Here is a 1079773-nt window from a genome sequence, read left to right on the forward strand (position 1 = left end):
GTTATTCTGTTTTGAAGGAGTACCTATGCTCAGTTGCTTATTCCTGTTCTAAGACCCTAACCAGGACGCTTTTGTTTAGAGCCTACGAAAAGAGTTTTCAACTTTTTATATTAAGTATCCGATCCGGTCCAAGATGGCATCTGGTATGGGCGTAGGCATTTATGCAAATGTGTCAATGCAACTTATGTGGGAGAGTGTACCTGCGCAACTTATGCAGCCTACCGTACACATATCGCATCATCGGGAGCCAATCAGCGCCCATATCACGTCATGTACGCGCCCTGTGATTGGTCCAGGGTGTTGCTACGAAGAGGAGATAAGAGATCGGACCCCACGCCAGGCATTCGCTATTGACCTCACATTTAGACGCACGCATACGTGCCTTTTTTTTTAAACTACTTTTTTAATATATTTTTCTGTACCTAATGTACTTCTTGTTGAGATTAAACTCATATAAAATCATAAAAGGCGTCGTCTACATTATTTGCTGCTGATCCCGTTCCTGAGGCTACGAGCTGAACCCTGAGCCATATCCACGCGCAACAAAATGACTAGTGACTACAGTGGTAGTATCAGCATGGGCAATTATGCCACTGTCTTTTAAGCCGAGGCATACGCAATAATTACCTGTGTACATAAGAATATAGTTAGACAAACCCAAGGAAAGAATATCTATATACTCAGCGACAGTCAGGCGGCACTCAAAGCCTTCACATCGCCCAGAGGTGACTCTTGACTGGTATTAAACGGCATCCAAGCTCTTAACAAGCTTGGAAGGCAAAACAAGATGCAACTGGTATGGATACCGGGGCACGAAGGCTTCATTGGCAATGAAAATGCTGATGAACTTGCCAAGGCCAGGTCTGAAGACAACGTCACAAGGAACCATTAAAACGGCTATGAAGGACCATACAAAGGCTAATCACCAAAAAGAGTGGGATGCCCTGGTAGGTCTGAAGCATTCAAAGCTCTTTATGCGGAGGGTAGAATCTGGATGGAGCAAAAAGCTAGGAAAGCTAGGCAAAAGACAACTCCAAATTATAACGGGGGTGTTCACAGGCCATTACGGGATCAAAGGAATGTTGGCCAAGATGGGACACGCTGACTACACAGATTGTCGCATGTGCGGCGAAGAGGAAGAGACCGTCAGACATCTAATGGGTGAATGTCACGCCCACGCCAGACAAAGAATGAAGAACTTTGGAGCAGGCTACCTAGTACCAAAGGACATCAGAGAGCTACCCATGAGCCTCATCATCCGATACGTGGAGATGGTCGAGAAGCTCCTGAATAGCTGAAGGATCTTAAGATCTAAGGGGGTAATTGCACAAAAGATCCCGATGGGTCGAAGTGTATCCGGAAGGGCCCCGCAGATTTAAGATAAGATGAGTATCCGATCCGATCGAGCGAAGGACCGACTCCTATACATTCTAGAAATCATTCAAGGCGCCATCTTTGATTTTTGCCTTTGACATCCTTCCTATATCCGATATCGGAACGGATAATATGACAACGCTGTATCGCCTATAACCATCATCATATCCAATGATGTTGTCTCACGTTCCACTCTACACAAGCCATCCTCTCTACCATCCATTTCCAAGGTAAAGGTGTTGTCAGAAAAACTTCTCGTTAAACCTAACACCTAACTAATCACTACTACTAACTGTCTTATTATCTGATTGCAAGATTCTAGTCATAGAACTAAAGATAGAGAGCTAGGTGTGTTTTAATTTCTACAGTTTGCTGATTTACGCAAAAAATAAATTAAAATGTAGGTAAATTTTGCATTATGGCGCTCAGCTATCTCAGCCGTTATCAATTCCACGCTTATACGTATCTGTAACATTAATTTTGTTCCATTTAATAAATTATCCAAAATTATCCGAATTATTCGAATATTCGAATAATAAAAATTGTATTATCCGAATTATTCGAATATTAAAAATCCGTCGGATAATGCAAACTATAGCGGGACGTTTTAGAGTAACAACAACGGTTTAATGAATCCAAGCTATATTTTAGTTAAAGTAACATAACAGTTTAACTTTAAACATTTTAACACAATAAACATAAGACAAAAGGGTCGTGCGGATACGCGTGCGTTCTCGAGTGAAAGCTAACGGCCACTGTCTGACGAAAACGCCGCGCTGCCAGCCGCTACGTGTTTTGAACGAAGCTAGTTGCACACAATAACCAGCTAAGGTTGACCCGCGGCTTAGTCCGTCAGGAAGCGAGCCGGGGGTCTACCTCGATTGGTTCTCTTAGGGAGTCGTCTATCTCTCTCTTGACTCGTGCCGCCTCTCTGAGAGGCGTTAGGCGTAAAGCCAGTGTCACACGCTATATACTCCCCCTCGAGTTCATGATGACGCCCACGTCCATGGACTCGCTCACGAGTTTCACGATTCTGATTTCGGTTACGTGGACGTCCTCTATTTCGTTTAGGCACCACGGGAGAAGGAAGCACATCATCTCTACCATTAAAACGAACAAGCTGAGAGGCGTGATACTTACCCAGAACCTCAGCGGGTGAGTTAGGACCAGCTACCAGGTAAGTTGTTGGACTAACCTTTTTAACGACCAGGTAAGGACCATCTCTTTTTGGAACGAACTTGGCCGAAACATTCTTTCCTGCATTACTAAGAACGTGTGACGTAATCAAGACATTGTCCCCGACTTCAAATACATCACCTGGCTGACGAGACTTGTCAGCGTGTTCCTTACGCCTATCCTGCTGAGTTTCAACTCGATCACGTACTGTTGACAGAGAATTAATGAACGAGCGAAGATATGGCGTGATCTGAGGAACAAAATTTTCCTTATCAAGAACGGCTCTTAAATCATAACTAACCTCTATAGGAGATCTCATCTGACGTGCAAACATTAGGTATGCCGGAGTAGCACCAGTGGCTTGACACACGGCGCTGTTCATAGCAAACCGAATCACACCCAGCTTCGTTGGCCACGACGTATGGTCGTTTCCAACCAACATTCCAAGCTGTGTTTTAAGATCGCGATTCTTGCGCTCGGCGGGATTCGCCTCAGCGTGGTACAGTGGGATGAGGCTCTGTTTGACGCCGAGGACAAACATACACTGTTGCATGACCGCCCCGACAAACTGGACCCCATTATCCGAGACTACCCTGCGTGGGAAACCGTACCTGAGGAAATACTCTTCTACAAGAATACGCGCGCAAGCTTCGGAGGTAGCTTCTTGTAGCGCGTAAAGCTCCACCCATCGTGTGGCAGTATCTTCTACCAGGAGGATCCAGCGCTCTCCCTTCTCGCCTTCTGGTAAAGGACCAAACAAGTCGATAGCTATTACCTCATTGCGTTGACTAAGAACCGGAGTTTGGAGAAGGCCAGACGGCTTCTCATTAGACGCTTTGTATCGCTGACAGGGTACACAACTTTTTATGTACTTAGCGATGATACGACGCATACCTGGGAAGAAAAAGCGTTGCGAGATCTTGTGAAAGGTCCTTTCAATCCCCTGGTGCCCCGACAATGGAGAATCGTGGCATTCCTTCAAGATGTTGAGATGCAGTGACACAGGAACCACCAGCTGCGGCTCTTCACTATCAACATCGGGATTGTACCTGTACAAGACGCCTTGCTGCATGAAGTATCCTCTTTCAGACCAACGCTTTGCTCCAACGGCTGCAGCATCTGATGTACTCTCTAATTCTACTATAATCTTTTCCAGATCCGGGTCATCAAGCTGAGCACGTCGTAGGTCTGTAGGGCTGCGGGCAGGTAAGTCTACGACGACCGCGCACACACCACACTGATCTCTACTTTCCTCTTCACAAGGAGGACGACTGAGCGTATCGGCGACCACATTAGCTTTGCCCGGAGTGTACTCGAACTGTATGTTAAAAGCCTGTAGTTTTAATGCCCATCGAACCAACCTTCCTGATGGTGACTTCAAGGTAAGTAGCCATTTTAACGGCTGATGGTCACTCCCTACGACGACAGGATGGCCTTCAATGTACCCTCTGAATCGCTCTACGGCCCACACGACTGCAAGAGCCTCACGCTCAACGGTGCTGTAATTTCTTTCAGCTGGCGTGAGCAAACGACTGGCATATTCTATGGGCCGTTCGTCCTTACCTTCCCCTTGTAGCAATACCGCACCAAGGGCGTAGCTACTAGAATCTGTTCTCAGGACAAATGGCTTCCGATAATCAGCCTGTATGAGGATTGGCGCTGATGTTAACTTATTTTTCATCTCCTCAAAGGCTTTCTTCTGCTCCGGACCCCACGTCCACACCTTATCCTTCTTCAACAGGCGCGTTAGTGGTTCAGCTACAGAGGAGAAGCCAGGAATAAACTTACGAAACCACGAGCAGGTCTGTAAGAAGGTCCGCAAATGGCGCAGCGACGAAGGGGCCTTCATTTCCAAAACAGCACGGATTTTGTCGTCATCTGGCGAAATACCGTCTTGCGAGATGATATGACCTAGGTACTTTACCTTTTCACGTGCAAAGACACACTTCTCGCGATTAGCGCGCAGACCAAACATACGCAATCTTCCGAAGACAGCGCGAAGATCCTCAAGATGCTGATCAAAACCTTCTGAAATGACCAGCAGATCGTCTTGGTACGCGAGTACAGTTACGTTCTGTAGAGAAGAACCCGAGCGAAGCCTGTCAATGAGCCGCTGGAACGTGGACGGCGCGTTCTTGAGCCCAAAAGGCATACGTTTGAAGCGATACGTACCGAAAGGTGACACAAACGCCGTCTTATCGCGGTCCTCCTGCCTGACAGACACCTGCCAAAATCCACTGCGCATGTCGAGCGTACTCATGTAGCAGTTTCTCTTCGTTGACTGGACTAGCTCGTCAATCAAAGGCATTGGGTAAACATCTGTTTTGGTAACAGCATTCAGTTTACGATAATCTACACAGAAACGAACCTTACCGTTAGCCTTGGGGACTAGGAGAGCTGGAGAAGTCCATGGAGACTCACACTCCTCTATTATGTCGTCCGCCAACATCTTCTCTATTTCCGCGCGCATCAGCTCCTTTTTGGCCGGCGTGACACGGTAAGGCGGCACCGCGATAGGTGGATGGTCACCTGTGTCAATCCTGTGCTCGGCAAAAGGAGTTGGTCCTCCTCCTGGCTCAAACAGGTCACTATTTTCGGTGAACAACTGGGCAAGCAAACCGTGTTGTTGGGCGGTAAGTGATGTGGCTTCGTCGTCCCTTAACGCCTCTAACGCAGCAACGCACAGAGTCGGAAGTGAAACACTTTCAAACTCTAATTTAAATTTTTCCCCAATGTTATCACCGAAGTACCAAAATTCTTTTCCAAAGTGAATGTCAATATCAAAACTTTTCAGAAAATCAATTCCTAGAAGCGACTCATTTGCTACGGACTCAGGGAAAATAACAAATTTAACTTTTCCCTTTTTGTACTTAAGTGTCACCTCCACCCAGGGACCGGACAACCCCTTCCGCGCTACAAGCCTTTCATTGGGAATCCCTAACGTAAGGACGACCCAAACGAGAGACTCTCCCTTTCCAACTGCAAGCCCATTCATTTGACTAGCCCTTACAAAAAACTCAGCAAAACAATAAAGTTAGCCCTGTGCATTGGCTTACCGCTATCCGATACGGCTTGCAAGCCTTTAATAAGGGTTACCCTTATTTTAAGCGCTATTTATAAGGCTTTCCCTTTTGTTAAAGCGTAGTCGAGCCTTGCGTGAAAGAGACAGGATTATGAATCTAAGCTAGTGTAAGAACAGGAAGGAAAATGCGCTGTTGCCACTCCGCACTATGCGCCCCATTTTTAATTTTGCAACGAAACATGTTTTCGTTGGATAAAAGTAGAACACGGCTAGAAATTATTTTTAATGAACTGGGATACAAGGGACTGATGGATCGCCTGATGATGGTAAATGATCATCGTCGCCCAGATCAGTATGTATGTTCGTACGTATGAATGTATGTAGGTATGTATGAATGTATGTAGGTATGTATGTATATAATTATGTAAATATGTATGTATGCATGTAAATATACAGTGTTGGCCGAAAATCAATACAATAAATCATTAACATTACACATTGAAAACGTTAATTGCCAACATAAAAACAAGCCGTTTTCGTCATCTAACTCGCCTTGATGAGTTAATTGGGTGAGCAGTTCCTAAGATGGAGCTGATGCTGAACCCTGGCTTTTCCCAGGGGAACGCGGGTTTGGTTTAACATAGGCAAGCGCTGTTTTCGTCATCGGACTTGTTTTGATGAGTACTTGAGTGAGCAGTAACCAAGGTAGAGCTGATGCTGAACCCTGGCTATTCCTAGGGGAACTCGGGTTTCGTGCAACATAGGCAAACGCTGTTTTCGTCATCGGACTTGTATTAATGAGTACTTGAGTGAGCAGTAACCAAGGTAGAGCTGATGCTGAACCCTGGCTTTTCCCAGGGGAACGCGGGTTTGGAGTAACATAGCCAAGCGCTGTTTTCGTCATCGGACTTGTCTTGATGAGTACTTGTGTGAGCAGTAACCAAGGTAGAGCTGATGCTGAACCCTGGCTATTCCTAAGGGAACTCGGGTTTCGTGCAACATAGGCAAACGCTGTTTTCGTCATCGGACTTGTATTGATGAGTACTTGAGTGAGCAGTAACCAAGGTAGAGCTGATGCTGAACCCTGGCTTTTCCCAGGGGAACGCAGGTTTGGAGTAACATAGGCAAGCGCTGTTTTCTTCATCGGACTTGTCTTGGTGAGTACTTGTGTGAGCAGTAACCAAGGTAGAGCTGATGCTGAACCCTGGCTATTCCTAGGGGAACGCAGGTTTGGAGTAACATAGGCAAGCGCTGTTTTCTTCATCGGACTTGTCTTGGTGAGTACTTGTGTGAGCAGTAACCAAGGTAGAGCTGATGCTGAACCCTGGCTATTCCTAGGGGAACTCGGGTTTTGTGCAACATAGGCAAACGCTGTTTTCGTCATCGGACTTGTATTGATAAGTACTTGAGTGAGCAGTAACCAAGGTAGAGCTGATGCTGAACCCTGGCTTTTCCCAGGGGAACGCGGGTTTGGGGTAACATAGGCAAGCGCTGTTTTCGTCATCGGACTTGTCTTGATGAGTACTTGTGTGAGCAGTAACCAAGATAGAGCTGATGCTGAACCCTGGCTATTCCTAGGGGAACTCGGGTTTCGTGCAACATACGCAAACGCTGTTTTCGTCATCGGACTTGTCTTGATGAGTACTTGAGTGAGCAGTAACCAATATAGAGCTGATGCTGAACCCTGGCTATTCCTAAGGGAACTCGGGTTTCGTGCAACATAGTCAAACGCTGTTTTCGTCATCGGACTTGTCTTGATGAGTACTTGAGTGAGCAGTAACCAAGGTAGAGCTGATGCTGAACCCTGGCTTTTCCCAGGGGAACGCGGGTTTGGAGTAACATAGGCAAGCGCTGTTTTCGTCATCGGACTTGTCTTGATGAGTACTTGTGTGAGCAGTAACCAAGGTAGAGCTGATGCTGAACCCTGACTATTCCTAGGGGAACTCGGGTTTCGTGCAACATACGCAAACGCTGTTTTCGTCATCGGACTTGTCTTGATGAGTACTTGAGTGAGCAGTAACCAAGGTAGAGCTGATGCCGAACCCTGGCTATTCCTAAGGGAACTCGGGTTTCGTGCAATATAGGCAAACGCTGTTTTCGTAATCGGAATTGTCTTGATGAGTACTGGTAAAGCTGATGTTGAACCCTTGCTGTACCTAGGCGAACATAGGTTTGGTGCAACATAGACAAACCCGGTTTTCGTTATAGGCCCTGCCTTAATGAGGACTTGGGTGCGCAGTACCCAAGCCAGCGCTGTAGCTGAGACCTGGTGGTACCTAGGGGAACTCAGGTTCGGTGCAATATAAATAAATGCTGTTTTCTGTTCATAGTATTTTTCGTGTGATATATCTTAGACTTGTCTTTATGACTGGTACTTGGTTGAGTTGAGTAGTACCATAGAACCTGTCAAACTATTTCTGTTGATTGTTGTGAATTCTATAAAGATCGTTTGAAACAGAAATACTTTTCTGGTGGCAATCAAGCATACAGCCCGTCTGATAGTAAGTAGTTACCGCAGTCTATGGACGCTAGGAACTCCAGTATTCTCTTTATTCCCTGTGTTACTATTAGTGAAATCGACTGTACTTAATTTTGATATTCAAATGGATATACATACGTATTTTTTATACATAAATAAAGTGTTTCATGTATAGCAAATTAATAAATTTGTTCTAACTACTTGATGTTAATATTCACTTCTGGTAGGATTTTTGTTTAGTTAATATTATGTTTTTATGCCTAACTTGACATTGCAAGAAATATTTCTATATTATAATACACTGAAACCAGAGTTGCTCTAGGTACCGCCAGGGCTCAGCTACAGCGCTGTCTTGGCTACTGCGCACCCAAGTCCTCGTCAAGACAAGTCCGATGACGGAAACAGCCTTTGCCTGGGTTACACTAAACCCGAGTTCCCCTAGATGCAGCCAGGGTTCAGCATCAGCTGGACTTCGGGTACTGCTCAATCGAGTACTCATCTAGACAAGTCCGATGACGAAAACAGCGTTTGCCTGTGTTTCACTAAACCCGAGTTCCCCTAGGTGCAGCCAGGATTCAGCATCAGCTGGACTTTGGGTACTGCTCACTCGAGTACTCATCAAAAAAAGTCCGATGACGAAAACAGCGTTTGCCTGGGTTACACTAAACCCGAGTTCCCCTAGGTGCAGCCAGGGTTCAGCATCAGCTGGACTTTGGGTACTGCTCACTCGAGTACTCATCAAGACAAGTCCGATGACGAAAACAGCGTTTGCCTGTGTTACACTAAACCAGTTCCCCTAGCTGCAGCCAGGGTTCAGCATCAGCTGGACTTTGGGTACTGCTCACTCGAGTACTCATCAAGAGAAGTCCGATGACGAAAACAGCGTTTGCCTGGGTTACACTAAACCCGAGTTCCCCTAGGTGCAGCCAGGGTTCAGCATCAGCTGGACTTTGGGTACTGCTCACTCGAGTACTCATCAAGACAAGTCCGATGACGAAAACAGCGTTTGCCTGTGTTACACTAAACCAGAGTTCCCCTAGGTGCAGCCAGGGTTCAGCATCAGCTGGACTTTGGGTACTGCTCACTCGAGTACTCATCAAGAGAAGTCCGATGACGAAAACAGCGTTTGCCTGGGTTACACTAAACCCGAGTTCCCCTAGGTGCAGCCAGGGTTCAGCATCAACTGGACTTCGGGTACTGCTCACTCGAGTACTCATCAAGACAAGTCCGATAACGAAAACAGCGTTTGCCTGTGTTACACTAAACCCGAGTTCCCCTAGGTGCAGCCAGGGTTGAGCATCAACTGGACTTCGGGTACGCTCACTCGAGTACTCATCAAGAGAAGTCCGATGACGAAAACAGCGTTTGCCTGGGTTACACTAAACCCGAGTTCCCTAGGTGCAGCCAGGGTTCAGCATCAGCTGGAATTCGGGTACTGCTCACTCGAGTACTCATCAAGACAAGTCCGATGACGAAAACAGCGTTTGCCTGTGTTACACTAAACCCGAATTCCCCTAGGTGCAGCCAGGGTTCAGCATTAGCTGGACTTTGGGTACTGCTCACTCGAGTACTCATCAAGACAAGTCCGATGATGAAAACAGCGTTTGCCTGTGTTACACTAAACCCGAGTTCCCCTAGGTGCAGCCAGGGTTCAGCATCAGTTGGACTTTGGGTACTGCTCACTCGAGTGCTCATCAAGACAAGTCCGATGACGAAAACAGCGTTTGCCTGTGTTACACTAAACCCGAGTTCCCCTAGGTGCAGCCAGGGTTCAGCATTAGCTGGACTTTGGGTACTGCTCTCTCGAGTACTCATCAAGACAAGTCCGATGACGAAAACAGCGTTTGCCTGGGTTACACTAAACCCGAGTTCCCCTAGGTGCAGCCAGGGTTCAGCATCAACTGGACTTCGGGTACTGCTTACTCGAGTACTCATCAAGACAAGTCCGATGACGAAAACAGCGTTTGCCTGTGTTACACTAAACCCGAGTTCCCATAGGTGCAGCCAGGGTTCAGCATCAGCTGGACTTTGGGTACTGCTCACTCGAGTACAAGTCCGATGACGAAAATAGCGTTTGCCTGTATTACACTAAACCCGAGTTCCCCTAGGTGCAGCCAGGATTCAGCATCAGCTAGACTTCGGGTACTCATCAAGACAAGTCCGATAAAAAAAAGCAGCGTTTGCCTGTGTTACACCTGAGCAAGCAGGAGCCTATCATAACTATAAGTATTTAGTTGGTATTTATTTGGTATTGAAAATTGAACCTTATTTTATCTACAGCCGTTTCCATCAAACAGAAACGCGCAAATATCACACACAGTGCCGCCGTAGGTAACGATCGTATGTTATTTCGTTCAGAGTAATGTGTGCTTTATGAGCGAGGTACATGATTTAAACTCGCACGATATGCTCTATAAGGGAAAGCAAATAAAACCCAATATAAGGCTTACCCTTATGGCGTTAGGCTGAGCCGATGATAAGGGTTTTGAAAGGGTATTGGGCTATTTTAGGTAAGCGCTTTCGTTAGGGCTTTAAAAGCAAAATGAAAGGGTATCGCGTCAAAAGGGTAGGGTAAGTTAAGCCTAACGAAATACCCATACAAAACCCCGTATAAGGGATAGCGGGCCGGTCCCTGCCTCCACCTCTGCAGTGAACACAGTTCTTTCGCTGCTGACACCGTCGGCCAACCTAACAATTCGCGTCGACGACACTAATGGGTGTCCTTTACTCAACAAGAAAGCGTACAGCGTGTGACCGGCGACACTAGTTTTAGCCGCAGGATCTACAAGTGCAGTGCCATTTGCACCAAGTATACTGATATTCAAAATAGGACGGCGAGAAGTTTTAACATCGCCGACCTCTTCACAAAAAGTTTGACAAACACTGGTTTTACAATCAACAGATTTAACATTAACATTTAAATTCCCCACTGCATGAGCAGGGTTACCTCTACTACAGTGCGCAGGCGAAGGGTTAACAATCGGCGCGGTAATGGTGTCCGGCGCATCCGCAGCGCCCGCCGACTCTTCATAACCGGCGGCGTAAGTATCGCGCTCTCGCGAGTACTCGTTGGCGCGCGCAGGACTTAAGTTTCGCCGTGCGGCGGACTTTCGCCGTGCCGTGCACGCGAAGCCGCGCCGTCACCGTCGGGCGGCGGTGCAGGTTGCGACGCGCAGGCGCCGCTTACGCTCGACGCGCCTTTGCGCGGAGCAGCGGCGTCGTCGACGATATCAACCGCATAAAACGACAAGCCCGAACCGGATTTAGGCGATTTAGAGTTACAGTTTGAACACTTTGACCGAATAACGTTCGGTGCACCGCAACCGTAACACTTAACCTTATCAACAACTTTGTTATCTACGCACTTATCACTTTTTTCACTTTTACCTAGCTTTTCACATTTGTCTTTATTGTGACCGCCGCGACGACAATATACGCAATATAAACGCTGCGACGTTGAAGCGCTGCTGTCGACAGAGGGGGCGGCGGCGGCGGCGGCGGCGCGCGGAGTGGCAACGTCGCTCGCGCCACTTGCGCGCGACCTTCCACCGCGATTCGGAGAAACGCTCGCCGTCGAACCTTGATGATCGCTTTGAACGATGTTTTTCTTCGAAACAGGAACATGATTTTCTTTTCTAGCGTCTTCTATGCTTTGACTGTTTTTCAACAAGGTAGCAAACGAATCTATGTTCTCTCTTTTAAGACGTTTACGTATACGGCGATCCAAAAGGCCAAACACCATATCTAACTGGACCCGCTCGCTTAGGTCCTCTGGCGGGAGCTTAGCTAACAGGGCCCTTGCTTTTGCGACGAACAATTCCGTGGTCTCCTCACCTTGTACCATAGAAAACAGCTCCGTGTAAATGACAAAGGGAGGACGGCGCTCGCCGAATGCACATCGTAACTTATTAATTGCGTCTTCCCATGTTCTTATCTCAAGCTTTACTCCTTGCCACCAAATACCTGCGTCTTTGGTTAATAACAAAGACAAACCACGAACGGCATTTTCATCCGTTATGTGCATGCAGGACTTGTAGCTTTCAATGCTGTCAATAAAAGTTTCTAAATGCTCGTCTTTGCTGCCGCTGTAACGCGCCGTACACTGCGCGAAATTTCCATTTACTGCAGCAAACGTGGTAGCCGCGGCGACGGCGGCAGCTGTGGCGTCGGCCTGTGACGGGGTAGAAGACCTAACTTCACGTAACAACTGCTGGCAAAACTCATTCTGAGTCTGTTGCAAGGTCGTGAGCATCGCCGTCAGAGCATCCTGATTCATCGTGATGTTGTTGTCAGCATCAGAGTCATCGTTATGCGTCCCCAACGAGTGTCTACCAGCTCGACGTCCACGAGACATTTTGAAAACGCAACACAAAAATAGTCACAAAACACTATACGTAGCTAGTGTAACACACCCACATCGAGAACGTTCCAGACCCACAAAGTTGGGCAGCCAGAATATGGCGTACCTACACACTTCGAGAACGTTGGGCAGCCAGAATATAGCGGGACGTTTTAGAGTAACAACAACGGTTTAATGAATCCAAGCTATATTTTAGTTAAAGTAACATAACAGTTTAACTTTAAACATTTTAACACAATAAACATAAGACAAAAGGGTCGTGCGGATACGCGTGCGATCTCGAGTGAAAGCTAACGGCCACTGTCTGACGAAAACGCCGCGCTGCCAGCCGCTACGTGTTTTGAACGAAGCTAGTTGCACACAATAACCAGCTAAGGTTGACCCGCGGCTTAGTCCGTCAGGAAGCGAGCCGGGGGTCTACCTCGATTGGTTCTCTTAGGGAGTCGTCTATCTCTCTCTTGACTCGTGCCGCCTCTCTGAGAGGCGTTAGGCGTAAAGCCAGTGTCACACGCTATAAAACTCTATTTGCGGTGTAGGGAAACCGGACTAATCCAATAGGTATTAGTTTGCCCTCTGGGTTAGAAGATCAGTAGGCCTAGCACATGATGGCCGCGGGAGTATGTCGCCGCGAGATAGATGACACGTCTTTGTCTGATTGTATTAATGACATAAGGACAGGTAGTCTATCTCGCGGCGACATACTCCCGCGGCCATCATGTGCTAGGCCTGCAGGGGCCTTACCATGATCTCTTAACGCGATTCAGTTTAGCACCTAAACTGAACTGCGTCGCTATTTCCTACCACGACGTTGTTATTGCGATCAAATTTCGACCGAGCGAGCGATAAGCGTCCCAGCCGTTTCATTCACTCATCTCAAGTGTATTTCGTACCATGACATGCCACTTGAGCCTAAACTGAATCGTAGGAATGTCAAATTTAGCGATTCATAAAAAGTTACTCACTTACCGCATTATTCTGAATCGCTTTGTTGTAACACTAGCGATACTAAATAGTTTTGTGTTTTTTATAAGGAGTAGGAGATGGAAAATATAACTAAAGCTAGTTTCATCACCTGATTAATTTATTATTTTGGTTTTTCGATCCTTACCGATTCGATAATAAAATATAAAGTTTTATTATTTTGTTTAGTAATATTTACGGACCAACTATTCCAACTAACTACACGTTTTTACATTTTTAGAGTGCCCTATGATCTCGCAACTTTCGCAAAAACGCAAATCAAAAAGAGCGAGAAAAAGTCTGATCCTTTTTTAGTCGATATGCAAGGAGTCATGTTAACACTTGCGACAAACTATGCCTAGAACTAGGATGGCTAAGGAATCAACTAGGTCTAGCATAACTTAGCGATATACATTAAATTTAGACACGAGTGAGCTACCTACAAATACTAATGACTTACGTATTTGTTAAAATATCATCCAAACACTGCGAGTTCTATAGCCGAGCACAGCACTTCAAATACATAAATAAAAACTTTATTATTAATTACCTACTAGTCAAGGGCGCGATGTTCTAAACATAAGCTTTAACGAACTGTCATTATATATATTTTTATCATTTATTTATAGTTTTGTTCAAAAAGACACGATATTTTACACAAAATCATTGTAATTATTGTGAACTTTACATTTAAATATTTTAAATGTTTCTTTTTCCAGTTTTAAGAATAAAATAAAATTAAAAATTAGTAATCGTTCCTGGTTTTCGAACGATCAAACGTCACAAGGGGAAAACGAGATAGATTTATACGATTCCTATAGCGTCATCCTTTTCTTGTCAAAACGATTCAGTTGCGGACCAGAGACAATATCGGTCTTTCATTCACTTGTACGCGGTTCAGTTTCGACTAGTGGGGACGTTTATCGACAAAAAGAGGCCAAACCTTTATTTTCTTGACCAAAGCATGAAACTTGGCACAGTTGTTCCTTATATCAAAATAAGCCGATTAAGATCGGGAGCCTCCCCCCTGGGGCTCGGGAGGGGGGGTCAAAGTACCGCTTCACCCGGCTTGCTTTGAAAAATTCTAACATACCCCGTTTAGTCCATAGGTCATGTTTGGTATCGTTTTCGAGTAAATCAATAACGTAGAATTCATTTTTGGTACTAAAATTATAATTTAATGGTAAATAAAATAAAAAAAAATGAAAAGTTTGAAATTTTCATCTATGATTTACAAATTCAAGTCATCATAAATGTCAAACTGTTTGCTTTTTCTACAAATAAAAAATATGATATGAAAGCCTATTTAATATAGATTATGAATAATATAACTTTTACCCACCTTTACTAACGTTAAGTTTTAGAAAAAAAACCTTTAAGCCGCGCGGCGTCGGGACGCCGCGAGCGTAATTTTAAAATGCCTTTATTTTAAAAAACTCTATTAGAACCCGTTTAGCTATTAGGTCATGTTTAGTATCGTTTTCGAGTAAATAAATAACGTAGAATTTAGTTTTGGTACTAAAATGACCATTTAATGTTAAATGAAATTAAAAAAAATGTTTTTTCTGTGAGTTGCAAATTCAAGTCACCATATTTAAATGTCAAACGGTTTGCTTTTTCTATAAATATAAAAATATGATATTAAAGCCTATTCACAAAGGATAGTACGCGTTCACCTACGCGAGCTTAGACTGTGTGCGGGGAACGCGCCTCTTTCATCGCCAGTGTCAGAGGTGTGTTAATGCATAAATAGAAAAAGATTCATTATTATTGACTCCGGTGTCGACAACGGCAACACTCGGGTCGGACCACACGCTCTAAAGACCGACTGTACCTGTTATTTATTCATTGTAGTGAATCCTGTAAGAAATTTATATAATAGTATTTTATACAATCGTGATATAATACAAAACTTTTCAGTCGAGTACCATGTGTAGTACGGTACGAGAGTGAAAAGCTTAATTATATCACTATTGTATACAATACTTTTTCTACGAGTCATCATCTTCATCATCAATGGACGGAAATATCACCATTCATGCAAGTTAAAATTAATGTCAATAGAGTCGTTCACCGTTGTGTCAACATCGAGTTACCTACCTAGCAACCAATTGTTTGTAATAACCGTCTCTGATTGGCCGATAACGCGACAGATAAAAAAAATGTGTTTCAGATGCAGGAAAATTTGCCAGATATCGCAAATTAGTATAGAAATTGTATGAAGTTCTATTTTTGAAATTATTATAGTTAACTAAAGTCAATTATAATGAGCTTCTTATAATTGAGTCGGAACTGCCATAGAGTATCCAACACTGAAAAGTTAGCACTTATAGTTTAGTCTGTGGTGTCCTAATTGACAGATTACTCATACTCATACTATACATTCCCTTGACAGAGACATAGCTGGGTACATATGGAACTGCATAAAGAAGGCTCTACCCTCTTTATGCAGTTGCATCGGTGTTTGCAACCTGATTTACATTTACATCTTGTAACTTCTAAGCATATACTGGCCACTTCAGTGTTGCCTGACTGGAATGGAAGGAAGAAGGAGACGAATGGGTACCACACTACCCATTCGTCTTCTTCTTCCTTCCATCCCCAAGAAGACGGACTTGGCAAGTTTTGGTGTGGCACCAACGCCTGACTCCAAACAAGAACGCCCTGAGTCCCATTTCTCAAAACTGAAAGTTACAAGTTACAAGCGGAAGTCTCTTTGCAACTTGTCATATTAGACATTGACAACCAATTGAAAATTGTAACTTGTAGCTTCGAGAAATGGGCCCCTGGTACACTGTGCGCAGTATATGCTGATGCAAGGCAGCCTCTGAAGGAGGTATGTTCTCCAATTGTCGATCTTTTCTGGTACCTAAAGAGGTAGGTACTTCGACCACTCATTCACCGTTACGCAACGACTTGGTCTGAAACAATATGTGCATTATCATTTTAGAGTCTACAACTATCAAATTACAACTTTTTGGTGGATCACGTAACCTTCAGTATTTACGTTACGTATCATACAAAATTATTACAAACTTTAGTAGAATCTGATTTGCCTCTGATATTGCTCCATCTTGTAATAGTTTGACACCTTGGGTGGCCTGGCTAAGCTTCAAAGCCAAAAGAAAACGTTTCCAGATTAGACATAGTATGGGATAGGTATGATAAACGCAGCTTGAAACGATCAACAAGGGAGAAACATGGCCACCCAAGGCTTCAAACTATTACGAGATGGAGCAATATCATAGATAGGCTAATCAAATTCTACTAAAGTTTGTAATTATTTTGTATGATAGGTAAGTGTGTAATAGTGAAGGTGATCCACCAAAATGTTGTAATTTCATAGTTGCAAAATCTGTTTAAATAAAATGACAATGCACATATTGTTTCAGATCAAGGGTCCTTACGCAGCAGTGAATGAGTGCCGGAAGAACTTCTTTACTAGAAAATATCGACACTTGGAGAACATACCTCCTTCCGAGGCTGCCTTACTTCATCATATACTGCCATTTGTCTAAGACTGGGGCTAAAGACATGCCAACCACATCCTTGCTGCCGACGCATTAGGACACCACGGACTCCACTGCCAGTCTAGTGCTGGCCGAATTTTGTGACACGCTGCACTTAACGATTTAATCCGCAAGGCTCTCGGCACAGCGAACATACCGACAACCCTCGAACCTGTCAGCTTGTCAGCAGCAGACGGAAAGCGGCCTGATGGTTGCTCGCTTTTGCCTTGGTTTCTGGGACGACCCTTGGCGTGGGGCGTGACCTGTGTGGATACCTTGGTTCCCTCCAACGTCTAACGTTCGGCCCAGAAACCAGGGACTGCTGCTGCAAAACGCCCAGTTTCAACGCCCAAATATGCATTTTTAAAAAACAACTACATATTTGCGGCAATTGCATTTGAATCATTTGGACCATGGTCATCAGACACCAAGCAGTTCGTGAAGGAAGTTTCCACCAAACTTGTCTGGGTGTTTGGTGACATACGCATAGGCTTTTACATCATATTTTTTATTTAAAGAAAAAGCAAACAGTTGACATTTTTGTTGACTTGAATTTGCAAATCATAGATGAATATTTTTTTTTATTTATTTACCATTAAATTATAATTGTAGTACCAAAAATAAATTCTTTGTTATTAATTTACTCGAAAACTATATCAAACATGACCTAATAGCTAAACCGGGTCTAATAGAGTTTTTAAAATAGAGGTATTTTAAAATTACGCTCACGGCGTCCCGACGCCGCGCGTCTTAAAGTAATTTTTTGTGGAACTTAACGTTTGTGAAGGTGGATTAAAGTTATATTTTTTATAATCTATATTAAATAGGCTTTCACATCATATTTTTTATTTATAGAAAAAGCAAACAGTTGACATTTTTGTTGACTTGAATTTGCAAATCATAGATGAATATTTTTTTTTTTTTTATTTACCATTAAATTATAATTTTAGTACCAAAAATGAATTCTACGTTATTGATTTACTCGAAAACGATATCAAACATGACCTAATAGCTAAACGGGGTCTAATAGAGTTTCTAAAATAAAGGCATTTTAAAATTACGCTCGCGGCGTCCCGACGCCGCGCGTCTTAAAGTATTTTTTTTGTGGAACTTAACGTTAGTAAAGGTGGATAAAAGTTATATTTTTTATAATCTATATTAAATAGGCTATCATGTCATATTTTTTATTTATAGAAAAAGCAAACAGTTTGGTCATTTATGATGACCTGAATTTGTAAATCATGGATGAAAATTTAAAATTTTTTATTTTTTTTTATTTTATTTACCATTAAATTATAATTTTAGTACTAAAAACGAATTCTACGTTATTGATTTACTCGAAAACGATACCAAACATGACCTATTAACTAAACGGGGTAAGTTAGAATTCTTCAAACCAAGCCGGGTGAAGCGGTACTTTGACCCCCCCTCCCGGGCCCCAGGGGGGAGGCTCCCGAAGGCTCCCGATCTTAATCGGCTTATTTTGATATAAGGAACAACTGTGCCAAGTTTCATGCTTTGGTCAAAAAATTTAAGGTTTTGCAATAAACTCCCCAGCTAGACTCTGAACATTGGAGGTCATGGTAGCAAATTGAGACGCTCAGTTTAGGCACCTAAACTGAACTGCTCTGCGTTTGAATCGTTTTTAAAAAGATCGTGGTAAGGCTGCTGATGGCATACGATATTGTAATGAAAAGGGTCTTAGTCCAACAAATTCTATGACTATTTGCCTAAGCGGGCCCTAGACTCTCATGAGCCGCAGCAAAATACGCAAGAAAGAAAACAATTGGTATCGCACAAATTATAAACACGCAAAATTGCTTAATATTTAAGAGATAATCCAAACACTCAAATAGCGAATGTAACACGGGTAATAGGAACGTCGCAACGTCCTAAAAAATGGTCCCAGCAAATGCCAATGATGTATTACATTACACAAACGGTGTGGTAATGTGTGCAACATTATACACACGTGTTTTTGCTACGCAAGACTTTTAATAGTAACGATCCGAGTTTAAGAAGAGATATTGAAGAAAGAAGTATATGACTCCATAGACGTAATATATTATGTTAAAATTGTAGAAAAAATCAACGTCATACCATACACTTACACCATGTCACTAAGGCGTATAGTATGACTGAAATGATTTATCTACTTAAACTTTATTGCAGAATTGAAAAAAATACAAATGGCGGACTTAATGCCTTAAGGCATTCTCTACCAGTTAACAACAGGGCAAAACAGAGATGGGTGCAATAAGAAATAGTTATTTGTTATACAAGGGGGCAAAGTTGTATTTTAACGTCGAGTGTGGAATTGAAAAACGAGCACGTGAAAGCTCGCTTCGCTCGTGGTTCAAATATAGAATCCTGAACTTACGAGTTTTTTAACACACGAGAAGTAAAATACATTTGCACCCGTATGTAACACAAAACTTTTCCCCTCACTATAGCGAGGAAACTACAACGCAAAAAATGCGTTTATCACTGCTTCCAGTAGTTCCACAGGTGGTAAATCATCTTTATTACTAGATTCACCTACTTTTATCAATTTTAAAGCAGTTAATTTAACTACATTCAAGGTCAAATTACTTTACCCACTAGTGGATAAAATGCGTTTTTACCCGCTGGCATTAAAGGACACGTTTCCGTGCACGCCACGCACGTGTTTCCGAGGTAGTGAGGGGAAAAGTAATTTAGAGAGCATCACAACGCAAAATTACGCGATAGACGCCACGAACATATACATAGCTTCACCCTATATCTACTTATGCCTATTCCGTCGCTGTTACCAACACACCCAGCCCACTATTATCAAAACATACAGTTCCTACAGTCCTTTCATACTAAGTCGAACCATTGAGCGAACAATCGAAAGAGGTCGAGTGACACAATGTGTTCGCACGCTCGCTTGCATCACGGCGCGCAACCAGATATGCCCATTGGCATTTGATCACTTTTTGCGAGCTTTTATGTAATGCTTGTTGAATGTTTAGGGAACCTTTTGACCGGTTAAAATTTACGATTTTGAGTTACGATGTGTGTCAAGATTGTCAAATATACAGAACTATAGATTTAAACCAGTTCATCGATTTGTATAGAGGCCGAGCGTGTCAGATTTTGTACTGAAGTTGTTACTTGAATTTAAATATGTCTCAGGCCCTTGAGTGTTCATATTTTTTGTGTTGTTGCAATTATATATCACGTAACGAGGCATTTCTAATGTTTTTGTTGACTTAAACTTACAAAAATTGACGCCCGAAAGCTGCAAGCTGCGATTAAAGACGGACAACTAAGTGGATTTAGGTAACTGAGTTCATTTGTCACGCTAAGTAGTACTTGATCTATGGTATATATGACATCTGTGGTCAAGTAGGTACATATTTCTATTAAATCTTATTATGTCTGATAAAGCAGTGTCGATTGTATGATCTGGGTGTGTCTGTGTAGCCAACGTGCCAATGGTGTCACACCAATATGGAAAAGTAATGAAGAGACAAATGATTATCCTCTTTAACGTACATTTCAGTGTATTCTTAGGCACGCTTTGGGAAAGGTACAACCTCTAGCGCCATCTATAAACCTTAACCAGTCAACATCATTGGCAAGGCACTGTTATAGTGCTAACACATGACCGTACGAAGACCGTACCGCACCAAGGTCAATATATCCTGTAAGTGGGAGCAAGAAAGAGGTATTCTTTTCTCGCTCTCACTCGTGTGTACGCTGCGGCCGTTTATTAGCTACTTTAACACTCCTATCGCTTCACAGATACCTCCGCGATGTGGAATCCCCAGCTGGTGTGCAAGGCTACCGATTCACTCCACCACTAGATGTGTTTGCTGCCGACGACCACAACCGCTGCTTCTGTCCAGCTGGTCCGCCGTGCGCGCCCTCTGGTTTATTCAACGTGTCTCTGTGCCAATATGGTGAGCGAACTAAATTATAGATGACGTTACTCTACTCAAAAAACATTGTTTACCCCACCGCTCGACATGTTTAGTAAACACGTAAAAGTCACTTTACTGCTGATGATGACAGCCAATGTTTATTCACCGGCCACCGCTCTCTCGCCGTGCGCGCCCTCTGGTTTATTCAACGTGTATATGTGCCAACATGGCGAGCGACCTAATTTATAGATGGCGTTACTCTACTTAAAGAAACATAATTGTCTTACCTCACCGCTCAACGTGTTCGCTGCCAGTGATTACAACCAATGTTTATTCCCCACTATCTCGCCCTCTCTGGGTGGTTCAGGGTGTCTCTGTGCCAATATAGTGAGCGGCACTTACAGATGGCGCTTACCTAAAAAGAATAATCGTTTCTTTTCTCGCCGCTTCTTGAAGATCGTTCGCAGTTGTAAAGAAATAGGTTATATTGTTAGGCATTTTTATTGCGATCTAAAATTGTATTGACGCCTTAAGGTTTCCCTCTATTCTAAATCAATTGTTTTTTTTGTCGTTTCATTAAAATTGTGAAATAAAGACACCACTAAAAACTCTTTAAGGCACATCTCTTTAACTGTGTTGCTTTAATTTCAGATTCCCCGATCATGCTATCGTTCCCCCACTTCTACCTAGCGGACGAGAGCCTACGTGATGCTGTTGAGGGCATCTCGCCTCCTGAACCGGAGAAGCACAGATTATACATCGATGTGCAGCCTGTAAGTAACAGATATAAAAAAAAAATATTGGGATACCTTACACAGATCAACTTGGCCCCAAACTAAGCAAAGCTTGTACTATGGGTGCTTAGCGACGATATACATACTTAAATAGATAAATACATACTTATATACATAGAAAACATCCATGACTCAGGATCAAATATCTGTGCTCATCACACAAATAAATGCCCTTACCGGGATTCGAACCCAGGACCGCGGCTTAGCAGACAGGGTCACTACCGACTGAGCCAGACCGGTCGTCAATATGAACCGGTCGTCAATAATAACAAGTCCCATGGTAAGGCCAAGAAAGTTTATTTTTAACCCCCGACGCAAAAACGACGGAGTGTTATGAGTTGGACGTGTCTGTCTATCTGTCTGTGTTTAGTTTTTTCTTTGTTTGAAAGCTGAGTTAGTCGGGAGTGTTCTTAGCCATGTTTCATGAAAATCGTTCCACTATGTCGGGGGTTTTTCAAAATTTTAATGTTATTAAAAAAACCGGTGCCGCAAGACTGGCGGGGATCTGGCAGGCCCAGGTGGAGATGGCGGAACGACCTGGACGTGTATCTCAGCGACTGGCCGGAAATCGCTGATAACCGGGACGAGTGGAAATCGAAGGGGGAGGCCTTTGCCCAGCACTAAGACACAGGCTTTAAATAAAGAAACCGTGTTTGTTTCCAGGAGATGGGTATCGCGATGAGCGCCCGCGCCCGCATCCAGATCAACCTGGCCGTGTCGCAGGTCGTCGACATCAAACAGGTCGCCAACTTCCCCGACATCGTGTTCCCCATCCTGTGGTTCGAAGAGGTAAGTAAAACATTTAAAAAAATATATTTCTGCTGTATATGTAATCATAAATTAAATATAAAGAAGATTATACCATCCCATACATAAAATGCGACCGCCTAAGAACATGCAAAAAGTAGTTAGCGACTATGATGTAATTGATTCTTTATTAGGTACTGGTAGTACTTTGGAGAATCAATCCCTTATTTTATTGAATTTTATTTATATGTTTAAGAATTTAGGATCCTCATTGAGGATATGTCATTTCATTTCATTTATTCAACATTACACGTCATAATTATTTTTAAAATCGGGCCTTAATCGCGTATGACTACATATTACCTCCGAGACCACGGGGACAACGCCGTCACAGTATAATAAAGAGTACTATCGTACAGTATGACCACTCCCGCTCCCCGCTGAAAATGCCACCCACCCCCTCTCGGTTACCTCACAGTTACCGCCTGTCAAAGACGCGAACAGTCGACCTGTCATATTTCACTCATACAAGCATAGTACGCGTTCACCTACACGAGCTTAGACTGTGTGCTAGGAACGCGACTCTTTCATATATTTGATCGCCAGTGTCCGAGATGTGACGCCGTCCCTGAAACGTTGGAGGTCAGTTTAATATGTAGTCATACGCGATTAAGTCCCGATTTTAAAAATAATTATGTGTAAAAATCGTGAAAGTTTAAATCAGTGTATTACACGTCATGTTCATTACAAAATACTCCTTCATAAATCTCATTAGCTACTCATCATAACTCTTTCATTTATTCGCCTGTACTTTGCAAAAACTCGAAATAGTTACCTAAAATTTTTTGACTTTAGCGCCACCTTGTATTAAGTTATAGTTTTTTATAGTTGAGCTAACTGTTGTGTTCAAATCTAATGGGGCTGGTCCAAGTAGATTGTTTCATCTCTTCCTGTCAATTCCCATGTCTAATTCTAGTTTTTTAAGCATTTGTTCTGGAAGCTTTACTTCATACTTCATAGTACAAAACTAAAGAGGGCGCCGTATCTATGACAGTTGCCAACCACATTGGCTTTAGCGCCACCTAGTGATAGTTTCATGTATTAAGACGATACGGTAGGGGTCAATTCTCCATACAAACGCTCTCGACTATTTCCTCCCTGGTTTTTGAAGATAGAGCAATGATTTTTTCAACACAGATTGTTATTATTTTTATCTGTGTCGGACCGTTTTGATTTTCTTGATATTCTGCTTTTTAAAGACTCTAGAGCCAATCAAAATTTTCCAAAAACGGCCTTTTTCATTGTGGCGCAAATAAGAGCGCAATTATATCATACTCAAGATTGGTAACAATTAACCAAAAAAGCTAAACGGTCCGACATAGATTATTTCATTGTTATTTAGATTCTCAAATTTCGTTCCGATTGATTAAGTTTTGAAGGAGGAAAGAGTCGAGAGCGGAACCTCGATTTTAAAGATTTTTTTGAAATATCTTTTGACTGAGTTGTTCTTAATGGACAATTTTTTTTCGATAAATCTAGTTAATAACACTTGTATATTTAACTAAAATTCCCAAATTGAAAGGGGGGCTCCTTTCCATTTTAGCATTTTCGCTACCGTATCCTCTTAAATACACAATTTGTTTTTAACAGGGTATCGATGAGTTGCCCGAGCAAGTGTCCTCGCTGCTCCGACTGGCGACGAAGGCGCCGCCGATTGCGCGCGCCGCGCTGGGCTGGGGGCTTTCCGCTTTCGGCGTGCTGCTACTTTTGCTGGCCGTCACCTGCCTTATAAGGTAAGCATATAATCTCTTCGAAACGGTGGCGGAATTACAGTGCTCTCCGCTCTGATCCCAGGTCCTGTAGTACGTTAGTACAGCCATCAGACATATTGGCAGCATCAGATATATGGCCGGGCCGTGCACCGTGCAGTATCTGAACACGCCTTATTGCCTTGACAATAGATTCTTGTTCAGATATTTGTGAGCACCTTGACCGCTCCGATATATCTTATGGCGGCTGTACGTAGGAATACTGCCACACCCTAACATGGTCTAAACCTGGGCCTCCGCGGCCTCACGCCAAAACCACTTCAAGTCGCTTGTTTGAAAAAAGACACAAAACTAACTTGACTGCTTACGGTCCAGCCAATTACATCCATCAAATTTTATATAAACGATAGTCATCTTACTTTCTGTTTTTTTTACTTTCTGTTTTTCATTTATATCACCAAAGAGGATCGAGTATTATAGAGAGTTACTGTCGTAGTAAAATGTGTAATCACAGTCAGTGTATAGACTGCCATCTCTCGGCACAGGCTTAAAACTTTTGAACCTCAGTTTTGACAATTTGGTCCATATTCTTAGCTTGATATGTGTTAAAATGTCATATATTAATATTAGCGCCATCTAGCCGAGCGTCCCGCAAAGGTGTAACGCCATACGCCATCTAGGCCACCGTACCTCTTTCTATATGGTTCTGAGGTACGTTTTTTTCTTAGACTGTAGCTGTCTATACGGAGTTATATACATGTCTTTGATATCACTAAACACAATTTCTAAGCAAGAAACTCTAGACTCCTTTCTCTTAGATAGATAGATAGATAGAATACTCTTTGGCACACCTCAGCAAAAGATACAGTGGAGACAAAACAAATGATTATAAATAGAGGCAGACTCTTAGGTTGTGTAGCTTGACCCCTAATGGCCTGACGGCCATGTAAGCAAGAGGCTTGCTAAATTCCCTAAGTAGTCACACTATTTTTTACAAATTCTCGCAGAGATGTTACGTTGTTATTTCTCACAATATACCTACTTAAAACGGAATAATATTCTTTACCTACAAAATATTTTCCCATATTACAGATCATCACACCGCCAAAGCACGCTGCGGCTCGAAGGTCACGCCGTCGCTAAACCTCCCCCCGCCAAAGTGCCCAGCAAAGACAACGGGTACGAACTGAACAACCGGAGATAACTCCAGCATCGCTAGACAAACACTCGAGGCAATCAGTTGCCGCTACTGTCCTAGTAGTGTCCGGTTTTCATTAATAGATGGCGCTACTGCGCGTCAGTAGTGTCAGGGACTCATTAATAGATGGCGCCCACTGTCTATGAAACAATATTTCACAACATGTACAACGAACGGCAATAAGGAGATATTTGAATTTGTAACGTCTGAAATTGAAACAGATACATTAGGAATGTCAAACAAATGTTTTGATATTTTGTCTGTGCTGCCATCTATTACGAAGTTATTTTTTTCTATTGCATAGGAAAAGAACTGAATCTCATACGTAACTAGAAAAGACTGATCGTCTCGAGTGTAAAATAGATATATTGAATCCCAAAACAAATTAAACATCAGAATCTGGATAAATTATTTAAAATGTTAACATGAATATTTAAGTAGGAACGATTGGAAAGAATTACTATTTAAATGTACTGACTTTTTCTTTTTCGTTTGTTTTTTAGAAAAAATCGCTACAACATATAAGTTATAGAAACTAAACAATAGATGGCGTTGCCAAACTTAATAGAAGTTCTTTTCATTCGTTCCAATGATACTTTTAAAATTAAATATAAATTGACGTAAAGCTTATTTTTATCAACTGACATAAATAGAGATTGTCTTTTTTTACAAATAGCAAAGACATTTTTATAAATAATGTTAAAAGAAATGTATCGTGTAACTTAATTTAGTCGTGAAAAAATAACTTTTCGAGTTGTTTTTGTACTATTTTTAATCAGCGACTCGACGACTTATTTTTTAAAAATTAAAATATTATTCGACAGTTTTGTATACAGGTCGACTTCTACTTAATCAAGGATTGTGATACAAAATATTCCGATTGTGTCAAATATTGAACAAAATGTTATTTTGTGAGGGTTTAAAATTAAATTAAATTTTGTATTTTCTACACTTAACTATATTGTACTTGTAAATATGTCCTATGTATATGTGCTAATTATGGGTCAATTCCAATAATTATCGATTATTTTGACCCCAATTTATAGGAAATAAACACTAGATGGCGTTAGTTTTTTTCACTTATAACGATCTGTAATAAAAGACTGATTCTATTTTGACAAATTTCTAGATGTATTTTTAATATTTGACTTCCAGCACTGTACTTATAGCTTAAAAATACCATTCATAATTCGAAAATAACGCCATCTAGTGTATATAGCCGATTTAACTCATGTTCTTCTTAATTTGGGCTTGGGTTGCCATGTAATTTGTTTTATCGGTCTTAAGGCAAATGTGATTGACATACTATTATTATAAAGTCAGGTTACGAATTCACATCATTTTATATATCAACTACAACTTTTAACTTATTTAAAAAGAAATATATAACCTAAAAACCTACTAAATTACATTTTTATACTTCAAAATATAAAATTTATAAGTTTTCATGACAAGCGACAAAAGATTCAGGTCTATAATTATAATTTATATTGTCACTAGAAACAAAGCGGCAAATTTAAAAATGGTTCAGAGCGGCTTTTTCTAGTGACAAACTTGTTTCGACCGACTATATATTCGAAAGGTGATTTGAATTCGTATCCCGCCTGAACTTACCAATAGCTAGTCTTAAATCTCGTGGGTCCGTCCATAGTTTTATATTTTTTTATGTATTAACTTTAAAATATTTTCTTACCATTTATTTCGTAGTACTTTTTAACTATCTTGGAAAGGTTAGTACGTAGTAAGTCATTTAATGTAATTCTAGTTAAGTTTTCGGTGCGTTACCTCCGGGTTGAAATGTATTGTATTTGCGCATTGTAAAATGACATGGTTTAAGAAGCCAGTTCCCCTTATTTAATAAAAGCGCAATATATAGACGAACTGTAAAACGTGGATGTCAACTAACAACTGTTTTCAACTCAAGTAACTGGTGTCACATCACATCGAACGCAATCATAGAAAAAAAAGCAATAATCGTAAAGAGCTATTGAAAACAGTATGTTAGAGGACATCAGTTTGTGAAATGAATTAGACAATTTCCTAACACATCACGTTACGAATGATAACCATACTTTATCTTTATAAAGTTAGGGTGGTATTTGACGCATCACGTTCCATGTAAGGTAAATTAGACTGACATTGGTAATTATGACTTTAATATGACATTTCAATGTTGAATCTTACAATTTACTTCATATTTTTGTAAACATCTTTTCAAATTATTAATGTATATTGTATTTTGGATTCCAATTATGACATGTTATACAATGTTTGTTATTATATATCACTTGTTGACTGGCATGTGTTCCGCATGACAATAGTTATATTAGCCAAATATGTCCTAGCACTGTTAAACGGCCTTTTCGTTCGATATTTGATAAAAATACTTCTTAGAACTTTATTATACGTAATTCAAAGTAACAAGTAGTTACAATTTGGTGCCTTGACCAGGATATTTTTTTCTTTAAACAATTTTTTTATGACAACTTGGTGCTTATTCTTATATGTAATTTTGAGTCTAAATACGTAATTTCACGTGGCAAAATGTAGTAGGTGAAACTACTAAAGCGCCGATAATCTTTGTAATCTACAATATTTTTAAATAATACCTAGTTAGTTTAATATAACACAAAATTTAAACAAATTCACTACCTGACAAAAAATGGAAGATCTGGCAGAGTTCACGAATGCCTATCAGACGGGTTCTTGGTTGCGAAAGTTTATATATTTTATAAACGGTGCTAGGACTATGGGTGCTATGCTCAAACTACAGACATATCACAATGTATGCTAGTGCAGTGCTCAAGTCTGTTAGACGGATCGAGTGTGTAAATAAAGGTGTATGTTATATGACAACTTTTCTTTTTTTTTCTTTCCTTTTCATAATATCACAGTATAAAAAAAGAGTACAGTCAGCTGCAGAGAAAAGTACCTAGACCCCCTTGCATACAAAATTGTATCTACTCTATTTACTTTTCTCTGCAGCTGATTGTACTATCGTACGGTATGGCCACTCCCGCTCCCCGCTGAAAATGCCACCCACCCCCGCTCAGTTACCGCCTGTCAAAAACGCGAACAGTTGACCTGTCTATCTCACTCATACAAACATGGTACGCGTTCACCTACACGAGCTTAGAATGTGTGCTAGGAACGCGCCTCTTTCATATATTTGATCGCCAGTGTCAATATTCTTTGCTTCTAGTAATTTGACTAGCTTCTTTTAAAGAATTATCAAAATTCAAAACTAATCAGAATGATTTTGTACAGCTCGGCAAAAGATAGGAGAAAGTAATAAGGGCGCCACCGTCTATGTAAACAGCTTTGCATGTGGCAACTAATTTTTCATCACTCCCGCACATTAAATGTGCTATTTCACGCAGGCGGAGCGTGAGTTGTAGAAGAAAAATCGTTCTCCCAAGGGAATAATGAAATTTTTTGTACCGTACTTAACTTTTTTACATCAATTTACATATTTTTTACATTGCGAGTGTAATGAAAAACATTGTGTAACTCGGGGAGTCGCGATTAAACCAGGAGCGGCTCACTCCGCGATTATATCGCCGCGCTGCAAGTATATGCCGGCGGCCGCGAGTTCGCGGCCCGTTCGCTGGTGACGACCTTCACGCGGCGCAATAGAATTCAATGTCGGCTGCTCGCGTGCGGTCCGTTTGTTAATGTAGGTAAGAATTTAGAATGGCGGCATTTTGTGAACATCAAAGGAGTGAGCCTTCTATACTTGTACTATTATATATTCTGTGATTAAACTTACTCTCGTTAGTATTATTCAACTTCCTCCCCTTGTTGCACAATGTTCTATGACACTTCTGTATGTGAAAAGAAAAACTAAACATGGCCATTGTATGTTGTATATGTACTTCTTGAGTTGCTGGCCACAGAAAGAAGGTATGCAAATTAAACCAAAGCATATCTGTCAAACGTTTATTCAAAATGTGCGTTATCAATATAAAGGCAGATCAAGGCACTAACATTTTACTTGTACATTTTCTGTTAAGCCCTATTTCACAATTTTAAATTAATGGGCCTTTTTAGGGTTCCGTAGCCAAAATGGCAAAAACGGAACCCTTATAGTTTCGTCATGTCCGTCTGTCCGTCTGTCCGTCTGTCCGTCTGTCCGTCTGTCACAGCCGATTTACTCGGAAACTATAAGTACTACAGTGATGAAATTTGATGGGAATATGTGTTGTATGAACCGCTACAAAATTATGACACTAAATAGTAAAAAAAAGAATTGGGGTGGGGCCCCCATACATGTAACTGAGGGATGAAAATTTTTTTTTCGATGTACATACCCGTGTGGGGTATCAATGGAAAGGTCTTTTAAAATGATATAAAGTTTTCTAAAAACATTTTTCTTAAAGTGAACGGTTTTTGAGATATCAGCTCTCAAAGTCGTAAAAAGTATGTCCCCCCCCTCTATTTTTATAACTACGGGGTATAAAATTCTAAAAAAAATAGAGGTGATGCATGCTAATTAACTCTTTCAACGATTTTTGGTTTGATCAAAGTATCTCTTATAGTTTTTGAGATAGGTTGATTTAACTGTAATTTTGGTTAAGTTATTGTGCTTACACTGAAAACGATGGCTGAACCTTATAAGATAGATCAAAAAACCAAAGTTTATTATATTTGCTGCTACGGAACCCTTTGTGCGCGAGCCCGACTCGCGCTTGGCCGGTTTTTTTTTCTAAGTTGTCCACCCCACTTTTTTTTGGGATTTTTTTTTTTATTACAAATGGGCTTACTCTTGGCCACAGACTAGCCAAAGGCAAAGACGTGGCCTACGATGGAGTGAGCTCGCCCAGAAAATGCCTGTTCACTCTTGATTTAAAGTTTTATGTTTTATTTGGAAAGTTTTATGTGGTTTCCACTCAGAATCGCGAGCTCTTTCAATTCTAATAGGAGAAGAAAAGTGTCCCAAGGTTTTTTCCCATTCCGTTACCATTTTTTCATACATTTTGTAAGGCGGTAACGGAATGGAAGGTTCGAAAAAATGTATGGAAATCTTGGGACATTTTTTTTCTTCTGTCAGGATAGAAAGAGCGCGCGATTTCGAGTATTAATCGCGTAAAAAATACCCATGTTACAATAAAAGTGGGGTGGACGGACAACTTTGAAAAAAATTACCCTAATATTCTTACAATTTCGTAAGTGTAAATAGATATCGTGTAAGTGTATATTTTTTATGCGTGTTTATTTTAAATTCCAAAAAAAAATTGTGCTTTACTATATTTCGACATGACCTAGTGTGACCGAAGTTCAGCATTTAAAACATTCAAACTGTATAAGTATAAAAAATCTTAGCAAAATTACATTTCTATATGAGATTCACAATATCCATTACAATGCACATACTAAATACAAATTTATACATACACATACATAAAATGTATTTCCTTATATCTATGGTACATTTATACTTATACTAGGTACTTAAATGGTTAGAAACCATTGGACGGATGTCTTATAACAAATAAGGGCTTTTTATAATAAAAAATAAATCTTAATCAGACTTTTTTTAAGTCGTAATATTGACCAAAATACACCTAAAGTTCCTAGCCTAGCCATGACGTCATTTATACTGGTTTCACTCTTAACTTCTTTTAACTTTTATTAGCCCCCCCCCCCACACACACGTTAAGGGGGAAGTGTTTTTTTTTTTATTTCAACCCTAACGAGTGACTTGTGATATATTGTTGGATAGGTATTGAAAAATGGATAAAGGTTTACCAAAATCATTTTTTGATATTGTTAATACTTACTTTCGAAATAAACGCTCCCAAAGTTAATAAAAATAGCGTTCCCCTCTAACTTTTGAACCATAAGTTTAAAAAATATGAAAAAGTCACAAAAGTAGTCGTTTATATAGACTTTCTAAGAAAATTATTTTTTTGAACTTGATAGGTTGAACAGTTTTGAAAAAAATACGGGAAACTACGGAACCCTACACTGAGCGTGGTCCGACACGCTCTTGGCCGGTTTTTTTCTTGATGGTTCCGAGGTACGTTCATTTCTGACTTTAGCTGTCTATGTCTATACGGGGTTGTATTTTTTTTTGTCTGATAAGAGGTACTACACTATAGTCTCATACCTCTCAACAGGCAACGGCGTGCCTTCATCGCTACTCTCCTCAGTGATATCCTTCAACGTATCATCCGTAAATGTCAAACTTAGCCCAGTTTTCTGCTTATCACTGTTCGTTAGACCAGTTTTTTGTGTGTCACTGATCGTTAGGCCACTTTTCTGCTCATGTGTTAGACCACTTTTCTGGTCAGTCTTATCGTAGGTTCTAGTTTTTTCGGTGGTTTTTTGGTCAGTATGACGAGAGGTGTCTGTGTATCAGATTTGTGAAGCAGGCATTGTGGAGACTGCACTGTGGGGGGTGGTGGGGCGAGACCCGGCGAGTGACGCATTGAGGGAAGCCATGGTACCCATCTGTAAAGAAAAGAGAAATTAAATAACCATAACAAACTTATGATAACTTTATTTTAGTGAGAGGTTGGGCCATTTTTTTTTTCAAAGTTGTCCACCCCACTTTTTTTTTGGATTTGGAATTTTTTATGTAGTTTCCACTCAGAATCGCGAGCTTTTTCAGTTCTAATAGGAGAAAAAAGTGTCCTAAGGTTTTTTTTCCATTCCGTTACCATTTTTTCATACATTTTGTATGGCGGTAACGGAATGGAAGGTTCGAAAAAAATGTATGAAATTCTTGGGACATTTTTTCCTCCAATCAGGATCGAAAGACCTCGCGATTCTGAGTATGAATCGCGTAAAAAATAAACATGTGTCAAAAACTTTTTGGGTGGAGAACTTTGAAAAAAATTGCCCGGGTATGGTATTTCTATCGCATAAGAAGCATCAAGTTTATTTAATTTTCACATTATGGGTTTTGGACATAATTTATTTAGAACAAAGGGTGAACGGTCTTCTGGGCGAGCTACATTAATAAATCGTAACGGCTTTGCCTTTGGCTAAATTGCACATTGAGAACAATTTATAATAAAAATAATAAAAAACCTGCCTGGAAATTACTACATTAATAAATTTAACATGACGGCATAAATCGCTCATTGAGAATAAAAATTTAAAATTTGAAAAAACCCCCGATATAGTGGATAAACAAATAGACGGACAGACACGTCAAACTTATAACACCCCGTCGTTTTTGCGTCGGGGGTTAAAAACGAAACTTAATCGCGTAAAACTTACGCTTGTTGTTAAATATAAACGTAAGTTTTAAGCTATTAAGTCCCGTTTTAATTTAACAATATAATATTTATATCCATGTATATTATACAGAGATCATTATCTTACCCTCAAATGCGCCAAGTCTTCAAGCTTGTTGAGATCGCACAACTCTCGATACAGACTGTACACTAGCAGCCATCCGTAGCAACCAACCAACACAAACACGACCCAGCACACATAGGGAATGCAAACCGGTAAACCGGTTTACCGGTTTCCCGGTAATTTTGCCAAATTTGGGTTCGGTAAATTACCGGTAAATATACTCAAAAACCGGTTTTTTACCGAAATTTAAATTTACTTAAAAATTACTACAAAAAGCACTTCTGTCGCTGTTTCTTCGTAAATAAACACTTGTAGGTACTTCAGGTAATCACTTTATTTAGTAAGAATTCGTTTTCTACATGAAAACGTTTATTTTTATATATTGTGGTATTGAAAACATGTCTGTTATATCCTTATATCTTACCCACTGTAATACGTCGACAGTCAATACGCGCGAGAGGGATGACTGGTTGTCGTTTCATAAACGTACCTAAGTACAATATGTCTGCCGACATGTTTCGTGGCATATGGAGAGTATATAGATCCATCATCAGGCATGAGCTCTTGCAGCGGCTAGAGTCCGTGCATTGTTGCCTGCACTGTGCGTGCCTGCATAGTCGGTTCCAAGATAAAAAATACCTGATTTCTATAAAACCAACAAGTTTGGACTGTGGATAATCAGTTCACTATCCACAGTTGGGTTTATAAACTCCAAATTTAGACCCCGAATGAAGGATAAGACCATTAATTCACTCATTGTTATTTAAATATTTGATTAGCTTTTAAGATAAGACCCCCTCCTCCTCGCCATGGTATTTTCATTGCTGAGGGTCGTGAAGTCCCAATATAATCAGTTTTATTCTGACTTTCTGTTCCGGTTCTGAAGTTGGGTGTAGAGGATAGAAAGGATCTCATCTGTCCATCTTGCGACCTCTGGATCGTTAGCCATCAACCTTGCCAGTAATGATTAGTTGCTCAAGGTTGTGGCCTTTTTCCCTCCAAAAACTCCAAAATTCTACGTAAACAGATGGTTGATAACCTGGTGTTGATTTTCAATTCACGTAAGATAGACACATTTGTACGGAAGGCAATTCAGGGTATTTGCAAAATCTTCATCTAGCACCACATCTCGAAAACGTCAATGCGGTTGCAGCCTTTTTCAGACTCCAAGTCTCAGCTCCGTAGATGAAAATGGAGAAGACTAGAGCGTAAACCAATCCGGTTTTGGTTTTTCTAGAGACATGCGGTTCTCAGGAACCAAGACTTATGGAGATAATCCTTGTAGCTAGGACTCTTTTGGCCATTCCTATGCGTATTCTGATTTTTTTTTCAGAAGAACCGATATTGTCGATGTTTGCGCCGAAGTATATGAAGTCATCTACTGTTACTGGCCTAAGAGCATCTGTGTGTTGTATCTACCTACCACAATCCACCACCATGAGCTTGGTTTTTACTGTGGTTAATCTTGAGATGCGTTTCGAGACTGATGCGTTCCATTTTACCAGTGCTGTCAACCATTTCCGCTTCATTGGCAGCCAGAAAATTGGTGTTATCTGCCTATCGAAGATTTGTTATTTTGGTGCGCACCAATGATGATTCTTCCCTCCCAGCTTCCGCAGGCTCTTCTGATGACACATTCACCGAAGGCAGGTGACGGGTAATCTTATCAACACCTTTTACAAAAGTGAAAGGGCTCGAAGGTTCTCTGCTAATTCAGTTTCCTTTTTCAACGGAATTTCAATTCAATGAAAGCTACCAAATGCTTGATGACAAAACGATGCAGTCAAAGGCTTTGCTATAGTTGATGAAGCAGAGGATCATCGAAGTACTGAATTCATAAGCCATCTCTATCAATGAACGTATATTTAGGATCTGTTTGCACCTTTGCCCTTCACGAAACTTGCCTGTTTTTGCGGGATCTGCCAGTCCAGCATGTGACATAACCTGCTGTGTAACACAGCACGTTTCTGGTGGGATATAAGAACCAGGGTCCTGTAGTTGTCCTTTACGCAATTACAAATACGTGATACTTATATGAATAATCTATGATGATTTCTAGTGTCTTTGTTGATTTTATCGAAGATGAGTGCTAATTGTAAGATTTAGCATCTAAAATGTATTTATTTTTTGTAACAAAGTCTTAAAACCTGCTTTTTTCAAGATTTCATTAATCATATTTGTCTTTTGAAAGTGGTAGTTTAATGAACACTACTAAAAAAACTACTTAATTATCGATTTTGACGGAAAATATTGATTTTTCATGAAATAAAATCAAAACCGGGAAATTACCGGTTTACCGGTTTTTGCGACGCTATGTCGGTAAATTACCGGTTTTGAAAAACGACCGGTAATTGCATTCCCTAAGCACACACACATCAGCACGTTGTACGAGAATATCATGCCGCTAACTATGCTAGCCAATATGAACGCCGCCGCCACGTCATAACACACCATTATAAGGGTATTTAGCTATTAAGTATGTTACTATACTCTATTTATGTGCCTAAATATTAACATGTTTTTGTATTTTATTGTGTTTTTATGTGATCTTTTTATTTTTTTGTGATTTTTTTATGAGAAATTGTGATTTAGTATGAATATTTGACATTTTTATGAAAAATTGTGATTTTTATGAACATTTGACATTTTAATGAAAAAATTACAAATTAATAAGATTTTTTTTAATGAGAAATCGTGATTTTTTTTTACAAAAAATTGTTGTTTTTGTTATTGCGATTTTTTTTAGTAAAAATGTTTTTTCGTTTAACATTTTTTGTCGCTTCTGATACCTGTTAAATGTATTTAGAATCTGTATGTTTTAATTTCTTTTTGTATGTACTCACCCTCAAATGCGCCAAGTCCTCCAGTTTGGTGAGATCGCACAGCTCCCGGTACAGACTGTACACTAGCAGCCATCCGTAGCACCCAACCAGCACAAACACGACCCAGCACACACACATCAGCGCGTTATACGAGAATATCATGTCGTTAACGATGGACGCAAATATGAACGCCACTAGACGGAACAGGATGAACACGCCCCAAGTGTACAGCCAGGGGGCTATTCGTTTTTCGTGCTCCTGAAAAAAAAAAGTATATTTATATGATGTGGAAGCGCTGGTAGCCTAGCGGCAAGTGCGTGCGACTTTCGTTCCGGAGGTCGCGGGTTCGAACCCCGAAAAATATTTTTCAGTACAGATGGTGTTTTTTTACGCACTAGTGCGAGAAGTGGTTCATTATATGTCAGGTCGAAACTTCGGAGGCTCATCTGTACTGAAAAACGTCGTACGATACGCGTGCAAAAAGGAAATTCGTAACTCGTGTCGATTTAAAACACTCCCTTCGGTCGTGTTTTAATTTATCGCCACTCGTTTCGAACTTCCTTTTTTACGCACTTGTATCGTAATGTACTATTTGGTGATTGTTCTCGTGAAAATGCCCAAGTGAGATAAAAATCGCTCCGACAAGCCGTCGGCATTTAACTTACACTTTTTGCAACTTTACTTTCCTATTCAACTTGTAAACTAGGTGCAAATACTCACAAATAGTGCATGATATTGACATAATATAATCAAGGACCATATAATACAGGACAGTCAAAGCCCATACAAAAAATCGTACCCCTGAAATGTATGGGTCTTTTAGGCTTAAAACTAGATGGCGCTGTTCGCACCCTGGAAGTGGCCAAAATCATATTTTCCCGAAATATTTTTGCGTGTTTTTATTTTTTATAGAAACAAATGACATGCTACTTTATTTTAATGTCATAATATCACGTCAATACACATTTTAAAAAAATGTAGGCATCATCAGTGTAGTTATGATAATATTTAATAGGTGGCGCTAAAAAAATGAGGTACGATTCTTACTATGGAGACTCTAAATCCTATATAAATAATCCTTAATATAACACAGCGAACTATTAGCATAACTTACCTGATTTTTACCCTTTTTGATAAGCTACGGTGAGATGAATTGTATAATGAATTAATGATCATGATAGTGCATAATGAAATGACAGTTTCTCTATTAAGGGCCGGTTGCATCAAACCATCCGTCACCGTTAAGGCACTGGTCCCACCGCGAGCTAGTAAGCTATGAACTATCGGCTATAAAACCGAACAAAAGATAAGCACTCCCGTGCAAATAAAAGAGACACGGCGATATTAATAGCTCACCGCTGGGCGAGTAACTATAAACATCGCCGTGTCTCTTTTATTTACACGGGAGTGATTATCTTTTGTTCGTTTTTATAGCCGATAGCTCATAGCTTACTAGCTCGCGGTGGGACCAGTGCCTAAAGCGTTCGTTTATTTTTATTGTATGGGAAGTTCCATAGTCGTCTGCTGCGTGACGATGATGTGTCTGTCAAATGTGGTTGATGCAACTGGCCCTAAGTGTCTTAAATAATTACAGTACCTAATCGTCTAGCAAACTCATGACAAGTGAAAGGTGAAAAATGATTAAGTGACACATTTTACGTAAATAATTAAATAGGTAATAGCGGTCAACACAGAACGAGGCAAGTCGCAAGGCAAATTCCTCGCGCAGCTGACATGCTATATAGATGTGCCTCGGTCGAGGCAGACCTGCCTAAGTTAAGGCGCGTCTACATTTGCCTCGCGAACACATTGCCTCGCTCTGTCGACCCGGCTTTCTGAAAACTGAAATAGAGTAATATTATGCTAAGTTGACAGCCCGGTCAGTGCAACTGTTATTCACAAATATGGTTGAAAAATTTGCTGGCTTAGCTGGGAGTATCGATCCAGAAGCCCTGAGTTCAAGTCTCATCCAAGTGATTTTCCACAATTAAATTTATTCTAAACCCAGTGGCATTGATTCCAGACGTTTCTGTTAATCAAAAATTTAAATAAAAGTGCCACTGTTATAAAAAGTGAAGTTCTATTAAATTATGATGTTTACTATGTTTATGTTTGCACAGACCAGGCCAGGCCATCAAAATCGCTGATCAGGGGGGTTACCATGACGTACTAAAGACGTTCAGTTTAGGTTGAGAGAAAGGGACACAGCTATAGCAGTTACATAGCTCCGTCCCTCTCTCTCAACCTAAACTGAACGGGTTTAGCACGTCATGGTAACCCCCCTGATTTTAATAGCCGGGTCCACACAGCAAGGCATGCCGCGAGGCAATGTGCTCGCGCGGCAAAACGACCAATGTACACAAGTTAGGGAACATACCCAAACTACGTGACCATATTTGTGCCGCTTTTTGCCCCCTCCCCCCCCCCTGGGTGACCAAGCGTAGCATATGCCAAGATCCCCCCCCCCCCTGCCACTGTAGTTTTCACGTAGTATTTATAAATGAAGTTTTAAATCAATTTTTGCAGAAAGTTGTCAATAAATATTCGTGTGTCTATATCAAATTTAATATTTAATTTTAATGACGCGTGTTTGTCATCTTTTTTTCCGGCCTTTAAACGATGATTTTCATCCCATAACCTTCATCATCATCAGCCATCGTGGCCAGCAGTGGGACGCATATATAGGCTGGCCTATATATGCGTCCCACTGCTGGCCACGGCTGGGCCTCTGTGACCAAGCGTAGTATTTTGACGACCCCCTTCCCCCCTCTAAACGTGTCACGTAGTTTGGGTACGTTCCCTTACCACACCTCGGACAATGGCGATCAAATATATGAAAGAGGCGCGTTCCTAGCACACAGTCTAAGCTCGTGTAGGTGAACGCGTACCATGCTTGTATGAGTGAGATATGACAGGTCGACTGTTCGCGTTTTTGACGGTAACTGTGAGGTAACCGAGAGGGGGTGGGCGGCACTTTCAGCGGGGAGCGGGAATGGCCCTACTGTGACATTACGCACCCACTTTCTCGGTCGAGACGCGTCTACATTAACGTTTGGCGTGCGAGAAAATTGCCTCGCGAGGCTGCTCGGTCAGTGTGGGCCCAATGGGGTATAAAATACCTTCTTACCTTTCTAAGTGCTATGATGAGTATGATTCCAGTGACAAGCACAGCCACTGAACCCAGCCAGGAGAATAGCGAAAATATGATCAACACGTTGCGAACTGAAATCAACATTAATATATATTATATATACAGATAAAGTCTAAGAAACAACCTACCTCAAAACCATACCAAAAAAGGTACGGTGACCTAGATGGCGATACACCTTTGGGGAAAGCTCGGCTAGATGGCGCTAATATTAATATTTGACATTTTAACACATATCGAGCTAAGAATATGGGCCAAATTGTCAAATCTGAGATTCAAAACACTACCTTCGATTGCCACATTGTATAAATATTATATTATTATAGGACATTCTTACACAGATTGACTGAGGCCCACGGTAAGCTCAAGAAGGCTTGTGTTGTGGGTACTCAGACAACGATATATATAATATATAAATACTTATATACATAGAAAACATCCATGACTCAGGAACAAATATCTGTGCTCATCACACAAATAAATGCCCTTACCGGGATTCGAACCCGGGACCGCGGCGCAGCAGGCAGGGTCACTACCGACTGCGCCAGACCGGTCGTCATTAATATTTGACATTTTAACACATATCAATACCACGATAAGAATATGGGCCAAATTGTCAAAACTGAGATTCAAAACACTGCCTTCGATTGCCACATTGTAAACTGGTTTATTATTTATTGTGTATTATTTTCTAACACTTCATACTTAAAATATGTTAACTGTGACATCTGTAGCTTATGTTTTTTTGTTGAGCAACGAATTGACGTGATTTTTTACGTGGCGATATTTGAAGGGATGGAGAGTGACATAGGCTACTTTTTGTCTCTTTCTAACCACCCCACTACCCTAAAATGGGGGGTGAATATTTGTATGGCGCATTCCACAATTTACAAATTTAAAGCGAAAAAAGCCGCAGGTAAAAGTAAGTATATTTTTGTTTACTAAGTGCTGGTAGAGAATGCCATTCTTTTGGTTTAAATAAATAAATAAATAAATTTCATTAAGTTCGCCTTTTATTTGAAGGGATGGAGAGTGACATGTACATTTTTTTCGACTGTGCAATAAAGTTTAAATAAATAAATAAATAAATTTCATATTTAAAGTATGTTTACTGTCACTGTAACGTACTGACGTCTACGACTTGTTTTTTGTTGAGCGACGATTTGACATGTTATTTGAAGGGATGGAGAGTGACATGGGCTGCTTTATGTCTCTTTCTAACCCCTGGACTACCCTAAAATATAAAACAATCTTCGAATTTAATGCGAAAGAAGCCGCAGGTAATAGTACATTACGATACAAGTGCGTAAAAAAGGAAGTTCGAAACGAGTGGCGATAAATTAAAACACGACCGAAGGGAGTGTTTTAAATCGACATGAGTTGCGAATTTCCTTTTCGCACGTGTATCGTACGACGTTTTTCAGTACAGATGGCCCTCCAAAGTTTCGACCTGGCATATAATGAACCACTTCTCGCACTAGTGCGTAAAAAAACACCATCTGTACTGAAAAAGTTAGTATATTATTGTTGTCTAGAGATGGGCCGAATATTCGGTAAATATTCGGTATTCGGCATATTCGGCAAGATTTTCAATGTTCGTATTCGGCCGAATATTTACCGAATAAACAAAGTAAAAAAATAATGAAGATCTTACGTATTCCTTTGGATAATAAGCTCCTATTTTAGTAGCTTTCTAAGGAACTACTAGAAAGAGATAATTGCCTATGCGTCAAAATACAAATACAAAGTTTGAAAAACCGTAGTTTAAGAGTTTAGAGTTGTTTTAACTAAGTTTTAGTTAACTAAATTAACAACATATGTAGTTCTAGTAACATATGTAACATTATCAATAATTTAATAGTTATTTCTTTACATCCGCTTTCTAAATATGGCGTAATCGAATATTCGGCCAAATGTTCGGTTCGGTAAGAATGTTCGGCCGAATATTCGTATTCGGCAAAGTCCATATTCGTTCACCATCAGATATATCTAAGCCGGGGCGTGCAAAAATATCTGAACACGCCTATCGCCTCAATAGAGTTGTGTTCAGATATTTGTCAGCACCTTGACCGCTCCGATATTTCTGATGGCGACTGTACCTACCCACAAGTCCTTAGTCCTACTCACAAGTACCTACCTACAACACAAGCCTTCTTGAGCTTACCTTGGGACTCAGTTCATCTGTGTAAGAATGTCCCATAATATTTATTTCTATTGATAACTTACCGGGGACACTCCCAACATAGACAAACTGGAAACTGAAGGCATAGAATCCGTAGTGTACGGAGCCCGGGGCAGCCATGCCCAGGCAATACAAGTCGAAGATGCTTTGTGCGAATGTGAACAGGGCTATGAACTGAAACAAATGATAAAAAAATTATAGAACATTCTTACACAGATTGACTAAGCTCCACAGTAAGCTCAAGATGGCTTGTGTTGCAGGTTCAGACAAGAATAATATATATAATATAAATAATATAAATAAATAATAAATAAATATTATAGGACATTGCAGATTGACTGAATCCCAGACAATGATATCAGACAACGATATTATATAATATACAAATACTTATATACATAGAAAACATCCATGACTCAGGAACAAATATCTGTGCTCATCACACAAATAAATGCCCTTACCGGGATTCGAACCCGGGACCGCGGCGTAGCATGCAGGGTCTACGCACTAGGCCAGACCGGTCGTCAAAATTAAATAGCATTAGACAAAGATTTGAAAAGAATAACAAGCATCGCCTTATTTTGACTTGTACCACAACTTAAATTGAAGTCCATTAGACAACAATTTGAAAAAATAACAATCAGGGGCCCGTTTCTCGAAAGGTATTGTATTACAAGTGCGCGAACTGTCAAATCGTATGGGTTGTCATAGAAATACACTTGTAATACAAGACACAAAAAAACTGCTATCAGATATTCCCATTAGTAAACTAGGCCTTAATGAGATCAGAACAGTTTTCTCACAATGTTTTTCATCAGCGAAAAGCAACTGGCAATGATGAAATGAATAGTAAATTGATAAGATTTAGAAGCATACTTTTGATTGCCTGTGTGGTGATCGGGTTTTGGGAAGGGAATGAATTTCACCACCCCTTTGTAACTTTGTGGGTGTATAGAAGGCGACTATGGGATATGGGTTGAATTTAACTATGCGAACTGGCTGGCAACCTGTCACTGCAATGTCAAAGTTTCGTTTTCTTTCAACCCCTTATATGCCAAAAGTGGCACTAAAGCTTAAATAGTTTCATGTGCTCTGCCTACCCCTTTATGGGATACAGGCGTGATCGTATGTATGTATGTATGTATTGTATTTTGATTGACACTGGCTTTTTTCCGCGGCTTCGCCCGCGTACGTAATCTAGTTTTTCCATACAAACTTTGGACCCCCATTTCACCCCTTAGGAGGAGAATTTTGAAAAATCCTTTCTTAGTGCTCCTCTACACCTTGTAAGGAACCTACATGCCAAATTTGGGATCTCTAGGACCAGCAGTTTCAGCTGATATGTCAGTCAATCAGTCAGTCAGTCAGTTTCTTCTTTTATATATTTAGACAGTTCTTAAGAAAATAAATCTTTGTCTATGAGTATTGAATCTAATTTGGAACAAGAGATACAATCAACCTGTAGATATTTTGACAGTTACTTATGTTTAACCTGTTGTCTGTTTCTGTTGAAAAATTTACACAGAATAATTAACTTTGATATACATTTTTGAAGTCCAACGCCTTATGTTACGATCCTTATAAAAAACAAATGAAACTTACCACAGACAAAGATGCTGCTAGCAAAGAACCTCTTTGAAGGTCCAGAAGAAGGCATCATGGAGTATCGGCTTCTGATACCATGGCACTCGCAGGGATCGGACGGACTTTGTAGAACGGAGATTTGTTGAAGATCTACAAAAAATTAATGTTATTAGACATGTAATCCATGTAGCCATCTAGGGACTATTTAAACACAGATGTTCCATTCAGATATTTATTGGCAAAATTTAGTGTTAACTTTTACAAACAAATTTTTTTTTTTTTTTTTTTTTAAAGCTTTATTATTCTACAGAAAGATTTTCTTTTCTTTCAATTTAGTTTTTATTATTGATTGTATTCTATAGACCCCTTCTGGGTAAAAGCCTCCTCCAGCTGTTTCCATTTTATTTTATCTTTTGCCATGCAAACAAATTAATTTATGTCAATTTTTCTAACAGGAATGTATCAGGAATGTAGTTGCTTCAATCATATTCAGTTTAATAATTAATTAAAATCTTGTTTAATTGATGTAATAAAAGATACCTTCAAAAATATATCTGGGAGAATTTTTAATGTTTATATTGTTAAATTAAATATAAAGGTAATTTAAAATAATGATTAGTCTAATAAGATTTCTAAACAGCTACTAATTAGAACCTAGTGACTTTATTTGAAAATAAATATATTTGCAAGCTATCCATACTAATATTAATGTATTTCGAAAGCAGAGAAAACACGACCGTTCCGATCTGTTCCCACTTTCATTTCAGTTACTATACCTACTACAAATATGTAAACATTACTGCTTGTACTTGTTTCTATCACATTATTATGAAATAGTGAATGAAGTATCACAGAAAACTTACTTGGTAGTGTAGTGGGAATACACTGAAGGCGTAGACCGGTAGGTCGATGGAGTTTTTCGTCCATACATGATGAATATTTAACTTGATACACTATACGGCTGACGCCCTAAACATGAACACAGTTTACTCGATCTTTATACAAGACAGTGACTAGAAAACATAAAATGCAAGCTGTGCACTTCAGAACTTGTAACATTGATCAGGGGGAAATGTTATCGGTTATTTAAATAATAAATGTAAACTGAAAACTTGAAAAGCCACACCTATCCACCAAGCCTTGTTGTCTTGTTTTTTTTTTAACTGTAGCCATGTGTCAAAACGGCGTTTGGCATAATGTTACCAGCATTATTTTAACAATTCAAGCTTCCCTGTTCGTTATCGAAGCGAAGGATTCTAAAACAGAATCCTGAGCGTAGTGAAGGATTGTGTTAACACCCAATTTGGAAATAATTTTGCTACCACGCTGTTCAGCACAACTTGCGCGCCAGTTCATACTTCCAGCCGCGCTAGATGTATAGTAGAGATGCACCGAATATTAGGTTACTATTCGGTATCCGGCCTATTCGGCCCTTATTTTAATATTCGGCCGGATACCGGATAGTGGCGTACTATCCGGCCGGATACTGGATGTGCTATTTTTGATTGAATGATTTTGGAGTAAACAAATTAAATGTAAAAAAAATAGTTACGGTTATAATACTTATAATCATAGCCCTTTATTATTAAAAAAATAAACATTTAAACAAAACGGACTCCGCGCGAAGTTCACTACGAAACAAGTCAAAACCAGCTGCACGACGCGCCCGCTCCCTGCTTAAATTGTAGGTATTGTAGGTAAAATTCTGCTGTCCGAATATTCGGCGGCCGGATACCGAATATTCGGCCGATGGTTAGACCGAATATTCGGTATCCGGTATCCGGCCAAACAACTATTCGTTGCATCTCTAATGTACCTATAGACTAGCGCGCGACAACGCAAGCTATGCTAGCCGCCATGTGACACGTATTGGTTTTCGCATCACCTATGAGAAAATCCCAAAATATGAACTATCGCTGTTGTAAAATATTAAGCACTTAATGGATTATGTTACACTGACGCTCCTTTGCCGCGCCACCAAAAACCGACACGAACTGGTTCGCCGCGCGGCACGTTCGAGCGCGCCAATGTTCAAGCTGCCGCGCGCGGCGGACCCGTCCCCATATTGCGCGGCCGCCGCGCGAGCCAATGTTCGATGGTTTGCCGCGCGCAGTCGATACGCGGCTTTATGTGCATCGTTTTTGTGTTAATGTCATACTGGTGACATAAAGTCCTTGAAAAGGAAAGTGTTCCTTTGCTCCCTCTTAAATGTATGCACTAGAGTACCCTTTCCAAATTAGTAGATTGTGTAACAGGAGCAAAATATTTGCGGCGAGGACGCACATTGAATTCTGAGCGTAGTGAGTAACGCCCAAGGTGGAAAAAAAATTGCTACCATGTGACACTTATTTGTCACGTCACCTATGAGGAATTTTATATAATAGAAAAAAATGTAGGTAAACTGTTCATGGACAGAAAAGTATCACTTTGCTCCCTCCTAGCAGGGATGTGAAAAACCTTTCACATCCCTGTTTCACGGGAAAAAATCACGGCGTGCGAGCTGAGCGCTAAAAAAAACTGGTGTGTATGATTGTGTGCGCGTCACATTGAATCTTGCTAGGGTCGCTTGAGCAACTGCATCAAATGCAGTCGTACAGCTAGGCTGCAGTATATCGGCACCATAGGCAAACTGCAATGGCGTGTCAATCTCACTGCCAGCTCGAAAATATCTTGCAGAGGTCGCAGCGTCGTTCTACCAGTCAATAAAACACTTGTTCAAAAACCACAATTTATTCAAAACTAAACTCCCGATCACTAATCACGATTGACATAAATCGTACCGGACTGCCACAGACATTTAGGACAACTCGAACGAGACGACACAACTGGCCGTGACAAATGGTTCCAATTCGGAGCGATCGAATCTCTTTTCCATTTTTTCGGCGTTTCCGTATTAAAATTTGACGTATCTCGAAGGTATTTTGTCAGCTTTTCGATTTTTTCCGCGGCCGCCATAGTTGAGGGCTTGGCTGAAGAATGCGACTCTGGCTTCGAGACCTCTGTTCTCGAGTAGTTGGTGAGGTCCCATGACTGCAGAGTCGAGGCGGGCGTCGCGGCTGTAAAATTTCTCATATTCAACTCAGGCACCTATGGAAAAATGGAGGGTGTTACAGATCTGAAAATTTGACATATAACGAAAAGTTTTTAGTATACATAATTATTCAGACCAAGATGTGTCAATTCAAGCAAATATCCAGAGAAAAAACATACAGGCCATTATTGGGGATTTGGACATTTAGACATTCGACCATTTTGGGGTCACTTGCACCACCGAAAATGAAGGATTAACCCGAGGCTAACTCATTTTATATGGAATTTGACAGTTGACAGCCCACTACTCACTAACCTTGAGAGGTGCAAGTGGCCCTTTTTTAGCTAAATCGCCTAACCTTTTCGCACCGTCAGAAGCCTGGCCATTTGGCCAAAGGCTGTTCAGTTCATGTCTTCGGTCGCGCACGTAACCAGTTGCAACAATATTTTATTGTCCTTTTACGAAACCCGTTGCGATCAAAGGCTATTTGTACGAGAAAGCAGTTGGTCATATTTTTCGAAATACTAATATTCCGACGAAGCCCCGCTGTGCGGTGATCCTATTTTTACCCGACTACGGCAACGCAAAAGGAGGGTTATGATTTTGACCGGTATGTATGTGGCTATGTATGTATGTATGTATGTATGTTCATCTGTTCCCTCATAACTTCTAAAGTACTCGTTAGAATTTGACAAACGATATGTCATTCGAATCGTCTTAATCGTCCGCTGGTTATAGGCTATATAACGTCACCGCAAACGAAACATGGCGCCCTCTAGAGGTCATAAAGTAACGAAGCAAAAAAATAAAATGAAGTTAGGATGACATGTTGTATATCATTTGAAAGGGCTTAATTAGCACATTTCAAATATGTACATATTGTAAGCTTTTATTTCCAGAATTACCTAATTACACCGGATAATTCAGTAATTTCTCGGAAAAATTGACTATTTGCAAATCCGCAAGCGCAATGCCATAGTTCCATGCATTATCCGACTTCGGTTACACACGAAGGCTTTTGCCAAAGGAACTAATTTGGCTGCTTTATATAATTATTTTATTAAAGACTTGCAATATTTTTTCGACCTAAAGTTCAATTTCATACAGCAAATTGTCGTAATAACAACTAGAAGTAGTTTGACACTGTTTTGACATTCTGACGTGTATCATAGATTGTAGGACACCCTAGATGTAGTAGATGTTACGTCATCATGGCATGGCATAATGAGTTTCCACTACTACAATATATTATTGAAAGCCAGTTAATCATTTAAAATTAATATAATTTTCATAAAGAGAGAGAAATGCGGTATCACGATACTGATTGTCAGCTATTCCTGTCTCTTTCAGTATATGGTATGCTTCATGAGAGTGTATATACATACCGTAGACGCGGTCCTAAACCTACTTAAAGACCCACGCGGTCCTAAGCGGCGTCTAAACTTAAAGTGTCGAGCGAAGCCCGACGCACGCGATCCCAAGCCGGGCGCCGAAGGCGCCCTATAACTTAAAGTGTCGGGCGAAGCCCGACGCACGCTGTCCTAAGCCGGGCGCCGAAGGCGCCCTCAAACTTAAAGTGTCGAGCAAAGCCCGACGCACGCGATCCCAAGCCGGGCGCCGAAGGCGCCCTATAACTTGAAGTGTCGGGCGAAGCCCGACGCACGCGATCCCAAGCCGGGCGCCGAAGGCGCCCTATAACTTAAAGTGTCGGGCGAAGCCCGACGCACGCTGTCCTAAGCCGGGCGCCGAAGGCGCCCTCAAACTTAAAGTGTCGGGCGAAGCCCGACGCACGCCGTCCTAAGCCGGGCGCCGAAGGCGCCCTCTAACTTAAAGTGTCGGGCGAAGCCCGACGCACGCGGTTCTACGCCGGGCGCCGAAGGCGCCCTTTAACTTAAAGTGTCGGGCAAAGCCCGACGCACGCCGTCTAAGCCGGCGCCGAAGGCGCCCTCTACTTAAAGTGTCGGGCGAAGCCCGACGCACGCGATCCCAAGCCGGGCGCCGAAGGCGCCCTCTAACTTAAAGTGTCGGGCGAAGCCCGACGCACGCGGTTCTAAGCCGGGCGCCCAAGGCACCCTCTAACTTAAAGTGTCGGGCGAAGGCCGACGCACGCGATCCCAAGCCGGGCGCCGAAGGCGCCTCTAACTTAAAGTGTCGGGCGAAGCCCGGCGCACGCGGTTCTAAGCCGGGCGCCCAAGGCGCCCTCTAACTTAAAGTGTCGGGCGAAGCCCGACGCACGCGGTCTTAAGCCGGGCGCCGAAGGCGCCCTCTAACTTAAAGTGTCGGGCGAAGCCCGACGCACGCGGTCTTAAGCCGGGCGCCGAAGGCGCCCTCTAACTTAAAGTGTCGGGCGAAGCCCGACGCACGTGGTCTAAACCGGGCGCCGAAGGCGCCCTCTAACTTAAAGTGTCGGGCGAAGGCCGACGCACGCGGTCCTAAGCCGGGCGCCGAAGGCGCCCTCTAACTTTAAGTGTCGGGCAAAGTCCGACGCACGCCGTCCTAAGCCGGGCGCCGAAGGCGCCTCAAACTTAAAGTGTCGGGCGAAGCCCGACGCACGCGGTCTTAAGCCGGGCGCCGAAGGCGCACTCTAACTTAAAGTGTCGGGCGAAGCCCGACGCACGCGATGCCAAACCGGGCGCCTTCGGCGCCCTCTAACTTAAAGTGTCGGGCGAAGCCCGACGCACGCGGTTCTAAGCCGGGCGCCTTCGGCGCCCTCTAACTTAAAGTGTCGGGCGAAGCCCGACGCACGCGGTCTTAAGCCGAGCGCCGAAGGCGCCCTCAAACTCAAAGTGTCGGGCGAAGCCCGACGCACGTGGTCTAAACCGGGCGCCGAAGGCGCCCTCTAACTTAAAGTGTCGGGCGAAGGCCGACGCACGCGGTCCTAAGCCGGGCGCCGAAGGCGCCCTCTAACTTTAAGTGTCGGGCAAAGTCCGACGCACGCCGTCCTAAGCCGGGCGCCGAAGGCGCCCTCAAACTTAAAGTGTCGGGCGAAGCCCGACGCACGCGGTCTTAAGCCGGGCGCCGAAGGCGCACTCTAACAAAGTGTCGGGCGAAGCCCGACGCACGCGATCCCAAACCGGGCGCCTTCGGCGCCCTCTAACTTAAAGTGTCGGGCGAAGCCCGACGCACGCGGTTCTAAGCCGGGCGCCTTCGGCGCCCTCTAACTTAAAGTGTCGGGCGAAGCCCGACGCACGCGGTCTTAAGCCGAGCGCCGAAGGCGCCCTCAAACTCAAAGTGTCGGGCGAAGCCCGACGCACGTGGTTTAAACCGGGTGCCGCAGGCGCCCTCTAATTTAAAGTGTTGGGCGAAGCCCAACGCACGCGGTCCTAAGCCGGGCGCCGAAGGCACCCTTTAACTTAAAGTGTCGGGCAAAGCCCGACGCACGCCGTCCTAAGCTGGGTGCCGAAGGCGCCCTATAACTTAAAGTGTTAGGCGAAGCCCGACGCACGTGGTCTAAGCCGCGCACGCGGTATTAAGTCGGGCGCCCTCGGCGCCCTCTAAATTAAAGTGTCGGGCGAAGCCCGACGCACGCCGTCCTAAACCGGGCGCCGAAGGAGCCCTCTAACTTAAAGTTTCGGGCGAAGCCCGATGCACGCGGTCTTAAGCCGGGCGCCGAAGGCGCCCTCTAACTTAAAGTGTTGGGCGAAGCCCGACGCACGTTGTCTAAGCCGGGCGCCGAAGGCGCCCTCAAACTTAAAGTGTCGGGCGAAGCCCGACGCACGTAGTAATAAGCCCGGCGTCCTCGGCTCCTTTTAAGGTGTCGGGCGAAGCCCGACGCAGGCTTTCTAAGCCGGGCGCCTTCAGCGCCCTCATACTTAATAAATAAAATAGTAACCCCAAAGTAAGTTAAATAAAAAATAAGTTCAAAAACTAAAACCCGACTACTATAAAATGTGCTCTTAAAAGTATGAAACAAGATAGAATTGTTTTATGAAATTATCATGCATGAAATACAGTATTCTTTTCAATACATAAACTCAATGTTATAATAAGTTTGTAAATTTTAGAAATACTTGCAGAGATTCAGAAGATGGCCGTGGTCGTATGCCACTTACCTTAAAGTTTATAATTGTGGCAAACGACCACGGTTATCTTCGGAATCTCTGCAAGTATTTCTAAAATTTACAAACTTATTATAACATTGAGTTTATGTATTGAAAAGAATACACACTGTGTATTTCATGCATGATAATTTCATAAAACAATTCTATCTTGTTTCATACTTTTAAGAGCACATTTTATAGTAGTCGGGTTTTAGTTTTTGAACTTATTTTTTATTTAACTTACTTTTTAGACATTTTACTCTTCGTACATCTAAAAGCTAACGTACCTTTTGATTTGCACCTGCAACGAGTTTCCTAAAAGGAACTTCGATCCCAACTACAGTTACGAACTGGCGGATACGTACGCGGCCGAAGTGGTTTTTGGGTAGGTAACTTACACTTGGAGTCCACTTCCTCTCTCTCCGCATTGACCCGGCAGGTCGGCGGTGTCATGAAGACTAGCGGCGCATGCGCACTCGCGCTGCTCTCCATAAACATACGCATGTGCTCGGCGAATTGGGGGTTGTTCTGGAATCCATTACATGGAATTAAGATGAGTCGCAATTCGCAAATAAGCTAAGTAAAGCAGTAATTCCAATTGTTACCCAAAATGTCTAGAATTCTGGTAACAAAAGGAATATTAAATAAATGTCATATACAAAGAAAAAGTGACCAACGCCTCCAAGTGTTCCGAGCTGGAATCGAACCAGCGTACTCCGTTAACCGGACGGATGCCTGTAAAACCACTCGGCCATCGGATCACGAAAGCAAGGGTCGAAATTTCCAAGTATATGACATTTATTTAATGTTTATAGTATAATAGTAGTGTTACTACTTAAAAATACAAATTAAAATATTTTCAAATGAGAATAATTTAATTTGTTGTAAGATGAACAAAAGGAATGTTTTTAAGTACCTGGGATATTTTGTGGTTTTTGGGAAACCTGATGGATCTTGCTCAGCATCATGAACTCAAGCCTACTAATTTTTATCAATATCGGAGACGTGATACCAATGTACAAACTTTTTGGGAGTTATTCAAAGACGGTCAAGCAAATCTTATGTCAGTAAAAAAGACGGCAAATTTGAAAAATGTAGGGCTCACCGGCCAGTTGTCTTCATAAAGTGAGTGCCTTCCTAAACCTTCCTGTTGGTGGAATCATCGACGAGCGCACAGGTCAAAGGTTCATGGTCCATAGAAAAATTGAATTTCGCGCCCTTTTTTAGCGACAAGTTTTGCTTGACCGTCTATTTGGACGAGGTGAACTCCATGATCTTCCTGTAAGTCATAGTCAACGTCAGTGCCCCTCTTTTGGCAATTAAGGGGTTGAAAAAAAACTAAATTGTGATAGTGACAGGTTGCCTACCCATAGCCTACGCAACAATGAAACCCATATTCCATAGTGCACTACGACACCCACTGGAAGAAACGGTAGTGAAATTCGTAACCCACACGGGAAAAACTTGGAGACTCACCTGCCATTGCTCGAAGCAGCTTCTGAAAAACTCCGTAGGATTATCCCTGTTGCGGCTCATGATGTGATGGTTGAAGCACGCCTCGCAGAAAACTTGGCCGCAGTAAATCTTGATGTTGTCTTTTGGCACTTGGTGGCATGAGCCTGGAACGATAATGATACATTTATAAGGTCGCATGGTTTTCATTGCACTTTCCACTCTTTCCAATATTGCCAAGGTTATTATAATAGGAGTTGAAAAGTGCAGATCCAGCTTTATATTTTGAGGTCGGGATCATGTGTCAATTCTACTCTACGGTGGAGAGGGAGGGGGAGGCGGGAGAGTGGAGAGGGGGGTCATGGGTCTCCTTCGCGTCCAGTTTTGTATGAATTATCCTTATTGTACTATTTCGAGATTCCGGGATCCTTTAGCTCAAAATTTAAATAAAATAAAATAAATCTGATCACTTACAACATCTCGCGCAACAACAGTGGAACGCCTGTCCACCGATGACCACTTTGTCAGAGTCATCAACAGGTTGCAAGCAGCGGGCGCACACGCAACGCTTGCATTCAGACGGCTGCTCAGGCTTCGCATCCGGTTTCGTTTCCGGCTTCGCTTCCGGTTTGGGAGGTTGCTGTCCAGCTTTAAAAACAAATAAAAACTAGTGTTCACAAAACTTTAAAAATTAGCAAAACGTTATGTTTAACTTTTAACTTCTGATTAGCAGAAACGTCTGCAATCGATGCCATTAGGCTTAGAATAAATTTAAAAGTGGAAAATGTCTGCCTTGGGTGAGACTTGAACTCACGGCCTCTGGATCGATACTCCAGCGCTCTGCCAACGCTGGAGTATCGATCCAGAGGCCGTGAGTTCAAGTCTCACCCAAGGCAGACATTTTCCACTTTTAAAGTTATGTTTAACGTTCTAAGAAAGTGAATTTCGAGCGTTTTTCTGGTGACAAACTTGTTTGATCGCCTTAATTTTAATTCGAGTAAGTGTGAGGTGATGACTTTTTCACGATCGCTTAGTCCAGTTGAGTACGGGTATGCCATTGGCGATGTATGTATGACGCGGTCAACTCGCGTCCGCGATCTGGGTGTGCTCTTCGACGCTGCACTCACATTTAATGACCATATTCAGGCGGTGTCTGATGCGGCGTACAAGAGGCTAGGATTCGTTTTGCGTAATTCTGGGTCCTTGAGCGTGTGCGCCACTCGCGTGCTCTATGCTGCACTAGTCCGCAGTTTATTGGAGACGAATTCGGTAGTATGGGGTCCGCATGAACATAAATATAATTTAATGTTAGAGCAGGTCCAGAAAATGTACCTCAGGGCTTTGTACAAGAAAATGTATGTATTTTATCCCTATATGTATCCCACCTTATTTTTGCAGGGTCAACTCGGGTATGACTCTCTGCAATTACGAAGGTCGCTCTCTTTAGCCAAATTCGTTTTAAAATATTTAGAAATAAAATTGATAGCATAAAACTTGTTGAAGTCTGTGTGCGCTTGTTTGTACCTAATCAGTACACCCGCGCGCGACGGCACCCGCTGCTGGCGTGGGGCGCGGCGCGCACGCAGGCGCACGCGCAGGCGCCCATCGCGCGCGCGCTCACGCTGCTCAACTCCGTGCTCGAGGCACAGCCCCAGTGCGATCTCTTTGATAGTGCGATGGGGCAAGTTATAACAGAATGCAAGAAGATGTTAGAAAGAGAGATGCCTCAGAGTACCATCCCATAGTTTTTTTTTTTTTTACCTGTGTGTTTTCTTGTTTTTTATCAGTGCATTGTTTTATAAATTATAATGTAACGTTGTAATGTATTCCAATTTGTGCCGCTTTGGCTTTAGCTGTAAGGTGCATTTTGTTATTTGAATAAATAAATAAATAAATAAATAAATTAATATGTTTGCTATGCTTGCCATAGTGGACATGGATAGATACCCCTTACACAGTTCATGTAATACAGTTTAATGAAGAATTCCTTAATGTAGACCTCAGGTATGATTTATTCTCCTAGAGGTATAATATTATACCTAGGAAAGTTGACAGTTTGTCTCAGTTGTCTGTTTGGGAAAACGCTAGGTCGAAGGTAATGTACCTTACCTTCACTTGCAGTTGCCTGAGCCTTGACTCCCGGTGCAAACTGCATCCACCAGCTGTCCACGTGAACCTGAAGAAAAAGTTTTATTCAATAGTGTAACCCAAACTTGTGGGATACCTGTTAATCTTTGAACGCTAAAACATTGACGGGCGCAAGCGAGCTAATAAAAACTGACCTTGAAAGTGTCAAAGTTGCTTTGACAGTGACCGCCATTTATACACTTTTGACCTAGGCAGGCAGTTAACCCAAGGGTTTATTATTTTTAAGCCGACAAAATGGTACCCCTTGCCCCTCATGCGAGGATCCAACTGACCCCCCTAAGTTGGAAGCAGATTTCACCCTTGTTGACCCTAGGTTGAAAATTTCACAATATTTTTTACCTGCGGAGTTTCCCCGCGGAGCCTCGCAAGTACAAACGTCTTGAAGCACTCTTCGCAGAAGACATGGCCGTAAAACATCTTCAGTTTCGCGGGGATGTGTCGGCATATGCCTGGAAATAAGGCGTTTTTGAACTAGTTTACCACTAGAAGGCACGAAATTAATTCTGCATGGAAAATAAATCTCACATTTTTCCGATGCCGATCTTTCTAGTGAACAGCTAACCAGACTATAGCATCTCTAGCGCATTTAAACTAGATCGATTTGAAAATACGAAATTGTGTACACACAACTTACATTTACGCGGGCGGAAGATCTTTTTGTTGCCAGCTTAAAAATGCAATCGATTGAAATCGGTTGCAAACTTAGCATAAGCTTAAGTGCAGATCAGAATTAAGATCGGAAAATTAAAATTTTGCCTTATTCTATGAATATATAAATTAATTAAACGAAGTATTCTACTTACAGCACGTGCCGCACACCCTATGGAAGTTTTGTCCATCGATTTCGATTTTTTCTTTTTCATCTATTGGTTGAAAACATCTTGCGCAGAAGCATTTTTTCGGTACATCTTGAGATTTGTTTTCCATTTCGATAGTTGTTGGTGAATTTGGTTCAAATTGGGAATATTGATGTTTGATTAATTGAAAATAATTAATCGGGAGTCTTTAAGTTGGTGGTGTGCCGGTTGAATAATGAGAATGACAATAGAATAAACGATTCAAAGAATTTCGAACAGAAAATTCAAAAATTACATTCTTTGTGCCAGTGTTTTTTTCAAATTTAAAATAATAAAAAAAGGTGAGGTGAGTTTGAGGCAATTAAATAGTAAAAGAAACATAAACTTCTATTTTGCTTAGTTGGCTAAACTGATTCATTGTGAAATTTATTGCATCTGAGACAGTACTGCCAACAACGCGAATGAATGACGTCAGTGAAATGTGTCAGCGTAACGGAAAGAATTTGCTAATTATCTGTGGTAGTTAAGTATTCGTTCTGTACTTGTTTGTTATGTGCTGTTATCATGTTTTTATCAAAAAGTGTTGTTTGTGAAGTTATCTTAAGTTAATTCTACTCAAATTTAGTGGTAAAGATATTTCCTTATCTTATCTAGTATAGTTTGCATGATAAGGAAGTTGTATATAAGTGTTATTGGAGGTTATAAGTTATGCATTCCGCTGCCTTGATGAGATCATGTTTTCGAGTTTTTATGGTAGAATACTAAAAACACAGGCATAGTTTGTACTTTATTTGAGAATTTCTGTATACAAGATTATTCTTGGCTAATTATTTCTACTTTCAAACACTTTTTGTCAATTTACAACAAATTCAAAATAGTCAAAAGCTAGTTATAGTAATTCCCCTTGAAACTATGATTTGACCTCAGTATCTCTTTATTTGGTGTTTTGCAACAGCCGCCGCGGCCAGTCCGTATAAAATTATCAATACCTTGACTTAGACTGTTAATTGACATTATATTTCTTCAACTGCATTCTATATTTTATTATAACATACAACTATGAAAAACAAGTTACAGATCAGTATGTTATTTTAGTCACGTTTTCTTTATCTTAATGGTAATAAATTTTAAATACAAAAGAATAAATGCTCAACAGCCTAAACTATGGTATTAGTAAATCTCAGTTAAGTAATAATTCTAAAAAAGCTTTTAACATTGCAAAGCTATAATCACAATAACAAATTTTCAATGTCAAATAGTTTAATAGTAGACAATATTTTATTATTGTTTTCTTTGTCTAAACAATTCCTTTTTCATTTCTTTTGAGTCAACAAAAGTGCACATTTAGTTTTAATTTCAAGAAAGAGGGAACTTGTCACCATAATAAAATAAGAAGTGTTATAATAGTCCCTTAAAACGAATGCACAAAATTTAAATATATCATAGTAAGGGATATCATTTGTAATTACAATTCTATTGTTTTTTTTTTTTCATAATAATTCTTTATTGCAAACCATGGTTACAGTACAGGTATTGAATGTAGTATGATGTCTCACATGGACCCTGCAAGGGCACAGCATTTTTGTCTAAATATGTGAGTGTGTTTACTAAAACTTCCCACTTTGTCAGTTACCATTAAGGCGAGATTTACTTGTATCTTTATATGAATAAATTGACAAAGCGGCTTTATAGCAATCACCAAAGTGGGACGTTTTTCCGTGCACACTCACATGTACATATGTATATTATTATGATGTGTAAAAGTGCCCCTGTGGCCTATTTGCTGAATAAATTATTATGTTTTTTGATTTTTTTTGATAAAGTGGTTGTAAAGGCCATATTTTTATTGAACATTGACATTATTCCTTAAGCTCATTCATTCCTCTTTACAGAATGGTCTACCTGAATGTACAAAACAGCAAAATGTCCCGTCAAGAGAAAGCGAAGAGTGGCTTTGTAAGTTATTTATTTTATTATTTTACACTACACACAGCTAAACTGTCGAATGAATTGTCGCCAGCGGTATTTCCCGGACCGATAAGACCTTTAAACCTTCTAGAAAAGAGTGTACACCCATCTTAAAGACCGGCAACGCACCTCCAACACTTCTAGTGTTTCGGGTGTCCATGGGCAGCAGTGATTGCTTTCCATCAGGCGACCTCTCTGCTTGTTTGCCTCCTATTTCATTTAAAAAAATACAGTACCTCCTAATGGTGCTTTTTTTGCACACTACTTCGAAAAGTTGTACATTACTTATTGTGTCGAAACTTGAAAAAGCCATAATATATATGTGTGTGTGTGTAAATATGTAATACAATACATGTGCGAATTGAGAATTCATAACTCATGACGATTTAAAACACTCCCTTTGGTTGTACTTTAATTTTTCGCCATCCGTTTCGCATATCGTCTTTTCCACACTTGCATCATAATGTAGCAAATTATTAATCCATACTAATATTATAAATGGGAAAGTGTGTTTGTGTGTGTTTTGTCCGTCTTTCACGGCAAAACGGAGCTACGAATTGACGTGATTTTTTAAGTGGAGATAGTTGAAGGGTTGGAGAGGCTACTTTTTGTCTCTTTCCAACGCGACCGAAACCGCGGGCAAAAGCCAGTACATAACATAATGGATAATTATTGTCTAAATCTAAATATATAAAAGAAGAAACTGACTGACTGACACATATCAACGCACAGCCAAAACCGCTGGTCCTAGAGACTCCAAATTTGGCACATAGGTTCATTATAAGGTGTAGAGGAGCACTAAGAAAGGATTTTCCAAAATTCACATCCTATGGCACTGGTCCCACCGCGAGCTAGTAAGCTATGAGCTATCGGCTATAAAAACGAACAAAAGATAATCACTCCCGTGCAAATAAAAGAGACACGGCGATGTTTATAGTCACTCGCCCAGCGGTGAGCTATTAAAATCGCCGTGTCTCTTTTATTTGCACGGGAGTGATTATCTTTTGTACGTTTTTGTAGCCGATAGCTCATAGCTTACTAGCTCGTGGTGGGACCAGTGCCTAAGGGGGTGAAATGGGGGTTCAAGGTTCAACGTTTTAATAAGATTACTTTTAGTACGCGGGAAAAGGCTAGTTATATCATATACTCATGCTTGTATGACAATAAGTATTGTCTATCTATTACATGCCTATAGCCTGTATATGTAAGTGAATTATTAATTAAAAAAATCGTTCATAATTACTACGTTCAATAAAAACTAGTGCCCACGCTAAATCTTGGGATTAGTTGTCAAATCGGACCCCAGGCTCCCATGAGCCGTGGCAAATGCCGGGATAACGCAAGGAGGATGGTGATTTTTTACAATAATAAAAAAACAGTCAAAGCAAACGCTGACAGCATTTCCTCCCTGTGATTGTCAAGCTAATATGCTGAGTGAGGATGTTGCCAGCTCTTCGGTCTCCTGTGGCGTCTCTTAGTCTCTTCGATAAGTCTGAAGAGAAATAGTTAATAATAAAAATATGTTTGTATGGAGAAATATTTGTCCCCTTTCCTCATAATATAGTAAAATCGTGGTAATCCCGTATTTCGATGGATGGTCCAGATTGTTCAGTAATCCTGTCTGTCTGTGGCATCGTAGCTCCCGAACGGATGAACCGATTTAGATTTAGTTTTTTTGTCTGAAAGCTGAGTTAGTCGGGAGTGTTCTTAGCCATGTTTCATGAAAATCGGTCCACTATGTCGCGGTCGGGGGTTTTTTCAAAATTTTAATTTTGTGGTTATAACTTTTCCGATTAATATTTTAACTATTTTAAGCACCGGTGTGGTCGCACCTTAAGGTGTGTTTACACTCAACGCACGCACCCACTATACCCCTTATTACACAGAAGTAAAGACCATACTTGTACAGATATTATTGACTATTTGACCTTGAGACGTGATTCACCCGTGAACGTTATACCGTGACTATACCCGATTAGGCGTATGGTTAGCATGATAATCACGCCGTGGCTTGCGTGGGCGACGGTCGCGCGATGGTCGCGCGACGACGATGCGACGCATACGAAATCAAACCTTATGGATATGGAAGTATGAGACGCGACGGCGACGGTCGCGCGACCGTCGCCCACGCAAGACACGGCGTTAATGAGGGAACTATATTTATTTATTATATACTAGCTTTTTCCCGCGGCTTCGCTCGCGTTAATAAGAGACAAAAAGTAGCCTATGTCACTCTCCATCCCTTCAACTATCTCCACTTAAAATATCACGTCAATTCGTCGCTCCGTTTTGCCGCGAAAGACGGACAGACAAACAGTTAACAGACACACGAAGACACGGGTGAAAGCTAGTAAGTGTATAATTAGAAATATTGCGCTATATAGTAAACTCTAACATAGGCAATTAAGTAAATTATTGTGCAACTAAAATTAGATTTCCGATCAAAATGGGATTTTTTGCCTTTATCATAACCGAAACAAAAAAAAAACGCACTAACGCACTTTTCAATTAGGCAAGAGTGAATCTAATATTCAGGGGTTGTCAACCTTTTCGTGAAGCGATAATTTTATACCAAAATAATTTTTGAAGACATCATTAAATGTAAGATTTTCTTTTATGCAATGCCATCTTCATTTTTAACCCCCGACGCAAAAACGAAGGAGTGTTATAAGTTTGACATGTCTGTCTGTCTGTCTGTCCGTCTGTCTGTCTGTCTGTCTGTCTGTCTGTCTGTCTGTCTGTCTGTCTGTCTGTCTGTCTGTTTGTCTGTCTGTCTGTCTGTTTGTCTGTCTGTGTGTGTGTCTGTCTGTGGCATCGTAGCTCCCGAACGGGTGAACCGATTTAGATTTAGTTTTTTTTGTCTAAAAGCTGAGTTAGTCGGGAGTGTTCTTAGCCATGTTTCATGAAAATCGGTCAACTATGTCGCAGTCGGGGGTTTTTTCAAAATTTTAATTTTGTGGTTAGGTTATATTATATATATCACACTCGATTATGATTACCATCATCTTAAATTTTCTGTAAAAAAAGTGGAAACAGAGAATACAACTCGGGTGTCGGCCGAAAACCCGTACAAGACGTGCCCCGCGAATTTCTAGTATAGTAAATAAGTGTGCTGTCCGTACTATCGTGGCGATAACTGGCCCTTATCTCGCAATACTACAGTATTCAGGTGACAAGCATTTAAAGCACCCGTATCATACAATCAACTAATTTGAAACAATTGAAACCCAAACCTAGAACCATTTCATAGTAAACGTCAAAGTGGGTTCTAAGGACAATAAAACACGGTGTCAATACCACAGAGTTCTAGAGTGCCTATAGCTGAAATGTTTTGTGCGGTATCCGTATTGAAGTGTGAAATTGAGAAAGTTTTTGGATGAAGTGTTAGATTAGAATGACAGTGTGTGTATCGTTTTGAATAACACTAACCACAAAATTAAAATTTTGAAAATACCCCCGACCGCGACATAGTAGACCGATTTTCATGAAACATGGCTAAAAACACTCCCGACTAACTCAGCTTTTAGACAAGAAAAAACTAAATCTAAATCGGTTCATCCGTTCGGGAGCTACGAAGCCACAGACAGACAGACAGACAGACAGACAAACATACAGACAGACAGACACACAGACAGACACGTCCAACTTATAACATACATACATACATACAATCACGCCTGTATCCCATAAAGGGGTAGGCAGAACACATGAAACTATTAAAGCTTCAGTGCCACTCTTGGCAAATAAGGGGTTGAAAGAAAACGAAACTGTGACATTGCAGTGACAGGTTGCCAGCCTCTCGCCTACGCCACAATTTAACCCATATCCCATAGTCGCCTTCTACGACACCCATGGGAAGAAAGGGGGTGGTGAAATTAACCAACTTATAACACCCCGTCGTTTTTGCGTCGGGGGTTAAAAATTGAGTTGAGTCAGTTAAATGTGAATTAGGTATTTGTAATGCATTGTGAAATAAATAGGATCGGTACGGATTTCGGGATATTACGTACGTTACGTATATTTTCACCACACCAACTCTTACAGGTTCTCTTGATTCTTCGAAAACCGATGAAAAAGAAGCATTTTATCCACAAGAGTGCAAAGTAATTTCATACAGACTTTGACTTGCTGTCCTATGCTGGTAGATCTGATCTTAAATATTGATTTTAAAATCATAAATGTTAAATAAATAGATAGATTGATTTGATTTAATTAAAATGTTGTCGTTCACTCGATGGCTGTTTAACTTTCGCGCCTTGAAGCCCTCGCAACACTCTAGATTCAACTTTTTCAACTGTATGAACTAAGTGGTATAAAGTTTTCCATACTCATCCAATGTATGTTTTTCCGTCACCATGAAATATCACACATCGCCTATAAATTAAAACCTTCATACATTGTTTTAAGATATAATTTTAATAGCTCTGAAAGGAAATTCCGACCTTGCCCTTATCAGTTTGAAATAATTACGTTCGTTTTATGTCCTCTGTATACTGAATGTCCTTAAAACGGGTATTAATAAATAAATAAATATTATAGGACAGTCTTACACAGATATACTTAGTCCCACGGTAAGGAGGCTTGTGTTGTGGGTACTCAGACAACGATATATATACAAATATAATATACAAGTACTTATATATATATATAAAAAACATCCATGTCTACGGAAATATCTATGCTAATCATACAAATAAATAAGAGTTTTGAATGATTCACGGTTATTTTCATTAGACTTATATGGACCAGGATATAGACCGCGATTACCGTGAGTTCCGTGACCATGATGCATGCAACTGCGTCGAAATATCGGTAGCTCGACAAAAATCAAAAAGGCAATCACGGTCTATATCCCGGTCAATATAAGTCTTAATACAAATAAATGCCAACCGGGATTCGAACCCACAGGACCGCTGATTAGCAGGCAGGGTCACTAGGCCGCTAAGCCACACCGGTCGTCGTCAAAACTATAAAGTAATATCGGGATGACGACTACATAAAAACAATGGCATTCTGTTTAGTCCGTCAGTTAGATCGTCCAAAAATACTGACAACATATTTTTCGCTTTTCTAATTAATGAAAAAATACAAAGATATAGACCATCGAAGTTCCGGAGTGGGGGCTTGCGACGTCACTTCTAAGTAAAAATTGTACCTAGGCGTGACGTCACGCGAAACTTCAACGCACTGTACCGTCGTCATTTTTCGTTTACGAGAAAAAAGAAAAAATACGTGTCTAAAATTCTTTGATAATCTAACTGACGGACTAATTATTTTTTTTTAGTCGTCTCGCCTATTGTAGGGATATAAAACAAACCATTGTCCGTGGTTTCATGCTAAATTTCGAGTAACCACAATTACTATCACAACACAATAGTTAAGCGAAACCTAACAATCATATCGGGTCATTTTGTACAGAAACTTCCTTAGCAATATCCCATTTTCGTTGCTTTCTCGTGTACCGGTGTTGCATTGTTTTGTAAACAAATCGCTGTTTCCTTAGAGTATAATTGTTGTTGGTAAACTGATCGATTATGCAACAAGTAAATAATGTAAAGGCCGAATTTTGCTATTAGACACGGATTTTGATGTTTTCTTTGTTTATTTAACTTTGGCTTGCGACCTTGAGTTTGTAAATATTCGATTCAGTCATTTATGTGGTGGTGCGAATATTTCATACCCTGTTCGAGAAAAAACTTCAAATGTTTACTATCCCTGGCAGTTGAAAACTAAAATCCTTTCCTACTGCAGCCATAGTACCTTTCTTCTAGAAAGACCCAGGCCAATTTTCCGGATTTTGAATTTTGAAATACCTTATTATTTGTATAATAATAAGCACAAATTTAAAATTTTGAAAAAATCCCCGATTGCCGCATAGTAGACCGATCTTCATGAAACATGGCTAAGAACACTCCTGACTAACTCAGCTTTCAGACAAAAAAAAAAGAAATTAAATCGGTTCATCCGTTCGGGAGCTACGATGCCACAGACAGACACACACACAGACAGACAAACAGACAGACAGACAGACACGTCAAACTTATAACACCCCGTCGTTTTTGCGTCGGGGATTAAAAAAAAACTTTTTATTTGTATAACAGAAACGAAAAAAAAATTTTTTTTATTAAATATTACAATTAGTTGCAAAATCTCTGTACATTGAGATTATGTGTGCTGTTACTAAACTGCTATTAATCATTTAATTACAAGTGTTACATTCTATCAGTACTAGTATTGATTTTTAATAGTAGTTAATTAATATATTTTTAATTTTAAAAAGTAGGTATTCTAATTTCATTTAGACTTCATTTCATCATTTCATTTCTTCATTTTTGGTATGTTAACACCAAGAGTTTAAAAAATAATAATATATACTTAATATAAATATTATTTGTACTTATACAAGTGCGCCGGGACTTATGACTTTATGTAGGTATGAGGTAAAAGTGCGAGGTCGTATATACGAACAACGCAAAGTTACATAGCACCAACGGAATCTAGGAAACATCTCATTTTAAATCATATAATCCAATGACCGTATCATTGTTTATTACAGTAAACAACGCTATAGGTGCATTGTCATTTTCCATACATTCCATGGTCATTGATTCAAGAAATCATAGTATGTGTTAAATGCAGTCTACACCGTTATGTTCGATCTGAAATTTCAAAATTACATACTACTTATTGCATGTATCTGTCTTTGGCCCTATGGTTCACTGGAAGAAAATGCCTTGTATATAACCTAACCACAAAATTAAAATTTTGAAAAACTTTTTAACAAAAAATAAAACCGCCTTCAAAAATAAGCGCGTTACAAAACACGGAGAAACTAAAAAGCAAAAAATAATAAACCTTTGAATTCAGATTTCTTATCGTATTGCAATAATCTAAACATCCAAATTATAAACAAATCAATTATTTTTGTAGTCGGTACCAGACCTGTTCGTCGCCTTGCTATTGCCTATCTGCCCCACCCAACCATACGCAGGCTGGTACCGACTCCAAAAATAATTGATTTGTTTATAATTTGGATGTTTAGATTATTGCAATACGATAAGAAATCTGAATTCAAAGGTTTATTATTTTTTGCTTTTTAGTTTCTCCGTGTTTTGTAACGCGCTTATTTTTGAAGGCGGTTTTATTTTTTGTTAAAAAGTTTGTTTATTTGTTGATTTTTAGTGGTTCCTATTGATATTATATGCATCAGTCCGAATATATGCACACTAGTGAAAGAATTATCCTTTAACTCCTAACCATTGAGGAGTTGACCTTCCATCATCAGCTCAGCCACATAAAATTATTACCATCAGGCGTAAATACTGGTGTACCTTTGAAAAATACACTAAAAACATTACATGTGCCTATAACATTTGAAGAGTTCCCTCGATTTCTCCAGGATCCCATCATCAGACCCCGACTTGGTGCCAATGGGACCATCTCGGGGTTATACCCGTACGATCAAAAAAAAAATTTTGAAAATCGGTCCACAATTCTCGGAGATATCGAGTAACATACATACAAAAAAAAAAAAAAAACATTCAGTCGAATTGAGAACCTCCTCCTTTTTTGAAGTCGGTTACACTCGCTACCAAAACACGCACATACACATTCACAAAGTCCGCGCGTGTGAGTGTTTGCCTATCGCGAACTCCTATGTACGTAATTTGGGCGCAACTATCTCTTTTACTCTACTCATAGCAGGATTGAGATGACAGAGAAGGGTGACCGCCATTTGGGAACACATAGACAGCCAAGCGCACAACATTCGATGGCTCGCACTTGTTCATTTGAATTTAAAGCTTCGAGTGAAACAAATAAGATTGATATTACAGTGTAATAATTGCATGCTAAATATTGCCATACTAAAATTATAAATGTATTAATGGGTAAAATTTTATTAAATATTGATAGTTTCTATTAAAAAACCGAGAATCTTATTTAATTTAAGTTTAGTAATGTGATAATGAACGTTTCTTCATCAGATATACTTTGTTTGTATGAAAAGGTTTTTAAATTCGTGGGTGAAAATGGAATAATATCACTACAACACTTGCGTCCCGCTTGTTACCGAGGCTTCGTGTGCTTTCAAATGTTTTGTGTTATTCTCTCAGTTTGTTTTATTAACTTGCTCATTACGTGCAATATATTAGTGAAATTTAAATGATTTGGAGTGTTTCGGTGTCGTGTTTTAGTGACAGTGCAAGCCAGAGTTTCAAGGTTAGATACTACCTGTTTTTAAGAGATAGTTAGGACTTTCTTTGGTTTGTTTAGTAATGGCAGCGTTAATTCATTCTGACTGTTGTATAATAGATTACTTACTAAATGAATCAACACGTTTTTCGATGCAAACATTCGAAATAAAGAAATGTATTGTCACGCGAGGCCGTGATCGTCCAGAGTTAATTATAAGTTATAAGCGGAGAGATGGCTTTTTTAAGCGCTTTCATAGCGGACTGTATGATAAATGCACTTGGATAGGCGCCTAAGGCACCTAATATTAAGGTAGGTTGCGTTTTTTAGGGTTCCGTAGTCAACTAGGAACCCTTATAGTTTCGCCATGTCTGTCTGTCCGTCCGTCCGTCCGCGGATAACCGATAACCACCGACCGATATTCATGAAACATATGGCTAAGAACACTCCCGACTAACTCAGCTTTCAGACAAAAAAAATTAAATCTAAATCGGTTCATCCCTTTGGGAGCTACGATGCCACAGACAGACACACAGACAGACAGACAGATACGTCAAACTTATAACATCCCGTCGTTTTTGCGTCGGGGGTTAACAAATTTCGATGCAGTGACCAAGACATAAATGGACTTTTATTTATTTAGATAAGGAGATATTTTGAAACGCAATGATACTGTATTTTTATCAGTCGTTGATAATAGTATGATTATCTCGAACAATGTCCTACTTAGTTTTCATTGATAACTTATTCGTAACGGACGCGTTGCAAAAAGGTTGGGGTTCCCTGGTGCAAATTATTTTGTCATTAATTCAACATAAAAACAAAGTTATTTTTATATACTAGATCTTAGATACTAATAACCTAACCACAAAATTAAAATTTGAAAAAAACCCACGACACATAGTGGACCGATTTTCATGAAACATGACTAAGAACACTCCAGACTAACTCTGCTTTCAAAAAAAAAATACTAAATCTAAATGGGTTCATCCGTTCGGGAGCTACGATGCCACAGACAGACACACACAGACAGACAGACAGACAGACACGTCAAACTCATAACACCCTGTCGTTTTTGCGTCGGGGGTTAAAAATTACAGTTTCGATTAGACTATTCACTACTGTAATAGTACGTTACGATTCAAGTGCGAAAAAAAGGAAGATTTGGTAGGAGGTAGGGCATAGCGAATGATATTCCGCTTTGTGTGGTAGGGCACAGCACAGCGGATATCGTCTCGCTCGAATCTAGAGCAGAGCCCAACTGGGGTATGCCTCAAGCCTTAAAGACCGCAGCCAAATAACACTAGGTGTTGTGTTCCTGTCGGTGAGTAAGGATTGCCAGAGCTCAACGAGGGTGCGGTGTGCTGACACTTACGACTAACTTGATTGTCCTTTGAGTCGTCGGCAACCCGAACCCTTGTTACACTTTTTCGTGTGTTTGCTTAACACAGCAAAAAAATGTACAAGTTTCTAATGGGGTGGCACTACACTGTTTGAGTTGCAATAGGTTACATCCGCTTTACATCGGCGGGCCGTATACTTGTTTGCCACCGACGTAGTATATAAAAAAAAAAAGATGAAACGAGTGGCGATCAATTGAAACACGACCGAAGGGATTGTTTTAAATCGAAACTAGTTACAAATTTCCTTTTCGCACGTGTATCGTACGACGCCGGCGCGTATAACTTTAGTGTACGTTTATGAATAAAGGGGTTTAATTATTATACATTTATTTTAACTTAGTGTAAAACATTTTCATAACGATACACACAGGAATGACTAACCTAATTAGAACTAACAATATGTTTAGTGATATGTGCTAAATAGTGATTGTGATTGCAAACACTAACCATGGATGAAAGTGAACAGGAGATTGTGAAAAAATACAAAAGTTTACCCAGGATCAAACGGAAGGAGACATGGAGAAAAACCAGGGTAAGCGGATTTTTTTTTCTCATTCGGAGAGGGTATTTTTCTTTCCTGTTAGAAGGGAAGTTGCACTTTTCTGTACAGGGACTTTGGCAACAACATCAGCCTATCGCAGTCTACCGCTGGACATAGGCCTCCCCAATTTCACGCCACCGTTTCCGATCTTCGGCTGCTCGCATCCAGCTCCTGCCAGCCATCCTGCCTGAGGGCGTCCTACACTACGCTTGCCGAGACGCGGTCTCCACTTAAGAACTCGTTTCCCCAACGGTTGTCGGTTCTACGGCTAATATGGCCAGCCCACTGCCACTTCAGCTTGCTAATACGGTGGGCTATGTCGATCAGGCTGATTCGATCCCGCAGAGAGACGCCGAGCATAGCCCTTTCCATAGCCCGCTGAGCATAGCCCTTTCCATAGCCCGCTGAGCGACTTTGAACTTGTGGACCAGCCGTACCGTCAGTGTCCACGTTTCGGCTCCGTGCGTCATGATCATGACGGGTAGGACGCACTGATTGAAGACTTTTGTCTTCAGGCACTGTGGATCGACGATGTGAAATCTCGACGTAGCTTTCCAAATGCTGCCCATTTTTCTGTTCAGGGACTTTGGCAACAGCCAATGAAAATATCAACGCAACGAAAAGAGTTTAGAATCATCGTCCTCCTTGCGTTATGCCGGCATTTGCCACGGTTTATGGGAGCCTGGGGGTCCGCTTTGACAGCAAGAGTTCATAATCTATAAAATAATTCATATTTCGGGGGTTTCCTCATAGGTGTTGTAAAAAACAGTATGTGTCACATGGTAGTAAAGTTCCTATTTCTACCTCGGTCGTTGAACTCCGCTCATGATTCTATGTAACATACATACATATATACAATCACGCCTGTTTCCCAGAGGGGTATGCAGAGATCACGGATTTCCATTTACTACGATCCTGACAAACCACTTTCGCTTCACACACTTTCATAACGTTTCTCATACACGCTCGTCGGTTTCGAGTACTTCTGACTTCTGGCCTGGCCTTTTTGCAATATTTCCCCGATTTGATCTAGAAAGGTTCGCCTAGGTCGTCCACTTCCAACTGACCCTTCCACTCTTTTTAGGGTTCCGTAGTTGTCGCGCCGAGCGCGATGTAAATTGGTAAGTGGTATTGAATAGGTTACTACTTTGTCATGTGGCAACACGGACAGCTCGAATGACAGCTCCAATGGCGGGACGGAAGCACATTGGCGCCATTGGAAGAAAAGCAAGGTACGTGCACGTGGCGTGAGACGGCGCGGGGTGTATGAAATGAGGAGTACATGTAGCGCCTCCACGCCGTTACAGGAGCCTGCCCTGGTGAGTGTTTACACACATATTTATACTTGTATAATCGACAATACTAGCTACATGGGAGTGGAACAAAGGGTTAGCCAACGGCCTTTGGTTAACGTAGTTTCACTAAGTCGTAGTCCAATCCTGAGGTGTCTACCTAGACAAATAATACAAGGACATTGGACTGGGGAGCGTAGGGCTCCCCGGAGTGTGTACCGGAAGCACACAGGCAAAGCATGTAGTACGGTCGGTTATGAGTTGGAGTAAGGGTCGGGTCTAGTGGGGGCAGGCTTATGGAGGACCCCGTGGGGGCAGCGCCCCCACGTCCAGGTGGTGTGTAGGACACCAGAGTACTATATGTTCAGCTAGTACTTAGTCTGGAGGCGAACCGATCGTACAGGGAGAGTCACTCTGGATAGGCCAGTAGACTTGACTCTCATTAACAGACGTGCGATGCCAACTCTGGAGTAAATATACATATAACAGTGTGGTCGAAAGCGACCCCTTCTCCTACTCTCATGTAGCATGGCGTTATATGTATTACTGATATGATGAACCCTTGTTGCCCACGCGGATCTATACCCAAGTCGGATTCAGGCATGTGTGTTACACAACGTCGGGTATAAAGGGGGCGACAAGAAATGGTGGAGATGCTGGGATTTCTGATTGGAAGTAGACTCCTGAAATATGTAAGGAACCATCTTGATCTTGACATTGAGAAAGAATATTTGTGGTCAGACAGTTTGGTCGTACTCAGCTGGATGAGGTCGAATAAATTGCTTCCACCCTTTGTTGCTAACAGAGTGAATGAAATAAAGCGTGACCACCCCAACACAGAGATGTTCTACGTCCACACAAAGCAAAACCCTGCTGACATTGCGACACGACCCGAACTGTTTGAAGAGAAAAGACAACTTTGGTTTAACGGACCAGAGTTTCTTGTCAAAGAAGAATCCTGCTGGCCCCAGAATAGACTCTATGAGTCACATCAAAACCTTCTTTCCGTTGGGGAGGTCCTGGGTGACTACCCAGGTGAACCGACACAGGAAGTATCCACTGGTGATAACATTGACCAACGTGAAGCCCTGGAGCAAGAAAGTCCCAGTGAACCCGACGAACCTATGGAGACTCAGGATTTGAACACACACATAGAGAATGGTGAATATCCTACTGATGGAACCATGGAACTTGACAATCCTGAGAATCAGAGTGAAGAGGGTATCCAGCAGCAGACCACTGTTAACAAAAGAGTGTCTGAGATAAAAGATCTACAAAAACGTCACTTTCAAGAAGAACTAAATGGTAAAAGAACACATTTAGCACGAAACTTAGATCTTTTTGTCGATGTAGACGGCCTTCTGAGGTGCCGTGGACGTATGGCGAATACCACTTGGAGCTATGACATGAAGTATCCGATACTACTGCCAAAAAACTCTGAGTTCACCGACAGAGTCATCAAGGAGACCCATGAGAGTAACTACCACGTCGGTGCTCCACACACATTGAGTATCATCAGAGAACGCTATTGGATACCACAGGGGAAAGCCCAGGTGATGAAAGTGTTAAAACGCTGCACCCAGTGTGTCAAACACGGAGGTGGTCCATACCGTTTACCAGCTACGCCGGCACTACCTCCAGAACGAGTGAATTATAACACACCTTTCACTTATACTGGTGTTGACTATCTAGGACCGCTATTTGTGAGTACCCAGACTGGCAAAGAGAAGCGATGGATAGCTTTATTCACGTGTTTGACGGTAAGAGCCATACATCTTGAGCTTGTAAAGGATCTTTCAGCTGAAGAATGTCTCCTAGCCTTGCGACGGTTTATAGCTGTGAGAAACAAGCCGCAACGGATATACTCAGACAATGCGACTTGCTTCAAGTTAGTTGCTGAAATGGTACAACAGCCATTCTGCGTTAAGAATGACATCCAGTGGAAATTCATATGTCAACTAGCACCGTGGCACGGTGGATTTTATGAGCGGCTGATAGGCATGGTAAAACATTGCCTCAAAAGAACACTGGAAAAACACCTTCTTAACGATACCAGGCTACTAACAGTGGTGAAAGAGGTGGAAAATGTGCTTAATTCGAGACCACTGACAAGAGTCGGCACTGAAGTGGAACATGTTCTCTGTCCAGCAGATTTTTTAAGCCTAGGACAATGTTTAACTATGAGACCGTCCACCGTGGATTCACCGACTTGTAACACGGCTACAAAGAGCGACCTTGTTGAAAGCTGGAAGAGAGGGTATAGCATTCTGGAGGAATTTAAAAGAATGTTCATCCAACAGTATCTGGCTAGTCTCAGAGAGAGATACAACAACTCACCCAAGCAGCCTAGAGTGAAATCTCTTCGATCACCACAAGTAGGCGACCTCGTACAAGTGAAATCGGACCTCAAGAACAGGAACCTCTGGAAAGTGGGGAAGATCCACGAACTGATCAGAGGAAGCGATGGCGAATGTAGAGTAGCGAGGGTCAAGACTGACGATTCTACTTTAACACGTTCTGTTGGCCATCTGTACCCGCTGGAGGTGGAGGACGAGACACCTGACATAGAACCCATGGCGGCAGATTCTGTTGAGGTCGAGGAGGTCACTGGAGAGGTGGAGGTTCCAAGGAGTTTGAACCCTACACCTGCACTCGATGAACAACCCGACATCGAGATTGATTCTACGGGTGACTGTGGAGTATCCAGTCCTGATGAAGTCCCACCATCAGGGGAGCAGCCGGAGGAGAGAGGCGTTGGTCGGAGCAAGCGGAGCGCAGCGATTCGAGCCAGGGATAAGATCCTGGAGTGGACGCGGAGCTTGCTCGCCTTGCTGCAATAACCTTTTTTCGCTGTCGAGAGTGTCGCGCCGAGCGCGATGTAAATTGGTAAGTGGTATTGAATAGGTTACTACTTTGTCATGTGGCAACACGGACAGCTCGAATGACAGCTCCAATGGCGGGACGGAAGCACATTGGCGCCATTGGAAGAAAAGCAAGGTACGTGCACGTGGCGTGAGACGGCGCGGGGTGTATGAAATGAGGAGTACATGTAGCGCCTCCACGCCGTTACAGGAGCCTGCCCTGGTGAGTGTTTACACACATATTTATACTTGTATAATCGACAATACTAGCTACATGGGAGTGGAACAAAGGGTTAGCCAACGGCCTTTGGTTAACGTAGTTTCACTAAGTCGTAGTCCAATCCTGAGGTGTCTACCTAGACAAATAATACAAGGACATTGGACTGGGGAGCGTAGGGCTCCCCGGAGTGTGTACCGGAAGCACACAGGCAAAGCATGTAGTACGGTCGGTTATGAGTTGGAGTAAGGGTCGGGTCTAGTGGGGGCAGGCTTATGGAGGACCCCGTGGGGGCAGCGCCCCCACGTCCAGGTGGTGTGTAGGACACCAGAGTACTATATGTTCAGCTAGTACTTAGTCTGGAGGCGAACCGATCGTACAGGGAGAGTCACTCTGGATAGGCCAGTAGACTTGACTCTCATTAACAGACGTGCGATGCCAACTCTGGAGTAAATATACATATAACAGTGTGGTCGAAAGCGACCCCTTCTCCTACTCTCATGTAGCATGGCGTTATATGTATTACTGATATGATGAACCCTTGTTGCCCACGCGGATCTATACCCAAGTCGGATTCAGGCATGTGTGTTACACAACGTCGGGTATAAAGGGGGCGACAGTAGTCAACTAGGAACCCTTATAGTTTCGCCATGTCTGTCTGTCCGTCCGTCCGTCCGTCCGCGGATAATCTCAGTAACCGTTAGCACTAGAAAGCTGAAATTTGGTACCAGTATGTATATCAATCACGCCAACAAAGTGCAAAAATAAAAAATGGAAAAAATGTTTTATTAGGGTACCCCCCCCCCCCCCCCTACATGTAAAGTGGAGGCTGATATTTTTTTTCATTCCAACCCCAACGTGTGATATATTGTTGGATAGGTATTTAAAAATGAATAAGGGTTTACTAAGATCGTTTTTTGATAATATTAATATTTTCGGAAATAATCGCTTCTAAAGGAAAAAAAAGTGCGTCCCCCCCCTCTAACTTTTGAACTATATGTTTAAAAAATATGAAAAAAAATCACAAAAGTAGAACTTTACAAAGACTTTCTAGGAAAATTATTTTGAACTTGATAGGTTTAGTAGTTTTTGAGAAAAATACGGAAAACTACGGAACCCTACACTGAGCGTGGCCCGACACGCTCTTGGCCGGTTTTCATATACTTTCTTCGTTAATCTCCTCTCATCCTCTATATAACAATACCTCGCTATGCCCCGAATTCAATTTAAGAATCCTTCACGTCATTCAGAATAGGATTCACTAATCGACCTCGCCGTAAATATCTCACTTTGCTCCTTTGTGCCTAATTCTACTATTTTACACGTGGGTTATAATTATTATATTAGTATGTTTACAAAGTTACACCCATAATATTATAATGCATGAGTAACATTTGGTAACATATAGTGTCATTTAAATAATAATATGCCAAATAGAGCATCTGATGTTCTCATCTCAAACGAACTCGATTACGTAAACAAACACATAAAATTAATAATATTTAATGCCATTTTAACACGTAAACATAGAAATATTCATAAAACTTTTCAACCGCTAGTGACCAATAGTAAGGAACATTACGATACAAGTGCGTAAAAAAGGAAGTTCGAAACGAGTGGCGATAAATTAAAACACGACCGATGGAAGGGAGTGTTTTAAATCGACACGAGTTACGAAATTTCCTTTTGGCACGTGTATCGTACGACGTTTTTCAGTACAGAATGGCCTCCGAAGTTTCGACCTGGCATATAATGAACCACTTCTCGCCCTAGTGCGTAAAAAACGGGATACCCCCATTTGCCAGAATTTCATTTGCCATAATTTTATTTGCCATCCTATTCAACAATCATAATATTGTTTCTCATAACATCTTATGCCATAATCATTGTTTACTATATTAATCTAGTGCCAGAAACTTTGTTTCCCATAAAGTCAGTTTCCATAATGTCATTTGTCAGAATCATCGAAATCCGTAAGTACCACATTCCATACCATCATTTGTCATACAAATTAGCGTCCAGAAAAGTCAATTTCCATAATGTGCTTTGGCAGAATCGAAAACTACTATAATAGGTACTAGAAGGACTAGAGAATGAAACTGCTATCAGAAAGTAGGTTAGGTTAGAACTGTGACCCCCTGGAAAATGAAACTGCTATCAGAAAGTAGGTTAGGTTAGGTTAGAACTGTGAACCTCTGGAAAAGGAAACTGCTTGTAAAGTAGGTTAGGTTAGGTTAGAACTGTGACCCCCCGGAAAATGAAAATACTATCAGACAGTAGGTTAGGTTAGGTTAGAACTGCGACTCCCTGGAAAATGAAACTGCTATCAGAAAGTAGGTTAGGTTAGGTTAGAACTGTGACCCCCTGGAGAATGAAACTGCTGGAAAAGTAGGTTAGGTTAGGTTAGAACTGTGACCCCTGGAAAATGAAACTGCTATCAGAAAGTAGGTTAGGTTAGGTAATAATATGGGCAACAATTAATATGGCAATAATTGCTTATGGCGTTTGAATATTCTATGAAACCATATTATTGCACTTAATAATATGGCTAACAAATAGTATGGCATTGTATGATTATGGAAGGTAATATTCGGATAAACAACGAGTATGTCATATGATTTTTATGGTAAACAAATCATTCGGGCAAATGAAATTCAGGCAAGTTAGATTCGGGCAAATGAATATTATGTTAAATGACTGTCGGGCAAACAATAGACAACCGTAAAAAACACCATTTGTACTGAAAAAAAATAATACTTTGATGCCATTTTAACACGTAAACTCATTGATCATAAAATACATCCTGTATACGTGTGTGTCCCAATGAGTTAATCGGCACTTATGTGCGAAAATGTCATTTCTGTCTGTCTGTCTGTGTGTGTGTCTGTCTGTGGCATCGTAGCTCCCGAACGGATGAACCGATTTAGATTTAGTTATTTTGTCTGAAAGCTGAGTTAGTCGGGAGTGTTCTTAGTCATGTTTCATGAAAATCGGTCTACTATGTCGCTGTTGGGGGTTTTTTCAAAATTTTAATTTTGTGGTTAGGTTAGGTTATTGCCAGTCGCTTCTTGGTAAAGGAAAACATCGTGAGGAAACCGGACCAATCCCAATGAAGCCTAGTTGCCCTTCGGGTAATTCGGGTTGGAAGGTCAGATGGCAGTCGCTTTCGTAAAACTAGTGCTTACTCCAAATACAGAGTGTAAGAACTAACCTAACCACAAAATTAAAATTTTGAAAAACCCCCGACCGCGACCTAGTGGACCGATTTTCATGAAACATGGCTAAGAACACTCCCGACTAACACAGCTTTCAAATAAAAAAAACTAAATCGAAATCGGTTCATCCGTTCGGGAGCTACGATGCCACAGACAGACACACACACAGACAGACAAACAGACAGACAGACAGACAGACAGACAGACGGACAGACAGACAGACAGACACGTCAAACTTATAACACCCCGTCGTTTTTGCGTCGGGGGTTAACAAAAATGGTGATGATCCGTTTAAGGGCGTACTCAGTATCGTATTCTTATCAGGAAAAAGTAGAAGAAATTTTTTTTTTCGCTAAAAAAATTTTCACTTTTGTATGAGCCGGGCCGCGCGAATCGGTCGAATCTCCATACAAAGATAAAAAAATTTTTTGCGAAAAAAATTTTTTATCCTACTTTTTCCTGATGAGAATACGATACTGAATACGCCCTTAAACGGATCACCACCATTTTTGTTACACCCTGTATTGGGATTAGTTGCCAAAGCGGACCCCAGGCTCCCAATCCCATGAGCCGTGGCAAATGCCGGGATAACGCAATGAGAATAACGATGATTGATACGTCAAATTGTCTCGCGAGTAGGTATAAACGTTTTGTGAATTTAAGCCAACGGCACTGACCTACCGCGATCATATGATATCATCACACTATCATCATCATCACTTTTAATAAAGCTGACATCATTTTGGCCAATTTTCCAACAGTTTCTCGGTAGTGAAACTGTGTGGGGCGTTAAAAGGTGTGTTCAAAGATTAATTTCGTCACTACTTTTAAAAAATCTCGTATCTCACGCTGCTTCTCAAAGTTAAAACGCAGTAAGTCTATATGCATTCCATACATACTTACTACAATTTTCTTTTCATTGACAGACGAAGATACAAGTTTTTTTAAAAGTTGTGACAGTGGGCTATTTCACCACAGTGACTTGACACTGACAATTCTGTGCATATTTCTGGGTTGATAAGTAACTCAGCGTCAATATTTCCTTGTTGAACAGGCAATGAACGGCGAAGTGGCACTGTCGGGCGATAATTGTCACTATTGTGAAATAGGCCACTGCGGTTTGATAGATTATTTGACAGGAATTATACTATGACACTGACAATAACCATCAACTCTCAAATAGTCCTTACCATTGTAAGGACCCTTACACACAGGATTGACAGGATACAGTATGGCCACTCCCGCTCGCAGAAAGTGCCTCCCATCCCCTCTCGGTTACCTCACAGTTACCTCCTGTCAAAAACGCGAACAGTCGACCTGTCATATTTCACTCATACAAGTATAGTACGCGTTCACCTACACGAGCTTAGACTGTGTGCTAGGGACGCGCCTCTTTCATATATTTGATCGCCAGTGTCCGAGGTGTGACACAGGTGTAGCATGACCTCATATTCCCAAAAGGGTTAGACAGAGCATATGAAACTGCTAAAACTTCAGTGCCACGCTTAGTAATTCACTGGTTGTTGATATATATGGTCGGTCGACCGGTCTGGCGCAGTCGGTAGTGACCCTGCCTGCTACGCCGCAGTCCCGGGTTCGAATCCCGGTAAGGGCATTTATTTGTGTGATGAACACAGATATTTGTTCCTGAGTCATGGATGTTTTCTATGTATATAAGTATGTATTTATCTATTTAAGTACGTATATCGTCGCTTAGCACCCATAGTACAAGCTTTGCTTAGTTTAGGGCTAGGTTGATCTGTGAGGTGTCCCCAATATTTATTTAAGGTATATCAGACCCTTTAGCATAACTTGCCTTGTCGCGCGCGAGTCCATACATCAAGCGCGACTTAAGTATGGACTCGCGCGCGACAAGGCAAGTTGTGCTAGAGGGGCAGATAACGACTTTGAGTTATAATAACAATAAAAAAAAATGTTTTTCCAACTCTACATCAATAGTTTTTTTATATTTACATCATTATCTCATACTCAGTTACCTTTCGTCACTACTTTTAAAAAAACCGGCCAAGAGCGTGTCGGGCCACGCTCAGTGTAGGGTTCCGTAGTTTTTCGTATTTTTCTCAAAAACTACTGAACCTATCAAGTTCAAAACAATTTTCCTAGAAAGTCTTTATAAAGTTCTACTTTTGTGATTTTTTTCATATTTTTTAAACATATGGTTCAAAAGTTAGAGGGGGGGGGGACGCACTTTTTTTCCTTTAGGAGCGATTATTTCCGAAAATATTAATATTATCAAAAAACGATCTTAGTAAACCCTTATTCATTTTTAAATACCTATCCAACAATATATCACACGTTGGGGTTGGAATGAAAAAAAAATATCAGCCCTCACTTTACATGTAGGGGGGGTACCCTAATAAAACATGTTTTTCCATTTTTTATTTTTGCACTTTGTTGGCGTGATTGATATACATATTGGTACCCAGCTTTCTAGTGCTTACGGTTACTGAGATTATCCGCGGACGGACGGACGGACGGACGGACAGACAGACATGGCGAAACTATAAGGGTTCCTAGTTGACTACGGAACCCTAAAAACTTGTATCTTCGTCTGTCAATGAAAAGAAAATTGTAGTAAGTATGTATGGAATGCATATAGACTTACTGCGTTTTAACTTTGAGGAGCAGCGTGAGATACGAGATTTTTTAAAAGTACTGACGCTTTGTCATCGCTAATTATCCATACTAGAATATATTATAAATGGGAAAGTGTGTGTGTGTGCGTGTGTCTGTTTGTCCGTCTTTCACGGCAAAACGGAGCGACAAATTGACGTGATTTTTTAAGTGGAGATAGTTGAAGGGATGGAGAGTGACATAGGCTACTTTTTGTCTCCTTCTTACGCGAGCGAAGCCGCAGGCAAAAGCTAGTTTAGCATAAATATTTACACTGTAATTCTCAAATGATCCATGACAATGATGAACTATGTTAATTCTATAAAGTCGTATGTGCCATACAAAATGAATATACATACGACGTTTTGATATTTTGCAGTAGCGTGGGTGTGGTATCGTTTACCATAGACATAGAAAAAATATAGACGTAAGGTTTTAAACAGAATCTAAATAATCTGTTTGTCATCCGGTATAGTCTCATGAAGCATGTCATATTACGGAGAGAGTCAGATATTAGCTACTTTTTCTCTTTAACTTTATGAAAATTATATGAATTTTTGGTGAAAATTTAAATTTTGGAAAAATCCCGACATAGTGGACCGATTTTCATCAAACATGGTTAAGGACACTCCCGACTAATTCAGCTTTTAAACAAAAAAAAAACTAAACTAAATCGGTTCTTCCGTTCGGGAGTTACGATGCCACAGACAGACACACACACAAACAGACAGACACGTCAAACTTATAACACCCCGTTGTTTTTGCGTCGGGGGTTAAAAAGTGGTGCCATGATAGCATCACATACCAGTCATCTAAGAGTTTCTGCGATCTATGTCGTTTACCCATTTAGTTTAGACATCATTATATTATTTTGGTGCCAATGTCAATGGACTCTGTCTAAAAACTACGAAGAAATATCAACCTTTCGCATTAATTGATAGAACTCAAATTTTAACAACTAAATTTTGTCGCTTGCGACATTTTGGTTCTTATTTGGGTTGTATCATCAACAAAGAAGTCGCGCGTCTATAAAGGATTAAGTACAAATTGTATTCTATTTTATATTGGACTCTATTTCTTGAGTATAAAGTTCAAAATGCTACTGACTTATTGTGGCAGTTCATATTGCAGTTATGTTAGTAATTAATAAGCTTATCAAGCTTATGCGATTGTAATAAAGTTCAAATTAGCTTAATTTTTTTTTTGTGAATGTATATTATGAAATCAGCTTAGTAATAAAAGAGCCTAAAATTCAATGTACTTTTCATTGCAATTTGAATCCTATGTCTTATGCAGTAGAGTTCTTAGTGGTTGTGGATGTTTTTGTTTGTATTTTTGGAATATTATGTCAAAAGTGGGTGACAAGTGATGTGGTGAGGATGCAAAACGGTCAAGTGCGAGTCGGTATAAGACGACGGTTATAAAAACTACAACCTGTATAGAATGAATACGTGACAGGTTGCCAGCCCATCGTCCGCACCGCAATAAACCTATATCTCACAGTCAACTTCTACGACACCCACGGGAGGAAAAGGTATGGTGAAATTCTTAACCCATCACCACACGGAACACCACATAGTTATGTACGAAATGTCATTTGATATTTGCCAGTCGCTTTTCGGTGAAGGAAAACATCGTGAGGAGACCGGACTAAATCCAATAAGGTCTAGTTACCGTTAGGGTTGGAAGATCAGATGGCAGTCGCTTTCGTAACAACCTAACCACAAAATTAACATACATACATATACATATAATCACGCTTGTATCCCATAAAGGGGTAGGCAGAGCACATGAACTACTAAGTTTCAGTGCCACTCTTGGCAATAAGGGGTTGAAAGAAATCCAAACAAATTAAAAAAAAAATTAAAATTTTGAAAAAACCCCGACCGCGACCTAGTGGACCGATTTTCATGAAACATGGCTAAGAACACTCCCGACTAACACATCTTTCAAATAAAAAAAAACTAAATCGAAATCGGTTCATCCGTTCGGGAGCTACGATGCCACAGACAGACACACACACAGACAGACAAACAGACAGACACGTCAAACTTATAACACCCCGTCGTTTTGGCGTCGGGGGTAAAAACTAGTGTTATCTTGGTGTTAGTTGTCAGAGCGGACACCAGGCTTTCATAAGCCTTGGCGAATGCCGGGAAAACGCAAGGAGGATGATGACGAGTAATGTGAAGTACATTAAACTTGGACCAAACAGAATTTCCAGAATTTTCTTCGAATCCAAGCAATAACACTTTAAAAATGTCATCTCTCCTACAAAGATACATCTAGCCGTCCAATAAAAAACCTCATTTCAATTACATAAAGTCTAAATTCAATCACCACGCAGTTTTAGCACATGTTAACACTCAATGTGTACTCATCTTCGTCTATTTAAAACTATGGCATAATACACTATTAAATCTAAACGGTCTTAAGTATAGTCAAGGCAATGAGTGACATATGACAGGTCGACTGTTCGCGTTTTTGACAGACGGTAACTGTGAGGTAACCGAGAGGGGGTGGGCGGCACTTTCAGCGGGGAGCGGGAGTGGCCATACTGTATGATAATACTCTTTATTATACTGTGGTCAAGGTGTTAAAATATAGATGGGGACAAAGTGTCAAAATTATGTATACACGACTCTATATATAATACTTCGCTTCGCTCGCGTTAGAAAGAGACAAAAAGTAGCCTATGTCACTCTCCATCCCTTCAACTATCTCCACTTAAAAAATCACGTCAATTCGTCGCTCCGTTTTGTCGTGAAAGACGGACAAACAAACGGACACACACACTTTCCCATTTGTAATATTAGTATGGATTATAGAAAATTCTTACACAGATTGACTGAGTCCCACGGCACAGTATAATGAGTACTATCGTACAGTATGGCCACTCCCGCTCCCCGCTGAAAGTGCCGCCCACCCCCTCTCGGTTACCTAACAGTTAACGCCTGTCAAAAACGCGAACAGTCGACCTGTCATATTTGACTCATATAAGCATAGTACGCGTTCACCTACACCTAGCTTAGACTGTGTGCTAGGAACGCGCCTCTTCCATAATATTTAATCGCCAGTGTCCAAGGTGTGCCTACATAGAAAACATCCATGACTCAGAAAGTCAGGAACAAATATCTGTGCTCATCACACAAATAAATGCCCTTACCGGTATTCGAACCCAGGCACTAGGCAAGCAAGTATGGTCGCGCGATAAATGATAATACATATGGCCGTCCCTATCGCACTTACAAATGCACGTCTGCCAGGGCCGCGGCACACCTCGGACACTGGCGATCAAATATATGAAAGAGGCGCGTTCCTAGCACTCAGTCTAAGCTCGTGTAGGTGAACGCGTACTATGCTTGTATGAGTGAAATATTATGGGTACATATTTTTGGCACTTTGTCCGTATCTATATTTAATAATTTGGCTGTACGTAGGATTGGAATAGATTTTAAGACACTTTGGGAGACAATATGACTTTGCATTTGTATTTTAAGACAGTGACTTTGAAGTTGTTTCTATCGCTTGCCGAGCACAAGGTGACTAGTATACTGTACACTGTACAGTATAGCTTTACGAATAACGTATGGGTCTTATTCTAAGTTGGTACATACCTACGACTAGGAAAAACTTATAAGTAATTATAACAGCGAAGATGACAAAAACCGGCCAAGAGCGTGTCGGGCCACGCTCCAGAGAACACCACGTCAAAAACTCACTCTGGGTAATCTTCCATCTACCCAAGGGTCACGCTTACACTGGTCTCCCTGAGTCTATTTTCATATGTTTTGGAATAACACCCTGTATTGTTTGTTTAGTACTTTAGTTTATATTCGCGCATCGCACCGTTCACATGGCTTCGAACGAATGGGGCACGAAATTGCGCGATAGTGTTGTTAGACTCAGTTGTGTGGATAGAATGGATAGTTTGAAAGTGACAGAAAGTGAGAGAAGTGACAAAAGTGATAAAATCACTTTAAAAGTCGCTCAAGATAGTAATAAAGGGAGGGAAAGATCGCCTTTTTCGGTGAGTTTCTGATTTATTGAACTGAATTTTCGCAATTTCTAATTGCTATCGCTATTACTATTTAATAACCTAAGTCTAACCTAACCACAATATTTTATATTTGAAAAAAAAAACCCCGATATTTTCGACCGGTCTCCATCAAACATGGCTAAGAAACTCCCGACTAATTGAGATTTCAAACAAAAAAACTCAATCTAAATCGGTTCATCCGTTCGGGAGCTACGATGCCACTGACAGACAGGCAGACACGTCAAACTTATAACACCCCGTCGTTTTTGAGTCGGGGGTTAAAGCTCGGCCACACATGCGCGTTTTGAGAGCGTAGGCGGAGCGTCAGTGGAGCGTTAGCGGAGCGCAATGATAGCGGTGCGCCGGACGAACGCTTGCGTTGCGCCCAGCGGACGCCGGCGAGGTTTCCCATTTATAATATAAGTATGGATGGATTTTTGTGTAGACCCAAATATTAACCATACCTCTCTTTACCCACAGCTGGACACATGGTTCGGCCGGCCGAAGAAAGGCGGCGGCATCGAGCGAGGCTACGACACAGTGCCCCGAGCGGAGCCGAGTCGAGCCGAAGATGACGAGCCGAACGCCGCCAACGAGTATACTAGCAAGATCGACGCGCTGGACGATAATCAGCTGCAGAGGAGGTTCGAGGAGATGCTGGTGAGTTGAGACAGAAATAGGCGGATGACACGTTTATTTAATTTATTTAATCGTATGGCATGCACGTTCAGGCAATCAGAGTACAGCTTTGAGATCATTGGCGACACCGAGGCGGATGACACGTGTCAGAGAGAGACGACAGTATTACAGCCGAGTGTAGCCGATTAAGGCCGAAGATGAGCCGAGGAGTATACTAGCAAGATCGACGCGCTGGATGATAATCAGCTACAGAGATTCGAGGAGATGCTGGTGAGTAGAGACAGAAACAGGTGGATGACACGTGTCGGAGAGAGACGACAGTATTCCAGCCGTGTAGCCGAGTGGAGCCGAAGATGAGCCGAGCAGTATACTAGCAAGATCGACGCGCTGGACGATAATCAGCTGCAGAGGAGATTCGAGGAGATGCTGGTGAGTTGAGACAGAAATAGGCGGATGACGTGTCAGAGAGAGACGACGTTATTACAGCGTATTTAACACTAGCTTCTACACTGGGAGAAATTAGCATTGTGAATTTAACAAGTTCGACTTGTTGCGGTTTATCCGTTTGAATCAGCCAAACGTATGTTTAAAACAATATGTGTCAGGTTGTTTTTATAAAATCGACTTGTTGATTCAAATATTTTGCCGATTCAAATGACAAGTAGCTTGTTGTTTGAACCAAAGAGCACGTAGGCACTATTTTAACCAAAAAACTTGTTGAACGAACATGAAAACTGGTTGTATTTTCTCTCAGTGTAGGAAAACATCTTGAAGAAACCTGCATATGCGAAGGAATCCAAACATTTTATTTAAAGTCTCCCATCCGCATTGGGCTAGAACTATAGCCCTTACCCTTTCTATCCACTCATGCATGAGAGAACTGTGCCACACTACTTATTAGGGTGGAACGAAAAAACACTTTTCTGGAATTAGCAAACCTAATAGTTATCAATCAATATATGTCCCTTAGTCTATGAAGCCTTTGTGCAAATTCTCAGCTTTTTAAATCAACATCTTCTGCCTCCGCATTAGGTTTGAAATTTTGAAAATCTCATACAAACCTGAAAATTCAACTTTTAGATAAAAAATATTTTTCGACAGTATTATGTTCAGTATACATTATTGATACATATTATTACAAGAAACTACCAAAAATTGTGAAAATAGCGTTAAAAATCGCCAATTTTCAGTATTTTAGCGGCTATTTTGGCGAATGTACTGAAACTAGACAAACTTTGGCGATTCTTGACGCTATTTTCGCAACTTTTTGTAGTTTCTCATAATGATATGTATCAATAACATATACTAAACATAATACTGCCGAATTTTTTTTTTATCTGAAAGTTGAATTTTTAGGTTTGTATGAGATTTTCAAAATTTCAACCCTAATGCGGAGGCAGAAGATGTTGATTTAAAAAGCTGAAAATTTGCACAAAGGCTTCATAGACTAAGGGGCACTGATTGACAACTATTAGGTTTGCTAATTCCAGAAACGTGAACAATGGCAGGCGTTCACCTACACGAGCTTAGACTGTGTGATAGGAACGCGCCTCTTTCATATTTGATCGCCAGTGTCCGAGATGTGACTGTAGGGTCAATAATTTTTGGTATTTATTTTTACTTTTCTTCCAGTCGGACATGAATCTCAGTGAAGAGAAGAAAGCGCCGCTCAGGAAATACTCACGGGACCAGAAGAAGAAGATGCTGGTTGCTTACAAATTCGTCAACGCGCAGGTACTTAGACTGATGGGAACTAGAATATAGGGAATATTACAGCAATGTTTTGGCACTAGAGTGCGGCACTATCAATCACTCTAAACCTTGGAGTAACTTATACATACGTCTTAAAAAGTTTTTATAAGCTTATATTCTAAATACTTGCCTTGTTAGTATGTTAGTTTGGGTCAAAACGTAGAAGCTAAATTTGACCCACTTCCCGGTTTCCGATTGAGCTGAAATTTTACACACATATGTAAATCACGTGCCAATGCAATATTATGGTATCATGGAGCTGATCTGATGATGGAGCAGAAAGGAACTCTGTTGTGAAACGTCGTATCCCCATCGAGTAAGGGGTTTTTAGAAACGTCTAGATGAACGTTGAAAGAAAGATACAGTCGGCGATAAAAGCCTGTGCCAAAAATTAAATTTTATCAAAAAAACTTATTCATATCAAAGCGGTTTGTTTTCAAAAGGCTGTTTGGATGTTATATCGCTTCCTTGTCATGTCGCACTTACAAGAAAAATGAAACAAGAGGCAACAGGCACTACGTCTAATCCGAATCCAATCCGAACCCGTGAAAATAAGATCCGTAATAACCGTACAACTATTTATCTATGGTAAGTTACGCAGTAGATCCGATCTCCGTCATCCGATATCTTTCCGGCATTCTCCGGATCTTATTAACACTGGTTCGGATGAGACGTAGTGCAAAACCGCTGTAACAAATCGTTGCTTTAAAGTTGTTGTTAGCTCAAAGGAGTTACTACTCTATAAAAGAATTCTTAGATGATAAAGACTTCTGAATATTTAGAATATAATTATGTAGGTAATTATTAATTTATAGTTTGACATGCATGCTCTCAAATTTGTATGCCGTAAGGCGCCACATAGTGAAACTGAACTGAAATGTAATGTAACAACTTATGTTGGACAAATAAATGATTCTGTATTCTGTATTCACTACTTTAAAAAAAAACTTGTATCTTCGTCTGTCAATGAAAAGAAAATTGTAGTAAGTATGTATGGAATGCATATAGACTTACTGCGTTTTAACTTTGAGAAGCAGCGTGAGATACGAGATTTTTTAAAAGTAGTGACGAAATACTGTCCTTAAAATTACACGCTGACCTTTTACATTGCAGGAAGGCCGATCGAAATTCGAAAAGCCCTCAGACTATGTATCATACCTAAATCAGCCTGAACTCTCCGTGGGCAAACTACACAGTTGCCTAGAAAACTTAAGGATAGCCCTGACCAATAACCCTCTGTCGTGGATTGAAGAATTCGGGACGAAGGGCATTGAGAGTATATTGACTACGCTAAATCTATGTTATACCAAGTAAGTATATACTTTCTGTTCAATATTTATTTATTTATTTTGACGACCGGTCTGGCTCAGTCGGTAGTGACTCTGCCTGCTAAGCCGCGGTCCTGGGTTCGAATCCCGGTAAGGGCATTTATTTGTGTGATGAGCGCAGATATTTGTTCCTGAGTCATGGATGTTTTCTATGTATATAAGTATGTATATCGTCGAATAGTACCCATAGTACAAGCTTTGCTTAGTTTGGGGCTAAGTTGATCGGTGTAAGGTGTCCCCAATATTTATTTATTTATTTATTTTATTGCACGCCTCAATGAGGAGGCACACTCAAAGATTATAGATGGTGCCACCCTATTACTCCATACGTGAGAGCGAGATGATATGTTTTTTCTCTCTCTCACATATGAATAATAGTGACATGCCTAGATACTTGCACAGGCGCCGCCTGGCGGGATAAAATATCAGTGTGCCTCCTCGTTGGTAATCAATATATTGACTATGTAATACACATCAACTTTGAGGAGGTAAAACAACAGGCTATCTTATCGCTAAAAAGCGGTCTCTTCCAGACAAACTTTAGGTAGCATATTTTACAATACATACATAAAGTAAATTCATAAGAATCTATATTTACAAAAAAAACTTAATACGACTTAATACGTGAGTAACCCGCTTAAAATATTTTTTAAATATGTATGAGTCTCACGGGAGTTTTATAGTTAAAATTCATAATAATCTGTCAAAACTCTTAGTATGCTGTAAGAAACTGTTCTTATAGTTGTTTATAGAAGTTGATGTAATTTTACCCAAATATGATCCCATAGAGCTCTTGAGCGCTAAAGTATCCGAAGTATAACTACTTCGCAAACGGTTTAAATTTATATTAATAATATTCATCCATTTACACAATTTCTCCAATTTAACGCTACAATGGGAGTGGATTTTATCGGTAAGTCTAAAACTAAACTATGTGCAGATAAGTAGTAATAGTAAGAAAAAAATGGTGTTTCACTCGGTAGTGTTAGTGTTGATGACTGGTATGTGCAACCCTGCCTGCTTAGCCGCGATCCTTGGTTCGAATCCCAGTAAGGACATCTATTTGCGTTATGAGCAGGTATTTGCTCATAAGCCATGGATGTTTTCTATGTGGTATATATGGTTGTCTGAGTACCCACAATACAAGCCTTCTTGAGCTTACCGTCGGACATAATCTGTGTAAGAATGTCCTATAATATTTATTTATTTTAATTTCCAGTGACTCCCGCTACGATCGAGTGCAATACGAGTGCATCCGGTGCCTGTCCGCCATCTTGAACAACACAGTCGGCATCAGGACCGTCTTCGAATGCAGAGAGGCGTTACCAGTCCTGGCCAGGAGCTTGGACGCGAGGAAACCGCACTGTGCTTTAGAAGCGGCCAAGGTATGTAAAAAAAACCCCGATATAGTGGACCAATTTCCATTAAACATGGCTTCTTAAGTGTTCTTACACTCCCGATTAATTCAGCTTTCAAACAAAAAAAACTAAATCTAAATCGTTCGGGAGCTACGATAGCACAGATAAACAGACAATATAGACAGAGGACAGACAGAAGACAACAGACTGACGACAGACAGACGACAGACAGTAGACAGACAGACGACAGTGAGACAGACAGACACGTTAAACTTATAACACCCCGTCGTTGTTGAGTCAAGGGTTGAAAACAAAAGACTGCCGCCATCTTGAACAACACAGTCGGGATCAGGGGGGTTACCATGACGTGCTAAAGCCGTTCAGTTTAGGTTGATAGAGAGGGACGGAGCTATGTAACTGCTATAGCTGTGTCCCTTTCTCTCAACCTAAACTGAACGTCTTTAGTACGTCATGGTAACCCCCCAGGACCGTCTTCTAGTGAAACGACGGGGTGTTATAAGTTTGACGTGTGTGTGTGTGTGTGTGACTGTCTGTCTGTTTGTCTGTCTGTGTGTGTGTCTGTCTGTGGCATCGTAGCTCCCGAAGGGATGAACCGATTTAGTTTTTTTTGTTTGAAAGCTGAGTTAGTCGGGAGTGTTCTTAGCCATGTTTCATGAAAATCGGTCTACTATGTCGGGGTTTTTTTCTAAACTTTAATTCAATAACAAACATTACCCCATAATATACCTCCATATTGCCATCTAGCCTTCACATATCCGTAATACAACTTATCTTTCTAGGTGTTGGCAGCCATATGCCTCATTCCGAACGGGCACGAGAAGGTTCTAGAAGCTATCACAATGGCTGGAGAATCGAACAGGAAGCCTCGACTGCTGTGCATCGTCGAGGGGCTGGACAGCAAAGCTCCTGAGAGTTTAAAGGTAAAGCTTGTCTTTGATCCATCGGCGGAGTCGCCAGTCTGTCGGTTTACAGCTCAGACGAAGGATACTATAGACTTGACGTAAGCGTACACGTGTTTCACTTAACACTAAAAACCTGAAAACCGTTCAGAATCGAGAGTAGAATCTTGGCTATATCTTGATGGGGGTAATATTTTTGTTTAAATTAGTATTATTCATTAATTTTTATTTGCCTATTCTATTGTATTCGTAATACAACATTGTGTATATCGCATTGCTAGAGGTTGTTTACCTTTTTAAGTATTTAGGGGTATTAATACTGGCTGGTTACTTGGACGATTATTTTTTCCGCTACTAGTTTGACGTTGTTTGTCAGTTTAATCTTAATGTTTATCATAAGTCATAACAAATTGAACTCGTACCTAATTACAACCTTGTCATTCTGAATATTGGGTTTAAATTTGCTTACTGCGATTACCTGTCCAATTTGAAGTTTACTGTGACAAAGCTTTAAAGTGTTTTACAGTGACATCTTAGCTGTCTATTGGTAAACCTTATGTCGTTGCAGTAACGTACACAAATAAATAGTTTTATGGTTTATGATGGTAGTTAGCAATTATTTTATTGAGTGTATAGCTAAAAGTCAAGTAGAGCTGTACAGAAAATTGAAAATTCAATTAAAAAAAAGTAACCATCAGATTAAAAGATGAATACTCTAGATGAGTTTAAAAAAATAAAAATCAGTTGGGGTGTCTGAGGTTTTGAGTGATACCGGAAACACGTTGTATAATAATGGAGCGAATTTAAGAAGTATTTTAAAAATGGCTGACAGTTTACCATAAACACACTGGCTTTATGTCTTACTCTTTTCGCGTGCATATAGCGCGCCTTTGGAACGGCCTTCCACTACATATTAAAAATGCCCCAAATAAGTTCGCTTTTAAGAAATCGTACGTTGACTGGTAGAGAATGCTGTCTGGCATTAAGTCCGCCTTTTGTACTACAAGTTTTTTCTTTCTTTGTGTACAATAAAGATTAATAAATAAATGAACCTACGTAATTTGGGCGGTTAATAAGCTTGACAAGTCACGTACTTATTTGTTTGCCACAAACTCGTTTGTGGCAGCGGCGGAAAAGTGAAACTATGACAAAGACAAAAAATAACATTTTGCTCTCTGTCACTCTTATTATAATTTGTATGTCCATCTCGTTCGGTAGTGGTATTATTATTTGGCTGTATAGTCTATAGTATCCTTTGTTTAGGGTTTACAGGTTGCACTTCGGGGAGTGTGCTCAAGAGCTCATCATTCTCCTTGCGTTATCCAGGCATTTGTCACGGCTCGTGGGAGCCTTGGGTCCGCCTTGACAACTAACCCCAAGATTTGGCGTAGGCACCAGCGGCGACGCGTGAATTTCTTGTTGGTAAAGCCAGGGGGGTTGTTGGGATCTGTTTCGTATGGACTTCTACAGATACTGCAGAATTTTAGGGAACCCGTTGGGAATCGACTTGTATCGACGCTACGCCACTGGTAGGCACTAGTTTAAGCCCCTCTAAGGAAATCGAGTTTACATGTTCTAACATGATGAAAGCGATTCATTGTTGCCAACCGATTCTCATGAAATTGTTTAACCAGATTCTAGGATGGAACATTTTTTTTTCGATCTAATTTTTCGAAACTTACTTAAGTTTGGAAAAATTAACTATCGTGACTACTTGACTGTGATAGTGATTTTAAGAACTTAGTATCTTTATTATTTATTTAAACTTTATTGCATAACATAGAGTATAAATGGCGAATTTAATGCCTTAAGGCATTCTCTACTAGTCAGCCATTGAACCAAACAGAAACTTCAAATTGGCGCGGAAAATAAAACAGAAATATGTATTTTTGTGCGCACACCAGCGTGGGACTCAAGTCAATCTGTGTAAGAATGTCCTATAATATCTATTGTATGTTTGTCTGCCAACAGAACGGCTGCATGCAGCTCATAAACGCCATAATAACGGAACCGGAAGAGTTGGAGTTCAGAATGCATTTGCGGAGCGAATTCATGAGGACCGGCCTGCAAGATTTAATAGGTATGTTTTTTTTATACCACGTCGATAACAACAGGTATACGGTCCGCCTGATGGAAAGCGGTAACCGTAACCTATGGACGCCTGCAACTGCGACGCTCCCACCATCGGTGTTCCCAGAAAAATACGACCTCGGTCTCTTTAAACGTAGAGTGAGGCTATTACTAAATCGGTGAGCTCCATCTTAGACTCTGTCTTCACTTCCCATCTGGGGGGTTACCATGACGTGCTAAAGCCGTTCAGTTTAGGTTGAGAGAGAGGGACGGAGCTATGTAACTGCTATAGCTGTGTCCCTTTCTCTCAACCTAAACTGAACGTCTTTAGTACGTCATGGCAACCCCCCAGGTGTGATTAGGGTCAATCGCCGATCAGTCCATAAAAAAAAAAACAAGGGGTGTCACATTTTATTTCCTCTGTACGGAAAACGTCAACTTTCGGTACGCTCCGAACAGAAAAGTATTGAAATTTCGGCCAATAAATAGAAATCCTCAGATCACAATGCTTGCCGTACTCGGTTCAGTCTCAGCAATGCTATGTAACTTTAGATATTTTTCATTCTTTTTAATCAAACACGCATAGTAAATGTGCATTTTCCCGCGAAATTATAGGGTTTTGTCACTTTTCGGGATTTGGAAGGACAAGTTCTCCCAACAGGATGAGTTTGGGCCGCTATAAAGGGGGGGGGGATACTCTATCTAACGATACTATACTTTCTATTTGTAGAGGTTTACAATGTTCACAACTATTCCAAATTTCAAGTTGATAGCATTAGTAGTTATATAGAGATATTTAGGAATGTGACAGACGGACAGAGTCGCACCATAAGGGTTCTTGTTTGTACCTTTTTGGTACGGAACCCTAAAAACGTGTCAGTTATTTTTGACTACTCTATAACATACAACTAGGGAACAAATCAAATTATTTTATTGAATATTTTTTGATTTGTTATTTTTTCAAGTAGTCACACAACTATATATAAATTATAAATTGAAATAGATATCATACACGAAAGAAAAAACCACCAGTGGGCCTTGTCGTTTTTTCTTTCGTGTATGATATCTATTTCAATTTATACTCTATGGCACTGGTCCCACCGCGAGCTAGTAAGCTATGAGCTATCAGCTATAAAAACGAACAAAAGATAATCACTCCCGTGCGAATAAAAGAGACACGGCGATTTTGATAGCTCACCGCTGGGCGAGTAACCATAAACATCGCCGTGTCTCTTTTATTTGCACGGGAGCGACTATCTTTTGTTCGTTTTTATAGCTGATAGCTCATAGCTTACTAGCTCGCGGTGAGACCAGTGCCTATAACATATTTAAAAATCAATGAAATCGGAGGGGGACAGTAGGGTACCATTCCTTGTCAGCCGATAATCCCTATTTTGCAGTAATATACTATTATTATTGTCTATAGATGAATTACGAGCGGGCGCGGAAGGAGCCCGACAGATCCAGATGACGGTGTTCGACCAACACGCCGCCGCTGACCAGGACGAGTTCCTAGCCAAGTTCGATGACGTCAGGTGTGTGTTACTACCCTTTAGAGTGAGAACTCGCATGCGAGTTACAGACGAGTTGCGAGCACCCAGAGAGTGCTCTCCAAATCCCGACCAGGGGCCGATTTTTGAGTCTCACTGTCACTAAAATACCGGTTGAAAACGGTGAATTGCCCATTATTTTCAATGACAATTTTCTGAATTCGAACGCGTGAGACTCAAAAATCGGCCCCCAGGACGAGTTCCTAACCAAGTTGACGCCAGTGACTGATTGACAGGAAAACCCTCTTTTTTAAAAAAAAAACATGCACTGACGTCAGGTCAGTACGTGAGTTCAAATCTCACCTAAGGCAGTAATTTTCCACTTTTAAATTAAGATATTATCTAAATATCCATACTAATATTATAAATGGGAAAGTGTGTGTGTGTGTTTCTTTGTCCGTCTTTCACGGCAAAGCGGAGCGACGTATTGACGTGATTTTTTAAGTGGAGATAGTTGAAGGGATGGAGAGTGACATAGGCTACTCTTTGTCTCTTTCTAACGCGAGCGAAGCCGCGGGCAAAAGCTAGTTACGATATAATTTTGTTACAGAGTGGACTTCCACGATGCCAACGAGTGTTTCGAGCTAGTAAAGAACTTGGTAATGGACACACCAGCGGAGCCATACCTGCTCTCCATACTGCAACATTTGCTCTTCATACGGGACGATGAACTAATAAGGTAAGTTGCTAAAAGCACAGTATAATAAAAAGTACTACCGTACAGTATAGCCACTCCCATTTCCCGCTTAAAGTACCGCCCACCCGTTCTCGGTAACCTCACAGCAAAGAGGATCTAGTATTATAGAGAGTTACTGTCGAAGCAAAATGTGTAATAACAGTGCATAGACTGTGAGCGTCAGGACCCCTGGACCACTACAGATATTTGATGTTTAGTACATACTAAAATTTAGTACCTATTTGATACTATTTATTTGGTACCTGAGTACATATATTTGGTACCTCCACTGATATCGAAAAATCGAGCGAATAAAGTGGCCAGACATTCTGACGTCAGGATGTCTGGACCATTTTTGGTTTACATAGTTCTAGACAACACTACTAATTGATCATTTTTATATTAAAGGAAAACCCAAGACGTGTGTACAAAAGGAAAGGCATGGAAAGATTTGCGAAGTCCGGCGTGGCTTCCGTAGCTCAATTGGTAAGAGCATTGCACGGATTGCAAAAATGGTGCGGGTTCAAGTCCCGCCGGAAGCGTAAATTTTTCCATTTTTTCCTTTAATATAAAAACACTACTAATTGATATCTTAGTCAATATTTACTACCTATTTGGTACCTGTCAATATATTTTTTTCAAATTTTTTTGGCGTACCAGAAAAAAGTTATGATGGAATTTAAAGTTGTGAGCCCAGCCGTGGCGTTGAAGTATGTAGCGCATGTCCAAAGAATAGAGGCAAATCCGCCTGCCTTCCTGCGCGTCAATTTAAATAGGAATTTATTTTTAGGCACTCGCACATCATCTCTACTGACTAGTGGCATTAATATAGTCGAAATATAAAAGTAACAAAACAGTGTCAAAACAGGCGCTACATACTTCAACGGCACGGCCGGGCTCACAACTTTAAATTCCGTCATAACTTTTTTCTGGTATGCCAAAAAAATTTGAAAAAAATATATTGACAGGTACCAAATAGGTAGTAAATATTGACTAAGATATCAATTAGTAGTGTTGTCAAGAACTATGTAAACCAAAAATGGTCCAGACATCCTGACGTCAGAATGTCTGGCCACTTTATTCGCTCGATTTTTCGATATCAGTGGAGGTACCAAATATATGTACTCAGGTACCAAATAGTATCAAATAGGTACTAAATTTTAGTATGTACTATCAAATATCTGTAGTGGTCCAGGGGTCCTGACGCTCACCATAGACTGCCATCTCTTGACACAGGCTTAAAACTTTTGAACCACAGTTTTGACAATTTTGCCCATATTTTAGCTAAATATTAATATTAGCGCCATCTAGCTGAGCGTACTCCGAAGGTGTATCGCCATCTAGCTCACCGTACCTTTTTCTGTATGGTTTTGAAGTACGTTTTTTTCTTAGACTGTAGCTCTAGACTGTCTATACGGAGTTAGGTACATATGTCTTTGCTTTAGGTGAGATCAGTTACGGCTCAGCCACGACATTGGTCTAAGCGCGACAGCGGTGAGCGGCGGCCATACATTAAAGCGAGACACAGCGATGGGACTTTTCATTCGCACGTATGGCTGCCGCTCACCGCTGTCGCGCTTAGACCAATGTCGTGGCCGGGCCGTTAAACCATTATACTGATTTTCTTGTTGTGTTTTCAGGCCAGCATACTACAAATTGATAGAGGAATGCATCACGCAAATAGTTCTCCACAAGAATGGCTACGACCCCGACTTTAGAGCCACTCAGCGATTCAATATAGACGTCCAACCGCTTATAGAAGGACTGATAGGTATGTACAAGTAGTTTGAAATGAGTACATTACGGTACATGTGCGGAAAAGTCAAAGTTATTTGACTAGAGCGACGCAGCGATTCAATATAGACGTGCAGCCGCTTATAGAAGGACTGATAGGTATGTACAAGTAGTTTGAAATGAGTACATTACGGTACATGTGCGGAAAAGTCAAAGTTATTTGACTAGAGCGACGCAGCGATTCAATATAGACGTGCAATCGCTTATAGAAGGACTGATAGGTATGTACAAGTAGTTTGAAATGAGTACATTACGGTACATGTGCGGAAAAGTCAAAGTTATTTGACTAGAGCGACGCAGCGATTCAATATAGACGTGCAGCCACTTATAGAAGGACTGATAGGTATGTACAAGTAGTTTGAAATGAGTACATTACGGTACATGTGCGGAAAAGTCAAAGTTATTTGACTAGAGCGACGCAGCGATTCAATATAGACGTGCAATCGCTTATAGAAGGACTGATAGGTATGTGTATTTACACGTAACTTAAAATAGTATTTTATACAATCGTGATATAATACAAAGCTTTTCAGTCGAGTACCATGTTTAGGCCACGAAGCTTGCTGAGTGGCCTAATAGTACGGTACGAGAGTGAAAAGCTTAATTATATCACTATATTATACAATACTTTTTCTACGAGTCATCATCTTTATCATCAATGGACGGAAATATCATCATTCATGCAAGTTAAAATTAATGTTAATAGAGTCGTTCACCGTTGTATCAACATCGAATTACTAGTCCATGGGCCAGTGAAGAAGTCGGTATAATTTGGGGGTACTAAGTTTCCTTTTTACAGCAGTTAGGTAGGCCTATAAGGATGTTAAAAAACCATGATTGCCATCTCAAAATGGTAGCTAAACAAAATGGCCGCCAATCCAAGATGGCGGATATTGAGTTTTTAAAAATCGACCACAACTCCAGAAGTATTGGTCCGATTTCATTTTTATTTTTTTTAAACGAAAGCTCTTTTTGTGTACTCAAATATTTGTTATATTCATTGTTTCGATAAATTCAACCATTAGTTAGTAATTAACGAAAAATATAAAAAAAATATCTTTTTTCTAAGACTTTTTGTCAAAAATCATGTTTCTACAAAATACCTTGCATATTCTAATAAATATTTAAATGCAGAAAAATAGTGCTATTAATTACCTTTAATTTGATGTATAAAAGATACAGACTTAATTTACAAAAACACATTAGAGGCTTAATTTTAATTCTGTCTTCGTTGAAATTCACCGTTGTGCATACAGTACTAAAAGCTTCAGGTCGAAGTTGTAGATTACTAATATGCTGTTTTTAGTATATTTCTGCAATTGTACTTACAATTAAGAAAAGAACTGAACATGTTAGTATCCAAAATCCATTAGCTTTAAGAATATAATAAAATATGTCATAGGTAAAGTACAGTTTTAGATATTTGATTATTTGTATAAAATTTCTTTAGTGATACAGCGCCAACCAACCGAGATAATAAAAAATAAATAAACTAGACATAGTTGAGGTCCTATCTCATCACATTAACCTTTTGACCACCATGGGCGGATATGGCCGTCGCTGGAAATGCTTCCTAAGGACGCCAACCATGGCCATCAGTTTTGCCAATTACATTGGGGACCCATGCGGGCCTTCTTAACGCCTAATTTTGCTCAAATAATCGCGATCCACGTCTGTCTGGTATCCGGGGCACGACGTATTCTTTTTCACTATTTGGCGTTTAAACCCTAACCCTGATCCGTGTTCGAGAAAACTTATATTTAGTTAAAATAATCCTTGCATACAAAAGGTGAAGAACACACCCCAAAAGAAAAATAGTCTTGAGAAATTCACTATAATGCATTAATAAGGCAAATCTATGGAGTATCCGACTACTAAACAACGTGATATAGGTACCTACCGAATAAACCTTAATTTACGCACAGAAATATATTACTTATTACCGTTAATGTAGATTGTAGAGCCAATATCACCAATATCAAGCCTTCAAGACAATCACAGGTAACAGATTAATTTTCTCCTAATTTTTCGAACTTTTATAGCAGGCATTCCACCTTCAATCACGACTTACGTGCCCTGGCCCGGCCCAAGCCCATTTTAGAGTAGCAATACGATCTCTATAATTCTGACCCGTCGCCGCATCAGCATCATCTCGTTTCGCTTCCATCGTAGAAAGACATACCGAACGTGTTGTGCTCTATACCTCTATGCAACTTTTAGCCTCTTCATTTAGTACATTGTTAGTGTCCACGTCTCGCAAGCTTATGTCACGGTGGGAAGTACCCAGTTACACACTGATCAAACATGTTGGTCTCCAGTGACTGGTATCCTTGCCCTTAATACGTCCTTTAGCGTACAAAAGGCATCCAAGTCCTCCGTGTGATCTCCGCCGGCAGCGAGGCCGACCCAAGTCTCTGTATTGTGTTATGATTCGCCACAACTCGACGTTTTGTGCCTATTTTGCGTGATGTGGGGGATTTAGCTAATCCTGCCAGCTTATCTCCTCGAGAAATCCTATTAGACCTTTAATGTTGAGTAGGAGAACTTTGGAGAGGTCTCTCGGGGATCCGAGATGTTTCTTCCTGTATGGAGCCACTCTGCTCACTCCATCACCAGGTGAGAGGCACCCTCGTCACAGGGGAATGTTCATAGCATCTGTTATGAAAATATGTTTGTTAAGTAGTCTACGATCTGTTCTGACATTGGTTACCATTCTCAGGCGGACTTTCCCTAGTTGAAGGAGCGTCTTTGTGAGTTTTCCATTGATGCTAGGCTTGGCTTGTTTGACTGCAGCATTTGATCTGGTTTTGCCAGTGTGATGTGTGTAGTTTCATATTGAGCATACCTTGCTGAAGGACATCGGGAGAATCGGCAGTCGACCCCAGCTGCCTGGCCAGCTCGTAGGCCGCATCATCACCTCGACATCCACTGTGTCCTTTGGTCCATTGAAGGATGATTTTGTTATTATGACTTACCTCCGTTAGTCGTTTATGGCATTCCTTAACCCAACCTTTATTTGTTGTTCCGGATAACGTTTCTTCTGTTACTTGTTATAAAGGCTGAAATATGGAGCTTTGGATAAGTCTGTCCTTGCCGTAACTTTCAATTTGTACATACCTCTATATGTTTAACTACTTTAACCCAACACTCACCGACGGCATACAGTTCCTCCAGCATCTGACGGGGAACATGTGCTTCTTTGAAGATGACGATGTTATCCGCATATCGAAGATAATTGAGGCATACATTTATACATCTATCATCCCTATTGAGGCTTTTATAAAAGCCTACCTGTTTAAAAAGTTGGCCAGATTGCATAACCCCGGAGTTACTCTCTACTAATTAAGATTCGTCGATACGGGTGCTAACTTTTCTTCTGATTCAATAGCAGGTTGCATAGAAACATTCACATTTTGGTACACCTTTTATGAAAATTCAACTCACGTGAGTAGGTAATTAAAACGTCTGTTATTAACGTCTTCTAACGTTTTTCGTTCGGTAATGACGAACAATACATGTTAATAATATTTGGCTCTACTTTAAGCGGTGATATTTGTCTCAAAGTTTGTCCATCCGGTATTTAACGGCTTCGTTGTTTAGTAATCGGTAAAATATAGGTAAGAAATATCTATTAATTCTGTACTAAAGAACATTTCTAAAGTTTGCCCGAATTCTGGGGGTGCTCTTCACTAACCCGCTCGTGCGTAGGTTTTTTTTTTTTCAAATCTGAGAGTCCTTGAATGCGGAACGATTTTCAATCCGGAATACGATCTAACCCTTATACGCAAGATGATGACGGAGTATTCCGTCTCCCAGGCACAATCGCAACAGAATTGCATTGCGAATTCGCGAATATATGAGCGTAATTAGGCATTACGGAGTCCCAATTTTATTTCATTTGGCGTCCGTATCGTTGGCGTCCTTGGCAAGAATTTCCGGTGACCACCGTGGCCGTCCGTGGCGGTCAAAAGGTTAATGGTTCTACAGTCTCGACACATGTTAGTCATATACCTAGTACACTTAAATACTTAATTTTCATCATTGAGGTGTGTTGCACATATGGTATCTAAACAAATTTTATCCTAGTACTATCGAATATCTACAAACTCATGGATACTATCATGTTCTATTAACATAAACTATTATTCTAATTGTACAATTGCTAAAATAAACTAAAAACAGCATATTTGTACTCTACAACATCTTTTAGTACTGTATGCACCCCAACTGCACACATCTTTTAGTACTGTATGCACTCCAAACTGAAGCTTTTAGTACTGTATGCACAACGGTGAATTTCAACGAAGGCAGCTTTAAATTTAGCCTCTATGTGTTTTTGTAAATTAAATATGTATCTTTTATACATCAAATTAAAGGTGATTAATGGCACTATTTTTCTGCATTTAAATATTTATTAGAATATGCAAGGTATTTTGTAGAAACATGATTTTTGACAGAAAGTTTTAGAAAAAAAGATATTTTTTTTATATTTTTCGTTAATTACTAACTAATGGTTGAATTTAGCGAAACAATGAATATGACAAGTATTTAAGTACAGAAAAAGAGCTTTCGTTTAAAAAAAATAAAAATGAAATCGGACCAATACTTCTGGAGTTATGGTCGATTTTTTAAAACTCAATATCCGCCATCTTGGATTAGCGGCCATTTTGTTTAGCTACCATTTTGAGATGGCAATCATGGTTTTTTAACATCCTTATAGGCCTACCTAACTGCTGTAAAAAGGAAACTTAGTACCCCCAAATTATACCGTTTGGCAAAATTAGACCAGCTGGCCCATGGACTATACCTAGCAACCAATTGTTTGTAATAACCGTCTCTGATTGGCCGATAACGCGACAGATAAAAAAAATGTGTTTCAGATGCAGGAAAATTTGCCAGGTATCGCAAATTAGTATAGAAATTGTATGTCTATTTTTGAAATTATTACAGTTAACTAAAGTCAACTATAATGAGCTTATTATAATTGAGTCGGAACTGCCATAGAGTGTCAAGCACTGAAAAGTTAGCACTTATAGTTTAGTCTGTGGTGCCCTAATTGACAGATTACAGTCGACAAGTAGAAATATGTGTTTTTTAATCACACCGGTGACAAAAATGTCGGTAGATCACGGATCAATCGCAGTAATGTCACTTTTTCGACATGAAAGAAAGAAATATGTTTTGTTTAATTGCTTTTTATAAGAAACTAAATAAGTACCAATTTACTTATTCTTACGAGGTTATCGATCAAGACAGGCGATTATTATGAGCAAAAAACAGTTTGAATGATTAAAACTTCTTATAAAGCTATAAGAAGCATAACTGACATTTAATTAAATTTGCTTTTATTTATGTAGGGAAGAAATCAAATTATTTTTTTTAAGTAGTAACACTGCTATATATAAATTATAAACTGAAATAGATACCATACACTAAAGAAAAAGCGATCAAGCCGGCGAAGCCGGGAATCGAACCCGGGTCTCCAGCTAACGCGGCTGACGTGCCTTGCTCCACCACCTTGCTTTAATTTGTTCTTTATTTTGGTAGTGATTTTGTCATAAATCTTTCGGCTATATCATCACACAATTTAAAATAATTAAACAAAAAAAAACAGACGAGGTATTGCTCACAACAGGTTTTCAACTAACTTAAATTTTCAGAAAAATCAAGAGCAGAAGAAGAAAGGAAAGTGGACGAACTGAAGCAAAAGCTAGAGGCCGCTATAGCAGCGAGACAGGAAGCCGAAGCAAGAGCGGAACACCTAGAACAGCGTTTAAAGGGCTCCCCTGCAGGCCCGGGAGGCGTCACACATGGGAATATAGCTGCTATTGCTAAGGTACCTAAAACTATAACCTGAGGCAACTTAAACTACATCTTGAGGCAATTGTAACTATAAAAGAAGGGACTAATAGGGTCTCCTACTTGTCCTGAAGGCGTCACACGGGGTTAATAATTGCTGCTATTGCTAAGGTAATGAAAACAATAACTTAAGGCAACTTAAACTACATCTTGAGGCAACTTTAACTATAAGATGGACATAATGGACGCGTTCAGGATACTGTTAAGGCCGTGCTGCACGTTTGCGTCCGTGGCCCACAAATGGTCTCGATGGAAGATCAGCGCTGACCTTATGGATAGCAATATGCTGAGCATTTCGTGGTAAACAATATTTATACTGTATTTTTTTATAACCATTTGTTTGTATTTTTTATGTCTGTTTATCATGAATAAATGCTTTGTATTGTATTGTAAGAGAAGGGACTAATAGGTTCTCCTACTTGTCCTGGCGGCGTTACACAGGGAAATATAGCTGCTATTGCTAAAGTAACTAATACTATAACTTGAGGCAACTAAAACTACAGATTGAGGCAACTATAACTATAAGAGAAGGGACTAATAGGTTCTCCTACTTGTCCTGGCGGCGTTACACAGGGAAATATAGCTGCTATTGCTAAAGTAACTAATACTATAACTTGAGGCAACTAAAACTACAGATTGAGGCAACTATAACTATAAGAGAAGGGACTAATAGGTTCTCCTACTTGTCCTGGCGGCGTTACACAGAGAAATATTGCTGCTATTGCTAAAATAACTAAAACTATAACTTGAGGCAACTTTAACTATAAGAGAAGGGACTAATAGGTTCTCCTACTTGTCCTAGACGCGTCACACAAATAAATAATAATAAAATAAATAAATAAATATTATAGGACATTCTTACACAGATTGACTGAGTCCCACGGTAAGCTCAAGAAGGCTTGTGTTGTGGGTACTCAGACAACGATATATTTATTTATTTATTTATTTATTTAAACTTTATTGCACATAAATAAAAAAAAATGTACAAATGGCGGACTTAATGCCTAATGGCATTCTCTACCAGTCAACCATCGGGCCAAACAGAGACAAGTAAAAATGGTGCAAAGAGAATGAAAAATAACAGATTAGAATTAATCGAAAACAGCTGAAGTACAATACAAAATAGTGATAAAATACATAAATAAAAATATTATACATATATACTTAATAAACTTATTATATAATTAATACATACAAATATTATATATATACTAATATTGATGGATGCTACTCGAACTCTTGTTTCAGCAGATACTGATGTACCAACCGCTTGAAAGCTAACTTGCTTGGGGCTTGTCTGATATTGAGAGGGAGCGAATTCCAGAGACGGCTCGCCTGACAGCAAAAGAGTTAGTCATAAACCCAGTGCGGTGAGCTGGAATAGAAAGCTTAAGAATACGAGATGTACGCAGCTCACCGCCTGGACGAGGGGTGTCAAACAGGAACTTGTTTTTTAGATAGATAGGAGCAGAAGGCTCAAACAGGATTGAGAATAGGGTGCAGAGTATTCGAAGGGACCTATATAATATACAAATACTTACATACATAGAAAACATCCATGACTCAGGAACAAATATCTGTGCTCATCACACAAATAAATGCCCTGACAAAGGAATAATTGTTGCTATTGCTAAGGTAACTAATACTATAACTTGAGGCAAGTATAACTGAGCAGTTCCCGTCAACTTTATACGTAGCCACGTCAGCAAATTTTAATTGATCCTATTTTGTTACCAACTATTAGTAATATAAGTCGACTTTCGTAAGATATATAAAGGATAATTGTTATAATTAAGAAAATATAGATACTAGAGAACCTTAATGACGAAATAAAACTTACTAAAAATCTCAATTCATCAAAAAAATCTTGGTAACAATAAGATCCGCGCGGTTGATCCGCAGCACTAACGTTAGTGATGTTTCCAGGCGATAGGCAGTCCCGGGGGCCCCGCACCGCCACCGCCGCCGCCGATGCCGGGAGGTGAGACAATCACATCACTATCACATCACATCATCATTATAAAACAAAGTCACTTTCTCTGTCCCTGTGTCCCTATATATGCTTAAATCTTTAAAATTACGCAACGGATTTTGATGCGGTTTGTTTTTAATACATAGAGTGATTCTAGAAGAAGGTTTACATGTAGGTATAGTACCCGTGCGAAGCCGGAGCGGGTCGCTAGTAGAAGAATAAATAAGGGAAGTTTTAACTGCATACATCATGCGGGTTATTTGTATAGGCATAGTTAAGTGACATCTAGCGACAATCACGCGTCAAATAGCGTGAATTATCAGTACCACTACTCGATACTAGGTGGCAACTGTGTCTCGTCGGCCAAACATTTAATATTACAAATTATATTACAAGCAGAAGGAAAAACAGAATACTGATTAATACTATTGTATTTTTTTAATTTTATAAATCAATTTGAAATTGAATTTTAAAACATATTGAAATATTGAATAATAATAATTGTGATTAACGTGAGATTACTCTTTTAATTATATTTAGTCGTTGACATACTTTTTTATTTATATAACAATGGAATGAAGTTAATTATTATTGTTGTTGAATGTGTAGATTTTAATTTTGTAATTTTTTAATATTAGTTATATATTTTGTATAATTAATAAATTTAATACTTAGTTTTAAGAAACATTTGCATGTCGTCATGACGATGACTGAATACTTTTACTTGTCTTCTTACACGAACATCTGTACCTTAGTTATAAGTATTCTAGCAAATAAATTTCTTATTCTTATTCTTATATATTATTCTTATTGTAATATTAGCTAAAAATTGGTGAGCATTAGACTCTTCGTTCGTCGCGACATCTATTGACAAGTAGCAGTACTGATAATTTACGCTAGTTGACGCGTGATTGTCGCTAGATGTCACTTAACTATGCCTATACAAATAACCCGCATTTACTGATGTATGGAGTTACAACTCTTCCCTCACTTATTCCTCTATAGACAATGACACATTTTTTCAAAATTATACTTAAGTAAGTAAGTAAGTAAAAACTTTATTTGCATACTTATGGGTAAAACTTTTACACATATTTGTTCGTCTTGGCCTCCAACGTAAGAGCATGCTGCTTTCCTCGTTTCACAGCGATATCACGCCAAATTTTAGTTGGGTTTTCTAATTGCAAGGACTTTATTGACATTGATGTCAATAGGCTAGTTTCCTGTACTTTTAAATAATAGTACATTACGATACAAGTGCGTAAAAAAGGAAGTTCGAAACGAGTGGCGATAAATTAAACACGACCGAAGGGAGTGTTTTAAATCGACTCGAGTTACGAATTTCCTTTTCGCACGTGTATCGTACGACGTTTTTCAGTACAGATGAGCCTCCGAAGTTTCGACCAGATGTTGTTTTTTTTACGCACTAGTGCGATAAGTGGTTCATTATATGCCAGGTCGAAACTTCGAGGCTCATCTGTACTGAAAAACGTCGTACGATACACGTGCGAAAAGGAAATTCGTAACTCGAGTCGATTTAAAACACTCCCTTCGGTCGTGTTTTAATTTATCGCCACTCGTTTCAAACTTCCTTTTTTACGCACTTGTATCGTAATGTACTATTATGCAGTGCACGAAATAAAGCACCACATAATTAGTAGAAAAATATGTACAGTGGTTTTGTTTAAACATAATTTCTATTTAATAAGTCACAGAGAAAGATATAAAGTAAATGAATTGACCGTGACGTCACTCCTCAGTATTTCATAGTAATTCCATTATTAGCAAATCGTTTTGACAGTTCTTAAAAAGAAGCTGATTTGACTAGTAGGAAACTAGCCTATTATAAAGTTATTACAAAATTTGCCACAGATACATAAAAATCAGCTTATTTATTATTTAACGTTTTCCGGTAAATGGTTGACTAACTCACAAGCATGCTATATCTGTGTGTATTTTTAGGAGGCCCGCCCCCGCCGCCGCCTATGCCTTCAGGTTTGTATCTTTTTTTTTTTATACTGCGTCGGTGGCAAACAAGCGTACGGCCCGCCTGATGGAAGGCGGTCACCGTAACCATAGCCTGCAACTCAAACAGTGTCACATGCGCGTTGCCACCCCATTAGAAACTTGTACATTCCCTTTTGCTGTGTTAAATACACAGTGGCCACAGTTTCGTTTTCTTTTAACCCCTTATTTGCCAAGAGTGGCCCTGAAGATTTAGTAGTTTCATGTGCTCTGCCTACCCCTTTATGGGATACAGGCGTGATTGTATGTATGTATGTATGTATGTAAATACACAGTAAAAAGGAGTGCACAAGTTCCAAGGAGGGTTCGGGTTGCCGACGACTCAAAGGACAATAGACGGAATAAGTCAGTTCCGTAAGTCCTCCCGTTATCAGCACACCGCACCCTCGTTGAGCTCTGGCAGCCTTACTCACCGGCAGGAACACAACACTATGAGTAGGGTCTAGTGCTATCTCAGATATTTTTGTAGCTCTATCACAAAAGTATGGAGTTTAGGAAGGTCGTGTTTGGAAATAGTCATAATCTAGAAAATTACTTTTCATCACACCCGCACTTTAAATGTGCTATTGCACGCAGGCGGAGCTTGAGTTATAGAAAAATCGTTCTCCCAAGGGAATAATGAAATTTCTTGTACCGTACTTAGCTTTTTTACATCCATTTACATATTTTTTACATTGCCAGTGTGATGAAAAACATTGTGTGCGACTCGGGGAATATGAATATTACTAACTCGAGTCTTTAAATCGCTCCGGCAAGCCGTCGCGATTTAACTTACTCTCATTAGTAATATTCAACTTCCTCCCCTTGTTGCACAATGTACTAATTTCACCACATCAACTGATAAAGGCTTTCTTTGCTATTCGAAAACAGATAGCAAAATTGCATTTTATCCACAAGAGTGCAAAGTAATTTCATACGTTCGAGAATAGAATCCTGAACTTGCGAGTTTTTTAACACACGAGAAGTAAAATACATTTGCACCCGAGTGTAACACAAAACTTTTCCCCTCACTATAGCGAGGAAACTACAACGCAAAAAATGCGTTTATCACTGCTTCCAATAGTTCACAGGTGGTAAATAATCTTTATTACTAGATTCACCTACTTTTATCAATTTTAAAGCAGTTAATTTGACTTTATTCAAGGTCAAATTACTTTACCCACTAGTGGATAAAATGCGTTTTTATCCGCTGGTATTAAAGGACAAAACACGTGTTTCCGAGCTAGTGAGGGGAAAAACTTATTTTTGCATGTATATTCTTTTTTATTGCATGTATTTTTTCTTACTGCATGTGCATGCCTACATAGCTCTTGCTTTAACAGGGCCGGGGAGCGGGCCGCCGCCGCCGCCTCCTATGCCTTCAGGTTTGGCTTTGATTATATTTTTTTTTTTACTTTTTTGGACGTATTTTCACATTTTTTTTTTATCCATAAAGTTGGCAATTAAAATGAGTTCCTTCATTTATTTTTCTAAAAACCAAATTATTTGGATGTTTTTCTTGTCACATTTTGACATCTATCAATGACTACTGTGAGACTATGCTCCACAATTGCGCATCAGCGCCGTTAAGAAACCTTTTCTACTGAGTAACAATACGGAAATGATTTTTTTTTAATTGGCAATAACTCGACGACAAAAACGTATAGGGTACAACCTGCAATTATTTTTTTCAGAGAATTGCACCTTACCCACCAACGTACAAGGCGCAATCTGCTACAAAAAGAAATCGCAGATTGCGCATTGTACGTTATTGGCGCGCTGTCAGTTTTGTGACGACAATTAAGCATAAAATCTGTCTAAAAATTTACTTTTTTCTCATTCTGAATGTTGATTATAGCTTAATGTAATTAACACGTAAACAGTACTTTTATTGAAATTTTATAGTTAATTATCATCTTAAAACTGACAGTGAGTTAATTTTTGTTAACGACTTAGGCTAATTGGGGGGTCCCAAATTTTGAAAATGCCACTAGTTTTTCTTTCAGGGTGACAATCGTTTATACTTCGTACCGCGACAGACTCAGTCGTGTCTTCGTTTCGTGTTAGCTTTATTATCATTGAATCCTAGCCCAGGGGGCCGATTTTTGAATCTCGGCCATTCGATTTCGTAAATTCGTTCAATAATATCTCCACTAGGTACTAGCAAATACTATGTAAACTCTACGAGTTAATACGTGCAGCTTGGTACCAAAGTTGGCAACACGCGCACTAGCGCCCCTAGCGGCATGAGTTGATCAAAATAGTTTAGTTCATACAGTATAAAATTTAAAAAAGTCACACATTCTTATTTTTTTGTTTTATTCCGTCTAAAAATGTTAAAGTAGATCAAGTAATCGCATTTTCTATTTTAATTTACTAAAAGAAAAGTCTGAAAAACTACTTTGAACAACTCGTACCGCTAGATGGCGCTAGTAAAATTGTTGCCGCTCCATTGTATGGGAAACGTCAGAAGCTGCACGTATTAACTCTAGAGTTTATATAGTATTTGGTACTAGCGATTTAAATTCTGGTAACAGAACCGAAAATGAGTGGTCATTACCACTAGTTTTAAAATTACAGGCCGTCCTTTTTCAAAAATAGCGTTACTTTGTTTTCCCCCTGACTTTCGAACGGCGAATTCGTGCGTTCGAAATTAAAAATCGGTCCCCAGGTACCCGTTTAAACGGGGCCGGGTTTCGAGGCCACAGTGAAGGCGACCGGCTAGCGTGTGCGCCTGCCGTTCTCTTATTAAATGAGTCTCCATTTCCCAGTAGGCGGCGGGCCGCCCCGCCCCCGCCGCCGCCCATGCCGGGCGGGCCGCCGCCGCCGCCCATGCCCGGCATGGGCCCTCCTCCGCCCCCGCCGCCGCCTATGATGGGTGGGCCACGACCCCCGCCGATGATGGGGGGACCCATGGCGCCCAGGATGGTAAGTCGCCTGCACAGGTCATCACAAAACCTACACATCAAGTTATAACTAGGGTTGCAAAAAACGGTTTTTTTCTGGCTTGAAAAACAAACCGTGAAAAAAAAACTGTTTTTTTTCTGGAGTATGTTTTTTTTCTAATGTACGAAATCTCAAAATTTGCAAAGCAGTTAATACTTTTATACGGTTTTTTAGACTTAATGTTAACTATTAAACGAATTTAATCAAATAACTTTAATTTATGGTCTTATAAAAGTAACATTTACGAAACCTGTATTTGGTAGTTATCACTATTTACTGTTGGCAACACCACCGCCTCTCCACGCTGCACGCCGCATCGGGGATTCCCCAATAAACATTTGTATACTAAATGTTAATCGAATTAAAATGTACATACCTACGTTATTGTTATTGAAACACATTACGAATCGAATTATTTGTTCATCTGAAAAAAAAACCATATTTAGAAAAAAAACCATAGTGCTTGATTTTTTTTCATGTTTTTTTCACAATTCTGAAAAAAAAACATTTGATTTATTTTATATTTGCAACCCTAGTTATAACTGAATGAAAATGCGTCACATGTGTCATAGGCCGATAGTCCGCTATCATATCGTCACTACTTTTAAAAAAACTTGTATCTTCGTCTGTCAATGAAAAGAAAATTGTAGTAAGTATGTATGGAATGCATATAGACTTACTGCGTTTTAACTTTGAGGAGCAGCGTGAGATACGAGATTTTTTCAAAGTAATGACGATATGTTTATCATAGAAATATGATTATAGCTCTGTATACCTCCCTTTTTCTCCAACGTGAAGAAAAAGGACAGCATGTTACCTATGATCATATTTCTATGATAAACATATGATAGAGGACCATCCGCCTTAGTCCGTTTTCACATTATCCGATCCGATATCGGATGTCGGAAGGATTTCAATGGAAAAAATCCAAGATGACGCCCGTAATATATAGGATGTCGTTCCGAGATCGGATAATGTAAAAACGCACAGACTCTGATGTATCTATACGAAGTTACATATAAATATAAATATCTATTTATGTAAAAGTATCTGTAGTCTATACATATAGTTTGCTTTTCTTCTTTGTACATCACCTTTTTGTTTTCTCTCTGCACCATTTGTATTAAATCTCTGTTTGGCCCTATGGTTGGCTGGTAGAGAATGCCTTTTGGCATTAAGTCCGCCATTTGTACATTTTTGTGTATTTTTGTGCAATAAAGTTTAAATATATATATATATATATATATATATATATATATATATATATATATATATATTCTTATTATTCTTTATTTCTTATTATATATTCTTTATTGCAACTGTAAGGTTACGTGTATATACAATATTGTTCCCTGCACGGGAAGCATGGTCGCGCGATAGACGATAAAATATCAGGCCGTCCCTATCGCACTATTTGTAAGTGCGATAGGGACGGCTGGACTGGCTCTCATAGTAGGTCTCCCTGTGTCTCAAGAGCCATATGTCTGTTCTATTCTAAATTACATTGCCTTACAGCCCCAACCCGACGTTTTACCTCACGGTCTGAAGCCTAAGAAGAAATGGGAGGTAGAGGACCTCTGAAACGAGCCAATTGGAAGACCATCATTCCTGCCAAGATGTCCGAAAAAGCCTTTTGGGTCAAGGTATAAAAGTTTTCCCCCTCACTAGCTCGGAAACACGTGTTTTGTCCTTTAATACCAGCGGGTAAAAACGCATTTTATCCACTAGTGGATAAAATAATTTGACCTTGAATATAGTCAAATTAACTGTTTTAAAATTGATAAAAGTAGGTGACCTGTGGAGCTACTGGAAGCAGTGATAAAAACGTATTTTTGGCGTTGTACTTTCTTCGCTATAGTGAGGGGAAAAGTTTTGTGTTACACTCGGGTGCAAATGTATTTTAGTTCTCGTGTGTTAAAAAAACTATTTTCGCATAAACTAATTTTTGGCACGAGCTTTTATCACCGACTGTACCTTTCTTTCAACAGTCATCTACTGATCTCCGAGACGTTTCTAAAAACCCCTCACTCGATGGGGATACGACATTTCATGACAGAGTTCCTGTGGCCACCTTTCTGCTCCATCATCAGATCAGCTCTTCTTCTCAGTCGTTCCCTCATGGCTGATGATCGTGACCAACAGTGATTTCTCTCCACTTGACGCAGTCTAGGGCCATATGGACTGCCATCTGCATGGAACCACAAGCTTTCTTCATGGTCTCAGCCCACCTTAGCGGTATTCCACCCCTGGAGGGTCGGCCTTCGACTTTGCGGAGCATAATGTTCCTTCAGATCAGCTCCATGATACCATCTACCATACTAATATTATAAATGGGAAAGTGTGTGTGTCTATTTGTTTGTCCGTCTTTCACGGCAAAACGGAGCGACGAATTTACGTGATTTCTTAAGTGGAGATAGTTGAAGGGATGGAGAGTGACATAGGCTATTTTTTGTCTCTTTCTAACGCGAGCGAAGCCGCTGGCAAAAACTAGTAGCACATAAAACTTTGTTTATTATAATAAACCATATTTTAACAACGTATGTCCACGGTTTTTGGCATTATGTATGTCCGGATGTTCTCGTCTACAGGTCGCAATTCTCAAAAATCAATAATTTGATTTGTTCCCTAGTTGTATATCGCGAAGGTCTATAGTTATATGTCTTGACGACCGGTCGTGCGCAGTCGGTAGTGACCCTGCCTGCTGCGCCGCGGTCCCGGGTTCGAATCCCGGTAAGGACATTTATTTGTGTGATGAGCACAGGTATTTGTTCCTGAGTCATGGATGTTTTCTATATATATAAGTATTTATATATTATATATATCGTTGTCTGAGTACCCACAACACAAGCCTTCTTGAGCTTACCGTGGGCCTCAGTCAATCTGTGTAAGAATGTCCTATAATATTTATTTATTATTATTTATTTATCTCTATGTCTAATGTTGTGTTTTCTTTTGTTTAGGTACAAGAAGAAAAGATGGCGTCACCGGATATCCTCACTGGCTTAGCGCTCAAGTTCTCAAGCAAACCTGTCGCTAAGAAGAATGAAGATGCTGTTGATAAGTACGTATCAAGTAATTTGCTAAATTGTTGAAAATTGGACAGAGAGGTCAGAGAGCGCGTAGAAAGGTTCTCTAAATCATCTCCGAAAATTTTATTTCCGAATATCACATCGCAACCAATTTTTCGCATAAAGTCATTTCGCCGAATATTCACGTTCCAATCAAACCTTAAGAAATCGTTTCATTTCCCAACTAAACAGTTGGCAACTGCACCTTTTGCTTTTTTTTTAAAGGCACTTTTTATAATGCACATTTTCAAGTTAGTGGTTTATTAAGTATAACATACATATTGTTAATTAGTGTTTACCAAACGTGTTTTTTGGGTATGGTATCATGTTGTTACTGATTTATTAAGTATAACATACATTTATTGTTAATTATTATTTACCAAACGTATTTTTTGGGTATGGTATCACTTTAACTTGTGAAACGTAACGTTATCGAAAAAAAGAGGGTAATTACTAATATGTATTAAATTATAACGGGACTAAATAAATTGCATTATTTTCCATCCATGGAAATATTTTTATTGAGAATAAGAAGACGTTCCCGTTATGTTTTTGTTTATTCACTAACAAAGACAAACGTTCTTACGATTTAATGTTTGATTTATTAATCGAATATGGAAATGAACATGGTATTAATCTGATGCCAAAAGTATGTGTGTTAGACTTTGAGAAAGCTGCCATACAAAGTATTCGATCGAATTTTTATGGAATAATATTACAAGGATGCAACTTTCACTTGGGGAAAATCTTGTACAGGTATGTTTTTATTGCATATATAGATTTTTGTTAACAAAAACACAGGTGGACAAAAAAATCGGTTCTGTTTGTTTATCACTGTCTACCTAACACGCTCTTCCTCGCTTCGCTCGTCGTCGCACCTAACTGGACTCTGTGAAATAATTGCTATCAAGCAATTTTATTTATTAAATGGGACTGTATCGCAAGCGAAGCAAGATAGAAAAACCAGTCAGTTCTGGTTGTTTGTCACTGTCTACCTAACACGCTCCTCCTCGCTTCGCTCGTCGTCGCACCTAACTGGACTCTGTGAAATAATTCTTATCAAAATTATTCTTATATGTAGGACCGATATCCCATAACTAATGTATAGTGCGACGTCCCACTTTATCGATTACTAAAAAGACGCTTTGTCAGTTTGTATAGAGATACAAGCAAATTTCGTCTTTATGGTAACCGATAAGAGTGGGATGCCAAATGTTGCCTTGTGTATGGAAGGGTAACTGTTGTTTTGACAAAATGTTATTCGTGTAATAATTTTTTGCCCTAGTGATGTTTTTTATAAGTAATAGTTATGCCATAGTTTTAATGTCATAATCATAATCGGCCTTAATATAATTCGGCCAAATAAAACGTTGCTACATAAAAATTAGCTATAAATGGGTTATCAAATAAATCATCTGCAATAAACTGGTTGGCAAATGAAATTCGGACTAAGTAAGTTCGGAGAAAAGGCAGAACACCCTTTCTATCACACCAATAAGTCAGAAAGGGACAAACGAACTTTATCGGCTATGGTATTTTGAATGGCACCAATATATTTTGTTTATACACGAATGTATTTATAACCCCCGACGCAGTTTGTCGTGTCTCTCTGTTTGTCTGTGGCAACGAAGCTTTCCAACGGATGATCCGATTTAGTTTTTTTTTGTTTGAAAGCTGAATTAGTTTTTTTTTTTATACTACGTCGGTGGCAAACAAGTATACGGCCCGCCTGATGTAAAGCGGTCACCGTAACCTATGGACGCCTGCAACTCAAACAGTGTCACATGCGCGTTGCAACCCCATTAGAAACTTGTACATTCCCTTTTGCTGTGTTAAGTACACAGTAAAAAGGAGTGTACAAGTTCTAAGGAGGGTTCGGGTTGCCGACGACTCAAAGGACAATAAACGGAACAAGTTAGTTCCGTAAGTCCTCCCGTCATCAGCACACCGCACCCTCGTTGAGCTCTGGCAGCCTTACTCACCGACAGGAACACAACACTTGTTGGGAGTGTTCTTAGCCATGTTTGACGAAAATCGGTCCACTATATCGCGGTCGGGGGTTTTTTCAAAATTTTAATTTTGTGGTTAGGTTATTGCATCGGGGGTTAAAAAAAAGCCTACCACAATATTAACACGTTTACGGACGGCTAGTGACGTCATCTGTCATAGACCAAAGGAAACAAATGACTACGCGTATGCTATAGCTATAGCATACGTGTCCACGAATATGTTAAGTTATTTGTTTCCATAACAACCTCATAACCTCATGTTTCAGAGTCCACACGCTGAAAAAAGTGAAAGACCTCAAAGTACTGGACAGCAAAGCGGCGCAAAATCTGTCTATCCTACTGGGCGGGTCTCTGAAACACATGTCGTACGAACACATACGAACGTGTGTGCTCCGGTGCGATACCACTGTGCTCTCGGCGCACGTTCTCGACTTGCTTATACAGGTAATAAATAAATATTTCCAGGATACACGCAGATAGGAGGACAAGCACACAATGTGACACCATGTGACAGGGGGGCATTTTTTTCAAAGTTGTCCACCCCACTTTTTTGTAACATGTTTATTTTTTACGCGATTCATACTCAGAATACTGATAGGAGAAAAAAGTGTCCAAAGATTTCCATACATTTTTCAAACCTTCCATTCCGTTACCGCCATACAAATGTATGAAAAAATGGTAACGGAATGGAAAAAAAATCTTGGGACACTTGTTTTAATAACACTTTTTTCCGTTTTTTCCTATAAGGATTGAAAGAGCTCGCAATTCGAGTGTAAACTGTAAACCACATAAAAATTTCCAAATCCAAAAAAAGTGGGGTGGGCAACTTTGAAAAAAAAATGGCCCAAGGGCTTTAGTGACAAGAGAAGAGATGACAGACTTAGATTTAGTTTTTTTGTCTGAAAGCTCAGTTAGTCAGGAGTGTTTTTAGCCATGTTTCATGAAAATCGGTCCACTATGTCGCGGTCGGGGGTTTTTTCAAAATTTAAATTTTGTGGTTATTGCGTCAGGGGTTACAACACCCGCCTACATAATTATTTTTTCCCCTCACTAGCTCGGAAACACGTGTTTTGTCCTTTAATACCAGCGGGTAAAAACGCATTTTATCCACTAGTGGGTAAAGTAATTTGACCTTGAAAGTCAAATTAACTGCTTTAAAATTGATAAAAGTAGGTGAATCTAGTAATAAAGATGATTTTCCACCTGTGGAACTATTGGAAGCAGTGATAAACGCATTTTTTGGGTTTTAGTTTCCTCGCTATAGTGAGGGGAAAAGTTTTGTGTTACACTCGGGTGCAATAGTACATTACATCAGAGGCCGGGAAAATGAGGATTTCCGGCCAAGTGGGTATATACGGCCGAGCGAGCGTGCGAGCGAGGCCGGATAGGGATACGAGGCCGGGAATCCGTTTTCACGCCGAGGCATGTATAGTGCTTTTCTCAAACATACAATGAAATAAATAAAAAACCGGCCAAGAGCGTGTCGGGCCACGCTCAGTGTAGGGTTCCGTAGTTTTCCGTATTTTTCTCAAAAACTACTGAACCTATCAAGTTCAAAATAATTTTCCTAGAAAGTCTTTATAAAGTTCTACTTTTGAGATTTTTTTCATATTTTTTAAACATATGGTTCAAAAGTTAGAGGGGGGGGGACGCACTTTTTTTTCCTTTAGGAGCGATTATTTCCGAAAATATTAATATTATCAAAAAACGATCTTAGCAAACCCTTATTCATTATTAAATACCTATCCAACAATATATCACACGTTGGGGTTGGAATGAAAAAAAATATCAGCCCCCACTTTACATGTAGGGGGGGTACCCTAATAAAACATTTTTTCCATTTTTTATTTTTGCACTTTGTTGGCGTGATTGATATACATATTGGTACCAAATTTCAGCTTTCTAGTGCTAACGGTTACTGAGATTATCCGCGGACGGACGGACGGACGGACGGACGGACGGACGGACGGACGGACGGACAGACAGACATGGCGAAACTATAAGGGTTCCTAGTTGACTACGGAACCCTAAAAATGCTCTAAAGGACAATATTTTATAAAAAAAAGTTACTTTGCAGGCCTAGGCCTAAAAAATAATATGAAATCCCTTTACAGTCCTCTCGAGTTGTTGCGCCCAAAAAGCGATACTTCCCAGCCCATTTTAAGGAACGTAAAGACAATATTTCATTGCATGTTTGAGAAAATGTATTTTACTTCTCGTGTGTTAAAAAACTCGCAAGTTCAGGATTCTATTCTCAACTATAGAATCCTTTCACTTGCTCGTTTTTCAATCCCACACTCGGCGTTAAAATACAACTTTGCCCCCTTGTATAACAAATAACTATTTTTTTACAGTACTTACCACCCGCGGACCAGCTGAAAAAGCTATCGGAGCTAAAAAACAAGGAAGAGCTAACTGAGGCGGAGCAGTTCGCGGCCACAGTGGCCGACGTCAAGCGGCTGGTGCCGCGACTGCGGAGTCTGGCCTTCAGGGAACACTACTCGGAGATCATCTCTGAAGTCAAACCGGTGAGTTCTGTGCGAGGAGGCAGACGAGCAGACAGACCGCCTGTTGGTAAGCTATTACTATAGCAGGCCCGAGAGAAAAGAAAGCTATCACAACTAAAAAACATACTATCATTAGTGGAAGTGGCAGCATTAGGCTACTTGACCCTTTTTCAAAGTATGTCTTATATTATTAATTACTGTCTAATTAAACGAAAAAAAATAGTACCATATTTTATTACGACTTAAAAACCCGCAAAAAAATAATTTAAAGTTTACTTTTACGTGATCATCAGGCAAAAACAACATCAGCCATATTAATCTATAGAATATCTATGACATGACGTAAGTCGATTTAGAAATAATATTTGGCATTGTCACAGCCGAGCAACGACTATGAATTTTAATACAATAGAGGTTGCTTCTATGGAGATTAGATTAGTACCTCTAATTTCCATAGTTGATTTGAATTATGTGACGTCACTCCAATGGCCAACACCGTTTTCGGAGTCCATAATTTAAAAAAAAAACATACACACATCTTTAATTAAAAATACGCAGTCATCACGCACTTTTAATCCCCGCAAGCTATAAATATTGATTTCTTAAGTCAAATACTATAGAAAACAATAACTTGATGTGCTAAATTCGATACGAGTCTAGTAGCCTTTTCATTGATTAATACTCTAAAATTCACTGATAAACACCCGCCAGATTCGTTCATCATAGAACTAGATCTCCAGTATAGCATTAATAACTCCCTTCTTCCACAGGACATCGTGTCAGGCACAGCGGCGTGCGAAGAAGTGAAGTCTAGCGGCAAATTCGCGAAGATTCTAGAACTATTGCTGCTGCTAGGGAACTATATGAACACTGGCTCCAACAACGCCGGCGCTTACGGCTTTGAAATCAGCTTCTTGACTAAGGTTAGTCTTTTATGTCCTAATCTCTAAAATAACCTCACACTCCTCACAGCAAGGGCCCGTTTCTCGAAGCTACAAGTGACAATTTTCAAGTGGTATTCAATGTCTAATATGACAAGTTGGAAAGAGACTTTCGCTGAAAGTTACAAGTTAGTTTCAGTTTTGAGAAATGGGCCCCAGGACATCTTAGGCACATCCCGCTCTCGGTTACCGCCTGTCAAGAACGCGACCAGTCGACCTGTCATATCTCACTCATACAAGCATGGTACGCGTTCGCCTACAGCTTTGACTGTGTGCGTAGGAACGCGCCTCTTTCATATATTTGATCGCCATTGAGTGTGACAGCGGCGAAGGAGTGAAGTCTAGCGGCAAATTCGCGAAGATTCTAGAACTGTTGCTGCTGCTAGGGAACTATATGAACACTGGCTCCAACAACGCCGGCGCTTACGGCTTCGAAATCAGCTTCTTGACTAAGGTTAGTCTTTTATATCCTAAAATAACCCCACAGCACGTCTTAGCCACAGCGGTACAGTAGCATAAAGAGTGCTATCATACAGTGCGGCCACTTCTCGATGAAAGTGCCGCCCAACCCCTCTCGTCTCACAGTTACCGCCTGTCAAGAACGCGACCAGTTGACCTGTCTTATCTCACTCATACAAGCATGGTACGCATTCGACTACAGCTTAGACTGTGTGCGTAGGAACGCGCCTCTTTCATATATTTGATCGCCATTGAGTGTGACAGCGGCGAAGAAGTGAAGTCTAGCGGCAAATTCGCGAAGGTTCTAGAACTGTTGCTGCTGCTAGGGAACTATGAACACTGGCTCCAACAACGCCGGCGCTTACGGCTTCGAAATCAGCTTCTTGACTAAGGTTAGTCTTTTATATCCTAAAATAACCCCACAGCACGTCTTAGCCACAGCGGTACAGTAGCATAAAGAGTGCTATCATACAGTACGGCCACTTCTCGCTGAAAGTGCCGCCCACCCGCTCTCTGTTACCTCACAGTTACCGCCTGCCAACGCGACCAGTCGACCTGTCTTATCTCACTCAATACAAGCATGGTACGTGTTCGCCTACACTTCGAAATCAGCTTCTTGACTAAGGTTAGTTTTGTATACCTATTGGAACGAACAAGAGGTAGTCGCTCCCGATTTATAAGCACAGATTATTAATAAGTTAATATTGTCCCGGATCTGTAAGTTCACATTTTTGACACATTTGTTTTGAAGTATGTTGCGATGTGGCTAGGAGGTATCGTTTGCCAAATCTAACGATTAATTTCGATATGGTTGAATCGATTAGGCCCTGTGTACAAGGAGGCGCTTAAACAAATATACGATTACTGTCAACTTACTGAAATGTCATTAGAATCGAAATGACAGACTCTGCCACAGCACTAGTTTAAAAATTAAAATGAATGATGAATGACATAGTAAGTAAATCCTGTGTGATAAATTAATATCGTAAAATACTCACTAACGAAGATCCGCAAAAATGTAACATGTGTTAGATTATGTTTAAATAAAGCGAAATATTGTTTTTCTACTCGTCGACTGTAATCTGTCAATTAGGACACCACAAACTAAACAATAAGTGCTAACTTTTCAGTGTTGGATACTCTATGGCAGTTCCGACTCAACTATAATAATATATGTAATCTCATTAAAGTTGACTTTAAGTTAACTGTAATAATTTCAAAAATAGAACATCATACAATTTCTATACTAATTTGCGATACCTGGCAAATTTGTCGGCATCTGAAACACATTTTTTTTTATCTGTCGCGTTATCGGCCAATCAGAGATGTGGTTATTACAAACAATTGGTTGCTAGGTAATTCGATGTTGATACAACGGTGAACGATGCTATTAACATTAATTTTAACTTGCATGAATGATGATATTTCTATCTCGTAGAAAAAGTATTGTATACAATAGTGATATAATAAAGCTTTTCACTCTCGTACCGTACTATTAAAGCAAAGCTTCGTGGCCTAAACATGGTACTCGACTGAAAAGCTTTGTATTATATCACGATTGTATAAAATACTATTTTAAGTACTTGATTTTTTTAAATATTGTTACAGTATTTTTTTAGTTAAAATTTCATGAGGGTGCGCGAGTTTACGTTTTATGGACGCTGTCATGTGTCAAAAAGAGTTTCTTACAGCTCTGGGACAATAACGTAACAGACCTTTCACATGCCCGCGAAACGACAAATATCTACGCTTTATTTAACTAATACTACTATAACTTAAGATACTACGTAAAACTCAGAAGAATTGTAGGTATGTGCCACGCGACTACACAGGCGGGCGCGTGGCGCCCCTCGGTCACTTGTTACCTCGAGGCAAACTTTCTGCTAGCGGGTAGGTACTTATCGCGCGATCGCAAGCGAGTCTAGCATGACACGTTCGTACGTTTCCGTAAAAATACGATGGAAAATCTTTTCGCACTACATCGTTACAACATTTTTTGGTTCTAAAAATCCATACTAATATTATACCTCTAAATAGGAAAGTGTGTGTGTCTGTTTGTTTGTCCGTCTTTCACGGCAAAACGGAGCAACGAAATGACGTGATTTTTTAAGTGGAGATAGTTGAAGGGATGGAGAATGACATACGCTACTATTTGTCTCTTTCTAACGCGAGCGAAGCCGCGGGCAAAAGCTAGTATTCTATAAAATTAAACTTCCCTTATTTTTTCAGTTAACAGCAACAAAAGACTTAGAAAATAAACAAACGTTACTGCACTACCTGGTGGATACGATCGAAAGGAAGTTCCCCGATGCGCTCAACTTCGCCGAAGAAATGCCTCATATAGACAGGTATGAATTCTAGTTATAAAATACCGTCGGGCCGTCCTTTTCGCACTGTTTGTAAGTGCGATAGGGAAGCACCAATGCGATAAAGTATATAATGCATGAAATTTAATGTAATTACTTTTAATTTAATATGTAAGTGTTTTGGTTAAGTACTGTAAACATACGTATTTGAATAAACAAATTAAATTAAATTAAATCACAGTAGTGTGCTACGCCCGTTGGTCAATAATAATCCACGTCGCTAGGTAAAATCCCCTGTCGAGGTATTCCCGATGAACTACGGTATGGGGTTCTTCAAAAAAGGAGTGTACAAGTTTCTAATGGGTCGGCAACGCGCATGTGATACCCCTTGACACGCCTGCATCCATAGGTTACGGTGACCGCTCTCCATCAGGCGGGCCGTATACCTGTTTGCCAACGACGTGGTATAAAAAAAATGTTCGCGCGCTCATACTCATACTCATGATCACACTTGGTCACTTAATGGTCAGTTATGAAATATATGTATCAACTACCTTTTTTTTACTTTTTTCACAGTTTTTTTGTTGCAATTGTGATGAAAATCATTGTTTTAACTCGGAGAGTAAGAATATTGCAAACACTAATGTTTAATTGACTCTCGTTAGCAATATTTATACTAGTGGGAAAAGTAGCACACTTTTCATGTCGAAATTTCAAAGGGCTATAGATACTGTAAAACGTCGTGCGAAGAGGGAATTCGTAACTCGTCATTTAGGGCTCTCTACAATCTATGATGTCTTATGTGCAGCACATTTCTGTGGGCCTAGTGAAAAAGGGTATAACTCAAATTGACTCGATGAAAAAGGTCACAAGTCCGAAGTGGGACTTGTGCCCTTTTTCACCGAGTCAATGTGAGTACTAGGCCCACAGATTTCTGTGGGCCTAGTGAAAAAGGGTATAACTCAAATTGACTCGATGAAAAAGGTCACAAGTCCGAGGTGGGACTTGTGCCCTTTTTCACCGAGTCAATTTGAGTTATACCCTTTTCACTAGGCCCACAGATTTGTTCATGAGTCGTGGAAGTTTTTTTATGTATATCGAGGGTTTACTGGTGAAACCCGATAAATCGAGATAATTTGTCCTTGAAGTAACATGGACGTTGCACATTCATACATACATTTGTTTGCTCAACTTATCGGGTGCGGCTTTGGAATTCCCTACCTCTAAATATTAGACGCGCTCAATCTCCTACTTTTTTTAAGACACTTCTCAAGCTTCACTTTTTATCTGATCAATGATACCTTGATAGACTCATGTCCCATATAGCTGGCATGTATTTGTATGTTTATGTATTGTATTTTATTTTTATGTGTGTAGTATATTGTTTTGAGTAGTATAGTTTGTGCTAGATTTCCTCTAGCGATAAGACCGCCTCTTGTTTTACCTCTTAAGTTGTTGTGTATACTTACTATATTGTTTCCTGTATTGAGGTGTGCAATAAAAAGTATTTGTATTGTATTGTATTGTATTCTAAATAAATATATCGTTGTCCGAGTACCCACAACAAAAGCCTTGAGCTTACCGTGGGGCTCAATCAGTCTGTGTCAGAATGTTGATATTTATTTATAATTTCTTATGTCCCAGAGCGGCGCGCGTATCGATGGAGAGCGTCCAAAAGGCGCTGAAGAAGATGGACAACGACATACGAGCGTTGGAAACGGACCTCAACAACTCCCGAGTGCCTCAGGAGCCTGACGACAAGTTCCACGAGACCATGAGCGTATCCTTTTTGAACCCTCGAATAATAACCTAACCTCAAAATTAAAATGTGTGTATATTAGTACATTACGATACAATTGCGTAAAAACGGAAGTTCGAAACGAGTGGCGATAAATTAAAACACGACCGAAGGGAGTGTTTTAAATCGACACGAGTTACGAATCTCCTTTTCGCGCGTGTATCGTACGACGTTTTTCAGTACAGATGAGCCTCCGAAGTTTCGACCTGGCATATAATGAACCACTTCTCGCACTAGTGCGTAAAAAAAACACCATCTGTACTGAAAAGTATGTATTAGCTTCGTAATTCTTATGTGCAATTAAAAAACTATAGGTCTGGTTTTTTGTTGCTTATTTTCTGTTATTTCTTGTATATGACTGTTTGTTTCTAAATAAAGACAAAAAAAAAAATTGCATATGTAACTAAAATGTCATCGAGGTTAGAAAGTCAGTTTTGGCCCAACTCACCCCAAATTACGGTATATCTGTGGGTGGCACTGAAACTTGAGTGGTTCATGTGCTCTGCCTACCCCTCTATGGGATACAGGCGTGATTGTATGTATGTATCTGTGGTGAAAATAAACGTTGTGTGTCTGTCTGTGGCATCGTAGCTCTCGAACGGATGAACCGATTTGGATTTAGTTTTTTTTTCTGTCTGAGAGCTGAGTAAGTCGGGAGTGTTCTTAGCCATGTTCTAGAAAATCGGTCCACTATGTGTTTTTTCAAAATTTTATTTTTTGTGGTTAGGTTAGGTTATTACAGTTATTTCCTAAACCCATCTCAGTCATTCGCGAAAGAGGCCAGGGAACAGTGCGACCTACTACACTCCATGTTCCGAAAAATGGACGCCTTATACACGGAGCTAGCTGAATACTACGTCTTCGACCCACACAAGTACACTCTAGAAGAGTTCTTCTCTGATATCAAGACTTTCAAGGACTCTTTTGCTGTAAGTAAAGCTTTTTATTCATTTGAACGACCGGTCTGGCTCAGTCGGTAGTGACCCAGCCTAAGCCGCGGTCCTGGGTTCGAAACCCGGTAAGGGCATTTATTTGTGTAGCATTTATGGATGTTTTCTATGTATAAAAGTATGTATTTATCTATTTAAGTATGTATATCGTCGCTTAGCACCCGTAGTACAAGTTTTGCTTAGTTTGGGGCTAAGTTGATCTGTGTAAGGTGTCCCCCAATATTTATTACGTACGTACTAAAAGTAATCTTATTAAAATGTTGAACTTTGGACCCCCATTTCACCCCCTTAGGATGTGATTTTTGAAAAATCCTTTCTTAGTGCTCCTCTACATTGCACCTTATAAGGAACCTACGTGCCAAATTTGGAGTCTCTAGGACCAGAGGTTTCGGCTGTGCGTTGATTTATCAGTCAGTCAGTCAGTTAGTAGTATTTAACCCCCGACGCAAAAACGACGGGGTGTTATAAGTTTGACGTGTCTGTCTGTCTGTGGTATCGTAGCTCCCGAACGGATGAACCGATTTGGATTTAGTTTTTTTTGTCTGAAAGCTGAGTTAGTCGGGAGTGTTCTTAGCCATGTTTCATGAAAATCGGTCTACTATGTCGCGGTCGGGGGTTTTTTCAAAATTCTAATTTGTGGTTAGGTTTTATAACTTATTTTCAATTTCAGGCGGCTCATCAAGAGAACATAGTAGCGAGAGAAACGGAAGAGCGAGCGAGACGGGCGAGGGAAGCCCGCGCCACGGCAGAAAGAGAAAGAAGAGATCGGCAACACAGATACAAACAGTTGGTCGACATGGACCGAGCACAAGACGGTGTTATGGATAGGTATGTAACAATAATATTTACATTCTTCGCAACTATATGGTTTTACAGTCTTCGCAGGCATATGACTTTATGGTAACATAGTGGCGATGCAAAAAGAGAGACGAAATCGACAACGCAGGTACACATGCTTCGCAAGTATATGGGGTTTTGTAGTAATAGGGGGACATGGAAGTGTGAGCGAGAGAGGAAGCGAGGTAGAAAGAGATAGAAGATCGACAACACATATAACACAATAGTTGGTGGACATGGACCACGCGCAAGACGGCGTTATGGATAGGTTCGTAACATTCTTTACATGCTTCGCAACTCTATGGTTTTGTAGATCTTTCGCAGGCATATGACTTTATAGTACATAGTAGTGAGGCAGAAATAAAGAAGAGACTGGCAACACAGATATACATACATGCTTCGCAAGCATATGGGGTTTTTAGTAACATAGGGGATACGGAAGTGTGAGCGAGACAGGAAGCGAGGTAGAAAGAGATAGAAGATCGACAACACAGATTAATAGTTGGTTGACATGGACCGAGCACAAAACGGTGTTATGGATAGAAACATTTACATGCTTCGTATCTATATGGTTTTATAGATACATGCTGAAAAATTCACACCTCCGGCAGGACTCGAACCTGCGACCTGAGGTTCGAGTCCTGCCGCAGGTGTGAATTTTTCCATTTTTCTTTTAATTTAAAAATATGCAAAATATGATCGCTAATTTCGTCGACCGCGCATCGGCTGAGCGTAGCTCAGTCGTATAAGGTCGGTCTAATGTTCGCTGGCATATCGCGGGTTCTTGTTTATAAAAGAGTTTTTTTTTTTTAATCTAAAGACGTGATATAAGAAAATAGATATTAAATTATAATTGTACTTATTTTGTAACTTTTTGTTTCAGTTTAATGGAGGCCCTACAGTCAGGGTCAGCGTTTAGCAGAGAGCGGCCGAGAAAAAAGGCGAATCCGCGGGTAGCGGGAGGTTAGTAATTATTTATTAAACATAAATATTAAGATAAGATATTAATATTGTTAATGACACAGAATTTGATTTAGATATTAAGAAACAAGTTCATCTATTTGTATAGGGGCCGAGCGTGTCAGATTTTGTACTGAAGTTGTTAATTGCCTGTGATTTTAAATATGTCTCAGGCCCTTGAGTGTTCATAGTTTTTGTGTTGTTGCAATTAAATATCACGTAACGAGGCATTTTTAATGTTTTTGTTGACTTCAACTTACAAAAGTTGACGCCCGAAAGCTGCAAGCTGCGAATAAAGACGGACAACTCCGTGGATTTTACTTAGTTCATTTGACACGCTAAGTAGATACGTTTGCTTGATCTATGGTATATATGATATCTGTGGTTAATGATATATTATTCAAGTAGGTATATTACAATTATGAACGCCAAAATAAGCTATGCCAGCTCTTACCCTACGCCTCAGGCTCGAGAAGATTTCAATCCCCCCTCATTTGGAGGAGGGCATCATGGGACCGGCAAGAAAGTCGGCGGGCCACTTCTATATTATAAAATTACTAGCATTTGCCCGCGGCTTCGCTCGCGTTGAATTGGAAAATTGTGGAATCCTTCATACAAACTTCCACCCCCCCATTTTAGGGAAGGGGGAGTTTAGATAAAGACAAAAAGTAGCATTTGTCACTCTCCGTCCCTTCAACTATCTCCACTTAAATAATCACGTCAATACGTGTTACTAACACTATGATCCACGTTGGTCTTAAATAAATGATTTATTATATTATTATTATTTATAATACGACGCTCCGTTTTGCCGTGTAAGACGGACAAACAAACAGACACAGACACACTTTCCCGTTTATAATATTAGTAGGGATGGGCTTACTCTTGGCCACAGACTAGCCAAAGGCAAAGACGTGGCCTACCATGGAGTGAGCTCGCCCAGAAGATGCCTGTTCACTCTAATCGCTCACTGGCTTCTGGTGGGACTGCCTTATACTTCATCTACAATAAGGATTAATTTCTGGGATTTTTCTCACTTATCATAACATGAGAACCCTTCAGGGCCATCCATATATTACGACACGCAAAATTTAGATTTTACGAGCCTCCAGTAGACTAAAGGAACTATCACTAGCGCAAATAAGCAGGGTTCGAGGATATGTAAAAATGGATATATATCAAGATAATATATATCCGATATATATCGGATATATATCCAGCGGGGTTCGACGATATATATCAACGAACATAAATATCCGATATTTATCATTTGTTTATAAATATTGCAATACAAAAATGGTTTTAAAAATGTAACATTGTTAAAATATAGTTTTTTTTGTGTTTGTAACTGTTTTTCTACTAAATGCTATGTTTTTTAGTAGAATTTTCCTTATCTAAAGTTGTATTCAAGAATAATGCAACAAAATAATAATATGCGTTCCATACAAAATGGATATATATTTCCGATATTTTGATATTTATTTTAAATACCGGATATTTTCGAACCCTGCAAATAAGAGTCATTTTCCTATGTTGATTTCACGCCGCACTATTAGAAGAGCTAAGCGATGAGGATGGAATGGTGCACGCGTTTTTGCACCGTATTGAAGGTATTTCACTAGAGATGCAACAGGTCGTGTAAAAGAGTTGAAAGTCTAGAAGAGACTGCTGTTTTAGCGATAAGACCGCCTGTTGTTACCTACCACTTTGTATCTGCTCTCAATTATGTTTTTTTTGTTTTTGTAGTATGCAATTCAAGCATTTTAGTAAGGTACAGCGGGGCAAATGTTCTATTTTTTCCATGTTTTACAATGTTTGCATTATTAAGAGCGTTATAACATTTCGGCGTCGGGCGAAATTAGGTATTTTACCCGCCGCGCGAGCCCAATATGCCGACCCTTTCTAGCACGTCTTATCACTCGCTCGCACTACAATAATGGACAAAACAATCTTGATCCTTCCTATGGAATTTTGATAACAACCACAATCTACTATCTCGATATAAACTTTTGATTTCTAATAAACATTATTTTGTACGAAAAGACTAGAATATAGCGCAAAATAATATTAATTACGTTAAAATTTATTTAAAAATTTAAAGTAATAATTATAAACTGTGATCATATTTAAGTAGATCCCATCCCAAATGTTTGCTTTTGTTATATGATAAGTATTAGAGTAAAGTATATATTAATATGATGATAAAATAAGTCAAATATAATTCTAATTACTTCAAGGTGTTACTCAAGGTCTGATGATGGAGAGAGATTGTGGTCACCAAAAATCAACTCGCATATTTGAATAACATAAAAAAACGAAGTGGTTCAGTTACATGGGTTTAATGGTACCGGTGACCACCATCTGGCTCCAACATCAGACCCTCAGTACCACCTCTTGTCAAAGGTCTTATTAAGAAGAAGTAAGAACCCAATGAGCCTGATTACTAAATGGTTTAGTTACATGGATCACTGGTACTGGTGACCACCATCTGGCTCCATCATCAGACCCTGAGTACCACCTCTTGTCAAAGGTCTTATTGAGACGATCCCAATGAGCCTAAAGACGATGTGGTTTAGTCATATGGTTCATTGGTACTGGTAACCACCATCTGTCTCCATCATCAGACCCTGAGTACCACCTCTTGTCGACGGTCTTGTTGAGACGATTTCAATGAGCCTACATACGAAGTGGTTTAGTTCCATGGTTCATTGGTACTGGTGACCACCATCTGGTCCCATCATCAGACCCTGAGTACCACCTCTTGTAAAAGGTCTTATTGAGATGAACCCAATAAGGCTAAACACAAAGTGGTTTAGTCATATGGTTCATTGGTACTGGTGACAACCATCTGTCTCCATCATCAGAACCTGAGTACCACCTCTTGTCAAAGGTCTTGTTGAGACGAACCCAACGAGCCTAAACACGAAGTCGTTTACTTACATGGTTCACTGGTACTGGTGACCACCTTCTGGCTCCATCATCAGATCCCGAGTACCACCTCTTGTCAAAGGTCTTATTGAAACGATCCCATTGAGCCTAAATACGAAGTGGTTTAGTCATATGGTTCATTGGTACTGGTGACCACCATCTGGCTCCATCATCAGACCCTGAGTACCACCTCTTGTCAAAGGTCTTGTTGAGACGAACCCAACGAGCCTAAACACGAAGTCGTTTACTTACATGGTTCACTGGTACTGGTGACCACCTTCTGGCTCCATCATCAGATCCCGAGTACCACCTCTTGTCAAAGGTCTTATTGAGACGATCCCATTGAGCCTAAATACGAAGTGGTTTAGTCATATGGTTCATTGGTACTGGTGACCACCATCTGGCTCCATCATCAGACCCTGAGTACCACCTCTTGTCAAAGGTCTTGTTGAGACGAACCCAACGAGCCTAAACACGAAGTCGTTTACTTACATGGTTCACTGGTACTGGTGACCACCTTCTGGCTCCATCATCAGATCCCGAGTACCATCTTGATGTGTCTTATCATCTTGACTGTATTGTAATTTTCGCATATTTATCATCATAACGTTGTAATACTTTAACATTCAAACATAACAAAATATTACAAAAGCAAATATTTACGGATCTAGGATCAAATTCGTTGGTCGCTGTTTACACACACACAATGCGAGGATAGCCCGTGTATAAACAAGGCGTCCGACCCACACAACGATAAATATTCTCGACGTTTGCGATGAAAACTCGGAGAGCGAAGCGACATACGTCTCACCTCCTCGAGCTCCGGCGCGGCACTGAAATCGCAGGCGTCCGTCGCCGGTAAAATAGCGACAGGAAGGCTAGTTTTCAAAAAATTGGCAAAAAATCATGATAAAATATTATAACGACAAATGGATAACAGCAATTTAAGCACATTGTGCAGATTATTTATATACTAAAATAACTTCGATAACATGTAGATTTTCTGAGAAATGATCACTTGTTTCGATGTATTTTCAAGACAAAATTGAGTTCGTTTTACTTTCAATTTCTCAATTTCAAAGGATTAAATGATAAATATTGTTTAATGGGCCTAAAGTACAAGATATTAGGAATTTAAATTTACCGCATTTATGAGAGTGAGCTTATCAAATTGTACATAATAAGAGCTCCGAAATCTGTGCTTCGCGCGGTTTTTCCTAAACGAGCATCAGAAAAAAAATCATTACTAATTGAAAAAGCTTTTTCTTCCATATGTTTTTTAATGAACCGACAGTTAATTAGATTTTCTAACTGAAACAAGTACTTTTACTGTCTTTTAGTATGAGTAAAGTGTACAATTTTGCCGATAAATATTGTACATTTTACAATATATCGCCTTTTTTTGTCATAGCGCTCTTAAATAGTCTCCACCGGTTATATATGGTAGGCGTGTTCAGTGGATACATGTAGAACTCAACATCATATCAATGAAAAAAAATGGATCAGTTACAATTGTCCCCCAGTCGAGATTTGCCCCTCTGTGCCTTATTATTATAATGCTTTGGACGGATACCGGATATTTTGGAAACATTCCGTTGGCACGTTAGTAACGTATTTAGACAAAGTTTACTGTTCTAGCCGGTTGACGATATCATTGGTATTTGTATTTGGGCATTTTCAGAAATTGAGACACAATTAGGCATAAAACCTGTTTGAAAATAAACTTTCTTCACTTTCTGAATGTTGATTATTGCTTATTGTTTATGTAATTAGTCCATGGGCCAGTGAAGAAGTCGGTATAATTTGGGGGTACTAAGTTTCCTTTTTACAGCAGTTAAGTAGGCTTATAAGGATGTTAAAAAACCATGATTGCCATCTCAAAATGGTAGCTAAACAAAATGGCCGCCAATCCAAGATGGCGGATATTGAGTTTTAAAAAATCGACCATAACTCCAGAAGTATTGGTCCGATTTCATTTTTATTTTTTTTAAACGAAAGCTCATTTTGTGTACTCAAATACTTGTCATATTCACTGTTTCGATAAATTCAACCATTACTTAGGAATTAACGAAAAATGTAAAAAAAATATCTTTTTTTCTAAGACTTTTTGTCAAAAATCATGTTACTACAAAATACCTTGCATATTCTAATAAACATTTAAATGCAGAAAAATAGTGCCATTAATCACCTTTAATTTGGTGTATAAAAGATACAGACGTAATTTACAAAAACACATAGAGGCTTAATTTTAATTTTGTCTTCGTTGAAATTCACCTTTGTGCATACAGTACTAAAAGCTTCAGGTCGAAGTTGTAGATTACTAATATGCTGTTTTTAGTATTTATTTCTGCAATTGTACTTACAATTAAGAATCCGACATCCATTAGCTTTAAGAATATAATAAAATATGTCATAGGTAAAGTACAGTTTTAGATATTTGATTATTTGTATAAAATTTCTTTAGTGATGCAGCGCCAACCAACCGAGATAATACAAAATAAATAAACTAGACATACAGTGAATATCTGTCGAGGTCCTATCTCATCACATTTAACCTTTTGACCACCATGGGCGGATATGGCCGTCGCTGGAAATGCTTCCTAAGGACGCCAACCATGGCCATCAATTTTGCCAATTACATTGGGGACCCATGCGCCCCTTCTTAGCGCCTAATTTTGCTCAAATAATCGCGATTCACGTCTGTCTGGTGTCCGGGGCACGACATATTCTTTTTCCCTATTTGGCGTTTAAAAGGTTAATCCTCGTATGCAGAAACTCTGATCCGTGTTCGAGAAAACTTATATTTAGTTAAAATAATCCTTGCATACAAAAGGTGAAGAACACACCCCAAAAGACAAATAGTCTTGAGAAATGCACTATAATGCATTAATAAGACATATCCATGAAGTATCCGACTACTTACTAAACAACGTGATATAGGTACCTACCGAATAAACCTTAATTTAAGCACAGAAATAATATTACTTATTACCGCTAATGTAGATTGTAGAGCCAATATCACCAATATCAAGCCTTCAAGACAATCACAGGTAACAGATTAATTTTCTCCTAATTTTTCGAACTTTTATAGCTGGTCTTGTTTCTGAGCTATGCTTTCAAAACAATACACGCATATTCCACCTCCAATCACGACTTGCGTGCCCCGGCCCGGGCCAAGCCCATTTTAGAGTAGCAATCCGATCTCTATAACTCTGACCCGTCGCCGCATCAGCATCATCTCGTTTCGCTTCCATCGTAGAAAGACATACCGAACGTGTTGTGCTCTATATTCAACTTTTAGCCTCTTCATTTAGTATTAGTGTGCACGTCTCGCAAGCTTATGTCACCGTGGGAAGTACCCAGTTACACACTGATCAAACATGTTGGTCTTCAGTGACTGGTATCCTTGCCCTTAATACGTCCTTTAGCTTACAAAAGGCATCCAAGTCCTCCGTGTGATCTCCGACGGCAGCGAGGCCGACCCAAGTCTCTGTATTGTGTTGTAGTTCGCCACAACTCGACGTTTTGTGCCTATTTAGCGTGATGTGGGGGATTTAGCTAGTCCTGCCAGCAGCGCTCATCTCCTCGAGAAATTTAATTAGACGTTTAATGTTGAGTAAAAGAATTTTGGAGAGGTCTCGGGGATCCGAGATGTTTTTTCCTGTATGGAGCCACTCTACTCACTCCATCACCAGGTGAGAGGCACCCTCGTCACAGGGGAATGTTCATAGCATCTGTTATGAAAATATATTTGTTAAATAGTCTACGACCTGTTCTGACATTGGTTACCATTCTCAGGCGGACTTTCCCTAGTTGAAGGAGCGTCTTTGTGAGTTTTCCATTGATGCTAGGCTTGGCTTGTTTGAAAGCAGCATTTGATCTGGTTTTGCCAGTGTGCTGTGTGTAGTTTCCTATTGAGCTTGCTGAAGGGCATCGGGAGAATCGGCAGTCGACTCCTGCCTGGCCAGCTCGAGATCCACTGTGTCCTTTGGTCCATTGAAGGATGATTTTGTTATTATGACTTACCTCCGTTAGTCGTTTATGGCATTCCTTAACCCAAGCTTTGTTTGTTGTTCCGGATAACTTGTCCTCTGTTACTTGATATAAAGGCTGAAATATGTAGCTTTGGATAAGCCTGTAATAAGCCTTGTAATAAGCCTGTAATAAGCCTTGCCGTAACTTTCAATTTGTACATATATGTTTAACTATTTTAACCCAACACTCACCGACGGCATACAGTTCCTTCAGCATCTGATGGGGAACATGTGCTTCTTTGAAGATGACGATGTTATCCGCATATCGAAGATAATTGAGGCATATATTTATACATTTATCATCCCTATTCAGGCTTTTATAAATGCCTTCCTGTTTAAAAACTTGGCCAGATTGCATAACCTCGGAGTTCCTCTCTACTAATTGAGATTCGTCGATACGGGTGCTAACTTTTCTTCTGATTCAATATGAGTGTGCATAGAAACATTAGCATTTTGGTACACCTTTTATGAAAATTCAACTCATGTGAGTAGGTACTTAAATCGTCTGTTATTAACGTTTTCTAACGTTTTTCGTTCGGTAATGACCAACAATACATGTTAATAATATTTGGCTCTACTTTAAGCGGTGATAAATATCTCAAAGTTTGTCCATCCGGTATTTCACGGCTTCGTTGTTTAGTAATCGGTAAAATATAGGTAAGGAATATCTATTAATGCTGTACTAAAGAACATTTCTAAAGTTTGCCCGAATTCTGGGGTGCTCTTCACTAACCCGCTCGTGCGTAGGTATTTTTAATCTGAGAGTCCTTGAATGCGGAACGATTTTCAATCCGGAATACGATCTTAACCCTTAAACGCAAGATTATGAAGGAGTATTCCGTCTCCCACGCACAATCGTAACAAAATTGCATTGCGAATTTGCGAATATATGAGCGAAAATGGGCATTACGGAGTCCCAATTTTATTGCATCCGTATCGTTGGCGTCCTTGGCAAGAATTTCCGGTGACCACCGTGGCCGTCCGTGGCGGTCAAAAGGTTAATGGTTCTATCTTGACAGTCTCGATACATGTTAGTCATATAGTTAGTACACTTAAATACTTAATTTTCATCATTGAGGTGTGTTGCACATATGGTATCTAAACAAATTTTATCCTAGTACTATATAATATCTACAAACTCATGGATACTATCATGTTCTATTAACATAAACTATTATTCTAATTGTACAATTGCTAAAATAAACTAAAAACAGCATATTTGTACTCTACAACATCTTTTAGTACTGTATGCACCCCAACTGCACAACGGTGAATTTCAACGAAGGCAGCGTTAAATATAAGCCTCTATTTGTTTTTGTAAATTAAATCTGTATCTTTTATACATCAAATTAAAGGTGATTAATGGCACTATTTTTCTGCATTTAAATATTTATTAGAATATGCAAGGTATTTTGTAAAAACTTGATTTTTGACAGAAAATCTTAGAAAAAAAGATATTTTTTTTACATTTTTCGTTAATTACCAACTAATGGTTGAATTTAGCGAAACAATGAATATGACAAGTATATAAGTAGACAAAAAGAGCTTTCGTTTAAAAAAAATAAAAGTGAAATCGGACCAATACTTCTGGAGTTATGGTCGATTTTTTAAAACTCAATATCCGCCATCTTGGATTGGCGGCCATTTTGTTTAGCTACCATTTTGAGATGGCAATCATGGTTTTTTAACATCCTTATAAGCCTACCTAACTGCTGTAAAAAGGAAACTTAGTACCCCCAAATTATACCGTTTGGCAAAATTGGACCAGCTGGCCCATGGACTAAATTGGGTGAATCAACTTTTTCTTGCCTGTTTTTGCCATGGTTACGGTCCCCTGAGTCACGCTGGTTTTATGCAAAATTATGCTACTTAAACTATGCAAACATGCATTTTTCTGGTCTTCATGTATGCTTGCATAATATTGCATAAAACCAGCGTGACTCAGGGGACCGTAGCCATGGCAATAAAAACTATTATTATTGAAATTTCATGCTCAATTGTTGTTACAAAACTGACATCGAGTTAACTTTTTGTTAAAATCTGGCTCTAATTGTGCGTCCAAATTTCTTTATTCCCATCTTGAATGTACATCGAGCTGCAAAAGTGCATACTCACTATACAACTCTATTACATGTATCAAAAAAATTGCACAGAATCGCCGATGCGCTGTGGCCTGCGCCTGCGACGGAGGACAGGGCAATACACCCCATTACAAGTTCATATATTTATACAACCTTTCAATGGGGTCGTTGTTTAACATTAACTTTAAGTTATGCTTCTGCTTTCGATGTTGTGTTCGTTGTGAATGTTGTATCATGCAAAAACTAAGTATATTAATTTAAACCAAAGGGAATAGAGTATTATAGAGAGTTGAGCATTTCTTTTTTTTTTTGCCAATATTTTTTTTTAATGTTTTAGGGAATTTTAGGTCAATTGTACTCAGAATCACGAGTACTTTCAATCTCACTGGGAGACAAAAAGTGTCCCAGAATTTCCATACATTTTTGTCTACTTTCCTCTTTTGTTACCCCATACAACATGTACGGAAAATGGTAACAAAATAAGAAAAAATCGTATGGGACAATTTTTTTAACTACTAGGATTGAAAAGGCTAGTAATTCTGAGTAGAAATAGCTTTTTTTTTTCAAAAATATCACACTTCATAAAAGTGGCAAAAAAAAGAAATGCTCAGTTACTGTCGAAGTACAATGTGTAATCACAGTGCATAGCAGCAATTCCCTTTAAGTTTGTTCACTTGGTTCACGTCTCCGATTTGGATAAAAATTGGTAGGCTGATAGAGTCCATGATGCTGAGCAAGATCGAGGTTGATTGTATGAATCTTTCCTTTTTTGTTATCGAAAATGTAGAAATTTGGTAACAAAAAGGAAGGTTTCATACAAACTACATAGGACTTTTGGGAAACCTAGTGGATCTTGCTCAGCATCAAGGACTCTATCAGCCTACCAATTTTTATCCAAATCGGAGACGTGATCCAAATGTACAAACTAAACGGGAATTGCTCATAGAATGCCATCTCTTGACACAGGCTTAAAACTTTTGAACCTCAGTTTTGACAATTTGGCCCATATTCTTAGCTTGATATGTGTTAAAATGTCAAATATTAATATTACCGCCATCGCCATCTAGCTGAGCGTACCCCAAAGGTGTAATGCCATCTAGGCCACCGTACCCATTTCTATATGGTACTGAGGTACGTTTTTTTCTTAGACTTTATCTGTCTATACGGAGTTATATGATGTCTTTGTTTAAACTTAATGATAAAAGGATAAAGGGTAAAATTCACGCCTCCAACAGTATTCGAACCTGCGACCTTCTGGTACTCCTAACTAACTGAGCCACGGATACCTGCTGGAAGTGTGCGATTTTTTTTTTTAGTTTAAAAATATGTGTTTTGTTGCGTTGTCTTTGCCAGATTTGCAATTGAGGAGTATTTTCAAAAGGGCTTATATCTCAATGAACGGTATACAAAAATATGCTCTTTTGAAGACTCCCCAATTGATCGTTGACTCCTCTGACTTTAGGTTGAAAAATTACCACTAACCGCATTCGACCCAGCCACTGCAACTTTAACTTATACTACCTTTTGCCCGCGGCTTCGTTATATTCTAAAACCTTAGGTATTACACACTCGTCTCTATAACCGTCCTCATCTAACCTCGTCCTTCAATTCGCAGCTGAACGGCGCGCGCAGTTGAGCCGCTCGCGGTCGCGATCCGGCCTCACGGGACCGCTTACCACGAGGGAACTGACTAAGTAAGTTACTCTATCATACTATACACATTTACACAGCAATGGGCTAGTTTCCTATACTTAAAATAAAATATTTTTCCCCTCACTAGCTCGGAAACACGTGTTTTGTCCTTTAATACCAGCGGGTAAAAACGCATTTTATCCACTAGTGGGTAAAGTAATTTGACCTTGAATAAAGTCAAATTAACTGGTTTAAAATTGATAAAAGTAAGTGAATAAAAAATGAAAATGAAATATTTATTTTTCAAGTAGGCATATTACAATGCGCATATGAACGTCAAATAAAGCTACGCCGGCTCTAACCCTACGCCTCAGCCTCGAGAAGACATAGAAATAAAGATGATTTACCACCTGTGGAACTAGTAGGAAGCAGTGATAAACACATTTTTTGCTTTGTAGTTTCCTCGCTATAGTGAGGGGAAAAGTTTTGTGTTACACTCGGGTGCAAATGTATTTTACTTCTCGTGTGTAAAAAACTCGCAAGTTCAGGATTCTACTCTCGAACCACTCGCTTCGCTCGTGGTTCATTATAGACTCCTTTCACTTGCTCGTTTTTCAATTCCACACTCGGCGTTAAAATACAACTTTGCCCCCTTGTATAACAAATAACTATTATGCAGTGCACGAAATAAAGCACCACATAATTAAAAGAAATATATGGACAGTAGTTATGTTTAATAGTTATTTGTTATACAAGAGTGCAAAGTTGTACTTTAACGCCGAGTGTGGAATTGAAAAACGAGCAAGCGAAAGGATTCTATAGTTGAACCACGAGCGAAGCGAGTGGTTCGAGAATAGAATCCTGAGCTTGCGAGTTTTTCAACACACGAGAAGTAAAATACTTTTTTAATTTAAATTTGCCTCTATTCAAGGTCAAATAACTTTATCCACTAGTGGATAAAATGCGTTTTTACCCGCTGGTATTAAAGGACAAAACACGTGTTTCGCGAGGGAATTAAGACTGAGTCCTGAGTGCAGTGAGGGATTCAAGCGCCCAAGACAAAAACAGTTTTATTCCCGAGGTATATACTCTACTTTTCTCACCTTATGCGAGACAAGAAAAAACAGCAAATTCTTGAAATGGAGCTATAAAATGATACCGCCGCAACTTGTCACAACTCGTTTCTGACAGCATTTCAACAAATGAAGATCGTGCGTCAAATGAAAATCGAGTCGGTCGCGGCTTCGGTTTTTGAAAATCGAGTTGGCCATGTCCGCCGCGGGCATTACGGCTTAACGAAATTAGACTTTATCGTCATAGCAATAAGGTGCAATTATTTGGCAATTACATTATTGCGCCGTGTGTAATAATGAATTTTCATACAACATTATATCACGGTTGTTGACAAGGGATATAATGTCATGCTTTCCGTGAAGTTCTAATGACATATAATCCGACTTTGTCGAGCATGAGGTTTGAAAAAAGGATTTAAAATATTCTCATGTTAACAATTGGTGTTAAACTTTAAGTTCATATTGAAATAAAATAAATAAATACTACTAGCAAAGAGGACGCGTATACATTATAGAGAATATGCTAGTTTCCTACTAGTCAAATCAGCTTCTTTTTAAGAACTGTCAAAACGATTTGCTAATATGGAATTACTATACTATTTAACTTTAACTTTGACATGTAAAATTGTTAATTTTATGAATAAATGAATATGAATATATGAATATGAAATACTGAGGAGTGACGTCACGGTCAATTCATTTACTTTATATCTTTCTCTTTGACTTATTGAATAGAAATTATGTTTAAAAATAACTACTGTCCATATTTTTCTTCTAATAGGCTACTTGACCCTTTTTCAAAGTATGTCTTATATTATTAATTACTGTATAATTAAACAAAAAAAAATAGTACCATATTTTATTAAGACTTAAAAACCCGCAAAAAAATTATTTAAAGTTTACTTTTACGTGATCAGGCAAAAACAACATCAGCCATATTAATCTATAGAATATCTATGACATGACGTCAGTATATTTAGAAAAAAATATTTCACATTGTCACACCCGTCAACCACTATGAATTTTTAATACAATAGAGGTTGCTTCTATGGAGATCAGATTACTACCTCTAATTTCCATAGTTGATCTGAATTATGTGACGTCACTCCATTGGCCAACACCGTTTTCGGAGTCCATAATTTAAAAAAAAACATACTAATATTTAATTAAAAATACGCAGTCATCACGCACTTTTAATGCCCGCAAGCTATAAATATTGATTTCTTAAGTCAAATACTACAGAAAACAATAACTTGATGTGCTAAATTCGATACGAGTCTAGTAGCCTATTATGTGGTGCTTTATTTCAAAGTAGATAACAAGTGTAGTCACAGTGCATAGACTGCCATCTCTCAACACAGGATTAAAAGTTTTGAACCTCATTTTTGACAATTTAAAAGTGCTAAAATTAAAAATATTAGTTGATGATACATTTTTCTCGATGTTTACGAGGTACACGGAATTGTACATAAGTAATATGTCCTTGCTAGTAGCAAAGACATATGTAACTCCGTATAGAAGGATAAAGTCTAAGAAAAAAAACCGGCCAAGAGCGTGTCGGGCCACGCTCAGTGTAGGGTTCCGTAGTTTTCTCAAAAACTACTGAACCTATCAAGTTCAAAACAATTTTCCTAGAAAGTCTTTATAAAGTTCTACTTTTGTGATTTTTTTCATATTTTTTAAACATATGGTTCAAAAGTTAGAGGGCCGCACTTTTTTTTCCTTTAGGAGCGATTATTTCCGAAAATATTAATATTATCAAAAAACGATCTTAGTAAACCCTTATTCATTTTTAAATATCTATCCAACAATATATCACACGTCGGGGCTAAAATAAAAAAAAAATATCAGCCCCCACTTTACACGTAGGGGGGGTACCCTAATAAAACATTTTTTTTTTCATTTTTTATTTTTGCACTTTGCTGGCGTGATTGATATGCATATTGGTACCAAATTTCAGCTTTCTAGTGCTTACGGTTACTGAGATTATCCGCAGACGGACGGACGGACAGAAAGACATGGCGAAACTATAAGGGTTCCTAGTTGACTACGGAACCCTAAAAAGGTACCTCGAAACCCTAGAGAAAAAGTCACGGTGGCCTAGATGGCGTTACACCTTTGAGAAACGCTCGGCTAGATGGCGCTAATATTAATATTTTGACATTTTAACACATATCAAGCTAACAATATGGGCCAAATTGTCAAAACTGAGGTTCAAAAGTTTTAAGCCTGTGTCAAGAGATGGCAGTCTACGCACTGTGATTACAGATTTTACTTTGACAGTATCTATAATACTTGATCCTCTTTGCTAGTAGTAATAGACTGACATTTCGGCTTCAATAAACTGCCAGTATGAGGTGGAACGTTCCCTTAATCATTTTTAATTCGTGTGTGTCTTTTGTTTCAGCGAGTTGCTTAGCAACGCGTGATAGCTCATATCAAGTGATACTAGTACCTAGTATGTAGCATATACTCCAGTCAACAAGGATCGATACTTATGAGTACTCCAGTAGGTGATTTTTATTATGTCCAATGTTCTAGACGGATTATTGGAGATTTATGACGTTTTAAAGCGATAGAATTAAATGGAATTAAATTTTGTACCTAAATGTGTTTTGCAAACTTTTTTTGAGTGTGTCTGGGCATATTTTATGCCAAGTAAAAGCGTTTGTTTTTCAATAAGTATATTGCACTGCGCACGTATGGAATATGTTAACTACAAAGAAAATAGAAAAACAAAATACTTTACAATTTTGATCTAGGTTTGATAGTGCAATACGTACCTTAGTTTGAAACCTAATAACTAAAAAAGTTTGTATATTTTTTGTAAAAACGCCCCAATAATACAGTATTCCGTCCTGGATTTTTAAAACACTTGTGATGTATTTTATAGTCGAGTTATTTTGACTGTTACAAGCCTTGTTGATTGGACTAGAGATAAGTCTCACATAGAATTGTCTACTTAATGTATCTTCATCAATTTTTGTATGTACATTTTAAATATTTTATATAGAATTGAATTTTGTAAACGTAGTCATTCGTGCTTTGTCAATTTTTTTTATTATGATTTTGAAATTATTTGGCATACTATGGTACTTTTATTCATATTAAACGTGTAAATTCGGGCAACTCACGTAGAATTGTCGAAGGTAGCTCGACATGTTTCGCTCCGTAACGAGGAGCATTTTCATTGAGCACGCGCGATGCCGATGGTATCCCAACGGAGCGAAACATGTCGAGCGACCTTCGACAATTCTACGTGAGTTACCCGATTTTACATGTTTAATATATGTCAGACTGTCAGTGTCTGACGGTAGTTTTATTCATTCAAAAGTGACTCAGTCTACGAAAATAAATCCTTATTCAATTTAAAAATTGAAGGAAAATATTAATAGTGATGGTAGTGCCTATATTAGGCCTTTTTATAGGCCTAATTGATTAAAAAGGCATTTTCAAAAATTTTGACCCCTAATTAGTGAAATTTGCTAACAAAAATTTAACATCAAAACATATGTCAGTTTTGTGATAACAATTAAGTTTGAAATTTTAATAACAATATTGCTTTTGTGTTAATTACATGGGTGAATCAACTTTTTCTTGCCTGTTATTGCCATGGTTACGGTCCCCTGAGTCACGCTGGTTTTATGAAAAATTATGTTACTGAAATTATGCAAGCGTACATGTAGTCCATGTTTGTTGGTGGCAAATTAAGGAAAGGGCTTGTTAACCGATGCATGTTTGCATAGTTTAAGTAGCATAATTTTGCATAAAACCAGCGTGACTCAGGGGACCGTAACCATGGCAATAACAGGCAAGAAAAATTGATTGACCCACATAAACTATAAGCAATAATTTACATTTAGAACATGAAAAAAGTTGGATTTCAGACAAATTTTATTCTTAATTGTCGTCACAAAAAACGTCGAATTAATTTTTGTCTTCACTAATTTTGAGTCCCAACTCCCAACCCAATTTTTGAAAATGCCCAAAAGAGAGGTTCTTAGGGCTGTAAGAGAGAAAAAGAACTTCCAAGTAAGAGAGAGAAAGAAGTAATGATCATACTTATGAATTTGACACTTACAATAGTTTAGAGTAGTGTTGAATATTTGATAAATATAAAATATTGTCATAGCTTTGTGATATATGCCATGGATAAAATTAAAAGTACTTTATAGTGAACTAGTTTTTACCCGCGGCTTCGCTCGCGGTAAAAGAGACAAAAAGTAGCCTTTGTCACTCTCCATCCCTTCAAGTATCTCCACTTAAAAAATTACGTCAATTAGTTGCTGTGAAAGACGGACAAACAAACAAACAGACACACACTTTCCTATTTATAATATTAGTATAGATTAAAAGCGACTAAAGAAAAGAAAAAAGCAAATAAAAATTTGCCATATTGACATAACCTACTTATTTGACATATAAATATATTATACATAAGGTACAGCGGGGCAAATCTCGACTGGGGGGCAAATGTAACTGGTCCATTTTTTCCATGTTTTACAATGTTTGCATTAGACTTATATTGACCGGGATATAGACCGTGATTACCTTTTTGATTTTTGTCGAGCTCCCGATATTTCGACGCAGTTGCATGCATCATGATCACGGAAAACTGACGAAGGATGTTAAAGTTGTATAGACAGCGCGCGATCTACCCTCCTTCGCGCGCGTCGGCTGCGTTCACTTTCAGCGTTACCACTGGTCGCGTTCACACTCGATGGTCTGTCCAAACACACTACACTCACAGTGTCACTACATGATCATGTGTGATCATGATGCATGCAACTGCGTCGAAATATCGGGAGCTCGACAAAAATCAAAAAGGTAATCACGGTCTATATCCCGGTCAATATAAGTCTAATGAAAATAACCGTGAATCATTCAAAACTCTCAATGTTTGCATTATTAAATAGAGCGTCCACCGGTTATATATGGTAGGCGTGTTCAGTGGATACATGTAGAACTGATCATCATAGTATAATAATGGAAAAAATGGATCAGTTACAACTGTCCCCCGGTCGAAATTTGCCCCGCTGTACCTTAAACAATGTGTCTTGTGTTACAAAAAAAGTGGAAATCTATAGATTGTAAACGAAAAATGCTTCATAAGTATAAGAATCTTCCAATATTATTATACGCTTGTATATTGCTGTAATTTCATCAATGATATTATGTTTCTATTTATTGATGTAACAACTGACCCCTTTATTCATAACCTAACCATAAAATTAAAATTTTCAAGAACCCCCGACATTCATCCGTTCGGGAGCTACGATGCTACAGACAGACAGCCATGTCAAACTTATAACACCCACGTCGAGGTAGTAAACTTCTAAATGTTTGATGGAAAAACGCACCCCTCCGGCAGGACTCGAACTTGCGACCTGTTTATACTTTTGGAACACCAGCCCAATCGACAACTGAGCCACCGAGTCCTACCGGATGTGTGCGATTTTTTTTTATATTATGAAAAACTATCAGTATTACGCACAATATAAATTTAGAGAAAACATCTGTTGTAGCACAACTGTTCATGTCTTCTTTTTAAACGCTTTATTATAACCTAATAACATACAACATACAATCACGCCTGTATCCCATGAAGGGGTAGGCAGAGCACATGAAACTACTCAAGTTTCAGTGCCACTCTTGGCAAATAAAGGATTGAAAGAAAACGAAACTGACATTGCAGTGACAGGTTGCCAGCCTCTCGCCTACGCCACAATTTAACCCATATCCCATAGTCGCCTTCTACGACACCCACGGGAAGAAAGGGGATGGTGAAATTCTGAACCCGTCACCACACGGGCACCTAATCTAACCACAAATTTAAAAATTTGAAAACCCCGACGACGTAGTGGGTCCGATTTCTATGAAACATGGACATGGCTAAGACCACTCCCGACTTCAGCTTTCAAACAAAAAAGAACTAAATCTTAATCGGTTCATCCGTTCGGGAGCTACGATGCCACAGACAGACACACACAAACGGACAGACAGACACGTCAAACTTATAACACCCCGTCGTTTTTGCGTCGGGGGTTAATAATAATTTCGTCACTACTTTTAAAAAAACTTGTATCTTCGTCTGTCAATGAAAAGAAAATTGTAGTATGTATGGAATGCATATAGACTTACTGCGTTTTAACTTTGAGGAACAGCGTGAGATACGAGATTTTTTAAAAGTAGTGACGATTTTCTGTTTTAGTGTAAATTATAATATTATGTTTCATACTTTCAGCTGCATTGCTTATAGTCTGTCAAACTAGATTTTAAGTAGAGTTCGTGATTCAATTTTTCTATGACACAGTGACAGTGCGCGTCATTTTTTTTACTGACAGAAATGGCTTGACAGACTATAAAAAAAACACGAGTTAACCGTGCTAGGTTTCATTGAGATTATTTAAAGTCAGTTCATACCTACGTTCTATAATTTAATTTGTATGTACTTTGTAATCTTTGTATATAATGCATATTTTAAGCCATGTAAAATGTTTTAGTGTTTTTTTTAGGGTTCCGTAGCCAAAATGGCAAAAACGGAACCCTTATAGTTTCGTCATGTCCGTCTGTCCGTCTGTCCGTCTGTCCGTCTGTCCGTCTGTCACAGCCGATTTACTCGAACTATAAGTACTACAGTGATGAAATTTGATGGGAATATGTGTTGTATGAACCGCTACAAAATTATGACACTAAATAGTAAAAAAAAATTGGGGGTGGGGCCCCCATACATGTAACTGAGGGATGAAAATTTTTTTTTCGATGTACATACCCGTGTGGGGTATCAATGGAAAGGTCTTTTAAAATGATATAAAGTTTTCTAAAAAACATTTTTCTTAAAGTGAACGGTTTTTGAGATATCAGCTCTCAAAGTCGTAAAAAGTATGTCCCCCCCCCTCTATTTTTATAACTACGGGGTATAAAATTCTAAAAAAAATAGAGGTGATGCATGCTAATTAACTCTTTCAACGATTTTTGGTTTGATCAAAGTATCTCTTATAGTTTTTGAGATAGGTTGATTTAACTGTAATTTTGGCAGGTGTATAAATTGACATAATAAGTTTATTATATTTGCTGCTACGGAACCCTTTGTGCGCGAGCCCGACTCGCACTTGGCCGGTTTTTTTAAATATAAACTGTGAAGCCAACTTTAAGAGTCACTATAATATCATGCCACCAACTTTCATGTAAAATATTAGTAGTATAGAAAAATAAAACAGTCAATGCGTAGCCAAAATGCCAATCAACGCTTCGTGGCGAACGAAACCTGTCACAAATGCATGCAAACGTTTTGTTATCATAGTGCAAGCGAACCTTTTGGCTAGGCACTGGGAGGTTGCATGAAAGCCAGTTTTGTGCATTCATTGAAAGCCATTTAAAAAACACTGATTTCAATGACATACAGTCACCGGCATAAATAAGTTAGCATTTCTTTTTTTTGCCACTTTTATGAAATGTGATATTTTTGTTAAAGAAAATGCTATTTCTACTCAGAATCGCTAGCTTTTTCAATCCTAGTAGTTTAAAAAATTGTCCCATACGATTTTTTCTTATTTTGTTACCATTTTCCGTACATGTTGTGCGGGGTAACAAAAGAGGAAAGTAACTAAAATGTATGGAAATTCTGGGACACTTTGTCTCCCAGTGAAATTGAATATACTCGTGATTCTGAGTACATTTGACCTGAAATTCCCTAAAAAAATCAAAATAAAAAACCGGCCAAGTGCGAGTCGGGCTCGCGCACAAAGGGTTCCGTAGCAGCAAATATAATAAACTTATTATGTCAATTTATACACCTGCCAAAATTACAGTTAAATCAACCTATCTCAAAAACTATAAGAGATACTTTGATCAAACCAAAAATCGTTGAAAGAGTTAATTAGCATGCATCACCTCTATTTTTTTTAGAATTTTATACCCCGTAGTTATAAAAATAGAGGGGGGGGGACATACTTTTTACGACTTTGAGAGCTGATATCTCAAAAACCGTTCACTTTAAGAAAAATGTTTTTTAGAAAACTTTATATCATTTTAAAAGACCTTTCCATTGATACCCCACACGGGTATGTACATCGAAAAAAAAATTTTCATCCCTCAGTTACATGTATGGGGGCCCCACCCCAATTCTTTTTTTTTACTATTTAGTGTCATAATTTTGTAGCGGTTCATACAACACATATTCCCATCAAATTTCATCACTGTAGTACTTATAGTTTCCGAGTAAATCGGCTGTGACAGACGGACAGACGGACAGACGGACAGACGGACAGACGGACATGACGAAACTATAAGGGTTCCGTTTTTGCCATTTTGGCTACGGAACCCTAAAAAATGGCAAAAAAAGAAATGCTCAAGTGATGATTTCTGTACCCTGTCGCTTTAATCATTTGACAATTTCGTATGACATTTCAAACAAGACGTTAATGTGACAAGATATAAAAAAACCGGCCAAGTGCGAGTCGGGCTCGCGCACAAAGGGTTCCGTAGCAGCAAATATAATAAACCAATAACTTAACCAAAATTACAGTTAAATCAACCTATCTCAAAAACTATAAGAGATACTTTGATCAAACCAAAAATCGTTGAAAGAGTTAATTAGCATGCATCACCTCTATTTTTTTTCCCCACCCCCAATTCTTTTTTTTTTTACTATTTAGTGTCATAATTTTGTAGCGGTTCATACAACACATATTCCCATCAAATTTCATCACTGTAGTACTTATAGTTTCCGAGTAAATCGGCTGTGACAGACGGACAGACGGACAGACGGACAGACGGACATGACGAAACTATAAGGGTTCCGTTTTTGCCATTTTGGCTACGGAACCCTAAAAATCATCACATATTTATGCTGGTGAATTCCAATAAATATGATTTTTAATAGTCCAATTAAATTTCTAATAAATTTGGTACCAGAAAACGTTTAATCTCATTTTAATATAATTCTAATGTGTTTTTTTTTATTCTCAATTGTTATGCTCCCTCCACACTCGTCTTCTTTACATCTACAATTCATTTTCCTCTTTGTAAAGGACTAGATATCCTGGCAACCTTATCTGGAGAATAAGGTGTTGGACTTGTATCCATGGTCATATAATTTAAAAAAAAGATGTTCTTGTGAAAACGCGCGTCTTAAAGCCTGAGTGCACGATCATATTGGGCGGTGTACAGGGCATGCGGCATGCATGTCAAACAATTGAAGTTCATACAAGTGGGCTGTTTTTTTTTTTTTCAAAGTTGTCCACCCCACTTTTTTTCTAACATGGGTATTTTCCCGCGATTAAAACTCAGAATCGCGAGGTCTTTTGATCCTGATAGGAGAAAAAAATGTCCCAAGATTTCCATACATTTTTTCAAACCTTCCATTCCGTTACCGCCATACAAAATGTATGGAAAAATGGTAATGGAATGGGAAAAAACCTTGGGACACCTTTTCTTCTATTAGGATTGAAAGAGCTCGCGATTCTGAGTGGAAACCACAAAAAATCCAAATCCAAAAAAAGTAGGGGGAACACTTTGAAAAAACAAATGGTAAGGGTCCGCTGCATAGCGTGCATAAGGACCCGCCCCGCTGCCTGCTCCGCTACGAGCGTCCACTTAGGCCCTACCCTTATGCGTTCAGTGTGGAGCGAACTTTATGATAGCGTCGGTTAGTATGGTACGCATAATTAATTATGATGAACCCTAATGTAAATATATTTTTGTAAAATGTTACAATTTTTAATTAATTATATGTTTTTTGAACTTTATCTGGTTTTATTTTTACTTTACGTGTTGGTATAAAATTAAAAATGAGAATAACATCCAAATTATGACATGAAAGGCGTTAATAGCACATTTCCGGCCAAGTGGGTATATACCGGATAGGCGTTAATAGTTTTCAAATGTATTACAACAGCGGACAATGGTCCATACAAAAAATAATATGAAATCCCTTTACAGTCCTCTCGCCCCAAAAAGATTCCCACCCATTTTAAGGAACGTTAATATTTCATTGCATGTTTGAAAATTATGTTACATACCTAGCAGCAGCGGCTGTCCATACAAGCCGATTCCCACTGGCTTGCTTAAAATTGTGAGTGGGCACGGGAAAACGTCCCACTTTGTCGATTGCTAAGCCGCTTTATCAGTTTATTCATATACAGATACATGTAAATCTCGCCTTAATGGTATCCGATAAAGTGGGACGTTTTACTAAACACACTCACAATTGATTACTCAGTAAGTACCTAATGTTAAGGTAGTTTTATTTTTCTCAGTGTTACCTAGCAGAAATTTTCACCAGCCGCCACTGATACCTAGGTCATATTGGGTATATTAAAGTAATTGTCGGTCGAGGCGGAGCCGAGGTCAACAATCATGTGATCTGAAGCTTTCTTATTTCTGGTCAAGGTGTGTATACTATTTTTCTGGACGAAGGAAGTAACTTCATTTAGCGCAGCGGCCCCAATTTTGACGCTCAAATAAAACAAAAAATACAATTTATGGAAATATATATTTCATTACATCAACAGTAACACAGATCATATTTAGCAGAGCGTTTTTATATATAATATTAATATACAGCGATTTCATCTAAAAATCTACATGATAATATCAAAATCTTGTCGCTCGAGTATTACTCCATACATATTTTAGTATTGAAATACATAACTGGAGATAAAATAAAAGGGGGCTACATCGTCAGCTGATTTCAAAATGATTGCTACTTCTCAAGAAATCGCGAAGCGTCTGGTTGAGGTAACTGGTGACCGAAAAGGTGACTTCCTCGCACAACGTATCACCATTGCGATACAGCGAGCAAATGTCGCCAGTATTCTTGGTACAATGCCTCAAGGGACTATTTTAGACATTAGCTAGCTTTTTTTAAGTTTAGTCTAAGTTTCTTATATATTTATGTAAATATGTTCATGGAAATAATAGTTATTTGTTTTACAAGGGGACAAAGTTGTTGTTTAACCGCACGTGCCAATATTGATACCCGAGCAAGCGAAAGATTCCAAAATTGAACCGCGAGCGTAGCGAGTGGTTTAAAAAGTGTAATCTTGAGCGTTGCGAGGGTATCAAGGCTCGGATATGATTCAAAATCATCATTTGTTGGTAAATTCTACCAGCCAGCTAAAGACATCAAGTTAAAATTTGTATGAAATTACTTTGCACTCTTGTGGATAAAATGCAATTTTGCTATCTGTTTTCGAATAGCAAAGTAAGCCTTTATTAGTTGGTGTGGTGAAAAGATATTTTCGCTTGTCAAGTCCCTAAATGCAAATCTGCCTTAGGCTCTGGCCCCACCACTCCCACCAAAACGAGTAAGCGATGAGCTACCGGCCAAAGAAACGAATAAGTTTAAAAAAGAAACATTTTTGGCACAAGCTTTTATCGCCGATTGTACCTTTCTTTCAACAGTCATCTACTGCTCTCCGAGACATTTCTAAAAACCCCTTGGGGATACGACGTTTCATGACAGAGTTACTATGACCACCTTCCTGCTCCATCATCAGATCAGCTCCATGATACCATTATATTGTATTGTCACGTGATTTACATATGTGCAAAATTTTATCTCGATGGGAAGTGGGTCAAATTTAGCTTCTACGTTTTGACGCACACTAACATACTAACAAGGCAAGTTGAATGAAAGCTTGTAACAAAAGGTAGCTCCCGTATAAATATAACCTAACCCAAACCCAAATTAAATATAACAAGATCATACCATCCCATACATTAAAATGCGACCGCCTAAGACCGCGCTTACACTCCACCACACATAGATGGCGCCACAAAAAATGTCTTGTAGCTTTCGATAGATTTACGGCTCGGAATTGACACTTAATGCCAATCTACAAATAATCGGTGGCAACAAGGCATTTTTTTGTGGCGCCATCTATGTGTGGTGGAGTGTAAGCGCGTTCGTAGGCGGTCGCATTTTAATGTATGGGATGGTATGATCTTGTTATATTTAATTTATGCCTAACCACAAAATTAAAATTTGAAAAAACCCCCGCTCGCGACATAGTAGACCGATTTTCATGAAACATAGCTAAGAACAGTCCCGACTAACTCAGCTTACAGACAAAAAAACTAAATTAAAATGGGTTCATCCCTTCGGGAGCTACGATGCCACAGACAGACACACACACAGACAGACAGACACGTCAAACTTATAACACCTGCCTAAATTACTTTAACCTTATGAACGCCAAGAACGTATTTAAAAAATAAATCTAGAATTTACTGACTGAATAGATATATAATATTGTCTTCGGTTACCGCGATAGTTACTCATGAAATAAAACTATGGAAACGGATTAAATCGCGTATAATGAATTTAAAATACATCCCGACGTTTCGAACTCTTTACAGCGTTCGTGGTCAACGGGTGACTGAGGAAAAATTACAATGTGCAAAAGCTACCCACATACAAGAAATATTAACGAACCATGACCACAAATAATATAGATTTCTAAGGCAGGTTCACACACTATTAATAAAGCTAGTTATACAATATTCAAAAAATTTACCATTACTATGTTAAAAAATAATTAACCAATTAATCTACACAAAATTGACAAAGAACAAACTGCAAACGTCCAACACCATACAACACAAATGCCTCACAGCCTTCGTCGTGCTTGTTGTTGTTGAATAGATATAACTTTGGAATCAATTTTGTCAATAACCATCTAACCCCTTAGAGCCACTTGCACCAACGAAAATGGGGGTTAACCCACCATTTTATATGGAACTAGCATAGCAAAGAGACAAAGAGTACGTAGCCTATGTTACTCTCCATCCCCTCCACTATCTCCACTTGAAAAATCACGTCAATTCGTCGCTCCGTTTTGCCGTGAAAGACGGACAAACAAACAGACACACACACTTTCCCATTTATAATATTAGTATGGATATTTCATGACAAAATTGAAATAACATGATTATATGAAATTTATATCTTAGATTTACATGACAAGAATGATAAAACGCAACAATAGAACAGTTGTGATTTTCACGACTTGACAAATACCTGTTACCTGGAGGTACTGGGTTCGATTCCCGTGAGGGCATTTCTTTAAATAACATAGAAATATGTGCTTATCAAGATACTATATAAATAAATGACCTTACCAGGATCCTAACTCAGTACCATTGGATCCAAAATCAAGGCTTGTCGAAATATATATATTTTTTTGACAAATCGTGTCAATGCACAGACAATAAGGCACAGAGAGCCTACCTATTAAATTATAACATATCTATATTATCTATGATACAAAATTAAATAAATACAAAAAGATGTTAAGGATCTCCCCAAACTTATCGACGCGGAACCAAAAATCGCTGGTTCGGTGAGACCCTTGGGTGAACCTATAATTACAAAATATATCGCGTACTAAACCATGAAATATATGGAAGTATGTGAAATTTATATAAAAAGTATGATGCAAATTTCGACCACTTAAAATGGCCGACCTTTTATAGACATTTCAGACACAGTGCACCAAGTCTAATTTAAAGAAAATATAATATACATAGCTCATATTTCTTGCGAATAACGACTTAAAAGATATAACAATGTATTTATATTCCGTTAAGTAGTTAAAATTAAAGTATAGTTTTATCGTAGTATATATAACAATTAAAAACCCGCTTTTTAGCTCACTGTAGATATTAGACAAAAAACTTAGTTACATCGCTATTAAAAAATTAAATAGGGTCTATCAATTTGTTACCACGGTTACCTCTCTCCTGGGTGACTAATTGGAACCATGTTTTTACAATGTTCCAAGTGACAAATCATTCATATAATTGTGTTGGTTGGTCAAAATGAGTGAAAATGATATTTAAATAAACTACTAACACAATTATATGAAATTAAAACACAATTTTCAGTAGTTGACCGACCAATTTTCGTTACTTCTGAAAACTAACAAAATGCGATGTCTTAAAAACAATACTTAAATTAATTATAATGAAAATAAATTACCTTTCCATAAAAATATCGGTTATATTGTAGAAACAAGTGTACAAGCTCAGTTATAATAAATTCAAGATTTTAAGGACATTTATGTCTCAAGTACTTTTAGTGCTTACGTGATACTTGAACGGCCCCGGACATGCCATTATGAGAGTCGAGTATTGGACAATTACCATGTGTTTTTTCTAATTTAATAACATAACTCCCTGTTATATAATTTGCCCTGTATTAATATGATTTTCTAAGAATATTTAGTTTAGAAAAATAAGACATGAAAATCTACAGTATTATTTCAAAATCAAACAGTTCTAGTAACAAACAAAAAAACCATTTTCAGTACAGATGGTGATTTTTTACGCACTAGTGCGAGAAGTGGTTCATTATATGCCAGGTCGAAACTTCGGAGGCTCATCTGTACTGAAAAACGTCGTACGATACACGTGCGAAAAGGCAATTCGTAACTCGTGTCGATTTAAAAGACTCCCTTCGGTCGTGTTTGAACTTATCGCCACTCGTTTCGAACTTCCTTTTTTACGCACTTGTATCGTAATGTACTATTTTAGTACAGATGGTGATTTTTTTTACGCACTAGTGCGAGAACTGGTCCATTATATGTCAGGTCGAAACATCGGATGGATATACTGAAAAACGTCGTCCGAAAATTTCCTTTCCTTTCGCACTTGTATCGTAATGTACTGTTCTATTATCTTTGAATATGAATAATATTAGAAATAAGTTTAAATTTTATAAAGAAATAGTTAAACGATCTATTATAGTACTGAATGAATAATTAATAAATTGTGACAAAATAACACCATCGATACACATGTATATAAAAAAAACTTACAAAAATATTTTTGCTATACCTATTTTATTATTTATACATAATACTTCACAAATGACTGGTTTATATACTTTATATAGATTCATGGACTATATAATTATTTTATTGACATTAATATATCAATATCATTGAAAAAAATTGTTTAAATTTATGAAAAAAAAATCCGAAATACTCATATCGTTAATTTTATAATAAAATATTAATTTATTTTTGCTGATGTATTTTTTATACTACGTCTGTGGCAAACAAGCATACGGTCCATCTGATGGTAAGCAGAAATAGAAATGTATAGAAAGTTATAAAGAACTTTTAATTTTTTACTATTTAAAATGCAAAATCATTGGTATAAGTAGGTACTACTGGTATAAAAAATATACGTAATTAACGATATACATTTGAAAGTCATAAAAAAGTAATATGTACATATTTCAGAACTTACAAATCACTGGAAATATTCAATATATTTTAATTTTACCAAATCAAAGTACATCTTGTACTGTTGATTATATTTACACAAGTAATTTTAATTTCCAAAAACTATCAGTTGTGTTAAAACTACATATTTGGTTAAACAAGACCATCAGCTCTTATCGGTTTAATAATTTAAAGAAACTTGATTTCATTTATAAAATTGACATTATTGATGACATATTTTACACTTGTAAAATAAAATGGCGAATTTTAAGCTTGGTCCGACTTCTAATAAAGTAATAATAGATTGCCTAACATCATCATTCAAATAGTGTAATGTATCTTTCAGGGCTTCTGAAATTACTTGAAAAAAAATCTCACTGGTAAGCCAAGAGCTAAATTATGTGCAAAAGAGCTGGGCTCAGTATAAAAGAGCTGCGCTCAGTCTAAAAAGAGCTGCGCTCAGAAAGAGCCGGGCTCAATATAAAAGAGCTTTAGCTCTCCAAGCCTTTCTCCTTGCGCTTGATCCTCGCATAGGGCCCGATGTCTGGATCCATCACGAAATCGTACAGGACTGACGTCCAACTGTGGTGTTGGGGTAGGTCATCGTAGAACTCTCCGGCGATCCGTTTTACCTGGAATCATTGAAGCGTTAGCGACTTGAGTTATTTTTAACCCCCGAAACTATGGGGTGTTATAAGTCTGATGTGTCTGTCTGTTTGTTTATCTGTCAGTCTGTGTGCGTGTATCTCTCTATGGCATCGTAGCTCCCAAACAGATGAACCGATTTAGATTTAGTTTTTTTTTTGTCTGAAAGCTGAATTAGTCGGAAGTGTTCTAAGTCTTGTTTGATGAAAATCGGTCCACTATGTCGGAGGCTTTCACAAAATTTAAATTTTGTATAGTGGTTAGATAGAATTTTAACTAGATTTTTAGGCTTCGCTCGCGTTAGAAAGAGACAAAAAGTAGCCTATGTCACTCTCCACCCCTTCAACTATCTCCACTTAAAAAAATCACGTCAAATCGTCGCTCCGTTTTGCCGAGAAAGACGGACAAACAAACAGGCACACACACTTTCCCATTAATAATATTAGTATGGATAATTTGTGGTACGGTCAACCAATTTGAATCCTAGGCCACTCTAGAACCCTGTCTCATTTAAACCATGTTCTATTTGCCATAAGAAGTCACATTGACGTTTACTGTGCAAAGGTTCTACAGTGGCCTAGGATTCAAATTGGTTGACTGTACCTACTGACCTCAGGTAGCCTACTGCCGGGTACCGCCGGGAAGTCGTGATGCTCCATATGGTATCCCACGTTGAAAGTGATGAAATTCAACGCACCGTAGTAGGAGTACGTTTCGAACCCTTTCTTGAACATGTAGTGCTCTGACACGAAGTGTCCTGAAAGGAGAATGGGTAAATAATAGTTATTTGTTACACAAGGGGGCAAAGTTGTATTTTAACGCCGAGTGTGGAATTGAAAAACGAGCAAGTGAAAGGATTCTATAGTTGAACACAAAACTTTTCCCCTCACTTTAGCGAGGTAACTACAACGCAAAAAATGCATTTATCACCGCTTCCAGTAGTTAGAAAGGTGGTAAATCATCTTTATTACTAGATTCACCTGTAATTTTATCAATTTTAAAGCAGTTAATTTGACTTTATTCAAGGTCAAATTACTTTACCCACTAGTGGATAAAATGCGTTTTTACCCGCTGGTATTAAAGGACAAAACACGTGTTTCCGAGCTAGTGAGGGGAAAAATATATAAATGGCGTACCTGCCACTGGATGAACACCCATCGCTAACAGGGATCCGATGATAAGATACCATAGAGCTTTCCAACCTGCAATAATACAAAAATATTATATCAATTTTCCGTGCTCGCCAATTTCTAGGGTTCCGCAGTCAACTAGGAACCCTTATAGTTTCGCCATGTCTGTCTGACTGTCCGTCCGTCCGTCCGCGGATAATCTCAGTAACCGTTAGCACTAGAAAGCTGAAATTTGGTACCAATATGTATATCAATCACGCCGACAAAGTGGTAAAATAAAAAGTGGGAAAAAATGTTTTGTTAGGGTACCCCCTACATGTAAAGTGGGGACTGATTTTTTTTTTCATTCCAACCCTAACGTGTGATATATTGTTGGATAGGTATTTAAAAATGAATACGGGTTTACTATATTTTTTTTGTATCATATTAATATTATCGGAAATAATCGCTGCTAAAGGAAAACAAAGTGTGTGTCCCCCTCTAACTTTTGAACCATATGTTTAAAAATATGAAAAAAATCACAAAAGTAGAGCTTTATAAAGACTTTCTTGGAAAATTTATTTCAAGATAGGTTCAGTAGTTTTGAGAAAAATACGGAAAACTACGGAACCCTACACTGAGCGTGGCCCGACACGCTCTTGGCCGGTTTTTTTAAATAAGTCGCGTTTTTCTTTAGAGGATAATCGGCTATTTCGGCCCTTTCACCACATTTCAGACACTGGCGAACAAATATATGAATGAGGCGCGTTCCTAGCACACAGTCTAAGCTCGTGTAGGTGAACGCGTACCATTCTTGTATGAGTGAGATATGACAGGTAGACTGTTCGCGTTTTTGACAGGCGGTAACTGTGAGGTGACCGAGAGCGGGTGGGCAGCACTTTCAGCGGGGAGCGGAAGTGGCCATACTGTACGATAGTACTCTTTATTATATTGTGCTTTTATTCACTTTTTTTTAAGAGATAGGAGGCAAACGAGCAGACAGATCGCCTGATGGTAAGCGATCACTGCCGCCCATGGACACCCGAAACACCAGAAGTGTTGGAGATGCGTTGCCGGCCTATAAGATGGGTATACACTCTTTTCCTGAAGGTCGTAAGATCGTATCGGTCCGGAAATACCGCAGGCGACAATTCATTCCACAATTTAGCTTTGCGAGGTAGGAAAATTAAAATTAGAAATTGAAATTGAAAATTGAAAATAAAAGTTCAAAATTGAAATTGAAATATGAGATTGCAAATTGAATTTAAAATTTGAAATGGGAAATTGAAAATAAAATTAAAATTGAACTTTGAAATTTAGATTGAAACATGAAAATTTAAAATTAAATTTGAAAGTAGTACATTTGATTTACAATTTCAATATTCAATTTTCAATATCGATTTTCACTTCAATTTTCATGTCAATTTCCAATTTCAATTTAAAATTACTAATTTTTATTTACTAAAGTCTGTTTTAAGGATATTTTTGAAGGTAGATTTTGTTTACATTTTTTTTAAACCTAAAGATAATACAAAGTAGCCGTTTAGCGGCTCTGCACTTTCTTCATACATGGTTTGCGATTTATCATGACGTTTTCGTAATAGACGTATTTTTAACTCATGGTAGCTACAATAGGGGTGACGACTGCATAATAAAATTGGCATTCTGTTTAGTTCGTCAGTTAGATCGTCCAAAAATACTGAACACATATTTTTCGTTTTTTTTTTCTAATTAATGAAAAAGAAATACAAAGATATAGAGCATCACAGTTCTGGAGTGGGGGCTTGTGACGTCACTTCTAAGTAAAAATTGTACCTAGGCGTGACGTCACGCGAAACTTCAACGCACTGTACCGTCGTCATTTTTCGTTTACGGGAAAAAATAAAAAATATGTGTCTAAAATTCTTTTACAATCTAACTGATTAGTTACTAGGACTAATTAGTTTTTTTTTAGTCGTCTCGCCTATTATGAAAGGCAAAACAAGACTAAGACTCACCAAACAGTTGCACCACGCAAGCGTCAAAGAACAGCTGTATAATAACGTTAACCAGCTCCAAAGGTTCTGGCGGCTTCGGGCGCACCACCAGGGGGCGCACCATGTAGAACAACGGCTGGAGGATCAGCCAGATGAACTTGCCGAAGGTCGTGTTGAAGAGTTTAGCTTCAACAAGGGTTGGCAGGTCTGTGTCTATTGTTTCTATGCCTTGGTACTGGAAAATAATGGAACATAGTTACATCACTGAAGACGTTGGGAAAGAAAGGATTACCGAATAAGCATACGACCGGCATGGCGTGGTTGGTAGTGACCCTGCCTGCTAAGCCGCGGACGCGGGTTCGAATCCCAGTAAGGGCATTTATTTATGTGATGAGCACAGATATTTGTTCCTGAGTCATGGATGTTTTCTATGTATGTGCGAAATGTCATTTGATATTTGCCAGCAGTCGCTTTTCGGTGAAGGAAAACATCGTAAGGAAACCGGACTAATTCCAATAAGGCCTAGTTACCCTTTGGGTTGGAAGGTCAGATGGCAGTCGCTTTCGTAAAACTAGTGCCTACGCCAAATCTTGGGATTAGTTGTCACAGCGAACCCCAGACTCCCATGGGCCGCGGCAAATGCCGGGATAACGCAAGGAGGATGATGATATCGCCGCCTAGCACCCATAGTACAAGCTTTGCTTAGTTTGGGGCTAGGTTCAATGACTTACTCTGTGATGTTCCAAGTGGTACTTCTTAAAACTGATAGACGCGGGAACCCCGACGGGCAGATTTGCGAAGAACCCGAATAGTCTGTTGGCCATGGGCCGAGCGTGGCCGAAGGCTAAGTTGTGTGCGATTTCATGGATGGCTGTAACAAGAAAAGGTAGAATTAAAATGATAACATAGGCCATAAAGGGGTAGGCAGAGCACATGTAACTACACAAATTTCAGTGGCACTGCCACTCTTAGCCGAATGGCATTTCAGCGACGCGAAACGCCGCAGAAATGCAATCTATATCTATCGCTCTTGCGTATTGGCGCGACGCGCGACAGAGGCAGACTGCATTTCGTTTTCGCAGAAATGCCATTCGGCTACGGGGCCTGGCTAATAAGAAGTTGACAGAAAACGAAATTGTGACATTGCAGTGACAGGTTGCCATCTTATTATTTATTTTATTTTTTAATACGATGTAACTATGTGATTTGACTATACACGCGACGTTAGGGAGCATAAACGATTGACATGTTGCCTAGGCCGTCCTTTCTATTGTAGAGCGTCCCTCCGGTCGCCTTTTGTATATTATAGACTCAATATTATTATGAACAATAATTACAACAATAAATTGCTCTGATAATTAGGTTAGATTAAGATCATAATATATATGTAATGAACTATTCATAAGAGCTTGTAACTAGGCCTACAGGAATAAAGATATTTTGAATTGAATTGAATTTTAATTTATCGCCACTCGTTTCGAACTTCCACTTTTACGCACTTGTATCGTAATGTATATGTTATTCGTAGAAATATAACAATATACCTAATGAGTAATGACCAATATAATAAAGATAATGTAATCTTTTATCAGTAGGTATATGATAATATGGTTAAATGCCTAACTATGTTTGGATAAAGAATTTTTCCCCTCACTAGCTCGGAAACACGTGTTTTGTCCTTCAATACCAGCGGGTAAAAACGCATTTTATCCACTAGTGGGTAAAGTAATTTGACCTTGAATAAAGTCAAATTAACTGCTTTAAAACTGATAAAAGTAGGTGAATCTAGTAATAAAATAAAGATGATTTACCACCTGTGGAATTACTGAAAGCAGTGATAAACGCATTGTTTGCGTTGTAGTTTCCTCGCTATAGTGAGGGGAAAAGTTTTGTGTTACACTCGGGTGCAAATGTATTTTACTTCTCGTGTGTTAAAAAACTCGCAAGTTCAGGATTCTATTCTCGAACCACTCGCTTCGCTCGTGGTTCAACTATAGAATCCTTTCACTTGCTCGTTTTTCAATTCCACACTCGGCGTTAAAATACAACTTTGCCCCCTTGTATAACAAATAACTATTGTAAATAAGGTTTATTATAAATAGACATCGTTAATTTAAAAATAGTTTTAAAATAATAGTGTACATTAACCACAAAATTAAAATTATGAAAAAATTCCGACATAGTGAACCGATTTTCATGAAACATGGCTAAGAACACTCGACTAATTCAGCTTTCAAACAAAAAAACAACTAAATCTAAATCGGATCATCCGTTCGGGAATACGACGCCACAGACAGACAAGACAGAAAGACAGACACGTCAAACTTATAACACCCCGTCGTTTTTGCGTCGGGGGTTAAAAAAGAAATCACGCGGTATCGGGTTGATTCTTGCCTCGTTCAACGGTCGACCCGAATGTTTTAACATCCATCCATACTTAATATTATAAATGGGAAAGTGTGTGTGTCTGTTTGTTTGTCCGTCTTTCACGGCAAAACGGAGAAACGAATTGACGAGATTTTTTAAATGGAGATAGTTGAAGGGATAGAGAGTGACATAGGCTACTTTTTGTCTCTTTCTAACGCGAGCGAAGCCGCGGGCAAAAGCTAGTACATTATAAAGTGAAAAGTATTCCATTATAGAAGGGTGAAACTACAGACAGATTTGAGTCGATGAAAAAGTTAATTCGGCTTTATAATAAAATTGTGTTTAATCTTCACAAATATCAAATGTGTTGGAATAATCCTAACACACCATCACCGTTCGTTCACGTGAGCTTTCGCACGTGTATCATCCTCTTCAAAATAATCTTTGATAAACTATTATGAATCACCACTACGTGTATAGGTATAAATGCAACATGTGGAGTCTTATCTAACAGGTATACGTGATGCGATTCGAATAGACATATGCGACGCATTCAATTTAAGTAATACATATAATATGCATTTAACACTAAAATAAGTGTTTATAAAGAGACAACCGTTTCCTGAAATTAGTTCCTAGCAAGCTGGAAACCGTCTAAACATCAACTTCTTAATTAGTACAAGGCCAATTTACTTCATGCCATGAGTTGTTGGAAAATCTAAGGGTGCCAAAATAAAAGGCATTTGGTAGATGCTCCTTTTTTTGATGACCCAGGGGGAATTAGGCTTGTGTAGGACATGTACTAATAGTACAAAAGACACGATTCCCTGCACTGTACTAGACCGAACTACTCCCAAATGATTCTGCTCTCTAGTACATTTAGTACACTCACACACGCGCAACAGAATGGGAGCGAAAGGAGCGAAGAGCCGAGTGACAATGACAGCAAAGCGATCCGTGTGATGCGACCGCAATCGAACTAAAACAGACTGACTCGGACCGAGAGCGCGCGAAAACGGCCGATCAGCTCTCGGCTAGTACGAACGAGCGTTACTGTACGCCATATGAACAATTTGTCTCTTGCTCTCTAGGTGTACTACTGTACTAAATGTCCTAAAAAACGAACTAGTACACTTCGGAGATCGTACTAGTTGGGAGCGACCTTTTCAGTGAACGAGCAGGCACAACTCTAGGGGGAATCCGTTATAGATCCCACTGGTCCGGACTAGCCAAGTGAGCCCGACTCCCACGGATGAAGCCCCCTGGGGTGTTCCGACGCTCGCCTGGGGCGGGGTCTCGGGAACATGATTGTTAAACACCTTGCGGACCCATCTCTAGAAGCTGGTCATGCAGCCTACTCCGCTGAAGGCACCTCGGAACACTAGGGCCCTCCAGCTCGGAATACGTAGATGCTCTAATACACCTGTATGTAAGATAACCTAACCACAAAATTAAAATTATGAAAAAACCCCCGACCGCAACATAGTGGGCCGATTTTCATGAAACATGGCTACGAACACTCCAGACTAACTCACTTTCAAACAAAGTCAAACAGACAGACAGACAGACAAACAGACAAGACAGACAGACACGTCAAACTAATAACACCCGTCGTTTTTGCGTCGGGGGTTAAAAACGGGACGGGACAATAAAATGTTACCAATTTTTTAATTTCTAAATCTTACTTAGATTATGCACTAAATGTAGATATTTATGCAGTTGATTATAAAGTTAACTGTTGCAGAATTATCTAGAGATCTGATAACACATCATAGTTATTTCGAAGTACCAGCCGTATCTAAATAGCTCTTACAGTAAGTGTTCGATACAATTTCTTATCAAGGATTTGAACATGTTCGGTATGTATACCGGGCAAGACTTGCAAGTGATGAAATATGCCTAACCAGTTTCACTTATACTTACAAATACCTACTTATAAAAAGACCACAAAATTAAAATTTTGAAAAAACCCCCGACCGCGACCTAGTGGACCGATTTTCATGAAACATGGCTAAGAACACTCCCGACTCCGACTAACTCAGCTTTCAGACAAAAAAAAACTAAATCAAAATCGGTTCATCCGTTCGAGAGCTACGATGCCAAAGACAGACACACACACAGACAGACAGACAGACACGTCAAACTTATAACACCCCTTCGTTTTTGCGTCGGGGGTTAATAAATGCTCATGTATTTTCCCTACATTCCACTGATCGCCTGAATATCAGTCGACTCTGTGGTCAACCTCAACCAACTAATTGAGCAGTAGCCTATCTCTTTTCCACCTGTTGATGCGGTTTAAGTATTAAATGACCACAACCTCAGTGCGATGTATCATATCAACTTGCACTTTTAATCAGTTCACCTTCACCTTCATTTTCATTTTCATAACAATAATGTTTACGAGTTTCTGGTGGAATGTGTGTGACTAAAATATATTTGAACATCTCCTGTACCACATTTTAAAGCGAAATAAATATTTGATATTTTGATGTGACAATTACCACTGGGGAAAATGGTACAGTTAGCAAGAGAAATGTGAATACGATCACAGTGACATAAAATATGTATACTAGGGTGGGTCGTTTTTACTTTTTTTATTTAATGAGTCTACAATTTTTTTTGAAATTTTTGTTTAATTTTTTGCCTCCGGATTTCAGTTGAAGTTTATGTGTTTTGTATGGAGTAAGGTGTAAAAAGAGGTTTAAATCTTTGAAGTTTTTTTGTTCATTTATTTTAGCATGCTATTACAAATACCAATAATGGTATATCTTTATAGCAAAATGTTTAATTAGAAGACAATACATAGATATACTCCGCACACCACACAAAATGAACTAAAAAATATATATGAAAACTTCAAAGTGGATCCGGAGGCAAAAATGAATTCCAATTGCAAAATAATTTGAAACACTGTTTATTGGCACCAGTTGGCAAATTTGAAATTAAAAAAATTAAATTGAAAATGTAAATGGAAAATTCTACAAAGAACAGTTGTTACACGCTGGACTAACTAACAGTTAACACCATTCCGAGTTTCCGACACCCATTCTACCGTATTTTTACTATATAAAACAAAGTCAAACCAAGCTAAGTTTGCAACGAATTTGACACCCGCGCCGACCAAAATTGAATATTGCAATTGAAAATAAAAATTGAAAAAAAAAATTAAAATTTAAGATTAAAATTGAAAATAGAAATTAAAATGAAATTGATGTTGAAAATTGAGAACTGTCATTGAAAATTGAAATTAAAATTTGAAATTGAAAGTTAAAATTGAAATTGAAAATTGAAATCTGCACGACCACCATTCCTGTCACCACCCATTTGAAGTTGGGCTCGGAGCCGAACAGCTGTTACACGCTGGACTAACACCATTCCGATACAATGTACCCATTCTACGGAGGGATTTTTACCGTATACTAATAACAAAGTCAAACCAAGCTAAGTTTGCAGCGATTTTGACACCCGCGCCGACCAAAATTGAATATTGCAATTGAAAATAAAAATTGAAAATGAAAATGAAAATTTAACTTTAAAATTGAAAATAGAAATTAAAACGAAATTGATGTTGAAAATTGAGAACTATCATTGAAAATTGAAATTAAAATTTGAAATTGAAAGTGAAAATTGAAATTGAAAATTGTAATTGAAAATTTGAATGGAAAATTCTAAATTGAAAATTTGAATGGAAAATTCTAAATTGAAATACCTACCCAGCATGAGTGAGTGGTTGATGACTCCTCCGAAGCAGTAGGCCAGCACTATGAGCGCCGGCCAGCTGAGCTGTTGGATGAAGGGCAGCGTCACAAGCTGCACGACCACCATTCCTGTCACCACCCATTTGAAGTTTGGGTCGTAGCCGAACAGCTGTTACACGCAGGACTAACACCATTCTGATACAATGTACCCATTCTACCAAGGGATTTTTACCGTATACTAATAAGACTGACAGAGTCATACCACGCTAAGTTTGCAGCGTTTTTGACAGCCTCACGGTGCAAATGGTAACCGGTTCAATTGAATATTGCAATTGAAAATAAAAATTGAAAATGAAAATTGAAATTTCAGTTTAAAATTGAAAATAGAAATTAAAACGAAATTGATGTTGAATATTGAGAATTAAAATTGAAAATTGAAAGTGAAATTTGAAATTGAAATTGAAAATTGAAATTTGAACTTGAAAATTTAAATTGAAAAAATTAAGTGGAAAATTCTAAATTGAAATACCTACCCAGCATGAGTGAGTGGTTGATGACTCCCCCAAAGCAGTAGGCCAGCACTATGAGCGTCGGCCAGCTGAGGTGCTGGATGAAGGGCAGCGTCACAAGCTGCAAGAGCACCATGCCGGTCACCACCCATTTGAAGTTTGGGTCGTAGCCGAAAAGCTGCTTGATTTCTGGGTATTTCTCTGGAAAGGAATGAAAAATAGTAATTGTACATATTCGAATATTGTATAACTAGCTTTATTCATAGTGTGTGAACCTGCCTTAAGAATCTATATTATTTATGGTCATGGTTCGTTACTTTTTTAATCCCCGACGCAAAAACGACGGGTGTTATAAGTTTAACGTGTCTGTCTGTCTGTGTGTGTGTGTCTGTCGGTGGCATCGTAGCTCCCGAACGGATGAACAGATTTCGATTTCGTTTTTTTTTTGTTTGAAAGCTGAGTTAGTCGGTAGTGTTCTTAGCCATGTTTCATTAAAATCGGTCTACTATGTCGCGGTCGGGGGTTTTTTCAATTATAAATTTTGTGTTAAAATAAAAACCCAGCGAATATATGGATAAGTAAGATATTCCTTATTTACGAGGTGCTACTCCCACGTTATGTGTATTTGGCGCCATTTTACACTAGTCCCGCTAATGAACAACTCTGCTAGTTAAGACACAATAAAGCAACAACACAGTACGACAACTCTGTATGACTCCATACTAATATCACGGTTTGTTTGTCTTCACGGCAAAATGGAGCGACGAATCGACGTGATTTTTTTAAGTGGATATAGTTGAAGGGATGGAGAGTGACATAGGCTACTTTTTGTCTCTTTCTAACGCGAGCGACGCCGCAGGCAAAAGCTAGTTCTTAATAAAATTCAACATAACATAAACACAGTTGGGAAGTCACGGAAGTGATATATAGTATGAGGGGGCTGACCTTTGGGTCAGTTAAGTTATTACATTAATTTTACATGTAATATTTTTCCGGTCGGACCGGCAATACAGAAGGCCGCAGGTTCGAGTCCTGCCGGGTGTATGTTTTTAATTTTTCTTTAATTTAAAAACATGTATATTAATATATAATATTTTTCAATAAGTTTAAATTTTATAAATGCCATGAAGCAAACACATATAAATGTGGATACTTTTAAAAGATCAGTTAAAAATAGAACTCTTACTCCATTTAGTGGTATGTTTTTACTATAAGTTATGGCTACCTAATGATTGTCCGAGAATTTTTTTGCCGATTATTAAAGAAGCCTTCAGCGAATCTTTTGTCGGCGAACCGAAAATCGGAGTTTTTTTTTAAGTGAAACTAATTCAAATGCGACTTATAATAACTGGCAACGTTTAACGCTAACTGACAGCGTTGAACGTTTAACGCTCAGTGTTGCCAACTCGATTTTTTTTAAATACCGGAGGGATTCCACGCACTATTTTTAGGGTTCCGTAGCCAAAATGGCAAAAACGGAACCCTTATAGTTTCGTCATGTCCGTCTGTCCGTCTGTCCGTCTGTCCGTCTGTCACAGCCGATTTACTCGGAAACTATAAGTACTACAGTGATGAAATTTGATGGGAATATGTGTTGTATGAACCGCTACAAAATTATGACACTAAATAGTAAAAAAAAGAATTGGGGGTGGGGCCCCCCATACATGTAACTGAGGGATGAAAATTTTTTTTTCGATGTACATACCCGTGTGGGGTATCAATGGAAAGGTCTTTTAAAATGATATAAGTAGGTGATTATTGGGAGTTTCAAATCAAAGATTTGAAAACTCCCAATATCACTTCATATTTAGGACTCGTACTCAGGTTTATTGGTGATTTAAAACTCTCAATAGGTTTTCAGATGATTTAAAACTCCTAATCGGCTTTCTCATGATTTGAAACTCTCAATAGGTTTTCTGATGATTTAAAACGCTCATGACGAATATATAGACAAAAGTTTATAAAACTCCGTTAATGATAAAACACCTTTCAAGTTAGTTGCACGTGCCTATTGACAAAATGAAGTTCGTAAAACAGTCTCAGAAATTGCAGTTGGATGCTGTTTGTTCTTTGTCCAATAAACGTTATTTTCGACATGGCTCGCTTTTACCCGACACCATTCGCTGTATAATATGTGGCCCATCGAACTGTGGAAAAACAAATTTAATTGTCGGTTTGCTGCTACATGAACATGGTCTACGCTTTCAAAATGTTTATGTATATTCTAAAACCTTATTTCAACCAATGTATCAATTTCTAAAGCAAGTTTTAAAGCTAGTTCCTTCAGTATCATTTCAAAAATATAACGCAAATGATGAAATCTTAAGTCCTCATACAGCAAACATGAATTCCATTATAATATTTGATGATGTTGCGTGTGAAAATCAAAATAATATACGAGATTACTTTGCAATGGGAAGGCATAAAAATATAGATAGCTTTTATCTAAATCAGACGTATAGTAAAATACCTAAACAATTAATAAGAGATAATGCTAACTTAATTATTCTTTTTAAACAGGATGATATTAATTTAAAGCATGTTTATGATGAACATGTAGGAAGTGATATGTCATGGTCTCAATTTCGTGAAATGTGTGCACAAGTATGGAAGATCCCGTTTGATTACTTAGTCATAAATAAAGATTGTAATAGAAATTCAGGCTGTTATAGAAAAGGATTTGATACATTTATAATTCTAGATTGACTTGATATATAAAGCATAGTATTACATTAAACACTTATTGCTTAAAATGAAACCATCTAGTTCAGACATGGAACATAAAATTAATGAAGAAAAATTGTTTAAACAAAAAGTACTCAAATCTGCTGAAGCAGTAAGAAAAAAGTTAAACGCATTCGTGATGTTAAATCAAACGATAATATGATGTTGGAAGCAATGTTAAAACCAATCACAGACCCACTTGGTGAAATGGTAAAAAAACATAGTAGTAATGATAACAATCTAATCATTAGTGACTCAGATTTTGATAACGATAGGTTTAAATGGAACAAGCCAGTAAAAACATTGAAATATAGTCCTTCAGAAGATGGGATGAAAGAAAGTTTGGATAATAAAACTTTGTTGAGAAAGTCATTTGAATCTGAACCAAATTATAGTGAAAATGAATTAAATGATAGTGATTCTTCATCTCAAGAAAGTGTGAACCAAAGTGATTCTGATACAACAAATAATATTTCATTTAGAACGTCAGACTCGTTTCCTTCTCCTCGCGATGATCCCGCTTGGCAGAAACAATATTTTATCATGAACATTCCATTTGGTGTACGAAATGAGCGTGGAAAGCTAATGCTTGGATCTTACCCAATTTCTGTTAATGATGATAAACTCGTGATAGGTGGAGAAAGTTATTTTTTAACACAAGGCTTACATGATTTGTTGTTTAAGAAAGTACCTGACTTAAAACTAGTAACTGAAGATGATAAACGATTATATAAAACATTGTTAATGAAAACGAATGCACATAGACGCGACTTTGATCCAAAGAAACCCATAAAAAGCAACAAGGGTATGAAATATTTAAACCTTATAAAACCTCTTTTCAAATTATCCAAACAGCGCACAGTAAGTGAAGAATATATATCCGGTAAAGGTTTACCATCAATGAAAAAAGTAAAAAGAGATATTTCATATGTATATTGGGATGATCCAAACGAATTAGTTGACAGATTAAAACTGCTTATAGCATCGCGTGACGCTGGAAATACAGGGTTAGATAACGAGATAATATCCATAATTGAAGAATTACGTGAAGCAGGCTTAATAAATAATATATAAATGTATATACTCTTACCTTTCCCATCAGTTGAAGTTTGACTTTCAAGTAAAAAATGAATATAGACAAATTCGGTCACCATGTTCATAAACGTTTGCGTACTGATGAAATCTCTGAGCTCAAGTACAAGGCTTTGCTTCGAACAGAAGCAGGAAATTTTGATCTAAAAACTATAAGATTAAAAGGGGTTGTTAAACCATTATCTTCCGATGATGCAGTTAACAAGCAGTACGTTGATGAACACATTCAAAACATGTACGAAAAGAAGTATATAGACTCTTTGTTTAACACAATAAATAATCAAATTCACCAACTCGTAACTCAGTTAAAACTGAACTTTTATACGAAGAAGGAGATAGACGATATTTTAAAAAAATATAATAATGATAAAACAACAAATAGTGAACGAGATCCACAGGTCAGCGCGAAGAAATTTTAAGCGACGATCGGTTGTACTACAAGGAATTGATGATTTATGGCAAGCCGATTTGATAGATTTACAAAAGCTTCATACTGTTAACAGAGGATATAAATATATTTTAACCGTTATTGACACATTTTCAAAGTATGCATGGTGTACACCTATTAAGTCTAAAACTAAAACAGAAGTCAAAGATGCATTTGAACTAATAATAAAAACATCTAAACGAAGACCTAAAAACTTACAAACTGACCTAGGAAAAGAATTCTACAATCAAGAATTCGATTTCTACTTAAAATTATTAAAAGTTAATCATTACTCAACTTATTCAATTAAGAAGGCATCTATTGTTGAAAGGCTGACAAAGACACTTAAGTCTAAGCTCTACAAACATTTTGCATTAGTTGGTAACTATAAATGGGTTGGTAAGCCATTAGACGATGTAGTAAAATCATATAATCAGACTGTGCATCGCACAACAAAAATAAAACCTATTGATGTAAATTTTGATAATGAAATGCAAGTATTAAAAAATATTAAAAAATCACTATCCAATTTGTCTTATAAATCGAACAAATTCAATATAGGAGATTGTGTACGCATTAGCAAGTATAAAAATGCCTTTCACAAAGGTTACACACCTAATTGGTCAACAGAACTTTTCACTATTACTCACGTGAATCGCACTCAACCTGTTACGTATCACATTCAAGACCAGCATAAAAACACTATACTCGGTACATTTTACGAGGAAGAACTTCTGAAAACCAACCATCCAAACGTTTACCTTGTAGAAAAGGTTATTAAAAGAAAGGGTAGAAAGTTGTATGTTAAATGGTTGGGCCTTAATAATAGCGAAAACAGTTGGATTGATAAAAGTGCGGTTGTTTAAAGATATTTATATAATTTCCTTTTAATGATAGTGTTATTATCTCACGAGATATGAAAGGGAAAGGACTGTTAAACAGCGCTATTAATAATTTACCCTTTGAATTACACTTACCTGGTTATAACTATTGTGGTCCGGGAACAAAATTGCGCAAAAGGTTGCAGAGAGGCGATAAAGGAATTAATGCGCTAGATAATGCGTGTATGAAACACGACATAGCATATGATAGTTATTCGGATTTAGCTGATAGACATCGTGCTTAGAGTTTGCATTATCCGACGGATTTTTAGTATTCGAATAATTCGGATAATACAATTTTTATTATTCGAATATTCGAATAATTCGGATAATTTCGGATAATTTATTAAATGGAACAAAATTAATGTTACAGGTGCGTATAAGCGTGGAATGGAATTGATGAGGGCTGAGATAGATGAGCGCTATAATGCGAAATTTACCTACATTTTTATTTATTTTTTGCGTAAATCAGCAAACTGTAGAAATTAAAACACACCTAGCTCTCTATCTTTAGTTCTATGACTAGAATCTTGCAATCAGATAGTGAGCTGTCGATATAAGACAGTTAGTAGTAGTGATTAGTTAGGTGTTAGGTATAACGAGAAGTTTTTCTGACAACACCTTTACCTTGGAAATGGATGGTAGAGAGGATGGCTTGTGTAGAGTGGAACGTGAGACAACATCATTGGATATGATGATGGTTATAGGCGATACAGCGTTGTCATATTATCCGTTCCGATATCGGATATAGGAAGGATGTCAAAGGCAAAAATCAAAGATGGCGCCTTGAATGATTTCGAGAATGTATAGGAGTCGGTCCTTCGCTCGATCGGATCGGATTAAATCTGCGGGGCCCTTCCGGATACACTTCGACCCATCGGGATCTTTTGTGCAATTACCCCCTTAGATCTTAAGATCCTTCAGCTATTCAGGAGCTTCTCGACCATCTCCACGTATCGGATGATGAGGCTCATGGGTAGCTCTCTGATGTCCTTTGGTACTAGGTAGCCTGCTCCAAAGTTCTTCATTCTTTGTCTGGCGAGGGCGTGACATTCACACATTAGATGTCTGGCGGTCTCTTCCTCTTCGCCGCACATGCGACAATCTGTGTAGTCAGCGTGTCCCATCTCTTTTTGGCGATTAGCCTTTGTATGGTCCTTCATAGCCGTTTTAATGGTTCCTTGTGACGTTGTCTTCAGACCTGGCCTTGGCAAGTTCATCAGCATTTTCATTGCCAATGAAGCCTTCGTGCCCCGGTATCCATACCAGTTGCATCTTGTTTTGCCTTCCAAGCTTGTTAAGAGCTTGGATGCCGTTTAATACCAGTCAAGAGTCACCTCTGGGCGATGTGAAGGCTTTGAGTGCCGCCTGACTGTCGCTGAGTATATAGATATTCTTTCCTTGGGTTTGTCTAACTATATTCTTATGTACACAGGTAATTATTGCGTATGTCTCGGCTTAAAAGACAGTGGCATAATTGCCCATGCTGATACTACCACTGTAGTCACTAGTCATTTGCATAAATGCCTACGCCCGTACCAGATGCCATCTTGGACCGGATCGGATACTTAATATAAAAAGTTGAAAACTCTTTTCGTAGGCTCTAAACAAAAGCGTCCTGGTTAGGGTCTTAGAACAGGAATGAGCAACTGAGCATAGGTACTCGTTCAGATTCAGATTTATTTATTTCTCAAAATCCATACATATTTTTAATTAAAAACTAACAAAAACATGCACACATAAAGAGATCGTCAAGGCAGGTACACTAGGTACGCATTAAAAGCTGACAATCTTACAAGTAGGTATATAACTTTTTTTTTTTTTTAGTTAGGTTCACATTTACTAAGAATTATAACTTACTAATATAGACATTTAATATACATATATAATTTACTAATAATTAATTGGAAGTCACGAACATGGCTAGGCATATTAATAGGTATTATTTAGGTATTCTTTTATGCTATAAAGTGTCTTGTACTCTTGTCAAGTAGTAGCTGTTTTACTTTGCGACGGAAAGTGTTGAAGGTGGTCTCAGTTTTTATTACTTTTGGCAGTTTGTTGTAAAGTTCAAAACAGAATAACCAAAAAAAGAGAAGACCAATTAGTCGAAGACACTTCCTATCCAGGTGTGGATCATTTTAGACCTTAGTTGCACAGTGGCTGGTACCAAAGTACCAATGGAAGGGGAGAGGCGATAAATAAGTATTGTACCACCAACATAAAATATACAAGACATAAAATTTAAAAAAATGAAGAAGGAGGAGGTACAAAGGCGAACTTATTTAAATATTCAAATCCAAAACGCCTCAAATTGCTCGGCAGCAATTTGATGGGTTTTAGTTTCCAAGCTGATCAGTAGATCGACTAAGATTTCAAAGTATAAGTAGTAATTAGACCGATTTTTGTGTATGAATGTAACTAAGGACTTAACCCTTTACCGCATGTGACGTATACAATATTTGTTGAAATTTGAACTATAACAGTTGCCAGTAGAGTAGAATTTATAACGGCCAAATATGGAACAATATGCGGTAAAGGGTTAAAAGGAAAATGCCTAAGTGAAGTGGAGGGAATTCTGGCGTACTAAATTGCCATGGAACTGATAACAGCTAAATTCGGAGTGAGGCGCTAAATTTCAATTTCAAAAAAACAAGGGACCAGGAAATCTAGCTATAAATCTCCCTTATTAAGTACGGTTTTACAGATAACTTCACGTTAGCTATTAGCAGTAATGAAAGTAGGTTGGGGTAACGTTTCATATTAAAAAATAATACTTGAACGTTTTTCTGTTTTTTTAAATCATCCAATTAATCGAATATTTGATAAAAACTGAGTGCGTGGGGTGAGGCATTCTGTTTACTTTTTGTCCACGAATGCTTTCTTTGTTTTGTAAATATTAGTTTGATTTTGAAGATAAATAGGTGTTAACTTGTTAGCAATAACATTGTCCGTATTAAGAATTGATCGAAATTGGTTTCAGTGACGTCTATCTATTAAATATATTACTTATAAATAAAAAATAATGTTTATAGAAATTATCCGTTTATCCGGATAATTTCACTTGGATTATTCGAATATTTTCGGATAAAAATATTGGCGGATATTCGAATAATTCGGATATTCGAATATCCGGATTGCAAACCCTAATCGTGCTGATTTAGAACTATACGAAATGGCGAAACAAAGAAGAAAATCGAAAGATGCAGGGAGAGGAGAAAAAATTGCTTCGTGGTTAGTTAGCAAAGTGATGAAATCTAAAATAAAGGCAGGTGCGGGTATAAAACCATTTAAACGTTTTGTGACCAAGATACGCAGTGAATTAAAAAAGAAACCAAAAACAAAAGGTAGTAATATAATTGAGCGGGCACTTATTGCTGCGACGAAAATTTTTAAAACCAATTCCAAGGTACGGGTACCTCGTCTTATACCAATTCCAAAAACTGGAGGCTTCTTACCGCTGATACCTATTTTTGCTGGTCTGTCTGCGCTAGGGTCATTAGCAGGAGGAGCTGCCGGAATTGCTAAAGCTGTAGGTGATTACAAAGCCGCCAGAAAAAATTTAGCGGAATCGGAGCGACATAACAAGATGATGGAATCTATTGCATTAGGAAAAGGCTTACACATTAAACCATATAAAAATGGCAAAGGATTATGTTTGAAACTTTCAAAAAACTAACTGAGAGGTTACCCAGGCGCGCTCTTTCAAATATTGACATTTTAAAACACTCATCTGATATTCCATATTTTCGAGGAGTTTATATGAGAGACAGTTTACCAAAGACTCCTAAAAAAGTAGAATGTGGAATTGTTAATTTAGACAGTTTTAAAAACAATGGTACACACTGGGTAGCCTACGTAAAAGATAACAATTATTGTGAATATTTTAATAGTTATGGTGACCTTTCACCTCCGCTAGAATTAAAGAGGTATTTAAAAAAATATGATATTTACTATAATTATGACACATATCAAAAGTTTAACACTGTCAATTGTGGACACTTATGCCTAAAGTATTTAAAACAATATTGGTATAACCGTTTAAATATCATCGCACAATAAACAGTTTATCATTCTCACAATGTCTTTCACTTTGTCTATAACTGGAACATCTTCCACTCTGTTAACAAACTATTCACCAGCTTTTCACCTGGATGGTGAATATGAGTGTGGGCTATTGTATATGTCAACTTTTAATTCTATACCCAACATAGACGACAGAAATAATAAGTTCTATTATGGTAAAAACAAAGTAATTAAAATTCCTGAAGGATCATATGAACTTCAAGATATTGACGATTACCTTAAAGAACATATTGAAGGATGCTCTTTTGCACTAACATGCAATAATAATACCTTAAAAACATCTATTTTATGCTCTGAAAATATTCATTTCGACAAAGAAGGCTCCATCGGTAATATACTTGGCTTCGGTTCAGAATCTATTCAAGCTAATATATTAACTGAATCCCCTTATCCTGTCTCCATTCTCTCAACAACCATAGTCCGCATCGAATGTGACATAGTGAGCGGTTCATTCGTTAACGGAAAACCTAGTCATATAATTCACGAGTTTGTACCAAACGTGCCACCTGGTTATCGGATTATAGAAACACCAAAAAACGTTATTTATTTCCCTGTAACCCAAAATAGCTTAAACACAATAACGATAAGAATTTTAGACGTTAACAATAATCTAGTTAATTTACGGGGTGAAGAAATTCAGTTATATTTACATTTAAGAAAAAAATGATAGACTTCAATAAAACTTCAGTCTCTCTTAAAAACATTACCAGTACTCATCCTGCAATCATGAAAAGAAGACCTAAAGTAAAACTCACAAAACAAAATAAGCAATTCCTCCAAAGCTTACGCCTATTAAAATGAGTATATTAAACTTAACAGAACCTTTTGTCTTTGATAATTCTATCGAGAGCTTTGAATATCATTCATATAAACCGTACGTCACAAGTTTCAATTTCAACGATGAAATACGTATACCTATAAACCAACAAGATCTTTACGTACTACCATCAGCAAGTTCTTTATACATAGAAGGTACTATAACCGCATTCAATAGAGAAACAAAAGCCGAGGTAAAAAGTGTTCTTCTTACAAACAACCCCATACTTCATCTATTTCAAGATATTCGATATGAATTAAATGGAATCGAAATTGACAAAATTAAAAACGCAGGAGTTACAACAACTATGAAATCTCTTGTATCTATGAATGGACTGGAAGCATCCATGTCTAAGTTATGGGGATTTGATGTCAATGGTATAAAAAACACGGAAGGTACATTTTCTGTGTCTGTACCTTTAAACAAGATTCTCGGGTTTGCTGAGGATTACAGCAAAATCATAATTAATTGCAAGCATGAACTTATTCTTTTAAGATCCAATACTAATTTGAATAGTGTTAAATTAAATGCGAATGAATATATAGACAATATTACTATATCTAAAATAGTATGGCGCATGCCTCATGTTAAAGTGTCTGATCGTGAAAGATTAAATTTACTCAAATGTTTAGAAAGAGATCGTGCCGTTCAGATAGCATTTAGGACTTGGGATTTGTATGAATATCCGCTCTTGCCTGAGACGTCAAAACATTCTTGGTCTATCAAAACTTCATCGCAAATTGAAAAGCCGCGTTATATTATAATTGGATTGAAAACGGGACGAAAAAATGAAGCTAATAAAGACATATCACACTTTGATCACTGTAATTTGAGAGATGTTAAAGTTTTCTTGAATTCAGTTTACTTTCCGTACGAAAGTTTTGATGCTAGTTTTTCGGGTGAAAAGTTTGCTATATTATACGAACAGTATGCGAAATTTCAACAGTCTTATTATAATCGTCTACAAGCGCCGTTGCTTAGCCCTAAAGATTTTAAAGATAAAGCTCCTTTATTTGTTATCAACTGTTCTCGTCAAAACGAAACCTTAAAAACCGGTTCAGTAGATGTGAGAGTTGAATTGGATTGTGAATCTGATATACCAAAGAACACTGCAGCTTACTGTCTGATTTTAAATGATAGTGTATTTGAATATAAGCCTTTAAGTAATATTACGAAAAAAGTATCGTAATGCAGCATATATTTGTAGACCTTCAAGGGTTTAAAACAAAAGAAAACGAATTTATTATCAAAGAATTTGCATACAGCACGCTAGAATACACTCAAGTTTTCTTAATAAAACCCCTTTTCGATTTTCTAAATTGACGGAAAGTGAAGAGAGGCAGACAAAATGGATTGAAAAACATTTAGGTATTTTGTGGCACGAAGGTTATGTTGATTATAGAGAATTTAGAAGACTTATTTATAATCATATTAAAGATAAGATAATATTCGTTAAAGGTATGGAAAAAATTAAATGGATTAAAGAATTATATTCAAACTGTACTGTTATAGATTTAAGTGAAAAGGGTGCACCGAATTTACAAGAACTGTATAAAAAATATTGTATTAATGATTGTATTTTTAATTGTGTGTACCATAAAAAAACTTGTGCATTAAAAAATGTAATATGTATGAAAAAATGGTATTTAGAAAATCACGTTCCTCTTTGAATAAATGAATGTGCTAAATAAAACGCATTTTATTAACCTGTAAATTATACTCCTGAAAACAATGTTTAAATCAACTCATGATACGATATTGTACTCATAATACAGGTATACGATCATAACATAAGTATCCTGAGTTGATTTAAACATTGTACATAAATATGGTGGGTTTAAAAAAGAAAAACTAATGTTTTTTTTTTAAAGTTTATTTAATAATAATATACATACTGGCATAGCTAACTTAAAAAGTAAAGTAGGTGTTTACAAATTAGTTCAAAGTTTCCTTTAAAATATCACTATATAACTATATTTAGAAAAATGAAGCATGTCCCCACGCAAGTGTGTGAATATTGTCTTTTAATATTACTCGTTTATCATCATTCGAAGATAGTGCTACTTTCATTGTTTTTAATATTTACACAAGCTCTTCGATGTTTTATTAACTTTGGTAATTCTATAAATCTAGACGCTCTAAGAGGATTATATTTGTTTATGTTTATCTCGAGATATAAGTTTCGTAGAAAGCTCCAGCCACTGTCCCGTTCTTGAAATTCATCAATTTTCGTGCTCAATGTGTTCAAAATGGTTGAAAATATTTCTTTAAATTCGTAACTCTGATGTAAAATGATATTTTGCGTAGCGAATGATTTAATTTCACATGCTTCATTTTTCGGCAAACCAAATTCAGCAAACAGTTCAAAGTTAACCTTTATAGATCCAAAAGCAAGCCTTCTCGCTTCGAGAATATGTTTAATATGTCTACGAAGAGCGCACAGAAACTTTACCGGTGAGTCATGGAGGCTACTCTCTGGTCCACGCACTCTGTATGATGCTATTCTACTACGGAAAGCGCTGCTTATTTTTTCAATATCAGGAGTTAATTGAACAGAGTTATTATTTTTATGCAAGTTAGTGCGCAAGTGAGCAGAAAAGGCTTTACTTGGAATACTTATGTCACACACTGAACAAAATATGGAGCTATTATGAGGCATTTTGCCTATTGACATAGGAATAGACTAAATTAGACGTAAAAAAGATTAAAGATTATTGGCTTTTTTTATCTGGGAAAAAGGTTCCTTCATCTGTAAAGTCGTCCTTACAACGCTTTAGAATCTTATTTATTCCATCTACTATATCCGAAACGGAATCCACACGATATTTAAAATTAACCAGCGCTTTCTCCCAACGGGCTTCAGATGGAACGTTTTGAATATCTACTACGTTATACAGTTTAAGATCAATAAAAAGATCACCGGTTAACGAAGCTGTGCGACGCACGTAGCCGCCTGGGACGCGACGTATCAGCACGGACGACAGAGAGTTGGCAGCGGATGCTCGACGCTGGGCTTCAACATGTCCTTCGTCACCCCAGTTTGAAAACCAGCCTGGCTTACAATCAGGTGTCTCTTTCTTCGACTTGGTTGTCGTACTGGAATATTAAAAACTTATTTATATTATCGAATACAACAAAATATAATTAGTTAATTAGGTAAGTACTTAACATTTAAGAATTTAAATACTATGGTTTAAAATGTTTAGATTCAAAGGCTAATTACAATTAGTTAAGTAAATATATGTATTACATATAAAATAACTGAATTGAATTAATTACCTTTTAGTTTTGTCTTCTTCATCAAGGTCAGTGTCACTGTCCTGCAACGTATCAGTTATTAACACGGACGATGCGTGCTTTTTCACAGTTTTCTTTGGTTTGATCTTCTTGCTGTAATATTAAAAACTTTATATTACTTCCAGTTCTCATAAATAAAGAGAAATAAATAAAAAGTTCGCATTTGTAGACAAGTTTTCAAACACAGTTTTAATTAATTACCTTTTACTAGCACATTCTTCGACGACGTTTCTGTCCAGCGACCAGCCCGCGTCACGTTTCGGGATCTGAGAAGCGTTTTTCCTTTTGGTTGTTTTCTTCTGAGTCCTACAATACATAGTGATTATCCATCAGATCATTAATAATAACAAAAATTAATAATAAGTCAATAAAATCTTAAATTTAATTAAAATACATACTTTAATGATCCAGATTCATCCTCAGAGTCGAGGTCTTTCTTAGACTGGATTACATGGTACTCAAAGTCAGACCTGAAAATAAAAAATAAGATTCTGTTATGTTCAGTCGAACGAGATTTCACAGTTGTACTTGTACCTCTCTCCAGCGAGGGTTATAAATTTTAAGTTAAAGTTAATACCAATACGCACTTAACTCGCATAAAACTGCTACTTAGAAGGATACTTATCGGTAAATTTAATCGAGAACAAACATCACTCAACACCATATTCAGAATAGTTTATAGCTAAATAAAATATTACAAACTTACGAACATTGTTTCAAGGTGAATTTCTCCGTGTACGTAAAACTCGCACTGTAACACTTGCACTTGTTAGAAAATAGTAGAGGAAATGAATAAGCCAGGGGTTTTATTAATAAAACGAAACTGACGTAAAGTCATGAGTTAACAACCTAAAAGCAAATTATAACTAACATAAACTACAACATTTGCAAAAATACAGTAAGAAACCAATATAATACAAAGGTTGATCATCACTGTAATATAATATTCAACTCAGCTAATTATTGAAAAACAAAAGTGTAATATTTCTTTTGTCGGAAACAAGAACGAATGTCGCCGCGTTAAGACCGCGTTCAATGTGCAAGCTATAATAGCTAATAGCTATACTATATTTTGTTACTACGAAGTTATAAATAGAGCATTTAACAAATTAAAATTACAACAGTTCGAGATTTCAAGCCGGGTGCATTATCAGTTTCAAAATCAGAATGGTATGTATTTTACTTTTATTATATTCTTGGTATCTTTGAGTACTTTTATTTGGTGTTGAAATATATTTAACTTGATATTTTTTTACAGGGCTCGCAACCTATTAACCACGCTGCTGAAATGACTGAAACCACACCATTTTATTCGCAAGTTTGTGAAAAACCGAATGATCCGCTCAATTATTCTCAAGACATGGATGCGTACCTGAAATACCAGGATTTGCTCCTGAATCCATCTTTAGAAATTCCATTATCAGGTACACCAGCAAAAAGTCAGAAGAAAATCGCTAAGAAAGGAAAGAGGAAAATAAAAGAAATGGGTTTAAATTCCCATGTCATCAGAAAGGTTACAAAAGGAAAGCGTCTGATTAAAATCAGTATATCCGATTTGGAGCAATCAAATATCGAATCTAATGGGGTTACAGTACAATATGTTGTTCAAGATGACTATGATGAGTTATTAAATGCAACTGAAGGTCTGGTAGAAAAAATTGTAAAAAAGTTGAGTGAAGTGAGTAATTATTAGAAAATTTTATGTTATAAAATGTACTTTACTTTTTAGTTAGTCGTCGTGCTTGTAATATATCTCATTACTTAAATAAAATGGTTTCATGATAAATTAATTGTTTTATTTTTAACATACTAAAACATAGAGAATAAATACGATATTATTTTTAGAGTTTTACCACTCACAATATAGTTGAAATATGTATACTGAGATCTATTATATATCAAAACCATTTATAATTCATGTAAATCGTGATCATTTTATAAGATAAACATAGCGAGTGAGCAACCAGGTAAACTGACTCAAATTACAACTAAATGAGTGATTGCAATTTCGCATACTGTTCAATGTATGTCATGATTTTAATATAATCAAAATTTGAACCTTATATCTTTATGAAAAGTTCTGCTTTGCAAAGTGCAGTATATGACATACGCTAGCCTTTAATTTATACTGAACTCTTTGTTATGGGTGTCAAAGAAGATCATATTTTATATACGTTATTTTAAACCATATATTACAAAATTCGTAGTAGATATGACGTGGGAGTACGTAATCCGAAACAGCCAATAGCATAACTGGGTCTACATCACACTTATAAAGTTTTTACAATGTTTCATATAAATAAAAATGGTGATGTGTAGTATGTCGGGTTGTGACGACCGACAACCTCAACACGTAAACCATTCCTTGGCTTGGCCAACCGAGGCATGTAGTGTTGAATTCGAGACTTGGGGATCTCTGTATTTACGCGGTCGATAGATATGGAATCCCATACCCGGAGGGGGTCAAACTCAATCGATGCATGTAAAACGCGACTACACCAGAGTTCACACTTTGGGGGTCCATTCGTGTTCTGCGACGCTGACGAGCTGATCAGACACGTTGTGTGTAAACGCCACTGTCAATCGAGCAAACGCTTGAGAGAGACCACATCTGAGATTGGCCACCTCGGAGAGTGTGTTGCGTTAAGCTTTTGCTATTTAATATCATACCTAACTTAACTTTACGGCTTACATTTTCGAAATGGACCATTTAACAACGAACACCATACTTCATCTGTTTCAATCAAATGAACGAATCCGAAATGTTAAGTTAAAAATCTGATTGCGCTTTTACAGTTCACAAGTTCTAATTCTAAATATGCAATCGTAAACCTTGTGTGCTTTTTAAACCATCAGAAAACCTATTGAGAGTTTCAAATCATGAGAAAGCCGATTAGGAGTTTTAAATCATCAGAAAACCTATTGAGAGTTTCAAATCATGAGAAAGCCGATTAGGAGTTTTAAATCATCTGAAAACCTATTGAGAGTTCCAAATCATGAGAAAGCCGATTAGGAGTTTTAAATCATCTGAAAACCTATTGGGAGTTTTAAATCACCAATAAACCTGAGTACGAGTCCTAAATATGAAGTGATATTGGGAGTTTTCAAATCTTTGATTTGAAACTCCCAATAATCACCTACTGATATAAAGTTTTCTAAAAAACATTTTTCTTAAAGTGAACGGTTTTTGAGATATCAGCTCTCAAAGTCGTAAAAAGTATGTCCCCCCCCCCTCTATTTTTATAACTACGGGGTATAAAATTCTAAAAAAAATAGAGGTGATGCATGCTAATTAACTCTTTCAACGATTTTTGGTTTGATCAAAGTATCTCTTATAGTTTTTGAGATAGGTTGATTTAACTGTAATTTTGGTTAAGTTATTGGTTTATTATATTTGCTGCTACGGAACCCTTTGTGCGCGAGCCCGACTCGCACTTGGCCGGTTTTTTTTCTCAGAAAATCAATCGGGACAGTTATGATACTGTTAAAATAGTACTGTGGGCCGCCCTAGCATGTTGTTCATAAGTGATCAATTTAAAATCATTAGCATGGCTCGAAGTTCGACGCATGGTTCGAAAGAGTGTCTGCATGACTTTAGTTTACAGTGTGTCATAATTATGATGACATTATTTAAGATTTTCCATAACTAGGTTGAATTGTATGGCTGATCATAAAGGGAACTTGTATGGCACAAATTCTAAAGTATTCCATGAAAATGTTTCTTGCTTTCTAATACTAAATCGTAATTAGGCCCGTCAGGTCGAAGTTTATTTGGAATGCTGCTCCCACACTGGCACACCTCGGACACTGTCGATCAAATATAATGAAAGAGGCGCGTTCCTAGCACAGTCTAAGCTCGTGTAGGTGAACGCGTACTATGCTTGTATGAGAGAAATATGACAGGCCGACTGTTCGCGTTTTTTACATACGGTAACCGAGAGGGGGTGGGCGGCACTTTCAGCGGGGAGCGGGAGTGCCCATACTGTGCGATAGTACTCTTTATTATACTGTGACACGGGGCTGTATAACATTTATAACATCTCAGTGTGGGAACATTAAAAAAAAAATCTGCTTAGCGACATAATCCAAACATCAGCCAGTCTGCTCCTCATTCATAAACTGAGCTTATCTTGTTAAAACGTCTGTAATCAGTAAACAATATAACTTATCACGCTGCTAGACAAATATTACGGTTTTACCATGCAAGTGAATTTTTAACCCCCGACGCAAAAACCCCCGACTGCGACATAGTAGACCGATTTTCATGACATGAAACATGGCTAAGAACAGTCCCGACTAACTCAGCTTTCAGACAAAAAAAACTAAATCTAAATCGGTTCATCCGTTCGGGAGCTACGATGCCACAGACAGACACACACACAGACAGACAAACAGACAGACAGACAGCCAGACAGACAGACACGTCAAACTTATAACACCCCTTCGTTTTTGCGTCGGGGGTTAAAAACGACGGGGTGTTATAAGTTTGACGTGTCTGTCTGTCTGTCTGTTTGTCTGTCTGTGTGTGTGTCTGTCTGTGGCATCGTAGCTCCCGAACGGATGGACCGATTTCGATTTAGTTTTTTTTATTTGATAGCTGTGTTAGTCGGGAGTGTCCTTAGCCATGTTTCATGAAAATCGGTCTAATAGGTCGCGGTCGGGGGTTTTTCAAAATGTTAATTTTGTGGTTAGGTTATTGAACTATGTACTTAAATCTTATGAGTATACACCGGACAGATGGGGGCATCTCAGAGTTCGACAACAGTGGAAAGGCACACACAGACAGACAGACAGACAAAATAACGTAATATGGATGCACCGCCTGCACCTAATAATAACGTGTGTGACACAGACACAGGCACACAGACACAGACACGCACGCACGACAGACAGACAGACAGACAAAATAAACGCTGCTAAATATGGCTGCACCTAATAATAACGTGTGTGAAGTCACGTAGTTGCTATTACTCAATGCTATAGTCATTGTTGAACTAACTGATTTGCTAAAGTGTCACATGAATCATAGTGGCACTATATCAAAACATACCTATCATATATACATATCATTTTATGACACTGGTCCCACCGCGAGCTAGTAAACTATGAGCTATCGGCTATAAAAACGAACAAAAGATAATCACTCCCGTGTAAATAAAAGAGACACGGCGATGTTTATAGTTACTCGCCCAGCGGTGAGCTATCAATATCGCCGTTTCTCTTTTATTTGAAAGAAAGATAGAAAGATAGAAATGTTTATTTGGTGTATAAAAAAAAATTAAACTTAACCTATTTGCATAGGAGTGCCTTTTTTTGTTTGTTTTTATAGTCAATAGCTCATAGCTTACTAGCTCGCGTGTGTAATTAATTCAAAGCAAATTCGATGCTCTGCCAGTGCGAGAAAAGTAAATGAATCGGCAGTATTAACAGCTTATCAAGCTTATGTTACCTAAAGTTTGAGATATGGCGTCATATTTTGGGGTAACTCTACAGATCGACTCTTTACTCGTTCCCTCAATGCTGAGGATCATGTCATTCTGTTGAAGACTAGGTCTCTCCTCAGATCGACTAAGAGCTTTTAAAGCCCAGAAAAGATGTTTATGTTCGATGTGTAATTTACAAATAGATGATACATGTAAACCACATTTCATAAAATATAATATTCTAACATTGCCTAGTCTGTATATCTTTGAATCAGCCGTCTATGTCAAAAATAATATTAGCCAATTCTCTGTTTCCAATTGTGCTCGGCGATGTAACCATGATGTAACCAAGTTTACACAAGTTCAAGAAAAACAGATCTTTTTGCGAAAAGTATTTTCGGTATGGCACCTAAGATTTCCAATAAATTACCAAATAACATACTAAAATTAGGTGACATAGGTTTTAAAAAAAGTGGCTCAGCAGGCAGGGTCACTACCGACTGAAACCACGGAGACCGGTCATCATATTTTGTACCAAGTATTATTATGTAGTTTGAAAATATAAGCAATCCCATTACATTTTTATAGCATATTGCAGTACAATAGTGAAATATAATAATAAAACAGTTTTATAACTCTATTGGTAACAGTTAGAAATACACATTTGAAAGCAACATTTTTAAAACTACTTTTGAACCTTTAAATTGATGCTGGATTGATTGAAATACTTTTGATTATGTAGCTAAAATTGCTAGCAGTCAAATGCTCACTAAACATTCACTAAAGTTACTGATAAAGTTTGTTTGTCCCTTTCAATCACACCAATACGACGGAAAGGGACAAACTAACTTTATCGGCTTGATAACTTTAGGGAACGTTTCTGAATAAGGGAGACAGACTATAATGTTAAATATGTTCAGAAATGTAGGTATATACCCATAGGTATGCTGTATTTTAATATTAAAATAAAGGAAAACACATTAAATTAATGCAGGAAAATAATTTCATTTTTGATTAATACTTGAATAACTTTTTTTTAATACATCAGCATTTACCGTCGCAAACATTTACATTTGGCTAGAGTGCCATAACAACATTACAACATAGACAATAAAAAAACTAAAAAAAAATACAACATCAACTTCTAAAGCATACATTGGATGATTAATTGATAGAATTTATACATAAATGACGTCAAAACTCACCTAAAATAATTTTCCGGCGACTGGCATGAGGCTCCTCGGTGTAAACCCACTCAAAATCCGTTCGAGACACTTTAGCACCCATACTTAAAATTCGAACGTAGTTCACCACATTAGAATACGCGAAAAGATACGTTTGGTATCTATAAAACGTAGCCGTGAACTAGAGATAATAGGGCAACGGTAGTATATTAGAAAACTCGCTTTATATCTAATCGAAAATCACCTAATCGCAGACGGCGAACGTCTAGCGAGCAGTGTTGCCAGACGGAATCTGAAGTATACAGTAGAAAATTGAATAAAAAATCAGTAGATCGGGAGAAAAAGCAGTAGACTACAAATATTGATACCAAGTGAAGAATAATGAAAGAAAAATTATGCTGTTACACGAAAACGGTCCTGGAACTCTTTTAGACTTCTCGCGATTTTAAATTCATGAAGATTTGCTTTTAAAGGTTTTGGAAAAAACATACAAAGGTCATTTTTGACAAACTTTTTTTCTTTCTTATCCATGATCAAGTTTTTGTATGAAAAAAAAAACCGAATCGAAAAGCCACACGTCAAGAAAAAACTTATCCCATACAATTTTTACGAAGATAAACTTATTCGACACAAGCGGCTCACCCCAGCTACGCATGGGGATTAAAAATGGTTATACATAGTAACTTAGTAAGTTATCCGTAAAAGATAGGCATATGCTTTCGCGGACTTTTATGTAAACCTATGAGAGATACAGTATTTCGTTATACATCTCATTGATATAGCTGAAACGGTTTGGGCAGCGTTTTCGATTAAGGCTCTCAGCCAGTGGGATTTTGTCCGACTTGTTTAGCAAATATCGTCATATATCAAACAAAGTCTCAAAAAATTATATTAAGCATATAACCTTCCCCAAGAATCACTTATTCATAGGTGAAAACCGCATGAAAATTCTTTCAGTAGTTTTTGAGTTTATCGCGAACACACATAGACAGACGCGAAGGGGGACTTTGTTTTGTAAGGTGTAGGATGCATTCAATTGATTCCATTCCTATTCAGTATCGATGGGGCAGTTGCACAAATAAGAACTTTTTCTCAAACTTGCAATGAAATGTTGTCGGGACTACTAAGTACGTATCCGGTGAGCTGAGTGAAGATGATATTTCATAGTACAGTTCACACCAAAGCCTGTAAAGCACCCTCCATTTGTTTCTAAACGTCAAATGCTGACACTACACCATGACATTTAATAATCAGAAAAAAAAACATTCATAGTACAAATGCACTGAATGTCACCGTTTAATAAGTTACCTCAGAGTAAAAAAAATTTTTGGCGCGGAATTACAAAAGTTTTCTTTTTGCCCAGTTATCAAGAGATTTTTTTTTATTTCATTGCAAGTTTGAGAAAAGCACTATACATGCCTCGCCGTGAAAAGGGCGTACAGGCTTCGTATCACTATCCTACTCAGATGGATATACCTACACAGATGTAAGCCTTACATTCCCGGCATCTGACGTAATGTACTATTATTTTATATGAGCACATATAAAACCAGTTAGAATACAAACATCAAACTTCTTGCACCCGCCTAAATCGCTATTGCTAATACCAATAAGCTACCACTACATTACGAACAATTACAGATATAAAGTCTGTCAAGCGATTTCTGTCACTAGAAAACGCAGCAACTTTAAAAAATGAAGGGATGCAAGTTGAACCATAGAAAATTTTAATTTCGCGCCTTAACTAAGTTGTTGAACCGTCTATAGTAAAAATTTGAAGCCAATCCAATTGAATACACTAAAAAATATTGATTTGGAAAAAAGCAGGTAGATTTCTTGAAAAATTACAAAAAAAGCAGTAGATCAGTAGATTTTTTCAAAATCAGGTAGATCTACTGCTAAATCAGTAGATCTGGCAACACTGCTAGCGAGAAATATAGCAATGGGCTAGGCTATCAAATCTATCAATTCAATAGGTAGGCGGAGTCGTCACGCCGGCTGTGGCTGTAATCAAATCAGTGTTGCCAGTGATAGACAAACTAAATATCTGAATTCCGCATAACTTTTCACGAGTGAATTAAGGGGCGGTTTTCATCGATTTTTGAAAAGTTTTGAGTTGAAACTCCTAAATTTGCACTACAACCAACGGCCATCGGTTCATCAGTCTTTTATCTTTTATCTTTACGTAAGAACCAGTTTTTAAACATGGTCTAAAAAACACTTGTTAGTGTTACATACATGAAATCGGCCTGTTTAGATTAACTTTTCTAAAAATTCAAGAGAGATTTCAATTTGAAACCAATGAAAACAAAAGTTATGACCAAAAAAACAGTTTTTTACCCTAAAATTGTTCAACTGAGTGTAGTGAAGTAATTATGAGATACTATTTTATTTGAAGACTATGCTGTTAATATGATAGGCTTTAGAAATTATCATATTAATATCAATGGCTTCAAATCGAAGGTGACTGGTGCAGAGAACGCCCTTAATGAACAGAACGTTTCTTGAAAGCTGGCACGAATGGAATGAACATATGAGTACCACCTGTATCGGTATAGGTACAGTACAGTTAGGCAGCAGTCATGAGCGACCATCTTATTGACAATTAATTCATACGTGCCAGATGGCCAGTGGCCCATCATTTGTCATATCTGAAAGTTACAAGTTACAAGCGGAAGTTTTTCATATTAGATATTGACTACCACTTGTAAATTGTAACTTGTAGCTTCGAGAAATGGGCCCCAGATCTTGGGAAATGACATAATAATGCCAATGGTCTACCTGTACTTTATTTTAACTTACACTGCAAAACCAGTGAATAAACTACCTGGCTTAGTGTTTTAGTATTATTCATATTAATTTATTCATACTTTCACATAAGTATACAACAAGAGGTACACTTAACATGACACCATGTTAGGGCATCGCAGGTAAACTCATAATCTAGAACTCAAATGCTAATCTACCCTCATGGAAATACATACTAATTAACAAAAAAACCGGCCAAGAGCGTGTCGGGCGACGCTCAGTGTAGGGTTCCGTAGTTTTCCGTATTTTTCTCAAAAACTACTGAACCTATCAAGTTCAAAATTTTCCTAGAAAGTCTTTATAAAGTTCTACGTTTGTGATTTTTTTCATATTTTCGAACTAAACATTTTTTTCCACTTTTTATATATTTTACCACTTTGTCGGCGTGATTGATATACATATTGATACCAAATTTCAGCTTTCTAGTGCTAACGGTTACTGAGATTATCCGCGGACGGACGGACGGACGGACGGACGGACGGACGGACGGACGGACGGACGGACGGACAGACAGACATGGCGAAACTATAAGGGTTCCTAGTTGACTACGGAACCCTAATAAAAACGATGTATACAAAGGTTAACCACATTAAATTGTTACAAGTGAACTTTCAGTAAATAATTATTATTTTCAAAACATTAGCAACTGTACTGTCTAAACCAACTCGTCCGATTAATTAGTGTTAGTGCTACTAATAATGTACCAAATTAGCGACTTTCATTATAAAGCGGTAACCCTACGTCACAGCCCAGTTGACTTGAGCACATGACAGCAGTCAGGTGACATTGACAGTAGGTTTCAAAAGTTTTTCGAGCTACTGATAAGAGCGTTGATAATTAAAAAAAATGTCAATTTTACTTTAGCTGTATTTGCAACTTAGTTAAATAATGCATGAATAAAAAAATGATATTGAAGAATTTTAAGCAAACTTGTACTTTACAACAAGACATAAATAAATTGTATCCATAGACAATAACTACAGTTAGCCAACTTACTGGACGAAATGACATTTGCCTGTGAGCATAAACAATCCAAACTCTTTCTTATGTTTGATTGTGATCATGGCGGTCGGTAAAAATAAAGGCCTTTCGAAGGGCGGTAAAAAGGGTGTTAAGAAGAAGATGTAAGTGCTTAATAAGCCTGCCATAATACATTATAATCAACCGTTAATGTGTTTAATATTATATATTCGAAGTGAAATCTGTGATTGTCCGGATATTTGCCGATTTAACTTAGTGGCTCGTGTCAACCGTGTTTCAAGTTTTCAGGTTCCTTAGAATATTTTTGCATATACCACGCTCTTACAATTGTATAATAGAGTCTACTTATTAAATTGCAAGTGACTTATGGCATTATTTCTGTAGATATCGAGCGGTAACTTGGTAAGTTTTAAGGTTATATGACACTTCTATTTTGCTTTCAGTGTAGATCCCTTCACCCGTAAAGACTGGTACGATGTTAAAGCACCGTCCATGTTCGCCAAGAGACAAGTGGGCACCACCCTTGTCAACCGTACCCAGGTCAGTTCAGCATTTCCTTACTTTTTAGGTTAGAATTAGAATATCGTGCAACCTAACCTCACTATGTGCACAAGTGCAATTTTCTCTTATAAAATGAGTAATTCAATAGAATCTGCAGTATGCCTACCACGTGGTCTACAAGCTTTTTATAACTAAACAGTTTCCTTTGATGCCTTTATAGTCAGTTTCGTATAAATTGATGTATAAATCTTGGGAGTTAAGTCTAACCTTTCCCTTTTCGAGCAGAAATTGTAAAGAAAAAAATAATTACAGATGAATTCTCTGCAGTCCATAATTTGTCCCCTAAATTCAATTAAAAACAAATTCAAAATTTACAAGCACTTGTCACTAGTGAGGTTTCTAAGGAAACTTTAATTTAAAACGTACAAAATGATGATCCACCTAGCTCGCAATGACACAGAACTGATGAAAACATTTGTTCCCTTTTGATTTACCACTGAAAATCGCATGATTGCAAACATAACCTCAAAATGGTTCAATATTGTCTCTGACCAGTGTTTTTTTTTCTAGGGTACGAAAATCGCGTCCGAAGGTCTGAAGGGGCGCGTGTTTGAGGTGTCACTAGCTGACCTTCAAGCCGACACTGATGCTGAGAGGTATGTTCTAAAACAATAGTGATGCATGGTTTTATCAAAATGTGAAAATACATACAGCATTTTATAGTCATTTGATAAAAGTATATTTTTTTTTACATGTCATGGAAAAACTATAGGTTTTCCATGGCAAACTTAGTCAAGTCTAAGTAGTTTTATTGATTAAAAGATAATATTATGAGCATTAATGATGATCCACCTAGCTCGCAATGACACAGAACTGATGAAAACATTTGTTCCCTTTTGATTTTACTCTCTGAGAATGCTCAAAAACTTCTCCTACGCACTTTCCATCAATACTCATTACAATATTAATTAAGCTCCTCGTCACAGGTCTTTCCGCAAGTTCCGTCTCATCGCCGAGGATGTCCAGGGCCGCAATGTGCTCTGCAACTTCCACGGAATGGACCTTACCACTGACAAGCTCAGGTAAGACTATATTACTGAATTTTTGTACAAAGTGCAGCTGTAAGTAAGGCTGGTTCAACTTTCAGAAAAAATTGTGAGGGGTCCACTTATAACTCTTTGAATGCTGTATTCGTCACTGACTCTGACTTAAGTAAAAGGTTATTGTAGTGTATTGAAATATGAGGGTACTTCAACAAAACCAGTCTGGATTTGTCAGGTACGCAATCACATGTGCTCTCCCGAATTTCGGCGATATTTCCGCGATATAATAGTGGCGACGGGACAATTTGGTAGTAAAAGCGTGTGTAAAGACGGTGTTAGTGAGTTTTTGTGAGGTTTTGAGTGCAAAGTGCAAAAAATGGGTATTAAATTTGGTGAATTTGATATGGCTAATGGCTGCTGGGAAAACTACATTACAAGGTTTGAATTCTGTTTAAGTGCAAATGATATAGTGGATGAGGACAAGAAAAAGGCGAATTTGTTGGCGGTATGTGGCTCTCAACTATTTGATTTAATAGTTTCTTTGTCATCTCCCACTAGTATAGGTGACATAACCTATAAAAAAATTTTGGAATTTTTGAAGGCTCATTTTCATCCTACACCTAATGAGATTGTAGAATCATTTAAGTTTCACTCAAGAAATCAAGAGGAGGGGGAAAAAGTCAAAGATTATGTAGCAAATTTAAGGAAAATGAGTATTCATTGCAATTTCACAGACTTGGAGAGGACTTTGCGTGATCGCTTGGTTTGTGGTATTCGGAGTAAAGAGGTCCAAATAAAGCTGTTGCAATGTGAGAAGTTAACATTTAAGCAAGCAACAGAGATAGCATTTTCACATGAGAGTGCCACATTTGATTCCAGTATTATTATATTGCCAGGATCATCTAAACCAGATGTGGAGGTTGATGAGCCCATGGAGGTAAACAAAATCACTAACATAAAGGCTGACAAACAGAATAAATCGTGCTTCAGGTGCGGTAGGCAACATAGAGGAGAGTGCAGATTCCGTTGGAGTAAATGTAATTCTTGTGGCAGAACCGGCCACATTGAGGCTGTATGTCTTACTAAAAATAAAAAGGATATGGATATAAGGCATAAATCAAACTGCAATGGATTATATGCAAATGTAAACAATGTTAGAGAAAATAAAGCTGACCCTATTATGGTAAAGGTGTCAATTGAAGGTTCTGTTATTGAAATGGAAGTGGACACGGGATGTGCATATACTCTAATTTCTGAAGAGACAGCCAGACTCATATGGAAGGGGAAATTACCTATATTAGAGAAAGATGGTGTCGCATTGTCTACGTGGACAAAGGACCAATTACAGATATTGGGGACAGTTAAGGTGCAAGCTTGTTTCAAGGGATTACAAGATAACCTTATGATGATTATAGCCAGGGGTGATGGACCTAGTCTTTTAGGACGTAATTGGTTTAGGCCATTCGGAATACGGGTTGAAGGAGTTATGCATCTGAAAATAAACAATGATGAGATTAGAAGACTTCTCCAAAAATATAGTGATGTTTTCCAAGAAGGTTTGGGGAAGTATAAAGGCCCAATGGTGAATATTAAACCTCGGGAAGGAGCGGTGCCCAAGTTTTTGAAAAGTAGACCCATTCCTTTTGCTCTGAGAGAAAGAGTAATGAAAGAAATAGACAGGTTAGTAGAGGAAGGAGTATTGGAACCAACCGCACACTCTGAGTGGGCTACTCCGATAGTACCTGTCCTGAAACCAAATGGTAATGTAAGGCTTTGCGGTGACTATAGGTCTACGGTTAATATGGTAACTGACACCGATACATACCCTCTTCCTACTTTGGATGAGGCCTTCACCGCTATACAGGGTGGCACAATTTTCAGTAAGATTGATCTAGAAAGGGCTTACACTCAGGTTAGTGTGGATGAGGCAACGGCACAGCTACTAACAATAAATACACCGAAAGGCCTTTATAAAATGAAACGTTTAGCCTTCGGGGTCAAGGCGTGTCCCGGCATCTTCCAGAGACTTATGTCTTCCTTGCTTGTAGGAATAAGAGGAATAGCTGTATTATTGGATGATATTGTTGTAAGTGGCAGAGATGTCGCCGAGCATAACTCCAGATTAGAAATGGTGTTAAAAAAATTACAAGAAGCTGGCCTAAGAGTTAACAAGGAAAAGTGTAACTTTGCAGTACAGAGTGTGAAATTTTTAGGGTTTCTCATTGATGAATGTGGCATACACCCTTGTGAAGATAAAATACAGGCAATCGAGAGAACACCGGCACCAAGTAATATAAAAGAGCTCCAAGCATTCTTGGGGTTGCTTAATTTTATGATCGGTTTTTACCGCACAAGGCTAATATTGCTGAACCACTTTACAAGTTGCTAAATAAGGATATGAAATGGCAATGGACTATGCAGCATCAGAAGGCATTTGAAAAGCTGCGGAAGATGTTGTCGAGTACTGACACTCTAGTCCACTATGATGTAAATAAGGAGATAATTATGTCATGTGATGCGTCACAATTTGGCTTGGGCGCAGTTCTAGAACATGTGATGGAAGATGGATCAGTCAGACCGGTAATGTTTGCCTCAAGGACAATGAACATTCATGAAAGGAATTATGGTCAGATAGATAAAGAGGCAGCAGCTATAGTATTTGGCCTCAAGAAATTCCACCAGTTTATTAGTGGTAGGAAGATTACGATCAGAACCGATCATAAACCGTTATTGGGGTTGTTTGAACCTAAAAAACCCATTCCAAATGTTATATCTCCAAGAATGCTCCGCTGGGCATTACTATTGAACTCTTATGATTACTCCATACAGTATGTGGAAGGTAAAAAATTAGGAAATGCTGATGCTTTAAGCAGGTGGCCGTCCCAGGACCAATCAGCTGAAGAGGAATATTTAGGAGTCCTCCTTATAGAAGAAACTCCATCAGATCTGGAACTGTCCGCCAGTGAAGTGGCGAAATTGACAACTAAAGATAAAACACTAAGCAAGGTGTTATACTGGATTCGAAACGGGTGGCCCAGCAAAGTAGATGTCGAATATAAAGTATACTGGCAGAAACGCAACGAAATATCAGAATATAGAAACTGTATTCTGTGGGGCAATCGAGTGATTATACCGGATAAGATGAGGCCGTACATCCTACAGGAATTACATTCAAATCATGACGGAATAGTGATAACAAAAGCCTTAGCGCGAAGTTATTTTTGGTGGCCGGCTATAGACAGGGAAATAGAAAATTTGGTAAAAAAATGCGAAACTTGTGCTGAAAATAGAAATATGCCCTCACAAGTGAGCCATAAGTGGATAAGGCCGGAGAAAGCATGGTCACGGTTGCATGTTGATTATGCAGGGCCATTTCAAGGAAAAACATTTCTCATATTGATAGATGCCTATTCAAAATGGCCTGAAGTAAAGATTGTCTCGGATATGAGCTCAGGGACACTTATAACTGTTTTACGGGACATATTTGCAGAACAAGGGTTACCAGAGACCTTGGTCAGTGATAATGGCAGAAGTTTTATTTCGGACCAGTTTAGAGAATTCTTATCAGCTAATGGAATAAGACAAGTCTTGACGCCACCGTACCATCCAGCGTCTAATGGGCAAGCTGAGAGGACTGTACAGACGGTCAAGAATAAATTAAAGAAACAGTCCACACTTCCATGGAACATAAGATTACCTACAATATTGTATGGATTGCGTACTACACCGAATAGTACGAATGATAAGTCACCGGCGGAACTTTTAAATAACAGGCGTTTCCGGACCAAGTTTGATCACCTTAATCCACTTACATTTAAGAACCAGGAAGAGACGCAAGTGTGTGACGAGAATGAAAACACTCAAGTACGTTCATTTCAGACGGGACAGACGGTGTATTTTCGGAATTACAGTTCAGGACCGCGCTGGTTGAAAGGAGTCATCGAGAAGAGACAAGGCATTTGTAGGTATATAATAAAATGGAACGGAAAGTTAATGAAGAGACATATTAATCAGATACAAGGTCATGGGGGAAAGGCGGAAGATATCCGTCAGAATGCTACAGAAGATACAGGTCATGAAGTAATACGTGACACTGAGACCAAACCATGTGAAGATAGTGATGAGGATGAAGAACTTAATGTAAAAGTAAATGCTACACCCCCGGCCTCTCAATGGGCTGATATCATAGGGGTTTCCGGTCCTCAGGATTATACACTCAATCAGAGCCAAGAACGCATACCGCCAACCAACAAACGAATGAGATCGCCTTCATCACCACAAAACATGGAAGCAAAGAGAGTGGCCATGGATTCATATGAGAGTCTGTCAGAGTCTGATTATGAACAGACAGAAGATCCAAACCAAGACTTTTAATAGACAATGATAATGTTAGTTTTAGTATAAATGCATGATAGGATGTAAGGACCTTGTTACAGACAATTTAATAGTGTTAGTGAACTGTCGATAAACAATGAAAATTAGTGCTAGTGAACTATCAGTGATTTATAGTGGACTATCCCGAGGGAAAGGCATGTAGTGTATTGAAATATGAGGGTACTTCAACAAAACCAGTCTGGATTTGTCAGGTACGCAATCACATGTGCTCTCCCGAATTTCGGCGATATTTCCGCGATATAATAGTTATTAATTTAAGCTTACAAATGTAAGAAATGCCTGGCATCTGTTGGGTCGACGAAAATAGCGGGTCACAACTGAATGAGACTAGCACAGGACTGGGAGAAGTGGCGTACTAAAAGAGAGCAGAGGCTTAAGCTCAGCAGTGGTCGATGAATTTAGGGCATTAGCATTCCAGAGGGGTGACCCTACTTCAGGGGCAACTAACATGGTGTTTAATAGTTATTTGTTTTACAAGGGGGCAAAGTAGTTGTTTAACCGCACGTGCCAATATTGATACCTGAGCAAGCGAAAGATTCCAATATTGAACCGTGAGCGTAGCGAGTGCTTCAAAAAGTGGAATCTTGAGCGTTGCGAGGGTATCAAGGCACGAAAGTTAAACAAACTTTGCCACCGAGTGAAACACAAAATTTTTCACCACACCAACACGAACAAAATACTGACTATAAAACATCAAAATAAATCAAATTCATCAATTTATTCAATATTTTTGATTCAAAATCATCATTTATAGGGTAAAATCTAGCAGACATATTAAGACATCGGGTTAAAATTTGCATGAAATTACTTTGCCCCCTTGTGGATAAAATGCAATTTTGCTATCTGTTTTCGAATAGCAAAGAATGCCTTTACCAGTTGGTGTGGTGAAAACATCTTTTCACAAAGGCCTAATGTCAATTTGTTTAAATGTATTTTGTCTGTCAAATATCAGTACTTTCTAGTGATGATACTGATGATATACGCAGTCCAGCTATATGAAGTTATACCTCATGGTCTTCGTATCGTTTTATGCTGCGAACATTATATGCTGCCACACAATATTGAGTCTTATTACCACTGTAAGAAGAACACTTTGTGTCGCTGCTACATTTTTACCAATTCTTATCACTTGCTTGACAATAATGTCTACCTCTACAATTTTTTTAAATCTGATTATTCATATAAAAATGAAACTGCCAAACTTAAGTCGTAGCAAATACCATGCAGACTTACCTTGGTCTTAGTCAATTTTATTCTCAAGTTTATTGAGACTATCTGTGAAGAAGCTGGTTAGCTATCTAAAATCAAGTTTATAGAAATTACTTTTCCCCTCACGAGCTTCGAAACACGTGTTTTGTCATTTAATACCAGCGGGTAAAAACGCATTTTATCCACTAGTGGGTAAAGTCATTTGACCTTGAATAAAGTCAAAATAACTGCTTTAAAATTGATAAAAGTAGGTGAATCTAGTAATAAAAATGATTTACCACCTGTGGAACTACTGGAAGCAGTGATAAACGCAAAAAAATGCGTTGTAGTTTCCTCGCTATAGTGAGGGGAAAAGTTTTGTGTTACACTCGGGTGCAATAGTACATTGTGCAACAAGGGGAGGAAGTTGAATATTACTAACGAGACTAAGTTAAATCGCGACGGCTTGCCGGAGCGATTTAAAGACTCGAGTTAGTAATATTCATACTCCCCGAGTTACACACAATGGTTTTCTACACACTCGCAATGTAAAAAATATGTAAATAGATGTAAAAAAGTTAAGTACGGCACAAGAAATTTCATTATTCCCTTGGGAGAACGATTTTTCTATAACTCACGCCCCGCCTGCGTGCAATAACACATTTAAAGTGATATGAAAATGTATTTTACTTCTTGTGTGTTAAAAAACTCGCATGTTCAGGATTCTATTCTCGAACCACTTCACTTCGCTTGTGGTTCAACTTTAGAATCCTTTCACTTGCTCGTTTTTCAACTCCACACGGCGTTAATATACAACTTTGCCCCCTTCTATAACAAATAACTATTAATTTAACGCCAATATTTACTTAACGAGGTTGGTAGAGAATGGTTTAAAGCATTAAGTCCGCCTTTTTGCATAGTCTACTACTATTTCAATGCAATATGGTGAAAATGTGGATACATCTCTTTGTAGTTGACTGTACTGTAATATGTTTCTTTTGTGCAATAAAGTTAAAATAAATAAATATGTACATACATACATACATACAATCACGCCCATAGCCCATAAAGGGGTAGGCAGAGCACATGAAACTACTATAGCTTCAGTGCCACTCTTGGCAAATAGGGGGTTGAAATAAAACGTAACTGTGACATTGCAGTGACAGGTTGCCAGCCTCTCGCCTATGCCACAATTTAACCCATATCCCATAGTCGCCTAAGTCGCCCTCTACGACACCCACTAGAAGAAAGGGGTGGTGAAATTCTTAACCCGTAAATAAATATGTATTTTGTAATTACAGATGGATGGTCAAGAAATGGCAGACGCTGGTGGAAGCCAACATTGATGTGAAGACCACCGACGGCTACCTGCTCCGAGTGTTCTGCATCGGATTCACCAACAAGGACACGCTGAGCCAGCGCAAGACTTGCTATGCCCAGCACACCCAGGTAAGAATGAATACAAACAATTTTTTTTTATAAACCTTAACCCCCCAGACAATAACCTGACCACAAAATTATAATTTTGAAAAAACCCCCAACATGTAGACCGATTTTCATGAAACATGGCTAAGAACACTCCTGACCTTTCTGACAAAAAAAATCTAAATAGGTTCATCCGTTCGGGAGCTACGATGCCACAGACAGACACACACACAGACAGACACGTCAAACTTATAACAGTCGTTTTTGCGTCGGGGGTTAAAAATAGTACATTATGATACGAGTTCGAAAGAAAGGAAATTCGAAACGAGTGGCGAAATCGATAAGAGTTTTCCTTCTTTGCACGTGTATCGTACGATGATTTTCAGTACTTATGTCCCTTAGTTTTGACCTGACAAGAAATGCACTTGTGCACTAGTTCGGGAAAAAGAATCATCTGTACTGAAATAGTACATTACGATACAAGTGCGAAAAAAAGGAAGTTCGAAAAGAGTGGCGATAATTAAAACACGACCTACGAATTTTCTTTTCGCACGTGTATCGTACGACGTTTTTCAGTACAGATGGCCTTCCGAACTTCCGAAGTTTCGACCTGACATATAATGAATCAATTGAAATACGGTTGTACTCACGTTATTATATCGCTATTGCTGCGACATGTTTCGGGCCAATTCGGAGGCCCCTCTTCAGGCGTATAGGAGTTCACGCGACGGCTAGACTCCGCAAACTGAACGCGCCGCTCGCCGCTCCGCCCGAAACATGTCGCAGCAATAGCGATATAATAACGTGAGTACAACCGTATTTCAATTAATTATTTGAATATGTCTCACGGAAGTTTAACGTGTATATAATGAATCACTTCTGGCACTAATGCGTAAAAAAAACACCATATGTACTGAAAATAACTGATTACGCAGTCCAGCTATATGAAGTTATACCTTATGGTCTTCGAATCGTTTTATGCTGCGAACATTATGTGCTGCCACACAATATCGAGTCTTATTACTACTGTGTAAGAATCACTTTGTGTCGTCGCTACATTACTAGTACATACAATCACGCCTGTTTCCCAGAGGGGTAGGTAGAGACGGATTTCCATTTGCTACGATCCTGACAAACCACTTTCGCTTCACACACTTTCATAACGTTTCTCATACATGCTTCTCGGTTTCGAGTACGTTCTGATCTGCCCTTTGTGCAATACCTTCCCGATTTGGTCGAAAAAAGTTCGCCCAGGTCTTCCACTTGAGAGTTGTAACTCCATACATCAGTAAATGCGGGTTAAGTGACATCTAGCGTCAGTCACGCGTCAAACTAACACTACTCTATACTAGGTGGCAACAGTGTCTCGTCTGCCAAAAATGTCATATTAGAACAGTTTACAACTTATATTACAAGCAGAAGGAATTGAAAACAGAATACTGATTAATACTATTATAATATTAGCAAGAAATTGGTGAGCATTAGACTCTTCATTCGTCGCGACATCTATTGACAAGTAGCAGACTGATAATTTACGTTAGTTGACGCGTGATTGTCGCTAGATGTCACTTAACGATGCCTATACAAATAACTAACGTATCTATTCTACAAGAGCTTAATGTCAAGACTCGCCTCTCTGCTATCTGCCGGGAGAGAATTATAGGCTTCTTTGGCCATTTGGCCAGACGAGATCCTGACAGCCTTGAGAAGGCGTTGATCGTCGGACCAGTGGAGGGCCATCGTAAAAGAGCCGGATTACCCACGCGCTGGTTCAACACAATAAAGAAGGTCACGCGCGTTGGGCTCCAGGGATCCTTTAGGAAGGCAAAAGATCGGCCTGAGTGGAGAGCACTGCAACGTACAGCGACTTATGGTGGTCACGACCCTCAGTCATGAGGTTTCGACGAAGAAGAAGAAGATACAAATAACTCGCATTTACTGATGTATAGAGTTACAACTCTTCCCTTACTTATTCCTCTATGCTTCCAACTTAGCTTAACTTTAGTTTATTGAAAGGCAAAACTATTGATTTTAATTTTATACTGCGAGGGTTATTTATAAGGCAGATTGCATATAAAAAATCTAGAACCAATTAAAACTTATGATAGCACAATTTCAGCTTACCAATCCCTATATAAGTTTCTAATGGGTCGGCAACGCGCATGTGACACCCCTTGAGTTGCAGGCGTCCATAGGTTACGGTGACCGCTTTCCACCAGGCGGGCCGTATACCTGTTTGCCACCGACGTGGTATAAAAAAAAATATAAATAAGAGTCGCACTTAGTTAAATTTTCTAACCAATTTTTCCTTCACCAGGTCCGCGCCATCCGCAAGAAGATGTGCGAGATCATCACCCGTGACGTCACCAACTCTGAGCTGCGCGAGGTCGTCAACAAACTGCTCCCCGACTCCATCGCCAAGGACATCGAGAAGGCCTGCCACGGCATCTACCCTCTCCGCGATGTGTGCATCAGGAAGGTAAGAAGTTTACACAATTGTACGGTAGATGGCACTGTGCAGGACGACGCGATTCCTAGAAGGCGCTAACGAGCAGTTCTCAAAAAGTTTGTAAATAGCCACGTTAACAAATTTTAAGTGATTCTATTTTGTTACCAACATTTAGTAATATAATTGTACTTTCGTGACATATGTACATGATAATTGTTATAATTAAGAAAATATAGATATTAGAGAACCTTAATGACGAATAAAACTTACTAAAATCTCAATTCATCAAAAAAAATTGGTAGAAAAATAGAAATAATAAAAACAAATTTAACTTTTTCCTTAATTTTTGTACAAACTTTTTATGAACTGCTGTAACGATGTGTCGACGTAGAATAGATTAGTAATGTAGTAAAATTGTGAATATTATGGTTCAATCGCAAAATACATAGAGAAGGTTTGCACCGGTGAAGCTGTCATAATCGCTGTCAACTTAGGGACCATCCACACTTATAAGACGCATGTCTTGCGGCGCGGAACAGACGTCCCCGCCACGCCGCCTGAATGTAATTCAAAAAACGTCTCCTCAGTACATTCTGTATAAGAAGGACGTAAGACGCGCCCCCAGGCGTCGTGGTGGCGGCGCCGCAAGACATGCGTCTCATGAGCGTGGACGCTGCCTAAAATGGCATGATTCAGTCTTGAGATTCTGGATTTGTCCAGCAAACTCCTATAACTATGTTCCAAAAAATTATGATAATATATTATGTTAATTTAGGAGAACCACAATGATGATCCACCTAGCTCGCAATGACACAGAACTGATGAAAACATTTGTTCCCTTTTGATTTACCACTGACGACCGCCCATCTACCACCCTATATACTCCCCGCGCACATGTCTCACGGCTACGGTTTCCCCAGGTGAAGGTGCTGAAGCGGCCGCGGTTCGAGATCTCGAAGCTGATGGAGCTCCACGGCGAGGGCGGCGGCAAGCGCGGGGAGGCGGGCGACAAGGCGGAGCGCCCCGAGGGCTATGAACCGCCCGTGCAGGAGAGCGTCTAAATATATGACTACAACTTATGCGACGTTTTATTTCTGACTCCAGCACCTTTAGTACCATCAAAGACATATGTAACTCCGATTAGACAGCTAAAGCACAATATAATAAAGAGTACTATCGTACTTTTATGGTGAACTGCAAGATACAGGCCTAGCCTAGTTTAGTCCACCGGATATTGCCTGCTTGTAAAACTTTGTGCTTTTATTGAATTAATAAATTTACTTTTCCCCTCACTAGCTCGGAAACACGTGTTTTGTCCTTTAATACCAGCGGGTAAAAACTCATTTTATCCACTAGTGGGTAAAGTGATTTGACCCTGAATAAAGTCAAATGACCTGCTTTAAAATTGATAAAAGGAGGTGAATCTAGTAATAAAGATTATTTACCACCTGTGGAACTACTGAAAGCAGTGAAAAACGCATTTTTTGCGTTGTAGTTTCCTCGCTACAGTGAGGGGAAAAGTTTTGTGTTACACTCGGGTGCAAATGTATTTTACTTCTCGTGTGTTAAAAACTCGCAAGTTCAGGATTCTATTCTCGAACCACTCGCTTCGCTCGTGGTTCAACTATAGAATCCTTTCACTTGCTCGTTTTTCAATTCCACACTCGGCGTTAAAATACAACTTTGCCCCCTTGTATAACAAATAACTATTACTTTGCTATAGTCTAAGGGCCTCCGCACACGGATGCAACAGTTGCACGGCGACATTTTTTGTCTCTGTCGTCACTCCTTAGACGCACGACAGAGACAAAATATGTCGCCGTGCAACTGTTGCATCCGTGTGCGCGGAGCGTATTAAAAAACGTAACTCAAAACAGTCAAAACCATACAGGAAGAGATACGGTGACCTAGATGGCGATACGCCTTTGGGGGACGCTCGGCTAAATGGCGCTAAATATTAATATTTGACATTTTAACACATATCAAGCTAAGTTGATTATGTAGTATGATGCACGCGAGAGCATGTCGCAGCGAGATAAATCACACACGTCTTATTCCCTCTGCCGCAAAATGTACACAACGCGCAAAACCCTAAGTGGACCTAAACGATACAACTAATGGAATGTATATTTGTATAAGTATCTCTAAATAATATCCATTGATACAACCGACCCTAAATTTCGACACCAACGACGTCAGGGCGGGTCACAAGGCGACGTACTTCGACAAGCTTCTAGGGTAACGGCTCAGCCACGACATTGGTCTAAGCGCGACAGCGGCGAGCGGCGGCTATACATTGAAGCGAGACACAGCGATGGGACTTTTCATTCGCACGTATGGCTGCCGCTCGCCGCTGCCGCGCTTAGACCAATGTCGTGGCTGGGCCGTAAGGTCGACCGAGGGGAAAGGTCTTCATTAGCCTTTTTGCGGTAGCAAATTGTTTAACCGTTGGCACGTACGGTACCGTACGTGCCAATATTAATACCAGAAGTAAGCGAAAAATTCCAATATTGAACCGCAAGCGTAGCGAGTGGTTCGAGAAGTGGAATCTTGAGCGTTGTGAGGATTTCAATTCCCTTGTAAAACATAACTAATAGGTCTTTGATTCAGCAAATGGCTAATGAAGACGGTACAGTAATTTTTCTATAGTAAACCAACAAATACAAATTTTAACCATTTATTTATTTTCGAACAAAAACGTCATCTTTTGTCATTCTCTTAATTTTATTATCTATAGACATAGCTGAAATCACAGATCTTCCTACAATACTTTAAACCCTTCAACGTCTCAAAATGTCGTCGACTCGACACTGACCGCGGTCCTGGGGTTGAATCCCGGTAAGGTAAGGTAAGGTAAAGTATTTGTGTGGTAAGCACAGATATTTGTTCCCGAGTCATAACACACCTCGAACACTGGCGATCAAATAAATGAAAGTGGCGCGTCACACTCACACAGTCTAAGCTCGTGTAGGTGAACGCGTATCATGTATGAGATATGATAGGTCGACTGGTCGCGTTTTTGAAGTGGCCATACTGTACGATAGTACTCTATTTTACTGTGCAAAACCTCACGCAGTAAAGCCTTATTTTTTTTCTACTTAGTAATATTATTTCAGTAAAGCAAAGGACAAAAAACTTCCAAAATTAAGGGCATTTTCGACGTTGAAAGGGTTAGTTTTATGTCACAAAAAAAATACACTTCGTTAAATGAGCCTTCTAAAAAAAGTGTACAATAAACACGTGTCTTCAAAATATTTGTCTCATAAATCAACAGGATATTTTGAAGACATGCGTATGTTCACTTTTTTAAAAAGATAGGCAAAAGGCAATACATGAAACATATTATGTCAAAAAGATCTATTAATAATATTAAACTTAACGCTAGTAACAAACTTAATAATATGTTCTTATGTACCATGTAGGTATTTATTTTATTAGGTTGACATGTATAAAATACGTGCCTTAGGCACTGGTCCCACCATACAGGAATATGTAAGGGAAGAGTACATATATATCCATACATCAGTAAATGCGAGTTATTTGTATAGGCAAGTTATAGTGACATCTAGCGACAACCACGCGTCAAATGGCGTGAATTATCAGTACCACTACTCGATGCTAGGTGTCAATAGTGTCTCGTCTGCCATAATATTAGAACAGTTTACAACTTATATTAGGAGAAGGAATTGAAAACAGAATACTGATTAATATTATTGTAATATTAGCTAAAATTGAGCATTAGACTCTTCGTTCGTCGCGACATCTATTGACAAGTAGCAGAGCAGGCCCCATATCCGAATGGCATTTCTCCGACGCGAAACGGAAACGCCGCGAAAGGTAGCCTGGCTCTGTCGCGCCAATACGCAAGAGCGATAGAGATAGATATAAACGAGCGTTTCGTGCGCGTTTGTGGCATTCGGCTACGTATTCAGTACTGATAATTTACGCTAGTTGACGCGTGATTGTCGCTAGATGTCACTATAACTTGCCTATACAAATAACTCGCATTTACTGATGTAAGAGCTATGCAATTCGGTCAATTTTCTCTGCAGATTGATCTGAAGATTTTAATACATTTTTACAGTATGTAATTTACATACAACTTAGAAATCTTACGAACTAAACATGTTCCCATGGATTTCGTAGTATTTGAGTTTCCATTTGAATAATGTCCTATGATACTAGATGCTATAAGGTCCACCAAATCTTAAATTCAAGCGGAAACTATTAAATAAAGAGATTAAGGCTCTGGTTCCACCAGAAGCGAGTAACGCCGTGTGTTGCGTGGGCGACGGTCGCGCGACCGTCGCCGTCGCGTCTCATCGCATCGTCTACTTCCATATCGATAAGGTTTGATTTCGTATGCGTCGCATCGCCGTCGCGCGACCGTCGCCCACGCAAGCCACGGCGTAAGCGATGAGCTACCGGCAATAGAAACGAACAAGACAGTCGCTCCCGTGTAAATAAAAGAGAGAGAGAGAGAGAGAGAGCGGTTATAGTTCATCGCTCGGCGACGAACTAGGTAGGCTTGTGTCGTTCACGAACTATGAACTGTTAGGAATAAAATCCCATCAATTATAACTCGCTCGCGCTATCATCGCGTCTCTTTCATTCTCACGGGAGCGACTATCTTTTGTTCGTTTCTAACACCGATAGCTCATCGCTCACTCGCTTTTGGTGGGACCAGAGCCATAAGGTCCTTTTACCATAGAAAGCAACAATGATATCTATCATTTTAGTATTGTGGGACAAAAAAAGACCTTAATTTTAAGTACATCTCATAGCAATGGCTACAATTTTTTGTGACACATTGAATATTATTAATAATCATGTAGAAACAGTGGTAGATAAATCTATTACTTAACATAAAAAAAAATGATTTTTATGTTCCATATTGAAAAACGCGAAACATGTCGAGCGACCTGCGACAATTTTACGTGAATTACCCTATTTTACATGTTTAAGGTAGCGTCCCCACTTAGGCGTCGCGTGTCTCGGGGTGCGCAACGGACGTCTCCGCCACGCCGCCTGAATGTAATTCAAAAAACGTCTCCTCAGTACATTTTGTATAGGAAGGACGTAAGACGCGCCCCCAGGCGGCGGAGACGTTTTTTGAATTACATTCAGGCGGCGTGGAGCGGACATCCGTTCCGCACCTCAGGACATGAGTCTCTTAAGTGTGGCCGGTCCCTAATATGACAGTGTCTCACGGTAGATTTATTATTAGAAAAAAACCTTACGATCCAAACCTCTCGTGAAGTGTCATTAAAGTTGTTGCCGGCGTTGGTGCAAAATCAACTCCGCTAGGAATCACTATAGTCCCTGGGATCTTCTTCTGTATCGCTGCTATCTGCTTCTGAAGCTCCGGATCCAACATCTGCTTGGCAAACGGCTGCTTCTGTCTATTACCGAACGACTTGTTTGAGTTGAAAGTCTTATTCGAGTGATTAAAAGACTTATTCGAGTGGTTCGATCTATTTGAGTAGTTGGATCTGTTTGATCCAACAGAACCAGGTCCATTCTTAAAACCTTGCTTGTTATATTGGTTGTTCAGTTGGTTGAGCGAGTTTTTATTCAGGTAGTTGTTTCTGCGAGAGAAGTTATTGTCTACGCTAACGGTCAAGTCAGAGTCGTAGTTCGAGTGAGAGTTTTGCCGGTTGTAGTTTTGTCTGTTTCGGTTCTGGAAACCACCTGGAAAATTGTAGAATTATTATTTAGTACAGGTTTTATTGAAGTGTTAGCTACATAGATAATCAAGAATATTTATTGCAGATAACATCATGTAGAAATAAATTGTCAATTTATTGAAGATTACAAGAAGGATATTTAATAGTAGACCGATTTTCATAAAACATGGCTAAGAACACTCCCACTCCGGCTTTCAAACAAAAAAAAAACTAATAGCCCGTCGTTTTTGCGTCGGGCGTTAATAAAATGGAATGAAAACAATGACAATAACTGATAGCCTTGTAATAGTTATTTTCCCCTCACTAGCTCGGAAACACGTGTTTTGTCCTTTAATACCAGTGAGTAAAAATTGATAAAAGTAGTTGAATCTAGTAATAAAAATGATTTACCACCTGTGGAACTACTGGAAGCATGGATAAACGCAGTTTTTGCGTTGTAGTTTCCTCGCTATAACTCGCTTCAGGATTCTATTCTCGAACCACTCGCTTCGCTCGTGGTTCAACTATAGAATCCCTTCACTTGCGAGTTTTTTTAACACACGAGAAGTAAAATACATTTGCACCCGAGTGTAACACAAAACTTTTCCCCTCACTATAGCGAGGAAACTACAACGCAAAAAATGCGTTTATCACAGCTTCCAGTAGTTCCACAGGTGGTAAATCATCTTAATTACTAGATTCATCTACTTTTATCAATGTTAAGACAGTTAATTTGACTTTATTTAAGGTCAAATTACTTTACCCACTAGTGGATAAAATGCGTTTTTACCCACTGGTATTAAAGGACAAAACACGTGTATCCGAACATTCCGAACTAGTGAGGGAAAAAATCAATTACCATAATAATTTATCATAGTAAGACACGCGCCCGCCTGTGTAGTCACGTGGCACCTACTATTCTTCTGAATTTTACGTAGTAACTCATTAGCATTAGTGAAATAATGAGTAAGTATTTGTCGTTTTGCGGGCAAGTGAAGGATCTGTTACGTTAGTAACTTATTAATAATTTGTGGTCCAACTGAAGGTAAAGCTGTACAGTCAGCAGCAGAAGTTCCGTAGCGGGCAAGGTGTTCAAAATGAACTTGACACGATCTTATTTTTAAGACAATAAGAGCATGTTAGGTTCATTGTGAACACCTTGCCCGCTACGGTACTTCTGCTGCTGACTGTACTGTGTGTAACAAATTTGTATTTACCTGAGTAATTCCCAACCCGCACTAGGTCAGGAATTCCATTAACCGGCTCATCTAGCCCGGCGCGACCTCGCGGCGTGAACGTGGATCTCGAGCGCGAGCGGGAACGAGATTTCGAGCGCTGGCGAGATCTCGAGCGAGCGCGGGACTGCGAGCGCTGCGAGCGAGCTTGTGAGCCGGCGCGGGAGAAGCGAGATTGGGAGCTTTCGCGGGAGAAACGAGATCTGTAAGAAAAATAATTAATTATCAAAAATAAATTATTTATGTATATATAATGTTATATGTATATGTATGTATATTTTTTTTTGTAATATATATCTATATAGTAAGCTGTATGATATATATAATCATTTATGGTTGATCTGGGGAAATATAATCACTGTATCGGAGTTTTTCTTGATCTGGCAAAAGCCTTCGATACTGTCTCAGCGCCGATTCTTCTCAAAAAACTTGAATACACTGGCATAAGAGGTTCGGCGCTGGGATGGTTCGAAAGCTATCTCACAAATCGTGCGCAGCATGTCAGAGTCGGCGATACCGTAAGTAGCGATTTGCCTATCAAATTCGGTGTCCCACAGGGCAGCATCCTGGGGCCAACGCTCTTTCTTATATATATGAATGACATTCTATCAATCCAGATGCAGAACACTGAGATGATATGTTACGCTGATGACACTGTGGTCCTCTTCAGTGGTCGGTCGTGGCCTGAGGTAAAGTCGTTGGCAGAGACTGGCATGTCGCGTGTAGCTGACTGGTTAGATAGAAATTTACTTACTCTGAATACTAAAAAAACTAAATTTTTAACTTTTCATAAAACCCTTTCATCTGCGCCTCACTCTTGTAATACTTTGGCTCTGTCTTCCAGTTTCGGTTCACGCGACTCCATTGACCGTGTGGAAACGGTCACGTATCTCGGAGTGGCAATTGACCAAAAACTGTCCTTTAGATCACACATTAAAATATTGTCAGGCAGGGTTAGAAAAATTATTTATATCATGAAACTTCTAAGAGGCGGAGGGTCCCAAGTTGTATTAAAATTAGTATATTTTGCACTCTGCCAATCTATTATTCAGTACTGTATTGCAGCCTGGGGTGGCGCCGCCAAAAGCGTAATGATAGAATTAGAACGGGCGCAGCGAGCCGTACTGAAGGTAATGTTGAGGAAACCTTTTCGTTATCCCACCGACGAGTTGTACAGAGAAACATCAGTTCTTAGAGTTCGTCAACTTTTCATAGTAAAAGCTGTTACAGAATCTCATAGAATTGCTGTATCTTCTGTTGACCACATCAGGCGACGTCTGAAGCGTATTAATCACCTTACTATTTCTTGTCCTAGAGCCCATACTGCGTTCGCCAAACGCTTTCCATTCTTTCTACACCCTACAGTCTACAACAGGGTCTCCAAGATATGTAACTTTGATGACTTCTCTTGTTCTATCTTAAAATCAAAAACTAAAAAATGGCTTCTTTCTCAGTCCTACGATCAAACAGAAGAAATAATTCATACTTAGTTGCGTATACACACACACACACACACACACACACACAGACACACACACACACAGACACACACACACACACACACACACACACACACACACACACACACACACACACACACACACACACGCGCGCGCACACTCATTAAATGTCACTTCCACATATGCATGTCTGCCCTGTTTACTTAGTTTAAATAGCTTTTTTTTTTTTTTTTTGTCTCTGTGCATGCACTTTTCTAGAATTTAATGTAATTTGTATTACCTTTGTAAAAATATTTTTCAAAAAACAAAACGGCCAACATATTCCGTTTAGACAAAGTCCCACAGTTAAATCTATTTTTTCGGTTCCCGAGATACAGGCTGCGCCTAGTTTGGGGCCGACGGATATAACCTTAATGGCAAAAATGTAATTATGTTAAGTTCTGCTTGGAAATGTACCTATATAGATATTTTTTGGCAAATAAACGATTTATTTATTATTATTATTTATTTAGTAGGTATTCCATTTCTCGTCATTGCGACATTTCCTGCACCTATTAAGCTCTTATAGATCTCTGTTTGGCCCAAAGGTTAGCTGGTAGAGAATGCCTTCTGGCATTAAGTTCGCCTTTTGTACATTTTTTTACTGTGCAATAAAGTTTAAATAAATAAAACCACCTTAAAAAATAAGCATGTTAGAAAAGTTAGAAAACACAGAGAAACTAAAAAGCAAAAAATAATATGATGATTAGATTTCCTATCTAAACATCCAAATTATAAACTAATCAATTATTTTCGAGTCAGCGCCAGCATAAGGTTGGGTGGGGCAAACAGGCAATAGCAAGGCGAGGAACTTGGCTAGTATCTAACAAAAATATTAATTTTGTTATATTTACCTAGATCGCGAGCGGCTGCGTGATCTTGCCCGTGACTGAGACCGTCCACGGTTCATGTTCCCCTGATTCCAGTTTCGGTTGCCATGGTTACCGTGGAAACTCCGGTTCATGCCACCTTGGTTATTACGGTTACCATTATGGTTTTGATCTCCATGATTCATCTGACCATTTTGGTTCCTATTTCCTTGAAAGTTCCGGTTATTTCCATTTTGGTTGTAGTTTCTATTCTGGTTCCCCTGGTTGAAATTTCTGTTTCCCCCTTGGTTGTAGGGTTTGTTACCACCCTGGTTGTAATTCCGGTTATTTCCTTGGTTGTTTTTGCCAATTTGTCTCTGTTTTATTATGTCATCTGTAAATGTAATGTTATAAATACATATAAACTAAGTTAATAGATGTAAACAGTAAATGCCTTTTCATAATGTTTGGTTATGTCCAAAACTTTTCAATCATTGAAACATGAAATTCGGCATGAGAGCCATACATGGAATGGAATGGAATGCAAGAGTAAACTTGACGTAGATAATTACAAATGTTTTTAATTAGAGCATACCTCAGGGAAGTAATAAATTAAGAAGTAAAACAATAACTTACCTAATGACATATCTATCGCGTCGTCCATCATTTTAATATGATGACTACGAATGCTTATACAAGAGTACTTGATGTTAAAGTAAAACGTGCAAATCGATCAAACAATTTGCATTGTGGTTTACAATACCAAAAACTCCAAAAACAGTAACACCAACAAACACTGCAACAAGGCCAACAAGCAAAAGAGAAAATGCGGAATGGTGGAGGGGGGATAAGGGCAGTGGGCGGCAGGGAATGTAATGTTGCCAGATCAAAAGTAAAGAAATATTTTTTGTCTGATATTTATCGTAACATAAAAAATGTTACAAACAAAATTATACTATTTTATTACAGCCATTTTAATCATTTTATGTTTAATTTAGTTTATAACATGCTACAAAAAAAAACTTATTTTTATTTTCTTACTTGCAACATTGTATTTTCTTTTTAAGCTAGGAACACACTACGCGGACGTCCGTCGTGAATCGACCGCGGACGGGAATCTGGACAATGGAAATACACATAACCGTGCAAACTATCGGTCGACGGACGCGGACGTGGCCTTGAGCGCACGGACGTCCGATCGAAATCTGGCTCTCTGGATGTTTTGTTCCGTGCACACTGATAGGTCGCGGTCGCGGTCGTTTTGCGACAATTATACTATTTTATTACAGCCATTTTAATCATTTTATGTTTAATTTAGTTTATAACATGATACAAAAAAAAACTTATTTTTATTTTCTTACTTGCAACATTGTATTTTCTTTTTAATGAGTGGACATGCGACAGGCTATGGAATATTTAGCCAAAATATCACAAAAATCTAGATTAAGGAATATGAATAAATTATGCTACTATAAAAATATATTCATATTGTTGGGTAAAGTTTGTTTTTGTTCATAATTAAAAAAGCCGTATCACCATCGTTCCGTTTCAGGTATTGTACAGTCTTTCTGTCAATGTGTCAGTTATGTGTCAATGTCAAATGCAGTGTTGTAGTTGTACTGCACTCGTATCGTATTGTCTTGCATTTTGTACGAATTAATTTTACATTGTTTTCTGTTTTAATGAACAATAATGAGTGATACGTGGAACAAAAGTATACTATGTCGTTGTTGCCAAGCCGAAGATGGCTTCAGAAGTCTTGGTGAGCCGTATATTCACGAAGGAACGCAGGAAATATATGCGGATATGATACGAGATTGTCTGAATATTATTGTAAGTTTAATACATTGTATTTTAATTTTTCATAAACTGAAATAGCCTCAATATGTTTTAAAAATGTTCTAAATTAGGTTAAGAACTGTAACTCACAGCAATAAGGAGCTAATGCTTATTAGAATATATGTTGTAAGGGATCGATACGTACCGCTGAACAGGCAGGCAAGCCATGGTCGTGTGATAAATGATAAAACATCATTTGTAAATGTTAAAAATCAGTTGGCCCAAACTGGATCCAAATTGCGAAAGATAGGGACATGTGGAAACCGATGGAGGAGGCCTTCACCCAAAGAGTCTAATGCACCATCATAATTAAATAAAAATTAATGTAAAAAAATTGTAATACTTGTAATTATAAGTTTGACGTGTCTGTCTGTGTGTGTGCCTGTCTGTCTGTCTGTCTGTCTGTCTGTCTGTCTGTGTGTGTCTGTCTGTGGCATCGTAGCTCTCGAACGGATGAACCGATTTAGATTTAGTTTTTTTGTGTGAAAGCTGAGTAAGTCCAGGGTGTTCTTAGCCATGTTTCACGAAAATCGGTCGACTATGTCACGCTCGGGGGCTTTTTCAAAATTTTAAAATTGTGGTTAGGTTATTATCTTATCTTATCTTATCTTAAATCTGCGGGGGCCCTTACGGATACACTTCGACCCATCGGGATCTTTTGTGCAATTACCCCCTACGATCCTAAGATCCTTCAGCTATTCAGGAGCTTCTCGACCATCTCCACGTATCGGATGATGAGGCTCATGGGTAGCTCTCTGAAGTCCTTCGGTGCCAGGTAGCCTGCTCCAAAGTTCTTCATTCTTTGTCTGGCGAGGGCGTGACATTCACACATTAAATGTCTGACGGTCTCTTCCTCTTCGCCACACATGCGACAATCAGTGTTGTCGGCGTGTCCCATCTTGGCCAAAATTCCTTTGACCCCGTAATGGCCTGTGAACACCCCCGTTATAATTTGGAGTTGTCTTTTGCCTAGCTTCCCTAGCTTTTTGCTCCATCCAGAGTCTACCCTCTGCATAAAGAGCTTTGAATGCTTCAGACCAACCAGGGCATCCCACTCTTTTTGGTGACTAGCCTTTGTTTGGTCTTTCATAGTCATTCTGATGGTTCCTTGTGAAAGGCCCACATAAGGTTCCGGACCTATGAAGTTGTCTTCAGATCCGGCCTTGGCAAGTTCATCAGCGTTTTCATTGCCAATGAAGCCTTCGTGCCCCGGTATCCATACCAGTTGCACCTTGTTTTGCCTTCCAAGCTTGTTAAGAGCTTGGATGCCGTTTAATACCAGTCTAGAGGTAACTCTGGGCGATGTGAAGGCTTTGAGTGCCGCTTGACTGTCGCTGAGTATATAGATAGTCTTACCTTGGATTTGTCTAACTATATTCTCATGTACACAGGCAATTATTGCATATGTCTCGGCTTGGAAGACCGTGGCATAATTGCCCATGCTGATACTACCACTGTAGTCATTTGCATAAATGCCTGCGCCCGTACCAGATGCCATCTTGGACCCGTCTGTATACCAGATGATGGTGTTGTCATCAGGGGTGGGTGTCTCCAGACCCTCCTTCCATTCGGCTCTAGTATGGACTTTGGTTTTGAAGTTTTTGTGGAAGATGAATTTCGGTTGCATTTTGTCGCAGCCCATACTCATCAGCCTTCCCATAGAATTGTTGTATTCCATGCTTGTGTGTTTAGTCTTCGGCATGCTATCGCTCCAGAGGCCTGTTAAAGCCAGCCGGTGTAGCGATTTCAGTGCCTCAGACTGTATCACTAGATGTAGCGGCGGGAGATCCAATAGTACCTCCAATGCTGCTGTTGGCGTCGTTCTGAACGCACCCGTTATAGCCATGCATGCTGTCCTTTGTACCTTCATGAGGACATCCTTGCATGTGCTCAGTAATGTCCTTGGCCACCAGGCCAGGCTTCCGTACAGGATTATAGGTCTCACCATCATGGTGTAGATCCACCTTAGTACCTTTGGGTTTAAACCCCATGTTTTGCCGTAAGCTGACCTACACATTCCAAACACTCTAAGTGCCTTGGCTGTGGTCAGTTCGACGTGTCTTTTCCAGTTCAGTTCTTTGTCTAGTGTTACCCCTAGATATTTCACTTCATTGGAAAGTTCAAGTACCCTTCCATAGAGCCTTAGTTGCTCCATGCCAGTAAGGGCCCTTTTCCTGGTAAACGGTACTACCACTGTTTTGCCTGGATTGATGGAGAGTTGTTGGTGGTTACACCACCTCTCCACTTGCCTCAGTGCTGTATTCATGATTTCTGACACCGTTCCCGGGAATTTCCCGTTTATGAGTATCACTAAATCATCTGCATAACCCACTGTATATACTGGGCCCCTATTTAGTTCTTCCAAAAGTGAGTTCACTACCAGGCTCCATAGAGTCGGAGAGAGAACCCCACCTTGTGGACAACCTTTTGTTGCTGTGGCTAGTAATTCTTCCCCCATGAGGGAGGACTTAATTAGCCGGCTGTTCAACATATTACCTATCCAGCGGCAGATGGTAGGTTCTATGCCATGTTTGAGTGCAGCATTATTGATTGCACCATATGTGGTGCGATCAAAGGCACCTTCGACATCCAGAAATGCAGCAAGACATAGTTCTTTGTTTTCTATGGCCTGCTCCGCTCTAGTTGTCACCAGGTGTAGTGCTGTCTCCGTGGACTTGCCCGGCTGGTATGCACATTGCAAGCGGTGTAGTGGATGTCTCTTGAGCGGACCATCCCTGATGTGTCTGTCCACCAGTTTCTCCAAAGTTTTAAGGAGAAATGATGATAGACTTATGGGCCTATATGATTTGGCTTCTGTGTAATCCTCTTTGCCTGGTTTGGGCAAGTATGTTACCTTTACTAACCTCCATGCACGTGGTACATGTCCGAAGGCAATACACGCTTTGTACAGTCTACTCAAGTGGGGTATAAGTACGTTAGCGCCTTCTCGTAGTAGTATGGGGTAGATTCCATCTGGCCCCGGGGCTTTATATGGCTGAAATGTCGATAATGCCCATTGTATTTTGTTGTGGTCTACTACCTTTTTCGACGTGTCCCAATTATGCCTGGTCGTGCGAGTGCACTGTTCCGTAACACTAATTGGTTCGTCGTCTGGTACACTCTGATTTATTATCGAGCCTGGAAAATGTGTGGCACACATCACCTTGAGGGTCTCTAGCCCCGTTTCAGTCATTCCACCATCACTCCTTCTAATAGAGGTGAGTGGGACTGACTTCGTTGTGGCTAGTGCCTTCGTGAGTCTCATGCCTTCCGGAATGGAACCGATTTGATCGCAGTGGTTTTTCCACGCTTTCCTTTTCGCTTTCCTCACTGCCTTGCTATACTCTGTGAGTTTTCGCGCGTAGAGCTCAAAATCATTACTTCTTTTGGCATCGTTGAAGACAGCCCTAGTTTCTTTCCTGAGTTTTGCTATCTCCGGATTCCACCAGGGTACCTTCTTCGCCAGGATTTTCTTTTCCGGGCAGTTATTTGTCCAAGCCGTATGGACGGCTTGCCCTATTTTGTCAGCTTCAAGTTCTATGTCAATAATAGAGTTTAGCTTACCATTGGGGTTTCCCAGGTCCGCCTTAAGGTCATCCTTGAACGATAACCAGTTGGTATTCCTGGGATTCCGTTTTAGTATAACTTCTACTTTGATTTTAGTGGTATACCTAAAGCATATATATCTATGGTCCGATAAAGAAATCTCCCCAGAGACATGCCATGAACTAACTTTATTACTTGCGTTGTTGGACGCTAGCGTTATATCAATGACCTCACCTCGCCTAGCATTGACGAATGTCGGCTCATTGCCTTTATTTAAGAGTTGTAGTGAAGAGCTTACCAGGAATTCCAGTACCTTCTCTCCTCTTCTGTTGACATCCGAGCTTCCCCAGATGACGTGGTGTGCGTTCGCATCGCAGCCGATGATCAGGTCAGTGTTCGCCCGGCTGCCGTAGTCAGCAAGATCCCGCAGTTGTGTGGTGATGGGATCCGCCGCCTCGTAGGGAAGGTAGGCTGATGAGATGACTAGTGCCTTACCCCCCTTTATTCAGGATCTTGACCGTGGTCAGATCCCTGGAACAGAAAGCATTTAGAAGCATAGCATCAATGCCGGTTTTAACATAAATACATGTCCTCATATTACTCTCGGGGCAGATATACAGTATCGTCCCGCCAGTACCATTTAAGCCTCTTATCTCTCCCTTGTAAATATATGGTTCTTGAATAAGAGCAATGTCGAACTTGTCGCTTTTTAGCTGCCTAGCCAGAAGGGCAGTGGCGGCCTTATTGTGTTGTAAGTTTATTTGTACACACCTTAGCCCCTCCATTACGGCGGTTAGTGTTTGGCGGTGCTGAGATCAGCGGCCGCCTCCTGGACCGTGTTGTCGCAGGACATGGGCGAAGTGGTGCCCTCCAGGTAGAGTTCCTCCAGACCGCGCAGGTCCTCCGAGCCCGCCACCGATAGGATCGGTGACGATTCTCGGGTCCAGCGCAGCCCGGCGAAACTCTCCCCGACTAGCACCACTTCCCCGCCTCTGACCGGTCCCGAGCCACCTCCGCAGGAGCGCCAGGCGGCGCGTCCCGCTCCGGGGCCTCCCCGTCGCCGCCCCCGCGGCGCCCGCAGCCTCATTGGCCACCGAGTCCCCCTCCCCCCGTCCGCGCCGGGCTCCACCCCAGCCTCTTCATGCTCACGCTCCTTCCCCGTCTCCAGGAGCTTGAAGTGGCTGGTGTCGAGCCCCGAGTGAAGAACGTAGCCGGCCTCCCTGATGACGTCAGCTGACACCTGGTCCATCAGAACGATGCGCCTGGTGTTCAGCTCCGACATCACGGTGTCGACCACCTTCCACTCGTCGGTGCGGAGTTTAGGGTTGCGCCTCTGCATCACCCGCAGAGCCAGCGACACGTCCTGGCTGCCATCGATCGCCGTACGCCAGGCCATCTTGACCGGCTTCGGCAGATCTTTAGCAGCCACGACTTTCAGGCGCCGCCCGCCGATCTCTCCTCTTCCGATCACCGAGCGGAGCCATCCCACTGCGTCGCTTCCTCCGCAGGTGATGTGAAGCGCACCCCCGTGACAGCACCTAGTGTGATGTCGGGCATAGGATCGGCCGCCTCGTCCAAAGCTACGAGCAGGACGCTCACTATGGCCGACCTATGCTCCAACATCACCTTTTCCCCAGGAAAGGCCACTGGGACGATAGCCATCTTCTCGCTCGCCGCTACCTCAGCAAACGTCCCCCCACCCTCGTTCGCTTGTGGTCGCCAGCGAGCAGAGAAGAGTCGCCACTGGCCCCCAGTGACCTCTTGTTAGGCTGCCTCCCCGCCCCACTAGTGGAGGGTCCGGCCCCCACTTGCGCGTCCCTATTCTCCCGCGCCTTCGCACGCCTCTTCTGCCTCCTGGTTGGGGCTACTCCTCCACCCGACTGCGCATCCGCACCCTGGGGTGCAGTAGCGTCGTCTATGGCGCCCGGAGCCGCCCCACCAGAATTTGGAAGCGGTGCGTCCCTCCCGCAGTTGGCCGTTGCTCCGCGGCCAATCCCCCAGCACCAGCGCTAGTCGGCTCCCCGAGGGGTGCTTGCTTTGCGCCCCCACTCTTCAACCCTAAGGGAAGAGACGGGTTGGTGCTGTTGGGATGGCCAGCTCCGCCGTGGCCCCTACGCTTCGCCCCCGTCCTTGCGGACGTCCACGTGTTGCCGCTGCCAACGCTCGTGGATCTGTCACAGACAGTCCCACTATTCGCTGGTGCAGCAACCTTTGCGCTATGCGCCTTCGCCTCATCCCGTACGGGTACGGCGTCCCCTCCCCGTCGTTATAGGTACATTAGTATCCATACAAACATTGAAAAATTTCAGCAAACTGGCTCCCCACCCACCACGGAGCCACACATTTGGAATGCATTGAAGCATTAGGGCTACCAAGTCTGCTATAGTAATCCAGGATGCGTTGTCTGTGAATCCGCACGGTGCCAAAACCCTGGTCAGCTCCTCAGCCGACGCAGTGAATCGTGCTCCGCCGATTACAGACCCCTACACCCCAGAGAACTAACCTTGTGGCCATCTGACTGGACACGGCAGCCGATTGATCCTAGCTGGCTAGACTAAGACCGCCCGTGTGAGATGAATATGGAGCCAAAGGAGCTTCGCCTAACAGGGATAACGACCGCAGACCCCTGCTTCGCCTAGACTCCCAGGATCTCCTTCTCCACCCGTACGGGTCCCCGCGCACGGCACAAACACGCGGGTGGCATTCTACCGCCTCCCATCCTTCTTTGTGGATGGGAAGCCCGCTGCGACATGCCACGTCATCGCCTACGGCTGATTATACGGGATATGGATCGTTGTTTGCCATCATCACCCCACCCCTACAGACTCGTCCTCATGAAGAAGTCGAGCCTATAGCGATGTCGCCATGCTGGCAAACATTGCGACCCATCTGAGGGATATGGATAGGTTGGGATTACACTAAGGGTGTTTTACAATGGTTCACTCACTTGGCCCAGTTGGAGATGCAGTCATCCGGATGACAACACCTACTTCCGGTCCTTGTGTCCGCTCCCTTGCAAAACTCGCCCTACGATGGTTCAACTGGTTGTTTCCGTTCTTACCTGTTTCTACGGTAGAACCAGGCAGTTAACAGGCAGTAACCTCGGGAAGGAGCACAACCAGTTTTGCCTCGGGGATCTCTGCAACCTGTGCTACTCCCGAGACCATCCACCATGCCAGCTACCGGACAGGTAGCTGACATAGAGACAGACCCACCGCAAGAAGCGACCGGTCGCAAATTATCACTTGCACATGGACCCGCCTCCGCCCGTGGTTAGGTTATTACTAGTGTAGTGTTTATACTAATTCATTTGATTTGGACCCTTCTTCGAGTGTGGGCCTCTTCCAACTCTTCTCTTTTCTTTCTTGGGCTTTGTTTAGCCAGTCTTTACCTGCTGTTTCCATTATATTGCTTATGTGTTTTATTCTGACAAATCTTTTATTTTCAGATGAAACCTTCAACTGCACCGTCGTACAGCATTTGTGATAGCTGTGTGTGTAAGTTGCGGGATGCAACCGTCTTTAAAAGGCAGGTCCTTGCATGTGAGAGGTCTCTGGAGGCATACCGCAAGCAGATTGATGGTATGTATCTATTTTATTAATCCCCGACGCAAAAACGACGGGGGTTATAAGTTTGACGTGTCTGTCTGTCTGCGGCATCGTAGCTCCCGAACAGATGAACCGATTTAGATTTAGTTTTTTTTTTGTTTGAAAGCTGAGTTAGTTGGGAGTGTTCTTAGCAATGTTTCATGAAAATCGGTCCACTTTGTCTGTTTTTTTTTTTAAATTTTAATTTTGTGGTTGTTATTTTATATTTTGTTATTACAATACAATTTATTATGCATATTTTCAAATTAATACAATACAATACAAATATTCTTTATTGCTCACCATTATTTTAACAAGATGATATTACAAAATTAATCACAGAACTTTAACTATGGTACTTAATTGGTAGACAACTGGCGGTCTTATCGCTAAAGAGTGATCTCTTCCAGACAACCTTTAGTTATGTGATTTATTTCAATTTATATATACAGTAGAGATTCTACTTGAAATAAAACACATTAACATATTTTCTAATAACAATTTGATTGAAAATATTTTGTTTCATCTTTCAGATGAGATAAATGCGGATCCTGAAATAAAATCTGAAGATGACAGCTGCTCCAATGGTAAAAAAAATGTGCTAGTCTATTGATTACCTTAAATAAGCAATAAGTAAGAAACATCCTCAAAAATGTACCTTTATTTTGACAACATAACACAGAACACCCCACTAGAAGCCTAATGCAAGCGATATTGTTCGAGACGCAAATCACCAATCCTTGCGGGGTGAGACGGGCGCGCACGGTGCTGCCATTGGTCGTTTCAAATAATGGCGCGCCTTTACGATTAGCAGTAGGGATGGGAATGGGACATGTCTTATAGATAATGGTACCGGTACCAGTGGTGAGTTTGTTTTGCAACAAATTATAATATTATAATTACATTATAATAAGGCCTAGTTACCCTTCGGGTTGGAAGGTCAGATGGCAGTCGCTTTCATAAAACTAGTGCCTACGCCAAATCTTGGGATTAGTTTCCAAAGCGGACCCCAGGCTCCCATGAGCCGTGGCGAATGCCGATGCCGGGATAACACAAGGAGGATGATGATTGTGATAGCACCTCAATAAAAATCATTCTAGTAACTAATAACAGTAATAACTAAACTGTGCATTTTTACTTACGTTTACTAAGTTAAATTACCAACTAAATATTCTAAACTAATCAATCAACTAAATAACATTACAGATTCTAGATAATTATTCACAATTACAAATCTGCTTTCTTTTATATTTCATAAAATGGTAGCACATGGTACGAACGGTAGTACGAAGTTCCCGCAACAGACATAAACTAACATGGCCCCATCCCTAATCGTTTACGTGAAAGGGATAGCATATCGCATTGTTAACTAGGCAAAAAGGGATGGACGCGCCTCGGCGCCGCTCAGTACAACCATATTGACCAGTATAAATGAACTCCGCGGATAATAAACAATATTCAACAAAATAATTAATTTGACAACTGTGGAATGTTATTCCATCTTTTTTATATGTAGAAGTGTTAGAAGACTTGCCACACCACTTTATGCTGCAAGAGGCCATTGTTTGCAACCAAATTTGATTATTTAAGATTTTTTCCCGAGCGGACACGAACACTGTTAGCGGGTCGTATACTTGGGCGCTACTGATCGGTGTCGCACGCGTTCAAACTTTTATAAACCTGATTTGTCGTATGCTTGGTGACTGCGAGTCGCCCTGTAAGGGCCGTCTTGTTGTATTGGTCTGTGCAACATAAAGTAGCATTTTATGTTCTAGAGCATAAAAGTAAAATCTTCTTCTAAGGCTAAGGTCTCAACAGCCAAACAGTTAAATTAAAACATATTGCACAATTTTACTGAGCAATAAAATTGTGTAGATGACAAAACTTGTTATATTATTTTATTTTTGCTACAATTTATTACAATTTCGTATTTTCTGTCATTAAATTTAGTAAATCACATAAAATAGGAGTCAATTATCGTTCAAAAATGCTCCTAAATATTTGACTTGGCAGAAAACCAAGCGTCTGAACTGAAACCTTGATCACATGCTGAAAAAAAAGTATTTGGCGGGAATTGGTTATGTATTATGTTCTTTCGTTTACGACGATTTCGTGGTGTAAATTTCAGTGAAAAATATAGTTATTTTCCTCGCAATCGAAAAGATAAAAGACATTTATTCATGACGCTCACAAACACGTACGTACATGTACACAAGAAAAGAACAAAAAAAAAACAGAGGACAGAACATTAAGTGCGCATCACGAAATGGACCCAACTCAGCATGGTGCTAGCTGGAAGCCAGCGCTGGTCTTCCGTAGGGCCCATTCGGTGATGCCACGACAGAAAACAAACACACAACAATAAAAAAAAAAGAAGAGGACGAAAAGGGACAGAAAAATAAAACTATTTACATAACAAAGCAAGAATACACATATAAAATAACAAACAAAATAGTTACTCGGTTAAAAATGGGTCACTTTATGCCCTTGTTGTACAATCTACTATATTGAAGCATCGAATCCATTATTTATCTACGGTTAGATTATGGATTATTGGACATCTCATTTTTAAGTTGTCAGAGATGTAATAAGTGTACACGTTAAACTTTCGTGAGACATATTCAAATAATTAATTAAAATACGGTTAAAATACGGTTGTACTCACGTTATTATATCGCTATTGCTGCGACATGTTTCGGGCCAATTCGGAGGCCCCTCTTCAGGCATATAGGAGTTCACGCGACGGCTAAACATCTCGCAGCAATAGCGATATAATAACGTGAGTACAACCGTATTTCAATTAATTATGTAATAAGTGGATGTGTTTCATACAAGTGATATCCATAATTAGTCGTACAGAAACAAAGTTCAAACTGTTTCGTGGACATCGAATAAATACATTCTTGTATATTTCTGGTGTTTGCACCCTTTACCTATCACCCGATTCAACCTTAATGTGTAAGAATTCGTTTAAGTAGTTTAAAAAACTTACCCCATTATTTTAGGATTTAATGAGCAGTTGATGCACAGATCAGACTATGAAGGCAAGAATGAAGGGAATCTTACGTATGATGGTAAGAATTTTTATACATAAATAAAACCGGCCAAGTGCGTGTCGGGCCACGCTCAATGTAGGGTTCCGTAGTTTTCCGTATTTTTCTCAAAAACTACCAAACCTATCAAGTTCAAAACAATTTTCCTAGAAAGTCTTTATAAAGTTCTACTTTTGTGTTTTTTTTTTTCATATTTTTTAAACATATGGTTCAAAAGTTAGAGGGGGGGACACACTTTTTTTTCCTTTAGGAGCGATTATTTCCGAAAATATTAATATTATCAGAAAACGATATTAGTAAACCCTTATTCATTTTTAAATACCTATCCAACAATATATCACACGTTTGTGCTGGAATGAAAGAAAAACAGTCCCCACTTTACATGTAGGGGGGGTACCCTAACAAGATATTTTTTTCGACTTTTTATTTTTGCACTTTGTCGGCGTGATTGATATACACATTGGTACCAAATTTCAGCTTTCTAGTGCTATCCGCGGACGATAAGGGTTCCTAGTTGACTACGGAACCCTAAAAATAGTACTTCTTTTGTCAGTTAGTAGCGACCCGCCTCGGTATCGTACGGGGATTAAATCTTTCGGGAAACTACGGAACCCTACACTGAGCGTGGCCCGACACGCTCTTGACCGGTTTTCATTATGCTGTGTTTTTTTGAGTAATGATACTAATGATCTTGGTATATTTACAGAAGAGAAGACAACATCCATGGATATAGAAGACATTGATGACCAGCCGCTCGCCAGCCTTCGGACTTTTCGGCAGAGTGATGACGTCACAACACGGGGTATGTACTTTTACCGGTGGCCTATGAAAATGAAAATGAATGAAAATGAAATATTTATTTTTCAAGTAGGCATATTACAATGCGCACATGAACGTCAAATAAAGTTACGCCGGCTCTAACCCTACGCCTCAGCCTCGAGAATATTTCAGTCCCCCCTCAGTTGGGAGGGGGGTATCTACTATGGGACCGGCAAGAAACTCGGCGGGCCACTTTTTTCAAAACATTACGTTTTATAATTAACATGCATTAAATAACAAGATACAATTTAACATACAAAAGTATTCATAAAAAAAAATGTTAACAGACTAGGTAGGTACTCTAACTCTATGGAAATTAATATCAATAAATTATATTATGGCTTAATAATACGTCGTTCTTCTTAAGAGAAAACATATCAAATTGTCACAGAAGAATAAGATAATATAAATCTCAATGTCATTAAATCACAATATCACAATAGTGACAATTGTCGCCCGACAATGATGAGCATTTCTTTTTTTTTGCCAATAAAAAATTTTTGATTGTTTTAGGAAATTTTAGGTCAATTGTACAGAATCACGAGTACTTTCAATCTCACTGGGAGACAAAAAGTGTCCCAGAATTTCCATACATTTTTGTTACTTTCCTCTTTTGTTACCCCATACAACATGTACGGAAAATGGTAACAAAATAAGAAAAAATCGTATGGGACAATTTTTTTACCTACTAGGATTGAAAAAGCTCGTAATTCTGAGTAGAAATAGCAAATTTTTTTCAAAAATATCACACTTTATAAAAGTGGCAAAAAAAAAAGAAATGCTCAACCGCCATTCATTACCTCAACAAGGAAATAATGACGCTGGGCAACAAGTTTACTTGTCAATGTCACTCCTGGTAAAATAGCCCACAGGTTGCCGTTTAAGTATAATACTGTTACGGACTTCCGGTTCGAGCGCCATCTTAGCGGTCTCGTATCGTGAATAATTTCTTTTTTTTTTGCTCATTAATGTTGTTTAAAGTGTATTATCGATAGCTTATTATGCAGTAAACGAATGTTGTAGTGAGAAGCTGATGAAGAATTAATCTCGTAACGCGTTTAGCCTCTTTTTTGTCGTCAACGGCCGGTAGTCCACGTGCTCTTGTAAAATCAATTTACAAGTGCTAACTCACTAATTAATATTAGCTCATATCACCTTGACACTGGCGAAATAGTCTCAACAATGGACTGAAGCCATTTAATTTAAAAAGCGGGTGTAGTAGAAGTCGACTGTGGGATATGGGTTAAATTTTGGCATAGGCGAGAGGCTGGCAAACTGTTACTGCAATGTCACAGTTTTTTTTTTTTTTTTTTATGGGATAGGAGGCAAACGAGCAGACAGGTCGCCTGATGGTAAGCGATCACCGCCGCCCATGGACACCCGAAACGTTTTCGTTTTCTTTCAACCCCTTAATTGACAAGAGTGGTACTGAAACTTGCTCTGCATACCCTTTCATGGGATACAGGACAGGCGTGTTTGTATGTATGTATTCATATTCATATTCATATTCATATTCTTTATTCAGTATTGATTATACATTGTCAGGTTTTACATTCACATATTTATATACAATTTACAAAAATATTTATCTAGTTTAAGTATAATTTAATTTATTGTACATTTTCTCATTGGAATTAAAGATTATAATTATTATTTACAAAAAGTGACATATATATGTATGTATAACTCAAAAAGTTAAAATATTATATTCTTGTTACAGAAGCTAAAACCTCCAAACACCAAAAGGCCAAGAATTTCTCCTGTAAAATTTGTCATAAGAAATTCACTTACAACGGTTTTTTGGAGGTACACATGAGACAACACACAGGGGAGAAAACAGTGCAATGTCGACTATGTGACAGTAAGTACACGAATAACAAGGAATTAAACAGACATATTAGCGAGAACCATTCAGACGGAGATAAGTACCCATGTCCACAGTGTACAGAAACTTTTGATAAAGCGAGACTGTTAAAGAAACATTTGACAACGCATTTTGAGGAAAAATTCTCATGTAATTACTGTGATAAAGAGTTCCAAAGAAAAAAAGGTTAAAGGAACATCTAAAAACTCACACAGGAGAGAAAAAATACAGTTGCGAAGAATGCGGTAAATCATTTGGTCATAACCAGACGTTGAAGTCTCATATTTTAACGCACACTGGTGAAAAACCTTATGTATGTGATGTATGTGGACGGAGATTCCCGCAAAGGACGCATTTGAAAAGACATATATTTATTATACACACAGGGGTTAAACCATACAGTTGTAATATATGTAAAAAGCAGTTTTCTAGCAAAAGTTATTTATCGATACATAAAAGACAGCATACTGGCGAGCGACCGTATAATTGTGAGGAATGTAATAAGACTTTTACAGCGTACACGACTTTGAAAGTCCATATGAGAGTGCACACAGGAGACAAACCTTATGCCTGTAGTTTCTGTAATCGTCAATTCGCACAAATGGCAAGTTTTAAGCTCCATGAAAGGACTCATACTGGTGAGCGACCTTTTTCTTGTAAAATTTGTAAGAAACCTTTTTCTGATAACGGTTATTTAAAGATACATATGCGGGTACACACAGGTGAAAAACCTTATAACTGTGATATATGTAAACGCGCTTTTAGAGAAACGGGGCAACTGAAGCGTCATTTAAGAGTCCATAGTGGAATAAAGCCATATACTTGTAAAATATGTAATAAACAGATAGGTAATTTATCTAAACACATGCGTATACATTCTGATGCTAGGTATAATTGTAATATATGTCATAAGCAGTTTTCTGTGAGTAGTTTGAAGTTGCACATGAGGGTACATAGTGATAAGCCGGTTGCGTGTGATATGTGTAGTACTCAGTTTGCACAAAGTAGTGGTTTAAAAAGGCATAGATGTACGCAAGATGATAAAGTTGAGTGATGAAATTTGATTTTAGAAAATTAGTTCTTTTTTTTAAGTTGAACATAAACGTCTACGAACGATACTACATATTTTTAAATTACAAAAAATGGAAAATTCACACCTCCGACAGAACTCCTTTAATTTAAAATATGTAGTTCTTTTTATTCGGGTTCCGTACCAAAAAAGTACAAAAGGAACCTTGTGGCGCCGCTCTGTCCGTTACTTACTAACTTAAGAGGATACGGTAGCGAAAATGCTAAAATGGAAAGGAGCCCCCCTTTCAACTTGGGAATTTTAGTTAAATATACAAGTGTTATTAGCTAGATTTATCGAAAAAAAATTGCCCATTAAGAACAACTCAGTCAAAAGATATTTCAAAAAAATCTTTAAAATCGAGGTTCCGCTCTCGACTCTTTCCTCCTTCAAAACTTAATCAATCGGAACGAAATTTGAGAATCTGAATAACAATGAAATAATCTATGTCGGACCGTTTAGCTTTTTTGGTTCATTGTTACCAATCTTGAGTATCACACTTTTCTTTGTGCCACAATGACAAAGGCCGTTTTTGGAAGTTTTTGATTGGCTCTAGAGTCTTTAAAAAGCAGAATATCAAAAAAATCAAAACGGTCCGACACAGATAAAAATAATAACAATCTGTGTTGAAAAAAATCATTGCTCTATCTTCAAAAACCGGGGAGGAAATAGTCGAGAGCGTTTGTATGGAGAATTGACCCCTCCTGTATCGTCTTAATGATCATAACATAACTCCTGCGCTAAATTGTGAAATCAGGGTATTTATAAATAAGGTACATATTAAATTGATTTTTATAACTAATTAATAATTGAAGTATTTATTAATTTATATTGAGGCCTAAATAAATAGTTTTATTTATAAATCGTAGTTTTATTTTAATATCCTATAAATGTATTATATTATCTATTATGTTTTATCTATTACTAGCTTATGCCCGCGGCTTCGCTCGCATTAAACTCGAAAATTGCAGATTGCTCCATACAAATGTCCACCCCCATTTTAGGGAAGTGGTGGAGGGGGGATTAGAAAGAGACAAAAAGTAGCCTATGTCAGTCTCTATCTCTTTAACTATCTCCACTTAATAATCACGTCAATTCGTCGCTCCGTTTTGCAGTGAAAGACGGACAAACAAACAGACACACACACTTTCCCATTTATAATATACTAGCGTTGCCGGAATGCTCCATATAAACTTCCACCACTCATTTTAGGGAAGTGGGGGGTTAGAAAGAGACAAAAAGTAGCCTGTGTCACCCTCCATCCCTTCAACTGTCTCCACCTAAAAAATCACGTCGATTCGTCGCTCCGTTTTGCCGTGAAAGACGGACAAACAAACACACACTTTCCCATTTATGATATTAGTGTGGATTATATGAACTATGACATTTCTGATTGAAAATTAAAGGTCCTTCCTATGAAGAGTCATTCTTTTTTATATATTTTTTATCAATTAAGTCCAAGGTGTGTATACAATTTTTCTGTTCGACGAAGCCGGAAAGCGTTGACTTCGTTTAGCAGAGGACAGAAAAATACTGATTATTAACGACTACTTTAGGTGTTCTTGACATTCAAAGGGTTGAATAAAATACGTGTTGAAATAACAATTGTTTAATATACAGATTTACAGAACAATGAGTAGTTTCAAAGTATACAGTAATCACTGTGTCCTTACATACTTGACAGGTTTCAAAAACCTCGATGACGATAAAAATGGTATAAATTATTTGAACTAAAGCAAGAGAATACAATATACTTACGAGATACATACATACATAGGTACGAAAGCATACAGGACAGGACCATAGATTTACACATAGATAACGTAGATTGAGTTGATTGGCCAAAAAGTGTGTCCACATGAGAGGGTAAAGTTGGGGCTGGTGTCCCTCTCGCACTTATTGCCACTGTCAAAATCATTTGGGGATACTAGTCAATATTCAAAGTTACCTACTACCAAATCTACTAATACCCAATTGAAGGTTTTGTTTTTTAATTATGCAAATCTTTGGTTTAATAGCTTCAGAATAATGACTTACCAAGTTACATACCTTGGACTGGATATAATATAAAAATAGTTTAAGAAGTTTATAAAATTAGGTAGGAGGTCGCGGGTTCGAACCCGGCTCGTACCAATGAGTTTTTCTGAACTTATGTGCGAAATGTCATTTGATATTTGCCAGTCGCTTTTCGGTGAAGGAAAACATCGTGAGGAAACCGGACTAATTCCAATAAGGTCTAGTTACCCTTCGGGTTGGAAGGTCAGATGCCAGTCGCTTTCGTAAAACTAGTGCCTATGCCAAATCTTGTGATTAGTTGTCAAAGCGGACCCCAGACTCCCATGAGCCGTGGCAAATGCCGGGATAACGCAAAGAGGATTATGATAAAACTAGGTAGTATACAGGTAAAAATCTCTCTGTGACACTGGTCACCAGCCCCAACTTTGACCCTCTCATGTGGACCGTTTTTGCTAGTCTGACACGGACGCCTTTTTGGCCCGGTGATAAGGTTAATTTAGTATGACAAAAAAAGTGTCATTAAAAGTACAGGGTACGTAGTCGAATAACACAAACGCTCACGAAACGAAACGCTCGTAGATATCTATCTCTATCGCTCTTGCCTGGCCTGGCCAGGCCCCACTGGAAAGAGGATGACATTATAAAGGTAGCAGGAAGGAACTGGATGGACACCGCTCAGAACAGAGTAAAATGGTAAAGCTTGGAGGAGGCCTTTACCCTATCAGGGACCACAAATAACTAAAAGACAAATGAAAAGTAAAGAAGAAATACAAGAATGTGGAAAGAAGGCTAAATAAATAAATAAATAAAATAAATCGCTCTTGCGCGCGACAGAGCCCGACTACCTTTCGCGGCGTTTCGTTTCCGTTTCGCGACCAGAGTTTAAAAAAAAGTTGATCAAATATTTCGATTTAGTTGACCAAACTTTGTGCACTGATTGGCAGACATGGAACTATTTTTATATCATAGCAACACTTACTTTTCTCATACAAAAGTGACTCAATAGTTGCCACATGCAAAACGGTTTACATAGACAGTGGCGCCACTATTAATTTTACTCTTTTTTTGCCAGGCTGTATGTACAGTCAACCAATTGGAACCTAGGCCCCTCTACAACCATGTCAAAATGACAAGCAGTATGATATTTTTTTTTAAGTGGAAAATGTCTGCCTTGGGTGAGACTTGAACTCACGGCCTCTGGACCAGAGGCCGTGAGTTCAAGTCTCACCCAAGGCAGACATTTTCCACTTTTAAATTTATTCTAAGCCTAGTGGCATCGATTGCAGACGTTTCTGCTAATCAAAAGTTAAATATTCAGTAAGATATTTCTGACAGTCTGATTTATAACGTCACTATAACATGTGCTCTGCCTACCCCTTCATGGGACACAGGCGTGATTGTATGTATGTATGTATGTACTATAACATAGTTCTACAGTGGCCTAAGGTTCCAATTAGTTGACTGTACATGCTTATACGAAAAAATCACAAATGTGATATACATGTATGTAGGCCAATGCCACAGTATAATAAAGAGTACTATCGTACAGTATGGCCACTCCCGCTCCCCGCTGAAAGTGCCGCCCACCCCCTCTCGGTTATCTCACAGTTACCGCTTGTCAAAAGCGCGAACAGTCGACCTGTCATATTTCACTCATACAAGCATAGTACGCGTTCACCTACACGAGCTTAGACTGTGTGCTAGGAACGCGCCTCTCATATATTTGATCACCAGTGTCCGAGGTGGGCCAATACTGTAGTACGGTTTTCGAAATCCTACTATTTGTTACAAGCCATAATTTGGTATTTTCAGTAGTACAATTTTGTTGCAGTTAATAAGAATAAAAGTTGAGGAAAATTATAATATTTAAGTATTTGAATATATGTCAAATGACGTCTACTTATAAAATACTAGTATCACATATAAATTGGACTGACAGCACTTTCAACACAACTATTACTAGATAAATTATACAAGACTTAACCCTTAAATGCAAAATATTAAGCTTTTGGTCTTTTTTTTGTTGATTGCAAGAACATCTTAACATTCATAAGTTTGTTAACATTTGTGTCTTGAAACCCTCGCAACGCTCAAGATTCCACTTTACCAATATTGGAATTTTTCGCTTGCTCGGGTATCAATATTGGCACGTGCGTTCAAACAACTTTTCCCCCATGTAAAACAATAGTACATTACTACAGAGGCCGGGACAAATGCTTCGCTTCGCTCGGCCGTCTATATGTCTTCGGCCGGCAACCCCATTTCCCGCCGAGGTATGTATAGTGCTTGTCTCAAACATGGTATGAAATAAATAAAGTCTACTGAAAATAGTAACTTTGGATGGCTGTATCTCCTAAACGGTGCGTCGTAGCGCAAAAATAATCGAATTTTCGTTCCCCTTTAATGCCCCGTATACGCCTATAAAAAAAACAAAAAAAAAAAAAAAAACGAAAAATTTTTTTTTTGTATGAAAACGCACCCAAAATCAAATATTGTTTAGGGCCCGTACCAGTTGCAGTCGGCACGTCTATAAAGCCCCTTATAGTTTTTTTTTTAATTGGCTAAATACCTGGATGTTATGTCACAATTATCTGTGTTTGGAAATTAAAAAAGAAGACTTTGCCGGTCTTGGCCTGCAAGGTTTGTATGAAATTCCATTATCTATCAATCGTCCTAGCCGCACCTGCAACGTCATACTTCGCTGCCAATTATAAGGCACATAACATCAATATTTCATACCATGTTTGAGAAAATAACTATTTATGCGTATATTTGATACAATGCATGTAAGGGTTAAACATATTTTAAGATTCTTACAACTTTACTAAATAACGTCACGATTCTGAAATTACGTCCAGTCGTCATAAACATCTACACACATTTTTACAATAACGAGGTGAAAAAGTGTTCATATCTTTATGACTGTGAGTACGAAATATGAAAATAATAAATATTAATATCATTCGAGTTGAAAATATTTACATTCAAGGTAAGGTGGGAGAAGATGGGTTTTCTTGAGGAATAAGTCCGTTTTCACATTATCCGATACGATATCTGATGTCGGAAGGATTTCTATAGAAAAAATCCAAGATGGCGCCTGTAATGTATGGGATATCGGTCCGACATCCGATATCGGATCGGTTAATGTGAAAACGCACTAAGACGAATGATGGCTTTCAATCTTACTTCGCACATAACCGTTCAATCTTCTCCCGTAAGGTGGGAGAAGATTGAACGAACGAAATTACCTATAAGATCTATACTAAAGATGGTCTCTTACGAACATTGAATAAACATGTACGCTAGGCATTAAACATATGTATGTATCAAAGGCCTTAGTTTTATTTTTAAATATTTGCCAATTTTTTTACCCATACATCAATAAGAAAAATGTCTTTTTCTACTCCCGAACTGTTATTCGTCATTTACAGGGTCGTGCATAGATCTTTAAAACCCTACATAAAAGTCTATTCCTAAAGCCTACGTCCGCCGGCTTTCAGCGCATGCGCGCAGTATCGAAAAAACTGAAAAAGCATTGTTTGGCTTTGTAACCATGGCAACGCATTGTTATAACGATACTGCGCGCGTGCTGAGCTGACAGTGCAAACCTAATTTCAAAATAAAGGAAACAGTATGAATTTCACGAAAGTTATTCAAGAAAACTATTAAAAACTAAGTGCATAGTCGTAGAAAAAGTATTGTATGCAACGGTGTTTAACTGAGTCAAAAAATACTCGTGGCGTCTTAATAACAATTTTCAGCTTCGCCTCAAATTGTTACCCACGCCACTCGTCTTTTTTGACCCCCTTTAAACGCCTGTTGCATAAAATACTATAACAATACCGATTAGGTAACTACTGAAAATTTTGTTAACCTATTTTGGGCCATTACTTAATTACAACATATATTAGGTATACATTCAAAGAAGATTCATTTCCTGGGTGAATCAACTTTTTCTTGCCTATTATTGCCATGGTTACGGTCCCCCGAGTCACGCTGGTTTAATGAAAAAATATGCTACTTAAACAATGCAAACATGCATTTTTCTGGCCTTTTCTTCATTTTCCACCTACAAACATGGACTACATGCATGCTTGCATAATTTTGCAAAACCAGCGTGACTCAGGGGACCGTAACCATGACAAAAACAGGCAAAAAAAGTTGATTCAGTTTCTTCAAATATAGGTAGATTCAGTAACATTATCCTACTACCCTAAATACAATAAATATATTGTTACGTTTATTTTCTTACGACTAGACTTTTACATTTTGGACCCATTTTTTTCAACAATTTTAAAAATGTGTATTAAAAACTACGTCACTCTTACAATTACGACAAATCTTTCATGGGTGAATCTACGTAAAAGTAACGTGAGTGTCGACTTCATTGAGTGTTTATTTGAACTACATCTGCAAATACTTCGGCTACTTGCCTCCTAGTCAAATCAGCTTCTTTTTATTAAGAAACGAATTTGAACGACTTGCTAATATGGAACTAATATGAAATCAAATTGAGTAACGTCACGGTCAATTCAGTTACTTTATATATTTCTACCGGACTTATTAAATAGAAAAGCGACTTAAAAATAACTTCAGTCATTGTTTTTCTAATAATTTTCTGATGCTTTATTCCGTGCATGGTATAAAATATTTTATTTTAAAAACAGTTAAGTTCCCTATTAAAGGAGCTATGCATATATCGGGAAAGCAACACTTATTTAGAGATAGATTATCACTTTACTTGCATCGTGAATAAATGCAACATGACATAAAATCGTGACTCGTGTTACTCTTTCCGCGGATTGACCTCTCACATGTAAGTTATCAACTATTTTAGGTTAATATATTGTGCCAAAAATAGACATACAGATCACCAGACCCTATAGCACAACTTGTCGCGCGCGAGTGGACTCAAGCGCGACTTCAAGTATGGACTCGCGGGCGACAAGGCAAGTTGTGCTAGAGGGTCAGATGGTAATACATGCGTAGGGCCATAAATAAGTTGTCTATAGAGATCTTATTCTTAAATAACTTACATAAATAGTCAACAGACAAGTGCTTGTATATTTTCGTTGTAAATTAGTTACATTTGCGATATTTGAATTAAGTCACATGAGTACGTCAGTAGGGATAAAAGCGTCTTTTGGTGCAGTCAACCATTCAAGCGCGGATCCAGCTTCGTGCCCAGGGGGGGGTCACGTGGTAAAGGCCCAGGCCCCGGGGAGAGGGGGGTCACGTGGTCTATTTGTATGGCCAACCTAGGATCCAGAGGGGGGTCATGGGGGTCATGACCCCCCCCTGGATCCGCGCATGCAACCATTTGGAACCCTAGGCCACTCTACAACCATATCAAAATGACAATAAACAGTAAGAGATTTCTTACAATCTGATTTATAACGTCACTATGTCATAGTTCCACAGTAGCCTAGGGTTCCAATTGGCCGGTTGACTTTACATTCGATTCCATTGTTTATTATATTTACATTAGAAGTGTCGGTGACCATACTTTGAACATCGTGGGTTGTAATAGTTCGAAAATATTCAGTTTACCTATTGTTTAAAAGACGCATTTTCACCGAGTACCCCACTTATCCCAAGTGCCCTTAGTACATGATTAATAAGAGTGCTTTAAAGATCATATACGAATACTTTAAAACGTAGATACCTATGTACCTATATGCATAAAAAGTTGATAATATTAGCAATAAAAATTGAGAAAATAATAAAAAAGTTGGTACTCAGCGATAAGTTTTATTGAAACTTTGACTTTGTGCGTCATTTCATTAATTTTCAACAAAGTTGTCCCTTACATTATTCGACTATGAAAAATACAAAACATTGGTCCACACATTACATTTATACCGTGAGTATAATTTGCGTCATTCGACATGTCGCGTAGATTTGTCACGTCTAACACATGTCCCTTCTTTTTGTCTGCCGATCTTAATCCACATCCATATGTTTGTCCTAGTCCATCTTCTCCGACCTTGTTGTCCGACAGAGTTGTAGTGTGTCAGTGGGGAAAAGATGGTCGTTGATCGATGGCGACATCTATCCATAGCTGACACTAATTACTAGCAATAGTGACGGTCTTTTCCCACATCTATTACATTACACGCGTCCTAATCCGACTTCTCTGGCTGTAATATAAACACATAAGTCACATAACACATGTCTGCCGATCTTATCCCACATCCACGTTTATGTCCTAATCCGTCTTCTCCGACCTAAAGAGTTGAAGGTCGAGTCGCTTGTGTCAGTGGGGCGAGGACGGTCGTTGAGCGATGGCAACATGCGCGTCCAAACTGTCTGACGCGCGTGAGGCGCGTCGCATCCATGGGGCGCGCTCTGTGGACATATTTCATACAATATAATAAGAATGTGGTGACGGGTTAAGAATTTCACCACCCCCTTTCTTCCCGTGGGTGTCGTAGAAGTCGACTGTGGGATATGGGTTAAATTGTGGCGTAGGCGAGAGGCTGGCAACCTGTCACTGTAACGTCACAATTTGGATTTCTTTCAACCCCTTTTTGCCAAGAGCTGCACTGAAACTTAGTAGTTCATGTGCTCTGCCTACCCCTTTATTGGATACAGGCGTGATTATATGTATGTGTGTATGTATTTTTACCTGTGGGGGCTCCACTGTCGCTCTTCTGCGTAATCAGTTGCCGATACTCTGTAGAGAGCCGGCGTCGCCCGTGTTCATATTTGGCCTCCTTGGCTAGTAAAGCTTCTCGCTGCATCTGCGTTCGAAGTTCCGTTGGCACGTCCGGTATGAAGAGCTGCATGAGACCGGTGAGGCCGAATACCACATGCTGTTGAAAAATAAAATCATAACTAAAGGTGTAAGAATAGTTTTTTCTCACTTAATGGTCTCAAGCAAGGGAAGACCAGCGCTGGAAGTCTTTTTTTTTTTTTTAGTATGAATAGGTAGCGTTTGACCACAATCACACCTGATGGTAAGTGATGATGCGGTCTACGGCGGAGCACGCTTACCTATGAGATACATATTTACTCTTGCTTAAGATACCTATTGAAGTCGCCAGCAATATGCTGAGGTGAGGCCATTTCGTGGCACTTTATTATTATTTTATGTCAGTGTAAAAATGTTTATTATCTGTGTGCTTTCGAATAAAAAAATATTCTATTCTTGTGTGGAATAATCTCCCGGCTAAGATATGGGGCCTATTACAGTTTAGGGTTCTTTAAAGAAGAGGCGAATAAACTTTAAACGGTGCACGTAATGAGGAGGCACACTCAAAGGTTATGACAGATGGCGCCACCCTATTAGTCCCTACGTGAGAGCGAGAAGATGATATGTTTTCTCTCTCTCACTCATATGAACGACAGTGATATGCCTAGAGACTTGCACAGGCGCCGCCTGGTGGGATAAAATGCCATTGTGCCTCCTCATTGACGTACTACTTCTGGAGCTGCAAGCAGAATACAACAAGGTCGGGTCCAGCTTTGCACTCAGGAGGGAGGGTGGTCACTGGTCATAATCATGATATTTTCTCTGTATCCGCGCTTGCCTGGTCTTGGGCTTATATTGACCGAGATATAGACCGTGATTACCTTTTTGATCGAGGAAGGGTCGTAGTGGTCAGGCGGGTTTCGGTAGAAATAGAAATATTTTATTTGCAGAAAAAGTATGCCTAGGAAACTATAGTGTCTCTGTCTCTGTGGGACCTACTCGTGACGATTTTTAAGTTGAGATAGTGCTGACGCTACAGCGTCAGCGTCTAGCCAACATTATAGCTCCTCTTTGAAGTCCGTAAGTCTTATGTGAAGTCCATAGTGGAATAGTCTACTTTTTTGGCGGATTGGCTAATTCTTCCAGCTACAGTCATTATAAAACTTTTTATTTTTTTGTTTTTACGCAGTGAACTTACCTCAAACACCACAACGAAAGCCAGCCGAGCGGGGAACACATGCCAATAGTGCGGAGAAAGTCAGTAAGGATCGTAGTGGTCCGGAGGGTTCCGGTAGCCTCAGCAGATCTAGGAAGACTTGACTATCCCAACTTAACTCAAAAATCGTCACGAGTAGGTCCCACAGAGACACTAGCGTCAGCGTTTAGTCAACTCGAATGATTCCTGCTCAAAGTTCTTTTTAAGTCTAATGTAAAGTTACGAGTATGTCTCACAGAGATACTAGCGTCAGCGTCTAGCCAACATTATGACTCCTCTTTGAAGTCTGTAAGTCTGATGTGAAGTGTGTATTCGTTTACTTTTTTTGGCGGATTGGCTAATTCTTCCAGCTACAGCCTTTATAAAACTTTTATTTTTTAGTTTTACGCAGTAAACTTACCTCAAAAACTACCACGAATGCCAACCGAGCGGCGAACACATGCCAATAGTGCGGAGAGAGTCCGTAAGGATCGTAGTGGTCCGGAGGGTTCCGGTAGCCTCGGTAACAGAGGACGACTTGACTAAGATCAACGTACGCTCCCCACTCTTCGCGGTAGTCTGATGTGTTGAACACTGGAAGTTTAAGAACAGGAATGAATCTCTTAAGATTCCTAAAATAGGCGAGACGACTAAAAATAACGAATTAGTCCGTCAGTTAGATTTCTAATGCGAAGTTTATACACGGGGTGGATTTTTTAGCGAGCTTTTCTAGCTACACGAAACATTACGTCACGCCTAGGTACAATTTTTACTTAAACGTGACGTCACAAGCCGCCCGAGCGGCGAACTTTGATGTGCTATATCTTTGTATTTTTTGATCCGGATTAGAAAAAGCGAAAAATGTGTGTTCTCACTGTTCAGTATTATTGTACGATCTAACTGACGGACTAAACAGATTGCCATTTTTTTATGTAGGTAGTCGTCATCCCTATTGATGTTCAGGCAAAATCCTTTCTATCTAATGGGGGTGCAGTTGTTATGGCAAAGGGTGAAAATAATCATTTTCATCATCATCATCATCATCATCATCATATCAGCCCTTTATCGCCGACTGCTGAGCATAGGCCTCTCTTCTAGTACGCCACTTGTTCCGGTCGTGAGCTAGTCTCATCCAGTTGTGACCCGCAATCTTCCGAATCATTTTACGTAGTCACAAGTTTGGTTATCTTAGTTGAGCATTTAGATCTTATGGCAAACAAGTGAATTTAAAGAATAATTTTATAGTAGGTATAGTTCACAAAAAAGTCAGGGCGCCAGCGCCCTCGAGCGATATTTCCGAAAATATTAACAATATAAAAAATAAATTATTAATTTTTAAATAGCTATCCAACAATATATCACACGTTAGGGTTGAAATGAAAAAAAAAAAAAACACTCCCATCTTTACGTATAGGGTACCCCAATAAAATATGTTTTCCACTTTCTATTTTACCACTTTGTCGGCGAGATTATCCGCGGACGGACGGACGGACAGACATGGCAAAACTATGAAAGGGTTCCTAGTTGACTACGGACCCCTAAAATGTCGTTGAAGCGAAATGGCGAGAGGCCTCAACTCACGACCGTGATTTTTTTGTGCCAAAAGGGCTCATTGGTATACTCTAGTCTCTTATTAAGTTCCAATAGCCAAACTTACGTGACAAAGAATGGTCGATGTAGCCAGCAAGAGTGTTGTCCGGAGAATACACGTATTTGTACACCATTCGGGGGATAAAGTCGCTCGTGTAAGCTATCACGAATGCCTGAAAAAAAAGTAGATTTAAACAGTCCGAATTGCCCAATGTATACTGAATAAATAATAATCCCAAAAAATCGAACCAGTGAAAAAATATGAGGATGAGGACACAACCGCAAAGGTTGACGCGAAACGTTGTGTGAATAGCAATCTATTGAGAAGGCCGAAGGCTGATATCCATCTAAGCCCTTTAGAGTCAAGACTTGATCACTTCAAGTGTACGGCTTCGACCGACCCTACAGTCAAGTTGTTATAGAGACATCGCCATAACGCTTTTCGTTACATATGTTTTTCGGTACGATCCTTCTACTCCGTTTTGACGGTTGAAAAACAAGTAAAGTAACGTTTCACGTCAAAACATCTGTGAGTTTTGGTAAGTTCTATATCTGGAGTATATTTTTTGTCCTAGGATTTTCAGATGTTCTTGTTCACCTACTTAAGGCTCTGGTCTCACCGCGATCTAGTAAACTATGAGCTATCGGCTATAAAAACGAACAAAAGATAATCACTCCCGTGTAAATAAAAGAGACAAGGCGATGTTTATAGTTACTCGCCCAGCGGTGAGCCATCAAAATCGCCGGGTCTCTTTTATTTGCACGGGAGTGCTTTTGTTTGTTTTTATATCTTAAGGCTATATATATTATCGTAAGGCTTTTGACATTATTAGACATAATTTACTTTTAAATAAATTAAGAATGTATGGCATAAATGGGTCCGCACACAAATTGTTTGCATCGTTCTTGTCTGACCGTCAACAAGTGGTTAAAATGTCACTTAATGGCCAAAAACATGTATCAGAAACAGGCTACATTAATTTGGGTATTCCTCAAGGATCAGCGGCCGGAAATACGCTATTTTTACTATTTATGAATGATCTGCCCTCTGCCATCACAAATGGACTGTCGGTGTTATTTGCAGATGACACCACCGTTGTTAATTGTTAAAGCAAAAACACTTGCGCAGTTGGCCGAGGCAATCAATGTAGCTTGTGAGCAATTACAAACATGGTTTTCATCTAATGGCCTACTGTTGAATATAGCGAAATCCAATGTGATGATATTTTCGGGACGCATAACGAAATCAAATATCTTGGTTTTATACTTGACTCGAATCTGAATCGGAAGTGCCATGTCGATCAGCTTTGTAATAGGTTGAGTAGTTCAATATTTGCATTAAAGAAACTACAACCATTGATATCACGAAAATCACTTAAATATGTGTATTTTTCGCACTTTCACTCGTTGATGTCATACGGTATACTGATTTGGGGAAATTCCACAGAGGCCAAGAGAGTACTGATTCTCCAAAAACGTGCGATCCGTTTACTGGCTGGAATTAAACAAACATGTCACTGTAAAGAACTTTTTCAAAAGTATGGTATAATTACGCATTTTTCGTTATACATTTTTCAAGTTTTGATGTTCGTACGGAGAAACTTGTATATGTTCAAACGCGTCGAATTCATAGGCAAGCAGATCAGATCGACGGGAAGACTGCGAACAGTGCCGCGTCGCATGGCACTTTCATGCAAGAACCCACGAGTAATAGGCCCTACTTATTACGAACACCTACCCGCCGAATTAAGAACTGAGGTATCTGACGAAGCATTTGAACGGCAATTGAGGAACTTTTTATTGAATAATCCATTATAGTGTAGTTCAGTAGATGAATATATGGAATTAAAATTGTAATAACCTGCTTTAAATTGTTTTGACATAGTTTTAATTTTACTATGACGATCACTATGAGATACCTACCTATTAGATTTTAATTTGACCTGTATTTTATTGTTTACATATTTACTTAATGACGGTAGTTTTGAAATACCATTTGAAATTCAAATTGTTCTTTCATGTTTTCTATTGCTTATGATTATCATTGACATAAATATTATTGTACCTCTTATATGTTTGCATGCCTAATTATAATTATCATTATTGACGATCATAATGTAAATTCATATAGGTTAACGTAGATTAATTTATACTGTAATTTATCATTATGTAATAAATAAACTAAACTAAACTAAACTAAACTAAACTATAGTCAATAGCTCATAGCTTACTATCTCGCGGTGGGACCAGAGCCTTAGTGTTCATATCGTTATAACTTACATTAGAAACAACTGCTGCGTAAGTTATCCCTCTTAAAATGCCATACCTGTAAAAGAATCACGCCATGTAAGTCAACTTGGTTATAACTTATAAGTACATTATAAATGGTGGCCCATGAGGGGAAATCAACCGCCAATTTAAATTATTCGTAACATTTCCATATTTTTCTAGAATTGTCGAGCGTCTTTTGATGAGAGATGAAGTTTGTCATCATATGATATATTTACTTTACCTACGTTTGAATATCATCGTAGTAATTTTGGCGAGAAAATTGTAACTGCTTAGATCTTCAGTCAGAACAACATCTTTGATGAAGTGATGATAACGTGCCTAATAGTTACTTATGTGAGCCAAGCCAAGGCTCAAGAGCTCAGTTACAGGGGCCCATCATTTAATCCATGGCCCTCGAGCTCCGGTAATGGGGTTTATCATTTAAACCACTGCTTCCAGCTACATTTGCTTTATTACATTGATTCAATTACAGTGTCAATTAATAATCAGGAATATAACATCAATTAATCATCTACTATACGTACTTCAGTCTAGTCACAATCCGTACAAAAACTATTAAAACCTAAAGAGTGAAGAGCCGCCAAATCTGACATTTACTGTTGACATTCGTTAAGCCCATGTGCAGATGAGCTGCTACGATCAGTATAAGGCCACATACAGAACGTTATTCATTGTGTTGCTTACACTTAGTAGTTTTCAATATTATAGTTACCAAGCCCCAATATCTTCAACCCTCTCTGCCAACGGTCGTCGCGCCTGTGTGACCATCTTGTAAGCGTCTAATCTGATCTCAGCGATGTTGTTGAGCAACGCGAACAGAGGCGCCAGCGGGAACGCTGCCACGAATAGCGTTACGAAGCCGTATTGTAGAACTGTGGAAAGGAAAGAAATGGTTTAGGTGCCTTTCCAACAGAGATGCTACGCTACGATGCGTCTGATATCCACCGCATGGTCGCGTCCCTATCACACTTACAAATAGTGCGATAGAGATGGCCTCATATTATTAAATTAAAACGGGACTTAATCGCGTAAAACTTACGTTTTATATTTAACCCGACGTTTCGGACATGACATTACGTCCGTGGTCACGGGTAGACTGGCTGGGAGTTGTATCAACATCTTCTAGCTGTACGAGTTTTTCGAACTACCCGCACTTGATTGTCATCAGTCACTTTTACGCTAGGGTTGCCACTCTGCCTACATACAACACTCACGACATCCGATGGTATGGGACGGGAAGTTTTCTCACGTTTACACTTGCTAATCACTGGATTCCACGAAGATGAAATCCCTTGCCCTTCATTTTGATTGAAATTACGATGTTTCCTGATTTCAATCGCTTCACGTACTTTCCTGCTATAGTAAAGACGTTCAGTTGAAAGGACTTTGGGATTATGCAGTCCCGTTTTAATTTAATAATATGAGTGAAGATCGTGTTAGTTTAAATCAATAGATGGCCTCATGTTTTATCATTTATCACGCGACCATGCTTGTCTGCCAGCTCAGTCGAACTCGTTCCCACTAGCGCTATGCTTTGTGGAACAATGAACATGATTGGTGGATATCAAAAACATCCACGTATTAGCGCATCTCTGGTGGAAAGGCACCCTTAAAGTAATTATTGTTACTGTAGGTACACATTCGATAGTGCAGACGCCAATAGATATGGCAAAGTTTTACGTACGATAAAAGTTGAGGGTTTGGTGAGTTGGTAGAGATCTAGAATATAAATGAATTAACTAAACACCAGCGAAGAAGTATCGCTCTTACGGCTCTTAAGGTAGATGTCGCTAGGGTGTCTGTCTGATGGTGGAAAGATTCGCTGGCTATGGAAGAGATGGTAGCTCAGTTGACAGAGTCCTGGAGCATTGATCCAGAGTATTCCAGAGTCTGTTAGTTAGCAACTACCAGTAACTTACTCATCTCCAGGTATTCGTCGAAGAGTGCCAGCCTCCCAGGATCCTGTAGATGGTAATCTTGCTCCCAAGCCATGTGGGGCTTCGTCGGATCCCGGGTGATAGCCCGGTGGGTGCGCTGTCTCCACCAGTTGTGGATTTTTCTGGAATTCATTTGTATAAATAAATATCTAAGTATACTGACATCCGGCATCACCTGAGCCATTTTTTTCAAAGTTTTTTTGTAACATGGGTATTTTTTACGCGATTCATACTCAGAATCGAGAGCTCTTTCGATCTGATATGGGAAAAAAAATGTCCCAAGATTTCCATACATTTTTTCGAACCTTCCATTCCGTTACCACCATACAAAATGTATGAAAAAGTGGTAACGGAATGGGAAAAAAACCTTGGGACACTTTTTTTCTCTTATTAGGATTGAAAGAGCTCGCGATTCTGAGTGGAAAACACATAAAAAAGCCGTCTAAAAAAAGTGGGGTCTAAAACTTTGAAAAAAATGGCCCACATACTCAGTATTGATTAGTAACCCTGCCTGCGGCACCCATAGCCCTGGGTCCGAACCCCGGAGTATTTATTTGTGTACTGAACACAGGTCGATTTGTGTAAGGTGGCCCCTAAGTATGTTATTTATATATTTTGGCTGCCAAACCAATCGTTGTGGATCTGAACTCTGGACACTTCAGTAATGGGTATGGAAAAATGAAAAAAGAAAAAGAAGACCTCGGATATGGCCAAAATATGGAAGTCAGAAAGCTCTTCAAACTTACCAAAACTAAGAATGAAATAGCAGCTAAGTAGAAAACTGTAGGAAAGTTGTTTTATCCCTAAGAAGGTAAATATGAGGAATACTCACGGGTTCCCGAGTTCCACGAAGTTGTTGACGCACTGTTTGCCAATCATGATGATGGCGAGTTGTATACACAGCTCAGATAGGCAGCCCGCGGGATCGCATATGTCGCCTTTAAGCTTGAAGAACTCGGATTTTCGAGCTTGGTCGTCGCCGGGATAGTCATAGAAGCGGCCCTGGGGAAAAGATGATCATTTTTAACCGCCTTCCAAATCTCAAAGGAAGGGGTTTTCAATTCGTCTGTATTTTTTTTTTATGTTTGTTCCTCGATATCTCCGTCGTTACTGGACCGATTTTGAAATTTTTTTTTGATTGAATGTATATGCATACAGATTGGTCCCATTTTTCTCAGAACCCAGTTCTGATGATGGGATCCTGGAGAAATCGAGGGAACTCCTCAAATCTGAAAGGCATACATATGGTGATTTTTGTGTTTTTAAAGGAACTTTGGAAGAGTCAAAAATACAATTTCTTGTACGATTTCAAGTGTTTTATGGTAAAATCATGTTATAAAATTGTTTGAATTTTATGTTTTTAGTCGGATACAATCCGATATGAAATTATTTTTACGTTCGCATCACATGATTTGTTAAGACAATTTAAGCACAGGGAGAAAATTGTCCTGTCTGGGACATGCCTTTACTCGTACAAGAAATTATATTTAAAAAAGTAACTAATGACACGTTCAGATTTCAAATATTCTTTGCACTCTTGTGGATAAAATGCGATTTTGCTATCTGTTTTTAAAGAATAAAAAAGTCCTTTCTGAGCTAGTGAGGTGAAAAATATTTTTCCCCTCACTAGCTCGGAAACACGTGTTTTGTCCTTTAATACTAGCGGGTAAAAACGCATTTTATCCACTAGTGGGTAAAGTAATATGACCTTGAATAAAGTCAAATTAACTGCTTTAAAATTGATAAAAGTAGGTGAATCTAGTAATAAAGATGATTTACCACCTGTGGAACTACTGGAAGCAGTGAATAAACGCATTTTTTGCGTTGTAGTTTCCTCGCTATAGCGAGAGGAAAAGTTTTGTGTTACATTCGGGTGAAAATGTATTTTACTTCTCGTGTGTTAAAAAACTCGCAAGTTCAGGATTCTATTCTCGAACCACTCGCTTCGCTCGTGGTCAACTATAGAATCCTTTCACTTGCTCGTTTTTCAATTCCACACTCTGCGTTAAAATACAACTTTGCCCCCTTGTATAACAAATAACTATTATACCATGCACGAAATAAATCATCAGATGAATTATAAGAAAAACATGGACAGAAGTTATTTTTAAATCCAATTTCTATTTAATAAGTCATGTAGAAATATATAAAGTAACTGAGTTGACCATGACGTCACTCAATTTGATTTCATACTGATTCCATATTAGCAAGACGTTGAAATTCGTTTTTACAATTCTTTAAAAAAAAGCTGATTTGACTGGGAGGCAAGTAGCCTATTTCAGGAACCATGCCTCTCGCTGAGTTTTAGTGGTAACCTTAGTTATTAGATTATATGGATCTATTGGCTCATATGGATTTATTGTGACTAAATATTTAAATCTAGACAGAATAGACATCTTTTCGCTAAAAATGCTCTATCCTAATCTGTATCCGCACTTTTCTTTCCTATTTAAAATACTAAATAATTTATCGTTACTCAACTATTTCCTTACCTTAAAGAAGGCAATGTAGATGAGAGACGAGTAGAAATTCATGAATTCAAAGAAGAATATCTTGAATGTGTAAGAATCTTCGTATTCCGTCTGTGTCCGTGGATTCTCCATGTTGGTCAGGAAGACTGCCACTTTTGCGTATATCTGGAAATAAATTAAAATGCTAAAAGTTTTTCGCAAAAATTTAATTTTTGGCACAAGCTTTTATCGCCGACTGTACCTTTCTTTCAACAGTCATCTACTGCTCTCCGAGCCGTTTCTAAAAACCTCATACTCGATGGGGATACGACGTTTCATAACAGAGTTCCTATGATCATGGTCATCAAATATATGAAAGAGGCGCGTTCCTAGCACACGTTCTGAGCTCGTGTAGGTGAACGCGTACCATGTTTGTATGAGTGAGACATGACAGGTCGACCGGTCGCGTTCCTGACAGGCGGTAACTGTGAGGTAACAGAGAGCGGGTGGGTGGCACTTTCAGCGGGGAGCGGGAGTGGCCATACTGTACGATAGTACTCTTTATTATACTGTGCTTACACTTACCCTAGTGAGTAACATGATGATGATCAAGTTAATGATGGCCGCTGTCATAGAAGTGAAGATCTTGGCGTGTTTCTTCAGGAAAAACCCGGAGCCTCCATAGATGACGGATACCATAGAGATTCGGTAGATTATGGTCCCCAGCACGGCTCCTAGGACTATTGTTATCTGTGGAAAGGAAAAAGATGATTAGCCATACTAAGGGCCCATTTAGACGGTACGAGAACTCGCATACGAGTTTTATTACATTGCTGTATTTGATGGCTGTGCAAAATCGTATGTACCCTCAACATCCCGCTATGTAACTAAAATCGCATGCGAGTTCGCACGCCGTCTAAATCAGGTCTAATATTATAAATGGGAAAGTGTGTGTGTCTGTTTGTTTGTCTGTCTTTCACGGCAAAACGGAGCGACGAATTGTCGTGATTTTATAAGTGTAGATAGTTGAAGGGATGGAGAGTCACATAGGCTACTTTTTATCTCTTTCTAACCCCCCGCTTCCCTAAAATGGGGGGTGGAAGTTTGTATGGATCATTCCGCAATTTTCGTGGGCAATAGTTCGCTCTAGTCTGGTATATTTTGCAAATACCAAACATCTACTGTTATGTCATTTGCCAAAAAAAAAATAAGCAAGTGTGCTCCAAAAACATTTATCTCCTACTTAAATTACATTTTTAGATCAAAAATGAGGTTAATGACTTGACGTAAATTTAGATAAGTAATCCTTCCGTCAATATTTGCTAACATATATTTAGATTCCACTCCATCATCACATAGCCACTTTAAAATCACTTGCCAAAAACTCAAATTCATTTGGATCCAAAACTTGTATAAACTAGGAACATAATCGTTTGTGAAATATGTTCAGTTAAGACTTTCGGTATGCAAAATTTTGATTTTACGAGTTGATGGATTGTTCTAAACACATTTGGAGGATAGCCAAAGAATTTAAAATTTTATTTTGCGAGTTCTTGTACATACAGTTATCATACTTTGCTCATAATGCGCAGATCTGTGATCTGTGTGTCCCCAATATTTATTTATTTATTTATTTGATGATGTTTATGAACAATAAACCAGTTCTAGGCCTTAAAATTGTTCAACTTTCATGATAAATATTTATCACAGAATCAACGAGCTTTGAAGTAATTATTGGATAATATTTTGTTTAAAAACGATGTTGTTAAATATGTATGATAGGCGGCTTTAGAAACTATCATAAATATACTCTGTCAAACAAGTCTGTCGGTAAATAAGAACAAATAAAACTGTATGCATCCTTTTCTTTAGGATGCTGGAGAAAAGGATACCTATAGTTTTCTTAGTTTTTATTTACTGACAGACTTGTTTGACAGAGTATATCATAATACCAATGGATTCAAATCGAAGGTCATTTGCGTAGCGAATCCTCTTAAAGAGAAACCATAAAAAGAACAGCCGAACTGGTAGCCACATAATCTCATATAGTCTTCTGCCAGCCTGGTAGATACGGTTCATTTCTCTCTAGTGACTAGATTTGTCCGCAATGGCTTGAAAAACTTACCATGAAGAACGGCCAAGCTGGTAGCAACATATCTCATAATCTTCTGCCACCCTGGTAGATACGGTTCCTTCTCTCTAGTGACTAGATTTGTCCGCAATGTCTTGAAGAACTTACCATGAAAAGAACAGCCGAGCTGGTAGCCACATATCTCATAGTCTTCTGCCAGCCTGGTAAATATGGTTCCTTCTCTCTAGTGACTAGATTTGTCCGCAATGTCTTGAAGAACTTACCATGAAAAGAACAGCCGAGCTGGTAGCAACATATCTCATAGTCTTCTGCCAGCCTGGTAGATACGGTTCCTTCTCTCTAGTGACTAGATTTGTCCGCAATGTCTTGAAGAACCTACCATGAAAAGAACAGCCGAGCTGGTAGCCACATATCTCATAGTCTTCTGCCAGCCTGGTAGATATGGTTCCTTCTCTCTAGTGACTGGGTTTGTTCGGAATGTCTTTACTGACGCCTCGAATTCTGGCCTTGGGTCTTCGTCCTGAAATTAATAGAAATAATATACATTGACCACCTGATTTGATAAATGAGTACTAATGTTAAAATAATATTTTTTTAAAATATAATTCCTAGTTACTACTTAAATCGCAGAGAACATTTTTCAGTCAAAAAAACAAAGGCGACTCTCAGAAAGGACATTTTTTGTCACCGGCCCGGTGGCTGCATTCTGCAACTGCATGTTTGCCATGTTACAATTTTAGGTTGAAGAAGAATTCCAAATTTGAATTTATAAATTTATTTAGTACCTATGCGATTATAATGTCAGCCTCCAAGGACCAACCAACTCGAAGGGGTCTAAAAGTAATTGGTGTAATTCTAATGATATTTAATTACCTGGTCAACACCACCCAGGTCCCATTCCCAGCGCAGAACCGACTGTTTCCGCTTCCATAGCTCTAGGAATGTTGTTGCTGAAATCAAATGACATAACTGAGATGGAGATGTGTGAAACATGGACATTAGACAGCCTGATGCACTGGTCCTAATATAATCGAGTAAACGATGAGCTATCAGCCCTAGAAAGGAACAAAAGATAGTTGCGCTCGTGCAAATAAAAGAGAGAGCGAGTGATTTATAGCTCATCGCTCAGCGACGAACTATAACTCGCTCGCGCTATCTTCGCGTCTCTTTAGTTTCATTAGACTTATATTGACCTGGATCACATCTCGGACACTGGCGATCAAATATATGAAAGAGGCGCGTTCCTAGCACACAGTCTAAGCTCGTGTAGGTGAACGCGTACCATGCTTGTACGAGTGAAATATGACAGGTTGACTGTTCGCGTTTTTGACAGGCGGTAACTGTGAGGTATCCGAGAGGGGGGGAGCGGGAGTGGCCATACTGTACATAGCTCTTTCAGCGGGGAGCGGGCCCACGGTAAGCTCAAGAAGGCTTGTGTTGTGGGTACTCATACTGTACGGTAGTACTCTTTATTATACTGTGCCTACCGTGATTAACTTTTAGATTTTGGTCGACTACACAATTTTGAAAGAAAGCGAACTCCGAAAGCGACTGCCATCTGACCTTCCAACCCGAATGGTAAACTAGACCTTATTGGAATTAGTCTGGTTTCCTCACGATGTTTTCCTTCACCGAAAAGCGACTGGCAAATATCAAATGACATTTCACACATAAATTCCGAAAAACTCACTGGTGCGAGCCGGGGTTCGCACCCGCGACCTCCGGAACGAAAGTCGCACGTACTTACCGCTAGGCTACCAGCGCTTCGGAGGTCATCAAGGTCGAATGGAATTAAAGACACTTACCCCAAAAGGACATGAAGATGGCGAAGAACACCGTCGCCGGATTATCAAACAGGTACGACAGTTTGGCGAACAGACACGAGTCCGATAATCTCTGGTACTGACAGGCTTTGTCGCACAGCGGGCAGAGTGTCGTGTTACCGGGGCCCGATATGTCGCAGATCTCTTTGCTGTGGACAAAGTAGACAGTTTAGAATTTATGAGCATCATTACAAATAGGGGTGAATGAATGTGGAAGGAAGAAATGGGAGAAGAAAAGCGAAGAAAAGGTGGATGAACAGTTTGAGAGATGATATGAAACGAAGGTGTGAATGATGAAGGCAATGAATGTAAGAAATCCTTGGACAGAAAGTAGGTAGTCTTGAAAACATCCAAAAGTGGCTTTCGTCCCTGAGGGGTAGGCGGAGATCAGGGATTTCCATGCTACGATCCTGACAAACCTCTTTTACTTTCATAACGTAACGTTCCTGATAGTCCTCACGCTCCGTATATCCGTATCCGTCCATATCCTGCAGGCCTATTATGCTTCCAATTTTAACATTTATCCATATAGATAACGCATCCAAGACGTTATGGTAAGCATGTTAGTGTGAGAGTGACAGAATTCTTATCCACGTTGATAAGTAATAAAATTGCAGGGATAATAGCCTGGTAGGTCAGTTTCGGGTACTTCTGACCTGTCCCTTTTGCAATATTTATTTTCCTGATTTGGTCGGGAAGCTTATGGTAACCCTAGTTTATGCCATAGGTACCTAGGAATGTTGTCTTCAGACCCCATACTGGCCAGCCCGTACAAAAAGCACAGCGTCCCAACAGCAGCCGGGGCGTAAAGCATCTTCGTGTAAAACCCAAGCCAACAGAAGTACAGGCCGATTTTGTCTCCAAAGTACCGTCGTATCAGCCACAGCGGTTGCTTCTTGTACCATTTGCAGGGACGCGCCCATTCAAGGTATAAAAGCTGGGGAAGAGAAAAAATCACATTTTAAAACTACTCTAGGTCATCATAATCCTCCTTGCGTTATCCCGGCATTTGCCACGGTTCATGGGAGCTTCGCGGACCCTTCGACAACTAATCCCAAGATTTGACGTAGACACTACTTTTACGAAAGCGACTGCCACCTGACCATCCAACCCGAAGGGTAACTAGGTCTTATTGGAATTAGTCCGGTTTCCTCACGATGTTTTCTTTCGACGAAAAGCGACTGGCAAAATACCCGCGACGTCCGGATTGAAAGTCGCACGCTGTTACCGCTGGACCACCAGCGCTTCGCTTGAAATTACTCTAGGTCTATTATGGTACACTAGGCAATTATGATATAATATAGTATGATGTTTTATGCATTGCACAGTGCCTTAGTGTCTCACTGTAATACTGTGTAATTTGTTTTGAAAAAAAAAAAAAAACTCACTCGTCGGTCCGTGTGGCTCCCATCAGCCATGTCGATATCGTACCGCCCCTCGTGTAGAGGAAAACACGCCATATAAGTCCCGTCATTGAGCAGGCGACGGATACCCATCTAGAACAAATTTTATATAGAAAGAAAAGAAGAAGAAGAAGAAGAAGAAAAAAAAATACATTTATTACGACCAAGAAGGTATACATACTAAAGTACATAAGCACAACATGAAAATACACAAAGTTTGGTATACATACATACAATACAATCACGCCTGTATCCCATGAAGGGGTAGGCAGAGCACATGAAACTACTCAAGTTTCAGTGCCACTCTTGGCAAATATGGGGTTGAAAGAAAACGAAACTGTGACATTGCCGTGACAGGTTGCCAGCCTCTCGCCTACGCCACAATTTAACCCATATCCCACAGTCGCCTTCTACGACACCCACGGGAAGAACGGGGCGGTGAAATTCTTAACCCGTCACCACACGGGCCAAAGTAAAGTTTGGTATAGTGGTCGCAAAAGGACACCACTCAGCATATGCTCTGGCACAGATGGTGCCACAGCGCTGGTCTTCCGTTATATTACATTTATAGATATACAATTCACACTAAAACCATAACAAAAAGTCAATACGAAAATATATATGTACTATTAAAACTAGACAAAACCGGCCAAGTGCGTGTCGGGCCACGCTCAGTGTAGGGTTCCGTAGTTTTCCGTATTTTTCTCAAAAACTACTGAACCTATCAAGTTCAAAACAATTTTCCTAGAAAGTCTTTATAAAGTTCTACTTTTGTGATTTTTTTCATATTTTTTAAACATATGGTTCAAAAGTTAGAGGGGGGGACGCACTTTTTTTTTCCTTTATGAGCGATTATTTCCGAAAATATAAATATTATCAAAAAACGATCTTAGCAAACCCTTATTCATTTTTATATACCTATCCAACAATATATCACACGTTAGGGTTGGAATGAAAAAAAAATTCATGCCCCACTTTACATGTAGGGGGGGTTACCCTAATCAAACATTTTTTTCCATTTTTTATTTTTGCAATTTGTCGGCGTGATTGATATACATATTGGTACCAAATTTCAGCTTTCTAGTGCTAACGGTTACTGAGATTATCCGCGGACGGACGGACGGACGGACGGACGGACGGACGGACAGACAGACATGGCGAAACTATAAGGGTTCCTAGTTGACTACGGAACCCTAAAAATAAACGACTTTGACGACCGGTTTGGTCTAGCGGGTAGTGACCCTGCCTGCTAAACCGCGGTTCCGGGTTCGAATCCCAGTAAGGGCATTTATTTGTGTGATGAGCAGTATGAGCACAGATATTTGTTCCTGAGTCATGGATGTTTTCTTTGTTTGTTTTATTGTTGTTGTATAGTATTAGTTATATATATCGTTGTCTGAGTACCTGTGGCGACGCGTGAACATTTTTGTTGGTAAAGCCGGAGGGGTTTTTGGAATCTGTTTTGTATGGACTTCTACAGATATCTACTGCAGAATTTTAGGGAACCCGTTGGGAATCGAGTTGTATGGACGCTACGCCACTGCTGAGTACCCACAACATAAGCCTTCTTGAGCTTATCGTGGAACTCAGTCAATCTGTGTAAGAATGTCCTATAATAATATTGTCTTCGGTTACCGCGATAGTTATGAAATAAAACAATGGAAACGGATTAAATCGCGTATAATGAATTTACAATTCATCCTGACGTTTCGAACACTTTACAGCGTTCGGTCGTCGTGGCGTCAGCGGTGGTCGTGGTCAACGGGTGACGGGGAGTCACCCGTTGACCACGAACGCTGTAAAGTGTTCGAAACGTCGGGATGAATTGTAAATTCATTATACGCAATTTAATCCGTTTCCATAGTTTTATTTAATGTCCTATAATATTTATTTATTTATAGGTATGTTTGTAATCTAAATATTACCTTTGTGTCGTTATTGTCATATTTGGCTCTGAGTAGAATCTGCATGACCAGCAAACTGCGCTGTGCTGGAGAAAATTGTGTATGTCTGTCTTTCACCAGGAACCTGGAACCAAATAACATAAAGGAGCATTTTACGGGCTGTCCCGTACAACAAACATATACATATATCATCATGCCTGTATCCCATAAAGGGGTAGGCAGAGCACATGGTACTCAAGATTCAGATTGCCACTCTTGGCAACTAACAGGTTGAAAGGAAACAAAATTGTGCAGTTACAGGTTGCTAGCCTCTCGGCTACGTCACAATTTAACCCACATCCCACAGTCTACTTCTACGACACCCACGGGAAGAAAGGGGGTGGGGAAATTCTTAACCCGGCACCACACGGGTTTTTAATTTAATATTAAAATGCTAACTCACTGCTCCTCCCGTTTGACCCCCTTCTGTTCTGTAGCAGCGTAGAACGAAGGTTCTGACTCGATTCTGGAATGTTCGTATTCATAAATCTGTTTCCATCGCCGTCGCCATTTTGAGTGCCATTTCTTATCGCGTTCTGCTTGTTTTTCGTCGCTCTGTGGAAGAACATAATAGCAGCTGGGTTAAGTGTACTTTGCTGCTTCAAATCAGTGAGAAAAATAGCTATTTACTCATTGAGTGAGACAAAACGACATTCAAATATAATTTTTACATCATGCGGGTCCTAATACAAATTCAACACACTCAAATCCTATTCTTTCTATCCCCTTCATATTGTCATATAAAATAAAGAGACAAAAAAGTTCTACTGTCATTCAACTGTATTGACGCTTTATAATATTCCCCCGAACCGATCTGATCACACCAATCACACAGACAGAACGCGTCACTCGTTCCAAAACATATATTATGAATTTTCGTAATAAATTTATCTTTAAATAAGTGCGGATTTATTAAAAACACTTTATTTAAAGTATTTTATTGTTAAAACTAAAATAATAAACCACGAATATACAGAGATATTAGTCATGCAAAATAAATTATTTTACCTTTTAACGATGTCTAACGTTGTTGACTAATATTTGTATCCGCAATTCGGACCGTTTCTCACAACGTTTTTTTTTTCCGAAAAAAAGTTTGAATATCGGACTGTCAGTAAAGTTGGGCATTTTCAAATTAATTATGTGAAGTTTTCTGCGTTGTGTATTTGTGTTTAATTGTGCCATTTAAACTTTATTATACGAATAAACTCAAAATTGAGTGTTAATAAAATAAGTGACGAAGAAGGACTACACTTTTCCAAGGTACATTTTTCCTTCTATAGCACGTTATCTATTCGCGGATTAGCAAAGTAATCTTCTACCTTTTGTTTAAAATGGATTTTCACAAAGTAACGCCTGATTCTATCGATTATTCGCTCTCTTTGTGTGTGTAACTACCTGACCATCTATTTCATTAAATACACAGTCTAGTCGGCATGATCCAATTGCCATGATCAAGCCAAAATACCTAATCGAAATTCGATTGTGGCGTCAAGTATAACCGTCAAGCCAATCCACTCCCACACACACGGCGAGTTCTAACTGATCCAATCGGTAAGTATACCCGTTTAGACGGTACGAAAACTCGCATACCAGTTTTATTACATTGCGGTATTTAATTGTTGGCTTTGCAAAATTAATCTAACCTCAACAGCCCGCAATGTTACTAAAATCGCATGCGAGTTCGCACACCATCTAAATCAGGCCGTAGCGTCACTAGCGTCATGGCGATTTGACGACAGGAAGTATCGTGGATGACCATGATATTGTCCGTCTTTCACGGCAAAACGGAAAGACGAATTGACGTGATTTTTTTAAGTAGAGATAGTGAGGGATGGAGAGTGACATGGGCTACTTTTTGTCTCTTTCTAACCCACCACTTCCCTTAAAAGGGAGGTGGAAGTTTGTATGAAGGACTAGCTTTTGCCCGCAGCTTCGCTCGCGTTAGAAAGAGACAAAAAGTAGCCTATGTCACTCCCCATCACTTCAACTATCTCCACTTAAAATATCACGTCAATACGTCGCTCCGTTTTTCCGTGAAAGACTGACAAACTGACACACACTTTCCCATTTATAATGTTAGTATGGATTCCGCAATTTTCGAATTCAACGCGAGGGAAGCCGCGGGTAAAGCTATGTATAGTATAAGATGAACCTTACCCACAGAACTATATTTAGGTAGAAGAAACAAGTTCATCTATTTGTATAGGGGCCGAGCGTGTCAAATTTTGTACTGAAGTTGTTTCTTGCCTGTAATTTTAAATATGTCTCAGGCTCTTGATTGTTCATAATTTTTGTGTTGTTGCAATTGAATATCACGTAACGAGGCATTTTTTATGTTTTGATTGACTTCAACTTACAAAAATTGACGCCCGAAAGCTGCAAGCTGCGAGTAAAGACGGACAACTCAGTGAATTTCACTGAGTTCATTTGACACGCTAAGTAGATACGTTTGCTTGATCTATGGTATATATGACATCTGTGAAGATGAACCTTACCCAAGCTCTAACAGAAATGGTGATAAACCGTTTTGTAGGCAACTTCATGCCAATAACTTCTGCCAGTCTCATCTCAGTCTTCCAAGGTATGTGGATCTTGATGAACCACGTTTTGCCGTCGAACGACAGGCATTTGTTTTCTAGTTCTAGCTCCAGCCCTTCTTTTACCAGGTTTTCCTGTAAAAAAAATCAAATTTAAAATTAATAACAATAATATATGCTAAATACAATAAGCTCTTTAGCCCGTGAGGAATAATAAATGACATTGCACGAGGGCTAATTGGTTTTGGATAGAAATTTAGCAATGGTGGTAAATCGTGACCCAGAAGTCGTATCGGTGATCAATAGGTTGCCGATAACAAAGGTTTGTAGCAGTTCCAAGTCATATCGTGAAAAAAATCCTTTCGCCAGGGGCGGCTTTCTTCGCCGAGCTACAAGCACATGCCGGCGGCCGCGCACTCGCGGCCCATTCAGTGGTGATGACATGATGACCTTCGCGCGGCGCAATAGAATTCAATGGCGGCTGCTCGCGTGCGGTCCGTTTATTAATGTAGGTAAGAATTATGCAAGGCGAAATTTTGTGAACATCAAAGCAGTGAGCTCTCTGGGGGCCGATTTTTGAATCTCGGCCATTCGATCTCGTGAAATTCGTTTAATATCTCCACTACTACCGATTTAAATTATACTAAAAAAATCGAAAACGAGTGGTCATTACCACTAGTTTTAAAATTACGAGCCGTCCTTTTTCAAAAATAGCATTACGTCGTTTTCAACAAACTTTGGAACGGCAAATTCGTGCGTTCAAAATTCAAAAATCGATTATATATTGCATGCTTTCGCCTTTTTGCGAATGATAAAATATGTACCTGGAACACCCTTCGACAGTCCCTCTTCCTGGCCTCAGCTTCCGTCATGACTCCGAAGTCTTCCTCTTCATACGCCAAAACCATGTCGATTCGACGACGGCCGTCTCGGAACATGAGCGATTCGGGATCCAAACCCTGACAAAAACAAATAGATAGATAGATAGATAGAATACTCGTTATTGGCACACCTCAGCAAAAGATACAGTGGAGATAAAACAAATCGTCACTACTTTTAAAAAAACTTGTATCTTCGTCTGTCAATGAAAAGAAAATTGTAATAAGTATGTATGGAATGCATATAGACTTACTGCGTTTTAACTTTGAGGAACAGCGTGAGATACGAGATTTTTTAAAAGTAGTGACGAAATGATTATAAATAGAGGCAGACAACAGGCGGTCTTATCGCTAAAGAGCGAAATCTTATAGTGCGCGCCAAACTTTGGCCTTACCTGCGCAGAAGCGATTTTTCTTAGTAGGTAGATTTTTTGCTCGTATGTGTATGATGCGCGAACTTGTACCCACCACCGTGCCTAGTTGATGGTCTAAAAGTTGGCCGCGCACTGTACCTACTAATCCGTATTTTTTTGACCCCCGACGCAAAAACGACGGGGTGTTATAAGTTTGACGTGTCTGTCTGTGTGTGTGTGTGTGTGTGTCTGTCTGTGGCATCGTAGCTTCCGAAAGGATGAACCGATTTAGATTTAGTTCTTTTTGTTTGAAAGTTGAATTAGTTGGAAGTGTTCTTAACCATGTTTTAGGGAAATCGGTCCACTACTTAATATCGGGGGGTTTTTCAACATTTAGATTTTGTATTCAATTTTTTAGCCCCCGTCGCAAAAACGACGGGGTGTTATAAGTTTGACGTGTCTGTCTGTCTGTTTGTCTTGTCACAGACATGTCAATCTTATATAACACCCCGTTGTTTTTGCGTCGGGGGTTAAAAAGGCCGCAAAAATATTATAGGGAGTGCTCGTGGCATGACCTAATGACACAGTTTACGGAATGCTAATCTAGTATCAATGAGAAAGTTTACCTCAGGACTGGTCTCTCCAATAATTTCATCCTTCTCATTGGGATAGAACGGCAGTGATGATTTTCGGTTGTCTTTTGAGTAGTCCGTGTTCTTGCTTTCTGGTTTCGACTGTGGAAAAAGGTCAGATTAGAGTTTACAGTACTTATTTATTTAAAATGGTGAGAATTGTTAACACAGCGGGTCGAACTCCCACAACCGGATCTTTTTAACCGACTTCAAAAAAGGAGGAGGTTCTCAATTCGACTGAATGTTTTTTTTTTTTTATGTATGTTACTCGATATCTCCGAGAATCATGGACCGATTTTCAAAATTTTTTTTTCAATCGATCAGGTATAACCCCGAGATTGTCCCATTGGCACCAAGTCGGGGTCTGATGATGGAATCTTGGAGAAATCGAGGGAACTCTTCAAACGTTCTAGGCACATATGTTTTTAGTTTATTATTTTAGTGTATTTTTCAAAGGTACACCAGTATTTACGCCTGATGGTAATAATTTTATGTGGCTGAGCTGATGATGGAAGGTCAACTCCTCAACGTTTAGGAGTTAAAGGATAATTCTTTCACTACTGTACACAAATTCGGACTGATACTTATAATATCAATAGGGATCACTAAAAATCAATAAATAAATAAACTTAAAAAAAAAACCGCCTTCAAAAATAAGCGCGTTAGAAAACACGGAAAAACTAAAAAATAAAAAAAATAAACCTTTGAATTCAGATTTCTTATCGGATTGCAATAATCTTAACATCCAAATTATAAAGAAATCAATTATTTTTGGAGTCGGGGCCAGCCTGCGTATGCAAACAGGCAAGGCGAGGAACAAGGCTGGTACCGACTACAAAAATAATTGATTTCTTTATAATTTGGATGTTGAAAAAGTTGGTTTTCCCACATACAAGATACAAGGTACCTGAAGATTGCACGTGGAACCTGAAGATTTTAACTACGCATTTTTGTAGACAAAATAAGCTTTATTTTTTTAATAGTTAATAATTCAGAAACTAGGACGAAATCCAGAAAAGTCCATGTAACATTTGTCTTCAAATAAGTTCAAGAATACGCTGTTAAAATTGTTAGGTTGCCTCATATCACATCATGAAAGGCCACACATGCGCGTTTTGAGAGCGTAGGTGGAGCGTTAGCGGAGCGCATTGATAGCGGTGCGCCGACGAACGCTGGCGTTGCGCCCAGCGGACGCCGGCGGGAACTATTGAGCGCGTATTGCGAGCGGAACGCCAGCGTTCGTCCGGCGCACTGCCATCATTGCGCTCCGCTAACGCTACTCTATCAAAACGCTTTATGTGTGGCGGTTTAATTATTTACTTGTATTGGCAGTGGCGTCCCCGGTAGCGCAGTCGGCGTTCCTTTAGGACTGAAGGCGCCGGCTGCCGTGGTCACGTTGCGAACGAGACGCCAACCTAAACGAGGCCGTCTGTCTTCGGGACTCTCGGACGATACTGATTTTATGTCTTCTCTTAACGGGATCTGTGGAGATAACCACAAAATTAAAATTTAAAAAAATCCCCGAGCGCGACATAGTGTACCGATTTTTATGAAACATGGCTAAGAACACTCCCGACTAACTCAGCTTTCAAACAAAAAAAAAATTGAAATCGGATCATCAGATCGTTAGCTACGATGCCACAGATAGAAACACAGACAGACAGACACGTCAAACTTATAATATAACACCCCGTCGTTTTTGCGTCGGGGGTAAAAAACACGATATAGAAGTCGCCCAGGTACTGGTTATTTACCCTTACGTGTTAATATATTAATATTATAAAATGTGTGTGTGTCTGTTTGTTTGTCCGTCTTTCACGGCAAAACGGAGCGACGAATTGACGTGATTTTTTAAGTGGAGGTAGTTGAAGGGATGGAGAGTGACATTGGCTACTTTTTGTCTTTTTCTAACTCGAGCGAAGCCGCGGGATAAAGCTAGTAATAGTATAAATGGGAAGGTGTGTGTGTCTGTTTGTTTGTCCGTCTTTCACGGCAAAATGTAGCGACGAATTGACGTAATTTTTTAAGTGGAAATAGTTGAATAGATGCAGAGCGACATAGGCTACTTTTTGTCTCTTTCTAACCCCCCCCTTCCCTAAAATGAGTGGTGGAAGTATGTATGGAGCATTCCACAATTTTCGAAATTAACGCGAGCGAGGCCGCGGGCAAAAGCTAAGTAGTTATACCTATCTACCTACCAGTGGCGGGGCGTGAAAATTTGGTAAAGCTGGAGGGGTTTTTGGCATCTGTTTTGTATGAACTTCTACAGATACTAGAGAATTTTAGGGAACCCGTTGGGAATCGAGTTATATCGACGCTTCGCCACTGCTACCTACAAGAATTGGTCGTTTAAAGGTACATATTAGGTGGTTGCAGTGTCAATCCTGTCCTAATTTGAGTGTGCCATTTCTTGATCTCAGAATAAGGTTAACAGTTAAAGTTGAAAGTGAAAATACTCAGGTAACATTACATTGTCGACGTGAATTGTAACATCTGTTACCATCGTGGGCGTCTTGTCGACAAATCAAAAGCGCCAAGGGTTCATAAATATGCGATTTACACTTCTATCTCAAAGTCATAAAGCTGGGTTTTATGCGAAGCCAAGTGGAAAAGTATTCTAGAAACTTTTTGATTAAATATTTATGGAAATTTTCTGTATTTTCTTTGATGTTTGTACAGTGTTTTAAATAGGGCTTATATGATTGCCAACTTAATTACTATCTTTTACTGTTAAGTAAGTCTCTAGGTTTTTTAATATATTTTTCATCACACCCGCACTTTAAATGTACTATTGCACGCAGGTGGAGCGTGACTTATAGAAAAATCGTTCTCCCAAGGGAATAATGAAATTTCTTGTACCGTACTTAACTTTTTTACATCTATTTACATATTTTTTACATTGCGAGTGTGATGAAAAACATTGTGTAACTCGGGGAGTATGAATATTACTAACTCGAGTCTTTAAATCGCTCCGGCAAGCCGTCGCGATTTAACTTACTCTCGTTAGTAATATTCAACTTCCTCCCCTTGTTGCACAATGTACTATTATATGAACGAGAGGTATTAAGGGTGCCTTTCCACCAGAGATGCGCAACGTGAATTTGTTTGACATCCACACATCCTGTTCATTGTTCCATAAAGTATAGCGCTAGTGGGGTACCTACGAGGTACGACTAAGCTGAACCGCAACCTCAGGAATGAAAGTCGCACGCTCTTAGCACTGGGACTGGGCCATCAGCGCTTCTTATTAAATTTTGTGATTATTATTAGGTGGTATTAATTTCTATATTATGTAGATTTATTCATGTAAATAAATCTAATAAAAATCGAATTAATAATTTAAAAAAAACATCTCGATTTGGTCGAGAAAAATTCGCTCAGTTTTCCCCCTGAATCTTCCACTGACATTTCCATACACACTTCGATCACACCTCGGACACTGGCGATCAAATATATGAAAGAGGCGCGTTCCTAGCACACAGTCTAAGCTCGTGTAGGTGAACGCGTACTATGCTTGTATGAGTGAAATATGACAGGTCGACTGTTCGCGTTTTTGACAACTGTGAGGTAACCGAGAGGGGGTGGGCGACACTTTCAGCGGGGAGCGGGAGCGGCCAATTGGCCATACTGTATACGATAGTACTCTATATTATTTTGAGCTTCGGTTCTTCTCATAAACAACTTATACATAGAAAAAGAACTTGAAAAACCAATAAAGCACAGTGTGCTCGTATTCTCGGCCTTGGCCACGAAACAGCTGTTTGTTCCCGCGGAACCGGGCAGGTGACGGGAAATCATTATAGAGGACAGATTGACAGTCCATAACGGCCTATTAGGGAGAAGCTTGGTGACAGGGTAGTTTTAATGAGGAAAGATTAGCACAGATGTCGCCACTGAGACCGCTGTACAAAGTTTACAACATGTGTTGAGAAAGGGTCTCTATACTCTCTATTGGTTCCCATAAAGTTTTAAAAGTCATTACTTTTATCCATATTTTCATTAGTCATAATATTGTTTTTCTCGGAAACGCGTAACTTTTCAGGATCGCCAAAAAATAGACAACCTAACCTAATATCTATATCTAAATAACTGTATGGGCAAAGCCTTTTTCCATACAGAAAACCCCCTAAATATGACCTTAACGAAAACCCTGAACAGTTATCCTGTTCCGAATGGCATTTCTACGACGCGAAACGAAAACGAAACGCCGCGAAAGAAGTTAAGTCGTTATAGTCTCGCTCTGTCGCGCCTATGCGCAAGAGCGATAGAGATAGATATCTACGAGCGATTCGTTTCGTGAGCGTTTCGTGAGCGTTTGTGGCATTCGGGTACGTACCCAGAAATACATATATGACAAGAGGGCACTGTTACTTTGATGTATGCGGTGACAGGCCCCGAAGCCGAATGGCATTACTGCGACGCCGAACGTCTGAGTCGCGCCAATACGCAAGAGCGATAAAGATAGATTACATTTCTGCGTAGATTTGACGTAGGAATTAGTTTTTACGGCGACAGCAATCTGACCTTCCAACCCGATGGGTAACTAGACCTTAAGTATTGGTACTAGTCTAGCGGTTTCACCCTTACGTTGTCGACCTACCTTTCATTCGCACGAAGAGGTTTGCCTCTTCTTTCCTAATGCGAACTGCTAAGGAATGGAACATGCTCCCCTCATCTGTATTCCCGGGCGAATACAATCTGGGTGAATTCAAGTCAAGAGTGAATAGGCTATTACTGAACCAGTGAGCTACAACCTCGGCCTTGACGTCACTTTCCATCAGGTGCGACTAAGGTCAATCACTGGCCAGTTTATAATAATAAAAAAAGTCTGGTTTCCTCACGATGTTTTCCTTCACCGAAAAGAGTGTGTGTTACCTTATTGGCAGGGCTTTCCATGATGTCTGCCAGCGAAGTTCCGAAGGCGGATTCAGGGGCGAGGTTGTCTGCAGACCTCCATGGGTCCTTGATGTGCATGGGTGTGCCTGGGAGAGCCGATCCTGGAGGCTGTAGGTTAGTCTGGTGGAAAACAAATGCTTAGGTTAGATCATTCAGCCTTTGCGTCTACTCTAAGTAATTTATGTTTACGGCCCAGTCACGACATTAGTCTAAGCGCGACAGCGGTGAGCGGTAGCCATACGTGCGAATGAAAAGTCCCATCGCTGTGTCTCGCTCCAATGTATGGCCGCCGCTCACCGCTGTCGCGCTTAGATCAATGTCGTGGCTGAGCCGTTAGAGTCAGAGACCGAAAGATGTCCCCCTACAAAGTACATAATTCGTTTACAGAGGTGGAGAGGTGTCACCGTGGCTATCACAACTTTCTGCATGCGACTGTACTATACATTACATTGCCTGGAATAGAATTTCTTTGTAGGCGGTGTCAGCCAAAATTCGATAGGTAGGTACAATATATTCATATATCTTAAAATCCCAGAGAGCACTGCTACAATTTTGACGACCGGTCTGGCGTGTAGTGACCCTGCCTGCTGCGCCGCGGTCCCAGGTTCGAATCCCGGTAAGGGCATTTATTTGTGTGATGAGCACAGATATTTGTTCTCGAGTTTTTGGATGTTTTCTATGTATATAAGTATTTGTATATTATTGTATATATCGTTGTCTGAGTACCCACAACACAAGCCTTCCTAAGCTTACCGTGGGACTCGGTCAATCTGTGTAAGAACGTCCTATAATATTTATTTATTTATTTACGTATAATTTGATCACGTGATCTTTTGTTCTCATCATGCCAGGGTTGAGCCTAGAATTTGACCAGGTGACTGTGACGTTCGTCCCAATCCCCCCCCCCCCTAACCCTCCGTACAAAACTTTATCTGCCTTTGCCTTTCTGCTTCGTATGTGTTACCTGGTCTTCCGCCGTGCCATCGGAGCTGAGTTCCGTCCTGGTGGTGGATGTGGAACTGGCCAGGTCGTTCCAAGCGTTGAGACTGGTCACGTTGGCGGTAGGCGGTTCAGAGGCAGTGCCATCTGTAAGCATAACCACGATACAAAATTTAAATATTGAAAAAACCCTCGACATTGTGGACCGATTTTCATCAAACATAGCTAAGAACACCCCCGACTAATTCAGCTTTCAAAACAAAATCGAAATCAATTCATCCGTTCGAAAGCTACGATGCCACAGACAGATACACACACAAGACAGACACGTCAAACTTATAACACCCCGTCGTTTTTGATTCGGGTGTTAAAAATGACATGCCATGGATAATTGAACGGTCAAATTTGAATTCACACAGCCAGTTCCGATCAATCTTCAACCAAAAGATCAGATAATCGTTTATTATTATTAAGTGCTCAATAACAAATTGTGTCATTAAAATTATGAGCAAGCTCCATGAAGGAACTAAGCACAAGAGTAGGTAGACTGTTGTCTGGTTCTCATCACGCATATAAACCACGAGTACCTTTTGCCTTTTTCTTACTTCCCCTGAGGCACACCTTTCTGGCCCTCCCCCCATAATCGCTATTCCTTCTCGAAGACGCCTCGCTATGACTCGTCAATTCACTTTCTACTTTGACCTCTCCCATCCTCTAAATTATTTTTCCTCAACCTCCCATCATAACTGTTCCTCCTAGAAGACCCTTCGCTAGAAAGCCTTACTATCGATATATTAACTTACCTCCTCTAAGCCCCTCTTTTCTCGCCCTCCCTCCATCATCGCTACTTCTCGAAGACGCTTCGACGACTCGTCAACCATTCTCTCTCGTATATAACTCTAACCTCTCCTCCTAAACCCCTCTTTTCTCCCGCTCTCCCATTACTGTTCCTCCTAGAAGACGCTTCGCTATGACTATTTAGCTTCTTACTCTCGATATATTAACTCTTACCTCCTCTAAGACCCTCTTTCCTCGCTCTCCCCCCATCATCGCTATTTCTTCTCGAAGACGCTTCGCTGTGACTGGTCAGCCGTTCGCTCTCATACGTGACCCGATCTTTCGTCTCTTTCCCGAAGCCTTCCGTCTCTTTTCTGAAGCCTTTCTCTCTTCCCAGCCGAGGGGCTCGCTCCAGCAGGCTGGCGAGCTTCTTGACAGTGAACTCGGGTTCGATGTCGTGCCCATTTTCCATGGTTTTCTAGAACAAACAAAATAAACTTTTAGCGTTTACCTAGAAGCTTATACCTAGCTTTTAGGTTGAAAGGGAATTTGCTTCCTACTAAGCAAATCAGCCTCTCTACTAAAATAACCGATAGCAAAGTTTGACGACGGTCTGGCCAGTGGCGATGGCGCCGCGGTCCCGGGTTCGAATCCTCTTTGTAGAGCGTAACTATTTGTGTGATTTTACTACAGATATTTTTTCATGAGTATGATTTTTAGTATGTATAATAAAAGTATTACATTTACATTGCACGCGTTAGAAAGTACAAAAAGTGTTTGTACAGTTGGCGAACAAATATGTTTTTCTAAAAATAAAATTTTTCAAAGATGGTGTTTTTAACGTCGTCAACCCATTGCAAGTCATGCTAGTTGAAGTTTTGAGTATTTGCTACGGTTTGTATTCGTTCAAAAGCGATGATTACTCCGATTAGACGACGCATCAGACTGTAATTACTATCGAATAATCACAGGAAACTATTCATTTCTAGACCCATTACGATTAGGGCTGCCGGTAGTTAATGATGGTAAACGAACATACGGCTCACGTATAAACATCTACGGACTTGCAGAGCGTTTTGACAATATACGATCCGATATCGGATGTAGGAAGGATGTCTGTTGCCACCTAGTATCGAGTAGTGGTACTGATAATTCACGCTATTTGACGCGTGATTGTCGCTAGACGTCACTATAACTTGCCTATACAAATAACCCGCATTTACTGATGTATGGAGTTACAACTCTTCCCTTACTTATTCCTCTATGCTATACGCGGAATCACCGAAATTGGTAGAAATTACGTTCATACAGATATAGCTTCACCCTTAAGACGATACGGTAGGGGTCAATTCTCCATACAAACGCTCTCGACTATTTCCTCCCTGGTTTTTGAAGATAGAGCAATGATTTTTTCAACACAGATTGTTATTATTTTTATCTGTGTCGGATCGTTTTGATTTTTTAACCCCCGACGCAAAAAAACGACGGGGTGTTATAAGTTTGACGTGTCTGTCTGTCTGTCTGTCTGTCTGTCTGTCTGTCTGTCTGTCTGTCTGTCTGTCTGTCTGTCTGTTTGTCTGTGTGTGTGTCTGTCTGTGGCACCGTAGCTCCCGAACGGGTGAACCGATTTCGATTTAGTTTTTTTTGTTTGAAAGCTGAGTTAGTCGGGAGTGTTCTTAGCCATGTTTCATGAAAATCGGTCCACTATGTCGCGGTCGGGGGTTTTTTCAAAATTTTAATTTTGTGGTTATTTGATATTCTGCTTTTTAAAGACTCTAGAGCCAATCAAAAATTTCCAAAAACGGCCTTTTTCATTGTGGCGCAAAAAAAGATGTGATACTCAAGATTGGTAACAATTAACCAAAAAATCTGAACGGTCCGACATAGATTATTTCATTGTTATTCAGATTGTCAAATTTCGTTCCGATTGATTAAGTTTTGAAGGAGGAAAGAGTCGAGAGCGGAACCTCGATTTTAAAGATTTTTTTGAAATATCTTTTGACTGAGTTGTTCTTAATGGACAATTTTTAGGGTTCCGTAGCCAAAATGGCAAAAACGGAACCCTTATAGTTTCGTCATGTCCGTCTGTCCGTCTGTCCGTCTGTCCGTCTGTCCGTCTGTCACAGCCGATTTACTCGGAAACTATAAGTACTACAGTGATGAAATTTGATGGGAATATGTGTTGTATGAACCGCTACAAAATTATGACACTAAATAGTAAAAAAAAGAATTGGGGGTGGGGCTCCCCATACATGTAACTGAGGGATGAAAATTTTTTTTTCGATGTACATACCCGTGTGGGGTATCAATGGAAAGGTCTTTTAAAATGATATAAAGTTTTCTAAAAAACATTTTTCTTAAAGTGAACGGTTTTTGAGATATCAGCTCTCAAAGTCGTAAAAAGTATGTCCCCCCCCTCTATTTTTATAACTACGGGGTATAAAATTATAAAAAAAATAGAGGTGATGCATGCTAATTAACTCTTTCAACGATTTTTGGTTTGATCAAAGTATCTCTTATAGTTTTTGAGATAGGTTGATTTAACTGTAATTTTGGTTAAGTTATTGGTTTATTATATTTGCTGCTACGGAACCCTTTGTGCACGAGCCCGACTCGCACTTGGCCGGTTTTATTTTTCGATAAATCTAGTTAATAAGTAATAACACTTGTATATTTAACTAAAATTCCCAAGTTGAAAGGGGGGCTCCTTTTCATTTAAGCATTTTCGCTACCGCATCCTCTTAAGGTTTTGATGACGAACTATAAAACTAATTATAGATTAAACGTAACAACGTATGTCCACGTGTTTCCGCCTACGTTATCTACGGTGCCGTATGCATATTGATCTGCCATCCATCCATGTAGGTCAGTCTTGTAACCTTATTCTGAATCGATTACTAAAAGCTTGACCGATACCTAATACTTAATTTGCTATCTGACCGCAACATAAGCCTTCTTGAGATTTTCTTAACCCCCGACGCAAAAACGACGGTCTGTCTGTCTGTTTGTCTGACTGTCTGTTTGTCTGACTGTCTGTTTGTCTGTCTGTCTGTGTGTGTGTGTCTGTTTGTGGCATTGTAGCTCCCGAACGGATGAACGGATTTCGATTTAGTTTCTTTTGTTTGAAAGCTGAGTTAGTCGGGAGTGTTCTTAGCCATGTTTCGTAAAAATCGGTCAACTATGTCGCGGTCGGGGGTTTTTTCAAAATTTTAATTTTTTATACTACGTCGGTGACAAACAAGCATACGGTCGTCCTGATGGGAAGCGGTCTCCGTAACCTATGGACGGCTGCAACTCAAGAAGTGTCACATACGCGTTGCCAACCCATTAGAAACTTGTACACTCCCTTTTGCGGTGTTAAGTACCTACACAGCAAAAACAGACAGACAGTCAGACAGACAGACAGACACGTCAAACTTATAACACCCCGTCGTTTTAGCGTCGGGGGTTAAAAAGGGGGGTGATGGGTGGGGGATATACTTCCAATGTACGTATGTATACCAAACGCCTACATTTGACGCGTAGGCGTCTCTAGTCCAATAAATAATGTACATAGTCATTTAATAATTATTGGTCTAAATATAACACGGTCTGGTATCGGATCGGGTTCTTTATTCATTAAAGCCTCCGCCACACATAAAGCGTTTTGATAGCGTAACGCTATCAATATCGTCGTCGTCGTGTCTCTTTTATTAACCCCCGACGCAAAAACGACGGGGTGTTATAAGTTTGACGTGTCTGTCTGTCTGTCTGTCTGTCTGTTTGTCTGTCTGTCTATCTGTGTGTGTGTCTGTCTGTGGCATCGTAGCTCCCGAACGGATGAACCGATTTTGACTTAGTTTTTTTTTGTCTGAAAGCTGAGTTAGTCGGGAGTGTTCTTAGCCATGTTTCATGAAAATCGGTCCACTAGGTCGCGGTCGGGGGTTTTTTCAAAATTTTAATTTTGTGGTTAAAAGTGCGGAACCCATATATTTGATGGCCCGTTATAGGCTATCCTTCGTGCGTCTGTCACGATGTCCATTTTATCATTAAGTCGTCACAGCCAATTTTCTTCGTGCGAAACTACTACTGAACCGATTAACTTGAAATTTGGCACGCATATGTAAATCTGTGACCCAAAGACGGACATGTAATTTAAATTAAGAAAATTTAATTATAGGGGCCACTTTTGGGGGGTAAAAGTGAAAATTAATAATCAAAGTTTCTAGAGCTATATTGTGTTAAGTACATATCAAATGAAAGAGTTTTTATAAGTATTTCAAAAATACTTTTTTCTACTCGTCGACTTTAATCTGTCAATTAGGACACCATAGACTAAACTATAAGTGCTGACTTTTCAGTGTTGGATAGTCTTTGACAATTAGTCAACTATATTTCATTACACTTCACTTAAGTTAACTGAGTAAGTTGATAGAAATCGTATATTTGTTTTCTCCTCACTAGCTCGGGAACACGTGTTTTGTCCTTTAATACCAGCGGGTAAAAACGCATTTTATCCACAAGTGGGTAAAGTAATTTGACCTTGAATAAAGTCAAATTAACTGCTTTAAAATTGATAAAAGTAGGTGAATCTGGTAATAAAGATGATTTACCACCTGTGGAACTACTAGAAGCAGTGATAAACGCATTTTTTGCGTTGTAGATTCCTCGCTACAGTGAGGGGAAAAGTTTTGTGTTACACTCGGGTGCAAATGTATTTTACTTCTCGTGTGTTAAAAAACTCGCAAGTTCAGGATTCTATTCTCGAACCACTCGCTTCGCTTGTGGTTCAACTTTAGAATCCTTTCACTTGCTCGTTTTTCAATTCCACACTCGGCGTTAAAATACAACTTTGCCCCCTTGTATAACAAATAACTATTAAGCGCCTCCTTGTACATCAGCTGCAAAAGTGCATGGCGAATTTATCAATGAATTCATTCAATCGATTCAACCAATTTCAACCAATTCGAAATTAATCGTTAGATTTGGCGAACGATACGTCTTAGCCACATCGCGACATACTTCAAAACAAATGTGTCAAAAATGTGAGCTTACAGATCCGGGACAATAGGTATTCTGAACTTAAAGTAGCTTGTCATCATAAAAATAAAACAATTTAGTTAAGTGAAACAAAACCCTCCAAATGATATAACATGCACATTATTATGATATACATGTCCATGTCGCTTGGGCAGAAAAATCGATATAGTTTTAATAATTCAATATGGCGGCCACTGGTTATTTGTATATTATGGTTGTGACATTTCGATGAACCCCTTTCCTAATTAGGTTTACGTATGAATATTATAGGAAATATCTTATTAAAAGTTTATCAGGCAATCTATGTTTTATTGAAATGTAATAACGTAATTTTAGACATACGCATGTATTGCTGACTGAGCTAGTATTTAATGTCTCAGTTTCATGGCCAATATTTCATTTTGTATGTATGTTAGGCACCCGGCCTAACCAAGATGCCAAACGTCTACGCTTCATAAAGTACGACACGAAAATGTGTCTATTGCAAGTTCCTTAGCGTGCCTGCCCCATATAACCATTTTCGGTCGTCGTTCCTACGCAAATCGGGATATTTTGCGTGCACACAGATGTTCGTGTCTCAATTCTTAGTCGCAGTATGGTCGTCGTTTAGTCGAGGCTACCCAAATGGGGACGATTGGTAACAGGCACAATTGGTCACAGAACTGTGCACTACCCGTGCATAAATTGTTACCGTTTGGCGACTGTTTTTCCAAAATCATTCGTTCATTTCTTTCTTTTCAAATGGCGAACTGTCAGAGACGTCAGAATGAAAAATAAATAAAACTATATGACATTAAAACGTAATGGCGTAAGAGTCTGCAAAAGGTAAATATTAATTATTTGCATTTGTATTATAATGTGGGTTAATTAGCATGGGTAATTAAACTGCTCGAATGATTTCATAAAATAAGTCTAAAATTATCAACGCGCCATCAATTTAAGTCAGTTTAACGGGTTTAACCAGCAATAATAATATTTACTACTCATTGTTTGTGTACGTAACTATATTGATTGTTTAATTTTTAGTGCTCCGGTGCATATACTATACTGAAATAATAAAAATAATGCTTATAAAACCAATAAAGTTATTAAAATATGTATTAAGGCTGGGACTGTTTTTTTACCTGGAATATCAGGTAAAAAACAGTCAAAAATTGGTCGCAAAATGGTCCTAGAGTACACGCGTGACCGAAAGCAGTGAATACGTTGTTGGATTTACAAAATGGCTTCTTCTGACAGTGATATTGACATTTTGTTACCGTAATGAGTGCGTACGGCGACTAACAAAGTGTAGTTAGAAACCGCCTGACAGTGATATTGACAGCCACAAATTCGTACACATTTTGTTACCGTCATGTGTGCATACAGCGACTTATAAAGTGAAGTAAGAAACCGTTCTGACAGTGACATCAACAGTCAAAATTTATACACATTGTATTACCGTAATGCGTGCATACATCGACTACATTTTGTTATTGTATCACGACCGCGCATTATGTGCACGACGTTACCACGTGTTATGTCACATTTGACATTTAGTGACTAATTTGAAGATTTTGCGATCGAAATGGTTGTATGGGGCCGGTCTAGTCAAAATGACGATCGTTGATGCTAGACGCCCGTCGAAAAGCAGTCGCGCCAATACGGAAGAGCAGGGGCCCGTTTCTCGAAAGGTACAAGCCTTGTATTACAAGTGTGTTTCCATGACAACCCATACGATTTGACAGTTCGCGCACTTGTAATACAAGGCTTGTACCTTTCGAGAAACGAGCCCTAGGGGCCCATTTTTCGAAGCTACAAGTTACAAGGGTAACTACGTAACTAGACCTTATTTGAATTAGTCCGGTTTCCTCACGATGTTATCCTTCGCCGAAAAACGACTGACAAATATCAAATGACATTTTGCTCATAAGTTCCGTAAAACTCATTGGTGCGAGCCGGGGTTCGGACCCGCGACCTCCGGATTGAAAGTATTTGTTTTTTTTTAGTTTGAATAGGTAGACGTTGGACCACGATCGTAATTCTAAAGTGTTCTAGATAAACCGCCCTAAATCCAATTTCCACTATTATCACGCTAAATATACCCATCATCAAAAACTAACGTTATGACGTATGTCGTGCGTCACAGACGTATATATACGTCTATATATAGAATGGGACTTACTAGTAAGTTTACAAAAATGTACACTAGTAAGTGTAAGGCGTGGACGCTCAGAGGCTCATTTTTAGGGTTCCGTACCTCAAAAAGGAAAAACGTTGTTACAGCCAATTTTCTCCGAAACTACCGAACCGATTAACTTAAAATTGGGCACACATGTGTAAACCTGTGACCCAAAGACGAACATGTAATTTAAATTAAGAAAATTCAATTATAGGGGCCACTTTTGGGGGGTAAAAGTGAAAATTAAAAATCAAAGTTTCTAGAACTATATTGTGTTACATATCAAATGAAAGAGCTTTTATAAGTATTAAAAAAAAATTTTTAAGTAATTTTCAAGTAATTTAACGCGAGATAGTTTTCAATATATAGATTACAGGAAAACCTATTAGAAATAAACAGTAAAGCGTAAGTCGGACTTAAAAGAAAAAACGAATTTCACTCACTGCCGCTGCAAGGAGTTACCAAATCTCTTGAAATTGTGTGAGCGCGTTTGAATATTACATATAAACTCATTTCTGTTTCGTTTTGTTCAAAATGTCGATTATTCGCAAATATGACTTAAGCCTTTTTGCCAAGAGTGGCACTGAAACTTAGTAGTTCATGTGCTCTGCCTCCCCCTATGGGATACAGGCGTGATTATATGTATGTATGTTGTATGTATGACTTAAGTTCCTACTTCCTACTAAAAAGGAGGCGCTTAAGCCCTTCTTGTAGTGTACGGAACCCTTGCAACGCGAGTACAACTCGCACTTGGCCGGTTTTTTCAAAACTGAAACAAGTTACAAGCGGAAGTCTCTTTCCAACTTGTCATATTAGACAGTGACTACCACTTGCAAATTGTACCTAACTTGTAGCTTTGAGAAATGGGCCTCAGAGTAGAGCGTTCGGTGTTGTTGACCACTTAAAAAAACATTTGATGCCGGCCGATAAAATGTCAATGGGCATTTTCGCGAAAAAAGATTAAAAACCTTTTTTTTTCCAAAATAGGTAAATTTAAGGTTTTTCGAATAAAAACGCTCAGTGTAGAGTTCTGATTAAAAACCTTTTTTTTCTACTTTTGTGATTTTTTTCAAAATAGGTAAATTTAAAATATCAATATTATCAAAAAACGATCTTAGTTTTTCCTACTCAGAATCACGAGCCGTTTCGATCCTACTAGATAAAAAAACCGGCCAAGAGCGGGCCCATTCGGGAGCTACGATGCCACAAACAGACACACACACAGACAGACAACGTGAAACTTATAACACCCCGTCGTTTTTGCGTCCATACAGAAAAAGGTACGGTGACCTAGATGGCGATACACCTTTGGGGGACGCTCGGCTAGATGGCGCTAATATTGATATTTGACATTCTAACACATATCAAGCTAAGAATATGGGCCAAATTGTCAAAACTGAGGTTCAAAAGTTTTAAGTTTGTGATTACACATTTTAATTTGACAGTAACTCTCTATAATACTCGATCCTCTTTGCGTAAACTGAAGGTACCTATAGAAATGCCTTCATGGCGTGAGGCATGCATTTTATATGACATCGTGCGAGAATCGTATATGACTCCAGTTCATTCACTACATGTTAGTTCATTTACATTGGAACTGGGTTAATGTGGACACTGAAGTATTAGGATATAAACATAGTCATAACTGATGTCATAAGCTTTTATCACAGTCATTATGGATATTAATAATGTTAAACAATTTAATACTATTTTTATAACACTCGCATAGTAAATGTGCAATTGCAAGCACGCGGACCGACAGTTAGGGAAAAAGCGTTCTCCTGAGGGATTTCTGAAGTACCATAATTAACTTTTCACCACACCATGTGCATGGTAAAGGCTCTCTTTGCTATTCGAGAACAGATAGCAAATAAATTGCATTTTATAAACAAGAGTGCAAAGTAATTTCATACAAATTTTAACTTGATTTCTTAAGCTGGCTGGTAGATTTTACCTACCTATAAATAATGGTTTTGAATCATAAACAGATTTGATGAATTTGATTTAGTTAGATTAGATGTTTTTAACCCCCGACGCATAAACGAAGGGGTGTTATAAGTTTGACGTGTCTGTCTGTCTGTCTGTCCGTCCTTCTGTCTGTCTGTCTGTCTGTTTGTCTGTCTGTCTGTGTGTGTGTCTGTCTGTGGCATCGTAGCTCCCGAACGCATGAACCGATTTAGATTTTTTTTTTTTTTTGTCTGAAAGCTGAGTTAGTCGGGAGTGTTCTTAGCCATGTTTCATGAAAATCGGTCCATTATGTCGCGGTCGGGGGTTTTTTCAAAATTTTAATTTTGTGGTTAGGTTAATATAGTTAGTATTTTGTTCGTGTTGGTGTGGTGAAAAATTATTATGATCACTCGGGGGCAAAGTTTGTTTAACCTTCGTGCCTTGATACCCTCGCGACAACTAAACAAACAAATGACTATTGTGTTAATAGCACTTTTTGCTCGCACTAGTGCGCAAAGTGGTTCGTTTCTGGTCAAGCGCTGTGTACTGAAAAACGTCGTACAATATACATGTGCGTATTGTGCGTATAGGAGAGGAAATGCATAAGGCCTGTGTGCGTTAGCCAAATGCACAAACGCTCACGATAATATCTCTTTCGTAGCTATCTATCTCTATCGCTCTTGCGTATTGGCGCCACAAAGCCTGACCACATAATTTGCGGCGTTTGGCGTCACAGAAATGCCATGGCATTTCTATAATATGACGCGAAACGAAAACGAACCGCGCGAAAGCTAGTCTGGCTCTGTCGCGCTAATACGCAAGAGCGATAGAGATAGATATCTACTACGAACTCGCATGTGATTTTAGTTAAGTACATTGCGGGTTGTTGAGGTTAAATACAAATTTGCACAGCCATCAAATACCGCAATCACAGAATATATAATAGTACAAGTACAGAAGGCTCACTCCTTTGATGTTCATAAAATGCCGCCATTCTAAATTCTTACCTACATTAACAAACGGACCGCACGCGAGCAGCCAACATTGAATTTTATTGCGCCGCGCGAAGGTCGTCACCAATGGATGGGCCGCGAACTCGCGGCCGCTGACATGTACTTGTAGCGCGGCGATATAATCGCGGAGTGAGCCGCCCCTGCCGCAATGTAATAAAACTCGTATGCGAGTTCTCGTACCGTCTAAATGGGCCCTTACTCGTGTTGATTTAAAACACTCCCTTCGGGCGAGTTTAACTGTGTGGTCTGATACGTTTCGATTGGTGTGCACTGGCAGTTTAGTTCCCATTCGAGTTGCAATCCTGTATCAGCCCTTTGTGACTAGAATTTTCCTCAAGAACAACATGACTGGTATTTAAAACCAAGAATAGTTAACACGTAACGAACCGATTGTTCGTAAATAGAATCGGTTTACAAACAAACTTTATTGACGAGCAGAAACAACGCAGACCGATTGTCTTTGGCATTCCTTGGTGTAGAAATTGAATCGCGCGATTCAATGAGAGCCGAATAAGTAAACCTATAATCTGTATCTCTAGGTATTTAAAAATGTTAACAAAATCTCCAAATTTTGGAGCCCAAAGGCTCCTATGCCAGTTAAATACCTGTCCGTGTTTTAGAAAACTTATTTATATAGATTTAGATAAAGTTATGTACATGCAATGCAACTGTACATAATAGACTAGTTTCCTGTACTTAAAATTAAATATTTTATGCAGTGCACGAAATAAAGCACCACGTAATTAGAAGAAAAATGTGGAATGCCAATGTGGCGACCCGGATCAGACAGTACACCACATTGTCTCTGAGTGTCCCATCACCAAATTTAGCGGAGAATTGGCAGATCTTAAGATCCTGTCGACGACTGCAATCGAATATCTGCAGTCTGACTTTTTAAACATTTAAAAGTACAGAAACGACATACCTATGCCATACGATAAATAAATAAAAACTTGTTTTAATGCAATATTCACCAGTCACATAAATGTTATTTATGAACATTTGTTGGATATTGCGGTAGGCCGCGATTGCAGAAAATCAGCTGTTTGCGATATGACTCTCTATTATGACGTAACATTTTACTGTCCAGCCAACCGTGACAAGTCGTAGCAAAAAAGATAATGGCCATCGTGACGGAGCGGTAAAATGTGACATTTTTATTAGTGGTAGAATTGTAAATAGCGGCAATTGGGTGTATTTATGTGTTAGTTCGTAATTATTATTATCAAAAATTCCCGAAATTTCTGGAAAGTCCCCATACAATTGGAGCTATAATGTTTATGCAAATTTTCCAGATTACGCTGCTTATCCTAGTCCTGTGGGGCGATTTTTGAATCTCGCATACGGGATTTTGTCACTAAAATACCAGTTGAAAACGGTGACTTGCTTATTATTAACCGCCTTCCAAATCTCAAAGGAAGGGGTTATCAAGTCGTCTGTATGTTTTTTTTTTATTTTTTTATTTTTTTTAATGTTTGTTCCTCGATATCTCCGTCGTTACTAGACCGATTTTGAAAATATTTTTTTAGATTGAATGTATATGCATACAGATTGGTCCCATTTTTCTCAGAACCCAGTTCTGATGATGGGATCCTGGAGAAATCGAGGAAACTCCTCAAATCTGAAAGGCATACATATGGTGATTTTTGTGTTTTTAAAGGAACAGCATGCACTTACGTCCAGAACAGTGACATTTGGTGCAGTGGAACTGCTGATGATGGCCAGAACCAAACTCCTCAAATCTGAACGGCACGCTTATAGTGTCTTTGGTATTTTTATAAGAACAGCATGCACTTACGTCCAGAACAGTGACATTTGGTGCAGTGGAACTGCTGACGATAGTCAGAACCGAACTCCTCAAATCTGAACGGCACACTTATATGAGGAAATACGATGTTAAAATTTTTCGGTTTCCTAATGTTACACCAGTATATATGTCGCAGTAAGATAGATAAAGCCGTTATATAGTTATAACCCTAGGAATATAATTATACGTCGTAACATAGTTAAACGAAAGCGATTAATTGCTATCTTACTAGGAATATAACTATAATACGTTACTAGTTTAGTCATATAGTTATATGACTGGATTGAGTTTAGTGAAATGATTGTAGGCAGGAGTGCGACGGTGCGGCGGAGGTATAGTTATAAAACCCTAGGGATATAATATGCCGTAACATAGCTAAACAAAAGCGATTCATAACCATCTTACTAGGAATATAATTATAATACAGTATTTAAAATTGCAAACGGGACTTATTCGCGCGGGACTTAATTTACAATGTATTAAGTCCCGTTTGCAATTTTAAATATGTGTAAAAATCGTGAAAGTTTAAATCAGTGTTTTATAATACGTATAGCGGGACGATTTTGAATAACAACACCGTCACTGACGTTAGAACAAAGTTTATTTTGTATCGAACATAGTACACAAGGTTTGGTTACTAAACAAACGAATCCCGCACTACAATGCTACAATTATACTACTGAACTTAATCCAGTAATATAACTATATTACTTAACTGGAGACGTATTATAATTATATCCCTAGGCTAAGTTTAATCCAGTGATATAATTATACTCAACTAAACTACAAACTAGTAACGTATTATAATTATATTCCTAGTAAGATGGTTATGAATCGCTTTTGTTTAGCTATGTTACGGCATATAATTATATCCCTAGAGTTATAACTATACCTCCGCCGCACCGCCGCACTCCTGCCTACAATCATTTCACTAAACTGAATCCAGTCATATAACTATATGACTAAACTAGTAACGTATTATAGTTATATTCCTAGTAAGATAGCAATTAATCGCTTTCGTTTAACTATGTTACGACGTATAATTATATTCCTAGGGTTATAACTATATAACGGCTTTATCTATCTTACTGCGACATATATATGTATACGAATCCTATAGGTAGGGTAGGTATAAGTTACATACATACATACATACATACAATCACGCCTGTATCCCATAAAGGGGTAGGCAGAACACATGAAACTACTAAAGCTTCAGCGCCACTCTTGGCAAATAAGGGGTTGAAAGAAAACGAAACTATAGGTATAAGTTAGGTAGATTTATAGATAATAAGGTATCTATTTTTAGAAAGGCCAATACCTATATAATATGGATGACAGTAATTGAACGGCATTTTCTAAAGTGGGTAGTTGCTAACGATTTGCGGACAATTTTCTCGAATTTAATAGTTATTTGTTATACAAGGGGGCAAAGTTGTATTTTAACGCCGAGTGTGGAATTGAAAAACGAGCAAGTGAAAGGATTCTATAGTTGAACCACGAGCGAAGCGAGTGGTTCGAGAATAGAATCCTGAACTTGCGAGTTTTTTAAAACACGAGAAGTAAAATACATTTGCACCCGAGTGTAACACAAAACTTTTCCCCCTCACTATAGCGAGGAAACTACAAACGCAAAAAATGCGTTTATCACTGCTTCCAGTAGTTCCACAGGTGGTAAATCATCTTTATTACTAGATTCACCTACTTTTATCAATTTTAAAGCAGTTAATTTGACTATTTTCAAGGTCAAATTACTTTACCCACTAGTGGATAAAATGCGTTTTTACCCGCTGGTATTAAAGGACAAAACACGTGTTTCCGAGCTAGTGAGGGGAAAATTATGTTATTGGCGTAGCATAGTATCACGCAGATAGACATAGACATAGACATCATTTATTGGTAACTAGCATTTGCCCGCGGCTTCGCTTGCGTTAGAAAGGGACAAAAAGTAACCTATGTCACTCTCCATCCCTTCAACTATATCCATTTAAAAAATCACGTCAATTCGTCGCTCCGTTTTGCCGTGAAAGACGGACAAACAAATAGACACACACTTTCTCATTTATAATATTAGTATGGATAACGTATTACAGTACAATAGAATATAATGCAAATACTCTTTATTGCACACCATGATAAAATACAACAATACAATACAAGGAAGAAACACGAACAAATGTAAACAGGCGGTCTTATCGCTAAAGAGCGATTCTTCCAGACAACGTCAGGTAGCGGAAATTGATAAATTTACATTATGTCAGTAGGTGTCAGCAAATTCGAAGAAATAAACTTTATCGCACAATACAGACTAACCACAAAATTAAAATTTTGAAAAAAACCCCGACCGCGACATGGACCGATTTTCATAAAACATGGCTAAGAACACTCCCGACTAACTCAGCTTTCATAGAAAAAACTAAACCGAAATCGGTTCATCCGTTCGGGAGCTACGATGCCACAGACAGACATACACACAGACAGACAAACAGACAGACAGACAGACAGACAGACAGACAGACAGACAGACAGACAGACAGACAGACAGACACGTCAGACTTATAACACCCTGTCGTTTTTGCGTCGGGGGTTAAAAATTAGAACATACAAACTATTATGTAGTGCAAAAAGCTTTTCCTTCGTATTTTTAACCCCCGACGCAAAAACGACGGGGTGTTATAAGTTTGACGTGTCTGTCTGTCTGTCTGTCTGTTTGTCTGTCTGTGTGTGTGTCTGTCTGTGGCATCGTAGCTCCCGAACGGATGAACCGATTTCGATTTAGTTTTTTTTTGTTTGAAAGCTGAGTTAGTCGGTAGTGTTCTTAGCCATGTTTCATGAAAATCGGTCCACTATGTCGCGGTCGGGGGTTTTTTCAAAATTTTAATTTTGTGGTTATTAATTAAACGTATGAACGTATATCATACTATTTAAATCAGTCTCAGTAGAAGACGTATTGACACTGAACTATCATGACAAATACGAACGTTTCCGGAAAAATACAAAGAAAAAGTTTTTCGCACTAACTACATAATAGTTTGTATGTTCTAATTTTTAACCCCCGACGCAAAAACGACAGGGTGTTATAAGTCTGACGTGTCTGTCTGTCTGTCTGTCTGTCTGTGTGTGTGTCTGTCTGTGGCATCGTAGCTCCCGAACGGATGAACCGATTTTGATTTAGTTTTTTTGTCTGAAAGCTGAGTTAGTCGGGAGTGTTCTTAGCCATGTTTCATGAAAATCGGTCTACTATGTCGCGGTCGGGGGTTTTTCAAAATTTTAATTTTGTGGTTAGGTTATTAAATAAACGTACGAACGTACTATTTTAATCAGTCTCAGTAGAAGACGTATTGACACTGAACTAGCATGACAAACACGAACGTTTCCGGAAAAATACAAAGAAAAAGTTTTTCGCACTACATAATAGTTTGTATGTTCTAATTTTTAACCCCCGACGCAAAAACGACAGGGTGTTATAAGTCTGACGTGTCAGTCTGTCTGTCCGTGTGTGTTTCTGTCTGTGGCCTCGTAGCTCCCGAACGGATGAACCGATTTAGATTTAGTTTATTTTTTGAAAGCTAAGTTAGTCGAGAGTGTTCTTAGCCATGTTTCATGAAAGTCGGTCTAGTTACTATGTCGCGGTCGGGTGTTTTTTCAAAATTTTATTTATGTGGTTAGGTTAGGTTAGAATAAATTTTTCACTACAGATGGTGTTTTTTTTACGCACTAGTGCGAGAAGTTGTTCATTATATGCCAGGTCGAAACTTCAGAGTGCCATCTGTACTGAAAAACGTCGTACGATACACGTGCGAAAAGGAAATTCTTAACTCGTGTCTATTTAAAACACTCCCTTCGGTCGTGTTTTAAACTATCGCCACTCGTTTCGAACTTCCCTTTTTACGCACTTGTATCGTAATGTACTATTACTCGAGCTTGAAAGAGGCATTATTGTTCAATAATGTCCAACACAGACAGTAAGGTACACATTGCCGTGTGTTATAAATGTCCTAAAATCAATACGCTTTTAACAAATTAGCTTATAGCGTGACAATAGCATATGCTATCGTTTTTATAGACATGACATACATACATACATACATACATACAATCACGCCTGTTTCCCAGAGGGGTAGGCAGAGATCACGGATTTCCATTTACTACGATCCTGACAAACCACTTTCGCTTCACACACTTTCATAACGTTTCTCATACACGCTCGTCGGTTTCGAGTACTTCTGACCTGGCCTTTTTGCAATATTTCCCCGATTTGATCAAGAAAAGTTCGCCTAGGTCTTCCACTACCAACTGACCCTTCTACTCCTTTTTCATATACTTTCTTCGTCAATCTCCTCTCATCCATCCTAATGACATAGACATGACATTATTTCGAAGCTTACATTTGTTATTGAGTGTGAAATATGCCTATCGCTCATAATTCAAAAATAGTTTTTCAGTACATATTATGGTGCTTTTTTAACCCCTGACGCAAAAACGACGTCTTTGTTTCCTGTGTGTGTCTGTCGGTGGCATCGTAGCTCCCGAACAGATGAACAGATTTAGATTTCCCACAAATAGGCCATAGGGGCACTTTGATATGTCAACGTTACAGAGTCTTCATTAAAGTTAAACAAATTAAATTAATAGAAATATTAACAACTAAAAATTTTAATCATAAGCAAAGTAGCTGTACACTGATATAGAGTTAGAGATGTATAAAGTCTCTAAATGTCATATTATTAACTAACTATACTTAATACATAAAGAAAGCACAAACAGATACAAAGAAAAAGAAATCTATAATAATTTTAGAGTTGTAAAAGACTGAATTTTACAAGTAAAGATATTATACTTAATCAAATAATCCATGGAGATATACAGGGTCTCCAAGACTCAAATTTATAAAATTAAAAACCTTTGTCAAATCGTACAAAAGAAAATACAGAAAATGAACAGCTAAATTATACATTTCAAGAGATGTACAAGTCTCTAATTGTCAATCATTAAAGTAACAAATCCAGTTCACAAAAAAAATATAATCAAAATCTCAGAGATGTATAAGGTCTCTAAGTGTCCAAAAACTAAAATTAACTTAATCAAGCGACATAATCATTTAAGTAAGGAATCTATTTTAAAACAAAATACAATCTAAATCTCAGAGATGTATAAAGTCTCTAAGTGTCCAAAAGCTAAAATTAACTAAATTAAACGACAACGTGATGGTCTGTTGTGACATTCTTAAGACATTTACTTAAGTTTAATTCTTACAAGAACCAAAAGTAGTGCAAATATGTCTCGTATACCGCTCAAAAGTACATTTTTACTTTATTTCTCCGTTGATATGGCTAGAGTCTCAAGTTGTCGAATAGTTGAATAATGTTTAGCAATTTATAGCAGCGAAAACTGACTCATAAAATAGCGCATTATCGTAAATAACTAAGTACTTACACATTTTTCAATTTTCAGCTGTCTAAATAACGCATAAACGTGAACAAAAGGCGTGGAAAATTGCAAGGTTTCGAATCAAATTGTCATAACACGATAAAATGACGTTTTATAGAAGTGTAGGTACCTATAGTGTGTTCATAAGTTCTGATACAAGAGTTTCAAACATAATACAGAGCAATGATTGGCAAGTCGGTTTTCGGTGAAGGAAAACATCGTGAGGAAACCGGACTATATACCGTATGAGTACTGAACAATCAGTTCGGAATGTATTTAAAGATAAAAGTCTACTCACTCTTACGGGTATTTATGTTTTAGAACTTTGTACTTAAAAATAATTTCGAATATTTCGCTAAAAAATCGTCATTAAGAGACAATCTAAGAGAAAAGTACAAGTATAATTTAGTATAATTTATGCCTTTGTGGTGACGGGTTAAGAATTTCACTACGCCCTTTCTTCCCGTGGGTGTCGTAGAAGGCGACTATGGGATATGGGTTAAATTGTGGCGTAGGCGAGAGGCTGGCAACCTGTCACTGCAATGCCACAGTTTCTAGTTTAAGATGATTTACCACCTCTTTCAACCCCTTATTTGCCAAGAGTGGCACTGAAGCTTTAGTAGTTTCATGTGCTCTGCCTACCCCTTTATGGGATACAGGCGTGACTGTATGTATGTATGTATGTATGTATGTATAATTTAGTGTGTCCAAAGGCTAACAATACTTTGTTCTACAAAAGCGCCTACTTTACTTCTATTAGAGTATTTAACGCCTTGCCTAATTATATTAAAATGTTAGATGGTAAGAAATGTATGTATGTATGTATGTAAACACTTTCATTTGATTGTACATTTGGGGAAGACAAGTTAGGACATAAAACTAATACCCAATTAAAAATTTTTAATATGGGTTTTAAAGGCTTCAACTTATCCGTTACAAGGTATCTCTTCCTCGATCAACCTTTTAAGAGTTTAATTGAGAGGTAAAAATACTAATAAAAAACATGACACGTGCGAGACAAACGAACACTGTAGTCTGTCAGAATGCGCCGGTGAAAAGGTTCAATTTAGTATGGCAAAAAAAGTGTGAGCTCAGTCCCTATTGTAGGTCGATGATATGTATATAGTTCAATTATTACCCCAGTAATAATTAGAACATGCAGCCTATTATACCAATATTATACAAATACATAAATTATATTTATATTATTTGTTTGTCTTTTCCAGTTCTCGGGACCATGGGGTCCCGGACTTTTGGGAGGCGTGCGTGGGGCCGAAGCCAACAGCGCAGAGGCCCTTTAAGACAGTTTAATTTAAAGTAATGTGACACTAGCCGGCGATTGTCCCTGTCCGCACTATAGAATGCACCCAAGGACAAGCCCTGGTTAGTGTAAAACTATTGCAATGAAAATAAACAAATTATACTGGGCTATTGGGTTGAAATGTTAGTGTGCTAGTGACCGGTCTATGGAAAGGTCTATGGCATCTGCCTTGATCATATGTTTTAAAAACACGAAAAAATAGGCAGGCGGTGACTCGCCAACTCACTATATGGGTCCCCGAAAACGGCCGCTCGCACGGAGCGACAAGGGGACAACATAGCGTGAGCGGCTCAGGGTGTGGAGAGGTGTGCGCCGCTTTCTACCCAGTCTGTACGAAACAGCCACTGTGCCAACTTGCGTCTTATGCATATTTCACTTCCACCCTGCGAGCATATAGCTCTGGCACCCCACTCTGGACGGCCGGTTAAGGCAAGCCAGAGGTGAGAGTCCTGCGACCCCTGCTCAGTGTTCACTCCGGCCGGCCAATGAAGGCAAGCCGGAGGGAGGGATCTGATCGACTCTCGGGGGCATGGGACCCAAGGGACGCCACTTCCCATTCAGCTCGCCACAAGCTGCCCTAATAATAAGAAATTTAAATTTAAGTTGAAAAAGTTTCTTACGGATAATGTTTTTTATAGCCTCAAAGAATTTTTCGAAGTGATGGAGGCAGATAGTGAAATTTATTAGATTCTACTATATTGTACGCTCGTAACGAGCAACTGTTGATACTTTGTTTTTGAAATATTGAACACCTTTATGTACACAGCTTACAATAAATAAATTACTTACGTACTTACTTACTTACTTACTTACTAATCCCAATAAGTCCTAGTCACACTTCGGGTTGGAAGGTCAGATGGCAGTCGCTTAAACTAGTGCCTACGCCAAATCTTGTAATTAGTGCAAGCGGACCCTGAGCTCCCAATGAGCCGTGGCAAATGCCGGGATAACGCAAGGAGGATGATGATGAAAGCAATAAAAAAAACACGCAGATAATTTATAAAAACCACTAGCTTTTGCCGGCGGCTCCGCTCGAGTTAGAAAGAGACAAAAAGTAGCCTATGTCACTCTCCATCCCTTCAACTAGCTCTATTTAAAAAAACACGACAATTCGTCGCTTCGTTTTGCCGATAAAGACGGACAAACAAACAGACACGCACACTTTCCCATAGTATGGAAGTATGGATATTTCAGTAATGATATTAGTTTATTTTTATGAAACCTCTATATGATAGGTATTTTAAACGCTTAGAGAGTATGCGATAATCGGAGCGTTGAACGCGTGCGATTTACGGAATGTAGAAATGACATATTAATGGTCCAGTATGCGCATTGTCATTTTTATACAATCCTTTAAATTCCATTAGAATGCGATCAACGCTGCGATATACACCCTGTTTTATTGAATTCCGTTAACTTTCAGGGAGGGTTATTTAGATCAAATACTATTAATTTCCCTAATAAGAAACTTGCAAGCGTCTTGACTTTTACGGTTATCGAGTTATTAAAAAAATTAAGATAATTACTGAACACGTGTGTGACAGCCTTTACCAATTCCTAATGATATTTGTTTTGACATATCCGGCGGTATATACCCACTTGGCCGGAAATCCTCATTTTCCCGGCCTCTGATGTAATGTACTAATTCTTTATATAAATCGTATTTTAAACCAAGGACAGTATAGGTAATACCGGAACAGACAAATCCCATACAAAAAATCGTACCCCTGAAATGTATGAGCCTTTTAGGCTTAAAATTAGATGGCTCTGTTTCGCATCCTGGGAAATGGCCAAAATCATATTTTCCCCAAATATTTTTGCGTGTTTATATTATTTATAAATAACATATTTCTTTATTTTAATATCGTGATATCACGTCGATATACTCTCTCTCTCTCTTTCTCTGTCCCTGGTCCCAGCTCGCTAGTTGGGGTCGGGCCTCCTTATGGCTCGGCGCCAGGACGCTCTGTCCCGGGTTGTCGTGGTTGGTGACAGTTGCTTGAGGTCTCTCTGGACATTGGACCACCACGAGGCGGGCGGTCTTCCTCTTCCTCTGGATGGATTGGGGATATCGAGCACCTTGCGGACGGTGTGGGTGTCTTCTCGTCGCATGACGTGGCCAAACCATCGCAATCTGCCCTCCTTCAGCTTGTCGGTAATAGAAGCGGTCTTAAATGTGCCCCGTATGTAGTCGTTCCGGACCTTATCCAACCGCGTGACACCACCGGCCCACCTCAGCATTTTCATTTCATTTACATGCAATCGGTTTTCGTGTACCTTATTGGTGGTCCAGCATTCGGTGCCATACAGCATGGCTGGTCTGACTACGGACTTGTATATTTTACCCTTCGTCTTGATGGGCATTTTGGGGTCACATAGTACGCCAGTAAGCGATCTCCACTTCAGCCAAGCCGTATTAATGCGGTGTGTGACGTCTTCATCGACAGTTGCATCATTGGAGATTACAGAGCCCAGGTATTTGAATTTCGGTACTTTTGGTAGAGGGGCATTATCGATAAATATATCATTCCCTATTGCGGCCGCTCCTCCGAAATTACACTCCATAAACTCTGTCTTGGTTCTACTGATGCGTAGCCCGTGTCTCTCCAGCTGCTTCACCCATCGATCAAACCGTGTCACGTCGATATACATTTTGGAAAAAATATATGTGGCGCTAAAAATTGAGGTTCGATTCTTACGCCGTGGCTTGCGTGGGCGACGGTCGCGCGATGGTCGCGCGACGGCGATGCGACACATACGAAATCAAACCTTATCGATATGGAAGTATGAGACGCGACGGCGACGGTCGCGCGACCGTCGCCCACGCAAGACACGGCGTAAATATGAAACTTGTAAATCTTATATAGGTAATCATTCCTGCTAAAACTACTTAACTGATATCTACAATTTTTCTATTATTTTTCTGGTGCTGTATTTCATGCTTTGTTTATAATAATTTATTTTATAAGCATTCAAATCAAACAAGTTTGTCACTAGATAAAGGCGAGAAATTGAAATTTTCTATGGGTCGATGAACATTCTAGCCCACCGTTAGCTGATTTTGACTTGTACATTTTCGACTTTTCCACGGCGAGTTTTAGAAAATCTTTGAATGCAGTTTTGTATATTTTTATTATAAAGGAATGTCTCCTTTATAAGTAAAATGAGCCAGCTTAAGGGTTTAAGGCAGTTTCCCTCCAGATGGCCGATTGTTAAATCTCGGCCATTCGATTTCGTGAAATTCGTTCAATAATATCTCCACTACTAGCGATTTAAATTCTACTAACAGAATCGAAAACGAGTGGTCATTACCACTAGTTTTAAATTGACTAGTCGTCCTTTTTCAAAAATAGCATTACGTCATTTTCCACAGACTTTCGAACGGCGAATTCGTGCGTTCGAAATTCAAAAATCGATCCCCGAGGGCGATTTTTGAATCTCGCATACGGGATTTTGTCACTAAAATACCGGTTGAAAACGGTGACTTGCCTATTATTTTCAGTGACATTTTTCTGAATTCGAACGCGTAAGACTCAAAAATCGATCCCCAGGGCCTGACTTATCTTTCCACACTGTATTTTATATTTAATGTTTTAAGTAGTTCAAGTAAGTAGTCCATTTAGCTACGCACTTAATCATTGAATAAAAAATGTTACAACCCGGATATTTTAACAGTGTCAACAAGGAGGAAAAATCTAATGGTTTCTTACGATTTCTTATTTTACATAAAACATTGAAAAATTTATTAACTAACCGCACTAATTTAATCTGATGCTTTATCATTATCAATTCCTGGTTACAGCAATAAAATGTAAATGGCGACTTGCGAAATGTAATTTTTATTCGAATTGCCATATTGTTTAAGGTTTATAAAAAAAAATATATTAAGGGTTCGGGGCGGTTCTTTTTTTCGCACTAGATCGCAAAATTAGTACCTGTATTAATTATTAGTTCGAAACTTTAAACGTCCATATGTACTGTGAAACATCGTACGATACACGTGCGACTCGTGTGATTTTTTTTTATCGTGTCTCATATCGATTTAAAAGACTCCCTTCGCTCGTGTTTTAATTTATCACCACTCGTTATAGAATTTATTCTTTTTCGCATTTGTATCGTATGTACTACTACTTATTGGGATTTAAAAAAAAAACGCCAATGCTATGAAATACTTTTCAAAATATATAAATGAAATAATCCTATGAAAATTTGAAATACGTCTAATACAGGGTGTAACATTAATGCTGGTGATCCATTTAAGAGCATAACCGGTATCGAATAGCGGTTACGAATACCACTTCCTTTTTTTAAAATAAACACCATGAAAATTAAAGGTACTATAGAAGGTTAATGTATGAGCCGTAGGATTTATCTTCGGCAATTATGTTACATAGTGTATATAAGGTCCTAATTTATTAGATGCAGATATTTTTACAGCTGATAGTACTCGGTCTCTGGAGTATATTAAACCGTGAAACATTATAGCTTTTACGATGTTTTTTTGGAGAAAACGGAAAAACAAATTTGCTACGTAAAAACACCCTGTTTAATGTGATTATTAAATGAAAACTCATTGAACAGATTCTAGTACCTCTTTTACGTACCACTTAACTGTAACTGGCCACTTCAATGACATGTGCAGTTTTCCCGCCGAACCTTTACGACATTTACAACAAACAATTGTTGACATGACAGACAGTGTTATTGTGACATGTGATAATGCACATGATGATTTTTTTAGACGAAATTATAATTAATTTTTTTGTTAGGAAAATGAAATCAAAAAAGTTACATGAAAAGATTTCTTAATTTATATTTAAAGTTAATTATTTTAATGTAAAGTATCATGTGTTAAAATATCTGCAACTAATAAATTAGGACCTTATATACGTCTATTTCTCAAAGGTTAATTTTTTCAGTACAGATGATGCTTTTTGTCCGCACTAGTGCGCAAAATAGTTCAATTTTTGTTACGTCCAAACTTCAGAGGGCCTTCTGTACTGAAAAACGTCGTACGATACTCGTGCGTATTTTCCGCACTTGTAATGTACTATTAACATTTTGCATATTATTTTTTTGTACATATAATAAAGCGTTTATTTGGATTTACTACTAGGACCACTACCTGTATAAATTACAACTAAAGTAGGTATTTATATGCAAGCCAGATGTTAAAACACAACAAAAAAAAAAGGTACTTACCTAATTACACCATATCACTGCACTACACTTTTTAAAACACCATTGTCTCTGACACTCGCGATTTTCGCGCGCTTTCGTTACGCGCGCCGCCGGTCGCGTTCGGATTTCAAATAAACTATCCAAGATGGCGCCCGATGACAGACGATGGCTAGTGATGGGGTGGGTCCTGAAAAAGTATCGATACCTTTTTTTCAGTGCGACATACAAGTAGTATAAATGAAATGAGGGCGCGCTTTCAGGGTAGATTTTTGAACTTCGACCAAATTACATACCGGGTGTCGGGTGTCCCGTAAACCAACGCAAGATGTCCTATCACCCCTTTTAATTTTGGTGTTGGTTTACGGGACACCGTGTATATTATACAACCAATAATATAAAATCATTGACAATGAGTGGTAAATAGTGTAAATATGTACTATTTTCATCACACTCCCACAGTAAATATGCAATTAAACGGAGCGGGAGTTATAGAAAAATTGTTCTCCCTAGGGAGCTATGAAATTTCTCGTACCGTATTTAACTTTTTCAATATATTTCTACGTATTTTTTAATATCAGAAGGGTGATAAAAAAACATTTTTTATTTATTTGAACATTGCACAACAAAAAATTGTAGGTACAAATGGCGGACTTAATGTCTTAACGCATTCTCTACTAGTGTGTAGCCATTTGGGCATAAGAAAATTGTAAATTTGAATCTTTAAATTTACCTTATTCTCGTGTGCAATTTTTAGCACCATGTTGCGCAATGTACTATATTATTATATTCACAATTTAAAGCACGTACATAAAAAAATCTTCATTGCCCACAAATTATAGAACATAGACAAATTCGCGTACCAAGTCTTGTCGTAAGTAATTCAGCGTAATTATATTAATAATGCAAACATTAGGTACTTATAATTGTTTCTAATAAGTGTACGATTATATGATATTGTTTTTGTTCATAACAAACAATGGTTTATAATTTAGTTAATTGATCTTTTTTCGTTGAGAAAATTACTAACAATGGGTTTTGGTGTTATCTTTTTTGTTATTTGACTTGTTTTGACAATCGGTAAAAACCGTAGTTACTACGAATAAGTTTATTCATTTGTAAGAGGCTCGAACTTACGACCAATAACTAAACGTCCTGATTTTTAAGATTTTTATCAAAATTGTGTAAGTTTAAATTTAATTTTATCGATAATTGATTCCAACACTGTCCCATCATCAACCACGTAATGACAGGGCTGGGAATCGTCAGACAACTCAACTCCAATGGACCTTAATTCCGCGTCATAATGTTGACAATTGCATGTAATCAGTGTCACTTTTCACGGTGATATGAACGTTAACTGTCTGAAATATAGGTCAAATATATCGACGCGGACAGAGTACTAGAAATATGTATACTCGAGCTTTGTTTTAGGGCCGAAGAAGGCAGGCTGGGAAACTCCAAAATTGCGAAATTTTCAACATACTTAGAAAAATATCTGAAACTTTTGTATAGAGATTGAAACTTCCCATTTCATGAAAATCATACCTATATAGTCAGTGTCGTCTAAATTATCAATGTGAACATAGTCGTAGAAATATGTATGCACGCGCATTTTTCTGACAAATGTTAAGGTACCGAGTGCAGTAGAAGCATCCGTAATGGCAATTTACTTTTGGTGATATTTTCATATGTTACGGTTCCATAGAGCTCAGCTAATATAATAATAAGCATATTTTATAATTATAATTGCCATTAAAGCGTTTGTTCGACTCTACGAGTTTTTAAAATCTCGTTCTATTTCACGTAGTCAGTGCTGTCATCTGTTGTCGAGTAGCGCGATAACAACATCTGTTTGTGTGAGGTACCTATTTCAAAGTTGTAAATTGTAATAAAAAGTAACAGGGGCGGGGGGGGGTCAATAAAAAAGTAAGTGGACGGCTGTATATGATTAAATTTGTCACCATGTTCTAAATCTCTCTTGATAGGTACTTTTTTCTACTTATTGTATAGTGAGATTAGTGAGTGTGTCGAACTAGGTACCTTCTGTTTTATTTTGATATTTAGTTTTTAAGCACTGGTAGCACAGAAATTAATTTAGATAGAAGAAACAAATTCATATATTTGTATAGGGGCCGAGCGTGTCAAATTTTGTACTGAAGTTGATTCTTGCCTGTAATTTTAAATATGTCTCAGGCTCTTGATTGTTCATAATTTTTGTGTTGTTGCAATTGAATATCACGTAACGAGGCATTTTTTATGTTTTGGTTGACTTCAACTTACAAAAATTGACGCCCGAAAGCTGCAAGCTGCAAGTAAAGACGGACAACTCAGTGGATTTCACTGAGTTCATTTGACACGCTAAGTAGATACGTTTGCTTGATCTATGGTATATATGACATCTGTGACTGGTAGCCTAGCGATAAGTACGTGCGAATTTCGTTCCAGAGGTCGCGAGTTGGAACCCCGGCTCGCACTAATGAGTTTTCGGAATTAATGTGCGCTTTTCGGTGAAGGAAAACATCGTGAGTAAACCGGACTAGTTCCAATAAGGTCCCTTCGGGTTGGAAGCTCAGATGTCAGTCGCTTTCGTAATACTAGTGCCTACGCCAAATCTTGGGTTTAGTTGCCACAGCGGTTAGTTTTGATTTGTAGTTTCCGATTTTGTTCAAAGATTCAAATCAACACATAGTAATCAACGAAGGTTATGTAAATTTAGTAATGCATGGTTTATAAATCCTTAGGGTTCATGTTACTCTTAAATAAAACAATATTATATCAAAATATAAACATTTATTAACGACCACCTCCACACTATTCAAATATAAGTTACAAAAATAAAAAATAGAATTTTTATCGATATTTTTGTGGGTATTTCCCCTCTCTAAATGATAAAGGAAATTTATATAAAAATAGATGTGCTTGTACCTACAGATATATGCTTCTGAATGAAATAAATGAACATAATATATAAAAAGGTAAGTATTAGAATATATATAACATTCAGTCCATATAAAATTCAGTCTTCTGCCATTCAATAAAAAATAATTATTATTTTTTCCTTTGATAAAATGATATACAAATTACAAAGCATAAGTGTATAGATTGTTTTAAAAAATGTACAGTTCATATAAAAAGTTTTTATATTTTTATTAAAACTATATCTGAAATATTAACAAGTGTAAGTAATATAGTTACAATTTTTTATTAGGTATAATTAATAATCATAGTAACGAAGATATTGTTCCTATATAAGTAATTATAACTACCATTGTCCGTATTTAAATTATAGAATATATAACAAACTTAATGTAAAAGTACCGTCAAACATGGCAACTTTACCATCTGAGGTAACTTTGCCATAGGTAAAGTTGGCAATATGAAAACGTTACTGTAACATTAATTTAGCAGTAGCTACTTACAGTAAAATTACTTATTTACTGCCAGTAGTAGAAATAACATAGGTAAATAAGCTCATGAGACATGTCATTCAGAATAATTGTGATAGACAAAACGCAAAATATACCAGAACTCATCGTTATTTTTTATGGTAACAAAATTGTGTAACGATATGTTTGCCGCCTTGGTGGACACAATAATTATATTCCATGCTAATTTGCTGAATGCACTCAATTATTAAGTGTCAAGCGCCTTGCCTAAATCTACATAGTAGACTAAAACAGTTTATAAATAACTATACAAAATATACAACGCCGGCACACACCACGCACTCTGGGTCATAGTTAACCCAATCAAGCAAGCCACGAAATACCAGAAAAGAGAAATGATCAACACCTGCCAAATTATATGAAGAACCAGCAATACAGTATCTTTACCTCTTGCTGCCTCTAAAGTAGATTCCTTCTCGCGATTTAGGTACCTTCTTACACCCAAATGTAAAGCAGTGAAGTACGCTCTCCATTCAATATCCGATATATCTATATAAAAAAGTTTACTATCAGTGCTGTTCAATTTCCCAGCGAGCTCAATAGAATTCGTATTATGAAACTTCCATTCAGTGAAAATGAACTTTTCAAGTCTGTTAAGTGAGTTCCAAACGTTTTTATGCAATCTGAACAGAATCGGACGACCACCTGTTACTCGTAAAAGCATGTCTAGAAGAATCGCTGGTATGAAATGTACGAAAAGAGCGGAGATTCTGAACATAAGAAGAGAATTCACGAATTTAAGATGGGGATACCAAACAGCGCTTTTCAAAGGGTATTTATGCAAGGTCTCATTAATAGTGTCTTCAAGCATCACCCACCGGTACGGCTTTTGAGTTGATGATGTAGCATGGTATATAGCAAGCAGACCTGTATTAGATTTTGCTGTTTGATAACCGGCTACCAATAACTCATTTACAACAACATCAACAGGGATATAATCAGCTATATTATTGGCAGCTAACGGTAGTCTTCGGACGACGCCTTTAGAAGCGCCCATTAAGAAACCTTGAGGACCGACTTTCGAGCAAGTCCAACCAGGGACAGGTTCTTTCCAAGCAGCAACAATCATACTAGGCCTCACTATAGTACAAGGGAATTTATCAGCATACTTAGCCACCTCATGTTCAGCTAAGTGCTTAGTAAAAGTGTAAGTGTTTGGATGTGTTTTTAAGAGTTTTGGTTCAACAGCAACTAGTGCTTCATCGGAAAGAGTGTCGACTAAAGCTATGACTTGTTCCACGTCTTCTGGTGCGTCGTAGAGCTTCTCGCGAGCCTCGTGGAGATAGGAGTTGACGTACGCTGAGGAGACGTGGATCATGACCTGGAAGGAGATTTTTGTTATTAGCGTTGTTTAGGTAAATAGGTATATGATGTAGAAAGAGAATGAAGAACTTACGCTGAAAGCACAATACAAAATCGAAATGTTGGATAAACCCTCGACATAGTGGGCCAATTTCCATCGAACATGACTAAGAACACTCCCGACTAATTCAGCTTTCAAACAAAAAAAATCTAAATCAGTTCATCCGTTTGGGAGCTACGATATCACAAACAGAGATCGCTCATTTCCATGGATCTCAAAAGTCACTATGCATAGTTTTAACGGTTCTTTTATTTCACTCGTATTGTAAATGGATTAAATAGAATTCTATTTTCAATTACTTCTGCATAATCATAATTATTGTAATAATTGCCTTTGAATTGAATCATAACCTTAGTAATCATTGTTTATTTCTTATTGTTATTGTTACGACCGAAATGCAAAAGGAAGTAATTAAAAATTAACTTTTTGCAATAATACCGTATCACTCATTTAAGTATCAGAACCGGGAAAGGTTTGCCATTTTGTTCTTAATAAATTACTCAGATCAGCTGTTTAACATTCATAATATCTACTAGGAAAACATTGCGCATCTTAAACAACCTCCTGATAGGTAGACCTATAACCTAAAACCTGTTCTATGCCATGGCAGGTCCAAAGGTCCTACATACTACACGCAGCGGTGACACTAAACGGTGTTGAGACCTGTTCGAGATGTTATGACCCAGAAAGGGGGTCATTGAGCTTCTAAAACAGTTGCCTGTCTATTTCTGGTCCTCGTTTTATTGACTAAACAAAATAAAAGTTTCCATTTCTGTTTGAACCCAAAATGCAATATTTTATAATTATGATTTGTCTATTAGGAATTTTCTTTAACAGAAAAACTTATCCTCGTGGAATTTGATGTAGAGATTTCGATAATAAATTAATAATGCAAATTTTTGTTAATCACATTACAGTTCTTTTTTTTTAACCCTCGACGCAAAAACGACGGGGTGTTATAAGTTTGACGTGTCTGTCTGTCTGTGTGTGTGTGTCTGTCTGTGGCATCGTAGCTCCCGAACGGATGAACCGATTTAGATTTAGTTTTTTTTTATCTGGAAGCTTATTAATCGCATAGGTAAACAACCCATTAGCGAAGTCTACAGTTAAATGAGCCCCTGTGTACCTAATAAATTTAGACAGGGCCGGTTTTCCCCTAAGCTCAGAAGGCCCTGGGTACCTAGGCAACTTGGCATAGGTTTTTTTCTTATTTTCCTTGTGTTAAAAATAATTAAAAAAGTAAAAAGTATTTATTGTACACACAAAAAACTTAAACAAAAATTGAGTTATCTTGTCTTACAACTAAGTGACAGTTATGTAGGTACATTTAGGCATTAACATTAGGATTTGCTGGTTCCTACACTAGGCAAAGCCTGTCTCGTAAGTGTTGGTGTGTGAAATTTTGTGTTTCACTCGGGGGTAAAATTTGTTTAACCTTCGTGCCCTGAATCAAGTGCTTAAGATTCCATGATTCGAAACTTTTTCTCGGGTATCAATATTGGTACTATCGGTCAAACGACAACTTTGCCCACTTGATTCTCTCTAACTATTGATTCGTTTCCTAACTAGCATACCTTACGGTATAATATAACCCAGTGAAAACTTTCCATAGAAACGTACCTTCAAATTCTTAGCCTGTCCAGCCAGCTCCATTACCCTTCTCGTCCCCAGCACATTGATCCTCACAGTCGGCTTCAACCCCTCCTCAAAGTCCAGAGTAGCAGCCGAGTGAATGATCACATTCACATTGTCCACCAGCAGCTGGCGGTCTTCTACGCTGAGGCCCAGGTTCGGTTCCCCGACGTCACCAGCTATGGGGACCAGTTTCTTGAAGATGTCGGGTGTGTTGGTTTGGAGGAGGGTCTCGAAGATCTGTAACGAAAAAAGAGTAGAATCAAAAAAAAATCTTCAATGGACAATAAAATAAGGTACAAATGGCGGAACAAGGGTTGGGTCGGTTGCACCAAATCGTTTGTGACCGAATTTAACGCCTGCAAAATGTTTTGGTCCACAGGTGCGCTATCAGGTGGCAGCGCCTCCCGTTCCAGAGAAAAATAATCCTAGAAAAACATTTTTGGAATTAAAATTGTTCCTCACCGGATTCTTAGGAAACTCCTCAAGCCGTTCTTCAATCCTTTTCCCTTTCTTCGGCCTCATCAGCAGGTACACCTTGCCAGCGTCAGGTAGACTCCTCAGGATCCTTTCCAGCAGACACAAGCCAACGAAGCCAGTACCGCCGGTGATGAAAAAGTTTTTACCGGCGTAGAACGGGCGCACTTGGGAATCAGCCATGTTGGATTCTGAAATGAGAGATATGGTTGGATAAATATACCATCAATAGAGAAATTTCAGAAAATTAAAAACAAAAATGGGTCGAAGTGGTTATGGTGGTGACTTGAGCTGGTTCTTAGTAGTAATAGGTATACAATTTGCAGAGAGACGAAAATGATTCGCTCGATTGTAAATTAATCTTTACTCAAACAATAGAACAGAGTAATTAAAGTCAAGGACAATTTTATTGTTATTACTCATTAGAAACTGTAGTCTCATAAAGTACATACATACATACAATCACGCCTGTATCCCATAAAGGGGTAGGCAGAGCACATGAAACTACTAAAGCTTCAGGGCCACAAAGTAACACTTCATAAAGGCAGGCAGTAATTTTACTAGTTTAATGTATATTATGCAAACGACTAAAACAAGTTTTTAGGGTTCCGTAGTCAACTAGGAACCCTTATAGTTTCGCCATGTCTGTCCGTCCGTTCGTCCGTCCGTCCGTCCGCGGATAATCTCAGTAACCGTTAGCACTAGAAAGCTGAAATTTGGTACCAATATGTATATCAATTACGCCAACAAAGTGCAAAAATAAAAAATGGAAAAACATGTTTTATTAGGGTACCCCCCCCTACATGTAAAGGGGGCTGATATTTTTTTTCATTCCAACCCCAACGTGTGATATATTGTTGGATAGGTATTTAAAAATGAATAAGGGTTTACTAAGATCATTTTTTGATAATATTAATACATACATACATACATACAATCACGCCTGTATCCCATAAAGGGGTAGGCAGAACACATGAAACTACTAAAGCTTCAGTGCCACTCTTGGCAAATAAGGGGTTGAAAGAAAACGAAACTGTGACATTGCAGTGACAGGTTGCCAGCCTCTCGTCTACACCACAATTTAACCCATATCCCATAGTCGCCTTCTACGACACCCACGGGAAGAAAGGGGGTGGCGAAATTCTTAACCCGTCACCACACAGGCCAATAACACACACACACACACAGGATAATATTAATATTTTCGGAAATAATCGCTCCTAAAGGAAAAAAAGTGCGTCCCCCCCCCTCTAACTTTTGAACCATATGTTTAAAAAATATGAAAAAAATCACAAAAGTAGAACTTTATAAAGACTTTCTAGGAAAATTATTTTGAAGTTGATAGGTTCAGTAGTTTTTGAGAAAAATACGGAAAACTACGGAACCCTACACTGAGCGTGGCCCGACACGCTCTTGGCCGGTTTTTCTTCTAAGATTTTATTTACATTCAACTGTGGCAACTTTACCTATTGTAAATTTTTATGGTAAAGTTCTGTGGTTAGAAGGTAAATTTGTCAATATAGACGGTAGGTTTCTAACAGTGTTTTAATAATAAGCAACAATCCATACCTACTTAATATTATAAATGGGAAAGTGTCTGTGCCTGTTTATTAGATTAAATTAGATTTCTTTATTTCATGATAAAAATTACACTATAAATTTGCTACATGTCAAAATTATGTTTATCTTCTCATCATGATCGTCAAAAATTACATAATAAATTCCAAATAATAGTTATTTGTTATACAAGGGGGCAAAGTTGTATTTTAACGCCGAGTGTGGAATTGAAAAACGAGCAAGTGAAAGGATTCTATAGTTGAACCACGAGCGAAGCGAGTGGTTCGAGAATAGAATCCTGAACTTGCGAGTTTTTTAACACACAAGAAGTAAAATACATTTGCACCCGAGTGTAACACAAAACTTTTCCCCTCACTATAGCGAGGAAATTACAACGCAAGAAAATGCGTTTATCACTGCTTCCAGTAGTTCCACGGGTGGTAAATCATCTTAATTACTAGATTCAACTACTTTTGTCAATTTTAAAGCAGTTAATTTGAATTTATTCAAGGTCAAATTACTTTACCCACTAGTGGATAAAATGCGTTTTTACCCGCTGGTATTAAAGGACAAAACACGTGTTTCCGAGCTAGTGAGGGGAAAAAATAATTGTGTCTCCCAAATGAGGATCGTCATTTACAAAGAAAGAAAATACACATTATTATTATTATTTATTATTTATTTGTCCGTCTTTCACGGCAAAATGGAGTCACGAATTGACGTGAGTTTTTAAGTGGAGATAGTTAAAGGGTGAAGAGTGACGCTACTTTTTGTCTCTTTCTAATCTCCACACTTCCCTAAAAAGGGGATGGAAGTTTGGATGGAAACGTTCCGCAATTTGCGAATTTAACGTGAGTGAAGCCGCGGGCAAAAGCTAGTGGGTAACTAGGTAAGGTAACTCAATATTTTTCCCCTCACTAGCTCGGAAACACGTGTTTTGTCCTTTAATACCAGCGGGTAAAAACGCATTTTATCCACTAGTGGATAAAGTAATTTGACCTTGAATAGAGGCAAATTTTTTGCTTTAAAATAGATAAAAGTAGGTTAATCTAGTGATGAAGATGTTTTACCACCTGTGGAACTACTGGAAGCAGTGATAAACGCGTTTTTTGCGTTGTACTTTCCTCGCTATAGTGAGGGGAAAAGTTTTGTGTTACACACGAGTGCAAATGTATTTTTCCCCTCACTAGCTCGGAAACACGTGTTTTGTCCTTTAATACCAGCGGGTAAAAACGCATTTTATCCACTAGTGGGTAAAGTAATTTGACCTTGAATAACGTCAAATTAACTGCTTTAAAATTGATAAAAGTAGGTGAATCTAGTAATAAAGATGATTTACCACCTGTGGAACTACTGGAAACAGTGATAAACGCATTTTTTGCGTTGTAGTTTCCGCGCTGTAGTGAGGGGAAAAGTTTTGTGTTACACTCGGGTGCAAATGTATTTTACTTCTCGTGTGTTATAAAACTCGCAAGTTCAGGATTCTATTTTCGAACCACTCGCTTCGCTCGTGGTTCAACTATAGAATCCTTTTACTTGCTCGTTTTTCAATTCCACACTCGGCGTTAAAATACAACTTTGCCCCCTTGTATAACAAATAACTATTACTTCTCGTGTATTCGCAAGCACAGGATTCTATCGTGGCTTCGCTCGTGGTTCAACTATAGAATCCTTTCGCTTGCTCGTTTTTCAATTCCACACTCGGCGTTAAAATACAACTTTGCACTCTTGTATAACAAATAACTATTATCAATATAGAGCGTAGGCGAGAGGCTGGCAACCTGTCACTGCAATGTCACAATTTCGATTTCTTTCAACCCCTTTTTGCCAAGAGTGGCACTGAAACTTGGTAGTTCATGTGCTCTGCCTACCCCTTTATGGGATACAAGCGTGATTATATGTATGTATGTATCTAGCGAATAAACGAGGACTGCTTTTTATATTAAGGCGATATCTCGCGATCGACTTTCATCTTATAGACCTGTAGGCCATATTGACCATCATTTCGGAAATATGTATATCAATTGCTCAGTTCCAGTAAATAGTTCTATCTCATTTTTAATCTCCGACGCAAAAACGACGGGGTGTTATTAAGATTGACGTGTCTGTTTGTCTGTCTGTGTGTCTGTCTGTGTGTGTGTCTGTGGAATCTTAGCTCCCGAACGGATGAACCGATTTGGATTTAGTTTTTTTTGTCTGAAAGCTGAGTTAGTCGGGAGTGTTCTTAGCCATGTTTCATAAAAATCGTTCCACTAAATCGCGGTCGGGGTTTTTTTCAAAATTTTAATTTTTTGGTTAGGTTATCTCCGATATTAATAGACAGTGTGAGTGGTTGCGTATATGGTCTGCCCATTAACACGACCACATGGCCTTTATTTCGGACATATGAAGGCAATTATTCCACTTTTTCGTTGCATAATGGAAATATCCGACTTGACGCAACGACGTTTACGTAAGACGCGAGAGTGAGGTAAATATAATAAATAAACAATGTAATATGGACGTAATATGAGCTTTTATGGATATAGGTATTTTATATTAAATTTTAGAGCAAGTGAAAGAGGATACTATAGTTGATAATAGAATCCTGAACTTGGCGAGTTTTTCAACACACGAGACGTAAAATACATTTGCACCCGTGTGTAACACAAAACTTTTCCACTCACTATAGCGAGGAAACTACAACGCAAAAAATGCGTTTATCACTGCTTCCAGTAGTTCCATAGATGGTTGATGGATCATCTTCATCACTAGAAACACCCACTTTTATAAATTTTAAAGAAGAAAATTTGACTATATTCAAGCTCAAATTACTTTACTCACTAGTGGATAAAATGCGTTTTTACCCCCTGGCGTTGAAGGATAAAACACGTGTTTCCGAGCCAGTGAGGGGAAAAGTAAATTACCGAACCTCGAAGTCGTCATAAGGCTACTGAACTTTTTTTATGATGTAATACGAGTTATAAAACTCCTCAAACAATAAGTTGCTTACCTTGAAGACAATTTTTTTTATAAGTACATACTATGATGATAGTTAAAACAATGACTATTTGAACTTTGTCCCTTACACAAATACTTCAACGTATAACGTGTATAAGGAAATGTTTTATTTGTAGTTATCAACTAAGTAAAAATAACACATCGATAATTTTAATATTTTTTTCTACTCGTCGATCTGTCAATTAGGACACCACAGACTAAACTATAAGTGCTGACTGTTCAGTGTTGGATAGTCTTAGTTGACACTTAGTCAACTATAATATTTCATTACACTTCACTTTAGTTAACTGAAAAAAATTCAAAAATAGAACTTCATTAATACAAGTTCTATACTACGCAAATTAGTATAGAACTTGTATTAATGAAGTTCTATTTTTGAATTTTTTTCAGTTAACTAAATATATATACCAGGCAAATTTTTCTGCGTCTGAAACACATTTTTTTTATCTTTCGTAGTATCGACCAATCAGAGACGGTTATTACAAACAATTGGTTGCCAGGTAATTCGATGTTGATACAACGGTGAACGACGCTAGTTGGTGAGGTGAAAAATGTTGTGTTTCACAAGGGGGCAAAGTTGTTGTTTAACCGCACGTGCCAATTATTGATACCCGAACAAGCGAAAGATTCCAATATTGAACCGCGAGTGTGGCGAGTGGTTCAAAAAGTGGAATCTTGAGCTTTGCGAGGGTTTCAAGGCACGAAGGTTAAACAAACTTTGCCACCGAGTGAAAAACAACATTTTTCACACACAAATAACTATTTTCTCAGGAACGCGTAACTTTTCAGGGTTGCCATAAAACAAATAACCTATCTATGGATGACCTTAACGAAAACATTGCAAAGTTAACCGTTTCAGAATTACGACGTTATATGATAATCTTGCAATCATTACATGACTTTCAATAATTATGATAAACAAAGGGATCCGTTTTTCCTTTCAATTCATTTGCATACGCACTCAAAAAACGATCGTATGCATCCACAATGCAATTACTCTAAACAATGCATACAATGCTGTTGCACAAAATGCAGTGCAAGTTATAGGTCCAGATGGTATGAGGAAATCTTTTGTTTATACATATATAGGGTGCCCGATAATTAATCGACAACCTTTTAATCACCAACCACCTTATACTGGTCCAGAAAATCGACTTTAAGGTTTAGTAAAAGTCGCCTGGTTTTCGAGATTTTCACGCTTTTTAAAATTTTAATACTACCTAAAATTTTACTTTCTTACTTACTAAACCTTAAATTCGATTTTCTGGACCAGTATAAGGTGCCCTCTTGGTGGTTAAAAGGTTGTCCATTAATTACCGGGCACCCGGTATACGGCAAATACATATGTTACTCCGTATAGACAGATAATAAAGTTTAAGAAAAATAATACTTTCAATTTGTAGAGGTTGACGATGTTCATAAGTATTCCAAATTTCAAAGCGATAGAATAAGTAGTTCTCGAGATATTTAGCAGTATGACAGATAGACAGACGGACAGAGCGGCACCATAAGGGTTCCTCTTGTACCTTTTTGGTACGGAACGGTAAAAATGTGCGGGCGACCATGGCGCTACCTTTTGGTGATTCTTGGCTAGATGGCGCTAATATTAATATTTGACAATTTAACACATATTACCTAAGTTAAAAATTACTGCTCGTACCGCATGAAATGGGTTTGAGAGTTATAACATTTAAAAAAAAACAAGGTTCTATTGTTACTAAGTACAAAAGGTTTTTTTGATCGCGATGATGCTTATATGGGGCGTGGTATGCGTAAGTAGTGTATTGATAAATGTAAGAAAATTGACAAGTAAGATGTAACAAAAAGTAGTTTTTACGAGGAAAAAAAACCTTAACTGACTGTTTTACGAAAAACATTTAGTTTTGATGTAGGTATACATATTTCTTTGCTCTTGGTACACCGTATATCAAAGAGGATCGAGTGTATTACAGACAGAGATCGGACGGATTTGCGACATTCTTAGTGACTTACGTCATTTTAATGACTTTTAGTATGAGATGACGCACAAAAATCCGATCTCTGATTATAGAGAATTACTGTCAAAGTTGTGTCATAGTCACCGTGCATAAACTCCATCTCCATATCTCGACACAGGCTTAAAACTGTTGAACCTCAGTTTTGACAATTTGGCCCATATTAACTTGATATGTGTTAAAATCACAAATATTAATAGTAGCACCATCTAGCTGAGAATCATCCAAAACCATATAGTCGACCGTGCATTTTTCTTCATTGTTCCCAGGTATATTTTATTCTAACTATAAAACTCCCGTGAGACTCATACATATTTAAAAATATTTTAAGCGGGTTACTCACGTATTAAGTCGATATAGCGTTCGACATGTTTCGATCCAATTTTCGAGGATCTTTCTCAAGAGTAGCGACACGTAAAGGCGGGGTCGCTACTCTTGAAAATTGAAAATTGATCGAAACAGTCATGTCTCATGTCGAACGCTATATCGACTTAATACGTGAGTAACCCGCTTAAAATATTTTTAAATATATATTTTATTCTTTCTATCACACCAATACGTTGGAAAGAGGCAATATTTATTTGTTATACAAGAGGGTAAAGTTGTATTTTAACGCCGAGTGTGGATTTGAAAAAACGAGCAAAGGATTCTGTAGTTGAACCACGAGCGAAGCGAGTGGTTCGAGAATAGAATCCTGAACTTGGCGAGTTTTTCAACACACGAGAAGTAAAATACATTTGCACCCGTGTGTAACACAAAACTTTTCCCCTCACTATAGCGAGGAAATTACAACCCAAAAAACGCGTTTATCACTGCTTCCAGTAATTCCACAAGTGGTAAATTATCTTCATCACTAAATACATCCACTTTTATCAGTTTTAAAGCAGAAAATTTGACTATATTCAAGGTCATATTACTTTATCCGCTAGTGGATAAAATACGTTTTTACCCGCTGGTATTAAAGGACAAAACACGTGTTTCCGAGCTAGTGAGGGGAAAACGAACTTTATCGGCTTGATAACTTTAGTGTACGTTTATGAATAAATGGGTTAGACTTTATCTGTCTATACGGAGTTATATCTCTTTACCTACAAGTCATCTATTTTCTACTGTATGTATGTGTGTCTACGTTATCCTTCACCTCACTAGCCTATATAACCACCAAGACCGACCATGACTTGTCTTGTTTACTCAACTCACATAGAACACGTCCAAAGTTCAAATATGGACGTGTTAGGAAAAGTAAACATGTCTCTACAGTGAGCTCCGTAGCATAGAAGTCTAAGATATTCGGTCGCAAAACGTCACAAGTCACAACATAAGTAAAACCTAACCACAAAATTAAAATCTTGAAAAACATCCCCGACTGCGCCATAGTAGACCGATTTTCATTAACATGGCGAAGAACACTCCCCACTAACAGAGCTTTCAGACAAAAAAAAACTAAACCTAAATCAGTTCATCAGTTCCACAGACTACGATGCCACAGACAGACACACACACAGACAGACAGACAAACAGACAGACAGACAAACGGACAGACAGACAGACGTCAAACTTATAACACCCCGTCGTTTTTGCGTCGGGGGTTAAAAATCATAGGCGTTCGAAGTTTTGATAATCATCCTCCTTGCGTTATCCCGGCATTTGCCACGGTTCATGGGAGCCTGGGGTCCGCTTTGACAACTAATCCCAAGATTTGGCTTAGGCACTAGTTTTACGAAAGCGACTGCCATCTGACCTTCCAACCCGAAGGGAAACTACTGAAACTAGACCTTATTGGAATTAGTCCGGTTTCCTCACCATGTTTTCCTTCACCGAAAAGCGACTGGCAAATATGAAATGACATATCGAACATAAACCAGCGCTTAAAGTTATCATCCGATGGTCAATGTCCAACAATATGAAATATCAGTCATGGTGTTTATGTGTCGTCAGAGTCTAGGTAAAAACCCATTCACCTTGACTCTACCGATCATTACACACAGGTACCTACATAACAATTTGCAGGTAAATAGTGCAAAACACATGTATGTACATTACGATTTAAGTGCGAAATAGTATTTTCTCAAACATGCAATGAAATATTGTCTTTACGTTCCTTAAAATGGGCTGGGAAGTATCGCTTTTTGGGCGCAACAACTCGAGAGGACTGTAAAGGGATTTCATATTATTTTTTAGGCCTAGGCCTGCAAAGTAACTTTTTTTTATAAAATATTGTCCTTTAGAGCATTTTTTTTTATTTCATTGTATGTTTGAGAAAAGCACTATACATGCCTCGGCGTGAAAACGGATTCCCGGCCTCGTATCCCTATCCGGCCTCGCTCGCACGCTCGCTCGACCGTATATACCCACTTGGCCGGAAATCCTCATTTTCCCGGCCTCTGATGTAATGTACTATTTATGCAACAGGCGTTTAAAGGAGGTCAAAAAAGACGAGTGGCGTGGGTAACAATTTGAGGCGAAGCCGAAAATTGTTATTGAGACGCCACGAGTATTTTTTGACTCAGTTAAACACCGTTGCATACAATACTTTTCTACGACCATGCACTTAGTTTTTAATAGTTTTTTTGAATAACTTTCGTGAAATTCACACTGTTTCCTGTATTTTGACGCAAAGGTTTGCACTGTCAGTTCGGCTGCCCAAAGCCTTCCCGCGCACGCGCGCAGTGTCGTTATAAGTCGTTGCTATGGTTACAGAGCCAAACAATGCGTTTTCAGTTTTTTCGATACTGCGCGCATGCGCGGAAAGCTGGCGGAGGCTGGCTTTGGGGATTAGACCTTTATGTAGGGTTTTAAAGATCTGTGCACGACCCTGTAAATGACGAATAACAGTTCGGGAGTAGAAAAAATAGAAAATTCGAAATTTCTGTGTTACATTATAACCTAACCACAACCAAAATTAAAATTTTGAAAAAAACCCCGACCGCGACATAGTGGACCGATTTTCACGAAACATGGCTAAGAACACTCCCGACTAACTCAGCTTTCAAACAAAAAAACTAAATCTAAATCGGTTCATCCGTTCGGGAGCTACGATGCCACAGACAGACAGACACGTCAAACGTATAACACCCCGCCGTTTTCGCGTCGGGGGCTAACGAGTTTTTTGGAACTTATGTGTGAAATGTCATTTGATATGCCAGTCGCTTTTAGGTGAAGGAAAACATCGTTAGGAAGCCGGACTAATTCCCAATAAGGCCTATTAACTTTCGGGTTGGAAAGTCACGACGAAGGGTTTTGACGACCGGTCTGGCGCAGTCGGTAGTGACCCTGCCTGCTACGCCGCGGTCCCGGGTTCGAATCCCGGTAAGGGCATTTATTTGTGTGATGAGCACAGATATTTGTTCCTGAGTCATGGATGTTTTCTATGTATATAAGTATTTATATATTATATATATATGTCGTTGCTGAGTACCCACAACACAAGCCTTCTTGAGCTTACCGTGGGCCTCAGTCAATCTGTGTAAGAATGTCCTATAATATTTATTATTTATTTATTATTTAAGTCAGATGGCAGTCGCTTAAAACTAGTGTCTACACCAAATCTTGGGATTAGTTGTCAAAGCGGACCCCATATCCCATGAGCCGTGATAAATGCTGGGATAGCGCAACGCCGCCCACCGTATAATTATCGTAACTATAGCAACGACTGACACATAAACAATTTCACCCAAAACTTTTAGGTCACTCTCGCTTATCTCAATTTGCCACCACTAGGTACATTTAAATCCAAATAAACATAGTTTTATAACAACATTAACTCTTCATATTTCTCTATAAAATGATATAAATTATAAAATGTTTCCTTACCTTGTGGTTGACCAGTGACGTCACAATTCAAAATGGCGGACGCGGGCAGTCGCGGCGCGCGTTGCGTGATCACTGCAGCGGTATGCTTGGCGCTGTGGTCTAGTGAGTTAGGCTGTGGTCAGAGTGGCGGCGATTTTTAACTTCCGACGCAAAATCTAAGGGGTGTGTGTGTCTGTCTCTGCGTGTGTTTGTCCGTAGCACCGTAGCTTTAAAACTGGTGAACCGATTTAGATTTAGTTTTTTTTAAAGCTGAACTAGTCGGGAGTGTTCTTAGCCATTTTTTGATGAAAATCGGTCCACTATGTCGAGGGTTTTTTCAAAAGTTAAATTTTAAGTAAGCTCAATTCTCTTAATTATTTATTTAAATAAAATAAAACTATGCTAAGCCAATTAAGCTATGTAAAAAAATAAGTGTACATTCAACTGATTTTATACCTGTGTCTACTTACAATAAAAGTAGTAGGTAAGTAGTATCAATGCGAAAACACATTAGATATCGTAAACTAGAACTTTCCTTTGCTAATCCGCGACGTGCAAGTCAATCAGTGCTAACCTGTTATAATTACTTGCGTATTTTTTACATGCAATTAATTTTCCCACCCTCCCACCGCAAAAATAAAAATAAATACGCAAATAAATATAACAACCCACCACCAAAAATACAAAACTCGACACGTGTTTCGCCTCTCTACGAGGCATCCTCAGGAGCTGATGTTGACGGTCCGAAGTCCCGCAACTGACTGATCGTCCCCAGAATGGTCGGCCATATTTATACATTGTCCACCCCCCCTACCAAGCAAGTTAGATGGAAAAATTCGTAATAACGGCGATGACGCAATATTCAACTGCTCATTAAGGATTAACCCCCTATTGTTGTACCTAATTATCTCCAACTGTTCCAGAACCCCCAAACGCAGCCCTTTCTCACATACATGTAAAACATCAAAAGAATGATTCTCTGATACAGTATGGTCACTCTCTATCAAATGCTTTGCAAAATTGGATCTATTATTATTATTATTTATTTATTCATAATAAACAATTACACTTATGCAGTACAATTAATGCGCCAAACGGGAATAACCAGTTTGTTGGCGCTGCTGCGCTCAGTTCTAACTTTAATCCTTACTGGTTGATAGGTAACTGTTTACATGTTGTGTCTTATGTGAATACTATTGTTAGTAGAGATAAAGCATGCAACTATGTGAGGACAATATTTTGAACTAAAGTGTTTATAGCTACCAATACCTATTAGTTACATATTTCGCTCTCTGGATGGTTGTGCCTGTATGATGCCATATGCTCCTTATACCTAGTAGTGAAATTGCGGCCCGTTTAGCCCACGTACACTTTGTTACAAACATCACTTATAAACCCCAGATTTTTTCCCTTTCTCGATCCTATCTTTGCCGTTACAAAGCTTGGAGTGGAAAGTGTTATTTGTCCTAAAGGCCACAGGAATGCCGTTTGACTTCAAAATCTTATAAATGTCCTCTGACACTTTGCCAACATAAGTAATACTCGCTTGAGTCGCTTGACACCTCTTAACCGGTTCAGAAGGACATTAGATATTGATGTCTATAAAGAAAACTGTATTTTTTTTTCTATACCACTGCGGGCCCATGTGTCACCTTTCCTTAATCAGCACTACATGCTGAAAATGCACCACCGCCGTAAGCTTCACCTTGCCTCTTTACTCTTTGGAGTGATAAAGTATCAGTCTCCCATATATCTATACGAGAAGCTGTCCATACGCAGGCCACGAGGGGGCCGGCGGTCTGAGACTCGACTTCTTACTCCTAGGCACGCATCGGCAGCCTTCCGGGGCAGTTATTCCTATTCAGCGAGCCGTTGCTGGAATAATATACCTCCTCCGATCAGGAACCTGCAAAGCATTCATAGTTTCAAGTTAACTTTAAAAAAATCCATGCTTGAACACCAAATGAAGACGAGCTTCATTTAAAACACTCCACACGCTGCGTTACTTACCATAGTTTTTGTCCCAGTTAGCAAACGCCCTTTTACATAAAATTATTCAAGTGTAGTCCCAATAAATGTTGTCTTTGTTAATATTTTTCGACTTTTCTGCCATAAAAGATTGCTATGCGTGAACTGCGGCCATATTTGTTATTTTTGCTTCTTCAGCTGACAGCTATACGTCATTGGTGTGTTGCCACAGATGCTGTTAGCTGTTGACGTTAAATTATGGTCGCGTTCACACTTAAAAATGTTTGTCATTGTTTTGTTCCCTTTATTTTAATGTATAATTTATAAACTCTGGAAATATTGTCTTATTTTAAATTGTGTACTTTTTTGCAACTTTTTATCCTGTTTGTGATGTGTGTGTGCTTTCCGTGTTTTCACTCGCAATGGCCCCGACGGAAGATCAGCGTTGGCCCTCCCAGGCTAACACCATGCTGAGTCGGGACCATTTCGTGGCAATTATTATGTATGTACCTATATTTTTGTGTTGTGTAAATAATTTCTGTTTTCACTTGTCACGAATAAATGATTTCTATTCTATTCTATTCTATTCTATTTTAATTTATTTTTAGTTATAAAAATTGCTTAAAAACAATATATAATCTTAGAGATTATGATTTAGGTACTATGTTCCAATTGTTGTAATTGTAAACCGACGGTATACAATTATATTGTACTTAAGTCTACTAATGAGGAGGCACACTCAAAGGTTATGACAGATGGCGCCACCTTATGAGTCCATTGCACAGATAATGAATTTCATACGTGGGAGCGAGAAGATAATATTTTTTTGTTTTTTTCTTCTATCTCTCACATATGAATGACAGAGGCACTTGCACAGGCGCCGCCTGGCGGGATAAAATGTTAACGTGCCTCCTCATTAAATATCACTAAAAAACCTAAAATCGGTAAATTACCAGTTATTGTAATAGGCCAGTCAAGTACAATGATGTAGAATTTTTATTTTCACACTATACTTAAAACGCAACGCTTGCCGCTCTGCTCGTCGCTCCTCTTTATTCGGAACCTATCCTTAATCGTCACGATGATAATCTTGCAATACCGGCTCAATTGACTCGCCATAAACCGTCATTATATATTCTGCATTTGCGTAGTTGGTAATTGACATACTTTTACATAAATAACTATGGTTTTGTAAAAAAAATCCAGACACCAACTTTGTACCAAAATTTTGCGACTTGGCTCATTTTTTCAGGGGCTATAAAATAGGGACCATAGAATAACCTAACCACAAAATTTAAATTTTGAAAATACCCCCGACCGCGACATAGCGAGTAGACCGATTTTCATGAAACTCAGTTTTCAGACAAAAATAACTAAATCCAAATCGGTTCATCCGTTCGGGAGCTACGATGCCACAGACAGGCACACACACACACAGACAGACACGTCAAACTTATAACACCCTGTCGTTTTCGCGTCAGGGGTTAAAAAGTGTCATACCTAAGTTAAATTACAGTAACTATTTACTGCTTTTGTTTAAGTAACTCCATAAACACAGACTTGTGATGATTCCTGAAAACGCAAAACATAATATCTGTAAAATTTTTGCTTTTCCATAGAAAACATTTATTTCAAACTATATGTTACAGCCAAAATGCATACAACAGCCAATATGTTTTTATAATAGCAAATTGCAAATCTTATCAGACAACAATGAGATCTTATTAATAACCTAACCACAAAATTAAAATTTTGAAAAACCCCGACCGTGACATAGTAGACTGATTTTCATGAAACATGGCTAAGAACACTCCCGACTAACTCAGCTTTCAGAAAAAAAAATACTAGATCTAAATCGGTTCATCCGTTCGGGAGCTACGATGCCACATACAGACACACACAGACAGACAGACAGACAAACACGTCAAACTTATGATACCCCGTCGTTTTTGCGTCGGGGTTTAAAAATGCAGGCGATTATGTAATTATTATGCGAAACGAATATTGTTTTTTTTCTTGTTTTTAACCCCCGACGCAAAAACGACGGGGTGTTATAAGTTTGACGTGTCTGTGTGTCTGTCTGTCTGTTTGTCTCTGTGTGTGTGTGTGTGTGTCTGTCTGTGGCATCGTAGCTCCCGAACGGATAAACCGATTTAGATTTAGTTTTTTTTGTTTGAAAGCTGAGTTAGTCGGGAGTGTTCTTAATCATGTTTCATGAAAATCGGTCTACTATGTCGCGGTCGGGGGTTTTTTCAAAATTTTAATTTTGTGGTTAGGTTATTTCCATGTTTTACGATGTTTGCATTAAATTATTAAATAGAGTGTCCACCGGTTATATGTATATGGTAAGCGTGTTCAGTGGATACATGTAGAACTTAACATCACAGCGTAATAATGGAAAAAATGGATCAGTTACAATTGCCCCTCAGTCGAGATTTGTCCCGCTATACCTTTAATCTTATAGGCATTTAGTAATGCCTAAAATCAGGTTTTGCCAGGCCATAAAAATCTTACAAACAGGTGATTTTCCTATAATATTTACACGTTCAATGTTAAAACGTATTAAGTATACAAATACATCGTATACATTTTATTACTTTACTCCATACCACCGATTCTCCGAGAATGTATTCACTGAATTATACATTATTATCCAGCGTTTAAAGTACAGATTTGTTCTAAATTCAAAATGGATATAAGCGTTGCGTAGGCTGCGCGGTCGCAATACCTAACGGTTATCGGGTCAATGACCAGGGTGCGTAGCCGAATGGCACAAACGCTCACGAAACGAAACGCTCGTAGATATCTATCTCTATCGCTCTTGCGTATTGGCGCGACAGAGCCAGATTACCTTTCGCGGCGTTTCGTTTTCGTTTCGCGTCGGAGAAATCCCATTCGGTTACGCCCCTAGGCAGCCGGCGTCGCCGAATGGCAATCTGATGTAAAGTTGTGCCTGCTCGTTCGTTCTTTTAGGACATTTAGGACAGTAGTACACCGAGAGAGCAAGAGACAAATTGTGCATATGGCGTACAGTAACGCTCGCTCGCTCTCGCGCGCGCTCTCGGTCCGAGTCAGTCGGTTTTAGTTTGGTTACGGTCGGATCACACGGATCGCTTTGCTGTCATTGTCATTCCTCGGCTCTTTGCTCCTTTCGCTCCTATTCTATTGCGCGTGTGTGAGTGTACTAAATGTCCTAGAGAGCAGAATCATTTGGGAGTAGTTCGGTCTAGTACAGTGCAGGGAATCGTGTCTTTTGTACTATTAGTACATGTCCTACACAAGCCTAATCTGACGCCACACGCCGACAGAAATGCAGTCTGGCTCTGTCACGCCAATACACGTGAGCAATAGAGATGGCTACGAAACAGATGTTATCGTGAGCGGTTGTGCATTTGGTTACGTACCCTGGCGTCCCCTTAGATGAACCGAGTCGCGTCGAATCGAGTCTTCCATTACTACTGTATTATCACAGTATAATAAAGAGTACTATCGTACAGTATGGCTACTCCCGCTCCCCGCTGAAAGTGCCGCCCACCCCCTCTCGATTACCTCACAGTTACCGCCTGTCAAAAACGCAAACAGTCGACCTGTCATATTTCACTCATACAAGCATAGTACGCGTTCACCTACACGAGCGTAGACTGCGTGCTGGGAACGCGCTTCTTTCATATATTTGATCGCCAGTGTCCGAGGTGTGGTATTATGTACATACATTTAACGTTGGATTTATTATCTTATACTTTTAAACGAGCAATTCTTGTATATTTATTTATTTATTTATTTATTTATTTATTTATATATATATTTATTTACACTGACGATCTCGGAAACCGCTCTAACGATTTCGCAGAAATTTGTTATGTGGGGGTTTTTGGGGGTGAAAAATCGGTCTAACTTATCCTTAGGTCCCGGAAAACGCGAATTTTCGAGTTTTCATGCGTTTTTCTTCGCGCGCCATCTCGTGTGCAGTAGTTGTACTGTTAAGACAGAATTCTTTCGGTTGATGTAAGTACTATTTATTGCAAACACTAGATGGCGACACAGGTCAAGGCTAAAACGAATAGAAAAATACACTATTTGAGTTTTTGTGGCGAAATGCGCGCCATCTCGTGTGGAGTAGTTGTGTTGTTAAGGCTGAGAATTCTTTCGCTCGATGTAGGTACTATTCATTTTTGAACTAGATGGCGACACATGTCAAGGATACGAAACAGAACCGAGCGAAGCTCGGTTGCCCAGATATTGTACATTTAACGTTGAATTCGATTCGACGTGTCGCCAATGGACGCAGTTTCACAGTACCTATAAATGCAGGAAGCGAATTATTGAGATTCGACTCGGCGAGTCTAGTGGATGCCAGCCTTTTTAACCTCCGACGCAAAAAGGACGGGGTGTTATAAGTTCGTCGTGTCTGTCTGTCTGTCTGTCTGTATGTGTGTGTGTGTCTATCTGTGGCATCGTAGCTCCCGAACGGATGAACCGATTTAGATTTGGTTTTTTTATCTCTGAAAGCTGAGTTAGTCGGGAGTGTTCTTAGCTATGTTTCATGAAAATCGGTCTACTATGTCGCGGTCGGAGGTTTTTTCAAAATTTTAATTTTGTGGTTATTCTTTAAGTTATTAGGGTTTCGTTTTCAGACTCGTCAGTTTCTGAGATTCTTTAATTTATATGTGATATGTACTTAAATGGTAAGAATTATCGCTTTTTAGCCATAAGCCTGTTGTTACCAAAATGTATAATAGGTACCTACCTAATTGTATTGATTTTGGAGCACTATAGAATAATTTAGGTACTTACCTACCCTACCTACTTACGGCGGAACTGCGTCAGTTTCAAGTCAGTGACTGGCAAGAGGCTGCGCAGGATCGGGACAGGGGGCGATTTTTGAATCTCGACCATTCGATTTCTTGAAATTCGTTCAATAATATCTCCACTTCTAGCGATTTAAATTCTACTAACAGAATCGAAAACGAGTAATCATTGCCACTAGATTCATAATTAGTACCTAATTACTAGCCGTCCTTTTTCAAAAATAGCATTACGTCGTTTTCCACAGACTTTCGAACGGCAAAATCGTGCGCTCGAAATTCACAAATCGATCCCCAGGTGGCGGTCTCTCATTTATTTCGGAGGACAAGATTCACTTCGGATCACTGAGCCAAAATAGTATTTTATGCAACAGGCGTTTAAAGGAGGTCAAAAAAGACGAGTGGCGTGGGTAACAATTTGAGGCGAAGCCGAAAATGTTATTAAGATGCTACGAGTATTTTTTCACACCGTTGCATACAATACTTTTTATACGACCATGCACTTAGTTTTTACTAGTTTTCTTGAATAACTTTCGTGAAATTCACATTGTTTCCTGTATTTTGACGTAAAGGTTTGCACTGTCAGCTCAGGTGCCTTCCGCGCACGCGCGCAGTATCGTTATAACAATGCGTTCCCATGGTTACAGAGCCAAACAATGCGTTTTCAGTTTTTTCGATACTGCGCGCATGCGCTGAAAGCCGTCGGACGCTGGCTTTGGGAATAGACTTTTATGTAGGGTTTTAAAGATCTATGCACGACCCTGTAAATGACGAATAACAGTTCGGGAGTAGAAAGTAGTCAGTAGTCACTATTAGCCGTATATTCCTTCATATGTCGCCTGTCATTTTTTTTTTTTTTTTTTTTTTATATCATATAGAAAATATAAAAAGTGACCTTGACATTTAAAATAATAGATTAAAATTCCCACGCACTGATCAGTGCTTAGACATACGAAAGGAAATGCAGTTATCGGTCTTCCGTATTAGTGCAATAGCGAGATATAACTACCATACACGGCGTGCTGAGCAAGTCGTAAAATTCGAGTATTTTTTTTTTTTTATAACCTAACTTCCTGACATTAAGTTGCATGACTTTTGTTGTTTACAAAGGTTTATGCGTATTTGCACAAAGGCTGATGAGTCAGAAGTTGGTTGTTTTTTTAAATTAACATAAATTAAGTGACAAGTTAATTATATTTTTACAAAAATATATTGTTATTAATTCTGATAGTACTTGTGACGCAGTTTTCTTTTAGGTTCGTCTGTTGCGCAATAATAGTTTTTTCCCCTCACTAGCTCGGAAACACGTGTTTTGTCCTTTAATACCAGCGGGTAAAAACGCATTTTATCCACTAGTGGGTAAAGTAATTTGACCTTGAATAAAGTCAAATTAACTGCTTTAAAATTGATAAAAGTAGGTGAATCTAGTAATAAAGATGATTTACCACCTGTGGAACTACAGAAAGCAGTGATAAACGCATTTTTTGCGTTGTAGTTTCTTCGTTATAGTGAGGGGAAAAGTTTTGTGTTACACTCGGGTGCAAATGTATTTTACTTCTCGTGTGTTAAAAAACTCGCAAGTTCAGGTTTCTATTCTCGAACCACTCGCTTCGCTCGTGGTTCAACTATAGAATCCTTTCACTTGCTCGTTTTTCAATTCCACACTCGGCGTTAAAATACAACTTTGCCCCCTTGTATAACAAATAACTATTTCAGTACATACCTACCTATAGGATTTTCTACCGCATTAGATCGCAAATCTCCGTTCGGTCGTGTTTTTAACTCCCGACGCAAAAACGCTGGGGTGTTATAAGTTTGACGTGTCTGGCAGACAGACAGACAGACACGTCAAACTTATAATACCCCGTCGTTTTTGCGTCGAGGGTTAAAAAGACACAAAAGAAAACGAATTGGTTACTCTACTACGTTTTATTTATGTCTCTTTAACATTACAAATTTGTGGACACCTATCTCTACAAAGACAATACAACTTTTATTATTACATAAATATCTATAATTATTAACTAGATCTAAAAGTAAAGTAAAAATAATTTCAAAAATAATCCTCGACACATCTATGTATAACACATAAAAATGCTTGCTACAATTATATTTGACCTAATTATAGTAACTAAATTCTATGACATAATACAAAGTGATGCACCTAATTTGTTAAAAATAAAGTCTAAAATATGGCAAGACGTAAAATTAATCTTAAGACAATGTTTAAAAAGGGAGACACTGGTTATTAAAGATTATATAAATATAATGTTGCCATAATGTCATAATTATAGGAAGTAAAGGTTTCAAAACTAATCAAAACAATTGAGCAATAAATTTATAAAAGTCTTATTTTAACTCAAATAAGACGGGTTTTAATAATTATTTTTAATAATTTTAGAAGTGACATATTATTTAATAAATATGTTATGTAGGTATAAAGAATAGTGGCACTACTTTCTCTAAAATTGAATTGGTCTTATAAATTACTTATTTCCTAATTAAGTACTGGGTTGGAATGTGTATATTACAATTGTGTACTCTATTGCGTCAAATAAGCACAAAATTCATGAAATGTATCAAACAATCATGTGACATTTTCATAGATCTAAAGAGATGAAAACTAGTGAAAATACCAAAAATGAGTATTAATTTAAATATCATTTATAGTAAGTTTTGTCTAAATAAAAAAATACACTTAAATAACAATAAAGCTGTAAAATACGTCATCCATACGTAAATACATCAAACAAAACGTATTATAAGCTACATTTATGTACTATAGAGTACAATTTAAAAAAAAAGCTACCACCGATTTTTATTTACTTACTTTTGATTTAAACAATATAAACATGATTCTTAAAATTTAACAAATTCATTAAATTAAATTCTAAGTTGCGGCAATATTGATATTTTTGTATAATATGAAAATACTGTCTTATGTCATCGAAAGCATTTAATTGTCATAAAAAATATGTCGACATATAAATTAAAATTATATGAGATAAAAATATACCTAAGGCGGTTTATATTTCGTCTAAAATCAATTCGCTATGTGCTGTACATTTGACTATATTTACTATGTGTAAAAAATAATCATTGCATGTTCGTATAGAATGACAATGATCTTTAAAAAAGTTATTTAAGGATTGAATTCCCCATACTTTAGGTTATTAATTTTTAATATATGAGATTCATGTGGAAATGTATGAGAATAACCATAAATATATAACAAAAACGCATTAGTATTTGAGCCTAAAGGACGGATGCTATAAATTTAATTGCACTTTTGGAATGTAATGGAATGTACAATATTTAGTAAATATTATTGTTATACTTATATACGAAAAATATGTCTACGTATCGCCATTAAAATTATACTTATAATTATGAAACCATAAATAACTAATACTTTCGATAAAACACATATTCAATGTAAGGCCAAAATATACATTATAAAAACTTTGTCAAATATAAACGTATATAAAATACTAAAAATAATTGGATATAAAACTTATTTCAACTTAAGCTGTAGATAGAATTGATCTACTATCATAAAAAAAATAACATTTTTTAAATACGTTTCCAGATTCCAGCGAGATTCTTAATTAAAGATATGTCATTATGAACTTTAAATGCGTTAATTAGGTATTTTAAAATACCTTTTCGATGATTCTATTCCAAGGCCATTTAACCCTTCTGCCGTCAACTGGCTAAAATAGCTTCAGCCCCATACCTTTGTGCATTTCGACAAGGTAATCAAGATTAAAATTTGTAGGCTTGAGACAAAAAGTGTAGTGTCGCAAAAATACTCCAGAATTCTCAATACAAACATAAAACCCTAGAACTACTAGAAACTACACTGTAAGAGCGTTCCACATTATCCGATTCGATATGGAATGTAGAAAAGTTGTAAAAAGACATGATAAAAATTACAGTGACATCAGGTATAGTGGCGCCATGTGGCGTGATAATTGTCAGTTTTCGTCGTAATTGAAATGAAAAATATGACAAAATCTATTATGACAATGTCAGTTATTGACAATCTCTGTAAACGTGTATATTGTAAACCAGAAGCGACGAAATGTGGTCGGAGGCAAAGCAGATGTTCTGAAACAAAATTTAAACAAAATTAGAAATAGTGAGTAAGTAGATTCTAAAAGTTTAAGAATAATATGAGAAAGTAGCTTGTAAGTCGCAATTAGCATTGGATCAGAATACAATGCTATCGGTTTCTTGCCAACAGCATTCATAAGAAAGAGACAGGAGACGGATAGTAAACTAAAGCTTGACGAACCTCATTAAGAGCAAAACAAGCTCTGATCCTGAGTATCCAGTCTATTTATTATACAGCTAAGAGGCATTCGAGCACTCAGGAACCATTACTGTGTCAACGGTTTGGTTTCGTCACAAAGTCAGAGGCATTTCTTGTCTACTATATTAAAAGAGGGGTAGTAAAGCAAAAAAAGTTAGTAAATACCTTGTTAGGAGCAAAAGAAGCCCTGATCCTTAACATCCTGTCCATTTTGCAACTCAGTGGCATCCTGAGAACCCAGGCTCCGTATTGTAGAAACGGTTTGGTGTCATCACGAAGCCGGAGGCATTTCTTGTCGGCGTCATCGCATTGGAGGTCGCAGAGGCGGACCTCACTGAGTTGGTGGTGGGGTGACCTGAGGATGATTTGTCATGGTCAGCAGCCAAAGTGGCAAAACCGAACCCTTATATTTTTATGTCCCTCTGTAATACCATATTTATATAATTACTAGCTTTTGCTCGGGGCTTCGCTCGCGTTAAAAAGAGAAAAAAGTAACCTATGTCACTCTTCATCCCTTCAACTATTTCCACTTAAAAAATCACCACAATTCGTCGCTCCGCTTTGTCGTGAAGGACGGACAAACAAACAAACACACACACTTTCCCATTTATAATATTAGTATGGATGGCTAATATGAAAATACCGCATCTAAAATTCAAAACGAAAATATTTATAAAAACAAAATAAATCTATTTTACGATGTAACAGAATTTTTGTTTCAATTTAATAATTGCAGATTGACAAAACAATAATTCTCACTGATTTGATATAATTACGTCAACTGATAGTATGTAAAATCCAAAATGTATATGCCTTAACAAATACTTGCTAACTACTTATTAGTACCATTATGTACCTTACTACTTTGTGACAAGCCAAAAATTCCTACAACTTGAACCCCTCACCTGATAACCATATCGATGTCCTTGTCATGCAGGCAGTGTGAGAGCGGGACAGTGTATGTGATGTTGTACGTCATGTGTGACGTCACTATAGCCGTGAAGAGCGAGTCGTTCGTGAATGACTGGGTTGCGATGCCGAAGATCACTGGATATGTTTCTGCTGTGAAAGTAAAAAAAATACTGATTACATACAAGTTTGATATAATTTGAGTTGATATAATGTTACATTTCACCCAATTAATTTTTACCTCGGCAAATTTTAAAATTAGTTTTATGACAAGTCGAATTATATGGCGTATCCAAGCAAAAAGTACCAGATTGTCGTTTCGTACATTATAATAGTAATTTTTTTATAGCCAGAAATTATAGATTTTTGTTAAAAAGATACTTTTCGAATTAAATTTTCTCTAGGAGCTCAGTATTTTAATTCCATTACGTATTTTTGATTTTTCTTTACTACATCTTCTTCCAATGTTTCTTATCTCAACCAACTAAAATTAATTATTACCAGAAAGCTGCTCAAGATTCTCCTCCGAGCTTCTCATCGAAGCTGACAAAGCTTCATTCGCCTCTCTCTTCCTCACCCGCTTTCCTATCTCCCGTCTCACTCTGCCAGTCAGATTATCCGTCTGGTTCAACTTATTAGGATCTATCAGTGTGTTTTCCGCCATTATTTCATCGGGGATCTTTTTGAAGCGCTGGATTGAGTCGTTGTCTTGTTTGAGAGGTTCTGTGGCGTTTTTCTCTGGTATCACTGGGATGTTTGGGAGTTTGTTATCCTGAAAAAAAAAAGTTAATGTAATAAGGTCACTGTAAAAATGTTAGCAATAGTTGTGTAACATCAAATTTTAAAATTCTGCCGAGTAGAAGTTTTAGTACGTAAAGTATAGTGTTTTAGACTTCATACACTTCACAGTTTACCATGACTGTATGTGTAGGTACCTTATACATTTATCACATATTTCAAAGTGTTTTTTTCCACCAGCCCTCTGCGTAGTCATAACAATTTTTAATGATTGGTTACATTATACATTAATAAAATTGTTCAGTATTATTATACATTGGTTTATTTTAGTAATATATTCCTTATGTAAACATTTTTGTACAAATACTTGTAGGAAAATCATCAGTCATCACTGATGATGGTTCAAAAAATTGAAAATGTAAATCCATCGATCTGAATTACCCTGGGTAAACTGGGTACTTTAGATCGATGTGTAAATCATTTGCAATGAAAACAATAAGAATTACCTTTACTGGAGGTTCTGGGGGTCTGAACGTGTCATTGAGCTCCGGTTTCCGTTCCAAAGGCTCCTGGTTTTCGAAGGCTTGTGGGGGCTCCAGGTTACACGGCGACTGGTAAAATATTATTCTATGAGTTATAATTTTCAATATAATTATTATTTGATCAGACATATCAGAGACATAGATCAACTTTATGATGCACAACTACAATTTGCAATTATAACTCGAAATTTGTCTGAAATACTAAATGTTGTAACTAGTGTTTCTTACCAAAATCCTTTCTATCCATCTCGAAATATATTCCCAATCCTTTTGCAGCATTAAAAAATAAGGTTTTTTAAATTTTGCAAACACGAAACAAGCAGTTTACAGATTAGAACGGTCCAATATTTGCGGACACCAACAACATCGGACAAATATTTATAAATACCTGGCATTCAGAATACAGATCGTTTTCAGAGTTAGCAGAAAAGCTGCAAGCGCTCGCCAGTTTTCCAACAATGTCCGCAGTCGCTGTTATAGAGATCGCACGTTCCAGCGGCGAGCGTAGCGTCCATGTCTAGGAGAAATTATATTATGAGAAGCAGTTTTAGGAGAAATAATATGATGACAAATTGTTATGAAACACAAAATTGTACATTTTTAGATGGAGTAACAAGTCGAAACCAAAGCACTGTACAATTCAGTTTATAGATATTGTTAGGTGATTAACAAAAGAAACAAACATATATAAAATACGATCACCTTTCGTCCATCACCTCACAATACCGGTTGTTAATATATAAGGTTGAAATTTAATCAGTAATAATATAAGGTTGAAATTTATGAAACAGTTCGCAGTATAGTAAGTATGCAGGTAACTTTTTCGAAGATGACAAAACGTGTTATCTCCGAAATAGTTTTTATGGATTTGAACCTTATTACTATCATGATAGATGCTTTTTAACTACACTGAGACTTTAGCGCATGCCGTTTATACGGGAGCTAGCCGCCGTGAATAATAGAAACAAAGGCTTTTGTTGGACAAATTACGGCAAAAGCCAAAAAATCATCTCAGAAAATTCATACTATAAGCGTTTGTGTAATACGATACGTACCTACCCTGATGTGACTGGGACTAAAAGAGTATAACACTTACTCAAAACATCTCGGACATAATTTCTTGAAGCGTGGAGGGTAGAAGCGATAGTGCGCAGTGATTCTGTGGACGGTGTCGTCGGCAAATCCGGAGTCGTTTTGTGTGGACCTTTTTCTGCGGACATATTTTTGGGTGAATACACTAACTAATAAAGGTACTTTACTAGATTTACTTTGAAATTTTCATTATTTCATTACACTAAAAACCTATTTTACTAAATTTGAGGACGTTCCGTCGGCTTGGCGAGAAGCGAGGCGAACTCGTCCTCGTGAACGCTATGCAGAATGGACTCAGGACACTTGTATGAGCTTCTATTGTTTGAAATGCACGCCTCACGGCCCAGCCACGACATCGGTCTAAGCGCGACAGCGGTGAGCGGTGGCCATACATTGGAGCGAGACACAGCGATGGGACTTTTCATTCGCACGTATGGCTGCCGCTGACCGCTGTCGCGCCTAGATCAATGTCGTGGCCGGGCCGTCACGCCCCGCCCCGCTGTCGTGCAACATGAGCGTATGCTCAGGCCACAGTATAATAAAGAGTACTATCGTACAGTATGGCCACTCCCGCTCCCCGCTGAAAGTGTCGCCCATCCCCTCTCGATTACCTCACGCGAACAGTCGACCTGTCATACTTCACTCATGCAAGCAAAGCACGCGTTCGCCTACACGAGCTTAGACTGTGCTAGGAACGCGCCTCTTTCATATATTTGATCGTCAAGACACGTGGAGTGTTTAAAACATCACAAGTTCACATAAATAAATAAATAAATAAACGGAACAAACCTTTTGCATTTTTCTTCGAAGGCACATGTTGTGAGAATTTCAAGTTCTGCAACAAAAAGTTATTTTAATAAGTTTAATAACATGGAGAAAGAATTCAACCCGTCGTAAAGGCTTTCTTTGCTATTCGAAAACAGAGAGCATAATTACATTTTATCCACAAGAGGGCCAAGTAATTTCATTAAATCATTATCATCATAACTTGATGTTTAAAGCTGTCTGGTAGATTTACCTATGAACGATGATTTGGAATCTTATAATATTGAATAAATAAATGGATTTGATTTAGTTTGATGTTTTATAGTCAGCATTTTGTTCGTGGATTGGTGTGGTGAAAAATTTTGTTTTTCACTCGGTGGCAAAGTTTGTTTAACCTTCGTGCCTTAAAACACTCAGTACGCTCGCGGTTCAATATTGTAATCTTTCGCTTGATCGGGTATCAATATTGGCACGTGCGGTTAAACAACAAGTCTGCCCAGCCGCGTAGCGTCTGTGATTGCCGCCCGGGGCCGATCACCAATTTTGCCGATATGCCGCCCCTCTTATGATCAACATATCTATTATATCTAGATTATTTGGTCATTATACGTGCGAGTTGTGCTATCGTTGTAAGTGCGCCGTACACCACAAGAAAAAGATAAGATAAGATAATCATTTATTTGTTTGCTACAATACACACCAAAATTAAACAATTAAAACAACAATAAACAATAAAAAGTACTAACACTACAGAAAAAACAACAATAGCATACATTAAAATATGGGTGGGTTTGCTGTGTGCGTTGCAGCAAAAACAAAAGGGTCCTGGCTCAGTTATATGCTCCACTCTTTCGGGCGAAGCAACTGGTAATTCTGCTAGAACCCAGGTCACTAACAGATCGTTGTACAAAAAAAATGTAAAAAAAATAATAATAGTAATAGTTTGCCTATGTCTAAACGATTGCATTTAGTAACATGACATAAACATAAATTGCAAAAAAATACATACATACATACAACATACATACAATCACGCCTGTATCCCATAAAGGGGTAGGCAGAACACATGAAACTACTAAAGCTTCAGTGCCACTCTTGGCAAAAAAATAAAAATAAAATTACAAGGAGTGTGTGTGACTGTGTGTGTGTGTGTGTTTGTGTGTGTATGTGTGTGTGTGTGTGTATGTACACTAAAAAACAGACCAGACTAGATTAGATCCGGTAATCTGCAACCAAGTACCCGTATGGGATTCCTAAATTTTGCTTGTCCAGTACTCCAGTAGGTATTTTTTGAAATGAAATTTGAATGAATTTCGAAATTTGAATGAATGAAGAAGGGCTTAAGCGCCTCATTTTTTTAAGACACTTAAATTATTTTTGAGAATAATCGATATTCTGAACAATTTCTAGAAAAACGAAACGGAAATTAATTTAGGTAGATTTCAAGAGATTTGTAACTCCTTTCAGCGGCAGAGAGGGAAATTTGAGTTTTTTTTTCTTTTAAGTCCGACTTACGCTTGACTGTAGATTAATAATAGGCTTTCCTATGTAATCCATAGATTATCTCGTGTATTTTTTACCCATTTTCTTAAATTACTTGACTAAAAATAATTTGAGAAAATATTTTTGAAATACTTATAAAAAGCTCTTTCATTTGATATGTAACACAATATACAATTTTTAATTTTCATTTTTATTAAACAAAAGTGACCCCTACAATTAAATTTTCTTAATTTAAATTGCTTGTCCGTCTTTGGGTCACAGGACATTAGGTGTGCCAAATTTAAAGGTAATCGGTGCAGTAGTTTTGGAGAAAATTGGCTGTGACAGGCGGACAGACAGACGCACGAGTGATCCTATAGGGATCCGTTTTTCCTTTTGAGGTAATCCAAACCAATAGCTTTTGTCTTTTGTTCCTACTAAAGAAAACGGTCAACCAAATCTTGGTACTAAAAAAACGGCAAATTTGAAAAATAGAGGGCTCAGCGGCTAGCTAATTTCTTGAAACGCGTGCTTTGACGTTGGCGGAATCATCGACAAACCATATCCTGACTGTTCAAAAAACTATTGAAAATATAGTTCCGAAAAACTCATTGTTGCGAGCCGGGGTTCGAACCCGCGACCTCCGGAACGAAAGTCGCACGCACTTACCGCTTATGCTATCATCCTTATTTTAAATTTGCAATACTTATGAACATCGTTAATCTCTACAAATTGAAAGCATATATTTTTTTAAATATATTAATATTAATTACAGAAAATGGCCAAAATGAAAGGGGGGAAAACTATAAATTTCAAATTTACTAGGGCAATTGGGGTATCCTTAGAAAGAACTCAAATTATAGGTACATATCAAAACTATTTTTTTCATAATTTTTTTGTTGTGGAAAAAAATGTTTTTGGAAAAAATGTGAACTTTTATTACTTTATGAAAAATCCTTCTAGATTTACATTTTCAATTTGAACACTCTTGCTGGGTGTTTCTTGTACCTGTATTTTTTACAGAATAAAAATGAAAGTTTTTGCTTTCAAAGAGAGGAAAAATGGTTGAAATCGGTTCACACAATAAACAATTATCCCATAAAAATCATCCTCCATAGGTCGCACACATTAGTTGACTTAATTTGCCGAAAGATATCGCTGTACGTTGAACGCTCATTTCCTACATCGCGTTTTTCCTGATATAATGAGGTCGCTTCAGGCAGGGCCGGATTAAGGGTAGAGCGAGTGGAGCGGCCGCTCTAGGCGCCGCATGGTAAGTGGGGCGCCAAAATCGAGAATGTGGAAAAATCCATACAAAAAATTATACGTTGCGTGGGCGCGCACATATCACAAAATGGCGAGAGAAGTCGAAAATTACCCCACCTATTGAAAATCTAGATTTGTAATTCAGATTAAGTGGAAAGTTACACCACATTGCCAACATATACCAACATTCATAAGGGCGCTGTTGCTAGGGCGCCGTAAAAGGAGGATTCTAGCATTTCTAGCCCTTGACGAACCACGTTCTTGTGCAGCGAACGGCAAAGTTACGTCGCTATCCGATAGTCCAAAGCGGAGTTCCTCATAAAGCCAAAGGCGCAAAACGTCTCAGAGAGGCGCAATTTTGTGAGTTACAGTCACAGCGGATGGTGAGCGAATTTCAAAGCACTCAGATAACTTAGTGGCAAAATACCGAAATGGGCATCCCGACGGTGACGATCGAGTCCGCAGTTAATCTCTTAATTAACTCTTAGTATTATAAAAATAATAGTGATGGCGAAATATAAGGCCTAAAAGTCGGGAACATAGGCTCCCTGTGAAGTCAAAATACCCCCAAATATGTCAAAGACTCTTATATGCTAAGCTCTGCAGACGATAAAAGCTTGAAAGTTCGCGGATTTCCCGCTGGCTGATTGTATTAATTAATCGAGTCAATAGGAAAAAAAATCGCGCTCGCTTCGCTCGCGCTTACTATTTATATTTATCTTTTAGTTAGGACAAATTCCGAATCTGCTTTCCTGACTTGGCCACTATAGTGCTCCATTTTGTTTGTTATTTTATGTACATGATATCCACGTTCAGCCACAGTTAGTACTAGGGTGCGACTACGAAATTTCAACCATTTGTCCCTTTCGCACTCCGTATGATGCAATCCATAAATTCTGTATTGCGTCAATCTTCAAATTACGGCATTACTATAAAAAAATTTCGCGCTCGATGCGCTCGCGATTTATTTTCCTACTTAGTGAAATTTCTTCCTAAGGGCGCCGAAACTCCAACTCGCTCTACCCTGATCGAGTGCACGGGCCGGCGCTGGCTTCAGGAGTGTCCTTACATGTCGTAAACTATTGAAGTCGAGTCTTGATTTTCTTTGGACATTGTCTAACAATAAAATTGTAAGTATATTAAAATATTACTTATGTGGGAATTGAGTCTTGAGAGATTTAGTCAAGTTTGTAGAGTTATTGAATAACATTTGATGATTCACCTATTGAAAGTTTGTACGGAACCCTCGGTGGGCGAGTTCGACTCGCACTTGGCCGGTTTTTTTAGTGCTAAAATTTGGTTGACCGTCTAATATTACTCGGTGGCCTTAGCACTAAGCTGAATTAGTATTGTTTACTTACTCACATAACATACGAGAAATATTTCAAACTTGGAACAAAACTAATTCAACATTCAATTCAAATTCAAAAATACTTAAATAGACACTTACACAATTTGAAAATAAGTGGATTGAAAAATGAATATCAATCCAAAAATCAAATGTAATATTTTCCTATTATAATTTAAACTTAGCACTAAACTTCGGAACAAAATGACGAATTTTGTTTGCTCAACTCAAGTAATCATCTGTCGTAAGTACCTACATAAAAATATAAAACTCCATTCATTACAAAGTGCTTAACAGTATGAAGATAAGGTATTTTATCGTGTAATATAGGTGCCGCTTAAGCTCTTTCGCCATAGTTTTTCGAACATTCGCCTATACTGCCTATAGTTCGTGCGCGCGGCCGCTCGCGCCCCCGCCCCGCGTCCCTCGCAGCCGTGGTGCATTCGGCGTCAGGACAAAACAGAGAATTGGCGCGTTTCTCAGCGCGATTTGAAAAATGTTGGTCTCATAATAAAATTTTATTTATTAGTAGGGTTCCGTAACAAAAAGGTACAAAGGAACACTTATGGTGCGACTCTGTCTATATGTATGTTCTAATGAACACAAGTTAATTTATAATCTATTGAAAATATTTTAACTTGTGCTGTCTTAAAGTAGTCACACTACTATAAATATATTGGTTTCGAGCTGTGTCGAAACCAACCTGAGTTTGGTTTACACGGGGGGCAAGAAAAGAACCATACCGTTCTGCCCTAGGGGTGGACAGAGGGCGCTACGAGTCCTTGTATAGATTACTTATATGAGAGATAATTTCGATCTCGACAGCTGTGACCTGGGTGGCCGAGCGGATAAAGAGGCATTTCCCGCGATTGGAAAGTACGCTGGTTCGATTCCAGCCTCAGGCACCAGAGGACTTGGTCACTTTTTCTTTCATATGTGTAATTTATTTCGGTTTTAATTTAAATATATGTATGTTATAATTTTTAATTGCCGATTTTGCCGCCCCTTGTCATGTGCCGCCCGGGGCCATGGCCCCCCCGGCCCCCCCCTCGCTACGCCACTGAGTCTGCCCCCTTGTAAAACAAATAACTATTTCCCCTCACTAGCTCGGAAAAACACGTGTTTTGTCCTTTAATACCAGCGGGTAAAAACGCATTTTATCCACTAGAAAAAACTCGCAAAGGATTCTATTCTCGAACCACTCGCTCCGCTCGTGGTTCAACTATAGAATTATTTACCTGTATTTGGTTCAAGTCTGACGGCGTGGCTCTGTAGTACGGGACGTTTTCTTTCCTAGTATAATATGTGTATTTCTCGTGCTGTCTGTTTTCTTTCATGTTTAGCAACTCTTGATGTTCGCGGAAGTATAGCGCAGACATTACCACCAAACTAAAACAAGGAGATTTAATAATTATATTACTTTTTTTTTATTAATAGCCTACATGGTGTCCCACTGCTGGGCAAAGGCCTCCCCCATGGATCTCCATCCGTCACGGTCTTGAGCAATCTCCGGCCAGTCGCTAAGATATGCGTCAAGGTCATCCCGCCATCTCCGCCTATTACTTATTAATCTTATAAAATGTACTAACCAACTTATGGACCCAAGTAGACTGAAATAAACGATTTTTTTTTATAAGAAATTAAATTATATTTGTAGGTTGGTACGGAGTAGGTCAGGAATTAAGGAAGTGTAGAGGAAAAAAGCCCCAAAGACTATTTCTGATTTGGTAAAATAAAACTGTTCCGACTATTACACAGTTAGACAGGGGAATTTTTCGGTTTTCGCTTCTATCTTGAAAAATATGCATTTAGCGATGTAATAATTATTTAAGAACGGAAATTTATTACATTGAAATATATCTATAGAATCATTAATTAAATGTAACTAACTTTATTTTTCCTTGAATTACTTATAAGCTTGGATAGTTCATGTTAAGAGATAAAAAAAATTATATCAAATAATTATTATGTGAAATAGTTTTATAGGTACATATTGAGGCTTTACTATTTTTGCAGAACTTGTAATAAGTACGTATTAAATCTACACTAATCAATATATTACTAACAAAGCTTTAACTTACCAAACAGCCATAATAAAAATCAAAATCGTGATAACAATCTGCAAGAACTTATTAGAGATCAACTCGCTGCTCACATCACTGTATTCCTTCTTGCAGCAAAACGCCAACTTAGTGTTGCCAGTCGAGAAATCATCCTTCAACCATAGACAAGTATCTTTTTTCTTCGACATGGTGCTGTCATCTGAGATTTTCTGGATGTCAGATTCCAAAGTGTAAGGGAGTTTGCAATCGTGTTTTTCTTCTTTATGGTATCTGACGCATGTTTTGTTGTAGTTGTAGAATTTTCCGTATTTTGAATAGTTTCTGGGATCGTGGCAAGTCTTGCATTGTTTTCTCGTGTATTTTGGGGAGTTGTGGCTTAGTTTGTGGCAACATTCGTGTCGGCGGATGTTGCGTGCGATGTCGCGGATTTGGTCTATGGATATGTTTCCGTCGCTGTAGAAGGACTTTGAGGAGGTCGATATGGCTGAGAAATGGGAGTCTGAAACAAATAATAATTCTGTTGTGAATGGACTTTTGGTTGTCGGTATCTGAGATGTTGGATCCCTCTGCGTTCATGGTAGATACGATAACAAAGCTCATTCAATCAAGGGATATCGTCATAATCTTTAACATTTTGAACGCCACGGAAGACATTTCATCGTAGAAAAAAAAAATAGTTATACATAATATGGTGGAGGAGCCCCTTTTAAGAATTTAGATTTGCAGAGTTTTTTTTTATTCAGATGTTGAAAGTAAGAGTACTTAGAGTAAAACATCAGGCAACATTTTAAGGTATGTGAATTCGCATGAAACAGTTAGCAAACGAGCCGCTTAATATAAGCAGCTAATAGAAATAAGCATCAACATCTAATTAGTCACTTAATGCCAATGTTGAGAATATTTGACTTGCACTTTCAAACCACTTACCACTGCTTATATTGGACCTGGCACTATCCCTCCTCTGCAGAATATTGATTTTGCAGAGTTTCCTGTTGATCTTCTCCAGGTGGTCGATACGGGACTCCAGGTTACCGGTCACTCGGCATAACTCCTTGACTGCTCCCAGGTTCTCCATGAAGATACGGTCCTGGAATTAATCAAAATATTAGCCCACAGTAGGTAAGACTTTTTTTTTATTATTATTATAAATGGGCTTACTCTTGGCCACAGACTAGCCAAAGGCAAAGACGTGGCCAACGATGGAGTGAGCTCGCCCAGAAGATGCCTGGGTTGGACTTGGAATATTCAAATTGTGTATAAAGTTGGTTCTTGGAATATTCAAATTTTGTATAAAATTAAGTTCTTAAGTATAACGACCGGTCTGGCGCAGTCGGCAGTGACCCTGCCTGCTACGCCGCGGTCTAGGGTTCGAATCCCGGTAAAGGCAATATTTCCCCGATTTGATCAAGAAAAGATCGTCTAGGTCTTCCACTTCCAACTGACCCTTCTACTCTTTTTTCATATACTTTCTTCGTTAATCTCTCATCCATCCTCTCTACATGCCCGCCATGCCTTAACATGCCCATCGAAATCTTTGTCACCACATCTACATCCACTCCACACTTCTCTCTTATCACGCTATATCTGATCCTATCACTCAACTTCACACCACCCATGCTAATTAACGCTCTCATTTCCACGGCATTTACTTGACTTATTGACGACCAGGAACTTGTGTATAGTGTCTCCGTTGGACCTGGGGTGTAAACCTAGGAGGGTAAAGTCATTATTATCCCGTCACCACAAGGGATTTTAAGTCTTACCTTATTGACGACCAGGAACTTGTGTATAGTATCCCCGTTCGGCAGAGTGACGTCTCCCGCCTCCTTGACCGCTTCCGGCAGGACTTGTCTGACCTCCTGCGCGATGACGCCCGTGTCGGCCTGCGGGGCGGGGGACGTCGGGTCGAACCCGAGCAGGCCCGAGTGCTCGGCGAAGGAAGGGTCATAGTTGAACCTGGGAAAGGTAAACCATATCTACTTATATGTATAATCTTCATCACCGATTTCGATGGCGGCGACCTCAGCAATTATGAATGGCGGATTCTAATATAGGGTTAGAATTAGCTTGGTCTTAGACTCTTTGGCAAATGTTACAATAGACCAGAGGTATTGTATTTACTCAGATATACGTAAATGATATTAGAGGCTGTATTTTATCCTCAAATAATTTGATATGAATAAGAATAAGAAATTTATTTGCTAGAATACTTATAACTAAGGTACAGATGTTCGTGTAAGAAGACAAGTAAAAGTATTCAGTCATCGTCATGACGACATGCAAATGTTTCTTAAAACTAAGTATTAAATTTATTAATTATACAAAATATATAACTAATATTAAAAAAATTACAAAATTAAAATCTACAATCTACAATCTGATATTCTTGAAGGTCGTAGATCGCCAAGATGTTCGTTCCAAAGATATCAGTTGGAAATCGATCACTTGACTTCGGACCGTATATGCCGGAGGATTCCAAGAATACCAAGATTTAAAAAGAAAATTGAGCACTGTTTTATTAAAAACAAAACAGGCCAATGATCCAACTCGCTCCATGTCTATTTTTTTAACCCCCGACGCAAAAACGACGGGGTGTTATAAGTTTGACGTGTCTGTCTGTCTGTCTGTCTGTCTTGTCTGTCGTATCGTAGCTCCCGAACGGATGAACCGATTTCGATTTAGTTTTTTTTATTTGAAAGCTGTGTTAGTCGGGAGTGTTCTTAGCCATGTTTCATGAAAATCGGTCTACTAGGTCGCGGTCGGGGGTTTTCAAAATTTTAATTTTGTGGTTAGGTTAGTTTTCACACGAAGCCATTTTTTTAACCCCCGACGCAAAAACGAAGGGGTGTTATGAGTTTGACGTGTCTGTCTGTCTGTCTGTCTGTCTGTTTGTCTGTCTGTCTGTGTGTGTCTGTCTGTGGCATCGTAGCTCCCGAACGGATGAACCGATTTAGATTTAGTTTTTTTTTTTGTTTGAAAGCTGAGTTAGTCGGGAGTGTTCTTAGCCATGTTTCATGAAAATCGGTCCACTATGTCGCAGTCGGGGTTTTTTTTCAAAATTTTAATTTTGTGGTTCTTTTCATCTTCTCATGAACATTAAGACTTTCTTGAGTGTTAGAAGGGTTAGAAGACGCTTACTTGACAACTCTGATGCTCTGAACATTCTTCAATTGCTGTGCCGTATCCAACTCTTCAATATTGTGCTTCGCACGAGCATCTGACGGGTGGACTACGTGACCCATCACTTTGAGGTTACCTGCAAACGATACAAGATTTTTTTTAGGAATAATCAACCAGATGTTAGATGTCAAAATTCCTTGTATGATGTACGATTACGGGCTTTTTTAAGTAAATTATTCTTAAGGATGTTTTCAGTATGAGGGATAATCATCACACAAGAATCGCCAGGAAATACAGTAGTACTAGTAACTGTTATATCAATGAAGAAAAAACGCATTTGATAATGATGATGATCATGAACATCGTACATCATACTCCAATCATTAAATAATTTCAACTACGAAGACAATTATACTGTTTTCAAAAAGAATACTACAATTTTCACGATGAGAAAAATAAAAGAAGTCTTAATTAAATATTCGTCAGGTTATTCAGTGTTAACTCAGACTAGACAGCTGAAATCAACACTGTGTTCAATAAAGAAAATAATACATGTAGTATTTATGATGATGATAATACACTTACTATTCATGACACAGGACTAATCAGGCTAGTCAATGTTGATCCTAACACGACCGTTAAAATGGACACTCTTGTCATTGTCATTGATGAAAATGATACCTTTACTGATGACGATGACAAACATTTAAGAAGTGCCATGCTTGGTGCGAATAGTATTAATTGACACCGACACTACCAAAGTAGACACTGATTCTAATGATGATAACGATGAATATAATAACAATGATTATAAAACACATACCATTAATGACACAGGACTCGTCAGGCCTGTCAGTGTTGATTCCGACACGTCCGTTGAAGTGGACGCTGTTGTCTGACACGCCTCGCTGCCACCAGTTCTCAGTGCAGTCCGACTCGAACTGTCCTGGGTTTGATGCCTGTTGACAGAAATAGATTCATGATGCTGAAGTAACGTAAAGAAAATAATCGAGATACGCAAATAAGTCAGAATTTTGATGCATAAAGGAGTCAGAACTTTGAGTAGTTTTGATACTTGAAGAGAAATGATGGGAGTAGATGGATCATTTAGACACGTATTTTTTCTTTTTCCTATAAAGTAAAAAGTATTACGATTAAGGACAGTAGGCGTTGAGGACTTCAACGATATTATATATTTTATATATTTTTTCTTTTTTCTCGTATACTAAATCTTTGACTTGTGTATCTTACTATCTCTCTCTCTAACTTATCAGAACTATCATATGATCCTGTCACTAGCAGCCACCATAATATCTCCATTAGGAAAATATGCCCTCAAAGAGACAACCAGTTGAAAATGTCTCATGTCGGAATTGTATCGTTCTTTCTCCCTCATTCTCTTTGTTATTGTATCTTACTATCTCTCTCTAACTTACCCGAACTATGATCCTGTCGCTAGCACTAGCAGCCACCATAACATCACCACTAGGAACATACGCCCTCAAAGAGACAACCAGTTGAAAATGTCTCTTGTAAGAACTGTATCGTTCTTTCTCCCTCATTCTCTTTGTTATTGTATCTTACTATCTCTCTCTAACTTACCCGAACTATAATCCTGTCGCTAGCACTAGCAGCCACCATAACATCACCATTAGGAACATACGCCCTCAAAGAGACAACCAGTTGAAAATGCCTCTGGTCAGGATTTGGCCGACCCTTCTTCCTCATATTATTGTTTGTGGTCTCTGCGAAGTGCAGGCGGCCGACTGTGACTTTTGTTCCTTCACGTCTCAGTTCCACTCTGGAAGAAAATATCAAATTAACTACAATTCTAAGGATAACTAGTTAACATTACGTACAATCAGCAATACAGCTGTGAATACAAAGTGCCAAAAATATATATACACACAGTAATCGGCGAACATTGTTCTTGAACAGAAAAAAACAGTGTTCAAGAATAAACTCAAAAAACATCTCTTGGATATCCTATAGGAATGGCGATGGCCATTACTTCCTACCGGATTGTCCAATAGATAATTCTGATTAATATAGCGATATTTTAGCTGAGCTGAGGCGTAGGGTTAGAGCCGGCGTAGCTTTATTTGACGTTCATATGCGCATTGTAATATGCCTACTTGAAAAATAAATATTTCATTTTCATTTTGTTTTTGTTTTGTTGTATTAGCGAGCTCTGACTCCACAGTCAAACTATATAAATAGTTTTGTGGAGCAATATATTTAAAATAATGTTCTTGTATCCACATGTATATTACTTGAATAAATAAATAAAATAAATAATAAAGTTCTGTATGCAAATTTTTGACATTTTAGTTGTACCTATACAGTGTTGTTTTGTTGACTATACTTGTTACAATTTTTACTTTTGACCTAAAAATAATCGCGGCGACAAAGTTGCCCGTGGGCGCATACCCTAATAGCTGAAATTTAAAGTCTGCCTAAATATATAGTAAAAGAAATACTTATAGGAGAGAAGGAAATAAAAGATTTACGAGCACTTACGGTACAGGATGGAAAGGTTTCTTGGTACGGTCTGATTGGCTTTGTTCAACTCTCACTTCTTGACTGGGATCCTCTGCCTAAAAGTAAAGGTTATGTTAATTGACATTTCTTTCAAAACCGACAAAATGGATCAGAAACCTGTTTTTTCTTAAATATCTTATGGATAAAGTGCCTCGCTTAGAACTAGTTTTTCGTAACATTGGTAATAGAATCGCCAACAGATACATCATAACCACAAAATTAAAATTTTGAAAAAACCCCCGACCGCGACATAGTGGACCGATTTTCATGAAACATGGCTAAGAACACTCCCGACTAACTCAGCTTTCAAACAAAAAAAACTTAATCGAAATCGGTTCACCCGTTCGGGAGCTACGGTGCCACAGACAGACACACACAGAGACAAACAGACAGACAGACAGACAGACACGTCAAACTTATAACACCCCGTCGTTTTTGCGTCGGGGGTTAAAAACAGCCGCGGCGCTCAAAAAAATATTCGAACATATCCTTGACAATATAGGCGCGTTTGTAACTTCAGATAAGTAGGTTTTTGATCATCGCGATATATTTGATAGCGATGTACCTACCACCACCAAAAACGAGTTAGCGATAAACTATCGGCGATAGATTCGAATGAAAGGTAGTCGCTCCCGTGTCAATAAAAGAGAGAGCGAGCGAGTAATAGTTCATCGCTCGGCGACGAACTATAAAGTCGCTCACGCTATCTTCGCGTCCCTTATTTTGTTCGTTTCTAAAGTTCATCGCTTACTCGCCTTTGGTGGCATTTAGGCTTTAGAGTGGCATATGACGACGCAACGAAGCCTCGACGTTACGTTGTCACCTAAATCTAGATGACGTTTCTTACTTTTATGTGTTTATTTTTTATGCTCTTATGTATTTTTAGTTACTCAGTGCTTTGGTTTTTACTGTCGTACTGTGTAACATATTTGAAATAAAAATAAATAAATAAATAAATATGAGTTAATTATAGGTACTTTTGTGTAAACATTCTGAGTAGAGATGGGCCGAATATTCGGTAAATATTCGGTATTGGGCATATTCGACAAGTTTTTCAATGTTCGTATTCGGCCGAATAGTTCGGTTACATTGCCGAATATTTACCGAATAAATAAAGTAAATAAACAGCGTAAGTTATTTCGTAATTCATCACATAATGACATCCTAGTGTCCCAGAAGTAAAGAGACATTTTTAAACATCTTACTGGCCGAAAATTTTATAAGAAAGAAAAAAAAGTTTAGGTGTCATAACGTCTATGGTTTTGTTATCTGTCATTTAAAGCGGGAATTTCATTATTGCGGAATATTTTTTCAAAATGAAGCGTCAAGAGTATGAAATATTTGCTAAAAGAGTTATTCTATTTTACGAATCTCATAATAAAAAGGATACAGTAAACCACTTTCTACAAGAAAGTGCTAGGCGAACTAGTATATATAGAATTATAAGACGTTACGAACAAACGGGTGAGACTAGTTTTAAGAAGATTCCGGGAAGAAATAGGACAGTGGCGATACCTCGTAATATAAATCAGGTTAAATCGATTTTTGACAAGACTCCTTCGACGTCCGTCAGAGTGGCAGCTGATAAATTAAAAATACCTAAGTCGTCTGTCGCCAGAATAAAGAAGAATGATCTAGGTTTGAAAGCATATGTAAAACAATCAGCTCCTAAATACATAAAGGACCAAGAGCAACGTGCAAAACGAGGGTGCCGAAGAGTTTACAACAGTCAGTTAAGCAAAGTACTCGTTATTGACGATGAAACTTATGTTCCGGTGGATCCCAACGATGTTTCTGGAAAGCAGTATTTCCATTGTACCAGTCGTAAAGATGTGGCTTACGACCAAAAAGTTGCACCAAAAGCCAAATTTTTCGCAAAATATTTATGGCAAGCTATAGACCAATTTGGCAATGTCTCCGAGCCATACATTTCGTCAGCCTCCATGAACGCAAAAGTGTATCTGAACGAATGCATTATTAAACGTTTGATACCTTTTATAGACAAGCATCATTTCAGGGATAAGGTTATCTTTTGGCCGGACATGGCGACGTGTCACTACGCTACTGGTGTTACTCGGTACTTAGAGTGCGAAAACATCGACTTTGTACGTAAAGAAAAAAACGCTCCGAATGTACCACAAGCTCGCGGTATCGAAATGTTTTGGTCCCTGTGCAAAAGGGAGTACAAGAAACGACCAGAGAAACCTAAATCCATAAAAGCTTTCAAGCAAATATGGACCAAATTGTCCAAAAAAGTGGCTGCAAAATCAGGAACAGCTGTAATGCGGCGGGCCTCAGAAAATTTAAGAAAAATTGCTTACAAAGGTGTTGCCAACGCAAATTTAATATAAACATAATAATTTAATTACTTTTGTTATTATTTTCAACCAAAATTATTACCTTTGATGTTTACTTTATATTAAAAAACTTGAAAATAAATTTGTCTCTTTACTTCTGGGACACCCCATATTTCTGCATTCTAAGGGACTACTTATACCAAAGGGAGTTAAAAATGCGTTAAAAGTATTTTATGCAACAGGCGTTTAAAGGAGGTCAAAAAAGACGAGTGGCGTGGGTAACAATTTGAGGCGAAGCCGAAAATTGTTATTAAGACGCCACGAGTATTTTTTGACTCAGTTAAACACCGTTGCATACAATACTTTTTCTACGACCATGCACTTACTTTTGAATAATTTTTTTAGAATAACTTTCGTGAAATTTGCACTGTTTCCTATAAGTATTTTGACTTGTCCTCTGCAATGTTTCTGCACTCACCCTGTCGCTCGCACTCCCCCGCGCCGCCGCCCGCCCCCGGCCGGCGCCCCGCGGCCCGCTATATCCCTTAAAGGCTACCTAACAATGCTGTAAGAGCTATATCGTATGCGTGGGTACGCGGAGCGCCGGCCCCCGGGGGCGGGCATCTTTTATGTAGGGTTTTAACGATCTATGCACGACACGGTAAATGACGAATAACAACACGGGAGTAGAAAAAATATAAAATACAATAATTTTGTATGATAGTAAAAATAACGTATCTTAATAAACAAAGACCAAAATTTTCTTATGCACTAAATTATAGGAACATTAAGATAAATGTGTACCCATTACCAATCATTGAAACGTTTTTAACTCTAAGTCAGGATTTAAAATATGGCTCAACCGAATATTCGGCCGAATGTTCGGTTCGGCAACAGCTGAACCGAATGTTCGGCCGAATATTCGTATTCGGCAAAGTCCGTATTCGGCCCATCTCTAATTCTGAGTAAACGAGAATCTAACTTACTTTGACGCCATAAAAATGAAGCCTAAACCCGCTGATCTTCTTAAATCCCTCGTTAGTCTTGACATAATGAGGGTCTCCTTGCATCTGAATCTGGCAGGTCACCTGGAAGTGGTTCTTCTTCTGGCAGACGAAGGCCTCGTCTATTTGAGAGAAGTTGAAGCCTTTGTCGGCGCCGACGATGTAGGAAGGGGGTTGCCTGGAGAACAAACAAACACAAACAAACACTGGTTTAAAAGGGTACTTTTCTTCCCTGTTAGGAGGCGGCAAAGTGGCACTTTTCTGTTCAAGGACTGTTGCCATTATAAAATATTAACGCAACGAAAATAATTTGCTAAAACCAGTTGAATCCCTCACTATGCTCAGGATTCTATACTAGTCTGGCCTAGCCCTGTCTCCTATGCCAATGGTCCTGGGTTCGCACCCGGTAAGGCCATTAATTTGTCCGATGAACACAGATATTTGTTCCTAAGGGTAGATTGGATGTATATCTAGATTCCTAAAGTTTTTTCTTCGATTTTTAGATCGCCTAATATTTTTTGGCATAATGATCATTTGGCCTTATTTAAATGTCCCAATATTGTTTCGCCTAACGCCGTTAAAACCCACTTTTTTAGAAGCGATTCGGATTTGTGTGAGGTCACGGTTCTAACCTAACCTAAACCTACCTTTCTAACAGCGAATCGGTTCTGGGTAATGTCATTTTTGGGGCAAAATTTAAATTATGCCAAACGATCGTTAAGCCAAAAGAGCGTTAGGCATTTCATAATTCGGCCAAATGAGTTAGGCCAAGTGATTTTCGAACAAACGTCATTAGGAATGTAGAGGTAGTCCCGGGTGGATTGCACCAAACCGTCTATCACCGTTAAAGCGTTCGTTAAATTTTAATATCTGGGCGACCGAGCTTCGCTCGGTTCTATTTTTAACCGACTTCAAAAAAGGAGGTTCTCAATTCGACTGAATTTTTTTTTTTTTTTTTGTATGTATGTTACTCGATATCTCCGAGAATCGTGGACCGATTTTCAAAATTTTTTTTTTGATCGAACCGGTATAACCCCGAGATGGTCCCATTGGCACCAAGTCAGGGTCTGATGATGGGATCCTGGAGAAATCGAGGGAACTCTTCAAATGTTATAGGCACATGTAATGTTTTAGTCTATTTTTCAAAGGTACACCAGTATTTACGTCTGATGGTAATAATTTTATGTGGCTGAGCTGATGATGGAAGGTCAACTCCTCAATGGTTAGGAGTTTAAGGATAATTCTTTCACTACTGTACATGTATTCGGACTGATACATATAATATCTTATCTTATCTTATCTTAAATCTGCGGGGGCCCTTACGGATACACTTCGACCCATCGGGATCTTTTGTGCAATTACCCCCTACGATCCTAAGATCCTTCAGCTATTCAGGAGCTTCTCGACCATCTCCACGTATCGGATGATGAGGCTCATGGGTAGCTCTCTGAAGTCCTTCGGTGCCAGGTAGCCTGCTCCAAAGTTCTTCATTCTTTGTCTGGCGAGGGCGTGACATTCACACATTAAATGTCTGACGGTCTCTTCCTCTTCGCCACACATGCGACAATCAGTGTTGTCGGCGTGTCCCATCTTGGCCAAAATTCCTTTGACCCCGTAATGGCCTGTGAACACCCCCGTTATAATTTGGAGTTGTCTTTTGCCTAGCTTCCCTAGCTTTTTGCTCCATCCAGAGTCTACCCTCTGCATAAAGAGCTTTGAATGCTTCAGACCAACCAGGGCATCCCACTCTTTTTGGTGACTAGCCTTTGTTTGGTCTTTCATAGCCATTCTGATGGTTCCTTGTGAAAGGCCCACATAAGGTTCCGGACCTATGAAGTTGTCTTCAGATCCGGCCTTGGCAAGTTCATCAGCGTTTTCATTGCCAATGAAGCCTTCGCGCCCCGGTATCCATACCAGTTGCACCTTGTTTTGCCTTCCAAGCTTGTTAAGAGCTTGGATGCCTATTTTAACTATAAAACTCCCGTGAGACTCATACATATTTAAAAAATATTTTAAGCGGGTTACTCACGTATTAAGTCGATATAGCGTTCGACATGTTTCGGCTCAATTTCGAGAGCCTTTCTCAAGAGTAGCGACACCCCGCCTTTACATGTGTTTTTTATATTTTTAAATAGCTTGGATGCCGTTTAATACCAGTCTAGAGGTAACTCTGGGCGATGTGAAGGCTTTGAGTGCCGCTTGACTGTCGCTGAGTATATAGATAGTCTTACCTTGGATTTGTCTAACTATATTCTCATGTACACAGGCAATTATTGCATATGTCTCGGCTTGGAAGACCGTGGCATAATTGCCCATGCTGATACTACCACTGTAGTCATTTGCATAAATGCCTGCGCCCGTACCAGATGCCATCTTGGACCCGTCTGTATACCAGATGATGGTGTTGTCATCAGGGGTGGGTGTCTCCAGCCCCTCCTTCCATTCGGCTCTAGTATGGACTTTGGTTTTGAAGTTTTTGTGGAAGATGAATTTCGGTTGCATTTTGTCGCAGCCCATACTCATCAGCCTTCCCATAGAATTGTTGTATTCCATGCTTGTGTGTTTAGTCTTCGGCATGCTATCGCTCCAGAGGCCTGTTAAAGCCAGCCGGTGTAGCGATTTCAGTGCCTCAGACTGTATCACTAGATGTAGCGGCGGGAGATCCAATAGTACCTCCAATGCTGCTGTTGGCGTCGTTCTGAACGCACCCGTTATAGCCATGCATGCTGTCCTTTGTACCTTCATGAGGACATCCTTGCATGTGCTCAGTAATGTCCTTGGCCACCAGGCCAGGCTTCCGTACAGGATTATAGGTCTCACCATCATGGTGTAGATCCACCTTAGTACCTTTGGGTTTAAACCCCATGTTTTGCCGTAAGCTGACCTACACATTCCAAACACTCTAAGTGCCTTGGCTGTGGTCAGTTCGACGTGTCTTTTCCAGTTCAGTTCTTTGTCTAGTGTTACCCCTAGATATTTCACTTCATTGGAAAGTTCAAGTACCCTTCCATAGAGCCTTAGTTGCTCCATGCCAGTAAGGGCCCTTTTCCTGGTAAACGGTACTACCACTGTTTTGCCTGGATTGATGGAGAGTTGTTGGTGGTTACACCACCTCTCCACTTGCCTCAGTGCTGTATTCATGATTTCTGACACCGTTCCCGGGAATTTCCCGTTTATGAGTATCACTAAATCATCTGCATAACCCACTGTATATACTGGGCCCTTATTTAGTTCTTCCAAAAGTGAGTTCACTACCAGGCTCCATAGAGTCGGAGAGAGAACCCCACCTTGTGGACAACCTTTTGTTGCTGTGGCTAGTAATTCTTCCCCCATGAGGGAGGACTTAATTAGCCGGCTGTTCAACATATTACCTATCCAGCGGCAGATGGTAGGTTCTATGCCATGTTTGAGTGCAGCATTATTGATTGCACCATATGTGGTGCGATCAAAGGCACCTTCGACATCCAGAAATGCAGCAAGACATAGTTCTTTGTTTTCTATGGCCTGCTCCGCTCTAGTTGTCACCAGGTGTAGTGCTGTCTCCGTGGACTTGCCCGGCTGGTATGCACATTGCAAGCGGTGTAGTGGATGTCTCTTGAGCGGACCATCCCTGATGTGTCTGTCCACCAGTTTCTCCAAAGTTTTAAGGAGAAATGATGATAGACTTATGGGCCTATATGATTTGGCTTCTGTGTAATCCTCTTTGCCTGGTTTGGGCAAGTATGTTACCTTTACTAACCTCCATGCACGTGGTACATGTCCGAAGGCAATACACGCTTTGTACAGTCTACTCAAGTGGGGTATAAGTACGTTAGCGCCTTCTCGTAGTAGTATGGGGTAGATTCCATCTGGCCCCGGGGCTTTATATGGCTGAAATGTCGATAATGCCCATTGTATTTTGTTGTGGTCTACTACCTTTTTCGACGTGTCCCAATTATGCCTGGTCGTGCGAGTGCACTGTTCCGTAACACTAATTGGTTCATCGTCTGGTACACTCTGATTTATTATCGAGCCTGGAAAGTGTGTGGCACACATCACCTTGAGGGTCTCTAGCCCCGTTTCAGTCATTCCACCATCACTCCTTCTAATAGAGGTGAGTGGGACTGACTTCGTTGTGGCTAGTGCCTTCGTGAGTCTCATGCCTTCCGGAATGGAACCGATTTGATCGCAGTGGTTTTTCCACGCTTTCCTTTTCGCTTTTCTTATCATCCTATACATATAATATCACTAGGAACCACTAAAAATCAACTGAGCTGATGATGGAAGGTCAACTCCTCAATGGTTAGGAGTTAAAGGATAACTCTTTCACTACTGTACGAGTACATGTATTCGGACTGATACATATAATATCACTAGGAACCACTAAAAATCAACAAATAAATAAACTTTTTAACAAAAAATAAAACCGCCTTCAAAAATAAGCGCGTTACAAAACACGGAGAAACTAAAAAGCCAAAAATAATAAACCTTTCAATTCAGGTTTCTTATCGTATTGCAATAAGCTAAACATCCAAATTATAAACAAATCAATTATTTTTGGAGTCGGTACCAGCCTGTGTATGGTTGGGTGGGGCAGGCAAACAGGCAATAGCAAGGCGACGAACAGGTCTGGTACCGACTACAAAAATAATTGATTTGTTTATAATTTGGATGTTTAGCTTATTGCAATACGATAAGAAATCTGAATTGAAAGGTTTATTATTTTTGGCTTTTTAGTTTCTCCGTGTTTTGTAACGCGCTTATTTTTGAAGGCGGTTTTATTTTTTGTTAAAAAGTTTTAATATATCACGTCTTTAGATAAGAAAAAACTCTTATAAATACAAAAAAAAAAGACAAAAAACAAAAACTTAATTTCTGGCCGGGATTCGAAACCCTGACACCTACGATCTATCTGCGTACATTAGACCGACCTCGTACGACTGAGCTAAGCGGAATCGATGCGCGCGCGGCGAAATTAAGGACCATATTTTACGTTTAAAAACGCGAAAGAAAAACTCATGAAAACTCGAAAATTCGCGTTTTCCGGGATCTAAGGCTACGCTAGATCGATTTTTCACCCTTGAAAACCCCCACATAACAAATTTCAGCGAAATCGTTAGAGCGGTTTCCGAGATCGTCGGTATATATAAATAAATAAATAAATATACAAGAATTGCTCCTTTAATAGTATAAGATTGTATGTGAAGATCCATTTGACGATGATGTTTCCGTCAAACGTGGTCAACGTGGCCCTTAGTCATTGATGTTTTCTATTTATATCAGTACTAGCTTTTGCCCGCGGCTTCGCTCGCGTTAGAAAGAGACAAAAAGTAGCCTATGTCACTCTCCATCCCTTCAACTATCTTCACTTAAAAAATCACGTCAATTCGTTGCTCCGTTTTGCCGTGAAAGACGGACCCCCCCCCATATATTTTTTTATCATTTAATTTGTAAATTCTGAAATGGGAATTTTGACCGACAGGTCAAAAAGTGCAGAAGCGGGATGGAATATACTCACAGTGGTTTCAAGTTGCAGTCATAAAGCGTGTGCCACAGGTTCTGCTGGAAGGGGGCGAATCTGATGCACTGCAGAGGGACATCATCTCCTGCTTCTGACCCGTCCACGGACGGTGGCGCTGGACGGACATGCGTTTCTGGCGATAGGGCTGCTGAAAAAAAATGTGGTTGGTTTTCCAATTAAGTTACTCCACAGCAAGAGAGATGGCGCTGCCATTCAATATTAGAAAGAAAATAAATTAAATAATTTCATGATCATGATTTTTTTTTGCTAATAGTACCTAAGAATGCCACTAGATTCCCAAAATGATATAGCACCTTAAAATTTTCAAAAACAGCTCTTTAGCGTTTATAGGTCGTCGAAATTCTAAAATCAACCCGAAATTGTATTACTGAAAAATACCTTGGAATAAAGCTTTGCGTTTTTTACTTAAAACATACTTCTCATGCATATTACGAACCTAAGTGTTTTTTTTTTTAATATATTATGGGCTTACTCTTGGTCACAGACTAGCCAAACGCAAAGCCGTGGCCTACGATAGAGTGAGCCCAGAAGATGCCTGTTCACCCTTGAGTTGAAGGTTGCCGGGTTATATGATGATCTGGTCCAGCTCCTGAAGATCTACAACTCACAGAGCTAGTATAAAATGTAGACCTACCAGGTTCACACTTGACTTGTGAAACGTCTTGCGAGTGCTTCCTCTTCTTAGTGCTGGGTTCCTGAAGTGTAGTGTAGACCGGCAAGGTCTCATGGCCGAGAGACACCAGTTGCGGGCTGATGATGACCTAGTCCAGCTCCTGAAGGTCTACAACTCACAGAGCTAGTATAAAATATAAACCTACCAGGTTCACACTTGACTTGGGATACATCTTGCGAGTGCTTCCTCTTCTTAGTGCTGGGTTCCTGAAGTGTAGTGTAGACCGGCAAGGTCTCATGGCCGAGAGACACCAGTTGCGGGCTGATGATGACCTAGTCCAGCTCCTGAAGATCTACAACTCACAGAGCTAGTATAAAATATAAACCTACCAGGTTCACACTTGACTTGGGATATATCTTGCGAGTGCTTCCTCTTCTTAGTGCTGGGTTCCTGAAGTGTAGTGTAGACCGGCAAGGTCTCATGGCCGAGAGACACCAGTTGCGGGCTGATGATGACCTAGTCCAGCTCCTGAAGATCTACAACTCACAGAGCTAGTATAAAATATAAACCTACCAGGTTCACACTTGACTTGGGATACATCTTGCGAGTGCTTCCTCTTCTTAGTGCTGGGTTCCTGAAGTGTAGTGTAGACCGGCAAGGTCTCATGGCTGAGAGACACCAGTTGCGGGCTGATGATGACCTAGTCCAGCTCCTGAAGATCTACAACTCACAGAGCTAGTATAAAATATAAACCTACCAGGTTCACACTTGACTTGGGATACATCTTGCGAGTGCTTCCTCTTCTTAGTGCTGGGTTCCTGAAGTGTAGTGTAGACCGGCACGGTCTCATGGCCGAGAGACACCAGTTGCGGGCTGATGATGACCTAGTCCAGCTCCTGAAGGTCTACAACTCACAGAGCTAGTATAAAATATAAACCTACCAGGTTCACACTTGACTTGGGATACATCTTGCGAGTGCTTCCTCTTCTTAGTGCTGGGTTCCTGAAGTGTAGTGTAGACCGGCACGGTCTCATGGCCGAGAGACACCAGTTGCGGGCTGATGATGACCTAGTCCAGCTCCTGAAGGTCTACAACTCACAGAGCTAGTATAAAATATAAACCTACCAGGTTCACACTTGACTTGGGAAACATCTTGCGAGTGCTTCCTCTTCTTAGTGCTGGGTTCCTGAAGTGTAGTGTAGACCGGCAAGGTCTTATGGCCGAGAGACACCAGTTGCGGGCTGATGATGACCTAGTCCAGCTCCTGAAGATCTACAACTCACAGAGCTAGTATAAAATGTAAACCTACCAGGTTCACACTTGACTTGGGATATATCTTGCGAGTGTTTCCTCTTCTTAGTGCTGGGTTCCTGAAGTGTAGTGTAGACCGGCAAGGTCTCATGGCCGAGAGACACCAGTTGAGGACTGATGATAGTCTGGTCCAGCTCCGGGAGGTCTACCCGCATTTGGTTGTACCTGGAAAAAAATATCCTCGTATTTATATTTTAACTAGCTTTTGCCCGCGGCTTCGCGTTAGAAAGAGACAAAAAGTAGCCTATGTCACTCTCCATCCCTTCAACTATCTTCACTTAAAAAATCACGTCTATTCGTCGCTCCGTTTTGCCGTGAAAGACGGGCAAACAAACAGACACACACTTTCCCATTTATAATATTACATACACACATACATACATACATACAATCACGCCTGTATTCCATAAGGGGGGTAGGCATAGGGTAGCAATTTATCTTATAATTTTAAACGAGCAATTCTTGTATATTATTTATTTATTTATATATACCGACGACGATCTCGGAAACCGCTCTAACGATTTCGCCGAAATTTGTTATGTGGGGGTTTTCGGGGGTGAGAAATCGATCTAGCGTAGCCTTAGATCCCGGAAAACGCGAATCTTCGAGTTTTCATGAGTTTTTCTTTCGCGGTAGTAAACGTAAAATATGGTCGTTAATTTCGCCGCGCGCGCATCGATTCCGCTTAGCTCAGTCGTACGAGGTCGGTCTAATGTACGCAGATAGATCGTAGGTGTCAGGGTTTCGAATCCCGGCCAGAAATTAAATTTTTGTTTTTTGTCTTTTTTTTTGTTTTTGTATTTATAAGAGTTTTTTTTTATCTAAAGACGTGATATATTAAAATAGAACCAAATCTTATATCTTTAAACGAGCAATTCTTGTATATTTATTTATTTATTTATTTATATATTTATTTATACTGACGATCTCGGAAATTAACCGCTCTAACGATTTCGCTGAAATTTGTTATGTGGGGGTTTTTGGGGGTGAAAAATCGGTCTAACTTATCCTTAGGTCCCGGAAAACGCGACTTTTCGAGTTTTCATGTGTTTTTCTTCGCGCGCCATCTCGTGTGCAGTAGTTGTACTGTTAAGACAGAATTCTTTCGGTCGATGTAAGTACTATTTATTGCAAACACTAGATGGCGACACAGGTCAAGGCTAAAATGAATAGAAAAATACACTGAGTTTTTGTGGCGAATCGCGCGCCATCTCGTGTGGAGTAGTTGTGTTGTTAAGGCTGAGAATTCTTTCGCTCGATGTAGGTACTATTAATTTTTGAACTAGATGGCGACACATGTCAAGGATACGAAACAGAACCGAGCGAAGCTCGGTCGCCCAGATTATTAATATTAATATGGATAAATTGGATAATACTCCTTATTTAAGAAAGCTTAGAGTAGTTAAGTACAGCAGATATATCCGTGTCCGGCAAGTTCCTTATTCGACATATATTATAGAAGAATATGAATACCTAGGATAGATCCCCTCCAACCTTCCCAGCTCCACTTCCTGCGGCATGACGACCACATCTAGGTTATCTTTAATAAGCTCCTCATACATTATAGTCCCCTGGTACCAGCTCTTGCAGGTGCAATGGTCCCTACTCGACATTTAGAGGAATATAGTTACCTAGGATAGATCCCCTCCAACCTTCGCAGCTCCACTTCCTGCGTGAGGACCACATCCAGATTATCATTTAGGTCCTCATACATATAGTCTCCTGGTACCAGCTTCTCCAAGTACAAGTGTCCTTATTGGACATTTAGAAGAAGAATATAGTTACCTAGGATAGATCCCCTCCAACCTTCCCAGCTCGACTTCCTGCGGCATGACCACCACATCCAGGTTATCTTTTAGCTCCTCATACATATAGTCTCCTGGTACCAGCTTCTCCAAGTACAAGTGGCCTTATTGGACATTTAGAAGAAGAATATAGTTACCTAGGATAGATCCCCTCCAACCTTCCCAGCTCCACTTCCTACGTGACGACCACATCCAGGTTATCCTTTAGCTCCTCATACATATAGTCTCCTGGTAACAGCTCTTGCAGGTGCAATGGTCCCTACTCGACATTTAGAAGAATATAGTTACCTAGGATAGATCCCCTCCAACCTTCCCAGCTCGACCTCCTGCGGCATGACAACCACATCTAAGTTGTCCTTCAGCTCCTCATACATATAGTCCCCTGGTACAAGCTCCTGCAGGTGTGAGGGGACCACGTATTCTGGGAGCACTGGGATGGCCGTGTCGGGGCTGTAGGGGTGTTCGGAGCCGGAGTCAGGGGGGCTTTCTGGGAGTTGGTGGTTCCTGGAAAAAAAAAATAGTGAAATCAAAATAGAAAAGTCAATTTTTGTTTCCTAATAAACAGGGCCCGTAACTTTCATGCCGATGACATCAATTTGACGTCACGCTGCATTGTTTCAAATAGTTTTATTGTAATAATTAATTATTCATTAATCAATTAATCATGACTTCAAAACTAATCTATTCATACGTGGAATAATTAATACCTACTTGATAAGTGAAACGAAAAGGAAACAATTTGTTTTGTTTTTATAATTTATTCAAATATGGTAACAAAACTATTTTATAAAATGTATGAATAAAAAAAAAACAAATAATTTTATTTACTTTTCACGTATCAAGTAGGTATTAATTATTTAACGTATGAATGGATTAGTTTTGAAGTCATGATTAAAATGATTGATGAATAATGATTAACTAAATAAAACTCTTGAATCACCTATATGCAGGCATGACGTCTTTATGTCTTCCGCATGAAAGTTACGGGCCCTGCTAATAAAAATATAAAAATAAAAATGCAAGTGAGAAATAAAAGAATTCAGTCAACAACTACGCTCTGCTACGCACGCGGTTGATTATTAGAATCTCTTACTTGCTTGGGTATAAATATTTTGAACGAGTGCTTAAATAAATGTCATCGAGTGCAAGTTGACTATAAGGGTAGCTTACAGAACCCTAAAATTCAATTCAGAATTGGATAATAGGGTAATTAGTCATAAGTATTGTGAACATTAATTGAAATTCAACTTTTATTTACAAACAAGTTATCGAACTTGGTTTATACTTAAGTTGACGGTAAGATGGTATCATGAAGGTGATCTCATGATGGAGCAGAAAGGTGTCCATAGGAACTGTTATGAAATGTCGTATCCCTATCGAGTAAGGGGTTTTTATAAGCGTCTCGGAGAGCAGTAGATGACTGTTGAAAGAAAGGTACAGTCGGTGATAAAACTTGTTCAAAAAAAAAATGTTATTTACCCGAGCCTCCGGTCCGGCGGGTAGTCCCCCACGGGCGCCATATAGGCCTCCAGTTCGTCGATGAGCCCCGGACCTGCAACAACAAATATATAACATAAATATTATAAATAACAGGCTAACGGCACATCTCGGACACTGCCGATCAAATATATGAAAGAGGCGCGTTCCTAGCACACATTCTAAGCTCGTGTAGGTGAACGCGTACTATGCTCGTATGAGCGAAATATGACAGGTCGACTGGTCGCGTTTTTGACAGGCGGTAACTGCGAGGTATCCGAGAGGGGGTGGGCGGCGCTTTCAGCGGGGAGCGGAAGTGGCCATACTGTACGATAGTACTCTTTATTATACTGTGCTAACGGTCCAGCCACGACATTGGTCTAAGCGCGACAGCGGTGAGCGACAGCCATACGTGCGAATGAAAAGTCCCATCGCTGTGTCTCGCTCCAATGTATGGCCGCCGCTCATCGCAATTGCGCTTAGACCAATGTCGTGGCTGAGCTGTAAGGGTCGGTTGCAACCGTCTGTCTCTGTTAAAGCGTTAGTTAAATTTTAAGTTCCATAGACGTCTGCTGCGCGACGATGATGTGTCTGTCAAATGTGGTTTATAAGAAGTACACTGCTGGACAGCCCCCCCCCCCCCCCAAAGATTACCACAATGACCTGTCCCGCCACCCGCATTCTAGCACAACATGCCTTGTCGCGCGCGAGTCCATACTTGAAGTCGCGCTTGATGTATGGACTCGCGCGCGACAAGCCAAGTTGTTTTTCTTTTTTTTTATACTACGTCGGTGCGCCAGCGTACGGCCCGCCTGATGGAAAGCGGTCACCGTAACATATGGACGCCTGCAACTCAAAGAGTGTCACATGCGCGTTGCCACCCCATTAGAAACTTGTACATTCCCTTTCGTTAAATACACAGTAAAAAGGAGTGCACAAGTTCCAAGGAGGGCTCGGGTTGCCGACGACTCAAAGGACAATAGACGGAATAGGTCAGTTCTGTAAGTCCTCCCGTCATCAGCACACCGCACCCTCGTTGAGCTCTGGCAGCCTTACTCACCGGCAGGAACACAACACTATGAGTAGGGTAGTTGTGATAAATGGTCAGGTCATCATTCCACCTTGTGTCCACAATTTAATATACAGAGTGGAAATAAAATCGTGAATCGAAACATGTTTTTCTTCCTCTATTGAATGTTAGGCGCTAAATTCCTCGAGTTGCGGAAACCAAGCCCGCGTTTACCTATCGCCTATAAAGGCGATGCGATTTGCGATGCGATGCGCGGCAACGGTCGCGCGATCGTCGTACACAAGCCACGGAGTAAGGGGTCAAAGGTTTTTGTTTTTATTATTGTCACCATCATCCTCCTTGCGTTATCCCGGCATTTAACACGGCTCATGGGAGCCTGGGGTCCGCTGACAACTAATTCCAAGATTTGGCCTAGTTTTTCGAAAGCGACTGCCATCTGACCTTCCAACCCGAAGGGTAACTAGGCCTTATTGGAATTAGTCCGGTTTCCTCACGATGTTTTCCTTCACCGAAAAGCGACTGGCAAATATCAAATGACATTTCGCACATAAGTTCCAAAAAACTCATTGGTACGAGCCGGGGTTCGAACCTGCGACCTCCGGATCGAAAGTCGCGCTCTCTTACCGCTAGGCCACCAGCGCTTTTTGTTTTTATTATTGTGAGCTCTAAAAAAGAAATCCCACAACCCCTGAACTTCGGAGCTGCGCATTACCTGAACTATATCGAACATAAACACCTGTTCCCCACCCCATATCGTTTACAGTACGTTAATGACAAATCAAACGGTTGACCGAACACTGTACACCCCCTCGATTAAATCTAAACGATTAGGTTTCGGTCACCCTGTATATTTTATACGGGGTGGCCAGAGTTTAAAGGAAAATTTGCGTTTTTCATATTCTCAGTTTACATCTTATATTTAATCATGAAACTGATTGCCCGTATAGGTTTCGGTCAGCTTCATTATGTATGATGTTTAGAACAGTGCACAAAGCAGGACGTTCTAAAAACACAAATAACACAAAAAAGCCTGTGGTCAAAAGGCGCCTAGCCTTATCAGAGAAAACATACACTAGAGAAATTTCGTCGGGTACCACGGCGGGCGGGTGGTCTAGCGGTAAAGACGTTATCCGCGTAAGCTGATGACCCGGGTTCGATTCCCGGCTCGGCCACCAGTGGGCCTTGTCGTTTTTTCTTTCGTGTATGATATCTATTTCAATTTATAACAAACTAGCGGTTTGGGCTGTGCGTTGATTTAAGTCAGTCAGTCCGTCAGTCAGTCACTCAGGACTTTGCCGTTTATATGTATAGATAACACAGTTCAAAACAGGCGGGCTAATTATGCTTGCAATTTTATCACTTATCAACGTGGATAAGACACTTGTCACTCTCACACTGACATACTTGCCAGAACGTGACGGATGCTTTATCCACGTAGATGAGGGATAAAATTGGAAGCATCATAAATAAGCTGGACAGGGGCTGTGAGCAGCAATTCCTGGATTGAATACATCGTTAAAAATGTGTTTTTTTTTTCAGTATTCATCTTATTCTTGTTTAGTACAAAAAAGCAGCGGATTTTTCGTATAAACACCTGTCTTTCACCCCATATCGTTTAGGTTAATGACGAATCACACGGTTGAACAAACACAGCACACCCCTCGATTACGCAAATCTAAAAACTTTTATTACAGGGTGGCCGGAATTAAGAGCCACCATACAAAATTTAAATTAAAAAAAAAACCTCGACATATCGGACCGATTTTCATCAAACACGGCTAAGACACTCCCAACTAGTTCAGCTTTGAAACATAAACAAACGAAATCTAAATCGGCTCATTCGTTCGAAAGCTGCAATACCACAGCCAGACAGACACGTCAAACTTATAACATCCTGTCATTTTTGCGTCGGGGGTTAGGTTAAATTTTTTTTTTGATATTGTTATTTTTTTATGGCATACACATACATGTTAGAAAATAGAAACATATAAAGTGAAATTTTACTTAAATATCTAACTTTTGAACCATAAGTTTAAAAAATATGAAAAAATCACAAAAATAAAACTATATAAAGATTTTCTAGGAAAATTATTTTGAACTTGACAGGTTGAACAGTTTTTCAAAAAAATACGGGAAACTACGGAACCCTACACTGAGCGTGGCCCGACACGCTCTTGGCCGGTTTTTTTCAACATGTCGACACCGTATTTCCGGCCACCCTGTATAACTAATTTGTTTAATAAGCTGTGTGAAATAAACGCCCCTGTTGATCCAGTGATCCGTGAAATGTTATCGATATATGGAATTGCCAACTGCTGGCAATTCCCAAAAAAATTACAATTATTTTGTCTGGTCAGCGATTAATCCATACTAATATTATAAATGGGAAAGTGTGTGTCTGTTTGTTTGTCCGTATTTCACGCAAACGGTGATATTTTTTAAGTGGACACAGTCACACACAAGAGAGTGACATAGGCTACTTTTTGTCTTGTCTAACCTCCCACTTCCCTAAAATGGGGGATGGGCGGTTTTATGGAGTATTCCGCAATTTTCGAATTTTACGCGAGCGAAGCTGCGGGCAAAAGCTAGTATTCAATAAAAAAGATAAATAACTCCATTTTCTTAAAATATTACTTGATAAAATACGTCCTAAGAATTAGGACCAGAAAAATGTTCCTAAAAAGCTTTTCTATAAATAATATGGCAGTATTAAAAAACACGCTTTAAAAATAATCTAACCACAAAATTCAAAATTTGAAAAAAAAAACCCGACAAAGTGGACCGATTTTCATGAAACATTGCTAAGAACACTCCCGACTAACTCAGCTTTCAAACAAAGAAAACTAAATCTAAGCCGGTTCATCCGTTCGGGAGCTACGATGCCACAGACAGACACACACACAGACAGACAGACAGACGTTTTTGCGTCGGGGGTTAAAAAAAGAAGTCATCATTTCGTCAACATTGTCTAACACCACTTTTTGTGCACTATGAAAATCAATCAACTGTGCCACAGAGAGTGAAAGGCCAGTTCATTGCCTTCTACATCACAACATAGTATCAAAGAACACTTGCAAGATCGCACCTTAGTGTGACAAACGCTTAAGAACCCCTGACTACTATTCCAATTCAAAATGGCCGCTTAACGACGTATGCGCCAATCACAATAGAGTATAGATTTCTTTGACTGTTCTTTTCTTACGATCTTCTTTTGTTTTGCGTTGTAGACCACGTATCGTACGAGAATGTACTAAATACTATGGATTTCATGGGTGCTTATTAACCGACTTCATGACTTTTTAGAATTGTGGTGATGGAGCTATGCGTTTGAGATACAAAATTATATGTTAGGCGCATCTCACGAACGTTGAGTAGATTTTTAAATAAGACTTTAGGGTTGTAGTATTTAAGATTGATTTGTCAATTGTATAATAACTTTTAAAAGGACAATGGACTTTTATTGATTGACGATTACGTGTAAAACGTAATGTTTACGTCGGTGACTAGAGTCGGACCACGCTAAGTGTACAGCGGTTTTGATAAGGCAAACTTTGCACGTGTTTAAGTACCTACACGTCATGATTTGATAGAATTTTGAACTTTAAAATTAGCCAGGAAATTGTACCCAACGTTTGCGTTTTAGAAAAAGTTTTTTAGAGCACATCTTATTAGAAGAAAAAAAAATATTTTCGGTAAGTACTATAACTCGTAAAGCCTACAAGTTTACTACATTACTACGTATCAAATTGATTCCCATTTCAACCTTGAACTTTTTAAAATTCCATATTCGTCATAATTCATAAATAAACACGAACCTAAAACGATGTAATGCTGTAAAACTTGTATATGTCGCTTACGCCATTTTTGCGGCGCTTAACATTTTTGACATATTTTTTTTAAAAAGGTCTTAAGACGCAACCGGAGCAAAAATGCTAAACGGAAGGCCCCTTCCTATTTTTAACCCCCGACGCAAAAACGACTGGGTGTTATAAGTTTGACGTGTCTGTCTGTCTGTCTATGTGTGTGTCTGTCTGTGGCATCGTAGCTCCCGAACAGATGAACCGATTTCGATTTAGTTTTTTTGTTTGAAATCTGAGTTAGTCGGGAGTATTCTTAGCCATGTTTCATAAAAATCGGTCCACTATGTCGCGGTCGGGGGTTTTTTCAAACTTTTAATTTTGTGTTTAGGTTATTAGCTACCTTAATTGCTAAGAGTGGCACTAAGATTTGAGCAGTGTCACGTGCTTTGCCTACCCCTTTTAGGAATACAGGCGTGAGTTTATGTATCCATACTTACTTATATTACAAATGGGAAAGTGTGTGTGTCTTTTTGTGTGTCCGTATTTCACAGCAAAACGACGAAATGTCGTGATTTTTGAAGTGGAGATAGTTGAAGGGACGGAGAGTGACATAGGTTACTTTATGTCTCTTTCTGATGCGAGCGAAGCCGCAGGCAAAAGGTAGTACTTTTTTTTTTCTTGGCTTTTACTCCTCGCTAATTTAAGTAAGGTGGATTCTGCCAATGTCCGTGAAGACTTTTAACTTTTTTAAACGAGCCTTTTAAAAAAGTCAAAACAAAAGGCTTTTTTAACAAAGCTTAGTACTTAATGTTTGGAAGTTTGCACTTATGACGTTTTATTTCAAACCAAAGCTTTGACGTTGGTAACCCGTTATCAGGATATCGTGTTTCATTGCGTAGTAGATATAGTCAGTTATTTTTATTAATACCTATTTGGTAAATTATAATTCACAACGAATTGCGGCGGGATCGAAGTACATTATGACGGTGTGTAATGATAATTTATTACATACTAGCTATTGCCCGCGGCTTCGCTCGAGTTAAATTCGAAAATTGCGGAATGCTTCATTACAACTTCCTCTTTCCATTTTGGGGAAGTGGGGGGTTAGAAAAAGACAAAAAGTAAACTATGTCACTCTCCGTCACTTAAAAAAAAATACGGCAATTCGTCGCTCCGTCTTGCCGTGAAAGACGTACAAAAAAACAGACACACAAAATATTGGTAGTAGCTCCGAACAGTGAACCGATTTCGATTTAGTTTTTTTTTTGTTTGAAAGCTGAGTTAGTCGGGAGTATTCTTAGCCATGTTTCATGAAAATTGGTCCACTATGTCGCGGTCGGGGGTTTCTTCAAAATTTTAATTTTGTGGTTAGGTTATTAATTAAAAAAAAAACCGGCCAAGAGCGTGTCGGGCCACGCTCAGTGTAGGGTTCCGTAGTTTTCCGTATTTTTCTCAAAAACTACTGAACCTATCAAGTTCAAAACAATTTTCCTAGAAAGTCTTTATAAAGTTCTACTTTTGTGATTTTTTTATTTTTTAAACATATTTTTTAAACATATGGTTCAAAAGTTAGAGGGGGGTTTTCTGTATTTTTCTCAAAAACTACTGAACCTATCAAGTTCAAAACAATTTTCCTAGAAAGTCTTTACGCACTTTTTTTAGAGGGGGGACGCACTTTTTTTTCCTTTAGGAGCGATTATTTCCGAAAATATTAATATTATCAAAAAACAATCTTAGTAAACCCTTATTGATTTTCAAATACCTATCCAACAATATATCACACGTTGGGGTTGGAATGAAAAAAAATATCAGCCCCCACTTTACATGTAGGGGGGGTACCCTAATAAAACATTTTTTTCCATTTTTTATTTTTGCACTTTGTTGGCGTGATTGATATACATATTGGTACCAAATTTCAGCTTTCTAGTGCTAATGGTTACTGAGATTATCCGCGGACGGACGGACGGACGGACGGACGGACGGACGGACGGACGGACGGATGGACGGACGGACGGACGGACAGACAGACATGGCGAAACTATAAGGGTTCCTAGTTGACTACGGAACCCTAAAAATTAGAAGGCAATTTGCCGCTGAGCCCTACATTTTTCAAATATGCCGCCTTTTTAGTGCCAAGATTAGGTTAACCGTCTATAGCAGCCATTCTCAAAGTGTGCTCCGCGGACCCCTAGGGCTCCGCAAAGCCTCTCTGGGGGCTCCGTGTTAATTTTGGGTACCTGATATGCAACTTCAACTCTCTTCCATAAAACCAAATATTAACCAATTGTTAAAAAATAAAAAACAGTTCCATGTAATACCTCACATTAGAATCTAGTGATTAGATTTTACTATCATGATTGCTTATTAAAATAAAGATTGCAATAAAATAAAAAATTTAAGGGTTCCGTCAGATGTTTTACTTTCTAAAAGGGTTCCATGGGAAAATAAGTTTGAGAACCGCTGGTCTATAGACATGTATATAAGGAGTGTCGTCTCCTTATGTAATACTTCTCTATAATATGCAGCACATAGTAATTATGTACAAGCCAATGGCCACACGCTCCATTTACCGGAAACTAGTTTGGATGTCTTATTAGTAAGTTATTAGAAGTATCATATAGATCCACGCTATCAACAGTTAATTAATGATTAATGAGTTAATGATTAACTATGATGCCTAAAGAATCGAATCTGCCATAGAGTATCCAACACTGAAAAGTTAGCACATAGTTTAGTCTGTTGTGTCCTAATTGACAGATTACAGTCGACAAGTAGAAAAAAATATATAAATACTTTTTACTTATACTCAGAACCATCGGTTTCAATATTGGCCTAGTACTAGGTACTTTATAATAAATAATATGTAAGAGCATTTGAAATTCAGAGGTCGGTAGCACTAGCACGTTCGAACCCCGGTTCGTACCAATGGGACGGACTAATAAAATAGTAAAAAAACCGGTCAAGTGCGAGTCGGACTCGCTCACCGAGGGTTCCGTACAAACTTTCAATAGTTGAATCAATCAAAATGTTATTCATAGAACTCTACAGATTTGACTAAATCCCTCAAAATTCAATTTCCCACATAATAAAATATTACTCTATTTTAATATACAACTTTATTGTTAGACAACGTCCAAATAAAATCAACATTTTTATATAAATATTGACATTTAACTTATTTTTAACTTATTTCTATTATTGTTTTTTATAGTCATAATTTTAATCTGAAAGTGGAAAATTGTAAACTAATATTATAAATTATTGACGGAAAATAACAATGTACGCGTAATGTAATACTTTCACAGCTTGTTAATATTCTTTTATTTATTGTACATGTAAAGTTTTTAGTTTTAAGCTAGTTTTCTATAAGACAGTGCTACGCCCTTGCAGGGTGACCATGTACCTAATTTATGTTATGTAACACCTCTTGTAACCATGGTTTCGCATGAAATAAATGAAATGAAATGAAATGAAAGACTATTCGACTTCAATAGTTTACGACTTACGACATGTCGCAAGGACGCTCCTGAACCGACCTCATTATATCAGGAAAAACGCGATGTAGGAAATGAGCGTTCAACATACAGCGACAACTATCGGCAAATTGAGTAAACTAATGCGCGCGAGCTAGTGTGGAAGATGATTTTTATGGAATAATTGTATATTGCGTGAACCGATTTTAACCATTTTGCCTCTATTTGAAAGAAGGTAATTTCATTGTTATTTTGTTAAAAAATACAGGTACAATAAACACCCGCAAGGGTGTTGAAATTGATACTTAATGTAAATCTGAAAGGTTTTTTTTATAAATTAAAAGAAGAGTTTTCAAGATACGTGTACGATTTTATTTTTCCTGTAATATTCATTATAATAGCCATGTTTTGTGAAAATTTCGTAAATTTATGTTGGTAAACTTCGGAGATAAGGGGGGGGGGACGGTATTTTTTTTTACATTTTCCTTCATAATTCTTTTTTTTTTCACAACAAAAAATTATAAAAAATAGTTTTGATATGTACAATTTGAGCTCTTTCTAACGATACCCCACTTGACCTAGTTACTTGACATTTACAATTTGCCCCCCTTTCATATTGGCCATTTTGTATAGTTAATATTAATAAATAAAAAAAATGATCCTTTAATTTTGTAGAGGTTAACAATGTTCATAACTATTCCAAATTTCAAGTCGATAGCATAAGTAGTTCTCGAGATATTTAGAAATGTGACAGACGGACAGACGGACAGAGTCGCACCATAAGGGTTCCTTTTGTACCTTTTTGGTACGGAACCCTAAAAAGAACTAAGACTAATAAATTTAAAACAATCTTCGTAAAACTAGTGCCTCCGCCGAATACTGGGATTAGTTGCCAATGCTGACCCCAGGTTTTCATGAACGGAGAAGTTGAAATAGTTGTTACGGAAGTATAACTTTCCATAACTGCCATAAAATTGCTATAAAACACTAGTATACTGAAATTTTATAGTTATATTATGTAAGTAGGTACAGGTGGTTACAGATTTTATATCCACAAATAAAAATATAAAATAAATACAATACTTAGAGCGGTTTTTCTCTACGTCCGATCCGAACACGTAATAGCCTAACCACAAAATTAAAATTTTGAAAAAACCCCGACATAGTGGACTGATTTTCATCTTCTGACTAAGAAGTCTAAGAACACTCCCGACTAATTCAGCTTTCAAACAAAAAAAATCTAAATCGGTTCATCCGTTCGGGAGCTACGACAACACAGACAGACAGACGCGTCAAACTTTAACACCCCGTCGTTTTTGCGTCGGGGGTTAAAAAAAATAGGTATAAATAAGAAAGCGTAACTGCAGTATAAAAATTAACGTACCTATTTAAATATACAATTTTACCATAATAAGGTGAAACGTCATAGTTATTTTACTTATTTTATGGTAAATAGGTAATCTAATTAAATTACAGTTAAAATATGTACTTACACGCCATTTTATTCTACTTTTCACTGAGATTTTCACTTAATTGCCTAGTTACCATATTTCATTTATTTTAACTACTAACTATGTAGTTCCGTACTCGGTTCATTAATGGTTTTAGTTTGTGCAAAGTAATTCCTAGATTCTTTTTTGTTTTTGTTAAACTAATTTTATTGTTGTTAAGTGTGATTATTTGTGATATTTTATGTGTGTACCTAAATTTTATGATCCCCAGTTGGTCGAAATAAAGTGATTTAATTTAATTTTCCCCTCACTAGCTCGGAAACACGTGTTTTGTCCTTTAATACCAGCGGGTAAAAACGCATTTTATCCACTAGTGGGTAAAGTAATTTGACCTTGAATATAATCAAATTAATTGCTTTAAAATTGATAAAAGTAGGTGAATCTACTAAAAAAGATGATTTACCACCTGTGGAACTACTGGAAGCAGTGATAAACGCATTTTTTTGCAATGTAGTTTCCTCGCTATAGTGAGGGGAAAAGTTTTGTGTTACACTCGGGTGCAAATGTATTTTACTTCTCGTGTGTTAAAAAACTCGCAAGTTTAGGATTCTATTCTCGAACCACTCGCTTCGCTCGTGGTTCAACTATAGAATCCTTTCACTTGCTCGTTTTTCAATTCCACACTCGGCGTTAAAATACAACTTTGCCCCCTTGTATAACAAATAACTATTAAATGAAAACAATCATGGTGCAGGGCAAGAAATATCCTCAATACGCTGCTGACAGGACGCCAGAATTTATGCGTGATGATCACAGATTTTTTTTTCCAGTATCATGGATGTCTTTTATGTATTTAAGTATTTATATATTATAATAAACTGTGTCAAGGTTTCCTATTTATTTATTTGACTCAGTGTACTCAATATGGGTAATAAGAACTAAAATAGGCTAATTTTTTGTCACTATCATACAAAAACAGTGCTAATTGTCATGTTTCCTAACAGTGTACGTTTCAAATGAAAGCGGAACATTTGATGCTTCCGTAAGAAAACTAGAATATATTTGCAAACAAATAAGTATCGGACATTTTGTTTCTACTACACTTGTACATTACATGCAATGGTGTCGTTCAAAGGCCCATTTCTAGGAGCTACAGGTTACAATTGACAAGTGTTACTCAATTTCTAATATACAGGGTGTAAACCTAATACGGGCGAACCTCTTAACGGCGGTGAGTATAGGACATAAAAAATGGAATTACATAACTTTTACTTAAAATTGAAATATTTTTTTATCCATACAAATTAATTCGGCCCGCAACGTAATGCAAACACACTCGCGTTAAACGCTCGTTGACAGTTGTCATTGATTGTCACCGCAACCACGTTTACAGTACATTGCTGCTGGGAAATTTTTCAAAAATGAATTATGGGCTGAAAATTAAGAGTAACTCAAAAACACCTCTTAATAAAATTAATGATAACAATATTGAATTATATGCCTGGTTTCATTTATCGCCCTTATTACGTTTACGCACTGTAGAGATCGGACGGATTTGCGACACTCTTAGTGACTTACGTCATTTTAATGACTTTTAGGATGAGCTGACGCACAAAAATCCGATCTTTGTATATAACACGACCGGTCTGGCGCAGTCGGTAGTGACCCTGCCTGCTGCGCCGCGGTCTCGAATCCCGGTAAGGGCATTTATTAGTGTGATGAGCACAGATATTTGTTCCTGAGTCATGGATGTTTTCTATGTATATAAGTATTTGTATATTATATATATCGTTGTCTGTGTACCCACAACATAAGCCTTCTTGAGCTTACCGTGGGCCTCAGTCAATCTGTGTAAGAATGTCCTGTAATATTTATTTATATTTATTTATTTATTTATTTATAACAAGTTGGAAAGAGACTTCCGCTTGTAACTTGTAACTGTCAGTTTTGAGAAATGGGCCCCAGTGTGCGTACCCGAATGCACAAACGCTCACGAAACGCTCACGATAATATCTCTTTCGTAACTATCTATCTCTATCGCTCTTGCGTATTGGCGCGACAGAGCCAGACTACATTTCTGCGGCGTTTCGGTGGCGTTTCGTGTCGCAGAAATACCATTCCGCTACGGGGCTTGGTCTTCTAGTAAAGACATCGTTGATAAATAATAAATAAATAAATATTATAGGACATTCTTACACACATTGACTGAGGCCCACGGTAAGCTCAAGAAGGCTTGTGCTGTGGGTACTCAGACAACGATATATATAATATATAAATACTTATATACATAGAAAACATCTATGACTCAGGAACAAATATCTGTGCTCATCAGTCTCATCACACTTATAAATGCCCTTACCGGGATTCGAACCCGGGACCGCGGCGCAGCAGGCAGGGTCACTACCGACTGCGCCAGACCGGTCGTCAAAAGGATGGATGGGTTGATGCTACGTAAACCGTAGAATCAGTCAGTAGAATCCGTTATGTCTCCGCGTATACTGACCAACCGCTTAATGTGATGTAGTTATGGTTAGGTAGTTTAGGTTCTCATACAATGTTATCATTAAAGTGGGTGATAGACGTATAAGCAAGTACGCGTACTTATGGCTCATGACCTTTTTCGATTATGTCACCGTAAGTACGCGTACTTTGAAACCGCCGCACATAGTCATAGTATATTGACAAAACCGCTTACATGACGCTCATCATCCTCCTTGCGTTATCCCAGCATTTGCCACGGCTCATGGGAGCCTGGGGTCCGCTTTGACAACTAATCGCAAGATTTGACGTAGGCACTAGTTTTTACGAAAGCGACTGATGGCTGACCTTCCAACCCGAAGGGTAAACTAGACCTTTATATCGGAATTAATCCGGTTTCTTCACGATGTTTTCCTTCACAGAAAACTGGCAAATATCAAATGACATTTCGCACATAAATTCCGAAAAACTCATTGGTGCGAGCCGGGGTTCATCGGGAATCATTTTTTTATTACCAATTTAAGCTGACGAAATATATTATATCATCAAAATCGCCCAAATGTAATTGAGCAATTCCCGAAAAGTTTGTACATTTGGAACACGTCTCCGATTTTGATAAAAATTGGTAGGCTGATAATAGAGTCCGTGATGCTGAGCAAGATCCACTAGGTTTCCCAAAATGTCCTATGTAGTTTGTATGAAACCTTCCTTTTTTATTACCAGATTTCTATAGATTTTCGGTAACAAAAAAGGAAAGTTTCATACAATCAACCTAGGACATTTTGGGAAACCTATAGTGGATCTTGCTCAGCATCATGGTCTCTATCATCCTACTCTCCAAATCGGAGACGTGATCGAAATGTACAAACTTTTCGGAAATGGCTGAATTAGACAACTTAGAACTTTAGATTTTTATTTATGCACAACACTTTAATCATAACACTACTTAATGAATTTTTTATTTATTTTTTCCCCTGGACACTATACATGTGAACACCTAAATATTGTGATTAATTGACTAACAAAAAAAATTAAATGTTTATAATTCTAATAAGTGTTACCTAAGTACTGTAACCCTATTGTAAGGTTACATAAAGTAAACAGGTATTTAGTATGTTTCAGGTAAACAAGGGTAGCTAAAATAAGGGTAAGTAAGTTAATATTTGCACGTTTCAAGACTTTCAAGCATTGGTTTTTAACCCCCGACGCAAAAACGACAGGGTGTTATAAGTTTGACGTGTCTGTCTGTTTGTGCGTGTCCCCCGAACGAATGAACCGATTTAGATTTAGTTTTTTTTTGTTTGAAAGCTGATGGTCATCTTTTGCCTATTTTCTTAAATTACTTCTAAATCGCCAAAATAAAAAATATTAAAATATATATATTTGAGATACTCATAAAATGCTCTTTCATTTGATATGTAATACAATATAGTTTAAAAACCGGCCAAGAGCGTGTCGGGCCACGCTCAGTGTAGGGTTCCTTAGTTTTCCGTATTTTTCTCAAAAACTACTGAACCTATGAAGTTCAAAACAATTTTCCTAGAAAGTGTTTATAAAGTTCTACTTTTGTGATTTTTTTCATATTTTTTAAACATATGGTTCAAAAGTTAGAGGGGGGGGACACACTTTTTTCCTTTAGCAGCGATTATTTCCGAAAATATTAATATTATCAAAAAACGATTATAGTAAACCCCTATTCATTTTTAAATTCCTACCCAACAATATATCACACGTTGGGATTGGAATGAAAAAAAAAATCAGTCCCAACTTTACATGTAGGGGGGGGGGGGGGGGGGGGTACCCTAACAAAACATTTTTTTCCACTCTCTTGCCTCTCTGATTAAATTTCATTTAATTAAATTACCTACAAGTTCGTCTTTGGGTCACAGGTTTACATGTGTGTACCAAATTTCAAGTAAATCGGTCCATTAGTTTCGGAGAAATAGGCTGTGACAGAAGGACAGACAGACACGCGAGTGATCCTATAAGGGTTCCGTTTTTCCTCTTTGAGGTACGGAACCCTAAAAATTGAATTTCTGGAGCAAAAGATGCTATATAATCGCTTATAGGATATTCTGATGACGTTGTATAACAGTAGGAGGTAATTTCATCCTTAAAGATAAGCAAAAATGTCGCGCTTTGGGGCCTACGACTAAATATTGGTAACAAACAAACAATTAAAATTTGCTGACGTGGCTATGTACAAACTTTTTGAGAACTGCTGAAGCATGAAATCCCGCCAGATGTCATGTCAACAAATTTTCCTCATTTACTTTTGGAAACGATATGTATGGTACAAATAAGTTATCACTTTTGAAGATATAATTATCGGTCGTCGTTTAATTTATTGATTATTTGCCGACAAACAATATTAATTATTATAATGGCTTTAAATAACGTCTTTATGTACCTAACTGGCCCGTTAAAATTATTGTGTTTGAAATAAAGGGACAATGCTTAATAAAGTAAGTTAGCTAACTTATTTTTGTAAAATAAAAAACAAAATTGGCACTATGGTTAGTTAAATAGAAAAATATACGCAAAAAAAACTTAAATAAAAACTGCTGTCAAAGAAACACGGATTCGGAGTTTTTAAAATTTAATAATCAATTGAATTTAAAAACTAAGAAAAACTTCACTATAATCAACACATCATAATTTATAATCTCTTTAAGATTTCCATGCATGAAAGGTTTAGGTCCTAGATATTGTAGGATTTGTAGATATTTTTTTTTTATTAGATACTAGCTTTTGCCCGCGGCTTCGCTCGCGTTAGAAAGAGACAAAAAGTAGCCTATGTCACTCTCCATCCCTTCAACTATCTCCACCTAAAAAATCACGTCAATTCACGTCACATTCACGTCAAAGTTTTGCCGTGAAAGACGGACAAACAAACAGACACACACACACTTTCCCATTTATAATATTAGTATGGATTTGTATGTCTTTCCCATCACGGAACAATGGTGTTCCGGACCTTTGGGAGGCGTGCGCGGAGCCGAAGCCAACGCGTAGAGGCCCTTTTGGCACTTTAATGAAATGTAAGGGGTACACCGAGCGGATGCTGCCCTTGCCCGTATCATGGGACACACGCAGAGGCAGCACCCGCCAGGGTGTAAGGACTATTTGAGAGTTAATGGAATCTAAAACGAACTGGGCTATTTTGATGAAAGTGATGGACTAAATACTGGGCTATGGATAAAAAACCGGACGCCTGCCTAATAAAATGGTATCCAATTTTATTTCCGGCAGACGGTGACTCGTCCCCACAAGATGGGCCCCCACAAAAAGCGACATTCAAGATGGCTCAAGGGCAACACCGGTGTGGGAACTCAAGGGTGTTGAGAGGTGTACTCCGCTTTCTGCCCAGTGGCTGTCAAGCCACTGTACCAACTCGCGTCTTATGCAAATTTTCACTTCCACCCCTGGAGCATTAGCCCTAACGACTCCACTCTGGACGGCCAGCCAAGGCAAGCCAGAGGTAGAGAGTACTGTCCCACCCACCCGCCTTACCGGTAACAGAACTCCCCAGGAGCACTCGGGTACGTGGGGTCGCTGTTCCCCAACAGCTCGCCACAAGCTGCCCTGCGTTGACTGATTGGATATTGTTATTTACTTAACATATAATTTACCTGGGTTTCTCTGCAGTCTCCTTAAATTATTGCCGCCGTCCTCCATATGCCAAGAATATTCCATTTTATTAGTCTACAACTCAACCATTTTCAACACATCATTTACGTCCCATCTATAAATCCACGAACACACATCACTTAAAAGCGCCTTCTAAATTCAAAAAGTACCACGAACGTCTTTATTTTGGCAAAAAAACGTGTCCACCGATTAAAAAAAACTTCGACAGCCAATATTTTTTACACACACTGGCCAGTTATAAAATTGTTCCTTTAATAACGCGTCCTTATTCACTGATTAAAAATAACAAGCAATTATTTTTTCGAAAACACTGGCCACTTATAGAATGTTCTTTTTAAAAAACGTCCGTATAGCATTTGATCGTTTGAGGCACTGGCGAGTTAGTCTATTGCCCCTTGCGTGCGAAAGAGGCAGTCATTGGAACGAGGCGTGCGTGCAAGCGAGACGGTGAATATTTTCACTGTTTTTAGGAAAAGCGGAGGGGTTGGAAACTGACCAATGACGGGGGTTTCTTTTGTTCGGAAAATGGTATTGTTGGTCAAAGGGCGTGTGGTTTTGGATATTAGGGCAGTTTACTGCTACTAAATGTTAGTTAGATACCTTAACAGTTAGGAATGTATACAGGACATATTTATATGTCTATATTTTTTGCTTATAAGTAAGTAAGTATACACAATATTTTGCAATCAGATATGTACATGTATGTGTATATAAAAACTAAACGTGCTTACACAATAACATAAACAAAAACTATAACTACAAACAAATGTTGGTGTTCAAACAAAAAGTAAGTCTAGTAAAATTTGTTATTGAACGGGCACAAAAGGTACAGAAAGATAGATTAGGTATTTTTAATTATTTACGTCTTGTTCCAAACTAAATAACCTAACCACAAAATTAAGATTTTGAAAAAACCTCCGACCGCGACATAGTGGACCGATTTTCATGAAACATGGCTAAGAACACTCCCGACTAACTCAGCTTTCAAACAAAAAAAACTAAATCTAAATCGGTTCATCCGTTCGAGAGCTACGATGCCACAGACAGACACACACACAGACAGACAGACAAACAGACATACAGACAGACAGACACACACACAGACAGACACGTCAAACTTATAACACTCCGTCGTCTTTGCGTCGGGGGTTAAACATATTAAAACTTGTGAAAATAAAATTATATCCAGAAAAAAAAACAGTTAAAGAACCTATGACCACAAAGGTACAAGGCCAATTAATATAAGAATTTTTGTTTAGGTATGTGTTAAGAGCCAAAATATGAAAACATACCTACAAACTAACAAAATATACACGCGAATTCACATTCATCAACCATAACTATTTCCATAATTCATAAACAATAAATAGTTCCTTCGTCCCCTTGCGTGTTAACCACCACTTTCTGTCCCCAAACTGTATAATATACAGGATATAACCTCAAAATTAACATTTTGAAAAAACCCCGGACCGCGACATAGTAGACCGATTTTCATGAAACATGACTAAGAACTATCCCGACTAACTCAGCTTTCAGACAAAAAAAAACTAAATCTAAATCGGTTCATCCGTTCGGGTACAATGCCACAGACAGACACACACAGACAGACAAACAGACAGACAGACAGACAGACAGACAGACAGACAGACAGAAAGACAGACAGACAGACAGACAGACAGACAGACAGACAGACAGACAGACATACAGACAGACAGACACGTCAAACTTATAACACCCCGTCGTTTTTGCGTCGGGGGTTAATAAAACACACGGGGCGTTTTCAACTCTTGTCTATGTTTGTGACATAAGACATGCAGTATCAATTAGACGGGCGGTTTGGCCTAGCGCGTGACCCTGCCTGCTCAGCCGCGGTCTTGGGTCCAAATCCCGGTGAGGGTATTCATTTGTGTGATGAGACACAGATACTTGTTCCTGATCATGGATGTTTAATGTGTCATTTCTAAACTCAAATGGAATTGGGCGAGACATGTTGCCAGGCAGAGTGATGGCAGGTGGACCAAAATGTTGACCGAATGGTGGCCGCTATCGGATGTAAGAAGCGCCTGGCATCCGTTGGCTCGTTGGGTGGACGGCATTCGAAAAACTGCGGGGCATTTCTGGATGAGATTAGCCCAGGACCGGGATAAGTGGCGTACACGAAGGGAGGCCTATGATCAGCAGTGGGCGATTAATGGCTGAAATGATGATGATGATGATGATGATGATGGTAGTGATGATGATGATGATGATGATGGATGTTTAAAACCCAATTAAACAATTTTGATTTTTATCAACCCTATAATTGCTATGCCTACATTGGGAATACAGGCGTGAATATATGTACATGTGTATGTAAATAAATAGTATGCTAACAATACACAGATCATCCTTGCCCGTGACGACTATAAACATAAATAACATAGATGCTTAAATTCAAATATCTGTGATTATCGCACCAAAAGGACATTTAAATGCCTTCCCCGGAATATGAACTCAAGACGACTATTCAGCTTTCTAACAAAAAAAAAGCTAAATCTAAATCGGTTCAACCCTTCGGGAGTTACGATGCCACAGACAGACAGACAGACCCGTCAAACTTATAGGTAGCACCCCGTCGTTTTTGCATCGGGGGTTAGAAAACTTAAAAAAAAAAACCGCCTTCAAAAATAAGCGCATTACAAAACACGGATAAACTAAAAAGCAAAAAAAAATGAACCTTTGAATTCAGATTTCTTATCGGATTGCAATAATCTAAACATCCAAATTATAAACAAATCAATTATTTTTGTAGTCGGTACCAGCCCTGTTCCTCGTCTTGCTATTGCCTGTTTGCCCCACCCAACCATACGCAGGCTGGCTCGGGTTTTGATCCTTCTAAGGTCTTTTTAACCGACTTCAAAAAAAGGAGGAGGTTCTCACCTCCTTTTTTTGACGTCGTTTAAAAAGACCTTAGAAGGATCAAAACTCGAGAAATTCTGCTTTAAGTTCCTCATATTAGCTACGGGTCAAAAAAACATCCTGTATTCTATAATATTTACAAGAATAGTGTCTAAAACTCGCCCCTCTCTTTCTATGGTTAACCCCGAATCTTCATTGATCCAACGAACTATGGCAACCATCTCGTGACTATACTACAGAAAATGGTAGAATAGTATAACTAGAGTTATAGCGTTTTAATTCGAATCCCGATTTTGACGACCGCTCTGGCCTAGCGCGTAGTAAGCCTGCTAAGCCGCGGTTCGAGTCACGGTAAGGGCATTTATTTGTGTGAGAAGCACAGATGGTTTTTCGCTTGTGTCGTACCTACTACTGCCAATTACTTTATTTAAGGTACGATGGGGCAAATTTCGACTCTAACTGGTCCATTTTTTCCATGATTTACAATGTTTGCATTATTAAATAGAGTGTCCACCGGTTATATATGGTAAGCGTGTTCAGTGAATGCATGTAGAACTCAACATCATAGTGTAATAATGGAAAAAATGGATTAGTTACAATTGCCCCTGTTGAGATTTGCCACGCAGTACCTTACCAGTTGTATAAGTTACTAGCATAGGTTATATTGAGGAACTTTTTCTATGGATCTAACTACGAAATCAAGAAAAAAATACTCTTCTAAAGAAAGAACGAATATCTATACTAATCTATATACATACTAATATTATAAATGGGAATATACTAATATTATAAATGGGAAAGTGTGTGTGTCTGTTTGTTTGTCCGTCTTTCACGGCAAAACGGAGCGACGAATTGACTTGATTTTTTAAGTGTAGATAGTTGAAGGGATGGAGAGTGACATAGGCTACTTTTTGTCTCTTTCTAACGCGAGCGAAGCCGCGGGCAAAAGCTAGTTGAATATAAAGCCTAATCAGAAATATATGACTACGCGCGGAATTGCGGAATTTCATTGGAACTATTTTCCTAAAAAAAAAAATAGAAAATAGTTTTTTAGGGTTCCGTAGTCAACTAGGAACCCTTATAGTTTCGCCATGTCTGTCTGTCCGTCCGTCCGTCCGTTCGTCCGCGGATAATCTCAGTAACCGTTAGCACTAGAAAGCTGAAATTTGGTACTAATATGTATATCAATCACGCCAACAAAGTGCAAAAAAATAAAAATTGTTTTATGTAAAGTTGGGGCTGATATTTTTTTTCATTCCAACCACAACGTGTGATATATTGTTGGATAGGTATTTAAAAATGAATACGGGTTTACTAAGATCGTTTTTTGATAATATTAATATTTTCGGAAATAATCGCTCCTAAAGGAAAAAAATGTGCGTCCCCCCCTCTTACTTTTGAACCATATGTTTAAAAAATATGAAAAAAATCACAAAAGTAGAACTTTATAAAGACTTTCTAGGAAAATTATTTTGAACTTGATAGGTTCAGTAGTTATTGTGAAAAATACGGAAAACTACGGAACCCTACACTGAGCGTGGCCCGACACGCTCTTGGCCGGTTTTTTTTTGAACTGTCATTCCATATAGGTATCAGAATAACAGCGCCCTCCTGACAATAGTCATATATTTCTGTTCAGGCTTGAATAGGTAGATAATATCATTTTCACCACACCAACTGGTAAAGGCTTTCTTTGCTATTCGAAAACAGATAGCAAAATTGGATTTTATTCACAAGGGGCAAAGTAATTTCATACAAATTTTAACTCGATCTGACCTGGCCTTTTTGCAATATTTCCCCGATTTGATCAAGAAAAGTTCGCCTAGATCTTCCACTACCAACTGACCCTTCCACTCCTTTTTCATATACTTTCTTCGTTAATCTCCTCTCATCCATCCTCTCTACATGCCCAAACCACCTTAACATACCCATCTCAATCTTTGTCACCACATCTACATCCACTCCACACTTCTCTCTTATCACGCTATTTCTGATCCTATCACTCAACTTTACACCAGCCATGCTTCTTAACGCTCTCATTTCCACGGCATTCACTTGACTTTGAAGTCTTTTCTCCCACACCCAACTTTCACTACCATACATAAGTGTAGGCACCAAAACTCCTCTATGCACTGCCAGACGTGCTTTTTGCGACACTTTCTGGCTGCCCATAAAAGAGTTTAGTGCTCCATTCACTCTATTCCCAGCATTCACTCTCCTTTCAATATCTTTTCCATGTTTACCGTCCCTTGTAAACAACGTTCCCAAATACACAAACTCTTTCACTTGTTCCAAACTTTCATTATCGATCTCAATTTCGCAATCTGTCATAATCTCATCTCTTTCAAATACCATTACTTTCGTCTTACTGACATTCATTCTCATTCCTTTCCTCTCGAAGGATGCATGCACTCTTGTTACCATCAGTTGTAACTCCTCGGCCGACGACGCAAGTAATACTAGGTCATCGGCATATAGGAGACATTTGACCAGTAACCCTTCCATTCTCAACCCACAATCATAATCTTTCAGATCTTGCAAACAACTATCCATGAATAAATTAAACAGCCACGGCGACGCTACACATCCCTGTCTAACACCCTTTTCGATGCTAAACCACTCAGTGTATGACCCGTTTATTCTCACGCAAGCACTGGAATCCTCATAAAGAGATTTCAGTGCTTGAACGAGTTGACTGCCTACTCCATACATGGACACTACCGACCACAATTCATTCCTCATCACTCTATCATACGCCTTTTCCAAGTCCACGAAAGCGCAATAGACCTTTTGACCTTTGGCCAAAAACTTTTCGGCTATGCATCGTAAGGAAAAGACTTGATCCGAACATCCCATACCCTTTCTAAATCCCGCCTGTGCATCCCACACTTTCTCGTCGGTTACTCTCACTACTCTCTCAATCAACACTTTCGCATACAGTTTTCCGACGATGCTGAGTAAGCTAATGCCCCTGTAGTTTTTGCAGTCCAGTCGTGAGCCTTTTCCCTTGTAAAGAGGAACGATGACGGCCTTGCACCAGTCCTTAGGTACCCGGCCGGTACTGAAGCACAAATTGAAAAGGCGATACAACTGACTCGCTACAATGCCCTGTCCAGGTCAGAAGTACTCGAAACCGACGAGCGTGTATGAGAAACGTTATGAAAGTGTGTGAAGCGAAAGTGGTTTGTCAGGATCGTAGTAAATGGAAATCCGTGATCTCTGCCTACCCCTCTGGGAAACAGGCGTGATTGTATGTATGTATGTATGTTTAACTCGATGTCTTAATCTGGCTGCTAGATTTTACCTATAAATGATGATTTTGAATCATAAATATTGATTAAATTGATGGATTTCATTTATTTTGATGTTTTATAGTCAGTATTTTGTTCGTGTTGGTGTGTGGTCAAAAATTTTGTGTTTCACTCGGTAGCAAAGTTTGTTTAACCTTCGTGCCTTGATACCCTCGCAACGGTCAAGATTCCATTTTTTGAACCACTCGCTACGCTCGCGCTTCAATATTGGAATCTTTCGCTTGCTCGGGTATCAATATTGGCACGTGCGGTTAAACAACTACTTTGCCCCCTTGTAAAACAAATAACTATTTTTTGCCATAGTTAGTAGTTAGGTAGTAGTTAGTTTCTTTTGGGCGAGCTCACTCCATCGTAGGCCACGTCTTTGCCTTTGACTAGTCTGCGGCCAAGAGTAAGCCCATTTATAAAAAAAAAGTGGACCGATATCCATGAAACAGGACTAAGAATATTCCCGATTAATTCCGTTTTTCGGGAGCTACGATGCCACAGACAGACATGTCAAACTTTTTTTTGCGTCGGGGATTAACAACTAACATCTTCATTTCACACGTCGGAATCAAAACTCCTACTTTATTTGTTGTAATCGGGTAAACATATTACCAATATCAATGATTGCCCCTAAACTAAACAAATTAGTAACAATTACGTTTATTTACAGAGTAAAGGTCACTCCAGACGATCGTGGGAGCCATGTTTGAACAGGGGCAGGTGGGATGGGGTGTGAAAGGCACTTGGTTTGTGAACAAATTGTGCCGATTTTTAACAAGCTGAAACGTATGACACTTAATTTTTTTTTAATTCTGTTTTTTTTTTAACCCCCGACGCAAAAACGACGGGGTGTTATAAGTTTGACGTGTCTGTCTGTCTGTCCGTCTGTCCGTCTGTCTGTCTGTCGGTCTGTCTGTTTGTCTGTCTGTGTGTGTGTCTGTCTGTGGCATCGTAGCTCCCGAACGGATGAACCGATTTCGATTTAGTTTTTAGGGTTCCGTACCAAAAAGGTACAACAGGAACCCTTATGGTGCGACTCTGTCCGTCTGTCTGTCCGTCTGTCACATTCCTAAATATCTCGAGAACTACTAATGCTATCAACTTGAAATTTGGAATAGTTGTGAACATTGTAAACCTCTACAAATAGAAAGTATAATTTTTTTAAATATATTAATTTTAATTGTAGAAAATGGCCAAAATGAAAGGGGGGCAAACTGTAAATTTCAAGTTACTAGGTCAAGTGGGGTATCGTTGGAAAGAGCTCAAATTGAACGTAAATAAGCTATTTTTTATAATTTTTTTGTTGTGGAAAAAAAAAGAATATTGAAGGAAAATGTAAAAAAAATACCGTTCCCCCCCCCCCCCCCCTTATCTCCGAAGTTTACCAACGAAAAATTATGAAAATTTTAGTAAACATTGATTTTATGCTATATATTACAGGAAAAATATAATCGTGTTTGTATTTTGAATACTTTTTTTTTTTAATTCACAAACAACTTTTCAGATTTTTACTTTCAATTTACCCACCCTTGCGGATGTATATCGTACTTCAAATTAATACGAGATGTTACGTAAACCATCTTCTGTCCAATAAAGTAAAAACTGTTTAAATCGGTTAACATTATAAAGAATTATCCCTGAAAAACCAGGTCGCGCAAATTAGTTCGCAAATTGACCGGGAGATGGCGCTATACACTATAATACTCATTAGTGCCTATACTTTTGTCTTCTAGTCAAGTCATTAGAGTTATATGAAAATATGAGATTATTTTTACTAGGTAGTTTGAAAGAAAGTTTGTACGGAACCCTCGGTGGGCGAGTCCGACTCGCACTTGGCCAGTTTTTTTTATTTGAAAGCTGTGTTAGTCGGGAGTGTTCTTAGCCATGTTTCATGAAAATCGGTCCACTAGGTCGCGGTCGGGGGTTTTTTCAAAATTTTAATTTATTATTTCATTATTCTCTTTATTTCTTTCAAATCTTAGGCTAGGCTGTTTATAATATGAATATAAAAGTAAAATACAAAACCACTTACAAAACAATATAAAACACATATAAACACATTATAAAAAACCTAACCTAGGGTGCCGCCAGCAGCGGGGCAGGGCCCAAGCTGCCGGTGGTTAGGGCCGCAGAGAGAGGAACCGTCGGACTATCCGCGCTGTGTCCAAGATCACCGCCTTCTGCATCTGGCCCTTGATCCAGCCACCTAGCGAGAGTCTCTTAAGATGTTGGTCGAGACTCTTCGCTATGAGACCGTTCGCTGAAACGACTATCGGAACAATGATCGTTGATTCAACATCCCACATGGCGGTTATCTCGTGAGCCAAGTCTAGGTACTTACTGGACTTGTCCTTCTCGGCTTTCACGAGATTCTCATCATGGGGGATGGTGATGTCAACGAGCACTGCCCGGCGTTGCAGTCGATCTATTATCACAATGTCAGGCTTATTGGCTACAATAGTCCTGTCAGTGATAATAGATCGATCCCAATAGAGCGTGGCACGACCATTTTCGAGAACTGGCGCAGGTAAGTACTTGTAGTACGGTACTTCGCGGTCCACAAGGCCGTATTGAAGAGCAAGTTGCTGGTGAATAATCCTGGCTACGAGATTATGTCTGTGCAAGTACTCGCCGTTAGCAAGATGAGAACAACCGGAAATAATATGCCTGAGTGACTCTCCGGGACGGCGGCATGCCCGACAAATGTCGACCGTACCGTCCTTCAGGATATATTTCCGGTAGTTGTTCGTCATCATAACTTCGTCCGCAATTGCACAGGCAAAACCCTCGGTTTCTCCGAAGAGGTCCCCGAATCGTAACCAGTTCACCGATGCCAGCAGATCTACATCGGGTCCCGTGAGGGCCTTGTAGAACCGCCCGTGTAGCTGCTTGCTCTCCCATACCGCCTTGCGGTCCGCAGTATTTAGTACCACAGGTTTGCGCCAGTTCTCTTTCGCCAAGGAGAGCGGCGTGAGGTTTCCGTCCACTGCCACCACATCACGATGCATCCCGCACTCGTTGTTAAGGAAGTAATTCCTGAGATTGTACACCTCACGGTTGTGGAGATCTTTGGCGTTTAGGAAGCCTCGACCTCCGCACTTCCGTGGGATGTACAATCTCATAACAGACGAGCGCGGGTGTAACATACGATGTGTGGTAAGCAGTGAGCGGACCCTCCGATCCAGGGCGTCCAGCTCAGTCTGGGTCCACCGTAGTATGCCAAAGGAGTATGTGAGTAGAGGCATTACCCAGGCGTTAAAGGCGCGCACTTTGTTGCCTCCTGACAAAAGACTGTTAAGGACTTTTGTCAGCCGACTGAAAAAGCGCTCCTTCACCGACCGTCTAATGCCAACATCCTCAATACCCAACGACTGTGACATACCAAGGTACTTATAGGTTTCTGATTCAGAGATAGATCTGAACGACATCGTCTCAGAAAGTTGTAAATTTTCTGAATTTACAACCTCCCCCGCTGTACATGCATGACCGCACACTTATCGACACCAAACTCCATTCTGATGGCGGTACTGAAAACTTCTGTGGTTTTCAATAGCACCATCAGGTCTTGGGTGTTCGGTGCAAATAGTTTGAGATCGTCCATGTACAGAAGGTGAGAGATGACTTCACCCTCTCTCCGAAGCCGGCAACCTAGCCCAGAATCCTTCAGCAGCGTGCTGAGGGGATTCAGAGCTAGGCAGAACCATAATGGACTCAAACTGTCACCCTGGAATATTCCTCGCTCAATCCTTATGAAGTCCTGCGGGCCAGGGGGCCATCCCTGCCTCCTGGTTGACGAAGGACTGTGGTCCACTGCCTCATACATGCAGCCAGGAAGGATATTAAAGCTGCATCAAGTTTATACAGCTCCAATACCCTTCTCAGCCATGAATGAGGCACCGAATCATAGGCCTTCTTATAGTCAATCCAAGCGGCCGAAACGGCCCCCTTGTTCCGCCGAACTTGTTGGCAGATGGTCATGTCTATGAGGAGGAGCTCTTTAGTACCACGGGACCCAACCCTACATCCATTTTGAGCGGGAGCCAGAATGTTGTTAGCGACAATATGCGCGTTAATTTTTGCTCTCAAAATGGATGTAAGGAGCTTGTAAAGTGTAGGCAAGCACGTGATGGGTCTGTAGTTTTTTGCTTCCGTGGTACTACCGGACTTATAGAGCAGGAAAGTAACACCAGTTGTTAGGGAAGGTGGGAGAGAACCAAGATCGAGGGCTTGTTGAAATTGCGTTGCCAAACGCGAGTGCGAGCATCGAAACCATTTTAGCCAGAAGTTGTGCAATCCGTCCGGTCCAGGACTTTTCCAGTTCTGGGCCGTACGGGTAGCACAACTTACGTCGTCGGGGCTGATGGTGATAGCCCCCATAGGCTCGATGCTCTCGCACTCGCGTTCGACAACGGTCATCCACTCACCCTCCGTGTGTTCGACGGGCACCGACCAGATGCTACGCCAGAAATCAGACATGGCAGTAGCATCCGGCAGCCGCACGTCAGACACACGAGGGTCGGTTTCCTCCCACCTTCGGTATACTTTCCTTTGGTCGCTTTGAAAAAGACGATTCTGCTGGAATCGGTCCACACGCTTTCTGTAGCGGCGAATACGGCTTGCCCATGCATAGACTTTCTGCTTCAGGAAGTCGATGCGCTCTGTGACATTGGCCAAATAGTCGCGGGGCCTGATGTCCGTCCCCGCGAACGCCTGGTTCACAAAGCGCATTACTCGGGGGCGATTATTACCCCCTCTGAAGCAGATCAGCTTTGCAATGAGAGTCCTAAACGAGTTGATACGACGTTCGTATTATTTCATTTATTTTTCTCTTTTCTTAAGCTAAGTTTTTTACAATATGAGTATAAAAGTAAAATAAAATAAAACAATTTTTTATTATTATTATTATAAATGGGCTTACTCTTGGCCACAGACTAGCCAAAGGCAAAGATGTGGCCTACGACGGAGTGAGCTCGCCCAGAAGATGCCTGTGCACCCTTGATTTGAAGGTTGCCGGGTTATATGAGCTCGGAAATATAGCAGAAACGTCTGCAATCTCCAGAAAAACCGGCCAAGTGCGAGTCGGACTCGCCTACCGAGGGTTCCGTCCAAACAATTCAATAGTTAAAATAATGTTACTCATACAACTTTTTAAATACTTGACTAGAAGTATGCACCAATGAGCATGATTGTGTATAGCGCCATCTCTCGGTGAATTATTATCTGTATTAGTATGTTCTTTATGATGAACCGAATTCAACAGTTTTTAACCCCCGACGCATAAATGACGGGGTGTTATAAGTTTGATGTGTGTGTTTGTCTGTCTGTCTGTTTGTCTGTCTGTCTGTCTGTCTGTCTGTCTGTCTGTCTGTCTGTCTGTCTGTCTGTGTGTCTGTCTTTGGCATCGTAGCTCCCGAACGGATGAACCGATTACGATTTAGTTTTATTTGTTTGAAGCTGAGTTTTCGGGAGTGTTCTTAGCCATGTTTCATGAAAATCGGTCTACTATGTCGCGCTTGGGGGTTTTTTCAAAATTTTAATATCTTGTTTTAAAGACGATGTTTTAGGTAAAATTTTCGGAGCTGATAAAATTCTCATAAAATCTGAACACGGTTCTATAGCCAAATTAGACTTCATATTAAGATATTTCTAAGCACCTCGATATGTTTAGTGACTACAACTCCATATTCTTCTATTTTAACCCCACCCACGCTCCGAGCGACGTCACAATGGCCCCGGATGTACGCATTAACCCCGCGGTTATGAGAAAGGCAATTTGTATATTACTGCCATTATACTAATTAATTTTTAGCTTTTTTGGTACCAACCAACGTGGTGGCAAACAATCATAAGACCCACCTGATGGTAAGCAGTCACCGTCGCCTGCAACCCTAGAGGCAATAATAAAGAGTACTATCGTACAGTATGGCCACTCCCGCTCCGCGCTGAAAGTGCTCCCGGTTACCTTACAGTTACCGCCTGTCAAAAACGCGAACAGTCGACCTGTCATATTTCACTCATACAAGCATAGTACGCGTTCACCTACACGAGCTTAGACTGTGTGATAGGAACGCGACTCTTTCATATATTTGATCGCCAGTGTGCGAGGTGTGATTTTTAACCCCCGACGCAAAAACGACGGGGTGTTATAAGTGTGACGTGTCTGTCTGTCTGTCTATCTGTCTATCTGTCTGTCTGTTTGTCTGTCTGTGTGTGTGTGTGTCTGTCTGTGGCATCGTAACTCCCGAACGGATGAACCGATTTAGATTTAGTTTTTTTGTCTGAAAGCTGCGTTAGTCGGGAGTGTTCTTAGCCACGTTTCATGAAAATCGGTTTACTAATTCAGTTTAATTTTGTAGTGCCAGATTACTGGACGTTCCGGACCGCCGAAGTGCCGGATTATCGAGATTGTACTGTATAAGTTAAGGTGTTAGTATGAGTTATGGTGTGGTAACCAAAGAATTTCCGAGCTACTTCCGTCACCAGAAATAGCGACCAAAAGTGTAGTAGGTGTAGGGAATGTTTATGGTTCCATAGAAAGTTATAATTTGTGCATTTTTCTAGTGACAACCTTGCTTTTACATTTTGGCCATGTTATAGACATTATTGTTTACATTCTTTCACCAAATCATTCATTTGGCTGATTATTTTGTTATATGATAACATCTAGTTATTTAACAGACAAGGTATGGTTGGGTGCGACAACGAGCGAAGCGAGGAGCAACGTATTATGTGAACTTCGACCTAGAAGCGTGATTGACAGTACCAACTTTTTTCGCATTTAACTGTAAAATTCGCATTAGACTTAAGTACAGTCAACCAATTGGAACCCTAGGCCACTGTAGAACTATGTCATAGTGACGATGACGTTATAAATCATATTGTAAGAAATCTCTTACTGCTTGTCATTTTGACATGGTTGTAGAGTGGCCTAGGAGGGTTCCAATTGGTTGATTGTACCTACATTAAATGTTGCGCTTTGGAAGGTGGCTTTTCAAGTCATTGTCCAAGACTAGAACCTCAAGTGGCATGAGTTTTCTCTGTCAAAAATGTAGCTGGTCGTGCCTCTCGCGAATCGGCCTCCACAGTCAAAAAACCTGCTGTGTAAACAGAAAATGGTATGCATTAGACGCAAAAGCCTGTAATGATGATGTTCAAACATACAGTTTTTACCCAACATACTATACAGTTTTTACAGTTTATTAGTCACTAAAACACAACGACATTAACATAATATATGGACACGGTAAAGCACAGCTGCCGTCACACACGATTGGGTGCCACCTGCCTTCGGACCCTAAATCTAGTGAACATATAACATGGTTCATTGGTTCAGCCTAGGAGATGGAAATTGATAATGATAAGCATTATTTAGTCGATGACAAACCAATCCTGGTGTCAAGGTTTTGAATGCATTTGTTAGGTATTATTGCTGTCCTCAGCCGAATAAAATCGCCGTCAATAGCAACTGTCAACAATGTAAACAAACTATTATTTATAAAATATCAATATTTTAGCACAATTTTATTATTTTAAAGGTTGAGGATCATAATGTGAGATGAATTGATTAAATAACACATGGATTTAGCCAGTATCTGATGAGTTAGAATGGAAATTAAAGACATTTTGACTACAAGGTTTGTTTTATTCATTGTTCACAAATTCTATTGACGGCGACTTTATTGTTCTTAATTCCAAAATATTTGACTTCAAAAAAACAACACAACAAATTTTGTAATTCTCTATGTTTTTCTTCAAACAGCATATAAACCTAATTATGAATTTACTAACCATTGAATAAATTAAGGCATCTCTATCTAACCTCATTTGAATATATTGGGAGCTATAATTTTTGGAAATCACGCGACCATGATGAGTTATCATACTATTGATATACAGGGTGGTCCGTAGTTTTATTTGAGGGACGTTTACATGTTTTATTTTTATATATTTGTGGAAAAAACGATATTAAATTAATGCAAGTGATTCATTCCATATCCCTCGGTCGTAGGCCCAACGTGAGCTTCTCAAGACACTTTAGATATGGAAGAAACAGACATACTGCACTGACCTCAAATTATTGGGATAAAGGGCAAGTAAATGATGAGGATAATGATGTAGGTATAGTTTAAACTAAAGTTATGACAGACTGCTCGCGTAAAAAGATTGGCAAGAGCAAACCTGCGGGCAATCATGTTACTCCTAGCTGCCAACGCTCGCTCTGCGTTCTCTTTCAAGATCACACACAACCTTGTACAAAACATTACATACGTATCCAGGAAAAAAATGGCATTCCACACGGTTCATGGAAGCCAGGGGTCCCAAGCGCGGATCCAGCTTCGTGCCCAGGGGGGGGTCACGTGGTAAAGGGCCAGGCCCCAGGGGGGGGGGGAATCACGTGGTCTATTTGTATGGCCCAACCTAGCCATCAACCCCCATGACCTCCCCCCCCTGACCGCGCATGAGGCCCCTTTGACAAGCCCGAGATGGATCCGCGCATGATATCAAATGGGACTGTATCGTTAAGTATAAGGACAAAACAAACCTCGTCCGCTTTGACAAGCCCGAGATTTGGCGTAGCCATCTGACATTCCAACCCGAAGGGTAACTAGGCCTTATTGGGATTAGTCCGGTTTCCTCACGGTGTTTTCTCTAAATGGCCGCCATACACAGATCCTGAACTTTATTTTTTTTAAATAACAGTGGCTAGACTATTCACCGAAAAGCGACTGGCGATATCAAATGACATTTCACACATAAGTCCCCAAAAACTCATTGTTACGAGCTGGGGTTCGAACCCGCGACCTGCGGATTGAAAGTCGCAAGCTCTTGCCGCTATACCAGCGATTTTATTGTCTAATAATAGTTATAAGAAAATCATCCTGTACACAACTGTTTTGTTTTGACGATACGTCATTCCCGCAACGCACGAATTTGGCACGCGTTCCTATTTCAAATGGAGCGCTGTGATTGGCCGAGACCACCCCTTGTTAGCCCCGCCCATTTGCGGGTCGCTATGTTATGTTTGGTCAATAGAAGCCTTGAAAGTCTGATTTTTTTTAAATTACGTAGTCTATGTATAAAAGTAATCTGATTTTTCATTAGCTTTTTTTTTACTAGTAATATTTTATTAACACCCGACGCAAAAACGACGGGGTGTTAGCGTTCAAACAAAAAACGACATCTAAATCGGTTCATTAATTCGGGAGCTACGATGCTACAGATAGACACGCACACAGACAAACACGTCAAACAGACAGACAGACACGTCAAACTTATAACACCCCGTCGTTTTTGCGTCGGGGGTTAAAAAAAACTAAATCTAAATCGGTTCATTCATTCGGGAGCTACGATGCCACAGACAGACACACACACAGACAGCCAGACACCTCAAACTTACACCCCGTCGTTTTTGCGTCGGAGGTTAAAAACAACGCAATATAATAGTATTTTATGCAACAGGCGTTTAAAGGAGGTCAAAAAAGACGAGTGGCGTCCTCACAATGCTTTAAGAGCTATATCGTATGCGTGGGTGCGCGGGGCGCCGGGCGGGGGCGGGCATCTTTTATGTATTTAACGGTTTTAACGATCTATGCACGACACGGTAAATGACGAATAACAACACGGGAGTAGAAAAAATAGGTACTAATTGGTATCTACTGTTGTGAAAAAAAATTTCGCTTAGGAGTCTTAAGTTAGGGCGCAACCACAGAATATATAATAGTACAAGTACAGAAGGCCCACTGCTTTGATGTTCACGAAATGCCGCTTTTTTAAATGCCTACAAAATTCTAACAAAGAAACCAGCCGCACGTGCGCAGCGTCGAGCGATAGGGTTGCCTATGGATTAAAACGAATTAATCCTCAGATAACATATAATACTGTTATATTAAAGTCTTGGGTACCTTCTAGGTATATATACAGTATTTATATATTTTTATTGAAGTTCCAACATCACAAGCGTTATTGAACTTTTCCGTGGGACTTTATCAATAGAGATCTGTGTAAGAATGTCCTATGGTATTTATTTCATTCATGATGTATATTTAAATAAGCAATATTAGCCATTCCACACGCAGACATCGCATATGAACCTTTAAAAAAACTCGCGACGTAAAGTAACAATAGAAAGTGCGAACCTGCGTTCCGTGAGAACGCACGCGAGCCACCCCTGATTAGGCCGCGAACTCGCGGCCGCCAGCATGTACTTGTAGCGCGGCGATAGAATCGCGGAGTGAGCCGCCCCTGGCGCAACCATAAGCCCTACCCAAGTTGTCAGTCGTTTTGTATAGCGAATGAAACGGTAACCTCTTTCTCTACTTTTACTATTCTCCATATGAGTGTCTCCATGTGAGTATTTAAATAAAAAATAAAATAAATATTGGCGACACCTTACACAGATCAACTTAGCCCCAAACTAAGCAAAGCTTGTACTATGGATGCTAAGCGACGATATACATACTTAAATAGATAAATACATACTTATATACATTGAAAACATCCATGACTCAGGAACAAATATCTATGATCATCACACAAATAATAAAAACAAATATTGGGGAGACCTTACACAGATCAACTTAGCCCCAAACTAAGCAAAGCTTGTACTATGAATGCTAAGCGACGAAATAAATGCCCTTACCGGGATTCGAACCCAGGACCGCGGCTTAGCAGGCAGGGTCACTACCGACTGAGCCAGACCGGTCGTCAGTATTACAGCGATATATTAGCTATTTCGGTCGCTATAGAAATATAAATATTGATTTCAAAACATATACAGTGGATAACATGAGTGTAGCGACAGAGATAATAAATAAATAATAATAATAAATAAATATTATAGGACATTCTTACATAGATTGACTGAGGCCCACGGTAAGCTCAAGAAGGCTTGTGTTGTGGGTTCTCAGACAAAGATATATGTAATATATAAATACTTATACACATAGAAAACATCCATGACTCTGGAACAAATATCTGTGCTCATCATACAAATAAATGCCCTTACCGGGATTTGAACCCGAGAGATGAGTATGATTGTGGAGAGTGAACGATTAGCGTCTTGTCTACGCGCCCTGCAGCGAGATGGAAAGATTCCGTCCGTCTGTCAATTCTGAGTAATGTCCGAGGTCAGTGCCATAACCTCTCCTTGGATCGTCTATTTTAAAACTGATATCAAATTCATTAACGGTTTTATCAATCGAGTGACAACAATGTATTGTCACATGATAATGGTACTATTGGAGAAAGTATACAGTGTGTACATTTAATACGAGCAAATTTCTTAACGGTGGTTAAGGTTAAGGTGAAGCGAATACAGGTGGTTCCTTTTAATAAGCGTAACACCATGTCGAATTTACCGGAATACAAAAAATACGGTGTATACAGATATAGTTTACAGGTCAAATGATTATATATTTAGGTCAACCCCGAAATGACAAAAACAACATATTGACTATCCAGCTCTTGTAGCTTTGTATTGTATAGAAATGACGACTACATAAAAGAAATGGCATATAGAGCATCAAAGTTCCGGAGTGGGGGCTTGTGACGTCACTTCTAAGTAAAAATTGTACATAGGCGTGACGTCACGCGAAACTTCAACGCACTGTACCGTCATTTTTCGTTTACGAGAAAAAAGAAAAAATACGTGTGTAAAATTCCTTGATAATCTAACTGACGGGCTTATTCGTTTTTTTAGTCGTCTCGCCTATTGTAGCTTCTATTGCTTTTCGATACATTTTGACTATCTGACCTTGAAATTTTATACGGGAAAGATTTTTTTCTGAATATAATACTAAGTATTACCTATAATAGACTAGTTTCCTATACTTAAAATAAAATATTTTATGCACGAAATAAAGCACCACATAATTACCTATAGAAGAAATATATGGACAGTAGTTATGTTCAAACATGATTTCTATTTAATTAGTCAAAGAGATACATATCAAGTAAATGAATTGACCGTGACGTCACTGCTCAGTATTTCATAGTAATTCCATATTAGCAAATCGTTTTGACAGTTCTTAAAAAGAAGCTGAGTTGACTAGTAGGAAACTAGCCTATTGTAGCAACAGCCTTCGACTTAAGTTCGACCACGAGAATGCGAACTTAGGTTCTGCATGAGCGGTCTAGCGCCTACTAAAATGTGCGAAGGTTGTAGTTTTACGAGTTGCACTTGACCGCAGTTTTAGGAGTCACTTGAAATAAAAATATTATAAAAGTTAAACTACTGTATCAAATGATTTTGTAATAACTATGACAGCCTTCGATTTACGTTTGACCACGAAAACTGTGAACTTGGGTCATGCACGATTGGGCTCTAAAATGTGCTAAGGTTATAGTTTTAGTAGTTTCACCTGAGCATAGTTTTAGTGGTTGCTTCAAACAAACATTAAATAAGTTTTTTGCAAAAAAAAACATTTTTGGCACAAGCTTTTATCGCCGACTGCACCTTTCTTTCAACAGTTATCTATAGTGCTCTCCGAGACGCTTCTAAAAACCCCTTACTCGATGGGGATACGACGTTTCATAACAGAGTTCCTGTGACCATGACCACCTTTCTGCTCCATCATCAGAGAAGCTCCATGATACCATAATATTGCATTGTCACGCGATTTACATATGTGTGCAAAATTTCAGCTCAATCGGAAACCGGGAAGTGGGTCAAACTTAGCTTAGCTTAGCCAGCGCCATCTAGTTTTACCCTTAAAAAGCCCATACATTTCAGGGGTAAACTTTTTTGTATGAGCTTTTTCAGTCCCGGTATATTTATGGTCCTTGCTTCGAACATACATATTATTGCAGGTACTGAACTTATGTTAGTCGCTCAAGGTTGACTCAAAGATAATGCATACTTATATTTTAAACTATGCAGAATTGTATACCCCACTTGAGTAAATATCTAATAGTGAATACAAGTATGCATAAGTAATGTAAACGTCATAAGTAAAAATTGACAATGCAATTGTTTTTACAAGCTTTTATTCAACTTGCCTTGTTAGTTGTTAGTATGTTAGTGTGCGTCAAAACGTTGAAGCTAAATTTGACCCACTTCCCGGTTTCCGATTGAGCTGAAATGTTGCACACATATGTAAATCACATGACAATGCAATATTATGGTATCATATAGCGGATCTGATGATGGAGCAGAAAGGTGGTCATAGGAACTCTGTCATGAAACGTCGTATCCCATCGAGTAAGGGGTTTTTAGAAACGTCTCGGAGAGTAGTAGATGACTGTTGAAAGAAAGGTTCAGTCGGCGATAAAATCTTGTGCCCAAACTTAATTTTTTTTTGCAAAAATCTTATTAAATATACATATTGTATGTAGATTACATGACGCGTGACATGGTTACCTTTGATATTCCATGCAACCAGTGGCAGCGACTGGCCGAAGACCGACCCACGAGGCGTCGTGTTGTCCATGACGGTCAATCCAAGCACGACAATGCCTGGTTCTCTCTTTGAATGATAAACGCATGAGGCGTCACGAGCAGGCCTCTAACCCCCGCCCATCTGGGCGAGCATACACCTGCCGTGTGTGCGGACGAGGGATCCTCTCTGGAATTGAGCTAATACTGCCACGAACGCGTGTTGTAAGGATGCTGTTTAAATCATCTGTCATAGATGCAAAGGCCTATTATAATATTGTATCTAGTGTACATAAACACCAAACAAGGAAAACCAAGATGGTAGTATATCAAACTTGCATCCTGAGCATACTCTTCTTCGGGGCAGAGACTTGGACATCGTACGCCAAGCACGAGCGTCGACTGAACGCTTTCCATATGCGCTGCAGCTGGAACATTTTATGGATAAGCTGGAGAGGGTTCTGGTCTGGAGATTGCTCAGCTGCCCAGCCTCTGCGCTGCTAAAGCAGAGACGCTATTTTTTTCGCATTTTTCATTTGATAAAATTCATCATCATCCATTAATCGCCCACTGCTGAGCATAGGCATCTCTTCCTGTACGCCACTTATCCCGGTCCTGGGCTAATCTCACCCAGAGTGCCCCGCAGTTTTTCGAATGTCGTCCACCCACGAGCCAAACGGATGCCAGGCGCTTCTTACATCCGATAGTAGCCACCATTAGATAGATAGATAGATAAATAACTTTATTCGTATCCACAACACAACATATAAAGGCTTAATAAACAGGAAAAAAGAAATGTGAGTACACCGCTTAACTTAACTAACCAAAGAAAAAAGAAACAAAATTATAAATAAACATGTGTCGTGGTACAAAAGGCGCTGGCTCAGCGTTGTGATGTGGCAAGCCACATCGCTGGTATTCTGCCATTCGGTCAACTGTGATAAAAATAAGTTAAACTATCTATAATTGAAAAATTTCATAATTATTTCATAGGTACTTTAATTTCACAAAATTAGATTTAAAATGGCGTAAAATTACTGTAATTCTCCATTATGTATCGCTGAAATTAGGTCAAACTCGGATATATTTATAAACAGCTTATCGGTGTTTGGTCCTAGGTCAAGATAGAGTTTATCGTAACATGACCCGAGAAAACACCTGCTATGTCATGTAATTTTAATTTTTAGGTCATAGACCTATAGAAATTTTATTTACATGAACATAATTTACATAATTATATAAGAAACTAGCGACCCGCCCCGGCTTCGCACGGGTACTATACCTACATGTAAACCTTCCTCTACAATCACTCTATCTATTAAAAAAAACCGCATCAAAATCCGTTGCGTAGTTTTAAAGATTTAAGCATACATTGGGACATAGGGACAGAGAAAGCGACTTTGTTTTATACTATGTAGTGACTAAGACTAAACTTAACATAGACCTATTATATATCGACATGCACACAAAAAATGCCTTGTTGCCATCGATTATTTGTACATTGGCGTTAAGTGTCACTTTCGAGTCATAAATCTATGTCAAAAGTGACACTTAACGCCATATCTATACTAATATTATAAATGGGAAAGTGTGTGTGTCTGTTTGTTTGTCCGTCTTTCACGGCAAAACCGAGCGACGAATTGACGTGATTTTTTAGGTGGAGATAGTTGAAGGGATGGAGAGTGACATAGGCTACTTTTTGTCTCTTTCTAACGCGAGCGAAGCCGCGGGCAAAAGCTAGTACAAGTATAATCGAAGGCTACAAGATTTTTTTTGTAGCGCCATCTATGTGTGGTGTAGTGTATGCGCGTTCTCAGGCGGTCGCATTTTAATGTATCGCCGTGTCTTGCATGGGCGACGGTCGCGTCTCATACTTCCATATCGATAAGGTTTGATTTCGTATGCGTCGATTCGCCGTCGCGCGACCGTCGCCCACGCAAGCCACGGCGTATGGGATGGAATGATCTTCTTATATTTTATCTATGCTGACACACACATACATACATACAATCATGCCTGTATCCCATAAAGGGGTAAGAAGAGCATGAGAAACTATGTTTCAGTACCTCTCTTGGCAATTAAGGGGTTGAAATAAAACGAAATTGTGACATTGAAATGAAATGTTGCCAGTTTTTCGCTTACGCCAGAATTTAACCCATATACCACAGTCGACTTATGTTGACACTGTGAAATTCTTATGAATGTGAAAATGAACATTTTTTTTTTACAATTAATAAGGCCGGGTGGTGACGGGTTAAAAGTTTTATCTCCTGGGTATCTATCAACGACTGTCTGGCTCAGTCGTTAGTGACCCTGCCTGCTAAGCCGCGGTCCTGGGTTCGAATCCCGGTAAGAGCATTTATTTGTGTGATGAGCACAGATATTTGTTCCTGAGTCATGGATGTTTTCTATGTAACATATGTATTTATCTATTTAAGTATATATGTCGTCGCTTAGCGCCCATAGTAGTACAAGCTTTGCTGAGTTTGGGGCTAAGTTGATGCGAGTTATTTGTAGTGACATCTAGCGTTAATCACGCGTCAAATAGCGTAAATTATCAGTACCACTACTCTACACTAGGTGTCAATAGTGCCTCGTCTGCCAAAAATATAATATTAAAACAGTTTACAACTTACATCACAAGCAGAAGGAATTGAAAACAGAATACTGATTAATAGTATTCCCTGTAATATTAGCTGAAAATTGTTGAGCATTAGATTTTTCGTTCGTCGCGACATCTATCGACAGGTAGCAGTACTGATAATTTACGCTATTTGACGCGCGATTGACGCTAGATGTCACTACAAATAACTCGCATTTACTGATGTATGGAGTTACAACTCTCCTTACTTATGCATAAAACCTAAGGCATATTTTATAACAAGTTTCACAGATAAAAATGCCATTCAAGTCAGAAATCGCTTAGGCGGCTTATATTACCCTATTTGCCATTTTGCAACTTACTTCTAAAACATCTTATAGATAACATTATTCGATGTTAATCCTACATCATATTTCTTAAGCCACAAAGTTTAAAATAGTGTATAGATGTTGAAAACGGCTGGTTTTCACAGAGATGTCTTACACAATGGTTCTCACGGATGACAATGGGAAAAAAGGCTATGCTTTAGCTATTGTAAGTACATAAATAGGTACGAAACACCTGCAGTTAGTGCCTAAGTCGTTATGTTAGTGCGATACGTCTTGGTATAAAAAACGGCCAAAAGCGTGTCGGGCCACGCTCAGTGTAGGGTTCCGTAGTTTTCCGTATTTTTCTCAAAAACTACTGAACCTATCAAGTTCAAAATAATTTTCCTAGAAAGTCTTTATAAAGTTCTACTTTTGTAATTTTTTTCATATTTTTTAAACATATTTATGGTTCAAAAGTTAGAGGGGACACACAGTACACACACTTTTTTTTCCTTTAGGAGCGATTATTTCCGAAAATATTAATATTATTAGAAAACGAATATAGGAAACCCTTATTAATTTTTAAATACCTATCCAACAATATATCATACGTTGGGGTTGGAATGAAAAAAAAAAACAGTCCCCACTTTACATGTAGGGGGGGGGTACCCTAACAAAACATTTTTTTCCACTTTTTATTTTACCACTTTGTCGGCGTAATTGATATACATATTGGTGCCAAATTTCAGCTTTCTAGTGCTAACGGTTACTGAGATTATCCGCGGACGGACGGACGGACGGACAGACATGGCGAAACTATAAGTTGACTACGGAACCCTAAAAACATGCTTGATAAAGATACGGCCAAAACGCGTAGCTATATTTGCGACGTTCGGGGTTGAAACCCTGGGGCCGTGGGGGCCTAGCCATCGCCTCTATCAGGAGCTTTCTGAGCGTCTTATACCACGCGTTTTTAGGGTTCCGTAGTCAACTAGGAACCCTTATAGTTTCGCCATGTCTGTCTGTCCGTCCGTCCGTCCGTCCGTCCGTCCGTCCGTCCGCGGATAATCTCAGTAACCGTTAGCACTAGAAAGATGAAATTTGGTACCAATATGTATATCAACCATGCCAACAAAGTGCAAAAATAAAAAATGGTAAAACATGTTTTATTAGGGTACTCCCCCTACATGTAAAGTGGGGGCTGATTTTTTTTTTTCATTCCAACCCCAACGTGTGATATATTGTTGAATAGGTATTTAAAAATGAATAAGGGTTTACTAAGATCATTTTTTGATAATATAAATATTTTCGGAAATAATCGCTTCTAAATAAAAAAAAAGTGCGTCCCCCCCTCTAACTTTTGAACCATATGTTTAAAAAATATGAAAAAATCACAAAAGTAGAACTTTATAAAGACTTTCTAGGAAAATTATTTTGAACTTGATAGGTTCAGTAGTTTTTGAGAAAAATACGGAAAACTACGGAACCCTACACTGAGCGTGGCCCGACACGCTCTTGGCCGGTTTTTTTTGTTTTCCGTTAATTTCGGCACGTCATAAGGTACATTGTCAGGAACCACCCGGTATATCACTTTTAGTTAAATTCGCAAAAAATATTTTTCATCGTTTTCATACATAATAAATTAATTAATCAGTGTGAGAGACCCTTAAGACCAACATTCAAGTTAGTGTCAAGTGATTGACGGCACATGTCAAAACAAATAACATTAGGAAATGGTAACGGCTGTCACACACATGTTTAGTAATTATTTTTATTTTTTTAACAACTCTGAGTTAAGACGCTAGTTTCTTAGAGAAATTAATTGTATTTGACCTAAAGAAATTTCGCAAATAATTGATTCCGTGAATTGTAAGAAACATGAGACCTCGACTAGTCACGTCAGACACTGGCGATCAATTTTGCTCAATGAACTCGCCAAGTCAGATCTTAGGCTTCAATATATTATCCTAAGTAATAAGAAGAAATGATATTTTATGTTGTTATAAATAAATTTCAGGACGAACCATTGAACTTGGCACCCATTTAGATCTCACTTCTTTTTAGGGTTCCGTAGTCAACTAGGAACCCTTATAGTTTCGCCATGTCTGTCTGTCCGTCCGTCCGTCCGTCCGTCCGTCCGTCCGTCCGTCCGTCCGTCCGTCCGTCCGTCCGTCCGTCCGCGGATAATCTCAGTAACCGTAAGCACTAGAAGGCTGAAATTTGGTACCAATATGTATATCAATCACGCCAACAAAGTGCAAAAATAAAAATTGGAAAAAAATGTTTTATTAGGGTACCCCCCCTACATGTAAAGTGGGGGCTGATATTTTTTTTTCATTTGAACCCCAACGTGTGATATATATTTGGATAGGTATTTAAAAATCAATAAGGGTTTACTAAGATCGTTTTTTGATAATATTAATATTTTCGGAAATAATCGCTCCTAAAGGAAAAAAAAGTGCGTCCCCCCCTCTAACTTTTGAACCATATGTTTAAAAAATATGAAAAAAAAATACAAAAGTAGAACTTTACAAAGACTTTCTAGGAAAATTGTTTTGAACTTGATAGGTTCAGTAGTTTTTGAGAAAAATACGGAAAACTACGGAACCCTACACTGAGCGTGGCCCGACACGCTCTTGGCCGGTTTTTTAGTTGAAGTCAACAACCAAGGCATATAGGTACAGTCAAGTGCAAAAATACGTATCGAAATAATCGTCTCATAAATATGGTACTACGCTCTTATTACACCGGACTAAGATGCTATAGGACATATTTTTGAGTAAGATGTGTACACCCATATTTTTACACTTGACTGTATCATTTTTTTTTTTTTCAAAACAAATTACACAGTATTACAGTGAGACACTAAGGCACTGTGCAATGCATAAAACATCATACTATATTGTTAATACTTAGTGTAATAACGTTAACATAATAAACTTAATAACTAACTGAAGACACCCGATCATCCATCGCTTCGCATAACCTCATGGCCCCTGTACACATATGGCCAACGGTTTCACCAACCCCCTTGGCCAAGCGTGTAGAGGGCTACTTGGCCGTAAGTTGGCAGTTGGCGCTTGTGCTTGCCGGCCAACCGATTGGTGTCGGTTTTTTGTCCACACATCAAAGGATCTTGGCGCCAATGGCCAACTGCGTTTACACGTTGGCGCTTCATTCAGTTGGTCGTCAGCCGTCAGAGAGGACAGTAGTGAAATATTTACGAAAATAATAAGTTTATCTATGCCAATAATAGTGTAGATTTTAGGAAATAAAATAACCTTGCAAATGTTTAATGTATTTCCTAAAAAAGATAAATGTTCATATCAGAATATTCAAAAAATTGTTAATATTTCAAATAATTTAATTTTACTACGGGGTTATTATTTTTTAATCAAATTTTTCTGACAACGTCTATGACCTAGAATTTTCTAGACTTTTCCATTCCACGTCCATCTTTCATGAAGTGCCAAGTGCCAAGTGATTGGTTCGCCAATGTGTAAACAGCGGCTCTTATCTTGGCCAAGGGGTTTCACAAAGGGCTGGTGGAACCGTTGGCCATATGTGTACAGCGGCCATCAGACATTCATCACATAAGACCTTCCATCTACTGGCAAAAACGTCACAGTCAGGTGCTGATTTGAGAAGCGCATTAAGGTACTTCAATTATTGAACTTGGCTCTCATTTCACATTTATGTTTTTGATGGGATTTATGTACTTACTCAAAAACAATAACAAATCATTCCTTATATTTTATATGTATTATGACGACTAAAAATCTATGCGCAGTCGATATAATCTAATTTTCACATGACCGTCTGACCCGCATTGAGTTTGAACTCAATCCAGTTTATATTAAGGTCTGGATTCCCTTGAACTTTACCCTATTGACTGGATGGTGTGGCAGACTGATAAACGAGATGGTGTGTGGTCCAAGTTACAAGTTTTTAGACTTGTTAGCAATCCATACTAATATTATAAATGGGAAAGTGTGTGTCTGTTTGTTTGTCCGTCTTTCACGGCAAAACGAAGCGACGAATTGACGTGATTTTTTTAAGTGGAGATTAAGTGACATAGGCTACTTTTTGTCTCTTTCTAATGCGAGCGATGCCGCGGGCAAAAGCTAGTGCAAAATATTTCTATAATTACATATATCACTTCGCATTAAATCAATTTGATAATCTTATATTGACCACGATATACTTAGACCGTATTTTTAGGGTTCCGTAGTCAACTAGGAACCCTTATAGTTTCGCCATGTCTGTCTGTCCGTCCGTCCGTCCGTCCGTCCGTCCGCGGATAATCTCAGTAACCGTTAGCACTAGAAAGCTGAAATTTGGTACCAATATGTATATCAATCACGCCAACAAAGTGCAAAAATAAAAAATGGAAAAAAATGTTTTATTAGGGTACCCCCCCTACATGTAAAGTGGGGGCTGATTTTTTTTTTCATTCCAACCCCAACGTGTGATATATTGTTAGATAGGTATTGAAAAATGAATAAGGGTTTACTAAGATCGTTTTTTGATAATATTAATATTTTCGGAAATAATCGCTCCTAAAGGAAAAAAGTGCGTCCCCCCCCCCTCTAACTTTTGAAGCATATGTTTAAAAAATATGACAAAAATCACAAAAGTACAACTTTATAAATACTTTCTAGGAAAATTGTTTTGAACTTGATAGGTTCAGTAGTTTTTGAGAAAAATACGGAAAACTACGGAACCCTACACTGAGCGTGGCCCGACACGCTCTTGGCCGGTTTTTTATTTTTGCCAAGCTCCCGATAATTCGACGCAGTTGCATGCATCATGATCACGGATAAAATTAAAAAAGTCTAAAAACCGGCCAAGAGCGTGTCGGGCCACGCTCAGTGTAGGGTTCCGTAGTTTTCCGTATTTTTCTCAAAAACCACTGAACCTATCGAGTTCAAAACAATTTTCCTAGAAAGTATTTATAAAGTTCTACTTTTGTGATTTTTTTTTATATTTTTTAAACATATGGTTCAAAAGTTAGAGGGGGGGGGACGCACTTTTTTTTCCTTTAGGAGCGATTATTTCCGAAAATATTTATATTATCAAAAAATGATCTTAGTAAACCCTTATTCATTTTTAAATACCTATTCAACAATATATCACACGTTGGGGTTGGAATGAAAAAAAAAATAAGCCCCCACTTTACATGTAGGGGGAGTACCCTAATAAAACATGTTTTACCATTTTTTATTTTTGCACTTTGTTGGCATGGTTGATATACATATTGGTACCAAATTTCATCTTTCTAGTGCTAACGGTTACTGAGATTATCCGCGGACGGACGGACGGACGGACGGACGGACGGACGGACGGACGGACGGACGGACGGACAGACAGACATGGCGAAACTATAAGGGTTCCTAGTTGACTACGGAACCCTAAAAACGATCTTAGCAAACCCTTATTAATTTTTTAATACCTATCCAACAATATATCACACGTTGGGGTTGGAATGAAAAAAAATATCAGCCCCCACTTTACATGTAGGGGGGGTACCCTAATAAAACATTTATTTCCATTTTTTATTTTTGCACTTTGTTGGCGTGATTGATGATCCATTGAAATCGTATCAATTAAGGGGTGTCGCCTTGCATCAAATGAGGTAGTTCTAATTTGTATCTATATAATATAAAGCTACAACCCGACTGACATTTTTCAAAAAATAGGCAGAAGGGGGATTTGAAGGTGGCAGTGTTTGGTGTGGTCGTATAGAGTTTGGTCCTGCGACCCCGGATAGATCAGACCGTCGGTCTACCGGTTCCGGGTAAAAAAATGTTGGACGGCCTGGCCAAACGGCTGGAGTTAGCCGGGGAGTGTTCGACCAAATGTCACAGAGGACCCTGGGCAGTTTTTGACGCCGCCATTTTTTTTTCAAAATGGCCGACTTTTTTTTTTTGACGATTTTTCAAGTTTGTCGTAGAGAGCTCAAATTTTGGTCATAGAATCTCCAAGTGGCCTCGATTCGAATGAAATAAAAAAAAATTGAAAAGTGCTACAAATGTGGGAAAACTGGCCACTTTTATTTTGTATGGCAACTTTTAAACCGTAAGAGATAGCCGGGGGTGCTCGACCAAATGTCATACAGGTATCCGAGTAGAAAAAAGTTGCATTAAAAAAAAATCAAAATGGCCGACTTTTTTTTTTTGAAAATTTTCAAAATGGTCCTAGCGTGCTGAGATTTGGCACACGGGTGGACGGTCGCGCTAAGATTAGTATTCAAAAAGAAAATTTTGAAAAATTCAAAATGGCGGCCTTTGAGGGCCAATTGAAATTTGAATGGAGGTTTTTCTTTTAATTACCATAGCTCCGTAACGGTACAAAGAAGTGAAAAGTGCTCAAACAAATGTTATACAGTCACCCGAGGTCCATCGAATGGCATTAAAAAAAAATCAAAATGGCCGACTTTTTTTTTTTGAAAAATTTCAAAATGGTCCGAGCGCGCTGAAATTTTGCACACGGGTAGACAGCCACCCCAAGATTAGTATACAAAAAGAAAATTTTGAAAAATTCAAAATGGCGCCCTTTGAAGGCCAATTGAAATTTGTATGGAGGTCCTTTTTTTAAATCCCCATAGCTCCGTAACGGTAGGGAAAAGGTTAATAGTGATTGAACTAATGTTGTACAGTTATCTGAGATCCATCGAATGGCATTTACAAAATTTCAAAATGGCCGACTATGAAAATTTTTTTTTTTATTTTCGGTCCGAGCGCGTTCAAATTTGGCACGTGGTAAGAACGGGGGCCAAAAATAGAAATGAGAAAAAAAAAATTTGGAAAAGTCAAAAACGGTGGCGAGAGGGGACAAAGTCAAATTTCCCTACCAGTTTGTATGGAGGTTTTTTTTTAAAATTCCCATAGCTCCGTAACGGTCGGAAAAAGGTTAATAGTGCTTAAACTAATGTTGTACAGTTATCTGAGGTCCATCGAATGGCATTTACAAAATTTCAAAATGGCCGACTTTGAAATTTTTTTTTTCTTTCGGTCCGAGCGCGTTCAAATTTGGCACGTGGTAAGAGCGGGGGCCAAAAATAGAAATGAGAAAAAAAATTTTTGGAAAAGTCAAAAACGGCGGCGAGAGGGGACAAAGTCAAATTTCCCTACCAGCCTGAGGGAGCGTTCTACAGCCCGACGGTCATTGCTCCGGTCCAAGTTCCGAGCTGCGTACAGACAGTGCTCCCAAGCAAGAAAATATAAGTAAAAGTGTCTAAAAAGCGACGCGGCGGGCCGGAGGCCGCAGGCCGGAGGTCCAACTTCCCTACAAATCCTACAATCCCCACAGTAACTACGCGGAGGGCCGAAGGCCCGGGCGTGTCTGACAGGCTCCCAAGTACGCGAAGGCCGCAGGCCGAGCTGCGGGCAGAGTGCTCCCAAGCACGCGAAGGCCGCAGGCCGAGCTGCGTGCAGATTGTGCTCCCAAGAAAACAATAACAAAAAGTATCTAAATAAGCGAAGCGGCGGGCCGGAGGCCCGACGCGGAGCTACGAAACCAAGCGAAGGCCGAAGGCCGAGCTCCGCGTAGGGCCGAAGGCCCGGAGCGTCCCTGATCGGCTCGCCGGCGGACCGGGAAGTTGGAGCTTAAACACGACCCAATAGTAAAAGTGTCTTAGAGAAGCGAAACGACGGGCCGGAGGCCGCAGGCCGCAGGCCCGTCGTGAGCTTCTCAAGACACTTTTAATATTGGGTCGTGTTTAAGCTCCAACTTACCTACAACTCTCACAGTAACTACGCGGAGGGCCGAAGGCCGGAGCGTGCCTGAGAGGCTTCCAAGCACGCGAAGGCCGCAGGCCGAGCTGCGGGCAGAGTGTTCCCAAGCACGCGAAGGCCGCAGGCCGAGCTGCGTACAGACTGTGCTCCCAAGCAGAACGATAATCAAAGTGTCTAAAAAGCGACGCGGCGGGCCGAAGGCCCGATGCGGAGCTTCGAAACGAAACCCAGCGAAGGCCGAAGGCCGAGCTCCGCGTAGGGCCGAAGGCCCGGAGCGTCCCTGATCGGCTCTCTGGCGGACCGGGAAGTTGGAGCTTAAACACGACCCAATAGTAAAAGTGTCTTAGAGAAGCGAAACGACGGGCCGGAGGCCGCAGGCCGCAGGCCCGTCGTGAGCTTCTCAAGACACTTTTACTATTGGGTCGTGTTTAAGCTCCAACTTCCCTACATCCCCCACAGTAACTACGCGGAGGGCCGAAGGCCGGGCGTGTCTGACAGGCTCCCAAGCACGCGAGGCCGCAGGCCGAGCTGCGGGCAGAGAGTGCTCCCAAGCACGCAAAGGCTAAAGCAAAAAAGCAAACAAGCAAAGCAATAAATCAAACAAGCAAAGCAAAAAAACAAAAAAGCATAGCTCAAAAACAAAAAGCAAAAGCAATAAAACAATAAAGCAAAGCACAAAAGAACACCGCGGGGCCCTCGGGCCCCGCGCACCTTTAAAAAACTAGTCTATATAATATAAAGCTACAACCCGACTGACATTTTTCCAAAAATGGGCAGAAGGGGGACTTGAAGGTGGCAGTGTTTGGTGTGGTCGTATAGAGTTTGGTCCTGCGACCCCGGATAGATCAGACCGTCGGTCTACCGGTTGCGGGTAAAAAAATGTTGGACGGCCTGGCCAAACGGCTGGAGTTAGCCGGGGAGTGTTCGACCAAATGTCATAGAGGACCCTGGGCAGTTTTTGACGCCGCCATTTTTTTTTCAAAATGGCCGACTTTTTTTTTTGACAATTTTTCAAATTTATCGTGGAGTGCTCAAATTTTGGTCGTAGAATCTCCAAGCGGCCTTGATTCGAATGAAATAAAAAAAAATTGAAAAGTGCTACAAATGTGGGAAAACTGGCCACTTTTATTTTGTATGGCAACTTTTAAACCGTAAGAGATAGCCGGGGGGTGCTCGACCAAATGTCATACAGGTATCCGAGTAGAAAAAATTTGCATTAAAAAAAAATCAAAATGGCCGACTTTTTTTTTGAAAATTTTCAAAATGGTCCTAGCGCGCTGAGATTAGGCACACGGGTGGACGGTCGCGCTAAGATTAGTATTCAAAAAGAAAATTTAGAAAAATTCAAAATGGCGGCCTTTGAGGGCCAATTGAAATTTGAATGGAGGTTTTTCTTTTAATTACCATAGCTCCGTAACGGTACAAAGAAGTGAAAAGTGCTCAAACAAATGTTATACAGTCACCCGAGGTCCATCGAATGGCATTAAAAAAAAATCAAAATGGCCGACTTTTTTTTTTTGAAAAATTTCAAAATGGTCCGAGCGCGCTGAAATTTTGCACACGGGTAGACAGCCACCCCAAGATTAGTATACAAAAAGAAAATTTTGAAAAATTCAAAATGGCGCCCTTTGAAGGCCAATTGAAATTTGTATGGAGGTCCTTTTTTTAAATCCCCATAGCTCCGTAACGGTAGGGAAAAGGTTAATAGTGCTTGAACTAATGTTGTACAGTTATCTGAGGTCCATCGAATGGCATTTACAAAATTTCAAAATGGCCGACTTTGAAAATTTTTTTTTTTATTTTCGGTCCGAGCGCGTTCAAATTTGGCACGTGGTAAGAACGGGGGCCAAAAATAGAAATGAGAAAAAAAAAATTTGGAAAAGTCAAAAACGGTGGCGAGAGGTGACAAAGTCAAATTTCCCTACCAGTTTGTATGGAGGTTTTTTTTTAAATCCCCATAGCTCCGTAACGGTAGGAAAAAGGTTAATAGTGCTTAAACTAATGTTGTATAGTTATCTGAGGTCCATCGAATGGCATTTACAAAATTTCAAAATGGCCGACTTTGAAATTTTTTTTTTTTTATTTTCGGTCCGAGCGCGTTCAAATTTGGCACGTGGTAAGAGCGGGGGCCAAAAATAGAAATGAGAAAAAAAATTTTTTGGAAAAGTCAAAAACGGCGGCGAGAGGGGACAAAGTCAAATTTCCCTACCAGCCTGAGGGAGCGTTCTATAGCCCGACGGTCATTGCTCCGGTCCAAGTTCCGAGCTGCGTACAGACAGTGCTCCCAAGCAAGAAAATATAAGTAAAAGTGTCTAAAAAGCGACGCGGCGGGCCGGAGGTCCAACTTCCCTACAAATCCTACAATCCCCACAGTAACTACGCGGAGGGCCGAAGGCCGGAGCGTGTCTGACAGGCTCCCAAGTATGCGAAGGCCGCAGGCCGAGCTGCGGGCAGAGTGATCCCAAGCACGCGAAGGCCGCAGGCCGAGCTGCGTGCAGACTGTGCTCCCAAGAAAACAATAACAAAAAGTATCTAAATAAGCGAAGCGGCGGGCCAAAGGCCCGACGCGGAGCTTCGAAACCCAGCGAAGGCCGAAGGCCGAGCTCCGCGTAGGGCCGAAGGCCCGGAGCGTCCCTGATCGGCTCGCCGGCGGACCGGGAAGTTGGAGTTTAAACACGACCCAATAGTAAAAGTGTCTTAGAGAAGCGAAACGACGGGCCGGAGGCCGCAGGCCGCAGGCCCGTCGTGAGCTTCTCAAGACACTTTTACTATTGGGTCGTGTTTAAGCTCCAACTTCCCTACAACCCCCACAGAAACTACGCGGAGGGCCGAAGGCCCGGGCGTGTCTGACAGGCTCCCAAGCACGCGAAGGCCGCAGGCCGAGCTGCGGGCAGAGTGCTCCCAAGCACGCGAAGGCCGCAGGCCGAGCTGCGTACAGACTGTGCTCCCAAGCAAAACAATAACAAAAAGTATCTTAACAAGCGAAGCGGCGGGCCGAAGGCCCGACGCGGAGCTTCGAAACCCAGCGAAGGCCGAAGGCCGAGCTCCGCGTAGGGCCGAAGGCCCGGAGCGTCCCTGATCGGCTCGCCGGCGGACCGGGAAGTTGGAGCTTAAACACGACCCAATAGTAAAAGTGTCTTAGAGAAGCGAAACGACGGGTCGTACTATTGGGTCGTGTTTAAGCTCCAACTTCCCTACAACCCCCACAGTAACTACGCGGAGGGCCGAAGGTCCGGAGCGTGTCTGACAGGCTCCCAAGCACGCGAAGGCCGCAGGCCGAGCTGCGGGCAGAGAGTGCTTCCAAGCAGACAAAGGCTAAAGCAAAAAAGCAAACAAGTAAAGCAAAAAACAAACAAGCTAAGCAAAGAAACAAAAAAGCAAAAAAGCAAAGCAAAAAAACAAACAAGCAAAGCAAAAAAAACAAAAAAGCAACAAGAAAGACCGCGGGGCCCTCGGGCCCCGCGCACCTTTAAAAAACTAGTCTATATAATATAAAGCTACAACCCGACTGACATCTTTCCAAAAATAGGCAGAGGGGGTTTTTGCGGGTGGCAGTGTTTGGTGTAGTCGTATAGAGTTTGGTCCTGCGACCCCGGATAGATCAGACCGTCGGTCTACCGGTTCCGGGTAAAAAAATGTCGGACGGCCTGGCCAAACGGCTGGAGTTAGCTGGGGAGTGTTCGACCAAATGTCATAGAGGACCCTGGGCAGTTTTTGACGCCGCCATTTTTTTTTTTCAAAATGGCCGACTTTTTTTTTTGACGATTTTTCAAGTTTGTCGTAGAGAGCTCAAATTTTGGTCATAGAATCTCCAAGTGGCCTTGATTCGAATGAAATAGAAAAAAATTGAAAAATGCTACAAATGTGGGAAAACTGGCCACTTTTATTTTGTATGGCAACTTTTAAACCGTAAGAGATAGCCGGGGGTGCTCGACCAAATGTCATACAGGTATCCGAGTAGAAAAAAGTTGCATTAAAAAAATTCAAAATGGCCGACTTTTTTTTTTTGAAAATTTTCAAAATGGTCCTAGCGCGCTGAGATTTGGCACACGGGTGGAAAGTGGCCCCAAGATTTATATTCAAAAAGAAAATTTTGAAAAATTCAAAATGGCGGCCTTTGAGGGCCAATTGAAATTTGAATGGAGGTTTTTCTTTTAATTACCATAGCTCCGTAACGGCACAAAGAAGTGAAAAGTGCTCAAACAAATGTTATACAGTCACCCGAGGTCCATCGAATGGCGTTAAAAAAAAATCAAAATGGCCGACTTTTTTTTTTTGAAAAATTTCAAAATGGCCCGAGCGCGCTGAAATTTTGCACACGGGTAGACAGCCACCCCAAGATTAGTATACAAAAAGAAAATTTTGAAAAATTCAAAATGGCGCCCTTTGAAGGCCAATTGAAATTTGTATGGAGGTCCTTTTTTTAAATCCCCATAGCTCCGTAACGGTAGGGAAAAGGTTAATAGTGCTTGAACTAATGTTGTACAGTTATCTGAGGTCCATCGAATGGCATTTACAAAATTTCAAAATGGCCGACTTAGAAATTTTTTTTTTTTATTTTCGGTCCGAGCGCGTTCAAATTTGGCACGTGGTAAGAACGGGGGCCAAAACTAGAAATGAGAAAAAAAAAATTTGGAAAAGTCAAAAACGGTGGCGAGAGGGGACAAAGTGAAATTTCCCTACCAGTTTGTATGGAGGTTTTTTTTTAAATCCCCATAGCTCCGTAACGGTAGGAGAAAGGTTAATAGTGCTTAAACTAATGTTGTACAGTTATTTGTGGTCCATCGAATGGCATTTACAAAATTTCAAAATGGCCGACTTTGAAAATTTTTTTTTTTATTTTCGGTCCGAGCGCGTTCCAATTTGGGACTTGGTAAGAACGGGGGCCAAAAATAGAAATGAGAAAAAAAATTTTTTGGAAAAGTCAAAAACGGCGGCGAGAGGGGACAAAGTAAAATTTCCCTACCAGCCTGAGGGAGCGTTCCACAGCCCAACGGTCATTGCTCCGGTCCAAGTTCCGAGCTGCGTACAGACAGTGCTCCCAAGCAAGAAAATATAAGTAAAAGTGTCTAAAAAGCGACGCGGCGGGCCGGAGGCCGCAGGCCGGAGGTCCAACTTCCCTACAAATCCTACAATCCCCACAGTAACTACGCGGAGGACCGAAGGCCCGGAGCGTGTCTGACAGGCTCCCAAGTACGCGAAGGCCGCAGGCCGAGCTGCGGGCAGAGTGCTCCCAAGCACGCGAAGGCCGCAGGCCGAGCTGCGTGCAGACTGTGCTCCCAAGAAAACAATAACAAAAAGTATCTAAATAAGCGAAGCGGCGGGCCAAAGGCCCGACGCGGAGCTTCGAAACCCAGCGAAGGCCGAAGGCCGAGCTCCGCGTAGGGCCGAAGGCCCGGAGCGTCCCTGATCGGCTCGCCGGCGGACCGGGAAGTTGGAGCTTAAACACGACCCAATAGGCCTGCGGCCTCCGGCCCGTCGTTTCGCTTCTCTAAGACACTTTTACTATTGGGTCGTGTTTAAGCTCCAACTTCCCTACAACCCCCACAGTAACTACGCGGAGGGCCGAAGGCCCGGAGCGTGTCTGACAGGCTCCCAAGCACGCGAGGCCGCAGGCCGAGCTGCGGGCAGAGAGTGCTCCCAAGCACGCAAAGGCTAAAGCAAAAAAGCAAACAAGCAAAGCAATAAATCAAAAAAGCATAGCTCAAAAACAAAAAGCAAAAGCAAAACACAAAAACAAAAAGCAAAAGCAAAAAACAAAAAGCAAAACAAAAAAAGAACACCGCGGGGCCCTCGGGCCCCGCGCACCTTTAAAAAACTAGTCTATCTATATAATATAAAGCTACAACCCGACTGACATTTTTCAAAAAATAGGCCGAAGGAGTTTTTGCAGGTGGCAGTGTTTGATGTGGTCGTATAGAGTTTGGTCCTGCGACCCCGGATGGATCAGACCGTCGGTCTACCGGTTCCGGGTAAAAAAATGTTGGACGGCCTGGCCAAACGGCTGGAGTTAGCCGGGGAGTGTTCGACCAAATGTCATAGAGGACCCTGGGCAGTTTTTGACGCCGCCATTTTTTTTTCAAAATGGCCGACTTTTTTTTTTGACGATTTTTCAAGTTTGTCGTAGAGAGCTCAAGTTTTGGTCATAGAATCTCCAAGCGGCCTTGATTCGAATGAAATAAAAAAAAATTGAAAAATGCTACAAATGTGGGAAAACTGGCCACTTTTATTTTGTATGGCAACTTTTAAACCGTAAGAGATAGCCGAGGGGTGCTCGACCAAATGTCATACAGGTATCCGAGTAGAAAAAAGTTGCATTAAAAAAATTCAAAATGGCCGACTTTTTTTTTGAAAAATTTCAAAATGGTCCTAGCGCGCTGAGATTTGGCACACGGGTGGAAGGTGGCCCCAAGATTTATATTCAAAAAGAAAATTTTGAAACATTCAAAATGGCGGCCTTTGAGGGCCAATTGAAATTTGAATGGAGGTTTTTCTTTTAATTACCATAGCTCCGTAACGGTACAAAGAAGTGAAAAGTGCTCAAACAAATGTTATACAGTCACCCGAGGTCCATCGAATGGCATTAAAAAAAAATCAAAATGGCCGACTTTTTTTTTGAAAAATTTCAAAATGGTCCGAGCGCGCTGAAATTTTGCACACGGGTGGACAGTCACACTAAGATTAGTATACAAAAAAAAAAAATTTTTAAAAATTCAAAATGGCGCCCTTTGAAGGCCAATTGAAATTTGTATGGAGGTCTTTTTTTTTAATCCCCATAGCTCCGTAACGGTAAGGAAAAAGTTAAAAGGGCTAGAACTAATGTTGTACAGTTATCTGAGGTCCATCGAATGGCATTTATAAAATTTCAAAATGGCCGACTTTGAATTTTTTTTTTTTAATTTTCGGTCCGAGCGCGTTCAAATTTGGCACCTGGTAAGAACGGGGGCCAAAAATAGAAATGAGAAAAAAAATTTTTTGAAAAAGTCAAAAACGGCGGCGAGAGGGGACAAAGTCAAATTTCCCTACCAGTTTGTATGGAGGTCTTTTTTTAAATCCCCATAGCTCCGTAACGGTAGGAAAAAGCTTAAAAGTGCTTGAACTAATGTTGTACAGTTATCTGAGCTCCATCGAATGGCATTTACAAAATTTCAAAATGGCCGACTTTGAATTTTTTTTTTTTTTTCGGTTCGAGCGCGTTCAAATTTGGGACTTGGTAAGAACGGGGGCCAAAAATAGAAATGAGAAAAAAAAATTTTTTGAAAAGTCAAAAACGGCGGCGAGAGGGGAAGTCAAATTTCCCTACCAGCCTGAGGGAGCGTTCTACAGCCCGACGGTCATTGCTCCGGTCCAAGTTCCGAGCTGCGTACAGACAGTGCTCCCAAGCAAGAAAATATAAGTAAAAGTGTCTAAAAAGCGACGCGGCGGGCCGGAGGCCGCAGGCCGGAGGTCCAACTTCCCTACAAATCCTACAATCCCCACAGTAACTACGCGGAGGGCCGAAGGCCCGGAGCGTGTCTGACAGGCTCCCAAGTACGCGAAGGCCGCAGGCCGAGCTGCGGGCAGAGTGCTCCCAAGCACGCGAAGGCCGCAGGCCGAGCTGCGTGCAGACTGTGCTCCCAAGAAAACAATAACAAAAAGTATCTAAATAAGCGAAGCGGCGGGCCAAAGGCCCGACGCGGAGCTTCGAAACCCAGCGAAGGCCGAAGGCCGAGCTCCGCGTAGGGCCGAAGGCCCGGAGCGTCCCTGATCGGCTCGCCGGCGGACCGGGAAGTTGGAGCTTAAACACGACCCAATAGTAAAAGTGTCTTAGAGAAGCGAAACGACGGGCCGGAGGCCGCAGGCCGCAGGCCCGTCGTGAGCTTCTCAAGACACTTTTAATATTGGGTCGTGTTTAAGCTCCAACTTACCTACAACTCTCACAGTAACTACGCGGAGGGCCGAAGGCCCGGAGCGTGCCTGAGAGGCTTCCAAGCACGCGAAGGCCGCAGGCCGAGCTGCGGGCAGAGTGCTCCCAAGCACGCGAAGGCCGCAGGCCGAGCTGCGTACAGACTGTGCTCCCAAGCAGAACGATAAGCAAAGTGTCTAAAAAGCGACGCGGCGGGCCGAAGGCCCGACGCGGAGCTTCGAAACGAAACCCAGCGAAGGCCGAAGGCCGAGCTCCGCGTAGGGCCGAAGGCCCGGAGCGTCCCTGATCGGCTCGCCGGCGGACCGGGAAGTTGGAGCTTAAACACGACCCAATAGTAAAAGTGTCTTAGAGAAGCGAAACGACGGGCCGGAGGCCGCAGGCCGCAGGCCCGTCGTGAGCTTCTCAAGACACTTTTACTATTGGGTCGTGTTTAAGCTCCAACTTCCCTACAACCCCCACAGTAACTACGCGGAGGGCCGAAGGCCCGGAGCGTGTCTGACAGGCTCCCAAGCACGCGAAGGCCGCAGGCCGAGCTGCGGGCAGAGTGCTCCCAAGCACGCGAAGGCCGCAGGCCGAGCTGCGTACAGACTGTGCTCCCAAGCAAAACAATAACAGTAAGTATCTTAACAAGCGAAGCGGCGGGCCGAAGGCCCGACGCGGAGCTTCGAAACCCAGCGAAGGCCGAAGGCCGAGCTCCGCGTAGGACCGAAGGCCCGGAGCGTCCCTGATCGGCTCGCCGGCGGACCGGGAAGTTGGAGCTTAAACACGACCCAATAGTAAAAGTGTCTTAGAGAAGCGAAACCGTCGTGAGCTTCTCAAGACACTTTTACTATTGGGTCGTGTTTAAGCTCCAACTTCCCTACAACCCACACAGTAACTACGCGGAGGGCCGAAGGCCCGGAGCGTGTCTGACAGGCTCCCAAGCACGCGAGGCCGCAGGCCGAGCTGCGGGCAGAGAGTGCTCCCAAGCACGCAAAGGTTAAAGCAAAAAAGCAAACAAGCAAAGCAATAAATCAAACAAGCAAAGCACAAAAACAAAAAGCAAAAGCATAAGCAAAGCACAAAAGCAAAACAAAAAAAGAACACCGCGGGGCCCTCGGGCCCCGCGCACCTTTAAAAAACTAGTTATATATTATTAGAGGTGAAATAGTAATGACAAATCCAAGTTTTCCACCTCGAAAGCTCATGGTGTCATAATTAAATTCATGAAAATCCGTAAAATTTTGTAACCTTTTCTGACTTTTGTTAAATTTTACCACCAAAAACTTTTTGAACGGCAAAAGTGGCTATGAACAATTTGTTTTCTACTAAATTATCGTTATTAAGAATATAATTTTGTCTTGGTAAGCCATATATTTACTAAGATACAGCCATTCAAAGTTTTGCACAATTTCGACAAAAGGGAAAAGTAGTTGGAGCTGTTCAGAGGTGTATAATCTTTTTTAATCCATACTGAAGATGAATTCTTACGTAGTCCACAAGGCTTCATTTCTCAACCGAAGCTGGAACCACCAACTCCTCAGGTTCTGCTTAAAATGAACAATTCTCTGTACTTACAAAGAAGGTTGTACCAGCAGTTGTGGTTGCGAGAAAGTAAGTGTGATAAATTTTTTAAGGTTTTTCATAATTGGTACCAAATTTCATCACTTTGCATAGTGCTAACGGTTACTGGCTGAATGATTATCCGCGGACGGACGGACGGACGGACGGACGGACGGACGGACGGACGGACGGACGGACAGACAGACATGGCGAAACTATAAGGGTTCCTAGTTGACTACGGAACCCTAAAAACGGAGCTCGAATAGGTAAATCATGAAGAAATACATCTGAAACTAATACTATTTCAAATTTTATGTAGAAATGTGAATTCATAAATGAGAAAAATATCACAAAATTGTGTGGCAATAATATAAATAATTACAGACAATTTTTTATGAGCGAAAAAATTACTCGAGAGTGAAAGAATAAAATAAGAGTAGTAAACAAATCAGTGCGAGCAACTATTTGAAGCATAGAGTGGATTAAAAAGTAACGAGCAAACAAATTGTATAAATAATTAATGAAAGAATAAAAATTAAAATGTTATGGAATAAATGAGCGACTACAATTTATAAGATGTAGATGAAAAAGACCGTTCGCGCGTTCGTTTCCTAATAATGGATTAAAAAAAAGTAAATCCATACTAATATTATAAATGGGAAAATGTGTGTGTCTGTTTGTCAGTCTTTCACGGCAAAACGGAGCGATGAATTGACGTGATTTTTTAAGTGGAGATAGTTGAATTGAATGGATGGCGAGTGACATAGGCTACTTTTTGTCTCTTTCCGAAGCCGCGGGCAAAAGCTAGTGAATAATAAGTGAATAAGTGAATGAGTGAATGAATGAAACCGCTCTCCGCTCGCCCCTGCACCGCGGAGCCCTGCCCGCGTTGACGTGTGTAAAGTAGATAATGGAGCCGACAAATGTAACATGAAGAACTGCTTATGCAGTATAAGCTCTGAATTCCGTACAAATATTAAGACAATACGATACGATACAGGTCAATTCTCCATACAAACGCTCTCGACTATTTCCTCCCTGGTTTTTGAAGATAGAGCAATGATTTTTTCAACACAGATTATTATTATTTTTATCTGTGTCGGACCGTTTTGATATTTTTGTTATTTTTTTTTTTTTTTTTATTATTTATTTAATTTTAAGAAATAAATAAATAAAAAATAAATTTTTACTTTAAGACGCTAGAGCCAATCAAAGTTTTCAATATGGCTCAAAAAAAGGTGTGATACTCAAGATCGGTAACTATTAGCCAAAAAATCTAAACGGTCCGACACAGATTATTTCATTGTTATTCAGATTCTCAAATTTCGTTTCGTTTAAATAAGTTTTGAAGGAGGAAACAGTCGAGAGCGGAACCTCGATTTTAAAGATTTTTTTCGCAATATCTTTTAACTGAGTTGTTCTTAATGGACATTTTTTTTCGATAAATCTAGTTAATAACACTAGTATATTTAACTGAAATTCCCAAATTGAAAGGGGGACTCCTTTCCATTTTAGCATTTTCGCTCCCGTAGCGTCTTAACTCTGTGTGGTGCCGCGGAGCCGATTACTTCTGGTCTGCGAGTTGCTACACAGAGTAAAGCGCTTTACGTGTCGCGCTTGCATTACTCCGCCGGAGCTGACGAGGTGGTGGAGTACATTCGCCGGAAGACTGGCTACACGCTGAGGGTGCAACAGCTGCAGTCGCGCCACTACGTGTACTTTACTTCATTTTTTGTGCGCCTGCCGCGCACGCTTCAGGACACCATCGCGTGCGCAGACTTCTGGCCGAAGGGTGTGGTATTTCGGCGGTTCCGGGGCAACCTGCCGAATCCGACGCAACGGAGCCAGGCTGTTACGTGGTCACCCAAATCTAATGTTTAATTTGTATTATTTTTTGTATTATTTATCGGTTGTGTCTTGTTTTGTATTTTGTAGTTTCACAGTGCCTTAGTGTAAATTGTAGCTGTGTTACTTTTTGATTAAATAAATAAATTAATTAATATTGCTAAAACTGAAAGGTTCGTGTAGTGTGAGAGGTGAAGGTATTTATTTTTAAAATGAATGTGTTTTAATTTACTTTTAGTAAATAAGTTGTTTAATTTGTGGGAAAATGATGATGATGATGATGATGATGACGATGAATGAATCAATGAGTAGGTAAATGAAAAAATCTGTGAATGAGACAATGTTCAATATAGATGAATAAATGATTAATGATGAACGAATGAATGAGGGAATGATGAACTAATTAATGAGTGAATGATAAATACATAAATAAACAATGTGAGTGCATGAATAAATAAAAAAAGTGCACTAAAACTCCCTATATATATCTAGAAAGGATTTATCATTCTCCTGAGGGTCCCCGATAGTCCTGCGCCTCTATTGGCTGACAATAGTACAAGTCCCGTTCATTTCCTTGACACCGTTCCGATCTTTAGATTATCCAATTGATTCTATTGTAAGGATAAAGGGGATATAGTTGCACAAACTTTCATTAAATACATACATACATACATACACTCATGCGAAAACACGAACCCGAATATAGAACCTCGTTCTGTGTAAAGAAGTCGGTAAAAAAGAAATAAACAGTGACGAAGTAGAAATTGTAAGTCCATGGGGTCCCAGCGCGAACAAGTTGTTCACAGAAATCGCGAAGCGTCTGGTTGAGGTAACTGGTGACCGAAGAGCTGGCGACTTCCTCGCACAACGTTCATTAGCATTGCGATACAGCGAGGATGGACTGGCGACTTTTTATTACAAGCTTTTATTTAACTTGCCTTGTTAGTGTGTTAGTTTCGATCAAAACGTAGGAGCTAAATTTGACCCACTTCCCGGTTTCTGATTGATCTGAAATTTTGCACACATGTGTAAATCACGTGACAATGCATCATGGTATCATGGAGCTGATCTGACGATGTGTCATAATGGTATCATGGAGCTGATCTGATGATGGAGCAGAAAGGTGGTCATAGGAATTATATTATGAAACGTCGTATTCCCGTCGAGTAAGGGGTTTTTAGAAACGCCTCGGAAAGCAGCAGATGACTGTTGAAAGAAAGGTACAGTCGGCGATAAAAGCTTGTTCCAAAAATATTTTTTTTGCAAAAAAACTTATTACTTAGTCCGTTTTCACATTATCCGATCCAATATCGGATGTCGACCGATATCCCATACATTACAGGCGCCATCTTGGATTTTTTCCATTGAAATCCTTCCGACATCCGATATCGGATCGGATAATGTGAAAACGGACTTAATATCAGTCGTTACTCTGTTGACGGTCAAATCCCTTGGGTGAAAGCTGGCTGGGTCAGGCAAGCATATCTCAAGGTGCGTAACCGAATGGCACAAACGCTCACGAAACGAAACGCTCGTAGATATCTAAGTACATATCTCTATGACATTCTCTAGAACATTCATACTCGAAATTTTACTTAAAAAAAAAACATGCATGTAAAATACCTACAGACTTTGTGATATGAACAGCAAATTATAAAACTATGGTTAGTACTATTTAATACTAGATTAAGTACCTACTATTATTATTTATACCAAAACGAACTATAATAGAAATGCAAATTGTAATATGATGATGTGACGTGTAAATTATTATTTATGAATAAATGATTGAATTGAATTGAATCTATCGCTCTTGCGTATAGGCGCGACAGAGCCAGACTACCTTTCGCGACGTTTCGTTTTCGTTTCGCGTCGGAGAAATGCCATTCGGCTACGAGGTCTGGTGCCTTCTATCAAAGATTCAAAGAAAGAAAAAGATTTTAACTGTGGAACTGGAACTGGAAGCAGTGATAAACGCATTTTTTGCGTTGTAGTTAGGACGTTATAGTGAGGGGAAAAGTTTTGTGTTACACTCGGGTGCAAATGTATTTTACTTCTTGTGTGTTAAAAAACTCGCAGGTTCAGGATTCTATTCTCGAACCACTCGCTTCGCTCGTGGTTCAACTATAGAATCCTTTCACTTGCTCGTTTTTCAATTCCACACTCGGCGTTAAAATACAACTTTGCCCCCTTGTATAACAAATAACTATTAATGAATCTAACGACGTGTCGAATTGAGCGGAAGTAACACACGGTGTATAGACGGTATATAGAAATGTTAAACTATATCTAGGCTTCCACATACTGTTTCTGGTTGTGTCTATCAAAACAAGTTATTGTAATATTTTTAAAATATATGCTAGACGAAACAAATATAGACTTTATGAATTGAAATGAATACATTAAGATGATTCAACATATTCGAGGTCATAGTTCGATATATCGTATTTTAAGACGACCGGTCTGGCCCAGTCGGTAGTGACTGTCTGCTAATCTAATGGTCCGCGTTCGAATCCCGGTAAGGGCATTTATTTGTGTGATGAACAGATGTGCTCCTGAGTCAGGGATGTTTTCCATTATTTCAGTTTTTTACATACATAGATATTATATCGTTGTCTGAGTACAACACAAGCATTTTGAGGTTACTGTGGGGCTCAGTCAATCTGTGTAAAAATGTTCTATAACATTTATTTATATACACACAAGCTTTTGCCCGCGGCTTCGCTTGCGTTAGAAAGGTACAAAAAGTAGCTTATGTCACTCTCCATCCCTTCAACTATCTCCACTTAAAAAATCAAGTCAATTCGTCGCTCTGTTTTGCCGTGAAAGACGGACAAACAAACAGACACACACTTTCCCATTTATAATATTAGTATGGATACACAGATATTCATTATTACATTTATAAGGACCTATTTTTATAATTTCAATACCTGTTCTCTTCTGTTTTGTATAGCCTAGAATAACGTCTATTTATTTAAGACCTTATTACGGCCTGGAACTCCATGAAATATGTGAGCATAGCACTGTATTAAGTTTGAAAAATTATATATTATTAAGGTTTTGTTTTTTTTTTGGATTTGTTACTTGAGTAAGAGCCTAGAACTCGTGAGTTCTGTAAACGATGGAGCTAGATCTTTTATTTGGGTCCAAAATTACGTTTGTGTGTTTATAAATTACACCAGCAGAGCATGTGTGAAGTTAGCATATCAATTTATTTGAAAATAACTACCAAATGCTGGTGATGGTCAGTGCTTTGGTTTTTTTTTGTCAGGAACTCCTGGTTTTCGTGTGGCGGAGCTGTGTACTAAATTTTAATCCATTCGGGAACAAATGATATGCTGCAGTGGGGAGTTAGCATATCAATTTGTCAATTAGTAACGATTTTTCGTATAAATATGCCAGAACTATTGTTATAAAGTATCAGGAACTCTAGAACTATTGTGCATGCTAATAGAACTCCAATAAATACTTGATTTGCTAGACTTTGATATGCCAACTTCACAGACATTATTGTATTGTATAGTCAACAACACAGCTGTGAGTACAAAGTGCCAGAAATATGTATATACCTTAATGCACAGGTAATAAAGTCCTATATACATATTATTGGCACTTTGTCTATATTCATATCATAGCTGTGTTGTTGACTGTACAGTCAACCAATTGGAACCCTTGGCCACTCTACAACCATGTCAAAATGACAAGCAGTAAGAAATATCTTACAATCTGATTAATAACGTCACTATGACATAGTTCTACCACACCTCGGACACTGGCGATCAAATATATTGAAAGAGGCGCATTCCTAGCACACAGTCTTAGCTCTTGTAGGTGAACGCGTACTATGCTTGTATGAGTGAAATATGACAGGTCGACTGTGCGTGTTTTTGACAGGCGGTAACTGTGAGGTAACCGAGAGGGGGTGGGCGGCACTTTCAGCGGGGAGCGGGAGTGGTCATACTGTACGATAGTACTCTTTATTATACTGTGGTTCTACAGTGGCCTAGGGTTTCAATTAGTTAACTGCACATGCACTCGTCCTGTAATTAAATTCACTAAGTATTTATTTATAGAATATACTATAAATCACATTCTTTTCAGCATTCTGTGAAGATAAGTAGTGATTTTATGGCACAGACTGCGATTTTACTACATTCTTATGTAAAACTATTGCTATTGCTGTTATATAATATTATGGCACTTCAAATTTTAGATAACAACAGATGTTTTTCAAAGTCATAATACGAAAATTGCGGAATGTTCCATACAAACCTCCACCCCCTATTTTAGGGAAGCGGGGGGTTAGAAAGAGACAGAAAGTAGCCTATGTCAATCACCATTACTTCAACTAACTCCACTTAAAAAAGTCATGTCAATTCGTCGCTCCGTTTTGCCGTGAAAGATGGACAAACAAACAGACACACACACTTTCCCATTTATAATATTAGTATAGTATGCAACAGATGTTTTTCAAGGTCATTTATATACGTTATACGGATATTTGTCTAGTTAAGATAAAACGTACATACATACAATCACGCCTGTATCCCATAAAGGGGTAGGCAGAGGACATGAAACTACTCAAAGTTCCAGTGCCACTCTTGGGGTTGCAAGAAAACGAAAATTGTGACATTGCAGTGACAGGTTGCCAGCCTCTCGCTTGCGACGCAATTTAAACCGTATCCCATAGTCAACTTCTCGACGCCCACGGGAAGAAAGGGGATGATGAAATTCTTAACCCGTCACCACACGGTAAAACACGGTAACACGGTAAAACACACAAACACGGGTTAACACGGTATAACCTAACCACAAATTAACAAAAAAAACCGACATAGTAGACAGATTTTCATGAAACATGGCTAAGAAAAGAAAACTCCCGACTAATTTAGCTTTCAGACAAAAAAAACTAAATCAAAATCGGTTCATCCGTTCGAGAGCTAAATAATATTCATTACTTATACCATTCTTCGATTTTTATAGTAGACCTAATATAGGTAGAGTCGTTTTGCGTGAGAGCTCTATTGTTACAGGGATTTGTTCACATGGCTTTATTCTTGTTTATATCAAACAAAACGGTATTTATAAAATAATTATAATACGACGGAATTGTTCCAAAAGGGGTCAAAATTACCTGTATTTGACTATAATTAGCTTTATTATATATTTTACAGTAAAATCGTATTTAAATAACCTAACCACAAAATTAAAATTTTGAAAAAACCCCCGAGCGCGACATAGTAGACCGATTTTCATGAAACAGGCTAAGAACACTCCCGACTTACTCAGCTTTCAGACAAAAAAAACTGAATTCAAATCGGTTCATCCGTTCGGGAGCTATGATGCCACACAGACACACACACACACACACACACACACACACACACACACACACACACACAGACAGATACGTCAAACTTTAAAAATACAATTTTACCATTCAATAGATTTAATGTTAGAATCGTATTTTGTTTTGATAATAATCCGGCTCGAAGGACCAATTTTAACCGGTTTTAAAAACTGTTTGCTTAAGTCAGTACGTAATAGTACATTACATCAGAGGCCGGGAAAATGAGGATTTCCGGCCAAGTGGGTATAATTATACGACTCCGTTTTCACGGAGGCATGTAAATAACTAAAGGACAATATTTTATTTATTAAGTGACAAAATACAAATACACTCAAACGTCAAGCAAGTTCCAGATATATACATGACAGTACTGACAGCTTACTTAAAAAAGAATTTAAAATATGTATTTTGAGATGTTCAAAGACAATATTTCATTGCATGTTTGAGAAAAGGTACTTTAACGGTTAATTATACGACTGTGGGAAATAACTACACATGGCCAGCTGGGCCATTTTTTTTAAAGTTGACCACCCCACTTTTTTTGATTTGGAAATTTCTCCTATCAGGATCGAAAGAGCTCACGATTCTGAGTATTAATCGCGTAAAAAATACCCATGTTACAAAAAAATGGGGTGGACAACTTTGAAAAAAAAAAACCCAGCTGAATTTTTAAATATACCTACTTTTCAAAATATCCGGTTAAAAGGACCAACAATTAGGTATTATACTTCCGGGTCAGAGGTTAAAAGAAATAGTTATTTCTTTTACAAGGGGAAAAGTTGTTCAACCGCACGTGCCATTATTGACACCCGAGCAAGCGAAAAATTCCAATATTGAACCACGAGCGTAGCGAGCGGTTCAAAAGCGGAATCTTGAGCGTTGCGAGGGTTTCAAGGCACGAAGGTTAAACAAACTTTGCCACCGGGTGAAACACAATTTTTTTCACCACACCAACACGAACAAAATACTGACTCTAAAACATCAAAATAAATGAAATCCATCGATATATTCAATATTGATTCAAAATCATCATTTATAGCTAAATTCTACTAGCCAGCTTAAGAAATCAAGTTAAAATTTGTTTGAAATCACTTTGCACTCTTGTGGATAAAATGCAATTTTGATATCTGTTTTCGAATAGCAAAGTAAGTCTTTATTAGTTGGTATGATGAAAAAATTTTTTTTTCGTTTGTGCCAATTGCATATCGCTAGCTAGAGACCTCGGTTATAATATTTTCAACTGTCATTTTTATAATACAGCGGATTATTAATATACTTGAAGATTATACGGTTAAGAGGACCAACACTTCCGGTCATTTCATACTCCGGTCCGGGTCAAAGTAAAAAAAAAAAGGTTTTTTGCTTGTGCAAATTGCCAGAGACATCCGTTATCCGCAAAATGTCATTTTCATCTGTCAATTTTATTAAATCCACATATGTACATAACAGTATTAAAGTTAAATCTTTTTTTTTTTTTTCATTATTTAACTTTAAAATCATATAAGACGCAGCCAAATAAAGGAAATAAAAATAAAATAAAATAAACAACACAATTAAAACTAAAACACAATCTAGAACTTTTGTTGTTGTTGTCACCGGAAACAACAATTTAAAAAAGACAAACCAACATAACACAACAACATATATACTTACATATCGACGACAAATCTGTCATCAAATCCATAGTAAAATGTCCTCCACTTTACCAGGATTCATTCCCCCCATTCTTTACAGTGTCTCTCTGTCTCTCAAAAACATGGTGACACTGATACATCAAACTATAGTCATCACATATCCGATTACACTCAATAACACGCACTGCACACTATGTTTTCACTAGAACACACTATAATAACAATACCAACGTAGAAATAGTGTTAGAATTAGGAATGAGCTAAATTTTTCCTAGGACTTCTCGACATAAAAACAGCCGGACCGTCACTGAACCAAACAGGTTTACATTGCTTTGCGTAGGCGCACCACGTGATAGTTCCTAAGAAGTTCAGCCGCTCGACGGTAGATGGCGTGAATGTCAATTTAGTAATGTAGAGCAAAGTTAGGAAAATGTTTCAGAGCTGGAATATGTGTAAAAAATTGGAAAAATAATGTTTAAAGGTTGTTGAATTTATTTTTGTCGAATGTATTCAATATTACATGTATTTAATACTTTAAAAGTATTATCCAAGATTCAAGAGGACTGGAAAGTTAAAACTAGGTAGGTATACTATGCACATGGAAGAAAAATAAGAATTACCTACATGGGAAAAAAAGTTTTCAATTTAAGGATTTTTTAATGGACAACAAAATTTTGTGTAATATTTATAGATTGTTAGTTATACAGCTTCAGTAAGTGGATTGTTAAAACATCAACGGTACCTCTGCAAATAATAATTTCTCTACCGGTTTTATTTGTAATTGATTATGTATGTATTGTAGACGTAGAGTCGATAATCGTAAATATTTTTGCCACTGACATATAAATACAACAATATTAATAGATACATAATATTGTTGTATTTAAATTTAAAATACGTAAATTTAAATTAGTCCATTATAACGCTTCAATTCCTCTCTAATAAAAGTGAATACATACATTTTCAAAACTTCCGCCGCTCCCCGCTAGATGGCGTTAAAATCAATATACGAAAGTTAATTAAATCATTCACAAAGTGTATCAAACCATGTCGATTCTTATACATTTTGATTGATTAATTCTACCACGATTTGATTTGGCATATTTTTACGTTATCAACAATATGTTTTTAATATTAACTGCGTTTTTTTATTTTACTATACACCGTGTTTCACTTAACACTAAAAACCTGAAAACACATTGTTCAGAATCGAGAGTAGAATCGATTGTGGGGGTAATATTTTTGTTTAAATTAGTATTATTAGTTATTTTTTACGTGCCCATTCTATTGTACTCGTAATACAACATTGTGTATATCGCATTGCTAGAGGTTGTTTACCTTTTTTCAGTATTTAGGGGTATTAATACTGGCCGGTTACTTGGACGATTATTTTTTCCGCTACTAGTTTGACGTTGTTTGTCAGTTTAATCTATGTTTATCATAAGTCATAACAAATTGAACTCGTACCTAATTACAACCTTGTCATTTTGAATATTGAGTTTATTTGCTTACTGCGATTACCTGTCCAATTTGAAGTTTACTGTGACAAAGCTTTAAAGTGTTTTACAGTGACATCTTAGCTGTCTATTGGTAAACCTTATGTCGTTGCAGTAACGTACACAAATAAATAGTCTTATGGTTTATGATGGTAGTTAGCAATTATTTTATTGAGTGTAGAGCTACAAGTCAAGTAGAGCTGTACAGAAAATTAAAAATTCAATTAAAAAAAAAGTAACGATCAGATTAAAAGATGAATACTCTAGATGAGTTTAAAAAAATAAAAATCAGTTGGGGTGTCTGAGGTTTTGAGTGATACCGGAAACACCGTGTATAACTTTGTTTAAAAAGTATGATGATTTTATAAATGATTTTCATGATAATAAGTTGGCAGGTTTTTGGGTAAATAGCTATTTGTTTTACAAGGGGGCAAAGTTGTTGTTTAACCGCACGTGCCGATATTGATAACCGAGCAAGCGAAAGATTCCAATATAGAACCGCGAGCGTAGCGAGTTAACTTGATTTTTTTAAAAGATAGTTGAAGAGATGGTGTGTGACATAGGCTACTGTTTGTCTCTTTTTAACCCCCCACTTTCCTAAAATGGAGGGGTGGAAGTTTGTATGGAGCATCACGCAATTTTCGAAAAGCTGGTCTTGCCTGTGTGGTGACGGGTTAAGAATTTCACCACCCCCTTTCTTCCCGTGGGTGTCGTAGACGGCGACTATGGGATATGGGTTAAATTGTGGCGTAGGCGAGAGGCTGGCAACCTGTCACTGCAATGTCACAGTTTCGTTTTCTTTCAACCCCTTATTTGCCAAGAGTGGCACTGAAGCTTTAGTAGTTTCATGTGTTCTGCCTACCCCTTTATGGAATACAGGCGTGATTGTATGTTGTTGTTGTAGTCTTCCAAAAATAAAACCTCTTACGTACATAGTCACGTGACAATTATGACAACCTTGAAGAGTCGACGACAGCGGTAACTATGGCAACGGTCTTCAAAACAGTTCAAACAGTGGTGTTGATTTTGCGATAAAATTTTATATTGAACGAAAATGTGCTTTGTAAAACCCACGTCTTAGTGAAAGTGTATAAATTAAGGAAATCAAAAAGTAAGCCTGTTTTTAATAATAGATAAATATCGTCACTACTTTTAAAAAAACTTGTATCTTCGTCTGTCAATGAAAAGAAAATTGTAGTAAGTATGTATGGAATGCATATAGACTTACTGCGTTTTAACTTTAAGGAGCAGCGTGAGATAGGTACGAGATTTTTTCAAAGTAGTGACGATATGTTAAGGGGGCACTTGCCAGTAAATTCGTATTTAAAAGAGTAGAATCTGTTAGCTGTCTTTGCACTAAAATAAATGGGTGCGTATCGATCGGTATAACTATTTTTGATATATTTTTAGTCGTTATAACGATTATTTGATATAATTATTGAATCGTATTGGCAGGGTGCAAAGCGGGTGGAGGGGGTAGCTAAAACGATCACAGCGCACACTACGGCCAAAATTGACATTGTTGTCGCTGACTTACACTGTCAAATCCATATTGCAGTAAACATTTTCATATCGTTTTTGAGATAAATTTAATATGGGCCTAGTAAAGTTTGTTGTGGTGAATTGTAATGACTCCAAGAAAAATAGAAACTAAATTCTAGCTATTTCCAAGACCGTGGTGGAAACGTAACCACCGTTTAAGTGGATAATTGCCGTACGAAGAAAAGTGTCATCTCACCTCCGAAGTTTTACATAAAGTGCGTAATCATTTGATACAAGTATTGAATTGAATTTACGGTGAATTTGTAGTGCAAACTTTATTGGAGGTAGAAAAAGCCAATCCCAGTTATGTTCCTAAATCATTTGAGTTGTTTTCTCATGTGTGCTCCTGTGTACAAATCGAAACGGATTGACGAAAATGCGTAAATATCGAGGTTTCAATGGGACGAAGAAGCACGAGAGCAATAGAAGCAGAAGCAGTCCATCCACTGAAGGCTTATAACATTTTAAATAAAATTCCTGAGAACTTATTTCATCGCATTGATGATTACATATTTGATGTGATATCTGGTAAACTTCCAATATTTTCAAGTAAATGAAACAAATTTTGTAATGTATGTATATTATAATTCAAAGTTATTATAGAGTTTGTTTTTATTTTACAATAAACCCTGTACCCTGTAAATGATATTTATAAAATAATACCTACAGTTAGCCTATGAAAATGACATAGCATAGCAGTGAACTGATCAACAATTTCAAAAGCCAATGATTTATTTATACTTTATTGCACATAAGTACAAATGGTGGAATAATGTCTTCAATTTCTATAAAATGCCCAGCTAGCACCAATTTCTTGCAATTAATAATCGCCTCGGGTCGGAAAATGATTTCGTAAGTGATGGCACGAAACCCCGTTCTAGTCACCAGTTTGTTACTTTCTCACTGAAAATAACAATTTTAATGTTATTGGCGATAATGTTATAACCACCATCGTCCAAAATTGTCTAATATAGTAAAATAACACAAGATTTCATTAATTTTTTTCACAATGTTTACTTACTTCTCGCTTGACCGCGGCGACAATATTGTCCATAATGGTCACCTGTCACGTGGCGTTGTCGTCGCGCACGGTCCCAATAACAACAAATAAGATACTGACAAATTGTATAATTCTTATTTAATATAATGATATTTTTTTCGAATAACATTTATTATAACATACTTTGAATATAATGCTTATTTCCTATAATAAATAAATTGTATAACACAAATTATTTCTGAAGCCCAGTTAGAATTGCACAATAAATTAGATCCATCATTTACCAGAAAAGTAGATTAGGTTACAACTGTGACCCTTACACACAACGCGCTGTTACCAGACAAACAGGTTAGGTTAGAACTCTGACCCTTAAACATACGTACTGCTATCAGAAAAGTAGGTTAGGTTAGGTTAGAACTGTGATCCCTTCAAAAAATAATAAAATTAATTCATGAAATGTTTTATACTGTTTCCTAGTTATATTATACTAGTCGTATATCAATAGATAGTTATACCACACCACGGTTATTACAAATAAGTGTTATACGAAATAATGATTATACAAAATAAAAGTAGATATTTTGTGGTTATACCAAATGTTAATTATGTCAAATGAGTAATTATACCCTCCAGATATATACCAAATGTTGTTATATCAAATGTTACTATACCAAAAAAAGTTATACTAATCATTACACACCCAAAATAAATATACCAAGTGAAGGATTGTCATCATAAACGTCATATAATTTATGGGAATTTGTCATCGTAAATGGCACGCCTAGTTAACTTGGTCTGATCCATACTACTATTATAAATGGGAAAGTGTGTGTGTGTCTGTTTGTTTGTCCGTCTTTCACTGCAGAACGGAGTGACGAATTGACGTGATTTTTTTAACTGGAGATAGTTGAAGAGATGGAGAGTGACATAGGCTACTTTCTGTCTCTTTCTAACGCGAGCGAAGCCGCGAGCAACCACTAGTTTTATATTATTTTGGAAAGCTGTATGATAATATATATGTTAAGTTAAGAGATCTAAGACATAGAAGTATAGGTACATTTAACTTTTTTAACCCCCGACGAAAAAACGACGGGGTGTTATAAGTTTGACGTGTCTGTCTGTCTGTCTGTCCGTCTGTCTGTCTGTCTGTCTGTCTGTCTGTCTGTCTGTTTGTCTGTCTGTGTGTGTGTCTGTCTGTGGCATCGTAGCTCCTGGATGGATGAACCGATTTCGATTTAGTTTTTTTTATTTGAAAGCTGTGTTAGTCGGGAGTGTTCTTAGCCATGTTTCATGAAAATCGGTCCACAAGGTCGCGGTCGGGGGTTTTTTCAAAATTTTAATTTTGTGGTTAGGTTATTTATCTATTTATTTATTAACCCCCGACGCAAAAACGACGGGGTGTTATAAGTTTGACGTGTCTGTCTGTCTGTCTGTGTGTGTGTCTGTCTGTGGCATCGTAGCTCCCGAACGGATGAACTGATTTAGATTTGTTTTTTTTTGTCTGAAAGCTGAGTTAGTCGGGAGTGTTCTTAGACAAGTTTCATGAAAATCGGTCTACTATGTCGCGGTCGGGGGTTTTTTCAAAATTTTAATTTTGTGGTTAGGTTTGTTTATTTTTATCTTTATTTTCAGGTCAAATAAATCAAGATGCCGGAGCTAGTCGAGCAGATGTACTGCTCACAGCAGATTGTGATCCCTCCGAAATTCCCTTACATCTTGAAGAGGTTTTGCAAAGGTATGATTTTTAACTTCTAGTCCATGAATCATTTCCATTGATCGGGGATTTGGATGCCACATAGCGGGATGTCAAGTAGAAACGGTAATATTCGACGACCGGTCTGGCTCAGTCGGTAGTGACCCTGCCTGCTGAGCCGCGGTCCTGGGTTCGAATCCCGGTAAGGGCATTTATTTGTGTGATGAGCACAGATACTTGTTCCTGAGTCATGGATGTTTTCTATGTATATAAGTATATATTTATCTATATAAGTATGTATATCGTCGCTTAGCACCCATAGTACAAGCTTTGCTTAGTTTGGGGCTAGGTTGATCTGTGTAAGGTGTCCCCAATATTTATTTATTTATTTATTTATATTTATATGGATACGCCGTCTGGCCCGTGATAACGTGATTTTTTGATGTCATAGTAGACAAATATTCGTTGTTACTATTGGATTTCCTTACGGAAACTACCATTTGACGACCGGTCTGGCGTAGTTGGTAGTGACCCTGCCTGCTAAGCCGCGGTCCTGGGTTCGAATCCCGGTAAGGGCATTTGTTTGTGTGATGAGCACAGATATTTGTTCCTGAGTCATGGATGTTTTCTATGTATATAAGTATGTATTTATGCCGCCGCTCACCGCTATCACGCTTAGACCAATGTCGTGGCTGGGCCGTAATATGAGCGTACACTCCTTACTCTAATACTTAAATCATCTTCTCTTTCTTTACATCCTGTTACCCTCTGCTGGGGTGTAGGGCTCGAATCATATTTCTCCATTTACTCCGGTCTTGGGCAGTTTGGGCAACCTCCTCCCACCCCATGCCTAGCACCCTGAGCTCCTGCTGAACTGAACGAGCACGGGAAGCATAGTCGCGCGATAGACGATAAAATATCAGGCCGTCCCTATCGCACTATTAGTAAGTGCGATAGGGACGGCCAGATGTTTTATCATTTATCGCGCGACCATAATTGCCTGCCAGGTCGATTTAGGGCGGCATGGTTTCCGCTTGCCGGGTATATTCCAGGTGAGGGCCATTTTGGATAGGTGGGTATCAGGTTTTCTGAGGATGTGTCCAATCCAATGCCATTTCCGCGTCTGGATTTCTTCGTGTATGGGTACTTGTCCAGTTATACTACTAATACTAATACTAATACTTATAATGTTTTTTTTTTTTAGCGGCCATCAAAACCCAGCCATACGACCTCCTTCGCTGGTCCTTCGAATATTTCAAGGCGTTGGCCGAAAACATTCCACCACCTGTCAAGTTGAGGCTCGAATACCCCATCTACAGTACCGAGGGAGGCCTCACACGTGGCTGTCTGAAGGTCATTGCTCATCAGGTATGTATACCTAAGCTTTTTCACCACACCAACTGATAAAGGCTTTCTTTGTTATTCGAAAACGCATTTCATCCACAAGAGTATAAAGTAATAATTTCATACAAATCTTAACTTGATGTGTAAAGCTGGGTGTTGGAATTCACGTACAAATGATGATTTTAAATCATAAACATTAATTAAATTGAACTTTAATTGATTGAATTGAATTGATTGATTGTATTTTATTTATTTTGATGTTCTACAATTCATATTTTCATAGTGTTGATGTGGTGAAAATTTTTGTGTTTCACTCGGTGGCAAAGTTTGTTTAACCTTCGTGCCTTGAAAGCCTCGCAACGTTCAAGATGCCACTTTTTGAACCGCAGGCGTAGCGAGTAAATATTGGAACTCAATTGGGTATCAATATTGGCACGTGCGGTTAAACAACAACTTTGCCCCCTTGTAAAACAAATAACTATATTTCCTGCTGCTTCGTTCTCGATAAATTTGCGTAAATTGAGGAATGCTCCCAGCAAACTTCCACCCCCCCATTTTAGGGAACTTCAATTATCTTCGCTTAAAAAATTACGTCAATTCGTAGCTCCGTCTGCCGTGAAAGACGGACAAACAAACACACATTCCCATTTATAACATTAGTATGGATATTGTATTTTTTCCAGTTGCAACACATGGGCAAAAACCTCCCACTCTACCTGATCAGGAAAGCCTGGCGTGGCTTCTGTCTTGACCCCAACGAGTTGAGACGAATCTTCTGCCTGTGTGAGGTGTACAAGAGGCAGGACTACGTCCCACTCCTGCATTTTATAGCTGTTGCAGGTGGAATGCTGACTAAGGTAAATCTTTATCAAGTCTGCAGGAATATTTTGTTCTTTTTCTGATTCTGCCTGGCTCCTAATGAGCTGAGAAGAATGTTCTGCCTGTGTGAGGTGTACAAGAGACAGGACTACGTACTACTGCTGCATTTTATAGCTGTTGCAGGTGGAATGCTGACTAAAGTACCTAAAGACGGCCAAGAAAAACTTGTAAATACAATAGGCACAATACAAAATTTAAATTTTGAAAAATCTCTGACATAGAGCAAAACATATTTTACTTGTATTATTACAAGCTCTTATTTAACTTGTCTTGTTAGTATGTTAGTTTGGGTCAAAACGTAGAAGCTAAATTTGACCCACTTCCCGGTTTCCGATTGAAATTTTGCACGCATATGTAAATCACGTGACAATGCAATATTATGGAACCATGGAGCTGATCTGATGATGGAGCAGAAAGGTGGTCATAGGAACTCTGTCATGAAACGTCGTATCCCCATCGAGTAAGGGGTTTTTAGAAACGTCTCGGAGAGCAGTAGATGACTGTTGAAAGTAAAGGTACAGTCGGCGATAAAAACTCGTTCAAAAAATGATATTTTTGCAAAAAAGTTATTGTATTTTTCCCCTTATCATTCTCAGGAACCTCACAGGAAGTTTTTTTTGTTCTAGAATCTGACTTACACCATGATCCTCCTCTGCGAAGTCCTAACCAAGGAGCCAGACGGCGGTTCAGCCGCTATCCCCGCTGACGACTTCCTGAATATGTACTTCTTCCTGGCGAGGATGGACGCCTCCAAGGATATAAGATACGTCAACGGGTATAGAGAAGGTAGGGTATATTCATATTCATTTATTGATTTTCCATGGTATTACAATAGATGGTCTTAAATTTAATTCGAACAATCATAGACACTATTAGGCCGTGGTAATAGTCCAAGCAAAGAAGTCCAAGAAAAGAGCAAAGTTCATGAGCCTTACAAAATAATTACGGTTCTAATTACACACCATACGATATATAAATAAATTGTTAAAAATTATACTGTTCTTTTTTCAGGAGAGACACCAAGACCGGAAGAAGAGGAAATAGAAGAAGAGGAAACACTCAGTGAAACTACTGTCGATGTAAGTTAGCATATAAATAAACAAAATATCTGGGCGACCAAGCTTCGCTCGGTTTTATTTTATTACATCGCGTCTTTTGATAAAAACCGGCCAAGAGCGTGTCGGGCCACGCTCAGTGTAGGGTTCCGTAGTTTTTCGTATTTTTCTCAAAAACTACTAAACCTATTAAGTTCAAAATAATTTTCCTAGAAATTCTTTATAAAGTTCTACTTTTGTGATTTTTTTTATATTTTTTAAACTTATGGTTCAAAAGTTAGAGGGGGGGGGACGCACTTTTTTTTCCTTTAGGAGCGATTATTTCCGAAAATATTAATATTATCAAAAAACGATCTTAGTAAACCCTTATTCATTTTTAAATACCTATCCAACAATATATCACACGTTGGGGTTGGAATGAAAAAAAAATCAACCCCCACTTTACATGTAGGGGGGGGTACCCTAATAAAACACTTTTTTCCATTTTTTATTTTTGCACTTTGTTGGCGTGATTGATATACATATTCGTACTAAATTTCAGCTTTCTAGTGCTTACGGTTACTGAAATTATCCGCGGACGGACGGACGGACGGACGGACGGACGGGCAGACAGACATAGCGAAACTATAAGGGTTCCTAGTTGACTACGGAACCCTAAAAAACAAGTTATAAATACAAAAAAAAGCAAGAATTGCTCGTTTAAAGGTAGGTATAAGATAAATATTATAGGACATTCTTACACAGATTAACCGAATCTCACGGTAAGCTCAAGAAGGCTTGTATTGTCGATACTCAGACAACGGGATAACGTTCTTCGGGTTTAAGACAGGAGCCCGAGGTTTTTTGACTTCCTGTTTTCCGAAGACTATAGGGTTTTTATCCAAAACTTAATCCTTCCTTACTCCTTCAGGATTTACATACTTCATGCTAAGAATCTTACCTCGATTTTTTAGCGCCGCCTATTAAAGACTACCATAACTACACTGATGATGCCTACAAATTTATGTTTTCAAAATGTGTATTGCCGTGATATCATGATGGTAAAATAAAGAAATATGTCATTTGTTCTTATAAAACATAAAAACACGCAAAAATATTTGGGGGAAATATGATTTTGGCCACTTCCGGGCTGTGAAACAGCGCCATATATCTAGTTTTAAGCCTAAAAGGCTCATACATTTTAGGGGTACGCTTTTTTGTATGCTTTGTCTCCCGTATTAATATGGTCCTTGCTCCTTATCCATGTTCCCAGCCTTCCCTGGATGACTTTTGGCAAGGTGCTGGTCTCCTCCGCCGTATAAGCCTGGTCGATGACTCGGTGACCACCAACCCTCGACTGAGCCAAAGGTCTGGTCTGCCGGCTATAGGGAAGGTCCCAAGGTCATTGTCTGCAGAACGAGCGGCGCAGATAGAGAGGGAGAATTATATGAGGGAGAGAAAAGGTTATTTTACAAGCTTTTATTCAACTTGCCTTGTTAGTGTGCGTCAAAACGTAGAAGCTAAATTTGACCCACTTCCCGGTTTCCGATGCCTCTCAGTCCATCGCGAAAATGCCCAGTTCACTTGTTTAAAATAAGGGGCAAAATTTAAAATAAACTCATTGCTGATATAATATTACACTAAAATTCGTTCGAGAAATGGTCCTAGAGCTCAGTTGACGCAGTTCCTAAATAAGATTTTCCCTTTAACTATATTTCCTTGTCCTAATCCTACCTTATTTTATTTTATTTGTTATTTATTTCAGACAGAGCTATACTGGATGAAGATATTGAAGTTAGTTTACTTGTATGCTCTTTCTGTAGTAGTAATCTTGTAAAAAGGTCGCTACTTTGTTCCTTACATATGGAGATATTACTTCAATATTCTGCCACCAGAGTGCAGCACTAGTACACAACCTAAAGCAAGAAACTTAAACAATTTTTTAAAACATAGGTATAGTATGACATTAATGCATTAAGACATTTTATTGTCAAAGACCTACTGCGAAACTCAAAAATGAAAAAAAAAACTGAGCTAATTAACTTTTTCTTGTCTGTTATTGCCATTGTTACGGTCTCCTGAGTCACGCTTGTTTTATGCAAAAATGATAAACTATATAAACATGCATTTTTCTGGTGTTAACAAGCCCTTTCCTTCATTTGCCACCTACAAACATGAACTACAAGCATGCAGCATGCAGCCGGGAATTGTATGTCTTGCCTAATAAATAAAATTTACTTAAGTATTGTATCAGATGTGTTTTTATATGTACACATTACGTGTTGGGCTGTAGTCTGTAAGTTTTATGTACAATGTTATTGTAAGAAATCAATAAATAAATAATAATTTCAGTAGCATAATTTTGCATAAAACCAGCGTGACTCAGTGGACCGTAGACCGTAACCATGGCAATAAGAGACAAGAAAACCGCCTTCAAAAATAAGCGCGTTACAAAACACGGAGAAACTAAAAAGCCAAAAATAATAAACCTTTCAATTCAGATTTCTTATCGTATTGCAATAAGCTAAACATCCAAATTATAAACAAATCAATTATTTTTGTAGTCGGTACCAGACCTGTTCGTCGCCTTGCTATTGCCTGTTTGCCCCACCCAACCATACACAGGCTGGTACCGACTCCAAAAATAATTGATTTGTTTATAATTTGGATGTTTAGCTTATTGCAATACGATAAGAAATCTGAATTGAAAGGTTTATTATTTTTGGCTTTTTAGTTTCTCCGTGTTTTGTAACGCGCTTATTTTTGAAGGCGGTTTTATTTTTTGTTAAAAAGTTTATTTATTTGTTGATTTTTAGTGGTTCCTAGTGATATTATATGTATCAGTCCGAATACATGTACAGTAGTGAAAGAATTATCCTTTAACTCCTAACCATTGAGGAGTTGACCTTCCATCATCAGCTCAGCCACATAAAATTATTACCATCAGACGTAAATACTGGTGTACCTTTGAAAAATAGACTAAAAACATTACATGTGCCTATAACATTTGAAGAGTTCCCTCGATTTCTCCAGGATCCCATCATCAGACCCTGACTTGGTGCCAATGGGACCATCTCGCGGTTATACCGGTTCGATCAAAAAAAAAATTTTGAAAATCGGTCCACGATTCTCGGAGATATCGAATAACATGCATACAAAAAAAATAAAAAAATAAAAAACATTCAGTCGAATTGAGAACCTCCTCCTTTTTTGAAGTCGGTTAAAAAAGTTGATTCACCCAACTGTGAAATATACAATTTAGTAATAAGAATAAAATATATTATAAAAAATCTAACATAATATGTTACTTTTTCAGGCAAAGATGAAGCAGCTAAGTTCGTCCAAAGTGCAAGAAAAGGATGATGGTAAGATCAAGATTTTTTTTTCAATCTTTTTTCCACGCGATATTTTCATTCACCGAAAAAAAAACTTGAAAATAAAAAATGTTATTTTGTACATAAATTAATTCTGAATCAAGAAGAAACGAAATTAAGCTTTGAGATTTGGACAGCTCGATTTCGTGCACAAGTCCCCAAAAACTTTTGCGAGCCGAGATTTTGAGTATGAACCTGCGACATCGGGATTGAAAGACTCATTCTCTTACCACTAGGCCACTAGCACATCTCGGACACTGGTGATCAAATATAATATATGAAAGAGGCGTGTTCCTAGCACACATTCTAAGCTCTTGTAGGTGAACGCGTACCATGCTTGTATGAGTGAGATATGGCAGGTCGACTGTTCGCGTTTTTGACAGGCGGTAACTGTGACGTAACCGAGAGAATGGGCGGCACTTTCAGCGGGGAGCGGGAGTGGCCATACTGTACGATAGTACTCTTTACTATACTGTTCAACTAGCCTTATTCAATTATACTTTATTTAAAGCAGATAAAGCGAAAGAAGAAGATGACGAAGCAAAAGAGGAATTCAAACCGATCAGGGTTTGGGATGAGGATGACAACGAAATACCCTTTGAATTTTACGGTTACAATTTCTTTGCTTATAAATTATTTATTTACAACCATAAAGACAATGTATAGGTACTTAGTATAGATTTTAGTCATAAAAGAGTAGCTAGTATAATTTTTCATATTCTGTATAATTTGCTAATAGTATTTTATGCAACCAGCGTTTAAAGGAGGTCAAAAAAGACGAGTGACATGGGTAAGAATTTTAGACGAAGCCGAAAATTGTTAATAAAGACGCCACTAGTATTTTTTGACTCAAACACCGTTGCATACAATACTTTTTCTACGACCATGCACTTAGTTTTTAATAGTTTTCTAGAATAACTTTCGCGAAATTCACACTGTTTCCTATATTTTGACGCAGGTGTGCACTGCCGGCGCTCGAGCCAGCTGCCCAAAGCCATCCCTCGCCGGCTTCTCGCGCACGCGCGCAGAAACGTTATAACATGCGTTGCCATGGTTACAGAGCCTAACAATGCGTTACCAATTATTTCGTAACTGCGCGCATACGCGGTAAGCCGGCAAGGGCTGGCTTTAGGGAATAGTTTTTTATGTAGGGTTTTAAAGATCTATGCACGACCCTGTAAATGACGAATAACAGTTCGTAACCTGGAGCGCCGTTGTCAAAAATTTGCTACTGCATTTAATAACCTTCAATATCTTAATTACTTCTTTGGAACAAGGCGATTGAGGGGTTAATCCTTTTCCTGGTGTGTTTTTCTACTTTATCTAATGTTCACTAATCAAGTTTGCATTTTTAACCGACTTCAAAAAAGGAGGAGGTTCTCAATTCGACTGAATGTTTTTTTTTTTTTTTTTTTTTTTTTTTTTTTTGTATGTATGTTACTCGATATCTCCGAGAATCGTGGACCGATTTTCAAAATTTTTTTTTTAATCGAACCGGTATAACCCCGAGATGGTCCCATTGGCACCAAGTCAGGGTCTGATGATGGGATCCTGGAGAAATCGAGGGAACTCTTCAAATGTTATAGGCACATGTAATGTTTTTAGTCTATTTTTCAAAGGTACACCAGTATTTACGTCTGATGGTAATAATTTTATGTGGCTGAGCTGATGATGGAAGGTCAACTCCTCAATGGTTAGGAGTTAAAGGATAATTCTTTCACTACTGTACATGTATTCGGACTGATACATATAATATCACTAGGAACCACTAAAAATCAACTGAGCTGATGATGGAAGGTCAACTCCTCAATGGTTAGGAGTTAAAGGATAATTCTTTCACTACTGTACATGTATTCGGACTGATACATATAATATCACTAGGAACCACTAAAAATCAACAAATAAATAAACTTTTTAACAAAAAATAAAACCGCCTTCAAAAATAAGCGCGTTACAAAACACGGAGAAACTAAAAAGCCAAAAATAATAAACCTTTCAATTCAGATTTCTTATCGTATTGCAATAAGCTAAACATCCAAATTATAAACAAATCAATTATTTTTGTAGTCGGTACCAGACCTGTTCGTCGCCTTGCTATTGCCTGTTTGCCCCACCCTTATTTTGGCTTTTTAAACATATTTTTGAGGCGGTTTTATTTTTTGTTAAAAAGTTTATTTTATCTTATTCATTTGCCGTCTTTGTACTCTATTCTATATATAGCCCAGAAACTCATTATTATCTCTCACCATACTTAGATTAAATATAAGAAGATACCATCCCATACATTAAAATGCGACTGCTTAAGAACGCGCATACACTACACCACACATAGATGGCGCCACCAAAAATGCCTTGTTGCCGTCGATTATTTGTAGATTGGCATTAAGTGTCACTTTTGAGCCATAAATCAATGTCGAAATTGACACTTAACGCCATCTACAAGTATAATCGAAAGCTACAAGATATCTTTTTGTGGCGCCATCTATGTGTGGTGTAGTGTATGCATCGCATTTTAATATATGGGATGGTATGGTATGATCTTCTTATGTTTAATCAGCATAGATTCCTCACATGATAATTCTCCATCTTTTCTTTTACTTACCATTTTTCTTGTATTCAAAATTTTATCTCTATTACTTTTTCCGATACATCAGTAGCAAGTATAATTCAGTACCTAATATGTATTGTTAACTAGTTTTGACTAGCATAGTCTAAAGTCGTAAGAGGCAAACCTTTCAGAAAGTAGTGTTGTAATGTATTGTATGTAGGACGTAGGGCATAGCGAATGATATTCCGCTTTGTGTGGTAGGGCACGCAAGGGATATCATCTCACTTGAATCTAGAGCAGATACCTCCGCCTTACAAGACCGCAGTCAAATAGCACTATTAGACCCTACTCATAGTGTTGTGTTCCTGCCGGTGAGTAAGGCTGCCAGAGCTCAACGAAGGTGCGGTGTACTGGCGATGGAAGGACCTACGGAACTAATTTGTTCCGTCTATTGTCATTTTAGTCGTCGGCAACCCGAACCCTCCTTGGAACTTGTACACTCCTTTTTGCTGTGTACTTAACATAGCAAAATGAGTGTATAAGTTTCTAATGGGTTGGCAACGCGCTTGTGATACCCCTCGAGTTGCAGGCGTCCATGGGTTTGCACCAGCTTTGCACCAGGCGGATCGTATGCTTGTTTGCCACCAACATAGTATATTAAAAAAAGTGAAACTGAATTTTATTAAAATACGTATTTATTTCAAATCGAACGAAATTTAATAGTTTTTAGTCCCTATTGACTAAATATAATTATACATTTCATGAGACTTGTAGCGGAGATTATGAAGACATAAAATTTGAAAAGGGAATCTGTGCTCCGTTCGGTAAATAATATAGTCAATAGTCAATAGTTTATTGCAAGAACATAGTGAGATTACATAAGATGATTACATTGAAAAGCAGCTCTTGTGTTCTACCAAGCAAGGCATGCAATAATAAACAATTATTTACAAGTATGTAAATATAAAAAGAAAACAGTCTTATGAAAATATTAATACACATAGGTGAACCTCCAATTGAAGAAGAGGCTTTAGAAGAACAAGAGAAGGAACCAGGAGGAGAAGAAGAGACTAAACAAGAAGTTGAGCACGAGGAAGACATACAAGATATGATTAATGAAGTTAATATTTCTTATAATTATGTAGAAATAGACAGTAACAAGAGACAAATATTATTTGATTAGGAGATAAGAGATGATGCAGATGTACAAGATAGGATTGAAGAAGTTAATATTGATTATAGTTATGTAGAAATAGACAGTAATGATAGGTACAGATTATTTGTTTGTAAAGATTAGAAATATATACAAGATATAAAAGTAGAAATTAATGATAATGATGTAGAAATAGACAGTATTGATAGTTAAATATTGTGTTTGTAGACATGAGCGTAGAGAATAATCTGAGCATACACAAGATATGATTAATGAAGTTAATATTTCTTATAATTATGTAGAAATAGACAGTAACAAGAGACAAATATTATTTGATTAAGAAGATAAGATAGGATGCAGATATACAAGATAGGATTGAAGAAGTTAATTTTGATTATAGTTATGTAGAAATAGACAGTTATGATAGATAAAGATAACTTGTTTGTAGAGAAGAGACGAAACAAGAGGCTGAGCACGAAGAATATATACAAGATTTGATCGAAAAAGTTAATAATTCTTATATTTATGCAGGAAGACAGTAACTATAGACAAATATTATTTGGTTAGGAGATAAAAGAGGATGTAGATACACAAGATTTGATTGAAGGAGTTAATTATGATTGAAGGAGTTAATAATGATTGAAGGAGTTAATAATGATTATTAGAGCCCGGAGCCACGAGACATTCCTAATTTCCTCAAGGATGAAACTTTGGCATAATGTATAGTTAGTATCGACGTTTAATGTCTGCATATTCGCTAGTTGGGCCCATCGGCCATTTTTTTGCTACAAGGTTTTTTTGAAAAATACTAACTTTCCTTAAATTCTCTAGGTTAATTTTTATATATGTGTTAGAAAATACTTCTAGAAATTGATAATCATCATGTTATGTCCTGACCATTTCCGCGACTTGTAACCTTTGTCAGACGCTTGAAAATCTCTCTATCACACTCTGAGTTCTCAAGCTACGGCCGACGGTAACAGTTTTTTCTAACACATACCTATATAAAAATTTGAGATTGGAATGGAAGTTAGTATTTTTTTAACATACCTAAGCATTTGTTTTACTTGTATTGCTGTTGAGGCCCAAAAATGAATAAAATAAAATAAACTCTAAAACAGGCAAGTTAGTAAAGATCTTGTAGACGCTCCACAACTTCTACCTGTTCCTAGTAACCTGCCTTTCCTGTCCCTAACCTTCCTGTCCTTTTATCCAGTTGTTTGCGGCACGCGCACAAAGACTGGCAGATCTGGAACAGACCTTCGAGGATATAGCTCGGATTGTGGACAAGTTCAAGCTGGCGAACTACGATCTTGGTTAGTCCCTTGAATAGGGATGACGACTACATAAAAAATGGCATTCTGTTTAGTCCGTCAATTAGATCGTCCAAAAATACTGAACACATATTTTTCGCTTTTTCTAATTAATTAAAAAATACAAAGATATAGAGCATCAAAGTTCCGGAGTGGGGGCTTGTGACGTCACTTCTAATGTAAAAATTAATACCTAATAGGCGTGACGTCACGCGAAACTTCAACGCACTGTACCGTCGTCATTTTTCGTTTACGAGAAAAAAGAAAAAATACGTGTTTAAAATTCTTTGATAATCTAACTGAGTGCGTTTTCACATTATCCGATCCGATATCGGATGTCGGACCGATATCTCCTACATTACAGGCGCCATCTTGGATTTTTTCTATTGAAATCCTTCCGACATCCGATATCGGATCGGATAATGTGAAAACGGTCTAACGGACTAATTAGTTTTTTTTAATCGTCTCGCCTATTGTTGAATGATGGTCATCATCACTCCCCTTGCATTATCCCGGCGTTGACCACAGCTCACGGGAGCCTGGGGTCCGCTTTGACAACCAGTCCCATGCTTTAGCGTAGGTTTAGTTTTACCAAAGACATATGTAACTCCGTATAGACAGCTACAATCTAAGAAAAAAACGTACCTCAGAGCCATATAGAAAAAGGTACGGTAGGAGGGTACGGACACTCAGCTAGATGGCGCTAATATTAATATTTGACATTTTAACATTTTTAACACATATCAAACTGAGAATATGGGCCACATTGTCAAAATTGAAGCTTTAAAGTTTTAAGCTTGTGTCGAGAGATAGCAATCTATGCACTGTGACTACATATTTTACTTTGACAGTAACTCTCTATAATACTCAATCCACTTTTGTTTTACGAAAGCGACTGCCATCTGACCTTCCAACCCGAAGGACAACTAGGCCTTATTGGGATTAGTCCGGTTTCCTCACGATGATTTAACACCGAAAAGCGACTGGCAAATATCAAACGACAATTCGCACATAATAGTTCTGAGAAACGCAGCGGTAAATGGTCAAATTTTATAGGATTCTTGCAAAAGTAAAAGACCAGCGTGCCTAGCTGAATGCGCAAACGCTCACGAAACGAAACGCTCGTAGAGATCTATATCTATCGCTCTTGCGTATTGGCGCGACATAGCCAGACTACCTTTCGCAGCGTTTCGTTTTCGTTTCGCGTCGGAGAAACGACGTTCGGCTACAAGGCCAGTGCCTATATCTGTGGTCTTTCCATTCTTGCCAAGGGTCTTCCTTGCTCCTGAATGCTATTGGGATTCCTGTAATAAAGAGTTGTGATTGTCCCCAGGAATGGTCGCTGGTCGTCAAATGTCCATCACCAGCGGAGAGTTCATCGTACAGCACATTGAGAAGGAGATCATGGACTATATCGATGAGCAGATCGCTGTTCTGCCAGACCCTGATTTGAAGAAGAAGAAGGTATGGAAAGCATTTCTTAGGTTTTATTTGAATAGAAAATTGAGAGGGACGGTTTACTGAATAACATCAAAGACGTATATAACTCGGTATAGACAGATATAGTCTAAGAAAAAACATACCTCGCATCAAGAAAAATATACGGTCAACTAGATAAAATAAATAAATATTATAGGACATTCTTACACAGATTAACTGAATCCCACGGTAAGCTCAAGGAGGCTTGTGTTGCAGGTACTCAGACAACGATATATATAATATACAAATACTTATATATACATAGAAAACATCCATGACTCAGGAAAAAATATCTGCGTTCATCACACAAATAAATGCCCTTACCGGTTCGAACCCGGGAACGCGGTGTAGCAGGCAGGGTTACTACTCGCTAGGCAAGACCGATCGTCAAAGATGGCGCTACACCTTTAGTTGATTCTGGACTAAATGCCGTCAATAGTTGGACGACCGGTCTGGCGCAGTCGGTATCGGTAGTGACCCTGCCTGAGGCGCCGCGGTCGCGGGCGGTGGGGCTAGTGCCTAATTGAGATTTTGTTAGTATTAGCCGAGGAAACTATCGTTAACGATAAAAGCTGCCATCTAAACTATATTTTTGATAATTTTTCAGTACAACTTTTGAACCATATGTTTAAAAAATATGAAAAAAATCACCAAAGTTTTTTACACTGAGCGTGGCCCGACACGCTCTTGGCCGGTTTTTTACGCACTAGTGCGAGAAGTGGTTCATTATATGCCAGGTCGAAACTTCGGAGGCTCATCTGTACTGAAAAACGTCGTACGATACACGTACGAAAAGGAAATTCGTAACTCGTGTCGATTTAAAACACTACCTTCGGTCGTGTTTTAATTTATCTCCACTCGTTTCGAACTTCCTTTTTTACGCACTTGTATCGTAATGTACTATTACAGGCTAAGCCAGAAGAAGTGGCGATGGTGAGGACTCTACTCTACGATTTCCTGGAGGAGAATATGGATATCATCGTGCCAGAGGAAGAAGAGGTTGAGGAAGAGGAACTTCCTATTCCTGAGGTGAGATTTTTTTTTAAAGTGAAACTTCTAATGCGACTTTCAACTGACAGCGTTAAACGTTTAACGTTCAGAGTTGCCATCTCCAAAGACACATGTACAGTCAGCAGCAGAAGTTCCGTAGCGGGCAAGGTGTTCAAAATGAACTTGACACGATCTTATTTTTAAGACAATAAGAGCGTGTTAGGATCATTGTGAACACCTTGCCCGCTACGGAACTTCTGCTGCTGACTGTAACTCCGTATAGACAGATAAAGTCTAAGAAAAAAACGTACCTCAGTACCATACAGAAAAAGGTACGGTGGCCTAGATGGCATTACACTTTTGGAGTACGCTCAGCTAGATGGCGCTAATATTAACATTTGACATTTTAAAACATATCAAGCTAAGAATATGGGCCAAATTGTCATAACCACAAAATTAAAATTTTGGAAAAACCCCCGACTCTGGCATAGTGGACCGATTTTCATGAAACATGGCTAAGAACACTCCCGACTTACTCAGACTTCAGACAAAAAAAATTAAATCCAAATTGGTTCATCCGTTCGGGAGTTACGATGCCACAGACAGACAGACACGTCAAACTTATAACACCCCTTCGTTTTTGCGTCGGGGGTTAAAAACTGAGCTTCGAAAGTTTTAAACCTGTGTCAAGAGGTGGCAGTCTATGCACTGTGATTACAAATTTTACTTCGACAGTAACTCTCTAATACTCGATCCTCTTTGCCATCTCGAATTTTATAAAAATACTAAACCGATGCCAGGAATTATATTTTTCCCCTCACTAGCTCGGAAACACGTGTTTTGTCCTTTAATACCAGCGGGTAAAAACGCATTTTATCCACTAGTGGGTAAAGTAATTTGACCTTGAATAAAGTCAAATTAACTGCTTTAAAATTGATAAAAGTAGGTGAATCTAGTAATAAAGATGATTTACCACCTGTGGAACTACTGGAAGCAGTGATAAACGCATTTTTTGCGTTGTAGTTTCCTCGCTATAGTGAGGGGAAAAGTTTTGTGTTACACTCGGGTGCAAATGTATTTTACTTCTCGTGTGTTAAAAAGCTCGCAAGTTCAGGATTCTATTCTCGAACCACTCGCTTCGCTCGTGGTTCAACTATAGAATCCTTTCACTTGCTCGTTTTTCAATTCCACACTCGGCGTTAAAATACAACTTTGCCCCCTTGTATAACAAATAACTATTAATATGTTAGCGGCTATTTTGGCCAATGTACTGAAACTAGGCGAACATTGGCGATTTTTGATGTTATTTTCGCAACTTTTAGTAGTTTCTTATAATGATACATACATACATACAATCACGCCTGTATACCATAAAGGGGTAGGCAGAACACATGAAACTACTAAAGCTTCAGTGCCACTCTTGGCAAATAAGGGGTTGAAAGAAAACGAAACTGTGACATTGCAGTGACAGGTTGCCAGCCTCTCGCCTACGCCACAATTTAACCCATATCCCATAGTCACCTTCTATGACACCCACGGGAAGAAAGGGGGTGGTGAAATTCTTAACCCGTCACCACATAATGATATGTATCAATAACATAAAATATACTAAACATAACACTGCCAAAATTTATTTTTTATCTGAAAGTTGAATTTTCAGGTTTGTATGAGATTTTCAAAATTTCAAACCCAATGCGGAGGCTGAAGATGTTTATTTAAAAAGCTGAAAATTCGTACAAAGGTTTCATAGACTAAGTGCGTTTTCACATTATCCGATCCGATATCGGATATCGGACCGATATCCCATACATTACAGGCGCCATCTTCGATTTTTTCTATTGAAATCCTTCCGACATCCGATATCGGATCGGATAATGTGAAAACGCACTAAGGGTCATTGATTGATATAACTATTAGGTTTGCCAATTGAGCTAATTCCAGAATAGTTATTTGTTATACAAGGGGGCAAAGTTGTATTTTAACGCCGAGTGTGGAATTGAAAAACGAGCAGGTGAAAGGATTCTATAGTTGAACCACGAGCGAAGCGAGTGGTTCGAGGATAGAATCCTGAACTTGCGAGTTTTTTAACACACGAGAAGTAAAATACATTTGCACCCGAGTGTAACACAAAACTTTTCCCCTCACTATAGCGAGGAAACTACAACGCAAAAAATGCGTTTATCACTGCTTCCAGTAGTTCCACAGGTGGTAAATCATCTTTATTTCTAAATTCACCTACTTTTATCAATTTTAAAGCAGTTAATTTGACTTTATTCAAGGTCAAATTACTTTACCCACTAGTGGATAAAATGCGTTTTTACCCGCTGGTATTAAAGGACAAAACACGTGTTTCCGAGCTAGTGAGGGGAAAAAGTGTTTTTTCGCTCCACCCTAATAGGTATAGCGTGTGACACTGTCCCGCTATATAGGTTATTTTAAAAATTATTGTATCAGACACATTATTTTGATTGTAGATCATAGTGGTATACGCTGTACCTGGTATCGGGCCGCCGGTTCCGGAAGAAATGATCTGTGATGTAGAGGAGTACATAGCCGACGTCAGCAAGAACCAGGCTGATATGGTGATGCCCAGGAACTTCAGGCATTTCCTCAGCCCACCTTTGGAGAGGTAAGTCTTGGTTTTGATTTAAAGATATACACCGTGTTTTTATCGAATTCCGTTAACCCTTAATTGGGCAGAAGAATTTCGGAAACTACTTAGTCAAATTTGAATTCTGTCAAATTGTCAAATAAAGTCTAAACTATGGTGGTAAATATATGCCCCCTGCCCTGCTCTATCCAAAGTCCAAAGTCCAAAGTGTTTTATTTGTAAGTATATGTCAAACTGATTACAGTCTATTAAGGGGTTAACTGCAAAGGTTCTTTAGATCAAATACAATTAATTTCTCTAAGAAACTAGCGTCTTAACTAACGGTTATCGAGTTATTAATAAAATAAAGAAAAACCGGACAAGAGCGTGTCGGGCCACGCTCAGTGTAGGGTTCCGTAGTTTTCCGTATTTTTCTCAAAAACTACTTAACCTATTAAGTTCATAACAATTTTCCTAGAAAGTCTTTATAAAGTTGTACTTTTGTTCTAGTTCAAGAGTTAAAGGGGGGGGGGACACTTTTTTTCCTTTAGGAGCGATTATTTCCGAAAATATTAATATTATCAAAAAACGATTTTAGTAAACCCTTATTCATTTTAATACCTATCCAACAATATATCACACGTTGGGGTTGGAATGAAAAAAAATTCAGTCGCCACTTTATATGTAGGGGGGGGGGGGGGGGCCCTTACAAAACATTTTTTTTCCACTTTTTATTTTACCACTTTGTTGGCGTGATTCATATACATATTGGTACCAAATTTCAGTTTTCTAGTGCTAACGGTCACTGAGATTATCCGCGGATGGACGGACGGACAGACAGACATGGCGAAACTATAAGGGTTCCTAGTTGACTACGGAAACCTAAAAACTACATACCTACTCCTAAGTTAAAATTTTGTATTTCAGATTCGAGGAATACCAATTCGACGAACATAAGAAAGAAGAGCTTGCCTGCAGCGGCGTTTTCACTAATTAGAATAAAATATATTTATTCATTCTTATGGCTGTGTGACTCAACTACATATACATATACTATACACCGTGTTTTTATTGATTTCCGTTAACTTCGGCATATAGTTAGGTCCATTATAGCAAACAAAATGGCATAGTTAGTTTTCTTAAATTTGTATTTTTTCTATAAAAAAAACCATACACCTGCGATAGGTGTTAACTTCAATTGCTGTTGAGAAACGGGCTTTACAATTAACTCACACTAAGTAAGTGTCAAAACTATGACATCTCAATCGCATATCGAACACACAAAACCCGTTTCTTAACAGCAATTGATGTAACATCTATTGCAGGTGTATGGGATTTTTAAGAAAAAATCTACGAATTTTAAAAAACTATATGCTATTCTGTCTCCTATAATGGACTTAACTATATGCCGAAGTTAACGGAATTCAATGAAAACACAGTGTACATGTTTTCGACCTTACCACTCAAGCACGTATAATAATGTCGCATTCACTGCCACCCTCTTTTCCTGGCCATTCGCCTGGTTCACACTTTGCTGTGTGCCCCAAACTAGTGATTTTCAAGTTGCGGAAACTTTCCAAAAAAAATTTAAGTTTCTTGAAAAGGGTGCGTATCGATCGATATAACTTTTTTGATATATTTTTAGTCGTTATAACGATAATTTGATATAATTATTGAATCATATAACAACAAATAATATACTAACAAATTATATAATTCTTATTTAATATAATGATCATTTTTTCGAATAACATTTATTATAACATACTTTGGTATAATGCTTATTTCCGATAAAAATAAATTGTATAACACAACTTCTTTCTAAAGCACAGTTAGAATAAAAAAAACAATTGAATAGAATAGAATAGAATAGAAAATATTTATTTGGCATACATAATAAAAACAAGTACATAATACTTAATAACTAGTACACCAAATAGGATGCCACTCAGCGAATACCGTGTCTTATAGACGCGGCACTGGTTTTCAGGGCACCCAGAAAATTAATAACTAGGTCTTATAACTAAACAGAACGTATGATCACTTATACAGAAATTGGACAATAATTTAGATCCATCATTTACCAGAAAAGTAGATTTAGGTTAGTACTGTGACCCCTACACACAACGCGCTGCTACCAGAAAAATAGGTTAGGCTAGGTTAGAACTGTGACCCTTAAACATAATGTACTGCTATTAGAAAAGGAGGTTAGGTTAGGTTAGAACTGTGATTCCTTCAAAGGCTTCAAAAAGAATAAAATTAATTCATGAAATGTTTTATACTGTTTGCTAGTTATATTATACTAGTCGTATATCAATAGATAGTTATACCATATAACGATTATTATAAATAAGTGTTATACGAAATAATGATTATACAAAATAAAAGTAGATATTTTGTGGTTATACCAAATGTTAATTATGTCAAATGAGTGATTATATCCTTTAAATATATACGAAATGTTGTTATATCAAATGTTATTATACCAAAAAAAGTTATACCAATCATTACACACCCTCTTGAAAAATTCACGAAACTTTCACGAAAAATGAAGGAAATTTAAATTTATGAAATGGAATGTTTCCATCCATAAAATTGTCCATACAAAGTATGGAAAGTTTCCGAAGTTTTCTTATGTGAAAATTTCAGAATTTTGGAAACATTCCGTAGGCACATCAGTACCCCAAACGCACATGTGAGTCCATACTAATTTGATGTTTACCTACATACAAATCGGGACTCACATATGCGTTGAAAGCACTAGAGTCACTTTAGTGGCGTCATCCATATATTACGTCACAGTGTAAGGGGGGGGGGGGTGTCATACTAAATGTGACAATCCCTGTTAAAGGGATACAAAAAAGCGTGACATAGGGGGGGGAGGGGTCCAAAAACCTGAAATTTGGTGTGACGTAATATGTGGATGATCCCCAAGGGGGCAAAGTTGTATTTTAACGCCGAGTGTGGAATTGAAAAACGAGCAAGTGAAAGGATTCTATAGTTGAACCACGAGCGAAGCGAGTGGTTCGAGAATAGAATCCTGAACTTGCGAGTTTTTTAACACACGAGAAGTAAAATACATTTGCACCCGAGTGTAACACAAAACTTTTCCTCTCGCCTCACTATAGCGAGGAAACTAAAATGCAAAAAATGCATTTATCACTGCTTCCAGTAGTCCCACAGGTGGTAAATCATCTTTATTACTAGATTCACCTACTTTTATTAAGTTTAAAGCAGTTAATTTGACTTTATTCAAGGTCATACTACTTTACCCACTAGCTATCTATATCGTTCTTGCGTATTAGCGCGACAGAGCCAGACTACCTTTCTGCGTCGTCTCACATCGCATACCATAACTTGCCTCGGCCGAACACTGCCTCGCGACCTGCCTCCAATCCCACACGGTTCGTATTTTTAACCCCCGACGCAAAAACGACGGGGTGTTATACGTTTGACGTGTCTGTCTGTCTGTCTGTCTGTGGCATCGTAGCTCCAGAACGGATGAACCGATTTAGATTTAGTTTTTCTTGTCTGAAAGCTGAGTTAGTCGGGAGTGTTCTTAGCTATGTTTCATGAAAATCGGTCCACTATGTCGCAGTCGAGGGTTTTTTCAAAATTTCAATTTTGTGGTTAGGTTAATTATAGTCACTGTAGTCAATTTAGTTGTTGATGCACAATATTTATAGTTGATTAAATTCTTTGCTTACATTTGATGTTTCATGGATATTTCTTCGAAGGAAGACCGTTAGAGCCCATGTAGACGGTACGAGAACTCGCATACGAGTTTTATTACATTGCGGTATTTGATGGCTGCGCAAAATTGTATGTAACCTCAACAGCCCGCAATGTAACTAAAATCGCATGCGAGTTCGCACGCCGTCTAAATCAGGTCTAGGTAGTTAAGTACTGTATTTTCATGTGATGCTTTCCAGCAATCCCACTTTGCGTTTTGGGTTTTTTTATTATGCGAGGATTTGTGCACAATAGGTGCTGAATTTGTACTTACTTGAAATAATTTGTACCCCTTTATCTTTAGTTTAGGAGTAAAAGCCAAATGAAATTGGGGTTGCTGGAGAGGATCCTCCCAACAACCCCCTACTCAATTCCCACATATACGCTCCAACTTTTCTAATAAATAAAAGGCTAGAATATTTAGTGCACATGGTTTTATTTTAATTTAAGTAAACTCGGTCTAACTTCATACATCGCAATCGTCAAAAAACGTGTAAAACTAGCAGCCGGACATTGTATTAAATTGGTTCCACCGCGGTACCACTGGCCGAAGTAATAATAATAGATAGATATATGAAAATAATGCTCAAGAAATGTGGAAATTTCCTTCTGCACTGGAAGCTACGCTACACATAGTAGACATAGATACATGAAGGGCGTCTCAACAGGTGAGTCCTTAACTGGTCTTTTCTTCTACACTTGTAGCCGCAGTGGCTACAACTAAACTACATCTCGGACACTGGCGATCAAACATATGAAAGAGGCGCGTTCCTAGCACACATTCTAAGCTCGTGTAGGTGAATGCGTACCATGCTTGTATGAGTGAGATATGACAGGTTGACGGTCGCGTTTTTGAGACAGGCGGTAACTGTGAGGTAACCGAGAGGGGTGGGCGCCGTGTGAGTCATCAGGTGAGCCTGTAAATTTGCTTTTTGTCTACACTTGTAGTCACAGTGGCTACAGCTAAAAGGCTTCTCTACTCCGTGGGTCAACAGGTGTCTCTGTAAATTTACTTTTTTTTTACACTTGTAACTGGCATAAGGAGTCCTTTTAGGGTATATTTTGTTTGACATACAAATACAAAATACAAAATCATTTATTCAGCAAATAGGCCACGGGGGCACTTTTACATGTCAACATTACAGAGTATTCATTAAAGTTAAACAAATGAAATTAATAGAAATATTAAAAAATTTGCTTATGATTAATATTTAATATTAATCATATTAATCATAAGCAAAGTAGCTATACACTGATATAGAATTAGAGATGTACATATAAAGTCTCTAAATGTCATATTATTACTAACTATAGGTAATCAATACATAAAGAAAGCGCAAACAGATACAAAGATTAAGAAATCTATAATACTTCAACAGTTGTAAAAGACTGAATGTTACAAGTAAAAATATTATACTTAATCAAATAATCCATGGAGTTTCCAAGAGTCAAATTTTATAAAATTAAAATATTTAAAAGTAAAAACCTTTGTCAAATCATACAAAAAAAACAGCAAAATTACACGTTTAAAGAGATGTACAAGTTTCTAGTTGTCAATCATTAAAGAACAAATCAAGTTTACAAAAAAATATAATCAAAATCTCAGAGATGTATAAGGTCTCTAAGTGTCCAAGACTAACATTAACTTAATCAAACGACAACAAGATCATTAAAGTAAGGAATCTATTTTAAAATAAAATATAATCAAAATCTCAGAGATGTATAAAGTCTCTAAGTGTCGAAAAGCTAAAATTAACTAAATTAAACGACAACGTGATGGTCTCTAGTGTCATCCTTAAGAAATTACTTACTTAAGTTTAATTCTTACAAGAACCGAATGTAGTGTCTCGCAATCCGCTCAAGAGTAAAGTTAAATAATCTAACAAAACATGTGGCCCAGGTAAGCTTGAACAGACCAGTCTCCACAAACAGCACCCGTTCACGAGTATGAAATACCTAAAGACTTAACCTAACATTTACATTATGCTACATATAGGTAGATAATTTATAATTATAATTCCTTAATATCATCAGACAATACTTTCAAAAAACATAACCAAATGTTTTCTTTACTGTTCAGAAAATGGTCAATGAAAATAATAAGCAAGTCATCGTTTTCAACCGGTATTTTAGTGACAAAATCCTGTATGCGAGATTCAAAAATCGCCCCTTGAAACTGCCTACTAGGCTTGTGTAGGACATGTACTAATAGTACAAAAGACACGATTCCCTGCACTGTACTAGACCGAACGACTCCCAAATGATTCTGCTCTCTAGGACATTTAGTACACTCACACACGCGCAATAGAATGGGAGCGAAAGGAGCAAAGAGCCGAGGATAGGGCTTGCATTCCGGAATTCCGGACGATTTTTCCGATATAACAGTTCCGGAATTGAAAAAAGATATATTTTTGGATGAAAACGTGTACTATCAGCCTGGTTATTTTACAAAACTTCCACCGCGTCTATAAAAGATATGTAAATTCATAAGTTAGACACTGCTTGGATTCAGGTAGTGCCTATTTTATGACCACAGGGTTGCATCCAGGGCTAGTTAGAGCGAGATAGTGTAGTTTGAACCCGCTAATATTATACCATTGTAACTTTCTGATTTTGCTCTCAATTGTTTTAGCTAATAAGTGAAATATATAATCAGTTTAAAGTAAATATTTGTTGTAGAAAGTTGTGTTTTGTGATAATTTAAAATTACTAGCCGGGAGTTGAGTGTTATGCTCGAATACTGAAGGACAATTAAATATAAATAAATAACATTAGGTACATTATTATTTTACTAGCGTTATTTATGCTCAATTTAAATTTCAGTAATAATCTAAATTAATCGGTATTAAAGCGGCATAAACTCAAAATTTTACTTCTTTTCTCATAGCACTGAATATTTTAGGCACAAAGTCTTAAGTGCAGACGCAAATCGTAGTATTTGGTATTACATTCATTCATAAGCATAACGTCGTAGTTACTTTATACACTTTTCCCCTCACTAGCTCGGAAACATGTGTTTTGTCCTTTAATACCAGCGCGTAAAAACGCATTTTATCCACTAGTGGGTAAAGTAATTTGACCTTGAATAAAGTCAAATTAACTGCTTTAAAACTGATAAAAGTAGATGAATCTAGTAATAAAGATGATTTACCACCTGTAGAACTATACTGGAAGCAGTGATAAACGCATTTTTTGCATTGTAGTTTCCTCGCTATAGTGAGGGGAAAACACTCGTTTTTTTACTTCTCGTGTTATACTTCTATTCTCGGTTTCGCTGCAAATGTATTTTACTTCTCGTCTGTTAAAAAACTCGCAAGTTCAGGAAAGGTAATTCAATATTTATTTTATTACAGTTATGTGAACAAGACGTTATGCCATTCTTGTAAATTATTACTTTTTTATTATTTCGATGGTCAATGGATAAAAAAATAACTTTAACGTTGACCACTTTCAGAAAACTGGCACTAAAACCTCGTTTGCATCGTTAACTGTAATTCAAAATACCTTGCAAGACCGATTTTGACACAAAATGGGCTTTCCTGTAAAATTACTAAAATGAAAATTTCAGTGTTATATGCCTTTCAGGTACGGAGTTATTGTCTTAAACGTCGATTTACAATAAATTTCAATTTAAAATTCTATTATTTCATCAAAAACCCACCAGAAAACCAAACCAAAAAAAATTGTTCAATTCCGGAACTAGTTCCGGAATTCCGGAATTGAAGTCTAATCTCGAAAACCAGTTCCGGAATTGAAAATCGTCCGATATTGCAAGCCCTAGCCGAGGAATGACAATGACAGCAAAGCGATCCGTGTGATCCGACCGCAACCGAACTAAAACCAACTGACTCGGACCGAGAGAGCGCGCGAAAACGGCCGATCAGCTCTCGGCTAGTACGAGGGAGCGTTACTGTACGCCATATGCACAATTTATCTCTCGCTCTCTCGGTGTGTCCTAAATGTCCTAAAAGAACGAACTAGTACATTTCGGAGATCGTACTAGTTGGGAGCGATCTTTTCAGTGAACGAGCAGGCACAACTCTACTGCCTACGACCACAGTACTTACTAATATTTATTTCATTAAGGTGAACTATTAAGAATGATTTGAAAACACGTTCTTGCTAAATGGAAAATGTATGTGATGTGTGATGAATACAATTTACATATTATATTTATTTCTTATTATTTGCTAATGCACAGGCAGCTTTAAGCTGATACGTGCAAGTCAATGTCCTGATGCACATGTGTTTTGTCCATTCAATAAATATTTGTCGAGTCTGTTTTAAAAGAGTTCACTGTAGGTGCACTGATTACGGTACTGATATACATTAAAAATTGAAGAGATTTTCACAAAGTGTGGCCGTAACTCTAATTTCCTTCTGCACTGGAAGCTACACTACACATAGTAGACAAACATGTAGGGTGTCTCAACAGGTGAGCCATTAACTGGTCTTTTCTTTTACACTTGTAGCCGCAGTGGCTAGTTGGCTACACCTGAAAGGCTCCTCGTCAGTGTGAGTCATTAAATGAGACTTTAAATGAGCTTTGCTTTTACACTTAAAGTCACAGTGTGGCTACAACTTAAAGGCTTCTTTTCTCCGTGAGTCAACAGGTGGCTCCGCAAACCTGATTTTCTTTTACACTTGTAGTCACATTGGCTACAACTAAAAGGCTTCTTGTTAGTGTGAATCATCAGATGAGAATTTAAATTGGCTTTGATTTTACACTTAAAGTCACAGTGGCTACAAATGAAACGCTTTTCGTCAGTGTGAGTCAACAGGTGAGTCTGTAAATTTACTTTTTGTCTACACTTGTAGTCACAGTGGCTACAACTGAAAGGCTTCTCTTCTCCGTGAGTCAACAGGTGCCTCTGTAACCTTGCTTTTATTTTACACTTGAAGTCACATTGGCTACAGCTAAAAGGCTTCTCGTCTGTGTGAGTTGTCATGTGAGTCTGTAAACTTACTTTTTGTCTACACTTGTAGTCACATTGGCTACAGCTAAAAGGCTTCTCGTCTGTGTGAGTCGTCATGTGAGTCTGTAAATTTGCTTTTAGTCTACACTTGTAGTCACAGTGGCTACAACTGAAAGGCTTCTCTTCTCCGTGAGTCAACAGGTGCCTCTGTAAACTTGCTTTTATTCTACACTTGAAGTCACATTGGCTACAGCTAAAAGGCTTCTCGTTTGTGTGAGTTGTCATGTGAGTCTGTAAATTTACTTTTTGTCTACACTTGAAGTCACATTGGCTACAGCTAAAAGGCTTCTCGTCTGTGTGAGTCGTCATGTGAGTCTGTAAAGTTGCTTTTAGTCTACACTTGTAGTCACAGTGGCTACAACTGAAAGGCTTCTCTTCTCCGTGAGTCAACAGGTGCCTCTGTAAACTTACTTTTATTCTACACTTGAAGTCACATTGGCTACAGCTAAAAGGCTTCTCGTCTGTGTGAGTCGTCATGTGAGTCTGTAAATTTGCTTTTTGTCTACACTTGTAGTCACAGTGGCTACAGCGAAAAGGCTTCTCTTCTCCGTGGGTCAACAGGTGTCTCTGTAAATTTGCCTTGTTTTTACACTTGTAGTCACAGTGGCTACAGCTAAAAGGCTTCTCTTCTCCGTGGGTCAACAAGTGTCTCTGTAAATTTACTTTCTTATTACACTTGTAGTCACAGTGGCTACAACTGAAACGCTTTTCGTTAATGTGAGTCATCAGGTGAGCCTTTAAATCAGCTTTTAGTCTACACTTGTAGTCACAATGGCTACAACTTGAAGGCTTCTCTTCTCCGTGAGTCAACAGGTGCCTCTGTAAACGTGCTTTTATTCTACACTTGACGTCACATTGGCCACAACTAAATAGCTTCTCGTCAGTGTGAGTCGTCAGGTGAGTCTGTAAATGTACTTTTTGTCTACACTTGTAGTCACAGTGGCTACAACTGAAAGGCTTCTCGTCAGTGTGAGTCATCAGGTGCCTCTGAAAATTTGATTTAATGTTACTCTTATAGTCACAGCGACTACACCAGAAAGGTTTATTATCTGTGCGACTTCTGAGATTAGCCTGTAAATCTGTGTGTGTTATCATGCAAGACTGTCGAGACAGTTTTTTGTCGTCGTGTAACGTTCGATGTCGGTTTAAACCATAAGCTCGTGCAGTTGAATTATGTAAATGTGAGTGAGTATATACGTGTTTCTTTAAAACCGACTTGTTCCTGAACAGTTGGCCGCAATGGTGACACTCATAGACGGTGGTGATGGCACTGGGTGTGTGTGCGGGCTCGGCGGCGCGCAGCTTGTACGTGCGGCGCGCGACCCGGCAGGTGCGCCGCGCCGCGTCCACCAGCAGGCGCTCCAGCCTGACCGAGCACGAGCGGCGCACACCCGACCCCGCAGCCGGGGAGACGAGAGCGGACGCTGCGACACGATAAGATAGGGCGGCCGGGGCGACTACGGGGCGGTGCGGGCGCTCCGGCCCCAGCACGAGCTCATCCTTCACCTCGTGATTGGCATACAAGTCGGCTAGCATGCTGGCTACCTCACTCACGCCGCACCCGGCCGTGCTGTCCGACCACTCCTCCTTCACACGCTCCTCTTCATCCAGGAATACAGCTTCTTCCTTCACAAGGGCTGAAACAAATGGTTATAATTACAATTGAATCAAGTGACGTTTACCTGAGGGTTAACCCTCCATTTTATATGGAATTTGACAGTGGATAGACCACTAACCCTGAGTTAAGTGGTTGGTGCAAGTGGGCCTAAACAATATAAAAGATTTAATTACTTAAATCTTAATACTTAAAGGCGAGCTTATCCCTAAATGCGATTTCTTGCAGTGAACCCTGAGGAAATGAGAAAGAGTCAACCACTGAAATGTTAGAGAAAACTAAAAATAAATTTTAGACATTCATACAGACGATGAGGATATGTTATGTTACTTATGTTTAATTGTTAACCCCCGACGCAAAAACGAAGGAGTGTTATAAGTTTGACGTGTCTGTCTGTCTGTCTGTCTGTGTGTGTGTCTGTCTGTGGCATCGTAGCTCCTGAACGGATGAACCGATTTAGATTTAGTTTTTTTTGTCTGAAAGCTGAGTTAGTCGGGAGTGTTCTTAGCCATGTTTCATGAAAATCGGTCTACTATGTCGCAGTCGGGGTCTTTTCAAAATTTTAATTTTGTGGTTAGGTTAGTTAAGGGTAAGTTCTGAATATACCACACATTATTTACAACATGTGTGTTCAGTAGAACAATCAGATCAACACTTCAATGTATAAACACAAGATTGTTCAAAATAATGGCTAAGAGGCAAGCTGGATAGTCTGGAGAATGAGGACAGCAAAGTTGAAGGCACAACTGGCACAAGACCACAGGCCCCTGCCCCTATTAGGTGGTGCATTCAAATTAATGCACCTATTAAACCTTATTGTCAGCAGAATGACATGATCTCACAATCCTTAGTATTGCTCTATGTTTATGTACTCGTTTATCCAATTGTGAACTACACACACACACACACACACAATCACGCCTGTATCCCATGAAGGGGTCGGCAAAGTACATAAAACTACTCATGTTTCAGTGCCACTCTTGGCAAATAAGGAGTTGACAGAAAACGAAACTGACATTGCAGTGACAGGCTGCCAGCCACTCGCCTACGCCACAATTTAACCCATATCCCACAGTCGCCTTCTACGACACCCACGGGATGGGGGTGATGAATTTCTCAACCCGTCACCACACGGGCACTATACGTGAACTATGATATTGAAATATAAAAATATCACAAAAGACAGTAGGTATTACAAATTGAATTCCACATACTCAAATTCATTATTATTATTTTTGTCAGAGTACAGAAGATGAAGTATCCAACACATTACAACTTTTATTTAAAATTGCAAACAAACTTAATCCCGTATTACTAATATTACTATGTTTTAAACACTAATCTTCTACGTTTCAAGGACGAATTGTCCCCGTGGTCTCGGAGCAGACTGGAGCGATTAAGTCCCGTTTGCAATTTTAAATATGTGTACAAATCGTGTGAAAGTTTCAATCAGTATTACAACTTTTGACAACAAATTATACTTAATTGACACTTAAATAATTTATCAGATGGCTTATTTTTTTTTATTATTGAGAGTAACATGCGACGGGAATCGGTTCATAGACGCCCTGCAGCACGCGGTAGTTTGCCAGGAAAGTTAACGCTATTGCGATATATTAGTTCGTACATGTATCGACAGATCGAACAAGTATTGTGACTAGCGAGTAGTGATATCGGAGTAGATCGCTGTTAACATTGTATGAGCTTACCCATTTCTGACTGGTCCGTCTCGGGCTCCAGCTTCACGCGCGCCGGCGACATGCTACCAGACTCGGCACTCGTCTCCATTTTTCACTTTCACTCAAAAGTTATGCAATTGTGTGAAAAGCGTCTTTCTAAACAATCACTGTGGGGAAAATATTTGTGTTTATTGAAACAAATAAGAAAATAAAAAACCACGCTCAGACAAGCAGAGGTGAAGACGAAGACTATGACGATTGACGAAGACTACGAAGAGTGACACTGACAGTTAAGTGACATAGACAAGACAACAGCTGTGCCGTAAGGGCCAGACCCGACGGGCTGATCATATCGGTCAAAGGGGATTGTCGTCGATATCCTAGTTTTATCCAGTTATTTTTAATGTGGCGCTATAATTTTAATATTCACGAAAATAATTAGTAAATTGTGGCTTAGGCGAGAGGATGGCAACCTGTCACTGCAATATATATTGTATGTTTAGTTCAAATTTAATTCTACGATCTAATTTTTGCACACAGAACACCCCACTAGAAGCCTAATGCAAGCGATATTGTTCGAGACGCAAATCACCAATCCTTGCGGGGTGAGGCGGGCGCGCACGGTGCTGCCATTGGTCGTTTCAAATAATGGCGCGCCTTTACGATTAGCAGTAGGGATGGGAATGGGACATGTCTATTATAGACAATGGTACCGGTACCAGTACTGTGGTGAATTTGTTTTGCAACAAATTATAATATTATAATTAAATTATAATAAGGCCTAGTTACCCTTCGGGTTGGAAGGTCAGATGGCAGTCGCTTTCATAAAACTAGTGCCTACGCCAAATCTTGGGATTAGTTTCCAAAGCGGACCCCAGGCTCCCATGAGCCGTGGCGAATGCCGATGCCGGGATAACGCAAGGAGGATGATGATTGTGATAGCACCTCAATAAAAATCATTCTAGTAACTAATAACTAAACTGTGCATTTTTACTTACGTTTACTAAGTTAAATTACCAACTAAATATTCTAAACTAATCAATCAACTAAATAACACTACAGACTCTACAGATTCTAGATAATTATTCACAATTACAAATCTGCTTTCTTTTATATTTCATAAAATGGTAGCACATGGTACGAACGGTAGTACGAAGTTCCCGCAACAGACATAAACTAACATGGCCCCATCCCTAGTCGTTTACGTGAAAGGGATAGCATATCGCATTGTTAACTAGGCAAAAAGGGATGGACGCGCCTCGGCGCCGCTCAGTACAACCATATTGACCAGTATAAATGAACTCCGCGGATAATAAACAATATTCAACAAAATAATTAATTTGACTTAACTGTGGAATGTTATTCCATCTTTTTTATATGTAGAAGTGTTAGAAGACTTGCCACACCACTTTATGCTGCAAGAGACCATTGTTTGCAACCAAATTTGATTATTTAAGATTTTTTCCCGAGCGGACACGAACACTGTTAGCGGGTCGTATACTTGGGCGCTACTGATCGGTGTCGCACGCGTTCAAACTTTTATAAACCTGATTTGTCGTATGCTTGGTGACCGCGAGTCGCCCTGTAAGGGCCGTCTTGTTGTATTGGTCTGTGTTTTTGGCTTTTTAGTTTCTCCGTGTTTTGTAACGCGCTTATTTTTGAAGGCAGTTTAATTTTTTGTTAAAAAGTTTATTTATTTGTTGATTTTTAGTGGTTCCTAGTGATATTATATGTATCAGTCCGAATACATGTACAGTAGTGAAAGAATTATCCTTTAACTCCTAACCATTGAGGAGTTGACCTTCCATCATCAGCTCAGTTGATTTTTAGTGGTTCCTAGTGATATTATATGTATCAGTCCGAATACAATGTACAGTAGTGAAAGAATTATCCTTTAACTCCTAACCATTGAGGAGTTGACCTTCCATCATCAGCTCAGCCACATAAAATTATTACCATCAGACGTAAATACTGGTGTACCTTTGAAAAATAGACTAAAAACATTACATGTGCCTATAACATTTGAAGAGTTCCCTCGATTTCTCCAGGATCCCATCATCAGACCCTGACTTGGTGCCAATGGGACCATCTCGGGGTTATACCGGTTCGATCAAAAAAAAAAATTTTGAAAATCGGTCCACGATTCTCGGAGATATCGAGTAACATACATAAAAAAAAAAAAAACATTCAGTCGAATTGAGAACCTCCTCCTTTTTTGAAGTCGGTTAAAAAAGAAACCATGTTATCAATGTGTTGCCAGCTCCAATATTTTTGAAATTGCCACGTTTTTTCGGGCTCAACTTTCATTAGCCAGTATTTGTTTGTTTACGAAAAACTTATTTACAGAATGTTTTCGCATAAATCGTAGACTGTACATGATTAGTACTACTTTAAATTGATTAAATGAGTAATTGTTAGCAACTCGAAACGAAAATAGAATAAAATACCTACTAATAGTTACCGACCTGCATATATCCAGTGCAAAGCTAGGTAAAAACAAGCCACAAGTTGATATTTTCAAATATCTAACACCACTAATTTCACACTTTCTTATTGGTTTGCCCGAAATTTCAATAATTGTATTATTTACTTAACTTACAAAATTCAAACGAGTTACGACAGATTTGACGTTGACGACTTGACGTTTGACGTTTTGAAAAAAAAAACACGTAGGTCAGGCCATAGACTAAGGAAATATGAAACTCTATTATCTATGTATTTGTGCTACCAAAATATAATGGACTTTAGTACTATTAACAATAGATGTAATTTTGATTTGATAGCTTTTTTTTGTGTCGTAATGTTGGCAATCAAGTCTTGATGATATTATCATACTATTGAGTGACGACGGGCTGGTCTGGCTAATGAAAGTTGATCCCGAAAAAACGTGGCAATTTCAAAAAATTGGAGCTGGCAACACATTAATAACATGGTTTCTTTTTTATTATTTCTAATTTATTTACAGCACTTACTTTACAAATTTTTATGGTGTTATTCATTATTATTTATAGATTTCGCTGTTAACATTTACCAAAATTCGTTAAAGTGACAGTCACACTGACAGATGACAATCGATGATATGACATCCAGAGTTGCTGTTTTAAAAAAATACAAACAAAAGCAACTTTACGGTGCGCGCCCACGGGCGACAAAGTTTCTCGGCGACTTTCGTATTTGTATGAAAAGTTGCGTCGCTTCGTGTGCGCACTTTCATACAAAGGTCGCGACAAAAAAGTCGTTGCCAAAAGTTGTCCGTGTGCGCGCTCTCTTACTATCATGGAAACCAGGCTAAAATAAGAGCTTTGTGAAATGTATCTTAGACAACACTATTACTTTTAGCTATGAGCGAATAAGACAAAATTCTGCAGCTTTTTTTTTCTAAGGGTGTCACTAAAATGAACAAAGCCAAATGTCAATTAGACTTCTTTCGAAAGGAGTACTTTTGAAAAAATAACTCCATAATAATGCTAAATTAAATAGGTATGTATTTGTCTTAAATGTATAAAATAAGTATCGCTATGTTTCGCCAGTCATGTCAAGTTGAATTGAACAACTTCGCTTCGCTCGTTCGACTAAGTTACCGTAAAGTCCGTTACATTAACACAGTGTCACTTCGGCACACATTAATAGAGATGAGGCTTCCGTTGAAGGTAAATGACATTGAAAAGACTATTATTAAACAAATGTTTTATTTAGAAACATGCTTAAATGATTGTATGCTACAGTTGCTACCTGAGCTCTTGGCTATTATACTCTGTACTTTTAGGTATTTAAAAAAAAGTAAACGAATAATTCGCACAGTTTAGGGTAGTACAACATTTGTCAGTTAACGAACTAAGTAAATACAAAAACCAGGATGGGATCTGTCACTGAGTGACTGTCTTTAACCGTCTTATTTGGTCGTGTAATGTTTTAATTTACCCTCAACTGGCATAAGGAGTCCTTTTAGGGTATATTATGTTTCAATTTATGTAAATACCTAAACATAAAGACTATTGGGTACATATAACTGTAACATTTACATATCGTCAGTCCTTTGAAAAAATCTCGTACATCACTTTCCTACTCAAAGTTAAAACGCAGTAACTCCATACGCAGTCCATACATAGTTACTACATTAAATTTGTCATTAAATTGACACAAGAAGATAAAAGATTTTTTTGAAAGTTATGACGATATAACATTTTGCATATCAAAAATTTAGGCAGGTTGATTATTACATTGATAAAAGATTTTTTTGAAAGTTATGACGATATAACATTTTACATATCAAAAATTTAGGCAGGTTGATAATTTACATTGGTTTCTTCAGAAAAACAAAATGAATACAACCATATCATCATTCATCAGTCAACACTTGCAAAAAATATCACCAATTTGTATTTTTACTGAGGATGTTATGTTATTCCCAATTGATCACAGTACTTACTAATCTTTACTTCATTATCAAGAATGATTTTAAAACACCTTCTTGCTAAATGGAAAATGTATGTGATGAATACAATTTTCATATTACGTCTTTAGAAACTTGAGAAGTTTTTCACCAGGTGTGGCCATAAACTGTAATATTCTTCTGGACTGGAAGCTAAAATACACATAGTAGACATACATGAAGCCGAATTAAAGCCGATTAACCGGTCTTTTCTTCTACACTTATAGTCACCGTGGCTACAACTTAAAGGCTTCTCTTCTCCATAAGTCAACAGGTGCCTCCGTAAATCGGAATTTCTTTTACACCTGTAGTCACATTGGATACGATCTCGTCAGTATGAATCATCAGGTGAGTCTGTAAATTTCGTTTTCGTCTACATTTGTAGTCACATTGGCTACAGCAAGAAGTTCATACCTTGAGCTGAAGATATGACCTCGGTGGCTCTCTCGCCCATAAGCTCTCAGCACAGCTGATAGCTTCCACCGGATTATATGCCACCACCTGTATAGAAAATAGTTTTATGACCATGGGTCACTAAGGTACACAACCTATGTATTTACAACATGAACAATTGTTATTATAGTAATACCAAGAATATATTGAAGTATTAATATTATATATAGCTGCAACCCGACTGATTTCTAATAGAGATGTTTTATTTGGAAACGGGGGGGGTTAGGTGGGGGGTCGATGTGGGGTTGTATAGAGCTGGTCGATGCGTGGTCCGGAAAAATATGGATTTTCGTCTCCGACTCCTGGGTCAAAAAATGTTGGACGGCCTGGCCAAACGGTGGGGGTTAGGTGGGGGGTGCTCGACCAAATGTCATAGAGGACCCTGGGCAGTTTTGGAGGCCGCCATTTTTTTTCAAAATGGCCGTCTTTTTTTTTTGGTCATTTTTCAAATTCATCCTAGCGACCTGAAATTTTGGTCATAGAATCTCTCTAGGGTCTAGATTCGAATGATAAAAAAAAATTTTGAAAAATGCTACAAATGCGGAAAATTTGGCCACTTTTTTTTTGTATGGCAACTCTTAAACGGTAAGAGATAGCTATAGGGTGCTCGACCAAATGTCATACAGGAGCCCGAGTAGAAAAAAGTTGCATCAAAAAAAATTCAAAATGGCCGACTTTTTTTTTTTTTTTTTCAAGTTGGTCCGAGCGCGCTGAAATTTGGCATGCGGAGAGGTATGGGCCCCCAGATTACAAATGTCAAAAATTTTTTTTCAAAAATCCAAGATGGCCGCCGTTATGGCAAAATCAATTTTCCAAGTAATTTCGCGAGCCCGAAGGGCGAGCTTCAGGTGGGAGGCCGAAGGCCGACCCGCGGAGGGCCGCAGGCCCGGAGCTCGACTTTAGGATCCCACCCGGGCCAAACCCAAGTAATTTCAGGCGAGGCCGAAGGCCTCGCTGCGGGCAGAAAGTGCTCCCATACAATTTCCTTACAAAAGTGTCTAAACAAGCGTAGCCGGCGGGCCGAAGGCCCGACGGCGGAGCTTCGGAGCCGAGCGAAGGCCGAAGGCCGAGCTCCGCGTAGGGCCGAAGGCCCGGAGCGTCCCTGATCGGCTCGCCGGCGGTCCGGGAAGTTGGAGGTTACACACGACCCAATAGTAAAAGTGTCTTAGAGAAGCGAAACGACGGGCCGGAGGCCGCAGGCCGCAGGCCCGTCGTGAGCTTCTCAAGACACTTTTACTATTGGGTCGTGTGTAACCTCCAACTTCCCTACAACCCCCACAGTAACTACGCGGAGGGCCGAAGGCCCGGAGCGTGACGGAGAGGCTCCCAAGCACGCGAAGGCCGCAGGCCGAGCTGCGGATAGACAGTGCTCCCAAACAAAATAATTATCAAAGTGTCTAAAAAGCGACGCGGCGGGCCGAAGGCCCGACGCGGAGCTTCGAAACCCAGCGAAGGCCGAAGGCCGAGCTCCGCGTAGGGCCGAAGGCCCGGAGCGTCCCTGAGAGGGGCCGGCACGTGAGCCCGGCGGGCCGCTAGGCCCGCGGGGCGAACCCACGCGGTCAAACTGCTAACCTCAAGTGTCTTAATAAGCGTAGCGGCGGGCCGAAGGCCCGACGCGGAGCTTCGGAGCCGAGCGAAGGCCGAAGGCCGAGCTCCGCGTAGGGCCGAAGGCCCGGAGCGTCCCTGATCGGCTCGCCGGCGGACCGGGAAGTTGGAGCTTAAACACGACCCAATAGTAAAAGTGTCTTAGAGAAGCGAAACGACGGGCCGGAGGCCGCAGGCCGTAGGCCCGTCGTGAGCTTCTCAAGACACTTTTACTATTGGGTCGTGTTTAAGCTCCAACTTCCCTCAACCCCCACAGTAACTACGCGGAGGGCCGAAGGCCCGGAGCGTGCCTGAGAGGCTCCCAAGCACGCGAAGGCCGCAGGCCGAGCTGCGGGCAGAGTGCTCCCAAGCACGCGAAGGCCGCAGGCCGAGCTGCGTATAGACTGTGCTCCCAAACAAAACAATAACAAAAAGTATCTAAATAAGCGAAGCGGCGGGCCGAAGGCCCGACGCGGAGCTTCGAAACCGAGCGAAGGCCGAAGGCCGAGCTCCGCGTAGGGCCGAAGGCCCGGAGCGTCCCTGATCGGCTCGCCGGCGGACCGGGAAGTTGGAGCTTAAACACGACCCAATAGTAAAAGTGTCTTAGAGAAGCGAAACGACGGGCCGGAGGCCGCAGGCCGCAGGCCCGTCGTGAGCTTCTCAAGACACTTTTACTATTGGGTCGTGTTTAAGCTCCAACTTCCCTACAACCCCCACAGTAACTACGCGGAGGGCCGAAGGCCCGGAGCGTGTCTGAGAGGCTCCCAAGCACGCGAAGGCCGCAGGCCGAGCTGCGGGCAGAGTGCTCCCAGGCACGCGAAGGCCGCAGGCCGAGCTGCGTATAGACTGTGCTCCCAAGCAAAACAATAAAAAAAGTATCTAAATAAGCGAAGCGGCGGGCCGAAGGCCCGACGCGGAGCTTCGAAACCAAGCGAAGGCCGAAGGCCGAGCTCCGCGTAGGGCCGAAGGCCCGGAGCGTCCCTGATCGGCTCGCCGGCGGACCGGGAAGTTGGAGCTTAAACACGACCCAATAGTAAAAGTGTCTTAGAGAAGCGAAACGACGGGCCGGAGGCCGCAGGCCGCAGGCCCGTCGTGAGCTTCTCAAGACACTTTTACTATTGGGTCGTGTTTAAGCTCCAACTTCCCTACAACCCCCACAGAAACTACGCGGAGGGCCGAAGGCCCGGAGCGTGTCTGAGAGGCTCCCAAGCACGCGAAGGCCGCAGGCCGAGCTGCGGGCAGAGTGCTCCCAAGCACGCGAAGGCCGCAGGCCGAGCTGCGTACAGACTGTGCTCCCAAGCAAAATAATGACAAAAAGTATCTTAACAAGCGAAGCGGCGGGCCGAAGGCCCGACGCGGAGCTTCGAAATCCAGCGAAGGCCGAAGGCCGAGCTCCGCGTAGGGCCGAAGGCCCGGAGCGTCCCTGATCGGCTCGCCGGCGGACCGGGAAGTTGGAGCTTAAACACGACCCAATAGTAAAAGTGTCTTAGAGAAGCGAAACGACGGGCCGGAGGCCGCAGGCCGTAGGCCCGTCGTGAGCTTCTCAAGACACTTTTACTATTGGGTCGTGTTTAAGCTCCAACTTCCCTCAACCCCCACAGTAACTACGCGGAGGGCCGAAGGCCCGGAGCGTGCCTGAGAGGCTCCCAAGCACGCGAAGGCCGCAGGCCGAGCTGCGGGCAGAGTGCTCCCAAGCACGCGAAGGCCGCAGGCCGAGCTGCGTATAGACTGTGCTCCCAAACAAAACAATAACAAAAAGTATCTAAATAAGCGAAGCGGCGGGCCGAAGGCCCGACGCGGAGCTTCGAAACCGAGCGAAGGCCGAAGGCCGAGCTCCGCGTAGGGCCGAAGGCCCGGAGCGTCCCTGATCGGCTCGCCGGCGGACCGGGAAGTTGGAGCTTAAACACGACCCAATAGTAAAAGTGTCTTAGAGAAGCGAAACGACGGGCCGGAGGCCGCAGGCCGCAGGCCCGTCGTGAGCTTCTCAAGACACTTTTACTATTGGGTCGTGTTTAAGCTCCAACTTCCCTACAACCCCCACAGTAACTACGCGGAGGGCCGAAGGCCCGGAGCGTGTCTGAGAGGCTCCCAAGCACGCGAAGGCCGCAGGCCGAGCTGCGGGCAGAGTGCTCCCAGGCACGCGAAGGCCGCAGGCCGAGCTGCGTATAGACTGTGCTCCCAAGCAAAACAATAAAAAAGTATCTAAATAAGCGAAGCGGCGGGCCGAAGGCCCGACGCGGAGCTTCGAAACCAAGCGAAGGCCGAAGGCCGAGCTCCGCGTAGGGCCGAAGGCCCGGAGCGTCCCTGATCGGCTCGCCGGCGGACCGGGAAGTTGGAGCTTAAACACGACCCAATAGTAAAAGTGTCTTAGAGAAGCGAAACGACGGGCCGGAGGCCGCAGGCCGCAGGCCCGTCGTGAGCTTCTCAAGACACTTTTACTATTGGGTCGTGTTTAAGCTCCAACTTCCCTACAACCCCCACAGAAACTACGCGGAGGGCCGAAGGCCCGGAGCGTGTCTGAGAGGCTCCCAAGCACGCGAAGGCCGCAGGCCGAGCTGCGGGCAGAGTGCTCCCAAGCACGCGAAGGCCGCAGGCCGAGCTGCGTACAGACTGTGCTCCCAAGCAAAATAATGACAAAAAGTATCTTAACAAGCGAAGCGGCGGGCCGAAGGCCCGACGCGGAGCTTCGAAATCCAGCGAAGGCCGAAGGCCGAGCTCCGCGTAGGGCCGAAGGCCCGGAGCGTCCCTGATCGGCTCGCCGGCGGACCGGGAAGTTGGAGCTTAAACACGACCCAATAGTAAAAGTGTCTTAGAGAAGCGAAACGACGGGCCGGAGGCCGCAGGCCGTAGGCCCGTCGTGAGCTTCTCAAGACACTTTTACTATTGGGTCGTGTTTAAGCTCCAACTTCCCTCAACCCCCACAGTAACTACGCGGAGGGCCGAAGGCCCGGAGCGTGTCTGAGAGGCTCCCAAGCACGCGAAGGCCGCAGGCCGAGCTGCGGGCAGAGTGCTCCCAAGCACGCGAAGGCCGCAGGCCGAGCTGCGTACAGACTGTGCACCCAAGCAAAACAATAACAAAAAGTATCTAAATAAGCGAAGCGGCGGGCCGAAGGCCCGACGCGGAGCTTCGAAACCGAGCGAAGGCCGAAGGCCGAGCTCCGCGTAGGGCCGAAGGCCCGGAGCGTCCCTGATCGGCTCGCCGGCGGACCGGGAAGTTGGAGCTTAAACACGACCCAATAGTAAAAGTGTCTTAGAGAAGCGAAACGACGGGCCGGAGGCCGCAGGCCGCAGGCCCGTCGTGAGCTTCTCAAGACACTTTTACTATTGGGTCGTGTTTAAGCTCCAACTTCCCTACAACCCCCACAGTAACTACGCGGAGGGCCGAAGGCCCGGAGCGTGTCTGAGAGGCTCCCAAGCACGCGAAGGCCGCAGGCCGAGCTGCGGGCAGAGTGCTCCCAAGCACGCGAAGGCCGCAGGCCGAGCTGCGTATAGACTGTGCTCCCAAACAAAACAATAACAAAAAGTATCTAAATAAGCGAAGCGGCGGGCCGAAGGCCCGACGCGGAGCTTCAAAACCGAGCGAAGGCCGAAGGCCGAGCTCCGCGTAGGGCCGAAGGCCCGGAGCGTCCCTGATCGGCTCGCCGGCGGACCGGGAAGTTGGAGCTTAAACACGACCCAATAGTAAAAGTGTCTTAGAGAAGCGAAACGACGGGCCGGAGGCCGCAGGCCGCAGGCCCGTCGTGAGCTTCTCAAGACACTTTTACTATTGGGTCGTGTTTAAGCTCCAACTTCCCTACAACCCCACAGAAACTACGCGGAGGGCCGAAGGCCCGGAGCGTGTCTGACAGGCTCCCAAGCACGCGAGGCCGCAGGCCGAGCTGCGGGCAGAGAGTGCTCCCAAGCAATTAATCAAACAAGCAAAGCAAAAAAACAAAAAAGCATAGCTCTAAAACAAAAAGCATAAGCATAGCTCTAAAACAAAAAGCATAAGCATAGCTCAAAAACAAAAAGCAAAAGCAAAAGCAAAAAAACAATAAAGCAAAACAAAAAAAGAACACCGCGGGGCCCTCGGGCCCCGCGCACCTTTAAAAAACTAGTTAATATTATATATAGCTGCAACCCGACTCATTTCTAATAGATATGTTTTATTTGGAAACGGCTGGGGGAGGGTTAAAAGTGAAGACTGATATGTATAGAGGGTCAAAAATGTAGGTCCAGAAAAATATGGATTTTCGTCTCCGACTCCTGGTTCAAAAAATGTTGGACAGCCCGGCCAAACGGTGGGGGTTGGGTGGGGGGTGCTCGACCAAATGTCATAGAGGACCCTGGGCAGTTTTGGAGGCCGCCATTTTTTTTTCAAAATGGCCGACTTTTTTTTTTGGTCATTTTTCAAATTCATCCTAGAGATTTGAAATTTTGGTCAAAGAATCTCTGGGGGGCCCTGATTTCAAAAATAAAAAAAAATTTTGAAAAATGCTACAAATGCGAAAAATTTGGCCACTTTTTTTTTGTATGGCAACTTCTAAACCGTAAGAGATAGCTATAGGGTGCTCGACCAAATGTCATACAGGAGCCCGAGTAGAAAAAAGTTGCATCAAAAAAATTCAAAATGGCCGACTTTTTTTTTTTTTTTTTTTTTTTCAAGTTGGTCCGAGCGCGCTCAAATTTGGCATGCGGAGAGGTATGGGCCCCCAGATTACAAATGTCAAAAAATTTTTTTCGAAAATCCAAGATGGCCGCCGTTATGGCAAAATCAATTTTTCAAGTAATTTCGCGAGCCCGAAGGGCGAGCTTCAGGGTGGGAGGCCGAAGGCCGACCCCGCGGAGGGCCGCAGGCCCGGAGCTCGACTTTAGGCTCCCACCCGGGCCAAATCCAAGTAATTTCAGGCGAGGCCGAAGGCCTCGCCGCGGGCAGAAAGTGCTCCCATACAATTTCCTTACAAAAGTGTCTAAACAAGCGTAGCCGGCGGGCCGAAGGCCCGACGGCGGAGCTTCGGAGCCGAGCGAAGGCCGAAGGCCGAGCTCCGCGTAGGGCCGAAGGCCCGGAGCGTCCCTGATCGGCTCGCCGGCGGTCCGGGAAGTTGGAGGTTACACACGACCCAATAGTAAAAGTGTCTTAGAGAAGCGAAACGACGGGCCGGAGGCCGCAGGCCGCAGGCCCGTCGTGAGCTTCTCAAGACACTTTTACTATTGGGTCGTGTGTAACCTCCAACTTCCCTACAACCCCCACAGTAACTACGCGGAGGGCCGAAGGCCCGGAGCGTGACGGAGAGGCTCCCAAGCACGCGAAGGCCGCAGGCCGAGCTGCGGGTAGAGAGTGCTCCCAAGCAAAACAAAAACAAAAAGTATCTAAATAAGCGAAGCGGCGGGCCGTAGGCCCGACGCGGAGCTTCGAAACCCAGCGAAGGCCGAAGGCCGAGCTCCGCGTAGGGCCGAAGGCCCGGAGCGTCCCTGAGAGGGGCCGGCACGTGAGCCCGGCGGGCCGCAAGGCCCGCGGGGCGAACCCACGCGGTCAAACTGCTCACCCCAAGTGTCTTAATAAGCGTAGCGGCGGGCCGAAGGCCCGACGCGGAGCTTCGAAACCGAGCGAAGGCCGAAGGCCGAGCTCCGCGTAGGGCCGAAGGCCCGGAGCGTCCCTGATCGGCTCGCCGGCGGACCGGGAAGTTGGAGCTTAAACACGACCCAATAGTAAAAGTGTCTTAGAGAAGCGAAACGACGGGCCGGAGGCCGCAGGCCGTAGGCCCGTCGTGAGCTTCTCAAGACACTTTTACTATTGGGTCGTGTTTAAGCTCCAACTTCCCTCAACCCCCACAGTAACTACGCGGAGGGCCGAAGGCCCGGAGCGTGCCTGAGAGGCTCCCAAGCACGCGAAGGCCGCAGGCCGAGCTGCGGGCAGAGTGCTCCCAAGCACGCGAAGGCCGCAGGCCGAGCTGCGTATAGACTGTGCTCCCAAACAAAACAATAACAAAAAGTATCTAAATAAGCGAAGCGGCGGGCCGAAGGCCCGACGCGGAGCTTCGAAACCGAGCGAAGGCCGAAGGCCGAGCTCCGCGTAGGGCCGAAGGCCCGGAGCGTCCCTGATCGGCTCGCCGGCGGACCGGGAAGTTGGAGCTTAAACACGACCCAATAGTAAAAGTGTCTTAGAGAAGCGAAACGACGGGCCGGAGGCCGCAGGCCGCAGGCCCGTCGTGAGCTTCTCAAGACACTTTTACTATTGGGTCGTGTTTAAGCTCCAACTTCCCTACAACCCCCTTAGTAACTACGCGGAGGGCCGAAGGCCCGGAGCGTGTCTGAGAGGCTCCCAAGCACGCGAAGGCCGCAGGCCGAGCTGCGGGCAGAGTGCTCCCAGGCACGCGAAGGCCGCAGGCCGAGCTGCGTATAGACTGTGCTCCCAAGCAAAACAATAAAAAAAGTATCTAAATAAGCGAAGCGGCGGGCCGAAGGCCCGACGCGGAGCTTCGAAACCAAGCGAAGGCCGAAGGCCGAGCTCCGCGTAGGGCCGAAGGCCCGGAGCGTCCCTGATCGGCTCGCCGGCGGACCGGGAAGTTGGAGCTTAAACACGACCCAATAGTAAAAGTGTCTTAGAGAAGCGAAACGACGGGCCGGAGGCCGCAGGCCGCAGGCCCGTCGTGAGCTTCTCAAGACACTTTTACTATTGGGTCGTGTTTAAGCTCCAACTTCCCTACAACCCCCACAGAAACTACGCGGAGGGCCGAAGGCCCGGAGCGTGTCTGAGAGGCTCCCAAGCACGCGAAGGCCGCAGGCCGAGCTGCGGGCAGAGTGCTCCCAAGCACGCGAAGGCCGCAGGCCGAGCTGCGTACAGACTGTGCTCCCAAGCAAAATAATGACAAAAAGTATCTTAACAAGCGAAGCGGCGGGCCGAAGGCCCGACGCGGAGCTTCGAAATCCAGCGAAGGCCGAAGGCCGAGCTCCGCGTAGGGCCGAAGGCCCGGAGCGTCCCTGATCGGCTCGCCGGCGGACCGGGAAGTTGGAGCTTAAACACGACCCAATAGTAAAAGTGTCTTAGAGAAGCGAAACGACGGGCCGGAGGCCGCAGGCCGTAGGCCCGTCGTGAGCTTCTCAAGACACTTTTACTATTGGGTCGTGTTTAAGCTCCAACTTCCCTCAACCCCCACAGTAACTACGCGGAGGGCCGAAGGCCCGGAGCGTGCCTGAGAGGCTCCCAAGCACGCGAAGGCCGCAGGCCGAGCTGCGGGCAGAGTGCTCCCAAGCACGCGAAGGCCGCAGGCCGAGCTGCGTATAGACTGTGCTCCCAAACAAAACAATAACAAAAAGTATCTAAATAAGCGAAGCGGCGGGCCGAAGGCCCGACGCGGAGCTTCGAAACCGAGCGAAGGCCGAAGGCCGAGCTCCGCGTAGGGCCGAAGGCCCGGAGCGTCCCTGATCGGCTCGCCGGCGGACCGGGAAGTTGGAGCTTAAACACGACCCAATAGTAAAAGTGTCTTAGAGAAGCGAAACGACGGGCCGGAGGCCGCAGGCCGCAGGCCCGTCGTGAGCTTCTCAAGACACTTTTACTATTGGGTCGTGTTTAAGCTCCAACTTCCCTACAACCCCCACAGTAACTACGCGGAGGGCCGAAGGCCCGGAGCGTGTCTGAGAGGCTCCCAAGCACGCGAAGGCCGCAGGCCGAGCTGCGGGCAGAGTGCTCCCAGGCACGCGAAGGCCGCAGGCCGAGCTGCGTATAGACTGTGCTCCCAAGCAAAACAATAAAAAAAGTATCTAAATAAGCGAAGCGGCGGGCCGAAGGCCCGACGCGGAGCTTCGAAACCAAGCGAAGGCCGAAGGCCGAGCTCCGCGTAGGGCCGAAGGCCCGGAGCGTCCCTGATCGGCTCGCCGGCGGACCGGGAAGTTGGAGCTTAAACACGACCCAATAGTAAAAGTGTCTTAGAGAAGCGAAACGACGGGCCGGAGGCCGCAGGCCGCAGGCCCGTCGTGAGCTTCTCAAGACACTTTTACTATTGGGTCGTGTTTAAGCTCCAACTTCCCTACAACCCCCACAGAAACTACGCGGAGGGCCGAAGGCCCGGAGCGTGTCTGAGAGGCTCCCAAGCACGCGAAGGCCGCAGGCCGAGCTGCGGGCAGAGTGCTCCCAAGCACGCGAAGGCCGCAGGCCGAGCTGCGTACAGACTGTGCTCCCAAGCAAAATAATGACAAAAAGTATCTTAACAAGCGAAGCGGCGGGCCGAAGGCCCGACGCGGAGCTTCGAAATCCAGCGAAGGCCGAAGGCCGAGCTCCGCGTAGGGCCGAAGGCCCGGAGCGTCCCTGATCGGCTCGCCGGCGGACCGGGAAGTTGGAGCTTAAACACGACCCAATAGTAAAAGTGTCTTAGAGAAGCGAAACGACGGGCCGGAGGCCGCAGGCCGTAGGCCCGTCGTGAGCTTCTCAAGACACTTTTACTATTGGGTCGTGTTTAAGCTCCAACTTCCCTCAACCCCCACAGTAACTACGCGGAGGGCCGAAGGCCCGGAGCGTGTCTGAGAGGCTCCCAAGCACGCGAAGGCCGCAGGCCGAGCTGCGGGCAGAGTGCTCCCAAGCACGCGAAGGCCGCAGGCCGAGCTGCGTACAGACTGTGCACCCAAGCAAAACAATAACAAAAAGTATCTAAATAAGCGAAGCGGCGGGCCGAAGGCCCGACGCGGAGCTTCGAAACCGAGCGAAGGCCGAAGGCCGAGCTCCGCGTAGGGCCGAAGGCCCGGAGCGTCCCTGATCGGCTCGCCGGCGGACCGGGAAGTTGGAGCTTAAACACGACCCAATAGTAAAAGTGTCTTAGAGAAGCGAAACGACGGGCCGGAGGCCGCAGGCCGCAGGCCCGTCGTGAGCTTCTCAAGACACTTTTACTATTGGGTCGTGTTTAAGCTCCAACTTCCCTACAACCCCCACAGTAACTACGCGGAGGGCCGAAGGCCCGGAGCGTGTCTGAGAGGCTCCCAAGCACGCGAAGGCCGCAGGCCGAGCTGCGGGCAGAGTGCTCCCAAGCACGCGAAGGCCGCAGGCCGAGCTGCGTATAGACTGTGCTCCCAAACAAAACAATAACAAAAAGTATCTAAATAAGCGAAGCGGCGGGCCGAAGGCCCGACGCGGAGCTTCAAAACCGAGCGAAGGCCGAAGGCCGAGCTCCGCGTAGGGCCGAAGGCCCGGAGCGTCCCTGATCGGCTCGCCGGCGGACCGGGAAGTTGGAGCTTAAACACGACCCAATAGTAAAAGTGTCTTAGAGAAGCGAAACGACGGGCCGGAGGCCGCAGGCCGCAGGCCCGTCGTGAGCTTCTCAAGACACTTTTACTATTGGGTCGTGTTTAAGCTCCAACTTCCCTACAACCCCCACAGAAACTACGCGGAGGGCCGAAGGCCCGGAGCGTGTCTGACAGGCTCCCAAGCACGCGAGGCCGCAGGCCGAGCTGCGGGCAGAGAGTGCTCCCAAGCAATTAATCAAACAAGCAAAGCAAAAAAACAAAAAAGCATAGCTCTAAAACAAAAAGCATAAGCATAGCTCTAAAACAAAAAGCATAAGCATAGCTCAAAAACAAAAAGCAAAAGCAAAAGCAAAAAAACAATAAAGCAAAACAAAAAAAGAACACCGCGGGGCCCTCGGGCCCCGCGCACCTTTAAAAAACTAGTCTATATAATATAAAGCTACAACCCGACTGACATTTTTCCAAAAATAGGCAGAAGGGGGATTTGAAGGTGGCAGTGTTTGGTGTGGTCGTATAGAGTTTGGTCCTGCGACCCCGGATAGATCAGACCGTCGGTCTACCGGTTCCGAGTAAAAAAATGTCGGACGGCCTGGCCAAACGGCTGGAGTTAGCCGGGGAGTGTTCGACCAAATGTCATAGAGGACCCTGGGCAGTTTTTGACGCCGCCATTTTTTTTTCAAAATGGCCGACTTTTTTTTTTGACGATTTTTCAAGTTTGTCGTAGAGAGCTCAAATTTTGGTCATAGAATCTCCAAGGGGCCTCGATTCGAATGAAATAAAAAAAAATTGAAAAGTGCTACAAATGTGGGAAAACTGGCCACTTTTATTTTGTATGGCAACTTTTAAACCGTAAGAGATAGCCGGGGGGTGCTCGACCAAATGTCATACAGGTATCCGAGTAGAAAAAAGTTGCATTTAAAAAAAATTCAAAATGGCCGACTTTTTTTTTTGAAAATTTTCAAAATGGTCCTAGCGCGCTGAGATTTGGCACACGGGTGGACGGGCGCGCTAAGATTAGTATTCAAAAAGAAAATTTTGAAAAATTCAAAATGGCGGCCTTTGAGGGCCAATTGAAATTTGAATGGAGGTTTTTCTTTTAATTTCCATAGCTCCGTAACGTTACAAAAAAGTGAAAAGTGCTCAAACAAATGTTATACAGTCACCCGAGGTCCATCGAATGGCATTAAAAAAAAAACAAAATGGCTGACTTTTTTTTTTGAAAATTTTCAAAATGGTCCCAGCGCGCTGAAATTTTGCACACGGGTGGACAGCCGCCCTAAGATTAGTATACAAAAAGAAAATTTTGAAAAATTCAAAATGGCGCCCTTTGAAGGCCAATTGAAATTTGTATGTAGGTCCTTTTTTTAAATCCCCATAGCTCCGTAACGGTATGGAAAAGGTTAATAGTGCTTGAACTAATGTTGTACAGTTATCTGTGGTCCATCGAATGGAATTTACAAAATTTCAAAATGGCCGACTTTGAAATTTTTTTTTTTATTTTCGGTCCGAGCGCGTTCAAATTTGGCACGTGGTAAGAACGGGGGCCAAAAATAGAAATGAGAAAAAAAAAAATTGGAAAAGTCAAAAACGGTGGCGAGAGGGGACAAAGTCAAATTTCCCTACCAGTTTGTATGGAGGTTTTTTTTTAAATCCCCATAGCTCCGTAACGGTAGGAAAAAGGTTAATAGTGCTTGAACTAATGTTGTACAGTTATCTGAGGTCCATCGAATGGCATTTACAAAATTTCAAAATGGCCGACTTTAAAATTTTTTTTTTTTATTTTCGGTCCGAGCGCGTTCAAATTTGGCACGTGGTAAGAACGGGGGCCAAAAATAGAAATGAGAAAAAAAAAATTTGGAAAAGTCAAAAACGGTGGCGAGAAGGGACAAAGTCAAATTTCCCTACCAGTTTGTATGGAGGTTTTTTTTTTAAATCCCCATAGCTCCGTAACGGTAGGAAAAAGGTTAATAGTGCTTAAACTAATATTGTACAGTTATTTGTGGTCCATCGAATGGCATTTACAAAATTTCAAAATGGCCGACTTTGATTTTTTTTTTTTCGGTCCGAGCGCGTTCAAATTTGGCAAATGGTAAGAACGGGGGCCGAAAACAGAAATGAGAAAAAAAAAATTTTGGAAAAGTCAAAAACGGCGGCGAGAGGGGACAGAGTCAAATTTCCCTACCAGCCTGAGGGAGTGTTCCACAGTCCGAACGTCATTGCTCCGGTCCGAAGCCCAAGCTGCGTACAGACAGTGCTCCCAAGCAAAAAAATATAAGTAAAAGTATCTAAAAAGCGACGCGGAGGTTCGAAACCCAGCGAAGGCCGAAGGCCCGGAGCGTCCCTGAGAGGGGCGCCAACTTCGCTACAACCCCCACAGTAACTATGCGGAGGGCCGAAGGCCCGGAGCGTGTCTGAGGCTCCCAAGCACGCGAAGGCCGCAGGCCGAGCTGCGGGCAGAGAATGCTCCCAAGCAGAACAATAATAAAAGTGTCTAAAAAGTGACGCGGCGGGCCGGAGGCCCGACGCGGAGCTTCGAAATCAAGCGACGGCCGAAGGCCGAGCTCCGCGTAGGGCCGAAGGCCCGGAGCGTCCCTGATCGGCTCGCCGGCGGATCGGGAAGTTGGAGCTTAAACACGACCCAATAGTAAAAGTGTCTTAGAGAAGCGAAACGACGGGCCGGAGGCCGCAGGCCGCAGGCCCGTCGTAAGCTTCTCAAGACACTTTTACTATTGGGTCGTGTTTAAGCTCCAACTTCCCCACAACCCCCACAGTAACTACGCGGAGGGCCGAAGGCCCGGAGCGTGTCTGAGAGACTCCCAAGCACGCGAAGGCCGCAGGCCGAGCTGCGGGCAGAGTGCTCCCAAGCACGCGAAGGCCGCAGGCCGAGCTGCGTACAGACTGTGCTCCCAAGCATAACAATAACAAAAAGTATCTTAACAAGCGAAGCGGCGGGCCGAAGGCCCGACGCGGAGCTTCGAAACCGAGCGAAGGCCGAAGGCCGAGCTCCGCGTAGGGCCGAAGGCCCGGAGCGTCCCTGATCGACTCGCCGGCGGACAGGGAAGTTGCGGCCTCCGGCCCGTCGTTTCGCTTCTCTAAGACACTTTTACTATTGGGTCGTGTTTAAGCTCCAACTTCCCTACAACCCCCACAGTAACTACGCGGAGGGCCGAAGGCCCGGAGCGTGTCTGAGAGGCTCCCAAGCACGCGAAGGCCGCAGGCCGAGCTGCGGGCAGAGTGCTCCCAAGCACGCGAAGGCCGCAGGCCGAGCTGCGTACAGATTGTGCTCCCAAGCATAACAATAACAAAAAGTATCTTAACAAGCGAAGCGGCGGGCCGAAGGCCCGACGCGGAGCTTCGAGACCCAGCGAAGGCCGAAGGCCGAGCTCCGCGTAGGGCCGAAGGCCCGGAGCGTCCCTGATCGGCTCGCCGGCGGACCGGGAAGTTGGAGCTTAAACACGACCCAATAGTAAAAGTGTCTTAGAGAAGCGAAACGACGGGCCGGAGGCCGCAGGCCGCAGGCCCGTCGTGAGCTTCTCAAGACACTTTTACTATTGGGTCGTGTTTAAGCTCCAATTTCCCTACAACCCCCACAGTAACTACGCGGAGGGCCGAAGGCCCGGAGCGTGTCTGACAGGCTCCCAAGCACGCGAGGCCGCAGGCCGAGCTGCGGGCAGAGAGTGCTCCCAAGCACGCAAAGGCTAAAGCAAAAAAGCAAACAAGCATAGCTCAAAAACAAAAAGCATAAGCATAGCTCAAAAACAAAAAGCAAAAGCAAAACACAAAAACAAAAAGCAAAAGCAAAAGCAAAAAAACAATAAAGCAAAACAAAAAAAGAACACCGCGGGGCCCTCGGGCCCCGCGCACCTTTAAAAAACTAGTCTATATAATATAAAGCTACAACCCGACTGACATTTTTCCAAAAATAGGCAGAAGGGGGATTTGAAGGTGGCAGTGTTTGATGTGGTCGTATAGAGTTTGGTCCTGCGACCCCGGATAGATCAGACCGTCGGTCTACCGGTTCCGGGTAAAAAAATGTTGGACGGCCTGGCCAAACGGCTGGAGTTACCCGGGGAGTGTTCGACCAAATGTCATAGAGAACCCTGGGCAGTTTTTGACGCCGCCATTTTTTTTTCAAAATGGCCGACTTTTTTTTTTGACGATTTTTCAAGTTTGTCGTAGAGAGCTCAAATTTTGGTCATAGAATCTCCAAGTAGCCTCGATTCGAATGAAATAAAAAAAAATTGAAAAGTGCTACAAGTGTGGGAAAACTGGCCACTTTTATTTTGTATGGCAACTTTTAAACCGTAAGAGATAGCCGGGGGGTGCTCGACCAAATGTCATACAGGTATCCGAGTAGAAAAAAGTTGCATTAAAAAAAATTCAAAATGGCCGACTTTTTTTTTTGAAAAATTTCAAAATGGTCCTAGCGCGCTGAGATTTGGCACACGGGTGGAAGGTGGCCCCAAGATTTGTATTCAATAAGAAAATTTTGAAAAATTCAAAATGGCGGCCTTTGAGGGCCAATTGAAATTTGAATGGAGGTTTTTCTTTTAATTACCATAGCTCCGTAACGGTACAAAGAAGTGAAAAGTGCTCAAACAAATGTTATACAGTCACCCGAGGTCCATCGAATGGCATTAAAAAAAAATCAAAATGGCCGACTTTTTTTTTTGAAAAATTTCAAAATGGTCCGAGCGCGCTGAAATTTTGCACACGGGTGGACAGCCACCCTAAGATTAGTATACAAAAAGAAAATTTTGAAAAATTCAAAATGGCGCCCTTTGAAGGCCAATTGAAATTTGTATGGAGGTCTTTTTTTTAATCCCCATAGCTCCGTAACGGTAGGGAAAAGGTTAAAAGTGCTTGAACTAATGTTGTACAGTTCTCTGAGGTCCATCGAATGGCATTTACAAAATTTCAAAATGGCCGACTTTGAAAATTTTTTTTTTTTTATTTTTGGTCCGAGCGCGTTCAAATTTGGCATGTAGTAAGAACGGAGGCCAAAAATAGAAATGAGAAAAAAAAAATTTGGAAAAGTCAAAAACGGTGGCGAGAGGGGACAAAGTCAAATTTCCCTACCAGTTTGTATGGAGGTTTTTTTTTAAATTCCCATAGCTCCGTAACGGTAGGAAAAAGGTTAAAAGTGCTTGAACTAATGTTGTACAGTTATCTGAGGTCCATCGAATGGCATTTACAAAATTTCAAAATGGCCGTTTTTGTTTTTTTTTTTTTTTTTTCGGTCCGAGCGCGTTCAAATTTGGCACGTGGTAAGAACGGGGGCCAAAAATAGAAATGAGAAAAAAAATTTTTTGGAAAAGTCAAAAACGGCGGCGAGAGGGGACAAAGTCAAATTTCCCTACCAGCCTGAGGGAGCTTTCCACAGCCCAACGGTCATTGCTCCGGTCCGAGGTCCGAGCTGCGTACAGACAGTGCTCCCAAGCAAAAAAATATAAGTAAAAGTGTCTAAAAATATAAGTAAAGTGCCGCGGAGGCCCGACGCGAAGCTTCGAAACCAAGCGAAGGCCGAAGGCCAAGCTCCGCGTAGGGCCGAAGGCCCGGAGCGTCCCTGAGAGGGGCGCCAACTTCCCTACAACCCCCACAGTAACTATGCGGAGGGCTGAAGGCCCGGAGCGTGTCTGAGAGGCTCCCATCAAGCACGCGAAGGCCGCAGGCCGAGCTGCGGGCAGAGAATGCTCCCAAGCAGAACAATAATGAAAGTGTCTAAAAAGCGACGCGGCGGGCCGGAGGCCCGACGCGGAGCTTCGAAACCAAGCGAAGGCCGAAGGCCGAGCTCCGCGTAGGGTCGAAGGCCCGGAGCGTCCCTGGGAGGGGCGCCAACTTCCCTACAACCCCCAGTAACTACGCGGAGGGCCGAACGCCCGGAGCGTGTCTGAGAGACTCCCAAGCACGCGAAGGCCGCAGGCCGAGCTGCGGGCAGAGTGCTCCCAAGCACGCGAAGGCCGCAGGCCGAGCTGCGTACAGACTGTGCTCCCAAGCAGAACAATAATTAAAAGTGTCATAATAAGCGTAGCGGCGGGCCGAAGGCCCGACGCGGAGCTTCGAAACCCAGCGAAGGCCGAAGGCCGAGCTCCGCGTAGGGCCGAAGGCCCGGAGCGTCCCTGATCGGCTCGCCGGCGGTCCGGGAAGTTGGAGCTTAAACACGACCCAATAGTAAAAGTGTCTTAGAGAAGCGAAACGATGGGCCGGAGGCCGCAGGCCGTAGGCCCGTCGTGAGCTTCTCAAGACACTTTTACTATTGGGTCGTGTTTAAGCTCCAACTTCCCCACAACCCCCATAGTAACTACGCGGAGGGCCGAAGGCCCGGAGCGTGTCTGAGAGGCTCCCAAGCACGCGAAGGCCGCAGGCCGAGCTGCGGGCAGAGTGCTCCCAAGCACGCGAAGGCCGTAGGCCGAGCTGCGTACAGACTGTGCTCCCAAGCAGAACAATAATTAAAAGTGTCATAATAAGCGTAGCGGCGGGCCGAAGGCCCGACGCGGAGCTTCGAAACTCAGCGAAGGCCGAAGGCCGAGCTCCGCGTAGGGCCGAAGGCCCGGAGCGTTCCTGATCGACTCGCCGGCGGTCCTGGAAGTTTGAGTTTAAACACGACCCAATAGTAAAAGTTTTACTATTACAAAAAAAACTTTTACTATTGGGTCGTGTTTAAGCACCAACTTCCCTGCAACCCCCACAGTAACTACGCGTAGGGCCGAAGGCCCGGAGCGTGTCTGACAGGCTCCCAATCACGCGAGGCCGTAGGCCGAGCTGCGGGCAGAGAGTGCTCCCAGGCACGCAAAGGCTAAAGCAAACAAGCAAAGCAATAAAACAAATAAGCAAAGCAAAAAAACAAACAAGCAAAGCAAAAAAACAAAAAGCAACAAGAAAGACCGCGGGGCCCTCGGGCCCCGCGCACCTTTAAAAAACTAGTCTATCTTATACTTTTAAACGAGCAATTCTTGTATATTTATTTATTTATTTATTTATTTATTTATATATATATTTATTTACACTGACGATCTCGGAAACCGCTCTAACGATTTCGCAGAAATTTGTTATGTGGGGGTTTTTGGGGGTGAAAAATCGGTCTAACTTATCCTTAGGTCCCGGAAAACGCGAATTTTCGAGTTTTCATGAGTTTTTCTTCGCGCGCCATCTCGTGTGCAGTAGTTGTACTGTTAAGACAGAATTCTTTCGGTTGATGTAAGTACTATTTATTGCAAACACTAGATGGCGACACAGGTCAAGGCTAAAACGAATAGAAAAATACACTATTTGAGTTTTTGTGGCAAAATGCGCGCCATCTCGTGTGGAGTAGTTGTGTTGTTAAGGCTGAGAATTCTTTCGCTCGATGTAGGTACTATTCATTTTTGAACTAGATGGCGACACATGTCAAGGATACGAAACAGAACCGAGCGAAGCTCGGTTGCCCAGATATTATAATATAAAGCTACAACCCGACTGACATTTTTCCAAAAATAGGCAGAGGGGGTTTTTGCGGGTGGCAGTGTTTGGTGTGGTCGTATAGAGTTTGGTCCTGCGACCCCGGATAGATCAGACCGTCGGTCTACCGGTTCCGGGTAAAAAAATGTTGGACGGCCTGGCCAAACGGCTGGAGTTAGCCGGGGAGTGTTCGACCAAATGTCATAGAGGACCCTGGGCAGTTTTTGACGCCGCCATTTTTTTTTCAAAATGGCCGACTTTTTTTTTTGACGATTTTTCAAGTTTGTCGTAGAGAGCTCAAATTTTGGTCATAGAATCTCCAAGTGGCCTCGATTCGAATGAAATAAAAAAAATTGAAAAGTGCTACAAATGTGGGAAAACTGGCCACTTTTGTTTTGTATGGCAACTTTTAAACCGTAAGAGATAGCCGGGGGTGCTCGACCAAATGTCATACAGGTATCCGAGTAGAAAAAAGTTGCATTAAAAAAAAATCAAAATGGCCGACTTTTTTTTTTTGAAAATTTTCAAAATGGTCCTAGCGCGCTGAGATTTGGCACACGGGTGGACGGTCGCGCTAAGATTAGTATTCAAAAAGAAAATTTTGAAAAATTCAAAATGGCGGCCTTTGAGGGCCAATTGAAATTTGAATGGAGGTTTTTCTTTTAATTACCATAGCTCCGTAACGGTACAAAGAAGTGAAAAGTGCTCAAACAAATGTTATACAGTCACCCGAGGTCCATCGAATGGCACTAAAAAAAAATCAAAATGGCCGACTTTTTTTTTGAAAAATTTCAAAATGGTCCGAGCGCGCTGAAATTTTGCACACGGGTAGACAGCCACCCCAAGATTAGTATACAAAAAGAAAATTTTGAAAAATTCAAAATGGCGCCCTTTGAAGGCCAATTGAAATTTGTATGGAGGTCCTTTTTTTAAATCCCCATAGCTCCGTAACGGTAGGGAAAAGGTTAATAGTGCTTGAACTAATGTTGTACAGTTATCTGAGGTCCATCGAATGGCATTTACAAAATTTCAAAATGGCCGACTTTGAAATTTTTTTTTTTTATCATCGGTCCGAGCGCGTTCAAATTTGGCACGTGGTAAGAACGGGAGCCAAAAATAGAAATGAGAAAAAAAAATTTGGAAAAGTCAAAAACGGTGGCGAGAGGGGACAAAGTCAAATTTCCCTACCAGTTTGTATGGAGGTTTTTTTTTTAAATCCCCATAGGTCCGTAACGGTAGGAAAAAGGTTAATAGTGCTTAAACTAATATTGTACAGTTATCTGAGGTCCATCGAATGGCATTTACAAAATTCCAAAATGGCCGACTTTGAAATTTTTTTTTTTTATTTTCGGTCCGAGCGCGTTCAAATTTGGGACTTGGTAAGAACGGGGGCCAAAAATAGAAATGAGAAAAAAAAATTTTTGGAAAAGTCAAAAACGGCGGCGAGAGGGGACAAAGTCAAATTTCCCTACCAGCCTGAGGGAGCGTTCTACAGCCCGACGGTCATTGCTCCGGTCCAAGTTCCGAGCTGCGTACAGACAGTGCTCCCAAGCAAGAAAATATAAGTAAAAGTGTCTAAAAAGCGACGCGGCGGGCCGGAGGCCGCAGGCCGGAGGTCCAACTTCCCTACAAATCTTACAATCCCCACAGTAACTACGCGGAGGGCCGAAGGCCCGGAACGTGTCTGACAGGCTCCCAAGTACGCGAAGGCCGCAGGCCGAGCTGCGGGCAGAGTGCTCCAAGCACGCGAAGGCCGCAGGCTCAGCTGCGTGCAGACTGTGCTCCCAAGAAAACAATAACAAAAAGTATCTTAACAAGCGAAGCGGCGGGCCGAAGGCCCGACGCGGAGCTTCGAAACCCAGCGAAGGCCGAAGGCCGAGCTCCGCGTAGGGCCGAAGGCCCGGAGCGTCCCTGATCGGCTCGCCGGCGGACCGGGAAGTTGGAGCTTAAACACGACCCAATAGTAAAAGTGTCTTAGAGAAGCGAAACGACGGGCCGGAGGCCGCAGGCCGCAGGCCCGTCGTGAGCTTCTCAAGACACTTTTACTATTGGGGCGTGTTTAAGCTCCAACTTCCCCACAACCCCCACAGTAACTACGCGGAGGGCCGAAGGCCCGGAGCGTGTCTGAGAGACTCCCAAGCACGCGAAGGCCGCAGGCCGAGCTGCGGGCAGAGAGTGCTCCCAAGCACGCGAAGGCCGCAGGCCGAGCTGCGTACAGACTGTGCTCCCAAGCGAAACAATAACAAAAAGTATCTTAACAAGCGAAGCGGCGGGCCGAAGGCCCGACGCGGAGCTTCGAAACCCAGCGAAGGCCGAAGGCCGAGCTCCGCGTAGGGCCGAAGGCCCGGAGCGTCCCTGATCGGCTCGCCGGCGGACCGGGAAGTTGGAGCTTAAACACGACCCAATAGTAAAAGTGTCTTAGAGAAGCGAAACGACGGGCCGGAGGCCGCAGGCCGCAGGCCCGTCGTGAGCTTCTCAAGACACTTTTACTATTGGGTCGTGTTTAAGCTCCAACTTCCCTACAACCCCCACAGTAACTACGCGGAGGGCCGATGGCCCGGAGCGTGTCTGACAGGCTCCCAAGCACGCGAGGCCGCAGGCCGAGCTGCGGGCAGAGAGTGCTCCCAAGCACGCAAAGGCTAAAGCAAAAAAGCAAACAAGCAAAGCAATAAATCAAAAAAGCATAGCTCAAAAACAAAAAGCAAAAGCAAAACACAAAAACAAAAAGCAAAAGCATAAGCAAAACACGAAGAGCAAAGCACAAAAACAAAAAAAGAACACCGCGGGGCCCTCGGGCCCCGCGCACCTTTAAAAAACTAGTTATGATTGTTATTGTTTTACTATCTCAATCAATTGGGAAACTATCCTGAGGACTTGGTCCTTATTATTCCTTATCTATATGAGAATTATGATATATGTGAATGTATTTATGTTGTAGAATTATATTAGCATAGTTACTGGCTCATAGCATGAACCGATCTGGGTTTAAAATAATAATAATAATATGACTTGTAAACATGGTATGATATATCCATATATTGGATTTATTAAGATTGGTTATAACGCATAATATGATCATATTCGTATGTCAACACATAAGTAATTGCACAGGTTGCAACACAACGTTACGCATTCGTTCAATATCCGTAAGAAGGCTACACAGCCTCATACTCTAAGGGTAATCCCTCTATTTCGTCACTGACCATGGTCAAGGCAACTCAGCCTCTATATCAAGGATCAAATCCTCTTTCGCTTCGGCCGTAGCCAGGCAAACATAACCTCTATATAAAAGGATAAATCCTCTTTCACTTCGGCCGTAGCCAGGCAAACATAGCCTCTATATAAAAGGATAAATCCTCTTTCACTTCGGCCGTAGCCAGGCAAACATAGCCTCTATATAAAAGGATAAATCCTCTTTCACTTCGGCCGTAGCCAGGCAAACATAGCCTCTATATAAAAGGATAAATCCTCTTTCTTATTATACGCAGCCTCTCGACAAGTACGCAAGTGAGACAAACAGGTTAAGGGCAAACGATATTCTCCTCTCTCGCCAAACTCATGCACATCATCTTCACCTCAGGTTAACTTTTAAGGCATATTAATTATAGTGATTATTAAGCGCATTGGTCTCAAATAAAGATAAGCAGCTCAAACTCAAATAAGACAGATCTCTCGTTCTAAATGGAGATCATGATGAAGAAAATAAATATGTGAATGGGACAACCATGTCCTCTTTTATTTCTTTTATACTCAAACTATACTTAGCTTTTGGAGAGCCGAAGGGAAGATGCATGTGGCTTTCACGAGGCACTTTATTTATAACTTTTATATCGCACGTTCCCAAACTAACTTTGACACACAAAGATGGCGCAATCAAAAGGAAAAGGAAACGTTAGCTTACCATAGACTAATTTGAAGCTGTCATATGTGTTGCCTGTTGAAATATGTACACATCGCGGGAGTCCGCGACACACCCGCCGAGCGAGCTATAACGATGCAGTAAGTGTGGTCATCAGATGGCGGGTCCACTCTCGGATTTTTCCCTAGCTTGGACCGCCGCAGCCCTCATTTGCCTTTCATTGTCAGACTGGTTTACTTCTGACTCATAGTTTTCATCAGCCATATCAGCTTCTAAGTTTATATTATCACATTTATGCTCTATGTTTGACTCTATCATATCTTTGTCTGTATTTGGAACGTTGAGGTTCTCCTCTGTCATCTCATTGCTATGTGCCGTGTCCACGTCCATGCTGTCAACTGTGTCAAGCTCCATTTCTAGTTGTACATTGGGATAAAACTCTCTTTGTATCACTGAAGAATCTGTACTTTCTTCTAATTTCATTTCTTTTATCCTTGTTGTAGGTTCTTCCTCTAATTGATGATTAGACAAATTGTTAGGTGTTGGAACATCTTCTACTTCCAAAGGGTATAAGTGTAATAAGGATCTCGTAAATGTACCATTGTCGATCTTCACTCGAGCGACTCTACATAATCCATCAGCTCCTTTAATTAATTCAACGATCTTCCCTACTTTCCAGTTCTCTCTGTTCTTAGTATCACCTTTCATTTGTACAATGTCTCCAACACATGGTTCATTGTGAGTTTTAACTCTGGGTTGTTTGGTTGAATTTTTGTAACGTTCTCTTAAGCTAAGCAGATACTGATTCATGAACATGTCCTTGTATTCTCTCATGATAGTCTCACCACGTCTCCAACCTTCTATGAGTTGTTGTTTGGTTGTAGTGGCGTTAACGGGTGTTTCCTTCATTGACATCTGTAGTCCTAGACATTTTCCTGGTGTCAAGAAGTCTGCTGGTTTCAATACATGTTCCAAACCAGTACCTACGTAGGTTAATGGTCTCGTGTTGACGACACTTTCCACTTCTTTAAGAACAGTTAGTAGTTGGGTATCGTTCAATAGATGTTTCTGTAGTGTTCGTTTAAGACAGTGCTTGGTAACACCCACTAATCTTTCGTATACGCCCCCATGCCATGGGGCCAGCTGAGGGATGAATTTCCATTGTATATTTTCCTCTGTTAAACTTTTAGTTGTCATTAGTTCAGATAGTAGTTTGAATTGAAGTGCGTTGTCTGTTACAATCAGAGTAGGAACACCTCTGGTAGCCATGAATCTTCTAAATGCTAGTAAACATTCTTCTGCTGTCATGTCTTTTACTAGCTCCAAATGTATAGCACGAACGACTAAGCAAGTGAATAAGCAAATCCATCGTTTTTGTTGAGTTTCTTCTTTAACATACATTGGTCCAAAGTAATCTACACCTACATATGTATATGCTGTCTCATACTTTACTCTTTCAGGTGGTAAAGCAGGAGTTTCTGGTAAGGAGTAGGGTCCTCCGCCATGTTTCACACATTGCTGGCATTTACGGATATATTTTTGTACTTGTGCTCTTCCTTGTGGAATCCAAAAGCGTTGTCTGATTATATCAAGGGTGTGAGGTATACCAACATGATAGTTGTTCTCATGTGCTTTCCTTATAACATTTGTAGTGTAATCGCAATCTTTGGGCAGAAGAATTGGGTGCTTTGCATCATACGATAAATCGGAGTGTGTCAGACGACCGTCGCATCGAAGGATTCCGTCCACATCTTTAAATAATCCTAGGTTACGGGTAAGACTGGTCTCCTTGTTATCGACTTCATCTGGATAATATTGTTTCTGTATACTTCTTATTTCTTGTGTTTCTGAGTTTACTCTGTTATCTGTATTGTTTGTCTGTGTTGTTGTACGAATATCTTTGATTTTTGATTGATGCTTCTGATGTTTGTTCAAGTGACTATTCTTTTTAAACTGATTTTCTTTATCTAGGTTCATTTCATTTTCATGTATTGTTTCTTTCGACAGACCCTCCCCTCGAAAAAGGAGAGGTGTCGTACGGGTGGGCATGGCCAGTTGCTAGAGTCCTTTTCTAAGTCCCAGTTCAGACCAAGAGTTTTCACAGTTTTATCTGTAGTCGCATCTGTTATATTTTGCATAAATTCTTTAGAGTTAGAACTCCACTCTCTAAGGTTCATTGATATTTGCTTGAATACGTCTTTGCTGTCTTTATACAGTTTTGTTGCTTCTTCGACGCTGTTTGTTCCTGTCAAAACGTTATTCTATATAATATAAAGCTACAACCCGACTGACATTTTTCCAAAAATAGGCAGAGGGGGTTTTTGCGGGTGGCAGTGTTTGGTGTGGTCGTATAGAGTTTGGTCCTGCGACCCCGGATAGATCAGACCGTCGGTCTACCGGTTCCGGGTAAAAAAATGTTGGACGGCCTGGCCAAACGGCTGGAGTTAGCCGGGGAGTGTTCGACCAAATGTCATAGAGGACCCTGGGCAGTTTTTGACGCCGCCATTTTTTTTTTCAAAATGGCCGACTTTTTTTTTTGACGATTTTTCAAGTTTGTCGTAGAGAGCTCAAATTTTGGTCATAGAATCTCCAAGTGGCCTCGATTCGAATGAAATAAAAAAAAATTGAAAAGTGCTACAAATGTGGGAAAACTGGCCACTTTTGTTTTGTATGGCAACTTTTAAACCGTAAGAGATAGCCGGGGGGTGCTCGACCAAATGTCATACAGGTATCCGAGTAGAAAAAAGTTGCATTAAAAAAAAATCAAAATGGCCGACTTTTTTTTTTGAAAATTTTCAAAATGGTCCTAGCGCGCTGAGATTTGGCACACGGGTGGACGGTCGCGCTAAGATTAGTATTCAAAAAGAAAATTTTGAAAAATTCAAAATGGCGGCCTTTGAGGGCCAATTGAAATTTGAATGGAGGTTTTTCTTTTAATTACCATAGCTCCGTAACGGTACAAAGAAGTGAAAAGTGCTCAAACAAATGTTATACAGTCACCCGAGGTCCATCGAATGGCACTAAAAAAAAATCAAAATGGCCGACTTTTTTTTTGAAAAATTTCAAAATGGTCCGAGCGCGCTGAAATTTTGCACACGGGTAGACAGCCACCCCAAGATTAGTATACAAAAAGAAAATTTTGAAAAATTCAAAATGGCGCCCTTTGAAGGCCAATTGAAATTTGTATGGAGGTCCTTTTTTTAAATCCCCATAGCTCCGTAACGGTAGGGAAAAGGTTAATAGTGCTTGAACTAATGTTGTACAGTTATCTGAGGTCCATCGAATGGCATTTACAAAATTTCAAAATGGCCGACTTTGAAATTTTTTTTTTTTATCATCGGTCCGAGCGCGTTCAAATTTGGCACGTGGTAAGAACGGGAGCCAAAAATAGAAATGAGAAAAAAAAAATTTGGAAAAGTCAAAAACGGTGGCGAGAGGGGACAAAGTCAAATTTCCCTACCAGTTTGTATGGAGGTTTTTTTTTTAAATCCCCATAGGTCCGTAACGGTAGGAAAAAGGTTAATAGTGCTTAAACTAATATTGTACAGTTATCTGAGGTCCATCGAATGGCATTTACAAAATTCCAAAATGGCCGACTTTGAAATTTTTTTTTTTATTTTCGGTCCGAGCGCGTTCAAATTTGGGACTTGGTAAGAACGGGGGCCAAAAATAGAAATGAGAAAAAAAAATTTTTGGAAAAGTCAAAAACGGCGGCGAGAGGGGACAAAGTCAAATTTCCCTACCAGCCTGAGGGAGCGTTCTACAGCCCGACGGTCATTGCTCCGGTCCAAGTTCCGAGCTGCGTACAGACAGTGCTCCCAAGCAAGAAAATATAAGTAAAAGTGTCTAAAAAGCGACGCGGCGGGCCGGAGGCCGCAGGCCGGAGGTCCAACTTCCCTACAAATCTTACAATCCCCACAGTAACTACGCGGAGGGCCGAAGGCCCGGAACGTGTCTGACAGGCTCCCAAGTACGCGAAGGCCGCAGGCCGAGCTGCGGGCAGAGTGCTCCAAGCACGCGAAGGCCGCAGGCTCAGCTGCGTGCAGACTGTGCTCCCAAGAAAACAATAACAAAAAGTATCTTAACAAGCGAAGCGGCGGGCCGAAGGCCCGACGCGGAGCTTCGAAACCCAGCGAAGGCCGAAGGCCGAGCTCCGCGTAGGGCCGAAGGCCCGGAGCGTCCCTGATCGGCTCGCCGGCGGACCGGGAAGTTGGAGCTTAAACACGACCCAATAGTAAAAGTGTCTTAGAGAAGCGAAACGACGGGCCGGAGGCCGCAGGCCGCAGGCCCGTCGTGAGCTTCTCAAGACACTTTTACTATTGGGGCGTGTTTAAGCTCCAACTTCCCCACAACCCCCACAGTAACTACGCGGAGGGCCGAAGGCCCGGAGCGTGTCTGAGAGACTCCCAAGCACGCGAAGGCCGCAGGCCGAGCTGCGGGCAGAGAGTGCTCCCAAGCACGCGAAGGCCGCAGGCCGAGCTGCGTACAGACTGTGCTCCCAAGCGAAACAATAACAAAAAGTATCTTAACAAGCGAAGCGGCGGGCCGAAGGCCCGACGCGGAGCTTCGAAACCCAGCGAAGGCCGAAGGCCGAGCTCCGCGTAGGGCCGAAGGCCCGGAGCGTCCCTGATCGGCTCGCCGGCGGACCGGGAAGTTGGAGCTTAAACACGACCCAATAGTAAAAGTGTCTTAGAGAAGCGAAACGACGGGCCGGAGGCCGCAGGCCGCAGGCCCGTCGTGAGCTTCTCAAGACACTTTTACTATTGGGTCGTGTTTAAGCTCCAACTTCCCTACAACCCCCACAGTAACTACGCGGAGGGCCGATGGCCCGGAGCGTGTCTGACAGGCTCCCAAGCACGCGAGGCCGCAGGCCGAGCTGCGGGCAGAGAGTGCTCCCAAGCACGCAAAGGCTAAAGCAAAAAAGCAAACAAGCAAAGCAATAAATCAAAAAAGCATAGCTCAAAAACAAAAAGCAAAAGCAAAACACAAAAACAAAAAGCAAAAGCATAAGCAAAACACGAAGAGCAAAGCACAAAAACAAAAAAAGAACACCGCGGGGCCCTCGGGCCCCGCGCACCTTTAAAAAACTAGTCTACATATATATTGTTGGCTAGATTTTTTAGTTTGTCATTGTCGGATCTGGATAGGTGCATTTTGATTGTAGCATTTAATAAAAATGGGCTTGATATAATTCCGAAAGGTACTCGTGTAAATCTTAAATGTATGAGATTCTCTTTCACTGCTGGTTTGGATACATCTTTTAACCATAAAAATCTTGTGACATCTCTGTCATTATCATTCAGGCCTATCTGTAGAAAAGCCTTTTCTACATCAGCGGTTATTCCAATTTTGTGGCATCTAAATTTCATTAACAAATTACATGAATTTTCTATCATTATACTATCTTTTTTCAGGCAGACATTCTGACAACTTGAATAATGAATCAGGTGATTAATGATTATTTGTATAATACATTCTAACAAAACTCTGTATATTTTCATGAAGTTATCATGTCTTATGTTGTTTAATTGTTTACTACAGTTGTTTGAAAATGGTTGTTTATCTTGATTTTTTGTTGTTTAAGTAGACGTAGTCGTGGTATTTTGCAGTTCTTTGTCAGGGCATAATGCTCTGTTATGTCGGTTTCTTGCCCCACAATAATGGCAGACATGTGTTGTTCTGCAGGTGTTTTGTCTGTGACCATATTTAAAACATATGAAGCAGCGGTCAGATAACTTGCCTTTTCTCTCAGCTAAAGTTGTAAAGCGCGGACAACTATCATTGAAATGATCACCGTGACAAAATATACAGTCCTTCCTGTCTCGCTTTTTAGGTGGATATTGATTTCTTGATTCGTTATTGGCTTCATACGGTCTCTTCCTTCTGTCTACGCTAGAAAATGTTGAAGTACCCGGTTCGGTTTTGATGGGTTTCCCTTTAGGTTTCATATTATATTTATTTTTAAATTTCCTTTCACCAGTGAATTTCTTCAAATGTTTATTATTATTATCCTTAACTTTATTAATTTTCACGTGTAACGTTTCAGTGGTGAAAGTAGGTTCTCTATTTTTATCTTCTGCATTAATTCTATCAACATCCTCCTTTGCCGTTATGATAGCGTTTAACTGTTTCCTTATCTCTTCTGTGGATTCAGTTTTCAACTTCAGTTTCAACTCATAAATCACATCTTCAGGAAATTTTTCCATGAAAAGGAACCTTAAGTTATTCTTATTAGTGTCTTCTCCTAGGGATTGCAATACTCTAAGGTGTCTTTCTAATTCATCTAATGTTTTCCTGCAATCTTGAGGCTTCATCGCTTTCTTAACTTTGTATAGGGAGGAGTAATGAGCGTCAATAATCTGTATTCTGGCATTAAGTTCAGCTAAAATTTCCTCGCCTTGTAATTGTATCTCTGTTAAGGTCGAGACCTCATCAGGGTTCGGATCAGTGCTTGTATTAAAATACTGATAGAGATCACTCTGAAATTTCCCCAGCGTTGACTGTAACTTGGAGGCAATGATAGCGGCTTGTTCCACTTCATTATCTTCCCATGGACGACACGCACATAGCTCTGATGCTTTCGCTTGATGCTCTTTTATACTATTGGCAAATGTTCTAAGACGCTTCAATAATATGATGTCCATCGTGTTCTTTCTTTATTCTGAAAACGCATTTTGAGACAAATCAACTTAACATGTCAAATTTAATTAAAGTAGTAAGGCATTTTATAAGTTTTTTATTTAATGTGCAAATCATAAATAATTTGGAGTAATTGACAGGTAAGTATTGTAGGTATAAGAATTTATTTTTAATTATTTTATTTTATTTTAAGTATAGATGGTACGACTTGACCTCTATAATGATGATGATGAACTGAATTGTGTGTAAATCTAAATAGTCTCTGTCAATAATAACTTATCCTCATCGCTAGGATCAGTACATAAACATTTATCACATATTTAATCATTTAAGTTCACATTCAATATTTATATTACCAAATATATGATTTAACGACACTCAAATTGTGACAATGTCACAGAAATGTAGAATATTCTAGAGTATTCGATGAAAATCATGGCAACAAACATTATACAGTAAATGTTGAATCACTTCATTTATTTATAATTAATCAATCACTGATTATTTTTATGAAATTAATAAAATGTTATATCATAGCTTAGCGCCATCTAGTTTCACTAGGATGTAAACGTCAACAACATCATTATCACAATGATTTTACTTTAATGAAAGAATTTTCTTTATTTTCATAAACGCAATTGACTATATTATTCAACAGTCATATTTGCATACCTGCTAATATGTGGCCAAAGGAGTTCTATTTCCTCACGCAGCCGGAGGCAGCCGAGAACTTCGTTCGGCTTTATGCCTATACTTTGTCTTCACGCCTGACTCGACGTTCGTCAGCACTCGTACGCTGTTTCAATTGAACACGAAATAAGTTGGGATTCATTTTGATTTCAATAAATAGTCATTTTAAATTTACTTAATGACCTTATCCCAACAATGTATTTAGTGTTCCGTCTCTAATTATTCCCTTCATAAGGTTACCTCATACGCCGTACGCAATACGCAATCACAATGCACATGTCATGTCGCCGGGAAAAATGTATTTTTTCGCAAATATGTAACTTGGCCATTTAAATTTCAATCAATATACTCTCACGTTTTCATCTCACAGGTTTTGAATCATAAAGACAAAGAAATGATCGTAATATTACATAAATAATTGCAAATAATCCTTTAAGAAAGTTTACTAGTAAGTTGTTGAAATAACACAGACTTGGTAGGCCGTAACCTAAAAGTTTCTATTTACAAACACTCACCTTTAAGCCTTATATAGTTTATTTCAAACACAATACAACACTTCCCATTCGCCGCACAACTTTATATTTATTTTAATTATTCACTCGCAAACCACTTGTTGCACAATGTTTTTCGACAGGAGTAATCGGTTCCACCATCTTGCTGTGGCCAAGGTTGTCGATAAAATTATATCGATAAATTATCGGTTTTTGCATACCGGTATTCCATGTGCTTACACTCAAGGTAAGTTACCTGTAAATACATTTCAAAAGGGGTTTCTATCGAAATCATCGATAAGATCTTTATTAAAACATCAAATGTATCTTATAATATTCGATTTATTTATTACTCCGTAAAGAAAAGGCATAATTAATCAACTGAATTATGACAGTAGTGACATGTGATGAATAAAGTGTAGTATCCTTCTGATGCGAACAAATAAGTGAATCGTATCGAACAGCAGTATGCTCGATAATCATAACCTCAAATTTAAGCATTTCTAAAATGTCATTATGTTCGCCATTGAATCAAAATCTTGATATAGAATAGTTAAACAGTTATATTATTAAATCTCTGGTTTTCTATTGAAATTGCAAGCATAAACTTTCAATCAAGTGCAAATTGTAAACAATTTGTCACTCACAAGATGTAAATGACAGTAAATTTTTTAAGTGATTTTAATTATTTTCTAAGTTTTATTTGATCTTTAATATTTCTTCAATATTCTTTTTGGTTAAAGTATCGATATCTGAAATAATCGTTATTCTGTTTTATGATATAGTGTACAATAATTATCGATATGAAATTTGCCGACATCGACATGTCTACATCACTTTCGCAAAATAAATTGCGTAATATTATAATTATTTAGTTTTTATGTTACAAATTCATGATTTTTGAACAAGTACGTGTTTTATAAGGTAATTAGGGTTTCAAAGATGTAAATCACACGCAGATTTCAATGGTATTTCCTTACGCGGGAAATTCAAAAATGTAAGGTGACGCTTATAGTTTACAACACACAATCAATAGGTGGCAGCACTTTGTATGAATCACAACGATCACAGGGCAACCTTTAACCTCTTAAAGTTTGTATTTAGTACAAATTTGGTAAATCATTTGTGAAACAGTTTCATAAATTTGTAATCATATCCAAGACACTCTACCACCAATTTTTGTATCGACTCTGATACAAAACGTTTCTTGCCTGAGCCCTCATTTGCTTGTGAGTTTGGGAGAACAATTTCAGTCCTAGATAATGAGGTACAATTCTACCTTTGACCTGACATGTACATCATTTTAGTAATATAACAAATCATCATCATCTGCTTCGCTAACATTGTTGAGATAAGAGGTTGGTTACACTGAGAAGGAAATGATTCATACCTTGAGCTGAAGATATGACCTCGGTGGCTCTCTCGCCCATAAGCTCTCAGCACAGCTGATAGCTTCCACCGGATTATATGCCACCACCTGTATAGAAAATAGTTTTATGACCATGGGTCACTAAGGTACACAACCTATGTATTTACAACATGAACAATTGTTATTATAGTAATACCAAGAATATATTGAAGTATTATGATTGTTATTGTTTTACTATCTCAATCAATTGGGAAACTATCCTGAGGACTTGGTCCTTATTATTCCTTATCTATATGAGAATTATGATATATGTGAATGTATTTATGTTGTAGAATTATATTAGCATAGTTACTGGCTCATAGCATGAACCGATCTGGGTTTAAAATAATAATAATAATATGACTTGTAAACATGGTATGATATATCCATATATTGGATTTATTAAGATTGGTTATAACGCATAATATGATCATATTCGTATGTCAACACATAAGTAATTGCACAGGTTGCAACACAACGTTACGCATTCGTTCAATATCCGTAAGAAGGCTACACAGCCTCATACTCTAAGGGTAATCCCTCTATTTCGTCACTGACCATGGTCAAGGCAACTCAGCCTCTATATCAAGGATCAAATCCTCTTTCGCTTCGGCCGTAGCCAGGCAAACATAGCCTCTATATAAAAGGATCAAGAAGGCTTCTCGTCAGTATGAATAATCAGGTGAGTCTGTAAATCTTGTTTTCGTCTACATCTGTAGTTACATTGGCTACAACTGAAAGGCTTCTCGTCAGAGTGAGTCATCAGATGACTCTGTAAATGTACTTTTTGTCTACACTTGTAGTCACAGTGGCTACAGCTAAAAGGCTTCTCTTCTCTGTGAGTCAACAGGTGCTTCTGTAAATCTATTTTTCGTCTACACTTGTAGTCACATTGGCTACAACTAAAAGGCTTCTTGTTAGTGTGAATCATCAGATGAGAATTGAAATTGGCTTTGCTTTTACAACGAAACGCTTTTCGTCAGTGTGAGTCAACAGATGAGTCTGCAAATGTACTTTTTGTCTACACTTGTAGTCACAGTGGCTACAACTGAAAGGCTTCTCTTCTCCGTGAGTCAACAGGTGCCTCTGTAAACTTGCTTTTATTTTACACTTGAAGTTACATTGGCTACAGCTAAAAGGCTTCTCGTCTGTGTGAGTCGTCATGTGAGTCTGTAAATTTACTTTTTGTCTACACTTGTAGTCACATTGGCTACAACTAAAAGGCTTCTTGTTAGTATGAATCATCAGATGAGAATTGAAATTGGCTTTTCTTTTACACTTAAAGTCACAGTGGCTACAAATGAAACGCTTTTCGTCAGTGTGAGTCAACATGTGAGTCTGTAAATTGTCTTTTCGTCTGCACTTGTAGTCACATCGGCTACAACTAAAAGGCTTCTTATCTGTGTGAGTCATCAGATGAGTCTGCAAATGTACTTTTTGTCTACACTTGTAGTCACAGTGGCTACAACTGAAAGGCTTCTCTTCTCCGTGAGTCAACAGGTGCCTCTGTAAACTTGCTTTTATTCTACACTTGAAGTCACATTGGCTACAGCTAAAAGGCTTCTCGTCTGTGTGAGTTGTCAGGTGAGTCTGTAAATTTTCTTTTCGTCTGCACTTGTAGTCACATCGGCTACAACTAAAAGGCTTCTTATCTGTGTGAGTCATCAGATGAGTCTGCAAATATACTTTTTGTCTACACTTGTAGTCACAGTGGCTACAACTGAAAGGCTTCTCTTCTCCGTGAGTCAACAGGTGCCTCTGTAAACTTGCTTTTATTCTACACTTGAAGTCACATTGGCTACAGCTAAAAGGCTTCTCGTCTGTGTGAGTTGTCAGGTGAGTCTGTAAATTTTCTTTTCGTCTGCACTTGTAGTCACATCGGCTACAACTAAAAGGCTTCTTATCTGTGTGAGTCATCAGATGAGTCTGCAAATGTACTTTTTGTCTACATTTGTAGTCACATTGGCTACAACTAAACGGCTTCTCTTCAGTGTGGGTCGTCAGGTGCCTCTGAAAATTTGATTTATTGTTACACTTGTAGTCACAGTGACTACACCAGAAATGTTTATTATCTGTGCGACTTCTGAGATTAGTCTGTAAATCTGTGTGTGTTGCCATGCAAGACTGACCAGACAGTTTTTTGTCGTTGTGTAATGTTCGATGTTGTTTCAAACCATAATCTCGTGCAGTTGAATTATGTAAATGTGAGTGAGTATATACGTGTTTCTTTAAGACCGACTTGTTCCTGAACAGTTTGCCGCAATGGTGACACTCATAGACAGTGGCGTCCACCAGCAGGCGCTCCAGCCTGACCGAGCACGAGCGGCGCACACCCGACCCCGCAGCCGGGGAGACGAGTGCGGACGCTGCGACACGATAAGAAAGGGCGGCCGGGGCGACTACAGGGCGGTGCGGGCGCTCCGGCCCCAGCACGAGCTCGTCCTTCACCTCGTGCTTGACATACAAGTCAGCCAGCACGGCTGCCTCGCTCACGCCGCACCCGGCTGTGCTGTCCGACCACTCCTCCTTCACACGCTCCTCTTCATCCAGGGATACAGCTTCTTCCTTCACAAGGGCTGAAACTAATGGTTCCAAAAAAAATCACAAAAGAACGTATACCAAATTTTATCCTACATACTAGTTTTTAGAGTACAGAAAGTGAAGTATCCAACAAATTATACTTAATTGGCACTTAAATAATTTTTCACATGGCTTATTTTATATATTTCTTGAAAGTACCATGCGACGGGAATCGGGTCATAGACGCCCTGCAGCACGCGGTAGTTTGCCAGGGAAGTTATCGCGCTATTGCGATATATTAGTCCGTACATGTATCAACAGATCTAACAAGTATTGTGAGTAGTGATATCGGAGTAGTCGCGGTTAATATTGTATGAGCTTACCCATTTCCGACTGGTCCGTCTCGGGCTCCAGCTTCACGCTCGCCGGCGACATGCTGCCAGACTCTGCACTCGTCTCCATGTAGTATGTTGCTTCTGGAAGGTTATGTATGAAAATTTTGGCATAATTAATGGAAGATTTTTTTTGATTGGGATATGTACATTATAGGCCGAAGTTATTTTTCATCAACCCTCCCCATCCCTCCCCCCTCTGCGTCATCCCTCTTCCCCCCCCTTAAATAGCCGAAAATGTGGTTTTTCGCGATTTCTGACAAAACCGTTGAAGATACAGAAAAAATGTGTATGAATAAAGTAATCCTTAATAAATTTACTACAAATCATTCATTGACACTTTGGTTCTAGCACTTATAGTTTTCGCGTGATCCATCACGAAAGTTGGTCCTTTGCTGCAATTTTCTTTAGTGAATGTTAAGTTTTCTCCCAAATTGCTTACGAAATCTGTTTGATATTACTAAAATAATATAAACTGAAAATGAATTTCAGGGAGAAAAATCACTACCATGGGTGGAACTTGAACTCACGGATTCTGGATTGATACTCCAGGGCTCTACCAACAGCTACCAAAAGCTCATCCCCAGTCATCGATATACTATATGGATCAATGGTACTCCTAGCGACTACTACCGTGAAAATATTACGTCTTAAATAGTTACTGGAATTCCAAGACATATTGGAAATTCCACCCATGGTAGTGATTTTTCCCCCTTAATTTTATTTTAGTCATGAGTTACAATATTTTAGTCATATCAAACAAATTTCGACGATTTCGTAAGCATTTTGGGCGAAAACTTAACATTCATTAAAGAAAATTGCAGCAAAGGACCAACTTTCGTGACGGATCGCGCGAAAACTATAAGTGCTAGAACCAAAGTGTTAATGAATGATTTGTAGTAAATTTATTAAGGATTACTTTGTTCCTACGCGCTTTTTCTGCATCTTCAACATTTTTGTCAGAAATCGAGAAAAACCACATTTTCGGCACTTTAAGGGAGGGTAGAGGGGTGACGCAGAGGGGGGAGGGGTGGGGAGGGTTGATGAAAAATAACTTCGGTCTATAAGGTACATATTTCAATTGAAAAAAACCTTCCATTAATTATGCCGTAATTTTAGCTAATTTCCCCCTACTAATGTTTTACTCTCAAAAGTTATGCAATTGTGTGAAAAGCGTCTTTCTAAACAATCATTATGTGGAAATATTTGTGATATTATTGAAACAAATATGAAAATAAATAACCACGCTGAGACTTGAGAGCAGAGGTGAAGACAGACTAGACAGAGTGAGTGACACTGACACTGACAGTTAAGTGACATAGGCAAGACAACTGTGCCTTAAGGGCCAGACCCGACGGGCTGATCATATCGGTCAAAGGAGATTGTCGTCGATATCGATATCCTAGTTTTATCCAGTTATTTTTATGGAGGAGTATAATTAATTAGTATTCACGTCATTCAATGGAGTGGGCTTAAAAGCGTTGTGCCCTTGAAATTTTTGCTCGTTCTCACCTCGGAAGAATAACTATCATGGAAACCAGGATAAAATAAGAGCTTGGTGAAATTTATCTTTGACACAACATACTATTACTTTTAGTCTTGAGCGAATGAGAAAAAATTCTGCAGCTTTCTTTTTTTCTAAGGATGAACAAAGCAAATGTCATATAATAAAAGGATGTCACTAAAATGAACAAAGCAAATAGACTTCTTTCGAAAGGAGTACTTTTGAGAAAAGAACTCCATAATACTGCTAATTTATTAAATAGGTATGTATTTGTCTTAAATGTATAAAATAAGTATCACTATGTTTCGCCAGTCGTATCAAGTTGAATTGAACAACTTCGCTTCGCTCGTTCGACTAAGTTACCGTAAAGTCCGTTACATTAACACAGTGTCACTTCGGCACACATTAATAGAGATAAGGGTTCCGTTGAAGGTAAATGACATTCAAAAGACTATTATTAAACATAATGTTTTATTTAGAAACATGCTTAAATGATTTTTTCTACTCTACTCGTCGACTGTAATCTGTCAATTAGGACACCACAGACTAAACTATAAGTGCTAACTTTTCAGTGTTGGATACTCTATGGCAGTTCCGACTCAACTATAATAATCTCATTATAGTTGACTTTTAGTTATTAACTGTAATAATTTCAAAAATAGAACTTCATACAATTTCTATACTAACTTGCGATACCTGGCAAATTTGTCGGCATCTGAACCACGGGCGTCGCGTTAGCGGCCAATCAGAGACGGTTATTACCACGTTATTACAAACACTTGGTTGCCAGGTAATTCGATGTTGATACAACGGTGAACGGCGCTATTAACATTAATTTTAACTTGCATGAATGATGATATTTCCGTACATTGATGATGGAGATGATGACTCGTAGAAAAAGTATTGTATACAATAGTGATATAATACCGCTTTTCACTCTCGTACTGTACTATTAGGCCACTCAGCAAAGCTTCGTGGCCTAAACATGGTACTCGACTGAAAAGCTTTGTATTATATCACGATTGTATAAAATACTAGTATGCTACAGTTGCTACCTGAGCTCTTGGCTATTATACTCTGTACTTAGAGGTATTTAAAAGAACGTAATTAAATAATTTGCACATTTTAGGGTAGTACAACATTTGTCAGTTAACAAACTAAGTAAATACAAAAACCAGGATGGGATCTGTCACTGAGTGACTGTCTTTAACCGTCTTATTCGGTCGTGTTATGTTTTAATTTACCCGCAACTGGCATAAGGAGTCCTTTAAGGGTATATTTTGTTTGACATACAAATACCTAAAGACTTTAACATTTACATTATGCTACATATAGGTAGATAATCTATATAATATAAAGCTACAACCCGACTGACATTTTTCAAAAAATGGGCAGAAGGGGGATTTGAAGGTGGCAGTGTTTGGTGTGGTCGTATAGAGTTTGGTCCTGCGACCCCGGATAGATCAGACCGTCGGTCTACCGGTTCCGGGTAAAAAAATGTCGGACGGCCTGGCCAAACGGCTGGAGTTAGCCGGGGAGTGTTCGACCAAATGTCATAGAGGACCCTGGGCAGTTTTTGACGCCGCCATTTTTTTTTCAAAATGGCCGACTTTTTTTTTTGACGATTTTTCAAGTTTGTCGTAGAGATCTCAAATTTTGGTCATAGAATCTCCAAGCGGCCTTGATTCGAATGAAATAGAAAAAAATTGAAAAATGCTACAAATGTGGGAAAACTGGCCACTTTTATTTTGTATGGCAACTTTTAAACCGTAAGAGATAGCCGGGGGGTGCTCGACCAAATGTCATACAGGTATCCGAGTAGAAAAAAGTTGCATTAAAAAAAATTCAAAATGGCCGACTTTTTTTTTTGAAAAATTTCAAAATGGTCCTAGCGCGCTGAGATTTGGCACACGGGTGGAAGGTGGCCCCAAGATTAGTATTCAAAAAGAAAATTTTGAAAAAATCAAAATGGCGGCCTTTGGGGGCCAATTGAAATTTGAGTGGAAGTTTTTCTTTTAATTACCATAGCTCCGTAACGGTACAAAGAAGTGAAAAGAGCTCAAACAAATGTTATACAGTCACCCGAGGTCCATCGAATGGCATTAAAAAAAATCAAAATGGCCGACTTTTTTTTTGAAAAATTTCAAAATGGTCCGAGCGCGCTGAAATTTTGCACACGGGTAGACAGCCACCCCAAGATTAGTATACAAAAAGAAAATTTTGAAAAATTCAAAATGGCGCCCTTTGAAGGCCAATTGAAATTTGTATGGAGGTCCTTTTTTTAAATCCCCATAGCTCCGTAACGGTAGGGAAAAGGTTAATAGTGCTTGAACTAATGTTGTATAGTTATCTGAGGTCTATCGAATGGCATTTACAAAATTTCAAAATGGCCGACTTTGAAATTTTTTTTTTTATTTTCGGTCCGAGCGCGTTCAAATTTGGCACGTGGTAAGAACGGGGGCCAAAAATAGAAATGACAAAAAAAAAATTTGGAAAAGTCAAAAACGGTGGCGAGAGGGGACAAAGTCAAATTTCCCTACCAGTTTGTATGGAGGTTTTTTTTTAAATCCCCATAGCTCCGTAACGGTAGGAAAAAAGTTAATAGTGCTTGAACTAATGTTGTACAGTTATCTGAGGTCCATCGAATGGCATTTACAAAATTTCAAAATGGCCGACTTTGAAATTTTTTTTTTTATTTTCGGTCCGAGCGCGTTCAAATTTGGCACGTGGTAAGAGCGGGGGCCAAAAATATAAATGAGAAAAAAAAATTTTTGGAAAAGTCAAAAACGGCGGCGAGAGGGGACAAAGTCAAATTTCCCTACCAGCCTTCTACAGCCCGACGGTCATTGCTCCGGTCCAAGTTCCGAGCTGCGTACAGACAGTGCTCCCAAGCAAGAAAATATAAGTAAAAGTGTCTAAAAAGCGACGCGGCGGGCCGGAGGCCGCAGGCCGGAAGTCCAACTTCCCTACAAATCCTACAATCCCCACAGTAACTACGCGGAGGGCCGAAGGCCCGGAGCGTGTCTGACAGGCTCCCAAGTACGCAAAGGCCGCAGGCCGAGCTGCGGGCAGAGTGCTCCCAAGCACGCGAAGGCCGCAGGCCGAGCTGCGTGCAGACTGTGCTCCCAAGAAAACAATAACAAAAAGTATCTAAATAAGCGAAGCGGCGGGCCAAAGGCCCGACGCGGAGCTTCGAAACCCAGCGAAGGCCGAAGGCCGAGCTCCGCGTAGGGCCGAAGGCCCGGAGCGTCCCTGATCGACTCGCCGGCAGTCCGGGAAGTTGGAGCTTAAACACGACCCAATAGTAAAAGTGTCTTAGAGAAGCGAAACGACGGGCCGAAGGCCGCAGGCCGTAGGCCCGTCGTTTCGCTTCTCAAGACACTTTTACTATTGGGTCGTGTTTAAGCTCCAACTTCCCCACAACCCCCACAGTAACTACGCGGAGGGCCGAAGGCCCGGAGCGTGTCTGAGAGACTCCCAAGCACGCGAAGGCCGCAGGCCGAGCTGCGGGCAGAGTTCTCCCAAGCACGCGAAGGCCGCAGGCCGAGCTGCGTACAGACTGTGCTCCCAAGCAAAACAATAACAAAAAATATTTTAACAAGCGAAGCGGCGGGCCGAAGGCCCGACGCGGAGCTTCGAAACCCAGCGAAGGCCGAAGGCCGAGCTCCGCGTAGGGCCGAAGGCCCGGAGCGTCCCTGATCGGCTCGCCGGCGGTCCAGGAAGTTGGAGCTTAAACACGACCCAATAGTAAAAGTGTCTTAGAGAAGCGAAACGACGGGCCGGAGGCCGCAGGCCGTAGGCCCGTCGTGAGCTTCTCAAGACACTTTTACTATTGGGTCGTGTTTAAGCTCCAACTTCCCTACAACCCCCACAGTAACTACGCGGAGGGCCGAAGGCCCGGAGCGTGTCTGAAAGGCTCCCAAGCACGCGAAGGCCGCAGGCCGAGCTGCGGGCAGAGTGCTCCCAAGCACGCGAAGGCCGCAGGCCGAGCTGCGTACAGACTGTGCTCCCAAGCAAAACAATAACAAAAAGTATCTTTACAAGCGAAGCGGCGGGCCGAAGGCCCGACGCGGAGCTTCGAAACCCAGCGAAGGCCGAAGGCCGAGCTCCGCGTAGGGCCGAAGGCCCGGAGCGTCCCTGATCGGCTCGCCGGCGGACCGGGAAGTTGGAGCTTAAACACGACCCAATAGTAAAAGTGTCTTAGAGAAGCGAAACGACGGGCCGGAGGCCGCAGGCCGTAGGCCCGTCGTGAGCTTCTCAAGACACTTTTACTATTGGGTCGTGTTTAAGCTCCAACTTCCCTACAAACCCCACAGTAACTACGCGGAGGGCCGAAGGCCCGGAGCGTGTCTGACAGGCTCCCAAGCACGCGAGGCCGCAGGCCGAGCTGCGGGCAGAGAGTGCTCCCAAGCACGCAAAGGCTAAAGCAAAAAAGCAAACAAGCAAAGCAATAAATCAAAAAAGCATAGCTCAAAAACAAAAAGCAAAAGCAAAACACAAAAACAAAAAGCAAAAGCATAAGCAAAGCACAAAAAGCAAAGCACAAAAGCCCAAAAAGAACACCGCGGGGCCCTCGGGCCCCGCGCACCTTTAAAAAACTAGTTTATAATTATAATTCCTTAATATCACCAGTCAATACTTTCAAAAAACATAACCAAATGTTTTTCTTTACTATTCAGAAAATGGTCAATGAAAATAATAAGCAAGTCATCGTTTTCACAACCGGTATTTTAGTGACAAAATCCCGTATGCGAGATTCAAAAATCGCCCTCCTGAGCCAGCGTTCCCACTTAAACGTCGCGTGTCTCGGGGCGCGCCACGCCGCCACTACGCCACCTGGGGCGCGTCTTACGTCCTTCCTATACAAAATGTACTGAGACGTTTTTTGAATTACACTCAGGTGGCGTGGCGCGGACGTCCGTTGCGAGCCCCGAGACACGCGACGCTCTGATGTGGCCGGTCCCTGAAGCTGCCTACGACCACAGTAGTAATATTTATTTCATTAAGGTGAACTATTAAGAAGAATGATTTGAAAACACGTTCTTGCTAATGGAAAATGTATGTGATATGTGATGAATACAATTTTCATATTATATTTATTTATTATTTGCTAATGCACAGGCAGCTTTAACCTGATACGTGCACGTCAATGTCCTGATGCTCATGTGTTTTGTCCATTCAATAAATATTTGTCGAGTCTGTTTTAAAAAAGTTCACTGTAGGTGCACTGATTACGGTACTGATATGCATTGAAATTTGAAGAGATTTTCACAAAGTGTGGCCGTAATTCTAATTTCCTTCTGCACTGGAAGCTACACTACACATAGTAGACAAACATGTAGGGTGTCTCAACAGGTGAGCCATTAACTGGTCTTTTCTTTTACACTTGTAGCCGCAGTGGCTAGTTGGCTACACCTGAAAGGCTCCTCGTCAGTGTGAGTCATTAAATGAGCTTTGCTTTTACACTTAAAGTCACAGTGGCTACAACTAAAAGGCTTTTCGTTAGTGTGAATTAATCAGATGAGAATTTTAATTCCCTTTGCTTCTACCCTTAAAGTCACAGTGGCTACAAATGAAACGCTTTTCGTCAGTGTGAGTCAACAGGTGAGTCTGTAAATTTTCTTTTCGTCTGCACTTGTAGTCACAGTGGCTACAACTAAAAGGCTTGTCGTCAGTGTGAGTCATCAGGTGAGTCTGCAAACGTACTTTTTGTCTACACTTGTACTCACATTGGCTACAACTAAAAGGTTTCTCTGTGTGAATCATCAGATGAATCTGTAAATCTGGTTTTCGTCTACACTTATAGTTACAGTGGCTACAGCTAAAAGGCTTCTCTTCTCCATGGGTCAACAGGTGTCTCTGTAAATTTGCTTTTTTTTTACACTTGTAGTCACAGTGGCTACAACTGAAAGGCTTCTCATCTGTGTGAGTCGTCAGATGAGTCTGCAAATGTACTTTTTGTCTACACTTGTAGTCACAGTGGCTACAACTGAAAGGCTTCTCTTCTCCGTGAGTCAACAGGTGCCTCTGTAAATTTGCTTTTTGTCTACACTTGTAGTCACAGTGGCTACAGCTAAAAGGCTTGTCGTCAGTGTGAGTCATCAGGTGAGTCTGCAAACCTACTTTTTGTCTACACTTGTACTCACATTGGCTACAACTAAAAGGTTTCTCTGTGTGAATCATCAGATGAATCTGTAAATCTGGTTTTCGTCTACACTTATAGTTACAGTGGCTACAGCTAAAAGGCTTCTCTTCTCCATGGGTCAACAGGTGTCTCTGTAAATTTGCTTTTTTTTTACACTTGTAGTCACAGTGGCTACAACTGAAAGGCTTCTCGTCTGTGTGAGTCATCAGATGAGTCAGTAAATGTACTTTTTGTCTACACTTGTAGTCACAGTGGCTACAGCTAAAAGGCTTCTCTTCTCCATGGGTCAACAGGTGTCTCTGTAAATTTGCTTTTTTTTTACACTTGTAGTCACAGTGGCTACAACTGAAAGGCTTCTCGTCTGTGTGAGTCATCAGATGAGTCAGTAAATGTACTTTTTGTCTACACTTGTAGTCACAGTGGCTACAACTAAACGGCTTCTCGTCTGTGTGAGTCATCAGGTGAGCCTTTAAATTGGTTTTTCTTCTACACTTGAAGTCGCAGTGGCTACAACTTAAATGCTTCTCTTCTCTATGAGTCAACAGGTGGCTCCGTAAATCTGATTTTCTTTTACACTTGTAGTCACAGTGACTACAACAGAAAGGTTTATCGCCTGCGCGAGTTCTGAGATGTGTCTGTAAATCTGTGTGTGTTGTCATGTAAGACTGTCGAGACAGTTTTTTTTCGTCGTGTAGCGTATGCTGTCGTTGTAAACCATAATCTTGTGTGGTTAAATTATGTGATGGTGAGTGAATATATACGTGTTTCTTTAAAACCGACTTGTTACTGAACCGCTTGCCGCAATGGTGACACTCATAGACGGTGGTGATGGCACTGGGTGTGTGTGCGGGCTTGGCGGCGCGCAGCTTGTACGTGCGGCGCGCGACCCGGCAGGTGCGCCGCGCCGCGTCCACCAGCAGGCGCTCCAGCCTGACCGAGCACGAGCGGCGCACAGCCGACCCCGCAGCCGGGGAGACGAGAGCGGACGCTGCGACACGATAAGATAGGGCGGCCGGGGCGACTACGGGGCGGTGCGGGCGCTCTGGCCCCAGCACGAGCTCATCCTTCACCTCGTGATTGGCATACAAGTCGGCTAGCATGCTGGCTACCTCACTCACGCCGCACCCGGCCGTGCTGTCCGACCACTCCTCCTTCACACGCTCCTCTTCATCCAGGAATACAGCTTCTTCCTTCACGAGGGCTGAAACAAATCGTTACAATTGCATTTGAATCTAGTTACGTACATATTTATGTATGTCACTTTATTACATTTAAACAAGTTTACACAACATTTAATAAATAATATAAATGATTTAATTAAGTGTACAAAGGCGAGCATATCCCTAAATGGAATTTCTTGGAGCAAATCTTGAGGAAATGAGAAAGGATCAACCACTAAAAGGAGATTGACAACAAAACATTTTTTTTTGACATTCATACAGTAGAATAAGGATGAGCTCATTTGTGAATAAATATATACCACTATAACTTACAACATGTGTGTTTAGTCAAACATTTCATTTCAATGCATAAAAACAAGATTATTTATAACAATGGCTTATGATTATTAATTGTCTATTAACTCTAACATGTTGCAGGCGAGGGTGTTCATTGAATCCTGAATGAAATAAAGGATTTTATAATTCAAACCCGTACATAGAGAAATTAGAATCCTGTGTGTAATGTGATAATGTCATAATATACAACTTTTCATCCGTTGACCACCATTTCCATAGTCTTATTTTATGAATTACTATTGAGGAAATTATAATTTTTTTTAATACCATCCTTTGATGTAAAATGAGCATTTAATTTCCATTGATTAGTGGCAAAAACAGTCCGCATTGCTTTGACAAAGCTTTAGTCTTTATATTTGAATGTGCAATTGACATAAACCTAACTTTACTGGACACATGTCAGAACAAAATTCTCATTTATTTATTACTCATATAATATTACAGACGCCTCTCCTGTTGCCTGCTGGATAGCCTGGAGAGAATAATGAGGATGGCAAAGTTGAAGGCACAAGAAGTCCGGCCCCTCCCCCTGTTAGGTGGTGCATTCAAATTAATGCACCTATTAAGACGAAGTGACAGTGTTCGTTTGTCTATCATGTTTTTATTGCTTTTTTCCTCTCAATTCGCTGAGATCCCTTATAGGGATAAGTTCGCCTTTGTACACCATTATACTGTATTTCTATGTCCTAACTTGCCTTATGTACAATAAAGTGTTTACATACATTACATACATACATACATAAAACTGAATAAGGCCATGCGCTTACCGAAAAACTAAAGCCTATGGAGGAACCTAATCTTCAGCAGAAGGACATGATGACACAATTCTCAGCATTGCTCTATGTTTATGTACGTACATATGATATTGAAATTTAAAAATATCACAAAAGACAGTAGGTATTACAAATTTAATTCCACATACTCATATACAGAGTACAGAAGATTAAGTATCCAACACATTACAACTTTTATTTTAAATTGCAAACGGGACTTAATCGCGTATTACTAATATTACTATGGTTTAAACACTTATCTCCAATGTTTCAAGGACGAATTGTCCCCGTGGTCTCGGAGCATAAATGGCGCGATTAAGTCCCGTTTGCGATTTTAAATATGTGTAAAAATCGTGAAAGTTTAAATCAGTATTACAACTTTTGACAACAAATTATACTAAATCGGCACTTAAATAATTTATCAGATGGCTTATTTTTTATATTTCTTGAAAGTACCATGCGACGGGAATCTGTTCATAGACGCCCTGCAGCACGCGGTAGTTTACCAGGGAAGTTAACGCTATTGCGATATATTGGTTTGTACATGTATCGACAGATCTAACAAGTGTTTTCGGTACTATGCCACAGGGGCCATTTTTAGATTCACTTTAGTTTAATTTTAGTTTTATTTAGTTTAATTTAATTTTTATTTTAAGTTTAATTTTAGATTTAATAGTTAGTTTTATTGTAAGATAATTTTATGTCCCTAATGTTTTATTATTTTATATATCAATAAATAAATACATACACAAGTGTTATATCGGAGTAGATCGCTGTTAACATTGTATGAGCTTACCCATTTCCGACTGGTCCGTCTCGGGCTCCAGCTTCACGCGCGCCGGAGACATGCTGACAGACTCAGCACTCGTCTCTATCTCTCACTCTTAAAAGTCATTCTATTGTGCCACGCGTCTTGCTAAACAGTCATTGTGTGGAAAATATTTGTGGTATTATTGAAAAATATAAGAAAATAAATAACCACGCTCAGAGCAGAGATGAAGTGACAGTGATACTGACAGTTAAGTGACAGACAAGACAACTGGGCCGTAAGGGCCAGACCCGACGGGCTGATCATATCGGTCGGAGGAGATTGTCGCCGATATCCCAGTTTTATCCAGTTATTTTTAATGGGGTACTATAAATTAATATTCACGTAAAAAAACTGGCCAAGAGCGTGTCGGGCCACGCTCAGTGTAGGGTTCTACTGAATCTATCAAGTTCAAAACAATTTCCCTAGAAAGTCTTTGTAAAGTTCTACTTTTGTGATTTTTTCATATTTTTTAAACATATGGTTCAAAAGTTAGAGGGGGGGCACGCTTTTTTTCCTTTAGGAGCGATTATTTCCGAAAATATTAATATTATCAAAAAAACTATTTTAGTTATACCTTATTCATTTTTAAATACCTATCACACGTTAGGGTTGAAAAAAAAAAATATTCCCCACTTTTCATGTAAGGGGGGGGGTACCCTAACAAAACATTTTTTTTTTCGCTTCTTACTTTACTACTTTGTTGGCGTAATTGATATACATATTGGTACCAAATTTCAGCTTTCTAGTACTAAAGGTCACTGAGATTATCCGCGGACGGACGGACAGACAGACATGGCGAAACTATTAAGGAGTGGCGTAGCGTGTGCGCGCTCTCTCTCGGCTTCCGTTGAAGGTAAATGACATTTAAAAGACTATTATTAAACATAATGTTTTATTTAGAAAAATGTTTAAACGATTGTATGCTACCGTTGACCGTTGCTACCTGAACGCTTGGCTATTCTACTCTGTACTTTTAGGTACCGGTAGTTCCGTGCACACTGATTGGTCGCGGTCGCGGTCGATTTAAGCTAGGAACATACTACGCGGACGTCCGTCGTAAATCGACCGCGACCGCGACCGATCAGTGTGCACGGAACAAAACATCAAGCGAGCCAGATTTCGATCGGACGTCCATGCGCTCAAGGCCACGTCCACGTCCGTCGACCGATAGTTTGCACGGCTATGTGTCATTTCATTGTCCAGATTCCCGTCCGCGGTCGATTTACGACGGACGTCCACGTAGTATGTTCCTAGCTTTACGACGGACGTCCGCGTAGTATGTTCCTAGCTTTATAGTACCTCATTAAAATAAAACAGATATAAAACCAGGACATCGACGACAAGTTCCTTGCGACCGATTTGATCAACCGGTCGGGTTGGCCCTTACGGCGCAGCTGTCAATTTCACTTAACTGTCAGTGTCATGTCATTTATGGGTGTGGTTATTTAGTTTTTATATTTGTTTCAATAATATCAGAAAATATCTTGCACATAATAATTGTTTAGCAAGACGTTTTTGTACTAACTTTTGAGAGAGAGATGGAGACGAGTGCCGTGTCTGGCAGCATGTCGCCGGCGCGCGTGAAGCTGGAGCCCGAGACGGACCAGTCTGAAATGGGTACCTAAGCTCATTCAATATTAACAGCGATCTACTCCGATATCACTAATCACGATACTTGTTAGATCTGTCGATACATGTACGAAGTAATATATCGCAATATTCGCAATAGCGTTAACTTTCCTGGCAAACTACCGCGTGCTGCAGGGCGTATATGAAGCGATTCCAGTCGCATGTTACTCTCAATAAATATAAAAAATAAGCCAGCTGATAAATTATTTAAGTGACAATTAAGTATAATTTGTTGGATACTTTACACTTCTGTACTCTGAAAACGAGTATGTGGAATTAAATTTGTTATACTTTTTTTTTTGTGATATTTTTATATTTCAATACCATAGTTCACATTGTGCAGGCAAGTACATAAACATGTGAGCAATGCTGAGGATTGTGGGATCATGTCCTTCTGAAGATTAGGCTCCCCCGTAGCTCCTGTTCCTGGTAAGAAAATGGCCTCATGTTTTAATAGGTGCATTAATTTGAACGCACCACCTAATAGGGGGAGGGGCCGGTGGTCTTGTGCCTTCAACTTTGCCATCCTCATTATTCTCTCCAGGTTATCAAGCGGGCCTCTTAGCCATTACTTTGAACAATCTTGTGTTTATTCATTGAACTGTTAATCTAATTGTTCTACTGAACACACATTGAATTGAATTTTTAATTGAATTGAATGTCTTTAAGGTCTCGAGGTCTCTTTAAAGCAAGAGTAAAAGGTATCTCATAGGTAAGCGTGCTCCACCGTAGACCGCATCATTAATTACCATCAGGTAAGATCGTGGTCAGATGTCTATGTATTCATACTAAGAAAATTTCTTTCTTTCTCATTTCCTCAGGGCTCAGGGTTAACTGAAAGAAATCCCATTTAGGGATAAGCTCGCCTTTTAACATTTACTTAAATCTTTTATATTATTTATTAGATTTACTTGTTTAAAAACCAGCCAAGAGCGTGTCGGGCCACGCTCAGTGTAGGGTTCCATAGTTTTTCGTATTTTTTTCAAAAACTATTGAACCTATCAAGTTCAAAATAATTTTCCTAGAAAGTCTTTATAAAGTTCTACTTTCGTGATTTTTTTTCATATTTTTGAAACATATGGTTCAAAAGTTAGAGGGGGGGGGGCGCACTTTTTTTTCCTTTAGGAGCGATTATTTCCGAAAATATTAATATTATCAAAAAACGATCTTAGTAAACCCTTATTCATTTTTAAATACCTATCCAACAATATATCACACGTTGGGGTTGGAATGAAAAAAAATATCAGCCCCCACTTTACATGTAGGGGGGGTACCCTAATAAAACATTTTTTTCCACTTTTTATTTTTGCACTTTGTTGGCGTAATTGATATACATATTGGTACCAAATTTCAGCTTTCTAGTGCTTACGGTTACTGAGATTATCCGCGGACGGACGGACGGACGGACGGACGGACGGACGGACGGACGGACGGACGGACGGACGGACGGACGGACGGACGGACAGACAGACATGGCGAAACTATAAGGGTTCCTTAGTTGACTACGGAACCCTAAAAATGTAATAAAGTTACATACATAAATATAATCATAACTTGATCCATCATCATCCTCCTTGCGCTGTCCCGGCATTCGCCGCGGCTCGTCATAACTTGGTCCAATTGTAAATATAACCATTTGTTTCAGCCCTTGTGAAGGAAGAAGCTGTATTCCTGGATGAAGAGGAGCGTGTGAAGGAGGAGTGGTCGGACAGCACGGCCGGGTGCGGCGTGAGGGAGGTAGCCATGCTAGCCGACTTGTATGCCAATCACGAGGTGAAGGATGAGCTCGTGCTGGGGCCAGAGCGCCCGCACCGCCCCGTAGTCGCCCCGGCCGCCCTATCTTATCGTGTCGCAGCGTCCGCTCTCGTCTCCCCGGCTGCGGGGTCGGCTGTGCGCCGCTCGTGCTCGGTCAGGCTGGAGCGCCTGCTGGTGGACGCGGCGCGGCGCACCTGCCGGGTCGCGCGCCGCACGTACAAGCTGCGCGCCGCCGAGCCCGCACACACACCCAGTGCCATCGCCACCGTTTATCAGTGTCACCATTGCGGCAAGTGGTTCAGGAACAAGTCGGTTTTAAAGAAACACATATATACTCACTCACCTTTACATAATTCAACCACACAAGATTCTGATTTAAAACGACATCAAACGCTACACGACAACAAAAGACTGTCTCAACAGTTTTACATGACAACACACACAGATTTACAGACTCATTTGAGAACTCACACAGATGATAAACCTTTCTGGTGTAGTCAATGTGATTACAAGTGTAGAACAAAAGCATGTATAAAGTCTCACATGATGACTCACTCTGACCAAAAGCCTTTTAGTTGTAGCCACTGTAACTACAAGTGTAGACTAAAAACTAATTTACAGACTCACCTGATGACTCACACTGACCGAAAGCCTTTTAGTTGTAGCCACTGTAACTACAAGTGTAGACTAAAAACTAATTTACAGACTCACCTGATGACTCACACTGACCAAAAGCCTTTTAGTTGTAGCCACTGTAACTACAAGTGTAGACTAAAAACTAATTTACAGACTCACCTGATGACTCACACAGGCGATAAACCTATCTGGTGTAGTCACTGTGACTACAAGTGTATAAGAAAATCAGAATTACGGAGCCACCTGTTGACTCACGGAGAAGAGAAGCCTTTAAGTTGTAGCCACTGTGAATTTAAGTGTAAAAGAAAAACCAATTTAAAGGCTCACCAGATGACTCACACTGAAGAGAAGCCTTTTAGTTGTAGCCAATGTAACTACAAGTGTAGACGAAACATAGATTTACAGACTCACCTGATGATCCACACTGGTGAAAAGCCTTTTAGTTGTAGTCACTGTGACTTTAAGTGTAGACTCAAAGCCGCATTAAAGTTTCACCTGCTGATTCATACTAACGACAAGCCTTTTAGCTGTAGCCACTGTGACTACAAATGTAGACGAAAAACAGATTTACAGACTCACCTGATGACTCACACTGACGAAAAGCCTTTTAGTTGTAGTCACTGTGACTATAAATGTAGACGAAAAACAGATTTACAGATTCACCTGATGACTCACACTGACGTAAAGCCTTTTAGTTGTAGCCAATGTGACTACAAATGTAGAAGAAAATCAGATTTACGGAGGCACCTGTTGACTCACGGAGAAGAGAAGCCTTTAAGTTGTAGCCACTGTGACTACAAGTGTAGACAAAACATAGAATTACAGACTCACCTGATGACTCATACAGACGAGGAGCCTTTTAGTTGTAGCCAATGTGACTACAAGTGTAAAATCAAACGAAATTTACAGAGACACATGTTGACTCATGGGGAAGAAGTGCCTTTAAGTTGTAGCCACTGTGAGTTTAAGTGTAGAAACAAAGCCAATTTTAAGCGTCACTTGATGATTCACACTAAGGAGAAGCCTTTTAGTTGTAGCCACTGTGACTACAAATGTAGACGAAAAACGGATTTACAATCTCACCTGATGACCCACACTGGTGAAAAGCCTTTTAGTTGTAGTCACTGTGACTTTAAGTGTAGACTCAAAGCCGCATTAAAGTTTCACCTGCTGATTCATACTAACGACAAGCCTTTTAGCTGTAGCCACTGTGACTACAAATGTAGACGAAAAACAGATTTACAGACTCACCTGATGACTCACACTGACGAAAAGCCTTTTAGTTGTAGTCACTGTGACTATAAATGTAGACGAAAAACAGATTTACAGATTCACCTGATGACTCACACTGACGTAAAGCCTTTTAGTTGTAGCCAATGTGACTACAAATGTAGAAGAAAATCAGATTTACGGAGGCACCTGTTGACTCACGGAGAAGAGAAGCCTTTAAGTTGTAGCCACTGTGACTACAAGTGTAGACAAAACATAGAATTACAGACTCACCTGATGACTCATACAGACGAGGAGCCTTTTAGTTGTAGCCAATGTGACTACAAGTGTAAAATCAAACGAAATTTACAGAGACACATGTTGACTCATGGGGAAGAAGTGCCTTTAAGTTGTAGCCACTGTGAGTTTAAGTGTAGAAACAAAGCCAATTTTAAGCGTCACTTGATGATTCACACTAAGGAGAAGCCTTTTAGTTGTAGCCACTGTGACTACAAATGTAGACGAAAAACGGATTTACAATCTCACCTGATGACCCACACTGGTGAAAAGCCTTTTAGTTGTAGTCACTGTGACTTTAAGTGTAGACTCAAAGCCGCATTAAAGTTTCACCTGCTGATTCATACTAACGACAAGCCTTTTAGCTGTAGCCACTGTGACTACAAATGTAGACGAAAAACAGATTTACAGACTCACCTGATGACTCACACTGACGAAAAGCCTTTTAGTTGTAGTCACTGTGACTATAAATGTAGACGAAAAACAGATTTACAGATTCACCTGATGACTCACACTGACGTAAAGCCTTTTAGTTGTAGCCAATGTGACTACAAATGTAGAAGAAAATCAGATTTACGGAGGCACCTGTTGACTCACGGAGAAGTTGCCTTTAAGTTGTAGCCACTGTGACCAGAGGCGGCTTGTGGCTGTAATATGTGGGTGTTCACTCAAACTCTCATTGTGAGCACCAAGATCTTACATGTATGTAGATACCTAGTATGACGGTACTCCTGTGTGGATTTTCGATATGCTGAATCTAAGGCCTTGCATATTTCCTTACGACCGATCATTCAAACGGGTTTCAGTCCATGCACACTCACCACCTCCGTCGTCCGCGCCACTTCCAAATAAAAGAAATGGAAAAACAGTTTGTCACTTTTGTCACACTCACAATAACCACTGGGCTTTTAATTCTAATCGTGTTGCTAAAGTTTTTTCACACACTTTTATAAATGTCACATTGCATCCATCCATACTCACACACTGAAATTATTTTACACTTGCAATTAAAACAATTTAATTATGCGGTTTCAAATTAAGTCTAAATCGTATTCCCGCGGGTGCCTAAAACTTGTTTACTTAAGTAACAAAATAGCGCGCGAAATAAGTACGAGGATGACAGCGGCGCGCATCGCGCCTGCGCTGTGCAACGTGGCGGCAATCAAGGACAAACGCACAGACCTATATCGAGATAGAAGGAAAAAGCTCGGCGGTTGACAAGACCAACCGTGTAACATTTTGCATGAACACTTGACGTCACGAGTATGAGTTGACTCGACAGTTTGAATAGCTAATTTTTACGTCGCTCGTAATCTAAGAACAAATGAAATTATTTTCATTACACGCATTGTTATGACACTTATTTCTTTTTTATATACATATCGCTCGTTTTGAACGCACGCCAAGTCGAGGTTGTCAAATTAAAGCCGCAATGAACAAAAGACTGTCGTTTGCGGCGAGGAAAGAGGTCGTTGAGTCTTCTTTTTGCCACGCGAATGATACTTTTGCCTTCTATTTTGATATAGTTCTGTGGTCGGTGCGGCGCTCCCGATTTACCTAATATTTCATAGATAATCGTCTGTCTCACGCGTGGAGCTGTGTCTAAGCTTCTCTTTCGCTCTTACTGAATTTTCTATTGATGAATGCATTGAATCTTTTTCCATAGGAGCGCAATTGAAAGCGCTCCGTTGAGCGCGGTGCGTATGAAATTGTAGGAAGGGAGTTGGCGGAGTAATAGTCAGTTTAATGAACTTTTAAGAAATATAAGTAATTGTTTAATTGGGCTTAACTTTTTTGCGATACTTTTTTAAAATAGTAGTACATTAATTAGAGGTATCATAACTCATGTAATACTATAATTTACTTGTGATTATTTCTGGGAGTGCACCGCACAAGCGCACTTTAGGGCGAGCCGCTACTGACTGTGACTACAAGTGTAGACAAAACATAGAATTACAGACTCACCTGATGACTCATACAGACGAGGAGCCTTTTAGTTGTAGCCAATGTGACTACAAGTGTAAAATCAAACGAAATTTACAGAGACACATGTTGACTCATGGGGAAGAAGTGCCTTTAAGTTGTAGCCACTGTGAGTTTAAGTGTAGAAACAAAGCCAATTTTAAGCGTCACTTGATGATTCACACTAAGGAGAAGCCTTTTAGTTGTAGCCACTGTGACTACAAATGTAGACGAAAAACGGATTTACAATCTCACCTGATGACCCACACTGACGAAAAGCCTTTTAGCTGTATCAAATGTGACTACCAGTGTAAGAATAAAAGATGTTTACGGAGGCACCTGTTGACTCACACTGACGGGCGGCTTGTAGCCACTGCGGCTACAAGTGTAGAAGAAAAGACCAGTTAGGGACTCACCAGTTAAGACGCCCTTCATGTATATCTACTATGTGTTGTGTAGCTTCCAGTGCAGAAGGACCTGTTGGATCACTCTGGTGAAAAACTTTTCAAGTTTCTATAGACATAATATGAAAATTGTATTCGTTATATTTTACTTTAGTTATTAAGTTTTAGAGCTACTAACCATATTATGGAACCTGTCTTCTGAAATAAATGATTTTTATTTTTATTTTTTATTTATTTACGTTTAGCAAGGTGTTTTTAATTAATTCTTCTTAATATAACCTTACTTAAATAAATGTTGGTACTGTGGCCATAACAGCCTCCGTAAAGAAAAACTGTTCGTGATATTTTTAGCAAGTGTTGACTGATGATTATGGTTGTATTCTTGTTATTAATGTAAAACAAGGAATTATATAAATTATCTACCTATATGTAGCATATGTAAATGTGAAATATGTATGTACATAATTACCCATAGTCTGTATCTTTAGGTATTTGCATGTCAAACAAAATATACCCTAAAAGGACTCCTTGTTACGTCAGTTGCGGGTAAATTATAGTATTTTATGCAACTGGCGTTTAAGTGAGGTCAAAAAAGACGAGTGGCGTGAGTAACAATTTGAGGCGAAGCCGAAAATTGTTAATAAAGACGCCACTAGTATTTTTTGACTCAATTAAACACCGTTGCATACAATACTTTTTCTACGACCATGCACTTACTAATTAATAGTTTTCTAGAATATCTTTCGTGAAATTCGCACTATTTCCTGTATTTTGACGCGTCGGCCTCCCCTCTGTTCCTGCACTCACCCTGTCGCTCGCACTCCCCCGCGCCGCCGCCGCAAGCCCCCGGCGCCCTGCGCACCCACGCTATATCTCTTAAAGGCTTCCTAACAATGCTTTAAGAGCTATATCGTATGCGTGGGTGCGCGGGGCGCCGGGCGGGGGCGGGCATCTTTTATGTAGGGTTTTAACGATCTATGTACGACACTGTAAATGTTGAATAACAACACGGGAGTAGGAAATAGTTATTTGTTAGACAAGGGGGCAAAGTTGTATTTTAACGCCGAGTGTGGAATTGAAAAACGAGCAAGTGAAAGGATTCTATAGTTGAACCACGAGCGAAGCGAGTGGTTCGAGAATAGAATCCTGAACTTGCTCGTTTTTTAACACACGAGAAGTAAAATACATTTGCACCCGAGTGTAACACAAAACTTTTCCCCTCACTATAGCGAGGAAACTGCAACGCAAAAAATGCGTTCATCACCGCTTCCAGTAGTTCCACAGGTGGTAAATCATCTTTATTACTAGATTCACCTCCTTTTATCAATTTTAAAGCAGTTAATTTGACTTATTCAAGGTCAAATTACTTTACCCACTAGTGGATAAAATGCGTTTTTACCCGCTGGTATTAAAGGACAAAACACGTGTTTCCGAGCTAGTGAGTGGAAAAAACATTAAACGCCCAATAAGATGGTTAAAGACAGGTTGCTCAGTGGCAGATCCGCTTGGTTTGTAGGTTTCCATAGTACAGTCGCCATCAGATATATAAGAGCGCCCGAGGTACTCAAAAATATCTGAACACGCCTCTATTGCCTAGGCGTTAGAGGCGTGTTCAGATATTTTTGAGTACCTCGGGCGCTCTTATATATCTGATGGCGACTGTACGTACATACGTCATGTCCATAGGGTTCCGGCGGGTTACCCAGTTTCGCCATGTATGTCCGTCCGTCCGCGGATAATCAAAATGGTACTAATATGTCATATATCAATCTAGCCGACAAAGTGGTCAAATAAAAAGTGAAAAAAAAAATTGTTTATTAGGATATATCTCCATATGTTAAATATGTGTTCATATAATAAAATATGAAAACATAAATAATATGCTTTTATTTCATTACACCAAAAACAAAAGTCAACAACCCACGAATTATGTATATTATATCGATACAATTATAATCATTTGTTTTGTCTCCGCTGTATCTTTTTTCTGTATCTCTTGCTGAGGTGTGCCAATAAAGACAACCGCTAAAGCGGTTATTGCCTATTTTAGTTCCATTAATGTCCGTTGGACTTTATTTGAGGCCGCCACTAGTATAAACGTGTGAAGGTTGTGTAAGTGTGTGTGTGTGGCGGGAAGGGGGCATTTTTAGGGTTCCGTACCAAAAAGGTACAAATGGATCCCATATGGCGCCGTTCTGTCCATCTGTCACACTCACATTACTAAATATCTCGAGAACTACTTATGCTATAGATATGAAATTTGGAATAGTTATGAACATTGTTAACCTCTACAAATTGAATGTATTTATTTTTAATTTATTAATATCAATTATAGGAAATGGCCAAAATGAACTGTAAATTTCAAGTTACTAGGTCAAGTGGGGTATCGTTAGAAAGAGCACCAATTGAACGTAAAACGTAAATAAACTATTTTTTATAATTTTTTTGTTGTGAAAAAAACAGAATTTTGAAGGAAAATGTAAAAAACAATCCCCCCCCCCTTATCTCCGAAGTTCACCAACGAAAAATTATGAAAATTTTAGAAAACATTGGTTTTATGCCAAATATTAGAGGAAAAATATAATTGTGTTTGTATTTTAAACTTTTTTGTTAAATTCACAAAAAACTTTTCAAATTTTTACTTTCACTTTACCCACCCTTGCGGATGTATATCGTACTTCAAATTAATACAAGATGTTACGTGAACCATATATATCTCGCCCAGCGAGCGGTGCTAAAAGTAGCTACTTCCCGACCTTTTTTATACCCTACAGATCTTCTTTATCAATCATGTCAAGTACTAGAGTCTGGCCATCGAGGACATATCCCAATAGAGTGGTAATATGGGGCAGTCCATCTGCGCAACGGATATGTGATTTGTCACTTATGTTAACGCTCGCTCTCACTAAAACAGTACAAAACCAGTATTGGATCCGTGCGTACGTCTCTGCGAATTACGAAATAAATTATTGTTTGTTTTACTATTATTATAATGGCGTGCTGTTCTATTCGGTTTCGTGGAAAAAACAGCAAAACATCTGACTTTAAAACATAAGGAATAACTTTTCATCGGTAAGTTACGATTTTAAATTATAAACTGCTTTATATTAAATTTTGTCCGGAGGTCAAGTTAAACTGGACAACAAAAGTGAAAGGTGATGACGCAGGCTAGACGTATGTCGTTATCTCTTGCTTCCACGTAACGCAATTCACATCACACCATCTCTTTCTAGTCTGCACTAGTGTTGTACATGCTTAACTTATAGCATCAAGTGGTGTATCGATATTTATCTCATTAATGAGTAAGGAATATTATTGTGTGTAAGTACCTACTACATAATGATCACACTCTATTTAAATAAACAAACGAGAAAGTTATCTTGCACTAATGTTTGCATTAATGGTTTATGTCGAATATTTGTACCTATATTATCGATTATGTTAAGCTTGATCGATTATATTAATGTATTAGGTACCTAATTATTAGGTGTAATTAGATATGTTTTTGAGTATATTTAGGTGACACGATTTCATAAAATCTCTATCTGATATATGTATTAATTTAAATATTACGTTCAAGTAATTCGTAAAATAATAAATTGCTATTTAAATCGAAATAAAAAACACAACTTGAGAAACTCGAAGATACATAATTAGGGATTGGAAAATTTCATGATGATAATTATAATCTGATTATTATACCATTTTTACTTCCAAGAAATAGTTTTCCCCTTTTTGTATACCGTGTTTTATACTAATAATAATATATCGATAAACCTTACTTACACACTACCTCATCCCTAGCACCTATTACTTGACCTTGTATCAGCCAATGGGAGCGCAGTGAGAGGGGATATGAGTAGCCGCGAGTTGGCGGAATCGATGTCGAATAAAATAAATAACATTTCTGCTCTATTAGGGTATGTACTCGATGAGTCTGGCTAATGAAAGTTGAGCCCGAAAAAACGTGGCAATTTCAAAAAAATTGAAGCTGGCAACACATTGATAACATGGTTTCTTTTTTATTAATTCTAATTAATTTACAGCACTTACTTTACTATTTTTTATGGTGTTATTCATTATTGTTTATAGATTTCGCTGTTAACTTTTACCGAAATTCGTTAAAGGGACAGTCACACTGACAGATGACAATCAATGATATGACATCCAGAGTTGCTGTTTTAAAAAAATACTGGGTTCAATTTTCATTAGCCAGACTCTAACTGTTCGTCAATTGTTTATTTTAAGCGCAACATTAAAGCAGCATGGCCGAATATCCTTCAACACAGATTATAATAACAAAAGGCGGAAAGATATCGTTTGTATTCAAACCGTACGATGATACAGAAAAGTTACTTATGGTCGTAAAATAATTACCTATTGAATATACAATGAATATATATGTAATGTAATAGTTCGGAACCTACGAAAATAAGTCTTGTGTTTATTTTCGTATAAGTTTTATTTTAGCGAATAATTAAAAATAAATCACTAATTTAGTCCTTCTTCTGCCTGAAACACAGGAACTATCCTAGCTCAGGCATTTGTATAAAACATCTCTTATATGTATAACAATTCTTAGTCTTTAAGAACAATCACTGTACAATTATGTTTTTATTAATAAATTATTTGTATTTGTATCTTCTTTCCAATAAAGTAAAAATTGTTTAAATCGGTTAACATTATAAAGAAATATCGTCGGTCAGGTCGCGAAAATTAGTTAGCCCATTCACCGAGAGATGGCGCTTTACACAATAATGCTCATTAGTACCTATACTTTTGTCTTCTAGTCAAGTCATTAGAGTTATATGAAAAGATGAGATAATTTTAACTAGTAGAGAAAGTTGGTACGTAACCCTCGGTGGGCGAGTCCGACTCGCACTTGGCTGGTTTTTTTAAAATCTTTTTGCATAATATTTTTATATTGCAAGTGTGATGAACAACATTGTATAATTTGCGGAGTATGAATATTAAAAACTCGAGTCTGTAAATAGCTCCGGCAAGCTGTCGCGATTTAACTTACTCTCGTTAGTAATATTCAAGTTCCTCCCCTTGTTGCACAATGTACTATTATTAGATACTTCCAGACGTTTCTAAAAAACCCTTACTCGATGGGCACGACCACCTTTTTAGGGTTCCGTAGTCAACTAGGAACCCTTATAGTTTCGCCATGTCTGTCTGTCCGTCCGTCCGTCCGTCCGTCCGTCCGTCCGTCCGTCCGTCCGTCCGTCCGCGGATAATCTCAGTAACCGTAAGCACTAGAAAGCTGAAATTTGGTACCAATATGTATATCAATCACGCCAACAAAGTGCAAAAAAAAAATGGAAAAAAATGTTTTATTAGGGTACCCCCCCTACATGTAAAGTGGGGGCTGATATTTTTTTCATTTCAACCCCAACGTGTGATATATTGTTGGATAGGTATTTAAAAATGAATAAGGGTTTACTAAGATTGTTTTTTGATAATATTAATATTTTCGGAAATAATCGCTCCTAAAGGAAAAAAAAAGTGCGTCCCCCCCTAACTTTTGAACCATATGTTTAAAAAATATGAAAAAAATCACAAAAGTAGAACTTTATAAATACTTTCTAGGAAAATTGTTTTGAACTTGATAGGTTCAGTAGTTTTTGAGAAAAATACGAAAAACTACGGAACCCTACACTGAGCGTGGCCCGACACGCTCTTGGCCGGTTTTTGCTCTATCATCAGATCAGATTCATGATACCATTATATTGCATTGTCACGTGATTTACATATGCGTGCAAAATTTCAGCTCAATCGGAAACCGGGAAGTTGGTCAAATTTAGCTACTACGTTTTGACCCAAACTAACATACTAACAAGGCAAGTTAAATAAAAGCTTGTAAAAAGTGCTTTTTAAAAAATTTACTTTGGAACCATGAGCTTAAAAAATATGAAAAGGAACATCACAAAACTAGAACTTTAGAATTTCTAGGAAAATCATTTTGAACTCGACAGGTTGAACAGTTTTTGAAAAAAATACGGGAGTCGGGAAACTACGGAACCCTACACTAAGCGTGGCCCGACTGGCCCGACACGCTCTTGGCCGGTGTTTTTATGTAGTAGTCATACCTATTATGGAGACCTTGCAACCAGGTAAAATATTGAAAAGGACGAAACTACGATGTTGCCACTTTTTATTAATATTACGAATGACGGGTGATTTCGAAAGGGGAATATGATGGAAATAATGGTGATTTTGTACGAATCGAAATTAGACGACTTTCGGAATTACCCTAATGCAACTTTTTTTTGAAAAGCTGTAACAAGGTTTATAAGAAACCATTGGGGTTTATAAGAAACCTTTCTTCCCGTGGGTGTCGTAGAAGGCGACTATGGGATTGGGTTAAATTGTGGTGTAGGCAAGAGGCTGGTAACCTGTCACTGCAATACCACAGTTTCGTTTTCTTTTAACCCCTTATTTGCCAAGAGTGGCCCTGAAGCTTTAGTAGTTTCATGTGCTCTGCACCCCTTTATGGGATACAGGCGTGATTGTATGTATGCATTGGGGTGCATCGGGATAATTTCGAAAGTCGTCTAATTTCGAAAGTCACTTAATTATTTCCATCATATCAAGATTCCTCTTTCGAAGTTACCCGGGCATCTCTGTACTTCGAAATTATCCCAATGCACCCTATATCGATATCCTGAAGTATTCTTCCAGTCAAATTCATTCAGTAAAAGGAGAAGTTTCATGAGTAGGCAAGATAAAGATTGAATGGGAATTTTATAGGATTTTCTCGGGAAAAGTTATCATCCAATAAAAACTAGGAATGGTTTAAAAAAAACTTTAATGTGAAGAAATTTCCGACTAATTTAGCTATCTTTCTCTCAGTGGCGGTGGAACTTTCCCTTTTGACTATAATTCTTTGAGCATTTATGGAACCAACTACATTCTTAAAACATTCCTGGATTCCACCAATTTCTATCGCAGCCATATTTCTGGCATCTATGCAACACAATTTCAAAGCACGTTTTCGGTTTTCGAACGATCGCGGTCAGATGTAAAAAAAAAGTTATTACTTGAGTGATTACTGAATGCAACCGCTCAAATAATGTTACGCGCGATAGACGATAAAATAGGAGGCGACAGTTGTCCCTATCGACATTTTTTGTCTCTGTCGTTACTACATGCGTCCAAGACAGAGACAAAAAATGTCGCCGTGCAACTGTCGCCTCCGTGTGCTCAAATAATGCCTTACGTTTTTCGGTTACGGTTTTTCAAAGAATGTTAGGCTCCCCACAGACAGTCTTAAAAATTCATAATCTTAAAAAAAAAATGTATGGAAATTGACAGTTCAACTGACACTGACATCTGTCAGTGTCAGTTTGAACTGTCAATTTGCATACAATTTTTTTTTAAGATTATGAATTTTTAAGACTGTCTGTGGGGAGCCTTACTGTCAGTTCAATCTGACAGATCTGTCAAAGCACGCCACAGGCAGTCTGAAAATTCATAATCTTAAAAAAATTTATATGCAACCTGTCAGTTCAAACTGACAGATCTGGCAAATTGAACTGACAGATCTGTCATTTGAACTGACAGGTTGCATACAAATCTTTTTTAAGATTATGAATTTTTCAGACTGTGGCGCGCCTCAATCTGCTTCAAGGCTAACCAGAGTACGTTCGAAAACCGACTACACTCCAAAACTACGTACATACAGCGAAAAAATAAATAAGAACATACTTTCGCATTAATGTATTTGGATTTAACTTTGGATAACTAAATTCTATATACACAATAATAATATACCGCACAAACATTTTCCCGTTGTTTACCAAACAATACCTTAATTGTAAAAGCATTTACTAACCAATTTTTTTACAAACTAAAACAATAAATATTATTGAAAGGGCGAATGTTCAAAATGTACATATAAATATTACTTACAAGCAAAAAAACAAATCACTATTCATAATTCACAAATTCATAAACCGTTTCAGGAATATTAAAGTCAATTTACACTAAGAAAACTTAAAAAATATTTAACACTGGAAGAGTTCAGAACGCCCCAGTCGGATACTCGTATGGAATTTCACATAATTTACATTCGCATAATTATAGCAAAATGTAACCCAGGGGACTATTAAGGCGTGGATACACTAGGGGTAAAATGTCCTGACACTAGTATCGACGACACAAAGACGACACGCGAGAACGATGCGACTTACATTATAGAAGTCTTATTTGCGACAAATATGGCGCGCCTGACATGTCGAGCAAAATCTGGCAAAGTTGCTCACTTCAATTAATTTGGGATTGACCCGTGTTACAGAACATTTGCCTCCTAGACTATCCCTGGATTTGTAACAAGCATCCAACCTGTATTCATTCTTTACGTGGTCAAAGATGTTGGCGAAAGCATTATGATTTGACTTAAATATTAAGAAAAATGCTATCACTTAAATAACATTTCGTATAAACTTAGGCGATTACTTTACAAGTACAACTTACATCCAAACATGACATGATTGGAGAAGAATTAGCGGCGGAATATACCTAGGACCAAAGCGGAGCTTTAGGGAACATTTCAGAGGGTGAAACAACTTTTTTTGTAATCTCACGGTTACAATTACTACTCACTTTAAAAACTCTGGGTCACCAAAACCTGGCAGTTACTTACCCTTTATATGACGTAGAATAACAAAGCTGGCGGGTCTGATTAACAACAAAAAAAGTTGATCCGCCCCAATACATCAGAAACATCTAAGTCGCTAAAGGACGCATAAAAATTATTACAATTTGAAATTTCAACACTAAAATATAAAAACACCTTACATAATTTTAAGGAAGCGTCATGACATAAGAAAGAGTCATTTTAGTAGCCTATAGATAAGCAAGGATTCATTATATCAATGCCTAAATTGGAATAAAGGGACAAATCAGCATATGATTTGCAAAAATCTCAACCAATCGTTCGTCATTGGCATATCATAGCCACCATGTAAAAAGTGGTATTAAAAACATTTACCATTCCATTTGTACTAAAAGAGAGCAGAAGCCATTGACGACTTCGATTTCTGGAAACTTTATTGTTGTACACCTAGGTACAGAAATGCATGGCCACTTTAGAAATTAATTATGTGTCCATGCAATTTTGTAACTCTCTGGTCGTTTCATAAGTTTCTCAAAGGAATTTGAGAGATTTCATGTCGCAGTACAAGATTGGTGTGTTATTTATCTGTCAATCTTGAATGGTGCGAAATACATGAAAATATTAACCTAGGCTGTCGGATAACTAGTGTATATAATTAAAATCGGCACGGCTCTGGAATAGCTTAAAAACTAAAGCATACAATACAGTCCTTAAGTTATCAAATTTACCAAACATCTGAAGAGAACAAAACTAATTCTCTCGCGGCAAAATCAAGTAATCATGTGTTGTTTCAATAATAAGTTCATAGTTTTTGCCACGAAAAATATTTTTGTTTTCATTTTTTACTACCATTTCTCTCAAAAAACTGGCACTTATATGTAGGTAACTCACCATGTTTTTGTAACTTTGATAACTTTAACTACAAAACTTTTTATTTTCAAGAGCATTCATTATTCCTGTGCGTGTCTTTTGAACACACTTACGAAACTAATCGACGTAGTTTCAAGTAGGGTTTTCGAGACGTGAAATAAGTTTTAAATGTGTAAATTAATTACAATAGTATTTCCGCCTAAATTAATAGCGTAAGGGAATAAGCACAAAGGTAAATAGATTGACGGACTTGATCTTCAAGCCAAAGTTAAGTGAGCAGGCGAAATGATATGAAGCTATAGCTTGACAAAAAAAAAGAGTACAAAAGGAACTATTTTTTTTTATTATAACAACACTGACTGTTTTCATACTGAAGTGTCAAAATAGTTGCTACATGTAAAGCGGTTTAGATAGACGGTGGCGCCCCTATTATTCTCTACTTTTTTTGCTATGTTGTAACATCATTTTGATAGCGATCTATCTTTTAACTTTGTGAAAATAAGTAAAGATAACCTAAACCGAGGTACTAGTAGGCCTCACGGGACGTTTGGAAGCGGACAATTAGATTTTTTAAAATGTTATTAAAAAAATGTGAGAAATAACATTAGCGTGATCTTTTTAAGCGGCTAGTATTACGTTTTTTTTTAATGTAATGTAGCTTTGAATATATAAAATAGAAAACTGACCACAAAGTTACACCGACATGTTCAATGAGATATTAAAAAATAATTTAAGCGGGTTACTCACGTATTAAGTTGATATAACGCTCGACATGATTCGATCCATTTCCGAGGATCTTTTTCAAGAGTAGCGACCCCGCCGGACTCAGTAGAATCAAGATATGTCGAGCGTTATATCGACTTAATACGTGAGTAACCCGCTTATAATATTTTTAAATATGTCAAAGTCTCACGGGAGTTTTATAGTTAGAATGTTAAATGAGTTTCCTGAAGTTTATTCATGCCATACTCGTAAGTATTTATTGAATGCCATAAATTTTCTAGTTATTTCGGCTCAGTTTCATTCCCGACGCTAATGTTATAATTATATTTAGGTAACATTGAAAACTCAGTTATTAAATCATTTTAAACAAAGTTTCACTTTTCAACATTCAATTTTCAAATCTCAGTTAATGTTATTTTTAATTATCAACGTCGTTTGACTAGTATTTTGGGCTATTACAAGAAGGTTCCAACTCATTGCTTTTAAACAATATTTTTTTACCTATTTATATCCTATCAATGTTTGAATATATTATTTTAATACGAATTTATATTATTTACTTTTATGTCTGCATTATATGGATTAAAATTAGATACAGGTTGTTTAGATACAAATAAATCTAAAATTAAAACTTTAGTTGTCGCCTCTTTTTCTATAAAAAAAAAATTCGGATCGTTTCATTAAAAAATACCAGTGTTCAGCACGGGAAGCATGGTCGCGCGATAGACGATAAAATATCAGGCCGTCCCTATCGCACTTACAAATAGTGCGATAGGGACGGCCTGCTATTTTATCGTCTATCGCGCGACCATGCTTCCCGTGCAGGCTCGTGTGATTTGTCACATTCAATTTATGAACATCACGAGACAACACATATTGTCATTCTATAAATCCAATCAACAAAAAACTGAATAAATAAGCGATACTAATGTCTTGATTGTTACATAAACTTTACACGTTTTGTTCATAGACGAACATGATCCGTTTTTAACGCTCAAACAATAATATTTATATTGTGCAATATTAGCATATAATATACGATTATACTTGAGATCAATACGGATAAGTGTGTCATAAGGAAAAGTGTGTCTGGCCTTCACATTTGACCTTTTAACTCATTGACCCATGTGTTTTTGCGGGTTCATACTTTTGCTACTTGCTACAATAAGTCGTAAACGTAAGAAATCTCAATAAACACTGATTATTGGTTTAAATAGCCCAAATGTGAAGACCAGACACACTTTTCCTTATGACACACTTACCCGACTTGATCCTTATGTAGGTATCTTTATTATAACCAAGGATGCAAGATTCACATGATGAATGATTTTTTTTTATATTTACTTGTCAGTTTGTTTCGAATGCTAGGCGACAATACAGTATATATTCTGTCAAACAAGTCTGTCAGTAAATAAGAACTAAGAAAACTATAGGTATCCTTTTCTCTAGCACCCTAAAGAAAAGGATGCATATAGTTTTCTTTGTTCTTATTTACTGACAGACTTGGTTGACAGAGTATAGTTTGTCCGAAAAACTCTTATACAGTCGCCATGAGCATAGAGGAATAAGTACCTAAGGGAAGAGTTGTAACTTCATAACATCAGTAAACGCGAGTTATTTGTATAGGCACAGTGTGTTATAGTGACATCTAGCGACAATCACGCGAAAACTAGCTTGAATTATCAGTACTGCTACTTGTCAATAGATGTCGCGACGAACGAAGAGTCTAATACTCACCAATTTTTAGCGAATATTAAATCAGTATTCTGTTTTCAATTCCTTCTGCTTGTAATATAAGTTGTAAACTGTTCTAATATTAAAATTTTGGCAGACGGGACACTGTTGCCACCTAGTATCGACTAGTGGTACTGATAATTCACGCTATTTGACGCGTGATTGACGAGTGATTGTAGCTAGATGTCACTATAACTATGGTTATACAAATAACTCGTGTTTACTGATGTAATGAAGGTACAACTCTTCCCTTACTTTTTCTTCTATGCCATGAGATATATTGGAGCGGTCAAGGCATTCACAAACATCTGACACGCCTCTATTGTGTAGGTTTTCAGAAATTTTTGAATGCCCGGCCGCTCCGATGTAATGTACCACGTTATTATATTGCTGTGCATAGTATATAGCCCACTATCTATCTGCCAAGTTTGTCTAATTTAAATCCATGAACTAAAATTAAATAAGTAACACAGGGGACAAAACCCCATATATGAATTACTAGTTACTTGGGCCATTTTTTTCAAAGTTGTCCACCCCGCTTTTTTTGTAACATGGGTATTTTTACGCAATTCATACTCAGAATCGCCAGGTCTTTCGATCCTGATAGGAGAAAAGACATTTCTCAAGATTTCCATATATTTTTCAAACATTCTATTCCGTTACCGCCATACAAAATGTATGAAAAAATGGTAACGGAATGGGGAAAAAAAACGGGACACTTTTTTTCTCCTATTTGGATTGAAAGGGCTCGCGATTCTGAGTGGAAACCACATAAAAATTACCAAATCCAAAAAAAAGTGGGAAGGACAACTTTGAAAAAAATGGCCCCCATTGCTGGATTTCTGTGAAATAATATGCTAATATTAATCAATATATTAGTAATAACCATTTCTTACACAACTTCTCAAACTTTACTCGTTACTCAAACTATTACTTACTGACAAAGCTAGTTTCACTATCACCCGGTAGGTGGCGTTAAATTAACTATATAAATTATCGAGGTATTTACCGTATTTATATCAATTATGTCCAGTAAATACATCATGTAACTCGCTAACTATCTCGCTTAAACTTTTACGGTGACATTTTGCGACCTGTCGTTTAGTTAACATTTTGTGCCCAGGCATATACAGTCGCCATCAGATATATAAGAGCGCCCGAGGTACTCAAAAATATCTGAACACGCCTCTATTGCCTAGGCGTTAGAAGCGTGTTCAGATATTTTTGAGTACCTCGGGCGCTCTTATATATCTGATAGCGACTGTACAAGTGACAAGTGAGGTGCCATGTTTGTACCTTTGGGATCGTTTAGTACTTGTTCAAAAATATAGATGTCGCTAGTGAAACAACGATCATTATACGTAACGTAACACAGTGGACATTTTTCAAACTATCTTGTAAAATGTATGTAAAATTACCATTTTATTCTTTAAATAAGTTATAACATTCGTTTATTGATTTGTTTAACCTCTTTGTAGACTTAATTATAAGTCTTATTTTGTTAAGAACGATTATTTCTATTCTTGCAAAACACGCATCTTAGGTGGCTATACACAATATCAGTAGCGACATCTTTAAAATTCAAAGTGACACATTACATAGAATCTTGCCAACACGCTCATACCCGTAAGCATTGCTTGCGTGCGAGCGAGACGAATAACAATTTCAACGCTTCAATCGTGTACGACTGAATGTTAAAATTTCATTCAAGAGAATTGCAGTTATCGCAGAATTTGAAAATAAACAATTTAAAAATTATGATTAGGTTTTAAAAAATATTGAGCCCCTTTATTTTTTAAGCCAATTTTATACTAGACTATACTAATTAGTTGTCAGGCAAGTCAAGTGAAGTTTGAAGCCGTTCGTCACACGACTGTAAGTTTAGTTAGCGTATTTTTGACTGTCTCATTTTATATTTTTAAACTGTTTTTTCTCATATTAGCCGAAAACTTTGCAAAATCCTGGGAAATGAACCTTAGGTACATTATTTAAATATAGGATCGTGTCGTAGCAGTTATACTATGGTACATAATATTAATTTCTACACGTTAGATGTTTGAACTTTTACTTTTATCATTGAGCTGATACATTGGTACAAAATATTTGAAATAACCATTAATGTAACAATAACATTATCTTAAGAGCCTAGCGGAAGTGAAATGTAAAGACACTATGACATGTTTTTATTAGATTTGTAACCGTTTGAACCATAAGTTTATTAAATGTTATTTTATGTGTTTATATCTGTTTACACCCGTGCTGATACGATCGTGAGGTTGTTACCGATTTGTTAACATATAATTGTCAATTTGTGACGCTATCCGGGTAAAGGTACCTTATTGTCGATGGCGCTTACGTCCCGCGGCGTCGTTTTTGTATACGAACGTCGCTCATAACGCCTTAAGCGCCATCGACAATAAGGTCCTTTACCCAGATAACGTCACATTTTAACATTATATGTTTTGAATATGAAATATTTTTTATTTTAGGATGGTATTATGTCCTTTTATAGTTATTTGTTATACAAGGGGGCAAAGCTGTATTTTAACGCCGAGTGTGGAATTGAAAGACGAGCAAGTGAAAGGATTCTATAGTTGAACCACGAGCGAAGCGAGTGGTTCGAGAATAGAATCCTGAACTTGCGAGTTTTTCAACACACGAGAAGTAAAATACATTTGCACCCGAGTGTAACACAAAACTTTTCCCCTCGCTATTAGCGAGGAAACTACAACGCAAAAAATGCGTTTATCACTGCTTCCAGTAGTTCCACAGGTGGTAAATCATCTTTATTACTAGATTCACCTACTTTTATCAATTTTAAAGCAGTTAATTTGACTTTATTCAAGGTCAAATTACTTTACCCACTAGTGGATAAAATGCGTTTTTACCTGCTGGTATTAAAGGACAAAACACGTGTTTCCGAGCTAGTGAGGGGAAAAAAAAAAATATAATGTCATCAAAATTCGATTTTTTCGGTTGGAAAGGGATTATACTTTGTGGGGACTTTCTGACAGCGACCTTCAAAATCCACCAATCAAATAAAATCGACTTAATATGTTTTGGTGGATTTTGAATTTTGCTGTCAGAAAGACCTGGTGCCTCAGAAATCTCAGAATCATCATAGTCATCTTTTAGAATGTATGTAGAGAACAATTTCGCAACTGAGGGTTGAATCTTCGATGCTTGATGATGATGATGTTAATGAGTACACAGTTAAGAAAGGCTCACTTTCAAATATAATTGCAAATGTCCCTGCGTGACGCTAAAAATTCAATTCTATAGGTACAATTAGTAGACAGTGTTGTTAATAATATATTTCGTTTAACGTATCTTTGTGTTAAGTATTTTAACGTCACTCGGTAGACAAATTAAATTTCCAAAAAATTCAAAATTTTCACATGATTGAAAGTTATTTTCATAAAATACGGGAATGAAAATATTTACCGAATTGAAAGTTTCTTTCATTTTCCGTAAAATTTCTGAGACTTTCTTGTATTTTTTTAACATGTGTATGGACAATAAATGTCATAGTGCCGTGGAAGCAGTATCAGACCTTTGAACGAAGCTTACAAATTGAGAAAACCAATCTATTTTATGCCGCTGTGTCCTTAAAAATTCTATATCGAAACCCTTCAGAAAGGTCGCTATGTACGAACGAAAGTGACACATAACCACAGTATAAAACCAGTAATAATTCTTCTAACAAATTTTGCTCCGCGCGGTTTGTCCTTGAGTAGCGCTCGCACGCAGCGAGGTGCAGAGAGTACATGTGGAAACCCAAGGTCGCGCGCGGCGCGTGCGAGAGAGCCAAACACCGATCGCGGGAGATTCACTACTGGGTCGTCCTTATACTATAACTTTTTATAAGTATCTGTCTTTTAAGGCTGATATATACATACACACTTAAAACGAAAGTGGACGTTCGTATGAAATGAGCTTTTCATACAAACGTTGTCTTTTATGGATAGTGACATTATTTGAAATATATTTCGACTCTTTTGCGCAACTTGGGTTTTGCATATTTTACCACTGCGCTTAATTATTTTTACGCAAAAAAGCAGAAAGACTTACATTTCGTTAAAGTAAATCCGAGCCAACTTTTAAACCGTCCACTGTGTCACTTTCCTTCATTACATTACATAAAAAATCAACAACAGAAACCCTAGTGTAAATTTCATTCTAGAACGTATCGATTCAAGCCTCATTTTGTATGGAATTTTGAACAGCGCACCAAGCGGGACGTTTTGGTAACAGCTTAACTATACATAATGATGCTTATTTAACACGTAAGTTTTATTGAATGAAATTTACACTAGAAGTACAGAATGCATCGAGCACGCAAGCTTACTAACACCATTCACATTCCAACCAGCAAAAACAGCAAAGATTCACAAAACGAGCGCTTTTCTCCACTTTGTTACTTATGACTTCCATTTTGTTACGCTCAGCGGCCAGCGATCAGCGTCAAGCGTAAGAATCTGACTTTCAATTGTACGACTGATAAAGTTTCTACATGGTAATTTATCGGCGAAATTGAAAATTTTCGTTTCAAGAATGTATGTTTCATTTGTTCCTAAAATGAAAACGATAACATTTTGGACACTTTCCGCCGCTTACGCCTTTGAGGGGATTTGAAGACTTTGCAATATGCGATTTAAGACGCAGATCGCTTGACACGAACGCTCCGCTGACCGCCCGAGAGTTTAGAACTATACCATTGCTAGCGTTTTGTGAATCGAACAGGCTGAACTACGAAGCCCAAGGTTAAGGCTATCTGCATCAGGCTATGGCGAGCAATCTCGCCGCGCGCGTTATGAAGTCCAGTATGCGTCGCCAGAAGTTACGCAGTGCGTTCGAGCGAGAGAAGAGAAATCTCCAGAGGAAGAATACAGCAGCCAGTTGGGTCAGAATGTGGACTATGTGTAACCTGGAAACAAAGGAGTGCTTAACACCAAAGAGGATCGAGTATTATAGAGAAGGCAAAGATGTGGCCTACGATGGAGTGAGCTCGCCCAGAAGATGCCTCAAATGATGAAGGGAAACTTTTGAACTTCAGTCTTGACAATTTGGCCCATATTATTAGCTTGATATGTGTTAAAATGTCAAATATTAATATAAGCGTCATCTAGACGAGCGTTCCCAAAGGTGTAATGCCATCTACGCCACCGTACCTTTTTCTCTATGGCTTTGAGGTACGTTTTTTTTCATAGAACGTACGTCTATACGGAGTTACATATGTCTTTGTTAACACTGATTTAAACTTTCACGATGTTTACACATTTTTATTTGAATTGTGTCGACAAGGTGACATCCCTAGTGCACAAACTGTTCAAGTGGGTAGTCAGGACCAAGTGCGGGTAGTTCGAAAAACTCGTACAGCTAGAAGATGTTGATGTCAACTTCAGCCAGTCTGCTCCGAGACCACGGGGACAATGCCGTCCTTGAAACGTCGGAGGTTAGTGTTTAAAACATAGTAATACGCGATGAAGTCCCGTTTGCAATTTTAAATAAAGGAGTGCTTAGCCAATTGAGCGCTTACAAAAGATCACAACTTTAAAATATTGAGGGCGATTTTTGAATCTCACATACGGGATTTTGTCACTAAAATACCGGTTGAAAACGGTGACTTGCTTATTATTTTCCGTGACAATTTTCTGAATTCGAACACGTAAAAGTCAAAAATCGGCCCGAATGTGTCTGAACTTTGAACAAGAGCATCCACATTATTTCACCATTACCGTAGCACATGACCAAATACGATATGCGATGTGCGCGTTGTTGGACTTATCATTTGAATGATAACTGATAATATTCTTACCTTCGGAGATGAGTCCTGGACCGAGGCAGTGTGTCAGGGCTCTCTTTGAACAAGAACCTCCTGATGCCAAGCACGTAGCTCTCTATGTACGCATCCCAGTCGATGTTTCTGTAAATAAGAATAAGAATAGTTTACTTAAAAGGAAATATTTTGAAAAACATTGGTAAGTCAATATCCAGAGAAAATGCTGGTGTCGCCTAAATAGAATTGGCACGGGTCATGGTAGATGCAATCACATCAGTGATCAGATACATTTTGGGGATAGAACGAGAGTCTGTTATGTGACTGCGGCCTTGAGGATCAAACTACCCAGCACATAGTCGAACGATGCATAAAGATATATATATATTATAACATAGTGTGGGAAACTGAGCGCGATGGCGCGTGGCTTGCTGTCCCTGTCACACCACACTATGTTATACAATAATTATAGCAGCCCAGTGATAAACACCTCTGCTACTTGTTTTAATATTCATGGGCCATTTTTTTCAAAGTTGTCCACCCCACTTTTTTTTTGGATTTGGAATTTTATAGGTGGTGTCCACTCAGAATCGCGAGCTCTTTCAATTGTAATAGGAGAAAAAAAGTGTCCAAAGGTTTTTTTCCATTCCGTTACCATTTTTTCATACATTTTGTATGGCGGTAACGAAATGGAAGGTTTGAAAAAATGTATGGAAATCTTGGGACATTTTTTTTCTCCTACCAGGATAACAAGAGCTCGCGATTCTGAGTAATAATCACATGAAAAATACCCATGTTACAAAAAAGTGGGATGGACAACTTTGAAAATGGACCAGATCCTTAGACCGTTTTCACATTATCCGATCCGATATCGGATGTCGGAAGGGTTTCTATAGAAAAAATCCAAGATGGCGCCTGTAATGTATGGGATATCGGTCCGACATCCGATATCGGATCGGATAATGTGAAAACGCACTTACTACTTCTTTTTTACTGACCTGACGTTAAAGTCGAAAATGCGTCTGTCCTCAGGCGATAGGGCCGTGCACAGAGCCTGAACGTTGTCATCCGCGAACGCCCACTGGCGGGTGGTGAAGTATTCGAGGCAGGCCGCCGCCTTTTCCAATTTGTTTTGCACCCGCATCATCCTGTAAATACATTCATTAATAACTATTTAACGATTTTCATGATACATAGCTAAGAACACTCCCGACTAACTCAACTTACAAACAAAAAAAACTAAATCTAAATCGGTTCATCCGTTCGGGAACTACGATGCTACAGACAGACACACACACAGACAGATAGACATGACATCGACATGTTTCATGAAAATCGGTCCACTATTTCGTCCCATCGACTTATAGCGTATTTGAAAAGTTACTAAAGTTGCAAGTTTTTTTCTAAGAAAAGTTGCCAATCTTAAATAATTAACTCCATAGGTAGTACCAGTGGCGGCTGTAGAAACTTTTTGCTAGGCAACATTGAGCAAAAAGAAACCTACTTTTTAACCGACTTCAAAAAAAGGAGGAGGTTCTCAATTCGACTGAATGTTTTTTTTTGTATGTATGTTCGGTACTCGATATCTCAGAGAATCTTGAACCGATTTTCAAATTTTTTTTTCAATCGATCCGGTATAACCCCGAGATGGTCCCATTGGCACCAAGTCGGGGTCTGATGATGGGATCTTGGAGAAATCGAGGGAACTCTTCAAATGTTATAGGCACATGTAATGTTTTTAGTGTATTTTTCAAAGGTACACCAGTATTTACGCCTGATGGTAATAATTTTATGCGGCTGAGCTGGTGATGGAAGGTCAACTCCTCAATGGTTAGGAGTTAAGGATAATTCTTTCACTACTGTACTGTACATATATTCGGACTGATACATATAATATTAATAGGAACCACTAAAAATCAACAAATAAATAATTTTTTTTTTACAAAAAATAAAACCGCCTTCAAAAATAAGCGCGTTACAAAACACGGAGAAACTAAAAAGCAAAAAATAATAAACCTTTGAATTCAGATTTCTTATCGGATTGCAATAATCTAAACATCCAAATTATAAACAAATCAATTATTTTTGGAGTCGGGGCCAGCCTGCGTATGGTTGGATGGGGCAAACAGGAAATAGCAAGGCGACGAACAGGTCTGGTACCGACTACATTATTATTTTTATTATTTTTTGCTCTTTAGTTTCTCCGTGTTTTGTAACGCGCTTATTTTTGAAGGCGGTTTATATATTAGGTACTTTACTAGTAATCAATTTTAGGCAAGCCGGTGGGAATCGGCTTGTATGGATCAGCCGCTGCTGATAGGTACTATCAGCTGCAAAAGTGCATGGTGAATTTATCAATCATCTGTCACTGCTCAGTGTACTTACATGGGTTTCTTGCCCGTGGCCCGTGCAAAGGTGTCCATCACGAAGGCGGGGGCCCGGTGCTCGATCAGCGAGAGAGCGGTGTGTTTGAGGCGGTTGTTCGTTATATCACCGCCTGGGTACCAGAGCACTTCGCCTAGAAACAAGAGTTTTAATAGATTAGGTGCAGAATAAATAAATAAATAAATATTAGGGACACCTTACACAGATCAACTTAGCCCCAAACTAAGCAAAGCTTGTACTAGGTGCTAAGCGACGATATAAATACTATAAAAGTTGACAATATATGGTTAAAGTTATCTATACTAAAAGAAAGAAAGAAAATAATAAATAATAATATTAACAAACTGAGTTAAATTATATCTTCCTTTTATACTCAACGTTAAAATTAAATTGATGTTGCAACTGTAGGTATAACGTTAAATTTATGTTGCAATTGTTAAGTTGTTTTGTGTTAAATTGTAAATTTGTATATTCATATTCATTTCCAAATTCTAAATTTGTGATTGAATACTTTACTTTACTTTAATCATGCATGTAAAACTATTTATTCCTGCTTGTTAAAGTCAACTTTTTATTTTTATTTTACTTCTATTATTTTTCGGAGCAAAAAATTCTGTAATAGCTATAAGTGGAAACTGTTTTGGCTTATGAGTTAACTATGTTTCTTTACCTTAATGTATTATTATGTGCTGTATGTTTCCCAAATAAATAAATAAATAAAAAAAATAAAAAATATACTTACTGAAGGGATGTTTCCGCATGTATTTAAAGCTGGTCCGCACGAAGCGCTGCCACGTGATTGGGTTCTGCTGCCCGGTGCAGCAGTTGTAAACGAGCACGCCATCGTTTCTGTGGACAAAATATTGTCAGACAGACAGACAAACAAACAGACAGACATGTCAAACTTACAACACCCCGTCGTTTTTGCGTCGGGGGTTAAAAATACTTGAAACATATTTTTCGCAATCATTTGTATTAGTTAAAACTGCCAATTTGAAGTGTTTACAAAGAGGACCAGTCAATTTATTTGTTTTATCGTGTTTTATCAGCGACCAGGGGAAATACTCAGTCCAGGGGAGATACTGTTGCACAGGGGAGGATACTTTGTGACCAGGGAAGAGACAGTTGTATGAAAAATTTAGTTTTATTTTTTAAGAAATAACTCTATTTATTGTTTTTATTATAATTATTGATTATTTATACTCAGACTTTACATTTCATAACATTTTTACAGCAAGAAAAGTGATAATTCCTTAATGAGTTGACTTATTTTTCACTTCTCCATATTATCCATTAAAACAAAAATAATTTTAATGTACAATCAATAGGCAACAAGTAAACAAAAGCCTATCCTTTTAATATCAGTATTAAACCTTTTTATTAAACAGCTTCACGAAAATTTCATATGAAGTTGAATGTGAATGTGTCCTCTTTTTTCTTAATAGTTGCGTTTTTCTGGAAAGAAAACCTTCTATCGTAAAGCTAGAATAAAAATAGGTACAACGCTAAACAAAGGTTAAGAGAAAACGGAAATAAAAATAATCAAAACTAGTACAAAAGTATCTCCCCTGGCTTTTTTGATACGCCAGGGGAGATACATTTTCGATGAAAATCAAAAATAGCTGTAAAAGTGTTTCTCGTACGCAATTCATAAATAAACGTAACAATATATTCAACATTTACAGTGAATATTGTTATATATATTAGTATTTAAACAAATGATTGTGAAATAAAAGTGACCAGAGGAAAGACTGCATTCACTCAACATTTCTGTACCCAGCGAGTGCCGTGGCCGAAATAATCAACAAAACGGATGCATAGTTGCCTTACGCGCCTCTTGACGGTAACTTCACATAACACCCTGTGTATTAGACGACAGAACCTCCACAGATTAACAAATTAAACCGACTTTTGAACGAAAACTAAAAAGCCAGGGGACGAGACACGAAACACGTAGGACAAAGTTTAGAGTTCATAATAAAATTGTTGTTAAATACAGTAATATAAGAAATTCCACTCATAAAATACTGTTCCTTAGTTATTTATGTTTGTAAAATTAAGGCTATTAAAATAATAAGTGAATTTTAACAAAGTCATAATTACTTGTTGACAAATAAATTCGGTTGGGGGACAGGCCAGGGGAGAGACATTTTTCCTACATTAGAGCTGATTGTGACTAATTTACATGAATTTCTGTAATAATTTTGAGTGCCCAGGTAGAAAACATTTAGTTTTATAAAATAAATATGTTATTATGAAGTATTATCCTGAAAAAATATATTTTTTTGTCAGTGCCGTCGAAAGTACCTCTTAACTTAGAATCACCCAATCATTAATAATGGATTTTTAGCGTTCCGAGGCTTGCGAGGGATTCAAGGTACGAAGAATGAATTGGAATGAATTGTCGCCACGGTATTTCCGTAACCTTCAAGAAAAGAGCGTACAGTCGTACACCCATCTTAAAGGCCGGCAACGCACCTCCAACACTTCTGGTGTTTCGGGTGTCCATGGCCGGCAGTGATCGCTTACCATCAGGTGACCCGCGACCTATCTGCTCGTATGCTTATTATCCCATAAAATAGTACATTACGATACAAGTGCGTAAAAAAGGAAGTTCGAAACGAGTGGCGATAAATTAAAACACGATCGAAGGGAGTGTTTTAAATCGACACGAGTTACGAATTTCCTTTTCGCGCGTGTATCGTACGACGTTTTTCAGTACAGATGAGCCTCCGAAGTTTCGACTTGGCATATAATGAACCACTTCTCGCACTAGTGCGCAAAAAAAACGCCATCTGTACTGAAAAATGGTTTTTTGAAGTATCAAGAGAAAAAAATCTCACCTTCTCTGGCTTGTCCGCCACGCACACACGATCATCAAATTAATAACTGTGTCCACGGGAACGAGATCGGCCACCCGCGCCCCAGTGCCCAACATGCTACGGAAGATGCCCTTGCCAACAGCCGCTATGATGCCATTGGGTCCGTTCCAGTTGTCCACCCAACCCTGGACCGGTTCTCGGACAGAAGACAACACTGGAAATAAAAAATAAGATTTTGCAACATTTTTTGCAAGCTTTAATCGCCGACTGTACCTTTCTTTCAATAGTCATCTACTGTAAATTGAAATAGATATCATACACGAAAGAAAAAAACGGCAAGGCCTACTGGTGGCCGAGCTGGGAATCGAACCCGGGTCTTCAGCTTACGCGGCTAACGTCTTTACCACTAGACCACACGCCCGCCAGTCATCTACTGCTCTCCGAGACGTTTCTAAAAACCCCTTACTCGATGGGGATACGACGTTTCATGACAGAGTTCCCATGACCACCTTTCTGCTCCATCATCAGGGCAATTCCACGTAACTGTAATGTAAGTGACCACTTCATTGCATGTTTTTTTATTTATGATGCAAATTGAAGTCTTAATTTATCTCTAGATAAGCCTACTTTTAATCCTTAGATATATTGATATTTAAATTAGCACCAAAAATAAAAAAAACATGCAAATAATTGGTCACTTACATTACTCTGTTACATGGAATTACCCATCAGATCAGCTCCATGATACTATAATATCGTCACTACTTTGAAAAAATCTCGTATCTCACGCTGCTCTTCAAAATAAAAACGCAGTAAGTCTGTATGTATTCCATACATACTTACTACAATTTTCTTTTCATTGTCAGACTAAGATACAAGGTTTTTTAAAAGTAGTGACGATATTGCATTGTCACGTGCTTTACATATGTGTGCAAAATTTCAGCACAATCGGAAATCGGGAAGTGGGTCAAATTTAGCTTCTACGTTTTGACGCACATTAACATACTAACAAGGCAAGTTGAATAAAAGCTTGTAAAAAAGCATGTTAACAAAGAAAAAAACGCGCAGAAACGAAGTAAAACTTTGGGGGTAAAAGCGCGTTCATGTCTTTTGTCTTATACCACCTGTATGTGTAGCATAATAAGAAAATTGGACGGTGTTATGGAATAGCGAACTAAGCGCCAAAATCCGAAAAAAAAGTTATGAATGCAGTTCGGATATAAATGTGATAATCTATAGTATTGATTATTTCTTTGTTGAAAAATCATGCTTACAGCCTTATTTTAAGGGGTAGAATCAAGCGACACGTTAAAATTTGTATGGCCCTGTGTACTAAGTCGTTACGTAAAAACGAATTGAACGCCAAATTTACTTTTACAAATTATAATAAGCGTATATTCTAAATCGCAAAATCGAGTTAAACGCCATAAAGATGTTATTAATTCGTTTTGGTTTAAAGTTTTGATGATTTATAAACGCAATATCGATTTAACCGCCCTATTGGTGTCGTTTAATTCGTTGTTACATATTTGAAATTGCAGGATATTTCGCTTAATGAGAACTAAGTATCAAGAGGTTTTGTTATATCATAATATCTTATGTGTGTAATCCTGGCTAGTACTAATGAATTATTATTAGTTACAATGCCAATTTTGCCATATATGCTGATTTTTTTGACATTTATTAAAAAAAGTTGATTGCAGAACAAAACTAAATTGTTAGACGGATTAGGCTCCCCACAGACAGTCTTAAAAATTCATAATCTTAAAAAAAACTTGTATGCAATCTGACAGTTCAGATCTGTCAGTGTCTTGTCAGTGTCAGTTTGAACTGTCAGATTGCATACAAGTTTTTTTTAAGATTATGAATTTTTAAGACTGTCTGTGGGGAGCCTTAGTCCTAATCATTGTGGAGGAAAACATTGTTGTTAATTTATTTACAATAGCACTATTTACTCAAATATATGGAATTTTATTTTATTCCAGTATTCACTTTACCTCTAACAATTTGCATTAAAGAATCAAGCGACAAAATATGTCTCATAGTACGCTACGGCGAAATAAATTAACCTCATCACAGTATTAGTTCAATAAAGAATCAAGCGGAAAAACGTTAATAACTTCGAAACTTAAATAGGTATGGTGTTATTTTTTTTATCAATTTAAATTATGAACACTTTTATAGGTTCAATGTCAAAATTAACTTTTTTTCTTTATAAATGAACTTACAACAACTGATTCAAATTTCAAATCTTTCTAGCTCATTTTCTCGATTTCAACTAACTGTCGCTTGATCGCTTATTCCATAACACTGTCCAATTTACAATTACTTATCTACTTTTAAATGCGTATTATGCTGTTACTTCCATGAGTTGTTGCATTATTAACATTATAGTCCTCTGCCCGTGTGGTGACCGGGTTAAGAATTTCACCACCCCCTTTCTTCCCGTGGGTGTCGATATGTTGTAGAAGGCGACTGTGGGATATGGGTTAAATTGTGGCGTAGGCGAGTGGCTAGCAACTTGTCACTGCAATGTCACAGTTTCGTTTTCTTTCAACCCCTTATTTGCCAAGAGTGGCACTGAAACTTTAGTTTCATGTGCTCTGCCTACCCCTTCATGGGATACAGACGTGATTATATAAGTATGTATAGTATAGTCCTCTAAATCGTTGCATAATGAAAATAATACACCCCTTAACCGTTGCATAATGAATATTATAGCATTGCTTACCAATAGACGGTCGGACAATGGCCACAGGCAGCTTGCCACACTCCTTTATCAGCATATCTTCCGCTAGCGCCTTCGTGAATGTATACGTGTTTGGCCGGTCACCTGTAAAAAACATGATACTTATTTACTTACGAGAAAAAATTGAGGTAAAATCCTACAGTTTTAGGTGGGACTTAAACCCTGGGTCGCGGTTCTGCGATCTGAGATGCCAAAATGTCACTAACACAGCGAAAATTTCAGGCCCCATAGCCGAATGGCATTTCTGCGACGCGAAACGAAACGCTGTGAAGTACGTAGTCTGGCCCTGTCACGCCAATACGCAAGAGCGATAGAGATAGATATCTACGAGCGTTTCCTTTCGTGAGCGTTTCGTGAGCGTTTGTGCCATTCGGCTACGCACCCTGATCACTTGTATGAGCATCAATTGATATGCACACAATATGAGCGTGCGGTGAGTGCACGCTCATATTATAGAGGGTGTCCCACACTTACCAACGAGATCAGGAGTGATTCTATCCACCAGCTCATCTGGTAAGGTCTGGACCAGGGTGACCACGTGTTCAGGGTGCGCCGGGGGAGCGTAGACCGTCTCTTCTACGCGTTCTCGCTCACAATTACAGTACGCTGTTGAGACGTGGACTAGAGCCTGGAATTAAACAGAAAAGATTTAGAATTGGCAATTTGCATGATTTTTTAAATACAATTTTACTAGGGGCAACTTTCATGCATGATTTTTGACGTCAACCCCAGGATGATTCAAATTGTTTTGACGCAAAAACGACGGGGTGTTATAAGTTTGACGTGTCTATCTGTCTGTGTGTTTGTCTGTCTGTGGCATCGTAGTTCCCGAACGGATGAACCGATTTAGATTTAGTTTTTTTTTGTCTGAAAGCTGAGTTAATCGGGAGTGTCGCAGTCGGGGGTTTTTTCAAAAAATTTTAATACAATTCTACTTGTTTATACCAGGGCCCGTAACTTTCATGCAGATGACATCAATTTGACGGCACGCTGCATATTCATACAGGATGATTCAAATAGTTTTAATCATCATAATAGTTTTAATAAATTAATCATTATTCATCAATAATTTTAATCATGACTTCAAATCTAATCTATTCGGGTATCGATATCGAAATTAATATAATAGGATAAAAGTATTTTAAGAACGTATGTTTTTTAGCAATAATAGTTATTTGTTATACAAGGGGGCAAAGTTGTATTTTAACGCCGAGTGTGGAATTGAAAAACGAGCAAGTGAAAGGATTCTATAGTTGAACCACGAGCGAAGCGAGTGGTTCGAGAATAGAAACCTGAACTTGCGAGTTTTTTAACACACGAGAAGTAAAATACATTTGCACCCGAGTGTAACACAAAACTTTTCCCCTCACTAAAGCGAGGAAACTACAAAGCAAAAAATGCGTTTATCACTGCTTCCAGTAGTTCCACAGGTGGTAATACTTTGGCCGTTTTGGAGTTATTAGACTCTGTAGCGTATCTAAGAGATACTTTTTGACGAACCTATTTTGAAGTTCGAGTCAGGCCCATTCACGAATTTCTCCCATGTGATGAGTTAATGTCTAAGGCTATGAATTTTACCCCCGCCTTTTCTCGTCGTATAAGACTGTAGGATTTCAATTGTGGAGTGGGCGATGTATTAATTTCGTGTTATTTATTGCGAAACTAGAACAGTTTCGTGTGCTCTGCCCACCTATTTTAGGAATACAAGTGTTGCAGGCGATATAATTTAAAATTTTCCATTTCAATGGGATTTTTAATCTTAATAGGTATCATGCATTTATTTGCGTAAATCATGTTTTTGCGTAAATCATGCCCGTGTCGTGACGGGTTAGGAATTTCACCACCCCCTTTCTTCCCGTGGGTGTCGTAGAAGGCGACTGTGGGGTATGGGGTAAATTGTTGCGTAGGCGAGAGGCTGGCAACCTGTCACTTCTTTGGCACAGTTTCGTTTTCTTTCTACCCCTTATTTGCCAAGAGTGGCACTGTAACTTTAGTAGTTTCATGTGCTCTGCCTACCCCTTTATGGGAAACAGGCGTAATTGTACATTATGTTTTTGAAAAAAAAAGCATTCAAGAAAAAGAAAAAAATCACTGCCAAGAAATATATTCTTAGTAGTGGCAGTTTTTCATTAAATTTCTCTGCGTCGAACAGTTTACTTCTAAAGGAAGGTTTACCTCTAGAAGGAGCATACGATGACAGAGCTGGACCAACTGCTGTGTGCCTAGCATGTTGATAGTGACGGACAGTTTGAGTTTCTCATCAAATTTCACTGTAGCAGCTGAATGGAAAACCACAGAAACCTGAAACAAAAGACAAGTAATAAGTTTTTTTCCCCTCACTAGCTCGGAAACACGTGTTTTGTCCTTTAATACCAGCGGGTAAAAATGCATTTTATTCACTAGTGGGTAAAGTAATTTGACCTTGAATAAAGTCAAATTAACTGCTTTAAAGTTGATAAAAGTAGCTGAATCTAAAAATAAAGATGATTTACCACCTGTGGAACTACTGGAAGCAGTGATAAACGCATTTTTTGCATTGTATTTTCCTCGCTATAGTGAGGGGAAAAGTTTTATGTTATACTCGGGTGCAAATGTATTTTACTTCTCGTGTGTTAAAAAACTCGCAAGTTCAGGATTCTATTCTCGAACCACTCGCTTCGCTCGTGGTTCAACTATAGAATCCTTTCACTTGCTCGTTTTTCAATTCCACACTCGACGTTAAAATACAACTTTGCCCCCTTGTATAACAAATAACTATTAATAGGTACTACGTTATGTAGTAGGTTGAAAAACTTATATTTGTTTGTAACTCAGTGGAAAAAATCCCCTTCGCTGAACAAATTTTGTGATACTAGGAAAAAAGTTGAAAAGCATCATCGCACATAATGCTCTGATAAAAAACTTATATTTGGATCCCTTTTGTTGGACACATTTTGTGCAAATATACTCCACAGAAAAAAAAGTTGTGCCGTACCTTTTGGCAAAGCATGGCCTGGTCGGAAACGCTGATGCCAAGTTCCGGTTCCGTGATGTCGCCAACGATGGGCACAATCTTGTTCAGCTCGAAGGGCCGTTCTTTCCGTAGTGTCTCGAACAGCTGGAAATATATAGGTTTTTATTATTATTTGTAAGAGAGACGTCCAAAAGCGCCCTCCACACTCTCGGGCGTATCGCGGCCGCGGATACCACAAGTAGCCCTGTATTACCATATCTCGGACAATGGCGATCATATGAGTGAGATAATGACAGGTCTACTGGTCGCGTTCTTGACAGGCGGCACTTTCAGCGGGGAGCGGGAGTGGCCATACTGTACGATAGTGCTCTTTATTCAACTGTGGTTCGGGAGTAGAAAAAAAGGTTACCTCTCGGTTACTTCACAGTTACCGCCTGTCAAAAACGTGAACAGTCGACCTGTCATATCTCACTCACACAAGCATGGTAGGGGAACGCGGGGTTGAACGTGCCGCGGGTAGGTTGTGCCGATGGCAATATCTCCGAGAGCAAAAGAGATAGATACATTTTGTTGCTTCGTCCTGAAATGTTTTACCGCCGCGCACAGTCGGCGGCCATCTTAGTTGCGTCAGCGCCGCGCTCTGAGTAGCTCGCTGCCACAAGCTGTTTCGATGTCACGTAAGTAAATATTTTTGTGTTTTTACTTTTTGGTCTATTTTTTACATTTTGCGAGTTATTATTTCAAACGCTTATTTAGAGTGTTAATGATTTATTTAAGCAGCTTGAGTTTTGTGTATAATAACGATGTGCTCAACGTGTTTCTAAAAATCTGATGATACTTAATTGTATTGCCAAAGGGGCTCAAAGTGCCGATAACCCGGGGCTCATTGTGCCGCGGCACGACGAACCCCGTTTACGGCACAACTAACCCCGTGTAGTTCTGATCATTATCTATATTGTTGTCAGGATGAGAGTTTACAAAAAGAAGACTAACAGGGGTACCACTTCCCGGCAATTACTTCAAAAAGCCGCTGAAGCAGTTATAAAAGACGGTAGAAAATTAAAGACAGTAGCCCGTGAGCTGGAAATATGTCATACCACTTTACAAAGATATGTAAAGAAATTACAGCTTGGGGAAACACCTGCGGTGGGGTACACCCGTAAGTTGGTGTTTAATGCTGAAGAGGAAGCCGAATTAGCTTCATATGACTTATACTTGCCCAAATTGCTTTTCAGACTACTCTGACTCTGACTGATTAATGGTAAAAAAAATGTTTATTTGTTGATTTTCACTTAAAACTGCATTGTTTGTGATAAATATTTATCTAAAAACAAAAAAATGCTTGTTTTGTTAAAGTAGATATAAAAGTAGATACATAGTATTATGTTTTATGTTTTATTATTGAGTCAAATAGATATGTAATGATTGATCTCATTATAAAGTACAAAAGTCAAACATAAGATGCTAATTTAAGTTATAAAACTGTTACCATGTTGATGATTAAATTGTATTTCCGAGTTATTGTTTTGTTTTGTTCCTTTGCACACGGATTTATCGGTTTTTACATACTTTAAGGAGAAGCGGCACAACTTGCCCGACTACCGGCACAAGTCGCCCCACGATGGGGTAAATTGTGCTCCTCTGACTTTTCGTATAAAATTGGCCATAAAATAATTTGTATGAAATTTTCCTAAAAATAGCATATGGGTACAAAAACTACATAAAATTTTACATGATCTACGTTACATAGTATAAGTATATCTTTCAGTTTAAATCGAAATATGTCTCGTTTTCTTAAAATCGGCACGTTGAACCCCGCTCTCCCCTACGCGTTCACATACACGAGCTTAGGATGTGTGCTAGGAACGCGCCTCTTTCATATATTTGACCGCCAGTGTCCGAGGTGTGCCCGAACTGTTATTCGTCATTTACAAGGTCGTGCGTAGATCTTTAAAACCCTACATAAAAGCATAGAGGAATAAGTAAGGGAAGAGTTATAACTCCATACATCAGTAAATGCGAGTTATTTGTAGTGACATCTATCGTCATTCACTCGTCAATCACGCGCCAACTAGCGTAAATTATCAGTACTGCTACTCAACACTAGGTGCCGACAGTGTTGCGTCTGCCAAAAATGTAATATTAAAACAGTTTATACCTTGTATTATAAGGTGAAGTAATTGAAAGCAAAGTACAATACAATACAAATGGTTTATTCGCAGTAATATGGTTACAAAATGGTCTTATATACTAGATAGTTCTACATATTACACCTTTCCAGGCGTGCGAATTTTAAACAGTCAAGAATTCAAAATTCTTTAACTACTTATACCTAACATACTACTGATACTGATTAATACTATTGTAATATTAGCTAACAATTGTTGAGCAATAGACTTTTTGTACGTCGTGACATCTATTGACAAGTAGCAGTACTGATAATTTACGCTAGTTGGCGCGTGAATGACGATAGATGTCACTACAAATAACTCGCATTTACTGATGTATGGAGTTACAACTCTTCCCTTACTTATTCCTCTATGATAAAAGTCTATTCCCCAAAGCCAGCGCCCGCCGGCTTCCGCGCACGAGCGCAGTAACGAGAAAATTGAAAACGTATTGTTTGGCTCCGTAACCATAGCAACGCACTGTATAAATACGGCGCGCGCGTGCGCGGGGTGGCTTTGGGCAGCTGGACTGACAACGTCAAAATACAGGAGTCATTGTGAATTTCACGAAAGTTATTCTAGAAAACTACAATATTAAAAACTAAGGGCCGGTTGCACCAAACCGTCTGTCACCGTTAAACCGTTCGTTAAATTTTATCATATGGGAAGTTCCATAGACGTCTGCTGCGTGACGATGATGTGTCTGTCAAAATGTGGTTCATGCAACTGGCCCTAAGTGCATGGTCGTAGAAAAAGTATTGTATTATGCAACGGTGTTTAACTGAGTCAAAAAATACTCGTGGCGTGACTTCGCCTCAAATTGTTACCCACGCCACTAGCACACCTCGGACACTGGCGATCAAATATATGAAAGAGGCGCGTTCCTAGCACACATTCTAAGCTCATGTAGGTAAACGCGTACAATGCTTGTGTGAGTGAGATATGACAGGTCGACTGTTGGCGTTTTTGACAGGCGGTAACTGTGAGGTAACCGAGAGGGGGTGGGTGGCACTTTCAGCGGGAAGCGGGAGTAGCCATACTGTACGATAGTACTCTTTATTATACTGTGCTGTCTTTATTGTGTGTCTTTATTAGACTAGTGAGTCTTTTTCGACCTCCTTTAAACGCCAGTTGCATAAAGGGTTCCCCTTGTTTTGGCATAATTTTACAATCGAGAATTATTTTTGGCATAATCGATATTGGCATAATTCACCTTTCGCATAATCTGTTATGGCATAGTATAGTTACGCATAATTTGTCTAGGCATATTTTTGTTTGTCCGAATATATTTATGCATAAAGGTTACTCACCGAATGGTTTTTATGCATAAATTATTTCTGCATAACATGGTTTAGTGGAAATTTACTACGCAGAATTTTTATCATTTTTTTTAGTAGTATATTATACTGTATTGTTACTTAGGAACGCCACAGACAGTCTTAAAAATTCATAATCTTAGAAAAGATTTGTTGTTGTTTGAACTGTCAGTTTGCATACAAATCTTTTCTAAGATTATGAATTTTTAAGACTGTCTGTGGCGTACCTTAATGTCTATTATTCCTTACCGGTGACTGTGTGAGTTCAGTGAGACGCGACGCCACATCCTGACCCCTCTTCGGTCGCATGAGCAGATAGATATTCTTGATCTTTGGACAGCTGCGTAACAACTTCTCAACTAGAACCTGGAATATGAAATATCTAATTATAAATAAGGTACACATTCGTTAAAATCTTTTTGAATAATTCTGAATAATAAAATAATAATTAATTTTAATTTGGATCACGTCTCCGATTTTGATAAAAATTGGTAGGCTGATAGTCTATGATGCTGAGCCCACTAGGTTTCCCAAAATGTCCTAGGTTGTCTGTATGAAACTTTCCTTTTTTGTTACCGAAAATGTATAGAAATCTGGTCACAAAAAAGGAAGGTTTCATACAAACAACCTAGGACATTTAGGGAAACCTAGTGGATCTTGCTCAGCATCATGGACTCTATCAGCCTACCAATTTTTATCAAAATCAGAGACGTGATCCAAATGTACAATCTGTTTGACCATACTACAAAAACTGTATGACCTATCTGGATCCCCAAACTGTAAGAATTACATCATCACCATTTGAAAACGGGATGCATGACATTGTAGTTAGTCATGTTTTAAATCCAGCGTTTAGTGGGCGAGTACCTACCGAATGTTAAAAGATCTGTATTGTTCCCATACTCTTGCTTTAAGTTTTGGGATCATATAAATTAGCACCTAAATTAGGCATATAATAGGCTAGTTTCCTACTTGTCAAATCAGCTTCTTTTTAAGAACTGTCAAAACGATTTGCTAATATGGAATTATTATGAAATACTGAGTGACTATAGTTATTTGTTTTACAAGGGGGCAAAGTAGTTGTTTAACCGCACGTGCCAATATTGATACCTGAGCAAGCGAAAGATTCCAATATTGAACCGCGAGCGTAGCGAGTGGTTCAAAAAGTGGAATCTTGAGCGTTGCGAGGGTATCAAGGCACGAAGGTTAAACAAACTTTGCCACCGAGTGAAACACAAAATTTTTCACCACACCAACACGAACAAAATACTGACTATAAAACATCAAAATAAATCAAATCCATCAATTTATTCAATATTTATGATTCAAAATCATCATTTATAGGTAAAATCTAACAGCCAGATTAAGACATCGAGTTAAAATTTGTATGAAATTACTTTGCCCCCTTGTGGATAAAATGCAATTTTGCTATCTGTTTTCGAATAGCAAAGAAAGCCTTTACCAGATGGTGTGGTGAAAATTCATTTACTTTATATATTTCTCTTTGACTTTTTAAATAAAAAATATATTTAAATATAACTACTGTCCATATTTTTCTTCTAATTATGCGGTACTTAATTTCGTGCACTGCATAACATATTTTTCCCCTCACTAGTTCGGAAACACTTGTTTTGTCCTTTAATACCAGCGGGTAAAAACGCATTTTATCCACTAGTGGGTAAAGTAATTTGCCCTTGAATGAAGTCAAATTAACTGCTTTAAAATTGATAAAAGTAGGTGAATCTAGTAATAAAGATGATTTACCATCTGTGGAACTACTGGAAGCAGTGATAAACGCATTATTTGCGTTGTAGTTTCCTCGCTATAGTAAGGGGAAAAGTTTTGTGTTACACTCGGGTGCAAATGTATTTTACTTCTCGTGTGTTAAAAAACTCGCAAGTTCAGGATTCTTTTCTCGAACCACTCGCTTCGCTCGTGGTTCAACTATAGAATCCTTTCACTTGCTCGTTTTTCAATTCCATGCTCGGCGTTAAAATACAACTTTGCCCCCACAGAACTTAATTTAGATAGAAGAAACAAATTCATATATTTGTATAGGGGCCGAGCGTGTCAAATTTTGTACTGAAGTTGATTCTTGCCTGTAATTTTAAATATGTCTCAGGCTCTTGATTTTCATAATTTTTGTGTTGTTGCAATTGAATATCACGTAACGAGGCATTTTTTATGTTTTGGTTGACTTCAACTTACAAAAATTGACGCCCGAAAGCTGCAAGCTGCGAGTAAAGACGGACAACTCAGTGGATTTCACTGAGTTCATTTGACACGCTAAGTAGATACGTTTGCTTGATCTATGGTATATATGACATCTGTGTTTACCCCCTTGTATAACAAATAACTATTATTTTAAGCAAGGACTGGAAAACTCCTTTTTTAGGCTTAACTTCATCAATTTGCTTACCCAATCAATTTGCTTACCAACTAAAATGGTAACTTTAATTAAGGTTAACCTTTTAAAATGGTAAGCTTATTGAATCTGTTACCCTAACTATTCTCATTTCTGAGAGACATTCAGTGTGTGAGAGATATTGAGTGTGTGAATGTGATATAAACCAACACTTCCAAGAAATAGATTTTATAAAGTGAATATAGAGTAACTATAAACAGACATACACCGTGGGCCTGAAATCTGAATAACCCGAAACAAATTAACCACGCATTTTTGATATAAAATCAAACAAAACATAATTTTATATGACTTTTCTAATTTTTGGAAAATATTTTTTTTTGTATTTTTTTACCATATTTAGGGTTCCGTAGTCCTTATAGTTTCGTCATGTCTATCCGTCCGCGGATAATCTCACTGACCGTTAGCACTACAAAGCTGAAATTTAGTAGCAATATAATAAAATAATTATGACAAGTCGCGTAACATATTAAGGTTTTTGAACGTGCTTGCGTTAAGTTGGTAAGACGCCACTACTTTAAATGACAGACGACGCGTTTCGTTCCATTTCACGTTCTGTTTACACGACTCATTATGAGCCACTTTTTCAAAGAATAAATAAATTATGTTTAGTATGACTAAAAGTAAACAAATACATATGAAATATCAATGTTTCAAACATTATCACTTTAATAGTATGTTTATAGTTTTATTCCGTCTTAGTAAAATAGATTAATATTAAAACAGCTCGGTATGTAGTCGTAAAATGGAACATATACTTTTTACGCACGAGTGCGTAAAATGCAACTTCTCGCACGCTAAACAGCCAAAAAACGGGCATTATTGAGCAACTGTAAAAGTTTATTATATGACATTATAGATTCCAAATGTGCTCAGAAATACACTGTTAAAATCTTTCGCGTTATTCGGGCCCACGGTGTATATAAAACCCACCTTTCCCATAAATCCGGTGCCTCCAGTAACGAACACGGATTTGTCCGCATAAAACTCAGCCACCGGCATATACTCCTGTCCAAAATGTCCGCTCACACACGACGCCATCTTAGTTTCTTACAACAGCGACCAGATACAATAGTGGGCTCTTATTTGTGGATGTCTTTTAACATGGCTGCTATGGGGTTCTGTAACAAGAGAAAAATTCATTAATATTAATTAAAACATTTGGGAATGCCCCATACAAACTCCCCCCCCCCCATTTTAGTGGGGGGTTAGAAAGCGACAAAAACCGGTTTGACGACCGGTCTGGCTCAGTCGGTACTGACCCTGCCTGCTGAGCCGCGGTCCTGGGTTCGAATCCCGGTAAGGGCATTTATTTGTGTGATGAGCACAGATATTTGTTCCTGACTCATGGATGTTTTCTATGTATGCAAGTATGTATTTATCTATTTAAGTATGTATATCGTCGCCTAGCACCCATAGTACAAGCTTTGCTTAGTTTGGGGCTAAGTTGATCTGTGTAAGGTGTCCCCCATTTTTTTTTTAAGTAGCCTATGTCACTCTCCATCCCTTCAACTATCTCCACATAAAAGATGTACGTCAATTCGTCGCTCCGTTTTGCTGTGAAAGACGGGCAAACAAATAGACACATACACTTTCCCATTTATAATATTAGTATGGATAAAGGGGACCAAACTCCCTGCAGATCTAATGCGATTTGCCTTCGTATTGTCACGGAAACGTACGAACGTGTCATATTATTTCAGTCAGTCTCAGTACAAGATGTACTGATATTGACTGAACTAGAATGACAAATACGAACGTTTCCGGAAAAATACGAAGGAAACCCTTTTCGCACTACATCTGTAAACACGTGAGTAAATATCTTGTTTTTAGGGTTCCGTAGTCAACTAGGAACCCTTATAGTTTCGCCATGTCTGTCTGTCCGTCCGTCCGTCCGTCCGTCCGTCCGTCCGTCCGCGGATAATCTCAGTAACCGTTAGCACTAGAAAGCCGAAATTTGGTACCAATATGTACACCAATCACGCCAACAAAGTGCAAAAATAAAAAATGGAAAAAAATGTTTTATTAGGGTACCCCCCCTACATGTAAAGTGGGGGCTGATATTTTTTTTCATTCCAACCCCAACGTGTGATATATTGTTGGATAGGTATTTAAAAATGAATAAGGGTTTACTAAGATCGCTTTTTGATAATATTAATATTTTCGGAAATAATTGCTCCTAAAGGAAAAAAAAGTGCGTCCCCCCCCATCTAACTTTTGAACCAAATGTTTAAAAAATATGAAAAAAATCACAAAAGTAGAACTTTATAAATACTTTCTAGGAAAATTGTTTTGAACTTGATAGGTTCAGTAGTTTTTGAGAAAAATACGGAAAACTACGGAACCCTACACTGAGCGTGGCCCGACACGCTCTTGTTTTATTCTTTTTTACCACACCGACTGGTAAAGGCTTTCATAGTTGTTCGAAAACAGATAGCAGAATTGCATTATCAAGAGTGCAAAGTAATTTCATACAAATTTTAACTCGTCTTAATCTGGCTGGTAGAATTTACATTTGAATCACGAATATTGAATAAGTTGATCGAATTGATTTAGATTAATTCCGTTAACTTTAAGGGAAGATTCTTTAGTTCAAATACAATCAATTTCTCTAAGAAACTAGCTAACTCTTAAGCTCTTAACTCTTACGGTTATCGAATTATTAAAAAATATATATTTAATATATGAACACGTGTGTGGCATTCCTTACCACTTCCTAATGTTATTTGTTTTGACATGTGCCGTCAAACACTTGACAATGACTTTAATGTTACGATTAAGGTCCTATCACACTAATTAATCCATTTATTATGTATGGAAACGAAAAAAAAAATTTAACAAAACGACATACAGGGTGGTTGTGGTTGCTGATGATGAACCTGCGTGTCGAGTTTAAAGGAGAACAAAAAAACACGGCGTATAGAGGAGTTTGACATTTCACAGATCTCAGGAATTGTAAGATCTTCTTCATCTCCGAGGATGTTGCGCGAGGCCATTGAGATCAAGAAATATCCAAACTTTAATGTTAGAACTGTTAAACATAAAAACAGTATCGTCATATTTTCGAGTACCTACCTATGCCTTTTCTTGATTTTTCCGCTGCACGTGTTTTTCTAAGACTATTAATTTTATACGGAGATACTATTCATTTTATCAGTGATAAAACTAAACAATTTATTTGTTGTTCTGTATGCGTAATCGTTAAAACACTAGGATTTACCGTATTAAAGAAAAGTGGAGCACCGGTGTAACCTGCGCGACCCCTCGCCGTAGGGCTTCCTAGGTGTCCTAGAAACTTTGGACATAGGTGAGCTGGCTACATAAGCAAATATTGGAACAGTAGTACACATAAACATACATAACTAGCTTTTCCTGCGGCCCGCTCGCGTGAAATTCGAAAATTGCGGAATGCTCTAAACACCCCCCCCCCCCCCACACAACAAACAGACACGCACGCTTTCCCATTTATGATATCATATGATATCAGTATGGATATACTAGTGGTTCTGGGAGCTGTAGACCTTCGCGATATGCTTAGAAAACGCAAAAGTGAAAAATACATTAAGTATTTTTAGCTCTTAAAGTCATTATCACAGTCACGATAGTCTTAAGCGCCATATACGCTATTGGAACTTAAGCCCTTATAGCAATTACGGCATTTAATTTTTTTTTGGTTTAGTCAATCTGGTTACAAAATTTCGGTTGAGAATCGGTTGAGAATTGCGACCTGTGGAGCAGAACATCCGGACATACAAAAGCAAATCGAGTTAAAACGCTCTTCTCTCTATCTCTAGAGCAATGCTGTCACTGCAGTCAATAAACTCACGCCTGTATTCCCAAACGGGGTAGGCACAGCACATGAAACTTGTTGCTAAGCCATCGCCCACACCACAATTGAATCCATATTCCGCAGTCGACTTCTACGAAACCTATGGGAGGAAAGGGGGTGGTAAATTATTTAGCCCGTCCCCACACGTGCCACACAGCATATCGAGTCGTGTTTTAATTTGTGAACCTTTGTTCACATATGTAAGTCCGTTTTCACATTATCCGATCCGATATCGGATGTCGGAAAAAATCCAAGATGGCGCCTGTAATGTATGGGATATCGGTCCGACATTCGATATCGGATCGGATAATGTGAAAACGCACTAAGCAGGGGCGGCTCACCCCGCGATTATATCGCCGCGCTACAAGTACATGCCGGCGGCCGCGAGTTCGCGGCCCACTCAGCAGTGACGAGCTTCGCGTGGCGCAATAGAATTCAATGTCGACTGCTCGCGTGCGGTCCGTTTGTTAATGTAGGTAAGAATTTAGAATGGCGGCTTTTTGTGAACATCAAAGGAGTGAACCTTCTGTACTTGTACTATTATGTAATTTACGTATTCTGTGATGTAAGGTAATAATACAATACATACATACATACATACAATCACGCCTGTATCCCATAAAGGGGTAGGCAGATCACATGAAACTACTAAAGCTTCAGTGCCACTTTTGGCAAATAAGGGGTTGAAAGAAAACGAAACTGTGACATTGCAGTGACAGGTTGCCAGCCTCTCGCCTACGCCACAATTTAACCCAATCCCACAGTCGCCTTCTACGACACCCACGGGAAGAAAGGGTGTGGTGAAATTCTTAACCCGTCACCACACAGACGAGGTAATAAGGTAATAATATAATATAGTTCTTTATCACCATAGCTAAAGATTTCCATGACATGCTAGCTCATCTTTGGTGTTCCAAACGTCTATAGGCATCGGTGGCTGCTTACCATCAGGCGGACAGTATGCTTGTTTCTCATCGACGTGGTATTCAATAAATTTCGCTGTATCCTAGTCGGCCGGCAGCTTATCCAAAGTGACAATCGTTCCTCCGTGACGAAAGAAACGCAACTGGCTCTGTCTCAGCAAAAACGATAGAGAATATCTACAATGCGTTACAGAGTAGGTACATATACATTATACATATAAAAGAGTATATAAAGGGCTATATAAAAGAATCGGTTAAACATCTCACTGACAAAATCGGCCTACTAGTTTTGACACAACGGTGTGTAAACATGTACACAGGACTACAAAACTTACATTCAAATATTTAAGACTTATTTTAACAATGGTAACAGCGTTGCCACTCAGTAAAAGACTAGCACAACTGCTATACAGCGCTATAAAATTCTATAAGTAACATTTTCTTTATTGATCGGATTTCCGATGATATGTTCTTTAGACAAAATCAGATGCTAGAGAATGCTCTGCAGCATCAAGTTGTTTCTTCCGTTTAAGGATATTTTTTCAATAATATAGTTACTTATAAGTGTTTTAATGTGATAACAATCAAAATAGTGAATAAATAAATATGAAAACGGAGCATTTTCAATTTTATTTCCTTATTTTCTTATCCAAAATCTAAAATCGGTTTGAGCAATATGAAAACGCTCTTAGACGAGACTTGAAAGCTTTCTCTCGCGCGACTTGCCTTTAAAGGACAGATGGTCTAGCCTTTTTCTGTTAATACATTTTGGAATATTGTTTTTTCTTACCGCAATATCAAAAACTTCTATTGAACAGCTGAATGTCACTATCCACGATTCATACCACAAGAGTCATTAATTACATAATTTCTACGTATTTTCACGTAAAATCATGATGATTAACTAAATTCCACGATATAAAACACCTCACGCGCCCAGTTTACACGTTTATCTATGCGATTATTTGTAAAATTGATAAAATTTACGATAATATTAGATATTGAAACGTCAACGTCGCTTAGGGTTTTTAGTGGCAGACATGTCAATGGACTGTAAAAAGGTTAAAACTTTTTGGAGGTTTTATGTCAATAAGTTTAGTTAAAAGTTTTGAATGATTCACAGTTATTTTCGTTAGACTTATATTGACAGGGATTACATTTTTGATTTTTTCCGAGTTCTCGATATTTTGATGCAGAATGCAAGAACTTTTCCGTGATCTAATAAGTTTAGTTTACAACGAGTTTACTCGTACACATGAAAAATGACAGAGATAGTGTCATTCAAAATGATGTACAAGTTTGACAAATAAAGCTAGGTAGTAATGTCATAACATAACAATACGGACCTATGCACGCACCTTAGTGACTTAATCTGCAATCTAATATTTATTTAGGTACTCTTATTGGCAATCTAGGGCTCCGCCCCGGCTTTACACAAGGAGCGGAGAGTATAAAAATGGGTAAGTTTGGCTTAAAAGATAGACGCAAGATAAGACGCAAACTTTTTTCAGACAAAATATGTAAACTAACCATATAAAGTTTGGTGACCATACTTCAAATTTAGAGGCTTGCAATACTTAGATCTAAAATGTTTAGTTTAGAATAGGCATATTATATTCCCAACGAACACACCTCCAACACGTCTGGTGTTTCGGGTGTCCATGGGCGGCAGTGATCGCTTACCATCAGGCGACCTGTCTGTTCGTTTGCCTCCTATCCCATAAAAAAAAGACTTATTGAATCCACCAGACGCAAATACCCAGGCAGATCTTTTAAGCTCCGACGCAAAAACGACGGGGTGTTACAAGTTTGACGTGTCTGTCTGTCTGTCTGTCTAGCTGAATTAGTCGGGAGTGTTCTTACCCATGTTTGACGGAAATCGGTCCACTATGTCCGGGGTTTTTTCAAAATTTAAATTTTGTGGTTGGGTTATTATGCTCATATCATTATAGTCGTGCATGTCGTACTTGAATTCGACAGTAGTGAGCTGCAAAAGTGCATAGCAAATTTATCAATTTTTTATTTTATTTATCGTATGGCTTACAGGTTGTTCTCTACTTAAATTTTTAAATATTTAAAGCCTATACTGTGTCCCACTGCTGGGCAAAGGCCTCCCCCTTCGATTTCCACTCGTCCCGGTTATGAGCGATCTCCGGCCAGTCGCTGAGATACACGTCCAGGTCGTCCCGCCATCTCCGCCTGGGCCTGCCAGATTCCCCTTGCCTGCCTTTTTTTGTCTGCCTTTGGACTTAAATTTTTAAAATACTAGATTTAAGATATTCAACGGCATTTGTCGAAAGTGTCTTAAGATCAGCCCTTTTTCCACTAAACTTGGTGATGGGGCACTCGAAGACTATATGGTGCACCGTCTGATCTGGGTGGCCACACTGGCACTCCGCAGACTCATTTCATCAATTAATCCATGCATAATTTTTCCATGCAATTTCCCAGGTCGCTTGTGCAGTGTTGTGCGGGGCAATAGGTTAGTGTCCTACTAGTTAAATCAGCTTCTTTTTTAGGGTTCCGTAGTCAACTAGGAACCCTTATAGTTTCGCCATGTCTATCTGTGGATAGTGGACGTCCGTGGATAATCTCCGTGACCGTTAGCACTAGAAAGCTGAAATTTGGTACCAATATGTATATCAATCACGCCGACAAAGTGCAAAAATAAAAAGTGGAAAAAAATGTTTTATTAGGGTACCTCCCCTACACGTAAAGTGGGGAGTGACTTTTTTTTCATTCCAATCCTAACGTGTGATATATTGTTGGATAGGTATTTAAAAATGGATAAGGGTTTACTAAAATCGTTTTTTGATAATATTCATATTTTCGGAAATAATCGCTCCTAAAGGAAAAAAAAGTGCGTCCCCCCCCTCTAACTTTTGAACCATATGTTTAAAAAATATGAAAAAAATCACAAAAGTAGAACTTTATAAAGACTTTCTAGGAAAATTGTTTTGAACTTGATAGGTTCAGTAGTTTTTGAGAAAAATACGGAAAACTACGGAACCCTACACTGAGCGTGGCCCGACACGCTCTTGGCTGGTTTTATGAATTGTAAAAACGATTTGTTAGTAATATGGAATTACTATGAAATACTGAGGAGTGACGTCACGTTCAATTCATTTACTTTACTTATTTCTTAAGTTTTGTATGGACATCTACAGATACTGCAGAATTTTAGGGAACCCGTTGGAAATCGAGTTGTATCGACGCTACGCCACTGGGCAGTAGTGACATCTATCCTGTCTCAACGTACTTCCTTATTCTATTGTATTTATATACGGGAAAACACGTTTTAAGGATAAATATTTTGTCCTGCATTATGTTAGTCATCTATGATGACCTGTGACGTAAACCTTCAGTCTAGAGATGGTCCGAATATTCGGTAGTTATTCGGTATTCGGCAAGTTTTTCAATGTTCGTATTCGGCCGATTATTTACCGAATAAACTAAATAAATAAATAGCGTAAGTTGTTTAGTAATTCATCGCATAATGACACCCTATTTCAGCATTCTAAGGAACTCCAAAGAGAGTTAAAAATGCGTAAAAAATGTTAAATTTAAACTACAATAACTTTGTAAAAAAGGTAAAATGACGTATCTTAAGAAACAAAAACCAAAATTTTCTTATGCACTAAATTATAGGAACAGAGCCTTAGTAAGATAAATGTGTACCCATTACCAATCATTGAAACGTTTTTAACTCTATAAGCCAAAATTTAAAATATGGCTCAACTGAATATTCGGCCGTTAGTTCGGTTCGGTAACAGCTGAATCGAATGTTCGGCCGAATATTCCTATTCGGCAAAGTCCGTATTCGGCCCATCTCTAGTTCAGTCTTTACTCAGTTCACCAGGAACTTGGACGCCATGAATTGTGTAAATTAAAATGAGAGTTGTAACCCTTCTTTTGTGTTGTGTGTGTGGATTTTATGGTGAAAATGTGACCAGTGCGTAATTATTATTTAGACTTAACACTATCACTATCAGTAGGTACAGTCGACTACAAAGAGATGTATCCACTTTTTAACCCCCGACGCAAAAACGAAGGGGTGTTATAAGTTTCACATGTCTGTCTGTTTGTCTGTCTGTCTGTGTGTGTGCTGTGGCGTCGTAGCTCCCGAACGGATGAACCGATTTAAATTTAGTTTTTTTTTGTCTGAAAGCTGAGTTAGTCGGGAGTGTTCTTTGCCATGAAAATCGGTCTACTATGTCGCAGTCGGGGGTTTTTTCAATATTTGAATTTTGTGGTTAGGTTATTAGTCGACTGTACATAGTCATTAAGTCTAATAAGCCAAATTTCAGGCCTCTGCGCAATAACCTAACCACAAATTTTAAATTTTGAAAAAACCCCGACATAGTGGACTGATTTCCATGAAATATGGCTAAGAACACTCCCGACTAATTCAGCTTTCAAACAAAAAAAAAATCTCAATCGGTTCATCCGTTTGGGAGCTACGATGCCACAGACAGACACGTCAAACTTATAACACCCCGTCGTTTTTGCGTCGGGGGTTAAAAATAACAGATAATAAATAAAATAAATAATAAATATTTGGGGACACCTTACACAAATCAACTTAGCCCCAAACTAAGTAAAGCTTGTACTATGGGTGCTAAGCGACGATATACATACTTAAATAGATAAATACATTCTTATATACATAGAAAACATCCATGACTCAGGAACAAATATCTGTGCTCATCACACAAATAAATGCGCTTACCGGGATTCGAACCCAGGACCGAGATGATTCGTACTATTTTTTAACCCCCGAAGCAAAAACGAAGGGGTGTTATAAGTTTGACGTGTCTGTCTGTCTGTCTGTCTTTCTGTCTGTCCGTCTGTCTGTCTGTTTGTCTGTCTGTGTGTGTGTCTGTCTGTGGCATCGTAGCTCCCGAACGGATAAACCGATTTTGATTTAGTTTTTTTTGTCTGAAAGCCGAGTTAGTCGGGAGTGTTCTTAGCCGTGTTTCATAAAAATCGGTCTACTATGTCGCGGTCGGGGGTTTTTTCAAAATTTTAATTTTGTGGTTAATTTTTCAGCTGTCCATTTCGACATTACGATAAGTGACGATACAGCACATTGTAATCCAGAAGTGACAAATGGGAACGTGACTAAAAGAACTCATAAAGTTGTTTCAACAACGGGACAAAAAATTATATTAAATGCGGGATTGCAGCCAATTTATGGCCATGTTGAAAAAGCCAAGTAAGTTTTTGCTAAAAATTATGTATCTCTAGCCTCCTATGACCCTGTAGTATTTATTTTTTTGTTGAATTTTGGAAATCTTAATGAATATAATATATAAAAGTTCAAATATTATAACAGTTCAAAATAGACCTTGTACTATGTAGGGGAGACCGGGGCTAGTTGACTATAGGGGTAGGTTGACTAACTATTAAAAAATTGAGCCAAAAATCAAACTTGAGCCAACCAGTGAGGTACGAAAGTCCGTCACCTCCCCCCGCTCAGTCACCGGTGGGCCTCTCGTACCTCTATCGGATCACTGGTTGGCTCAAGTTTGATTTTTGGCTCAATTTTTTAATATTTAGTCAACCTACCCCTATAGTCAACTTGCCCCGGTCTCCCCGACAAACAATAGTATAAGGGGTTATAAAGTTGGCTCCAAAGTTAGAAGAACTAAATTGACAGATCATTAATGTCATTATGCACTATTATGTGATCAAGCCCCGTAGCCGAATGGCATTTCTGCGACGCCAAACGCCACAGAAACGCTTCAGAAATGTAGTCTGGCTCTGTCGCGCCAATACGCAAAAGCGATAGAGATAGATAGCTACGAACGAGATATTATCGCGAGCGTTTGTGCATTTGGCTACGCATACAGTGTTAGATCAGTGCTGTACATATCGATAGTTTCAAAGAAATTTGAACTAAGAAATATCGATAAATTAGCCGCGAGTGGCGCCATCTTACGGATTCTTTGATATTTCATAAATTATGCTATTTTTACAAGCTTTTATTCAACTTGCCTTGTTAGTATGTTAGTGTGCGTCAAAACGTAGAAGCTAAATTTGACCCACTTCCCGGTTTCCGAATAAGCTAAAATTTTGCACACATATGTCAATCTCGTGACAATACAATATTATGGTATCATGGAGCTGATCTGATGATGGAGCAGAAAGGTGGTCATAGGAACTCTGTCATGAAACGTCGTATCCCCATCGTCGAGTAAGGGGTTTTTAGAAACGTCTCGGAGAACAGTAGATGGCTGTTGAAAGAAAGGTGCAGTCGGGGATAAAAGCTTGTGCCAAAAATGACATTTTTGCAAAAAACTTATATCTTTCGGCTCATTTCATGAAACAGCACTCGTGTTTTAATAATGTATTATGCACGAGTTATATAAATAATTAATATTCATACGAAATTTTCAGTTGCTCATATAACAATGGTTCAGGAGATTATGCCTTAGATGATGAATATGACATACAGCAACATTATGATCCTTGGTTTGAGGTAAGTCCCTTTTTGCACAACAATAATATTTTTTTAATTAAATGAATAGGGATGACGACTTCATAAAAAATGCCATTGTGTTTAGTCCGTCAGTTACATCGTCCAACTAACCTAACCACAAAATTAAAATTTTGAAAAAAACCCCGACCGCGACATAGTAGACCGATTTTCATGAAACATGGCTAAGAACACTCCCGACTAACTCAGCTTTCAGACAAAAAAAACTCAATCTAAATCGGTTCATCCGTTCGGGAGCTACGATGCCACAGACAGACAGACAAACAGACAGACACGTCAAACTTATAACACCCCGTCGTTTTTGCGTCGGGGGTTAAAAATTAAGGAAAAGGTTAAGTTAAGTTAGTAAATTTTTATTTTCAATACTATTTTGTTACCAAGATTTGTTTGATGAATTGAGATTTTAGTAAGTTTTATTTCGTCATTAAGGTTCTCTAGTATCTATATTTTCTTAATTATAACAATTATCCTGTATATCACGAAAGTCGACTTATATTACTAAATAATATATATATATATAATATAGGACATTCTTACACAGATTGACTGAGGCCCACGGTAAGCTCAAGAAGGCTTGTATTGTGGGTACTCAGACAACGATATATATAATATATAAATACCTATATACATAGAAAACATCCATGACTCAGGAACAAATATCTGAGCTCATCACACAAAATGGCCTTACCGGGATTCAAACCCGGGACCGCGGCGCAGCAGGCAGGGTCAGACCGACTGCGCCAGACCGGTCGTAAAAAAATGTTGGTAACAAAATAAGATCAATTAAAATTTGCAGACGTGGCTATGTACAAACTTTTTAAGAACTGCTCCTATACTGTGTAACGGCTCAGCCACGAAATTGGTCTAAGCGCGACAGTGGTGAGCGGCGGCCACACATTGGAGTGAGACACAGCGATGGGACTTTTCATTCGCACGTATGGCTGCCGCTCACCGCTGTCGCGCTTAGACCAATGTCGTGGCTGGGCCGTAAGGCCTGTGTGGACGCTTGGAGCGGAGCGTTTCGAGGGGCGTGCAGCGTGGCGTGCGAGAGTGCATCTACCCTATGCCATAAATTAAAAATAACAAGATCATACCATCCCATACATTAAAATGCGACCGCCTACGAACGCGCTTACACTCCACCACACATAGATGGCGTCACAAAAAAATGCCTTGTTGCCACCGATTATTTGTAGATTGGCATTAAGTGTCAATTCCGAGCCGTAAATCTATGTCAAAAGTGACACTTAACGCCATCTACAAGTATAATCGAAAGCTACAACACATTTTTTTTGTGGCGCTATCTATGTGTGGTGGAGTGTAAGCGGTCTTAGGTGGTCGCATTTTAATGTATGGGATGGTATGATCTTCTCATATTTAATCTATGACCCTATGTAGCGTCGACTCAGGATACTTGTATGAGCTTTAATTGTTTGATATCCATACCACACGCCCCGCACAACGCTCAATATTAGCATAGAGAAATAAGAATTGGAAGAGTTGTAACTCCATCAGTAAACGCGAGTTATTTGTATATGCATAGTTAAGTGACATCTAGCGACAATCACGCGTCAACTAGCGTAAATGCCGGCGGCTATATTTCCTAGCTCATATAACCCGGCAACTTTCGAATCAAGAGTGAACAGGCATCTTCTGGTCGAGCTCACTCCATCGTAGACGACGTCTTTGTCTTCAGCTAGTCTGTGGCCAAGAGTAAGCCTATTTATAATATAAAAAAAACAGTACTGCTACTTGTCAATAGATGTCGCGACGAACGAAGAGTCTAATGCTCACCAATTTTTAGCTAATATTACAATAGTATTAATCAGTATTCTGTTTTCAATTTCTTCTGCTTGTAATGTAAGTTGTAAATTGTTCTAATATTATTTTTTTGGCAGACGAGACACTGTTGCCACCTAGTATCGAGTAGTGGTACTGATAATTCACGCTATTTGACGCGTGATTGACGCGTGATTGTCGCTAGATGTCACTTAAATATGCCTATACAAATAACTCGCATTTACTGATGTATGGAGAACTTACAACTCTTCCGTTACTTATTCCTTTATGATATTAGTGTGCACTAGGGCCGTACACTATGTTGGAATGGACGCATTACTTCCCTGAATGCCACTTTTCAACGTTATTAAGAAATATAAACATCATGCAGTCATTACTCGTAACCATTTATGGAACATCAAATTGTTGATCAACTGCCACAGAGTTGCTGGAAACTGTGTTTACGGTATAACCTTCCACGCGTCCTGTGTGAAAAATTCGCCTGAATAAGTCGTTGCTCATCTCTTAGAATTGAGAAAAAAAAACAAATGTTAAAAAGTCACAGTTTCCGTTTTCTTTCAACCCCTTATTTGCCAAGAGTGGCACTGAAGATTTAGTAGTTTCATGTGTTCTGCCTACCCCTTTATGGGATACAGACGTGATTGTATGTATGTATGTATGTATGTATGTATGTATGTATGTTAAAAAGTCATAGCACGTAGATAGAGAAGATCCTGGGCCACGCGGCACCAAAATGTAAAAGCGCTCAATTTTTATTTCCATATAAGGTGACGAACCCAATCATGGACAGTTTAAGAAAAAAATTCGCCAGTTTTTGATATTTCACTGATAAATGTAAAAATTCTACCGCCAAGCGTGTTAAATCTTGAATGTCCTATCCTTCTTCTACATTTCAAACGTATTGCAGAATAGATACTCCTATTGGTTTCTTCATAGTTAACAAATTAAAACTAGGTGTTTTTTCTCCAATTATGGACGGCAGTTCTCCAGTAATGGATCCCCCATTATGGACAGTGAAATAAGTTTAAAATTTAATTTTAAAGCCAACTGATACGCAATGAGTCTTTTTTATACACCATAAATACAATTAGTTTGGGTTATTTTAACATAGGATTGTTTCTTGTAAATTTTGGTTTTGTAAATTGTTCCTTGTCCATCATAGGAGGTAGGCAGTTTTTCGGGTCCAGTAATGGACACTCGCAAAATAACATCATTTCTTTATCATCTTTGGAGCAACAAACTAGTATGTTTTATTACCTTATCTCATGCTTAATGCAGTAAGTAAAACGCATTCAAGATTACACCGTGCGTTATTTTTTTATTATTTTATACATGAACTCATCTCTCTTAGCAACATTACTAAGAATTCGTCTTGATATTTTTTTCAGTAAACTGGTGAATTTTATCTTGTCTCCAAATCCTTCAGAAATAACCGAATTAATTGAAATTTCAAAATTAAACAGCTCTACAACTCTAGTTTATGGTACATAGCCGTCAGTTTTTAGAAACGTATTTTAGATACTTATTTTTAAGGATTTGTGTTTTTTTGTCCATAATGGCATCACCGTCCATTATGGGGTATTTTACCTTAACACAATTCGGGATATGGAATATGTATCATGTGTGTCTGTTTGTCCGTCTTTCACGGCCAAACGGAGAGACGAATTGTCGTGTTTTTGTAAGTGGAGATAGTTGAAGGGATGGATAGTGACATAGGCTATTTTTTGTCTTTTTCTAACTCCCCACTTCCCTAAAATGAGTGGTGGAAGTTTGTATGTAGCATTTCAAAAATTTCAAATATAACGCGAAAGCTAGGAATTATTATAGTTCGTTAATAAAAATGAACTAATCTTAATTTTCTTTCAGGAACACGAAGTTACAAAGCTCATGTATGGAAAATGGAGTTGCAGGCTACGGTTTAACAAAAATACACAACGTAATATAAATCCTGTGGACCACGAATCATACACTTTTGTACTGTGTAGTATCACCGTGGAAAATGTTGGTAAGGTTAAATGCATGAATTTTTCTTTTAACGAGATATTAATATATGTGATAGACAAAGGCTTTCTGACTCTGGGAAAAATAATAAAAAAATAATTAATATTAATGATTTTAATACTAAATCAGTGTTAGAAGCACAGAACTTAATTTAGATAGAAGAAACAAATTCATATATTTGTATAGGGGCCGAGCGTGTCAAATTTTGTACTGAAGTTGATTCTTGCCTGTAATTTTAAATATGTCTCAGGCTCTTGATTGTTCATAATTTTTGTGTTGTTGCAATTGAATATCACGTAACGAGGCATTTTTTATGTTTTGGTTGACTTCAACTTACAAAAATTGACGCCCGAAAGCTGCAAGCTGCGAGTAAAGACGGACAACTCAGTGGATTTCACTGAGTTCATTTGACACGCTAAGTACGTAAGTACTGACGTTTGCTTGATCTATGGTATATATGACATCTGTGGTTAGAAGTTAAATAGGCCAAAACTTATTTATATAAATATATATTGGTAAGTTTTATTTGTAAAGTTTTACTACTATTAGAAAGGTACACTATTTCTGAAACCCCCATGATAAAATGTTTAAACATAAACTAATTACTAATTCCAAAAAAATCTGCCTAAATTACATACTAATAATCGCCATAATCCTGTTATTTCACACTTTTCCGCCATTTCATCTTTATCCTTAAATAATAAATAGTAAATCATTGTATTATTTAATTTATTTAATTATTTATTAAATAATAATAAATACTGAGTAATTCAATTTAGATTCCATTAACTCTCAAATAGTCCTTACACCCTGGCGGGTGTTGCCTCTGCGTGTGTCCCATGATACGGGCAAGGGCAACATCCGCTCGGTGTACCCCTTACATTTCATTAAAGTGTCGAAAGGGCCTCTACGTGTTGGCTTCGGCCCCGCGCACGCCTCCCAAAGGTCCGGAACACCATTGTTCCGTGATGGGAAAGAAATACTGAATAATAATTAAATGTGATTTTGGATAGCTACATATTGAGCCACAGTCCATCAAATATATGATGCATATATACATCACCATGCATTTAAGGGTTAAGATATCCACTAAAGCAGGACCTATATGACTACTAGCTTTCTTATCCGCGGCTTCGCTCGCGAAAATTGCGAAATGCTTCATACAAACTTCCACCCTTCATTTTCTTCTTCTTCTTCTTCTTCATCGAAACCTCATGACTGAGGGTCGTGACCACCATAAGTCGCTGTACGTTGCAGTGCTCTCCACTCAGGATCTCGTCTGGCCAAATGGCCAAAGAAGCCTATAATTCTCTCCCGGCAGATAGCAGAGAGGCGAGTCTTGACATTAAGCTCTTGTAGAATAGATACGTTCGTGCGACGTGCTGTCTATGAAATTCCCAACATTTACGCCAACATTTTAGGGAAGTGGGGGGTTAGAAAGAGACAAAATGATGCCTATGTCACTCTCTATCCCTTCAACTATCTCTACTTAAAAAACCGGCCAAGAGCGTGTCGGGCCACGCTCAGTGTAGGGTTCCGTAGTTTTCTCAAAAACTGCTGAACCTATCAAGTTCAAAACAATTTTCCTAGAAAGTTTTTATAATGTTCTACTTTTGTGATTTTTTTCATATTTTTTAAACTTATGGTTCAAAAGTTAGAGGGGGGGGGGACGCACTTTTTTTCCTTTAGGAGCGATTATTTCCGAAAATATTAATATTATCATAAAACGATCTTAGTAAACCCTTATTAATTTTTAAATACCTATCCAACAATATATCACACGTTGGGGTTGGAATGAAAAAAAATATCAGCCCCCACTTCACATGTAGGGGGGGTACCCTAATAAAACATATTTTTCCATTTTTTATTTTTGCACTTTGTTGGCGTGATTGATATACATATTGGTACCAAATTTCAGCTTTCTAGTACTAACGGTTACTGAGATTATCCGCGGACGGACGGACGGACGGACGGACGGACGGACGGACGGACAGACAGACATGGCGAAACTATAAGGGTTCCTAGTTGACTACGGAACCCTAAAAATCACGTCAATCCGTCACTCCGTTTTGCCGTGAAAGACGGACAAACAAACAGACACACGCACTTTCCCATTTATAATATTAGTATGGATATTAGTATGGATTGTCAGGAGGGCGCAGTTATTCTGATGTATGGGGTGTCGTGTCAGTTCAGTGTAGTATGAAGAAAATTGTTCTAATGAAATTATCTATGATATATGCTATCCTTCACTATCTATGCTAGATGCTATCCTTTACCACAGTATAGTAAAGAGTACTATTGTACATTATGACCACTCCCGCTCCGAAAGTGCCGCCCACCTGCTCTCGGTTACCTCACAGTTACCGCCTGTTATAAACGCGACCTGACCCTTTAGCACAACTTGCATTGTCGCGCGCGAGTCCATACATCAAGCGCGACTTCAAGTATGGACTCGCGCGCGACAAGGCAAGTTGTGCTAGAGGGTCAGTCAACCTGTCATATAAAACCATTTCATTCATAGCATGCCAAAATGAAATCATTTATTTTGTCAGCAATCCAATATGACCTAAAGATGCCTAAGTACTTACTTTTACATGACACGTGCATTAATAATAGTTATTTGTTTTACAAGGGGGCAAAGTAGTTGTTTAACGGCACGTGCCAATATTGATACCCGAGCAAGCGAAAGATTCCAATATTGAACCGCGAGCGTAGCGAGTGGTTCAAAAAGTGGAATCTTGAGCTTTGCGAGGGTCTCAAGGCACGTAGGTTAAACAAACTTTGCCACCGAGTGAAACACAAAAATTTTCACCACACCAACACGAACACAATACTGACTATAAAACATCAATTTAAATCAAATCCAGCAATCTATTCAATATTTATGATTCAAAATAATTATTTGTAGGTAAATTCTACCAGCCAGCTCAAGGCATCAAGTTAAAATTTGTATGAAATTACTTTGCACTCTTGTGGATAAAATGCAATTTTGCTATCCGTTTTCGAATAGCAAAATTGATCTTTACCAGTTGGTGTGGTGAAAATAAATATTTTCATTTGATACTTTTATTAATGTGCTGGTTCAAGTCACCTACGGTCGTCTCCCGGACTCCCCCTATGTCTGACGTGTGAACTCGCAACCGTATGGCTATATGTATAAGAAATTTACTATATTATTCTTCTCTGTTTGGCCCAAAGGTTAGCTGGTAGAGAATGCCTTCGGGCATTAAGTTCGCCTTTTGTACATTTTTTTACTGTGCAATAATGTTTAAATAAATAAATAATTTATGTATGTAATGGTAACAGAATCGTGACTTCAGTAGAAATAGTGAACAATAACTATACTCTACAAAGGAATTGTAACTAGGTGTCATTGATATGGGTTTCCCCATTAGGCACTGGTCCCACCGCGAGCTAGTAAACTATGCGCTATCGGCTATAAAAACGAACAAAAGATAATCACTCCCGTGTAAATAAAAGAGACACGGCGATGTCTATAGCTACTCGCCCAGCGGTGAGCTATTAATATCGCCGTGTCTCTTTTATTTGCACGGGAGTGCCGATACTTATGGGAAATTCCATAGATACCTACATCTGCTCTGCCTGTCAAATGTGGTTGATGCAACTGATCCTAATAGTGCGTTTTCACATTATCCAGGGGGCCGATTTTTGAGTCTCACTGTCACTAAAATACCGGTTGAAAACGGTGAATTGCCTATTATTTTCAGTGACAATTTTCTGAATTCGAACGCGTGAGACTCAAAAATCGGCCCCCAGATCCGGATGTCAGAAGTATTTCAAAGGCAAAAATCAAAGACGGCGACTTAAATGTATGGGATATCGGACCTACCGATATCGGATAGTAGGGAAGTAGGAAGAAAGTTTGTTAATCAGATCGACAATTTCTAAAGGAAGTGGCATGAGATATAAGGACTTGACGTGGCTTTGTCTACACCGTGTTTTTTTTTGTTTTCCTTTAAATTCGACACGTTGCTAGATTCATTATCAGGAACCACCCTGTATATCACTTTTAGTTAAATTCGCAAAAAAAAATGTTTCATCATTTTCATACATAGTAAATGAATTTATTAGTGTGAGAGATCCTTAAGGATAGGTAACAGTCAAGTTAGTGTCAAGTGATTGACGGCACATGTCAAAACAAATAACATTAGGAATTGGTAAAGGCCACACACGTGTTCAGTAATTAACTTTATTTTTTTAATAACTCGATAACCGTAAGAGTTAAGACGCTAGTTTCGTAAGGAAATTAATTGTATTTGATCTAAAGAACCTTCCCTTAAAGTTAACGGAATTCAATAAAAACAGGGTGTATAGGAACCACCATATCAACCTGTCCCGTAGGTACCGTTCGCGTTCTAGTAGCGTGAATAATCATATAATTATACGTATGTATGTATAATCATATATACGTATATAGGATACAGGCGTGATTGTATATGTACAGTCAACCAATTGGAACCCTAGGCCACTATAGAACTATGTCATAGTGACGTTATAAATCAGATTGTAAGAAATCTCATACTGCTTGTCATTTTGACATGGTTGTAGAGTGGCCTAGGGTTCCAATTGGTTGACTATACATACATACAATCACGCCTGTATCCTATAAAGGGGTAGACAGAGCACAATGAAAGTTTCAGTGCCAGTTTCAGTGCAAGTTTCAGTGAAATCGGTCCACTATGTTGCGGTTTTTCAAAATTTAGTCGTTTAGTTATAAGTATTCTATACCACGTGTGTGAGTTCTCGCGTTCTCACTCTTACGATGCTTATGTTAGCTAATATCTCAGTGTCAAATCTGTGGTAAGGCTACAGATCCAAGCCACTGTATTTATCCTCGTCCTGCCCAATGTGATTTATAAAGGACATATTCCATGTTTTGGAAATTATGAATGGATGAATTAGCCTGGATGGGCAAAAAATTGCACTTCGGGGAGTGTGCTCAAGAGCTACACGAGCTTATTCCACCGTCCTCATTCTACCATCGGACTTAGACGCACGGCCGGTCTCCATCCTTACTTGATAGATATTCCACGAATCCGCACGAAGCGCTTTGCTTCTTCTTTTCTTATGCGCACTGCCAAGGAGTGGAATTCCTTGCCGGCGGCTATATTTCCGAGCTCATATAACCCGGCAACCTTCAAATCAAGAGTGAACAGGCATCTTCTGGGCGAGCTCACTCCATCGTAGGCCACGTCTTTGCCCTTGGCTAGTCTCTGGCCAAGAGTAAGCCCATGTATAAAAAAAGCGCGTTACAAAACACGTAGAAACTAAAAAGCAAAAAATAATAAACCTTTGAATTCAGATTTCTTATCGTATTGCATTAATCTAAACATCCAAATTATAAACAAATCAATTATTTTTGTAGTCGGTGCCAGACCTGTTCGTCGCCTTGCTATATTGCCTGTTTGGCCCCACCCAACCATACTCAGGCTGGCCCCGACTCCAAAAATAAATTGATTTGTTTATTAACCGACTTCAAAAAAGGAGGAGGTTCTCAATTCGACTGAATGTTTTTTTTTTTATTTTTTTTTTGTATGTATGTTACTCGATATCTCCGAGAATTGTGGACCGATTTTCAAAATTGTTTTTTTGATCGAACGGGTATAACCCCGAGATGGTCCCATTGGCACCAAGTCGGAGTCTGATGATGGGATCTTGGAGAAATCGAGGGAACTCTTCAAATGTTATAGGCACATGTAATGTTTTTAATGTATTTTTCAAAGGTACACCAGTATTTACGCCTGATGGTAATAATTTTATGTGGCTGAGCTGATGATGGAAGGTCAACTCCTCAATGGTTAGGAGTTAAAGGATAATTCTTTCACTACTGTACGTATATTCGGATTGATACATATAATATCAATAGGAACCACTAAAAATCAACAAATAAATAAACTTTTTAACAAAAAATAAAACCGCCTTCAAAAAAAAGCGCGTTACAAAACACGTAGAAACTAAAAAGCAAAAAATAATAAACCTTTGAATTCAGATTTCTTATCGTATTGCAATAATCTAAACATCCAAATTATAAACAAATCAATTTATTTTTGGAGTCGGGGCCAGCCTGAGTATGGTTGGGTGGGGCCAAACAGACAATATAGCAAGGCGACGAACAGGTCTGGCACCGACTACAAAAATAATTGATTTGTTTATAATTTGGATGTTTAGATTATTGCAATACGATAAGAAATCTGAATTCAAAGGTTTATTATTTTTTGCTTTTTAGTTTCTACGTGTTTTGTAACGCGCTTTTTTTTGAAGGCGGTTTTATTTTTTGTTAAAAAAATAAGCGCGTTACAAAACACGGAGAAACTAAAAAGCCAAAAATAATAAACCTTTCAATTCAGATTTCTTATCGTATTGCAATAAGCTAAACATCCAAATTATAAACAAATCAATTATTTTTGTAGTCGGTACCAGACCTGTTCGTCGCCTTGCTATTGCCTGTTTGACCCACCCAACCATACACAGGCTGGTACCGACTCCAAAAATAATTGAATTGTTTATAATTTGGATGTTTAGCTTATTGCAATACGATAAGAAATCTGAATTGAAAGGTTTATTATTTTTGGCTTTTTAGTTTCTCCGTGTTTTGTAACGCGCTTATTTTTGAAGGCGGTTTTATTTTTTGTTAAAAAGTTTATTTATTTGTTGATTTTTAGTGGTTCCTAGTGATATTATATGTATCAGTCCGAATACATGTACAGTAGTGAAAGAATTATCCTTTAACTCCTAACCATTGAGGAGTTGACCTTCCATCATCAGCTCAGTTGATTTTTAGTGGTTCCTAGTGATATTATATGTATCAGTCCGAATACATGTACAGTAGTGAAATAATTATCCTTAAACTCCTAACCATTGAGGAGTTGACCTTCCATCATCAGCTCAGCCACATAAAATTATTACCATCAGACGTAAATACTGGTGTACCTTTGAAAAATATACTAAAAACATTACATGTGCCTATAACATTTGAAGAGTTCCCTCGATTTCTCCAGGATACCATCATCAGACCCTGACTTGGTGCCAATGGGACCATCTCGGGGTTATACCGGTTCGATCAAAAAAAAAATTTTGAAAATCGGTCCACGATTCTCGGAGATATCGAGTAACATACATACAAAAAAATAATAAAAAAAAAAAACATTCAGTCGAATTGAGAACCTCCTCCTTTTTGAAGTCGGTTTTCAAAGGTTTATTATTTTTTGCTTTTTAGTTTCTACGTGTTTTGTAACGCGCTTTTTTTTGAAGGCGGTTTTATTTTTTGTTAAAAAGTTTATTTATTTGTTGATTTTTAGTGGTTCCTATTGATATTATATGTATCAATCCGAATATATGTACAGTAGTGAAAGAATTATCCTTTAACTCCTAACCATTGAGGAGTTGACCTTCCATCATCAGCTCAGCCACATAAAATTATTACCATCAGGCGTAAATACTGGTGTATCTTTGAAAAATACATTAAAAACATTACATGTGCCTATAACATTTGAAGAGTTCCCTCGATTTCTCCAAGATCCCATCATCAGACCCCGACTTGGTGCCAATGGGACCATCTCGGGGTTATACCCGTTCGATCAAAAAAACAATTTTGAAAATCGGTCCACAATTCTCGGAGATATCGAGTAACATACATACAAAAAAAAAAAAAAAAAACATTCAGTCGAATTGAGAACCTCCTCCTTTTTTGAAGTCGGTTAAAAAAATCTATTTTTTTCTTATATTTCACCTAAATCGTGGTACAAAGGAAAATCTACCCTATTTATTCAATAATTTGGTTTAAGTTTCAAATGTCTCAAGCTGTACATGGTGGGCAGGGCGAAATGTATTTATAAAGAGTTGCTATGTGCACCTCGCGTGAGTTTAAATCGCATTAACACCACCTTGGGTGCAGTTGTATTGTTATTACATGTTCACAAAGACATATGTAACTCCGTATAGACGGATAAAGTCTAAGAAGAAAACATACCTCAAAGCCATAGAGAAAAAAGGTACGGGGGCCTCGGCTAGATGTCGTTAATAATATTTTACATTTTAATACATATCAAGTTAAGAATATTGGCCAAATTGTCAAAACTGAGGTGAAAATTTAAGTTTTAAGCCTGTGTCGAGAGATGGCAGTCACTCTCGGTTTAATAGTACCGTACCGATACAAGTGCGGAAAAGAGGAAGTACGAAACGAGTGGCGATACATTACAGCACGATTAGAGGGAGTATTTTAAATCGACACGAGTCACGAATTTCCTCTTCGCACGTGTGTATCTGTAACCATGTAGGTATTAGATAATAACCTAACCACAAAATTAAAATATTGAAAAAACCCCCGACATAGTGGAAAGATTTTCATGAAACATTTCTATTCTGTCTGTCTGTCTGTCTGTGGCATCGTAGCTCCTGAACGGATGAACCGATTTTGATTTCGTTTTTTTTGTCTGAAAGCTGAGTTAGTCGGGTGGCGAGTAACGGTACGACAAATAATTAAATATACTACATTAAATATCAATGAAGATAGGTCACTTTACAAGAAAATTTGACGCAAATTTGCCTGTTTTCATTACACTTTAATAAAACATAATAATCAGGTTTCCATACAAAGTTTATCTAATCACATGTATCCAAATATCTGCAGTATGACTAAACAAACATTTATTTTATGATATGATCGATAAAGTTTAGTTTACCACAGTTTTCATATTCTTAGGCATTTCTTAGTGTAAGCACAGTACTATCGTACAGTATGGCCACTCTCGCTCCCCGCTTAATGTGACGCCCACTCACTCTCGGTTACCTCTCAGTTACCGCCTGTCAAAAACGCGAACAGTGGCCCGTTTCTCGAAAGCCTACAAGCCTTGTATTACAAGTGTGTTTCCATGACAACCCATACGATTTGACAGTTCACGCTAGGCTTGTGCCGTTTCGTTCGTTGATCGGAGCGCTCCGATCTCGTTCAATCGCTCCCACGAACTAGTTCGCTCTTTTAGGTCTTTGCTCATTTAGTTCAGTCAGACCAGCGACCACTACGGTCGGAAAGATCAGAACGAATGGGACCGACTAGTGTCAAAATGATACGAATATTCCACAGACAATAACAATTCCGGGCCGAAAGGTTGTAGGACTTGTAAACCGAAGCTTAATATGAAAACTTGACGTTTTTGTGTCGCTTTGCTAAATACCTCGCTCCCGGTCGGCGCCGTCACGCACTCTTTCTTGATCCAAAGTAATCCAAACCGCTCGCGCTCGCCGATCCTATACTGAACTGAACTAAATGAGCAAAGACCGATTCACAGAGCACGGAAAGATTCAGTTCATTTCGGTCATTGATGGGATTTTATTCCTAACAGTTCATAGTTCGTGAACGACACAAGCCTAGTTCACGCACTTGTAATACAAGGCTTGTACCTTTCGAGAAACGGGCCCCAGGTCACGTTCTAAGAAGTATGCAAGTGCGAAAGTGATGTATGATATGACAAGTGACAATAACCTAAACACAAAATTACAATTTTGAAAAACCCCCGACCGCGACATAGTTGACCGCTTTTCATGAAACATGGCTAAGAACACTCCCGACTAACTCAGCTTTCAGACAAAAAAAACTAAATCTAAATCGGTTCATCCGTTCGGGAGCTACGATGCCACAGACAGACACACACACAGACAGACAAACAGACAGACAGACAGACAGACAGACAGACAGACAGACAGACACGTCAAACTTATAACACCACTTCGTTTTTGCGTCGGGGGTTAAAAATAAAAACACGCAAAAATATTTGGGGAAGATATGATTTTGGCCACTTCCAGGCCGCGAACAGCGCCATCTAGTTTTAAGCCTAAAAAAACATACATTTCAGGGGTACGCTTTTTTTCATGGGCTTAATTAGTCTTGTATTACATCGTTCTTGCTATTAACGTACAAATATCAAATGACGTTAGTAATATTCCCCATAGAATGATTCATGACTGGATCCACTATGCAAATATCCATAATACGTTTTGTAATATGATTCATCAGCGCATTGACCCATTTTTAAATCCCCGACGCAAAATCGACGGGGTGTTATAAGTTTGACGTGTCTGTCTGTCTGTTTGTGGTATCATAGCTCCCGAACGGATGAACCGATTTAGATTTCGTTTTTTTTTTAAAGCTGAGTTAGTCGGGAGTGTTCTTAGCCATGTTTCATGAAAATCGGTCCGGTTTTTTTTTTCAAAATTTTAATTAAGTATGTGGACGGTTCTGAAAACTAGGGAATAGGGATTTATAGGCGGTCCATTTTTCAGGGACAACATTTGATTGACTGTCTATCCGTACTAATATTATAAATGGAAAAGAAAAGTGTATGTGTCTGTTTTTCCGTTCGTCTTTCACGGCAAAACTGAGCGACAATTATTGATATTAAAGGACTTTACTCTTGTTAATCCCTCACTACCCTAAAATGGGGGGAGGGGGTGTACGCAGCATTCTGCAATCCTCGAATATAACGCAAGCGAAGCTGCGGGGGAAAGCTTGTTACTCTATATTTATACTGTTGTTGTTTAAATATTCAAGAAGTGCAACAGCAATTTAAACGCTACAGTTTTCCTAAATGCTTTCTGCGGTTTCAATGCCGCCATGTTTGCGGTAAACGTGACAACAATGTCAGTTACCGATCTATTGTTAGTTTTATTTTCATGGATCGTTTGGTTTGGATTTTATTTTGTATAAGTAGTAGTAGTATTTTCTGACTGAGGCTGGCTCAATTAGTTGTAGTTAGTTTTGACCGGTCTGTTTTATGTTATGTTCATCGTCGTAGTCGCACAAATAAATGTTTATTTATTTTCCCCTCACTAGCTCGGAAACACGCGTATCCTTTAATACCAGCGGGTAAAAACGCATTTTATCCACTAGTGGGTAAAGTAATTTGACCTTGAATAAAGTCAAATTAACTGTTTTAAAATTGATAAAAGTAGGTGAATCTAGTAATAAAGATGATTTACCACCTGTGGAACTACTGGAAGCAGTGATAAACGCATTTTTTGCGTTGTAGTTTCCTCGCTACAGTGAGGGGAAAAGTTTTGTGTTACACTCGGGTGCAAATGTATTTTACTTCTCGTGTGTTAAAAAACTCGCAAGTTCAGGATTCTATTATCGAACCACTCGCTTCGCTCGTGGTTCAACTATAGAATCCTTTCACTTGCTCGTTTTTGAATTCCACACTCGGCGTTAAAATACAACTTTGCCCCCTTGTATAACATATAACTATTGTTTGTGTGACGAACGCGAACCTTCTTATTTTGCGTTAACTTTAAGGAAAGATTACTTACTTAGGTCCGTCAGTTAAATTGACCATCAATTTCTCTAAGAAGCGATTGTTTAAGCCTTATTTTTTAACCCCCGACGCAAAAACGACGGGGTGTTATAAGTTTGACGTGTCTGTCTGTTTGTCGGTCTGTGTGTGTGTCTGTCTGTGGCTTCGTAGCTCCCGAACGGATGAACCAATTTAGATTTAGTTTTTTTGTCTGAAAGCTGAGTCAGTCGGGAGTGTTCTTAGCCATATTTCATGAAAATCGGTCTACTATGTCGCGGTCGGGGGTTTTTTCAAAATTTTTATTTTGTGGTTACGTTATATCGGGTTATTAGGAAATAGTATTTTATGCAACTGGTGGTTAAAAGAGGTCAAAAAAGGTGAGTGGCGTGGGTAACAATTTGAGGCGAAGCCGAAAATTGTTAATAAAGACGCCACGAGCATTTTTTGACTCAGTTAAACACCGTTGCATACAATACTTTTTCTACGACCAAGCACTTATTTTGAAAGAAAATTATAAATCAACAAATACCTACTTTCAGTCATCTTAGTTATCTAGTGGACCGCCTACCATTTTGAATATTTATGCAGTTTGAGTGCAAACATGAAAATAAAACTGTCTATGGTATGGTTCTTTGAAGCCTGGCCACTAAGACGAATCGAGCCGAGTTGAATCGAGTTCTCATACATTTGAATGCGATTCGACGCGTCGCCAATGAACGCAGCAGAAAACGAAGGAGTCTCGACTCTGCGAATTGGTTTGTTAAGTTGGTAGCAATGTATTTACTGAACTGTAACAGCTATATCGTGCTACTGCTACTAAATGTTTTCAGGGTATAGACTAGATAGACTTGTCCTGACATCTTTTATGTAGGGTTTTAAAGTTCTATGCACGACCTTGTAACTCACGAATAACAGTACGGGAGTAGAAAAATAAAAATTTTCTGCTGCGTTCATTGGCGACGCGTCGAATCGCATTCAAATGTATGAGAACTCGATTCAACTCGGCTCGATTCGTCTTAGTGGCCAGGCTTCAAAGAACCATACCATAGACAGTTTTATTTTCATGTTTGCACTCAAACTGCATATTCAAAATGGTAGGCGGTCCACCTAGATAACTAAGATGACTGAAAGTAGGTATTTGTTGAACTTATAATTTTCTTTCAAAATAAGTGCTTGGTCGTAGAAAAAGTATTGTATGCAACGGTGTTTAACTGAGTCAAAAAATGCTCGCGGCGTCTTTATTAACAATTACTATCCATACTAATATTATAAATGGGAAAGTGTGTGTGTCTGTTTGTTTGTCCGTCTTTCACGGCAAAACGGAGCTGCCAATTGACGTGATTTTTTAAGTGGAGATAGTTGACAGGTGGTTCCTGTAAAAGATCCTAATGACGTGTCAAGATTAACGTAAAACAAAAAAAAACACGGTGTAAATACCTAGTTACTTTTCTCAGTGTTTATTATATCGTCATCCAATAAGAAAGAGAAAATGCCTTCGCAGATGTGTTCACACACCGTATTTATTGTATGTATACATCCAACCTTGGCCCATTTGTATGGAAAGCGTCGAAATGGGTGAAAGTGACCTGACCGGTACAATACACAGTACAGAATTTACAGTACATTAAGTTAAAACGGGACTTAATCGCGTAAAACTTACGTTTTTATTTAACCCGATGTTTCCGTGGTCACGGCTACAGACTCGGGTAGACGGGTAGACGGGTAGTCTACCCGTGACCACGGACGTAATGTCATGTCCGAAACGTCGGGTTAAATATATACGTAAGTTTTACGCGATTAAGTCCCGTTTTAATTTGAGTATACTAAGTGCTTAATTTTTTTCACCACACCAACTGGTAAATGTCCTCTTTGCTATTAGAAAACAGGTAGCAAAACTGCATTTTATCCACAATAGTGCAAAGTACATTTCGTACAAATTTTAACTTGATGTCTTAAGTGAGCTGGTAGATTTTACCTACGAGGGTGGTATGATAAATAGTGAGCCTACCCATGAAAAAAAAATGTAATTTTTTTTCAACGTAGTAATTATATATAAGGTAAGTATATATTGTAATATTGTAAGCATGTTCACTCTCGTCTGTGTAAATGTCACTTTAGTTAGCAACACTAAGACTAGATGGCGCTGCGTTGGTGGCGCCGGCAAATATTTTATTATAAGTATAGGAAACCAGCCTATTACATGTGCCACTGAAACTTCAGCGATTTCCTGTGCTGTGTCTACCCTTTATGGGAATACAAGCGTAATTATATGTATGTAGAGTGTAAGCACTGTTTTTATTACACTGTGACTTTCGAGACGAATCTCTAACGGTACATATTGTTTGAACAAACTACGTCTCTGTGACTTACCAAACATCGTAACTTACTTTGACATGATATTGAAATTTGTACTTAAATGATTATACAATAGAGTTCATTAAATTTGCATTATGAATTATGTTTTCTTTCATTAAAGATTAGAGATTTTTAAGTCATCTGTTCAAATATTAGCGATTTTGTCTTCTGTTTTGCGTAATATTCATCATTATCAAAGACATATGTAACTCCGTACAAGGTGCGGGACTTGGGTGACGTAATTTCCAAACTCAAATGGAATTAGGCGGGGCATGTTGCCAGGCAGAGTGATGGCAGGTGGACCAAAATGTTGACCGAATGGTGGCCGCTTTCGGATGTAAGAAGCGCCGGCTCGTTGGGTGGACGACATTCGAAAAACTGCGGGGCACTTCTGGATGAGATTAGCCCAGGACCGGGATAAGTGGCGTACACGGAGGGAGGCCTATGCTCAGCAGTGGGCGATTAATGGCTGAAATGATGATGATGATGATGATGAACTCCGTATAGACGGATAAAGTCTAAGAAAAAACGTACCTCAAAGCCAAGAGAAAAAACCGGCCAAGTGCGAGTCGGGCTCGCGCACAAAGGGTTCCGTAGCAGCAAATATAATAAACTTATTATGTCAATTTATACACCTGCCAAAATTACAGTTAAATCAACCTATCTCAAAAACTATAAGAGATACTTTGATCAAACCAAAAATCGTTGAAAGAGTTAATTAGCATGCATCACCTCTATTTTTTTTAGAATTTTATACCCCGTAGTTATAAAAATAGAGGGGGGGGGACATACTTTTTACGACTTTGAGAGCTGATATCTCAAAAACCGTTCACTTTAAGAAAAATGTTTTTAGAAAACTTTATATCATTTTAAAAGACCTTTCCATTGATACCCCACACGGGTATGTACATCGAAAAAAAAATTTTCATCCCTCAGTTACATGTATGGGGGCCCCACCCCAATTCTTTTTTTTTACTATTTAGTGTCATAATTTTGTAGCGGTTCATACAACACATATTCCCATCAAATTTCATCACTGTAGTACTTATAGTTTCCGAGTAAATCGGCTGTGACAGACGGACAGACGGACAGACGGACAGACGGACATGACGAAACTATAAGGGTTCCGTTTTTGCCATTTTGGCTACGGAACCCTAAAAAGGTATGGTGGCCTAGATGGCGTTACACCTTTGGGGAACGCTCAGCTAGATGGCTCTAATATTAATATTTGACATTTTAACACATATCAAGATAACAATATGGGCTAACTTGTCAAAACTGAGGATCAAAAGTATTTAGCTTGTGTCGAGAGATGGCAGTCTTTGCACTGTGATTACACGTTTTACTTTGACAGTAACTCTCTATAATACTCGATCCTCTTTGTCATTATTAGCTAAGATCTCGTTTTTAACCCCCGACGCAAAAACGACGGGGTGTTATGAGTTTGACGTGTCTGTCTGTCTGTCTGTTTGTCTGTCTGTCTGTGTGTGTGTCTGTCTGTGGCATCGTAGCTTCCGAATGGATGAACCGATTTAGATTTCGTTTTTTTTTGTCTGAAAGCTGAGTTAGTCGGGAGTGTTCTTAGTCATGTTTCTTTAAAATCGGTCTACTATGTCGCGGTCGGGGTTTTTTCAAAAATGTTATATTTTTAGACATAAATAACGTTTAGTAAAAATCATGAGAAAATACTATATACTGAAAATCCACTGAAATATAATACGTTTTAAATAAATATAAAAATCTTTATAGTTATGATTGTTATGAATATATATATGTTTATTATAAAATTTTGCACCGCTTATACAACTTTTCTGCTTTGTTCAAAGCTTGGTTGGTTGGTAGGGAATGCCTTATGGTATTAAGTTCGCCTATTGAGATCGTGTTTCTTTGTTTAATAAAGATAAAATAAATAAATAAAATGTTTAAAGTTGTTTTTAACCCCCGACGCAAAAACGACGGGGTGTTATAAGTTTGACTTGTTTGTTTGTCTGTTTGTGTGTGTGTGTCTGTCTATGGAATAGTAGCTCCCGAACGGATGAAACGATTTAGATTTAGTTTTTTTTTGTTTGAAAGCTGAGTTAGTCGGGAGTGTTTATAACCCCCCACGCAAAAACGACGGGGTGTTATAAGTTTGACGTGTCTGTCTGTCTGTGTGTCTGTCTGTCTGTTTGTCTGTCTATCTGTGTGTGTGTCTATCTGTGGCATCGTACGGATGGAACCGATTTAGATTTAGTTTTTTTGTTTGAAAGCTGAGTTAGTCGGGAGTGTTTTTAGCCATGTTTCATGAAAATCGGTCCACCATGTCGCGGTCGTAATTTTTTTTCAAAATTTTAATTTTATTATATGGTTAGGTTATTGTTAGCAGAAACGTCCACATAATACGATGATATTAAACAGAATAAATTTAAAAGTGAAAAAACTGCCTTGTGTTAGTTAGACTTGAACTCACGGCTTATGGATCGATACTCTAGCGCTCTACCAACTGAGCCACCAAAACCTTGAGTTTGAATCTACTTATACCTTAAGGCACTGTTTTTAATTACTTATAAATTAACCCGTTCTTTGTTTATTTTATTAGCTTTTGCCCGCGGCTTCGCTCGCGTAAGAAAGAGATAAAAAGTAGCCGATGTCACTTTCCATCCCTTCAACTATCGTCACATAAAAAATCACGTCAATTCGTCGCTCCGTTTTGCCGTGAAAGACGGAAAAACAAACAGACACACACATTTTCCCATTTATAATATTAGTATGGATTTAAATTAGTTAGGTTTTGTAGATTAAATTATTTAGATTTCACAATCGTTCGTAAAATTGCATTATCTACACCTACTAACCTAGATTACTTAATGCGAATTTTATCACAATTAACACATAAAATGCAAACTCATCTGGTTTTTAAAGATAATGACATAATTCGATATTAAATCACCTACTATAATATCACTATTAGGTTTTGTCTACCCGTAATCATATCACGATTTTGAATCTGACATTGGTCATATTTTAGGCCGGCAGCAGACAGTTTGAAAATTCATTTTATAATCTTATAAAATCAGATCGAGTGCACGGATTTCCATACAATTTCGCAACTGTCTGTACACAGTCTTATTTTTTAAGATTATGATTTTTTGGAAGAAAGGGGAGGCCTTTGCCCAGCAGTGTGACACAATTGGAGGCTAGGAAAAAATGATTTTTTTATGGTACGAGTAAGATTATGATTATCAATTCGTCGCTCCGTTTTGCCGTGAAAGACGGACAAACAGACACACACACTTTCCCATTAAATATATTAAGTAGTATGGACAAAGAGGATCGAGTATTATAGAGAGTTACTATCAAAGTAAAATGTGTAATCACAGTGCATAGTCTGCTATCTTTAGACACAGACTTAAAACTTTTGAACATCAGATTTGACAATTTGGCCCATATTCTTAGATAGATATGTGTTAAAATGTCAAAAATGAATATTAGCGCCATCTAGCCGAGCGTCCCCCAAAGGCGTAACGCCATCTAGGCCACGGCACCTTTTTCTCTATGGCTTTGAGGTACGTTTTTAGGGTTCCGTAGTCAACTAGGAACCCTTATAGTTTCGCCATGTCTGTCTGTCCGTCCGTCCGTCCGTCCGTCCGTCCGTCCGTCCGTCCGTCCGTCCGTCCGTCCGTCCGTCCGTCCGTCCGCGGATAATCTCAGTAACCGTCAGCACTAGAAAGCTGAAATTTGGTACCAATATGTATATCAATCACGCCAACAAAGTGCAAAAATAAAAAATGGAAAAAATGTTTTATTAGGGTACCCCCCTACATGTAAAGTGGGGGCTGATATTTTTTTTCATTCCAACCCCAACGTGTGATATATTGTTGGATAGGTATTTAAAAATGAATAAGGGTTTACTAAGATCGTTTTTTGATAATATTCATATTTTCGGAAATAATCGCTCCTAAAGGAAAAAAAAGTGCGTCCCCCCCCCCTCTAACTTTTGAACCATATGTTTAAAAAATATGAAAAAAATCACAAAAGTAGAACTTTATAAAGACTTTCTAGGAAAATTGTTTTGAACTTGATAGGTTCAGTAGTTTTTGAAAAAAATACGGAAAACTACGGAACCCTACACTGAGCGTGGCCCGACACGCTCTTGGCCGGTTTTTTCTTAGACTTTATCCGTCTATACGGAGTTGCATATGTCTGTGGTATGGATAAGTTCTGTTTGTCGAGTCATTTAAGAGCTCACCAAAACTCAGAACGCTTAAAATAACAAAAAGTCGCCATAGCCGAATACGTTTTGGACGACGATGACCATCATCATCATCAGCCTCTCTTGTACGCCACTTGTCCCTGTCCTGATCTAATAGTCTCATCCAATCAACCCGTAATTTTCCGGATGTCGTCCACTCAACAAGCCAACGGATGCCAAGCGCTTCTTACATCTGTAAGCGTCCACCGTAAGTTAACACTCTAAAAAACCGGCCAAGAGCGTGTCGGGCCACGCTCAGTGTAGGGTTCCGTAGTTTTCCGTATTTTTCTCAAAAACTACTGAACCTATCAAGTTCAAAACAATTTTCCTGGAAAGTCTTTATAAAGTTCTACTTTTGTGATTTTTTTCATAATTTTTAAACATATGGTTCAAAAGTTAGAGGGGGGGGGACGCACTTTTTTTTCTTTAGGAGCGATTATTTCCGAAAATATTAATATTATCAAAAAACGATCTTAGTAAACCCTTATTCATTTTTAAATACCTATCCAACAATATATCACACGTTGGGGTTGGAATGAAAAAAAAAATCAGCCCCCACTTTACATGTAGGGGGGGGGTACCCTAATAAAACATTTTTTTCCATTTTTAGGGTTCCGTAGTCAACTAGGAACCCTTATAGTTTCGCCATGTCTGTCTGTCCGTCCGTCCGTCCGTCCGTCCGTCCGTCCGTCCGTCCGTCCGTCCGCGGATAATCTCAGTAACCGTAAGCACTAGAAAGCTGAAATTTGGTACCAATGTGTATATCAATCACGCCAACAAAGTGCAAAAATAAAAATTGGAAAAAAATGTTTTATTAGGGTACCCCCCCTAGATGTAAAGTGGGGGCTGATTTTTTTTTTCATTCGAACCCCAACGTGTGATATATTGTTGGATAGGTATTTAAAAATCAATAAGGGTTTACTAAGATCGTTTTTTGATAATATTGATATTTTCGGAAATAATTGCTCCTAAAGGAAAAAAAAGTGCGTCCCCCCCCTCTAACTTTTGAACCATATGTTCAAAAAATATGAAAAAAATCACAAAAGTAGAACTTTACAAAGACTTTCTAGGAAAATTGTTTTGAACTTGATAGGTTCAGCAGTTTTTGAGAAAAATACGGAAAACTACGGAACCCTACACTGAGCGTGGCCCGACACGCTCTTGGCCGGTTTTTTTATTTTTGCACTTTGTTGGCGTGATTGATATACATATTGGTACCAAATTTTAGCTTTCTAGTGCTAACGGTTGCTGAGATTATCCGCGGACGGACGGACGGACGGACGGACGGACGGACGGACGGACGGACGGACGGACAGACAGACATGGCGAAACTATAAGGGTTCCTAGTTGACTACGGAACCCTAAAAATGAAGACCAACTAAGAGCAGTTTTCTCTTAGTTGACGTTAAGTTAATCACTACAATTACGATCTTATATAATTCAAATAAAGCTGATTACTAAAAACAACAAGGGAATGTATGATTGAACTAATTACTTAGTTGTTTTGTTATTCCTAACCATTGTAAACCTTGAATCAATTATTAACTTGTTAGCCATAACTATGTAACATAGGTTGATTCAATCCTTAGTTAAACTTACTAAGGTAATTTAGTTAGCATAATTATTTTTCATGGAATTATTGAACAAGATCTTAATCGATTCAGTTACGTTGCAAAAGTAAGAGCAATCAAAATTACCTTATTTCATTTGTCTAAGATCTTATCAGGCTCGTATGGAATCAAGATGCTTGACTACGACTATCAAAATATTGATAGGAGCAACCAAATTTTTTTTAGAGTGAACATTTAAGTCCATTTGCCTAGCAACGTGTCCCGTCCAACACCATATTAGTTACATAATGACGAAACCCCCTTCTTGTACCTTGGTGCGACGACGGATCTCGTCATTCCTCGCCCCACAGCACTAGATTTACATAGAAGAAACAAGTTCATCTATTTGTATAGGGGCCGAGCGTGTCAGATTTTGTATTGTCTTTTAAATATGTCTCAGGCCCTTGGAGTGTCCATAATTATTGAGTTGTTGCAATTTAATATGACGCTTCAGGCATTTTTTTATGTTTTTATTGACTTCAACTTACAAAAATTGACACCCGAAAGCTGCAAGCTGCGAATAAAGACGGCCAACTCAATGGATTTTACTGAGTTCATTTGACACGCTAAGTAGATACGTTTGCTTGATCTATGGTATACATGACATCTGTGCTGTGCCTCACCCGATCTTGAATGACGACGATGATAACATCTGTGGTGATGACACTTCCACTCTGCCTAATGTGATGACTGGCCTCGGTCACGTTTACGGCCCACTTTCGCATTTCCGGCCTGTGCACGTGTTCGTAGTCCCAATTACGAAAGAAAGTCTGTTACGTACGGCCGAGAAGAGGTCGATAGACGGAATATACGAAATTTATGACGAAATTGTATAGCAAAGATATAACTTGACATACAAAAGCAAATTGGTCATTCTTATTCATTCTTACTCAAGGAACAAGCTGACTCGGCCTAGCCGACCGACTTGTATCTACTTATGTCTTCGTCACCAGCACGGGAAGCATGATCGCGCGATAGACGATAAAATATCAGGCCGTCCCTATCGCACTATTAGTAAGTGCGATATACGGCCAGATGTTTTATCATTTATCGCGCGACCATAATTGCCTGCCTGTTTTTAACCCCCGACGCAAAAACGACGGGGTGTTATAAGTTTGACGTGTCTGTCTGTCTGTTTGTCTGTCTGTCTGTGTGTGTGTCTGTCTGTGGCATCGTAGCTCCCGAACGGATGAATCGATTTTTTTGTTTGAAAGCTGAGTTAGTCAGGAGTGTTCTTAGCCATGTTTTTTTGAAAATCGGTCCACTATATCGGGGTTTTTTTCAAAATTTTAATTTTGTGGTTAGGTTATTTAGTGATATTCATAAAGCGCGTGCCTTCCAAAGACATAGAAGTTGGCGGAATCATCCACAAACCATACCTAATAATTTAAAAAAATATTGGAAATTTGAATTTCGCGCCTTTTATTAATACAAGATTTGCTTGACCGCCTAAAGTTACACGATTTCACGAAAATCGGTTGAAAATTGCGACCTGGGATTTCGTGAAATTCGTTAAATAATATCTCCACTACTAGCGATTGAAATTCTACTAACAGAATCGATAACGAGTGGTCATTACCACTAGTTTTAAAATTACTAGTCGTCCTTTTTCAAAAATAGCATTACGTCGTATTCCACAGACTTTCGAACGGCGAATTCGTGCGTTCGAAATTTAAAAATCGATCCCCTGTACAAAACCTAAACCTAATTACCTATTTCCGCTAACGTTCAATTATTGCAGGTAAATAAATTGCACTCTGTGTGTATAAGTTCGAATCCCGGTAAGGGTATTTATTTGTGTGATGAGCACAGATATTTGTACCTGAGGCATGGATGTTTTCTATGTATATTATACATATCGTTGTCTATATCGTACCCACAACACAAGCCTTCAATGAGCTTACCGTGGACTAAGTCAATCTGTGTGAAGAAGTCCTATAATATTTATTTATCATTTATTTATATGTATGTCATTTCAAACTTTGGACTTTTTAAAATAATTTGGTATCGCTATCTTTCTAGTCTATGCAAGTGTGATAAAACGTGATTATTCATTCAACACGTCAGTGATATCATATACCTACAAGGCTAATTGATAACGTATCATTAGAGAAAACAGTCATTTATTTATGGTGCTGAATTTTCCTTTGAAATCGAATACACGAGGATTTCCTAAGTAAAACCTCGATAGGACGCGATCCTACTATTAAAATTTAAATAAGAAAAAAAAAATTGGCACAAGCTTTTATCGCCGACTGTACCTTTCTTTCAACAGTCATCTACTGTTCTCCGTGACGTTTCTAAAAACCCCTCACTCGATGGGGATACGACGTTTCATTACAGAGTTCCTATGACCACCTTTCTTCTCCATCATCAGATCAGCTCCATGATACTATAATATTGCATTGTCACGTGGTTTACATACGTGTTCAAAATTTTAACTCAATCGGAAACCGGGAAGTGGGTCAAATTTAGCTTCAACGTTTTGACGCACACTAACATACTAACAAGGCAAGTTGAATAAAAGCTTGTAAAAAAAACCCCCGACCGCGACATAGTGGACCGATTTTCATGAAACATGGCTAATAACACTCTCGACTAAATCAGCTTTCAAACAAAAAAAACTAAATCTAAATCGGTTCATCCGTTCAGGAGCTACGATGCCACAGACATACACACAAACAGACAGACATTTCATTTCATTTCATTTCTTTATTTCTTGAACAATATAATTATTAAATTGTGTTAGAAAAACGAGCTGAGAACATGCTTATGATGTAAGTAAAACTAATCAATGAGTGGACATGTCAGAAAATAAATATAGACTTACCATAACATAATACAATTAACAATCAAATAGCAAGTGAAAAAAAAAATGCATATAAACTAACGAATGTCAAATATAACAGAAAAAAAAACTAGAAATATTTAATCACATGTCCGTCCAAAAAAACAATACTTAACTAAAAAACAACAATTAACTACGATATTCCATAATGCTAATAAGTCATAATAATAGTCATAATAAATACATGTCAAATTAAATTGGTTCATTATTATACTGGAAGAACTCCTCAACTGAATAAAATCGTTTTTCAAGCAGAAATGACCTCAATTTACTTTTAAATAACAATGGATTTGTGATAGACAGACAAAGAGACAGACAGACAGACAAACAGACAGATAGACAGATGAGACATGTCAAACTTATAACACCCCGTCGTTTTTGCGTCGGGGGTTAATAACCTAACCACAAAATTAAAATTTTGAAAAAACCCCCGACCGTGACATAGTGGACCGATTTTCATGAAACATGGCTAAGAACACTCCCGACTAACTCAGCTTTCAGACAAAAAAAAACTAAATCAAAATCGGTTCATCCGTTCGGGAGCTACGATGCCACAGACAGACACACACACAGACAGACAAACAGACAGACAGACAGACAGACAGACAGACAAAAATCGTCATTTAGTAAATAGTACCAATTATGTTAGGACATGAAAGTTAATTTTTTCACAAAATTACTATACACTCTTGTGTGTGAAAAAGCTCCGACATAGTGGACCGATTTTCATGAAACATGGCTAAGAACACTCCCGACTTATTCAGCTTTCAAACAAAAAAAACTAAATCTAAATCGGTTCATCATTTCGGGAGCTACAGTGCTACAGACAGACATACACACAAACAGACAGACAGACACGTCAAACTTATAACACCCCTTCGTTTTTGCGTCGGGGGTTAAAAAACGAAATAAATATAATTAGTTATTTTCACCTCCTTAACTGGCACTCTTGATACTTCAAAGATGAGAAAGTTGAATTTTTAACCCCCGACGCAAAAACGACGGGGTGTTATAAGTTTGACGTGTCTGTCTGTCTGTTTGTGTGTATGTCTGTCTGTAGCTCCCGAAATGATGAACCGATTTAGATTTAGTTTTTTTTTGTTTGAAAGCTGAATAAGTCGGGAGTGTTCTTAGCCATGTTTCATGAAAATCGGTCCACTATGTCGGAGCTTTTTCACACACAAGAGTGTATAGTAATTTTGTGAAAAAATTAACTTTCATGTCCTAACATAATTGGTACTATTTACTAAAGACGATTTTAATCATTAAGTGTTATCGATCAATTTAGATTTAGATTTTTTTTACCACACTAACACCACAAAATTTCTAATTAATAGTAATTTTGTGGTGTTAGTGTGTTGGTTTAAAAATAATGTATGAAAAATAACCCTTTAGGGCAGGGGGCATATATTAATATTTACCACCACAGTTTAGACTATTAGACAATTTGATATAATTCAAATTTGACTAATTTCTGAAGATCTTCTGCAGGCCTTGCATATATTATGACATTACATAAGACAACTTATTTCTTCAAAGATTTCACAACTTGTTTCTTATATGCAATGAAGTTGTCTAACGATTTGGTTTGACGTTTTGATTTGAACGCTGTGATTGTCTAACCGTGTCTAACGTTATTTCAAAATGACTTGATAGTATTTAAAATCGACTTAAAACTTTTTAAGCCACAGATTAAAAATTTTCGATTTACGCATTGTATTATTTAATTTTAATAAAAAAATATCGTCACTGCTTTTAAAAAAACTTGGATCTTCGTCTGTCAATGAAAAGAAAATTGTAGTAAGTATGTATGGAATGCATATAGACTTACTGCGTTTTAACTTTGAGGAGAAGCACGAGATACGAGATTTTTTCAAAGTAGTGACGATATGACATTCTCTTAGGTAGGTACATTTTTTTGTTTTCTTTTTCAGCACAGATTTTTTTTTAAACTATCCTCAACATGGACTCGACGACGCCGGCATGTCCCGGGGAGTTTCAGCATAGAATTAAAAGCTACAGAGCTTTAAGAAAAATATTGAATTCTATCAAGAACGTCACGAAAAATATTTCACTTTTTCTTCCACTGGAGCGTATAGTGAAAATTATCTCGCATAAAATATGAATCGTACATCCGCTTTTTTATAAAAACAAAAAATCCTTACCGTAGTCAAAAATTTGTTTCCTATTACACACACACACACTCAATCCAAAACTACCGACACACTCTTTACTGGATACCGAATTTGTACAAAACTATCAAATTTATGTACTAAATTATCGAATTAATGTACAAAAATATTAAATAAATGTACAAAAATATCGAACACTGGCGCGTACGGACGCCAGGCGGGTATTATGTACACTGAGATAGTGAGTGAAGAGAAATGCTTGACGTATCTAAAGTCGGTCATATGACGAATTAAACTATTGTTGCCCGCGGCTTCGCCTCGCCTATGGGATTTGATCGATGCCATTTACAATGAGATTTATATCACCGATTGAGACCGAGTGATCGGTTCTATTTAATAGGCACCGATGATAATGCTCTGGGTGAAATAAAAAGGACCGAAACTTTGCATAGTGACTTGTGAAAAAATAGTATATTGTGCAACAAGGGAAGTAAGGGGGATTTTGTTAACTAGTGTTAATAACTCGCAACAGCCGCAGGCTGGAGAGTTATAGACTGGCCTGATGGTAAGCGAGGTATTTTCGAATGTAACGCGAGCGAAACCGCGGGCAAAAGCTAGTAAGCAATTTTGACATTCAATACCAGCAATTACTGCAAATATGTTAATGAACTGTTACGTTATATTTAGCCTGGACAAGGTAAATATAACTATATCCGTTTATTTAGAAAGTCGACCGCTTTCGTGGATTTCTGGTGACAGTATGTTTACTTGTATGTCAATACAGTGAGTCATTTGACTCATTTGTAAGATCCTCTTGCGCCTAAAAGTTTTTGTGGTGAGTGTTCTGTCACTTCCGACTGTCTGAGCAGTGGCCTGTTTCACTACAGTGACTACAGGCTAACTTGACTCTTTTTTAAAGTCTGTCTTATATGATTAATTACTGTCCAATTAATCGAAATAAAATATAACCATATTTTATTATGACTTAAAAACAGCAAAAAATAGCTTTAAAGTATACTTTTACGTAATCAGGCGAAAACAACTGTCATGTTAATCTATAGTATACTATAGATTATCTGTGCATCATATCATTCTACTCGAAAACAACATTTTCTGACTTTTTAAGTAATAAGGCATAAAGTACAATATGTCAGTGATTGTTTTGACATGCAGTAAGGTTCGAATTCGATGAAAAAGGAGCGTACAAGTTTCTAATGGGTTGGCAACGCGCACGTGACACTCCTTGAGTTGCAGGCGTCCGTAGGCGACGGTGACCGCTTTCCATCAAGCGGACTTTGCTTGCGGGCTTTGATGCTTCTTTGCCACCGATGTAGTATATAAAAAACCGGCCAAGAGCGTGTCGGGCCACGCTCAGTGTAGGGTTCCGTAGTTTTCCGTATTTTTCTCAAAAACTACTGAACCTATCAAGTTCAAAACAATTTTCCTAGAAAGTCTTTATAAAGTTCTACATTTGTGATTTTTTTCATATTTTTTAAACTTATGGTTCAAAAGTTAGAGGGGGGGGGACGCACTTTTTTTTCCTTTAGGAGCGATTATTTCCGAAAATATTAATATTATCAAAAAATTATCTTAGTAAACCCTTATTCATTTTTAAATACCTATCCAAAAATATATCACACGTTGGGGTTAGAATGAAAAAAAATGTCAGCCCCCACTTTACATGTAGGGGGGCTACCCTAATAAAACATTTTTTTCCATTTTTTATTTTTGCACTTTGTTGGCGTGATTGATATACATATTGGTACCAAATTTCAGCTTTCTAGTGCTAACGGTTACTGAGATTATCCGCGGACGGACGGACGGACGGACAGACAGACATGGCGAAACTATAAGGGTTCCTAGTTGACTACGGAACCCTAAAAAGAATTTTCAGTGTCAAGTGGCAATGTCACTGATGAAATAGGCCACTGCCACTGGGGCTTTATTCGACTTGCCAAAACTGGCGTTTGGTATTAATTCTCCTTTGGTACGACTGCTCTAATCTTTGTGGATAAATAAATAAATAAATATTATTTCATTCGTACACAAATTGACTGAGCCCCACGGTGAGCTCAAGAAGGCTTGAGGTGCAGGTACTCAGACAACGATATACAAATACTTATATACATAGAAAACATCCATTACTCAGGAACAAATATCTGTGCTCATCACACAAATAAATGCCCTTACCGGGATTCGAATCCGGGACCGCGGCGTAGCAGGCAGGGTCACTACGCGCTAGGCCAGACCGGTCGTCAAATACCGGATATACCGGATATAATCATGGTTTTTAGTTCAAAAGTAACATTCTGTCATCCGTTTTCTGCGCCGTTTGTACTGTATGCCTACCATCACCAATTCTTCAATTGCTCAAAGGTTAACTGGAAGAGATCTCTTAAAGGCATAAGTTCGCCTTTGTACTAGTGGTAAGCTCTTTTTCTTGTGTGTTGTATTATTTTATGGTACAATAAAGTGTTTTACTTCTACTACTTACAGGTATATAATAAATAAATAAATATTGGGGAGACCTTAATACACAGATCAACCTAGCCCCAAACTAACCAAAGCTTGTACTATGGGTGCTGAGCGCCGATATACATACTTAAATAGATAAATACATACTTATATACATAGAAAACACCCATGACTCAGGAACAAATATCTGTGCTCATCACACAAATAAATGCCCTTACCGGGATTCGAACCCGGGACCGTGGCTTAGCAGGCAGGCTCTTATTGTCTGCCAGACTGTTAGTATTATAATCGTTTATTAAACATTAATTTTAATCCCTCAAATTTTTTCATACCACCATAAATGACAGACTAATTAGCCATAACAAATTGCTGTAAAACACGCATCTATTTATATGTTTAACCCTTTATAAACCAAGTATCCACATTATGCAAAACTTAACCCTGTTCTTATTAAATAAAGTTCAAAAACAGGTGGTTCTGAGGAGTATGTAATTAAGTAATGAATAAACTAATCAACAACGCTTGTCGTATGACATTAATCAGTCGAAATGAAACGCGCTGTGAGGGTTCCGTATCCTTTCCTATTACAATGTTATATATATTATTAGCTTGCGGCTTCACTCGCGTTAGAAAGAGACAAAAAGTAGCCTATGTCACTATAATAAGTATACTCCTATCCCAATTAAATTCAAGTATCTCTGGCAAAGAAAAGTTGATTCACCCATATGTAAAAAAAGAGACAAAAAGTCATGACAATTCTCGACAATTCGTCGCACAGTTTTGCCGTGAAAGAGAGACAAAGAAACAGACACACATACTTTCCCATTTATAATATAGTATGGATTATGTTTCTGTGGATAATAAAGTAAATAAGTAAGTATTTTTTAATAAGCATTGTTCATTATTCCAGAAAAGTTTATAAGTAAGATATTTTAGTGTTATCAGGAATACGCTGTTAAAATGTTTCCTCATGTTACACCGTAATAATAAGCATGCACCTATCTCGACGGCTACCACTCACGCCCCCCCTCCTCCCTAATATATTTTTTTAATTTAATAACCTAACCACAAAATTAAAATTTTGAAAAAAACCCCGACCGCGACATAGTGGACCGATTTTCATGAAACATGGCTAGGAACACTCCCGACTAACTCAGTTTTCAGACAAAAAAAAAAACCGGCCAAGAGCGTGTCGGGCCACGCTCAGTGTAGGGTTCCGTAGTTTTTCGTATTTTTCTCAAAAACTACTGAACCTATCAAGTTCAAAACAATTTTCCTAGAAAGTCTTTATATAGTTCTACTTTTGTGATTTTTTTCATATTTTTTAAACATATGGTTCTAAAGTTAGAGGGGGGGGGACGCACTTTTTTTTCCTTTAGGAGTGATTATTTCCGAAAATATTAATATTATCAAAAAACGATCTTAGTAAACCCTTATTCATTTTTAAATACCTATCCAACAATATATCACACGTTGGGGTTGGAATGAAAAAAAATATCAGCCCCCACTTTACATGTAGGGGGGGTACCCTAATAAAACATTTTTTCCACTTTTTATTTTTGCACTTTGTTGGCGTGATTGATATACATATTGGTACCAAATTTCAGCTTTCTAGTGCTTACGGTTACTGAGATTATCCGCGGACGGACGGACGGACGGACAGACAGACATGGCGAAACTATAAGGGTTCCTAGTTGACTACGGAACCCTAAAAATCAAAATCGGTTCATCCGTTCGAGAGCTACGAAGCCACAGACAGACAGACAGACAAACAGACATACATACACCGTTGTTTTTGCGTCGGGGGTTAAAAATGTCTCAAGTCACAATCAATATTCAGGTCCCGTCTCTTCCTCAGACCTCATTGACTGGGCTACAATCTGGGTCACTCGCTATTTTGAGGTCCCGTTCAATGTGGGGTCAACGACCTGTGTTTACCGGCAAAATAGTCACTTGAGGTGGTTGAACATTTGGGGTCACAACGGAATCTGGGATGAGCAGATCCCATTCTGTGTCAATTATTTTTATGCGATGGGGGCACATGAGCAGACAGGTCGCCTGATGGTAAGCGATCACTGCCGCCCATGTACACCCGAAGTGCGAAGTGTGTATGCTCTTTTCTTGAAGGTTTGAAGGTCGTATCGGTCCGGAAATACCGCAGGTGACAATTCATTCCACAGTTTGGCTGTGCGGGGCAGGAAGTTTCTGGAGAAACGCACAGTTGAGGACTGCCAGCCATTTAAATGATGGAAATGGAAATGTTGTCGCGTAGGGCGATGGCGGAAAGAAGCAGTGGGGATTAGTCCGAACAATTCCTCCGATCACTCCCCATTATACTGTGATAGCTAGATAACCTAATAACCTAACTACAAAATTTAAATTTTGAAAAAACCTCCGACATTGTAGACCGATTTTCATAAAACATGGCTAAGAACACTCCCGACTAACTCAGCTTTCAAACAAAAAAAAACTAAATCTAAATCGGTTCATCCGTTCGGGAGCTACGATCGCGATCGGCGAGCTCAACGAGGGTGCGGTGTGCTGATGACGGGAGGACTTACGGAACTAACTTGTTCCGTTTATTGTCCTTTGAGTCGTCGGCAACCCGAACCCTCCTTAGAACTTGTACACTCCTTTTTACTGTGTACTTAACACAGCAAAAGGGAATGTACAAGTTTCTAATGGGGTGGCAACGCGCATGTGACACTGTTTGAGTTGCAGGCGTCCATAGGTTACGGTGACCGCTTTACATCAGGCGGGCCGTATACTTGTTTGCCACCGACGTAGTATAAAAAAAAAAAAAAAACGATACCACAGACAGACACACATGCACACAGACAGAGAGATAGACAGACAGACTGACAGACAAACACGTCAAATTTTTTGCATCGGGGGTTAAAAATGCAGAGCGAAGCCACATCTCTACGCTCCAAATTCACTTTTACATTAAAAGTGACCCGTTTTCATTGTCGTGCACTGTACAGTTTATCTGGGTCAATGACCGGAACAATGAATGAAGTTGATTGACCTAGGTCTAAGTATTATGGGATTTAAGAGGATACGGTAGCGAAAATGCTAAAATGTAAAGGAGCCCCCCTTTCAACTTGGGAATTTTAGTTAAATATACAAGTGTTATTAACTAGATTTATCGAAATTGTCCATTAAGAGCAACTCAGTCAAAAGATATTTCAAAAAAATCTTTAAATTCGAGGTTCCGCTCTCGACTCTTTCCTCCTTCAAAACTTAATCAATCGGAACGAAATTTAAGAATCTGAATAAAAATGAAATAATCTATGTCGGACCGTTTAGTTTAGCTTTTTTGGTTAATTGTTGCCAATCTTGAGTATCACACCTTTTTTTGCGCCACAATGAAAAAGGCCGTTTTTGGAAATTTTTGATTGGCTCTAGAGTCTTTAAAAAGCAGAATATCAAAAAAATCAAAACGGTCCGACACAGATAAAAATAATAACAATCTGTGTTGAAAAAATTATTGCTCTATCTTCAAAAACCAGGGAGGAAATAGTCGAGAGCGTTTGTATGGAGAATTGACCCCTACCGTATCGTCTTCAAGGTATGCTCCAGACACGTGGCAGCGTGAATTTGTAAGAGTGTGCGACTTTCAATCCGGAGGTCGCGGGTTCGAACCCCGGCTCGTACCAATGAGTTTTTCGGAACATATGTGCGAAATGTCATTTGACATTTGCAGTCGCTTTTCGGTGAAGGAAAACATCGTGAGGAAACCGGACTACTCCCAATAAGGCCAGTTACCCTTTGGGTTGGAAGGTCAGATGGCAGTCGCTTTCGTAAAACTAGTGCCTACGCCAAACCTTGGGATTAGTTGTCACAACAGACCCCAGGATGCCGGGCTAACCTAAGGAGAATGATATGTTTGTTGAGAAATGAAAAAAAAATACAACATATTCAACTAATTTTGACGACCGGTCTTTGCTTTAAATCTACAGTTGAAACACGAGCGAAGCGAGTGGTTCAAAAATAGAATCCTGACCTTGCGAGTTTTTTAACACACGAGAAGTAAAGTAGTACATTTGCACCCGTGTGTAACACAAAACTTTTCCCCTCACTATAGCGAGGAAACTACAACGCAAAAAATGAGTTTATCACTGCCTCCAGTAGTTCCACAGGTGGTAAATCATCTTCATTACTAGATTCACCTACTTTTATCAATTTTAAAACAGTTAATTTGACTATATTCAAGGTCAAATTACTTTACCCACTACTGGATAGAATGCGCTTTTACCCGCTGGTATTAAAGGATAAAACATGTGTTTCCGAGCTAGTGAGGGGAAATAGTAATTGTAATTTGTTTCTTCTTTAATACCCAAGCAAGCGAAAGATTGCAATATTGAACCGCGAGCGTAGCGAGTGAACACATAATTTTTCAGCACACCAACACGAATAAAATATTAACTATTAAACATCAAACTAAATCAATGTCATCAATATATATTAATATTTATGATTCAAAATCATCATTATAGGTAAATGCTAATAGCCACCTTAAGACAAGTTTTTGTATGAAATTACTTTTGCACTCTTATGGATAAAATGCAATTTTGCTATCTGTTTTCGAATAGCAAAGAAGGCCTTTACCAATTGGTGTGGTGAAAATTTTTTTCCGTTCCTCATGTCACCGTGTATGTTTCTACCCAAAGTAACACAATAGTTTTGTATGGTGGGCGTCAGACAGTCATCGGCATTAGAAATTGAATTAGGGCTGTCTATGCGCTTATTCGGCCTGATTGAGGATATCCTGCTTTGAATTATGATACTGTTTGTTAGTTATGTTACGTACCTTCCCTGCTAATATTACTAGTGACTGAACCGACGCTCTTCCATGGGGTTTTCTCGTTTTAATTACCTCGGCGAGTTCTATTTTATTTAACCCCCGACGCCTTAACAACGGGGTGTCATAACTTTGACGTGTCTGTCTCTCTGTCTGTCTGTCTGTTTGTCTGTCTGTTTGTGTGTGTGTCTGTCTGTAGCATCGTAGCTCCCGAACGGATGAACCGATTTCGATTTAGTTTTTAGGGTTCCGTACCTCAAAAGGAAAAAACGGAACCCTTATAGGATCACTTTGTTGTCCGTCTGTCCGTCCGTCCGTCTGTCAAGACCCTTTTTCTCAGGAACGCGTGGAGGTATGAAGCTGAAATTTATATCAATTACTCAGGTCTACTGTCCCTTGAAGCTGTGAAAAAATCAAACTTCTAAGCCAACGCAATCAAAAGATAGAGCCGTTTATGCCGCAAATTTTCGACACTTGCAAGGGAATCAAAACCTACAGGGTGCTTCCCGTGAACTCAGAATCTTGAAATTTGGTACGAAGCAACGTCTTATAGCATAGATAAAGGAAAAATTACGAAAACCATAAATTTTTAGTTACATCACATAATATATTTTTTTTTAATAATTTTAACCTTACTACCCATTTCCTCATAAACGCGTAGAGGTATTAAATTGAAATTCATACCAAATACTTAGGTCTATAATACCTTTAAGCTGTAACAAAATCAAACTTCTATGTCAACGCAATCAAAAGAAACAGCAATTTAAGCTGCATATTTTGAAACTCGCAAGTACTCGCAAGGGAATCAAAACCTAAAGGGTACTTCCAGTCGACCTAGAATCTTGAAATTTGGCATGAAGCAACGTTTTATAGCACACATAAAGGAAAAATTCCGAAAACCTTAAATTTTTAGTTACATTACAAAATATATATTATGACTCGATTGTCGTAATGAACGAACTTTGTAAACCTTGCAGGTTTGTACGGAACCCTCGGTGCGCGAGTCCGACTCGCACTTGGCCGGTTTTTTTTTTAACCCCCGACGCAAAAACGACGGGGTGTTATAAGTTTGACGTGTCTGTCTGTCTGTCTGTCTGTTTGTCTGTCTGTGTATGTGTCTGTCTGTGGCATCGTAGCTCCCGAACAGATGAACCGATTTAGATTTAGTTTTTTTATTTGAAAGCTGTGTTAGTCGGGAGTGTTTTTAGCCATGTTTCATGGAAATCGATCCACTATGTCGCGGTCGGGGTTTTTTTCAAAATTTTAATATTTAGTTAGGTTATTGTAAATACATTACATGAAAATTCGAAAATTCGCGTTTCCCGGGACCTAAGACCGGTCTGGCGCAGTCGGTAGTGACTCTGCCTGCTATGCGGCGGTCCCGGGTTCGAATCCCGGTAAGGGCATTTATTTGTGTGCACAGATATTTGTTCCTGAGTCATGGATGTTTTCTAAAAACTGAATTGATAAAAGTGAGTGAATCTAGTGATGACGATGATTTACCACCTGTGGAACTACTGGAAGCAGTGATAAACGCGTTTTTTGCGTTGTACTTTCCTCGCTATAGTGAGGGGAAAAGTTTTGTGTTACACTCGGGTGCAAATGTATTTTACTTCTCGTGTGTTACTCGCAAGTTCTGGATTCTATTCTCGAACCACTCACTTCGCTCGTGGTTCAACTATAGAATCCTTTCGCTTGCTCGTTTTTCAATTCCACACTCGGAGTTAAAATACAACTTTGCAGCCTTGTATAACAAATAACTATTATTTTTTCCGTATAATTACTTCAAAAGTTTAAACCACTTATGTAATAATTAGTCCAGAAATAAATTTAACATCGTTTCCAGTTGGCAACGTTTTTTGGCATGAACAAGAGGTAATTTAGGCGTAACTAGTTAGTTAACGAGAAAAAACGTGTTAAATATAAACCTAACCAGAGTCTAACCATGACGTTTTAACGTTTTTAACCCCCGACGCAAAAACGACGGGTGTTATAATTTTGACGTGTCTGTCTGTTTGTGTGTGTGTCTGTGGCATCGTAGCTCCCGAACGGATGAACCGATTTTGATTTTTTTTTGTTGGAAAGCTTAGCCGGGAGTGTTCTTAGCCTTTTCGTGAAAATCGGTCCACTATGTCGAAGTTTTTTCAAAATGCTCCATCCCCTGCATAAAATGTAAGGTCCAGGGGGTCAAATCTCGACTGGGGGGGCAATTGTAACTAATCCATGTTTTTCATTATTACACTATGATGTTGAGTTCTACATGTATCCACTGAAGACGCCTACCATATATAACCGGTGGACACTCTATTTAATAATGCAAAAATTTTATAACATGGAAAAAATGGACCAGTTGCCAGGCACATTTGCCGCGCTGTACTTTACTTGTATTTTTTGTAATAAAGATTTTTGTATTTGTATTTTGATCAAATTTGTAGTAGAAATCAGATGAATCAAAAAATTTCAATTTCAATTTCAATTGCAATTCATGTGTACACAAAATATAGGGTAAACGACCTAGTATTGGACTGACGTAAGATTAACGACGACACTGGTACGGTGACGAAAATTGTGTGACACTTTAAAATAGACGACAATGAAGTGACGTTCGCATCCCTATTACATTAACATGTATCGTGACGCGAATTCGCGTCTTCGGCAATGAATGGGTTAAACGAAACAGTACCCTCACCACGAGCTTGCTCATCACAAGATACCAATAATTCATGCTCCAACGAACACAATTAGCTAAAGAAGAGTATTAAATTATTACTTTAAATAAATGGCATCATCTTATCAGTAAAAACGCACAACCTGTAGGGGAAATACGTCCAAAATGACATATATGTACAAAACGACACAGGCGGGTTATTTTGAATTTGGCGGCCTTCAACACGAAACTGACAGTGACTTTAGGCGGCCATATTGGTCTTCTAAAACCTGCCACAATTTGAACTCAACCCTTTCATTCGTTTGGGTGGCATGGCCGAAGACAGGTATTTACATGTCACCAGTTTTTTTCATACTGATAAAGTTTTTGTTCAAATGGTAAGTTATTTGATATTCTGCCTACTCACGTAGCATTTGTTTCAATCCTTAAACATTTATCTTTGTAATCAATAAGTTATTTTTGGGAAAAGTGCTTTGTGTATATTTATTTTCAAATTTTATTTTTTTAAAACGCTGTACGGACAAAACAACATACAGGTACAACGGACAAAATGGCATATATAAAATGGTATGTCACATTGTCCATAGCTTTCTCATTATATGCATATATTTTTTTAGATACCAAAATGCCACGTGACTATCAAAGAACGACTGATCGCCAGTTTATTGATGTGCTTTTTCCGGTCCCAAAAGGGCGTTTTATCAGTGGCCAAGGGAAACATAAACCAAAAACTCGACTGAGCTCGTTGGTGTTGACTTGTACTCCAAATATGTTGGAAATAAAATCTAAAAATAAACCCAAAGCACCCTCAGCTAAGAGAAAACGTAACGCTATTAAAAATTGTTTGATGACAATCAAGAGGAAGAACATTTTCCGACCGTTTCTCAAGATGACGACGAGGATTGTGCTTGTATTTACTGCAATGAGCTCTATTCAAGTTCTAAGCCCGGAGAAGACTGCTTGCGGTGCTTAAAATGTTCGCTGTGGGCTCATGCTTCTGGCGCCGATGTTCCGAGACGAACAAAGCGTTTTGTTTGCGAATTATGCCAATAAATGTGTAGCTTCTACGTGTATGTCATTTTGTCCAGGAGCAATATGTCATTTTGTCCGAAGCATATGGACAAAATGGATTTTGACCGATCTCAGTTAAATATGTTTTATTTTTTTTCCTGTTGATTTTATGCTGAAAATGTTTATTAAATTCGATAGGTTAAGGACCAAATATGATTAATGTTAACTATGGCTGTGCTGTAAACTACCATTAAAAATTATGATTAAAAAACAAAACTATATGTCATTTTGGACATACTTCCCCTACCTATAACCAAACAAAACGACGGCCAATAATAAGGTAAAATTTTAAAATGAACAGTGTTAAATTTTTATAGGTCAAAAAACATTTTTTTTAATGTTTTTAAATAAGTATTTTTATTAATACTTACTCGGTTGCGTTCGTAATAATAAACCAAAAACAAAAACTACTAAAACAAACATGTTTTTGGGTAAATATCGATATTTTAACGTTCAATTCAAAACCATTTTTTTTTCTCAACATTTTCTTGATCCGAACTGAGCAAAGCCCAATAGACACTGAATCAACCGAACGTCGAATCAATTGTCTTCACTTAAAAAACTTTACTCACTTATTCCATAAAAAAGAAGGAAAAAAATATTCCTTTGCGCTAGAAATTTTCTTCTCTAATAAAAAAGGAATAAAAATATATGAGGTGTTAAACGCCGCTATTATTATCAAAAGAATTATAAAATATTTAAGAGGGTTCGAACCCATTGCGCATGTACACCGCCCATTGAGGAAAGTCCCGCGAGCGGGACACACTCATACGAGCAAGCGAGACAGCGCACATTACCAAAAAATCGGGGAAAACTCACCTATTACATGATTTTCAGAGCGTTATATCATTAATAAGTACAGTTACCGCATTATTTTCGAATTTGGAACTAGAGCGCGTTCGAAAACGATCTTCATTTGTTTTTTTACCGTTGAAATTTTATTGTTCGAGCTGGTTTTCGTAGATTTTTAAGAGTTTTATTAACTTAGAAAATATCATTTAGTTTAGTACATTGAGGCCTGAAATTGTGACACGTAACATAGTTAGTTATTAAGCTAATACCGCTACCAACCGGCTGCACCTAGATACTAGGACTTACCTAAAAATCCAGCGGGCACTTATTCCATATTACTTCATAGGTTAGAAACTTGCGAAGCTATTTTGAAGCGCGGAAACTGAGCACATTTATAAATAACTAGTGGTGTTGATGAGATGGGTTTTGTACTGAGTATTGTGGGGATATAGGATGGTTAGATGGGCGAAGCTCCGGTCGCCATATTGTCCGGGCTGATACTGGGTTCGCGCATGCGCCAAATCGCGATTATTGCTAGGAAGAAAATTGGGGAGCGTATTGATGTGTGTATAAAAAAAGAAACGGAAAATGTTTATTTACTTTATTACTTTTGTAAAGAAATTGAGAATTTTATTAAATTGTGTAAAAAAAGATTGTTTTGAAAATGTTGTTACAATTTGCCGCCCAAATTATAGGCATCTATGCGATACCTACATTGCTAGGGGGAAAATTGGTAAAGCGTATTATTGATGTGTGTTAAAAAAAAATATTTTTGATATTAAAAATTATTATTAAATTTTATTAAAGATGTTAAGTTTCGTTTACACAGATTTTTATAAAATTACTGATTTCATTTTTGTAACTTTTTTCCACCTAATCTGTAGGTACCTAATAATACCTATATGATTGCATGGGGGAAAATTGGGAAAGCATTAAAAAAATGAATTAATTAATTTATGTATGTATTAAAAAAGAAAATAGGTAGGTACTTTATGTAATTTTAGTTCTGTTTACACAGATTTTTGTAAAATTACTGATTTCGTTTTTGTTACATTGCGCCGCCGTACTTAAGTTGGTGTATTGCTATGTGATATTGCATTGCTAAGGGAAAAATTGGGAAAACGTATTGATGTAGGTATGTCTGAAAAAAATATATAATAAAAAATAAAAGATTTTTTTTATGTAATTACATATTTGTGTAAAAATTTTGTTTTGAGACTTTAGTAACTTTGCTAGATTGCTCCGCTCAAAGTGTAACCCTATGTGATACATTGCTAGGAGGGAAAATTGGGAAAACGTATTGATGTGTATAAAAAACAATAACCTCACCACAAAATAAAAATTTTGAAAAAACTCCCGACATAGTGGATCGATTTTCATGAAACATGGCTAAGAACACTTCCGACTAATTCAGCTTTCAAACAAAAAAAAACTAAATCAAAATCGGTTCATCCGATCGGGAGCTACGATGCCACAGACAGACATAAACACAGACAGATACACAAACAGACAGACAGACAGATACGTCAAACTTATAACACCCCGTCGTTTTTGCGTCGGGGGTTAAAAACCAACAAAATTAGGATCCCTATCGAATAGGGGATACCGGGGCAAGAAGTATCCCTAAGGAAAAATTACCATTAAACTATTTAATCTGTTGTTTCAGTTTTCGAGGCGACTACACCTCCTCCAGCCGCTTTAGAAAACAATTCGTTGATGGATGTCAACAACCCTAGTAAGTATTCACACATTTATTAAAATGTACAAACATAAACTAGGTATTAGGTATGTGTACAAGCTTTTAGTGCGTTGGCAACGCGCATGTGACACTCCTTGAGTTGCAAGCGTTCATGTAGGTTACGGTGACCGCTTTCATGCTGCTGCTTTCATCAGGCGAACCGTATGCTTGTTTGCCACCGACATAGTATAAAAAAAAACTAAGAAAATTGAAATAGAAAATTAGACGCAAAAAAATGTACCTATTATCTTTGACAGGGTGTAATTTTTATTACTTACAATATTTAAGGAGGTGAATATATGTATAGCTGATACAAACACTAACAATTTTTTGTATAAAAGTGTTTATTATTATTCAGACTTATGGTACATCATTGGAGGAGTGGGTATCATCGTGCTTTTGATCATCATCGGGCAGACCATAGCTCTGTGCTACTTCAGAAAAAAAGGTTGGTGCCCACAATAGTTATTTGTTATACAAGGGAGCAAAGTTGTATTTTAACCGAGTGTGGAATTGCAACACGAACTAGCGAACTACGTGGGTTGGGTTGAACTACGAGCTAGCGAATGGATACTATGGTTGAACCACGAGCGAAGCGAGTGGTTCGAAAATAGAATCCTGAGCGAAGCGAGTAGTTCAAAAATAGAATCCTGAGCGTAGAGAGTGTTGCAAACCATACGAGGTAAAATAACTTTGCATCCCGTGTGTAACACATAACTTTTCACCTCACTAAAGCGAGGAAACACGCAATGAAAACAACTGGAACATAATTGCACAGAAATAAAAGTCAATTTGCGTTTATTACAATTTCCACGATGCACCGACCGACACCACAAAAGTTTCAAATTAAGAATCAAGAAGAAAAATCTATTTGGGTGCGTTCCGTTTCACGCGTTTTGAGATTGCAATGTTATTTAAGGTGCGTTCTGAATAAGTACAATGGAAGAGTCAAAAATACAATTTCTTGTACGATTTCAAGTGTCTTATGGTAAAATCATGTTATAAAATTGTTTGAATTTTATGTTTTTAGTCGGATACAATTCGATATTAAATTATTTTTACGTTCGCATCACATGATTTGTTAAGACAATTTAAGCACAGGGAGAAAATTGTCCTGTCTGGGACATGCCTTTACAAGAAATTATATTTAAAAAAATAACTAATGACACATTCGGATTTCAAATATTCTTTGCACTCTTGTGGATAAAATGCGATTTTTCTATCTGTTTTTAACCGACTTCAAAAAAGGAGGAGGTTCTCAATTCGACTGAATGTTTTTTTTTTTTTTTTTTTTGTATGTATGTTCCTCGATATCTCCTAGAATTGTGGACCGATTTTCAAAATTTTTTTTTTTTTTTTTTTTGATCGAACGGGTATAACCCCGAGATGGTCCCATTGGCACCAAGTCAGGGTCTGATGATGGGATCCTGGAGAAATCGAGGGAACTCTTCAAATGTTATAGGCACATGTAATGTTTTCAGTGTATTTTTCAAAGGTAAACCAGTATTTACGCCTGATGGTAATAATTTTATGTGGCTGAGCTGATGATGGAAGGTCAACTCCTCAATGGTTAGGAGTTAAAGGATAATTCTTTCACTAGTGTACATGTATTCGGACTGATACATATAATATCAATAGGAACCACTAAAAATCAACAAATAAATAAACTTTTTTAACAAAAAATAAAACCGCCTTCAAAAATAAGCGCGTTACAAAACACGGAGAAACTAAAAAGCAAAAAATAATAAACCTTTGAATTCAGATTTCTTATCGTATTGCAATAATCTAAACATCCAAATTATAAACAAATCAATTATTTTTGGAGTCGGTGCCAGCCTGCGTATGGTTGGGTGGGGCAAACAGGCAATAGCAAGGCGACGAACAGGTCTGGTACCGACTGCAAAAATAATTGATTTGTTTATAATTTGGATGTTTAGATTATTGCAATACGATAAGAAATCTGAATTCAAAGGTTTATTATTTTTTGCTTTTTAGTTTCTCCGTGTTTTGTAACGCGCTTATTTTTGAAGGCGGTTTTATTTTTTGTTAAAAAAGTTTATTAAAGAATAAAAATGTCCTTTCCGAGCTATTAGTGAGGTGAAAAATTACTTATAATAGTTTTTTTTTAAACCCCCCACCGCGACATAGTAGACCGATTTTCATGAAACATGGCTAAGAACACTCCCGACTAATTCTGCTTTCAAAAAAAAAAAAACAAATCTAAATCGGTTCATCCGTTCAGGAGCCACGATGCCACAGACAGACAGACAAACAGACAAATAGATAGACAGACAGACAAGTCAAACTTATAACACCCCGTCGTTTTTCGAACGGTCAACGGGAAAATCGGTCAAGATCATGTCATGTTGTCGGGCCATAGTTTGTAAATTATTAGCCTTGGAGTTGTCTAATTCCAAAAGTCGAATAAAAACCACCATTATTTCCATCATATCAAGATTCCCCTTTCGAAATTACCCGAGCATTTCTGTGATTCGGAATTACCCTAATGCACTGCTCTGTATGTTTCACAGCTCAACCACAGCGCAGAATGGACAAGATGACACCCAGTAGTACATTTGACAGAGGTGACCGAGGTAACTATTACAAAACCTATACACTGTACATTGTAATATAAACTTTGAATAAATGTCATAATATATTATATTTAGAAAATGTGACTGCCTCCAAGTGTCCCGAGCTGGAATAGAACCAGCTTCTCTTTTTACCGGATGGATGCCTAAACCGCTCGGCCATCGGGTCACGGTAGCAAGGATCGAAAATTCCAAGTACCTACATATATGAGTTAATATGACAATTTCCGAAGAGTTATTGCGAAGGTTGTTTTCTATGTATTTGTCATTCTTCTTGCGTTATCCCGGCATTTGCCACGGCTCATGGGAGCCTGGGGTCCGCTTTGACAACTAATCCCAAGATTTGGCGTAGGCACTAGTTTTACGAAAGCGACTGCCATCTGACCTTCCAACCCGAAGGGTATCTGGGCCTTATTGGGATTAGTCCGGTTTCCTCACGATGTTTTTCCTTCACCGAAAAGCGACTGGCAAATATCAAATGACATAAGTCCCGAAAAACTCGTTGGTACGAGCCGGGGATCGAACCCGCGACCTCCGGATTGAAAGTCGCACGCTCTTACCACTAGGCCACCAGCGCTTTTTTCTATGTATTTGTATATTATGTATATCGTTGTCTGAGTACCCACAACACAAGCCTACCTTCATCTTGAGCTTACCGAGGGGCTCAGGCAATCTGTAAGAATGTCCTATATAATATTTATTTATTAATTATTTGTTTTTAGCAAGGTACAGCGCGCCACCATCCAAGAAGAGCAAAGACTCCATACCAGAGCGTGACAGAGACAGCCATATCTACGAGATGGTGGTTGTCAATGGAAACTACAATAGTATGTAATGCGTAATAAAATACACACACACATACAGGGTGTAAACCTAATACGGGCGAACCTCTTAACGGTGGTGAGTATAGGACGTATAAAATGTAATTAGATAACTTTTACTTAAAATTGAAATGTTTTTTTTATCCATACAAATTAATTCGGCCCGCAACGTAATGCAAACACACTCCCGTTAAACGCTCGTTGACAGTTGTCATTGATTGTCATCGCAACCACGTTAAGTTTACAGTACATTGCTGCTGAGATTTATTTCAAAAATTCATTATGGGGTGAAAATTAAGAGTAAATCAAAAACACCTCTTAATTAATAATAACAATATTGAACTATACGCCTGGTTTCATTTATCGTCCTTATTACGTTTACGCGCTGTATAATTGGTGTAGAGTACACCAACTTCGTCAAACATAAAATTGTGACACGATTTTAGACTGGCAATGCAAATTCTGGTGTAAATATATGTCAGCAATTCCCGTCAACTTTGTACAAAAATTAAGGGAAAAGTTAAATTTGTTTTTATTAATTCCTATTTTGTTACCAAGATTTTGTTGATTAATTGAGATTTATAATATTGTCTTCGGTTACCGCGATAATTACTCATGAAATAAAACTATGGAAACGGATTAAATCGCGTATAATGAATTTAAAATACATCCCGACGTTTCGAACTCTTAATAATTCTTGCGTTAATATTTCTTGTAAGTGGGTAGCTTTTGCACATTTTAATTTTTCCTCAGTCACCCGTTGACCACGAACGCTGTAAAGAGTTCGAAACGTCGGGATGTATTTTAAATTCATTATACGCGATTTAATCCGTTTCCATAGTTTTATTTCATAATTGAGATTTTATTAAGTTTTATTTCGTCATTAAGGTTCTCTAATATCTATATTTTCTTAGTTATAACAATTATCCTGTATATATCTTACGAAAGTCGAATTATATTACTAAATGTTGGTAACAAAATAGGATCAATTAAAATTTGCTGACGTGGCATTGTACAAAGTTGACGGGAATTGCTGATGTAAGGTACAGCGGGGCAAATCCCGACTGGGGGGCCTTGTAACTGATCCATTATTGCCATTATTTAAGTTGAGTTCCACATGTATCCTCTGAACACACGTGCCTTATATAACCGGTGGACACTCTATTTTAATAATTCAAACATTTTAAAACATGGAAAAAATGGATCAGTTGCAATTGCCTCCCAGTCGAAATTGTCTCGCTGTATCAAGTATACTCTCTGTATCTTTTACTAGGAATTTTTGCTCGAAAACGACACACAGGTAGTTGAATTTTTGCGCCTAAAAATACTTTTTTTTTAGAAGCCTCTGAGCTGTCAGCAGCAATTGAAAGTGAGGCAAATAAAGATATACGGAACCGACCGCCATTGCCTCTACCGCATGGTAAGTACCAAATGTATACAGTGTGTACATTTTGAAATATTACCTGCCGCAAAATTTTACCAGACCAAGGTTAGTAAGTATTAAAATTAAAAACCAAAACAACAAATAAAATATATCGAGCAGCAATGTATCCCTGGTGTCAGTTCTCTCGAATTAGCTAAGTACGACGTATTTATTGAAGAAAATAAACGTTTTAAAAAAACGTCTTCAAAAATAATCGCGTTAGAAAACACGGAGAAACTAAAAAGCAAAAAATAATAAACCTTTGAATTCACATTTATTATCGGATTGCATTAATCTAAACATCTAAATTATAAACAAATCAATTACTTTTGTAGTCGGTACCAGCCCTGTCCCTCGCCTTGCTTTGCCTGTTTGCCCCACCCAACCATACGCAGGCTGGCCCCGACTCCAAAAATAATTGATCTGTTTATAATTTGGATGTGTGAACCCTCGGGTTAACCCTCCATTTTCGTTGGTACAAGTAGCCCTAACTGTATTTTTCCTTTTTTTTTTTTCAGAATTAGAACTTGAAGAAACTATGCCGTGTGAGTAATTTATTAACATATAAGTACCTAACAATCACATTCATGCATGGCATGAACTATTCAAAAGATGACATATTACCCGTGAGATTAAAATATGCATATTTCTAATAAACATATCTAGGATAACTCAGGTCACGCAAGTTCTAAGGATTTGCTATCGATAAAAAAGATGTCGATATTAAAAATAGCTATTTAAAATGCTAATTGAAAATTTTTGATTAGTATGGAAAGTTTTGATATCACTATAATTATATTGATATCACTATGATCAAAAAAAAAGTTTGTCAAAAATGCGCTTTTTCTCGCACCCTGTATGTTTTTTCCAAAATCTGTAAATGCCATTTTTCATCAATTTGAAATCGATGGGTGGTACCCTTAGACCATTTTCATGTAGGACTACGGGATCTCATAGCTGCCCTTACTGACCCGCTATCAAAATACACCCTGTATAAGTCCCCATAGTAAAAATTAAAAAAAAAATTGAATGCACTTTTGCTAGGTTTTAAAAATAAAATGAAGTCTTCTATCAGCAAAATATGCTATCTATAATATTTAAGGTACTTTCCCTCCATGTGGCACCGCCGTGGGACGCCCTGTATTTATAAACAGCTGAAAATTTGCTTGTAATGCTCATTTTATTTTAAACTAAAGAAAAAAATTCATAATATTTTTTTATTATATTATAAATTGGCTTACTCTTGGCCACAGACTAGCCAAAGGCAATGGAGTGTGCTCTCCCAGAAGAAGCCTGTTCACTCTTGATTTGAAGGTTGCTGGGTTATATGAGCTCGGAAATATAGCCGCCGGCAAGGAATTCCACTCCTGTGCGCATAAGAAAAGAAGAAGCAAAGACTTCGTGCAAATTTACGGAATATCTACCAAGTAGACATTAATATCGATATTTAATATTAAATTTTCGATAAAATATTTTACTACATCACTTTAGTGCACGTGCCCCGAGTTATCTCAGGCATAATAAACCAGATATCAATAGAATCCTAAAAACTTACAAATTGTTAAAATAAATGGCGGCTGAAAATGTCCATATAATTACGCTTTTTAAAGCTTTTTCTACTCCCGTACTGTTATTCGTGAGTTACAAGGTCGTGCATAGAACTTTAAAACCCTACATAAAAGATGTCAGGACAAGTCTATCTAGTCTATACCCTGAAAACATTTAGTAGCAGTAGCACGATATAGCTGTTACAGTTCAGTAAATACATTGCTACCAACTTAACAAACCAATTCGCAGAGTCGAGACTCCTTCGTTTTCTGCTGCGTTCATTGGTGACGCGTCGAATCGCATTCAAATGTATGAGAACTCGATTCAACTCGGCTCGATTCGTCTTAGTGGCCAGGCTTCAAAGAACCATACCATAGACAGTTTTATTTTCATGTTTGCACTCAAACTGCATATTCAAAATGGTAGGCGGTCCACTAGATAACTAAGATGACTGAAAGTAGGTATTTGTTGATTTATAATTTTCTATCAAAATAAGTGCTTGGTCGTAGAAAAAGTATTGTATGCAACGGTGTTTAACTGAGTCAAAAAATGCTCGTGGCGTCTTTATTAACAATTTTCGGCTTCGCCTCAAATTGTTACCCACGCCACTCACCTTTTTTGACCTCTTTTAACCACCAGTTGCATAAAATACTATTTTGGTCTATTGACGTACGACGTACTATTGGAACCTAAGATTTTTTTTTAATGCAATACTCGGAGCAATTAAAATTTTAAAAAAACCTCTGACCGCGACATAGTGGACCGATTTTCATGTAACATGGCTAAGAACACTCCCGACTAACTCAGTTTTCAGACATAAAAAATTAAATCTAAATCGGTTCATCCATTCGGGAGCTACGATGCCACAGACAAACACAGACAAACAGACAGACAGACAGACAGACAGACAGACAGACAGACGACGACAGACAGACAGACACGTCAAACTTATAACACCCCGTCGTTTTTGCGTCGGGGGTTAAAAAGGCATTTCTAACAATATCCTTATATCCAGGTAAAAAACAGTCCCGCATAGCATCCATGGCTACTAACTTGAGACTATCCATCACCGGCACCAACAATTTGAGGACCAGGAAGAAAGAACTACCCCCACCGCCTGTGCAAAGCTCCAAGAAAGGTACCTATTAGGTTTCTTCTTGTTAGAGAGCTCCAGTCAAGATCTGAATGATTTGACCCACACACTACACCGTGTTTCACTTAACACTAAAAACCTGAAAACAGTTTGTTCAGAATCGAGAGTAGAATCGATTGAGCTATATCTTGATGGGGGTAATATTTTTATTTAAATTAGTATTATTAGTACACCGTGTATATTATTTATTTCATGCTTTTGGGGCCGTTTTATGCTAGTCTTAATTATGTATTGCAAATAACCCAACCCGCGTACCGGAAGGCGAAGCGTGGGTAGGCCCCCGACAAGGTGGACTGATGACCTGGTGAAGGTCGCAGGAGTCCGCTGGATGCGGGTTTTTGGGGAATTCAACTTGATGGTCCTGATTTCTCTTCTTACCGAGCAAAACATTAATGTCATCATAAATAAACATTTCCAGACTTTAATAATTAACGATATACTTAGAAGCTTTTACTTTTTGGTAATCTATAGAAGGTAAATCTATGATGTCATGACTCATGATTTTTGGCAAAAGCTGACGCGATACCGATTAAGGCAGATCAAAGTTGCGTGCTCTTGTGTTGGCGGCAAAAACTCATTTTGGGTTATGGCCCCAGCCAAGTAAGTAAATCATGATCAAAGTTCTAAATAGTCCCATAACAAATAGACACCTATAGTCTTGTGTTTCTTCAATAGCACCACCCCGCCCGCCGAAGCAGATTGACGAGGAGAGTCTACCAGGCTCCTTGAAGCGACCGGCAAAAACTGCACCAGTGGCACTTGCTTCTGCTCCCGTCTTCAAACCTGGCGCGATACCTAGGAATACTGGTAAGATATTAGCGATTGTTGTTTCGGTTGCAACCAAAGAGGATTGAGTATGTAGGGAATTACTTTCAAAGTAACATGTGTAGTCACAATGCAAAAACTCAGCAGTACTTCAGAACCAGAGAATATAGTACTCACTAGGAACTGTCAAGAGGAATGCTCAGAACTGTCAAGAAATGTGTACGGTCGCCTAAATGGCTAGATGGGTTAATATTTGACAACGAAAACGTATATGAAGTTAAGAATATGAGTCAAATTGTCAAAACTGAGGGTCAAAAGTTTTAAACCTGTGTCGTGAGATAGCTGTGACTACACATTTTATCTCGATAGTAACTCTCTAAATACTTACTCGAGTCTCTTTGGTTCAATTGGCGAATTCCATTTAGAAAGAAACAAAGTTTGATTTTTCGTTTCAGGTACTGAATCTCCAATGTCAGAATTGAAAAACGTTTTCAAGAGTAGGAACATTGGAAAAGGTAACTTTCCTCAGTATTTAGAGGCATAATTTGAAATACTTTGCAAATCACCTTAAAATGATTAATGACTAATGATTAACTATTTACAATAAAACAATTTGTGATCACCCTATATGGAGTGTGACGTCAAATTGATGTCATCGGCACGAAAAGTACGCTCCCTGCAAATCACTAATAAAATTTTGCTTTATTTTCAGATTTAGCATCACCTCCAAATGCCACAATAGAAAAGAAAAACCCACCGAAAGTCCAGTCAAAACCTATCGAACTCAAAAAACCAGTTCAAACGAAACAACCACCTATTGCTTCTAAAAATTTTACAACAAAATCAAATGAAACTAATTCTACCAAAACTAGAAGCAACATTAAAAACTAAAGAAGCTACATCATCCACCAAACCTCCTTTAGTGAAAAAGCCGCAGCCAACCGTGTCGAACGCTTCACAGAATTCCAAAGGGCCATGTATAAAAGGAACAGAACCGGTCCCAAAGGCGCTCCCTGTGAAACCAACAGTCAAGACGCCGATGCCGAAACCTGATAGAAGACCGTTGCCACCTGATCCAGTGGTAGATGATGACATGCCGATATATCAGACAGCTGACGAAGGTATTTTAGCAATGCTAAGTTTTAGATTCCAAGCCAAGTTGTAAACACTTTGATAGGGCAGTTATTGATCATGTACCTACTTGGCTTGGTTCTCTAAAGTTTACCAAATCCACATCATATAAATAAATAAATAATAAATAAATAAATATTATAGGACATTCTTACACAGATTGACTGAGTCCCACGGTAAGCTCAAGAAGGCTTGTGTTGCAGGTAGGTACCCAGACAGATATATATAATATATAAATACTTATATACATAGAAAACATCCATGACTCAGGAACAAATATCTGTGCTCATCACACAAATAAATGCCCTTACCGGGATTCGAACCCGGGACCGCGGCGTAGCAGGCAGGGTCACTACCGACTGCGCCAGACCGGTCGTCAAAGTATCATCGCAACATTTCATCGCAACCAGAGTATTATTATCCCGACATTGAATAAAATAAATAAAATATCGTGAGATATATCTACGAGCGTTTCGTTTCGTGAGCGTTTCTGCCATTCGGCTACGTAGTTACGTACTCTGTATACACTTTCGAAACTAGTTTCGAAATAGGAAAATATTTTTTATTAAATTATTACCGTAAAATGGGACTACTCCCAGCTCCAAAATTTTTATTCATTGATTTTAGAGAAAATTTAATATGCAGAAGTATATTTTATTTATATATACAAAATACCTCCCCGAATTTAAACTGTCAATGTTTAAAATTGACATTAATTATTATCATATCGCAACCAGAAATTTCAAATTATTATGTCAATATTTAATCAATGTTTTAATAGTATGTTTTAAAATATTACAATAAATGTATTTTCCATTTTTCCAGATGCCACGACAGAATCGGAAGATGATGAAGAATGGAATTACGAAGCACTACCACAGTACAATATATACAATTTGTAGACTAGAAGTAACATTTAATATAATTTGATGAATTGGTGATGAATTGAACAGGCACATTGTCATTGCGTTTAATGCTTTAGAAAGCGCGTACTATTTTTTTCCCCTCACTAGCTCGGAAACACATGTTTTGTCCTTTAATACCAGCGGGTAAAAACGCATTTTATCCACTAGTGGGTAAAGTAATTTGACCTTGAATAAAGTCAAATTAACTGCTTTAAAATTGATAAAAGTAGGTGAATCTAGTAATTAAGATGATTTACCACCTGTGGAACTACTGGAAGCAGTAATAAACGCATTTTTTTTGCGTTGTAGTTTCCTCGCTATAGTGAGGGGAAAAGTTTTGTGTTACACTCGGGGTGCAAATGTATTTTACTTCTCGTGTGTTAAAAAACTCGCAAATGTTTTTACTTCTCGTCGTGGTTCAACTATAAATACAACTTTCGTTTTTCAATTCCACACTCGGCGTTAAAATATAACTTTGCCCCCTTGTATAACAAATAACTATGAATACCTCGGTATCTGGTGGTGACTGTACTAAGAAAATTGAAAAATCACTAATAAAGAAAAATTCAGATACGTGTAGTATAAAAACTTGGTTAAAATTAATAAATGAAAACAGGTATAAGGTACAGCGAGGCAAATCTCGACTGGGAGGCAAATGTCCATTTTTTTCATGTTTTACAATGTTTGCATTATTAAATAGTGTGGTTATATATGGTAGGCGTGTTCAGTGGATACATGTAGAACTCAACATTATAGTGTAATAATAATAATGGAAAAGGGCAAGGGCAACATCCGCTCGGTGTACCCCTTACATTTCATTAAAGTGTCGAAAGGGCCTCTACGCGTTGGCTTCGGCCCCGCGCACGCCTCCCAAAGGTCCGGAATACCATTGTTCCGTGATGGGAAAGACATACAAATAATGGAAAAAATGGATTAGTTACAATTGCTCCCCAGTCGAGATTTGCCCCGCTGTACTGTACCTTACTAATAAAATAAGTAAAATAACCAATCCTTTGCTACTTTTTCATTAATGTTACTTGAATGAACTTTTAAAATGTATTTTTATAAAATAGGAATCGGGTGTCCTGATGTAACGGGCAATAAGACAACACATACACTAATAAATAAAACAAAAATTGATTTTCAAATATATTTCAGTAATCAAAATATAATAATAGGCTTACACGGTAATAGTTACAAATCGTATCTCTTCTCGTGAAGTTTTCCAAAATGGCAAATGCGGGGATCTTGATTAGCAAAATGTTCTATACAGTTGGCGAAGGAAAAACGCCTAACGCGCTTAGACTACTGAAAAACGCCTCCAATGACAGCTGTCAGATGGCTGAAATAACTGGTATCTATGCCACAATTGGTTAAAAGAAACAGCTGCTGCTAGAAAAAGGTATTTTATCGAAGACGATTCTCAATTGACTAAGACGTTTTTTTTTAAATACACAAAACAGCGAAGTAACCACATTTAGCCCGAAAAACAAAATATTTACATGCCAATAAATTACAATCCCATAGTAATACATCATATTTTTTACATAAATCATTAGTGCGTTTTATTCACAATGTAAATTTGTTTAAAAAAACGTCTTAAGTGCTACAGTGTTTTACTTTTTAATGTGCACTTTTTAACAAAACTGTTATAAAGACCGCTCCTTTAAATCTATTCATAAATCTATCGCTATTTATTATCGTCGGTTATTTTTTAAATTAATACTTTCGTCCTGTAGTTTATTTTAAAAACGTGTTTATACTTATAAAATATGATTGTATGTATAGTTATATAAGTTATCCAGCTAGTGTTATGTACAATAGTCTTTTCGGCTACATATTTATATTTAAAATCTTTCTTTTAAAATAATAGGTTCATTGTAGGCAAGCACAGACGTCATCAATTCCAGCCTTCGGCCGCCATACTTTATTTGAATTTATTTATTTTTTCGTAATATTTCAAAGGCATTCTTAAAATAAATATAGTGTTACTATACTGTCCAAAGATTTAAGACATTTTTCGAACCATTTAACAAGAGTTGCGATCAAAGTTACGAAATAAGAAATTGATTCCACATTATTTTAGCGGTAGTAATGCGCCTCTATGAAATATTGCCAAGAAATACATAACTACATCATTTAATTTTGATATCGTACGTAAAGTAGTAATGGCGGCCAAAGGCAAACTTAATCCTAACCAACCAAAACACAAGATTATCACAAAATTAGAGTCAGAGAAACAAAAGTGAGGAACTTGTGTCTAGTCAATATTTACATATTTTTCTTATAATATTTTCTTTATCACAAATAAAATTCCGCGCTATTTTTGTTAATTATGAGCAAATAGGTATACTTTTAACTACTATTGGTCAAGATTTACGAGGAAAAGCACTGGTTGTAATAAAACTGGTAAATTATAAGTCTAAAGCCTAGAATATAAGCGGAATATCTGGTTTTCTTTTTGAAATCTTAATCTGTGGTATCACAAACTGTCAGTATAGTAGATTACAATACAAGTGCGGAAAAGAAGAAATCCGAAACGAGTGGAGATAAATTAAAACACGACCGAAGGGACTGTTATAAATCGACACGAGTTTCGAATACCCTCTTCGCATGTGCTTCAAAAGCATTCTAAATTGATTATGTGATCAATGTTCTTAATAAAGTAGGTATAATACTGAGTTGCTATTTCCTACCTTCAGACGATTTGAGAGAGTTCTAGTTCTGAATTTGGAATACCTCGTTATTGCGCACATAAAATACTCAAGTATTTATTTGAGAAAATTGGGCTAGACGAGGACAGTGTCTTTTTATGAATAGTTATACAATACTATCATACGATCTTCGAAACTCAATTAAGATTCCATACCGAAAACCAGATTTGTAAAGAACAAAGCAAAACTGACATTTTAGAAATGCTTAATCAATATGGTATGGTATATTAAGGACAATTACAATAAAAAAAAAAAAAATTTTACATCAATACTGAACAAGATATGGCCGAATGTCGATTGTTATTACATTGAAAAAACTTATATTTTCAAACTGAAAATGCCACTTTTGCGCTGTTCTTCTTACAAAACAAATAAATGCGTAAGCCTAATGACGGGCACACTTTGATTTGTTAACACTGGCTGATACAGATTTTTCTAAATACAAACAAACATAAAAATAGCTACCAGTTTCGTAACTAATATTACATTTTCGCAACTTAGGGGTAATTATAGTTAACTTGTATATGAACATAGAATTATTAGATAATTTCCATAAAACCTAACCAAATTATTTCAAATTAGAAGCTTCAAACTGTGCCCGTCTACGTAGTTTATGGACGCACAAAACATTTTACGGACGTTTCAATAAATTAAAAACCACGATCTTCATTCTGAGCATAATTTCTCTAAATTTATGCCTATCTAATTTATATTACACTTAAACCAATATGAACGGTTCACTACGACTCGAAATGTCGTACCGTTTCGAAAAATGTCAAAATTATATATTCATTTACTATAAAAAGCAGATTAAAGAAAACTGATTTGAGTTTTAAAAAAGATAGTAACTGTATTCGTAAGAATCGTATAGCCTAAAAAAAAGTTGCATTCAACTTCACAAGAAAGAAAAAAAAAACAGTTTTCTCGTAATTTTCGAAACAGTACGGGTACGACATCCGAACAACAGCCTTCATGTCTTTTATTTTATCGATCGACGATACATCGTTAGATAAAATACATGACACCGACATAACACCTGCTGCTCAAAATACCAAGCATACAGTACAAAGTGTATACTTAAAGCGTTTTTTTATCTATAAATGATACTATAGTATAAATACATCTTGTTTTGTTCTCGCCTGAAAAAAATAAACTAATTCAAAGGTTTCTTTAAAAACTGCGAAGGTAAAAAACCTATTATTACGATTTGATTCCGACTTATATAAACAAATGTACTAAAACAGGTTTCTGAGCGTTAAATTTAATAAAAATATATTTATATCAGTTCAGTTCAGTTCAAACATATTTATTTCTCTAAGATTACAAATCACTTAAGCGAGAAACAAACAACATTTTACATTTAAATAGAAATGTATTTAGTTTATTAATTCAGACGAGAACCAACAAGATATAGATTTAAAAAATAAAACATCCCGTTAAGATACAAATTCCATAAGTAACATTATTTAAAAATCGCTTTTTAGTCAAATTCTATACCATTTTTTATTTACACTTTTTATTTTTACTTCGTTTCTTTTCAACATTGTATTGTTTGGCCTATCCTAACGACTATTTTATAGAAAAATGTAATAACTAATAAAAGCATTTAAAATGAAAATAAATACTTAGAAAAACACTTTTGTATGGTTCGGAAGCTTTGCTTATTTAAACTTGATTCTTAACTACGTAATACAGTTTTACCGAGATACATAAAAATGTATTATCGATTTTCAATACGTCAAAAAAATGATTTATAATCACAAAATACAATTCCGAAAAAAAAATTGAACATAATAGCTTCAGAACCATTAAAAAAAAGAAAACACCTGCCCAAAAATAGCTGCCAAAAACAAAAATAACATTATCACAAAAAGCAATCTACTTGTTACCTACAAGTATTTTAGTGTCAAATAGGTACATTATAAAAGGAGTTCTATTAAAATACATTTTACACAAAGAGTGATAGAATAATTCGGCATTTTAGTTCGGTGGATATGTTGAATATGTCCATAAATATTATTGAAGACTATTTCTACTGTTCGAAACCCGGTAGCGAAAATATTTCCACGATCGAAACTACACAGGAAATTGTAGCTTGGCAGTGACAATTCACCATACTAGTCTAGCAATGACTGACAAGTAAATATTGATGCTATATACTGATTACTGACGTTACTTGGGTCGGGTAGTATCAATCTAAAACTGTACAGTAAATTGTCATGTATGTGAAAAAAAATGCCAGAGACTGTCTTTAACTGACGCCATATCATTTACTTACCACGCGACCGTGCCTGGTCTGTTTAATATAAGACGTTCAATACATCATACGTATTTATTTATTTGACGACCGGTCTGGCTCAGTCGGTAGTGACCCTGCCTGCTAAGCCGCGGTCCTGGGTTCGGATCCCGGTAAGGGCATTTATTTGTGTGATGAGTACAGATATTAATACTGGACAAATATTCTATCAATCTTTGTGTATTGTGAACTGATTATCAGAACATCATTTCTATGATAATAACAGTTATAACTAACAGTTTTAATCTTAATAAGGTATGAGAATAAAATTGTTAGTTATAACCACTGGAGCCGTTGTTTTCACAATTGGGTGTCAAAATGTCAGTTATTCGAAACCACCTTACCACAGTATAATAAAGAGTACTATCGTACCGTACTTACCTCAAGTAGTCAAACTGTGATTTTTCGCGATTAAGTTGTCCCATATTATCCTGATCTCGGATTCGGCGAGACCAAGCAAAGTGCTCTTGTGTTGGAGGCCAAAACTCATTTCGGGTTATCGCGCCAGCCAAGTAAGTAAGTAAGGTCAATACGGTTAAGTCTGTCATAAGGAAAAGTGTGTCTGGACCTCACATTTGGCCTTTTTAACCCCCGACGCAAAAACGAAGGGGTGTTATAAGTTTGACGTGTCTGTCTGTGTGTATGTCTGTCTGTCTGTCTGTCTGTTTGTCTGTCTGTTTGTCTGTCTGTCTGTGTGTGTGTCTGTCTGTGGCATCGTAGCTCTCGAACGGATGAACCGATTTTGATTTAGTTTTTTTGTCTGAAAGCTGAGTTAATCGGGAGTGTTCTTAGCCATGTTTCATGAAAATCGGTCCACTAGGTCGCGGTCGGGGGTTTTTTCAAAATTTTAATTTTGTGGTTAGGTTATTACAAGCTTTTATTCAATTTGCCTTGTTAGTGTGCGTCAAAATATAGAAGCTAAATTTGACCCACTTCCCGGTTTCCCATTGAGCTGAAATTTTGCACACATGTGTAAATCACATGACAATGCAATATTATGATATCATGGAGCTGATCTGATGATGGAGCAGAAAGATGGTCATAGGAACTCTGTAATGAAACGTCGTATACCCATCGAGGGGTTTTTAGAAACGTCTCGGAGAACAGTAGATGACTGTTGAAAGAAAAATACAGTCGGCGATAAAAGCTTGTGCCAAAAATATTTTTTTTGCAAAAAAACTTTTACTTAATGTCACAGGTTGCTAATCACGATTAGTGGTAAAGGTATTGAACTCTCAATAGACAATGATCAATGTTTAAACAGGTCAAATGTGAAGGTCGGACATATTTAGGTACCAGTGGCGTAGCGTCGATACAACTCGATTCCCAACGGGTTCCCTAAAATTCTGCAGTATCTGTAGAAGTCCATACAAAATAGATCCCAAAAACCCCTTCGGCTTTACCAACAAAAATTTTCACGCGTCGCCACTGTTAGGTACCCTTATGCACACCTACCCTTATTGATCTTACCTAAGTATAACATAACCACATAATTAGATTTAGATAGAAACAAGTTCATCTACTTGTATAGCAGATTTTGTACTGAAGTTGTTACTTTAAGTTGTCACTGGTCATAATTTCTGTGTTATTGCAATTATATATCACGTAAGGAGGCATTTTTAATGTTTTTGTTGACTCAACTTGCAAAAATTGACGCCCGAAAGCTGCGATTAAAAACGGACAACACAGTGGATATTACTGAGTTAATTTGACACGCTAAGTGGATACATGTGCCATTATCTGGGTAAAGAGACCTTATTGTCGGTGGCGCTTACGTCCCGCGGCGTTATATAATTGTATACGAACATCGCTCATAACGCCGTAAGTGCCATCGAAAATAAGGTCCATTTACCCAGATAACGTCACACATTTGCATGATCTATGGTATATACGAGTTCTTTGAACATAACTGACAAGTTCCCCCTGGATAATCAGTCACAGTAGCAAGTTAACAGAGCTCCCGCGCCTCTAGCGGCCGACGTATCATCTGAGGGTTAAAGCCAGCGCCAGCAGCAGCGACGCGGGCGCGAGGCGCGCCGCCAGGCTGTTGTACTTGCTGCTCTGCTCGCAAGTACCTGAAATTTATTTATTTATTTATTTAATCAAAAAGTTACACAGCATTGCAGTTTACACCAAGGCACTGTGAAACTACAAAATACAAAACAAGACTTACAAAAAAAAATACAAAGACACAAAAAATAAACAATGACGATGATTATGATGACAGTAAAAGTATACATAGTGTTTTAAAATTTCAATTTTAATTTCATTTATTTGACAAGTAACAAGACTCATACAATTTGTTAGTATACAATAATTATTCTTATCTCTAGATTTGTTAGTAAATACCTACAAGCTAAAAAAACAATTTAAAAAAACCGGCCAAATTTTTTACGTTTTTCGTGACATTTCAAACGTAAAAAATATATAGTAGACTGTACTTACTGATAACCAAAACGCAAATAATTACCTAAATTGTGAGTTTATTGTGAGAGTAATCTCCTCCCTAACAGACACAGACTTAAAAAGTCCGAACAATGTGTGTGGTACATTGGTCCGAGACTATATAATCGTTTGCCCAATAACCTTAAATCTACTGAACTTGCATATAATATTTTTATCAATAATCTCAAGGAATATTTATTAAACGAAGCTTTCTATTCAATAGAAGAATTTTTGAATAAGAATAATTGTATATGATTGTTATAAAATTGTTATACCTATAGCTACTAAGATGGATGTAATTGTAATTTTTGTAAATATGTATTGACATGTAACTTTCGTTATGAAGAAATAAATTGAAATTGAAATTGAATTGAATTTAGCAGCGGCCAAGTTGCTCACAAACATCTGAACACGCCTCTTGTCAAGGTTCCAATTTGAGCAGTTATAGCGCTCCGATATAGAGTTGTGTTGTGGACGACGAGTTAGAACCTGTCACTGCAATATTACTTTCTCGTTTTGTTCCTACTGTAGTAGCACTACAGGTAGCATTGAAACTTGGCGGTTTCGTGCGCTCTGCCTACCTCTTTTGAGTGTATGTGTGTAGTAAAGGTACATACCGTTGAGAGTGAGGTTGTAGGCCTTGTCGGGCGGGCCGGGCGAAGCCGAGCGGTCACACGAGTGCGACACGATGCTCAGGGACAGCGTGCCGCCGTGGGTTTCTGTAAAATAGAACAAGTATTGTGTTATAAACTGAAACAGATACCATATACTAAAGAAACAGTTATCAAGTCCATGGGTGGCGAAGCCGGGCATCGAACGTGGGTCTTCAGCTATGGCGGCTGACGTACTAAACCGCTACGCCACCCCGACCGCCGAGGTGCCCGTCGAAAATTCTCTAGTGTATGATATCTCCGAGTATTATATGACTCGCTTCATTGGAAGATATAATTATTAACTTTACATATTGTAGTTTACTTAATCTACTGGCAACATATTGCACGCTTATTTTAGAGATTTATAAAAAATAAGTATTTCAATTGACTCTAAATCTCCGACGCTACCAGATTGCCAGCTGCCGTAGGTGGCCCATTTTTTTCAAAGTTGCTCACCCCACTTTTTTTGTAATCGATTCATACTCAGAATCGCGAGGTCTTTCGATCCTGATAGGAGAAAAAAAGTGTCTCAAGATTTCCATACATTTTTCAAACCTTCCATTCCGTTACCGCCATACAAAATGTATGAAAAAATGGTAACGGAATGGGCAAAAAACCTTGGGATACTTTTTTTCTCCTACTAGGATTACCAAACCACATACAAAACTTTGAAAAAAATGACCCATGTATTTTTTATATAGCATTGTATTAATTATCATTCTCTAGGCAAGGTTTTTTACAATATGTATAAAAAATATAAAAACTATAAAAAGGAACGTAAAGACAATATTTCATTGCATGTTTGAGAAAAAACATAAACACACACAGGACCCAAGCTGCCGGTGGTTAAGGCCGCAGAGAGAGGAACCGTCGGACTATACGCGCCGTGGCCAAGATCACCGCCGCACGCATCTGGCCCTTGATCCAGCCACCTAGCGAGAGTCTCTTAATGGCCCCTGTACACATGGGGCCAACGGTTGGGCCAACCCTTGGAGCACCCCCTTGGCCAAGATAAGCATCGCTGTTTACACATTGGTGAACCAATCACTTGGCATTGACCCTTCATACAAGATAGACGTAGAATGGAAAAGGCTAGGTAATTCTAGGTTATTCACGTTGTCAGCAAAATTTAATTAATAAATAATAACCTCGTGATAAAATTATCTGAAATAGTCACATTTTTTTGAATATTCTGATAAGCACATTTATCTTTTTTAGCCAATACATTAAACATTTGCAAGGGTGTTTCCTAAAATCAACACTATTATTAGTATAGATAATCTTATTACTTTCGTAAATCTTTCATTAGTTTCATTACTGTCCTTTCTGACGGCTGACGACAAACCGAATGAGGCGCCAACGTGTGAACGCAGTTGGCCATTGGCGCCAAGATCCTTTGATGTGTGGACAAAAAACCGACACCAGTCGGTTGGCCGACCAGCGCTAGCGCCAACTGCCAACATACGGCCAAGTAGCCCTCCACACGCTCCACCAAGGGTTGGTCCAATCGTTGGTCCCATGTGTACAGCGGCTTTAAGATGTCGGTCGGGAGTGTTCGCTGAAACGAGTATAGGGACAGCATCCCACACGGTTGGCCCGTGAGGCTCGTGTGTCACGCACCGTTGTTGTCGTGGTGCTGGTAGACGATGCACACGGTGCGCGGGCGCGGCGCGCGCGGCTGCGCGGGCGCCGCCACCACGTAGCCCACGCCGCCGGCCTGCCAGCTGCCGTAGCAAGTGTACACTGGAACGACATGGAAAACTCATATAACAGCAATTCCCGTCAACTTTGTACAATGCCACGTCAGCAAATTTTAATTGATCCTATTTTGTTACCAACATTTAGTAATATAATTCGACTTTCGTAAGATATATACAGGATAATTGTTATAATTAAGAAAATATAGATACTGGAGAACCTTAATGACGAAATAAAACTTAATAAAATCTCAATTCGTCAACAAAATCTTGGTAACAAAATAGGAATTAATAAAAACAAATTTAACTTTTCCCTTAATTTTTGTACAAACTTTTCGAGAACTGCTGATAAATTAATATAGTATTTTATGCAACAGGCGTTTAAAGGAGGTCAAAAAAGACGAGTGGCGTGGGTAACAATTTGAGGCGAAGCCGAAAATTGTTATTGAGACGACACGAGTATTTTTTGACCCAGTTAAACACCGTTGCATACAATACTTTTTCTACGACCATGCACTTAGTTTTTAATAGTTTTCTTGAATAACTTTCGTGAAATTCACACTGCTTCCTGTATTTTGACGCAAAGGTTTGCACTGTCAGCTCAGCTGCCCAAAGCCTTTCCGCGCACTCGCGCAGTGTCGTTATAAGGCGTTGCCATGGTTACAGAGCCAAACAATGCGTTTTCAGTTTTTTCGATACTGCGCGCATGCGCGGAAAGCCGGCGGACACTGGCTTTGGGGAATAGACCTTTATGTAGGGTTTTAAAGATCTATGCACGACCCTGTAAATGACGTATAACAGTTCGGAAGTAGAAAAAATAAATAAACAAATAGGACAAAATCCTAAGAAATAATTTAATTTGGTCTTAGAGTGAAGATGGTGGCGCCATCTCTCTTCGCTAGCTCGTAATCACATGGTACGATTCAGTTAGGAGGTCGAACTAGTTCCGGTTCTACCTCAGAGATGGCCAGGAGGCGCCATAAGCCTTCGGTAATTGTGTCATATGAAAATTTCGACCCTTGCCGCCGTGACCGGTCGGCTGAGTGGTTTAAATAACGGAGTACGCTGGTTCAAATCCAGCATCGGACACTTGGAGGCCTTGGTCATTTTTTCGTTGTATATGACATTTATTTCAGTTTATAGTTAAATAATGGTAGTATGTCTACTAAAAAAAAAACACAAATTAAAATATTTCCTAAGAAATAATTTAATTTGGTCTTACAGTATTATAGGACATTCTTACGCAGATTGACTGAGGCCCACGGTAAGCTCAAGATAGCTTGTGTTGTGGGTACTCGGACAACGATATAAATATATTATATACAAATACTTATATACATAGAAAACGTCCATGACTCGGGAACAAATATCCGTGATTGATCATAACACAAATAAATTCCCTTATCGGGATTCGAACCCGGGACCGCGGCTTAGTAGGCAGGGTCACTACAGACTGAACCAGACCGGTCGTCGAATATAGTGGTGTTCATCAGAATCATAGATTAAATATAAGATCATACCATCCCATACATTAAAATGCGACCGCCTAAGAACGCGCATACACCACACCACACAAAGATGGCGACACAAAAAAATGTCGTAGCTTTCGATTATACTGGTAGATGGCGTTAGGTGCGATAAATTGCTCTGATATTTAAAATAAGATGAAAATTGTACATTGTTGACCATTTAAAAGTGCTTTTTGTAAGCCTATTTGAATAAAAGAATATTTTGATTGATTAATTGAAAGGACTTTGTATACAGGAAGGGAATTATTTTCATTTTTTACTCTTTGTGTCGTAATAGAAGTTTTACTGTGCAATGCGCAGAAGATATATTAAAGAAGAACTTAAATAAATAAAATATTAAAAAAAATAACAAACATTTTATTTATTTATCATAATCATTGCCCGATATTCACGAAGGCATTCAAAAAGGGTTTTACTTTTATGTTCAAACACATTTTTTTGTGTGTAGAATAAAAATATAAATTATGCAAATCATATCCATATTATCAGCATAGAATAAGTAATCCAATCATGTAAATACTTAGAGTATGATTTGTAACTATATTTGCTTGCCCCTGAAGCCCTGAAGAGTGGCCCTGAAGCTTTAGTAGTTTCATGTGCTCTGCCTACCCCTTTATGGGATACAGGCGTGATTGTATGTATGTATGTATGTATGTATGTATGTATTTGCTTGTATTTATTATATTATCTTGAAATATTTAAATCGCTACTTGAAATCCGCTCTCTATTTACACCGTGTTTCCGGTATCACTCAAAACCTCAGACACCCCAACTGATTTTTATTTTTTTTAAACGTATCTACAATGTTCATTTTTTAATCTGATGATTATTATTTTTTTAAATTGAATTTTTAATTTTCTGTGCAGCTCTACTCGGCTTTTAACTCTACACTCAATAAAATAATTGCTAGCTACCATCATAAATCTGCAAACTGTTTAATTGTGTATGTTACTGCAATGACATAAGGTTTACCAATAGACAGCTATGTCACTGTAAAGCACTTTAACCTGTGTCACAGTAAACTTCAAATTGGACAGGTGACGCAGTAAGCAAATTAAACCTAACATTCAAAATGACAAGGTTGTAATTAGGTACGAGTTCAATTTGTTATGACTTATGATAAACTTTAAAATAAAACTGACGCACAACGTCTATCTCGTAGCGGAAAAAATAATCGTCCAAGTAACCAGCCAGTATTAATACCCTTAAATACTGAAAAAGGTATACAACCTCTAACAATATATGATATGCACAATGTTGTATTACGAATTTGTAGAATGGGCACGTAAACAATAACTAATAATACAAATTAAAACAAAAAATATTACCCCCATCAAGATATAGCTCAATCGATTCTACTCTTGATTCTGAACAAACAGTTTTCAGGTTTTTAGTGTTAAGTGAAACACGGTGTATAAAGTGTAATGTCAGTGATACTCACCAGTACTAGGACAAGCGGATTTGAACTCTACGCTGTCCTGCGCCGCGCCGCACCCTATACTTGCGGACTCATACACGCCGGGGACGCATTTCGGCTCTACCATATATATCAAGATATATATCCGATATATATCCAGCTGGGTTCGACGATATATATCAGTGCATATAAATATCCGATATATGTTTTTTATTTTTATAAATAATAGAAATACAAAAATGGTTTGAAAAAATGGAACATTGTTAAAAATATGCTTTTTTGTGTTTGTTACTGTTTTTTTCTACTGAATGTTATGTTTTTAGTAGATTTTTCCTTATAGTAGTATTCATAAATAATGCAACAAAATAATAATATGCCTTCCATACAAAATGGATATATATCAAAGTTGATATATATCATAAATATCCGATATTTTGATATTTATTACAAATTTTCGAACCCTGGTTGCGAGGGTTTCAAGGTTAAAGAAACTTTGCCACCGATTGAAACACAAAAATTTTCACCACACCAACACGAACAAAATACGGATTATAAAACATCAAACTAAATCAAATCCATCAATTTATCCAATATTTATGATTCAAAATCATCATTTATACTTATAAATTCTACCAGTCAGCTTAAGATATCAAGTAAAATTTGAGTGAAATTACTTTGGCGTTCTAGGGGTTAAGTCTATCGTGATCATTGAAACAATAAACATACAGACGGATCTATAGACCTACCTATAGTCATCTGCTGCCGTCTCCGCCGCGAATCAGCTAAAGCTGACCACACTGTACCGACCGAAGATCGGACACCGTTCGGGAGTCAAAGAAGTGGCTGTAACAGACAGACAAAATATATCAATACACCAAAGACACATGTAACTGCGTATAGACAGATAAAGTCTAATAAAAAAACGTACCTCAAAACCATACAGAAAAAGGTGCGGTGACCTAGATGGCGATACACCCTCGGGGGACGCTCGGCTAGATGGCGCTAATATTAATATTTGACATTTTAACACATATCAAGCTAAGAATATCAAGTATCAAGTAAGAATGTCCTGCGGTACATATTTTATTCATGATGTCTATTTAACTTAGCATTGTTAGCCATTCCACATGCAGACATCGCATATGAACCTTAAAAAAAACTCGCGACGTAAAATAACAATAGAAAATGCGAACGTGCGTTCCGTGAGAACGCGCGCCACCCTTGATTAGGCCGCGAACTCGCGGCCGCCGGTATGTAAGTAAGTAATTTATTTATTGTAAGCTGTGTACATTAAGGTGCTCAATATAAAAAAAAAAAGTATCAACATGTTCTTTACGAGCGTACAATATAGAATCTTAAAGAATAAATAAAAACTATATACATTGTAACGTCTTAGAATCTAATAGATACATTTCAGTATCTGCTTCCATCACTTCGAAAAATTCTTTGAGACTATAATAGTATTTTATACAATCGTGATATAATACAAAGCTTTTCAGTCGAGTACCATGTTTAGGCCACGAAGCTTGCTGAGTGGCCTAATAGTACGGTACGAGAGTGAAAAGCTTAATTATATCACTATTGTATACAATACTTTTTCTACGAGTCATCATCTTCATCATCAATGGACGGAAATATCATCATTCATGCAAGTTAAAATTAATGTTAATAGCGTCGTTCACCGTTGTATCAACATCGAATTACCTAGCAACCAATTGTTTGTAATAACCGTCTCTGATTGGCCGATAACGCGACAGATAAAAAAAATGTGTTAAGTATAGAAATTGTATGAAGTTCTATTTTTGAAATTATTACAGTTAACTAAAGTCAACTATAATGAGCTTATTATAATTGAGTCGGAACTGCCATAGAGTATCCAACACTGAAAAGTTAGCACTTATAGTTTAGTCTGTGGTGGCCTAATTGACAGATTACAGTCGACAAGTAGAAAAAAAAACATTATCCGTAAGAAACTTTTTCAACTTAAATTTAAATTTCTTACCATCTAATATTTTAATATAATTAGGCAAGACGTTAAATACTCTAATAGAAGTAAAGTAGGCGCTTTTGTAGAACAAAGTATTGTTAGCCTTTGAACACACTAAATTATACTTGTACTTTTATCTTAGATTGTCCCTTAGATTGTGATGTACTTGTAGCACGGCGATAGAATCGCGGAGTGAGACGCTCCTAATAAAGCTGAAGAAACAGTGTTCAGTAGATGAAGACACTTACTGATGAGAGTGACGGACGGAGAGTGCGCAGGCTCCGCGCACGCGTCCTGCGGGGACTCCCAGAGCGCCGCGCCGGAGCGCAGCTCCAGCACGTGAGCGGAGCGCCGGTGGAACACCAGGCACACGTGCCCGGATTCGCTGAAAGATAAAATATAAACATTTGAAATATAAGTAACAACAACAAATTTGAAATTCGCTGTATTATTAATATCTGTATTAAACCAATAGTTCGCCGCTCGATTCGCGTAAATGTCACGCACGTAGACAAGCTAGTATATAAACCGAAGCATCTACCAACTTTTCATTACTCAACAGTGATCAATAGTATTATCAAAAATAATCGAATATTATAGAGTTACTGTCAAAGTAAAATGTGTAATCAATCACTGTGCATAGACTGCCATCTCCGGACACAGGTTTAAAACTTTTCAACCTCAGTTTTGACAATTTGGACCATATTGATAGCTTGATATGTGTTAAAATGTCAAATATTAATATTAGCGCTATCTTGCCGAGTGTTGCCTAAAGGTGTAACGCCATCTAGGCCACCGTACCTTTGGCACGTTTTTGGCTGGTTCTGAGGCACGTTTTTTCTTAGACTTTATACATATGTTTTTGGTATTATTGATCTCTGTTGAGACACACAACACAACCTCTAACGCCGCACATGATATGGCGACCCTGCCAAGATACATAATAAATAATAAATAAAATAAAATCATATCATACATTTCGCGCTTTAGTTTAGTGTCAAGATTTATAGCGATAAGATTAGCTTAACAGTTTTTATTTCACTCACCATCCTTTAGTGACGTGTGCGACCAGCTTTATATGTTTCTTCTCCTTCTGTTCTAAGATGGAGTGACACACCAATCTCTTCTCCTCCAACTGTCCGTCCGCGTTCGCTATCTGAAAAAAAATATCAGATTTTAGTGTTATGTAAGTTTTATGTACATAATCTCCGTAAATTAGTATAGAATTATCAACTTATCAAATATTATTATTTATATATCAAATATTTCTGGTGAATCCTGCAATTTTTGAAGAGGCACCAATAGGACTTATTTTAATTTGTTTGCAGTCAGTTAACGCATTGTTTCTTTTCCAAAAAAGAACTGAAATACAATACCTATATTTTTGCGTTATTTGTTCCTTGTTTTTGTACTTAATTTAGATTAACCCAACAAGAGTCATGATAAGAGATAAATATATCTGGGAAGCCGAGCTTTGCGAGCAAAATATACAAAGTTAAAGAGAGAGTTTCCAAAATTGCAGTTTCAGCAAAGTCATACAGTTTACAAGATTGCTCTTTTAAATATAAGATAGCAACGACGGATTACCTTTAGCGTAGCATTCTTGGTGGTGAAATGGTACTGATGGGTGTGATCCAAACTGTACCATTTGTGGTGGTCCACTATCCAACTGGGGAAGTGGCATCGATTGTGCTCGTCATCGCCTGCAAAATAATATCGTCGGTTATAATGGCAAAGTTATTTTAACAAAAAATAAAACTAATGAAACTTTGGTGGCCTAGTGGCTAACCGCTTGAGAATTTCAATCCGGAGTTCGCGGGTTTGAACCCCGACTGAGTTTTTCGGAACTTATGTGCGAAGTTTTCGGCGAAGGAAAACATCTTAAGGGCAGCGGACTGATTCCCAATAAAGTCTTGTTACCCTTCGGGTTGGGAGGTCAGATGGCAGTCGCTTTCGTAAAACTAGTGCCTACGCCAAATCTTGGGATTACTTGTCAAAGCGGGCCCCAGGCTGCCATGAGCCGTGGCAAATTCCGGCATAACGCACGGAGGATAATAATAAAGATAACTGTTCGTTCTATTCGTGTCAGTTATTTACTGTAACACAGGTGTAGATCGGTATTAAATAAAATCACTAACTGATTTGATCGAAGGCTTTTGACTGAGTTGATCACGAAAATTAAAGCAAAACGAAAGCATTAAATTTTATTATTCTATTAGTGTCTTTTACTAATTAAAATAATAAAAATCTAATTGCACCTTTCGTTTATAACAGCAAGTGATCGTCAATGGAAAAAAAATCGAAGTTTTCAAAATAATTGCATTTGGTGCGCCCCAAGGGTCAATTCTAGGTCCAAAGAGTTTTGATGTAAAAATGTAAAAAATACTATAATACAAATTTCAAGAAACATGTGGCTTCCCACATGGTCATTGTATTTCAAATAAGAACGTTTTGTATCTCAAATTCGAGTTTCCACCTAATTGAAGAAGAAGGTTTTAGGGTTGGAGAACTACAAATGTCAACCTTTTAGTTTAGAAATCATGCATAATTTCTACTCACTGTTAGTCAGCCTCATGGTCCGACTGCCGTCAGTCGGCGAGGACAGTCCATTGCAAGTCGCGTCACCGGACTGTGCTATGTAGTACGTCATAGTTTTGTCACTATGCTGTCCTTTGTAGATGAAGCATCTGTGGACAAGAGAATCATTGAAACTCGGCATTTTAACCATAATAGGCAATTCACCGTTTTCAACCGGTATTTTAGTGACAGTGAGACTCAAAAATCGGCCCCAAGACGCGAAAACGACGGGGTGTTGTAAGTTTGATGGGTCTGTCTGTCTGTTTGTTTGTTGTGTGTGTGTGTGTGTCTGTATGTGGCATCGTAGCTCCCGAACGGATGAATCGATTAAGATTTAGTTTTTTTTTTGTTTGGCATCTGAATTAGTCGGGAGTGGTCTTAGCCATGTTTCATGAAACGCGGTCCACTATGTCGGGGATTTTTTTTTTCAAATTTTAATTTTATGGTTAGGTCAGGTATATACGGTGTAGTGATAGTGATAATGATATTTATTCCTACTTGTGTGTTCGACACTTTTGTGCATGTGCTTTTGTTTTGTACAATAAAGAGTTTAGTGGGACGACAAAGCCTTCTTCAACTTTCTCTCATTTCCAATGTCCTTTCTTGTAATCTGTTTTATTGTTCTTTAACCCTTAAATGCATGGTGATGTATATATGCATCATATATTTGATGGTCTGTGGCTCAATACGTAGCTATCCAAAATCACATTTATAGCTTAATTATTATTCAGTATTTATTATTATTTAATAAATAATTAAATAAATTAAATAATATTATCATTTACTATTTATTATTTAAGGATAAAAATGAAATGGCGGAAAAGTGTGAAAAAACAGGATGATGGCGATTTTTAGTGTGATTTAGGCAGATTTTTTCGGAGTTAGTAATTAGTTTATGTTTAAACATTTTATCATGGGGGTTTCACAAATAGTGTACCTTTCTAATAGTAGTCAAACTTTACAAATAAAACTTGCCAATAATTATATATTTATATAAATAAGTTTTGGCCTGTTTAACTTCTAACACTGATTTAGTATTAAAATCGGTATTAAATATTTTTTTTATCTTTTTTCCCAGAGTCAGAAAACCATTGTCTATCACATATATTAATATCTCGTTAAAAGAAAAATTCATGCATTTAAGGGTTAAGACTCATCATCATTATCATCATCATCATCATCGACTTTAACCACCATTAAAACTTTATTACATTTTATAATATATTTTAATTTCAATACCTGTAAGTATCTTCATCGGACGCCAGAGCGTTCCGTCGCTGCACTTGCGATATCTTGCCCACCAGGTATCTCGTGGAGCCCTCCTTCCACGTCGCTAGACATACTAGCTCCTCCACTGTAACAGAAATTACCATCATCGTCAACATTGGCATTATTAGCAGCATCAATTTTATCATGACCAATATCATCTGCCAAAGACACCTATGCTTTATAATTATTACATCAGAACTTATTATATCTCAGATATTAAAATGATGAATGAATGAGTTAATTCGTTTCTGTGGCAATGAAGAAATTTCAATTTCAATTTAAATTTCAGTGGCCTGGACATTCGGGCACGCCATATACTTACCGGAGCAGCAGTCTCGAGTCGTCTGTACGCGACTACGCTAGCGATGGCGGGTTTGTGCAGTCGCCGGCGCTGTTGAGAGAGTATTGTTTAGGAGTCTCTTACCATTGCTCTCAGTGGCCTGGACATCCGGGCACGCCATATACCGCAGTAATTCTCGAGTCGTCTGTACACGACTCGTTTCGCGATGGCGGATTGGTGAAGTGTCGCCGGCGCTGTTGAGATATAGTTTAGGAGTCTCTTACCATTGCTCTCAGTGGCCTGGACATCCGGACACGCCATGTACCGGAGCAGCAGTCTCGAGTCGTCTGTACACGACTCGGCTCGCGATGGCGGATTCGTGCAGTCACCGGCGCCTCTGTTGAGATAATAATAGTTTAGGTTAGCATGACATACAGTACCGGTCAAAAGTTTGAGCTCACCCTTTCATTACGGTACAAATCTGTACTTTTGTGCGATTATTATCTTCGGTTTGGTAGTCGAAATATGTTTTCAACTTATATATTATTTTGGAGATAAAATGTGCGTGTGTTTAGTAAGACATCCCACTTTGACGCTTACCATAAAGAGAGATTTGCTTGTATCATTATATTACTAAACTGACAAAGCGTCTTTATATCAATCGACAAAGTGGGACGTTTCTACTAAACACACTCACAAATAATTAGCGTGGCGTATAAATAACATGCCGAGGGTTGAGGGTATTAAGACAAGGTCAGGCTGAATGATCAAGGTTTAGTAATATTTTAAGGGTTTTAATGCGTAAGAGAAGAAAGTAAACTCCGAGTCAACGACACAACTGATTTATTTAGGGCGTACCCTCGAAATATTAATTATATAACTACCCCACATTTTATACATATACAACACCTCCCCCTGTTACAAAAAAAAAAAAATATTATATATATTTTTATTTATGATAACCACAGTGGCAGTAGTCTCACATAAAAGTGTTACAATACCTATGTTAAAGATTATTCAAAGTTATGTTATTTAACAACGTTATAAACCTATAATAATATGACACTAATCTTTACAGCTAAATAACAATGTAAAGTTATAGTATGTACTGTATGTAGGTAGTTTATTGTTACCTGTTTACATTTTTTTTTCAGAGAAATTTAACAGTCGGCGCTCTAAATAGTCTAAATTAACTGTAGGTACTAAAGTAGAATATAATATTAGGTATTACTTATCTATTAAGTAGCATAAATTAAACTACACGTTATAACAATTCACCACTGTCCTTAAAACTAGTTAAACTCTGGTGTTAGATAATAACGCGCTTTGTGTTTTATGACATTAGGTCTCAACTTAAGTAATCGAGAAAAAAAAAATATTAGTGGGAACTATGGTAACTTATATATAACTTGTTATCAACACTTAGCTCACTTAGTTACCTAATTTTGCTAAAGGAATGCCCGTTACCCATATAAGTAGTTATCACTATATAGACGCCTACAAAAGAAATATTATGTATTAGGTATATTTAAAAAAAGTTAAGAAATTCGGTGTCTAACCCCCCACGATTTTTATTTGCCTACCGATTCTGAAATATATTTATACTTTATATTTGCCTTTGGCTGTATTTACGCAACTACGCATAGGTCGTTTTTTTACGGTGTTACCTTCAGACATAGATGGATTAGTGGATATCGGCTCGACCGTGGGGTTAATCATTTCTCCTGTCTGGCGCTTCTCTGACGCGCTTACCGGAGGCTCCTCTAGCGGGTCCTGGTACTCATCAGATTCCACGCTGACCTCAGCGTCCGTAGGACTGGACTTATCTTTTGAAGTCGATGATAACGTGATGTCCTCGTCTGACTTTGGTTCGAATGTTGACAGCGAATAACGATTTTTGGCCGATTGAATCGGCAACAGCTGATCGATGTGTCGTTTCCACTCGTGTCCGTCGGAGAGACGTACTCTATAAGTGAGCGGATCTTGACGCTCTGTGACGACTGCCTCGGCCCACTTACCAGACTGCCGGCGGTAGTCGCGTGCCAGCACCGCGTCCCCGGGCTGCACGTGCCGCTCGGCGCCCGGCCGATGCTGGCCAGCCCGCTCCTGCGCCAGATTTACTAGCTCGTCTCGTTCGAACGAGGGCAGGATTACATCCAGTCGTCCACGCAGCCGTCTGCCGATCAAGGCTTCTGCCGGGGTCACACCCGTTGTGCAATGCTGTGTGTTGCGGTACTGAAATAAAAACCTGCACATAGCTACCTCAATATCTGCCCCTTCGTGTAACGCTTTTTTCATCGCCCGCTTGGCGGCCTTGACGGCGTTTTCAGCGGCACCGTTTCCTGCAGCTCGGTAAGGGCTCGTTATTGTGTGTGTGATGAAATTCTTTTTTAAATATTCGGCAAACTCTGCCGAGGCGAACGGCGGCCCGCCATCACTTACAACTTGACTAGGAAGGCCAAATCGAGCGAACTGCTTTCTTAACTTGAGTATAGTCGCTGCGGCATTGGTACTAGCCATTTTTTGGACTTCCACCCATTTGCTATGGGCATCGACTGTCACCAAGTAATGTTTACCTTGAAACTCGGCGAAGTCGATGTGTAGCCGCTGCCATGGCCGCGCCGGAAAGCTCCAGGGTGCAGCGTGGCGCGCGGCGGCGCGTCGCGCTGCTGGCGGCACGCACCACAAGCGCGGCACAGCGCCTCGATCTCGGCGTCCAATTGCGGCCAATATACGTACCCGCGTGCTAAATTTTTCATTTTTACCACGCCCAGGTGACCTTCATGCAACTCCATTAACACCTGTTGCCTTAATCCATCCGGTATGACCACCCGATGGTTGTATAAAATGCAACCCCTCTCTAATGTTAAATGGTCCTTCCTATGAAAATAAGGTTTCTCCTGCTCAGCTGTTACGCTTGCCGGCCAACCATTTCTGATATAATGGCATATATTATTTAAAACTGCGTCAGATTGCGTCCGTGACGCCACATCTCTCGCGCTGATAGGAAACGAATCCTCAACATAATTAATGTATGATATTGCATCTACAGCCTTATCCTTATTTCGCCGACAGGGCAGCGGTAACCTTGAAAGCGCATCTGCGTTACTATTATCATTGGACTTAACGAATTCAATCGCAAAATCGTAAGCTGCCAGCCTTGTCGCGTATCTCTGTAACCTACTAGCGGCCGTTTGAGGTAAACCTTGTTTTGAGCCAAATATGAACGTCAAAGGTTTGTGGTCCGTTTTTATAATGAAATGACGGCCATATAGGTACTGATGGTGTTTAATAACACCCGCGATTATTGCCAACGCCTCTTTATCTAATTGACTGTACGCGCGCTCGGCCGCGGTCAGCGTGCGAGACGCGAAACATATGGGCCTCTCCGAACCGTCCGGGAAGCGGTGGGACAGTACGCTGCCGAGGCCGTAGGAGCTACTGTCCACGGCTAAAACTAACGGCAGCTCGGGGTCATAATGCACTAGCACGCCTCTGCCAGCCACAACATTTTTAACGTGTAAAAATGCTTTATTGCAATCTGTCGACCAAACCCAAGACACATCCTTACGTAGCAACCGGTGTAACGGATAAAGCGTTGAGCTAAGATTAGGTATAAACTTAGCGTAATAATTAATTAGCCCTAAGAATGATCGTAACTGCGTAATATCGTTCGGCGCAGGCGCCTCGACAATGGCTTTAATCTTCTCCGGGTCGGGGTGTAAGCCATGTTTATCTATAATAAACCCAACGTAAACAATGCTATCTTGCAAAAAAGAACATTTGTCTAATTTAATTCTGAGACCTACGTCGCGTAACCTCTCAAACAGCGCCGTCAGGTTGGCAATATGCTCGTCCCTGTCGCGCCCGGTGACCGCGATGTCGTCGAGGAACACTGCGACCCCCCGCAGCCCCCTCAGCGTCTCCTCCATAAACTTCTGAAACTTTTCAGGAATACAACTCAAACCGAACGGAGTACGTCTATATACGAAAGTACCTATATGGGTAGTAATGGCAGTGAACGGTTGGGATTCCTCATCCAACAATAACTGTTGATACGCATTTGTAAGGTCAATCTTACTATATTGCTCGCCCCCACTCAAAGCGGCGAATAACTCCTCAATTCGTGGCAGCGGGTACGGGTCTTGTACTAACTTCGGATTAACGGTCACTTTATAGTCTCCACAAATACGAATTTCGCCCGATTTTTTAATTAGGTACTGGTACAATCGGTGTGCCAAAATCTGAATGCTCGACTTTATAAATCGTACCCTCGGCCACGAGTCGCTCGAGTTCCCGCTCCACCGGCTTACGCAACGCTAGGGGCAATGACCTCGCCTTAATAAACACTGGATCAGTATTTGATAATTTAAGTGAAATTTTTTTTGTAGTACAAGTACCTAACCCTGGTGTGAATACGGTCGGAAACCTTTGCCGCAAATCATCCACTAAATTTATTTCCGATACATGCATAATTAAATCGTAAATTTCAACTATACTTATCTGTAAAAGTCTTAACCACGAACGGCCAAATATAGGGGGTCCCCCATTTTGAATTACCCAAAGCTTCAGGTTTTCCGACACATGTTCACCCAAAACACCTTTTACAATAATGTACCCAACAGGCTTTATTGGGGTTTTATTATAAGAATGAAAACACAAATCACTAACCTGCAATGGTTCGTTTTTAAAATACTGTTCATAAAAATCAGTATTAATAGCAGCAATCTTACTACCTGTATCCAGTTCAAAGGTCAACTTCACTCCATTCACCAACATCGGAACTAAATACGGCTTGTCACCTTTTCCACTGACTCTAAGGTTATAAAAATCGCACTCCGACTCATCTTCGCTGTCTAAATAATGATGTCCACCTCCCGGCGCCTTCCCGCTCGAGGTTCGAGGACCCGTTTTGCACATCGTCTTGAGATGGCCCTTCTGGCCACAACTGTCGCATGAGTAGTTTCTAAAACGACACCCGTCCGCCCGGTGCGGTCGACCGCACCGCCAGCATGCGCGGCCAGGTACCGCGGCGCGCCTGCCGCTACCGCCGCCGCCGCCGCCGCCGCCGCCGCCGCCGCCGCCGCCGCGCGCGCGCGCGCGCCTCGCGCCTCCACGCGGTGCACTGCCTCGGCGGCGCCGTGCCCCGCGGTGGCCGCGCTAGCCCCGCCGCCCGAGCCGCTCGCTTGCGCGTGCCGCTCCGCCGCCTCGAGCGCCAACGCCAACTCCACCGCTCGTTTGTACGTCAACGTCGCCTCTGCGAATAAGCGGGACCTCATGTCCTCGTCCGATAACCCGGATACGAATTGATCCCTAAGGTTTTCTTCTAGACCGCTGCCGAAGTTACAAGTGCTGGCTAGATGTTTTAGGGCCTGCAAGTAATCTCCGACTGGCTCGCCCGCCTTTTGTCTTCGCTGACGAAATACGTGTCGCTCCGCGATTTCGGAGCGCTTTGGTTCGAGATGGTCGCCGACTATTTTCACTAACTCGGTAAAAGTTTTCGTTTCAGGGTCATCCGGCGCACACAAATCGCACATTAAACTATATGTAGCCTCCCCAACTAAAGTCACTAGAGTGGCCACTTGTAATTCAGTTTTAATCTCGTTTAAGGTCATGAATTGCTTGACACGCCTAATGTACGCCAACCACTTTTTACTCGCCAAGTCAAACGGTTCAATTTTGCCGATCGGCATATTTACTAATCACTGCACACGTTTTAAACACTATTTTACGCAAAATAATCCTTTGTTCTCGTCGCCAGTAATATTTTAAGGGTTTTAATGCGTAAGAGAAGAAAGTAAACTCCGAGTCAACGACACAACTGATTTATTTAGGGCGTACCCTCGAAATATTAATTATATAACTACCCCACATTTTATACATATACAACAGTTAGGTTAGGTTAGGGGAGTCGGTAATGAGCGATGGGGGTTTAATGTTGAGAGGTGAAGTACATGTTGAGGCGTCAAGGTTTTTTGTTGAGGGCTCGATGGTTTGTCGACATGTCTGAGAGAACTATTCGTTGGCGTTGGATTTTCGATAGAATGTAAAGCAGCGTCACCTGTGATTGTGTGAGTTGTATCACAGTGAGTCAGGGCCAGGGTTGAGGGGTCAGTATTGAATGGGGGTTGGGAGTTGAGGGTATTGTTGTATTGTTGAGGGCTCGACGGTTTTGAAATTTCTTGTTGAGGTGTCGGGGTTTCATGTTGAGGAGTTAGAGTTTTCTGTTGAGATATCAGGGTTTGCTGTTGAGATATTAGGGTTTTGTTGAGGAGTCAGGGGTAAGAAGTTGAGGTGCCGGGGTATTGTTGAGGAGTGAGGAGTTAATAAATTACCTGTTATATGTGAACGTGAACGGCGCAGGTCTGAACGGGCAGGGCTGCGGTACCGGCGCAGGGTCCTTCCTGAACATGGAGTATAACGCGGCGTCGCCTGTGATCGTGTCGCACAACGACGACAGAGTCTCCTTTGGCGAGCAGTATGCTGAAAAATAAAAAAAAGTAAATTAAAACAAAAACTAATTTCAATGGTCAATGGTTGTTGTACAAATAACTTGCAATAATATGGGTCTGCTGAAATGCCCCAAAAATATGAGAAACGCTGTAATGACTTTAAAAATGTAATTGTGCGATATATTTTTTCAGACTTTGATAATGTGTCATTTGACATTGACAGTTCGGTGTTGTACCGTATCGTATCGTATAAGCAAGGACCATATAATACGGGCCTGACAAAACCCATACAAAAAAGCGTACCCCAGAAATGTTTGGGCCCTATAGGCTTAAAACTAGATGGCGCTGTTCGCAGCCTGGAAATGGCCAAAATCATATTTGCCACAAATATTTTTGCGTGTTTTTATTTTTTATAAGAACAAATGACATATTTCTTAATTTTAAAATCATAATATCACGTCAATACACATTAAAAAAAAATTATACATCGTCATCACTCATCAGTCTATGATTGTATTTAATAGGTGGCGCTAAAAATAATAACGGTATAAGTATTCCAATTAGCTGATAGGTAGGATGTTTTTTTCTTGTCATTCCGTATAGAGAATAAATTACTTATGGTTAGAATATTTCATAAATAAAAAAGTTTAATGTAAGTTAACTTACTTTCTTTATACTGCAGCACATATCTGTGCTTTTCGTGTATCACCATACACCTGTAGCAGTCGTCACTCCTGCGAAATAAAAATAATCATAAATTAGTATTCTTGACCAATTCTATGAAGGAAATCTAATCGTGACTTAGTGTGCCCGGCTGATTCACTGTAACCCTTGCATTCATCTTATTGGTTGGTTGAGTGGTAGAATGTCTTTAGGCATTAAGTCCGCCATTTCTACTTTATTTCTTATATTGTGCAATAAAGTCTAAAAAATAAAATAAATATTATATATAACAGGAATAATTATATAATAATTAGTGAACTGGTGAAATATCAACTAACTACTAAACTACGTTTAAGGTCTCAAAGAACTCTGTCTTAAACCACACCTCGGACACTAGCGATCAAATATATGAAAGAGGCGCGTTCCTAGCACACAATCTAAGCTCGTGTAGGTGAACGCGTACCATGCTTGTATGAGTGAGATATGAGAGGTCGACTGGTCGCGTTCTCGACAGGCAATAACTGTAAGGTAAGCGAGAGCGGATGGGCGGCACTTTCAGCGGGGAGCGGGAGTGGCCATACTGTACGATAGTACTTTATTATACTGTGCTTAAACTTTATGTTCGTCTGGTTAATCGAACTAGACTCGGTACTCCGGAATACAACCACTTACTCGTAGATATTACTGTTTTACTTAAAAATATTCGTGATTCACTGTACGCTACTGATCCACTTGTGTACTCACCTGTCATATAAAAGGAACTTGTCATAGCTCTCAGTCTCAGAGCACTCTCCTTTCGACTGTATGTGTGTCTGGTTGATCGAGACTAGTCCCGGTACTCCAGACTGGAACCACGCGCCCGTCCAGGACTCTGGGAATGTGCAGCCTCCGCCTGGAATTAAAAACAAACTGGTTAATACGTATTTAAGCACAACACGTTATACGTGTCTTACTCGTACGCAACAGTAAGCCCATTTATAATAATAATAAAAAAAAAAAATTAACCCCTGACGCAAAAACGAAGGGGTGTTACAAGTTTGACGTTTCTGTTTGTCTGTCCGTCTGTCTGTCTGTCTGTCTGTCTGTCTGTCTGTGTGTGTCTCTGTCTGTGGCATCGTAGCTCCCGAACGGATAAACCGATTTAGATTTAGTTTTCTTTTTCTGAAAGCTGTGTTAGTCGGAAGTGTTCTTAGCCATGCCATGCCATGCCATGTTTCATGAAAATCGGTAAACTATGTGGCAGTCGGGTTTTATTTTTTTTTTCAAAATGTTAATTTTCACAATTTGCCTTAAAATAGCATAAAAAATAAGACACAAAAGATCAATAAAAAGCCACCGCTGCAGTAAGGGTTGGCTTCGGCTCATGGACGCTATATTTGGAGGTACTACCCATCGATTTAAACTTGTAGTTTAGATCGATGGTACTACCCATCCCAAAAAATAATCAATTTTCAGACCACAGGCCGTTGCGCTAAGGTACCGCTTAGGGCAGTAAATAAAAAAGCCTCAAATCACATGTTTTTTTACCTCGGCGACGCCTCGGGCGACAAAATACATGTGGCATTTCTACGACGCGAAACGAAAAGAAAACGCCGCGAAAGGTAGTCTGGCTCTGTCGTGCCAATACGCAAGAGCGATAGAGATAGATATCTACGAGCGTTTCGTTTCGTGAGCGTTTCGTGAGGGTTTGTGCCATTCGGCTACCCTGGGATGCAATCCGAACAATTTTGCAGTTGGTTATTTTACAAAATAGGTAATAACAATAAAATGTAAAAAAAATTGTCTCAACCGTCGTCGTATACAAATCATACCTTGATTCATCATACCTTTTAGGTATTTTTTAAATCTGTACCTAATACCAAGGCACTTATAAAACACCTTTAATTCATATCAGGAACCGGATTTCCTACAAACACCTGGTCTCACGCATGTTTTCACCATTGTGTCGCCATTTTGTTTTTAAAACAAAAGCCTTTGTTAGGTCACCTAGGGTTCTGTACAGACCTAGAGTGTTTTTGAATCTATTGTATTTTGCTTTGAGTTAGCCGACCTTTTACTAATAAAGAAATAACGACTGATTTCTATTTGCATAGCATTTTTTTTGTTTACACATCACCTGTTTTTAGGGTTCCGTAGTCAACTAGGAACCCTTATAGTTTCGCCATGTCTGTCTGTCCGTCCGTCCGTCCGTCCGTCCGTCCGTCCGCGGATAATCTCAGTAACCGTAAGCACTAGAAAACTGAAATTTGGTACCAATATGTATATCAATCACGCCAACAAAGTGCAAAAATAAAAAATGGAAAAAAATGTTTTATTAGGGTACCCCCCCTACATGTAAAGTGGGGGCTGATATTTTTTTTCATTCCAACCCCAACGTGTGATATATTGTTGGATAGGTATTTAAAAATGAATAAGGGTTTACTAAGATCGTTCTTTGATAATATTAATATTTTCGGAAATAATCGCTCCTAAAGGAAAAAAAAGTGCGTCCCCCCCTCTAACTTTTGAACCATATGTTTAAAAAATATGAAAAAAAACCGGCCAAGTGCGAGTCGGACTCGCGCACCGAGGGTTCCGTAATATGCAGCTTAAATTGCTGTTTCTTTTGATTGCGTTGACATAGAAGTTTGATTTTGTTACAGCTTAAAGGTATTATAGACCTGAGTATTTGGTATGAATTTCAATTTAATACCTCTACGCGTTTATGAGGAAATGGGTAGTAAGGTTAAAATTATTAAAAAAATATATTATGTGATGTAACTAAAAATTTATGGTTTTCGTAATTTTTCCTTTATCTATGCTATAAGACGTTGCTTCGTACCAAATTTCAAGATTCTGAGTTCACGGGAAGCACCCTGTAGGTTTTGATTCCCTTGCAAGTGTCGAAAATTTGCGGCATAAACGGCTGTATCTTTTGATTGCGTTGGCTTAGAAGTTTGATTTTTTCACAGCTTCAAGGGACAGTAGACCTGAGTAATTGATATAAATTTCAGCTTCATACCTCCACGCGTTCCTGAGAAAAAGGGTCTTGACAGACGGACGGACGGACGGACAGACGGACAACAAAGTGATCCTATAAGGGTTCCGTTTTTTCCTTTTGAGGTACGGAACCCTAAAAATCACAAAAGTAGTACTTTATAAAGACTTTCTAGGAAAATTATTTTGAACTTGATAGGTTCAGTAGTTTTTGAGAAAAATACGGAAAACTACGGAACCCTACACTGAGCGTGGCCCGACACGCTCTTGGCCGGTTTTTTTAGAAAAGGTTTTTTTAAGGGAGGCGGGATTAAAGTAGTACAGTAAGTACTTCTGTCAGTGTGTAATATATTTTTTCCGCGGCTTCGCTCGCATTAGAAAGAGACAAAATGTAGCCTATGTCACTCTCCATCCCTTCAACTATCTCCACTTAAAAAATCACGTCGATTCGTCGCTCCGTTTTATCGTGAAAGACGGACAAACAAACAGACACACACGCTTTCCCATTTATAATATTAAGTATGGATAATTATGTCTTACTCATATATTGTGAATATGTCCTTATTTTGTTGCATAATATCTATGTATATGTCATACATTTAACATAATAATTAATTCTTAAGATGATATTTTGAATTTATAAATTAATCAATCGAATACAATTTTTATTTTTTTACGCCCTCGCTTCAAATAATGTTATTTTTACCCGACGCAAAAACGACGGGGTGTTATAAGTTTGACCTGTCTATCTGTCTGTGTGTCTGTCTGTGGCATCCTAGCTCCCGAATGGCTGAACCGATTTAGATTTAGTTTTTTTTGTTTGAAAGCTGAATTAGTCGCGAGTGTCTTAGCCATGTTTCATGAAAATCGGTCTACTATGTCGCGGTCGGGGGTTTTTCAAAATTTTAATTTTGTGGTTAGGTTATGCTCTCTTGTAACACAATCTGCTATTTAAGTTGCAATGTTCCGCAAATTGTACTTTGCCAGTATTGCCACTCATGCCCTTAAAAACAAAGAACCCCAAAGGAATCCACAAACTTATTGATATTTCGTCGCCGTCGCCATCACTTCAATAACAAAAGACAGGATCTAATTTGTCTGTCCGTCACCACAAATTGTTTTGCTGCAGCTCTGAAACTAATTGGTCTGAATTTTAATCATTCAATCTAACTGTAGGGAGGGGGGAATATCGATTTTGGTACAACGGGAGTAGGATTGCTACATGTACCAAAATTGGTACGATGTAAAGTGAAGGTACCGTTGATTTTATTGTAATCATACAACCTGCCCGGTATGGACGGGAAAAAAGTTAAATTTTATCTGCAAATTCTGCAATACATTAAGACAAGGGGGCATATTTGCCAGGCATTTTGCGAAACAGCCAAGCCACATACTTTGCTTAGGTGTAGAGTTTGTGAAGGAGTTCGAAACTTGCTTTACATGACATCTGATTGATCAGAACTTTTCGACAATGCGCCTTATGCTCTCGTCTTGACAACTTTTGAAGTGAAAATGTTTTAGGTCTATTTATTTCTTTAGTTATTTTGTAAACTTGAGTATGTGTTATATACAATAAATATACAGGTACTACTAATAAAATAACAAGTACCTACATAATCCCAAAAAAATATTCGTTCGGGCGTAGCTATGATTAATTTGTATAAAAATGTTTTCCATAATAACAATATTATCGACGCAGGATAGTGAAGATTGACGGAGGATCGATAGTTTATTAACCCCCGACGCAAACACGACGGGGTGTTATAAGTTTGACGTGTCTGCCGGTTTGTCTGTCTATCTGTGTATGTGTCTGCCTGTGGCATCGTAGCTCCCGAACGGATGAACCGATTTAGATTTTTTTTTTGTTTGAAAGCTGAGTTAGTCTTGTTTCCTGCCAGGGAGCCACGTTTCATGAAAATCGGTCCACTATGTCGCGGTCGGGGGTTTTTTCAAAATTTTAATTTTGTGGTTAGGTTATCGTGAGTCTTCCGTGGTACCAAAACCGTTGTACCGTTTTGTAGTAATACCACAACACTAATCATTTCAACATCACCTACAACGCTCGACGGCTACAAGTGAAAATTAATAATTAATGATATTAATTGTGTTCTCCAGAAATATTTGAGCTGATAATTTATAATAACGTAACCGTCGTACAATCCCGGATATTATTAGTGGTTACATTAATTAATGCATCCGTCAAGGGATTGAAAATGTGGTTAAAAATTAAAATATAGGTACATTTATTTATAATTAAATTAAATTAAATATCATTTATTTCAGAAATAAATTTCCATATTGTATTAGTAACATACTGCTATTCTTAACCTATGTTAGTGTCTAACTAAATTCTATATTTTATACCTATTATCTAACTTGACACATTATTGTGAGCATGTAGGCTACTCCAGTGCTGCCAGAAAGCCCCATCTACCCTGTCAGCCACCGTAGCTAGGAGACTATAATATAGAATGTGTTTAAAATAAAATAGTTCACTTCATGAACCAAATTACAGAATCAGTACCTACATGTAGGTGCACATATAAACTTTTCAACACACTAGTGCGTAACGTAGATATTATTGAACCGATTTTAGGCTCATCATCCTAGATATTAAACACGCGTGCTTTTTCATTATATTATATAGAACTCGCTTTTTGCCGCGGCTTTGCTCTCGTTAGAAAGAGACAAAAAGTAACCTATGTCACTCTCCATCCCTTCAACTATCTCCACCTAAAAAAATCACGTCGATTCGTTCCTCCGTTGTGCCGTGAAAGACGGACAAACAAACAGACACACACACTTTCCCATTTATAATATTAGTATGGATTTCAATTGGTTGATTCTTCGTCTGGCTATGTCATGAGGTTATGTTACTAACTATTTTCGTAATAACTAACGCAATTTATAAATCGGATCGGATTATTGCATATGTTGCAACACTTTGAAGTCAATAAAAATCTCGAAAAATTGTAAGTGATTTGACAGTGAGAGCAAGCTATGGTGGCGCCACCTAGCGTAAAACGTCAGTGTCCTCACGTAGTTATCGAATTATTTTCACACACAATGCTCAAGAAAATTATTAAAAAAACTAAAAGAATCCCTCAACACGGATTCCACTGCAACGCCCTCGTTTCGGCAAACTAAGTTAAACTATTCGTCTCTTTCTCTCCCAGGATGTGGGTAAAGTGCGAGAGGGACGGAAGAGTGCGGCGGCAAATGAGCGAAGTTCATTAGGCATTCATAAAATGAAACTCAATCATATTATTTCTCGACGCGTTTAGAGTGGATGGTGTTATGCGGTAGTCAGCATTGACATTCGTGCATTATATTAAACTTTTTAAAATATTGATCTTCAACCATAATGTACAGACGGTCAAGCAAAATACTGTCAATAAAAATAGGCGGCAAATTCAAAAAACGTAGAGGGGTGTTTTTCAAAATACTTAGATCTCGAATATCGAATTTCACCAGATCTGGACGTGTTTGGGCTCATTCTTCTTAGAATCACAAGCTGATTCGATCCTGACGATGAAAAAATGTGTCCTCTTTTTTTCCTTTACGTCACGATTTTAGTATGAACTTACTACAAGAGTGACGTATTGGAAACTCGAATTTTGTAAGATTCGAAGTCTGTAAAAACCGCGAACAGTCGACCTGTCATATTTCACTCATACAAGCAATAATACGCGCCTATTTCATATATTTGATCGCCAGTGTCCGAGGTGCGGCTTTAGCGCGCCCAGAATCACAAAGTCAGAACACGTATACTTATAAAATTAATTCAACCTGGTTCCTTCCAGCATAAAGCCACCCCCGCCCGCCCGGAACGCGATTAAGCAAAGCTTTGACGAGTGCCGGCAATTCGATTACGCGAAATAATAAAATAACACTCGCATGAGAATGTTACATGAGTACCATATGGAATCTTGCTTTATGTGTAACTCAGGCATATCGTTATATTCGGCAAATTGTAAACTTTATAGGTATATTAGGTACCTATCGTGAACAATTTATACCATTGTCTCGTACTTCAGGCACACTGATCCCACCAGAAGCCCGCTTGGCGATGAACTATAACTGGCTCTCGCTATCATCGTGTCTCTTTTTAACCCCCGACGCAAAAATGGAGGGGTGTTATAAGTTTGACGTGTCTGTCTGTCTGTCTGTTTGTCTGTCTGTCTGTGTGTGTGTCTGTCTGTGGCATAGTAGCTCCCGAACGGATGAACGATTTAGATTTAGTTTTTTTTGTCTGAAAGCTGAGTTAGTCGGGAGTTTTCTTATATTTACACGGTAATGTAGGTGAGTGACATTATGACTATTGTGTGACATTATGACATAGTTTTAAAATGACAACGGAACTCAGTATATATAAGAAGGTTAGCGAGCTTTCTTCGGCCTCTTAACAAATGTGAGTGTGTTTAGTAAATCTACTTTGTCGGTTACCATTAAGGCGAAATTTACTTGTATCTTTATATGAATAAGCTGACAGAGCGGCTTCATAGCAATCGACAAAGTGGGACGTTTTCCCGTGCACACTCGCAAATTGTTTTCCATCCTATTACTCTATCCGAAAACACTTAAGCCTGTTTACCAATTAACGATTGTTTACAGCACTATTCCAAGATGGCCGACTTGTTTACCGACTTACCGGTATTAAAATAAGTAATTATCGGAAATACGGAGTAAAAATAGAAGGGAGTAATGTGTTTTGAAGTTTTACAGGATAATAAACACAATACATAACCTTTTTTTTTTTTTTTTTTTACGTCATTTACGCATTCCGTCTAGCCGGGGAACTAGAACGGATATGTCGGGCTCGAGGCCAAGGGTCCAAATACCGACTAAACTTTCCACGGTATGCCCGTCTCGCAGCAATGGTGACGATGAACACGGGATCGCAGAGCATTCTACCGCGAACACGCCTGCTGCCGACAGCCGAAACTGTCCCCTCGTTGGACCCGAAGGCCCTGGAGCCGCAGCTCCCCCTCTCGAAGGCAGTGTGCAGGGCGACACCACACACTGGACCCTCTTGACAACCTCCACGCCGGGAGGAGACGGAAATAAAATTTTGAAAAACTCCCGACATAATCGACCGATTTTCATGAAACATGACTATTGGCTAGTAACACTCCCGACTAACTCAGCTTTCAAACAATAAAAAAATCGGTTCATCCGTTCGGGAGCTACGATGCCACAGACAGACACACACAAGACAGACAGACACGTCAAACTTATAACACTCCGTCGTTTTTGCGTCGGGGGTTGAAAATCCTTTGTCATAGTGGACCGATGTCCATCAAACATGGATGTCTAAGAACACTGCTTCAAACAAAAAAAAAATAATTACAAATGTCGGAACACGCAACCTAACGTCTTGACAAAAGAGAATTAGAATAAATTTTCAAGAAGAATACTGTCTGCCTTGTGTGAGACTTGAACTCACGGCGTCTGAATCAATACTCCATCGCTCTGCCAACTGAGCAACCAAGTCATCCCCGTTTGATTAACCCGACAATCCTAGGATAAAAACTTTATAAATATACACAAAATCCACGATAATTATGAAATTAAATCAGCCGCAGACGAAATACAATTCTGTACAAAATATAATTATATATTTTTATTGCCGTTCATTTTGTTAATAACACAGGATTCGTTAAAGTTTAATGGAACCGCCTGATTCGATATTCAATAAACTTCAATAACCTAACCATAAAAATCAAATTTTGAAAAACTTAACCACAAAATTAAAATTTAAAAAAAAACCCCGACTGCGACATAGTAGACCGATTTTCATGAAACATGGCTAAGAACACTCCCGACTAACTCAGCTTTCAGACAAAAAAAAACTCAATCTAAATCGGTTCATCCGTTCGGGACCTACGATGCCACAGACAGACACACACACAGACAGACAGACAGACAAATAGACAGACAGACAGACAGACAGACAGACAGACAGACAGACAGACAGATATACACACAGACAGACACGTCAAACTTATAACACCCCTTCGTTTTTGCGTCGGGGGTTTAAAACAGACTGAATCGAAATTGGTTCATCCGTTCGGGAGCTACGATGCCACAGACAGACACACACAGAGACAGACAGTCACGTCAAACTTATAACACCCCGTCGTTTTTACGTCGGGGATTAAAAGGGCACTATTCGTCTCTGAAGCGCTGTCAAATTTCAGGTTTGTATGTGTTTTTTTTAACCCCCGACGCAAAAGCGACGGGGTGAAATAAGTTTGACGTGTCTGTATGTCTGTGTGTCTGTCTGCGGCATCCTAGCTCCCGAACGGATGAACCGATTTAGATTACGTTTTTTTTTGTTTGAAAGCTGAGTTCGTTGGGAGTGTTCTTAGCCATGTTTCATGAAAACCGGTCCACTATGTCGGGAGTTTTTCAAAATTTTAATTTTGTGGTGAGGTTATTCTGTGCAGTAGTTATACTAGTTATATCTGTGATCGCCCAGAGCAAAATTTTCACGAATATTTAAAGTTCGAATCAGGCCAAAATTCATCTGAAATAAGCCCATAATTTCACCCTGTGTGCAGTAGTTTTCTGTTTATTCGGAAACCCGCCTCGGGCAGATTATTATTAATCGAATTATACGAAAATAGAATGCTTTCAGCGGTATTTTTGCCCACTAATGGCTAATTAGCATTATTTTCGCTCGGTTTATTTGACTTTATTTTTATAAGAAGATAAGTAGTTACCTACTTTAATCGACCAATATAAAAATGTGAGATATAGTCAACCAATTGGACAGTGTTATGGAATAAGCGATCAAGCGACAGTTAGTTGAAATCGAGAAAATGAGCTAGAAAGATTTGAAATTTGAATCAGTTGTTGTAAGTTCATTTATAAAGCAAAAAAGTTAATTTTGACATTGAACCTATAAAAGTATTCATAATTTAAATAAATAAAATCAATAACCCCATACCTATTCAAGTTTCGAAGTTATTAACGTTTTTCCGCTTGATTCTTTATTGAACTAATACTGCGATGAGGTTAATTTATTTCGCCGTAGCGTACTATGAGACATATTTTGTCGCTTGATTCTTTAATGCAAATTGTTAGAGGTAAAGTGAATACTGGAATAAAATAAAATTCCATAAATTTGAGTAAATAGTTATATTGTAAATAAATCAACAACAATGTTTTCCTCTACAATGATTAGGACTAATCCGTCTAACAATTTAGTTTTGTTCTGCAATCAACTTTTTTTAATAAATGTCAAAAAATCAGCATATAATATATGGCAAAATTGGCATTGTAACTAATAATAATTCATTAGTACTAGCCAGGATTACACACATAAGATATTATGATATAACAAAACCTCTTGATACTTAGTTCTCATTAAGCGAAATATCCTGCAATTTCAAATATGTAACAACGAATTAAACGACACCATCAGGGCGGTTAAATCGATATTGCGTTTATAAATCATCAAAACTTTAAACCAAAACGAATTAATAACATCTTTATGGCGTTTAACTCGATTTTGCGATTTAGAATATACGCTTATTATAATTTGTAAAAGTAAATTTGGCTTTCAATTCGTTTTTACGTAACGACTTAGCGCATAGGGCCATACAAATTTTAACGTGTCGCTTGATTCTACCCCTTAAAATAAGGCCGTAAGCATGATTTTTCAACAAAGAAATAGTCAATACTATAGATTATCACATTTATATCCGAACTGCATTCATAACTTTTTTTTCGGATTTTGGCGCTTAGTTCGCTATTCCATAACACCGTCCAATTGGAACCTTAGGCCACTTCCACACCTCGGACACTGGCGATCAAATATATGAAAGAGGTGCGTTCTTAGCACACAGTCTAAGCTCGTGTAGGTGAACGCGTACTATGCTTGTATGAGTGAAATATGACAAGTCAACTGTTCGCGTTTTTAACAGGCGGTAACTGTGAGGTAACCGAGAGGGGGTGCGCGGCACTTTCAGCGGGGAGCGGAAGTGGCCATACTGTACGATACTACTCTTTATTATACTGTGCCACTACTACCACTACTACTATGTCCTAACCCTAACCTAACCACAAAATTAAAATTTTGAAAAAACCCGAACGCGACATAGTGGACCGATTTTCATGAATTATGGCTAAGAAGTCTAAGAACACTCCCGACTAACTCAGCTTTCAGACAAAAACAAACTAAATCTAAATCGGTTCATCCGTTCGGGAGCTACGATGCCACAGACAGACACATACACAGACAGACAGACAACTCAAACTTATAACACCCCGTCGTTTTTGCGTCGGAGGTTAAAAATGACAAGAAGTAAGAGATATCTTATTAACAATCTGATTTATAACGTCACTATGACTTAGTTCTAAAGTGGCCTAGGGTTCCAATTGGTTGACTGTACAGTCCCAGTAATGGACATGGTAACTCAGTAGTTGACATCCTGTGGCCTGTTTCACCATAGACTTTTAAAAAGTATAGACGGACCGGAAAACAGAAGCAGAAAATCTTATGTCATCTCACCGTAGCGAAACGTCGCAATCGGTTGCAAGCTTCCCTTGTCAGCTATGTGGCAAAGTACGTCGCTCTTGTATAGGTCTGTTTAGTCATCAAAAGCCGAAATCGATTTTTCTCGGACATTGCACCATAAATAGTCTGAAATAGACGCTAAGGCACATTCGCGAATATCTGTTTTGTCCTATGGTTGACTGGTAGAAAATGCCTTAAGGAATTAAGTCCGCCATTAGTACTTTTTTTTATTAATTAATTATTGTGCAATAAAGTTTAAATAAATAAATAAGGCCATATTATATAATGAAAGACAGTTTAATCAGTATCGTGCTACCGCTTTCTCTCCACGACATTTTCAATTACTTTGAGTTTTTTAAAGAAAATTATACATTATAATTGCAATGGAAAACTGATGCCATGATGACGTCACATCGTCATTGGGTTTCTACAACCTGCATTTGCTTTCACCACGGTGACAATTGTCTCCGACAGTGTCTCTAATAGATATTGACGTTGAGAACATTTTACTTATCGACTGAGAAATGGAACACTGAAACTTTAACTCGGTGAAAAGTGGCCGTATCATAAATTAATAAATTATGTACTTTGAGAACAGTTTCACTTTAAATAACTAAGTTGTGTGTGTCCATTATAGGCTCCATGTCCATTAAGGGTACCCTTTATAAACCTTACCATAATTGGCTGAAGCATGTAATCAGGGCCGAAACCAAACAATTACTTAAACAAATGACACTTCGTAATGATGATTACCCCAGGTCATTAACGATTGCACACAATTTAAATATTGAACAGTATAAAGAGTTTTAATTTTTTTGTGTTATCCTTTTTTTTATTCACACGGAATCTAGACTTACAACACGAGTGCTTATCTTTCCCTAATAACCTAACCACAAAATTATAATTTAAAAAAAAAACCCCGACATTAGTAGACCGATTTTCATGACATATGGCTAAGAACACCCCCGACCCGACTAATTCAGGTTTTAAACAAAAAAAAACTAAATCTAAATAGGTTCATCCGTTCGGAAGCTACAATGACACAGACAGATACACACACACAGATAGACAGACAGACAAACAGGCAGACACCTCAAATATGCGTCGGGGGTTAAAAATAGACGACCCTCCCTACATGCTTACTGAGTCCTATAGCTGCTGAAGAAATTAATAGATAGAAATCAGAATATAAATTTAATAGGAACGCGCCTCTATTGGGCGAAAACCTCATGGGGGAAATGAGGGAATTCATGATTGTGACACCCAGAGTATATAATACCTATGTTAAAATACTTCTATATTTGTACTGTGACAAGACGTTATTGTGTTTACAAATGACAGCTATTGAAAATCATTAATGATACGAACTTTTGTCACACATCACGCCATATGGCTTAATTTTAGTAACGTGACTGGTAGAGATCGCTTCGATAAGGTCGCCTTTATTACTGTAAAACCATAACATGTATGCTTGTCTTTTTAACCCCTAGACAGGGTGTTATAAGTTTGACGTGTCTGTCTGTCTGTCTCTGGCATCGTAGCTCCCAAACCGAATAAGTTTTTTTTTATTATTAAAAGCTGAATTAGTCAGGAGTATACTTAGCCATGTTTGATGACAATCGGTCCACTATGTCGGTTTTTTTTATAGTTAAAATTTTATATCGTAGTTACGCCGTGGCTTGCGTGGGCGACGGTCGCGCGATGGTCGCGTGACGGCGATGCGACGCATACGAAATCAAACCTTATCAATATGGAAGTATGAGACGCGACGGCGACGGTCGCGCGACCGTCGCCCACGTAAGACACGGCGTTATTCGTAAACAAAAGCAATAGAATACTTCGCCCAGGGCCACCTGGCACAAAGTTATAAGTGCGTTTCAGGCACTTATAAGTTATTTATTTATATTTAAGATAACAACTGAACTAACCATTAGTTTAGGTATTACCTAATTTGTTTAGGCCAGCCATACTCAAAGTGTGCTCCTCGGAGCCCTAGGTATCCACAAAACCTCTCTGGGGGCTCCGTGTGAATTTTGGTTGACTGATATGCGACTTCAACTCTCTTCCATAAAACCAAGGATTCCTCAATTGTAAAAATAAAAACAGTTTCATGTAATACCTCACATTAGAATCTAATGATTAGATTTTACTATTACGTTTAAGACTTATTAAAATAAAGATTTCTATAAACTTTTTTTTTTATTTATTTAATTTAAGGGTTCCGTCAGATATTTTGCTTTCCAAAAGGGTTCCATGGGAAAATAAGTTTGAGAACCACTGGTTTAGGCATAATTTGCATATTAGATAATAAAAGTTACGAGTTATATAGATAATAAGTAGATATAATTAAGTTATACATTGCACGCCCATGTCGGGTACCTGTTATCTTTTGAACACAGTTTGTCAATAAAGTGTTTCTATTCTATTCTACTTAAGAGGGCTCAAGTGTCAAGTTCAATGTGATAGATATACGGCTTCCCACTCAGAATGACTGTACCTTCATCTCAAGAGAGTTAGTTCACATTGCACCCATTTTAGTAATAGTTTGCCTAAATTGAAACTACTTTATCGCCCGAGGTATTTCCGGACCAATATGACCATGTTAAATCTCGATAACGCACTTGCAACCCTTCTGGTGTTTCAGGCATCTATATCCGACGGTAATCACTTACCATCAAATCATTCGCCTGCTCGTTTTATACGAGCGTATCAACAAAAAGATCATCATCCCAGCATTCGCCACGGCTTGAAGTCCGCTGTGACAACTAATCCCAAGATTTGGCGTAGGCACTAGTTTTACGAAAGCGACTGCCTTCTGACCTTCCTACCCAAAGGGTAACTAGACCATATTGGAATTAGTCCGGTTTCCTCACGATGTTTTCCTTCACCGAAAAGCGATTGGCAGATATCAAATAACATTTCGTACATAAGTTCCGAAAAACTCATTGGTGCATGACGAGCTGGGGTTCGAACCCGCGACCTCCGGATTGAAAGTCACACGCTGTTACCGCTAGGCTACCAGCACTTTTTACAATAAAGAGATACATAACCACAAAATTAAAATTTTGAAAAAACCCCCGACCGCGACATAGTGGACCGATTTTCATGAAACATGGCTAAGAACACTCCCGACTAACTCGGCTTTCAGACAAAAAAAACTAAATCCAAATCGGTTCATCCATTCGGGAGCTACGATGCCACAGACAGACACACACAGACAGACAGACACACACACAGACAGACACGTCAAACTTATAACACCGTCGTTTTTGCTTCGGGGGTTAAATATTAAAAATGTAGGTAGAGGCAGTTTGCTTCCTATATTATCATCTAAATATAGGTAGGTATCTCTTACTTTAAAAGCTATTAACTCATATACATATCAAACGTTCATCCACTCAATATAACGAACCTAATGAAATAATCATTTCCTACGTACACTCCAGAGCAATAAAATAAGTTAATTTGTTCCTAAACAGCTTCTGCTTGCGACTTCGCTTGCACATACTATATACACTGTGGGGACCGTAGGATTCAGTAACTTGGCAGATTTTACAACACATTTTTTGATGAATTTGATGATAATAAGTATTCAGAAAAAACCTATGGGGTATTTGTGTCTTTTTTATAAAAAATACCAACGTTACTTATCTTGGTAAAAAAAATACAAAAATCTATTTATAGTATTTTATGCAACAGGCGTTTAAAGGGGGTCAAAAAAGACGAGTGGCGTGGGTAACAATTTGAGGCGAAGCCGAAAATTGTTATTAAGACGCCACGAGTATTTTTTGACTCAGTTAAACACCGTTGCATACAATACTTTTTCTACGACCATGCACTTAGTTTTTTACTGTTTTCTTGAATAACTTTCGTGAAATTCACACTGTTTCCTTAATTTGACGCAAAGGTTTGCACTGTCAGCTCAGCGGCCCCAAAGCCTTCCCGCACACGAACGCGGTATCGTTATAACAATGCGTTGCCATGGTTACAGAGCCAAACAATGCGTTTTCAGTTTTTTCGATACTGCGCGCATGCGCCGAAAGCCGGCAGACGCTGGCTTTGGGAATAGACTTTTATGTAGGGTTTTAAAGATCTATGCACGACCCTGTAAATGACGAATAACAGTTCGGGAGTAGAAAAAGGTAAATTATCATCCTTTGGACGCTTATCAGATTTTGTTAAAAAATCATATATTATCGATCATTCTTTTTTAACCCCCGACGCAAAAACGACGGGGTGTTATAAGTTTCGTGTCTGTCTGTCTGTGTGTGTGTCCGTCTGTGGCATCGTAGCTCCCGAACGGATGAACGGATTTGGATTTAGTTTTTTTTGTCTGAAAGCTGAGTTAGTCGGTAGTGTTCTTAGCCATGTTTCATGAAAATCGGTCTACTATGTCGCGGTCGGGGTTTTTTTCAAAATTTTAAATTTTTTTTAGTACTATTTAATAGTACCAAAAAAGATTAAATTAAATTAGATTAGATTTGCTTATTAATGAAGACAATTTTTATCACGTTACAAAAATAATAAAAGTCATGTTCCTAGATAATATAGTATCTACAGTACACTACTTCTGTTTAAGCTCATGGACTGAACAATATAAGTAAGGTTTCTCTAATCCACGGTGTATTCCGTATAACCCGTTTTCATTGCAATACATTACAAATCTCGTACCGTATCGTTAAGTGGACACGCGCGTACTGACATTATACAATTGAGTCTGTCAAATACAATTGTGCAGCAATTTGGCCGAGTTGACAGTTGAGGATTCCCACGAAAATGACACATGTCAATTATCAAATTGTCAAGTTGAAGTGATTTTAGCTGCGTTTTGACCGATGTATTTGAGAGGTAAGTACAGTGTATCAATTTTGACAATTTCGCTATGCTACTTAGTGATGTGCAAGTTGAGAAAACTTTCCAAATAAGTAACCTAAATTAAAATTTTGAAAAAACCCCCGACCGCGACATAGTGGACCGATTTTCATGAAACTTGGCTGAGAACACTCCCGACTTACTCAGCTTTCAGACAAAAAAAAACTAATCCAAATCGGATCATCCGTTCGGGAGCTACGATACCACCGACAGACAGATAAACAGACAGACAGACAGACAGACAGACAGACACGTCAAATTTATAACACCCCGTCGTTTTTGCGTTGGGGGTTAAAAAATCTTAAATTTCTTGAAAAATTCATGAAACGTTCACGAAAAATAAAAGGAATTTAAATTTAAGAAATGGAAAGTTTCCATCCATACAAAGTATGGAAAGTTTCCGAAGTTTTCCTATGTGAAAATTTCAGAATTATGGAAACTTTCTGTCGGCACACCAGTAATGTAATGTTCTGAACGATCTCCGTTTGATGACCAGTCTAGCCGAGTGTGTAGCGACCCTGCCTCCTAAGCCGTGGTCCTGGGTTCGAATCCCGGTAAGGGCATTTATTTGTGTGATCTCGGTTCTTTGTAAAAACGTAGTTAATTTTATAAATTGTAAATATTATTATAAATATTGTAAATATTATAGAACATCTTACACAGATTGACTGAGTCCCACGGTAAGCTCTAGATGGCTTGTGTTGCAGGTACTCGAGACAACGATATATACCTATATTATACATAGAAAACAACCATGACTCAGGAACAAATATCTGTGCTCATCACTCAAATAAATGCCCTTACCGGGATTCGAACCCGGAACCGCGGCGTAGCAGGTAGGGTCACTACGCACTAGGCCAGAGCGGTCGTCAAATCAAGTCTATGGCGAAAGTTCAATCTTAAATCGTATAAGGCCCTACAAGTACAATATAATAATGCATTTAGGGCGCTGATGGGGCTGCCGCGATACTGCAGCGCATCGGGGATGTTCGCGGGGGCGCGTGTGGCATGTTTTAAAGCTACTATGCGCCTGCGGGCTGCATCTCTGGTGCGGCGTGTGCGCTCCAGCTCCAACAGCGTCATGTCAATGATTGCGAACAGGTTTTGCCCTTATGTCGCATTTTGTTGTGGGCTTCATGCACCTGTGGTTGACACAGTGAGGAATAACTATAGATAAGGGTTATCCTATCAGTGTGTCAATCACAGCTGCTTGACTTTTTAGTATTATAAATTTCTCATTTTTAAATCTACGTACGTATTTTAAAATAAATCGGCCACATTTTTTCTCCCGTGCCCATAAATAATCATAATATTTTCAGTTTCTCAAATTACATGGCATCTTCGAAGCTCAGGTGGTAAACACCCGCAAGTGACACTTTTAAAAAACGAGACAAAATCCCTTACCAGTCACTTAAGGCCGCAAAATGAACGTTTTTCTCCCCCCAAGGTTCTCAGGACCAATAAAAGGTAATAAAATAAGGAGAATAAATATAAATTAATAGGGTAACCGTTTGCGCGCCACCTGAGGTCCGCGTAATAAGTCTTGGTACTTGGTTTTGTTTCGCAAGTATCTAGATGCTTCATACACTGAGAGAAATTTGCATTGTGAATTTAACAAGTTCGACTTGTTGCGGTTTATCCGTTTGAATCAGCCAAACGTATGTTTAAAACAATATGTGTCAGGTTGTTTTTATAAAATCGACTTGTTGAATCAAATATATTGCAGATTCAAATGACAAGTAGCTTGTTGTTTGAACCAAAGAGCACGTAGGCGCTATTTTAACCAAAAAACTTGTTGAACGAACATGAAAACTGGTTGTATTTTCTCTCAGTGTATGATCGAGGTTACGCTATGTTTTGTCACATTCAGGGTCATTGACCTGATAGTCGGGTTCTTTTTAACCCCCGACGCAAAAACGACGGGGTGTTATAAGTTTGACGTGTCTGTCTGTCTGTCTGTTTGTCTGTCTGTCTGTCTGTCTGTGTGTGTGTCTGTCTGTGGCATCGTAGCTCCCGAACGGATGAACCGATTTAGATATAGTTATTTTTTGTCTGAAAGCTGAGTTAGTCGGGAGTGTTCTTAGCCATGTTTCATGAAAATCGGTCCACTATGTCGCGGTCGGGGGTTTTTTCAAAATTTTAATTTTGTGGTTATTCGTAGGTGTTTTTCGGTACATAATACCCATTTACCCATGATATACCCATTGTAGGAGGTAGGGCTGATATGATATTCCGCTTTGTGTGGTAGGGCACAGCACAGCGGATATCGTCTCGCTCGAATCTAGAGCAGAGCCCAACTGGGGTAGTACCTTCGCCTTACAGAAGACCGCAGCCAAATAACACTAGACCCTACTCATAGTGTTGTGTTCCTGCCGGTGAGTAAGGCTGCCAGAGCTCAACGAAGGGTGCGGTGTGCTGATGACGGGAGGACTTACGGAACTAACTTGTTCCGTCTATTGTCCTTTGAGTCGTCGGCAACCCGAACCCTTCTTAGAACTTGTACACTCCTTTTTGGTGTACAATACGGTCGTAGCACGTCGCACGCGTTGGCACAAATAATTGATTGAAATCGACCTGATAGATAATTTTGAGGAAACCCCCGACGGCGACATAGTGGACCGATTTTCAAGAAACATGACTAAGAACACTCCCGACTAATTCAGCTTTCAAACAAAAAAAACTAAAAACCGCCTTCAAAAATAAGCGCGTTACAAAACACGGAGAAACTAAAAAGCCAAAAATAATAAACCTTTCAATTCAGATTTCTTATCGTATTGCAATAAGCTAAACATCCAAATTATAAACAAATCAATTATTTTTGTAGTCGGTACCAGACCTGTTCGTCGCCTTGCTATTGCCTGTTTGACCCACCCAACCATACACAGGCTGGTACCGACTCCAAAAATAATTGAATTGTTTATAATTTGGATGTTTAGCTTATTGCAATACGATAAGAAATCTGAATTGAAAGGTTTATTATTTTTGGCTTTTTAGTTTCTCCGTGTTTTGTAACGCGCTTATTTTTGAAGGCGGTTTTATTTTTTGTTAAAAAGTTTATTTATTTGTTGATTTTTAGTGGTTCCTAGTGATATTATATGTATCAGTCCGAATACATGTACAGTAGTGAAAGAATTATCCTTTAACTCCTAACCATTGAGGAGTTGACCTTCCATCATCAGCTCAGTTGATTTTTAGTGGTTCCTAGTGATATTATATGTATCAGTCCGAATACATGTACAGTAGTGAAATAATTATCCTTAAACTCCTAACCATTGAGGAGTTGACCTTCCATCATCAGCTCAGCCACATAAAATTATTACCATCAGACGTAAATACTGGTGTACCTTTGAAAAATATACTAAAAACATTACATGTGCCTATAACATTTGAAGAGTTCCCTCGATTTCTCCAGGATCCCATCATCAGACCCTGACTTGGTGCCAATGGGACCATCTCGGGGTTATACCGGTTCGATCAAAAAAAAAATTTTGAAAATCGGTCCACGATTCTCGGAGATATCGAGTAACATACATACAAAAAAATAATAAAAAAAAAAAACATTCAGTCGAATTGAGAACCTCCTCCTTTTTTGAAGTCGGTTAAAAATTTAGTTTAGATTTAATCTAAATCGGTTCATCCGTTAGAGAGCTACAATGCCACAGACAAACACACACACTTACAAACAGACAGACAGACAGACACGTCAAACTTATAACACCCCTTCGTTTTCGCGTCGTCTGTCTCTGCGTAGTCTGTTTGTCTGCCTCTCTGTCTGTGTATCTGTCTGTGGCATCGTAGCTCCCGAACGGATGAACTGATTTAGATTTTGTTTTTTTTTTTTGTTCTTAGCCATGTTTCGTGAAAATCGGTCCACTATGTCGGGGTTTTTTTCAAAATTTTAATTTTGTGGTTACTTGGTTAGGTTAGGCTATCTCTAATTTACTCAAATAGGTACATACATGTATATTGTTTGTACCTGTCACTACAATGTCGCAGTTTCGTTTTCTTTCAACCCCTTATTTGCCAAGAGTGGCACTGTAACTTTAGCAGTTTCATGTGCTCTGCCTACCCCTTTATGGGAAACACGCGTGATTGTATGTATGTATGTATATTGTATAGATAGTGCGCTCGATACAAGTATAGTTTGCCTCTCAAGAAAATATCACTCGATCGCAACTAACCTCACAACTTACAATCCTCTTACAACCGAGCGAGTATCAAGTAAAGTAAATCTCGCAAGTATCAAGGACGCGCAGGTGCGTCTTCGAGATGGTTCTCTTTGTTTAAGTCTCCGTTAGGGATGTTACTTAATTATATCGATATTCGTTTTATTTTAATTTATAAAATGAAAGTTGATTAATCCATACTAATATTATAAATGGGAAAGTGTGTGTGTCTGTTTGTTTGTCCGTCCTTTATGGCAAAACGGAGAGACGAATTGTCGTGATTTTTTTAAGTGGAGATAGCTGAAGGGACGAAGAGTGCCATAGGCTACTTTTTGTCTCTTTCTAATGCGAGCGAAGCCGCGGGCAACAGCTAGTTGATTATTATAATAGAATAGAATAAGAATAAGAAATTGATTTGCAACCCATTATAAGCTTATAAGCTTGCATTGTGACTGTAAACAAACTAAATTATTTTCATAGAAAATATTTCTATTTTTATGTTTTAGGTGGTTTTAGTCATACTAGTATCAAACTATAAGCTGAAATAAATGTTATATACAAAGAAAATATGATTAAGGCCTCCATGTGTCCAAAGCTGGATTCGAACCAGCGTCCTCCTTAACGCGACGGATGCCTAAACCACTCGGGTAATTCAGTCACGGTAGCCAAGGACACCAAGGGGGATTTAAAGTTTGTATTGTGACATTTTCAAGTAAAAGGTACCACTTTATGTTAATTTTTTTCTCGTAACGTTAAACGTTAATCACATCATTTTTTAAGTCCATTTTGTTCCAACAAAACTAAAGACACAATATTCTTAAGATTTTACCGATTATCAATTGTATTTAATTGGTTTTCTGTCTGTCTGTCTGTCTGTCCGTCCGTCTGTCTGTCTGTCTGTCTGTGGCATCGTAGCTCCCGAACGGATGAACCGATTTCGATTTAGTTTTTTTTATTTGAAAGCAAATACGGTCTTGAGCTATAAAAAAAATCTTATAAGTATCGTAACTTCCAATTTCTCCGAATTTTGTAATAAAAAGCCGGCTTTTCAATACACTCTCCATATTGCTCAAAAACTTCAATATTGAGAAGAGATTTTAGGTGCATACTAAAAGCTTTTTTGTAAAAATTTAAATATAAATAGCCATTTTAAATGCTAGAGGCATACCTAAAGCAATTTTGTTACCTATTTTCCATAATAACTCGTGAATTTGGGCTGAAAAAGGATAAGCTGAATTTATAGGAGAATCGATCGAGCATAAATCTATTTAAAATAGCTCTTGTGAATTTTATTGCAATAAGACTCACATATTTCGGTTTTACATTATATCTAAAAGGTTTACTCTCGTCGCGAATGACCATGCAACCCATGAAAGTTCTTTCAAATCTGAATCTGAATGACGAGGTGACCCAGCGGTTCATGGCGTTAGCTCGGATTGCTAAAGGCGCCGGTTCGAATCCGGTCTTCGCCACTGGAGGTGTCCGTTGTTTTTTCTTGAAAATATGGCATCTTATTTCGATTTTTAATTGTTTCAAATTTCTTATTAATGGGATTAATAAAAAAATGTATGAAGAATGCTATTGCGCATTTTATTACTTATGTGTACACAATACTGAAATTAAAATAAGGGTTCCTAGTTGGCTACGGAACCCTAAAAAGGAAAGAACTTAATCGCGTATATAAGTTTTTAATTTACCTGCAACGTTTCGATGAGAGCGTTTTCTCTGTGGTCTCTCTTTTGATATTGAACTGTCCCGTTTCTTTCCCGTTGAATAATTCCAATTAAATGTTTTATTCCAAAATACATGTGTTAAACTTCTAAAAAGTATTTACAAACGTGTTACTCAACAGCTTCTTCGTATCGTCACTATATCGATATCAAACATGATATTATCGATACAGTCGCATCCCTAACGCGGCATTCTGTCAAAGTATGACAAATATTGTTTTTAGTATACACTGGTAGGGCACGGATTTATAGCCAGGGAACGACTTGCACAGTCACTAGTGTAGTAACAGTAAGGCAACGATTGAGTAATAACCTAACCATAACCATTATAACCTTAAGAGTTTTGAATGATTCACGGTTATTTTCATTAGACTTATATTGACCGGGATATAGACCGTGATTACCTTTTTGATTTTTGTCGAGCTCCCGATATTTCGACGCAGTTGCATGCATCATGATCACGGAAAACTGACGAAGGCGGGTGGATGTTAAAGTTGCATAGACAGCGCGCGATCTACCCTCCTTCGCGCGCGTCGGCTGCGTTCACTTTCAGCGTTACCACTGGTCGCATTCACAATCAAAAAGGTAATCACGGTCTATGTCCCGGTCAATATAAGTCATTATAACCTTATCCATTATAGTGCCTAAAGAGGAACTGAGATATCACTTACAAAAGTTTTATATTACCTTTTTCAAATAGAAACTACCACTGAAGACATGCACCGGTTTTGTAGCTTACCTGTAAAGAAAAAGATACATTTTTTATAGACACAACATTGCTTAATAAAGCTACAAGTATATGAAACAAAGGTGACAATTAAATGATATCAAAGATGATCGAGTATTATAGAGTTACTGTCGAAGTAAAATGTGTAATTACAATGCATCTCTTGACACAGGCTTAAAACTTTTGAACCTCAGTTTTGACAATTTGGCCCATATTCTTAGCCCGATATGTTTTAAGATGTCAAATATTAACACTTTCGAAACCGGGCTCTACGCGGCGCTACGACATTTTCGCTACATACGGGGAAACCCATGTAATCGGCTACGCTTCTACGAGCGGTGTGCCCGACAGTCGGGTTCTTGGTAGCGAAAGTGTTAATATTAGCGCCATCTAGCTGAGCGTACCCCAAAGGTGTAATGCCATCTAGCCCACCGTACCTTTTTAGGGTTCCGTAGCCAAAATGGCAAAAACGGAACCCTTGTAGTTTCGTCATGTCCGTCTGTCCGTCTGTCCGTCTGTCCGTCTGTCCGTCTGTCACAGCCGATTTACTCGGAAACTATAAGTACTACAGTGATGAAATTTGATGGGAATATGTGTTGTATGAACCGCTACAAAATTATGACACTAAATAGTAAAAAAAAGGAATTGGGGGTGGGGCCCCCATACATGTAACTGAGGGATGAAAATTTTTTTTTCGATGTACATACCCGTGTGGGGTATCAATGGAAAGGTCTTTTAAAATGATATAAAGTTTTCTAAAAAACATTTTTCTTAAAGTGAACGGTTTTTGAGATATCAGCTCTCAAAGTCGTAAAAAGTATGTCCCCCCCCCTCTATTTTTATAACTACGGGGTATAAAATTCTAAAAAAAATAGAGGTGATGCATGCTAATTAACTCTTTCAACGATTTTTGGTTTGATCAAAGTATCTCTTATAGTTTTTGAGATAGGTTGATTTAACTGTAATTTTGGTTAAGTTATTGGTTTATTATATTTGCTGCTACGGAACCCTTTGTGCGCGAGCCCGACTCGCACTTGGCCGGTTTTCTGTATGGTACTGCGAGGTACGTTTATTTCTTAGACTTTATCTGTCTATACGGAGTTATATATGTCTTTGATGATATATAGCAGACCAGCCGCCTGATGGGAAGCAGTCATCACCGCCCATGGACAAAAGCAACATCAGGGGAGCCACTTACGCGATGTCGACCTTTGATAATCCTAAATACCTGCTTCCTGAAGAACCCCATGTCGTAGCGCAAGGGAAACACCTAAAAAGGAAGCCCATTCCACAACTTGCATGTTCCTGGAAAATGTAAGTCGTGGAGATGATAGATAGATAGAATACTCTTTATTGGCACACCTCAGCAAGAGATACAGAAAAAAGATACAGCGGAGACAAAACAAATTTATAAATAGAGACAAAAAAAAACATAATCGAGTGACAGATCCGTTCACTTACTGCAAAAAATCTGTACATTGCGAATGCTTTGCGAAGAAGGATTTTAAACATATTTTTATAAAGTTTAAAAGAAAAACGTAGACTATTGAATAACAGCAAGTGCGCCATGAATTTATTTTACCTCTCGCTAAATAAATACTTTACAGTGTATTTTATAAGAGTATCTAGTTATCTAGCGATGAGATTTCCTTTTGCGAACGCTAGAGATTCTTACTACAGTTTTAGCCATTTTTAGGGTTCCGTACCTCAAAAGGAAAAAAGTGAACCCTTATAGGATCACTTTGTTGTCCGTCTGTCCGTCCGTCCGTCCGTCTGTCAAGACCCTTTTTCTCAGGAACGCGTGGAGGTATAAAGCTGAAATTTATATCAATTACTCAGGTCTACTGTCCCTTGAAGCTGTGAAAAAATCAAACTTCTAAGCCAACGCAATCAAAAGATACAGCCGTTTATGCCGCAAATTTTCGACACTTGCAAGGGAATCAAAACCTACAGGGTGCTTCCCGTGAACTCAGAATCTTGAAATTTGGTACGAAGCAACGTCTTATAGCATAGATAAAGGAAAAATTACGAAAACCATAAATTTTTAGTTACATCACATAATATATTTTTTTTTAATAATTGTAAACCTTGCAGGTTTGTACGGAACCCTCGGTGCGCGAGTCCGACTCGCACTTGGCCGGTTTTTATACTTACGTTATTGTAACATTTGTAACCTATGAACGACATGATTTTTTGGGATATTCAAGACCTGGGTAAGTAGAACAGATTTTTTGTTCATTTCAAACCTCCAAGCGTTCCCAGAATATAGGATTTAGTGCCAATATTTGGTTGACCGTCTTAAGTTTTATCCCCGTAGTGCGTCTCTGGTGGAAAGGCGCCCTAAGGCACTGGTCCCACCTCGAGCTAGTAAGCTATGAGCTATCGGCTATAAAAACGAACAAAAGTTAAGCACTACCGTGCTCACTTTCTCTGCTCACCTCTGGGCGAGTAAGTATAAACATCGCCGTGTCTCTTTTATTTACACGGGAGTGATTATCTTTTGTTCGTTTTTAACCCCCGACGCAAAAACGACGGGGTGTTATAAGTTTGACGTGTCTGTCTGCCTGTCTGTTTGTCTGTCTGTCTGTTTATCTGTCTGTGTGTGTGTCTGTCTGTGGCACCGTAGCTCCCGAACGGAAGAACCGATTTAGATTTAGTGTTTTTTGTTTGAAGGCTGAGTTAGTCGGGAGTGTTCTTAGCCATGTTTTATGAAAATCGGTCTACTATGTCGCGATCTGGGGTATTTTCAAAATTTTAATTTTGTGGTTAGGTTAGTTCGTTTTTATAGCTCGATATACTTCATAACAAGTTTACTTAGCTCGCGGAGGGACCAGCACCCTAAAGAAAAGGATGCCTAACTTTGTTCTTATTTAAGGTTTCGCAGTGGGACCAGTGCCTAACACGATAAACCTCCAACTCCTTAATTGTCTCCCTGAAGTTATTTAGTTATTTACCAGCCTAATTTGAATCTCAAACAATTTACATTAAAGCAAAACAACATAATTAAGGAGACCGAAACATTTAAGTCTTAATTTTCGTGCAATAAAAATAAATTGCTTACAAATCTCGTTAGCGTTTGTTAAGTTTTATTTGAGAAGGAAACGTAAGTTTCATAATAGAGATTATTGGCTTAGGAGTCCTTAGTAAATTTGCCTGAGTTTTGCCATCATACAACATACAGTACAGCATTACGACACAAGTGCGCAAAACAGGAAGTTTGAAACGTGTGTCGATAAATTAAAACGCGACCAAATGGGGAGCATGGTTGCGCGATAGACGATAATATCATTTATAATATTACAAGTGCGATAGGGACAGTGTGATGTTCTATCATTTATCGCGCGACCATAATTGCCCTAAATGTTCTATTATTATATATAACATTTATAATACCCAGACAGTGTGGTAGCACCATTAGTCCCCAAACGTATCGATGCGGAACAAAAATCGCTCGTTAGTATGAACTTGCGTAGGTGAGACCGGGGCTAGTTGACTATAGAGATAGGATGACTAACTTAAATTGAGCCAAAAAATAAAACTTGAGCCAACCAGTGAGGTAAGAAAGTCCGTCACCTTCCCCCATCATATCGTATCACTGGTTGGCTCAAGTTTGATTTTTGGCTAAGTTTCTTAATAGTTAGTCAACCTACCCCTATAGTCAACTAGCCCCGGTCTCCCCTATGGATGCGTTCTGCGACGACGACGACGCGTAAACGTCTTCATACTAACGACCAATTTTTGGTCGGCTAAAGACGATTCCGCGTTGACAGGTTTGGGGTAACCCTTACTCGGCAAAAAATACCTCTTCTTCTTCTTCCTCGTTCCCTCAATGCTGAGGATCGCGACCACAAGTAGCGTGTCTCCATTGAACGCGGTCATAAGCCATGTGGACTGCACGATATAGGCTGCCGCCAGTCGACTTCTTCACACAGTCAGACCATCTTTTACGAGCCCCACCCCAAGCGCGTTTACCATTCATTCGCCCCAAGATGATACACTTCTTCATTTTATGCATTGGTGATCTCGTGATGTGACCGAAAAATCTAAGGGTTCGCTCCTGGCATATCCTGGCAAAAAATACCTACACACTTTGTTGTTCCTTCAAAATCTTATTGCATCTTCAGAAAGTCCTCGGACAGATCCACAGAGGGCGCTGTGTGATCGAGTTAGCGCCAGACTTGTGGCTAGCCTGAGTGGCGGTAATGCATTTACGTATTGAGTGGGTCTAGATGAGGTTACGTCTAGCCTTAGGTCTCATATGTGAGGTTTCAATTACAGCGACAAAGGTGCTTTGCTATTTTTTAATATGTACAATATAATTTCGATTCTTTTTAAATAGGACCTCTTAAATTCCTACTACGATTTGTCGAAGGGGAGACATGAATCTAAGACCCAAGTCTTTGGAATTTATTGGTCCCGATTATTTTAACTCAGGATCAAGGGATTAGATCAGAAGTAACATTTATTGAATAGCTGGCGTCCATAAGCCACGGAGACTGCTTGCAATATACCTGGCTGGCTATATTATTGTGTGGCATAGAAGTAGTATTACATTAGATATTTTATAACTATTCAAAATATCAAAGCCATAGCAAAAGTAGTTCTCGACATATTTTTTAATGTGACAGACAGACAGACCGACAGACGGACAGATAGATAGACAGATGGATATACATACATACATACATACAATCACGCCTGTATCCCATAAAGGGGTAGGCAGAACACATGAAACTACTAAAGCTTCAGTGCCACTCTTGGCAAATAAGGGGTTGAAAGAAAACGAAACTGTGACATTGCAGTGACAGGTTGCCAGCCTCTCGCCTACGCCACAATTTAACCCATATCCCATAGTCGCCTTCTACGATACCCACGGGAAGAAAGGGGGTGGTGAAATTCTTAACCCTTCACCACACAGGCCTGCCTGGGGATGGATATAGCCGCACCATAAGGGTTCCTTTTGAACCTTTCTGGAATATTGAAGTAGGTAGAAAGCATTTTAGGACAAATCTAGCCACTCAGCAGCGTTGATCGAGTTAGAGAGCCTGAATGGTTATAACGCGGTTAGTCTCACGTCCGGCCCCTAGATGGCGTTACGTCTTATTAGGTTTCAAGACGCAACACAGCCATGCAGCCGTGTCTCAAGTACATTAAATTTATAAATTATATTTTTAGAAACAGAAACCTCGTGAATATAGATGATTAGATTAGATTAGATTCGTAGATTTCCTACCTAAACCTATATCTAAACATCCAAATTATAAACTAATCAATTATTTTTGGAGTTGGGGTTAGCTTGCATAAGGTTAGATGGGGCAAATAGCAAGGCGAGGGCTGGTACCAACTACAAAAATAATTGATTAGTTTATAATTTGAATGTTTAGATATTCAGGTTTAGGTACGAAATCTAATCATCATATTATTTTTTTGCTTTTTAGTTTCTGTGTGTTTTCTAAAGCGCTTATTTATTTAAGGCGGTTTTATTCAGCTCATTTCATAAATACGCACTAGTGTTATAAATTATAATCATTCATTATGTCGCAGTCACTTAAAGTAACATGTACAGTTTAAATTCACTAAAAACAAAACTGCGCGCTAACTGAATATCGCCATCTATCGGTAAACGAGTTAAGCTCGCGTGAATGACGTACCGTCAACGTATCAAAACTGTTCAGACTCACTGACAATTCGTAGATTCTAGTACAAAGACATAAGGTTTATCTTCGGCTAGTTTCAGGCACAATTCAATCAACGTATCGAAGCCTAAATTGCTTTTGAAGCCTCTGTCAGTCAAAAACAACCAGTTCTGGTCTGAGCTCTAGTTACATAATAAAAATATTTATTCAAGGATCAAGATATGGTGGTTATAGTTTTGTGAAAGCTGGATGATGTAGTGCTTCTGGTGAAGAATATGTCACGTGTGATGTTAAAAATTGGAATCTATTTTTGAGCGAAAATTTAGATAAGCCACGACTACTGTAGTTTTTTGTTCAAAAATGACAGAGAGAGAAAGAAAAATTTATAACGCCAAGAAAATTAATCGATTTTGGAGTAGATAGGAAAAAAATGTATGTAATTAAACCGAATTAGATAGTAAAACAGAGAGCGAATAATTTTTAAGAAAAAAAAACCGCCTTCCTTTGGGGTTCTGGTGATAAATACTTTCAAATGTTGGATTATGTTATCAATTCGTCTGTATATTTTTTAATGTTTGTTATTCGATATCTCCGTCATTTCTGAACCAATTTTGAAATCTGGATGATTCTGAAGTACTTACAGATGAGAATGATTATCAGAACGGAACTCTAACCAGGGGCGGCTCACTCTTCATCAGCAGTTCCACTGCACCAAATGTCACTGTTCTGGACGTAAGTGCATGCTGTTCTTATAAAAATACCAAAGTCACTATAAGTGTGCCGTTCAGATTTGAGTAGTTCCGTTCGGACCATCATCAGCAATTCCACTGCACCAAATATCACTGTACTGGACGTAAGTGCATGCTGTTCTTATAAAAATACCAGTCACTATAAGTGTGCCGTTCAGATTTGAGGAGTTCCCTTCTGACCATCATCAGGAGTTCCACTGCACCAAATGTCACTGTTCCGTACGTAAATGCATGCTGTTCCTTTAAAAACACAAAAATCACCATATGTATGCCTTTCAGATTTGAGGAGTTCCCTCGATTTCTCCAGGATCCCATCATCAGAACTGGGTTCTGAGAAAAATGGGACCAATCTGTATGCATATACATTCAATCAAAAAAAAATTTTCAAAAAAGGTCTAGTAACGACGGAGATATCGAGGAACAAACATAAACAAACACGAGAAAAAAAAAAAAAAAAAAAAAAAAAAAAAAAAAAAAAAAAAAAAAAAAAAAAAAAAAAAAAGGGTAGGCAAAGCATAAACACGTATTTAAATATTACTGGCATATTTTATTTTAATTTAATTATTAAACAACAGTTTAACACTTCAATTACCTTCAAATGTGATAACACTTCACCTCAGTGCCACCCACAGCTGTTTTCTCAACATTATTTTCACAAATAAGAATAAAAAGTGCAAATCACTATCACAACACATACTGCCATGGACCTCCTATCCCAGCTCCAAAAGGAAGTGAACAATATGAAGGACCTATTCAATTCCCGGATGGATACTTTCGAGAGCTCCATTTCGACACAGCCTGAAGCACCACCAGCAGTCCGAGATGAATTCAACACTTTCAAGGACTTCATAACAAAGATGCTCTCGGGCTTGCAGAATCAATTGGACATAGTCTTGAAGACATTGGAGGAGATGGAAACTCGGTCGCGGGCCAGAATACTGCTGCTGCATGGAGTCCAAGAGGCTGAGGGTGAGAGTGTTCTTTCTACAGTGCAGGACATTTTTAAAAATAGGCTGCAGCTAAGCGATCTCACTATTAACTCTTTTGTTAACTGCCACCGACTTGGTAGAAACAAAGCGGCCTCCAAACCCAGGGCGGTACTGGTAAAATTCTCCTGCCTCAGAACCAGGGATGCTGTATGGGCTGCAAAGAAACTGCTCAAAGGCTCTGGCTACACTTTATCGGAGTTCTTGACCAACACCCGGCATGCTGTATTTCTTGAAGCGTATCTACGGAGTCAAAGGTAGTTGGACTAGTGATGGCCGGATTGTTGTTGTGTGTCCAGATGGCTCGCGACATAAAGTTACAACTTTGGTGGAGCTTCGTGCGCTGCCGGTGCCCTCTGGCTCCATTGGAGCAGACCCAAAGCCGTCGGGGAGTAAGGCAGCGGAGCTCAATGGTGATCCCGCGCTGCCTAGCCCCGCCAGTGGCTCGACCACCGCTGCGACGCGGAGGGTTCTTCCAAATCGTGGCGCGAGGAAGTGAAGTCTCGTCTATAGTCTCCATCGACGCGACGGCATAGTGATATTTATTATTCTGTTGTATTTTCAGCTAAGTTTGCATTTATTCTCACTCGCCTTTGCAAGTACTTCGCCCCTATATGTATTCTCCAAATTCCGGATATCACGTCACACTTATTTTATTTTATACTGTATTTTAGAAGGTTGAACAATATTTACGATTGTAGGGAGTTTGAGGTTGTTCAAAGTAAATGTCACTGCTGTCACTGTCATTGTCCTTTTGACGTAACTTGCGTTCCGTTGCAACTAATTTTAAGTGTATTTTTCTTGTATTTTCCAGGCTATGTTTTTATTCGTCTGTTCTTCAACATGATTGCAATTTGTTTGTGTGCTTTAAAATATTAATCAATGTGTATACTATATAAATTTCTTATCTTTTAGTTTAATATTCAGCTGCTGGCGAGTATTTGAGGTGATTTCATTGAGTTCAGTTTTTATATTTTATGCATGCAAGATATTTGACATATTTTAAGTTTGTGGAGTGCTAGCAGGTATGCAGGTAAGGATGGTAGTACTTACAGGAAAGATACGCAGATGCTATTTACAGATGTATTTACATTAAAGATATGTACATAATGTTACAGTATTTATAATTATTTATATGCAACGAGAAATTGCGAAACCCGATTTTAGCTCTCAGTTGAAGTAACCGTTTTTCCTCCTTGCCACGGCAGCGGTGGTGGCGTATCGCGCAGGCGCGCGGTCAATTGCTAGCCAAGCAGGCCGCCACATGTTCCCCCTGGCCAGACCGTAACTACGGTCGATATCTAGCAGGGAACCTGACGTGTCTTCCACTTCTCGTCTGCTTCTCTACGTCGACATCATTGCTGCCTAACTCAGGTGGTTGAGGCGATTCTTCACGCATGATATATGCAGGTTTCAGTCTATCCACCGTCACATTGTTTAGCTTGCCCTTTATGTCAATGGAATAGAATTTCTTCTGTCGTCTCATGACTTTATACGGGCCTTCATAGGGTGGTTCAAGTGAGCTGCGGACACGGTCGACTCGAAGAAAAACGTGGGAACAAGTCTCTAAGCCACGTGGGATGTAAAAGGGAGTTGATTTGATGTGCCACGAAGCTGGTCTTGGAGAAAGGTTGGCCATGTGAGAGCGTAAGCGAGTAGCATATTCTGTGACATCTCCTACTTTATAGTCGGGCATAGGTGAGAGGAACTGCCCAGGTAGACGGAGCGTCTCACCATATACGAGCTCTGCGGGAGTAGCCTGAAGATCTTCTTTCACGGCACTCCGGATACCCAGTAGGATGAGAGGAAGAGCTTCGGTCCACGTTGATGATGATGAGTGCGACATGATGGCAGATTTGAGTTGTCGATGTAGCCTTTCAATCATCCCGTTCGCCGCAGCATGATATGCGGTGGTGCGGTAGTGGTGAGCACCAACCATGGAGGTGAGAGCATTGAAGAGTTGACTCTCGAACTGGCGACCACGGTCTGTGGTTACCCGTAGCGGGCATCCGAACCTGGCAAACCAGCCAGATACCAGAGCGGATGCACAGGATTCAGCAGTGATGTCTCTGAGTGGAAACACCTCAGGCCATCGAGTGAATCTGTCGATGACGGTAAGGCAGAATCTGAAATCAGAAGACGGGGTAAGGGGCCCTACGAGGTCGAGATGAATATGAGCGAACCTCGAGGATGGAGTGGTAAAAGTGGAAAGTGGTGAAATGGTATGACGGGTGATCTTGTTCTGTTGGCATTTCAAGCACTGCCTAGCCCACTCTCTACAGTCTCGGCGAATCCCTGGCCATACGAATCGCTCTGAGACCAGTCGCACAGTAGCTGAGCCTCCAGGATGATGAAGTTGATGTAGCTGGCTGAAGACTTGTTTGCGGAACTCTGGGGTGACATATGGACGAGGTTGTCCAGTAGAAGTATCACAGAAGACAGTTAAGGTATTATCAAGTGTAGGCATCTTCTGCAGTTTGAGCGAGGAACCGTGGGAAAGTAGGTCTTGCAGCTCAGGGTCAGCTTCCTGAGATCTTGCAAGCGCCTGATAATCAATAGAGACGGTGAGTTCCTCGACGCGAGACAAGGCGTCAGCGACAACATTGAGAGTTCCAGGTAAGTATCTTATATCCGTAGTAAATTGCGAGATAAAGTCCAGGTATCTAAACTGCCTTGGCGAGCATTTATCTCGGTTAGTAGAAAAAGCAAAGGTAAGTGGCTTATGGTCTGTATACACCATAAAATCTCGAGCTTCGATCATGTGCCTGAAGTACCGTATGGCCTCGTACACTGCTAAGAGTTCTCGGTCGTACGGGCTATACTTGCTCTGTGGCTTGGTAAGCTTGTGTGAGTAGAATGCCAAAGGTTGCCAGGAACCTTCTACAAGCTGTTGAAGTACTGCGCCGATAGAAGTGTCAGATGCGTCAGTAAAGATGGCCAGTTGAGCAGAAGGATCCGGATGAGCAAGGAGTGTTGCTTTAGACAGTGATGACTTGCAGTCTTCGAAAGCCTTCAGCAATGCAGGAGTCATGTTAACTGGATGTGAACCTTTGATCTTCGGACCTGATAAAATGGTGTGAAGTGGAGCTTGAAGTTGTGCAGCGTTGGGCACGAAACGTCGGTAAAAGTTTATCATACCCAGGAATCTCCTTAACTCCTTAACTGTTTTAGGGACGGCATACTCCTGGATGGCTTGTACTTTAGATTCCAAGGGCTTGGTACCTGAAGCTGTCACACGATAACCCAGGAAAGTGACTTCAGATTGGCCGAATAAGCACTTGGAAGTATTAATCCACACGCCGTACTGCGTCAGACGCTCGAACAACTGACGAAGGTGATCCTTGTGTTGCTCAAGTGAACTTGAAAAAATGAGTATGTCATCGATGTACCCGTAGCAGAAATCCAGGCCAAGCAAGACCTCATCTATAAACCTCTGGAAGGTCTGCGCCGAGTTCCTTAGCCCAAAACACATATATGGGAACTCGAATAACCCAAATGGAGTGGTTATTGCGGTCTTGGGTATGTCGTCAGGATTCACGGCTATCTGGTTGTAAGCCTTAACCAGGTCGATGGTGGAAAAGATGGTACATCCTGACAGTTGATGCGAGAAATCATGAATATGACGAATGGGGTAGCAGTCAGGGATGGTTCTAGCATTGAGTGCTCTATAATCACCACAAGGTCTCCAGGTGTCATCTTTTTTCTTTACCAAGTGAAGTGCACTAGACCAGGGACTTTGCGACCTCCGAGCTATGCCAGATGCTAGCATATCCTCGAACTCCTTCTTCGCAGCCTGCATTCGCGTTGGATCTAAACGGCGAGGCTTGCAGGATACTGGCTGTCCGGGCGTGGTCTTGATGAAGTGAACTGTGTTATGTTTTGACGGAGAGTGCCTACCTGGTGGTTTTGTGATGGCGGGATATTCGCGTAAAATGTCGTGAAATTGTGTATCGCCGGCAACAGTTTTGATAGAAGCTATATTATCGGACGACTTGTAGGGAATAGCGCCTACCGAAAGTGACGTAAGGTTGTCTATTAAGCGACGGTTCCGGCAGTCTACCAGCAAGTCGTAATAGATGAGGAAATCTACTCCAATGATCGGTTTTGACACATCGGCTATAGTGAAGTTCCACGGAAAAGCTCTTCTTAGACCTAAGTCGATGGTAAGTAGCATAGGTCCATAGGTGTGGATGACGGAGTTGTTGGCTGCCACTAGGTCAAACTTCGATTGAGGGCATGGCGTCTTTACAGCCGACCGGGGAAAAACACATAAATCGGATCCTGTGTCCACGAGATACTGTATTTTTGAAGTCCGATCGGTGACAAATAGACGGCCAGATTTGGAGGTAGGGCAGTCGCTGGCCGCTAGTTCCGACCGCCCGGGGAGTTTCCCGATTCAAAGTTGCAGGGCTTACTACATTTGTGTGCTTTTTCGCCAAAGTTGAAGTGGTAAAAACAGTGTGGATGGTTTGGCGGCGGCTGTGACATCCTTGAGCGAGAGCGGCTATGTCTTCTAGATCTTGACGCGGAGCGCGAGCGTGAGTTTGTGCGTCCTCTTTGATACTGACTAGTTAACATAGCTACTTGCCTGGTTAGTTCGTTGACTTGTTGCATCAAGGCGTCGGTGGGCGAAACTGGACACGCTGTATAGGTGGCAGAAGTAGTCGCTACCTGTGGAGCGCGGGGCGTCGGTGGAGCTAACTCGTACACCCTGTCAGCTAGATCGGCGAGCTTATCTAAAGACTGGTCAGACTGCGACGCAAGTATAGTCTGCACATTATGTGGCAAACGATCGCACCAGATTGTTTGTAGAAGTTCCGAAGTCGCAGCGGTACCGGCAAGATTCTGCAAGTGTCGTAAAAATTGGGACGGGCTACGGTCGCCGAGTTCTTCATGAACTAATAATTGCCGCGTTCGTTTTTCCTGAGACGCGGAGAGTCTCCGAATTAGTTCCGCCTTAATTTTTCCATATTTATCGGCAGCGGGAGGGTTAGTTATTACGTCTTTTACCTCCATCGCATACCGCGCCTCCAGCTGCCCGGCGACGTAATAAAATTTTGTATCATCCTGTGTGATCTTTGAAAGTTGAAATTGAGCTTCTATTTGCGCGAACCACAGTGCGGGCTCGTCCGCGTTGAACGGCGGTACGCGGACGCCAACCTTACATACCTGCGCCTCCTCGGTCGCGTCCACACACTCCTTACTTAAATTTTCCTTCGACATCTTCGTGCTGTCGGATGGTCACCAATGTGGAGTGCTAGCAGGTATGCAGGTAAGGATGGTAGTACTTACAGGAAAGATACGCAGATGCTATTTACAGATGTATTTACATTAAAGATATGTACATAATGTTACAGTATTTATAATTATTTATATGCAACGAGAAATTGCGAAACCCGATTTTAGCTCTCAGTTGAAGTAACCGTTTTTCCTCCTTGCCACGGCAGCGGTGGTGGCGTATCGCGCAGGCGCGCGGTCAATTGCTAGCCAAGCAGGCCGCCACAAGTTTATTCGTGTTTTAAACATATGTTTGGTTGTATATATACATATATATTTTTAGCTTAGGAATACAATTATATTTATTTTATATAAAAGTTGTTTTGCTCTACTTACCGCAGATGTCTGATGTCTTAGATGCAAGCCTTGATAGCGAGTTCTTTTCCTTGTCATCGTCCAGCCTTTACGATTCTTTTAGCGATGCGTCCGATGTGCCCGATTTGACGGAGAGTTTACATTCCACGTTCGATTCGGCGGGTAAGTGTTTTAACGTTGTTCATATTAATGCACAAAGTATACCGGCACACTTTCCTGATTTGTTAGCCACCTTCGACATTAAAAACATACACGCAATTCTTATTTCAGAATCGTGGCTTAAACCCTCATTGCCGTCTACGCTCTATCCACTGCCTGGTTACCGTTTGATTCGAAATGACCGAATTGGCACTAGAGACGGTAATGGCGGCAGCATTGTTCGCGGCGGTGGTGTTGCCATATATATTAAAGGTGATATAGTATGTCAAGTGATTTCTCAATCTCCCGCAGTCTACTCGAACGCACCGGAATATTTATTTCTGGAACTCACCCTGCATCATAGCAAAATCCTTCTAGGCGTATTTTACAGCCCCTCTTCAATGGTTAATTATTTTGACATCCTCGAAAATGCTCTAGTTGATCTTTCACCTAACTTCGACCATCGTATTATTATGGGGGACTTCAATACGTGTCTCCTAAAGAATGACCACCGTTCTCGCAAGCTTCGCTCACTAGCATCCTCTCTAAACCTTGAAGTCTTACCCCTCGGCCCCACTCACTTTCCACATAATGGTCCCCCTCTCTTCTAGATTTAATTTTAACGTCATCTGCTGAAATCGTGACCTGCCATGGCCAATTCAACGCGCCAGCTTTTTCGAACCACGACCTTATTTTCGCCTCTTTTAGAATTCGTCCTCCCAAAAGGCGTCATAAAATAGTGTTGCGTAGAAACCTTCGTGACATTGACTTACAGGCTCTTCAAGAAGATCTGAGCAATACTGATTGGTCACCCTTAGAGTTAGCGGACGACATTGAAGTGAAGCTGGGGACTTTCAACGATGTGTTGCTAGCGATCTTTGACAAGCATGCTCCATTGAAACCCACTCGAGTCAAGCACTACCCTGCGCCATGGCTTACAGACGAGATTAAGGCTCTCATGGCGAAACGGAATCGCGCCCGCGTTAAACTTCGTAAGGATCCTTCTAGTGCCAATCAGTGTGCATACACCTCCTTGCGCAATCGGTGCAATAAATCATGCAGAGATGCTAGGCGTCGTTACATCCACCAGACCATTGATGATTGTCCCCCCAAAAACTGTGGAAATTTCTTAAATCTCTTGGGGTGGGCAAGAGTCAACAAGATCATGCAGGTAGCCTAGATTTAGAAGCCATAAATCAACACTTTTGTTCCTCCCCGGTCGATCTTGACTCTTCAGTTAAGCAACGGACATTATCCCGTCTAGCTAATGTTCCTCGGCCAGATTCAGCTTTGTTCCAGTTCCGTCCTATCTCACCGCAAGAGATTCTTGCCATTCTTCGTACCATAAAAACTAAAGCTGTTGGTGAAGATGGGCTCAGCTTGGCCATGATCATGCTGGTAGCGGATATTATTGCGCCAGTCCTAGCCGGTATAATAAATTTTTCTCTTTCTTCTGGCTCTTTCCCTACGTCTTGGAAACTTGCGCATGTGATTCCGCTACCAAAGGTCTCATGTCCTACTTCTTTTTCTCAGTATCGCCCAATTTCTATTCTTCCAATCCTCTCTAAAGTTATTGAACACTTTGTCAACAATCTTCTCTCTTCTTTTCTTAACAGATACAATCTCTTTAATCCTTTTCAATCTGGTTTCCGTCCTGGGCACAGTACTGTTTCTGCTTTAGTCAAATTAACTGACGACTTCCGATTCAATATAGAAAACAAGGAGCTTACGGCTTTGGTCCTCCTGGATTTCAGTAGTGCTTTCAACTCTGTGGATTTTGATATACTGCTAGCTATTCTTCGTAATTTAATTCTGTCTCCTTCAACTCTTTCCTGGTTTCGTGGTTATCTTTTTGGAAGACGCCAGCGTGTCAAGGTCGAAGACACAGCTTCCTCGTGGCGTGAACTATCTACAGGGGTCCCACAGGGCGGGGTGCTATCCCCTCTACTTTTCTCGCTTTTCATTGATGGGATAACCAAATCTCTAGTCTCCTCTTATCACCTCTATGCAGATGATTTACAAATCTATTCGGCGGCAAGCATTGAGAACTTAGAGTTTTTAATAAGACAAATCAACCAGGATCTCGACTCCATCTGCAACTGGGCATCTTCTTTTGGTCTTATGGTCAACGCAAAGAAGTCGCAAGCGATTTTGATTGGGAGTCCTCACTTCATCTCCAGGTTGTCAGAAGTGACAGTGCCTAAAATCTTCTTTAATGGAACACACATTCCTTTCTCTCCTACCGTCAAGAACTTAGGCATTGTCATCGACCAGACTCTCTCTTGGGTACCCCACATCACTGAAACTAGCAGGAAATTATTTGCTTCTGTGCACTCTCTTCGACGTCTCCAAAGTTTCCTTCCGATCCACACAAAAGTTATGCTTGCACAATCTCTTCTGATTCCACTTCTGGACTATGCGGATATCGCACTCGTGGATCTCACTGAAGAATTACTTGATAAGCTCGAACGGCTGCAAAATGTGTGCATTAGATACGTTTTTGGCCTTCGAAAATTTGACCACGTCTCTGCTTTCCGCTCCCAGCTCAAGTGGCTACCCATCCGTCGTCGTAGGGACATCCATATTCTGTCTCTTCTTTATAATGTTTTGTTTTCTCCATCGTCCCCTCCTTATCTCTCAGAACGTTTTACATTTTTGGCAGATGGCAGTGGGCACCGGCTTCGTTCCAGTGCGAATCTCACTCTAGGTATCCCACCCCACAAACATCGGTCATATAATAATTCGTTTACGGTGTACTCGGTCAAACTGTGGAATACTTTACCACCTCCTCTTCGACAGTGTCAATCGGTCGCATCGCTGAAGGCGAATCTAAAGAAACTGTGGCTATCGGACGAAAACTGAGACAGGGATTGTATGCGGTTTTGTAAGTAGTATATATATATTTTATATATATTAAATATTTATTGATTATTTATATATTTATTAATATATACTGCGTGTTAGACTAAGGAATGAAAAATGTATTGTTATTATTTTGTAGTTTTTGTATTATGTGGATGTCTACCGTCTCAAACTCTCCCTCAAATGCTCAAAGGTTAACTGGAAGAGATCCCTTAAAGGGATAAGTTCGCCTTTGTACTGAAACTTTTTATTTTAAATATTATGTGCTGTATTATTTTTCTGTACAATAAAGTGTTTACTTACTTACTTAACATAAAAAAAAAAACATACAGACGACTTGATAACCCCTTCCTCTGAGATTTGGAAGGCGGTTAAAAATAAATGTAATTGTGCTAGATTTGTGGAGTAAATACCGGTATCCGATCCGTGACATAAACTACGTAACGTATACGGTCACAAATTTACGTAGTACAAATGTATGCCGATGTGGGCCATATTTCCTTAGCCTCGCGTGACGACAAGTTTGGCAGGCCGCCTAGCATGAGCCGGCTAATATTGTAAGAAAGCTAAAGTAAATATTGAGATATGTCTCACGAAGGTATACATTCTAAACAAAAGCAATAAATATTGTGCTGATGAAAAAAAAATGCAAAATTACAATATGTCCACTTGGAAAACAAATGGAATTTTTTCATACGTATAGGAAGAGAAATTATAAAAATGAACGTTTCATTTGTTTACCTCGAATAGTCTCAAAATGGGACAATAATAATATTTTGAATTTAAAATTATGTAAGACAAATATCTCATAAAAGTGTAACTGGTGTCAGAATAAAGGGTTGTTGCTAGTATTGTTATGTTTGTAGCACTATTCCAAAAATCTGCATCGAATATAAATACTGTAATGCAAATTACGAGTATCTACTCAATTTCCAAACAAGATTGTTGCCATTTTAACCCCCGACGCAAAAACGACGGGGTGTTATAAGTTTGACATGTCTGTCTGTCTGTGTGTGTGTCTGTCTATGGCATCGTAGCTCCCGAACGGATGAACCGATTTAGATTTAGTTTTTTTTTGTCTGAAAGCTGAGTTAGAGTTAGAGAAGAACACTCCCGTTCTTAGCCATGTTTCATGAAAATCGGTCCACTATGTCGCGGTGGGGGGGTTTTTTCAAAATTTTAATTTTGTGGTTAGGTTATTAAGCACTTCCGTCAATAATGTAAAAGTTATAAAGTTGCGCCCTAATTTATCTTGTACTATTTTATGTCGCACTGGCAACACTTATCGTAATGTAAGTCTCATGCTAGGGCGAAGGTGGTCACATTTGGTGCCAGGCTCGGGTACAATCATGTGCAATAAATAATACGAGCCGTTGCCGTATAGACTATATATTTCATTACATCACGTATCAGAATATACATCATGGGATTCATGGGACTTGGTAGACGAACTATATTTAAAATCCATCTATCCAAATACATATCTTCGATTTTTTTATGAGATGGAAGTGGTTTTTTTTATACAAGACTATCTCCAACATAATCGGAGGTTTGCTACTGGTCAACATTCACACTAGTTCTCGCATTTATGCCTCTCGCACTTTCACTCATCATACTGTTCTGTCTTTCGTTCTTCGTCTTTTGTGCTTTTCTGAGTGGGATGCCCAACTACGCTATTCTACTAGATACTAGTTTCAGTGTAGAAATGGAAGTGGTTTGCCTTCTATCAGTAGGCATGACGCCTGATGATAAGTGTTCACCGCCGCACAAGGACACCCTAAGCACTAGAAAGGTTGGGGTAGAAATTATGCAATTACCACAAAAACTATTTTTTTTTTTAATTTATCATTATTCACAACAACATGTACACTTTTACAAATTTTATATAATCTCGCCAAACTATGACGTTTGATGGCGAGTTAGCGCTCATTTTTATGCTTATAACTTAACCTATTTACTTAATTCTAACAACTTACACAGATATAGTGCGTGCAGATTTGCCTTCGTTACGGAAACGTACGAACGTACGAACTATTTCAGTCAGTCTCAGTAGAAGATGTACTGACATTAACTGAACTAGCATGACCACGACAAATACGAACTCTTCGCACTACATCTGTTAATATGTATAAAAACCGGCCAAGAGCGTGTCGGGCCACGCTCAGTGTAGGGTTCCGTAGTTTTCCGTATTTTTCTCAAAAACTACTGAACCTATCAAGTTCAAAACAATTTTCCTAGAAAGTCTTTATAAAATTCTACTTTTGTGATTTTTTTCATATTTTTTAAACTTATGATTCAAAAGTTAGAGGGGGGAGGACGCACTTTTTTTCCTTTAGGAGCGATTATTTCCGAAAATATTAATATTATCAAAAAACGATATTAGTAAACCCTTATTCATTTTTAAATACCTATCCAACAATATATCACACGTTGGGGTTGGAATGAAAAAATATATCAGCCCCCACTTTACATGTAGGGGGCTACCCTAATAAAACATTTTTTTCCATTTTTTATTTTTGCACTTTGTTGGCGTGATTGATATACATATTGGTACCAAATTTCAGCTCTCTAGTGCTAACGGTTACTGAGATTATCCGCGGACGGACGGACGGACGGACGGACGGACGGACGGACGGACGGACGGACGGACAGACAGACATGGCGAAACTATAAGGGTTCCTAGTTGACTACGGAACCCTAAACAGTACCGTTTGCCTTTGCACCGTCTTTCACCGATTGAATAAAACTATTTTTTTATGCAGCGTTGCGATACAGTGATATAGCGTGAGGAAACCAATTATATATTTGGCATTCGTTGAGAATATGTTCACTATAACCAAGTCATTAGGTGAATAATTAGGTATAAGACTTGAATTTTATTAATGGTTGGTTGTGATAGAATTCATGTGGAGAAATCAAGTACCTATTATATAATCAGACTGTCATCTGACCAAATAATAACCCTAAATGATTGTAAATTTTGAGGTACATATTATGGGTATTTTAGGGCGTGGTTGTGTTGTGGAATTTGTGGAGTTATAACGTGGGGAACAGAATTAGATAACAAAAAATGTTTCTTAATTTTGAGGTATTATGGATATTTTAGGGCGTGTCTGTGTTATGAAGTCATTATGTGGGAAAAATAACGCTGACCGATATACTACAGATATCCCCTAAATGCGAAACACATGGGTAATATAAGCTTTAATTTGACCGCCATTACGTCCAGTGGGCAAGTAAAAGTGTCCTCGAGATTCGAGAAGGGATAGAGCTAGTAAGTAAACAAGATGGCGTTCCTTTCACCCGAGCCACCATTACTGCGGTGCGGCAGCAAGTGACAAGAGGAAGCGTAGTGCTTTTTTTTAGTGTATTTGAGTGTCCGCTGGCTCTCCATGACTACCGATTCTCCTTTTTTTTCGGCCTGCCCAGTCCTATTTACGGCCCGGCCACGACATTGCTCTAAGCGCGACAGCGGTGAGCCACGGCCAAACATTAGAGATAGACACAGCGATGGGACTTTTCATTCGCACGTATGGCTACCGCTCACCGCTGTCGCGCTTAGACCAATGTCGTGGCCGGGCCGTAAATCCTGGCGGTTCTTTACCAACATCAGAAATGCGAGTTTTGGAGCGCACCATAGTGTCACGGACTCGGTACTCGGTAGTTAATAAATAAATATCTGGGCAACCGAGCTTCGCTCGGTTCTGTCGTATCCTCGACATGTGTCGTCATCTAGTTCAAAACCGGCCAAGTGCGAGTCGGGCTCGCGCACAAAGGGTTCCGTAGCAGCAAATATAATAAACTTATTATGTCAATTTATACACCTGCCAAAATTACAGTTAAATCAACCTATCTCAAAAACTATAAGAGATACTTTGATCAAACCAAAAATCGTTGAAAGAGTTAATTAGCATGCATCACCTCTATTTTTTTTAGAATTTTATACCCCGTAGTTATAAAAATAGAGGGGGGGGGGACATACTTTTTACGACTTTGAGAGCTGATATCTCAAAAACCGTTCACTTTAAGAAAAATGTTTTTTCTCAAACATGCAATGAAATATTGTCTTTACGTTCCTTAAAATGGGCTGGGAAGTATCGCTTTTTGGGCGCAACAACTCGAGAGGACTGTAAAGGGATTTCATATTATTTTTTAGGCCTAGGCCTGCAAAGTAACTTTTTTAAGTAAGCTGTCAGTACTGTCATGTCACTTTTTTTTTAATTTTTGTGTGACCTGGATACTTGTCACACTTGACGTTTGAGTGTATTTGTATTTTGTCACTTAATAAATAAAATATTGTCCTTCAGATCATTTTTTTTATTTCATTGTATGTTTGAGAAAAGCACTATACATGCCTCGGCGTGAAAACGGATTCCCGGCCTCGTATCCCTATCCGGCCTCGCTCGCACGCTCGCTCGGCTCGTATATACCCACTTGGCCGGAAATCCTCATTTTCCCGGCCTCTGATGTAATGTACTATTTAGAAAACTTTATATCATTTTAAAAGACCTTTCCATTGATACCCCACACGGGTATGTACATCGAAAAAAAAATTTTCATCCCTCAGTTACATGTATGGGGGCCCCACCCCCAATTCTTTTTTACTATTTAGTGTCATAATTTTGTAGCGGTTCATACAACACATATTCCCATCAAATTTCATCACTGTAGTACTTATAGTTTCCGAGTAAATCGGCTGTGACAGACGGACAGACGGACAGACGGACAGACGGACAGACGGACATGACGAAACTATAAGGGTTCCGTTTTTGCCATTTTGGCTACGGAACCCTAAAAATGAATAGTACTTACATCGACCGAAAGAATTCTGTCTTAACAGTACAACTACTGCACACGAGATGGCGCGCGAAGAAAAACGCATGAAAACTCGAAAATTCGCGTTTTCCGGGACCTAAGGATAAGTTAGACCGATTTTTCACCCCCAAAAACCCCCACATAACAAATTTCTGCGAAATCGTTAGAGCGGTTTCCGAGATCGTCAGTGTAAATAAATATATATATAAATAAATAAATAAATAAATATACAAGAATTGCTCGTTTAAAAGTATAAGATATAATTTTCTCAAACATGGTATGAAATATTGATGTTATGTGCCTTATAATTGGCAGCGAAGTATGACGTTGCAGGTGCGGCTAGGACGATTGATAGATAATGGAATTCCATACAAACCTTGCAGGCCAAGGCCGGCAAAGTCCTCTTTTTTAATTTCCAAACACAGATAATTGTGACATAACATCCAGGTATTTAGCCAATTAAAAAAAAACTATAAGGGGCTTTATAGACGTGCCGACTGCAACTGGTACGGGCCCTAGACAATATTTGATTTTGGGTGCGTTTTCATACAAAAAAAATTTTTTTCGTTTTTTTTTTTAATTTCTTTTTAACTTTTTGTTTTTTTATAAGCGTATACGGGGATTCAAAGGGGAACGAAAATTCGATTATTTTTGCGCTACGACGCACCGTTTAGGAGATACAGCCATCCAAAGTTACTATTTTTAACCGACTTCAAAAAAGGAGGAGGTTCTCAATTCGACTGAATGTTTTTATTTTTTTTTTATTTTTTTTTTTTTTTGTATGTATGTCGAGTACGATATCTCCGAGAAGCGTGGACCGATTTTCAAAAATTTTTTTTGATCGAACAGGTATAGTCCCGAGATGGTCCCATTGGCACCAAGTCGGAGTCTGATGATGGGATCTTGGAGAAATCGAGGGAACTCTTCAAATGTTATAGGCACATGTAATGTTTTTAGTGTATTTTTCAAAGGTACACCAGTATTTACGCCTGATGGTAATAATTTTATGTGGCTGAGCTGATGATGGAAGGTCAACTCCTCAATGGTTAGGAGTTAAAGGATAATTCTTTCACTACTGTACATATATTCGGACTGATACATATAATATCACTAGGAACCACTAAAAATCAACAAATAAATTAACTTTTTAACAAAAAATAAAACCGCCTTCAAAAAAAGCGTGTTACAAAACACGGAGAAACTAAAAAAACCAAAAATAATAAACCTTCGAATTCAGATTTCTTATCGGATTTCAATAATCTAAACATCCAAATTATAAACAAATCAATTATTTTTGGAGTCGGGGCCAGCCTGCGTATGGTTGGGTGGGGCAAACAGGAAATAGCAAGGCGACGAACAGGTCTGCCCCTTTGTCCCGGCCTCTGTAGTAATGTACTATTTATTTTCACCACACCAACTGATAAAGGCTTACTTTGCTATTCGAAAACAGATAGCAAAATTGCATTTTATCCACAAGAGTGCAAAGAAATTTCATACTAATTTTAACTTGATGTCTTTAGCTGGCTGGTAGAATTTACCTACAAATGATGATTTTGAATCATAAATATTGAATAGATTGATGGATGTGATTTAGTTTGATGTTTTATAGTCAGTATTTTGTTCGTTTTGGTGCGGTGAAAAATTTTGTGTTTCACTCGGTGGCAAAGTTTGTTTGTCCCCTTGTAAAACAAGTAACTATTACTACTTGTTTAAGTCGTGTGTACGAGACCTCAAGCTTCTTAATTTATTTTCGACCATAAAATAAATTCGGCTGTTATATACGACCCTTGTTGACTTAGCAATGACATCTAAAATCTGTCATGTGCTCTGTCCCCTTTTGAGAAACACACGCACACACACACACACACACACACACACACACACACACACACACACACACACACACACACTAAATCTTACCGCACTATAGTGTCATATATACTCATTAATATGATGGGTAGATCAATAAAGATTCAGTCTTAGAACCAGCTTACGTGTGTTATTTACTTCTCCGTCTCATATTTTACATGGCACAGTCGGTAGGATAGGAGAGCAATATGTAACTAAGTCGAAAATTTTAAGTACTTGATGCTGAGCTGACAGTGCAACTTTCAATATAGAGGACGCGGGTTTAAACCCTGGATCGAACTAATGCGTTTTTCGGAACCTATGCGCGAAATGTCATTTGATATTTGCCAGTCTCTTTTCGGTCAAGGAAAACAATGTAAGGTAATCGGAATAATTCTAATAATACTTAGTCTAAAACAGGGACCTCTATAGTCTATATTTATTTATTTATTTATGTTATTTCGCTATTTTTGTGCCATCCGATTAATTAAATAAGGTCCATTAGGTTAGAAGGTTAGATGACAGTCGCTTTCGTATAACTAGCGCCTACGTCAAATCTTGGGATCAATTTTCACAGCAGACCCCAGGCTCCTATCAGCTATGGCGATGGATTACGCAAGGAGGATAGTAAGTAGTAACTTAGGACCGGTTGCACCAAACCTTTTGTCACCGTTAAAGCGTTCGTTAAATTTTATTGTATCGGAAGTTCCATAGACGTCTGCTGGCTGACGATGATATGTCTGTCAAATGTAGTTGATGCAACTGGCCCTTAGTACTTAAGTGACCTTTTTAACCCCCGCTTCCGACCCTGCCTTGCTCCACAGCAAGTCGTAAATATATTACGTAGCCACATTACTATTCCCGTCACAGCCACCGGCATTAGTATGTTTTCAGCCGCCGATGAGCTGTATTGCCGAATAACCGCCAGTTCGGGCACTTTATGTGTTCACAAGGCACTTATAGGCACTTATGTTCACAAATATGTATGTAGCTTTCTAGAGGTATTTTGGTGGTTATCGATTACATTGTTATATAAGAAAAGCTCTTTTAAATATATGTTTACATTACAATCTCAGCCTTTCTATGCTCACAAGGCAGTAATGTGACATGCTATTAAGTCGATGCTAAAGATTATATATTATAGTCATGTGAATTTCGAAAAAAAAAACAGTTACGCCCTGCCCACACCTATACTATGGAATCAACTGCCTGCGGTATTTCCGGGCCGACACGACCTTCAAACCTTCAAGAAACGTCATACGTCAACACCAATCTTAAAGACCGGCAACGCACCTGCAACCCTTTTGACGTTTCACGCGACATACAGTGGTCGTTTTCCATCAGGCGACCTGCCTCGTTTGCCTCCTCCTACCTAAAATTACGTTGTTTTTACAAGCTTTTATTCAACTTGCCTTGTTAGTATGTTAGTTTGGGTCAAAACGTTGCAGCTTAATTTGACCCACTTCCCGGTTTCCAATTAGATGGAATTTTGCACACATATGTAAATCACGTGACAATGCAATATTATGGTATCATGGAGCAGATCTGATGATGGAGCAGAAAGGTGGTCATAGGAACTCTGTTATAAAACGTCGTATCCCCATCGAGTAAGGGGTTTTCAGAAACGTCTCGGAGAGCAGTAGATGACTGTTGAAAGAAAGGTACAGTCGGCGATAAAAGCTTGTGCCAAAAATGACATTTTTGCAAAAGAACTTGTTTCGATTAAATTTGACTTACCGAAACGTGTCCGCCACGCTTTTGAAAGAAACCCCTGAATAAAGGTTAAGAAACACTGATCCACCTGGCGAGTGGTTTTCCTTGTTTTGCCACGGGCATAGTTAGTTAGTTACCGGACGTTACGGATATCCGGCGAGTTTCCGATTGGTGTCCGACTAGAGGGGTGCAATTCGGATTAAGGGGGATTTTATATAAATATTGTTCGTGATAGTATTATCCATTACGAGTACTATGAGTATAACCGATATACGGCCTTCAAGAAAAAAGCGTACACCCATCTTAGAAACGCAAAACACTTTTGGTGTTCCGGGTGTTCATGGGCGGCAGTAATCGCTTACTATCAGACAACCTATCTGCTCGTTTGTTTCCTATCGAAATTGGGAGACAGAAATTTTGCACACATGTAAATCATCGTGACAATGCAATATAATGGTATCATGAAGCTGATCTGATAATGGAGCGCAAAGGTACCTACCAAATGGAAAATAAAACCAATGGGTAGCTAACAAACTGGCGCTAGTGCGAAATAACTTCAAATTCACAGGCTCGGTTTGACCGAGAATCTCGGCCCGATTTTCGGCCGAGAATGCCGTGACCGAAAAAGAGACAGAGATCTCGGTCGGACCTTATTAGAAACGTCTCGGAGAGCAGTAGATGACTGTTGAAAGAAAAGTCCAGTTGGCGACAAAAGCTTGTGCCAAAAATGAAATTTTTGCGAAAAAACTTACTACTATTTGAGGTACGGAACCCTAAAAACATATTGACACTTTATGAAATGCCTAAATTTCCATTGTTTACTTATAATCTCAGAGAGCTACACCATTCAAAAAGGGGGAGGGGTTACTCTACCCCCTTAAATTAATGCAACTTTGTGATAATGCTATCAATTAACGATGGGCCGTCAAAGGCAGAGCCTCAGAATATTGATGACCGATCCTCTGTCTACGGTTAGGCTGTGGCCTTAGTGTAAGGTCTGAGTGCACGCTCATATTGAGCCTGCAGCGGGACGGGGGTGTGAATGTCAAATAGCCTACTTGATCCTTTCTTAAAGTCTGTCTTATATGATTAAGTATTGTCCAAATAATCCAATTAACCGAAATGAAATATAACCATATTTTATTATGACTTAAAAACAGCAAAAATATTTTTAAAGTAACTATATACTTTTATGTAATCAGGCGAAAACAACACAGTCATGTTAATCTATATGTCATTCTACTCGAAAACAATATTTTCTTACTTTTCAAGTATGAAAACATAAAGTTCAATATGTCAGATTGTTTTGACATGCAATAACCTTCGAATTCGATAACGTCACTACATCGTTGACTTGACACCGTTGTCGGTGGCAAATTAAATAAAAAAATACACACAGTTTTAATCGAAAATACGTAATCATCATACACTTTTAATATCCAAAATCTATAAATATTGTTTTTTTTTTATGTCAAATACTACAGAAAACAATCATTTATTATGCCAAATTCGATATGAGTCTAGTACCTAGCCTATTGAAGCTAATACAAGTGTCCTGACTCCCGAGTCCCAGGCTCGCCCGCCCCGCCTATTGAAGCTGCATCCTGACCCCCCCAGGCTCGCCCGCCCCGCTGCATCCCCCCCCCCCCCCCCCCAACCGAGGTAGCGTCCACTCAGATCTTACAATTGGGAAGAGCAGGGGCCCGTTTCTCGAAAGGTACAAGCCTTGTATTAAAAGTGTGCGAACTGTCAAATCGTATGGGTTGTCATGGGAACACACTTGTAATACCAGGCTTATACATTTCGAGAAACGGGCCCCAGAAACCGGTTTGAAACTTTGGGACATGTTCAGAGTGCACAAAAGTCACATAACAATGCTACTTCGTGGCACTGATTATTTTTAACCCCCGACACAAAAACGACGGGGTGTTATAAGTTTGACGTGTCTGTCTGTGTGTATCTGTCTGTGGCATCGTAGCTCCTGAACGGATGAACCGATTTTGATTTAGTATTTTTTTGTTTGAAAGCTGAATTGGGCGGGTGTGTTCTTATCTTAGCCATGTTTCATGAAAACGGTCCACTGTGGGGTTTTTTCAAAATTGTAATTTTGTGGTTATTACTTAAATAAACTGTCGCGACCGCACACTACACAGATTTAATAGTCTTACAACGAAATGAGTTATTATTTAACATTTAAAGTAATTATTGTTTGTTAACAGTGTTAACTGTGACTATGGCGAAATGAAGCACTCAAACTCAAAGTTAGTACCTTAACCGTAATTATATTAAAAGACTTATTCTAGTGTTAATAGATAATAATAATAATATTTTATTCTTATCAATTACTAATGGCGCTTTTTATTTAAAGTAATTATTGTCTGTTAACAGTGTTAACTGTGACTATGAAGCAAGTGGCGCCCACACTGCAATATGGCGGAACCTCTAACCGTAATCCGATTACGCTTCCGCCCCTAGTCAGACCACGGCCTCAATCGATGACAGGCAGGACATGTCCGGCAATAAGCTTAGAATTGGAATATTTTATTACCCGCACATTAAAAGTTGGAAATGGGTTCAAGTACTTCGAAAGATGAAGTAGTCATCGCCCAAACCGCTAGCGGCGGCAACAACACAGCCGAAGTGGAGCAAGTGACGTCGCACCTGTCCACGACCAATATACTCCACACTACAACATAACTTGCTATGCACGTCAAAGTTTACTATAGAACGATTTGTAGTTTTAGATGTTACCCTTAAATCAATTTAAACATAAACTGTTGACATTTTTAATTCATAATTGTTTTCATTCTATTCCCTATGCTCATTATTTGACATGAATTGAAGTTATTTAGTAAACGTAATAATTTCATAGAAGTTTCAGCTGTCCAAATTAGCTTGGTTGGTACCTAGTTAGGCCAAGTCTGACCAGAAATATATGACTATTTTTAAGGCGCTGTTATTCTGATGATGGGGTGACAGTTCAGTATAGTATGAAGAAAATAGTTATAATGAAATTCCGCAACATGGCGCATAGTCATATCTTTCTGATCTTGCTTTAATAGCTAACAGATACATAATATAATTGTGACAGAGACAAATATAATTAAAGATAAACATTTCGATCGCGACCAATGAAATACACAAAAAAAAACTTCTAGTCAAGTTCCAAAAGTAACTGTCACCATGTCCCCAGAGCCATAATTACCGAAACTGACCATTAAACTCTTTACCTTAAAAACTATTCGCTGAAGGAAGCCGGGGGCCCAACACGGATCGTCCATTTGGGCGCCTCCGTTGGGATACAACCTGCGTGCCCGATAGAGACCGGGTTAAAATAGAGACTGACCTTTTTGTAACTAAATTTAACCACAGAATATATAATAGTACAAGTACAGAAGGCCCACTGCTTTGATGTTCAAGAAATGCCGCCTTTTAAAATGCCTACAAAATTCTAACAAAGAAACGAGCCGCACGTGCGCAGCGTCGGACGATAGGGTTGCCTATGGATTAAAAAGAATTAATACTCAGATAAAATGTTGTACTATTAAGCCTTGGGTACTTTTTAGATACAGTTTAAACAGTATTTATATATTTTTGTTTGGGCCATCATATCACAAACATCACAAGCCTTATTGAATTTTTCCGTGGCACTTAATCATTAGTAGATCTGTGTAATAAGATTGTCCTATTTTATCCATGATGTCTATTTAACTAAGCATTATTAGCCATTCCACATGCGGACATCGTATACGAACCTTAAAAAAAACTCGCGACGTAAAGCAACAATAGAAAGTGTGAACGTGCGTTCCGTGAGAACGCGCGCCAACCCTGATTAGGCCGCGAACTCGCGGCCGCCGGCATGTACTTGTAGCGCGGCGATAGAATCGCGGAGTGAGTCGCCTCTGATTTAACCACTAAAATTTAAATTTTGAAAAAAAAAACCGACAAAATGGACCAATTTCCATCAAACATGGCTGAGAACACTCCCAGTTAATTTTCTGTTTGTGGTATCGTAGCTTTCAAACCACAGAACTAGATTTAGATAGAAGAAACAAGTTCATCTATATGTCTGTCTGTCTGTGGCATCGTAGATCCCGAACAGATGAACCGATTTAGTTTTTTTTGTTTGAAAGCTGAATTAGTCGGGAGTGTTCTTAGCTATGTTTCATGAAAATCGGTTTACTATGTCGTTTTTTTTTTTTCAATTTTAATTTTGTCGTTAGGTTATTATAACCGATAGCTCATAGCTCACTCGCTTTTGATGGACCAGTGCCTAACGTTTTATTTCTATTTCATGAGTAACTATCGCCACACCTCGGACACTGGCGATCAAATATATGAAAGAGGCGCGTTCCTAGCACACAGTCTAAGCTCGTGTAGGTGAACGCGTACTATGCTTGTATGAGTGAAATATGACAGGTCGACTGTTCGCGTTTCTGACAGGCGGTAACTGTGAGGTAACCGAGAGGGGGTGGGCGACACTTTAAGCGGGGAGCAGGAGTGGCCATCTGTACGATAGTACTCATTATTATACTGTGCTATCGCGGTAACCAAAGACATCATACAATATCTTTATTCCTTACTAGTCTCTGGCACACAGTACGGAGGATTTTGTTTATTGTAGTCCTTTTATGCTTTATATCACAGTTTCGATTTTTGCCAGAGATTTATGTCAGCCAATAACAAAAAATAAAACCGCCTTCAAAAATAAGCGCGTTACAAAACACGGAGAAACTAAAAAGCCAAAAATAATAAACCTTTCAATTCAGATTTCTTATCGTATTGCAATAATCTAAACATCCAAATTATAAACAAATCAATTATTTTTGTAGTCGGTACCAGACCTATTCGTCGCCTTGCTATTTTCTGTTTGCCCCACCCAACCATACACAGGCTGGTACCGACTCCAAAAATAATTGATTTGTTTATAATTTGGATGTTTAGATTATTGCAATACGATAAGAAATCTGAATTGAAAGGTTTATTATTTTTGGCTTTTTAGTTTCTCCGTGTTTTGTAACGCGCTTATTTTTGAAGGCGGTTTTATTTTTTGTTAAAAAGTTTATTTATTTGTTGATTTTTAGTGGTTCCTAGTGATATTATATGTATCAGTCCGAATACATGTACAGTAGTGAAAGAATTATCCTTTAACTCCTAACCATTGAGGAGTTGACCTTCCATCATCAGCTCAGCCACATAAAATTATTACCATCAGACGTAAATACTGTTGTACCTTTGAAAAATAGACTAAAAACATTACATGTGCCTATAACATTTGAAGAGTTCCCTCGATTTCTCCAGGATCCCATCATCAGACCCTGACTTGGTGCCAATGGGACCATCTCGGGGTTATACCGGTTCGATCAAAAAAAAAATTTTGAAAATCGGTCCACGATTCTCGGAGATATCGAGTAACATACATACAAAAAAAAAATAAAAAAAAAAAAAAAAAAAATTCAGTCGAATTGAGAACCTCCTCCTTTTTTGAAGTCGGTTAAAAAAGAAAAAGAAAGAAAGTTTTAAAAGACTATCTTTTCGATTGTGATACTGATAGTAAAATTTCTTCTTAAATTATATTTTTGACCCCCGACGCAAAAACGACGTTTAAGTTTGACGTGTCTGTCTGGCTGTCTGTTTGTGTGTGTGTCTGTCTGTGGCATAGTAGCTCCCGAACGGATGAACCGATTTAGATTTTTTTTTTGTTTGAAAGCTGAATTAGTCGGGAGTGTTATGAGCCATGTTTCATGAAAATCGGTCTACTAAGTATGTCGCGGTCGGGGTTTTTTTTCAAAATTTAAATTTTGTGGTTATTAACTGAGAGTTTTGGTTTGGTTTTTGATAATATTAACAAATTATGAAGCAAACATTTCCTATATTTAAATATTGGTATTATAAGATTTCTTATAGATACACATATGACTAAATTAAGATACAAGTGCGTAAAAGAGGAAGTTGGAAACGAGTGGCGATAAATTAAAACACGACCGTAGGAGTGTTTCAAATCGACACGACTTACGATTTTTTCTTTTCGCATGTGTATAATATTACGACGTTTTTCAGTACAGATGGCCCTCTGAAGTTTCGACCAGACAAGAAAGGAACCACTTTGCGCACTAATGCCGGCAAAAAGCACCATTTGTACTGAAAATTATAATTTGTTCTGAGTTAAGGATGTGTCATTTTTATATTGCAAGTAATTTGACTGTATAAATAACCACAGAATTAAAATTTTGAATAAACTCTCGACCGCGACACAGTAGACCGATTTTCATGAAACATGGCTAAGAACACTCCCGACTAATTCATCTTTCGATAAAAAAAAACTAAATTTAAATCGAGTCATCCATTCGGGAGCTACAATGCCACAGACAGACACACACAAACAGACAGACAGACACGTCAAACTTATAACACCCCGTCGTTTTTCCTAAGTAAAAAATTCTGAGTAAAATCAAATCAATATAAAATCGAGATCAGACATTTGAAACCGAATGTCAGGTCATTTATCATTTGTCTACAGCTTGACCACTCCCCACTACAAACCATCAATAATGCCATATTTATTCACACATTACTTTACTCATCGAAAATAAGCCTTAAAAGTACCAAATAGAGTCTATCAGAAGTCAAAGCATTTTCATTTACAGAGATTGTTGAACGAATGTGAACCTTGTGTTAAGGGTATAAGGGGTATGTATGGTCAAAGTTTTAGGCATGATCGGTAGCCATGACATCCAATCACTTAACGATGCCTAGTGACGGTCTACGCTGACGGTGTGATCTTGATATTTTGTATTTGGTTAATTAAAATGTTATTTTTTTTATGTTTCGCATAGAGATGGGCCGAATATGGACTTTGCCGAATACGAATATTCGGCCGAACATTCGGTTCAGCTCTTACCGAACCGAACATTCGGCCGAATATTCGGTTACGCCATATTTAGAAAGCGGATGTCAAGAAAAAAACTATTAAATGATTGATAATGGTTACATATGTTACTAGAATGTATGTTATGTTGTTACGATTTATTGGATTTAACTAAAACTTAGTTAAAACAACTCTAAACTCTTCTCAACTCTTAAACTACGGTTTTTTCAACTTTGTATTTGTATTTTGACGCATAGGCAATTATCTCTTTTTAATAGTTTCTTAGAAAGCTACTAAAATAGGAGCTTATTATCCAAAGGAATACGTAAGATCTTCATTATTTTTTTACTTTGTTTATTCGGTAAATATTCGGCAAAGCAACCGAATTATTCGGCCGAATACGAACATTGAAAAACTTGCCGAATATGCCGAATACCGAATATTTACCGAATATTCGGCCCATCTTTAGTTTCGCATAATTTATTCCCGACCGCGACATAGTAGACCGATTTTCATGAAACATGGCTAAGAACACTCCCGACTAACTCAGCTTTCAGACAAAAAAAACTAAATCTAAATCGGTTCGTCGTTTGGGAGCTACGATGCCACAGACACATACACACAGACAGACAGACAAACAGACAGACAGACACGTCCAACTTATAACACCCGTCGTTTTTGCATCGGGGGTTAAAAAAGGCCTTTCAAAGAAGTGGTGAAGTCACCCACTGGTTTAAAAGAGGCGTCAGTGAGGCGTAACTAGTTTACTACTTATAGAAGGCTTGGCTGAATCATGCAATACGACACATTAATAATAACCAAGAAAGTACCACCAAGCCCCATTAATGGGATGGTTCATTGAATATTTTTGCTGTCCCACAAAGGCCACGAAGGAAAACTGCTACTAGTTTTGCGCTCTAAAGTAATAAAAATAAGCGTGTTACAAAACACGGAGAAACTAAAAAGCAAAAAATAATTTATTATTTTATTTTATTTATTTATCCAAATTATAAACAAACCAATTATTTTTGTAGTGGCACCAAACTTATTCGTCGCCTTGCTATTTCCTGTTTGCCCCACCCAACCATACGCAGGCTGGCCCCGACTCCAGAAATAATTGATTTGTTTATAATTTGGATGTTTAGATTATTGCAATCCGATATGAAACCTGACTTCAAAGGTTTATTATTTGCTTATTTTTATAGGCGGTTTTATTTTTTGTTAAAAAGTTTATTTATTTGTTGATTGTTAGTGGTTCCTATTGATATTATATGCATCACGCCGAATATATGTACAGTAGTGAAAGAATTATCCTTTAACTCCTAACCATTGAGGAATTGACCTTCCATTATCAGCTCAGCCACATAAAATTATTTTCATCAGGCGTAAATACTGGTGTACCTTTGAAAAATACACTAAAAACATTACATGTGCCTATAACATTTGAAGAGTTCCCTCGATTTCTCCAAGATCCCATCATCAGACCCAGACTTGGTGCCAATGGGACCATCTCGGGGTTATACCTGACCGATTAAAAAAAAATTTGAAAATCGGTCCATGATTCTCGGAGATATCGAGTAACATACATACAAAAAAAAAACATTCAGTCAAATTGAGAACCTCCTCCTTTTTTTGAAGTCGGTTAAAAATAAATAAATAAATATTGGGGACACCTTACACAGATCAACTTAGCCCCAAACTAAGCAAAGCTTGTACTATGGGTGCTAAGCGACGATATACATACTTAAATAGATAAATACATACTTATATACATAGAAAACATCCATGACTCAGGAACATATATCCTCCCGAGTTCCTGAAAGTTATCATAAACAAATAACAATTTCCTAAAATCTTAAAATTCCTTCCGAAAACCTGCAAAGCTTTGCAAGTATCAAAACTGTTCAATCGCAGTACTCGTCAAAACGCTTGAACGAATCGTCGCGCGATTTCGGTCACTTCCCGTCTCCATCGAGCTACTTAACTCGTGACAAACTAAACTATATTTATTATTTTCTCTTCTTTTCTATGTATATATGTGTACGTTATATAAAATAAATCAATCAGTGGAATACTTTTTAGCGAACTGTGTAGATGTCTGTTTCGATGATGTGCATATCTTTTCATCACGTTTGCGTCTACGTGTACTGAAGAATAATGCACTATTTTATTCCCAAGGGAGTAATGGATTTAGTACAATACTTCAGGCAAAGGATGTTTCAATCAGCCAAGGTTTTTTTTGCACTACTATTTGACTATTAAGCTATTAAAAAAATATTATACGGTATGAAAAATGCATTTTATTTATGTTTTACAATTAATTCAGTGTATTTTACATTTATTTTGTAAATTATACATACAATCACGCCTGTATCCCATAAAGGGGTAGGCAGAACACATGAAACTACTTAAGCTTCAGTGCAATTCTTGGCATTTTGTAAATTTCACGTAGATAAATCGTTATAATTTGCAATCTGGCAGGAAATTGTGACGGACATCTCGATTTGCGCTTGATCGCGCGCGAACGGGCAGTACAACACCGCCATTAATTGAAAGTTTTGCCTTATGATTTTTTTTCTCTGTGTTTTCCTCTCAAATGTCGTGAAAAATATTGTGTGTAACTCATGAGGTAAGGATTTTGTAAACTCGTCTCTATAACAATGCCTACGCCAAATCTTGGGATTAGTTATCAAAGCGGACCCCAGGCTCCCATGAGCCGTGGCAAATGCCGGGATAACGCAAGGAGGATGATGATGACTGCTGTAAAATTATTACTTGTCTGATGTAGGTGTGGTGGAGTGAGCACGAGCAAGCTAGTCAGTCTCATTTATTTATCTATTGGGTTGGCACAAAAGTAATGACACACTCTACAAAACTCTATACATTTCCTTTCTTAAGTTAATTGTCTTCGATAATATTCTAGTATGTTGTAGAACTTCTAATGTGAGGGTATATAAAGCCGCCCTCGTGATTGGTTTAGTTAGATTTAAATAAAATGGACGAGCGACAAGTTCGAACACTTTACTTATACAAGTACTTGTTAGGCCACAGTGCGCGGGCTGCGGCTGACAATATCAACACTGCATTGGGCGCTGGAAGTACAAGCCATGCCACGGTGTCCAGATGGTTTGACCGTTTTAAATCAGGAGACAGGAGCCTTGAAAGTCAGTCACGCTCAGGGCGACCACCTGCATTCAATGATGACGATTTACGCCGCGAACTACAGTCGAATCCTGATGCTACTACTCGTGAATTAGCGAAAGCACTTGTTAACTTTAGTCACCACGCTGTGGAATACCGTCTGCATGAGCTTGGGTATCAAAAGGTTTTGGCTCGATGGGTACCGCACATCCTTACCGACGCCAGTCGTGCAGTCCGTGTCGCCATCTGTCAATCACTTTTGCTGCGACCACGACGTAAAGAGTTTTTGACTGATCTGGTTACGGGAGATGAATCATGGATTTATTATGAGAACGATACACGTCGTGCTTTTTGGCTGCCTCGAGAAGAAACGCCACCAACTCAACCGAAGCCGAGTCAAAAGAACCGCTTAAAAGTTTTGCTTTGTTGTTTCTGGGACTCGCAAGGCATGCTGTTTCATGAACTATTACACAATGAAACTGTAAACGCTAACAAATATTCAACACAGCTCACCGAACTATCTTCTGCTATCAAGAAAAAATGACGAAGACGAGCCACTGTAATTTTACTACATGATAACGCTCGACCTCATGTCGCATCTGCCGTTCGCCAACAGCTGCAGAACTTGGGCTGGGAGACGATACCCCACCCACCTTATTCTCCAGACCTCGCACCATCAGACTTTCATTTGTTTAGAGCCCTGAAACGACATTTGCGGGGCAACAATTCAATGATTTCCATGATGTACAGGTGGAGTTGAACAACTTTTTCGAGGCACAGCCATCAGAGTTCTGGGCGAAAGGCATCCAAACTTTGCCGGATCGTTGGCAAGAAGTCATAGATGCTAATGGTGATTACATCATCGACTAAGCTTTTTGTATTGTAATAATAATAAAAAATATAAAACGTAAACCAAGTGTCTCATTACTTTTGTGCCAACCCAATACATAAGGTAACATAGAATACATACAAGCACGCCTGTATTTCACAAAGAGGTAGGCGGAGTACCTAAGGGGTTGAAAGAAAACGAAATTGTGCCTTGTGACATTGCAGTGACAGGTTGCCAGCCTCTCGCCTACGCCACAATGTAACCCATATCCCACAGTCGACTTTTACGACTCCCACAAGAAGAAAGGGGGTGGTGAAATTCTTAACCCGTCACCACACGGGAGACTATTTCGCTATGGTAAATATTTAAAAACTAATCTGTACCAAAGACATATTTAAGTCCGTATAGACAGATAAAGTCTAAGAAAAAAACGTACCTCAGTTCAGTACTATACAGAAAAAGGTACGGTGGCCTAGATGGCATTACACCTTTGGGGTACGCTCAGCTAGATGGCGCTAATATTAATATTTGACATTTTAGAACATATCAAGCTAAGAATATGGGCCAAATTGTCTAAACTCAGGTTCAAAAGTTTCAAGCCTGTGTCAAGAGATGGCAGTCTATGCACTATGATTACACATTTTAGTTCGACGGTAACTCTCTATAATACTCGATCCTCTTTGTCTGTACCTACCAGTGGCGGCTGGTGAAAATGTCTGCTAGGTAACACTGAGCAAAAAGAAACCTACCTTAACATTAGGTACTTTACTAATAATCAATTTTAGGCAAGCTGGTGGGAATCCGTTTGTATGGATCAGCCACTGCTGGTACCTACTGTATACCTAGGTAATTTCAATACCGACGTGTAAACAAAGCCTAAATTGCCAGCAATCGTTCAAAAACCCGTTCAAATTAACTGGAAACCCTAACTTGACACAGGCCCTCATCAATTTAGAAAATTCTGTGTACATTCCACCCCTGTCCTGGGGCGTATTCGACTTGGGAAAGTAACAGGACCGATATGGCTGTGTACGAATGTAGAAAATACTTTTCACTACACCAACTGGTAACGATCCATTTTGCTATTCGAAAACGGATAGCAAATTGCATTTTATCCACAAGAGTGCAAAGTAATACAAATTTTAACTTGATGCCTTCAGCTGGCGGGTAGAATTTAACTATAAATAATTATTTTGAATCATAAATATTGGATTTGATTTAATTTGATGTTTTATAGTCAGTATTTTATTCATGTTGGTGTGGTGAAAAATGTTGTGTTTCACTCGGTGGCAAAGTTTGTTTAACCTACGTGCCTTGAAGAAACCCTCGCAACGCTCAAGATTCCACTTTTTGAACCACACGCTACGCTCGCGGTTCAATATTGGAATCTTTCGCTTGCTCGGGTATATATTGGCACATGTGGTTAAACAACCACTTTGCCCCCTTGTAAAACAAATAACTATTGACGTCAGTAGAAAACTGTAGCAATTGAAAAATATGATACCATTTTTGGGGAATTTCATACTTTTTCTACTCACAATTCTCATTAGCTGCTTTGATTTTAATACTTAGCCTGCTGTCTTTGTGTACAATTATTTGTATTCCAAAAATTATTTAACATTTATTAACGAAATATACATAATCGCGCTTCTTAGACGTAAAAAGTGATCCTCGTTATATGGCACCACGTCTGTGGCCGATGATTTTTACTTTGACAAAACCGCTATCCCGTCCACAGACGTCGCATTTACGTGAGATTATAATGAGGTCGAGTATCTTGTGCCGGCTTAGACACTCCACAAAGCTCACTGGTGTCACAGAAAAATCCTCAAAGTGACTTATCTATTTTATGCGCCACCAGTATAAGGCCGCGACGCTTGTCGTGGCACAACACGGCTGAGGACGTTACGGCTGTCAACAAGGTGCCGTAACGTGAGCCTCTTCAATGAATGACAATGTATACAAAGTGAGCTGTCCATATTTTTGCAGAAAGAGCGCTGTGTCACTCCGTCGATCGACGGCTAAACATCTTGTATGGAAATTTTCTGTGTTGTATCACACAGTTTCAAGAATGTCTCTGAACCGTGAACGTGTTAAAGCACGTGGTAGGAGTTTCGGTTCAACTTTAACTGGTTAAAAAAACTCTGTAGCGGTAAGAACCACCCAGGTGTCCGACTCTCGCCATCAATTACTGTGTTAAAACAGCCAATTATGCAAATTTGCTGTGAGACGATATTTCAAGGGTCCGATGGCAGCGATGAAACCTTTTCAGTAAGCGGTTCGCCGCAAAAACACGTGGACGCTTAAACAAGGTGCCAATCATGATTCGTATCGTGGTAATATCCCTCTATCGCTCTTAAGTACGAGTATTATTGCTATAGGCATCAAAGACATATATATAACTCCGTATAGACAGATAAAAACGTAAAAACGTAAAAAAAGAAAAAAACGTACCTCAGTACCATACAGAAAAAGGTACGGTAGCCTAGATGGCATTACACCTTTGGGGTACGCTCAGCTAGATGGCGCTAATATTAATATTTGACAGTTTAAAACATATCAAGCTAAGAATATGGGCCAAATTGTTAAAACTGAGGTTCAAAAGTTTCGAGCCTGTGTCGAGAGATGGCAGTCTATGCACTGTGATTACACATTTTACTCCGACAGTAACTCTCTATAATACTCGATCCTCTTTGCTATAGGGTAAGGGATGATTACGATTGACATCTTGACACACGTTATGATCATATAATCAGGGAGCCGATGTTTGAATCTCGGCCATTCGATTTCGTGAAATTCGTTGAATAATATCTCCACTCCTAGCGATTTGAATTCCACTAATAGAATCGAAAACGAGTGGTCATTACCACTAGTTTTAAAATTACTAGCCGTCCTTTTTCAAAAATAGCATTACGTCGTTTTCCACAGACTTTCTAACGGCGAATTCGCGCGTTCGAAATTCACAAATCGATCCTCAGGCTTAAAACTTGAGTGCTAATCAGCAGGCCAAGCCAAAGTGAAAATCGTTGACGGTTATCAAAAGGCGGTTTTTTAAACGACCAAGAAACGTACACTCGACGCTGCATCGGTTTGGTCTAACCATACCATGGCTGTACATCCATACTAATATTATAAATGGGAAAGTGTGTGTGTCTGCTCGTTTGTCCGTCAAAACGGAGCAACGAATTGGCGTTATTTTTTAAGTGGAGACAGTTGGAGGGATGGAGAGTGACATAGGCTACTTTTTGCCTCTTTCAAACGCGAGCGAAGCCGCGGGCAAAAGCTAGTTTCTAATGGGAAATCATGCCAATTTAGATAATGACAATACTCTTTTTAACCCCCGACGCAAAAACGACGGGGTGTTATAAGTTTGACGTATCTGTCTGTGTGTGTGTCTGTCTGCCTGTCTGTTTGTCTGTCTGTCTGTGTGTGTGTCTGTCTGTGGCATCGTAGCTGTCTGAAAGCTGAGTTAGTCGGGAGTGTTCTTAGCTATGTTTCATGAAAATCGGTTCACTATGTCGCGGTCGGGGGTTTTTTCGGGGATTTTAAACACTAATTTGAGTATGATAAGAATGAAACATAATCTAATTATTTGTATTAGCGCTAAAATTGCCAAAAATACACCAAAATGCCGAACCCTTAAACTTGCTTCACCACGACAGATGTCATTGTTTTAAGATATCGCTTTGTTCATGAACAGGCCCTTTGTTTACCAGACACCTGAATAGCGGGCTTTTTTACGAATTAAGACCTTTTGTTCGAAAGTTTGACTTTTAAGTAGCTTTGACAATGGTTTTTTTTTTGTTTTTCCGCTTTTTGTTTTGTTTGAAACTTTATGAAAAATTGTTGGTTATTAATTTATAGCACATTGAGCAGGTGCAGCCGTAATCAAATATATAGGAGCGGCCGAGGCGGTCAAAAGTTTGTAAACACGCCTCTGTTGTTTTTAACCCCCGACGCAAAAAAGACGGGGTATTATAAGTGTGACGTGTCTGTCTGTGGCATCGTAGCTCCGGAACGGATGAACCGATTTAGATTTAGTTTTTTTTTTTGCTTGAAAGCTTAATTAGTCAGGAGTGTTCTTAGCCATGTTTCATGAAAATCGGTCCACTATGTCGCGGTCGGGGGTTTTCTTCAAAATTTTAATTTTGTGGTTAGGTTATTACAATCAATATCGGCCTTATCGGGCTAACTACTCTAACTACTGCGATTTCGAAAAAGGTGCATTAATTTATGCGATGATCTGATGAACAGAGATGTTCGTGAGTAGTGGATGTTTTCTATGTATTGAGTATTTTTATATTACATGCTCGCGTTATGAGGAATGGCTTTTCTTATCAACTCGAAATAAGTTTTTTTTGCAAAAAATTCATTTTTGGTACAAGCTTTTATCACCGACTGTACCTTTCTTTCACAGCCCTCGTGTTCTCCGAGAAGTTTCTAAAAATCCCTTACTTGATGGGGATACGACATTTCAAAGTAGAGTTACCACCTTTCTGCTCCATGAGCTCCATCATCAGATCAGCTCCATGATACCATAATATTGCATTGTCACGTGATTTACATATGTGTGCAAAATTTCAGCTCAATCGGAAACCGGGAAGTGGGTCAAATTTAGCTTCTACTTTTTGACCCAAACATACTAAACACTCCCGACTAACTCAGCTTTCAAACAAAAAAAATCGAAATCGGTTCATCCGTTCGTGAGCTACAATGCCACAGACAGACACACACACAGACAGACACGTCAAACTTATAACACCCCGTCGTTTTTGCGTCGGGGGTTAATAAAAGCTTGTAAAAACACGGTGTATAATACAAACTCCATATTTCCTGTCTTTTCAGCGTATCTTCACGTTTATTTTTATTCCTATGACATAAACACGCTCGTAAAGTGCAACATTGCACCTTGCATTGAATGCATTCCTACATCTTTACATATCAAAGAGTCAGCATAATGCTTTATAGGAAGCTTTCTGATTCAAAGCTTTAAAGCTTTCAGATATAAATAATATTTATAGGGTATTTGGCTCGATTTTAACTTTATAACATGCCTGTATATATATATATATATATATATATACATATATCAACGCCGGTATATCTGAACCGAGCTTCGCTCCTGGTATCCTTGACAGTGTCGCCATCTAGTTCAAAAATGAATAGTACCTACCGAGCGAAAGAATTCTCAGCCTTAACAACACAACTACTCCACACGAGATGGCGCGCATTTCGCCACAAAAACTCAAATAGTGTATTTTCTATTCGTTTTAGCATTGACAATGTCGCCATCTAGTGTTTGCAATAAATAGTACTTACATCGACCGAAAGAATTTGTCTTAAAACAACTTACTGCACACGAGATGGCGCGCGAAAAAAACGCATGAAAACTCGAAAATTCGCGTTTTCCGGGACCTAAGGATAAGTTAGACCGATTTTTCACCCCCCAAAAAGCCCACATAACAAATTTCTGCGAAATCGTTAGAGTGGTTTCCGAGATCGTCAGTGTAAATAAATATATATATAATAAATAAATAAATAAATAAATAAATATACAAGAATTGCTCGTTTAAAAGTATAAGATATAAGATTTACAAATGAGCAGATGAAACTTTTTGATTGCCACTCTTGGCAATTAATAAGAGGTCGAAGGATAACCTAGCCACAAAATTTTAGTTTTGAAAAATCACCGACTTAGTGGTCCGATTTCCATCCCTGGCTAAGAACACTTTCGTCTAATCCAGTTTTCCACCAAATTAAAATTTTGAAAAAACCCCCGACCGCGACCTATTGGACCGATTTTCACGAAACATGGCTAAGAACACTCTCGACTAACACAGCTTTCAAATAAAAAAAACTAAATCGAAATCGGTTCATCCGTTCAGGAGCTACGATGCCACAGACAGACACACACACAGACAGATAGACAAACAGACAGACAGACAGACACGTCAAACTTATAACACCCCGTCGTTTTTGCGTCGGGGGTTAAAAAAACTAAATCTAAATCGGTTTATGCGTTCGGGAGCTACGATGCCACAGACAGAAAACACACAGACGGACAAACAGACTTCTTCTTCCTCGGTTCCTCATGGCTGAGGCACGGCACGAGACACATTATTCACGGTCTTCTGCAGTCCTAATAATAGGCGCCTGTGTGACAAACAGACATACATGTCAAACTTATAACACCCGTCGTTTTTGCGTCGGGGGTTAAACGACAATTTTTCATATTTCAGTGATAGCCCATTGCCCACACCAGAAATGAACCCATATCCTACAGTTGGCTTCTACGATACTCACGGGGGGTGATAAAATGTTAGAAGAGGTACCTAATACTTATATTATGTCGGTCACCTATGCCACTCTAGAACCCAGTCTTATTAACACCGTGCTTTATTTGTTATAGGAATCATTACGACGCTTACTGTGAAAAGGTTGAAAAGTGGCCTAGGATTGAAATTGGTTGACTTCGCTTTTTGGGTGTAGTTTCGTAGCACATCATTGCTACGCTGTAGCTCGTAGCAGCATTTATATTCTGTAGCAAAAACCGGCCAAGAGCGTGTCGGGCCACGCTCAGTGTAGGGTTCCGTAGTTTCCCGTATTTTTCTCAAAATCTACTGAACCTATCAAGTTCAAAACAATTTTCCTAGAAAGTCTTTATAAAGTTCTACTTTTGTGATTTTTGTCATATTTTTAACCGCCTTCCAATTCTCAAAGGAAGGGGTTATCAAGTCGTCTGTATGTGTTTTTTTTTTTTTTAAATGTTTGTTCCTCGATATCTCCGTCGTTACTAGACCGATTTTGAAAATTTTTTTTTGATTGAATGTATATACATACAGATTGGTCCCATTTTTCTCAGAACCCAGTTCTGATGATGGGATCCTGGAGAAATCGAGGGAACTCCTCAAATCTGAAAGGCATACATATGGTGATTTTTGTGTTTTTAAAGGAACAGCATGCATTTACGTACGGAACAGTGACATTTGGTGCAGTGGAACTCCTGATGATGGTCAGAATGGAACTCCTCAAATCTGAACGGCACACTTATAGTGACTTTGGTATTTTTATAAGAACAGCATGCACTTACGTCCAGAACAGTGATATTTGGTGCAGTGGAATTGCTGATGATGGTCCGAACGGAACTCCTCAAATCTGAACGGCACACTTATAGTGACTTTGGTATTTTTATAAGAACAGCATGCACTTACGTCCAGAACAGTGACATTTGGTGCAGTGGAACTGCTGATGAAGAGTGAGCCGCCCCTGGTTAGAGTTCCGTTCTGATAATCATTCTCATCTGTAAGTACTTCAGAATCATCCAGATTTCAAAATTGGTTCAGAAATGACGGAGATATCGAATAACAAACATTAAAAAATATACAGACGAATTGATAACATAATCCAACATTTGAAAGTATTTATCACCAGAACCCCAAAGGAAGGCGGTTTTTTTTCTTAAAAATTATTTAAACATATGGTTCAAAAGTTAGAGGGGGGGGGACGCACTTTTTTTTCCTTTAGGAGCTATTATTTCCGAAAATATTAACATTATCAAAAAACGATCATAGTAAACCCTTCTTCATTGTTAAATACCTATCCAACAATATATCACACGTTGGGGTTGGAATGAAAAAAGATATCAGCCCCCACTTTACATGTAGGGGGGTACCCTAATAAAACATTTTTTTCCATTTTTTATTTTTGCACTTTGTCGGCGTGATTGATCAGCTTTCTAGTGCTAACGGTTACTGAGATTATCCGCGGACGGACGGACGGACAGACAGACATGACGAAACTATAAGGGTTCCTAGATAACTACGGAACCCTAAAAATCGTAGTCAAGTTCCAGAGATACGTAGGGCTGTTACAAACTAACCCCCTTATTCATAAACATTCAGTAAAGTTATCAACTTATTTATTATAGTTATAACTAGTTTTAGAACTAAATAATTACAGTTTGCCAACAAAGTTTTACTTTTTAATAATTGTTTTATTAATTATGAAATCCCAAAGTATCATATTAATCATCTATTGTAACGAAAACAGTGGCCTTATGAAAATACATACAATGAAATATTTAGAAGTTTATTAATTAATTACTTACTTAAATAATGAATCATGTGTTTTAATTAGTCTTACATTTCATTGCTGACTTTTATTTTCTCTGGGGCTTACCTGAAAAAGAAAAAAGCCTTTCTTAGCTAATCATAAAATTAATTATTACTACAAATGCAGTTAATTGTGAAAAAATGTCTTGCATAAAACAATACCTTAATTTAACGGGTTCAAGTTTAACTCAAAAACTACTGAATGGATTTTTTATGCGGTTGATACATATGAATGAAGTGATTTTTAAGTTTAAAGTAATATAATTTGATATGATTTATTGTGAATTGATTAAAATATGATGACTGATTATCAATTCGGAAAAAATCATCCTGACTTACGAGCTTTAATCAAAAATGCTGTCTAAGCCGTTTGAGATATAATTTACACAATCTAACTATAGATATTTCATAAATAAAAAATAAAAAAAAACCCTAAGTGACATATGTTTATCTTTCAGGATTATAATGCTATTAAAATCTTTAGGTACCTGCGAAGTCGGGGCGAGTCGCTAGTCTAAGGAAAAACCAATGTCACCCAACTATTTAAAGTAGCCCCAATACACTAATATAAATAAAAGCAGCACGACTATCGCCTAAATAAACGTCCATAGCTGCTATTAAGTGCACTCAATAACAGCTGGCCTAGCCAAAGTGACAAGCGTTGACGCTACGCGGCGAAATGCAGTCTGGCTTAGTCCCGCCACTACAGCCGACCAAGCCGAGATGAAAATCGTTGCCGCTAGACGCTGATCGAAATGAAATTTACCTCTGTCGCGCAAATACGGAAGAGGACATCATCGGTATTCCCGGCCGAATACAATCTGGGTGTATTCAAGTCAAGAGTGAATAGGCTATTACTGAACCAGTGAGCTACAACTTCGGCCTTGTCGTCACTTTCCATCCAGTTTATAGGTAATAAAAAAATAAAAAATTGTCTATTTGGGCATTTTCAGAATTTGGGACCCCCCAATTAGCGTAAGTTGTTAACAAAAATTAACTTATTGTCAGTTTTGTGACGATAACTAACCATGAAATTTCTATAAAAATATCGTTTTTGTGATAATTACATAAAATTTCAGCGATAATCGACGTTCAGAATGTGAAAAAAGCAAATTTTTAGACAGAATTTATGCTTCAGTAGTTGTCGTCACAAAACTGACAGCGAGTAAATTTTTGTTAACAACTTACGCCAATTGGGGGGTTCCAAATTCTGAAAATGCCCATTTACCCAGAAGATTAGCTCTTCTACGAACCGTAAGCGATTATAACGTTGGCTAGCTACCCTGCAATTTAGAGCCCTGTTTCTAATGCCCCTTTAAGCTGATAGTGGTCGACCGCTTAGTGTGACGCCTGAGTGGACGCTCGAAGCGAAGCGTTCGGCGGGGCGGACGAGCGTGCGTCCACCCTATCCAGCGTCGACTTAGGACACTTGTATGAGCTTCAATTGTTTGCACGCCCCGCCCGCTATTCGCCTCATATGAGTGTACACTAAGAAATTCATCAAATATGTACACTCGTGCTGAAGCTACTTTCACACATTCCACACTTCCCATGTAAATGTAAAGGTAGTTACAGAACAAACACACGTTGCGAATCAATTAACACACAAAGGTGCCCCTGGTTGGTCCTGATTAGAGCGGGCCCTGGTTGGTATTCGTATCGAGTGCGAACACAACGTAGATAGCAGAAAGTTCACTTGAATATTGAACGCGTAGACGTCGATCGAATAATTTCGTGGCCATACATACCACGACGGGTTTCAGGTTTTAGATCATTATTGCACTTGTTTGTCCGCCTTTCACGGCCAAACGGAGCGACGAATTGACGTGACTTTTTAAATGGAGATAGTGGAAGGAATGGAGAGTGACATAGGCTACTTTTTGTCTCTTTCTAACCCCCTCTTCCCTAAAATGGGGGGGGGGGGGGGGGTGGACGTTTGTATGGATCATTCCGCAATTATCGAATTTATCGAGAGCGCAAGCCGCGGGCAAAAGCTAGTTTAATATAAATGTGTCGGTCATAGAAATCAGTCGCACTGTAATGTACGTAGCTACAACAGAAACTCATGTAGTCAGAATTTTACGAACAGAGCGTTTATTTCCCTCAAGTGGCCGCGCTGCAGTATTCTATTCTGTACAGTACTCAGAATATTATCAATGTAAATGCTATTATCGCCATGAATGAGTAAGTTTGTTTTAAGATTGAACGGGTAATTGAATTATGAGCACTTTGAGACGATACGCAGTATAAAGTCATATACTCGTATGTAACTCGTAGTTATCAAAATCTGTAATGTGATTTTCATAGTATTACAAAATTAAATTACCAATATGATCAATATGATTGTAGGTCTAGCTTATGAAAAGACGCAACCGTCTGACAATTGTTGTTGTTGTTCACGCCAAATGGTCACGCCAAAATACAACTATGACTATGACTATTATTTCCTAACAATATTTTCTAACGCATAAAAATCAGAATTAGAATTGAGAATTTGAGGTAAAATCGTGTTTTTTTTTACCGAGTAGCGGAAAAATGACCGCCGGACCGAACTAGCAAATATGCAGATATTAAACGTCGATATTTACTCTACAGTATCCCATAGTATCATCATTGAGGAAATTAGGATGGTCTGGCTTCCCTGGGCTCTTAGTCCACTACTGGACGCTACATCAGCGGTTAACAATGGCAAGCAAATAGGTATGTCCATTTATGGATGGACAAATCGGCAGCGTTTATTTCTTACTGAACTCGCTGTAATCTACTCTGCAACGATAACATCTTATCAACTATAGACTCTATTATCAATTAATTGGTTTGTTTGCAGACACAGTTAATATAAAGAGAGTACTTTTATAGTGACGTCATCCAGATTTTAATTGATTCAATTATGTTATCAAAATGGATCAAAACAGGAAACAGTGCGAATTTCACGAAAGTTATTCTAGAAAACTATTAAAATAAGTGCATGGTCGTAGAAAAAAGTATTGTCATGCAACGATGTTTAACCGAGTCAAAAAATACTCGTGGCGTCTTTATTAACAATTTTTGGCTTCGTCTCAAATTCTTTTTTGACCTCCTTTAAACGCCTGTTGCATAACATACTATTAACAATTCAAAGAAATGTGTTAAAATAAACAAATTCACATAATTATATAAGAAACTAAGACTAAACATAAAAGCTAGCTAATGTCTAAAATAGGCCCTTGAGGCATTGTACCAAGGATACTGGCGACATTTCCTCGCTGTATCGCAATGCTGATACGGTGCGAGGAAGTCGCCAGCTCTTCGGTCACCAGTTACCTCAACCAGACGCTTCGCGATTTCTGTGAAAACTTGTAAATATGTCAATAATTATGTAAATGTGTTCATGTAAATAAAGACTTTGAAGTACACAAAAAAAACTAATTCAAATTTTCACAGTAGGTACATATAACCTACTTTTCCGAAAATCGATAATGTCACAACTCTCCTCTGTCACAACTCACCTTGGTCTCCCCTATCATTGTGATAGACAAGTTAAGAAACATAGGATAAGTTTGACTATTTTCTAGTCTATTCCATGTTACCTGCCTATCTCTCTGAAGTTAGGTTTCGTTTTCAACACTATACCGTTTTACGAGTAATAAAACTAGGTCGTTACATGCCATTGTTTTACGGTGCTACTGTATGGCCACGAACTCAAGCGGTAGCGGAGAGCGGGTGAGCCTTTAGCGGTGTAACCCATGTTTTTATTTATCTCCCGCTCAATAGAAAATAACATTACAAACAACAGCCTGATAGTAAAGAAGTGTAATTTCACATTGTTAAATACAGATTGACCAAATTAATTTTTAACCCCCGACGCAAAAACGACGGGGTGTTATAAGTTTGACGTGTGGTTTTAGTTAAATATACTAGTGTTATTAACTAGATAATGAAATAATCTTTAAAATCGAAGTACAGCACGGGAATGAACGCGCTTACAAATAGTGCGATAGGGACGGCCTGCTATTTTATCGTCTATGGCGCGACCATGCTTCCCGTGCAGCTCTCGACTGTTTCCTCCTTCAAAACTTAATCAATCAGAACGAAATTTAAGAATTTGAATAACAATAAAATAGTCTGTGTCGGACCGTTTAGTTTCTTTGGCTAATTGTTACCAATCTTAAGTATCACACCTTATTTTGCGCCATAATGAAAAAGGCTGTTTTTGGAAATTTTTCGTTGGCTCTAGTCTTTAAAAATAAAAATATCAAAAAAATCAAAACGGTCCGACACAGATAACAAAAATAATAATCTGTGTTGAAAAAATCAGCGAGTTGAGCGTTTGTATGGAGAATTGACTCCTCCTGTATCGTCTTAATTGTTCACGAACCGCTCTCGCTGCCGCTCATCGCCTCCGCTTGTGACCGTGGCCCAACCGTACGGACAAGCCCGATATTACGCTGCACGGATAGCATTGGATAGCGTTTTATAGATATATTAGCTGTCTTGGATTTTATTTGGTTTAGGATTCAGGAGAACATACATGTTCACTTTACAGTAAAAATTCTGACTTTAAACTTGTATTATACATATTACTAATATTACAAATGAGAAGGTGTGTGTGTTTGTTTGTTTGTCCGTCTTTCACGGCAAAACGGAGCAACGAATTGACGTGATTTTTTAAGTGGAGATAGTTAAAATTAAAGATGGAGAGTGTCATATGCTACTTTTTATCTCTTTCTAACTCCCCACTTCCCTAAAATGGGGTTAGAAGTTTTCGAACTTAACGCGAGCAAGGCCACGGGCAAAATCTAGTGTTTCATATTAATTCCATAGCAACAAATCGTATTGGGAGTTCGAAAAAAGGAGCTGATTTTTATCAGTAGTCAAGTACCCTCTTGACATCGTTCAACATTAATGTGAGTTGAGTAGTAAAAATCTACTAACCAAATAAAAAGAAGTGTGTAAATTTCAATCAAAAACTCATTTCAAAGCGCAAATAGTCAACGCAATTACATTAAGATGTCAAACATCATAAACTATTCTAGACTCATTCAATCAAGTCCTTCAGTGTTTAATTAACTCATTCACTGTCAAAGACACTCATTCAATTTGTAAACACATCGCCTACTTCGGAAAGATCGGTGAACGAATGATTCGCATAAAAATGCACTAACTTAGGGTGTCGGCAAATTTTCCTGCATCTGAAACACATTTTTTTTTATCTGTCGCGTTATCGGCCAATCAGAGACGGTTATTACAAACAATTGGTTGCTAGGTAATTCGATGTTGATACAACGGTGAACGACTCTATTAACATTAATTTTAACTTGCATCAATGATGATATTTCCATTGATGATGAAGATGATGACTCGTAGAAAAAGTATTGTATACAATAGTGATATAATTAAGCTTTTCACTCTCGTACCGTACTATTAGGCCACTCAGCAAGCTTCGTGGCCTAAACATGGTACTCGACAGAAAAGCTTTGTATTATATCACGATTGTACAAAGTACTATTATACAATCGTGATATAATACGCGCTAGGCCAGACCGGTCGTCAAATCAGGGTAGATTGGTCTGTAGGTGACTTTGTTTCAATACAAATGGAAGCCATTTTAATAGGTACATAATGAAAAATAGAAAATTCAAAATGGCGGAATATAATAAACGAGCAATTATTCAGCCATTATTTGCTCGTCTAGTCATGTTAAACAAATAGAACAGTGTTTATATTGTCCACGAGGTTACTCCAGTCAATAGGCTACTAGACTCATATCGAATTTGGCTCAATAAATGACTGTCTTCTGTAGTAATTGACATTAAAAAACAATATTTATAGATTTTGGGTATTATCCTCCTGAGTCCCCGCGTACTTGTACAAGTACAAATTAAATTCGAGTTTTGAACTAATAAACAAATAAAAGAAAGTTCCAAATTCAAAATCGGAAAAATTGGCCCGGGACTCAGGAGGTTAAAAGTATATAATTACGACGTATTTTCGATTAAAAATGTGCGTAATTTTTTATTTATTTTGGCCACCGAAAAAGCTGTCTGCGATGTAGTGGCGTCAACGAATTAGAACCTTACTGCATGACAAAACAATCACTGACATATTGAACTTTATGCCTTCAAACTTAAAAAGTCCAAAGACAGACACGTCAAACTTAAAACACCCCGTCGTTTTTGCGTCGGGGGTTAAAAGAAAAGTATAAGTGTCATTTTTAACCCCCGACGCAAAAACGACGGGGTGTTATAAGTTTGACGTGTCTGTCTGTCTGTCTGTATGCCTATCTGTATGTCTGTGTGTGTGTCTATCTGTGGGATCGTAGCTCCCGAACGGATGAAAGGAGTTTGATTTAGTTTTTTTTGTTTGAAAGCTGAATTAGTCGGGAGTGTTCTTAGCCATGTATCATGAAAATCGGTCCATATCGGATTTTTTATTTTATTTTATTTTTTTGTGGTTAGGTTATTATGAACGACTTTCAAAATAACTATAGTAGTAAAATTAATTAGATACCAAAAACATAAAACATTTTTTTCTTTCTTTTGGCCTCAGATAATTATGTATGATTAAAATTTGTCTTCTTACTCAGATTCGCCGTGTATATTATGTTTCTTTGTTGATGTTTTTGAAGTCGACCGTAGAACACGAATGAAAGACCTCATTGATCAAACTAACTATATTGTATCCATCAAGTATGTATTGAATATTTATTAGAATACCGATGTCATCGACAACTTTATGTTTACATAAGTAGATAGTAAATTAGATATTTATAGGACAACAATGATGACCAGTTTTATTTCACAATCAATGGACTATTTAATATTTATATTTGCCAAGCTGTTACATTTTCATGCCAATATTTACACATTTTAAGTTAAAATTTAGCATGGTTAGCGCATCGTAACTGGTGAATTTCCAATATGACTTGGAACTCCGGTTGCCGTTTAAGAAGTTTAACACTCTTACGGTAGATGTCGCTACGGGTCCCATTGACCTTAGTAGTGGAAAATTTCGCTGGCTTGGTTGAAGTCTTGGTGGCTCAGTTGGCAGAGCGCTGGAGTATCGATCCAGAGGCCGTGAGTTCAAGTCTCACCCAAGGCAGACTTTTCCACTTTTAAATTTATTCTAATATTTACACATTTTTTCATATATATAAGGAAAACTACAAGATAAATAAATATAAATACTTTAGGCTCTACTCATTGTACTGTGGGTACCTAAGCCTAACCATAAATTAAATCAAAGAGGATCGAGTATTATAGAGTTACTGTCAAAGTAAAATGTGTAATCACAGTGCATAGACCTGCCATCTCTCGTCACAAGCTTAAAACTTTTGAACCTCAGTTTTGATAATTTGGCCCATATTCTTAGCTTGATATGTGTTAAAATGTCAAATATTAATATTAGCGCCATCTAGCTGAGCTGAGCGTACCCCAAAGGTGTAATGCCATCTAGGCCACCGTACCTTTTTCTGTATGGTACTGAGGTACGCTTTTTTCTTAGACTTTATCCGTCTATACGGAGTTATATATGTCTTTGATTAAATATAAAGAGATCATACACCCCATACATTAAAATACGACCGCCTAAGAACGCGCATACACTACACCACTGGCCTAACTAATAAAGCAACGATATATGTAGACAGTCATATACTTTTAAAACGTAAAAACTTTCATGACTTCGGAGTTAGGAGCCAAATATCAGTGCTCATCACACAAATAATTGCTCAAACCGGGAATCGAACCCAAGACGTTGGTCTATACAGGTAGGGAACAGACAGGTAGTCAATAATATTAATAATATAATTAATTAGTATTACAACATCCGGACGGAAACGGAAACGAAGGCATTCCCTTTAATTGATTAATCATTCGTATTTTCTTATTTGACAATTTCGATGGTTGTGTATACGTCTTTCTAGGGTTCCGCAGTCAGGTAGGAACCCTTATAGTTTCGCCATGTCTGTCCGTCCGTCCGTCCGCGGATAATCTCAGTGACCGTTAGCACTAGAAAGCTGAAATTTGGTACCAATATGTATATCAATCACGCCGACAAAGTGGTAAAATAAAAAGTGGAAAAAATGTTTTGTTAGGGTGGCCCCCCTACACGAAAAGTGGAGACTGATTTTGTTTTTCATTCCAACCCCAACGTGTAATATGTTGTAGGATAGGTATTTAAAAATGAATAGGGGTTTACTAAAATCGTTAATATTTTCGGAAATAATCGCTCCTAAAGGAAAAAAATAAGTGTGTCCCCTCCTAAAGGAAAAAAAGTGCTCTAACTTTTGAACCATATGTTTAAAAAATATGAAAAGAAATCACACAAGTAGAACTTTATAAAGACTTTCTAGGAAAATTCTTTTGAACTTGATAGGTTCAGTAGTTTTTGAGAAAAATACGGGATACTACGGAACCCTACACAGCGTGGCCTGACACGCTCTTGGCCGGTTTTTTTCTTAGACTTTATCTGTCTATACGGAATTTCATTTGTCTTTGCTATTACTTTAACTTCCTGCAACTTTTCCCTACTCGTCATCCCTGTTCGTACTGTACTGTATCGTATCAAACAGCTAACGCACGGTTAACGCACCGCTGCCGCTCGCCGCAGGACTATTAAAACATTACCTCCGCTCCGCTAGCCGCCCGCGTTCCCAGCATTGTCTGTAAGTGGGCCATCGCGGGTCAGGACACACGTCGAAATAAAGAGTGGTAAAGAGCGTTAAAGAGCGTTTCAGGGATCAGCCTTCATGTACGAAATCAAGATTTTCAGTACGTTTCGCATCAACTATCGGAAAAGGGGCTTTTTTATACGCTAAGAGCGGAAAAACACTTTTCCCCTCACTAGCTCAGAAACACGTCTTTTGTCCTTTAATACCAGCGGGTAAAAACGCACTTTATCCACTAGTGGGTAAAGCAATTTCACCTCGAATAAAGTCAAATTAAGTGCTTTAAAATTGATAAAAGTAGGTGGATCTAGTAATAAAGATGATTTACCACCTGTGGAACTACTGAAAGCAGCTATAAACGCACTTTTTCCTCGCTATAATGAGGGGAAAAGTTTTGTGTTACACTCGGGTGTAAATGTATTTTACTTCTCGTGTGTTAAAAAACTCGCAAGTTCAGGATCCTATTCTTGAACCACTTGCTTCGCTCGTGGTTCAACTATAGAATCCTTTCACTTGCTCGTTTTTCAATTCCACACTCGGCGTTAAAACACAGCTTTGCCCCCTTGTTTATACAATATATTAAATATATATAACTATTAGACTACTATTATTAAATCCTGTATGCTTCCTACACTCAAAGACCAAGTAAAACAGGTTACTTTGAACATTTCCATACAGAGTGGTCGGTATTGGTTATTCTGATTACAGCCGCCCTAGGGACGGAGGGCAATATGCTTGCTTCCTGAATATCTGCGACTATGGGAATGCAAATTGTAGGCACAAAATAAATGTACAGAAAGAGAATTTCTTATAAAATATTACAAAATTAAAGGGTTGCTGGGTTTTAGTTAAAAATCCATACAAATAGAGTGTTTCCATCAAATAATCAAAGATTTACATTATGACCACAGAATTAAAATTTTGAAAAAACCCCCGACTGCGATATAGTAGACCGATTTTCATGAAACATGGCTAAGAACACTCCCGACTAACTCAGCTTTTAGACAAAAATAAACTAAATCTAAATCTGTTTATCCGTTCGGGAGCTACGATGCCACAGACAGACACACACAGACAGACAGACAAACAGACAGACACGTCAAACTTATAACACCCCTTCGTTTTTGCGTCGGGGGTTAAAAATCAGTTTTAAAATATACCTATACATTTCTCAATAATCCAACATTCGCAAGTACCTTTCACCAGCACCCCAAAAGCGGCGTTCTTTTTTCTTAATAATTATTTATTGTATTAAATCCTTGTATTCGATGATGATTGGTAATCAGTTTAACAGTACTAAGCGTATATTTAGTGCTTAAAAGGCAGAGCTATGCCCATCTGCCCAGGGCGGGGTCCATTAACAGTTGTAGCGTTGGAAAAATCATCATTTATACTTCATCATCATTATCATTTCAGCCATTAATCGCCCACTGCTGAACATAGGCCTCCCTTCATGTAAGTACGCCACTTATCCCGGTCCTGGGCTAATGTCATCCAGAAGTGCCCCGCAGTTTTTCGAATGTCGTCCACCCAACAACGAGCCGACGGATGCCAGGCGCTTCTTACATCCGATAGCGGCCACCATTCGGTCAGCATTTTGGTCCACCTGCAATCACTCTGCCTGGCAACATGCCCCGCCCAATTCCATTTATACTTATTTTACACCAACTTTTAGTTGCAAGATGTTTTATAACAGCTGAGAAAGGTGAAACTATTTTATGTATAAGTTATAACCAGAGATCGGATTTTTGTGCGTTTGTGCGGATCTCATACTAAGTCATTAAAATGACGTAAGTCACTAAGAATGTCGCAAATCCGTCCGATCTCTGGTTATAACCTAAGAGACGCTATGTACCCTTATTCTACAAATAAAATATATCTACATATATTTCTAAATGTATTTCAATTATAAAGAGAAAAATTACTTACTATATAAAAATCTGAACAGGAATTTCAACGTAGTAATAAATTTAATGTACAATGGCTTTTGTAAAGCTAAAGCTAAGAAAAATAAAACTAAGACATGAAAATCGAAAATAATATGTTTCTTTAAATATGATATTGCCGTATGTAGTACTTACATAGTACCCACATAGCATGCGTTACAAAGTTTTAAAATTTCGTTTTAGATCGATTCGTATTTTTTCTATCGAGCAAAAGTAAAAACTCATACCAGAGAAATGGCTTAAAAATTTCCTTTTTCACCGCCGTATTGCGGTCCAAAAAAAAATCTGTTTCCCGAACAGTACACAAAATCTCAATTATTTTGGCAAAAATTAAATTGAAAGATTTAAGCCCTTCGATTGCTGCCCGTACATACCTGGGGCCTCGACGGGCCAAATTAAAATATCACCCCAGTTATTTAGTCCACATTTCTGGTACGACCCCCATATTGGATGCTGTTATGTGAAACGGATTGTTGATGAGGTTAAACTTTTGAAGTAACTAACATTTATGAATAAGGTACAGCGGGGCATATCTCGACTGGGGGCAATTGTAACTAATCCATTTTTTCCATTATTACATACACGTTTTAAAACATGGAATAACCTAACGATAAAATTAAAATTTTGAAAAAACCCCAGACCGCGACATAGTTGACCGATTTTCATGAAACATGGCTAAGAACACTCGATTAACTCAGCTTTCAAACAAAAAAACTAAATCTAAATCGCTTCATCCGTTCGGGAGCTGCGATGCCACAGACAGACACACACACAGACAGACAGACAGACAGACAGACAGACAGACACACAGACAAACAGACACACAGACACACACACAGACAGACACATCAAACTTATAACACCCCGTCGTTTTTGCGTCGGGGGTTAATAAAAAAATCATTTCCAAATAAGTGATGTGAAAAAATTTAAGTATCGAATACGTTGCCAAGAACACAAGTGGCTTGCTCTGTTGCGATAATCGAATACCAGTATCCTGCCAATCGAGAAATATGCTCTCTAATTCGATTGTCTAATCGATTCCGTCTGGGCCTTTTTGTAAGGGTAAGTGTTGTGTTAGATTTTGAAAAAAAAAAAGAACTAATACAGTCCACACTTAATACTTACTACCTATTATAAATAGGAAAGTGTGTCTGTTTGTTTGTCCGTCTTTCACGGGCAAACGGATCGACGAATTGACGTGATTTTTTAAGTGGAGATAGTTGACGGGATGATAGATAGATAGATAGATACTCTTTATTGGCACACCTCAGCAAAAGATACAGTGGAGACAAAACAAATGATTATAAATAGAGGCAGACAACAGGCGGTCTTATCGCTAAAGAGCGATCTCTACCAGACAACCTTTGGGTAGCGGAAATAACAAACATAATCAAAAATTTTGAAAAAACCCCCGACCGCGACCTAGTGGACCGATTTTCATGAAACATGGCTAAGAACACTCCCGACTAACACAGCTTACAAATGAAAAAAACTAAATCGAAATCGGTTCATCCGTTCGGGAGCTACGATGCCACAGACAGACACACACACAGACAGACAAACAGACAGACAGACAGACAGACAGACAGACAGACAGACAGACACGTCAAACTTATAACACCCCGTCGCTTTTGCGTCGGGGGTTAAAAAGAGTAGGTGCTTCGAAATAAAAAAAAATCATAATTATTCTAATGTCCAACACAAAAATTGAATAAACATACACATATAAGAGAATATAAATAGACTTACATAAACATACTGGATGGTCCACGTGGATAAGACAACTCACTCTCACACTGACATACTTGCCAAAGCGTGACGGATGCTTTATCCACGTGGATAAATGATAAAATTGGAATCATAGTACGCCGGCTGGATGGAGAGTCTGGATGGCATGGAGAGTGACATAGACTTTTGTCTCTAGCTAACCCCCCACTTCCTTAAAATGGGAGGTGGAAGTTTATATGGAGCATTCCGCAATTTTAGAATCTAACCCAAGCGGAGATATGGGCAAAAACTAGTGTTTATAACCCCCGACGCAAAAACGACGGGGTGTTATAAGTTTGACTTTCCCGTCTGTCTGTCTGTCTGTTTGTTTGTTTGTATGTCTGTCTGTTTGTCTGTCTGCGTGTGTGTCTGTCTGTGGCACCGTAGCTCCCGAACGGATGAACCGATTTAGATCTAGTGTTTTTTTGTTTGAAAGCTAAATTAGTCGGGAGTGTTCTTAGCCATGTTTTTTTGAAAATCCGTCCACTATGTCGGGGTTTTTTCACAATTTTAATTATGTGTTTGTATTTTATAAAGAGTGCACCATATTACTTAGATATCATAGTGTTTTAGGTTATGTCACTTTTTTACGCTACCCAGTTTGGGGTGATATTTTTATGACGGACTTTTAGTGAAGAGTGTCGAGAAAATATGGAACGTACCTAGATCTAATGCATACAGGATGTCGAGTACCACATTTTCGGTTTCAAAAATTTTTTTACATTTTTTTTTTAAATAATTTGTTAAAATGACACAATTATAAAATTGTACGCAGATTTTATTTTAATGCAAATCACACAACCTAAATTGGTTTTTGGTGGTTTTCGGCATATTCCGAAATTACTGCAAACTTGCGTCATACATACTTAAACCAGGGGCGGCTTACTCCGCGATTCTATCGCCGCGCGACGAGTACATGCCGGGGGCCGCGAGTTCGCGGCCGATTCAGTGGCGACGATCTTCGCACGGCGCAACGTCAATAGAATTCAATGTCGGCTGCTCGTTTGCGGTCCGCTTGTTAATGTATTAGGTAAAGATTTATAATGGCGGCATTTTGTGAATATCAAAAAGGAGTGAGCCTTCCGTACTTGTACTATTATAACTATATTCTGAGCTTAAACGAATGCTTTGGTAAGCCATCGGCACGGTACACCTTTTTAGTCTAACTGTGGCTTTTCAACATAGAAGAGTCCTTATGCTTGACGTTTCACGAAATAACCTAACCACAAAATAACATTTTTGAAAAAACCCCCGACTGCGACATAGTAGACCGATTTTCATGAAACATGGCTTTCCACTCCCGACTAACTCAGCTTTCAAACAAAAACAACTAAATCTAAATCGGTTCATCCGTTCGGTAGCTACGATGCCACGACAGACAAACAGACAGACAGACAAACAGACAGACACACACACACAGACAGACAGACAAACAGACAGACAGACACACACACAGACAGACAGACACGTCAAACTTATAACACCCCTTTTTTGCGTCGGGGGTAAAAAAAACGGAACCCAAAAATGTATCCCAGGGGCTCATTTCTCAAAACTGAAAGTTACAAGTTACAAGCGGAAGTCTCTTTCCAACTTGTCATATTATACATTGACTATGACTTGTAAATTGTACCTTGTAGCTTCAAGAAATGGGCCCCAGGACTCGCTGTCTGTGTGTTTCCATTCCGTTGCACATGGCATCTACTCATTTGCTAATCTCACAAAAAAAAACCCTAAATTATCTAGTCACCCCGTATACTTTATTTACATCCCGCAACCGTTACAGTAAGTGGTTCCACAGCTTTGCATTTTTTACAAGCAACATGGCGACCGGAAGCGCCGTGACGTCATCGAAGCTCTTCCGGTGGCCATTAGCCAATCGGACGGGAAATTGTTCCAATACAATTCTTATATCCGCCGCGTGGCTGTAAAATGAAGTTTACGTCTTTGAAATATGGGTGATTTTTCTTTGAGTGTAACATATTGGTTTCGGTTTAGGTATCACAAAACGTTTTGTAAATTCAGCGGTTTTTTTTTTGAAATTGAATATCGGTGGGTTTATTTAACTTGATTTGTTTTTGGGCATATTGGGTATTTACAATTTTTAAATTGAAGCTTCGGTAGCTCAGTGTAAAAGTAAACACATATAAAAAAATAAACCGGCTAAGTGCGAGTCGGACTCGCCCACCGAGGGTTCCGTACAAACTTTCTTTCAAACTACCTAGTAAAAATAATCTCATATTTTCATATAACTCTAATGACTTGACTAGAAGACAAAAGTATAGGCACTAATGAGTATTATAGTGTATAGCGCCATCTCCCGGTCAATTTGCTAACTAATTTGCGCGACCTGGTTTTTCAGGGATAATTCTTTATAATGTTAACCGATTTAAACAGTTTTTACTTTATTGGACAGAAGATGGTTTACGTAACATCTCGTATTAATTTGAAGTACGATATACATCCGCAAGGGTGGGTAAATTGAAAGTAAAAATCTGAAAAGTTTTTTGTGAATTAAAAAAAAATATTTAAAATACAAACACGATTATATTTTTCCTGTAATATTTAGCATAAAACCAATGTTTACTAAAATTTTCATAATTTATCGTTGGTAAACTTCGGAGATAAGGGGGGGGCGAACGATATTTTTTTTTACATTTTCCTTCAAAATTCTTTTTTTTTCCACAACAAAAAAATTATAAAAAATAGCTTATTTACGTTCAATTTGAGCTCTTTCCAACGATACCCCACTTGACCTAGTAACTTGAAATTTACAGTTTGCCCCCCTTTCATTTTGGCCATTTTCTACAATTAAAATTAATATATTTAAAAAAATTACACTTTCTATTTGTAGAGGTTTACAATGTTCACAACTATTCCAAATTTCAAGTTGATAGCATTAGTAGTTCTCGAGATATTTAGGAATGTGACAGACGGACAGACAGACGGACAGAGTCATATAAGGGTTCCTGTTGTACCTTTTTGGTACGGAACCCTAAAAACAGAAAAGATCGAGTTGGACTCTCTCACCAATGTACACCGTAGGTTTAATCTGATTCAAATTCAGATCATTTATTTATGAATGTAAAATACGTACAGGTCTAATATAACCTAAACACCAAATTAAAATTTTGAACAAAAAAAACCCCGACATAGTGGACCGATTTTCATAAAACATGGCTACACTGAGAGAAAATACAACCAGTTTTCATGTTCGTTCAACAAGTTTTTTGGTTAAAATAGCGCCTACGTGCTCTTTGGTTCAAACAACAAGCTACTTTTGTCATTTGAATCGGCAATATATTTGAATCAACAAGTCGATTTTATAAAAACAACCTGACACATATTGTTTTAAACATACGTTTGGCTGATTCAAACGGATAAACCGCAACAAGTCATCTTGTTAAATCATCAAATTTCCTCAGTGTAAGAACACTCCTAACCATTAGCTTTGGGGTCGGCGCAGTGCAGAGTCGGACTTCGCTCCATTTTCTCTATCAAACCGTGCATTTCCATATAATTTCCTTTAGCTCTCGCGTTCATAGGAAAAAAGTAATAACCGTAATGTAACTAAAAATTTAAGGTTTTCGGAAATGTGTGCTATAAAACGTTGCTTCATGCCAAATTTCAAGATTCTAGGTCGACTGGAAGTACAAGTATGACAGCTTAAATTGCGAACTTGTTCCCTTGCAAGTGTCGAAAATTTGCGGCATAAACGGCTGTATCTTTTGATTGCGTTGGCTTAGAAGTTTGATTTTTTCACAGCTTCAAGGGACAGTAGACCTGAGTATTTGTAAATTCACAATGCAAATTTCTTCATCCTCCACGTGTCTTGAAGAACGGACTCCTAACTAATTCAGGACTTTAAAACAAAAAAAAATCTAAATCTAAATCGGTTCATCCGTCTGAAAGCTACGATGTCACAGATAGACAGAAAGACAAGTCAAACTTATGACACACCGTTGTTTTTGCGTCGGTCGGGGTTTTAAAAACAGTTTCTCTCCGGCTCTGAGTGTGAACTCAATCTATGCACAATACGTTAATTTCCTGCAAAATTCCCGGGAACTAATCACAGATGGCGTAACTGGGTCAACTCTGTTAGCTCGCACTGTGATTGGATCACGAAACATGCATCCTGTATATATGGTAGTGCATACGCGGGATGATTTTTTAACCCCCGACGTAAAAAACGACGTTTGACGTGCCTGTCTGTCTGTGGCATCGTAGCTCCCGAACGGATGATCCGATTTAAATTTAGTTTTTTTTTTTGTTTGAAAGCTGAGTTAGTCAGGAGTGTTCTTAACCATGTTTCATGAAAATCGGTCCACTATGTCGCGGTCGGGTTTTTTTTTTCAAAATTGTAATTTTGTGGTTAGGTTAGTTATTATTCTAACACCGTGAGAGGTGAATATGGAGTTAAATGAGCACCTTTTAGTTTTTACTCGCGGCGACATACTCTCGAAACAGTATAATAAAGAGTACTATCGTACAGTATGGCCACTTCCGCTCCCCGCTGAAAACGCCGCCCACCCCCTCTCGGTTACCGCCTGTCAAAAACGCGAACAGTCGACCTATCATATCTCACTCATACAAGCATGGTACGCGTTCACCTACACGAGCTTAGAATGTGTGCTAGGAACGCGCCTCTTTCATATATTTGATCGCCAGTGTCCGAGATGTGCTCTCGCGACAATCATGTGCCAGCCCTGCTTTACCTATATACATACAATGTGACAACAAAGTCCTCATAAATAAAGGGAAAGAAAAATGTAAAAGAAACTTATTAGACATAAAATCTACCTACTGGGCACAAATAGTACATTTCCGAGTGAAAATTTCCTGTAAATAATCATAGATGGCGCTCAATCAGGTCAACTAAGTTACTGGCGCTGGATTGCGTTTCATGCGCTGATTGGATATAGGACGTACTGTAGATTCCATACATCTTTACTGGCCCATAATGTTTTTTTTTTAATATTACTAAAGATAGAGATGACTCTGATATAGTCAAACTAATCTAAGTTGACGCCTGTGAACGGGTTAAGTAAAAGCCATAATTTCATTGAAGTTTTAAAATAACATTTATTCCACCGAGCCCTATAAGTCAGTTCAGCTTTAATTTATTAATTTACTAGCTTTTGCTCGCGGCTTCGCTCACATTTAATTCGAAAATTGCGGAATGCTCTATACCTACAAACTTCCACCCCCATTTTAGGGAAGTTCGGGGATTAGAAAGAGACAAAAATTTGCTGTCAATCTCCATTCCTTCAACTGTCTCCACTTAAAAAAAAACGCGTCAATTTGTCGCTCCGTTTTTCCGTGAAAGACGAATAAATAAACAGACACACACACTTTCCCATTTATAACATTAATATGGATACAAACAAATGAAAACCTAGCAAATACATTTCCTACATCTAAAACCACCGTGAACAGTAATATGAGGGATGCTGAGGCTCCCAGAGGTCTTCCCGGTGACAGATCCATTTGTGGAAGCCATCTTGCTTTCCAAGGGCACAGATTACGTAGCACAGTAGATACACCAGGCTTGGCAGACCAGGGAACAAATGCACAAATGCTTACGATCTGATAATTAGGTTAGATTAAGATCATAACATATATGTAATGAACTATTCATAAGAGCTTGTAACTAGGCCTACATGAATAAAGATATTTTGAATTGAATTGAATTGAATTGATGATATCGTCATCGTTTTGGGTTCCGGCAGAGAATCAGTACTTCGGTCGAAAGAGCGAAGCGTATCACTGAGCCGCGACCCTTTTGTCCTACTGCAACGCACACAGTTTGTATTTTCTTTTTATTTTCCCTTTTTTGTTATATTGTTGTTTTTTTTACTGTCTTAATTGTATTTTACTGTTCCGTCTTTCTTTTATATTGCGTCTAATTTGTGTTTTTCATATTGTGTATAGTATTGTGTGTGTTTGCATTCTGCCAAATAAATGACTTATCTATCTATCTATCGTGGTTGGCTATCTCTATCGCTCTTCCGTATCGGTGCGACAGAGCCAGACTACGTTTCGATCGGCGTCTAGCGTCAACGAATGTAATTTCGGCTAGGCCGACTGATTTGCAAAGACTGCACGCGTTCCGCGGCCTTTTTCGGAAAAGTATCAACTTTCGGCTTATTTTGACTTGGAATATTTAATTTGGTAAAAGATGAAGACTTGATGAAAAGGTACACTAATACCTTCCTAGTTTATTGAAATTAAGTTACAATTACTCAATAAAAAGAAAAACCTGTCAAATTACGAATAATTTGTAACCTAGATTTCTATTGTCCGGGATAAAGACCGTGATTACGTTTTTTTTTTTTTTTGAGATATTTTGTAGAGACTAGAAAGTGGTGTATCTCTAAAACTTTTCTCTTTAATCTGTGCCGAGGTTAGCCGGTCTTGAGACTCTCGAATAAATACTTGTTTTCTAGGATTCTATATATCTATTGTGAAGACAAGCGATTTATTATTATTTTTACTTATTTTAAATGGATAATCTGTCGCAACTATGGGAACAAATCAAATTATTTTAACAAATATTTTGATTTTGTGTTTTTAAGTATTCACACTACTATACAGGGTGCCCGGTAATTAATGGACAACCTTTTATCCACCAAGAGGGCACCTTATACTGGTCCAGAAAATCGACTTTAAGGTTTAGTAAAAGTCGCCTGGTTTTCGAGATTTTCACACTTTTTAAAATTTCAATGGATATTAATGGGCAACCTTTTAACCACCAAGAGGGCACCTTATAGTGGTCCAGAAAACCGAAATTAAAAAAGTGTGAAAATCTCGAAAACCAGGCGACAGGCCTTTTAACCGCCAAGAGGGTACCTTATACTGGTCAAAAAAAGGTTTAGTAAAAGTCGCCTGGTTTTCGAGATTTTCACAATTTTTAAAATTTTAATACTACCTAAAACTTTAAAAAGTGTGAAAATCTCGAAAACCAGGCGACTTTTACTAAACCTTAATGTCGGTTTTCTGGACCACTATAAGGTGCCCTCTTGGTGGTTAAAAGGTTGCCGATTAATTACCGAGCACCCGGTATATAATATCTTGTTTCGATGGATAATCTGAGTTAGCTAGAAACTTTTTTACAATGATTTAGTAAGTTTCAATAATTCGTAGGTAATTTAATAATTTTATAACAAAATGACTCATCTAATATTAAATACTTACGCAGGTAGATTTTTTTCTCACCAGAACACGTAGAAAAGTGTGCATTGTACATACCTGTAAATAAAAAATAAAACCGCCTTAAAAAAAAGCGTGTTACAAAACACGGAGAAACTAAAAAGCCAAAAATAATTAACCTTCGAATTCAGATTTCTTATCGGATTGCAATAATCTAAACATCCAAATTATAAACAAATCAATTATTTTTGTATACCTTTGAAAAATACACTAAGAACATTACATGTGCCTATAACATTTGAAGAGTTCCCTCGATTTCTCCAAGATCCCATCATCAGACCCCGACTTGGTGCCAATGGGACCATCTCGGGGTTATACCCGTTCGATCAAAAAAAAATTTTGAAAATCGGTCCACGATTCTCGGAGATATCGAGTAACATACATACAAAAAAAAATAAAAAAAAAAATAAAAAAAAACATTCAGTCGAATTGAGAACCTCCTCCTTTTTTGAAGTCGGTTAAAAAAGGATCGTTAGGATATTATTAATCACCTAAACACAAAATTAAAATTTTGAAAAAAAAAACCCTGACATAGTGGACCGATTTTCATGAAACATGGCTAAGAACACTCCCGACTAACTCAGCTTTCAAACAAAAAAAAAACTAAATCTAAATCGGTTCATCCGTGCGGTAAAAAAAAAATTAAAATTTAAAATTTAAACTGTTTATTTCAGTCATTTTTTATAGAATTATGATGCCACAGACATAGACGCACACAGACAGACAGACCGACAAACAGACAGACACGTACAACTTATTATATAACACCCCGTCGTTTTTGCGTCTGGGGTTAAAAATTAATAAATTCTGATTTAACTAAGCATCAGAAAATTATAAAAAAAACATGGACAGCAGTTATTTTAATGTCTGATAGAAATATATAAAAAATAAACGAGTTGACCGTGACGTCACTCAACTCGATTTCTTATTTAACCGACTATTAACAAACCGTTCAAATTCATTTTGACAGTTATTAAAAAGAAGCTGATTTGACTAAAAGGAAAGCCTATTGAACATCGCTAATAAAAAAAATGAACTAGGTACTCTAAACCCATTAGTTCTATTCTCTCCCTAACATTCGCCCCTAGTTTTTGTTCCATACAATAATAAAATAGAAATTATGGGAGGCCACTCAACCATATTTTCATTAAGCATTCTATTATTCAAATCGCGGTTTATTTTTTTTATTCCGTGCTCAGGCGAGTGAATGATTATTGTTATTCATATTTTATAATAATGTTGGGAATCTCGGAAGTTTAATCGATTAAATAACCACATAATTCAAATATGAAAAAACCCACGACCGCGTCATAGAGGGCCGATTTTTATGAAACATTGCTAAGAACAATCCCGACTAACTCAGCTTTCAGACAAAAAAAAACTATCAAATCGGTTCATCCGTTCGACTAGATGCCACAGACATCGACAAACAGACAGACAGACAGACAGACACTTCCAGACAGACACGTCAAACTTTAACGTCGTTTTTGCGTCGGGGGTTAAAAACGACCGCGTCATAGAGGGCCGATTTTTATGAAACATGGCTAAGAACACTCCCGACTAACTCAGCTTTCAGACAAAAAAAAACTAAATCTAAATCGGTTCATCCGTTCGGGAGCTACGATGCCACAGACAGACACACACACACAGACAGACAGACAAACAGACAGACAGACAACAAACACACAGACAGACACGTGAAACTTATAACACCCCTTCGTTTGCGTCGTGGGTTAAAAAAAAGGTGAATAACAGGCATGGCCAAGATGACGATTGCTTGCCCTAAAATCGCCGTCAACAGAAATTGTCAACAATGTAAACAAACCATTCTATAAAATATCAATATTCTAGCACAATTTTATTATTTTAAAGGTTGAAGATCATAATATGATATGAATTGATTAAATAACACATGGATTTAGCCTGTATCTGATGAGTTAGAATGGAAATTAAAGACATTTTGACTACTAGGTTTGTTTACATTGTTCACAAATTCTATTGACGGCGACTTTACAATAAGGGTGCCTTTCCACCAGAGATGCGCTACGTGGATGTGTTATATATAGATACCAATCAGCTAAGTCGAACCCGATTCCACCAGCGCCAAGCTAAGCGGTTATCTACGCGCATCTAATTAGTGCAAGTGCGTCTGTTCGCTAATGAGCGTAAACGATTGACACGTTGCCTAAGCGGGTTGGTAGGACCTAGGGGCCGATTTTTGAGTCTCACGGCGTTCGAATTCAGAAAATTGTCACTGAAAATAATAGGCAATTCACCGTTTTCAACCGGTATTTTAGTGACAGTGAGACTCAAAAATCGGCGCCCTAGCCTAAGGCAAAATTTCTGGTATCGCGGGTATCCATGCGCGGTAGTAATCGCTTTCCACCAGGCATTGCGTTTTCAAACTAAAACGTTAGTTTTTGAAGAAATATCCGACTCATAATCGTATTCAGAAAAGCTCTTTATTCTCATAAGGCAGGTAATTTTCAATTAATTTCACTTGTATTTGTGCAAATTACAGTCTGATTTCAATATTAAATATCTGACTATTGGTATTGATAATCCATTTTTTGCTAACCAATCTATTTGCCAATATTTACTCATTCATTGCTTTTAAAGTCTATATATCCGTAAAATTGTTGATACAAACGATTTTTTCAATTTTTTTACTAGTATCGACATTTGTGGCTTTCCTGTAGAAAGGGTCCTTCATCATCATCATCATTTCAGCCATTAATCGCCCACTGCTGAGCATAGGTCTCCCTTCGTGTACGCCACTTATCCCGGTCCTGGGCTAATCTCATCCAGTGCCCCTCAGTTTTTCGAATGTCGTCCAAGGGTCCTTAAGCTTCATTTACACAAAGGACATTTTCATTGACATATTAGCTGATAAATTACAGCTTAGCATAAAAAATAGACATTAAAAAGTGGCAAGTCGTGGGTAGTGTCGTTACTTTCAATGTGTGTGAGAAAATGAGAATAAAATAAATAAATAATAAAATATTTTTCACCACACCAACTGTCTTTCTTTGCTATCAAAACAGATAAAAATTATTTTTATCCTCAACGGGGCAAAAACGATTTCATACAAATTTTAACTTTCATGTCTGTCTGGCTGTCTGTTTTTGTGATGTTTTGAACACAGTGTCATATGTGTGTGTGTGCAAACGTGCTACTGTGATGAATCGATTTAGATTTAATCCACTGAGTTGTCCGTTTTACTCGCAGCTTGCAGCTTTCGGTCAATTTTTGTAAGTTAAGTCATGTTTCAAAAATTGCACTGTTACGTGATATTTTGCAAAACACAAAAATTATGAACAATCAAGAGCCTGAGACATATTTAAAATTACAGGCAAGAATCAACTTCAGTACAAAATTTGACACGCTCGGCCCCTATACAAATATATGAAATTTGTTTCTTCTATCTAAATTCTTCGTGCGTGCGTGCGTGTGTGTGTGTGTGTTAAGCGCCGGTACTTTATTGTAATAAAATGTCAAGAACGAATGAGAAAGAAGAAGCTTATTAAGCGATATTTTCTAAAATATCTAACAACCACAAAATTAAAATTTTGAAAAACCGATTTTCATGAAACATGGCTAAGAACAGTCACGACTAACTCGGCTTTCAGACAAAAAAAACTAAATCTAAATCGGTTCATCCGTTCGGGAGCTACGATGCCACAGACACACAGACAGACACACACACACACACACACACACACAGACAGACAAACAGACAGACATACAGACACATCAAACTTATAACACCCCGTCATTTTTGCGTCGGGGATTAAAAACTCACGAGTCTCAGGGCCCATTAGACGTGGAACGTCACAATTTACGTTTCGATTTCGATGTATATCCGTTAGCGGTATTTTAACAAGAGAAATCGCCACTTACGAATATTGCGTTATACGAGTATTGACTTCAGATCTTTTTATTACGAAATTGAGGTTTAAATTTCAATGGCAGTAGAATTGGTATGAACTATTGTCTAGGGTTGTCCCCTACCTAAAAACTTTGTGCAGTACAGTCAGCGACAAAACAAGGCACACAATATTACCCACATCCGACATGAAATAGGTACTATAATTTTTGACCCCAACTGTCTGTGTTGTGTGTGTGTCTGTCTGTGGCATCGTAGCTCCCGAACGGGTGAACCGATTTAGATCTAGTTTTTATGGTCTGAAAGCTGAGTTAGTCGGGAGTGTTCTTAGCCATGTTTCATTAAAATCTGTCCACTATGTCGCGGTCGGGGGTTTTTTCACAATTTTAATTTTATAAAATGGAAAAAAAATAATTAACAAAAGATTGCCATGTGTATGTTTTAAGTGAAAAATGTGGTAGTTACAAAGAAAGTAGCTCAGCTATTAAAATTTTCTACTTTATGTCGCGCTGTAATTAGTAGGTACTTACATGTATTATGTACTTATCTATTTTAACAACTTTCGCATATTTAAAAAAATCTAATATTGAAAAACATTTTCAACATATTGTGTGTAATTAATTAATTTGTGAAATTGTAACTGTTTTGAAAAATTTTGTTTTGACTAGTATAAGTAGAATGAATTATTCAAAGCAAGTTTCAAAAACTTTGAAAAAACATTAACTGATTGTTTTTGAGAAAAGGGTGAAGTGTCAAGAGATTTATATTGCTAATAGTTTAAGAGCGCTATGACAAAAAAAGGCGATATATTGTAAAATGCACAATATTTATCGACAAAATTGTACACTTTACTCATACTAAAAGACAGTGAAAGTACTTGTTTCAGTTAGAACATCTTATTAACTGTCGGTTAAATAAAAAACATATGAAAAAAAAAGCTTTTTCAATTAGTAATGATTGTTTTTCTGATGCTCGTTTAGGAAAAACCGCGTGAAGCACAGAATTCGGAGCTCTTATTATGTACAATTTGATAAGATCACTCTCATAAATGAGGTAAATTTAAGTTCCAAATATCTTGTACTTAAGGCCCATTAAACAATATTTATCATTTAATCCTTTGAAATTGAGAAATTGAAAGTAAAACGAACTCAATTTTGTCTTGAAAATACATCGAAACAAGTGATCATTTCTCCGAAAATCTACATGTTATCGAAGTTATTTTAGTATATAAATAATCTGCACAATGTGCTTAAACTGCTGTTATCCATTTGTCGTTATAATATTTTATCATGATTTTTTGCCAATTTTTTTAAAACTAGCCTTCCTGTCGCTATTTTACCGGCGACGGACGCCTGCGATTTCAGTGCCGCGCCGGAGCTCGAGCAGGTAAGACGTATGTCGCTTTGGTCTCCGAGTTTTCATCGCAAACGTCGAGAATATTTATTGTTGTGTGGGTCGGACGCCATGTTTCTACACGGGCTATCCTCGCATTGTGTGTGTGTAAACAGCGACCAACGATTTTGATCCTAGATCCGTAAATATTTGCTTTTGTAATACTTTGTTATGTTTGAATGTTAAAGTATTACAACGTTGTGACGATAAAAATGTGAAAATTACAATACGGTCAAGATGATAAGACACATCAAGATGGTACTCGGGATCTGATGATGGAGCCAGAAGGTGGTCACCAGTACCAGTGAACCATGTAAGTAAACGACTTCGTGTTTAGGCTCGTTGGGTTCGTCTCAACAAGACCTTTGACAAGAGGTGGTACTCAGGGTCTGATGATGGAGCCAGATGGTGGTCACCAGTACCAATGAACCATATAACTAAACCCAGAGATGGGGAAATCGTAATCGATTCCGGATTACACGATTACTTGATTTTACTTTGTAATCTGACACTACTGGGTGTCAGATTACTTGTAATGTAATCAAGTGAAACGGTAAATTACCATTACATGTAAAGGAATCACTAATCATCTATACAATCATTACTATTACCAATAACTCGGAATCATAGTCGATTCAAAATAACTGAAATTATTGACTTGATTACTTTCAGATTACGAATATGTAGTACCTCAGATTGCCGACTGTCACTTTGACACAAAAGTCATCATGGGTGTCGTAAAATAGGTTTTAGGGGGTGCTGATTCCAAAATTAATGACCAATGTGGAATCTGACATTGCTGACTGTCACTTTGACACAAAAGTCGTCATGGGTGTCGTAAAATAGGTTTTAGGGGGTGCTGATTCCAAAATTAATGACCAATGTTCAATCTGACATTGCTGACTGTCACTCTGACACAAAAGTCGTCATGGGTGTCGTAAAATAGGTTTTAGGGGGTGCTGATTACAAAATGAATGACCAATTTGGAATCTGACAGTGCTGACTGTCACTTTGACACAAAAGTCGTCATAGGTGTCGTAAAATAGGTTTTAGGGGTGCTGATTCCAAAATTAATGACCAATGTGGAATCTGACATTGCTGACTGTCACTTTGACACAAAAGTCGTCATGGGTGTCGTAAAATAGGTTTTAGGAGGTGCTGATTCCAAAATTAATGACCAATGTTCAATCTGACATTGCTGACTGTCACTCTGACACAAAAGTCGTCATGGGTGTCGTAAAATAGGTTTTAGGGGTGCTGATTCCAAAATTAATGACCAATTTGGAATCTGACATTGCTGACTATCACTTTGACACAAAAGTCGTCATGGGTGTCGTAAAATAGGTTTTAGGGGGTGCTGATTCCAAAATTAATGACCAATGTTCAATCTGACATTGCTGACTGTCACTCTGACACAAAAGTCGTCATGGGTGTCGTAAAATAGGTTTTAGGGGTGCTGATTCCAAAATTAATGACCAATGTTCAATCTGACATTTCTGACTGTCACTTTGACACAAAAGTCGTCATGGGTGTCGTAAAATAGGTTTTAGGGGGTGCTGATTCCAAAATTAGTGACCAATTTGGAATCTGACATTGCTGACTGTCACTTTGACATAAAAGTCGTCATGGGTGTCGTCAAATAGGTATCCGGAGGTGTTTGAAAACTAATGACCAATTTGGAATCTGACACTGTTGACTGTCACTTTGACACAAAAGTGATCATGGGTGTCTTCAAATAGGTTTTCATGGGTACTGATCTCAATATTAATGATCAATTTGGAATCTGACATTGCTGACTGTCACTTTGACATAAAAGTCGTTATGGGTGTCGTCAAATAGGTTTCCAGGGGTACTGTGCAATGTCAGGTTCCAAATCGGTCATAACTTTTTAAATCATTTCATTAATTTTGGAATCAGTACCCCCTAAAAACTATTTGACTACACCCATGATTCCTTTTGTGTCAAAATGACAATTAGCACTGTGAGATTCCAAAATAGTCGTTAATTTTGGAATCAGCACCCCCGGAAACCTTTTTGACGACACCCATGACGACTTTTGTGTCAAAGTGACAGTCAGCAATGTCAAGATTCCAAATCGGTCATTAATTTTCAAATCAGCACCTCCGGAAACCTATTTGACGACACCCATGATGACTTTTGTGTCAAAGTGACAGTCAGCAATGTTAGATTCCACATTAGTCATTATTTTTGGAATCAGCACCCCCTAAAACCTATTTTACGACACCCATGATGACTTCTGTGTCAAAGTGACAGTCAGCAATGACAGATTCCAAATCGGTCATTAATTTTTAAATCAGCACACCCGAAAACCTATACCTATACCTGAAACCTACTCGTGGTATATGCACTTGAAATGTGAAAGTGAAAATGCTAGAATGACATGTAAACCACGAAGTTGTATAGTCATATTGTTCATTGGTATTGGTGACCACCATCTGGCTCCATCATCAGACCCTGAGCACCACCTTGAAGTAATTAGAATTGTATTTGTCTTATTTTATCATCATATTAATATATACTTTACTCTAATACTTATCATATAACAAAAGCAAATATTTGGGATGGGATCTACTTTTATAATTATTACTTTAATTTTTTAAATAAATTTTAACATAATTGATATTATTTCGCGCTATATTCTCGTATTTTCGTACAAAATAATGTTTATTAGAAACCAAAAGTTTATATCGAGATAGTAGATTGTGGTTGTTATCAAAATTCCATAGAAAGGATCAAGATTGTTTTGTCCATTATTGTAGTGCGAGCGAGTGATAAGACGTGCTAGAAAGGGTCAGCATATTGGGCTCGCGCGGCGGGTAAAATACCTAATTTCGCCCGACGCCGAAATGTTATAACGCTCTTAAGAAGTTTTTAGAAGCACTCGTAGGCAAAAAGCCGCTACAATACCTACAACCGAAGTTACGCTAGATTTTCCAAACATGTATTACAAATTACTCTACTGACATAAAATAAATCTAAAAACATACATCGAGTAATCAGGCAATCAGTGTGTACAAAGGCGAACTCATTCATTTAAGGGATCACTTCCAGCTAACCTTTGAGCAACTGAGAGAGATGAATAGGAAAAGGTAGTCAAAGCCAATTCTTGACGCCGTGGCTTGCGTGGACGACGGTCGCGCGAGCGTCACCAAAGACACTTACATAGAGATCGAAGGCTTGATTTGATTTGTGCCGCGTCGCGTTGACGCCCACACAAGCGGCGTTATAGTTACTTACTTCGACTTCGTCGAAACCTCATGAGCTCAAGACTGAGGGTCGTGACCACCATAAGTCGCTGTACAGTCAACCAATTGGAACCCTAAGCCGCTGTAGAACTATGTCATAGTGGCGTTATAAATCAGATTGTAAGAAATCTCTTACTGATGCTTATCATTTTGACATGGTTGTAGAGTCGCCAAGGGTTCCAATTGGTAGACTGTACGTTGCAGTGCCCTTCGCTCAGGCCGATCCTACCTCATCTGAAAGGGATTAACAGTCGTTTGCTGTGGGGCATGCTAGTGTAGACCTGTATTTACTAAGTAAAAAAAACAGCATCGAGGTGTAAGACGGGGGGGTTGTTTAGTGGGTAGACTTGGTTTCAAGGACCTTCTTACCTTTCTAAAACATCACTGGAACCCAACGAACGAAGAAGATATTTGCTTACGCCTCTACAATCAGTACGAACACTTGTATCCAACTCAGATCGGAAGACGGCTAATCTGACAACTCATCTGATCCGGCGACTAATCCGGCGACTGATCCGGCCCCGGCGTGCGAGCTCACGAATAATACCGATACCGATAAACGTTTCACCGTTTTTGTGTACATTAGGGACGCGATTGCTTTGGACGATTCTCGATAAATACGGCATATACTTAGTTAAACTTATTGTGAAAAGAATAACGTAAGCACAAAATGTAAATATTGAAAAAACCCCCGAAACAGTGGACCTATTTTCATGAAACATGGCTAAGAACACTCCCGACTAACGCCGTGGCTTGCGTGGGCGACGGTCGCGCGATGGTCGCGCAGGGAACGCCCTTTAATAATCTGTGGTGACGTGATAAACGTATTTTGTAAAAAAATTCTCCATTTTTTTTGTACTTATAAACACATTTTCACACAGGTTTATTTTGGATACCATCTAGATATTAATTAATCAATACAAATCAGCAACGTTGATCCCGCAATACATCTCGCGCGCGCCGCTTAGGTTTTAATCAAGGACCGCTAAGCCCCTTTATCCCCGGCTCCTGAGTAATCCCGTGTGTACAAATATTCTTTACACGGTGCATACAGCGTGTGACTACCGTGCGGGCATTTAATGAAACCGACAATAGGGAACTTGACTGTTCTTAAAATAAAATATTGTATACCATGCACGAAATAAAGTATCAGATAATTATATGAAAAACATAGACAGAAGTTATTTTTAAATCCAATTTCTATTTAATAAGTCAGGTAGAAATATATAAAGTAACTGAATTGACCGTGACGTCACTCAATTCGATTTTATATTAATTCCATATGAGCAAGTTGTTCAATTTCGTTTTGACAGTTCTTAAAAAGAAGCTGATTTGACTAGGAGGCAAGTAGCCTATAATATGATCCAATAGCAATCGCTCGCGTATAATAGTTATTTAAATTAACTGCAAAATTATTGATCCAAAATCCGCATAAGCAATCGTGTGCACTGATTGACTTGCACCTTATCTATTCGTGGATTAGCAAAGGAAAGTTCTAGTTTACGACTAAAAGTTATCTAATTCCATTTTTAGGGTTCCGTAGTCAACTAGGAACCCTTATAGTTTCGCCATGTCTGTCTGTCCGTCCGTCCGTCCGTCCGTCCGTCCGTCCGTCCGTCCGTCCGTCCGTCCGTCCGCGGATAATCTCAGTAACCGTAAGCACTAGAAAGCTGAAATTTGGTACCAATATGTATATCAATCACGCCAACAAAGTGCAAAAATAAAAAATGGAAAAAAATGTTTTATTAGGGTACCGCCCCTACATGTAAAGTGGGGGCTGATATTTTTTTTCATTCCAACCCCAACGTGTGATATATTGTTGGATAGGTATTTAAAAATGAATAAGGGTTTACTAAGATCGTTTTTTGATAATATTAATATTTTCGGAAATAATCGCTCCTAAAGGAAAAAAAGTGCGTCCCCCCCCTCTAACTTTTGAACCATATGTTTAAAAAATATGAAAAAAATCACAAAAGTAGAACTTTATAAAGACTTTCTAGGAAAATTGTTTTGAACTTGATAGGTTTCGTAGTTTTTGAGAAAAATACGGAAAACTACGGAACCCTACACTGAGCGTGGCCAAACACGCTCTTGGCCGGTTTTTTATGTCCTATACTCACCACCGTTAAGAGGTTCGCCCGTATTAGGTTTACACCCTGTATTATGTTTAAGAATGGCCGAGGACTGCTCAAAACCGAGAGGAATAGAAAAAGCGGGGGGAGGCCTTTGCCCAGCAGTGGGATATCTCAGGCTCTCAATAAATAATATGTTTAAGACGATACGCGCGGTAGGGGTCAATTCTCCATACAAACGCTCTCGACTATTTCCTCCCTGGTTTTTGAAGATAGAGCAATGATTTTTTCAACACAGATTGTTATTAGTTTTATTATCTGTGTCGGACCGTTTTGATTTTTTTGATATTCTGCTTTTTAAAGATTCTAGAGCCAATCAAAAATTTCCAAAAACGGCCTTTTTCATTGTGGCGCAAAAAAAGGTGTGATACTCAAGATTGGTAACAATTAACCAAAAAAACTAAACGGTCCGACATAGATTATTTCATTGTTATTCAGATTCTAAAATTTCGTTCAGATTGATTAAGTTTTGAAGGAGGAAAGAGTCGAGAGCGGAACCTCGATTTTAAAGATTTTTTTGAAATATCTTTTGACTGAGTTGTTCTCAATGGACAATTTTTTTTCGATAAATCTAGTTAATAACACTTGTATATTTAACTGAAATTCCCAAGTTGAAAGGGGGGCTCCTTTCCATTTTAGCATTTTCGCTACCGTATCCTCTTAAGGGTTTCCTTCCCCCCGTATCACATTTCGTAGAAAGACAACCTAATAAAGCTTAAAGTTTCGACATAACAAGTAATGTACTACTTTGGGAACTAATGTTGTTCTTCTAGTTAAATACATCTACTTCCGAAAGATTTTAATCACAACGTTTATAAGTCATTATTTTTTTACGTATCAAAATATTTGCTTAATTAATAACAAACTTAACCCTCCATCTTCTAGTTGGTTAGAAAGTGTTGAAACGTGACAAAATTAGATAGCTACGCATGCTTCGGTAACCACCCCTTTACCAGTTTTACCACCCCTATTCTATTAGTCGTGTTAAATGCACTGGTGCATTCGTGAGTACAGCGCCATCTAGGGACGCTGAACGAGATCTGTTTTTAAATATTCATGGTATTTGAACACGAGGAAATGTCACCCTGGTTATGTCGTATGTACACACCGCCGCGCCGTGTAATAAAATTGAAGGTGATACTGTAATTTTAAATAACAGTCTAAATTGTTTTGACATGTTTAAATTTCATGAAACGTGACATAAATCTATCTCATTATAGTAGTTCACATTGCTAAATTCAATTAAGTACATAAGAAAAACAACAAGACATTTGTATAGCAATTGAAACAAACAAACTTCCTAGTACGTACCGTACATAAATAATATATTAACTGTTAATTTCTTATCTGTATTACTAACATTCCCCGTGTGGTGACGGGTTAAGAATTTCACCACCCCCTTTCTTCCCGTGGGTGTCGTAGAAGTCGACTGTGGGATATGGGTTAAATTGTGGCGCAGGCGAGAGGCTGGCAACCTGTCACTACAATGTCACAATTCGGATTTCTTTCAACCCCTTTTTGCCAAGAGTGGCACTGAAACTTAGTAGTTCACCTGCTCTGCCTACCCCTTTATGGGATACAGGCGTGTATGTATGTATTACTAACATAGAAACATTTTAAAGAACCTGAAGTCTTTCACCATTTACGAAATACATTTTTTCTAATTTAGCGCATTTCCGCCCCGCTTCTTCGCATCAAAGTACGCTTGTCACCCATGAGCTGCTAACATAAAACTATACAGTGTGAATAATCGATGGAATCAGGCGTTACTTTGCGGAAATCCATGTTAATCGTAAACTAGAACTTTCCTTTGCTAATCCGCGAATAGATAACGTGCAAGTCAATCAGTGCTAACCTGTTATAATTACTTGCGTATTTTTTACATGCAATTAATTTTCCCACCCTCCCACCGCAAAAATAAAAATAAATACGCAAATAAATATAACAACCCACCACCAAAAATATATATATTTGCGTATTTATTTTTATTTTTGCGGTGGGAGGGTGGGAAAATTAATTGCATGTAAAAAATACGCAAGTAATTATAACAGGTTAGCACTGATTGCTATACAGTGTGGTCAAATTGACACTCAAAAATTTAAATGTGATTTCCATTCTCCCTTCATGACCAATCATGTTTTCGATGGGATGATAAGGACACTTGAAACCACCCTTAGTTGGGGGATGTAACGATTAAGTTTTGTGTAGTATTGGGAACGCTGTTTGATATTTCATTTTTAACCCCCGACGCAAAAACGACGGGGTCTTATAGCTTTGACGTGTCTGTCTGTCTGTGTGTGTGTCTGTCTGTGGCATCGTAGCTCCCGAACGGATGAACCGATTTAGATTTAGTTTTTTTAGTTGTCTGAAAGCTGAGTTAGACGGGAGTGTTCTTAGCCATGTTTCATGAAAATCGGTCCACTATGTCGCGGTCGGGAGTTTTTTCAAAATTTTTATTTTTAGTTAGATTATTTATATATACAGGGTGTCCCAAGACTATGGGACATGAAGGGAAAGTACCTTAAATTTCGTAAGTATTTTTTTAATCAGAATTACCCTGTATGTACGTATTGTACGTGAAGAAAACAAATAAACCTTAACCATTTAAAAATAAACGAACATTGTATCTTGAGTAGTTGATTAAAAATTCAATCACCCAACTATTGGTACAAAGTTGCAAGTGCACTAGTTTAATCTCTTTAATTCTATCTTTGTTTGCAACCACAAACCGGTCTCAATCTCAACATGCTCCTTAAGGTCACGTCCCGATTATGACTGCAGCGCGATATAACTGCCGATTGCACTGTTGTCATAAATGTCACTACGGGCTAGCAACAATGCAGTCGGCTGCGCAATAAATATAAATATAAATAAATATTGTGGGTACACCTTACACAGATCAACCTAGACCACAGAATATAAATATAGTACAAGTACAGAAGGCTCACTCCTTTAATGTTCACAAAATGCCGCCATTCTAAATTCTTACCTACATTAAGAATAGGACCGCACGTGAGCAGCCGACATTGAATTCTATTGCGCCGCGTGAAGGTCGTCACCAGTGAACGGGCCGCGAACTCACGGCCGCCGGCATGTACTTGTAGAGCGGCGATAGAATCGCGGAGTGAGCCGCCCCTGCCTAGACCCAAACTAAGCAAAGCTTGCACTATGTGTGCCAGGCGACGATAAACTTAATATGTATATGTATAGACTCCATAACTCAGGAACAAATATCCATGTTCATCACACAAATAAATGCCTTTACCGGATTTAAACCCAGAACCGCGGCTTAGCACTAAATACGCGCTAGGCCAGATCGGTCGTCAGAATAGCGTTGCGCTGCAATAGGTAACGCAGTAGCAGTCTAAATCGGCACTAACAAACAGTATGGTGGTTAAGGTCAAGTTAGATTGGATATTGGTCAGCATGGTGGTGGATTTCCCTGCGTTACTCCGGTTTCTGCTCTTAGTGGTTACAGTTAGTAGATTCAGTGCAGTAGTTTAACTTGAAATTTATAGCTAAATTGCGAAAATATTCCAATCCGTATTCCAATTGACACCGAGCCTTTAAACATGTAAAATGGGTTGAATTATAGGTCATACTTAGCAACCTGTACCATACGTCCAACTACGAAACCGCGAACCGTTGAAATCACGAAAAAAAATCATCCATTGAAAATGTCAAAAGGTGAGCCAGAACGTAACACATCAAATTTTTTTTTTGGTGATTTCATTCAACGGTTTCCTCGTTAGTAATAAGAGATCATTGTAAGAGATCCTATGTATTTAGGCCGTTATGTTGAATAAATACCTAAATATGCTTAGAATAAAATAAATTTGAAACGGGGAAAATTAATGTTTATGGCCGTTAAATTAATACTCAAGCGTTATAACATTACCAACTGAGTCACCTTCATCTCTAAGCGAATTTTGTGTCATATGAATCAATGGAAATAAAATCGTGTATATATTATATTTTACATCGTTGAGCGTTTATTACAGTTAACATACTGTTAACATTATTCTTACTGCGTCGGATCAACCGGCTATCACTCCTAGAATGTTTTGTTCTTGCCGCTTTGTTCTCGGCTTTAGTTGGATTATTCTAAAATCTTACGATTTAGCTACTGCTTTCATATCTATTCGAAAACAAACCTTTATTTAGGTACTCCAACATTGGCTGTTATAAATTGTTATATACCATGATTTTTTACAAGCTTTTATCCAACTTGCCTTGTTAGTATGTTAGTGTGCGTCAAAACGTAGCAGCTAAATTTGACCCACTTCCCGGTTTCCGATTGAGCTGAAATTTTGCACACAAATGTAAATCACGTGACAACGCAATATTATGGTATCATGGAGCTGTTCTGATGATGGAGCAGAAAGGTGGTCATAGGAACTCTGTCACGAAATGTCGTATCCCCATCGAGGAAAAGGATTTTAGAAACGTCTCGGAGAGCAGTAGATGACTGTTGAAAGAAAGGTACAGTCTGCGATAAAAGCTTGTGTCAAAAAACTTTTTTTGATTTCCTTTAAATTCAAAGCTTCCGAGTATAAATTCGAATAAAAAATCGTTTTCAGTGTGAGATAACCTTGAGAATAATATAAAAAATAATGTAACATTTTCTGTCCTCCGGCTGGAAAGCATCAAATTTCAGGCCGCTGTATCAAACGTACCGGCTACGTCAAACAGAAAATTAGAATACAAACCTTGGTCAATAAATAAGTCTCAGATTACATTTTTGTTGCCCTCGGCTCTGCATCGATTGACAATCGATGTTTAACGAACATATAAATAAAAATTATCGGGGACACCTTACACAGATCAACTTAGCCCCAAACTAAGCAAATTAAGCTTGTACTTTGGTGCTAAACGACGATAGATTAGATTAGATTTCTTTATTTCATGATAAAAATTACACTATAAATTTGCTACATGTCAAAATTATGTTTATCTTCTCATCATGATCGTCAAAAATATACATACTTAAATAGATAAATACATACATATACATAGAAAACATCCATGACTCAGGAATAAATAACAGTGATCATCACACAAATAAATGCCCTTACCGGGATTCGAACCCAGGACCGCGGCTCATCAGGCAGGGTCACTACCGACTGCGCCAGTCACATCAAGTTAAGAATATGGGCCAAATAGTCAAAACTGTTTTAATTCTGTGTCGAGAGATGGCACTCTATACACTGACTACACATTTTACTTTGACAGTAACTCTCTATCTCGATCCTCTTTGGTTTGAGTACTTTTAGTGAATGTTCTGTGTGATGATTTACTACTGCATCATTCCATCTCTTTCCTTTGATCTATTAGCGTAAAGGATGCAAATAGTGAAAGTAAAAGGAAACCGTTCAACTTCACCGGAAGAGGAAACAATCATTTTAGTGTGAAAACCAAAATGGCGGCCAACTGGACTCCGCGTCGCCGTTTTCGAGTAGGGATAGCAAACAAACTATTATTAATGCATTATTTTACAATACCGTAATTTATTAACTTTTCTTGGAACATAGACGAGAAAATATGTTCACAGTCCTTTTAATTAAACGGAAATTATGTAGATCTATCGTAGGGACGATTACAATATTAGGTACCCATTTGCTTAACTGGAATAAATTGCTTTACGCGACGACGCGACGCGATACGTCCAACAACAAAATAAATAAGTTAAATGTTAATAATATTTAATCATCCTGCTGTTTTTGCAAACGGTACCGTCTGGTCACTTAGAGGTATTGCGTCGCGGCCATAAAAAATATAGGAAACGCGAATACATTATTATTTATGGCAGCTTCAGCTGAGTTTATGACGAGAGAGACGTCCCTTTCAGTTTAAAATTATATCCTACCAAAGACATAATATAACTCCGTAGAGACGGATAAAGTCTAAGAAAAAAACGCACCTCAAAGCCCTAGAGAAAAAGGTACGGTGGCCTAGATGGCGTTACACCTTTGGGGAACGCTCGGCTAGATGGCGCTAATATTAATATTTGACATTTTAACACATATCAAGCTAACAATATGGGCCAAATTGTCAAAACTGAGGTTCAAAAGTTTTAAGCTTGTGTCGAGAGATGGCAGTCTAAGCACTGTGATTACACATTTTACTTTGACAGTAACTCCATAATACCAGGGGCGGCTCACTCCGCGATCCTATCGCCGCGCTACAAGTATATCCTGGCGGCCGCGAGTTCGCGGCCTACTCAGGGGTGGCGCACATTCTCACGGAATGCACGTTCGCACTTTCTATTGTTACTTTACGTCGCGAGGTTTTTTAAGCGATGTCCGCGGGTGGAATGGCTAATAATACTTAGTTAAATAGACATATTGAATAAAATAAATACCAAAAGACATTCTTATACAGATCTACTACTGATTAAGTCCCACGGAAAAGTTCAATAAGGCTTGTGATGTTGGAACCTTGAACAAAAATATATAAATACAGCGTATATACCTAGAAAGTACTCAAGACTTGAATATAATAATATAACATTTAATATGAGTATTAATTCGTTTGGATCCATTGGTAACCCTATCACGGGACGCCGCGCACGTGCGGCTCGTTTCTTTGTAAGAATGTTGTAGGTATTTAAAAAGGCGGCATTTCGGAAACATCAAAGCAGTGGGCCTTCTGTACTTGTACTATTATATATTCTGTGATAATACTCGATCCTCTTTGATCCTACTGCTTAGGAGTAGTTGTACAACGAGTTGACTTTTGACTTTTTGGCTGAGTTGGTCATAGTCCAAAAAATCTGAGCATACCAACTACTTAAAAAAATAGGTGCATATGTTTTGACTTGCACTTCATTTTTGAAACTTACCTACTCTCGTTTGTTAACCCCCTCCCCCCCCTCCCCCATAATTCCATACAAAACCAAAATTACCTCCAAAACCGTTAAAAATCTTTCCAATCCGAAAATGCCTCGTTAAACCATATGCTCAACCTTTGTTTCCACTGGACTCGAACCCGGACCCCCGCGGTCGATCAATTAATACGTCAAGTGACTCGGCATTTCTAGCCCTCAGAAATGCAGCCGAATCTATTAAAGTTTTGCTAAGTGATGTACGCACTGGGGGAGGAAACGCCGCGTTTTGGAAAGGTAATAAATAATAGAAATATCTAATAGGATAGAACATACATAGAGTTACTGTCAAAGTAAAATGTGTTGTCAATGGTGTAGTGCGATCGGGTCGACCGTGCGTTTTTCTTGATAAGACTTTTTTTTGCTCACAGACTAGCCAAAGGCAAAAACGTGGCCTACGATGGAGTGAACTCGCCCAGAACATGCCTGTTCACCCTCGATTTGATGGTTGCCGGGTTTGGGGAAACCCTGAGAGAACACTAATGGCGGCAGATAGGCATATAACCAAAGCTCGCCCGTATTCTTAGCGGGATCTTTGCTCAAAAGACCTGTGCTTGCCGCCACCACGAAAAACGTACAGCGTTTTTTTAAACGCCGCTTTTCCCAACCGAGTGTGTACCTGCGCAATCTGTCCCAACAATGTATACGTTTTCACGATTGATTAACTTGTGCAAGTCATATAGTTGATTATGATGATTGTGTCTTGATTTTCGTTAGTCATTTGGGGCGACATGCGGTTTGACATATGCTCGTAATGATATTACTGGGAAACAATCACTATTTTTGTCGTTTCCCAGTAACATAGTCCCACTTTTTCGGTTGCCATAAGGATACTTTGACAATCTACTTTACTGTGATAAAGACTAATACATTTGGACCGATTTATGGTATCTACATAAAACCTAGTTCAAAAGAGAAGTTTTCTTTTTCCACAAGTTATCTCGACATTTTGCCACGGCTCAGCCTGGGATCTGCTTTGTCAACTAATTCGAGGATTTGGTGTAGGAGATTTTGTTTATGAAAGCAACTGCCATAGACCTTCTAACTCAAGAGTGCAAGAAGGTGTTTTTGGGATTACTCAGGTTTCCTAATCTTGTTTTTCTTCACCGAAAAGTGACTAAACTTCGATTTGAACCCGCGACCTTCGATTAGGTAGGTACATATACCTGGTTTACTGTATCTTTTTAAGAGCGAAGGTAAATATACACAAATGAACTTTAACAATGTAAACCGAACACTTGCAAAGTCAAAGAAACTTCAAAGTCTTTGTACGGTTGCCGTTTATAAGAAACAAATAAAAGAATAAAGCAAGTTGAGGGAAATATTTAATTTTTCCAAACATTTTCTATGAAAGAAATAAATTGCGTCTTATTTCATGATATTAATATACAAACAAAAATTCACATCTGTATTACCAATAACCTAACCACAAAATTAAAATTTTGAATAAACCCCCGACCGCAACATAGTAAACCGATTTTCATGAAACATGGCTAAGAACACTCCCGACTAACTCAGCTTTCAGACAAAAAAAAACTAAATCTAAATCGGTTCATCCGTTCGGGAACTATGATGCCACAGACAGACAGACAGACAAACAGTCAGACAGACAGACAGACGGACAGACAGACAGACCGACAAACTGACAGACTGTGTCGGGGTTAAAAAGGGTAGCTTTTCTTAGCTCATTCTTAACCCCCGACGTAAAAACGAAGGGGTGTTATAAGTTTGACGTGTCTGTCTGTCTGTCTGTCTTTCTGTCTGTCTGTCTGTCTGTCTGTTTGTCTGTGTGTGTGTCTGTCTGTGGCATCGTAGCTCCCGAACGGATGAACCGATTTCGATTTAGTTTTTTTTATTTGAAAGCTGTGTTAGTCGGGAGTGTTCTTAGCCATGTTTCATGAAAATCGGTCCACTAGGTCGCGGTCGGGGGTTTTTTCAAAATTTTAATTTTGTGGTTATCTACTGTAAAACTGGGTTTGCCGCACAATAATAAACTACTACCCAGCTGCATAAAACCATAATCGCCCTTCATAATCAGCTTGACATAAAAACTGTCATTCCCGTGTCATTTACAAAACAACCGAGCGTGATTATACAGGGTGTTACTTTTATCACATGCAACAATTCACCAGGTGTATATACATGGTGTCACCAGCCCCTGCAAACCTCAAGTAACTAAAAGTGATATACAGTGTGGTTCCCGATAATAAACCTAACGACGTGTCGAATTTAAGACGATACGATACCCCTAATTTCTCCATACAAACGCTCTCGCCTGTTTCCTCTCTGGTTTTTGAAGCTAGATCAATGGTTTTTTCAACACAGGTTTTTATTATCAATATCTGTGTCGGACCGTTTTGCTTTTTTTGATATTTTTGTTTTAAAAGGAATTAGAGCCTCTCAAAGTTGGCAAAAACGGCTTAATTGAATTTGCCAGAAAGAAAGGAGTGGTATTCAAAACTGAGACCAATTATCCAAAAAAACGAAACGGTCCGACACAGATAATTTCTTTATCATTCTGATTTCCAAATTTCGTAACGATTGGTTAAGTTTTGGAGGAGGAAACAGTCGAGAGCGGAACCTCGATTTTTGCGGGTTTTACGCGGGATTTCGCGCCTGAGCTGCAGTTGTCCCTATCGCACAAAATTTAGGGGCGGGGCTAAGTTTTTAAATACGTACACTAAAATAAAGTGATGGGTAATACTCGACATCTAATGTCGATAATCTAGTGATGTAAAAAGTTATCGATATACTACGTCGAAATATCGACATACCGTGTTTGACGAACTTTTTAGTTAGAAATACGTATATATTCTGTGGAAATACTAAGTCCATATTTTTATAAGTATAGGTACGTAACAATTACATACAGGTATAGGTTTATTTTATACATGCATAACTTTTCTCGTCATTGGTTTACTAGTATCAATTATAAAGTTATGTTGTATTTTACGATAGATTCCATGAATATTAGGCAACGGTATTCGGTATTTTATATTCGGTCTTTTCAGCCACTTTGCCAAAAATTTGGTATTCGGTCATCATTGCTTATTTATTACTATTCTGCCCAACACCAATTAGGTAAGTAGTTATATTATATGTACTTATTTACATACAATAAAAACAAACATAATATTAATGATATAATTCATGTTTAAAAATATTTTAAAACACGATGGGCTTTATTTAGTAATACACAGTTTGTTCAGGTAGGTACCTGTACCTGCTCTTAATAAGGCCCAGTCCTTATAATTCTTCTAAGTTTTATCAGTCATACCGTTTTGTACATTTTCTTCGCAGACATAGAATCAAAATATGCCCTAAATAGTTACTACTCTAAATAAGGCCCATCGCCCACTTCTTAAGTTTTATAACTTGGTGTAAACATTGTGTTCATGAATTCAATCATCAATTTTTGTAATAAGTATTTATACTACGGTCTGTCGTCTAAAACACATTTATTCAGGACTATGCATTTAGGTTATGGTGCTCTAAATTTAGAGGGTCCGAGTCCTAGCAAGTGGTGCATTAAGTCAATGCGGACAACATTGGCATACTTTATTTCATACTATATAGTTTCGTTTTCTTTCAACCCCTTATTTGCCAAGAGTGGCACTGAAGCTTTAGTAGTTTCATGTGTTCTGCCTACCCCTTTATGGGATACAGGCGTGATTGTATGTATGTGTATATAGTTTAAATGGATAAAATTAGGTGTGAAATAAAACTATAGAAACGGATTAAATCGTATATAATGAATTTACAATTCATCCCGACGTTTCGAACACTTTACAGCGCTCGTGGTCAACGGGTGACTGAGGAAAAATTACGATGTGCAAAAGCTACTTACATATAAGAAATATTAACGAACCACGACTATAAATAAAATAGATTTCTAAGGCAGGTTCACACACTATTAATAAAGCTAGTTATACAATGTTCAAAAAATTTACCATTACTATGTTACAAAAAAAGGAATCAATTAATCTACACAAAATTTACAAAAACAAACTGCAAATGTCCAATACCATACAACCGAACACAAATGCCTCACAGTCTTCGTCGTGTTTGTTCCATTATCAGATGAACTACTGGATCCTAAGCCGGTGGTAAAGTAAAGCCATCTTCTCTATTAAAGTTTGGATATTTTTTGATCTCAATGGCCTCGCGCAACATTCTGGGTATATACCGCTTCTCCTTAGCAAGAATCAGAGGCTTATCAAACTTTATAGCATGATTGACTTTATCCATGACATGTTCAGAGACTGCAGACTTTTGCCGACGGTGCTTGACATCCGCTATGTATTCCTTCACCCGTGTTGAAATACTTCGGTTTTTCTGCCCCACGTACGACTCACTATACGCGATTTAATCCGTTTCCATAGTTTTATTTTATGAGTAACTATCGCGGTAACCGAAGACAACATTAAAATTAGGTAGTTAATTAAAGTAGTTTGGAGTTACCTGCTGTCTTACGGGATAAATACTATAATATACATATCCATATATTTTTATTCTTTTCCTTCCGGCGACCGGAAGGACGCATTGACAAACACTTTCAGTTTGTGTGTCAGTTCCTTTGTTACCCATGTTTCACAACTAAAGAGTAAGACGAAATTGATGATAGATAAATTTTACAAATAGTGAACAAGTGAAGATGCTCTAACTGAAACAATTACTTTTAATATTAATAATGTTTACCATTACATACAGAGCACAATCTCATCGGTAAATATTGTCAATTTTACTTTATTTCGACGTGCTTTTATCATAGCGCTCTTGAATAGTACGATTTGTATTTGCAAAGAAAATATCTCCTATATACATACTATCAATTGTGTCGCTTAGTTTCAAACTTGGGTACTTAATCCATTCTGCTTTAAGATTGAATATATAAAAAATATATATTAACCTTATAGCAGAATGGATTTATCCAGGTTTGAAGTTAAGCGACACAATTACGCTTAATTCGGTATGTAAGAAATACCTTAATTTTTGTTAACTTACTGATGGGCCTTATTTCATACATGCAGCAATTTGGGTCCATGTGCACCTACTTAATGCACAATTGCACATGGACCCAAATTTTTGACCCATTTATACTTATCTAATTATAAAATGTACATAACATTTCGAGACTTTTAGCCGGGCCTTATTTGTATGTAGATTACAGATGCCCTTAGTTGGTAGATGAAATGAGTGTCATCTACGTTTTAATTCTATGGTAACAGAAATGCTGATATCTAAGAGTATCAATAAGTTCTAAATAATAAAAATATCAAAAGTATCTATACGTTTAAGTACCGATACCTAGGTTTAAATTGAGCTGGAAAATTAGTTAAGCATTTTTATGGTTGGGGTTGTTCTGTGCTAAGCCTTGTATTTCTAATGCATACCTACAGCCCAGCAGCCAGCCAGCAGGTAATATGTATACCTACAGCCCTAGAAAATTATAAATATAAGATGCATATGTAGCTTTCCATCTGAAAAAAGGTCCTTATGCTGCATATGCAATAAGATTTTGTTTGGCAGATTTTTTGTTTAGAATTCTGCTAAAAAGTTCTAATTACGTACACTCTTGGAACATAATCTGGTGTCTGGTAAGTATAATAGGTACCAAATTGTCCTAGTTAAATTTTCCTACGCTGTCATTTCTGTCAAACATGTGCAAAAATAATGAATAAGATTCACATAAACTTTTGGTAGGTAGATACTGTCAACCGATTATGTAGAATCCTAGACCACTCTAGAACCCTGTCGTATTGACACCGTGCTTTATTTGCTATAGAAGTCAGTTTTACTTTTACTGTCAAGTCTGTGAAAGAGGTCTACAGTGGCCTATGACATAGGATTCAGATTGGTTGACTGTACGTACCTACTCCTATAATATGGCTTCTCTTTGACATCGAAAAGGTTTTAGCTTTTTACATACCGAATAACTTTATTTCGCTAACATGATTTCTTTTAAGATAATCACATTATGTATAAGATAAGGAACTGTTTTTACAATACTTAAAACATTACAAATTTGCATTTTAGTCAAATCAGTACACACTTCACGGAGTCCAAAACATTACGCATCAGAAGTCCGAAACTAGAGAAATATAGATAGCGCTCGAGCGCGAGTAGCTACTTGCGCCGGCGGCGGACGCGGCTGTGTGCGTGCGCCGCGCGCACGCACACAGGGCCTCTCTGTGGGTTCCACCCCCGTCAGCGCGACGGCGATAAAAACTTAAAAATCTCAAATTTGAATTCGTGCTTCGGTATCGTATCCTCTTAACGGAAAACAAACAAAACACGGTGTATATTCTGTGTTCGGGCGGCAATTGTCACTATAGTAGTATAGTGAAATAGGCCACTGGTCAAACATCACATATTCTGTTTTCATAATTAACTAAACGAGGGTAATAATAGTTTTTGTTAAAACACGAAAATGCTTTCTACCGTCCATTGTGTCAAATTAATTGCATTTTGAAATTGATGGGCTTAATTAATTATTGTTAATAATAAAGACATTTTGTGAATTAATTGGTATGAAATATGTCATATTTTATGACAATGGAAGTTAAAAAGCAATTTAAAATGTCAAAACAAAATCGCACTAATGACGACCGGATCTGGCCCAGCGGGTAGTAGGCATTTGTTTGTGTGATGAGCACAGATATTTTCACCACACCAACTGGTAAAGGCTTTCTTTGCTATTCGAAAACAGATAGCAAAATTGCATTTTATCCACAAGGGGGCAAAGTAATTTCATACAAATTTTAACTCGATGTTTTAATCTGACTGCTAGATTTTACCTATAAATGATGATTTTGAATCATAAATATTGATGTTTTCAGTATTTTGTTCATGTTGGTGTGGTGAAAAATTTTGTGTTTTACTCGGTGGCAAAGTTTGTTTAACCTTCGTGTCTTGATACCCACAACGCTCAAGATTCCACTTTTTTAACCACTCGCTACGCTCGCGGTTCAATATTGGAGTCTTTCGCTTGCTCAGGTATCATTATTGGCACGTGCGGTTAAACTACTTTGCCCCCTTGTAAAACAAATAACTATTGTTCCCGAGTCTTGATTGTTTTCTATGTATATCAGTATTTGTATCCGTACTAATATTATAAATGGGAAAGTGTCTGTTCGTTTGTCCGTCTGTCACGGCAAGACGGAGCGGCGAATTGACGTGATTTTTTTAATTGGAGATAGTTGAAGGGATGGAGAGTGACCTGAGTGACATAGGCTACTGTTTGTCTCTTCTTAACCCTCCAATTTTCTATAATGGAGGGGGGGAGGGGGGGGGGAGTTTGTATGGAGCACTCCGCAATTTTCGAATTAACCCCCAATTCCCTATAATGGAGGGGGGGGTGAAAGTTTATATGGAGCATTAATTTAACACGAGCGAAGTCGTGGGCCAAAGGTAGTTATATATAATTTTGGTTGTCTGGGTACCCACAACACAAGCCTCCTTGAGCTTACAGTGGGACTCTTGTGTAAGAATGTCCTACATTTATTTATTAAGTGGAAGTGGGGAGTTAGAAAGAGACAAAAAGTAGCCTCACTCTCCATCCCTTCAACTACCTTCACTTAAAAAATCACGTCTAACTCGTCGCTCCGTTTTGCCGTGAATGAAGGACAGACAAACAGACACACACTTTCCCATTTATAATATTAGTATAGATAGACTTTGTTCCCTAGTGTGGTATTCTAAAACGTGATAATCTCATGGCGGGGGCACCGTTCGTGCACATAATTGTAATTCTAACCGGGTGTCGCATAATTGGTTTTTAATGGCGGAGGTGTGGTGCGAGCATTATGTTTTATCTATCCCTGCCATTATGACGGAAATTACTATATATATTTCACAAATATCTACTTATGTAGGTTTTCGTTCAAGTGGGTGTTCTGTTGAGTAAGCAAAGTAGAGCTATTACCAGATTTGCCAGGTCACATCACAATCGCCCTTAATTTGTTATCAAGTGCAATCCAAAATAGTTACTAATTCCACGCAGACGAAGCCACGGGCAAAAACTAGTCTCGATATAAAACCTGTATGCGAGATGTATAATTATAAAACTATATATGTACTTTTATACCTAAGTATATGTGTGACCTTTTTCTCTGATCGTTTAATGATGTCAAAGACCATTTGCATTATAGATGAATCATAATAGTATTTTTTCTACTCGTCGACTTTAATCTGTCAATTAGGACACCACAGACTAAACTATAAGTGCTGACTTTTCAGTTTTGGATAGTCTTTGACACTTAGTAAACTATAATATTTCATTACACTTCACTTTAGTTAACTGAAATAAATTCAAAAATAGAACTTCATACAAGTTCTATACTAATTTGCGATACCTGGCAAATTTTTCTGCATCTGAAACACATTTTTTTTTAATCTATAGCGTATCGACCAATCAGAGGCGGGTATTATAGACAGTTGATACAACGGTGAACGACGCTATTAACATTAATTTTAACTTGAATGATGATATTTTTCGTCCATTGATGATGAAAATGATGACTCATAGAAAAAATATTGTATACAATAGTGATATAATTAAGCTTTTCACTCTCGTACCGAACTATTAGGCCACTAAGAAAGCTTCGTGGCCTAAATATGGTACTCGACTGAAAAGCTTTGTATTATATAACGATTGTATAAAATACTATTACCTAACTATTTAAGACACTAATAATTATAATAAATACATATATTATAAGCTTTATCACAGTCACACTAGCGATTAAATAACAACGAAAAGCATTAATTTGTGACAGGGTATAAGTTGCTCGCAAAATAAGCTGGACATACTGTACAACTCAAAACGGGATCAGCACCAGAACTCGCATTTGTGACAGCAAAAACAGAGATCCATTATAGCCTCTTAGATTGTGTCTTTTTTTCGCGTTATTGGGCTAGACATTTTCCATTAAGTGTAATTTTAAACTCTCATACGACATTTAGAGACCTATACATTAAATAAATAAATATTATAGGACATTCTTACACAGATTCACTGAGTCATACGGACTGTGGCCCGTTTCTCGAAAGGTACAAGCCTTGTATTACAAGTGTGTTTCCATGACAACCCATACGATTTGACAGTTCGCGCACTTGTAATACAAGGCTTGTACCTTTCGAGAAATGGGCCCCTGGTCGTCAAACAATTACCTCATAACGAATTATTTATATCAGTTTATATACTTTGCTTACAATTCTTATTTCACCCGACGCAAAAACGACGGGGTGTTATAAGTTTGACGTGTCTGTCTGTCTGTGTGTGTGTGTCCGTCTGTGGCATCGTAGCTCCCGAACGGATGAACCGATTTAGATTTAGTTTTTTTTTTGTCTGAAAGCTGAGTTAGTCGGGAGTTTTCTTAGCCATGTTTCATGAAAATCGGTCTACTATGTCGCGGTCGGGGGTTTTTCAAAATTTTAATTTTGTGGTAAGGTTATTAGCTGTAAAATTTCTGTGAAATATTGACCCGTAAACGTGCCCATGGTTGCCTATTTGCTGAATAAATGATTTGTATATTCGAACCAGGGTACGTAAGCCAAATGCACAAACCTGTGAGTCTAGTGAAAAAGGTGTAACTCAAATTGACTCGGTGAAAAAGGTCACAAGTCCAAGGTGGGCCTTGTGACCTTTTTCACCGAGTCAATTTGAGTTATACCCTTTTTCACTAGACCCACAACACTTACGATAATGTCGATCGATATCGTAGCTAAGCTATTTTAATGTACCTGTTCGTGTATTGCATGTGAATTATGGCAATAAATGATTTAAAATTTTAATTTATCGCTCTTCTTTATCAGCGCGACAGAGACAGACTGCGTTTCGATCGGCGTCTACGATTGTCAGTTGGGCTAGCCCAACGGGCGTCAAGGTCATTGATAAAAGTAAAAACCGGCCAAGAGCGTGTCGGGCCACGCTCGGTGTAGGGTTCCGTAGTTTTCCTTATTTGTCTCAAAAACTACTAAACCTATCAAGTTCAAAACAATTTTCCTAGAAAGTCTTTATAAAGTTCTACTTTTGTGATTTTTTTCATATTTTTTTAAACATATGGTTCAAAAGTTAGAGGGGGGGGGACGCACTTTTTTTCCTTCCGATTCAAAATAAAAATATCAAAAAACGATGTTAGTAAACCCTTATTCATTTTTAAATACCTATTCAACACCCGGAGCGATTATTTCCGAAAATAAAAATATCAAAAAACGATGTTAGTAAACCCTTATTCATTTTTAAATACCTATTCAACAATATATAACACGTTGGGGTTGGAATAAAAAAAAATATCAGCCCCCACTTTACATGTAGGGGGGGTACCCTAATAAAACATTTTTTTCATTTTTATTTTTGCACTTTGTAGGCGTGATTGATATGCATATTGGTACCAAATTTCAGCTTTGTAGTGCTTACGGTTACTGAGATTATCCGCGGACGGACGGACGGACGGACGGACGGACGGACGGACGGACGGACGGACGGACGGACGGACGGACGGACGGACAGACAGACAGACATGGCGAAACTATAAGGGTTCCTAGTTGACTACGGAACCCTAAAAAATGGTGAGCAGTTGACCACTTAACATGCGGAGTCTAAACCACCGTCTGCGATGGTGACCGTCCCCCATTGATTAATGATGGTAAGTCGATCGTGTCCATTACTATTATTGCCCGAATCGCCAAAGTAATAGAATTAATATAAATCAAAAAGGTTTTAGGGTGAGATGCCGAAGCTGCTAAGAATGCACTTTGTTCGGTGGTTAGGGGCATGCATTTATTACTTAAGAGCAAAGATAATTTATATAGGATTTACAATTTTAATACCAAGAATCGTACCTCGTTTTTCTAGCGCCACCTATTAAATGATATCATAACTACATACACCGATGATGCCTACAATTATTTTTTTCTAAGCCATGTTTCGTGAAAATCAGTCCACTATGTCGAGGGTATTTTCAAAATTTTAATTTTGTGGTTAGGTTATATTTTTTCTTTGGAATTCACTTTCGATTACATGCCTATAGACTCACTATTCAATACGCTACCTACGCGTCAACCCCTAAGTCATATTGCATTGTGCATTGCACACCTATGACTTTTAAATTTCAACCCCTCAACTCTTCAAGTGGTCTTACGTGTAACCTTGAGTGCGTTTGAGACCCCTTAACACTAAACAGTCAACTGATGCTCGGATACAGAGAAATACCAACCTTAGGGTATTACGATAAAGTTCAATATCGCGCCACTGTCAAGATGTCGGCTCTCGTGCGAACGTAGACGTAGATAAGCGCGTTACAAAACACGGAGAAACTAAAAAGCCAAAAATAATAAACCTTTCAATTCAGATTTCTTATCGTATTGCAATAAGCTAAACATCCAAATTATAAACAAATCAATTATTTTTGTAGAGGCGGTTTTATTTTTTGTTAAAAAGTTTATTTATTTGTTGATTTTTAGTGGTTCCTAGTGATATTATATGTATCAGTCCGAATACATGTACAGTAGTGAAAGAATTATCCTTAAACTCCTAACCATTGAGGAGTTGACCTTCCATCATCAGCTCAGCCACATAAAATTATTACCATCAGACGTAAATACTGGTGTACCTTTGAAAAATAGACTAAAAACATTACATGTGCCTATAACATTTGAAGAGTTCCCTCGATTTCTCCAGGATTCCATCATCAGACCCTGACTTGGTGCCAATGGGACCATCTCGGGGTTATACTTTGAGAAGCTTATTCTTAATCAACTGTTGTCTCACTTTAACAGAAATAAATTGCTTGACAATAATCAATTTGGTTTTACCAGAGGTCGTTCAACTACTGATGCCGGTGTGGTACTTCTAAAACACATCTTTGACGCCTGGGAAAGAGCTCGGGATGCTGTTGGAATTTTCTGTGATCTATCAAAGGCCTTTGATTGCGTTGATCACGAGAATTTAAAGAGAAAATTGAGCCACTATGGGGTTAAAGCTGCTGCCCTTGACCTTGTTTCATCGTACCTTTCCGACAGAACTCAGCGAGTTGTTATCAATGGGACTCAATCAGCAGGTTCACCGGTAGCACTTGGAGTGCCTCAAGGTTCAATTCTCGGTCCCTTCCTGTTCTTAGTATACATTAATGATCTACCGAAACTAGTGCAAGATAAACATGATATAGTGTTATTTGCTGACGACACTTCTCTTATATTCAAAGTTGACAGAAAGGAAAGCAGCTTCGATAACATCAACGATGCACTGTCTAGCATAACAGACTGGTTTACGGCGAATAACTTACTTCTAAACGCCAAGAAAACCAAGTGCATCAGATTTGCGCTTCCGAACGTTAAGCAGGTAAATAACAGTAAGATCCAAATGAAAGGTGAAACGCTGGAATTTGAAGATCGAACGGTTTTCCTTGGAGTCACTTTGGATTCAAAACTGCAATGGCATGCACATATAGCCACTTTAGCTGGCAAACTTAGTTCTGCAGCTTACGCAGTAAGGCGAATCAGACAACTAACAAACGTAGAGACGGCCAGGCTGGTATACTTTAGCTACTTCCACAGTGTTATGTCATATGGGATCCTGTTATGGGGAAAAGCTGCAGAGATTCAGGCTATTTTTGTGCTGCAAAAACGAGCAGTCCGTTCAATCTACGGATTGGGCGGTCGAGCATCTTTAAGAGAAAAATTCAAAGAGGTGAACATTCTTACCGTTGCCTCTCAATACATATACGAAAATATTATGTATGTTCGGAAAAATATCCACGAATTCAAGCTTAACAGTGACATCCATAACTATAACACAAGGAACAAACATAAACTTGCTGTGACCGCCCACCGTCTCCGTAAGGTTGGTACGTCTTTCGTCGGGAACTGTACACGTTTTTATAACAAAGTACCAACCGATATAGTGGATTTGCCATTTGACAAATTTAAGGCACGTATTAAGCGTTTGTTGTTATGTAAGGCGTACTACACTGTGAAGGATTTTATAGATGATAGGGATGCCTTTAAGGTGGTTGCTTGTCAATAGATGAATGAAGTCGTATATATTTTTTCATTTTCTCTGCATTGTGTAATTAAGCATACTAGTGTTCAATTGACGTATGAGAACATATTCTCGTCTGATTATATTGTTTTTATTTAAGTTTAGTTGTGGACACTTGGAGACCTTATACATCTCCAAGATTATGTGTTTAATGTTTAATGTTTATCTTACTTTAATTTTATTGTATAAATCTATATTTCCTTCCTTTGTAACATACGAGCACAGAATATAGTGTCTTACAGCTATGTTTTATTATTTGAATATTTAATTTAGCCTGGCAGCTTGAACATGTCATGCACACTTAAAGGTCTTTGCTGCGGTGGCGTCGTTGATCGGGTCGCCACCTTCCCGAATAAAGGTTGAGGGAGGCGATGGCTGAGATACGCGTCATACTCGTGAACGGGTGCCGTCTGTGAAGACCGGTCTGTTTAAGCTTACTGGGGCTGTTATAACTTAGTAACTTTAATTCTAATTTTTATTAAATTAGGACACTTTGTTCGGTTGTCGTTTGTTTCCTTTCTTTTAGTGAATATTTTAAATATATGATTTTGACTCATGGAGACCATATACATCTCTAAGGAGAATTAGATTAAGTAGATATACATTTTATTTTTAGTTGTGACATTTAGAGTCATTTGCACCTCTAAAGTAATTTTAGACTTTTTTTTTTTTGACATTTAGTATTTGTACTTTTTATATTAAAATTTAGTGTAGTTCTTGGTTGTAATTCGACATTTAGAGACCTTCTACATCTCTAATTAATTGTATAGAGTTAACTTTAGTTAGAACTTAGAATTAGTATATAATAGTATCAATTGTAATTTCAACTCAATTTTAAATATTTTTTTAAATACCTATGTACATGTGACGTGTAAAAGTGCCCCTGTGGCCTATTTGCTGAATAAATTATTTTGATTTTTGATTTTTTTTTTTTATACCGGTTCGATCAAAAAAAAATTTTTGAAAATCGGTCCACGATTCTCGGAGATATCGAATAACATACATACAAAAAAAAAATAAAAAAACATTCAGTCGAATTGAGAACCTCCTCCTTTTTTGAAGTCGGTTAAAAAAATATAGATAGAAGATTTTAAGCAAGATCCAAGTAACTCTGTCATTCCAAAAATACGCACTAAGCGATTCGCTTCAACATTTATTTTGCTAACCGACAAGGAGTGGAATGCCCTGCCTGAGTCTGTGTTTCCACATGAGTACAACCCAGGTCTCTTCAAAGCAAGAGTAAATAGGTATCTCATAGGTAAGCGTGCTCCACCGTAGACTGCATCATCACTTTACCATCAGGTGTGATCGTGGTCAAACGTCTACCTATTCATACGTAAATAAAATAAAAAAAACACAGAACCATCGACCTACACTCGCATGAAGCATACCATGAAAGAGACAGATTCGTGTGATACCAGAACGTTAAGAGTTGTTCTTCAACGACAAGAATTCTTATGTGTGATGAAGAAGAAAATTTAATCTTGAATCTGTAGCGTAGTAAGTACCGTTTTTTCCCTCCAACTTCATGAAAATTAAAGATTTAAACTAACACGATCTTCACTCATATTATTAAATTAAAACGGTACTTAATCGCGTAAAACTTACGTTTATATTTAACCCGACGTTTCGGACTTGACATTACGTCCGTATGAAAATTATATGATTTTTTGGTAACCAGCTGGCTATCAGTCACATATTGTCGTAATGGAAACGCGGTGCCATGATGGCGTCACATGCCCGTCATCTATGGATTTCTGCAATCTATGCTTGAAGCTAGTCTAATATCAACCGTCGTACATTGTTAAAAAGGTCAGATCAACACGGCACGTTCAAAGAGATATAATGGTCATTGTGCATTGTGCTCGGACACAATAACTTGACATTTGATTTATTATTGTATGTTCTGGGATTTTAAATTTGGAACATGAATTGAAATTTTGCGGTGATTTTAAATTAACGGTCTGGCGAAACCTTTTTCCAAAAATGCTGCTATACAATAGAACTCTCACTTCAAAAAATTAAGCTGAAATAACATTATACTTCATCCTATGTGCATATTTATATTTTTCTGGCACGAACGAAGTGACACTAGTGACTTCCTTCCGACATTTAGTTCATCGATAACTTGTTTGAAAATAAATAGACAATAATAATAAAACGAACCATATTTTAATAGTTTACATAATTTCTTAAATGATTATTCATGATTTTAGAGATTAGAGGTATTATTAAGGGTAATTAATACCAGAAAAATATCTACGTATGTATCCCTATAGTATTTTTCAACTGGGTTGTGTTCTAAGGATACTTGAAAATTTGAGAATTACACATAGGTACTATGTCCGTAAAATATTTTTGAAGAATAATTCATATTTTTGCCATGTATTTTATTTAATTAGTAAGAAAACAAGTAAGAAAATATAACCTTCCTGAAATTAAGTATTAAATCACCCTTAAAAAATAACAAATTATTAAACTCATAATACCTTCATTAACGTTAAAAACAACGTTATTAAATAACGAGCGATTTCCATAAAACGGTATTTTTAAACGTAACGATGAAATATTAGTAAAGACAAATAGTATACGGCTCCTCAAATTATATTAACTTGGGGGGTGAATTTGACGGATGGGGGGTGGAACCATAGACAAAAAAAAACAGAGAGTTCACTGTAGAGTTTCTGGGTACGTAGCCAAATGCATAAACGCTTATGTTTTTTAGGGTTCCGTAGTCAACTAGGAACCCTTATAGTTTCGCCATGTCTGTCTGTCCGTCCGTCCGTCCGTCCGTCCGTCCGTCCGTCCGTCCGTCCGTCCGCGGATAATCTCAGTAACCGTTAGCACTAGAAAGCTGAAATTTGGTACCAATATGTATTTCAATCACGCCGACAAAGTGCAAAAATAAAAAATGGAAAAAAATGTTTTATTAGGGTACCCCCCCTACATGTAAAGTGGGGGCTGATATTTTTTTTCATTCCAACCCCAACGTGTGATATATTGTTGGATAGGTATTTAAAAATGAATAAGAGTTTATTAAGATGGTTTTTTGATAATATTAGTATTTTCGGAAATAATCGCTCCTAAAGGATAAAAAGGTGCGTCCCCCCCCCTCTAACTTTTGAACCGTATGTTTAAAAAATATGAAAAAAAAACACAAAAGTAGAACTTTATAAAGACTTTCTAGGAAAATTGTTTTGAACTTGATAGGTTCAGTAGTTTTTGAGAAAAACACGGAAAACTACGGAACCCTACACTGAGCGTGGCCCGACACGCTCTTGGCCGGTTTTTTTATTATAAATGGGCTTACTCTTGACCACAGACTAGCCAAAGGCAAAGACGTGGCCTACGACGAAGTGAGCTCGCCCAGAAGATGCCTGTTCACTCTTGATTTGAAGGTTGCCGGGTTGTATGAGCTCGGAAATATAGCCACCGGCAAAGAATTCCACTCCTCGGCAGTGCGCATAAGAAAAGAAGAAGCAAAGCGCTTCGTGCGGATTCGTGGAATATCCACCAAGTAAGGATGGAGACCGGCCGTGCGTCTAAGAGTCCGATGGTAGAATGGGGACGGTGGAATAAGCTCATGTAGCTCTTGAGCACACTCCCCGAAGTGCAACCTGTAAAACACCGAGAGACTAGCGACTTTCCGCCGATGGGCCAAAGACTGTAGCTTGGCCGTTAGCTTCTTGTCGCCAATCATCCTCCTGGCTCTGCTCCACTGATGTTAATATCATGTCGTTATCTCCATCGCTCTTCCATATTGGCGCGGCAGAGACAGACTGCGTTTCGATAGGCGTCTAACGATTGTCATTTCAGCTAGGCCGGCTGTTTATTTGAACCTGAGAGCTCATGACCGTCGCTCTCAATAGCCATTCCAAACCCAGTCGCTGAGGCCGAAATCGGCAGGGACAGGATGATGATGATGATGATGATAAGGGTCTCCAAATGTATTTTTCCTTAGGGCCATATACTTATGCTCCTGAGTTCATCTCCAATTTATTTAGTTACGATTTTTGGAGCCCACGCCTTTGCAAGGGTTAAATAAAGGTCATAAACATAATTTCATCGAAGTTTGACGTTGACAAAAAGATTCAGGGCCTTTGCTCATTGCTCAACTGTGACTCTCAATAGTTTAAATGAGTGGTTACGCACTTGGTCGCCGGTTATTGCCTACATTTTAGTTGCCGAGAGACCGAGTCGCCGGTGCGCAACCCTTAGTGCGTCTACACATTGTCTGATCCGATATCGGATAACAGATATCGGATATCAGATAACAGAAATCGTTGGTAATTCACGAATATCTTGGACTGACTTTACTTTCCGTATTAATTTTGGTCAAGAAATATTCTTATTATTAACCACAAAATTCAAATTTTGAAAAACCCCCGACCGCGACACAGTGATTATTATGAAACATAGCTAAGAACACTCACGATTAACTCAAGCATTCAAACAAAAAAAAAACTAAATCGAAATCGGTTCATCCGTTCGGGAGCCACGATGCCACAGACAGACACACACACAGACAAACAGACAGACAGACAGACAGACAGACACGTCAAACTTATAACACCCCTTCGTTTTTACGTCGGGGGTTAAAAATCCGCTATAGCTGTTGTAAGCTACGTCACGGGTGGAAGGGGGTGGGGGTGGATTATGAATTTGTGAATAATTCACAGGAGGCATCAAAACACTAATGTTGAGAGATGGCGCCACGGTCGCAGGTACACAGGGCTTTTTGCAGGCATCTTTAAATTTGTAACTTTTTACAGAAACGTCTGCAATCGATGCCACTATTACAGGCTTAGAATAAATTTAAAAGTGAAAATGTCTGTTTTGGGTGATAATATGCAACACAATTCTATTAAGACGTGCTCAGTCTCCTAACTCTTTCAAGAGACTACTTAAACTCCATTTTTTATCTCTTCCGTAATATTTTTGTCTGACTACTCCTTCTAAATAACCTGGTACTGTTATATGTGTATTTATTTATATATATTTTATTTATATATTTATGCATTTAGTTATTTATCTTTATATATGTATGTTTATGTATAATATTTTATTTTTTTTGCCTATATTGTGCGATAAGTTTATTTCTTCGAATTTGCTGACACCTACTGACATTATATAAATTAATCAATTTCCGCTACCTTAAGGTTGTCTGGAAGAAATCGCTCTTTAGCAATAAGACCGCCTGTTGTTTACCTTTGTTCGTGTTTCTTCCTTGTTTTGTATTGTTGTATTTTATCAAGGTGTGCAATAAAGAGTATTGTATTGTATTGTATTGTAATTAAATTTTATCCGCAATTTCAAGCTTAACCCAACAATAAAAGTTGCTAAACATTAAGCACTAAATACATCGGCGCTTTCAATACATGACAACTGACATCGGTCAAAAATGCTTATTTATACAGTTTTGTTCAAAAAATTTTTTTTTTAGTTTATTTAGAACATTATAAATGTAAATAAATAGCCTGTATCTGTACCCTGAGCACCCTGTATAATTTTCAATACGCTGTATCTGTACCCTGAGCACCCTGTATAATTTTCAATACGCTGTATCTGTACCCTGAACATCCTGTAAATTTTCAAAGTTAAATTTCTCTCAGTACACACTCAACCTAACCTAAAAATTATCGCTAATCGCGCAATATTAAAGCTACCATAATTATTTATTACCGTTCACATTATAACCCCTCCCCTAATAATTACCACCCCTCTAATGAGGGGTGACATTTCACTGTCAACTTTAAGATTTTCTTGCCCATACTAATATTATAATAGGGAAAGTGTGTGTCTGTTTGTTTGTCCGCCTTTCAAGGCATAACCTAACCACAAAATTAAAATTTTGAAAATACCCCCGACCGCGACCTGTGGACCGATTTTCATGAAACATAGCTAAGAACACTCCCGACTAACTCAGCTTTCAGACAAAAAAAAAATAATTCGAAATCGGATCATCCGTTTGGGAGCTACGATGCCACAGACAGACACACACGCAGATAGACAGACAGACACGTCAAACTTATAACACCCCGTCGTTTTTGCGTCGGGGGTTAAAAACGGAGCGACGAATTGACGTGATTTTTACGAGCTTTTACCTAGGTTACTAGATAAGTTTTGCAATACACAAATATGACACAAAGAAATGGCCAAGCACTATTTTTTTTTTAAACTATAGTTCCATAGACAATGTTTGGCGGGAAAACATTTTCGTTTTTTTTTAATTTCTTAATAAAAAAATAACTTTGAAGTTTAATCATGTCGGCGTGGTCTAGAGACGACATAAGAATTGTAATTCGCTACAACTTTGAGAGGGGCCTGTCGTTAGATGACTGTCTTAAGGAAATGCAAACTGTTTTTAAAGAAAACTGCCCTCATCGTACGACTGTTTATCGTTGGTTTTGTGAATTTAAAAGCGGGAATTTTGAGGTTTCTGATGCACCAAGATCAGGACGGCCTAGTGACGTGTGTTCTTCAGATAACGTATCCAAAGTAGAAGAAATGCTGCGAGTTGACCGTCGAATGACTTATAGGCAAATAGAAGAATCCCTGGGCATTAGTGCACCAAGTGTTCACAAAATTTTGCACGACATTCTTGGAGTAAGAAAAGTTTGCACTCTATGGGTACCTCACGACCTTACCGAGGAGCAAAGGGCCTGTCGAGTTAAATGGTGTAAGAAAATGTTAAAACAATATGAAAACGGGTCAAGTGCTTATGTAAACGGCATTATCACAGGAGATGAAACATGGCTGTATTATTATGACGTGCCATCAAAAAGTAAAAATTAAGTTTGGCTCTTTGAAAATGAACCTACACCAACACAACCCCGTAAATCAAAATCTGTTAAGAAAAAGATGATAGCTGTGTTTTTTACAAACCGTGGTATAGTGGATCGAGTTGTTCTAGAGAGTCAGCGTACGGTAACAGCTAGTTGGTACACTACAGAATGTTTACCTCGGGTGCTAAATAAACTTCAGGAACTCCGTCCCAACTCAAGACTCGGTACTTGGCATTTTCACCATGATAACGCACCGGCACATCGAGCGGCTCAAACAGTCAATTTTTTAAAGAATACCGGGATAAAAATGGTTGAGCATCCGCCATACAGCCCCGATCTAGCACCTTGCGACTTTGCATTATTCCCTGTTATCAAAGATAAGCTGAAAGGTAGAAAATTTACCAATGATGAGGAACTTTTAAGGGCCTGGGACAATGAGTGTGCTTTACTTCCAGAAAAAAAATGGAAAGTAATTTTTGATGATTGGTTTTTACGCATGACTAAGTGTATTAATTGTGACGGAAAATACTTTGAACGATTGTAAAAAATAAATTTGTTTTGCAAAATTTACCTAGTAACCTTTGTATTCAACTTGCCTTGTTAGTAAGTTAGTATGTGTGCGTCAAAACGTAGAATAACGTAAATTTGACCCACTTCCCGATTTCCGAATGAGCTGAAGTTTTGCACACATATGTAAATCACATGACAATGCAAAATTACGGTACCATGCAGCTGATCTGATGGTGATGATGCTGATCTGAATCTGTATTGAAATCGTGAATCGTACGATACACGTGCTAAAAGGAAATTCATAACTCGTGTCGATTTAAAACACTCCCTTCGGTCGCGTTTTAATTTATCGTCCCTCGTTTCGAACTTCCTCTTTTCCGCACTTGTATTGTATTGTGCTATTTTAAAACTCGTGGTAAACTTACCATACAGCTCTCGCAACGCTCCTTACATACCAAGTTTTTCACGTACGTACCTGTAAACAAACAACATAATTACTAATTAAACTTAATTACACTAAACAAATTCGTTAGTCGAACGAATGCGTTGTTAATTATTTTACTCTGGCAACTTTCAACGTAGCTCACAGTGTTGAAACAGTGGTATAATAATCAGTGGTCCACATTTTATGTGGGATTTTGAACAGCAAGTCAAGCTAAGCGGGGCGTGTTTGAAAAGCACAGCTTAATCGAAACGAATTCATTTGAGAATAACCTAACCACAAAATTATAATTTTGAAAAACCCCCGACCGCGACATAGTGGACCGATTTTCATGAAACATGGCTAAGAACACTCCTGACTGACTCAGCTTCCAAACAAAAAAAACGAAATCTAAATCGGTTCATCCGTTTGGGAGCTACAATGCCGTAGACAGACAGACAGACAGACAGACAAACAGACAGACACGTCAAACTTATATCTAACAGCCCGTCGTTTTTGCGTCGGGGGTTAACACAACGAAACGTTTTCGTATAAAACTTCTTATCTTAACTACGAGTACAAATTAGTCTTGATAACAAACTATTAAAACCCCAATCAAAGTTACAACTGTTCAAAATAAACCAAGCTGGCGTCAAGGGTGAACAGGCATCTTCTGGGCAAGCTCACTCCATCGTAGGCCACGTCTTTGTCTTTACCTTTAGCTAGTATGTGGTCCATAATAAGCCCATTTATAATTAAAAACATGGCCTAACCTTAAGGCCTTGAAGATTCGGGTCCTTTGAGTTCACACTCTCTATTTAACAAGTTAATATGTTGGTGCCACTGCCTCTAGGGACGGAACATAAACATTTCAGTAAACGTCATATTTTATAGGATTTTGAACAGTGCGCCAAGTGGGTCGTTTTGGGAACACAGTTTATCTAACATATTCTACATGATTAGTTCACTCGGGGACAGTATGCATCAAATTAGTTTGATTACTACACTTATTAGTTTGACTGAATGCATCAAATTAGTTTGATTACTGCACTTATTAGAATACTGTAGTCACTGGCATAAATAAATAAATCTTGCTGCGCAATTGTATTGTTAATTGTTAAGTGTACATAGTCTTAGTTGTAGTTTTCTTTAGCTAGTTTTTAGTTATACTAACATAGTCGGTAAGGATTTATGTGTAATTGTACCTGCTAACCTAATATGGATCGAATAGTGGTCTGAAATAAAGCAATTTTTTATTTATTATCCGTCCGCCCAGTGCGATATCATTCATACTACTGTTACCAAACTGTGTTGTGTGTCGTTCGTACGAAATAATGAACAAAGTTGAGTGCGTCAGTATGCACTAATAACAAGTTAGATTGTTTGACTGTGGCCTCTGGGGGCCAAACTGGACCTGATATTATGTATTGAAATGTATTCTACTTATCATAGGAATCCATACTAATGCATATTATAAATGGGAAAGTGTGTGAGTCTGTTTGTTTGTCCGTCTTTCATGGCAAAACGGAACGACGAATTGACGTGATTTTTTTAAAGTGGAGATGCAATTTTGCTATCTGTTTTCGAATAGCAAAGTATGCCTTTACCAGTTGGCGTGGTGAAAAAATAATTACATTTTGACATTTTTGACCGCGAACTGTACAGATTTATCCATAGGTATGCATAAAGGTTATAAAGACTGTTCGGTGACAACTTTGAGTTTTTATTTGCTACTATTTTTGCTAACAAGACTGGGCTTAATAAGGCACTGAAAATATGTTTTTCCTAGAAACTCACGTAAAGCATATGGTTTAGACAGTATTGACTTAATCCTCCCGTCCGGACAAATGCTACTAGAAAATTCACCAAAGTGCGTAAAAGACGATACGATTGTGAAAAAAATTGTACCGAACCTCAACGACACATGATCCACAAAGCAGAATATCTGGACATAGTCTAGCCACTGTTATTTTAAAAATATAAAGTTCAGGATCTGTGTATGGCGGTCATTTAGAGAATGTGGCATGGTGCTTACTCTAACTCCGACTTTGATGTCGAATTTGACTATCATACACTGTTTATATCGATCTGGTTTAGGCACTGTTCAAACACCACGAATATCAATTAGACTTTGGCCTATGGCTAATTTTTTTATCTGTTTCTCTTATCCTGCTCTCATCAAAAATTTACGGCAATCCGGAACGTTGCTCAAAAATGCGTTTTTTTAAATTATATAAATTCACCGCATTCATTCTGCAAGTACCCAATTGAAAAACCACGAAGAGGACTCTTAAAGAATATATTTTAGCAGCATATTAACCTTTGTTTGTTGAAATCGTACAAAGAGTCATTGAAATATTCTCAAATTAAGCCAGATAGGGGTTGTCCGAAATTTATTTGCTAGACCTTAATGAAAGTACCATAAAGTCCCTAAAATAAAAAAAATATCTGACCTTCTTATATTAAATAGTGCTTACCAATACCTTCAGATCATACTCTCGGAACATAATAATACAAAATTATGCACATGTCAACATTTAGACGAGGTTTGTTTTGTCCTTATACTTAACGATACAGTCCTTAGTTTTGGTGCGTTGTTTCATCCGCTACTATTATTGCTGACTGTACCTGAAAATATGTTTTTTTCGCAGGAACTAGTTTGAATAGTAATTGTTTGCCCAGCGGACTTTGTGGCTCGCAATTTCAAACTCGATTTAACCTCCGGCTTGTTTAGGGTTCCGTGCTTCCGTATGTAGATACTGTCTGGGACGACCGGTCTGGCCTAGTTGGTAATAACCGTCTCTGGGAAGTCGAGGTAACAGGTTCGAATCCTGGTAATAGTATGTATTACATATTGGTAATAGTGTGTAAATACATACCTACACCGCATAGTTGTTAATGAGGTTCAGAAAAGGGGACGGACTGAAAATCATCGTTGCGCCGTCAATTTGTATCAAAATGGCTGCGCAGCATAACATGCTGAGCCCGTTCCTTTTGACATGCATGCTAGTTGTCTATTTTATTTTTTTAATATTTTTGTGTAAATGTTCAATTTTTATTTGTGTGTCAATAAATGTTTTCTTATTCTTATTCTTATTCTTCTTATTTGTGTGATTAAGAGTTTAAGACAGATATTTGTAACCGAGTCATAGCCTCACGGTTGTTGTCTATGCACATTTATAATATCAATATATTTGTGAGAATCTCCGGGTTACATTAGCACTTATTTAGTTTTTTTTAAACTAAACTGCGGACCAAAACAAGTCACTCAGCACCTTTAAAGAGTTCCATAGCTTTTAAGCTAACATGTCCATTGTCCATCAAAAACGTCATAAGCGCCACGTAAAACGTATGAAAATACGCCCTTTTAACATTTTCTTATAAAACACTGGGATAAAGTAGCCCTTGAGAAATCCCTCATAAATGTGGAACCATGGGATCTCTTTATAAGTTTATACATACATGCATTACAAAATCAACCTTTATGCATTTTCATTCATTATTTTTTTAACTAGCAGAAACGTCTCGAATCGATGCCACTAGTACACACAATTGACGACCGGTCTCTCCTAGTTTGTATTGACCCTGCCTGCTAAGCCGCGGTCCCGGGTTCGAATCCCGGTAAGGGCATTTATTTGTGTGATGAACACAGACATTTGTTCCTGAGTCATGGATGTATTCTATGTACATAAGTATGTATTTATCTATATAAGTATGTATATCGTCGCCTAGCACCCATAGTACAAGCTTTGCTTAGTTTGGGGTTAGGTTGATCTGTGTAAGGTGTCCCCCAATATTTATAAAAAAAAAGTGGGAAAACTACTGCCTTGGGTGAGACTTGAATTTACAACTTCAGGATCGGCACTCCAGAACTCTGCCAAATGAGTCACCACAGTTGGGTAAATATTTTTTTTTTTAATTTGTCCTCCCCACTTTTTTTGTAACATGGGTATTTTTTACGAGATTCATTGTCAGAATCGCGAGATCTTTCGATCCTGATAGGAGAAAAAAATGTCCCAAGATTTCCATACATTCTCCCGACCTTCCATTCCGTTACCGCCATACAATTTATGAAAAAATGGTAACGGACTGGGGAAAAAAAACTTGTGACACTTTTTTTTCTCCTATTTAAAGAGCTCGCGATTATGAGTGGAAACCACATAAAAATTTCCAAATCCAAAAAAAAGTGGGGTGGACAACTTAAAAAAACATGGCCCAGTAGGCAGAAAGGATTGCTGACCCGGAGACTGTAAGTTCAAGTCTCACCCAAGGCAGTAATTTTCCACTTTGAAATCGTATTCTGAAACGTTGATAGGGGTCATCCATATATTACGTTACAGCTCAAGGTGGTTAAAAAAACTGTGCATTTCTTTAAAAAAATCTATATTTTGCGTGACGTAATTTATGGACGGCCCCTGGTAGTGGCTCAAGGGTCGGCAACCCGAGCAGACGGAACTATAATTAATGTTAACTGTTGAATGTTCAGACTGTAATGTCCTGGGAATTTTGGTACAGTTTGGTAAAAAAGCCCCTCTCTGGTTGGATTTTTAGTGGTGGTAGATTTTTGGGCAGATTATGGTTATTGATTATATTGATTATACTAACACGATTTTCACTAATATTATTAAAGTAAACTGTGCGTAGCCGAATGCACAAACTGCAAATGAAACTATACCTCTACTACTTATACCATAAATTAAATATAACAAGATCATACCATCCCATACATTAAAATGCGACCGCCTACGAACGCGCTTACACTCCACCACACATAGATGGCGCCACAGAAAATGCCTTGTTGCCACCGATTATTTGTAGTTTGGCATTAAGTGTCAATTCCGAGCCGTAAATCTATGTCAAAAGTGACACTTAACGCCATCTACAAGTATAATCGAAAGCTACAAGACATTTTTTTTGTGGCGCCATCTATGTGTGGTGGAGTGTAAGCGCGGTCTTAGGCGGTCGCATTTTAATGTATGGGATGGTATGATCTTGTTATATTTAATTTATGCTTATACTAAGCAATATACTTAAAACATCTAGTCAATTCAACAATAATATCGGATCAATTCATAAAAAACATTAGCATCTCGTATTTCGCAAGTCGCAATTTTAAAATTCAATCCACTTACCAGCCGACAAGACAAAATAAAATTACAGGGAACAAATTCGATCCAATCATTCAGAACAAATGTTAAAAAACCCTTACGAAAAGGTGACAGGGACTCAATTTGTGCTATCGATCCTTTTCACCCTGTATACTATACTATACCATCGTATCTGCGCGTAACATCCCGCAAAAATAAGCTTTATTATCTAAAGAATAAAACCCTAATCGGTTTGGAATAAAAAGACACTTGTGCCAATTTTGGAACAATTGTAATTTTCTAAAAGCGTGCAACGAGCTGAGGAGAATTAGACCTTAGTGCGTTCAGTTAGGGTTGAGTTTTGAGTGAAGAGTGGTGTATAGAGGATGTTTTGTCGTTAGGGTCCCAGGATTCCCCTTGAGTTGGCATTGTAAACAAAACGCCTATTATAATGCGACCGGACCGATGTAGTGTGGGGAAAAATATCGATAAGATCAGATTTTTTTCAGGTAAATTAAAAAGTCGGCTGAAACTGGTTCATCATACTAGTTTATTACAATGTCTTCGGCAATTTGGTGTCCATACTAATATTATAAATGGGAAAGTGTGTGGTCTGTTTGTTTGTCCGTCTTTCACGGAAAAACGGAGCGACGAATTGACGTGATTTTTTATGTGGAGATAGTTGAAGGGATAGAGAGTGACATAGGCTACTTTTTGTCTTTTTCTAACGCGAGCAAAGCCGCGGGCAAAAGCTTGTGAAAACATAGAAGAGAAAGTAGAATGTTATATTATTACAAATCGATTTCCCACCATTCATAGGGTCCTAAAGTAACACGCAGTCGAGTTTTTTTAGATTCTTAAAATTATATACAAAATAAGTTTTCCTTGCCTAATTACAAAGTTAAATTAGTTTTGAAACTTTGTGCCTAAAACTCACAATTTTAAGCATCTTATAAAAGTTGGTAAGTTAGTTTTTACAGCGTCATATAATTTTTATATAAATAGTTTTTTTTTTGGGAAACCTATAAAAATGTAGATCAAGCTCAAAGCGAGTAGAAATTGTACATACTACACTTGAGGCTTTGTCAATTAGGAGGCACACTGAAAGGTTATGACAGATGGCGCCACCCTATTAGTCCATACGTGAGAACGAGAAGATGATATGTTTTCTCTCTCTCTCTCACATATGAATGACAGTGACATATCTAGACACTAGCACAGGCGCCGCCTGGCAGGATAAAATGTCAGTCTCATTCGTGTAAGATTTTCCAATAATAATAATTTACTTTTGTTGACATGACAATAATGTGAGCCAGTGTTACAAATATGACAATACAGAGGTCGCATCTTAGATACTTGCGATAAGATGTCATGTCAACTTATCGATTTTGAATTTGTTTTTTTATCATGCAGAAACGTTTGTGAGCGATATTACACATTTTTAATTAAAGGAAAAATGGAAAAATTCACACCTCCGGCAGGACCCGAACCTGAGACCTCTGCCCTTGCCGGGCCATCCCGCTCCCAACTGCGCCACGGAGGCCTGCTGGACGTGTGCGAATTTATCCATGCCTTCCCTCAGGTGTGAATTTTTCAATTTTTCCTTTAATTTAAAAATATGTAATATAGATTTAGCCTTATGTACATATGGTTATCAATATCGACATCGAATATCGACACTAGAGACAGCACTGGCCCATAAAATTGTGTAATTCGAGCCGTTAGGTTAGTCCCCAAGATATATGGATGTATTATTTGATTGTCGAACGCTGCCAATAATTGCTACCGTGTGTATGGGGATATGAGCTTTTGCTAAACATACATATTGATTTGTTTTCCATACAAAAGAAAAGAGCGTACACCCATCTTAAAGGTCGGCAACGTACCTCCAACACTTCTGGTGTTTCGGGTGTCCATGGGCAGCAGTGATCGCCGCTTACCATCGGGCGACTTGTCTGCTCGTTTGCCTCCTATCCCATGAAAAAAAAACTATAATCTTTCGCGAGACATATTTAAATATAGGTTATACACACGATAATATATCGCGATTTTGCGGTTGTTAAAAATTCAAAGTTTATCATACCTGTATGTTTTTAACCCCTGACGCCAAAAAACGACGGGGTGTTATAAGTTTCACGTGTATGTCTGTCTGTCTGTGTGTGTGTCTGTCTGTAGCATCATAGCCCCCGAACGGATGAACCGATTTAGATCTAGTTTTTTTTGTCTGTAAGCTGAGTTAGTTGGGAGAGTTCTTATTAGACATGTTTCATGAAAATCGGTCTACATATCGCGATCGGGAGTTTTTTCAAAATTTTAATTGATAATGATAGGAACAGGAGACATGAAAAGACAACTCGAATGATTTAAGCAATTACTGTTGCTTATGCACCTGCAACTAAGGAGTCGCAAGTGCATTACCGGCTTTAGAAATGTAAGAACTTGAACTATCTTTATTGAAAATTATAAATTCGAACTTAGTATCTACCCGGAAAACAGTCGTGGGCGTCCTTTTTATACACGTGTCAATAAAACCCCTGGGAAACCAAATAAATGCGAAGAAATGTATCTAAAAATAAACTAGCCATATCGAATAATAATACATACTTATCTATTTTTGTCCAATCGTCGAATTTTGTCACCCACAGTTTGTATTGTAGGTAAGTATTGTAACCCACCCCACCCCTTATATGTTTTTCAAAATAATTTTCCGCCTATACATATACTTCCTAATGTTAGGCACAGACCTCTCTTTCTCAGAAGGCGTGGGCTATAATTATAATCCACAAGCTGGCCTAATCTCCTTGATCCTGGTGCCCTCGTACGAGTACATAACTTTACAAGAATAAATAGTACATTGTGCAACAAGGGGAGGAAGTTGAATATTACTAACGAGAGTAAGTTAAATCGCGACGGCTTGCCGGAGCGATTTAAAGACTCGAGGAGTTAGTAATATTCATACTCCCCGAGTTACACACAATGTTTTTCATCACACTCGCAATGTAAAAAATATGTAAATAGATGTAAAAAAGTTAAGTATGGTACAAGAAATTTCATTATTCCCTTGGGAGAATGATTTTTCTATAACTCACGCTCCGCCTGCGTGCAATAGCACATTTAAAGTGCGGGTGTGATGAAAAAGAAAGTTTTAAATTCAAAAGCACAAAAATTTGCCAGGTATCCAGGAGGCTAAATCGGGTTGGAGACTTCCAAATCAGCAGGCATAGCACACAATCGAGTTCTACCAGAGGCGGCTCACTCCGCGATTTTTCACCGCGCTACAAGTACATGTCGACGACCGCGAGTTCGCGGCCGATTCAGTGGTGACGACCTTCGTACGGCGCAATAACATTCAATCGGCTGTTAGCGTGCGGTCCGTTTGTTAATGTAGGTAAGAATTTAGAATGGCGGCATTTTGTGAACATCAAAGGAGTGAGCCTTCTGTACTTGTACTATTATATATTCTGTGGTTCTAAGTCATCCACGGGAGGAAGGGTACTAGATTAAAATAAAAAAGTACGTATTTTTTAACCCCCAACGACCGACGCAAAATAGACGGGATGTTATAAGTTTGACCAGTCTTTCTGCGTGTGTGTCTGTCTGTAGCATCGTTGCTCCCGAACGGATGAACCGATTTAACTACATATAGTTCTTTTTGTATTTTTGTTTGAAAACCGAATTAGTCGGGAGTTTTCTTAGCCATGTTTGGTGGAAATCAGTCCACTATATCGGGAGTTTGTCAAAATTTAAATTTTGTGGTTGGGTTATTCTGTGACATTCTTGTGTTCTTGCTACCGACTAACGTATTTAAAACTTATAGCAGCCATACTACTAGGCCACCGAATTTCAATAACATGACACAAACGTCCCGTAACGGATACTATAAATTAATTGACAGACTATTGTCAATGTACCTCAATCTGTTGACCTGATGCGGGCAATTTAGATCCCCCTCTACTCTGTTACATCGTATTGATTTCGAGACGATCACTTACTTTAGAGGTAGCTCTAAAGTTGATGTAACATCGTATTGATTTGGAAACAGAGCGGGACCTTTAGGAAACGATCACTTTGTTTTGTTTTTTAACTTTCAAAAAAGGGAGGAGGTTCTCAATTTGACTGAATTTTTTTTTTTTTTTTTTTTTGAGTATGTTACTCGATATCTCCGAGAATCGTGGAAAGTAACGGGTATAACCCCGATGGTCCCATTGGCACCAAGTCGGGGTCTGATGATGGGATCTTGGAGAAATCGAGGGAACTCTTCAAATGTTTAGGCACATGTAATTTTTTTAGTAAAAGGTACCATTTTACGCCTGATGGTAATAATTTTATGTGGCTGAGCTGATGATGGAAGGTCAACTCCTCAATGGTTAGGAGTTAAAGGATAATTCTTTCACTACTGTACATATGATACATATAATATCACTAGGAACCACTAAAAATCAACAAATAAATTAACTTTTTAACAAAAAATAAAACCGCGCACAAAACACGGAGAAACTATCGAATTCAGGACCTTTTATAAACAAATCAATTATTTTTGGAGTCGGGGCCAATGGTTGGGTGGGGCAAACAATAGCAAGGCGACGAACAGGTCTGGTACCGACTACAAAAATAATTGATTTGTTTATAATTTGGATGTTTAGATTATTGTAATCCGAAACTAATTGAAGGTTTATTATTTTTGTTTTTTTCTCCGTGTTTTGTAACACGCTTTTTTTGATTTAGTTAAAAAGTTAATTAATTTAGTACCCTCTGTGACACAATGAAAGTCCAAAATATAATTTGGAATGATTTTTTTACACGTTACGTACACAAAATTTAACTTAGTCTTTATGGAACACTTGGAATATTATAGTGTATTTTAGATGTGTAAGTATCGTAACTAAACTTATGATTCGTTTCTTTTTCTAGTTTTTTTAACCCCCGACGCAAAAACGACGGGGTGTTATAAGTTTAACGTGTCTGTCTATGTGTGTGTGTCTGTCTGTCTGTCTGTCTGTCTGTCTGTCTGTCTGTCTGTGTGTGTGTGTCTGTCTGTGGCATCGTAGCTCCCGAACGGATGAACCGATTTAGATTTAGTTTTTTTTTGTCTGAAAGCTGAGTTAGTCGGCAGTGTTCTTTGCCATGTTTCATGAAAATCGGTCCACTATGTCGCGGTCGGGCGTTTTTTCTAAATTTTAATTACCACCACATTTTGATGTCAAGGGTGTTAAAAATAAAAAAAAAAGGTCGCGAACCCCAGTAAATAACATAATATACATATACTTTTTACTAATGTTGAAGAGCGCTGTATCACTGTATTTATGTTGCTGTATTCTTATTCCGAAATTTCTATTTGTTATTTTTAGATTGGTTTATAACTGAAATCATAAAATTTTAGGTGTGATCAAGAAACCGGATTCAAATTTAAGCCTTTTTCAAATTTAAAATCAACAGTTGTCAAAATCCGTTAGTTATGCACTTATAATTTAAAAGAATGAATTCAAACAACTGTGAACCCGCTTTATTACTACTTCCATACAAATAAACTTAATAAAATACCATACTTGGCCCACATTCATATTAACAACACTATATCAATCCACAATGAACCTTATCATCAACTAATAAAACACATTTTTAAATATCGACACAAAATTGTTCAACCCTATCAAATTTACGTTAAATCACAAAAGACTTAAGCGACATATTAAATAAAGTGTCTTACGACGTTCTGTTACTAAGCCAACTATAATCATCGTTGCATTCCGTTTTAAAGTGATTTGAGTCATATTACAAAGTAGATATGGGTGGTTTTTGAATGTGGTGTACTTTTAACATATGACTTAGGGTTGTCACTCGATATTAAAAACCGACAAGTCGAATAATGCAGTTAATGTTTATTGTAAATATAATTACGAATAATATATTGCTTTTGCCCCCTGGTTATATTGTAAATTGACAATTGTAAGCCGCGGAGGGGTGGTTGATATATGAGCTACCGGTAGCCAAATGTTCTGGTGTGTGATGTCCTTAACCCGCACTAGGTCTGTGTAGGGAAAAAGTCGGCAGTACTAAGCAGTTATTTGTTACTGTGAAATAAGGTACAGCGGGACAATTTCGACTGGGGCCAATTGCAACATCCATTTTTTCCATGTTTTACAATGTTTGCATTATTAAATAGAGTGTCCACTTGTTATATATTGCACGCATGTTCATTGGATACATGTGGAACTCAACTTAATAGTGTAATAATGGAAAAAATGGATCAGTTACAATTATTTCCCCCGTCGAGATTTGACCCGCTGTACCGTATTTGATTTTTTCTACTCCCGAACTGTTATTCGTCATTTACAGGGTCGTGCATAGATCTTTAAAACCCTTCATAACAGTCTATTCCCCAAAGCCAGCGTCCGCCGGCTTTCCGCGCATGCGCGCAGTATCGAAAAAACTGAAAACGCATTGTTTGGCTTTGTAACCATGGCAACGCATTGTTATAACGATACTGCGCACTTTGGGTAGCTGAGTTAACAGTGCAAACCTTTGCGTCAAAATACAGGAAAAAGTGTGAATTTCACAAAATTTTTTCAAGAAAACTATTAAAAACTAAGTGTATGGTCGTAGAAAAAGTATTGTATGCAACGGTGTTTAACTGAAACAAAAAATACTCGTGGCGTCTTAGTAATAACAATTTTCGGCTTCGCCTCAAATTGTTACCCATGCCACTCGTCTTTTTTGACCTCCTTTAAACGCCTGTTGCATAAAATACTATAGGTATTCCATGTTTTCGTGCCCGTATGCTACAATTCGATTATTATTATATGAGATAATTAGAGATGCTACTATTAATAAATTAAATTGAATTAGATATAGGTAGATCTGGATCAATGATTATTAAGTTTTAAATAAGTTACAATTGTTTTACAATATCCCTAATGAAGGCCTGTAGCAATACAGCTCGGTCGGTAAGTGACCGTAATCGACTTAGTCCCAAGTTTGTATCCCGGCTCGGGAAGTTGGACCGACTTTACTGAGAACATACGGAGCGTTTACTCGAGAAAAACCGTCTAAGTTCTTGTTTAAAATCATAAAATAAAGAAGCAATGGCCATTTTTATACTTAAACACAAGAAAAATGGAATAAAATGCCCAATTCTGAATTTCACCACCTCCTTTCTTCCCGTGGGTGTCGTAGAAGTCAACTGTGGGATATGGGTTAAATTGTGGCGTAGGCAAAAGGCTGGCAACCTGTCACTGCAATGTCACAGTTTCGTTTCCTTTCAACCACTTATTTGCCAAGAGTGGCACTGAAGCTTTAGTAGTTTCATGTGCTCTGCCTACCCCTTTATGGGATACAGGCGTGACTGTATGTATGTTGTATATAATGTCCAATTCTCGAAAAAAGGCCTAACCAGCTAAAATGTAAAGAGCTTACTTTTTCCTTGTTCGAGTAATCCCATACCAGGAAGATATTTTGTGTAATAGGTACCTCAAATGTTATTTCTTAAACGGTAAGTAAAGCAAAGTTCTACAGGCTGGTGAGTAGCTTTTGAATAGTTTCAGTCAAATAAGGTAAGTACTAGTGTTCAATGCCAGTAGCGCCACTTTCACTCGTAATTCATAGTCAGCAAATGTGATAGAAATATTTTCGTAAAATAAACCGAGATAACCGACGCGTGTAAACCCAAACTAACCCTCCGTGTGCTCCCCCAAAACTCGTTGAAGATTGCAAAGCCTCTTATCAAATTAGGCATGCAAACAACATTTTGATGGACACGTAAGTGACATGATATTGCTATTTTACATTTTACATAAACGCTGTAAGCGACTAGGGATTGTAGTTACGACAATGGCTTTTATAAGTATATGTTTTGACCGCGGCGTCGCTCGCGTTAAATTCGAAAATTGCGGAATGCTCCATAAAAACTTCCACCCCCTATTTGAGGGAAGTGGGGGGCTAGAAAGAGTCAAAAAGTAACCTATGACACTCTCCACTCCATCCCTTTAACTATTTCTACTTCAAAAATCACGTCAATTCGTCACGGACAAACAAACAGACACACACTTTCCCATTTATAATATTAGTATGGATTTGAGTATTCGAAAATGATTCGTGGAATTTTGAGCAAACCAATGTACCTAAGGATCTAAAGAATGTGTACCTAACTGGTGTGATGATATTGCTATTTTACATTTTACACCTAAATCTAAATATCATAACCTAAATCGGTTCATCCGTTTGGGAGCTACGATGCCACAGACAGACACACACACAGACAGACAGACAAACACGTCAAACTTATAACACCCCGTCGTTTTTGCGTAGGGGGTTAAAAACATATCTTAATTAGTGAAAACACTAATGAATTTTATGTCCGGTTTAATTTATCGCCCGTATAAAGTTTACACACTGTGTAATAGTACATTACATCAGAGGCCGGGAAAATGAGGATTTCCGGCCAAGTGGGTATATACGGCCGAGCGAGCGTGCGAGCGAGGCCGGATAGGGATACGAGGCCGGGAATCCGTTTTCACGCCGAGGCATGTATAGTGCTTTTCTCAAACATACAATGAAATAAAAAAAAATGCTCTAAAGGACAATATTTTATTTATTAAGTGTTAAAATACAAATACACTCAAACGTCAAGTGTGACAAGTATCCAGGTCACACAAAAATTAAAAAAAAAGTGACATGACAGTACTGACAGCTTACTTAAAAAAGTTACTTTGCAGGCCTAGGCCTAAAAAATAATATGAAATCCCTTTACAGTCCCCTCGAGTTGTTGCACCCAAAAAGCGATACTTCCCAGCCCATTTTAAGGAACGTAAAGACAATATTTCATTGCATGTTTGAGAAAAGGTGTTATACAGCTTTAAAGGCTTTACAGGCTTAGGAACTAATTTCCTTTGTAGTTTAGGGGGAAAAGGTACCAATGAATATTTAGGTGGACGTAATATGGATAGGTAGTTTCGTAATATGAAGGATATGATTTTGTAGAATAGGCTAGTAAATAAATGAATTCAAATTTACAATTTTACTCATATTTTCAGGTTAATCGAAAATCGAACTAGAAAATATAAGCCTTTAATAACCTAAACACAAAATTTAAATTTAAATAAAATCTCCGACATAGTGGATCGATTTTCTTGAAACATTGGCTAAGAACAATTCAGCGCGTATTCCGCTCCGCTGACGCTACGCTATCAAAACGCTTTATGTGTGGCGAAGGCTTTAGTCTTTCTCAAAGGAATTGTAGTGAGTAGGTCAAATTACTCAGTATTATTAGCGTGTCCAAATTAATCCTTCTCTCCAAACACTGGAGTTCTAATGAAGCTTATCCGTTATTGCATCCGCGCGTCTTGTTAGTATCATTAGCACTGTGAGAAGTGAGTCATACATACAACTCATACACTTCATACAATCACACGCTCGGAACTTACATATCGTCACTACTTTTAAAAATCTCGTATCTCACGCTGTTCCTCAAAGTTAAAACGCAGTAAGTCTATATGCATTCCATACATACTTACTACAATTTTCTTTTCCCCTCACTAGCTCGGAAACACGTGTTTTGTCATTTAATACCAGCGGGTAAAAACGCATTTTATCCACTAGTGGGTAAAGTTATTTGACCTTGAATAAAGTCAAAATAACTGCTTTACAATAGATAAAAGTAGGTGAATCTAGTAATAAAGATGATTTACCACCTGTGGAACTACTGGAAGCAGTGATAAACGTATTTTTTGCGTTGTAGTTTCCTCGCTATAGTGAGGGGAAAAGTTTTGTGTTACACTCGGGTGCAAATGTATTTTACTTCTCGTGTGTTAAAAAACTCGCAAGTGCAGGATTCTATTCTCGAACCACTCGCTTCGCTCGTGGTTCAACTATAGAATCCTTTCACTTGCTCGTTTTTTTAATTCCACACTCGGCGTTAAAATACAACTTTGCCCCCTTGTATAACAAATAACTATTTCATTGACAGACGAAGATACAAGTTTTTTTCAAAGTAGTGACGATATATGCGACTGAGTGACCGCGAACTTTGAACATGCCACTGATTTAAACTTTCACAATTATCCATACTAATATTATAAATGGGAAAGTGTTTCTATCTGTTTGTTTGTCCGTCTTTCACGGCAAAACGGAGCGACGAATTGACGTGATTTTTTAAGTGGAGATAGTTGAAGGGATGGAGAGTGACATAGGCTACTTTGTTCTCTTTCTAACGCGAGCGAAGCCGCGGGCAAAAGCTAGTTACAGATAATTATTTTTAAAATCGGGACTTAATCGCGTATGACCACGTATAATATCGACAGTCGTTAAATCGAATATCGTCAGTGTTGTGTCGACGGAGTAACATCCCTAGTGCGCAAACAGTTCCAAGTTACTACCAAAACCAAGTAGTTCGAAAAACTCGCGCGGCTGTCTGAAGGTGTTGATGTCATTTCAAGCCAGTCTTCTCCGAGACCACGCCACGGGGACAACGCCGTCCCTGAAACGTTGGAGGTCATTTTTAACACCCGACGCAAAAACGAAGGGGTGTTATAAGTTTGACGTGTCTGTCTGTCTGTTTGTCTGTCTGTGTGTGTGTCTGTCTGTGGCATCGTAGCTCCCGAACGGATGAACCGATTTTGATTTAGTTTTTTTTGTCTGAAAGCTGAGTTAGTCGGGAGTGTTCTTAGCCATGTTGTATGAAAATCGGTCCACTATGTCGCGGTCGGGGGTTTTTTCAAAATTTTAATTTTGTGGTTAGGTTATAATACGTAGTCATACGCGATGAAGTCCCGATTTTAAAAATAATGCTGTGATGTAGTTCGACACCCCTGCTGGGGTGTGAGTGGCCCCTTCCGCGCTGGGCACTGTGAGGGCAGCATCGGGTCGCGCCTCATTCTTCGACGTTTTGGGGACGACTGGGCCTTCTGGTGAGTGCTAGCCCTACCGCTACCGGCCATTATCCAACCCAGGGACTCCTAGCCTGGTGATACCGTTTGAGCGGGGCCAGGGTAAGTAGCCGAATGGCACAAACGCTCATGAAACGAAATACTCTACCTCTATCGCTCTTGCGTATTTGCGCCCTTTCGCGGCGTTTCGTTTTCGTTTCGCGTCGCAGAAATGCCATTCGGCTACGGTACCTGGTTTCGGGGCCGCAGTGAAGGCGACCGGCAGATAGCTCGGGCTAGCGTGGGCGTGGTGGTGGTGGCGATGAGATGTTGGTGTTCAGTGTGCTGTGGGGGTGCTGACCTCTTCCTCTTCTAATTCACATTTTTTAAAGCACAAAAACTTGTAAATTTCCTGTGCCTGTGGCCTAATTTACAAAGCTACATGTTACAACTGGTAGTCGGTGTTTAATATGACAAGTTGGGAAGACCGCTTGTAACTTCTAGCTTTGAGAAATAGATCACCGAGCTTACAGCTCTATGGCGATTCTGACTATCAGATGTCCTCAGTGCAATTCAAAATTTTTCTTTTCGAATCTTAAACATAAGATCCGTCATTTTATTTTCACGGATGCGTAGCATAAAGTACCATAGGCACAAATAGTTCTACGGCTATGACGGATCTTATTTTCATGGTAGTGTGAAAGCGCTCTTACAAGACTCGTGTACAGTCGACTACAAAGAGATGTATCCACTTTTTCACCTCATTGCATTGTAATAAGGTGAAAAAGTGGATACATTTTTTTGTAGTCGAATGTACATCGTGCAAAAGTGGTACTGTGTACTTGCGCCCTTACGCTCAAAGAGAGAATAACCCGAACGACCACATCCAGGCCATAATTACTTATTAAAAAAAAAACAAAGCAGCAGCGGGAAACAAGCGATCCCATTGTTAATTCACTTAAATTGGCTTGTTGCTGTTTTCGCATTTGTGTCGTCAATGACACGTGCGTCACTCTTTGTGGCTTTCCAGAGAAAAGGGTTGTTATACTTCATGTGAAATAAGCTTTTTAAAAATCGTAATGTGTTTTTACGAATAGCTGATCGGAGCATAATTAAATTTTGAAAAAAAAAAAAAAACACGTCATTGTGTACCGGTTTTTATCAAACATGGCTAAAAACACTACCGACTAATTCAGCTTTCAATAAAAAAACATCGGTTCATCCGTTTGAAAGCATTGTAATTAGAAGATTTTTTAACGTGACGTAATGAAACTTGGATTGAATCTGCTAGTGACTCTAGAAAAAACATGGAAAGAACCCAAAAATTTCAAAACCTGTGAGAGTAGGTATTTTTGTTTGAAAGCGGAATTATTTACCGTATTACATGTCACTGCATTATACAATTAAAAATTAAACCTAGAAGTCTTAAAATAGTCCACGGCTTTCCTATTTAAGGTTTTGAGCTCTTCAACGTTGCCATTGAATTTGGTGTTAGGGCATTCCAGCACCATATGGCGGATTGTTTGCCTTGGTATGCCACATTCGCATGCTGCTGACTCGCACCATCCCCATTTATTCCTATAAATAAATATTATAGGACATTCTTACACAGATTGACTGAGGCCCACGGTAAGCTCAAGAAGGCTTGTGTTGTGGGCACTCAGACAACGATATATATAATATATAAATACTTATATACATAGAAAACATCCATGACTCAGGAACAAATATTTATCTGTGCTCATCACACAAATAAATGCCCTTACCGGGATTCGAACCCGGGACCGCGGCGTAGCAGGCAGGGTCACTACCGACTGCGCCAGACCGGTCGTCGTTCTATGGTATGCGGAATTGCCTACGTCACTTTTTAAATGGTTCAGCAGGCACCAGACACAAAGCGGAATTAGTCGGGAGTGTTCTTACTGTTCTTAGTCATGTTTGATGTGCTGTGTCGGTGTTTTTAGGGTTCCGTACCAAAAAGGTACAACAGGAACCCTTATGGTGCGACTCTGTCCGTCTGTCACATTCCTAAATATCTCGAGAACTACTAGTGCTATGAACTTGAAATTTGGAATAGTTGTGAACATTGTGAACCTCTACAAATAGAAGGTATAATTTTTTTTAATTTATTAATTTTAATTGTAGAAAATGGCCAAAATGAAAGGGGGGCAAACTGTAAATTTCAAGTTACTAGGTCAAGTGGGGTATCGTTAGAAAGAGCTCAAATTGAACGTAAATAAACTATTTTTTATAATTTTTTTGTTGTGGAAAAAAAAAAAGAATTTTGAAGGAAAATGTAAAAAAAATACCGTTCCCCCCCCCTTATCTTCGAAGTTTACCAAAGAAAAATTATGAAAATTTTAGGAAACATTGGTTTTATACTAAATTTTACAGGAAAAATATAATCGTGTTTGTATCTTGAAAACTTTTTTTTTATTCACAAAAAACTTTTCAGATTTTTACTTTTAATTTACCCACCTTTGCGGATGTATATAGTACTTCAAATTAATACGAGATGTTACGTAAATCATCTTCTTTACAATAAAGTAAAAATTGTTTAAATCGGTTAACATTATACAGAATAATCCCTGAAAAACCAACATACTATGGTCGCGCAAATTAGTTAGCGAATTCACCGAGAGATGGCGCTATACACAATAATACTCATTAGTACCTATACTTTTGTCTTCTAGTCAAGTTGTTAGAGTTATGTGAAAACATGAGATTATTTTAACTGGAGAGTTTGAAAGTTTGTACGGAACCCTCGGTGGGCGAGTCCGACTCGCACTTGACCGGTTTTTTTACAAAATTTTAATTTTGTATATCAAGGAGCTATAATGGCACCGTCTAAGTTACCTAAACTTTAAGCCCGTAGAGCAAATGTATGTAAATGACTATTGATCGGCCGATACCCAAAACAAGGTGTGACACTGACACCCAACCCCTATCGCAATCGAAGGGCTCTTCAATATGTGTCAGTGTCAGTTAGCGGGGACTCTCACGTTATTATTAATGATATGTACATAAGAGTACAGTTTCAAATAGGTAGGTTACGAATACATGCGGCCTGAAACATTAGTTCAAGCTTCACTAGTCTATTGCGTATTGTAATCTTACGTTATGCGGGGTCGATACATCTTGTCTTCCATAGAGTATGTTGAATAGTATGGTATAGAGTTATCAGTCAAGATTTTAGAATGCAGCGCCATCTATTATTAAGTAACGACAACTTTTCATGTGACTTTCCATGCCTAAAGGTTCCTTATCTTATAGCATATCAAGCATGTGGACCCTTTAAAAATGGAACGCCACATATTTATTGAGGGATTTTAAAATAGGTTTGATGTAGTCATTGACCAACCAGTCACATAAATGCCTATTTCTACACGGACTAGTAATGTGTTCGTTTGTCCGCTTTCACGGCAAAACTGAGCGACGAATTGATGAGAATGATGAGATATTTTTAAGTGGAGATAGTGGTAGGCTACTTTGTTTCTTTCCAACAACCCACTTCCCTAAAATAAGGGAAGGGAGCATTCCGCAATTTTCGAATTTAACGGGAGCGAAGCCTCGGGCAAAAGCTAGTATAACCAGCATTGGGGTCATTTCAAACCACAGAAATGCTCGGGTAATTTCAAAGAGGGAATCTTGATATGATGAAAATAATGGTGATTTTTATGTGACTTTCGAAATTACCCTAATGCACCCTAGTACATAATAGGTATAGCAGCACTCTTCAGCAGTGGCGCGACAGAGCCTTACCACAGAATATATAATGACAAGATTAAACGAACTAACCTGAAGTGAAGTTCAATCTTGATTATATGAAGTATTTTGTCCTGGATATAACTATGTAGTATTATCGCGGCAGCGCCCCTACTTACGCGTTTTTAAAGTGACGCAGAGAAAAGAAAAACACCATCTGTCAGTATGACTTACATGACGTTTCATATTTTCGCGCGCGCTCAGCGCAGAACGACGCAATCTTATAACTTTCGAGTTTTTAACCCCCGACGCAAAAACGACGGGGTGTTATAAGTTTGACGTGTCTGTCTGTCTGTCTGTTTGTCTGTCTGTGTGTGTGTCTGTCTGTGGCATCGTAGCTCCCGAACGGATGAACCGATTTCGATTTAGTTTTTTTTATTTGAAAGCTGTGTTAGTCGGGAGTGTTCTTAGCCATGTTTCATGAAAATCGGTCCACTAGGTCGCGGTCGGGGGTCTTTTCAAAATTTTAATTTTGTGGTTAGGTTATTATTAAGTTTTCTTAGTTTAATCAATATAACTGGTATGTACTGTAATAGTACAAGCCTTACTGCTTTTTAATCGCTACGCATTGTCACATCAGCTAGCTGGTAATTTACTCCCTACATATTCATTGCCCATTTAAATCCATATTTAAATAAACGTAGTAGGGTACAAATTGACAGCAAAGAGGGTTCGTTTGCTTGATTTGACAGGTGATATATCGCAGTCAGCATTTTTCTCGCGAGTATAAGGTTATCCCATGGGACATACAGACATGAATATCATAGGGGCTTTTTATATGAATAGACTAAGTCCCACACCTAACCTAACTACAAAATTAAAATTTTGAAAAAGCCCCCGACTGCGACATAGTAGACCGATATTTAAAAAAACCGATATTTATAGTTAAAATAGAAAACCGATTTTCATGAAACATGGCTAAGAACACTCCCGACTAACTCAGCTTTCAGACAAAAAAAACTAAATCTAAGTCGGTTCATCCGTTCGGGAGCTACGATGCCACAGACAGACAGACAGACAGACAGACACACACACACACACAGACAGACACGTCAAACTTATAACACCCCGTCGTTTTTGCGTCGGGGGTTAAAAATAATTTGATTTGTTCCCTAGTTCTAACCTAATAACTATTAGCAAGCTTGCAATGGCGCAAGTTTTTAGTTCAAGTCTGGAGCTAGCAAACTTGATAGTTAAAAGTTCCCAAAAATCGTCGTTGTCACAACTCGCCTTTGTCAAAACTCACCTCGGCCTCCCCTACCTTGAGGTACTTATTTATTCGAAGGTACGGGCTGAGACTACCTCTTACAGCTAAGCTACTAGCGCTTTTTTGCAGCAATCTGTAGCAATTTATTTGGCTCCATTGTGTCGTCGAATTAATGTAATTCTTTATTTCTATACACAAAGGGTACCTATTATTTACACTTACCGTGACTTAAGACAGGCGTAATCAACCTTTTTTTTTTAAAGTTTAGTGTTACAAATATGGCTTTACCTAGTAACCCCGAGTTAAAAGGTAAATTGTCTTAAAACAGATAAAATATGCCTTCGATTAAAAAAAAAATAAGAAACCAATTTAAATATTTTTTTAGGTTATACTTTACTTTCGTCTTTACTATCGTGGAAAGCTGGACATACCTGAAACGGAAAAAAAATATTAGAATAAAACGTCAATATTAATTAGTTGTTAAATTAACACATAGAAAATGACATAAGTTCGGCCGGCGATTACCATAAAGCGGGGCGCGTACTTGTTTACCGAAGAAGTATGAAAAAAAAACTATTCCCTTGTTTTTGAACTTGAATAACCTAACTGAACTAGAAAATTTTTGAAAAAACCCCCGATATAGTGGACCGATTTTCATAAAACATGGCTAAGAACACTCCCGACTAACTCAGCTTTCAAACAAAAAAAAACTAAATCTCAATCGGTTCATCCGTTGGGAGCTACTATGCCACAGACAGACACACACACACAGAGACAAACAGACAGCAAGACAGACACGTCAAACTTATAACACCCCGTCGTTTTCGCGTCGGGGGTTAAAGAGAACACTTTCATAAGCAAATAGCTCATATGAAAGCAATAAGTAATGTTTCTCAATAAAAGCTATAACACTCAAGCACTAATAGCTACTAACATACATTACACGTAAACCTATAGTACGCGTATATAATATATCGATGTTCTTAGTAAGGGTGGCGGCACACAGAGTGAAATAAGGAATATCAAGAATAAAAACCGGCCAAGAGCGTGTCGGGCCACGCTCAGTGTAGGGTTCCGTAGTTTTTCGTATTTTTCTCAAAAACTACTGAACCTATCTAGTTCAAAACAATTTTCCTAGAAAGTCTTTATAAAGACAATTGATATTATCCGCGGACGGACGGACGGACGGACGGACAGACGGACGGACGGACGGACGGACAGACAGACAGACATGGCGAAACTACAAGGGTTCCTAGTTGACTATGGAACCCTAAAAAACTGTATCCTGTACACTATTCAATTAAAAGGGGACTTTTTTGCCCGACGTTTCATACTATGTTTGTTATACACTGATTTAAACTTTCACGATTATTACACTACCCCGTGGTCTCGGAGGTCTTCTCCGAGACCACGGGGACAACGCCGTCCTTGAAACGTTGGAGGTCAGTTTAATATGTAGTTTACGCGATTAAGTCCCGATTTTAAAAATAATTATGTATGTTTGTTATATCTTGTATGCCACAGACCTTACCCTCCGAGGCGGATAGACAATGCAAGTCACGCCCGCTCTCATATCGACGTATTCAGGAATACAGAGTTTATCATTTTTACCGTGACGTGCGCGAAATAATGATCGCGGAATAATCGGAATCTAATGCGCACGTGAAAATGTGCCCAATAATATACAGCACATAGAAAAACACGTAAATATTAGAGATATAATAGAAAAAAAAATACATGTAGAAAGATATCTTTCAAAAGTCCCATTTGGGTGTTTTCACAGATCACGGTTGAAAACCTGGATTTCGCAAACTAGAAGAAAGTTGAATGTTCTAATTTGTAAAAGCCATGCTGATGATAGAAATCCCAGAAAATTGCTTGGCAACTGCAGTTTTCACTACATCACGCAGAAAATTGTTTGGCAATTGTAGTTTTCACGAAAAAATTCTTATATATTTTTTTTTGTATTAACTTGGCGTAGTAGAATGGAAATTCTGTTTTCATGGTGTCACAGCCAAAACACAGACATTGCGAATCAGTTTTTAAACAACATACCTAATAGGATTTCTTGTTAATAATATGTTTTTTTTTTTACTATGAATAGGTAGACGTTTGACCACGATCACACCATATGTCATATGTCATCTAAAAAATTGGTTTCAAAAACAATTGTTGAATTTGTATATCAGCAAGTTAAGTTTGTACATTTGGATCACGTCTCCGATTTGGATAAAAATTGGTAGGCTGATAGAGTCCATGATGCTGAGCAAGATCCACTAGGTTTCCCAAAGTGACCTATGTAGTTTTTTTGAAACCTTTCTTTTTTGTTACCAGATTTCTATACATTTTCGTTAACCAAAAAGGAAATTTCATACAATCAACCTAGGACATTTTGGGAAACCTAATAGTGGATCTTGCTCAGCATCATGCTCTATCAGCCTACCAATTTTTATCCAAATCGGAGACGAGATCCAAATGTACAAACTTAACGGGAATTGCTGATTTGCAGTCTAATAAAAATCCGGCTATTATATAAAAAAAAGGTTGGCGACCACTGTTTCTTTTGTTTAATACCTAATTAGCAACAAAAATGGTATCAAACTTTATTTAACGAACACCATAAGTACTAAAGACCCCCACATTATTTAATACATTAAACTCCGTCTGGAGTTCAGTCATTAGTGAAATTATTTAAATTAATACAGCGACCTCATACATAAACGTCAAAATAAATGTTTGTTCCACTTTTGCACGTGAAATGAAAACATATGACATTTCTTGAATTATTAATTGGCACGAAAGATACTAATCGGTTTTTTATTACAAGCTTTTATTCAACTTGACTTGTTAGTATGTTAGTGTGCGTCAAAACATAGAAAGCTAAATTTGACGCACTCCCGATTGAGCTGAAGTTTTGCACGCATATATAAATCACGTGACAATGCAATATTATGGTATCATGGAGCTGATCTGATGATGGAGTAGAAAGCTGGTCATAAGAACTCTGTCATGAAACGTCGTATCCCCATCAAGAAAGGGTTTTTAGAAACGTCTCGGAGAGCAGTAGATGACTGTTGAAAGAAAGGTACAGTCGGCGATAAAAGCTTGTGCCAAAAATGACATTTTTGCATAAAACTTATTCTTTACTATGCTAACCAGCAGGGTTAGCACATGATTGGTGTGAGACTATGTCGCCACGAGATAGGCTATCCGTCCTTATGTCATTAATACGATTAGAAGAAGAAGTGTGATCTATCTCATGACGACATACTCTCGCACCAATCATGTGCTAAGGGTGCGTAGACAAGTTGCTAGACAGAGCCAGAATTGCGTTTCGTTCACCGCGGCGGAGTGTTTTTGATTGGCATCTTGTTTACGCAGCCACCCTTACCACAAGTCTAACATTGTCAATACTGACATCTAGCTACGTAACCATCTACGTAACTAAAGGTCTATTACATTATAGATCTAAGAGCATACAATACTAGAGAGCGGGCAAACCCCCGCGTGTTGACGTTGTTAGCTCATTGAGCATACATACATGTCATTGTGATCGTACAGTCAACGAATCGGAACCCTAGGCCACTCTACAACCGTGTCAAAATGACAAGCAGTAAGAGATTTCTTACAATCTGAATTATAACGTCACTGTGACATAGTTCTACAGTGGCCTAGGGTTCCAATTGGTTGACTGTACATTGTGACACTACTCGCTGGTCGTTCGCATGTACCTACACAAACATGGAAATAATATAATATGCTATAGCAATAGCCCAACCGCGTCCGTCTTCAAGTATGAGTGGGTTTAAGAGCTTCCAATAGGCGCATTCAATACAAATCACCGGGCATATTATTTTGATTTCAGCTTATTTGGTGATGTGTTGATTTTTTTGTTATACTTTGATGTGTGTATTTGTTATGCTTTTATGTATTTTAGTTACTCAGTGCTTTGGTTTGTACTGTCATACTGTGTAACGTATTTGAAATAAAATAAAATAATAAATAAATAAATATTTGTGAGAATAGTGTACGGCTAACCATTACTTGTACTGCTCTAAGGTGTTTTTTTTAAATAGCCCGTTTATGTGTACCACTGCTGGGCAAAGGCCTATCCCCGTGATTTCTACAGCTCCCGTTGATGTGCTATCAACACATCAACGCTCTAAGGTTAACTGGAAGAAATCCCTTTGTGCAAATGATGTGTGTGTTATTTTTTTTTGTTCCTGTTATGTGTTTTTATTTTTTTACAATAAAGTTTACTACTACTACTACTTGGCTATTTATTTATTTATTTATTTATTTATTTATTTATTTATTTACAAAACGTGTTAACAGCATAACAGTCGAAACTAAATCACTGCTAACTACATAGAATAAAACATACAACACAGCAACAGTAAATAACAACAAAAGATATCTAAACACAATTTATCTTACCTACATTTTAACTGTAGTAGGCCTTGCATCAATCCTCTCACAGAACTTCAGACACTCATCACGCACAACAACCTGTCTGCTTGCAAATAAGTCGCACTGAGGGGCTGATGCGAGGAACGCATTCAGGAGGACCAAGGAACGCACCAGAGGGGAATTCCTGCGCGCTACAGTACGTGAAGCCGGGACTGCCAGTAGGCAACGGTCCCGAGGTCTGAAATCAATTCTGGTCTTTGAGGGGACGTACAGACGCACCATTTGCTCCACCAGTTCGGGGCAGTCCGACTCCCCACGCAGGACGCTACAGGCAGTAGTGAGAAGTGCATGATTACGTCTTACCTCCAAAGAGAGAAAACCCAGCACACCCAGCAAGAATTTGGTGGGATATAAAAACGGGTAGTACCCATACATTTTTTTATAAAGGGATCGTAAGAACACTTTTTGCACTCTCTCTAGAAGTAAGACGTAAGATGCTTCGTAAGGGTTCCAAACGACGAAGGCCGACTCGACTTTGCTTCTCACTAGTGAATTGTAAAGGATCTTTAATGTATCGGGGTCATTAAAATCCCTAGAATTCCTAATAATAAACCCCAACCTCTTATAACAGGCTATGAATTCGTAGGACTTGACCGAGAATAGCAGTAGGTGGCGATCACAATAGATCAGGAATGGTCGCAGTGATACTATCTCTAAACCACATAAACTTGGAAAGTAAGAAGAATCGCTCCTGAAATATCAAATATAGTAATGTTTTTCTTACTTTTACTATGTATACATATTTCTGTCGTCTAATCCTGGTTGTATATTAATGTATTCCCCGGCGCGGCATCACACGTCAAATAAACAAAGTGTATCGCAAGTTTTGGCGAAACGGGTTACTTGAGCGGCGGGGGGTTAGGGCTGCCGACGAGGTGTATTTTTTTTAACCCCCGACGCAAAAACGACGGGGTGTTATAAGTTTGACGTGTCTGTCTGTGTGTGTGTGTGTGTGTGTGTGTGTGTGTGTGTGTGTGTGTGTGTGTGTGTGTGTGTGTGTGTGTGTCTGTCTGTCTGTCAGTCTGTCCGTCTGTTTATCTGTCTGTCTGTGTGTGTGTCTGTCTGTGGCATCGTAGCTCCCGAACAGATGAACCGATTTGGATTTAGTTTTTTTTGTCTGAAAGCTGAGTAAGTCGGGAGTGTTCTTAGCCATGTTTCATGAAAATCGATCTACTATGTCGCGGTCGGGGTTTTTTTCAAATTTTTTATTTTGTGGTTATAGTAGAATCTAAATAATATCAATATTAGAAAGAACATCTGTGCACATTTTTGAGAGAGTTTAGTAAAACGACCCACTTTGTCGATTGCTATATAAAACTGCTACTTGTCAGTAAAGATACAAGCAAATCTCATCTTTCCGCACTTCCGCAATATTCGAATTTAACGCAAGCGAAGCCGCGGGCAAAAGCTAGTATAATTATATATAGAAGGATATTTTTCATATTTTATAATAACAATAGGCAACGAAAGATTGTATTATACGTAGACGCTAGGCAAGACACTCTACGCCAGTTTCAATAATGAGAAAAAGTTTCAACACTACCTTAAAAGTAAAAGGAGTGAAAGTGAAGCTAGTTTTTTTTTTCTTTTTTTTAACAAAAATATTAATATAACGCTCGTTGCCAACCCTGGCACGTGCCGCGCTATATTCTCACAACTTATTTCATTACCAGCTGCACGTGGTCGTATAGACGCGTATACACGTCTGTGCACGTATATACTCGTATAACACGTCTTAAAACATACTGTGACGTGCAGATCAAACGAATATACATTTTTTTTTTTTATTGAAAGAGCTTTGTCACTGAGTGACGATGTCGCTCTGTATGTACTACATTAAATAAGTATCATCGTCTACTTAAGCCTACATTTACAAGCTTATAAATTAACCTAGCAGCCTCTGACAGCGGCTGAGATAAGATGTAATTACAACCACCAATCTTAAAAAAGTTTTCCTCGTGAATCTCTCGCCGCACCGATTCGTTGCGGACACATTCCATCAAAATGTGATAAACATCTTCTTCTACATCGCACTCAGAACAATTCGGTGATGGGACCTTACGCATCAAGTGAGCAAATTTAGGCGATCAGAAAAAGTAGGAACATAATGAAAATCTACCCCGTCAGTACAAGCTTCTCTTGCCAGTATATCCACAATTTCGTTTTCTGTAATGCCAATATGGGATGGTATCCATTGCAGCTTGATCGTCTTTGACTGCTTACTTAAGGTCAATAATGTTTCCAAAACTGAGTAGGCTATCGGTGCTCCTCGAAACTTCGAGGTGCATCGAGCCAAATGTTGCAGAGAGCTTCTAGAGTCAGTCAAAATTACAAATTTGTCACCCTGTATTGATTGAATCAAAGATAATGCCTCTGCAATAGCAATCAGTTCTACTTGCATAATTGAAATATCACTGCATATTTTGAGTTTGATTGATGCTGAGCTTGAGGATCATACGATGCTGCACCAGCACAATCTTTGTCTTTAGAACCATCCGTGTATATTTGGTAAAATGAATTATAATTAGCGTCTAGGTATTCAAGACAGACATGTTTCAGCTGGTTGCGGCTGTAGGATTTTTTAGGTTTAGTTATACAATCCAAATTTATTCGAATGAAATTCATGATATCAATATTGCTAGTCCATGTGTCTAAGGAAAACATACCCAACTGATAACTTGCATGAATCTGAACGTCTTGAAACATCTTAGAAGTACTTAATAAAAGTGGTTCTTTTAATCTCACTCTACGACGCTGGGTACACACAGCCAGGTCCTCAATCACATCAACAGACTGATTGCTAAGCAGCGCTTTAGATTTTAACCAAAACTTACAAGCTAAATACTGTCTGCGAATCAATAAAGGCTGTAAAAATAACTCACATTGCATACTACTTATGTATAGGCGTGCTTTTTATAAAACTTCCTATAATGCGCATAGCCTGATTTTGGACCTTTTCTAATTTATAAAGATGGGTTTTTGCACTAGTGTCATATAGGAAGCTACCATAGTCTAATCTGCTTCTAATAATAGATATATATAAACGCCTTAGATGCTTTTGGTGAATACCTAAGATAAATAACTAAATTAATATTGGGGGACACTTTATTTACACAGATAAACCTAGTCCCAAACTAAGCAAATCTTGTACTATAGGTGCAAGTTGACGACATACATAGAAGACATCCATGACTCAGGAACGAATATGTGTCCATCACACAAATAAATGCCCTTACCGGAATTCGAACCCAGGACCATCGGCTTAGGAGGCAGGGCACTGGCACTACCGACTACTCCAGACCGGTCCTCAAAGCCATAATTAATCCATATTCAAAATGGGCATTAAAACATCACCAGGTTCACACTTTAACCCTTCACCCACTGCAGTGTATTCTCCAAAACGCCTGTCACGTGCTGCTTAACCCTTTTAAGTGTCGGAAAATATTTTCCTGTGACAAGAATTCTCTGGAGACATGAAAAGTTCATAACACTGAAAGTACGTGAAAGTTGAATCAAATTGTAAGTGTAAAATATTTGAAAAATGTGTACCAGACTTTGGGTAAAAGCTAGTGCAAGTGAAAATTGTGGATGTACAATAAAATTGTACATGTTATCAAAATTATTTCAACCTTAGGCGTTAACACTTGAATCTCACTTCGCTGAGGATTCAATCAGCGCCCTCTAACACATTTTATTCTCTTTATTTATTTTAACTCAGGCTAGGATATTTTATAAATATGATTATAAAAGTAAAATACAAAACCACTTACAAAACAATACAAAATATATAAGCACATTATAAAAAACTTAATCTAGCAGCGGGGCAAGGCCCAAGCTGCCAGTTAGGGCTGCGGATCGGACTATCCGCGCAGTGTCCAAGATCACCGCCGCACGCATCTGACCCTTGATCCAGCCACCTAGCGAGTCTCTTAAGATGTTGGTCGAGACTCTTCGCTATGAGACCGTTCGCTGAAACGACTATCGGAACAATGATCGTTGAATCAACATCCCACATGGCGGTGATCTCGTGAGCCAAGTCTAGGTAATTACTGGACTTGTCCTTCTCGGCTTTCACGAGATTCGCATCATGGGGGATGGTGATGTCAACGAGCACGGCCCGGCGTTGCGGTCGATCTATTATCACAAACACATATTATTATTATTATACCCAAACAAACCCTGAGAGTACATTTTTTATACCTCAAACATCCCCTCAAAGTACGGCTATCGTTTTTTCTACTCGACCCTGTTTGTCGGCGTTTCGGCATGGTGGAAACCATTTTGAGCCGAATGCGTCCAGGTCATCCCGCCATCTTCTTTTTGGTCGTCCCGAACCTCGGCCTGCCCCGTCTACGGCGTTTCGCGGGTCTGTAAACATTTTGGGCCACCTTTCCGGGTGCATGAGGCAGACATGTCCAGCCCAGTCCCACTTTAGCTTCGCATGGTTAAAAATAACAGTTATAAATTGTTTGCCCAGGTGCGCGTAATTCCTTATCTGGCCTACTTACTCATACTTGATAGATTATGTATTAAGACACCTAGTGATTCATTCTATAGGTACGAGTACTAAATAATTCTTTGTTTATTTGCATAAACTGTCGCGATTGGCTCAAAAACTGCAATTACTGTAGGTATGTATGTATGTATACCGATATATACTTTTGTCACAGTATAATAAAGAGTACTATCGTACAGTATGGCCACTCCCGCTCCCCGCTGAAACCACCCTCTCTCGGTTACCTCACAGTTACCGCCTGTCAAAAACGCGAACAGTTGACCTGTCATATCTCACTCATACAAGCATGGTACGCGTTCACCTACACGAGCTTAGAATGTGTGCTAGGAACACGCCTCTTTCATATATTTGATCGCCAGTGTCCGAGATGTGCTTTTGTCGTGCACACGTTTTTAAAACCCCGCCTTATATATAGTATAGATTGTTTTTTTGTAGATGGGAGGACAGTTTTGTAGTGTGACATTACCTGTAGGTAACTGGCAACCCACACAGGCGACGCATGTCTTTAGACTGAACGGACGTCAGCGCCACTAAAATAGGCATAGAATATCAGAGTCAAGATAAGTGTCAATACTGCTATAGTAATACTGTCTTAATCTGACTATAACCTTAATCCTGAGCTCACAGCCATAGTTCTCTCATTAAACTCAGAGAATATCCAACTAGTTTAAAACTAAAAACGCCTCATATAAGTTTAAAATCAATTCCGATATCCATACGAGTATGAACAGATATCGGCAAAGTTTGATGATAGTCGGCTTTCGTGTTGCCAACGTTTAGTAGAAAACGATTTGGATGCTAATTTTAATACAAAAACACCAATTTAGAGTAGTTTTGAGTCGATTTAATAGAATAAACATACGAAAAATTTATTCGTCATTTTGCAACTAATTTTTAATCCCCGACGCAAAAACGACGGGGTGTTATATACGTTTAACGTGTCTGTCTGTGTGTGTGTGTCTGTCTGTGGCATCGTAGCTCCCGAAAGGATGAACCGATTTAGATTTAGTTTTTTTTTTGTCTGAAAGCTGAGTTAGTCGGGAGTGTCCTTAGCCATGTTTCATGAAAATCGGTCTACTATGTCGCGGTCGGTGGTTTTTTTTCAAAATTTTATTCAACAAACGTTTCTGAGTAAATTGTAATAAAAATAATCAATTGAAAGGTTTATCCGTCATTCGAGTTTGTGCCTCCATCTCTTCTGCCATGGAAACGTTGGGATAAAACAACGCAACCTACAATGTGTGTTACGTAATTAAAATAAAATAAAATAATTTAGTAATTAGTATTAAGTAACTAACTATGTTTGTAACTTGTACTAACACTTTAGCACCTAAGGTTAAGAAACAACAGTAAATGTGATGAAAGGGAGCCTATTCCTGCCAACAAACTGTTCTACAGTTTGGCGGAAAGTTTTATGTAAACTGTTCACTTTTATTGAATAAATAATTTAAAATTTAAAATTAAAAAAAAAAAAATGATGTATGTGAATTATTTATTTAATATAGGTAAGTAAACCGTCCTTATACTATTTCATGTTTCCTTCATATCATATTGTACGATGATCCCCGAAGTCAAATAGCAAATGACCACATCTGTGCTTGAATGTCGTTTAGTTCCGAAATATGAAACATTTTGCCGAAATTGAGATTCTATCTTATAGGTATTTGGTAAGAATACACCGTTTTTATAGTTATTAGGTTCATTATAGGAAACAGAATGGCATAGTTTTTTTTATTCTTATTTTTTTCTCTAAAAAACACCATACAACTGCGATAGATGTTATATCAATTGCTGTTGAGAAACGTTACAGTATGCGTTGTAATTACATCCATACTAATATTATAAATGCGAAAGTGTGTGTGTCTGTTTGTCTGTCCATCTTTCACGGCAAAACGGAGCGACGAATTGACGTGATTTTTTAAGTGGAGATAGTTAAAGTTAGAGTGACATAGGCTACTTTTTGTCTCTTTCTAACGCGAGCGAAGCCGCGGGCAAAAGCTAGTAGTATACATACACTCAAGCCTGCTTCCACAGACAGAGATCACGGATTTGATAAGTTTAAAAACGTTTAAAAAAACGTTTAAGCTACTTAAACTGAAAATCTCGTGCAAAGTCGCGGCTAAAACCTATAGTATCATATTATTTCCTTCTTCCGGGATCGTATACCCCCCCCCCCTCTTACTCAAATACCTCTTTATTTTACCTACTGCTCGAGAATTGTATTTTTTCATGAAATTTGCGTTTAGAATATGAAATGAAGATTGTCGAATCATGAGATGCTCCGGGCGTTAGAGCCGGCGCAGAACTGCGTTTTCTGTATTTTTTTACTTTATATGTTAAGACGATACAGGAGGGGTCAATTCTCCATACAAACGCTCTCGACTATTTCCTCCCTGGTTTTTGAAGACCGAGCAATGATTTTTTTCAACACAGATTATTATTATTTTTATCAAAACGGCCCGACCGTTTTGATTTTTTTGATATTCTAATTTTCAAAGACACTAGAACCCATCAAAAATTTTAAAAAACGGCGTTATTCATTATGGCGCAAAAAAGGTGTGGTATCCAAAATTGGTAACAATTAGCAAAAAAACTAAACGGTCCGACACAGATTATTTCATTGCTAATTGCTATACAGATTCTCAAATTTTGTTACGATTGATTGACTTTTGAAGGAGTTTCCTCCTTCAAAACTTTAAAGTCGAGAGCGGAACCTCGATTTCAAAGATTTTTTCGTAATATCTTTTAACTGAGTTGTTCTGAGTGGACAATTTTTTTCGATAAATCTAGTTAAGAACACTAGTATATTTAACTGAAATTCCCAAATTGAAAGGGGGGGCTCCTTTCCATTTTAGCATTTTCGCTCCTGTAGCGTGTTAATAGGAAGTTTTATATTAATGTTCATTAAATACTTGGATGGTTTTCTCTGGGAGTGGGTAAAGTTAGGTCAAGCTTCAGTAAATCTTGGCTTGCAAGCCTGGCAGGCAAGCATGGTCGCGCGATAAATGATATATGTAACATCAGGCCGTCCCTTTCGCACCATTTGTAAGTGCGATAGCGACGGCTTGATGTTTTATCTAGTTTAGCTATTTGTGCAGGTACGGCTCTGATAGACACTTAAACATTGCACAGTGTTATGGAAAAAGCGCTCAAGCGACGGTTAGTTGAAACAAAAAAAATGAGCTCGAAAGATTTTCAATTTGAGTTAGTTGCTGTAAGAGCATTTTTAAAGCAAAATAGTACATTACGATACAGGTGTGAAATAACCACAAAATTAAAATTTTGAAAAACCCCCCGACCGCGACATAGTAAACCGATTTTCATGAAACATGGCTAAGAACACTCACGACTTACTACTCAGCTTTCAGACAAAAAAAAACTAAATCCAAATCGGTTCATCCGTTCGGGAGCTACGATGCCACAGACAGACACACACACAGACAGACACGTCAAACTTATAACACCCCGTCGTTTTTGCGTCGGGGGTTAAAAAAGGAAGTTCGAAACGAGTGCTGATAAATTAAAACACGACCGAAGGGAGTGTTTAAATCGACACGAGTTACGAATTTCCTTTTCGCACGTGTATCTTAAAAACGTTTTTCAGTACAGGTGGCCCTCCGAAGTTTCGACCTGACGTCCACTTCTCGCACTAGTGCGTAAGGAAAACACCATCTGTAATATCCTGAAATAGCACATTTCGATACAAGTGCGTAAAAAAGGAAGTTCGAAACGAGTGGCGATAAATTAAAACATCGGAGAGCCATCTGTACTGAAAAACGTCGTACGATACACATTGCGACAAAATTACACACACAGACAGACAAACAGACAGACAGACAGACAGACAGACACGTCAAAGTTATAACACCCCGTCGTTTTTGCGTCGGGGGTTAAAAAGGATGGTAATGTACTATTTTATTTTACCATTTCAATACAAAATCGACCATCTGCGCTCGCCCTTAACCTTTCGTATGCGTCTGTCAAAAAATTGTCATTAATATATTAGTCATAATAACTACATGTTAAAGTTGAAACAATATGGAGCAGATCTGCTCCTAAGCATACGAGAGGTTAAGCTCCGCGCTATAACGTTCCCCAGCTTTGACGTAATTCGTTTCAATCTAGACTTATTTTTCTAGTTTTTTCTAAAAAAAAAGTCTTTTGTTTGATTTTCTTATATTAAAACATTTAGGTGCTTTGTTCAAAGTTATAACAGTAATACGATTTTAAAATCTTTAGAAGATTTTTTCAACTCTACTTGTATCAAAAGTTCGTATTGAAAATGAATTCGTAAATAGGCGATTTAGATCCTTTGATATTAAGCATTTACACTTGTTTTTTATTATTACGTTGATATTTATATTTTTTACAATATTTAGCTGTAGAAAATCTAAAAATATTGAGTTGTTGGAGTGAAAAATTCATAGGATTCCATCCAACCTAACTCTATGTCGAATCATAAATGACATTTGTGCCTTTTATATTTTTTTTTCTATCGTGGACGTGCATAGATCTTTAAAACCCTACACATAAAATTCTGTTCCCCAAAGCCAGCGTCCGGCTGCTTTCTGCGCATGCGCGCAGTATCGAAACTGAAAACCCATTGTTTGGCTTTGTAACCATGGCAACGCATTGTTATAACGATACTGCGCGCGTGCGCGGGAAGGCTTTGGGCAGCTGAGCTGACACTGCAAACCTTTGCTTCAAAATACAGGAAACAGTGTGAATTTCACGAAAGTTATTCAAGAAAACTATTAAAAACTAAGTGCATGGTCGTAGAAAAAGTATTGTATGCAACGGTGTTTAACTGAGTCAAAAAATAGTACAATTTTTCTACTCCCGTGTTGTTATTCGTCTTTAATAATCAATTTTACGATATAGCTTCGCATCAAATTGTTACCATTGCAGAGGACAAGTCAAAATACTAGTCTAATTTCACGAAAGTTATTCTAGACCTCCGTATTAAACGCCTGTTGCATAATAAATTGTTACCCACGCCACTCGTCTTTTTTGACCTCCTTTAAACGCCTGTTGCATAAAATACTATTTCGTTCGCAAATTGTTACCCGAGCCACTAGTCTTTTTTGACCTCCATTAAACGCCTGTTGCATAATAGTACATTGTGCAACAAGGGGAGGTAGTTGAATAATAGTAACGAGAGTAAGTTAAATCGCGACGGCTTGCCGGAGCGATTTAAAGACTCGAGTTTGTAATATTCATACTCCCCGAGTTACACACAATGTTTTTCATCACACTTGCATTATAAAAAATATGCAAAAAGGTAAAAAAGAGTTCAATACAGTACTAGAAATTTCTTAGCTCCGGAGCGGCGGAGTAGGCGGAGCGTGAGTTATAGAAAAATCGTTCTCCCTAGGATTTTTCTATAACTCACGCTCCGCCTGCGTGCGATAGCACATTTAGTGTGCGAATGTGATGAAAAATACTATAAACGTCAGAAAATTTTGTTTTCCAGCAGAATGACGACAATCACAGATAATCTATAGACTAACATGGCTGATGTTTCTGCCCGATTTAATAAAAGTATAATTTAAAAAAAAAAGTAGCCATATTGATATTAATCATCCTCCTTGCGTTATCCCGGCATTTGCCACGGCTCATGAGAGTCATGAGAGCCTGGGGTCCGCTTTGACAACTAATCCCAAGATTTGGCGTAGGCACTAGTTTTTACGAAAGCGACTGCCATCTGCCAAGATCCACTTCGGGTCGCTGAGCCATCGCAGTAAGTATTTTTTTTTTCCTTGTATATGGCTCAGATTATCCGCCATTTTGAAATCCTTTTTAGAAATCCAGTACTTAAGCTAATTTAAGATGGGTGAACGCCCCAAATGTTTACTTAAAACATATTTAAACATATGCTCATAAGTGTTTACGTTAAGTATCCGACTCATTAAAGTAGAATTAACTGCTTTCAATTATCAAATATTCTATTCGAATTGTAATTTTATTTAAATGTAACCTACATAATATATCTTATTGTAATATTGACTCTTAATTTTATAGATGTTACAAATATGTTTTGAATTGATGATACAAAATAATTAAATAAATTCCCTGTTGTTGACATGTAATATTTTAAGAATATTATGAATAAATGAGTATGAGTATGAGTATCTTAAAGTTGGGGGAATATAAAGGTTAAAACAGAATTTGGAAAAAACATTTTGGTGAAGAAATATAATATTATTGTAATAATAACTTAACTAAAAATTAAGATTTTGAAAAAACCCCGACCCCGACATAGTAGACCGATTTTCATGAAAGATGGCTAAAGAACACTTCCGACTAACTCAGCTTTCAAACAAAAAAATAAATAAATCTAAATCGGTTCACCCGTTCGGGAGCTACGATGCCACAGACAGACACACTCACACAAGACAGACAAACAGACAGACAGACCGACAGACACGTCAAACTTATGACACCCCGTCGCAGGACCGGGAGAAGTGGCGAACTAGAAGATAAGATACTTTTAAAATATCTAATAGTCTTCTTTATGTACATTAACATTAATAAAATAATAGTCCATTACTACAGAGGCCGGGACAAATGGGGACAAGCGAGGCCGGATAGGTCTGAGGCGGGCGACCCCATTTCCCGCCGAGGTATGTATAGTGCTTTTCTCAAACATGGTATGAAATAAATAAAGTCTACTGAAAATATTAACTTTGGATGGCTGTATCTCCTAAACGGTGCGTCGTAGCGCAAAAATAATCGAATTTTCGTTCCCCTTTAATACCCCGTATACGCCTATAAAAAAACAAAAAATTAAAAAAAAATTAAATTTTTTTTTGTATGAAAACGCACCCCAAAATCAAATATTGTCTAGGGCCCGTACCAGTTGCAGTCGGCACGTCTATAAAGCTCCTTATAGTTTTTTTTTAATTGGCTAAATACCTGGATGTTATGTCACAATTATCTGTGTTTGGAAATTAAAAAAGAAGACTTTGCCGGCCTTGGCCTGCAAGGTTTGTATGAAATTCCATTATCTATCAATCGTCCTAGCCGCACCTGCAACGTCATACTTCGCTGCCAATTATAAGGCACATAACATCAATATTTCATACCATGTTTGAGAAAAAAACTTAATTACATGTTTGTAAATTAATGAAAAATCTACAACATTTTTTCACAGACCTTTTTTTGTTTCTTGTGAGTTTGGAGATTAAATTTCGATGTGCTTACCTGAAAATAACAGAATAACGTTATTTTTATTTCAAAGAAGACTTTAATTATTACTAACCTTAATTAAATTAGACTTATAATACAAATGAACTTTTAAGTTCTTTGTTTTCAATAAGCTTAGATTATAATAGAGAACAATTATAATAATATCACAATGTGTTCACTCACTCACTATATACTGCACTGCACTTACAGCCTTTTGTAAATAAACACTTTCTTGACAACTTAAAACTCGTTTTTCTACTCGTCGACTTTAATCTGTCAATTAGGTCACCACAGACTAAACTATAAGTGCTGACTTTTCAGTGTTAGATAGTCTTTGACACTTAGTCAACTATAATATTTCATTACAGTTCACTTTTAGTCAACTGTAATAATTTCAAAAATAGAACTTCATACAAGTTCTTTACTTATTTGCGATACCTGGCAAATTTTTCTGCATCTGAAACACGTTTTTTTTATCTATCGCGTTATCGACCAATCAGAGACGGTTATTACAAACAATTGGTTGCCAGGTAATTCGTTGTTGATACAACGGTGAACGACGCTATTAACATTAATTTTAACTTGAATGATGATATTTTTCGTCCATTAATGATGAAAGTGATGACTCATAGAAAAAATATTGTATACAATAGTGATATAATTAGCTTTTCAGTCTCGTACCGTACTATTAGGCCTAAACATGGTACTCGACTAAAAAGCTTGGTATTATATCACGATTGTATAAAATACTATTATTCCATAATCAAACTAGCTACCTATAGTATTTCGGAAAAATCTTCATAGCGTGAGGCAGCTTTTGTATGGAAGTTTATCAGCGACATCAAGTGGGACATTAGGAAGTATAATAAGTATAATATTACATTTAACACAATGTTATACGCATCTTATAGCGTTCGTGGTGGCTCTGTCGCGCTAATACGATAGCTAGGACGTAAGACGAAAGTTTACCTAATTAAAAAGTAAATAAATTAAATCTACTTGTAAATAAGGAGATTATTAAGTAGACGTTTTCTGCAACCACCCCGTATACAACACAACTGTCAATGTACAGTCTACACAATAATAGGTATAGTCAGCCAAACAAACAGGGTAGCACAGTTAAGCCTCTGTGCCGCGTTGTCGTCACGCCGCTGGTTTCTAAGGCTGTTTATGCAAACATAATTGTGAAAGTTAGGGGTGAAGGAGGTGGGGGGGGGGTCGTGGGGAAACTACTTTATGATTACTTTAAAGTATGTGTAATCACTGATGACTTCGATTGATTTAAGTTTGTCTAAGGAACCTCTTACAATACCTTTCAAGTCAGAAACTGACGGAAAGAAATCGGATGACGGAGATCGGATTTAGGGCCGGTTGCATCAAACCGTCTATCACCGTAAAACGTTCGTTAAATTGTATTGTATGGGAAGTTCCATAGACGTCTGCCGCGTGACGATGTGTCTGTCAAATGTGGTTAATGCAACTGGCCCTTACGTCGTGGCTGGCGTGGGCGACGGTCGCGCGATGGCCGCGCGACGGCGATGCGACGCATACGAAATCAAACCTTATCGATATGGAAGTAGACGATGCGATGAGGCGCGACGGCGACGGTCGCGCGACCGTCGCGCGACCGTCGCCCACGCAAGACACGGCGTTAGTGCGTAAATAGGCTAGTTTCCTACTAGTCAAATCAGCTTCTTTTTAAGAACTGTCAAAACGATTTGCTAATATGGAATTACTATGAAATACTGAGGAGTGACGTCACGGTCAAGTCATTTACTTTATATCTTTCTCTTCAACTTATTAAATAGAAATTATAATAATTATGTGATGCTTTATTTCGTGCACTGCATAAAATATTTCATTTTAAGTATAGGAAACTAGCCTATTACCATAGAGATAGTTCTACGGCTAGTACGGATCTTATTTTCACGCATTTGGATCTGATTCGGATCTGACGTAGGGCGAAACCACTCTAAGGGACCGTCCACACTCAAGAGACGCATGTCCGCCGACGCGGACGTCCGTCAGCACCACGCCACCTGAATGTAATTTAAAAAACGTCTCCTCAGTACATTTTGTGTAGGAAGGACGCCCAAGGGACGTCGCTTGACGCGCCCCAGGCGACGCGTCGCTTGGCGCCGCGACGCCTGGGGGCGCGTCTTACGTCTTTCCTATAAAAAATGTACTGTGGAGACGTTTTTTAAATTACATTCAGGCGGCGTGGCGCTGACGGACGTCCGCGTCGGCGGACATGCATCTCTTGAGTGTGGACGGTCCCTAAACGTCAAGAAATATGACATTCATCATATGGAGAATGTGGACAGCGTCAAAAAACGTCAAAAAATCATGACAGAGACTCAGAATTGATTTTAACCCCCGACGCAAAAACGACGGGATGTTATACGTTTGACGTGTCTGTCTGTGTGTGCGTGTGTGTGTGTCTCTCTGTGGCATCGTAGCTCCCGAAGGGATGAACCGATTTAGATTTAGTTTTTTTTTTGTTTGAAAGCTGAGTTAGTCGGGAGAGTTCTTAGCCATGTTTCATGAAAATCGGTCCACTATGTCGCGGTCGGCGGTTTTTCCAAAATTGTAATTTTGTGATTATTAACAAAATATACGTAATGCAAATTAAAATCAAGCGTGTTCCTAAATACAAGAGGAAAAGTTTTTAAAATAAATAACTAAGGTATTTATTACTAATAATTCAAATTCCAGGAAATTAACCACTGACCATTAGCTCTAAAATAATTTATTAGCCACTAAAACCCGCAGATTTATGAGTATGTGAAAACGCGTACAAAAACCAAGAATTAAAACCGGTAACTAATCAAATGTCGCAGGTAACAAGGTTATGTGTGCTGTTGGGTCGAATATGGAAATGTATTGTGGGGAAATATTGCTAAAGCCAGTCGGCCTAGCCAAACTGCAATCTTTGACGCCAGACGCCGATCGAAACGTAGTCGCAACAATACGGAACAGCGATGAAATTTACACAAGTGGTTCTGTTTATTATTGGTTTGTTAGATGTATTTACATAATATTTATTACATTTGCTTCACTTCCAGCTCCCAGTCACGTCCGGTTGTAAAAATTCAATTTTTCATCCCTTTGTTCTTTCTATATTTTCAACAAACTGTTTGTTTTAACATAAACGAGAAATCGTTTCATGCCACATAACTTCAACATCATAGGCGTCGATGGCAAATGTAAGTTTGTCAACATATAGATTACTTCTTGTAGATAGTGCGAATGTGCATTATTAAGTCATTATTCAAAATTTTAGTCCGATTTGACAATTTAAAATAATGTCAGTTTATGAAATAAAACTATGGAAACGGATTAAATCGCGTATAATGAATTAAAAATTCATCGCGACGTTTCGAACTCTTTACAGCGTTCGTGGTCAACGGGTGACTGAGGAAAAATTACAATGTGCAAAAGCTACCCACATACAAGAAATATTAACGAACCATGACCACAAATAATATAGATTTCTAAGGCAGGTTCACAAACTATTAATAAAGTTATACAATATTCAAAAAAATTACCATTTTATCCGTTTCCATAGTTTTATTTCATGAATAACTATCGCGGTAACCGAAGACAATATTATGTCGGTTTATGTTTTTTTTTTTTTTGGTGTATGCAGTATGTAGCTATTCAAAGGCCCTTCATCATTCGCTTGCCCTTATCTTATCCCATTCATTCGGGGTCGGCGCAACATGTCTTCTGCTTCCATCGTCATCATCATCATCATCCTTGCGTTATTTGCGGGAGCCTGGGGTTCGCTGTGACAACTAATCCCAAGATTTGGCGTAGGCACTAGTTTTACGAAAGCGACTGCCATCTGACCTTCCAACCCAAAGGGTATCTAGGCCTTTTTGGAATTAGTCCGGTTTCCTCACGATGTTTTCCTTCGCCGACTGACGACGAAAGTGACTGGCAGATATCAAATGACATTTTGCAAATAAGTTCCGAAAAACTCATTGGTACGAGTCGGGGTTCGAACCCGCGACCTCCGGATTGAAAGTCGTACGTTCTTACCGCTAGGCCAACATGTCTTCCTCTTCCATACCTCTCTATTGCCCGTCATCTCATCTTCATCATATAGAAGATAATAGAAGCCCGCGAACTTTTGTTAGAAAGGCCAAACATAAAACTATACTAAAGTTTTGATGAGAACATAAGTTTTCGGGTGCATTTGCATGTTCTGTTCGTGTGTGGATGATGATTGTAATTAATGATTTTATTTCCTCATACTTATACAAATAAAACAGTCCATTGGTTATGCGTTAAATAAGAAAATTAACTGCTACCCTGAGACTCTTTTAACTTTTCGTGTTTGTACAGATATACATGAACGTAGGTACCTACAGGTAGTATAATTATGCGACCTAACTCCAGAGACAATACTCAAAACTGTCGTCCAACAGTTTAATCCCATAAATGCTTCACCCATCGGATGCGATCCCGCTCGCCAGCAAATCGATCAAACTTCAAACGCATGGGAAGCAATAAAAATTCCGACTAATCTTCAGAACCGTACGGCATTTCCGGACGGAAATCGTAACGGCCGGACTGGGGATTGACAAATCAACTATCGATTTTGGAATGAATATATGCTTACTTACTACGCCAAATCTTGGGATCAGTTGTCAAAGCGGACCCCAGGCTCCCATGAGCCGTGGCAAAATTCCGGGATAACGCAAGGAGGATGATGATATGCTTACTTTTTATAAACTGATCGGCGAATGACCCTAGTCACACCTGATGCAAAGTGAAGACAGAGTCTGAGCTAGCTGATCACAAAAGATGAAGCAAATCGTTTTGTGCGGACAAATAAATAAATAAATATTGGGGACACCTTTACACAGATCAACTTAGCCCCAAACTAAGCAAAGCTTGTACTATGGGTGCTAAGCGACGATATACATACTTAAATAGATAAATACATACCTATATACATAAAAAACATCCATAACACAGGAACAAATATCTGTGCTCATCACACAAATAAATGCCTTTACCGGGATTCGAACCCAGGACCGCGGCTTGCAGGCAGGGTCACTACCGACCGAGCCAGACCGGTCGGAAATGGAACACTAACCAAATAACCACATACATTACGAGTGTATTCGTTCCCTACGCCTAGACGTCCGTAAGGGAAGAGTTGTAACTCCATTTTTTTTTTTTTATTAGCCTACTGTAGTGTCCCACTGCTGGGCAAAGGCCTCCCCTCGCTTCTTCCACTCAACCCTGTCATGTGCATAATTTTGCCAGCTTGGATAAAATGCGTTCAAGTCGTCCCGCCATCTCTTTTTCGGTCTGCCTGAACCCCGGCCTGCACCCTCCACGGTGTTCCGTGGGTCCCACTCGGTAACCATTTTGGCCCACCGTTCAGGGTGCATGCGGCAGACATGTCCAGCCCAGTTCCACTTAAGCGTAGCGGTCTTGACACCTACATCTGCAACTCGAGTTCTGGAGCGCAGTTCCGTGTTTCTGATTCGATCAGTTCTGCGAACACCCAGTATACTGCGCTCCATCGCTCGCTGGCAAACCTTGAGTTTGGACTTTAGAGCTTCTGTTAGTGACCACGTTTGAGCGCCATAGGTTAGGATAGGCAGGATACACATGTCGATGAGTTTGCGCTTGAGACACAGAGGAAGGTTACCCTTCATTAGCGCCTTCATGGACCAGAAGCTCTTCCAGGCGTTATCAATACGTCTATTGACTTCTATGATTTGCCTGTTTTCGAAGGAAGCTATCTGGCCCAAGTAAATGTACTCATCAACATACTGTATATCCTGCCCATCTACCGTGACCCCATGTTTTGCCCGATTGGTCATTAACTTAGTTTTTGCTCTGTTCATTGTGAGTCCAACTTCAAGGCTCGCTGTGCTGAGATCTTGGAGCATGTGTTGCAATTGAGATGCTGTATGGGAAAAGAGGACAATGTCATCGGCAAAACGCAGGTTAGTTAACCGTTTATTACCGACAACAATGCCCGAACCCTCCCAAGAGACCGCCAGCTTTTTAAAAATCTCCTCCAAGCAACTGGTGAACAATTTAGGAGACAGCGGGTCACCTTGTTTAACGCCTTTCTCTATTTTAAAAATAGGACCAGGTGCGTGCAATTTAATGGCTGCCGTGCTATTATTATAAATCGTTCCAACAAGTTCAACGTACCTTGGATCTATACCTCGGTTATGCATGGCGGAAATTATAGCGGAGTGTTTGATGCTGTCAAAGGCTTTGCTATAGTCTACAAAAGCAAGATATAGAGGCACGTTGAACTCGTTGGACTTTTCTATTAATTGGTTTATAGTATGGAGGTGGTCTGTTGTTGAGAAACTCGGACGGAAACCGGCTTGATCTATAACTCCATTTATATCAGTAAATGCGGGTTATTTGTATAGGCAAAGTTAAGTGACATCTAGCGATTATCACACGTCAACGTCACCTAGAGTAAATTATCAGTACTGCTTCTTGTCAATAGATGTCGCGACGAACGAAAGTCTAATGCTCACCAATTTTTAGCTAATATTACAATAGTATTAATCAGGGGACCGCTTTTTGAATCTCGAAAGCATGCAAGCATTACGTCGTTTTCCACAGACGAACGGCGAATTCATGCGTTCGAGATTCAAAAATCGGTCCCCAGTACCACAGTATAATAAAGAGTACTATCGTACAGTATGGCCACTTCCGCTCCCCGCTGAAAGTGCCGCCCACCCCCTCTCGGTTACCTCAAGATTACCGCCTGTCAAAAACGCGAACAGTCGACCTGTCATATCTCACTCATACAAACATAGTCCGCGTTTACCTACACGAGCTTAGACTGTGTGCTAGGAACGCGCCTCTTTCGTATATTTGATCGCCAGTGTCCGAGGTGTGCCAGTACTCTGTTTTCAATTCCTTATGCTTGTAATATGAGTTGTAAACTGTTCTAATATTAAATAGATGAGACACAGTTGCCACCTAGTATCGAGTAGTGGTACTGATAATTCACGCTATTTGACGCGTGATTGTCGCTAAATGTCACTTAACTATGCCTATACAAATAACCCGCATTTACTGATGTATGGAGTTACAACTCTTCCCTTACTTATTCCTCTATGTGTATGTGAAGATAGAAAGAGGATAGAGGGATACAGTAGCCAGAGCATTCATAAAACCCAAGCTTCTGTGCCAACCGTGGCAATTATGCGGTTGAAAGAAATTGTGATATTGCAGCGACAGGTTGCCAGCCCATCGTTCGAATAAGTTAGGGTAAGTTACTGAAAGGCTAGTTCCCTTTGTCTATGGTGAAGTACCTACCTAATATCCAACGCCTATTTAGTCGCTGGGCGAGACGAACTATGGTGTGGAAGCCCGCTAACACCCGTGGTCGCGGCAAGCCCCCCCTTAGATGGAGAGATGACACCTGCCAACTAGCTGGCGATAACTGGATGCGGATGGCAATGGACGGACAAGGGTGGAGGAATGGAGAGGAGGCCTATGTCCGAAGACGGGCGCTTTAGAGGCTGCTATAGATAGATTTATCTTATTTTTTTTTACTGAGGTTAATTTTAAATTAAAAAAGAAAAAAAAAATAGTCCCTACTATATGTTCGCAGAAATGTTTTTTTTTTTCACAGAAACGTTTCAATATTACCTACACGTGTACATTTTTTATAGGCTCATAAAGAAGAAAAAGGTTGGCTACAAAACAACAACAAATATCCAATTAATTAAAGAAGATCTTAATTAATTAAAGAATTTAACGCGATACACGTGTATTGATTAATTCGTCTATTTTAAACCTCAGTTTTTTATTTTAATTCTGGTTTAATAAAAATAACAGAAAAAAATCATCAATTAAATACAAAGTGAAAAACTTAAATTATTTTCTTTCTTCATATTATTTTTGACACTAGGCATCGTGACTACAACTGAACATTTAAATAAAACTTATAAATCTATAATTTTTAAGAAAAAAAAACCGCCTTCCTTTGGGGTTTTGGTGATAAATACTTTCAAATGTTGTATTATGTTATCAATTCGTCTGTATATTTTTTAATGTTTGTTATTCGATATCTCCGCCATTTCTGAACCAATTTTGAAATTTGGTTGATTCTGAAGTACTTACAGATGATAATGATTATCAAAACGGAACTCTAACCAGGGGCGGCTCACTCTTCATCAGCAGTTCCACTGCACCAAATGTCACTGTTCTGGACGTAAGTGCATGCTGTTCTTATAAAAATACCAAAGTCACTATAAGTGTGCCGTTCAGATTTGAGGAGTTCCGTTCTGACCATCATCAGCAGTTCCACTGCACCAAATGTCACTGTTCTGGACGTAAGTGTAAGCTGTTCTTATAAAAATACCAAAGTCACTATAAGTGTGCCGTTCAGATTTGAGGAGTTCCATTCTGACCATCATCAGGAGTTCCACTTCACCAAATGTCACTGTTCCGTACGTAAATGCATGCTGTTCCTTTAAAAATACAAAAATCACCATATTTCATCATATATAGTTCCCTCGATTTCTCCAGGATCCCATCATCAGAACTGGGTTCTGAGAAAAATGGGACCAATCTGTATGCATATACATTCAATCAAAAAAAAATTTTCAAAATCGGTCCAGTAACGACGGAGATATCGAGGAACAAACATTAAAAAAAAATAAAAAAAAAAAAAAAAAAAAACAGACGAATTGAGACCCCCTTCCTTTGAGATTTGAAAGGCGGTTAAAAATATCATCTAAAACCTGGCTGAACTTTCTCTAAAAAAAACTTGACGCGCGCTTTTCAAAATTAGAACCGCCCAAGATGGCGTTGATTCAAAATAAATATTATTGTTGACACTCTTAGCGTCACGAGCGATCCGTTAGGACGGCTTTAGACGTCCGAAATGCCACATTTGTAAACAAAACAACGTTTTAGAGATTTTCTTTGATATCCAAATGGGAATTTCACGGGTGCGTTGGTTTTTATGTTTAATTTGCCGTTTATAATGGACGTAGGATGTTTTTTACATGGTTTTCGGACGTTAAAAGGGTCGATCACGTGAAATGTGTTTTCACATTTTATTTTTGATCTATTTCGTATAGTTACATAGAAACTATACGAAATAGAACTCGTAGAAAACTGTTTACATTTTTACTTAATACTTTGTTTTACCGATACCTATTTGCGTTAGGTTAGCGCGTAGTAAAGTATTCCATTTTGAAGCCCACACGATTTCTAAATTTTGAGGTTCAGTATAATAATTAGCTGACCATAGTTTCATGTTCAGAATCAATAACTCTGGATAATAAGTACCTACAATGGATATTTAATTATAAAATAAAAAATGTATATCAGTCTTCAAAGTTTCTAACAAGTAATTTGAAAATCAAAGTCTCGAATCAAAGTCAATAGCGACACAGACTAATATAATAAATAATAAAACAATGTCACACTGGTAAATGTATTTTTAGTTACAAATAGTTTATTATTCTGTCTTGTATCACAGAACATAATAGTACTAGCTTTTGCCCGCGGCTTCGCACGCGTTAGGAAGAGACAAAAAGTAGCTTGTCACTCTCCATCCCTTCAACTATCTCCACTTAAAAATTAAAATTTTGAAAAAACCCCCGACCGCGACCTAGTGGACCGATTTTCATGAAACATGGCTAAGAACACTCCCGTCGGTTCATCCGTTCAGGAGCTACGATACAGACAGACACACACACAGACAGACAAACAGACAGACATACAGACAGACAGACACGTCAAACTTATAACACCCCGTCGTTTTTGCGTCGGGGGTTAAAAAATCACGTCAATTGGTCGCTCCGTTTGGCCGTGAAAGACGGACTAACAAACAGACACACACACTTTCCCATTTATAATATTAGTATGGATTAATAGTACAAGTACAGAAGGCTCACTGCTTTGATGTTCACAAAATGCCGCCTTTCATAATTCTTACCTACATTAACAAACGGACCGCACGCGAGCAGCCGACATTGAGTTCTATTGCGCCGCGCGAAGGTCGTCACCACTATGTTATTTACCAAGGTCAAATGTGCGGCCGCCGGCATGTACTTGTAGCTCGGCGAAGGAATCGCGTTGGGAACTGCCCTGATTGTATATAATCCTGGGGAAACCAGTAATCATCATCATTCAAACGGCATACTGCCACGGGTCATAAGAGCAGATTTGGCTTGGCAGCTAATCCCAAGAATTGGAGTAGATTCTAGTTTTTAGGGTTCCGTAGTCAACAACTAGGAACCCTTATAGTTTCGCCATGTCTGTCTGTCCGTCCGTCCGTCCGTCCGTCCGCGGATAATCTCAGTAACCGTTAGCACTAGAAAGCTGAAATTTGGTACCAATATGTATATCAATCACGCCAACAAAGTGCAAAAATAAAAAATGGAAAAAAAAATGTTTTATTAGGGTACCCCCAGAAAACATTTTTTATCTAAAAGTTGAATTTTTAGGTTTGTATGAGATTTTCAAAATTTCAAACCTAATGCGGAGGCAGAAGATACATGTAAAGTGGGGGCTTGATATTTTTTCACGCCAACAAAGTGCATTCCAACCCCGACGTGTGATATATTGTTGGATAGGTATTTAAAAATGAATAAGGGTTTACTAAGATCGTTTTTTGATAATATTCGGAAATAATTATTAAATATTTTCGGAAATAATCGCTCCTAAAGGAAAAAAAAGTGCGTCCCCCCACCCTCTAACTTTTGAACCATAAGTTTCAAAAATATGAAAAAAATAACAAAAGTAGAACATTATAAAGACTTTCTAGGAAAATTGTTTTGAACTTGATAGGTTCAGTAGTTTTTGAGAAAAATACGGAAAACTACGGAACCCTACACTGAGCGTGGCCCGACACGCTCTTGGCCGGTTTTTACGAAAGCGAAACGCCATCTGATCTAATGATTTTCTAACTCAGAAGATAAACATGATAGGTTTTCTTCACCGAAAAGTGACTGGAATATATTAACTGACATTTCGTACATACTTAGCCTGGGTCCACACAGACTAAGCAGCGACGCGAGGCAACTTCCTCGCGCGGCGAACGGCCATATGTATAAAAGTGCACGGCGAATTTATCAATGAATTCCTCATAATTTCTCCATGCAATTTTGCAGCGCACTGTACATGTGCCTCAACCGGCAAGTCTACATTGACCAACTACATACATTAATCCCCCCCAATGACCCCTAACTAGTTATCTACTCTTAAAGATTTTTTGGATTTGACTATAGTTGGTTTCCAACCTAGTTCACAATTTAATCGTATCAGCTAGCCGGCTTTCTGTCAATTTCAGTAAGGCTTCATAGAAAATAGCCGAGCGACATACGATACGGGGGCGCTCTAGGGTGAAATATCATATAGAAACCTTACGTACTGAACTAATGTACCTATAGGCTGAATATATTACCTATATAGATAGAATAGAATTTGTAAAATAAATACAAAATCCTTTATCGTAATTCTTCTTAGCGTTATCCTGAATTTCACCACGGGCACCACGGCTCGTGAGACTGGCCTGGGGTCCACTTTGACGACAAATCAGTTTTTACGACGGGCGGACAACAAAATGGTCGAGCTTTCTTTTTTGAGGTACGGAACACTAAAACACTCTAGTGCAGAAACGTATCATTTTGTGCTCACTTTTTAACAGCAATAACCCATTTTCAGAAATATTGGAAAGAACTAGGTATACAATCAACCAATAAAAATATTTATTCGTTATAAACTTAAAACTACACAATTTGCAAAAAAAGTACTACTAAAACTACAAATGTACAATGGATTGTAGCATAATGCTGACCCGGAGGTCAGCGCTGATCTTCCGACGAGACCATTTGTGAGACCACGAACGCACCCGCGCGACACAGCCCCATTGTAATTCGAACGCATCCTTATTGAAGACCTACCTACCTGTTGAAGATATACCTACCATAGGACACTTCAACTGTGACGGCATGGAGGTTTAAGCCTAGGAACGGAAATAAGCTATTCTCGGGAAAGCCCTATTGGGGGAGGTAAATTGAGAGAGACCCAATCCTAAGAGGGCGTTAGTTATTTAGGAGGTATTTATTGCCAATTAATGATTACAGTGTCTTTAATCTTCACAACAAACACTAGCAAGGTATAGTAAATATAGAGGAATAAGTTAAGGGAAGAGTTGTAACTCCATACATCAGTAACTGCTAGTTATTTGTAGTGACATCTAGCGTCATTCACGCGTCAATCACGCGTCAAATAGCTTAAATTATCAGTACCACTACTCGACACTAGTCCCATAGTAATCATAATCATAATCATATTTATTGGTAAAAATCATAATTACATGTCAAATCACATTTACACTTATGTACAATAATATAAAATACAACAGTATAATGAAAGTACAATAAAATTATCTTATTATAAATAACTCATTGTAGTTATAGAAGGCCTGCTCGACAAGCCAGTTTTTCAATTTAATTTTAAACACTGACGCACTAGGAGCCGCGACAACCTCGCTCGGAAGATGTTTGTAAACCTTGCGCCCCATGGCATGAACGAGCTTTTTTGATTTGGTGAGGTTTTTGGTTTAGTAGGTATACTAGATGTCACTACAAATAACTTGAATTCACTGATGCGTGGAGTTACAACTCCTCCCTTACTTATTCCTCTACGATAGTAATCTAGACTTCAAGCATTTCAACTATCTTTTTTCTGAATTTTATTTTTATTTGTTTTGGTGGCTGCCTTCCTCGACCCACCAACAACGAGGAAACTGGCGTCCACAATGGTCATAATTCATGGCTGTTAACCACTATTAATAGAGAAGTCGATTGGTCACGGAAACCTGTTCGTGGCTCGGATCTATAAAATAATTCACATAATTTCGATAGAAAAATGGATGATCAAAATGGTACAAAATCTGCGATGAATGATATTTTAAGGAAAACTAATTGTAACCATTTTTAACCCCCGACGCAAAAATGACGGGGTTTTATAAGTTTGACTGTTTGTCTGTGTGTGTCTGTCTGTGGCATCGTAGTTCCCGAACGGATGAACAGATTTCGATTTAGTTTTTTTTTTGTTTGAAAGCTGAGTTAGTCGGGACTCGGGAGTGTCCTTAGCCATGTTTCATGAAAATCGGTCCACTGTGTCGCGGTCGGGGGTTTTTTAACCGTCGCCTCATATCTCTCAAGAAGGACGGTTATCAAGTCGTCTGTATGTTTTTTTTTTAATGTTTGTTCCTCGATATCTCCGTCGTTACTGGACCGATTTTGAATTTTTTTTTTGATTGAATGTATATGCATACAGATTGGTCCCATTTTTCTCAGAACCCAGTTCTGATGATGGGATCCTGGAGAAATCGAGGGAACTCCTCGAATCTGAAAGGCATACATATGGTGATTTTTGTGTTTTTAACCCCCGACGCAAACGAAGGGGTGTTATAAGTTTGACGTGTCTGTCTGTCTGTTTGTCTGTCTGTGTGTGTCTGTCTGTGGCATCGTAGCTCCCGAACGGGTGAACCGATTTAGATTTAGTTTTTTTGTCTGAAAGCTGAGTTAGTCGGGAGTGTTCTTAGCCATGTTTCATGAAAATCGGTCAACTATGTCGCAGTCGGGGGTTTTTTCAAAATTTTAATTTTGTGGTTAGGTTATTAAAGGAACAGCATGCATTTAGGTACGGAACAGTGACATTTGGTGCAGTGGAACTGCTGATGATGGCCAGAACGGAACTCTTCAAATCTGAACGGCACGCTTATAGTGACTTTGCTATTTTTATAAGAACAGCGTGCACTTTCGTCCAGAACAGTGACATTTGGTGCAGTGGAATTGCTGATGATGGTCAGAACCGAACTCCTCAAATCTGAACGGCACGCTTATAGTGACTTCGGTATTTTTATAAGAACAGCATGCACTTACGTCCAGAACAGTGACATTTGGTGCAGTGGAACTGCTGATGATGGCCAGAACCAAACTCCTTAAATCTGAACGGCACGCTTATAGTGACTTTGCCATTTTTATAAGACCAGCATGCGCTTACGTCTAGAACAGTGACATTTGGTACAGTGGAACTGCTGATGATGGTCAGAACCGAACTCCTCAAATCTGAACGGCACGCTTATAGTGACTTCGGTATTTTTATAAGAACAGCATGCACTTACGTCCAGAACAGTGACATTTAGTTAGTTACACAGATGTCATATATACCATAGATCAAGCAAACGTATCTACTTAGCGTGTCAAATGAACTCAGTGAAATCCACTGAGTTGTCCGTCTTTACTCGCAGCTTGCAGCTTTCGGGCGTCAATTTTTGTAAGTTGAAGTCAACCAAAACATAAAAAATGCCTCGTTACGTGATATTCAATTGCAACAACACAAAAATTATGAACAATCAAGAGCCTGAGACATATTTAAAATTACAGGCAAGAATCAACTTCAGTACAAAATTTGACACGCTCGGCCCCTATACAAATATATGAATTTGTTTCTTCTATCTAAATTAAGTTCTGTGGTTAGTTATGTTTGTTAAGCATATTGAGTTTTCAAGTCAAAGTTTGTCAAGCTTCGATTTCTTATAATATAATCGGATTCATGAGGAATTGAGGAAACTCCTCAAACCTTAACGTTATACGTATATTCATTTGTGTTGTCATCTAATAATTAAAGCATTAAAAGCAGTTTTAAAAAATACTTACACATTTCTACATAATCCAACATTCGCAAGTAGCTTTCACCAGAACCCGAAAGGCGACGGTTTTTTTTTCTTAAAAATTATTATTGAAAATTTTAATTATGTTTTAGTCATCGCGTGAAGTGACGGGTCGCTAGTGACAATTTCGATTGAAAATCCTCATTTGATTAGCTATGGTGGAACGCTGCAGCGCGATTGGTTGATGAGTCCGCAATACGTGGGACATTGGTCGCATATCACTTAGATTGCACGCTTGGCTCGCATTTTGTGTACGTCCGTCTGACAATCGGTGACGCTAGACGCCGATGGAAACGCAGTCTGGCTCTGTCGCGTCAATACGGAATTGATAGAGATATGTAGATAGACTAGATAGCTATGTAAAGCATTTATGCATTTGGCTACGCATACCCAACGGATATACTGACATACCACATCATGGATAGGTACATAACAGTATATACTGTTCCGACTTCTATTCAGCAAAGCACAAAGTTCTCCGTTTCAGGTTAGGGAAAAATTGCCTCTGTGTTTTCCTTATTTCTCAACCAACTCGTAATATTTTCAAAGCAAATCGAAAATGATTGGATTCTTTCCGAAATGTTATACGCAATGTAATATGGATTATCGCGTGCCTACTGCACGCGTCGCCTCAAGGCATATCTATGATGGGGTAGACCACGACACGCCGCAGGCAGCGTTTGGAATTGGGTGGCCCCATAACATCATGGTCAAGGGTTAGCGTAACCCTCATGCAATGTAGATCAGGCCCATAGGCACATATTAGTACTCCCTTCGGTCGTGTTTTAATTTATCACCACTAGTTTCCCACACTTGTACTATATTCAAATTAACATGTATGTATTTGCAATCCGGTTACGTACAATAATATAGATAAGCAATACAACAAAAATCACCGTATTCCGAAACGTTTCGACAATAAATCGCACATCAAATATTAATAAAACTTTATTTCATCGCTTGTTAGCTTTCATAAAATCACACCGTTTATTATTTTGGACTTTTGCAATGGCTCGAATAAAAATATTGCCTCACAGAAGCCCGATTCGGATATAACGACTTTATGATACGATTTTGATATCACGAATTTCATTTCATTTGGCATGTACAGTCCCTGCTTAGTGCAGATTTTTAAGAGTAATTATTCTGAAGTTGCAGACATCCATTTAGTGACCAGGTAGGTTCCCACCGAAATTATCTACAAAAAGTCTCACGGCTTCTTTTTATTTCCGAAAAAGGATATATAAACTACCTAGTCGTTAATATCATAAAAACCCACAATTGTCAGTCTATGTAACCTCCTGAACCGAATTTTAAGTACTACACGTAGTCCACCCACATATGTGACGTTTTTGAAGAAAAGGTACCTCAATGATAAACATTTAAAACTAAAATATAAACAGTAACTTCAAAACAAGTGCAGTGATATACACGCATCAGCTATCAGCTGCTAGTGTATCAAATAATATATCATCATCCTCCTTGCGTTATCCCGGCATTTTGCCACGGCTCATGGGAGCCTGGGGTCCGCTTTGGCAACTAATCCCAAGATTTGGCGTAGGCACTAGTTTTTACGAAAGCGACTGCCATCTGACCTTCCAACCCGAAGGTTAACTAGACCTTATTGGAATTAGTCTGGTTTCCTCACGATGTTTTCCTTCACCGAAAAGTGACTGGCAAATATCAAATGTCATGTATCAAATAATATATATCTTATACTTTTAAACGAGCAATTCTTGTATATTTATTTATTTATTTATTTATTTATATATATATTTATTTACACTGACGATCTCGGGAACCGCTCTAACGATTTCGCAGAAATTTGTTATGTGGGGGTTTTTGGGGGTGAAAAATCGGTCTAACTTATCCTTAGGTCCCGGAAAACGCGAATTTTCGAGTTTTCATGCGTTTTTCTTCGCGCGCCATCTCGTGTGCAGTAGTTGTACTGTTAAGACAGAATTCTTTCGGTCGATGTAAGTACTATTTATTGCAAACACTAGATGGCGACACAGGTCAAGGCTAAAACGAATAGAAAATACACTATTTGAGTTTTTGTGGCGAAATGCGCGCCATCTCGTGTGGAGTAGTTGTGTTGTTAAGGCTGAGAATTCTTTCGCTCGATGTAGGTACTATTCATTTTTGAACTAGATGGCGACACATGTCAAGGATACGAAACAGAACCGAGCGAAGCTCGGTTGCCCAGATATTAATGATAATAATGTCGCAAGCAGGACGCTCGTAAGGCCAGAGGTGCACGTTCATTTCGGGCGGTGTGCTTCTGCTTGTCAAACAATTGAAGCTCATACAAGTGTCGTGCCGGCGTATCATGTCATGCTTTCAATTTTATCCATACTAATATTATAAATGGGAAAGTGCGTGTCTGTTTGTTTGTTCGTCTTTCACGGCAAAACGGAGCGACGAATTGACGTGATTTTTTAAGTGGAGATAGTTGAAGGGATGGAGAGTGACATAGGCTACTTTTTGTCTTTTTCTAACGAGAGCGAAGCCGCGGGCAAAAGCTAGTCACTTATATATGTGGATAAAGTATCCGTCACGCTTTGGCGAGGTCAGTGTGAGAGTGACAGATATGTCTTATCCACGTGGATAAGTGATAAAATTGGGTGGACACACGCTCGTCCGCCCTTAAAAGTTACGAGCCGTCCTTATAGTAATTAAGGTTGTCTGGAAGAAATCGCTCTTTAGCGATAAGACCGCCTGTTGTTTATTTTGTATTCGAGGTGTGCAATAAAGTGTATTTGTATTGTATTGTAATAGTGGGCGAATAGGTGGAACCTTTTTCTGGAGATAGTCACATATCTAGACTTGAGCAATTACGAAGTTTAGTCAAAGCGGGCCCTTTGTGACGCGCGATACGTGGATATGTGGGGTGCCGCGGTAAGCTATGTCTCTATTTGAACAGAGCACTTTTCCTTTTCTACTTAATTTTGTTTTATTTCGACATTTAACCATTACAATTATAGGCTGAAGGTTCTAATTATTACTGAGGTAATAATTGAATCATATTTTTTACTTTTCTGTACTATAGTGTTCGTTTGTCTATCATGTTTTTCCTCTCAATTCGCTCAAAGGTTGACTGGAAGAGATCCCTTATAGGGATAAGTTCGCCTTTGTTTGTACACCATAACTATACTGTATTTCTATGTCCTAACTTGTCTTATGTACAATAAAGTGTTTACATACATACATAGGTACAATCTCACACACAATTTGGTTAAAAATTTAAATTTTGATAAATCCCCATAGTCCGATTTTCATCAAACATGCCTAAGAACACTCCCGACTAATTTAGCTATCAAAAAAAAATCTAAATCGATACATCCGTTCGAAAGCTACGATGCTACGTCAAGAGAGACACGTCAAATTTATAACGCCCCCTCGTTTTTGCGTGGGGGGTTAAAAACGAGCAAAACGCTACTCACCGTCGCACTAATATGAGGAAGAGCTTGACAGATACTTATGAATGAATGAACTAAATGAATGAGTGAGTGAAACGAATGAAAGAACGACCCGACCGGCAGACTCGTGCTCAAGTGGGGACCAACGGTAACAGCACCTTAGGCTTGTGTCGTTCACGAACTATGAACTGTTAGGAATAAAATCCCATCAATGACCGAAATGAACTGAATCTTTCCGTGCTCTGTGAATCGGTCTTTGCTCATTTATTTCACTATAGGATCGGCGAGCGCGAGCGGTTTGGATCGAGAACGAATTTGTGACTGCGCCGACCGAGAGCAAGCTATTTAGCAGATCAACACAAAAGCGTCAAGTTTTTCATATTAAGCTTCGGTTACTTACAACCGCCCTTGCTTGCTTACTTACTTCGGCCCGGAATTTTTATTATCTGTGGACTATTCGTATCATTTTGACACTTTTCGGTCCCATTCGTTCTGATATTTCCGACCGTAGTGGTCGCTGGTCTGGCTGAACTAAATGAGCAAAAGACCTAAAAGAGCGAAAGCGATTGAACGAGATCGGAGCGCTCCGATCAACGAACGAAACGGCACAAGCCTACAGCACCTCTCCGATGTAAGTAGATTAAATGTGGGCGGGACGTATTTTCTTTCACACGCAGTGCCGCGTCAGCATTATCTGATCTCTATCTAAATCCCGCGACTTTGTCTGTGAATATATTTACTTATTGTACACTTTTAACAAACCTCTGACGTTTCAAGGACGGCGGACAACGACAACGACAACGACAGCCTTTACCAATCCCTAATGTTATTTGTGTGCCGTCACTTGTCACTAACTTGAATGTTACTCTTAACGGTCTCTCACACTAATAAATTAAAGGGCCCATTTAGACAGTACGAGAATTCGCATACGAGTTTTATTACATTGCTGTATTTGATGGCTGTGCAAAATTGTATGTAACCTCAACAGCACGCAATGTAATTAAAATCGCATGCGAGTTCGCACGCCGTCTAAATCAGGTGTAAGTAATGTATGAAAATCATATTTTTTTTTGCGAATTAAACTAAAATTGATATACAGGATGGTTCCTGATAATGAACCTAGCTACGTGTCGAATTTAAAGGAAAACAAAAAAAAAACGGTGTATGTACTCGGAGGTTTGAACCAATTCCCGAGTTTTAATCATCCCTAACAAGTCAAAGTTGACAATCTAAATATATAAAAGAAGAAGCTGACTGACTGACTGACTGACATATCAACGCACAGCCGAAACCGCTGGTCCTAGAGATTTCAAATTTGGCACGTAGGTTCCTTATGTAGTGTAGAGGAGCACTAAGAAAGGATTTTCCAAAATTCACCTCCTAAGGGGGTCAAATGGGGGTTCAAAGTTTGTATGGGGAAACAAGATTATTTGACTATTTTATTCGAAACTTCACAGGAAGATTCCTTAAGACATATGACTGAATACGTGTTTCAGGTTTTTTGAAAATTTAACCCCTAAAAGGGTGAAAAGGGGGTGATAAAGTCAAAAAATCAATATGGGTACCGTTTTTATGGTTTATCGGGTCGCTGATCACGATAAATACAACGTTTTTAAAATCTAACGAGGCAGAAGTGAAATACCTTCTCCCCTGTTGTGGTGCAATGGGGTTTAAATATCAAAAATATATATAAAAGAAGATATTGACTGACTGACTGACATATCAACGCACAGCCGAAACCGCTGGTCCTAGAGATGTCAAATTTGGCACGTAGGTTCCTTATATAGTGTAGAGGAGCACTAAGAAAGGATTTTTCAAAATTCGCCTCCTAAGGGACTCAAATGGGGGTTCAAAGTTTGTATGGGGAAACAAGATTAGTTTGACTATTTTATACGAAACTTCACAGGAGGATTCCTAAAGACATATGACTAAATACATGTTTCAGGTTTTTTGAAAATTTGACCCCTAAAGGGGTGCAAAGGGGGTAAAGTCAAAAACACAATATGGGTATCGTTTTTATGGTTTATTGGGTCGCTGATTACGCTAAATACAACGATTTTAAAATCTAATGAGGTGGAAAAGAAATTTTCTCCCCTGTCGTAGTGCAATAGGGTGAAAATATCCAAAATAGCCATAAGAGGAGCACTAAGAAAGGATTTTCACCTCCTAACATGATAATTTGACAGGGGCAAGGACAGGGACAGGGACAGGGACGGGGACGGGACGGGATCGGGATCGGGATAGGGATAGGGAATACAGTCGGAATAATCGGTCGGCAATCGATATCTAAATAAAATCTAAGTAAAATGCAGGTGGCTCAGTGGGAAGGGATTAGTAAGTAGGCATCGGCGGGCGAGTATCCTGCATCCGTGATAACTATTATATTCAATGTGCTGTAAGAAGATCGTTGTTTGCTTGCCTTTTATAAGTTTACGTTTGCAATAAGTATAAGCAAAATGGAAAAAATTGTAAGCGATAATGCAAGGAAGTACTTTTTATCCTACCGACCATAGCATCGAGATACTGGCTATGTGGGTTGTATGAAGTTTCCCCAGTATAAATATTTATATAGGTAAAATACATACATATTCGTACCTACTACCTACGCTGTGGTCGCTGTGTAACAATTCTACAATCATAGCAAGAATTTCTTTTAAAACAATAGTAATATGTGTAAGGTACAGTCAGCCAAAAAGCAGTGTAAGGTTCTTGGCTGACCGTAAAGCAAATAGATCAGTTACAATGGCCCCCCAGTCGAGAATTGCCCCGCTTTACCTTAATCGAAATAATCGCGGACAGATGTACCTACAAAGAAACCTACGGATCCAAATGAAAATCTTATTTTTTGTAAATGTTTCAATAAGAATACTTTTATTACGCGGGCGAAGCCGCGGGTAAAAGCTAGTTAATTATAAGATAAAAATAAACCGCGTCAAGTCTGATTGATTTTATTTGATCCGACGTTACTTTGAGGGTTTAAAACTGGGATCCAGTAATTAGTGACGAAGTTTTTAATAAATTAATGTCAGATTTTTGCCAGAAAGTTCAAAAATATCATAATTATACAAAGAAAAATCACCCTAGGTCAGTCACAAATCCGTCAGGGGGTGCATCGTAGCTTTCGAACGGATGAACCGATTTAGATTTAGTTTTTTTTAACCCCCGACGCAAAAACGAAGGGGTGTTATAAGTTTGACGTGTTTGTCTGTCTGTCTATGTGTGTGTCCGTCTGTGGCATCGTAGCTCCCGAACGGATGAACCGATTTAGATTTAGTTTTTTTGTCTGAAAGCTGAGTTAGTCGGGAGTGTTCATAGCCATGTTTCATGAAAATCGGTGTACTATGACGCGGTCGGGGTTTTTTCAACATTTTAATTTTTGTTTGAAAGCTGAATAAGTCGAGTGTTCTTAGGCATATTTGATGAAAATCGGTCCACGAATGTCGGCGTTTTTTCAAACTTTAAATTTTGTAACGTGGTTATTGTCGATATTTTTTTCTATCGAACATCGAAATATCCACCAACATATCCCATCACTATTTACGTAATCCTGAACAGTAGGGCTGTCCTGTCCCCTGTTTTTGGCGTCCACAATATGATTTAGGGCAGAAATATGAAAGCGTTATGGGCCGAATGCACGAACATTTCATGTCACATTGCTTTGAAATCACGACACCGCCGATTTTGAGATATATCGCCATGTTGGTCATCTTTTCTGGCGTTTTAAAATACGTTGCTATAATCTGTATCTGACACTGACAAATTTTATATCTCTTTCTACTCCCGTGTTGTTATTCGTCGTGTTGTGTCGTGCATGGATCGTTAAAACCCTACATAAAAGATGCCCGCCCCCGCCCGGCGCCCCGCGCACCCACTCATACGATATAGCTCTTAAAGCATTGTTAGGAAGCTTTTAAGGGATATAGCGTGGGTGCGCGGGGCGCCGGGGGCTGGCGGCGGCGGTGGCGCGGGGGAGTGCAAGCGACAGGGTGAGGCAGGAACAGAGGGGAGGCCGACGCGTCTAAATACAGGAAATAGTGCGAATTTCACGAAAGTTATTCTAGAAAACTATTAAGAAGTAAGTGCATGGTCGTAGAAAAAGTATTGTATGCAACGGTGTTTAACTGAGTCAAAAAATACTGGTCCTCCTCCTCGTCGGCTTCGCCTCAAATTGTTACTCACGCCACTCGTCTTTTTTGACCTCACTTAAACGCCAGTTGCATAATATTAGGTACGAAGATGTAGAAATTATTAAATTTGTTACATTCATTTCAATAAAAGTATAGAGTACTTCACCACAGGCAAATACCCCGGTTGATTTTACTTAATTCTATTATATTTATTTGTTTAAAAATATATTATGAACACATTAAAACTGAACTAAACCTAACTCAACCTACGGGGACCACACTGTATTGTATCCACAGATGTCTCCAAGTCGCTGCCAGTACCTAAGGCACTGGTCCCATCGCGAGCTAGTAAGCTATGAGCTATCGGCTATAAAAACGAACAAAAGATAAGCACTCCCGTGCAAATAAAAGAGACACGGCGATTTTGATAGCTCACCGCTGGGCGAGTAACTATAAACATCGCCGTGTCTCTTTTATTTGCACGGGAGCGACTATCTTTTGTTCGTTTTTATAGCCGATAGCTCACAGCTTAGTAGCTCGCGGTGGGACCAGTGCCTAATGTGCCCCATAAGAATGGCCGCGTTTCCTAAGAATTGTTCCTTTTAATAATAACCTAACCACAAAATTAAAATTTTGAAAAAGCCCCCGACCGCGACACACACCGATTTTCATGAAACATGGCTAAAGAACACTCCCGACTAACTCAGCTTTCAGACAAAAAAAAACCGGCCAAGTGCGAGTCGGACTCGCGCACCGAGGGTTCCGTACAAACATTAAAATTATTAAAAAAAAATATATTATGTGATGTAACTAAAAATTTATGGTTTTCGTAATTTTTCCTTTATCTATGCTATAAGACGTTGCTTCGTACCAAATTTCAAGATTCTGAGTTCACGGGAAGCACCCTGTAGGTTTTGATTCCCTTGCAAGTGTCGAAAATTTGCGGCATAAACGGCTGAATCTTTTGATTGCGTTGGCTTAGAAGTTTGATTTTTTCACAGCTTCAAGGGACAGTAGACCTGAGTAATTGATATAAATTTCAGCTTCATACCTCCACGCGTTCCTGAGAAAAAGGGTCTTGACAGACGGACGGACGGACAGACGGACAACAAAGTGATCCTATAAGGGTTCCGTTTTTTCCTTTTGAGGTACGGAACCCTAAAAACAGACAGACAGACAGCCAGACAGCCAGACAGACGGACAGACAGACGGACAGACAGACGGACAGACAGACGGACAGACAGACGGACAGACAGACGGACAGACAGACAGACAGACAGACACGTCAAACTTATAACACCCCTTCGTTTTTGCGTCGGGGGTTAAAAACTAAGGTCGCCCAAAATTCCCCGTTATTACTGTAATGTCAAATCTGAAGAAATCTGAATCGACGCGACGGACCATCATCACGGTCTCAGATCACTTCCCTGTTAGACGAAACATCGAAGACGATGCGTATAGTTAACAGTACATTTAAAGTCTCAATCAATATCAACAAATATCCCAAATGTTCCAATTTTAACAAAATATAACACAATAATGTAATTTGTGTACACGTCAGACAAATTCGCCTTTGTTTACATTGTTGGCGTTTGGCACCGAATGTACGAATAATTAAGGGGTTCCCTCAAATCATTAGGTGGTAGATTGCCATAATAACGTGTCTATACGAGTAACAAGCTCTTCCCAAGACAATGTGTAATGCGTAGTTGAAAACAAAAAATGAGGATAAATAATTATTATTTCCAGGTACTAAGAGCCCATGACGGCATGAGCCTATTACCTAAACTAGCCTAGACAATATGTAGTAGAATATACCTTAATCACTGCTACTTACCTAACTTACCACTGTGCATTTTGTTAAATTTGATGCAGAGTAAATATAGCTTACCTGGGGAAAAAATAATAATTAATTTTACTAGGATGTTTGGAACATTTAAGGCATCTAATCATGTTTTTCAAGCTCATGCTCGAAATAATAGAACCCAAATCCCAAAGTTTTATTACTTCAACACCTACCAATGGAAAAAGGGGGTGCTGAAATTCTTAGCCAGTCACCACACGGGTATACCCCCTATGAACTTTTGTCTTCGTTATAAAACATAGCGAAAATGAGATGGATATTGTATGTCTTATATATTATCATCATCATTAGCCACTGCATCCCTGACGGATGATTTTTGCAACGTTGGATTAGGAGCGATTGAGCCGACCAACGCATTTCCGCCTATTACTGTACAAGCCTACCGCTGCTCGAGACTTTTTGCCGCACAAGTCGCATATATGACCATGACAAGTCTCTCAAGACTAGGTATCTTTAAATATTACGGAGTCTAGCCAAGCAGTCCACGACAAAACATAAGGAAAAACCGAAAAATACCGGTTCAGAAGCTAAAAGCCGAACCGTGTTGGTCAGGTGAGCATTGAATAAAATATTTTGTTGTAAGAAAACTGGAAATGTGGAAATAGAAACTTGAATTTGCGGCTAATGTAGAGGGCAAGCACATAGTCTCGTCCTGCGCAGTCCCAGTGTACTTTAAAAGGAATAGATTCAAGAAATTTTGAACTGTAAATGGATATATTATAGGTTCTAAATTTCAAAGTGTAAAAATAGTTTTACGAGAACTTTTTATTAAATTATTTCTATCGTAGGTAAGATCAAATTACCAGAGGCCGAGGTAGACCAAAGATGAAAGACCAGTGGCCCGTTTCTCGAAAGGTACAAGCTCGTATTACAAGTGCGCGAACTGTCAAATCGTATGGGTTGTCATGGAAACACACTTGTAATACAAGGCTTGTACCTTTCGAGAAACGGGCCCCTGGACTCATTTTGTGGCGGCTGGCGAGAGCATGCACAGAGCCGTAACGAGTGGCAGAAAACAGGGAAGACCTTTGCCCAGCAGTGGGACACATTACAAAATACAAATCCACTTTATTGCGCAACCTCAGAAATGTACAGTCAACCAATTGGAACCCTAGGCCACTCTACAACCATGTCAAAATGACAAGCAGTAAGAGATTTCTTACAATCTCATTTATAACGTCACTATGACATAGTTCTACAGTGGCCTATTAGGATTCCAATTGGTTGACTGTACATAGGAATACACACATTATAATAAATTTTATTACAGAGACAAACAACAGGCGGCCTTATCGCTAAAGAGCGATCTCTTCCAGGCACCACACTATTCAGCATACATTATTAGGCACATTATAGGCTATACAAAAAAAATACTAAGTCAACGTTTTAAAAGCAGATTCTAAATTAACAACAGTGTATGTAACAGAAGTAGCCAATATTTTGCGCAAAACTTTTTTGTTTTTATGGCATGGGACATAAACGAGCAGAAGGATCGGAACTTGAAAATATGTTGCCAGCCTTTGACACGAGTGCGCTATTGAAAGTTGTTGAATCAGAAATACCGCAAGCGACAGCACATGAACCTCATGAATTTCAGTCCCACTCTTAACAATTAAGGGTTTGAAAAAAAAATTATATTGCAGTGAAAGGTTATCGTTCTCAACACAATTGAACCCAAAAACAGTCAACTTCTACGACACCCACGGGGGGAAAGGCTGTGGTGAAATACTCAACCCGTCATCACACAGGGTTAGCATTAACATTTCATTATAATATAGTATTATATACAACCTTTTATACAAAAAGGTAACAGACTCAATTTATACAAAAATATGCCTTTCCTAATGCACTGCCGGTGTCAAAAGCAAAAAGGTCACGTACAAAAAATAATAATTCCGCAAGTAATTTGCATATCGTTATAATTCTATCAAGCAAAAGTTATTGATTAATCCCCACCCTAAATAGGGAGCCGATTCGAAAATTTGTAAAGTTTGATTTAATTTTGACACACGACCATCCTTTTACAACAATTTAATGATTGATTGATGACTGATAGAACAGGTAAATAGTAGATACATAGAACAAGGGCATAAAGCACAGACCAACCCCTATAGACATCTATTACAAGACGACTCGCGGTGGCCAGCCTTCCTAGTATTTGCACTGATATAAGCGCGGGCGCTCGCCGTGCCCGATAGGCTTGTGCCGTTTCGTTCGTTGATCGGAGCGCTCCGATCTCGTTCAATCGCTCCCACGAACTAGTTCGCTCTTTTAGGTCTTTTGCTCATTTAGTTCAGCCAGACCAGCGACCACTGCGGTCGGAAAGATCAGAATGAATGGGACCGAATAGTGTCAAAATGATACGAATAGTCCACAGATAGTAACATTCCGGGCCGAAAGGTTGTAAGTAACCGAAGTTTAATATGAAAACTTGACTTTTTTTGTTGCTCTGCTAAATAGCTCTCGCTCTCGGTCGGCGCAGTCACACATTCGTTCTCGATCCAAACCGCTCGCGCTCGCCGATCCTATACTGAACTAAATGAGCAAAGACCGATTCTCAGACCACGGAAAGATTCAGTTCATTTCGGTCATTGATGGGATTTTATTCCTAACAGTTCATAGTTCGTGAAAGACACAAGCCTAGTGCCCGATCAGTATCGACCAAGTAACAGACCCGAAAGCAGCGCGTGTTTTTCGCACAAAAAAATTGGAAAAGGGTATTTTGATGCCTTAAAGATGTCCACCTGTAGTGTGAAATGGTGTGGAAAGGTAACAAGAAGCTCAAATTTAAAAACAGACGGCATTACATTCCACAAATAAGTCATATTTATAATTTATTCAGAGCCGGCATAGGTCAACTTACATTGGCCACTTACGCGTCAGTAGAGGGACAGTCATACTTCTGTCCCTTTTCATCTGGCGCGACTGCCCGCCGTCCTTGAAACGGCCAATCACAGCGCGCTTAACACATTCCCCGCCCGCTCCTCGCACCCCAAACAGTGGTGACTCGTATCGCGAACCAAATATACAAGACTGCCACTCTATAGGAGGTTCTCTGTGGCATAAAGTGACACAAAAAAGGAATTGTATGCCCTTGTTGTACACTCTGCTTTACATTCGATTGAAATAATTATATTTGCACGAAATTGTCGTATAACCACAAAATTAAAATTTTGAAAAAACCCCCGACTGCGACATAGTTGACCGATTTTCATGAAACATGGCTAAGAACACTCCCGACTAACTCACCTTTCAGACAAAAAAAACTAAATATAAATCGGTTCACCCCTTCGGGAGCTACGATGCCACAGACAGACACACACACAGACAGACAAACAGACAGACTGACAGACAGACAGACAGACAGACGGACAGACAGACAGACAGACACGTCAAACTTATAACACCCCTTCGTTTTTGCGTCGGGGGTTAAAAACTAAGTCTACGCACGACATAAAGGTGCGAAGTGAAAATTAAATTAGATAATGACAATGAGTAAGTTTAGGGTCTACTTGGCGAGACCGAATGGACGCCGTCCTGCTGGTAACCCAAAATATCGTAAGGCGGATAAGGTGAAGGTAGACCTCCGTGAGCTCAGCGTCGGCGAGAGCTGTACCGCTCAAGACCAAGTAAAGTGGCGTGCTCTTGTATTGGAGGCCAATGGCCCATTTCTCAAAATTGAAAGTTACTAGGGCCTTATACGCGTGGACTTCTCCGAGACCACGGGGACAACGCCGTCCCTGAAACGTCGGAGGTCAGTTTAATATGTAGTCATACGCGATTAAGTCCCGATTTTAAAAATGATTATGTGTAATAATCGTGAAACGTTTAAATCAGTGTTGTGAAAGTTACAGAAGAAGTCAACTTATCATATTAGACATTGACTACCACTTGTAAATTGTAACGTAGTTTCGAAAAATGGTCCCCTAAACTCATTTTGAGTTATCGCGCCACCCAATCTCACCTATAGAAATTGACACATCGTCTCGTCCCGTAAGCGTTAAGTTCTCAAAGAAGTGCTTCAGATTTCGTATTCAACTTCGATTTTCGAAATTACCCCACTGTTTTATAATTCGAATTCCACTCCTGATTTGGTAAAAAAATCTAGTTGATCCAACGAATAAAGCTCATTATTATTCCGGATAGAAACCTTCGCGGAGGGCATATTTAGATGTTCCCTTTGGAGAAAGATAATCGTTTCAGAGACCAGTTAAAAACGAGGCTATTGATTTTTAGGCGACCGATTAAAGTTCAGGGACGATATAAGTCAGCTGCCGCTCCGTTGGTGTAATGTAATTCATTATTTTATACTATTTACAATTATTAGATTTTTTTGTCGGTTGTAAAATAATAAGTTCAGTACTATTTCCATATTCGCATGGGACTTGAGAACGCTCTGGAAACACAGCTTGTCTAAACAAGTTAATTTTGATACGATAACGTAGATTTTTGTAATAACTTACACTACAAGCTCTGGTTTTCTTGTAACTCGCTAAGTCACGGCAATAGCATCTAGGTTTCTATTATAACTTATTATTCGTTCCTGTTTTAAAATGTTAATTCCAAATGATGGTTTGAAATAGAAAATTCAATAACGGTTCGAATTCTTCTTTTTATTCGTAACTTTCGTAAGCCATACGAAAACGCCTGGATTCTGGATGAGCATTGAGCATCAATGTCAATGTGAAAATTTCTCACAAACTGTTTATGGTTTATAATATGTACCTATTACCAGACATATAATATATTATATGACTCAGTATAACACAGATCAAGTAAAAAAAGTACCTAAGAACCATCAAGAGAAATTGTCGCTCGCCTAGACGGCGCTACACTTTTGGCACAGTATAATAAAGAGTACTATCATACAGTATGGCCACTCACGCTCCCCGCTGAAAGTGCCGCCCACCCCCTCTCGGTTATTTCACAGTTACCGCCTGTCAAAAACGCGAACCGTGGACCTGTCATATTTCACTCATACAAGCATTGTACGCGTTCACCTATATACACGAGCTTAGACTGTGTGCTAGGAACGCGCCTCTTTCATATATCTGATCGCCAGTGTCCGAGGTGTGCTTTTGGTTAACTCTCGGCTAGATGACGCTAATATTAATATTTGACAAACACATATCAAGTTAAGAATATGGGCCAAATTGTCAAAACTGAGGTTCAAAAGCTATAGGCAGCATCCCCACTTAGGCGTCGCGTGTCTCGCGGCGCGCAACGGACGTCTCCGCCACGCCGCCTGAATGTAATTCAAAAAACGTCTCCTCAGTACATTTTGCGGCGGCGTGGCGGAGACGTGCGTTGCGCGCCGCAAGACATGCGTCTTATGAGTGTGGATGATCCCTTAAACCTGTACTGAGAGATGGCAGTGTGCACAGTGATTAGACATTACTTTGACAGTAACTCTCTATACTTACTTATATACTCGATCCTCTTTGGCACAACACTCACACAACATTACCGTATCCATGAAGATATCTATAGCAAAGCACACACTATCTAATTAAAAGGCTGTCAAGGTCAATTGCCCTAAATGTGCGACGTCCTATGATAAGGTTACATACCACTTATCTAATTTCTCGGTACTGAGTGATGTCAACAAGACTGTCTTTATCATATACATCATCATCGTCGGCGTTTAGTTTCTTTAGCAAGAAGTATTATTATGATGACGTTCATTATGTCCGGAAATCATGTTATGATTAGACTTATGATCAATATGAGATACCTAGAATTTAAACAGAGGCTGCAAAGTCATAGTCTGCTAATTTAGTTCATTCATTCATTCATACATAGGTACATAGAATCACGCCTGTAACCCGTAAAGGGGTAGGCAGAGCACATGAAACTGCTAAAGTTACAGTGCCACTCTTGGCAAATAAGGGGTTGAAAGAAAACGAAACTGTGACATGGCAGTGACAGGTTGCCAGCCTCTCGCCTACGCCACAATTCATAATATGTAGTTCATTCATATAAGTAATATGTATAGACTAGTTCCAAATTGTAGATAAAAACAAAAGTATTTACGGACACTAACATTATACAAGGTGTAACATGAGAAAACTGAATAATTTTGACAGCGTATTCCTTATCATATTTTTAAGAATAAAATGACATATAAACTTTTCTGGATTTCGCCTACTTTCAGAGTTATAAGCCACATGTACTTATTATTTCTCAGCTATAAAACTCAGCTATAAAGCAATAAAACGCTATTTTTATGGCGATGATGCCGTTATTAGACATAATCTAACTAACCCCATTGATAGATGTATAGCGACATAGAGAGCTAGTATGTAACTCATTGCAAAAAAGTATTTTTTAGAAAAAAAAATGTTTTACTTTACCTAAGTGCCAGTTTTACGAATAACATTTACTTTTTATGTGAAAATACATTCAAAAAATACAAAAAAAAAATACAGAAAAAAATTTTTTTTGCTGAAATTTGCTTGTATATAATAATTATAATATTTTATCTTTATTTTGCCTACAGAAATGCGTAGTTAAAATCTTTCGGTTCTCTCATGTTACCCCGTGTATACATTCAACTTACTCATAATTTTCGTAAAAAACGAATTGGTCCTTCGAACCGGACTTAAAAAGCGTCCACCCCCTAACGTCGATGGCAAATTGAAATTCGAAAAAAACAACCTCCAAGGGGTCGACAAATATTTGATAGCTAATTATAATTTCTAGCGCCTTCAGAGTTAGCTTTTCATTAGGCACGTGTCAACAGAGGAGAAAAACAATTGAAAAAATTCAAGATGGCCGCCCGTTTGGGTGTACGACTGATTGTGGGCGGATTCGACTTGTTTGTTTTTATGATATGAAATGTATTGGCGTTTTCTAAAACAAATGCTGAAGTTTCTGTTCACAAATTTGACAGCATCATCTATCTTGTTATCAAAAATATTTGAAACTAGCTTTTGCCCGCGGCTTCGCTTAGCCTTATGCCTATGTCACTCTCCATCCCTTCGACTATCTCCACTAAAAAATTCACGTCAATTCGTCGCTCCGTTTTGCCGTGAAAGACGGACAAACAAACAGACACACATACTTTCCCATTTATAATATTAGTATGGATGTCCGTTCCATCACGTTTTAATATTTTTTTCTAACTTGGATATTTTAAGAGCTACAATTTACATATCAGTTTTCACACGATGTTTTCCTTCACCGAAAAGCTAGGTATAATTTTTGTGTGTACAGGATAATAAACAAAATCATCTGAACATAAAATAGAATCTAATCCCACTATATTCTCAAAATAATGAAAACCCCTTTAAAGTCTTGATATGTCTAAGGGAATTTTTGATCAGCTTTACTCGGGTATGTTATTTAAATATTAAACGTTTGAGGACTTAGCAGGTTTCTGTTACACCGTAGCGGAGCATAATTACGTAACATTAATTTATCTACATCCATATCAAAAGTTGTGTACAATATACTGAGGAAAGATATCCAAATGGCCCATATTAAGAAGTCTGTATCTGCTAGTGCATCGTAATTTTTACCTAACTAATAATTAGGTGCATTTCAATTTAGAACATTCTGTTACAAAGAATTGATCATATTTGCGATTATAAAATCTATCGATTAAGTTTTAAAAGTGAACTGACAGTCAATTACTACTTAATATTACCTCTTACCTGAATTTGAGCTATATCTGTAGGTACATATTGTAGAAAACTAGACTTATATCACAGTATAAATAACCTAACCACAAAATTATTTTTTTTTAAAAACCCCCGACCGCGACATAGTAGACCGATTTTCATGAAACATGGCTAAGAACACCCCCGATCAACTCAGCTTTCAGACAAAAAAAACTAAATCTAAATCGGTTCATCCGTTCGGGAGCTACGAGTACGATGCCACAGACAGACACACACACAGACAGACAAACAGACAGACAGACACGTCAAACTTATAACACCCCGTCGTTTTTGCGTCGGGGGTTAAAAAGAGTACTATCGTATAGTATGGCCACTCCCGCTCCCCGTTACCGCACTTTACTTACTCAACACACCCGTTACTCACAGTCACCGTTACCGCCTGTCAAAAACGCAAACAGTCGGCCTGTCATATTTCACTCATACAATATACGCGCATAGTACGCGTTAACCTGACGACGACTGACGACTGGTCTGGCGCAGTCGGTAGTGACCCTGCCTGCTGCGCCGCGGTCCCGGGTTCGAATCCCGGTAAGGGCATTTATTAGTGTGATGAGCACAGATAACTGTTCCTGAGTCATGGATGTTTTCTATGTATATAAGTATTTATATATTATATATATCGTTGTCTGAGTACCCACAACACAAGCCTTCTTGAGCTTACCGTGGGCCTCAGTCAATCTGTGTAAGAATGTCCTATAATATTTATTTATTTATTTTTTTTTTTTTTTTTATTTAACCTACACGAGCTCAGACTGTGTGCTAGGAGGGGGCCTCTTTCAGACTTTCATTGATCGCCAGAGTCCGAGGTGTGATTGACCGGGATATAAACCGTGACTTACCTTTTTAGCCCCCGACGCAAAAACGAAGGGGTGTTAAGTTTGACGTGTCTGTCTGTCTGTCCGTGTATCTGTCTGTCTGTCTGTCTGTCTGTGGCTGTCTGTGGCATCGTAGCCCCCGAACGTATGAACCGATTTAGATTTAGTTTTTTTGTTTGAAAGCTGAGTTAGTCGGGAGTGTTCTTAGCCATGTTTTATGAAAGTCCGTCCACTACGAGTATGTCGCGGTCGGGGGTTTTTTCAAAATTTTAATTTTGTGGTTAGATTATTGATGTTTATTGAGATGCATCAACTCTTATTGTAGAAAACTTATAATATGGATGATGTTTAATTTATCGGCCGTATAGACATTGCTTTCACAATATATGATCAGTTTATTAAGTGTTCGACACGGTGTCACGACAGCCAAACGTCCTTAATTAATAAGTTAATAACATATCAAGTTTAAGTACTAGATACGATTAAATCCGAGATTTAGATGAAACCGCTTGGGATTTTCGGAAATTCAAGTCATGTATTGTTACTTTCTGAGTGAATAAATAAATACGTGTGCTTGGAGCAAATTTCATCAGATTTAATTCTTACTTGGGACATCATTCGACGACCGGTCTGGCGTAGCTCGGAGTGACCCTGCCGCCTAAGCCACGGTCCTGGTTCGAATTCCGTGAAATGAACTATTTTATTTATTATCATGTCACTATACACAATATGACGACTATTTCACGACCGGTATGGCTCAGTCAGTAGGCCTAGCACATGATTGCCGCGAGAGTATGTCGCCGCGAGATAGATGACACGTCTTCTTCTAACTGTATTAATGACATAAGGACGGGTAGCCTATCTCGCGGCGACATACTCTCGCGGCCATCATGTGCTAGGCCTACAGTAGTGACCCTGCCTGCCGCGGTCCCGGGTTCGAATCCCGGTAAGGGCATTTATTTGTGTGATGAGCACAGATATTTGTTCCTGAGTTATGGACGTTTTCTATGTATATAAGTATGTATTTATACATTTAAGTACGTATATCGTCGCTTAGCACCCATAGTACAAGCTTTGCTTAGTTTGGGGCTATGTTGATCTGTGTAAGATGCCCCCAATATTTATTTATAATATAAATTGGAGGGCTGGTACATTTACCTAAACTTAGTAATTCAATAAAATAAGTTTTATAAGTAGAGAAACCAATGATGTGGGGCTAAAATAAAACAGAACTTCAAATTTACTATATTAATCTTAACCAAAGTTTTACAATAGATGTAATATATTCAGTTTAGTGACTTCAGAAGTCTTAATATAAGTGTATAGTGGCATTCATATACGCTCAAGTTTCCATGGTAATATCAATATAACAGTAGGCATAATGTTTAATACGACTTTTTCTACTCCCAAACTTATTCGTCATATCTTTAAAGCCCTACATAAATATTCCCCAAAGCCAGCGTCCGCCGGCTTTCCGTGCATGCACGCAGTAACGAAAAAAATGAAAACGAATTGTTTGGCTTTGTAGCCATGGCAACGCATTATTGTAAGATACTGCGCGCGTGCACGGGATAGCTTTGAGCAGCTGCGCTGACAGTGCAAACCTTTGCGTCAAAATACAAGAAACAGTGTGAATTTCACGAAGTTTATTCTAGAAAACTATTAAAACTAAGTGCATAATCGTAGAAAAGGTATTGTATGCAACGGTGTTTAACTGAGTCAAAAAACACTCGTGGCGTCTTTATTAATAATTTTTGGCTTCGCCTCAAATTGTTACCCACGCCACTCGTCTTTTTTGACCGTCTTAAGACGCCTTTTGCAAAAAATACTGTAATAGACTTATATTGATCGGGATATAGACCGTGATTACGTGTTTGATTTTTATTGAGGTCCCAATATTTCGACGCAGTTGCATGCATCACGATATTCATGATCACGGGAAACTGAAGACGGCGGGTGGATGTAACTAACAGTGAATCATTTAAAACTCTTATTATAATGTATAATAATTCCAAAATGGTTATAACCAAAAAGGAAAAGCCAAAGTTTGTGCGAAAGTCCACTTTGCCCGGCTCTCCCCTTTCATCTTAACGCTAACCCAATATCTGTCCATTAATATATATTTATTACACTTTCAAGCAATATTAATTAAAACACAGAAACAGACATAACAATATCCAAAGATTACTTTTTAATTACACTTACAAGTTCCTGGCAACATTTTCTCGCAGAACGTCACAAAAGGTGCCTGACAGCGGGGAAAGTTGGGAACACTTTAATTGGTCGCTACCGGTACGGAGAGCTAGTGTCGGAAAATGGTTAACTATTTTAGAAGATACGAAACTTTGGATCTACCGATTTAACCCAGCTATAAGTACTACGAGTTGTTATTAGTTTTGTACTCCTTCACCAGACTCATTCTCCAACTAATTTAAATGGGTATATAACAAGTTTTCTGCAGTGAGTCAAAAAGGACTCACTGGGCTTATATGGGTTACGAGGGGGCCAACGATTTTAGTTTATGATACACTTTTTAATACAGAGCAAATACTATCAAATGGGTGTTAGCTTGATTCCATCAAAGAAAATGTTTTAAGCAACGAGACTAAGAGCCGGTTGCATCAAACCATCTGTCACCGTTAAAGCGTTCGTTAAATTTTATTGTATGGGAAGTTCCATAGATGTCTGCTGCGTGACGATGATGTGTCTGTCAAATGAGGTTTATGCAACTGGCCCTAAGACCCTACTTTTGTACTGACTAAACAAAATAGAAAATCGATTGTAAAAGTTTTATAGCTATCTGTCAGTAATAACACACTTGCTGAAAAATTAGTTCACATTTACTGAAATTAACAAGCGGAAGTAGATGAGAAGATGGTACGGCATTTGAAATGTCCGGCGACGTCCGGATATTTTAGCAAACTAACCGGCTTTCGTTGCTTTTGATATACTTATTTATTCGTACTTACTGCGCTGAACAGGCGACCAAAATGAATCGTGGCCGTGGCCTACGACATATTAGCCATTCGCTCCTACCCTGTGAGATTCAGTCGCTTGAAGGATTTTTGAAATGATTTACTATTTCTTGGGGCGAGCTCTTAGTAAAGTTTTAACTGGATCAGACCTCGGAGTTACCAGGGCTGTGAGATGAGCAGTTTTAGGGTCGCAACATGCCACTTAAAATAATACCATCCAAATAGATAGATAGATAGATAGAATACTCTTTATTGGCACACCTCAGCAAGAGATACAGAAAAAAGATACAGCGGAGACAAAACAAATGATTATAAATAGAGGCAAACAGGCGGAAATATTATTAAAATAAAATATTATTTTTTACTTTGAACATGGATTACCATTTACCTCTATACTACAATGTTGGGTACATTTTATATATAAATAAGTCTTTTCGCAAAAAAATCATTTTTGCCACAAGCTTTTATCGCCGACTGTACTTTTCTTTCAACAGTCATCTACTGCTCTTCAAGACGTTTCTAAACACCCCTTACTCAATGGGGACACATTTCATTACAGAGTTCCCAAGGCCACCTTTCTGCTCCATCATCAGATCAGCTCCATGATACCATAATATTGCATTGTCACGTGATTTACATGTTTGTGCAAAATTTCAGCTCAATCAATTAAAGATATCTGCTTCATGATTGAGTCGCAAGATTTCACGCGAACATAAATACATACATACCTATATCTACTTACATTGCAAGTAAAATAGAAGCTTGTAAAAACAATACACACCGTTTTTAACCCCCGACGCAAAAACGACGGGGTTTTATAAGTTTGACGTGTCTGTCTGTCTGTTTGTCTGTCTGTCTGTCTGTGTGTGTGTCTGTCTGTGGCATCGTAGCTCCCGAACGGATAACCGATTTAGGTTTAGTTTTTTTTTGTCTGAAAGCTGAGTTAGTCGGGGAGTGTTCCTAGCCATGTTTCATGAAAATCGGTCTACTATATAAGTATGTCGCGGTCAGGGGCTTTTTCAAAATTTTTAATTTTGTGGTTATGTTATTATAGGTAAACGGCTGTCAAAAATTGTATTAAAAACTCGCGGTAGCCACGTAGAGGTGTAACATGCGCGTTGCTATTATCGACATTCGATTGGTCAATGGCGCAGTCGGTTGGATCGGTTCGATGTACGATTGAATTTAAAAACAAAACTTATAGTCTAGAGCCAATTTGGCCACAAGTCGTCTCCTTCACGATTTTCGTCGACATCTCTTCTAAATACCTAAAACAGGTATGGATATGTTCCTCGTTCTCTCCAGATTACGAATCGACCTATTTTAGTTTAAGGAGGGGGGGACGGGTCGAGAAAAAGGGGGGGAAAGATGACGACCGACCATCATAGATATTTATTCACATCTCGAGTCCTATGGCACCAATCTGTTCGTGCGATGTGTCATTTGAAAGCTTATTAAACCTACTTTAATTGTTTTCCAATAACTATGCTCATAAAAGTAACCGTTTAGGAAATATTTGAAAATATATGTTTTTTTATCGCGCATGAATTGCACAAGTACTAGTAAAAAATGCGTCTAACTCAATAAACAATAACTTTAACGCAATTGATGTTATTATAAAATTTTCGCGTCTATTCATGCTCTTTCTAAAAATATAAGTTTCATTGGTATATGATAATATATAACCATATAATTAAGAATTTTGTTTGGCAGGGGTTATCCTCCAGGTCGCATAAACGGGCGCTGACCGTAGTAAAGTATTCAATATTTTTGAGGTCTTATTTTACGGATCCATATGTGAGAGGTATCGTTTGAAAGATAATTAAACCTACTATAATTGTTTACACATAACTATAGTATTAAAAGTAGCTGTTTACATAATATTTGAAAATATGTGTTTTTTATCGAGCATGAATCGCACAAGTACTGGTAAAAAATGCTTCTAAGTCAATAAACAATAACGTTACCGCAATTGATGTTATTATAAAATTTACGCGACTATTCATGAGCTTTCTAAAAATATAAGTTTTATTGGTAAGTGATAATATAACCATTAAATTACGAATTTTGTTTCGTAGTGGTCACTCCTCTGGTCGCATAAAAATGAGCGCTGACCGTAGTAAAGTATTAAATATTTTTAAGTTCTTATTTTACGGATCCATATGTAAGAGGTATCATTTGAAAGAAAATTAAACCTACTATAATTATTTTTGAATAACTATAGTTATAAAGGTAGCTGTTTACAAAATATTTGAAAACATGAGTTTTTTTTTCGAGCACGAGTTGCACATATACAGATAAAAAATGCTTCTAACTTAATAAACCATAACTTTACCGCAATTAATGTTATTATAAAATTTACGCGAAATTTCATGCGCTTTCTAAAAATATAAGTTTTATTGGTGTATGATAATATATGACCAAGTAATTACGAATTTGGTTTAGCAGGTGTCACTGCGCCCTGTCACGATATTGGGTGCTGACTGACGTCGCCAAATTTTCTACGTTACTCAGATCCTATTTTACTGATAAATTTGTGAGAGGTATCATTTGAAAGCATATTATGCGTACTATCTTTATTTCTAATATTTCAAGTCGAAACTGTAGAAGTTTACAAAATATTTGATTAGTAATATGTGTATTTTACTGTGCATGAATAGCATTGGCATTGATAAGACACGCTTCTAGCTCAATAAATTATAGTTTTCCGCAATTGAAATAATAACAAAATAAACGGAAAATGTATGACTTACGCAAAAAATAAGTTTGGTTTGTATTGCATAAACAATTTATTTGAATTTGTTCAGCTCACCTACTGCGCACCATCATATAAATGGATGTCCACCGTCGTTGCCTTTTTTCATGATTTTTCAGATTTTATTTCACTAATCGTATATTCATAATAAATATAATCTATCACGTATCGAATTTACTTATATACTTAATTGATCAGTAAAATAAAATCTGTAAAATGATGAAGAAATTAAGGCAACGGCGGGGGACATCCGTTTATATGACGATTGACCGTGCGCAGTGGGTATGGTGGATAATAACATTAATTGTTTAAGCAAATCTAACAAAACTCATTTTTTGTAAAGGCCATACATTTTGCGGTTCATTTCGTTATTATATCAATTGCGGAAAAATATAATTTATTGAGCTAGAAGCATGTTTCACTCGTATCAGTGCGAATGCTATTCATATACAGTAAAAATACACATATTGTCAAATATTTTGTAAACTTCTACAATTACGACTAAAATTATTAAAAAGTAACGATAGTACGCATAATATGCTTTCAAATGATACCTCTCACAAATTGATCGCTAAAATAGGATCTGAGAAATACATAAAATTAGGCGACGGTTAGCACCTATTTACGTCACGGGGGTGCAGTGACACCTGCTAAACCAAATTCGTAATTACTTGGTTGTATAATATCATACATCAATAAAACTTATATTTTTAGAAAGCATATGAAATGTCCTGTAAATCTTATCATAACATTATTTGCGGTAAAGTTATTGTTTATTGGTCATGCACCAAGATACAATCTTAAAAATTATGAAAACGGCAACGAAAATGGTCATCCATGTATATGACGGTGCGCAGTGAGTATGATGGATAAATTAACATTAATTCTTTATGCAATACTGACAAAACTTATTATTTGAAAAGGTCATACATTTCGCCGTTTATTTTGTTATTATATCAATTGCGGAAAAAATATAATTCATTGAGCTAGAAGCATGTTTTACTCACATCGGTTCCAATGCATATTTTCAAATATTTTGTTAGCTATACTACAGTTACAACTAAAATTATTGAGAACCAATGATAGTACGCATAATATGCTTTCAAAAGATTCCTGTTAAATAAAATAGTATCTGAAAAATATAGAAAATTTGGCGACGGTCAGCATCCATACGTGGCCGGGCGCTGTGGCCCCTACTTAACCATATTTGTAATTACTTGGTTATATAATATCATACACCAATAAAACTTATGTTATTAGAAAGCACACGAAATTCCGCGTAAATCTTATACTAACATCAATTCCGGAAAGTTGTTGTTTATTGATTAAGAAGCCTTTTTTACCAGTAGGTACTTGTGCGACTCATGGTCTATAAAACACATATTTTCAAATATTTTCTAAACAGCTACCTTTATGATTATAGTTATTTATAAAAAAATATAGTAGGTTTAATTAGCTTTGAAACGATACCTCTCGCATATGGATCCGTAAAATAGGACCTCAAAAATATTGAATACTTTACTACGGTCAGCGCCCATTTCTGCGACCGGGCAGAGTGACTCCTGCTAAACCAAATTCGTAATTACATGGTTATATATTATCATATACCAATGAAACTTATATTTTTATAAAGAGCATGAATAGACGCGAAAATTTTATAATAACATCAATTGCGGTAAAGTTATTGTTTATTGAGTTAGACGCATTTTTTCTAGTACTTGTGCAATTAATGCGCGATAAAAAAACACATATTTTCAAATATTTCGTAAACGGTTACTTTTATGAGTATAGTTATTTAAAAACAATTAAAGTAGGTTTAATAAGCTTTCAAACGACACCTTGCACGAACAGATTGGTGCCATAGGACTCGAGATGTGAATAAATATCTATGATGGTCGGCCGCCATCTTTCTCCCCCTTTTTCTCAACCCGTCCCCCCTCCTTAAACTAAAACAGGTCAATTCGTAATCTGGAGATAACGAGGAACACATCCATACCTGTTTTAGGTATTTAGAAGAGATGTCGACGACTTTTTGTTAAAGAGGTCGTTTGGTCCCTGACTATTAATAGGGAACGTACGGTGAGTAGAGAGAGACCGACCGGTTTGGCCTAGCGCGTAGTGACCCTGACTGCTAAACCGCGGTTCCGGGTTCGAATCCCGGTAAGGGCACTTATTTGTGTGATGAGCACAGATATTTGTTCCGATGGATGGATGGATGTTTTCTATGTATATAAGTATGTATTTATCTATATAAGTATGTATATCGTCGCCTAGCACTCATAAAATGAAAAATGAAAATGAAATATTTATTTTTCAAGTAGGCATATTAAAATGCGCATATGAACGTCAAATAAAGCTACATAGATAGATAGATAGATAAATAACTTTATTCGTATCCACAACACAACATATAAAGGCTTACATAGTAAACAGGAAAAAAGAAATGTGAGTACACCGCTTAACTTAACTAACCAAAGAAAAAAGAAACAAAATTATAAAGAAACATGTGTCGTAGTACAAAAGGCGCTGGCTCAGCGATGTGATGTGGCAAGCCACATCGCTGGTATTCTGCCAGTACCTTAGTACAAGCTTTGCTTAGTTTGGGTGGATCTGAGTAAGGTGTCCCCCAATATTTATTTATTTATTTTACTAGCAAATGCACTTACGTAGGAAAGTTGAACGCATGAAGTACACATGTTCGTACTAACGAGCGATTTTTGTTGGACGAAAGCCGATTTCGCGTCGATAGGTTTGGGGAGTCCGTCAGATAGGCGCGGCGGGGGATTTTAACCCCCGACGCAAAAACTACGGCGTGTTATAAGTTTGACGTGTCTGTCTGCCTGTCTGTGTGTGTGTCTGTGGCATCGTAGCCCCCGAACGGATGAACCGATTTAGATTTAGTTTTTTTTTAATGCTGAGTTAGTCGGGAGTGCTCTTAGCCATGTTTCATGAAAATCGGTCCACTATGTTGAGGGTTTTTTTTTTTCAAAATTTTAACTTCGTTGTTAGGTTATGTTATGTTTTATAAGGCGTGGTGACAATCATAGTGTTAGTGATAAATTAACCGATACCTGTAACATTGGTAGCGACAACCCTACTGAGTTATCAATACAAGTTTCAGAAGTTACCGTTCAGCTTTATTTACTTACTTCAAACTGAATCAGATCATTTGTGTATCCGTGCTAGTTGATAATAAACCTTCAAGTTATACATAAGGTACAGCGGGGCAATTTCGACTGGGGGACAATTGCAACTGATCCATTTTTTCCATGTTTTACCTTTTGTTTGCCTTATTAATTAGAGAGTCCACTAGTACCTTATATCTTAATCTTTTTTTTTTTTTATCTAGCCTATAATGGTGTCCCACTGCTGGGCAAAGGCCTCACCCCTTAACCTCCATGACTCCCGGTTTAGTGCCTCTTCCGGCCAGTAACATCTGTCAGGGTGCATGCGGCAGATGTGACCAGCCCTCAATCTTAATCTTACTTGAAATATATTTATTTAAAATAAATATCACATGTACAAACTAAATAGAGGACTTTAATCGCAGGGAAACTTTTTTTCACCACACCAACTGGTAAAGGCTCTTGATAAAATTATAATTTATAAGTATGTATGTATATCGTCGCCTAACAACCATAGCACATTGCTTAGTTTGGGTCTAGATTGATTTGTGTAAGGTGTCCCCAGTATCTCTTTCTTATTTATTTACCTCTTAAGTACATATTCTTCTCGCGTTACCTTATGTCGTAGTAAAATGAACATACCTGAAAAAAGAAATAAGTTGGTTAGTTAACATGTAAACGAGGTAAATTAAAAATATCAAAATAACTACTGTTTTCTCTTTACCATCTGTCATTATTTTGTAGATCAATTACTGGCCTTATAGCACAGTAAAATAAAGAGTACTATCGTAGAGGTCCCTCTCGGTTACCTCACAGTTACCGCCTGTCAAAAACGCGAACAGTCGACCTTTCATATCTCACTCATACAAACATGGTACGCATTCACCTACACGAGCTTAGGATGTGTTCTTAGGAACGCGCCTCTTTCATATATTTGATCGCTAGTGTCTTATAGTGTATTTGACATGAACATTACATTTTTAACCCCCGACGCAAAAACGACGGGGTGTTATAAGTTTGATGTGTCTGTCTGTCTGTCTGTCTGTCTGTTTGTATGTCTGTCTGTGTGTGTCTGTCTGTGGCATCGTAGCTCCCGAACGGATGAACCGATTTAGATTTAGTTTTTTTTTTGTCTGAAAGTTGAGTTAGCCGGGAGTGTTCTTAGCCATGTTTCATGAAAATCGGTCCACTATGTCGCAGTCGGGGGTTTTTTAAAAATTTAAATTTTGTGGTTAGGTTATTAATAGTGAGTGCTGCTAAGACATGGTAAATTAAGAAACAATTTGAAATATAATCTCTCTCCCACAATAAATAATAGTATATTGTGCAACAAGGGAGGTAAGGGGGATTTTGTCGACGAGTGTTAATAACTCGCGACAGCCGCAGGCTGGAGAGAGTTATAGACACGAGTTTACAAAATCCTTACCTCCCGAGTTACACACAATATTTTTTATCACATTTGAGAGGAAAACACAGAGAAAAAAAATCATAAGGCAAAACCTTCAATGAATGTCGGTGTTGTACTGCCCGTTGCTATGGCAACGCGATCAAGCGCAAATCGAGATGGCCGTCACAATTTCCTGCCAGATTGCAAATTATAACGATTTATCTACGTGAAATTTACAAAATAAATGTAATATACACTGAAATAATTGTAAAACATAAATAAAATGCATTTTTCATACCGTACATATTTTTTTTAGCTTAATAGTCAAATTTTAGTTGTGCAAAAAAAATCCTTGGCAGATTGAAACCAAAAAAATCCATCCATCCAATACATCCCTGAGGTATTGTACGGATTGTATTAATTTTTAAAACTAAATCCATTACTCCCTTGGGAATAAAATAGTGCATTATTCTTCAGTACACGTAGACGCAATGAGACCCTTAAACAGCAAATGCGATGAAAATAAATGTACCAAATTTTATTAATTTGGAGAAGAAAGTACTTCCTAGAAGCTCGTGTACGATATGATTTTTTATTCAGTATCCAAATATAAACGTTAGTAAATGAATAATTAAGTTACTCGTGTAGAATAATCGACTTAATTGACTTGTCTTTGCCGGCGGCTTTTAATAAGGTACAGCGGGCCAAATCTCGACTGGGGGGCAAATGTAACTGGTCAATTTTTTCCATGTTTTACAATGTTTGCATTATTAAATAGAGTCCACCGGTTATATATGGTAGGCGTGTTCAGTGGATACATGTAGAACTCAACATCATAGTGTAATAATGGAAAAAATGGATTAGTTAGGCAGCGTCCACACTCATGAGACGCATGTCTTGCGGCGCGGAACGGACGTCTCCGCCACGCCGCCTGAATGTAATTCAAAAAACGTCTCCTCAGTACATTTTGTATAGGAAGGACGTAAGACGCGCTCCAGGCGTCGTGGCGGCGGCGTGGCGCGTCCGTTCCGCGCCGCAAGACATGCGTCTCATGAGTGTGGACGTTGCCTTACAATTGTCCCCCCGTCCAGATTTGCCCCGCTGTACCTTACACTTTCAGGGTACGTAGCCAAATACACAAACGCTTATGATAATATCATTCTAGCTCTAACTCTATCTAGCTTCCCCATCGCTCTTCTGTAGTGGCGCGACAGAGCCAGACTGGGGGTTCTCAATTCGTCTGTAGTTTTTTTTTTTTACGTTTGTTCCACGATATCTCCGTCGCTACTGGACCGAATTTGAATTTTTTTTTGATTGAATGTATATGTATACAGATTGGTCCCATTTTTATCAGAACTCAGTTCTGATGATGGGATCCTGGAGAAATCGAAGGAACTCCTCAAATCTGAAAGGCATACATATGGTGATTTTTGTGTTTTTATAAGAACAGCATGCATTTACGTACGGAACAGTGACATTTGGTGCAGTGGATTCAAGATTCAATACTTTATTCATGGTAAACACATAATTATCTACATAAGTATTATATACAATTTTACAATTGATATTAAAAAATGTATGACGGGTTTACCACGAAATGATCCCGCCTCAGCATAGATGCTGACCCAGGGGTCAGCGCTGATCTTCCGGCGAGACCACTTTGTGGGCCACGAACGCAGCTGTACGGCAGTGGAACTACTGATGATGGTCAGAATGGAACTCCTTAAATCTGAACGGCACACTTACAGTGAATTTGGTATTTTGATAAGAACAGCATGCACTAACCACTGATTTAAACTTTCACGATTATTACACATAATTATTGTAGTTGTATACATGTAGTTATATGCGATTAAGTCCCGGTTTTTAAAAATAATTAAGCATGCACTAAGTCCAGAACAGAGACATTTGGTGCAGTGGAACTGCTGATGATGGTCAGAACCGAACTCCTCAAATCTGAACGGCACGCTTATAATGACTTTGGTATTTTTATAAGAACAGCGTGCATGTAAGTTCAGAACATTTACATTTATTTGTTAGGAAATTTGTTCTCTTTGTTATGTTTGTTAAGCATCTTGAGTTTTCTAGTCAAATTTTGTCAAGCTCGATTTCTTAGAATCGGAATCGGATAATGGATTCATGAGGAATTAAGGAAACTCCTCAAACCTTAACGGTATACATATATTACATATATTCATTTGTATTTCCATCAAAAAATCAAAGATTTATATTAAAAAACACCTACACATTTCTACATAATCCAACATTCGCAAGTACTCACCAGAACTCCAAAAGAGGCGGTTTTTTTTTCTTAAAAGTTATTTATACTATTCTTATCCAGGGTAAAAAGATTTTAAGGGACCAAACAAATATTGTCTTCCGAAAATATAAGTAAAAATTTAAAAAAAATATCTCTTTAAATGGTAAAAGACAAATTATTAGTCGAGCTATATAAGAGTTATTTTGTGAAACCTTAAAGGAATAATAAAACTTGTCTCAGAGATACCTGTTTTTATTTTTTCATAAATAAAAAAATAAATATTGGGGACACCTTACACAGATCAACTTAGCCCCAAACTAAGCAAAACTTGTACTATGGGTGCTAAGCGATGATATACATACTTAAATAGATAAATACATACTTATATACATAGAAAACATCCATGACTCAGGAACAAATATCTGTGATCATCACACAAATAAATGCCCTTACCGGGATTCCAACCCAGGACCGCGGCTCAGCAGGCAGGGTCACTACCGACTGAGCCAGACCGGTCGTCTAAATAGCTTAGCATAGCTTTTAAAATAGCTTTTACGCCGACCCGTTTTAATTCCTCTCAAGTGTACAAAGAAACTGTCTATTTAACAAAGACGGGCAAACATAATTCATATAATTTCGTATAATTTCATACCTCCGGGATCCTATAATAATAAACTGTTCTTAAACGGAATTACTAATGAGTACTTTCTAGTGACGCATTTGAAAAACGACGTAAGTGATTATATTATAAGAAGTACTTACGACATTTTTGGTGAATTTAAAGAACTTTTGATGTGAAATATTTTCTTTCTAGCTTTAGTAAAATTAATGGAAGAGAAGTTATTATGCTAAGATTTGTATTTTGACATGTAAGAATCTTGTTAAAACATTTATGTAATTGTTTTATTATGGTAATTGAAAGTAGTATATTTTTATTGTATGTAAGTAATTGCCATGGTTAATTTGCCATCGTAAAATTAGGTAGGTAACTACCCTACCCTAAAAGCCCGGAGTGAGAAATATACGTATTTGTTGATTACTTCGGTGTAGTTACATGCCCCAATGTGTGTAACTTTATATTAATTTTTAACCGCCTTCCAAATCTCAAAGGAAGGGGTTCTCAATTCGTCTGTATTTTTTTTAATGTTTGTTCCTCGATATCTCCGTCGTTACTGGACCGATTTTGAAATTTTTTTTTTGATTGAATGTATATGCCTACAGATTGGTCCCATTTTACTCAGAACCCAGTTCTGATGATGGAATCCTGGAGAAATCGAGGGAACTCCTCAAATCTGAAAGGCATACATATGGTGATTTTTGTGTTTTTAAAGGAACAGCATGCATTTACGTACGGAACAGTGACATTTGGTGCAGTGGAACTCCTGATGATGGTCAGAATGGAACTCCTCAAATCTGAACGCCACACTTATAGTGACTGGTATTTTTATAAGAACAGCATGCACTTACGTCCAGGACAGTGACATTTGGTGCAGTGGAACTGCTGATGAAGAGTGAGCCGCCCCTGGTTAGAGTTCCGTTCTGATAATCATTCTCATCTGTAGGTACTCCAGAATCATCCAAATTTCAAAATTGGTTCAGAAATGACGGAGATATCGAATAACAAACATTAAAAATATACAGACGAATTGATATCTTAATCCAACATTTGAAAGTATTTATCACCAGAACCCCAAAGGAAGGCGGTTTTTTTTTCTTAAAAATTATAATTTTATGTGATGTATGAACCCTAGATCAAAGTATTGATGTATTACTAACAATGGACTTTTGCTCGAAATAAATTATTTTTATTTATTATTTAAAACTTAGGTCGTACCACGGCGGTCGGTCGGTGGTCATGAATTTTAGTTAAGACACTACAAAATATGGCGTTTTATAAAAAATATTGAAACTCATCAGCATTCTTCATCTCATCATTTAGAATATTCCAAAATGACCGTTAATTACGTACATAAAAAAAATCGTCACTTAATTCAATAACGATGGTCCGTAATAAATAGCACCGACTGTTAACCAACGCTGACCAAACACTCACTAATGAAACTCGAGATTAGACCCGCGACACACGAGCGACTTTCGAGAAGAGCGGCTGAAAACGCAAGTCGCAGACGCCAGTAGCCGGTTTTCGCGGTCACAGAACGCAATTCGAACTTTAAAACACATCAAACATCAGTCAAAACTGTGTTTTTTGTCATTTTCGGACGCAGAACGTATGTGTGTTTTGTTTGTCATTTCAGAATTGAGGTGACAGCTAAAATCAACAATTGAACTACATTGTTGACAGAAACTGTCCCGATTATCTTTCATTAGTTGGGGTTTGATTCATTAAAGTATACATTTATTCAGATTTGCAATAGGTATTTTCATTTGACTATCATTCTAAAGGCACATACAGTGGTAATAACAGTAGTCAGCACATCAAAGATACGCTCACTTAATTCAATGACGATGGTAGGTAACAAATAACCAGAGCCACGACTGTTAACCGACGCTGACCAAACACAAACTAATGAAATGGGAGCTTTAATCAGATGTTCGGTGTTAGGCGAACGAGACACGGCCGATTTTAATATACATAGTTTGTTGCCCTGTTGACACAGCCATTTTAACCCAGTACGAGTAATGTTTATATTTTTCACAGCAAAAGCTTAATTATGTTCATTGCATAAGGACCTTCCTTTTAGGTATAGAACATGACAAATCCACGCGATTTTTCCGACAAAATGCGCGAGCGAGCGAGTGAGCGGTCGGTTAAACGCGAGCGCGTAAACAAAAACGATAATCATAATTATCTTAACCACCTGGAACCGTATATGTGATGTGCAAAGTGAAAAGAACATTAGTGCGATTTGATAATTGGCGAGATTATAACAGGTTATTTGCGAAATAAGTTGTGATTAGCGAATTTCGAAGTGCATAAACAAGTGTTGTTCTACCCGACGGCTATGAATCAGTAGATCGTGCGCTATCTCTGTCGCACGGGCGGCAGGCCGTATCATCGGTGCTGCTTCAACTCTAGACGGATAATTCTACCCGACGCGCCATCAGATAATCTGCTATCACAGCAAGTACAACTGATATTTACATCTACGCATATTTCGATTTCAACAAATACAACACAATGATTTGCTTAGCCTGCAAACTAGAAATAAACTCCCGCCTGGAATTAATAGTATGTTGGGCATGCAAAGGTTTCTATCATTACACTTGTGGTAACGTCACCTCCGCGGAATATAGAGAACATGGACAAGAACTAATGCGTTCTTGGGTATGTCCCCCCTGCCAAATGGTTACGCGTAGGCCAATAAGGGACGACACACCAGTAGGAAAACGTAGCCGCATACCGTCACACTTAAATGACACAACAATGTCAGTAGACGAGCTACTAAACATGGACGAAAACACACCTAACTCCACAGGTGGTAACTTAGCTGCTAATACTAACCAGCCCCTCACACTAGAGCAAATAAGCCAACTATTGGATACTAAACTACAAAAAAATAACGCAGCCCTTTTAGACGAGATGAAAAACATAGTACATAGTGAAACACACAACATTGTATCCAAATTAAGGCAGGACATTACGCAAAAAATCACCACATTATCTATGCACCAGGAAACCTTAGAAAAAGAACTAAACTTAACAAATATTAAAATAGCACATCTCGAACAAGCAAATCGAAAACTACAAACTGAGATAAATGAGCTAAAAAATGAAATTAAATCCATAAATACGGGAAACCCTCATAGTGACAACAAATACTACCAAAAAACCATTATTTTATACGGCCTGGAAGAATACCACCCCGAAATAGAACCTGAGCTATGTCAAAGATTAGATTATATATTTCATGACATTTTAAACATTAGTATTAACGGATTTATAGAAGGGGTCTCACGAATAGGTCGTAAAGGATACCGTCGGCCGCTTCGTATAGAACTTATAAATAAAAGGATGGCAAATTACATTCTTCAAAACGCTCAAAGTTTCAAAAACACAGGTCTCGCGGTGTCACAGTACCTAGATGGAAAGGCCTTAGAAGAAAGAAAACTCCTAAGAGAGAAACTGGTGAGCGCGCGCCAAGAAGGAAAACATGCGGCGATAAGATACAATAAACTTTTTATAGACGGAAAACAATACATCCCACCTGCAAATACGCCACAACAACAGCAAGCCTCAAATCAACCGCATACGAGTACTGATCTTTTAAAAGGGTGCCAGACGCAACCTATATTTCGACCAACAGATACACAAGACGCCATACAAACAGAAACAAACACTAGTTCAATCTCGATTACAAACCAGTCCTTTCGCGAATGAATTTAAAATGCTAGTGCAAAATGTACAAAGTCTTAAAAATAAAGTACCTACATTAGAAACATTCTTGCTAAACAATAATATTCCAGTACTATGCATCACAGAAACATGGATATCCGAAAATCAGATTAATCTAGTAAATATAGCTGGTTACGAGTTCGCAGCGGCTTACTACCGTAAACAACGTCAAGGAGGCGGTGTGGCAATTCTGCTACAAAAAGGCATACGTTTTGTGGAAAAAACGGACATCGCGGAACTGTCAATCGAATGTGTTTTTGAGTGCTGTGGGGTAGAAATACCTAGTGAAAATATGATCCTAATAAACATATATAGACCCGACCGCGAAATAGATGACTTTTTTGATGGGTTGAACAAATTATTATGTAAATTACAACTAAAGGAACAAAAAAAGCGAATTGTTATAGTAGGTGATTTCAATATTAATATGTTAAGACCTTCCGTTACCACAAGGAAACTAAATGATATTATGCTATGTCATAATCTAAAACAAATAGTCAGAAACCCCACTAGGCAGATTAACGGTTCCAACTCATGTATAGATCTCATATTTACAAATCAGAGAGAATATGTCATAGAAACAGAGGACCATGGCATATCGGACCACAAAGGTATTACTTTCACAGTCCAAAGCCACAACTTACAAACCACACAGAAAGTCTGGTATAAGGAAAGTAGGATATATAGTGACAAAAATATGCTCTCTTTTAGGCAGGCGTTGACCGATGTCAACTGGGGTACCATTATATTAGATCACAATAATATAAATCAAAATTATCAGTCATTTAGTGATAAACTACAGGACATTTTAAGTTCACATATACCTAAAAAAGAATAGGATTATACACGTCGCCAAATACAAAAAACTGGCTAACCAAAGGAATAAAAATATCGTGCAAACACAAAAGACAGCTAAAAGCTTTCGTTAACACAACTAAAAACGAAATTATTCACGATTTTTATAAAAAATACGAAAAAATGCTGAAAAGGTGTATAAGAAAATCAAATAAAATCTACCATGCAAATAAAATTAAAAGTTCAAGTAATAAATCAAAAGTTATGTGGAGCATTATTAGACACGTCACGCGGAAAAACAATGAAATACGATTTAAAAACGTGTTTCTACAAATTGATGATAAAATTTTAGAATCGCCCCAATTAGTAGCGGACGCTATGAATGAGCACTTCGCATCGGTGGGTTAGTCATCGCCGCCTGAGCCAGCGCGTGCGAGTAGTATACCGGCAGATGCGCCCGCGACGAAATTGGACCGTCCTCCTGCCCTCTCATTCGTAACTAACTCCATATTTCTAAGTCCAGTTACCGAAGGCGAAACATTAAAGTTAATCAAACACCTTAAAAATAAAAAGAGTTTCGGTATGGACGAACTACCATCGGCGCTAATAAAACTGTGCGCAAATGAATTAACCCCGCCTTTAACACAACTAATAAACCAGTCTTTTGAAAATGGTGTATTTCCTGATCAGCTAAAAATCTCTAAAATAAAGCCAATTTTAAAACCAGGTGGCAAGGCAACAAATCCAAGCCAATACCGCCCTATTTCACTACTTCCCACCATCTCCAAGGTATTCGAAAAAGCAATGTCAACCCGTGTGTATAACTTCCTTGAAAAATATAAAATACTAGATAAAAATCAGCATGGTTTCAGAAAATGTCATTCTACAACATTAGCAGTTTTCAAATACATTAGAAATATTTTAGAGCACATTGATAACAAAAAATACAGCATTGGTTTTCTTCTAGACATGACAAAAGCATACGATAAAGTTTCCCACGAAAAACTCCTCACAAAATTGTACGAAATGGGAATACGCGGTACGACACACAGCTGGTTTAAATCTTACCTAACAAATCGTCAACAATACGTACACATTGACCATTATAATTATGAAGCTCGCGAAGTAACCGATATTACCTCACACAGACGCCGCACAACTTGCTCCTTGCCACAAGGAAGTATTTTAGCCTGTACCCTATTTTTGGCATATATAAACGACTTGCCAAAAATTCTAGATCCGAATATAACTTGTGTAATGTTTGCCGACGACGTCTCCCTTTTGTTTAGCGCTACAGATAGTATAGAATGCAACTCCCAACTTATGTCAACTTTCAACTCAGTTAGTAAATGGTTAAAATATAACAACCTTGAAATAAATATTAAGAAAACGAAAATAATACAATTTAAGCCTACACAGAAAAAACCTTTAGAATTAAACCTAAACATAAACAACACGGAAATAGAGGAAGTCACTGAATTCAAATTACTAGGCATATTCATAGATTCGGGGGTCAACTGGAAGGCTCATATACAGAATACGAAGACGAAATTGACAAAGTTTATATACGCGCTTAGTGTAATAAAGTTAAATACAGATTATGAGTCTGCACTTTCAGTCTATTACGCGTACATATACTCTAGTCTCCGATATGGTGTGGTCTTATGGGGAGCCAGTACTGATGCCCTGGACCTCTTCATCCTTCAAAAGAAATGTATACGTATTTTAGCAAATATAAGGATTCCTAATAGCTGCCGCCCCTTTTTCAAACAATACGAGCTCCTTACACTGCCGGGTATATACATAATGGAGGCCGTTATCTTCGCACGGAAAAACCCTGACCTGTTTGAGGCTAAAGTAGACACATATAAAACAAGAAGCCAGTATAGAAATAAGCTAAAAACACCTGACTCGAACTTGGCTATATATAGAAACGGTCCCCATTTTTTATGTATCCGCATAGTTAACAAAATCCCTGATGACATCAAATTAGAAAATAATGACAAGTTATTCCATAAGAAATTGAAAAGTTTTCTCATACACAAATGTTACTACTCAGTGGAGGAGTTTTTTAATGATGAAACCTTTTAGTACCTAACTTAAAATTTCCAAAAAAAAAAATTTTTTTTTTTTTTTACATGTATTTTGAATTTAATTGAAATCATTTATTCCTAAATCGTATTACTCGAATTATATTATGCTATTACCAAAAATTATTATATAACAATTCCACATATCCAAATTATTAACTAACTACGTGGCCTGAAACTTAGTATTAAGCTAGATATAAGTAATTTGTGTGCCCTGACAGGGTGTCATGGAAGCTATTTGTAAAATTTTAAGATCCTATGTACATGACTTATACAAATAAACATCTTATCTTATCTTATCTTATCAAATTAGTCATATTTCAACCAATTTACTTACAATTTTAAGACAAATTATACAACAATCTCTCAAGATTCACAGAGGATAAGCGATTGTGTTTGTCTACTTAGAAACCGGTTTATAATTGTCATCTGTGTGACAACCAGACTATTCAATAGCGAGAAACAAAACTGTATGGAGAAAGGGAACATTCGTTAGCGGCATCAAAAAATCTCACATTATTCCGTGAAGCTTTCGGTAGCTACGCTATTCTGAAATCGCTCGGGTGCCGCCGCCCTAACGGCCCCCCTGTAACCGATGGCCTCAGGGATTGGATTTGGTGAATTTATGTGCGTGAGATTGAGACGCTGCACTGTAATTACTTCCGTACGTGTTGTTGAAACAACACGACTCCAGAATCATCCTGTATATGTGTGTTACTTTACAGAATGGCTCTTTAAACAGCAGGACTAAATACTGAAAGCTCAGGCATGATCTTGAGCACGACTTCAGAATTATCTAATAGGTACTTAATATTGTAAATGGGAGAGTGTGTACCTGTTTGTTCGAAAACGGAGCGACGAATAGACGCTATTTTTTAAGTGGAGATAGTTGAAGGGGTGGGGATTAACATTGCCTACTTTTTGTCTCTTTCTAATCCCCCATTTCCCTAAAATGAGGACTGGAAGTTTATATGGATCATTCCGCCATTTTCGAATTTTACGCAATCGTAGCTGCGGGCAAACGTAAGAAATAAATAAAATAAAAAATAAATAAATGTGTATTCACTATACAGGATATACTATATAGGTATACTATACAGGATAACTATAAACATGAGCACTGCAGGACTATCCTGACCTTAAAAACCTTCCATTAAAGTTAACGGAAATCAATAAAAAAAAAAAGGTTGAATAAATAATAACCATACATTTTTCACCTTATTGCAACGGATGAAGGTGACAAAGCGTATAGAAATAGATACACTGAGTACTTTCGTTTAACGAAAAACACTCAAATTATACAAATGCGTGTTAATAAGTAATTAATTTGCGAAGCAGGCTCCCCATTGTTCCGTTGGGAATCGAACCTGCTAACGCAGATGGGGATAGCGCCCCCATTGACATAAAAGAGTTCAGAGGTTCGGGCACTTCAAATCCGACACAACACCAGAAAATAAATAATACTAGGTACGTACAGAAAGGACACTTCCTACAAAATCGTAGTTAGATATTTAGGGTCGACTTATGTTTTCTTTTTTTAGGGTTGTCAAAAATCAGCCTTCACACATCATCATCATCATATCATCCCTTTATCGCCCACTGGTGAGCACAGGTCTCTCTTCTAGTACGCCACTTGTCCCGGTCCTGAGACTCCTGAGCTAATGTCATCCAGCTGTGACCCGCAATTTTCCGGATGTCGTCCACCCAACGAGCAAACGGATGCCAAGCGCTTCTTACATTTCTAAATGCGCTTCTTAAATCTGTAAAATTTCAGCTCTATACAAACAGTGTGATATTTTATTATTTTTATATAGTCAAGTATACGTTTATATTTGTCATTTTACACTCTATTTGACAGCATATAAATTAATAAACAGGTCACATATGTCCTGTTCGCACCAGTCTTAAGCTTTTGTTATTCAGTGCGGAACAGGGCCTATAATGACCTGTTACGCACGACCTTGTATAGCACTGCAGCAAAGTGCAAAATGCATTAGTGTTGTTACCATATTATAAATCCACACGTTATTTTGTGGTGAAAAAATGTGTTTCGATTGTTTTAAATGAAATTCGGTAAATACAATATAACGCTTTTATACGCAAAACGCTTACAATTTTGCTAAATATTATTACGTAAAAATATATTGTAAAAAGTTTAAATTGCTTGATGCAAAATATTTACTAAAATTTCTAAAAATCGTTTTTTAAATAATGTTAAGAGCAAAGTTAAAAGTTTTGGTTGTATATAAAAATCTGGTTACATTAAAGGTAAAGAAAGTAAGAATTGGATCGATATAATATATCGTTTATTTTCCTCATCACTACTAAATCATCGACATGTTTACCTGTGCCCGTTCTGGCTGTGCGGTACAAGTCAATTTTGACCTGTTAATTAATTCGTCTATAAAATCTAAACGAACAGTCATCAACTTCGGCGAAGACAGTATTGTGTAGATTAGTTATTAGACTTAACATTGTTTCAATAAAATTTAATAAATGTGTATCTGGTAAAGGTATTTTAGGTAAAATATGAAACCCTACTTACAAGCTGTAATTGACTTGTACCGCACAGAGAGAAAGCTCAATACAGGACTCTCATGGGTTGTAACGCACTGAGAGCGAGTTCACAAAATCCGGCTCCGCAGTGAACGTGTCAAAAAATCACGTCAATTTGTCGCTCCGTTTTGCCGTGAAAGACGGACAAACAAACAGACACACACACTTTCCCATTTATAGTATTAGTATGGAAGTATGGATTCACATACTCATTCCTCTTTATTTTTATCACAACATAATTTCCTACTATCTAAATCCCACATAATGCACTACCCACATCACAGTAAGTTATAGTTGCCTAACAGATATTGCACGATAGATATCGCAATTTGATAGTTGGGGAGCCAGTGATGCTAAATGCATAGTTACTCGACCGTCGTAGAAACCTATTGAAATAAAAACAAGAACATTTATTTTACCAATGACAGTGAGACTATTATTATTTCAGGGGGTTGATGAAGTGTTAAAAAGTTGGTTTTGGCCTAAATTATGGGATGTGATCATTCTGGTTCAAACTAATGTTTCTATTTAAACTTAACCTGGCAATATTGGCAATAATTTGCAGTCAATCAATCTGACGAACATAAAAGCTCATCATCTGATTTTTATCAGAATAAGGAAATGCATTCAATTATTTTTCAGATTTAGTAATATCATAAGAAACCATTAATTTTAACTAAAAAGTATGTATGTATGTATGTATAAACTCTTTATTGTACAAAACACAAAACACAAAAAAAAAAGTCACAATCTATTCACAATTTGTTGAACCACTACCAAACAAGGGCACAACATAAATGCCTAAAAGTTACATCCGATATCGGATCGGATCATGTGAAACCGCTCTTAGGGTTGTGATCTCACAGAAACGCATCAGAAAATGATACCAATATGTTTTGTCATCACGCATAAAATAAACTATGAGAAAACTATTCTCATTTACATTTTTGACATCAGTTTCGGGAATGAGTCACTTTAAATAGCACTCACTGACTCATTCACTCACTTCGTTCATCCATTTCCACTTCCTTCTTGACATAGTCATTATGCTTTTTCAACACATTTCATTGTAAATATAACATTGTCGTATAATACATTGTAAAGACTTTTTGTGTAGTTATTGCGTAAACATTTTGAGTTATTGTTTCCTCTTTAAGTGAAACTCAATAGGTTAAGTGTTGACATTTATGTTTAAATACAATGTATTCATGTAAAGACTACTGCTCTTTTTGTTCCCCGTTATTGTTAAGAATTGTGCCATTTGTGACTAGTTTTGTAAAATCAGTCTCCCACCGCGTATGTTACCGATAAAATCAATTAAAATTTGAAAAAAAAAACGCCGACATAATAGCGGACTGATTCCTTTCAAATCAGGCTAATAAATGACACTCCCCACTAATTCAGCTTTCAAACAAAAAAAAACTAAATCTAAATCAGTCCATCCGTTCGGGAGCTACGATGCCACAGACAGACACACGCACACACACCCACAGACATACAGAGAGACAGACAGACAGACAGACACGACAACACCCGGTCGCTTTTGCGTCAGGGGTTAAAAAAACAAAGAAAACTTGAAAAGTGAAGTTCTCTTACAGTAGATGTCGCTAGGCGCCTGTATAAGGCACAACAGTGGAAATACTAGTTAACATCTAGCGAGTCTCGACAGCTCAATTGGCAGAGCGATGGGCTAGTGACCCAACTGTCTTGAGTCCATAATTTTTTTTAAACTTTTTTTTTTACTTTTTTATAAAAGTAAATGTATGAACCCAACTTTTGTAAGTCGGCTAACAACGGTCTGGGGGCGGGGCGCTGATCTAGTGCAGTTTTTGTCCTTAGGAAGCCGTGAGCCGATATTTCAAGAGGGGGCGGAGATCGCACGGCACACAGATCTTTACAGTATGACAGTATGTTTTTTGTTTTAAATATTTTTTATACTATATTATTATTCAGAGCCTACTATGTCCCACTGCTAGGCAAAGGCCTCCCCCCTCATTTTCCAATCTTCTCTGTCTAGTGCTATTTCTGGCCAGCCAATCAAAAATGAGTCCAGGTTATCCCGCTATCGCCGGTATGGTTTATACTATAACGGGATGATAATATCATCTCCGAAGGAGGTCTATAAGTTGTATAAATTTTATACAACTAATAGTAAGATCATCGCAGCCTATGGATACCAGCACCTCTAGCATAACTTGCCGCGACAGCCGCGAGAAGTGACAGATCGGCGCGACTTCATGCCTTGTGGCGGGGTTGCAGCACAACTTGCGCGTGAGAGCCGCGACAATGTCGCGGTCAAACATCACTGTCAATAAATGACAACCGATCGCGACTTTGAACGTAATTCGTAGCATAACTGCCTAAATTTGATACAAAATGTTCTCGCGCTTTATGTCATACGGCGAGACGAAGTCTATGCGACTTGAAGACCGCGACTTATGGAAATGAGAATAATTTTCGTACGCAAAATAGCTCAATATTGTGAAAAAGTAAGTTAAAAATTGTTATATTTATATAAATAATATTTATTTACAACAAATTTTTAAAAATAAACCGAAAAATGTTGAAAAACTTTAGTTAAGTATATATTTTCAGAATGGCTTTGTTTTTCATCCTTAATGAAGAAAGGCGGGCAAGGAGAATACAACGGACTCGTCTGAGGGATTTAGCCAACCCCTTCGAGCTCCCGGCACAAGAGTTCTTTCATAATTACCGAATGAACAAGCCCATGGCTTTGTACTTGTGCCGGGAGTTGGAAGGTGCGTTGGCTCCCCGACAGTCGCATGGACTCCCTGTCCACATAAAGGTATGTTTGGTATACTTGCTTATAATATAGCTACGAGACTGTTACTACGGACACATTATAAATTTGATTCATTCATAATAAAGTACGAGTATATAATTCTCATAGCAATTTCAACCACCGTAGGTGCTGGTAGCGGTCAAATTTATGGCCGGTGGGAGCTATCAGCGAGAGGTCGGACAAGACCATACGCTGTGCGTTGCACAGAGAACGGCCTCTAAATACCTGACCCAGGTGATAGCCGCTATAAATAGAAGGTATGATAAAACATTAAATATAAAATTTCACAATGTCCCCAATATATCTTTAAGTAAAATTTATTATTAAAATCTTGTATAGGTGTAAATATGAATTTTAAAATTTGCATAGGCTTAATTGAAACCAATTTGTTTTCAGCCTCAAACCCAAATGGATTACGTTCCCAGGTAACGAGAGGGAAAGAAGAGACGTCGCGGCAGCATTTGAAGCGAAATATGGCTTACCAGATCTTCTGGGAACGCTGGACTGCACGCACGTCTCCATCTTTCCCCTCCGCGTCCGCACGGCCTGCAGTACATCAACCGCAAAGGAAAGCATACAATCAACGTGCAGTTGGTGAGTTGCTTGTCAAAAATAACCAACTAGATAAAAATGTCTAGTATTCGACGTACGAGTACAATGTGCGTTATATTTTCATCACACTTGCTCAACGATTGCATGCAGGCATAGCCGGGTGTTAAACTCCTACAGAAAAAGCTTTTTCCCCTCACTAGCTCGGAAACACGTGTTTTGTCCTTTAATACCAGTGAGTAAAAACGCATTTTATTCACTAGTGAGTAAAGTAATTTGACCTTGAATAAAGTCAAATTAACTGCTTTAAAATTGATAAAAGTAGTTGAATCTAGTAATAAAGATGATTTACCACCTGTGAAACTACTGGAAGCAGTGATAAACGCAGTTTTTGCGTTGTAGTTTCCTCGCTATATTAGTGAGGGGAAAAGTTTTGTGTTACACTCGGGTGCAAATGTATTTTACTTCTCGTGTGTTAAAAAACTCGCCAGTTCAGGATTCTATTCTCGAACCACTCGCTTCGCTCGTCTTCAACTATAGAATCCTTTCACTTGCTCGTTTTTCAATTCCACACTCGGCGTTAAAATACAACTTTGCCCCCTTGTATAACAAATAACTATTTCGACTTGTTAAGGTTCTCTTGATAACGAATGAGAAAGTAGAATTTTATACACAAGACAGCAAAGTAATTTCATACAAATTTTAACTTGGTGTTCTAAGGTCGCTAGTAGAACTGAATGATAATTTACAACCATAAATATTTCGTCGAGTTGGTGTGGTAAAAAATCTGTATTTCACTTGGTAACAAAACGTGAAACCCTCGCAACTTTAAGATTGTATTGCAGTGTGATGAAAAACATTGTGTGTCACTCGAGCCGTAACATTTTCAATATTTATGAGCCATAAACATTACTATTAGGTAGGTATAGTTAGTTATAATTTTATAAAATACATATCGTAACAAGCTTTTAAATTTTAGATTGCTGATGTAAACTGCAGGCTGCTGCACGTAAATGCGCAGTACCCGGGGAAGGTCCATGACCAATTTATTTTTAACCATTCTGTGGTTAAAAATGAAATGCGCCGTTTGTACGACCTAAGAATCGGGTCTTATTACCTGCTGGGTAAGTTTATTATATGGACTGTTGGGGACAATTGGAGAGACTTGCCACCTCCAAATCTTATTCGTTTTAGTATTATTACATCGGGGACCTTTTATATCCCTAATTTTATTTTTGTTATTAACTACAGAGACAATAGGTACATCTCCATTTTTTTATTTGAAGATTATTATAAATGTAAAGTTTACCGGTATTGGCTGATTTGGCTGTTGTATTTATATCTAAATATTTTTCATGTAATGTAAACATATATTTCATGTATTGTGCCTATTGACCTGTAAAAGCGCACTTGTGACCTTACTTGCGGAGTTTGTATGTTGTATTTATGTGTTAAGATTATATAAAAGTATGCTTATTCAGTAAGTACCTATTTAATATGATTGCATAATTTCAGGAGATTCAGGTTATGGATTGGAGCCATGGCTTATGACTCCAATACTCCACGCTGCGCCGGGGTCTGCGGAGGAGCGCTACACGACATGGCACTGCAGTGTCCGCAACACCATCGAGCGGACCAACGGCTATTTAAAAGGGACACTGCGATGCCTTGGTTTGGACCGCTCCCTCCACTATAGCCCTGAAAAATCGTGCCGGCTTATTTATGCTTGCTGCACGATCTATAATATTATGAAACACTTTAGGTAATACATAGAAATTGAAACGAAATTTTGCGAACCATATTCGATCTGAATAGGCTGCCTGGGTGATGGGTGCGTGGTTTGCTGTCTCTTCGACTCTGTTCAATGGCCATTGCTCGATAGCGGTTTTCCTATAGGAATCGCAGTGACCCAATAGTTGGAAAGCAATAAGTTCAAAGCAATGTAGCGATGTATTTGTGGAGTGATAGATGTAGAAACACAGCAATTTCAAATTTTAAGATAACTTACAAAAATAAGAGAAAGTTCTCTTTCATTAATTGAATCAATTTACATTCACTTTAAATGTATTATTTCTAGGGTGGAAATGGGCGAAGTCGATGCAGAGTTACCCGTCGATCACCACAGGCCGGAGCCTATACCTCAGGCGGCCTTATATCAGGCTGCCGTGCTAAAACGGGGACAAATCATTAATACTTACTTTAATTGACATTTCGAATTATATTTTTATATATTTTTATATTATTGTTTCAATTCATAATTACTGACGTAGTGCTTGACGTACCTATCTACTACCAATGCTATGCGTGTTTTTGACTTTGTTCCTCTAAACTACGTTAATACAACCTCTAGCTATGTACTTACTCTATCAATAGAAAAACGTACTTTAAGAGTTTTGAATGATTCACGGTTATTTTCATTAGACTTATATTGACCGGGATATAGACCGTGATTACCTTTTTGATTTTTGTCGAGCTCCCGATATTTCGACGCAGTTGCATGCATCATGATCACGGAAAACTGACGAAATATCGGGAGCTCGACAAAAATCAAAAAGGTAATCACGGTCTATATCCCGGTCAATATAAGTCTAATGAAAACGTACTTTGTTAAAATATCGCATCATCATAAAATATTCGAGTCCTAGATTTACGTAAGCGTTTCGCATACGAATTTGACGGAGTTTGAGGATAACTGCCTCAGAATCTTAGACGTTGAGCGCTATCTATGGAAAGAAATATCAGAGCCAACGTACACATTTGCAACTCGCTGGCCAACTTTATTGCCACATGCTCCAATGAGTGTTTAAAAGCAAGTTCGGCCTGGCCATCCACATTAGAGTATATGCTAGAAAACGCCTGGAAAGTTTATTTAGGGTCGCCATCGTCTAAAACGATGAGGACTAGGCATTTACGAAACAATAAGACGAAACAGTTTGAAACAAAATTGAAAATGTCTCATCTTATTTTATATCTATAATTTGTTAATTTAATTTTGAACTATTCGCTGCGAACAAACCAATCGAATATATACATAACAATATTATATTTGAATAAAACTTTCTGGAGGTTTATTATTACACCTAAATTTATTAATTAATAAAATACAATTTAAATCAAAATTTAAGGTGGTGTAAAGGGCCCATAGTGCGACGTCTCTGTCGCCTAGAGGCGGAGCGTAATTCACTCGCTATCTCCTGCAAAAGAAAAATATTTGTAAAGGAAGCTAGATTGAAATCTATTATTTTACTTTCGTGGTTACATTTATGGATAGGATAGATACAGAATATATATTATGTAGGTCATCATCCTCCTTGCGTTCCGGGCATCGGCCTCGGCTTACAGCATATATGTAGGTATTGCTATTTAATTGTTACTTCGGTCTCTTTTATTGTATATTGGAAACATAATTTTGCACAAACCATTAGTTGTGCATTAGTGGCCCTTTGGGCAGCCACAAATGCCGCAGAATGCTGCTGCTGTTCAGGGCGTTTAGTGCGCCGCTGGGCAGTCGGTATGGGCGCGGGGTTTGGACACTTTGGACGTGAAGCGCGGACCGGAAGCCTCGCTGGAAGCAGGGGGGCCACAACAACAGCTTCAGCGTCAGCTTGTTCTTGCGAACCTCCTACCTCCAGTTCTCCAGTATGAATCTAATTAACACGGGAAAATGATGATTAACTTACATAGTACTTATATTTTTGATAACTTATAAAGTAAGTAAATGTAAAAGTCGCAGCCAAATTAGTGCTTCAAATTGGAAAACGAATAAAAACGGTCTGTTTACTTCCGTACATCATGCTGCCAACTTGAATATCGAAGTACCTATCTATGAGTTTAAAAATATAAAAATGTTGTTGCCAACCAATCTAATCGTTAATTACCTATCATATGCCGCTGTACAGTGAAACGAGAGTACTTACAGCATCACTCGCTGTAGAAATTATAGGCAGTATTGATATTACTATTGATTTCACATTATTAAGTGCCTATAAAAATCGAAATAAGATGTCATATATTAAAGAAACAAACACACACCTCTTATTTCGATTTTTAATTTATATATAGTAGTGTGACTACATAAAAAACACAAATCAAAATATTTGTTAAAATAATTTGATTTGTTCCCATAGTTGCGTATACAGTACTGGACAAAATTCTTCATACACCGACATATAAAATAAACTTTCTATCATAATTTCTTTACCCTTAAACTTAACATCACAGTTGTATTGGAAAACTTTTAACTAATTTCCATGGCGCCATGGCGTACAACATACAGACAATAACATATCAATGATCATACAATTATTTTTTTACATGAGTATAAATATAAATATCAGTACTTTTGGCTCTGGACGAATTTGATCATACAGTAATTAAAATACAAATGAAATGCAATGTAGTAGTGTGTATGGCTGTCATCTGCTTTAGATACCGCTGATTGTCTCGGAGGAACATTTTATGTTAGAAACTGAAAGTATTTATCTAACCCAAGCTTTTTCCTGTTTGTCTACTGAAGTAGGCAAAGTGGGTATAATTCAGAATGACATTTGATATTTTCTTTATTTTTCCAAAAACTTCCTTAAATTTTGGCTTGGATTGATTACATGAGACTATGTTAGCCATTCAAGCTATTCATTCCTATTAATTATAACAAACGCATGAGATATACATACTGGTATTATCTTTCAGCCATCGCCCGTCTGAATATATATGAAAAGATGACTGAAAGAAAATACTAGTATGTCTATTTCATGCGTTCCTTGTGATTCATAGGATTAAGTAGCTTCAATGGCTGACATAGTCTCATGTTATCAATCCTAGCCAAAATTTAAGGAAGTTTTTGGAAAAACAAAGAAAATATCAAATGTTATTCTGAATTATACCCACTTTGCCTACTTTAGTAGGCACACAGGAAAAAGCTTGGGTTAGATAAATACCTTCAGTTTGTACCTGAAAATGTTCCTCCGAGACAAGCAGCCATATCTAAAGCAGATGAAAGCCATACACACTAATACATTGCATTTCATTCGTATTTTAATTACTGTATGATCAAATTTGTCCAGAGCCAAAAGTACTAATATTTATATTTATACCCATGTAAAACAATAATTGTACAATCATTGATATATTGTTGTCTGTAAGTTGTATGCCATGAAATTAGCCAAAAGTTTTCAACACAAGTGATGTTAAGTTTAAGGGTAGAGAAATTATGATAGAAAGTTTATTTTTTTATGTCGGCGTATGAAGAATTTTGTCCAGTACTGTAAGTGCCTATAAAGTCAAATCTATTACATGCAAATATTTCAAATTAATCACGATTAATAATTTTGATACTTACCCCTGCCGTACCAATCCCCGTCTCGTGCTCCACGCCAATGCCTGCGGCGCACTCCGACCCCATTGCGCCGAGTATTTTTTCGGTCGTGGTGCTGAGTTTGGGGACGACCTCCGCGTTCCCCGTTCTTTGAAACGAGAGGCGGAGGCGCCCCCCATCAGCACGAGCCTTTTTTTTTAAATCACGCCACGTCTGAAAAATATTATTAGGTAAATTTTATGTTCAAAATTCACTTTTGTGAAAAAAAGCTTAGGCAGGGAATAAACGACGGACTTGTGTGTAAGTAAGCACAAAGGTTTGTTCGATATACGTAAACTTACGTGCTTCCATTGGTCCACAGACTTGTCTGGGCCAAAATCCGCAAGCATTGTTTTTAATTGAGCCCACTCGTTCGCATTATGTTGTGGTCCGAGTGGGCCCCGAAACTCCCCCGCTGCAAATAGAGGGTTGGCGGCCATGTAGTCCACCAACTTCTCCATCTGTTGCGGAGTACTCCGTAATCTAAAAAGATAAGTAACATTAATGAATATTATGTAACACTAATAGTATTTTGTCGATGTAGGTACAGCTAAAATTATCAAAGTAAGCTGTAAAGTGTTTTAACAAGGATTATTGAGGTAAGTTACTTACATTTGACGTTTCGGCAGCATATTTAAATAATGTCTTTATTTTTCTTTGACACAATTTTGACGTTTCTAAACCAAATCCATAACGAATATTTGTTTTTTTTAAATTAAAGACCGAATGAAATAGCACAACACTGTTTCCGATTCAGGGATGTCACATGTAAATTGCATACATTTTTAGACTTTGAATTCATTGGGCAACACTGTGAAGTCTCGCCGCGACTTTGAGTTCTCTACGCAATCTTCGCTGTCGCGGGTGCAAGTTATGCTGCCAAAAAGGACAGATTTGACAGCCGCGGGAATGTTGACTCGAGTCGCGGTCTAAGTCGCGGTTGTAAGATGTGCTAGAGGTGCAGCAAATGTAGAGACCCTCTAATGTAGGAACATCATTATTACTAGATGAGCTCACGTTTCTAAAAAAAAAAAATTGAGCCTAATATTGTTCCGTCCCACTGCTGGGCACAGACCTCTCATACATAGGACTTAGGAGGGCTCGAGCTAGTTTCCAGTCTCCACGCAATCCTAATGCGGATTGGGAGCTTTGATTCCTTCCTTCGGAGATATATCTGTTTTGAGTTATACCCTTTTTCACTAGGCCCACAGATATGCAAGTTTTCCTTCACCGAAAATCTAGTGGTAAATATTAAATGACATTTCGTACGTAAGTGCCGAAGCGCTGGTAGCCTAGCGGTAAGTACGTGCGATTTTAGTTCCGGAGGTCACGGGTTCAAACCCCGGCTCGCACCAATGAGTTTTTCAGCATTTTCGAAATGTCGTTTGATATTTGCCAGTCGCTTTTCGGTGAAGGAAAACATCGTGAGGAAACCGGACTAATTCCAATAAGGTCTAGTTTACCCTTCGGGATGGAAGGTCAGATGGCAGTCACTTTCGTAAAAACTAGTGCCTATGCCAAATCTTAGGATTAGTTGTCAAAGCGGACCCCAGGCTCCCATTAACCGTGGCAAAAGCCGAGATAACGCTAGGAGGATGATGATTCGTATGTAAGTTCCGAAAAACTCATTGGTACGAGCCAAAATTTTAACCCGCGACCTCCGGATTGAAAGTCGGGCGTAATATCCACTCGGCCACCACTGCAGTTATATAAACACTAGCTTTTGCCCGCGGCTTCACACGCGTTAGAAAGTGACAGAAAGTAGCCTATGTCGCTCTCCATCTCTTCAACTATTTCCACTAAAATATCACGTCAATTCGTCGCTCACAATTTCCCATTTATAATATTAGAGATAGATTTACCTACTGTTAACCATCTACGCACTGCGCCGTCTCTATCTTTATCAGCCAACGCCAGTGTAATTTAGTTGTTGGAGAAAAATTGAGAATTCACCACGAACCCTACATTCGTTTACACTATCTGTTGTGGGCTATCTAGATATGTGGCTTAGGAGTGGATAAATCAGTAAATATATGGATTCCTATTTGAATCTATGGTAAGATTTTTTTTTAAATAAGGGGTAGCCTGCCTCGCTTTATGAACGGCCTCGTCTCAATAAAGAATTCACCACGAACCCGACATTCGTTTACACTATCTGTTGTGGGCTATCTAGGTATGTGGCTTAGGAAGTGGATAAATCAGTAAATACCTCTACATGGATTCCCGATGTTTTAAATATATCATATATACGGACACAAGATAGTTTTTTTTTGAAAAAGTGGGTTGCCTGCTTCATCTTTTAAACGGTCTCACAGGAGAATGCTAAATTCACTAAATTCATTTAAATATCTGTCCTGTGCTATCTATAGTCCGCATCTTAAGGTATATAAACAAAATCTATCCTCAAAAGGCTCCTTAAACAAGTTAAGGGTAAAGAAACAGTACGGGAGCTACGATGCCACATACAGACACACACACAGACATACAGACAGACAAACAGACAGACAGACACGTCAAACTTATAACACCCCGTCGTTTTTGCGCCGGGGATTAAAAACAGGTCAGTGACAGATCCGCTTGGTTTTAGTTATCCAAGAAACGTTACAACTTCCCGAAAATTCACGAATTATTTGAACCACCTAAAAGTATAGAAGCTTTTGAAACGGACTATCTACAGTATTAACAAAATTTCTGATAAAAAGTCCTCAATCCACATGAAGCGAGGGCCCTTCCGAGTTTGAAAGCCACTTTTAATAAACAAAAACGATAGGTAACGCGAGATTCGATTTAATTCGCCACTCAAGCATTTCTTTTATGTCTTCATTCCGCAGCCTTCAAAGGAATTAATTTACCTACGTGGATGTTCATAATTTCTGGATGTCACGAATCAAAATGTCGCCTTTATTTTTAGACTGTACAACCATTACTTTTTATTATTAATTATTAAATATTACTTGTTTAATTTTGTTACTAACATAGATAATAAGCGACTTAACTAACACATTTATTGGACCATTTGATGTCTGAATTGAATAAATAAATTAAATTAAATTAAATTATCATCATCATCATATCAGCCCTAGGAAGTCTACTGCTGAACATAGACCTCCCCTTTGGACCTCCATACATTTATTTATTTATTTATTTATTTATTGTTCAGAACACATACAGTCATATATCAAATAACATAGGTAGCAAACATGTATAAGGGATAAAAGACCTGGGGCCTATTGCATAACAATTTACAACTTGTATTACAAGCGGAACTCTCTTTCTTATAAAATGAATTGGAGGGGGACTACCGCTTGTAATATGAGTTGTAAATTGTTATGCAATAGGCCCCTGGAGGTTCATAAATGTTGTACATATCCTCATTATCTGTGTGCTTTCGAATAAAAAATATTCTATTCTACTCGTATATACGCGTTGGAAGCAACCTGCATCCAGCGTCTTCCAGTGAGTTTTATAAGGCGTAAAATACACACAAGGGAAGCACGTCGCAAGACGCGGAACAGACGCCCGCGCCAAAACTCATAATTTCTATTAATTATTATCATTATTCCTATTTAATAAGTCAAAGAGAAAGATATAAAGTAAATTAATTGACCGTGACGTCACTCCTCAGTATTTCATAGTAATCCCTTATTAGCAAATCGTTTTGACAGTTCTTAAAAAAAAGCTGATTTGACTAGCAGGAAACTAGCCTATTATTTGTTTACGTTTTTTAACCCCCGACGCAAAAACGACGGTGTGTTATAAGTTTGAGTGTCTGTCTGTCTGTCTGTGTGTGTGTCTGTCTGTGGCATCGTAGCTCCCGAACAGATGAACCGATTTCGATTTAATTTTTTTGTCTGAAAGTTGGGTTAGTCGGGAGTGTTCTTAGGCATGTTTCATGAAAATCGGTCTACTATGTCTCGGTCGGGGTTTTTTTTTCGAAAATTAATTTTTTTAAGTAACTAAATCTGTACTTGTAAGAAGCCCTGGTGGCCTAGCGGTAAGACCGTGCGACTTTCGATCCGGAGGTCGCGGGTTCGAACCCCGGCTCGCACCAATTAGTTTTTCGGAACTTATGTGCGAGATGTCATTTGATATTTGCCAGTCGCTTTTCGGTGAAGGAAAACATCGTGAGGAAACCGAACTAATTCAAATAAACCCTAGTTACCCTTCGGGTTGGAAGGTCAGATGGCAGTCGCTTTCGTAAAACGCCTACGCCAAATCTTGGGATTAGTTGTCAAAGCGGACCCCAGGCTCCCATGAGCCGTGGCAAATGCCGGGATAACGCAAGCAGGATGATGATAAGTCTGTGCTTGTAAATGAGTTGACATTTAACTAAGGAACCCTAAATCGATAGGTAACGCGAGTTTCGATTTAAATTGCTACTCGGGTATTTCTTTCATGTCTTTATTTCCAGTCATCAAAGGAATCGAAATTAATTTATGTGAATTGCCAGGATTCGATACGTAGGTATACGATCGTTAGGTAAAAATATGCGACGTTCTCATTCGAAAGGTACTTCTCTCTAGCTTAAGTCTTCTTCTCACTGCACTTAGAATATAATAGTTCATTGTTAATTAGAAATTATTACAATAGGTACATTTGTGTCACTTAACTTCAAAACTGGGTAAATCCATTCTGCTATAAGGTTAATTATCTTCAGATTATATTATATTTTTTATATATTCAACCTTAAAGCAGAATGGATTTACCCAGCACGGGTAGCATGGTCGCGCGATAGACGATAAAATAGCAGGCTGTCCCTATCGCACTATTTGTAAGTGCGATAGGGACGGCCAGATGTTTTATCATTTATCGCGCGACCATACTTGCCTGCCAGGTTTGAAGTTAAGCGGCGACACATTTGCCCTGTGGCGACACTAGGCTAAGCCTAGCTGTGGCAGCCAACACTAAATGAACATAAAGTTTGTTATTCTAGTAACATCTTTAATAAAATAAATAAATAAATAAATATTGGGCTCACCACAGATGTCATATATACCATAGATCAAGCAAACGTATCTACTTAGCGTGTCAAATGAACTCAGTGAAATCCACTGAGTTGTCCGTCTTTACTCGCAGCTTGCAGCTTTCGGGCGTCAATTTTTGTAAGTTGAAGTCAACCAAAACATAAAAAATGCCTCGTTACGTGATATTGCAATTGCAACAACACAAAAATTATGAACAATCAAGAGCCTGAGACATATTTAAAATTACAGGCAAGAATCAACTTCAGTACAAAATTTGACACGCTCGGCCCCTATACAAATATATGAATTTGTTTCTTCTATCTAAATTAAGTTCTGTGGGGGACACCTTACACAGATCAACTTAGCCCCAAACTAAAGCAAAGCTTGTACTATGGGTGCTAGGCGACGATATACATACTTAAATAGATAAATACATACTTATATACATAGAAAATATCCATGACTCAGGAACAAATATCTGTGCTCATCACACAAATAGATGCCCTTACCGGGATTCGAACCCAGGACCGCGGCTTAACAGGCAGGGTCACTACCGACCGACTGAGCCAGACCGGTCGTCAATGTTGATGAATTTCTGTTTTTTTTTTTGCCCTATGGTTGACTGGCAGAGAATATCTGAAGGCATTAAGTCCGCCATTTGTACTTTTTTTGTGCAATAAAGTATACATAAATAATTAAAAACAGAACCAGGGACGGCGCACACCGCGATTCTTTCGCCAAGCTACATGTCGGCTGCCGCGCATTCGCGGTCCATTCAGTAGATAGATTTATTTGTTTCTTATTGAGATAACACATACACACATACAACACATACAATCACGCCTGTATCCCATAAAGGGGTAGGCAGAACACATGAAACTACTAAAGCTTCAGTGCCACTCTTGGCAAATAAGGGGTTGAAAGAAAACGAAACTGTGACATTGCAGTGACAGGTTGCCAGCCTCTCGCCTACGCCACAATTGAGATAACCTAACCAAAAAATTACAATTTTCTGTAAAACCCCCGACCGCGACATAGTAGACTGATTTTCATGAAACATGGCTAAGAACACTCCCGACTAACTCAGCTTTCAGACAAAAAAAACTAAATCTAAATCGGTTCATTCGTTCGGGAGCTACGATGCCACAGACAGACAGACAGACTAACAAACAGACAGACAGATAGACACGTCAAACTTATAACACCCCGTCGTTTTTGAGTCGGGGGTTAAAACATGGTAAATAACATGGTGGTGACGACCTTCGCGGGAAGCAATAGAACTCAATGTCGGCTGTTCGCGTGCGGTCCGATTGTTAATGCAGTTAAGAATTAAGAAAGGCGGCATTTTGTGCACATCAAAGCAGTGAGCCTTCTGTACTTGTACATATATTCTGTGGCAGAACTTAATGTACCTAGACTAAATGCTAGCTTAAAAGGTATATCAAGCATTTCATAACAAAGGGTTGTCAGAACAAAGACTGTTGATGACAACAAAAGCTGTGTTTATTTCTTTATACAAAGTATTTATATAAACAAATAGTAATTCTGAGAACAGTGTTTTTCTAGTTTATATGTAAAGCTTTATTTACTAAGTAGCTTCTCGTTATGTTGGAAGATTAAAAAAATATGTTTGTTTAAAATGCTTTTTAACCCCCGACGCAAAAACGAAGGGGTGTTATAAGTTTGACGTGTCTGTCTGTCTGTCTGTTTGTCTGTCTGTCTGTGTGTGTGTCTGTCTGTGGCATCGTAGCTCTCGAACGGATGAACCGATTTTGATTTAGTTTTTTTTGTCTGAAAGCTGAGTTAGTCGGGAGTGTTCTTAGCCATGTTTCATGAAAATCGGTCCACTATGTCGAGGTCGGGGGTTTTTTCAAAATTTCAATTTTGTGGTTAGGTTATTACTTACAACTCTTAAGAGCTAGCTCGATTATTGTTACTTTGTGATGTCAAACAGATAAGATATGTAAGACTGTAGTTAGCATAGTTAAAAAAAAATCAACTCAATTAAAGATATCTGTTTAAAATTGATTCGCAAGATTTCATCCGAACATATATAAGAATTTAAGTAGTTATTTCGTTGCTTTTATAAGTTTTAGGTTAAAAACCTAACCACAAAATTATAATTTTGAAAAAACCCCCGACCGGCATAGTAGACCGATTTACATGAAACATGGCTAAGAACACTCCCGACTAACTCAGCTTTCAAACAAAAAAAAACTAAATCTAAATCGGTTCATCCGTTCGGGAGCTTCGATGCCACAGACAGACACATACACACAGACAGACACACATGTCTCTCTCTCTTGTTCGTCAAACTTATAACACCCCGTCCTTTATGCGTCGGGGGTTAAAAAGCAAAGATGGCGCCTTCAATGTATAAAATAGCTTCCACAACCGTAAAATGTAAAAACACACACTCGATGTTGCTCTAACAACTTTTTCCGGACATATAAGGGACCGGCCACATCGGAGCGGCGTGGCGGCGGCGTGGCGCGCGCGGCGCCGCTTGGCGGCGCGTCTTACGTCCTTCCTATACAAAATGTACTGAGGAGACGTTTTTTGAATTACACTCAGGTGGCGTGGCGCGGACGTCCGTTGCGCGCCCCGAGACACGCGACGCTTAAGTGGGAACGCTGGCTAATAGCGTCATACTCGTGGTAGACCTACAGGACCTACCGGGGTAGGACTACTTTCATTTTACATATAACTCATTTTACACCCAATTATAATATGTTTAAAGCTAAATTAGCACGTAAATCAAATATCAAAGATACCTTTTATAACAAAAATGTAGCTCTACCTCATTAGTTATTCGGCTCTTTATATCTGTCTTCGGCAGTGTTCATTAAATTATGACTCTGTTCTGAAATATGTGGAGTCGCCACCGGTTTTAATTAAATTTATCTAAAAGTAAATATCATATCAAATCAAAAGTAAATATATCAAGTATAATGAACTTTCCGACGTTTCGAAGTCCTTAAAAGCGTAAATTTACCTTTATATAAAAGTCTGAAGTACAAATCAAAAGAACACATTCTCAACTACGGGTGATCGTGACTCCTATATTTTTCAACATTTTAAAGCAACTAGGGAACAAATCAAATTATTTTATTGAATATTTTTCGATTTGTTCTTTTTTCAAGTAGTCACACTACTATATATAAATTATAAATTTAAATAGATGTCATACACGAAAGAAAAAACCGGCCAAGAGCGTGTCGGGCCACGCTCAGTGTAGGGTTCCGTAGTTTTCCGTATTTTTCTCAAAAACTACTGAACCTGTCAAGTTCAAAATAATTTTCCTAGAAAGTCTTTATAAAGTTCTACTTTTGTAATTTTTTCCATATTTTTTAAACATATGGTTCAAAAGTTAGAGGGGGGGGACGCACTTTTTTTTCCTTTAGGAGCGATTATTTCCGAAAATATTAATATTATCAAAAAACGATCTTAGTAAACCCTTATTCATTTTTAAATACCTATCCAACAATATATCACACGTAGGGATTGGAATGAAAAAAAATATCAGCCCCCACTTTAAATGTAGGGGGGGTACCCTAATAAAACATTTTTTTTCCATTTTTTATTTTTGCACTTTGTTGGCGTGATTTATATACATGTATATTGGTACCAAATTTCAGCTTTCTAGTGCTAACGGTTACTGAGATTATCCGCGGACGGACGGACGGACGGACGGACAGACAGACATGGCGAAACTATAAGGGTTCCTAGTTGACTACGGAACCCTAAAAACGACAGGGCCCACTGGTGGCCGAGCCGGTGTTAGAGTTGGTCAAAGGCGCCTAGCCTTATCAGAGATAACATACACTAGAGAAATTTCGTCGGGTACCACGGCGGGCGGGTGGTCTAGTGGTGAGCTGGTGAGGACGTTAGCCGCGTAAGCTGAAGACCCGGGTTCGATTCCCGGCTCGGCCACCAGTGGGCCCTGTCGTTTTTTCTTTCGTGTATGATATCTATTTAAATTTATAACATTTTAAAGGTTATTTCTTTCAAAAATTCCAACAATTGTATTCTTTAAAATATGACTCGGTTCTAAAATATGCAAAATCGCCTGATGCTTCATACCAAAAAGAGTCATCAAATGATTCATGTAACATAATGAAGCATAATGACTTTCAGTTTTTAAATTGCACTATTAAGATGAAACCTTTGGTTTAGGGTTTGGTTGAACGGTATTGAGAACATAATTATGTCGGTATACTCGTAGTTTCTTAGAAGATTGAACAATAAATACCACAATGAGTTGCTAAAAAGAGGATATTTTTATTTTGTATTTTGGAATTAGCGTGGGTTAACATTATTTTCTTGACCTTTTCTCAGGACGTCCTAAAGTAGGTTTAAAGAAACTTTTAAAGGTTAATCTCTTATACCTACGCTTTCTATTTTTTTTATTAAATATGTATGTGTTTTGTCTACGATTTAAATTCCACAAATAAATTAAACAAATTGTTCACAGAAATTGCGAAGCGTCTGGTTGAGGTAACTGGTGACCGAAGAGCTGGCGACTTCCTCGCACAACGTATCAGTATTGCGATACAGCGAGGAAATGTCGCCAGTATCCTTGGTACAATGCCTCAAGGGCCTATTTTAGACATTAGCTAGCTTTTAAGTTTAGTCTTAGTTTCTTATATAATTCTGAAAATATTTTCATGTAAATAAAGATATTTTTAAATAAATTAAATACTTATGTAATTACATATTGGTGAAATTTTAATTGCCTCTTTTCATATATCAGAAAATGAAGGATGTTCATTTTAAACAGTTTAAAAAATCTTACCCTATTCTGAATGAATCGTTAAATAAGTTTAATAACACATATCCCAATTTGAATAAACAGTTTTTTAGTTCATTAACTACGTCAAGTTTCATTTCGTAAAAAAAAAAACAAACACATACTCTATGCTCCTCTGTTCTATCCCGACACATGGTTAGCACATTTACACCAGACACGATCGTAGAAAGGATATCAATGAAATATTAATAGCGTACAAATATATGAATCACGATCCTGACTCATTTTAGGGTTAAAAAGGTGGGGGGTTAGCATATGTTCCGTTTTTGATTTATTTCCTTATATCAGTTTTTAGGGTTCCGTAAATTAGAATCCATACAGGCTGGTGTTTTGTCTAATCAAACTTTGACGATCGATTTGGCCTAGCCAGGAGTTCAGGAGTGACCCTACCTGCTAAGCCGCAGACCTGGATTCGGATCCGGTAAGGACATTTATTTGTGTGATGATGAGCACAGATATTTATTCCTGAGTCTTTCTATGTATTTTATATTATATATTTTCACTTTGGATCACTGAGCCAAAATCGTTGTCTGAGTACCCACAACCAGGGGCGGCTCACTCCGCGATTCTATCGCCGCGCTACAAGTACATGTCAGCGGCCGCGAGTTCGCGGCCCATTCATTGGCGACGACCTTCGCGCGGCGCAATAAAATTCAATGTTGGCTGCTCGCGTGCGGTCCGTTTGTTAACGTAGGTAAGAATTTAGAATGGCGGCATTTTGTGAACATCAAAGGAGTGAGCCTTCTGTACTTGTACTATTATATATTCTGTGCCACAACACAAGCATTTATGAGCTTAACGTGAGACTAAATCAATCTGTGTAAGAAGTCCTATAACATCTATTTATAATAACGAAAACACACAGTATACCTGTACCCCATTAGTTATAAAAATCGAGATTTTAAGCTATAATTTAATAAAATAAACAACCAAACGCGTCGATAAGAGACACGCAAGTGTACTTTAATGGCTTGTCGATTGATAAGCGTTATCAATGGATTTCCTTTCACTTAGCGGCTCTTAATCTTACACTGATAACGGTGATTTAGAACTTTTACCGGTATACTGATAACTGGTTAAAAATGCTGTGATTCCTGGGTACTTATTTATGGGCCATCGTCGGTCCAGTATGCATTAATAAATTAATTGGTTTATTAGAAAACTAGCTTTTTCCCGCGGCCTCGCCCGCGTATGTAATCTTGTTTTTCCATACAAACTTTGGACCTCCATTTCGCCCCCTTAGGAGGTGAAAATACACCTTGTAAGGAACCTACGTGCCCAAGTTGAGATCTCTAGGACCAGCGGTTTCGGCTGTGCTTTGATATGTCAGTCAGTCAGTCAATCAGTCAATCAGTTTATTCTTTTATATATTTAGAAGAAAGTATCCCCCAATGAGGATCTACTAAAATTAAAAAAAAAACGCGCTATTTTATTAATCGGGTTGTTAACAAATCCAGGTAATCAAAAAATAGCGCGTTTTTTTAATTTTATTTAGGTAGTTAAAGTCCCAGGTGAGGCAAGCTAGTTTTACTGGGGACGCTATTGCTATGTCTTGTATGGGAACCCTGCATTTTATGATTAAGCACTGAGACTTGGCACAGTTGTTCATTGGGTGGCCCTGAGAAGAAAAAGATCGGGAGGCATCGAGAGCCCCCCTTAATTTAGGAGGGAGGAGGGGGGGAAGGCTGGCACCTCCGCGCTTCCTTTGAAACCATATTTCTCTAAAACTATACAAAATAGGGCATGCGATATATCATTTTCGGATAAATGAAGGACGAGGAATTCATTTTTGGAACAAAAAAAATGTATTTTCGAACAAAAATACAAAATAAAATGGGAAAATCTGAAAACGAGATTTTTTTTTATACATATTATTGCACATTTTATGAAAACTGTAATGGTTTTTTCTAAATAAAAAATATTATTTAATAGCTACATTTATCTAGTTTTAGAAAATGTATAATTTGTTATAGAAATATATTATACGACGAGTGATAAAAAATAATTTACATCGCCCGATAGGGTGATTTGAATGCTCATTTCAATAAGTTTTGTCAATGATTTCAGGTATAATCACTATTTTTAACACAAGAAAGCCGTAATCATTGTATTTTATGGCTATTTTAGTGATTAATGTACTTAAAATAAAAAAATTACAAAAATTAAAAAAAAATGTGATAACTTTTTTATAACATTATCCTATTTTGTTCTTTCTATACAATACATATCTAAAAGCAATAAATATGAATGAAAAGCCACATTTATGTAGTTTATAAAAATATGTAGTTTATTATTTATAGTATTTTATGCAACTGGTGGTTAAAAGAGGTCAAAAAAGGTGAGTGGCGTGGGTAACAATTTGAGGCGAAGCCGAAAATTGTTAATAAAGACGCCACGAGCATTTTTTGACTCAGTTAAACACCGTTGCATACAATACTTTTTCTACGACCAAGCACTTATTTTGAAAGAAAATTATAAATCAACAAATACCTACTTTCAGTCATCTTAGTTATCTAGTGGACCGCCTACCATTTTGAATATGCAGTTTGAGTGCAAACATGAAAATAAAACTGTCTATGGTATGGTTCTTTGAAGCTTGGCCACTAAGACGAATCGAGCCGAGTTGAATCGAGTTCTCATACATTTGAATGCGATTCGACGCGTCGCCAATGAACGCAGCAGAAAACGAAGGAGTCTCGACTCTGCGAATTGGTTTGTTAAGTTGGTAGCAATGTATTTACTGAACTGTAACAGCTATATCGTGCTACTGCTACTAAATGTTTTCAGGGTATAGACTAGATAGACTTGTCCTGACATCTTTTATGTAGGGTTTTAAAGTTCTATGCACGACCTTGTAACTCACGAATAACAGTACGGGAGTAGAAAATAGTATTTTATGCAACAGGCGTTTAAAGGAGGTCAAAAAAGACGAGTGGCGTGGGTAACAATTTGAGGCGAAGCCGAAAATTGTTATTGAGACGACACGAGTATTTTTTGACCCAGTTAAACACCGTTGCATACAATACTTTTTCTACGACCATGCACTTAGTTTTTAATAGTTTTCTTGAATAACTTTCGTGAAATTCACACTGCTTCCTGTATTTTGACGCAAAGGTTTGCACTGTCAGCTCAGCTGCCCAAAGCCTTTCCGCGCACTCGCGCAGTGTCGTTATAAGGCGTTGCCATGGTTACAGAGCCAAACAATGCGTTTTCAGTTTTTTCGATACTGCGCGCATGCGCGGAAAGCCGGCGGACACTGGCTTTGGGGAATAGACCTTTATGTAGGGTTTTAAAGATCTATGCACGACCGTGTAAATGACGTATAACAGTTCGGGAGTAGAAAAAATATATTACGAAACGCGAGATAAAAAATAATGAAAGTGACGTGGCAGGGCGATCTTGATGTACGGTACGGGTCAGCTTGTATGATTCGACGAGGTGAGGTAAAGGTACTCAAAGCTCTCAAAAAGTGTAGTTATTTAGAGTTATTCAAATTAAACAACATACTCCTATATAGTCTGAATTTAACTATTTATATTACATGAAATGATCGATTGATATGATAGGTCAGATATATACATCTGATCCTAATACATCTTGTGAAATAGTAGTTATCTATATGATTTGCATAATTTATGGATAATTCTTACTTGACATATTTATTATTCCAGATCTGCGTCCTGTACTTAGGTTAACGAGTGCCGAAAATAGTTATTAACCAAAAAAGACCGCCAAATTAACAGCATTTCACCGACAAAAGCTGCCTTGCACCATTTTTGTAAGGGTTATAGGTATATCAAGGTGTCCATTTATGCGGTCAACTAAACCAAATTCAAAATTTGCCATTATTTGCTACTTGTGGCTGGACGAAAGTCTGTAACAATTGGGATTTGGGTTGGGAGCCTACTTGCCCGCAACGTTGCCTGTTGCTGCAGAAACATGCCTCGAAATTGTCGGATGCAGGTGTAATAAACCGGCCAAGAGCGTGTCGGGACTCGGGCCACGCTCAGTGTAGGGTTCCGTAGTTTTCCGTATTTTTCTCAAAAACTACTGAACCTACCAAGTTCGAAACAATTTTCCTAGAAAGTTTATATAAAGATCTACTATTGTGATTTTTTTCATATTTTTTGAACATAGGGTTCAAAAGTTAGAGGGGGGGGACGCACTTTTTTTTCCTTTAGAAGCGATTATTTCCGAAAATATTAATATTACCAAAAAACGATCTTAGTAAACCCTTCTTCATTTTTTAATACCTATCCAACAATATATCACACGTTGGGGTTGGAATGAAAAAAAATATCCGCTCCCACTTTACATGTAGGGGGGGTACCCTAATAAAACATTTTTTTCCATTTTTTATTTTTGCACTTTGTTGGCGTGATTGATATACATATTGGTACCAAATTTCAGCTTTCTAGTGCTTACGGTTACTGAGATTATCCGCGGACGGACGGACGGACGGACGGACGGACGGACGGACGGACGGACGGACAGACAGACATGGCGAAACTATAAGGGTTCCTAGTTGACTACGGAACCCTAAAAAACAGTGCCGCGTAAGGTGCAACCGTAAAAAAAGACTTTTTAAATTAAATGTTCGGAGCTGATGTGCTTATGCAGTGGATGTTGTGATATATACATAATTAAATTCAGACTATTCATGTTGTTTTATTTGAATAACTCAAAATAGCTACCTCATCGAATAATGCAAGCTGACCCGTACATTAAAATTTTCATTATCATTATTTTTTATCTCGCGTTTCGTAATATATTTATATAACAAACTATATATTTTTATAAACTGTATAAATGTGGCTTTTTATTGATATTTATTGCTTTTAGATATATATTGTGTAGAAAGAACAAAATAGGATAATGTTAAAAAAAAATATCACATTTTTAATATTTTTTAAAATTTTTGTATTTTTTTTTATTCTAAGTACATTAATCACTAAAATAGCCATAAACTACAATGATTACGGCTTTCGTGTGTTAAAAATAGTGATTATACCTGAAATCATTGACAAAACTTATTGAAATGAGCATTCAAATCACCCTATCGGGCGATGTAAAATATTTTTATCACTCGTTCTATAATATATTTCTATAACAAATTATACATTTTCTAAAACTAGATAAATGTAGCTATTAAATAATATTTTTTATTTAGAAAAAAACCATTACAGTTTTCATAAAATGTGCAATAATATGTATAAAAAAAATCTCGTTTTCAGATTTTCCCATTTTATTTTGTATTTTTGTTCTAAAATACATTTTTTTTTGTTCCAAAAATGAATTCCTCGTCCTTCATTTATCCGAAAATGATATATCGCATGCCCTATTTTGTATAGTTTTAGAGAAATATGGTTTCAATGGAAGCGTGGCGGCGCCAGCCTTCCCCCCCTCTTCCCTCCTAAATTAAGGGGGGCTCTCGATGCCTCCCGATCTTTATCTACTCAGGGCCACCCAAGGAACAACCTGTGCCAAGTCTCAGTGCTTAATCATAAAATGCAGGGTGTTGTGCAATAGCGTCCCCAGTATTTTAGGAAATCTTTGAATGCACATTTGTTTCTTAAACAAAAAATAGATATTCCTTTAAGTAGAATGAGCCAGCTCAAGGATTTAAGGTAGTTTCCCTCCAGTAGGCCTAGCACACGATTGCCGCGAGAGTATGTCGCCGCGAGATAGATGACACGTCTTCTTCTAACTGTATTAATGACATAAGGACGGGTAGTCTATCTCGCGGCGACATACTCTCGCGGCAATCATGTGCTAGGCCTACAGGACTAATAAGATTATTAGATTATTTTTGAATATTACTTATATAGATCAAACACACTTACCCGTATTGAACTGAACCACATTATGTATCATCGTCATCACCGACCATAATAATATTGGCAAAGAGTAAGTACATCGCAGAATGTCATGTTTATTTACCTGAAAAAAAACAATATATTGTTAAATAAAGTTTTTGTAACATCGTGATAATATAATAAATATGTGAAGTCTTTGTACATAAGTAAATTATGTATTTCTTTATCCACATCCATATATCATAAGTTCTCTATAAGGGACCATCCACACTGCGCGGACGCGCCCCAGGCGGCTTGGCGCGCGCCACGCCGCCTGGGGGCGCGTCTTACGTCCTTCCTATACAAAATGTACTGAGGAGACGTTTTTTGAATTACATTCAGGGGGCGTGGCGGAGACGTCCGTTGCGCGCCGCGAGACACGCGACGCCTAAGTGGGGACGCTGCCTAACACCTACCCAAATACCTGCCTAAATATATTAATATTTGATCGCCATTGTCCGAGGTGTGACAAGAGTGTTAGGCAGCGTCCCCACTTAGGCGTCGCGTGTCACGCATCTTTAATAAGAAGCGCGTTCCTACGCACACAGTCTAAGCTCGTGTAAGCGAACGCGCACCTTGCTTGTATGAGTGAGATAAGACAGGTCGACTGGTCGCGTTCTTGACAGGCGGTAAAAGTGAGGTAATCGAGAACGGGTGGGCGGCACTTTCAGCGGGAGGAAGGAAGTGGCCACACTGTACGATAGTACTCTTTATTATACTGTGCTCGTGTTATCCTACAGCAGCCATACTCAAAGTGTGCTCCGCGGATCCCTAGGGCTCCGCAAAGCCTCTCTGGGGGGGGGCTCCGTGTGAATTTTGGTTACCTGATATGCAACTTCAACTCTCTTCCATTAAACCAAATATTCACCAATTGTTAAAAAAAAAAAGTTTCATGTAATACCTCACATTAGAATCTAATGATTTGATTTTACTGTTATGATTACTTATTAAAATAAAGATAGCATTAAGCTATTTTTTTAATATTTAATTTAAGGGTTCCGTCAGATATTTTGCTTTCCAAAAGGGTTCCATGGGAAAATAAGTTTGAGAACCACTGTCCTACAGTGTCATTCGCCTTCCGGCTTGTTTCATAACACAACACTCGTATTGTACGTCTTGCAAGAATAAGTTCATCAGCATTACTGAAACAGGTACCTGAATTAATTTAGTTCACTTAATATTGATTTAATTACACGACCAATATTGAAAATTTATTTCCGTACATACTTCAAATTATCCTCCAATTATCGAGGGAATTTCTCATTAGACAAAAATTAATAAAGGCCAAAAAAATTAAAAAATCTTTGCTCATAAAACTAAATACGTTTAGGGTCACTTGCACCACCGAAAATGGAGGGTTAACCCGAGGTTAGGTAACGCAACATTTTATATGGAATTTGACAGTTTACAGTCCACTAACCTTGAGTTAAGTGGGAGTGGTGAAGTGGCCCTTAATGAACTTATTTTTTCGGAAAAATTGAAAAGATCACACCTCCGGCCTTCTGCCATTGCCGTTGGTGCCTGCGTGGCTCAGTTGGTCACTGCGTCTATGCCAGCAAACGCAGGAGATCGTAGGTTCGAGTCTTACCGTAGGTGTGAGTTTTCCATTTCTCCTTTAATTCAAAAATACGACGTCTTAATCAATATACCCCTTATATTGCATTTTCGTCGACTCAAATTACTTTAACGCCTATTTATCACGTAAACAATTAGTTAATCTTAAAATAAAATAAAACTCACGAAAGATGAACATAAATACCGGTAACAAGATATGTCGACTCGACGCCATATTGAATTTGCGATAATGCGGCGCATGCTTGACGTCACAAAACTTCGTTTAGAATACTCACGTTTTTGGAACAGGGATAAATACTCGAGTATTTATAGTTGTAAATACTCGCACGCATTGACCAAGAAGAATAACCAAACCACAAAATTAAAATTTTGAAAAAACCGCCGACCGCGACATAGTGGACCGATTTTTATGAAACATGGCTAAGAACACTCCCGACTAACTCAGCTTTCAAACAAAAAAAAAACTAAATCGAAATCGGTTCATCCGTTCGGGAGCTACAATGCCACAGACATACACACAAACAGACAGACATACAGACAGACACACACACACACACACACACAGACACGTCAAACTTATAACACCCTGTCGTTTTTGCGTTGGGGGTAAAAAAAATTGTCTGTTTCGTACATTTTGACTATTTCTATGGGTTATTAGTAAGTATTAGTAGCATTTATTAGTATAAGGTACACCGGGGCAAATCTCGACTGGGGGACAATTGTAACTGATCCATTTTTCCATTATTACGCTGTGATGTTGAGTTCTACATGTATCCACTGAACACGCCTACCATATATAACCGGTGGACACTCTATTTAATATTGTAAACATTGTAAAACATGGAAAAAATGGACCAGTTACATTTGCCCCCAATCGATATTTGCCCCGCTGTACCTTATTCGGAGCTATTTCTATTAGTAAAAGTTGTACTGTATGATCTATAGGTTCACTCCGTGCCTAAATTATTAGCAGCTGACTAATATAAACAGTTAAACACCCTGTTACAACTATTCGTAAGCCTCTGGTGGTCGCAGTTTAAAACAAATTACAAACACAGATTAGTTTATTGGAACTTCAGTACGATATAATTTTACATTTTCGCACTCACGCTTTTCGGCGAAGCATCGTGATCGTGAGATAACCTAACCACAAAATTAAAATTTTGAAAAAACCCCCGACCGCGTCATAGTGGACCGATTTTCATGAAACATCGCTAAGAACACTCCCGACTAACTCAGCTTTCAGACAGAAAAAACTAAATCTAATCGGTTCATCCGTTCGGGAGTTACGATGCCACAGAAAGACACACACACAGACAGACACGTACAACTTATAACACCCCGTCGTTTTTGGGGGTTAAAAACAAATTACAAACACAGATTAGTTTATTGGAACTTCAGTACGATATAATTGTACATTTTCGCACTCACGCTTTTCGGCGAAGGAAACATCGATCGTGAGGAAACCAGACTAATCCCAATAAGGCCTACTTATGGGTTTTTAACCCCCGACGCAAAAATGTCGGGGTGTTAAAGTTTGACGTGTCTGTCTGTCTGTCTATCTATGTGTGTGTCTATCTGCGACATCGTAGCATCGTAGCTTTCGAGCGGATGAACCAATTTAGATTGAGATTTTTTTTGTTTGAAAGCTGAATTAGTAGGGAGTGTTCTTAGCCATGGTTGATGAAAATCGGTCCACTATGTCGGGGACTTTTTTTTTAATATATTGGTACTACTCTAGAAACACCTATTTTTCGGTTGACTCAGGTTAACACGCTGTTTTCCTGTCCTCATTAATTATAAAATGACATGACCTTCTAATACATAAATTTACATGCAAGAAAACGTTTGTAATACAAGACTGAACCAACAATACCTCACATTGCGTGACATAACGTACAAATCATACCGCCATCTAGTTCTACAAAGTCGTATATCCTGTGGCTAGTTTTGGTAAATGATGTTTATCAGAATTCAACGTACCTACTTAATCGAATCAAAAGCGTCGCAACTTGGCTTGTGTAGTACATGTACTAATAGTACAAAAGACACGATTCCCTGCACTGTACTAGACCGAACTACTCTCAAATGATTCTGCTCTCTAGTACATTTAGTACAATCACACACGCGCAACAGAATAGGATCGAAAGAAGCGAAGAGCCGAGAAGTGACAATGACAGCAAAGCGATCCGTGTGATCCGACCGAGAGCACGCGAAAACTACATATCTGCTCTCGGCTAGTACGAGCGAGCGTTACTGTACGCCTTATGCACAATTTATCCCTTGCTCTCTCGGTGTACTACTGTACTAAATGTCCTAAAAGAACAAACTAGTACACTTTGGAGATCGTACTAGTTGGGAGCGATCTTTTCAGTGAACGAGCAGGCACAACTCTAGTCGCAAAACACTAACCCCCTTATTCATAAACGTACTCTAAAGTTTTGAAAAAAAAAAAAAATCAAGCTGATAAAGTTCGTTTGTCACTTTCTAGCGTATTAGTGTGATAGAAAAGGACGAACGAACTTCATCTACTTGATAACTTTAGAGCACATTTATGAATAAGGGGGTAATAATATTGAACATATTTCGATAAGTTCAGAAACAGCATTAGACAGGGAAACATACAGACGTAGTGCGAAAAGGGTTTCTTTCGTATTTTTCCGGAAACGTTCGTATTTGTCATGCTAGTTCAGTCAATGTCAGTATCAGTGCATCTTGTACTGAGACTGACTGAAATAGCATGACACGTTCGTACGTTTCCGTAACAATACGAAGGCAAATCTTTTCGCACAACATCTGTAGCTGTCTCCTATATGCCTTGTGAAACTTTTATGAAATTTCCAAGAACTCTTCATATTTGTCGGAAATATCCACCACCTATTGCACATCAGTCAGTACTAAGTTTTTAAAATTAAATGGCCTCAGTCCATTGGGACTATTTTGCCAGTGTCAAGGTGATGAGATAAGCTAATTGTTATTGATTTTGATACGGTAAGTACGACAGTGTACGGTGAGTTGGCACTTGTAAATTGATAGCTAGATTTTACAAGAGCACGTGGACTACCGGCCGTTGACGGCAAAAAGTGGCTAAACGCGTTTCGAGATTAATTATTCATCAGCTTCTCACTACAACATTAGTTTACTGCATAATAAGCTATCGATATTGCACTTAATTAATTAAACAACATTAATGACCAAAAGAAAAAGAAATTATTCACGACTGCTAAGATGGTGTTCGAACCGGAAGTCCCAGTCAGTACTAGTAGATGCCCCATTTGTTCTACTTAAGGCGCATACACCGTTTCTATTTTACATTAAAATTAAATTTTATTTCTTTATTACTGAAAAAGAGTCGCGTGAGACAGGCCGTAATCTTTCTGCTCCGTTTGAACAAACGTAATGACAAAACCCATTTCCCGAACTTTAATAAACGAACGTGGTTTTCCACAGAAAAGGGTCGCCATAAGCACAGTTTAATAAAGAGTAAGCACTATCGTTATCAAATAAATAATTTATAAATTTGTTTTTTATCATGCAGAAACGTCTGCAAGCGATATTACATATTTTTAAACTAAAGGAAAATTGGAAAAATTCACACCTCCGGCAGGATTCGAACCTGCGACCTCTGGCTTTGCCGGAGCCAGCCGCGCTCCCAACTGCGCCACGGAGGCCTGCTGGATGTGTGCGAATTTATCCATGCCTTTCCTTAATTCTTAAACGCCTCAGGGTGGCGTATAGCAACATTTACCCGTAAGAATACATCACACAAGTTACATTGAGAATTCGCCAGTAACAATGTGCTAACCCATACTGAACTTATTTTTTATCATGCAGAAACGTCTGCGAGCGATATTACATATTTTTAAACAAAAGGAACAATGGAAAAATTCACACCTCCAGCAGGACTCGAACCTGCGATCTCTGGCATTGCTGGAGTCAGCCAGAGGTCGCAGGTTCGAGTCCGGCCGGAGTGTAAATTTTTCCATTTTTCTTAATAAATTTAGTAAGTAATGTTGCTATACGCCACCCTAAGGCGTTTAAGAATTGAGGGAAGGCATGGAAAAATTCTCACACATCCAGCAGGCCTCCGTGGCACAGTTGGGAGCTGGCTCCGGCAAAGCCAGAGGTCGCAAGTTCGAGTCCTGCCAGAGGTGTGGTTTTTTTCCATTTTTCCTTTAATATAAAATTAAAATTTTAATTGAGCTTATTTCCTTTTTATCTTCGGAATTTAGACGCACGGGCGGTTTCCGCCCTCACTTGGTAGATGAGCACTTTGTTTCTTTTCTTATGCGTACGGCCAAAGTGGAATTCTTGGCCAGCGTCAATATTTCCCAGCTCAAACAAGTCATACAACCCAGCAACCTTCAAATCCAGGGTGAACAGGCACTTGCTGGGCGAGCTCCAAAGTAGGCCACATCTTTGCCTTGGCTAGTCCGGCCATAAGTAAGCCCATTTATAATTTGTGTTGGGTTTTTTAAATAAATCGCCCTTAGGGACCGGCCACATCAGAGCTAGCATGTCTCGGGCAAAGACGTCCGCGCCACGATGGACCTGAGTTTAATTCAAAAAGATGCGTCTCCTCCGCTTGGCGGCGCGTCTTACGTCCTTCCTATACAAAATGTACTGAGGAGACGTTTTTTGAATTACACTCAGGTGGCGTGCGCATAAGAAAAGAAGAAGTCCGCTTGTGCGCCCCGTGGAATATCCACCAAGTAAGGATGGGAACGCTGGCTTTTAAAATAAATCGCCCCTATACCGCCCGAATTATATGGATCCTTTTATGAGGGAAAACCACAGATGTATTTATCCGTGACCTTGCCGTGCGTAAATATGAGAAATACTTAAATGTCAGAATAAATACGTTATTTGTTATACAAGGGGGTAAAGTTGTATTTTAACGCCGAGTGTGGAATTGAAAAACGAGCAAGTGAAAGGATTTATAGTTGAACCACGAGCGAAGCGAGTGGTTCGAGAATAGAATCCTGAACTTGCAGTTTTTTTTTAACACACTGAAGTAAAATACATTTTGAACACAAAACTTTTCCCTCACTATAGCGAGAAAACTACAACGCAAAAATGCGTTTATCACTGCTTCCAGTAGTTCCACAGGTGGTAAATCATCTTTATTACTAGATTCACCTACTTTTATCAATTTTAAAACAGTTAATTTGACTTTAAATCAAATTACTTTACCCACTAGTGGATAAAATGCGTTTTTACCTGGTATTAAAGGACAAAACACGTGTTTCCGAGCTAGTGAGGGGAAAAATACATAATTTGTTTGATATCTATTTTAAAGCTACTGATTAGATTGTCATTTACTGTACCTATTTATAATTTATAACAAAAAACCCATGATTGTATGTGTTAATTTGTCAGTATTTTTAACCCCCAACGCTAAAACGACGGGGTGTTATTTAACTGTTATACATAATATAAGTTTCCGTGTCCGTGTGTGTGTGTCTGTCGATGGCATCGTAGCTCCCGAACGGACTAACCGATATATATTTAGTATTTTTTTTGTTTGAAAGCTGAATTAGTCGGGTGTTCTTAGCCATGTTTGTTGGAAATCGGTTCACTATGTCGGGGATCCTTTAAAAAAAACAATATTGGGTTATTATTCGAATATTTGTAGGTCCGTCAACGACTCAACGTGCGCTCTGGTTGAAACTCCTCGTTATACAGTTATTTCATTTCCAAGCACAGGTGTTTCTGGTATTAATTTACTACATTCCTGAAAAGCATGCTTAAAACGTTACATATTACTACTCTAAAGTTTCCTTCAATAGTCACCACTTAGCTGGCAGCATTTTATTTTTAAAACAAAAAATTAAAAAGCACCAAACGTCAAACCCCATATTTAAGCCCTAATAGCCGAAACGTGCCTCCTTGCTTTTCAAATATAGAATGTTCAAAATGGCGCGGATTCCACAAATCCCCGCCTTATCCCGCGGCGCGCAGTTAGCGCCATCTGTCATCGAGTTTGACAGTTGACAGTGAAACGTTTTAAAAATAGAACGTTGCCGAAGATTGTGAATGAGTTTGTGGGAAGTTTTTTTTTTCTTTTTTGTTTATCAAATTGCCTTAATGGAAGGAATTACGGCAATAAGCCAAGTCTGACGGGGACAAGTTTATTGTTAATTCTATTGGAATTTTGGGAGGAAATTGATGCTGACGGCTTGAATGTGATGTTTAACACTAGTATTTAATGCCTATAAAAATTCCGGACATAGAATGTTTAAAGCGAGGAGTGCTTATAAATATTTCGTTTGTTTCTTTACGTCCTATAACTTTCAAGAGTTTCAAGCAATTTGTGGGGATCGATTTTTGAATTTCGAACGCACGAATTAACCGTTCGAAAGTCTGTGGAAAACGATGTAATGCTATTTTTTAAAAAGGACGGCTAGTAATTTTAAAACTAGTGGTAATGACCACTTGTTTTCGATTCTTTTAGTAGAATTTAAATCGCTAGTAGTGGAGATATTTTTTTTTTTATACTACGTCGGTGGCAAACAAGCATACGGTCCGCCTGATGGAAAGCGGTTACCGTAACCTATGAACGCATGCAACGCAAACAGTGTCACATGCGCGTTGCCACCCCATTAGAAACTTGTACACTCCCTTTTGCTTTTGCTGTATATTATTGAACGAATTTCACGAAATTGAATGGCCGTGATTCAAAAATCGGCCCTCTGTTTAAAATATCAGATACTTAAGTAATAAGCCTACTTAATTACTAACTAATGCAAAGTTATTAGATACTGACTAGAAAATTACAGAGTTACGTTACTTAGTAGTGTTAAACAATTTTGTAATTTATCTACAAGTTTACCTATATCAAATCCTTGCTATTAAATATATAAAAATCAACCTTGAGAATTTAAGGAAAGTTAATGTTTAAAAAGAAAACCTTATAGTAAAAAATGTCCGACGGGCCGAACTAGGGTCGATAGTGTCGATATGAACTCTACATTATCCCAAAGTTTCATAATTGAGAAAGTGAGGAAGGTCTGGCGTAAGTAATCAGTAATCTTTATTGCTTCCATAGGTAATACAAGGTGTTACATTTTGTTTGCTCAGCTATGAAACCCTATAGGGCACTGCAATATAACTTAAATCTAACTTAACTAAAGTACATCATTTTTAACCCCCGACGCAAAAACGACGGGGTGTAATAAGTTTGACGTGTCTGTCTGTCTGTTTGTCTGTCTGTCTGTGTGTGTGTCTGTCTGTGGCATCGTAGCTCCCGAACGGATGAACCGATTTAGATTTAGTTTTTTTTGTCTGAAAGCTGAGTTAGTCGGGAGTGTTCTTAGCCATGTTTCATGAAAATCGGTCTACTGTCGTGGTCGGGGGTTTTTTCAAAATTTTAATTTTGCGGTTAGGTTATAATTTTATAACTATGGCTTAAGCCTAAAAGATACCAGCAGCGGCTGGTCCATACAAGCCGATTCCCACCGGCTTGCCTAAAATTGATTACTAGTAAAGTAATGTTAAGGTAGGTTTCTTTGCTCAGTGTTGCCTAGCAGAAATTTTCACCAGCCACCACTGAAAGATACTTACTGCTATTAAGGAGACCAAGGTAAGTAATTATATTTCTTATAAACAATAACATACAGTAAACGCACTCAACTATTAAAATTTTGAAAAAACCCCTGACCGCAATATAATGGACGAATTTTTCATGAAACATGGCTAAGAAGTAAGAACACTCCCGACTAACTCAGCTTTCAGACAAAAAAACTAAATTTAAATCGGTTCATCCGTTCGGGAGCTACGATGCCACAGACAGACACACACACACACACAGGCAGACAGACAAAGAAACAGACAGACAGACACGTCAAACTTATAACACCCCGTCGTTTTTGCGTCGGGGGTTAAAAATAAATAAGTCAATGACTATGCATCACGTAAGTAGTATTACTGAAACGGAATAATTATTTGGTATATTTCGGTAGCTCAGTTGGACAAGATCGATTGGATCGGCATTCTGAAAGGTCGCAAGTACGAGTCTCGCTCGGCCAAAACGGTGAATTTTACCGTTTCTATAAACATAATTAGTTGTGTTTCGAAGTACACACGCCATATTCTATCGTGTGTAGATAATTATAATCACTTCAAACGTTTAATAGCTTACTGTTTCACTAAAACAATACAAATGAGACAAAGCCGGCATACTCCGACGTTTATTTTCAGTTACCGCTCGCCATCAATTTTAGTCCGTTCCGCATAATTTGCCACGACGCGGAGCTGTGACAAATACTCGGACGCGAAATACTTTGAATATATACCTAGTATAATATCACCAGTACAGGCAACCAATTGAATCCTAGGCCACTGTAGAACCTTTTCACAGTCAACGTCAAAAGTGACTTCCATTGCCAATAAATGCACGGTGTCAATAAGAGAGGGTTCTAGAGTGGCCTAAGATTCAAATTGGTTAACCGTTCATTTTATGAAAGAAGAGTTGTGAAATTATTGGAATCCGATATATCATAGGACTCTCCTCACACACTACGGTGTCTATAGTATGACAAACACGTATGTCGGTAAAAAAAAAAAATTATGAAAAAACCCCAACACAATGGACCGATTTTCATGAAACATGGCTAAGAACACTCCCGACTAATTCCGTTTTCAAACAAAAAAAAACTAAATCTAAATCGGTTCATCCGTTCGGGAGCTATCATGCCACAGACATACACACACAAAGACAGACAGACACGTCAAACTTATAACACCCCATCGTTTTTGCATCGGGGGGTAAGCGAGTGGTTCGAGAATAGAATCCTGAACTTGCGAGTTTTTTAACACACGAGAAGTAAAATACATTTGCACCCGAGTGTAACACAAAACTTTTCCCCTCACTATAGCGAGGAAACTATACAACGCAAAAAATGTGTTTATCATTGCTTCCAGTAGTTCCACAGGTGGTAAATCATCTTTATTACTAGATTCACCTACTTTTATCAATTTTAAAGCAGTTAATTTGACTTTATTCAAGGTCAAATTACTTTACCCACTAGTGGATAAAATGCGTTTTTACCCGCTGGTATTAAAGGTCAAAACACGTGTTTCCGAGCTAGTGAGGGGAAAAAGATTTTTTTTAAATATTTTTATTCGCATTTTTTTATTTACAGTTTTAATTTATCAAACTTATAATTTATACTAAAAGCATTTGAAATTATTTCCGTATGTCAGAGAATGATATTACACGATTTTTATAGTTGGAGTGATACACTAAAATCACATTTTATCTCATAGCAAATATCGGGTATTTACCCGGTAAAACCCACCGGCATAACCAGGATAATTCATAAGTACTTTCTTCAAAATCCGTATAGGAAACAGTCAGTTATATTTATATGGAGAAATGAACTCCCGTCGCCTCTAACATAAATGGCGAGTTTATATTCAGTATATTTACCTATTACATATTTACATACGAATAAGACGCCTTGGGACATTCAGTCCGTCTTAATTGCATGTCCACATGTGTAATTATATATCTCATTCGCTATGTACATATTCATAGAGATATGATATCAAAATATTATCTTTTGGAAGCTATTTGGGGGGTATATGATGTGTCTTTCCATTCAAAAAGGGTCCTTGTGCTTATGTAAAGAATAAAGACATATTCTGCTTTTAATAGTTGTCATATATGTCGACCCGGCAACCTTCAAATCAAGAGTGAACAGGCATCTTCTGGGCGAGCTCACTCCATCGTAGGCCACGTCTTTGCCTTTGGCTAGTCTGTGGCCAAGAGTAAGTCCATTTATAATAATAAAAAAAATGTACTTGCAAATTCCTACCCTTGCCACCGTGACTGAATGGCCGATCGGTTTATGCGTCCGTTGCGTAAATGGAGGACACTGGTTCAAACCAGCTTTGACACTTGGAGACCTTGGTAAAGAACGACCTTTTGTACATATTTTTTTTCAGTTTTAAATTTAATATCCCGGTTGATACTTGAACTCACGGCTTTCAGATACTCAAGACACCAATAACACATAGACGGTCCCTTTTTAACCCCCGACGCAAAAACGACGGGGTGTTATAAGTTTGACGTGTCTGTCTGTCTGTGACATCATAGCTCCCGAACGGATGAACCGATATTGATTTAGTTTTTATGTTTGAAAACTGAATTAGTCGGTAGTGTTCTTAGCCATGTTTCATGAAAATTGGTCCACTATGTCAAGGTTTTTTTTTTTCAAAATTTTAATTTTGTGGTTTGGTTATTTACTTCGAAAATATATTCATAAAGCTTAAGCTTATCATCGATTCCAGACGTTTCAGTTCGTGTAAAAATAAAAACTTAAGCTACTATCTAAATAACAAAAAGCTTGTATACCGTGGTTCATTATTTTGAACTTAAAATTACCCAGTATCACCTCTACAGACCATTAAGGCTTAGTACAAAACCTCGAGACCTTTTGCCCTAATCCGGCACTTTAAAACAGAAATAAATCATTCTAAAGCCCAGTTATAAACTTTTATTTACCTTCTTAATATTTTCACGACTTTCAGTCTTATTGGCTACGTTTTAACGCATAATTAACTTAACTTTTGAAACGTCATAAGTTTAAAAAGACTGTTCACGCATCCGCCATTTTGGATTTAAATAGCACTTAAAATTACGCGATTTTGAATCTTATTCGCTAGTGTTTAAGTCACATGATGCATATTAATGTGTTTATCGTGGTTTGAAAAGGTCGTAAGTAGTAAAGGTAAGGTATGGAAGGCGGCCATTTTGTTTTTGAGAAAGTACAGCTTAGGGTAAGTTTGCGATGTCATAAATTGTAAGACACGCTTCGTAATGAATCAATAGGACAGGGAAGAGTGTGGAGATTTCAAATGTTTTTTTTTTCTTTTGCTAAATATAAGTAATGATAATGTTAACCATAAATAAAAAATAAAAAGTTATTTTTTGCGTTTCTGTATGATGATAAGCGTACCTCACTCACCCACAGTGTAAATGGCACATGTTTAAGTAAAATTAAGAATTTTAGGTCGATTAAAATTATTATCATTCAAATAAATAAAAATATCCTATAGAATAGATAACTAGTTTATAAATTAGAAACAATAAATAGAATAAAGTAAATTGAATCAGATCATATACAATAAACTGCCACAGATGGTCGTTATAATAATTAACATACGTGGAACATACTTACCTAATCAGGTACTACCTACATTCTTCGTTTCATAATTTTGTTTACATACAAAACTCTAAGGGCCACTTGCACCAACGAAAATGAAGGGTCAAACCCACGGGTTAACCCACCATTTTATATGGATTTGACACATGACAGCCCACTAACCTTGAGTTAAGTGGTTCGTGCAAGTGGGCCTAAGATGAAGATACTTTAAACCCTGTTTAAAAACAAGAACACCAAATAGAAACACAAGCCACACGCCATTTATCTTCCCTCTTACACTATTTTGTAGCAGTTTAACCATCAATCCATTTTTACTAAAACTTTTACACCAAGCAACTCCTTTCAAGTTCCTGTTCTTTTAAAACTGCATTTTAACTCCACGGATTTATTTAAAGTTATTTCCATAAACGTTTTCACATCGATTTAATGGATTTTGAACGTAATTTGTGTATGCATAAGGCGTGTTTCGAGATGTGTGCGGTTCGTCATTAATTTCGAAAAGTTCGGTAGATATATCAGATTGACATTCGATGTCAAACTATAAGCAAGCATACAGGGTGGAATCGGAAAAGGATAAAAATTACTCGTAAATGATTTCCTTTACAGTGTGTCACTGACATCAGTAATGAGTAGTTAATTAACTTGAAATGAAACAGATACCTATCTTAAAGTAAACATACTACATATATACAAGGAATTCTACGAAAAGCAACCTACATTATTTATGCAGCAAACTAGTGCATTAACGTAGATTGATTATTAGGTTACTCAAATGTGAGTGTGTACGGGAAAAGGTCCCACTTTGTCCATTGCTATAAAGCCGCTTTGTCAGTTTATTCATATAAAGATACAACTATTTAAATCTCACCTTATTGGTAACCGATAAAGTGGGACGTTTTACTAAACAGACTCACGAATATACAAAATGTAAACGTCGATAGAGGATACAAAATTCAGAATCTATAGCAAATATACAAATATCCGTGTACGCTCATCGCACGACAACATACCTTGACGGGAATCGAACCCACTATGATCAGTTGATCACTAACCATAAATGTTTCAAATCCATTATTTTACTGATGAGGTTTTATGTAAATCTATTTCTTCTGAGTGTGCTGTGCCCTTTCAAAGAATATATGTTTGTATTAAAATTTATAGGTTATAAATTTGTCAAAGGTTGTCTGGTAGAGATCGCTCTTTAGCGATAATGCCATCTGTTGTCTGCCTCTATTTATAATCATTTGTTTTGTCTCCACTGTATGTTTTTTCTGTTTGCTGAGGTGTCCCAATAAAGAGTATTCTATATATCTATATGTCTTATTTGTTTTGCGATTTCTGATCTCTGTTCAAATTTTACCCTGCATAAAATAAACACACGACAATTTTTCTCAGCGTGCATAAATAAAATTTAGCTTGACGATCTTTTCGTGAATATTTTTTATAATGGCTGCACATAATGACAGGGCACGCAATGACATTTCGTTAAAATATGGCGCGTTTATCTTTTGACAGGAACTTCTGGTTAAACTTGACGGGTTTCTTTTTGATTTTTATTTTGCATCGAATGAAATACGACGTTGTTTGAATAAACAGGCACTCTGCTTGTGGACAGACGCAATGTCTCGTTCGAAACGTCTAACTTCGTGTGCCAATAAAAATCCAGCTTCCTTGGTAAAATGCTTCAAGGGCCTATTTTATAAGCTAGTTATTAAATTAGATGCTTATTGCTTAGTCTTAATACCTAAATATCTAAGTTTTCGCACGTCGATAGATACCTACATTTATTGTTATGAGATTAGGTAACTCCCGTTTCAGTTTAAAACTTAGGGTAAAAGTAGATGGCGAATTTATCAATGAATTCATTCATAATTTCTCCATGCACTTTTGCAGCTGATAGTACATTTAAAATGGAAAAAAAATACTACCTGGATTGAAACTTGTAACTGACTGACTTGGATGACAGTCAACCTAGAGTTTAAGTCTCCGCGAAGAGCAACGCACACTTTTTCCGCTCTCTAACTTAGAGATTTGTATCTTAAAGATACAAATTAAGTCACCGACTGATGGTAATTATAATAATAGGCTAGTCTCCTATACTTAAAATAAAATATCTTATGCAACGCACGAAATAAAGCACCACATAATTAGATGAAAAATATGGACAGTCTAGTTATTTTTAAACATAATTTCTATTTAATAAGTCAAAGAAAAAGACATAAAGTAAATAAATTGACCGTGACGTGACTCCTCAGTATTTCATAGTAATTCCATATTAGCAAATCGTTTTGACAGTTCTTAAAAAGAAGCTGATTTGACTAGTAGGAAACTAGCCAATTGTCTAACCTAAAGCATAGTACCTAAAGATAAAATTACAGTGAGATTAAAATAAGTTAACGATTCGGCTTTTACCCTTCGGCTCTTGTCGGGATCGCATAAGTGCAAGCAAGATAGACATAAAACCCGAATCGTTAGTGATGTTAATCGTACAGTACGAGATATTTTTTTTTTAATACCACGTCGGTGGCAAACAGGTATACGGCCCGCCTGATGGAAAGCGGTCACCGTAACCTATGGACGCCCGCAACTCAAGGGGTATTTGCTTAGAAACAAACCCCATACTGTAATCGGGAATACTAACATTCCACAGCCGGAGCGTTCGTGGGAGAAATTCCTCTGAAACATGCGCGACCATTGAAGGTGTGTGGATGAGCATGGCAATGATGAAAAGTGGCATTACGTACAAAGAAACTCTGAAAAACTAACAAAAGACCATGTTGACACCGTACAAAGATGACCCGAATACATCACAACCATGTTTCACCAACATAACTAACACGTTCATAACTCTTCTTACTTTCACTATAACGTATGTTATCCTTTGACACGATCGCAGATAAACTTGTCAACCGTTCTACGAAGAAAAACGTCCTATATTCCTTTATAAATTCATTGGAAAATATACTTTAAATGGTTAATATAATCCTTATAATTGCATAAACTCTCTTTGAACATACTTCATTATTCTATTGAGGAACGAATATTGTTACTTTGTTCTTTGAGATTTGAAAAAAGAACAAGACAGTTTTCAACAGCTTTGTCGAACGAATACTTTACTTACTAAATGACGTAAGTGTTCATGTTTTTGTATGAAAAGTGGATTTTTAATAAGGAAGTGGTATCTTGGTGTAATTTTAGATAAATAAAGGTGTATAATAATTAGGTATGACAATTAAGTGTATTGTATGTGAAGGGTTGTGATGTTCGTTATTTATACCGCTCTTTCGGCCTTTTTGTGCGAGGCGACTTGCACGGGTAGTTTGCTAGCGGGAGCGTCCCGAGTAGTGTCAAGACTATCAAGACAATTTAAAATCTAGACTAGATGATGATGCAGAGTTTTGGATTTTTTGAATTTAAGCCCCAAGGCGGTACTTATTCATTCTGCCTTAATATCTTTCACCGACTTTTCAGCTAGGAAAAAAAATAAATTGACATTTTGCATTGAAACAAATCGTTCACATTTTTTATATCAACCGATTATTATGAGGACTGATGTTCGTCATTTTTAGCTAACCAAATGTCTATAATAAATCCAACTGCATCAAAATTTTATGGAAAAAAATGCTACACTAATTGTAATTATGTTAAGTTACTGCAATATAACTCCTTCCTTTACGGTGACATAACTAACAAATGAATACGTACGGAAATAAAATACTGAAAAACTCTACATCCGTACATTTTTTTAAAACCCGTTGACAAGCATATTTCTCACGCGTCAAATTTCACTGTCAACTGTCAAAAACCAAAGAATTTCCTTCCTCAGAACTATAATAAATCATTAAACCACATCTGTGATTAATCCCAGCCATTTCCTACGGCCGTGTCAAAAATGTCAACGTGTTTTTTTGAACACGAATTAATCCAAAAAACGTGGTCGCTAGCGCCATCTGTCATCGCGAATGACAGTTGTTAATTTGAAAATAGAACGTAATTTGAAAATAGAACGGGTTGGGAGGAGTTGGGAGATGTCCTCATGTAGATGCCGCTTTAGAAAGGGTTGACGCAGCATCACTCAGACGCATTCACACAACACACAAATCTCCATCTATGATCAACCTACGGCGAACATCGGATATTATAATCTTATTTTCTGCCTCTTTATCCCTCTTGCATATATCTGGTTACATTGAAAAGTGGTTCACACTTAACACATAAAGAAGGTCCTGAAAGCAACTTACTTTAATTTTTAACCGACTTCAAAAAAGGAGGAGGTTCTCAATTCGACTGAATGTTTTTTTTTTTTTTTTTTTTTTTTTTTTTTTTTTGTATGTATGTTATTCGATACCTCCGAGAATCGTGGACCGATTTTCAAAATTTTTTTTTTGATCGAACCGGTATAACCCCGAGATGGTCCCATTGGCACCAAGTCAGGGTCTGATGATGGGATCCTGGAGAAATCGAGGGAACTCTTCAAATGTTATAGGCACATGTAATGTTTTTAGTCTATTTTTCAAAGGTACACCAGTATTTACGTCTGATGGTAATAATTTTATGTGGCTGAGCTGATGATGGAAGGTCAACTCCTCAATGGTTAGGAGTTAAAGGATAATTCTTTCACTACTGTACATGTATTCGGACTGATACATATAATATCACTAGGAACCACTAAAAATCAACAAATAAATTAACTTTTTAACAAAAAATAAAACCGCCTTCAAAAATAAGCGCGTTACAAAACACGGAGAAATTAAAAAAGCCAAAAATAATAAACCTTTCAATTCAGATTTCTTATCGTATTGCAATAAGCTAAACATCCAAATTATAAACAAATCAATTATTTTTGTCGGTACCAGCCTGTGTATGGTTGGGTGGGGCAAACAGGCAATAGCAAGGCGACGAACAGGTCTGGTACCGACTACAAAAATAATTGATTTGTTTATAATTTGGATGTTTAGCTTATTGCAATACGATAAGAAATCTGAATTGAAAGGTTTATTATTTTTGGCTTTTTAGTTTCTCCGTGTTTTGTAACGCGCTTATTTTTGAAGGCGGTTTTATTTTTTGTTATTTTAAGAATTCTCAGATGAACACAAAAATAATGAAAAGATTTTTACTCGAGTTAAAATGCCGCAAACGTAATTGCTAATAGTTAGGAGATGGAGAAAATAACGCAGGCTAATTTTTGATTTCATCAATGATTTCTAAATGTGTATTAGATAAAATTGAATCAAAAATATTTACTAAAATAATTCATCCAAATGCCCCATCTAGTGTGTAAACGACAAAGGCGTTAAGTGTTTGAGAACTTAATTTATAGACGGTAGTTCTAAATTTAAATTCGTAACGGCCGAGTTAATGATGGCGGCAATTTTGTTTATGGTCGCTTTGTGTTTTATGTTATCGACAATGTAGAGGAGCTTTTATTTCTTTTTAAAATGTTTATTGTCGGTGTAGTGTCGCGACTTACATTGAGAAATATAGTCTGGCAATTTTAAAATGTAGTGAATGAAAAATGTTTAAATTTATGATGAAGGGTGGGTGGTGGATGATTGAAGTCTTCTTTTTTAAATTTCTGCTGGGGTGTAGAGCTCGAATCATATTTCTCCATGATGATTGAAGTAGGTACTTATGTTTTTTTTATATATATTTATGACTGGGACATTAATTTTTACCAAACCCAGTTAATAGTTATTTGTTTTAAAAGGGGCAAAGTTGTTTAACCGCACGTGTCAATATTGATACCCGAGCAAGCGAAAGATTCCAATATTGAACCGCGAGCGTAGCGAGTGGTTCAAAAAGTGGAATCTTGAGCGTTTCGAGGGTTTTAAGACTTTTAAGGCACGAAGGTTAAACAAACTTTGCCACCAAGTGAAACACAAAACTTTTCACTACACCAAAACGAACAAAATACTGAATATAAAACATGAAACTAAATCAAATCCATCGATATATTCAATATTTATGATTCAAAATCTACCAGCCAGCTTAAGACATCAAGTTAAAATTTCTATGAAATTACTTTGCACTCTTGTGAATAAAATGCAATTTTGCTATCTGTTTTTGAATAGCAAAGAGAGCCTTTTTTACCAGTTGATGTGGTGAAAAATATCATTTGGATATCTACGCTTTGCTCAACTATTCTAAAGAATACCGGGGCCGGCTGCCGGAGGTGTGAATTTTTCCATTTTTCCTTTAATTTAAAAATATGTAGTATCGACCGCAGACGTTTCTGCATGATAAAAAAAAATATTCTAATGAATATTTAACTCGCAGCAAAGCAGAACTTTGAAAGCCCAAAATCTTTTACTAATAACTGTCCGTCCGTCCGTCCACTAAACATGTGAACTCATTTGTACCACAAAATTGTCCACTCGTCAACTTTGTTCTGACCATTTCCATATCAAAACGGTTATAAACGCCTTTAAAGTGATGTAGATATTTCGCCTTTTCATACTTTAGTTTGCTCAGCGTCATCTAAAACGCATTAAGGAGAAGTTGCAATGGACAAAATACGGTAGGTAGAAGCAATTTAAGATTGGCCTCTGTTTATATTTGCTGGGTACAAATTTAGGACCCCTACCTAGGTGGGCCATTTTTTTTTTCAAAGTTGTCCACCCCACTTTTTTTTGGATTTGGAAATTTTTATGTGTTTTCCACTCAGAATCGCGAGCTCTTTCAATCCTGATAGGAGAAAAAAAGTGTCCCAAGGTTTTTTTCCCATTCCGTTACCATTTTTTCATACATTTTGTATGGCAGTAACGAAATGGAAGGTTCGAAAAAATGTATGGAAATCTTGGGACATTTTTTTTCTCCTATCATGATAGAAAGAGCTCTCGATTCTGAGTATGAATCGCGTAAAAAATACCCATGTTACAAAAAAAAGTGGGGTGGACAACGTTGAAAAAAATAGCCCAGGTGTCGCTGGAGCATGTGTGCAGAGGATTTGTGCGAACTTCAAGCTGCCAAATGTGGGCTGTTCGACCACAGTGACATTGACAATTGACACTGACAGTTCTGTGCCTATTTCTGGGTTGATAAGTAACATTGTTCTTCAGCAACAATGAACGGCTAAGTATCACTCGCGGGCGAAAATAGGCTAGTTACCTACTAGTCAAAACAGCTTCTTTTTATGAACTGTCAAAATGATTGGCTAATATAGAAGTACTATGAAATACTGAGGAGTGACGTCAGGGTATTCATTTACTTTATATCTTTCTTTTTGACTTATTAAATAGAAATTATGTTTACTCGTAAACATAACTACTGTCCATATTTTTCTTCTCATTATGTGGTGCTTTATTTCGTGCACTGCATAAAATATTGTATTTTAATTATAGGGAACTACACTATTGTCTGTGTTGTGAAATAAGCCATGGGGGTCTAGTTATATTAGACTGTTTAGAACAGTTTTGTGAATAGTCTCGTCGGTAATGACCCGAATAAACCTTGAACTTTCAACATTTTCAACATTACAGTACAAACTGTGTAGTTTGTACTAAATCTATGAAAAAAAACTTGTTTGTCTCGTTCGTAGAAGAAATACTACAGAAACATATATAATTCTAAATTTAGGTACAGCGGGACAAATTTCGACTGGGGGCAATTGTAACTGATCCATTGTTTCCATTATTACACTGTGATGTTGAGTTCTATATGTATCCACTGAACACGCCTACCATATATAACCGCGGTGGACACTCTATTTAATAATGCAAACATTGTAAAACATAGAAAAAATGGACCAGTTCCATTTGCCCCCCAGTCGAGATTTGCCCACTGTACCTTTAACTACCTTATAGAATCGTAAAAAATACATATTACTGAAGGCCTAACACAATTTTTTTATGCGACAGGATAGGAGGCAAACGAGCAAACAGGTCGCCTGATGATAAGCGAACACCGACGCCCCTGGACCCCCCGAAATGACCCGAACACCAGAATTGACCGCCAGAAATACATGATGAACCATAGCTTTCCATGCCCGTACATTAGGTACCTCACGTGCGTTCGCTACGGTCCCTTCTTAATATCAGACGGGCCATATTCTTTGCCACCGTCGTAGTAGGTACACACAAAGGATAGGCTTATTTAGTCACTAACGTGTTATAAACTCACACAACTGTGATTAAATCATATTTTTGTAAGAATTTTTCCTTGTAAGAGCCAAAAAGCACTTCTCGGTACATTCAGTGCCATTAGCGCTCCGAAAAAAAAAACAGAAAAGTTGAACCAAATTATATCAAATAATATGTAATTGTCTACAAATTGTAGGCGCTCGCTCGTATACTAGGGTGGACGCGTGCGTACGGAACGGGGAAAAATACTTGTTATAACAATAAATATGTGGATATTCAAAAAAAGTCACAACCCCGCTTGCATTACTACGCGAATAAACCTCTCTCTGTGGCCATCGGTTCATTGGTGCCTTACCCAGAATATATCACATATCAACATCAGCTTAACTTAATGATTTTACCTTTTTACCATTGGGATTAGATAAGCGATTTAGTTAAAATAATCGCCACTACAAATTTATATCGTATATCGTATCAGGCGCTAATTTCTACGAATTTCAAAAAAGTTAAAAATATCGGGACGGGTCGTTAAACTACATACTTAAGTGATCTTACATAAATAATATAAATATTAACTATATCTTTGTCTACCTTAAAACGTACTCGAAAAAGCTCGAAGCTCTTTAATTTTTTGACTTGTGAGACTGCGGATGCCTCTACTTGACTAGAAGTATTTTTACCTAGTATATTTACTCGAAGTATTTCTACATCACAGCCTAATGTATTTTATTGCTCACATCACACGCACGGTATTTATTAGCATGTGATATTTTTTTTACCACACACATACAACACATAACACATTTTCGAGTAGGTATTTATAACATGGTTATAAATAGTCATAAATCATAAGTATTGAAAACAATTCTAAAGAAGAAGCTTGTGGTTAGCGGTGCTCTTTGATTAGTATTCTTACTGGAAGTATTTTTACACGGTCTTCTTTTTTAAAAATAACGGCGCACCCTGTAAATTTCCACGCATAGTCTTAGTGATGAGACCTTGTTCTTGCTCGCTCTGATAGGTGAACACCCTGTGACGATGATGATGATGATGAAGGTGGGACCAAGAATAAGCCGGTGCACCAGCAGCATAAGTGCATAAGCAGATAGCGTGTTTGTGTTCACAAATCAGAGCGGAGTTACAAGCACAGCAAGGAAAAGCACAGAAGTAAGGAAGAAAGAACAAAGAAAGTGACTAAATTAAGAAGGAGGTACGCACACATACTTATTCGTACCCGCCATTACATTACTTAGCACTAACAGAACAAAGGAAATTGCAAAGTCATTCCCTCTAAAAGCGTTTAGCATAAAATGGGAATGAATAATTTAAATTAAGCATTTAACACTGTTAACAAAAGATAATTACAAGTGAGCTCACATTAGGATTAAAATTACACTATGTACTATTTTTTAAAATAACGTTCAACACTTTGCACTTACCAGTACGTGGGTGCGAGAACTCGTTATTTCGCGATTACGTCGCCGAATATATTTAAATTAATTAAATTTGCAGGTGTCCGCGCCCACCAGAAAATAATTAAAATTATAATTTGTACAGCGCGCGAGACGACACGGGCTGGCCCGTGTGCGCGACGGTACGTACGTGCGTAACGTTTGGCGGCTGGCGCGGACTGATGACTGGGCGGCGCGGCGGGGCAGCGCTCGCGCCAGTTCCAGATTATTCCGTGACGTCAGCTCAGACCGGTCGTAGTACAGTTGATACGAATAGCCTTGCGATGGACGGTCGGATTAACCTTGCGATGTCTATTACAGAGGTTTTTAAAACATAATTATTTTATTATATTCTTAGTCGTACTTTAAAATAGAAAAGTAGAATAAGATAATTAATTTAAATTTAAAATTGATTGTTAAATTTGTAAAAATAAATAGTTAGTTGATTAAAATAAATAATAAAAATAATAATTGATTAAAATAATTCATGCAACTATAATTAAAATTAATTTATAAATAAGTTATTTGGTTAAAATTTGTATAATTAAAATTGTAAAATAATAAAATTAAAGCTTATAATTAAAACATGTACGTGCAACGTTACATTACCCCCTCGCGCCGGAAAAGGATTTTGTTCCTCAGAATAAAATCCGCGCAATATACGTTTGCGTATTTGCATTAACTATTTCATACTGTCTTTCATGCTATCAATCATACCTCACGCAATCATAAAAAAACATTAGTATCTAGTTTTAAACTACAGATGCTAATGCGCCCAGACTTTTGCAGGTAACCAGTTATCGTTCAACCAGAAACCAATGAAAATACATTTTTGCACTGTAATAGATGGTAAATACACGCGACTTGGGAAATTAATGTAACTTTTTATTATATTATTTATTAAAACTTGATAATTTTAAATCTTTTATGTGCCAAGTCCCTATATTTTTTCCAGACATGTCCTCCAACACATACACCAAAGGTGACTTCTTTTCAACAACACGACATTGTAGAAACTTAGGGGCTAATTTTTTACTAAAGTACTTATCTTTGTCACTTAAAACATAAGCACGTTTCATGACTATGTCCCCTACCTTAAATTCTACATGTCTACGGCGTAGATTATAATGTGCGGTATTCTTTGCATGAGCTTGATGTAACTTCGCCTGTACATTATCAAATATTTCGGACATGCAACCTGAATTTTCGGCATAAATGTCACGTGGTAAGAACATTAAATCCCTGCCAAGGTCATTATCGACATAATGCGTACCACAAGTCACTAGGTCTCGACCAAATACGAGGAACGAAGGGCTATAACCTGTTACTTCATTTGCAGAGTTATTTATGGCAAATTGTACTTCCGGTATAAACAAATCCCAGGTCCTATGATCTTCATCGACAAAAGTTGATAAGCAAGTAACGATCGTGCGATTCTGACGTTCCACGGGGTTAACTTGTGGCGTGTACCTAGGCGTGTAGAAGACATTCGGCACATTATATTTTTTAAATAAATCTACGGTCATGCCGCTAGTGAACTGACTGCCGTTATCAAGAAAGATTGTTTGAGGAACCCCATGAACTAGAAAGAGTTGGTCCTCTATAATTTTAGTGATTATAGTTGAAGTGGCATTACGAATAGGGAAAATGAGGCAAAATTTTGAAAAACAACAAGTGATGACCAGGATATATTGGTTTTGTTTCCGAGTGATAGGCAGAGGGCCCATGAGGTCAATCGAAACCATTTGAAAAGGTCGGCAACATTGTTTAGGGCGACCCATTTCACCAAGCACCTGATGATTTTGATGTTTGTATTGTAAACACTTATTACAAGATCCTACAAATTTCACGACGTCATTATGCATCCCTGGCCAGAAGTATCTCAACGCCAATCTACGATACGTTTTAAAGATACCTAAATGTCCAGCCATAGGCTCAGAATGGTTGTGTTCCAAAACATCGTGACGAAATTCGCTTGGGACAACTTCCTTCCAAGAGAACTCGGAGGTTTTCTCGTGTTTATTTTTGCAAAGTCTATACAAAGAGCCGTTCTTGATGAGAAAATTAGGAAAATTTTGAGGTTTAGTTAAGCAAGAATTATAAATATTTTTGTACCATGCATCTGACGTGTTACGATATGAATTGGACAAGTCAATAGCGCTAATCGGAACAGCTCTCGACAGAGCGTCGGGAATCACGTTATCCACTCCTCGACGATGTTTAAGCTCGAAGTTAAAACACGATAAACGTACGCCCCAACGAGCGAGACGACCGGTAGGATTACTTAGAGAAAGGAACCATTTTAAGGCACTGTGATCTGTAAAGACAGTGAACGGTTTACCATTCTCCAAGTAACACCTCCAATGCTCGAGTGCTATAATTACCGCGAGTGTTTCACGCTCCGTTATGCTATAATTACGCTCAGCCTGTGTTAACGATTTGCTCATGTAAGCTACTGGATGCTCCTTACCATCAATTGTTTGAGTCAGCATACCACCTACACCATAGTTGCTTGCGTCTGTATGAACCTCGAACGGCTTACTATAATCAGGGCAAGACAACACTGGAGCCGAGACTAAACATTTTTTAGCTTGGTAAAAGCAGCATCAGCTTCAGGAGTCCACTTAAAAGACGGTCTACCCTTCCTAGTAGATGTCAGCTGGTTAAGAGGGCCCGCTATCGTACTAAACTGTGGCACAAACCGACGGTACCAGGTGGCAGTTCCTAAAAATCTCTTTATGTCCTTAACACTGGTAGGTGTTGGATAGTTTAAAATAGCTTCTACCTTACCTGGGTCCGTGCGAAGACCATGGCTGTCAACAACGTATCCTAAATACTTAAGTTGACTTCTAAAGAATTGACACTTCTCCAAGTTCACCGTCAGGTTTGCTTGGCGAAGTTTGTCTAATACCCGAAGAAGTAGCGACACATGAGAATTGAAGTCCTCCGATATTATTATAATGTCGTCTAAGTAGGCAAAGACTTTTAAGTCAAATTCTCTGAAGAGAAGGTCAACTAAACGCTGCTGCGTCGCCGGTGCGTTGGTTAAACCAAACGCGGTCCTTTTGAAGCGATATGTACCACGAGCAGGAACATAAAACGCGGTCTTGTCCCTGTCCTCGACAGCAATTGGAATTTGCCAGAAGGCTTTCGATAAATCGATACTCGAAAGGTAACGAGCGTCACGTAAGTTATCTAGTATTTCCGATACGTAAGGTATACTATACGCATCCTTTCGAGTAACTGAGTTCAACTTACGGCTGTCGAGACAGAAACGAGGTTGACCGTTCTTCTTGGTGACAAGCAGGACAGGTGAAGACCAGGCGCTTTCGCAGGGCTCGATGACGTCGAGACCAAGCATTTCATCTACCTGTTCAACGAGGATCCGTTGCTTCTCCGGTGACATTCGGTAATACCGTTGCCGGATCGGTTGCGCATCTCCAGTATCTAGATGGTGTTCAATAAGACTGGTCTTACCTAAGCCTTTCCGTTCAGCAGAAATATCCTCGAACTGCGCAATGATGTTGTCGGCTATGGATTTCTCCGAAACGCTTAAATGATCATAACCGTGAATGAACGAAGTATCACTAGACTTCGGTTCTTCAATATCGACTGTAGCATTAGGAAAAGTAATACTACTTAAATTTGGAAGAATGTTAAATTTAAGCCAAAAATTTACGCCTAATATAAAATCAGTATTAACTTCTGGGACAATATGAGCAGTAATAAAGTGAAACTTATCACGAAAATGTACAGGCAAGTTAAAATAACCCCGGCTCTGCAATATACGACCGCCAGCCCCAACGGCTGTGATAAATTTATCTTTAAATAAAGGTAAACCTTGTAATGCTGTATGAGCATCACTCTTTAAAACAGTTACGGCAGCACCAGAATCTAGCAAACCCTTCATCTCAATACCATTAACGTGTACCGTTGCATAAGGACGATTATCAATACTAGGATCATCATTCAGAATTGCGTCGATCTTATACGAATTGAAATAAATTTTAATAGTTTTCAACCAATCGCTCCAATCTACAGGATCAAAATGATCAATGTGATGGTTGGCGCAATTCTGTCCTTTTAGTTTTTTGAAGAGGAAGGCTTCGCCTTCTTGCAAGTAGGGCAATCAGGAGACTTGACACCTTTATGACCACACTTAAAACAATAAATGTCATCCTTATTAGCTGGGCATTGACGCAAGTTGTGGCTATTATTACGACATCTAGGACAAAATAAGGGTTTGGCCGAGGGTGTAGAAGTAAGTGCATGTACCTGTTTCTCGTTGCCGTTGTTGTTGTTGTTATATTTGTTAAAATTATTAGTATAAGACCTATTAATTTTGTTAGTATTAGCATTAGCGTTATTATTATATTGTTTATTATTGTTATTCCTGTATGTGAAATTCTTGTTATTATGGAAGCTATTATTTTTATTAGTACTATTACCAGTATAAGCAAACTCAGGTGCCAAAGTGTCAGCTGTACGCCTGGGTGGTTCACGAAAGTCAGCAAGACGTGCCTGAATACTTTCGTAATTACGACAATGATTACGCAATGTATTTATGTCAGTAATCGCAGACGCTGACGCTAAGGTACTGGCATAGCAAGGCCTGATGTTATGGAGAAGGATCTCCAACTTTTCGTCCTCCGGCAATGGCTTAGAGAGACGCGAGAATAAACCAGCCATGATTGATAAGTATACGGTAATGTTCTCGGATTCACCCTGCGTACGTGACCGAATCTCATTACCGAGCCTATAATCATAGTCCTTCTGACCAAAATCTTGCTTGAGCAATGTGGAGAGTTCAACCCAGGTGGACACTTGACCCTTAATATTACGGTACCAATGAAGTGCATCACCAGTAAAAATCTCTGTCGCATACGACAAAAGCTTCGAATCCGAAATCGACCTAGCTTCACAAAATTCCGTTATACGTTCCACGAAGGCACGGACGCAAGACTTGCCATCGAACTTGATCTTACAAAGCTCGTTATGACTACCGCGGTCGCAAGTGACGTTAACATTTATCGGTGCCGTGCTAACTACATGCTCTGCGCTCGGAGCTGGCAAGACGGTCGCGGCAGCAGTGTCCTTCATAGAATTAAACCTAGCCGTCAGAGTTCGAAACTCCTGGTCACAAACATCAAACATGGGCTGTGTCGATTTATCGCAAACAATACGATTAAGACGATGATGCAAGTGATGCAAAAGGTTTTGTGTGCGAAGCAAAACGTTCCTATCAGGTCGTGAATCTAAGTTCGACTGAACCTTCGCGAGGGCATCACTAACACCTCTCAAATCGGCAGCGACAGTGAAATTACTTTCTAAAATATCCTCGGAAGGAAACAAAGGCCCTAACTTCGCAATCTGTTTCCGCAAGTCCTGGACTGTAGAACCGGGTGTCTCACCACGAATGCTAACCTCATACTCTAACTCTGGCTTTTGTAAAGACAAGAATTTCACGGGAAACTCCATTTTCAATGAAATTTAAAATAAAATAATAATAATAACGTGCACAAGAAAAAATTGGCAACCGTGGAAAGTGTTGAACGTTTGTACCTAATTAACACTACTCCGCCTGTTACAATGTTAACTAAGTAACGTTTTGGTTGGCTAAATTAAAAAAATAAAAAATCAAGCAAAATCAAAAAAATAAAATAGACAGTCACAAAAATAAAAAGAAAAGAAGCATTAAAATATTGCAACTAATGTGTACCACAAACAATTTAAAATATTGCACCATAAAAAATATTCATAAAATATTCGACCGACTGTACTAGTCTACACTACAATAGTACAGGGTGATGATAAAATTACAATAAATAATGTCATTCAAAAAAAAAATTATTATTAAAATTACAATTCCACAATAAATAAATAATTACAATTATTATTATTAATGAGGTACACCTTAGTTACTTGCAACCAAAAAAATAAAAAAACGTTTCACAAAAAAAAACAACAAACACACAAATTCTGCGGGGCAAATTTAGACCTTAAGACCACGTTTTAGGCGCCAATGTAACGTCTAGGACTGATAGGACATAAATAAAATTCTACCAGTACGTTAACAAAAATAATTTATTAAATAAAAACTAAAATTTGAAATAGAGTCGTGGGTGGTCAAGGCCCGGGTCTAAAATTTGCCACCGCGGAGCGGTACTGCCCTGGCTGGTGGTTATGACGGTGGTCCGCAGCAGGTGTGGGGGCCAGCGCTGAAGAGGAGCAGGGGCGACGGCGGGCGAACGACTCAGGCTCCAACCCAGCCGTCTGGATGTTGTGTGTGTGGATGCTGGTGACGGTGTGACACGTCGGCCGAACGGTCTTCTTTTTTTAAAAATAACGGCGCACCCTGTAAATTTCCACGCATAGTCTTAGTGATGAGACCTTGTTCTTGCTCGCTCTGATAGGTGAACACCCTGTGACGATGATGATGATGATGAAGGTGGGACCAAGAATAAGCCGGTGCACCAGCAGCATAAGTGCATAAGCAGATAGCGTGTTTGTGTTCACAAATCAGAGCGGAGTTACAAGCACAGCAAGGAAAAGCACAGAAGTAAGGAAGAAAGAACAAAGAAAGTGACTAAATTAAGAAGGAGGTACGCACACATACTTATTCGTACCCGCCATTACATTACTTAGCACTAACAGAACAAAGGAAATTGCAAAGTCATTCCCTCTAAAAGCGTTTAGCATAAAATGGGAATGAATAATTTAAATTAAGCATTTAACACTGTTAACAAAAGATAATTACAAGTGAGCTCACATTAGGATTAAAATTACACTATGTACTATTTTTTAAAATAACGTTCAACACTTTGCACTTACCAGTACGTGGGTGCGAGAACTCGTTATTTCGCGATTACGTCGCCGAATATATTTAAATTAATTAAATTTGCAGGTGTCCGCGCCCACCAGAAAATAATTAAAATTATAATTTGTACAGCGCGCGAGACGACACGGGCTGGCCCGTGTGCGCGACGGTACGTACGTGCGTAACGTTTGGCGGCTGGCGCGGACTGATGACTGGGCGGCGCGGCGGGGCAGCGCTCGCGCCAGTTCCAGATTATTCCGTGACGTCAGCTCAGACCGGTCGTAGTACAGTTGATACGAATAGCCTTGCGATGGACGGTCGGATTAACCTTGCGATGTCTATTACAGAGGTTTTTAAAACATAATTATTTTATTATATTCTTAGTCGTACTTTAAAATAGAAAAGTAGAATAAGATAATTAATTTAAATTTAAAATTGATTGTTAAATTTGTAAAAATAAATAGTTAGTTGATTAAAATAAATAATAAAAATAATAATTGATTAAAATAATTCATGCAACTATAATTAAAATTAATTTATAAATAAGTTATTTGGTTAAAATTTGTATAATTAAAATTGTAAAATAATAAAATTAAAGCTTATAATTAAAACATGTACGTGCAACGTTACAACACATAATCTCGAAAATTCCGGAATTGAAAAAATATATATTTTTAGATAAAAACGTGTAATATCAGCCTGGTTATTTTACAAAATTACCACAGAATGTATAAGAAATATGTAAATTCATAAGTTAGACACTGCTCGGACTCAGGTAGTACCCTATTTTATGGCTAAAGGGGCTAGTTAGAGCGAGATAGTGTAATTTTAAATTTTAACCCGCTAATGGCGCTAATATTAACCATTGTCACTTTCTGATTTTGCGAACTTAAATTCAGATGCGAAACGTAGTATTTGGTATTACATTCATTCACAAGCATAACGTCGTAGTTACTTACACTTTTCACAAAGACGTGTGCATATTTTACTAAACTGGTGGACTTTACTGCAATGTATGGAAAATGGTGGATATGAAAACTATGCTTTATTTTTTACAAGAATTCAAGGTCTATATGTACATGTACCTAGGTATAAATCAGGAAATCTGACTTTTTGGGCCTCGAGTCTGATACAGGTAATTCAATATTTATTTTATTACATTTATGTGAATAAGACGTTGTGCCATTGTTGTAAATTATTACTTTTACATTATTTCGGTGGACAATCGATGCATTTATGCATTTAAAAGTTTTAAAACCTTTGTTTTTATTAGATTAAATTGATAAAACAATAATGTTGTCCTCGTCCATATTGCTGTAAATCCTCAAATATGAAATAAGTTCAGAAGGAAAACACTGTATTTGGGGTAGTTTTATTTAGTTTTTGTCTAAAATATGTAGTTTTTATTACTGATTGATGTGTCAAATACTATTAAATAATAATGCTAAATATATTTACTTTAATGTTAACTACTATCACAAAACTGGCACTAAAACCTCGTTAAGACCGATTTTGACACAAAATGGGCTTTCCTGTAAAATTACTAAAATGAAAATTGCAGTGTTATATGCCTTTTAGGTACGGAGTTATTGTCTTAAACGTCGATTAATAATAAATTATAATTTAAAATTGTATTATTTCATCAGAAATCCACCAGAAAACAAAACGAAAAAAAATTGTCCAATTCCGGAACTAGTTCCGGAATTCCGGAATTGAAGTCCAATCTCGAAAACCAGTTCCGGAATTGAAAATCGTCCGATATTGCAAGCCCTAATTTTTACCTAGTATATTTACTCGAAGTATTTCTACCTAGTATCTCTACCGCAGCCTAACATATTTTATTGCTCACATCACACCACCACGCACGGTATTTATTAGCGTATGGTCTTTTTTCACTGCATTCTAATGGCCTCGAATTTACTATAATGTTATGTCGACCGAATTTATAGGTAATAGTAATCAACAGGTAAGTTATAAACACATTTTATACTTATTGCCTATATACAAGATGTTATTTTGTCATTTGTATTTAGACAGATCTAATACCTTTAAACGAGCAATTTTTGTATATTTATTTATTTACATTTAAATTCGTAATGCGGGGCTGAAAAAAAATCTATCTATCTTGGTCTTATCTTAAATAAAATTTTCGCGTTTTCATGCGTTTTTTTTTCGCATTATCAAACGCAATACACGGTATATCATTTTTAACCCAGCGACGCAAAAACGACGGGGTGTTATAAGTTTGACGTGTCTGTCTGTCTGTCTGTCTATCTGTCTGTCTGTCTGTGGCATCGTAGATCCCGAACGGATGAACCGATTTAGTATTTTTTTGTTTGAAAGCAGACAGACAGACAGACACGTCAAACTTATAACACCCCGTCGTTTTTGCGTCGGCGGCTAAAACAAGAACCAACAAAAAGCGAACATTTTCAGTATTTTTACAAAGATGGAAAAATTAAATTAAACTGTAAACCACAAGTGTAAAAACTAGAAATATTCATGAACTAACTAAAAACAGTAAACCTTTTGACGGAGCTAATTTTTAATTAAAAACTTGCTGTTTCCATTGAACTAGCGTTCAGTATAACTATAATTAACCCCCAACGCAAAAACGACGGGGTGATAAGTTTGACGTGTCTGTCTGTCTGTGGCATAGTAGCTCTCGAACGGATGAACCGATTTAGATTTAGTTTTTTTTTTGTCTGAAAGCTGAGTTAATCGGGAGTGTTCTTAGCCATGCCTCATGAAAATCGGTTTACTAGACAAAAAAAAACTAAATCTTAATCGGTTCATCCTTTCGGGAGCTACGATGCCATAGACAGACACACAGACTGAAAGACAGACAGATACGTCAAACTTATAACACCCCCTCATTTTTGCGTCGGAAGAAATCCGATGTATACCTAAACAGAAAGCCTATGATAACTTTTGTCTTAGTGATATGGTGTTAATTTGACAACGACGCCGATGCAAGTTTCTAAAACGTCAAACTTCAAAGAAATCACACTCTTGCACAGGCTCTTATCAAAATTACTGTCAATATAGTTTTGTAAAATAAAAGCATGATGTAAAACTAACCTTGTGTAGAATAGACAGAGAACGCCAGCAGCAGCGCCGCGCACAAAATGGCGGCCATGGTTACAAAATGGCCGACTGTGAGGGCACTATCACATAACGGCTAGTCCTGCGGGGCGGACACATTCGCCGGCACCTGAAACAAGGAGACAGGATATTAAACATGTGTTTATTATATGCGTGTAACTATTAGGTACTTACCTAATAAATAATAAGTCGAAGAAATTCTTAAAATATGTTGAGAATAAAAAAAATACTAAGTATTATGCCACCAAACCAAAAATGCTGGAAAAAGTACGATCACTGAATTGATGAGCTGCAAAAGTGCATGGTGAATTTATTATTATTATTATTATTATTTGTAAAGCAGGCAGGCAGTTGTAGTAACTGATAAAGCCTGTATCCAGTTGTCGGTAGAGGTTTCAGGTGTTATGTGGAATTAGCACTGTGCTTGTCTAACTTATTCTTGAATTCGTTTACACTTTGGGCCGATATTACATCCTCCGGGAGCTGATTCCAAGCTTTTACCACTCTATTACTAAAGAAATGTCATCAAATGTTTTCATTCATAATATAGATTCATCCATAACTATTTAATATTAGATAGGGACATAATTATACTATATCAAGCCCTTCCCGTCACTAGAAAAGAACGGCTAACATATGTACTAGGTAGGTGCTAGTGCTATTTCGTGATATAGAAAATTTGAATATCGCGCCCTATGATAAACTTATTTGAACTAGATTTTTTCCACGCCTTCTTTCAATAGGCGAGACGACTAAAAAAACTAATTAGTCCATCAGTTAGATTATCAAAGAATTTTAGACACGTATTTTTTCTTTTTTCTTGTAAACGAAAAATGACGACGGTACAGTGCGTTGAAGTTTCGCGTGACGTCACGCCTAGGTACAATTTTACTTAGAAGTGACGTCACAAGCCCCCACTCCGGAACTTTGATGCTCTATATCTTTGTATTTTTTCATTAATTAGAAAAAGCGAAAAATATGTGTTCAGTATTTCTGAACGATCTAACTGACGGACTAAACAGAATGCCATTTTTTATGTAGTCGTCATCCCTATTCCATATGAGGATATCCCCAAATATTGTATATTATTTACTTTGTGAGGAAGCCTTCAGCAATGTATCATCCTATTTTTAGAAGGGTTACCAAGTTTCTAAGATAAATACTTTAGTGTAACACAACTTGAACCTATACCAGGAATTTCTGGCCAATCTGGATAGTAAAGGCCCAATGAAGACATATCAATTTCAGCATAAACTTAACATAGCATCGATATTAATGATTCGACGAAATGTATATACGGTGTTTCATGAGACGTGTAGAGGTGCAGTTGAATTTTAGTATCTTGTGCACTTATGTGCAAAATATCATTTCATATTTGCCAATCGCTTTTCGATGAAGGAAATCATCGTGAGGAAACCGGACTAATTCCAATAAGGCCTAGTTACTCTTCGGTTTGGAAGGTCAGATGGCAGTCGATTTCGTAAAACTAGTGTCTAAGCCAACTCTTAGGATTCGTTGTCAAAGCAGACCCCAGGCTCTCTCGGGCCGTGGCGAATGTAGGTAAAGCGAAAGGATTATCTTGTGCATCTATAACCTAACCACAAAATTAAAATTTTGCAAAAACCCCCGATCGCGACATAGCGTACCGATTTTTATAAAACATGGTTACTAACCATTGGTTAGGAACACTCCCGACTAACTCAGCTTTCAAACAAAAAAAACTAAATCTGTTCATCCGTTCGGGAGCTACGATGCCACAGACAGACACACACACAGACAGACAGACAGACAGACACACACAGAGACAGACACGTCAAACTTATAACACCCCGTCGTTTTTGCGGCGGGGGTTAAAAATAAAGAAGCATGTCATTTGTTCTTATAAATAACCACAAAATTAAAATTTTGAAAAAACCCCCGACCGCGACATAGTGAACCGATTTTCATGAAACATGGCTAAGAACACTCCCGACTAACTCAGCTTTCAGACAAAAAAAAAACTAAATCTAAATCGGTTCATCCGTTCGGGAGCTACGATGCCACAGACAGACACACACACACACAGACAGACAAACAGACATACAGACAGACAGACACGTCAAAATTATAACACCCCGTCGTTTTTGCGTCGAGGGTTAAAACTTTTTTAGTGCTAAACCACAGAATATATAATAGTACAGCTAAACTTACGAACGTATTCTTTAAAACCTAACCCTTTGTTAGCTGAAGGAAAGACTTGGACAGTCTTAGTTTGACCCACTTGAAAAGTATAAGACAAGCTGCAAAAATTATATCTTCTGTGACATTTTGAAGAAACTCCGAAGAACAATGTTTTAGTACTTTTAGTCAAGTTCTTTGCTAAAAACTTGAATATTCTTATACTTAGAGGTCGCTGCTGATTAACATGTTTATACCCGGTAGTGGTCAGAACTCAGAAAATGTTCTGTTAGAAGGGACGAAAGTGACACTTTTCTGTTCTAGATTTTTTACTTTTTTCTAATTTTTTTTGCACACAACTTTTTGTCAATAGGTGATTTGAAAACAAATGGCAGCAAATACTCTCTACTTCAAGTCTACAGTTGAATCCCTTAGATTCCTACCTACGCTCAGGATTCTACCAATTCCATGTACGACCTAGCCGTAAATATTTCATTTTGTTCCCTTTTGATACAATCTACTAATTCATAGAAAAAATAATTAATATAATAACATAAGACTCTTAATCCTCATAACTGACACAAAGCACCCTTCACCCCATACTATACAAATACTAAGTATAATTCAATAAATACCTTTTCGCGTCACTTAGGGCCCACATTAGGGATGAGTAACGAGTATTTATACTTGTATCGAGTTACTTTTGTAGGCCATAAGCCTGCTGGTGATGGATAGGCTAAGAGCTAGCTTGGATTCATTTAACTTTTTTAAGATTTCACTATAATTAGACACTGGTGTAACAATAGCTTAATAGGAAGTTTTTTCAAACTTAAATTTCATTAAAAATACTTAACTAGGTATATAAGTTATATAAAAGTGATAAGACCACCTGTACTTTCCCATTCTTAATGTTGCTAGTTTTCTTCTGTATTATTTTCATATTTATTGTACCTATAGCATAAATAATCTATATAATTTATTGACAACAATTTTTTTTATTGAAAATTATCAATAACTCACCCAGAGTAAAAATACACACAAATTAATAATTTCTAATTTTCTCTATCTAGAATTCTAGAGTCATTCAAATAGCGACGTCGATAATTAACGTCTGTAGCCAATTTTTCAGACATATCTTTTTCGTTATAAAAAGGCTAAGCTAAATCTACAGGTCATTTGCAATAACAAAATGTGAGAGTATCACAACTTATTTATCATTATAATAACAAATGAAATAGAACATCAAATGTCCAATTTCTAGGTTGACATAACGGCACTACTTTGAAAAAAAAACTTGTATCTTCTTCTGTAAATGAAGAGAAAAATGTATTAAGTATGTAAGGAATGTATATAGACTTACTACGTTTTATTTTTATTTTATTTTATTTCTTAAGAAACAACCAGTCTCATATTATGACAATTGTTACAGTGTAAATTACTAATATTGTAGACTTACAGTTTCCTTAATTTAACTATCTTAACCTAAACATTATCAGTTAAAAGTGTTATAACATTCAATATATTGTTTACTGGTGTTTGAGTGGTATCGGTACATCACTTGTCTTTCATCATCATCTTTTGTCTTTGAGGAACAGCGTGAGATACGAGACTTTTTCAAAGTAGTGACGATAAGTAATGTAATGTTAGCCGGACTGCACTACCTCTTGGACTATAGCAGAGGGCGAGCTAATGCAGTAATTACCAAACTCGGTTCCGGTATTCTAGTCCCCGAGGCAGATACACAACTTTAATTATCTTCCCTTTGCAGACCAAAGATTTATATTTCAAACAAAGGACTGAAAGTATTAAGAGGCTGACAGGGCCAAATGACCTTGTGTTCCGTAATCAAACTCAAACAAGCACAGTACACGTTCACCTACACGAGCTTAGACTGTGTACTTGGAACGCGCCTCTTTCATATATATATTTGATCGCCAGTGTCCGAGGACACTCTTCTGTACTTTTTGACAATGACTTAAGAATGAAAGTGGCAACTTCTTGTACATACACTGTCACACCCGGTACTTTTACCGTTTTATTTTAACCCCCGACGCAAAAACGACGGGGTGATATAAGTTTGACGTGTCTGTCTGTTTGTCTGTCTGTGTGTGTGTCTGCCTGTGGCATCGTAGCTCCCGAACGGATGAACCGATTTAGATTTAGTTTTTTTTTGTCTGAAATCTGAGTTAGTCGGGAGTGTTCTTAGCCATGTTTCATGAAAATCGGTCTACTATGTCGCGGTCGGGGGTTTTTCAAAATTTTAATTTTTCCGTTTTAATTCGACATTGTTATTTTAATTTCAGATCCATAAGTCTAAAATAAAGTAGGTATATTTAGTGTAAAATGAACCGTGTCACTTAGTTTAAAATAACATTTTTTTTTTCTTGTTTTCTTACAAATACCTGTATCATTTCAAGGTCGTTGTGTGCCGTACAACCCCTTAAAGACATGTCCAGTCAACAACATCAGTAGTTAGCCATTTTTGCCTGACCACTAATTTGGACATGGCCTCATTAGTGCACCTACCTACATCGTTGCCCAGAGGCACTCTCAGATATTAGTAAATTGGACGCCATTTTTGGGGTTCCGTAGACAAAATGGCAAAAAACCTTTATACTAGACTTATATTGACCGTGATTACCTTTTTAACCCCCGACGCAAAAACGACGGAGTGTTATAAGTTTGACGTGTTTGTCTGTCTGTCTGTGGCGTCGTAGCTCCCGAACGGATGAACCGATTTAGAATTAGTTTTTTTTGTTTGAAAGCTGAGTTAGTCGGGAGTGTTCTTAGCCGTGTTTCATGAAATTTGGTCCTTCATTTTTGTCTATATCCCGGTCAATGTAAGTCTAATGAAAATAACCATGGATCTTTCAAACCCCTTATACTATTTATATTTCCATAGGACAAACAGGCTTTCCTGTTAGGAAGTAGTTAACGTAGCTTATTGACTCTTGCTGTTAGAGAAGTAAGTATTACAATTTATAAGTAAAGTACTCGTCCTTTCAAAATGGGAATAATTGTGAGTGTGTTTAATAAAACGTCCCACTTTGTCGATAGCTGAAAAGCTTCTATGTCAGTTTATTCATAAGCAAATCTCGTCTTTATAGCAAACGACAAAGCGGGGCGTTTTACTAAACACACTCACAATTTATTAACTTCAATTTATGTGCCATTAAAGTACAAGTAACTTTAATATTGAAAATAAATCATACTTAAATACAAAAACATACTTAAATACACATAAATAATCTTCTTAAAAATATACTCCTAGAATCCTCAAAGGAAACAGTGGAAGACACTAGCATGAAGAAAAACGAACATTTCCTTTTTACACAAAAATTGTCTTGATATCCGAAATACAGATCAAAGTAACTCAATATCACACCTTATAACATTCCTGTAATAAAATCAGTTAATCTTCAGAGGAAAGGAAACTCGTAACATACATATGAAATATCCGATACATCTAAGGGGAAATTACCACATTAAAATTACTCTTAACGCAACACTGTTGCATTTGGAATTCGAAAAGTTATAGTGGTTTTTAATTTTAATGTGACGAAGAAAAACATAAAAGTGGTTTAAAATAGTATAAGTACCGATGTCCTTTTAGATTGTAAAAATCAACTTTGTTCCAAAAAAAATACTAGAATATAAAAACCGGCCAAGAGCGTGTCGGGCCACGCTCAGTGTAGGGTTCCGTAGTTTTCCGTATTTTTCTCAAAAACTACTGAACCTATCAAGTTCAAAACAATTTTCCTAGAAAGTCTTTATAAAGTTCTACTTTTATGTGATTTTTTTCATATTTTTTAAACATATGGTTCAAAAGTTAGAGGGGGGGGGGCGCACTTTTTTTCCTTTAGGAGCGATTATTTCCGAAAATATTAATATTATCAAAAAACGATCTTAGTAAACCCTTATTCATTTTTAAATACCTATCCAACAATATATCACACGTTGGGGTTGGAATGAAAAACATATTGGCCCAAATTTCACTTTACATGTAACGGTTACCCTGAATAAACGGATTTTTTTCGGACATTTTTTATTTTTGCAAACTTAAGGCGTTTGATTGACATATTGGTACCAAATTTCGTCTTTACAATTAATTTATGGTTACTCGTGTCGTGTAGGTAATTTTGACTTGGGGAATGATGTTGTTATTGCTACGAATGCTACGTATGTCTAGGATGCTCTAAGCGTATGACATTTCCTTTTTGTAGGGAGAAACTGTCACTTTCAAATGTTTTTTGATTTATTTTTGTACTGGAAAACATTTTTCTATTTAGAAATGTAAGAAATAATTAACACTATTACTGTAAAAAGACTTGTTTCATGACTTAGTTTTCAAAAGTTCACCAAAAGCCACCAGTGTAGTTACGCCCTTTTAAAATAAACGGTTGAAATGCGTTCCGTTCTCAGAACGCAACCGTAAATTTAAATTACGAACATAGGCGTGGACACATCAAAGATGTCTGGGCGGGGAAAAAAAAACAAACAAGACCATAGAGTTAGGAACGGTGGAGGAGGCATTTATTGATTTAGTGAGTTATGTTTGAGTTATGTTTCAGAGGTTTTCAGGATGATTCATTCAGAATCATCAAGAATTTGAAGGTCGACAAAAATTGAATTGAATTGAGTTTCAGGATGATGGGTTGTACGAGGACGAATTAAAATTGTATAAGATTAAAAAATATACAGTTCGACATAAAATAAACTATTGATTCCTATACAAATTGTTACCATGTTTAAGCAGCACATTAATGCCAAAAATGTGACAGTGATGCCCTTATTTATTTTATACTGTATTATGCCGCTCTATAGGTAGATCTGATTAGGTAGGTACCTTTAAAACAGAGCTAAACTAACTATGCATTTGACAATACTTCATCATTGGGTTCTTTTCAATTTGGTGCAAAAGTAAAGATAAACTGTAAAAGGATGTTTTGTACAACCAGCCACAAACTTTACGTGCATTTTTTAATGAGTTCATGAAAGTCATGAAACAAAACATATATCCTTTTCTTCTACTTAAGCATTGTAGCCTGTAGGTAATATAAAATTCAACGTAACAAAAAGTACTACAAAAATCTTATAAAAAAAGTTTTTTATCCCATTATGCATCAAATCTTCAAAACAACAAATAACATTAATAATACACTTCTGTATCTCCTGCACAATACAAAACAATTATACAAACAGAAATGAATGCCAACCCTTTCACAGCTCCGCGCAGGGGCGGAGTAAAAACAAAAACAAAATGGCGGCAAACGATATATCATTCGTTTGACGGCCGTCACTGGTTAAAGAATCGGTTTTGACTTCGCCGTCTTTATATTTATTAGGTAAATACGTAAATATGTATCTACTTAGTATAAAACAAAGTCGCTTCCCGCTGTCTATCTGTCCCTATGTATGCTTAGATCTTTATATCTATGCAACGGATTTTGTTGTGGTTTTTTAACCCCCGACGCAAAAACGACGAGGTGTTATAAGTTTGACGTGTCTGTCTGTCTGTTTGTCTGTCTGTCTGTGTGTGTGTGTCTGTCTGTGGCATCATAGCTCCCGAACGGATGAACCGATTTTGATTTAGTTTTTTTTTGTTTGAAAGCTGAGTTAGTCGGGATTGTTCTTAGCCATGTTTCATAAAAATGTTTTTGACAGGCGGTAACTGTTACGTAACCGAGAGGGGGTGGGCGGCACTTTCAGCGGGGAGCGCGAGTGGAAATACTGTACGACAGTACTCTTTATTATACTGTGACGTGGTCAGGAATTAAAGGGTCTTGACAGACGGACCGACATCAATGGGAACCTATAAGCGTTTCGATTTTTTTTCTTTTAAATACGGAACCCTTAAAAAGCCAAAAATAACAAACCTTTGAATTCAGATTTCTTATCAGATTGCAATAATCTAAACATCCAAATTATAAACAAATCAATTATTTTTGAAGTCGGTACCAGACCTGTTTGCCCCTCCCAACCATACGCAGGCTGGCCCCGCCTTCAAAAATAATTGATTTGTTTATAATTTGGATGTTTAGATTATTGCAATCTGATAAGAAATCTGAATTCAAAGGTTTGTTATTTTTGGCTTTTTAGTTTCTCCGTGTTTTGTAACGCGCTTATTTCTGAAGGCGGTTTTATTTTTTGTTAAAAAGTTAATTTATTTGTTGATTTTTAGTGGTTCCTAGTGATATTATATGTATCAGTCCGAATATATGTACAGTAGTGAAAGAATTATCCTTTAACTCCTAACCATTGAGGAGTTGACCTTCCATCATCAGCTCAGCCACATAAAATTACTACCGTCAGGCGTAAATACTGGTGTACCTTTGAAAAATACACTAAAAACCTTACATGTGCCTATAACATTTGAAGAGTTCCCTCGATTTCTCCAAGATACCATCATCAGACCCTGACTTGGTGTCAATGGGACCATCTCGGGGTTATACCCGTTCGATCAAAAAAAAATTTTCAAAATCGATCCAGGATTCTCGGAGATATCGAGTAACATACATACAAAAAAAAAAAAAAAAAAAAAAAAAAAAAACATTCAGTCGAATTGAGAACCTCCTCCTTTTTTGAAGTCGGTTAAAAAATCTTAAAATGTCGATGAAATCTAGAAAAGAAGGAATTTCGCACTGAATCTTGATACTTTCGATCTCTCGGGAGAACCGTTCATTTTTCAACAACTTGCTTTAGCAACGGAAATGTTTGGACGTATCTCGAACAGATAAAAAATAATTTTTAATGGCAACACAAATGAATATACGTATAACGTTAAGGTTTGAGGAGTTTCCTCAATTCCTCATGAATCCGATTATATTATAAGAAATCGAAGCTTGACAAACATTGACTTCAAAACATATGCTTAACAAACATAACTAAATAAATGTCACTGTTCTGAACTTAAATGCATGTTTTTCTTACAAAAATACCAAAGTCACTATGAGTGTGCCGTTCAGGTTTGAGGAGTTTGGTTCTGGCCATTATCAGCAGTTCCACTGCACCAAATGTCAGTGTTCTGGACGAAAGTGCATGCTGTTCTTATAAAAATACCAAAGTCACTATAAGCGTGCCGTTCAGATTTGAGGAGTTCGGTTCTGACCATCATCAGAAATTCCACTGCACCAAATGTCACTGTTCTGGACGAAAGTGCATGCTGTTCGTATAAAAACACCAAAGTCACTATAAGCGTGCCGTTCAGATTTGAAGAGTTCCGTTCTGGCCATCATCAGCAGTTCCACTGCACCAAAAAACAATTGAATAATGACAATCCTTGCCCGCGGCTACTCTAAAGGGAACTGACAGCAAAAAAAAAAGATGGCCGCCACACAAATCATTCTTTTGACTGACGCGACGTCGCTTGATTGTTGGTCTTGACAGTGAAATTGATTTTATTTATGGTTTGTATTTTTTTTTAGTTTTAGCTACTGTAAAGAAGTGAGCATAGTTTCGTGGTAGATGGTAGACCCAGCCGACCTAGACAAGGTACCAATCGCTTGATAACGTAACAATTTGCGTCTCTCTCTTTCATATTAGGGCCTGTTCACACTAGCGATTCTTTTCGGCGATTTTTGGGCGATGCGAGATCGCGGCGAGCACGCAACGAGCTCGCCGCGGGTCGTCGCGGCATCGCAGCAATTTTTTATCGCGATTGTAACGCCGCGTACTCGCGGCAAGCTCGCCGCGATTTCGCTGTTGTTATCTTTACGGGCTTTCATTATTCACAAAATGGACTCTGACGAGGAGATACTTTTAGCTGTGTTGCTCAGAAGGCGATTAAATCGAAAACGAAAATCAAACCGTAAATTTTGGGAGGATCCCGCATTGGACTACCGCCTAGCAGAAAGTGATCATAATATTTTGTGCCCTTTCGCAAGAGTGGAGTGACTGTGCTGGACGGTGCCCGATTGATATTCCGAAACAAAATACGCCGATTTTCGGTACGCCGACAACGATTCGCCGACGTCTTTTTTGGTCGAATAACGATTGGAAGATTCTCATTTCGCATAATATTCGTTCGTAAACGGAGTCGGTAAGCAGAAATTTGATACGCCGATTGACTTTTCGTCGAATAATCATTTAGTAATTGTAAAAATTGGCCGACAAACAATTGGTCGAAGTACAATAGGTCGACTGATCATTTGGTTTTTTTTTTGGTGAGTTGGCTGCGTACAAATTGTTCTGCGGATTCAAAAATCTAGTTATTAGATCGTTTATAAGAAACTCACATTTATTACGTGTCAAAATGTTCTGATTCTAAGGATTAATTTTAGTAAATTATGTATTGATATTTTCAACTCAACAAATTTTTACTTTTAAAATTTTTAGTTTTCCCATTCGGAAATTAGCACTTTTCTGTTCAAGAACTTAATGTTAATTGCCAGAATATGTAAATTATTACCGCAAGTAAGTATTAAGTTTACTTCTTCGAATTTGCTGACACCTACTGACATTATGTAAATTTATCAATTTCCGCTACCTTAAGGTTGTCTGGAAGAAATAGCTCTTTAGCGATAAGACCGCCTGTTGTTTACCTTTGTTCGTGTTGCTTCCATGTTTTGTATTGTTGTATTTTATCAAGGTGTACAATAAAGAGTATTGTATGTATGTATTATTACCGCAACGCAAATTATACATTTTTTAAGAAAAAAAAAGTGTCTATTAAGTGCGTATTTTTTTTACAACAGTGATGCTTAATTCATTCATTCTAAAATATTTTAACAATGTATAAAATGTGAAACGTTATTCGACTAATCGCGGCCCAAACGAAAATGTTACTTTGCTAAATGAAAAATGTCCAATAATAGTTCGGATAATTTGCACAGAAGCGAACTGAACTGTATGCGAACCAAGATTCTACGTAACGTTATTCGACCAAACGTGACAGCGATAGTTTGATTATTCGGCTAAATGACATTCGGCGAATCGTTGTCGGCGAATCAATAATCGGCTAAAAAATTGTCGGAGAATCATTAGGTAGCCGTGCTGGACGCTTGCGTATTTCTTCTATAAACAATTAATTATCAATTTCTGGTGCCATTTTCGCGTAACGGGATGCAAATGCGTCTTTGACTTGAATGGTAGCATAAAGTGGGTAGATTAGATTGTCTACCTCATAAACAATCGCGGCGATATCGCAGCTTGCTCGCCGCGTGCTCGCGGCGATATTATGCGATAAAATAATCGCCGCGATGCCGCGACGACCCGCGGCGAGCTCGCTGCGTGCACGCCGCGATCTCGCAGCGCCTAAAAATCGCCGAAAAGAATCGCTAGTGTGAACAGACTCTAACGCAGATGTCAAAATTTTGCTACTCAATTAAGAACTTTTAATTTGTTACGTCCAAAATCCGTGACGGATACGGCACAAAGCATTCAAGGGGTTAAGCGATTAACATGTTGGCTACGCGACCTTTTTACAATTCGATTACCAACTCTTTCGAACAACAAATTGATGGATATAATTTAAGGAAATTCAGTGTATTCAAATAAATATCAAACATTTACAAAGTAAAATAAAATATTGTTGTTAATAGTTATTTTCTCCATGTAACTCTATCTCTAAGTATACCTCAGAGGAAAAAATTCTATAGAGAGGACAAGCCGCGCGCGGCCTGGTCGCAGATGTAGGCCCATTGGGCCTACACCGCCGCCAGTTCGCCGTCCGCTGTCATCGAGTGTACACGCGCGCTGTTCACCGACGAAAAACGAGTTTTATCAAAAATGCCGAAGTGTGCAATAATAACTTGCAAACATCGCAGTGACCTGAATAATTTCCAAGCCGATAGGATAACATTTCATAGGTAAATACTATTTATTTCCTTTTATTTCACATAAAACACGAATTCAACGTAATACTCCGAGTTGTACCATGTAACCTTACGTTTGCTTGTGCTTTAAAACGTTCATTATACATTGCGGCTACACAAGGAACATATTGTAAACAGTGTAGTGTTTTGCGCCGCAATGAACGGTGTACAAAACGATTCACTCAGTGAGACATTTTTCTCGGAAACGAGGCGAGGCGTTCCCGCTATTTATCGTTGTGTGCGTGCGCGATTGCGCTCGCTTATCGTTCGCGTGTACACATACATTGAAATGATGCGCGTGTATTGCGCAATAGGAGCGTCCAGCTACAAGTGTGTGTGGATTAGGTGTGTGCGTGCATTATCTTTACAATTACTGGTGCTTTGTGTGGGTTGCGCAGACCTTGCGACAGGCGTATTCTATACAAATCGCCCGGCATGACCTATCTCCCGAAATCTGTGAAGTATACAATACACGTAAGTGCGTTTTCACATTATCCGATCCGATATCGGATGTCGGACCGATATCCCATACATTACAGGCGCCATCTTGGATTTTTTTCTATTGAAATCCTTCCGACATCCGATATCGGATCGGATAATGTGAAAACGGCCTAACATTCTTATAATATCAAATTAAACTTTAAACCCCCAATTCAAGACTATAATAGTAGTAAAATTAAATTAAGCATAAACATATCTGACACTTCGAGAAAAAAGTAATTCATAAACCGACATAGAAAATAAATCTACCATCAATATCATCAATAAGGTGCATTTAAAAGAAGAGACACGTAAAAAGAAGAACTGTTGTATGTTATGCCCAGTTGCACCAACACAGCTTCAGATCAGACACATCAACATCACGCAGAGAGAGAGAAGTCTACGGAAATTCCCATGCAAAAAAAAAGAGCCAAAAAGAGAGGAGCGATTATTTCCGAAAATAATAATATTATCAAAGAACGATTTTAGTAAACCCTTATTCTTATTAAATACCTATCCAACAATATATCACACGTTGGGGTTGGAATGAAAAAAAAATATCAGCCCCCACTTTACATGTAGGGGGGGTACCCTAATAAAACATTTTTTTCCATTTTTATTTTTGCACTTTGTTGGCGTGATTGATATACATATTAGGGTGGATCAAAAAAACACTTTTTTGGAATTAGCAAACCTAATAGTTATCAATCAACGAACCTTAGTCTATGAAGCCTTTGTGCAAAATTTCAGCTTTTTTAATCAACATCTTCAGCCCCCGCATTAGGTTTGAAATTTTGAAAATCTCATACAAACCTGAAAATTCAACTTTCAGATAAAAAAAACTTTCGGCAGTATTATGTTCAGTATACATTATTGATACATATTATTACAAGAAACTACCAAAAGTTGCGAAAATAGCGTTAAAAATCGCAAATTTTCGGTATTTTAGCGGCTATTTCGGCAAATGTACTAAAACCAGGCGAACTTTGGCGATTTTTGATGCTATTTTCGCAATTTTTGGTAGTTTCTTATATTGATATGTATCAATAACATATACTTAACATAATACTTAAAATAAAATCATCGTAACTTTTACTGGGTACTAGGGGAATGCTATGCTGTTTATCGGCCATGGTCTGGTGGGTACTATTGTAAATTCTTGACGTAAGTTTTGTTGGTGTCTGACTTATGAGTATTTATGGGTATTTATACTAGTATTCTAATGAATTAAGTAGGTGGATAGCTATTGAAGCCTTAAGTTACGTAATTATAAGAATACTTAATCAACAACCTGTATGTACTTTAGCCGTTGGAGCATTTGTGTGTATTGCACATTTTGATTGTTTATATAACATTTAGTTAATTTAATTCTTACAAAATGTAATTTAATGGATGACTGTTATTGGCCTTCTTATACGTAAGCAGTAGTATGTCTTAGTTATATTTACGGCTGTTGTTATCCTGAATACCAATAAAATAAAATAAATAAATAAATACAGCCGATTTTTTTTTTAATCTGAAAGTTGAATTTTCAGGTTTGTATGAGATTTTCAAAATTTCAAACCTAATGCGGGGGCTGAAGATGTTGATTAAAAAAGCTGAAATTTTGCACAAAGGCTTCATAGACTAAGGTTCATTGATTGATAACTATTAGGTTTGCTAATTCCAAAAAAGTGTTTTTTTGATCCACCCTAATACATATTGGTACCAAATTTCAGCTTTCTAGTGCTAACGGTTACTGAGATTATCCGCGGACGGACGGACGGACGGACGGACGGACGGACGGACGGACGGACAGACAGACATGGCGAAACTATAAGGGTTCCTAGTTGACTACGGAACCCTAAAAATCTAATCAAAATATCACGGTGACCTAGATAACAATTAGCACTTCAAAGTTTCAAAGGCCAGAGCGGAAGAGAACTTAAACACATGCCTCAGAAATCAAGAAATTTCACATTGACAGTCTTTATAATCCACTAGTCTCTGGTCCAAACTATATGAGTTCATAGCTGTTTGTCATTGACCCTATATCACAGTCCCATTGTTACCCAATCAGTATCATTTTAACTGTCAAAAAATCCTATGTTACTAATAAACTCTTACTCAGATACGACCTTTTGACAATTATTACTTCTCTATGCAACTATTTGGGCCACAATGAATTTTGGGCTTTCAAGTGACTTACAGAGAGGATATTTTTGAATGATATTTTCTGACACAGATACGACTTTTCGACGATTACAACAGCTGTTTAGAGAATTTAAACAATACATTTTGGACTTTAAGGTACTTTAAAAGAGATGTTATTTTTGAACAAAAAAATGTTGTTCCATAAAAGATATTGATGAAGGATGAAATTTCGAATGTTTATTGGTATAAATTGTGATTAAGGGGTTTTTTATTACTATTGAAAAGGTACTCTATATAATATTGATGAGTTTGACACTGTAGAGTCATTAATAAGTAGTTAGATGTTTATAAAAATCACACAGATCATCAGAGCCAAGATTTTTTGACGTTTTAGAACACTTGAGTGTAAACGACAGGGATGATGTATGCAATTTTTGTGTCTATAAAGTACCTATCTAACCCTTTGTGGGCGCTGGTCAATTTCTCCATACAATTAGGTAATGTCATTTTCAAATCTCGTTCCTACAGTAAGCGACAGAGTTCCCACTTTCAAGAGGGACCTTTGAATAGACCTTGACACATTACGTTTATACTTTTAACTTCGCTTTCTAAGGTTCGCTTTAGGTTTACTAGCTCTTATGTCAGTACCTAGGACTCCTACATTCCATGTTTTAACAAAGAAAACCACAAACGTGACATTTCGCGTCGCAAAGCGTGGCATTACCTAACTCACAGAAATTTAATTTTTGGGGTCCTGTAGTAAAAAATAACACCTTTTAAATTATGCAGAACCGAAACCGAAGTTATTAAGGCGAAAGTACGAAATACATATATGTCCTAAACCTATAAACTGTACATAATACAATCCTTAATACCCACTAACAGTTTCATCGCGACAGTAAAAAAAAATCCAAAACCCGCTCCACATCCTATAACTATAAAGGCATAAACACACGATCCGAAAGTCGGTTGACCCCGTGACCTTTCTTTTAACGGTGTAAGCAGAAAAAATCGCGAGCGGCCCGAGTGGCTAGGGGCGGGGTTGTCGATAAATGAGATTGTAGAGTTTTTCCTTACGCGCGTTGAGAATAAATAGCCTGCCGTATATTAAGGTTTATACAAAATCTAACTTTGACAAATTGACAGGGATATTATCATTTTGAAATACGCTATTCGTTTCGGCTATTTAGAATTTTTATAAATTAAGTATTTATCTTCTACGTGCAAAATTGTGTTGTCCATTTAAAACGCACCGCACTATCGATTTCGGCTATTAAAGGTTGTCAAAAATCAAGTATTTCTTTTATATGTGGCAAGTAACAAAGGTTCGAGAAGTTGTGCCAGCTAACCCCAATAATCGCTAAGAAATTAATGATTACTGGTTACTGGTTTTACTTTCACGCGTTTTAAATATTGCATTAAATTTGTAACTTTTATAATGGAACTTAACTTCTTGTGTGCCGGGATTATTTTTTCAAATAGTTTTAGTTTGTTAGCATTTTGAAAGAAACCTCTGACATTTCGACTAAGGCGTCGCCGTAGTCTCTGAGAACTTGAGAAGACATGTCTTGTCATAGGAAAGGGTAAATTGGGTAATCATAATTTCAGGCAAAATGCGAAATGGTATGATCATTTTTACATTCGACGAAAAAGATAGTAATTTCGATTTAATCACAACACATTACACTTCGATCTGAACAAAATGTCAACTTTATCGACAATATAGATATATTCCAGACTAAGTGTCCCAGCACTAGTTGTTCACCTGTATAATTCCAAGGGCCCTGGAGAGCACTAGGCTTTGCCCCGCGTTTAGCGGGAGAGTAAACTCCAGTGTGCATACTAATAGATGATACATTTGCCTTTTTGAGTGCTGAATATGTGTAAATAAAGTATTTAATCTGTAAATATCTTTTTCTTTCTAGCGTTATCCTGGCATTTAGTCATGGCTCATAAGAGCCTGGATTTCGCTCCCATGATTTGGCGTAGACAATTTGGATATAATTATAATAATCACAATAAAAGCGTTACACTCCAATATCTGTCTTTATTGCTTTAAAAATAGCATAATTTACGAAATACTAAATTCGTAAATTTGAATTAAAACATCAATATTATTCATCACACATTCGAACTAACCGCGCAACAACAGTAACAGTAGCGTCACTCGCGCGTAATACATCGATATTACCTAACTCAACTTTTTTTTAAACTATCGATTTGAACAGCACTAGCTTACCCTGGCAACATTTGTGCATAAAGACCTGTCAATTTAATCCACCCAATTTTGGAACAACTATAGCTACGATACGATACTGATCAGAGTTGGACAAAAAGTAATCGACTAATGATTAAAATTAGACGATTAATTAGTTTTAATCGATTGAAAAGGACGAATAATTAGTTGCAATCGAAGAGCTATGATAAACGTTAATCGCCATTAAATTAATTATTAATCTTCGAATAATTTTCAGCGATTAATTTCATCAATTGATTGTTATTCTAATTTTTTTTTTCTTAATTAATTTTAGGAAACAATATTAAAATATTATCTTTTTATTCTTATAGGTTTTTTTAGGTAATGCTGAATATAAAAATTATGACCAATTTTAAACCCTTAGTGCAGAGCTGCAGAGTTAGCTTACCCTGACTTACGTACAAATTGACTACCTGTCAACTTTCAATCGAGAATTAATCGTGAAATCAACCGATTAAGATACGGGTTAAATCAATTTCAATCGTATGATGTTAGGTCGATTAGTTTAATCGCCATTAAATTGTCGACTAATTTTGACGATTAATTTTAGATAGATAGCCGAATAAAAAGTTAATCGATTAATGCCCATCTCTGCTACTAACCGTGAAGATTGACCACTTGTCGACACGCACAAAACTCTTCTGCAACCTGCAACATTAAAGCACTGACCTTCAGGCTATTTAAAATAAATAGAACCCTTTGTTCAATGACCCTACGTTATCTATAACAAATAGGTACAGGTAGTTTGCTTAGGCATAGTTTACGTAGAAGGGATCTTTACCTTTGATATTAAGTTCGTGAAACTAAAAATACTTTGTCTATCCACTTCACCGGAGTTTGTATCATACCATGATCGTACCATCAATTAAAGCCACTTTTCAAATTTGGAAAAAACCCCCGACCGCGACATTGTGGACCGATTTTCCAGAAACATGGCTAAGAACACTCCCGACTAACTCAGCTTTCAAACAAAAAAAAAATCTAAATCGGTTCATCCGTTCGGGAGCTACGATGCCATAGACAGACACACACAGACATACAGACAGACACCTCAAACTTATAACACCCCGTCGTTTTTTGCGTCGGAGGTTAAAAACTGTTAAAAGGTACAAATTTTCAAATCTGACTAGACATAAGCTCTCGAAACCCATAATCCAGATATTAGCTCGGAACTCATATCAGCTCTCGTAAAAGCATACTATGTCTATAAAAAATATCATAACCCGCCCGTTTTGCTATAAAAACGCCGTTTGTGAAGATTCCCCGCTAAATATGCATGGATTTTGAATTTTTCAGTTTTCGGAGATTTTCGGTTGACTTGGAGGGTATTTGATTAGAATGTGTGTGCTTGGATATTATGAACTGTTTTTACCGAATAACCGTGTTTGTGCGCGTTCGTGTGTTTCGTCGAGTTTTTCCATTATCATAAAAGGGGTCCCTTAAAGCTCGGCCACACATGCGCGTTTTGAGAGCGTAGGCGGCGGAGCGTTAGTGGAGCACCGGACGAACGCTGGCGTTGCGCCCAGCGGACTCCGGCGGGAACTAACGAGCAGAATGCGCGCATTCCGCTCCGCTAACGCTACGCTATCAAAACGCTTTATGTGTGGCGGAGGCTTTAAGCTCTGGTTTCTTAGAAAAGTGATGGCGTCATAAATATACTTAAACTTCGCTCCAAAATCAGACGAGCTAAATTTTACTCCCTTCGGTAGTGTTTTAATTTGTCGCCACTCGTTTCGAATTCCCTCTTTTCCGCGCTTGTAGTGTAATGTACTATATCCAAACTCTAAGAACAATAGTTATTTGTTATACAAGGGTGCAAAGTTGTATTTTAACGCCGAGTGTGGAATTGAAAAACGAGCAAGTGAAAGGATTCTATAGTTGAACCACGAGCGAAGCGAGTGGTTCGAAAATAGAATCCTGAACTTGGCGAGTTTTTCAACACACGAGAAATACCACCACCCGAGTGTAACACAAAACTTTTCCCCTCACTACTTATAGCGAGGAAAGTACAACGCAAAAAACGCTCTTATCACTGCTTCCAGTAGTTCCACAGGTGGTAAAACATCTTCGTTACTAGATTAACGCACTTTCATCAATTTTAAAGCAGAAAATTTGGTTATATTCAAGGTCAAATTACTTTATCCACTAGTGGATAAAATGCGTTTTTACCCGCTGGTATTAAAGGACAAAACACGTGTTTCCGAGCTAGTGAGGGGAAAACTAAATTATTTTCATAGAAAATATTTTAATTTGTATTTTAAGTAGTCACACAACTATTATACTTCATAAACATGAAATAAATGTCACATACAAAGAAAAAGTGACCAAGGCCTCCAAGTGTCAAAAGATGGAATCGAACCTGCGTCCTCCGTTTACTGGACGGATACCTGGGCCATTTTTTTCAAAGTCCCCCACTTTTTTTTTGGATTTGGAAATTTTGATGTGTTTTCCACTCAGAATCGCGAGCTCGTTCAATCCTAATAGGAAGAAAAAAGTGTCCCAAGGTTTTTTTCCCATTCCGTTACCATTTTTTCATACATTTTGTATGGCGGTAACGGAATGGAAGGTTCGAAAAATGTATGGAAATCTTGGGACATTTTTTTTCTCCTATCAGGATCGAAAGAGCTCTCGATTCTGAGTATGAATCGCGTAACTTTGAAAAAAAAATGGCACACCTAAACCGCTCGGCCACCGGGTCACGAAGGCAAGGGTCGAAATTTCCAAAAATATGACATTTCCGAAGGCTCGTGGCGCTCTCTAACCATCCCTAAGGCCAAGCCCGAGCCCGAGCGGTTTAGGTATCCGTCTGGTAATCGGAGGACGCTGGTTCGATTCAAGCTCAGACACTTAGAGACCTTGGTCACTTTTTCTTTGTATATGACATTTATTTCATGTTTATATCCAAACTCTTGAATATACGGTCACGGACTTTAATAAAATTGTTGATCCACTTCTAGCTCATTTTTAACAGACTACAAAAAAGGAGGAGGTTCTTATACTGGACATGTCAGAGTTAAGCATAGTTAAGCTATGACTTTCCAGTATAAAATGAGCTATAAGTGGATCAACAATTAAAGTTCGTAACTGTACAGTAAGGTGCATTAGGGTAATTCCAAATGACAGAAATGCTCCGGTAATTCCGAAAAGGGAATCTTAATATGATGGAAATAATGGTGATTTATGTGCGACTTTTGAAATTAGACTTTCGATAAAGACAGTTTCGATGTTTTCTCATACTACATCGTAGGTGGTCTAGTGAAGATTATGTTGCGATGTAAATTAACCAGTAAACATGCTAATAAATAATGAATAGTAGATAAAGTTAATAAATAAGGGAAGTACATTTAATAAGCGGCGTCTTAGAAGCGGGTCATAGAGTCATAAGATTATAATAATTATACCCACTCGTATCATAGGAATAGTAAAATTAACTTTACAGTACAAAGTCGTCATATCATAGATATACATGCCTACATGGTGTCCCATAAATGTACCAAAAATTTTTTGCCAAATTAAGATTTCTCTAAAATTTTGATCTTCTTTAACATTGTTTGGGCCAACGTGCACTTGAAAAGGTCTCGAAGTTCTATTTTATGATCATTTTATCAATAAATTATGTAAAATAGTGTTTAATCTACTGTTCCACAATTAAACATTTCGTTTCACTATTTCGAACGTTAGAAATAGAAACAAAAGGTACGATATTTTCACATTCCTTCAATTTAATATTACCTAAATAATTATTGCCAACTGTAAAGTAAAGAATATCAGAATTTAAATTTTAAATTTGTATGTAAAACTGTTGTGACGTGTAATGTATTTGTGCAATTACGAAAAAAATTAATATGATTATAAAGTGCCTGAAAAAAAACAGCTTAAGTTAGGTTTCCTAAAATATTTTTATCCATAACTTAAACACGAAACTAAAAAAAGTATATACTCTTATTACAGATAGTTTATCTAAAATTTCGTCATTTTTACACCGTATAGATTTTTTTTTTTCATCTCGAAATATAATTTTACATCCTGTATATATTAAAAACTAACATGGTCTCGGGTCAAGCCGAAGTGACTATAGTTAGCGTAGCGCTAAACTAAAGAAACGCAACTGCCTTCTGCCTGTCGTATCAATACAGAAGAGGAATAGAGAGAAAAATAAATAAATAAATAAACAAATATTGGGAACACCTTAAGGTGTACACAGATCAACTTAGCCCCAAACTAAGCAAAGCTTGTACTATGGGTGCTAAGCGACGATATACAATACTTAAATAGATAAATACATACTTATATACATAGATTTCGTCCATGACTCAGAAACAAATATCTGTGCTCATCACACAAACAAATGCTCTTACCGGGATTCGAACCCAGGACGCGCGGCAGGGTCACTACCGACTGAGTCAGACCGATCGTCTAGAAAACACGAAACCCTACGGATATACTGTGGAATTGAAAAACGAGCAAGTGGTCACGAGCGAAGCGAGTACCGACTTCAACGAAAAAATGCCACTGACCACAGAAATCATCTTTATTACTAGATTCTCCTACTTTTATCAATTTTAAAGAAATTTGACTTTACACGATAAAATGCCCTACGGATAAAATCTATTGTTAATTCGGCTAAGTGCGTATTCGCATTATTCGATCCGACGTCGGATGTAAGATGGATTTCAAAACCAAAAAATCCAAGATGGTATGGGATATCGGTCCTACATCCGATATCGGATCGGATAATATGAAAACGCACTAAGCCTTCACTAAATAAATAAAAAGTTACTTTTATGACAGATAGTTTATCTAAAATTTTGTCATTTTTACGCCCTTTCGAGAAATTGCGATAATCCCACCATAATAGATAGACATGTGCGTGCGTCCAATGGCGTATAAAATGTTTACGGCGTATATTCTTTACGGCAGATTTATGTTCGCTATTGTCGTTGTTACCAGTGTTAACGGGAGTTTTCTGACCGAGTTTCGCGTAATAAAATACAGGGTGGATGAGGACACGCACTTTGCCGACGCATGTCACTGTATTGATTTTTTTTCATCTGTCAGTTTAATTTTACATCCTGTATAAAAATTCACAACAGACTTAGCCGAAGTGACTATAGTTCGCGCTACGTGGCGAAATAAACGTAGTTGGCTCTGTCGCACCAATCCGAAAGAGCAATAGAGGGAGAAAACACGAAACGCTTGAGAGCCACATCAGACAATACAATACAAATACTATAATAAATAAATAAATATTATAGGACATTCTTACACATATTGACTGAGCCCCACGGTAAGCTCAAGAAGGCTTTTATTGTGGGTACTCGGACAACGATATATATAATATACAAATACTTATATACATAGAAAACGTCCATGACTCAGAAACAAATATCTGTGCTCATCACACAAAGAAATGCCCTTACCGGGATTCGAATCCGGGACCGTGGCGCGGCAGGCAGGGTTACGGATAAACAATTCTCAATTCGGCTAGGCTTGCTTACAGTTGCTTAGTGCTTCATTTCTGACTGAGTCTTTTGTATAATAGCCAAACCACAAAATTAAAACTTTGAAAAAACCGCCGACATAGTGGACCGATTTTCATGAAACATGGCTAAAGAACACTCTCGACTAACTTTGCTTTCAAACAAAAAAAAACTAAATCTAAATCGGTTAATCCGTTCGGGAGCTACGATGCCGTAGACAGACCGACAGACACGTCAAACTTATAACACCCCGCCATTTTTGCGTCGAAAGTTAAAAATACAGGGTTTTGTTGTTGGCAAACATTAGACGAAGGCACACAGGACAACTACGTCAATCACTTCTCTCTTTCTTTGCTTAGCAACAGGGAATTTTCATTTACAAAAAAAATACTTTTACCAAGATTCGAACCCGTGACCCCTGCTTCCTTCCTTCTTCCTCGGTTCCTCATGGCTGAGGGTCGCGACCACATGAGGTCGTTATTTTTCGCACCAAAGCTCTCCACTCCGCACGGTCTTCTGCAGTCCTCATAATAGGCGCCTGTGTTAAACCCTGGCAGGCCTTCTTAACGCTGTCCACCCTGCTTCCTAGACAATGCCAAATAGGCTATGAGACCGTCCCAAAAAAGGCTACGAAAATCAACTCAAAAATTTTACGAAAACGCAACTGAAAGATCGACCTAAAGATCATCATAATTGTTTATAACTTCAAATTAATTGCTATGACTCAATGTCAGGATTTTAGCAAGTAGATATCCGTGCTCTCTGCCTACCCTGCTAGAAAAACTTTAAATGAATTGAATCTACAGCCATTAAACGTTAGTTTCGTACGGGACCCCTAATTACAATAATTACGGGTCCAAATTGCCAGATCGATTTACATTTAAATCGGGATCGGGGTTAGATCAGATAAACAATGAATTTACGTAGGGTTTCAGACAATCTGTTTGTGTGGCGACGGGTTAAGAATTTTACTACACATCAGTGGCGGAGCGTCGATACAAGTCGATTCCCAACGGGTTCCCTAAAACTCTCTAGTATCTGTAGAAGTTCATACAAAACAGATCCCGAAAACCCCTCCGGCTTTAGCAACGAAAATTTTCACGCCCCGCCACTGCTACACATACAGGCGTGATTGTACGTATACCGGGTGCCCGGTAATTAATGGACAACCTTTTAACCACCAAGAGGGCACCTTATACTGGTCCAGAAAATCGACTTTAAGATTTAGTAAAAGTCGCCTGGTTTTCGAGATTTTCACACTTTTTAAAATTTTAGGTAGCATTAAAATTTTTAAAATTGTGAAAATCTCGAAAACCAGGCGACTTTTACTAACCTTAATGTCAATTTTCTGGACCAGTATAAGGTGCCCTCTTGGTGGTTAAAAGGTCTGTCGCCTGGTTTTTGAGATTTTCACACTTTTTAAAATTTTAATACTACCTAAAATTTAAAAAAGTGAAAATCTCGAAAACCAGGCGACTTTTACTAAACCTTAATGTCGATTTTCTGGACCAGTATAAGGTGCCCTCTTGGTGGATAAAAGGTTGTCCATTAATTACCGGGCACCCTGTATATAGTGTATATTGCACCTATTACTACTTCATTCTGTAAAAACAATATTACCTGGCAACCTTCAAATCTAGGGTGAACTAGGCATCTTCTGGGCGAGCCCACTCCATCGTAGGCCACGTCTTTGCCTTTTTGGCTAGTCTGTGGCCAAGAGTAAAACCATTTATAATTTTTAAATAATGTGTGTGTTACGTAGTTCTGTAAAATCAATATTCTTTAACATCTTATTCCGAAGCCAGCTCTTAGTGTATTAAGGTCAAAACTATTCAGTTTTACTCACGGAATAACCGACACATGGCGGGTACAGTCCGCATACAGCGTAATGGCGGCAATTAGGCTCAATCTCGCTTATTAGTGGCGTAATGAAGCCGAGTGTACTTGCAACTTTAATGGTGAGTACAGCAGGTTTAGAAATAGGGGGTTTCGTTAATAACCTAACCACAATTTTTTTTTTGAACCCCCGACCGCGACACAGTGGACCGATTTTCAAAAACTTGGCTAAGAACACTCCCGACTAACTCAGCGTTCAAACACAAAAAAAACTAAATCTAAATCGGTTCATCCGTTCGAGAGCTACGATGCCACAGACAGACAGACAGACAAACGGTTAAAAGAACGAGGTTGCTTGAAATGTTTCTATATTGTTCCATTACTGGTACCGCCATTAATAAGGGTGTTCACTATAGGTGCAATTAAGTCTACTCCAGCACGTAGGCACCTAACGTCTAACTTTAGAATTCAGCGAAAACGCATCCACCTGGGAATCGAACCCCGACGCATTAGCGCGGTATCTGCTTACATTGCATTAGCGATGTTGAGAATGCATTTAAAAAATAAATGAGGAAACACCGGGCAGGGCCGGTTACATTTAAAATAACATAATATATATGCATACATAAACTCACGCTTATATTTCCATAACCTAACCACAAAATTAAAATTTTGAAAAAACCCCCGACCGCGACCTAGTGGACCGATTTTCATGAAACATGGCTAAGAACACTCCCGACTAACTCAGCTTTCAGACAAAAAAACTAAATCAAAATCGGTTCATCCGTTCGGGAGCTACGATGCCACAGACAGACACACACACAGACAAACAGACAGACAGACAGACACGTCAAACTTATAACACCCCTTCGTTTTTACGTCGGGGGTTAAAAAGAAAACGGTACACGGAACGGAACGGTACGGTCTTGTACATTCCTTTTTGCTGTGTACTTAACACAGCATAACCTAACCACAAAATTAAAATTTTGAAAAAACCCCCGACCGCGACCTAGTGGACCGATTTTCATGAAACATGGCTAAGAACACTCCCGACTAACACAGCTTTCAAATAAAAAAAACTAAATCGAAATCGGTTCATCCGTTCAGGAGCTACGATGCCACAGACAGACACACACACAGACAGACAAACAGACAGACAGACAGACAGACAGACAGACAGACAGACGGACAGACAGACAGACACGTCAAACTTATAACACCCCGTCGTTTTTGCGTCGGGGGTTCAAAAGGGAATGTACAAGTTTCTAATAGGGTGGCAACGCGCTTGTGACACTGTTTGAGTTGCAGGCGTCCATAGGTTACGGTGACCGCTTTACATCAGGCGGGCCGTATGCTTGTTTGCCACCGACGTAGTATAAAAAAAAAAAACGAAATCGGGACTTTGCAATGACAGGTTCCCAGCGTATTGACCACAAAACGAACCCATAGCCCTCAGTCGAGTACTGCAACACTCACGGGGAAATAACCGAACCACAAAATTAAAATTTTGAAAAAACCCCCGATCGCGACATAGTTTACCGATCTTGATGAAACATGTATAAGAACACTCCCGACTAATTCAGCTTTCAAACAAAAAAACTAAATCTAAATCGGTTCATCCGTTCGGGAGCTACGATGCCACAGACAGACACACACACAGACAAACAGACAGACAGACAGACAGACACGTCAAACTTATAACACCCCTTCGTTTTTACGTCGGGGGTTAAAAAGAAAACGGTACACGGAACGGAACGGTACGGTCTTGTACATTCCTTTTTGCTGTGTATTAACACAGCAAACCTAACCACAAAATTAAAATTTTGAAAAAACCCCCGACCGCGACCTAGTGGACCGATTTTCATGAAACATGTACACTCCCGACTAACACAGCTTTCAAATAAAAAAAACTAAATCGAAATCGGTTCATCCGTTCAGGAGCTAATGCCGCAGACACACACACAGACAGACAAACAGACAGACAGACAGACAGACAGACAGACAGACAGACAGACACGTCAAACTTATAACACCCCGTCGTTTTTGCGTCGGGGGTTCAAAAGGGAATGTACAAGTTTCTGTGGCAACGCGCTTGTGACACTGTTTGAGTTGCAGGCGTCCATAGGTTACGGTGACCGCTTTACATCAGGCGGGCCGTATGCTTGTTTGCCACCGACGTAGTATAAAAAAAAAAAACGAAATCGGGACTTTGCAATGACAGGTTCCCAGCGTATTGACCACAAAACGAACCCATAGCCCTCAGTCGAGTACTGCGACACTCACGGGAAAATAACCGAACCACAAAATCAAAATTTTGAAAAAACCCCCGATCGCGACCCGATCTTGATGAAACATGTATAAGAACACTCCCGACATAGTTTCCGTCGTACCGACGGGAATCTTGGAAATACACATAACCGTGCAAACTATCGGTCGACGGACGCGGACGTGGCCTTGAGCGCATGGACGTCCGATCGAAATCTGGCTCGCTGGATGTTTTGTTCCGTGCACACTGTTCGGTCGCGGTCGTTTTACGACGGACGTCCGCGTAGTATGTTCCTAGCTTTATTCAGCTTTCAAACAAAAAAACTAAATCTGAATCGGTTCATCCGAGCTACGATGCCACAGACAGACAGCCACAAACAGACAGACAGACATGTCAAACTTATAACACCTCGTCGTTTGCGTCGGGGGTTAAAAAGGGGTGGTGAAAAACTATTACAAGAAAGAGGAAATCCGTAACTTGTGTCGTACTACTCGTACTGGATTAGGTAAGTTGTATATTTAAAATAAAATAAAACTTTTAACATTTAACAACGATACCAACCTCAAATATAACTTAATATTCAAACGTCACCAAATGTGATATGTATCCCAGTTTCAAACTTAAATTTAAAAGGGCATGTTAAAAGGTAACTATGAAATGGAACACGTTTTACTCTGACAGCTGACGTGGGTTACCTTTGCCCGGAAAGGGTGCTAGAATATTCTTGGATAGTTTAGGTATATGATACATGCAAAAATATTATAAGGTATGGGGGTCTACAAAATAGTACATTTCGATACAAGTGCGAAAAACAGGAAGTTCGAAACGAGTTGCGATAAATTAAAACACGACCGAAGGGAGTGTTTTAAATCGACACCAGTTACGAATTTCCTGAATTTCGCACGTGTATCGAACGACGTTTTTCAGTACAGATGGACGTCCGAAGTTTCGACCTGACATATAATGAACCACTTCTCAAACTAGTGCGTAAAGAAACGACCATCTGTACTGAAAAAAGGAGTTATGCAGATTTTTAAAAAGTTGGCAACTCCTCTGGAGTTATAGGCGTCTATAGGCCACGGTGACCGCTTCCTATCAGAGCGGGCCGTATGCTGTTCGCCACCGTGTGTTATATTGACGACCGGTCTGGCTCAGTCGGTAGTGACCCTGCCTGCTACGCCGCGGTACCAGGTTCGAATCCCGGTAAGGGCATTTATTTGTGTGATGAGCACAGATATTTGTTCCTGAGTCATGGATGTTTTCTATGTATATAAGTATACGTATTTATGTATTATATACATGTATCGTTGTCTGAGTACCCACAACACAAGCCTTCTTGAGCTTATTATTTAATAGCTACATTTATCTAGTTTTAGAAAATGTATAATTTGTTATAGAAATATATTACAGAACGAGTGATAAAAAATATTTTACATCGCCCGATAGGGTGATTTGAATGCTCATTTCAATAAGTTTTGTCAATGATTTCAGGTATAATCACTATTTTTAACACACGAAAGCCGTAATCATTGTAGTTTATGGCTATTTTAGTGATTAATGTACTTAGAATAAAAAAAAATACAAAAATTTTAAAAAATATTAAAAATGTGATATTTTTTTTAACATTATCCTATTTTGTTCTTTTTACACAATATATATCTAAAAGCAATAAATATCAATTAAAAGCCACATTTATACAGTTTATAAAAATATATAGTTTGTTATATAAATATATTACGAAACGCGAGATAAAAAATAATGAAAATGAAAATTTTAATGTACGGGTCAGCTTGCATTATTCGATGAGGTGCGGTAAAGGTACTACCCGCTATGCAGTGGAGTTCGTCTAGTAATACAGAAATATACTTATTCTAATAACGTTTACACATGTAGGTATATCACGACCCAGTACAGAAAATTGTAAAAGTCCTATAATATAGGTAGTTTATTTTGATTGTAAAATAAAATTGCATGTGACTTATATTGCAAAAAAAATGTCTTAATCACGTTCTCCTCCCCTAAAGCAGTTCTGCATGCCATAGGCTTGAAGATTTTTTAGTTTACTAGCAGAATTTAGTTACTTCCTTTGGGCCCCCTTAAATCGGTTTTACCCATCCATAAAAGATAAAATAAAAATCGTCATATTCTTCCTTTCGGTATCAATGATAGTTAGTTATTTCGCAATAGTGCCATAAAAAAAAACTAGATTCGTATTAGCATTAAACATTAATGATTTTTGAACTAAGACATTGCTTTTGTACAAAGGAGAACCTCAAAAAATGGTCTGACTAGACGAAAACATGTGTATCGGGGCTAGTACTCAAGGCTCTCAAAAAGTGTAGCTATTTTGAGTTATTCAAATAAAACAACATGAATAGTCTGAATTTAATTATGTATATATCACAACATCCACTGCATAAGCACATCAGCTCCGAACATTTAATTTAAAAAGTCTTTTTTTACGGTTGCACCTTACGCGGCACTGTTTTTTATTACACCTGCATCCGACAATTTCGAGGCATGTTTCTGCAGCAACAGGCAACGTTGCGGGCAAGTAGGCTCCCAAATCCCAATTGTTACAGACTTTTGTCCAGCCACAAGTAGCAAATAATGGCAAATTTTGAATTTGGTTTAGTTGACCCCATAAATGGACACCTTGATATACCTATAACCCTTACAAAAATGGTGCAAGGCAGCTTTTGTCGGTGAAATGCTGTTAATTTGGCGGTCTTTTTTGGTTAATAACTATTTTCGGCACTCGTTAACCTAAGTACAGGACGCAGATCTGGAATAATAAATATGTCAAGTAAGAATTATCCATAAATTATGCAAATCATATAGATAACTACTATTTCACAAGATGTATTAGGATCAGATGTATATATCTGACCTATCATATCAATCGATCATTTCATGTAATATAAATAGTTAAATTCAGACTATATAGGAGTATGTTGTTTAATTTGAATAACTCTAAATAACTACACTTTTTGAGAGCTTTGAGTACCTTTACCTCACCTCATCGAATCATACAAGCTGACCCGTACCGTACATCAAGATCGCCCTGCCACGTCACTTTCATTATTTTTTATCTCGCGTTTCGTAATATATTTAAATAATAAACTACATATTTTTATAAACTACATAAATGTGGCTTTTCATTCATATTTATTGCTTTTAGATATGTATTGTATAGAAAGAACAAAATAGGATAATGTTATAAAAAAGTTATCACATTTTTTTTTTTAATTTTTGTAATTTTTTTATTTTAAGTACATTTATCACTAAAATAGCCATAAAATACAATAATTACGGCTTTCTTGTGTTAAAAATAGTGATTATACCTGAAATCATTGACAAAACTTATTGAAATGAGCATTCAAATCACCCTATCGGGCGATGTAAATTATTTTTTATCACTCGTCGTATAATATATTTCTAAAACAAATTATACATTTTCTAAAACTAGATAAACGTAGCTATTAAATAAAATTTTTTATTTAGAAAAAACCATTACAGTTTTCATAAAATGTGCAATAATATGTATAAAAAAAAATCTCGTTTTCAGATTTTCCCATTTTATTTTGTATTTTTGTTCTAAAATACATTTTTTTTGTTCCAAAAATGAATTCCTCGTCCTTCATTTATCCGAAAATGATATATCGCATGCCCTATTTTGTATAGTTTTAGAGAAATATGGTTTCAAAGAAAGCGCGGCGGCGCCAGCCTTCCCCCCTCCTCCCTCCTAAATTAAGGGGGCTCTCGATGCCTCCCGATCTTTATCTTCTCAGGGCCACCCAATGAACAACTGTGCCGTGGGCCTCAGTCAATCTGTGTAAGAATGTCCTATAATATTTATTTATTTATTTATTTATCTCTAGAGGAAACTACTAAAACTTAATAATCTGTGGTTTTAGTTTCATGTCAGATCATCATATTTTGGAAAATTTGACATCCCAGCAGGACTCAAACCTGTGATAATTTTGAAACCGCTCCTAATGCTTCTACCATAGCACCACAGAGGCTTAAAAAATGTATGTGACTCTGATACCTGATAATTTAAGAAAAAATTTACCTACAGTTCACAGACAGGTGTACCTCAATACTCATTGTTTATAAATTTTATAAACAATCATGTTTTTGTTTAGTGGTTATATAATTTTTAAAACTTTTTCTTTTCTTCAGCAAAAAGGAAAATACCAGTTTCTAATGGCAACGCACATGTGGCACTCCTTGAGTTGCAGGCGTCTAGGTGACAATGACCGCTTTCCATCAGGTGGACTGTATGCTTGTTTGCCACCAACATAGTATAAAAAAAAACTTTTGGAAGTGTTATTTAATGCTGACTGTCTGACATAATAAATGCGAGCAAGATGTATAGAAAGGGAGTAACACATATGTTAATAGTTTATAGTTCCATATCCTATTGGATGTTGGTGATCATCATGTGAAGGTCTTCTCTACTCTATGCCATTCTAGACTGAGTGGTGGTTTCTTTAATTATATTACATTATTTGATACACTAGCAGCTGATAGCTGATGCGTGTATATCACTGCACTTGTTTTTCTATAGTTACTGTTTATATTTTAGTTCATGTTTAGTTGATTTTTGAATTTGAATTTTAGTTTTTTTTTTATTAGCCTCTTTTGTGTCCCACTGCTGGGCAAAGGCCTCCCCTCACTTTCTCCACTGGACCCTGTTGTTGGCATTTTCCCACCATTTTGGGTAGAATGCGTCCAGGTCGTCCCGCCATCTCCTTTTTGGTCTGCCTGCACCCCGGTCTGCCCCGTCTATGGTGTGTGTAGTTTAGTTTAATGTTGGTCCAATCACTAATTTATTCCATTTGTATTCCATGCCATCCTTGTTAGTAAATAAGTCAGTGCAAAAATGTGGCAAGGCTACAGTCTCTTAATTGACTTGATAACATTGATAACTTAATAAGAAAAAATAAACACAAAGAAACTATATTTTTAACAATATAACATTTCTTTAAAACCATATTTGTATTGCAATATTTATTAAAAATTGATATTTATCGGATATTTATATCCAATGATATATATCGGCAAACCCCGCTGGATATATATCCGATATATATCGCATATATATCCATTGATATATATCCTCGAACCCTGATAAATTTATATATTAGTATTCATCCTGAGTTTAGTAAATTTATGTTTGATGTCACAATTATATTTGTCTCTGTTAGCTATTATTTCTCCTGCGCCAACATATATGTCTCTGTTTAACCCAATGGTTGACTGGTAGAGAATGCCTTTTGGCATTAAGTCCGCCATTTGTACATGTTTCTTTAGTGTGCAATAAAGTTTAAATAAATAAATATTCCCAGCAATTATGACAAGATACAGAATCATGGTCATTTTTATAGTCAAACTAGCTTTTGCCAGCGGCTTCACTCGCGTTAGAAAGAGATAAAATGTAGCCTATGTCACTTTCCATCCCTTCAACTATCTCCACTTCAAAAAATCACGTCAATTCGTCGCTCCGTTTTGCCTTGAAAGACGGACAAACAAACAGATACACACACTTTCCCATTTATAATATTAGTATGGATACCTACTAACATGATTTGTTTGAATAAAGTTCCTAACTGATGCAAATAGATCAAATTAAAACAAAAGATGCATAATAAAAGAAAACAAACAAACCCCTTGAATTAAAAGAAACAGGAAAACAAAGATCAAAATGCTTCCTTTACAAATAATAAGGAAGTTGATAATAAACTAAGAAATTAATATAATTCCCATTTCTCTTGCAAGCATCAAATTACTTTTCTTTTCAAAGGGCAGAGCTATAAAAGGTCCTTTATAAAGAGCACAGTCTAATCTTTGTGGAATGTAATTCAATATGCTGCATTTAAAACCTGTTCACCTATTCAGGTTCCAAGACAGGTCCTTTTGCTACACTCGGTTCGCTTACTTACGTATATAATTCATTCAGTAATTTTCTCACAAACACGACGAAAAGCAATGATAATTTATTACTATACGAAATCGAGAATTTGACATTATAAAACACCCACGATAATAACAGTATTTAAAAAGTTGACTGTCCCGATCGAATGTCAAAGCACAATAGAAAGATGTAAATCTGTGATAATAAAGAAAATTCACGCGATTTTGTACACACAATGGTGTTTTATCTATTTTATTGTGTTTTGGACACGACATTTCATGTTTTGTGACAATGGGTTTATTCATTATTTTATAAAACAGTGACATGAAAGACGTCGATTACTAGTTACTGGCTGTTTATACTATTACCTATGCAATTAGATAAGTAAAAAAAAAAAAAAAAAATTTTACAGCGATCGAATGTTTATCTTTTCTTTTTATTTAAAAATATTCTTGATATTAATAATCAAGATGTTGTGATGAGATGGGTAGCTGTGTGAATAAATAAAAGTGAAATAATGTTTTGTTTACTAACCTGCTTTTGATGATTGAAAACTTGAATGCACAACAAATAATCCAGTACAAACACTATTCACTAAAATAAAATCACTTTAACTGCCTCCGGAACCACGTTGTTTATTAAAAAAACATTCGTATTGCAATAACCGGTACGATATTGACCCGAGCCTTTATGAAACCATAGGGAAAATATGCATTTTTTATTAAGTTATATCGATTCTACGCGAGTCGAGTTTCCACAATAGTAAAGCTCGTGTAGCGTTGTCCAAATCAACAGGATCTTTTATGTAACAATATAACCACAAGCACCTCAGTAATTTCATTAATAACACCTAAAAATCGATTCCACAACACAGTTCACTACAATTCGAACTCAAGACTGCGGCGGTGTGTGAAATTCATTATTTTACTACATAATAGTCGTGTATTATAACCTGCTACGGCTACTACGCATTTTATAACGAGTTAACAGTGTTATTTATCATTTTTTCAGTATTTGAAACAATTTCCGTTGTCATTTTTCTATGATTATGTATCAAACAATGAACCGACGGTAACCGCGACGTCCGAACGCTACGCGAGTTAGCGATGACACTAAAGTCGAGATAGATGTCGCACTACTCGCCGCCATTATAGAAAATGGCGACCGACACCAGCCGTCAAATCACTACAAACGAATTTCAACCATGATGCATTCACATACAGTTTAAACTGCAATGTCAGTCTTAGGTCATTATAGAAGTTTTCGATTGTATAACACGACTAATTTAAAAACATCGGAACCACTTCTATTACGAGCAGCATGTCATGTGTTTTTCGAGTGTTACTATAATTTTCTTACATCTCGCTCTCTCCAAGTTTTACCTAATATGTGTAAGAGTGACGTGTATATTTTAAGTACGCTTGCGCGAAGCTCGTCCAATTTGTTCCTTCTATAATGTTACAGCATGTTCGCCCTTAGGACTTTGTAATAAGACATTATAGATTATGTTGTAATTAGCCATATCCAAGTGATTAATCAAATTATTTTTATTGTTCAACAGCCAACAGTAACACGTTTGCCAGATAAAGCATAACAATAAAGAAATTTAGCTTAGAGGCATAACAATTAATTTGTAGATATTATTGCCGATCGTAAAACGAGCGCAATAATTTTATTTCTTTTCTAATGTTCGGCCGTATTCCAGTTTATACTGTTTATCGATGATGATAAAACACCTGTCATAATTTGACAATTATAAAAATGTGAGAGCGATACCTAAGCATCATAGATATACTATCGCTACGCTCGCGGTTCAATATTGGAATATTTCGCTTGCTTGGGTGTCAATATTGACAACAACTTTGCCTCCTTGTAAAACAAATAATTATTTAATAACTATAACTCTAAGTTTGACGCGTCTGTCTGTCTGTTTGTCTGTCTGCCTGTGTGTGTGTGTGTGTGTGTGTGTGTGTGTGTGTGTGTATGTCTGTCTGTCTGTGGCATCGTAGCTCCCGAACGGATGAACCGATTTAGATTTAGTTTTTTTTGTCTGAAAGCTGAGTTAGTCGGGAGTGTTCTTAGCCATGTTTCATGGAAATCGGTCCACTATGTCGTGGTCGGGGGTAATTTTAAAATTTTAATTTTGAGTTATTAAATGATATAAGTTTACCTACATAAATAGAGCCTTATACAATAATTTATGAAATAAAATCATATTTTATTCAAATACCTAAAAAGGTAAAAGATCTCCAGACATTCCGGGACACTCAGGGACAGTTTAACCGTTTTTATGAGTGTTTCCAAACATAAAATATATGTAATTTGATATATCTAATACCTCTGCCACACTATGCCCCTCGTGTTGCCGCGATGTTGCCCTCTCCGGCCACACACTGCCCTACTCGCGCCAATAATCGTACTAATCGTAATAACCACAAAATTAAAATTTTGAAAAACCCCCGACTGCGAAATAGTCGACCGATTTTCATGAAACATGGCTAAGAACACTCCCGACTAACTCAGCTTTCAGACAAAAAAAAACAAAATCTAAATCGGTTCATCCGTTCGGGAGCTACGGTGCCACAGACAGACACACACACAGACAAACAGACGCACAGACAGACAGACACGTGAAACTTATAACACCCCTCCGTTTTTGCGTCGGGGGTTAATAACACCCCTCCGTTTTTGCGTCGGGGGTTAAAAAACCGACAAAATAGGGAACGGTGGGCATGACGAGTAGCGCGGCCACACTATGCCTCTGCCTACTTCGTCGCCTACGCACGCCGCTCGTCGAGTGTGTGGCAGCGGTATAACATTCGTCCCCTCTTACGAGTACTACTTCGTGATGAATGCTTTATGACATTTTATGTTGAACATAAACGCGATCGTGCTAGCATTGGGGACTTCACTCACCTGACATTACTGACATATTCGCTAGTATTATTAGTAGATACGTAGATACAAAGAGGATCGAGTGTTATATAGAGTTACTGTGAAAGTAAAATGTGTAATCAGAGTGCATAGACTGCCATCTCTCGACACAGGCTTAAAACTTTTGAATCTCAGTTTTGACAATGTGGTCCATATTCTTAGCTTGATATGATATGTGTTAAAATGTCAAATATTAATATTAGCGCCATCTAGCCGAGACAAAACACGTGTTTCCGAGCTAGTGAGGGGAAATAGTATTTTATGCAACCTGGCGTTTAAAGGAGGTCAAAAAAGATGAGTGGCGTGGGTAAGATGCCACGAGTATTTTTAACCGTCGCCTCAAATCTCTCAAGAAGGACGGTTCACAAGTCGTCTGTATGTTTTCTTTTCCGTATGTTTAGTTTCGCCATGTCTGTCTGTCCGTCAATCCGTCCGTCCGTCCGTCCGTCCGTCCGTCCGTCCGTCCGCGGATAATCTCAGTTCCTCAATATCTCCGTCGTCGTATAAATCTGTCTAGTAAGACAGATTTTGAAATTTTTTTTTTGATTGAATGCATACATACAGATTGGTCCCATTTTTCTCAGAACCCAGTTCTGATGATGGGATCCTGGAGAAATCGAGGGAACTCCTCGAATCTGAAAGGCATACATATGGTGATTTTTGTGTTTTTAAAGGAACAGTAGGCCTAGCACATGATGGCCGCGGGAGTATGTCGCCGCGAGATAGATGACACGTCTTCTTCTAACTGTATTAATGACATAAGGACGGGTAGTCTATCTCGCGGCGACATACTCTCGCGGCAATCATTACCAGTCAACCTTTAGGCAAAGCAGAGATATTGTGGGCGGTGATATTACTAAAACTTTACATAATAAATATACATAAACCTAAATATATATTTCCAAAAATACATACATACATACATATATAAAAACAACTAGGAATCCTTCATTCTACCAGCAAAGAAAGAACGTACAGATTTCTTAAAAGCGAACTTATTTGGAGCATTTTTAATATGTAGTGGAAGGCAGTTCCAAAGGCGCGCTACATGCACGCGAAAAGAGTAAGACATAAAGCCAGTGTGATGCGGTGGGATGGATAAGGTCATATTGCCAGAAGAGCGGAGCCGGCGCTCGCGAGAGACACCATAGTACTGAAAGAGGGACTTGAGGTACACAGGAGCGTGTGGATCATTAAGCACAGAGTATAAAGAGCAAAGCATGCGGACACTGCGTCGTTGACGGATGGGAAGCCAGCCAAGCTGGGAACGATAAGAAGAGATGTGATCATATTTGCGTAGGCAAAAAATGAAGCGTATGCAGTTATTGAGAAGGCGATCCAACTTATTTAGAAGTTCTTCAGAGATGTCCGGATAGCATACATCACCATAGTCAATTAAAGGTAGAATAAGAGTATTTACTAAAAGAATTTTGGTCTTAATCGGCAAAAAGTGCTTGAGTTTATTGAGAAAGTGGAGAGAGCTCATAACTTTTCGGCTGATCTCGTTAACTTGCGCCCTCCAGCTCATCGTACTATCCAACAAAATACCAAGGTCTTTGACGCTATGACCAAAATGAATAGCTGTACCATTAAAGTTTACTGGAGCAATATCATTGAAATCTAGTCTAGCAAGTTGCCGAGAACTGCCAATGACAATGGCTTGGCACTTGGAAGGGTTTACAAAAAGGCCATACTTCTCAGACCACTGCTGAATGTGTAAGAGGTCCAGGTTAAGTCTGTTGATAGTGCTCGGAAGTTCAGTAACAGCACAATGATCGTAAAGTTGCAGGTCATCGGCATACAAGTGGTGAGAACAGCGGAGGCCAGGTGTGATAAAATTAATAAAGGTGGAGAACAATAATGGAGATAAAATACCACCTTGGGGCACGCCAGTCGCAAGATTACACCAGTCAGACAGAGACCGATCAACCCTGACTGCTTGTTGGCGGCCACAAAGATAAGAAGCGAACCAGTTTAGGGCAGTAGGAGACACATTCAAATGTTTCAGCAGAGCAAGAAGTATGTCATGATCAACAGTATTGAAAGCGTTGGAAAAGTCTATTAAAACAAGTACTGTGACCATTTGATTCTCCATGCCCTGTCGAATGTCCTCTGTGACTTTAATAAGTGCAGTGCAGGTGCTGTGACTGGGACGGAAACCTGACTGTACCGGGCTCAACAAGTTGTGCGAAAAAATGAACTGAGATAGCTGCTTGTGCACCGCCGCTTCAGCTACTTTAGAGAGAAAAGGGAGTATGGAAATTGGTCGAAAATTACTGAGGGCGGTGGGATTGCTAGTTTTCGGTAGCGGAATAACGAAAGCCTTACGCCAAAGGGAAGGGAACTCACCAGTAGCCAGAGAGCAATTGATGATGTCAGCTATTACGGGAAGCATACAGTCAAGGACTGATACAATCATGTAACGGCTGACATCATCACAGCCCACGGCTTTTGACTTGATGGCTGCAATTATGGATTTAATATCGGATACGGAAACAGGTGAAAAGGAGAAAATATCAGTGACAGGAGATGGCAGAGATGAAATGTTAGAGAGGGTGACGGCCTTAGTTATATTGTCAACAGAAAGGGCAGAAGAAAAATGACAGTTAAGGTCATTAAGAGAAAACGTGCTATCAGATAAACCGTTGGCAGGTTTTCCCATGCCAAGCGATTTGAGAAACTTCCAGACATCGGCCATAGAAGAAGATGAGACATTGTGATGTATAAACCGTCGCTTCGCTGTGCGCACCACCTGATTGCAACGATTACGAGCAGTCTTAAAAAGTCTAAAGTTCTCGTCGGTACGGTTACGCTTAAAAATGGTAAAAGCTCGGTTCCTTTTCCTCATAGCATCGCGGACAGTCTCGGTGATCCAGGGAGCCGGTGGACGTTTGACACGCACGGTGTGTATGGGTGCGTGTTTGTTAAAAAGTGTCAGAGTAGCAGCGTTAAACAATGAGACTTTGGTTTCGGCTGATGTAGCCGTGAGAACAGGAGACCAGTCGATTGACTTGGCATCTTTTAAAAGAGCATCAGAGTTAATCTTAGCAAAACTTCGTATGCTAATAAGAGCGGGCTTATATTTAGGTGATTTAATTTTATACGATGCAAATATAAGATCATGGTGAGAGAAACCAGGTGCCGAGAACTGACCATGTTTAGCAACAAGACTAGGTGATGAGGTCAGAATGACATCTAACCACGTATCTGAAGAAGAAGTGTGATGGGTAGGCTCCAGGGGAAGAAGACCAAAACTAACTGAATTAAGTAGAGATGTTAATTTACGAGATTGAGGTGTATCTTTGCATAGATCAGTGTTCAGATCACCCATGATCAGGTGGTGAGTGTAGTCTGCGCTCAAGGTCTCAAGAATGCGTTCAAGGTCGGAGAAGTAATCGACGGTGGGGGGACAGTAAACCACCCCAAGAACGGCCCTAACCCCTTTGACATTTATCTCAAGAAATATCCATTCCGCAGTACCAGAGTACAGAGATTGAGAAACAGAAAGGATTTTATACGGAATGGAACTCTTGAGATAAATGGCAACACCACCACCACCCTTGCCAGTTCGGTCATTTCTGATTAAAATGTAACCAGGCAAGGAATAAGACGTTGAACTAAGGGTGGGTTTTAACCAACTCTCCGACACCAGAACCGCATGCAGAAATTCGGTTTGAAAGGAGTCTATGAGCTCACTATAGTGAGAAGGGATGCTCTGAGCATTAATGTGACACACGTTGAAGTTACTAGATTTATGAAATTCGCGGGACACAAGATCGCCCAGTGTAAGAGAACAATCAGAGTTACTGTGTAATGAATGAAACAAAGAACTATCATCGCTAGCAGAATAGAAGGATTCGATTTCGTCATCTGACATATATAAAAAAAAAAATACAGTTAAATATAAATATATACACTAAAATAAACCTAAATAATATATGGAATAACAGTTGATGCAAGATAGCCACACAATTCCGCTAATCCTGCTGGTCCTGTGAGATACATACAAACAGAGAGAAAGGAAAATAATAATTAAATCAACATAAAACGAAAACACAAAAAAATAAAAAATATAAACTTAAACAGGATGTGAATGGCAGCAAGTTAATACGATAGAACAATCATTTTTATAGTGAGATAGTAGAACATAAAACGCAGTTGTTTTAAAGATGTCTTAAACATGATATGCAGATTGACGTAGCAAATGTCAATGTCAAACAAAACGTCAAATGACTGGCAAGATACAAAGAAATTCTATATATTAATTCTATATATTAGGCTATTATTGGCAACCAATTTAAAATGAAAATAAAGTTCCCTTTGATTTTAGAAATCAAAACCGTACTTCGCAGGTGTGAGTCAAAGGGTCTAACCATAGTTCTGAGTTGGATTCCTAGCCACTGTGGCATTAATGGCAATGAGATGGTTGATACATGGGCAAGGCAAGCTATCGACATTGGTTCAGTGAAATCGGTAATTTACAGTACTGACCTTTTGAGTGGCGCACTCGCAGACATGTTTGCCACATGGCAGGAGCAATGGGATATCTCGAAATTGCAGACGGGCAAGCACTATGGATGTGTGCAACCTCGTATCACTCGGAAGCCGTGGTTCTATCGTTTTCGTAATTCTCCTAAATGGGTTATATCCACAATTTGCCGGTTGCGATTGGGAAAAGTATGCACTCCGTTATTTCTGGCTATGATTGGTGTCCGCGCGAACTCATTATGCCAATGCGGGCAAGAGGAGGGTAACTTGGATCACATCTTCTTTTCTTGTTCAATGTGTAGCTACTCACTGTACGATGTATTGCCCGAAAGTGTACCACGACCTATATGCTTTAGCTCGCTACTTTGTTACATGGATTCGACCTTAACTTCTATCCTAATTAAATATTTACAAACAAATAACATTAAACTATAAATAACGTAAATTCATTCTCACTCTCATCTATAATATTCTATTACTTCATTTATTCCTATTATACATATAATATGGTTCTCTTTTCTTTCTTTTCCCTCATGTTGGCATTACTAACATTCTGTCATCCGCTTCCCGCTTCTTCGCTAATCAATTTGTGTAAGTGTTGTCATGTGTTTGTCAGTGACGTTCATAACAAATGTTTTGTTTTAGGTTTTCCTTCACATCCTTCATAAAAAATTAAAAAAAATAAAAATACCGAACATTCTCCTCACGTGTGAAAGTCAAAGCTACGATAACACCAAGCCAACACTGACATTGGCAAATTCACCCTGTGCAAATTGGCAGGGAGTAAAAGCCAAAGCAAAAAAAAAAAAAAAAAAAAAAAAAAAAAAAAAAAAAAAATTCTATTAAGTATTTTTTAAAATAAAGTGGGTAATACTACAGAAATGTTAATAAGTGGAAGTAACTAGCATTTAGTACATAACAAAAAAAGCGCTTTAAGCGCTTGCTGCCACAGTAAAAATATACATAAAGATATACATAAAGAAGCAAAACAAGGTTAAGGAACGCTACAACTTAACAGGCGAACACTTAGACTTCATCTACGCTTGGACTTGCCAGGACCACTGCCGAAGGGACCCGTTCCGGCGTTCACCGCAGCCGCGGCACCGACCTCAGGAGTAGACAACGGCTGTGGCGGCTGCACACCGCTATTGGACTGCTTCAAGCGCTCAATATCCTCTTCGGAACCGACGCGCTCGCGCCGGCCGCAGGCCAACTTCACGAATATGATGCCGTCCTGCGACCAGCAGCTCCGCATCCCAAACGCCTTACGTGCATGAATGAACAACGCCTGCCTCTGGGAGCGAAGCAGCGGTGATGTCATCTTGAGTTGTTCTGATGGCCAACAATGCGCAAACTTACGGCTTCCGCATGCATTTAGGTACGGAACAGTGACATTTGGTGCAATGGAACTGCTGATGATGGCCAGAACGGAACTCTTCAAATCTGAACGGCACGCTTATAGTGACTTTGTGATTTTTATAAGAACAGCATGCACTTACGTCCAGAACAGTGACATTTGGTGCAGTGGAATTGCTGATGATGGTCAGAACCGAACTCCTCAAATCTGAACGGCACGCTTATAGTGACTTTGGTATTCTTATAAGAACAGCATGCACTTACGTCCAGAACAGTGATATTTGGTGCAGTGGAACTGCTGATGATGGTCAGAACCGAACTCCTCAAATCTGAACAGCACACTCATAGTGACTTTGGTATTTTTGTAAGAAAAGCATGCATTTAAGTTCAGAACAGTGACATTTATTTAGTTATGTTTGTTAAGCATATTGAGTTTTCAAGTCAAAGTTTGTCAAGCTTCGATTTCTTATAATCGGATTCATGAGGAATTGAGGAAACTCCTCAAACCTTAACGTTACACGTATATTCATTTGTGTTGCCATCTAATAATTAAAGCATTAAAAGCAGTTTTAAAAAATACCTACACATTTCTACATAATCCAACATTCGCAAAGTAGCTTTCACCAGAACCCGAAAGGCGACGGTTTTTTTTCTTAAAAATTATTTGACTCAGTTTCAAACACCGTTGCATACAATACTTTTTCTACGACCATGCACTTAGTTTTTAATAGTTTTCTTGACTAACTTTCGTGAAATTCGCAGTTTCGTGTATTTTGACGCACTGTCAGCTCAGCTGCCCAAAGCCTTCCCGCGCACGCGCGCAGTATCGTTATAACAATGCGTTGCCATGGTTACAGAGCCAAACAATGCGTTTTCAGTTTTTTCGATACTGCGCGCATGCGCAGAAAGCCGTCGGACGCTGGCTTTGGGGAATAGACTTTTATGTAGGGTTTTAAAGATTTATGCACGACCCTGTAAATGACGAATAACAGTTCGGGAGTAGAAAAAAAGAATTAAATTGTTGGATACGTAAACTAATCAGACAGGAACGTACTTTTTTTTACATTCTCATTTAGCGCATTGGCGAATTGACAAGTACCTACCTAACCTAATTCAATTAAATTTATGTGTCTTACACAAAACATTGTTCAATATTATCCTGAATTCCTTATTAACAACCTTTTTCATCTTTTTAATAACCATCTGTGATATAAGATCACTTTTTCAAATATAGAAAAAGCATTTTTCTCGCAAAGTCTGCTGGAAACATCACAGAAATTAACCCAGTGAGCGAATGAAAGCAATCGCTACAAAGCGTTCGCCTCGGGGGTTGAGTCTTGTAAAAATTAACTTTAAACTGAAACGGGACTTAAGAGAGCTTTATGGAGAGAAAATTACGATGATCTTGGTCTGTTGTAAAAAAAAGTTAGCTTTTCTTGTGTGTGGTCTGGTGACGTCACATTTTTTTTTAGCCTATTGTAGTGTCCCACAGCTGGGCAAAGGCCTCTCCTTGCTTCTTCCACTCAACCCTGTCATGTGCGTCATTCTGCCAGCTTGGATAGAATGCGTTCAAGTCATCCCGCCATCTCTTTTTTGGCCTGTGCACTTCGGCCTGCACCCTCTACGGTGTTCCGTGCGTCCCACTCGGTAACCATTTTGACCCACCATTCAGGGTGCATGCGGCAGACATGTCCAGCCCAGTTCCCCTTAAGAGTAGCGGTTTTTAGGGTTCCGTAGCCAAAATGGCAAAAACGGAACCCTTATAGTTTCGTCATGTCCGTCTGTCCGTCTGTCCGTCTGTCCGTCTGTCCGTCTGTCAGCGATTTACTCGGAAACTTAAGTACTACAGTGATGAAATTTGATGGGAATATGTGTTGTATGAACCACTACAAAATTATGACACTAAATAGTAAAAAAAAGAATTGGGGGTGGGGCCCCCATACATGTAATTATTTTTTTTTTCGACGTCAATGGAAAGGTCTTTTAAAATGATTCAAAAAACATTTTTCTTAAAGGAAATCAAAAGTCGTAAAAAGTTGATGCATGCTAATTAACTCTTTCAACGATTTTTGGTTTGATCAAAGTATCTCTTATAGTTTTTGAGATAGGTTGATTTAACTGTAATATAAATTGACATAATAATTCTTAATTATTTTGACGTCTCACAGGCCTATTTGGGTTGGTTTATATTAATCGGGAATAGATTAATCTTAGTCAATGACATTCTAGAAAAAAACCGGCCAAGAGCGTGTCGGGCCACGCTCAGTGTAGGGTTTCGTAGTTTTCCGTATTTTTCTCAAAAACTACTAAACTTATCAAGTTCAAAACAATTTTCCTAGAAAGTCTTTATAAAGTTCTACTTTTGTGATTTTTTTCATATTTTTTAAACATATGTTTCCAAAGTTAGAGGGGGGGGGGGGACGCACTTTTTTTCCTTTAGGAGCGATTATTTCCGAAAATATTAATATTATCAAAAAATGATCTTTGTAAACCCTTATTCATTTTTAAATACCTATCCAACAATATATCACACGTTGGGGTTGGAATGAAAAAAAAAATCAGCCCCCACTTTACATGTAGGGGGAGTACCCTAATAAAACATGTTTTTCCATTTTTTATTTTTGTACTTTGTTGGCATGATTGATATACATATTGGTACCAAATTTCATCTTTCTAGTGCTAACGGTTACTGAGATTATCCGCGGACGGACGGACGGACGGACGGACGGACGGACGGACGGACAGACAGACATGGCGAAACTATAAGGGTTCCTAGTTGACTACGGAACCCTAAAAAACCGGCCAAGTGCAAGTCGGACTCGCCCACCGAGGGTTCCGTACAAACTTTCTTTCAAACTACCTAGTAAAAATAATCTCATATTTTCATATAACTCTAATGACTTGACTAGAAGACAAAAGTATAGGCACTAATAAGTATTATTGTGTATAGCGCCATCTCCCGGTCAATTTGCTATTATTTGACAGAAGATGATTTACGTAACATCTACGTATTAATTTGAAGTACGATATACATCCGCAAGGGTGGGTAAATTGAAAGTAAAAATCTGAAAAGTTTTTTGTGAATTAAAAAAAAATAAAGTCAAATTAACTGTATTCAAAATACAAACACGATTATATTTTTCCTGTAATATTTAGCATAAAACCAATGTTTACTAAAATTTTCATAATTTTTCGTTGGTAAACTTCGGAGATAAGGGGGGTAAATTGAACGGTATCTTTTTCAAAATACATTTTCCTTCAAAATTCTTTTTTTTAAACTTCCACAACAAAAAAAAAATTATAAAAAATAGCTTATTTACGTTCAATTTGAGCTCTTTCCAACGATACCCCACTTTACCTAGTAACTTGAAATTTACAGTTTGCCCCCCTTTCATTTTGGTCATTTTCTACAATTAAAATTAATATATTAAAAAAAATTATACTTTCTATTTGTAGAGGTTTACAATGTTCATAACTATTCTAAATTTCAAGTTGATAGCATTAGTAGTTCTCGAGATATTTAGGAATGTGACAGACGGACAGACAGACGGACAGAGTCGCACCATAAGGGTTCCTGTTGTACCTTTTTGGTACGGAACCTTAAAAAATGAATACTAAAACGGAACTTGACGGAAACATTGCGATGACCTTGAACTTTGACTTCAGAAAAATATATGTGGTTGTGCGGGGAACAAAATCTTCGTCTGTAGATTAGTTTTTTTTAATTCTAGTCTTATTCTCCTGGCCAGTTGGGTCTTGCGTGTGCCAGAATGTACTATAGTAAGTTTCTGTGTGTACACTAAAGCGGTTTTTAAAAACGACGGGGTGTTATAAGTTTGACGTGTCTGTCTGTGTGTCTGTCTGTCTGTCTGTCTGTCTGTTTGTCTGTCTGTCTGTGTCTGTGGCATCGTAGCGCCCGAACGGATAAACCGATTTGGATGTAGTTTTTTTTGTCTGAAAGCTGAGTAAGTTGGGAGTGTTTCTTAGCCATGTTTCATGAAAATCGGTCTACTATGTCGCAGTCGGGGGTTTTTTCAAAATTTTAATTTTGTGGTTAGGTTTTTATATTTTCACCCAACGCAGATCAAAGTAGCGAACCCTTAAATGTGCATTGAACCGCGCGGGGTTAATCAAATTGTTATTAAATTAAAACCCGAATGTGTCTTCAGCACGGCTTTCTTTGAAGTGAAGTGATTTCAACCGAAAATTGATTAACTGCAGAAAGTTACATATATAAATACACATAATATATTTCAATAATGTTCAAAGCTAATAGCCTGACCACAAAATTAAAATTTTGAAAAAACCCCCGACCGCGACATAGTGGACCGATTTTAATGAAACATGGCTAAGAACACTCCCGACTAACTCAGCTTTCAGACAAAAAAAACTAAATCAAAATCGGTTCATCCATTCGGGAGCTACGATGCCACAGACAGACACACACACAGACAGACAAACAGACAGACAGACAGACAGACAGACAGACACGTCCAACTTATAACACCCCTTCGTTTATGCGTCGGGGGTTAAAAAGTTGTTGATGTTTAAGACGTTTGTAAATTTTACTCGATTGACAAACTTCGTGGACTAAATTTTGAAAACGAACTTACCTAATTAATGTTGAAATAGGTAATTTCATCTTGTTCGTAACTATAATAACCTAACCACAAAATTAAAATTTTTAAACAACCCCCGACCGATTTTCATGAAACAAGGCTAAGAACACTCCCGATTAACTCAGCCTTCAAACAAAAAAAAACTAAATCTAAATCGGCTCATCCGTCGGGAGCTACGATGCCACAGACAGACACACAAAACTTATAACACCCCGTCGTTTTAGTTACTAAGTACAAATTTGATATTAAGACAGATTATTTGACCATTGTTAATTTGCACAAACTACGTAATGTAGAAAATAACGATGTTAATAGAATAAATTAAAAATACTTATAATGGTGCTCCTATACTGGCTGTTATATAACATTTATTACAGTCCAGTGTGGGAGCACCATTACATAGGTCTGTGCCATTAATATTACCTACCGTCTCTATAGTGACATCTCTTGACCGAGTCCATTTCCAATCTTGCAGCAACCCTATCCTGTTAGACCATGTTGCTAGGTTGATGACAGCTGAACATCGCATTTAGTTTCGCTAGTCACCACTAGATGTATCTGTAATAAATATTAAATAAATATTAAAGACTTTTCTCCACAGCCTTGTATCCATACTAAATATACTAATCCATACTTCCATTTACTTTTACTAATATTATAAATGGGAAAGTGTGTGTGTGTGTCTGTTTATTTGTCCGTCTTTCGCGGTAAAAGGGAGCGACGAATTGACGCGATTTTTTAAGTGGAGATAGTTGAAGGGATGGAGAGCGCAATTTTCAATCCCCGACGCAAAAATGACGGGGTGTTATAAGTTTGACGTGTCTGTCTGTTTGTGGCATCGTAGCTCCCGGTAGTAACGCATGCGGTGTGGTAGTAACGCATGAACCAATTTAGATTTAGCTTTTCTTGTTTGAAAGCTGAATTAGACGCTTTTGCCATGTTTCATGAAAATCGGTCCACTGTGTAGGGGGTTTTTCAAAAATTTTATTTAATGGCTAGGTTATCGAATTTAACGCGTGCAAAACCGCGGGCAAACGCTAGTATCCTATAAAACTGTAATTTACCCGCCCAAGGGCTCATAAAAGTGCAATGAATTATTAAGGCCCATTGAACTGCTGATAAAAAAACGATAAGTATATTTTTGAAAAACATTATTTTTTATTGATATACTTATCATTAATGGTATTAAAAGCAGTAAAAAATAATGAACAAATCCTTTTATAAACCACCGTCACTTGGCATATCTTCATCTGATTCGTTAGGATTGATTATAAGGTTTTGGTTTTCGGTTTATCTCTTGGAAAACGCAGTTGTCAATAGGTATGACTACGATGTATTAATGAGTGCCAGTTACTTCAATCATATTTGAAGAGCTTTGATAACGAAATACCTAATAAGCAGACGCAGAGCCTAAATAGAAGTCGCGTGGCACGAATAAATTTTTGCTAAAGTTGCCGTCAATAGAAATTGCGAACAATGTAAACAAACTGAATGGTTGAAATATCCATATTCCAACACTCTTTTATTGTTTTAATGGTCTAGGATCATGGTGTTATATTAATTGACTGAATAACACATTTTTAAGCCAGTATTTGATTAGTCAGAATGTAAATTCAAGCCATTTTGAATACAAGGTTTGTTTACATTGTTCGCAAATTCTGTTGACGGCGACTTTAAGGACAAACGATATCATTTTATTAAATTAAATTATCCGGTGAACTTTATAGTTCATATGAAATTTCACTTCCAAATAAGTATTCAGCTATCGATATAAATTGAAATTGAAATTTATTACATATTATTTTTGATTTCTACGATTAATATTACAATCATAATCTGACAATTAATTAATCACATACGAGATATTTTATTTTCTGTTTTGTTTGAAAATTGTTCTATAGACAAAGTAGTTAATAGAAACTTTTTGGTCTTTCTTGCAATTCACTGTTGAATCTGCAGTCGGTACACGGTAAGAACACTAATTTCAAAATTTCGTTGTCATTACATGACAGTGTTGTAGTGTGCGTGGCCTCAACTGAGTCTCAATTGCTTGTAACAAAGGTGAATGTCACCGGCGATTCCCTTTATCAACGTTAGTGGCCGTAGACATGCAATGGGGTGATGTGGGCACCTGTATTATGTAACATGCCATGTTTTATTTACGATATTTACTCGTTTACACTGAGCTGGCGAAATACTGTATGTTGTTACGATTTAAGTTATTTTGCTAGTCCTATACATATAAATGTCTTAGAAATGCAAATAAATATTTGGTATCTATACGGTATTTGCCCATTTTCCCGAATATCGACGAGCATAACGAGTAAGCGAGTAATTCTTATTTAGAAGATTTTGAGCGCAGTGAGTGACTCAAAAGTCCCGAAATCTGAATAACTTTCTTCTCTTGTGGCACATACAACGTACCTGCATGAGCATGAGAGCATATTAGAAGAGAAGGAAAAATGTACCTTGAAAAGTGTAATCCTTCTTCGTCACTAATTTATTAACACCTAATTTTGAGGTGTAGCGTGTGATACAGTTTAAATGGCGCAATTAAACACAAAATTAAATAAATAACGCCGAAAACTTCACAAAATTAATTTGAAAATATCCAACTTCGATTGACAGTCCGACATTATTCAAAAATAATTCAAACTTTTTCGTATCTTTTTCGGAGTTAAAAAAAAAGTTTGTGAGGAACGGTCCGAATTGCGTTTAACCACTGTTCTATTCGTGTAGCTTCTTTATAGTTAAATAGTGACATTCAGCACAAGGACTTAATGCTTTGGTCTAACCACATAACAAAAAAAATTTGAATGACAATGACATATGTCAATGTCACGGCATGCAGCGGAGTTTGTAAACATTAGGTTTTTGTGTAAATTTGTATAATTACACACAATAAAATGGACACCGTGCCACCTAAACCGAAGAAACTAAAAAGTGCAACTAGAGAAGAGCTACTAAATTTAAGTAAAGATGTATGTTAAACTACTTACTCGGCTTTCACTGTCATAACCTATAAGATAACTTGTTTCTCATTTTCGTTGTTTAATTTCAGGATTTGGTGGATAAAATATTGCAATTAGAGGCATAATGCCCAGCTGAAGAATATAATTAGTAAAAATGTGTCGGGCGAAGAGGATACTGAGAGGAAAAGGAAGAAACCGTTCGATTTTAGCAAGTTAGTACATAACCAAAAAATTGACATATTTACTGACAGTGTCATATTTTATAGTTTCAGTTGTGTAGGCATTTTCGAAGTTAAGACTAGTAGAGTTAGAAGCTTGACTCTATAGATTATAAGATCTGATTACCTACTTTTAAACAGACATTAAAATTTTATATGACGTGACGATAGTACAGTCATAATTGAATGTAAAGATATTAATAATTATGAATTGGAAATTAATGATACCATGAATAGTATAATAGAATGGCTTAATGTTAATCATCTCAAAATAAATGTTAATAAAACAAAAATAATGCACTTTCGACAAAAAACGCCTATGTTGCCAATAAATTGTAACTATCAAGGATATACTTTTGAACCAGTTGATGAGACAAAATTTCTGGGAGTAATTATTGACAGCAAGTTGTGTTGGAAACCACATACAGAGGAAGTTTGTAGAAAACTTAGTAAATATGCATACTCGCTGTATAGACTATCAAAGATAGTAGCCATTGAAGCAGTAATTGCCGCGTATCATGGCTATGTTGGGTCAACTCTTCGATATGGGCTAATATATTGGGGGAATTCGACCAACAGGGAGATCGTGTTCAAGGCACAAAAGCGATGCATAAGATCTATGTTTGGACTGCATCAATTAGATAGCTGTGTTCCATATTTCAAGGAGCGTAACATTTTGACTCTTCCATGCCTCTTTATATTTGAAACCGCTGTATTTGTCAAAACAAACCTTCATCTATTTAAACAAGTGTCACAAATATTTAACAGAGACACCTACCGAGCTCACAACCTTTGTACAGTATTTGCTCGTACTGCATTAATGCGGAAAAGCGTGTTTTGTCTGGCAAGCAAAATTTATAACAAAATTCCTATTGCTATAAGAATGAAGCCGTTGCACTTGTTTAAAAATGACCTAAACAAATTATTGACATCTAAGTGCTATTATTCCATACCTGAATTTCTTGTTGACGCTTTAAATTAGATTGTAATTATAGTGTATATAATATGTATGTGTGTGCATGACTTATTGACATAAGAAAATATATGTATGTATTGTGCTTAGTTATTATTATTATGTATTTATTAACAAAATTTTATTTGATATTTTATTTATTCTAAATATTCATAATAATGTGTTTGATTCAATGAACTTGTAGTATCAATTTTTAATTTAATTTGGATTTTAATGTAATAATTTTTAATGTATTTCAACCATTTTTCTTGTTAGTTGTTTGTCTTTTATTAATGTTTGCATGTTAATATATAGAAATTTAATGTAATTGGTATGTGTATACCCAATTTCAAAATTGTACTTTGTATGCCTATCGGCGAAGCATAGCGCTCTGACAGAATTTTGTACCAACATTGTTACCTATGTTTACAAACAAATAAATCGTTTAAATCGTTTATGTTCTTGTCTTGGCAACATTTTACTTTAAAATATTCACCGTTCCGTTCACACAGTCAACAACAACAAGTGCTTAAAGTAAGAAAAGAGCTTGAATTAACACTAGATCACGACTCTTTGATCTTACCAATACATATTGGCCTTAGCTATTTCAGATGATTTACAGTGCAGCATCCGAGAAACATCGCTTTTGGTGGCTAAATATACCTTTGCAAGAACAACATACTGTGCCACATAGCTGACAAGGAAAGCTTGCAACCGATTTCGTACCTGTGACCATCTCCAATGCACTTACGCCACTCTGTCTGCTTCTCCCAGTTTCTGTTGTTATTGTAGTCCTAAGGCACCCCAGAGGTGCTAAGGGCCTTCACAAACTTGCGCCACGCCTTCCTATCTTCAGCGACCCTTGTGGCCTCGCTCCAGATCAAACCAGCCGCTCGTAGCTCATTTTCGACAGACCGCTTCCATGAGTGGACAGGGTGCCCAGGGCCACGGCTTGCCAGTTCCCAGTTTCTGTAGTCGATCTTAAAGACCAATAATGATGGTCTAATACATATTTCTTCTTATTTATTACAGATGCCAGTACCGCAGAGTCTTGCTTCATATCCTGTACTTCGGCTGGGACTACCAAGGGCTAGCGGTGCAGGAAGACACCACACAGACCATAGAGCATCACCTCTTTCACGCGCTGACCAAGTCCTGTCTGATTCAGGTGAGAGAATAAACATAATAGGGCTATTTTTAAATCTACTTGGCATAAAATCAAATCAAAATAATTTAATCAGCAAAAAGGCCACCGGGGTACTTTTACATGCACAGAGAACCTCCTATAGAGTACCAATATTGTAAATTTAGTGCGCGGTACAAATCACCAGTGCTTGGGGCGCGAGGAGCGGGAGGGGAATGTGTTTAGCGCGCTGCGATTGGTCGTTTCAAGGACGGCGGGCAGTCGCGCCAGATGAAAAGCGACAGAAGTATGACTGTCCCTCTGCTGTCGCGTAAGTAGCCAGTGTAAGTTGACCTATGCCGGCTCTGAATAAATTATAAATATGACTTATTTGTGGAATGTAATTTCGTCTGTTTTTAAATTTGAGCTTCTTGTTACCTTTCCACACCATTTCACACTACTGTTGGCGACTGGCTGGTGCGCGACCTCTTTGTAGTAAGTATTAGTTTACAACTTCACTTTCGAAAACTGTTCTCATGTTTTGAAATATGATTGATCAGTCTTCAGTCTGCCTTCTGTCACGAAACTGTAAATAAGCTTGTGTTTGTTTACCAACAATTAAAATTAGTGCTTTTATTACATGTTTTCATCATTTCACGTCAGTAATTACAGTCCACAACCTGGACATCTTTAAGGCATCAAAATACCCTTCTTCAATTTTTTGATTGCGAAAACCACACGCTGCTTTCGGGTCGGATATTTGGTCGCTACTGATCGGGCACGGCGAGTGCCCGCGCTTATATCATGGCAAATACAAGTAAGGCTGGTGACCGCGAGTCGTCTTGTAATGGATGTCTATAGGGGTTGGTCTGTGTTTACATGTCACATATTTAGAAAAGGTTTAAAATTTATTTATTGAAATTACAAGGTGTCAAAACGAAAAGTTCTTGACAATGAAAATAATTTAAATTTGATTCATTTGCAGAGTCGCGAGACTTCGCAGTACCACAGATGTGGCAGGACAGATAAAGGAGTCAGTGCCTTTGGCCAGGTTAGTATACTTTTTATCACCTTATTTTAGGCTGCCAGTCCTCTAGAGTAAGCAAGAGTGCGGGGCATTGAGAGATAAAATTAAGCTTTTAAACCCACAACGCAAACTCGATGGGTGTTACAAGTTTGACGTGTCTGTCTGTCTGTCAGTCTGCGTGTGTGTCTGTCTGTGGTATCGTAGCTCCAGAACAGATGAACCGATTTAGATTTAGTTTTTTTGTTTGAAAGCTGAGTTAGTCGGGAGTGTTCTTAGCCATATTTGATGGAAATCAGTCCGCTATGTTGAGTTTTTTTTTTTTTCAAAATTTAAATTTTATATTGTGGTTATTCAGTTTATTCACATTTGCCATATCTTTATATTATTGTATCCATACTAATATTATGGATGGGAAAGTGTGTGTGTCTGTTTTGTTTGTCCGTCTTTCACGGCAAAACGGATCGACTAAATGACGTGATTTTTTTAAGTGGAGATAGTCGAGGGGATGGAGAGTGATATAGACTACTTTTTGTCTCTTTCTAACTCCCACTTTCCTAAAATGGGTAGTGGAAATTAACTATGGAGCATTCCACAATTTTCGAATTCAACGCGAGCGAAGCCGAGGGCGAAAGCTAGTGTGATAATAAATAAACACGATATTAAACATATTTTATTAAAATTCCAGGTGATATCAATATCGCTACGCAGTACACACGGCGAAGATGGTGACGTCAATACAGAAATGCCATACTGTAAAATACTGAACCGACTGCTGCCAAAAGACATCAGGGCGGTCGCTTGGATGCCTATACCTAGTGACAAGCTAGAGTATAGTGCCAGGTAATAAATATTTACAGTAAAAATTAAAATTTTGAAAAAACCCCCGACCGCGACATAGTAGACCGATTTTCATGAAACATGGCTAAGAACACTCCCGACTAACTCAGCTTTCAGACAAAAAAACTAAATCCAAATCGGTTCATCCGTTCGGGAGCTACAATGCCGCAGACAGACACACACACAGACAGACAGACAAACAGACATACAGACAGACAGACAGACACGTCAAACTTATAACACCTCGTCGTTTTTGCGTCGGGGGTTAAACAGTTTGTAATGTCCCAAGGATTTTTTCCCATTCCGTTACCATTTTTTTATACATTTTGTATGGCGGTAACGGAATGGAAATGTTTGGAAATCTTGGAACATTTTTTTCTCCTATCAGGATTGAAAGACCTCGCGATTCTGAGTATTAATCGCGTAAAAAATACCCATGTTACAAAAAAGTGGGGTTGACAACTTTGAAAAAAAATAAAAAACCGGCCAAGAGCGTGTCGGGCCACGCTCAGAGTAGGGTTCTTTTTTTTTTTTTTCATTATAAATGGGCTTACTCTTGACCACAGACTAGCCAAAGGCAAAGACGTGGCCTACGATGGAGTGAGCTCGCCCAGAAGATGCCTGTTCACTCTTGATTTGAAGGTTGCCGGGTTATATGAGCTCGGAAATATAGCCGCCGGCAAGGAATTCCACTCCTTGGCAGTGCGCATAAGAAAAGAAGTGTTGTATATCCAGGTGCCTCAGGAGGATGGCAATTAATTAATACACAAATCACTTCTGAGAAACACACCAATATATTTTATATTAATTAATATAAACTATTACATTTCACTAGTTCTACCTACTTGACAGAAGAGAGCATGTCAGCTAGAGAATATTCATACCGCGCAAGCGTGAACATTTAAATTAGGAAACTCAATATACTGCACTCTTCCCCGCATAACAAATAAAAGTTACAAATTTAGTAATTAATGAACAAACAATGTTTAACTTTCAAACAAACAAATACTTAACTATCTTACAACTTAAATCTTGTTTTAAAAGTAAGTCTTGGGATAGAGGATTCCAGATTTCTCTTCTCCCCTACATAAGTTTTGGTGGTGATACACACACCCATAGATGTTAAAAATGCTGACAAAAATATGGCATAATATTTAGTTCTAAATTCCGAAAATAACTGCTAATTCTTCTTTATCAAAACCACAATATTTACTATAAGCAAAATAGCTGTTATATATTTCAAAAACAATAGAGATTCCATCTTAATGAATTTTTTATCCAAAAACTCCAATATTTTTTTGTAAAAATTTCCATTTTTGAGGTTTCAGTCTTATCTCTGAATCCTTTAATATTGAAAGTACAGCCTCTAAGGTATTGTACATATCAGTTAATTTTTTATTACACATATATATGTTTTCCATAAAAGCAATTTTCCTTATTTTTCTCAAAAACTACTAAACCTATCAAGTTCAAAATAATTTTCCTAGAAAGTCTGTATAAAGTTCTACTTTTGTGATTTTTTTCATAATTTTTAAATATATCTTATACTTTTAAACGAGCAATTCTTGTATATTTATTTATTTATTTATTTATTTATTTATATATTTATTTATTTACACTGACGATCTCGGAAACCGCTCTAACGATTTCGCAGAAATTTGTTATGTGGGGGTTTTTGGGGGTGAAAAATCGGTCTAACTTATCCTTAGGTCCCGGAAAACGCGAATTTTCGAGTTTTCATGCGTTTTTCTTCGCGCGCCATCTCGTGTGCAGTAGTTGTACTGTTAAGACAGAATTCTTTCGGTCGATGTAAGTACTATTTATTGCAAACACTAGATGGCGACACAGGTCAAGGCTAAAACGAATAGAAAATACACTATTTGAGTTTTTGTGGCGAAATGCGCGCCATCTCGTGTGGAGTAGTTGTGTTGTTAAGGCTGAGAATTCTTTCGCTCGATGTAGGTACTATTCATTTTTGAACTAGATGGCGACACATGTCAAGGATACGAAACAGAACCGAGCGAAGCTCGGTTGCCCAGATATTGGTTCAAAAGTTAGAGGGGGGGACGCACTTTTTTTTCCTTTAGGAGCGATTATTTCCGAAACTATTAATATTATCAAAAAACGATCTTAGTAAACCCTTATTTATTTTTAAATACCTATCCAACAATATATCACACGTTGGGGTTGGAATGAAAAAAAATATCAGCCCCCACTTTACATGTAGGGGGGGTACCCTAATAAAACATTTTTTTCCATTTTTTATTTTTGCACTTTGTTGGCGTGATTGATATACATATTGGTACCAAATTTCAGCTTTCTAGTGCTAACGGTTACTGAGATTATCCGCGGACGGACGGATGGACAGACAGACATGGCGAAACTATAAGGGTTCCTAGTTGACTACGGAACCCTAAAAATGGCCCATCTTTAGACTGATGTACCATTTGATTAATTCCAGGTTCGACTGCACCCAACGTCAATACAAGTACTACTTCCCCCGCGGCACATTGAACCTTGCTTCCATGCGCGCCGCGTGCGCACTGTTGCCTGGTGCGAGAGATTTCCGCCATCTTTGCAAGATGGACGTCGGTAATGGCGTCACACAGTTTATAAGAGAACTGAAGAAGGCAGAGATTCATCCAGTAGACCAAGAGGACGATACTCGTTAGTATAACAAGTAATTTTATTACAATCTCGCTTTTTTCTCTGTTTATAGCTCTTTCTCTCTCTCTCTATCTCTCTCTCTCTCTCTCTCTCTCTCTCTCTCTCTCTGTCTCTCTTTTTTTCAGTCAAATTTTGTCTTGAAACGTAATAAAAAACCGGACAAGAGAGTGTCGGGCCACGCTCAGCGTAGGGTTCCGTAGTTTCCCGTATTTTTTTTTCTGTGAATAATAGCAACAAAGGCTTTTGTTTAACACATTACGGCAAAAGCCAAAAAAACATCTCAGAAAATGCATACTATACGAGTATTTGGGAATTAAAAAATACTAAGAGGGGCTTTACAGACGTTCAGACTGCAATTTGTGTAGGGTCTAAGCAATATTTTTTTGGTGCCGACGTTTTGATTTTTTTTTCAGCGTACACAATGTACTACCTCCTTATAGAAGGCAACGCGTTCCTCTGGCACCAGATCCGATGCATCATGGGCATTCTACTGCTGATTGGTCAAGGGAAAGAGTCGCCAGATGTCGTTACTGAGCTGCTGGATATTGAGAAGAACCCGAGGTATTATTAATATTATAAATATTCTATTTGTAAATTGAAAATATATACCACTAGCTTCTGCCCGCGATTTCGCTCGCGTGAAATTCGAAAATCTGCTGAAGGCTCCATACAAATTTCCACCCCCTCATTTTAGGAAAACGAGGGGTTAGAAAGAAACAAAAAGTAGCCTATGTCACTCTCCATCCCTTCAACTATCTCCACTTTAAAAATCACATCAATTCGTCGCTCCGTTTTGCCGTGAAAGACGGATAAACAGACACACACACTTTCCCATTTATAATATTAAGTATGGATATATTATGTGGAAATAATAAACTTTACCGAAAGGCCAAAACTACAGCTTGGCAAAGAAATAGTAGACAGAAAAGAGGATCGCGTATTATAGAGAGTTACTGTCAAAGTCATTGAGGTATATGTACTACGTACTAGAGGCGACGTTGCCAAGCGAAAACACTGCACATGCTGACAAATGCGCGGGGTGGGGGGAGCGGCAATTTACGCATAGAGTAGGTCCACCATCAGATGTGACACATTATTATTATATTCTGCCTAACGGAAATTTTACATTTTAAAATACGGCTATTCTAGTCAAAATGATTTATTTATTTACAACTTAAACAATACAAATTAATATAATTGTGCTGTACTTATCTTCTTCTTTAAAATACAATGAATGAACATATTAGGGTTTGCAAAAACCGGTTAACTTAAAAAACCGGTTAATAACCGAGACTTTTCCTTCAAAACCGGTTAACCGGTTATTAACCGGTTTTGAGGATTTTTAGTAAACGGCCGTACTACGCAATAATTGCCATTACCTTTAAGAATTCTGATGTTGATGATATCGTAGCAGGTATTACTTGCACGATGAAGATCATTTTTATCCAGTTTTTTGGAAATTTTGTAAAATGAGGAAATTGCAAAAAAGGCTTGTGTGGTTTGAATGTGACGTCAGTTTTGCGTTTTTTAGGCATGTGGCGAAGGTCTGCAGCTCCCAGAGCCCCTAGTAATACAACCAATTGATGTAAGAAAACCAAGATCTCCATTTTACCTTTCTTTTAAAAAATATAGTTTGAAATATACTGTAGACTCCGGTTACAACGACGCTCAAGGGACAGCTGATAAGGACTGTTCAATTTACTAAGCGGACACACTAAAACATCTTTAAAATTTGTAATTTAAAAACAATTGATAAACAATTGACGGTGACGACATTAGAAAAGCTATCAACATCGATTGCTACATAGTTATTCTTTCATAGTTAATTATATTTCACGATGGAGCGTAGTAGTTTGAACGATCGCAAAGCAATCTTGCACAAATGGTGTACTGGGAAGTGTTCTCTGCGAAAAATCGCAAATATGTGCAATTTTTCAAAATCAGGGGTGTTCCAAATCGTTACAAAATTTGAAGAGCATTATAAGCTTGAAGATTTACCGAAATCTAGGAGTAGACGCGGTCCGGCAAATCCTCAAGTCGAGGATAAAGTTAGGCGGTTGTAAAATCGCAAAATTATCTATCGGTTCACCAAATTGCAAAAAAAAGTAGGCATTAGTGTAGGTACTGTTCAAAATATAAAATAAATAAATAATATAAAGACATAAGAAGCAAACAATGTAGAAGAAAAGAGCAGATAAGAAATTGCGATACAAAACAAAAGTGCAGAAAATGGTATAAAATGTTGCTAAAGAATAAATTTCATGGCATTTTAATTAACGACAAAAGTGCTTCAAATTTGACTGTAGTACATTAGCGGGACCCCAGTCCCACAATGATATCGTAGGAGAGTATATGCCAGATGAGGATAAAACCATAAAAATTGATAAATTCGGGAAAAAAAGTACTTGTTTGGCAGGCAATCTGTTCTTGTGGCTTTAAGGCTTCCCACAGACAGTCTTAAAAATTCATAATCTTAAAAAAAAATTGTATGCAATCTGACAGTTCAAACTGACACTGACAAGACACTGACAGATCTGTCAGTGTCAATTTGCATACAAATTTTTTTTAAGATTATGAATTTTTAAGACTGTCTGTGGGAAGCCTTAGAGTTTATCTTATTTTGGTACTGGTACCATTGGTGGCGAAATTTGCAGAAAAGAGTGCATTCAAATACGACTTTTTGTCATCTGTCCGAAGCATTATATCCCTCCTTTGTTTTGGCCTGATTTAGCAAGTGCACACTATGCTGGTCAGACAGTTGAGCTACTAAAGCCAAAAAATATAGAATTTGTTCAGAAAGAAGCCTATCACCCAATTGTCCAGATCTCTGACCTATCGAGCGGTACTGGACCATTGTTGAGACATACTTACGAAAGAATAGCCGAGAAGATATATTACTTGATGAATTCAAACGAATGTGGTCTGCAACTTGCCGAAAAGTAACAAGAAGTGATGTGCAGACACTCATGCGTCGCATCCGTATAAAAGTCCGATTTTTTTACCGATGTACTTGACTAAGTTCTTTTTTTCATATTAAATATTATCTACTTACGTTTGTTGTCGTTTTAATACCATTCAGCTAAATAAGATCTTATACTGTGCAGAAAAAAATGCTATTTTAAGTGTCCGCTTTGTAAATTGAACAGTCCTTATTACTTCGTACTAACCAGATGTCGTACAAAACGAATTTAATTTCTTTTAATTAAAAATAATATCTACATCTCTATTACTAAATCATTTCAATCAATAGGTTTATTTACAGGGTATTATTATCATAGTATTAATACCTTATTTTATTGTGACTAGTTTAGCTAGAAAAAGTCATTTTTAGTATGCGTGCTTGCTCATCATTTGTAAGTAAAGCTAGTTTATACGCAATCGAAAAATACAAATTGGGTTCTATTTAGGGACCGGCCACACTTAAGAGACGCATGTCCTGAGGTGCGGAATGGACGTCCGCGCCACGCCTATACAAAATGTACTGAGGAGACGTTTTTTGAATTACATTCAGGCGGCGTGGCGGAGACGTCCGTTGCGCGCCCCGAGACACGCGACGCTTAAGTGGGAACGCTACCTTAGTTTATAAGATTCGACCCGAGGCGAACAAATTGTTAAAATTTTTCAAGCAATACTCCAAAAAGTTACATGGCCACAATGTAATCTTGCTACTTGTTGTAGGTAAGACAGGGGGCCGTGCTCGGGTGGAAGTAGCTTTGTTTCCTCAATTTACTAGTAAAACTAAAAACGTTGTCGCTCGTCGTTGCAACCGGGCTTGACGGACGGATTCTGTGTAAAATGTTTCGTAAAAAGCGGCTGGTCGTTAAAATCGGAGTCGTAATAAACGGATACACTTTCATACTGTCACATACGAAAACCAAATAAATACCTGTGCTTATGTCGTTGTAAGAGGTTGGACGTTAGGTCTATGCGGAGTCGTCGTAATAAACTAACCGGACTCTACTGTATTGTATAAAATGTATAATTGAGTAGACTCGGGACTAATTTTTTACAGATAATACTGATAATAATCATTACAGATAATAATGTTGTCAATGAAAAGTAATTAATAAATCTTTATTAATACAAAACATTAAACAATTACGTATTTTTGAACCTTTTTATGGCTAATTTTCCAAATTTTGAGAAATAAATACAGTTTCGGTTATTAACCGGTTAGAGACTATAAAAACCGGTTTTTAACAGAGGCCAAAAAGTCTCGGTTAACCGGTTTTTCGGTTAACCGGTTAACCGGTTTGCACACCCTAGAACATATATATGTGTTGGACAAAGCGTATCCATTGTTCCCTTTTTTCATGACCAGATCAAAGAAAACTGCAAAAAGTGAGCGTGCTAAAAATACAATTTCACTCAAAAAATATTAACAATCAATAAACAAATAAACTTTTTTTATATTATAGTAACATAATTCATGAAGTAGTAATTAGTTACCTAATAATTTTCCAAATAGAAATATATATATTTCGCAAATATATTAGAGGTGAAACACTTAGTAGGAACAATGTAAATGGCACATCTGCGCGGTTAGTCTATGATTGCGTCACCAAAATGGCGGCAGTCCCGCTCCCGCTCGCGTATTTGTAGAATATTCAATCTTAAAATATTATAGACGAGTTCTTTGTTTAATTTACCGATGAAATGTCACACCTTGACTTTTATTTGATTTTTTCGAGTGATTAGAACAATTTTTAAGCACACAAGAACGCATTATTCACGTGGAAAGTAAATGCATCACGGCACATCACTGCACTGCGAGGGCCTGGTGACGACTGACAACGTTGCGGTCCATGGACCGCAGTGGGGTGTGTAAAAAATTCTCTTAGCAGCGTCGCCTCTAGTACGTAGTACATATACCTCAATGGTCAAAGTAAAATGTGTAATCACAGTGCATAGACTGCCAACTCTTGACAAAGGCTCAAAACATTTGAACCTCAGTTCTGACAATTTGGTCCATATTCTTAGCTCGCTATGTGTTAAAATGTCAAATATTAATATTAGCGCCATCTAGGCCACCGTACCTTTTTCTGTATGGTACTGAGGTACGTTTTTTTTAGACTTTATCCGTCTGTACTGAGTTACATATGTCTTTGACCATAGCAACACGTACTGTTCTCATACAAAAGTGACTCAATAGTTGCCACATGCAAAACGGTTTGCATAGACGGTGGCGCCCCTATTTTTTTTTCTACTCTTTTTTTTGCCATCTTTGACTTTCTTACGTTTAGTAAGCCGTGACTCACTCCATCTAGTGACTAGTAGCGGTACTGATAAAACCACTACTTGATGTCTTGATGAAACCATAGATTAAAATATAAGATCATACCATCCCATACATTAAAATGCGACCGCCTAAGAACGCGCATACACTACACCACACATAGATGGCGCCACAGAAAATGCATTGTTGCCATCAATTATTTGTAGATTGGCGTTAAGTGTCACTTTCGAGCCATAAATCTATGTCAAAAGTGAAAAAGTGACACTTAACGCCATCTACAAGTATAATCGAAAGCTGCAAGACTTTTTTTGTGGCGCCATCTATGTGTGGTGTAGTGTATGCGCGTTCTTAGGCGGTCGCATTTTTAACCCCCGACGCAAAAACGAAGGGGTGTTATAAGTTTGACGTGTCTGTCTGTGTGTATGTCTGTCTGTATGTCTGTCTGTGTGTGTGTCTGTATGTGGCATCGTAGCTCTCGAACGGATGAACCGATTTTGATTTAGTTTTTTTTGTCTAAAAGCTGAGTTAGTCGGGAGTGTTCTTAGCCATGTTTCATGAAAATCGGTTCACTAGGTCGCGGTCGCGTCGGGGGTTTTTTCAAAATTTTAATTTCGTGGTTAGGTTATAATGTATGGGATGGTATGATCTATACTAATATTATAAATGGGAAAGTGTGTGTCTGTTTGTTTGTCCGTACGTCTTTCACGGCAAAACGGAGCGACGAATTGACGTGATTTTTTAAAGTGGAAATACTTGAAGGGATGGAGAGTGACATAGGCTACTTTACGTCTCTTTCTAAAGCGAGCGAAGCCGCGGGAAAAGCTAGTCTATTTATATTTACCCCCTTATTCATAAACGTACATTAAAGTTATCAAGCCGATAACGTTCCTTTGTCCCTATCTATCACACCAATACATCGGAAAGGGACAAACGAACTTTATCGGCTTGATAACTTTAGAGTACGTTTATGAATAAGGGGGTATAACTATGATGAAACTGATTGATTCTGACATTTCTGACTTAGTTTTTAAACCCCGACGCAAAAACGACGGGGTGTTATAATTATAAAGTTTGACGTGTCTGTCTGACTGTCTGTGTGTGTGTGTCTGTCGGTGGCATCGTATCTCCCTAAAGTCCCGAACGTATGAACCGATTTAGATTTAGTTATTTTTTTTGAAAGCTTAATTAGTCGGGAGTGTTCTTAGCCATGTTTCATGAAAATCGGTTCATTATGTCGGGGGTTTTTTTCAAAATTTTAATTTTATGATTAGGTTGTCTATAGACTGGTAAGAGGTTAAAAAACATCGATTATTTATTTTATTTTCATTTATTTCTTACAGGAAACCGCAATACAGTATGGCGTTGGACGTCCCTCTGAACCTATTTCATTGCAGCTACGATTTGGAACAGACGCAAAAGTGGATATACGATAAAGAGGAACTCAAAACGGTCATAACTCAGCTTCAGGCCGAATGGTCTATTCATAATATCAAGTGAGTTGTTTTCTACTCCCGAACTGTTATTCGTCATTTACAGCGTCGTGCATAGATCTTTAAAACCCTACATGAAAGTCTATTCCCCAAAGCCTGCCCCCGCCAGCTTCCCGCGCAGTAACGAAAAAATTGAAAAGGCATTGTTTGGCTCTGTAACCATGGCAACGCATTGTTATAACGATATTGCGCGCGTGCGCGATAAGCCGGCAGGGGATGGCTTTGGGCAGCTGTGCTGGCAGTGCAAAATAGGAAACAGTGTGAATTTCACGAAAGTTATTCTAGAAAATTATTTATAAATAAATAAATAAATAAATATTGGGGACACCTTACACAGATCAACTTGCCCCAAACTAAGCAAAGCTTGTACTATGGGTGCTAGGCGACGATATACATACTTAAATAGATAAATACATACTTATATACATAGAAAACATCCATGACTCAGGAACAAATATCTGTGCTCATCACACAAATAAATGCCCTTACCGGGATTCGAACCCAGGACCGCGGCTTAGCAGGCAGGGTCACTACCGACTGAGCCAGACCGGTCGTCGATTATTAAAATCTAAGTGCATGGTCGTAGAAAAAGTATAATACTCGTGGCGTCTTAATAACAATTTCGGCTTCGCCTCAAATCGTTACCCACGCCACTCGTCTTTTTTGACCTCCTTTAAACGCCTGTTGCATAAAATACTATTCAATGTCCCTAAATCGAAAACTATTTCGAGATATACGCCTGTAGATCACAAAAATATAAATATTTTATGTTTTTAAATAGTCCGACACAGATTATTTCATTGTTTTTCAGATTCTCAACTTCACTATAACTTTTTGTATTAACAGATCCACAATGATCCGAGACGCTCTACACCAGCTAGAAAAACAATATGAAGATATGTGTAAGAGCGAGACAAATGAATCAGAAAGAGACAGGGTTACCGCACATGCAGATTGTCTGCTGCAGGGAGTGAAGCCTAAAGTTTATAAACCTCTACTAGAGAGACAGACTTGTGGTAAGTACCTAACATAATAACAGGAGTAGTCATTTCTCCACATCAATCGATAATCTGTATTTTTACAAGCTTTTATTTAACTTGCCTTGTTAGTATGTTAGTTTGGGTCAAAACGAGGAAGCTAAATTTGACCCACTTTCCGGTTTCCAAATGAGCTAAAATTTTGCACACATATGTAAATCACGTGCCAATGCAATATTACGGTATCATGGAGTTGATCTGATGATGGAGCAGAAAGGTGGTCATAGGAACTCTGTCATGAAACGTCGTATCCCCATCGAGTAAGGGGTTTTTAGAAACGTCTCGGAGAGTAGTAGATAACTGTTGAAAGAAAGGTACAGTCCGCGATAAAAGCTTATGCCAAAAATGATTCTTTTGCAAAGAAAAACGTATTTTATTTACTTTATAAAAAGTGCAACTACTCGACGCGAGATGGCGTTAAAATGTGAAAGAAAAGAATGGAAAATATGCTTTGTCTACTCAACGCTAGATGGCGCTAACATATGGTTTTTAAAAAACAGTCGATGCGAGTTCTCGTACCGTCTAAATGGGCCCTAACTCTATAGTAGTTTTTGTTTATGCTAATATACTATTTTTTTCTTGTTTTTCAGCAAGTCTAGAAGAAAGGATCGAGTATTATAAGAAGAAAAGGAAAGGGCAAAACGATAGCGATGTTAACTCAGATGTTTAGTTTTTATTAATAATGTATTGTTATATGTAATAAATCTGTATTTTTATACTATGTTGTTTATAAACTGAAATAGATATCGTACACTAAAGAGAAGGTAAATAACCTAACCACAAAATTAAAATTTTGAAAAAACCCCCGACTGCGACATAGTAGACCGATTTTCATGAAACATGGCTAAGAACACTCCCGACTAACTCAGCTTTCAGACAAAAAAAACTAAATCTAAATCGGTTCATCCGTTCGGGAGCTACGATGCCACAGACAGACACACACACACACAGACACGTCAAACTTATAACACCCCGTCGTTTTTGCGTCGGGGGTTAAAAAAATAATAATAATAATTGGATTTCTGCCCTAGTTCACTTTTTTTTATCCCTAGTTTACTATAAACCACAGAGGAATAAGTTTAGTAAGGGAAGAGCTGTAACTCCATACTTCAGTAAATGCGGGTTATTTGTATAGGCATAGTTAAGTGACATCTAGCGACAATCACGCGTCAACTAGCGTGAATTATCAGTACCACTACTCGATACTAGGTGGCAACTGTGTATCGTCTGCCAAAAATTTAATATTAGAACAGTTTACAGCTTATATCACAAGCAGAAGGAATTGAAAACACAATTAATACTGATTAATACTATTGTAATATTAGCTAAAAATTGATGAGCATTAGACTTTTCGTTCGTGGCGACATCTATTGACAAGTAGCAATACTGATAATGTACGCTAGTTGACGCGTGATTGTCGCTAGATGTCACTTAACTATGCCTATACAAATAACCCGCATTTACTGATGTATGGAGTTATTAAAGTTACAACTCTTCCCTTACTTATTCCTCTATGCTATAAACTATAAGTGTCAATAGATTTCCGCACCGCATTGCGACCTTGGTGCGGTGCGATAGTCTGTTACGGCTATAAAGCTAGAGGCACACCAGACTAAAGGCAAGTAAGACAATAGCGAGGTTCGATATCTAAAATAAGCCAAAAACGTGATTAATGGGCGCCCCCTAAGCTCAAAAAGGCTTGTGTTGTGGCTACTCAGATAAAAATGTAAATACATACTATAATCCAGCGGTTCTCAAACTCATTTTCCCATGGAACCCTTTTAGAAAGTAAAACATCTGACGGAACCCTTAATTTTTTTTTATTGCAATCTTTATTTTAATAAGCAATCATGATAGTAAAATCTAATCACTAGATTCTAATGTGAGGTATTACATGAAGCAGTTTTTTATTTTTTAACAATTGGTGAATATTTGGTTTTATGGAAGAGAGTTAAAGTTGATGCATATCAGGTACCCAAAATTCACACGGAGCCCCCAGAGAGGCTTTGCGGAGCCCTAGGGGTCCGCGGAGCACACTTTGAGAATGACTGTTATAATTCATACTAATATGGGAAAGTGTGTGTTTGTTTGTTTGTCCGTATTTCACGGCAAAACAGAGTGACGAATTGACGTGATATTTTAAGTGGATATAGTTAAAGGTATGGAGAGTGACATAGGCTACTTTTTGTCTCTTTCTAACGCGAGCGAAGCCGCGAGCAGAAGCTAGTTTAGCAATAAATACATTCCATAACTTCCATATTAGTATCGAAAACATCCATGACTCAAGTGCATATATCTGTGCTCATTACACAAATAAATGTACCGGGATTCGAACTCAGGACGGTGGCATAGCAGGCAGATTCTACGCACTAGGCCCGACTGATCGTCAATTTAGGTCGCGGCGAGATATTGTCGTGTCAATCATGTGCTTGCTCTTCAGGCCCATCCGTCACTAGCATTCTAGTGAATTCATATTACCATTATTATTTGCATATACCTAATTTGATAATTATGGAAGTATACTTATTTAGGTACAATTAAGTAATTTACTTTGGCATCAATAAATCAATGGAATCAATTCAAGCACGCGCCTTAAACACGTATTTATACATTAAACCATTAAAATATCCACAATTCCTTATCGACAAAAACTTGCAAAGTATTCGTGCATACAACACGCAAACTTATTAATTCTACGGTAATTTTAACTTAGGAACTAATAATTAAAGTATGATTATAATACTAAATGAATGCTACAGTAAAAGATTATTCGATTGATGCAATTGACCTCCACGGCGTGGTTTGAATTTGTATCCGTAATTGTCCGAGTAATTATTATGGCATTGTAGGTGCATTGAACACTATCGGTGGTTACGTTGCGAACCGGGTTTCGCTCCCGCGCTGAGAATAAACAGTATTAGAAGGCCGCTACTCGCGGACAGCGGTCTGTATCGCGGGCAACCGAGCGAAACTAAATTCATAAGTAATAACAAAATATACAACCTCCAGATTTGTAGCTTAATATGCTTAGTGTCCAAGTCATTATTGTAAAAAAAATATAAATTTTGAAAAAAAAAGTGGTATTACCCGTCCGAATTGACGAGACACGTGTCATGCATTGTTTGCACGCTAGTTGTCTTTTTCGATAAAGTCGTATAATAATTTGACAGTTCATTGAAAACATTTACATTACACAAGTTTTTAGGGTTCCGTAGCCAAAATGGCAAAAACGGAACCCTTATAGTTTCGTCATGTCCGTCTGTCCGTCTGTCCGTCTGTCCGTCTGTCCGTCTGTCACAGCCGATTTACTCGGAAACTATAAGTACTACAGTGATGAAATTTGATGGGAATATGTGTTGTATGAACCGCTACAAAATTATGACACTAAATAGTAAAAAAAAGAATTGGGGGTGGGGCCCCCATACATGTAACTGAGGGATGAAAATTTTTTTTTCGATGTACATACCCGTGTGGGGTATCAATGGAAAGGTCTTTTAAAATGATATAAAGTTTTCTAAAAAACATTTTTCTTAAAGTGAACGGTTTTTGAGATATCAGCTCTCAAAGTCGTAAAAAGTATGTCCCCCCCCCTCTATTTTTATAACTACGGGGTATAAAATTCTAAAAAAAATAGAGGTGATGCATGCTAATTAACTCTTTCAACGATTTTTGGTTTGATCAAAGTATCTCTTATAGTTTTTGAGATAGGTTGATTTAACTGTAATTTTGGTTAAGTTATTGGTTTATTATATTTGCTGCTACGGAACCCTTTGTGCGCGAGCCCGACTCGCACTTGGCCGGTTTTTTATTTGCACTATATCCGCTTCATAAAGTTATTATGTTGTTTATATTTTGTAGTTTTTGCTATAAAGTTTTGAAACAGTGAAAACTGGTTTCTAATGCAATGTTGCAAAAGGATATAGGTGTGTACTGTAGTATTTGCAGGTTTTATTAGGCCATGTTTATTTATTATTTTATGATCTACTATTTTATTGTATTTTGCTTTTATGCGAGTCAATTTTCGTGTTTAAAAGTCGTAAATATATCAATAATTAGCTGTTCGTGTCTATAATCCATTCGTTATCCCTCGTGTTTATTAATTGCAAAAGTTTTACAATTATTTTAATTATTTTCCTTTTAATCTTTTTCACTTGTAGTTTCACGGATATTTTGCAAGAATATGATTAAAGTTAAAAATACAGTCAATCCTTACAAATCAAGACTTTAAATAATGTTACTAATGTAACATATAATAAACATCAACTTAGCCCCAAACTAAGCAAAGCTTGTACTATGGGTGCTAAGCGACGATATACATACTTAAATAGATAAATACATTCTTATATACATAGAAAACATCCATGACTCATTAACAAATATCTGTGCTCATCACACAAATAAATGCCGGGATTTGAACCCAGGACCGCGGCTTAGCAGTCAGGGTCACTACCAACTCAGCCACACTGGTCATCAGTTAGACTATTATTGGTGGAGTCATTTCCATCTGCCTTTTCTTTGACAGTCTGATACCTAAAAGTCAATCAGAAAATTATTATTCTCTTTTAGAAAATTGAGAACATCCTGATTTTTACGTATTAATCAACCAACCCTAACTTTTTAACCCCTGACGCAAAAACGAAGGGAGTTTGACGTGTCTGTCTGTCTGTCTGTGTGTGTGTGTGTGTCTGTCTGTCTGTGACATCGTAGCTCCCAAACAGATGAACCGATTTGGATTTAGTTTTTTTTTGTCTGAAATCTGAGTTAGTCGGGAGTATTCTTAGCCATGTTTCATGAAAATCGGTCTACTATGTTGCGGTCAGGGGTTTTTTCCAAATTTTAATTCTGTGGTTAGATTGAATAAATAACACTGCACTTTTTCTCTGGCACTATTCATCAAGACAATTTTAATGAACACAATTGTTTTCATTCTTTAATAAACCCCCAACGCAAAATCGACGAGGTGTTATAAGTTTGACATGTCTGTCTGTCTGCTTATGTGTGTGTCTTGCTGCTCGTGCTGCGTTTATGGTATCGTAGCTCCCGAACGGATGAACCAATTTAGATTTAGATTTTTTTGTTTGAAAGCTGAATTAGTTGGGAGTGAATAGCCATGCTTCATGAAATTTGGTCCACTGTGTCGGGGTCAGGGTTTTTTTAAATGTTAATTTGACCTGTGTGGTGACGGGTTAAGAATTTCACCACCCCCTTTCTTCCCGTGGGTGTTGTAGAAGGCGACTATGGGATATGGGTTAAATTGTGGCGTAGGCAAGAGGCTGGCAACCTGTCACTGCAATGTCACAGTTTCGTTTCCTTTCAACCCCTTATTTGCCAAGAGTGGCACTGAAGCTTTAGTAGTTTCATGTGTTCTGCCTACCCCTTTATGGGATACAGGCGTGATTGTATGTATTGTATGTATGTATGTTCATTTTGTGGTTAGGTTTTTTCAAACCCTAAGGTTTGCCAAGAGTAGCACTGAAACTTGAGTAGTTGTGCTCTGCCTACCCCTTTATTTGAATTCAGGCATTGTTAAATGTATATTATGTAATATGTTCATGTCTTTGTAAATGGTTCTTAATGTTCTTATGTAACATAAAGAAAAAAACTAGTCAATAAAGTATACATAAATAGGTAGTTAGCACAGGATTTGACTGGTCATGCCACAATATTGATGTTCTTTCACTGTTATGAAAATATATTAAACATTTTCTAATTTACATAATCATGCTAGCATGACATAAGGTTTAACGTGTTAAACCTTATGTGGACACTAAGTAATTATTAATTAATAATGCAAACATAGTAAAACATGGAAAAAATGGATCAGTTGCATTTGACCCAGAGTCAAAATTGACCCGTTGTACCTTACACTAAATATTAGTTTTTATTCAATTTAGATTATGTTTTTAACCCCCGACGCAAAAACGGAGGGGTGTTATAAGTTTGACGTGTCTGTCTGTCTGTCTGTCTGTCTGTCTGTCTGTCTGTCTGTCTGTCTGTCTGTTTGTCTGTGTGTGTGTCTGTCTGTGGCACCGTAGCTCCCGAACGCATGAACCGATTTAGATTTAGTTTTTTTTGTCTGAAAGCTGAGTTAGTCGGGAGTGTTCTTAGCCATGTTTCATGAAAATCGGTCAACTATGTCGCAGTCGGGGGTTTTTTCAAAATTTTAATTTTGTGGTTATAAAATATTTACCCTTTTTATGGTTTAGTTTAAAATCCTATAGGTATAAAATAATTGAACAGTGAACATAAAAAGCCAGTGGTTTTCCTAAAATACTATGTGATAACTTTATATCTAGTTATTAGGCCAGTATTAGGGTAAAATGGTGCTATATGGAGCTTGTGACATGGAGATACAATTATCTGGTAAGTTTTCTTTTATTATTTACTATTTTTAACCTCCGACGCAAAAACGACAGTGTTATAAGTTTGACGTGTCTGTCTGTCTGTCTGTGTGTGTGTCTGTCTGTGGCATCGTAGCTCCCGAACGGATGAACCGATTTCGATTTAGTTTTTTTTGTTTGAAAGCTGTGTTACTAGGGTTGCAAAAAAACTTTTTTTTCTGGCTTGAAAAAAAAACATGAAAAAAAACCGTGAAAAAAAACATTTTTTTTTCTGGAGAAAATTTTTTTTTTCTAAAGTACGAAATCTCAAAATTTCAAAGTAGTTAATACTTTTATACGGTTTTTTAGACTTAACGTTATCTATTAAACGAATTTAATCAAATAACTTTAATTTCTAGTCTTATAAAAGTAACATTTACGAAATCTGTAGTTGGTAGTTATCACTTTTTACTGTTGGCAACACCACTGCCTCTCCACGCTACACGCAGCATCGGGGATTTCCCAATAAACGTTTGTATACTGAACGTTAATTGAATTAAAATTTACGTTATTGTTATTGAAACACGTTACAACTCACGAAAAACCGTTATTGTCGTATTATTTGTTCATCTGAAAAAAAACCATATTTAGAAAAAAAACCAAGGTGCTCGGTTTTTTTTCATGTTTTTTTTCACAATTCTGAAAAAAAACATTTGGTTTTTTTTCTATTTACAACCCTATGTGTTACTTAGTCGGGAGTGTTCTTAGCCATGTTTCATGAAAATCGGCCCACTATGTCGCGGTCCGGGGTTTTTTCAAAATTTTAATTGGCTGTTTTCTATTCATATATTTGTTCCTGACTGTACAAAAAAAGAGATAAAGGCAGACTTAATGCCACAAGATATTATCTACTAGTCAATATTTATAGTCCGAGTTCTTAACCAGATGTACAGTCCGGTCAGGCAGAAAGCATGAAACTTGGCATGTACATATATAGCTTATAGGTTTATAAGAAAATATGGAAGTAGAAACACGCCGAGGTGTCAATGTTTCCCCTCTTTCCCCCCACTTTTGTATCCCTGATTTCAGTTTTTTAATATTTCCATGAAAACCGTGAAAGCTATCATCACGATGTCTAGGAGAAGTATATTCTTCATAAAATTCTCTACAATATTGTCTATGGAAGTATAAAGCTAGAACTTATAATTTTCAAACTATGCTCATTTTCCCCTAACAATATTTCTCTTTGATGACCATCCGATTTAGCTCAATAGTCATGAAATCGCACGTCACTACCCCCACAAAGACAAAGGGAAAGGGCCGGTTTCCTCGGTGAAATCTATGTATGCATTACTTCTTTTTGCTCTTAGCGACTAGGGCAAATCGTATATCATTTTCGTGTAATATAGGGACGAGTTAATCATTTCTGAAAAAATCGCTGCACCTTTTCATACAAAAATCCGCCACTTCTCTCGGTCCTGGGGGCGTAGCCGAATAGTATTTCTGCAACGCGAAACGCCACCGAAACGCCGCAGAAATGTAGTCTGGCTCTGTCGCAAGAGCGATAGAGATAGATAGCTACGAAAGAGATTATTACCGTGAGCGTTTGTGAATTCGGCTACGCACACTGTGCTACTTTCATCCAGTTGTGACCCGCAATTTTCTGGATGTCGTCGGCCCAACGAGCAAAATTTATTAAATATTGTTCTTCTTCCGCAGATCATGAAGCCTGCATATAACGAAGGTGAAGCAGGCACAAACTACACTTAATGGTTTTCATGGTAAGTTCAATTTTTAACCCCCGACGCAAAAACGACGGGGTGTTGCCTATACGTGTTTGACGTGTCTGTCTGTGTGTGTGTGTGTGTGTGTGTGTGTGTGTGTGTGTGTGTGTGTGTGTGTGTGTGTGTGTGTGTGTGTGTGTGTGTGTGTGTGTGTGTGTGTGTGTGTGTGTGTGTGTGTGTGTGTGTGTGTGTGTGTGTGTGTGTGTGTGTGTGTGTGTGTGTGTGTGTGTGTGTGTGTGTGTGTGTGTGTGTGTGTGTGTGTGTGTGTGTGTGTGTGTGTGTGTGTGTGTGTGTGTGTGTGTGTGTGTGTGTGTGTGTGTGTGTGTGTGTGTGTGTGTGTGTGTGTGTGTGTGTGTGTGTGTGTGTGTGTGTGTGTGTGTGTGTGTGTGTGTGTGTGTGTGTGTGTGTGTGTGTGTGTGTGTGTGTGTGTGTGTGTGTGTGTGTGTGTGTGTGTGTGTGTGTGTGTGTGTGTGTGTGTGTGTGTGTGTGTGTGTGTGTGTGTGTGTGTGTGTGTGTGTGTGTGTGTGTGTGTGTGTGTGTGTGTGTGTGTGTGTGTGTGTGTGTGTGTGTGTGTGTGTGTGTGTGTGTGTGTGTGTGTGTGTGTGTGTGTGTGTGTGTGTGTGTGTGTGTGTGTGTGTGTGTGTGTGTGTGTGTGTGTGTGTGTGTGTGTGTGTGTGTGTGTGTGTGTGTGTGTGTGTGTGTGTGTGTGTGTGTGTGTGTGTGTGTGTGTGTGTGTGTGTGTGTGTGTGTGTGTGTGTGTGTGTGTGTGTGTGTGTGTGTGTGTGTGTGTGTGTGTGTGTGTGTGTGTGTGTGTGTGTGTGTGTGTGTGTGTGTGTGTGTGTGTGTGTGTGTGTGTGTGTGTGTGTGTGTGTGTGTGTGTGTGTGTGTGTGTGTGTGTGTGTGTGTGTGTGTGTGTGTGTGTGTGTGTGTGTGTGTGTGTGTGTGTGTGTGTGTGTGTGTGTGTGTGTGTGTGTGTGTGTGTGTGTGTGTGTGTGTGTGTGTGTGTGTGTGTGTGTGTGTGTGTGTGTGTGTGTGTGTGTGTGTGTGTGTGTGTGTGTGTGTGTGTGTGTGTGTGTGTGTGTGTGTGTGTGTGTGTGTGTGTGTGTGTGTGTGTGTGTGTGTGTGTGTGTGTGTGTGTGTGTGTGTGTGTGTGTGTGTGTGTGTGTGTGTGTGTGTGTGTGTGTGTGTGTGTGTGTGTGTGTGTGTGTGTGTGTGTGTGTGTGTGTGTGTGTGTGTGTGTGTGTGTGTGTGTGTGTGTGTGTGTGTGTGTGTGTGTGTGTGTGTGTGTGTGTGTGTGTGTGTGTGTGTGTGTGTGTGTGTGTGTGTGTGTGTGTGTGTGTGTGTGTGTGTGTGTGTGTGTGTGTGTGTGTGTGTGTGTGTGTGTGTGTGTGTGTGTGTGTGTGTGTGTGTGTGTGTGTGTGTGTGTGTGTGTGTGTGTGTGTGTGTGTGTGTGTGTGTGTCTGTCTGTGGCACCGTAGCTCCCGAACGGATGAACCGATTTGGATTTAATTTTTTTTGTCTGAAAGCTGAGTAAATCGGGAGTGTTCTTAGTCTGAGCCATGTTTCATGAAAATCGGTCTATGTCGCGGTCGGGGTTTTTTCAAAATTTTAATTTTGTGGTTAGGTTATCATCTATACTTAACCCCCAACAAAACTTTTCACTTGTCGGTGAAGGAAAACATCTGCGAAGGGTTCAAAGGTCTATGTGAAGTCCCCAATCCGCATTGGGGGTAGCGTGGGGACTGTAGCCCGATCCATCTGATGCATAAGAGAAAGCTTGTGCCCAACAGTGGGACGTCTATCTATAGGTACAATAGGCTAGTTTCCTACTAGTCAAATCAGCTTCTTTTTTAAAACTGTCAATATCAAAACGATTTGCTAATATGGAATTACTATGAAATACTGAGGAGTCTATTGATATTTAATGTATCGTAATGTACTATTGTATATTTCAGCATTGGTCCCATAATAAATGTTATAAGTAAAATTGATATACTCACGAAATACTCACTATATTGAAATACTCACTATATTGAAATACTCACGGTCTATTCTTTCTCTTATATTGAAACATAACTAATGTCCATATTTTTCTTGTAATTATGTGGTGCTTTATTTCGTGCACTGCATAAAATATTTTTCCCCTCACTAGCTCGGAAACACGTGTTTTGTCCTTTAATAGCAGCGGGTTAAAACGCATTTTATCCACTAGTGGGTAAAGTAATTTGACCTTGAATAAAATCAAATTAACTGCAATAACATTGATAAAAGTAGGTGAATCTAGTAATAAAGATGATTTACCACTTGTGAAACTACTGGAAGCAGTGATAAACGCATTTTTTGCGTTGTAGTTTCCTCGCTATAGTGAGAAGAAAAGTTTTATGTTACACTCGGGTGGAAATGTATTTTACTTCTCGTGTGTTAAAAATTCCACACTCGACGTTAAAATACAACTTTGCCCCCCTGTATAACAAATAACAATTATTTTAAGTATATTATGGAAACTAGCCTATTATTATTAGGAACCGCATTTAACCGAGGTAGGGTATGAACTCGCAACTTACGCGTTGAAAGTAACCGCTAAGCTACCGACGTAAAGGCGACAAGATTTTTACCTACTTATTTGAAGTTGGTAAATCAAATTGATGTGTAGGTACCTATTACTTAATGAGGCAACGTTTATACGCTCAGAGCAAGGTTGGTGCATCAATCTTGATTGCGAAATGCTCATCTCTGCGGCATAGAGGTTACGGATGAGTACTGTTGCTATCGTTTGTGCATAATCTTAAGACGCTACAGGAGCGAAAATGCTAAAATGGAAAGGAGCCCCCCTTTCAACTTGGGAATTTTAGTTAAAACAAGTGTTATTAACTAGATTTATCGAAAAAAAATTGTCCATTAACCCTTAAATGCATAGTGATGTATATATGCATCATGCATTTTTGACTCTATTGACAGCATGTCAAAATTAAAATTTGAATAAATCTTTGTCAAGGTCATGTATTTAAGGGTTAAGAACAACTCAGTTAAAAGATATTGCGAAAAAATCTTTTAAATCGAGATTCCGCTCTCGACTGTTTCCTCCTTCAAAACTTAAAGAATCGTAACGAAATTTGAGAATGTGAATAACAATGAAATTATCTGTGTCGGAACGTTTAGTTTTTTTGGCTAATTGTTACCAATTTTGAATACCAGACCTTTTTTTGCGCCATCATTAAGGCCGTTTTTGGAAATTTTTGATTGGCTCTAGCGTCTTTAAAAATAAGAATATCAAGAAAATCAAAACGGTCCGATACAGATAAAAATAATAATAATCTGTGTTGAATAAATCAGTGCTCTATCTTCAAAAACCAGGGAGGAAATAGTCGAGAGCGTTTGTATGGAGAATTTACCACTCCTGTATCGTCTTAAACCAAAGTGTCTGGCCTGAGTGGACGCTCGGAGCAGAGCGTTTAGCGGGGTGAGCGAGCTGCGTACATCCTATCCAGCGTCGACTCAGGATAGTTAGGACCACAGACCAACCCCTATAGACATCTATTACAAGACGACTCGCGGTGGCCAGCCTTCCTAGTATTTGCACTGATATAAGCGCGGGCGCTCGCCGTGCCCGATCAGTATCGACCAAGTAACAGACCCGAAAGCAGCGCGTGTTTTTCGCACAAAAAAATTGGAAAAGGGTATTTTGATGCCTTAAAGATGTCTTAGTGTGAAATGGTGTGGAAAGGTAACAAGAAGCTCAAATTTAAAAACAGACGGCATTACATTCCACAAATAAGTCATATTTATAATTTATTCAGAGCCGGCATAGGTCAACTTACATTGGCCACTTACGCGTCAGTAGAGGGACAGTCATACTTCTGTCCCTTTTCATTTGGCGCGACTGCCCGCCGTCCTTGAAACGGCCAATCACAGCGCGCTTAACACATTCCCCGCCCGCTCCTCGCACCCCAAACAGTGGTGACTCGTATCGCGAACCAAATATACAAGACTGCCACTCTATAGGAGGTTCTCTGTGGTTAGGACACTTGTATGAGCTTCAATTGCTTGATATGCACTCCGCTCCAAGGGACAGTAGACCTGAGTATTCGATATAAATTCCAGCTTGATATCTCCATACCCGAGGAAAAGCGTCTTGACAGAGACGGACGGGACAACAAAGTGATCCTTAAAGTTAAGGGTTCCGTTTTTAACCCTCGACGCAAAAACGACGAAGTTTGACGTGACTGTTTGTGGCATTGTAGCTCCCGAACGCATTAACCGATTTAGATTTAGTTTTTTTTTGTTTGAGAGCTGAATTAGTCGGGAGTGTTTTTAGCCATGTTTGATGGAAATCGGTCCACTATGTCGGAGGTTTTTTCAAAATTAAAGTTTTGTAGTTAGATTATATTTACACGGGGCTATCTTTTTTCCGTTTCTATTGCCGATAGCTCATCGTTTAGTCTCTTTTGGTGTGACCAGTGCCTTATCGGACATAAGATATCGGATGTCGGAAGGATTTCAATGGAAACAATCCAAACTGGCGCCTATAATGTATCGGATATCAGTCCTGCATCCGATTTTTTTTTTACTACGTCGGTGGCAAACAAGCGTACGGCCCGCCTGATGGAAAGCGGTCACCGTAACCTATGGACGTCTGCAACTGAAAGAGTGTCACATGCGCGTTGCCACCCCATTAGAAACTTGTACATTCCCTTTTGCTGTGTTAAATACACAGTAAAAAGGGATCGGATCGGATAATGTGAAAACGCACTAACGTCGATCAACCTAAGTTTTTAACGCGAACCGCGCCTCCGTCTTTCTGGGTGAAGGTCGCTACTCTTAGCCAGACGGCGAAAAAACACGTTGGGAACTAGTTTTTTATCTGTGGTTTATTCTGATACTAGTAATTGCTGTTTTAACAACCTTTAAAGTATCTAAAAACGTTAAATATCTCGTGTCGGTTTTATCGCTCCCTCTGGCGGTCGCTTTTTGAACATCGACCAATTCAGTACGTTCGCTGTCATGTCAACTGGATGCCAAAAATTTTCATGTTTAAATTTAAACTAAATTTTCGTGTTATTTGCTTTTAAATGTTTCAAAATTGCCATGAAAAATCTTCAGATGTCTACACTCAATAATGAACTTGAAGTCACATCGTTAAGTGGCCTTCCAGAACTATTAAACTAGACGGAGACTTCATCAAGCGGGCGCAGAGCTGCAGTTTGGAAGCGGGTTATTCGTGCAGGTCGTGCGCTCGGTGCGCTCCTTGCCCAGGTCGGCAAGTCGACATCGACGGTCCGCGACCGCGGCGGCAGAGCAGAAGCAGCGGCGCGGCAGGGCAAAAGCGACGGAGCGCCGTTTGAAGGATTTGGAGCGTCTCGTTCGCTGCTCTACTTCTATTTCCTTACTATGAAGGACATTCACTGACTGTTTAATATAAAAAAAACTACGAAATAATCAATATTTTCTTGTTCGAGAAGTGTCAATTGTCAATATTTTGTTGGTGATATATCGTGTTTAGTGGTGGTGATTAAGTACCTACTATGTATTTTCTTTTTCTGTTTACATCCAGTGGTTGATGCGCATATTCAAGACTGTTTTACCTTGCGTTACACATACTTTTGCTTTGGGTATACCCAAAGCAATTTAGTGATAATACTTATTTTTACGTATAATTATAATGTTAATTGTTTTATATTTCTAGCTGTTTAGACTTTATTTTTATTTTTAGTATTAATTTACTTTATGCCTTCGCAACCATGCCTGAATCCGCCGGAGTTGCTGCATTGCCCTTCTTGCTCGGATGGAAAGCTATACAAAGGTCGGCGGGGTCTCGCTATCCACACGACTTTCAAACATGGCACCCGTGTGGATACCGACCAGCCGATTACCAGTGTTTCGCAACCTACACAACCTACCTCTACTGGGGGTTCTGCGGCAACACCGCTAACGGTAGAAATACCACTTGCGGAACGACTTGGGCTGTTGAAGTGCAACTACCCAATTATAAAACGAATACCCCGCGGTGCGCGTTACACTGTCGCACGCTGCCTCACTGAGTGTGTAGCCAAGGTTGTCGCAGAAAATTCTTTTAAAGCATGGGAACGTCTGCTCACTTTTCCCTATACAGTTTTACATGTCGAAAAATCAAAAAAGGCCTCACTCACCTCTCAAATTAAAATAAACTCCTTATCTATCTCCGACTTACCAGACATTACTCAACTCTCTGGATATACACGATTAAGTCATAATTCGCTTAATAACAAAATAAAATCAATAGAAAATAAACTTTCAGAGGGAAATGTGAGTGGAGCTGCTCGACTTTTATTTTCCAGCGACGACTTAGCTGCACACTCAGCTGCCACCTATGCTGCCTTAAAAGAAAAACATCCAGTACCCCCCATCTCTTCAATACTGCCTAATCCACCCTCCATCGACGATCCTTCCGTTACTGTCACCGAAGATGCAGTGAGCCAAGCCATCGCTTCTTTCCCTAACGGGTCAGCTGGCGGGATTGATGGCTTGTCTCCTCAACATTTAAAGGATCTGACTGCGATGATGTTGGGAGATGCGAGGTCAGCCCTACTCAAAGAAATAACATCTTTAATTAACCTAATGCTTTCAGGCCGAGTAAACACGGATATTGTCCCACTACTATACGGCGCCAACCTAGTGGCGTTGGCGAAGAAGGACGGTGGCATCCGCCCGATTGCGGTTGGCTGCACCCTCAGACGTTTAACATCAAAATTATGTTGCAAACAATTTAATCAAAGATTAACGAACATCTTTAAACCTCGGCAGCTAGGATTTGGCGTAAAGGGGGGTTGCGAGGCGGCTGTGCACGCTGCGCGCACATTCCTCAATCGTCCGGACTACGATGTATTTGTAAAAATTGATGTCAAAAATGCGTTTAATTCGGTCGACCGCGGTGCTCTGTTAGCTCAAGTCAAAAAAGAACTGCCTGAAATCTACACATACCTTTGGCAGTGCTACGGAGCACCATCAAAATTATTGTTTGGCAATGAATCAATTTTATCAAGTATGGGCTGCCAACAGGGCGACCCCCTTGGGCCCGCAATTTTTAGTTTAGTCATCCATCCCATCATTTCTAATCTAAATTCTAAATTCAACTTGTGGTACTTGGATGATGGCTCTCTCGGCGGGGACGCACCCACCGTGCTACAAGATATACAGTCTATCATAGATAAATTCTCAGAAATCGGCCTGGCTTTAAATTTTACCAAATGCGAAATCTACATTCCAGATCACGTTCCCTTGAATACAAAAATAGACATTTTAACCAATTTCAACGCCATTCTACCAAATATTTCTGTTCATTCGAAAACATCCCTCACTCTTTTAGGCTCACCTATTTTTGATGAATCGATCGAACCCGTTATTAACTGTAAGTTGAATTTATTTAATAACACCTCAGATCTTCTATTTCAAATAAATCCCCATATGGCCCTTTTCATTATCCGGTTTTGTTTATTTACGCCTAAATTCATGTATTTACTCCGCAGTTGCCCAATTTGGAAATTTCCATCTATTTTGTCCTCCATAGATTCCTCACTTCAGGCAACTCTCTCCAAAACTCTCAACATCCATCTTGATACAAGGTCGTGGGCCCAAGCGGTTCTTCCTGTAAGGCTTGGTGGTCTGGGTGTCCGCACTTCGACCAGTTCGGCTCTACCCGCTTTCCTGGCTTCTGTATACGGCTCGCTGTCTCTTGTCGGTATTATTTTAAACCGTACTCAGATACCTGATGATGAGATAGCGAGTCTGAAGGAGGCCAGGGAGGCCTGGTGTGAATCATGTCCAAGTGCGGACATCCCGGTCGCCCGTCACAGCCAGCGGGCTTGGGACTCTCCCCTCCTAAAAGCAGCCCATGATACACTACTGGTTGAGAGTCCGGACGATTTTGAACGTGCCCGAATCCTCGCCGTCTCAGTTCCCGAGTCCGGCCACTGGCTTCGGGCACTTCCATCGCGACAGATTGGCACTGTTTTGGACCCAAGTAGCTTGAGAATAGCTATATGCTTAAGGCTTGGGTCCAAAATATGTATCCCTCACAAGTGCTCCTGCGGCAAAAATGTCGATGAGCTGGGCCGACATGGACTTTCATGCAGCAAAAGCGCCGGTCGCCTGTTTCGCCATGGCACCATTAATGATTTGGTCCGTCGCTCGCTTGCCACCGCCTCTGTGCCTGCAGTTCTCGAACCCACAGGTATGGTAAGGGACGATGGCAAGCGTCCCGACGGGGCCACTTTGGTGCCGTGGAAACTAGGCAGAGCCCTGGTATGGGACGCTACTTGCGTAGATACCTTCGCGCAGTCCCATATCCAGGCGACCCGCACTCAGGCCGGTGGTGCGGCTGACCAGGCCCAGATTCTCAAGCGCCGCAAATACTCGTCCTTGCTTAAGGACTACGAGTTTGCGGCGCTTGCTATGGAGACACTGGGTCCTTGGTCGGCCGACATGAAAGCCTTTGTGGGAGCTCTGTCGGCTCGGCTTATCGACTCTACTGGAGACCCTAGAGCTGGCGCGTATTTCTCGCAACGTATCGCACTGGCGATACAGCGAGGAAATGCCGCCAGCATAATGGGCACCATGCCGCAGGCGGATTTGTTAGATGGTTTTTTCTTTTTATAATTGGGTTCTTTTATTTTTATTATTATTTTCTAATTATTTCTTTAGTATTATTTATTATAAGCTTATTTTTAAGTAGTGATTTAGTTATAATTTAGTTTTATTTTATTTGTAAGATTTTAATTTAAGTGTTTTTATAAGTATGTTTTTATACCTACATTAGGTATTAGTGAATATGTGAAAGCACTACTCTATTGTTACATCCAATACATTTATTTAGTCTCAAAAAAAAAAAAAAAAAATCGATTTTGTGATTTTTTAACCCCCGACGCAAAAACGACGGGCTGTTATAACTTTGACGTGTCTGTCTGTCTGTCTCACAAAAAAAAAACTAAATCTAAATCGGTTCATCCGTTCGGGAGCTACGATGCCACAGACAGACTCACACACAGACAGACAGGGTTAAAAATAAGAATTGCGTTTGAATCATAGAGCAATAAGTAAGGAACTAGTTATAACTCCATACATCAGTAAATATAAGTTATTTGTAGTGACATCTAGCGTCATCCACGCGTCAATCACGCTTCAACTATCGTAAATTATCTGCTACTTGTCAATAGATGTCGCGACGAACAAAAAGTAATGCTAAACAATTTTTAACCCCCGTCGCGAAAACGACGGATGTTATAAGTTTGACGTGTCTGCCTGTCTGTGGCATCGTAGCTCCCGAACGGATGAACCGATTTTGATTTTTTTTTTGTCTGAAAGCTGAGTTAGTCGGGAGTGTTCTTAGCCATGTTTTATGAAAATCAGTCCACTATGTCGCGGTCGGAGGTTTTTTCAAAATTTTAATTTTGTGGTTAGGTTATGTTTACACGGGAGCGGCTGTCTTTTGTTCATTATAGCTTATAGCTTACTAGCTTTTGGTGGGAACAGTGCCAAAGGATATTATGAAATTAGATTACAGACGTCACGGCTACTATAGTGTTAGTAACACTAATTGCTGGATTCAACTGCGTTCATTTCATACCGCTATCGAGGATGGTATGAATTATGGCGATGTAACACGCTAACGTATTATTTAGCTGTTCGTCACAGAGGAATAAAGACAGAGGTAGGCCGGCAATAGACAGTCTTATCCATACTAATATTATAAATGGGAAAGTGTGTGTGTCTGTTTGTTTGTCCGTCCTTCACGGCAAAACGGAGCGACAAATTGTCGTGATTTTGACGTGAAACGTTAGGTGAACGTCTTTAAAAACCCGTAGTAGAGTGACCGGACCGAAAACCAGGTGTAACGAAAAGTGTTATGGCGCGGCGGCTTATATCTCTGTAACTATAATACCCATATAAATAATTTTAATATGAGTGTGTAGAGGAAAGTAGCCGTTACTCGGACATACATAAGTTGCTGATACAGATGGCGCCACTTTTGCGGTATAAGCGTTCCATTCGGGTCAAAAATGGCGTTTTTTGTATTGTTTGCTTAGCAAGTACTCACAAAAATTGTATTGTGCTGTACCATAAAATGGTATTGTTAGATAGATCTCGTGCTAAATTATCGAAATATTATAAAAAACTAACATATTTATTTATGACCAGCTGGAAAAACTCAATAATGTGGCATTTTTTACAAAAATTTGGTGCTTGTTCATATTTGAGGACATCGTATGTAAAAATTAAAGCATAAAACTGTCAAAAATTACTTAAAACACTAAGATTAACTAATAAGGATTACAATAAATATACATTATCCAAGTAAAACTTATTCATCTTATCAAATAATGCATTAGAAACTATGGCGGCGGCAACGGTTGGCAATGTACTGAAACTTGTTGGCAATCGTGACTCTTTCGATTCGTTTGAGGCAATCATATGCTAAAATTAAAGCATAAAACCGTCAATAATGACTAAAAATACTAAGACTAACTAATAAGGATTACAATAAACATACATTTTCTATAGTAAAACATATTCATCTCCTCAAATATGCATTAGAATGTATGGCGCCGCTGTCGCATATAACATACCGAAGCAATCTTGTCTCTTCCGATTCGTTTAAGGCCATCGTATGCAAAAATTTAAGCATATAACCGTAAAAAAGTACTTAAAATACTAAGACCAACTACTAAGGATTACAATAAATATACATTTTCTATAGTAAAACATATTCATCTCCTCAAATATGCATTAGAATGTATGGCGCCGCCATCGCATATAACATACCGAAGCAAGCAAAAAAAACAACAAACGAATCGGAAGAGACTAGCTCTTCCGATTCGTTTTTTAAGGCCATCGTATGCAAAAATTTAAGCATATAACCGTAAAAAGGTACTTAAAATACTAAGACTAACTAATAAGGATTGGAATAAATATACATTTTCTGTAGTAAAACATATTCATCTCCCCAAATATGCACTAGAATGAATGGCGCCGGCGGCTGCATATAACATACGATCAAGCGATAATGATTCATTGTAGTTAAAATTCAGTAAAGTACTATGTATAATAAGTATGTATATCGTAGCCTAGCACCCATAGTACAAGCTTTGCTTAGTTTAGGGCTAGGTTGATCTGTGTAAGGTGTCGTCCAATATTTATTTATTTATTTATATGTACAGTACTTTTTGGTAGTGCGCAGGCCCCGAAGGCCCCACGGTCTTGTCTTTAGTATTTTGTTTACGTTTAGTGTTTTTACGCGAGGCCGCAGGCCGAGCTACAGATATAATGGTTCACTTTTATAATTGTTCTGCGTGGGAGTTGGACCTCCGGCCCGCTGTTTCGCTTTTTAGACACTTTTATTATTGCTCTGTGTGGGAGCACTATCTGTCCGCAGCTCGGCCTGCGGCCTCGCGTACTTGTGAGCCTCTTGGAGACGCTCCGGGCCTTCAGCCCTATGCGGAGCTCGGCCTTCGGCCTTCGCTGGGTTTCCAAGCTTAGCGTTGGGCCTCCAGCCCGCCGCTTTGCTTTTTAGACACTTTTATTATTGCTCTGTGTGGGAGCACTATCTGTCCGCAGCTCGGCCTGCGGCCTCGCGTACTTGTGAGCGCCGCGGGGACGCTCCGGGCCTTCGGCCCTACGCGGAGCTCGGCCTTCGGCCTTCGCTGGGTTTCGAAGCTCAGCGTTGGGCCTCCGGCCCGCCGCTTCGCTTTTTAGACACTTTTATTATTGCTCTGTGTGGGAGCACTATCTGTCCGCAGCTCGGCCTGCGGCCTCGCGTACTTGTGAGCGCCGCGGGGACGCTCCGGGCCTTCGGCCCTACGCGGAGCTCGGCCTTCGCCCTTCGCTGGGTTTCGAAGCTCAGCGTTGGGCCTCCGGCCCGCCGCTTCGCTTTTTAGACACTTATTATTGTTATACCTGGGAGCACTGTCTATCCGCAGCTCGGCCTGCGGCCTTCGCTAGTTAGTTACGTACCCTCCTCAGTAGCGGTGGTCCACACAACGTTTCACGTTATCCATCGCGGCTGTGTCCCTGACGCAGCCTACCTTAATTTTTTTTAAGTGGAGATAGTTGAAGGGATGCAGAGTGACATAGGCTACTCTTTCTAACGCGAGCGAAGCCGCGGGCAAAGGCTAGTAATTCATAATCTGAAAAATCATAATCTGACATAACCAGAAAATTACAATTTTGAAAAAAAAGACAGCTGTCTGTCTGTGTGTGTGTTTGTCTGTGGCATCGTAGCACCCGAACGGATGAACCAATTTGGATTTGTTTTTTTTGTCTGAAAGCTGAGTAAGTCGGGAGTGTTCTTAGCCATGTTTCATGTAAATCGGTGTTCTGTCGCGGTCGGGGGTTTTTTCAATTTTTTTATTTTGTGATTAGGTTATTTTCTTTATCACTGTTCCGTCTGATCGATTGTACCTCTGCCCGACTTTTAACTCTGTGTTATCTAATCCATACAAAGTTGCGCATCGATAATTTTCTTCTATTACGATTTAATTCGTTGGATTAATCGATAAGCGCTAATTGTTTGTTGAATGATATCATGAGTTTTTGCCGCGGCCGGGTCTATCGCAAGCGCGGATCCACGTGGTAAAGGCCCAGGCCCCACGGGGTGGTCACGTGGTCTATTTGTATGGCCAACCTAGGCTCCAGGGGGGGGGGGGGGGGGTCATGACCCCCATGACCCCCCCCTGGATCTGCGCATGGTCTATCGACGTTATTATTACGCATGCGATCAGCGACGACGCTTAAGCATGTCGTAACTTAAGGGAAGAGTTGTAACTCAATCATACATCAGTAAATGCGAGTTATTTGTATAGGCATAGTTGTGACATCTAGCGACAGTCACGCGTCAACTAGCGTAAATTATCAGTAACCAAGTAACAATTTCTGGTCCTATAGTGGTCGAGAGCACCAAATTAAATCACATTAAATGGTCCTATAAATAGTCTATATTGGTACTGTAGAGCCGATTTGGCGCAATTATGCAGCCATTTAGTGATATAATAGGGCTATAGCAGTATCATCCGTGACGTTTAAGGTCTATAATGGTGATGTGATGATGACTATTGTGCTAATTTGTTGATATAGAGGACACAGTAACGCTATTATAGTATCAATTTATGCTATAGTAGCATTTGAGATTCCGTTATACAGGTTTTTTGTTCTGTAATAGCAGTTGCCGTCCCTTTTAATGCGAATGAATGAAATTTCTAAAATAATTTAATGTGTGTAATATTTAACAAAAACAGTTCTAAACGAGGAACTTTATGAAAAGTGGCGTGTGAACTTGTGAAGTTTAGTGTCAATCAAAATAATTTGGATTTCGTATAATTCCATCATTACTGCAAAAAGGTATGCGATGGAAATTTTACCGTTAAAAGAATATTAGTTTAATGGAGTATTTTAAGTGCGCCCTCGATTTATACCTGTTTTGAATAAAATAAATAAATATAATTTAATACAATAAAATTATTGGCACCATAGTTTCTACTATGGATCCAAGAAGTAAAACATACGCTTTTATAGTTCGACTATGTCACTTATCATACGCATTCACTGCCATAAGCCCGCCATTGTGGATTCAATTAGGGTTGCATGAGTCTTTAACTATGATCCAGTTTAACTTATAAGTTCTTTATATAGAAAACAATACTTGTTTTCAATGTTTTACTATAGAAAGATCTTCTAAACAGTTTTTTTTTTATAAAACATATAGTAAACTCAGCTATAACGCTATTGTTTTAAAAGAGATACCGAAACCATTATTCCACAGTTCTGTGATATAAAAGAGTTATTGTGACGTATACGGCGATGAGATATAAAAGGCATTAGAAAACGACTATTAACGCTTTTCAAAGCTATATAAACGTATCCTGAAAACTTCATTATACATCAAAATAGCTCTATAATGTTATTCATATCACTACTACAGTGTTATAGTATGAATTTTATGAAACGAACGTTTCTAAACAAAGGTATTGTTCCTTTTGTGTTGAGCGGGAGCTTCTGTATTTGCACGCGCTAAGACAACAAGAAGCAACTGTATCCTGATAATTGTAAGGTTCAAATCTGTACAGCAGCAAATTTGAGATAGATTATTTTGGAAATGTGAAGCGATAGACCACACCGCTATAGGTGCGAAAATACAGCGTTTCTAATACTTTGATACTTGGTGGTGGTGCTGTAAGTAATGAAACACGTATATTATCACTGTTATTTTTTATTAATGATTTTGTTAACAATCAACAATTGTATATAGCAATATATAAATAGTAATTACATAAATATTAGGTACAAGTCTTGATAAATAAAATAACATAAATAACTAAACAAACCGTAAACCGTATTTATAACAAAACATAACAATGGCGGTCAGATTGAAAAACCTTATCAGTGTTTATTGTCACTTTGCGATGACACCTTAAGGTGCCAGGTGCTTATCAACCTTTTAATCTGGCAGTTTCGCTGTTTAAACGTGTTATTTTTATTATACAGACTGACATATTACCGATGATTATTATAACTATATGTACTATACTTACACCATCAAGTATCAAAGTATTAGAAGCGCTGTATTTTCGCACCTATAGCGGTGTGGTCTATCGCTTCACATTTCCAAAATAATCTATCTCAAATTTGCTGCTGTACAGATTTGAACCTTACAATTATCAGGATACAGTTGCTTCTTGTTGTCTTAGCGCGTGCAAATACAGAAGCTCCCGCTCAACACAAAAGGAACAATACCTTTGTTTAGAAACGTTCGTTTCAAAAAATTCATACTATAAATACTGTAGCAGTGTTTTCCAAAGCCACTATATCCCAAAATAGTGGTATAGTTAGGTTTTAATTTCTGTTAAAATACGACTACTAAAAATACTATAAGCGGCTTGTTGGGAACCTTAATAGCGCAAATTGATAGCATAACAGTGATTCCTAACACTATTATACAATAATATTGTTCTTTAGTAGGTTATTTGATCCTGTTATAGACCAGGCCTATAGCGGCTCTATAAAATGGTGATATAAACGTTTACATCACTTCCTAATAACACCTTTTAGCTGTATAACACAACAACTATAGCGGCTTGTCGGGAACCTTAATAGCGTAAATTAATTGCATAACAGTGATTTCTAACACCATTATATAATAATATTGTTCTATAGTAGTCATATTTGATCCTGTATACACCAGGCCTATAGCGGCTTTATAAAATGGTGATATAAACGTTTACATCACTTCCTAATAACACCTTTTAGCTGTATAACGCAACAACTATAGCGACTTGTCGGGAACCTTAATAGCGCAAATTGATTGCATAACAGTGATTTCTAACACCATTATATAATAATATTGTTATATAGTAGTCATATTTGATCCTGTTATAGACCAGGCCTATAGCGGCTCTATAAAATGGTGATATAAACGTTTACATCACTTCCTAATAACACCTTTTAGCTGTATAACGCAACAACTATAGCGGCTTGTCGGGAACCTCAATAGCGCAAATTGATTGCATAACAGTGATTTCTAACACCATTATATAATAATATTGTTCTATAGTAGTCATATTTGATCCTGTTATAGACCAGGCCTATAGCGGCTCTATAAAATGGTGATATAAACGTTTACATCACTTCCTAATAACACCTTTTAGCTGTATAACGCAACAACTATAGCGGCTTGTCGGGAACCTTAATAGCGCAAATTGATTGCATAGCAGTGATTCCTAACACTATTATACAAGAATATAGATCTATAGTAGTCATATTTGATCCTGTTATAGACCAGGCCTATAGCGGCTCTATAAAATGGTGATATAAACGTTTACATCACTTCCTAATAACACCTTTTAGCGGTATAAGCTTATAGAGCTAAAAGGTGTTACTGGAGGCTTTTATACGACAAGCGGTCACGCCGAAAACCTTTATACGACATCTATAGTAGCTTTTGGCGTCAAAAACCAAAATTATAGCACTAAAATGTTACTTGGGTACTGCTACTTGCCAATAGATGTCGCGACGAACGAGAAATCTAATGCTCACCAATTTTTAACCCCCGACGCATAAACGACGGGGTGTTATAAGTTTGACGTGTCTGTCTGTCTGTTTGTCTGTCTGTGGCATCGTAGTTCCCGAACGGATGAACCAATTTAGATTTAGTTTTTTTTGTCTGAAAGCTGAGTTAGTCGGGAGTGTTCTTAGCCATGTTTCATGAAAATCGGTCTAGAGGTATGTCGCGGTCGGGGTATTTTTCAAAATTTTAATTTTGTGGTTGGTTAGGTTATTAGCTTATACTGATTAATACTATTGTAATAGTATCATCACATCAATCACTATTGTAATAGTATTAATCAGTATTCTGTTTTCAATTCCTTCTGCTTGTAATATAAGTTGTAAACTGTTCTAATATTAAATTTTTGGCAGACGAGACACCGTTGCCATCGTACCTAGTATCGAGTAGTGGTACTGATAATCCACGCTATTTGACGCCTGATTGTCGCTAGATGTCACTTAACTATGCCTATACAAATAACCCGCATTTACTGATGTATGGAGTTACAACTCTTCCCTTACTTATTCCTCTATGGGACTAACGAGCGAGTTTAGGCCTTAAAGTGATTCTTCGTTGATAGTTTTGGGAAGACCCTAGTAGGGCATTATTACAGTTCAACAAATGGCCCGTTTTCATTGCTCTCGAGTGTAATTCACACGAAACTAGCCCATTATTCGATTTCAGAGGCTCCTTCTAAACTAGAGCAGCGCCTGCACTGGCATCATGCGTAAATCATTTGTAGACGATGATTACCTCCGCTAGATTGAGCATAGTAAGCATTATACTTCGATGCAGCCAATGTTTTTTTTTTTAATTATATGGGCTTACTCATAGCCACAGACTAGCCGAGGCGAAGTCGAGAGATCCATATGACAATACATTTTAGAGCAATTGTCAATATCAAATGCATAGTAGCCCATAGCGGTACGTGCGATTTTCAATCCGGAGGTCAAATTCGAACTTTTTCGGTGAAGGAAAATTACGTAGGAAACCGGACTTATTCCAATAAGGTCGAATTAACCTTCGGGTTGAAAGGTCAGCAATTGCTTTCGTAAAATTACTGCCTACGCCAAATCTTGGGATTAGTTGTCAAAGCGGATCCCAGGCTCCCATGAGCCATGACAAATGCCGGGATAACGCAAGGAGGGTGATCATGATGTCAATATCAAATGTTTTTGGCATTTATTACTTAGTTCACTTACTTTTAAATAAGTCAGGCTGTCCTCGCCTGTGGACAGACAAGATTCACATGTCGACAGATGCCCCCAATAGGCACTTAGCTGACACCCCCATGGTAAAGGCAAACAAGTTAATTGATCACTACTATAAGGGGCCTTTAAACGACATATCCCCGCAGAGGTATTGCACCGTCTAGTGGGCGCCATCTATGTCAGCCCAATGCGCGGACGCAGTGAAAGCGCGAAATGCTACGTTCCCACGCCACGGCCTCGCAGGACGAGCCTAAATGATCGAGATCGATATAGATCACTGTTACGAGCTTTGCGGTCGTTTGACCATCTTGGCTAGCTTTTTAGGGCTCCTTTACCATATTGGCGAAATCTTTTAAGAGGTAGGGCATAGCGAATGATATTCCGCTTTGTGTGGTAGGGCACAGCACAGCGGATATCGTCTCGCTCGAATCTAGAGCAGAGCCCAACTGGGGTAGTACCTCCGCCTTACAGAAGACCGCAGCCAAATAGCACTAGACCCTACTCATAGTGTTGTGTTCCTGCCGGTGAGTAAGGCTGCCAGAGCTCAACGAGAGTGCGGTGTGCTGATGACGGGAGGACTTACGGAATTAACTTGTTCCGTCTATTGTCCTTTGAGTCGTCGGCAACCCGAACCCTCCTTGGAACTTGTACACTCCTTTTTGCTGTATACTTAACACAGCAAAATAGCTTCTGATGGGGTGGCAACGCGCATGTGACACTGTTTGAGTTGCAGCCGTCCATAGGTTACGGTGACCGCTTTACATCAGGCGGGCCGTAGTTGTACCAACGTGTGGATAATAAAAAAAATCTGCGACGGAATATATCTACAGTTCTAATGTACACACGTATTAGACATAAAATAAACGTAAGGTACAGCGGGGCAAATCTCCACTGGGGGCCAAATGTAACTGGTCCATTTTTTCCATGTTTCACAATGTTTGCGTTATTAAATAGAGATATTCACGCTATTTGACGCGTGGTTGACGCGTGATTGTCGCTAGATGTCACTTAACTATGCCTATACAAATAACCCGCATTTACTGATGTATGGAGCTACAATTCTTCCCCTACTTATTCCTCTATGGTCTGGGCTTTTTCAAAATTTTAATTTTTTGGTTAGGTTATTCGTTTTTTAATAAATTGTCTATTGTTTTAGGATGAGCGGGAGGGCGCGGGGCGTCGCTTGGACGCCGTGCTGCCCACTACCATGGAGGTATGTCATGTCACGCATTAACTTAACAAGTTTTCCTTATTTCTTTCGTGCATAGATCTTTAAAACCCTACATAAAAGTCTATTCCCCAAAGCCAGCGTCCGCCGGCTTTCCGCGCATGCGCGCAGTATCGAAAAAACTGAAAACGCGTTGCTTGGCTCTGTAACCATGGCAACGCATTGTTATAACGATACCGCGCGCGTGCGCGGGAAGGCGGCGGTCGCTGGCTTTGGGGAATAGACATGCTTGTGGGATGATGGCATCGGTCTGCAGGGCTATCACGAGATTGGTGCCACATCGATAGCACTCGACAGTATCATGCCGCGACATACGTCGTACAGTTTTTACCCCCCGACGCAAAAACGACGGGGTGTACCCACCTATTAGATTTGTTCATTTGAAATGTATTCCATTATGTATTAATTTTTTTAGTTTGAATTCGTTTTTATGTTAACTCTTTTTGTTTTGATTATTATTATTGATATTATACAATTGAATGAATGCATGTGAAATAATTATATTGACGATCATAATGTAAATTCGTATAGGTTAACATAGCATAATTTATAATGTAATTTATCATTATGAAATAAATAAAACTAAACTAAACTAAACTAAACTGTTATAAGTTGGACGTGTCTGTCCGTCGGTCTGACTGTCTGTGACATCGTAGCTTTCGAACGGACGAAACCATTTAGGTTTCGTTTTTGTTATTTGAAAACTGGACTAGTCGAGAGTGCTCTTACTGTTCTAGCCATGTTTGATGAAAATCGTTCCACTGTGTCGGGTTTTTTTTAAATTAAATTTTGGTATTTCTAATATAAATGACAGAGGGACGGGTAGTCAATAAGGTCAATATCGCTGCGACATTATCTCGCCCCAATCAATCCTGATGATGGGATATAATTCGTCGATATTAAATTTATACGTCTCGATAAAAAACGGATCTCGTTATAAATTTCACGATAAATACAACTTTTCGAAGCCTTGGTTAAAAGGCTTATCCGTTTTTTTGGGCATGATTGAATGCGCAATGCGCTTGTCCCTACTAAACACAGCTTATCTAAACAATTTCGATTTTGTGGTTATTAGGTTAACCACAAAACTAAAATTTTGAATAAACTTTAAAAAAAAACCGCCTTCAAAAATAAGCGCGTTACAAAACACGGAGAAACTAAAAAGCAAAAAATAATAAACCTTTGAATTCAAATTTCTTATCGGATTGCAATAAGCTAAACCAGCCATTCTCAAAGTGTGCTCCGCGGATCCCTAGGGCTCCGCAAAGGCTCTCTGGGGGCTCCGAGTGAATTTTGGTTACCTGATATGCAACTTCAACTCTCTTACATTAAACCAAATATTCACCAATTGTTAAAAAATAAAAAATAACAGTTTCATGTAATACCTCACATTAGAATCTATTGATTTGATTTTACTATTATGATTACTTATTAAAATAAAGATTGTATTAAAATAAAGATTGTAGCCTGTGTGGTGACCAGAGATCGGATTTTTGTGCGTCATCTCATACTAAAAGTCATTAAAATAACGTAAGTCACTAAGAATGTCGCAAATCCGTCCGATCTCTGGTGGTGACGGAGCCTGTGTGGTGACGGGTTAAGAATTTCACCACCCCCTTTTTTCCCGTGGGTGTCGTAGAAGGCGACTATGGGATATGGGTTAAATTGTGGCGTAGGCGAGAGGCTGGCAACCTGTCACTGCAATGTCACAGTTTCGTTTTCTTTTAACCCCTTATTTGCCAAGAGTGACACTGAAGCTTTAGGTAGTAGTTTCATGTGTTCTGCCTACCCCTTTATGGGATACAGGCGTGATTGTATGTATGTATAAATATTGTATTAAACTATTTTTTAAACATTTAATTTAAGGGTTCCGTCAGATATTTTGCTTTCCAAAAGGGTTCCATGGGAAAATAAGTTTGAGAACCACTGATCTAAACATCCAAATTATAAACAAATCAATTATAACACCCCGTCGTTTTTGCGTTGGGGGTTAAAAATCGAAAATAAAACGTACCTAAAACGTACGTTTTCGAACGAAATTTAAACTACTCGCTCTGTATTGAAAATGCACAGAATTCCACGCTTTTGCAATCGATCTGATGATGAGATAAGTTTCGTCACCGCGCAAATTCACAGAAATTGTATGCAAAGTAGGCGTAGACCCGATTTCATGACAGACTAAAGTCAAGCGGCCCAATTCTGTACATTTGAATATAAGCCGATAGATATCTAGTAATTGAACTATTGATTTGTCACTTATCGTATCGTTAGACTGTGCCCTTATATGACGAAGGGTACAATGAGGCTGTGAGGTGCTACGCAATAGTAGTATATCGAGTACAGCCATCAGATATATTGTAGATTACATACCGAGGCCAGTAAAATAACAAATGTGTCAAATCTGAATCTTTCTTATTTACTGCCAAACTACTGTACTTTGTTTGTCTGTCTGTCTGTCTGTCTGTCTGTCTGTCTGTTTCTCTGTCTCTCTGTGTGTGTGTGTGTGTCTGTCTGTGGCATCGTAGCTCTCGAACGGATGAACCGATTTTGATTTAGTTTTTTTTTGTCTGAAAGCTGAGTTAGTCGGGAGTGTTCTTAGCCATGTTTCATGAAAATCGGTCCACCATGTCGCGGTCGGGGTTTTTTTCAAAATTTTAATTTTGTGGTTATATTAATAACCCCCGATGCAAAAACGACGAGGTGTTATAAGTTTGACGTGTCTGTCTGTGTGTATATCTGTCTGTATGTCTGTCTGTGGCATCGTAGCTCCCGAACTAATGAACCGATTTAGATTTAGTTTTTTTTTGTCTGAAAGCTGAGTTAGTCGGGAGTGTTCTTAGCCATGTTTCATGAAAATCGGTCTACTATGTCGCGGTCGGGGGTTTTTTCAAAATTTTAATTTTGTGGTTAGGTTATCGAATTAGTTTATACTATTTATGGTTTGTTCTGTCCCCATAGTTTATCCAATGAAGCCCCCAGCCAAGCTAGATTTTGATGAATAGCGACTGATTGCCCCCTTATAAGGATACTTGGGTTGTATAAGTAGCCAATGATTAATTCTACCGGTTTAGAAATCCCTATTAATAGGATTTACAATTTTCATACTAAGAGCCACTTGCACCAAAGTAAATGGTTTGTTAACCCGAGGGTTAACCCACCATTTTATATGGAATTTTGACAGTTGACAGCCCACTAACCCTGAGTTAAGTGGTTGATGCAAGTGGGCCTAAGAATCGTACCTAATTTTTTTAGCGCCACCTATTGACGACACCTACATTTTCTTTTTTCAAAATGTGTATTGACGTAATATCATGATATTAAAATAAAGAAGCATGTCATTTGTTCTTAAAACTAAATCACGCAGACATATTTAGGAAAAACATGATTTTGGCCACTTCCAGGCTGCGAAACAGCGCCATCTAGTTTTAAACCTAAAAAGCCCATAAAATTCATGGGTTCGCTTTTTAGTATAGGCTTTGTCTGTTCCGGTTTTATATCGACCTTGATAGTAGCTTAGCATGCAAATTCATATAGATATTTTTCTGTTCTCCGCCATCTTTAACCCCCGACGCAAAAACGATGGGGTGTTATAAGTTGACGTGTCTGTCTGTTTGTGGCATCGTAGCTCCCGAACGGATGAACCGATTTCGAATTAGTTTTTTTTTGTTTGAAAGCTGAGTTAGTCGGGAGTGTTCTTAGCCATGTTTCAGGAAAACCGGTCCACTATGTCGGAGGTTTTTTTTAAAATTTTAATGTCGTTAGGTTATAGTGATTGTATGGGTGCGGTGTATATAACCGGCTAGCACTAATTACAAGGCTCATCGCGGTGTCGTAATGGCCACGCCTAGACTTGCAACGATGCAGTTATGCATTACTATGTTTACTATACTTTACAACTACGTTTACTATGCGACCTCGTCTAATGCTGGAGCTGCGGCGACAACTGCAGAAGCAATCAAAAGGCGCAAATACTCCGCCCTTAGTGACGGATATATATTTGCGCCTTTTGGTGTAGAAACTCTTGGGCCGTGGGGGCCAAGCGCTAAAAACATAATGAAAGAAATATCGCAACGCCTGGTTGACGTATCCGGTGACCAGAGGGCTGGCAGCTACTTTGGCCAGCGAATTAGTTTGGCCATTCAAAAAGGCAACGCTGCCAGCCTACTGGGCACCATCCCCTCCGAGGAGGATCTGGGGAGCATTTTCTATTTGTAAATATATATTAACTAGCTTTTACCCGCGGCTTCGCCCGCGTAATAAAAGTATTCATTAAGATTTTCATTTGGATCCTTAGGTTTCTCTGTAGGTATATTTATCTGCGATTATTTCGATTGCACATAATACTTTTGCTTGCAATGATTGTAGAAATATTACACATCGACCACAGCGTAGGTAATTCTATATACGCTGGGGAAACCTTTATAAACATCCCACATAGCCCGTATTTCGACACTATGATCGGTGGGTAAAAAGTACTTTTTTCTATTATCCCTTACAATTTTTTACATTTTGCTTATACTTATCGCAAACGTAATCTTCAAGCAAGCAAACAACGATCGTCTTAGAGCACATTGATTGTAAGAGACCGCCGACCCATTATCCGTATCCCTCTAACGATACCCATATTATCCGTATCCGTATCCGTATCCGTATCCCTATCGCTATCGCTATCGCTATCGCTATCGCTATCGCTATCGCTATCGCTATCGCTATCGCTATCGCTAACGCTAACGCTATCGCTATCGCTATCGCTATCGCTATCCCTATCGCTATCCCTATCGTTATCCCTATCGCTATCGCTATCCCTATCCCTATCGCTATCCCTATCGCTATCCCTATCGCTATCCCTATCGCTATCCCTATCCCTATCCCTATCCCTATCCCTATCCCTATCCCTATCCCTATCCCTATCCCTATCCCTATCCCTATCCCTTATCAAGATGTTTAATGATATAACACTTTAAGTTCTCGCGCTTTGTACACATATTTAAAGTCACATACAGGTCGAACGCGATTAATTAACATTATTTTTACCTTTTTTCCCAACGTTTCGGCCAGGTTGCACTGGCCGTGATCGCGGAAGACTGACGTCCCAGCAAAATGTCACCGGAGATGTAAACAACACAAAACTACCCGATATTAATTTATATAAATCTTCGGGGTAGACAAATAAATATAATCTACCCGCTTTTAGTTAATGTTTATTTCCCACCATGTTTATTTTAAAGGTAAAAATAATGTTAATTAATCGCGTTCGACCTGTATGTGACTTTAAATATATGTTTAATGATTTCTTATCAAGTGCTAAAATATAAAGTTTCATGGTTTTATCATTTAAAATTAAGAAATCCCATACAAACTTTCAACCTCTTTTTCAACCCCTTCATCCCTTTTTTTCGAAATAAAAAGTAGCCTATGTTCTGTCTCAGGGTCTAAAGATTGTCTGTTCCAAATTTCATCAAAATCGGTTGCGTGGTTTAAGCGGGAAAGCGTAACAGACAGACAGACAGACAGACAGACAGACAGACAGAGTTACTTTCGCATTTATAATATTAGTAGGATGGATGGAAGTATGGATTTGTGTAGTTTTAAGTTGTGTATAAGAATTATATTAAATTGTTTAGTTTAAGTTAGGTATATTTAAGTCTTTGTTTTGTGTTTTTTTCTAATATGTATTGACAAGTAAATGATATAATAAAATAATTTGATTTGTTCCCTAAATTAAATATAGCGTTTACTACTAACTTTAGCCGCTACGCTCGCGGTAAATTCAAAAAGTGCGGAATGCTCTATACAAATTTCCATACCCCCATTTTAGGGAAGTGGGTGGTTAGAAGGTACCAAAAACTAGCCTATGTCACTCTCCATTTTTTCAACTATCTCTATTTAAAAAATCACGTCAATATTTATTAATACGAGCGACAACGGCGGCAGATAAACCGTTAGCGGTTTTCGCTCGCTGTTCAAATGTAATAAAATAGTATATAAGTGTTTTTAGATAAAAAAAAATAAAAAAAATATTTATTTATTTAGAATAAGTTGCCAACGAATTTAATAGCCCTGCCTTTGCAAGGGTTAAACTTAATTTCATCGAAGTTTGATGTTTTATTTTAATAACATTTACACCGGCGGCGCTGTCAAAATTGTTGCCTACTTGATCCTTCTTACATCCGATATCGGATCGGAATGATCGGATAATGTGAACAAGTATAGAGATTCCTGTCAAAGTAAAATGTGTAGTCATATATAGTGCATAGACTGCCATCTCTCGACACATTATGAAAACTTTTGAACGTCAGTTTTGACAATTTGGTCTATATTCTTATCCGCCAATCAACGAATAACGCGCCTAGCGCCATCTATACGACTATATATTGGTGTTGATGTTGATGGTTCCGAGGTAAGTTTTTAGGGTTCCGTAGTCAACTAGGAACCCTTATAGTTTCGCCATGTCTGTCTGTCCGTCCGTCCGCGGATAATCTCAGTAACCGTTAGCACTAGAAAGCTGAAATTTGGTACCAATATGCACGCCAACAAAGTGCAAAAATAAAAAATGGAAAAAAATGTTTTATTAGGGTACCCCCCCTACATGTAAAGTGGGGCTGATATTTTTTTTCATTCCAACCCCAACGTGTGATATATTGTTGGATAGGTATTTAAAAATGAATAAGGGTTTAGTAGAATCGTTTTTTGATAATATTAATATTTTCGGGAATAATCGCTCCAATTCAATTCAATTCAAAATATCTTTATTCATGTAGGCCTAATTACAAGCTCTTATGAATAGTTCATTACATATATATTATGATCTTAATCTAACCTAATTATCAGAGCAATTTATTGTTGATCTCCTAAAGGAAAAAAAAGTGCGTCCCCCCCCTCTAACTTTTGAACCATATGTTTAAAAAATATGAAAAGAATCATAAAAGTAGAACTTTATAAAGACTTTCTAGGAAAATTGTTTTGAACTTGATAGGTTCAGTAGTTTTTGAGAAAAATACGGAAAACTGGTTCCGTAGTTTTCCGAGCTACACTGAGCGTGGGACACGCTCTTGGCCGGTTTTTTGACTTTATCTATCTTTACGGAGATTACGGAGTTGTAAGTTGTGAAAATATCTAATTTAACCTCAATACACTGCTTTACAAGTTACCGTCGTCGCAGCTTTTCAATGTTGGTAAGATATTACCAAGTGATAACTTCTCAATATGCAGAAACTGCATAGAAGGGAAGATGGCACAAATATGCCGACGGGCGTGGTGTGGCACGGTTGCGCAATCATGGTTGCGATATAGTGGTGAGGCTCTAATGTAAGCGGGAAAGTATAAATATTAGTATGACATCAGCCTCTGTCTGCCATTCTGTCTGTATGTATCGGAGCCTGTCTCTTACTGTCTGTTTCTGAGCCTCTCTTTTTGTCTGTTTGTCTGTCTGTCTTGTTTTTATGACTGTGTGAAGGGAAGATGGCATAAATATGCCGACGGGCGCGGTTTGGCACGGTTGCGCAACCATGGTTGCGATATTGTGGTGAGGCTCTACTGTTAGCGACTAAAATTATACCTACTAACGGTATCCACTGAGTACTGATATTATAAATGTACCTAACTTTTATCTGTTTTTGTATGTCGGTTATATGATGCAGGAAAAGTCTGTTTGTCTGTCTGTGCGTTTGTTCGTTCGTCCGTCTGTCTGTATGCTTAGGTATCTTATTTGTATGTCTGCCTGTTTGTATGTCTATTGTCTTTGTTAAGTATGTCTGTCCATATCTGGCTATCTCACCGAGCGCAATCAGAGTTGCGATATTGTGAGGTTCTTGTCAGCGGAAATGAAATGCTTTATAAATGAGGAAGTAAATCTGTTTGCCTGTCTATCTGTTAATCTGACTGTCTCCCTGTCTGTCTTTGTGGCTGGTCTTACTGTCTACCTGGCTGTCCGTCTGTCCTTGTCTCTCTATGTGTATATCTGTCTGTCTGTCCAAGTCTGTTTTGCTCTATATCTGTCTCTCATCGTCTGCGTCTGTTGGTCTGTCTATCTCTATATCTCTATAGTTCTAAAATCCGCTGTAACTGGGGCCACACCGCAAGATCAAGTAAGTATTTTGTATACGCTAAGGCACACCTCGGACACTGGCGATCAAATATATGAAAGAGGCGCGTTCCTAGCACACAGTCTTAGCTCGTGTAGGTGAACGCGTACTATGTTTGTATGAGTGAAATATGACAGGTCGACTGTTCGCGTTTTTGACAGGCGGTAACTGTGAGGTAACCGAGAGGGGGTGATCAGCACTTTCAGCGGGGAGCAGGAGTGGCCATACTGTACGATAGTACTCTTTATTATACTGTGCTATAGCTCTACATTCCGCTGTAACTGGGGCCACACCGCAAGATCAAGTAAGCATCTTGTATACGCTAAGGCCGCACACGAACACGTTTAGTCGTTTTTAGGTTACACGATACACGGGAAACGTTCCAATTAGAGTTTGAAAGTATTTGTGACTTTATTTATTTTAAAGAATGATAACAAAAGGCGAGCTTAAGACGCTGACAACACCCAATGACCGTGACGCTAGCGTACACTGTCTATTCGCATGGGAGTAAGAAGGAGCGCGATGGCACTAAAACAGGGCTGCTAGATACGAAAAGTACGGAAAAATATTAAAATAAAATAGAAAGATGCATTATTTGTGCAATATGTTTCGTAAGTGTTTTAGATATGTATATTTTTGTTATTGTAATTTTAATCATCACTGCGACGAGGTAGTTGATACTCACTTTTATGTAAAATATGTAAACCTGCATGCACACTATCTTATGCAAATAAATGAATTATGAATTATTATCAATTAATTACAACTAAGTGAATAATTGAACGACATAGAACCGATTAATGACGAACTCGAGACCAATCTTTACAATTTTTTTCTATCGAGCCGATTTCCTTAAATCGTGTATCGATATATTATATAACCCCCGACGCAAAAACGACGGGGTGTTAAAAGTTTGACGTGTCTGTCTGACTGTCTGTGTGTATGTGTCTAGTCTGTGGCATCGTAGCTTAGCGGATGAACATATTAAGATGAAAAAGCTGAATTAGTTGGGCCTGTCGGGAGTAATGAATCCCGGTCCACTTTGTCGGGGTTTTTTTCAAAATTCATTTTTTTAAAAAGGTCAACTTTTCACGTTGTTCTCTTCCAGTTAACCTATGAGCAATTGAGGGAAATGTATACATATTATTGTACGTAACAACCACCGTCACGCTATACAGTTGCAGTTTTTACTGCATTTATTCCTACTACCATATACGCGGCTAATTGCCTGCATAAATTTAGTTTTTAAGGCCCCGTATGAAGAAACGCGGGTTATGTATGAAAAAAATGTGTTGCATTAAAGGTAATCTAGTGCTTAAATGACTGATTTACAAATATCAAGTATATAGAGAGTTACTGTCAAAATAAAATTTAAATTTTGAAAAAAAAAACCCCGTCATAGTGGACAGATTTCCATCAAACACTCCCGACAAACCTTTTAAATAAAAAAAACCTAAATCTAAATCGGTTCATCCGTTCGGGAGCTACGATGCCACAGACAGACAGACACGTCAACCTTAGGTATAACACCTCGTAGTTTTTGCGTCGGGGTTTGAAATTGTGTAATCATATTGTATCTATAATCTATACCTATAGACTGCCACGCCATCTGACTTTTGAACCTCGGTTTTCACAATTTCTTAACTTGATATGTATTTAAACGTAGTATTAGCGCCATCTAGCCAAGAGTCTACCAAAAGTGTAGCGCTACCCTCTCGCTGACGTTTTTGTACGAAAAACGTGGAAGTGGCGTATGTAACCAACGTCACAGATTATTAATGAGTTATTAACGTAACAGATCCTTCACTTGCCCGGAGAACGACATATAAATACTAACTTTACTTTATTTAACTAATACTAACAAGTTACTACGTAAAACTCAGAAGAATAGTAGGTATGTGCCACACGACTACACAGGAAAAGGCGCGTGGCGCACCTCGGCCACTTGTTCATTCGAATGAACGGCTAGCGTGTAGGTAGGTACTTAAGAGGATACGGTAGCAAAAATGCTAAAATGGAAAGGAGCCCCCCTTTCAACTTGGGAATTTTAGTTAAATATACAAGTGTTATTAACTAGATTTATCGAAAAAAAATTGTCCATTAAGAACAACTCAGTCAAAAGATATTTCAAAAAAATCTTTAAAATCGAGGTTCCGCTCTCGACTCTTTCCTCCTTCAAAACTTAATCAATCAGAACGAAATTTGAGAATCTGAATAACAATGAAATAATCTATGTCGGACCGTTTAGCTTTTTTGGTTAATTGTTACCAATCTTGAGTATCACACCTTTTTTTTGCACCACAATGAAGAAGGCCGTTTTTGGAAATTTTTGATTGGCTCTAGAGTCTTTTAAAAGCATAATATCAAAAAAATCAAAACGGTCCGACACAGATAAAAATAATAACAATCTGTGTTGAAAAAATCATTACTCTATCTTCAAAAACCAGGGAGGAAATAGTCGAGAGCGTTTGTATGGAGAATTGATCCCTACCGTATCGTCTTAACGCGCGACCGCGAGCGATTGACGTAGGCCTGCCAACGTATTCTCACCTGACGATAAACGACATTATAAATATGTAACAGAATATCTTATCACACCCCACACTGTTGCTAAAACCACATAGTTTTTGCACACGCGGCATAATGTCATCCATTACTGCATTTCCAAGCGGTTATTGAAACAAATCATCATAATTATGGATGTTTTATGCAATAATAAGCATGGCAAATAATTATGATGTTTAACAGGAAGTGGTGTTTTTCATTTGTTTGTCCACGGATAAATAATTAATCTTGTGGTCAATGTAATATACAGGGTGTCCCGTAAGCCGATGATAGGACATCCCGTTAGCTATCATATTAAGCGAAATTTCCTTAATAAAGATGTCATAGTTATTTATATTTCGGGCGTTTAATTTATAAAACGTTAAGAAAATAACCTAACCACAAAATTACAATTTTGAAATAAACCCCGACCGCGACATAGTGAACCGATTTTCATGAAACATGGCTTAGAACACTCCCGACTAACTCAGACAGACAAACAGACAGACAGAAACGTCAAACTTAGAACACCCCGTCGTTTTTGCGTCGTTGCGTCGGGGGTTAAAAAATACGTCACAGACAGGTAAATCATGTTATGCAATCAAGTAATTGAAATGCACGTATCGAATTAATATCGACAGTGATATCGACGCGAAGCTTCACTAGTGTATATTTTTCATACAAATAATGTGGGGCTATTGTGACTGCAGAAATAGTTGCAATCACCCATTTACACAAAACATTGAGGTTAATGTAACTGTATCAATAAAATGAGAATTCTAAGACATAGCGCTTAAACATATAGGTTAGATTAAGATCATAATGTATATGTAATGAACTATTCATAAGAGCTTGTAATTAGGCCTACATGAATAAAGATATTTTGAATTGAATTGAATTATCAAAAGTGCTTACGTTTTGTCTTTTTACTAGAATGAACTTGCAAATTAGCTGGAAACCACCTGAAATATTTTTTTCGGCACAAAACAAAACAAATGACATTTCAACGCGTTGCTCGAAAATATCGGCTGGCAAAAAATGCTCTGTGAGTACAACAGTAATCTACTCAGGGGCGCCATTTACACTTCATATGAAAAAACCGGCCAAGAGCGTGTCGAGCCACGCTCAGTGTAGGGTTCCGTAGTTTTCCGTATTTTTCTCAAAAACTACTGAACCTATCAAGTTCAAAACAATTTTCCTAGAAAGTATTTATAAAGTTCTACATTTGTGATTTTTTTCATATTTTTTAAACATATGTTTCAAAAGTTAAAGGGGGGGGGGAACACACTTTTTTTCCTTTAAAAGCGATAATATCCGAAAATAATCAAAAAACGATTTTAGTAAACCCTTATTCATTTTTAAATACCTATCCAACAATATATCACACGTTGGAGTTAGATTGAAAAAAAAAACCGGCCAAGTGCGAGTCGGGCTCGCGCACAAAGGGTTCCGTAGCAGCAAACCAAAATTACAGTTAAATCAACCTATCTCAAAAACTATAAGAGATACTTTGATCAAACCAAAAATCGTTGAAAGAGTTAATTAGCATGCATCACCTCTATTTTTTTTAGAATTTTATACCCCGTAGTTATAAAAATAGAGGGGGGGGGGACATACTTTTTACGACTTTGAGAGCTGATATCTCAAAAACCGTTCACTTTAAGAAAAATGTTTTTTAGAAAACTTTATATCATTTTAAAAGACCTTTCCATTGATACCCCACACGGGTATGTACATCGAAAAAAAATTTTCATCCCTCAGTTACATGTATGGGGGGCCCCACCCCCAATTCTTTTTTTTACTATTTAGTGTCATAATTTTGTAGCGGTTCATACAACACATATTCCCATCAAATTTCATCACTGTAGTACTTATAGTTTCCGAGTAAATCGGCTGTGACAGACGGACAGACGGACAGACGGACAGACGGACAGACGGACATGACGAAACTATAAGGGTTCCGTTTTTGCCATTTTGGCTACGGAACCCTAAAAACCGGCCAAGTGCGAGTCGGACTCGCGCACCGAGGGTTCCGTACAAACCTGCAAGGTTTACAATTATTAAAAAAAAATATATTATGTGATGTAACTAAAAATTTATGGTTTTCGTAATTTTTCCTTTATCTATGCTATAAGACGTTGCTTCGTACCAAATTTCAAGATTCTGAGTTCACGGGAAGCACCCTGTAGGTTTTGATTCCCTTGCAAGTGTCGAAAATTTGCGGCATAAACGGCTGTATCTTTTGATTGCGTTGGCTTAGAAGTTTGATTTTTTCACAGCTTCAAGGGACAGTAGACCTGAGTAATTGATATAAATTTCAGCTTCATACCTCCACGCGTTCCTGAGAAAAAGGGTCTTGACAGACGGACGGACGGACGGACAGACGGACAACAAAGTGATCCTATAAGGGTTCCGTTTTTTCCTTTTGAGGTACGGAACCCTAAAAACAGTCCTCACTTTACATGTAGGGAGGGGGGGGGGGATACCCTAAAAAAAAACATTTTTTTTCCCATTTTTTATTTTACCACTTTGTCGGCGTGATTGATATACATATTGGTACCAAATTTCAGCTTTGTAAGTGCTAACGGTCACTGAGACTATCCGCGGACGGACGGACGGACGGACAGACATGGCGAAACTATAAGGGTTCCTAGTTGACTACGGAACCCTAAAAAGCAATAATTTCTCTAGTCTTCGACAGATGGCACGTCTTACCAAAATCAGTAGAATATGAAAAAAATCAATTAGTCGCTTTAACCTCACACTTGCTTTAGCCCCGTCACCCGTGTGACCTTATGCGATAAAAGTTTCTGCAAGGCAATAGTGAACCAATAATACTGATAATATACTCTGTCAAACAAGTCTGTCAGTAAATAAGAACTAAGAAAACTATAGGTATCCTTTTCTCTAGCACCCTAAAGAAAAGGATGCATATAGTTTTCTTTGTTCTTATTTACTGACAGACTTGTTTGACAGAGTATACTTTCCAAATCTATTTTTAACCCCCGACGCAAAAACGACGGGGTGTTATAAGTTTGACGTGTCTGTCTGTCTGTCTGTTTGTTTGTATGTCTGTCTGTGTGTGTTGTCTGTCTGTGGCATCGTAGCTCCCGAACGGATGAACCGATTTCGAGTTAGTTTTTTTTTGTTTGAAAGCTGAGTTAGTCGGGAGTGTTCTTAGCCATGTTACATGAAAATCGGTCCATTAGGTCGCGGTCGGGGGTTTTTTCAAAATTTTAATTTTGTGGTTAGGTTAGTCTTTGTTCTTATTTACTGACAGACTTGTTTGACAGAGTATACTTTCCAAATCTATTTTTAACCCCCGACGCAAAAACGACGGGGTGTTATAAGTTTGACGTGTCTGTCTGTCTGTCTGTTTGTGTTGTCTGTCTGTGGCATCGTAGCTCCCGAACGGATGAACCGATTTCGAGTTCGTTTTTTTTGTTTGAAAGCTGAGTTAGTCGGGAGTGTTCTTAGCCATGTTTTATGAAAATCGGTCTACTGTGTCGCGGTCGGGGGTTTTTACACAATTTTAATTTTGTGGTTAGGTTATTATTATGGGATAGGAGGCAAACGAGCAGACAGGTGTAAGCGATCACTGCCGCCTATGGACACCCGAAACACCAGAACACTTTCTACATAAGTCATCCACCTCCTTGTGTTATCCCGGCATTGGCCCCGGCTCATGGGAACCTGGGGGTCCGCTTTGACAACTAATCCCAAGATTTGGCGTAGGCACTAGTTTTTATGAAAGCGACTGCCATCTGACCTTCCAACCCGAAGGGTAAACGAGACCTTATTGGAATTAGTGCGGTTTCCTCGCGATGTTTTCCTTCACCGAAAAGCGACTGGCAAATATCAAATGACATTTCGCACATAAATTCCGAAAAACTCATTGGTGCGAGCCGGGGTTCGAATTCGAACCCGCGACCTCCGGAACGAAAGTCGCACGTACTTACCGCTAGGCTACCAGCGCTTTTTTCACACAACACTTTCTACATAAGTAATTGCATTAATTAAAAAAAAAACATTAATTGTAATTGAATAAATGATTTAATGATTCTTGATAGCTTCCTCTGACCGAACCCTGGAATTAACAAATCATTATAATTGAAATAATTGCAATATTAAGCGGTTTATTTAAATCACTACTTACGTTAAACGCTAAATGGTAATAGATGTAATAATGTCTAGTTCTATTTGATTTAAGAGTCAAACGAACCTGAACCGAAATAACCCACACTCGTATACAGCGTGTAAAGCTGATACGAGCAAATCTCTTAACGGTGGTAAGTATAGGGCATAAGAAATGTAATTAGATAACTTTTACTTTAAATTGAACTTAAATAACCTAATCACAAACTTAAAATTTTGAAAAAACCCCCGACCGCGACATAGTAGACCGATTTTCATGAAACATGGCTAAGAGCACTCCCGACTAACTCAGCTTCCAGACAAAAAAAACTAAATCTAAATCGTTCGGGAGCTACGATGCCACAGACAGACACACACACAGGCAGACAGACACGTCAAACTTATAACACCCCGTCGTTTTTGCGTCGGGGGTTAAAAATTTGTCCATAAATAATAATTCGACCCGCAATGTAATGCAAACACACTCACGTTAACGCTCGTGGACAGTTGTCATCGCCACCATGTTTGACAGTATACATTGCTGCTAAAATTTTGAAAATGAATTATGGGGTGAAATTTAAAAGTAACTCAAAAACACTTCTGAATAAATGAATTTTATGTTTGGTTTAATTTATCGTCCGTATAAGGCTTACACGCTGTATGTTATTTATGTAGGTTTAAAGTTACTTTGCCTCTTAACATAATATGGATTATTTGATATTTATGCTTGCAAAAGTGCAATGGCGCGTATAAATATTTCGTTCAAGCGGATGATTTGGAGGTATTTATTTGGGGAAAAAACTGAATAATCATGTCGGGCCATGTTTATGGTTCCGTAGTCGTTTGTCACACAAAATTTTAATTTTGAAAAAACCCCCAACTTAGTGGACTACTTTTCATCAAACATGGCTTAGAACACTCCCGACTGATTCAGCTTTCAAACAAAAAATTTGCTTGTATGTCCGAATTTTCTCCTTTAAAGGCCAATTTTTTTAAGCTATGCTCGTGAAATGTCAGATTTATTAAAAAACGCGACCAGTCGACCTGTCATATCTCACTCATACAACCATGGTACGCGTCCACCTGCACGAGCTTCGACTGTGTGCTAGGAACGCGCCTCTTTCATATATTTGATCGCCAGTGTCCGAGGTGTGACAGTATACAGGATGTAATATAACACGGTCAATTTGTTGCAGGCTAGCGGCCCCCCGGTGCAGATGGAGCCGGTAGACCTGAGTCTCAAACGGCCCCCTACGCCCAGGAGACGCGGCCGGCCTCCTGGTGAGTCCTAAACTAGGAAGGATACTACAAAAAACAAAAAAAACAAAAAAAAAAAAGTTTTCCGTGATCATGATGCATGCAACTCCGTTGAAATATTGAAAGCTCGAGAAAAATCAAAAAGGTAATCACTGTCTACGAGGGCGGTTTGATATGTAACTTGTTTCGGGTACTAATAGATGGCGTTAGTGGTAACTTTCTGTTTATTCATAAAGTTTGAAAACTAACTATATTTAATCCGTGGCATCAAAGTAATTGTCGGCGGGAATTTTAGTTTTGACAGCTGTCGGAAAAAAATTATCAACTTAAATCGGTATAATGGAGAAAATTGGAGTTCGTGGTGTGATTCAATTCTTTTTTTTGGAAGGGAAAACGGCAAAAGAAATTCATGAAAGGATTTCTCCTACGTTGGGCGACTCTTGTCCTTCGTACGAAACAGTTTGACTTTGGGTAAATGAGTTCAAGCGTGGTAGAACTAGCACTGAAGATGCACTCCGACCAGGTGCTCCGAAAACGGCGGTTTTACCAGAAATCATCGATAAAATCTGAGATCTAGTTTTAGCTGATCGACGATTGAAAATACGTGAGTTAGCTGAAGTCTCAAGCATTTCGACGGAGCGGGTACATTTTATTTTGCATAATGAATTGCACATGAAAAAGCTTAGTGCAAGGTGGGTGCCGCGGCTTCTCACTCCAGAACAAAAGCGTATCCGCATGCAAACATCTGCTGCAAACTTGCAGGTGTTTAATAAAAATCCCGCGGAGTTTATTTGACGTTTTGTGACCATGGACGAAACCTGGATTCATCACTATATTCCAGAGACGAAACAACAGTCGAGACAATGGATTAGCCATGGTGGGTCGGCTCCAAAGAAGGCGAAGTGCGTCCCATCCGCTGGAAAAGTGATGGCGTCAGTGTTTTGGGATGCAAAAGGGATTATTTTTATAGACTATTTTGAAAAGGGAAAAACTATCACAGGGGCATATTATGCGTCCCTTTTGGACCAATTAAAGGCAGCGATAGCTGAAAAACGTCCAGGGTTGGCAAAAAAAAAGGTCATTTTTCACCATGACAATGCTCCGGTGCACTCATGTCGTCTCGTTGAACAAAAATTGGCAGAATTACGGTTTGAAATGCTTCCGCACCCTGCTTATTCGCCAAACATAGCTCCTTCAGACTATTATCTATTCCCAAAACTCAAAAAAATTCTGTCAGGCCAAAAGTTTCAATCTAATGACGAGGTGGTATTAGAAGTAGACGCATATTTTGAAGACCTGGAAGAAACCCATTTCTGTGAAGGCATCGAGAAGTTGCAGAAGCGTTGGGATAAGTGCGTTGAACTTCGGGGAGATTACGTAGAAAAATAAAATATATATAACACTTATATTCTTTTTTTATCATATCAAACCAAGTTACTTATCAAACCACCCTCGTATATCCCGGTCAATACACCGTGTTTTTTTTGTTTTCCGTTAAATTCGACACGTCGTTAGGTTCATTATCAGGAACCACCCTGTATATCGCTTTTAGTTAAATTCGCAAAAAAATATGTTTCATCATTTTCATACATAATAAATGAATTTATTAGTGTGAGATACCCTTAAGAATAACATTCAAGTTAGTGTCAAGTGATTGACGGCACATGTCAAAACAAATAACATCGGGAAGTGGTAAAAGCTGTCACATACGTGTTCAGTAATTATCTTTATTTTTTTAATAACTCGATAACCGTAAGAGTTAAGACGCTAGTTTCTTAGAGAAATGAATTGTATTTGATCTAAAGAATCTTCCCTTAAAGTTAACGAAATTCAATAAAAAGAGGTTGTATAAGTCTAAAGAAAAGAAAAAAAAAGTAAAAAGAAAGAAAGAAGAAAGAAAGGATACCCGGGATGGGGAAAGGATTACTAGTGATGATGATGACGATATCCTCCTCAACGTATCCGTCAACGGCGACGTCCTGACAAGCTGTAGTTAATTTCTGTTTAAAGAAAGTGTATATTTTGAGTTAGTTGTTACCATAGAATATATATAGTACACGCGTACACGGGCGCGATGGTGGCTTGCAAAACGTCTTTCTACATCTTTAACTAAAACTGTTTTTCGTCATTAGGCACTGGTCCCACCGCGAACTAGTAAGCTATGAGCTATCGGCTATAAAAACAAACAAAAGATAAGCAATCCCGTGCAAATAAAAGAGACACGGCGATATTGATAGCTCACCGCTGTCTCGTATATTGATAGCTCATCGCCGTGTCTCTTTTATTTACACGGCAGTGATTATCTTTTGTTCATTTTTATAGCCGATAGCTCATAGTTTACTAGCTCGCGGTGGGACCAGTGCCGTACTCGGGCAAAAACGCATTACTGAAGTTTACACCACTATTTATTCTTGTCTTGTCTTATTTGGGTGATTCTCTGTAAGGATGTTCAACAAACAGTCCCCTGGCAATGATTTTTTGAAATATTTATTAATGAAATCCCAAATAGTTAGTATAATTTAATAAAACCCATTTGCCTTAATTAAATTATACAAACTATTTCTGATGTTATAAATAAATATTTTAAAAAATCATTGCCAGGGGACTGTTTGTTGAACATCCTTACAGAGAATCACCCATTTGTATGCAAAAGAAATCTCCAAAAATTGCAAAAGCCATATACATTTTTTGCCTCTTTTTAAATTGAAAATGCATGTTTAAAATCTTTAGGATCATTCAAAGCCACGGTGAAAAAATAAATTTAGTATGGGTTAGCACATTGTTACTGGTGAATTCTCAATATAACTTGAGACTCCAGTGCCGTTACAAGATGTAATAGTCTGTCGGTAGATGGCGCTAGACGTCACCCCAAGACGTGTGTACATAAGGAAAGGCATGGAAAGATTTGCGATGTCCGGCGTGGCTTCCATAGCTCAATTGGTTAAGAGCCTTGCACGGATTGCAAATGATGCGGGTTCAAGTCCCGCCGGAAGCGTAAATTTTTCCATTTTTTCATTTAATATAAAAATGCCCATAAAGTATTGCCTGTTATAAAAATTACACCCCGTATTCGACTCGTCAATTCGTGACATATCAAATGGACTGCCTACAGCAAAATACTGTAGCTCACTTTACAATATTAAACGTCGCCCAGTTTATAATTTATTTGCAATTAGATTTTAATGGAGAAAGTTTACAGATATCTCAGCCGAGTGGTTTGCTTATTATTATTATTATTTTTTTATACTACGTTGGTGGCAAACAAGTATACGGTCCGCCTGATGTAAAGCGGTCACCGTAACCTATGGACGCCTGCAACTCAAACAGTGTCACATGCGCGTTGCCACCCCATTAGAAACTTGTACACTCCCTTTTGCTGTGTTAAGTACACAGCAAAAAGGAGTGTACAAGTTCCAAGGAGGGTTCGGGTTGCCGACGACTCAAAGGACAATAGACGGAACAAGTTAGTTCCGTAAGTCCTCCCGTCATCAGCACACCGCACCCTCGTTGAGCTCTGGCAGCCTTACTCACCGGCAGGAACACAACACTATGAGTAGGGTCTAGTGCTATTTGGCTGCGGTCTTCTGTAAGGCGGAGGTACTACCCCAGTTGGGCTCTGCTCTAGATTCGAGCGAGACGATATCCGCTGTGCTGTGCCCTACCACACAAAGCGGAATATCATTCGCTATGCCCTACCTCCTACTAATTATTGTTGTTCGTTTTAGCACTTCCTTATAGGAAACTAGCTTTTACCCGCGGTTTCGCTCGCGTTAAATTCGAAAATTGTGGAATGCTCCATACGAACTTCCACCACTCATTTTAGGGAGGTGGGGGGGTTAGAAAGAGACAAAAAGTACCCTACGTCACTCTCCATCCTTTCAAATATCTCCCCTTAAAAAAATCACGTCACTTCGTCGCTTCGTTTTGCCGTGAAAGACGGACAAACAAACAGACACACACACTTTCCCATTTATAATATTACTATGGAATATGGAATTAGTATGGATTTAGGTCTTATGAGGTATCTCATACAACTGTAGCCATTTCTACAGAACAGGGGCGTATTTCTCGAAGCTGCAAGTTACTTCCAGAAATCGGCTTTTAAAATATCAATATCTGGGCAACCGAGCTTCGCTCGGTTCTGTTTCGTATCCTTGACATGTGTCGCCATCTAGTTCAAAAATGAATAGTACCTACATCGAGCGAAAGAATTCTCAGCCTTAACAACACAACTACTCCACACGAGATGGCGCGCATTTCGCCACAAAAACTCAAATAGTGTATTTTTCTATTCGTTTTAGCCTTGACCTGTGTCGCCATCTAGTGTTTGCAATAAATAGTACTTACATCAACCGAAAGAATTCTGTCTTAACAGTACAACTACTGCACACGAGATGGCGCGCGAAGAAAAACGCATGAAAACTCGAAAATTCGCGTTTTCCGGGACCTAAGGATAAGTTAGACCGATTTTTCACCCCCAAAAACCCCCACATAACAAATTTCTGCGAAATCGTTAGAGCGGTTTCCGAGATCGTCAGTGTAAATAAATATATAATATAAATAAATAAATAAATAAATATACAAGAATTGCTCGTTTAAAAGTATAAGATAAAGCTTCATATGACGATGTGTCTGTATGTGAATGCTCTTAAGTCATTGTGTGAACGCCCTTATGCCAGTGTTTTTTTTTAAATTATTACCTATTAGTGTACTGGTAGGTTTCATACCAAATTTTAGCCTTCTACTAGTTCAGGAAGTACCAAATCATTTTGATGATCATCCATAAATCTTCATATATGACGATATGTGAACACTCTTAAGTCATTGTGTGAACGCTTTTATACCAGTGTGTAGTCTAAGTGCCAGTGTTTTTTTGTTATGTTTGTCCTGACGGTAGGTTACATACCAAATTTTAGCTTTCTAGGACTTCAGGAATTACCTAATAATTTTGATGATTATCAGTGAGTCAGTGACGAAACGTGCGTCAGTATGTGAATGCCCTTACCTCATTGTGTCAACGCCTTTATGCCACACTGAGAGAAATTTGCATTGTGAAATTTAACAAGTTCGACTTGTTGCGGTTTATCCGTTTGAATCAGCCAAACGTATGTTTAAAACAATATGTGTCAGGTTGTTTTTATAAAATCGACTTGTTGATTCAAATATATTGCCGATTCAAATGACAAGTAGCTTGTTGTTTGAACCAAAGAGCACGTAGGCGCTATTTTAACCAAAAAACTTGTTGAACGAACATGAAAACTGGTTGTATTTTCTCTCAGTGCAGCGTGTGTAACCTAAGAAGAGTTCAGGAAGTACCAAATAATTTTGATGATCATCCTTAAAGTGTCTGTATGTGAACGCTCTTAAGTCATTGTGTGAACGCCTTTATACCAGTGTGTAGTCTTACTGCTAGTGAAATCTCTAACAAGGGCGAACGTAGATTTATCGGCCAAGAAATCTGCATTAACCATCTAACTAGCTACATGATTTATATCTTACAATATACGGCCTGTATGTACATTGTGGAACAGTCGCCAGATACATCGGAACGCGCGGGGTGCTCTAAATATCTGGACACGTACTTTAGGGGGCTTCACACGGTTTTCATCGATTTTTGACAAGTTTTGAGTTGAAACTCCTAAATTTCCTCTACTATCTATATAGATAGAATTATAAGACCAACGGCCACCCGCCGAGGGTTCCGTACAAACTTTCAATAGTTAAAAATAATCTCGTTTGTTAGATATTTAACTCTAAAGACTGTATGCAGTATGTATTGTACTACAATGATGAGTATTATTGTGTACAGCGCCATCTCTCGGTGAATTCGCTAATTAATTTGCGTGACCTGTATAGTATGTTGGGGTTTCAGGTTAAATTTTTTATAATATTAACCGATTTCGGTAGTTTTACTTTATTTGAAAGAAGCTATATGGTATCTATAATAGTACGTTGCTCCTGGAAAGTTATGTATGAAAATCTTGGCATAATTAATGGAAGTTTTTTTTTGATTGGAATATGTACATTATAGGCCGAAGTTATTTTTCATCAACCCTCCGCATCATGGTAGTGATTTTTTCCCCCTTAATTTTATTTTAGTCATGAGTTTACAATATTTTAGTCATATCAAACAAATTTCGACGATTTCGTAAGCATTTTGGGCGAAAACTTAACATTCATTAAAGAAAATTGCAGCAAAGGACCAACTTTCGTGATGGATCACGCGAAAACTATAAGTGCTAGAACCAAACTGTCAATGAATGATTTGTAGTAAATTTATTAAGGATTACTTCGTTCCTACGCGCTTTTTCTGTATCTTCAACAGTTTTGTCAGAAATCGAGAAAAACCGCATTTTCGGCACTTTAAGGGGGAGGGTAGAGGGGTGACGCAGAGGGGGGAGGAGTGGGGAGGGTTGATGAAAAATAACTTTGTCTATAACGTACATATTCCAATTTAAAAAATCTTCCATTAATTATGCCGTAATTTTAGCTAATTTCCCCGTACTATAAGCTCGGGTGTCAATATTGGCACGGGCGCTAAAACAAGAAATTGCAATCTTGTAAAACAAATAACTATTCTTTCTTTTGGCCTTAGATATGCGCGGTTGAAATTAATTCGGTTTCCTCATGTTACTTTCTCACCGAAGCCTAACATTAAATTGGCTAACTTGACACAACACAGTGTTCACTTCAAGCTTGTCAAGTACTAGCATCAGATAAGGTAAATAACTTTAAATTCGTACATGTATCCTAAATGCACTAAATCGTGTAACGCCATGTACGCTAGTGCGTCTTAGGCTGGTACACACGGGACGGCCACGATAGAGCGTTTTCATTTGTAACCCCCGACGCAAAAACGACGGGGTGTTATAAGTTTGGAGTGTCTGTCTGTTTGTGTGTCTGTCTATGGCATCGTAGCTCCCGAACGGATGAACCAATTTTGATTAAGTTTTTTTTGTCTGAAAGCTGAGTTAGTCGGGAGTGTTCTTAGCCATGTTTCATGAAAATCAGTTCACTATGTCGGGGTGTTTTTCAAAATTTTAATTTTGTGGTTTGGTTATTAGGAGAAAAGGTACGTACGCGTACTCCTGTTTTAAAAACTGGCAATGGTAAATACTCATTCACTTCGTGATATTTCAGCTTTTTGGTCTCGTCTATTAAAAAACCGGCTTAGTGCGAGTTGGTCTCGCACACTGAGGCTTCCGTACAAACCTGTAGGTATATAAGTAAAAGTTAATTATTAAAATTGCCTGTGTGGTGACGGGTTAAGAATTTCACCACCCCCTTTCTTCCCGTGGGTGTCGTAGAAGGCGACTATGGGATACGGGTTAAATTGTGGCGTAGGCGAGAGGCTGGCAACCTGTCACTGCAATGTCACAGTTTTCTTTCAACCCCTTATTTGCCAAGAGTGGCACTGAAGCTTTAGTAGTTTCATGTGTTCTGCCTACCCCTTATGGGATACAGGCGTGATTGTATGTATGTATGTATGTATGTACAAAACACGGACAAACTAAAAAGCAAAAAATAATAAACCTTTGACTTCGGTTACCGCGATAGTTACTCATGAAATAAAACTATGGAAACGGATTAAATCGCATATAATGAATTTACAATTCATCCCGACGTTTCGAACACTTTACACATAATTTTTAGGGTTCCGTACCTCAAAGAGGAAAAACGGAACCCTTATAGGATCACTCGCGTGTCTGTCTGTCCCTCTGTCACAGCCGATTTCTCCGAAACTACTAAACCGATTTACTTGAAATTTGGCACACGTATGTAAACAAGTGGCCCAAAGACGGACATGTAATATAATTAAATGAAATTAAACGAAATTTAATCATAGGGGCCACTTTTGGGGGTAAAATTGAAAATTAAAAATCAAAGTTATTAGAACTATATTGTGCTACATATCAAATGAAAGAGCATTTTATAAGCATCTCAAATATATTTTTTTTATAGTTTTTATTTTGGTAATTTAGAAGTAATTTAAGAAAATAAGCAAAAAATGACCATTCCCCCCCTTATCTCCGAAACTACTTAGCGTAAAATTTTCAAAAAAATACACGAGATAGCCCTCTACCTGTAGATTACAGGAAAACCTATTAGAAATCTACAGTCAAGCGTAAGTCGGACTTAAGAGAAAAAAACTCAAATTGAGATTTTTCACTCACTGCCGCTGCAAGTACTTACTAAATGTTTTGAAATTTTGTGAGCGCCATGGACAGGTAGAAAGAAATTCATTTCTGTTTAGAAATTGTTAAAAATTTTAAGCATTTGCCAAAATGACTTAAGTTCCTACTAAAAAAGAGGCGCTTACGACTGTTTAGAACTGCACTGACCATAATATTGCCCTAATAGGTCCAAAAAATGGTGTATAATATATACGAAAACAAAAAAATTGTGCCACCGACAACCAAAATCTGAAGTCTATTTGCTCTATCTCTTATAGTTTCCAAAATATACGCAAAATCTTTAAAGTACAAATCTAGTATACGTTGCCATCACATGTCGTCAGGCGCTCATGACCTTTTTGTATGGAAATGTCGAAATCCGACTCGCACTTTACCGATTTTCATAGAAAGTTGTGTTTTATTATAGTTTTGAAGGAGGTTTCTTGTTTTTAACCACCAACGCAAAAATATTATAATAATAATAGGTTTGACGCTTGACATGTCTGTCTGGCATCATAGCTCCCGAACGAATCAATCGATTTTGATTTAGTTTTTAATGTTTAAGGTGAATTCGTCGAGAGTTTTTTTTGTACCACGTAGGTGGCAAACATGCATACGGTCCGCCTGATGGAAAGCGGTGACTGTTACATATGGACGCCTGCCACTCAAGGAGTGGCACATGTGCGTTGCCGACTCGACTCATTAGAAACTTGTACAAACCTGTACTTAGAAGGGGCCTGGGTGCCGACGACTCAAAGGACCGAAGGAAGGAGGGGGAAGGAAGGAAGGAGTACCGCACCCTCGTTGAGCTCTGGCTGCCTTACTCACCGGCAGGAACACAACAATGAGTAAAGTCTAGTGCTACTTGATTGCGGTCTTTTGTAAAGCGGAGGTATTAGACTCTGCTCTACCTTAGAGTATATTCAATTTAGTATTTTTTTTTATACTACGTCGGTGGCAAACAAGTATACGGCCCGCCTGATGTAAAGCGGTCACCGTAACCTATGGACGCCTGCAACTCAAACAGTGTCACATGCGCGTTGCCACCCCATTAGAAACTTGTACATTCCCTTTTGCTGTGTTAAGTACACAGCAAAAAGGAGTGTACAAGTTCCAAGGAGGGTTCGGGTTGCCGACGACTCAAAGGACAATAAACGGAACAAGTTAGTTCCGTAAGTCCTCCCGTCATCAGCACACCGCACCCTCGTTGAGCTCTGGCAACCTTACTCACTGACAGGAACACAACACTATTAGAGTTATCAGTCAAGAAATTTAAATGCAGTGCCATCTATTATTAGTTTCGACAACTTTTCATGTGACTTTCCATGCCTAAAGGTTCGCACAAGTCTCAAGTCGCGTAAATTACTTAGTAAATTTTGCCGAGAGACGGCGCTAAATACAATAATACTCATTAGAGTACCTATACTTCTAGTCAAAGACATATATAACTCCGTATAGACAGATAAAGTCTAAGAATAAAACGTACTTACCTCAGTACCACACAGAAGAAGGGCTCAGCTAGATGGCGCTAATATTAATATTAACACGGTCGTCGTGTATGTAACTAACTATGTAATGGAATCTACGGAGGCTAATTTAATACGGAGGTTATTTTAACCATTGAAAGTTTGTACGGAACCCTCGGTGGGCGAGTCCGACTCGCACTTGGCCGGTTTTTGCAAAATATTGTTTTCTCAAACATGCAATAAAATATTGTCTTTACGTTCCTTAAAATGGGCTGGGAAGTATCGCTTTTTGGGCGCAACAACTCGAGATGACTGTAAAGGGATTTCATATTATTTTTCAGGCCTAGGCCTGCAAAGTAACTTTTTTTTATAAAATATTGTCCTTTAGAGCATTTTTTTTTATTTCATTGTATGTTTGAGAAAAACACTATACATGCCTCGGCGTGAAAACGGATTCCCGGTCTCGTATCCATATCCGTATATACCCACTTGGCCGGAAATCCTCATTTTCCCGGCCTCTGATGTAATGTACTATTTTGAAGTAAAATTTCCTTAAAATGTATTTATTTATTTATTTAATCTTTATTGCACAAAAGAAAAAATCTTGCAGTACAAAAAAGCGGACTTAATGCTTTAAAGCATCTGATTTAAAGTATCTGGGGGCACGGTAGTGCCCCCGCCAAGTCGAGAAAATAAGGCACGGCCGTACCATCCTTTTCTCTAAGCAATTCAGACCAGTTTCGTTTAATATTCTAAGGGCCACTTGCACCAACGAGAATGGTGGGTTAACCCACTATTTTATATGGAATTTTACAGATGACAGCCCACTAAACCTGAGTTAAGTGATTGGTGCAAGTGGTCCTAAATAGATTCAACAATCAACATTACATTATATAGGTACACATCGCTTTTTTCCCCGACGCACAAAAACGACGGGGTGTTAAATTTTTACAGGGATAAGTTTGACGTGTCTGTTTGTCTGTGTGTGTCTGTCTGTCTGTCTGTGGCATCGTCCCGAACGGATGAACCGATTGAGATTTAGTTTTTTTGTTTGAAAGCTGAATTAGTCAGGAGTGTTCAGCCGTGTTTGTTGGAAACCGGTCCACTATGTCGGGGTATTTCTCAAAATTCAATTTTGAATTGTGGTTATATTAAAAAAAAACCGGCCAAGAGCGTGTCGGGCCACGCTCAGTGTAGGGTTCCGTAGTTTTCCGTATTTTTCTCAAAAACTACTGAACCTATCAAGTTCAAAACAATTTTCCTAGAAAGTCTTTATAAAGTTCTACTTTTGTGATTTTTTTCATATTTTTTAAACTTATGGTTCAAAAGTTAGAGGGGGGGGACGCACTTTTTTTTACTTTAGGAGCGATTATTTCCGAAAATATTAATATTATCAAAAAACGATCTTAGTAAATAAACCCTTATTCATTCTTAAATACCTATCCAACAATATATCACACGTTGGGGTTGGAATGAAAAAAAAAATCAGCTCCCACTTTACATGTGGGGGGGGGTAGGTATAATATTACTAGCTTTTGCCCGCGACTTCGCTCGCGTTAGAAAGAGACAAAAAGTAGCCTATGTCACTCTCCATCCTTTCAACTATCTCCGCCTAAAAAATCACGTCAATTCGTCGCTCCGTTTTGCCGTGAAAGACGGACAAACAAACAGACACATACTTTCCCATTTATAATATTAGTATGGATTGATATAATCGTGAACTAGACAGCGAGGTCACCTGCTGTCGGCTTGAGCCGGATCTCATGTTTTCCATTAAAAAAAAAAACAAATACTTGAACTTGTGACCAGTCTCTTTTAACCGACTGCGAAAGAGGTAACTTATGGGAACGAGTTCAGTCTATGACCATACATATACACAATCACGCCTGCATCCCATAAAAGAGTAGGCAGAGCACATCGAACTACTCATGTTGCAGTACCACTCTTGGCAAATAAGGAGTTAAACAGGTTGCCAGCTTAACCCATGCATATCATATGTATCCCACAGTCGACTTCTACGACGCCCACGGGAAGAAAAGGGGTTGTGAAATTCTTAATTCGTCACCACACGGGGCTTTTTAACCCCCGACGCAAAAACGACGGGGTGTTATAAGTTTGACGTGTCTGTCTGTCTCTCTGTCTGTCTGTTTGTCTGTCTGTCTGTGTGTGTGTGCCTGTGGCATCGTAGCTCCCGAACGGATGAACCGATTAAGATTTAGTTTTTTTCTCTGAAAGCTGAGTTAGTCTCGTGTTCTTAGCCATGTTTCATGAAAATCGGTCTACTATGTCGCGGTCGGGGGTTTTTTCAAAATTTTAATTTTGTGGTTAGTTTTATCACAGTCTTGTAATAGTATAATAATATGAGTATATAATAGTTTCGTAAACTTTAGCGAATATGACCAAAATTGGTATAACGATATGACGTGTGAAGTTACGATTTCGTTTGGGAAAGAACTCGCAGGTTAGCTAGAAGATTTTATTTCCTATCTCAGTCTAAATTGAACTTCAACAAATATAAAAAAAAAACCGGCCAAGAGCGTGTCGGGCCACGCTCAGTGTAGGGTTCCGTAGTTTTCCGTATTTTTCTCAATAACTACTGAACCTATCAAGTTCAAAACAATTTTCCTATAAAGTGTTTATAAAGTTCTACTTTTGTGATTTTTTTCATATTTTTTAAACATATGGTTTTAAAGTTAAAGTTAGAGGGGGGGACGCACTTTTTTTTCCTTTAGGAGCGATTACTTCCGAAATTATTAATATTATCAAAAAACAATCTTAGTAAACCCTTATTTATTTTTAAATACCTATCCAACAATATATCACACGTTGGGGTTGGAATGAAAAAAAATATCACCCCCCACTTTACATGTAGGGGGGGTACCCTAATAAAACATTTTTTCCATTTTTTATTTTTGCACTTTGTTGGCGTGATTGATATACATACTTGTACCAAATTTCAGCTTTCTAGTGCTTACGGTTACTGAGATTATCCGCGGACGGACGGACGGACAGACAGACATGGCGAAACTATAAGGGTTCCTAGTTGACTACGGAACCCTAAAAACTGCGTAAGTAACATCAATTTTACGCAATTGGGTGTTGTCAGCCCCTTAATAATATCAGCTACCGGACACCGTTATTACTATTAGCAATACAAATATGAAATCGTTTGAAAACGCCTAATAGAATAATTAGTAGGTACGTGCGAAACTCACATAAAACAAATTACGAGGACGTAAGGAACGATGCGGTATTTTATCGCATTTATAATAATAGGCTAGGTTCCTACTAGTCAAATCAGCTTCTTTTTAAGATCTGTCAAAACGATTTGCTAATATGGAATTACTATGAAATACTGAGGAGTGACGTCACGATCAATTCATTTACTTTATATTTTTCTCTTTGACTTATTAAATATAAATTATGTTTAAACTTGACTACTGACCATAATTTTCTTTTAATTATGTAGTGCTTTATTTCGTGCACTGCATAAAATATTTTTCCCCTCACCAGCTCGGAAACACGTGTTTTGTCCTTTAATACCAGCGGGTAAAAACGCATTTTATCCACTAGTGGGTAAAGTAATTTGACCTTGAATAAAGTCAAATTAACTGCTTTGAAATTGATAAAAGTAGGTGAATTTAGTAATAAAGATGATTTACCACCTGTAGAAATACTGGAAGCAGTGATAAACGCATTTTTTGCGTTGTAGTTTCCTCGCTATAGTGAGGGGAAAAGTTTTGTGTTACACTCGGGTGCAAATGTATTTTACTTCTCGTGTGTTAAAAAACTCGCAAGTTCAGGATTCTATTTTCGAACCACTCGCTTCGCTCGTGGTTCAACTATAGAATCCTTTCACTTGCTCGTTTTTCAATTCCACACTCGGCGTTAAAATACAACTTTGCCCCCTTGTATAATAGTCATAGGGCTTACGGCGAAATTATGGTCAAAAGCTGCACTTTATCACAGTATAAGGATATATCAGTAGTTAATCTCCGGCAGCGGCGGCGCGGTCGTTACTACTGCGCAAGGTCACGCAGGGTTGTACAACGTTACTATAATCGACTTCGTACAATGTAAGTTGTTGTAAATCTAATAGGTACTATTAACTGTAAGTAGGTTTTAGTATAACAATACCACGTCATGACACCACATTAGTCAGTATTGAAGATACAAAAAATCATTATAAATATATTACTCTCATACGCGCAATAGTAGATTGTGTAACAATAATTGCAAAAGCGTTAATTTAAGTGTTCATTTTATATGTTTTCTCTAGAATACACCCAATCCATCACAATAAAAAAAGATTCGTTTGAACTAGAAACGTAGGTACCTACTGTCCTACTCGTATTAGTAACTGTGTATGGCGCTATGCTAGTACCAACGCTCTTTCTACCTTTTTATCTAATAAAGATTCAAGTACGTATTTGTTTCTTAAATACTGACGAAATCATATTTACATAAAATGTTTGAATAGATGTTTGCACAATATTTAAGTAGGTACCAAACTTTCGAGCTAGATAGATCGCAGCATCTACCTAAATGTCGTTACAGATAAATCCTTATTGATTTTAATGTGTCATTCTAGCTTTAAATCTCACTTTTACGCCATTTACGTAAGCAATAATGTACCTAACACTGCAAATATATAACAACCACTTACTTTTCTGGGTGTCTAGGAATTCTAAAGAATGACATTTCCGCATTTTGAGAACTTTCCATACACCCATAAACACTACAGTAACGAAAATATGTCTTCGGTGCTGACGTCATTTTCTCCCGAACTCAACACGTCAACACAGCGCGCAAACGCGGCCCCGACTGTCCAGCCCAATAATCACCAGTTTCGCATGTTTTCGCCGCATGCGAGGGGAGGGAGGGGGACACACCGCGCGGCGTGAAGTTTGTAAGAAGAGTTATTACTGGTTTTATACTGTGACTTTATGCAGAAAGCAAGCCACTTTGCACAGTGATACTAGGGACCAATACAAATGATTTCATCCGAGGAAACACGATTTTCATCCACTAGAATTCAAGATGGCGGACATTTTCCAAAATGGCGGCCGCATATTTTAAAAAAATTATAGAATCATAACGGCTGCCCCGATTTTGATGGTTGGGGTGTCTATCAGTTCATATTAAAGCGTTTAATTATATAAAAAATTAAAATCATAAAAAAATTAAAATGGCGGCCGAATAATAAGAAAATTATGAAATTTTCAAACTTTTTTTTTCATTCTCGTGAAATTTATCAATAAATTTTCTATAATATGGCCACATTTGTATGTATTTAAATTAAACCTGATAATATTATCTACATAATAAAATAAAAATCATGAAAATCCGTTGAGTAGTTTTTGAACTATACCCATTTCAAATGGAGCGCGCGGATTTGAAAGACGTTTTTGCACGTGATGTAAAAAAATTTGGAATCATAACGGCTGCACCAATTTTAATGGTTGGGGTGGCTATCAGTTTGTATTAAAACATTTATTCATATAAAAATTAAAATCATTTAAAAAATTAAAGATGGCGGCCGAATAATAAGAAGAATATGAAATTTTCAATTTTTTTTTATTCTCACGAAATTTATAAATACTTTTTCTACGATATGGTCACATTTTTATTTATTGAAATAAAATCTGATAATATAATCTGCAAAATAAAATAAAAAAAAACATTAAAATCCGTTCAGTAGTTTTTGAACTATACGCATTGCAAATGAAGCGCGGGGTTTGAAAGACGTCTTTGCACTTGATGTGATGCATCGGCATCGTATCGTTTCGTACCGCTATACACGCAAGACTGATTATTTATTTTGGTCGCAACTTACTATATTACTATTTAGAATCAATGTTTTTAGTATTTATATACTTTATTAGTTTTTTATTCCGAGTTTAGGTATATTTAGATAACCGCCGTAAACTTTGATGGTCATAATTTTTATTTTAATACGTAAAAGAACTTAAATAGGTACACATAACATTTGTATCACTTCTCCTTTTCAAGGCTTGAGATAATCTCCGACAACTTCTGTAGGGAGCTACTGAAACATATATTAATACAAAACTTATTTTTGCTTCTCGTCTAGGTCATACTGAAAGATAAAAGAGTCATACATACATAATATCAAAATACAAGAAAATAATGAATAAATAATAATTTATAATATCATTTTTACAAAATATTTACGTTTTATTTTGGCAGCTGCCTTTCCAAATGTTACATTGCATTATTTGCATTGCGCAGGGTAGATCCACAACACGTACAGTGCATTGTTTCGCAGCCTTTTTCAAAACCGCAATTGTCCAAGTATACCCATTCATACCATATCTCCCTGTTTTCAGACCACTGCAGTACCCAACTATCATTGTATGTCTTCTAACCCCAGGATGATGGCATAGGCACAGAAGTAATATCCAGAATATGGGGCGTTGTTATACGAGTTATACGACACGGAGCGCAAGTGCTGCCGATGTTGGTTACTAATTTATTTTTGGTGGTAAACAGATTCTTGCTCACCAAGTTCAGGTGAAGTTTTCACGCATGGCGATTATTCCTCCAAGAAGACTTTGTAGTTACTGCGATGTTTCTATCAAAGCTGGTATAACTTCAGGGGGTGCAAACAATGTTTTAGAACAAGATTTTTTCCTTTTGTATTGAAATACCTTTTTGGTACGGAACCCTAAAAAGAAGTGGTGTCAGACGTAAAGGCGTGAAAACCACGAACAGCAGTCGGTCTTCCAGGTTCCAAAGTGTTGGCTATTTTATAACTTATACTCTGGCAGGTTATTCTCATTTGAAATATTAAGAAAATATACTAGATAAGACTTGGAAATTTCCCAATATAATTAGCTCCATAGATCCCATGCTTAAATGCCAAATTGGGACCGTTCTTAACATATATTTTAGTGAGCAAGCATGGACTCAGGCCTGTTTACCGGTATGGTTTGGCGGCTTAGGCATTCGTAAAGTGTCGTTTTGCCGACATCCCTGCCTCCATTAACATCACGTCCGATCTCGCAGGTAACATCCTGAAAGCCTCCACGGCTACAAACTGCGAAATAAACTCAAACAACAAAGGGCATGGTACACTCTAGTATCCGTTACCACCCTGAACTCACTCGAGGCCTCTTCATGAGGCTAAGACCTTTCGAGGCTCTAAGCTGCGCAGTGCGCAAGGAACTGTTTCCAACCAAAATTAATAACCAATGCCGGCGGGATCAACATCGTCAGCACTACAAAAACATACGCTCCTTGTCGTATAACAAGCAGACCATCTCGAAACGTAGACTAAATAGACGAGAAGCAGAAAATAAGTTATTTTATACATAGATATTTCTGTAACCCCCTACAGAAGTTGCCGAAAATTATCTCTGGAGTCCTCGTAAAGGACAACTGCTATTAATACAAATGTTATGTTATGTGCATTTAAGTTCTTTTACGTATTAAAATAAAAATTATGACCATCAAAGTTTACGGGGGTTATCTAAATATACCTAAACTCAGAATAAAAAACTAATAATGTGTATAAATATTAAAAACATTGATTCCAAATAGTAATATGTAAGTTGTGACAAAAACAAATAATCAGTCTTGCGTGTATAGCGGTACGAAACGATGCGATGCCGATGCATCACATCAAGTGCAAAGACGTCTTTCAAACCCGCGCGCTTCATTTGTAATGCGTATAGTTCAAAAACTACTGAACGGATTTTAATGTTTTTTTTATTTTATTTTGCAGATTATATTATCAGATTTTATTTCAATAAATAAAAATGTGACCATATCGTAGAAAAAGTATTTATAAATTTCGTGATAATAAAAAAAAAATCTAATTTTGCTTATTATTCGGCCGCCATCTTTAATTTTTTAAATGATTTTAATTTTTATATGAATAAATGTTTTAATACAAACTGATAGCCACTCCAATCATTAAAATCGGTGCAGCCGTTATGATTCCAATTTTTTTTACATCACGTGCAAAAACTTCTTTGAAATCCGCGCGCTCTATTTGAAATGGGTATAGTTCAAAAACTACTCAACGGATTTTCATGATTTTTATTTTATTATGTAGATAATATTATCAGGTTTAATTTAAATACATACAAATGTAGCCATATCATAGAAAATTTTTTGATAAATTTCACGAGAATGAAAAAAAAAGTTTGAAAATTTCATATTTTTCTTATTATTCGGTCGCCATCTTAATTTTTTTTATGATTTAAATTTTTTATATTAATAAACGCTTCAATGCGAACTGATAGACACTCCAACCATCAAAATCGGGGCAGCCGTTATGATTCTATAAATTTTTAAAAATATGCGGCCGCCATTTTGGAAAATGTCCGCCATCTTGAATTCTAGTGGATGAAAATCGTGTTTCCTCGGATGAAATCATTTGTATTGGTCCCTAGTATCACTGTGCAAAGTGGCTTGCTTTCTGCATAAAATGCAGTTTTTTTCCGTAAGCCCTATGACTATAACAAATAACTATTATTTTAAGTATAGGAAACTAGCCTATTATCTTGCTAACGGCGAGTACTTGCACAGACATAATCTCGTAGCCAGGATTATTCACCAGCAACTTGCTCTTCAATACGGCCTTGTGGACCGCGAAGAACCGTACTACAAGTACTTGCCTGCGCCAGTTCTCGAAAATGGTCGTGCCACGCTCTATTGGGATCGATCTATTATCACTGACAGGACTATTGTAGCCAATAAGCCTGACATTGTGATAATAGATCGACCGCAACGCCGGGCCGTGCTCGTTGACATCACCATCCCCCATGATGAGAATCTCGTGAAAGCCGAGAAGGACAAGTCCAGTAAGTACCTAGACTTGGCCGATAACCGCCATGTGGGATGTTGATTCAACGATCATTGTTTCGATAGTCGTTTCAGCGAACGGTCTCATAGCGAAGAGTCTCGACCAACATCTTAAGAGACTCTCGCTAGGTGGTTGGATCAAGGGTCAGATGCAGAAGGCGGTTATCTTGGACACGGCGCGGATAGTCCGACGGTTCCTCTCTCTGCAGCCCTAACCACCGGCAGCTTGGGCCCTGCCCCGCTGCTGGCGGCACCCTAGGTTAGGTTTTTTATAATATGTTTATATGTTTTTATATGGTTTTGTAAATGTTTTTATGTTTTATTTTTATATACATATTGTAAAAAACCTAGTAGCCTAGAAAATGAAAATAAATACTGAGAATAATCTTCGACGACTGGTCTGGCGCAGTCGGTAGTGACCCTGCCTGCTGCGCCGCGGTCCCGGGTTCGAATCCCGGTAAGGGCATTTATTTGTGTGATGAGCACAGATATTTGTTCCTGAGTCATGGATGTTTTCTATGTATAAAAGTATTTATATATTATATATATCGTTGTCTGAGTACCCACAACACAAGCCTTCTTGAGCTTACCGTGGGCCTCAGTCAATCTGTGTAAGAATGTCCTATAATATTTAATTTAATTTAATATTAATAATATTTTAATTTTAATAATATCAGCTACCGGACATCGTTATTAGCAATACAAATATGAAATCGGCCTATAAACACACATATACTTATAATTTTATATTTTATATACATGTAAATTGGTGATTATATTTATAGTGCGTTGTCGACCTCTGACTTTATCTTACTTAGTAGAGTTAATTGAACAGTAGCTACACTTCCGCTTAATCCATACTAATATTATTGTTCAGCTTTGACCTTGCATTTTCATTTTATAGGATTATTTTGCATTTGTCGTGGCAACACTAACATTTTTGAATCGCTGTCAGTTGAAAACTGACAGTCAGTCTGTCACCGAACGACTACCAGTGCACATCTCTCGCTATCGCTTTCGTTACTAACTTTCGCGCCGTTCAGTAAAAGTGCTACTGCCAAACATTTAAACTAGCTAGAATCAGTGTAGTGTATCAGGAGAGGCCCGGAGACCGTCGAGCGGCAGAATCGAGGGCTAAGTTGAACGACTAGAGGTAACGGTTCTTAGCCTACTTTCTAGCGAGCGACAAAGGACAGCCAGAATCCAGCCCGAGGTCTTCAACGGTGACCAGCGATTCAGTCCCATCATCGGCGCGTCGAAAGGTAATCTTCGTGTTACACTATTTCACACTTAGTTCATCCATTTAGTAACACCATTTTCATAATATACCGCAACTTTCTTGCCCAACTGACTCCCTAAATCTTGACTCCCTGTCGCCCCCCAATTTCTCGAATTTTCCTACAGTCCACTCTATCGTTATTAAACATTTTGGTCCTTCGAGCCGGATAATTTGAATAGTGACCGTTGGTTTTGTCGTTTCTCGTTTGTTGCTTATTCAAATTAGCTTGGTCATATCATTTGTTATTTTTGTTTAGGGTAGACTTATAAAAGTCATAAAAAAGTCGAGGGTGAGCAAGAAAGTTGTAAGTCGTGTAGTAGCGCCTTTACTGAACCATTCGTTCACCATAATTAATACTGGCAACATTGTCGCAGTTGTCAACGTCAATCAACTGTCAGTGTCAGTTGCTTCGCGGTGTTTTGTCGAAAGGTTATAATTGCTCTGGTTTATTTCTGCCGTGTTTGTGTTATTTACTGCAGTTTTAATACTTTTAATTAATATGAGTGACCGCGAGGATACTGATATCGAGCCCGCGACAGTGGACATGTTCCGTGTAGCGCGGGGATATGCAATTTTCCGTCTTGAGAATATTGAGGCGTCGGGTTTGGAAGGTTATGACGAGTCCGACATTAAAGATCTGGAAAGAGACTTCCACAACGCGCAGTTACGGATTTTGCGGGCGTTGTTACCCGCCAAACGGGAAGAAGAGTACGAGGTCACTAAAGAGTTCGAAAGTAAGTTGAAATTAGTTAAGTGTAGGTTAAGGCAGTTGGCTAGGGTAGGTGACACGTCGGAAGTGAAACCATTGGCGCTTGAAACAAATTTAGCTAAGCTTCCAAAGATAACTATAAAACCGTTTGATGGGAAATTAGAAAATTGGATCTCTTTCAAAGAGTTGTTCGACTCGCTTATCCACACTCGGAACACAATAAGCAGTGTGGAAAAGTTACACTATTTATTATCAAGTGTCCAGGGTTCTGCATATAATCTGATTAAGAGTTTCCCTCTGTCAGGGGATAACTATGGGTGCGCTTATGAGACACTGTCCAACTATTATGACCGGAAGAGGCAAATAGCTGCCATGTATTATGAAAAGTTGTTGCACTGCGAGCCGGTTAGGAATAAAACGGATTTGGAAAGAGTCGTCATAAACTTTAATGAGAACTTGAGTATTCTATCGAAATTTAACCTCCCAGACAAAAACTTTATGCTATACTACCTGCTGTGGTCAAAGTTAGATGTCGCCACGCGTGAGGCATTTGAGTTGCAGCTTGCGTCTAACAATGACATCCCGAAGTTCGAAGAGTTGAAGGGTTTTATTGAAAAGCGGAGTAGGGCTCTGGAGAACTCGAACCTTAGTGGTAGGCTTCAGGTCCCGAATGTTAAACCGCAAGCTAAGGGGAAAGTTGCGCTTGTTGTCGCTACTCCATCAACATTAAAATGCATTTGTTGTATGGGGCAGCATAGCCTCGATAAATGTGGCAAGTTCCTTAACTTGAGTGACGAGGCTCGGTTTAGCTTCATAAAGGAGAAGGGCCTGTGCATCTTATGCTTTTCCGATTCACATAGGGTGAAAACGTGTCAGGCTAGTCGCTGTAGGGTGTGCAACCGTTCACATCATGAACTGTTGCACTTCACAAAAAAGATTGAAGCGCCAGCAAAGGCTGTCGATGCCCCACCTAGTACTAGCAGTAATAGCAACAGTAATAATACTGTCTTAACTGCAACGGCAGGAGACAATACCATTTTCTTTGCAACTGCCAAAGTGTTAATTCGGGACAGTTCTGGTATCTTTCGACCGGTGCGTGTACTGCTGGATGGGGCTAGTGCATGCAATTTTATGTCAAGAGCATGCGCAGAAAGGCTGGGCTTCGCAACAACTGGCCAACATACGGTATTTGGTATCGGCAACCTGCCTTGTCAAACTTTCGGATCACTAACATGTGAAATAAAACCACTAGGGAACAATCCCTCTTCTTCGAGTATTAAACTTGACTCTCTCGTGTTGTCGCCTGTATGTGCTGATCAACCTCCACAGCCTGTCGATTCGTCGGGGTGGTTGCACATCAGGAATTTGTCGCTGGCTGATCCTGACTTCGCCAAGCCCGCCCCGGTGGACCTGTTGCTTAACGCCCAGGTCTTTGTATCATCATTGTTACCTGGTATACGGCATGGGGGCCTGGACAGCCTACCTTGTTGAAAACTATCTACGGATGGGTCGTTATGGGTGAGTGTGATGGGACTCAACTCACCACCAGTGCTCTGGTATCCTATCGTAACAATAATAAACATTGTTTTTTCGTGTCGAGTCCGTCGCAGATTCTGTCGCTTGATGACTCTATTAAGAAATTCTGGGAGTTGGAAAGCGTCAGTCCTCCAGCTAAACCTTTCGTCTCTGAGGAGGACCAACGCTGCGAAGACTACTTTCGTACAAAATATTATCGGAACGAAGAAGGCAGGTATGTAGTCCCTTTACCGTTTGTCGACCCTGCGAACAAACCTACCTTCCTCAACTCTCGCGAAATAGCTCTTAAACGCTTCGTGTCGCTAGAACGCAAATTGAGCTCTAACCCCGAATTCAGAAGGGCTTATGTGGAATTCATGGATGACTATGAGTCTCGCGGCCATCTGGAGTCAGTGGAACCTCCTTCTACCAGTGAAGGCCATTTCTACTACATTCCTCACCATGGAATTCTGCGCGATTCTGTCACAACGCCTCTTCGCGTGGTTTTTGACGCAAGTGCCAAGGACGCCAACGGGTTGTCCTTAAATAATAGTCTCCTCGCTGGGCCCAAGCTTCAGACCAACATCTTCGACCTGCTTATACGTTTTCGCTGGCACGCCGTGGTCTTCACAGGCGACGTGAAACAGATGTATAGACAGATTCTGGTTCCTGAAGAAGATGCTGAGTTTCAGCGCATCTTATGGCGACCCTCTGCTGTCGGTCCTGTCCGCGACTACCGCCTCAAAACGGTAACCTACGGGGTCTCTGCCGCACCATTCCAAGCTCTCCGCACAATGGCTCAGCTTGCCAGTGATGCTGCATCCGAATACCCAGGAGGCTCAGCCGTTCTCGCTCGTGACATCTACGTCGACGACGTCGTCACTGGCGCGGACTCTGTCGAACGGGCGCGTTCACTCCAGACTGAACTTACGAACATCTTGTCGTCGGGAGGTTTCCACCTGAGGAAGTGGACCTCCAATAGTAGTGAGTTCCTGGAGAATCTCCCGTCTACCGACTTGTACTCGGAGGACTTCAAAAACTTCGAAGAAATTAGTGACATTTCTCTCAAAATATTGGGCTTGCTTTGGCAACCTCAATCGGATTCTTTTCGCTTCCGTGTTGCATCAACTCCGGACGGCCGATGTACCAAGCGCACCATTCTGTCGGAGATAGCTAGGATCTTCGATCCACTGGGTTTTCTTTCGCCCGTAACGTTCCTAGCCAAGTATCTGATGCAGCTACTTTGGGTTTCTGGCGTGTCTTGGGACGGAGATGTCCCGGAAAGCATCAGGGTAGAATGGCACGAGTTCAAGACACAGCTATCGTCATTAAGCGCTGTATCTGTGCCTCGCCGTTTAATTGGAGAATTCGACATACTACACCTCCATGGATTTTGTGACGCCTCAGAACGTGGCTTCTGTGCCGTCGTCTACTGTCGCACAGTGGATGCGACCGGTAAGGTCAACGTCCAGCTGGTTTGCGCAAAATCTAAGGTTGCGCCCCTGCGTAAGTTAACAGTGCCGCGACTTGAATTGCTTGCAGCGGTACTACTGTCAGACTTGATGGCTTCGGTCGTGGAAGCTTTGAAGCCTTTCCACTCAGTCGGCCAGGTGTTCGCTTGGTCGGATTCAAGCGTGACGTTGACATGGATCAAGTCTTGTCCATCCAGATGGAAGACGTTTGTGGCCAACCGGGTCAGTCATATACAGGACATCATACCTCCCGAATCATGGCATCACGTTAGAACTACCGACAACCCAGCGGACTGCGGATCGCGGGGTTTACTTCCCCAAGATTTGGTCAACCAAACCTGTTGGTGGAACGGGCCAGTTTGGCTCAGCCGTCCTGCTGAAAGCTGGCCTAAGTCGGCGCTAGAGCCAGAGAGGGATATTCTCCATGACGAGGAGAGGATTACGGTTCTCGTAGTGTCTAACGACAGCTCACTACTTGAGTCCTTGATGGAGCGGTTCTCGTCGCTACGGACGCTTCAACGTATCATAGCGTATTGTCGCCGCTTCGCAAATAATGCGAAGAACCAAAAGGTGCCCAGCAAATTGTTGAGCGGGCCTCTAACACCTCCCGAGATCCAGCAAGGACTCTTGGTTCTCGTGCGTTGCGTGCAACAGCATAGCTTCGCGGAGGAAGCGGAGAAAATTTCGAATAACCTATCGAACTCTCTTCCTAAAGCTTTTAGAAAATTGGCCCCATTCATGGATGACGCGGGTCTCCTTAGGGTGGGCGGCCGCTTGTCCCGAGCTTCTCTCGATTTCGACGTGAAGCATCCATTGCTTCTACCTCGCGACCATCGTTTGACCTTTCTTCTTATAGACGAATATCACAAGCGGTTCATGCACCCAGGGGTTCAAACCCTCCACAATCTGCTAGCGCAACACTTTTGGATTATGAGTCCAAAACGAGCTATTTATGCGGTCGTATCGAAGTGTTTGAGGTGCTTTCGGGTGCGCCCACTGGGTGCCCCGGCGCCGTTCATGGGGGATCTGCCTTCCTATCGAATAAACCAGCTTAAGGCTTTCTCTAGCGCAGCGGTCGACTTTGGAGGGCCTTTTGACATCGCTCTCGGCCGTGGACGCGGTCGCAATAATAAGACTTATAAGGGCTACGTCTGCGTCTTTGTCTGCACTGCGACAAAGGCGGTCCACATCGAGCTCGCCACGGAATTGTCATCAGACGCATTCTTGGCCGCACTTCGGCGGTTTGTGTCGCGTCGTGGTCGATGCTGTCGTCTAGTGTCCGACCAAGGGAAAAACTTCGTCGGTGCAAGCAACATCCTCCAACGGCTAGTGAAGGACGCTGCTACACACGATGGCATCAGGTTTGAATTCAACCCGCCGGGTAGCCCACACTTCTCAGGCCTTGCTGAAGCTGGGATCAAGGCGGTGAAAACACACTTGTCGCGTGTCATCGGCAATCAGCGGCTGACCTATGAGGAATTCTCGACGGTCTTGAGCCAAGTTGAAGCTCTGCTCAACTCAAGGCCACTCACTCCTCTCAGCTCTGATCCAAACGACCTATCAGCTCTGACTCCAGGTCACTTCCTCACCACGGAACCCTTGTCGATAGTGCCCGAGGAAGACGTGTCAGACGTTCGTGTCGGCCCTCTCCAACGCTGGAAGTTGCTACAGAAGATGCACCAGGACTTCTGGAGCAAGTGGTCGAAGGAGTATATGCATACTCTCCAGCAGAGGATGAAGTGGCACGACAAACATCCTAACGTCCAAGTCGGCACGCTCGTGCTCGTTGTAAACGAGCAAACGAGTCCAATGAAGTGGCCCTTGGGCCGCATCATTGACACACACCCCGGATCTGACGGGATCTGTCGTGTGGTCACTGTGCGCACTGCCACAGGACTGTACAAGCGGCCTGTGGTCAAGTTGTGCCCAATACCGCTGTGATCTTTGTAGGTCACTAGACTTGTGTCGTCCATTTTCGTTTAGTTTTAAGTTTTTGTCGTTTATTTCGGCTTGGTAAAAATACAATGCATTTTGGTGGGCGGAATGTTCAGCTTTGACCTTGCATTTTCATTTTATAGGATTATTTTGCATTTGTCGTGGCAACACTAACATTTTTGAATCGCTGTCAGTTGAAAACTGACAGTCAGTCTGTCACCGAACGACTACCAGTGCACATCTCTCGCTATCGCTTTCGTTACTAACTTTCGCGCCGTTCAGTAAAAGTGCTACTGCCAAACATTTAAACTAGCTAGAATCAGTGTAGTGTATCAGGAGAGGCCCGGAGACCGTCGAGCGGCAGAATCGAGGGCTAAGTTGAACGACTAGAGGTAACGGTTCTTAGCCTACTTTCTAGCGAGCGACAAAGGACAGCCAGAATCCAGCCCGAGGTCTTCAACGGTGACCAGCGATTCAGTCCCATCATCGGCGCGTCGAAAGGTAATCTTCGTGTTACACTATTTCACACTTAGTTCATCCATTTAGTAACACCATTTTCATAATATACCGCAACTTTCTTGCCCAACTGACTCCCTAAATCTTGACTCCCTGTCGCCCCCCAATTTCTCGAATTTTCCTACAGTCCACTCTATCGTTATTAAACAATTATAAATGGGAAAGTGTGTGTCTGTTTGTTTGTCCGTCTTTCACGGCAAAACGACGAGCTCATATAACCCGGCAACCTTCAAAGCAAGGGTGAACAGGCATCTTCTGGGCGAGCTCACTCCATCGTAGGCCACGTCTTTGCCTTTGGCTAGTCTGTGGCCAAGAGTAAGCCCATTTTTAATAAAAAAAAAAAAAAAATCGCAGCGACGAAATGACGTGATTTTTTAAGTGGAGATGGAGATAGTTGAAAGGATGGAGAGTGACATAGGCTACTTTTTGTCTCTTTCTAACGCGAGCGAAGCCGCGGGCAAAAGCTAGTATTACATACATACAAACACGCCTATATCCGATAAAGGGGTAGGCAAAGCACATGGAACTATTGAAGTTCCAGTCCAATGCAAGAAAACGAAAATTGTGACAGGTTGCAGCCTCAGCCTACGACGCGGTTTAACCCATATCCCACAGTCGACTTCTACGACACCCACGGAAAGAAAAGGGATGGTGGAATTCTTAACCCCTAACCACACCTGTAATATTACGCACAAGTTTTTTACAGAAATCGCGAAGTGTTGGTTGACGTCTGGACGTAACTAGTGGCCGAAGAGCTGGCGACCTCCTCACAAAATATATCAGCATTGCAATACAGCGAGGAAATGTCGCTAGCATCCTCGGTACAATGCCTCAAGGGCCTTAGATTTAAACTAGCTATTCCCTCGCTAAATTCTCTTCGGTGAAAAGTTACCTTAGACGGATTATGCCGATATTCTAATTCCCGACCTCATCATCATAACATAAAATATGAACCATGTCAAAAAGTGTAAGGCGTGATTGCACGCTTGGTGTTGGCGTGCATGTCAAACAATAAAATTGAAGCTGATACAAGTGTCCTGACTCGACGCTGTATAGGGTAGACTTTCCGCTCCGCCAGGGGCGGCTCACTCCGCGATTCCATCGCCGCGCTACAAGTACATGCGGGCGGCCGCGAGTTCGCGGCCTAATCAGGGGTGGCTCGCGTCTCACGGAACGCACGTTCGCACTTTCTATTGTTACTTTACGTCGCGATTTTTTTATGGTCCATATGCGATGTCCGCGTGTGGAATGGCTAAAATAGGACAATCTTACACAGATCTACTATTGATTATGTCATTTATGGCCCACGGAAACGTTCAATCAAGCTTGTGACGTGACGTTGGGATTTAAACAAAAATATATAAATACAGTATATACCTAAAAAGTACCCAAGACTTGAATATAATAGCATAACAATTTTATCTGAGTATTTTTTTTAATACATAGGCAACCCTAGCGTCCGACGCTGCGCACGTGCGGCTCGTTTCTTTGTTATCATTTTGTAGGTATTTAAAAAGGCGGCATTTCGTGAACTTCAAAGCAGTGGGCCTTCTGTACTTGTACTAATTGTACTATTATATATTCTGTGGCTCCGCTCCAAGCGTCCGCTCAGGCCTCATATCAAGGTTTGCAACTCAAAAGCATAATCCTTTATCTATGCATGGAAGTCTATAAACGTTGATTTAGTGCCGCTCGCGACGCTCTACATTCAATTTACACGCATAGGGAAGCCGATGGCTGGCCGTGATAGCGCAGATGCATATCTTAATGTGAGCGACAATTATTAACAGATTTAGTTAGGGTACTTGCTGTATTTTCATATTGTAGAAAATGTGAAATAACCTAACCACAAAATTAAAATTTTGAAAAAAACCCCGACCGCGACATAATAGACCGATTTTCATGAAACATGGCTAAGAAGTAAGAACACTCCCGACTCACTCAGCTTTCAGACAAAAAAAACCGGCCAAGTGCGAGTCGGGCTCGCGCACAAAGGGTTCCGTAGCAGCAAATATAATAAACTTATTATGTCAATTTATACACCTGCCAAAATTACAGTTAAATCAACCTATCTCAAAAACTATAAGAGATACTTTGATCAAACCAAAAATCGTTGAAAGAGTTAATTAGCATGCATCACCTCTATTTTTTTTAGAATTTTATACCCCGTAGTTATAAAAATAGAGGGGGGGGGGGGACATACTTTTTACGACTTTGAGAGCTGATATCTCAAAAACCGTTCACTTTAAGAAAAATGTTTTTTAGAAAACTTTATATCATTTTAAAAGACCTTTCCATTGATACCCCACACGGGTATGTACATCGAAAAAAAAAATTTTCATCCCTCAGTTACATGTATGGGGGCCCCACCCCCAATTCTTTTTTTTACTATTTAGTGTCATAATTTTGTAGCGGTTCATACAACACATATTCCCATCAAATTTCATCACTGTAGTACTTATAGTTTCCGAGTAAATCGGCTGTGACAGACGGACAGACGGACAGACGGACAGACGGACAGACGGACATGACGAAACTATAAGGGTTCCGTTTTTGCCATTTTGGCTACGGAACCCTAAAAACTAAATCTAAATCGGTTCATCCGTTCGGGAGCTACGATGCCACAGACAGACACACACACAGACAGACATACAGATAGACAGACACGTCAAACTTATAACACCCCGTCATTTATTACATATTTCGCTCGCTATTTGCTATAATAGTAAATAAACAATGTCTTAATAACGAACAAGCATAACTATTGGCCAATAAGGTATAATAATGTTACGCAAGCGCTTACAATGGTAATTCTTAATAAGGACCAGAGCCATATTTATTGCAGTTATTTTAATATGAAATAGTTGAGAGTGAAATCTGTAACCATTTTAGCTTTAAGGCCAACGATTTCAAAAGGATACATAAGTCTATTCATATATATAATGAACTCACTAACACGACTATCCATATACTGAATATTATAAATGGGAAAGTGTGTGTGTCTGTTTGTTTGTCCGTGTTTCACGGCAAAACGGAGCGACGAATTGACGTGATTTTTTAAGTGGAGATAGTTGAAGGGTCGGTCGGCGGTCGGGGTTTTTTCTAAATTTTAATTTGGTGGTAATATAATTAAGGTTCACGTTCTTGACATAGTTATAAGTTTGACGTGTCTGTCTGTCTGTCGGTCTGGTTGTCTGTCTGAATTTATGTATGTATATATGTATTGTATATCTATGCTCGTGTGGTGAAGAGTTAAGAATTTCACCACCCCCTTTCTTCCCGTGGGTGTCGTAGAAGTCGACTGTGGGATATGGGTTAAATTGTGGCGTAGGTTAGAGACTTGCAACCTGTAACTGCAATGTAACAATTTCGTTTTCTTTCAACCCCTTATTTGCCAACTTTAGTCTGCTCACCCCTTTATGGGATACAGGTGTGATTATATTTTTTTCTACTCCCGTGTTGTTATTCGTCATTTACCGTGTCGTGCATAGATCGTTAAAACCCTACATAAAAGATGCCCGCCCCCGCCCGGCGCCCCGCGCACCCACGCATACGATATAGCTCTTAAAGCATCGTTTTAAGGGATATAGCGGGCCGCGGGGCGCCGGCCGGGGGCGGGCGGCGGCGCGGGGGAGTGCGAGCGACAGGGTGAGTGCAGAAATATTGCAGAGGACAAGTGAAAATACTTATAGGAAACAGTGCGAATTTCACGAAAGTTATTCTAGAAAACTATTCAAAAGTAAGTGCATGGTCGTAGAAAAAGTATTGTATGCAACGGTGTTTAACTGAGTCAGAAAATACTCGTGGCGCCTTAATAACAATTTTCGGCTTCGCCTCAAATTGTTACCTACGCCACTCGTCTTTTTTGACCTCCTTTAAACGCCTGTTGCATAAAATACTATTAACTCCCGACGCAAAAACGAAGGGGTGTTATAAGTTTGACGTGTCTGTCTGTGTGTATGTCTGTCTGTCTGTCTGTTTGTCTGTCTGTCTGTCTGTGTGTGTGTCTGTCTGTGGCATCGTAGCTCTCGAACGGATGAACCGATTTAGATTTAGTTTTTTTTGTCTGAAAGCTGAGTTAGTCGGGAGTGTTCTTAGCCATGTTTCATGAAAATCGGTCTACTATGTCGCAGTCGGGGGTTTTTTCAAAATTTTAATTTTGTGGTTAGGTTATGTATTATTATCATCATCATCAGCATGTCAGCCGTTTATCGGCCACTGCTGAGCATACTCCTTTCTTCTAGTAGGTACGCCATTTATCCCGGTCCTGAGCTAGTTTCACCCTGTTATGACCCGCAATTTTGCGGATGTCGTCCACCCAACAAGCTAATGGATTGTATATATCTATGTATATGTCGCAGGGAAATGGCCAAAACAAAGATTTGAGCAAATCTCTGAGGGATATGATCAAATCACGCAGGATGTCAAAATGGCGAATCCATTTCATCATTTCTCTAGAAAATTTCAGTCATTTGACTAAATCGACCAATAGACATGGCACGTTCTGTCATTTCGCTAGATTTGTTTAGCGATTTGATAAAATCCCTGAACCACAACAGAGACCACAACTGAACCACAACGAGCTCATAAAGTCAACTTGTTTTATCATTTCGCGAGGAAACCTGTCCAGAGATTTGATCAAATCCCTAATCAAATCTAGTGAAATGACGAAACGTGGCGTGGCTATTGGTCGATTTAGTGATTTCACTAAACAGAGTCAGGAATTTAGTCAAATGACTGAAATTTTCTAGAGAAATGATGAAATGGATTCGCGATTTTGGCATCTTGCGTGATTTGATCATATACCTCAGAGATTTGCTCAAATCTCTGTTTTGGCCATTTCCCTGCGACATATATGTATGTATGTGTATATCTGTTTCTGTTACAAACCTCATACATTTTATCCAATAACCATAATTTGAAATGGGCACGGCTCTCAATTCATAAGGTGTTAGATAGCCATCTGCTATTATATCACTTGCTATCTGCGTCAGCGATCGCAGATATAGGATTAAGATCTATGGATTACATATATTTTATAAATCAATTATGCTAGGTCATGTCTGTACTAAGTCATAGGTACTATTTATATGTGTTCCATTTTAATTTGCATCTATGAATAAAGTAATTCCTATGCTAACGGCCCAGCCACGACATTGGTCTAAGCGCGGCAGCGGTGAGCGGCAGCCATACGTGCGAATGAAAAGTCCCATCGCTGTGTCTCGCTCCAATGTATGGCCGCCGCTCACCGCTGTCGCGCTTAGACCAATGTCGTGGCTGAGCCGTAAGGGATGGTTGCATCAAACCGTCTGTCACCGTTAAACTTTATTGTATGGGTAGTTCCATAGACGTCTGCTGCGTGACGATGATGTGTCTGTCAAATGTGGTTGCAACTGGCCCTAACTATTTAATACCTACTCTTAGGTCTTTATTTATTATTTTTAGCCCCCGACGCAAAAACGACGGGGTGTTATAAGACGTTTGACGACGAAGTTTGACGTGTCTGTCTGGCTGTTTGTCTGTCTGTGAAATCGTAGCTCCCGAACGGATGAACCGATTTAGATATAGTTTTTTTTTGTTTGAAAGTTGAGTTTGTCGGGAGTGTTCTTAGACATGTTTTTCATCACACCAGTTGGTATAGGCTTACTTTGTTCCTCAGAAACAGATAGAAAAATAGTACATTACTACAGAGGCCGGGACAAAGGGTGTTACCGGCCGAAGACATATAGACTAGAGGTGTGCGCCGACCGGCGTGGCGTACGCCGCCGGTCATTTTTGCCACGCCGACGCCGCCGATCATTTCACCGGCGTGAAATCGGCGTGAGATCGACGTTAAAATAATTCCTAATTTTTGGCTTGTTCTGTGTTATTCATCCTATAGACGTGTGTGCCGATTAAAAATTGATCAGCAACGACGTTTGCCAAAAATCGGCGGTGGCGGCGTGTTTCCGGCGTGAATTTGGCGTGACCTTGAATTGAAACTCGTAGGTCCCAGACTATCATACGTATACTTTGATATAAACAGTGAGTTAAATAACACGTAAATGAACACATGATAGGAAAAAAACACTGATTACCCTAATAATTATCCGTTGATAGCACAAAATATTTTTTTATCATTGTTGGCTTCCATTAAATAATTTATTTTCTAAATTACCATGAATCTGCAAGGCACTCTTTCTTTACAAGGACCTTTGGAAGCTGGTAAAGAGCTCTTAGCATCGGAGGAGCACTGCAAGCCTATGAGGTACAAGACCTTACAGTCCAAAAAATCTGGAACTTCCTGGATTCAACGGGCATGAGTATTTAATCACAAAGAGCCATCACAATAGATCACTGCTGGTCGGCGTGACGCGGAAAGGTGCACAATACCCCCCAATAATAATCGGAGGAACACACATCATCAGTACAACCACAGGAATTCCATTGTGCCCACAGTCAATTGATGAGTGTCGAGAAAAAAAAGAGCTTTACACACAACTCTATGGTGGAAACGAATGTACACTTGTACAGCATATAGCTCTCGGCATACAAATTTGAGTTGGATGCAGATAGTTGATCCAGAAAACTGGTTTTGTTTTTTGCGTCGTGTAGCAATGTCAGCACTGATTAATTTTCCATCTGTTAATGCGATTGATACCCGGATCGGTAGTCCAAAAGTCCAAAGTAGCAACGAATGGTTACCGTGCTACCGCAGCCAGGCCGAGAAAGACCAAAAAGTGATGCATTTTTATAATGACTGGCGGGAGCAGCCAGCAAACTGTAATGAGTGGGGATAAAAAGGACAGGCCTTTGCCCAGCAGTGGGCCACATATTAGGCTACATAAAAAACAAGATACCTACGATTAAATGAAGGTTGGCTCTTGCCGATAGTTGTAACCACACAAAATTATAATGAAAAGCTTAAATTCCTGCAAAACCAGATCAGCAACGAAATTAAGATCACGCAAAGTGAAGCCAACCTCGGTAGTATACCTCTATGAGTACTCGTACTCGTACCTAGGACGCAAAAAACCATCGCGTCCCATTCCAAACTATAGTTCTACACACAGTGGATATAAGCAGTTTGCTGACGCGATGGGCACATAGGCATTTTTCGAGGAGCCCTGAAATCTTGAATAATACATGGTAGTCGTCCAGATAGAAAAATAGCTGAAGATCCAACAGGGAGAGTCTTGGCTCTCCAGATCTGGTATTTTCGTAGGCGCTGTAACCATTTTGTTATAGTCAAGACGTAAGCCAGAGTAAAATCGCACACAGATCTCCCCGCATGCCATTAAGAACTTCATACTGAAGTCCCTCATCTTTCTTACTGCTGAACAACAAATATTTTATTCATAGTAAAGTTTATTGGGAAATTGTAACAAATTGCACAAAAAAAGTCCAAAAATATATCCAAATAGTGCAAATACAAATACCAAGTTTGAGCAGTTTAGTAATCACCAAGGTCACGCCGTTTAATAATCGGCGGCGGCGGCGTGGCAAAAATGCCCGGAGCGGCGGCGGTTCATATCAAGTTAGTGACAAATTTCGAGTCAAAAACGAAATAATTTGCTATTAATATTGCTAAAATCTTCATTAGAACATGAAATTGTGTCACAGGACTCATGATAAAAAGTTTATTTATGTACTTTGTAACGCCGCTTATAGAAGTGCCGTTTTCTTTAAAATATTACATGTTTTTAATTATTACGCCGATCACGCCGATTACGCCGACGCCGCCGGCCATTTTTGGCCCGGACGCCGCCGCCGACGATTTAGCCACCGGCGCACACCTCTAATATAGACGACCGAGCGAAGCGAGGCCGGATAGGTCTAAGGCGGGCAACCCCATTTCCCGCCGAGGTATGTATAGTGCTTTTCTCAAACATGGTATGAAATAAATAAAGTCTACTGAAAATAGTAACTTTGGATGGCTGTATCTCCTAAACGGTGCGTCGTAGCGCAAAAATAATCGAATTTTCGTTCCCCTTTGGTACCCCGTATACGCTTATAAAAAAACAAAAAGTTAAAAAAAAAATTAAAAAAAAACAAAAAAAAATTTTTTTTGTATGAAAACGCACCCAAAATCAAATATTGTCTAGGGCCCGTACCAGTTGCAGTCAACACGTCTATAAAGCCCCTTATAGTTTTTTTTTAATTGGCTAAATACCTGGATGTTATGTCACAATTATCTGTGTTTGGAAATTAAATAACAAAAAATAAAACCGCCTTCAAAAATAAGCGCGTTACAAAACACGGAGAAACTAAAAAGCAAAAAATAATAAACCTTTGAATTCAGATTTCTTATCGTATTGCAATAATCTAAACATCCAAATTATAAACAAATCAATTATTTTTGCAGTCGGTACCAGACCTGTTCGTCGCCTTGCTATTGCCTGTTTGCCCCACCCAACCATACACAGGCTGGTACCGACTCCAAAAATAATTGATTTGTTTATAATTTGGATGTTTAGATTACTGCAATACGATAAGAAATCTGAATTCAAAGGTTTATTATTTTTTGCTTTTTAGTTTCTCCGTGTTTTGTAACGCGCTTATTTTTGAAGGCGGTTTTATTTTTTGTTAAAAAGTTAATTTATTTGTTGATTTTTAGTGATTCCTAGTGATATTATATGTATCAGTCCGAATATATGTACAGTAGTGAAAGAATTGTCCTTTAACTCCTAACCGTTGAGGAGTTGACCTTCCATCATCAGCTCAGCCACATAAAATTATTACCATCAGGCGCAAATACTGGTGTACCTTTGAAAAATACACAAAAAACATTACATGTGCCTATAACATTTGAAGGGTTCCCTCGATTTCTCCAAGATCCCATCATCAGACCCCGACTTGGTGCCAATGGGACCATCTCGGGGTTATACCCGTTCGATCAAAAAAAAAATTTTGAAAATCGGTCCACGATTCTCGGAGATATCAAGTAACATACATAAAAAAAAAAAAAAAAAAAAAAAAAAAAACATTCAGTCGAATTGAGAACCTCCTCCTTTTTTGAAGTCGGTTAAAAAAAAAGCATTTTAATCCACAAGACAAGAGTGTAATTTCGTACAAATTTTGACTGGCAGAGTATATAATATCAATGATGATTTTGATGGATTTGATTTAGTTTGATGTTTATAGTCCGTATTTTGTTCGTGTTGGCGTGGTGAAAAATTTTGTGTTTCACTCGGTGGCAACGTATGCTTAACCTTCGTGTCTTGAAACCCTCGCAACGTTCAAGTTTCCACTTTTGCCCCATTGTAAATCAAATAACTATATATTTCTAAGAGACTACTAGCGATTTCAGTATTGGTTCCATAATAAAAGTTGTTTAACAGTGCAGATTCGTAATCTAAATCGCTGTCAAGTTAGCTTAGTCTATCTAGTCAGTTGTATATTGAACTGCTTTGCTGACTATACCCACATAATCTAACGAACGTGTAGCTTCTAAAACTGGCAATACCGGTGCATTGTGTTCACAGCATAATATCTCACACGATTTCCAATAATTATTTATTATAAGGGCCTGAGTGCAATATATAGGGATCGGTTGTACTTAGGGCCAAGCTTAATCTGCGTGATATTTGCTAGGAGTGGTAGTGTTAAAGTGTCTGGGACGCTCAACCACATCTCGGACACTGGCGATCAAATATATGAAAGAGGTGCGTTCCTAGCACACATTCTAAGCTCGTGTAGGTGAACGCGTACCATGCTTGTATGAGCGAGATATGACAGGTTGACTGTTCGCGTTTTTGACAGGCGGTAACTGTGAGGTGACCGAGAGGGGTGGGCGGCGCTTTTAGCGGGGAGCGGGAGTGGCCATACTGTACGATACTACTCTTTATTATACTGTGACTCAACGAGGGTTCGGTGTGCTGACGACGGGAGGACTTACAGAACTAATTTGTTCCATCTATTGTCCTTTGAATCGTCGGCAACCCGAACCCTCCTTAGAACTTGTACACTCCTTTTTGCTGTGTACTTATACTTAACACAGCAAAAGGGAGTGTACAATTTTCTAATGGGGTGGCAACGCGCATGTGAGACTCTTTTAAGTTGCAGGCGTCCATAGGTTACGGCGACCGCTTTCCATCAGGCGGACCGTATGCTTGTTTGCCACCAACGTAGTATAAAATAATTTTGTACTTAATGTTATACAGTACTTAATGAAATAGTCATATGTGTATTAGTGGTTTAATTTCAGAATTTTGACAAAGTTTATAAAGCTACTAGTTTTTGCCCTTCTGAAGTACCTTTTTACCAAGTTTCAAGCCTGTAGCTTGAAATAAAACTTATTCCCCATACAAACTTCAGCCAGCCTCATTTTAACTCTTTCAAAGGATAAAAATCCAAAAACGCTGAAATTAGTTTCTTTCCATTGTAATTTTACCTTTATAGTCTTTACACGAAGTTTCAAGCTCATATTCTCAAAATAAAGGTAGATCCTCATACGATTTTTTTACACCCATTTCAACCCCTTAGGGGATGAATTTTGAAAATTCCTTCCTTAGCGGGTTCGTAATAGTACATTACGATACAAGTGCGTAAAAAAGGAAGTTCGAAACGAGTGGTGAGAAATTAAAACACGACCGAAGGGAGTGTTTTAAATCGACACGAGTTACGAATTTCCTTTTCGCACGCGTATCGTACGACGTTTTTCAGTACAGGTGAGCCTCCGAAGTTTCGACCTGGCATATAATGAACCACTTCTCGCTCTAGTGCGTGAAAAAAACACCATCTGTACTGAAAACCTTATAAGTAACCTACGTGTCAAATTTGGATTCTTTAGCATCAGCGGTTTGGGCTTTACCTTGATTTAAGTCAGTCAGTCACTCAGGACTTTGCCTTTTATGTCTGTAGATAACATGAAAATAGACCTTTCTTCTTGGGAATTTCATGAGCATTATTTCTTTCATTGACAACTTTTTTCTAAAATGTATACTTTCCCCAAAAATTAAAAAAAACTAAATTTTGGGACATATTTTAGGGTAAAATTGCGTCAGGTGGGGGGGAGGGGACACTAGTACGCTAAGGTATCAAACCGCATTTATTTTTATTTGGATTTAATTTTTTTTTTTCAAAAAACACAGTTTGACCGAAACATACATATACATATTTATACCGAAGTAATGGACCCTCGGAAGTTTATCGATATCGACAACTCTCATTTCGTACACAAGCTAGTATCGATAGTAGGGTGTCCCTTATTTTACGATTTACAGAAATTAGTAACGCATACCCCCTAAATGGGCTCGTTTTACCCCAACACACCCTCAAAATAAATTTCAGCTCATCCCTATAACTGGAACCCGTGCCGACTTTCATGCAATTTCCCATACATTGTATGAAAATCCAAAAAATAAATTTTTAATTTTCATATTTTTTTTGACATTTACCGAGTATAGTACTGCCGTATAAACAATATTTCACATAAACATCTCGATGCGAACAAAAAAACAATGCGAAATAAATAAAAATATCAACTTAGTGTCTTAAGCAAATTTCTCCATAGTCATTTGTATGGGAACTTCAGGTGCAAGTTGGCACGGGTTCCTCTTACAGGAATGAACTGAAATTTTTTATCATGGTATTTTGGGGTAATATGATCATATTAAGAGGGTATGCGTTGTTAATTTTTCGAAAGATTAAAATAAGGGACACCCTAATTGATAGTGAAGGATAGAACAGCGCATCACTAAATATGCGCGGAAACTGTAACAAGCGCGGCAGATGGTCCGCGGCCCTCACGACGTGCATTCAGACACACATGTGCAAAGACATACATACACACAAGTAGATATCTAAGTAGAGGTCAATGATGAGTATATTATGCAGATTTTGTATGTAGGAAACTCCTATATAAAAAAAAATGTATGGAAGACTCGTCACATAGACAACCTAACAATAGTATTTTATGCAACAGGCGTTTAAAAGGGGTCAAAAAGACGAGTGGCGTGGCGAATCCGAAAATTGTTATTAAGACGTCACGAGTACTTTTTAACCCCCGACGCAAAAACGACGGGGTGTTATAAGTTTGACGTGTCTGTCTGTCTCTCCGTCTGTCTGTCTGTCTGTCTGTCTGTCTGTCTGTCTGTCTGTCTGTCTGTCTGTCTGTCTGTCTGTCTGTTTGTCTGTCAGTGTGTGTGTCTGTCTGTGGCATCGTAGCTCCCGAACGGATGAACCGATTTAGATTTAGTTTTTTTGTCTGAAAGCTGAGTTAGTCGGGAGTGTTCTTAGCCATGTTTCATGAAAATCGGTCCACTATGTCGCAGTCGGGGGTTTTTTCAAAATTTTAATTTTATTTTATGGTTAGGTTATTGACTCAGATAAACACCGTTGCATACAATACTTTTTCTACGACCATGCACTTAGTTTTTAATAGTTTTCTTGAATAACTTTCATGAAATTCACACTGTTTCCTGTATTTTGACGCAAAGGTTGGCACTGTCAGCTCAGCTTCCCAAAGGCTTCCCGCGCACGCGCGCAGTATCGTTATAACAATGCGTCGTCATGGTTACAGAGCCAAACAATGCGTTTTCAGTTTTTACGATACTGCGCGCATGCGCGGAAAGCCGGCGGACGCTGGCTTTGGGGAATAGACTTTTATGTAGGGTTTTAAAGATCTATGCACGACCCTGTAAAGACGAATAGAAAAAAAAATAATGCAATGTCAACGGGGGGATTGTTGTCTTATCTCACTCACACAAGTATGGTACGCGTTCTCCTACACGAGCTTAGACTGTGTGCGTAGGAAAGCGTTTGTTTCATATTATTTGATCACCATTGTCCGAGGTGTGACCTCACGTTTGATCATAGGATTTGTCGGTCGAGCTTTTGGAATAAAAAAACTTTTGAATAGTACTAAAAATAATAAAAAAGGAAAAAGAATTAGTACTTACAATAATGAAAAGGAAAACAGCTTATTTTGGACATGTATATAGACATTACAAATACAAAATTGTTAAAGGCAATAGAAGGAAAAATCGAAGGCAAAAGGGGCAGAGGAAAAAGAAAAATAACCTGGATGGATAACCTTAGGAGCTGGACGGGAATAGACGCTGCCATGCTAGGCAGAAAAACTGCAAATAGAGAAGAGTTCCGGACTGTGGTAGCCGACATCCGAAGAGGATATGGCACCTGAAGAAGAAGAAGAATAAAAAATGAAAAGTTTAGCTTAATAGCGTTTAAAAAGATAATCTTAAGTTAACTTAATAATGTCGCGATTAGTAAGTGCATTTTCTAAGCATATCGCGAGGTCTACAGCTCACTTGGTTTTAAGTTTTATTCAAACCAAACATGTATAGTTGCTGTAATGTTCTAGTTCGTAGACACGTTGAAGTATCAGTGTAAAATCAGCTCTCGTATTTTACAGCAATCTCATCGAAATCTAAATCGAATGTATATTTCTCATTGAATCGATCGAATCGACTTTCGTTTCGATCTTACCTTAAATAATATAGTAACCAGAACAGTTTATGGAATTTCATCTCATACAAAAACTGAAAAACAAAGAGTTAGTCTGCGGGTGAGTAAGGCTGCCAGAACTCAACGAGGGTGCGGTGTGCTGGCGACGGGAGGACCAACGGAACGAATTTGTGCCATCTATTGTCCTTTGAGTCGTCGGCAACCCGAACCCTCCTTAAAACTTGTACACTCCCTTTTGCTGTGTACTTAACACAGCTCTCCTGTACACCCCACACTCCCTGTACAAGTTTCTAATGGGTTGGCGACGTGCATGTGACACTCCTTGAATTGTAGGCGTCCATAGGTTACGGTGACCGCTTTCCATCAGGCGGACCGTATACTTGTTTGCCACCGACGTAGTATTAAAAAAAGTTATAACATTCGGACCAGGCTAACCATGCATTGTTTTTGCAATGACAGTATCGTTATATCGTCACTTAAGTATTTCGAAGACATTATGACATTTAGCCCAGTGGCCCGTTTCTCGAAAGGTACAAGCCATGTATTACAAGTGTGTTTCCATGACAACCCATACGATTTGACAGTTCGCGCACTTGTAATACAAGGCTTGTACCTTTCGAGAAACGGGCCCCAGGACCGGGATAAGTGGCGTACACGAAGGGAGGCCTATGCTCAGCAGTGGGCGATTAATGCCTGAAATGATGATGATGATGAGACGGAAAATCAAAGACTTTCCCATTTCTAATAGTAGTACCTATGGATCTACTAGTTTCACTACATGAGTGTCATAAAAAAGTGTGTTTTATTTATAGATATGTACGTTTATCTATGTAGAATTAGCCCCTATGTTTACATCATCTAAATGTAAACATACTAAGATCGATTTACAGGGTGAAATTTTAATGACCATACTTTGCATACTTAGATTACTTAGTGACTTTTGAGGAAGGGCCAAATTTCAGCATTGGTCCCAAAATAAAAGTTCCTCGTTATGACTCCAAAAATCACTATGCAAAGTATTGCTGGTACTAAAAATCTCACCCTGTATAATCGTAGATTGGATCGATCGGATCAGGCCCCGTAGCCGAATGGCATTTCTCCGACGCCAAACGAAAGCGATACGCCGCTGGCTCTGTCGCGCCAATACGCAAGCGCGATAGAGATAGATATCTACTAGCGCTTCGTTTCGTGAGCGTTTCGTGAGCGATTGTGCCATTCGGCTAGCCACCCAGCTTTCGCTTCGATCGACAACAATAGATCGCATCTTAATTGTATCCAGTTCGCAGTTTATAGGGCCGCCTTCGGCTAGTAGCGATTCGTTTCGCTGATTGGATAGCTTTTGGTCCATGTTATAAGATTTGAGCGGAAACCTAAATACACCACCTGCAAACTACAATACAATACAATACAAATACTCTTTATTGCACCTCAATACAGGAAACAACATAGTAAGTAGAAACAACAACTTAACAGGTAAAACAAGAGGCGGTCTTATCGCTAAAGAGCGATCTCTTCCAGACAACCTAGGTAGCGGAGAATATTAAATTTAACCTTACCTACCTAAATGCCCAAATGCATACACCTTCCAACCTAAATGGTCGTGTACCATGCGGTTTCGGAGGAATTTCCTCCTGCGGACGCTCCGTGTGGAATGAGCTCCCTGCCGAGGCATTCCCGATGAACTACAGTATGGGGTTCTTCAAAAAAGGAATGTACAAGTTTCTAAATGGGTCGGCAACGCGCATGTGACACCCATTGAGTTGCAGGCGTCCATGGGTTACGGTGACCGCTTTCCATCAGGCGGACCGTATACCTGTTTGCCTCCGACGTGGTATAAAAAAAATCTCCCAACGTATAACGTCGTCTATTTGTCACGTGCACACCTTCTCTCATATTTAAAATGTCTTCCATGAAGGAGCTGTTTTCGAGCCACTGAAGAGCCACTTTCGAAATAGTACATTTCGATACAAGTGCGTAAAAAAGGAAGTTCGAAACGAGTGGCGATAAATTAAAACACGACCGAAGGGAGTGTTTTAAATCGACACGAGTTACGAATTTCCTTTTCGCACGTGTATCGAACGACGTTTTTCAGTACAGATGGCCCTCCGAAGTTTCGACCTGGCATATAATGAACCACTTCTCGAACTAGTGCGTAAAAAAAACACCATCTGTACTGAAATAGTATTTTATGCAACTGGTGGTTAAAAGAGGTCAAAAAAGGTGAGTGGCGTGAGTAACAATTTGAGGCGAAGCCGAAAATTGTTAATAAAGACGCCACGAGCATTTTTTGACTCAGTTAAACACCGTTGCATACAATACTTTTTCTACGACCAAGCACTTATTTTGAAAGAAAATTATAAATTCAACAAATACCTACTTTCAGTCATCTTAGTTATCTAGGTGGACCGTCTACCATTTTGAATATGCAGTTTGAGTGCAAACATGAAAATAAAACTGTCTATGGTATGGTTCTTTGAAGCCTGGCCACTAAGACGAATCGAGCCGAGTTGAATCGAGTTCTATACATTTGAATGCGATTCGACGCGTCGCCAATGAACGCAGCAGAAAACGAAGGAGTCTCGACTCTGCGAATTGGTTTGTTAAGTTGGTAGCAATGTATTTACTAAACTGTAAAACAGCTATATCGTGCGACTGCTACTAAATGTTTTCAGGGTATAGACTAGATAGACTTGTCCTGACATCTTTTATGTAGGGTTTTAAAGTTCTATGCACGACCTTGTAACTCACGAATAACAACAGTACGGGAGTAGAAAAAAGATATTTATCTTTGCGTCACTGGAGTACGTCCCATCCTCTCGAAGCCGCGGCGGCCACAACGAATACGTGGCCTCTTTACCGTCCTACTCTAAATTCCGCGCGGCCGATCACACCGCAGGTCGCTTAAGACACACCTCGGACACTGGCGATCAAATATATGAAAGAGGCGCGTTCCTAGCACACATTCTAAACTCGCGTAGGTGAAAGCATACCATGCTTGTATGAGTGAGATATGACAGGTCACTGTCCGCGTTTTTGACATGAGCTAACTGAGAGGTGGTGGGCGGCACTTTCAGCGGGGAGCGGGAGTGGCCATACTGGACGATACTACTCTTTATTATACTGTGCTTAAGACCAAAGTCGTGGCCGTGGCCAAGGCGTTAGCGATTTGCACGTTAGCTACGTACCCAAAACTTCTTTCTAAGCTAGCGCTCGCGCTTATCACTTGTACCACAGCTGAATTGATTCTCACACTTTACTCTACAATTACTTACGATTTATTTTATTCGGTAGCCATTGTTGGCTTGCGAAACGTTAGCAAATGAGCCGTTACGGCTGTATGACAATAAATGAACGGTGTTGGGGTTTTGTAACCACCAAAGAAAGTGCCTAGTTGTTGTACTGTTCTGGATATAGTTGAAACTAGTTGTAGCATAAGTTGTAAGGGAAGAGTTGTAACTCCATACGTCAGTAAATGCGGGTTATTTGTATAGGCATAGTTAAGGGACATCTAGCGACAATCACGCGTTAAATAGCGTGAATTATCAGTACTACTACTCGATACTAGGTGGCAACAGTGTCTCGTCTGTCAAAAAATTGAAAAAACCCCCGACCGCGACATAGTGGACCGATTTTCATGAAACATGGCTAAGAACACTCCCGACTAACTCAGCTTTCAAACAAAAAAAAACTAAATCGAAATCGTTTCACCCGTTCGGGAGCTACGGTGCCACAGACAGACACACACACAGACAGACAAACAGACAGACAGACAGACACGTCAAACTTATAACACCCCGTCGTTTTTGCGTCGGGAGTTAAAAAAAAAATGTATATTAGAACAGTTTACAACTTACATTACAAGCAGAGCAGAAGGAATTGAACACAATGTCGTCGTTTAGTTTAACTATAAACGCTACGTATGCCGTTAAGCTGTATATCCAAACATGTCACAACACGTAGCAATATAGAGCTACTGGAAGCGGCTATGATAGCTTTTAATCAAAAGTAAATTTTTTGTGAGAAATTTTATCATTTATCATGTTCTATGTGTCAATATTTTTGACCCCCAACGCAAAAACGACGGGGTGTTAAGTTTGACGTGTCTGTCTGTCAGTATGTGTGTGTATCTGTCTGTGACATCGTTGCTTCTGAACGGATGAAGCGATTTCGATTTAGATTTTTGTTTGAAAGCTGAATTAGTCCGGAGTGTTCTTTAGCCATGTTTCATGAAAATCGGTCCATTATGTCGGGGGTCTTTTCAAAACTTTAATTTTGCGGTTAGGTTATTTCAGGTTGACCGTTTGTATACAACTTCAGCCACATCCAGTGATCTATAGATCGCCGCGCGCGCATTATGGTCATTAGAAAGGATGTCGCGACAATACTCCGCTCTCTGCCCTTCGCGGCAGCATTTGGCAATCCGATACACGTGGGAAACTGTATCGATGGTGGTGATATTGCTATTGGAAAATGCTAATTTCTGGTTTGCGAATATACTGATATTACTGACCATAGGACCGTCTTTAACCCATTCGCAGACACTACGTCGACCACAGAACTTAATTTATATAGAAGAAACAAATTCATATATTTGTATAGGGGCCGAGCGTGTCAAATTTTGTACTGAAGTTGATTCTTGTAACTGTAATTTTAAATATGTCTCAGGCTCTTGATTGTTCATAATTTTTGTGTTGTTGCAATTGAATATCACGTAACGAGGCATTTTTTATGTTTTGGTTGACTTCAACTTACAAAAATTGACGCCCGAAAGCTGCAAGCTGCGAGTAAAGACGGACAACTCAGTGGATTTCACTGAGTTCATTTGACACGCTAAGTAGATACGTTTGCTTGATCTATGGTATATATGACATCTGTGACGTCGACAGCCGAACTACCGCCGCAGAAAGGACATAATTACCCGTGTATATGTATTTTCAGAGACAGGACGTCGACAGGCGGAGCACTGTTACCACTGTCAGCGAAAGGGTTACTAACTATTTCGATTTAATAAAATCTGACGACCGGTCTGGCCTAGCGTGTAGTAACCCTGCCTGCTACGCCGCGGTCCTGGGTTCGAATCCCGGTAAGGGCATTTATTTCTGTGATGAGCACAGATAGTTATCCATTAGCGTCCTGAGTCATGGATGTTTTCTATGTATTTAGTATTTGTATATTATACAATGTATATCTTTGTCTGAGTACCTGCACTGCAACCATAAATTAAATATAACAAGATCATACCATCCCATACATTAAAATGCGACCGCCTAAGACCGCGCTTACACTCCACCACACATAGATGGCGCCACAAAAAAAATGTCTTGTAGCTTTCGATTATACTTGTAGATGGCGTTAAGTGTCACTTTTGACATAGATTTACGGCTCGGAATTGACACTTAATGCCAATCTACAAATAATCGGTGGCAACAAGGCATTTTTTATGGCGCCATCTATGTGTGGTGGAGTGTAAGCGCGTTCGTAGGCGGTCGCATTTTAATGTAGTGGATGGTATGATCTTGTTATATTTAATTTATGCTGCAACACAAGACATCTTGAGCTTACCGTGGGACTCAGTCAATATGTGTAAGACTGTCCTATAAAAAAATACAAAATATATTTAGAGTACAATTGTGTGTCGGTTCCGACTTCGCGTTCCATCCAAGGCGGTAAATTCCTTTTCTGTCCTCAGGACGGAAAGCGTCATATTTCATGCCGCTATGCTAAACGAAGTTACCAACTTCCCAGCTCCATCGAACAGAAAAATACACACACATACACCTGGTCTACACACCTCAGTAAACAAGAAAGGTTTTTTTATAAAATAGGCAGCAAACGAGCAGGCGAGCCGCCTGATGGGAAGCAGTCATCGCCGCCCATGAACATAAGCAACATCAGGGGAGCCACTTATGCGTTGCCGATCTTTGAGAACCCTAAATACCTGCTACTATATATACCTAAGGCTGAGAAATTTCTTATTTTACTGGAATACGTATGTAATGTACTATTATTTCCAAATATATTTCTATTATTCAAGGCAGTTTCTTTAACTGTTTATATATCTTTGAAACGCACGATTCTCAATAGGCCCAGTTTCCACCAGATTAACATACGCATGTAAAACAGTGAAGGGACGTCACGAGCTTTCGGTAACAATGTCCGTGTGCGAGTGAAGATATATCTAAACAAACGTTTATAGTATTCATTACTGAATATTGTTTGAAAATGAGCATAATCCAGTACTTCGCATAAGTACTTCCGATTAATTAAACATCAAGCCATGACTATTTTCACTTAATTTTTTTCATTAGGATCACACAAAAGCATTTGACTTGGTTTGAAAATTCATCTTCCAGAAAAAGTGGAAAATCTTCGCTCATTTCAACAAATTCCCTTGAAATTAGAAATCAAATTGTTTTAATGATAAAAAGCTCGTCAAAAATCGACAATCTAGTAAGTAAGACTTACGATATCATTTGGGGTGCCACAGGGTAGTGTTATAGGACCTATGTTGTTTATGTCGTCGTTTATAGAAATATAACAGTTCCCAGATCTAGAGATCTGGGAACTGTTATATTTCTATAAACGCAAACATTATCCAATAGACATAGATAAGATAAACGTACGCATGTAAAACAGTGAAGGGACGTTACGAGCCCTCGGTAACAATTTATATGCGAGAAGATATAAACTAACGTTTATGGTATTTATTACTGAATAATTTAATAACTATTAGGGCCGGTTGCATCAAACCGTCTGTCACCGTTAAATCATTCGTTAAATTTTATTATATAGGAAGTTCCATAGACATCTGCTGCGTGACGATGATGTGTCTGTCAAATGTGGTTGATGCAACTGGCCCTTAATCTCAATTGATTATTCGAACACAACCCAGTCTTTTTGGACAAAACCATACCAGTACTTATTATTAATGAAACATCAAGTCATTATTACTTTTATACTTTTGATTTTACAGAAGCGTTTGACATGGTTTAAGATTTCGTCTTCCAGAAAAAGTGAGTAATATTGGCTAAGAACACTCCCGACTAACTCAGCTTTAAAAAAAAAACTCAATCTAAGTAAATCAGTTCATCCGTTCGGGAGCTACGATACCACAGACAGACACACACACACAGACAGACAGACAGACACGTCAAACTTATAACACCCCGTCGTTTTTGCGTCGGGGGTTAAAAATGGTAGAGGTTCTGGTTAAGAAATTCATCCAATTACTAGTTTGTATATAACTATATCTTTGCTTGCATATCTGCCAATAGTAAAATAGTGAGTTACAGTTAAACGTATGGTAATGAGGTGTGAGAAACTGGACCGAGTGGACAATGCGTGGGACGCAGACATTTATATAAATAGACCACGGTTCGCACGAGAGCCAAGTGGTCTCTTTCTTTTTAACCCCCGACGCAAAAACGACGGGGTGTTATAAGTTTGACGTGTCTGTTTGTCTGTCTGTTTGTCTGTCTGTCTGTGTGTGTGTCTGTCTGTGGCATCGTAGCTCCCGAACGGAGGAACCGTTTTATTTTTAGTTTTTTTTGTTTGAAAGCTGAGTTAGTCGGGAGTGTTCTTAGCCACGTTTCATGAAAATCGGACCACTATGTCACGGTCGAGGGTTTTTTTCAAAATTTAAATTTTTGGTTAGGTTATAATAGCATTTGTTCATGGTGCTTCCTAATCTGCTGCATAGACTCTTAGGATTCGATATTTCTTTTTAACCGACTTCAAAAAATGAGGAGGTTCTCAATTCGACTGAATTTTTTTTTTTTTTTTTATTTTTATTTTTTTTTTTTTTAATTTTTTTTTTGTATGTATGTTACTCGATATCTCCGAGAATCGTGGACCGATTTTCAAAATTTTTCTTTTGATCGAACGGGTATAACCTCGAGATGGTCCCATTGGCACCAAGTCGGGGTCTGATGATGGGATCTTGGAGAAATCGAGGAAACTCTTCAAATGTTATAGGCACATGTAATGTTTTTATTTTACTTCTCGTGTGTTAAAAAACTCGCAAGTTCAGGATTCTATTCTCGAACCACTCGCTTCGCTCGTGGTTCAACTATAGAATCCTTTCACTTGCTCGTTTTTCAATTCCACACTCGGCGTTAAAATACAACTTTGCCCCCTTGTATAACAAATAACTATTTTATCTGTGTCGGACCGTTTTGATTTTTTTGATATTTTTAACCGACTTCAAAAAAGGAGGAGGTTCTCAATTCGACTGAATGTTTTTTTTTTTTTTTTTTTGTATGTATGTTACTCGATATCTCCGAGAATCGTGGACCGATTTTCAAAATTTTTTTTTTGATCGAACGGGTATAACCCCGAGATGGTCCCATTGGCACCAAGTCAGGGTCTGATGATGGGATCTTGGAGAAATCGAGGGAACTCTTCAAATGGGCACATGTAATGTTTTTAGTGTATTTTTCAAAGGTACACCAGTATTTACGCCTGACGGTAGTAATTTTATGTGGCTGAGCTGATGATGGAAGGTCAACTCCTCAATGGTTAGGAGTTAAAGGATAATTCTTTCACTACTGTACATATATTCGGACTGATACATATAATATCACTAGGAACCACTAAAAATCAACAAATAAATTAACTTTTTAACAAAAAATAAAACCGCCTTCAAAAATAAGCGCGTTACAAAACACGGAGAAACTAAAAAGCAAAAAATAATAAACCTTTGAATTCAGATTTCTTATCGTATTGCAATAATCTAAACATCCAAATTATAAACAAATCAATTATTTTTGGAGTCGGTACCAGCCTGTGTATGGTTGGGTGGGGCAAACAGGCAATAGCAAGGCGACGAACAGGTCTGGTACCGACTACAAAAATAATTGATTTGTTTATAATTTGGATGTTTAGATTATTGCAATACGATAAGAAATCTGTTGGCGGGGAATAATGGGATTATGTCTAAAACTCCAGATTTTGTAGAAAACGATGTATTAAAAGGTCTTCACAATGAATATCGACAATGAATATTGACAGGAAAAATTATATGACAGAACAGTTGAAATTAGAAGTATGTACATATGAAAAAGGAACTACAAATCATCCTCTTCGCTGCATTGCTATTAAAATTTGAGTAGGAACTTCGCAATAGATCTTCATCTAAACATGCCCCCGGGCGTTGAAAGCTAGCCTTTCAACCAGACTCGCTTGTTGCTACCGGGAGTGGGCAAATCTTACTGAAGGACCTGCGTATTAGTCCACCTGCAGTCCTTATATCTGCTACTCTAGCAATTCCGTCGCTTCCGGGATGTGTAGCGACGACTCGACCCAATTTCCACTTCAAAGGTGGTAGGTTGTCTTCCTTGATGAGGACCATGGTATCCACCTGTAGCGCGTCACTGTTCGTGCGCCATTTTGTTCTGACTTGGAGCTCAGAGACGTATTCTTTATTCCATCTGCTCCAAAAATACTGCCGTAATTGCTCAATACGTTGGTAACGACTGAGGTGATTGAATTTATGATCTCTGATGTCTTTTACCGGCAATGAGGTTAAGGGACGCCCAATCAGAAAATGACCCGGAGTGAGCGGCAGAAGGTCTTGCGGATCTGACGACATGGGAGTAAGTGGCCGAGAGTTCAAGATCCCTTCTATCTGGACCAGCACAGTGTTGAGTAGCTCGTACGTTAAATTACAATCTCCCAGCACTCTTTTTAAATGAAATTTGGTAGACTTCACACCGGCTTCCCAAAGGCCTCCTGAATGTGGTGAATATGCCGGAATAAAATGAAAGTTAATCTTTTCGTGAGCTGCAGTCTCTGCCAATGAATTGCAGTTGCCCTTCAAGAACTTAGATAGCTCGTTGTATGCGCCCACAAATGATGTGCCGTTATCAGAATAAATATCTGATGGCAGACCACGACGAGACACAAAACGACGTAACGCTGCCAAGTAACAGTCACTGGTTAAATCACCAACTAACTCCAGGTGCACTGCTTTGGTGGTGAAACATACGAAAATTGCTATGTACACCTTTACAAGCCTACATCCACGGCCCTGACGACTAGCAGAAGTCAGAGGGCCAGCATAATCAACACCAACAGTCTTAAATGGCATGCCTGGATCAAGACGTGACGCTGGCAGGTTGCCCATCAACGGCGCGACAATCTGACCTTTCATACGAACGCATTTAAGACATTTTTGAAAACACGATTTCGCTAAGTTAGTCCCACCGATTGGCCAATATTCATCTTTAATAGATGATAATAATGATTGTGGGCCTGCGTGCAATAACCTCTTGTGTTCAGATTCAAATAACAATTTCGTGAATCGGTGTTTAGCATGAATCACAATCGGATGCTTTTTCTCAAATGAAAAGTTAGAGTTATCGATTCGACCTCCTACACGCATTATTTTCTTGTCATCCAAAAATACGTTAAATTTAAGCAAAGGGCTTTTCTTTGGAAGACACTGACTGCTCAATAATATATTATATTCTGGAAATGATTCCGTTTGAGAGACCCTAATAACTATATTTAATGCGGATCTCAAATCCCTAATATTTAAGTAAGTTGTTGAAGTATTTTGCTTTCTACACAAACTCACAAAGCGCATAACATACGCGACGGTTCGAATAAGCTGTGATAAATTAGAAAATCGAGAGAAATCAATAAAATCGTCACCGCATACATCTCGATTATTCTTAACACTCGCGTGAAGTACAACTTCAGGCCGAGTTTCAGGTAACACCTGCTCTACTACCGGACTTGCCGGCCATTGCGTCTTATCCTGTTTTAAGAATGTAGGACCTGACCACCATATATCCAGAGTCTTTAGAACTCTGGCAGATACCCCACGAGAAACGTGATCAGCAGGATTGTCATGTGTTGGCACATGCCGCCATGTAGAGTTTCCAGTCTTTTCTAATATTTCCGCTACACGATTGCGAACAAAGGGTTGTAACTTACTAGGTAACATTCGCAACCAGCCTAGCACAATTGTGGAATCTGTCCAAAAAGTGACACTTGTAAAACTAAGTCTAAGCGAGTCAACTACCTTTTCATATAATCGAACTCCGGCTAACGCACCACAAAGTTCGAGCCTCGGGATAGTCGTGGGCTTATTAATTGGGGCCACGCGACTCTTAGCTAATAGTAGCTTAACCACTACGTCCCCTTTCTCATCGATGCTCCTCAAATATAAGCAAGCGCCATACGCCCGCTCGGATGCATCTGTGAATATATGACATTCAACTTCCTTATATGACTCACATAAAACTAATCGTGAAATGCGAATGTCATTGAGACAAGGTAGATCGAAGGCAATATCTTCCCAAAGCTTAATTATGTCAGGAGTTAACTTCTGATCCCATGAGAGTTTCAGTAGCCATAAGCTTTGCAACAACATCTTCATGCGAATGACACAAGGAGCCAGCATACCAGTAGGGTCAAATATTTGTGCCACTGCTGACAGCAAATCTCGTTTAGTGTTTCCGACAAGTGAACATTTACCAACCGGGAAACACAATTCATCAGACCCTGGATGCCAGCTAAGTCCCAAGGTTTTACTTGGTTCAGTGCCAATATTTAAATTTAATTGAGACGTATCAGAGTCGGCCATGAGTTGGGGTTCATTAGACTTCCATTTTCTTAAATTCATACCCGCTGATGCTAGAGTGCACGTAACCTTGCTTTTAATCGAACACAACTCTTGCAAATCATCCCCGCCAGTGAGCAGATCATCGACGTAAAAGTCGTGAATGATGATCTCGCGAACGACTTCATCTTCACACTCAAGACCCAACTGTTTTAAACACCGAGTTGCCAAATAGGGTGCACTGGCAGTTCCGTAAGTGACGGTGTTCAGCTCGAAGATCTTCAAAGGTTTTGACGGGTCATCACGCCACAAAATCCGCTGTAAGTATCTGTCATCAGGATGAACTACTATTTGCCTATACATTTTTTCAACGTCCGCTGAAAGAATGTACTTATGTTGCCTGAATCGAAGCAATATAGATAAAAGGTCGTCCTGTACAGTGGGCCCTACCATCTGAATATTATTCAGAGATACCCCAGAGCTGGTAGGAGCACTAGCATTGAACACTGCCCTCAGTCTCGTAGTGGTACTTTCCCTTAAAATCCCATGATGACTGATGTAGTACGCTTTTTGCTCTAATCTAGACTCTTTGCACTCACTCATGTGACCAAGTGACTCGTATTCTGCCATAAACTCTTTATACATGTCTCTAAAAGTAGGACGTGAATCAAATCTACGTTCTAGTGACAAGAAGCACTGTTTAGCGCGGTTAAAAGAATTTCCTAGGACGCTAGGATCCTCCTTCAACGGTAACCGCACGCAAAATTTGCCATTTTCCAACCTAGTGACAGTTTCGGTGAAATGCTTCTCGCACGCCTTCTCCTCGGGGGAATAATGAGCGTCTTTATTACAGACCTCTTCAAGCTGCCAAAACCGTGACAGTTGAGTTTGAATCTCATCATTTATCAAGTTGGCGTTAGAGTTAGAAATGACATTAGTGAAATGACATTTAATAGGTTGCGACGAAGTTGACGCATGGCCGCTCATCAACGGACCAGCTACTATGTATCCCAATTTGGTTTCACATAGAACAGTTCGTTCATCACCTAACTCAATTTTGTGTGACCCTAACAACGCCCAAAATAATTCACCTCCGATCAAAATATCAATTTCAGACGGGGTGTGAAAGTTAGGATCAGCCAAGCGCAGATCAGTCGGTATGTTCAAACGCGACAAGTTTTGAGAATCAATCTGATTATAAGGTGTGGGATCCGTTATAGATGGCAGCACACAACACAGCAGACGAGTGGAGTAGGTATCATCTAACGACTTGATCGGTACTTGGCATAGGTTACCTACAGGCGTCATCAACTTGTTCACTCCTATGATCGACTTATCTACCTGATACGCATGTATGTTTAACTGACGACACAACTTCTCAGTTATAAGACTTGTTGCGCTGCAATTGTCTAGCACTGCCTTTACAATAAATTCGCGATTATTTTTATCATAGACTTTAATCAATGCAGTTGCTAGTAGCACGACGTCTTGCTCAGGTGCGGACGACTGAGACGCTGATGCTGTACTCATGCTGGCTGCTAACGTAGCGATGGGCGCGCGCTCCACCCTCGACGCCACCTGCGTCGATGAAGTGCCTGCCTGCGCTCCTGACCGCTCACACGAACTTGAACCTGCATTCAAACTATGATCTGCGAGATGAATAAGCGTGTTATGTTTACGCTTACATAACTTACACCCTGGTTTCTTGCACTGGTTGGCATAGTGACCGCCACGGAAACAGTTGAAACATACCTTATAAGTCGGCAACAATTTAAGTCGCTCGTCGTTACTTAAGGCAAGAAACTGAGCGCAGTTGTTTAAAGTGTGTTCACCACTACATTTCGGACACGGCTTAGCCATGGAAGTAACACATTGTTTGGCGGTTTGTGTAGAAAGCAAAGTCCTATGTTTCCACGCGGTTTTAGCCGGCTGACTCGATTGACCGGCGCCTGAGGCGCTCGATAACTCCAAAGTTTCAATTAAGTCTGCACGATTTCGCATAAAATTAATAAAACTATCAAATGAAACAGGTCTATTTTTATCTAAGCTTCCTTTATGTTCTTCCCATTCACGAAATGTCACACTATCTAACTTTTTACTAATAATGTGAATTAACAGCGTATCCCAATGCTTGACAGGCTCGCCTAGTGACTCTAAGCATCTCAGATTTTTATTAACTTCATCCATGAGGCGTTTTAAGTGCACAGACGACTCTTTTGTGATCGACTCAATGTTAAATAATGCCGACACGTGATTTTGCAACAGTAATCTTTTATTGTCATACCGTTCACACAAGAGCGTCCATGCTACTGCGTAATTGGTCTCAGAAAACTCGACAGATTGTATGACTAAGGCCGCAGAGCCTTCCAACGATGCTCGCAAGTAATGAAATTTATTAATGTCATCGATGTCATCGTTTGAGTGAATTAAACTTGTAAAGGTGTCCCTGAAACCTAGCCAACCTTCGTATGCGCCTTGGAACTTTGGCAACTGTATAGTTGGAAGCTTAACGAGTTTCCTATTTGCTGTACCACACCGCGACTCACGATTACTGCAAGATTCAAATTCATCACGTTTTTTATTGAATTTGTCGAGCATCTCGTGGGCCTGCGCGAGCACAGAAAAATAATTTGTTAAGAACTCGTCGCGGTCTGCCAAATATGCGTCTATATTTTCAGCGCTACATTCTAACTGAGTCTGCACACTATCGTAGAGCTCATACAACAATTCTATCTTACCTGTGCGCAGCTGCAGCTGATTGGCTTCGACTTGAGTAAGAGACGACAGAGACGACTCCTTTATTTTAGCTATATAATTGGAGAAAACTGTCAGTTGACCTTTATAACTGCCTCTTTTCCGAATTAAATCTTTTTCATTAGCCATTTTGGGAAGCTGGTGTGCGTAGACCTTGAATAAAACAAGAAATTAATATGATATACCTACGCACTTTTGAACATTCACAATAAAATAATATTCACTAACCTGGAGTTCATAAAGCCCTACCTATAAAATACCTGAACTGAGAGTGCTGGTCCTAATAAAGATTCCTCGCACACTCAACACTGGCGTATTCTCCGATGTCCTGAAGATTCCTCCACAGGGCTCGGCAGCCGTAACGAATCCGCAGTGAGATGGTAATTTACGGTGGTTCCCTCTCGGTCCTTCTATAATTCCTGGTTCCTTTATTATTATCCGGTTCGAAGGACCATGTTGGCGGGGAATAATGGGATTATGTCTAAAACTCCAGATTTTGTAGAAAACGATGTATTAAAAGGTCTTCACAATGAATATCGACAATGAATATTGACAGGAAAAATTATATGACAGAACAGTTGAAATTAGAAGTATGTACATATGAAAAAGGAACTACAAATCATCCTCTTCGCTGCATTGCTATTAAAATTTGAGTAGGAACTTCGCAATAGATCTTCATCTAAACAAAATCTGAATTCAAAGGTTTATTATTTTTTGCTTTTTAGTTTCTCCGTGTTTTGTAACGCGCTTATTTTTGAAGGCGGTTTTATTTTTTGTTAAAAAGTTATTATTTTTAGAGACGCTAGAGCCAATCAAATATTTCCAAAAACGGCCTTTTTCATTATGGCGCAAAAAAAAGGTGTTATACTCAAGATTGGCAACAATTAGCCAAAAAAACTGAACGGTCCGACACAGATTATTTCATTGTTATTCAGATTCTCAAATTTCGTTCCGATTGATTAAGTTTTGAAGGAGAAAACAGTCGAGAGCGGAACCTCGATTTTAAAGATTTTTTCGCAATATCTTTTATCTGAGTTATTCTTAATGGACAATTTTTTTCGATAAATCTAGTTTATAACACTAGTATATTAAACTAGGATTCCCAAATTGAAAGGGGGACTGCTTTCCATTTTAGCATTTTCGCTCCCGTAGCGTCTTCATTGATGTAAATCTAACGGAAACTGCTAGTATTTACTTCACTGACTGCAGCGCAGATTTTAACACAAACGCAAAAGCGACATCTATCTCTATATATGTCTGCAGCGTTCAAATTATGTCCGACTTGGGTGGTCACGACATCTGACTTATGGCTGACTGAATTGGGCGATGATAAATCTGGAGTGACAATTTCGCACTCACACGTCGGGTAAGGGGAGTGAAGGCAGGAATAATAACGCCGTGGCTTGCGTGGGCGACGGTCGCGCGATGGTCGCGCGACGGCGATGCGACGCATACGAAATCAAACCTTATCGATATGGAAGTATGAGACGCGACGGCGACGGTCGCGCGACCGTCGCCCACGCAAGACACGGCGTAAGTGTACACTGAGAGAAATTTGCATTGCGAATTTGACAAGATCGACTTGTTGCGACTTGCAGCAATTTATTCAATATTTTTAATTCAAAATCATCATTTATACAGTACTAGCTTTTGCCCGCGGCTTCGCTCGCGTTAAATTCGAAAATTGCAGACCGCTCCATACAAACGCCCACTCCCCATTTTAGGGAAGTGGGGGGGTTGGAAAGAGGCAAAAAGAAGCCTATGTCACTCTCCATCCTTTCAACTATCTCCACTCAAAAAATCACGTCAATTCGTTGCTCCGTTTTGCCGTGAAAGACGGACAAACAAACAGACACACACACTTTCCCATTTATAATATTAGTTTGGATTGGTAATTTAGTATGTAGATAAACTGTAGCAGCCCTCTTAAGACATCAAGCTAAAAGTTGTTAGAGTATAAATTAAAAGATACTAACCTGTATGTACTTAGGTTACCTATTTCATAGCCGTCATGTTAGTTCATAGTAGGTTCTGTCAGGTGGCGCCTCTATCAATGCGGTTTAACGTAATTCAAATGTAACGTGTTGACAAGATAAATAAAATTCCGTTATAAAAGAATTCTCATAGTTTACTTGATTAAAGCCTAGCCCCATTAAAAGTATGAAATGGCTTTGCACTCTTGTGGATTAAATTTTGCTGTCTATTTTCGAAGAACAAAGTAAGCCTTTCCCAGTTGGTGTGTATTCTCTCTATAAACAGCATTAGGTACTTTTCCGGACTGTTAGACTACAAAGTATAATAAGTTACGGTCCATGCTAGAGAACTCCTTGTTCGCAACCCATTTCGGGCAATTAAATCTAAGCGTCATGCGCGTGGCGGGCTAGCATGTACATTGTACACTAACGATGATTGTTTATGGCGAAATATCGAAGTAATATTGAGATCACGAGTATAGTCCAGTTTATGAAGACCTTATCCTCTCGTATGCTTAGCAGCAGATCTGCTCCACGTTGTTTCAACTTTAACTTGTATTTCTTATGACATTTATGACTGATATTTGTATTTTTGAGAGCCGCATGTTACGAAGGGCTAATCGTGATATTAAGTACTTACTTTTATCCCATAGACCGGTATTAAGTCATTCGCTTTTACCCGATAGCCTGGCCCCGTAGCCGAATGGCATTTCTCCGACGCCAAACGAAAGCGATACGCCGCTGGCTCTGTCGCGCCAATACGCAAGCGCGATAGAGATAGATATCTACTAGCGCTTCGTTTCGTGAGCGTTTCGTGAGCGATTGTGCCATTCGGCTAGCCACCCTGGTTACGTTTTAAGTAGATCCCATCAACTATCTCTGCGATGTTTATGACATTTTTGTTTCCTCCTAGTCGCGATTCTACACAATATTATTCCAAACTTATGAAATTTACCCAATTCGTTATTCTTCAGTCATTATTCCTACACTTTCTTGACTGTACCTAGTCGCGAGTCTACACAATATTATTTTACACAATTTTGATTCTACCTAGTGGCGATTCTATACAATATTATTTCCACACAGCTGAAGATTATCACATGCGTTATTCTTCACAGTCATGAATTCTACACAATCTTAGCTCTACCTAGTAGTGATTTACCGTTCCCGGCAATATGACCTACGTGGGAATATTCTCGGAAAATTTCCCGGGAATATTCCTGCTCGACTGAAATATAGGGAAATATTGACTAAAAATATTTATACTTCTGGCAAGAATTATTATACAAATCAAATATAACATGTCAAAAAAGTTTCAAGACAACCAATAGCACATAATATATGTATAATAGTACAACAAATAGGCAATAGTGAACTTTATTTTTTTTAAACCCCCGACGCAAAAACGACGGAGTGTTATAAGTTTGACGTGTCTGTCTGTCTGTGTCTGTCTGTCTATGGCATCGTAGCTCCCGAATGGATGAACCGATTTAAAAAAAATTATTTGAAAGCTGAGTTAGTCGGGAGTGTTCTTAGCCATGTTTCATGAAAATCGGCCCACTATGTCGGGGGTTTTTTCAAAAGTTTAATTTTGTGGTTAGGTTATAATAAAATAACCCGTAAAAACCGACCACCTCGTTGACTAGACTATTCTCAAATAAAGGAAAGCTTCATACAACAGAGTCCATCCATTTGCAACACTTTCCACGACCAAATGTTGTGAATAAACAGACACGGTGTATATTGTACATATTTATGCTCACGAGTTACTAATATAGCTACACTGTTAACCTAGTAAGGCCCACCGTACAAAATTTTCCTATTTAATTGTTTGTATGTCTTTCACGGCAACACGGAGCGACGAATTGATGTGATTTTTCCAACCCGACGACGCAAAAACGACGGGTCTGTCTGTCTGTCTGTCTGTCTGTGTGTGTGTCTGTCTGTGGCATCGTAGCTCCCGAACGGTTGAACCGGTTTAGTTTTTTTTTGTCTGAAAGCTGAGTTAGTCGGGAGTGTTCTTAGCCATGTTTCATGAAAATCGGTCTACTCTATGTCGCGGTCGGGGGTTTTTCAAAATTATAATTTTGTGGTTACTGTATTAAATTTGGCTTAGCACCGATTTCATACCAGTTAATAAACGCGTAATACTTCAGAAGGGTATCTAATCTAACAATTTATTTAATCCTTTTTGAAGTAGGAAGTAGGCTTTTTGCACATCGTGCTTATTTTTCGTACGTTTCTAGTGTTTCCACAACACAAAACAATCAGAAAGGTGATATTGCTACTGCTACGCGTCATACTCGTGAACGGGTGCCGTCTGTGAAGACCGGTCTGTTTAAGCTTACTGGGGCTGTTATAACTTAGTAACTTTAATTCTAATTTTTATTAAATTAGGACACTTTGTTCGGTTGTCGTTTGTTTCCTTTCTTTTAGTGAATATTTTAAATATATGATTTTGACTCATGGAGACCATATACATCTCTAAGGAGAATTAGATTAAGTAGATATACATTTTATCTTTAGTTGTGACATTTAGAGTCATTTGCACCTCTAAAGTAATTTTAGACTTTTTTTTTGTATTTGTACTTTTAAATTAAAATTTAGTGTAGTCCTTGGTTGTAATCCGACATTTAGAGACCTTCTACATCTCTAATTAATTGTATAGAGTTAACTTTAGTTAGAACTTAGAATTAGTATATAATAGTATCAATTTTATTGTAATTTCAACTCGATTTTAAATATTTTTTAAATACCTATACTGTACATGTGACGTGTAAAAGTGCCCCCGTGGCCTATTTGCTGAATAAATAATTTTGATTTTGATTTTTGATTTTGCTATTCAAATCGTCCTAGAACGCGCAGGATTTGTGCAGTCATTTAAAGGAAAAGGGGCTAATGACGCAAAACCCCTGGTTGACGTATAAGCGCCTGTCATTATCCATTTAGCGCAATTTACGCGCGTGCGCATACCAGAGAAAAACGCCTCTAATGGAGGTTCCGTGCTAAAAAATAGGTTAAGAGCGAGTCGGATTCGCCGACCGCGGGTTCCCTGTAAATTTAAAAACCCAGAGTTGTGATACTTGTGACTCAACCTTATGTAACCTCAAAGGCATATGTAACTCCGTATAGACAAATAAAAGTCTGAGAAAAAAAACGTATACTTACCTCAGGACCATACAGAAAAAGGTACGGTGGCCTAGATGGCGTTACATCTTTGGGGGACGCTCGGCTAAGTAGCGCTAATATTAATATTTGACATTTTAACACATATCAAGCTAAGAATATGGGCCAAATTGTCAAACCTGAGGTTCAAAAGTTTCAAGTCTGTGTCACGAGATGGCAGTCTAAGCACTGTGATTACACATTTTACTTTGACAGTGAATCTTTACTCGATCCTTTTTGGTAACCTGCAGTGAACTGCAAAAATTCATGGTGAATTTATCAATGAATTCTCAATGAAGCTTACTGTACATCAATCTGTTTACTAAACTGTTTCATGATATGATACGAGTTTGAGTGGTAAAACCATCACACAGCAAGTTTTTTTTCCCCTCACTAGCTCGGAAACACGTGTTTTGTCCTTTAATACCAGCGGGTAAAAACGCATTTTATCCACTAGTGGGAAAAGTAATTTGACCTTGAATAAAGTCAAACTAACTGCTTCAAAATTGATAAGAGTAGGTGAATCTAGTAACAAAGATGATTTACCACCTGTGGAACTACTGGAAGCAGTCACAAACGCATTTTTTTTACTTGTAGTTTCCTCGCTAGAGTGAGGGGAAAAGTTTTGTGTTACACTCGGGTGCAAATGTATTTTACTTCTCGTGTGTTAAAAAACTCGCAAGTTCAGGATTCTATTCTCGAACCACTCGCTTCGCTCGTGATTCAACTATAGAATCCTTTCACTTGCTCGTTTTTCAATTCCACACTCGGCGTTAAAATACAACTTTGCCCCCTTGTATAACAAATAACTATTTCTTGCATTTTTCCTGATCCAAATTTTGGTTTAGGTTACAAGCTTTTATTCAACTTTCCTTGTTAGTATGTTAGTTGGGTCAAAACGTAGAAGCAGAAGCTAAATTTGACCCACTTCCCGGTTTCTGAGCTGAAATTTTGCACACGTATGTAAATCACGTGACAATGCAATAGTATGGTATCATGGAGCTCTGGAGGTATCAGAAAGGTGGTCATAGGAACTTTGTTATGAAACGTCGTATCCCCATCAAGTAAGGGTTTTTAGAAACGTTTTGAAGTGCAGTAGATGACTGTTGAAAGAAAGGTACAGTCGGCGATAAAAGCTTGGGCCAAAAATGTTTTTTTTTTTTGCAAACATACTTAAGTATTCATAGTTTTAAGGGACTATTGACCTGAGTGTATCATTGTTTTTATTTCTAATCAATAAATTTACTTTCCCAATACATGCGGCAAGTCGGACGGACGGACGGACAACAAAGTGACCACATCAGCATGCCAGTTTTCCTTTTTAACCCCCGACGCAAAAACGAAGGGGTGTTATAAGTCTGACGTATCTGTCTGACTGTCTGTCTGGTGTCTGTGACATCGTAGGTCCCGAACGGATTAACCGAGTTAGATTCGTTTTTTTGTTTGAAAGCTGAGTTAGTCGGGAGTGTTCTTAGCCATGTTTCATGAAAATCGGTCCACTATGTCGCGGTCGACGATTTTTTCAAAATTTTAATTTTGTGGTTAGGTTATTAGGTACGGAACCCTAGAAACTGGCCTATGGCGCGCCCCCACACATGCTGGAATTAAGCAATGGAATCTTTACGGTCAAAAAAGATGTCTATGGCACAATTACGAAACGGGATACTGATGGTAATATGTTCTAGTCCCACGGGAGTTATATAGTTAGAAATTTATACACGGTGTTTTATTTGATTTTCGTTAAATTTTAATGAACGGTTTTTAGGTCAGATGTTTTTTTCTAAGAGACTAGGGAGTATATTGATTTTTTAAATAAATAAAAACAATGACTGAATAAATATGCTACGACTTTTATTACTTCCTAATATTATTTAGTTTTGCCGTCACATACCTGATACTAACTTTTATGTTAAGGTTCTCTCACACTTATTAATTCATCATGTGTGAAAACAAAAAAAAAGTCGTTTTCGAATTTCACTAAAAGCGATATCTATACCAGTACTAGGTAGCTTAATGTTAATGAGCAAAACGATGTCTCAAATATAACGGTAACTAAAAAAGCTTGGTGTATGACGTCATCGCACCTATGATCCTTTTTTTTTTCGTTTTAAGCTGAATGAAATCCGCGTGGTGTTTTTTTTTTTCTTGTCAAAATTTTAACTTCATCGGAATACGGAAAGTATTTAAGAAAAAAGTAAATTGCGAGATTTGATTCTTTACAAACATAGTTACACTAGCTATTGCCCGCGGCCTCGCTTGCGTTAAATTCTAAATTGCGGATTGCTCCTTCCATACGTCCACCCCCATTTTAGGGAAGTGGGGGATTAGAAAGAGACAAAAAGTAGCCTATGTCACTCTCTATCCCTTCAACTATTTCCAATTGCAAAATCACATCAATTCGTCGCTCCGTTTTGCTGTGAAAGACGGACTAACAGACACACAGGCTTTCCCGTTTATAATATTAGTATGGATACAAGTTAATGAAAAGCTTATAAAAACTGTAGAAGTACTTTATCTAAATATAGCCCTTCGTCAGGATGCAGGGATTATCATACCAGTATGTTTAATGACTGCTATAAAAGACCTGGTTTTGTATATCATTAGTAATAATATAGGATTAAATAGGAGTAATCATGATTTGAGTTTATCGAATCCAGCATACTTAATATTAATGGGAAAGTGTGTGTGTCTGTTTGTTTATCTTTTTTTTTTAGTCTGTTTTTTAATTTATTTGGAGCCTTGATCCATGGGACTATGCCGGCTCCGTTTGTTTATCCGTCTTTCACGGCAAAACGGAGTGACGAATTGACGTGATTTTTTAAGTGGAGATAGTTAAAGGGTTGGAGAGTGACATAGTGTATTTTTTGTCTCTTTCTAAAGTGAGCAACTACAGATGTAGTGCCAAAAGGATTTCCTTCGTATTGTTACGGAAACATACGAACGTGTCATGCTATTTCAGTCAGTCTCAGTACGACGTACTGACGCTGTCTGGACTAGCATGACAAATACGAACGTTTCCGGAAAAATACGAAGTAATAGCTTTTCGCACTACATCTGTAATTACCTAAAACGACGAGCGATCTGACCTAGCGTGTAGTGACCCTACCCGCTGAGCCGCGGTTCTGGGATCGAATCCCGGTAAGGCCATTTATTTATATGATGAGCACAGATATATGTTGTCTATGTACCTATGTAAGTAGGTATATGTATATGAACGTATATGAACAGAGTACCTATTCTGTTCATATTCTTTGATGAATACTTTTGCATGTTAAATTGTATCTTGTTATTTAATGCATGTTAATTATAAGATGTAATGTTTTGAAAAGAAGTTGCCCGCCGAGTTTCTTGCCGGTCCCATAGTGGATACCCCCCTCCCAACTGAGGGGGGACTGAAATCTTCTCGAGGCTGAGGCGTAGGGTTAGAGCCGGCGTAGCTTTATTTGACGTTCATATGCGCATTGTAATATGCCTACTTGAAAAATAAATATTTCATTTTCATTTCATTTCATTTTCATTTTCATTTATATGTATGTATTTGCATATTATACAATTATATCGTTGTCTGAGTACCCACAACCCACAACACAAGCCTTGTTGAGCTTACTGTGGTACTCAGTCAGTATGTCCTATAATATTTATTTATTTATTTACAACTTAATATTATATGCATTAATTATTTTGCAAATTTATACTTAAGCTTTTTACTGTCTTTTTTTTCTAGCCTGCATTAGAGTCCCACTGCTGGGCAAAGACCTCCCTCTCTACCTCCTTTTTACTGTTCACATACTCGTCAAAATGTCTTGGCAGAGGTACAAGGTACAAAAACGGTCGTCAAACCAGATTGAGCCGACAAAGCCTTCGATAATTTACTGCTCGGACAAAAACTGCAGGAAGATAGGACCTGATCAGCTAGCGGGGTTTATACCACAGACTAGTGGATATTCAAGACTGACAACCAACAAACCAAAGACTATACAAGACGGACAATGTCATAAAAAAAACCGCGGCGTACTCTATTGAAAAAGCTATAGGAAGATTAGAACGTTGAATACCTACCTAACCTGGTCAGTTAGCCTAAGTAAATTTGTGTTTTTAACCCCCGACGCAAAAACGTCGGGGTGGTATAAGTTTGACGTGTCTATCTGTCTGACGTCTATCTGTTTGTGTGTGCGTCTGTGGCATCGTAGCTCCCGAACGAATAAACCGATTTAGATTTAGTTTTTTTTTTGTCTGAAAGCTGAGTTAGTCGGGAGTGTTCTTAGCCATGTTACATGAAAATCGGTCTACTATGTCGCGGTCGAGGGTTTTTTCAAAATTTTAATTTTGTGGTTAGGTTAGTCATTGTGTTATAAGTTTGACGTGTCTATCTGTCTGACGTCTATCTGTTTGTGTGTGCGTCTGTGGCATCGTAGCTCCCGAACGGATAAACCGATTTAGATTTAGTTTTTTTTGTTTGAAAGCTGAATTAGTCGGGAGTGTTCTTAGCCATGTTTCATGAAAATCGGTTCACTATGTCGGGGTTTTATTCAAAATTTTAATTTTGTGGTTAGGTTGTTCCTAAATGTATACAGGGTGAAATAAAAAGGATCCTTAAAAGTTTGCATAGTGACTTTTGAGGTTATAATGAACAACTTTTATTATGGAACCATTTTCTGAAATCGCAAAAAAAATTAGCTGTTCCTAGGGTTGTAAATAGAAAAAAAACCAAAAAACATGAAAAAAAACCGAGCACCATGGTTTTTTTTCTAAATATGGTTTTTTTTCAGATGAACAAATAATACGACAATAACGGTTTTTCGTGAGTTGTAACGTGTTTCAATAACAATAACGTACATTTTAATTCAATTAACATTCAGTATACAAACGTTTATTGGGGAATCCCCGATGCTGCGTGTAGCGGTGGTGTTGCCAACAGTAAATAGTGATAACTACCAACTACAGATTTCGTAAATGTTACTTTTATAAGACCAGAAATTAAAGTTATTTGATTAAATTCGTTTAATAGTTAACATTAAGTCTAAAAACCCGTATAGAAGTATTAATTACTTTGCAAATTTTGAGATTTCGTACTTTAGAAAAAAAACATACTCCAGAAAAAAAACTGTTTTTTTTCACGGTTTTTTTTCATGTTTTTTTTCAAGCCAGAAAAAAAACCGTTTTTTTGCAACCCTAGCTGTTCCATAGAAATGAGCGGTATCATGACATTCATGACAGTCGAAATGTATGGAACATCCAAATTTTTTTTCCACTTCAGCATTGTTCCCATAATATGTAAAAGTTGTTTGACCAATGTTTAAATATTGTTTTTTATTCTAGTTTTCTTACAAAATCTTTTTTTTTGTTCCAGCCAGCGCAATGGCCACGTCATCGAAAATCAACCGCGAAGGACCGGCGCCCACGCAACTTCCTATCGAGTAAGTAAATTATACTTAAAATAAATCAAAATGAAAGAAAAATAACAGAGCCGAAACAATTTCATTTAAACCAGGATCTCTATCCTGGCAAAAGCGAGTAACCTATGAACTATCTAAGATAGACACGAACAAAAGGTAGTCGCTCCCGTGTTAATATAACCTAACCAAAAAATAAAAATTTTGAAAAAATCCCCGATTGCGACATAGTAGACCGATTTTCATGAAACATGCTAAGAACACTCCCGACTTAGCCAGCTTTCAGACAAAAAAAAACTAAATCCAAATCGGTTCATCCGTTCGGAAGCTACGATGCCACAGACAGACACACACACTGACAGACAAACAGACAGACAGACAGACAAGTAAAACTTATAACACCCCGTCGATTTTGCGTCGGGGGTTAAAAAGAGACACGATGATAGCGCGAGCAAGTTATGAAGCGATGAAGGTAAATCGCTCGCTCCATTGCCGATAGCTCATAGGTGACAAGTTACGGCCCGGCCACGACATTGGTCTAAGCGCGACAGCGGTGAGCGGCAGCCATACGTGCGAATGAAAAGTCCCATCGCTGTGTCTCGCTCCAATGTATGGCCGCCGCTCATCGCTGTCGCGCTTAGACCAATGTCGTGGCCAGGCCGTTATTGCGCAGCAGAAGTCAGAAACAGGCCCCGTAGCCGAATGGCATTTCTGCGACGCGAAATGAAATCGAAGCGCCGCAGAAAGATAGTCTGGCTCGGTCGCACCAATACGCAAGAGCGATAGAGATAGATAGCTACCAAAGATATATTATCGTGAGCGTTTGTGTATTCGGCGACGCACACAGGTCTCTAAGTGGATTACAGCATTTACAGCGTAGCCCCTCCACTTTACACTCAGCGCTAAAGTTACGTGCCGCTCAGATACCGCTGGTAAGACAGTGTGATGGCGGATCTGTGTCAGCTAAAAGCCGATAATTGGCAGGAAGCTGCGCAGGATCGGGATAAGTGGCGTGCTCTCGTTTTGGAGGCCAGGATTCTCTTTGGATCGCAGAGCCATAATAGTTAGTTAAAGTTACGTGCCAACACTTGTACTTGCTTTTGGTGGGACCAGTGCCTATAGAGGGCAAGCACGGTCGCGTGATAAAGGCTATCACACTAGTGTACAGGAGGAGGTAGGGCATAGCGAATGATATTCCGCTTTGTGTGGTAGGGCACAGCACAGCGGATATCATCTCGCCCGAATCTAGAGCAGAGCCCAACTGGGGTAGTACCTCCGCCTTACAGAAGACCGCAGCCAAATAGCACTAGACCCTACTCATAATGTTGTGTTCCTGCCGGTGAGTAAGGCTGCCAGAGCTCAACGAGGGTGCGGTGTGCTGATGACGGGAGGACTTACGGAACTAACTTGTTCCGTCTATTGTCCTTTGAGTCGTCGGCAACCCGAACCCTCCTTAGAACTTGTACATTCCTTTTTGCTGTGTACTTAACACAGCAAAAGGAGTGTACAAGTTTCTAATAGGGTGGCAACGCGCTTGTGACACTGTTTGAGTTGCAGGCGTCCATAGGTTACGGTGACCGCTTTACATCAGGCGGGCCGTATGCTTGTTTGCCACCGACGTAGTATAAAAAAAAAGTGTGCTACGCTCGCAGGTTTCTTGGAGCCGAGGAGACCTACTACAAGGATCAGAAGTATATTAGTACTTCTGATCCTTGTAGTAGGTCATACGACTCTTTTCTTGTCCTTTGGTCCTGGTCCAACTCGGAAATGTTGAGCTGCTGCTAAACTAAACATAACTACACTGACTCGCCCAGAATAATCAATTATTTCGATCGTTACCCACCCGAATTATGCCATTCTAGTGAAAGCGAACCTAGTTATTTCTTATGTGTACAAATTAGTGAAAAAACCTGTGCCTGGTCAGGTGTGTAAACGATTCGCTGCAACTGTGTCGGCTCAGTGAAAATTAGCCGCGGGGCGTGTTAGGTTGTCTAAATCCGATATTTGTCTGTGATTCTTTGATCGGTTCTAAGAAGTTCAAAATACGTTGACAATTACCTACTCTTTCCAACTTCAGCACTTAAAATATAACTCATTAAAATCATCAGAATATTGATCTTGAAAACTTTAAAAGGTTAAGTAAAAAAATTGATCAATGTGTCAACCAAATAAATAAGTACTAATATTTACGAGTGTTTGTCACCGTATCTCTCGACTATCGTGTAAGATTTTTCTGAATTTTATAGTGAAATAGTTTTAAAATTTTTATCTGGAGTAGACCTATTGCCAATAGTGCGTTTGATTAGGATTTTGGGAGTGCGATGAGAAGATGGCAGGAACATTAAACAACAACCGTGTATGGAATACAAATTGGTTCATTCTGGATTACGTCGACAAATCTTAGTTTGGACAATCTTCTGGTACACGTGTTCTTATATCTAGATCTAGTTTTCGGTGAGTCTCTCTACATGGCAGCTTAGTGTTGCCACACCTCGGACACTGGCGATCAAATATATGAAAGAGGCGCGTTCCTAGCACACAGTCTAAGCTCGTGTAGGTGAACGCGTACTATGCTTGTATGAGTGACATATGACAGGTCGACTGTTCGCGTTTTTGACAGGCGGTAACTGTGAGGTAACCGAGAGGCGGTGGGCGGCACTTTCAGCGGGGAGCGGAAGTGGCCATACTGTACGATAGTACTCTTTATTGTACTGTGGTGTTGCTGTTGTATGTATAAAGACGAATTTCGGTTGTTTCACCGAATTAGGCGTGTCACCGAATGAGGCGAGTTTACCCAGAAGATCGAAGATCCATACTAATATTATAAATGGGAAACTGTGTGTGTCTGTTTGTTTGTCCGTCTTTCACGGCAAAACGGAGCGATGAATTGAAGTGATTTTTTAAACGGAGATAGTTGAAGGGATGGAGAATGACATAGGCTACTTTGTTTCTTTCTAACGCGAGCGAAGCCGCGGGCACAAGCTAGTATCTTATAAAATAAGAAAGTGACACGAAATGGTTTAATCTAAGCAAGACGCTTCTAAATCTTAGACCATGAGATCCTATAAATGTGACGAAAACTAAAGAAAAAGTGCAGGTACAACTGAAGGATTTTAACTGTTTTTAAATACGGGATTACCTTACTGCTTTCGACTTGTTCAAGATAATGTAACTATATAACGAAGTTATGTTAGAATATCTTGGAAGACTTAATAGAAATACATATTAGGTACCTATTGCATGAATCTTGGATTTCACTACACGACGTTAGAATTTCATTCAGAATCTAAGGGTGCTATTGAATCTATATATCCAAGTTTAGATTCGGCATATAGAGCCTTGGAGTCGTCTGGTGTTAAATCAGGTAAGCAAAGCTTTAAATATGCTTTGCAGTTTTTGAAAAGGAAAATAAGCTTATACAAGAAGTTTACTCCACGATGGATTTCCCAGAAAAGTCAACCGACCTTCGGAAACCCGAAACAGAGCAATCTAATCTTGATATAACTAGATCATCAAGCAATATAGACTTTACATGCGTTAACGTCACAACCTGTGAGTCTCCTTCCATGGAAAATACAGAAATACAAAGAACCTCAACAGTAACTAGTTGTAGTTATACTTTGACTAGCTCCAGAGAGACACCGTCAGGCATTCAGCCTTCATCATCGACTGGTTTTAAACAAAATACAGCTACTGAAATCGCACTTCCAACATTAGCATCTAGACGAACAGCTGAACATCAGAACAGCGATCAACGGAACAGAACAGAGATAAGAACTCTTCAAAAATTTGTATCTTTAAAAGACGGATGTTACCACAAAGATGATTCGACTACATCATCAAAAGTTTGTAAAACTGATTCAACGTCTAGCAGAGCTTTTGGTGCTTCCAGTATGCTGGGTTTTTGGACACATGATAAAGAATTTCATGCTAGTTCATCGTTAAAAGAAAGATGTCCCCAAAAATACGATTCGTCAACATTTCCAAAAGGTATAAGTTATACCGATACGGCTAACACGTCAAGAGTTTTTGAAGATTCCTACGATTTTTCAACTGTTAAAGGAAGTGTACCGTTGCCGAGTACTTCAGGATGCTGCTCTGCTAATATGAAACCCATGCAAGGACGCTCAACGCAACACAGGTTCGCATTCTTGTAACTTTAAACTATTTGGAACTCTTATTTTTAACCCTTGACGCAAAAACGACGGGGTGTTATAAGTTTGACGTGTTTGTCTGTGTGTGTGTCTGTCTGTATGTCGCTTTGTCTGTCTGTCTGTGGCATCGTAGCTCCCGAACGGATGAACCAATTTCGATCTAGTTTTTTTTGTCTGAAAGCTGGAGTTAGTCGGGAGTGTTCTTAGCCATGTTTCATGAAAATTGGTCTACTATGTCGCAGTCGGGACTTTTTTCAAAATTTTAATTTTGTGGTTTTAATTAATGGTTCTGTATCTCTTACTATATTTATTTCGTATTAAGTAGGTAGCTGTCTAAGTAGCCTAACCACAAAATTAAAATTTTAAAAAACCCCCGACATAGAGCCACCGACGTGGTATAAAATAACCTAACCTAACCACAAAATTAAAATTTTGAAAAAAACCCCCGACTGCGACATAGTGGACCGATTTTCATGAAACATGGCTAAAACACTCCCGACTAATTCAGCTTTCAAACAAAAGAAAAACTAAATCAAAATCGATTTATCCGTTCGTGTAAGTAGGTGTCGAACGACATCACAGCAGCAACGTATACTTGTTTGCCATCGACGTGGTTTAAAAAAAACTACCCGAAAGTTTACAAATTATTTGTTTACGTTTTTAGGGTTCCGTAGTCAACGAGGATCCCTTATTTTATTTAATACTTAAAACATGCTCTTAAAAGTACAGACTATAATTTAGATTATTTATATTTCAGACTGAGCCACGAGATCCCGAAAATAAAGGTGGGCCCGGACCTCCGGAACGCGAGGAAACCACAACACACCACGACAAAGTAATTATTATTCTCTTTATTTATTTTCCTTCTTAAGTTAGGTTTTGTACAATATGAGTATAAAAGTAAAAAAAAAAAAACACTTACAAAACAATAAAAACATTATAAAAATTATTACACTTACAAAACAATATAAAACATTATAAAAATTATAACTTTTTTTTTACATTTTTTTTTTACAATTTGATATCGTTTATTCTCATATGAAAATATTAATATTACTATTATTTAGTAATTTCCTTTTCGCACGTGTATCGTACGTTGTTTACGGTTCGACTTGACAATAAATTAACCACTTTGCGCACTAGTGCAAGTAGTGCGGGCAAACATCACCATCTGTACTCAAAAAAACCGGCCAAGAGCGTGTCGGGCCACGCTCAGTGTAGGGTTCCGTAGTTTTCAGTATTTTTCTCAAAAACTACTGAACCTATCAAGTTCAAAACAATTTTCCTAGAAAGTATTTATAAAGTTCTACTTTTGTGATTTTTTTCATATTTTTTAAACATATGGTTCAAAAGTTAGAGGGGGGGGACGCACTTTTTTTCCTTTAGGAGCGATTATTTCCGAAAATATTAATATTATCAAAAAACGATCTTAGTAAACCCTTCTTAATTTTTTAATACCTATCCAACAATATATCACACGTTGGGGTTGGAATGAAAAAAAATATCAGCCCCCACTTTACATGTAGGGGGGGTACCCTAATAAAACATTTTTTTTCCATTTTTTATTTTTGCACTTTGTTGGCGTGATTGATATACATATCGGTACCAAATTTCAGCTTTCTAGTGCTTACGGTTACTGAGATTATCCGCGGACGGACGGACGGACGGACAGACAGACAGACATGGCGAAACTATAAGGGTTCCTAGTTGACTACGGAACCCTAAAAAGTAGCAGAGTTTTCTGTTAGTCAACTTTTCGCGTCTACATTTTTTAAATGCTGTCTTTTTCTAAAGACAAACTGGGTCTGCCAGAGCATAATTGTTATCTATATTTTCAGGTTAAAACCACCATCAGAAAAATACCCGCTGATCCCTCCCCACCTGAAACCCGGCTACAACCCAGACCTGAAGAACTTCTTCTTAAACACGGCCCTCCAGCTCTCCGGGCTCGGCCAGATCAAGAAAGAAGAAGAACAAGACAGAAGAAGGTTGCACAAGTGCGATGTCGCGGGCTGCCATAAGGTCTACACTAAGAGTTCACATTTGAAGGCACATAAGAGGACACATACAGGTAGGAATATTATTCCTTTTCCTAAAACCTTGAACTAAAAAATCTCTTCTGAACAGCTTTTTTGTCTCTGCCAGATAAAGAAGGAATAACAGGACTTGTAACCAAGAGTACGCTCTGTAGCATACGGTAACTTATCGCTGTTTCGTATTAGAGCGACAGAGATCGTCCGCCAGGAAGCGTCAACAATTGTAGTTTTGTCTAGAGGCCCAGGACAGAAGGAGGCTGATCTCAGGGCTGCCAAGACATTGAGTTCGCCTGCCAAAAAGTTATCAGATCTCAGTCAGCTCTAACTTCACAAACCTTGGTCTAAATATGGAGCTTTGCTTAGCCCTTTTGATACCGTCACATCGGAAAAATCCAGTGTTCAATACTTTTGTTTTATTTATTTACAATAGTTTTTAACCCCGACGAAGTATATAAAAAAAATCTTTTCCCCTCACTAGCTCGGAAACACGTGTTTTGTCCTTTAATACCAGCGGGTAAAAACGCATTTTATCCACTAGTGGGTAAAGTAATTTGACCTTGAATAAAGTCAAATTAACTGTTTTAAAATTGATAAAAGTAGGTGAATCTAGTAATAAAGATGATTTACCACCTGTGGAACTACTGGAAGCAGTGATAAACGCATTTTTGCGTTGTAGTTTCCTCGCTATAGTGAGGGGAAAAGTTTTGTGTTACACTCGGGTGCAAATGTATTTTACTTCTCGTGTGTTAAAAAAACTCGCAAGTTCAGGATTCTATTCTCGAACCACTCGCTTCGCTCGTGGTTCAACTATAGAATCCTTTCACTTGCTCGTTTTTCAATTCCACACTCGGCGTTAAAATACAACTTTGCCCCCTTGTATAACAAATAACTATTATTTCGGACTTGAAAACAAAAACATAAAAGAAACCGTGAAAGAAAAACAGTTTTTTTTCTAGAGTATGTTTTTTTCTAAAGGACGAAATCTCAAAATTTTCAAAACAGTTAATTCTTTTATACGGTTTTTTAGACTTTATGTTAACTATTAAACGAATTTAATTTAATAACTTTAATTTATGGTTTTATAAAACTAACATTTACACAATCTGTAGTTAGTAGTTTTTGCTATTTATTGTTGGCAACACCATCGCCTCTCCACGCTCCACGCCGCATCGGGGATTCCCCAATAAACGTTTGCATACCGAATGTTTATCGAATTAAAATGTACATTATTGTTATTGAAACGTTACAAATCACGAAAAACCGTTATTGTTTATTATTTCTTCACCTGAAAAAAAAAACATATTTAGAAAAAAACCATGGTGCTTGGTTTTTTCATAATTCTGAAAAAAAAAACATTGTTAGGGTTCCGTAGCCAAAATGGCAAAAACGGAACCCTTATAGTTTCGTCATGTCCGTCTGTCCGTCTGTCCGTCTGTCCGTCTGTCCGTCTGTCACAGCCGATTTACTCGGAAACTATAAGTACTACAGTGATGAAATTTGATGGGAATATGTGTTGTATGAACCGCTACAAAATTATGACACTAAATAGTAAAAAAAAAGAATTGGGGTGGGGCCACCCATACATGTAACTGAGGGATGAAAATTTTTTTTTTCGATGTACATACCCGTGTGGGGTATCAATGGAAAGGTCTTTTAAAATGATATAAAGTTTTCTAAAAAACATTTTTCTTAAAGTGAACGGTTTTTGAGATATCAGCTCTCAAAGTCGTAAAAAGTATGTCCCCCCCCTCTATTTTTATAACTACGGGGTATAAAATTCTAAAAAAAATAGAGGTGATGCATGCTAATTAACTCTTTCAACGATTTTTGGTTTGATCAAAGTATCTCTTATAGTTTTTGAGATAGGTTGATTTAACTGTAATTTTGGCAGGTGTATAAATTGACATAATAAGTTTATTATATTTGCTGCTACGGAACCCTTTGTGCGCGAGCCCGACTCGCACTTGGCCGGTTTTTTCAAGTGCCAAAAGTACAGGGTATACTTTGCGCGTTTTTAGGCGGTCGCCTTTCAATGTGTAGGATGGTATAATCTTCTTATATATTAAATTTTTTGCTCTACATGGTATAGCCGAGGTACAAACCCTCGATTTTTTGACGTATCCGCAGACGACGGGTTAAAAGTGAACGACAATAGAAAAGTAATAGTTATCTGTAAGGTACAGCGGGGCAAATCTCGACTGGGGGGCAAATGTAACTGGTCCATTTTATCCATGTCTTACAATGTTTGCATTATTAAATAGAGTATCCACCGGTTATATATGGTAGGCGTGCTCAGTGGATACATGTAGAACGCAACACCATAGTGTTATAATGGAAAAAATGAATCAGTTACAATTGCCCCCCAAATGGAGATTTGCCCCGCTGTACCTTGTGACAAAAGAGAAAAGTTCTTGTTTCGACGCTTGTGATTGATACCCGAGCAAGCGAAAGATTCCAATTCTTAATTAGAATACAGATATTATCTATTGATATTACTATTAAATGGAATTATCATGTATTTAGTGGCTATAAACATACTTAGTAGGTACACACACTTTTCCGAGTAAGCTTATGAGTCACTAGATTCGGTATTATTTATATCAGATTGTTTAAGATAAGTCACAATTCATTCATAAATTATCTAATCGTATCCGTAATATCCGTATCTTATAATTTTAAAAACAAAGCCGTTCTTATTAACCGTCGCCTCATATCTCAAGAAGGACGGTTATCAAGTCGTCTGTATGTTTTTTTTTTTTATTTTTTTTTATTTTTTATGTTTGTTCCTCGATATCTCCGTCGTTCCTGGACCGATTTTGAAATTTTTTTTTTTGATTGAATGTATATGCATACAGATTGGTCCCATTTTTCTCAGAACCCAGTTCTGATGATGGGATCCTGGAGAAATCGAGGGAACTCCTCAAATCTGAAAGGCATACATATGGTGATTTTTGTGTTTTTAAAGGAACAGCATGCATTTAGGTACGGAACAGTGACATTTGGTGCAGTGGAACTGCTGATGATGGCCAGAACGGAACTCTTCAAATCTGAACGGCACGCTTATAGTGACTTTGGTATTTTTATACGAACAGCATGCACTTTCGTCCAGAACAGTGACATTTGGTGCAGTGGAATTTCTGATAATGGTCAGAACCGAACTCCTCAAATCTGAACGGCACGCTTATAGTGACTTTGGTATTTTTATAAGAACAGCATGCACTTTCGTCCAGAACAGTGACATTTGGTGCAGTGGAACTGCTGATGATGGCCAGAACCAAACTCCTCAAATCTGAACGGCACGCTTATAGTGACTTTGCCATTTTTATAAGAACAGCATGCACTTTCGTCCAGAACAGTGACATTTGGTGCAGTGGAATTTCTGATGATGGTCAGAACCGAACTCCTCAAATCTGAACGGCACGCTTATAGTGACTTTGGTATTTTTATAAGAACAGTATGCACTTTCGTCCAGAACAGTGACATTTGGTGCAGTGGAACTGCTGATGATGGCCAGAACCAAACTCCTCAAACCTGAACGGCACACTCATAGTGACTTTGGTATTTTTGTAAGAAAAGCATGCATTTAAGTTCAGAACAGTGACATTTATTTAGTTATGTTTGTTAAGCATATGTTTTGAAGTCAAAGTTTGTCAAGCTTCGATTTCTTATAATATAATCGGATTCATGAGGAATTGAGGAAACTCCTCAAACCTTAACGTTATACGTATATTCATTTGTGTTGCCATCTAATAATTAAAGCATTAAAAGCAGTTTTAAAAAATACTTACACATTTCTACATAAACCAACATTCGCAAGTAGCTTTCACCAGAACCCGAAAGGCGACGGTTTTTTTTTCTTAAAAATTATTTCGTAAGAAAGGATTTGGCGTCACTTTATCATTAGTTATTTGTTTTACAAGGAGACAAAGTTGTTGTTTAACCGCACGTGCCTATATTGCTAATTGCTACCCGAGCAAGCGAAAGATTCCAATATTGAGTTTCGATTCACGTAGGTTAAACAAATTTTGCCACCGCGTGCTTAATTTAGAATCTTGAGAGTAGTAAGGCACTCAAAAGTCACGAAATGTAAATATCAACTTTGCTCTCCTGTTGCACAAATAATTGTTTTCCCTCGGTGGCAAAATTTGTTTAACTTACGTGCCTTGTGGCTCTGTAGCCCAGTTCGTGATGAATCTACCACATCTGTGACAAGTCAAGTAAAACAAAAACAACCACACAAATGACACAAAGTGTGGCAAAGCGGACGATAAATTAAAACACGACCGAAGGGAGGAAGGTTTTAAATCGACACGAGTTACGAATTTCCTTTTCGCACGTATATCGTAAGACGTTTTTCAGTACAGATGGCCCTCTGAATTGGAATTACAGTTATTGTTTAGATTTCACCACCCCCTTTCTTCCCGTGGGTGTCGTAGAAGTCGACTATGGGATACGGGTTAAATTGCGGCGTAGGCGAGAGGCTGGCAACCTGTCACTGCAATGTCACAATTTTCGTTTTCTTTCAACCCCTTTTTGCCAAGAGTGGCACTGAAACTTGAGTAGTTCATGTGCTCTGCCTACCCCTTTATGGGATACAGGCGTGATTGTATGTGTGTGTGTGTGTGTGTGTGTTTAGATTGGCGCGTTGAGTATACGGCATCCCGAAAATTGCGAATCACAACTTCATGAGACTAGCACAAGGCACGTAGCGTAGCTAAAGGCACAAACGCTCACGATAATATCGTTATTGTAGCTATAGCTATCTCTATCGCTCTACCGTATTGGCGCGACAGAGCCAGACTGCGTTACGATCAGCGTCTAGCGCCAGCGTCTAGCGTCAGCGTCTAGCGTCAGCGTCTAGCGTCAGCGTTCACGATTGTCAGTCAGCTACTCCGACAGGACCGGGACAAGTGGCGTATTAGAGACGCCTATGCTCAGCAGTGGACGATAACCACAAAATTAAAATTTAATAACACAGCTTTCAAATAAAAAAAACTAAATCGAAATCGGTTCATCCATTGAGGAGCTACGATGCCACAGACAGACTCACACACAGACAGACAGACAGACAGACACGTCAAACTTATAACACCCCGTCGTTTTTTAAAAAACCCCCGACCGCGACATAGTGGACCGATTTTCATGAAACATGGCTACACTCCAGACTAACTGAGCTTTCAGACAAAAAAACTAAATTTAAATCGGTTCATTCGTTCGGGAGCTACGATGCCACAGACAGACACACACACAGACAGATAGACAAACAGACAGACAGACAGACAGATAGACAGACAGATAGACAGACACGTCAAACTTATAACACTCCGTCGTTTTTGCGTCGGGGGTTAATAAAAGGCTAAATGATGATGATTGTTTACATACCTTGTGGCTTCACCAAACAAAACAATAGGAACAAATAAAACACACTAATAAGATTCATCGTTCGGACAACGTCTTAAACATAACATAACTGACGAAAAACGCTGGTCGTTGCAAATACGATAACGATTCGACAGACGAAGCCAAAGATTAAGTATTGACAGAGCCTATACCATAAATAAGTAAATAGTTATATACCTTAAGCAACACAAGTCAAATTATATTCTATTGAAAATATTTCAACTTTTGTTATCTTAAAGTAGTCACACCACTATATATATAAAATTTATCCGATATCGGATCGGATAATGTGAAAACGGTCTTAGGCATGTTTCATGAAAATCGGTCTACTATATCGCGGTCGGGGGTTTTTTCAAAATTTTAATTTTATGGTTAGGTTGTTGGCAATATAGGAGTGAGTTTAGGTATGTATGTATGTATGTATGTATGTTAACAATATCGGGTAACTCATGGCATGTTAGTCCCACATGAAACCAACGTAGATTTGTCAGATCTGACATCTATAACTTTTATTCTATGACCAAGATTATTGATTTGTTTATCTTAAGATAAGCAAGAAGCAATAGTGTGTGCTTTGCTATATTCATAGTTAAAGGAAGGGACGTAAAGTCGACTTTGCAATACTAGTGTGGGAATGTGGGGTTTTCAAACCCCCTGTTGGTTGTTTTGTTAAAAGATAAGATTGGTTCAAAGTAAATAAGGATCGCCGTTAATTCGTCCTGTTATGCGTCGAAATGGTGTAAAATCCACCAGTGTCCAGAGTAGTGTTATAATTATAATGATCATTTTTAGGGTTCCGTAGCCAAAATGGCAAAAACGGAACCCTTATAGTTTCGTCATGTCCGTCTGTCCGTCTGTCCGTCTGTCCGTCTGTCCGTCTGTCACAGCCGATTTACTCGGAAACTATAAGTACTACAGTGATGAAATTTGATGGGAATATGTGTTGTATGAACCGCTACAAAATTATGACACTAAATAGTAAAAAAAAGAATTGGGGGTGGGGCCCCCCATACATGTAACTGAGGGATGAAAATTTTTTTTTCGATGTACATACCCGTGTGGGGTATCAATGGAAAGGTCTTTTAAAATGATATAAAGTTTTCTAAAAAACATTTTTCTTAAAGTGAACGGTTTTTGAGATATCAGCTCTCAAAGTCGTAAAAAGTATGTCCTCAACGATTTTTGGTTTGATCAAAGTATCTCTTATAGTTTTTGAGATAGGTTGATTTAACTGTAATTTTTATTTGCTGCTACGGAACCCTTTGTGCGCGAGCCCGACTCGCACTTGGCCGGTTTTTTTTTTTTCTATTTGCAACCCTAAGAAGAACTAAGCATTCCCCTCTTACACACATTTTTTAATATATTATGACGTCATTACAACACATTTATTTCTTTTTTCAGGTGAAAAACCGTATTCCTGCGGCTGGGCCGGCTGCGGCTGGCGTTTCGCCCGCTCCGACGAACTGACTCGACACACTCGGAAACACACAGGCCATCGGCCCTTCACGTGCCCTCTGTGTCGACGGTCCTTCGCAAGATCTGACCATCTAGGACTCCATATGAGACGACACTGATTTTTTTTTATAAATGGGCTTACTCTTGGCCACAGACTAGCCAAAGGCAAAGACGTGGCCTAGATGGAGTGAGCTCGCCCAGAAGATGCCTGTTCACTCTTGATTATCTTTTTTGCTATTTTATACAAGATTTCTTTATCTTTTTTTGGTATTTTATACAACATTACTTTACTTCATATGTAAGCGCCAAGGCAGAGGCTGAGCGTTCCGCGTAGATCCGACCATCTAGGACTTCAAAGACTACACTGATTCAGAGCGTTTCTTTACTCATATGTAAGTGTCAGAGGGCTGAGCGTGCAACACACTCGGAAACACCATTTTATACAAGATTTCTTTACTTCATATGTAAGCGTCAAGGCCAAGGCTGAGCTCCGCGTAGGGCCGAAGCTTCGGAGCGTTCCACAGAGTATTATATAGACGGGCCTTCGTGAGGTTCAGGTCACCATCTGGGAATTATGAGACGACATCCACAATGTTTTTGAGACTTTTTCACTATATTAGTTCCAAACTAGGATATTAAAGCCATACTACTGCGATCAATGATCAGTATAAAATATAAAGAACATCCTTGTTACTCGCAATTTTAAAAGGGTCTCATTACTTTTTAAATTTTTATATATAGTTCTAAATAGCAACTCTACAATCTATTACTCTCAAGGAAATACATGTCGATAGAGCGACTGAATTATATTAAGAAATGGAATTATACACTAAATGTGACACTATCCAAGAAAAGGTGCTACTTTTGCAGTTTAACTATTCCTAATTTTAAATGCCAGTAGTGCCTTGTCTATAATATGGGTACCTTTTGCCTAATAACGACACATAGATATATAAGTGGCATTAATACTTAAACTAGGGCCAGTATAGATTACATTTATATTTTTAAATAATTATTAAAGTGATATTTTATGTGTTTCATTAGTAATTTTGATTTTATTCATAGTTAAATATATTTTATATGATTATTTGCAAAGTTACTTAGGGAGTAGTATTTGTGTCAGTCTCTAGAAAAAGGTCCTTTGTCGCTTACCGTAAGGACGAGATTTGTAAGGAGAGATTACACCTTATAAAACAAAATCCCCCGCCTGTTTGTTTGTATGTTCGTGATAAACTCAAAAACATCTCAAAGGATTTTCATACGGTTTTAGGGCAGTTTCAGAATTTGGGTCCCACAATTAGCGTAAGTTAACAAAAATTGACTCGCTGTCAGTTTTCTGACGACAATTAAGCATAAAATCTGTCTAAAAATGTATTTTATTCACATTCTGAATGTAGATTATCGCTTAAGTTTATGTAATTAACACAAAAACAATATTTTTATTGAAATTTCATGCTTAATTATCGTCACTAAACTGACAGTGAGTTAATTTTTGTTAACAACTTACTTGGGGGCCCATAAAATCTGTCTAAAAATGTATTTTATTTACCTGAATGTAGATTATCGCTTAAGTTTAATTAACACAAAAACAATATTTTTATTGAAATTTCATTTAATTATCGTCAGTGATCTTTTCTTAAAATGCCCTTTAATGCTTCTAGTATCTTTTTCTGTATAACTTGTAAAATAAATAAATAAAATGAATAAATATTGGGGGACACCTTACACATATCAACCTAGCCCCAAACTAAGCAAAGCTTGTGCTATGGGTGCTATGTGACGATATACTTACTTAAATAGATAAATATATACTTATATACATAGAAAACATCCATGACTTAGGAACAAATATCTGTGTTCGTCACACATATAAATGCCCTTACCGGGATTCGAACCCGGGACCGCGGCTTAGCAGGCAGGGTCACTACCGACTGAGCCAGACCGGTCGTCAAATCTTTATGATAAGAGACAATAGTGGGAGATTTTGCTAGACTATGACACATTTGTTAATCGGATGACATTTTAGTAGTAGGTATATTTAAGTTTTAACTATTTTTATTGTGCTAAGGCTCAAAAAGTTCCACAAAAAAATACAGGGCAGTTGTGGCAATATTAGATAAAGTTATATGTAAGACGAAAATTCCTATATTTTAAGTATTAAAAATACTATCTTTGTACTTAAAGTTTAGTGTTCTTAGAACTTGTTTTGTTTCAAATGTTTAATTAATATTTTGATATTTGTATACAATAATTAGATATTAATAAGTAGATCATAGTTTAAGCTTTTAAATCATAACAGGATGAAATTGTTAACTATTATAATTAAAATTGGTGAAATCACAAAATACAGGGATTTAATGACAGTTGTTACAATAAAATTAAAAGTACTTAAAATAATTATTCTCTCGTATTCACGACGTGAAAAAAAAATGCAGCGTGGCTCAAAAAAAAAAACAAAAAAAAGTTCATGTTACATTATGATTACATGAAAATTGAAATAACTATCAGAACTAGAAAAAATCAAGTTATGTAATAAAATAATTTATGTACTAATCATCAGGGAGCGTACTTTTCATGCCGATGACATTAATCTGACGTCACGCTCCGTATAGGGTGATCCCAAATAGTTTTATTGTAAATTATTAATCATTAGTCGTCAATCATTTTAATCGTGTACAAATTACTTCAAATACAGTAGTCCATTTACATGTGGCATAAATAATACCTACTAGAAATGTGAAACGTGAATAAAATTATTTGATTTGTTTTTATACATAAATTTAATTAAATAGTATTGTTAACAACACATTACAATAAATACGTAGAAAAGAGAATTCCTCTCTAACGTAAGGCACACCACCCTTCTTGCATTCCATGCAAATAAATTCATAACTTAAAATGATTAATGACTAATGATTAACTATTTACAATAAAACAATTTGTGATCACCCTATATGGAGTGTGACGTCAAATTGATGTCATCGGCACGAAAAGTACACTCCCTGCTAATCATACATGTAAATTCATCAACTGAAATAGATTAAGGAGACTTTTTTACTTTTAGTACCTACATGTTATGAAAACCTTACCTACAAACTATGAATGAATTCATTGATAAATTCGTCTTGCACTTTTGCAGCTGATAGTACATTCAATATATTTCAGTTATCTTCAAAATATAGCTATCTATTTTTTTTTTCAAAATGTCCACGTATTTTGTGCCACCCTGTACTGTTAAAAAACAATTAAATATTTAAAATAATTACGTGCCAGTAATTCTGGGGCCAGTATTTTGGAAATTAAATAGATTAAGTTAAATAGTTACGGTTTTTTAAATAGATCTATATTAAGTTTCTTGAAAATTTATACTGAATGCAATGTATTGATCTCAGATTGGTATTCCTTTATTGATCTCAAAAATTATGCGCAAAACTAAAAAAAAAAACTATATTTTAATGTTTTTCATAAGAAAAGAGTATCTCTAGTATATTAATTTAAAAACCTTTTTTTTCTGATCAATTAGAACAAAATTGAGTCTTGCCCTTAACAGAATGTGTGTATAAAAAAAGAGCCGAAATATATTTTGCTAACATATCGTTATTCGATTAATAAATAGTTTTTTATGATTTTTTTCAACAATGTTAAAATTAATGCACTTCTTAATTATCTCCTTGTCTCTATAATTTCGTAGTATAATTTTCGGGCATATATTTTTATAAGTTATTTTTACAATAATATAATAGTATAACCAGCATTTTGGCGGCCAGTAAAAAAATGCAAATTTTTGTATGACAGTAATTTTAGTATTTTATTAAAATATAAGCATAGTAATTAATTAGTTTTAGAATTGTCACAAGATATAAAGGGGTCCATAGGTGACCGCAGTTTTCCGAACAATACCTATAAAAATAAATTCCCGTACCGGGAATTGAACCCAGTAAAGGAGCATCGGCTTAGTAGGCAGGGTCACTACCGACTAGGCCAGACCAGTCGTCTCGCATGCGAGTTTCAATGTAGTAAAACTCTCAAGCGAGTTCTCGGACAGTGTATAAATATATATGCCCTAACAGTGACGAATAACTGGCAAGGTAATGTCATCTGGAAAACTAACGTAAAATGTAATTTAATTTTACCAATAAAATCTGTACTTTGTACTTATTACTGGGACCCCTTAATGTATTAAAAACGTGCGTATGTACTTATAACGCAAATAAAAAACTACTATATATTTTTTTTGTGTTCTGCCTACCCCTTTATGGGATACAGGCGTGATTGTATGTATGTATATTTTTAAACTAATTTAGATTGTCTCAATCATCTGAAAATTATGTCGTAACTGTGTCAAATGTACATTTTATATCCTATAGATATTTACAGCCTACATATAAACCACGTATTTTTAAATGTAAAATTAATAATGAAATCATTTTAATTGTCTAAAAAAAATTAAATCGCAATGTGTACTTTATTATTAAGTAATTCAAATCACCATGTTGATCACATCACATATGTACCTTTCATATTTTATGTATTATAATAATACACCTAGACTTGTATTTTTTTCTAACCCTCTTCCCTGCTTACGAGCTGGAAATGTTTATAGGGTTAAGGTTCGGAGCATAGAGAACTATAAGGAAGGAAGGAAAGAAATTCACTCGTATTCTTACCGAAACGCTAGTTTAGTAGTCGAATCGACATTATCTCGCGTCGAGTAGCGAAATTATCAGAACCACTATCCGACACTAGGTGTCAAGGGTGTCGCGTCTCACAAAAACTGCAATAAATAATAATAATAAATATTGGGAGACTCCTTACACAGATCAACCTAACTCCGCACTAAGCAAAGCTTGTACTATGGGTGCTAGGCGACGATATACATACTCGTACTTATATAGATAAATACATACTTATAACCATATAAAACATCCATGACTCAGGAACACATTTGTGGTAAAACAGTTTACAACTTACATTACAAGTGGGAACTCCTGCTTATGTCCTGCTTTCAACTGAAAATAGAATACCGATTAATCAGATTATAATAATCTAAAAATTATTGAGCATTAGACTTCGGTTTGTCGCGACATCTATTGACAAGTAGCAGTACTGATAATTCACCCTACTTGGCGCTAGATGTCGACTTGATACTTGAGCTCCACACACGAACACACACACAGAGGGACAAAAGTGAGTATTAACAAGGATGATTTATAAAAAATTGGCAATCTTCATACTAAGCATCGTAGCTATCCACTTCAAAAAAAAAATGTAGGCTACATCAGAGTAGCTATAATAATATTGAATAGATGGCGCTAACAAATGGAGGTACGTTGCTTATTCTTAAATCATCCTTGGTAGCGTCAGGACACACACAGATATTTGATGTTTAGTACATACTAAAATTTAGTACCTATTTGATACTATTTGGTACCTGAGAGGGATATCGAAAAATCGTAAAGAGACATTCTGACGTCAGGATGTAATTTTTGGTTTACATAGGATGAATTGATATCTTATCAAAAACCTATTTGGTACCTGTCAATATATTTTTTTCAAATTTTTTGGCGTACCAGAAAAAAGTTATGACGGAATTTAAAGTTGTGAGCATCGTCAAAAGAATAGAGGCAAATCCGCCTGCCCTCCTGCGCGTCAACTTAAAAAGGAATTTATTTTTAGACACTCGCACTCATCTCTACTGACTAGTGGCAAAATAGTCGAAATATAAAAGTATTAGGCACTAGTTTTCAACTTTAAATTCCATCATAACTTTTTTCTGTAGCCAAAAAAATTTGAAAAAAATATATTGACATATAGGTAGTAAATATTGATGATATCAATTAGCGAACTAAAACAAATGGTCCAGACATCCTGACGTCAGAATGTCGTTTATTCGCTTATATCGTATGAAGACTTACCAAATAGTATGAAATAGGTACTAAATTTTAGTATAAATCATCTGTAGTGGTCCAGGGTTGACGTCACTAAAAATAAAACGAATCATAAGAGGGGTAATGTATATTTATACATTTCACATCGAAAATGGAGATATGACAATGCGCCCAGTTTCACGTATATTTATTCCTACCTAAACTAAACAATAATAACAGTATAAAATAAATGCTGCCACACGCTGCCTTTTGGGATGCCGACACAAATCATTGCAAAAAAATATAAAATGCTATATAGACTATACAGGTAGAATGATTTTTTTTTTTCAAAAGCGTAAGATCTATGCAATTAATTGACTTTAACTATATCGATTTTATTCGTAAGATTTAAATACAATTTGTAAGAATAAAGGGACGAAAAAACAGGAAATCAGTTTGAAAAAATCCGTTAACTTTAAAAAAATATAAGCACTCGTAACCCAAGTAAAGATATGGACATAGCGAAGATTGAACTGTGCAAAATGTTCATAAATCTGTAATTTAAAATAGAGAACTATATTCTAAATTTCATTGAAATCCACGAAATAAAAACGACAAAATTAAAATCAGCTCACCTACTGCATTTCTCGCACATTTTAACGAATAAAATGAGATGTAGTTTCATATTTTTGATCGACATTTGATATCTAGTAGTACAGTTTCACATTTAAGGTACCTATCATTTAGTAGTTGACTGCAAAAATTACCTCAATAACAAATCAGTTATAAAAATAAATATAAAATGCCAGCACCCCACCGCATCTGTGAACTAAGGTAAAACTTAACCTATATTCTAATAAAAATATAATTGCAGTCAAAAATAAAATACCCTATAAAATATGACTTAAAACTAGTTTCAGATCAGAAATAAATAATTTAATCTTAAAAATTAAAATTTATATAAAATAATGACAGTTCTTAGAGATATTAGAATACATCGGTTTTGTTCTTTTAAGATAGGTATTATATATAATATATACCAATTGACAAGAATGTGCGGCTAGAAAATAATTTAATTTTAATTCTTGTTATACATGAAAATGTTCTTGTGTTTTAAAAAAAAAGGTTACAGGCGCCCAGC

The 1079773-nt window shown here is 38.9% G+C and overlaps 27 protein-coding genes and 1 long non-coding RNA gene across 44 annotated transcripts in view; 13 read left to right on the plus strand and 15 right to left on the minus strand.

Annotated features, from left to right (window-relative positions):
* The window catches only part of LOC125240351 (scavenger receptor class B member 1), a 180467-nt gene extending 152333 nt beyond the window's left edge, over positions 1 to 28134 (plus strand). For all 6 annotated transcript variants that reach the window (XM_048148246.1, XM_048148249.1, XM_048148247.1 and 3 more), the window contains 5 exons: positions 20652 to 20809; positions 21422 to 21543; positions 22228 to 22353; positions 23962 to 24104; positions 25173 to 28134. In XM_048148246.1, the coding sequence (XP_048004203.1) occupies positions 20652 to 20809; positions 21422 to 21543; positions 22228 to 22353; positions 23962 to 24104; positions 25173 to 25284 (661 nt within the window). In that variant the 3' untranslated portion in view covers positions 25285 to 28134. The remainder of the gene's footprint in view (positions 1 to 20651; positions 20810 to 21421; positions 21544 to 22227; positions 22354 to 23961; positions 24105 to 25172) is intronic.
* Positions 28135 to 30479: 2345 nt separating this feature from the next.
* On the minus strand, positions 30480 to 43453 carry LOC125240360. The gene is given in 7 exon segments (XM_048148265.1): positions 30480 to 31731; positions 35430 to 35666; positions 38536 to 38630; positions 40783 to 40912; positions 42341 to 42393; positions 42396 to 42472; positions 43186 to 43453. Coding segments are annotated over 7 exon segments (756 nt in total). The 5' UTR covers positions 43254 to 43453; the 3' UTR covers positions 30480 to 31635.
* A 1591-nt stretch (positions 43454 to 45044) lies between these two features.
* LOC125240247 (cysteine and glycine-rich protein 2-like) lies at positions 45045 to 54012 on the minus strand. Of its 2 annotated transcripts, none has more exons than XM_048148080.1 (7): positions 53797 to 54012; positions 53333 to 53442; positions 52955 to 53021; positions 51320 to 51493; positions 50870 to 51012; positions 49792 to 49921; positions 45045 to 45378 (listed from the first exon to the last, which is right to left on the minus strand). In XM_048148080.1, exons 1-7 carry the CDS (start codon positions 53918 to 53920, stop codon positions 45077 to 45079), a joined length of 1050 nt encoding a protein of 349 aa, XP_048004037.1. In that variant the 5' UTR covers positions 53921 to 54012; the 3' UTR covers positions 45045 to 45076. The 2 variants fall into 2 exon arrangements, with proteins under 2 accessions (XP_048004037.1, XP_048004038.1); XM_048148081.1 differs by having other exon boundaries at positions 45242 to 45409.
* Positions 54013 to 65692: 11680 nt separating this feature from the next.
* Positions 65693 to 136193, plus strand: LOC125240248 (protein diaphanous). Its single transcript, XM_048148082.1, is given in 29 exon segments — positions 65693 to 65886; positions 80634 to 80813; positions 82425 to 82526; positions 83658 to 83854; positions 85092 to 85257; positions 86031 to 86171; positions 88122 to 88230; positions 89647 to 89755; positions 90321 to 90449; positions 92087 to 92217; positions 97901 to 98076; positions 100026 to 100080; positions 102034 to 102070; positions 103429 to 103460; positions 104847 to 104857; positions 104860 to 105003; positions 106537 to 106588; positions 106591 to 106664; positions 107982 to 108082; positions 110365 to 110542; positions 112453 to 112626; positions 113376 to 113528; positions 116235 to 116353; positions 117956 to 118091; positions 118874 to 119038; positions 119730 to 119887; positions 120780 to 120859; positions 131515 to 131593; positions 135012 to 136193. Coding segments are annotated over 29 exon segments (3294 nt in total). The 5' UTR covers positions 65693 to 65802; the 3' UTR covers positions 135034 to 136193.
* Positions 136194 to 147912: 11719 nt separating this feature from the next.
* LOC125240377 (sphingolipid delta(4)-desaturase DES1) lies at positions 147913 to 178342 on the minus strand. Of its 2 annotated transcripts, XM_048148287.1 has the most exons (8): positions 178097 to 178342; positions 158320 to 158345; positions 157651 to 157801; positions 152299 to 152438; positions 151589 to 151802; positions 149619 to 149684; positions 149094 to 149239; positions 147913 to 148469 (listed from the first exon to the last, which is right to left on the minus strand). In XM_048148287.1, the coding sequence occupies exons 1-8, from the start codon at positions 178176 to 178178 to the stop codon at positions 148329 to 148331; spliced, it is 966 nt and encodes a 321-aa protein (XP_048004244.1). In that variant the 5' UTR covers positions 178179 to 178342; the 3' UTR covers positions 147913 to 148328. The 2 variants fall into 2 exon arrangements, with proteins under 2 accessions (XP_048004244.1, XP_048004243.1); XM_048148286.1 differs by lacking the exon at positions 157651 to 157801 and having other exon boundaries at positions 158169 to 158345.
* On the minus strand, positions 170029 to 172564 carry LOC125240380. The gene is made up of 5 exons (XM_048148289.1): positions 172179 to 172564; positions 171867 to 171938; positions 171670 to 171774; positions 171451 to 171561; positions 170029 to 171267 (listed from the first exon to the last, which is right to left on the minus strand). Coding segments are annotated over exons 1-5 (675 nt in total). The 5' UTR covers positions 172181 to 172564; the 3' UTR covers positions 170029 to 170882.
* Positions 172511 to 174121, plus strand: LOC125240381. The gene is made up of 2 exons (XR_007178607.1): positions 172511 to 172638; positions 172727 to 174121. It is a non-coding gene; the product is annotated as an uncharacterized LOC125240381 (long non-coding RNA).
* Positions 178343 to 181863: 3521 nt separating the features above from the next.
* On the plus strand, positions 181864 to 193944 carry LOC125240378 (40S ribosomal protein S3a). The gene is made up of 7 exons (XM_048148288.1): positions 181864 to 182007; positions 182308 to 182404; positions 182936 to 183021; positions 183352 to 183447; positions 190293 to 190440; positions 192734 to 192895; positions 193786 to 193944. Exons 1-7 carry the CDS (start codon positions 181946 to 181948, stop codon positions 193924 to 193926), a joined length of 792 nt encoding a protein of 263 aa, XP_048004245.1. The 5' UTR covers positions 181864 to 181945; the 3' UTR covers positions 193927 to 193944.
* Positions 193945 to 197980: 4036 nt separating this feature from the next.
* LOC125240277 (probable serine/threonine-protein kinase clkA) lies at positions 197981 to 202874 on the minus strand. The gene is made up of 4 exons (XM_048148141.1): positions 202711 to 202874; positions 202120 to 202468; positions 199749 to 199969; positions 197981 to 198556 (listed from the first exon to the last, which is right to left on the minus strand). Exons 1-4 carry the CDS (start codon positions 202739 to 202741, stop codon positions 198102 to 198104), a joined length of 1056 nt encoding a protein of 351 aa, XP_048004098.1. The 5' UTR covers positions 202742 to 202874; the 3' UTR covers positions 197981 to 198101.
* An 867-nt stretch (positions 202875 to 203741) lies between these two features.
* On the plus strand, positions 203742 to 217114 carry LOC125240257 (zinc finger protein 583-like). 2 transcript variants are annotated; one of them, XM_048148103.1, is made up of 6 exons: positions 203742 to 203907; positions 210908 to 211040; positions 211580 to 211633; positions 214052 to 214120; positions 214806 to 214901; positions 216639 to 217114. In XM_048148103.1, the coding sequence occupies exons 1-6, from the start codon at positions 203767 to 203769 to the stop codon at positions 216971 to 216973; spliced, it is 828 nt and encodes a 275-aa protein (XP_048004060.1). In that variant the 5' UTR covers positions 203742 to 203766; the 3' UTR covers positions 216974 to 217114. The 2 variants fall into 2 exon arrangements, with proteins under 2 accessions (XP_048004060.1, XP_048004061.1); XM_048148104.1 differs by lacking the exon at positions 214052 to 214120.
* An 8768-nt stretch (positions 217115 to 225882) lies between these two features.
* Positions 225883 to 278332, minus strand: LOC125240256 (anoctamin-4). The gene is made up of 25 exons (XM_048148102.1): positions 278202 to 278332; positions 254536 to 254779; positions 253550 to 253671; positions 252565 to 252705; positions 249010 to 249171; positions 247684 to 247791; positions 246651 to 246785; positions 245785 to 245961; positions 243690 to 243841; positions 243269 to 243371; positions 241329 to 241436; positions 240672 to 240877; positions 239923 to 240089; positions 238991 to 239067; positions 238497 to 238637; positions 236611 to 236775; positions 236068 to 236211; positions 234408 to 234577; positions 233558 to 233697; positions 232351 to 232510; positions 231627 to 231672; positions 229414 to 229519; positions 228178 to 228350; positions 226496 to 226682; positions 225883 to 226215 (listed from the first exon to the last, which is right to left on the minus strand). Exons 2-25 carry the CDS (start codon positions 254771 to 254773, stop codon positions 226124 to 226126), a joined length of 3420 nt encoding a protein of 1139 aa, XP_048004059.1. The 5' UTR covers positions 254774 to 254779; positions 278202 to 278332; the 3' UTR covers positions 225883 to 226123.
* A 2621-nt stretch (positions 278333 to 280953) lies between these two features.
* LOC125240328 (putative fatty acyl-CoA reductase CG8306) lies at positions 280954 to 295580 on the minus strand. The gene is made up of 4 exons (XM_048148214.1): positions 295463 to 295580; positions 285087 to 285289; positions 284610 to 284861; positions 280954 to 282947 (listed from the first exon to the last, which is right to left on the minus strand). The coding sequence occupies exons 2-4, from the start codon at positions 285279 to 285281 to the stop codon at positions 281862 to 281864; spliced, it is 1533 nt and encodes a 510-aa protein (XP_048004171.1). The 5' UTR covers positions 285282 to 285289; positions 295463 to 295580; the 3' UTR covers positions 280954 to 281861.
* Positions 295581 to 308166: 12586 nt separating this feature from the next.
* Positions 308167 to 401101, minus strand: LOC125240270 (myelin regulatory factor). 3 transcript variants are annotated; one of them, XM_048148131.1, is made up of 20 exons: positions 400820 to 401101; positions 336426 to 336498; positions 335235 to 335450; positions 333140 to 333306; positions 331194 to 331344; positions 325679 to 325874; positions 322375 to 322451; positions 321548 to 321655; positions 321291 to 321381; positions 320678 to 320813; positions 319873 to 319990; positions 318498 to 318690; positions 317662 to 317821; positions 316753 to 317233; positions 315910 to 316060; positions 310600 to 310645; positions 309815 to 309928; positions 309107 to 309235; positions 308683 to 308787; positions 308167 to 308210 (listed from the first exon to the last, which is right to left on the minus strand). In XM_048148131.1, exons 1-18 carry the CDS (start codon positions 400848 to 400850, stop codon positions 309138 to 309140), a joined length of 2607 nt encoding a protein of 868 aa, XP_048004088.1. In that variant the 5' UTR covers positions 400851 to 401101; the 3' UTR covers positions 308167 to 308210; positions 308683 to 308787; positions 309107 to 309137. The 3 variants fall into 3 exon arrangements, with proteins under 3 accessions (XP_048004088.1, XP_048004089.1, XP_048004087.1); XM_048148132.1 differs by lacking the exon at positions 321291 to 321381 and having other exon boundaries at positions 321457 to 321655; positions 331194 to 331341; XM_048148130.1 differs by lacking the exon at positions 321291 to 321381 and having other exon boundaries at positions 321457 to 321655.
* Positions 401102 to 406446: 5345 nt separating this feature from the next.
* On the plus strand, positions 406447 to 424329 carry LOC125240346. Of its 4 annotated transcripts, none has more exons than XM_048148239.1 (15): positions 406447 to 406573; positions 407736 to 407899; positions 408559 to 408732; positions 409381 to 409540; positions 409766 to 409833; positions 411062 to 411251; positions 411554 to 411582; positions 413105 to 413153; positions 413674 to 413772; positions 416715 to 416830; positions 418080 to 418179; positions 419510 to 419640; positions 420565 to 420684; positions 423120 to 423274; positions 424163 to 424329. In XM_048148239.1, exons 1-15 carry the CDS (start codon positions 406486 to 406488, stop codon positions 424230 to 424232), a joined length of 1713 nt encoding a protein of 570 aa, XP_048004196.1. In that variant the 5' UTR covers positions 406447 to 406485; the 3' UTR covers positions 424233 to 424329. The 4 variants fall into 4 exon arrangements, with proteins under 4 accessions (XP_048004196.1, XP_048004197.1, XP_048004198.1 ...); XM_048148240.1 differs by having other exon boundaries at positions 413677 to 413772; XM_048148241.1 differs by lacking the exons at positions 411062 to 411251; positions 411554 to 411582.
* A 6578-nt stretch (positions 424330 to 430907) lies between these two features.
* On the minus strand, positions 430908 to 435462 carry LOC125240259 (oocyte zinc finger protein XlCOF6-like). The gene is made up of 2 exons (XM_048148106.1): positions 435268 to 435462; positions 430908 to 433580 (listed from the first exon to the last, which is right to left on the minus strand). Exons 1-2 carry the CDS (start codon positions 435344 to 435346, stop codon positions 431503 to 431505), a joined length of 2157 nt encoding a protein of 718 aa, XP_048004063.1. The 5' UTR covers positions 435347 to 435462; the 3' UTR covers positions 430908 to 431502.
* A 3453-nt stretch (positions 435463 to 438915) lies between these two features.
* Positions 438916 to 474023, plus strand: LOC125240190. Its single transcript, XM_048148014.1, has 2 exons — positions 438916 to 440075; positions 472098 to 474023. Exon 2 carries the CDS (start codon positions 473706 to 473708, stop codon positions 474021 to 474023), a length of 318 nt encoding a protein of 105 aa, XP_048003971.1. The 5' UTR covers positions 438916 to 440075; positions 472098 to 473705.
* LOC125240260 lies at positions 467453 to 470537 on the minus strand. The gene is made up of 3 exons (XM_048148107.1): positions 470060 to 470537; positions 469527 to 469650; positions 467453 to 468876 (listed from the first exon to the last, which is right to left on the minus strand). Exon 3 carries the CDS (start codon positions 468857 to 468859, stop codon positions 467795 to 467797), a length of 1065 nt encoding a protein of 354 aa, XP_048004064.1. The 5' UTR covers positions 468860 to 468876; positions 469527 to 469650; positions 470060 to 470537; the 3' UTR covers positions 467453 to 467794.
* Positions 474024 to 480715: 6692 nt separating the features above from the next.
* Positions 480716 to 485296, minus strand: LOC125240294 (gastrula zinc finger protein XlCGF57.1-like). Its single transcript, XM_048148165.1, has 2 exons — positions 485091 to 485296; positions 480716 to 483205 (listed from the first exon to the last, which is right to left on the minus strand). The coding sequence occupies exons 1-2, from the start codon at positions 485140 to 485142 to the stop codon at positions 481389 to 481391; spliced, it is 1869 nt and encodes a 622-aa protein (XP_048004122.1). The 5' UTR covers positions 485143 to 485296; the 3' UTR covers positions 480716 to 481388.
* A 1245-nt stretch (positions 485297 to 486541) lies between these two features.
* LOC125240329 (oocyte zinc finger protein XlCOF6-like) lies at positions 486542 to 493667 on the plus strand. The gene is made up of 3 exons (XM_048148215.1): positions 486542 to 486722; positions 488380 to 489977; positions 492618 to 493667. The coding sequence occupies exons 1-3, from the start codon at positions 486644 to 486646 to the stop codon at positions 492999 to 493001; spliced, it is 2061 nt and encodes a 686-aa protein (XP_048004172.1). The 5' UTR covers positions 486542 to 486643; the 3' UTR covers positions 493002 to 493667.
* Positions 493668 to 507879: 14212 nt separating this feature from the next.
* Positions 507880 to 579358, minus strand: LOC125240226 (putative fatty acyl-CoA reductase CG5065). 2 transcript variants are annotated; one of them, XM_048148051.1, is made up of 13 exons: positions 579195 to 579358; positions 528475 to 528662; positions 525366 to 525482; positions 521654 to 521776; positions 520855 to 520980; positions 519154 to 519307; positions 518662 to 518763; positions 515952 to 516144; positions 513851 to 513957; positions 513109 to 513241; positions 511722 to 511871; positions 510763 to 510870; positions 507880 to 509871 (listed from the first exon to the last, which is right to left on the minus strand). In XM_048148051.1, the coding sequence occupies exons 2-13, from the start codon at positions 528580 to 528582 to the stop codon at positions 509724 to 509726; spliced, it is 1569 nt and encodes a 522-aa protein (XP_048004008.1). In that variant the 5' UTR covers positions 528583 to 528662; positions 579195 to 579358; the 3' UTR covers positions 507880 to 509723. The 2 variants fall into 2 exon arrangements, with proteins under 2 accessions (XP_048004008.1, XP_048004007.1); XM_048148050.1 differs by lacking the exon at positions 579195 to 579358 and adding an exon at positions 567112 to 567287.
* LOC125240191 lies at positions 536152 to 589471 on the plus strand. The gene is made up of 13 exons (XM_048148015.1): positions 536152 to 536245; positions 537343 to 537508; positions 538693 to 538774; positions 542459 to 542597; positions 580555 to 580623; positions 580985 to 581074; positions 583158 to 583220; positions 583940 to 584044; positions 585378 to 585458; positions 585980 to 586006; positions 588025 to 588147; positions 588838 to 588969; positions 589383 to 589471. The coding sequence occupies exons 1-13, from the start codon at positions 536185 to 536187 to the stop codon at positions 589469 to 589471; spliced, it is 1227 nt and encodes a 408-aa protein (XP_048003972.1). The 5' UTR covers positions 536152 to 536184.
* A 172-nt stretch (positions 589472 to 589643) lies between these two features.
* On the plus strand, positions 589644 to 591148 carry LOC125240373. Its single transcript, XM_048148281.1, has 2 exons — positions 589644 to 590048; positions 590884 to 591148. Exons 1-2 carry the CDS (start codon positions 589775 to 589777, stop codon positions 590958 to 590960), a joined length of 351 nt encoding a protein of 116 aa, XP_048004238.1. The 5' UTR covers positions 589644 to 589774; the 3' UTR covers positions 590961 to 591148.
* A 6153-nt stretch (positions 591149 to 597301) lies between these two features.
* On the minus strand, positions 597302 to 603841 carry LOC125240192. The gene is made up of 4 exons (XM_048148016.1): positions 603739 to 603841; positions 600692 to 600814; positions 599036 to 599137; positions 597302 to 598048 (listed from the first exon to the last, which is right to left on the minus strand). The coding sequence occupies exons 1-4, from the start codon at positions 603839 to 603841 to the stop codon at positions 597957 to 597959; spliced, it is 420 nt and encodes a 139-aa protein (XP_048003973.1). The 3' UTR covers positions 597302 to 597956.
* Positions 603842 to 604459: 618 nt separating this feature from the next.
* On the minus strand, positions 604460 to 923067 carry LOC125240366. The gene is made up of 12 exons (XM_048148272.1): positions 922515 to 923067; positions 889616 to 889748; positions 617687 to 617834; positions 616946 to 617013; positions 616163 to 616310; positions 610112 to 610224; positions 609518 to 609632; positions 608261 to 608388; positions 607289 to 607404; positions 606748 to 606857; positions 605950 to 606086; positions 604460 to 604557 (listed from the first exon to the last, which is right to left on the minus strand). Exons 2-12 carry the CDS (start codon positions 889671 to 889673, stop codon positions 604493 to 604495), a joined length of 1206 nt encoding a protein of 401 aa, XP_048004229.1. The 5' UTR covers positions 889674 to 889748; positions 922515 to 923067; the 3' UTR covers positions 604460 to 604492.
* LOC125240368 (putative nuclease HARBI1) lies at positions 837236 to 838547 on the plus strand. Its single transcript, XM_048148275.1, has 2 exons — positions 837236 to 837587; positions 837979 to 838547. The coding sequence occupies exons 1-2, from the start codon at positions 837542 to 837544 to the stop codon at positions 838227 to 838229; spliced, it is 297 nt and encodes a 98-aa protein (XP_048004232.1). The 5' UTR covers positions 837236 to 837541; the 3' UTR covers positions 838230 to 838547.
* Positions 839531 to 842763, minus strand: LOC125240367. The gene is made up of 5 exons (XM_048148274.1): positions 842429 to 842763; positions 842119 to 842299; positions 841802 to 841990; positions 839883 to 840110; positions 839531 to 839657 (listed from the first exon to the last, which is right to left on the minus strand). Exons 1-5 carry the CDS (start codon positions 842446 to 842448, stop codon positions 839577 to 839579), a joined length of 699 nt encoding a protein of 232 aa, XP_048004231.1. The 5' UTR covers positions 842449 to 842763; the 3' UTR covers positions 839531 to 839576.
* A 15153-nt stretch (positions 923068 to 938220) lies between the features above and the next one.
* Positions 938221 to 953652, plus strand: LOC125240371 (tRNA pseudouridine(38/39) synthase). Its single transcript, XM_048148279.1, is given in 11 exon segments — positions 938221 to 938358; positions 938439 to 938467; positions 938469 to 938561; positions 940552 to 940687; positions 941628 to 941693; positions 942355 to 942509; positions 944968 to 945173; positions 945587 to 945734; positions 951750 to 951902; positions 952746 to 952915; positions 953527 to 953652. Coding segments are annotated over 11 exon segments (1311 nt in total). The 5' UTR covers positions 938221 to 938283; the 3' UTR covers positions 953607 to 953652.
* Positions 953653 to 955871: 2219 nt separating this feature from the next.
* Positions 955872 to 1072970, plus strand: LOC125240278 (Krueppel-like factor 3). Of its 3 annotated transcripts, none has more exons than XM_048148142.1 (9): positions 955872 to 955919; positions 959143 to 959299; positions 960976 to 961037; positions 979474 to 979530; positions 995504 to 995588; positions 1059678 to 1059744; positions 1064632 to 1064709; positions 1065713 to 1065945; positions 1072712 to 1072970. In XM_048148142.1, the coding sequence occupies exons 3-9, from the start codon at positions 961026 to 961028 to the stop codon at positions 1072882 to 1072884; spliced, it is 705 nt and encodes a 234-aa protein (XP_048004099.1). In that variant the 5' UTR covers positions 955872 to 955919; positions 959143 to 959299; positions 960976 to 961025; the 3' UTR covers positions 1072885 to 1072970. The 3 variants fall into 3 exon arrangements, with proteins under 3 accessions (XP_048004099.1, XP_048004101.1, XP_048004100.1); XM_048148144.1 differs by having other exon boundaries at positions 955894 to 955919; positions 959158 to 959299; XM_048148143.1 differs by lacking the exon at positions 955872 to 955919 and adding an exon at positions 956745 to 956859.
* Positions 1072971 to 1079773: the final 6803 nt, after the last annotated feature.

Source organism: Leguminivora glycinivorella, chromosome 27 (genome assembly GCF_023078275.1).
Source record: "Leguminivora glycinivorella isolate SPB_JAAS2020 chromosome 27, LegGlyc_1.1, whole genome shotgun sequence".
Taxonomy (NCBI): Eukaryota; Metazoa; Arthropoda; class Insecta; order Lepidoptera; family Tortricidae; genus Leguminivora; species Leguminivora glycinivorella.

Coding starts and splice junctions, on each gene's coding strand:
- LOC125240247 (XM_048148080.1), bottom strand. CDS start 53,920: ATGGAAAACAAATCTCAAGATGTACCGAAAAAATGCTTCTGCGCAAGA. Junction 53,022..53,332: donor TCCGCGGGGAAACTCCGCAG/GTAAAAAATATT, acceptor CTTTTTCTTCAG/GTTCACGTGGACAGCTGGTG. Junction 51,494..52,954: donor TCAGGCAACTGCAAGTGAAG/GTAAGGTACATT, acceptor TTGTTTTTAAAG/CTGGACAGCAACCTCCCAAA.
- LOC125240380 (XM_048148289.1), bottom strand. Junction 171,562..171,669: donor GAAGAATGTGCTAGTAAAAG/GTAATTAATTAA, acceptor TTAATATTACAG/CAAGAAGATCAAACCAAAGA. Junction 171,268..171,450: donor GAAGAAGACAAAACTAAAAG/GTAATTAATTCA, acceptor TTAATATTCCAG/TACGACAACCAAGTCGAAGA.
- LOC125240377 (XM_048148287.1), bottom strand. CDS start 178,178: ATGGGTGCTAAAGTGTCTCGAACGGATTTTGAGTGGGTTTACACCGAG. Junction 158,346..178,096: donor TCGCCGGAAAATTATTTTAG/GTGAGTTTTGAC, acceptor ATTCCTTTCCAG/AGAAATACCCAGAAATCAAG. Junction 152,439..157,650: donor CAACCACTCACTCATGCTGG/GTAGGTATTTCA, acceptor TTCTTGTTACAG/CCATCCATGAAATCGCACAC.
- LOC125240378 (XM_048148288.1), top strand. CDS start 181,946: ATGGCGGTCGGTAAAAATAAAGGCCTTTCGAAGGGCGGTAAAAAGGGT. Junction 182,008..182,307: donor AAGGGTGTTAAGAAGAAGAT/GTAAGTGCTTAA, acceptor TTTTGCTTTCAG/TGTAGATCCCTTCACCCGTA. Junction 183,448..190,292: donor CTTACCACTGACAAGCTCAG/GTAAGACTATAT, acceptor TTGTAATTACAG/ATGGATGGTCAAGAAATGGC.
- LOC125240277 (XM_048148141.1), bottom strand. CDS start 202,741: ATGATGGACGACGCGATAGATATGTCATTAG. Junction 202,469..202,710: donor CGCGATAGATATGTCATTAG/GTAAGTTATTGT, acceptor TTACATTTACAG/ATGACATAATAAAACAGAGA. Junction 198,557..199,748: donor GCGGGTTGGGAATTACTCAG/GTAAATACAAAT, acceptor ACAATTTTCCAG/GTGGTTTCCAGAACCGAAAC.
- LOC125240257 (XM_048148103.1), top strand. CDS start 203,767: ATGAGTGATACGTGGAACAAAAGTATACTATGTCGTTGTTGCCAAGCC. Junction 203,908..210,907: donor GAGATTGTCTGAATATTATT/GTAAGTTTAATA, acceptor TTTTATTTTCAG/ATGAAACCTTCAACTGCACC. Junction 214,121..214,805: donor AGGGAATCTTACGTATGATG/GTAAGAATTTTT, acceptor GTATATTTACAG/AAGAGAAGACAACATCCATG.
- LOC125240256 (XM_048148102.1), bottom strand. CDS start 254,773: ATGGAAAATGGGCACGACATCGAACCCGAGTTCACTGTCAAGAAGCTC. Junction 243,372..243,689: donor GGGGTCAAACGGGAGGAGCA/GTGAGTTAGCAT, acceptor ATTTGGTTCCAG/GTTCCTGGTGAAAGACAGAC. Junction 233,698..234,407: donor TTCGTGGAACTCGGGAACCC/GTGAGTATTCCT, acceptor AATGAATTCCAG/AAAAATCCACAACTGGTGGA.
- LOC125240328 (XM_048148214.1), bottom strand. CDS start 285,281: ATGGCTGATTCCCAAGTGCGCCCGTTCTACGCCGGTAAAAACTTTTTC. Junction 284,862..285,086: donor AGGAGTTTCCTAAGAATCCG/GTGAGGAACAAT, acceptor TTTTCGTTACAG/ATCTTCGAGACCCTCCTCCA. Junction 282,948..284,609: donor GACAGGCTAAGAATTTGAAG/GTACGTTTCTAT, acceptor ATCTCCTTCCAG/GTCATGATCCACGTCTCCTC.
- LOC125240270 (XM_048148131.1), bottom strand. CDS start 400,850: ATGGATTTGATGACAGATTTGTCGTCGATAT. Junction 335,451..336,425: donor CCGCCGGACCGGAGGCTCGG/GTAAATAACATT, acceptor TTTTTTTTCCAG/GAACCACCAACTCCCAGAAA. Junction 316,061..316,752: donor ATTTTTATTATGGCTGTTTG/GTAAGTTAAAGC, acceptor TCCTTGTTTTAG/TTTGGTGGTAATGTCTGCGC.
- LOC125240346 (XM_048148239.1), top strand. CDS start 406,486: ATGCCGGAGCTAGTCGAGCAGATGTACTGCTCACAGCAGATTGTGATC. Junction 416,831..418,079: donor TACAAGATATGATTAATGAA/GTTAATATTTCT, acceptor CCTTTTATCCAG/TTGTTTGCGGCACGCGCACA. Junction 423,275..424,162: donor CTCAGCCCACCTTTGGAGAG/GTAAGTCTTGGT, acceptor TTTGTATTTCAG/ATTCGAGGAATACCAATTCG.
- LOC125240259 (XM_048148106.1), bottom strand. CDS start 435,346: ATGGAGACGAGTGCCGAGTCTGGTAGCATGTCGCCGGCGCGCGTGAAG. Junction 433,581..435,267: donor GACGGACCAGTCAGAAATGG/GTAAGCTCATAC, acceptor CATTTGTTTCAG/CCCTTGTGAAGGAAGAAGCT.
- LOC125240260 (XM_048148107.1), bottom strand. CDS start 468,859: ATGGACATCATATTATTGAAGCGTCTTAGAACATTTGCCAATAGTATA.
- LOC125240190 (XM_048148014.1), top strand. CDS start 473,706: ATGGTGACACTCATAGACAGTGGCGTCCACCAGCAGGCGCTCCAGCCT.
- LOC125240294 (XM_048148165.1), bottom strand. CDS start 485,142: ATGTCTCCGGCGCGCGTGAAGCTGGAGCCCGAGACGGACCAGTCGGAA. Junction 483,206..485,090: donor GACGGACCAGTCGGAAATGG/GTAAGCTCATAC, acceptor GATTTGTTTCAG/CCCTCGTGAAGGAAGAAGCT.
- LOC125240329 (XM_048148215.1), top strand. CDS start 486,644: ATGGAGACGAGTGCCGTGTCTGGCAGCATGTCGCCGGCGCGCGTGAAG. Junction 486,723..488,379: donor GACGGACCAGTCTGAAATGG/GTACCTAAGCTC, acceptor CATTTGTTTCAG/CCCTTGTGAAGGAAGAAGCT. Junction 489,978..492,617: donor TGATGACTCATACAGACGAG/GAGCCTTTTAGT, acceptor CATACAGACGAG/GAGCCTTTTAGTTGTAGCCA.
- LOC125240226 (XM_048148051.1), bottom strand. CDS start 528,582: ATGGCGTCGTGTGTGAGCGGACATTTTGGACAGGAGTATATGCCGGTG. Junction 525,483..528,474: donor GCACCGGATTTATGGGAAAG/GTGGGTTTTATA, acceptor TTCATATTCCAG/GTTCTAGTTGAGAAGTTGTT. Junction 518,764..519,153: donor AATCACTCCTGATCTCGTTG/GTAAGTGTGGGA, acceptor TGTTTTTTACAG/GTGACCGGCCAAACACGTAT.
- LOC125240191 (XM_048148015.1), top strand. CDS start 536,185: ATGAGAGTTGTAACCCTTCTTTTGTGTTGTGTGTGTGGATTTTATGGT. Junction 537,509..538,692: donor GGCCATGTTGAAAAAGCCAA/GTAAGTTTTTGC, acceptor CGAAATTTTCAG/TTGCTCATATAACAATGGTT. Junction 588,148..588,837: donor TGTGCAAAGCTCCAAGAAAG/GTACCTATTAGG, acceptor TTTCTTCAATAG/CACCACCCCGCCCGCCGAAG.
- LOC125240373 (XM_048148281.1), top strand. CDS start 589,775: ATGAAACTAATTCTACCAAAACTAGAAGCAACATTAAAAACTAAAGAA. Junction 590,049..590,883: donor ATATCAGACAGCTGACGAAG/GTATTTTAGCAA, acceptor CCATTTTTCCAG/ATGCCACGACAGAATCGGAA.
- LOC125240192 (XM_048148016.1), bottom strand. CDS start 603,841: ATGGTAGAGCCGAAATGCGTCCCCGGCGTGTATGAGTCCGCAAGTATA. Junction 600,815..603,738: donor ATCCGCTTGTCCTAGTACTG/GTGAGTATCACT, acceptor ATGTCGTTCCAG/TGTACACTTGCTACGGCAGC. Junction 598,049..599,035: donor CTACAACCTCACTCTCAACG/GTATGTACCTTT, acceptor AATAAATTTCAG/GTACTTGCGAGCAGAGCAGC.
- LOC125240368 (XM_048148275.1), top strand. CDS start 837,542: ATGCGCCGTTTGTACGACCTAAGAATCGGGTCTTATTACCTGCTGG. Junction 837,588..837,978: donor CGGGTCTTATTACCTGCTGG/GTAAGTTTATTA, acceptor GCATAATTTCAG/GAGATTCAGGTTATGGATTG.
- LOC125240367 (XM_048148274.1), bottom strand. CDS start 842,448: ATGCTGCCGAAACGTCAAAT. Junction 842,300..842,428: donor ATGCTGCCGAAACGTCAAAT/GTAAGTAACTTA, acceptor TTATCTTTTTAG/ATTACGGAGTACTCCGCAAC. Junction 840,111..841,801: donor CGGGGATTGGTACGGCAGGG/GTAAGTATCAAA, acceptor CGTGTTAATTAG/ATTCATACTGGAGAACTGGA.
- LOC125240366 (XM_048148272.1), bottom strand. CDS start 889,673: ATGGCCGCCATTTTGTGCGCGGCGCTGCTGCTGGCGTTCTCTGTCTAT. Junction 617,014..617,686: donor AAGTTCCTTTTATATGACAG/GTGAGTACACAA, acceptor TTTATTTCGCAG/GAGTGACGACTGCTACAGGT. Junction 609,633..610,111: donor CCAGGCCACTGAGAGCAATG/GTAAGAGACTCC, acceptor TTTCTGTTACAG/TGGAGGAGCTAGTATGTCTA.
- LOC125240278 (XM_048148142.1), top strand. Junction 995,589..1,059,677: donor GAGACGCGGCCGGCCTCCTG/GTGAGTCCTAAA, acceptor TTTTTGTTCCAG/CCAGCGCAATGGCCACGTCA. Junction 1,064,710..1,065,712: donor CCACAACACACCACGACAAA/GTAATTATTATT, acceptor CTATATTTTCAG/GTTAAAACCACCATCAGAAA.